The sequence below is a fragment of the Sarcophilus harrisii genome, chromosome 3, assembly GCF_902635505.1.
Source record: "Sarcophilus harrisii chromosome 3, mSarHar1.11, whole genome shotgun sequence".
In the NCBI taxonomy this organism is placed as follows: Eukaryota; Metazoa; Chordata; class Mammalia; order Dasyuromorphia; family Dasyuridae; genus Sarcophilus; species Sarcophilus harrisii.
Window position 1 is genome coordinate 114838511 of NC_045428.1, and position 992130 is coordinate 115830640.

Sequence of the window (992130 nt, forward strand, 5' to 3'; positions counted from 1 at the left end):
TTCTAAATTTAATGTTATTTTCTGCTATACCAACCACACTCTTTATAAATGTTTCTTCTCATGGGTATCCAAAAGTTAAATCTCTCCTGTCTGCTTATAAAAGTTCCCTGAATCAAATTCTCCCTTTCCTAGAATTTCAGCTCTTTGTCAGTTCCTGTAGACTTCCTTGGTTTTGGAGTTAGGAGAAATTTTTTTTTCTTGATCCCACAAGTTCTTGAGAAATCTTTGAATCCATGGCTTTCCTCATGTGATCACACTCTACCCTCTGAATTCTCTTTACCCCAGAAAGTAAACTTTCTTAGGTATTCTAGAATCATTTTTTCTTGACTTCGCTATTTAATATCAAAATTATCCCACCTAAATTTCCGGATCCACTTCAATTCCAATGGCTTAACTCCAAACAGGAAGTAATTCAATATTCATAAATGATGTTGAGGGATGTTGTAGTTCACTACATTGGATGGAAATAGTGAATATACAAATCAAAAGTGGACCTTGAGTCCACTTTTCTTTCTGCTTGTACCTTCAATTTAATGACTATAAGCAATGTAGCAAAAATGGGAGAAGAGAAAAAGTAAAGTTTTGATTGTGAGTTTTGAATATTAAAATGGATTCCCAAATAAAGTTGTAGAATCTCCTTTGGAGAGCTTTAAAATAAAGATATTCTCATCTGTCTGAGATAGATGCAATATGATACTATCTGAAAATAGAATGTATTTGATGATCTTTCAAAATTCTCCCTCCCCTCCCCCCCTCTCCAGTTGCTAGGATTAGAGTAAAGGAATCATTAAAATATTTAGCTTGCTATTTTTTCTGTGGATTTTTCTTTTCCAAAAGCCAGATTTGTGGAAACAAAGTGTTTTATCCATGACACAATTAATTTCCCCCCCTCCAAGTTGATAGTATAAACACATTAGTAATTTTTGTCACACTCAAATATTTTGTTATTTCATGATAAGAGTACACTGTGGCTATCTCTATAGTATAAAACAAATGAAATTGACTGCTGTGGATTATTCAGTATGTATTTGGGGTCAATCTCTTCATGTACAGGTTTTTGTGAGATTTAAGTCTATGTTCATCATCCTGAAATTATCTTTGACTCTTCCACTGCTGTTCAACCCTCTGCAGGCACACAGGAAACTTTACCCTTGATTCAGTTTTACTATATTCTTCTTTTGAATGACTGTACATTCATGGGTTTTTGTCACTATTTTCACCTCATTCTCTTTTTTGGGATACATACAAAAGTTAATTCTTTACCAAAATTATCATGTGCATAGTGACATGGAAGAGACACTAGATTTTGTTTTTTATTGATTGATTTAATTTTTCCCTCAGTTATAGTCAAAACAATTATTGTACATTTGTTTTTAAAATTGTTGTCTAGGTTCTCTCCCTTAACCCCTCCCCACAATTAAGATATTAATGAAATTATGCAAAACATTTCCATGAAAGTCAAATTGTAAAAGAAAATATAGTTCTCCCACCCTAATCAAAATAAAAATCTTCAAGAAAAAACCAGTTTAGAAAAAAGAGAGCAATAGAGAGAGAAAGAGAGAATGCTTTAATCTGTATTCAGACACAAGCAATTCCTTCCCTGCGTATGCTTAAGATTTTTCATCATAACTCCTTTAGAGTAGTCATGGATGATTGTACTACTGAGAATAGCAAAGTCATTTACAGCTGGTTGTCTCAGAACATTGCTATTACTCTGTATACAGTACATTTCATTTTGTTTATGTTCATAGAGGACTTTCCAGGTTGTTGTTGTTGTTGTTGTTTTCTGTAAGTATCCTGTTCTTCATTTCCCATAGAACAATAATATTTCATCACAAACCCGTATCACAGTTTATTGAACTATTCCTCAAATGATGGGCATCCCATCAATTTCCTTTTTTTTTTTTTTTTTTTTTTTTTTGCCCTAAGGAGAGAGCTGCTATGAATATTTTTGTACATATAGGTCATTTTTCTTTTTAAAAAATCTCTTTTCGTAATCATGTTTAGTCGTGGTGTTATCACTTCATTCTCTTGAGGAATATTTTTAAAACAATGTTCTCCATAAATAGTCAAAAAATCTACAATGTGAGGTTTAATATAAATACCAACCAGAACATTGTAATATTTATGTTTTAAGTCATTTAAATAAGGTGATACATGTCATTCTTTAATATATTAAATGTGAAGCCACATCTTCTCTAAAGGTATTCACTAGGATCATGAAAGAAAAAAGAAATGTTTTCTGCTATTCAATAATGACGATTTCTAAATTCATCAGATCCTGAAACATTCTAAAACCTCTTCAATCACACAGCATTTGCCATGAAATTGGATTAATTATCTACCTTGGATAAAAGCGGTGGATGAAAAATATATTTTACCTAGATTAGTATGCACATTTGGATAGACAGTTCATTCAGCTTGTATCATGACGTGTGCCATAGATGAGCAATGACCCATACCTAGATTAGAGTAGGAGGGGAAAGACTGGATCACATTTGAGGAACTGCAAAGAGCTATTAGTGATATAATTTCCCATATTGCAAAAACCCATTTCTTTATTATCAATATTTTCTCAAGGTTTCTACATGCTTGTGAATCAAGAAATACTGTTCTATTCCAAGAATTACAATTATAAGCAAGTGAGAAAGCAGTGGAAAATATATAATGAATATAAGCTAGATTTAGCAATGTAGCAACATTGACCTATGTACTAGAGGTGACAAAAAGAATGTTCTTTTTTTTTTTTGGAGAGCATATATGAATAGAAAAAGATGGTCATGTATTAAGAGATAAGTACTAGCTGTGTGATCATGGGCAAGTCACTTAAGCCCAAGTACCTTGTCAAAAAGAAAAAAGAAAGAGAGAGAGAGACAGGCAGTGTGCTAGTTCGCAAGAGATATTTAAATAGCTAGAAAAAAGATTCCATCATCTTGTTTAAACTACTACAGCTGCAATTCAAACCTATAATCCCAAATTCCCAATACATTGCTTTTTCTACTGTGCCATACTGCCTTTGAGATTTCAAACATGAATGACGAGGAAAGAAAATTGTAAAATAAAATAAAATCAGGAAGAGAAGCAAGTTTTAAGGCAAAAGCAAAAGTTAAAGTCTTTCTAAGAGTTCTCTGATAGGCACTTAAAATCTTGTATCCATGGAAGGACTTTCAATATGTGTTCCTTCTTATCCTCTTTGCCCTTCCTCTCTCACTCTTCCTTCAGATGAATTTATGCTATACTTGCTAATAAATTCTATCTAAAGGTAGGTGAACTGTCAGAATTAGGAATCTTTTCTCAAAGGACACATACATGGGCAATTAAAATAGCAATGAATCATTTTTATCATTTCAGTAATGTGTTTGCCTGGGACAATGCCACAAATTATTCCCAGGCTGCTTATCAACTTTATTTGAAACGCAGACTAATAATCATAATGATCTTTTCTCTAACACAATCACTTTATCATTTATGATGCCTTTTAGTATTCTAATGAATACATCCAAACTCCTTAAATGGCTGAGAGTGAGCTAACTGGAAGGTACCCACTATGAGTCCATTTGTAGTTCCCAGTGCCATGCATGGTCTAGCTTTAAACAAGAGTGACAATGTAAATTAGACACTAGAAAGAGGTGGTGTTGCAGCAGGAAGGGTTTTCCATTATACTTGGGAAAAAACCTTACCAAAAATGAGTATGTCTTTAATAATGCCCATCAAAGGTATTATAATATTTTATTTTCTGGAGATGGCTGATAGTTAATGGACAAATAAATTTCCAGGATGGAAAAAAAAAGGATGGAATAGCTATATTCTCTTTTACCTTAAGGTTTTATGATTTTGTGATATATTTAAAATAATATTGAAATCTAGAGTAATTTTCCCCCTTCTGGATCAATGCCTTGTCATGGCAGAGGGACTGGCTCAATGAACTATGAGCTATGTCAAGCAGGAGAGTAGTGGAGTGTTTAGAGAAAAGGTGACCCTCTCAAGAGAAGGAAGTGACAAAATATCTTTGCTAAGAAAATCCCATGGATGGTATTAAAATGACATTTTATGTAAAAAGATATAGTCAAATCCCAGAGAATGAAGTCAAGTGGGACCTAAAAAGCATTGCTAATAATAAGACTGGTGGAGCTGATGGAATTCCACCTTAGCTATTTAAAAATCCTAAAAAGTGATGCCGTTAAGTTATACGCCAACAAATTTGGAAAACTCAATAGTAGTCACTGAATTGGAAAAGATCAGTTTGTGTCCCAGTCTTAAAGAAGGGCAATGTCAGAAAGTGTTCACACTATTGAATAATTGTGCTCATTTCACATATCAGCAAGGTTTTACTTAAGATATTGCAACCTAAGTTTAGCAGTATGTGAACCAAGAATTACCAAAAGAACAGAATGGTTTTCAAAGAGACAAAGGAACTAGAGACCAAATTGTCAACATTCATTGGATTATGTAGAAACCAAAGGAGTTCTAGAAATATATCTTCTCTTTTATTGACTACACTAAAGTTTTTGATTGCATAGATTATAACAAAAAATGGTAGATCTTCAAAGACATGGGAGCACCAGATCATCTTACTTGTGTCCTGAGGAATCAATATGTGGGACAGGAAGTAATAGAACTAAATATGGAACAACTTATTGGTTTATTTACTACTTATATGTGGAGTAGTTTATGCGACATGTTGGGCTGGATGAATCAAAAGTTAGAATTAAGGTTACTGGGAGAAATATCAATAATTTTACACATATGGATGCTATCACTCTGATGGCAGAAAGTGAAGAAGAATTAAAAAGCTTCTTGATGAGGGTGAAGGAGAAGAATATAAAATGTGACTTGAAGCTTAACATCATAAAAAACTAAGGTCATAGCAACTGGTTCCATCACTTCCTGGCAAATGGAGGGAGAAAAAATAAAAGCAGCATCAGATTTTATATTCTTGGGCTCAAAGTTTACTACTGATGGTGATTACTCAATGAAATTAAGTTCCTTGGAAAGAAATCTATAGCAAATATGTAGAGCATACTAAAAAGTGGAGACATTACCTTGCTGACAGAGGTTTATATAATCAAAGCTATGGTTTTTCCAATACTAATACATGGCTGTGAGAGTTGGATTGTACGTAAAGCCAAGTGCCACAGAATTGATGCAGAATTTATGGTGCAGAAGAAGATTTTTGTGAGTACTTTGGACATCAAGGAAATAAAATCTGTCAATACTTGAAAAAATTCATTCTGACTACTCATTGGGAAGGACAAATACTGAAGCTGAAGTTTAAATACTTTGATCACATAATGGGAAGACAAAATTCATTGGAAAAGATTCTGGAGTTGGGAAAGATTGAAAGCAAAAGGAGAAGGGAACAGAAGATGAGAAGGATCCATAGTGTCATGGAGGCTTGGATAGACTTTAGGAGATAGTGGAAGAAAGAAGCATCTAGCATGCAATGATCCACGGGATCATGAAGAGGTAGACATGACTCAATGACTGAACAACAACAATAGAACAGTTTTCAAATTATAAAGGATTTCTCATATGTGTAGATATTCTTCTAGTGGACAAAGTTATTTCAATCCAAATTCTACCCACATCTACTATGTGACTTTGGACAAGTCACTTTACCTCAGTTTGCTCATATAAAATGAGAATAATAGTAATTCTTGCATTCTAAAATTGTTGTGAGGATCCAATGAAATAATGTTTGCAAAACATTTCTTTAGAAATTTGCAAAAAATTTCTTTAGAAATTTGTCTATTATTATTATTATCATTATGTTCCTTGATGTATATGTACTTCTTCATGCATACATAAACGTAGTTACATGATTTATCAATTAAAAGGCATATATAAATGCTTCCTGAGATGATCCATTTATCATCGTTCAGAAGCAGTATGGTATTGTGTAAACAGTGTTGGACTGAGAATCCTGAGAATCAGGAAGGCCTGCCCTTGAATGCTATTTCAGAGGCCCACTAGCTATGTATCCACTGGTTTGTCATGTAATCTCCTGAACCTCAGTTTTCCCATCTGCAAACTGGAAACAATAATAGCTTCTATCTAGTGTTTTTGAGGTTCAAATGTGATAATATATATAAAATGCTTTATAAATGATAAAACTATTATTATTAAACCCAAACACTATTTAATATTTCTTTAATTGGAAGTAGAGGAAAATGAGAGACTTCTTGTATTCCTTACTTTATAAAACTTGATATACAAAAATTGTAATTTATAAAACATACTAAATTCTCACAGATCATCAATTTTAGAGAAAGGAGAGGCAATATGAGGGAATAGACGTAGGTTGTGTGGAGGGGAAGGATAGGGAATGAATATGCACATGGTACCTACTATGTGCCAGAAATATTTTTATAAATATCATTGCATTTGATTCTTAAAATAGCTCAGAGATAGATGCTGTTATTATCTTTATTTTATAGTTGAGGAAACTGAGATAAAAAGAGATTTAAATTATTTATCCAGGATCACCCAGCAAATAAGTGGGAGGCTACATTGGAACTCATGCCTGAGTTTAGGTGCAGTGCTCTATTCATTACACCAGCTAGCTAGACAGACAGATTACAAAAAGTAGAATGAGCTGAGTAAGGGCATACTATCTTCAGATAACAGTTCTGTCAGAAGATCGAAGTATTTGCAAGGTTGAACTGTTTGTTACATTAAAAAAAAACAAAAAAAACACCACATTTCAATTCTTTAAATTGTGGTTTGGGGAGTAAATATCAGCATTTCATGTGGTTAAGAAGTCATAATCTTAACAGACAATATGTGAAGCACAACACTAGGTCTAGAAAAGTTATCCTCATCATTATTATGGAAATAGAATTCTTCAAACTCTGAAAAAAATGAATTCACCAGAATTCCATTCTGAAGGAAAGAGTGATTTAATAGTTTCCTGATGAAACTGGAAAGATAAGAGGATTGCAAGCTGATACAGAATTTTTCTCCATCTTTCATTGAGTTTCATTTCTCTCACTGAAATAGGCTAAGATCTGATTGGATTGTGGTGTGAGCTTCAGGGGCTTACATGAAATCAATGGTAAAGGTGCACAGCTGTGGAGGCAGCTTACCTCAGTTACGTTTTACAATGTGTTGACTGAGAAAGGGATTGAAATCCAAAGGCTCTCTCATTTGTTCAGATTTGTACATCCATCACTCCCCTAGGGGCATTAAAACCTCAAAAACAATTGGAACTTTTTCACTTTGAAACAAGACAGTCAAGTGACTGAGATGGGTGAGTAGTAAAAACAAATAGCCATAGAACATAGTTAAACTGCAGGTAAAGTTGTACTTGAAAAGGAAATTTTTTGTGGAAATGAGAAAGAAGTACCATGAGGAGTAGAATCAGGATGTTGATTACTATGAGGGGAAAGCACTCCAGCCAAGGAAAATCCATGTTCTCCTCCCAGAGATCATTACTTTGGACAAAACCCAATAGCACCACATAAGTTTTGTCTCTGAGGCAATAATAATTTGTTCTGCATAAACAGATCATCATTTCATCTTTCCTGGTCATTTATTTTACATATATTTCTATCTTATTTAGTAAGTAACATGCTAACTTAAATAGCATGAAGAAAGGGTGAGGAACATGGCTCCATGATGTTTAAACATTTAGAAATGTGTAAGAATTTTTTCGTTCTGAAGACTACTAAAGTCCATTTTTGAGGCTAAAGTTGATTTTTAAAATCTTTGGTCCCTTCAAAATTAAGCTAATTTCTGTAAAATACTTTAAAAAATATTTATCTAGTTTTTTGACAAAGAGAAAAAGGTATTCACCTGATTATTTTAAGTGAATACTGGATTAGCAATCTTTGTGGTGTTAGTACAACCTCAGAAGCATTTCACCTCTGGTCGAATTGTCTTTGAAGGTTCATACATTTGATTAATTCTTGGAAATTGATAAAAGTTGCTGCCTGCAGGATGTGTTGATGTTTATGCATTTGACTCAGCCTCTTGGCATGATATTTTTGTTTGAACAAAGAGCCCTGATATCAGATAACGGTGTGCCAGCACAGAATGTTTGTTGATGTAATTGCTCAGCTATTGACATTGATGTTGTATTGCTTGAAGGTAAATTTTTCTCAATTTTTTTAGGAGGGGGAAGGCACTCAAGAAAGAAGCATAATAATTTCATATTTAATGATGGATGATTTGTGCAAATGCAATCAAAACTTCCCAATTTAGAATTTAAATATCAGTTACATAAGACAATCCACCTGGTTTGGTTGCCCAAGCCAAACCAAGTGAACAAAAGACTTTTCACAGAAATTAGGAGAGCAATTGAAAAAATAATTTGGGCTTATAGAAAATTCCCTTTCAAAGGAATCAGAAAACTTTGTCCTAATGTATTATAAATTTATATCTAGAAGGGCTATTTGAGCTTATCTATTCTAATCCCAGAGGAGGAACCTGAGATCCAGAGAGGTTACATGTTTGCTCAAAGTCACATATATAGTAAGCAGCCAAACCACAGTTTGAACTCGGGCTCCTGGATACAAGTTACGTCCAAATAGTCTGCCGTCCCAATTTTGAATTTGACTAATCTCTGTCAATACTTCAATAGCCCCATGATTTAATTGATCTGGATGTTTCCTCTGCCTGGCAGATCACAATCCCAAGCATTTCAGGACTTTTAACATCTGGTACACACGAATGCAACATTCATTCTGCTATCTCTCACTCTCATAGTTCTTTTTAAACTCATGTCCTGAATGTCAACTATTACTGGTAATAATACTGAAGCCTACTTACACTCATTATGTATATTTCCCATTGTACTTTGTGTCACTTACAATTTTGTTTTTTAGCAAATGATGATCCATAATTTTGCCACTAGGGTTTCACCCAATTTACTAGAGATCTTCCTCACTGTTTCTTGATATCTCAAGGTCACCAGTGGAACACTGCCTATCCAGTTGTTATCCCTTGCTCTTGCCACATGACCAACCCACTTAATCATATCACACATTTCCTTGATATTTTTTACTTCTACTTATCTTCAAAGGTTCTCCATTGCCTTTTGGATGTTAGTCATTTAGAATTTTTTTTGAACTTTTATTCCATGTCTTATTGTCACAGAGCAATTCTAGGAAAATATGATGTTTAAAAATGTTTTTTTGTTTCATGCAGCAGGTGGGGAACATTGAAAACATCACATGGCTTTCTAAATCCAATGTAAAACTTTCTTTTCCTCCTGCTTGATACTGGGCTCAACTCATTGCCCATCTGTATGATGTATCCTAGATGTTTTGAGACTAATGTACCAATTCAGTGGACTTGCCGTCCAACTGCCTGTCATAATTTGGCAAATAATAACGTGATATGGTTTGATTCTGGTCCCTGCTATCTGAATGATGGCTAGGTTTATTAGTTTCACCCTTTCTTCAGGGTTCTCTCCTACCCAAAATGAACTAGAAGGGGCCTGTCCTCTCTGTAGAACCTCCACTGATTTTGTTCTCATAATTTTAGTAATTGGATTACCCCAGTTTCATCTAAACACTTAATAGTGAAATCAGCTTCTATACAAAAAAAAAAAAAATTCAAAAACATAACAGGAGCAAACACAGCTCCCCCCAATACTTTAGGGACATAATCCTTCCACCTCAGTCTGTGGGGAAGGAAGAGAGATTAGTTCAAAATTTATCTTAGTTCCTATATTAGTCCCAGCAAATTTCAAGTCCAAAACCCCTCCAGGCTGCAACTTTGTCTTCTCAGGACTTTCCTACTGGTCTTGCTATTATGTCTGGCCTGAAATTCTGAGTCCCAAACTCCTTATGACACTCCACTTCCATCCCTAGAACTGAAAAGGACAAATAGGACATACCCTAAACCTCAAGTTTGATTTTCAGGGCCACAAACCCTGGGGGTAGAGGGGAAGGTGAAAGTGGTGGTCCTTAAAACCTTCTTAGTTTACTGCAGTATTGTCTGCTGAAAGTGAGTCCTTAATCCCTGACAATTTCTATATAAAAAGAAAGCATATTCTAGTCACTTTTACTGATTTACATCTAGACAGCTTCCAATCACACAATACACCAATGTATAATAGCCACACATGTACTTCTTCAGTCTCTCAGAGGCAGGTCCTTGGTGTCTTTCTCACATGATTCTTTCCATCTTAGATGATTTAAGCATATAAAAAATCCTATTACAGTAATAATTATAGCCCAAAGACAAGCCTTTTCTGATCCAAAGATGCTTTAAAGATCCAAAATGCTTTGTATGTTATTTTCTTTGATAGCTCTATAAGGAAAGTGCCATTATTATCCCCATTTTTCAAGAAACAGGCTAAGAAAGAAAGGTTAAGGTATCTGTTTAGGGTGATATAGTTAGTAATTGTCTGAGACAAGATTTGAATCCAGGTTTTCCTGATTAAGTGTAATATTCCATTCACTTAGCCACCTAGATGTCCTATTTATATATGTTGTCTCATTGGATTATTAAAACATTCCTGTAAGGTAGATATTATGCTGAGAAATAGATATATTTCTTGCATGTGTTTGCTTTTCCCTGTGGATTGTGGCTATAGATCTTAATTGGTACTTTATAACTTAAAGGCAGAAGGAGATGTGGGATGATGCAGTGAACACAATATCATCCATAAACAAGAATATTTATTTGGATATTCTCAATATCTTTTAGTATCTTCTCTGTGCCTTATCTCCCATAATCCAATTCAGATCATATCATTAACTACTCAAAAGCCTTTTCTGATTCCTTATTGCTTCCAGATTAAAAAATAGGAACTCCTCAATTTGGCATTTTAAAGTCCTCTAGGATGACACTCTCCATGGAAGGATCCTTTCCTCTTGTTTCAATTCCATTTTATGTCTTTCCCCATTAGAATGCATGATCTTTGAAGGTAGGAACTACCTTTTTGCTTATATAACCAGCTTAAGAGTAGTGGCTTTGGAGCTTTGCCCCAGTGCTGAGAAAATTAGGAAGGGCCAATTGCCTCCAGGTAAAAAGTGATGGTTATTGATGGTGAGGAAAAACTGGAAACTTTAGTGTCTCTTCCAACAAAAGCTATCCATCAGCTGTGGGCCTATAAGGGATTATTGCCACATTTGTGCCAGGGGTTGGGGAATCCATGCAGCCACTCTCCCTGAGTAGGCTGACTCCTGGCTCCAACATATAGACTCATCCAAGTCCAGACTAATAATGGATGGTCATGGTGATGGAAATCACAAATGGCTTCCTCCCAATAATTTATGTTAAGTACATTGGTATGATCCAGATATAAGGGTAGGGTGGAGAGTGAAGGGGAAGCATCAGAAAATCCTGGACTAGTAGCATCCTGATGTCATCAGGAAAATCTGGAAGGCACATCTGATTGGCTTTGGATAGCAAACACTATCCTTAATACCTCTTCCTTTCATAGTTCTTGTTTAACCCTTTCCTTCAGCTTGGAGTGTATGGGGATATATAGAAATAATAGATTCCTTGCTTTCACCACCTCACTGCCTCCCTCTTCCCCAGAGCCAGAGAACAAGGGCACAGACTTGCATATGTTATGCATCCATGTTCCTACAAATAGAAGTGAGAACATCATGACATTTATCTGGCTGATGTGGCTCAGGACCCAGGTATCATCAGAATATATGTAGGAGAGGCTGTTTCTAGACAGGGGATAGAGTTTTTGGAGGACAAAAAATTACTAGCTTTGACCCCTCTTCCCACAATGTTTGGGAGGTGGACAGGGGAGATGATAAATCAAACACAGTCTAATTAGTACTCATTCAGTAAGAAAAATTGGTCTTTTATATCCAAACTCCTAGAAAGCATTATTTGCATCTACTTCCTTACCCCCGTTTTTTAGCCTTCTGCAATCTGGTTTCCATCTTCATCACAAAATGCTCTCTCCAAGGACTGGCTCTTAATTTTAATTTTTAAATCTGCTGATGACTTGCTTCCTCTAAGATATCCTCTGCCCTCAGGTTTGCAAATACTTCTCTCTTTGAATTTTATGCCTTTCTTAACAATACTGCAGTCTCCTTTGCAGAATCATTCTCTGTGTCTTATCTCCTATAATCCAATTCAGATCATATCAGCAACTACTCAAAAACCTTTTCTGATTCCTTATTGCTTCCAGGTTAAAAACAGGAACTCCTTAATTTGGCATTTTAAAGTCCTCTAGGTTGACACTCCAGACTCTCTATGGAAGGATACTTTCCTCTTTTTTCAATTTCATTTTATATCTTTCCCCATTAGAATGCATGATCTTTGAAGGTAGGAACTACCTTTTTGCTTATATATGTATCCCTAGTGCTTAGTATAGTGCTTGACACTTAGTGAACAAATACTTGTTGCAGGCTTGCTTCTAATGGACTGTTTAGGTATATGAAGTTATATCCTCTGGGGAGTAACAGAAAGGAAACTAAGACCCCCCTGAGAGAGTCATAATATTATCACTTTTTTTTTTTTTCTTTCTGGGCTAGGGTCCATGTGTCTATTTTGCTATTGTATTCCTCCAGGCGAATATCAGGCCTTGACAAATCTCATGTATTTCCCAGAATGCATTTATGTTGGCTTGTTTGTTTCATAAATGGCTGACAATTGGATTGAAAACAATATTGATCTTAGAAACTTAACTTTGACACTGGTAAAAACAAGCAGGGCTTTGCAGTGGATAGAGAACCAAGCTCCAAGTAAAGGTTCAAATTATTTGCTTCATACATATAAGTGGTGTAAGAGGAATAACAATAAAAATAATAAAATAAATAAAAATTAAATGCTTTTCAGAGCATAGAATGAGAGATTTTTAGAACTTAAGAAGGACCTTAGAAACCATCTAGATTTCTAAATCCCTCATTGCACAAATAAATTGTTCAAATGGTTTGCTTCATACACATAAGTGGTGCAAATTAACTTCTTAATGCCCTATGCAAGACTATAAATTAAACAATGGGTAGCTATCTGCATTGCTAGAGGAATTTTTAAACAGATTAAAATTATAGGTCCAGTTTAAATAAATAAATAAATATAAACATATGCTTATATGTGAGGGACAGCTAGGTGGTGAAAGCCTGAAGCTGGGAAGATTTCTTCTTGAATTCAAATCTACCTCAGATACTGATTAACTATGTAATCCTGAACAAGTCACTTAACCCTGTTTGCTTTAGTTTCCTCATCTGTAAAATGAACTGGAAAAAGAAGTGGCAAACCATTACAACATCTTTGCCAAGAATACTTCAAATGGGATCACAAAGAGTCAGATATGACTGAAATGGCTGAACAACTCTGTGTGTGTGTGTCTGTGTGTCTGTGTGTGTGAGAGAGAGACAAAGACAGAGAGAGAAGAGAGACACAGAGAGAAGAGAGACGGAGAGAGAAGAGAGACAGAGAGAGGAGAGAGAGTGAGAGAGACAGAGAGAGAGAGATGGAAAGAGGAGAGAGAAAAGAGAGAGAAGAGAGAGAAAGAGAAGAGAGAGAGAGGAAAGAGAGAGAAGAGAGAGAAGAGAATAGACAGAGACAGTGATAGAGACACAAAGATTACTATATTATCATGGTGTTGAGTTAGTATTGTGGAATAAGAACTGGATTTGGAGTTAGAAAGCTTGGGTTTTAATCCTGCTTTTGCATATGATACTGGGCAAATGACTTGTCTTCCAGGGTCCTTAGTTTCCTCATCTATACAAAATGAGGGATTTGGTCTAAATGATTTTTAAGGTCATTTTGAGTTCTAAAAGCTTCTTAATCTATGCTCAAAGATATTTAATATTTGTTTTTCCTTAGATTCATCTCTTTTATTCATCACTATAGCCAATCAGGCGATGTTGATAAGAAAAAATGGAATAGAAACAATCCACAAGGCATCTACAAATGCTGCACTCATTTATCAATTGATGACTCACCAACTTTTCCAGCAAACAGGTGATTTACAATTACTAAAAGATGCTGTTGTCCTATTCATTTAATGACATCAACTTGACCATTAGTTTTTTTTTTTTTCCTGGATTTGAAATGCTTCCTCTTTTGAGCTTTCAAAACTATTTTAGCAAGCAATTCAGGAAATATAATTACTAAAAGTAATCTATGTTGTACAATGGCCTTGATGGGGGAAAAAGAGAAAGAAAGGAATGAAAACTAGAGGAGAATAAGAAACTGCTGCTATAGCACATTATTTATGAAACAGAAACCTCTCTACATACTGACTAGAAGCTCTTCATTACTTTGTGAATTGTAGAGTCCCTTCAGGTATCAGGCACTTTAAGTTAATGATGAGAACCATTCTTTCCAGCTTTCTTTTATTTATATTTTTCCTTAGTGTAGCGAAAAGGAGATAAGTAATGAAAATAGCATCTTGTTTGTCTCATGGATTAAAGGAAGAGGGAATAGAAACTTATTTCTTTGAGTAGCTCTACACTTTAGGGTGATTTCACCCAATTGCACCACAGTCATATTTTTCCCTTAAGAGATTTAATGATGTTTAGGAAATGGAATTGAAACCTAGGAATAGCAAACTGCAAACAACTTTGGAAACCTTTCTATTGAAGATTTTGGTCTAGTTTCTCTACTGCATCAATCTGATTACCTCTGGGGAATGTGCTATTCCTTGGAATGAATCGGCCTAGTACCAAATGAGAGGGCTTGAAAAGTTTAGAAAGTGGAAAATATGTGGAATTTGCTCTTGAATAATGATTCACATTTTTCTTTTGCAATAAATTTGACCAGTGACCCAGAGAGGAGGATTGCAATTACGTGCTGAATCAAGCTTCAGAAATGTAACAACACTTAATAATAAAAATGAGAGTAGGAAGTAAAGGTAAGTAAACAATGATCGTCTTTGCTATATCTGTAGATGTTCATTTATAAATTCCAAAGCTATGAGTGCAAGAGGGATTCTAAGGGTGGGTAGCACTACCTTCCATTTTCCATGTTCTTCATGGATCTTCCGGGGCTGGATATAGGTAATACTCTTTTATCTTCATTGAACCTACTAGACTCATAGAATGTAAGCAGTGGAAAAGACCTTGAAGATCAATTACTTCAATTCCCTTCATTGTAAAGACTGTGAAACTGGGGCTTAGAGAAGGGAAGTGTCTCATTCAAGGTCATGTCCAGTCTAATGATTCATTAAGAGGGAAGCACATTTTGAAAAAAGTCATGTGACTACCTCTAATTCTATGATGTACTGATGTCTTCAATTCCCTAATCCTTTACCTATGAGCAAGTGATTTAACTATTTAACTATAGGCTAAACATTCTTTTTCAAATGAGTCTTTTTCTAATTCTGTTACTTCCACTATGGTCTCCTGCTCCTTCTTACTCATATTCTCTAGGTGAAACTGTGCACACTTGTGAATCATTTCCCCACTTCTCCAAGAAGAATATTTTCCTTTTGTTTCAGGAAATACAACTAACATAACTGTTTGAAGGGTCAGGCTGAGAATTACGCAGAGCTTGAGCATAGCTATATTTATACACATCAAATGCCTCAAACATTTTGGGAAAGAAAAACAAATATATTTTGGCCCATATCTATAATTCAGATGCTACTATATCTTCATTGTCCTTTATTAAAACTCCAATGTCTTTGAGTTTGGTCTTAGTTTGGAGATATAACTAGAATTGAGATAAAATTAATGACCAAGTAATGAATTTGTTTTTGACCCAGTGATATAGTCAGTTAATCTGAATAATCATTCATTAAGTGCCCGCTGTATTCCAGTAGGCTAAACTGCTAAACACTGGTAATTCAAAGGAAAAAAATGGGAGTACTTAGTATACTGGAGCCAGCTTAAAGCCTGCTGGGAGAACCACAAATTTTCAATATGAACATTTACACCTTGGAAATCTGCAAACATGACAAATTAGGACTTTATTTATTGCTTTGTTGAATGTCTAGACTTAAGAAAGTGATAGAGAGAATATTAATAATATAGATTAAACTTAAAAGTATGTTGTATACTTTTTTTAGAGGAGAAGTTATTAAGCTTTTAACAGTGCACCCCTGATAAACACCTTCAAGGAACTTATTTTCTCCTACAGGGGCATAGTATGCTGACCAATGAACCAATATATAAAATATACACAAAAGCAGTTGAATAGAATATGTGTGTAATTAATGGATCACATCAAGGTTATTTGTAGGACAGTAAGGACATAGATGAAATACCATCACAAAACAACAGAGACAGTTAAATAATTTTCAAAAGTAACAGGTAAGTGTGACAATCTTCTGGAGGTAGCTTTCTATACAAGAAAGGAATGAATATAATATCATCAATATTAACCTAAAGCAAACTAGTCTTATCTTTTAAGCACCATGATTTCTTTAGTGCACAGGAGGCTGAGATTACTAAAATATTTTCAATGTCAAAATGATTGCAAGGTTATAGGCCACAGAATTTTTAAATAAAAGGAATCTAAAAGCTCATATAGCTCTCTAAAGCAACATTTTATAAATGAGAAAACTAAGGACCATAAAAATAACATCATTTACTGAAGATTAGAAGCTAGCTAGTAGAACAGTTCACACTAGATGCTCACTAGCCTGCCTCCTTGTTCAGTATTTATATATAAAAGGTCATTGTAGATACTATGGATAAATGATCTCACTGATGTTAGGTGCAATGAAAAGAGTATTGGATTTTGAGTGAAAGGACTTGAGTTCAAATCTCTGCACTGCTACTTATTACCTCTATAATCTTGGGCAAGTCACTTTGTATTTCTTGGCCTCAGTTTCCTTATCCAAATGATTAGAGGTTTTGCCCAGATGATCTCTGTGTTCTACTCAAACTGAAAAATCTAAAATTCTATAATCCTAAATACATCCCTATCCCTACCTCCACCCTCCCCCATAGAGCTTTGTTCCTTCAGGCCTTCCCATCCTAGGTGGTTCTAGTCCCTGTCTCTCAGTAAATCATTCATGGAGGATTCAACTATAATCAATAGGAGATCTTCCTCTAGTCCTTTTGATATTTTGGCCATATTTACTAGGCACATCAGCATTAGTCCATTAAGACTCCTTAGGTCAAATTCAATTTGTTCTGAACCATCTTAACTCTATTATTATTTAGTTTACATCTCTTCACCTTGCTCCAAAAAAGACAACATGGGGAACCTTATTAAAAATTTTTTTTTGAAATCTAGGTATATTATATATATTATATTTTCCTGACCTACAGGTAACTTTGTCATGAAAGAAAATAAGGTAGGTCTGGCCAGACCTACTCTTGATTAAGCCACATTGGCTCTTAGTGATTGCAGTTTTCCTTTCTAGTTGCTCATAAATGATCTCTTTATATATTATCCTAGAACAAGGATTCGTTACCTTTTTTGTTTCATGGAGCCCTTTGGCATGCTGATACAGAATAATTGATTTAGATACATAAAATACACATAATTACAAAATAAATTAAAGATATATATATATATATATATATATATATATATATATATATATACTTTTCCCATTTGAAGTCACAAAATCCTTAACCTGGTTAAGAATTCCTATTTTAGAGATTTGCTAGGAATCTGCTCACCATACTCTAAGTTATAGAATCTCTCCCCTTTTCCATCTCTCTGTCTCTTTCTGTTTTCTCTTTTTTTCTCTCTCTGTTTTTCTCTGTTTTTCTGTCTCTCTTTGTCTCTCTTTAAACTGGAGCTATGTTTTTCTTTTCCAGTGCTATGACAACTTTCCCTATTCTTCATAGTCTTTCAGAAATCATTGTTTCAGTAATCATAGCTCCTAGTTCTTTCAATATTGTAGGATGTAGTGATCCAAGCTCATGTCTTGAATTAATCAATAATCATGGTAACTACATGGCCCTAACTGTCACCTGACTCAGTTTCCTCACCTGTGAATGGAGATAATAATAGCACCTTGAAACTATGTTATGAGGATAAAATGAAATAATATTTGTGAAACATTTTGCAAACTTAAAAGCATTATAGTAATATTCAATATTATTGTTATTATCAAAAGCTAGATTCTCTCTATCATCTTATTTCTAGTGACTCTCTATTAGCTATTTTTCTTCTTCTCTTTCTAGGCTAAAAACCATTCTTTTTGGTAGAGAAGAGTAGAGCAAAATAAGACATTATTTGCTTTGCCTTTTTTCTATTTTCAATTATAAACCATTCCTTTTACCCAAATGTTGTTTAGCTGTGTCTAACTTTTCATGACCCCATTTAGGGTTTTCTTGGCAGCTTATTTTATATATACTGGCGTGGCTTGCCATTTTTTTCTCCAGTTCATTTTGTAGAAACTGAGAAACTGAGTCAGGGTTAAATGACTTGCCAGGGTCAAACACACAGTATTTGAAGCTGAATTTGAACTCAGGTCTTCCTAACTATAGACCCAAAGCTCTATCTACTGTATCACCTAGTTGTCTTTTTACCCAAAGCAATAGTTCCAAGTTTTTTTGGGGGGATACATTTCTTTCCTTCATCATAGTTGAAATTTTGGAGAAATCCTTGCTGTATTCTGAGGTTTGTTGGAATAAATGTAATGTCATCTACAAACAAGAACATCTAGAGAACCAAAACATCATTAGGGAATATATCTATCTGGTGGACAATCCATGACATGACATAAGGCCTTACATGAACAAATTTTCAACTTATTTAATGGACTACTGACTATAGTTATCGTTATAATCACATATACCAAGATTTAAAAATACATTTGCGTGACACATTTTGTTTAAGGCTATCTGTTAAAGCTGAATTTTGCTATAGTCAGTTCTTTAAACCAACAAATAATAGGTATCATAACATATAATTTTATATGTCATAAATTGAAAATATTTAATCTCTAAATTTCTGTCACTTTGGAATCATAAATTTGTAGCCTATTCTAGGGGAAAAAATGCAAAAACTTCCATATTCCCTTCTCATATTTTCATCAAGAATATGTTTGATCTGTGCATAGACCATTCTCGCAATGATTTTGTAGAGCTGAAAGATAGGAATTTTAGTTTTATACACAGTTAACTTTATTTTTAGAAAAATTACTGAAGTAATTCTATTATTTTGAAAACTTCTCCTGCTGAAAATTGATTCTTTTTAAAACTGAGTCTTTGAAACTAAGTTTCCCAACTAAAGTATTTTTTTCTGTATGTACTTGGTCAAGTTCAGGTTTTTCCTCCTGCCTTCAATTTATTAGCTGTCATTATTACTTTCTTAAATGATATAGAGAGCATGAAGTGCTAGAATTCTACTGTGGTAGTTCAGACAAATGAGAATCAGACAAATAAGTAGATCATCATCAGAACTGTGTGTTTTTTCTTCGGTTTGTTGTGTTCTTATTCTGTTCAATGATGAGTATCACCTTTCAGCTTGGAAAATGATAAACTAGAATGTTAATGGGATTATAGATGGTGCTGAAGAAGGAACGAGGGTTATCTATTCTAGAAATTAGGACAGAGGAATAATCAAAAGAATGGATATATCTACTCCTTTAAAAAAGAATACTTAGTGGGCAGAGTGCATTGGGTGGGGTCAATAAAACTATCTTCAAATAGCTAGAGGATTGTCAGATTGAATAGGTTTTAGATTTTTAACTGTATAATTCCAGAAACAAAAGTAAGACTAATGGGAGAGAATGAGAGAGAAGAAGAGACTAATTGAGGCAGATTTTAGTTTAACAAGGAAGAACTTTTTAACAATTAGTCTTGTCTTTTAAAATGGAATGAACTATCTTGTGAAGTAGTGCTGCCTCCTTTACAATGGTTTAAGGAGAAACTGAATCAATTCTGTTATTTCTGTCCCAGAGAGAATTCGAATAACCGACTGTTGTCCTGGGAGACTTTGACATCCCTTTCAACTTCATAGATTCAACTCTATGATTTTCTTCCTTTTATACAGACTTAAGCTGGTCTCCTTGTTGCTGGTACCAGTGTACATCCATAACCAAACTCCTTTTCTCTCAGGAATAAACAAGATATAAATCTTATGTGGCAGCTGAAAAATAAATAAAGTTACCATTTTCTCAGCTAAAACTTTGCAGGGACTTTTTAACTTTTTCTTCCTTTAATGTGCTACATTTAGTATAGGGTCATTGGCTCTTACTTTTTTTTTTTTTCTTTTTTTTTTTTTGGAATAGAACCCATGCAGGGTTCTAGTTTTTATCTTCCTAGAATAATATAAGCTCTTTGAAGGCAGGGACTGTTTTATTTTGTCTTTTAATCTTTAGCATGCAGCACAATACCTGGCACATGATAGGTACTTAATAAAATTTTTTGTACTTGAAAATCTCATGTTGTATAACCATAACTTAAAGGTGACTTCTGAGTCTCTTTACATTTTTTACATCCTTGGAGTCCCCTTTAAAACCAGTGGGTATGCACAGTGTGTGAGAAAAGAAAATTGTACCCTTTTGCAATAATAAACATCTGTTCTTTACTTTAAATGGATTCCTGTTTATGTGCCTGTACAAACTTGATATCTGTAAAAGTGAGTGCTAATTTCATACTTTGAAATTTCCATTCTCTCTTTGCTTATAGGAGCTCCAAAAACCCAAGGAAATGACTAATGATATTGCTGAGATAGATTAACTTTATCCTTTCATCATCAACTCTTGCTTGTGCATATGTAGTAATAACAGGGGGAAAATGAGATTGAAATTCACTGCTTGGAGCTGTTGTACTCTGCCCCTGTACATCAGAAAAATATTGCTTCCTCGGTCTTTTTAAGAGCTGATACATCCATCCTGACTATCCAAATGACTCAGCAATTTTTGTCAGGGGATGTTTGCTGAGAAAAAGTTCAAGATTACTTGATCCTTCCTATGGACCTAGATATTGACTCAGCTTTAAAAACAAGAATAAGCTTCAAACAAAGCCACATCTCAAGGTCTTAATTTCAATAGGGCATCTTAACGATGGGGCTATTTAATATACCAAAGATGAGTTTGGACATGTTTAGTACTCTGCTATTCTGACAAGAGTACCTGGTTCCTTCTTCCTATTCTTCATCTGTATTCCTTACATTTCTTTTGTTATGACAAAGGGGTCCTGATTTTTTTTCCTTTTGTGGCATTTGATGAAACTATGATGATCTCTATTTACCCTGTTCTCAGGGGCCACACCCAGTCTTTCATAATATCTATTGCTCCACCCAATCCTCAACCAATAACTTTCAGTCTTTGTCCCTTTCTCATCAGAATATTCGCTCAGGTTGCAACTCTTTTTCCTTATTCCTTTGTCTTCTAGTTCTGAGGATCCTCATATGAACCTTAAATTATGCCTCAAGGCTTCTACAATCCCTACGAGGAGAAAGAGATTCTACTTTTTGACATGTTAGTAGACTACCCTGGGTAATGATTCAGGATGGATTTTGTAAGCCAAGTAGTACGGTACTTGATCACATGAGAACCTCCCAAGAAAACACACAGTACAGGAAATGAGGATAATGATTCAATAGGTGAAACTCTTTCTTCTGACTCATTGTATCAGTTAAGTCAGTTCTATGTTCACAGTGGATACATAATAAATGTTCATCAACTGATTCCTAAACCACTGATAAATCCTATGTCTAGGAACAATGGAGGAAGAAAAATCACCCATTTCTGTTCAGAGAAACTTCTCCAAATGTTTTTCATTGGCTTTCCTTTATAGATTTCACACAACTGAGTTTCATGTAGGGTTTCATTTTCAACACTAGTTCCATTGTAAACTAACAATAACTGGGAAGGACAGCTAACATTTACATTTCACAAAGTTCACTTGGAATAAATAGTGCAAACTTGGTTTTATAGATGAGGAAACAGAAGCAAGAGAGGAATTAAATGGCATACCCAATGTGATTCAATTTAATTCAGTTTGTTTATTAAATACCCATTAAGTGCAAAGTACTGTGCCAGGGGTTGGTGCTAGATATACAAAACAAAAATGATTAAGTTCTGGCTTGATAGAACTTACATTCTGGGGGTGGGGTGAGAAGATATAATAGATAATTAAATACAAACTATACATATAAATATACAAAGCGATTTCAAGGGAGAGAGGGCCTTAATAAATGTATTGAGAAGTATCTCATGTAGGTAGTAGTACATAAACCAGATTTTGAAGGAAACTTGGAATTCTAAGACATGGAAGTGAGAAAGAAATGTTTTCCAGGAAAGGGGGGTCCAGTTGGCCCCTGGACAAAGCCATAGATGGAATAAAAATGTTTTGCAGAACATCTTGACTAGAATGGAGGACTAGAAAGGGCAGTAATAACAACTAAGAATGGGAAAAAAATAGATGAGAAATATAACCATGATTTTAGACCAAATGATAATATTGAAAAAATATGACTAAATTGAGTCTAAGCTTGATCCGGGTCTTGGGGATATGTTGAAATGTTAAATAGGAAATTTCATGGAATGTACCTTGCTAGGTAGTGTCATGCATATATTTCTGTACTCATAATCATGAAGAGGAGTTCAAATCAAACTTCCTAGAAGAATGACATTGGGCAAATCATCTAACCTCTTTCAGTCTCAGTTTCCTCATGTGTAAAATGGAAATAATACCTACTTCGCAAGGTTGTTGTGAAGATCAGCTGAGAGAGCTTATGTAAAGCTCCTTGCCAACTTTAAAATACTATATAATTGCTTATCATTATTGTTGTTGATGAGAATTTTTGTCTGAATTGTTTTCTATGTGCCCATTTGTGTATAATTATGTCCCAAATGGGTAGAACTTATGAAAATCCTAAATCGCTTTACAAAATGTAAGTAGGGGAATATTTTCATCCGTTTACTAACTCATTCATTTATTCGTTCAACAATATTGTGTCTAATATGTACAAAATACCATATTAGAGGAGATGTGAAGTTTCAATTAGACATGGTCCTTTCCTTTCTGGAATTCTTTGTCTAATAAGAAATGAGACAAGAACACACAAAAAAATTAAATATACATGATTACATGGTAATTACAAAAAGGAAATTCTTTATGAAGCCTTATGATATTCCTTACAAGGTTGACAGTAAGTCTGAGAAAAGTAAACATTGAGTACCATCTGTAGAAAGACATGGAGACCCAGGGATGGAGGAATATAACCAATTTGACTAGAGTGAAGGAGGTATAAAGGGGGGTAACATGAAATAAAAAGGAAAAGAAATGAAGGTAGCATTACCATGGTGTTATAATAACAGTCAGCATTTATATTGTGCTTTAAATGTTCAAAGCATTTTATAAATATTATCTCATTTTATTCTCATTATAACCCTGGGAGATAAGCCCTATTATTAGCCTCATTTTTCAGAGAATGGAATAGAAGCAAGTAACATTCAAATGACTTATCCAAGGACATAAAGTCAGGTAGTACCTGAATCAGGATTGGAACTCAGGTCTTTGATTCTAAATCTTATACTCTACTGTATCACCCAGCTGTCTGCTTTGGCATGGACCAAATGGAATCAATAGAATTAAAGTGAGTAAAGCAAGGTTGGTTCAGGCTTTGTGGGCCTATTGAAAGCCAAATTGGAAATTCCATTTAATTATTATATTAAATTTAATTATATTAATTCCATTAATATAAAGCTGTCAGAATGCAGCTTTATATTTGGTCTCCCTGCCTCAATTTATCCCTAATCCAATCCATCCTCCACAGAACTGCCAAAGGATTTTTCTTATTATGATTATGTTACTGTCCAATTCAATAAATTCTAGTGGTTCCTTATTGCTTCTAGAATATAACAAAAAACAGTTTCATTTTTAAAACCTTCCAAAACTTGGTCTTTCCTAATCTTAACCGCATCTTTATATATAATTTCCTTTTTAACATCCTACAGCCTGACTGGACTTTTCTTTGTTTCTCATACAGGATACTCCTTTCTACTAAAGAATTTTGCAAAGAATCTTCAACTACATTATCAATATTCTTCTTGTGGATAAGAGCCACAATTTAACTGAGGTCTACATGTGAGGGGTGACTTCATAATCAGTTTCTGTTTTAGTTAGACTTTTTCATACAAGGCACGATAGCCAGAAGTTTTCTATCTTTCTTACAGTAAATGAAAAAATAAAAAGGTTTATAATAAAGCAGGAAGAATTTAGATTAACTGTGAATTTATATCAATAAGATTTAAATCATTTTTAAGGAAAAATTTCCAAAGGGAAAAAAAACTTAAACAATCTGAATTACTGTAACAGATTACTGAGGAATGTTGAAGACCTTCCATTTCAGAAGATGACAAGAAGAGAGGTATTAATATGTCTGAAGTGATTTAGATCAAAGTTGACCACTAGCAATCCCTTCAGTCTTTGATTTCTATAGATTATAACTACAAGTTACCTGAAATTTCTGATTAAAAAAAAAGTCAATTGTATGAGTCAATTATAGGGAGTTAAAAAATACTAATTATTTCTAAAGAAATATTATACTATATCCTATTAATCTAGTTCTAGGTTGACATTACTGTAATATCTCTATAATACTGGGAGGAAGAGAAAGTTAGTCTCTGGAAGATATGAAAATATTAGAAAAAACTTTTGAATTGGAACCAAGAACTGAGTTCATATTAAGACTTTAGCATTTACTGTGTGATCCTGGGCAAGTTAAGACTCAGTGTTCTTAGCTATAAAATGGGGATTATGATATTTTGCATTACTTCTCCAGTTGCTGTAATATACAAATGAAATAATATTGGAAAATTCTTTGCAAATCTTAAAATACCATAAAAACAACAACTATTATTACCATGGTCAGCTAGAATGGTACAGTAAATAGAGTGCTGGACCTGGAGTCAGGAAGACTTATCTTCCTGAGTTCAACTCTGATCTAATGCACTTACTAGCTGGGTGATGCTGGTCAAATCATCTGACTCAATCTACCTCAGTTTCCTCATCTGTAAAATGAGCTGGAGAAGGAAATGGCAAACCAGTCTAGTATCTTTGCTAAGAAAACTCCAAAAGAGATCACAAAGAGTTGAAATAACTGAAATGACTGAAAAACAACAGAAACAAAATTAATACCATGCTATGAGATAATGTTGTAAAATTCTAAAGTGTTTTTGAAACAAGTTGACTTTGATGGATATGGTCAGCATGGTAAAAATGGATAGAATGTTGAAAGCCAGAGGACTTGGCTTGAAATCTCAGCTTAACCGATTACTATCTAGCATTTGGTGAGTCATTTTATCTCTCTAGACCTATTTTCTCATTTATAAAATGTGGCAGTTGGATTTTTTTTTTTTAACTTGGGAGGTTTCCTTTAGTTCTAAAGCTACTGTCCTAGGTTCTCATCATACTTGTACCCCTTCTATTGGTAGAAATATAAAGTAATGGTCAGTTGGTTAATAAGGATTTCTTAAGCTCTTACTCTATGCTAACTACTATACTAAGGCACTAAGGAGACAAAGGAAGGCAAAGACACAGTGTTTGAATTCATTTTCATCAGGGGAGATCATTTTCATCAGGGGAGATAACATTTAAGAAATTAAACATAAAATATATGTGCATTGTAAATTGAAGTTGAAATTACTGGTAAATGGAATGGTGGTGAAGAGTACCATCAAGAAAGTCTTCCTGAAGAAGATGAGATTTGAATTGAAGGAGACCAGAGAAGGTATGTGGTAGAAAGAGCATTTCAGGCTTATTGGACAGCCATGAAAAGAGATTGATGGAGCAATTCACTGGATCTATAGTCTCACTGATATGGAGATTTCCTCCAGTTGTATAGATTGAAATTCAACTATTTGTTTTCATCTGTGGGACTCTTGCCCATGTCCTGCTACAACACACATTAAAGAAAACACAAAATATGCTGCATGATTTTCTCTAGATTTATTGTTGTTATATTTCAACATTTTAAAAAATGTCTTATCTCATCATGGTGAGTATGCCATCTATGGCTTTCATGAATGGCTACAAATTTTTAAAAAATCATTAGCTGATACCAAACCTTTTAATGATAAGAAACTCTGAATTTGGGTCATCTCCAGACATCCTGATTTAACGTCTTGCTACTAGATCCAGTTGGCACCAGAGCAAAAAGTAAATCTGGTGACTTTGCACAGCCCTCCCTCACTTAAATCCAATTCACTTGCATATCATGGTATCACCTCTGTGATGTCACAGTTGTCTTTAAGAAGGAAGAACAAACAACACTGGATGACATATAGTCCACTGCTGGGATTATATTTGTAACTTCTCTGACTGGGTTAAGTGCTATAGAATGTGAGCTTTTATGAAATGGGCTTTAACCAAAGTGATGACTGATTTTTCTGGTTCTGTATCTCTCTGAACTTAGGCTCACCCTCAAATAATAAAATCAGAGTCATTGGCTTTATACTTAACAGCCTTACTTTGTATACAAATTATTACAAACCTTACCAAAACACATCCTTTAAAAAATCAAGGTCACCTCCAAGCCATGATAAAGGATTGGACAGGACTTTATTGGAAGGTTATTATCTGAGAATTTGTTCTGGGCTTTTTTCTGAACCTGGTAGTCAGTGATCCTTCTGTTTCTTCAGAAGCATGGAATTAATAGTATAATCACTGTGCATTAAAAACAAAAAATGACCCTCCCCCCCCAAAAAAAAAAAACACCCAACAATAACTTCTTGTTCAAACTTTTAACTGTTATGATGTTGTTTTTAAAAACCACCTCTGACAGGAATAAAGTTCTGAATGCTTTCCTCCCTCCATTAGGAAGAGAACAAAGGATTAGCTTGAAGAGTGAGAGAGTTTGATTTAAGAGTTCTTTTTCAGAAGCTGCCATCTGAAAAGATTTACTATTTCATTCATTGGAAGGATGTTGCCTAACCTGATGTCACATATTTGAACTTTTTGATTTAAGAAGAAATTACCATTTAATATTTATTGATCAGCCACCAGGTGAATTTAAATGGCACTCAAAACTCTTAAAAAGACATGTAGAGTAAAAATATAAAAGTTCTTCAGAGATTCCAATCTGTCGGACAGAAATGAAATCTTTCATCTAACTGAAGAATGAGCTGGTTTTCTCACGGTTCTGATATGATCCATCATTGGAAATACATTTAGAAACTCAAATTATTGAAGTTGTGTCATGGAGAGGTCAGCTCCACGTTTGCTATTTACAGGAATAAGAATGGGGTTAAAAAATAAATTTATTAACCACAATAACACATAATGATCTATGGTCTTCCTTCCCAACTTTTACCTGATGAGGTAAACATGACCCGAAGGTCTGGCAGTTCTCTTCTCATGTGTGATGGATATGGCATTGCCATGGCTCTGAGCAAAATATTGTTGCTTTGGCACTGCTGATGTTATCATTGCGATTATGCAACTCTGATTTTCATATAACCTAAATTTGAGAGCTATTAGAGTTTAACTAACTCACTATAAATCACTCCAACTGATCATTTACATTTCTGCTACTATTTGGGGGAGGGGGGGAGGTTTCTTTTTGGTTTAAACAAAAGAGGTAAGTGTTAGGGAAAGAAACAGTTTCCTTTGAGTCTCCTCCAATACCAATTCTAAAATGAGTGAAATTCATTGGGGAGGCATAAATTATATCTCTTTTATTTTTTATTCCATGGTATATTTCATGGTCTTGCCTTTTTCTTGTTTAAAAAATTCAAAGACCACAATTTCATATGGGTACTTTCTCTGACATTTTTAAAACAAAAAAGGCAGGAAAAAATTCAAAGTCCCAACTTACCGTATTTATTTTAAAGGTTTTAAAAAAAAAGACTTTTTTATTTTTTTCAAAGGGAGAAAGAAAAAAATAGAAACCATAGCAAACAAATGTTTTGTGATTCACAATTGCATGTAATACATGGCACTGGTAGTTATTATCCAATTATAGGTGGCTTCTCTTGTATCGTCTTGTCTGTGTATTTTATGGGTGTCATTTTGTTTATTTTCACTTTGATTATTTTAGAATTAGGGCATCATATAGTGTGTCTGAATACATTGGTTGATTTCAGGCCCAATCTTGTAAGCCCTCCACACCCATTTCGAAAGGCCTCTACTGACTGGGAACAAGACCTCTAAAGGCTGGGGACCTGTATGAATTTCACTTCACTTTGATTGTTTGGTGGAATTCTAATAATCTTTATTTTTTCATATTCTCAAAAGAGCTTTCTGGACAAAGCAATCCTCTGGAATTATTTTTTTTGAACTAATCTTTTCTGGGAAAGTATAAAGTTAAGTCTTAAAAATTATATATTTGCACAGGGTTCAGTCCCTGTTGTCATGAACTTATGGTCTTATGGGAGTAATAATTGCATACAAATAATTTTAATATGGCATAATGTGAAGCACAATGAAAAAAACAAAGAAATAGATTATTTCTGCTTGAAGATGTGAGGGAAACTTTAATGAAGGAGATGGCATTTGAGCTGAACTATACAAAGACATTTGTGCTAGACTGAAAGTCTAGAGGACCTGGGGAAGAATGTATCTGTTATTATAGACAAAGCTTAAGTATAATAAAAGTCCACAGGTAGGAAGTCCTAAGATTATATTGAGGGAACTGCAAGAAGTCCCATTTGGGTGAAGCTTAAGGTACATGAAAGGGATCAAAAAGAACAAAAACTAGAAAGTAAGGATGGGGTCTAAAGTGGTAGCATTAGATTCAAACAAAAATAGGACCATTAAATCATACATAAAGATCCCTGTTGACTTAGCAAATTGACTTAGGAAAACCATATATTAATGTTATCTATATTCTATTAAATTTTTATTTATGTGTTAAAAACTTCCCAATTACATTTTAATTTGGTTCTGGCCAGCCTGATATTTGAAACCTTTGTTCTAGAGAACTAGAGGAAAAGAGTTCAGATTTTATTTGAAAATGGAGAGCCACAAAAATTTTAAAGTAACATGATAGTTTGATCAGAACTACTCCTTAGAAAAGTCTATCTGTCAGGAGAGGATAAGATAGATTGGAGGTAGGGGAGAAAAGACTGATAGGTAGGAAAACCAGTTGAAAAGCTATTATATTAGCCTATATGTGAGATAATAAAGCCTTAAATAAAGATGGTGGAAGTGGGAATAAAGAAAAGGGGAAAGAAAAGAAGATATTGCTAAAATGGAAAATACAAGATTTAGTGACTGATTAGATGTGGATGGTGAGGGAAAATACTCCACAATGTCAAGGATGAGTCAAAAATACTCCACAATTTTGATCCTGGAAGACTTGAAAATTAATAGGAACAGGTTTTAGGATTTCAGGTTTGAGCATCTGTGTCCTATAGGTTAGCCCAAAGGGCCAATGAGTTTCCTTACAATTTCCAAATTCTGTGAATTTGTGAAACTAGGTTGCTGTAAAGATTTTTGGGTTAAAATTTCCGAGAGACAATTTGACAAATTCCCTCCCAGTACTCAGAAGAAAAGAAGTCAAAATGACAGATTTGAGAATTATCTACATGGAGATGATAGTTGTTTTCAGAATAGGCGATACATACTCTGGGAATGAGTAAGATTGTCCAAGGGAAAAATATAGAAAGAGGAAAAAAAATAGTTGAAAGAAATCTTGAGAATGTTAGCTGATAGAAGCAGAGAAGGAAGATATGCTTTTAAAGATGACAGAATTGTCAAAAGAGAACCAGGAAAAGATTCTAGGAAGGAACCCAGGAAACTTCAGTATGGAAGCCCAGGGAAAAGAAAGTTTCAAGAATGAGAATAAAGCAGAGAAGTCAAGAAGGAAGAAGACCAAGAGAAGACACTTGGAAATGACAACTTTTTGGTCATTGGTAATCTCTGAGAAAGTAAATTCAGGGTAGTTTTAAGTTTATAAAGTTTATAAAGAGTTAAGGGACATAAAAATGCTGGAGAAGTTGAGGTTGGGAGTATTTTGAATAGACTATCTAGTAAATGGTTAATAGATCTCTGTTAAGTACCTACCACATACTAGGATAAGCACTAGAAATCCAAATCCAAATGCAATCTTACAATAATTGGTGGTGAAGGCTTATGGGAAGTTACTGTTTTGAAGTTTATGAAGACAGAGAAGATATGAGCATATTTTTAGGCAGATCATTGGAGAGAGAGAATTCAAAGAAACTCGAGAAAAGTGTGATTAATGAAGCTGTGATAGAGGAAAGAGGGAGGTGCAGAAATGAAGACCTGATTGAAAAGGTTAGCCATTCTTTCTCAGAGAATAGGTAATGACTCAAAGACGTTTTTTGGGGTGAGTGGGAGGGAGTTTTAAGAGTTTAAATCTGATGACCCTAATCTTGTCATTTAAATTGTCTGTGAGCTCATCCTCAGAGTAGGAGTAGAAAAGGGGGGTGGGAGTTTGAGGAAATGGAAAAGTTCTGAACAACCACTGTTGAAAATGAAAGTTTTTTCAGAGGAATAAAGGACAGTCCATCAGCATTGAGCACTCACACCAGATGTGGTATAGTAGAGTGGAAAGAATCCTGAATTGCAGTCAGGAGACCTGAGTTCAGGTCCAGTCTTTACAACTTTCTAGCTGTGTGGTTCTTTTTGATCCCTAGTATCCCACAACAAGAATAACACTTGTATTGTTTGCTTCATAGGTCTACTGTGAAGAAGGTACTTTAAAAACTCCAAAGCACCACAGAAAGGTGGACTATTATAGTAACAATCTCTAGTGGGGGCATAGTCTGGTTTTATAAATGTCTACAGTGACATTCTGCAACAAGCAAGCAGGCATTGGTCAAACGAGAAAGAGCCTGTGGTTAAGAAGGGAAAATTAGCCTGTTAGAATTCTCACTCAGGTAAGGCACATAGTTGTACAATAAAAAGCAAGACCTTAGAGGTCTCTACTTTTAGGCCAAATGTTTGTGTATTATGTATGTGTATACACACATTATATACAAGTATATATTTTTACATATTATTTAACAACTGGTTTCATGATGGCTGATGTCTTGACTAAACTGGACAGTGTCTTGATTGCTTGTAGATTGGTACAATTTTAGATTGTGGTCCCCAAAGCAGCAACTTTTCTCAGAGACTCTAGTTGAAGATTTTTCTGAATATAGAGGAAACATACAAGGTTTTAGTAAAACCCTATATTAGCACATTGCTTGTCCTTTGTGTGATACATCAAGGGGTTTGTCTTCTGTCTCCCATGTGTACCATGCTTTCATTCACTCCTAATGAACCTCATAGCAGTTTGTCAACTACTGCTGCTATAGAAAACATCATATATCGCTCCAAGAGTAGAATGCCTTCTGTATATGTTAGAACACTCACTTGATTTATGTGATCTAAATTCTCTTTTATTTATTATGCTTCTCTGGAGGAAGTTAAGGGCTTTTATCCTTTTTCTAAAAGAATTCCCTGTGGCATAAATATTTCCTACTTTGGTAAAGGACTACTATGTCTCAATGTGGTAAGTGGAAGGATTTGACTGCTGATCTATTTCCCATAAGCCTATCGGTGACATTCTGACAATTTTATAGCAATCTACTTTCAGTCCCTAAGGTTTGAAAAGCAGGTATGAAGCATACATACAAAGAATATATACAAATAAATACACACTTCAATAGTACCTATCTTTGAAAAGAAGCTAAATTTTTGATAATAGAAATTCTGCTTCTTGGAAAAATAGACATTGTGTCTTGAGTCTTCCCTTTTTTTTGCTTCAAATATGTTGCAGATATAGCACATGCGTGGAAGCAATTAGTAATAGTATTTATCATTAAATATAAACACAGTGCAAAGAATGCCAACTGTCATCACTACAATTGGCAACTGTAGACATGAAATGAGGTAATAAGGGCTAGATGCATGAAGAGGAAGTTGATGCTCCTCTTTTCTCCAAATATAATCTGGGAATAAAAGGTCAGCCTTTTACAGACAAGTCCAAGGAATAGTATGCCTAAAAACTGTAATTACTCATCATCAGAAATAGATTTTAGGAAGTCATGTAAGAAAAAAAATGTTCTGGACCATAACTACAGAATTATTTCTCAAAGAGGACTGCAGAGTTCCCCAAATCTAATTTTCATTGCTAATATTCAAATTCAAAGCTATTTATCTAAATAGTCTAAATAACACCTGGAAAAGTGTCAGTTGGTAGTAAAAGTAACTGAAACTCCTCATTTGCTTCTCCTAGGTTCAGCCTGACTGTTTTAGAGTGATAACTATTCATGGCTCAAAACTCCACATAATGATGCCTTTCTATCACCGGATGTACTAGAAGCATATAAATCCAGCAATGAACATCCTTAACTAGGATGTGAAGCAACACAATAATAAGGAAATATACCAAATACAAAACTATTCTTTGTAGTCATATACAAAAGAGGTGCAATATCATACAAATTAGGAGGGTTTACAATTCCTTTTCAATCTGTTAACTCTCTAGAAAAGCAAGAGGCCAATCAATTTTCACTTACAGTCCAAGAGGGAATGCTTAGCATATGCTGTCCTGATTCTTGGTGTCTTTCTTAGGAGTCCCTCCTGGGGACAGCTTTTAACTTGGCTCTGTTAGCATCATTATCCTAATGAGATGACAGGGTTGAGGACACCATGACTTCTGTTCTGGATCAATATTGTACAGTGGTTTCCTGTTGAGGTGCCAGTTAGATTAGATGAATTCTGATGTCCCCTTCCAAATTTGAGTTACATGATTATGATATTTAAAGCTTTCATAACCTAGCATTTAACTACCTTTTCAGGCTTCTTAAATCTTACTTTCCTGTGACATTGGTCATGCTCTGGGTTCACACACTGTCCAAGCACTGTAGGAAATCAAGTCCTGTGAAGATGTCCCTGATATAATAAAAACTGGGGTGAGGTTTTTTTTTTTTTTGGTTCGTTCATTTTGTTTTGTTTTTTATAATTAAAATTATAATTCCCACTAAGGATAACTTTTAATCTCAGGAAATGTTCAAAGAGACTATGGAAGACTACTTCTCAGGGATATTATAGAGGTCATTCCTGTTGTACAAAGATTTGTGTCCAAGATAGCTATGGCAACTTCCAATCCTAAGATTCAATACAGATTTTTTTTTTTAATCTCATTCATGTGGGAACATAGTTCATTGAGTCAAATCATAGACCATATATATCTTCTTAGCCTGTGAAATTCTTGTCCATAGTTTGCTGAGTCTAGGTCCGATGAGATTTCCACTAAGTCCTGGTAATTGCCCAACAAAGATTTGGTGGGTGTTGACCCATGACTCCTGTCTCAGGTCCTTTCACCTTCTTGTCTTAAAGGGCTGATATGTTATCCCCTTCAGGGGCTCAACCCAACATACTGGAGACCTCTTTCTAAGTAAATGATTTTTTATGAATACCAAGGAAACCCACAGGCTATCAATCAGTTACCCACTCATTCTTTCTCCTTGACCAACCTCCTTCCTTTCCTGGTCATTAACCATTTCTGGTTAAATATTAACTTCACTAGGATGCTATGATTCAATAAAATGGTGATCTTTCTGAAACATTTCATTTTACCTTAGAACAGTATAATAGCACCATTGTTTTAAATCATGAGATTGTTTATTTATTTATTTAATTTTTGGCAAAACATTGAAGCTAAAGAACAAGGATGCCATTTATTTGCTCATATATTTTATTTTGCTTATATATATAAATTAATACTAATAGATCACATTTATATAGGCTCTTTTAATTTACAAAATATTCTCATAATCAATCTTCTGAGGTAGGTATAAAAATATTATTTTTACTTATTTTACAGACAAAGAAATTAAAATCCAGAGATGTTAAGTTACTTGCCCACACAGCTAATAAGTTTTCCAAAATGCCACTAAGTATTTTTATGTCTTCACTGACAATATTTTCAAGAAATCCTTATGTATTCCTTAATCCCAATAAAGATATTCCATTAACTTTTGATTTGGTTCAATAAAAATAAGACATAATTATGGAAAAAATAATACATGAACTTTTCACAGAACATAAATACTGGAGCTTTACATATGTGTGTTATGTAAACATACATGTGTGTATAGACATATTTATGCCCATTAATATTTACATCTCTCTAAAATTATTGAAGGGTTAACATCTGAAAGATGTCTTGCTTTCTATATCTACAGAAGGAAATGTTAGAAATAAGAGTAGAAATTGTAGAGAACTAGATATCTGAAAGTGAAATGCATTACCTTCAGAGGTAGTGAGCTCTCTATCATAGATGGTCTGCAAACAGAGAGACTGAGTATTAATATTGTAGAGTGTGTTCCTGTTAAGGTATATATGAGTTGGGCTAGATGGACTCTGGTATCTCTTTCAAATCTGAGATTATATGACTATGGCATTTAAAACTCTTCATAACCTTGCTTCCTCTTATCTTTTTTCTTAAGCCTCACTTCCCATCCTGTATTCTTTGATTCTGGCCTCCTGGCTATTCCATGAATAGAGATATTCTATCTCTTGGCTCTGGGTATTTATTCTAGCTATCCTCCAAGCCTAGAATCCCTCTCTTTCCTCTACTACTAATTATTTTAAGTCTCAATTAATATCTCAGTTTCTAAAGGATTTTTTTTTATATTTCTAGTGCCTTCTCTCCGTTAATCATTTTCTATTTATCCTGAATATAACTTGCTTAGTGTATATTTGTTTGTATATTTTCTCACTATTAGATTATAAGCTTCTACATATATTTTAACATATTTAACATGTATTGGACTACCTGTCTTCTAGGAGAGGAGGTTGGGGGGAAGGAGGGGAAAACCTTCTATTTTGCAAGGGTCAATGTTGAAAAAATTTCCCATGCATTTGTTTTGTAAATAAAAAAGCTATAATAATAAAAAAAAGATTATAAGTTTCTAGAAAACAGGGAACTGTCATTTGCATCTTTTAATATGCCCAACACTTAGTGTTAATATATAACAGGTGAGTAATGAATTATATAATTTGTTACATTAATATTATGTTATTATATTAATTTGGTTATTTAATTCCGATACCAGAATGTGAATTAAAATATTCTGATTCTAGGTCCAGTGAGATTTTCTCTAAGTTTTGGTGACTCCCAAATAGAGATTTGATGGATATTGAGCCATGTCTTCTTTCTCAGAACCCTTGCCCTTCCTGTCTCAAAGGCTGGGTAAAGAATGAGATAAAAGTATATAGGAGGGAGCTATGTGCCACAGGTTATAGATTATTGCATTTGGAGTCAAGAAGACTTGTTCCTATATTAGGTACTTACTAGCTGTGTGATCCTGAGCAAGTCATTTAACTGGGAATAATAATTATACCTACCTCACAAAGTTGTGAGGTTCAAATGAGAAAATGTGTATAAAACCTTTTTGAAAACATTAAAGCACTATATAAATGCTTAGTATTATCCATAATAGGGTTCATTATGAAGAAGAAAGTAGAGGGAGACTAGCGACCACAGGAGCTCCTTCTTCCTAAGTCTCTCAAACCCTAACTATATGATTATACTTTCCTAGCATCTGGAGCAGGACTGTGCATGGGTAGGAAAAATGACTTTCATCATCAGCATCGCCTGCCTCCTCCCCATTTACAGGATGTACATACCAGCAGGCTTAAGGTCAAGATTTGACTTTCACAGCTTTTATAAATATTTGCTTGTTCTTCCATACTTTCAAGAACCATTGTGCTTTTGGTTTGGAATGGAAAGTAATGTAATAACCCTTTGCTTTTTATTTAGGGTCTTTCCCCCAATAATCTCTGTGTACTTGCCAACGTCATGTCATTAATCTCTTGCTACATTCATCTGAAAAAGGTAAGGAGCAAATAAAATACCATGGAATGAGAAACTTAGGTAAAGAAAAGTTAAAATAACTACCCCCTATCTATTTAGACTATTTGGTAGAGCAAGAGTCCTGCATACCCAATCATCTGTCTGAATAATATCCCCACTTTTGTTCAGTCATCCACCTGACCAATGTTATTGATCTCAAAGTCAAACTGAAACCAGCTGAAGAATATTGGATAGATAACTGTCATACACACCCAGTAATATATCAATCACTCTACACCTGTGGTAGAAAAAGTTGTAACATGGTATAGGTATTTCAGAACAGACAGAGAACCCAAACAAAGCCCTTTATTATTGCTCTTATTTGGCTGTTGAGGATAAATAGTCAAATTAGAAACAGCTGTGTTCTAAAAAATTGGTAATGGATCATCAGAAAATTAGAGGGTTCTCTGTGAGTGTATTTTAATTGCAGCTTAGATGTGCAATTTTCTGGGGCAAACTTTTGTTGATGGCATGTCTGATTTTAACCTCAAAGCCTTTCTGTGGTATTGTCCATTTTTGTTTGTGTTTCAATTGTATCCAACTCTTTGTGACCCCCCCCCCCCCCCCTTTTTTTGCAAAGATATTGGAGTGGTTTGCTATTTCTCTCTTTAGCTTATTTACAGATGAGGAAACTGAGGGAAACAAGGATAAGTGACTTGCTCAGGGTCACAGAGCTAGTAAATATCTGAGGCCAGATTTGAATCCAAGTATTTCTGACTCTAGACTCTGGTACTCTATTCCCTGTGCTAACAAGCTGCCCCAAAATACATTTATTCAATGACTATTATGTGTTAGGCACTATAATAAGAGAAACAATACAAAGAATGAAATAAATTTTTTAAAATTTAGTTTATTATTCCAATTACATGCAAAGATAATTTTCAACAGTCATCTTTGCAAAACCTGGAATTCCAAATTACCCCCCTCCTCCTTCCCAAGATAGCAAGCAATCTGATATAGGTTAAACATGTGCAATTCTTCTAAACATATTTCCATATTTAGAATGAAATAATTCTTAATCTCAAGGAACTAATTTAACCAATCAATAAGCATTTATTAATTGCCTACTATGTGAGAGTCATAATGCTAGGTACTGGAAATTTTGTTTTGTTTTGTTTTTTAAATAGTACTTTATTTTTCCAAATACATGTAAAGACAGTTTCCAACATTAATATTTTTAAAACTTTGTATTTAAAATTTTTCTTCCTCCCTCCCTTACCCGATCCCAAGACAACAAGCAATCTGATATAGATTAAATATGTGGAAACCTTTTAAACATATTTCCATCTTTGTCATGTTGTGCAAGAAAACCCTGACTAAAAGGGGGGGGGGGGAACGTATGAGAAACAAACAAACAAAAAGATGAAAATATTATGTCTCTATCCACACTTAGTCTCCACAATTTTCTCTCTGAATGCACATGGCATTCCCCTTCCTAAGTCTATTGGGAATTTAATTTTTTTTTTAACATTTAAAATCACTGCATTGTTAAGAAGAGCCAAATCCATCACAATTGATCATCACATAATCTTGTTCTTGCTTACTCTTGTATATTAAACATAGAAAAATAAATACAAGATGATTTTAGAGGGAAAAGGCTCTATCATCAGGAAATACCCTCATGTAGAAAGTGGTACTTGAACTGAACTTTGAAAAAAACATATAGATTCTAATAGGCTTAGGAGTATCATGAGTTAGTAACAGCAAAAAAATCAGTTTGGTTGACTGTTCAGACTCAAAGATTAATCATTAGTGGTTGGATAGCATATTGGAATATTGCCCCAGCAGAGAGTGTAGAGAATAATACACCAGATTATTGGTGGGATTTTATAACAGAACAGTTTGGTATCAAAAGAGATATTGCTCACTTTCCCAAATGTAATCTAGTCTGTGAGTCTCATTAACTGGACATAATACTGGTGATCTCTTAGATCACCAGTATTATGTCCAGTTAATTTAAGAGTTAAGTTACTCTTAGTAAAAAGTAAAACAGAGGATAACTTCTTGGCTCATCCTAATAATAATTTCATCCTTCAAAAAGGTGGAGGAATCAACAAGGGAAAATCTTAATCTTTTTCTAATTCTCACCAATAAGAAAAGAAAGCATTGGGGGTAGAAATAGTGTGAGCCTTGTCGCATTGCCTGGCATATATTAAGCGTTTAGTAAATGATTATTGGCCTTACTTGTTGGCTTTAGGATTTTGAATAAAAAAGAAGAAATATAAGAATAGACTGTCACATATCTTAATTTTTGGGAGAGAGAATTTTTAGAGGGTTCAGAGTAAAGATAAAGAAGATTCCATGGACTAAAATTTTATGAGAGAAATCAGTCTGTGGAAAGCTATCAAGAATAAGATTCTGAAGACACAAAGAGTAACAATTCTGATGAAGAAACAGTGAGGAATTCCTTGAAAAAACTGGTAAGTATGCAGAGGGTATGTGGAAATCTACCAAACAAGTAAGATTTGTCAGAAAAAATAGTCCAAATAAGACAAGAGCAGTAACGGAGAATGAAGAGAGATGGAATACTAAAGATGGAATAAGCTTAGTTTGCAGAAGAAAGTTAAAGACAAATTCTTTGTTTTTAGCTATCTTAGGAAGAGATAGAGTTGGTGATTATATTGGAGGAGATGATGGTGATGACTGACAATGGAGAAAAGTCAGAATTATTCATCTCTTATTCCTTCCCTTTTTTCTGCCAAAGAAAATGGCCTTTGTCCTGGAAGCAAAGGAACAAAAATGGCTAATAAGGAATTAATTCATTGATGTGGGAAGATAGTTGCTTTGGATGATTTCAAGTCAGCAGGACTATATGAACTACAATAACTGTATTCAATGAATGGCAGGTATAGTTACAGAGACATTGTCAACCATCTGTGAATGTTTGTGAACTACAGAACTAAAAAAAATCAAGTATCCTGATTTTTCACTAAGAGAAAGATAACGAAGCCACAAACTGTGGGACAATGAGTTTGACTAACATTCCTGGTAAAATTCTGAAGAGTATTATTATCATTAAAGAGATGTTTATGAGCATCTAGAAAGGAAAGCAGTGATAATCAAGAGTCAGGATAACATCATCAAGAAAAGGTCATATTGTATTAGCCTTATTTCCTTTTCTGACAGAGTAAATACAGTATTATAGCAGGATAATATTCTAGATTGAGTTTACCCAGTATAATAATAGCTAACATCTGTTGTTATTGTTCAGTTGATTAGTTGTGTCTAGGTCTTTGTGACCGTGTGAACTATAGCATGTCAATGTTGTCTGTGGAGTTTTCTTGGTAAAGTTATTGATTTGCTATTTACTTCTCCACTTATTGTTTGCTCTTCATTCTTGAAGAGGACCATGACATCAGGGAGATGATGTCATGAAATGCAAGTGAATTGTATTTGAGTGAGGGAGGTAAGATCATCTGCCTCACTTTCCCCTCCCGAGCCATTTGGGTCTAGAGGCAAGATAGATCAAGATGACTCGAGATGGCCCCAGTGGATTAAGACAAGTGGAAGTTATACAATTAGCCAACATTTGTATAGTGCTTATATGTGCTAGGTACTTTGCTAAGTGTTTTATAAATATTATTTCATGTGATCTTCAAAGCAACCCTGAAAGATAGATGCTATTATTATCACCATTTTATAAATATGAAAACTGAGACCAGCAGATTAAATGACTTGCCCAAAGTTATTCAGCTAGGGATGTAAGGCTAGATTTTGAATCCAGGGCTTCCTGACTACAGACTCAGCATTATATCCACTCTTTACCTAGCTGTCTCTATTTATTTGACAGTCTTTTATGCTATTCCTATAAATGTTGTTGGACTAGATGACCAGACAGTTAAGTATATTTGGAACTGGTTGATTGTCCTGATTCAGAGTATAGTCATTAATGATTGAATATCATCTTGAAATGTTATCCCAACAGAATAGTCTGTGGGTTTAAATCTATGCTGTTTAGAATTTTTTAATCAATAGTTTCAATAAAGACATAGATGGAATGTTTGTTAAATTTGCAGATGACAAAAAGCTAGGAGGAATTGCTAACATATTCAGGGAACAAGTCAGAATGCCAAAGCTTTTAGATAATCTCAAATGTGTGCCCATTCTAACAAGAAGAGAATCAATAGAGATCAAGTCCTACATCTGAATTAAAAACATCTCATGGAGTTTCTCTGGGAACCAGGAGAATGGAGGAATGACCATGTTCCCTGAAGGTCTGTTGTTCCTAGCTAAAGCAAAGAATTGCTTATAGCCATTTTCCACTTTTTTATGTAATCAAATCTATGACAGATCTATTGGGAGGATAAGAAGGAGATTATATAGAAGATTGAAGTTATACCTAAAGCTCAATTAAAAGTTTAGTGGGGAATGTCAAGACTGCTAGGTGGTATAATTGATAGAGTACTGGACCTGAAATCAGGAACATTCCTTTTTGTGAGATCAAATCTGGCCTCAGACACTTTCTTTGTGACCCTATTTAGCTCAGTTCCTCATCTATACAATGAATGAGCTGGAAAGAAAATAGCAAACCACTCCATTATTTTTGCCAAGAAAACCTCAAATAGGGTCATATAAAGTGTAGGAAACAACTGAACAACAACAAAAAGAAGAATGTCAATGTTTTGTGCACTGAAGAGAACCATAATAAATGTAAGGCAGAAACAGAACATTTAGGAAGGCAAGTAAACATAGAAAAAACCCTGTCTGATCCAGACCTCAGTCCGGGAGTACCAATTTCTGATCCTTTAATATCAACAAAAATAACAAAAGCATGGCCACTTGCCCATGATTCTCTTTTTTCTGCTAAGTAAACTGTTGGACAAAAGCATCTTTAATAGGAACTGAGAAAAGTGGGAACCTAGAAAGTGGCAGAAATGGAAACAGACATTTAAAGAAGCTTTGGGAGCCAAATAAATGAGGAAAATCACATAACACAGGGACTCTCATCAGTGTGAGTCATGGCATTTTCCTGAGGAAATGCCTACTTTGAATATTAGGCAATTTCTTTAAATGATAAGGATTACTAAGGAATCAACAAACTTCAGCTTGAAGGACAGATATTACTTAAAAAGTAAAAATCATTCTTCTTACTTACCAAATGCACAAAAACAGGAGACAGGTTAATTTGGCCATAACCTTCAACTTAAAAGGACAATGTAATGTCTATGATTGGAAGAATATTCCTGTCTCACCCCTATTTCTTTGAGAAATTTAATTCTACCTTCTAGCAAATGATTATTTAACATTTAGTATTATATTTGGCAGTATGGAGTAATAGGAAAGGGGCTAGACTATATGCTCTGTGATCTATATTGGCCATGTGATTATGGGCCAGTAGTCAGCAAACTCAAATAGGAAAGGGGACTGCTAAATCCCTATAACCTCATACTGTTTCAGAAAACAATACATTAGCCTTGTTTACATTTTATTATGTTTTTATTTATTTTGTTAAATATTTCCCAATTACATTTTAATCTGGTTGTTTTGTACTTGGGAATGTAGGAAGCCACATATGGCTTGGAGACTGCTTGTTTGACATCTCTGTTCTGGGCAATTCTTTAAGACTTCTAGAGAATTTCAGAGAAATTACCAATCCACTGAGAGAGAGTTTCCTCACAGGAATTATTAAATTCTAGGTCTGGTCCTTAATCCTAAGTAGAATGAAAATTGGTTTAATATATGTAATTAGATTGACTCTATTTGAAAATAAACCTATTTGATAAAACTAACTGGATGCAATCATTATTCATGGCATAACTATGGTCACCAATTAATAGCCAATGTGGCCACACCATTGAAGTTGTGATATTAATATTGATAACTATATTTTTTGAATGCAATTAACATGGAATGACAAATGTTGGGAGGCACAAGCATGTAATATTTTTTATTTGTATATTATAATCAGGACATATATTAAACTGAATTATTATATTTTAGTAGTATATATAAGTTTTTGTTTAAAAAGTTTATATTCAAATTGCCCAGGTATTCATTTATATTTCATCAGTATATAGGCATAAGTTCTTAGAATTTTGAAAAATATCATAAATCTTTGCTAGTAATAATAATACTTAATTTATTATTTATATAACATATACTGTAATAGATAATATTAATTATATAATATAATACATAACATAATACTAATTTATAAAATATGATGAGGCTTACAAAGCATCTTACAAATACTATCTCATTTGATCTTAAAAACAACCTTTGAGAAAGCATGCTTTTGTTATTCCTGTTATACAGATAGTGAAATGACTTGCCCCACAGTCACATAGTGAGCAAAGATCTGAGGCAGGATTAATACTCATGTTTTCTGGATTCTAAAGTCTATAGTTTTATTTACTCTATTACCTCTCTATCTCTATTAATAGTTAGGACAAGTATTTTTTTTTTTTTAATAGTGGTATTGGTGACATCTAGATTGTGATGTCTATATATGTCTTGGGGAGTGATATTTTCTGCAATGAACACTGTGACTGGTTTAATAATTGGAACAATATTATACTTTTAAGATAACTGGTATTAATTGACACAGAGAATCTAGAGTCCTATTATATCTAGCATTTGGATAATAAACACACAGTGGGTTTAACTTATAAATGAAAGGCGGGATATACAAAGAATTTGAATGTATATTGGGATTATAGGAATGAGCAGGGAAATTCCCCTGGTTGCTTAATAGTTAAGGTTTAAGTTTTTCTACTACTCAATATTGGAGTATCCTTTGATGTACTCTTTGATGATATAAATGTGTTCTGTTGAATATTGATGTCTTACTGTAATTGTAAACTATGGAATTCATTGTGTAGGATGGAACTCTTTGCTACTTACTATTTGCTTATAAACCTATTTTGATCTTGCTTCCTGTACATTGGTTACAAGATCAAGTTGGAGCTAGAAATTATTATTGAGACAGGGATGCAGATGAATCAGCAACCCATCAACAAGGCAAGATTGTCTCCAGTCTGCTTATTGAGTGCTACATTATGCAGTCATAATAATGACTAAATAGAACATTCGTCTACTGAATCAGTTTTGGGTAGCTGAAGTGAAACAGTGGGAAGTATTGGAAAAGCAGCCTCATAAAGATGTTGGCTAGTCTTTTCTAAATCCTTCCATTGTTCCTCTCTTGAAAGAGGCAGCTTCCATCTGTTGACCATAGTCATGCTTATTAAACCATTTGGATGACTATACTAACATGCAAACATATTGCATGAACTAGTGATTTTGGATCTAAAATTATGCAGAATCAGAAAAGAATTGATTCTAGAGTGATAATCTCTCATTTCCAGGCATAATAATGTCAGCATAGCCTATCACTTGGACAGCTGGGTTTTTTATGATTTTAGCCTATTAATGCCAGCTACAAGGTAAAAGAGAGTGAATGAGGAGTCAGGTTAGGAAGAGGTAAAATAGTTCTCAGAATTTTTTTTTCAAATTCTAGTTGCTTTACATACTATCTCTCCATGTGTGTCTCTATATATGTATGTGTATATGTTTATATATGTATGCATAAATACCCTTTGAGCCAGTTATGTCACTATTAATAATATTTCCAAAGGTGGTTAGGGAAAAAGGAACCTATATGTTCTAAAATATTTATAGCAGCTCTCTCTGTATTAGCAAAGAACTGGAAATTGAGGGGATATCATCAATTGTGAAATGGCTAATCAAATTGTGGTATATGATTTGATAGAATACTACTCTGCTAAAAGAAATGATGAGCTGGTTGATTTTAGAGAAACGTGGAAAGACTTGCATGAAATAATGAATGAAATGAGTAGAACTAAGAGAATATTGTATATAGTAATAGCAATATCGTTCAAAGAACAACTGTGAATGACTAAGCTATTTTGAGTATTATAAATACTTAAATCAACCACAAAGGACCTATGAAAGAAGATGCTATCCACCTCTGGAAAAAGAATTGATGAATAGAAGTATGCATAGTTTGGCTTTGTGTATGTATGTGAAGGAGTAAGAGAGAAAAAGAGAGGGAGAGAGAAGAAGGGAGAAAAAAGGAGAGGGAGGGAGAGAAAAGGAAGGTGGAAAAGAGAGGGAAGGAAGGAGAGAGAAAAACTGAGAGATGGAAATACAGAGACAGAGAAAGAGAGAGAGAAAGAACAGAGATATGATGGCCTTCTCTAGTTCAAAATGGGGAGGGATACAGAAATTTTAAAATGTGACAAAAAAATTAATTAAATTAAACAAAACAACTAGATGCCAGACCCTCCTCTGGTTGTTCTAGGAGTGGAGAACAGGCTGTAGACATCCTTTGCTTAAGGTGTAAGTGTGGCAACAATTATTATGCGTTATCTAGAGGAAAATAGAAGGTCCAGGTATCATAAAAGTAACTATCTCTTAGTATCCAGCATGGGTTGCCTTTGCCTAATAACATGGTGGAGGTGCCCAGAGTGAGGGGAAAAAAGACAAGTTAACTCAGTATCAGTCTCATCTCTGATGAGAATTCTGTCTCCTATGGCATTATCTCTACTGCCTTCTGATGACACAGAACAGTGCTTTCAACCAGAGGCAGAAACTAAGGGTAGTAGCCAAGGAGACTTTACAGTGATGACTGGACTCTACCACGATAATAGCTTTAATCATTCCTCCCTTTTAGAAATCCTTCCAGGGAAATGCCAAAGACAATTGCCTCAGACATATCTTTCTATTCCTCTGGTTTGCATCTTATTAGCAACTTATTAGGTTTTATGCTTTTTTGTTTCATAGGAAGGTTTTGTAACAAACAACACCATATAATGAGAATGAGCCTCAGTGGAAGGAATGATTGGTATCCTTAGCCCAGGAGAAAAATAAAACCATCTCTTCAGACTTTTTCCTTCCTTTTATGGAGAATAAGACTGGTAGAAAGAAATATCAATAATAATGGTTAATACAAAAGAAAGCCTATCTACATGTAGATTCTATCTAGATTACTCCTGACTAGTAAAATCAAAAGATGTTTGGGTTCTGTTAATACATTTGAAAAACAAACAAAAAACAAATCTCTAGCTTCCTTAGTCCTGTGTAGTACAGAATTTTACTACTCCAAACTCCTGCTGATATTTGAACCTTACCTGTAATTCTAGACAATTCTAGGTTTTCTTGGAGTTATCTCTGTGTATAACTTTGCTTTTCAAGGACCGATTCAATTCAATAAACATCTTGCACTACTACTATATAGCTTTGTAGCAGGCATTGGAGATGCGAATGGCCAGCAGAACTGATTGGCATCCTTGGGTTTGTAACATTGATGCTTTTTATGTAATCAAAAAACCCTCTAGAGTTAGGTTTAAGTTATATGAATTCCATTTCTAATCCTTGAGATCTTCTAGAACTGGACTGTTTTGAGTACTCTTTCAACCACACTTTGTCAGATCAGAGCCTTGAAGACTACAATTCATTTTATTAAATCAAACTTAAAAAAAAAATCAATGAACAACAAATACAGGAGCTTACAGTCTGCAACCTCCAGCCTATTGTGTGACCATGATGTTGTTTTCTGCCATATGAAATAATGTAGAAAGCCTTTTATAAGTATTCTGGATTAACTCTGCATTGTTTTCTTTTTCTTTTCTTTTTTAAAGTTTCTTTTTTTTTTTTTTTAAAGGTTTATCTTTATTTTATTGAAAAATGTTGGCTTAACATAGCAGGCAAATATAAATTTACAAAGCATACTTCCTGAAAAGAATTAAGCAAAATAATTCTAGAGAACAGCTATAATTGATGGTGCATGCAAATGTTTGTTAAAAGAAAGAAAGATTGAAGTTTAACCTTCAATAAGGAAGTACCATTGTGTTGTCTATTTTGTTTAATTTGAGTGAGTTCTTTTGCTATTTAGTGTTCTTTTTTAATGGAAATTAAGCAAAATAACATTAATCTAATTTGTTCCCCTCCCAGCACTACATAACTGGGAGGGAAAAGAAAGAAAAACATTTCCTATAACAAATATGCATAATCAAACAAACAAACAAAATTCTCTCATGATCTGTGCTCCAAAAAATGTGTATCTAATTCTGCACCTTTACTTGAAATCTGTCACTGTTAGTCAGGAGATAGAAAACATCTAGAATCATAAATGGTCATTTCCTTGTTCATAATTCTTCAGCTTGATTCTATTTATAGTTTTTGATATTTGATAAATTATTCTTCTAATTTTGCTCACTTGATTCATGAGTTTATACATGTCCTCAAAATTGTTCATGCTTATTATAATGACATTATAGTATAAATGGTTCTTTGGGTTCTGCTCATAACATTTTGCATTAATTCATATGTCTTTCCTTGTCTCTTTGAAATAATTTATTTCATCATTTCTTACAGCACAAATAATGTTCTGTACATTCACAGACCTCAACTTGTTCAACCATTCCTTACTTAGTTTTTTTTTCCCATATTTCCATATTAGTCATATTTTGAAAGAAAATACAGACAAAAAAAAAAAACCCAAGAAAAATAAAGAAAATGTTTTTTAAAAGTATGCTTCAATTTGCATTCAAATTCCTTCAATTCTTTCTCTGGAGGTGGATGGCATTTTTCACTATAGGTTCTTCAGAATTCTTGGATATTCATATTGCTAAGAATAGCTAAAAATCAGGATTTTATTTCTCAGGATGCAATTCTCTGTCCCCTACCTTGGATAGGGCCATGATCTTGCTCCTAGTGGAAGGAGGGAACTCCTATTATTTTTTTTTAGTGCCCAGAATTCACTCCCCCAGAATTATTCTATAGGAAAGTTTGGCCTATGCTTCTGCCAATTTTGTTAATTCTATTTCTCTTCCCATTATCTTAGGAGTAGCTTTATCTCCAGATTAGCTGAGATGGCAGAGTAGAAGATAGAAGTACTGTCTAGCTTGCTATACTAATCCACAAAAATCTAAAAAGAGTATTCGATTGAGTAATAATCAGGAAATCTAAGGAGAAACCACAGCGAGTTATCTTTATATCACAAGATCAAAGTTTGACTCACTGACAGTATAAGACCTGTGGCAGAGGCGTGGGCCGGGATTGAGGACTCAGCCCCTGGAGCTCAAGCAGCAATACAGGTGTCCCAGAGGTAGCCCGACTATACTTTGGCTGGCACCTGAAGGAAGCCAAAGAAACTAGAAAACAAGAACGGGAATGATGAATTACAGACATGGGGAAGAGTCCAGCTAAAGTCTCAGCTCAAGACTTTGGACAGGAATAACAAGATCTGATAGCTGGGCCCTTATCTCAGATTCAGTCCCAAAAGCTTCTATAGGAATATCAGCAGCTCAGGGTTGCCCAGAGTTTTAGTCTTATGCTTAGAACAGGACTCTTTAAAATACATATGGTAGCCCAGAAGGGCTAGTCCAATAGAATGGTTTTCAGAAACATAAGGGCTGTGGTCAAAGACTATCTACTGGAGCATTATCTAGTATTGAGTTGTTAGAGTTCCCCTGCATTCAAGATTTTTTCTTGTCCCAAACCAGGATCCAATGGCAGTCAATCAGTCCAGGCTCTTGAATTGAACACAAAGTGCCCACCAAAATTTGCAGTTCCCAGGATCAAGGTGCCCCTCTGAACCTTGAAGACTCTAGCACTTAATTACTGAAAATATTAAAAACAATTCATTCTCTTCCCCCCCCATCCAATCTAAATCTCCCTTCTTCTTAACTTTCCTATTATTGTCAAAATTAACACCAAAATCTGATACCTTTCAATCATCCGGGCTGCTAAATGGCATAAAGGGTAAAGCACTGGGCCTAGGGTAAAGAAGATATGGATACAAATTTAGTTTCAGTTAATAGCTGTTAGACAAATAACCGTTTTGGTTATTTGTCTACACAGCTATTAACTGTTTGAAATATTTCCTCAACTGCAAAATGGGTATAATAATAGTACTTACTTCCTAGAGTTACTGTGAAGATCAAATGAGTAATAATTTGTAAAGTGCTTAGCATATGATAAATATAAACATAAATGCTTACTCCCTTCTTCTTCCCCAGGTACTCCATCTAGTTGTCATTCTCAATTGCTCACTTTCTTTCTCTCCCCCTTAATCAATTTGTTGCCAAGGCCTGTATATTCTACTTTTATAATGTTTCTGATGTGTCCCCTCCTCTTTAACACAATCACCTTCTGTTCTAGGTCTCACTACCTCATATCTATATTATTTCAAGAGCCTTCTGATCAGCTTACCTTACTTCAAGTCTCTTCCCACTTCAGTACATCCTCTTAGCTGCCAAATTGATTTTCTTTAAATGTAAATATGATCATATTGCCCTAATCATCAATAAATACTGATAGTTTCCTATCATATCCATGATTAAATATGAAGTTTTCAACTTGGCATTCAAAGCCTTTTGTAACCTGATTCCCTAGAACCTTCCCAGACTTCTTAGATATTATTCCTCCTGTCCATCATCCAATCCCAGTGGCCACACATACATATTCACTAATCCACCGACACTGGATTCCTTGCTGTTTCTTGCGAAAGAAACTCCACCACCCATATGGGGCATTTTCCTGATTGTCCTCTGTGCCTAGAATCCTGTTTCTTTCACCTTCTCTCTATATCTCTTCCCTTTGGCTTCCTTTAGGTCCCAAATAAAATCTTATATTCTATAAAAACTTCTTTCCTGATTCCCCTTCATGCTGGCTCTTTTTCTTTTTTATAATCTTGTACATAGGTGTTTTCATGCTGTCTCCCTCATTGGACTCTGAACTCCTTGGGAATAGGTATTAAATTTTTTTGTACCTTTTTTTTTTTTTAAATTCCAAGTATTTAGCATAATACCTGTGCTCAGTAGGTATTTAATAACTGCTTACTGATTTAATACAAGGTCACAGCAGCCCTTCTAGAAGCAGGCAAAGCCTGACAATAACCCAAAAACCCAAGCCTAGAAGTAAGAATGGAAGAATAAGTAAATAAAAGATAAAAAAGTAGGCAGGGATTTTCATTGTTATTTGTTGTTCAGTCTCTTCTTGTTCCCATGGGCCATAGCACATCAGGTCTTTCTATCTTCTTTTATGTCTCAAAGTCTGTCCAACTTCATGTTTATTGTTTCCTTGGCACTATCTATACCATTTCTGCCATCCCTTTTGCCTTTTGCCTGCATTTTCCTCTCAATATCAAGGTCTTTTCCAATGAGTCCCAATTATATGGCTCATTTAAATTTCACTTTTAGTATTTGGTCAACTTGGCCAATTTACATTTCACCTTTAGTATTTGAACTTCCAGTGAGTATCCCAAATTAATTTCTCTTAAGTATTGATTGATTTGATCTCCTTGCTATCCAAGAAGTTCTCCAATGTATTCTCCAACATCACAATTTGAAAGTTATCAATTCTATAGTAGTCAGGTTTCCTTATAGCCCAATTCTCACAGCCATACATTGATATGGAAAAAACTATAAGGATACTGAAGACATAAAATCAGAAGAATATCCCTTAAACGTTTATAAACAAAGCCTAAGGTGGGGGAAAAAAACAAGACTTGGACACAAATCAATTAGAATTACTATAAACAATAAATCAAGAAGCTTCTATGTAATTGGTAAAATATAACAAATGAAGTCATAACAATTGAGAAAAGAATTAGAAAAGAAGTGAGGGCTTTGGAGGTAAGATTTAGAAAAGGAGTTAATAACTTAGCATGAAAAGTACAAGTTAATGATTTTTTTGATCTAATTTTTCTTGTGTTGCATGATAAATGTGGAAATACCTGTAGGAGAATTGTACATGTTTAACATATATTGGATTACTTGCTATCTAGGGGAAGGAAGGCAGAAAAATTTGGAACATGGGGTTTTGCAAGGGTGAATACTGAAAACTATTTTTGCATGTATTTTGAAAATTAAAAACTATTTTTTAAAGTTTGTTACTGCATTAGAATAGAACTAGAAAAAAAAAAAAGTAGGTAACTGGAGGACAAATCTTTGCCCCAACTTTCTTTGATAAGGAATATTTCCAAGATGATTCAAAATGATAAGAATTTATGAGTCATTCCCTAAATGGATATGGATATGAAAAGACAGTTTGCAAAGAAAATAATCTAAACTGTCAAAAGCTATAATACAAAAACTTTCAAATTACTAATGACTAGAGAAATAAAAATTAAAGTCACTTAGTGGTTCTACCTTTTGCTCATCAGTTTAGTCATGTTGACAAAAAAGGTAAATGACAAGTGATGGAGGGGTTGTGAGAAAATAGTCACATTAATTCACTATTAATGGTAATGTCAATTTGACCCTGCCATTCTGTAGAGCAATTTGAAAGTATGCCCCCAAAGTCATTAAACTTCACATACTCTTTGACTCAGCAATACCATTACATGTTATATACCCCCAAAGAAATAAAAGAAAGATGAAAAGGACCCATAGGTACACACATATTTATAGCGTATCTTTTATTAGTAGCAAAGGGCTGCCCATCAATTGGGAAAGGGCTAAATACCTTATGGCTTCTGAATGTCATGAATTACTCTGGCATTTAAGAAGTGGTGAAAGAGGTCATTTCAGTGAAATTTGGGGTCAATGATGCAAAGTGAAATAAACACAACAAGGAGAAAATTTTTTTACAATAATAACAAAGTAAAAACAAATAACCTTGATAGAGTGGCAGAGTATACATCATACCATAGGGAATAAACTTGGATTGGAGAGTAAAGAGATCTAGGTACTTGTTATATTTCTGTCATATGTCCTTGGATAGGTCACTTGCCCTTTGTTGGTCTTAACTGCTTTATCTATATCATGAAAAAAGGATGGACTGAATCATTTCCAAGGTCTTTCGTTGTTCTAAAGTCCTAAGATTTCATGAGTTTGAGTAAGTGATTTTAGAAAGTAAACCAATGAGGATTTTAACCAGATACAGAAGATAAAATCACGAACATTTTGTCTTCAACAGAACTGAAAGTGGGTGTGCTCATTGTTGTGGATTTCAGGAAGAATATTAGTCTAAGTTCCATTGCCAATTATTGGATCCAACACCTAAGCTTGAGTCTATGTTCATTTTGCTCTATAAATCCTACTTAAAGCAGATTATGATTATGTTAAAATCACAGAAACTCTTATTCTCAACAGATCTCTATAACCTGTTATATTTAGGTTAATTGTCTGAGATTTTTGCTCCAATGTCAGATATATATTCCATTTAATTCTATAATATTGGAGGTTAGAACACCTCCAGGTGAAATAATATGATGGCAATACTTAAGTACATTGAATGAAAGGTTTCAAATTAATATAAATTCATAGTCTCATTTTATAGAGGTGAATATGCTGGGTTTGTTAGGTGAAGTTTTTTAGATTAGCTTGCATGTTTTAAATTAAAAAAGAAAATACTTTTAAAAATGCCAATAAAAAGTTAATCAAGCTACTACAAAATAATTAGTATGGGAGGAACCAACTAGAATTTGAGAGTTGACCTACTTTCCCAAGGATGGATAGATTTCAACAGAATTATGATTTGAACTGTTTCCATATGAAAGAAATCACATTAATCATAAATTCATTTTTGCCTATGAGTGCATATTTGTCACAACCAGATAAAACAGAAAAGAACAAAACAGGCAGGCAGAATCTACATGTACCAGAGGGAGTTGGAACAAATCTTACTAATTATCTCTCTATCTCTTTCTATATCTTTCCATCTGTGTATGAAGTATAATGCCTATCACTGTACAGTCACAGACCAATCAATCTAAGTTGAACACTTCAATTATCCTTCTTGGAGGAGTGCTGATTTCTCCACACTTTCTCTTTGCCAATAGTGACATTGATTAGTCAGGGGGAGAATGGATAGCATGCTCATCAGAATGGATTTACCAAAATTTCTTCTAAAAGAGGGAAGTTAACATTGATCACAGTCTTAATGTGATGAAATGCTGTAGAAAGCCAGTCATTGGGACTGACTTTTCCAGGATAGTCCAGTGATCCTTTAGCTGGGCTGGCTTATATCCCAATCTGAGGGACAATTGAGGAGGGAGGTAATGAGCACTGCAGCATCCATTTGCATTCTGAGACTCTGGAATGAAGTTGTGAGGGAAGCAGATGGATGAGACAGATGGGTAAAGCTTACTCATTCAACACTGTAAAGGGGAGGGCAAATAGTTTCCATTTGGCTATGGTGTAAATGGGAAACTAAGTTGACCTCGGTGGTGTCATTTGAATCATCTACAGTTGGGTATGTTTTCCTGTGGTATGTCCAGATAATGTCTCAGATTTCTCTGGCTCAAAAACAATGACTTTGTGAACTGCAGGGGACGTAATTTCACTTTCGAGGGTATAATATGTTTGATGTTCCAAATCACCTTGATTTTCAGGAAATTCATGCCAATTTTGATATTTATCGTCATAAGCTTTCCCTTGAGAAACAGGAAGAGTCATTAAATCTGAAAACCAGTTTGTATTTAAAAATATCAAAAGTAAAATGGAAAGATACTTTCTCGGTTTCTTCATCCTTCTTTGAGGAGTGCTAATTTCTCCTCCACTTTCTCTTTGCCAATAGAGACATTGATTAGTCAGGGGGAGGGTAGATACCATAACATATAATGGTATTGCTGAGTCAAAGGGTATGTGAAGTTTAATGACTTTGGGGGCATAGTTTCAAATTGCTCTACCGAATTCATCATCAGAATGGATTTACCAAAATTTCTGCCAAGGGAGGAAAGTTACATTGATCACAGTCTTAATGTGAAGAAATGCTATAGAAAGCCAGTCATGGGGACTGACTTATTTCTCCTTCTTTCCAGGATAGCCTTTTTTTCCTTTTATTTAGGCTTGAATCCTATGGAGCTCCTTAAGAAGTCAGTCAATGAGCATTTATTAAATTATGTGCGAGCTACTTTGCTAACATCTGAAGATTCAAAAGCAGGGAAAAAACACAGTCCTCCTCCCCAAGGAGCTCACATTCAAATGGGGAGATAACATGCAAATAATTATGTACATAAAAAAATACACTGTGTAAGAGGAATGGAATTTCAGAGTGAAGGAGGCACTGGGGGAGGGGAGAAGATTGGACTATGAAAGAACCTCTGCAGAAGATGGAACTTCAGCTGTCTTGCATGAATCTAGGGAAGGGGGTGGGGTGGAACGGAGATGAGCAGGGAAAGCATTGCAGGCATTGGGGTTACCCAATAAAATGGCATGGAGTTGTGACACGGAATGTTCTGTGAAAGACAGCAAGAGCAGTATAGCTGAATCATAGAATGTATGGAGGGTTGTAAATACTAAGAAAACCAGATAGATAAGAAAGGGCAAGGTTGTGAAGGACTTGAAATGCCAAAGAGAATTTTTTTGTATTTGAACATGACGGTATTGAGGAGGAATTAGAGTTTTCTTGAGTACGGAGGGTAGCATTGTCAGAATTCCACTTTAGGAAAATCACTTAGGCAGCTGAACAGAGGCAGGATTAGAGTGAGAAGACTCAAGTCTGGAGATCAAGCAAAAAGCTATTGTTATTAGCCTGGGTATGAGATAATGATGGCTTACTTTGTGGTGACACTTATCCGAGTAGAGAGGAAGGGATATAGTCTAAAGAAGTTGTGAAGTTAGAAATGACTAGACTTCACAACAGACTGGTTATGTGGGATGAGTGTGAGAGAAGAGTTTGCAAGTCTAGGTGATGGGGCAGTAAGGGAAAATTTGAAAAAGAGAAGGGTTTAGAAGGAAAGATGAATTCTGTTTCATGCATATTGAATTTGAGGAACCTTTGGAACATCAATTTGAAATGTCCTAAAAGCAGTTGCTGAGACAGAACCAGAACTTAGCAGAAATTTTAGGGCTAAATACATTGATCTTAATAGAATCAATGGCAGCTGATGATCACCAAATGAGATAATGAAGAAAAAAAAGAAGAGAGCCTAAGACAGAGTCTTGGGGGATACCCATAATTAGTGAGCATGACATGGATGAAGATCTGGCAAAGAAGACTGAAAATTGGTCAGATAAGTGGGAAAAAATCAGGAGAGAAAAAAAAAATCCAACATGAAAAGCCAGAAAGAATATCCAGAAGAGGATGATCAATGGTGACAAAGGTCAAGAAGGATGAGAGCTGATAACAAATCATTAATTCTGGCAATTAGATAATTAACTTTGGAGAGATTGATTTCAGCTGAATGATGAGGTAAAATGTTGCAGAGGGTGTAGAAATAAGAAAACAGATACAGAATCCCCTAGTGTTGATAGTTTTCTCAAGGAGTTTAGTTGCTAAAGGGAGGATATCTATAGGGTAATAGCTAGTAGTGATGATAGGATCAAGTTGTTTGATTGATTGTTCTTTGACATTACTACTTCCCACAATTCTATAATCTAGCTACATTGGTCTTGCTGTCTTTCACACAACATTCCATAACTGAACACTGTGACTTTTAATTGGATAAAACCAAAGGGTGCAATATTCTTATTTCTTAGCCCTACTCCCTTGTTTCCTTTAAGACATCTCAAGTTCCAGGGAAGCTAGGTGGTGCAGTGGATAGAGGACCAGCCCTAAAGTCAGGAGTACCTGAGTCAAATCTGGTGTCAGACACTTAACACGTCCTAGCTGTGTGACCCTAGGCAAGTCACTTAACCCCAATTGCCTCAGCAAAAAAAAAAAAAAAAAAAAAAAAAGACATCTCAAGTTCCATCTTCCAACAATAGAGGATGAGGAAGATGTAGTTATGCCTGTGGGTAGCAAGGAAGCAGAGAGTAAATAGGGAGAGATGGAAGATTAGAAATTGGGCATAATAATAGATGTAATCAACTGGAGAAGACAGAAAAGGAGGGCACCAATGATATATGTAGAAAATTTGTTTTGGCAAGGAGAAGAACCTCTACATGTGAAACAAGAATTGAGGAAGAGATAATGGGAAAAGATGTTTATGTGAAGTGACATGAAGAGGAAGCTCCCAGTAAGTAGCCTCAAATTTTTTTTTTTTTTTTTTTTTTTAGTATGATTTAAGGTGCTCACATGAGAGACTGGGCAGAATGGGTGCTATAGGAGGCTTGAAGGAGTGTACAAAGGTGTAAAAAAGATGCTGTGGTGAGTTGGAAAGAGAAATGAATAGGGTGGATCTAAGAGGATTATCTTGCCACGTGAGACTCAGTTAGGATTATATAATCTAAATTTGGACTGAATTTGGCAAGGTTTTGTGATTTTCTTCATTCAGGTGGAATTTGAATAAGAGTGAAAAAGGCAGATGGTAAGAGTTATAGAAAAAGGAGGCAGAACCAAAAGAGGGATTGATGTTCTTTCTTCTTTAAAGGAAGAAGACTAAGCAAAGTGAATAACTTCAGCATTACTCTGTTTCCATTACTCCATTTCTTGACACAGAAGACTAAGAATATCACTGTGTATTAAGAATAGTCTAGTCCAGAAGTATTGTTTTATATCTACAAAGTCCTTCTCATTTTAGGTAACTTTGAAACTAATTCCTTATAACAATGATTAAACATTCATGAAGCTCCTACTATGTGCAAAGCACTGTGCTAAACTCTGAGGATTCAAAAAAAGGTCAAAGATAGTGTCTGATCTCCTGGAGCTCATAGTCTAATGGAGAGACACCATGCAAACAACTATGGACAAACAAGGTATGAAGAGGATAAATGGGAAATAATCAATAGAGGAAAGGCAGTAGAATTAAGGGGACTGATAAAGTTTCCTACAGAAGGTGACATTTTAGCTGGGATTTAAGAAAGCCAGAATACAGAGATGAAGAGGGAGAATATTTAATCTATTGCAGTTAAACTTGCTCTTCTGATCTTAATAAAAACCTATTAAGATAATTATGCTCAGATAAATAATATAATGTGAACCAACGATCATGAAGAGTTACAGAAAGAATGGACCTACAATAGATAACTTAGTAGCCCTTAGAACTTTTCTGAAGTTCTTAGAATGGCCTGGTCATCTGACTGGCCTTCCAGAGTTAGCTTCAGCTAGATTTGTGATGAAGATAATGATGATAACTATTAATTTTTTTGGTTGGAGATGAAACATTTTGTCTGGATAATTTTTTTCTAATGGTGTTGAGATTTACATGTGTGTTTATTTTTATTAGGCATGTACTGATCTGACTTGGTGCCATTTTGCTGGCAGACTCTTCCATGAAAAGATCACTGATTCATAACAGAGCGCATTTCAGATGATTCATTTGATCATTAGTCAAAAGGGTTCTTCTACCTATGGCTTATGTTGGAGAAACCTTCTTCTCCTTATTTAACGGAACCTCAGTAGCCATTATCATCCATTCCAGTCCTTTCCCATTTTTAGTTTTATAAGGAGAGCCATCCATTGCCACTGTAAACTCACTCCAAAAGTCTAGGATTCATCTGGCTCCATTTCCCATACTCATAATTGCTCATGCTCGAGTTTTGATAAATTTCAAGTTTTGGGTTTGTTTATATGTATATATATATGTTTATATATATATATAATAGTCATCATTCCTGAGTCCTGAATTTAATTTCTTTCCTCAAATTAAATATAGCAGCAGTAATAACAGTCATAACTTTTAGCTAACATTCATATAGTAATTTGCATTTTCAAAGCACTTTGTATATACCATTTCATTTGATCAAAGTCAGCAACAAAATGACTTACATCTACTAGCACTTTACACTTTATGATGTATGTTCACATATATTAGCACATTAATGGGGAAACAAAATTAGGATTTCCCTTTGCTAACTCATGCTATCTTGTCATGTTTGACTATTAGTTTCTAAACTTCTCTTTTTATATAGGGTGAGGCAGATTTGTGACTACAAAAATACAGTTGGCTCAGTTTACTCATATTAATAGTGTGAGAGAATGAAACTAAATACTGTACTCCTGGTCTCCTGCCATATGAATGAACCATATCTAAAGGCTTTATGCTATCAATTCAATCCAACTCAATGAGCATTTATTAAGATATGTTTAGGCAACATTGCATATGAGAGAACTTGGAGTCAGGAAGACCCAAATTCAAATCTTGTCTCAGTCACTTATTAGCTATGAGACCTTGTGGAACACTTAATTGTTCTCAATCTGTTTCCCCATCTGCAAAATGGTGGTAATAATAACACTGACATGACAGAGTTGAAAAAAATCGAATCAGAAAATAAATTGCTTTCCAAACTTTTAACGCAGGAAAGAATCATATATATAGACAAAATTTATATTTAAATAATTAATAAGCATTTAAAAATACAAATATATATTTATTTATATAATATAGTGCTATAATATAATCTAATACTATGTTATGATATAATTTGTCATTAAATACAATCCTCCTTATCCTGCAGGAGAATGTATGCTCCTGGAATGGATCATAGAATAAGAATTGAATCTGGAATCACTAGATCTGGGTTCAAATCCCAACCACTGATATTTGTAACTCTGGATCCTTTACTTCTCTTTGGTTTTCATTTTCCTCAATATGTAAAAGCAATCAATTGACTAGATTATTTATAAGTGCTTTCCAGTTCTAGCAGCTAATAAGCAAACTGGACTATAATTTGTATTCCTAGGTTGGTTAATTATGGCTAGATGTACTTGGCTTCCAAATGAGTGACATTCCCTTTGCATGAGAAGCAATGTGATATGATAAGAGTGTTGGCCGGTGGTGTCAAATTCAGATAGAAATGGAAGCTATTAAACCCTACGTAAGGATCTTTGTAAGTCACATTTTGACTTGGAAAAAGACCTATAAACGTTATTTGTATTCCACTGTAATTTTCTTTATTTCATTAAGTATTTTCCAATTACATTTTAATTTGATTTGGTCTCACTCAGAAATGGGACCAGGCTGAGCCCATGTTTTGGGCTACATGGTGGACACTTTGGGTCTTCAAAAATAACTTCGCTTCAAGCCCCACACCTCTTCCTGCCATTCCCATTTCTCCAAAAGCGTCAACCATGTTAACACACATTGGGAAGGTGGTAAAAATAACTGGGAGATGGTATTTGAGTTGAAACTTGAGAATTGCCAGTGATTCCAAAAAATAGGGGTAAGGAGAGACAGCATTTGAAACATGAGGGACAACCTGTCCAAGCCCAGCAACGAGAGATGGCTACGTACAGAAAATAGTAAGTTGGACACTGAGTTTGGCAGGAATATAGATAGCAGAAGTAGAATAATCAATTAATCTAGAAAGATAAGGAGGCTGGAGTCAGACTGAGTGCCAAATAGAAAAAGGTGCATTTTATTCTAGAGACAATAGGGAACGGTTGAAATTTGGAGGGGAGGGAAGAGGGATGGTGGAGGGAGGGGAAGGGAACATGGTCAGAACTTTGCTTCAGTAAAGTGCATCAATTTGCTGTTTTGTGGAAGATGGATTTGGAGAGGGGAAAGGAGAGAGGGGAGTCCAGGGGACAGTTAGATACTTTTATAGTAATCTTAGTGAGAGGCTTAATAGGCTTTCCCAATGTGTATGTATGTGAGTGTGTATTTATTTAGCATATATGTTATATTTGGGAAGTAGCTTACCCTGGCATGGTAGATAGAGAGTTGGTTTTGGTGTCGGGAAGATCTGGATTCAGGTCCCAACTGCATCATTTACTAGCTGTGTCACTCTGAGCAAGTCACTTAACCATTTGGTAATTAAGGCATCAGGTGTCAAACTTGGGGGCCAAAGGCTTCCAGCAGTCACCCCAGTAATGGGGAAATGTTTAATAAAATCTTTGTGATTTTCTAAGTTAATGTGAGGCCCTCAGGGACCCATTTCTATTTGAACTTGATACCTCTGCTCTAAGGAACTCTCAAACACTGTAACTGTGGAAAAATAGCTGATTATTTTGGTTTGGTTTGATTGAGAGGTCTAGACTCTACTAAAATGTATTTATTTCTTTTTTTTTGTACATTCTTCTTCCCTAGTAGAATATGGGTTCCTTGAGAATATGATGTATGTCTTCTCATTTTTATTGTTGCATTCTCAATGACTAGCATATACAATTTAAAAATTCTTACTGAATATAATCTGTCACTTGCTAGTACATGATTTAAGAAGACTTCTTAAATATATATATTTCTTAATATATATTCTTTTTCTACTCTTAAACTTTTTCTGAAACTTTTTCTACTCATGACCCCTTTTTGATTGAGAAATGTTTATATGACCTTGAATAGATAGGTATATAAAATAAGTATACAAAACAAATATTTACTGATAATAAATCACAAAAAAATTTATTTTCAAACAATTTTTTGTTATATGTATAATTTTACCATTTGTTAAAGATGAAAGCAAATTAGCAAACTAATGAGATGGATATGCTGTTTATTTTTACATAAAGAATTAAATCTTGATAGAATATTTGATATCTTTTACTGTTGACAAACTTTTCACTACCCCCACATTCAGTTTCAGGACCCCATATGAGATTGTGACCGATAGTTTAAGAAGCTTTGTTCTAGGTAGATTAATAAACTACTCAGACTCAGCTTCCTCATTTGTAAAATAATATAAAATTTAGTTCTTATGGGTACATAGGACTGTTGTGAAGCTCAGATAAGCATAAAACTGTGAACATATTTAAGATGTTAATATCACTAAAAATCAACCATTATTATTTTATGTGGTGATAAAGGATTTCAATAATTTTGTTGTGCTGCAGTTGCTTAATTGCATTATTAGAATAATTATCCCTGATAGTGAGCAGAAGCTGCCAAGAGATTTATACCAACAGGGTATAACAAGGGACACGGTTTAACAACCAAGTCTACCATATAATATAGAAGCCCAACTTCTTAAACTATGGTTCACAATCCACATGGAGTCTCATAACTGAATGTGGAGGTCATGAAATTATGATTTATTATCAGTAAATATTTGATTTATATATGACTATACACACACACACACACACACACACATATACACACACATATATATAAACACGCACCTATATACCTGGAGACCACATGGTTGCAGGCAAAAAAAGGTTTTTAGTGGAAAAAAATCAAGAAGCCTTGACCTAAATTAACTAGAAAGCTTAGGGAATGGTTTTACTTCATGGGTTTCTTTTTTTGGCAAACTGAAGGTTTACCAAAAAATCTTTTTTTTTTTTTTGTCATAAGCTTTATCATGGTTGATTTTTCCAAAATGTATTTATTGATCTGATTTCTTATCTTAGGCCAACTATGTGATCTAAGGAAAGAAATACTGAACTATTCAGGAGATGGGGTCTAATGCTAGATCTACAATTATCTGTTCAACTTTATATACTCCATTATAAACTGAGAGTGTTGTTGGGCTAAATGACCTCTTAAGATGCCATCTAGCTATAATAGTTTATGGATTTAAATACAGCACAGAGAACTTAATTTTTAACTTAATTTAATTTTTTTTTCCTGATGATTGAGGATGTTACTGTGATTCAGGGTCAGGTTATGAACATGATGTATCTTTGTGCAGTAGATAAATTAAAAAAACTAAAAAGAAAAATCATTTTCTTCTCTAAGGAAAAGAAACTAGAGCAGCAGGAGATAGAATGCATCTGGACCTTAGAACACAGCCTAGGGGTTTTTGTTTGTTTTGTTCAACTGAACCTAATATGGAGATTATTTCCTCATGCTTACTTCCTAGAAGTGGTGTACAATGAAAACATTCTCAGTAAGGGTTCTGATATATTGGATTTCAAATAACCAGAATTTTATTATAGTACTAGTCACAACGGAAGCCATCCATCAGCAATTACCAAGGATTTATTAAGCACCTACCATGTACTAGGTATTGTGTTGGGTGTTGGAAATTCAAAGAATGAAAAAAATACCTACTCACAGAAGTTTATATTTGAAAACAGGAAAACATTATGTATGTATAATGTATGGATACATATACACATATATATTTAAGTGAAGAAAGTATGTGCACAGTAGTTATATACATGGTAGTTTGGGATGAAAGATGCCAGTGGGTGGAGGAATCAGAAAAGTGTTCATAAAGAAGATGTGACTTTAGAATAGAACGAATGAGATGAGAAAAAAAGACATAAAGAACATGTATATAGGACAAATAATAAAAAATGACTCATCTATATAGGTTTTCATAATTATAAAGCATTTTAACATGCATTTTATCATATGATTTTCACACCACCTGAGCTAGTACAATTATTAATGTCCCATTTTACAGAAGAGAAGAGATAGTGCTTACCTGGCTGGCTCACAGTCACAGAGCTTGTAACTGGAGCAATGGGACATTGAATGGGGTCCTAGTCTTTATGTCAAATTTTTTTTCTATTGAAGATAGGAAATGTGTAATTACTCCTGTTTTACAAATGATTGAAGTAAAGCCCAGGGAAACTGAGTGAGTGCCTGTTGTAGTTGAAAGTATAATAAAACAAAATTCAATCCAATCCAATGGTCACAGCTTTATGGATCAAATACCTTGTGAGGCAGAGAGATTTTTCATTTCATAGGAGAGACTGCTGAGACCCCAAAACATTCAAAGCAGGTAAAGGGAATGAGCAAACAGGCTTCAGTCCTTCTCTAGCCAGAAGGGAGAGGGTTGTAGTTAAGTCCAGGTAGATGGTAAGACTTGATGGACTCTAGGATTATTTCCCCTCCTCCACAGACTTTATAGTGCCTAAAATCCCACCATTAGAGATTAATTCCTTTGAATTAAAACATTGCTTTCTCCTTGATTATTACACAAAAACCACTGGGAGTGGTACCAAGGCAAAGCCTTAATACCCTTGTGGGAATTAATTGATCAGATCACTTTCTTCCCTGAGGGGAAAAAAAACCAGATCCACCAGACTGCAGAGGAGTTAAAGGAGGGGAGCTCAGAAAGAGGGAAAGTATAGGGGTGCTAAAAACAATTTCTCCTTATTTAACAATTGATCACATCTCCAACCCTAGCCAAGACTAGAAGGTGAAAACTGTCCCTTGAAAATAAGGCAGGAGCGGGGAAGCGATTCCAGCAGCCCTCGTCCCCAAGATCAGTCCCCAAAGTTTGGAACTTCCCTTTCAACTCTTTGAAGGCCATGAACATTAGCTTCAGAAACCCCGGGCAGAGGGAACCACTCAGCACACTTTCTATGAGCTCAGAATACATGTGTCTTTGTCCTCTCAGACTGGGGCTTGTTGTGAAAACGTTCACCTGGCACACATTCTGTTCATTGGGGAAGACACAACCCTGTGTTTGCACGTTTCAAGGCAGGAGTTAAAGTCTACTTTGGCAAGCTTCACAAGGAAAGAGAGAAAAGAAAATAAGAAGTATAAATCATCTGGAGGCCAGAACACAGGATTAAAGATATTTGATCCATTTTAGAAAAGCCTTCTGCTCGCATGTGTTCTCCTAATGACCCTTTATTCTCTCCTTGGCCAGTAGACACTCCCATTCCATTTAAGCTAAGGAAGTGACATCTTAGACTAGAGGCTGACAGTAGGGGGAAATGGGGCTTTTCACCTTAACTGATGGGTCAGGGTTTCCCCCACAATAGCTGAGCTTTATGGACTTGTTTTTAAACAGAGTGTACACTTTGAGAATTTCACTGGAGTGTTTATGTGATAGCACATCTTCAGAAATAATAAACACTTGGTAACCTTATACCTTTTGGTCTGTAGTAAACAGAAGAAAGTGGCGTGGTTCCCATCTTGTAAACCAATCTGCTCCTCTTCACATGACTAATTTAGTTGTGTGTTCACAAAGAGTTGATGAGAATCAGATTTTAAGGGGCTTTACCTCATCAAATTGGGTGATTTTTGAGAAACTCGGCTAGGCTGTCAGATTTGTATCCATTTGCACAAACTTTAATTAACTTTCCTTCCTCTTTAGGTATTATGAGAACTGAAGTACAACTCACATTTAGTCACCCAGATAATTATTGGCTGTCGATTTTGTAATAAAATACTACCAATCAGATGTACAATGTCACTCTTTACATTCCTGAGGGGGAGGGGGAAGAAGGAGGGCTTGTTATACAAGCCAAAGTTTACACCTGAACAAAAAAAGGGGGGAGGTTTATAATTCATTTTAAAACATAACTTCAGTCTGTGTCTAGAAAGGCAACAAAGAAAAATCTGTTCTCTTGTAGCAGTAACTAAGTGTAATTTTGCTTATCATTATCAATTTGGCAGGGGGATACTTTGGAAACATAGGAACTGTGTGCCTTCTTTTTTATGCCTGGGGAGGGTAGAAAAAAGAGCTATAGATTTTTGGTCCAAAAAAGGCTTAAATCTGCCAAGAATCCATTACCTGTGTGATGATTGGGGAACCATTTTTATTTCTTTGGCTGTTCAGTTTCTTCATGGGGATGCTTAAAGGATAACTTTTCTAAATTTTTTCTGAGGTTCTGTAGTCTGAATGGATGACTATTATCCTTTAAAAGTGAGAAAGCCATGGGTTTTAAGTATGGGTTCAAGAGTTAGCAGTTTTTGTAACTTTCTTGGGCATATAAAGAGATTTAAACTCCTAAATTTAGATTCACAATCTAAGTTAGTCCTGAAATTACAAATGATGTGAATTCCAAAAAGTGGTTTTAAGTCAATTTTTTGAAACTTAGAGCACATGTGCATATTGAAATAATAAGTAGGGGTTAGGTTTCCATCCTAGGTACAGAAGTCTAATGAAACTATAATTCAATTACTTCAAGGACTTGATGATTTTAACCAATTTAGGAGTAGCTCTTTCATTGAGTTTGAGTAACATCTTTCAATGTTTTACTATTTTCTGAGTTGCCACGAACCAACAAATTTATCCCCCTGCAAGGCTAGAACTCCCTACACTACTTGTCTTTGAATTATAGATATAGACCATCTCCAACACACATATCCAGAGCTTTTCCTGCTTGGTGAGATCTCCCAGAACTAGCAATCTCCAGGTATACCCACCAAGAATTCAATGTCATCTCCACTCATAATGTTGTTGTTCAGCCTCATTTGGTGTTTTCTTGACAAAAGACACTGGCATGAGCTGCCATTTCCTTCTTCAGCTCATTTTAAAGATGTGGAAACTGAGATAAACAACTTTAAATGACTTGCCTGGGGCCATTTAGCTAGTAAGTATCTGATTTGAATTTAGGAAAATGAGTCTGGTACTCTATCCTTTGCATCACTAAGGCAGTTGTATAAAAAGTGATTTAACATTCATGAAACAGCCTGTGTTTGAAATTTAAAAAGTAGAAAATAAGGCTTTTTTAAATACCAATAATTATGACAAAAATGAAAATGGAATTTTTTTTTCTTGAAACATCCTAGTAAACAACATAGTAAAATATCACTACTTGAAAAAGGACAATGAGTTTGGCAATATATATTTGTGGAAATTCTAATGGGATTTCTGGGGACTTTCAAGAACTTTACAAATTTATTGCTCCGGTTTCTCTTATATCTAATTTTTGTTATGAATAATTTTCAGGGGAGTAGGGAGAGAGGAGAATTTTCCTGCTTTGCACACAATAGAAACCAGTTCAGTTTGAATTGAGATAAGTAGAGAAAGCTAGAAAGAAACTGGGGGTGAGGGGAAGAGGAGGAGAAAGATGATTAAAGATGAAATATGTGTGTGTGTGAGGAAAAGATTGCCTGAGGTAGAATTATCTGAATTTTGAGTGGTGAAAGAGACCACACTGCCACAAAGTACACCTAAAAAGCATAGGATTAGAGAAATTATCCTATCTTTAGAGAAATATGAATATATTGTGAAATAATTGCTAGTTGCACAACATGACATATTCAGTTGTACTTTGTATCATCTTGAAATTCTCATTCTTCTCCAATTTATTATTTTTTCCTCACATGTAATGTAATCATACATTTCAATGGATTTTCAAGATTTTATACAATATTATAGAGAAGATTGCTATGTCAGGTGAGAGGTTGGACTAGATTTACCTGTTAGTTCTTAAAATTCTATGATTCTATGAGAAGAAAAAAAGAATCATTATTTGTGCTCTTGACCTAAGATGTCAAGAAAGATTTAGTAGAGAATGTACTTTATTGTATCTTTGCCCATACTCCCTCCTACCTGCCTTAGAAGAAGAGGGGAGTCCTTATCTTTGCTAGTCTTAATATCTCTTCCTATGTCTTTGATCTCTTCTCATTCAAAATTCAGAACTCCTAACTTTCCATCTGTGTGACCATAAATGTCAGCCTTTCCTTAACGTCTTTCTCTTCTTTCAGGAAACTGGAGAGATCTGGAACCATGTGTTGTATTCCTTCTCAAAGCTGAAAGACATAAGACCAAGACTGCTCTTCTTTTCCAAGAACTCAGCAATTCTACCCCACATGTAGATGTGAAACTTTGAGTCTCCACCAATGAAGAATCATGCAAATGGACTTTAAACCTGAGTTACATTGATGTCATTCCCACTTTATTCCTTTGAAGTGTATTCCTATTCCTATTCAAACTGTAATCTTCATCTTCATGGTGATATTCTTTTGGCAATCCTTTCCTACTACAGCCTTTTCTGGTCCTTGCCTTCACATCACCTTAGAATCCTTTGTCCCTTTTACCTTCTGATGTTTCCACTCTAGATATCCTGGGCAACTCTAATCATCCACCTTCTTCATTTTGGAACTGCCACTGATGTCCAGAGAAAGTAATGAATTCAAACTTATGATATATTACAATTTGTTTTGAATTTCAACTGGGCCTAAAATGTTCCTCGACAATAATTTTATTCAATTTTTGATTCCACATTGAATTGTCCATAATGATTGTTCTAATTCCCACCCCCATTTTTCTCAATATCCCTCACCTACACTTCACTCTCAGGTGACTTTGCCTGTTTTATCAAGTAGTTGAGACCATGCTATATTAGCAACACCCCTCCTTTCCCCTACATTTCAACAGTTCTCTGTTGCTACCCTCAGGCACCTTTTTTTTCCTTTGGAAGAATTGGAGGAATTCTCCTTACCCAAGCTAACTACTCCCTTTGTACCTTTGATTTCCTTTTCTAAGACTCTGCTCTATTAACCACATTCTTATTCCCTTGCATTCTCAATATTTTCCTTTCCATTGGCTCCTTTCCTCTTCACCTACCAACATAATTAGTTCTCTTCTGTCCTAAAAATACTTTTCTTGACATTACTATCTCCTTCTGTTAGCATCTTAACTCTCCTCACTTTTATTGCCACCATTCTGGAAAAGCAGCCTACACTTGCTGTTTCCATTTTCTCCCATTTTCTCTTCACTCCTCACCTTCTTAGAACATGGTTTCCATCTCTCCCCAATTCTACTAAAATAGCTTCTCAAAAACCATGAATGCCATCCTAAATATAAAATCTAATAACATTTCTTTAGTCCTCATTCTTCTTAATTTCTCCCTTGTATATTACACTGTTTAACATTTACTCTTTTCCCCTAGATTCCATAACATTGCAGTTTCTTTGATCTCTTGTTGCCTCTTTGGCTGTGCCTTCTTTGTTTGATTGCCCTTTTTCTTCCTCTTGCCCCCAGTGTAAAGGCATTTCCCAAAAATCTGCCTTCAGACAGTCCTCTTTTTCTCTCTCTTTCCCTACCTCTTGCTAATTTCAACCAGGCCATATAGCTTCAATTATCTTTTTGCTTACAACTCCCAATTACTTTTTTTTTTTTTTGGGGGGGGGGTGTCTGACTTTATTCCTGAATTTCAGACTAACTTTTTCAGCCATATGCTGAACATCTCATAGGAAGTTTTATGAGCATCATGTTCAAAAGTAAACTTATCTCGTCTCCTAAATCTGTTCCTACTCCTGACCTTCCTTTTTTTTTTTTTTTTTTTTTATCAACAGTATCACCATTTTCTCAATCACTTATGTTCAAAATTTGATTGAGTTTAGTTTATTCTATTTTCCCCTTATTTTTACTTCTATCATTTTTTATATCTCCTGCTTTTCTTTCTCACTGGCTCCAATCTAAATCTTGTCCACATTATTTCTTATCTATATTATTGTAATAACTTCTCATAAGTCACTTCATTATAAATTTCTCCTACCTTCATTCCATCCTATCTACCAATATCAAACTAATCTTTCTAATGCAAAATTTGTTCTCATCATTCTGTTGCCCAAGAAGATTCCATTTCTCCCCATTATTTACCAAATACGATTCAATTTCCCTAATGTTGTGTTCAACTTTGATTTCCTGTCTATTTTATCTACCTTGTCTCACATAATTTCCCATCACAGACTTGACAGTACCACCAAAGCAGGTGACACTCATCAGACCAGAACCATAAACTAAAAGCAATTTGGTTTGTGGAAGTTAGCCTAGGGACCTAAGAAATTATTTAGGCCGTATCTTGATTTTACTGAGGAGCAAACTGATATCCAGAGAGGTTTTATGCCTTGTCCAAGGTTGCACAGTATAGTGAAAATAGAAGTTATTTTGTGCCACATCTAGCTTAATTTCCTTTTTCATTACACTACCTTATCTTCCGTTACTGGAATGATACTTTATCCCCACTTATGGCTGCACAGTTGTGATGAACCACATAGAACTCAGCTAGGCATTTTTTCTAGTTTTGACTCATTTAATGGAGGTTAATGAATCCAGTCTAGGGTATTGTTGACTGAGACAGGGTAATTCAAGGAGGATCTTGTTGTTACAATTACCATACAACTCTAGGAAGAAGCCAATAGGCACCTGCAAACATAAATTTCAGGCTTAATAATTATATTGCCAAAAAAAGACATTTTTTAAAAGGCCTTTGGTATGATTTGATTTACATGCCAACAACAGTAAGAAGTACTGTATAGAAGTTAACTGGAACAGATTGCAATAAGGGTTTAATTCAGACAAAAACTCCAATTTAGTATGAATCTTTTCATGATTTGTTAGGAAACTAGGCTGGATGCCTCTGGGTTCAATTTAATAGCAATAGAACCTAGTGACTTTTCTTTTTTCTCCCTTTCTTCCTTCTTCCCTTCCTCCCTCATCCTCTCTTTGTTCCTTCGTTCCTTCCTTTGTTCATTCCTTCATTCCTTCCTTCCTCTCCCTCACTTTTTTCCTTCTTCACTCCCTCCTTCCCTCTCTTCCTTTCCATATTTCCCTCCTTTCCTTTTTCTCTCGCTCTCTCCTTCCTTCCTTCCTTCCTTCCTTCCTTCCTTCCTTCCTTCCTTCCTTCCTTCCTTCCTTCCTTCCTTCCTTCCTTCCTTCCTTCCTTCCTTCCTTCCTTCCTTCCTTCCTTCCTTCCTTCCTTCCTTTCTTCCTTCCCATTTCTCTCTTTCTTTTTTCTAATTAAAACTTAAATTGAACATTCCTGAGTCTACTAATCAACTCTTCTGAAACAAGTTAAGCCTCAGTACTCTAAAAGTAGAATCTGATAACTATTCTCTTCAAATCTAAGATGAAAGGTGAAGATTTAGGGTATTTTCAGTTCAAACTAGAGTGGTTGTCTACTCCCCACTTTATCTGGCACAGAAGGTTCAGTTTGGCAGAATCATTATGCCCTTCTGAAGAGAAGCTTATGGCTGAATTAGCAGGGGTATTATAGGTCAATGGCGAACTGTGTTGATATATTTATATGAGAAAAACACACAAAATATCTAACCTTACTAAGTCTGCCTTTTGAAGAATTAGTTGTCAGTTGTTCACTTTCATGGTCACATTTTTATCTTAAAATGTTTTTAAGAAGCCTGGTATCAAAACAAAATCTATGTACCTCAGGTAGAAACATGTTGAACTCCAAACTACCTGTAATACTATGTAAACTGGCAGCAACCTGGGTTAGATACCTATCAAGTGAGTTATTCTTTTGTTCCTATAAATTTAGTTACTATTTTAAGATTGAATGTCATTTATTTTCAAAAGGAAAAAAAAAAACCCTCCCCTATTATTTTTTTCTTTCATGAAAAATCCTTTTTAGAAATGGAATCTCAGGTTCTTTAATCTTTTAGAGCAATAGTTACTAGCTGAAAAAATGTGAGTGGTCTTGAAGTCTTGGGAGGGGGCAAGTGGGTTGGAACAAACCATTATTGTTTGCAGGCTAATTCTTCTGTGAGAAGAAGGTAAGTTCCCTTAATGACAGCTTGTGCAATAACAATCTATGATATAGTACTTGCTTGGATGTAGCAACAACTGGATTTGAAGCCAAGAAGAAGAAGGGAAAAAAAAAAAGTCAGTATCTTGTGCGTGAGAAGCTTGTAGATCCCCTGAGGCGATTTCATATAATTCTAAAATAGCAGGTAGCATCTTGCATACCTAATCATGGCATCAGTGCCCCGAGCGAGTGGAGGTGGTTGACAATGTTCTTCAGTTTCAGACATATTCAGCTCCTTTTGAGCGATATGAGCTTAATTCATTCTTCCAGTTTCTATAGGAAGAGTTTATGTGATTTGTTTTGGCAAAATCCTCCTAAGCAATCTGAAAGCACAGTGTTTTGGTAAAGCAACCAACAATGTCTCATTTGTATTAGGGTATTATCATATATATTGTAATTCTATTCGGAGAGATCAAAATATTTTTTAACATGGAAACCGTACTTTTTTTTTTCCTCATCCTTCACCCACCTATACTCTCCCCTCCCCCATTTTTGTGTTATAACCATCCCTTAATGAAGGAGCCAGGTAGTTTACCTGAACAACTTGAAATACATACTATAGCTAAATGGTGACAGCTTAAAATTAAAGGAGTCATCCAGGCTTCCAAAGGAGGGTGGGTCATTTCTAGAGAGAGTAAGTAGTTGCTGGGTCAGAGTTAAGGTCATGGAATAGAGTACAGAGACTGTTTACACGTTAATTGCTGGTCCCTTGATGTCTTGAAAAGAGACTCTAATATGAGAAATTTTCTTTTATCACCAGTTTATCTTGGCTTGGTTATTAGTTCTATGAACTCTTAATTGTTTTAATTAGTAAAGGAAGCTCTTGCTCCTAAGAATTGTCTACGTCATATGGCCAAATTAGGATCAATTATACTGATGCAGAAATAAACAGCTCTGAGACCAACTTCTTCTTTGGTGTTTGGTAAATTACAAGTGGAATTTTAACATGGAAAGGTCAAATATAATAGTTTCATTTAATAATTTATATGAAGCACAAAGAGGACATTCATATAGGTACCATCAAATAGGATTTTTGTGGATATTTTATATTCCAATCTCTCCTAGGGGGAAAAAAAAAAGCATGATTAAATGGAAATGAAGTTTGGAACTTTTTAAGGGGATTACTAAAACTCTTTTGTTATTAGATATGTAGTATTTGACTTTAGCTAAGGTTTCATTTTATGATGGAAGGTATTACTACATTGTTGTTTAGTTATTCAAATCGGGAACCAACTACACTACAACTAAGAACTCCTGTCCTGTGCACATTTGCGAAGTAAAATGTTGGGCACAAGTGCCTCTTGTCACCTATAATCAAAGGGACTGGAAAAGAGCCTTTACCCTTGGGCTTGTTAGCAGTAGATGTAAGTACATATATACCTTGTCCTCCCATCCATCAATTTATTAAGTGGCTATGAGTCAGGTGCCAAGATAGGGGCTGAGGATATATTACCAAGAATAAAAAGATACCTACTATAAGGTATTTACATTCTCATGGGAGAGACAACAAGCACCTATAAAAAATGTAGACCGTATCAATAGAAAGGTTGTACATGCATTATATAAGTACATATAAATGCAAAGTAATTAAATACAAAGTTCCTGATTTAGGTGGAAGGCTCTAGAGGTTGAGAGATCATAAAACGTTTCATTAAGAAGATTAAAGAGTAGGAGGAATTTGAGCTAAATAGATAGAAGGGTCCCTTCAACTTGACTTCTAGAAAGGAGGTGAGAAACACATAAGCCATTCCAACTTGCTTAATTCTCAGCTATGGGCAGGGGGAGAGCTTCCATTTTCCAAGTGGAGAGATCTAATAAGTTACCTGATCTCTCTAAAATCATTTGAATGAAGAGAGATCTTCATGAAGCTGTAGATTGTTAGGAGTATCCTAATTATGCTGTCATCAGAATGGGAGTATTATTCAAACTTGGACAGAAACTCCTTACTGACTACTCGAAAAAGATTGCTGGCCAGCAAGGGTCTCTGTTATGACCTCATGTTGTCAACCTCATTCTATTTCTACTATCTTCCCAGTTAAAACATACTCATAATCGCAGTTGATATCCATATCCTAACTCTCCCAAGTCCTTCTTAAATCCAGTCAGTTATCAAGTCCTGCTGATTTTACTTCTATCATATCTTTTACCTCTATCCCCTTCTTTACATTTCTACTGCCACTAATGTAGCTCACTCCCTTTTCAACTCCTATTTGCATTATTATAATAACTTCTTTTAAAAAAGTTATTTATTTTCAAAATACATGCAAAGATAGTTTTCAACATTCACACTGACAAAATCTTGTGTTCCAAATTTTTCTCCCTCCTGTCCTCCCACTCCCCCCCAGACATCCAATATATGTTAAACATGTGCAATTCTTCTATACTTATTTCCACATTTATCATGCTGCACCAGAAAAATCAAGTCAAAAAGGGGAAAAAAATGAAAAAGAAAAGAAAAGCAAGCAAAAAACAACCAAAAGGTGAAAATACTATGTTGTGATCCATATTCAGATCCCATAGTCCTCTTTCTGAATGTAGATGGCTTTCTCCATCATATGTCTACACAATAGCCTCCTAGAGTCTTTTTGTCTTCTACCTTTCCAATGTATTCCATACTCTGCTGCCAGATTAATCTTCCAAATGCAAAACTCTGATTATCCCATTCTGTTGCTCAAAACCCTTTAATGGGTACATATTATCTACCCAATTAAAAATGTCAATGAGTTGGCTGATGCCCAGTAGATAGACTCTGGAGTCAGGAAATCCTGATTTCAAATCTGAATTTGGACATTTACTAGCTCTGTGACTTTGGGCAAGTCATTTAATCTCTTCTTAACATTCTCCAACTGTAAAATAAGGAAATTAATAGTATCTACTTCTTAGGGTTATTGTGAGAATCAAATGAGAAAATATTTGTAAAAAGTGTTTAGTACAGGGTTAAGTAGAAAGACTTGATAAGTGGTTACTCATCATTATGAAATCTTTTGGAGATAGAGTAGGTGATTTATGCTTATTCATATTCATTCTCTTTCCTTTCCTTTCTTAGTCTGGCATTCAAGGAGAATCAATGGAGAATCTGGTTTCAATGTGGTTTTTTCAGCCAAATCTTACACTGTTCCCATTATAGATCCCACTTTCTTTCTAAACTGAACCACTCATCATTTTGCAAACTTTTCTGCTTTTGTAATTTTGCTCATGAAATAAATGAATGAAAAAAAAAGTATTTATTACAAACTTACTATATGACAACCATTCTGCTAACCACTAGGGATACAAATATAAAAATGAGACAATCTCTATTTTCAAGAAGTTTATGCTCTAAAAGGAATAAATAGCTCCTATAGGGGAAGGGCACTTTGGTTTAAGAAGCTGCAGGAATGATAAATGAAGTTAATGGTGAATTAACTGGCTTACATTTTCTAGTAGCAATGGCAGTATTGATTTAAGTTGGAAAAGAGCTAATATTAGCAGGAGAGATGGCAAGAAATGGCCTTGGTGGAGTGTGGAGTATGAGTAGGGCACAGTGGACCACAGGATGTCCTCACTAATCAGTTCAGCATGGACCTCATGCCAGGAAGTCCAGTGCTGAGAGGATTAAGTTCCCCAGGGCATAGGTTCTAGCTATTTGTAATAGCAGGGTAAAAAGTTGGGAAGGTAGCCATCTTCCCATTGATGATTGCTGAAATCCCACTCATCCCACTCAGTCTTCAAGATCCAGATGAAATGTCACTTCTTCCACGAAACCTTTCCAAATCCCCACAGCTGGAAATAATGTTTTCTACTTTTATATCTCTTTAGGCACTTAGCTTCTATTTGAAATTATAGATAGAGCATGTGTTATAGCATGTTATGTCTTTTATTAAATTATATGCTTCAGGGAAAAGATAAATTTCTTATTTATCTTTTTATATCAATACACACCTAACCCTTTAGGCACTTAATAAATTTTACAAAAATTCTTGTTTGTTGACCTAAATGTTTATTATATTCAGGACTACTCTAGGTTTTGTGAGAGATAAAATAATAGTGTAAGACATGCTTCTGAATTCAAAGATTTTATGATATAATTGATATGAGGCAAAAAAGAAAATAAGCAGTACAAAGCAGCATATTATAAGTGACAAAACAGTCATCCAGACAATGATGCTCTGGGAGTTTTGTGAAGAAAGAGATTATACTGCATTGAGGTTTTAAGCAAAGGCTTCATGGAGGAGTATGGACCGAAGCTTGGCCATGAGTGTTTATTTTGCTTCATGAGGAGGAAGAAGAAAAGGAGTTTCTTCTAAAATGGGTGCAAGCAAAAGTGAAAAGGGGAAAAAAAATAATTGGAGGACTATAATTAGAACAACTGGTTGGAGCGAAGGGTTTGATCGAGGAAGGAATAAGAAACAAGTTTGGAAAGGTAGGTTGAGTAATTGAAAGTGGTAGTGTTATTGCTAAGGTGCCTGCTAGTGGAAATATTCTCATCTTTTAATGCAGTTACCCAAGCAATAATTTGTTAATAGATCCTCATTTTTGGCATTATGTAGCAAATAGCAAAAAATCCAATTTGCCTTCCAAAGCACAGTGTTCTTAACAAAAAAGCTGTGTCTTTAAATCATTACTTAAGGCTCATCCAAGGAATAATTTTTGCAGATGAATGAGTACATGCCTAGTTGTGTCACAGGGTTAACACCATCATTTAAGCCCCACCTAAAAACAAACTTCCTTTTTTCTTCCTGGTCTTCTATTTTCTAAACCAGTGAGTTCTTACTGCACCTGTCTTTGTGTAATTACTTCTAAAAAAAAATGCAAATAAACCTCACATGTTTAATCTCTTTCCTCTTACCTCACTAACTGGTATTTTATTTATTTCCCAGTCCAAAAAAGTCATGTTCAGACTCGGTTCACTCTGTAGTCAATCTGTTTTGTTTTTATTTATCAACCACCTAGCAACATGGTCATTAAGAGAACCTTCCTTGACAAGTAATATACTGCATCATTTCTACAGTTAGGGGGCAAACAGGTTTTTATATCTATTTAAGAGCTTCTCTTCTTTTCCAAGCAGTCCCAATGAGTTCAAAGACTAGAAAGTGCCATTACCTGATCTTGCAATGGGGAGAGAAAGTGAGGTAAAAACTTTAAAATATTTATATTAAATTTCCAAAGTCTCGGACTTTGGTTGTCATGAAAGATACAAAAATTGAGATGAAGGAAAGTTTGGTTGCAGCTGGCAAGATTTGAATCATTCTTTTCAACGTGGGAGGGCTAATTTCAAGTCTAATGTGTTTCCTAAGTATTTGAGGGTAGAAGGCCAACATCCCATAGAAGAAGCCTATGATCTTTTGGCTTAGAGAATGACCCCTCTTTAACTCTTGGGTTTTATAGGGATGTTTGGTACACAAAGAGCAAAGAAATTTCTTGGGCTAAAATGGTGCCAATTATAAAAATTCCTTTCTGTGCATCATTCTTTGTAATATAATCAAAATAGTTTTCCACCAACCTTTTAATGTTCCTTCAGAAATTCTAGCATTGGAGACTCCTTCTAGTATCTGAACACAAGTTCAAGTTATAAAGCTTGGCCAATTCACTATCTTCTTAGTTATAAAATGAACAGAATTACATTCAAAAGACTAATAGTTTAGCTCTATTAAAAAAAAAAAGATATTACGGCTAACTGTGCTTTAATATGCCACGTTAAATGTATGATTTTTAAAACTACTGCAATGTCTCCCCTCCTTATGCTACTCTATCAGTTGGGGAAATAAGACCAGATGGGAACTATCATCATTATAAGTCCTTTGTGAAATATGGATTTGGGCTAAACCCTAAGACCATTTGCTTATTTCCATCCAGATTTGACTTTGCTTACTCTTCCCCGCCCTTCCTTTTGCTATTTCTTCTCTGTTTTCATCTCATTTCTCCTTATTCCCCAATTTAGCTTCAAAAAAATGAGTTCTGTAGTTATCTAGATATTCACTAAAACATTCTCTCCATAGCATCCCATGATGTTTAGGAGAAAATAATTTTCCATATTCAAACCCCAACTTGTCTTTATCCTTTTGTGAATCTCCCAGGGATTCCTAGAGATAAGCTCACATTAATTTTACCATCCTCTTTGTTCTCTGCAAGTTAGGTTCAATATATACTGAAGAGTTTCCATTGAATTGTTGATAATACTAAGAGAATGGCTTTTTTTTTTCCTTTTAAAATAGTTCAACCTACTGGCAACAAAGCCAGTTTATCATAACATTTTGCCGCATGTTTAGCCCATCTACTCATTATTTCATAAACTACCTTAATCACTTCCTTAATCCTCATTTTTCTTATATTCCTTCTCTGGTGATATGACATTCCAGGGGAAAGGTCATTAAAAGATTTGCCATTCTATTGCTCTAAATATGACACATACTTTATAAAATTAAAAAAAAAAAGAAGTTTCAAATTAAATATTGAACCAACCACATTCATTTCTGCTTATGCTGTTTCTGCTGTCTGATTGGCCCATTTATTTCCCTATTCCTATCTAAATATTACCTATCCTTCAAATTTAGCTCAAATTCAAGTTTCTCTATAAAAATGCTTGCTGACACTGGTCTTTCCCACCTCTAAACTCAGAAAACTTATAGTCTACAGTTGGTCACTTATATAGATATTGTCTTGCATTATTGTTTATATTATGATTGAACTTTTTAACACATACAGAGCTTTTGTTTATGTTTAATTGCATATATAAATTTGGTGCAAAAATAGATATTTAGAGTGTAGCTGGGTGGCCCAATGGATAACACTGGTATGGAGTGGGAAAGACATTTTCCTGAGTTTAATCTGACCTCATACTTTTACTCTGTGACTTTGGGCAAGTCACTTAACCCCGTTTGCATTAGTTTTTTCATCTGTAAAATGAGTTCAAGAAGGAAATAGCAAACTTCAGGATTTTTTGCCAAGAACATCCCAAATGGTGTCATGAAGAGCTGGGCACAATTGAAATGATGTAATGGCAATGGCAGATATTCATATCCATATAAATGTGTGTGTGTGTTCCTTGCTATCAGATTTTTTTTTTGCCTCCCATACCTTGATAAGTCCAGTGTAAAGCACATTAGTAACTTTTAAAATCTCAATCTGTGATTTCATCAGCACAGAAAACTCCTAATGTGGAAATTCCTTCCACTGATTCATTGCAACTTCTGAAACTTAAAATTTTACAGACTTTATATGAGCCTTGAGATGCGAGGTATGTCCTAGAATTAGCACCTGAACCCAGACTTTCCTGTCTCTCAATCCATTTTCCATGTATTCCAAGGTATCTTAGACATTTAATAAATTCAATGTGTTAAATAGATAAATAAGCAACTAAACAGTATCTGCTTAGGTGATACAGGTTTTGAATAAAGGGTCAACCTCCCTTTCCATATCACTGGTTGTTAATTAAGATCTCTGGCAAATATGGAAAATTGATCTGATGCTGGATGTTCTATGTGTACTGACAACTTCATCCCAAAGGGATAGAAAGAGAATTGTAGTTTTTTTTTTTTTTTTAAATGAAAGTAGAAAAAAATTACTTGAGGAAGGGTAAGAGGAGTTCTGTTCCTGCCTCTTCACTTTACGCTCTGCTTTTATGATATATCTCTATATTCTTGAGCTAAAATGTCAAGGACAAATGGATGATTCCAAATTATTGTGAGAGTGTTGACTAAAGAATTAAATTCATTTCAATTCCACAATTTTTCCCCCCGGTTTTACTATATTTATAGCACTCTGGCAGTTTCTGAAGGGGAATATAAAGATGAATAAGAAAGACATGATCCCTGCCCTGAAGGCACTTATTGTCTGGTAAGGAAAAATAAAGTTTGTATAATCAATCAAACTGCATTTGTTAAATCCCCACCATCTGCCTAGCTAACCAAGTTTGAGGGATTCTAATACAAAAATGAGATAATCCTGCTCTCAAAGGGTTTAAATTCTGCTGGGAAACAGTAACAAATACTAAATCTTCAATTATGTATAGAAAAAATAACAAACAACCAAAAATGAAAATACATCCTGGAGAGATTAATAGTTAGGTTATTAGTGGCTAGAACATTCGGCTTGGAGCTAGGAAAACCTGAATTCTAATGTGTCTCAGATGCTTACGTGGTATGTGATTCTGAGTAAATAACTTTTATTTGCCTCAGTTTCTCCATATATTTAAATAAGACAATAGAACATCTTCCAGGATTATTGTAAGGATTAAATGTGAAGTGCTTAGCACAGTGCCTGGAACATATATAAATGTTATGATTCTTATAATACAGTCTACAATACTTGGTCTGCTTTTCTTTTTTCAGAGAAGAGGAGCATGAAGAGCTTTAGTAAGCCAATCATCCATTAAAATCCATTCTCTCCTGAAAGTGTCTTCTCAGTCAGCATTAGAAGGGCAAGTAAACTTCCCATTCCCTATCCTTCCATACTGCTGCCATTTAACCTTCATGGGAAGCCCATTAAAATTAAAAGACCCACATATTAATGGAATACAAAAGGTGCAAAGCTAAAGAAGTAGGGTTTTTTTTTTTTTTCAGTTAGTTTTTTTTTCAGTTGTGCCTTATTCTTTGTGACTCTACTTAGGGTTTTCTTGGCTTAGATACTGGTACCGTTCGCCATTTTCTTCTATAACATTTTACAGATGAAGAACTGAAGCAAACAGGATTAGGTGACGTGGCCAGGGTCACAGCAGCTAGTAAATGTTTCAGGTCAGGTTTGAACTCAAAAAAGGAATCTTCCTCACTCTGGACCCTCCATACTCTGACCAATAATACCTACTGATAAAGAAGGGTTGTTTGATCATTAAGAAACTATGAAAGAAAGGCTATTTCCAAGAGGGAAGGGGAGAGGAAACAATCAGGGAAGATTGAATGAAGAAGATGACATTTGAGCCAGATCTCAAAAGATGGCTTGGATTTCAACTGGTAGAGACTTAGTAGAGCAGGAGAGAAGGAAGAGGACGGTCTTCCAGGTACAGGGAAAAGTGCGAGGTAAAGCACGGAGATGGAAAAGTACGTGATGTGCTTAGGGAACAGCAACCAGACTGGTTTTGCTGGATCCTCTGGCATGTAGAGAAATAGAAACTAAGAACGAGATGTGTGGTCTAGTCCATGTACCACTCTGACTCACTGACCTTAGCCTTTTATGACTTATTTTCCACATTTGAATGGTTTTCTGTCCCTTTCTTACCCTTTTCTTCCTCTGCTTGCAGACTCCATAGCCTAGGCAGAAACAATGCAATCCCTAATGGTTCCATGCACTGGCTACACTCGTGGTAAACAAAATACTCAGCAAAAAACACTTATTTTCTCTGCCTTACTCCACAGAGTATCTATTCTGCATGGAACACACTGGAGTGATGTGTTCCCTGACTTAGAAAGAATTAATCATTGGGAAAAGGTTTCAGCTTTCTTTAAAAAGGCTCAAGGCACTTAGACTGATCATTGGTCATGTCAAGTCAAGTCAGCAAATATTTATTAAGCCCTTCCTATGTGTTAGCTAGATAGCACAGCTGGTAGGAGATCTGAATTCAGATCTGACCTCGGACACTTACCAGATGTGTGACTCTGGGCTAGTCACTTGCCCCAGTTTCCTCATCTGTTAAATAAGCAGGAGAAGGAATGATGAACTACTCTAGTATCTTTGTCAAGAAAACCCCAAATGGGGTCATAAAGAGCCAGATAAGAGTAAAAAAATGACTAAACAACAAACTAGTCTATGTTAGGCCCTGGGCTAAGTACTAGGGATTCAAATAAATCAAAAACAATCCCTACTCTCAAGGAAGTAACTTTCCCATGGGGGATACCACATGTAAGCAACAATGTACATATAAGATATATATATATGGTAAATTGTAGGTAACAATGGTGTCAGGGTGAGGGGAGCCTGAAGCACAGTTTCAGTAGAGTTGAAGTTAATCATGCTATGTAGATCAAAGCAATTGAGACCTGAGAAACATAGATACAATATGTAGGCATGAGCCCTTTGACTGGTGTGTCTCATGAAAGGTCAGTCAACAGCTTTGGCTTAAGAATTCTTGCGTCTCTGAACTGGCAGGATGTTATTTTCAGCCTCAAATAAAAGCTCAACCATTTAATTCTGTAATGCAAAAGAAAAAAAAAACACACCCCAATCATTGCCCTTAGGAAAAGGATTACCGAACTTTCTGTACCTAGCGTTTATGCTTTTAATAAGAGCAGTGTTTCTAAGAGAATTGAATGCCTTTTTGTGCTGGGATGTTTTTCTATGCTTACTTCTGAGGTTTGTACCTGAAAGTCTGGGAAGCCTGTTTTTTTTTAAATTCACAGAAACTTGACAAACAGTAGGAATTTGTTCTCTAACCTACACAGATTGGCAAAACAGGGAAAGAGCTTGTTCAGCTTCTATTAACGGCTTTGCTCAAAGGAAGGTACTTTCCCTTTCTATGGGAAGAAATTCATTTAGAGGAATAAGGACATGATGTAAAGTATCTTGGATGAACCTAAACTCCAGCAAGCATTGCAAAACCTTGGTTAGGACACCCTCTTACACGGAAGACACTGGATGCCAGTGAGCCTGGAGTTTAAGATCAATAGCATTAGAGTATGTGTGTGTGGGGAGGAATGTTGGCTTAAAGTAGAAATTTAATATCTGAAGTGGTCTTTCTTTACAGAACAGAATGAAGACATTGCCTGGCAGATTTTTGTTTTGTTTTGTTTTATTAAGGAAACACTGATTAAGCCACAGAAAGTTCCCAGTCTAAGGTTTCCCCATTTAAGTTTCCTTCTGTTTAGGAGTATGAGGGGAACCTCTTACCATCTACCCAAAATGTTTGATGGGGGAGAGGTCATAGGAGAATTATACTTAGATGGACCAGAGAAAAGGGGGATGGGAGAGAATGAAAGAAAGAAAGAGGGGGAGAGGAGGAGAGGAGAGGAGAGGAGAGGGGAGGGAGAGAGGGAGAGAGAAAGAGAGAGAGAGAGAAAGAGAGAGAGAGAAAGAGAGAGAGAGAGAGAGAGAGAGAGAGAGAGAGAGAGAAATAGAAGGTAGAAGGGAGGGAAGGAGGGAAGATGGAGGGGGAGAGAAGGAAAGAGTAAAGAAGGAAGAGAAGGAAGGAGGGAAGAAAGGAGGGAAGGAGGGAGAGAGGGAAGGAAAGAAAAAGTGAGGGAGGAAAGGAAGAGGGAGATGAAGAAAAAGAGAAAAAAAAGAGGAGGCTGAAGTGCACAGAAGGCAGGAAAGTAGGTGGACACCAAGACCTGTGCTGGGAGTAATCCCTTTGTTTGGTGATTGTAGATTATAGACCCAATTCCCAGATTAGGTAAGGGAATATCTCTCTTTCTGAATCTGGAGAAGTGATGGTATAGAGAGGGTTAGAATGGGACTCCCTAAGTGAGGACATGTTCTGGGTTGCTTCAACAATGTTTTTCAAAATGCTTTCACCTGGAAAGAATTCTGCATTGCCATAAAATGTTCATTGGCTCTGCTCATGTTGTCTTTGCAGTGAAAACTGGTTATTAAAGTCAAAAGTCCTGGATTCAAATTTTAGCTCTATTTCTTTTTATCTTATCTTCTTATCTGAAATTGGACAAATCATTTAATTGCACTGGACCCCAGTTTCTTCAATTATAAGATGTAGTTGGTCTAAATGACCAACTTAGAAGTCTTCTATCTCTAAGTCTGTGATACTATGATAATAATAATACTTTTCTCTTTTTACTGCTCTCAGTTGGAGTAAGACAAATAAATATGCATTTATAACCAATATCTAATGGTTGTGCCAACTTGAGGCAAGTATTTCACAGCTTACTCTGTTCATTTGATCCTGATTATTTTTCTGTCTATCTGGCAAAATAAACTAGGTAGAATTAGAGGATCCCGCTTAGTGAACTTAGGGACCATTTATGAAAAAGGGTAAGTATATTTTTTGTACTACTTGCCACCTAGATAACTTGATCCCAGATAATTTGGATACTTTTATTTTTAATTTTTATTTTCTTAGTATTTTCATTTTTATTATATTGACATGACTCAGTCACGAACACTGAATATTTTTCCAACTCTCTGGATTGTTCTTTAATTCTTTTTTTTTAATGGCAGTTTAAATTTTTTAAATTTATAAGTATATTTTTCCTCTTCATATCTCCCTCCCACACTGGAAAATTTTTTCTTAAAAACCCTATTAAAAAAACAAATACATATTGTGAAGCAAAACAAATCCCCACATTAAGCAAGTCCAAAAACATATATTTCATCTTCATATTTAATCCATCACTTCTCTGAGGTACCTGAGTGTGCATTGGCTAGAGTGCTCTGGCTGGAGTCTGAAAGACCTGAATTCAAATCTGCCCTAAAATACATTTAGGTTGCATAATCCTAGGTAAGTCACTTACACATTGTATATTGATGGACAATTTCCAGTTTGCTGCTACCATAAAAGTTTTCTACCTATGGGTACTTTTCATCTTTGATCTCTTTGGGGCAAAGTTGTTATTCCACTAATTTTGGAGGCTTTGGGTTTCCCAACTGTTTTCCAGAATGACTAAGCCAATTCACAATTTCACCAATAGTGAATTAAAGTGCCTCTTTCTGTATAGTTCTTCCAAGATTTGTCATTTTCCTTTTTGGTCAACTTTGCCAATCTGATGGGTATGTAGTAGAACTTCGGAATTGTTTTAACTTGCAATTTTCAAGTCCTGCTTTAAGAAAGTAGGCCTTGGGGCACTTGGAATCAACATGAAGTTTCTCTTAAGAGAAAATGAGATCCAAGCAGTCAAGGTCTATTTAATTTTAGTCTCTAGCACCTAGCATAATATCTGGCACACAAAATAGTAACTGAATAAATGCTTGTTGAATTGTATTTAGTTCTCGTGGAACCTTGCTATTCTATTCCTGAAGCTTTCCTTCCTTTTGGCCCTTAGCCTGAATCCTAGAAGCCATTTCCACAGAGAATATGAAAGAGTAAAGGTTACTGTGCATCCCAAACAGGGCTGCCAACATGCCAAGGACATTCACTTTTTCAGACATGTAATATTGTTTTGGGGCAACTCCTTCCCAGTCATCTGTCTGGCTGAGAAAAAGGTGGAGTTTCAGGATAATAATAAGGGTAAGACTTGTACCTATAATTTCATTAGTATAGGGAACTCCTGGTAGGAAACTCTATTAAAACAGGTTCTCTGAAACTTTTTTGTGTATAGTGTTACATAGAAAAGTAATATGGTGAACCACTGTCATATTGTCAGTATGTGTCAGAGGTGGGCCTGGAACCTACATTTTCCTGGCTATCTACTTTTTTACATTTTAAGGCTTACCAACGATTTTTCTCACAATTTTCTGAGGCAGGGAATATAAGAATTATTACCTTAATTGTGCAGATAAGGATAATAAGAAAAATTAAATGATTTATTTGTGTTTATAAATATTGGAACTCAAACTCAAACTCAAGTACTCTCACTCCAAGAATGCTGTTATTCCCCTATGGCCATACTGTTTTGAAGGCTCTTGAATGTCCTTCCTTGTTAAATTTTTGGATGTCAAGGAATTGTAACTCAAATCTTTGAATATCAAAATTTTGCCATTTGTCATCATCTAAAAATGATCTAAAAAGTTCTTTCCATCAGAGCCTATTTAAAAACAAGCAAATGGGAAACACACCAAGAGAGGTAGAATATTCTGCATTTCTTCAGGCCTGACTTTCTATTGTTTCCCTATGATGTATTTTAATTCTGGCCTTGATGTTGTGTGTGTGTTATGGTTAGTCATGTAAGCTTTGAAGCCTTAGGCGATGAAGGAAATTTAAACTGAGGAACATAATGGTCATAATTGATTCTATTAGTAACAAACAGTGAAGGAACACCAAATTACATGGAGTATTGTGCTCTGGGAAGAATTAGACACAATGGCTATTTTCTGTCCTATCATCTTTCAGGAAGTTTTATAATTTCCTTCATATTACTATTTTTGGTGCTTATCTTTTGATACTGTCTTCTCTTTCTCCAGTTCAAATGTAAGCTTTTCAAGGACAAAATCTGATTGTGTCTCTATATATTCCCCATGACTTTTTATAGTGTCATAGATATAGTAAAAATTTAATAAATGGCTTAATATTCAATTTAATGAAACCAACAATAAGATCAATGAATCAATGACTATTTGTCTGTATCCTCTAGGACGCAGTGCTCTGATGCCTCAGTGTGTAGTAGAGGTAAAGGCCATGTCAGTAAAACACAAAATCTGACAGGATTTACCAAGCTGTAAAGGCTTCAATCATGGACCTACAGAGGATGGAAACTTACTGTGTGAGGACCAACTTAGCCAACTTTGTTGGTTAAACATTATTATCTACTTGGCCACAAGGTGAAAAATGTTAAAAGATTATTAGTTAAATTGTCATAGACAGACAGAGCTAGAACAAAAAGGATGTTAGAAGGTTGTCTAGTTCAAATCCTCATTTTGCAAATGGGGAAATTGAGATCCCGAGATGTTCATTCACCCAAAATCACACAGACATTTGAATCCGAGTCCTCTGAATCCAAATCCAGCATTTTTTTCCACTGCAAAATACTCTTCCTGGAGGAAAAGGGTTGGGAGATGGATAGGAATTACTCTCTCTTGCAAAATCACAGATCTTTCAAATATTGCAGCTCAAGATGTTGTTCAAGATGTTGAAAGGGACACAATGCTATATAAAATAATACAAAGTTTCTAAACAATCCTCTGCTCTTATTCTCTATAATCTACCTCTCATCCTGCTGTCAGAATAATAATTTTTTTATCCAGATCTGTGTGATTCATTCCTCTGCTTAATAATCGCTAGTGACTTTCCATTGTTTCTTGAGGAAAGTTTAAAATCCTCTTTTTAGAAATAAAGGCCTTTGGAAAGATTTGCATGAATTGATGCTGAATGAAACAAGCAGAACCAGGAAAACATTGTACACAGCATCAGCAAGTTTGTGTGATGATCAACTATGACAAGCTTGGTTCTTCTCAGCAGTTTAGTGATCTAAGGCAATCCCAATAACCGTGGCATAGAAAACACCATATGCATCCAAAGAGAGTATTATAGAGACTAATGTAAATCAACACATATTATGTTCACTTTTTTTTTCTTCCTCTTGTGGTTTTCCCCTTTTGTTCTGATTTTTCTCTCTCAGGCATGAATCATAAAGAAATATGTAAAAAAAGAATGTACCTATATAACCAAAATATTAATTTTTACATGACATTGGGGAAAATTAAAATAATAATAATAAAAAAGAATTGAAGGCCTTTTGTGAGATGGAGTCATTTTGGTTTTCCAGCTTTATTTCTTATTACTCCTTTCCTCATATTGTACTTTATGGCCCAGTTAAAATGGACCATTCCATGCCTGCTGAATACATGCTGTGTTCACCAGGACTCCCAGAATAATAGCACTGATATGAACCCAGAGTCATTTATTCCTTAAGCAAGAATGTCCCTCTGCTTCATTTCCAGTGTGTTGTTAGCCAGATTTTGCTTGAAGACCTCAAGTGGGAGAGAAAGACCAACTCCAAAGTCAGCATCTTCCATTTTTAATAGCTCTAATTATTGGAAAGTTTTTCCTTATAACTGAGGGAAAATGTGTTTTTAATTATTACCCATTGCCCTAGTTCTACTCTCTGTTACTTATCTTCTGTTTCTACCCTTCTTCCATTCTCTAGAATATTTTCTTTCCTTCTCAAAGAGAAACTTTGAAATCCAACTATCTTTTAAGAACTGACTCAAAGCTTTATATCTTCAGGAAGCCTTCTTTTAGGCCTCCCTACCTTTGCCCCTGATTCTTCAGATTTCTTTCTTCATCATATCACCTTAGAAGATAAGGCCTTCCCCATTCTCCATTAGCCTTCCCCCCAAGAAGATCTTCTTGATCCTTGAGCCTCTCCATTGATTGATGTTCTTGGAATCTCTCAAAACATGGCCCACTACAATCCCATTCTTTCCTTCCTTTGTTTTTTTCCTCTCTCCTTTCCTATGTTCTTTTTTTCTTTCTTTTTTCTTCCTTTTTCCCTTCCTTCCTTCCTTCCTTCCTTCCTTCCTTCCTTCCTATTGGGGCTCTGCTTCTGATTCTCTAGGCTTCTTTCTCATGCATATCCCAAAGCAAATAAATGCCTTTTCTCTTTCTCTCTTTTCAACTCCTTTTTATATGTTGTATTTTCCCATGAGAATGAATATTCCCTTTAACAAGTGGCCATTTTTCTTTTTGTTTCTATTTGTATTCTCAGCATTTATCATAGAACTTAATCCATCAATTTTTACCATGCTAACTACTCTGCCTACATACAGCATTAGGCAGACAGGAAAGAATGGAGAAAACAATTGGAAATGTTAAGCTAGGAAAGGAGAGACATCTCTTCTGAAATAGAGTGAAAGAAAGGTGAAATGGTTCAGAGATGGACTTTGGGAATCAACTGTTTCATTAAACACCTATATAAGGCAAGCTCTATGATTGGTGATAGGGATACATAAACATATAGAAATTATCCCTGTTCTCAAGGAACTCAAATTATTTTAGGAGAAAAAAAATTTGCTATCTCTGGAGAAATTGAAAGATAAAACTTTCTTCATAGTTAGAAGGCAAGTAAATGTGAGCAGGTGCTCTTGAGGAATAATTATGATGTGCCTTTGGTTTCTGAAGAGGAATGATCTGCTCTTCTCCTAAGAGTATGAATGTTGGGTAATTATAATAATAACAGGAAAATTTTGAAAATGCAGCCTCATGTCCTTTTCTTTGGCAACTAATAGCAGTTCATGAGTAGGTTCGTTGCTCATCAAGGAATTTTAAATTACAGTCATAAGAACAAGGAGAAATGGAGGCTGAAGTAGCATTAGAGATTTCATAGATAAATCATCTCAAATTCTGGAACAAATGATACTCATAAGGTCTTGAAAGAATAAGGAATTTAAGGAGTAATCAAGATCACAGAGCTGTGACAACTTTAAATGTGTAAAATCACTCAGCTACCAATGGCACCATCCCATTATAGGACTGAAACTGCCAATAGAACAAGCAAAAGCATTACAGCAAATAAACAAGTTAACATAAAAGGATTTTTTTTTCAGCAAACATCCCAAGATGTCAGCCAGACTCATTGCACAAAAGGACACAAACTGCAGGCAAGGCCTTAAGGGCAACCATCTCACTGAAGCCAAAGTAAATACTACCCCATGTGAAGTGCCTGAGTGGTTTCCAAATTAAAATCAATGAAGAAAGCCTGTCTGATAATGAAGAATACAGACATAGGTTTGGAATTATGAAAAAAGATAATAAAGGAAATTAAAGACTGAAAAAAAAGAAAGATTGTAGACTATATTCACAAAAGACCTATCAGGAAATCAATTAGGCACTATTTCTTTTTTTCTTTTTTATTATTATTATAACTTTTTTATTTCCAAAACATATGCATGGATAATTTTTCAACATTGACCCTTGCAAAATCTTCTGTTCCAACTTTTCCCCTCCTTCCCCCCACCCCCTCTCCTAGATGGCAGGTAGTCCCATACATGTTAAATATTTTAAAGTATATGTTAAATCCAATATATGTATACATATTTATACAGTTATCTTGCTACACAAGAAAAATCAGATCAAGAATGAAAAAAAAACCTGAGAAGTAAAACAAAAATGCAAGCAAACAATAACAGAAAGAGTGGAAATGCTATGTTGTGGTCCACATTCATTTCCCACAGTCCTCTCTCTGGGTGTAGCTGATTCTGTTCATTACTGAACAAGTAGAACTGGTTTGAGTCATCTCATTGCCAAAGATGGCCACGTCTGTCAGAATTGATCATTGTATACTCTTTTTGTTGCTGTGTATAATGATCTCCTGGTTCTGCTCATTTCACTCAGCATCAGTTCATGGAAGTCTCTCCAAGACTCTCTGTATTCATCCTGTTGGTCATTTCTTACAAAACAATAATATTCCATAACATTCATATACCACAATTTACCCAACCATTCTCCAATTGATGGGCATCCATTCAGTTTCCAGTTTCTAGCCACTACAAAGAGGGCTGCCACAAACATTTTGGCACATACAGGTCCCTTTCCTTTCTTTAAGATTTCTTTGGGATATAAGCCCAGTAGAAACATTGCTGGATCAAAGGGCATGCACAGTTTGATAACTTTTTGAGCACAGCTTCAAACTGCTCTCCAGAATGGTTGGATTCATTCACAATTCCACCAACAATGTATTAGTGTCCCTGTTTTCCCACATCTCCTCCAATGTTCGTCATTATCTTTTCCTGTCATCTTAGCCAATATGACAGGTGTGTTGTGGTATCTCAGAGTTGTCTTAATTTGCATTTCTCTGATCAATAGTGACTTAGAGCATATTTTCATATGGCTAGAAATAGTTTCAATTTCTTCATCTGAAAATTATCTGTTCATATCCTTTGACCATTTATCAATTGGAGAATGTCTTGATTTCTTTTTTTTATTATTATTATTATAATTTTTTATTGACAGAACCCATGCCTGGGTGAATGTCTTGATTTCTTATGAATTTGAGTCAATTCTATATAATTTGGAAATGAGAACCTTATCAGAACCTTTGAGTGTAAAAATGTTTTCTTATGTGTCCACCATGACACATTTACCTGAAGGTCCGCATTTATAAAAGTAGGATAACATTACTGGCTAAATAACCAGGATCTGTCCTGATAACTAAACAAGACAATAAACTTGAAATGTATCTACCAGTCCTGGGAGCTCAAATTCTTGGTGTGATCTAAGACAACTTTGGGCAGGATAAAGACAGTTCCTTCACTTTCCCTTACCATTGTTCAGATGAGTATATGATAGAATTGACAAATCTTTATGAGTTTGAAAAAAGATTTATATAATAATAGAGGAGATACATTCATTCATTCAAAATGCACACACTCTGCTAGGTGCTGGAGATGAAAAGACAAAAATCATGAATACCATAACTCAGATATAAGCTTTGAGTTTGAGATTATTGTACTAAACTCTAAGCTTCTTGAAGGAAGTAATCTTTGATATTTTTATCACATAAGTCAGTGTTTTGCTCATATAGATTGATCTATAAATATTTGTTAAATGAATGAATATAGAGTATTAAAAAAATTAGTCAACTTCATTAGCTTAGTTGAGTTTAAGGAGTACCAGAAAATCCTAATTGCCCAGAAAGTTTTCCCCACCAGCTTCCAGGTAACTTCACTTTGATTTCTGCAAATCCATTAGGGATTTATTCATTGGAAGTAAAAGTTTCCAAAAAATCCTCTTAAATAATAATTTTTAAAAAGACAACATGTAGTAGTTTAACATCTATAAAATATTATATATATATATTATCTCTTTTGAACTTCATCAAAATTGTGTAAAGTAGGTGTTAAAAGTACTATTAACTTCATTTTACAGATAAGAATCTGAGAGGTTAAGTGAGTTCACTTGCCAGTACTCAAGCTATTAAGTGTCAAAGAAAGGCTTTGAACTTAGCTTTGAGGTCCCCATTGCATCTAATAGACCACCCCTGAAAAAGGCAGACATTTAGTTCTTATTCATCATTAGCATCTTATTGGGGATTCACTTATAAGTAGCCCACAGACCACCTCTCAGTTTGGGCTTCCCAAGTAGCCACTTAGATTTTAGTTGTTTTGTGGATTAGAATTCTCTCCAAACCATAATGCAAAATCTTCCACTGATGTTTTTCATTTTTGTCTGTAAGCCATATAACACAGAAATAATAACAAAGGAATTTTAATTAAATAGAAACATAAGCAAAATAATAATATAATATTCTCCCATCAAAATGGGAGCTCATTCTCCTAAGAATGTGAGAATTAATTTTTACATGAGTTATATCTTATATATGTGTATATATATGTAAGTATGTACATATGTGTGTGAGATGTTACACATGGGGAACATATGGTCATCCACCCATGAACTGCTATAAACACAGAAAATACATATGACCCAAGCATTTAAGTGTGTGGAAGAGCAACTCACAATTCAGTTCTAATGTGCAAAGCTGATGTCTCTTACTGATATCATCATAGTACTTTCTAATGGACCTCCTCTCTCTAAGATTTTTTCTCTGCTACTTTCTGTCAGGCATTTTTCTTTGTTGCTCTCCTCCAAGTGTTTTTCTCTCTTGCTTGGTAAAGACTGATATTCACTTCTGTTTGTCATCTATTCTGGACTTTTTTCAAGGTCACCTAATATCCTGTAATGACATCCACCATCCTGTAATGTGATGTGAGAAAAGAACTATAAAATGCTTTGCAAACCTTAAAGAACTATATAAATGATATCTGCTATTATTACTCTTTCATCAGTTCTATTAACCATCTCTACCACTGACTGGGTTGAGAGGGTTGTTGTGGCTAATAAGACTCTTCCCTTCAGAGACTATTGTTCTTTTAGGGAGCTATTTCAGCCTCCTTCTGTTCTTTAGTTATCTTTCTCAGATGAGACTCCATCTTTAGAAACATTTGAAACTCCATCTACTGGAAGCAATGTGATAGTTAAATGCTTCCTGTAGGGAAGGCCATAGATATTTTTAATTAGCATTCTTAGTCAGTAGCTATGAAACTTTCTTTTACAATGACTGACATAACCTTCAGTCAATACTTATGAAGTTTTCAATAGCTTTACTGTTGGACCTTTATCCTGTGTCCTTTAAGCAACATATCACAACTTGAACTCTTCTATGATTTTTGTGCACATTAAGATTGCTTTGGAATAAGATATCTACCTAAGAGATAAAGGACCTGGGACTAGGTTAGTTTTGACAAGGGGGAAAGGGAAGGCAAATCTGTGTAGGGAACTTCTGTAAAAGACATTCCAACTGGGGACAGCAGAAGGATACTAAATACCCAAAGTTAAGACTATCAAATGGTTGGAGAAGGTTGCTAAAGGGGAGAAGAAACCAAAGAAAAATTTAACCCATTTATCAATTTTGCTTAGGGCTGGTTGTGACAAGCAACAGGATTATGATTTATTACATGGCAGTTATATATGAGCTACAAGAAGATTCAAGACAGGAAAAAAAATCAGTGATCTTAGAAAAGACCTGGGAATACTTGCTCTCTAGACAGAAATAATAGATCAATCACATCAAGCAATAAAGCTGAATAGGTAATAAATCATTTTGCAGGTAAACTATGGAGAAAGAGAAGATCGCCAATTTTGAACAAATTAACAATTCAGTTTATCATCTCAAGCCAGCAAAATTATTGGAGTATAACTGATTTTCTCATTATCCATTGAGCCCTCTTCAACCCTCTCCCACACAACTGATTGGATTTGTAGCTGAACTGACCAAACTGGCTTATTTGGTTTAGTATAGACATACTCTGAGCAACTTGGAAAAAAAGTTAGTGCATGGAAATCATTGCCATACTATACAGAAATGTACTCTTTGGCCACTTTTTCAGATAGAATAGACACATATAAAGAAATTATCTTTCAACTTGGATTGCAAAAGATCCATGATTTAATCAACTTGGGCTTTCTCTATCAATGCAAATCATGATTCTTTCAGATCTCAATAGAAAATACTTACTGTGTTGCTTTAGTCAAAATATTTCATCATTTAGTGGTCAACCTTCTGGTAATATGCCTTTCCAAATTTATCTAGGCTGGGTTCTCAAAGAGTCCATATTTGAACTTTTATGATTTAGGTCAGTAGATTGGGTTCCTTCCCCTAGAGAAGAGGTGAGGATAGAGAAGGAGTCCTGAAGATAAAGACAAATAAAATGATAGGTGAATCTATGATTTCAGCCCTTGACTCCAAAGGAATCTACCACCTTTTTGTTTAGCTTTGTCTTGCCTACTCATTCAAAAGGTACCAGTCTTCTTTGTCTGCATTATAAAATTGAATAGCTCTTCACATCTTTGAGACAATAGTTAATCTAGCTATTGCTTAGAAAGAGCTCTCTTTGAACAATGATAGCTACAATTTCATATCCCCAGGCCAGACAAAGATGATAAAGAAAGCAATGGGCAATAAGATGGAGTAGAAGACATATGCCTTTTCATCCTCATTTTATTTGAGTTTATTCATGTGATTTGTGGCATTAAATAAAGTCAGTAGTGACAATATCTGGGTATGAGATTTAATCTTTTTTTTTTAAAATTCTGAACGGACAAAATTATGTATTTTGTCAGCTTACATTCTACTGTTTTATACTTTGAGAAACTGGGGTTATCATCATACTATATAATTGTTAACAGGATATAATAATAATTCAATTCAATGGACCTTTATAAAAACATCTTCCAAAGTGTTAATAGCCCTGGGCTAGATTCTAGAGATTTAAAGTTGAAGCATAAAACATAAAGACCCTGAAGGCATTATAATCTAGTCTGGAAACACAAAATAGACAAACCAATAGCTTTAATAAAGGCCATTAAGGTTGACATTGAACATAGTATTTTTTAAGGACAATGAGCAAACTGGCAACAGCTTTCTACAATGAAGATTAGTGGAAGATAAGGTTGGACATTTTAGGATGGGACAAGATTATGAAGGGCAGCTAGCTGTCAAAATGGATAGCGTACTGGACTTCTTCAGTCAGGAGGACTTGAATTCAAATGTGGTCTCAGACACTTATTAACTGTGTGATCCTGAACAAATCACTTTACCCTATTTGCCTAGTTTCCTCATCTGTAAAATGAGCCACAGAAAGAAATGGCAAACCACCGCTGTTATGTCTATTTGTATCTCTGTCTCTGTCTCTGTCTGTCTGTGTCTCTGTCTCTCTCTGTCTCTATATCTCTCTCTGTTTCTCCCCCGTCTCTTTTGTCTTTTTCTTTCTGTATCTTTCATTTTGTCTCTCCTTTGCTCTCTCCATCTCTCTCCCCAAATTTATTTTCTGATTCACTTATCTGTGTACATGTTTTGTCATCTTCACAAAAATGTGATCCCCTTCAGAACAGGGATTTTTCCAATTTTGCCTGGGTAATTACCATAGAAACCTGGATTTTTTGGTTTTACTTCCATTGTTTGGGTACTATCTTGCATATATAAAAGACACTTAATACATTTTGTGAAAAGAATTGAAGTAATAATACAAGTCAGTGTGCCATTACATACCTAGTGCCAAAATAAATGATACATAATGATAAGTACCCTAGGCAGATTTAACACTCTAGGTTACAGAACAGAGGTCACTGTGGTCAGGGAATCCCTAAAGCAATAACATCATAGGTCCAAAACCTGCTCTGCCAGACCTCAAAAAAACCAAATTAAAAAAACAAACAAATTGTAAAAGCAATAGGGAATCATTCAAAATGTTTGAATAGGGGAGTGATATGGTCAGATGTGTTTTAGGAATGCCATTTGGGTAGCTAAGTAGAGAATGGATTGAGAAGGAAGGAGAATAAGCTGGGAAATTAAATATGAATAAATATTTCCTTTTTTTCTCACTGATGCTACCCTAGCTCAGATTTTTCTTACTGTTAGCCTTAATTAATATGGAATTCTTCTTGCAGGTTTCCTTTCTTTCTGTCTTTGTTCTAATCTACCTGATTTCTCACTAGCAGATTCTTCTACAACTCCAATTTTATCAATTATTCTTGTATTCAAAAACTTCCTATTGCCTACAGACCCCTAGGTTTTACAGACCTTTTATTGTTGTGTTACTTAGTAGTGTCCCCATTTGGAATTTTCTTGACAAAGATACTGAAGTGGTTTGCCATTTCCTTCTCTGGCTCATTTTACAGAGGAGGAAACTGAGTCAAACAGGGTTAAGTGATTTGTTCTGGAGCACACAGCTAATAAGTGTCTGAGGCCACATTTGAACTCAAGTCCTTCTGATTGAGATCCAGTTTTGACAGCTAGCTGCCCTTCATAATCTTGCTCTACCCTAAAAGTTCCAGCCTTATCTTCCACTAATTCTCATTGTAGAAAGCTGTTGCCAGCTTACTCATTGTACTTAAAAAATACCATACCCAGTATTAACCTTAACCATTTGCCAATGCCATTATCCAATTTGCCAAATCTTAGATGCTCCTTCCTCCTCTCCATCTATCCAACTCTTACTGTCTTCCATAAGTCCTACATTTCTCAATCCCCAGTTGGGCAAAGCTCTTTGTGAGTTTCCCTTTCTTTAAACTCCTTTAACGCTTACCTTTAAACAAATAAACCATAGTTCTCATTATTATTATGTGTCGCTTATTTTGACCCTTGGTATATTATCCCATATTACCTTGCATAATTATTGAGAAACATGTATTTAGTACCCACTATGAGCAAGACACTACCCATAACAATAAATTCAGAGATTAAAACCCTCCAAAAATGTACTGTTGGGGTTACAAAGACACCTTCTGCTGGGGGTAAGATGTCTACACAGATAAGTGAATAATAAGTAATTTGAAGAGGTGAAATAGAGAAGGATTTGAGGAGAAGGTAGCAGTGATCTGAGTCTTGAAAGATGATGAATGAGATTATGATTATGAGAGGTGGAGATGAGAAGGCAGAAGGCTGCCTGTACAAATGCAAGGAGGTGGGAAATAGATCATGAACCAGAGAACAGCCATTTTTCTTCACCATATGGTTCTCAAAGGGAAGAATATAAAAAAGTCCTGTTTTTCTTCACTATATGGTTCTCAAAGGGGAGAATATATAAAAAGTATATGTTCTTTTAAACAAGATTATAAACTCTTGAAGGTGTAAGGCCATTTCCCTGATAGCTTATCACAGTTCAATAAGCTTTTAGAAAGAAGGAAGGGATGAAGTAATGTGGTAATGTGATTACAGAGGAAAAATAAAAACAAAAGGTGTTCAGGTGGTTTCATAGTAACATCAGCTTTGCCTAAAAACAGAACAAGAGACCCTGAAAACTGTTTCACAGTGGGCCTCATTTCCAGATTTTCTGCTTAATTCTCACATGGAGCAATTATCGCAAGATAGTCCATGAGTCAGAAGTAATATTTTTGGTTGATGGCAACTGAAAACTCTCTCTTTTGACCAAAAAAGAGAATCTCCTTCAAATTTGATACAGTTCCCTAGGGAGAAGTAACAGACATACCTGTTATCTATATTTGAATGACATACCTTTGAGAAGAACAAATTTACTTATGCTGTGAGAAGAAAAGAATACCATGATTCAAAGAGAAAGAATTCAAGACTATCACAGGCATGTAAAGGCCAGATCATTAATAAACTCAGTAATGGATGAAGTAATCAAGAATGAACAAAATCTGAGCATGATATATGGATATTTTTAAAGCCTATGACGCAGTCACCCACTGGCGCCTACAGTATTAGGTTTTTCAGGTTCATAAAGTTGATCTTTCTATTGTTCATTTTGGCAGCATTTAATGGTCAAAAGGATTGTCTTACATCTTTCAGCTACAGAAAATTCTGCCAAATTGAGGACCATGTTATAAAGCCAAAACGAGTTTGGGACTTCCTTATCAGTTCATTAGGAGTCTGTTCAAGATTATTTAGTTGCATGTGGTTTTAGACCACATGTTTAGAAATCAAAAAATATTAGTCAATTCTATTTAAAAAATGACACTTAGGGGCAGTTAAATGGTGCAGTGGATAAAAGCACCAGTCCTAAAGTCAGGAGAATCTGAGTTCAAATCTGTTCTCAGATATTTAACACTTCCTAGCTGTGTGATCCTGGGCAAGTCACTTAACCCCAATCGGCTCAGCAAAAAATAAATAAATAAATAGAATAAAAAATAAATAAAAAATAAAAAATGACACTTCAAAGAACTATGATTTTAATAGTATGGGTACTCCTTCCACTGACATAGATTGCAACGCTTCAGTCAATCAATCAACAAAATTTTATTAAGTACCTAATATGGACTGGGTATTGAGTTAGGCACCAGAAATACACAAATAATGAAAAAAAAAACCCTTAAATTAGTGGGGAAGATGATATGCATGTGCATACATGAAGGAAATTCCTTCAAATTAGGCACATCAGCAAATCAACGTGCATATAAAGAAATATTGGTAGTTTAGTATCATGTATTTAGGGAGATAGTTGGAGTGATCAGGAAAGGGTTTTTGTATAGGGGGCACCTGGACTGCATCTTGAAGAAGCATCTATAAAGCAGAAATAAAGAAGGAACACATTCTATGCATTGGGAGGGCCACCTTTGCAAAAGCAGAGAGAAGGGAGATCAGTCATCTGAATGAAATAAAACCAAAATAAGCTTCTTACCTGGACATAATACTAACCTCCAAGTGAAATTTGTCATGGTAAATTAATGCAAATCTTCAACAAATCTCCAATCAACAATTCATTGTGTCATGTATTTTCAAAGGCTATACCAGCAGAAAACAAGTTCAGATAGCATGATATAGAAGAAAGTCAGCAGGGTACAGTGAAAAAGATGCTGGTTGGGGGATCAGAGAATCAAATACTGCCTTGCCTTTAAGTTTCCCATTTAGACACATATAGACATATTAACCATACATCAATATCTGAATATAAACATATATAGATATAGACATATATATGTCAATATATACACATGAAGAAATATATGAAAGGGGTTTGACCTTTAGACTGCAAAAAACATGATAATATATATACACATATGTGTGTATATACAGAAGCATACAATATTCATCCATGTGTATAAAAACAAATATAATAATACATTAAATATATTATAGAAAGGATAGAGTGAAGGATAGATAGAAAGATAGATAGATAATACATAGATAGATATTGTTCTTCATTTTCAAAGAGGATCAATGACAACACTAGCATGCCATCTTGACATTCTTGTGAATTGGGTTTAAGTGACACAAAGTTGTGCAAAGACATAATCCTCACACTCTCTTCCAAAATCACTTGAAGTCCAGCAGCAAGACAAAGATCAAGGGAACTCTTGGAAAGGAAGTTCCTTCAATTTAAGCACATCAGTAAATCAATGGCAATTTATAGTCTTAGAGAGTTACTGGCTGCAACTAGGATTATTTAACCATTATTAGTCCAGATGTGTCACAAGCAGAAGTCTTACTCTGTTGCTTTGAAGATAGGCCATGGTAAATCTTTGCAGCTGGGAGCAAACAAACTTAATTAAATAAGCATTTATTAAACACTTAACATGTACTAGGAACTACATTAGAAAGTGGGGATAGAAAAAGAAAAGTGAAGCAGTTCTTGCAGAAAGGAGCAAATTAAGTAAAAGGCAAATAAGTACTTTTTTGAAAGGAGGGGCATCCTAACACCTAGGGTGATCAGGAAATGTAGGAAGTAACATCTGAGCTGAGCGTCAGAAGAAACTAGAAATTGCAAGAGATGAAAGGAATGAGGGAGAGAGGAAGGGAGGGACAGAGAAATAGAAAGGCAGCGGGAGAGGGAGATGGAGATGGAGACAGACAGAGATAGAGAAAAAGAGAGAAGAGAAAAAACAGAGAAAAGGAGAGAACAGAAAGAGATCTAGAGAGATAAAGAGAGGAGGAAAAAGAGAAAAAAGAAAGAGAGAAAGGAAAAGAGAAAGAAAGAGAGGGGGGAGAAAAAAGGGAAAGAGAAGAGAAAAGAGAGGGAGAATAGAAAAAAGAGAGAGGGATGAGAATGGGGGGGAGAAGAAGAAGAAATTAACTTGAAACTAACATAATGAGTGAGATCAGAAGACAAAAGCATAGGGATGGAATGTTATGTACAACATCAAATAGAAAAAAAAAGCAAATAGGCCTTTAACCACATACCAATAAATGTAAAGAATCATTCATTTCATGCATGGAAAAACATTTTAAAATTTTCTTCCCTGCCAGTAAGAAGATTAAGCCATGTGAAATCCACCGGCAGGACAGCTTCTGTCACTTTAGACAAGTATGAAATGGTCCAGTCCAGGCCTAGGGGCCATGGTACAGAGCATCAAAGTTTTAATAACAAAGTATTCCTCTAAAACTTAAATTGAAAGGATTATTCAACTACACAAAGAAGGCAAAAGAGTAATTAACAGCTAGAACCTGTACTACTCCCAGATTGCAAAACTGAGAAACTTTCTTTACTGTATGTAAAACTATAAGATCATATTTTTATATCACCAAAGCTTAATCACATAAAATGTAATCTGTCAGGAAATCTCCAAGTGATTCAACTGCAAGTTTAAACTTGGAAACAACAACAAAAAAAGCATCCTGCCCACCTGTATCAGTTTAACTGTAATTATGCTGATAAAACGATGCAGAAGGTTTTCATTAGGTAAGCATTGATTGAGGACCTACTGTGTTTCAAACACAGAGTGATTATAGATAAAGGCATGGATTGTGCCATTGAAAAGGTAACAGTTTAGAAAGATATGACCCAAATCAGGCAGGCTGTTCAGTGAAACCAGGGAGTTTATTGTGACACTCTGGAAGGGGGTGATTGACACTATCTCAAGTACATAATGAAGGGAAAAATGTGATGATAGACATCAATGCACGGTGATTAACGAGACAACAGAATACATAAATGAAGCATGTATTAACTTGGCTTCTATGGATAATAACTAAAGACAGAATAATTGTGCTAATATGGACATTAAAAAAATAAACCTAACTAGCTTTCAAATGGGTTAGTGAATGGATTCATAGCCCATTGTAAGTAGGAATTTAGAACTATGTTTTAAAACAGATCTGCTGATTATGTTCATATGATGCCAAAATATTCAGGCACATTGAAGTTTCAGGCAATCTAATGGTTTTTGATGTTGTATCATGAAAATATTCTGATAATTGATCAATTTGATCATATGGTCTGGTGTCATATAAGCAGAATAAATGGAATTATTTTGGTGACAGAACCGTGATAATAGAACAAAAAACTCTGATCAAAAGAGTAGGATTCATCTCTTGAATCAATTTAAAAAAAAATAAAGTTTATTGACATTTTATGTTCAATAGAGTAGAAACATGATGTTTGCCTTTCCTATTAAAATGTTTAATTGATTCCTTTTGTTTTCACATCATAATTATTTCTGGAAGGTTATTCCCTTTTCTCTTCCCTCTTTTCTCACTAAACACTGGAACTGAATTTTCCTTAATAAAAAAGAAAACTAGTTAATCTCAAATACCTTAAACAATAACAAATAACAATAAAGAATCTGTCTTACCAGATTCTAACCTTCTGCTTAGAAGAGGAAGGTAAATCTCATTTTTCTGCTCTCCAGAAATATTACTGATATTTTATTTACTGAATCAGTTTCCTTTTAATCAAATTAGTGAAAATATGGAAGATATTTTGCAAATCTAAAGTGAGATGTAAATGATAACTATCATGTTAATGATCTTTTTATTTGTGTTGTTCTGGTCCCACTTATTTCACTCTATATCAATTAAAATTAATCTTCTATGTTGCTCTGAATTTTTAAAATCCATCTTTCTATAGGGCAAAACAATATTTTCATTCATTCCATATACCACTGTACATTATTTTCTAAATCTGGGGATTGTACCACTCTTGTGGCATTTTCTAATTCTACCTTATATTAATTGTTTATTTATACATTTTATCTCTTCTACTAAATAGTGAGCTTCTACTAAATAGTTGATTCAATTCAATAAGCATTTATTGAAAGGAATATTATACACAAAGCACTGTCCTATGCACTTAAGTGGAAACTATAATATAAAACAATATAAGTATATCAGAGATAAATAAATAATGTGCTATATAAAACATGAGGGTGAGGTCATTGCCAAGAGGCTTATTAGGAAGATGAATATAGAGGGAGGTGTCTTTTGGGTTGGTCTTTGATAGGTAGGTAAAAATTCAACAGTGAAGAGAGAGAAAATAATAAAAGGAAATGGTATGAACAAAAGCATGGAGGTACAAAATCATTAAATATATTTGAGTTTACCCTATAATTGTTATAAATTTGCTAAAGCATAAAATATGTAGAGGAGAGCATTTAAGATCAGTCCAGAAATGTAGTTTCACCTGATAGTAGAGAGGGTGTAATGCCAGGCAAAAAAGTTGAAAGTTGCTTAGTGGGATACTAGGGAGTCACTGGAGATTTTAGAATAGAGGAATAATATAACAAGATTCATTCATAAAAATGTTAACATCTGTCCATATTATAAAGGATTAATTATAGAGAAAGTAATGATGGGGTAACCTCTTAGAGGGTTATTGGAATAGTCTAGATAGATAGTAATGTCGATTAGTATTTGAATGGTGGAATTCGGGATAGGGAGAAACAGATTACAAAGAGAAAATTAATGAATAAGCATTAATTAAACACCTAGTATTTGCACTAAGCTCAGCAGGACTCCATAATTTAGCAAATAAGAGGGATGACCAGGAATATCAATTTTTTTAAAGGAGATTTCAGGGCAGAAGTCTACTAGTAGAGAGTTAACAACCAGTTCCCTAAATACATTATACAATTTTAAGCTTAATATAAGTTATTAGTATTTTTCTATCATTTTTGTAAAAATAAACCTAAACACTCAACAAAACAACAACTCAAGCCCTGATTTACAGTATTTGCCAATTTCCAAGGTATAAATATTCACATTGTAAATTTAATTGTTTTAACTGTTTTTCAAGAATCAGTACAGGCTGACTACAGCATTGTCCTATTTCAAGGGAAAGATAATAAGCTAAGTTTTAGATATATTGAGTTTAAATGTTAGTAGGACAACAAGTATGAAGTCTAGCAGCTGGAGATGTAAATATTGAGCTTAAGAGAGAAATGAGGGATGGAAATATTGATTTTGGAGATGTCTGACCAGAAGCAATTTGTGAAGAAATGGTAATAGTTGAAATTTTAAGGGAGTGACTATAGTGCAAGAATAGGATCAGTAATAGAACTTTGAAAAATACGTATTTTACATTGTCTAGAAAAGAATAGTCCAAATAAATGAGACAGAGGAGAGGCTAAATATATTGGAGGAAAACAGAAGATTGTGTTGTTTTGGAAGCAAAGAGAAAAGGATGTGGAGAAGAGAGTAGACAACTGTTAAATGCCACAAGGAGGATGAAAACTGAAAAAAAAAAAATTAGGTTGTTTTGTTTGAGAATTGGCCATCATTGGTGACCTTTGAGAAAGCACTTATATTTAAATAATAGATTTAGAAAACATTAAAAGAAATTAAAAAGACAATGCTTGGTTAAGCAAATAGGGATATTAATATGGATAACTATGTTAAGATATTTGTTAATGAAAAGTAGAGAGTTGTGGCAATGGCTAGATAGGATAGTATGATCATAGGACTGGCTGAACCTGAACATGTTGAGGAATGGAGGAAAAAGCAAGTGAAGAAGGCAGGACTGAAGGTTCATGACAGGGAGGAGATGTTTGCCTAAAGATGCATGTTGGATGAGTGGACATCAAAAGTATAAGTAGAGGGATTAGCCTTAGAAAAGATAACATTTCTTTGTCTGATATAGAAGAGAAACAGGTGAAAGTGGGTGATGAATACAAGAAATTTTGAGAATACATAGGTAGAGATCTTGCCAAATGTCTTCAATCTTCTTAGTGAAATGAATTTTGGAGCTGGAATGGGGTGAGACTATGGGATTGAGGAGAAAGAAATACATTTACAACAGCTACTGTGGAAAATGAAATAGGATAACTATTGAATAAGGATTACTAAAGATCAGTCAGAGTCTGGATGAGATTATGCACCATCAGTATATCTTGATTTCATGATAAGGTGGTGGCTAGGGAATTATTTGAGTGGTAAATAATGAGGACAAAGCTTGATATGGAGGTAAGCGAAGCTAGGTTAAGATAGACTGAAAGAATAATTAGAGGTCAAGAGACAGGAGGGTTCAGTGAGTGAGAATGACACATTTAATGTGAGTGGGAGAATGGTTGAGATGGAAAGACAGAATGTTATGGTTGGAAAGCAGAATTTCAAAGTTCAGGACCTTGGAGGTGGAACAGTTCCAAGAGATGTTAAGTCTAGGTTATAACTATGTTGGTGTGTGGCTGTGTTAGAAAAAGAGGTCATTCTGATCTTAGTAAGCTGTGACATTTTGTGTTGAGAATGTTGGGGGGGTAAATATGAATATCCAAGTCCAAGTCCCTGAGGATGGTGATCTTTGTTTAGTTGTTCAGACCTCATGGACCACAGTATATCACATCCTTCTAGCCTCCATTATCTCTTGAAATCTGTCCAAACTTATGCTTATTGTTTCCATGACACTATTTATCCATCTTATCCTTTGCTATCCCCCTTCCCTTTTGTCTTCAATATTTTCTGACATTGGGGAATTTTTCAATGAGTTTGTCTTCTCATCATGTGGTCAAAGAATTTAAGCTTAGCTTCAGTATTTGACTATCCAGTTTATAGATTGACTTAATTTTTTTTTCTTTTTTAAAAAAATTTATTTATTTATTTATTTAATAGCCTTTTATTTACAGGTTATATAGATGGGTAACTTTACAGCATTAACAATTGCCAAACCTCTTGTTCCAATTTTTCACCTCTTACCCCCCCACCCCCTCCCCTAGATGGCAGGATGACCAGTAGATGTTAAATATATTAAAATATAAATTAGATACACAGTAAGTATACATGACCAAACCGTTATTTTGCTGTACAAAAAGAATCAGACTCTGAAATATTGTACAATTAGCTTGTGAAGGAAATAAAAAATGCAGGTGGGCATAAATATATGGTTTGGGAGTTCAATGTAATGGTTTTTACTGACTTAATTTTTTAAAGTATTGACTGATTTTATCTTTTTGCTATCCAAGGGACTTTCTGAAGTCTTCTTTAGTACCGTAACTGAAAAACATCAAATCAGAAGTGGTTAGCTTTTACCATTCCAACTCTGACAACTACCCATTGCTACTGGAAATAGCTTTGACTATAAATAAGATCTTTGTTGGCAAAGTGATTTTTAGCATACTATCCAGATTTGCTACAGTTTTCCTTTTAAAGAGCAAGCATCTTTTAATTTTGTGGATGCAGTCACTGTCTGCTGGGATCTTTGAGTCGAATAATATAAAATCTGAGATTGCTTCCATTTCTTCTTCCTCCATTTGCTGGAAAGTGAATAGAAGCAATTGCTATGATCTTAGTTTTTTTTGTTTGTTTTTGTTTTGTTTTGTTTTGTTTTGTTTTGTTTTGTTTTGTTTAATATTAAGCTTCAAGAAACGACCAACATGATGATTTCAAAAAGGCTTGAAGAGACTTACTCTAACTGATGCTGAGTGAAATGAGCAGGACCAGGAGATCATTATATACTTCAACAACAATCTATATGATGATCAGTTCTGATGGACCTGGCCATCTTCAGCAATAAGATGAACCAAATCAGTTCTAATGGAGCAGTAATGAACTGAACCAGCTACACCCAGTGAAAGAACTCTGGGAGATGACTAAGAACCATTATATCGAATTCCCAATCCCTATATTTTTGCTCACCTGCATTTTTTATTTCCTTCACAGGCTATCTGTACAATATTTTGGAGTCCAATTCTTTTTGTACAGCAAAATAACGGTTTGGACATGTATACTTATTTTGTATTTAATTTATACTCTAATATATTTAACATGTATTGGTCATCCTGCCATCTGGGGAGGGGGTGGGGGGAAGGAGGGGAAAAATTGGAACAAAAGGTTTGGCAGTTGTCAATGCTGTAAAATTACCCATGCATATAACTTGTAAATAAAAAGCTATTAAAATTAAAAAAGGGAAAAAATATTAAGCTTCAGTCCAGATTTATACTCCTCTTAATCAAGAAGTTTCTTAATTCTTCTTCATTTTCTGCCATCAGAGTGGTATCATCTACATATCTGAGACTGTTGATATTTCTCCCAGTAACCTTAATTCCAGCTTTTGATTCATCCAACCTGGCATGTCACATATTGTACTCTGAATTTAAGTTACATAAATAAGGTGGAAATATACAGTCTTGTCACACTACTTTTCCAATCTTAAGCCAATCAGTTGTTCCATGTTTAGTTCTGTTGCTTCTTGGCCAATATACTGGTTCCTCAGGACACAAGAAAGATGATTTGATATTCCCATTTCTTTGAAGACCTGCCACATTTTGTTGTAATCCACATGGTTAGAGACTTTAGTGTAGTCAAAGAAGTTGATATTTTTCTGGAACTTTTTTGATTTCTCCATAATGTAGTGAACGTTAGCAATTTAATCACTAGTTACTTTGCCTCTGAAAATCACTCTGCTCTTTTGGTAAATCTCAATTCACATATTGCTGAAGCCTAGCTAGCAGAAGCTTAAGCATAATCTTTCTGGGATGTGAAATGAGTTTAATTGTTTGGTAATTTGAACATGGTGATCTAGAATGAAGTAAAATGGAAAAATATGATCGCCACCCCCTCCCTCAAGAAAGTGACATTGGGGCCAGCAGACCAATAAAGATGAAGAAATTATGGTTGAAATTATTGAATGGATTTGAAACAAAGAAAGGTTGACAAATAATCAAGGTAGAGAAAGGGATATTCTAAAAATAATGGGGCAAGTCAGGAGTGTGTGCCCCTTTTTCTGGCCCTATGAGCCATAAATAATGGGGGGAAATATTCTCCAATGAAAGACCTTGAAAAAGACATAATTTCTCCATTAAGGCATGGAGGTGTTTTTTTTTAATAGGGAAATTTATATTTATAGGTTACTCATAGGGAAAAGTGAACAGACATAGAAGAATTTGTTGAAAATAGATGTTACATTTATATGAAGTGATATAGAATGAAAAAAGCAGAATCAAGACAATCTATCATAACTAAGTTTATTTTAAAAAGCTGCAGAAATCTGACAAATCCATAACAAGATATCCAAAGGGACACTTCTGTTCCTGCTTTCTCTATTCTGGATAATGATTGTCATTTCAGAAGAAACAAAAAATGCCTAACAGTAGATAGAAAAAAATTTTTTAAATGAATACATGGTAAGAGACAACCTACACTTGTCCTCAGTGAGTTCAAGATACCAATCATACAATAACTGGTTTTGTGGGTATTGAAAGAACTTGTAGATTACGTGATTAATTGTTAAGTTGCCATTGATATTCTCTTCAATACTCTCTTTTCTCCAGTTTTCCATGATACTAATTCATTTTAATTCTTTTCCTACCTATTGGCCCATTGCTTCTCAGTCCCCTTTGTCTGGATCTCCATCCAAGTCCCTATAGGATTCAACTCTTGGCCTCTTTTTCTTTTCCCCCCACAAGGGATATATAGTTAACCAAGTGTAAAGTGGGAAGATGAATCACATCCCAATATCCTCAAAAAAGCTGATTATGGACATATCTCCACCAAAGCAATAATTGTTGTTTCACCAATTATATCTCAATAATTTCCTACTGTGTTCCATCTCATTAATGTCTTCCTTTGTTCTTAAAAAAATTACAACCTGACAGGAACTTAACAGAAAGCTCCCCAACTCTACTCTCCTTCCCGTAACACACACAGTGTCCACAAATCCTAGCACACACACACACACACACACACACACACACACACACAATTGCTATTATGGCTGTCACAAATGTCCCTTAATAGAGACTGCAATTCAGGGTAATTTCTGGTGAGTAAAGCCATTCCATTTTCCTTTGGGGAGTGGGAAACAGAGGTAAGTACAAGATAAGCAGACATAGATTGCAATGTACATCATTGATCTCATTTCATTATCTTCTGGTGAAACAATTCTCCCCCCTCTCCAAACTTCCCTATTTCCATTGAATACAACATTCTTCTTCTTGTCTTCCAATTTCTTAACTTCTTCATCTTGGTCAAGTTCCCCTCAATACCTGATTTCTAGATTCAACTTTAAAGTTACTACTTATCCTCCAAAATGCAAATCTGATGCAGTTTCTCAATGTTCATCTTTCATAATTTCTCATTAGTATTTGGAATTGCCAATAATCTTTTCTGTGGTCTGCTGAAAGTGATTTCTGTGTCCTACATAACATACCTCATGTAGGCAAACTTAAAAAAAATTGGAAATAAACTTTTCTATACTGTTTTTAAAATCTTCAAAATGAAGAATTTCAGTAAGTTTTGAATTGATTTGTTAAAAATATTAAAAAATGCAACATGATTAGTTTTCAAGAACAAATGATTGACATCAGAAAAGAGAAATTCATTAGCTGAATTTTAATAAAGACTTTTTTGCAGCATTGGTGAATAGTACTAGAAAATGAGAATAGTGATGAGAATGATTGTTTCCATCTTGAACTATATATATAGTTCCTTGAGATTTTTGTTGTTTTTTAGGGGTTTTGCTTTTGTTTGTTTTTTGCCTATGACAATCATTAAAATTAATCACTGAAAAGAAAACTGAACTTAGAGCCAGCCATTGAATATATTATATCACCAAGTGTTAGACAAAAATTTTTAACAATAATGAAGTTTATCTAATTACATTATTCTTACTAGAAATATCATCTTTAAAATTGTAATGAAAGAAAAAAGATTTTTGGTACTAATGAGGAATAAAATATTATTTTCAAAATATTATTCATCTTTCATCCCCTTTCCATTTATATTTTATGTAGGTTTTATAAATACACATAAATTATTATTATGAATTATGATTATGTTATGCAGATATAATTTAAGGATAAGTGAATATATAAATATGGATGCTTTTCTCAAAAAATCATTTACTAATAAGAGTAATTAAAACAGTTTGGAGAACAGAGCTTGAGAATACATTAAAGATATGGTTTGTGACCCCTTAGATGAGGAAAATAGTAATCACTATGACCTACCATGGATTCAACAAAAACAAGTCATACCAAACTGATCACATTTCCTTTCATGAAAGAATTACTAGGTTTGTTGATCAGGAGTACCTGGGCTTTGACTAGTTATTTGATAAAGTCTTCTATGATATCTTTATGCACATGGCAAAAGGGGTGGTTGTTGTCCTTCATTCTTGAAGAAGACCAATCACTATGTTTGTCAAATAAGTGTGCCTGACTATGGCTGATCAGAAAAATATGAATTCAGAAGGTTCTATCACAGATTGGATACAAATACTCCATATGAATATCTGGGGTGGAGAGGTCTCTAAATTTGTGAATCTCATATTGTATAGTACATTGGTTGTAAGGCTGTAGTGGATTGCCATGGTTTTCAATCACTGGCCTTGTTCTGTTAATTTTTTAAAAAATCAGTTACTTGAATGAAGGCATAAATAGCTTTTTGAATGCCACAAAATTAGGAAGAACAATTCCTTTGAGATGAAATAATTAGTATCCAAAAATATTGGTAGTATAGAATGATGGACTAAATTTGATCATGTGAAATTTAATAAGGAAAAAGATAAAATCCAAACACTAAGGTTCAAAAAATCAATTACAGACATAAAGAATGGGGAAAATACTATACCAACAGCCCTCTAGAATCAGGGCTGATATATTCCAGTAATTAGATGAATCCTTGGGAACTTTGGAATAAGGACAGCTCTTGCTGGACATCAAAGGTGAAGTCTACGTGAGGAAAAGAGTAAATATAAATCAGAACTAAGGTGAATTGATATTAGGATATCTACCCAATACTGAAATCCAAGAGATTGAAATGAATGGGAAGATTAGTTGCCAGAACAAGGAATCAGAAACAAGTCCATACTAGTTCACTGCTTTAAAATGCAGGATGTGCTAAGGAGTTTATGATTTGTATGACTCAATCTGATTCCCCAAAGATTCATCCTTTTTCAGCTCTTCTATCCAGTATTGATGTACTGGTATTGTATTCTGAGAGGTATCCTCCTATTAATTTGGCTAAGTCATGCTGTTAAATCAATGTGGCTAAGTGTCCTCCTGACTCAGCCACCCCTGTTGTATTGTTGGTTCATATGTACTCTCTAGAATTCTTTCTCAGAACTCAGGGCTAAGACTAATGATATGTCATTGAAAAAACACTCTACCACATTGTGTTCTGGTTTCCATATCCTCTTCGGATCATGTCACCTTACAGTCTAAGTATTGTACACCTGACTGAATTGAAGATATACTGAATGCTTTTCCCCCACTCCCATCACATCACTCATAAATTTATAAAGGATGCTATTTATTACTTCAAAAGATTGATTAATGTTTTGTTTTGTTTTGTTTTTAACTGCACAGGACCAAGCATCCCTAAGAAATTCTATTATGGAAATCTCTTTGAGATGATATTAACTCATTAATCACTTTTTTGACCCAGTCATTCGACTTTATCCAAATTTCCTTGAATGTCCTCTTTTTTTTAGTGCATCTCTTCATTGTCTACCAAGATGGTATAAGAGATTTTGTGAACTGCTTTGCCGAAATCTCAGCATACACTATCTACAGTGTTCCTTAGACCTAACAGCCTAGTGACCTTGATTCAAAAGGAAATAAACTTGGTTTGTTATGATTTATTCTTGATTAAAGCATATTGATCTTTTCTTGTCCCTACTTCTTTCATTAGAATGTTTTCTAGAATTTTGGAACCACATTCACCTCTTCCCTTTTTTTAAAAAATTAGTTTATTTACCCTTCTTCAATCTATAATATCTATCCCAGTCTTCAAGATTGTCCAAATATTGTTGAATATGGTTTAGTAGAGAAATCAATCAGTTCCTTCAATGCTCTAGGATTTATTCTATTTCATTCAGCCTAGTGACTTAAACTCACTGAGTGTAAATAGATGCTATATGGCCAGCTCATTAATCTTGACTTTACACACCTTGTTATTTGTTCTGTTATTATTCTTTGTAGTCCAAATTCATTCTTTATAGAACTCAAAACAGAATCAAAATTTGAATTATTTAACCTTCTTACAATTTGCTATTTATCAGTACCTTAAGTCCTGTTCTTATGTCTCCTTGAATCCTTCTTTTTATCCAAGTTAAACAAACAAAAAAACAATAATGAACCTAAATTCTTTTTTGTCTTTAGCAGTTGTTGTTGACTCCTACTCCTCTTAGTCTTTGGTACTTTTGACGTGATTCTTACATTATTGTGCCAACCTTTTTTTTTTTTTCATCTTTAGTGATATCCTTTATTCTGTCTTCTAAAGTATATATAAATTTTAAATATAAGTTTGTGGCAGTGTTCCTGGAGTCTCTCTATCACCCTCTTTAGGCAACTTGCCTGTTTCTTCATTAGAATTAATTATGACTTAAAAATTTCATTGTTGAGAACTTTTTACTCATTTAAAATATTTAGTTATTTGATCCTACTGTTCTTTCCTCTGGTTCCTTTGAAATCTGCTCTCCAAAAACAGGTTACATGACAAACTGTGTCTTGCATTCCTCTATTGTTTACAAACTCGATGCCTCGTCTTTTCAACTGTAGCAACCAATTCCTTCTTGTTGAAAGGAATCAGGTTCAGAATATGAGTTTTTATGTCATTTTCTCCAACTTTTAAAGACTGAAATAATCATTAAGGCAAGTTACAGATTTATCAGGTGCTCTGCTTTTCCCAAAGAAAATACCAGAAGGTTTGTGGATAATGGTAGGACTCCATCAAATCAATATCATGTTTACATGACAAATTTGTGATCTGTTTCTCAAATTCCTGTTCTAATTCCTCTTTCTTTCCAAACATTCTATAGTTTTTTCTAAAATAATACTGCAGTTGTTTCATTTTCCTAACCCAAATATTTTTCTCCATGTGAGTCTTCCCTCTCTTTTTAATTTACTGATACACTGTATTTTCTTCTTTTTAATTTTGTATTTATTTTGTTTATTTTTATCACACATTGCTTTATGAATCATGATGGGAGAGAAAAATAAGAGCAAAAGGAAAAGAGAAAGATAAATTAATCAAAGGACAGATTTAAAAAAAGAAAAGAAAAAAGAAATGAACATAGCATATGTTGATTTACATTCAGTCTCCTTAGTTCTTTTTCTGGATATAGATGGCATTTCCTAAAGTCTATTGAGATTGCATTGGATCACTGAAGCACTGAGAAGAATCAAGTCTTTCATAGTTAATCATTTTACATTCCTGTTGTTATTGTGTACGATGTATTACTGGTACTGCCTGTTTTGCTCAGCATCAGTTCATGTAAATGAACTGATTTCTAAAATCAGCTTGTTCATCATTTTTTATAGAACGATAATATTCCATTCATATATCACAACTTATTCAGCCATTCCCCAATTGATGGGCATCTATTCATTTCCAATTCTTTGCTACTACAAAAAGAGCTGCTACAACATTTTTGCACATGTGGGTTCTTTTCCCTCCTTTATGATTTCCTTGGAATTCAGACCCAGTAATGGCACTGTTGAGTCAAAGGGTATGCATAATTTTATAGCTCTTTGAGCATAGTTCCAGATTATTCTCCAGAATGATTGGATCATTCCACAACTCCACCACCAATGTATTAATGTCCCAGTTTTCCCACATTCCCTCCACATTTATCATTATCCTTTCCTGTCATCTTAGTGCCTCAGAGCTGTTTTAATTTGTATTTCTTTAATCAATAGTAATTTAGAGCATTTTTTCACATAACTATAGATGGCTTAAATTTCATCATCTGAAAATTGTCTGTTCATATTCTTTGACTATTTATCAATTGGGGAATGACTTGTTTTCTTATAAATTTGACACAGTTCTTTATATATTTTAGAAATGAGACCTTTTTCAGAAATACTGACTGTAAAGATTTTTTCTCAGCTTTGTACTTCCCTTTTAATCTAATTTCTATTAGTTCAGTTTGTACAAAACCTTTTTAATTTAATATATGTTATTATCCTTTATGCCCAAATCATGTGTCCATTTTGACCTTATTTTGGAATGAGGTGTGAGGTGTAGGTCTATGCTGAGTTTCTGACATTATTTTCCAGTTTTCTCAGCAATTTTTGTCCATCAGTGAGTTTGGGAGTTTATCAAATATTAGACTGCTATAGGCCTTGATTTTTGTATCGCGTATATCTAATTTATTCCACTGATTCACCACTCAACTTCTTAGTCAGTACCAAATGGTTTTGATGACTGCTACTTTATAATATAGTTTTAGATTTGGTACTATAAGTCACCATTCTTTATATTTTTTTTTATCATTAATTTCCTTGATATTCTTGACCTTTTTTTCCCAGATGAATTTTGTTATTGTTTTTTTCTAGTTCTATAAAATAATTTTTGCAGTTTGGTTGATATGGAACTGAAAAAGTAGAACAACTTAGGCAGAATTGCCATTTTTATTATTTTAGCTTGGTCTAGTCATGAATGATTGATATTTTGACAATTGTTTAGATCTGACTTTATTTGTGTGAGAAGTGTTTTGTAATTATGTTCATATAGTTCTTGGGTTTGAATTAGCGGGTATACCCCCAAGTATTTTATTTTGTCTACAGTAATTTTAAATGCAATTTCTCTATTTCTTGCTGATAGGCTTTGTCAGTAATATGTAAAAATGCTGGTGATTTGTGTGGGTTTATTTTATATCCTGCAACTTTGCTAAAGCTGTGAATTATTTCCAGTATGTTTTTGGATAATTTTCTAGGATTCTCTAAGTATATCATCATATCATATGCAAAGAGTGATAGTTTTATTTCCTCATTGCCTCTAATTCTGTTAATTTCTTTCTCCTTTTTTATTGCTAAAGTCAACATTTCTAGTACAATATTGATTAATAATGGTGATAATGGCATCCTTGTTTCACTTGATGTTATATTACAAATAATGCTTGCTGCAGGTTTTAGATAGATACTGCTTATTATTTTAAGGAAAGTTCCCTTTACTCCTATGCTCTCTAGGTTTTTAATAGGAATGGGTGCTATATTTTGTCAAAAGCTTTTCCTGAATCTAATGAAATTATCATATGATTTCTCTTAGTTTTGTTATTGATATGGTCAATTTCTTTTCTAATATTTTATTTAAAATTTTTGCATCAATATTCTTTAGGGAAATTGGTCTGTAACTTTCTGTTTTGGCTCTTTCTGGTTTAGGTATCAGTGCCACATTTGTGTCATAGAAGGAATTTGGCAGTATCCCTTTTTACCTGCTTTTCCAAATAGTTTACATAGTATTGGAATTAATTGTTCTTTAAATATTTGGTAGAATTCACTTGTCAATCCATCTGGCTCTGGAGATTTTTTCTTAGGGAGTTCATTAAGAACGTGTTCAACTTATTTTTCTTAAATGGGACCATTTAAGTAATTTATTTCCTCTTCTGTTAATCTGGGCAATTTATATTTTTGTAAATATTCTTCCATTTCAGTTAGATTGTTTGATTTGCTGCCATACAGTTGGGCAAAATAGCTCTAATTATTGCTTTAAGTTCTTTTTCATTGGTCATTTGATGTTGGTGATTTGGCTTTTTTCTTTCCTTTTTCTGATCAAATTAACCAAAGGTTTACCTATTTTGTTGGTTTCTTCATAAAACCTACTCTTAGTTTTATTTATTAGTTCAATAGTTTTCTTAGTTTCTATTTTATTAATCTCTCCTTTGTTTCAGAATTTTTAATTTGCTATTTAATTGTGAGGTTTTAATTTGTTCTTTTTCTAGTATTTTTAGTTGCATGCCCAATTCATTGATCTCCTTTTTATTTTATTCATGTAGCTATTTAGAGATATAAATTTTCTGCTAAGAAATTCTTTGACTGCATCCCATAAGTTTTGGTATATTGTCTCATTATTGTCATCCTCTTGAATGAAATTATGGAATGTTTCTGTGATTTGTTGTTTGACTCACTCATTCTTTAGAATTAGATTATTTAATTTCAAATTAGTTTTTAGTTTATCTTTCCTTGACCCTTTATTGAATATAATTTTATTGCATTGTGGTCTGAAAAGGAAGCATTTACTATTTCTGCCTTTGATTGTGAGGTTTTTATGCTCTAATATATGCTCACTTTTTGTGTAGATTCCATGTACTGCCGAGAAAAACATATATTCCTTTATGTCCCCTATTTAATTTTCTCTAGAAGTCTATTATATTAAGGTTTTTCTAGGATCCTATTAATTTCCCTAGTTTATTTCTTTTTTATTTTGTGGTTATATTTGTTTGAGTTAGAGAGGGGAAGATTTGAAGTTCTCCACTAGAATAGTATTGCTGTATTTCTTCCTGTAATCGGCTTAATACTTCTCTAGGAATTTTTCCTGCTCTACCACTTGGTATGTACTCATTTAGTATCTTTACTACTTCATTATTTACAATAACTTTTATCAGAATGTATTTTCTCCCCTTATCTCTTTAATAAGATCCATTTTTACTTTTGTTTTATCTGAGATCAAAATTGCTACCTCTGTTTTTTTTTTTACTTCAACTGAAGCAAAATAAATTCTGTTCCAGCATTTTACCTTTACTTTGTATGTCTCTCTGTGTCAAATGTTTTTCTTGTAAACAACATGTTATAAGATTCTGTTTTTTAATCCACTCTGCTATTCTCTTCCATTTTATGAGAGAGATCATCCCATTCACATTCATAGTTATGATTACCATCTCTGTATTACCTTCTATCCTATTTTCTCCTCTGTATATACATTTGGTCTCTCTTTTCACCCTGTCTTTAGTTGTATGGTGTTTTTTTACCCAACCTATTCACTACCTTTCTTCTATAACCCTTTCCTCCATTGCTTCTCTTTTTCTCTAGTACTTCTGCCCTTCATTCTATCCTGTCCCTCCCTTTTCTTTTTCTCTTTCTCCTTTTACTTCTCTAAAAGGTTAGATAAATTTCTATACTCAGTTGAATGATTAAGTTATTCTCTCTTAGAACCAAAACTGGTGAGATCAAGCTTTAGACAATGCTCACCCCCCTCCCTTCTTTCCCTTGATTGTAATTTCCTTTTGCACCTCTTCATGTAAACTAATTTTCCCATTATACCTCCCCTTCCCTCTTTTTCCAGTACAGACCTTTTCCCACCCTTTAATGTCTTTTTCTTTGGTGTTATCATATCAGAATCCATTCACAATCATACCCTCAGTCCATGTGGATACCTCACTCTGTCTTGCCCCAGTAACAGATACAGTTCTCAAAAGTGACAAATATTGTTTTCCCATCTACAGATGTAAACAGTTTAATGTTTAAATAATATATATTTTCCCCTCTTTATCTTTCTATACTTCTCTTGAGTCCTGTGTTTGTAGATTAAATTTTCTGTTTGGCTTTGTTTTTTTCAATAGAAATGATTAAAACTCTCTTTCTTCATTGAAGCTCCATTTCCTCCACTGAAATATGATGCTGAGTCTCATTGGATAGTTAATTTTTGGTTGTTACCCTAAGTACTTTGCGTTCTGGAATATGGTATTCCCAGATCCTCAAATCCTTTATCATAGAAGCTGCCAGATTCTGGGTAATACTGATTACTGCTTCTTGATATAGGAATTGTTTTTGTCTGGCAGCTTGCAGTATTTTTCCCTGGAGATTGTAGCTCTGAAGTTTTAGAACAATATTCGTTGGGGTTTTCCTTGTGGGATCTCTTTCTGAAAGTGATTGACAGATTCTTTCAATAAGTATTTCCCCCTCTGTTTCCGGAATACTAGAGCAGTTTTCCTTAATGATCTCTTGAAGAATGCTATCCAGGCCCTTTTTTTTGGGCATGGACTTTAGGTGGGTTAATAATTTTAAAATAGTCTCTTCTGCATCTATTTTCTGGGTTGGCTATTTTTTCCAAGGAGGCATTCCACATTTTCTTACATTTTTTTATTCTTTTTAGTTTGTTTTATTCTTGCTGTTTCACAAAGTCATTAACTTCTATTTGCTCTGGTTTAGTTTTTAATATGTGATTCTCTTCAGTTAGCTTTTATACCTCTTTTTCTATTTGGTTAATTCTACTGTTTAAGGAGTTGTTTCCTTCAATCAATTTTTTTTCTTTTTTTTCCTAAGCTGTTGACTCTCTCATGCATACCTCTCATTTCCTTTCTCATTTTTTCTTCTCTCTCTCTTATATGCCTTTATAAGGCATATAAGTTCTTTATGAGTACTTCCAAGAAGCTTTTTTGGGCTAGAGACTCATTTATATCATTCTTTGAGTTTTTCTCTGTGGACATTCTGGCCTCATCTGAGTTTGTTTTAGTCTTTCCTGACACCATAATAGCTTTCTATGGTCAAGGTTATTTTCTGTTTCTTGCTCATTTTCTTTCCTTCTCTTTTTGTATTTCCTCTTGTTTTATTTTTAAGATAGAACTCTGATCCTGGGGTAAAGGGGACACACTGTCCCAAGCTTCCTGTGCAACTCTGAGCCTTGACTTTGAGTTTAGGGGCCCTTTATGTTTGCAGAGGGTAGCTTTATCTGCTCTATTAAGGAAACAATCTGGTTTCCCAGAGTTTGCCTTCTGAGCTGGGACTGGAGGCTACCCCTCTGATTTACTTCTGTACTGAGCCAGGACTGAGGGTCTTAGTTGCTGATTTGCTGTGATTAGGATCCTCTCACCGACTTTCTCAGAGTCTATATGGGCAGGACTGAACATCCTTTTAACCCCAATGAGACTGACCTTTCTTGAAGTTATTCCAATCTTTCTTGAGTTGGAAAGAGGTTTTTTCCATCAGACTCTGTTCAGAAGCTTGGTTTGGAGAGCTCCAGCAGCTTCCTGACTTTATTCTGCCATCTTGGCTCCAACTATATCTTCTTAATACATCGTCTGTCTAATCATTACTTCTTTTCCATCTGAATAAGGTCAATCCTTCCAGAGCCATATTCCAATCATGACTCCTATATCACCAATATCAGTGGTACTTGTTTGCCTTTATGTATTAGAAATTCTAGCTGAATCTATTAATCATCATTTGTATATAGATTATGGAAGTTATGGACTTTATTTCAGCCTTTGTAGATTTCTTTGTCTCTAGCACATTACTTATCTTCTCTTCTGCCTTTACTATGATGTAACTGCTACTCTCTCTGGTACCAGGCTTGTGACATCTACATATTTATTTTGTCCTTCATTTTATCAGTTTAAAACCCTGCTGATTAAATTTGTAAGATTCCAAGATAATATGTTTTTACTAGCCCTTGTTAAATAGACTCCATGCTTACCAGAAGCTCATTATTCCTGTATTTTAAACCATGATCCAGAAATCTAAAGTCTATTCTCAGCAAGCATATTCTTAACTGGTTGTTCACTTTCCAATTTACTTTTCTCTTCTGAATTCCCTATCTTCAATTGGCAGTGGTAAAAATTTAAAATAAAATAAAACCTGCAAAACAAAACACTTGTGACCCAAAGCCTCCATAATTTTGACTAATGCTTTTTAGCTTCTTTTTGAACATCATTTATTCTCCTGCTGTTTTTTATGATATGGGTGGATAAAGATAGACTACTGTTGTTGTCTCTTTTATATAATTATGGCAGAGACTTAGTTCTCTTGTTCCCTTTTTTCTGATGAGCACTGGATAAGACAGGTAAAGAATTATTTAAGCACTTTTGGGGTTTTTTCTGGAAGCTTTAGTTACGCTACTGTCTTTGATCTGGTCAGCAAGTTAGATTCAGCTAGGCTTAATTGGTGTTTTAGGAATCAAGTTGACAGTAAAATTGAAAACATATGTGGGGGTAGCTTCTGTTTCTTAACCATGTTTAAGTGCATCCTTGCAGTGCTGGTATATATATACCAAATTGAATCTGATGCATAATCTCTCTGGGTCTATAGGTCAATATAATGTATAGCTGTGTTAAATAATGTGTCTGTATTTACTGGGAGCAAAAAGTGACCTTTTTGATTACTGCTCATCTATATGATAGTTAGATTATTCAGAGTTAGCCAAACAATTCCCAATACTCTTTAGTAAAGGGGGTGTGATATGGGTAATGTTTAAACTGATACCTATAAATATTTCTGTACTTAACCCACAAGGTTTCTTGGGGCACTGATGCAGATGGACATGGGTACTTAATGATTATTTTAGTTTTTATTAAGGTGTCATGGGTTCCTTGAACATATTCACACTCTTTTTGCTAGCACCATATCCAAATGTTTGTACAAGTTTCCAAAATCCATTATAATTGGGATCCACAATATTTAGGGATATGGAAATTAAATTTGAAAGAACTTTGGCAAACCAGAAGCATGCACAAAGGAGGGTAACCAAAAGGCATATAAATTGTATATAAAAACCAATAAAAGGAATTAGGGGATTTTGCCCACAAATGACTTGGGGGAAAATGTCATGATATCTATCTTCGAGGTCTTGAAAAGTTATCATATCACAAGATTTAGAACTGAAAACGATCTTCAAAATCATAAATTCAAGCATTTTATTTCGCTTTAATTTTTAAAGGACGAAAAGCCCCATTTTTTCCTAAGTAATAAAGTATTTATGGGATTTAAAATTACACCAAATATTAGAATTTGATAGTTGGTTTCAAAATAAGTTTGGTGGATGATTGTTCTTATAAACACATGTCCAATAAAATTAACATCAACATGTTTTGGAGGGTAATATACTTTGCAGAATTCTTTCTTCCTGTATACTTGATTTGAATGTTGCTTCAAATGCTTATATATTTTAGTGCCTTCATAGATGTTTGCATAATTTGCTCTAAATGAAATAAATCCTTAAAAATGATTTAAATTATTTCTTTCTAAATGTATTTAAACATAGCAGTTTTTTCTTCTTTCAAAGTGTCGAATCTAAATTTGATAAATTCTGTAAATAATAGAAATGACAATCTATCACAAGCATTAATTAAGTACCTACTATATTCCAGTATTGTGGAATATTTGTATATTCCTATATATAGGGAATATACAAATATTCCCTACTAAGTAGTTTACATTCTGACTAAGGAGAGAAATATACATAGAAAAAAAATATATCCACAATAAATACAAGGAAGTCAGGGAGAGAAGACAGCATTTGAAGGGAAGACTTCACATACTAAGTGATGCTTGCTCTTGAAGTAAGAGAAGGATTCTAAGAGGTGCCTTCTAGGCATGGGAGGTGTCCAGAACAATGTCACAGAAATGGGAGCTGAAGATAATAGTATGTGAGGAACAAAGAGAACACTAGTACGCTTAGACTGTAGAGTGCAAGAAGGGGAGTGATGTAGAAGATTAGGAAAATACATTGAAGTCAAATTGTGAGGAGATTTATTATCTAAACTGAGAAGGTAAATTTAACTTACAGACAATAGGGAGGAATTTAATTTTGTTGAATAGGGGAGTGATGGATTTATACTTAAGGAAAGCATTTTGTTAGTTGCATGGAGCATAGAATAGAGTAAAAAATGTTGTACAGCAGGGACATTGACTGGGAAACTATTACAATAATGAAAAGCAACAGGTAAAGAGAAGCTCAACCAAGGTGGTTGGTGAGTGAGTAGAAAGTATATATTTAATTTGGAATCAAGAAAATTGATGTCTGTTTTAATGTCTTCCATCCCTCCCATGAGTGTAAAGAGTAATTGTTTCTGTTCTGACCAGAAACTTTTAAGAATCTTCTCCTTCCAGACTGATTCTTTTGTGAAGGAAAAAAAGGCCATCTTTTGCCTCCATTCTTGCACAGGTATTGACTTAGACAAACTGAGACCTGAAAAAGACCTTAGCTTAAGAAGACCAAGATCTCTCACTGCTTCCAAAGCCATCTCACCAGTTATCCTGACATATGTCTATTTTTAAAAATTAGAATTATGTGCCCTTATGCTCTAAGGTCTATTGTTTTATTTTCAATTTATTTGTTTGCTATTTTATTTTCCCCCAATTATATATAAAAACAATTTTAAACATTCTTTTTTGAAATTGAGTTCCAAATTCTCTCCCTCTTTCCCTATCACTTTCATTGAGAAAGCCAGCAATTTGATATAGGTTATATATGTGTAATCATATAAAACATTTCCATATTTGTCATGTTGTCATAGAACAAAATAAAAAAAAAATCTAATAAGAATACAGTTTTAAAAAGTATGCTTCGATCTATATTCAGACTTTATAATTTCTCTGGGGATGGATGGCATTTTTCATTATACATCCTTCAGATTTGCCTTGGATTGTATTGCTGATAAAAGCTAAGTCATTCACAACTGAAAAATTTACAATATTGTTGTTACTGAGCACAATTTTCTTGTGTTGACCTATGTCTTGCCACTCTCCTCCATCACTCTGGAGTAGAGATTAAGGCTGATGACTTTGCAAAGCTCAGCCTCACTTCAATCCAATTCACTTGCAAATCAAAACATCATTCTCCTAAAGGTTCTACAGATACTAGGGATTTTAGATGGTTTAGTAGATAGAATGTCAAACTTGGAATGATGAAAATCTGAATTAAAATCATACTAACCCTTATAAGTTTTATGACACTATGTAAATACAAATTTTTGCAGTCTAGTTTCATATATAAAATAGGGATAAAAATCATATCTCATTAGGTTGTTGTAAGAATCAAATGAGATAATATGCAAAATGCTTTAAAAACTTTAGAGCACTAAAGAAACATTAGCTACTATCAGTATTAGTGTTATTGTAGTTATCATTATTACACTCTTCAAGGGAGAGGTCTCTGAATGGAGGAACTTCCTGGTTTGGTGTTTGAACCAAAATTTTGCCACAACAGGAATTCTGAAACAACTCTTCATCATATTGAGATGGGAAGGGACTGAAAAAAAAAAAGGAAGGGGGAGGAGGTTTCCTTTAGGAGAAAAATGCTAGTAATGGTACCTTTTGGAGTCATGGAAAGATGTAGTTAAATACCACCCACTGACAAACTGTGAGTTGGGAACTCTATTCAAGTCTCCGGAGAAGAGCTTTTCATTTGTGGTTATTGTTATTTTCCATGAACTCTGAAAATTCCATTTGTTTATTTGAAAAAAAGAATTCCCTTTTTTTCTTTTTTCTTTTTTAAGCATTGTGAACTGTGTGCTTGCAAGGGAAACTGGTAACAAGACTCTACATGGAATCATATTGGGAAGTTTCCAGGTTTTTTAGATGTAGCCAAAGAGGCAGAAATGTAAAAAATCCCTCCCAGAGTTTCTGGGCTCTTCATGTCATGTGAAAGCTTCAGATGCAAGGGTTATACTTGCATTATGGTGATTTATGTACCTGTCTTATCTTTCCTGTGAAACCGAAAGCAGGAGCTTTTCAATTTATCTTTGTATTCCTCCCAGAGTGTCCAACAGTGTCTTCTAAACAATGGATGTTCAATACCTTTGTTCCATGAGGGGATGGTTTGCTGGATGATTAATAGCCTAGTATAAGAGTACAACTAAATTTATGAAGCAAAGGAAATCTGAATAAATACTATTTTTTATTCATAGATCTGAGATAATAACAATAATACCTAACTATATCACCTAATATGTACTAGACACTGTGCTAAGTGCTCTATAAATATTATCTCATTTTACCCTCACCAAAACCCCCTAATAGGTAGGTATTATTATTATCCCCATTTTACAGATGAGGAACTGAGGCAAACAAGAGTTTAAGTGACTTGCCTAGGGTCACATAGCTAGTGAGTATCTGAGGTCACATTTAAACTTAGATCTTCTTGATTCCAAGCCCAATATCCTCTTACTACCTCAAAGATGTTTTTGAACTGCTTTTTAGCTCCCAAATGGCCAAGTAGCCATTGCAGTTGATTCCTTAGAGCACAAGCTCAAGTATTTACATAGTTGATTATACAGTTGAGTCTGTTCTTGGACATGAACATGGTCTGATCTCTCAAGGATTAAAGCAGAACCCAAATTATTGTTAGGGGGTTCTTGATAGAAGCTGAACAAGATATGTTCCTGGGGAAGGTGAAGTCTAAGTGTAACTAATTTCTTGATCTTTATTAATAGCATAATAAGCATGATTGCTATCAGAAATGAAGAAGGAACAATCAATAAACATTTAGTAAACAGGTCTTATTGCTAGGCACTGTTAACCACTGGGGATACAAAAAGAGGTAAGAAGACAGTGTCTATCCTTAAGATGCTCACAACCTAAGGAGGGGGACAATATGCAAACAAATACATACAAACAACCTGTATACAGGAAAAATAGGAAATAAGAGAGGTATGGCATGAGACAAGAAAAGTTAGGGTTTTAGTTGGGATTTAAAGGAAGACTCAGAAGCCAATAGGTGGAGTTGAAAAAGGAAATCTTTCAAGGCAAGAGGAAAAGCTTGAGAGAATGTCCATAGTCAAGAGATGAAGTGTCTTGTTTGATGAATAGCAAGAACGTCAATATCTCTGGACAGAACAATACTGATTGGGGGACTAAAGTAAGGGAAGACTGGAATGGTAGGAGGGGACTATGTTATCAAAGGCTTTGAATGTCAAATATTCTTTTATATTTGGTTCTGACAACAATAGGGAGCTATTGAACTTTATTGTGTAGAGAGGTGACATGATTAGACCTGTACTTGAGTAAAATCTATACATTAGAGTGGAGGAATACTTAAGGCAAACCTATCCAGTAGCAGGCTATTGCAATAATACAGGTATAAGGTTATGAGAACCTGCATCACGGTGATGGAGAGTGTCAAGAGAAGGGGGTATATTTGAGAGAATTTTGCAAAAGTAAAAGTGACAGCCCTTGTCAAGAGAAATGATATAGAGACAAGATGAGAAATAGCGAGGAGTCAAAGATGACTCCTAAGCTGAACCTTAGAAGACTTGTACAAAGATATGATCTTGATGAGGATGGACCAAAGGAAGCTGAGAAGGAGCGGTCAGCTAGGAAGGAGGAGAACCAAGAGACAATGGTGTTCCAAAAGTCTAGAGAGAAGGTAGGATTTAGGAAGAGAATGTGATCAATGATATCAAAGAGTGCAGAGGTTAAAGGGAATGACTATTGAAAAAGGCTATTGGATTTTGCAATTAAAAGGTCATTGGTAACATTAGAAATAGTTTCCATGGAATAAGTTGAGAAGTTGGATTATAAAAGATTAAGAAAAGAGTGAGAGAAAGGAAAATAGAAGCACCTATCGCAGAAGGCTTCCCCCCCACATCCTTAATAGTTTTTTTTTCAGTTACGTGTAGAGTTTATTTTCAACATTCAATTCACTTTTATAATATTTTGAATTCTAAATTTTTCACCTTTCTTCCCTCTCTGTCCACTCCCCAAGAGAGCAAGCAATCTCATATAGGTTATAAATGTGAAATCATATTAATCATATTTACACATTATTCATATTGTAAAAAAAGAATCAGGGAAAGACCACGAGAAAGAAAAAAAAAAAAAAGAAAGTGAAAATAATATGCTACATCCATACCCAATAGTTCTTTCTCTGGATGGGAATAGCATTTTCCAGTGGATGGTCTTTTTAAGAAGTTTATCTACAAAGGGCCAAAAAAATAGAGGAAGATAGTTAGTGGGGATGGAAGGATCAAGTGAAAGTTTTTGAAGGATGGGAAAGGCATGTTTGTTGGAAGTAGAGGGACAGCCCATAGATAGGAGGGACTGAAAATAAGTAACAGAGTGGAGATGACAGTGGAAGAGTAAAGAGTAAAACCACTTCATCATATGAGAAAGTAAAAGATAGTAGCACAGCATCATTTTTATAAAATAAGCTTCATTAAACTTAAGGATCAAACCCTCAGATATTAAACTTTCCTAAACTAATCTCACTTAATTTGCTTTCATCATTTTTTTCTTTTGTTGATCTGAACTTCCTAGAGAACAAATATAGTTTTCCTGGTATACATTGCAGTTTTAGGTATATATTGCCCAAATTTGTATTTTTATCCCAATAATTGACTGAATTAGTTTTGTTTTGCCTAGTATAGACAGATAGGACAACTAAATGACTCAAAGTGGATAGAGCATTGGGCTTAGAATAAGGAAGACTCATCTTCCTGAGTTCAAATCTATCCTCAGACACTCTTAGCTGAGTGACCCTGGGTAAATCATTTAATCTTTTTTTCCTTAGTTTCTCATCTATAAAAATGAGCTAGAGAAATAAATGGCAAATCACTCCAGTATCTTTGCCAAGGAAACCCCAAATGGGGCCTCAACTGAAATGACTGAACAACAAAAACAATAACAGTCTGAGGGAACTATTGTAATAATAGACCAGCTGACAAATCTCTAGGGAAGGCAGAAAAACAACAGCAACAGTATACATGGATTATATAGATGAGAGTTTCCTGAATAGCTGTAACATTTGGGGCTCATATTTTATATCAGGAAGCTGGGCAGTCATATTTTCATGAACAAAGGAGCTCTTTATGGACTTTATTATGGACATGTATATTTATTATCACAAAACCGACATTTTAGAACTGAAAGGAGCCTTAAAATGTATCTATATTTTAGAGATGTAAAGTCTAGCAATACTACCTTTTATAAGGCTTAGTGTAGTTTTTTTTGGTATACTTATTTGTAAACTGAAAAGTAATTTCTATAGCAATTACTATAGGTTTATAGTAGAGTGTGACTTAAGATTTTTCTGGGAAAGTAATATTTTGGGGGAAGAGTAATAACTGTTTTCTCCTTCTTAATTGCAATGGCAATGGTTATATTAGAGACACTGAAAGATTTACCTAATCTGCTTCTGTTTTATTTAAATGCTCTGCAGCTAACTTGGACTTGTGTCTGCTTTTCTGCATTTCATTTACAACTTCAGTAAATGGAAAGGAATGCAACTCTTAAGAGTAATTTTTCATCATTTAAAAAATGTTCATAAATGTGAAGGAATGCAACTTTTTCTGTTTGCTTTTATATATAATATTGTCTTTCCTTCCATAATTCATTTGTGTGTTTGTATGTGTAAATATATATATATATATATATATATATATATATGAATACACACATACATATATATGCATATGTAAATATATGCATTTCACAAATAGTTTCTTCTATCAGGGATCATCATGCCTCATTGAAGTTCTTTAGGATGACTTTCTTTTGTTCTTAAGAAAGATGGTTCCTCATTTATAAATTAGCTTAACTTTTGCCAGATGAGGAAACTGATGCTTAAATGAAATGACTTGTCTACAATCATAATTAATCACAGATCCATGATTAGAATGCAGATTTCTTGATTCCCAATCTAATGTTATTTTTTCTCTACCATGCTACAGAGCTCCTTTTCCTCTGATGTCCTCTTTTATTTAAGGTGAATGCTGTTTGATAAGAATTGGAGGCCAAAATAGAGATGTTTAGGTTATTATTCCAACGAATTATACTATTTATGGTATTAATATTATTAATGTGTTATTAATATTAAATCTTAATAATAAGATTTATTTAGATTTCCAATACAGTTCATCGTTGTCATCATCCTAAACTATAATTATTTATTATGTAGGTATAGAAATGTTTCACGGTCTAGTCAGTATTCTATGCTTGTTTTCTAAAGTCTAACACAGCTAAATATAGAGAAGCTTATTGTTAACAGTCTGGGTATGTGATGATATTCTTTGGCCATGACAACCCCAAAAAAACAAATAAAAAATACAAAGTGGCCTTTAGTCCTTTGTAATCCATTTCTGCTTTTGCTGTGATTATGGTACAATAATAGAAAAGAAGGCAGAAAGTACAGGGTCCTCAACAAGGTAATCCTTAAGACCCTAAGAATATTTGAATGTAATGATGTTGGTAGTCCTTTTCTGGAAATAGAAATCTGCTAATAGAGTTGAAGTGAGCGAACCAGTCCCAGATGAGTCCAGAGAGTAGATGTTCACCTGTCTTATGTGAGAAGAACAATCCTATATACTAATTAGTCTATGGATGGTAAGGTCCCCTACCTGTTCCTCTTTGCCAATTAACTTTTGTCAATTGCATCAAACCATAGAAAAAATTCATACTTTCATAACGAGATCCATAATTATTCAAACGAATTCAGCCTAATTTCTGTTCACAGAGGAAACACAAAGTGGATGAAAATTGATTATTGCTGAGATTATAGAATGCAACTTTAGGGATAACCCATAGAACTAGTCCATCAATATATATATAACCTGAAATAGATAGATATAAGAGAAATGTATAGTCAGGAACTCCACAAGAGGAGGAGATAACTGATGAAGAGTACAAGAGTGTTATTAGTAATCATGTAATGTCAAGAGATTAGAGGAGGGTGTTAGACCCAATGAGTTGACCTCCTTTGGTAGACTTATTGGCAGACATGGATATAACATTGGAAAAGGAGATCACAGATTCGTCGAAGTACTGAAATATTCTTAGAAAACATAACCTCAATGTGTATTTACCTTTGAAGTCCCTTCCCTATGAGAGGGGAGGAAACAAGCATTTATTGAACACCCAGGATGAAACAGACATGATGCTAAATACTCCACAAATTTGATCAGGTTTGTGCCTCACAATAACTCTGGAAGGTGGGTTTTTATATTATTCTCATCTGAAATTGCAAAAACTGAGGTAGACACAAGTTAAATGACTTTGCCTAGCATTACAATGCTGGACTCAGGATTTCCTGACTCTAGGCTTATCACTATCCACTGGGTCACCTTGCTTCCCCTATCAATCATAAGTTCTAGAAGCTTATAATTTAATGGACAACCAGCAATAGCAAAGAAATTTGATAAAAAAACAATGCACAACAGCACAATATATAACTATACTTATAGAGCAGCCCTCAGCTTTTTCAGTATATTTCAAAAAATTTGTTAAGTGAATTTTTTGAAACAAAGAGCATCTTCCCTTTATAGATGTGACATTGTAAATTATGACTAAGTTCTTAGTCTAAATTATAAAAATCTATATATTCTATAGCCTAGTCCATTCCCCATGAAAAATAGTCCAGCTATCAGGGCTCTCTTTATCACAGCAATAAAAATAAAATGAAAAACATGACATTGAAATGGCACTTTTACAATTTTCAAAGGACTTTATATACATTTCCTCTTCTAAATCTCACAACAGTCCTGTGAATTGGGTACTATGTACCCATTTTATCAATGAAGAAATTGAGGCAAGTGCACCAAATATATCAAATTCAGGTCTTCCTAGCTGTTTTTGTTTGTCCTTAGTTATCTAAGAGGACCACAAAGTCAGAGAGGTGATGTCATGATATGCAACTTGGATTTAAATGAGGGTGAGCTGTGCAGCCTCATTTTCTCCTTCAGAGACATTTGGGTCCAGTGATAAGTTTAGTACTTTATTTACAACTGATGAATAATTATTTAGCCATGAGAAGATTTTTATTTGGCTCCATGGAATAGACAAAATGTGTGTGTGTTGAATTTGACCACTCATGTTGTGTGAATGTCAGTGATATCTGCTCAGTTTTTGACATGAAATTACTGGGGGAAAAAAGCTCAGTTCCTGAGGAGTGGGAAAATTTAGGGAACCATCACTGAAAATGAGTTGTTTCTTACTGACAAAATGAACCTTCTTTGCCCAGTTGTTCCTTTTGGAATATACACATTCACTAGTTCCCCCAGACAAGGGCTGCTGAACAAGTCAGAAATTAATGAGGGTAAAAGGTGGGTGAGGAAAATTATCTCAGTTAGACTGGGTATACAGGAAGATCCAGTTTGTCTTTTAGAAGAAGACCCTGGGGCTGAATGAAGGTGATGGGGTAGAATGGAAGGCAATACCATTCAGTTTCAGTTACTCTTTAGAATCCAGTAGTGTCCTATAGCCACGTCCCCCCCCAAAGTTTATTATATCCATAGTACCAGCTAGAAACTACTCTTAATCCCTTGGGCCCCACCTTGTGTAGGAAATGGAATTTGCAGGAGCAGGAGGGCATAGTTCCCTATGAGGACCCTCACAATCCCTTGGTTTCCTGGACAATAGTCCTGTTTACCTTTAATTGTGTGCAAACAAGTCAAACCTGTTTAAGAGTCTATTTAAGGTCCTGAAAGGCCCCACACTCTGCAGATGGCTTACTGGAAACATTATTCCACTTCATATTCTGTTCCAGCCTGTGTTAAAAAGAGAACAGGCTAGCTGGAAAAACATGGGAGTACTACTGGAGTTTAAGGGAGAGGCAAGAAGTTGGAGAGTGTTCTTTTCTTTAGGGTTATTTAGTCCAGCTTTTCAAATGTATGAAGGGTTTATAAGATGGGCAGAAAGAGCACTGGTTCTGGAGTTAGGGGACCTGGGTTGCAGTCTCCCCTCGGATGCTTACTCTCTGTATGATTTGGGGCAGGTCACTCAAACTAGCTGGGCTTTATTTGTCTTAACTGTCAAATGAGGTAGGGTTGGATTAGATGGCCTCCAAAGGTATCTTCCAGTTCAAGACTTATGATTTATGATTGTTTGCTTGGGAAACGGCTAAATTGTGTTTGATTAATAGACTGCTTCATGAGAAATTGAATGAATGATGAATTTGAGGATTTCAGGAAAATGTGTTCAGTGTTCACTGTTTTTGCTATAGGTTGAGAGGCAATTGTATAATTGCCCCATAATGGAAACAGAATTAGCTTCTAAACCAGGAAGATCGGGGTTCAAGTTGCTCTTATTTGACAGATGAGGAAATTAAGATTCTATCCATGAAAAAGGAGAAGGGGGAAATGGAAGTATAGGAAACCTATCACTTTTAGAGCTAGATGAATCTGGAGAGGTGAGAGCTGAGGGTATTAGGGGGAAAATGCTGGAAGTAAAGATTCAAGAACAGAAAAAGAGATAATCTATAGAGCTGATAGAACCATGGAATCTTAAGAGTTAACTACTTTAAATTCTCTATCTCAATGAAAGAAGCCCTTCTATAATTTCCCTAACAAAGGTTGAGGGTGTTTTCATAGTGTCAATCTAAACAAGTATTCATTAAATACCTACTATGTGCTCAGCAACCTATGTTCTGGGATATAAACACAATAAATGAACCAATCCCTATTCACAGTGCTTACCTTCTAAAAAGAATACATCATAGATTTAGAGCTGGAAGGGAGTAACTGATATTTATGAGGTAAATTAAGTTTTCAAAGTGGAGTCATGTCCATCTCACCTGCCAACCTCATCTTCCAAAGTGATATTCAGAGCCATCAGTCTTCCAAGCTAAATAAGAGCTAGAAGATTTTTCAGAGGTCATCTTATCTTAAAAACATAGGATTATATATTTAGAGTTGGAAGGGATATTAGAGAACATTGAATTCAACCTCCTCATTTTACAGATGAGGAAATTGAGGTACAAAAATGTACCTATGACTGCATAGCCATTAAAAAACAGGATTTGACTTCAGGTTTTCCTGATTTCAAGTCCAATTTCCTATCTCCCAAGAGCAATGCCTTGCCCTCCCCCCATTTTATGGATGAAGAAAGAAGCCCAAAGACAGATCTAAAGTCCCACAGATAGTTAACACTTGTCTACAGCTTGGGGGAACGGTAGGGGTAGGAAGAAGACTGCCTGGCCATTTTTTCTGCTTGGCACCCATTGTTGCTCTGTCTATAATCTACCTAACATATGTCTAATAAAGTGAAGACAGAATCCCTGTGGTAATTGGGCTGCACTCCAGGGACAAGGGGAGAACTTGATGGTGGGTGAGTCCCACTTTTGTCCTGCTTCTGTCATTAGCAATGTGGGCCAGAATAAAGAAACAGATTAGCTATATTCCAAGACAATTTTTAAAAATTGAGAGCTGGAGTGGAGGCGGGGATGAGTGTCTATGTGAGGGGGTTTATTCTTATTTGAACTACTAAAGTTTCACAAATACTATCTGCTTTTAAGTCCTCAAGAATTACCCAACCAAAAGACTGTTTCACAAAGGACTTCCCACCCCCTTAAAAAAAAAAAAAAAAAACCCTCATATTAAACCGTAAAAATGCTTTTCAGTCAATAAAAGTCCTTTTCGACTGAACACATTTCTTTATGGTGTTTAACTTTTGTTCAGATGCTGATCTGAGAAGACTTAGTAAGGGATGACTTCCCAGAAGGAAGAGGAAAATCCTGAGATAACCATTGAAAAAAACCCCACAATCAACCCCTTTTTATGGGGCACAAACTCCGAGTTTTCCCTCTAAAAAAGCCTGTGATTAAAAAAAAAAAAAATACCTTGAACACCTAATAATAGGCCCTGAAAGCTGAGATCCACCTCTCCTCTTTCTAACCCTTGGGAACGCAGTTAACAGGAACGTATGTTTTTAATACACTGATTCTTAGCAACAAAGTAGTTCTTTAATTAGTACAAAACTTGAATAATGCATTACCTAGCATTGTACACAGAACACAACAGTCAGTTACTTGTACTGGCAGATTCGCTTACATATGTCACCACTGTACCTGTAATTTACTTTATTGCCAGTTCAATGTGCCAAGTTTTTTTTTTTTTTCAATTTAAAGCTTTTCCCAACAGTCATTTCATAGGACCTCTCTGTACAGTAATAACTCCATAGAATTTAGCATTTTCCTTATTAGGAAATTACCGCTAGACAAAGCATTGTCCCAAGACTCCCGGCTTTGCTCATCACCCACCAGTGGCTCTTCGGAGTAATTTCTTAGGAAGTTATTTAAAGTTCCCACTGGGGATTTGGGGATTCAAGAAAAGAGAAGCATAGGATGGTTGAGGCAGTAGATTTTTTTTTCCACGGCAGATATCTCACTACTCCCTCTCCTTTGAGAGAATTAAGTTACAGTAAAATTAAAAAAAAAAAAAATGTAGCTCTAGAAAAGTCAGTGAGACTCAATACCACAGCAGAGGGTAAGTGAGATAGTCCAAGTGTCATGTCATTTTCTAATTTCTCCAATTCTTCTCTACAAGATACATTATGTTCTTTATCAGCACGATTATTCTTTCCCGGCAGAGAAGCACGTGACTTGCCTTTACAAATGGAAAATATCCGAAAAATGAAAGCTTGACTGTCTCCCTCCCCACACCGCCAATAATAAGCAATCTTTTCTACGGTGCTGAGGCAAGAAACTTTCAAGGGAAGGAGCAAAGGAGGAATGGGAAAGGAAGGGAGAAGAGAGGAAGGGAAGGGAAGGGAAAGAAAAAGGAAAGGAAGAAGATACTGGAGAGATGAGAGGAAGAGAAGAGAATAGAGAGGGGAGGGGAGAGGAAAAGTGAAGAGAAGAAAGAGAATTAGGGAGGGGAAGGGAGAAAATGAAAAAGGTAAGGAAAAGAGGAAAAGGGAGGGGAGAAGAGATGAAAAGGTAAAGGGAAGGAAATGAAGAGAAGGGAAAGGAGGGTAGGCTAAGGGGAGAGAAAAGAGAGAAAGAGGAGGAGATGGGGAGAGGAAAGTAGAGGGAAAGGGAGAAGAAAGGAGAGAGGAGAGAAGAAAAAAGGACAAGGAAGAGAGATAAAAGAGAAGTAGAGGGGGAGAAGGAAAAAGAAAAAAGGGGAAAAGAAAAAGGGTTTAGGAGGAGAGATGAAGAGTTAAAAAAGAAAAAGGTAAGAAAAAGGAGGAGGGTAGTGAGGAGAAAAGAGAGGTCCTATTTCATCTAGTCTCTCTTTACTAATTCTTTTTACTGCTTGGGTGTAAACTGTGTAGAAAGTGCAGACTTCATTCCCTTACTACTCACAGGATTTGAATGTGTGGATAGTAGCAGTATTTTTAAAAAGTTATTTGTCAGGACTTAAGTCCGCAGCTTTAGAGCATTTTGTTTGTTTGAAAGTCTTAGTTGTAGAAACCTAAGCCATCCATATTAAAGTGGAGCATTCCTGCCTTTGGTCTTCAGCAGCATAGCATACATAATCCTTTATCTTTGGCAAAGCTATTAGCTTTCTGGCCTTTGGCTGGTTGATGTATACAGTATCTATAGCTATTGCATGCAAATGTTCTCCACTGACTAGCAAGCTCTTTGATCCAACCAGCTAAACTTGATTTTCCAGATTATTCAAGAGACAAGGCACACATCTATCAGCTTTACAAGCCCTGGCAGGCTATCAAGACCCCTGCTCCCCTACTCCCTTCATCAAAATTAAAGGTAAACATGGAGCCAGTTCTCATTTAAATATGCAACTTGGAGATCCAGCCTTGACTTTCACAGTTGCTGCAGCAGCAGCAGCCGAAGAAAAACAACAGTTGAAGGAGCTGCATTAAGTAAAAGGTTTCCCTGGCAAGGGGGCCAAACTAAATAATGACAGCCAAAGCAAAAACATGCTTCACTGAAACTAAACTTTAGTCAATTCAGTCCCCTTGAAACAAAGGTTTTTTGTGATTTCAAAAGTGAACATTGTACTTTGCCCTGGCAGCCATTTCTGTGTTTTTGAATGATCCGATTATGCATAAATCCCAGTCCTACATGCCTTTCAGCACCTAAATCCCATGAGTGATTGGAAAACATTACTGAAGTTTTCTATATACAGTATCTGCTCCTTTCTTCCTCTTAACCTTTTAAAACATAAGCTTCAAGTGACAATGTTTTGACGTACATTGTCACTGTGTATTTTCTCTCTCTCTCTTTTATTACTTTGGAAATATTTATAGAAGATCAAGGAATCTACTTCCTGTTCACCGGGAGTTTGCGTTTTTCATCACCTCCTTTCACTCACTTCCCACCATTTCTGAGACTGGGGAAGCCTCCATGCTTTTGACTAGACGTAGCAGGGAAGAAGCTAGAAATGTCATTGTCTGAGTCCTGCGGTTGGCCAGGCTTGTAATTTGCAATAGGAAGATCCTGAAGTAAATTCAAAAGGTTCTTTTTAAAATAGAACATTAATGCTTCTAAGTAACATGGCTCAATATATTTGGTGAATGATTAGCTCATAAGATGAATAGTACCTACCTGGTACCATTGAGATTCAGGGTTTAAGAAGATTTGTCCCTCCCCCCTCCTCTGGACGAGTGATGAAGTAGTATTCTGGCACAGTGCTCAGGCGGGAGTGTAGGAGTGATATTTCTTGGTGCCTCTTGAAACAAAGGATCCACATTAATTTCTGGGTGCCTTTTCTTTAGAATTGGAGGGATTCCATTCATTTCTTGGCCAAAATCCCAAAACGGCTAATTACATTATGCCTTTCCAAAGTTTCTTCTGAAGTTTTAACAGAATCTTGTGGTATATTTATCTTGTCAATACCTGACACAATTTGGTAGTCCCTTGTTAAATAACTCTAGTAATTCACTTCAAAGCTTGTCCATCGGAGGATTCCATGCAGTTATACTTAGGTGAGTGTGACTAGAGAGCGTAGTGACCTGAGAGGTGACAATTTTTCTACTGGAAGAATCTCCTGTTACAGAGCAGAAGGTTTTAACATGGTGATTGTACATTATCTCTCCAGGGCCCAGTGGTAAGCTCTAATTGGTTTTCTAAAGTCAATCCTGGGAAAAGGTTGCCAGAAGTCTAATGTGCTCAATATGAAATGTATGACATGATACCTGATCACCTTATTTTCTCTTAGGAAGATTAAGAGTTGAGAAAATGACAGATTGAGTGTGTACTTTAATGGGAAAATATGCCATGCTATGCTGGCTGACTAGGAAGATGAGGTGGTGGGAAGGACTGGGTAATGAGGGAATATTGCTTCCCTGGGATGGGATTGCATTAAGTGTGATTTTTAAAATTTAACAAACATTTAGTAAGGACTGGGACATACAAGATACCCAAGCTTAAACAGATAAAAAGATAAAAACAAAACAGTGCCTGACTTCAAGAGGCTTATATATTGAGATTATATACAACTGGTATACAAATAAGGAGATGATACCCAAGGACAAATTTAGTTACCTTATAGTATTGTGTAATGAATAGCAAGCTGACCTGGATTCAAGTTCTTCCCTCTGACACATATTGACTTTGTAACTCTGGGTGAGCATTAACTTGAGGGCAATATGTGACTTAGTTTTGATTTAGTTTTCAAATGCTATTTTACTGTATTTTTATTTAACTTGTTAAATATTTTCCAATCACATTTTAATTCGGTTTGTTGTTGGCTGAATGTTTGATACCTTTGCTCCAAGTAAATCTCTAAGTGACAGAAAAGATGCCCCTCTGTACTAGAGGATGATGTTTCCTCATCTAGGAGACCCCTTTAATTATCGTAAGTATTCCTATAGATTTCTCTTATACAGGACAGGCTCTGTACACTGAGTCAGTAAGGATCGTTAATGGATGACATTAGACATATTTAGCTCCAAACATATTGAGTATATGATAGAGCTTCCTAAGTACTAATTTTGAAAGGTATTTTATGATTCTACCCCGAACATTTCTTAATTGTGGTCCTTATGGCCATCATTACAGAAAAGGTTGGTTATATGCTTCTTTCAGTGATTTCCCCACTCTCACTTCCAGTGGCAGTACTATGAATTAGAAAACATCAATGAAATGAAATGTTTATCTTAGCCGGCCAATAAACATTTATTAAGCACCCACTCTGTTTTATGCCTTATACTAAAAGCTGGGATACAAATATGAAAGGGAAAGACTGTCTCTGTCTTCAAGGACCTTGTAATTTAATAGAGGAAGGCATCACACACAAAAGAATCTAAAGGGGTAAGTGTGGGAGGAGAGAAGGTACCTGAATACAGGAAGCATGATAATTAAGTCCTGAGAAGTCCAAAATGAGTGCAGTTTAGGAGGGTGGAAAATGAAGAGATGGCTGTCCTAGACTCTCTCCTTAACTGGAGATTTTTCTAGTAATAAATCTCTTTGATAACATCCTTTATGTATTTCTCCTGAAAAATTCCTCATTTTCAATGTGTCGTGGCCCACTCACAACCACAATTCTCTCTTGTGTCCTTCTGGTGAGCCTTGATTTTAATTCTTCCATAACTCATAGTCATAACACAACATCAGAAGAATACTGATGTTGAAAAGATGGGCCTTTGATTCAGAAACAAGGTTGAGATCAATAAAAACACTGTATAATTTCCCAAAAACAATCTAATTTGCTCCCCATTTATTGAATTCTGGGCCCAACTCATAGTTTAAGCCAAGCTCACAAGTATTTATCGGGTGTTTATAATGCACCAGGTATTGTGCTAAATGTCTAAGACAGAATCAGTCAGTAGAAAAACAGATATCCACCTTCAAGAAGTTCATATTCTAATGAGGGAGACAATATGAATATGCTATGTATATACAACATGTATAGAGTGTAAATGGAGTAATCTCAGCAGGAAGGGAACCAGGCAAAACCGCTTGAAAAAGATGGAATTTGAGCTGTCTTGAAGGAAGTTGGGGGAGCCAGGAGGAAGGAATGAGAAGGGAGAGTATTTTAGACATGGGATAAGTCAGTGAAAAGGCCTACAGGATCACACCTATAATCCACTCTACTGAGGAGGGTAAAATTGCTTGGATTGTAGATTGTGGATTGTTCAAAGCCAAAAATTCTGATCTACAGCTTAAAGCCAATTAGTCATCCATACCAAATCCAACACCCAATATGATGAGCCTTCCAGGGCTGAGAGGGAGGGCACCTAAGGAGTAGACAACCATTCTACTTGGAAATTTGAGTTAAGCAAAATTTAATTAATTCTCATGTCAATTAATGGTGCATCTAAGGAGAAGAGAAACATCCCCCTTGAAAAACTGAGTAAAAGTTGGTTAATTCTCATGTTAATTAATGGTGCTATTGGGCCTTCAAGTGGTCACTGCACTTCTGGCCTGGGTGAGACAAAGTGATCTATTTATAGAAAAATGGAGGGGAAAGGAGAAAAAAGAAAGGGAGAGGAAAAGAAAGGGAAAAGGAAAAAGATAGAAAAAAGGAAAGGAAGGAAGAAAAGAAGAAAGGAAGGAAAGAAAGGAAAAAAGAGAAAAGAAAAAGGAACAAAGTAAGAGATTGGAGAGTATAGGTGGAGGGAAGTAAAATGCATGAAGACTAAAAGTTAAGAAAGGAGCAGATTATTAAATGCCAACAGAGCATCTTATATTTGATCCAGGAGGTAATAGGGAGCCACTAGATTTTATTGAATAGGGAGCTGATATGATTAAACTTATACAGGAAGATCACTTAGGCAGCCAAATGGAAAATAGACTGAAGTGAGGAGAGACTTGTGGCATGCAGACCAGGAAGGGTTTGGGAGTAAATAAAATGAGTTCCATTTTGGGAATATTGAGTTGGAAATATTTTTGGATCAGTGAATGTAAAATGTCCTCCGGGTTGTAAGTAATTCCAGACAGATGGTTGAAAGAGATTAAAGCTCGATAAATAGATCTGAGAATCATCTGCTTAGATGTATTAATTGAACCTATAGGAACTAATTTTGCCAAATGAGAGAGAGTAGAGGGAGAAGAAAAGAAGGTCAAGACAGAGCCATGGGGAATATTCCCAATTAGTGGGTATGACATGGTTGAAGAACTAGCAAAGGATACTTAGAAAAAGTAGTCAAGCCAAAAAAGAACATCAAAAGAGCAATGCCATAAAAAAATCTGGAGGCAAGAGAGCATCTAGAAGACTTGCAACCTTTGCAGAGAAGTCAAAAAAGAAGAGAAGTGATAAAAAGGCATTAGATAACTTTGTAGAGAATGATTTCTGTTGAATATTGAGATGGGAAGCTGGATTGTAAGGGGACAAGAGGAAAGTGAAAAGAAAAAGTGAGGTACTGATTGTAGATAGTTTGCCCATATTCTAGATTTTTAAAAAAGTGTACATATATGTATATATACATGAATATATGTGTATGTTTACATACATATATGTATATATCAATATTTGTATGTGTGTCTATAAGCATACTAGCATTAATAAACAAGGAAAAAGAGAAGAGACAGAATAATATTTATGTGTATATATACACATACTGATGAACAAATCCTACAGGATGTTTACACAATTGTTTATAATAATGTGGACAATAGGCATTCTTCTTCTCCTTCCTATTTCTTTCAAGGATAACTATATTGAATGCTTTTTAGTGATTACAGATCTCATATAGGAGACTACAGTATTCTGGGGCTTGATGAATAAGAAATTATCTAAATCTGGAGCACCTGGAGGATCTAACCAACTCTAGGGAAACTATTTGGGCTCAGTGATGAATATCCTCCTCCTCCTCATCATCATCTACATCCTCTTCATCATCATCATTCTCATTACATTTGTTTAGTACACTAATTTGCTAAACATTTTATGTATTCTATCTCATTTGATCATCACAAAAACCTTCTGAAGTAGATGCTATCATTATTTTTATTCAATAATTGAAGAAACTGAAGATCAGAGAGATTGTCACTTGTCTAGAGTCCCCCCAGCTAGAAAGTATCTGAGTGAAGATTTCCTTTGTCTAACATTCAAGGCCATCCATATGACACCACCCATTTTTATTGGGCTATTTCATTCTATTTCCCTCCATATATACTATACTCCAGCTAACCTGGCTTATTCATTGTCCCTGACACATATTCTTATGATTTCTTGCCTCTATATCTTTCCCTCTACCTAGAATCTTTTCTAACTCAATCTGTTCAATTCTTATCCTTCCTTTAAAAATCTACCCTGATATTATCTCCTTTAGGAAGACTTTTGTATGCCCCTTTGATAGATAATGGCCTTTCCTCCTCTCGGACCTCACATAGAGTTTGCTTTTTTATCCTTTTATGATGTGCTATTATATAATTACTTGTGGGGACCTTGCAGGGAGTTCTGCTAACAGCAAAGTTTTATATTTTTGACTAAATTGAAAGTGCACATTTGTTACTTGGAAAAGGAGAGAATCTCCTCTTGAACATTTTCTCAGTAGACAGTCAATCAATAATCATATGTTGAGCAATCTACTATTTGCTCAACAGTGGGGATACAAATACAAATTTTAAAATAGTACAATTCCTGCACAGAGTTCCCAATCTAACAAGGGAAGATGATATACAAAAGGGAGATAACAAGTTGGGAGGAAAGGATCCAGTTCCAGGGTGTGTTGGAAAGATACCCCAAAAAGTACAAGAACAGAGTACTGGGTGGAAAATGGGAAGAAAAACTATACTGTGCTCCCTCTTTAAAGAGGCCCTGGAATTTCTAGCATTAAGGAGGATTGGGGAAGAGTTCTTATAGAAGATGGGTCTGTAACTGGGACTTAGAGGAAGCTAGGGAAAGCAGAAAGTAGGGATAAGGAGGGAAAGTATTCTAGACATCGGGGATAAATAAGAAAAATGCCCAGAATCTGTAGATGGAGTGTCTTGCTCAAGGAATAGGAAGGAAGTCAGTGTTATTGGAATAGTTACATAGAATAGTTGGAGTAAAATATAAGAAAATGGGAAAGGTATGGGGGGGGGTCATCTGGTTGTATAGGGATTTGAATATCAAAAAGGAATTTATATTTGATCCAGTAGATAATAAATTTTATTGAATAGAAGGGTGACATAGTCAGATCTGTATTTTTTCCTATTAAAGGAGGAAGAGTTGTGGTAGAGAGACCAACCAGCAGTCTATTACAATAATCTAGGCATGAGATGAGGTCTTTGACAGTGTCAGAGGAGAGAAGGGGGCATTTAGAAGAGATATTATGAAGGTAAAATTGTCAGGAATAACAACAGATTAGATATGGAGGAGTGAGAGTATTGAAAATGATATTTAGGTTGTGAACCCAGCTGGATTATTGGGAGGACTGTGGTACCCTTGGGAAAGTTTAGAAGGTTTGAGAGAAAAAAAATATGTTCTGTTAGACAGATTTAGGAGGTCTGCAGGAAATCTAGTTTGAGATGGCTAACAGGTGATTAGAGATTCAAGTCTATAGTTTAGGAGAATACTTAGGACTGAGTAGATAAGAGAATCTTCAACACAGAGATGATCATTGAATCCATGGGAGCTGCTGAGATCACGAAGTAAAATAGTATAGAGGGAGAAAGGAGCTCAGGACAGAATCTTAGGGAACACCATATTGAATAGAGATTTGTTTACTAGATTGGCTAATTATCACTTTGGAGAATACAAAAACTGGGTACTACAGAGATGAGATGGAAGATGCTTAATTTCAACATGTAGGGGGAGGATAAGTTTTCTAAACCTAGAGGGCTTGGTATGAAGGATCATGTAGGGAACATAGGCAACTATTAAAGTTAGGCCCCTGGCCCCAGGAAGGCCAGACAGGGTTGGGGCAAACAGGCAGCAAGAGCTTTAAAAGGTCCTGAAGAATTGGTCTCATAGTATGCTCTCCTCAGGACAGAACAAAAGAGGCAACATGGGGAGTCATTCCTCAAAGATGGGGATTTTAAAAAGATAGATTTCCTATATACCCTTTTAAAATTAAAAAAAAAATTAAAAGATATATTTCCAGGTCTAGGTTGGTTTTGAAAGTATTTTTCAGTGGATTCAAAGTTACCTCATAGACTCAAGAAAGCATAGAATACTCAAGGTAGAATAGTATAAACATTTCTATGAATATCTATTTGTCCTGTATAAAATTTGCTAAGTATCACTGGCCTCGGGTAACCCAAAATTTGCTTACATGTAGGTTATTTTAATAGAAGGGTGTTTTGTAATTTAATTGACTTATTCCTTCTCTGGATAAATGAAAAAAAATTCATCATTAAGAGAAGTTTCCTGTCTATATATTTCCATTTGCAGATGACATTGTGCTAATTACATCCAGCCCCAGAACATTACAAGATTTCCTCAATAAGACCCATAGAAATAAGAGATCCTAATAATACTAAGATGTTTTAATTTCTAATATAGTATCAGTAGATATAAACCATATAAACAAACATTTTTTGGGGGTAGGAAGAATTTAATAACTTTTCAAAGTATAAAGGGACCTGAGATCAAAAAGTTTGAGAATCGCTGGTATAGTTCATTTAATGATCCCAGTGGTTTTGCTCATGAATATAAAAGCTCATCTTTTTTAAACACTAGTTTTCTCCCAGTGATGCTACATCTCTGTTGTTGGTCCTTCAATCTTGAGGAGGACCATAGCATCCAGAAAGTGATGACATGACTTTCAAATGAATTGGATTTAAGTGAAGCAGGGCTGTGAAAAGTCACCAGCTTCACTTTCTTCCCCAGAGCTATCAGGATCCAATGGGAAGATATAAATTTGAGACATTCCCCTCCTCCTCCCCCCAATCCCCAACCCCCCAAAGCAGTAGAAGACCTTGACTTTTTTAAAATAAGGCCTTCTCCAGGTCTCAGTTTCTGAGGCAATGTCCATTCAGCAATTAAGGCTATGTAAGAAAGGAGGCAGAGAATGACTTTTTTTTTAACCTAGTCAAAAAAATCCAACAATCTGGAAGAGTTTCTGGCCAAAAGTCAAGAGTTGCTAGCCAAAAGAGAAACAATTACTATTTACATTAGTTCTGAGCCAATGTGGGCAGAAACAATGACCAAGTGAGACTTGGCCTGGGACCTAATGTTGACCAATTAATGAGAGCCAGAGTGATTTGGGTCTAAGGTATGGTCCTTAAGAAAGAAATCTAACCCACAAACTCCAAAATATCAAGATTTCAGAGATCAAAATTTACATTTTTTGCACCAAGCACCCCTGCCTCCCCAAGAATATGATACCCTATGTGAAAAGAAAAGAAACAGAAATGTGTTGCCTAACTAGTCAGTCCCAGTTGGTTCCTCTGTGGAGCAGCTGATACTGCTACTCACAGATTGTTATTGTCCTTCATTTTTGGAGAGGACCATAACATCAGGAAGGTGATGTCCTGACTTGCACATGGATTTAACTGGATTTAAGTGAAGGAGTGCTGTGCAAAATCACCAACCTCACTTTCTCCTCTGGAGCCCTCTGGATCCATGACCAGATACAGATCAGTAAAACAAGAGATAACCCCAGAGGCAGTGGGTAACCTTAACAGCATAATTTTGGAAAAAGCATAACAGTAGGAGACCCAAAGGGTAATGAAATGATGTATGGTGAGTGTAAATAAAGAGTAACATATTACCAAAGATATGGGAAGGCTGAAGGGAAGAAGAGAGGGAGAGGAAACTAATAAATATGACTTAAGCAGCTATTATGTGCAAGACACTGTGCTAAATACTTTACAAACAAGGGACTGGACATGAAGAAGGGGAAAGGGAAGAGAGTTAAAGATGTCTTTAAAGTTAGGAGGCTGGTGACTAAGATAGTCCACAAAAATAAAGAGTTGGATAGAGAAATTGTTTGGGAAGCAGGGAGAGAACCATGAATTTAATTTTGGAAATGCCAAGTTTAAGTTATTGAGTTTACTTGCAGATATATATGTTCATGTTGCAGTTGGAATGATGGACTGAAGCTCCATTAAAGAGAAGCTTCTGGAGAAACCCATTTGGAAGTTATTTGCACAGAAGTGATAACCAAGTTCAGGAAAGGGATGACATGACAAGGGAAAACATAAAGCAGAGAAAAGGACAGAGCATATCCCTATGCCCACATTTAGGACCAGAGAAGGAAAAAATGAACATGTAAATCAAATTGAAAAGAAGTAGTCTGATAGGTAGCAAACCAAGGAAGGAAAGACCACCTAAGAGAAGGGGATTGGCTGACAGTGTCACAGTGCTACAGAAATATCTAGTGAGATGAAAGCTAAAAAAGAGCCAGTTGAATAAAGGCAATTAAATTACCAGTAACCTTGGAGAGAGCATTTTAATAGAGTAGTGGGGACAGAGGTCAGATTGATAAAAGAGCTGGTTATAATAAAATTTGGCTCGGATGACTGCTTCTGTAATAAAGCATTTTTCATTGATACTTTGGAACCATATCAAACTCCTATGGTTTTTTTTTTTTTTGTCTGAATGTGTAGGTATGTTTATTTCAGTGGGGGCAGAGGCAGGGGAAGGGGTGATATACTTTAGTATTGATTCAGTCATATCCTAAGTAGAGTTATTTTCTAAGGACTTTGTAGTAAAAGAGCAGCTGCATAAAAAACTGAAAAAGGATGATGGCATGTTTTACTACCACTGTCAAGTAGGTTGTTGTACAATTCACCAGATTATGGACAATCAATCAGAGCAGAAGAAATGAATGATGAAAACATATGGACCAGAATAATTTTTGACAAACACATCAGATGCATGCTGAAAGAATCAGCAAGCATTCAACAAAATGATCCAGAATTACGCTGTTCCAGTGTTATTATAATTGGTTCCATTAAAAAAAAATTAACAGCAGTTTAACTGATGTGTCAAATTGAATTAGCTTAAACTTTTTGAATAGGAGATAGAATTCAAATTATATTAGATCAAGTTGACCTAGTCATATCCCTTCATCTTACAAAAGAGGAAACATTTTCATTTAAAGTGAATTGATAAAGATCATACAACGAAGCTAGTAACAAAGTCATTTAGACAGTCAAGAAATGTTTATTAAATATCTACTATGTATCAGGCATTATGCTAAGCACTGTGAATACAGAGAAAGTAAGAAAAAAGGCTAAAAAACAGACCCTGCTCTCAATGATCATGGAGGAAACAACATGCAAACAATGATATACAAATAAGGTATATATGGGATAAACTGTAAATAAATAGCAGAGGGAAATTATTAGAATTACTAGTTTCCTGACAACCATATTTTACATTATGCAAAACTTTACATCTATACTAATTTTGACACAGAGTGAGGGTTGGGGGAGTGGGGGAGTAAACAAGCATTTATTAAATATTTACTATATGCCAGGCACTATACTAAATGTTTAACAAATATCTCATTTGATCCTCACAATAACACTGGCAGCTGCTATTACTATTATTCCTATTTTACAGTTAAGAAAATTGAGGCAAACAGATTACTTATTCTATGACCCAGAGTGACACAGTATGTATCTGATGCTGAATTTGAACTCAGGTTTTTTTGACTCCAGGACCAGTACTCTATCCACCATGTCTTGCACAGAGTGTGATGTTGTAATAAGTCAGATTAGAGAGGTTTTAGTGAAAGAGGAGAAAAAAATGAAGGTACCAATTGTAGACAACTTTCTCAAGAAATTTAGCCAGAGAACTCTCTACCTCTATATTTTTTCCCTTTGGGAACTCTTTCACAATACATGTCTGGTTCCATTTTTGAAAATGTTCCCCTATGTTCATAATGCATAGAGTTATGATATATCATAATCATAGTTATATGATTATGATAAATATTAACTCTTTTAAACTTCTTTCAGTTTCTTCCAGCACCACTCAGATAATCCAGTGCCCAAATCCCCTCTCACTGTTTGCACAAGTCTGTGATTATACGGCTCCCTATTACTCTGTTTATCTGTTCATTTATACTAGGGTTTTTGAAAGGTTGCAAATGGAATTTGTCCTGTAAGTTGTACATTAATAAGATAAGAAGAAGAGGAAAGAATTTTCTTTAGGGCCCCACACAGAATAACGAGTTTTCACATTGGCACTCTGCCTACAAAGAACACAGGAGCAGTATACGATAGAAAGCTCTTTTGCCATAAAAAACCCCATCACTGTCTTCCCTCCCACCCCCTAGCCACCATAAAATGGCTGCTTTCTCTTAGCCTCCCTATAGCCTAGAAACCAGAATGTCCTTTCTGCTTTTGAAAGATCTTTGATTCATAGACACTATCATTTTAACATTTGACCCTCATTTTTACTTACCTCTTAGAGATATGGTCAAGTGGTATGTCCTGTACTATTTCTTCACAGAAGGAAAAGCATTTTATTCTCCTCATAAAAAGTATAAGTGACTTGTATCTTTTTTCTCCTACTCAATCTTTACTTCTGTAGGTTTATATGTGTATGTTTACAGTACTTTTTCTTTTTCTACTCATTCCTTCTTTGTCTCTCCCTTCTTGATCAAGGGTTTGCAAAATCTTTAAGTCCCAAAGGTGTCAGTACCTTTCAAACAGGGCAATTTGTGCCTATAGACACTTAATATTTATGTCCCTTTGGTTTGCAAATAAATCACTGTTAGAGTGAAAATTTAAACAAGATAAGTAAGATGGTGATTTTTTTTTTTAAGAGACTGTATGATGTTGTGAAACCAAGGGAAACATTTAAATATGAAAAATCAGAGGTGAACGGGATTGGAATCTGGAGAGATTTGTTTGACTCTCACCTTTGGTATTAGTTGCATGACCTTTAATATTGCAATATCTTTAATATTTCTTAGGCTCAGTTTCTTTATTCTAGAAATAATAATACCTTTAGTACTTACTTCACAGGGTTGATGTGAGAATCAAATGAAATAATGTAGGTAAAGTGCTATATAACTAACAATTATTATTATTCCCTCATAATAATAACTATACTTGGTTTGAACATCTCTTTGATCTTAGGATCAAATGTCTGATATTAGTTTAAATTTAATCCTCACAATACTTCTCTGAAAATTAAATGAGTTGCAAGGTGCACTAGATCATTTCTGAAATGGATAAAGAGATGTTGATGTTGTTTGCTTCAAACCTACCATATTTCTAATATAATTGATAACTAAAAACTTGATTGTAATTTCATATCCTAAATGTCTTAATTCATCTTGCTTGGACTTCCAAAATGTCATAGTACATTGGAGTTTAGGTCCTCAGAGCTACCCTTGACACATAAGTTAGGAATAAAGTAAACACTGCTATGTCTGGGTTTGGCTGGATTAGAGGAAGAGAATCTGGGGAGAATGTTGGTTCAGGGGGTCAAATTGCTGCAGGGAGGAAGAAGAAGCACTAATTAATAAAAGTACATGTTGTCCAACATGTGCTTAGGGGGCTTTTGAAAGCAAGGATAAAACTAATTTATTTTTAAATTAGAATCATTTGCTACTAAATAAATTGTGTTTCTCAAATTTTGAAACAAACAAATCCTTAGCCTTAAGTTTGCTATCCAATATCAAATGTAGAATAAATGCAAAGAAGATAAGTAATATAAATCTAGATAAATAATATAAGACAGAGACAGGACTCAAAATAATTCTGACAGGATAGAACATTGGGCTAAATCTAGTTAGATGAAAATGAATTTGAATAAATTTAAAAGCTTATAATTCTATTCAAGAAATTGACTTCATCATTACAAGATGGGGAAGGAGTTGTTAGATAACAGTTTATTTGAAAAAGATGTTGTTGTTGTTGAGTTTTTTTTTAAAGTGAACTTAATGTGAGTTAACAATATGCTATAGCAGATAATGCTGAGGCAATCTTGGGATACACTAAAAGATTACTTCCATTAAAAGGCATAGCTTCCAGGAATAAGGAGGCAATGGTCCCACTGTATTTTGTCTTGGTCAAATTACCTGTCTACTATTATTCTTGGTTCTGGATGCTAAAGTTTAAGAAAGACTTTGAAGAGCTGGAGAATATCCAGATAAAGTGAAATATATATAAGAATATATATTCACCTATAAGAAAGATGAAGGACTTTGAATCCATGTTATATAAGGATTTATTGAAAGAAGGCAGATATTTAGTTGGGAGAAGAGAAGACTGGGGTGATAAGGGACCATGTATTCAACAGCCATTCAAATATTTGAATAAAGCTATTATTACTCCCCACTCCAGTATTTTCTTCTCTAGGCTAATATTTGGACTTAAGAGATAGAATCAGGTAAAAGGGGTGAGAATAGAACAATTAGAGCTATTTAAAAATGGAATGAGCTGTCTCAGGAGCAGGCTTTAAGTGTCTTCCCTGGTTTCTCAAGAAAAGGCTGTCTGCCTACCTGTTGGAACCATAGATGGATATAATGGACCATGAGATGATTGGCAAGATCTCTTCCACTTCTTAAATTCTACTATAATAAATAATTGTTAATGTAGTAAGTCTTTGAACAGAGTTAAGTCTATTCTTACACTGGAAAAGTAATCATATCTTTTCACCAAATTCCTCAAAAACTTGTAATTTTGTTTGCTGACAGTCAACAACATTCATTGATATTCTTCTCCATTTGGAACACCATACTAAGGGCAGCATAGAAGCAAGAAAAACCCTAAGGAAACATATAATACCAAGCTGAGCTTGTATTCTATGTCATGGTTTTGCTATATAGCAATATGTTTTATTTTTATTAGGCTAGAAGAAGCCCAAATCATTTTTGTGCATTGCTGAAGACATATAATAATAGCTTAGATTTATATGATCTCTTACTTTCAATACAATTCAAAGCACTTTCCTATTTATTATTTCATTTTATCCTACTACATCTTTGTGAAGGGAAGGAGTAATGGCTGTTATTATCCCCATTTTATAGATGACAAACCAAGGTTAAAAAGAGGCTAAGTGAGTTGTTCAAGGTCAGGATCAGAGCAAGTATGAAAACTCCTGTTGAAAGCTCTTTCCATTGAATCTAAAAAACTAAAGGGAAACTAGGATTTTTAAAAGAATTGTCACAAGAAAGGACCTGGGTCTGTGATTTCAGTGGTCTATCCAGGTTGCCATTTGGAATCTTTAAGAGTTTCCTAGTTTCCCAGGAGAATAGCTAAGTGAGGCAATAGAGTTCAAAGCCTGGAGTTAGGAAGACTCATCTTACTGAGTTCAAATCTAGCCTTAGATACTTATTAGCTGGGTGGTTCTGGGAAATCACTTAAACCTGTTTGCCTCAGTTTCCTCATCTGTAAAAGGAGCTGGAGAAGGAAATGGCAAACCACTCCAGTATCTTTGCCAAGAAAACCCCACAGGGTGTCACAGAATCAGACATGACTTAACAACAGCAACAACAAGTTTCCTGTCACATAAGCTAATTTGTGTCAAAAGTAGGACTTGAACCCTGCAATGATTTGAAGGCCAGTTTCCTATCCATTCCCCCATGCTGTTTTTCCATTTTGTCTTTAGAACAGAAATTTCAGATTATATGGCACAGAGTTGGAGCAGTGCATTTGGACTCAGGAAGACTTCAGTATAAATCTTGTCTCTGGCTTTGTGACCCTGAGTAAGTCAGTTAACCTGGGGAATTAGGTTCAGTTACTTCTAAAGTTCCTTCCATCTTTAAATCTAAGGGCCATAGCTTAAATATTGGGAGTTGGAAGAAAGGTCACTGAACAGCTGTAAAAATAGCTTTGGTGCTTTCTCCACCTTTTTGGTTCTATTACTATCCAAGCAGGGTGTTTAGGGGCATATTGCCAGTATAATGAAAAGAACATTAGACCAAGGGTCACTTGGCTTCTCAAGCTGGTCCTGCCCCAACAAATCATGTGATTTAAGGCAAATCACTTAAACTCTCTAGGTTCACTTTCCTCATCTATAAAATGGGAATAACACTCTTTGCCCCCAGGAGTTGTTGGGAGGCCAAATCAGATTAACAGTTAAAAGGTCTTTGAACAACATAAAAGCAATGTCAATCTAAGATACTAATTGTTGGGTTAATGACGTGCATTCATGTGATAACTCAGCACTTGTTTAGGAAGGAATTCCTAATGTACTTTCTAGATCCATCAACTACAAATTACTTTATCTTACAATTAATATTTTCCTTTTCCTACCAAGTACCACCAGACCAATGTCTATATTCTGTCTCAATGCTGTAAAGTATGATTTGTTGCAGACAGAAACCTTGCACAGTAGTAGTATGGGGCAGGAAGGAAAGAATACATTATGCAAATAATAGGGCAAAGGAAATTCAAGGTCTAGCCAAGCAGAGTTACATGGAATGGAATTTGATCAGGCAGCTCCCCATCCCTTAGAAAAAATACAGAAGGCTCTTTCATGATGGTTAGTGGACAGGGCCTAGGGTTAACATCTGGCACCTCTGGCATTCCCCTGCTGGCCCCACAAAAGACTGGGCAAGGGGTAAATATTATAATCAAAGGAAAGAGCACCACCTACTGATAAGTAACTCCACTTCCAACCACACCCTTGGAAGTTAGCCAGGTGCATTGAAGATCTACTCCTTAGGTGATATTTCTGTTCACTTTAAAGCACATATCTTCTAAAGTGAACTAAAGCTAATTTCTGTTTTCTGGGTCCCATGTTCATTTAGGATTGAAATGAAATATGATTATCATCTTTTGGTTTTTGCATATCAATCTTGAATCCATATAACTTAAATAAAATAATTGACTCGTATTTGGATTTCTTCAAGCATTTTCATTAAAAAAATAACTGCTATTGTCCAGTCTATGGTAGTTAGAGGATGCTTGATATCTTTTGTTTTATTTTATTTTGAGGGCTCAGCTCTACATATGACTGTAAAGGGCTCACCCAGTTCTTTTCTTCTTGTCATAGTTCTCATTTCAATGTTTTGTCTTGGTTCATTTGTTGAGCTTAAAATTACTATTCCATTCATAATTTGAGAGAATTCGAGCAGTTGTTCCTCTCATTTCTTCCCAACATCTGTGCTAATGACGTTTGTGCTGGCAGGATAGTTGGCAAAGAAGTATGAAATAAGAATAATGCTTTTAGAATTTGACTGTATTGAGGGGTTTTTTTTCCATAGAAGTGATGATTTTTTAAAAACATATGAAGATCATAGATTCCTATATTTATATCTGGAAAGACGTTTAGAAATTATATATATCAACTCTGTTTGACAAATAAGGAACCGTTGCTCAGAGATTTTGGTTTTCAGTCCCTTATCAACTAGACATTTCCATTTAGATGTCTCATAGGCGTTTCAATCTCAACATGTCCAAAATAAACTTTATTATTTCCCCCTCTCCCCAAACTTATCCCTCCCCTTACATTTATTTTTGTAAAGAATGCATACTCTTATCTTTCTACGCTTCTAGGTTTATAATCTCAAACTTATACTCATCTTTTCATTTTCCCTTGATATTTTTATTCGATAAATTACCAAGTTTTTTTAGTTCTATTTCTATGACATCCCTAGTATCTATCCCCATGTCTTGACTCACATGGCTATCACTCTAGTAAAATCCTCATCATCTCTCATCTGGACTATTGCAATTGTCTCCCAAATGGTTTTCCTTCCTTCAGTCCAATCTTCAATCCACCCTCTATAGAGGTACCAAACCAATATTCCTAAAGCATGGGGTGATCATATGATTCTCCTCTTAAAGAAGCTTCAGTGACTCTCTATGGCCTTAAAAAAACCAAACAAACGAACAAACAAACAACAACAACAACAACAACAAAAAAAAAAAACCCCAAAACACAAACACTTAATTTGGCATTTAAAATCCTTCACAATCTGGTTCCAGTCTATCTTTCTAGGCATTTCACACTTTTCTTCTACCCTCAAACCCAGACATCAGTGCACATTCTCGACAAAGTGGAAAACTTGGTATTCCCTGTATGCAGTATTCTATCCCTCCTTCTCTGTGCCTTTATACAATCTGGTTTCCTTTTTTTTTTTGGATATTTTTCTTCTTCACCTCTACTTTCTGGAGTCCCTAGTTCCTTTGGGTATCAACTTCAGTGGCATTTTCTACAAGAGATTTAGATAGTAACTGTTTAATAAGTGCTACATGAGTTTAATCAAATGAACCTGTTGAAATCAAATAATGACTGAAATCCTTTAAACTAGCACATCAACCTCTCTCATGACTATTCTCTGAGAACACACTGAGATAGTCTAAAACAAACTGAAGCATGTTGAGAAAAGGACTGGAAATGTCACAAATTGAATATGTCACAGCAGGTTACGTTTAGTATTTTTGATGGAAAAGAAAATCAAATATGCATGTAGGATCTATTAAGTCACACCTCACATAACATCACCACAACTAAAGTCAAAAAGCAATAATGTCAAGAAATTATAACCACACCTCACTAGAATGTCCCTGCTCCTGAGGGCTCTAGTTTCTCTTTTCTCTTCCAATGACTTTCCCTCACCTCACTTTACTTAGATCTCTGTTACTAACTACTCCTTATAATATGGTTTTGCCTAAAGCCCTATTTTCACTAAACCAATTAATAATCTTAGGAATTCCTGCCTATACAGGAATATGATATACTGAGATGAAAAACAATCTGTTGTTAGTGCAAGGACTAATAATAGATCACATTTATATAGCTCCTTAAAGTTTATGGAACATTTTCCTTACAACAACCCCATAAGGTCTGTTATATAAGGATTATTAACATCCTTTTACAAGTAAGGAAACTGAGAGTCAGAGAAATTAATTGATCTGCCCAGTCTCAAAACTAGTAAGTGCCAGTGCCAAGATTCAAACTCCAGTTTCCAGGTCTTCCTCTTCCCTTTGAACCAGCTTTTTTTCCTCTTAGAGCTCAGAAGTGGGAGAAAAGGCAATGAGATTTATAGAACATATGAAAGTGCCTAGTGAAAGGGGGAAATACAAAGAAAATTAAAGGACCCTGAGGAATTGAACCTGGAAAAAACTGAGTGATGACTTAAATGACTTCAAATTTATAAAGTATAATTATTTTAAATGGATGTGCTAATCATCCATTCTCTATATTCATAGAGATCAGAACTAGATGAAATAGGATTAGATTTATCTAAAATTTTTAATTTCTTCCTTTCTTCCTCTTCCTCCTTCTTGTTCTTTCCCTCTTCCTCCTTCTTCTCTTTTTTCCCCCTCTTTTCCTTCTCCCCCTCTTCCTGCTCATATTCTTTCTCCTCCTTCCCTACCTTTTTTTGGACATCTTGATGGAGATGTCTAGTTGATAAGGGATTGAAAACCAAAGTCTCTGAGCAACAGTTTCAACTGTAAAACAAAGTTGATATATATAACTTCTAAATGCCTTTTCAGATATATATATATATATATATATATATATATATATATATATATGAATCTATGATTTTCTCTTCCTCCTCTTCCTCGTCTTCTTCCTCCCATTCTTTCACTTCCTCTTCTTTTTCCAGCTCTTCCTCGTCCTTCTCTTCTTCTTCCTCCTCATCCTCCTTCTCTATATAATCTAATCACTTTATTTTACTGAAGACCAGGGAGATAAATTCACACAAGTAATAAAAAGCAAAGCCAAATCTGAACCCAAGATCTCTGGCTCCAGATATAGCATTATTCTCATAAAGCTTTTGAATATGTGATTCTGTATCTCAGGAAATCTCTTAAGATGGGATGGAAAGGTCAGGTCTATACTAAAGAGTTTAAATTTATTGTTATATTTTTTATAAAGGAACATCACAAGGTCATTCTTAGCATTGAGATTCATTATATATAATGTATAAATAATATGTAATAATATAATATATATAATTATATATATATGTAATATATATATATATATTAAAACAAATATTGGGTTGGTATTCCTACAAAAAGACCACAATAAAGCATGGGTCCAAGTTGGAAGAGCTCTTATCAGCATTAGGATCATCCCTATGTCAGTGGCCATAAGGGAAGAAAACATTTTTATATCTGTGATCTATGAAAACTCCAACTAAATTATGAAATCAGCAGAGGGGGTACCCACATTGATTGAAAATGAAAAGTTTTTCAACTATTACACTATCAAAGAAAAGTTTTGCTGAAAAAATACAGAAAAATGTGTAAAAAAAAAAGAGTAGCTTTTATAGAGGCAGTAGGACAGTATAGCAGTTAGAGAGACTAGACTTTAGCAAGACCTGAGTTCAAATCCTGCCTGAGCCACTGAGCCATTTCTGTGACTCTGGGCAAGTCACTTGCTCAAAATTTCCTCTTATGTAAATTGCGGATAATAATAGCACCTACCTTAAAGCATTGTTATGAGGATGGAATGAGATAACACAGGTAAAGTGCTTTTAAAATGTTAAAAGGTTTAAATATGTTGACTGTTATCAATTGTAATTCTGATTTAACACTAATAAATCTTTTTGGGCCATGTTCAAATCTCATAGATATTTTTAAAAATTGGTGATGGCTATCACCATATAGCAGTGGTTTACACAGCCATTTTCCTGGGTCTAAGAGAGATTCTGAGAGGTGAGATGTCCTCCTCAAAGGGACCCTTCTTCCCATGCAAGGATCTGGATCTATAACCCAAATCAGCCACCTAGGGGTAGCTCTCCATCAGCTTGTACCATCTGAATCATATTGGCTATTCAACCATGTCCATGACCTAATTCCACTCTGTACGTACCAACCAACACAGTATTGGCTAACTATATTATAACTTTCTCACTGTGACTAATTTGAAAATAGGTATGAGATACAGTACAAAATTACATTTTCACTGAGGCAGCTCGTTTTCTCTAGCCATTATATATAGAGAGAGAACTCTGAAATTGGCTAATCATTTGGCTTCTTGAGGAAGTGGGGCAGGGCCAGGAAGAACAAGATTATCTGTGATGTTCCCCCCCAGACATCAGAAACTAGTTGATAGTGGATATTTGCTTATAGTTGTGTTTCTGCTGCCAAAATAATTTGGGGAATTGATGACTCAGCATCCAGTTTGGTCAAACACCTTACATTTCAGCCACTTTGAAATGAAGCAACCTGTAGCAGTCACATTATAGCCATACTAGCCAGTGGCTAAGGATGCTTTCTTCCATTTCTATTCCAATACTAATTTTGTCTACATGGCTAGGGGCTATGGTGTCACACACCATAAAACCAGATAGACATATAAGTATTGGTATTGGATGGTAGTGAATTTCCTTCACTTTTGCAATAGCACTAGAGTGAAACTTAAAATCATTCTACCTCAGGCTGTGACCTTATCAGATTTCATAAGCTCAACAGGTTTTGGCCAGGTCACTTTGAGAAATGGCAGCCATCCAAGGAAAACCCAGGTGCTACAGGAAGTGGAATTGATGATTCAGGCAGGTGTATTCTTTCTTATGAATCAGAGCTGACCCAATACTATTCATTGTGAGTGGGCATTTGTTGGTTTTTTTGAATGTGGTATGAAATTGAAGTATCAATCACTTTTGCTAACTAAAGAATTTTCATGAAGATGACTTATCCCAAGTTTTCTCAATCTAACCTGATCTAATCCAACAAATCATCCTTTGTACTAAACACTGGAGATATAAAACAAAGAGAAATGTCCCTAATAAGCTTATATTCTCTTGAAAATTTCAAATTAGATGAAAAGAATCATCTGTACTAGGAGAGAAGATTCTGAGGACTGAGTATAGATCACAACATTTTACTCTTTTTATTGTTATTTGCACTGTTTTCTTTCACATTTTTTGCCTTTTTTATCTGATTTTTTCTTGTGCTGCATGAAAATTGTGGAAATATGTATAGAAGAATTGCATATGTTTAAAATATATTGGATTGTCTAGGGGAGGAGATGGGGTAAAGGGAGGGAAAAATTTGGAACACAAGATTTTGCAAGGGTGAATGTTGAAAATTATCTATGTTTATGTTTTGAAAATAAAAAGCTTTAATTAAAAAAGAAAGTTCAAATTAGAATGAATACGCATATTTAACCCTGAATATAATCCATCCACAAACATTTCAGTGTCTTGATTGAATGCTCCCAAGAGGGAAATGAATTCTATTACAACAGAACTGAAAATGAGATTACTTTTTTCCCCAGGTAAACTCCAATTAAAGTCATAAACCAAAGGGTATGATTATTGAGTATCTTCTAAGATTTAAATTGTATGCTTTTTTGAGTTCAGAGTTTTGGTAAGGGACTATTGATTACATGTAAAGTTCCCAATATTTTCTATTTCTTCAGGGGATTGAACCCAGAATTATTGTTATGAGCCAATTACTTTCTTTTTAAAAAAAAAATTATTAAAGCTTTTTATTTACAAAATATATGCATGGATATTTTTTCAACATTGACCCTTGCAAAACTTTCTCTTCCAAATTATCCCCTCCTTCCCCCTACTCCCTCCCCTAGTTGGCAAATAATCCAGCACATGTTAAATATGTCCAATATATGTATGTATATTTATAGTTATTTTGCTGCACAAGAAAAATCAGATCAAGAAGAAAAAAAAAACTGGGAAAGAAAACAGAATGCAAACAAACAACAGAAAGCATGAGAATGCTATGTTGTGGTCCCTACTCAGTTCCCAAGGTTCTCTCTTTGGGTGTAGATGGCTTTCTTCATCACTGAACAATTGGAACTGGGTTGAATCATCTCATTGTTGAAGAGGGCCATGTCCATCAGAATTGGTCATCATGTAGTCTTGTTGTTGCTGTGTATAATGATCTCCTGGTTCTGCTCATTTCACTCAGCATCAGTTCATGTAAGTCTTTCCAGGCCTCTCTGAAATCATCCTGTTGGTCATTTCTTATAGAACAATAATATTTCATAACATTCATATACCATAACTTATTCAGCCATTCCCCAACTGATGGGCATCTATTCAGTTTCCAGTTTCTTGCACTACAAAAAGGGCTGCTGCAAACATTTTTGCACATGAAGCACAATACTTTCAAATTTAAAGTGAAGCTTTGATCTTCTACCATGAAAAGAGAAATTTGAACGAAACCAGAGCTGCTCTGGGAAGGATAAGTCCTCTAGGCATTTGAATAGACTCAAAATTGATAGAGAATGGTGGGTGGGGTATGCAACTGGAGAATCTCATCTCTTTTATGTGCATGACAATTGGTACACTGAAATGAGCTATAGAAGCAGAAGACCAGAATTAAAATTATGTTTTTGTGGTTTATTATCTGTGTGAACTTTAGATAATCACTTGGAAGAGGCATGTAAAGGAAGTGTACTTACTATGTGTCAGGCAATGTTAAGCACTTTACAAATATTATCTCATTCCCTTTCTTTATACGTAAAATGAAGAAAAGATAGTCACTGAGGTCCCTTATAGTTCCAGATAGATATTGATGATGGTAGTGGTAGTCTCTTTTTCATTTCTACCCATTATTTGGGGAAAGAAGTAAAGTAGAATTGGAAGCATTGTTTTATTTCTAGAAAGTATCTTACAAGGAAAAGCATAAAATTAGCCACAATGGCATTTCCTACCAGAACATCTTTCCCAAATTTCCTTTGATTTCAATTTTTCTCCAAAAAAACACAGGGCTGGAAGATTACATATACTGTCTTTTGAACTAAGATTAATGGATATTTTCACTATTATCTTTTCTGGACCAAGCTAGTTTTCCTGAGGAATTTCCCTTAAAATTTGGTTCCTGTGTTTCAAGGTTTTTTTTTTTTTTTGTTGTTCTTTAAATATATTTTCTTCTTAATTACGTGATTGAAAAAACATTGTTTAACCATTTCTGACTTTTAAAATGCTGAATAATAATCAGTAGGAATGGGCCAATTTGATGGAATTAAAAGGTTAATTGAGGTCTGACCTTCCAACTCTTCCTCCTTCCCTTCTAGATACATCATCAACATGCCAAAATCAACACAGTAAAGATGGAGTTGCTTGAATTTATTCCTCAACTTTCTTCATTTCCTCCTTTTCCTGGCATTAATGGAAATCACTATTATCCTCCCCACTCTTTAAATCTGAAATAATGACATTATGTTTGGCACTTCCCTGTTCTTTCCTCCCATTTCTCAGGCTGTGATCATCAAACTCTGCTGTTCCTTTTCTGCCCCCTCCCACATCAATAACATTTTTTATTCTTTTGCTTTGCCTCTTAGCTAACGCCTCAGTACTTGCCCATCCACTTATTTTGGGTCTATCCTTTCTCTTGGGTCTGCTTATCTATTTCCTTCTTCAATTTTGTTAAAAATAAACATAAATTATATTGCTCATAGAATGCTAGAGTTGTAAGACTCTTTAGAAGTCCTTTGATCCAATCGTGACCTGAAGCATAAATGCCTCAGCAACATCACTGAGTAGAATCCTTTCTCCCTCTGCTTTCCCTTAACAATTTACTCCTAATCTGACCATATCCCTGCTGGCCCAGATCCCATCCAAAGAACCTAGTAAAAGCAGATCATGTGGGAAGCCTTTCCCTCCAATCTTCCTGACAATGTTGCCCTAGGGTTTTTCCCACTTTTGGATTAATACTGATCCTCCCAACCTCAGCCCTGAAAGAATCCAAAGCTTTCTTTGTAACCCTTAGGCCCACTTCTTTTATCATCTATTATTTATTATCTGTCATTATAGGCCAGGTCCCTTCAATCCCATTCCCACTTGCCAAGTTGATATAGCTGCTTACACAAATTGAATGAGCTAAGATCTTACCAAATATAATCCTTTGGATGGAATCAAAGACCACTAGAATTTATGATCTTCCTTAGTTATACCTTCCAGACTCCCAGATACTGTCCTTTTACATGTCAATGCACCCTAAGGATCCATCGATCTTATCATCTGCTTTGGAGCTATGCCCTTAAAAACACTAAGACCATCTATCCACTCTACAGCAGAACCTTTCCAGACATAGCTCTCCCACCAGAAGAGCTTTTTATTTTTATTTATACCTTTTATTTATATTTTTATTATATTTATTATATTATTATATATTCATCTTCAGTGTTCTTAGAAATACTCACAGAAATACTGATATAGCTGGCTGAGGAAGGATCATAGTGAGAATGTCTTAGAAGACAGAAGATTAGATTGGGTCACCATGGATCAAAGTGCTGGGTCTAGAGTCAGGAATACCTGAATTCAAATGTGGCCTCAGATACTTACTAACTATGTGATCCTGGAAAAATCACTTAATATTTTTATTTTTTTAAACCTCAGTTTTCCCAATTGTAAAAAGGGGATAATATTAGCACTTACTCTGTATGGTTGTTTTGAGGATCAAATATTTGTAAAGTGTTTAGCACAGTGCCTGGGGCATAGTAAGTACTATATAAATACTAACTATTATTATTATTCTTAATGAAAGTCTTGTGTTGTTTGCTTCAATGTATTACTTGAATAACTGTATTGATTTCTATTCCTTTGTACTCCTCCAGTACTTTTTTTTTCTATGACTTACCATTTAAGGACTCCTACCTAGCAGCAAGGGTATTTTTACTTTAATGAACTCTGACTTGATCCTTTGCAGGTAATATTTACCCATTATGGAGGCTTGAGCCATGACTCTTCCTTCCAGGTATGTAAATCTCCATGTAGCCATTTCAGTAGCCATTTACCAATGGCATGAATAGGGCAAGGATTCCCATCTCTATAGAGTGAGTGAATCAACACACAATTTAGTATTTATAATTGTAATAACTTGTTTTTTTCTTTCCTCTTTCATTTTCAGATTTAAGTCTTTATGAAAGTAGCAATTCTCTAGGAAAATTATTTTTGCTGATATTTATTTAATAGCATTCCTCCTTGGAGAAAAATACATCATTTATCCATCTTACTCTTTGTCACTATCTTGATAACTGCTTGTTATCATTTCTGATATTTTCATTTCTCTTCTAAAGTCCCATCTTCAATGGGAACTGGTATTGAAAACATCACCTTTGCCCCAAACACTTGTTTTTCTCTTCTAAGGATTTCATTGTCTTTAGAAAATTTCTCCAGATTTCTTCTGACAACATTATTCAGCCCCATAAGAATCATAAAAAGCGGGCAGACATTGATAGGTATGATGTCATACATAATAGATTCATGTCCCATTTAGCCGCTGCTTCAAATACCCTATAACAAATTCAAAATTTTTGGTCTTCCTTTGCACCCCCATTGTGACACATTTACCACCACCAATAGATATCATTTATAGAGTACTTTAAGATTTATAAAACAATTTACAAATATTATCTTTTGTTTATTCATTCATGTATTTATTTATTTTTGATATTCTTTTTTTGAAATTTTGCATTCCAAATTCTCTCCTTCCCTCCTTTATTCATTAATGTATTTATTTATTTTTGATATTCTTTTTTTGAAATTTTGCATTCCAAATTCTCTCCTTCCCTCCTTTCTCTCCCTTACTAAAAAGGCAATTTTAAAAAGGTAAAAAGACTATTACAAGCCACTCATCCATTTAAGCTTCAGGTTCCTATTCTCTAAAATGGGGAAAATAAAACTTTAAGTACCAACTTCAAACAGTTATTGTGAGAAAAGAATATTGTAAAATGGAAAGCAACATGTAAATATAAGTTGTATTGTGTTAGTGTTTGTCATATTGGTTTCTCTTTTTCTTATTTTTAACTTTTACTCATCCTGGTCCTCTTCTGTTGTCTCTTTCTAGACTTGGTGATCCTTCCATTCTTTCCATCTTTGTCTTTCTTTTTGGTTTTTCTTCTTTTTGCATCTTCCCTATGATACATAGTTATGTATCCCTATGATACATATGATTTTTCTATGTCTATTTTCTCTTATATTCCCTCTGTTGTAGGTACCTTAGTTTAGGATCTAACACATGAGTAACCTCTGAGTGTTATCATTAGTGAGGTATTCCTTTTGAATCCCCTTCTGCTTCCTGGTAGGAGTGCCGATGCTACTTTGAATTATAACCCAGAACTCTTGCTATCCTCATCACTTGTCTCCTTTGTAAGCACCAGGTGCCGGCACCATATTAAAAAAAAAACAAAAAAAAAAAACATCCTACCAAAGGTAAATGTGTAGAAAATTGGAGCGATTCCTTGCAAGGAAACAATAATTACTGAAAAGCTACCCCATTTCTCATCTTATTAACCCCTACAAGGTATTTGCTGACTCAGGACTTCCAAGAGCATTTGATGGTATTTTCTTCTTAATATTTTAGACAGATTGTCATATAGTATTTATTAACTGCCTACTATCTCTCAGGCACTGCACTGAACACTAAAGATACAAAAAAAGTCAAGAAGCTCATAGTTTAATAAAGGAGGCAAAATGTGAACAACAATATTTAAACAACATATATACAGGATAAATTGGAAATAATCTTCGGAGAGAAGGAACTAAGATTATGGAGGACTAGGAAAGGCTTCTTGCAAAACGTGGAAACTCAGCTGAGATTTGAAGGAAGGCAGGGAAGTTGAGAGGTGAATATTGGTTTAGTCATGGGGAGCAGCCAGTGAAAATGCTTGGATTTGGGAAGTGGAATGTGGTGAACCAGAATAAAGAAATCAATCACTAGATTGCAGAGTATGTGGGGTTGGATAATATAAGACATAAGAAGATTAAAAAGGTGTGGGGAGGAGCAAGTTATAAAGAAAATACTTAACCGGTCTTCTATTTGATCTTAGAGTTGACTTAGAGTGACTGGAAATTACTGATAGTGAAATAACATGGTCAGACCTGTACTTTAGGACATTCACTTTGGCAACTAAAAGGAAAATGGTCTAAAATTGGAATAATTTTGAGCCAGGGGGACCCAGGGGCAGGCTACTATAATAATCAGGTATGAGGTGTCAGTGGCAATGAAAGGAAATGTTAAGAGTTTTTAATAAGGAGAAAAACAGTGCAATCTTTTGTATGAAGGCTTCCATAAGTGCCTTCTGGACATTTGGGCTTGGTCAGGTTTACTAATGAGTTCACAGAATCACAAAATCTCAGAATTAGAAGGGATTTTCACTTAGAGGCCTTGTGGTTTAGGCCACATGTTAACAAGAATTCACATTATAAGATACCCAAAAAGTTGGCAATCAGCCTTGGCTTAAATACTTTTAATATTCAAACTTAATTTTTGTTTTGAACATGGCACTGCAGTCTTTAGATCCCAATATTTCCCCAACAGTAAGTATTATCGAAACACTTTGCTAGCAAATTATCTGATTAAATGTTTTTAGGAATTGGCCTAATTAGTGGTAGGTGGTTGCATTAAAATGCCCTGTTGAGGATCCTTGCTTACCTTTGCTTCTATACTGCTGTAGTTGAGTGTGCTGAAGCACTATTTTATCAAAGGATGAACCCTATATGAAAAACTTTTACTTTGAATAGTTACTCCCATACCAATATGATTCAGTTGAATTTAGTTATTATTTAAGGAACTGTGTCCTTAAGTGTAAGTAAATACTCGCCATCAGTGTATCAAAAACTGACATTTTAACTTTCATGCTTTCTGGCTCTGAATGGAAAGGTAAATGCCCACATAGAAGCATGCATGATTTGTTGAGTTAAGAACAGACCTAACTTGTTTAAAGACACAGATAGAACTCAGGTTACCCCTTTAGGCTCAGAGAAATTGTCAAAAATTAATAAAATGCTATTCAACCTTCAGGAATGTGACTAATACATCTGAGACAAGTAACTCAAAACACAACAGGAGGGAAATTTTTAAACATTTAGCCAGTTTTGAATTACTTGAGAATAAAAAAAAAATTATAGTAACTCATTGTTCTAATAATTGGAAAATAAGGAAGGGATTTTTTCCCCATACCTTCAAGAAAAATTATCCTTAGGACCGAAATTAAATTTTAAAAATTAGTTTCTAAAAAAGAACTTTTTAGCCTCATGATCAGATAAAAGAAATGTGTGTTTAATGTATACTGTGATTTTATTTTTAGCAAATTGCTTTAATCTAATTTCCCAGTGTTTCCTACCTAAATTTAAGGTGTTTAAAGGCAGTCCGAAGTAAGAGAGTGAGCATGTATACTTAAGGCTGCACTGATGTATATGATTCTATTTGCTGGTACAATAACCATGACTACCATTTCTAGATGATCCAAGTTCTGTTAAAAAGAGGCTATTTATTTCATTACAAGGCATATCATCACTCTGGACTTCTTCATTCACAATTACAGAATCATGGAATTTGAGATCACTTAGTCCTTTCATTTTCCAAATTAGAAAACCAGATGAAAAATCAAAGAAAACTTTAAGGGCAAAACCCTGGAGGTTTTCCAACTTTTCCCAATATCATGCAGCTAGTTAGAGGCAAAGCCAAGATGAAATTCCAGGTATTTCCTTCTATCCTGTAGTGCTTGTCTCTTTCTCTTTGCAGTGAATTTTATTCACCTCCTCTATTCACTTCAAATTCTGCATGAGCCACTTTTTTCCTGGAAGGCCCTCCTCCTCCCAAATTGTCCAGCTCCTTTCTTTCTATTATTTTCACCTCCTCCCCAAAGTATTTCCTGAGTCCTGGAAGTCCTGACTAACTGGAAGTAGATGGTTTCCCTTCTAACCCCACTCTGTCTAAACATGCAACACTTTTGAGTCACTCTTCACCACACAAAAGAGCTTCTTGCCCCATACTTGTGTTTGCTACAAATATTTATTCATTGCCATATTCAGCATGGTCATTGAACACTGGCATAGTTGTGTGGGCACTCATTGTCTCTTTGAATATTCCTCTTTTTCGGTATTTGTCAAAGGCTTCCAGTCTTCTAGTTCCTAATCCCTCTTAGTTCTAGTGAAATCATTCCTTTGTTAATCATTTCTAATTCTATTGTATAACTTGCTTTATATATATTTATTTTCATATTTTCTTTTCCATTATATTGTAAGCTCTTTGAGGGCAAAGGGTGTCTTTTGCCTCTTTTGTATCTCCACATTTAGCTTAGTGCCTAACACATTGTAGGCCCTCAAAAGTATTCTTGACACTAGGTGTGAAATGCCACCCAATTAAGGATTTATATCTATAACTTTGAATGGGTTGGGGAGAAGGATGATGCAGGAAGACCTTCACCAGCTACACTTAAGTCACTGACCCCCAATACCACCCTCTGCAGACGTTGCTCCCTGATCAATCAATCCAGTCCAATAAGCATTTACCAAGTATCTATTCTGTGCAAGACAAGTACTTATTCCTCTTCCCAGTGAGGAGAAAGACTTTACTTCTTCATGAAGAAGATGACCATTCCTTCCCGGAAACTCATAATCTGAAGATTGTTTCAGCTTTCTTACTCATACCTCATCAGGACCCTAAATCACTTTTGTTTCTCTCACTAGAGGGCTGGAAGGAGGAGCCAAACCCCACCCCCCAAACCCAATCCTTCTCTCAAACCTTCCCTTCACAGAGAGCTCAGAGTCCTAGCCAGCTCTTCCTTTTCCACCAGCTTCTCTGCTCAGTTTCAACTCCACCATCATTATCATATTCCCAAAATTTTTCTTCTTTCTTTTATGCATTTTCTTCCCCTCATTAGATTACAAGATCCTTGAGGGCTAGAACTATCTTTTTTTTTTTCTTATTTCCTCAGCATAATGTTTGGTGTATTATAGTGTTTAATAAATGTTTATTGTATTGTATTGTCTTGGAATAGTTGACATTTAAACAGCATTTTAAAGTTTGCAAAGGACTTTATGTACATTATTGTCTTCCAGCTTCACAGCAGCCTTGAAAAACAGATGCAGTATTATTATCTTCATCTTAGAGACGAGTCAGATATTATGCAACTAGATTTTTGTGTACTATATAGACACACACATCTATACATAAACACTGTATATGTAATGTAATATAATACACAAACATTGTATATGTAATGTAATACATATTGTATTATATTATATTGTCATATATAATCATACATGTATTATAGATATATATATATATTACATATACAGTTACATTTATGTATATTTATAGACACATGCATATTTGTATTTATATACATATTTAATATACATATATGTGTATGTGTATAGGGATGTGGTGAAGCCACTGTTAGCACTGTGATTGTAGCTTGTTATTTGTCATATTTTCCACATGAGCATTTATACCTCAGAAAATGGCAATTGCTACAAATCAGAGTTTGAATTATTTTTTTTGTTCATGACCTAAATCTAAGCAAGTATCAATAATACAAATTTTTTATTCCTTTTTTTGGAAGGAAAGTCCAGTTATTAAACATTTGCCAGCATATCTTATATTGGTCTATAAACATCAAGCTCAGCAGTATTACAATAGAAGTCTCAGGGAATTAAGTCATCATAATAGAGTGACTGTAGGCTAACAACCATAATAACAATGATTCTTATTATATTATGTTATAATACTGATATTAGAAATATTATATTATTATGATAATGATTGTTGTGATTATTATTAAACTAAAATTTATGTAGAATTTTAAGATTGTAAATTGTTTTATATCCATTTTCTCATTTGAGCTTCATGTATATGTAGTTATATACAAAAGTCATGGGTAAAAAGCAGACCCCCTTGGTCTGCTTTGAATAGAATTTATCCCATGGAATGGAGTGTTAATCATGGGTCCTGAACACTTCTGTGGGAACATGTGACTCAATAATGAAAGGTCAGTTGCAGTTAAGTCTGGTGGTCTCTTTTTTCCTTCACACTTTGATGTTTGAAAGGGGTCATGGTAATGGTAGGGTGTGTCTAAGCTTTGTCAGCGAGTTTTGGCCATTAAATCAAGAGAAAAAAACCCACTCAAAAGACCTTATAGGGAATTACATCCTCGGAGGATCATCAAAGCTGATGGTACTGACCAGGTTACCTACCTCCCTCAGTGGGAACACTGAGCAATGCCTTCCCTTTAGAGCTGGCTCTCAGGGGATAGACTCAAGCCCACTCCTGTGATTCATCCACATTTGCTCCAGAGCTAATGAGCAGGCAGACTAAAAATGATGATGATGTTTAGCAAAGAAAGAGCTGACAAACATCCTTCTTGTCACAAAGAAAGTGGAAGGGAGGTAAGGTCTACCAGAGTCTATATCAGCTAGAAGAAATTCTCTTTAACAGTAGCTATAAATTGAGGCGTCCTCTGCCCAAATGGGACAAGTCTCAGAGAAAATTGAAAACAATCTCTTAATGTCTTTGTCTCTTGACAGCAAACTCTCTTAAAGGCTTATTCTCCTCCCTTCTTTTTCCCTGCTTCTCACTCTGATGCTCTTAGAATGCAGAAAGGACCTTGAACCATCTGATCAACTCCTTTATTTTGCAGATGAAGAAAATAAAACTTAAATGATTTTTCCAAGGTTACACAAGTAATCAGGTTCTCTCTCTTCAGAATCAATGTTATTTGTACTGTCATACTACGTCAAAAATAAAACTACTAAGGATCCCTCCTTGATGAGATGAGACAACTGTTGGTTTACCATTTTCTAATGAATATAGAAAAAGACTCTGGTATTATCTGTCAGTGTTTAATTATCCTGCACTCTTCCAAGGAAAAGGGATCCATGATCAGTCTCATAAGTTGGTTGTACTTCTTCCTCTAGGAAGCCCCATCCATTCTAGTGCTCCAGATCAAAATCCCCTTTTCCTACTCTAGAATATGCAATCTGGCCTGTGTTGGGACCTTTCTGCATAATCTGATATGTTTCTTGTTCAGGATTTCTGGTTTGATTGTCTTATACCTGTACAGATCAAGCAATGAAAAGAGTCAGAATCTATTTAGTATAATTTAAATGGACTCACTTCTGGACTTCCATGTCTTAATAGACATTTTTTACTACGAGAATTCCAGGTGATTTGGATAATTCCAGACAGTCAAACCCTTTGCATTTTTAATAGCAGGTAAGTAAAAGCAAGGCACAGCTGGGCCTGGAGTCAAAAAAACACTCATCTTTCTGAATTCAAATATGACATCAGACACATAATAGTTGTGTAATCTTGGGAAATTCACTTAACTCTGATTGACTCAGTATACTCATCTGAAAAATGAACTGGAAATGGAAATGGCAAACCCCTATAGTATCTTTACCAAGAAAACCCCAAAACAGAATAATGAGGAATTAAACACAACTGAAATGAATGATAAACAAAATAAAACTAATTATCCCAGAAGGCATTTTTGACAGAATATTTGAGTTCCTAGCCTAATGTCCCTCTTTCTCTAGTGTTTTTCATCACTGTCTTCTGGAACCTAGATTAGCATTTGTATTTAATCTGAGTTCAGGTGCCTTTTGATATTGATGTTAATTTACATTTTTGTCATTATAGATTACAATAGTAGAGATTTTGTTGTTCTTATAATACTTTCTTTCCCCGACATTAATTCACACAATTCTTCTTATACTTTTTGGAATTCCTTATACTTTTCATTTCTTATAGTGCAATACATTTCAATTACATTCATCTAAGAGTGTATTTAGCTATACCCTACCTACTTAGTGAACATTATTATCTTTCTATTTTTCCGATAGCACATACATACTTATTTTGGCATACATGGGACTTCTTTTTTTTTGTCACTGACCAGTTTGGGATATAAACAGTAGTAAAATGTCAATAATTTAATGACTTCTCTTGCATGATTCAAATTGTTTTCCAAAGCATTTGCAACATTTCATAGCTCTATCAATAGTAAAATATATTGGTGTTCTTTTCTCACAATTTTTCCAAAATTGACTACTTCCACTTTTTATAACCTTTCCCAGTTTTATGATTGTGAAATGAAACTCCAGAGTACTTTTAATTTGCATTTTCTTTATTTCTAGTGACTTAAGACTTTTTCATATGGTTGCTGGTAATTTACACATCTTTTGAAAACTTTATATTGACCACTTATTTTAGGGAGACAGTCCCATATTTGCACAAATTTCCTATATAACTTAGTATATCAATTAATTATATAACTTGGTATATTTCACCATTAAAATCATCTATTTTTAATTATTTCCTTTGTTCCTTGTTTGATTAATGAACTTTCTCTCTAACCATAATTGTGAAAGAAAGAGGCTTCATTTGTCAAATTGTACTTTCATCCTTGAATTCAAAGTCTGATATTCTAGTAGGGCAGAATTAGCACAATCATTTTATATTCAAAGGTTCTAATGAACAATTCCAATCTTAACCATACAGGTTAGTAAAAGCCAGAATAATAATTTTCTTTCCTTATGCTCCCATTTCTGCTGTTATTATTGCAACTGAATTCTTATATTTCCATATTTAATGTGGGATGGAACTGTTTGGGGATCTTTCCTCTCCTAAAAATGTCTTTTTTTTATGGACTTCAACTCCATCCAGTGGGCAGAGACCACGTTCATTTAGCTTGCTTTAGAAGTATTCTCTAAACACTTTTAAATGATACACAAACCAGACAAGCCAAAAAAAAAAAAAAAAAAAAAAAACCAGAATAAATACTAGAAAATAAGTCTTTGTGGGTTGAATGCCTGGAATAGGTTTGGGGGTGTGCCCACAGGAAGAAGGTTGGTCACTGACAAAGAAACAGAGACACCAAACTTCTTCTCTATCACAGTTTTGTGTCCAACTCTGGAAGTGATTCAACTTGATGGGTGTGGAATGGAAGATTATTCCAGGCACAAGGGACTACATGGAATTGACAATTGAGGAAAATATAACATTTTAGCAAAATAAAGACCACGGAATCACTCCAATGATGCTGATCACAGCACTCTATTTTATATTCAAAGCAAAGATTACTTTGAAGACTGGACAAGGAGAAAACATAAATTGTGTATGTGTTTATGTATATATGTATATGCATATGTATTCAAAGACACAAATATGTATGTCTATGCATAAATTATATTTATATATAAACTTATACTATAAAATTCTTTGTCACATAATAATAGTAATATAAGTAGCATTTAATGTTTTAAAATGCATTAGGCACTTAAGATGTCATTAGTAACCAATGTCCAGAAATAATTCATGGTAATTTGTTAATTTGGCTTGAGATATTGGAGTCAATTTTATTTTGATGTACTTAGTAAAGTATATTGTACATAGTAGGTGCTTGATAAACATTCATTTACTGTTGAATGAGTGTGATGGCAGTTCCTTGAATCTCAGAATCTTCTGCTTTATTGCCTTGAGTTAGTTAGGTGTCACACAACTCCTATAGTATAAAATCATTGAAATCACAAATAGAAAAGACTTAATGAGTTTTTTGCTTTTCTCTGCCAGTGTCATGTTTCTTCTCGTGAAATGCCCATTACAACAATTTCCAGTTGTGTTTTCAAGGTTCCTATGATACTTTGCATTATTTTCCTATGAAGATATTCCTATGACCTAGTAATAGGGCAAATTTATCTTACTTCTTAATAATCATTTCTCTGTCTATGTAATGTTTTCTAGATCTACCATTTAAAAATAATCCTAAAATTTTAAGAATACCTATAATGTATATATATTCAGACATATATGTATTTATAAATGCTTCTAATCATTCACTGTCTCATTATTTTTGTTTACTTTTGTTATGATTTAAAATTTTTATCTTATATTTTAGTATTATTTAGTGTTTCCTGTAATATCTCTAGAACATTGATACTAATTATTAAAAATTATGACTTTCTTTAATTTACTTTTTGCTATCTATTAGTGTTACCTCTTAGAACCCAACTTCTAGACAGTTAAGCTGAGTGTAAAAATAACCATTATGCTTTTAGCACTCAAAATATTCTCTCATCCAATATAAATGTCCCCAATTTCATTTCCTTCAACTGTTTCTCATCCTGGCATAAACTTGAGACCTTTTACCTGGGTCTCAGGCAAAAGTATACTAGTCTGAGGCCCAATAAGACTTCTCCTTCTTTCAGACCCAACAGGACTTCTGTCCCTTTGAGAAAAGAAGCAAAAGGAAAGGATAACTCACAAAAATAGTTGAGGTGATCAAATGAGATAATATATGTAAAATTCTTTGTAATTTACAAAATGCTACACCACTAAAAGTATCTATTATTTCTTTGGCCCCTGCCTTGTATTCTTTATCTTGACTGGCTAGGGACCATGAAAAATCATCTAAAGCCTTCAACATATTTTATTTGCCTTTAACTAGAAAATGTCTACTTCTCAACTTTCCAACTTTCTTCAAGTTTCTTCCAACTTTTATCAAGGAGAAGAAGGAGAATGCTTTATTTTATGAAATCATTTCATTTATCTGTACTGCAGAAATGAAAGAATTTCATAGCAAGATGAATTTTTTTTTCTCTCCTACAGTTTCTACAAACTTCTTCAGTTGCAGTGGAAGTTTTTATATTTGCTTTCTTTCTGGCACTCCTAGGGACTGCTGGATGCTGAAAACCTGAACATAATAAATATACCTATTCTCCATAACAAAGCATTTGTCCTTCTCCCCAGATGAATTAGAATCTGCACTTTAACCTTCTCAGCTATTTTCAATAAGTTATAGCAATAAAAGCATTAGCAAACAACTTAATTCAATAACTTTAAGAAGCACCAAAAATATATAATGTACTGTCCTAAACCTTGGGAAGATATGATAATAATAAAGCCACTGTGGCTTCCACCTTCTTGTAGCATATGCTATCTACACAAATAATGGAGAAAACAGGAACAAAGTAAGTGCAAAATTTTGAAAAGAAGAAAAAGCTGTTCCTGAAGTCCCAGGGAAGAAAGATAAACAAATTGTGCATTAAGTTTAGTCAAACTCTTGAATGTTCACTCTATATAAGTTAGTGTTAGGCACCATACTTTTAAAAGCACTTTATTATACACTTCAATTCTTCATTGATCCATGATTTCATCAATGTGAATGCAGATTACAATTCCCTATATGCTTTGAGATGTGGATAGATGATAGACTGTGTAATTACACAAATCATCAATCAGACTTCTGTCAATAATTGTTTTCAAATTTATCTAGACTAGTCATGGGAGCATAGATTTAGGGCTGGAAGGGACCCTAGGATCCTCATTTCATAGATAAGGAAATTGAGCATTAAAGATGATTAGTCCAAGCTCAAGCAAGTTATCCAGAGCTAGATTCAAAGGCAGATATTACTGGCTCTAAGTCCTGAACTATATCCAGTATATGATCCTTTGATGATAGATATGCATTCTGTTACTAGATCTATACTTTAAGTCTATGATGTGGTAAGACTAGCCAGACCTAGTACTCTGGTTGCATCTGTTTTCAATGCCATCATGAGATATTTAAGATATTACTGCACATAGAAGCAAAAATTATGTTGCAGCACTTTTGATGAAATTTTGTTAGTGGAGTTTTCTATGCACTTAAAAAAAGAAAATTAATCCTTTGCAGTTAACATATTGTTGTTTCTATATTAGAGTTCACGGAAAAGCACAACAGCCTTTTAAAAATGAGAATTACATTGCCCCCAGTGGTTACTTCTTGGGGCACCCTGAACTATTTTGAAACATTCAATAAGGATAGGGCAATTTTTTTTTCTCATTTTGTTTTCTAATGTATATATTGATACAGTCTTTGTTTAATTTGGAGAATTACAGAGTTGAAGAGACATCAGAGGTCATATAGTCTAACTAGATGAGGAAATCAAGTCCCAGGGAGAATAAGTGATTTACAAGATCTCACAGGCAGTTAGCATCTGAAATTAGAATTTGAACCCACATCGTTTTATCCAAGAACTTTCCATTGTTCCACTTTGAGATGAACAAATCTGACACAATATTGATCATGGTAGACAAATCCCAGAGTAGGTATAGGCTGCCAATATTGGGGGTATGCTTCCATCACAATGATCAATACAACTGGGAGCAAGGCATAGTGACTAGAGTAGGGAACAGGAAAGTAAAAAATTCTGCTTTCAAATTCTGACATTGACACATGATTGCTATGAGATCCCAAATAATCATTTAATCTCTGTGTCCAGGACAACTTTCTAAGGCAAAACAAGTGCTGTGTTGCATGGGTAAAGGCTGTTTCCTCCTCTAGAGTTCAAAGAACTCTCAGTCCAAAAAGAAACTGATATTCATGTAGCACTTTAAATTTAACTAACTCCTTTCTGTTTTCCTATTTAATCCTTACAACTGTTCTATTGTAAATATTACAGAAATTTTCCTTATTTTACAGAAAGAAACTGAGTATTAGACAATTTAAGACAGGATTTGAACCCAGGTCCCATGGGGAGGTAGGTGGAAGTAGAGTGCCAGACCAGAAATCGGAAAACTCATCTTCTTGAGTTCAAATCCAGTCTCAGACACTTACTAGGCAAATCACTTAATCCTGTTTGCCTCAGTTCCTCATCTATAAAATGAGTTGGAAAAAGAAATGGCAATTTACTCCAGTAGTTTTGCCAAAAAAACCTAAAAAGGGGTCACAAAGAGTTGGACACAAATAAAATAACTGAAAAACAATTTCCTAACTTGAAATCTAGAGCACTCTTCCATAGTGTATTTTTGACAGACTGACAACAGACCTTGACCAGATAGAATCCTACTCTCATCTTTAAAGTTGTGGTTTGTAATTGTGTATGTGTGTATTTAAGAGAAAAACAACACAAAAGGAGAAAAATAAACACACACCTGAGAGAAAACTAAACCAAACTGTATTATGACTTGGAAAGACCCAATTTAGAGGGGAGATAGTTAACTGGTGATGCTTGTATTTTTCTTTGGAAAATTGGATTCTTTGGAGAGTGATGAATAAGTCATTTTGTACCTCAATTGTTCTACTCCTAACTCCCTCCCCACCCAGATCAACTTTCATTTCCCCATTCTTCATTTGTGAAATAGGCTTAACATTATTAAAGCTACTTCCTTTCTAAATGTTTTTATGAACCACTTGTGTCTGATCTGTAGTAACACCTTCCGAACTCATATTGGTCTGGTCAATCACAGCCAAATATCCCTTATCCTGATTCCAACATTCATGGTCTTCTTCTAAAACAAAGGACAAACAACAACTAGACTCGTTGCTAATTGTAGTTTTTAGGGCATTTAGGTGAAATCGGTTGCTGTTTATTGACCACATACATATGTAGACATGCGAACAAGTTGGCGTTTTAGTTGGATAACTAATGATAATGATAACACATGAAAGGATAACGAATGATATAAGGCTAGAAATGAAACATACCAAATGAGTGATAGGAAAAAATATTTACATAATGGTTGGAAGAAAGGATATCAGTGAAGGCTAATGAAGGTTATATCTGAGCTTGGCCCTGAAGAACAGGTCAGAGTTAGAGAGACAGAGAGGAATGAAGATCATATTCTATAAAGAGAACTGGAATAGCCAAAGGTGTGGAAATAACAACTTAAACTGCATGAACCCTTTTGGAGAAAGATAAGAGACTGGCCCAAATGAAAAGAGCCAAACTGGTCTTAAAGACTCTATTATTCCCTTGTATGTTCAACATTTTTTTAAAAGTATAACAAACATGCTTAGAGTAAGTTGCAGACTATTGTTAAGAAACATATGGAATACCTAATAAAAGTTCACAGTAGAATGAATCAGTTAAAAACCCATTTATTAAAAAATACTATATTCTAGGAAGTAGCTAGAGCTAGCAATATAGAGGCAAAAGTGAAATAGAAATGTGCCCTCAAAGAGCTTACATTCTATCAGGAGAAACAACCCAGTTCTTTTCCTTCTTTTTCTTTTTAAAAAAAAAATTGTTAATTAGTTGGTGGAATATTTTATTGCACATAAACACATACTTTAAAGTATTTTTTTTCCAAAAGAGATATTAAAATTCAATGAGTCAGAAAAAAATAAAAGTAAAGCTATGGCAATGGGTAATTCTTACAAAGAAAGAACTATCCATTTACAGTAATAACAACATTATAAAGATAATCAATTGTGAAAGACCTAGTAACTGCTCAACACAAAAATAATTGCAAAGAATTCATGATGAAAAGTGCTTTTCACCTCCAGACAGAGAACTAATGGCTCAGCATGTAGATTGAAGCATATTTTTTCCCTTTTCCCTTTTTCTTGTTTTTCTCCCCTAAAATACAGCTAATACAGAAATTTGTTTTTCATGACTTCATATTTGTAATGGGTTTTATATTTCTTTCCTTCTCAATGGGTGGGGAGGAGGGGGGAAGAGGGAAAGATTGGAACTAAACATAAAATCAAATTGAATTTTAAAAAAATCCAAAAACAAAACAAAAAAGATCCATCCATGGAATCTGTCAAAAGAAAACTTCGCTAAGCATATCATTGAAAGTCCTGACATAATAAAGTGTCAGATTCATAAGCTTAAAAAAATTCCAAATGATGTTGAAGTACTTAAACTGAATAATAGGCAGAAAATGCTTCTTCCACCAAAGTGCCTCTCTCTTTTAAATGAGACAATATGATTTTTAACATTGTATAACAAAAATATCAATTCAAGCACAGAAAGCTAATAATAACTTATCCAACCCAAACTTAAGGGGCAATTTAAGTTGGCAGCTGGTAGGAGCCAGGAAGTTAAGGCTCTGATTTTGTCCTCAGCTTACCCCATTGGATTTGGGTGTAAACAGATAAGTTAACCCTATTCCTGTCAAGAGGAAAATAAATAGAAATAGAAGTAATATTGAGTCACTTGGTTCTGATGGTATAATAGGGCTCACTGGATCCATCAATCATATAACTCAAGATTAACTGCATCTTTTATATCTTCCCACGCTATTTCAAGCATTTTTGCTTAAGGGCTTGTCCCACACACCTGATTCAAAATACAGTTACTAGAATCAATATACCAGTACTAACAGGAACACTGTTCACAGGGATCTGCAGCACAATGAAAACTTCAAACCCACCCCTCACAAAAATTTCTCCTTAGCAAATTTCAGAGCATTTTTCTCAGAAAGATTAACATGCAACTGTAGTTGGCAATGTAGAGAACTATACATATGTTTATCTACATATGTGTGTGTGTAAATATATCCTATATATAGTTAACAATATGGAAAATCAAATAGTCACATCCATATCAAATCAGTGAGTCTAACCCAACCTGAAATGATTAATTTTTAAACTTTCAAATGGTAAATATAACTTGGCTCAAACATAATTTTTCCTTGAGATTTAATTCCTTTTTTTCTTTTTCTTTTTTTTTTTTTAGGGAGAGAAAAAATTCTGATTATTAATAACAATCCCTGGAATGACCTTAAGTTAGAATTCTCAAACTAATCACATGCACATGTTGCGTACCTGGCTTCAAGAACAGATCTCATTCTAATGTTTAATGAATACTTGCAATTTTATAATTTTTCAAACCAACTTGAAGTCGGAAGCCTGTAACAAAAGAAGAGATTGGGGGGAAGGGATAAGAAATGTAGCAATAAAATGAGAATTTGTCTTGGAGTTGAGAACATTGGTTCTAATTCTTGGTTTTGTCTAAATAATTGGTTTTAATTCTGACATTAACTGCCTTTGCAGGATTGTGGAAGGAAACTTGGAAACCTCTCTTTACATGATAAGAAAACTGAGACCTGGAGAGGTAAGGTGATTTTTCTCAAGATAACAGCAGAGATGAGATCCAAAGTCAGGTCTGACTATAAATTCAGTCTTCATTTTAGCAGACTATAAGCTGCTTGAAGGCAGGCATAAGGAAATGGCAAAAGAGGGAGCAATAGATGGAAGTGTAGAAAGGCAGATTTTAAACTTGATCTAAAACTTCCTACAAATTACATGTAGAAAGGTACTGGTTATATCAATATGTGCAGCATGCTCAGCTGTTGGAATTTCCATGTGGGTTCCAGCTATAACTTTCTGATCTGATAACCAACTTGTAAAGTAATGAACTTTTGTTTGGATGCTGAAATGAAACTGAATATGAATTCAAATTGCTAAATGAATAAAGTATTTTTTTTTCTTCTATCACAGTTGTCAAGGAAAAAACATGTTTTACATAACCTAGCTTATTCATTCTCATAACAATCTCCAGGAAGTAGATGTTATTATCTCTAGTTTACTGTTGAGGAAACTGAGGCAGACAAAGATCAATAGACTGAGCTACTAAATGAACTCACGTTCTCCTAACTCTAGCCATATGGCAGAAGTCCAGAAGCAGGAATCCAAGCAAACCTTTGTATTCTACTGAGTATAGTGATGAGCAAAATTTTGACTGACCTGTTTGATCTGACATGCTTAGAAGACAGCCAAGATGGAATATAGAATTATATCTCTCAGTCCTGATATATTTGGAAGAGAATTTGATAGGGCAAATGCTTTTATGAAAGTTGTTTTAAGATTGAGCCCACTCTCCCCAGGGATGAAGTGTTATGGGGAGAATTGCTATCAGATTTTAAAGCCAAATGATTTATAATTTCTATTCCTGCTATATCTTATGGTTTTGAGGACAAACACTAAAACTTGAAAAAGTTTTAGAAAGAACTTTATTTAGTCATTTGACAGGGAACAGTGAGCTGGGCAAGGTATATGTAGCTCTTTTTCCTTTAGCATCTAGATAATTTACCTTATATATGGTTCAGGTCTGGATACCAATTAATTCAAGTACTTTTAGCTAAAGGAGAATTTCCAGGCAGGGACCCTTAAGATATATATACGTAAATATAAACTTTCAAGTCTGGGAACAAAAGTACTGGGTGAGTCCAAAACAAGATCTGCATGGAATTTAAATATTCCTTTCAACCATCTAGCTTCCCTTCTGAGATCAGCTTGACCTTTACAATAAACTTTTGGGATATAAAATTTCTAACTACATATAGTTATATTTAAACAATGTAATAATTAATAAGTTTTTCCAAGTAATATAATAAGGCATTTTTCTTAATCTCAATATATCTTTGTAAAAGTTTTTATTAAGTTGTTTTCATTTGTATCCTGCTCTCTGTGATCCCATTTGGAGTTTTTTTGGCAAAGATAGTAGAATGGATTGCCATTTCCGTTTCCAACTTATTTTACAATTGAGGAAACTCAGGTGACCAAGGTTAAGTGACTTGGTTGCAGATAGTTGTATCAGAGGCCATTGTACCACCTGGTTGCTTATTGTAAGAGCTAATTGATATTAATTAAATAATACCAGTACACTGATGATTAACATGGAGAGAATACACCAGAACTGGGGAGATGCCCAATTGCATTAAAAACAAAGATACTCTCAACCCCTTGGAATATTTCTGAGGTAAAGATATAGCTAGCAGCCTGCTGAGGATCAGAGTCATAAAGATTCCCAGAGCCTATAAGACCTATATAAAGCTATTAAAAATGGGAAATGAAATGTGCTATGTCAAGAAGTAGTGACTTCTACTTCATTGGCAGTCTTTAAGAACATTGAAAGATCTATTTACTAGGGAGGGGAGTCTTGTTCAGGTATTGCTAGATGATGTATGAGGCTCCTTCTGATTCTAAGGTTCTAGGACGCTAGTTCTCCAAAGCCCATAGGCAACATGTTTTTTTGAGGCTGTAGCTTTAAAATGGCATCAAAAAGTCACCCCCAAATTGGAAATTCATCGAAAAGATAAATAAGCTATTAAGTAAGAGGTGAAAAATGAAGGAAATAGTTTGGCAACTTCAGGGATAGTAGAATTAAATTCACTATATAATTGAATAGTGTTATTTATGAGATTTGAGTTGGTTTGTATTTAGAAACCTTCTTTGTAAATGCATTGATGATACTATCCAAGTGCATCTTAAAGTTATGGCAGCCAAGTTCTCAAAGACTTCTATATCTTATATTCATCCTTAAAGAAGTTTGTTGTTTTGCTTATTTTATTTCCCCTCAAACCACCAAATTCACTCTTAAAACCTTAATTTCTTAATCTGGTCTTTCTCAGAAAAACTTGTTATTATACTGCTTGGATCTAGACCTCAAATTTCACTGATAGAACTACCAGTGAGGAATCGTTTCCTCATATAGATCAGTATCTATTCTGCAGGATGGCTAAGTAGTGCGATGCATAGAACATTATACCTGGGTTCATTCATGCTTCTGAGTTCAAATCTGGCCTCAGACATTTACTAGTTCTGTGATTCTGGTCAAGCCATTTAACCCTTTTGGCCTTAGTCTCTTAATCTGTAAAATGAGCTGAAGAAGGAAACAGCAAAGCACTAGAATACTGCCAAGAAAACTTCAAATGGGGGTCTCAATGAGTCAGACATGACTAAAATGACTCAAGAATAGTTGTTCTGCAACATAGTTAAAGGGTTGCCTGGAACATTAAGAAGCTACTCTAATGGCCCTGGGTCACACAACCAGTATGTCTCCAGCTCTAACCTGAATGCAGTTCTTCCTGTCATTCAGGCTGACTCTATCCAGCATACTTTGCTAATACTTTTCTGCTTATCCTATTTCCTTGGATAGTGAATGTAACAGGGACTACTTTGGTTCGCATTCTCTGAAAGCCACATCTGTTACATTTCTCCCCTTTTTGTACCTTTTTTTTGGGAGGAAAGGAGGTATCTCTCAACTCTGCCATTGATTCAAGTTCCCAGCAATGAGGTTCCTTCAATTTTAGGAGTTCATGGATGCTAGTTTCATTTAATCACTAGTTATCTAATTAACTTTTACAAAGGAATATTTACTTTAGAAAGTTTACCTGTAGAAAGAACAAACACACAAACATTGTCCCATCCTTACTTTCACCTGAGGTTCACAATCTCCCCTATGATTTGGTTTCTAGGGAGGAAAGAAACTGGGTATTAGATTCACAGCTGAACTCAGGTCCTAATCCTACCAAGTACCAAGCCCAAAAACCTTCATCTTGGCTCCTATGAACCTGAGCTTCTCAGGGCTTCTGTACGGGGCATCCAGCCTAGAATCTTGGGCTCCATCATTTCCAAGGCTTGAGCTCCCAGCTCAGGGATGTGACTCTCCACATCTACAACTAAAAAGAACAAAACAAAACCCACACCCTAAGCCCATTTCTTGGGACCTCAGAAGCAAAGAGTAATGGGAAGTTGGAACTTCCCACACACACACACACATTACTCTATGGTGTCCCAGCTATGAATATATTGGTCCTGAACTCCTGGAAGGGAAGGCAAAGGGAGCAAGTGTGCCTCAGCCTGATAGATTCAGGTAGATTTAAAGACATGGTCAGTTCCATATAAACAGCCAATGGAAAGAAGTTGTTCCCACCCATGACTGCAGACTGAAACAGTATGTCTTCTTCCAGAAGAAGCCTCCCCTTGGGGTCTCCTGTGAAATACTTCCAACTTAGGTGGTCTGGGTAGGAGCCAATCATAAGTTTTTTTTATAATCATAAGGTCCTCAGAGATCTATGTTGACTAATTCCTTTGGAACTATCCATAGCTTCTAGTGAAATGCTCTGACAAGAATGAATGCTCAATAAAGTGCACTGAATTTGGTGGGAAAAAAGACCAATCCTGGCTTTGTAATTACCAGTGTGATCTTGCATAAATCTGTCTCTTTAGATCTCACTTTTCCATTTATAAAATGAAGATAAGGGACTGGATTATACTCTGTATATTTTCTTCTAAGTTCTAAATCTTATGATCATCTACAAATTCTACTAAATGACAATTACTGGCACCACCTTATTAAGTTAGAAATAAATACATCTAACTTATGAATACTTCATACATATAAATGACTGGGATCAAGAGAGCTTCCATTAAACATTGGAAAGGAAAGCAAGAAGTGTTTCATCTATTGCTTTTCCTTCTGTCTAGGGAATGGGGGAAGGAAGAGGGGAAGGAAGAGATGTGACAGAGAAGGAAGTTCTAGGGGTAGGGGAAGCTTACCTGGATGGGCCTGGATAATAGTTCTAACTGAAAACACATTTTCCACCAAAAAAAATAAGTATAAGTAGTAGTTAGGTTCTCAATTTAATCCACTAAAATCTATTTAATCTATATTTCAGCTGAAACGAGAAGTCGTCTGGCAGAGTCAGCCTTCAAATCAAGTGGGCCTAGGTTTAAGGTCTACCTCTCTCACCCGTTGTCTTTATGGCCTTTATGATCTCAATGCTCTAGTTTAGGCAACTTTCTAAAATAAGGGTCCTTAACCTGCTTCTGTGAACATGATACTTTTGTTTTGTTTTTAACTGACAAATATATTTCAATATAATTGGTTTCCTTTATAAACCTATGCATTTTATTTAATGTATTTAAATATATCATTCTGAGAAAAGGTCCATAGATTTCACCAGACTTCCAAAGCAGTTTACGACACACACATGACATTAAAAACTTTTGCTTCAAGACCATTGTCTACTACAGAGAAGATGATTAGTAGAAGGAAAGTTCCCTACATCAATGAAATCATAGATTCAGTTCTTTTCCCTACAACTAAAGACAACCAAATAAACAAAAAGTATCTTATAATCTAAGATTCTCAAAAGTTTTTCTGCAGTTTTAAATATTAATAGCTAAATTATTAAATAAAATATAAATAAATAGTACAGATAAATAAAATACAATAAAATGAAATGAAATGGCTTAGCTTAGCTAGTTAAAGCTTTAAAATGCTCTAAGACTGCTGACACCCTATATAGATCTAATCCAAATCATATATACATGAGAAGGTTGATCTCTACTTATTTCATTGATTGATTTTTTGTGGACTAGCCTGGTAACAATGATAATTTATGAGATTGTTTTCCTTTTTAAAAATGTGTTCTCAGTTCCAAATAAATGATTTATAAAATAAGATTTTGGAAAATATCTGTTTTTAAAACTGGAGTCTCTGAAGGCATGTTCACCAGTTAAACTTATTTTAGAACTCTTTTACTTTAAGACTGAATTGTCTCACTAATGTCTAATGAATGAAAGAACCATTGAAAATTAGCTTTGAGCTTCAAAGAGCTCTGTCATTTTCTCCATCTCCCCAACTTTCTAGATCCATGATTTGAAAATGTGGTTTAGTGACACCCTATACGTTTTTCTGGTTTCCCAGGCTCCAAATCAATCATCATACCGTAGCTACTCAGAAAGAGTTTGTGGACCATCTCTGCTCTCAGAACTTAGTATAACAAATTGAAATTGGTGAGTCATTTCTAGCACATCCAGTGTGTTAAATCAATGAGTATGTTTACTTGAACCTTGCCTGCTAATGAGCAGAAACAGATAGGACAGTTCTCATGCATCCAGATGGGATTATTTTGGAAAGTAAACTACTGCACATGCCCACACAAAATTCCTTTGCTATCTCTGGCCAGATTCTGACAACTTCTCAATAAGACATGCTTTTACCAGCATCCCAAGGCTGAGTTCCTCCTTAGTATTGCTATGTATCCTCCGTATACGTCTTTGCTGAAAACAATTTTTTCAAAGATATCACAAAATACAACTGATACTCAGTTTTTTAAATGATTATATATACTCCTTAAATATTTTAAAGAATCAAGTGGAATTTATATAGTTTATATATATATATAATTTATATTATATACAATACATGTTATTTATATGGTTTATATAATTTATATCTTTGCAGTTATAAAATGGGTATGGAAAATAGATTTGTAATTTTACTTTTTTGTTTGTTTTCTGTTGTTCTGTGAGGCAATTGGGATTAAATGACTTGTGAATGCACACAGTTTGTATAGATCATGTATCTGAGGTCAGATTTGAACTCATATCCTCCTGATTCCAGAGCTGCTCCTCAATCCACTGTGTCACCTGGTTACCCAACTTTAGTATTTACTATGAGCTAGACAATCTGCACCTACTAGAAATTATTCTCCTTATCAGATCTGAGCATGGAATTCCTCATATTTAAAAAAAAATTCATTCAGCATAGGAAAACACTGATCTGATTCTAATCTGCCATCTATGTTGGAAGTGCTAGTGGACCAACATAAACCAGTCCCTGGAATAATTAAACATGAATTTCACACAGGACTTCTGTCCAGGCCTCATGTTACATAAAGTAGGACAAGAAAAGGGGCAGATTCAGCATATGAACTCTATTCAGCATATTACTCTATGCTAAGAGTATTTTGCGACAGTTGTTCTCAAACTTTATATTAAAATTATTGAGGATCTATTCAATGAGTTTTTGTTTATGTGGATTATAGTAATCATAGAAGAAATAAAAACTGATTTTGAATTTCTAAACCCTCTGAAAAGTCTCAGAGGCACCCCTCCCTCAGGATTCTCTGAGTCACACTTTGAGAGCCACTGCTGTATGATAAAGTAAATTTGTGATGTTATATCCAAGATCATATTCATGTAAACATGTGGAAGAAAAGCCCTTATTCATGACACGAAGGAAGGAAAAAGAAGACACTTCCATAGGAGAGATAACCAGGCCTGGAGGAGGGGAGGGGGGTGGGAGAAGGCAATTTATCTGAAATTGAGGAATCCCAGAATTCACAGCATTTAGAGCCATAAGGTCACAAAGATCAAATCCAGTCCCTTGATTTGACAGATGGAAAAATTAAGACTTTGAATCCCTTGTTTGAGGTTACCCAATTGAGACCCAGGTTTTTCCTTTCCACATCTAGGATTCTTTCTATTATACCACACTGCCTTATGCAAAAATCTGACCTTTGTGAAGCCTTATAAAAGTTACATAAACTTCTGGGTCTTGGGTTCTTCCTTTATAAAATTAGAAGTAAGGCTAGATAATCTCTAAAATTCATTTAAGCTTTAAATCCTGATTTGAGAGTTGGATTTTCTTTCCCTGCTACTATAGATTAGGGAGAGTATAGGAGCAGACTCTATGTATTTTAATATTTCACAAGATGTCAATCCTTTACATAATGATTAGAAACTCAAAGAAAACTATCAAGAGATGGTAGCATATGGAAGCCTGAAATTAAAGGAGAGCATCTGTGGACATAAAGGAAAAAAGAAAAAAAGGATTTTCTCCCTCTGTTTTTACTGCAATCTACAATACCATGGAATGCTGATGAAGAATTAAATGAGTTATTAATTGAAAAATTTATGAGAAGCTGAAAAATTATTGAAAACAATGGAGAAATTATATATGTACATCTATCTATCTATCTATAAATCTAGTAATGACCTTTATATGAATAAATAGAGAAGGAATAAGAATTTATATTTTACCTATTAAGCATATCAGATACCATATTAATCACTTTTTACTAACACTTTCCTATTTGATCCTTGCAAGGTAGATGCTGTTATCTTCCCCATTTTGTAGTTGAAGAAATGGACTATTTTTAATAGAATTAAAGTACTGGGAAAAGAATCTATTGGAATACCAGCTAACTCTTGAATAATAATAATAAGTAATGGACTATTTTTAATAGAATTAAAGTACTGTGAAAAGAATGCCGACTGTAGTGTTGTAGGACTTGTGTTCCAATCCATTTTTTTTTCTGATCCTACCTATGTGATACAGGATAAATAACTCAATTTCCTTGGGTTTCAGTTTCCTCAGAATAAAATGGGGGCAGGGAATGTGAACTATATGGTCTCTGAGGTCCTTTCTAAATCAATGTTCTTTCTTTTTGTAGTTGGAGAACAGTAAGGTATACAAATATTAGGATATTTGCTCAATGGTCTCATTTTTTAGTGACCAAACCAGCACCATAACCGTGATTCTTGACTCTGAAGCCTGTGGGTTTTGTTTTGTGTTTGTTTGGCATTCAATAGTGTTGTCTTTACAATTCAAGTCCAGTTGAGAAAGTTAGTTTGACATCTACCTTAAGATCTAGACAGTTGAATGAGTTGGTCCTTCTGAAATCTGGATTCCAGCATCTAATATGGATATTTCAGAGGAAGCTCAAATCATGTTACAAAAACATATCAAACAGTTCTTTCCCCTCCTTCCCTTCTAGTCCTCCATTTCCAGGCTGTCTCTTGGATGGCCAGTCCAGCGATCCATGCTTTCTTCAGGAGGACCTTCAGCAGAGCAATTTATTAATTCCTTCTGAAATCTCTCTGAGGTCTGTTCCTTTGATTGGCTTGGATCGGGGAATGCTGCCCAGTACACTGCTGTCTCTTTGATTTTATGAAGTTTATTATGGATGGGGCAGCTCAGCCAAGGGAAAAAGAGATGAAAAAGCGGCAGCTATGGAGTTGTGTGCTCTGGGATGGATTGTGGATTTTTCAGCCCCTGTGGGGGACTAAGCAGATGTGCCCCCTGGTTCCCCCTCCTCTTGCTCTAAAGTTTGAACTCTTCTCCCCAGAGAGTAGGAATACTGTTGATTGTGAGGGTGTGCAGGCTGGGGGTCAAACCATAAGCTAACTGGCTCTTCCCATTGTTGATGTTTTTGCTACAAAGTTTCCAGGCCTCTTGATGCCTCATGTTGGATAAGAGATCCAAAAATGCAGCCAGGTCTCTGGATTCAAATCAGCTCTACTAAGTCTGAAGCTCTGCTGGGTGTGCACCAAGAAATACAGGTGGTCTCACTGAGCCACCTCAGACTTAAGCTGAGAGACTCAGCAAGTACCTGGGTGTGTTTATTACTTTCCAATGACGATCACATTAGGTGCATTGTTTTTCAAACAACTAAAAGAAAAATGAATTTAGTTTAAAAATAAAATGAATTTTGCTTTGGAGAATGAATTGTGTGGCCTTTTTTTTTCTTCCTATTTTACATAATTAACAGGAATTTTTTAAAAAATGGTTTCAAACTACTAAAAAGAAGAAGAAACCATTAAAGGAGTCCAATAAGAAAAAGCAACTTGTTCAACAGTAACAAAGAACAAGTAAGATAACACAGTTTAAGGTAAAGGTAACTTCATGTGACTTGCTTCTGTATTTTTGGGCTTTCATACAAAGGCCTCCTGGATGTTTGTTTCTACAGGGATCCTGAAAAATACTAGAGACTCATCAGCCAGTATGAATTCCCTGGTGTACCTCAGTGAAGTGGCTATCCTTTGCCAAGACTCAAAGGTCATCACAGTGGAGTGCCTGTCTCCGTGTACAGCCGCTACGGAGTGTCTGGAACAGAGTGAGAACAAAAATTATCCGAGTTCCATGCCCCCTGACTCTTTCAGGAAGAATCCCAAAAAAATGACTATTGGGAATTTAGAGAGCACATTTGGAGACTGGGAAGAAGCCAGGCTAAACAAAGCCAAATAGTTATTTGGAGGTAATAAGATAAAAGGAAATAAATGACTCAAAGAAGAGTTTTAAGCCAATATTTACACCCATATCGCCATATTTACAACTTAAACACTATGCCCAGAACATGCAGGAAGTACGTTTTTTACAAGTCTCTTAATGAGTGTAAAGTCAATAATATCCTAAACAATGAATCCAGTGAACAATCTTGTGAAGGCCATGCTGTGAGTTATTAAAAATAATCTAAAGAGCAAGTTCAATTGTAAATGAAAGTACTTAAGAGAGGAATAAAATCCAATTAGGCATTTCTAATATGATAGAAGGCAATGGAGTTTGTTTTTTTTTTTCATTTGTCTTTTATTCAAAATTTTATTTGATCCTCAAATTCTTCCTAAGTAAAGCCATCTATGCTTACTATCTATATACTTTAAGAACAGACTAGTAGGAGAATAAGTGATTTTATCCTATCTGACTCTAGGGCTACAAAGCATAGAGATGAAATTAATTGTCTCAACTATAGACACTGCTTGACTAAGTCAACAAAAACCATAACTAGTTAATTTAATAGGGGAAAATGTCGGTCATATTGATGGTTGATGTAATGGCAACAAATCAACCGGTTGTTTGAGGAAATTTCTCACATGTCCCTCAGTTGTTTTTTTGTCATGGACATTGAGTCCTTAGCTTATTATATTAGATCGACTAAAAGGCCCAACAAAATAATCAATGAGGCAGCAAACCTCTACAATGGAAAACACAAAAACAGAGCAAAAAATATCTCCTAAAATCTTTTGATCTTAGTAAGATCGTCTGGCACAGTTTAGGAAACTTTTCTTTATTTATTTGATGCCCCATTGTTCAGCAGCCTCTGGTTACATTTACAAGTGTAATAGATAAATGACAGTCCCTGCCATTCCGCCTTAATGTTGAACAGACCACATACAACAGCCTCATTCATATACATACCTTGCAGCCTTGCCAAACTATCAGCATGACAACAAGGCTTCAATATTTGGGGATCATTCAATCTTGGAAATTCTCTTTGAGAAAACACTGCTTTCTGATTGAAGAAAGATAGCATCCTAATTAAGACTACTTACATAAAGATCAGTAGAAAATGCTTGCATCTCATTATTAAAAGTCAAATGGAATTCCTACCTGTAAGCATTCCAAAAGCCATTTTATATATTCTAACAGAAAACAGAAGCTAAGAAGAAAATCCTTGCTAACTTTTGTAGGTAGCTAGTCTAGAGAGTGAAAGTTTTCTGCCTGTATGAATCCTATAGTAAAGAAGTTTCCTATGAGTAGGGGAACTTTGTGGATAGGTAAATTTTAAGTTTTTATATATATATATATATACACATACACACAAAGATGTGAGTTAGAGGTAGGGGAAAGCCTTAATGGGAAATTTGGATTTGTTCATTGATATGAAGCCTAGTGGGAGTCCTTAGAAAGGTTGTGGATAAAAGGGAATCCAATTCAGTCCCATTCCTCTGAGTGATTCTTCAAGGAAAGGGAAGTGACAACAAAACTTAAGGGAACAGAGTTACAGGGTAAATGAATGTTCAATAAGAGGATGTTTTAGAAGGGAAATTGACTTAGGTATGTGGCAATTATTATCATTAACAAGTATTCATTTATTAATTAATTATTAGCCACAGTGTCAATCATTGTGCTAAATAGTTCCTTCCTTCAAGGAGCTAACAATCTAAAGCAGTGATCCTCAAACTTTTGTTCTCAATATCTTTATCCTATTAAAAATGATTGAGGATCTGTCCAAAGAGTTTTTGTTTATGTGGGTTATAGTTATAGATATTGATCACATTAAAAATAAAAACCAATTATGAATTTGTAGACTCTCTGAAAGGATTTCAGAGATTCCAAGGATGCTCTGGACCAGACTGAGAACCACTGATCTAAAGGGTGTGGGGAAGATGACATGAAAGCGATATACAGAATAGAATAAGTGAAAAGCAGCAATTAGAGTGGGAGATGAACATGAAAGCTCTCTTACAATGATTAGCTAAATACTTAGTAGGATAAAAAGAGAAGATCAGTAGGAATCCATACTTTTCCCCCTTATAATACTAGCCACTTTGTTAGGAACTTAGTTATCCTTGACAATATATTGACATCTCCATGTTGGAGTCCTGATGAGTATTCCAGCAAGAATAGTAAGTCACAGAAAATGGATTTTAGTAGATCTTGTGAGTATATTAAAGAATTGACTTTCTATTGTTAACAAGGATATACATTTTTGATTCTAAACTATACTGTCTCCTCAAAAGGGACAGCACCTCCAATATCTCCTAGAAATGTCAAAAAGAAGTTGGAATATAGAGAATATAATTCCCCCTCCCCAAACCTCCAGGATGTATCTCTCAAGATATTAACGGGTATAGCTTGCCATACTAGGAAGAAGGAAGGTAAATTTACATATGACCTGACTAGACTAGAGGAATGTGAATGTATTTTTTTACAACCTCTAACTTCACTAGAAACTATTGTTTTCTTTTTTATATATTAGGTAGCAAGAAAAGGTGGAAAGGGGGGTTGTGTGGAGAAGGAAACCACTCAGCTGACTTAAAAGACAAAGCCAGGGAGCTAATGAGAGGTCACAGTCTCAGGGAAGAATGTTAAAAGGAAGTGGTATTACTTCAGGGTTAGAATAGGCAAGATGAACTTAGCCAATCATTCCTCTTTTACATGAACTGGAAATCCCCATCTCTGCCCCTCAATTCTGAGATTTTAGAATCCCAGAAACAATACTAAGAGGTGAGACTGGGGAGAAGAAAACCAGAAGGATATAGGACAGCTGTGCAACCATCAGAACTCATTCCTGCCAATCAGGAGGAATAGATTGTTTATCGAGTTTGCTGGCCAAGGAGGGGGAATCGGGAAAGATATAGCATGATGATATGACTTGTCTCTTATTCTCTGGATATTTGAGCCCAAGCAACACTTGTCTTTTTCTTTGTAATGGTAGTAAGAGGCAGAGTGCTGAAGTAAAGAATGGGGGAATTGAGATGTCATACCATACCCATGGCCAACCCCACAGTTGTACTTTTCAATTTTGCTATAGTGAATATACTTCTTTTCTCTGTCCTTGTTTCTGTCTGTGGCTTTCTGTATATACATAAATATAGATATAGCTGAATTTGGCATGGATATAGATTTCTTTGGTGAGCCACAATGAGATGGAAGGAGAATGAACAATTGAATGAGAAAGGGACAGTGTTATTATTTGGGCAATTTGCCATGCCCAACTCTTCAAGATCCCATTTGGGGTTTTCTTGGCAATTTTTTTGGTTTGCCATTTTCTTCTTCAGTTCATTTCACAGACGAGAAAACTGAGACAAACAGGATTAAGTGATTCATGTAGGATCACACAACTACTAAGTGTCTGAGACTAGATTTGAACTCACATAATCCTGTAAGGCTGTCACTCGACAGAGTCTGCCATCTAGCAGTGAAGCTAGGTAAGAATTTTTTTTTTGTTTTGAATATTCTTTTTTTTTTATTATAGCTTTTTATTTACAAGTTATATGCATAGGTAATTTTACAGCATTGACAATTGCCAAACGTTTTGTTCCAATTTTCCCCCTCCTTCTCCCCATCCCCTTCCCCCTGATTGGCAGGTTGACCAATACATGTTAAATATGTTAAAGTATAAATTAAATACAATATAAGTATGCATGTCCAAACAGTTATTTTGCTGCACAAAAAGATTCAGATTTTGAAATAATGTACAATTAACCTGTGAAGGAAATAAAAAATGCAGGCTGACAAAAATAGAGGGATTGGGAATTCTATGTAGTGCTTCATAGTCATCTCCCAGAGTTCTTTTGCTGGGTGTTCAATTATTATTGAACAATTGGAACTGATTTGATTCATCTCATTGCTGGAGATGGCCACGTCCATCAGAATTGATTATCATATCGTATTGTTGTTGAAGTATATAATGATCTCCTGGTCCTGCTCATTTGACTCAGCATCAGTTCATGTAAGTCTCTCCAGGCCTTTCTGAAATCATCCTGCTGGTCATTTCTTACCGAACAATAATATTCCATAATATTCATATTAGGTGGAGATTTTTAAGAAACTAATTTATATTCAAATCTAGGTAAAGATTCAGGAAAAGCAATCGTGCTTGCTTGGTATTGAGGTAGCAGTTATTGAGCTGATGGCTACAGTTTGGGACAGTAAGTCCTGTTGACACATGAGCAGTGGAAGTGGAGCTAGTGGAGCTTGGATTTTGAGAATCCTCTTCTCTTGGCACTCTAAGGAGCTATTCTGAGTGACTTTGGAGGCTGCTGAAGGATTTACCTTTGTGTATGAAAAAGCATGGGCTTTAAAAAAGAAAGTCTGCAAGGATGCACTGCTTTTCTGTTCTGCCTCTTAATATCTACTATTAATACCTAATATCTAATATCCTACTAGCTACTCAGGTGAGTAACACTTTTCATTTGGGCTCTATCTCTTCATTTGCTCTCTGATACTTTAGTTGAAGAAAAAACAGCATTTCTCTTCTCCAGTGGGCAAAGGAGAGCCCAAATACATTTCTCTTTTCTCTAGTTCTGTTTTGGACTTATGTGGTCTTATGTTAAGGTAGACCCATTTGAGCAGAGGAAGAGTCATCTAATTCTCATCTAGTTGTAAAAATGCTTCTGTGTCCTAAGTCATTAGAGGATCCAGTTAAAAATTCTATCTTCAATTTATCTAAGTTGGTTTTTTTTGAGGTTTTCATATTTCTACCAGATTATAAAGAAATTTTTTTAAACCCATATGCTTGTAAGTCTTCATTAAGTATCTCTGCCTGTCTCAAGCAAAATTGTCTCTCTTTTTTTTTTTTTTTTTTTTAATGGAATTAGGTGTCCTATCATTCACATGCACTAAAAGATCCTGAGATCTTTTAGTATTAGGTGAAGTCAGCAAATCATTATTTTCCTATATTACCTGGGAATCCCCATTTGGAAAAGTTGGGGAAATGGAATCAGTTACATACCAACAACCCCAATTCTATTGTAAAGAGCAATGACTTGAACAACTGGATTTTTCACTTTTTGAGACATCCATCTTTCTTCTGAGATTAGAGGTTTCTCTATTAAGTCAGAAAACAGCAGTTCAACTCCTACTTCTGAGATGTTATGGGACCTTGAGCACATCACCTAATCTCTATGTGACCTGTTTATATAATCTTGTGTCAAAGTAGGGCCAAATGAACAGAGGAAAAGTCATCTGATTCCCTTAGAACGGACAAATTCTTAGAACTCTATTACTGATACACAGATTTGGTCTGGTGAAGCAACTTTCTGACTGATTTTTTCCATACCATATTTGTAAAGAATAAGTCAAATAATTATTATATATTATAAAGAGAACTCAAAAACTATAATCATAATAACATCTAGCAATTTTATAATGGTTTATGGTTTGCAAAACATTTTATAACTATTATCTTATTTGATTTTCACAAATACTTTGGGAGATAGGTATTATTTTCACATTACAGATGAGGAAACTTAGGCAGGAAGGAGTTACAAGACTTTCCAGGGTTACACAATTGGCAAATAACTGAGACTGGATTTTAAAAATCTACTAAGCCACCTAGTTGTCTTTGATGGACAGTGTATATTTCAGAAAGGGGAAATTCTCAAAGTAGAGATAATAGAAGTGGGACATGAAACAATATTCTTTTAAAAAGTAACAACAAGTATTTATTATATCTTCATCTTGAATAACTTCCCGTCAAACCTTCCTCCAATTGAACAACTTTTTAAAAATAAAATTCTCATAATACTTCTTTTTGAAACCTCAGGAATTCCTGACTTTCCAGACTTTGGTATATTCTTTCTCTTTCATCTCTTCTCCACCTCCTTTTTAGTTTTCCTTTTATTTATTGTTTTCTCTCACTTGAATGTAAATTCCTCAAGGAATAGGTCTGGTTTTCTTTAAGTTTGTATTAGTATTTAAGTAGTATTAGAATTAAGTTTGTATTAGTATTAGTGCCATTGCTTGGCACATAGTAAATACTCAATAAATTCTTCTTGATATGAATGTAATTTTTAAAAAATGGAAAAAATAGAATATGTGAGCTATTACTTATCAAAAGCAATTGAATTATAAAATAGATCAAAGACAGATGATTTAAGAATCAATCTACCTAAAAATCATGACCAAAAAAAGAGATTGAATATCATCTCTTAGGAAATCATGAAAGAAAATTACCCATAATTCTGAGAAGTAGAAGGCAATGTGAAAATAGAGTCTGCCTAGTTATCTCCTAAAACAAACCTCCAAAATGAAAACTTTCAGAAATATTCACAAACCAGGACTTTAGGCTAGGTGACTTACTAGAAAGAAATGTTAGATTAGGAATCAGGAAGACCTGAGTCAGGAAATTCAAGTCTTGGACGCTTGCTAGACATATTACTCTTTGCAATTTTATTACCCTCTGCTTACCTCAGTTTCCTCAACTGTAAAAAGGGATAATAATAGCACCTACCTCCTCTGGTTATTGTGAGGACTAAATTAGATAACATTTGTAAAGAACTTGGCAAGCTTTAAAGTGCTATATAAATGCTAATTAGCATAAAGAAAATTAGAACAAAAATTTTTGTATGTGTGAAGAAGGACACATCAAATCCCACTGGGAGAGAGTACTTTAGGAAGGAGGTAGACTTTTGAGTACAGCCTCAAATTATTCATGGGATTTGAGTAAATAAGCCTCCCTGAAGTGGGAGAGGGCAAAATAGGTCAAGTAGATGGTGCAGAGGATAAAGTACTGGCCCTGAAATCAGGAGGCTCTGAGTTCAAACGTGACCTCAGGACACTTCTTAGCTGTGTGACCCTGGGCAAATTACTTAATTACTTCACTCAATTGCCTCACACACAAAAAAAGTATAAAGGATTTGAGGAATATGTAGTAGATCATTTTAGAGGAAGAATAATGTACATGAAGGGGAATAACAGGACATAAATCTGGAGACACAAATTGGGGCAGTAATATGAAGGACCTCTAAGGCTAAAGCTAAGATAGATAGACTTTATTTTGTAGTTCACAGAGGATATTTGAAGGTTCTAAATTAGCTAACGTATTTGGATTCATATTTCAAGAGAATGACTTATTTAATAGAAATATGTAGAGTGGATTTGGATTTATCCTACATAGAAATAGAGATTTGAAACAAGAAAAATATTTGAAAAGAAATTGTAGGATCATAAGAGTCAGCTCTAGGAAGGATGTTAGATTTCATCTAATTCAGATACTTCATTTCATACATGAAGAAACTAAGATTTCCCCCCCCCCCCAAAAGTTAAGTATTTCAGTCAAAGTCAAATAAAAAGTAGAGAACACATCAAAGTGCAAAACCAGGTTCTGATTCCTGCCCTGAGGATCTTGTCAATAGCATGAACAAAATATAATGAAAGTCTGAATTAGAATGGTAGCAGGGGGAATGGAAAAGAGGGCACAAATGAATTAATTCATTAATATATTAACACTCATATTTTGCTGAGCATAGTGCTGAGTATTTGATACAAGATGGTCTGTGTACTTATGGAACTTATAATCTACTTGGGAGATGAAGCATGAATCCAGGTAACTAGGAAACATAATATATGGTAAGATTGGAAAGGTAAACTAGTTTTAGAGGTAGATGCAAAAGATAGGATAGTAAAGACAAGATACAGAATTCAGCTCTGAGCATTTTTAGAAAAAGCACCCTATTCATTGTGGATAGTGATAGCAGGGCATCCAGGGAAAAAAAAAAAGAAAAAAAAAATGACATTATTAAGATTGGACTTCATAAATTACTCCTAACCCTGCAAATTACATTCAGTATTGCATTATCTTAATTCCACAAAGTGCAATTCATGTTCAATATGGGAAATCCAACTGATGAAAGGACAATAAAGCAAACCCATTACTTTATCCTAAACCCGAAGGACAAATGGGAACCCAATAAAAATAAAAGTTATGAAAAATATTTTATGCAAGAAAACACATTTATATTTAATATTAATCCCCATTTTGTTTCAGTGCTTGATGAGAGATTCATATTGCCTACCAAATTCACTGCCTGTCCACAGATTTTAGCCTCATATTGTCTGCATAACAATTTCCTTTCAATAAAAAATCAAAATATTAAATATTCATGTGGTGTTAAAGAGTACATTTCTGAATTTTTAGCTTTCTACAGAAAATGGAGCTATCTCCCAGTATAACACTAAACAAGATGAATAGAGTTTAAAAAAATTCTTCCTCTGATCTGCAGACCAGTAGTCTTTAAATTTTTGGATCATGTCCCTTGTTAATATTTTGAGCATACATAATAAATGTGTATATTTATGTGTTGATATATGAGCATATTTAATAATATATACATTATAAAACCTCTGCAAAAGAGAAATTTTAAAAGAATGAGATAAATAGAAAATAATATTTAACCAAATAGGGAGCCATTGGAGTTTCTTGAATAGAGTTTTGGAAAGGTTTACATAATCAAATCTGTGGTTTTAGAAAAAAATTACTTTGAAAACCATGCGAATGATAGATTGGAATGTGAAGAGATCTGAAGTAAGAAGAACCAGTTATGAAGCTATTCCAATAATTCAGGTGAGAAGTGTTGAAGGCCTGAACCAGAGTAGTGGCTGAGTGAATAGACAAGAGGGAATGAGTATGAGAAGGATGGAAGTAGAACTGGCAGATTTGGAAAATGATTGGATATGGAAGATGAGGAAAGATGAGAAGCTGGATATCTGGAAGGATGGTGGTGCCCTTGAGAATACAAAATAAGTTTGATAGATGGGTTGATTTTGAGGAGAAGAAATATTACAATCATATCTCTTCCATCACAATTCATCATAAGTGTTCGATCTATATGACTTATTCTTTCCATCCAAAATGTAAAGTTGAGAAATGGGGCTTTACATGGGTTGCTACTTCTAAGCACAATCCAACCTTCAAGAGGCACCTGTCATAGTTCTAAAAATGATTCTAGGGACAGGGAATGAGAGTACAATGATCCCAATAGTAAGTGAGAAGAAGAAGAGAAGTCAAAGTTAAGGAGTTTTTAAAATTATGAGTGGGATTCTGGAAAATAATTTGGAACTATGCAGAAAAAAAGCAAAAAAACAACAACTGTGCAAACCTTTTGGTCAAGTAATACCACTATTAGGTATGAATCCCAACAAGATCAAAGAAAAAGAAAAAAGACTTATATAAAAAAAGATATTTAGATTTGATTATTTAAATCCTTCTAAAACTCTATTCAGGAAAGTCCAGTGGCTCTCTATTGGGGTTAAATAGTATTTCATCTTTATCTCATCCTTTAAAAATTTCTTTTTTTGCAGAGATTTTATAACGTACATGATTATGAAGTATATCAAAACATAAGCATAAATATTTATTAGGTATGTATGCTCAAAATATTTGCATTAACACAGGAACATGATCAAATTTCTTTTTTGGGTGCTAAAGAAATGAAAATTGAGGGGATCCCTGTAAATTGAGGAATGGTTGAGCAAGGTATAGTATATGACTGTGAAGGAATATTACTGTGCAATAAAAAATGAGGAGTATGGTTTCAGGAAAACCTGGGAGATTTATATGATTGATGCAGAAAGAAGAAAGCAGAACCAGGAGAAGATTGTACATGGTAATAGTAATATTGTAGCAATCATTAACTGTAAAAGACTTAAGTTTTTGGCTCAATACTTCAATTGATGAATATTTCAATGCAATTCTGAAGGATTCATGATGAAAAATAGTATTCATCTTCAGAAGGAGATTGGTGAACTCTGAATGCATTTTGAAGTAGAATTAACTTCTTTATTTTTTTTTGGTTACATGGCTAATATGGAAATATGTTTCGCATGACTTTACATGATTTATATCATCTTTTGCCTTCTCATTGGTTCAGGACAGGCTCAAGGGAGGGAGTTTTTTTTTTTTTTTTAAATGAATACTAAAAAGAAAAAAGAAAAGAAAAAATGATTAAGTATAGTTGCATTAGGGACAAATCATAAGTAACTATAGCAACAAGGGTGAGATATGACCTTTCTTCTCATCCTCTGCTTGATTACATATCCCTCAATTAGGCCAGGGTTCTTCTGGGATGGTGCCCATCTCCCCAGGAAGCCCCAGTCCCCTATTTTGGACATTATTGCTGTAAACAAATTAAAGTATCCAAGTCATACTATACTCAAAAAGAATTAAGTCTAGTGTAGCCATTTCTTCCCCACTTTTGATAGTAATAATATGGCATTTTACATACATTTCCTTATTTGATTTTTAAAACAACCCTATGAGTTGGGGAGTTATTATGTCCCTTTTTCAGATGAGAAAGCTTATTCATAAATGGTAATTGACTTACCCAGTATCAAACAGTTAGTAAATATATAAAACATTTACCTTATTTTAGACCAGCATTTTATATACAGTGCATCTTATGGGACAATGAATTATCTAGAAATAGGAGAAATACTTGCTGTCCTGAACATAACAAAGGATTTTCCCTAAGATTAAGGGGAGAAACAAAATAATGAAATATGGCAGCCCTTTCACCTTAATAATATCTAAGGCATAGAGAGGTAAGATTCCAAAGGTAGAATATCATAATAGGTGTTGCTACTTCCTTCCTGTCTTATACAAGAATTAAATGTAGGAACATGATGCCTTATTTGCATAAGTATGTCTTGTTATGTGCATATGGATAAGCTAGAAAGATCTGAGTTTAAATCTGATACTCATAAGCTGTGTGAATTTGGTCAAGCCATTTAACCTTTGTCTGCTTCAGTTGTCTATTCTGTAAAAATGAATAATAATAACACCTACAGTGTAATAATATATATTATATTATACATATATAATATAATAACTCTATGGTTGTTCTAGGATAAAAATGAGATATGTATAATGTATTTTGGAGACTTTAAGATACTAGAGAAATGCTATATATTATTATAATTATTGTCAATAATTATTATTATATATGATTGAAGGATGCTATTTTCTCAATTCACATAACTGGTTTCTCCACTAATAAAATCTGGCTTTGCATAGACTGGTACTTTAGATTTTTATTAATTGCAAGGATTTGAGATCATGTGATCTACATGAAGGACTATACATTTTCTCTAGTCTTCTCTAACACTTAAAACTCTCTCCCCTCCCCAAAAGAATTATACACGAGAAGGGGGAAATATTATAGCTCCCTCTATCAGCAAAGATGTCAAGAAATCTAACAAGGAATTATATGAATTAATAGCAGAGATAGTGAATTCCTTAGGCATCCCTAACACCAGATTCCACTCTCAGATGATTCACAACTTGACTCACAAGCTTGTGCTCTGGGATTTTTCAGCAATATCTACACTACTATACTATAGTTTTTGCTAGTACACACTGCCTGGGGTTTCAGTACTCATCCAAAAAAAATTAAAGAATAGAGGATCTGGGGCAGTGCACTAAGGTGGGGCTATATCAAGCTTAAAAGAGATGGAATTGGTATCCAGTTGGGAACAGTACTAATCTCCCCCGAAACATTTTAGGATAGGGATTAAGTTTGGTGAATTGTGACTTTCTCAGTATCAGAGGAGACTGATATAATTTTGAGGTTCAGCCACGAGAATTTTCATTGAATAGGAAAGGATCAGAAAGAGTCAGAAAATTTAAAGATAAAGGAATAAAATCACCAAAGATCTTAGGAAAACAACAAAAAAAAATTCAGTCATAGACTTAAATCACAAGTAGGTACATGTACAGGAAAGATTTAAACAGAAAGGAAGATGTCTACTGAGTCATCTAAATCATTACAAATGTCTCTAAATAAAAATTGCAAGGCAAAGGAAATTGAAACAACTGATGACACGGTGGACTCTGCATTCCAAAGAATGGATAGAACTGCAGTAATGAAGTTCCCAAATGATTCAAGAAAAAAATAATAATCTTAAAAGAAGAAACTAAAAGAGAACAAATGGCAAAATTATGGCCAGCAAAGCAGAAATAATTAGCAGAAAAGAAAAAAAATTATCTTGAAAGAGATGAAAAAGAGAACAACTGATAAAGAATATAATTATACTGCAATGAAGGGCATCCTGGTTGAAGAAAAGCAAGAGACAATACTATTTAAAAGAAAGCTCTCTGTACAAGAAAAATATAATAATCTCAAAGGCAAAAGGTGGAGAGAAAGCTTAAGTATTAGAGGCCTCCTAGAAGAACTCAAAAAGTCAAAAAACCTGAATACCACAATGCAATATACACAGTGATTAAATTTAATAATTCTACTGACAAGCACCAAATTCTGTGGTGGAACTGAGGAAGCTTTTCACCATCTGCTGAGTCAGTCATTTCTTTTCTTTGAAGTGATACAAATTCCAAGCAAATCAGACACACCTACATTCAAATGTAAACACAGAAGCACACTGTGGAGCCAAATATGTATGATTTTTGGATTACCTACCATTTTGAATTATTTATGCTATTGCTCACCTCCATTAGTGTATATAATAAATAATTGGCTTTATAGATATGCCTACAAAAGTTAAGACAAACTCTTAGCTTCAAAGCTATAGGAGATCTCAGGTTTCAATACATAGAGTGAGAATAAGAATCACAAAATTTGAGGATGAGATCCTTGAGACCACAGAGAAGAATTCATCCCCATTATAACAGTTCAAAGAAGTGATCATCCGGCTTCTGCTCGAAGACCTCCAGGAAGGGGAACCTCTACCATACGGTTGTTAATTCTACTTTTGGATACTTTTTGTTTGGAATCTTTTCTTAACATTTAACCTAAATCCACCTCATGATAACTTCCACCATTGCTCTTAGCCTGCCCTCTGAGACCAAGCAGAAAAAAAAGGTCTCCTTTTCCCACAGTAAAGTCCCTAAAATACTTGATCCCGACCAGTGAGTACAACTTGTTCCCACCATAACTTCTTTTCTCCAGGTCACAGTCCCTTCAAACACACTCTTTCCTTTTCACACTCTCTTACCATCTCATCTTTACTGCCCTGAATTCGCTCTCCAACATTTCAATAACTTTCCTAAGCTATAGCACCAGAACTGAACACCACACTTCAATCTATTCTGTCTAGAATAGAGCACAAAGGGATTGTCACCTTTTCTGCCCCTTCACTTGATGACTCACACTGAGCTTGTGGTAATACATTAAAATCCCCATATCTTGAACTGCCTTAAAATTCCCTCCATGAACACAAATGGCAACCCACTCTGTTCCTTAGGGGATGGTTTAATGAGTTACTCTGGCCAAAATTTCATCACTTGGTGGCCAAACTTATGGCAATATATCTCTCTGAACTTAGCCGGGCTCATCCTTAAACAATGGTCTGTTGCCCAGCCCATTCCCCAAACCTTTCCAACTTGGTGGGACCTGCTAGAACCTGTACCGCTGGCATAGCTCTGAGAACCCAACATCACTTCCTGACAGCATGGCTCTTAGTAGTACTTAAGTGGAAGATAATAACCTTTATTCAACATTATTTTTCTATATTTCTTATCTTAAATGAGGTATCAGATATAAGTCACATTGCTGTTATCACATTCAGGCTTTGTAATTAAGTTAATTCTGTTCTTCTTAGTTAAAGAAGGCCTGATAACCAAACAGGTCACTGGAAAGGACATGGCTATCGCTGTTCATCACAGGAATGGTGGGAGTGAATTTGGGCAGAAGGAGAGGGGATGCTTTCGTGTCCAACTAAAAGGATGGGGGCGTGTTTGGCACCTGAATCCAGTTACCAAGCTCCCAAGTTTGCCAGCTCAGCAGGGTTAATATCTCCTCTCCACAATAATAGAATTCTGTTTTAAGTATTTATATTCCCATGTGCTTGTACGTACAATGTAAGCTTTGTCATGCTGTGTCTGGTGGTTGTTTTGCATCCCTTTATGACAGGCAGGCAATCATAGCCAGTATGTAATGTGCCCAGAGGCGGAGCAGTTGCTAGCAAATAGAGCCGGCAAAGCCTTGATATGTCTTTTCTTTCTTTTCCCCTCATTTTAATGACAGTCTTATGTTTTATTTGTTTCTTCTGATCCAACATATTTATATGCCTTCTTATGTGAGGGCAGTTCTATTGTACATAAAAGCCAATTCCAGGGTTGTAATTACTGACCTTAGTCTCACAGAGCACCTCATGTGGTGAGATGATAAATGTATAATCATCCCGTAATATGGAAACCTTCTGACTGAAGGACCAAAGGACTTTGTCATTTCACTCCACCCTTTGTGAGTCAGTAAAATGGATTGAATTATAAACCCCAACCAGAACTTCATGTGATGAGACTCATCATAAAAAGAGGAAAGTGTCACTACTTGTTGCCCGTTTATAAAATGCGATTATCTGGCTTAATCCATTGGAATCAACATGTCCTTAATAATAGCAACATTCTTTGTAAATTAAATAGCTATTAATTAAAAGAACCTGTCAGGATATGCTTATGCAGTTAGGTACATGTGATTATATGCATCTCCATAGTGTCTAATGTGTGTGTGTAAGAAAAATAATCATTGGAGAATTTGTCAAGTATTGTAGGAAAATCTCTTCCACTCCGGGCATTCATCAAATGCCAGTATCAGGGCTTTTTCCCAAAGTAAGAGTGCCTGGGCTGCTGCCACTAAGCCATGGTGACAGTCCTCCAAATCGATTTCAATTGATTAGGCTTAAATGTAGAGATAGCCATCACATCATTCATCCATCCCTACTCTTTTCCTTCTCTCAATAAAATAAACCCTTCTTCCCAGCAACAAGAAACTAGAGAATCTTCCTTTCATTTTTTGGGGAAAAAAGTCATGATGCAGAGGAGGGTCCATTTCCTAGGCTTCTGTTGCTACTTCCTATTTATCTCTGTATCTGTTTACAGAACAGCAGGATGCCTCCATCCAATTTAACTAAGAATGACAAGGGTTGTGTTCAATGCTGTTTCAGTGGGTAATGATAGCTAACATTTAGGGAGCATTTGGAAATAGAAATTCACAAAGGGCTTTACATGTAATATTTCATTTGAGCCTCACAAAACTTCCATCAATGGGCTTACTGAATAAAGGGCAGAAAACATTCCCACAAGGAAGAGAACAGAAGTTTCTGGGTAAGGTTAGATCTTGACCAAAAAAAAAAAAAAAAAAAAAAAAAAAAGCAACTAAAAGATATCAGAGTATCATCCCCATTTATTTTAACTCCATTTTAAAAATTTTAGTCAAAGCTTTTTATTTTATTTATTTTTTATTTATATTATTTATTTTTATTTATAAATGAAGCTATTTATTTTAAAAATATATGCACAGATAATTTGCAACCTTCACTCTTACAAAACACTGTATTCCAAATTTTCCCCTCCCTTCCTCCCATCCCTTCCTTAGACAGCGAGTAATCTAATAAATGTTAAACATGTGCAATTGTTCTATACATATTTCCACAAATACCATGCTGCACAAGAAAAATCAGATCAAAAAGGAAAAAATGAAAGAGAAAACAAAATGCAAGCAAACAGCAACAAAAAGAATAAAAATATTATGTTGTGATCCACCCTCAGTTCCCACAGTCCTCTCTCTGGATGCAGATGGCTCTCTTCATCACAAGATCATTGCAACAGGCCTGAATCATCTCATTGTATAATGATCTCCTGGTTCTGCTCATTTCATTTAGCATCAGTTCAGGCCTCTCTGAAATCATTTCTTATAGAACAATAAAGTATTCGATAACATTCATATACCATAACTTATTCAGCCTTCTCCAACTGATGAATATCCATTCAATTTCCAGTTTCTTGCCACTGCAAAAAGGGCTGTCATGAGCATTTTTGCATATGTTTCCCTCCTTTATAATCTCTTTGGGATATAGGCCCAGTAGAAACTTTGCTGGATCAAAGGGTATGAATATTGGATATATTAACTCCTTCATTTTAACAGGGAATTTAAGGCACTTGCCCAAGGTCACGTAGGTGGTGTCTGCTAAGTAAATTCTTTATCTCTTATAACCTCAGTGTCTAAGAGATTTTTCTCTAAGATATCCATTATAGAAAAATCCCTAGAAATATGTAAAGATATAATAACTTCTCTTTTTTTGTATATATTTTCAATAATAGGAAGCTTAGAGCTGAGATATATTGTAATGCAAAACAACTCTAGACTGTGTTGAAAACAGATTAAAAACAATAGGATAAATTTTCTAACCTGTCTTAAAGATAAGCCACAGCAATAGTCATCTTAAATTGAGGGTTTATCACCACATCTGCTTATAACCTGGGTGATGACAGCATATGAAGTAGACAGGATGCATAAATGGGAAAGCCAGGGAAATAATCAGTAAGGCTTATAATCAGCAGATCTCATTTTAATGGAATTCTGTAAACATATGGTAAAGAATTTCAGGTGGTGTTTGAATTTTTTTAAGCACACTCTTTTGACTACATTATTTAGTGGGAGAATAATACTCATCATTTAAATTGGTACTTCTCTGTTCAGTCTGGAGCTCTTAATGATTGCTCTCAGACAGAGGGATATGCAGGTCAGCCTGAAATGACAGAAGTTTGATGCAGGTTCTATTTCACAAGATAATGATAACTAACATTAATATAAGCATTTTAAGGTTTGCAAAGGACTTCACATGCACTATCTTATTTGAACCTTGCAAGAATGTTACGTGAAAGATGCTTTTATTTTACTCATTCATATGTACATATGTTATTTTGTTTTTATTCATTCACACATAAAGAAAGGAGAGTGAGAGAGACAGAAAGGAAGAGAGAAAGAGAAAAAGAGAAAGAGAAAGAGAGAGAGAGAAAGAGAGAGAGAGAATCTTCTATATGCATATCTATATTTACTTAACTAGTGTGGATTTTTCTATCTCACCTAGGCTCGAAATGCAATGGCCACTCACAAGGTGGATCCTACTGCCTCTTAGAACAGGAACTTTGTCCTACTTTCTTTCTGAATCCATTTAGTCAGTGTGATGATACTAGTGGTACAATCCTACCTTGCTGGTACTAGATTTAGTACCCATATTGCATTGGTTTAGCATACAACAGCTCAGAATTCCTAAGCTCAAGTTATCCATCAGTTCCCCTCATTTCCAAGTGTAGAAATTTTAAATATATATACCTTCACACACCTATTTTCCTCATCTTACATCAACCTCAAATCCTAGTCAGAAGAGGTATTTTTCTGGAAGATCATCCTTGTACTATATATGTATGTGGTAATATGACTACTCATTGCCTGAAGATCAAATAGTGCCCCTTGTGTAAGGGAGATTGTGTGAAAACTTGGGAGGAAGACTTGGGGAAAGAGGAGTAAAGAAAGACAAGGCATAAATTTTTAAATGGCTAATGGGAATCCTTAGAGGCATGGAAATGTGGGAAATTGTTAAGGGTAGACTTTCCTTCTTTAGGTTGCTCCCGTTGAGTTAAAGCATTTTATTATGTTCTAGAAAAGGAGATTTTTATTATTGTGTATTCTTCTGTCTGTTCTAATCTGTGTAACTTCCTCAATTTAAGTCTACTGTTTTCCATGGATAAATGGGTTTGCTCATTATTCACTATTCATTATGTTTTTTTATGTAACCATTATTTGGTAGAAATGAGTTGCTGTTGTATATTTAGTTAGCGCATACAAATATTTGTCTAACATACAGATGGGCTAAGTGAAACTCAGTGAAATTAACTGATTTATCTATGGTCACACAACTCATAAGCATCCAAATTAATATTCAAATTTAGATGCTCTTGAATCCAAGTCCAGATCTTTCCACTAATACTACATTGTTCCATATAGTTCCAAGTAAGATTGGTCTTTATACATGAACTCATTTTCACGATAGAAGGGCTTTGGATGAAATTGCCAGTAGGCATTCAATTCTTGCTGTCCTATTCATGTCTCTTCCCTTTAGAAGGATGAAAACTAAATTTTGTTCCATAAGCCACAGAACCAGAGAAGAGCTGATTGTTACATTTTCAGAAAGAGCATATCTCCTTCATAAATTGGAAAATACCACAAATCAGATTTTATTCTTATCAGATTTATTGTTTTGTTGATTGTCTAGACCTAAGAAAATGATGGAGAAAATATTAATAATTAAGATTAAACTTTAAGTTGTGTCATACATACTTTCTTCACTGATAGATATGTATATGAACTTTCTTCACTGATAAATATGTATCTGAACTCAATAAAGATACTACTGTGTCAAGGAAATGATGAAGGGAGTCTTTGGAAAAACCTAAGAAAACCTGTATGTACTAATGAAAAGTAATGTGAGTAGAACCTGGAGAACAATTTCTATACCAATGTTTAAGATAATCAATTTTGAAAAACATTGTAACTCTCCTCAGGAACAATAACCAACCTCAATTCCAAATGACTCATGATGAAACATACTATCCACCTCCAGAATGAGAACTGGTGAATTCAAAGTACACACCGAAGCATGTTTCCTTCCTTCCTTCCTTCCTTCCTTCCTTCCTTCCTTCCTTCCTTCCTTCCTTCCTTCCTTCCTTCCTTCCTTTTTTCCTTCCCTTCCTTCCCTTCCTTCCTTCCCTCCTTCCTTCCTTCCCTCCTTCCCTCTCCCTTCCTTCCTAGTGTATATATGGGATGGAGAAAGGAGGGGTACATGACTGATTTCTAAGTTATATTTAAATTGTTTTTATTTTCCTTGCTTTCTCAATGAGTGAGACAAGAGAAAGGAAGAGAAAGACTTTGAAACTTAAAATAAAATAACGTTGAATTTTTACTTTTTTTTATCTTTTTTTAGTCAAGCTTTTTATTTTCAAAACATATACATGGATAATTTTTCAACATTGATCCTTGAATAGTCTTGTGTTCCAAATTTTCCCCTTCTTCCACTCATCCCCTCTACTAGATGGCAAATAATACAATATATGTTATATATGTTAAAATATAAAACACTGAATTTTAAAAAAATAACGTTTATCAGTAGGCCCATTTATAAGATCAATGGTAGGTATCCTTTAGACTTGTCTTATTTGATCTCATACCTGCTGAGAAATTCTAAGGGCAGATTCCAGATCCAAGAGGGGAGGATCAAGCTTGACCCATTTAACTTTGGGTCCAGGCCACAGGAATACTGGTAGCCACAGTTTCCATGGGTGCTTCTGAGAGTACCTCTGAGCAGGACTGGCCACTTCATTATGGTATCTAGACAAATACTATGCACCAGAAACCTTGTAAAAAGGTGCTCCGTTTTCTGGGTCATAGGCATGAGATGCAGACATTCTTGTATAATAACAGCTGATACTGATAAAGCACTTTAAAATAGGCAAAGCAGGTTCTGTTCCTTAATTTTCTTTGTTCCTTGTAATCATCCTATGGGATATTCAACAGCTCATTTTTTACAGATGAGGATACCAAGGTTCAGAGAGGTTAAGTGATTTGCCCCTGTTCGAACAGCTAGTAAATATTAGAGGCAGAAACTGAACACACATCTTATTGATTCGAAAGCTGACTGTTCTTTGTACTGAATTTTAGTTCTGGAGGTGATCTCTCTGACCTTGGAGGGTATAGACACCACATTGTATTGCTAAAGCTTTGTTTTAATGTAAGAGATCAAGTGTTTTATTATGTGGAAAGCGAACAGTTTGAGCAATCATCAATCCCAGCCCATATAGGAAAGTTATCAGAAAATTGATAATGAAATAAAGTATACAGAAGAAACGTTTTTGAGTGTGAGGTAAAGCAGTCAGGCAGTGGACTTTTACATTCTATGGCTGCATTCCACTTGTAAATAGAAAGAAAGCACCAATAGTTTACATTGCTTATAGCACAGAGAGGAAAAATTCTGAAAAGGAAGTATCTATTCTCTCATTACCCAGATGTAAATTATATGTGTTCTTGAAGTGTGCCCTTTATTTAATTTTAATGCAGATTAAATTTTAATATGGATTACTCTATATGAATCACCCTCTTTGTTTTCCATTCCATTAGCACACTAAAATTAAGGGAGAAATTCTTTTTTTTCTGGCAATTCTAAGTATTTTATTATATGATATATTGGCTCATACTATAAATCATTAATAGCTCCTGTCCAATTATAATTTCAACTAATAAGGGCTCCCTTATATATGTTTATATATATTTATATATGCACACACATGCATATATATATATACACATATGTGTGTGTGGGCATACATACATGAAAAATATGCATATTTATTCTGTTCCAAATAGAATTAAGGAATCAAGTTTCAGTGCATTATTTTGACTTCTTTCCCATTTAAATATTCTACATAGACTCCCTTTCTTCTTTCAAAACATTCCATATAATTGTGAACTGATCCAACCATTCTGGAGAACATTATGGAACAATGGGAACTATGGGAGACCATTCTGGAGAACATGGGAACTATGCTCAAAGGGCTATCAAACTGTGCATATCCTTTGATTCATCAGTGTTTCTACTGAGCCTGTATCCCAAAGAGATCTTAAAGGAGGGAAAGGGACCCACATGTGCAAAAATATTTGAAGCAGCCCCTTTTGTAGTGGCAAGAAACTGGAAATTAAGTGAATGCCCATCAATTAGAGAATAGCTGAATAAGTTATGGTATATGAATGTTATGGAATATTATTGTTTTATAAGAAATGATCAGCAAGATGATTTCAGGAAGTCCTGAAAAGACTTATATGAACTAATGCTAGGTAAAATGAATAGAACCAAGAGAACGCTGTACATAGCAACAACAACTTTATACGATGATCATTTCTGATGATGGGCTCTTTTCAACAGCAAGATGATTCAGGCCAGTTCCTGTGATGGAGAGAGCCATCTGTACCCAGAGAGGGGACTGTGGGGCCTGAGTGTGGACCACAATATAGTATTTTTCACTCTTCTTATTGTTGTTTGCTTGCATTTTGTTTTTTTCTCATTTTTTCCTTTTTGATCTGATTTTTCTTGTGCAGCATGATGATTGCAGAAATATGTATAGAAGAATTGCACATGTTTACCATCTATTGGATTACTTGCCATCTGGGGAGAGTTGGTGGAAAAGGAAGGAGAAAAAATTTGGAACACGGGCTTTTACAGGGGTGAATGTTGAGTTCTATCTATGCATGTGTTTTGAAAATAAAAAGCTTTTTAAAAAAATTCCATATACTGTCAAGTTATATGATTAGTTTTAATACTTTTTTTCTCTTTCTTTTTAAAACATGATTTTGGAATAAAAACTGAAAAAGAACAAACAGATCAAAATGCTCAATCTGTTTATTAAGGCCACAGAGTCTAAGAGGAAAGACTATCCTTCCTCCAACCCAGTTTAGTACATAGTGCCTGTACTGTTGGTGGCTGAGTTATTCCCTTTCTATGCTACCAGAATGAGAGAGCAACTCTGTGTCTCAGGAATGCATATTTAAATTCTGGCCACACAGGCAAAGGAACGAGGCTTTTCTTATTCATGTGGTAGGAGAATGCTGAATATCTTCTCCTGGAAGGATATGTCTGATATCTTCTGGGTGGATGCTTCAATTGCAAATGATCTAGGCATATGTCAAAGTTTCATTCCATTAATATTTATATAATATATAAAATATTGAAAAGAATTATACATTATATTATTTGAGCCTCATGTCAATCCTATGCAATTGATATTAAAATTCCCATTTTGTAGCTGAGAAAACCTAAATTTAGAGTGAGGGAGTGCCTAAGGTCACTGCAAGTGACTGCAAGCTGCAAGTGGAAGAAGTAACTATAAAGATTTAGTCAGTTATAGAAAATAATGTCTATCTATTCCCTTTTCAGGCTTTAAATCTGTGGTTCTGTGATTTTTCAAAGACTAGGAACCAGGTATGAAAGTCCTTGAAAAAGGAAAGAGAATGATCTGGAAGTTTGGAGTTTATTGCATCTTGTTGTTGTTGAGTCTTTTAAGTCATTTATGACTCTTCCTGACCCAGTTGGAGTTTTCTTAACAAAAGTACAAGAGTTGCTTGCCATTTTCTTCTCTAGCCCATTTGTTAAATGAGGAGCTAAGGCAAACAGAATTAACTGACTTGCCAGGGTCACCTAGCTAGTAAGTGTCTGAAGTTGTACTTGAATTCATTTTTTTTTTTTTTTTTTTTTTTTTTTTTGTTGTTGTTCTTTGAGTTTTTTGGCAAGGGAATTAGGGTGACTTGTAAAGGTTCATACAGCGAATAAGTGTTAACATTTGAGGCTGGATTAAACTCAGGTCCTCCTGACTTCTTGGGTGCTCTATCCACTGCACTAGCTAACTACCCAGATTTGAATGTGTGAAGATGAATCTTCCTGATCCTAAGCCCAGGATCCTATGCTTTGCCACCTAGATGCCCCCACTGGAGCTAGAATATGGATAAGGTGATACAGATGGATGTTGTAAATGTGAAAGGAGAAGAAGTTGCTGAGCAGTGGTGGGAAGCTTTGAAAGCAGCAATGAAGAGCAAATTGTACGCCTATTTCTCCCATCTTGGTGTGCCAAGGAGAATTAGAGAAGGTATGTTCAATGGTGGAGAGAATGGCCAAGAATGCAGAGAATTCTGAGAAGGACTCAGAAAGAGTCTGAAAGCAAGAGGTACACTTTGAAGGAGAATTTTTTAAACGTACAATGGGAGTTTCAGAAAGCTTAATGGAAGAGGAGGACAGAGCAGAAGAATCCCAAAGTTTGAACTCTTCTGCTATACATTAACACAAACTTTCTAGCTCTAAGTAGTGGTGGGGAACAAGAACAAATTAAAAACATCTGTTTCATGTAGACCTAACCTTAAAAATCAGCCATTGAATAAAGTTCATATTTGATTCAGGTACCCATGTGCACCTAATGGGCATGCTTTTGCCAGCTCCTTACTGGTGAAAATCCTTTGAAGAATTATTTCCAAATGGCTCTAACTAAAACGTTTTTTTCTTTCTAATTTAATTTTATTTCAGTTTTCTGAGAAAGACCCAGTTTCCTTGACTATCATTCCAAACTACCCCTAAGAGCAATTTTTGTCATGGGAAATAATGAGACCCCTACCTCACCATTAGGGCTCAGTCCTGAACTAAGAAGACAGGAGAAATGAAAGTTATGCAACTTTGTGGTATTTTTGACATAAGTAATAGTTAGATGTAATAATCAAACACAGAAACATTCTAAACCTAAAGCTTCCTGAAGAAAAGACAGGGTAGCTTTAAGTCCTGAGAACCCAGGAGATTTAAGTGAATGGCATATTTTAAAGAGAAAATATCTTTCTAAAGGGTCCTAGAATTAATAGTTCAGTATATGAGTTAATATCAAATGTGAATTTATGGGTTTTAATGATATATTATGCCAAATAATTTTAAAAGGAAAGAATGTGGGGGCAGAATGAATAGACAATAATCATGTCTAATCAATGAGGAAAGAATGAAAAGATTTTGGAATAAGTGAAAAATATTTGTCATTGGATTTCTTCAAAAGATTTCCTCATCAATAATGGCAAATGACAGTTTTTATTTGCATTATGAATTAGAAGAATCTGTTCATTGAAGATCTGACTGTAGCTGAGTAAATAATCCTGAAGAGAAAAAATGAAATAAACTTAGAAAAATGTGGGGAAATTCTATAAATGAACAGACCAACCTTGCTCAGGGACCCCCAAGAACTGGACTCTGTCTAGTAAAGAGAGACACAAATGGAAAATATTGTTGTGAAGCCAATATAACAAAAGTAACATTTTAGATCAAAGATTTTATTTTAGGTACTATGAAAGGTAAAATGAACATTTCAGTACCTTGGAGATTACACTTTGTGTTTCTTCCAGTAAGGCTAATAGTAACAACTATACACATGCAAAATGAAGGTTATTTTCTCTGTAGAGAAAGTGAAAGGCAAATAAGATTGACTCCTTAATCTCTGGTTTACCTGTGAGAGCAAAGCATCCATTGAAATAGTGGAAGAGAAAACCAAAATGTCCAAAGAGGTATAAAGGAATACAAATTTATAATAGATTTGGAGGATGGAAGAATCTACACAAAGAAAGGAGGAAAAGTACTATTGGATTTATATGATAGGGTCAGAACTCCCATTCTGAGAAAGAAGCAGTTCCTGACACATTGATGAGGATGAATCTGAGCCACAAGAGCAAAAATATTTAGTTTTAATCATAGGAAGAAGGAAAAAAATCATGTTAAATGATGCAAGATTACTAAGATTGTCATATGTCTAAGTGGTAGAAAAAAAAGGGAGATTTACTGACTTTTTTCTCCCAAGTCATCTATATCTGGGGAAGCCCAAAAGCCTCCAAAGATTTGTTAAACCTCATGAACTTAACCTATCTTTAGTGATTTATATGGGATTAAATGACACTACCAGAATAGCAACTAGGTGTTGCAATGGATACAGTGTTGGACCTGCAGTCAGGAAGATGAGTTCAAATACTACCTCAGACACTAACTATGTGACTTAGGGCAAGTCATATAATACAGAATGTCTCAGTTTCCTCATCTGTAAAATTGTCTGGAGAAGGAATGTCAAACCACTTCAGTATCCTTGCCAAGAAAAACCCAAATGAGGTCATGAAGGGTTGGATATGACTAAACAACAGTTCACTGATTAGCATATTGCAGGCACTTTATAGATATAGAGCAGCTTAGAATATGATATTTCAGAGGGCGAAAGAGCTAGGATTATAACTAAGAATCACCTACCCAATGAAACTGAGCATAATCCTTCAAGTTAAAAAAAAGTGGTCATTCAATGAAATAGAGGACTTTCAAACATTTTTAATGAAAAGAGCTGAATAGAAAATTTGACTTTCAAATGCAAGATTCAAAAGACATATTAAAAATAAACATGAAAAGAAATCATAACAGATTCAATAAGATTAAACTGTTTATATTCCTATACAGAAAAATAATATTTGCAATCCCTAAAAAGCTAATTCTCATTCTTAGTGCAGTTAAAAGGCATACAATAGAAAGTATAAATGTGAGTTGAATGTGATGATATGATTATCAAAAAATAAAAATAAAGGATGAAAAAGATGAATGTACTGGGAGAAGAGAGAGAAGGAGGTAGAATGGGATAAAATTATCTGACATAAAAAAAGCCTGAAAGAAATTTTACATTGAAGGGGGAAATGGAGGAAATGGAGAGGGGAGCACATGAATCTTATGCTTACCAAAATTTAATCAAAGAGGAAATAATATACACACTCAGTTGGGTATTGAAATCTATCTTATAATATAGGAAAGTAGGAAAGGGAAAGGATAAGATAAGGGGGTAGGGAGCTAATAGAAAGGAGGGTAGTTTGGAGGAGGTTAAAGGCAGAAGCAAAACACCCTTGAAAATGGACAAATAAGAGCAACTAGATGGTGCAGTGGATAGAGTACCAGCCCTGAAGTTGGAAGAATCTAGCCTCAGACACTTAACATTTCCTCACTGTGCAACCCTAGGCAAGTCACTTAACTCTAATTGCCACAGCAAAAAAAAAAAAAAAAAAAAAAATGGACAAGTAAAAGGAAAGAGAGTCGGACAAATGGAAGGAAATAAGATGGAGGGAAAAACATAGCTGGTAATTATTACTGTGGGGGGAAAAAAATCTACATTGAGTTTCTCTGTTAAAGACTTCATTTCTCAAATACATTAAAAAAAAAAAAAACTAGGTCAAATTTATAGAAATAAGAGCCATTCCTCAATTGATAAGTGTTCAGAGGATATGAACAGGTAGTTTACATACAATGTAATTTAAATTGTCTATAGTCATATGGGAAAAATGCTGTAAATCACTATTGATGAGAGAAATGCAATTAAAATAACTGAGCTAATATCTGTGTCAGATTAGCTAATATGGTAGGAAAGGAAAATGACAAATGTTGAAGGAGGTATGGGAAAATTAAAATACCAATGTACTGTTGGTGAAATCATATGCTGACTCAACCATTCTGGAGAACAGTTTGAATGTATATGCAAAGAACTACAAAACTATTATATGTATACCCATTAACCAAGGAATGCCATTACTAGGCCCATATGCCCCCAAAAAGGAAAAGAACCTATTTGAACAAAAATGTTTATAGTAGTTCTTTTAGTGTTAGCAAAGAATTGGAAATTAAGGGGATTTCCATCAATTAAGGAATAGCTGAATAAATTGTTGTATATAATTGTTATAGAATACTATTGTACTTTAAGAAATGATGATCAGAATGGTTTTTAGAAAAACCTGGAAAGACTTCCATGAGCTTTGCAAAGAGAAATTAGTAGAATAAGGAGAATGTTGTACACTGTAATAGTCATATTAATGTTGATCCACTATGAATAACTCAGCTACTCTCAGCAATATAATCAACCAAGACAATTATGTAGAACTTCTGATGAAAGGTGCTGCCCATCCCCAGAGAAAGAACTGGCAGAGACTGAATGAAGTTCAAAGATGCTTTTTCTTTACTTTCTCTATTTTTCTTCTTCTTGTTTTTGTTTTGTTTTTTGGCCTGGATTTTCTTTCTTTCTTTTTGTTCTGTATAGCTTTTTATTTACAAATATATGCATAGGTAATTTTTCAGCATTGACAGTTGCAAATCCTTTTGTTCCAACTTTTTACCTCCTTCCTCCCACCCCTTCCCCTAGATGGCAGGTTGACCAATACATGTTAAGTATGTTAAAGTATAAGTTAAATACAATATATGTATACTTTTAATATATTTTAACATCTACTGGTCATCCTGACATTTAGGGGAGGGGGTGGGGGGGGTAAGAGGTGAAAAATTGGAACAAGAGGTTTGGCAATTGTTAATGCTGTAAAGTTACCCATGTATATATCCTGTAAAAAAAAGGCTATTAAAAAAAAAAAAGAAAAAAAAAAAAAAAAAAAAAAAAAAAAAACAATATATGTATACATGTCCAAACAGTTATTTTGCTGTATAAAAAAATCGGACTTTGAAGTAGTGTACAATTAGCCTGTGAAGGAAATCAAAAATGCAGGCGGACAAAAATAGAGGGATTGGGAATTCTATGTAGTGGTTCAAAGTCATCTCCCAGAGTTCTTTCCCTGGATGTAGCTGGTTCAGTTCGTTACTGCTCTATTGGAACTGATTTGGTTCATCTCATTGCTGAGGATGACCACGTCCATCAGAATTGATCCTCATATAGTATTGTTGTTGAAGTAAATAATGATCTTCTGGTCCTGCTCATTTCACTCAGCATCAGTTCATGTAAGTCTCTCCAGACCTTTCTGAAATCATCCTGTTGGTCATTTCTTACAGAATAATAATAGATGTATTCACAATTCCACCAAGAATGTATCAGTGTCCCAGTTTTCCCACATCCCCTCCAACATTGCACATTATCTTTCCCTGTCATTCTAGCCAATCTGACAGGTGTGTAGTGGTATCTCAGAGTTGTCTTAATTTGCATTTCTCTGATTAATAGTGACTTCAAACATCTTTTCATATAGCTAGAAATAGTTTCAATTTCTTCATCTGAGAATTGTCCATATCCTTTGACCATTTATCAACTGGAAAATGGCTTGATTTCTTATAAATTAGAATCAATTCTCTATATATTTTGGAGATGAGGCCTTTATCAGAACCTTTGACTATAAAAATGTTTTCCCAGTTTATTGCTTCCCTTCTAATCTTGTCTGCATTAGTTTTGTTTGTACAAAAACTTTTCAATTTGATATAATTAAATTTTTCTATTTTGTAGTCAATAGTGATCTCTAGTTCTTCTTTGGTCATAAATTCCTTCCTCTTGCCTGTGTTTTCTTTCAAAGTTTATGGGGCATAATACCTAAGCAGCAGGGAAGTAATGATACCCATAGGTTCAGGTGTCTATGCATAAAGGCACAGAGTATGTGAAATAAATAAGATGAGAAAGTCAGTTAGTTACTCTGGAGTCAGAAGAATGGTATTTGATTCCTGGCAGTGTCACTTAATACTTGTGTGTCTTGGACAGGTAACTAGCTTTCTGTGTCTCAATTTCCTCACTTGTAAAATGAGGGGATTGAATAAGATAATTTCTAGTTTCTTTTTTGCTCTAATCTATGATGATATGATCCTTCTTCCCTTAACTCAATAATCAGGGGTATTTATTACCCAGGTAAATTCAGCTATGTAAGTAACATTATGACTTTGTGGGATGTGACTCATTGCTGAAATGTTACAATACAAGGTTAGACTTCAATGGTCCATGATCTCATTTGTTGGGGAGGGGGGCATTCCTTCTTATCAAAATAGATTCCTTTCCTACTATGTAATTTTCAGCTACTTCTTAGCATAAATCTTTCATATGGGAATTATTAAATAGTATCAGAAACCTTTGTTAGGACATTTCAGTACTTTGTGGCGATTAACAAAACCATTCAAGTTATCCTCTTATTTTCTTTAATTTTCTTCATGTGACTAGATCCTGGTTATACACACAGATTCATAGACACATACATATGCAAATATATAAATACAAACCTATAATATATACACAAACATATGCACAAATAATATATATTATTTTACATATAATAAATATAAATACATTTACACAAATAAACTTGTATATACTTGATATATTTTATTCTTCTTGTGTTCAAATCATTATCAATAGTAGTCTTAAAATACCAAGAGGATCCTCATCAGCTGTGAAAAGAAAGTATATTTGTTTTGCTTGATATCCCCATCTTAGAGAAGTCTCAAAGAGCCATATTTCAGATTTATATTTTAAAAAATTAGAAAACCCCACTTTCTAGCTATTGTATCCATCAAATAGTGGAATGGATTGCATTAGCAAGCAATGAGTTTTCCCTCATCCAAATGAGGGTTTTTGAATGGAGACTCCATGATCATCTCTTCAAGATGGTATAACTGAAGTTTCTATTTCAGAATATTTTTAAATTAGATAATATCTGCGGTTCCCCTTTGGCTTTCTTTATACAATTTTTTCACATTATAGTTCATTGGAAATTTTTTTTTATGTTTTCATGCTACTTACTTTGGCTCTTAGACCATTGCTATGAGTTAGAGAATTATAGTGGCCTATGTGCTGGGCTTAGAGTCAAAAAGATTTAAGTTCAAATCACATCTCTGACATTTATCAACTCTGTCTATGAATAAGTAAAATAAAATCTGTGAGATTCGGTTTCCTCATCTATGAAATGGAAACAATAATAACCATAGTGCCTCCCTCCTTGGGGTATCCTCAGGATGAAATGAAATAATGCATAGGAAGAATTTTGCAAACCTTAAGATGCCAGGTAATGGTTAGCTATTATTCCTACATGCTCATGCACATTTTGAACTTAATGAGAATTCTGTTCACCGAGACCTCCAATCATAATCTCAGACAAAGTCTAGCTTCTTTCTACTTTACATAAATTCTCATGCATATCTGATAGTGTCATTTCAATCATATGCAGAAGTGCTTCATAATCATTCATTAGAGAACCCTCAATCTTTTGGAGAGATCAGTATTAGCATTCTTTTTGCAGCTTAGCCAACCAAAAAGTAAAGCATTTCCCCAAGTGGAGAGCAAAAGCATGTCAGAGGGTTGGAATTGAAGGCTTCTAATCAATTTTTGTGCTTTGTGGTCTTGTAAATAATCATAAACATTTATCAGCCCATATAAAGAATATAACCTGTCTGCCTGCTTCTGTCAAAATGTACTCATAGTAAAAACGAATTCAAGAGGAATACTTTTCTATTCTCCTGATCTATTATTTACTCATATAAGCAGTAAACTCAATTTTATATATGTATATATATATATATATACAAATATAAATATATACACATTATAGTTTTAAAATATTTAAATATATAGTTATATACATTTTTATAGTGTTTTAAGGGTTGCAAAGTGCTCTACAAATATCTCATTTTATTCTCACAACAACCCTGAGAAGCAGTCCAGGTCATTCCCAGAAGCATGGTTATCCCCATTCTACATATAGATATGGAACCTGAAGCAGACAGAAATCAAGCAACCCATCCACAGTCACAACTAGTAAGCATTTGAGGCCAGATTTTAACTTGTTTCCTTGACTCCAATCTATTCCTTGCACTAGTTAGTTTATCAGCTGACCCCTCCATTTCTTTCTTTTATTACACAATCTTCTTTCCTTTCTTTATTTATCATCATCTATGCCCTCATCTGCAACCAGTGCTTCTTCCTTTCTGGATTAAGAACAAAGAAATACAATAAAATGATTCAACATACATTTATTATCCCTTATGTTTAAGGCACAATATAAGACAATGAAGAAAAAAGGGACAAAAATGAGATAATTTCTGCTATCCAAAATCTTATTTTGTCTATCAGTCTACCAGAATCAGCAATCTGCATACAAGGACATGGACAAAGTCTACCAAGAACCTGAAGATATTTTACTCAAAAGAATATATTTTTGTTACTCATCTTTATGCAAAAGTATATATTAGCTTCATGCCTTAAAATGCTATGAACTAAGGTAATGTGAAACCCATAATTAGTGCATTTTAGTTTCCATTTTCCTTAAAGACTGATAGAGATTTTGAAATATATACAGTAACATCAATGAAAGGCAGCAGAATGATAAATTAGGTGCATTTTTCCACTCACGTGTATTTCTCTATTTTTACAAATGGCAATTTTTTTCTTTCTTTCTTTTTCTTTCTTTCTTTCTTCCTTTCTTCCTTCCTTCCTTCCTTCCTTCTTTCCTTCCTTCCTTCCTTCCTTCCTTCCTTCCTTCCTTCCTTCCTTCCTTCCTTCCTTCCTTCCTTCCTTCCTTCCTTCCTTTCTTTCTTTCTTTCTTTCTTTCTTTCTTTCTTTCTTTCTTTCTTTCTTTCTTTCTTTCTTTCTTTCTTTCTTTCCCAACATACCTTATCTTCTCCTTGTAGGCTTTAAACTCCTGGAAGTCATGGATGGTTTCATTTTCACCTAGCACTCAGTAAGTACTTAACAATTGCTTATAGATTGATTGAGTGACTGGGATTCCTGGTAGAGACACAGAACAGTTTTGTTCAGGTTTTTTGGCTCCCTCAGTGTTAGAAAAAGTTTACATTTTGGTATAGTTATTTTTAAAAATTCAATTTCATTTTATTTTTAGTTTTGAAATTTCTTTCTCCTACCATCTCATTCCCCACCACTATGAAAATGAGAAAAACAAAACCTGTGACATATTTATGCATGTATACACAATACACTTATATGTATGTATATATATGTACACATATACATATATAGTGTATGTATACACACACAGTTGTATCCTAAGTCCATTTGTACCCTAAGATCCTAAATCTCTGTCTGAAGGTAGATAGCATATTTCATCTTAATTCTCTTACGATTTCATTGACACCTACAGTAATAGCTTCATTATATGACAGGCCTGCTTACTGTACAGATAGATTTTAAGTTGATACTCTTAAGCCCAACATGCCCTCATATCTATTGTCTTGCATCCTTGAATTGATTGTAGGGTGGTACTAGGATGCATAATTGTAGTATGGTCTGGAATAATTCCTTTAATATGGTCTTGCTCTTGTAGACTAGACTATGAGACAGTAATAACTTATAATTACTTTCAGTTTGCATTAGAATTTAGCCCTTGGCATTGATTAAAAGCCCAACAGTCCATTAGAAACCTCACCCTCAGTTTGGGCTATATTTCTCAGTGGATTCCACAAAGAAAACATTCACAGAGCATTCTCTGGCACCATTCATCAGGTGCAATCTTCACGTCCTTGGCTGTCACATTGGACCTCCTATCCAGGTTTAACAAGGACTGGAATAGGTATGAAACAGAAAGCCAAGAGTCCAGAAAAGAAAGGAAATTAATATCCATAAAGTTTTCTCTGGAAAGAGAGGAGTCATTATAAACCTAAAAATGAAGATTTTATTTAGAAGCCGATCCAAATTTGGCATAGGGAAGTCATTCTAGAGTTAAATATAATTTGATTGCATTATCCAAATGTGGATTTATTAGTCCGTTTGGGGAGTCAAATGAAATGCTTTCAAAAAAACTTATTAGACCACAATATCATTAGTTTTTCTCTCCTGCATTATTTAGTACACATACCATAGTCCAGTAGCTTTCTCATAAATAAATATAGAATAAATGTCTCTCTAACCACATTTTAAAAGGCATTATTGATGATATGGCCCAAATTGTTGCATTCATTAATTTTCAAAATCTTCCCTTTCTAACTTGTGGTAGGGGTATTTGGTGCCTCATCATGTATGTGTGCTATAAGATGTGTACAAAGATTTCAAAGTTAAATTATTCTCTAAAAGTGATAATTCATCTTTATCTAAAGTATCTTAGATATTTTACAACATTTTACACATTCCACATTCAAAAGAAATAAACAATACATATACTCATTCCATTTTTACAGAAAAGGAAACTAAGTCTGACAGAGGTTCCATTAAAGTAGTTTCATGACAACACATAACAAAGTTGGGACTCAAACCTAGGTCTCCTGATTCTAGATCTTCCCATTATACTTTATTATTGAAGAGAAACAAAATACAAAGGAATCTATTACCTGTATGAAAAAATAAGAAAAGCAAAGAAGGGATATAAGATGACTCTATACAGAATGGCTGCCACAGCCCATATCCATCAACATAAGGATTGAGTCTTCTCCAGGAATGAAGAAAATGACTGACATGTCTCTATAAATTGAAACCTTGCAGATAAGAGATTTGGACTGGGAATTATGAGTGCCAGCTTTTTGGTTACTAGCCAAAATCCTTCAATTTGGAAATACCCCTATGTCTTTCCCAAACTATTTGGCTCACCTCTTGACATGATTGCATCTGCAAGAGAAATCTTTAAAAGGGTCAGAGTGGTGGTAATGGAAGGATTTCAATTACTAAGGTACATTCTGGATTACTTTAAGTGGCACCAATCAGCTCTGAGGTAAGCTCATGGATCATCAGCTCAGCATTACTCGCTAACATTAAACATGTATCTACCCACTCTGGAGGTAAAAATATTTATTTTGCAATTAGGTAATGTAAAACAATGGTTAAGAGTCAAGATATCAGTCAAGGGAGCTTCTCTGGGAAGGGTGCATTTAAACATGAATGTAGAAAAAATGTTAAAATGATTGTGCTTGGTGAAATAGTCATCTAGAGGCTAAAGGGAAGTTAGACATGAAATAACTAAATTTACTGGGAAAACGATCACTGAAATCTACAGGGGGAGATGTTTGGGAGCCTCCAAAAGCATTATATCAACTAAGTCTTCAAGTGAGATTTGTCATCTCAGGGATTCAGTAATACCAAAAAGCAGACTCACATTTAATCACAAGCTAAAAGAGACTGAGTTCAGTGGTAAATGTAGGGAGACATATTTTGCTATCTACTAAATAGATATCATTGATGGTATGTGAGCAAAATCTATTTATTTGAGTGATTGAGAGATTTAGCTGCATTTGTTTCCAGGAGCTAGAATAACTGGAACAGTGTGAGTTGAGCTATTACAATCCACTTTTCACTGAAACCCAAGTGATTTTCCTAAAGCATCGGTTTGACCTTGTCATGCTCTACCCCCATTTCTCCCTCTTCATAAGCTTCAGGTACTTCTATCTGTTAATTCAGGATAAAATGCAAAGTCCTCTGCTTGGCATTTAAAGCCTTTTACAACTTGCTCCTTTCCTACCAATCTACTCTTCTTATCTTTTATTTCCCTCTGCACACTGTACTAACTTGCTGTTTGTCACACCTGATACTTGGTCTTCCAACTCAATGTATTTGTATTAACTGTTCATTTACCCTTGATTCTTCTTCCTTCCCTGTCCAACTCCTAACTCCCATAGTTTCCATCAAAACTCAGACTAGTTCTCACCTTCTTCAGGAGGTCTCCTCTAATATTCCCTAGAGCACTTTCCTTTCCTTTGGGATTAAGTTCCATCTATTCTGTCTATATCTTCTTTTATGTATCTATTTATTTAGATGGAACACAAGCTCCTTGAGGGCAAGGACAACGTTTTTGCTCTTTTTTGTAACCCTTGTCGTTAATACATTATCTGGCACATAGTAATCACTTCACAAATGCTTGCTGATTAATTTTTTATGGTCTTTTAATCCCCTTCTTCCTCCCTACATGTTTTAGCTCTTTTCCTGCCAAAGTCTTTTCCATCTCCCTTTACTCCTGGCTGCTTGTCTAAGCTCTATAATTGTCTCCTGCTATCTCAAATCCTCTTCTCTTGTACTCAGCCCTTGTACACTAGATCTCATTCCTGCAACCATCAAGTACATCAAAACCTTATTGCCTCCTTGTCAAGCAGTTCATTGGATAGAGCACTTGTCCCATAATCAGGAAGAACTGAATTAAAATCTGTCCTCAGACACTGAGTGACCCTGGAAAAATCACATAATCTATGTCTGTGTCAGTTTCTCCAATTGTAAAATGGAAGTAATAATAACAACTATATCCTAGAGTTCTTATGATGACATAATGAAATAATATTTTTAAAAGTTAAAATAGCACAGTGACTGATACATAGTAGGTGCTTAATAGAAACTTCTTTCTCTCCTTTTGTTCAAGACCCTTGTAACTATTCTACTGGAATATTAACTTCCAACCTCTCACCTAATCATTTCTTCATTGTTGCTGCTTTGAAGCTTTAAATCTATGATCCATCTATGTGTCCCAGTTCCCATCCTCCTGTGTCAACTTAGTAATATGCACATTTAGATTGAAGTCTTCTAGAAATATTGACCATTCTCTTGTGGTTTAATCCATTAGTAATTCTGATGAGTTAATATGTGTAACTTTTTGTTGCTGTTATAGATCCATCATTTAGTCGTGTCTGATTCTTTGTGATTCTATGGACACATCAACCCTTCTATCAACCACTATCTCCTGAAGTCTATCCAAGCTCATGTTATTGCTTCCAAGATACTGTCTATCTGTCTCATCCTCTGTCATCCACCTTTTCTTTTGCCTTTAATCATTCCCAACAACAGGGAATAATTCCATTGAGTCCTATCTTCTTATTATGTGGACAAAGTATTTAAGTTTCAATTTCAGTATTTGTCTTCCCAATAAATAGTCTGAATTAATTTATTTGAGACTATATGTAGATTGGTCTGCCATCTAGGGGAGGGGGTGGGAGGAAGGAAGAGAAAAGTTATAACAGAGGTTTTGCAAGGATCAATGCTGAAAAATTATTCATGTATATATCTTGTAAATAAAAAGCTGTAATAATAATAATAAAAGACTATATGTAGAGCTTCTGCAAAGCTTCTTTCCCTCTCCACTTATATTTTTTCATTTTAATGCCTTTTGATTTTTCCAAATACATGCAAAGGTAATTTTTAACGTTCACCTTACAAAATCTCATGTTACAAATTTTTCTTCCTCCAGCAAGCAATGCAATATAGATTAAACATGCAATTCTTCTAAACACATTTCTATATTCATCTTGCTACACAAGAAAAATTAGATGAAAGGCGGGGGAACCAACCAACCAAACAACAACCCCAAAAAGGGTAAAAAATACTATACTGTGATCCGTATATAGTTGCCATAGTTTTCTCTGAATGCAAATGATTCTTTTCATCACAAGTCTATTAGAATGGCCTTGAATCACCTCATTGTTGAAAAGAGTCAGTACTTTGTAAATCTTAAAGCCTTAATATATTAAAAAATATATAAATGTTTGCTATTCATTATTACTATTATTATTTTTGTTGTTGTTGAATCCTTTCAGTCAAGGATCTGATTCTTCATGATCTCATTTGGGGTTTTCTTGCCAAAGACAATACAGTGGTTTGTCTTTTCCTTCTCCAGCCCATTTTACAGAGGAGAAAGTTGAGGTAAGCAAGGTCATACAAATAGGAAGTGTCTAAGACTGGATTTCAAATGAGTTCTTACTGACTCATGGTCCAATGCTTCATCAACTGTACCATCTAGGTGCCCCTTGTATTATTTTTTTGGAAGGGGAGGTTAATTGGTTTTCTTAGGGTCTCAAATCAGATCACTATTCTGTGAATAGGGAACACATTATTTGGAAACCTCCATTGAAAGATGAGGGTGTCATTCAGTTAAAAAGTTGGTAGACTTTAGAATTTAAAAAGAGCTAAAAGAACATCTCATTAAGATCTCAAGAAGAAATGACTTGTTCAAAGTCACAAAACGAGCGAGGAACAAACCTAGGAAAGTTTGTTTTCCAGGAATATTGGGCATGAACTACATGCATATGAATAAACTGTTTTTATGTCCTGCTTCTTCTATGCCTAAAGGAGAGCTGAGCAATCTAGTCACAGCTTTGCCTCCTGGCCCCCAAAGAAACAAGTAATAATGTAATACATTCATGACCAGCTGCCAACATTTTGATTAATATAAGAAGGTGACAGTTAGCAGAACACTTCAAGATCCTCTTTCTAATTACAGCAAAACCTTATTCATCTGGCATCTTTGAGGAGCCAAAGATTCAACAGAAGTGAGTTTTCCAGATAAATAAACATTATTCCTTAAAAGGATGAAACTTTTCTTTTTAGTTTTCACTTCTTTATATGAAAATTCTGTTTACATAATAATGATAAGAGCATTTATATAGCTCCTACTATGTGTCAGGCACTGTGCTAAATGCTTTACAAATATGATCTCATTTCATTCTCACAACTCTGGGACTCCATTTTACAGTTGAGAATATATATCATATGTTTCATCATTATCTTTTTTTTTTAATTACCATAAGCATAGCAACTTGTTATTCATATTTTTAAATAGTTTACTAAAAATTCAGGATTTATAATAATTAACAATATCCAAACATGGGACAAATCTCCACTTTAAAAACCCGCAAATTTGAAACATTTACCTCTGACTCAGAGAAGAAAGTAAAATCAAAACAAAAATACACTTCAAATATTTCTTTCCAAAACCATCTGTGTATTTATAAAGTTTATTTATACTTGTGATTGGATTTGTAATTTCATTTAACTGCATCCTTCAGCATAGCATGCTGTAGCGCAATAGAGAGGAGAAGATCAGCTTCAAAGGCAAGAGGACCTGGATTCCAGTCTCTGATACATACTAACTAAGTGGGTAAGTGTGAAGATCATGTATTTTAAAATCAGCCAGAGTCAGGAATTCAGGTTAGGGGAAAATCGTCAGTCTTTATTCTCAGTGAAGAAGGATCAGAGGTGGAAGGGAATGGGCAATAGCAATGTGTGTAGCTGAGTCAAGAAGCCAGCTAGACCAGCAGCCACATGACCAGCAGCTACAAGCATGGAACCCAGGCCAATCTCTCCCAGCTTCTCTTCTTGTCTCTCTCTGCCTCCACCCACCAAAATCGTCATTTCCTATACAACACATCAGGACTTGCACAGAGAGTGGGCAGGGACCATTCTTTATCCAATCATGTATATTAGTAGAGTATAGTCCAATTACTATTTAGCCTCATGTACTTGAGACCTCAGTGCATCAACTCAAACCTCAGCCCATTACATCTCCCGCTTTCTTTTATTTTAGAACACAGGTGGTCATGCCATCCCTGACTCCTCAGGGAGGTCAGAGCCCCCAAGGGGAGGTGATCACAGCCTTCCTAACTTCTCAGAGAAGGAGGTGAAAGCACCGAAAAGGAGGTGATCACAGCCTCCCTGACTTCTCAGGAAAAGCGGTGAAAGCACTAAAAAGGAGATGATCACGCCCTACCTGATATCTCAGGAAGGAGATGAAAAGCACCAAAGGGAAGTGGGGGTTGCTAGCGGGTTTCTGGGCTGAAGGGTCTTATTATACACAAACCCATCAGCATGGGAGGTATTACATAAGCACATAGCAATAACGCAGAGGCTATTAGGGATGACCCTCCCCTCAGTCAGTGCAGGCTCGATGTGGTGTAACAAACATGAATTTTACATGCAAGTAGCAAACTTGCATGTAATAGCATGCAATGGAATAGCAAACAATATAAATCAATATGGTGTTGGAAAAGATCACCAAAAGTCCTAGAAGGAGGGTATGTAAACAACAGTCACACATACACCTTCTTCAGCAGCCAAGAGATAGTCCAAAACCAATCTATTGTCCATTGCTTCACATGTCAGGGAATCCAATGATCCCCCTGAATTTTTGAAGTCCTGCAAAAGTCATTTTATGTGTTAGGGAATCCAATGATTCCAGCAGATTTTGAAGTCCTGTAACAGTCTTATCATTTCTCAGAATATCCAATGACTCCTGAGAGTTTTCAAGTCCTATGTCTCAGAGAATCCAATGATTCCTGAGGGTTTTGAAGTCCAAACATAATATTTGTACTCTCATGATCTAACTATAAAGAGAGTAGTCAGAACTCCTTTTCAGTCCACTCAGCAGAATGAATTGTATGCGATTATTCTAGCTCTCACTTATTATTCAGGAGACATAAATATAATATCTGATTCGGCCTGTTCAGTAGGTGTGGTACAAAGAATTGCCACAGCCCAAATAAAGTTTGCAGCCTCTAATATATATCAGCTCTTTAAGAAACTTCAAGAGCAAGTGAGAAAGCATCCAGGTAAGATCTATATATTACATGTCCATTCTCATAGTGGACTTCCGGGTCCCATATTTGATGGCAATTCAAAGGCAGATAGCCTTCTAACTATGTTGGTCAATACCCCTTTATTCCAAGAAGCTCAGGCATCTCATTCTAAATATCATCAGGCTGCTCGAGCTTTACATTTACAATTTGGAATAACAAGAGAGGAAGCTAGGAGCATAGTAAAAGCCTGTACGGCTTGCCTTCCTTTCCACACTCCTACACTGCCTCCAGGGAAGAACCCTTGTGGTTTGAGACCCAATGAAATCTGGCAAATGGATGTGACTCATTATAAATCTTTTGGTCGTCTGTCTTTCATCCACGTTGTGGTAGACACCTTTTCGGGATTCACTTTTGCAATACCAGCAGCTAGGAGTATGGAACCCAGGCCCAATCTCTCCCAGCTTCTCTTCCTGTCTCTCTCTGCCTCCACCCACCAAAATCGTCATTTCCTATACAACACATCAGGACTTGCACGGAGAGTGGGCAGGGACCATTCTTTATCCAATCATGTATATTAATAGAGTATAGCCCAATTACTATTTAGCCTCATGTACTTGGGACCTCAGTGCAACAACTCAAACCTCAGCCCATTACAGGTAAGTTACGTCACTTCTTCAATGCTGTTAGGAAAGCCTTAAAATTATCAGTTGTAGAAAAGTGTTGCCTAATTCTAGAGATTTTCCTCACCTAAGATTTCCCACTATTGATAAAATCACAAATCTATTCCTTGCTCCTGAAACCTATAAGCATTCATAAATGTTTTGCTCACACACTGTTAATAGGGAACAAAATATGTATTCTTAAATCTAACATTAAAATATGTATAAATATTTTATTTATAAACTAAATGTATTTAGTTTATGCACACACACCCCTAACCACATACATGTTATATGTATCTCAACTATATGTGTGCAAGATCGAAATGTGCACGTAAATGTATTCTGCTGGTTCTATAGATCTTGCTTTTACAAATTTTTTGTTTATTTTCTAGTATTCTTCATATTTGTGGTTAGAATGGTACCATAATATTTCATTATATGAATATCTCATAATTTACTCATTTATTCTCTAATTAAAGCACATAAGTTGTTTCCAGTTTTACTGTTGTTTTGTTTTTGAAATCTCAGATGAAGCAGGTTTGAAATATCTTGTTCAGAGAATTCCTTTTTTTTCTTCTTTCGATGACATCTTTAGTATATAGAGAGATGGGAAAGAAGGAAGGGGAATAAGCCTTTATTAAGAATTTACTATGCTCCAGGCTTTGTGCTAAGTGCTTTAAAACATTTGTCTTTTTTTGAGGTGAGCATAGCATATGATTGCTGGTTCAAAAGCTATATATGACCAGTTTTATGACTTATTGCTATATTGTTCTGTAAAATGCCTATAAAGATCTACAATCCAGCAATATAATAACAGACAGTCCCATGAACATTGAAAATCAATGTGTGTATATGTTTGTGTGTGAGGATGTGCAGATATACATACATGTATATGTTCACATATAAGCACAAACACACAAATGTATTTATACACCTATATGTATCTGTGTAAGTACTCATAATTTGTGTGTGTGTGTATATGGGTATATATGGTATAGTTCAAAGAATATCCCAAAACAGATTAAAATAAGATTAGGAAATATTTAGTAAAATAAAAATATAATAAACATGGAAAATACTACATTTTAAAAACTAAGTCAACATGCTGTTTTTAGGTATCTTATGTACAGATCAGCTGTACTGTGTTTTTATTTGAGTTTGCCACTACTGGTATTGGGGATGGAGAGCTGATCTTAGAAATAAGGAAGGTCTAAGTTTAAATTTAAATCCTTCTCTTGATATATGCTGACTGTGTGATTCTGAGTTAGATGTATGTATTGTGTATGTCTGCCTGTGTCTGTGCAAGATACATATAAGTAAATGCATAATATACATGTGTGTATCTAGGTATGTATACATATAACTGTGTATCTATACATGTGTATATACTTTTATATGATCATGTTTACATATCTGTTGGGTACCAAGTGATATCTGAAAGTCTTAATTTGCATTTCTCACATTGTTAAAGAACATAAACCTCTTTTCATGGGGTTACTAAAAATTTGCATTGCTTCATTTAAAAAGTCTCCATATTCTTTAACTATTTTTCCAATGGGAAATAAACATTATACAAAGTCTGTGTGTCAAACTTTAATCTACTTTATGCAAACATGTATCTTCCTCTATTTCACCTTATCTTTTTATTTTATAGGTATTACTTTTTTACTATGCAAAATTTATTTGTGTATAATCAAATTCATTGTTTTTATTTCCAATACTTTCTTCCATTTGACTGATAAAAATGTTCTTCTCCACACTAAATGAAAGCAATTGAAATTGATGGCTGATGGATAGATCACTCTGAATATTGATGATTATATTCTGCTTGCATCACAATAATGCCTTCCTGAGCTATTAATGGCTACAGTACTACTTGCTTCACAAAAGCAATTAAAATGTGAATTCTCTCATCTACAGTTTTGAATTGTTCTCTCTTCCTTTAATTCCATCAAGCATCCAGCTGTCATTTTTTTTTTTTTTTTTTGCTAATTTCAGTATATCTGCCTCTAACAGGTAACATTTTTATCATCCCCACAACTAAAGATTGGATCTAATCCAGTGATGTAAAATACCACAAGGATTGCTCCCAAGTGGCCCCAACTAGACTAAAATGTTTGACAAAATAAACAAAGGTAAAATTGATAATATTACATTTCGAAACGAAGTCAATATAGGAGCCTAGAATGTCCTAATGTAAAGAGTGTAGCCCCTGTTTCTACTTGAATTTGTGCCTATTGATCTAGTTAACCTCTTTAATTTGTAGCTGAGATAACTAGGACCTGGAAAGTTGACTTGTGCAAACTCACACAGGCTGTAAGCGGTAGTCAGAATTCAAATTGATATCATTTGCCTCCACATACAGTATTTTTCTACTGCAATATTTTTGCCTTCTTAATATTTGCTACTTTCAATTTAAAATAAAAGTAAGTTCCAAGCAAGAGCCTGAGGTAGTCTCTCCTGAATAAAGTGAATAGTTTAGTTTGCAGACTTTGTGACAACTATTTTAGTGGCAACTTTTTCCTTTGCTCGTTATTTTAGGTTTTATTACAGATAAATGAGGTTATCAGACAAATAAGGTGATACCATAGAGGAATATTTCAATGAATCTGGAACCTCTTCTGCATAAGTACTCTCATCATTAGAGCAGCTCTTAGTTCATCCATGTCCTGTCATTTTATGAGTAACCTGGGCAGATTGCCTTTTGAGAGTCTGTCCTTAAAGCTTACATACATGTTCTCCACCTAATTTTAGTACTCAATGCATACACCTGGTTATATTCTAAGTAATCACACATATTACTGGTGAGCCTACATGAGAGATATGGGACTGGTCCCATGCAGTTAAGATAGTGCAGTAGACAGAGTCCTGGACTTGGATTCAAGTCTCTGACACTTGATGGAGATGATAAGTGTCTGGTCCCAGACAATAGGTATGTGACTCTGGGCAAATTAGTTTACTTGTTTGCCTCAGTTTCCTCAGGTGTAAGATAAGATGGGGAGGGAAATGGTAAACCAATCAGGTATCTTTGCCAAGAAAGCTCAAATTCATGAAGAATTGAACATGACAGAAACAACTGAACAACAGCACTGTGGTACTGAAACATCTTGAAACTGGAAGCTTGAAGAATCAGTGACTCAGGAAGTGCTAAGCCAGAACTAGTATTCATACAAAAGATAGAGTACATCTACATGTCCATCTCTTGAATGTTTTACTACAGGTGAGGAGGAATGTTTTGAGCTGCTATGTAGGGGAAAGGCAATTTTGTTATTTCCCATCTGATGTATCCAGGAACACAAGACAACGTGTCTCTTTTAGGCTTTACTTCTTTCTGGATTTAGATGAATTAATATTTTGACATGGGAGTGCCCAAGGGACTTAGTTAATTCAAAAAGTCAAGAGATCCAACAGGTGACCAGGGTCCTTAATAATGTCCACCAGAGCCAATAGCAGTGGCTTTCCATGTAGCAGTGGCCAAAGTCAGAGGAAGCATCTGTAGAAGATGTAGAAAGGCAGTTCCCCAAGGATAGGGATAGTTTCTGGGATCAGAAGATTCTCACTATGGACTCTAGGAGGAACTTCATGATGACCCTACAAAGTTGATGATACTCTTTAACTACACATGTTCTCGACACATGGACCTTACTACCATTATACATGAAGCCTTAGCCTTCTCTCCCTAAAGACCTTGAATATGAGAGGGATCTCCATTTTGGGTGGAGCAGATATGATACCAACTGTTCTTTCTAAATTATTTCAATAAATTCCATTTCTAAATGAGTTTAGCCACTATAGGGATACTACTGGGGGCCAATGCTATTTATTCCCTTTGGGATTCCAAAAATAACCCTAAGAATTTGTGGTTTCTAAAAATCTCAATCCTAATTTATATGAACTGATGCTGAGTGAAGCAAGCAGAATCAAGAGAGCATTGTACACAATAACAAGATTATGTGATGATCAACTATGATGGATTTGGGTTGTCTCCACAATGCAGTGATCCAAGGCAGTTCCAAGAAACTTGGGATCCCAAATGTCATCTGCATTCAGAGACAGAACTATGGAGACTGAATATGGATTGAAGCATAGTACTTTCACTTTTGTATGTTGTTTCTTTTCTTTCTTTCTTGTAATTTTTCTCCCTTTTGATTAGATTTTTCTTATACAACATAACAAATATGGAAATATATTTAAAAGAATTACATATATTTAACCTATATCAGATTAATTGCCATCTCAAGGAGGGGGAAGGTAAAGGAGGAAGAGAGGGAGAAAAATTTGGAACACAAAGTTTTACAAAAATGAATGTTGAAAACTGTCTTTACATGTATTTGGAAAAATAAAATACTATTGAAAATTTAAAAAATAAATAGATAACATAAAATTGGTCCTCCTGAACAGTAAGCTAGCTCCCACATCAAGCCACCAGTTGTACTTTATTAGCCTTCAGTCTTCACATGCGAGATATGTTTTCTGTTTATATTTTCTTATAAATCCTCTCTATGAATTCTTTCTTATAAATCTTCCTCTTCTGCAATGGAAGCTTTATTGTGCTACTTTTAATATGTAAACAATACCAGCAAAAGTCAGGCTATTTAATACCTCCTTTTCCCTTCAGAGGACCTTCTTTTCTGGTCACAAATGAAATTTATGATATCTTTTATACCCCAGTTTCTTAAACTGTGGTTTGTGACCCTGTCTAGGGTCTTGTAACTAAATGTGGGGTTGCAAAATTGTTATTTATTATCAGTAAATGTTAGATTTTTATACCTATTTTGTCCACCTATATATTTGGGGTCAAGTAAAAATTTCTTGGGCAAAAAATGATCATGAGTACAAAAGATTTAAGAAAACTTTTTGCAATAATTCATTCATTCATTCAATTCAACAAACTTTTTGTAAGTGCCTGTTGCAGAATACACTATCCATGAGCAAAGAATTTTGGTTAACACCAGGGTAATAAGACCCTGTGGACTTTTCTATTACTACTTGGATCACTTGCAATGGAGATTTTCCTGGGATCATGGTGTTCTGTAATACAAGAGGCCTATACAATACTCAGGAGAAGATTAGTTTTAAAAGATGAATTTTGTTGTAGCAAGTTGCTTGGAGTCATTGAAAGAATTGCTTTATTTCTTAAATGTTATATAGTTCTCCTTCTCAATTGTTGGCTAAGGTTGTTTTCTATGTCCAAGAAATATGTACTAATTGACTATCAGTTAAGTGACATTTTATTATTTAGGCAAGATAGGTTCTTATTTTTCTTTCTCCTTTATGAGTTAGTAGGTTATTCTGTTTTGAGTAGCTTTGGATCTTTTTGAAGAATTCTGTTAGTGACCAATAGCTAAAGGCAATCATTATAATATCACTTGTAAACAAAAAACATCTTCAGAATATAATTTTCCATTAGCAGGAAATCGCTCTTCTATTTAGATTCTTTATAGAACATCCTCCATGATATTGCTGAATTTTTTTTGGACAGCATATCAGTCTTGTTGTTTGATCTCTTTTTTGATGTTAACAATCAGCAGATTGTTGAGCATCCATAATTGTATCTATGATTATTTTTGTACAGTCACCTTTTTGCTTCTTGTTGATATCTTTAGAGTCTATCTCTACCCCATATAATTGTTAGAAGAATTGTGAATTGTTCAGTCTTTCTGAGAGGCAATCTGACAATGCACACTAAGAGTAAAACTTATCAAATTCTTTTATCCAATGGGCAACGCTAAGACTAAGTCCTAAAGATATAATCAAAAAGGGGAGGGAGGGACCAATTTGTACAAAAATACTTTTTATTAGTGTTAGCAATAGGAAATGGATCTGTGATTTTCTTGGCATGGAGAATTCCCAGATGAGGAAACTCCCTCTACCAATGTGGGTCAGCATTTTCTCTTTAATTTATTGTCTTAGAAAGTTGCCTTGGGCTCTGAGAGATTAAATATCTCACCCAGCACTGCAGACTCACATTATGTCTTAACTACCCGGCCAGCTCTTCTCTATTGCATCATATTGTCTATTCACTACAGTAGCAAAACTTTGAAAATAGCCTAGGTTTTTCTTTGTCCTAAACTGTAACTTCCAACATCATTACCCCCAACCCGTTTTTTAATTTCACCTCTGGAACAAATGTTGACACAAGAAATCCAGTGACCTTCTTACTTTTGACCACATTTTCTTTAATGCTTTCATGCAACTGATTGTGTTTAATTGTAGGTTTGAATCATTCTGGAAATATTAGGGTTATACAGGTAGAAGTATCTAAACAGGGATTTGAACTCAGGTTTTACTGAATCTAAGCCCAACATCTTATTCGATATCAACAACCTCACTTAACTTCAGATGTCTATATATCATTGATGAAGAGACAAATATTGGAAGAAAAAGGGGGGCACTAATTAATTGTTGGTGGAATTGTCAAGTGATCTAACCATTTTAGAGAAAAATCTGGAATTATTCCCAAAGAGTTATTGAACTACCTATAAAATTATTCTATACATACTTATACTTAACAGAACTAATAAGTTCTGATACATACACACATCATCTTTAGTGTGGAAAGAGCAAAGAAAAAAAACAAAAAGGAAATTTACATGATAACTTTATTATATATTTAAAAGAAATAGCAAGTTGTATATAATAGTTTTGCAGTTTCATGAGTAATCATCTTTTTATTATTCTATATTGTGGAAATGATTGAACATTTATAGTAAGAATAATTAATATTTTCAGAATGTCTTTAAAATATGTCATTCTTAGCACATCACATTTCTTCTATGCAGTAAGGTGTTTCAAAAGATAGAGTGCTGGGGCCCTGGAGCCAGTTCAAATCTGACCTCAGATACTTACTATTTGTCTGACCTTGGACAAGTCACTTAAGTTCTGTCTGTCTCAGTTTCATCATCTGTAAAATGAGGATGATAATAGAACCTATTTCTCAAGGGTTATTATAAGGATTAAATGAAATAATATTTGTAATTAGATCAATTTCTTATTTTTTTATATTTATTTTTTTTTATTTAATAGCATTTTATTTACAGGATATATGCATGGGTAACTTTATAGATCAATTTCTTAACCTGTGATGTAGGTATAATATAAAGTTGTTTTTCAGAATTCCATCTTTATTTTGGAATTTTTATAATTCCTGAAACATTCTGCTTTTCACTATAGCAATATCTTTATGAATGCATTCCTACAAAAGAAATAAAATTTTTGGATTCACTGGAAACATAAGAGCCCCAGAACTTTTTTGTGAATGGATGTTTTATAGTCTGATGAGGATGATCAGTTATTATAGGCTCACCTGGACCTCTTTTGATAAGAATTTTCATATAGGCTTGAATGAAAAAGTTTCATTTTTTAATTGACTTTTTTTCAATCTTCAGTACTCTAATATTTGTATTTTCTTGTTCATGACAAGCATTATTTTTCCTTCCATTAGAATGTACATTTATTGGATTTGGTGATTGCTTCATTCTTGAGACTTGTATGCTTCATACCTTACACACTATCCAGGTCATACTAGGTATTTAATAATTACTTGTTGGTTGATAGTATTTTTAAAATCTATCTTCTCTCTGCTCTTCTTTCAAGAACTTCAAGAAATCTATGCTACACTCTAGAAGAATCTATAACAACTCCCTATTAGTCAGGGACCTTTGAATATCTTTTCTTATTTTCTGAGATTAAATCAAGCATATAAGTCTCATAGCAATAGTTTGTCAGTTCTTAGTATTATTTGACCACATTTTCTTTTATACTTTAATGCAACTGATTATGTTTAATTGTAGGTTTGATTGATTCTTGAAATGTTAAGACTCTCCTACATCAATATGCTGAAAATATCTCTTAAAAGTCATTGAAATAGTATCTTTCAGAACTTACAGTTTTTACTTATTTTCTTGAAATGATATCCCTAAAAAAGACTTAAAAGCACAACAAAAATTATCAATGAAACAAATGTGTATGACATGAAATCACACACTCATCTGAAAAATGAAAAAACTAATAATGGAGAAACCAGTTCAGTATAGTCTTGTCTGGGTAAGATCAAATCTAGTGTCAAGTTAGCCCAGTGTTAATAGAATTACAAATATATGACCACTGATCTTCACCTTCACTACAACTTCTTTGTTTCCCTAGATCAACTTTTACCTTTTGCAGGAGACTCTTCCATTTAATATGGAAGAGTAATATCAAAAGTATGGATGTAGCATTTAGACACACACACACACACACACACACACACTATATATATATAGTTATTTTCCTATTATCCCACTCAGAATATAAGCTCCTTGAAGATGGGGATTGTATTTGCCTTTTTTTTTTTTAAATATCCCTGATGCTTAGCACAGTTGTTGGAACATTGCAAATACTTAATAAATAGTCATTGATTGATACCAAAATTACTGCTTGTCCCAAATAATTCACACACAATTGTGTGGAAAGGTATTCTTCTCCTCCCATTCTTTTGATTTAAAATCCTTTTGATTAGGTTTGTAGGACAATTAGCAAATCTATATTTACTAACCATTACTAGGTATATTTCATGTATGTACAAAAATATGCCATCCTTGTATCTTAATTAGATGGAAACAATATGCTCAGAAATAAGTAAATATAAAGCTTACATGAAGTAATATAAAATCATTTAAAATTTTGGTTTGCCAGTGTGGCTGTTTTTTCTGTTGTTTTGTAATTTTAAAAATCTTCTAGATTAATACTCCCTTTGAACCCATTCTTTTCTTCCACTTGACTGTCTTGTCCTTTGATTCCTTCCTATTTACCCATTCCATCACCTTTGTTCTGGTTTATGTCCCTTCTCTTCACAGACTTGACCCAAAGATCAGAAATTTCACTATTGTACTCATGGTCTTCAACCCTGATCCACTTGTCTTTTGTCCCTACCTCTGGTCAGATTCTGTCCATCTCCAATACTGGTTCACTTTCCTCCAACATTCATCCTCTTCTCCTTCCCTCATGTCTTAGAAAATAAGTGTCAGTGTAATCTATATCTGATTGCTTACCATCTCAGGGAGGGTGAGGAGAAGGCAGAGGGAGGGATAGAATTTGGAACTCAAAACCTTAAATAACCATTTCACTCATCTCCTCCTAAACCTTGCTACATTAATCATTCCTTCTCTGCATCTTTAATCATTTCTCAAGCTACTAGATCTTTCAGTCTACAAAGTCTCCCTTATTCTTGAAATCTTGTCATTCCCTTAAACTAGCATCACCCTATCCATTTCACTTTTAAACTTTTAGAAAAACTAATCTATATTCTCTATCTCTGCTTCCTTGGCACTTCTCAGTCTTTTGTAATATGACCTCCATATTACTACCATGAAATTGCTCTCTCAAAACATTATCAAATAGTTCTTAATTGTTGAATTAAACCAGCCTGGCCATTTTCTACCTCTATGACCTTAAGCAAGGTAATTAAAATTTCTGTACCTTAGTTTCTTTAGCTGCAAAATGAGATCTATGATTCATGGATTCTACTGATTTCTTTCCTCTTATATTTTAGAATGTTGTATACCTCAATTAAAAAATCTCTAGGGAAAGAAGCCTCACATTCTTAATTTTTTTTAAATTAACCCATTTTTAAAGACTAACTCTCTGTAGGGGATGAAATCTTGAGATTCAATAACATCCCTTTCTCTCTGGAAGAAAAAAGAAAAAGTCTTCAGGAGCAGGAAGGAAGAGAAACATGTTCTAAGCTAAGAAAAGTTCAGGTTGCAAACTCTTCTTGCTTATTTATTGAGGTTAAAAGTTAAACTGGATTAAGAGAATCATATTTTTCTGACACATTGACTTGCTTCTTAAGAAAACATATTTAACTTCTTTTTTCATGAATCATTTTAGTAAAAGAGCCAGGAGTCAAGTTCTTCTACTCAGTAGAAACACTGAAGGCCCCCTTTGTAGAGAATTCTCAGCCAGCAGCATAGACTTTTATGGTTGTTTTTTTTCCTCTGGGCTAAACTTTGACAAATATTTGTGTGAGGGGTAGGAAGGGAGGTGTTTGGGCTCATATTTGTGACTTTTTTTGGATAAAATCAGCCCCAAATTTATGGCCTTTAAGTCATTGTTCTCCCAAATGTGGCCTGGCAAAGGTTCTTGGCGGCTATCACCATCTCTCTGTCTCCTTCTCTCTCCCACCCCTCTCTACTTACCATTCTTGCTGTTGCGAGCTAAGTTAATTAGTGTGGGTGAGAAGAAACAAAGAGAAATATAAAGAAGTGTCAACTTTGTGGACAAGAATCATGCAATTTAAATAGACTTCATAATCTATAAAGGCATAAAAGCATTTTATGCAACAGCATCTATGAATAAATTAGTTAATATAGGTGCTGAGATTCATAGAAAATGCTAGTGCTGTCTCTTTCCTTATTTGGTTTTTTGTTGAAATATAATTGTAGTTGAATCAGTAAAGAGAAAGGAATGTAGAAAGAAAAAGAAATCAATAGATGGGAAAAGAGAGAAAGGAAGAAAAAGCAAGAAAAAGAGAATAAGTAACTAAAAAAAGAAGAAAAAGATAAAAATGAAGTAAAGTCAAAATTTCTGATTTACTTTTTTAAAGGACATTAAACAATTGTGAACATATTTGCTTATTCAGTAATGAAAAAGTTAATGACATGCCATATAGTTCTAGAAAGAATTCGGCTTTATCTTAATTTAATTACACATAGGCTAAAGAAACAATGGTTTCTTTAAATGTTATTATTTTATAAATTTTTCATACAACTAAGACAGGTTGATTTTTTAAAATTTCCAGTATCAAAATTATGTCCAGTCAATGAAAGACAAAAATCAAATTTTAAAAAGCTTCTTGTGATTATTAGTGAGCTATTTTAGGGTGATAGTTTTATAATGTTAATGTAATTTGTGGTTTTAAAAAAACTCCTTTCCAGAATTATATACTCTTCTTTACATATAAAATTTTTTGTGTGTGCCAAGACATCCCAACATATCTACCTTTGTATTGTTTCAATGGATATTAAGGAATAATAATATTAATATTGGTGTGCAATGTATTGTAATGGGGAATATTATATTAGGACACATAAAGTCTGTATTCGAGATTCTAGCTCTGCCACTAACCTTTCTGAGCCTCAGTTTCCACCTTTGTAAAATGAAGATAACTTCTGTTTTCAAGGAAAGTAGTTTGTAAATGATAATGTATAACACATCAGTCATTAGCATCAATAATGATGATCATCGGGCTGTATTTTAAAGTAATGTTATATGATTAATAGTACAATAAGGTATAATCTACTTAATAAATTGTATCCCAATCTTCACTAAACTTAATACGTTTGTCAGGACTACAGGGGAATCTGCTTCAGAGCAAAGCAAACACAAAGCAAACACAATTAACTTCAAACTAGTTCCTGTGTTTCAATTGCAAGAGACATACAAAATATAATGATGTGAGAATTTAATTCCTAGTGTGATTTGCAGAAAAAGAAAAAGAAAAAGGAAGCAAGGAAGGAAGGAAGGAAGGAAGGAAGGAAGAAAGGAAAGAAGGAAGGAAAGAAAAAAGAAATCTTTAAAAGTTCTGTGAATGTTATGTTATTTAAAATGAGTTCATGAGCTTCCTGACAGGCTTGAGTTAAACCAGAAATTTTAGTCTATTTTTCAGAAGAAAGAAGAATGTATCTTCTACTCTTCCTTCAACATAATCCATATTCTGCAGGTACTTTGAGCAGAAATCAGAAGGGTAGAGGAGGAATACATTTTTCCAAACATAGAATACTTTTCTTATTTCTTTACATCAATGTTTATGAGAGAAGGAAGGTCTCTTGGCATAGAAGACACTGAAATATTCTGAACTGAGAGATGAAAGAAGTCTTCTTGGAAATGTTTAGCTTTTTATTTTTTAAAATCCCAATTATCAATCAATAAACATTGATTAAACACCTATTATGTGGTGGGCAATGGAGATGGGATACATATACAGAAATGAAACAATCTTCTATCTTTAGAAGCTTGTAATGAATATTGAGGGAGGTGACAGTTTCTTTTTTCCTATTCAAACAATATTTTTATTTAAATTTTTGAGTTCCAAATTATATCCTTCCCTTTCTTTCCCCCCCTCCATCTTCCATGAGATGGTAAATAATCAGATATAGGTTATACATGGAGGCAACAGTTTGAACAACAGTTGAAAGGATCAGAGGCAGCATTCTTCAGGTGATATTTGAGCTGAATTTTGAAGAAAAACTAGAAATTATTAAAAGCAGAAGTAAGGAAGGAGTATATTCTAGAATTGGGGACAGACTGTGCAAAGGAATATAGACCAGAGATGGATTGTTGTATGTGAAGAATAATAAGAAAGCCAATTTGGAGGGCTTCTTAAATTTTTTTTCACTCATGACCCTTTTTTGCCCAAGAAATTTTTATGTGACCTCAGGTATATAAATATATAAAATAAGTTTATAAATCAAACATTTACTGAAAACAAATCAGATTATAGGACCCCTATATTCACTATGAGACCCCAGATGGAGTCATGAACAACAGTTTAAGAAGCAAGGGGATAGACCATAGAATGTTTAGAAGGGAATAATGAATAATAAACCTCACAAGGTATTTTGGGAAGCAGATTTTGATTATTTAAAATGCTTAATAGAGTTTATATTTGATCCTAGAAGCAATAAAGAACCCCTGGAGTTTATTAGATTAGCATTGACATGGTCATACCTATGCCTTAGGAAAAGCACTTTGATAGTTGTGTGAATAGATTGGGAGGGGGGAGAGCCTTGAAGCAAGAAGACCAATTAGGAGGCTACTGCAGTTGTCTAGGCAAGAGTCAATGATGGTCTCAAGAAGAAAGTAACCAAGTGAGTGAAGAGAAGGGAATGGGATGTGATTGACTTAAGGAATCAAAAGGACAAAATTTGGCAACTCACTAGCTATGTAGGGGAAAGGAGAGGAGGATTAACACTGTGCAAAAAACCATGGGCAGGTACTTGATGCAGTGGCTAGAGCACTGAGTCTGGAGTCAGGAAGATCTGAATTCAAATCCAACCTCATATATGTACTAGCTGTGTGATCCTTGCAAATCACAAACCCCATTTTCCTCATCTGTCAAATGGCTGGAGAAGAAGATGGCAAACCGGTCCCATATCTTGGCTAAAAAAAACCCCTCAACAACAACATAAAAAAGCATAAAAATCATTTCCTCAACCATTTAGGTGAACAAGTATTTATTTATTTATGACAAAAGTGTCTTCCCCAATAACCAAGAACACCATGGTCCATGTCAGTGTTCCTGAAGGTATAATGGCCTTCAGTGACCTGGTAAAAATCTTCAGTAACCCCAAAACTCTACCCCTGTGTCTGTGTGGCTTTTTTTTTTTTTTTTACACCGCAGGTGTAGAGGATCTGGGCCAACAAGAAAATGTTAAGCTGGAAATCTCTTGAGAGTACATTATACAAGCTAGGTAGCTATGTGCAAACTTGATACAGATTATAAGCAAATATTCTTGTGGTCCTCTTATTTCAGTGCAGCTGGCTAGGGTTCTCAAGAAAATCCTAGTGTAAACTGCTTTATAGGAAGACTATACAGCAGCAGGTAGGGATGCTGTCATAACTGAGAGTTAACTCTTCCAGAGAATGCTCCTTTTGCATACACACAAAACACCTATAAAAGACCATTAAATCTCAAAGTAGGAAAATCTTGTTCAACTCAAATCTCACCTTCTGCAGAAGCCCTTTTCTAGTTCTGTCTACCCTATCCTCATATAGACATACTTCTAGTCCCTGAAGTCCCTGAGATTAGCTTCTTTTGATACTGTATTTATTTAGTATTTACGTACTTGTTAGTATATTTATTAGGAAATCCTCAATTATTGTTTATCACAACCTCCAATAATATTGTGGGCAAATAATTGCAATCTAAGCAGTCACTGACAAGCTACAAGGCTGTATTTGATTCTAGAAATAAGGAACCACTGGAGTTTATTGAGTAGTGGACTGACATGGTCACACCTAAGCTTAGGAAAATTACTTTGGCAGCTGTATGGATAGGTTGGAGTAGGGAGAATCTTAAGCCAGGGGGATCATTTGAAAGGTGGCTATAATAGTCTAGGCAAGAGACAATGACTTTTTATAGACACACACACATACATGTATATATAAATTATAAATATATATTTACAGGTAAATATATTTTTATGAATTTTCATAAAGATATCCATATCTATCTATTATTTATTATAAAAGGTATTTTATGCCTTATAATATAAGGTATATATTATAAAAGTTATATTATAAACATATGTTTATATATTATCATCAGGATCTCTGTATGTGTGTATATATGTATATGTATATACATGTGAACTCTTTGTGAGAATGTGAGCTCTTTTAGGAGAGGGACTATGGCCCCTTTCTTTCTTTCTCCCTAGCACTGAATACAGAGCTTCTTACACTAGAAGCACTTGATATTGTTTGTTGATTTAGTTTTTTTAAAAATCCCTCATTATTTTTCTTTCTTTCTGATGAAGCAATGGGGTTAAGTGATTAGCCTAGGATCACCAGCCAGTAAGTTTCAAATGTCTGTGGGCAAATTTGAATTCAGGTTTTCCTGACTCTAGGGCCAGTGCTCCATCCACCTAGCTGCCTCTTCCTTTATTACTTTATCTGACATCCTCATGTAGATTTAGTGGTTTCCCAAATAACAGCTTACAGACCCTTTGGGTTTTGTTGTTGTTGTTATTTGTTTTTTGAAGAATGGATTGAATAGCAGTTCTATTAAACAAAAGCATGATTACCTTTGTTTGGAAAAGGTCTCTTCAGCTAATATTTACATATTTGTCTGTTAAATCAGAATCTCACTCCCTGAAGTCCTATTCCCCTATGTCATTGTTGTTAAGAGGTGACCTTTGGCCACTGAAGGCTAGGCTATTCAAGTACAAACTTTGGTGAGTCCAAATGAACTAAAAAGAATGGGTATAACAGCCCTGTAATGCAGAGGGGTCATATATTTGACCATCAACAGTCCCAGGATGCTAGAACAAGACTAATTGGAAGATATTCAACAAAATAAATAAAAATACAGTGGAATACAGATAGTATTAATGTGTGGTTTTTGAAGTCACCAAAAATAAATAAAAATACAGTGGAACACACAGATAATATTAATATGTGGTTTTTCTAAGTCACCAAAAACAAATAAAAATACAGTGGAACACAGATGTATTAATATGTGGTTTTTCTAAATCACCAAAAATAAATAAAAATACAGTAGAACACAGATAGTATTAATATGTGGTTTTCTAAGTCAACATGTATCATCAGGGATTCTTATGTATGATTTGGTGGCCTCTCTTTCTACTGAGAGTTTGATATCACTGCTGTAATTGAACTCTTAAATGAAGATTCATCTAGGGCAGCTTGGAAGGGTTCATCACCAGGCCATCATCTGCAGAATGGGGATCTTTTATCCATAACTGTTAGAGATCATCTACTAAGAATTTTCAAGAATGGGCAGCAGTGGGGCTATGATCTGTATTAAGGGAGGAAATGCCCAAACCTACAAAATTGTAAATTTTTGAAGTATCTAAGGAGTGAAAATTGAGTGTAAGCTTCCAGCTCTATTGTGGAGTACTTAGTATAAAGCAAATACAATAATAATAATAGCCAAGCCATGGAAAGTAGTAATAGAAAGAAGAATAAAAGGTAGCCTGAAAAGATTTTTTTTGAGATAGAAAAAATAATTTCTGATTATCTTTGGGAGGGTTAGAAAGATATGTAATTAATATATAATTTTATGTGCTTTGTCCACTAGGTAATCTTTTATTATGGACGTTCCCAGAGGATTTTTCCCACCAAATCTGCTTTGCCAATGAATTTACAGCCTTGCCGCCAATGCCAGTGACTGCTCTGATTGCAATTATTTAATCATTCGCCCACAATATTATTGGAGGTTATGATAGACAGGAAATAAGTTTTTCCTGAAACAGATTGTGGCCCTGCCCTGTTTAATCTCTCAGTGTGGCTATCTGACTTGGGCTCCAGCCTAACTACCATCTTCCAGAGTATTGTCTGTTTAATCTTATGGCCTCACCATTAATTCCTTTCTAGATTCTATTAGGTAGCATGTAGTAACAGGCCCCTTGATTACACTGGAAACTGTTAGTGGAACTTCACAAGTCTCAAGAGTGTTAATGACATCCAGATGAGCATAAACACAATGTCATTGATTACACAGGGTGATGATAACTTCACTAATGAAGCCAGTCTCAGTAGTTTTTGTTTTTTGTTGTTTTTTTTTTTTTGATGGTGAGAGTCTTAATCCGTTTCTATCTCAGAACTGAGATGCAAGCATAATGCGGACAGTTGCTAAAAAATTCCAACTACAGCTGTGCCAATTTCCATCAACACTGACCTGGAACACACCTGCTGTTCCAGCCCAGAAGCACTGCTTAACTAAGAATGCCAGCTGTATGGAATTGTGTGCACTTGTGTTCTGAAGTACATTGGAATCCATCTTTTCTTCAGCAAAACTGGGGTCTATTACTCTATTTAACAATTTATTTCTCATCACACAGTTCCCCATTACATTATTCTTGGCAATATAAATTTCCTCTGAGAAGCTGAGAACTTAGTTATGTATTAATATAAAACATTTTAGTAAGGTAAACACAAACTATAAGATCATTTAGGGTAGGAACTAAGTGGTCTAAATTTTGTGTTTCCTTCAGTTACTGTCTTCTATCTATTTAAGATGATGAATATTTATATGAATGAATGAATTTGTTGAATGACTCCAGAATAACTTATCCTACTGGGTTAGAGCATACACAAAACAAGACCCAAATTTATGGAATAAAGTTTCACTCAGGGAATAAAACCCTTATTAATTTACCAAAGGTTGTTGTTATTTAGTCATGTCCAACTCTTTGTGACCCCAACTGGGGTTTTCTTGGCAAAGATACAAGAGTGGTTTGCCATTTCCTTCTCTAATTCATTTTAATAGATGAGGAAATTGAGGCAAACAGGATTAAGGGACTTGCCAAGTTAATAGGTGTCTAAGGGTTTATTTGAATTCAGGTCTTCCTGACTCCAGGCCAGTGGTCTATCCATTGTGCCACATTATTACTCCAATTTATCATATAGCATGATTAAAAGTGGAGTCAGTATAATAACAAAATGATGAATTTTAAATCTCATTTGCTTTACTGAATAGGTGTGCTGTTATTCTATTTGCTGGCCTACCTTGAAATACTAAAGTGGTCACTGCTAAAAGATATTGTCAATAATGAGTTGTTTTAGTCTCTTTTTGAAGTTCATTTAATGAAAAATCCATTCTGAAAACTTAATTTTCTTTTACATATAATCCATACAATAATCTATTAAAGTTATATTGTTTCATTTAGCATTTCTCAATAAAACATTCCAGTGAAAGTCAAGGTAACATCTTGATGCCCTAGAAAGGAGCTAGGTCTTGAATTAGGGAATCTTTGAACATCTTGTCTCTGTCACCAATTTTACCTATGTGATGTTGGTTGAGTGATCAAACTTCTTTAAACTTTAGTTTTCTCTGGTGGAAAATGAGGTTAGACTAGATAACCTGAAAAGTCCCAACAACCTCTAAATCTATGATCCTATGATTTCAGATTTGATATTGCGTGAAAGATTGGTATTGGGATAAAAGCCTGGGGAATATAAGAACTAGAATATTAGTCATTAAAAACTCTAAATCATTATATTATTATCAGATTGTTTTGCATATTACTGTGCCCCTTGCAGCAAAGAGCCTTTTATTTATTATAATGTGCGTTTAATTAATTTTTTTTGAATGAGGGAATGCCACCCCTAAAGATAGAAAGTTGCTATAACCAGTACCTCAGGAGGCACAATACCCGACCTCTAAGAGCTAACAAATTCTGAAATCAATAAAGCAAGACAGGTCTTATTCCAACTTGCATAAGAGTAGTAATAGGAACTGATCCTCTTTTCCTTTCCCCTCCTATAGTTTAGCACAAAACTTGCAGTTATATTTTGTTTATACTCCATATAACGTGAATTCTGCTTGATCAAAACACTCAAGTGCCTTCCTTCGGAAAACTCATGAAGGATGTGGAATATATTTCCACTCTCTGGGGAGAACCATCCAGAGTGCTGAAAGCTTTGGCCACTTCTGCCCAGAGCCAGATATAGGGGTGTAAATCTGAGTAATGGAAAGTGGAAAGCATTCCTTGAAGAGCTTCCAAAGCTTTTGAAAGTCATTTCAGCCAGCACCTCTCATCATGGATAAGCAAAGGGAGAACAAGTACCTGAAACTCCTGTCACCAAAAGCCCCTTTGCTCTTTATCACAAATAACTGTGTGATAGGCTGGCATTACATCTATTGAGATTTGCTGTTCTCCCCTTTCTGGAGTTTGCGTCAAGTCATCATGAGTTTAAATAAGTAGCAATCCTCCATAAAACTTAAGTCCCATTTCTTCAGAAATAAATCTCTCCTTTGTTACAGCAAGAGTACGGTCAGGTCACATGTTCTACCCCGGAGCCAACAATATGTCATGTTGTACATGGCATTAGTTAAGCATGAAGCCTGACTGAAGATTACTTTTGTGAAGAGAACAGCTGTTGTACTTGCAGAGGGTAGAAAAGTAGGAGGGAGGCTCACTGTACCCTGGAGAGCATGGGCTTGGTGGGACTGACTAGCCCCATCTCTCAACACACAAACTGGGTGCCAGAGACAGGGGAATTTACTAAATGAAGTAATCAGGTTGGAAACTAACCCATCACAATAGGAAGATTATGGAATGTTCCTTAAGATTAATTAGTCCATCATCAGATAAAACTATCAAGGAAAGTGTTAAAAAAAAAAAAAGAAAAAAAAAAACCCTCTTTCCAAAGAATTTTATCAGGAGAGGGCCTGGTTTACCAATACTTTATTCTGGCAGTACAGTCTATTTCCCAAAAGAGTGTTTCTCAGAAAGAAATGCCAAATCTGAACATCAGAGACTTCTACTACACAGGACAAATAAAAGTTACCTGCCTATTTCCCTCTGCAGACCTATCATTATTATCATTATCATCATCAACCTTTGCGTTTGCAAGGTGTGTCCAAGTCCTTAAAAGATTTCTGGGCACCTGAACAAATTTTTTAAGACCTCTGCTTTAAATTTTAAGAGATGCAATCACAATTGGGGGTAAGCTTGATAGTGGGTTGGGAGAATAATGGTTATGCCTGAAAGTCAGTAATCTTTATCAGAGATGAAGCCTTTTCAAAGGATGACTGTTTCTCTGGAAGCTGCAATTGAGCAGAGGAAAAAGAAAGGGCATGATGGGGGTTGGGTCAGTATCTGGGTTGCCCTCAAAGTCCCTGAAGATACAGTGGAAGGAAACTGAGCCTTAAAATCCTCAGGATTTAAAGATAAGCTTCACACCTTCACTACTATGAGGAAACTAATGAGGAACAAGCTCAGACCTCCACCACAGGTGTGAGCCTTAAGCAGCCTAAACTCTTAATTATCCGTCTGCCAGATTCCCTGGTTTCTCTATTGTAAAATAGCTCCATATTTTAACTTTAATCTAGGGGAGGTGTTTATTTACACACTCACAAAATAGGACTCCACTAATGTGGGATCCTTACTGAAAGTAACTACTGCTAACACACTTAGGACCCAAAAGAAGCTTCAAAAACCTTTTTGATCATCTCAATCCATTTGTTTCAATGGGAATTTTGTTGTTTTGGAAGGAAGGTGGGAAAAGGAAAATAAGGCCCTACTTTATCATCACTTTTCATTGTATTCTCTTTGCACCCCAAATTTCAGTGACTCTAAGGCATTTATTATTTATTAACATCTGGAAAACAAACTACTTTCCTCAAAGTTACCCAAAGGTTTGGCTTAAGAACTAAGACTTATTTCTCTTTTAGATTGTCTCCAATATTATCAGAACCCTTAGACCTCAAAGCATAAAGTTTGACATCACCAGTAATTTCAAAGACTTCGCAAGTTGAAACAGTTTGGTGGAGTTAGGAGTATTTTTTTTTATGACAAATCATCATTTATTTAAATAATTTTTTTTTGCTAACTTGTGTCAAAACAAGGTTTCTATACCTTGCTCAATTCTTTAAACAAGTAGCATTAAGTTTCAATAATGCCCCTAAGGGGTTACGGTGAAACACCTGTTTTCTCCAAATAGGAGTCCTTGCATGGGAAAATGTTTAAATGAAATGTTGGGAGTGGGGTGAGGGATAAAGTGAGATAAAACTAGAAACCACATATATCCTAGGTTCAAACTAATAGAAATGATGGGGGCAGGGGAGAGAGTAGAATACATCTTCTAATAACTCAAGGTCATTTTTTCAAGTTATCTCTATTTGTCAGACGCTATTCTATTTAATCTTGTTTTATAAAATGTATGTTATGATTGCAGGGGTAAAACCTACATCAAATTGCTTGCAATCTCAGAGGGATGGGAGGGAAGGATAGAAAGAATTTGGAAGTCAATTTTTTTTTAATGAATGTTAAAAATTGTTTTTACATGTACTTAGGGAAAAAATAAAATATTATTTTTTTAAAAATAAAGCGTATGTTACTGACTTGATCCCAAGCTCCCTTTTGATGTGTATTACCCTACACTATCAAATGAAATTGGGATACAATTTGATAGTTAACCTTATCTGTATTATTATTACATGTACAAAAGTAGAAGCAATTTTGCAAAGTAATAAGGGAAGATCACACATGTTAGCATTTTTTAATGGCTAATGTACTGCTTTTCAAAATCTTGAAACATTGAACACTTTTGAGCATTTTAGCAATTCTTATGGTAGGCCAATACTTTCTGCCTTGATGTCTCCTGATTAAAATAGGCATTTTAGCTTCAGATAATGATTACTGGGAATGATCTTACCAGTTGAGCAATGAGCAACTACCTTCAAAATTTTAATAGATTCATATATTGTCAGAAGTAGAAGAAACAATAGAGATGATATGAACTGTCTCCCTCATTCTATAGACAAGAGAACTAAGATTTAAGTGACTTATCTGAAATCCTAGATAGGGTACAGTATAGAGACCTGCCTCAAATACTTATTACTATGAGATCCTGGGTAAGACACAACCTCTCTCAATCCAAGTTTCTTGTCTATAAAATGAGAATAGTACTACTTCCCAGGGTTTTTGTGAGAATAAAATCAGATAATGTGTTTGCTGCTTTGCAAATCTTACAATGCTATACAAATGTTAGATATTGAGATTATTACAGTCACATAATGACTTTTAAGTCTAGTTCTCTGACTCCCCAGAGTGTATTTTTCATTCTATCACATATCTGTAGATCCACATTTTTCTTTATCTTTAAATGGCAAGTATCTTCGACTTTTCTCCTAAAAAGAACATCTCTTTGCTATTTAATATTGTTCAAAAAATATAGTTATTTGAGAGATAAAAGTGGCAAGAAATTAATTGGATCATATCAATCAATCATATCATGATCAATGTGAGCAAAAGAACTTTAAATCTTTCTTCATAAAACCAATGGGAGTCAGCTGAGTTCGTCCCTGAAGACCCTAAATAACTAATAGCATTGCTCAGGTGGGAAGATGGGAAACTCTGGGAATTTTTTTAAAGTAAAGAAAGTGTGCTGCCATAACAAACTATGATTGGAGATCAGAGAGATGAATTCTTGACTGTCTAAAGATATTTAAAATAAATATTTCTGGTCCTTGATTCAATTGTTTTTGAAACAGATGTCTTCTATCAAACTAGAGTAGAGTATTTTTTCTTGGTTCTTAAGCTTAGCTAAAACACTTGCAGTTTGTATACAGAAGCACAATCCCTTGATAGAGAAGATATTTCTTTTTTTCCCCTGCCTGCTTCACTGTTCAGAACTGCCCTTGATACAGTTCAAGAATGTCTCTCGGATGAGGTGGTGTAAATAATGCAGTTTTACATTGTAGGAGGCAAGGGGAAACAGGAATGTTCGCCAGACTGCTAAGGAATAAGAAAAGAGCATTGCAGAAGGAATGAGGCCTACAGCAGTTTGAACTCCTGATAACCTGCTATCGCTTCCAGAGGTACCCCTCCAGCTAGCCGTGAAGTCTTTCCTATAGCCAGATGTTGTTTCTGGAAAACTCATTGTAGAGCTCATAAACTGAATGCTGAAACTTGTAGTCCTGACCCAATGTGATCAAGAGATTTCTGACTATACTGTGAACAAAGCAAAGGAAAAATAAAACAGCTTGTGAAATTGGGAAACAACAGCCAACACTGGCAAGACCAAGACAGCTTGAGCTCCATATATTTCTTCCCTCTACTATAGTTTCAGTAGAAAAGGGATCACATAACCTACTCCATAGTCCAAGGTCTGAGAAGGTAGCTCTCTGTTAATATAGCCATTATAATAAACACCGGCTCATATGCCCAGGGGCTGAAAGAATCAGTCATCAAGTGTTTTTTATTGAGTGCCTGCTGTGCTAGGCGCTATGTGCAGTGATAAACAGTGTGTTAGGCACTGCATGTGGACGTTTGTGTCTCTAGGGTCTAGCACAGTTCCTTGTATGTACACAAGAGGTCTTTAACTACTGTTTGTTCAATTGAACTGAAAAAAAAAGGAGGAAATAGAAATGGGAAGAAAAGGAAAAGTAGAAAGGAAAAAAAGAAGATTAAAGGGAAGGAAAAGGAACTGTAATGGGGAGGGAAAGGGAAAAGAAGGGAAAGGGATAAGAGAGGGAAAGGGAAAGAAAAAGAGAAAAGGGAAGGAAGAGAAGGGAAAATGAAGGAAAGGAAAAGGGAAGGACAGAAAGGGAAAGAAAAAGGGAAAGGGAAGGGAAAAGGACCAAAATGGGGGAGGGAAATGGAAAAGAAGATAAACAGGTAAGAAAAGGGAAGGGAAAAGAAAAAAGAAGGGAAAAAAAGAAAGGGGAGGAATAGGGAAGGGAAGGGTAGAAAGGAAAAGAGAAAGGGAAAGGAGAGGGGACAGAGTGGAAGAAAAGGAAAAGGAAAAGGGAAGAGAGGAGAAGAAAAGGAAGGGAAAGGAGAGAAACCACAGTTTCTATCCTAAAAATACCTCTATAATCTAATTGGGATTGCAAAACCAACACCTTTCAAATGAAATGAGAATAATGGATTTAGAAGAGACTTAGAGGCTTTCTAGTTTAGCATTCTCATTTCCTGGAAGTCAGAATGAGTCCAGAGAGGTTCAGCATCTTATCCAATGTCACCCAGATAATAAATGACCAGTAGGGATCAAAGGCCCAGTTTCTCTGACTTTTGAGCATTACTGTATTATGGTGATTCCTTAGTTGCTAAATTGTGCTAAATATAACTGTAAATATAGTAGTTTAGAGAAATGAGAGATTAGTGTAGGTTGGAATGGTCAAAAAAAGACTGGGGTACAAGGTAGGGCTTGAGTTGGAAATTAAAGGATGGGAAGGAGGCAGCATAATATGGTAGAAAGGAGAATATATTTGTAATTAGAAGATTCTGGTTATACTGCTTATGACCTCTACAACTTTGAGCAAGTCATTTTCTAGGCCTCTGTTTCCTCATCCATCAAAGTCCTATGAATCTTTTGATTGGTAAGGACAGAAATGATGTGGTAAAGTATATTCCAGCATAGAGATCCAACAATAGAAGCAAAGACATCCAGGTGAATGGCCCTTTGAGTGACAGCAAGAACATCCACTTATCTGATGGAAATAGAAGATGCTTCAGGAAATAAGTTTTAGTGAGCTGGGAGGTAGTCCACAAATGACCTTAAAAGCCAAGAAGAGAACTGGGATTTGAAGCCTTAGAAAGTAGGATTCAGAAATTGTGTTCTTTAGCATAAAGTGAAGCCTGCCAAGTAAAAAGTGATATTTGACTCAATCTATTTATTTATAGTAATGGAATTTGAATATTTTATACTTACGGATTCTTTGCAGCTGTTTTAACTAGGATGATAGCTGATGAGCCCCTACAAGAATAAGAAAGCTTCTGCTTTTGATAATAAGCTCAGCCTCGATTGATTTTCACAAATATATATAATCCCCTCCCATAAAACCCCAAGCAAACAAAAACATTTGGACTATATAAAGGTAGACACAAAATCATTTCTATTTTGTGAGTCTCTTCAAATAGTTACCTCCTAGTTTTCTTGGACTTTCATCTTTTAGCATCTGAAAGGCTTCTGTTATGTCACAAGAACACCAAATGTTGATCTCTTTTTTTCTACATTGTAGATTGTTCAAAGAGGAACTCTATTCTGTGATTGACTTTGCATTGTATCATCATTGCCACACTCATTCCTTCCTCCATGACTTTATTGTCCATTTTGAGTGACCCATGCTTGAAGACTATGACCAATACTTTAACCAAGTGAGGAATGAAATATAATGAAACAAATGCCCAGGATTAAGGGTTTTTTTGGTTTTTTTGTTTTATTTGCTTTTATCAAATTCAATGACAAATTTGCAAGGGAGTGGGGTAGGTCTGGATCTGTGGTTCCATTGATGTAGGAACCCTAGTGAGAAAACTCCTACTAATGTAGATCAGAAATTTCTCTTCTTAGGGAGTTGCCTCAGAGAGTCTATTGAGAAGTCAAATGAATGCTTCAATCTAATACAGCCAATGTGTGTCACAGATAAGAATTGTATCCACATATTCACTGTATCCACATATTAAAGTTACTACATAATCTTCAGTTAGGAGAGTTTCAATTTTCATATTTGTATCCTCAGTGCCTAGCACAGTGCATGGCATGTAAGATCAAATGAAATAACATATGTAAACCAATTTGCAAACTTTAAAATATTATATAAATATTATGGCGGGAAGAGGAATTTACTAATTGTTTTACTTAGTTTATTACTTATCAATGATTATTTATTAATACAAGTTATGGCAAAGTGAAAGCTATAAAAATTAAAGGGGGATTACCTAAATGTCTGAAATAAAATTCAAATATTGGGAAAATTATTAATGGTAGTTGGATCAGATGTAGTACTGTAGTTGATATTATTCAAATAGTTTCTTTCTGAAGTTCAGTTGATGGTTTTGAGTAAACAGCATTGTATACATACCAATGTATTACAGTGTATCCTAACCCTAACCCAGATAGATAGACAAACAGACAGACAGACAGATAGATAGATATGAGACTTTGGTGTTTTTCATGTTATATTAGAACCATATTTTCCAACTTTTTTTTTTAGCTATTTCTTCTGGCTTACAAATGACAAAGTCACATTTGTGTTTAAAATGAGGTATTAGAGGCAGCTTGGTAGCACAGTGGACAGAACACCAGTTCTGAAGTCAGGAGGACCTCAGTTCAAATATGACCTCAGACACCTAGCTGTTGGACTCTGAGTATGGTTTCACTTAACCCTGACTGTCTAAGAAATAAAATAAATAATTAAAATAAAATGCAGCAGCCATAGATAGAACATTATACTTAATATACTTAATCTGTCCTCATATACTTATGTGCCCTGTGACCCTGGGTAATTCACTTAATTACTCTGCCTCAATTTCCTCATCTGTAAAATGAGGATAATAACACTTGTAAAGAAACTATTTTGCAAACTTTAACACATTGCATAGATATTAGCTATCATTAGTAACATTTACATTTCTTATAGGAAGAATTCTCCAACTCTATCCAAATCCTATAAATTATACCTTCACGATACCTGTCATACATATCCTTCTTGCCACTTACCTGACCATCACTGGTGTTCAGGCCTTTAGCATCTCTTTCCAGGGCTATTCTAATAGTCTCCTAATTGGTGTCTTTGCCTCTCCATAGTAATAAATTCATACAATGTTCAAAATAATGTTCTTAAGGCAGAGAGATGTGACCATGCCATTCTTTTTATCAAAAGTTTTGGTGACTCCCACCTCTAAAATATTATCACTAGAATAAAATACAGTTAAGGTTCTCTGAATTTCTAAACTTGCTTTCCATTATTTCCTTTCATGCACTTTAGCATACTTAGCTGTTTCCCCTGAGCTTAAGTCTTTTTTCATCCTTTTTGTGTTCATATAAGTTATATCTCATGCATGGAATATACTTCCTCCCCTTAGAATCCTTTTCTTTCTTCAAGACTCAGCTAAGATATTATGTCCAATATGAAGCCTGCCTTAATCCCCCACGGAAATTAATGCTCTTTCCTTCAAATATTCTTAAAAACTCTTTATCTTAATTGTTATTACTTTATGATTTTATTTCCAACAGTTATGGGATCAGTTGGGTGCATAGTCTTCATTTCCTGACTGACCAAATCTGAAAAATAACATTGAAAATAACCATTAAGTTAACAAAGGCCTTATTTCTTGTTACATGAGTTCTTTGTTTTTTTAACAAAATGGAGGGGCATTTTGGCACAGTGAAACAAGAGACAGATGTAGTGGCAGGGGAGCTGGGCTTGAGTCAGAAGCCTGGCACTTACTATTTTTGTGACCTTGGGAAGCTCCTGGCACCTGTCTAGGATTTCATGTTCTCATCTATAAAATGAAGGGATTGGATTAGATTCCCTCTTAGGTCACACTAGCCATTCTATGAAAATCTGGTCAAATGTTCTGTGTACACTGGACTTTTAATGATTATTTAATTGACTTTTTAGAATGATTTTTTAATCTCATGCATTTTTATTTTCTTTGAAGCACATAGCTATTTCTTCACTATACTACTTCATTATTATATTACTTTAATAAGGGGAAGATGTAAGTGGCATTAATATCACATGTGTTTACCATGAAAAGAGTTCATTTACTTCTTGAAGTTGGATTTTGAACATTGTGTGAATTTATTACTATGGAGAGGCAAAGACACCAATTAGAAGACTATTAGAATAGTCCTGGAAAGAGATGATAAAGGCCTGAACACCAGTGATGGTCAGGTAAGTGGCAAGAAGGATATGTATGACAGGTATTGTGAAGGTATGATTTATAGGACTTGGATAGAGTTGGAGAATTCTTCCTATAAGAAATGTAATGTTGCTAATAATAGCTAGTATCTATGCAATGTGTTAAAGTTTGCAAAATAGTTTCTTTACAAGTGTTATTATCCTCATTTTACAGATGAGGAAACTGAGGCAGAGTAGTTAAGTGAATTACCCAGGGTCATGGGGCACATAAGTATATGAGGACAGAGTAAGTATATTAAAATGTTAATAAAGATGAAAAAATGATCTAGCATGAGAAACTATTACCAGTTACTTTGATCACCCAAATTTTGACAAATGTGTGGACAATATGAGTGGAGGCTAGATTAAATTCAAGAGCCAGCAGTCTAGTGATGAAAGCATGACAGGTGACTCATGACTTGTGGGTTTCACTGCTTTCCTAGGAGAATGAAGTTTGACCTTGGGCAGAATGTGCCAATACACATAATGCTAAATGTTTCAATATCTGTTCAAGTAGCTTTCAGGGCATATTGAACAAATGAGTTATTGCAGTGTTTAATGATAAGCAACACAACTGAGCCAAATCAGTGAATTTCCTGTAACTAGTGGCTAAGAAGTTCTAAAGGCAAAGAGAAACCTAAATACAACTCTTTTAGCTTTGTCTAGATACAATAACAATATAGTCCTATTGATATATCATATAAATACAAACATTTTAATAAAAGATTGTCCTTTTAAGGTTCTGTCCTTTCATGTAGAACAGTTTGGTGCTGAAAAGGGTAGAAAGTTTTGGTTTTCATTCAGTTCTGTCCAACTATTTGGGAATTCAAGGACCATAACACATTCACTATTTCCTGAAGACTGTCCAAGATCATGATGGTTGTTTCCATCTACTCATCTCATTCTTTGCCATCCTCTTATTCTTTTGCCTTCAATCTTTTCCAACATCAGGGACTTTTCCAATGAGTTCTGTCTTCTCATTATATGGTCAAAGTATTTAAGCTTCAGCTTTAGTTTTCAATCTTCCAGTGAATAGCTTGAATTAATATTTTTGAGTATTGACTGATTTGATCTCCTTGCTATCCAAGGGTCTTTCAAAAGTATTTTCCATGGGCACAATTCAAGAGTATCAATTCTGTAGTGCTTAGCTTTCCTTCTAATCCAACTCTCAAAACCATATCTGGTTAATGGGGAAAAAACATAGCTTTGACTCTATGGAATTTTGTTGGTAAGATGATATATCTGCTTTTTAGCATGCTGTACAGATTTGCTATAACTTTCCTTCTAAGGAACAAGCATTTTTAAATTTCATGTCTACATTTAATTTCATGGCTACAGTAGCCATTTGCAGTGATCTTTTGAACCCAAGAATATAAAATCTGACACTGCTTCCATTTCTTCTCCCTCTTTTTGTAGGGAAGTGATGACATCAGTTGCCAGAAATTAGGGGGTTTTCTGATGTTAAGACTCAAGCCAGCTTGAGTGTACACTCACTCTCCTCTTTTACCCCCATCAAAAGGCTTCTTAATTCCTTTTTTACTTTCTGCCATCAAAATAGTATCATCTGCATATCTGAGATTGTTATTTCTTCTGGCAACCTTACTTAATTCTGATTTTCCATTTCTCCAGACTTGCATTTTGCATGATGTACTCCATATATACATTAAATAAAGTGACAATATGTTCCTACGAGATCTATAGTATCGGACTTTCCTTTCATCACCAGACATGTTTGCAGCTGAGTTTTGTTTTGGCTTTGGCCCAGCTGCTTCATTAATATTGGGACTACCTGAAGTTGTTCTGCAATCTTCCCCAGTAATATACTGGATATCTTATGAGTTGAAGGGCTCTTCTTCCAAGGTCATCTCTTTCGTCATTTTAGTATTATCCAAGAGATTTTCTTGGCAAAGATACTGGAGTGGTTTGCTGTTTCCTCTTCCAATGGATAACTTTTTGTCAGAACTCTCCAGTATGATCTGAACATGTTGGGTAATCCTGTAAAGCATAGCTCAAAGTTTCATTGGACTATGTAAGCCCCTCAGCCATGACAAGGTAGTAAAAGGGGAAAATGAGTAAAAGGATGGAGAAGTACAGGGTATGTGTGACAAACTTTTGGCATAAAGAAAAGAAAATAAACCTAACAATTGAGACTATGAGTTATTGGCTCTTTTATAGCTGAAAAGTCTAATATTTTGATGTCAGGAAAAGAATTTCATTTTACTGAAAAATGCTTTAAAAAAACTCTATGGAAAGAAGCAGTTTTCAAATATTCTGTGAGCCTTTGCTTGCAAAAAAGAACAGAAAATGAAGTGTGGTATAAATATAAAGGCTTAAATTACCTTGAAAGTATATAAAGTGATGACTTCTGTCTATGAACTGTATTAATCAGAGGCAGAGATTATTTGAACTGGACCTCTTTGGTGAGTATGGAGTTACAGAGCATTTGTGCCCCTAGCTCATTTATACATAGCCACTTAAAAACTTGAGTTTAAAAAACACACAGAATGACAAATAACATACATTTTTGGAGGCTAAGGATGATTATATATAGACTATTGATGCTATAGGACAGATTCGGTAAGTTTTTACCCCATAAATGAAGAGTGAGTCATTGAGTGCTAGGAGATTTTAACTTAAGTTATTAAGAACATTAGAAGTCTGAAAGACATGGAAAGTGAACATTAAAGATTGAATAAACAGTAGGGATTCAAAGGCTAGCTTTGGTGGAGATAAGTAAAGAAGCTGAAGTCAAAGCAGTCAGGAACAAAGTCAAGAACAAAAAAAGGATTCAGCAGGTAGTTCCTGATTGGATGAAGAGAGACTGGAACTCATTGGACAAGAGCTTCAGTGTCAGTTATTTCTTTCCTTCTACTTTGAGTCTGAATGAAGTGAAACCTTTCAAACATTTACCTTATTCTCTGATGCAACCTCCAGTTTGAGAGGCAAAAGTAGAGGGGGATGACAGGCTTTGCAGCTGCTGTGCCAAGATCTCTATTTGCTATGATTGGTTGATGCAGCATATTAGTGGGTGAATAGCTGCCTGGGCAAATCTGTATTATCCAGAGACAGAGTCAGCCTGATGAGCTTTGCAGTTCTCTATCTTAAAGAGAACTGCTAAATAAATTAGAAACATAGCAGATTCTCAGTCCTTCTTAAGTGTGATTGTATGTTGAAAGAGCTTATAAATGCTTCATCAGTTTGAGTATGAGTAGAAGGGAAGAGGATTTGCGTAGCTGGCAAACAGTAAGAAATAAAAGGGGGGCACTTAGCCAAGAAGCATCTTTTGTGTAGTGCAGATGTTCCTGAATGGAACAATGATAGAAAATCCTACTATCCAGAATAGTGAGCTACCAAAAATCACATGGGTTTTCTTCCCCCCTCCCCCCATGCTCCCCTACCAAGTTTCTGTATTTCCCATTTTCACTCCTCCCATAAATACTGAGTGAATTGGTGAGATAGTTTAACTCAAGTTTATGTGTGGATTTTAATATATTTATTGTCCCTACATTTCCTTTACACATATGAATACCTGTGATGACATTATTATTATTATTACTTTTGCCTTATTGTTAAGTAAATAATTGGGTTTAAAACATAAAAGTGTGATCATTTCGAGGAGTTAATTTTATATAAATAGGAGCACACTGGTGGGAGCTCAAGAGCTAATGAGGTGAGGAGTGAAAGTTTTTCCCCCCCAGAATAGCTTTATCTTAAGGATTCTGAGAGAGTCTGAACATAAGTACATGGCAAAGATTGTTCTCTGGGAAAGTAGACCTGCCAGGGTAAGAGCAGATTGAAAAAAGCAATACAGCTCAGAAACTGTCCATATGAGAAGTGTGATGTATTATAATGTAAATATAGATATCCCACAGATATTACACTAGAATAAGCATGAAATTTGCTAACATAAGGAATAAAATTTTACTTTCTTCTATCAAAATATGATTTTAAAATGTAAAAATACCATAGTGTCTGCTCTATGCTAATGTAAGAGCACCAAATGAAGTTATTTTTAAAGATTTTTCCCATCTACTTAAAACTTGTGTTACCTGCACTTCTCTGGGTTTATTTTCTTGTAGGTAAGAATATTGACAGATATAGACTATATCACCTTTTCTGTTGTTGTTTCAGATTTGTTGTGGTGGTTGAGTTTTCAATCACATCTGATCTTTTTTTTTTATCCCATTTGGGTTTTCTTGACAAAGATGCTAGAGTGGTTTGCAATTTCCTTTTCCAGATCACTTTGTAGATGAGGAAACTGAAGTAAACAGGGTTAAATGACTTGACCAGAGCCATACAGCTAGTAAGTGCCTAAGGTCAGATTTGAACTCACGAAAATGAGCCTTCCTAATTCAAGGGCCAACATTGTATTCACTGTGCCATCTGGCTGATTGCATCATCCCTAGGATCTCAACTCTCTCTTAATTTAGTGTGTGTGTGTGTGTGTGTGTGTGTGTGTGTGTGTTACAGCTAGAAACAAGATGGCAAAGTGACAAAAGCATTTTTGCCAAATTTTCTCAACATACCTCCTGTATAATAACTTATTTAAAGTGCTAAACTGAATTCTAAGCAAGTAGTCTACCAAAAAAAAAAATCACAATGAATCATTTTCCCAGTCCAAAAAAGCTTAAGAAGACAGAAAGAGAGGTCAGCAAACGCTGAGGTGAGAACTAGTCAGAGTATGGTATGGTGAAAGCAACAATAGCTGTGGGATATGCTGGTAGCAGTGGTACAAGGAGTGACCAGGACCCAAATATGGTAAGGAGACCAGATAACCTGGTTAACCAGAACACCTGGTTAAAAAGAGATGCCACGGGATCTCTGTAATAGTTCTAGTTATTGGGTTAAGAAAAAATTGACAGTTCTGTCACCTATTTTTTAGTTCCAAATCTTAATTTCAGGATAGAGAGGAATAGATAGAGTTCTGGGTCAAGGTTAGAATGCAGGCTAGGAGGAGGGTGACCAGATCTCTCTCTATATCACATCACTATGGAGGCAGCAAAAATTTATAGGCACCTAGATTGAACTATGAATAGCAAAAAGGACATAAAATATAGAAGCTCAGGCCAGGCTCTTTTTCCCCTACCTCATCAGAAGTGAACATAAACCAACTCTAACATAAAGTTCAAAGTAAAGAAATAAATATACTGGGGGAAATGAACAAACAAAAAGAATAACCTGATCATAAAAAGTTACCGTAGTGACAGAAAAGCTCAAGGCACAAACTCAAAAGCAATGCCTTGAAAATATCTACAAGCAATGCCTCTAGGAGCCAATTTGGATAGACATTTAGCTTGGTCCATATCATCTTACAAGCAAAGCCTCAACAAATACAGAGGACACAAGCTCAAAAAGAGCAATTTTTTTTTTAAAGAACAACAACAAAAAAGATTTTAAAAATCAAATAAGAGTAATGGAAGAAAAATTTACAAAAGAAATAAGACCTATGCAAGAAAATTAATGGCTTGGTAAAAGAGGCATAAAAATAGTGGAAAGAATAGCATCTTAAAAACTAGAAACTTTAGAACTGAAATGGAAATCCAGATCTTCTGACTTCAAATACCTTTCCACCATACCATGTTGGTAGATCAGCAGATAGTTTATGATGGGAAACCAGAACACACTAGAAAAATCTACTATAGTAGAATATATAGATCTGTGAATCATCAGCATTAACATTTTTAATGCTGGTGAATTTACAACCAGAGAGAATGTAGAACAATAAAGTTAAATTGGGCCTCATAGTGACTTTGAAAACAACACAGTAATATTCTCTATGTTTTATTTCATTTTTATTTATTTTGTTACATATTTTCCAATTACATTTTTCTGTGATTCATAGTTCACTAGAGAGTATTGTGGACCTTGATACCTCTGAACGAGGAAAAAAAAGCCTGAAACAAGACCCTGGAGAATATCTATACCTGGGGACCAAGATATGAATTCTGCCATGGCAAAGAAGATTGAGAATACATGGATAGACAGATTGGGGGTCAAGCAGGAGGATTGTAGTTAAAATCGAGGGAGGAGATAATATCCAGGATAGAAGGGTAGAACAATGTCAAATACTGCACTGAGTTCTAAATAAATAAAAACTGGGAATAAAACAACTTTATTTAAAGCAATGTATAAAGGTCAGCTATTATTATTAGGCTCTATTATTTTCCATTATGTTCAGGAAAGAAACATAAACAGATGGATAAAATTGCTGATCATTTTAGTAATTCATGTGAAGCAAACGATGTCACTGTTAATTCACTAATTCAATTAATTTATTCCTTTCAAACAATCCCAAATATTAGATAACTTGTGCCATAGTCTGATTCCACTCCATCCCTAGCCCCAATCTTCTACACACACACACACACACACACACACACACACACCCTTGGCTATCTACAACTTAAAAAAATTAATAAGTGAGAAAGTTTGCCAATACAGAAAAAATAGTCCCCAAACAGAAGATTTCAAGTAAATTGGTTTCAAATTTAGAGGTAATGAACTAGCAGCAATACTTGCTTCCTCCTGTTCACATACAATCCCTTTCAAACACTAAAAGTACCTGACACAATCATAACTGGCTGGATCATCTCCATGCAAGTCCCTCCTCCAGTGAAGTATATTAGAATATCTGTTATATAAAAATCTAGCTAAAAACTCAATTACTCTGGGAATCTTCCCCAACAGCCTTGCCCAAGGGAGTTCAATGAGCATTGGTTGAATGGGGTGGGGGAGGAATGTTCGTTAGAACAACTTTAGAAAAGGCACACCTATTTTTGAAGCAATTTATCAGTTACATAAATAGATGCATCATGTAGCAATTTCTTTCTCTGGCAGCAAAATTAGAAGCAATGAATGAAAGTTGCAGAGGTAGAAATTTTAAGGGACTGAAATATTTACCATAAGCCAAAGTCAATGAGGATTCAATTTGGATAGGCAACTAATATTGCACACTCCATATGTGGATCAACTACGCAGCTAAGATACCCTACTCTGAAAGCAAGAAAGTGACTCATTTATTAGTTATTTTCCATCCAGATGTGAACTTAATACAAAGAATGTTTTATAGCAACCACTTTAAGTTTCAGTTCACTATCTCAAGGGACCAGTATATAGAGGGTATTCCCTGATTCAGAGAAAACATTTTTTGTATTTCAGTCCTTGTTATATCTTTTCGATATATGTGTGAGTGTGTATGAGTGTGTGTTTGTGTGTGTGTGTGTGTATAATTTTGTAAATTTTGTTAATTTCTTATCAAAGATATTGAAGAGATTTTACTTGCTCAAAATGATATTAGATGCTATCTGTACATGCTGAAGAGGAGAAATCTTGCTTCCAGATATCTGATCTGATAATTTAAGAGTGAGTTGGGAGAGTAGCTGCTGATCCTGTATGTACGGGCTATCAGGATACCACAATACAACACTGTATCTTGGATACGATGACAAACAATTCATTTGGAGGCTGAAAACTATGAGACAAGAAAATAGCCAAATTCATTGAACAACAAAGAAATCAGCAAGTGTGAACTGATTCTGGTGATCAGTAATCAGTAATATAGTGAATCCATTGGGCTTTACTGCAAGGCAGGAAATTTAGAGCATGTCAACAACTCTTTTTTCTTTTAACATTTTCATTTATTAATATTTTATTGTTTCTAATGACATGTAAAGGTAGTTTTCAACATGCATTTTTCTAAAATTTTTAGTTCTAAATTTTTCTCCTTTCCTCTCACCTCCCTCTTCCCCAAGAAATCAAATAATCTGATATAGACGATGCAAGTACAATCACACTAAGCATATTTCCATATTTGTCTTGTTGAGGAAAAAGTCAGATTAAAAGTGAAAAACCATGGAAAAGAAGAAAAAAATTTACAAAAATGAAAATAGTATGCTTCAATCTGCATTCAGACGTCACATTTCCTTCTTTGGATCTAGATGGCATTTTCCATCATAAGACTTTTAGAAATGTTATGGGTCATCATATTGCTGAGAAGAGCTAAGTCTATCATAGTTCTCTTGGTTCTGCTTATTTCAGTCAGCATCAGTTCATATAAATCTTTCTAGGTTTTTCTGAAATCTACTTGTTCATTATTTCTTATAGAATTATAGTATGACATTATATTTATGTACCACAACTTGTTCAACTATTCCTCAAGTAATGAATATCCCTTTACTTTCCAATTCTTTGCCAACATAAAAAGAGCTGTTATAAATATTTTTGTACATATGGGTCATTTTCCTTTTTTTATGATCTTTTTGGGATGCAGACTTAGTAGTGGTATTGCTAAGTCATACACAGTTTGAGTGCTCTTTAGGCATAATTGTCTTGCTCTCTAGTTCGTTGCTCTCCAGAATAGTTGGAGTTGGTTCACAACTCTATCAACAATGCATAAGTGTCCCAATTTTCCCACATCCCTTCAAATATATTAGCCAATGTGACAAATGTGAGGTGGTATCTTAAAGTTGTTTTCCACAACTCTTCCTAGAAACATTTCAATCATTGCCCACTACCCTCCTTAAAGGGGAAGCAAAGAAAGCTTTTTTCTGGAGGATACTTTTTTTTCTGTCTAATACTACCCAGAGAGGTGATAGTATTTAAGGCATCCTGGAATATGCTTCTTCTCCTGGCCATCCCAATCTGTCCTTATTATAGTATTAGAATTATGTTTCCTCCTGCATCCTGTATCCAATTTCCCCTGCCTCTTATTGACTTATTATCCCCTCCATTTAATTGTTATTCTCTCTGTTCTCTAGTATCAACCAAGTCTTTTAGCTTCACAGAAATTTCATGGTATCCTAGGATGGATTTTGTCCCTCACCTTGGGCTATCCCCCCACCAACAACCTGTGCCCAGATGAACTTTTCCCTTCTCCCTTTTTCACCCAACAATTGTTTTTATTCAGTCATTTTCAGTTATGTCCAACTGTTCTTGACCCCATTTTGGGTTTTCTTGGCAAAGGTCCTAGAGTGGTTGCCATTCCTTCACCAGCTCATTTTGCAGAGGAAACTGAGGAAAATAGGCCTTAGTGACCTTCTCAGGGTCACACAGCTAATAAATGGCTGATGCCAGATTTGAACCCAAGAACTTCCTGACTCTAGGTCTGATACTCCCCCCACCCTCAACAATTAACCCAGGCACTAAACTTGTTAGTTTTGATTCTGTTTATACTTATAGCCTAATATTCCTACTAGATTATTATTATTATGAAAACCTCAGTGTCTGTCTTCATTATTAATAAAGTCAGCTCCTCTTATCCAACAAAGCCAAGTCAATATTTTATTAGTTTGTCCATCCAAATAATGGTCAGATTTTAGCAGTAGTGTTAATGCTGAACAGTTTGATTGCTGATGTCATCTTGACAATAAGGTACAATAAGTGATAAACTTTGTGAGAAGAGTTGAGAATTATCAAAGAAACAAAATCACAGATGTCATGGTAACAAGGAAGATCTGACCTACTTTAAATGTGGATTTAACAAAATAGAGAAGAAAAACCCTCAGCTGAGCTCTATAACTAAATATGGCAGCCACTACCCTTTTTTTTTCATGCGATAAGATAAACATGGATCAGCCCCCTTTCCAGTGAGACCAGCAACTTTGCTAGTTGATTTGCACTGAGGTTTTCTATTCATTGACCTGCAGGGAATAATAGAAACCATTTCTACCTTGCCTGCTTATCTTAACTTTTCCAGATTGGTAGGGAGAGTCCTATTGCACAAGGATGATGAAGTGTTCTGAAAGGTGTTTTTTTTTTTAAATGAGTCTTGAATTTTTGTATTGTTAACATGCCCTTAGGCTCCTGAGACTGGAACATTTTTGCAAATCTAAAATAAATAAATGGAGGAGGCTTTCTATCCACAGAAAAACACAGGGTGTTTGCATGAATACCTCTCTTACTTGATTTCTTTGACCTGAGAACTCCAATTGAAACTCAGAAGAAACTGCCAAGTTCCTGAAGCTGGGAACAGAACCCACATGATTCCTATTCTCCTTTAACTACCTGAAAACATTACCTCATAAGAAAGGGTAAAAAGTTACAATTCAATGACAAATACCAACAAAGAAGGAGATAAAATACACAGAGAAAGCTAATCTTCAGAGCCGAAGTCCCATATTTATAGTATAAAAACCACATCAAATTACTAATAAAAAGTCTAAATTAGGTTACTTAATCCAACCAGTTTCCCAGGTTTTCTTTCTTTGTTCTCATCCCTGGGATCCCCAACTCTACTCCTCTTCTGACTTTTATTCTTTCTTTCTCTCTGTCCAGACTTGTTTTATTTTACCAACCTTGGTTCTGTTCATTTCATCTAGGCATCAATCCTTCCAAAGGCTGTGCCCAAAAAATCCTGGGATTAGTGGCTGGGATTAGATTGGGGCAAAGACTTTACTTCCCTGTCATAGCCTAGGGAGAGAAAGCTAAGAATAATAATTTCTAGCATTTGCATATCTTATCTTGTTTGAGTCTCACAACAACCCTGTAAGAAAGGGAATTTATTATATTATTATCTAATTTTACAAATGAGGAAACTAAGGTTCTAAGATACCAATTTCCTTTGGTGTATACTGTAGTCAGCAAGTCTCAGAAACAGATCACAAATCTAGAGCTAGTATAGTGGGGAAAGTTTGATTTGGAGGAAAGAGAGCCCATGGTTGGAATCCCACCTCTGTTGCTTCTGGGAGCTGTATGGGCACAGGCAAAGCACTTGACTGCTCTAAACCAGAGTTTCCCCTTCTGTAAAATGGGTTTAAGGAAACTATGTACCATCAAAAGCTATTATGAGAATCAAATCAGATAAGATAACATAAAACAACTGGTAAACCCTTATATATGTAAACACTGATGATGCTAATGTAGATCACCACAGAGGCAAGGAAGGGCATTCAGATATCAGAATAGCAGGAATTGCGATAGTATTCCAAGGCTAATATATTCACTGTTCCCCCTTGTTATGGTCCTGAGTCTTCCCATTTCTTGCTTTTGACTCTAGCTCTGGTTTCCTTAAGAGTCTGTTTGAAGGAGCACTGTTTCAATCATTTCTTCATCCAGTCACCATCACCCATAACTGCTAAGTCATATATGTAGACATACTCATTGTCTTTATTATAATGTAGGGTTCACATTTTAAATAGTCTTTATTCTAGTCTGATTTCCCTTTATCCTTTTTTTCCCACAACCTCTAGAATTCTTCCCTATACCCTATTCTACAGCTCTCCTGCCCTGTTAAGCATAAAATTTTAACTTTTTATTGCAAGGAAGTCATATACACAAATATGAGTAATGATACACTTTAAGAAGAATAATGATCAAACATTTTGTAGAGTGTGCCACAGCATTTTTTTGATGATACACTTTAAAGAGAAGTAATGTGGTATAATAGACAGTTCCTTGGACTGAAATTTGGTCTAGTCTTTACATTAACTAATAAAGTGACTTTGGATAAATCTTTTAAAAAATTGTTATTGATTATTTTTGTTTGTTTTTATACTTTCATTTTAAAATATACTCCTCCCTCTGCCAATCTATATAGATTCACTTATAACAAAAAGGGAAAGTAGCAAAACTAACAATATTATCAACCAAGTCCTACATTATATACAGTGGTCTATATTTATAGTCCTCTATCTCTGCAAAGAAATGAAAGGTTTTCACCATTACAATTACATAACATTCATTTTTTTTTATTTTGTTATTAGTATAATCATTCTCTTTTCTTTCTTTCTTTTTTCTTTGGTTCTTATTTATTTTGCATCTATTCTTTTTTTTAATGCTTATCGTCATTCTTTGTGCTCATTATTACACTAATATTTCATTATATTCACATAACACAATTTTTTTAGCTGTTCCCATATTCATAGAGATCTACTTTATTTCTAATGCTTCTACAAATATTTTGGGCTACATGAGACTTTTTCTTTGGTCATGTACATGCCTAATTATGAGATTTCAGTGGTTGTAGATATTTTAGTTATTATTTTAGCATAATTTTAAGCTGATTTTCATGATGATCAGAATAATAGAATTTACAACTCTGCCATTAGAGTGTTTCAGTACTTCTAAAATCCTTCCAAACATGGCAGCCAGGTGGCATAATGCATATAGTGCCATGCCTAGAATCAAGAAGACCTCAGTTCAAATGTGATCTCAGATACTCACTAGGAATGTTTCACTGGGAAAATCACAAAACCTCTGTTTCTTCATTTGTAAAAATGAAATTAATAATAGCATCAGTCTTTTATGGTTGCTGCTGAGGGTAAAATAAGATAATAATTGTAAAGTGCTTAGCACAGTATCTGGCACATAGTAAGTGCTATCTACATATTAATTATTAAATTATCATTATCATTATTGTTTTTCATCTTGGTTCTTCTTCCCTCACTATTTTCAATTTATATATCCTCTCTTGGTCTTTTCTCCATTCTCCAAATTCATCATTTCCTATAACACAATTATATTCTGTTAGATACATATCCTTAAAATTTGCTTAAGCTTTCTTAATTAAATAATTTTCTACTATGTTTCAAATTCTTTGCTTCTATGAAAAGGGGCAAATTACTTAAAACCAACAAGCCTCTGTTTTATAATTTTTAAAATGGAAGATGAAAGATTCTTTAAGACCCCTTTCTAATCCTAGGATTCTATTGACATGGTAGGATGCAATATAGAATGTGTAAAAGATATCCCTTTTTTAAAAATCAAGGCACAATGTAACTCCTACTTAATGACTTTCAATAAATATCCATATTTCTTTTTCAATTATTCCTTAAACTGACTGTCACACAGCATAGCAGCCTTTCTTTTCAAGCATATATATATATATATATATATATATATATATTTTTTTTTTTTTTGTATTGGGGCTTGGTTCTCTTCAAATCTTACAAATGACTCTTTTTTGTTTTTGTTTTTTACAATTGTGGTTCATTTGCCCTGAGTTCAAATATGACACAGCAACTGCTTTTATGCCATTTTTTTCTTATAATGCCTGTGATAAATCCTCTCCCAAGTGGATCATTATAACCTTTATTATGTGGAGAAATAACTTTCAGATGTAGGAAACTCTGGAATGTAAGTTTGTTTGAATTGTTTATAAAAAATAATAATCTTAACTTCTGGATGCAATGAAAATATTTAGAATTGTTAATATTTTTCAACTTTTAAAAATAATGTATCCTTTCATCCAAGGAATTTTCATCATTTTACCAAAATTGAGTTTGATCCTCCCAGTGTTGAGGTCAGAATATTTTCAAGGCTCCCAAGGATACTTAAAACAGCTATATATTCTATTTTAAGAAGGTGGGAGAATTGCCCTTCCCTTATATCAGTCATGCTTGTCTACTGATATACCCTGCATTGACCTATGGTGCCAAAAGTAGGCCATGGACAAAGTCATTGATCCTACTTTGCAATTAAGAAGACTAAATCTACATAAGAAGAATAAACCTGCAGTCATGTAAACACTGAATAAATGCTTCATCTAGCTATTAAGTAATTACTCTGTGCAAAGCACCATGGTAAGTGTTGGGGCTACAAAAAAGTCAAATATGATAGTCTCTTCTCTCAAGGACCTTATAATCTCGTGAGGGAGATAATAATAAAAAGTTTTAGTTGCAAATCAAATGAAAATAGTCTTTGAGATATAACAGCAAGGCAGATTCTTTAATGTTATTTTCACGACATCTGATGAAGCATTTTATTGTGTAAAGACTTTGATGATGACTTTGTTGTCTAAGTCTTCAGGAACTATAGATATGAAGGAGGTGGTTCTTGTTTAGTTATTTTTCAGTTGTGTCTAACCCTCTGTGACCCTCTTATTGGTTTTCTTGTCAAAGATAACTGGAATGGTTTGCCATTTCCTTCTCCAGCTCATTTTATAGATGAAGAAACTGCAACAAAATTAGATGTCCAGCTACTAAGTGTCAGAGGCAAAATCTGAACTAGGGCAGATTAGTCTTTCTGACTCAAGACCCAGTGCTTAATCCATTGTACCACCTAGCTGCCCTTTACTATAAGATAGGCTGTACAATTGTCAGGTCTATGTCACAAACACAAAGATTACTCCTCTCAGTGATGGCTGCTGGACTTAGATGCAAAGCCTGTTTTTTGGGGGGAATATTACTGTTCCTAGGGCTCTTGTGCTTACCTAAGTATAGATGGTATTAACTGGAAGAGATGGTGCCTTCTCCACAAAGGTTCCTCTTCTCAATGACAGCTACAGCAGTCAGAAGAGAAGCAAGGGTTTTGCTCTGGGATTTGCTGCTGTTCCTAAAGCACAGTGTTCCAAAAAGTTGTACCCAATACAAAAATCAGATAAGACTTTGCTTGTCTAAGGCCACCAAATAGTTTCTCTTTTCCTGTAATTCCAATACTGTTTAAGCACTTTGGTGACCAGTGAATGGAAGAGGAAAACTTTCCTTGAGACAAATTTATGATCCAGAATTATGGAAAAAGAAAATGGGAGAAATGAGAAGGGATCAATAATACTTCAGTTTTTCAAAAAAGGAGTATAGTTTGTATATAGGAATAAGAACTTTATTTAATGTCAAAACACTCTGGGTTCAAATTCCAGTTGTTTTCCTTATTATTGTGTGATCTGAATCAAATCACCCAAACTGTTTCCTCCTCTGTAAAATGAGGAGTTGGACCATCTGATCTCTACCATCCTTTTCAATTCTAGATATATGATCTTATGATCTCAATGAATTGGTATGATCAAAACAAACAAATATACAAACAAAAAAACCCAAATAAAAAAACCACTTCTTTTTAAAAACTTTTTATTTTCAAAACATATGCACAGATAATTTTTCAACATTGACCCTTGCATAGCTTTGTGTTTTAGATTTGCTCCTCCTTCCCCTCACCCCTCCCCTAGATGGCAAGCAATCCAATATATGTTATACATGTTAAAATATGTTAAATCCAATATGTGTAAATATATTTATACAATTTTCTTGCTGCACAAGAAAAATCAGATCAAAAAGGGAAAGTAAATGAGTAAGAAAACAAAATGCAAGTAAACAACAACAAAAAGAGGGAGAATGTTATGTTGTGATCCACATTCAGTTCCCACAGTTCTTTCTCTGGGTGTAGATGGCTCTCTTTATCACAAGATCATTGGAACTGGCATCAATTATCTCATTATTGGAAAGAGTCATGTTCATCAGAACTGATCATTGTATAATATTGATGTTGCCATGTACCATGATCTTGTTCTGTTCACTTCATTTAGCATCAGTTCATGTAAGTCTCTCCAGGCCTTTCTGAAATCATCCTGCTGGTCGTTTCTTACAGAACAATAATATTCCATAACATTCATATACCATAACTTATTCAGCCATTCTCCAACTGATGGGCATTCACTCAGTTTCCAGTTTCTAGGCACTACAAAAAGGGCTGCCACAAACAATTTTGCACATGTGAATCCCTTTCCCTTCTTTATTATCTCTTTGGGATATAAGCCCAGTAGAAACACTTCTGGATCAAAGGGTGTGCACAATTTGATAACTATGAGCATAGTTCCAAATTGTTCTTCAGAATAGTTGGATCCATTCACAGTTCCAAAAGGTCATCACTTCTTGATAAGCCTTTTCATGAGATGTCTCAGCAAATTTTAACTATTTTTTGGATAACAAACTTACAATCTATATAATCAAGGACTTTTCAGCTAAGTTAGATATGCTAAGACATGCATTCCTTTATTACAGGCTTTCAAAAACCAAGGTTATTTCATGTGAAATTTTGAAGTAGGACTTTAGGCGAGCGACATTAATATTTAAAATAGAGAGAGAACCAAAAGTCTTAAACTTTAATTTGATTAAAACTTTAATAGATTTAAATTGCATCTATATTACATAAATATATATGTATGCATCCATCCATCTATAGCTATGTAAATGTTTATACATATATGTGTATACAGTTATAGATAGATAAATAGATAGATATGTATATAAAATTAAAGACAGCATAGTATAATATAGAGAACACTTAGAGTCAGGAGACCAAGGGTCCATCCTGTTTCTGGTATAAGATCCTGAATAAATCAACAAGTTTACTAAATCACTTCTCTAGTTACTCTCTAAGATTGTAAATTGCAGAAGAGTTCCTGATTTGCCTTGGTTAACAGAGTCCCCTTGGGGCAGCTAGGTAACCCAGTATATTGAAAATGAGTCTTTGACTCAGAAACGCCTAAATTCAAATCCAATCTCAGACACTTACAAGCTGTGTAACTCTGAGCTAGTTCCTTAAGCTTTCCACATCCATTTTCTCATCTATAAAACAAAGATGATAATAATAGCATCTATCTCCTAGGATTGTTGTGAGGATCCGATGAGATAATATTTGTAAAGCATTTTTCAAACCTTAAAGAACTACAATACTAGCTTATATTAGTATTGATGAAATCATTAATAAGTTTAAAAAATACTAGTTTTATGGAAGTCCCCATAAAATAGGCCTGTTATCAGTTTGCCTCTGTAATTGGCATATTCTTTTAATTTCCTTCAACTATTCCATAAAGATAAGTTCTAACATTTCAGCTCACTTTGAAAAGAAGAAAAATCTACAGAAGCAGGCTCTATCAGAGGCCTGAACAGCCCCCTTGAAAGCATTTTAGAACTGGAGAAGTTTTTATGTGATTACATTAATAACAGTGACAAATGCATATAAAACACTTACCAAGATCTGGAATGCAAATAAAACCCATTTAGGTGCCATTCATCTTGGTCCCACCAGTATAGAAAGTACTCTCTCTGATTCAGACTTCCTCTTAAAGAGCTATTGAATGTGTATTCCATTTTCAAGTAGTAAGAGAGCTAGCTAACTTTTGTCTCTGATATTATTGCCTTTGTCATTGCTTTTAAATAAATGTGTCTGAAATAATTACAATTTTAAAAAATTCTGTTGTCGCCTTTATGTCAAAGTCATCTCACCCCCTCCAGATGGACTGCCCTTTCTGTTACACAAGCAACAGAAAACAAGCAAAAATGTCTGATGCAGTGACCAGATTTGACTGCTTTAACAGGCATCCCTACTAAATAAGGGGGTAGGGTGGCGGGGCTGGGGGATGGGAGCAGTGTTCCCACAATCTGGAAAATCCAAGTAAATTTTTTTGGCCTTACCCTCATACCAGAGAAGAAGTCTGAATCCTTCCTTCCTTCCTTCCTTCCTTCCTTCCTTCCTTCCTTCCTTCCTTCCTTCCTTCCTTCCTTCCTTCCTTCCTTCCTTTCTTTCTTCCTTCCTTCCTTCCTTCCTTCCCTTTCTGCCTGTCTGTCTGTCTCTTTCTTTCTGTTTGCAATGTCTTATTGTAAATTCTGACTTAAATATTTGGTCATCGTTGGCTGCTGGATTTCATGTTACCTGTGTGTGGCTTCTACAAAACTCCCCCAAATTCCCATTCAATTTCTTATTTAGACATATAATATCTGTCTGTCTATCTATATCTATATATAGAGAGATCTAGATATAGAGAAATACACATACATATCTAGATATAGCTATTTAGATATATCTAAACCCTGTAACGGAGAAAGTTGCAATATGAAGGGGATAAATGTACAATATTTTGTCCCAATATTCCTTAGCATCCTTCAAATGAAGGCAGAATAATTAAAAGTTTGAAACTTGAAATAAAAAAGGGAAAACCACATTCTCCCAATAATATTTCCTTAAGCCCTGAGCCTAGCTTCTTTGAAAGAAATGGGTGCTATGATTTAACAGCAAAGAAAAGAAGTAAAGCATTTTTCCTCCACAAAGCTAATTTGGGACCTACGACTTTATTGCTTTATAGAGTATTTCTCATAAGGAAGCTGCCTCAATCAAAGCAGATCAGCATCTCTTCTGCAACTTGACATCTTAGAGGATTACATGGGGCTACTGTGAGTCCAGACCAAGATATTTGTCAGAGATTATATTTGACTCTACTTTAGCTTCCTGACTGTCCTGTCAGCTGTTCAATATTATGTGAAGTTGCTTCTCTCTAAGATAGCAGGTATTTTTACATATCAGAATCATGAAGGATGAAAAGGAAGAGGACGAAAGGAAGTGATGTTGGGATTGCATTAGAGATAAATTCAATAAACAAAGGAAAGTTGAGCAGCAAAACTTGTAATAGCAATTGTGAATAACTTTTACTGACTCAGAGAATAATAAATGCCAGAAGACATCAAATCCAATTTCCTTGTGTTATAAATGAGGAAATGTAGGCACAATCCCCACACTTGGTCTCCCTCCCCAAAATATGATTTAAGGGAGCTAATCAGTGGAACTAGAATCCAGGACTTAGAATGACGCTACAAGCTCTGTCTGGGGAAGGCAGGCAGGTTATGAATATTTGTCCATGGGCTAATCTGACCATCCTAATATTGAGGTCTTCTCTGTCTTGCCAGTCTGTTAACTTAATGATTTCAATATCCTTCATTTTTCTAGGAATTGACATTCCTTCTAGAGAAGAGATTCTAGCCCCCCAAACAAGGGTCACATTACTCTGGAGGGAATAACATGGGCAAATGATGGGATTGAAGGAAGTTTCTCTACATCCCATAGAATGTTAAGCACTGACAAGACACAAATTCCTTCCCCATATTTTAAGTTAACACAGAGAGAAAACTGGCAAGTAGCAATTAAGCTACTTAATTAAGCAATTAAGAGGGTAAGGATAAGAATACCTATCCCTATCACCCAGGATAGTGACTAGAATCTTAGGGGGTAGGGTCTGGGCAGCCAAGTGGTGCAGTGGGTAGAGCACCAGCCCTGAAGACAGGAGGACCTAAGTTTAAATCTGGTCTCAGATACTTAACACTGCCTAGCTGTGTGACCCTGGGCAAGTCACTTAACCCCAATTGTCTCAGAAAAAAAAAATACAGAAAAGAAAAAGGAGGCAGGATCTGGCAGCCTCTCCTCATTCCACTCTCCAAATACATATTAAAGATTCCCAAAAGGACTCATTGCAGTCTTTACTCTTTGGCTCGCAAATAAAGGTTTCCAATTATTTAAACGAAAAAGTACAAGCTCCAATATCACACAAAGAGCAAAAAAAATTACTCTTTACAACTCAGATAAAATATTAACAAAGAGGCAGAATCTTAGTTATGCCACATATGAATGCCAGTAATATAAGGGGAAAAAACCTCATAAAACATATCAAGCCCAGGCAAAAATATAACAAGCAAAAGCAGAATACCATTTGAACTATAGCAGGCCCATAAATACAATTTTGAAGTTACAGGCCAAACACATTCCATGCTTTTCAAGAGAATCTGAAAAGAGAAGGAAATTAGCAATAAACCAAAACGCTTTTTAAAGAAATCCATTGAAGGAAGAAAAGAACACAAACATATATAAGTCAGATGAGGTAATAACTGGGAAGAAATGCAATTAAAATATCTGACAATTCTTTTGAGAATCCTGATTTAAACAGAGAACCAGAGACAGCAGCTGATGAGTCAATATGGGTGGGTAGGCCCTAGTGTTTGACAAACAAGCTTCACTCCTCACCAGGACATTTGGATGCTACATAAGTAGGAAGCTTCTTTTCATCCTTTAAAGCATAAGGAAGTGCTTTCTTGGAGCGGGTTATTCCAACCAAATGACTTGGAAAAGAGAAGAAAAGGTTTCCATGTTTCGTGCATCCAACAAACTCTCTTGACCTTAGTTTGAACCTCCAAACATTACCCCAGTAGGACCTGGTAACTCCCAAATTTCTTTTATTTACCATCTGTCTCTGCTCAACAAACATCAGTTTCAGACACTATTTTTCACCTAAAAGGAATAAAATTACTTTGGAGGGAGTGGGGCAAGGGGATGTAGAGTGGGGAAGGACAATGGGATGTAAGAATTTTCAATCTTGAGTATGAGGTTGTAGGCTGATCACCAGCATCAAACGTGTTAAAGAAAATGATTTTTCTGAATGATACCTTAATGAGAATAGAAGTGGGTGGGAATGGGGGGCAGAGGCAGGGATAAGAGGACCCTGGTTACTGAACAAATCCCTTACTGACTCTGACCAGCTCAGGGTCCCTGGAGACTCTAGAAGCAAGACTGAGTGAACTCCTATCTTCTTGCTGAGTTGGGGGCTGCTACTAGTTTTGCCTAGTGCACATTGATGAAAAGGGGACAGAATGAAGCTCGTTTTGCTACATTTATCCCAGTAGGTCACTTGAGACCCAAAGGTCTTTGTTACCTTTACAATGTTTGCTCATTGTGCAGTGGAGATAACATGAAACATATTAGGTGACCTGACCAAATGCCATATTGATGGCCTAATGTTGTGAAGGCCTAGTGGTTAAGGTTAGGATTGTTACAGGGAGGTTGAGTCCTGACAAGTATTCTGTATTCTCTCTGGTGACTGCCCATTCTTTTCTTGCTAAAAGCTATTGTAAGGTAAAAATCAAATATGGCTCTACCAAATTCACATCAAGGGATTCTCAAGTCTATTTATTTCAAAAGAAGATTAAAAAAAAAGTTACACTAAAAGAGTTCAGAGAAACTGTCTTAAAAAATAGGTCAGGTTTTTTTTCCCCCTCTTCTAATTTTTTTTGTTCTTAGGCTACTATTCTTTTAGAGTTCTCTTATTTGGTCTCTGACAGTTGGATCTAGAATACAGATCACTATCCTTAGAAGGAAACTGAATAATTAAAGGTCATTCAATATACCGTCATTCTTTTATATAACCTCTAAGGGAAAGGCACTTAGGGCTGACAATGCTAGACGGTTCAATTTTGTAAAAGTAGAATTATAATTGTAATCCTAGAATGCCATGCTTTCTACCCAGTGTAGTCCCTGCTGCTCATTCTTAAATAGCTGCTTTTATGTTTATTTGCCAGAGTATGTAATAGGGTGAACATTCTAAGGCATTCTATTTCTGTAAAGAACTGATATTCAAAAATCTCAAGTGCTATCCCTATCTGAACAACAAAATATTGAGATATAGATGTCTATATATCTACATGTGTGTATTAAACTTTGTTTCAAAAAATAGGAAGAAAAAAGACTGTTCCATAGGAATATCCTTTCAGCTAAAGTTCCCAGAGTATATAACAAAGCAGACCTTCATCTCTCAAGGTATAAAAATGCCCCTAATGGAAAATCCCATGAATATTGAATTGTTTCCTACAGACAATACTGAGGAGGGAAGAGAAGGTAGAAGGCACAGGTGCAAGTTCCCCCCCTCCATCTTTCTTTCTCTTTCTCCATTTCCCAGTCCCATGATCTTTACTTTCCAAAAGAAAGCCAATGATTCTCAAACTTTAATTCTCAATATCTTTATGTCATTAAAAATTAATGAGGATCTATCCAAAGAGTTTTTATTTATGTGAGTTATGTTTCTATATATTTACCATAATAGAAATAAAAACTAATTTTGAGTTTATACTCTCTGAAAGAACTTCAGAGGCTCCCAGGATTCTCTGGAACACATTTTGAGAATGAAAGAGGCAGAAGTGAACTAGTCTGGACTGGGGAATATGAGCTGAACTGGGAGAAGTTGAAGTTTCCAGCTTTCCAAACCAGTCTTAGTGATATCAATCTTTACTCAGGCAAGGAAAATCTATGCCAGAAATGTTCATCAGGAGACCACCTGCTGCCAGGGCCCGAGGCAAAATTTCAAAGTAGGCAAATATTGCTTTTGTCACTTTCCTGTCTTACTTTAGAAAGTGTTCTCCTACTTCCAAGTAGTGAAATGTCCAGAAATGGTCTGGATTTGTCCTCTTGCAAGCTTATGTCTGCTAATATCAAGTTTATTCATTACAAATAAAAAACAACAACACTATTTTAAGGAAGTTGGATTAAAATATTATTTTCTCCAGCTTTACTTGTCCCAGACAACCTTGTGCTGTTTGTACAAAACCACTGATTGGACTCAAGCCTACCTTCTATCCCCAATTCCCCTTCTTCCTTGTGTCAATCAAAATTCTCATTCCTTGAACACAGTTAACATAGTGTTGATCCTACTTTAAAGATGTACATACCTCCTATATGTAAAGTACCATTTTAAGAACTAAAGGAAGTATGGATTAAATGGGGGGGGGGGGGGAGGAATAGGAGAAGCCTGACTTCCTGGCCCTTTATAATCCATGGTTATCTCATAAAATATTTAACATTGAGATATAAATGAAACTTAGCCTTCCTAGGGGACATCTAAATTTTAGAATAGGAATTTATTAACCTAAATTAACCTCTGAGGACTGGGATTTTTTTCAGGAGGTCTTCCTGTGTTCTTGCCCACTCTGGATAAGTACCACCCTCTCTTCAGGATCACTAGGTTCCTTATCTAATTTATTAATGAATCTGTTCTACACCTATAAAACTATACTGCCCTTTTCCCTACTTCCCCCACTCAAACTTCTAAGATAAGTCTCTGCAAAGCTGAAAAGAGTTACCAAGGAGATTATTCTCTACTTTGTTCTGTTGTCAGCATGAAGGAAGGAGTGGGTCAAGCCATGATGATGTTTGGATGAGTTGCTCTGGGATGTTATGGATGTCCTGGGATCAGAAATTGGCCCAGTGTGTCTCATCAGAATGAGTAGCACATGTGTAGATGTGAATTTCCAATCACTGGCTCCAGGATTAAGAGAGACTTCCTGGATTTAGTTCTTCTATTCACTGGTCAAATTATACTGGCAAAAACATCCAGATATTTGTCCCTATTCTTGTGAAGAGTGTTCAGAAGAGTACTTGTGGTCCTCTAGCTCCCAGCCAAAGGTTTTAAGAGAGATGTGGGTTCAAAGTTAATTGATTTTGCATCCAGGTATCTAAAAATTATAGAAGAGTTCAGAAACTATAGTTTGTATTATGTATTATAGGGTCATCTTAGTCTTCAAGGGGGTTCCAAGAATCCTGGACAAATCTTGGGTAATAGGAGCATAGATTTAGCTCTGCAAGCAATCTTAGAAGCCATCTAATCCAAATCTCTCATTTCATAGATAAGGAAACTAAGGTCTGGAGAGGTCAAAATCTAGAGTTCCTTTTATAATACCAAAAGTTGTAGATTAATACTGAGGTATACTTGCAGTTCTTGCAGTAACATGTGGTGGTTTAAATTCCTATTTCAGGGTAGCCCTACATGTCTAAGGATTTCTAGGAAGTGGGTTAATTGTAAGATACAACTAGGTTTCCTTGATTTTACTTGAGGAAATAGCTTAGAAGATACTCATTTTCTTGGAATTCTTTTGTTTCAATCAATCATGGATCAATCAATCAATCAACTAACAGTTATTAAGTACTTCCTACGGGGCAGACAACGTGCTAGGTATAGGGTATGCAGAACTTAAAAAAACAAAACAAAACAAAAAAACAACACTAAGCCCTCCATGTCCCCAAGTAGTTTACATTCTACTTGAGGCGATAACATATAAATACATACAAAATGAATATGATGTAATGAAAGTAAAGGGGGGCAGACTAGAAACTGTGGAGTATTCGGTGGGCAAATATTGGGTTTAGGCTGAAACTTGAGAATTGTTTGTTTTTCCTTTATTCAGGTCCAGTCTGGATGAACTTGATGGCTTTGTAATTACCCATACTTACTGCTCCTATGTTTCATGGTAGGCATGTGGGGAGAAACTCACAGACCAGTAGTGAGTGTAGTGAACTTTTGAGGATATAGGGTATACATAAATGATCGAATGTTTTTCTACTGAATCTGATATTTCAGGAGAAAAAGAAAGTCCTTTTGAGATGTATCACTTTGGGGGCCAGAATAAAGAGGAACTATTTCCAATGATGATTAATATAATGGAGATTGGTCTGCAAATGAGTTCAGACCAGTAGCAAATAGTCCTTTCTTTGTCCTCCATAGAACAGGGTTTTCTGAGCAGATGTTTCACAACTAATTGAATATCACAATATTGCAAAATTTGAAACATAACTTTAGATGCCTCATTTAAATCTATGTCATTATGAACTTTTAAATCTCATGCCTACATTTAGTTCCTGTATTTCTGAATTAAGAAGTACTTAAACTATAATGACTTACTTAGATTGCTTGCTTGCTCAATAATGGCAGTTATATATCTGCTCTTAAACCACAGAACACTGAAGGATATTTTGATTCATTCTCATCCAATTGCCTTAAAAAGCTAGAGCAGTAAGAAAACATCCAAATGGAAATGAACCCAGGGGTCCAGATTTTACTTTATCAACCAGACAATGTAGGAGAGCTCTTAAATTGTTTTGCTCCTTGCAACAATGTGGTCCAAATTTTATTATTTGCTTTTCCTTTATGGTTGAAAATTGACTATAATAAATACATTTCTTTTCAGTCTCTTTTGATATGACCTAATGTCTTAATGAAATCTAATAGCTACTTGCATTTTTTGGCCTATTCACACTTTAATCTATACTTAGGATGCTATGCCTAGATGTCCCTGAGATAGTTAAGGGATCTCCTATTCACAGAAGCACTTAGAGCAAAGGTACCAACCAAGATAAATAATAAACTTCTCAAAAGAATGAGTGGAAATATGATGTTGCAGATAGAGAGCTAGTCTGTCTCTGACTATTCCTGGCAATATGGTCCCAACCAAATTATTTATTTTCTTAATGCTTTGGGCACCTCCCCTAAGAGAGGAAATATCTTAACTGCAGAGAAGATGTCAACCTGCATGGTAGAAGAGACTTCCCTGACTTATAGTATGTCTCTGTCAATGAAATCGTAAGTCCAATTTCTGACTCAAAGAAGAAGTTTCTATTTTCTTTAATGAATAGATGGAATTCTTTAAATGAATAGATGGAAATTTTGAAAATATGGATATTGAAGTTTGAGATGAAAATATAAGCAGTTTGTCTAAAGTAGCTGAATCTGAAGATATTTCAACTGATCTTTTGAATCCAAATCAAAAACATTTTAGAGTACCAGAATGTCATAATCATGCCTCCCTCAATCCCTAATATGTTAATATTTATCAATAGTTAATATCAATATAATCTATCTCCCTTTTTGTATATAGTCATATTGGGTCTTATTCTTTAGCCAATGTGGACAGGGAAACTTAAAGCTACTTAGGAAATTTCTTTGTACACTGAAAAGATTCAAGTATAGACCTAGTCTCAGAGAGGTTCTCTAGATGAAGGACAAGTTTAAGTAGAGAGAGCTAGCTACTAGGTAATTTGCTTATGGCAATCTCTGAAACTAGATTTGAAAATACACAAAATTTGCCAGCAAGATTAAATTAGACTCTGTCCCACAAATGCCAAGCAAAATATGACTGGAGAGAAGGTCAATTTCTTTTCAAAGAAACCTATTCTGGTGTCTTAGGAACTATGGGTGATAGAGGAGATAGAGCAATAGAAGTTTTTGTTGTTGTTATTTTAATTTAGTATTTTATTTCCCCCCAGTCATATATTAAAAACAAATTTTAAAATTTGTTTTTAAAACTTGGAGTTCCAAATTCTCTCCCTTTCTTTCTGCCTACCCATACCTGCAGCCCATATTGAGAATGCAAGCAATTCAATATAGGTTACATATATGTAGTTATGCAAAATATTTCCATAATAGTTCTGTTATGAAAGAAAAAATAGACTCCCCTAAAAAAACCCTCAAGAAAAATAAAGTAAAAAAGTGTATTTCAGTCTGTATTCAGATATCATCAGTTCTTTCTTTGGGTATGGATAGCATTTTTCATCCTAAGTCCTTCAGAATTGTCTTGGATTATTGTATGGCTGAGATAGTTATGCCATTCACAGTCAATCATCTTACAATGTTGCTGTTATTTTGTACACAGTATATTTCAGTTTGATTCTGCTCATGGAAGTCTTTCCAAATTTTTCTGACAGCATCCTGCTCAGCATTTCTTATAGCACAATAGTATTCCATCATAAACATATACCACAACTTATTCAGCTATTGCTCACTTGAAGGATATCTCCTCAGTTTCTAATTCTTTGACCCTAGAAAGAATTCTTATCCATATTTTTATACATATAGGTCATTTTCTTTTTTTTTTAATCTCTTTTGGGATACAGACCTAGTATGCTAGGTCAAAGGGTTTTATAACCCTTTGGGCTAAGTTCCAAGTGCTCTACAACAGGGCTTCTTAAATATTTTTCCAATCACAATCCCTTTTCTCCTGAAAAATTTTTATGTGAATGTAAACTTTTGTATGAAGAGTATTGTAAAATAAGAATCTTTACAGGTTAATTGATGGTACATTACCCATTAAAAAAGCATGATCATTTAGCTGTTTTGTTAGGCTGGCATAGTAATACTAAAGTTACTCAGCATATTATTGAAGTTAGAAAATACATTCTTACAACAACTATTAAGTTATAAAAATGGAAAGTTTTGGTTATATTCATGCTATTTAAGTCACTTTGCTCAATTGTTTTCTGGAAATATAGTTTATATCATTTGGTGGGGAGGAAAAGGTAGCTTTTAGTTCAAGAGTGTCTGCCATGTCAAAACAAAATGTATGAATAATTTTTTTTGTTAAAGTATATAAGCTGTAATGTTAATTTAGTATACCTAGTTTAAAATGGCTATTCCCCTAGACATACATTCTCCAGATAAGACTCATACCATGATTTAATTTTTAAATTCAAAAGAAAAAAATGCATTTATTTCATTGATTGCCAGCATGTTGAAATTTGCAGAAAGAATGCTTTTCTTCTGTTTTCGTCAATGGACATCAAAAAGTCTATTCTATACAAAGACAAATAGTAGGATTGATTAGATGTTTAAATAATAAAGTATCAATACATTGCTCTTTTAAGATGTCTAGTCTTATAACAAAAACAAGTTCTTTCAAATATTGTATTAACTTATTTTTATCAACAACTTGCTTAAGTTAAATTGTATAAGGAGAGGAAGTGTATAGGGAGAGGCATTCAAATTTCAAAGACTAGTCAAGATTCTGTTGGGTTTAACTTTTGCAAGGTTATATTAAATAACTTACCACACTATCTGTAGAGAACATTAAATCAGTTCTATTTATCATTTGTAGGAGCAGCTGATCCAAATTAGACAATATCGTATAAAGTATAAGTGAGAGTTTATTAAAGCTTAATGGGTTGTATACACCCTCTATGTCCAAGAGGTGATGTCTATACTAATGCCCTAGAAAGTTCAAGCCATTGGTTTTGGAGTTAAAATTCCAAAACATCAAAGAGATCTTTTTTCCCTACTGCATATTAATGCTTTAAAATGTCCAATCTCATTTAAACCTTACAACAGCTTTATTAAAGATGATATAGTATACACCTTGTATCTCCATATTAAAGATGATGAAACTTAGCTTAGAAAGATTAAATGACTTACTCAATATCACAGAACTCTTAAGTGGTAGAATCAGGAATTTGATCCAGGTCTTCTGGCTCCAAATTAAGCTCTCTTTCCACTACATCACATTGCTGTAGTGATGAAGCAAGGCCATTAATTATCATTATCTCTACCAAATCACAATATCTTGCTTCTCTTATGTAGTACAGAGAAATTATTTCATAAGCTAGTAAGAATGCCGCTATAAAAACAATCCTACCAATCATTACCAATTTTCTTGCTTGGTGCTGCATGTTATCGTTGAATGTATTGTTTAGTTGTGATATTTTAAAAACCTCTTCCAAAGATGGTAGGCTGTTTGACATGTGCTATCATGTAAAACATATTTAATTCTTAGATCCAAAGGGAAAAAACACAAAAGAATAAAATAAGTGAAAAAATGCATTGATCTGCATTCAGATCCCATAGTTCTATCTCTGAATATGAACAGCATTTTCTGTCATGAGTCTTTTGGAATTGTGTTGGATCACTGCACTGCTGAGAAGAGCTAAGTCTGTCATAGTTGATCATCACATAATGTTACTGTTACTGGGTATAATGTTCTTGTAATTCTGCTTTCTTCACTGAACATCAGTTCATGTAAGTCTTTCCAGGTGGTTCTGAAATAATCCTGCTTATAATTTCTTGTAGCACAATAGCATTCTATTATATTTATATACCACAGCTTGTTCATCCATTCCCCAATTGATGGACATTCCCCCAATTTTAAATATTTTCCCATGAAAATGACTGCTATAAATATTTTTGTATATGTGGGTCGTTTTCCTTTTTTTTAATGATTTTTTTGGGATACAGATTTAGAAGTGGTATTGCTAGGTCAAAGGAGATGCACAATTTGGTTGCTATTTAGGCATAGTTCCAAATTGCTCTCCAGAAAGGTTCTATCTATTCACTCCACCAATAGTGTATTAGTGTCCCGATTTTTCCACATCCTCTCCAACATTGATCACTTTCCTTTTTTTGTATGAGGTGATATCTCAAAGTTGTTTTAATTTACATTAATCTAATCAAAAGTGATTTAGAGTACTTCATATGCCTATAGACAGCTTGGATTTCTTCATCTGAAAACTGTCTGTTCATACTGTTTCACCATTTATCAATTGGAAGTAGCTTTTGTTTTTATAAACTTATATTTTATTATAAAATGAGGTCTTTATCAGGGACTGTTTATTTGCTGTAGTGATTATTTCTCAGCTTTCTACTTTCTTTCTAATCTTGGTTACAATGGTTTTGTTTGTTCAAAAGCTTTTTAACTTTGTATAATCAAAATTATCCATTTAGCATTTTGTAATGCTTTCTATCTCTTGTTGGATCATGGATTTTTCCCCTACCCATCGGTCCAACAGGTAGAGTATTCCTTGCTCTTTTAATTTGCTTATGGTGTCACCCTTCATGTCTAAATCATGCACCTATTTTGAAATTATCTTGGTATAAAGTTTGAGATATTTATCCATATCTAATTTATATCCTATTATTTTATAGTTTTCCCAGAAGTTTTTGTCAAATAGTGAGTTCTTATGCCAAAAACTGGAGCCTTTGGGTTTATCAAACACTAGGTTACATTTGTTATTGACTACTGTGTCTTGTGTACCAAATCTATTCCAGTGATTCACCACTCTATTTCTCAGCTGGTACCAGATAGTTTTGATGATTATTGTTGGTAGAGATCTGGTAATGCTAAGTCACCTTTCTTTGTATTTTTTTCATTAATTCCTTTAATATTTTTGACCTTTTGTTCTTCCTGATAAATTTTTTTATTTTTTCCTCTAGCTCTATCTATCAGTAATTTGATCAATATGGCACTGTATAAATAAATTAATTTGGTCAAAATTCTATTTTTTATTATATTGGCTCAGCCTATTCATGAGTAATTGACATTTTCCAATTGTTTACATCTGACTTTTATTTGTGTGAAGTGTTTTGTAATTCTGTTCATATAATTTCTAAGTTTGAAATATCTCTTTCATCATGAATGGTAGGGCATGGGGATGGTATAAAATCCCACTAGCATTACCCATGCTGATCAGAATTATTTCTTAAAGAAAAAAAAGGATATCCTGTCTTTACCTTATCAAACTATTGTCATATAAAGTGACATTCAAAATTTCTAATCTTTTCCCAAGGAAAAGAGATCTAATAACTGTTCTTGGGTGTATCTTTTCCCTAGGTTCTTTGGGTGCCACCTGCTCTTGCATCACAAAGCATCAAGTTGCAATTTTATTCTACCATGGTACCACCCTCTTCTTAAGATTCTTGAAACTCTGTAAGAGATGCTTTTGATCTGTAGTTTCTTTCTATGTCTCTATTATTTCTTAATGTTGGTGGAATGCAATGAATTTAGGAACCTCTCTCTCTCTCTCTCTCTCTCACTCATGCACACACAACATATTAAAATTGAAGCAAGACATTTTCATTAGAATGTCACTGAAGAAATGATAGCTCCTTTGAGTCTTTTCTTTATACCCATTCTTTACATTCAAAAATACCCTACTAAAGAACCCTTTTCTAAACCCAAGTATGGAGATGTGTTTGCAAAAATCGACTGTGGAATAATAAGTAGTCCTCCTGACACTATCTTTGTGGCAGCACCCAGGATTTCAGTACAGATAGAAGAAGCAGTTTGGCAATATGTAGAATGGTGGAATCACTGTCTGGAAGATCAATCCTGCCTCATACATTTAATTATCTATGAGATTCTAGGCAAACCACAAGTTTTTCTAGCCTCAGTTCCCGCTCTGTAAATCGAGAAAGTTGGGCTAAACAGATCCTAAGGTCCCTTTAATATCTACAGCTTTATGTCATCATATATTTCATCTTGACTGTGGTTCATACATAAAATTGACAAAATTGCCCAATTACTTGGATGTGACCCTTAAAAGAAAACCAAAGTGTGCAGTCTACTGTTTACCTGGAAACTTTCACTTTAATCTGTAGGTGACTGGAACACTGACTCTATGATCTATGTCTCTTCCTGCCACCATGAAATTCATGGATGAACCTTCTAGATTTAGCTTTCTGTTTTTGATAATTGGAACCTCATTGGTAATTTATTGCCTATATACTTATTAATTCAAAAACTGATTGCTAAGCACCTACTGAAGAAATAATACTGTATGAAGATACTTAGTTTTGTTCAGTTCAAGCATATCCATTTTCTTAATAATCATCAGAGGGTAAATGTTAGAATCAATGTTAGAATACAAGAAAAGTAAAGCTAAAGAATACATGCATATGTGTGCATTCTCCCCTTCCCCCACATGAACATACATATCTCAAAATATATAAGATATTTTTTAAGTTAAGAAAATATATCAATAAATCAAATGTATTGGATAAATTCTTAATATGTTTCTTGAGTTGAAAGGAATATCCTTACTCTTTCTCTTAAAAAGCAGATTAAGATTTTTCACATTTAAAGCCATCTGGGAAAACATGCTGGTTGATTAAAGTTCAGACTCTCTACTTAGAAAATAGCTTACACCAAATTACACTGAATAGAGTTTCAGAATCAAGCTTCTTTTTCCTCCTCTTTTTACACTCTGCACTCGGCTGAATGCATAGTGATCTCTCTTAAGACATTTTTTCCTCCTTTATTTCTCAAACTCTCTCCAACAGAAATGCTTTTCTTTGTAGAGAAATAAGGCTTTTCTTTCATTGCCTCTCTCCCCCTCGATGACATGAAGTATTCAATCACAACCAATTTGCAGATCTTGTTGTGCCCGTTTGTTTGTGTTCGTCAGCTTAGTCACCTGTGCCAGATTGTAGAATGCATGACCTAGATAACGCAGATACCTCAGTCAACAAGTATGATCGTGCTCCGAAATGGAAATGTTCTGGAGACTTTCCTATCCAGCCCTTTCTTCCCCTCTACGATATTTTCTGTAACACTGAGCTGAGTTTTCCTTGCGTGGGCTCTGTGTCAGGGGTCCAGGGCACATTGTTGTTTCCCATTTCAGCCATTCTCTCAGTTCAGTCCTTGAACAAGGTGTCAGATTCATTTTCTAAGCCTTTGTAAAGTCACCAATCATGCAACCTAGTGCAGATGACAGAAAAACAACTCTCTCATCAGACAGTCGGGAACACTGAAGGGAATGCAAATATCATTCAGCAAGTAGATTCTATCAGATGCAGCCAGATGAGTTATTGCTCTCAGGAATGAGTCACTTTCCCCTACAATATTAAGCAGAAATCCAAAGAATGGTAATTTTACAAATATGAATTTTCAGAGAAATTGCCATATGACTTTAGTTTCATCCTGGTGAATTGGCCTGATAATTTTCACTTACATAATGTCAATCAAGGGTTGATAGTCTTTTTAATCTATGGGTGGATGGGGCAGACCTCAATCTGTGATTTCATTTCTAGATGAACTCCATTGAGGTAGGTCATTAACTTGGCTGTCATAAATAGTGTTAAAGAATTGTCTAGGGACATTCAACTAGTATATCTCAGAGACAGGATCTGAATTAAAGTCTACCTGAATCCAACGCCAGCCCTTTATCCATCGTGTCATACTGCTTATTGTTTTTCAAGGAAAGGGAGCTACATGGGGTCAAATTAAAAAAAAAAAAAAAAAAAAAAAAAAAAAAAGCAAAATCTTCAACATTAGAACTCTGAATTGCTTAGTAGACAAAAGGGGGAAATTGGGACATGGGCTAGCTGCAGATATCCCATGCTGATTACCAGTTGTGTACCCTCAATTCCAAGTAGCCCAATGTTTTTTTCTCCTGTTACTTGTATCTTCAGGAGTAACAGCGTTTCCCAATTTTTAATCTCCCAGAACGAAATAGAAAATACAGAAAACATCAGTGTGTCCTTAGGAGGCTGAGAGAATGCAAGGTCAGGCAGCTATGACACTCCAGGTCATAAGCAAAGCAAAACATTGTAGTCATGTCCTACTTTCCATATGGTTAAAGCACTGGTCTCTGTCCTAACAAGAACCTCTAGTTCCCTGGGTATTTCCAAGTTCTATTTGCCAACAGGTAGTAAGGCAACCTTACCAAGTGAAGGCCTGAAACTGAGCCCGATTAGCAGCCCTCCCTAAAATAATATAGCTCCAGAAACCTAGCAGGGAGCAGAAGAATAGATGGAAGCAGATTCCCTCAGCAATGGCTACGTGCAAAGCTAAAGTGAGGGAGCAAAGTGATTTTAACAGAATTAACCTTACTCAAAAAGATATATTCATATATAATATATATGTATATATGTAAATATAGTATGTATATATATATCATTTTGTATGTGTATATATATATAAACATGATTTATGTATACATATATGTATATATTTGTATGTGTGTATACCATATATGTATATGTATGCATATATATAATCCTATAAATGACCCACATATACATACTTACATTTCTTTCTTCCCTATCCGGCACATTGTATGAGTTTCCAAGTTGTGACAATCCTTCTAGGGTGATGTCAGAGCTTTATCTCTTTCTTTCTAAGGAATATCTGCTGACTTGCCCCAGAAAAATTTCCATAGGTATGCAAAGTAAGAATCCATTGATATTTTGTAATTATTTTACAAATCTTAAAAATATTTATTTAAAACTAAGTACTAAATAAGAAAAAATTGAAAAAAAGATACAAAGAACAAAACAAAACATTGTTATATACCTAGCAGAACATCAGGGAGGATTCACAACATTTTGTAATGTAAAGAACACTCCAAAAACTAAATTTTCATTCAATGGATTAATTTTTCAATTCATTTAATTGACACTGACAGGATGACTTTCAGATAGATAAGTAGCCTGCTTAGAGTGGAGCAATACCTGAGGGGAGAGGGAGATAAAAATTGATGGAAGATAAGAGAAACTTGGTCTATTTCACCTTTATTCAAGTTGAGCCTGATTTATTCTATCTCATAATGATCATTATTTATTTCTTTTTTAGAACTTAAGTACATAATGTATACTAAATCATTTCATAACTATTCACATTTGACTTTGCAATTGTTTTCTTCTTGTTTCTCATGCATGTATATTCTGATCTCCAATTATACAGGGAGCTCCTGGAGAATAGAAACCATATTTTCCTTTTGAAGACTGACGAATAAATAAATGAATGTTGGAGCCATTGTAGAAGCAGATTGAAAAATATATCTAATTAACTTATTAGTCAATTAATCAAAGTAGAATTGACAAGACATTACTGAGTTCAATTCATTAGTTAAAAACATTTGCTCTTAATTATATTTAATACTTCATATATGACAGTACAAAGATAACCACATATGTGTTGAAGCTTTCTGTTTAAAATGCTTTGAATTTGTCATTCGAAGAAATGGGTTAAATATTGCTTCTGCCATCTTGACCTCAGATAAATCATTTCACTACTGAGCTTTACACATCTGTAAAATGAAAGAGTTAAACTAGATGGCCACGAAGACTCTTCTAGCTCAAAATCTACCATCCCATAGATAACATCAATGTGTGTGTGTGTGTGTGTGTGTGTACATATGTATGTATATTTGTTATTGTTTAGACATTTTAGTTATTTCCAATTCAACATGACCCTATATAGGATTTTCTTTTCAAAGATGCTAGAGTGGTGTGATATTTTCTTCTCCAGCTCATTTTATTTTTCCTATATTCTTTCTCTTGGAGACTTCATCAGTTCACTTGGGTTTAATTATCATGCTAATACTGATGACTCACAGATGTATATCCAGTCCTAGTCTTTCTCCTGAGCTCCAGGTAAATATTATCAACTTGCTATTGGGCAGGTTATTTCATTAGTATCTCAAACCTAACATATCCAAAACAGAAGTCTTTATCTTTTTCTCTAACCCATGTCCCTCTAAATTTCCTTTCTATCAAGGGTACCATCATTCCTCCTGTAACACAGATTGAAAATCTTGATGTCATCCTCAAATCCTCATTCCTTCTCTCTCTGTCCATATCTAAACAGTTGCCAAATATTGTCATTTCTATCTCCAAAATATCACATCTGTCCCCTTCTTTCTACATATACAGCTACCAGCCTTCTCCAGGCCTTTTTGCCTTCTTGAAGTCTCTGCTTCAAACCTCTCCCCACTCCTATCCTCCACCTACCTGCTAAAGCATTACTGAAAGCTGAAATTACTGAAATTCCAGTGACTATCTTTCAGATCCCATATAAATTTCTGTTTTACATTTAAGACCTTAATAACCTGAACCTATTTTATCTTTACAGTTTTATTTTCTATTACTCCTTTTCACAATTTCTACAGTCTAGTCAAACTGGCCTTCTTACCACTTTTCACACAAGGCACTCTGTGCCCACCTCTGTGGAAGGTATCTTTGTCCTGGGAGGGAGTCTTCTGTGCCTGGAGTATATTTTCATTACCTCAGTTTCTTAGAATTTCTGTTCTCCATTCAGCCTTTGCACAAGTACCTTTTACATGAATCCTTTACTGATGTCCCCATTTGCTTTCCCTCTAAATTGCCTTATATCTATTTTGCTTATGCCTGTGAATGATTTGTACATGCTGTCTCTCCTGACTAGATTATAATCTCCTCAAAGCCATTACTGTTTACTTTGTCATTGTATCCCCAGCACCTAGCAACAGCATCTTGCACTGAGCTGCTGCTTAATAAAGCCTTATTGACGGATTGATTTAAATACAGGGAGCCATGAGACTTTAAGTTGATCATATTCTAAATATAATGCATTTTTCATCATATATGCAAAATTTTTAAGTCCAGCATGAATAAGTGACTTTAATAAATAATCAAAAAGCTTCTTTAGTTGTAATCCTGGATCAGTGAGTTGTTTGAGTTTTTCCTTTTACACTATTTGATTAAGTATGCTTAGCTAACTCTTAGTTGTCAGATTTCCAGCTTTTGGGCTCCAATCAATCAATTAGTCCCTCCCTTATCCTGTTATTCCTGATACTTAGAGATATGTAAGGGCCATCCAGTCTCTGCTTAAAGCCTTCAAATAACAGGGAATTCACTACCTCCCCAAGCAGCCCATTCCACTTTAGGGCAGGTCTAATTATTAGCAAGTTTTCCTTCTGTTGAGTCAAAATCTACTTACATTACCTGAAAACAAGTGGACCAAATGTACCTTGTAAGTAAAGGTTTTATTACTATGGCAACTTAGCAAATAACTTAGAAACATAGCGTGCACTACATGTAGACTGTCATGTGATTTAGTCAATCATGATTTAAATTAAATTGACTTTCATCCAGAAAGTTCTGGGACATTAGTGAAAGACAGCATGGAATAATAGATCAGTGAGATTGGAGTTCCGAGAATTAGGATCACATCTTGATCTGGATACTTAACTAGCTGTGCAATCATAGGGAAATGAGTTATACAGACTCAGTTTTCTTATCTTAAAAATGAGTCTAATATGTTCACTATTTGTCTAATTAGGTTATTGTGAAGAAAGTTCTCTGCAAACCTTTATCAGCTGTGTAGATATGAGTTATTAATATCATCCTTTGAGAAGGTTTAAAATTTTATATATATTTATATTTGAAAAAGAAATCCTTTTCCAAATTTCACTGTCATTATCATTCAGGACTTCTATATCCAATACTCAATCTACTTTATTAATGTGGTCTCCAGCTAAAGCAACCAGGGCCCAAACTGGGAAATGTTGACTCCCTAAGGGTTTTGGGGCTAGGATTAACTATATCATTTTACATAGCACTACATGTTAATCAACTTTTACATGATGAAGTAGGGAATGGGTACAGGATGGGGCAATAACTTTGTAAGAACATTTTTTCTAGAGGAACACATTAATTTTCTTTGACTTCTTGCTTCTGATTCCCAGAGTACTACCACTTTTAGGGTTGGTCTACCTTTTTTAATTCCTGTTGTGGGTGCGGCAATATGCTTTCAGTTGGATTTAATTTGCAGCCACATCATTCTGTCTAATGGGAACCAAAATACAGTCAAAATAATTTCCCAAGAAATATCTGTTATTTGCAAATGTAAAATTGTTCATTTTCATTGTGGATTTTGTGACATTTCCTCAATTGCCTCATGATTTAAAATCAGCTATCCCTCCAGTGTTTATAGGGTCTGAGTTATAAAATTGTTTTTATATTGAACCAATGCAGAGAAAAGCTATCTTGAAGGCTACAAGTGAAGGCTTTTTAAAAAATGCTCTTTATTATAAACTCTATTCTGTGAAGGAAATATTGGGTTCAGTTGATGAACTTGCCAATCACCAATCAACAGGATAAGTTTTCTGCCAGAGAATAATTACTAAAAACCATCTACATTGTAATGGCTTCTGTTTACAAAAGGGCCCTTTGGTATGTGAGGAGGATAAGACACTGAAGACTAAGATAAATACTAAAATACTAAAAAGAGAATGTGGGCTATTAGGTGGTATGGCAGATAAAGTGATGGACCTGGAGTCAGGAAGATCTGAGACTTAAGGCCTCAGATATTTATTTACTTTGTGATTCTGGACAAGTCACTTAACCCAATTTGCCTCAGTTTCTTCATCTGTAAAATGAGTTGGAGAAGGAAATGGCAAATCACTCCAGTATCTTTGCCAAGAAAATCCCCTAAAATGGGGTCACAAAGAGTCAGAGACAATTGAAATGACTGAATAACAACAAATGATATTAAAAAAATATAAGTGCACTTATTTTTTTCATTTTTTAATTAATTTTTTTCAAACAAAAATACACTTTCTCTCCCCAACCCTGCCATTTAGAAAGCAAAATAAAAAACCCAGTTTAATTATTTTAAGCTATCATTTATTAAATTTCAATTTATTACCAATTTAATTTTAATTTAGTATTTAATTTCAATTAATTTAACATACAATTAAGCAAAAACAAATTCCTTCACTGACCATGCTTAAAAAAGTATGTTTCATTCTGCATTAAGCCCATCACTTCTCTCTCAGTAGTTATATAACATATTTAATGAAAAATCCTCCAGAATTGTGACTGGTTGTTGGTGTTCCTCAGCCTTTCAAAGTGTTGTCTTTATAACACTGTAGTTATTGTATACATTTTTAAATTATCTTTTTTGGATTCTGCTTACTTTATGTCAGTTTATACAAGTCTTCCCAGATTTCTTCATCATCATTTCTTATAGAACAATAGTATTCCATCACATTTATATATCATCACTTTTTCAGCCATTCCCCAATTAATGGGAACTTCCTCAGTTTCCATTTCCTTACCACCACAAATATTAGTGCTTAAATAAAATTAAAATTTTGCATTTATGAGTCTTTTTCTATTTCTATGATCTCTTGAGTTTATAGATCTAGCAGTAGTATCATTAGGTATGAATAATGTAATAGTTTTGGGGGTATACGTCCAAATTATTTTCCAGAATGGTCAGACCAGTTGATGGTTCTCCAAACATTGGATTAACATGCCTATTTCCTAAGAGATCCTCCAACATAGAGAGATAAGATCTTTAAATGTGTTTCTTATGATACCAGGTAATCTTTAGTCTTACTTGTTATTACTATCACCTTCACTGATATAATTATCAAAGGTATAAATGAGCTTCATAAGAATTATGAATTATTTTCAACCACATAAAAGGAAATATGACATAATAGAGAACTGGTCTTAAAGCTGGAAGAGCTGGGTTCAAATCCCATCTCTAATATATACTAGCTAAATAATCCTGGGCAGGTCACACAGTGCTATAGACAACTACCCAATATTGTAAATTTCAGAGAAGGTACTTACATTGGCAGATGACATTACCTATTCTTAGAGTTCCTTATACCAGTGAAATTGCCTGTCAAATTCTTAGCCCAATGAAGGATTGTTCCAAATGACTAAGGAATGCAAATTAAAATGAATCTGAGGGTTTACCTCAAGCCCAGCAAACTGGCAAAAATGGAAAAAAAGTCAATAGTTTAGGGGCTGAGGAAAGACAGAGACATTAATATTTTATTAGTGGAGCTATAAGTTTGTTCAATAATTTTGTAATGCAATAGAAATTATACTTTTAAAAATGTTTTTGGCTTAGAAATCTTACTGCTAGGCATATATATACTAAGGATGTCAAAATTCAAAAGTAATGTCCCATATGCACCAAAATATTCATATAAGCACTTTTTTCTAGCAGTAAAAAATTGAAAACAAAGCAGATACTCATCAATAAGGGTATGACTAAATAGTGTTATGTAAATATAATGGAATATATATTCCAACTGAACAACAGTATAAAATGAATATGAATAATTCAGAAAAATAGAAGAAAACATATAAATTGATGCGGAATGAAATAAGAAAAACTGATTAAACAATAGATTATATATAACAATTACAACAGTGTAAAAGAAAACATCACAAAGCCAAAAAAGAACATTGTTAATTATAATGATCAAGCATGGCCTCAAAAAAAAAAAAAGAGTTGAGAAAATGCACTTCTCTTCCTTTGCAGGGGTGGGGATGTGGGGATGGGGAATGAAGGGAAACCATAAAGGCAGAATATTGCATATGATATACCATTAAGATATTTATTGTTTTTGCTAAACTTTTTTTTTCTTTTTCTTTTTTTGTTAAAAGTTATGACTCAAAGGGAGGGAAAGAAGGCATACCTTTGGAAAGGAAGATCAGTAAAATCAATAAAAATCAATCAATAAGATCAATCAAAAAGAAATCAATAAAATACTTTTATAAAGTACTACATGGGTAGCAAAGCATCTTACATCCATTACCTCACTGATACAATAATTTTATTAAGTCAATAAATATTTAGTAAGTACCTACTATGTGCCAGATACTTTGTTAAGCTCTGGGGATACCAAGAAAAAAACCAAAAACAGTTCCTAGTCTTAAGCAGCTCACAGTATAATGGGGGCATTAGCAGACAAACAATTAGGGATATATTGAAAATTAGCCCCCAAAGGAAGTCAGAGAATTAAGGGAAATTGGGGGAGAGTTTCCTGTAGGAGGTGGTATTTTAGATATGTCCCATTATTATCTTTATTTTACGGACAAGGAAGATGAAGTTCAGAAAGTTCAAATGATTTGTCAAAGGTTACACAGTTAGTATTAGAGTTAAAGTCTACTTTATTTTATTTTATTTACTAAACTATATTCCTCTGACTTCCTAGCAATAACAGGATCAGCAATTGTGATTAACTGGATCATCCCCAAAGAAAAAGTACCAAAAAACCATCAAATCCTTTATAATACTATGAATGACTTTTCCATGAGTTTCTGTGCTGAATCTACAACAAATTTGTGCTTTTTGATCTTAACTGGGTCTGTATTGCTACATAATTCTTTATTCATATATACCATATTACTTTTTCCAAACCCTAACACCAGCATTGCTTTCTTTCTCTAGCCTAAAATGCTGAAAAGAACACAATTTCCAAGGGGAGCCCAGGCCACTGATCCTATCCCTTCTTGTTGCCTACAAATTTTGATCCTTTAAGTATCCTGTTCTTCCCTCTCATGTTCAATCTCCCTATCACTACTGACCTAAGCAAACCTTCCCTTGACCTCCCTATTACTGTAGTATATTCAATCATCCCAATTCTCTCCTGCCTTCCATAGTTGTTATTATTCCTCCTTCATTTTCAGTGGACCAATGACATCACAGGTATTGTTCTAGACTAACTTGTAAATCGGAGTAAGATAAGGCAGAATTGATCAAAGTTGTCAGCCTCACTCTCTCTTCCAGAGTCATCCAAGTCCAATGGCAAAGACTAAGGAGACTGATGACCTTGGCTTCTTCAATATCTGACCACACTTGAAGAAACTCAAGTTCTACCAATCCGGTATTTTGAAAATCCTCCTTGCAGAGCCACTAATGATCTCTATAATCTAATTTTTTTTTTTTTGGTTGTTATTCTCTATAAACTACTTGAAGCTCTTAACACAGCTGTCCATTTCCTCTTTCTTAAAACTGTTTTCTTAGTTTGCCAAAAAGCATTTATTAAATCCCTATTGTAGATCTTAGGACTGTGCTAAGCTCTTGATTTAGTTCTTAACTTCAAGGTGCTCACATTCCAATGGGATACAACACAGTATATATGTATGTTTAGACAAGATATATACAGAATAGATAGAAGGAAGTTTCAGAAGGGAAAGCATTAGTAGATTGGGTAATGGCAAAGGTCTTAATACAGAAATTAGAATTTGAGCTGTGTCTCCAAGGAAGAAATAGGAGTGAGGTGACAGATTTTGGGGCATAGGAGATAGCCAGTGAAAAGACAGTGATTGCAGATTCAGGAGATTGAGCAACATGCAGAAAGAATAAGGATTTCCCTAGGATTGATAGGTCTAATAGAAAAAGAAAGATGGTATTAACTAAAGATTCAAAGACATCAGCACCCAAAGATTATATTCAATTCTTCTTACTACCTCCTAAACATGGATGTCATACAACTTCAGATCGCCATTGGGTTTGAATATAGACCTAATCATTATGGTTAAACAACAACAGATTAAAAATCCATTTTGTCATACCAAAACTCTAGTAGATTTAACAAATAAGCTGGATATGCCATAACTTTCCTACCTTCTCTATCCAAACTCAGTGAAACACTTAAATGTAACTTGATAGGAGAAATAGGAAAGTATTCATAGAGGCTGACTAATGATAAATCTGTTAATATGTCTGTCTTTAATCCTTCTTGGAATAACTCTGAATCCTTATGGAAAAGTTCAGTCATAAGCCTTTCAGGCACCACAGTTTATACCATAAGCTCTGCCAAAACATAGAGAAATCCAAGATCTAAATTGAGATCCATTTTTTTGGATCAACACTTTGAAATAGTTACTAGAGTACACAAAGAAGTTGTCTTTGTGAGACTGTCTTCCATTAACCAAGATAAACTTAATAGGGGTTCAGGGGTCATATTCCAGCAAGAGTTAGAAAGGGAATTTAAACCCACATTTTATACTTTAAGCCCAGCACTCTATTTACCCTCCCCCTTCCAAACTTTCCATTTAATACCTAGGGCACCATCAGCCTTCATATCCTCCAGGCTGAAAAACCAAATGTCATCCTAATTCCTTATTTTCTCTCACCACCCCATATCCAATCTCTTGCTAAGGGCTGTAGATTTGCAACATCTCTCCAAAAGGTCTGCTTCTCTTCTATGACATTGCCACCACCCTAGCACAGGTCTTCACCTCTCCAAACATGGACTATTACAATATACTGCTGATTGATCTACCTATCACAAATACCTCGCTGTTCTGGTCTATCCTTCAGCTGCCAAGGTGATTTTCTTCAAGCTCAGACTTGATCATGTCACTCCCAAGTGGTTCCCTATTACATTCAGGATCAAATATGAAATCTTTTATTTGGCATTCAAAATCCTTCATAATCCAGTTCCCTCCTTGTCAACTACCTTTCTAGTCCTTCCTTACACTTTATACTCCCTTTGGGACTCAGCATTCTAGTGACCTCAAAATCCTTCCTCTTAATTGAACAAAACTGCATTTATTGCTCCAGGAATTTTCCCTGACTGTCCCTCATGTATGGAATGCTCTCCCTCCTAGCTTACTTGGCTTATTCTAAGTCCCAACTAAAATCTCATTTTCTACAAGAAGTCTTTCCCAATCCCTCTCAATTCCAATGTCTTCTTTCGTACACTATTTCCTAATTATTTTTAAAATATTGTTTGTAGGGGCAGTTAAGTGGTGCAGTGGATAGAGCACCATCCCTGAACTCAGAAGGACCTGAGTTCAAACCTGGTCTCAGACACTTAACACTTCCTAGCAGTGACCCTGGGCAAGTCACTTAACCCCAATTGCTTTAGCCAAAAAAAAAAATTCCATATATATATATATATATATATATATATATATATATATATATATATTGTTTGTACACAGTTGTTTGAATGTTGTTTCTTCCATTAAACTGTGAGCTTCTTGAGACATGGGACATCCAATTTATTTGTTAAACCTGCTGGAGTATTAGTGTGAAAAATGGGTTGCAAGATGTGGTATTCAATTTGCCATTGTTTAACCAATGTGTGAGCTCCTATTTTTTTGCCTTTCGGCTTAGCATAGTACCTGCCACACAGTAAGACCTTACTAAATGCTTATTCACTGATTGACATTAATGTTCTGGAATGTCCTGCAGACATCATGATAATAGTTCTTCTTTTACAATAGTACTAAGAGTTGAGTAACATCATTATCCCCATTTTAGAAATGAAGAAAACAAATTAAGTAACTATTCTAGATTCATATGGCTAGTAGTATCAGAGTGAGAATTTGAACCTAGGCTTCTTGTTTTAATCCTCATTCCACTACAACTTCAAGCTTCAACTTCAATAACGTTCCACTACAACTTCAAGTAATCACAATTATTTTTTAGAAATCCATTTACAATCCTAATCTACAGTGACTGATTTGAGAAATTTGAAAGATCAAATACCAGTTCTGTGACCTTGGTTTAATATCTATATTCTATAAATCTGGATACTGAATTATAGTAAGATGTACAAGTAGGTAGCATTCCCCTTTTATAGCTGGAAGGCAATTTCTTCCTAGAGTTATTACACATGGCTGCAGAATTGTCATCAATAGGGGTTGAGATCTAGAACTTTAGCTTCCAATTCACATTCTCACAGTTTTCTGAAGGTGAAGTCTTTTCTTTAAATACTCTTACTTTTAGGGTTGGTCAGTCATTTTTCAGTTAGTCCAAATCTTTGTTCCATTTGGAATTTTCTTGGCAAAAGATCCTGAAGTGGTTTTCATTCCTTCTCCAGGTCATTTTACATATGAGGAAACTGAGGCAAGCAAAGACTTATGCAGAGTCACACAACTAGGAAGTGTCTGAGGTCATATTTGAACTCGGAAGTTTCCGTCTTCAGGATCATTTAGCTGTTCCTTAACTTAGGGAGCTGTCTAATGCTTACTGACTTCTATCTACCAAGAAAGGTTCAAAGAAAAGGTGGTATCTGAGCTTGTCTTTGATAGCAATAGAAAATTTTCAATCAAGACCCTTCATAGATAGCTAGGCTAAGGAGTTTGAATTTGATATGCCACTTGCTGCCATCCCTCCCTCAGATCGCATGCAATGGTTTACCAGCAGACTGTTATTCCAGGTTCAATGGATTCTGTGGGTCTATGTCCCTAAAACTATGACCCTCCACCATTGTTTACCTTAAATAGTTAGCCAGATAACACAAATTATTCAAAGAAAAATAATTTAGCAAAATAGCATAATAAGAAAATTTTCAATAAGACATTTTTCCCCCTATAAATTTGGAATATTCTTCACCACAAATACACATAAGCATTGGTGTGTAGTGAGGAAAAAGGAAAACAAAATGACAAATATATTTGTTTAGTTTCATACTTTGAAGGTTTATGACACATGATTTTATACATTGAAGATACCAAGGGACTAAAAGAAACACATGAAAATGGAAAAGAGAGAGAGCAAAGTAATAAATGTGTTCATGAAAAGATGAAAAACTAGAAGTAGCTTATATTGGAGTCATCATAACATAATTGCTGTTAACATTTCAAGAGCACTTTGAGGTTTGCAAAACAAAGTAAGATATTGATTATCTCACTTGATCTTCACAGCAATCACTAAGGCAGGTGATATTTTTCTAATTTGACAAAAGAGGAAACTGAGGCTGAGAGAGCCTAAGTGAATTGCCTACAGTTAAACAGCTAGTAAGTATTTGAAATGGGATTTGAAACTAGATCCCAGACTGATCCACTATCCAGTGAACTAGAATAATGATTGGGAGACAAAGTTCCAAAGGAAACCAAGATAGAAGTATCTTATAGAAGACTTACTTCCTACGATGTAGTTATCTGCATTTTAGCTTATTTTCTCCCCAACATTGCCCCAATATTTAGGGCTTTGAAGAGGAGACAGTGTCTTGTTTGAATTGTTCAATTCTTGTTTTGTTGTTGAATTGAGTAAACACTTTTTATTTTCCTTAAATATAGACATATGTATGTATACATATGTAATGCCTGTAGGAAGAAATTGCCTTTCAGCTATAAAAGGGGAACACTGTCTACCTACACATCTTAATATAATTCAGTATCCATATTTATTTCACTTCTATTAACTCATTTGATCCTCTCAACAATCCTAGGAGGCAGTTAGGTATTATCATTCCTATTTTAGAGATAAGAAAACTGATGCAGGTAGAGTGGTAGAGGCAGAATAGAGACCCTGGTGTTGCGAGTACAGGACTTACATTTTTTCTACTATGTTTTGGCTAGAAAGATCACTAAACTGAGAAACAGGTGAACTGAGTTGTACTTTGGACTTCCGTTTATTAGCTATGTGATCTTGGAGATTTTAACCATTCTGAGTCTCAATTTTCTCAGCTATAAAAAGAGGACATTGGTTTAGATTATTTTAAAGTCTTTTCTAGACCAGAATCTATAATCTAAGTCTAGATTTTGTGATTCAGTTTTCATTTATGTTGTACTCTCTTTCGAAGGGGAAATAGAATACTTGTTCAAGTCCTTTCTCCTCAAAGGTACAGGTGTGTGTATGTGCATGCATATGTGTGCATGGACACAAAACCTATGACCATACTAATGTATTAGGAACATCTGAAAGCTAGAAAATTTGGGCATTAAAACAGAGAAAGAAAAGGCATGTTTGCAATGGTAGTACATGAGAAAGAACTTTTGAACCCTAGTAGCAATAAATCTTTCAGCAGTTGAAGAGTTAAGCATTATTTCTGAACAAGTAAGAAAATAAACTAATACAAAGCCTATCAAAATTTAGACCTAAGAACACAAAGAATTTAAAGTCTTTTTCTTATTGACTTCTTCTATTGTGTTATGATGATAAATAGAATGGCTAAACTAGCCAACCTGTTGAAATATGGGCAATTATAAGGGGAACCTAATGTTCATGGTAATTATTTCCTATCTGTTTAAAAAAAAAAAAAAAACATTCAAACTGGTCTTTCCCAGAAGTGATGGGAGCACATGACGTCTGGGATCAGAGTGGTCAGGTATGCAACCTTTGTGAATAATACTGTTCAGCTAATATTTACCAACGACCACAAGTTCCTGTATATTGAGGATCGAGGAGCTAAGCTATTGTTTGAGAAAACTGAAACTTTCTTTGGAAAATCTGTGCAAAAGGAAGTTCATTTGCCTGTCTATTTATAACTGTCATACTTTTTTTTTCCTCTGTAAAGAAAAAAAAAAAAAGAGCTCTGATTTCCCACTGAAGAGCTTTAATGATGAGAAAACTTTCTACCCAGCAGCTTTAAGTCTAAAACACTCAGTCATCATTTGGGCTAAAGAGAAGAAATCATTTCTTACCCTTTTATGGAATTATCTTTCAAAGAGAGACTTTTTAAAAAATACTCAAAAGTTTATATGTTCCTGGGCAAACAAAACCGTTTCATGGGCCAAGGGTGAGAATAAAGGAGTCTAGATATTATTCAGAAGCTATGGTCATCCTTAGAAGAGTGAATATATGTTTCCACTCACACTTTATAAAGTACCTTATTAAGCACATTGCTATTAAGCATTGTTCATAACCTTAAGTTGCTTTTAGGAATGTAACCCTTCTATATGTATAATCTGGGATTCAGAACTATTTTGCATTTATTTTACTCATTGGTAAAGAATGGTTACTCCATACTTCATGCTTAAATGGAAGCCAGTGTTGTTGAGAGTTGATAGAAGAGAGATCTTTGTTTTGGCTTCCATTATTGAGAAAGGACATATGGTTCTAGATACCTTTCAGAATGAGGTTCCTGGTCTGAAAAAAAGAATTCAGGAAAAGGCTGACATAAAGAGAAACAAGTGATTCAATCATATCCCTACTGGAGCTTACTACCTAGCAAGTTTGGGAAGTTTCCCTTTGTGTAAGATTGAGGACTCTCTACCAATAAAATTATCCACTAAAGGACAGAAAAGGTTTGTACTCAAACCCAGAGACAGTTAAGAAATGCTCTTTCTCTTTCATATGCTTCCCTTTCACCATGGTTTTGTACAGTCTGCCTGATTATACTGCCCTCCAGTACTCCATTAAAGGAGAGTGCAGAACTTGCCGCTGTCCCACTCCAGCTACCTCCAGCTTCAGTCTATTGATTAGAAATCACTCTAGTGGCCAGTCTAATCTGGTTCCCAGCATTCTCTCTCTCTCCCAATACTTCCTTTTTCTAGGAATCCAGCCATGTGACTCTAGCTCTTTCTGGTACACAGACCTGCTCAGTTCCTAGAAGTTTGCTAGGATCTTTCTCATTTGTCTCATTAAATGAAATTTTTTAAATGACTCTTTTCCTATGAAAATTATTTTTTTCCTAGGAGTTGCAGAGAGGAGAAAAGGTGGAACCACTGTTCTTTCATATGGTCTTGGGATACATGGAGCTAGGGGTCTCCCCTATATTAACAAAATTTGCTGAAGAGAAGTTACATTTCTGTACCTCAACACTGGAAATGATCATCAGGAACTGCATACATGTCTAGCTTAGGGAAGAAGCAAACATAGAAATTAATTTGGCACTTTCTTCAGTGTTTGGTGCGTGTTGGTTGGAGAAACAGGTACTTAGCAGGAATCATAGGGCAATGTGTGAAAGCAGGGAAGTGAAGGCAGGTGATAGTCTAAGAAGTTTTCAGCTATACAGCTATGTTTTCCCAGGACTACCCCTCCATTCTCCCTCAGCGGTGTATGTGTGCTTGGCTGCTTTTTCTTCAGCTCAGTTCACTGGGTCCTGATAAACTCCATCCTGGGGTAGGAAAAGAACTTGCAGCTATGTAATTGCTCAGACCTTGCTGCTAATCTTTGAAAAAATTGTGGAAAAGTGGAGACGTGCCGAAAGACTGGCAAGAGGCAGAGGTTTTTTTCTTCCAATTTTCAAAAAGTAGAAGAAGGTAAAACCTTGTTAGTGTAATAAGTTTAATTTTGATTCCTGGCAAAATTTTGGGTTGACCTATTAGACCTATTAGAGTGTAATTCGGGAACATTTGCTTCCTTCTTCAGATTGTTTATGTAATCACAGAAAGTAAGGAACAGATAATAAATATATGAAAGAATGAATAAAAAATAATTTATAAAGTGCTTATTGTGTGCCAAGCACTGAGCTAAGCAGAGTGGATATAAATAGAAAAACAAAGATGGTCCCTACTTTTTAGGAGCTTATATTATTATCAGGTGAAACAATATACCTAAGGGAATGCTTATCTGGGGGATGCTTTGGAATGGCATATAGGGGCATAATGGAGAAAGTTGATACACCCCTTCTAGGCACAATGGCAGAATTGATTTGACTATGAGTCCACAATTGGAGTGCTTGAGTGACCCGAGAAAAAAGGTATGAGTGAAGTGATAGGCTTCTGTCAATGTGTCAATAACACAGCCATAGAATAAAGAATAAAGCATGGGATTACTGGGGTCTCTCTAAAATAGTGATTGGGCAAGGAAGTCATCAATCAGGACTCTGGGAGAAATAGACTTGAGACCTTCAAGGCATGCTTTCTGAACCAAGAGACAAGCCAGTTAATGAGGCTATTAAGAAGATGACTGGGGAGTAGAGAGTGAGATGAAATTTATTTGGAACATTACTTGATAAGAGATAGAACAATATTAACAGATATTAACATGCTAAGTAGGGCAGCTAGATGGTACATTATATAGAGTCTTAGAGTCAGAAAGACTCATCTTTCTGAATTTACATCTGGCTATGTGACCCTGGGCAAGTCACTAACCTATTTGCTGCAGTTTCCTTATCTGTAAAATGAGTTGGAGAAAGAGATGGCAAATCACTTCAGTTTCTTTGCCAAAACCCAATGAAGTTGAATACAGTTTGAACAACAAAATGCTAATTTATTTCATAGAATATCTATGTTTTGTCATTATTTTACAAAATGTGAAAGATTTTCAGATTGAATAGGAATAGTGATTGGCTATATGAAGACTGGCTACATCCCCAAATGACCTTTAAAAGGAAAGCCTACTAGCTCTTAAGATGGTTCAAGAGTTTAAAATGCTTCAAAAAGTGTGATCTCTAGCAACAGAAAGAAATCAACCATGAATATAGGGACCTAACCCTGGCATTTGGAAGCTGATCTGTGGAGAAGAGTAAGTCCATAGATTCCAAATGAATGTTCCTGTCATAAAGGATGGTGCATCCAAAGGGAAGTAGAATTAGGACTCCATGAGAATGACACTGGGGTCCTGCAACACCAGCAGATGAGTTACCAAAGCTTACATGTTACCAATGTAATCTCAGTTTATTGTCACTTTTACCAGAGATGCTGTATGTATGGGAGTTGGGGGTAGATATTTTATAGCTATTGATCTTAATAAGCCATATCAATAAATACCTTTGTATTGAGTTAATAGTGTTATTAGAGTTATTAACGTCTCCTGACAATTATTCACTGGTGGAAGCTTAAGAGTGTGGACCTACAATACACTCTAATGAAAAAGAATGATAATGAGTCATTAGAGTATCTAACCTGCAAACTTATGAGTGCCAAATTGAGGAGATAGCCTAGAGGGAGTGCCACAAAATTAATGACTTATGAGTACAAGAAAGGGAAGCAAAGATCATTAAAGGCCACTATGGGTTTATCAATAACTAGACATGCCAAATTAATTTCACTTCCTTAATTTTTGACAAGATTGTTTGCCAAACAGATGAGATCAAGATGCATTAATTCTATTTCAACCAGGCCTTTGACAATATTTTATAATATCCTTGTGGAGAAGGTAGAGACCTGTGTGTTCGATGAAGATACCATTAGAAGGGTTTTGAACTGGTTGAACAGTCATGGAATGATCATTAATGGATTAATGTCTGGCAGATGTAACAAGAGGGATCACTATTCAGAATCTTGGGAGTTCCTTTTGTATCCATGTCAAGAAACCTCTAGATATAAAGGAAGACATTCAGAATGTAAGGCTGATCCCCAAAGAGAGATTTATAGGAAAACAGAAACAAGGGTTACACTGAATAAGAAAACATTGGCTGGTTGTGTACTGCATTATTGCAGTGCCCATGTGGATGAGCCTCACAGATTCATCAAAATACTAGAGTTAACTTGAAACCAATTTTCTAGTGGGTTGCCCGCGAGCCCACCCTCAGCTCTGTTTTATTCATCACTAGAAACCTGTGTGTAGAATGATTTAACATTCTCTTTAGGGTGGAAGCCAAATCAAAAAGTGTGGGTGGAGGTAGGGGGAGGAGGGCATAGAATGAGAAGTCTTAAGTACCTAGAACACATAACTTATTAAACTGATTGTATTAGGCTGAAAATACCTCGGGGGTAAAATATCATGGATCCATTATTATGAATTAGGTTGAAATAGACTGCTTTTCAAAGTACCTTAATGCTCTCAGAGAACTGATAGTCACATAAAAGAGAAGTACGGAAACAGATCAAATGTAGCTGTCCCCAAAGAGTTCACAGATAGCCCTTCTTCCCAAGATACCAAATTTCTGTAGTTGTTTTGTATCCCACTCTCCCTCTTTTCTTAAGACTTGACCTATTTTCCCTAGATATGTAAATTTTCCTGGCTAAGAACACACTTGTCATTGAGTTAACAAAAGTGTGCTCTCCCAATGTTGTTTCACTAAGAGATAAATCATAGTGGGGAAATGAGAACATCCTTAATCTTGATAAAAGGTACTACTTAGTTGTTGATGTCCCTCAGCCATACCATAAGACACTGGTGAATCTTATAGGCTCCATATCCCAACAAGGTAAGACAGAGCCCTAAGGATCTTGCCCATATTTACATTGGGGGAGAAGGGGAGTTTCCAGGCTAGATAACCCCCATGGAATTTCTGGGTTTTTTTGGAAGTTTCTCTTGGGAGGATGCTAAAGATTTTCATTTGGATAATTTTAATAATGAATTACAGAATTTCAAATTTTAGAGTTAGAAAGGATATCCTCAGAGGTCAGTTAGTCCAGGCTATACCTAAATGGACCTGTTCTACAACATGCTTGACAAATAGCCATCCTTTTCTTCCTTCAAGTGCCGCTCAAGGATTACCTCCTCCTTGATTCCCCCAGCAAGAGGGAAACTCCTCAAAATCCTCATTCCACTCTTTCATACCTACTGAACTCATTCTAACTCCTAATTATTTTTGTGCATGTCTTATACATTGAGAGCTGGATCTCTTCATCACTGAGAACTGGTATTCTATTACTTTTCATCTTCAAAGCCTAGATTAATGGCTTCAAAATTTAATTAATTAGATGTTTCAAAAACAGAAAAAAATTAAGTCTACATGTTGAATTGAAATATTCTGTTTTGTTTTTGAGAGTAAAAAGACCCTGATGGTCTCAGTTTTCTCATCTGGAACATAATAATAATAATTGCCCCTACTTCCCAAGGCTGTTGGAACATCAAATGAAATGATAAATGTAAAGTGCTTGGCTTAGTGCCTGGTACATAATAAGCTCTATATAAATGTTAGTTATTACTGTTATTATTATCAAAGGTTACCATCTGGGAAGGATAGATTTGGATAGTGTGCAACAATGAAGAGCTTTCAACATACAGAGGCAACATGAAATTATCATTCAGAGAGAGCAGATTAACCCTTAGAGCTTATAGGAAACATCTCACTCTTTTCTTGTCACTCATTCTATTCATAGGTGTCCCACGAGTTTCTATCTTAAGCCCTCTGGTCTTCTCCCTTTATACTACTTTATTTGGTGATTTCATCATATCCCATTGATTTAATTATCATCTCTATGCAAATGATTCTCAATATACCTATCTGGACCTAACCTCTCTCCTAATGTACAATCAGACTTCTCAAACCAGATATGGAACACAATTCATCCAAAACCATATTCATTGTCTTTCCCTCTAAATCCTACAAACTTTCCTATTATTATCATGGACACTTCTATCCCTAATCCCCCAAGCTTGGAATGTAGACATCATCTTTGACATCTCACCATCTCTCACTTCCCTTATCCCATTGATTACCAAAGATTGCCAATTTCATTTTTGTAGAAGTTTTTCACTACATTTTCTTCTTTCCTTGATACTGCTATCACCCTGGTACAAGCCCTTAGTACCTCATTTTGATCTATTGCCATAGCCTGTTGGTGGATCTGTTTTTCTCAATTTCTCAGTTCCCTACTCCAATCTACCAAAATGATTTTCCTAAAGCTCAGATCTGATCACTGAACTTAAAGTATAGTGGTTCCTTATTACCCCCAGGATGAAACACAAAATCCTCTGACATTCAAAGCCCTTTATAACTTATTCTCCCATCCCCATCTTTCCAGTCTTTGTATATCTTCCTGCTGTGTACTTTTGCTCCAATGCCACTGATCTCCTTGCTGTTCTAGGAACAAGACATGCTGTCTCTTAGTTCTAGGCATTTTGAGTAGAATCCCTCCTCATACATACACATCCCCTCCCACACTTGGAATGTTCTCCCTCTTCATCTTTACCTCTTGGCTTCCCTCAAGTCTGAACCAAAACCCATTTCCAACAGGAAGCTTTTCCCAACCTCTCTTAATTCTAGTGACCTTTTAATTATTTCCTATTTATCATATACATATATATGATTTCCTATTTGTCTATACTTGTGTATATGACATAGATATATACATACACATAATACATACATATTCCCCCCATCTCCTCCCTCAAATGGCAGGTAATCCAATACATGTTAAATATGTTAACATATATGTTGAATCCAATATATGTATATATATTTATACAATTATCTTGCTACACAAGAAAAATTGATCAAGAAGGGAAAAAAATTGAGAAAGAAAATAAAATGCCAAAATATGTATGTATTATGTATAAATATGTATATGTTTTGTATATCTATATCTATCTATATATTATACTTGTACATATTTGTTTGCTTCTTGACTCCTCCATTGGATTGTGAATTTCTAAGGACAGGGTTTGTCTTTTGTCTCATTTTATAGCTTAAGTATTTAGCACAAAACCTAGCAAATAGTAGATGCTAAATAAATGTTGGCTGACTGACAGTTTGAGGATCAGTGAGAGCATATTAGGTACAATCCAATGATACAACTAGTTGCTGAGTATCCAGGAAAAATGTTGCCTCAGAAACCAGTGTTTCTGATTAAGGTCTCATTTCTAAAATATATAAAGAGCTGTGTCAAATTTATAAGAATACAAGCCATTCCAGGAAAAAATGTGTCTCTAGTTGGATCTATGATTAATTCCTGGTGCTATCCAGGGAATGCTGGAATTATGGGATTTCAGGATTATAGAATAATGGGATTATGGATTTAGAGGAAGAGATTTTAAAGGTCATCTAGTCCAATTTATTCATTTTGCAGATGAAGGCCTCAGAGCCTTAGAAGACTGAAATGATATATCTGATGCCATAAAGGATAGTAAATGGAAGCAACCCTCCAAGTCCAAATCCAGTGATTTCTGATACTTAGTAGTCCTATACCAAAGAGAACCAGATTAGATGCCATTTTCAGCTATTTCTAGAGGAAAAAGGTATAAACAAATGAGAGGTAGAAGCAATCACAAAAAGGCTATATCAGAAGAAAAAAATAAAAGTAAACTAGAGTGTAAATGCTAAAAAAGAAACTTCTTTCTCCACATTTAAGCCTATCTTTATCTACAATGTGAATTTGTCCAGAATTCAAAGTATAAGAGTGTGTATATTACTTATAAACAAGAATTTCTTAAGAGCTGGGCACTAGGCTAAATACAAATACAAGGAATGAAATACCTTCTCCCAAGGAGCTTGTTGTTCATCTTTTATTCTTGAAGAGGACCAATGACACCAGGAAGATGATGTCTTGACTTGCAAGTGAATAGGATCTGAATAAGGTAGAACTATGCAAAGTGATCAGATTTACTCTCTCCTTCAGATTCACTGGAGTCCAGTGGCAAGATGAAGGTTAGGACAAATGGTGATAGACTTGGATGCAGTAGGAAAACTGAGCCTTTTATTTTTATTTTTTCATTTTCAATTTTTCTTTTTTTCTTTTTTTTTAATTAAAGTTTTTATTTACAAAACATATTCATGGGTAATTTTTCAAGAATGACCTTTGCAAAACCTTGTATTCCAAATTTTTCCCTTCTTCCCCCCACCCCATCCCCTAGATGGCAGGTAATCCATTACATGTTAAATATGTTAAAGTATATGTTAAATCCAATATATGTATACATATTTATACAGTTATCTTGCTACACAAGAAAAATCAGATCAAGAAGGAAAAAAAAAACTAAGAAAGACAACAAAATGCCATCAAACAACAACAGTAAGAGTGAAAATTCTATGTTGTGGTCCACACTCAGTTCCCACAGTTCTCTCTCTGAGTGCAGATGACTCTCTTTATCACAAGATTTTTGGAGCTGATCTGAATAATCTCATTATTAGAAAGAGTCATGTCCATCAGAATTAATAATAGTATAATCTTGTTGTTGCCATGTACAATGATCTCCTGGTTCTGCTCATTTCACTTAGCATCAGTTCATATAAGTCTCTCCAGGCCTCTCTGAAATCTTCCTGCTGGTCATTTCTTACAGAACAATAGTATTCCATAGCATTCGTATGCCATAATTTATTTAACCATTCTCCAATTGATGGGGAGCCATTCAGTTTCCAATTTCTTGTCACTACAAAAAGGGTTGCCACAAACATTTTTGCACATGTGGGTCCCTTTTCCTCCTTTAAGATCTCTTTGGGATACAGACCCAGTAGTAACACTGATGAATCAAAAGGTATACACAATTTGATAACTATTTGAACATAGTTCCAAATTGCTCTTTTGAATGGCTGGATCTGTTCACAATTCCACCAACAATGTATCAGTGTCCCAGTTTTTCCCACATCCTCTCCAACATTGGTCATTATTGTTTCTTGTCATCTAACAGGTATGTAGTGGTATCTCAGAGTTATCTTAATTTGCATTTCTCTGATCAATAGTGATTTGGAGCACCTTTTCCAAGAAACTACAAACAGTTTCAATTTCTTCATCTGAAAATTGTCTGTTCATATCCTTTGGCCATTTATCAACTGGACAATGGCTTGAATTCTTATAAAATTGAGTCAATTCTCTATATATTTTAGGGATGAGGCCTTTATCAGAACCCTTAAATGTAAAAATGTTTTCCCAATTTATTGCTTCCCTTCTAATATCATTTGCATTAGTTTTATTGGTACAAAGACTTTTCAACTTAATATAATTAAAATTATCTATTTGGTGTTCAGTAATGAGTTCCAGTTATTTGATCACAAATTCCTTCCTTCTCCACATATATGAGAGGTAAACTATTCTATGTTCTTCTCATTTGCTTATAATCACTCTATGTCTAAATCATGGACCTATTTTGACTTTATCTTGGTTGTTGGGTGTGGGTCAGTGCTTAGTTTCTGCCGCACTAGTTTCCAATTTTCCCTGCATCATTTGTCAAATATTGAGTTCTTATCCCAAAATTGGGGTCTTTGGGTTTGTCATTCCCTAACTGATAAATGGTCAAGGGATATGAACAGATATATTTCAGATGATGAAATTAAAGCTATCTATAATCCTTTGAAAATTGCTCTAAACCACTATTGATTAGAGAAATGCAAATTAAAATAACTCTGAAGTATCACCTCATACCTCTCAGATTGGCTAAGATGACAGGAAAATATAATGATAAATATTGGATAAACTGAGAGACTAATGCATTGTTAGTGGAGTTGTGAAATAATCCAACCATTCTGTAGAGCAATCTGGAACTATATTCAAAGGGCTATAAAACTATGCATACCCTTTAACCCAGAAATGCCATTACTGAGTCTGTATCCCAAGAAAATCATAAAAGAAGGAAAGGGACTCAAATATGTAAAATGTTAGTAGCAGCTCTTTTTGTGGTAGCAAAGAATTGAAAAATGAGTAGATACCCATCAGTTGGGGAATGCTGAATAAGTTGTGGCATATGAAGGTAATGGAATATTATTGTTCTATTAAAATGAAGAACAAGATGATTTTAGAAAGGTCTGGTAAGATTTATATGACCTGATGCTGAGCAAAACAAGCACAACCAGGAATATATTATACACAGGAGTAATAAGAATTTGAAATGATCAACTATCAAAAAAGATATAAAAATTTACAAATTTCAAAAAGAGAGAGTTTGCCTTCACAAAAGATTCAATCTGAAAGAAGACCCTAAGAGTTTCTGGCCAGGACAGAAACTCACTCTGAGCCATCAAAACCCAAACAATAAACAAAAGGGTACCAAGGAGCTGGTGTTCTAATATGGCAAGGGATATGGATATAACCAAGACAAAATAAATAGAAAGAAAATGAATATAAAGTAGTTAAATATAACATAATATAGTTCAAAAAGTAGGAAAAAGAGGATGGAGATCTTTATTCCACCATTTCAGACACGGAGGACAGCCAGTCCAAAGGCAAAGAGGTAGGTAATTGAAAACCAGTTTGACTAGATGGAATATGGGAAAGATGTTTGGTCCAATAGGGCTAGAAAAATAGGTTCGGGCACAGATGTGAAGGACAGAAATAGTGAGAGTCCAATGAGGACTTGGGTTGTTCTTCAGTTCTCTTGCCTATATTAACTAAAAATTGATTGATTTCTTCATCTCCACAAATTTCAATATTTTTTTTTTATCAAAATGAACTGCCTTTTTGAGTTTGCCTATATGATTTCATTTACCATGTGTCAGGGACTTTGCTAAATGCTGGTACAAATACATATTCACAACAGCCCTAAGAAGTAGGTGTTATTATTATCCCCATTTTACAGATGAGGAAACTGAGGCAAACAGATTAAGTGATTTGCCTAGGATTACACAACTAATATGTATCTGAGAACAGATTTGACCTCAAGTTTTCTTGACTCCAGGCAGATTGCTCTATCATTGTACCACTGATTGCACAAATATAGATCCAGAATTGGCATTATCATTCTGAAATAAAACAGCATAGAGAAATGAATAGGATTGAATAGCTTTCAGGAACCACTGTTTAAGTAGCTTCTTTACTACTGGCTTGTGCCTTAGTTGATGTTATACCAATCTAATAGACATCTTTATTCAAATGTTGATTAAAGCAATTCACTGGGAATCAATAAAGAAACTCATTTTTTAGTACAATTCCAAAAAACATTTTTGAAAGAGGAAAATTAATCACAACTAAAATCAAGGCTCTAATGAGCAACTTGTCACTTTAGTCCCAGCCGCTTTGGGAAAGTCTCATATAAAAACACATGTTTCTTTTGTGGTAGATTTTAGAACATTCCTCAGCATGCCTACTCTGGAGAGGAGAGTGGAAAAAAAGAGGAGGAAGCCTGCTTACAGAGTCCATCAAACCTGCAAGGAGTGGGAGGACTAAAAGATTAATCAGGATAAGTCTTTTAGAAAACTTGGAAAAACTCTTCAAAGAACAATTAAAAAACAACTGCTTGTAGTGGGAGTTGAATCTGGCTGGAAAACTCTTGCTTTTTCTCCCCAGGGTAGAATTCCCAGGCTTCTGGATTCCTGGTGGAGGGCCCTTGGCAATGGACACTGAAGATTATTCCTTTTTCGGCTTTGCTGGGCTCAAGTGTGAGGATTTTGAGTACATGGGGTAAAGAACATCTGGCCTCCTAAAAATAAAAAGGATTCAATGTCAGCAGGTGGAGGTTGGAGGGCTCATTGATGATGAGGGGATAAAGTTCATGTTGTAGACAAGTACTGGCCACTGGTGCTATTTGTTTCAAATTTTATTCTGGTGAATTCCTCTGATTCTATCCTAAATGATTTCATAAACAAACTCTGAATTGTTTCCTGGATCTAATTGATGGGTTTATATGACTTAGGGTGGTGTATTAGAGATGAGGGGGGGCATAGCAGTTGAAGACTCTGTGTAACAAACTAAGATTCCCAGCTACACCCAAATAGGAGAGAAGCCTACAGGAAAGACCATGAACTATACAAACATTTTATGGGTGAAGAGATAAGATGTGCTTGGCGTCTCTGACAAGTTGCTATGAGATACAGGAAACAAATAACCCCACAGAATGTTTAGTTCTCTTTATGTCTAAACTGAAACATGATGGACTCTGTTGGCTCTTAACAAATACTAGAAAATAGCCAATTTTTAGTCATAACCAGGACCAGCGGCAACAACCAGATGATCTAAAACTACAACTAATTAATTGATTAGTATATTGCATATTGGATATTGTGTCATCCCACAGAGAGGCTCTTTCTGTTCAAATGGTTTCCATTGTTAGATGAATTAGAACTTCTGAGAACTTCCTGTTAAAGTAAATTGACCTAAGGCAAAACCTTGACTGGACTAACTCTACTGCTTTCTTTGGTTAAGATGATGGTTTAAACCATTGAGTGAATGGATAAAGTAAAATATAGGTCATTATTAGATACCATCAAAAGTATTAAGAGTTATTCCATTAACACACCTAAGTATTTTAAAAAGTTCTCTTTATATTTTACTTTTGGTTTTCAACATTTAGTTTTATAAGATTTTGATTTTCATTTTTTTTCTCCCTCCCTCCTTTTCCTCCCACTTCCCCAAGATGGCAATCAATATGATATAAGTTGTATATATGTACAATAATATTAAACACATTTCCACAGTATTTATATTGTGAAAGAAGAATTGGAAAAAAAGGGAAAAAGTATGAGAAAGAAAAAATAAAACAACAAAAAAAAAGTGAAAGTAGTATGCATCAATCTGCATTCAGATTCCATAGTTTCTCTGGATGTGGAGAAGAGCTAAGTCTGTCATAGTTGGATCATTGCACAATGTTACTGTTATTCTGTACAGTGTTCTCTTGTTTCTGCTCGCTTCACTCATCATCAGATCATATAAGTCTTTCCAGGTTTTTTCTGAAATCCACCTGCTCATCATTTCTTATAGAACAATAGCACTCCATTACATTCATATAGCACAACATATCTAGCAATTTCCCCAATGAAGGACATCCCCTCAATTTCCAATTCTTTTTCACTACAATGAGAGCTGCTATAAACATTTTTATACATGTGGAGTCCTTTTTACTTTTTTTATGATCTCTTTGGAATACTGACATAGTAGTACACCTAATCATATTTCAACAAACTGAGTTGAACTTTGATTGGTTCTTGAGTGCTAAACTCTAACCTTTCTTTATATTGTTTGTTCTGCCTTTTTCAGTTTGATGATCATTTCCTTGATAGAGAATATGAAAATAAGGATAATAATATTTTTGCAGTGGCTCCTTCATATAGATGAAAAAGTAAAGTTAGTTGTTCCAATTGACACATTTTATGGAACACAATTAAATACCTTTGGGTATGTGTGTACCATTTAGATTTCACCAAAGTTGAAGTTCTTAAAAGGCAGAGATATTGGAGAAAACTTTTCAGATGTAAGGGAAACATTCTGCAATTTTAAAAGGATTAGAGGCTTAAATACTTAAATACTACTTATAAGAGACCTGGAAGATAATGAATTGGCCCTATGGAACAAATTTCTTCAATACTTTTAACCCCAGTTATTCACTTATCTGTATAAGATCCAACCGTGCTCTAGGAAGCATTAGATTGCACTAGATTTGTAATGTCTGGACTAGCTCTTCAGGATCAGCCTGAATCTTTGATCTTAGTGGAGAAGTGAAAGAGGCAGGAGGGCCACATGGCTGATCAAAGATGGAGTCTGGAATCTGGCGTCTTCTCTTGTGTTGTACCTGAGAGAGCATTCTGTCTCTAAGACTCCTTTTCAATAGTTCAACATGACTACATCGCCACACCATGATGGGCCTGTACAACTGTAGAACATTATATCACCATATTATCCTAAGTATATGCCAACTAGATTGATTACATCATGACATTACATTAAGTATGTAGATTGATTACATCATGACATTATATTAAGTATGTGCTCAGAGAACCATTATCTCACATTGAGTAGGTACTTAACTATAAATATCCTGCTGTCCTAGATTTAAGTACACCTTTTCAAAGTTCTAGTCCTCTACATCTCCCTCTTTCTTTTGTTTTTAAACACAGCTGGTCATGCCCTCTCTGACTTCTCAGGAAGAGAAATGAAAATACCAAAGGGAAATGGGGAGTCACGCCAGATATTGTCAGCAGGGTTCCTCTGGGCTGAAATTGAAACAGATATACATAAATCCATCAGTTTGGGAGGTATTACACAAGCACATAGTAATATAACACAGTCTAGTAGTGATATAACAAACAACATGAATTAACATGAGAGAAATCAAACAGGCAAGTGATGCTATAACAAACAATATGAATCAACTTGGTATTATAAAAGATTTCTATGAGTTCTAGAAGGAGGGTATGTAAATAATAACCACACATACATCTTCTTCAGCAACCAAGAGATAGTCCAAAACCAATCTATTGTCCATTATTTCATGTGTCAGGGAATCCAATGATTCCTGCTGATTTTGAAGTCCTGCATCAGTCTCATTAACAATTTTTTATGTCCATGAGTCAATTTCCATAATTGCCATGCTCTTTCAGTGGTGGGCATAGTTAGTGATGAAACCATCTGATGTTTTTTGGGTCTTCTCCTTCATTTCAAGGGTCTGCTCTGTCTCTCTCCCAGGGACAAGACAAATACAACATCCATCTGATTCCTTCTCTATCTATAGAGAAACAAGCAAACCCTCTCCTCCAAGCAGTTAACCTATCTGGTCCCTTCCATTCATCACTTTCTGGATCTCTCCACATCACCTGGTGATTATTTAAAGATAGTGGAACTGCTTGCACCAGACACTTCCCTTCCAGTGGGTTATAAAACCTGTCTGCTGGAACCAGTGCATCTTTGTCAAAAATCAAGAAGTTAATTGTATAAAGAGCTAAATTTAGAAGTTCTCTAGGATTACCTGTGGCTCCCTTTTCTTTTGTTTTTGGAGGAGCATCTTGATATCTGTTTCTCCTCTCTACTAGTGCCTGTCCTTGAGGATTAAAGGGTATGCCAGTGGTGTGTAAACCTGATACACTGTGCACAAAAGTATGTAAAATGTTTAGAAGTATAGCAGATCTATTATCTGTTTTTATTGCTTGTGGCTCACCCATAAATGCAAAAGCTTGTATAAGGAATTTAGTAACCGCTCGGGCTGTCTCTTTTGCTTCTGATATTGCAAAATCATATCTTGAAAATTAAATCTATAACAACATGGATAAAAGACAGATGACCAAAAGATTTATAATGGTTACATCCATTTGCCAAATTTCGTTGGGTCTCAAACCATGAGAGTTTTTCTCTGGAGGGAGCGTAGAAGTGTAGAAAGGAAAGCAACCTGTACAGCCTTTTACTATGCTCCTGGGTTCCTCTCTTGTTATCCCAAATTGCAAACATAAAGCTTGAGCAACCTGATAATATTTAGAATGAGATTCTTGGGCTTACTGAAATAAAGGAGTATTGGCCAATATGGTTAGAAGGCTCTCTACTTTTGACTTTCCATAAAAAATAGGACCTGTAAGTCCATTATGTGAGTGAACATGTAAGATATAAATCTTACCTGGATGCATTCTCACTTGCTCTTGAAGTTTCTTAAAGAGCTGATACATATTAGAAGCTACAAATTTTATTTGGGCTGTGGAAATTCTTTGTACTACACCCTTGAATATGCTGAATCAGATATTATATTTACATCTCCTGGATAATAAGTAAGAGCTGGCATAATTGTATACAATTCATTCTGCTGAGTGGAGTGAAAAGGAGTTCTGACTGCTCTCTTTATAATTAAGTCATGAGAGTATAGCACAAATGTTTGGATGCATCTGTAAAAATAGTTGGTCCTTTAAGAGGAACCTTAGGAACCTTGTCTTCAAGAATCCATCGCCAATTATGTAATAGCGGGGTTATCTTTAATGGGGACCTATGTGTAAAATTTGGAGTTGTGGCCAATAAAATTTGCCACTCTGGGATGGTTTCACAGCATACATTAATTTGTGCATTGGTATTAAAGATGTTTATCTTGATAGGTCTTATCCCAGGTAATTGTTCTGCTTGCTTAATGGCCTTTAATAAAATTCTAGCCACAAGCACTGGGTAAGGAATAAGGTTTTGTTCTGGTTGTGCTGGGAAGTTTACCCACTCTATCACACTGTGTCCTTGATGAAGAACTGTTGTGGGTGCCTCTTTTAATAGAAAAAACTGTTATTTCCAATGGTTTTTGAGTGACTCTTTCAACATTGGATAAAGCCAGTTCAGCTTTTTTCAAAGTCTCTTGAGCTTCATTTGTAAGCTGGAATGGTGAGTTTAAAGCAATGTCTCCCACTAAAATGTCATATAATGGTTGTAATTGATAGAAGTCAAGCCTAACACTGGATATATCCATTGGATATCTCTTATCAATTTCTGTAAGTCATTTAAGGTGTTTAGCTTCTCTGTTCTTAAGGAAAGTTTTTGTACTGTAAGCACCTTAGGATATACTTCATATTCTAAATATTGAAAAGGAGCATGTCTTTGAATTTTTTTTCTGGAGCTATATGCATCTTTTAGTTCCTTAGTGTTTCTATGGTCCTTTGTAGGCATGCTTTCAACATTTGTTCCTCAGATGTATACCCCAAGATATCATCCATGTAATGTAATAACATAACTTTTGGAAATGCTTTTCTTACAGAAATAAGAACAGCAGCCACATACATTTGACACATAGTAGGGCTATTTTTCAATCTCTGTGGCAAAACTGTCCATTCTTATCTTTTATAAGGCTCAGCTAAGTTAACACTGGGCATTGAAAAAGCAAATCTTTTTTCATATTCTCTTTATCCAGAGGGATAGAATAGAAACAATCCTTAATGTCTATAATCCAAAGAGGCCATGAGTAGGAGAAGGAAGTCCAGGCTGAAGTGTTCCCATAGTTTCCATATGTTCATTTACTTTTCTTAAATCAATCAACATCCTCCATTTTCCCTTTCTTTCTTTCTTTCTTTCTTTCTTTCTTTCTTTCTTTCTTTCTTTCTTTCTTTCTTTCTTTCTTTCTTTCTTTCCTTCTTTCTTTCCCAACATACCTTATCTTCTCCTTGTAGGCTTTAAACTCCTGGAAGTCATGGATGGTTTCATTTTCACCTAGCACTCAGTAAGTACTTAACAATTGCTTGAAGATTGCTTGAATTGCTTGAGAAAGTTGTAAGTGTCCTTGGTCAAGTTGCTCCTGTACTATATCTAATAAGGCCTGAATTTTATCACTAGTTAAGGGCCACTGTTGTATGCACACTGGTGTATCAGTTTTCCATTGAATAGGAACAGGTGAGAGTGTTGGCAGGCCTTCAACAGCAGCCCTGCCTAAAAAGCTGAAGTACTCATGTGTAATCCTAATTGTTATAAGATGTCTCTTCCCCATAGATCGATGGGGATTTTTTTCAACTATAAAAGGAGTAAAAACTGTTTCACCTTCAAATGCCCATCTCAAAGTGGTAGCACTAACTTCAGCTGCTATTGATCCTCCTACACCAGACATATAAGTGTCTGCCTTAGTTTTTGGCCAATGACTGGGCCAGCTGGTACCTCTAATGACTCTACAATCTGCACCTGTGTCTACCAATCCTTTCAATGGTATGCCATTTACATAGATAGTGAGCATAGGACAGTCAGCTGTAACAGCTGCAGTCCAGAATATTCCTGGATTCTGTTGTTGGGAGTCAAAATCTGGACAATTATCACCAGATTGCCTATCAGGAATCTGTATCAGTAAACCTGATGCTACTACTTCTCCTGGTTGATAAGTCACACATTGTCTACCTGTATTAGTGACTGGGATATTAGCTACACATCCCCCAGTTTCCCTCATCAGTATATGGATGGATAGTGTTTTGTAAGTACTCTCAGGAGGTGAAGTGGTCAAGCCTACTGTACTTAGAGGCAAAGGATCCATAGCCCGGATAGGGACAGATTTCACCTCTCCAGGGAGTATCTCAGTAGCTCCAGCTGCATACAACTCTATTCTCCCTAACTGCAATTCCTTCCCCTATCAGGTTGCTTCTTGGCTGCTTGATCATGTCTGAGTACTGAACTTCTAAAGACTCTTTGGGTATAACCTTGGCTGCTATCATGTCCCAAGTGTTTTTTGCCTGGGGCCCTGGAGCTGGGCCCTGCCTCTCGTTTCCCTGAATCAATCTACATTCTGTGATAGCAGCAGAAGCAATTTGCTTATATGCTGTCAAAGGGTAATTAATCTGTGCTGAAGTATCTGCATAATGACCTACACCTGTTAGTTGGCCAGAGGTGATTGGAATATCAACTCCAAATTGCCTGTTTCATTGAGCTTGTACAGAGTTCACTGTACTCAGAAAGCCACAACAAGTTTTGTCCAGGTTCTAAATATGTCCTTGCTATAGATTTCCAATCAATCCAATCATTGAAATTAAAATTTCAAAAGCCAAATTCTCTAATATCATCTTAACACAAGATGATGTAGACCCATAAGGAGTGCAAGACTTTTTCAGATCTTTGATAAGTTCCAAATTAAATGGAGTGTATTTTCTTTTTTCTTGACCTGAAGAGTCAAACTCTTCAATCACAGGGTATGCTTCTATTTTTAAATCAAATATATCCTGTCCTTCATTTTTAGCTTTAACTAGTGCCTTTTGTAAAAGTGTTATAAGGGGGTGGACAAAGCTCCTTCACAGGTGGTGCTGACTCTGTCACTGCCTTTCCCCGCCCCCCTCCACCCAGGAAGTCGAAATTGAGGGAGGACAATCAGGAGATGGGGAATGTCCTAATGGCCCCTGCTAGGGTGTAACTGAGCTGTGAAAGTGAGAAGCACCACACTCTTTAAGCTTAGAGGTATGGTACTTAAGATCCAACTCTCTATGCCTTTCAGTTGCTTTGTCAGTACCATCCCCCTCCTCTTCTTTCTCCTCACACTTCCTTGTCTGGCTGTTCTCCTTAGAACTTTTCCTTTTTTTAGAACTAGTGGGATTCCTTAAAGCCAATTGTATTATATTGTACATAAGGAATGTTTCCTCAGGAATTGAATCAGGACCCATAACTTCATAATTTTCAATTAGTTGCTCTCCCCCTAGTTCCCACATATCTAGCTCTAATTTTTCTTCCTTAGATAGCTAAGGAGACTTGCACTTTAATATATTTAAGAGTCCATCGATCTGCTTTCAAGTTACCAACAAACCTTGCTTCTTTATTAACCTAACTATGCATTCTGCATGCTTCCCTTGGAGTGAGGGAGGCTCTTTTCTTAGTATTTGCCCCATTTCACCTAAAAAATCACAAGTGATTAATTAAGCCTTTACCTAAGTTTCCTGCTTGTCTATTTTTATACTTACCCTATTTCCAGGTCACAGGAACTTCTCCAGTGAACTCAGCCAATTGTATCAGTAGAGCTGATTTGTGCCCTGCTTTGCAAGACCCTGTGTTTCTGATTGAAATTGAACTGATTTGTATAGGACCTCATCTAAAGCCCCACGTTTGGGCACAAAATGTAAAGTCTGGACCAGCTCTCTGGAGGACCTTAGGATCAACCCCAGTCCTTGGTCTTAGTGGAGGAGTGAAGGAAGCAGGACAGCTGTCAAGTGGGTGGTCAAAAATGGAGTCTAGAATCTGGAGTCTTCTTTTGTGTCTGTGGCTGAGAGCTATGGTTGAGAGAGTCTTCTGTGTCTGAGACTCCCTTTAAATACTCCAACACAACTACATCACCACGCCACACTGGGCATGCACAATTGTAGGACATTACATTACCATATTACCCTAAGTATATGCCAACTAGATTGATTACATCATTACATTACATAAATTACATCATTACATAAATCGTGTGAGATAATGTGAGAACTATTATCTCACATTGAGTAGGTACTTAACTATAAACACCCTGCTGTCTTAGATTTAAGTAATCTTTTCAGAATTCTGCTCTCTACACTGATTGAACACCATAAGTAAAAGAGGAATCCCTTATGGAGGGAAGTCACATCTGAACTTCAAAGGAACCACACAGATAACTCTAAATATCCTTGATTGGAAGTGATGAATCTCAGTGCTAAGACACTAAGGGACTCAAAAAGAAGAGATTTCTAACAGCTCTAAGAGTTATTAATTCAGCTTAGCATCCTATGTAGAAAGAATATGATATTGCCAAAGAAAAATCAATGGCTGAAGGTAGTGACAGATACTGAAGAATAAACAGAGGATGCATCATCCAGAGTCCAGTGACAGCAGAGTGACACTTTTGTTAGTAGGTCACAACAGAGTACCCCACCCCTAGACTAATGGAGACTCACTAACTAATCCTACCCCCAAAGCAGTCATGCTTTAGGCAATTAAGCATCCTCTCTAGTTCAACTCAACAGCATTAAGCCCCCAGCGAAACACAGTAAAACTAGACTTAAAAGCCCAATCCAATTTGGACATTTGGAAATATCTGCTTGTTCTAATATAGCACAAATTGAATTTCCAAGTAGATTGTTTCATCCTATTAAGAACAAAACTAAATGATTAGAGGAGTGACTTGTCTATCAAGGGTTCCAAGCCCTGAAGAAAACTTTGAGACCCTTAGGACTCAGGACATCAAGTTCCTGCAATTCCACCATTGTGAGTTGAGTTGCCCATGTGTTTCCTATGCATATGCCTCAATACAATTGTACTTTAATTTTATGCCTACTCTTCCTTCCAATGCACCTGGTTCATTTTGGGAAGAGTTTGGGGGTAAGAGGTAGGGTTGGAGGAAGAAATTCTTTGTAACTGTTATTCTTGTTATAATATTTGAGTGAATTCCTCTGCTAATAACTGAGACTATTGGCTGATTATTCAGCGGTTTCTTAAAAAACAGTGTTGGGAGTCTGATTGAGTAGTAGCAGTCACCCATCTAGAGACCCAATTTATTACTTTCATTGTGGGTTGGATGAGAGTCCCAAGGGGGATTAGGGGTGGTACTATATGTGGAGAAGCAAAAGGTTAAGCAGTGAAAAGGAGGGTATAGGTAGCATATCCTGCTTCTGTGTTCAGTAAGAACATAGTTCAGAATTTTCTCCCTCTGGTCTAGTTTATTATTTTGTCTCCAAGCAGGTCTATGAGAAAGATAATATTTTACTTTTCTTTAAAGTATTTTTTATTTATTTCATTAAAGGTTTCCTAATTCCATATTAAATATCTAGCATTCATTTTTTTTAATTACAAGTTCCAAATTCTCCCTCTCTCTCAACCGTCTTTCCTTTGAGAAAGCAAGCACTTTATCTCAATTACACATATACTACTTTACTTTTTATAACACTTTGATACCTAAAGTACCTTTTTTTTTTCTTCCCATATCCCTTTAAGGCAAGCAGCAGAATCACAAAATCATAGAACTTATATTTGAAAGCAATTTTGTAGATCACCTACTACAATCTCTTACACAAGACATAAATCTCTTCTACAGTATCTCTCTAATAGATAGCTTTCCAACATCTGCATAAATACTTCTACTATTACACAGCTAATTGCCCTACAAAGCAGTCCATTCTAGTGTTGGGCAAATCAAGGTGTTTAAAAACTCTTATATTAAGCCAAATTTTTCTTCCCAATTTTTCTTTCTTTCCCTCATTGATTTTTAAGCCATTGATCCAACCTCTAAAGCAGACTAGAACAAGTCCAATGCATGTTCAATTAGACAGGTCTTCAAATATCTGAAGACAGATCTCATACCTCCTGGTGGGCTCCTTGTCTGTCACTAGAATGGTTCAATTTCTTCAGCTCTTTCTTGTATATTATGATTTCTATACTCCTTATTTTCCTTTGAAAACATTATACTTTATCTCAATACCTCTTGAATTATGGTGTCCAGAATTAATCACAAGTGTACTTCTTGTGCTCTGGACATAATAATCTAAAATTTTCAACTGAACTAAGTAATCGTATCAAATCATACAGATAATGTTGGGGTGATGGATAGAGAGTTAGTCTCAGAACAAAGAAAAACTGTCTCTGAGATATTCTGTCTGTGTGATCTTCAGCAATCTCAAATAGAAATAGGAGCCATTGAATCAAATGTAATAGTCAGCATGTTGACTTAAAAAACAACATATTATTAGCTATGTGCTAATTGTATTTTTATTTATTTTTGCCTCCCAATACTTACTAATTACATTTTAATCGGATTCTCACTGTACTCAAAGGAATCATTGGCTGCCTAGGTCATCATGCAGCAGCATGTTTGATAACACTGCTGGAGGCAACTCTCTAGGACTATAAGTTGCTGTGAAACTGCTAATCTATTTTAGTAGAAGGAATTTCTTCATCTGGGAGTTCCCTACACCAATAGAATCATAGATCTAGTTTCTATCCCTAATCGTCACATCACTGGCTTATATTAAACCATTAAACCATGGTCAATAAAAACCTTTACATGTTGTTGGGGTTTTTTTCCCTCAATGAACTATTTCTCAGATCAGTTCTGTTTCCATCTCTTTTAAACTGAAACCCATTTATCCCCTGTTAAATTAAATCTTGATTTTAACTGAAAATTATAGAATATAATAATAATTTTGAATCTTAATTCTACCATCTCTTTTAAACTGAAACCCATTTATCCCCTGTTAAATTAAATCTTGATTTTACCTGAAAATTATAGAATATAATAATAATTTTGAATCTTAATTCATCAGTTTCCTCCCAACTTCATGAATTGTGCAAAAATGATAAACACATGGGCTTTCTCTGTTTTTATCTAAGTTGTTGATAAAAGATTCAAGCAGGATTGGTTTGAGAAAAAGATCCCTGTGGCCTCCCATCAAGGGGAGATAGAGCCATTAATCATCAGTCTTTTTGGTACAGTTGTCCAAGCAGATGTTGTCACCTACTAAGATGACAATCCAGCCCACTTTTCTCAATTGTATACATAAGGATGTCATGAGAGACTGACTAGTGTTTTGTTGAAGTAAAAGTATACTGATTTTACAGCTTCCTTTTCATCCAATCTAGTAGTCTTTATCCTAAAAGAAAAGAAACAGAAGAGAAAGAAAAAAAAATAGTTTAATTGAACAAGACAGTTGATGCTTCATTGATTCCTAATTCCCACATTCTATTTTAAATTATTAAATTCTGTGGACTTTTTAAAATTTAATTCAATTTTGACAATATCAGAATTAATCTCATTGTAGTTTCTAAAATCCACCTTTCAGTCACTTTTGAAATCAGGACATTTATCTATTTCCATTCTTTAGGATTTCTCCCATACTTCATAATTGCCCAATAAATACTGACAATCATTCTAATGTCTATCTATAACTTCCTTTCATGTACTTTATTTGAGCATGGATGCTTTAATCCTTCTTTAAGTTGCTTTGTCTTGACTATGTCCTTGGTAATCAGTTATCAGTTGACAAACATTTAATAAGCCCCCATTATATGCTAGGCATTAGTGATAGAAAGACTAATATGAGATAGTCTGCTTATAGTCTTTTGATAGCAAATATAGATCTAAATAAATACTGATATTATAATCATTCAATTTTACAGATCCTGTGGGAGGTGAAGTTAATTATTCTAACCACACAGTTAGTGGTAGATACTTCTCTTTAGAATATAGACCTCTTTAGAGCAGGGATGATATTTTTAATCATTCTTTGTTTCGCTAATGTTTATCACAATACCTATAACATAATAAATTCTTATGGTTAGAGCTAAGATTAGAAAGCAAGTAAATTGACCAGTATTTTCTACTAAATCATAGAAGATCTATCTTGCTGTTATTGCCAATAGTTGTACTAGTATCTTTGGACTCTAATAAATGCTGATGTCTATAACAAAATAGTCCTAAAAGTCACCATGCAAAGAGAAGTCAACTACAACCAAGTAATAGCCCCTCAGCTACAAAGAAGTAAGTGCCCTATTTTGAAGGTAATGAAAAGAACATCCTGGGCAGTTCTTCTTTAGCTTGAATAAATGGTGTTGAACGGGTCAGACATGTTTAGGATTAAGACTTCATCTACTGCCTAAGAGATTATTATTGTGATTCATCTAATTCCTGAATTCTGTCATATTTGCCTTTTTCTTAGAATGTTTTAGTACCTGTGATTTTATGTTGTATCTCATATTTGTTTCCCATGGATGCAAAGAAACTCGTTTCATGTTCTAACAGAAATGGAAACATATAGCAATATTGCATGGCCAAAATCTGAGAGACTCAAGCAATAGCACATGTCATTAATTCCAGGCTTTGATAATCTAAGAGCTAGGGAAATTTCCACCTCCTACTCTTATTCAGGATTCACACTTTGCCAAGTCTTGTAGTTCATCAGAGTGTTTACTGACTAAAGTTTTAACTAAGGGAAAAAAAGGAGAACTTTGGCTCAAAATCTTTTACAAAACTACACATAAAAAGGAAATTTTAATTTAATTGTATTTTTTGGTTATAAGATTTAGAATGTTTCTTGGGAAGAGATTGTTGCTGGTTGGGGAGGGTGGTATAGGATTTTCTTTGTCTGGTAAACTTAAGAAGTCACTAATATTGTCATCTGGTAGGCCAGGAATGACTGCAGCCATGGAGAACCTGAAAGTCAAAATATCCATGTGAAATTGGAAAATGTGACAGAGGCAAAGTAGTTAAATAACTGTGATGAAAAAAGAAGTCACTGACTACAGAATCTTATAAATATTTTCTCCACTTTTTGAGGATAAATATATGATAAAAAGTTTATTCATACAAGCTTTTAAAAAGCAAATTTGCTACTCAACTAACATTTATTAAGCATCAACTATATGTGAGGCTCTAGGCTACAATTAAAACCCTTATCCCCAAGAAGCTTACTGTCTATTGGTGGAAACTATATGTAAATAACTAAGTACATACATAATAATTTGTGGAAAAGGAAGTAAGCAAGGGCCACCAGAGATGTTTTTAATACAGTGAAAGAAACTTGGGATTTTGAAAGCCAGAGATGAATAGGAATTACATTTCAAACAAAGGGAGGATCTTCTAAAAACATGGAGGTGGGAGACAAAGTGTACATTTTTAGAGAATGACAAATAGGTCAGTTTGGCTGAAATGTACTATACATGAAAGGTAGAAATGTACAATTTGCCTGGAAAGACAGGCTGGAGTTAGATTGTCAAAGGTTTTAAGTGCCATCTAGAGGAGTTTATTTTTTTAACCTAGAGGCAATAGAAAGTTGAGGTTTCTTGAGCAAGAGAGTATGGCATGGTCAGATTTCTGCTTAAGGAAATTTATCAAGTCATCATTTTTTAGAAGAGTATAAAGTATTCATCTTGCCCTTCAGGAAACCCACAAATCTTAAAAGCTTCGGGTGAAAACCAAATTGAGAATTAATAGCTATTTTTTCAGTCTGTTCCAAATTGTAAGGAATTATGTGTTCCCAGTGACTGGAGGTGAGTGAAGCAAATCACATGCAAAAAGAAAATTACAATGAATCATAAGCAATTATAAAGAGCTAAAAGCAATTCCAAGCCATTACTAGTTTCTGAGGTTCCCTTCCTCCCCCTCCTTCTCCCTTCTTTCCCCCTTCCTTCCCTTTTCTTCTTCTCTCTCTCTCTTTCTTCTTCCCTCTGCCTCTCCCTTCCTTTCCCTTTCCCTCTCTTCCCTCCTTCTCCTTCTCCCTCCCTCCTTTGCTCCCCCTTCTCTCTCTCTTCTCTATCTCTCTAACTTGAAAGAAAATTTAATACAATTTTTGTATTGAGTGATGATACAACAAAATACTATTCAGATTTTCATTGTAAATGTATAGATATGGAGAAAATAGCAAATTATACTAGTAAAGAGGCATTATTTAAAGAAAATATGTTAAAGCTAAAATTAACCTTCAATTCTTCAATTCTGTAATTAAGATAAATTCAATATTACTTTTTGCTCCACAAGTATTTTTGCTCTATAAGTATTCCAATTAAAACATATGCACCTTGTTGAAATTAAGCATATAGGAATTGGTTTGATTATGCAACCATTTTCCATCTGAAATTACTTACCTGCAAATGGCCTAAAGGAAGCTTCCCCTCTTACCCCTCCTTTTTCTTTTTACCCAAGTAAGGAACAGATATTTCTATTAAGATGGTGATCTCCCAATGAATTCAATAGGTATTAATTTAACTACACACACAGACACATACAATTTGAATTTATTTATTTATTTTTAAACATTCTTTTCTTTTAACCTAAAATTTTGAGTTTCATTCCCCAACTGTTGAGCATTCATTTGATTTGCAGTTCTTTGCCATCACAAAAAGAGTTGCTATAAATATTTTGTGCATATAGTTTCTTTTTCTTTCTCTTTGATTTTTTGGGGCTAATAGTGGTATTGCTGAGTCAAAAAATGTGCACAGTTTTATAGCCCTTTGGGCATTGTTCTCCAGAATAGTTGGACCAGTTCCCTACTTCACCAACAGTACATGTACCTATTATTCCCTAATGCTCTCCTACCATTTGTTATTTCTGATAGCTGTAAGATACTACCTCAGATTGTTTCAATTTACATTTCTTTAATCAATAGTGATTTAGGGTATTTTCATATGGTTTTGATTTCTTCTTTTGAAAACTCCCTGTTCATGTCCTTTGACCATTAATTGAAGAATGGGTCTTAGTTTTAAATTCGCTCAGTTCTTTATTCAATATATATTTGATAGATGAGGCCTTTTATCAGAGAAACTTGCTATAACATTTTTTGATGTTCCTGCATTGTCTATGGTACCTTTTATCAGAATGCATTTTCCTTGATGATCTATTTTTGCTTTTGCTTTGTCTGAGATCATGATAGCTACCCCTGCCTTTTTTACTTGATCTGAAGCATATTAGATTCTGCTCTAGCCATTTAATTTACCTGTGTGTTTTTCTGTTTCAAATATGCCTCTTGTAAACAACATATTGTTGGATGCTGGTTTCTAATCTAGTCTGTAGTTTGCTTCCATTTTATGGACAGGCTAACTCCATTCACATTCACAATCATGATGACTAATTGTGTATTTTCTTTCATCCCATTTTCTTCTTCTTTTCCTCCTTCATTTTTCTCTCCATTGTAAAAATTATTTCTTATGTGTCTCTTTTATGTGAGAAAAATTTCTAGTTCTGTCTCTCCCTTCCCCCTTCTCCTCATAGAGCCTCTTTCTTCCCCCCTTTTCAAGATTATTCCAACATAACTATCAAATCCTGATGCTTTCTGTCTATGTAACTTCCTTTTAACTGCTTTAATAATGATAAAGTTTTTCTTGTTGGGATTGTTTATCCTTCTTTCTTAAAGAGGACCAATGATATCACAAGAGTGATGTCTTGACTTTCCCATGAATTGGATTTAGAGTTGTACAGTCATCAACCTCATTTTCTTCTTCAGTCCAGAGGCAAGACAAAAGTCTGGGTGCCTGTCAATTGTCCAGAATGCAATGGGTGACCTTGGCCTTAAAGTCTTTCCCAGATCTCAATTTGTATAAGGCAATACCCATACAATGCAAAGGCTAGGTAAGAATTGAGACTGAAGACATCCTGGTTTACCATCACAAAAATATCATTCAGGGAGAGGAAGACCCAAAGGGTTTCTGGCCAGTATGGAAAGCAATTGCTATACACTCTCATCCTAAGCCTACAAAAGCTAAATAATGAGCAACAGAGGCTTGGGTTGACGGCTATTATTGACTATTCAATGAAAACTGGCATAATTTGGGTTTAAAGGCTTAATCAAACAACTCTATTTGAATCACAGTGCTCTTTATTAAAATCTCTTGTTCCAGAGTAAGGTTCAAGAAATAAACAAAACTGGATAGGACAAAAAAGCAAATAGTTCTCAATTTTTGAAAGCAAAAAAAAAAAAAAAATTGAAAAATTAAAGAAACCTAGCCTTAAACTCTCAGACATCTTACAAAATATGTGACCAAAATTATATTCCCATGTACAAAGCACTTATATGTAAGGGTATGGTTCCCCAAGTGGAGAGAAGTACCACATGTGGTGAGGGAAGAAGAAGAAGTACTGAAGAAGGAGGAAAAGGAGGAGGAAGAAGTGAAAAAGAGGAGGAGGAAGAGGATAAGAAAGAGGAAGAGGAGGAGAAAAGGAGGAGGAGGAAAAAGAAGAGGAAAAGGAGGAAAAAGAAGAGGAGAAGGAGGAGGAGAGGAAGAAAGAGAAGGAGGAGGAGGGGGGAAGAAAAAGGAGGAGGGGGGAAGAAAGAAGAGAAGGGGAAGGAGGAGGAAAAGGAGGAAGAAGAGGAGAAGGGGGAGAAAGAGTAGGAGGGAAGAAGAGAAAAGGGAGAGAGAGGGAGGAGAGGGGGGAGGGAGGAAGGAAGAGGGGAAGAAGGGGGAGAAGTGGAGGAGAGGAAGGAGAAAGGAGGAAGAAGAACAATAACTGCAATAACAACAACAACAGGAATAAAAGCAAGTTCAAGAACAATGAGAACAAGAAACAAACAACAAAAAAGAAAAACAAGAACAACAAGAAACAAGAACAAGAAGAGGAAAAAGAACAATAAGAAAAGGAAGAAAAACAGGAAGAGGAAGAAAAGGGGAAAAAGAACAAGAAAAGGAAGAAGGGGAAGAAGAAGAAGAGAAGGAAGAGGAGGAAAAGACAAAAAGTGGTGGAAGGAGGAGGAGGAGGAATTATTTCATTCAGTGATGTTTTGTGCTACTTTCATTTGGCCAATTCTGCTTTTTAAGGAATTCTTTTCTTTGGTATTTTTGTGCCTCTTTTACTAAGCTATTAATTTTTTAAAAAAATATTTTTCTTGCATTATTCTCACCCCTTTCCCCAATTTCCCCATACCACTCTTATTTTTTTTCTTTAATTTTTTCAGGAATTATCGGTGGGTTTGGCTCCAATTAACATTTTTCTTTGAAGCTTATTTGTTAGATATTTTCACATTGTTATCTGTTTTGGTTTATGTCATGGTCTTCCTTACTACCTTAGTAGCTTTTTATGGTCAATTTCTTTTTATTGTTGTTTGCTCCTTTTCCCCAGCTTATTTCTTGTCTTTGAACTTTAATGTTAAAGTTAGATTTTGCCCATCTAGGAATCAGGAAACATTATTCCAAGCTTCAAGATTTTTTGTGCTGCTATTTTCAGACTTAGTTCTGGATGTCTGCATGCTTTTGATGCTTTCAAAGTGGTGTGATTTTGGGAGAGTTGCGCTCATTACTACATTCATCTTTACTCTGGAGCCATAAGCACTAGCATTCCTTTTTTAAATAATAACTTTTTATTTTTCAAAATACATGCAAAGATAATTTTCAACATTAACCCTTGCAAAATCTTGTGTTCCAAAATTTTCTCCCTCCTTTTCCCTCATTCCCTCCCCTAGACAGCAAGTAATCCAATTTAGGTTAAACATTTGCAATACTTCTAATCATATTTCCACATTTATCATGCTACACAAGAAAAGTCAGATCAAAATGGGAAAAAATGAGAACGAAAAAACAAGCAAACAGCAGCAACAACAAAGGTGAAAATGCAATGCTGTGATCCATACTCAGTCCCTATAATTCTTTTTCTGAAACTAGCATTCCTTTTGCATTGAACTGTGATCAGGGTCCTTGCTTCCCTGTGACTAACCACCAGCACTCTTCTCTGCTCTGGAACTGAAACTCAGAACTATGTATGGGAAATAGAATTATCAATCAGCAGCAACTGTATCTGGTGCTAGAAAAAGGTTCCCTGTAATGTCTTTCTGACTAGTTATTTGACCTCCTTACCATCTCTGGAATGAGAGTTCTCCAAGATGCTGCTGCTGCTATTGTGGCCACTACTGTAGCTTTCACCATTCCTAAGTGTGTACATTCTGCACAAACCTCCAAACAGATTACTTTCTCTTCAGACCTTTGAAATTTTCTTAGGCTAGAAAAATGCTGATTTTTTATTTGTTCTGTCACTCCAAAATTTCATTTGAGGCATAATTTAAAGATGTAGGTTCATGTTGGAAAAGTCCAGCTGGTAGCAGCTCAGAATCTACCATGTTGACTCTGTTTCTTGCCATTAATGTTTTTAAAAGTGGGTTAACAAATAATTCTTTGGCTAGGATATTATAGTTTGAAATGAAGGTGATGTAAGAACAAAATATATCAAGAAATCTGTATAAAGAAAAAATTTTTTAAAGAAAGAAGAAAGTACTAATAATTGGGTAACTTTATAGTATAAAAAGGCTCCTAGGATATACTAGCACAAACCATGTTGGTGAATGTTGAATCAATGGATATTGTCAAGGGTGATGGTCCAAAAACTTTTCTGATCATTGCATTTTGTTTTGTTCTTATTTGCCTTTCTTTGTATCCTCAGTGTTTAGAACAATGCCTGGCACAGAATGAGTGCTTACTAAATACTTGTTGACTGTGGCTTTTTGTGCCTGGGACTCATAAGGCTTACTTTTAGACATAACAACAACATTTATTTATAGATGGAAGGGAACTTAGATGCCATCTAGTCCAATCATTTCATTTTCGGAAGCTCATAGAGGATTCCTGATTGACCCAAGGTCATCCATGCTGCTCTGCACACACACATACCCTCCATTTTCCTCTCTTTTCTTTCCAGAAAATCACCAACTTATCTCTAGCATTTCCATGCCTGTGATAATAGAGATGTGATACCCAAGAACCTGACTCCTTTTTGAAAAATGCTTGATCTTCAACCACATTGTTCAACCAACAAAATGGTCTCTTGTGAGCGTGATGGGATTCACGTTCTAAACATCAATTAGGAAAGAGGCAGAGTAGGGCAAAATTGGGTGAATTTATGAGCAGCCTTTCCAAAGGACTATGCTTTATCCCTATTCTTTTTCATCTTTATCCTGAAGACCACTCTACTCAAAGCTCCTATCATTGATCCTTTTGGAGGCTCTCTTTATTACCTCCTCCAATAACTGAGCCCTGGTGATACCTTTTGTCCTAAATTTCCTTATTTGAATCTAACTCTAGATATCCCCCACCTCAAGGTCTTTAGGGCTTTCCTTTGTGACTTAAAAACTCTATAAAAGACCTAATTTTTTTTTTTTTTTACAAATAGTTTCCCTAACTGATACTTTTTTGAAACTTTTCAATGCTCAAAGTGCAGGCACATAATACAACTAGCACAGAGACATAGTGACATACCATCACAATGTATGCTCAATTAACATTGAAATTTATTCTGAATTTTGTTCTTAGGATCCCTGATAAGCTGATTTCTTTTCAAGCCATACTGAAATTTCTAATCTTTTTTGGGATTTAGCTAGGAGGTTAAATTTTCCTGTCTTTTACTACACTAAGACCCCATAGTTGCAATAAGTTTCTGACTTTCTGAGATTTTGTCAGACCAGAGCCACCCTGAGGTATATTTCTTAGCGCTGCTCTGGGAGCCAGCTGGGCCTATCAGTATAATTAATACCAGGCTTAATTCAATCTATAAGAGATCCTGGGATATGATAAAGTCTAATTGGTATAAACATCCCTAGCACACAGACTAATTACTTACAATGTCCTTTAGTTTGCATTCTAATGATATGTATTAGACTCAGTATTTCAATAAAAAAAGAAATAATTACTTCACAATTCTCATAGAGTCAGGTAAATCATTGTATGAATGTGCCTAGATTATAGTAATAACTTCCTGAGTAGTCTGTTCATTGCCCTTTCTAGTGAATATCTCTTAGAAACATTTAATAATAAGCAGCTCTCATTTATATAATGCTCTAAGTTTTGCAAAGTGCTTTATGAATACCTCATTTTGTGATGGAATCTCTTAAAAATAAGGACTTTGACTTTGTTTCTTCAATTATCTTACGATGTTTCATTTATGATATAATTCAATATATCTTTAACTTTTCTTCTCTAATAACTTTCTTAGACTGATAGCTCCCACATTTGTTTAACTAGTTTAATATAATATTTAGTGGGGAAGCATTTGTAATGGAACACAATGATACATATTAACTTGTGGAACTCTTAATGTTTGATCTTTATCCATTAATAAACAATTTGACACACTACTTGAGAAACTAAACTCCATTCATAATAGCATTTCTACTATAAATGAAGCCGGAAGATATAAGAAATTTGCAGCTAAGTGAAAGGATAATTCAAAGGTTTTCCTCATTTGGTTCTCGTGAGAAAAGAAAATAATAGAGTTGGCTGCATTGGTTTCCATGTATGCCCAAAGTTTACAAGAAACATCAGTTCCCAAAATACTTGGTCATCTTGTTATGCAGTGTTCATGTGTAAGCCTAAGCAAATAGACCACCAAGAAGGTTGTTGTAGTTTATTTACACACATAAATTGCAAAGGATGAACACACTGAAAAATCCTATGAAGGACTCCACAAGGATCTTCAAAATTAAGAATTAATATCTGTTGACTTCAAATTCTTAAATGGGCTCAAAGAAGAAAGCAAAAACTCTCTAGGAAAAATATGGCATGGAACAAAAAAAAATTAAAAGATCAAAGGATACTCAGAAGTGTCTTTTTTATATTCCATGAATATTTTCAACATACAATTGAAAAGCATTGGATATAGTGAGTGTCAAAGAACATCACAAAAATAAAATTAATTCTATCCTACCATATAGGAGTTGATGTGTTTGGGGCATAGCAGTCATTTTAGAATCATTAGAAAGATATAAACAGATCATTGGTAGTAAAGGCAAAATGTTTGTAAAAGGGAAAAGATGAGGAGATGTAATCATTGATATCTGATCTGTTTAAATTAATCTTCAATGAAAAAAATTGAAAGTGGACAAAGGAATGACTTTATCATTTTTTAAAAAAGAAATGTCTGACTAATATAAAACAGTCCCTATAACAAGTAGACAAAATGAATTTAGAAATTGTCTCAGGCAGAAAACAGTTGATTTTCTAAAATTTTCCTGATAACTATAGCCGACACTAGTTTAAAATACAAAGTAGGAATGAAGATATAGATTGTTGTTTTTCCCTGAAGTTGTTCTAATTTCTGCAATATTTATTTGCAAAGTATCACAAAGGGGGGGTTGGTGAAAATTTAACAGCAGCATCATTTTATGAAACAGCACAGAGCCATTGAGGAGAAAAGCAAATAGGCAGAGAGCGTTTTTATAAGGTACACCTAAGCCAGATAATCCTGAGAACATTTGTGGATAAAACCAGAAGGATGACCAAAACAGATGCAAAACGGAACAGATTTGCCAATGTTTTTATAATGAATTATTTTCTAATGGAGAAAATAGTGGAACCACCACATGTCCTCTACCATCTCAGTACTCAATATATTTATATTATTGTATGAAGTACATTTAGCTAGGCACAGTCGTGTTTTTTTTTTTTTTTTTTTTTTTTTTTTGTATTATATTCATCATAATACTTTGGGGTAGTGCTTCACTAATTGAGACAAGATCCAGAATAGTAAATCCTTTGCACACTGCAAAAAGATGATTGGGGTTCTAAAGAAGCTCAGAGCTTGGAGATTGTGAGAAATAAAAAGAGGAATAAGAATGGTTGCTGTGTTTAGAAAAGGATGAAAACCTAAAACTGACCTGAGGCTAGGGAGTGATTGGCACATCAAAAATGCCTGTGCCTGCTTAAATGCTGAAATTCCTTGGAAAAGCCATGTGAGACAGGACAGGAAGTACCTCAGCAAGAGATAGCAACACCCATTTATTAGTTAACTGCAGGTGTCCTGCTCCTATTTTGTATGTATGTAGTCAGCATGAAAATTCCTTGGGGGATAATCCAGCAACTCAACATTCTCAGTAATGCTGCTACAGACACTTATCTGACCCCCTGTTGTCAGTGAGTTGTCTACTGATTCAGTTATGATACAGAGCTAGTTCTCAAGACCAGTGCTTCTTCTCCCAAAGTCTAGGTATGAAGAAGAGAAAGAGACTTAGAAATTGAGTGCTGGAAATGTGCCTGCTAAAGTGAACCCTTTGTTGCTCAATTAGTCTTCTAAATACCTGCTTTGAAATAATGTCTTCATATTGGTTGGTCAAGAGAAGGGATCTTACTGGGGGTCTGTAAGTTGAAAGTTAAAATAGATGCTGACCCAAAGCATTCATTAAATCTTGAATAGCTAGAGGGGACCCACAAAGGTCTCTTATCCTACAGTATATGTGGGAATAGGTCCTTAAGGAGATGAAGTAGAGCAAGATGCTGAAACACACATGTATCTATAGCACACACACACACACACACGTGTGTATGTATATATATATATATATGAAATCTCTGTTGGAGATGACATTATTTGTAAAATCTATCACCATTTTTTAAAAAAAGTTTTATTGATGTATTTTGATTTTACATTATAAACATTGACAGATTATTCCCATTTCACGAGAGAAAGGTGTCTTGTAAGAAAGTTAAGCAGTTAAGTGAAACTAATAATACAGTGATCTCCTTTGAAAGGGCACAATCATATTTCATGTCTGTAGCACACCCCACTTCTCTATTGTTATATTAACAAGAATGTATTTTTCTTCCCCTTTGTACATCAATGGAAAAAATAATAAAAAGAAAAACAAATTTCTTATAACAAATGTGCATAATCAAGCAAAACAAATTCATTCAATAAATAGCTTAGTACAAATACATACATATATACATGCATATACATGTATATATATATATAATATACATACATATGTGTCATTCTGAACTTAAATCTGTGACTTCTTTATAATCAATAGTGTCATCAACTCTTTGGAATCATGAGTGATCATATTAGTCATACTTTTAATAGCTTTTAAAGTTATCTGTTTTTACATGATCATTATTGTATAAATTATCTTCCTTGTTCTGTTGATTTCATTCTTTATCAGTTTATAAAAGTTCTCAAAATTGTTCATTTGGTATTTATTACAATATAAATTGTTCTTCTGATTCTACTAATATTACTCTGCATCAATTCACATAAGATTTTTCATGTATTTTCTAATTCATCTATTTCCTCATTTCTTAGTACAATAGTACTTCATCAATTCATATACCACAGTTTATTCATCTATTCCTTAATTGATGGATATCCTACACAATTTCCAGTTTTTTGTTACCATAAAAATTGTTGTAAATATCTTTCTTTTTATAAATATCCTCTTTCTTGGATCTCTTGAATATAGGCTTAGCAGTGATGTAGAAGATTAAAGGATATATACTGCTTAATAAATTTCTAAATTAATTATCAATATTTAAGATATCTCAGAAGTTAAGGGTCCAAAAGAATGAAAAAAAAAAAAAACCATGATGGTATTTTATTTAAAAAAAAAAAACATTTCTATGAAAAAAATGTGAAAGTGAGAAGACAAATGAAAAGATATTAAGAAGTCCTAATACAACTGCTTTCTTACCTCTATAAAATTCTTAAAGGAAGTATCTATGGATACACTGAAGGCATTCTGATTAAAAATATAAAAAGGGAACAGGCAGACTTTTGCAGATAGTTCTCAAAACAGACCATATTTTCAAGACTAAGGTATAGAGCCTATAAAATTTTTTTGTCTATTTTTTTTGCTAATTTTTAATGAGAAAGAAAATCTAGCCTTAAAGATTCTCCTAAAACATGATATTTCCTATGTCTACATTAAAATCATAAGATTACAGATAAACCATCCCCTGAAGGTACATATCCAAAAAAGCCTAAAACAGTATGATTTTACTCCCCTAATATATTCACCAGTATCATGGAAGGTGCTCGACAGCAGAGGTTTTAGAGAATACCAGAGTTCCAGAGAATCTCAGAAGTCTCTGAAACCCTTTCAAGGGGTCTACAAATTCAAAATTAGTTATTATTTCTAATATGGTAAGTATCTACAAATAAAATCCACATAAACAAAAACTATTTGGACAGGTTTACAATAATTTTTAATAGTATAAAGGCATATGGAGAACAAAAGTTTTAAAACTACTCCTGTACAGAATCCAGAGACAGAATTCCCATTTGATAGTAAAGTTAAATTTGAGTTGGAAAGAAGCTCAGTATTTAAACTAACCCATACTTGAACAAGCATTCACTCCACCACAAGCCTAAATGCTCATTTACCTTTTAATTGAATACCTCAATGAAGGAGAACCCATTATGTTTGAATAGACCATTCTACTTTTGGATAGTTCAAATTGCTCGAAAGAAACTTTTCCTAATAGCAAGTCTAAATTTACCACTTTGCAGCTTCCTGTTAGAGTTCAGTATTCTATCATTTGAGGTCAAACAAAACAAATGTATTATCTCTTTCACATTATAGTCTTTCTTTTTATTTTACATTTAACTTTTATTTTATTTTTCCTTAATTACATATAAACAAACATTTTTCATATTCATTTTTAAAATTCTGAGTTCCAAATCCTCTGCCTCCCTTCTGCTATTCACCTTCCTGGAAAAGACAATTTGATATGGATTAAACATGTGCAGTCATGCAAAACATTTCCATGTTAGCTAAGTTGCAAAAGACCAAAAAAACCCCAAAAAAACAAAAATAAGGAGGAAAGTTTTTTTTTTTTTTAAGTATGCTTCAAGCTACATTCAGATTCCATTAAACTTTTCTCTGTAAATGAATAACATTTTTTTTTATCATAAGTGCTTTGGAATTTTCTTGGATCATTGTATTGCTGAGAATAGCTGTCATTCACAGTTGATCTTTGCACAATATTGTTGTTATTGTGTACAATGGTCTATTGGTTCTGCTCATTTCCCTTTGTATTAGTTGATTTTTTTTTCCAGATTTTTCTGAAAATGTCCTCTTCATAATTTCCATCACAATCATATTCCACAACTTCCTTAGCTGTTCTCCAATTGATAGGCATCTCCTCAAACTCCATTCTAGTCTTTCAAATACTTGAAGAAACCTGTAGCATTATGTCCCACTCTTCTCATCTCCAAGGTAAAGATACCCCCAAGTCTCCTATTAATCTTCAGATAACACTATGCCAAGGTTCTCTAGCATCCTGATTACCTTCCTGTGAATTTTTTTCAACTTATTATTATTCTCACTAAAATGTGGTACCCCTAAACTAAACAAAATGTGCCAGACATGGTTTTATCAATACAAAATTAATCACTTTATTCTTGAAGAATATGCCTCAGCTAATGTGGTCCAAGATCTCGTTATCTTTTTTTCTTTGTCATATCATACTGCTGATTTAAATTGATATTACAATCAATTAACATCCTTAAATCTCTGGTATATAACCATTCATTGTTCCCATATTGTAATTTAAAACTTTTAAAAATTTAAGTGAAAGACTTTATATTTATCCCTGTTAAATTTAATTTTAATAGACAGCCTAATATTCTAACCTGTGAAGATATTTTTGTATCTTGACTTTATGAGCTGATATGTTAGTTCTAGCTTTGTGTTATTTCCATATTATATATATATAAATATATATATATATATATAACATATATATTATATCCTAAAAATAAATTGACTAAAAGATTCATATGACCCATATGGCCTGTGACCCAGCTATTTTACCACTAAGCATATATTTCAAGGAGGTTACAGATAAGAAGAAAGTTCACCTATATACAAAATATTTGTAGTAGTATTTTTTGTGGTAACAAAGAATTGTAAGCAAAGTAGAATTCCATTCATTGGGGAATAGCTAAAGAAATTGTGATATACACTTACAATGGGGATATACTGTAAATATAGAAAAAACATGAAAAGACGACATAAACTGATACAGAATGAATATATATTCATTGATGACTACAGTTATGTTATCCCAATGTAGAGATATGAAATCTCTCTCTCTGTCTCTCTGTCTGTCTGTCTCTCTTGACTCTCTCTCTCTCTCTCTCATACATATGCACACACATATATATACACACACAAACACACTTTCAGAGCTAGGAGGTCTAGGAATGTATAACACTGCATATATTTTCAGTCTTTGTATATAGTGATAAGGACTGCTGGTTCTGTTTCTCTTTTTCCTTTTTTATCTTTAAAATATTCTTTGTGCTAAGGTATTAAAAGGGGAAAGATACTGAGTAAAATTTAGGCAATATGAAAAAAGATATGTTTTAAATTTAAGACTTTTTATTTAAAAATTATTTTTGAAAATATATTTTTAGGATTTTCCAGGAATAAAAGCCAATTGATTGGTTTTTGGTTCTCAAACTCTATTGTCTTCCTCTAACAAAAAGAAGGTTGGGAGGGTGGAATAAAATCTACTTACTCCAGTTAATCGAGCAATACATATTTATCAGGTTCTAGTTTTAAAACAAGATTATATTCAATCAAGGAAGACCAGAATTTCAAAACACTCCTCACAAAAATAAAGTCATATCTAAATAATTGGAAAATATCAATTTTTCATGGGTAGGAGCTAATATAATAAAAATGACAATTCTGCCTAAATTGGTATACTTGTTCAATATCATATCAGACCATCAATATATTATTTTGTAGATCTAGAAAAATAATAACAAAATTCATCTGAAAGAAAAAAGATCATAAATATCAAAGGAATTAATGGGAAAAAATACAAAGGATGATTAGCTTAGCAGTATCAACAGTATCAAACCTAAAACTATATTATAAAATAGCAGTCATCAAAATCATTTGATACTGGCTAAGAAATAGAGTACTGGTTCAGTGGAATAGGTTAGATATCCGTGACTATAATCATATAATCAATATATAATAATAATCAATGACTATAGTAATCTAGTATTTGATAACCCCCCAAACACCAGCTTGTGTGATAAGAACTCACCATTTCCCAAAAATTGCTGGGAAAACTAGAAAATAATATGTCAGAAACTCAGCATAGACCCCTTGTCTCACACCCCATACCAAAATAAGGTCAAAATGGGTACATGATTTGGGCATCAAGGATAATACCAAAAGAAATTAGGAGAGCAAGGGATAATTTACCTATCAATTCTTTGAAAAGGGAGGAATTTATGACCAAAAAAGAACTAGAGAACACTAAGAAATGCAAAATGGACAACTTTGATTACATTAAACTAAAAAGGTTTTGCACAAACAAAACCAACAGAAACAAGATTAAAAGGGAAGTACAAAGCTGAGAAAAAATTTTACAACCACTATTTCTGATAAAAGTCTCATTTCTAAAATATAAATAACTGCATCAAATTTATAAAAATTCAAGTCATTTCCCAATTGATAAATGGTCAAAGGATATGAATAGATAATTTTCAGGTGATGAAATTAAAGCTATGTATGATCATATAAAAAGGCTCTAAATCACTATTGATTAGAGAAATGCAAATTAAAACAACTCTGGGGTATCAGCCTCATACCTCTCAGATTAGGTAAAATGACAGGAAAAATTAATGAGAAATACTTGAGGGAATATGGGAAAACTGGGACACTAATGCATTATAGGTGGAATTGTGAAATGATCCAACCATTCTGGAGAGCATTTTAGAATTATGTCCAAAGGGCTATAAAATTGTGCATATCTTTTGACCCAGTACTACTACTGAATCTGTATCCCAAGGAAATCAGAAAGGAGGAAAAAGGACACATGTGCAAAAATATTTGTAGCAGCTCTTTTTGTGGTAGCAAAGAATTGGAAAATGAGTAGATGCCCACCAGCTAGGGAATCCTGAATAAGTTGTGGTATATGAAGGTAATAGAATATTGTTGTTCTATTAAAAGATTATGAAAAAGCTGATTTTTGAAAGAGCTAGAAAGATTTACATAAACTGTTGCTGAGCAAAACCAGGAATACACATATACACAATAACAGCAAGAATGTGCAATGATCAACTATGAAAGACTTGTTTCTTTTCAGTGTTTCAGTGATCTAAGGAAATGCCAATAAACTTTGGATAAAAAATGCCATCAGCATCCAGAACAAGTACTATGGAGATTGAATGTAAATCAACATATGTTATGTTAACTTCTTTTTTTTTTCTCTCACATGGTTTTTTCTTTTTGTTCTTATTTTTCTCTCCTAACATGATTCATAGAAAAATGTGTATTCCAAAAATAAATACCTAAATAATTTTTAAAATCCAGTATTAATATAAATTATAGATATAGATGTTTAGATGAATATCTATGGATGCACATACAAATGTGCCAATATACATGGTATATGCAAACCTATATATGTATACACATTTATAAATGCATGCTTATGCATACATATACATAAATATACACAGGGATATGCATATATGCACTAAATAAACATACAGCATACACATATGTGCATAATATATACAGGCAATGCCTTTTACTAGACTGTGAATAAATTGTAACATGAATTAATGAATGTTATACCAACATCAATGAAATAATTTTTCCCCCAGTATTAGAGTAAGAGAGGTTCTAGGCATCCAAAAGCCATAATGAAGTTATAATATAAAAAAAAATTATGGAAGATAACTGGAAATGTCCAATATGCAGTTGGTGATGTGGCTCTAGGGTTTCAATGAAAGACTAGTATAGATCTCCAAGTCAGATGCATAGAGATTATAGTTAAACTAATGGAAGTTGACTTAGACTAACATTACATATGATATTGATTTTTTTCTCCCAGGTTTGTAGTGTTTTAGTTTAAAAAGGAAAGAAAAGAGAACCTAGAATAAAACTTCAAAGTATACCCAGAGTCAGAAAAAAAAGAAATGTTATAAAGGACATGTTGCCAAGAAAAGAAGTGGGGTGGTTATATAGCAAGGCAAGACAACATATGGACTACCTAAGATTAATGTCTCCAGCTTATTTAGCAAATTCTCTACTGAGAATACATGGAAAGACATGCCCAAGAATTATGTGATATGGATAATGAGATAGGGAAAGAGATTCAGAAGGAGTGGTCAGATGGAAAGGAGGAAAACCAGTCCTTCCATGTTTCTCCAGTTCTCCAAGATCCTTCAGAAATCATTGACAATGACTCTTTAATCACTCCTGCTAGTTCTTTTAGTACCTTGTCATGAACCAATTGTACATTTCACTAATTGCATCAAACCTCAGAACACTGTAAATCATGCTTAATGAAACACACATCAATGTTAGTTTGTTCTCAACATCTACACTGGAAAACAAAGTAATTGAAAAAGCATGTTTCTCAGACTTTCATGTATAACTGTACAGAATTCTTGTCAACTTATTTCAACATGCATGAATGTATATATTCATAATACACACATGTGTATTTTATATGTGATCAATACACATATGCATACACATGCCTAAAAATGCACATGTGTTATAATTTGGATAAGAGATACAGATATATAATGAGCTAGCTCAGAATTGAGTAGGAAGAAAAGACTTAGCTATATTTCATTTAGGAAACTGTGCAATGCTTTTAGTGGTCACAAATTGTTTATCTTTTTCATACTAATCTCTTGGTGATGTGAAAACTGTGAAACATGAAACATCCCCAATATGAAAGATTTAAGATTACAAATATAACTTTAGTTTAAATCCTTTAAATTATTAAATAATTTTTACATAGACTTTGGGTATGGCTACTGTATCTTTAAAGGTTGGAACAGAATTTAGTGTAGACATAGCTTAATTATCATCTGGAGAGATTTAATTATCATTATTTTGAAATACTATGTGAGGCATGGAGAGAAAAGACTAAAGGAACTTTTTTTCTTGAGAGATGGAATGAGTTAACTGTCATTTTTAAGAAAGACTGATGAGAAACCTTGAGAGACTTGAGCTTAACTCTTATTCTATGGAGAAGATATCAACCATTATCCTAAGTATCTGTGGAGAAATCAATAGTTGCAGTTGATTATAGCTGCTATAGTTGCTAGGCTAATATATTGTTGAAATATTTAAATATATCTGTATTATTTGCTACATACTGTCAAATAGTGTCCTTAAACTGTTACATATGTAACATAAAGAGACATGGAAAGATTTGTAAATAGTCTTCAGGGTTATCAATGGTTTACAGATATAAGTAACAAAATATATAATAAAGGATATGTTGTCAAGAAAAGAAGTGAAGTGCTTATATAGTGAGAAGAGACGACATATGGACAAACTAAGATAAATGTTTCCAACTTATTTAGCAGATCCTTTCCTGAGAATCAATAGAAGGACAAGCCCAGTAATAAAAACAGAGATAAGGGATAATACTAGAGAAGTCCACATAACTAAGAACTGATTGAGTCCATATGCTAAGACTATTAAGTGAATCCAGGGATTTATTAAAATATGAAGGACTAATGTTGTTCACTAAAGATTGCTAGTTTTGTTGATCTGTTTTAGAAAGAAAAATACATACTTACAAGTACTTAATTGGTCCCATAGATACTTAGTGAGAGTTCTAAGACAAGAGGGTAAGGAAAATTCCTGCAAAATGTAACTTGGTGCTTTGTGTTATGAAAATGTCTCACACACTGATCCAACCATTCTGGAGGGCAATTTGGAACTATGCCCAAAGGGCTATCAAACTGTGCATACCCTTTGATCCAGCAGTGTTTTTACTGGGCTTGTATCCCAAAGAGATCTTAAAGGAGGGAAAGGGATCCACATGTGCAAAAATGTTTGTGGCAGCTTTTTTGGTAGAGGCAAGAAACTGGAAACTGAGTGGATGCCCCTCAGTTGGAGAATGGCTGAATAAATTGTGTTATATGAATGTTATTGAATATTATTGTTCTGTAAGAAATTATCAGCAGGATGATTTTAGAGAGACCTGGAGAGACTTATATGAACTGATGCTAAGTGAAATGAGCAGAACCAGGAGATCACTATACACAGCAACAGCACAATTATACAATGATCAATTCTGACATGGCTCTTTTCAACAGATAATTGAGGCCAGTAACAATGGTCTTGTGATAAAGAGCCATCCACAAATGAGAATTGTTAAAGACATAGAAGCTTTTAAAAAACCAACTGCCCTCTTTAAAACATATCATTTCTCAAACATAAGAACAGCTATTTCAACCTCAAAGTTTTTTCTTCTGTCTATGAATGTTATTTTTTATGTTTGTTTTCCTTCAGTCCTTTTTTTTTCTCTATGTATCTCTGACATTTTAAAAAGTTCATCTTTTTTTGTCTATTTTCCTTTTTTACATATTCTTTTAACTCTCCCTCCATTTCCTATATTTCTCTATTCCCCATTTCCTCTCTTCTAGTATATTCCCCTTACTATTTGCTACTACCTAGCTCTCTACATTTCTCTAAACCCTCATCTTTCCATAAGCTCTTTTATTATACTTTTCTCTATCCAGACATTAATATTCTACTAGAAGTAGAATTGGTCATTCCAGATAATTTTGTAAAGATTCATTTCTATACTATGAAATAAAAATTCTTCTAGGACAAGTGTTCACTATAAATAATAGGAAAACTCAAGGATATCACCACTCTTAGTACCTTAAATCCTTCCTCCCGACCATGGTGACTGCTTTCATTTTTATGTCCTGGCATACAGGCCAATAGTACTGTATTTATGTGATTTAGTTTAATTTAATATTTACTTAGATGCTTTTGTTGTGGTTTTATAATCAAATATTGGTTTAACCCCAAATCCAAAAACTCTAATTTGGGAACTCTAATTACTAATGGGAACTCTATTACTAAATACTTTCTTCATCAATAAGGTCAGTAAAAAATAAAATTACCTAGAATTCATCTTTTCATGAGAAAATCACATTTATTTTCTTTTATCTTGATTATTTTTAAGCAAATGATTGGCTATCATTTCAAGGTAGGAAAAAATGCCTTGGTAACTAGAAGAGATTTTGGTTTCTATTTCAGTAATAAATTTTTCATGTAAAAAGCTTAAAAATCAAGCTATTTCTTAGCTTTTGAATAGTGGTTTCTAATTACAGACCACCTTACAATCACCTTTCCACTTTGTTATAGCCCCTTATATTATCCAGTGAAGTGAAGTTCATTCTCAATTTGTAAATGTGAAATGAGTGCTGAGGGAATAAAAATTATAGTTTCTGAGAATTTTTCTTTAGTCCAGAATAAAGAACAATGGAATTATCTATAGTGGTAAATATAATCCCAAACTACTAATTTTTTTGAGTGAAGAATAAAACTGAGGGACATTATGAGTAATGAGAAACAGAGATTGTCCCAGGCTTAATAGTCACTTAGTTGCACAATATTTCTCTATAATTTTCTCTGAATTAACCTGATTCAAGGGTTCAATTCCATAAAAATTTATTCTCCATCAATGTTCTATTTTTTAAAAATTGTGATTAGATTATTGTGTTATCTGAACATAAACAATTACTGAATATATGTTATAATCAAGTTAAACTTAGAACATTCACTGGGACAGCTAGTACAGTGGATAGAATGTCAGGCCTAGAGTCAGGAAGATTCACCTTCCGAGTTCAAATCTGGTCTCAAATATTTACTAGCTGTGTGACCCTAGGCATACTAGGGTCCTATTTATACCTATTTGCCTCAATTTCCTCATCTATAAAAGGAGTTAGAAAAGGAAATGGCAAAGCATTCCAGTATCTCTGCCAAGAAAACCCTAAAAGGGGTCACAAAGACTCAGACATGACTGCAAAGAAATGAATAAATACAACAATTCAATAATATACATAATTTTTATATATTATATCATAATTAAGTCATGAAGGGTAAGGAAGGTAGTAATGTCCAAATATAAATTTCAATCACTTCACTATTATGTTTAGACTAAGTTCTTTTTTCACAAAATTTTATTTTATTTAAAGCAACAGAATAAGCAAAAAGAAAAACAGAAAAGCAATGGAAAACAAAATGAAACAAAACAAAAGAGAACATTATCAATTGGCCAGCAGAATATAAGGGACTATACAAATACCAATTGAAGAAAGTATATATATATATATATATATATATATATATATATATATATATATATATATTAGTAGAAGAAATTATATTCATGAATATCCCTCTTTACTTCCTTGTAAATTATTCTTTTGTTCTCTGCTGCACACTTTATTTACTTTATTATTTTTTTCCCTTTTCATCTGCCTCACCACCCCCAAGCAGGCTATATAGTTAAGAAAGGATATATTTATATATACAAATATAGACATATACACCTACATACATACATACATACATACATATACACATATAGACACACATATCTCCCTTTCATCCTCCCTACTCCCAAACAAGCAACAGTTAAGAAAAACATATATTTATGTATATATATGTAAATATATACATACATACACACACTTACACATACACATACCCCACATACACACATGTTTTTCCTATCCCTGCTTACTCTTTCATTGAATTCTGCTCCATAACTTGGCTTACTATTATTTAACCTCTCCCTACCCAGGGATCCCTCCCTTGTCTTCTCCCCTCACCTTTTGTTTCCTCCTCCACCTACCCCTCCTCCCCACTTATTATTTTATAGATTTTGGAAGGTGTTATACCCTTCGTGGAATATATGTAGTGTTTCCTATTGAACTCATTCCTGATATAAATAGGTTTTCAGTACTCGGAGCCCTCCTTCTCCCTTTAATGCCTCTGTGTTTATTCTTCTTCGGCTTCATGATTACTATTTTTATCTTTGCTCTGCCAGTCTCTCTTTTGAGCTTACCCTATTGTTGATGTAAATCTTAAACATAAAGTATACATTTCCCATGTAGAAAAAACAAACAATTTGTCCATGTTTAAACAATTTTTCCATGTTGAGATTTTTAAAATTTCTCTTTGATATTGGCTCTTATATGTTAAATTTTCTGTTAAGTTTGGATTTGATTGTTAGAGAGTCCTGAAAATCTGCAATGTCCATCTTTTCTCATTAAAAATTATAGATAATTTTGCTGGATATGACATTTTTGACTGAAGGCCTAGTTATTTTGCTTGCCTATAGATATGATTCCAAGATTTACAATATTTTGTTATAGCTGCTGATAAGTCTTGAAAAATTCTTATTGTAGCTCCAGTGTATTTGAATTTTTTTCATATTTCTTGCAAAATTTTCTCTTTGATTTGAATTTTTTTGAAATTTGGCAATAATATTCCTATGTGTTTTTCACAAAGGATTTCTTTGAGGTGATGATTGGTGGATTTTTTCTATTTCTACTTCCCTCTCATGTTCTGTCACTCCAGGACATTTTTTTTTGGATTATTTCCTGTATTATTATGTCAAGTTTCTCCTTTTGGTCACAACTTTCTGGAAATCCAATTATTCTTATATTTTTTCTTTCTCATTTCTTCTCAAGATCTGTTGTTTTTCTTATGAATTGTTTCACATTCTGTTCTATTTTCTCATTCTTTATCATCTGTTTTGTTATTTCTTGATCTCTCATAGCTTCACTAGCTTCCCCTTGCCCAATTCTAATTTTCAAAAAGTTATTTTCATCTTTAAGGCTCTGTATCTAGTTGGTTAACTTTTTTCATAACCTTTTTGTTTTTCTTAGATGGATTTAATTTTTTTCTTTAGTTTTTTTCTCAATGTCTTTCATTTGCTTTTTGAATTCCTTTTTGAACTCTTCTATAAATTCTCTCTGGCTAGGAATATTCATTTCATGTTACTCTTTGGGATAGGAACTTTTTTTTTTTAAACTAAAGTGTCCTCCTCTGGAGATGAATCCTGGTCTTTCCTGTTCCCATAATATGTTTCAATGGTGGGGGTTTTTCTTCTTTGCTAATTCATTTAATATATTAGTGTAAGCAGCTCTAATCATGGGATGGTGCCTCAAGCTTCCCTTCATCTCTCCTCTCTGATGAGAAACCCCAAACCAAGAGCTTCACCCTCCTGCAAGTGCCCACAGCCAGCAGTGCCCCCTGCCTTGTTTTTCTGCATTCACCAGGGGCTGGTTTCTTCTCCTCCAGAGACACATCTCAGAATAGAGGTGGATCTGGCATTCCCAATTGGCCAAGGTTCACTCAGTTCCTGGATTAAAACCCACATTCAACAAATAATCTGAGAGGAGAAAGTCTCTGTGGTTCCAGCAGAAGCTCCAGCCCCAACCAGCTAACCTGAGGGATCCCCACTTGACATTTCTGCAGAGCCAGCCCTGGAGGTGTTTGCATTTCAGACAGGTTAATCCCAGCCAGGGTTTTTCTTTATATTTTGTTAAACTGTATCAGGAAGATCCCCTTCTGCACAAAGTCGTCTTGGTTTTTCACTAGTCTGTTCTCCTTGATGGGAAAATCTGTTCTATTTGTGTGTGTGGGGGGGGGGGGAGGAGAATCAGAAAGCTTTAAATTTACCAACCTATTCCACCATCTTCCCAGAATTCTTCTCCCTAGACTAAATTCTGATGAGTGGCCAGCTATATAAAACCTATTCCATTCTCCAAGGGGACAAAGCTATCGCTGGCCTAGTGAGATTTAGTGTGGATCTGAGTTTTTCCAGAGTTTTGACTGGCTCACACAGTGAGCAATAGCCTAGGGAAATTTAGGCCCAAGAGCACCCACTAAAAACAACTCAACTGTAAAAGGGACATAATAATAGGTTCAGATTGGACTTTCAAATAAAGATAGATAGATACTTTGGAAGTTGATGGAGACGTATAGTGATAACTGGATACAGTAAGAAGTTGTTTCAAAGCCCCTTAGACAACTCCTAAATCAACAATGAGATAATTTCTATGGCTTTGCCTTTTGAACAGGGGGCAACAATGATATTCTGGAAGCCATTTGCCTTGAGGAATAGATATAGATAGTTATGAGTCTTGGAAATTGGGATAAAAGAAATGTTGGAATTCTGGAACTAACTTTGTGATGGAAGTAGCCCCTTTTCTAGTTAGATTTGCTCTAATTCAGTGAGGAAAAAGACTATAGTGATATAAGTCTTTCACTTCTAGACTGAAAGGAAAAGCAAAAAGAAGTAAGTAAAGCAGTTGGAGGCTCTTTGCTTTTACAGGGAAAGGCTCCAGGGTATATTAAAATATCTAATAATCTACCCCTTTGACTCATTTAAATTAACAAGAAAATGGCCATAGGGTAATAAGCAAAATATTTTGATTCATCAGTGTATATATATATATGATCTCATTGATACAAATAATCTCACCAGTAGAAAAACCTATTTGTGCAATGTTATCTTTGCTATTTTGATCTACCTTTCTGAAATCCTTCACAGAGAATCTATCCAATGACTTAGATGCCTTCTCTTGATTCTGTTGTGCTTAGCACAGAATCTATCATACAGTAAGCATTTAATAAATATTTGTTGATTATTATTCATATTTTGTCTATAAAAATGTTATTTTATGTTTTCCTAGATGACTTCCTTGCTTCCTTTTATATGCACTGGACAGTATCTTTTGTGTAAAGACCATAATTAATAATATGCTAAAGCTATTTTCACCTTCCAAAAGTTTTTCTATTTCCCTCTGGATAGCTTGCAATGTTGATTCTTCGGGTATTATAATGTTGCTTGATTTGTAGCCATATAGCAACACCAGGAGAATAATGTTGATTTTTTTAAAAAAATTAATCTTTTATAATAGTGATGGTTTGGGAGTCATTGAAGACACTGCATGATATCCTGAATATAATTCAATCAGGACCTTCTTATTCAATTCATGTCTTAGCTGATTGTCTATCTATAACATCTACGCAAGATGAAATCATTCAATAGGCTACCCCAAATAGTACATACCATAATTTGGACAATGTGAATTCTTTATTGAGTTGATTTTTTTCTAATGGAGGTGGTAGGTTGGTCTCTTTTGAGTGCCTGGGACATAATTTAGGAGGTCCTGTAATATTGGAGGATTTTATAAAATCAAGACAGTATCATCTACAAACTGAGTAAAGAAGTTAATCACTTACAGATCATTCTAATTCTGTTTGGACTTTACACAAGATATCCTCTATGACATTGAAAAATACTTAAATACTTTAAGAGGAAGATTGTAAAAGATTGAAAAATATTAGAGTATATCATAATAACAAAAAAGGTAAGGCATTTTTGTATCATTTTGATGGGGGTATGAAACTGTGTTTCCTTTAATCTGTAAAATTAATCACTCTGAAATTGTGTCCCGTTTTGATCTGCAAAAGAAGAGAGACTGGGGTCTCCCAGACTCCAGAGAATCTATGAGAGTATATCCTCCTGGCTAGGCTTTTCTAAGGAAAATCACCCTACTGATCTTTTGGGGATGCACATTCTTTTCAGGAAATTCCAAATTCCAGAAGCCTTCAAAATGATTTCTATTCAATTGGAGATCTAGGTCTGGGGACTTTGGCTTTCTTTTCAACCTGAAACTTGAGCCTCAAGATTTCCTATTAAAGGGAAATTTTAAACTCATTTCTTTGCAGAATGTCCAAAGTAGTATGCTTGGCCTCTTCAGCATAGCTGCCAGGACCCTGCCCACTGTGAAGACATTATCTTCTCAGTGCCAGCCTCCATTTCCCTAATAAGATTTTGTCACTAGGAAGTCAGTCTCCTAGCAAAGCTGACTTCCCATCCAACAATAAACTTCCATTTTTGCCACTTAAAACTCTTTGGGTTTGTTAATTTTTTCACAAAGGCCTTGCACTAACCAAAATGGGATTCCCACAACTCTCTCACTTGCCACTCTAGCAGAACCCCATCAATTTTTATTTTTTTTGTTTTGTTTTTTTTATTTTTATTTCTTTTTTTTTTAAGAACCCCATCAATTTGACATTGATACTTCATCAATCATTGAGCAAAGTAATCTGTGACACTGTAACTATCATTGAATCTTGTATGATCTTAATGTGTATATATATATATATTATATATTACATATATCTTATTATTATATATACCTTATTACATATTATGTGTATGAAAAAGGAAAGGGGAGAGAAAAAGAGGTTTTACCTGAGAAGAAAGTTTAAGACTATATATATTTTTTCCAACAAATGCTTTTAGAAATTATTTTAAATTTAATATTTTATTTTTTCCAATTACATGTGAAAACAAACTTTACATTCATGTTTAAATTTTGAGTTTCAAATTCTCTTTCCTTTCTTCCCTCCTCCCTTATTATTAAAGCAAGCAATTTGACATAGGATATACACATGCAGTGCTGCAAAACATACTTCCATGTTAGTTATATTGTTCAAGAAAACAGAGAACCTCTTTTCCACTCCCACTTCAAACCCACAAAACCAAGAAAAATAAAGTTTTTTAAAGTATGGTTCAATCTGTATTTAGACTCCATCAATTCTTTCTTTGGAGATGGGTAGCATCTTTCATCATAAATCCTTCAGTACTATCTTGGATCATTGTATTGCTAAGAATAGTTGTCATTCACCGTTGATCATCATACTTTATTGCTGCTGCTATGCACAACATTTTCCTGGTTCTATTCATTTCCATTTCTCTTTGCATCCATCCATGTAAGTCTTTCCAGGTTTTTTAAGAGCATACTTCTTGTTATTTCTTATAGTACAATATTATAGCACAATAGTATAAAATCACAATCATATACCATAATGTGTTCAAACATTCCCCAATTGATGGGCAATCCCCTTAATTTCTAATTCTTTTTTGCAACAAAAAAGAGCTGCTACAAATATTTTGTACATATAGGCCTTTTTCCTTTATTTTTAATCTCTTTGGGATACAGACCTCAGAGTGGTACTTTTGGGTCAAAGGGTATGCATATTTTTTTAACCCTTTGGACAAAATTTTAAATTGTTCTCCTGAATGTTTGAATCAGTTCACAACTGCACCATCAGGCCATTAGTGTCTCTTTTCCCCCACATTCTCTCCAACGTTTCAATAAATGCTTTTTTGAAATCAATAAATAATAAACCTAGCAGGGTCTTATATTCTTCATACCTGTTGATTGTATGACTATGTAGATGTAGCCTTTAGTGAAAAACCTTCCTTTTTCCTTCTCTTGTTTTCATTAAGGATACCTTCATTTTGTGAATAAATCGTTCATAATTATTAGAGGTCAAAAAATAATCTTCTGTAGTTTTAATAGCTATTTGCCAAAATAAACTTACTCTTTATTATTCATAAACAAACCTGAAGTGGACTCCCAAAGTTAAATCATTATATTCTATAGAGAAACAAAATTGTTTTGTAATACACACAACATACATTCTGTATTTTCTGTGCAACTAATACAAAATTTTCAACTCGCCCAAAGGGGGATTTCTAAGCCCCACCAAATATATATTCCTTTTCTCTTGATTGTCCAGGATCTATCACTGGAATATTATTCAACTAACTGCTTCATGTTGACTTAGTAAGGATATCTCAAAACCATGGCATTAATTCTGCTAAGAAATGGTCAAAGTGTAATAAAGTAAATGTAAATGTAAAGTAAATGTAAAAATATTATCAAGACCCAACTGGGTGTTATCAAGACTTCCAGGAAAACAATTATAATAACTCAGTTCATAATAATTCAGTGAAACTAGTCAGTCAGAAGACAATGGCTGTCATGATGCCTTGCCCTGAATTCCAAGCAATCAAAAGTTGATTGGCTCTCCAGAACAAGTGGATTAGAGTCTAGTATGTCATAAAAGAATTCCAAATGAGAGATCCCCACTAGTACAATTGTGAGTGAACTAAATAAATTATATCCATTTAACATCAGAAAGGGGTATGTAAATGTTTCTATTTCTATTTCTATTTCTATGTGTCTCAAGATGGACAACTAAGATCAATGAAGAGAAGTTGCAGGCAGAGAAGTTCAGATTTGAAGTCAGGCAAAAGTTCTAAGCAATTAGAACTATTTCAAGGCTCCTTGAGGAAGCAAAACATTTCTTCTCACTATTGATATTTAATCAAAGGCTGGATGACAATTTACAGCTATGTTGTTGTGGAGATTACTCCTTGCCAATTGGTAGGATTAGATGATAGATTAAATCACTTTCAACTCCAAGATCCCATAAATTCCATGCATACATACATTCATATGTACAAGATGCATCCATCTATCCATTCAAATATAAATATATTTTGTGAGACTCTAATAAATACTTTTGCAATTCATTAGTGAGTACACATTTTACTTTTGATTTGAAAAATGTAAATGAAAATTTAAAAAAAAAAAACTGCGATAACTATATGCAACAAACTAATGCCGGTGCATAAGATTATTTATGTAAGAATTAGCTGAATCAGGTAATTTCTTCCTAACAAAGAGCAAAGTCATTCTGAGATTCTTTCTTTCTTTTAAACATATAGCAAAACCACAGTGTGACAAAAGGAATTAGGCATAGGGGTGAGAAGAATTAAGGGTTAATTTTGATGCATTAACTATTTCAGGAAGAGCAAGATAATTGAAATCAGGATCCAAAAAACTACCTAATGAGATGAAATTTAATAAGGATAAATTTTATGTTTGAGGTTAAAAAAATAATCAATTGAATTATTGGAATGGGAGAAATATGGCTGAAAAATTACAGTGGGAAAAGTTCTGAGGATTTTAGCAGATTACACATAGAATATTACTTTCAGTGTAGGAAGCTGCATTCAAGAATCCAAATTAGGACAACAAAGATGGTAAATGAATAGCTAATGACTCATATTACATGAACTGGTGTGTTTTCTTTATTTTTCTGTAGGAGAAAATGTTTAAAATATAATCTCTCTTAAATTATTTGAAATGTTCTTGTCATGTAAAGAAAAAACTAGTGCTATTTGTTTGGAACTCAGAAGCCTCACATAAGAACAATGAGTGGAAACTACAGAGAAGTTGATTTTAGCTCAATGCAAGGGAAAATATCTTACCAATTTGAGATATCAGAAAAATGCAATGAGCTAAACATAGAGTGATAAATTCCCCTAATTGGAGCTCATTAAATTGAGAAGTGTTCACTATTTTGGAGGTATTTAATTTTATTTTTAATAATATTTTGTTTTCCAATTAAACATAAAAAAATTTAGCACTCCTGTTTATGAAATTGTAAGTTCTAAATTTTTCTCCCTCCCTCCCTCTCTCTTCTCTTCTTAAAATGGCAAGCAATTTGCTTTAGATTATATGAATTTGATCATGTGAAACATTGTTTGGAGAGATTTTAAAGGATATCCCTGATTAAGTATGGGTTGGACTAGGTGATCTTTGAGGTCCCTTCCAGTACTGAAATTTTATTATAATTCATGGTTTGTAACTATAGAGAGACTCACGCTTTTCTTTCCATAAGTCTTCCATCCCTGAGCAAACACAGCTTATCTCTGGATTCTAAGGAAAGTAGATATTTAGAAATGAAATGTTCTGATTACATATAGGAAAAATCACTGTGAGCCTCTGAATAAGTCACTTCTCCCTAGATTTTATTTTTAAAATGATAAGTAGAATTGTATAATTCCTTTAAAGCCCTCCTGCTCCAAGTTCCTATATCCTTTGATTTTAAATAGAGAATTTGCCATCAGATTTTCAAAAGAATGAATTTTTTTTTAACATGGCTTAGTAATTTATTTTTATTTTAATATGTCCCTTGGCCTTAATTTCACTTTTTCACAATGTGGAACACATAATTCAATAAAATATTATCCCATTTTCATGATTGCAGAACAATTATGACAACGAAAAAATGTCAACATCCAGGGGTAAGAAAATGCTTTAGTTTTAATCTCTAAATTGACTCCTTTTGCAAAGTACCATCAAATTCTAAGGAACAGAAGAGTGAGAGCCAAACTGGAGCAGTGTGGACCAGCCAAAAGTTATATATAAAAATCCTGGGTGGAGCTGGAAAAAACCTTGTTCTCCTGACTTCCAGTTTAATGTTTTGTTCTTTGACCTTCCCTACATCTCAGACAGATATCTCTAGGGAGAATGTGAGCTCAAGGTTCTCCCCAGGGAAGTAAGGTTCTAGGTCACACTGTGTGTGGCCCACTTCCCTAACATTCTTATTTAGCTGCAATAAGGTTAAAACAAATAGCACAGTCTTTGAAAAGGATATTTAGAAGGTGGAAGAGGTAGTTCCTCCTGCTTTCCCTTGGTAAAACTGGAGGGAGGGTTTGCTTTTATGCATATTTACGAGTCTCATAGGCCCAGAGTTTAGTTTATTTTGTTTTAGCACCGAATTAAGGAGCCCCTTTCTCCACCAAATGCTTCCCTGAGTCTTTGCCGGGATTCCATATAATCAGTCCAATTTTCTATACCCTAGCCATAGTACTGTTTCCAGGTTGTTTTTTTGTCTCCCCTCCCTTCGCAGCTACTTTTCATTATCAATGAATAAGCTACACACTGTGATGTTAATTTTTCTAGGTTTTCTCAACAGCTCTGCTCTGCAAAGCTTTAGCTGTTGGATTGTGTGCCAAGCAGAATTAAATATGCTTTAGCAGGAGTTCTTTTAGAACCTCAATTTACCAGATTAGCCTGCCTGCAGTGTCCTGGTTTCATGTTTTATTTCAGATTTCTTATTGTATTTCATACAACAACCAAACCAAATCTGGACATTTGACTTGTCAGGCCAAAGATGGTGTAACAATTCAGAGTTAATTATTTTGGATTCTTTAGTCAATTTAAATCAATAAGTGTTTAAGATGGTATCTGTATTCAGAGAAAGAACTGATTAATAGAAGTATTTATAGGATGATCTTATACACACACAGGCATATACCCATGTATATACATATACACATATTTGTGTCTAATGATAACCATCTTTAATGTGAAGGAGGGGGAAATTTACATGACAACTTTATTATATATTTAAAAGGAATAGCAAATGTCACATAATAGATTTGCAGTTTCATGTTTGATCATTTTTATAATTATTATGTCATAGAAACATTTGTTTTATTCCATAAATTAAAAAATAAAACAGAAGGGAAAATGTACCTTTAGGAGATACAAAAAAAGGAAAATAATTCCTATTTTCAAGGATTCATAAGCTAATGGTGAGACAGCATGCAAACCACTATGAATAAATAACATAAATGCAAAATAAATTGAAAATCATCCTTGAGGACAGGCATCAAGATTAAGGTTTGGGAAAAGTTCCTTGTAAAAGGTGCCACTTTAGCTGAGACTTGAAGGGAGGCAGAAAGCAAAAGGAAGGGAAAGAGCCTATGAAAACCCATGGAGGTGGGAGATGGAACACTTTAAGCCACTTTTACTGGATCACAGGATTATATGGAGCAGAATTAGGGGTAAGAAGACAAAAAAGGTAAGAAGGGGTCAAGTAATGAAAAGCTTTACAAGCCCAATAAAATTTTATATTTGATCTAGAAGGCAAAAATATGGAGAGAGACTTGAAGCAGGAAGACAGACCAACCAGAAGGCTATTGCAATAGTTCAGGTATGAGAAGATGAGAACATGGACTAAGGTGATTGCAGTGTTGGAGAAGAGAAAAAAAAACAAAAAACAAACTTCTTTTCAAATTCTACAAATCAGGCTTTCAAAGCTTTATTTCCCTATACTTTTTTTTTCTTCTAAAAGTCTATAGGTTAAAGATGTGACCTGAAGTTCATTTTCCAATGAGGAACACAATTTGGCTTTCAGTACTGTTATTGTTACTGGTCAGATAGCATGTGATTCTGTTATTGAAGGCTTGTAGAATGGTTTACAGATGTTGCTGCTAAAATAGATACTCCTGGAATTATTTGAATTGAGAGTAATTCTATTTTCCTGGGTTGGATTGACTAGGGAGTCCCTGTTTATAATTAAAGATAGTGCCTAGAATTAGGGAACAATAACATTATCCTCAATTTGTACGAGGTGGTCATGGGGAGAAGTGACATTTCAGACAGTAACCATTGGCTGACATCACAGGACTCAATGTTGCTTTGCCCTGTATGTACACTGGAGATTCCCTAAGAAGAAGGAGTCACCAGATTATTTTTGTTTAATGGATCCAGAAATTCATACTCCTGCTTGGCAATTCTACTGAAGAACAAATGTTTATTAGAAGACTACTTATGGTTGAAAAACATATACATCAATAGCCAGGAACTACATGCTTCATTCGCCAATTCTAAATAAACAATTATGTAATTTCAAAAAAATGAGGTTTAGGAGTGAAATTTTTAAAAAAGATATCTAAGAAAGGGTAAATGGTTATCTTCTGAATCAGCCAAATATGTTTGGGATGCACCCCTTATTGTTAGGATATTTGTCTTTAGGATATTTGTCTTTCATCTAAACCTAATTTTTTGCAACTCCTACTCATTGGAGCTACTCCCACATTCTGGGGCCAAGCAAAATGATCAAATCTTAAATATGACCATCCAGATTTACACATATATTTTGTGTTCCTAGGATTCATCATAGCACTTTAAAAATAGTAAGCACTTAATAAATGCTTGTTGGTTTGGCTTGGGAGATAGATTAGGAAGTAGCTATTATTTTTGCTAAAAGAAATCTGAAAAATGTTTCATAGTAAAATTATTTTTAACAATGAGCTCCCCAATGCCTTTAAAATATGTTTCTATTTATAAAAAATAATTTGATATGGAATTTTTACAAAATATGTCTTTTGTACCCACCTATAATGACTAGTTTTTGATTCCAGGAATGTCACAATGATTTTCCTGGGATTCTTTTCTTGGAGTAAACCAAAAGTCCAATTAAAATGATAGCTTTATAATATGTTCTTCTCATCTTTCCAGTGGAGACTTTCTGGTTGGCTCCAATAGTGGTGATCTAATCTATAGTCTCACTTCTTAATCTAAGTTCACTTTCAGGTCATATGTTCCTAGTTTATGCTGGAAATGATGATTTCATTGCCTTCAAGGGAGTCCTCAAACTCTTCTTTCAAATAGCTGCTATTGGGCATTTGTTACTAGGCTTAGTATTTTTTCCATTTCTTAAATATATTATCCCCCTGTTAAAATTGTTTCTCTTTCCGAGACTATTGATTGGTCTTGGACTTGATTATGGCTAAAAGATCAAGTAACAACCTCTTTTTTAAACGTATGACTTTCCTATAGACGTATTCAATTAATCTGCTTTCCAGAGAAGTTGGAGAAAAGGTGATCAATTAGAAAGACATTTTTTTCCAGGACTTCCCCTACTTTTGGAAGATCACATAAAAAAAAGATTCTTATCTCATGATTTTGATGTCCACAAAAAATGTTTGAGTTACATTTTTATTTTTGGACAAATAAAAGATATCATGATCTAGTAGAAAGGGAACCAGTCTTGAAGTCAAGAATGACATGACTTCAAGTCCTACTACTGATATTTAATAGCTATGTGACCAGGTTTTTGACCATCTCATGGTTCTGAGACAACTCTTTAAAACTATGACATACAGATAAGTTCCAAACTGCATTAATGCAAGGCATCTGTATCCCAAGAATTCCCTGCTCTGACAAAAACACAAGCCTCCACCAAAACAAAACACTTAACCAAAAAAAAAAAAAAAACTTTTTTTTCTTTTTTAACTAAAAGCTTACTGTTAGTTATAACTTGGTTGGGGTTTTTTCAGTTTTTTTTTCTTCTTTTTTTCATATTCTGGATCTGAAGTTCCATGCTGATTCACATGACTCTGATAGCTTATTCTATTTTCCCCGTTAATAATAAACTATTATCTGTCAGATTCTTGCCAAGAGCTTTTTCTCAAGAAACTGCTTTATAGTTATTATCTAATCTTTACAAAACCCTGAAGGAAGTTTCCTCATTTTACAGATAGTAAATAATTAAGAAATAGGCAGTTAGGAAACCTGCTTAAGGTAACACAATCATCCAATGTTGGGATCACAAGTAAAGCTGAATGCTTGTAATTCCCCCTTCTCTATAATATCTTCCACTGTACAACCCCCACACTTTATGTCTTTAAGAAAATCAAAATTGGAGTTCATTTAAAACAACCCTGCTTCTCTCCGAGGTTGCCATGAGAATCAAAAGAAAGATTTTTTTTTTTTCATCTGTGATTTCATCTGAAAAATCCTAGTTTAGGAACTACTTCTACCAATGCAAATCAACACTTGTTCTGCAACTTACAGAAACTTGTGTGGAGACATTGAGAAGTTAATGAAATTTTCCAGGAATATTGGCAATATGTGTCAGAGGTGGGACTCAGAGTTTACCTTATTCAAATGTCAGTTCTTTATCCACTATGTATTATGTCTCTTGAGGGAATGCCTATAAAAGACGTGTGTGTGTGTGTGTGTGTGTGTGTGTGTGTGTGTCTATTCTTTGGAAAGCTAAAAGCATGTCTGAGGCGATGGTATTTATTTATTAATATATGTAGGCCTTTTATATATTGACAAAAATAATGGTGCTCACCTAACTTGACATTAATAAGTCAAGAAAATCAAACCAATAATACTGTATTTGGAAATAAAATAAAGTACAAAAATAATTCTAGAGGAATATTTTTCATCATGTCCATAAAAGAAAATCTAAAAATACTCACCAACACCTCTACATTTTAAATTAATATTTTAGGAATAGTCTTGAATTACTCCATTGGATTTAGAAGCTAGCTTCTACTGCCAGAAAATCTAGGCTTGAAATACATGTATATGTTTTAGCTGGATGTTGCTTATATGACATTTCAGTGAACGGGCCCCACAGGCCCTATGTAATGGAAAAGCCTAAAACTAGTCCACAAGTATTTAACTGGACACATATGGCTCTGGAGGGGAAAGTGAGGCAGGTAACCTTGCACAGCCCTCCCTCTCTCAAATCCAATTTACTTATGTGTCACTTCCCTGATGTCATGTCCTCTTCAAGAATGTGAATAAAGGTAGTCCACAAACTGGAACTGGTCAACTGGGAAATTCTTTCCTCCCTCCCTCCCTCCCTCCTTCCCTTCCTCCTTTTTTCCCTCCTTTCTTTCCTTCCTTTCTCCCTCTCTTCCTTCCTTCCATCCATCCTTACATCCTTTCTCCCTCTCTTCCTTCCTTCCCTCCCTCCCTCCTTCCTTCCTTCCCCCTTCACTCCTTCCTTCCTTTCTTCTTTCCTTCTTTCCTTCCTTCTTTCCTCCCTCCTTTCCTTCCTTCCTTTCTCCCTCTCTTCCTTCTTTCCTTCCTTCCTTCTTTCCTTCCTTCTTTCCTCCCTCCTTTCCTTCCTTCCTTCCTTCTTTCCTTCCTTTCTTCCTTCCTTCCTTCCTTCCTTCCTTCCTTCCTTCCTTCCTTCCTTCCTTCCTTCCTTCCTTCTTTCCCTCCTTCCTTCCTTCCTTCCTTCCTTCTTTTCCTCCTTTCTTTCTTTCTTCCTTCTTTCCTTCCTTCCTTCCTTCCCTCCCTGTTTTCCTCTCTCCTTCCTTCCTTGTCCACATAGGATATCATATCCTTACCTATAGATGCTCTTAAAGACAATTTTTTTTCCTCTTTTGCTCTTTTAAACCTTCCCAAGATATCTTGGTGTTTAGTGACTAGATTCCTTTCTTAAGGACCATTGGTTAAACCAAAACCAATCTGATTCTCACTGGCCACCAATAGGTCCTAGGCCAAACCCATCTTTGTTTGGGTCATGATTGACTTAGATTGAATGAAAATAGCAATTATTTCTGTTTTGGCCAGAAATCCTGAGGGTCTTCCCCTTTAAGATTAGGACAGTGCTAGGCATATAGTAAGTGCTTAATAAATGATTTTTGACTTCATTTGATTTTGCCACACTACCCAGAAAGGCTGTTTTCCTGATTAGTGAATCCCTGGCCCAAGACATCATTTCAAGAGGGATCTCAGAAATGCTCTCTTCACTTTTGGTTCATTTCTGTTCTCCAGACTTCTCTGCCTCAACAACAGTACGCTTGTTCCTACAGAGGTATGTTCTCCTATTTTCCAACTTCCAGTCCCCCTTTGAGTATTGCCTTCTCCCATTTAGAATGTGAAGCTCTCTTACAGTAAGAACTATTTGCTTATATTTCTATTTCCAATGCTTAGTAGACTGGCACATTTGTTGTTGTTCTACTATTTTAATTACATCTGAGTTTTCATGACTCCATTTGGGATTTTCTTGGCAAAGATTCTGAAGTGAATTGCCATTTCCTTCTCTAGCTCACTTTACAGATAAGGAAACTGAGGCAAACAGGGTTAAGTGATTTATCAAGGGTCACTTGATGTGTCTGAAGCCAGATTTAAACTCAGGTCTTCCTGATTCCATGCCTGGCACTCTATTTATAGCTCCAACTAGCAGCTCTCCCTGCTACATAGTGTGCACAATAAAATTCTCTCTCTCTCTCTCTCCCTCCCTTCCCTTCCTTTCCTCCCTCCTTCTCTCTCTCTCTCTCTCTCTCTCTCTCTCTCTCTCTGTCTCTCTCTCTTTTTCTACCTAGAATTAGAGAAAGTTGATATCAAAGGAGGCCAAATGGGGACAATGCTCAGATACTGGACCCCCAACTAACATCCCAGTCCCAGACTTCCTCTCACAAACTATCAGATTTTGAAACTAGAACCTTGAATCAAGTAATAATAATAGTAACTTTATTTGCAGAGTGCTTTCATTGTTGACAATACCAGATTTATCTGAATTAGAATGTGTACATATTTTCTTACTTTTTGCTTGACTAGATTTTGATTTATTTATGATTTTTAGCATTCTTTTTTTTAAATTTTGAGTTCCAAATTCTCTCTCCCTCCTTCCTTCACGGAAAGGGGAGGCAAGCAATATGATATCAATTATATATATATGAAACCTTGCAAAGAATATTTTCATATTAGCCATTTTTAAAGCAAGAAAAATAAACTGATAAAATTGTATTTCCATTTGCACTCAGACTTTCTAAGAAATCTTTGTCTGGAGGTGGATAGCATTCTTTTATAATGAGTTCTTTGGAAGTGTCAGAGTAGCCAAGTCTTTTACAATCATTCATCATTACAACATTGCTAGTGTGCACAAGAATTACTATTACCCTGCTTTGATAATGTGATTAGGGTCCTTGTTCCTTCATGACCAACCATCAGTGCTCCTCTTTGCCCTGAAACTATGAACAAAAACTTTGTATGAGCAATAGAATTGCCAATCAGCACTAGCAAAGGGTCCCCTGTAATGTCTTTCTGAGCAGTTGTACAACCCCTTTATATCTCAGGAAGAGAGAGTGGAATTGAGAATTTTATGCAACTCTTATTCACTTAAATCCAATTCATGCACAAGTCAAAACATCACCTTTGATGTTACTAGTTCTCTTCGAAAAATGAAGGGAGAAAAACAACATTTCTGGACTTAGAACAGAAGCTGTTGAGGGGGCTCTTGATAGATCTCCACCTCCACCCTGGTCATTCACGCTTTTCCTGTCTACCTCTTAAGTTTTCTTAGGCTGGAAAAAATATTTCACCCTAACTATTTTTTGACTCAACCACTCAAAATTTTATTTGAGGCACTACTTTAAAATTGTTTGAAGATAAATATTGGGAGAGTTAAGGCTGGATGGCTACCCCTAGTCCACCATCTTGGTTACATTCCTATTTTCTAAAAGGAAAAAAAAAAATCAGCAAAACTTATTTAGTGGAAATAATGCTGGATTAGAGATCTTGGTTCAAATTCTCCTCTGATTTTTACTAACTTTGTGACAATATAAGATTCACAATTTCTTGGAATAATTGCTTTCTTATCTAGAAAGTAAATGGAAAATACCAACACTAAGAAATAGGTATTTCACAGGATTGTTGTAAGGAAATCATGTTGAACATCTTAAAAGCACTGTGCGTGCATGTGTGTGTGTGTATGCACGTGCATTAGGTATTCTATAAATATACTTTATTATATCATCATTGTTGATATTTATCTCATAGTTCTAGTCTTTTTTTTTTTTTTTTTTTTTTCTAAAGTGGAACCACTAACAGGGAGGCCATTGTCCCAGGATTTTCAGAGTGGTGGTGACAGAAAGAAATCAAATAAAAAAACGTGTGCTTCAACAATCACTATAATGTCATGAAATATTTGGTGTGCCAGAAATATTCCCTGATTGCCAAGGCAACTTGCCAAGCTGTTTAGCAAGCTGTCTGGAAGAGTTTTGAGAATGGCCCACTAGTTTTCTCTTCAGGATGAGCCCAGATTTTAAACTGACCATGTTAAAAAATCTTTCATACCAAATTTTGACATATCTAACAGTCTAATGACCATATTGTTTTTGTCATTTCAGTCATGTCTAACTCTACATGATCCCATTTGGGAATTTCTTGGCAAAGATAATGAAATGCCATTTCCTTCTCCAACTCATTTTACAGATGAGGAAACTGAGGGAAATGGAATTAACTGACTGGCCCAGAGTCACATCATTAGTGTCTGAGACTAGATCTGAACTCAGAAAGATGAATCTTCCTAACTGCAAGATAGGCACTGTATCCACTATGCCAGCTAGTTGTCTTTCTAATGACTATAGTACAGTCTATTTTTATCTTTTTAATCATTCTTGTGAAGCATGAAAGTTATCATTCCTATTTTATAAAGTAGGAAACAGAAGCATTATTATATTAGGTAAAATTCCCAAAGGCCCAGAACTAGACTCCAATTACTATTATCCAAGTCAAGTCAACAAGCATTTGTTAAGTGTTTAGTATGGCTAGGTTCTGTGCTGAGAGCTGGGAATACAATCTCCCTTCTCCCCCAAAAAAAGATAGTCCTTGCTCTGAAGAATTTAATATTCTAATGGGTAAATACAATAAATAAAAGAAAGCAGAACGTGTGAGGGGGGATGAGGGAGAGATGATGGTGATTATCCACTTGGAAGCATGATGAAGTCCACAAAGGCAAACCTGGAGCTGAAAGAAGAATGAAGGAATGAGCATAAATCTGGTCATTTCTTCATAATGGTAGCTCCAAAAGGACTAATCACAGTAGCCAGAAACATCCATGGAATTGAAGAAGTAAGCATAATTGGGCTGGATAGTTCCTCAAAATGGTGGTTCTGGAAATAATCCACAAATTGGAAGAAGCATTGAAGTCAAGGTATTCCAGTTCAAATTCAATCTGAGATGTTTACTATTTTGTGATCCTGAGTAACTTACTTAAGTCCCTTTAAATTTCAGTTTACTCACTTTTAAAATGAAGAAGTTGGATTAGGAAATATATTAAGGATTCAGAAAAATAGAAATAAGAAATTCTTTCTATCTTTTTTTAAAACACAAATTTTTCTATTGTTAAAAGTATTCTGTTTGTTCCAGGTTTCAAATGTAAACTTTGTTGTAAATTTCTGGAATTTTTCCATAGCCTGGATATGTAGGAAAATCGAGATGATAATGTTTGTGTCCTTATGTAAAATTCAAGGTGAAATAATAGAATCAGAAAGACTTATCTTCCTGAGTTTGAATTTGGACTGAGATACTCACTAGCTGTGTGACCCTGGGCAAAGGACTCAATCTTGTTTTCCTCAGTTTCCTCATTTGTGAAAAAAGCTGGAGAAGGAAACTACAAGTCATTCTATATCTATTCTATATCTTTGCCAAGAAAAGATCACAGAGAATTGGACATGAATGAAAAATGAATGGACAATAGTATCAGTGGATAGACAACTGATCTTAAAATCAGGAATTTCTGGGTTCAAAAACCATGACCATTCCTTCTTTCTCAGACATTTCTCAGAATCATAAGAATGATAAATTTCCATTCAATAAGAAGGCCAACAGGTAATCTGCTAGGTCTCATCTATGTTCCAGGGCTTCTCTGGAATGAAACCAGAAATAAAATTCAACTGCTTACATGTTAAATAAGAATGAGATTTGTACTCTCTGTGTCCCATGACCCCAGGTATTCTCATTACTCTCAAATTTCACTTAGCTAGGATCTCGAAATTATCTATTTTGCTATCTATTTCTGGCCCTCATCACTTTGAAGAAGTAGAAGTAATATATCCAAACTAATTTTCCACATTCATAATTTTCTTTTTTTTTGTACAATGTATTTTTTTAAAATTATAACTTTTTATTGACAGAATATATGCCTGGGTAATTTTTTTTACAACATTATCCCTTGCACTCACTTCTGTTCTGACTTTTCCTTTTCCTCCCTTCACTCCCTCCCCTAGATAGCAGGCAGTCTTATACATGTTAAATATGTTATAGTATATCCTAGATACAATATATGTGTGCAGAACCGAATAGTTCTCTTGTTATACAAGAAGAATTGGATTCAGAAGGTAAAAATGACTTGGGAAGAAAAACAAAAATGCAAACAGTTCACACTCATTTCCCAGTGTTTCTTGTCTGGGTGTAGCTGCTTCTGTCCATCATTGATCAATTGGAACAGAATTAGATCTTCTCTTTGTCGAAGATATCCACTTCTATCAGAATACGTCCTCATACAGTATTGTTATTGAAGTGTATAATGATCTCCTGGTTCTGCTAATTTCACTTAGCATCAGTTCATGTAAGTCTCTCCAAATCTCTCTGTATTCATCCTGCTGGTCATTTCTTACAGAACAATAATATTCCATAACATTCATAAACCACAATTTACCCAATCATTCTCCAACTGATGGACATCCATTCATTTTCCAGTTTTTAGCCACTATAAACAGGGCTGCCACAAACATTTTGGCACATATAGGTCCCTTTCCCTTCTTTAGTATCTCCTTGGGGTATAAGCCCAGTAGTAGCACTGCTGGATCAAAGGGTATGCATAGTTTGATAACTTTTTGGGCATAATTCCAGATTGCTCTCCAGAATGGTTGGATTCGTTCACAACTCCACCAACAATGCATCAATGTCCCAGTTTTCCCACATCCCCTCCAACATTCATCATTATTTTTTCCTGTCATCTTAGCCAACCTGACAGGTGTGTAGTGGTATCTCAGAGTTGTCTTAATTTGCATTTCTCTGATCAATAGTGATTTGGAACATTCTTTCACACAAATAGAAATAGTTCAATTTCATCATCTGAAAATTGTCTGTTCATATCCTTTGACCATTTATCACTTGGTGAATGGCCTGGTTTCTTATAAATTTGAGTCAATTCTCTATATATTTTGGAAATGAGGCCTTTATCAGAACCTTTGACTGTAAAAATGTTTTCCCAGTTTGTTGCTTCCCTTCTAATCTTGTTTGCATTAGTTTTGTTTGTACAAAGGCTTTTTAATTTGATATAATCAAAATTTTCTATTTTGTGATCAGTAATGATCTCTAGTTCTTCTTGGTCACAAATTCCTTCCCCCTCCACAAGTCTGAGAGGTAAACTATCCTATGTTCCTCTCACATTCATAATTTTTAATTGTGAACTTATTTCCCCATCTAGCTGAACAAATAACATCCCCTTGCTAAATGCAATTATTTATATCTTTGCTTTAGGCAAACTAAGCTACCTTTGTTAATTTATCCTTTTTCTTTCTCTCTCTCTCTTTTTTCCTTTTTAGAAATTTCACTTGTATTTTTGGCTGTGGCAATTTATAATAGTCAATCAATTTCCAAATTGCTTTTTTAAATTTTGCTACTGTTTTATTTTCCTTATACCCAGATACAAAACTAGTAAATTTTTACATCTGGGACAAGTGGCAGACACAGACAGCAACAGATAGAGGGTAGGCTCCCCAGGGAATAGCCATAAGGAGAAGGAAGAATGCCCCAGGACCTCATGAGGTTTCTAGGCTGCCTAAGGAAAAGGAAACATTCCCAAGATGAGGCTATCCCTGCTACCAGAACAGTGATCTTTTTACCCTCTAATTTTCCTTCATTTGGGCAAAGCTCTGGTCACCCTGCCCTCGTTATAGCTTTGTTTATTTATTTGAATAACATGACCCTTTTTAACTATCCCTGCTTACATCATGAACAATAACTCTAATTTATGGAATGTGGGAGATTGCTTCATGTATATTCTCTAAGATACTAAGAAGCATTAACACCTAAATATGTTTTGCCTGAGAAACTGCAGAAGTTGTTACCATCAGTAAGTCTTTATTTGGTAAAATCCATTCCTAGCTTTAGATTAGTCCTTAAATCCCAGACTTGTCCCTGAGTGCCTCTTGTTTAGAAGATACTTTTCCTCCAGGGCGATAGTCTTTTCAGAGGAAAACACAGAATTTAGTCTTATCTATATCAATAAATCTTTTCATCTTTCCTCCCTTTATCCTGTATATATTCACAAATGTTCTACTGCCATATTAAAGTGTGAGAGAATAAAGATAATTTCATTCCTATCTCCCCAAAGATTTTGGCTTCTCCATATATTGAGAGTTTATGGTTAAGAAAATTAAGAACATTGGTGTTCTGATTACAAACTTTATAGAGATAGATACAAATTAAAAATTTTATATATATACACACATATATTTCTCTGATTACAAATTATACACACATGTATACATATACATACATATATGTGTGTATATACATACACCTACACCTATACTTCCAAATTCCTGGTATTCTTATACCATTTATTTGTCATATAAATAGCCAACACATGAAAAAAGTATACCTTAGTATATCCATAAGTAAAAAAGAAAAATTTGCCTAGGAGCACATTCTCATGGGTTATGAGAATACAAAGAAATGCATTCAGTTTCGAAATATGAAATTTCAGTTAACCAGAAAGCAAGTAATTAGGACCCTTTCCTCCCCACCCACTCCAATTTGTATGCTAATTTTAGAGGTCTATGTTAAGAAAATCATTTCAAGTGAGATGCTTGTTGAAAGGAAATTTCCAGATTATGAGCTAGGATCTTATACATTCAGATTAATGGTGCTTAAATTGTACTAGTTGATATGCACACAGATAAATAAATCTAAGGCAATCACATTTACTATGTTTTGAATGGTAACTAGAGAAAAAAGGAATAACAAAATAGTAACCCGTCAAAAAAGCACCAAAGATTATTTGCAAAATATATTTTAAAAGACCAAATCAAAGTTTACAACCATATTTTAAAGAATTTAAACAAAACAAAAATTGGTTTCTACTTAACCCTCAGTTAAAACAAGAATTGTCCCTCCATGGATTTATAATGGCTGTGTGACCCATCTCAAATACATATTGGCTATGTGACTCCGGGCAAATTTTTTAACTTTTCTGTTTTCTAGGCAAAATTTGAGACTGTATATTGGAGGAAAAAATGCTGCTCTACACTGGTAGATGGAATTTCTTCACCCAGGACATCCTCATGTGATGGAAATCACAAATCTAGTCACTATGCCCAACCCCAGCTATTATCCCATATGAGAGTAACCAATTCCTTGAATCTTTTGGTCACTTGAAGATTTGTTAAGCATTTTCTATTGCCTTCTCTGACCCATGGAGTGCCACGAACCCCAAAACAAGTTGTTTTTACCTTCCATAGAAATTAGGCCAGTGATTTATTGAAGTGCTTGTGTACTGACTGAGATAGAGGGAATAGAACCCGACCCAGCCTTTATTCAGAGCTCACCCTATGAGGACTTTAATCCTGTAGGAAATGGGAAGTATTGGTGGCTTCCCAAAGCAAGTGCACCTTTCCCAAATCATGATAGTCACTTCCCTGCGTTCTCCAACAAGCAGGGAATAATGGAGCCCATAGCACCAAGGCTGCTGATGAGTCCTCATGTGTCTTCTCTATTTAGAGGAATCTACTTGTAAAAGTACTCCTTTTAGAAATGTGGTTTCCTGTTCATTTGTGGCTTCAGTTTTAGGCGCTGAGAGGTATTTCACCAGCCGACTGCTTAGAAAACCAAAAATTTCACTGGAGACAGTAATCTCCTTAGGGCATGGTTTATTCCTTTTTTAAAAAATTCTTAAATATCCAAAACCTACTATGATATCTTGCATATAGGAAATGCTTAATGCGTGCTTGTTGATTACTGAATCACATTGTCATATGGCTCTCTCAAAGGACCTTTTCTTCCAACTTCAGACAAGAGTCATCAAGTTGGCAAGTGTCAACACTGAACTTACTTCTGGATCATCATCTGTTTTTAAAAACCTGTTATTCTTTCCTTAATTTCATTTGGCAGAAAATAATGCCATCATTATATCAATAAAACTTGGCATTAACAATGCATTTCACCATGGAATCAAAGGGAGATTAGTAATGTCAACATATGCATTTAAGGAAATGCAGAAGGAATTTTTTGAAAATTTTTTGGTTGCGTCTTCAATTCTCAAATGCTTTCATTCCCTTAGATTAGGTTTGAGGGCATCATTCAGGAGTGAAAACTGAGCCACAGAGAAAGATGTTATTCTGAATCATACACCAGTGGATGGGTCACGATTCTGCCCTTTGTGGAGAGCCCAGTTTAATGTCACTTTCACAGGGCCTGTGGCCTTCCTTGCCAAGAGCTCAGAAGTTTCTCCCAGTTCCTGTACTTGCACAGTCACGCAATGTCTTTTTTTTCAAAAGGGAAAAATAAAGAAAGAAAAGAAGTGGAATAAAACAAACAGTTGATATTGATCTAAGCTCACTACAAAGGAGAATAATTAAAGGGCTGATCATTATTTCTCTGATGCAAGTTTTAATCGCCCCCACAATAAATTCCCCACCCTGATTATCCCCACTATATTCAGAAATTTGAGCTATTGTGTTCCAGGTTTCATTTAATATCATTCTGCTGGATTACCTCATGAGTATACTTAAGGCAGGTTTTCATGGGATTTGTTTTTAGGAAGTTCTGCTTTTGGTCAAGTGTTTTTTAGAAATAAAACTCTATAAGATTTGGAACTATTGAAATTATAGGGGGGAAAAATTACAGAAAAGTGACTGTCAAAAAAGAAGTGGGTTTGAACTGAACAATAATCTAATTGTATCTTTTTAACCACATCAACTATAAGAAAGAGGATACTAAGTTTTTCAAACTAGGCCACAGTCTTAACGATTTCCTAAATACTAATAGAATTGAAGTTAGGAACATTTCAAATCCCAATTAAAAGGAGTTTAGATGTGCTTTAAAACAATGCTCCTTCAGGCCATATCCTTAATTATGGAAAAGCTGAGAGGAAAAAACAAGGATAGATTATTGTGATTGCTACATTTATTTAACATTTATTGGATTCTCTACTGAACATTGAGTTACCACAGTTCAGTACCCTGAAACAATGACACTTGAGGAAAACTGTAATGAAGCACTTACTTGCATTCGATATTCAGTTCCTTTCTGAGAATAGACTTATCTTTTTTCTGGCTATGTTTTATTATCAAGAACTTGGAATTCTATCTACTTTCTTCTGGTTAACATTTATTTCCCGTCTCCTAAGTTAGACTTGAGGTATGATGATTATAAGCCATTACATTTTATAATCTTTGTATCTCCAGGATTTAACAAAATCCTTTGAACATTATGAGTCTTCAAAGCATTCTTTATATTGATCATGTACTACTAAGAGAAGAAAAATCTACAACTCCTTCCATTAAAATATTATTTGTCATATTGGCATCCCCCCTCTTATACTGTAAGACATAAGTTCAGCCTCAAATTTGATTGTTTTCATATCTCCTATTTTTGTCTTTTTTGAGATACTTCATTTCTTCATTTTATTTTACCATTAGCTAAAACCCACTCATTGCCCCAATATAGTAAAAACATGATTCTGAGTCTTTGCAAAACATGGACCTAAATATTCTAATAAGATGAATCATTTCTTGAATCACTGTGTATATGTCAATACCATCTGAATCACTCTCCATATGCCATTATGAGTATGTGTGTGTGCATGTTATGTGTGTCTTAAAGAGAGAGAAAGAAGAGGAAGAAAAAGAGAAGGAAAAGGAAGAGGAGAAAGAAAAGGAGGAAGGAGGAGAAAGAAGAGAAAGTGAAAGAAGAGGAGAGGGGAAAGAAGAGAAAGAAAAGGAGAAGGGTGAGAAGGAAGAGGAAGGGGAGAAAGAAGAGGAGCAAGAGGGAGAGGAGGGGGAGCTAGAGGTGGAGGAGGAGGGGGGGAGAAGGGAGGAAGTGGGGAAGAAAAGGAGAGAGAGGGCATATAAATATGAGATAAGGTTGAAAGTTCTGATAAATTTAGAGATGAGAAGATTAGAGATGATATTGGGAAATTTTTACCTATGTGGGTGAGGGACAGGGAAAAATAATTCATTTTTAAACAGAACTATAATATGATGAGGTACATTGGCATGACATATATAACTGAAGGGAAGAACATCATCATAAGTACTATTAATCAGAAATAATACCAGTGATGCTGAATAGTGGGATATGTATATGTATAGGATATGGATATAAGTCAGAGGGTACATATGTAATTCTAAAAAATAAACTAAAGTTCACACTTCTGAATTAATCATACATAAACCCAATGAAATTGGAGATTGTTTATGCTTATTTAAATTAATTAAAGACTCTAAAGAAGTTAAAAAAAATTCTATGGAAGGTTGTAATGTGAATATGAATTACCTAATACTTTTAATTACCAAAAGTTCTTTTCATTTGGAAAGATAAGTTTTTACCCCATTTTGTAGAGGCAGATGCAATGCAAGGCTATCTTTTCTACTCTGATCTTGATTCCAACCCTATCCATTAAAATGATATTTCATGAATAACCATGTACCAGAACTCTATCCACTGTGCCATATAGTGTGCTCTCTCTTCCTTTTTTCTCTTTCTCTCTCCCCTCTCTCTCCCTTTCTCTCTCTCTCTCTCTCTCTCTCTCTCTCCACACATGTGTTTATATGTATATATAATTATATGTATACATATTTACATATAATTTCTTCCCTAAAATTTGTTTTCCCACTCAGAGTATTTTCTATCCTTCCCACCATGTCATGTTGTACAAGAAAAATCAGGCCATAAAGGAAAAAAAAAAACATGAGAAAGAAAAAAGCAAACAAAGAAAAGGTGAAAATGCTCTGCTTTGATCTATATTCCATCACCATAGGTCTTTCTTTGGATGTGAATGGCATTTTCTATCCCGAGTCTCTTAAAGCTGTCTTAACTCACCACATTACTGAGAAGAGCCAAATCCATCACAGTTGATCATGATGTAATTTTGTTGTTACTGTGTAAAATATTCTCTTGGTTCTTCTCATTTCACTTAGCGGCAGTTCATGTAAGTCTTTCCAGGCTTTTCTAAAATCAGCTGATTCTTCATTTCTTATAGAAAAAATAATATTACATTATATTCATATACCATGACTTAGTCAACTGTTTCCCAATTGATGGGCATCCACTCAGTTTCCAATTCCTTACCACCACCCAAAAAAGAGCTTCTACAAACAATTTTGCATATGTGGGTCCTTTCCCCTCTTTTATGAACTCTTTGGCATATAGATTTAGTAGTGACACTGGTAGATAAAAGGTATGCAATTTGTATTGCTCTCTCATTCAAAAATATTTTCTAATCACTTTTTAACCTTCTAGAAGGAGTAATATATACTTCTATTTCCTCACTCTCCACTTAGTCCTCAATCTATTACAGATTGATTTCCAACACTATTACTACATAATGCTGTCTTTTCCTGGACTATTACTGTACCTCCTCTGGAAAGCTTTTCCTTATCTCCTCAAACAAAAGTGATCTCACCTTCCTCACATTTCTCACCATTTTATTTACTGATCTTCACTGTATTTATCAAAATCCAATTTGCATTATAGATCTTTGTGTCCTTGTCTTAACTTCCCTATATATCTATCTCCTTGAGTGCAGGGATTATTATCTAGATAGGTTTTTAAAAACATTTTTGTATCCTCAACACCTATTGATGTTTTTGATATATAATAAATAGTTAATAAATGTTTGTTGTCATTTAATAAATACTCTGGGGAACATTTGATTTTAACTTTGAGAAAGCATGATAAAAAAAATCTACTTTGAAAAATTAAGTATACCCATCAAAATAATATTTATCAAAAAATACTTTTAAAGGTCTTATTTAGTGATCTGATAGTAATGGAGCCCTTGTGAGCAGAAGACTTCAGTTTTAGTCCTGACTTCGACATTTATTTTTCATGTGATTTGGGCAAGTCAATAAACTTCTTGGAGACTCCCTTTCCTCTCCTGAAGAACTGCTTAATGATTTGGATAGTAATATGGTAAGGAGCACCATGATAAGGAATTCAAAATCAATTTACAAAGTATAAATATGCAAAGTCTTGTTATTTAGATTTATTTTTCAATTTAGCATAACTCAAATGAGGGAAAGTTTGGGGGAAGATTATTTAAAAATGTATTATTCAATTTTAAAAAATTATTCAAGGCAATCAATTACTCCAATATTAACTACTTGCATGCATTTTCCTTTATTCAACCAAGAAATATGTCTTATCTTCTAAAAAACATTAAGTTAAAGACTGGATCCAAAATAGAAATCAAACATACCATATTAAGTATATTGAAATATACATTTTAAAAACAAACTACCTGACAATTCATACTTCCACTATCTTTCATATTTTTTCTTAAAATATTTATGTTTGTTCATCATATACATTTCATAATTAAATAATTAAATAATAAATAATTAAATTTAAAAAGTGGTGTCTGTATAGAATTTGTATGAAGAAATGTACATATGTGCAATTTGGTAATATTTTATTTACATTTACTTTACATGGCAACTTTCCTCATGATGACCTGATGAAATAAGTATGCAAATATTTTTGCCCCCATTTTAGAAATGATAAAACAGGTTTGAAGAAGTTATTTGATTTGACTGGTAAACAACAGGCTTAGAACTCAAACTTGGATGCTATGTTCTTTCTGCTATATTTACCATGTGGTATGCTTCCTTCACATAAATACCAGAAAATTCTGGCATTCAGCTATCACACTGGCAAGAGAGCCAGAGTTAGAGAAGGACAGACAACTTAGAATAAAAGAGATCTTATCACCCTAGACATCTTGATTTTGCACTCTTCCAAATCTAACAGACTTTTCCCACTAGCCACCTTCCACTTTCATTAACTTTAGAAGAACATGGGGAAAAAAGGACGGAGGCACTTGTGAGGAGAAAATGGGAAGGTCATCATAGAGAAGTTTAAACTAAAAAGTTGGAAATTAATCCATCAAAAACAATTTATTAAGGGCCTATTTGTATACCAGATTCTCTGCTAATTGGTGGGATATAAAGATCCAAATGAAAATTCTTAGATAGCTAACATTCTATCAGCAAAGACAGCATATACATATAGGAATATATACAAAATATATATACATATAATATATAAAAATAACATATATGTGTGTGTATATAAAAATGGGGGTAGAAGAAAAGATTCTAGCAGCTTGGGAGATCAGGAAAAGTCTTGAGTAGGAGGGAACATCTCAGAGAAGTTAAGGGACCCCAAGGTGAGATTGTTCACCCCTTTCCCCTTCCATCTTTGCACTCAGAGAGACTCAATAAACATCCCACCAAAACAACATGATACACCAAGAAAAAAAAACCCACCACCAAGAAGGGACAAATCAACCAGCAAGATAAATTATAAAAGCAAAAAAAGTCAATAGACATAAAAGGACATACATTTCACACTTGAAAAATGAGTAAATCATTGCAGGAAAAAATATACTGAACCCCCCTCCCCCAAAAAAAACAAAAACAAAAACAAAAAAACAACCCACTTAGGGCGGATTTCCACTCTCTCATTGCTTAAGTAACACAAGAAAAAAAAAAATTACGTTGCTTGTAGAAGGGCAGGAATATCCAGTTTTAAAATAGCATAATTAGCCCCATTGTTTGTAGAAATCATTGTGGTAGCAATGCCATTTACAAGTGTGCAAAGCAGTGTCCTACAGAAAAAATGTTTGCCCTGGTAAGGTTTATAGGCTTTAAGAGCTTGGTCTCTGAGTCAGAAGGCAACAAAATACAATATACACAGAGATAGTCAGTGGACAGGGATTTCAAATCTTGGCTCAATCCCTTTACCAGAATGACCTTAAAAAGTCATTTAACCCCCTTGGGCCTCAGGGGTAAAATGAGTGGGTTGGATGATGGCTTTCTAATTCTAAATCTATGATATTGTGGTAGATCTAGGTTTTAGTTCCAGCCCTGACACTTAAAGTGTATCATACCTTCTCTGGGCCTTCATTTCTTCATCTATAAAATAAGGCTTTTTGCTTAGGCAATCTCTAAGGCCATCTTGGATGATCTAATTTATAATAGTATATGAAGCTAGTTCATAGTACAAGAAAATTAGTTATATATGTGTTCTCACCAGTGACAATATGGCAAAGAGGAAAGAGCACTGAATTTGGAGCCAGAAAACCAGGGATTCAAAGCCCGTCTTTGTTATTAATTAACTACATGAGTCTGGACAAGTCATAAAGCTTCTTTGGGAATTCATTTTCTTCATATATTAAATAAGCATGATTTCTGAAATCCTTCCAGCTCTGAATTCTATGATTGTTTTTGAAAGTCCCAATCATTGAATTACTTGGGTGGAAGGAGGGGAAGCAGTATTATATAAGATTTCTTTCTTTCTTTTAAAGCAGACCAACTTGAGATTGACATTGGATACCTAAACAAGTAGCTCAAGAAAACTGTGTGCTCTAGTAGGATCAGATGCAACTGATAGATAGGGTTGGTATTCAGCTCTAACTAGAAGCATAACCTTAGGCAGCCCACTTAACATGTCTTTGCTCAATTTTCTAATCTGTAAAATGGGGATAATAATGATTGTTTTACCTACCTCATAGTGCTAATGGGAGGGTAAAGTAAGATAACAGATTTTAATAACTTGAAAAGTTAAAAGGGTTAAACAAATATAAGGTATTATTACAATGATTCGATATAGGAAAGTTTTAATTATTTCTGCTTTGTGGGAAGATGACTGACATGAATAGATGAAATTCAGAGATTACTAAAACCCTAGGACCTATGAAACTATGAACTACTCTCATCCCTGTTATTTAAATTAGTTTAAGAAAATCTTTTCTGCACCAAATATCTAATGGGAAAATAAGCACAAGTCACTGATTTTGGAGCCTTACTCTTTTAAAATCCAATGTTAACATTTTTAAATATCTGTGTGCCCCAATATTTCTGGTAAAAGGGAAAATGAAAGAAGAGAACCAAGAGGCCCTAAGAAATCCATAAATTGGGTAATCTCTTTACAATACATGTCTCAGTTTCAGTTTCTTTATACAGGTTAATCGGACTAGGTGATTTTGGAAGATCCCTTATGGATTTTAACAGTTCCTTGACTCTATAATCACTCTTGGAAGTGACCTGAAAATTGTCATACTTTTTACACCTAGTCTATAACAGGAAAGAGAAACCTTGTTTGTTCACTGTTACTATGTTTTTTATCATTCAGGCTGGAATTCATTATTCATGGAAAAATCCCAGTGCCCAGGAAGACGAACTTTAACAAGCATTAGCAAAGCTTACAACAATTTGGTGAATAATTTTTGTGGTGGACAAAGAGAATAAGCCTAAGAGATTTGATGCAGTGAAATCCGGGATCCTTGACTCAGTGAATCAAGTATGAGGATTAAATACTTATGTAAAAGAATATCTTTTTTTAAAAAGAATATTTGTGGGGGGTGTGTGTGTGTGTGTGTGTGTGTGTAAAATTTGTTGTTGCTCTGGGACAGGAATGGCACCTGGTTTAGAGGATAACTTCATTTGATCAGATTTTATAAAGTCTTCTAAGAATGATGATTTAGAGAATATTGTATATGGATTTAATGTATTAGGAATTTAGAAAGATAGGTGGTATAGTGAATAGAATGGTGGGCTTGGAATCAGGAATACCTGAATTTAAATCCAATCTCAAATCTAGAGTGGTACCTTCTCTGCCTCTTAGAGTTTAACAGTTTTCTCAACTAGAGCACTCAGAGTTTAAGTGATTTGCCTAAAGACAAAGTGTACTGCACTTGAACCTAGGTTTTCCCAACTCTGAGATTAGCATGGAGTAGTAGACAGAGAATCTAGGTAGTAGTAACCTGGAATTTAAAACCAGACCCTTAGATACACAATCTAAAACTCATCTCTCGTACTATAACAGCTCTTTTTCTAAATTGTATAGAAGCTGTGACATCAGTCTATGACTATCTTGATTGTCATAAACATTTCATATGAATATGGTCAGAGATTAACTTTGATTTTTCCTGTCAATGAACTTTTATTCTGAAACAGTTTTTTCTAAAAAAAACCTTGAGAGGAAAACAAATGTCTGGACTGATCTCAAATGAGTTTTTTTCTTCTTATTTGGAATAATTAGGAGTGACTGCTTTCTCCTCAAGCATCCTTTTCCTCATATTCTGCTTCTATTTGACTTATACATCTTACTTGATCTAGGGGTCCAACAATTCCAACAATGTAATTTTCCAATGACATTTTGAATATCAAGTTAGATCCTTACTGGATTTGTTCTCTACTGTTGGCTGCTATACATTTGGTATATTGCACGATATAAGAGAGACATTGAACCTCTATCAAGAAAACTCGAGATCAAATCCCATTTCATACATTTACTAACTCTGTGATACTAGAAAGCCAGCTGGCCAGTGACATTCAGAACTCATCTAAACAAGTTAGAATTGCAAGATATACAGTAAATCTCCAAAATAAAGGCGTGTTTTTTTTTTTCTCATGGGCATTATGCCTTCAATTCTGGGAGTTACCACCAGATAGCAGTGGTCTCAACTAAACTACTTTAGATCTAGTTTAAGTTTGATTCAAGAGGGGATATTCCCCCCCCCCCCGAAAAAAAATCATATTTTCACATTTGAAAACTTTTTTCTAATAAGGGTCTAATTATTTATTAAAATAAAATTTAGGTTATATAATTAATTTCTATAAAAGAGAATCTCCTGAGAAGTATATTTAAGAGAAATAAAACAATTTTAATATGCTTCTTTTAAAAAATATAGTCAATGGTTTTTAATCGCTAATTAAATAAGCTTGGGTTTACTCTATTCTGCCCCAAGGAAAACTTCAAATTACTCTCAGCCATGGAATTTTCAGCCTAAAAAGCATTGACTTTCCTGAAGATTAAGTAAATACAAATTTAATAGTTCACACAGATAATACGATTTGTGTTAATGTCCCAGAGCCTTCTGCTGCTGCCTGTCCTTTGCTAGCCACTTAAAAACTTGGCTTATTTTGACTCCTTAGTCATCATTTAATGAGTAGTTTATTCTAATTACTCTTAGTCAGAGCCTTATCTCTCCCAAGTTTCCCGAGCTGTTTTTACTCTGGTTTAGGCTTCTGATCTTCCATTTACAATCACCGCAGGAAAACTTCCTTTGAACTTACCTGAATCAAAAACTGACTAAGGATAGTATGACATTTAGGTGCCAAAGAGTCAGGTCCATGACTATTTCTATCCAATTAGGGAAAAAAAAACAAAAACAAAAAATGTTTTTCTGGCCAAAACTTAGGGGAAGGGTTACACAGTTCATCCTTTTTCTAACCTAAGGATGGAATTAATAAACCTTTCACTTTCCTCTGGACTTTCTGTTCAATAGCTAATTAACATTAAGTGGCTTAAAAAAACTAAATTCTATATTTTTTCCAATCCCCTGTCTGCTTCCTACAACACTTTTCAGTTCTTCTGGGACCTTTTCTTAAATAGGCTATATTTTCTGCATACCAAACATTTTACACATACTGAACATAACAGGAGGTATTTTTTAGAGTGTTTCATCATTCCACTAAAGTTCCTTTGGATAGTTTACCTTGGAAGGGGGAAGGGGAGCAGACCTTGGGGTCTTAAAGGGTCACATGGCCTCATGAATGCAAGCTCTGAAAAGTCCTATTGAACTGGTACAGTTTCATTTCAAGTCACTCAGAGGAGCTGTCTCATTTGACATCAGCCTAAATCTGGAAAGACTCAACTCTGAGAAGTTGGCCACTAGCATGATTTTTTTTCTTTCTCTATTATCCATGAAGACCCTGGACTAAGGGAAAGAGAAGGTATGTGCCAGTGGATGAATATAGTATAGCTACAAAATCCACTAAAAAATAGGTTATCTCACCAATTTAATGGGCCTTATGCATTAGGCTCCTCTCCCATAAAATTTGGGGGGAGGAAGACATCTTAGTGCTTCATTCCAACAAAAAAGAAGTATTTGTTAAGCACCTACTCTTTGCAAAACACTATACAAAGAAGATACTAGAAGACTTTGACTGTCCTCAAGGAACTTAGTTGGGAGGAGGGAGTACATGCAATTATATGGAGTTATTCATTTTATTTATTATCTATTCATTCAGTTATTCATATTATTTATTATTCATTCTATAGAGTGTGTGCATTAGCATATGCATGAATTGGGTGTTGATACATTTCTTGCTAGAGAACACAGGCTTGAGAAATCACATGAAAGGTTCAAATTTAGATTAGATGAAAGTTTCCATGCTGTAAACACAATTCACAATGGAAATGGCAAATAGGCCTGTCTTCATAAAGGAAAATTCACAAAAAAGGTAGAAACCTCTTATGGCTAAAGATCAACATAATAGTTTACAGGCAGGAAGAATAAATTTCTAAATTGTGCTCAAGTTTCTAATTCTAGTCTTACAGAGTCAACTATTGATTTGAATAAAATTTTCATTTGGAGGCATTTGTTGTTTGGTCATTTTTAAATTTTGAATTTAAAGATACTGGAGTCATTTGCTATTTTCTTCCCCAGCTCATTTTACAGATAAAGAAACTGAGGCAAACAGATTAACTGCTTTGCTAAGAGTCACATTGCTAGTGAGTATCTGAAGCTGGATGGATCTCACTTCTTGAGTTCTATCCACTGTGCCCCTAGCAGCTCTCAAATGATTATAACAATTCAAGCATTTCGTTTCATGCTATGAAATTTAAGACTTGTGAAAAATCAAGCTGATTTGTGAAATTCAGACATAGTTTATGAAAAGACAATCTAGGCTGTGACCAGATTTACTAAAGCCTTGTGTTCAGATGCTGATTCCAAGACTAACTAATTGCATGCCATTGAGCAAAGTCATTCCTTTTAGAGTCAAAATTCTTCATCTGTGAAAGGCCCTACCTGCTCAGGATAATAATAAGGATCAAAGAAGGAAAATGAAGTGTGAAAGCATTTTATAAATTGCATATAAATGGAAGCCTTTGTTACCATTGTTATTTTATCTTCCAGGGACAGATTCTTTTGTCTTACTGTAAATTCTAGTGGAGAATAGACTATGGACATGATGATTAAAGATTAATTTCCTTCCCCCCCCCCCACTTTTTTTTAGGGACCTGTGAATTCACTGGTAGAAACTCCTAGAGGAAACTCTCTTCACCAAAAATTTGCCATTTGTCTTAGCAGTTCAGTGACTTGCTCAAGGTATATCCAGCATGGATCAGAACCTGACACCGACCTCAAGGACCATGTTATCCAACATCCTTATTCTTCAGATCAGGGAATAAGCATTTATATAGGGCCTATTATATGCCAAGTACCATGCTAAGCCCTCAGCCATTTAAAAAAAAGAAAAAACAAATAATACTTCATTTGATCTTTACAACAAGCCTGAAAGTTAGCTGCTATTATTATCGCCATTTTACAAGTGAGGACACTGAATTTAAATGACTGGTTTAGATACCAAACTAATATATGCCTGAGATAGATTTGAACTTGGGACTTCCTGACTCCAGATGCACTAGTCTATCTACTGCAAGACCTTAACTGCCTCCAAAGTGATAAGGAAACTGAGTCCTAAAGAAGTTAAGTCACTTCCCAGTCTCACATAACTAGGAAGTGTAAAACACAGGATTTGAATCTGATGCTTGATTTCTAGTTCTTAGCTATCTTAGGCCACACTGCCTCTCTATGGAGTTGAGTTTTCCTGTTTCTTCTTTTGGAAGCTGAGGAGAGGTGTCATGAGCTCAGGAGGTCTCTCTGTCTCTCTCTGTCTTTGTTTGTCTGTCTCTGTTTCTCTGTATGTTTCTGTTTTTTCTCTGTTTTTCTCTCTTCCCTTTATTTTTCCCTCCTTCCCTCCCTCTTTCCCTCCCTTCTTTTTCTTTTCTCTCTGTCTCTCTGTCCATCTCTCTGTCTGTATGTTTCTGTCTCTTTCTTTCTCTGTATTTCCCTGTCTCTCTGTCTGTATGTGTCTCTCCCCCTTCCTTCTTTCCTTTCTTCCTCCTTTCCTCCTCTGTCTGTCTCTTCTTTGTCTTTCTCTGTATCTTTCTATCTGTCTCTATCTTTCTGTTTCTGTTTCTCTGTCTCTGTCTTTCAATGTCTGTTTTTCTCTCTCCCCTTTTTCCTTTCCTTCCTCCCTTCTTCCTTCTCTCTCTGTCTCTCTGACTCTGTCTTCCTGTCTCTGTTTCTGTTTCTCTCTCTTCCGTTTCTACTTCCCTTCCTGCTTCCCTCCCTCCATCCCTCCCTTCTTCTGTCTCTCTCTATCTCTCTGTCTCTCTCTCTCTCGGTCTCTCTCATATCTCTATCAGCTTCTGGGCTTCAAGACTGTCATCTCAGCTCTGGATATGTTCAGGGCAACCAAACCTATGCTTCCCTGCTGCATTGCGTCTTACTTTTTGGAAAATGAATCTTAGTCACTTATAAGGTTTAATAGATTTATGTGTTCTGTAGGTTGTCAAAATAATGGGTGTTTCCCAGCATTTTCAAACAGAATGCTACGTGACAGGAGAGTACGTACCTTCTAGAACATTCAGAGCAGGCAGGGGGAGGGGGGGAGGATTCAGATTTATGAACATCTTTACTTGCTGTACTCATAGTTTATCTTTGAAAACTCCCCACCCCTTTTCCCCCAAAGGGCCCCATTGACTGTCACAAACAATATCTGTTATTTTAGAACCCTGCAAGGCTTTACATTAGGACACATAGAAAGAGTTGTCAAATACAGATGAAGGGCCTTTTGGCAAAAATAGTGCTCTTAAAATGTTTACCTTCTCATACCTAATGGTTTTAGATCATATCTCATTAGCCTAGGAGGCCATTATATAAAGCACAATTAAGATCTCCTTGACATTTTCTATGAGTTCCAATTCAGCTTTGCTAATGGATAGAGCCAAGCTGCATTTTTGTACTATACAATGCTGGAAATGCTGTTTAATATAATGCAGGCTACCCAGGGTGAACTTGGAGTAATTACACAGAATGTCAACAGCTTCTTCAACTGTGTCCTGGGCTGATTACTCTCTCTAAAGCCCTCCTGGGCCTTTGGGGGAAAGTGCACCTCTGCTTAGAGGCTCCTGCCTCAGAAAACTTCTCCATATAAAACACTGGGCTCCAGAGGAGCCCTCTCTACCTTGGGTCAGATCCTTTTAGAGAGCTTATTTCTCCCTGGGGTGTACCAGCTGGTGGAGCAGGGAAGGGAGGAAGACTGCATGTTCTATTATAGACTGTTTATACATTATTATAGAGAGGGAATTTGCTTGTCCTTGACAATGAAGCTTTGCCTGGGCAAAGCTACAAAGCATAATTTCCCCATAGTCAGTAGTACCCTATGGGGTGGAGGGGGTAAGAAAGTTGTGCTTCATATTTTTCCTCTTACTTTATTTTTTTTCTCAATTACATGTAAAAAAAAAATAGCCTTTTTTTTTTTTTTTAAGTTTTAACCTCCAAATTCTCTCTTCTTCTTTCCCTATCACTGAGAAGGCCATCAATTTGATATATATTATGCATATGAAGTAATGCAAAATATATTTCCATATTATATGTATTGCAAAAGAAAATACAAAAAACAAAGAAAAATAAAGAAAAAAAATTAAAAATATACTTCAATCTGTATTCAGACTTTATCAGTTCTTTCTCTGGAGATGTTTAGCATAGTTCTTCAGAATTGTCTTGAATCATTGTATTGCTGAGAATAGTTAAGTCATTCATATTAGATCATGATATAATATTATTGCTAATTTGTACCATTCCCTTGGTTTTACTTACTTCACTTTGCATTAGTTCATATAAATCTTTCCAGGTTTTTCTAAAACCTGTTCATCACTTCTTATAGCACAATAATATCATATCACAATCATATACCACAGCTTATTCAGTCATTTCCTAATTGATGGATGTTCCCTCAGGTTCCAATTCTTTGCTACAACAAAAAGAACTATTATAATTATTTTTGTACGTATAGGTCCTTTTCCTTTTTCTTTGATCTCTTTAGGATACATACATAATCGTGGTATTACTGGGTCAAAGGATATGCAGTTTTATAGGTCTTTGAGCAAAGTTCCAGAATGGCTGACTGATATATCAGTTCACAATGCCACTAAAAAGAAGAGTTGTATCCCAGTTTTTCTACATCTCCTCTAGCATTTGGCAGGGAGTGTTTCATTTTTGTATTTTGCATTTCTGATATAATGCTTATCACATTGTAAGAACTCAAGTAATTGCTGATTGTTATTTGGTTGATGGGTCTGTTTCCAGATCCAAATTACATATCTGATCAGGGAGCTCAGGGACATCTTTCCCCTCCTGGAAATTTTTGAGGGAGAAGATATTGACCCTTTTCTATAAGCAAAGTTTATAAGGTCTGTATGCAAAGAGTTTCCATATTCTTTCCTTTCTTTTGTTCCCATCCCTCATCCCACCCTGATCAATAGGCTTATGATAAAATTGACTTTTCAATCGATCAATAAGCACTTATTAAGCACCTACTATATGCCAGGCCTCATATTATTTGGTAGCACAAATACAAATGTGGGATATTCCTTATCCTCAAGGAAGCGAGAATGAATTAAAGAAGTGAGCTGAATGTTAATTATGGATAGATTTTAAATAGGACACTTTATAATGCTTTCTACTCACTTCAAAAACATGTGAACAGAATTGATGCAGTAATGGGCTTCATTCTTTGATGGGTGGAGAATAGATTCTTTGTCATTTTTTTTTTCCAGGCACAAATTCATTTAATTCGCTTCTGACTGTTCTTTGTAGTTAGCAGCACAAACACTATTATTTCCATTTTACAAATTAGAAAACTAAGGTTTAGATGAACTCACTTGTCAAGCACTACATAGTCCCCTTGTGATATAAAAAGTAATATATATATATAATATTATATATAATTATATATGACATGTAATATATATAATTATACATATAATATATAATAATATATAAAAACATGTAATATAACATGTAGAGTTATGCTCTAAAGAGGCAAATTGTCCAGATTACTGACTTTGAATAAAAGCAATTTACAACAACATTCTGATACTTCAGCACTGTCTGATCCCCAGATAGTTAAGCAAGGGAAATTTTCCCTGTGTGTACATTAATTCAGCCACTGAGACAATGAATTAAGAATATAGAGCTCAAAGGGGGCCCCTAATTACATGATAGATTTAGTATCTTAAGCAGTATTCTAGTGATCTCTGAGTGAAGGTCTCTTCACAAACAGCCTATCCCTATCTGGAGAAATATATCCATCCAACACTGACTCAGCATTATCATTTATCACCATGGTGGAACTGGGGAGGAAGGGCAGTAATGGAGCATGTGAGGAGTTGCTCTGGACCTGGCCTTCAGGAGATGCTAAATTAAGCCAAGGAAAGTGACAAACCACAGATCAAAGAGCTGACCCTTGTTTGGTGCCCAAGTAACTCAGAGCTAAGAGAACAAATCTGTCAATAATTCTACTGTTGATCTTATTTTCAGAAGGGAGGCACAATACCAGAATTACATGGATCAGATATTCTCTTTACAGTATCTATCATTTTTCTGACTTACTTGACCGGTTAAAGAACAGGTTTAGAATCCTGTCACTGGATTTATTCAAGGTTAAACTGTGAAAGGATTTTTAAACCTCCTTGTTCATCTGAATGTACTCCACCTACTTGCCCTTCATTGAGATTGAACCAAATTTATCCAATGTCCTTTTTGGTTGTTTTATTTCTGATTACAAATCTCTTTGGGTTTGTATAAGGCAAGAGCCAAATTTTATTTTTCTGATTTTCTTTGCCACTGAGTTATATTTTTCTGACATGTTTCATATAAACACTTCACTGTGAGTCACTTGTTATAAAAGGTTCATAAATTTTAATAATTGTGTTGGCTTGAGAAACTATTAATAACTCTCCCTTAATATTTCCAGAGGGGTCATCTTTGAAAAGGGAGGAAATGGAATTTGTGATTATTTTATTTTTACTTTATTTTGCTTCATTTTTTGGTAGCAAAGTCTTTTTCCTCCCCTCTTTAATTTTTACTTATTTCCTGCTGCCACTGGTTTGGCTGAACTCTAGGCTTTTGGACTTCAAGAACCAATTTCTTCTCTGTGGCTTCATACAATTTCTCTTAATATGAAGATAATGGTAAATTCAAAAAATCAGAGACAGTAAATTAAAGGCCTAGCCCTATGACAAAAATAAAAATAAAACACTGCTTCTGATTAACACACTTGCCTATGTAAGATGAATGACTAATTTCAGGCACTAGGGGAAGATTTGGTAAATTATGGCCCAGTATCTCGAAAGAATCAATTATTTCATAGATGTCAGTTCTCCAAAGAGATGATTTATTCTCTGTCATTTTCATCTTGAAAGACCATACAAAAGTTACTGAGAAAGACAGGTCTGGCAAGACTGGAAAAATATAACTAATTTTATTAGATTGTAATAATTAAGTAGAATTCAAGAGCTATCACCTTCCTTTGCCAAGACTAATATCTTGCATACCATTTTCCTTTCTTTGTAACTCTGTCCTGAATTTAGAACAGTTTCCTGATTGGAAAGAGTAGATGACAGGCAGATATAGGAACCAATGTTCAATCATCAAAAACTTGTAGAGAAGTAAGAGTAATTTTTTTTCCTTTAATAAAATTTCTCTTAAATTTGATGCAAATTCAGATTGGGGAAGAAGGTAAAAGGAAGGTGTGGAACCATATTTATCACTTAGATCAATGGATAAATATTATTATTATTTTCAGGGCAGGTCTGTGATTTCATTCTTGCAGTGAACTCCTGGTAGAAAATTGGGATGAATTCTAGAATTTGGAGTCTCAGAAAGTTACCTGGGGCACTGAGAAATTAAATAACCTGCCCACAATCACACCATCCAGAGGTGTCAAAGCCCTAAATTGAGTCTGAAGCTGACTCTATATTCATTGTGTCTTGGCTGACTGTTTGAATAATTATGCATAATCAGCAACGTATTCATATTTAGATCTACATGTATCCATCAAGAAACACATTCCCACTTAAAGGAAAGAAAATCCAACAATCTTTGGGGGAAAATTTGGATGAAGATTAGGAAAAATTAGAAGTTCACCACTTCTATAACTGTGAAATTTCCTGAGAGGGAGCCTCTGGGGCTGTTTGTTTTAATATAGATGCACACATCCTTTAAGTAAATGATCATACTTATAGTACCTTCTTAGGAGGAGCAACTTGTCTAGTCTTCATTTAAATGGATCTTTTTTCAGAATAGAAGAGATTTATTGTTGCTTTGGCAGATAATGAAAAACTGAGAATTATGATGAACCAAAGGCACAATTCAGAGTATGCTCCAGAGAAGATCTGCCCTCTTGAAGTGAACTCCAAGTACAAGACATCTCTCTTATGGCAAAACAATATTCAATGCTCAGGAATTATGCAAAGCAAGTACTTTATTTTGTTCATTATAGATGGGATCAATGGTGCATATGTTTATTTGTGTATATGTATTAAAGAAATGTTCTAAGAATGAACTTGTAGTGACTTTGGAGAAGGAAAAAGAAATAGACACACTTGGTTGGAATTTTTACAGCTATTATGAAATATGAAGAGTGTGATATGTAGGTCATTGTTTTCTGTTTCTTGTTTTTATCTATAATAGACTGAGTCCAATTTTAAAACTGTATAATGAGATTATTTGTGTTTGACTTTTTGTCATTACTGTATTTCTTGGCCATTTTTATTCAGTATGGGATCATCCAAATGGACCTTTGTTTGATTTTCCTTTTTTCCCCCCATCAGTCAACTGGAAAATATTTATTCAGCTCTTATTGCAATGTTCAGCACTGTTGGGGAGTTAAATGAATATGTGATACAGTACCTATCCACCCAAAGTCATAGCAAAGGCCAGGAGACAAAGCTCATAAACATGAAACAATAATTCCTTTTTATACAACATTTTAAGGCTTATAAAATGCTTTACTTATAACAAATCTGTGAGGATGGTAGTGCAAGTACAATCATTTCAACTTTACAGATGAGTAAATGGAGCTTTATCAGAGTAAAGTGACTTTGCCAGGGTAGCCCAGAAAATAATAAAGAAACATTTGAACCCAGGATTCTCTGGACTTCAAGTCTAGTACAAAGTTAAGTTTGTACTAGATAACAATGAAATCCTAAATTATTCACTTTCTTAGATATATTTAGGCAGTTGCCAAATCTTATTGTTTCTTCACAGTATTATAAACCCTTATCTCTGCTGTTCTATATTCATTAAAACCAAGTTTAGGCCCTCTTCACTTCTCTTGTAGACTGTTGCAATAATGTCTCTCTACTTCTAGTTTCTCCCTCTCCAAGCTATCCTCTCTATAGCTCCCAATGTGACATATACCTAAAAATAATTGACCACATTACTCTCTCCAGTCAAGTCAAGAAACATTTATCTTTAAGTGCCTATTGTGTGCTAGTCACTAAACTAATGATTGGAGATACAAAGAAAAAAATCATTGCTCTCAATATGTTTGTAATGTAAGGGGAACACACCATATAAACCACTTATGATAAATAATAATAATTATAATAAATAAGATATATAAAAATAAATTTGAATTATCAATAATTGGAAAAAACTAATATAAAACGGGATAGGGAAAGACTTTGTGCAAAAGCTTAGATTTTTGCAGTGGCTTGAAGGAAGCCAAAGAAGAGAGGAGACAGAAATGAAAAAAAAAAGAATTTCTGGCAAGTAGGATAACCAGTAAAAAAGCCTGGAGACAGAGATGGAATATCTTCTTTGAGAAATAGCAAAGAGACCAATGTCACTGGGTTGCAGAGTATGTTGAAGGTGGGGAATGGGGTTTATAAGGTGTTAGAAGACTGGAAAGGTGAAGAGGTAGCTCTAGATGAAAAAAAAAAAAGGCTATATTTGATACTGAAGGTAATAATAGAAAGCTATTGAGATTTATCAAAGGAGATGTGAGTTGTAGGAAAGGGGTGAAATAAGTCAAATTTGTGCTTTAAGATTAATTTGAGAGCTGAATGGAGGATGGACAGGAGTGGGGAGAGATCTGACAATTCTCTCCTATTATATCCTCTGCTCTCAAATTAATTTCCACGGTATTATTTCCCACGATTTTCCTTCACTCATTCTTTTTCTGGTCAATATGGACTGCTAGTCATTCATATGTTCTTCTATCTCCCAACTCAGTGACTTTGCCTAGTTGAGTTCCCTTCTCGCCTCTGCTCCTAGAATTCCTTATTCTTTTTAAAGCTCTATTTGTGTGTCCTGTCTCATGATAGGACTCTACTGATTTTTCAAGTCTACAGTATTCTTGAAATTTAGTGTATTCTTTCTTTTTTTCTAGTTTAGATAGATAGATGGGTAGATAGATTGCATGTGTGTGTGTGTGTGGTGTGTATACAAATTATTATTTCATGGAATAATAGATTTAGAGTTGGAAAGTACCTTAAAGGCCATTGAGTATAGCCCATCATATTACAAATGAGGAAACTGGGTTATAGAGAGGTTAAGTGTCTTGCCTAGGTTAACCAGTTAAAAAGTCATAGTAAGTACATTTGAATCCCTCTTCCTAACTCCAAATTGAGCCCTCTATATTGACTTTATATCAGAAAAGCTTTATATTAGCTTAGTTTTCTCTCTGTATGTATCTCTTTAAACACCATCTCATGACTCTGGATGTTTTCACTTGGTATTCTTTATATCTGGAACTCTCTACTTCTTTCTCTCCTAATTTCCCTGGCTTTCTTTAAGCCAGGGAATCCTACCTTCTGTAAGAAACTTTTCTGGATCCCTCTTAATTCTCCTGCCATCCTTCTCTGTTGGTTCTCTCCAATTCAGCAGATACATATGTATATGTATATGTGTATATGTGTGTGTGTGTATATGTGGGTATATAAACCTCTATCCCCAGATTTCACATATATGAATCTCTATCCCCAAATTTCACAAATATAAATCTCTAACCCCAAATTTCATATATATAAACCTCTTTCCCCAAATTTCATTTCATAAATGTAGCCTCAAATCTGTAAGTTTTCTATATGGTTTGAGCTTTGTTTTGTTTTATTTTGTTTGATGGAGTCATCAACTTAACTACAAAAGATTCTCATTTAGCATGTTTGTTGTTAAGTTGTGGATAAGACAAATAAGCACCCTCAAACCATGATTCATCTGTCTATGATCAACAATATTAATGGATTGCCTACACCACCTTATATTTATTGCCTGTAAACATAGCCGCACTCAACCAAACATAATTATGAGTGGATGACCCTTGGCTAGTGGTATGCATTTTCTCATACTTGTGTCCCAGCTTTTTCACTGTAATATTTCCACACAAGATTCTTTCCTAAATCCAAGTTCCCTTACTCCTTTTACTATTGACATTTCTGGTATACTGTTAAAAATTATATTCTTTTTGTATACTTTTCACTTAATTTTTTTTACTCCCAATAAAGTCTCTGCATATGGCTATCTGATTTGAATTATACATAATGAATGTTTGGGGGTAGTAATGTTAAATAGGAAAAATTTTTTTAAATTATTCAGTGGGATCTCTAGAATCTGAGGTGATTCTTGTGAGAAACAGATGCTTTCGAGGCACAAGGTACAGTCTGTACAGAAGGCTAAGAGACAGGAGATGATGTCCGGGAAACAAGTAACCAGTTTGGCTACAATTCAAAGTGTGTGAAGGAGACTTATTTGAAATAAGCAACTGTTTCTAACCACGGATGCTTCCTTTGATGATGCGAAAGGTGTTTACTCTTACAAAATGTCAAATGGCATTGAGACATAGGTTGCTTACCACTCAATAACTTCACTGGAAGAATGGAACAATGCATAAAATGGACAAAGAAGCTGTTGTTCCTGGGGAAATCAAGTTTTACAACTATCTCTCAGGCCACACATTTATAATTGCTACTGATTACAAGTCTCTTGTGGGACTCTTATCTTAGCGCTGAGTCTACATCATTAATTATGACATCATGGATGCAATACTGGAATTTTTTGCTCAGTATTCATTATATGAGCTTATCAAGAAGCCTAGAAAGCAAAACAAAAGCTGATGCTCAGAGTAGTCTGCTAACACAGACCTTGCATTGTGTTCCATAAAGTCTAAAGGAAGATTTGATATTAGGAGACCATCAGGCTGATCCAATTGAATGATTAGCTGTAAACAATCTTAAAATGACTCATGTAAGGATGGGGATAGAGGAGAGTTGATAAAGAAACTGCCTGCAGACTTCAAGCCATTTAGAAATTGTCCAACTAAGTCCTTCTCCCAGGAAGAATTTCATTAATAGGAAAATTGAGTTGTTATTCCATAGTAGCAGAGTCTCAGAAATGGAGAGAACTGGAGACAATCTTGCTCAATCTTTATTAGAATGGGAATCCCCTCTACAATATTTCTGACTAATGCTCATGTAGTCTCCATTTGAGAACCTTCTCTGAGAGAGAACCCACCACCCCTGAGGTCATTCTTTGTAGTTTTAGATTGCTCTAATTATTAGGAAATGCTCTTCTAGCCTACAATGGCCATTCTCAATTCTTGTTCTTCCATCTTCTGGGGTCAAGAAGGAAAACAAGATTGATCCCTTTTCCAAAGAAGAACTCCTCAAATAGTTGGACTACCACCATGTTTTCTTTCTCCCTCTCTCTCTATGTCTTCCCTTTTCATGATGAACTATATCCAATTCCTTCAAGTGATTCTCATATGGTAGGTTCTCTAATTCTCACCACCCTCAGGAAGAACTCCTGCTTTTCAAATTATGCTTCACAAATTATGAAGCCCAGAATTTAGTACATTATTTCAGCTATAAACTAACCAAGGGAGAATTCAAGGGCTGACTCCATTATTTATTCTCAATCCAGTGTAAAATCTCAATCCCAGACCAAGATAATTTTGGCTCCCACATAGCACTATGAAATTATATAGAACTTTAACTCTTTTAAAATACCTAAATATATCTCTTAAAACTGCAGTCTACCCATATCTTTCCCATCTTTTTGTTATAAAGTTGATTTTTATACCATACCAAACGATATTTATGCCTATTAAATTTCTTCTTAACAAATTCAGATTATCACTAGCAAGAACTTTTTGTATCCTAAACAGCTTTATTCAATATGTTAGCTATACCTACAATATTTGTTTTTATCCAAATCACTGATAAAAATGATACACATCACAAGACCTAGCGCAGCATTCTGAGTCTCTTTTTAGGGATGTCCAAGTTGATGATAACGTATTAAAATTCATATCTGAAGTTAATCATTTAACAAGTTCTCAAACTACCTCAATGTTTTCTTATTTAGCCCATATCTCTTGCTCTTGTCCACAAACTTCTTAGTAGTTCCTTGTTAAATACTGTACTTATTCTGGGCAGTCTATACCTACAATATTTATCTCATCTATTAGCTTAGTTACCCAGTCAAAAAAAAAGAAACAAGTTTACACATACCCTCTTCTTGATAAATCATTCTGGATTTTAGTGATCACTACTTTGCTTTTTAGATACTCATGTGTCATCCCTTTAATTATATATTCATGGATTTTTCTAGGAATTGAAGACAAGATGACTGACCTGAAGTTTAAGATTTCATCCCTTCCACTTTGTGAAAATCAAATTAGTTACCCTTCTAAGATACCTCTCCTTTTGCCATGATTGCCAGTAGATCATTCACACGTAGTTCATCCAGACCTGAAGACTTGAACTCACTGGAAAGAGCTCCTTATTTGCCTTAGTTTTTGACTACTTCTTCTCATGGAACCTGACCAATCCAAGCATCATTGTGGTAGGACAAAGGATGAAAAAAGCAAAGTAAGAGAGAAATAGAACTGACTTTTTTACTATTAGCTGTTATTATCAAAACTTCATCTATCATAAGAAGCAGTTTTCCACCTTCTTGGATCTTTCTTTTGTCTAAAACAGTTTTTAAAAATCCTTTTTTGTTGTCTTTAGTATTCCTTTCCAATCTCATCACATGCTTACATTTTAAAATGACAATTTATTATTATATGATTGCATGACTATGCCATTACTTTTACTTATCCTCATTTACTCCCCTTGTTTCTATTTTCCAAAATATGTCTTTTTAAAATTCAAGTTGATTTATGAGTTTCTTAATGAGTTTATCATTAATATTTCATTCTTGAGAAAATCTAATCCATTTTGGACTAATACTACTCCTACAATTTTAGGTCATTGGCTCTTACTTATAATTTCCTTGAACTTTTTGAAATCTATTGTCCCTAAATCTAATGTGTGTGGGAGCCCATGCCCAGTTATTCTCTCTTCCTTCATAAATTCTAAGTTGGAGTAGTTCCCATTATTTCTGCTTCGTCGTCATTTTCCCCTATTGGTCAGAATCAGTTCCAAAGAAGCAATTTCCCTCATTGCTCTCTTAATATTTTTAAAGAAGGAAATTATCATTAAGGCAAGTCAAAAATTTATCAGCTCTCTTTGCTTTTGGAAGAGAGAGAACTCTAGCATGTGTCCAAAAAGCTGACATCTTCTATCACTATAAGATCATGCCTCTGTGTCAGCTTTGTAATGTTTCCCAAATTTCTTGTTTAGTTTCACTTCTTGTTAAGGTAATCTCTATTCACATTATTGCTTTCTTAACAATAATCCTCTTCTTTGATTTCTGTTAAATGTTTAACTCCCCAAAACTCCTCACCACGTTACCTACTACAGTTTCTGTATTTCTTTACATGGTTATGTCTTCTTAATATGCAAATATACTCCATAGTTTCTTTTAATTTTTGTATTTCTTTTGAATGCTTTATAATCATTCATATAATATTTTATACCATAGAGTTCTAGGGGTGGAGCCAAGATGGTGAAGTAAAGTCAGGAAGCTTCTTGAGCTCTCCCAGTTTCCCTCAAAAACCACATGAAACCAAGCCTCCAAAAAAAAAAAAAATCTGATAGAATGAAACCCCTCTCCAGCTCAAGATAGAATGAAAAAACTTAAAGAAAGATCTGTCTTACTGGGATGAAAAGGATGTTCAGCCCAGGTCAAATAGACTCTAGGAAAGGCAGTGAGAGGGACTTAAACACAGCAAATTAGCACCCAAGACCCTCAGTCTTGGTTGAGGAGAGGAGCAGATCACTGGGGCAGCCCCAATTCAGAATGCAAACTGGCAAACCAGGCTATTTCCCAATAGGGCAAACACAAAGGATCCCTGTGCTCAAAGCCAAGGCTCAGAGCTGCATAGGACATTAGGACAGCACTATCTTTACCCCAAGAGCAGAACTCTACCTTAAAAATAAGAAGAGGAGGAAATATCAAAAGAAAAAGAGAGAAAATGAGCAAGAAACAGAAAAGAACCTTGACCATAGCAAGTGACTACAGTGATAGGGCAGACCAAAACACAAACTCAGACAAGGACAAAATGTACCCCAAAGAAATCTCAAAGAGTGATATGAATTGGTCTCAAGCCCAAAGATTCTTCTTGAAAATGCTAATAAAAGACTAAAAATCGGCTAAAAACTAATTGAAAATTAAATAATTATAAAGAGTGAATGGGTCAAACAACAAATCACAGAAACAATCCATAATTTCATGCAAGAAAATGACAACAATGAGACAACATAGCAAAAACTATGAGATTCCACCAAAGCAGTTCTTTGGGGCAATTTTATATCTCTAAATAGCAACATAAATAAAATAGAGAAAGAGGAGATCAGTGAATTAGACATGCAACTAAAAATGCTAGAAAAAGAACAAATTAAAAACCTCCAATTAAATACTAAATTAGAAATTTTGAAGCTCAAAGAAGAGATTAATAAAATAGAAATTAAGAAAACTATTGAACTAACATATGATATTAAGAGCCAGTTTTATGGAAAAAAACTATCAAAATAGATGAAACTTTGGTCAATTTGATCAGAAAAAGGAAATAAAAAAACCAAGTCACCAGCATCAAAAATGAAAGGGGTGAACTTACCACCAAAGAAAAATAAATTAAAACAATAATTAGGAACTATTTTGCCCTATGGCAGCAAATCTAACAAAACCAAAATGGATGAATATTTACAAAAGTATAAATTGCCCAGATTAACAGAAGAGGAAATAAAATACTTAAATAGTCCCATTTTAGAAAAAGAAATTGAACAAGTCATTGACAAACTCCCTAAGAAAAATTCTCCAGGGTCAAATGGATTCATAAATGAATTCTGCCAAACATTTAAAGAACAATTAATTCCAATACAATATAAACTATTTGGAAAAATAGGTAAAGAAGATAAAGTATCATTCCTTCTATGATACAAATATGGTACTGATACCTAAACCAGGAAAGGCTAAAATAGAGAAAGAAAAAAAAATTATAGACCAATCTCCCTAATGAAAACTGATGCAAAAATTTTAAATAAAATATTATCAAAGAGATTATAGTACCTTGTCAGTAGCAGAATCCACTATGACCAAATGGAATTTATACTAGGAATGCAGGATTGGTTCAATATCAGGAAAACTATTACCATAATCAATTATATTGAAAACAAAACCAACAGAAATCATATGATGATCTCAATAGGTGTAGAAAAATCTTTTGACAAAATACAGCTCTCATTTCTATTAAAAAATATTGGAGAACATAGGGATAAAGGGAGCTTTCCTTAGAATAATAAACAGTGTCTATCTAAACCCTATAGCAAGCATTGTTTGTAATGGAGAGAAGCTAAATACATTCCCAATAAGATCAGAGGTGAAATAAGGATGCCCATTATTACCACTATTATTCAATATTGTATTAGAAATATTGGCCTCATCAATAAGAAGAGAAAAAGAGATTAATGGAATTAGAATAGGCAATGAGGAAATAAAACTATCACTGTAAGTGATATGATGACATACTTAGAGAATTCTATAGAGATCATTACTGATCACAAAATAGAAAATTTCGATTATACCAAACTGAAAAGTTTTTGTACAAACAAAACTAATGCAGACAAGATTAGAAGGGAAGCAATAAACTGGGAAAATATTTTTACAGTCAAAGGTTCTGATAAAGGCCTTATTTCCAAAACATATGGAGAATTAACTCTAATTTATAAAAAATCAAGCCATTCTCCAATTGAAAAATGGTCAAAGGATATGAACAGACAATTCTCAGATGAAGAAATTGAAACTATTTCTAGTCATATGAAAAGATGCTCCAAGTCATTATTAATCAGAGAAATGCAAATTAAGACAACTCTAAGATACCACTACACACCTGTCAGATTGGCTAAGATGACAGGAAAAAATAATGATGATTGTTGGAGGGGATGTGGGAAAACTGGGACATTGATGCATTGTTGGTGGAGTTGTGAACGAATCCAACCATTTTGGAGAGTAGTTTGGAACTATGCTCAAAAAGTTATCAAACTGTGCATACCCTTTGATCCAGCAGTGTTACTACTGGGATTATATCCCAAAGAGATTATAAAGAAGGGAAAGGGACCTGTATGTGCACGAATGTTTGTGGCAGCCCTTTTTGTAGTGGCTAGAAACTGGAAACTGAATGGATGTCCATCAGTTGGAGAATGGCTGAATAAATTGTGGTATATGAATATTATGGAATATTACTGTTCTGTAAGAAATGACCAACAGGATGATTTCAGAAAGGCCTGGAGAGACTTACACGAACTGATGCTGAGTGAAATGAGCAGGACCAGGAGATCATTATATACTTCAACAACAATACTATATGATGACCAGTTCTGATGGACCTGGCCATCCTCAGCAACGAGATCAACTAAATCATTTCCAATGGAGCAGTAATGAACTGAACCAGCTATGCCCAGAGAAAGAACTCTGGGAGATGACTAAAAACCATTACATTGAATTCCCAATCCCTATATTTATGCACACCTGCATTTTTGATTTCCTTCACAAGCTAATTGTACAATATTTCAGAGTCTGATTCTTTTTGTACAGCAAAATAACGTTTTGGTCATGTATACTTATTATGTATCTAATTTATATTTTAATGTACTTAACATCTACTGGTCATCCTGCCATCTAGGGGAGGGGGTGGAGGGTAAGAGGTGAAAAATTGGAACAAGAGGTTTGGCAATTGTTAATGCTGTAAAGTTACCCATGCATATATCCTGTAAATAAAAGGCTATTAAATCAAAAAAAAAAAAAAAAAAAAAAAAAAAAGGAGAATTCTAGAGAATCATACAAAAACCTACTAGAAATAATTCTCAGCTTTAGCAAAGTTGCATGACATAAAATAAACCCACACAAATCATCAGCATTTCTATCAAAGCCCATCAGCAAGAGATAGAAGGAGAAATTCCATTTAAAATTACTGTAGACAAAATAAAATACTTGGAGATCTACCTGCCAAGACAAACCCAAGAGCTATATGAACACAATCACAAAACACTTCTCACAGAAATAGTCAGATCTAAACAATTGAAAAATATTAATTGATCATGGATAGATCAAGGTAATATAATAAAAATGATAATTTGTCTGCCAACAATTATTTTATAGAACTAGAAAAAATAATAACAAAATTCATCTGGAAGAATAAAAGGTCAAGAATATAAAGGGAATTAATGAAAAAAAAAATACAAAGGATGGTGTCTTAGCAGTACCAAACCTAAAACTGTATTATAAAGTTGCAGCAATTAAAACCATTTGGTATTGGCTAAGAAATAGAGTGGTTGATCAGTGGAATAAATTAGATACACACGACACAATAATCAAGACTTATAACAATCTAATATTTGATAAATTCCCAAACTCCATCTTTTGGAATAAGAACTCACTATCTGACAAAAATTTGGCAGACAACTGGAAAATAATATATCAGAAACTCAGCATAGACCTACATCTCATACCCCATACCAAAAAAAGGTCAAAAAGAATACATGATTTAGGCATAAAGGATGATATCATAAACAAATTAGAAGAAGAGGGGATAATTTATCTATCAGATCTTTGGAGAAGGGAGGAATTTATGACCAAAGAAGAACATTATCAAAGGCAAAATGGATACCTTTGATTACATTAAGTCAAAAAAGTTTTGCACAAACAAAACCAGCAGAAACAAGATTAAAAGGGAAGGACAAAGTTGAGAAAAAAATCTTTACAGCCAGCATTTCTAAAATATATAAAGAATTGTGCCAAATTTATAAGAATACAAGTCATTCCCCAATTGATAAATGGTCAAAGGATATGAACAATTTTCAGATGAAGAAATTAAAGTCACCTATCATTATATGAAAAAATGCTCTAAATCACTTTTTGATTAGAGAAAAACAAATTAAAACAACTCGGAGGTAGTACCTCATACCTCACAGATTGCCTAAGATGACAGGAAAATATAATGATAAATGTTGGAGAAAATGTGGGAAAACTGGATTACTTATGTATTGTTGGTGGAGTTGTGAAATGATCCAACCACTCTGGAAGACAATCTGGAACTATGCCCAAAGGGCTATAAAACGGTGCATATCCTTTAATCATAAAGTGCCATTTTGGGGTCTATATCCCAAGGAATTAAAAAAAAAGGGAAAAGCACTCACACGTGCAACAATTATTTGTGGTAGCTCTTTTTGTGGCAGCAAAGAATTGGAAAATGAATAGAAGCACATCAATTGGGGCATTTGGTATATGAAGGCATATACTATAAGAAAATGATGAACAAGCTGATTTTAGAAAGGCCTGGTAAGATTTATATGAAATTATGCTGAGTGAAACAAGCAGAACCAGGAATACATTGTACAAAATAACAGCAAGAATGTGCTATGATCAGCTATGAAAGATTTGGTTCTTCTCAGTGGTTTAGTGATTCAAAGCAGTCCCAATAGACTTTAGACAGAAAATGCTATCTGCATCCAGAAAAAGAACTAAGGAGACTGAATATAAATCAACACATGCTGTGTTCACTTCTTTTTTTCATCTCTCCCATGGCTTTTCCCTTTTGCTCTGATTTTCCTCTCCCAACATGATTCATAAAGCAAGGTGTGTTAAAAAATAAATTTTAAAAAATTATATGTATATATATATATTCTATAACATGTATTTTGCCATAATCCTATTATGGATCTCATTCTATCAAATTTCAGTGGTTCCCAAGATTCAATTTTCCTCTTTACACTAAGAACTCTTACCTGGTTTGTTACTTATATTTTGTGCATTTTTGAATAGACATCTGAGGTCTTGAATTTAATTCTGGATAACTTCTCGAACACTGTCTTTTTAAAATTATCTTTCCTCTCTACTAATATTCTTTGTGGGTTATACAAATGACTTTCTGTGGTCAATTTACTCTATTTCTCTCTCTTATATTCAGTTTTAAATTCTTTTAATCACATGCATAAGCCTTCATGCAAGCTTATTTTTTATAAATCCTTTCTGGTCAAGAAGCTACATTCCAATCTAGCCAAAAGATGGCCCCTTTCATGATTTTGATAAACTATGTGCTCTACATCAGGGCATTCATTATTCATCTGAAAAACTTGGCTACAAATTATATCTGGTAACCTAGAAGTGATTAGGATATAGCCCAAACTGTATAATAATGAAGCTAATATGTCACCATTTGCTATAAAATTTCATGGACACCATGTGGGGACTGATTAAAAAGCCAATCAGTTGGATTATTTTCAATATGGAATTAATTAGGTTCCATCTAAATTGATTTTTAGAGCCATTGAAAAAAGAAGAATTTATCGACTATGATAGAATTTTTAGAATATTTAACAATATTCTTAAGACTGTCATATCTATTCTGCATCATAAACCATCATAGCAGTGACCCAGTATTAACTATAGCACAGAGGGTGTAGTTTAAAGAATTTGTATACAAGGTCCTCATTCAAATCATTAGCTTATACCTCAAGGAAGTGGTCAGGCTGGAAGGATAATATAAAGGATTCCACTAAGCATATCTTTGAAGATACTGGCCCCCCAAAAGTTGCAAGGTTTTTCATTACTCAAAGAATCATTTAAAAGACTTAGAATTAAAAGGGTCCCCACAGAGAACATCTGGACCTTTGAGAAGCAGCATGTGTCATGGAAAGAGTATTGGATATTGATTTGTTATATCCCTGTTCCAATACTTACTGATTGTATAATCATAAGCAAATTATTTACTTTCTTGAAATCTCAGTCTTATAATCTGTATAATAGGCATAATAATACTTACACTATCTCCTTTAAAGAGCTGTTGTGGGGATATGTTTTATAAATCTTAAAGTACTTTGTAAATATGAGTTATTATTATCTATACCAATTCTTACTCAAATTATGACTTATCTATAACATTTCCAGCAAAAGATCATTCGTTCTCATTTAAAATGACAAGAAATTCATTGTCTCGAGACCAAGACCATTTTTTTTTTTGTTTTGTTTTTGCTGAGGCAATTGGGGTTAAGTAACTTGCCCAGGGTCACACAGCTAGGAAGTATTAAGTGTCTAAGACCAGATTTGAACTCAGGTCCTCCTGACTTCAGGGCTGGGGCTCTATCTACTGCACCATCTAGCTGCCCCTCTATTCTGGGTTTTTAATAGTTTCAATTATTAGGAAATTATTTTTTTTTTTAACTAATGTGATTAAGCTGAAATTTATCTTTGTCATGAAGTCTTCTCACTGCTCTGACATTTACATTATAATGGACATTTTTCCCACTTAAACAACACTTCCAATATTTGAAGACAATCTGCTGCCCTACAGCCTCACAATTACTGTGAAAGCCTAATAAAACTCCCTTTCCTGGTTGCTATTTGCCATTTTGGTTTGTATCTCCCAGTAAGACATAAGCTCCTTGAAGGCAGGGACTGTCTCACTTTTGTATCTGTAGCTCCCATATGTAGCAAAAGTAGGTAATTAAGAAATGCCTTTTATTAATTCATTGATTATGTATATTACTTCCCCTCTAAGAGTTTCATTGGGAAAATGAGAAGGTTAGGGGCCAGGAACAGTGGGGAATGCCTGTATAAATCAAATCCTCAATCCCATTGATTTGAGATTCTCTCCTCATTGGTGAAGATCATTGCCCAAAGACTGTGTGTATATGTGGAGGGAAGTTGGAGTAGGTGGAGTTGGTGAGAATTAGAGTTCTAGTCTCTATAAGAGTCTTCAGGCTTTTCTGGCTCCACATTATCTTTGAGCACTTCTGGCTTCCAGTTTTGAGAGAAGATAAAAGATGCTAATGCTTCTTCAAGTTGCTGAAGGAAAAGAGTCCTGGAAGAAGTTGACATGAGGAGGAGATAGCAGACTCCATCATGTCCCTATTTCATTTGCTACATACACTGGAGACTTCTTGGGTGAGATCTAGGATTCTCTCTTGTGATTCAGCTGAGTGATCGTGCACCCAGTAGTAGAATTTCTTCACTCTATATTCCCTGGTATAGATATTCTCCTACATATGATTTCTCTGGTTTCTGTTTTGCTATTTATTTGAACAAATAGGTTTCTTGGTTAATTTACTATGTATTCATTGTGGAATTAGTATTTGATGGGAAAGGGGTCAAACCTTTGATAATAAGCTTGAGGTTTTCTTTTTTTCCCCAAATAATGAAAAAATAATGAATGGGAAGTTAGATTGAACCTGAAAATTTCATTCCTTATAATTAACAATATTGAAGAAAGCAGATCAATATAATATAATCAATATGATAAATCAATATAATAATAAAATAAAATACCCATCTCTGAGGAGAACAGAGTAGCCAGGCTTTTTTTCTCCCACTTCCTACTTCTCCTGTTGACAGGAATTCAAGTCAGTTTTAGAGAAGTATAGAAGGGGGAAAGAGTAGAAATGTCTATTCTTACTCCTTTTGAGTTACATGACACTTCCTATAATTCCTGCTACTGGTGAAGTTAATGCTGGTGGCTCTCTTTCTCAGGCTTAGGAGTTCTGAGATCTCATAGGGCTGAAACTATTCTTGGGTAGCAACACAGGCAACAATATAGTAAAGCCCTTGCCCACCAACTTACCTAAGGAGGAAAATCGGGCAAAGCAGCGTAGGGTATAAAAGTTTTTCCTTGCCACTTATCAGTGATAGCAGTCAGTGGACTCTGAATTTCTAGCTTGGATTATATAAGAGACCCAGGCTGAATAAAACCTAACAAATAAATGACAAGCGTGGCCTACATTATCTCTAAGATTCCTTCCAGTTCTAAAGTATCAAGATTCTGAAATTGTAAGTAGTATTATTTTTTTGCTAGATGGTTAGGGGAAATTGAAAGTGACTTCATCTGGAAACCTTTAGAGGGATTAAAAGTTGATTATAGAGAATAGAAATGAAAAGACTCCAACATATAGACCTGAAAATTTTCTCACTTGGATTATTTTTTGGGGGGGTTGTTTACATTAACCATTCACCTCAAGGATTTCTCAAAGAGTATTTATTCCCAAAATAGAGATGTGGAAGTCAGGCTTTACCACGGGGGCCAGAATTCCATCCCCTGCAACTTTCCCAAAGGAGAGAATCTAATCAATGTCACTATTGTTAGACTCACACAAGTGAACCAACTATACAGTGGAATTTTTCTCTCTGCTTCCCTTCCCACTCCACCCCCCTTCATGTTTTCATGTATTTTGTAACCTGAGGAAATTTGTCCATGAGGAAACAGAGTTTATGTTTAAGTTATTGAGTGATGTATGGAAGATCTCAACCATAAGAGCTGCTTTTAGACCTAAAAACAGAATAAACCTCTGTTATGTCCAAAAAAGATCTGTGAAGGAGAATGCTCAATGTTTTTCTTTGCATAGAAATTTCCAGAGTTTACTGCCCTGAAAGAACTATCTCATAAGATCCTCAATGTTCTCCATTCTGACATCACCATGGAAATAGCCCCATTTTCATAGTATTGCCAGTTGGGGAATATTCAGTCCTTTAAAATGATCCCCTTTCATGATTGTGTGGATACCTTATTTTGCTGTACCTAGTAACATTTAAGACTATGGAACAAGTTGTTCAGGATAATACAAGGAGCATAAAGGATTTCAAATGGGATCAGTTTTTTTGTTTTTGTTTTTTTGATTCCAAATCCTATTAGTTATCTCTTGAGGATTTGCTTACAATATCTAGATGTACTTATTTATACATTCATGAAAGACAAACAACATGACAAAGAATCCCTTTCTTCAAAAACAAATAAGAAATATTCTCCTAAAAAGCTCTCAGATTAAATTCTTAACCAGTATCTAAATAAATTAAAGTTACATAATTATGAAAAAGATTTGATGATTGTTAATGATAGAGACTAGGTATACACATACATGGAATGGATTCTTCTGGCAAGGTCAGGAGATTAAACCAAAAGAGATCAGTTGAAACAAAAAAGGGAGTTTTGACTTGAACTTTATGGATAATTATTTAAAATCTCCAACTATGCCTGAGAATGGTTGGACCTTATTCCTCCTTTGCCCTAATGAACCTTTACAGAAAGTTGGTTTTTGTGAAAAATATTTACTTTTTCTTTTTCCCTTTATATTTTACTTTGGAAATTACAATCATGTAAATGTTTCCACATCACACTGTTTAAATATAACAGAATCAGGAAGAATAATATTTTACCTGGCAGGTTTTGACTTTTGATAGATGATATTTTCTATTTATTTTCTTCCAGAGTGAAGTATTTTAAACGTTATTTGAGAGTAATTGATATAATAATCACAGGAATTGTATTTTGTGTGTCAATATCTAGATTTATATAATACATTAAATTCTACTTTAGGTTAATATCTATGGCTCACCTGGAACACAACTGAGATGGAGTTTTGTCATCATCTAAGCTCATTCAACTGACCTAGAAAATGGAGGCAGCTCCTGCTTCCCCCTATCTTTTACAAAATAAAGTTGTTTTTTTCTCTTCCCTATAGAAATACAAAATTGTCCAAGGTTTTTTGGTCAACTTTTGGCCACTTTGGAACACAGAACCTTCTCTCTAACTTGAATAAATGTGATCTAAGCATCAGGGGTATAAGTTGATCTTTGTGTACAAGTTTGTTGATTGCATCTCTTTCAAAATCTTACACCTAAAGGTTTGACAATGTAATTGAGCTTGCTGTCCTATTAAGGAATAGATTTTTTGTTTGTTTTTTAGACTGAATTTGTGATTTCTTTGGTATAAAAAATTCCCAGATAAGAAAACTTTCTTTTCCAATACACATTATCCCTTGCTATGTTATTTATAATTTTAGAATAAGAGCTTAAAGGTCTGTGAACTTTTAAAATATTTTTTTTTGCTGTATTTTTCTTCATAGGGTCATGGTTCTTTATTTCTCCTTGATGGAGCAATTTTCTTTAGAAGGTAACAAAGTTGTCCCAAGGACCTGACTGTCCCTTCTCTTGACCTAGTTTCAGTTACCTGAGGGAATTACAAAGTAGCACCCACAAGTTGCTGAGGACTCTTCATGTGGCTTTTAAAAGACCATCCAGTGATCATATCCTGCCCTACTAATGCATTTTAATTAGGATGAGAGGGATTGTGTCCAGAGATGCTATTGTATCCTTAGCATGTTAGAGTAAAGTAAATTTCCATTGTTAACTGTTCAATGACTTTCCAGTGCCTCAGTTCATTCCAACATTGAACCTGAATTAATGGGATACTATCTTTAAGTACATTCTCAACACCTTTGTAATATTATGCATTTTATTTTGTTCATTTAAAAATATTATTCTGTGAAGGGACCCAGAGGCTTCATCAGACTTCTGGTCTATCACACACTCACACACACACACACACACACACACACACACACAAAGATTAAGACCCTGAATGTTAGCGATTTTCCTAGGGTCTTTGAGGAGTTGATTTCCCAGTGTCACACAGTAAAATAAATATCCAGAGTGAGTATTTTAAATATTACTTGAATGCATGAAATTCTGCTTTAGGTTAACATCTATGGCTGACCTGGAACATAACTGTGATAGCGTTTTCCTGATTCTGGGGCGAGGTGCTTTTTTGCATGGATATAAACACGTCAAAGTTATTTTGACTGTTGCACTAGGTTAATGAACTCATAGCATGGATGTTAACACATCAAAGTTATTTTGATTGTTGCACTAGCTTAATGAACTCATAGCATGAGCTATTTTTTGGGAAATTGTGTCTCTTTAGGCATTGTTCTGTCTCTTTGAAGAGAACCTTCCTGTAATTGAAGTGTGATAGGAGAATTCATATTTTAGGACATACACTCAATGCAGAAGCAAATATCATTCAGTCTCTCCTTGTCCAAAGGCATAGGAGTAATTAACCATTACCTGTCATTCTACAAACACACTGAGGTGTGTGAGGAGTTCAGAGAGACTAGAATCTATGATGTAAGGGCTTTCCAGGTTTTTTCAGAAGTTCCCATTCACCTTTGGTATTCACCTGTTACCAAACTCTCACCTGCAACTCTCACCTGGAGCATCACTGGATGCAGTGCCACATTCAGGTAAAATCATCTTAGCAGATGGGCAAAACATGGTTGAGAGTAACCAACTGTGGGTGAATTTGGGGGATGCCTACTCCAAGCATATGAAAATTTCCCCTAGAGGAACAATTTTTTTCCAAGAACCATGAAGGTGGCCAAAATAGGGGCTATTGAGCACTTAGAACTTGGTTAGTTATCAAACTCAGCAAAGTCACCCATTGCAATCCAGACCATAGCTCTCTTTGACCTTTCTCCTGCAAGAGAACTTCAGTGATTCTAGAACAGAGACTCATGATTTTGTGCCCTTAAATACAATTCATGCATGAATAAAGACATAATTTGTGATATCATTGGTCTGCTTCAAAAATGAAGGAAAAACAACAATAAATAGGCCTTTCTTCTGTAAATTGTATGTAATGTAATGTAATATAAACTTCTGCTCTAAACTGTTGACCATGAAACACCATGATCTCAGAGAAATAAAAATTGCAACACCCAAAAAGGAATGAACATAGCATAGTCTATTATCAATATTACTTGGTGGGCAAAATGATTTTAAAGACATTAGGGGTTTGGAAGGCTAGAAAAATGTAGGTAGGTCATGTAGAGTATAAAATACTAGTCCTAAAATGTTATCCTAGAGGAAAGTCTCTAGTGTATATTGACTTTGTGGGGTATTTATAGAAACTCGTGGATCAGAATCACAAAAGATGAGAAAGTGTGAAAAGGCATAAAGAATATAACACTTATCATAGGTAAGTGCTTAATAAATATTTATGATTAAATGGATAAACATTAGATTTAAATGAGAATCAGAGCTAGGTCTAAAAAGGTAGACTCATATTAAGAACAAGAATTGATTTCTAAAAAGCCCAACTTTAAAAAAAAAAATCAACTGATATTCCACAAGGAAGATTGTGACTGGCTTATGAGAGTCACTTAGGGCAAGATTTCTCTTCACCTAACTCAATTTTCCTAATTTACTTTTGCTTCTTTTATTCAACTAAATGGCTGTCCCTTCATTTGACAGCCTCTTGCTAAGTGAGACTACAAAGAAAAAGAATAGCAACTAGTAATGATTTGGCAGGAGACCAAGGATATGCTGAAATGCTGCCCAGATGACTTCCATTGTGTATCTCTATCAATAACAGATTCATCTATCTTGTCTCCTTAGCATGGAAGGTCCAGGAAAACTGAGGACCATAGTTTTGTGTATGTTTATAAAGACACCACCCACGCAGTCAGGGGAAAAAGGGTACTCACAAATGTCATGCACCCAATGGACAAGAACATGATTTTTTAAAAGATGATTTTGTTTAAAATGAAATTAGATTTCCCTGTTGGGTACTTTTTAATAGGAAGAACTGTTACAGATTAGGACTAGCAGGACTGAAGATGTTTAAATAAATATGTCAGTTTTGGCATGGGCTGAAATAAGCAGTAGACATTTTGTAACAATAAAAATCCCAAGCAAAGCTATTTTCAAAATAGAGGGGGAAAGTCAATTATTTTCAAGAAGAACAAATACAAAGAAGTATTGAAAGAAAGACTCCACAGAAAACATATAAAGATTAGTCTAGTATCTTGACAAGGCACTCCAGCTGAAAGGGAGCATGGATTATTTCATGGTATTAAATTCAAATAGAAATGGAACTTTGATTCATGATTCATACCTTGACTCAGTTTTAAATATAATATAATTTAATTTTTGGTATTTTCATTTATTTTGCTAAATATTTCTCAATTACATTTTAATCTGAGTCATGCTCTGGAGGGTTGCAGTTCATGGCTAGTATATTTAATACCCCAAATCTGAGAAGCACAATCCCAAATTCATGTATGTAGTGGAATACTTCCATCTTGATCCCTGCATTCTTTTGAGTTAAACCTATCCCCTATATAAAGAAGCATGGTAGATACTAGGGGTAGAGGTAGAGGATGAAGGTACAATTCAAAAATTTTAAAGGACACAGACCATACTCTCAAAGAATTTACTGTCAAGTAGTGAAAATAAGTAAAACTGAACAATAATAAAATACAAATATTACAAATTGGGAATCAAGTGTGGGAATAATATAATTATTCATTTCTTTATCTGGGACATGATTGAAATAAATGCACTGAAATTTCACCCCCAGATGATGACGCAATATTTTTTGGCATTATATAAAATGAGTGATAAAAAATGTTTGTGGAATTGAATTGGCATTGACCTTGATTGCTCTTGTGAAAAGAGCAATCACTATAAAGTAAATATGAGAATGTTATTTAGAAACAGAAGATAAAACAAGTAGACCTAGAATGACCTCACATAACTAGACATGTTAAAAAAAAAATCAGTACTTTGATTAAGGCACTCAAAGACAGTCCACTTGCAAAATTACCTCCAGAAATTTCACTAGCTTCTCTTTTCACTATTTGAAAAGTCATAACTTAAATATTGCACCAAAAAAAATTATGAAAATGAAGAAAGAAGGAAATAAAGATTTTTTTTTAAAGCATCTACTATATGCTAGGCATTGTACTAAGTACTTTCCAAATATTATTTTATTTGGAAATAATTCTTGTGAGGATACACAAGAATCTTGGAAAGTAGGGTGCAATTATTATCACCCTTTTTATAGTTGAAGAGTTGTGTCAAGCAGGTTAAGTGACTTCCCCAGGATCACTGAGGAATTAAATGTCTGAAGCTGGATTTAAATTCATTATTTCCTGATTGCAAGCCTAGTGCTCTGTTCAGCGAGTCACATATTTGTCACCATAAGGCATGTTGGGAAATAAAAATTATGTTTTAAAAAATTATCATTAAATCATGGTATCTAAAGTTAGTGGTATTTTTGTTCTTTGACATGGCAACATTGCGTATAACTTGGAATACTTTTGTTTTATTTTTAGTAGATTTATATAGCTAATCTTATCCTGCTTTGACTAATTTTGAAATTAGTTTGAATTTTCTGCTTTTATACAATTATTTGGAGAGAAAGATGTTTGAGAAGCATTTTAGATGGCAAAAAGTAGTAACCCTGGGATTCTAACAATGAAATTGGAAATTGGCTAAAGATATACCACAAAATAGGGAATGCATATAAGATGCTTAAAGAATTAAGCATATTGATGATTTTATCCCTTTGAGAACCCATTCAAGTGTTTAATAAAAACAGATTCTCATTCAATGTGATACCTAAGAAGATTCTCACAAAACCCCACTTTAGACAATTTCAACATTTTACAAGCCATAGTGGACCAACCACAAAGTGAATGTGAGTCTGTCATGAAGTGCTTGTAACTAAAAAGGTAAATAAGACTGTGGGATATAAAAACAAGTGGGGAAATATCAGAACTATGAAGTAATCTATCCAAAGCAGGATTGATTGATTGTAGTAGGAGCAGTGATATGCTGGAGTTGGCTCATTCAAGCTCATGAGATGCAACTGTTAAATTCTCATTGTCAGCATTGGAAATTAGCAAATGTTACAAATTTTGGCTCCATTTTTTGCTTTGTTGATTTCCAGACTTCAGAAAGTAAAGGAGAAAAATATTAATAATATAGATTAAATTTAATGCATTTTATTTTCCTGGAGAATCAGTTGTTAAACACATACCCGTACACCCCTGAGTAGAAAGTTCTGATGTGGTCGTCAGTAGACATCTTCTTCCTTTTTAGATCTTTGGAAGAACAGTGTTGGAATGATAATTCCCTTCTTCCTTTCTGATACAGCCAAAATTAAAGGCCTTAATAAATGTTTGTTGATTGATCAAATGGATGATTGAGAAGACAGTTTTCTACTGCTTATAAGCAGGGATTTGGGGAATCTTAAAATAGGACAGCATCCTCAGAAATAAAATTTTTGTACCATCAAATATGGTGTAGAGTCTGAAAATCAGAAGATGTGATATTTATCCTCAGCTCACATCACTGAGTAGACCTCAGAGGGTTTGAAGAGCATAGAGGATCTCTAATTTCAGTCTGTCTGTCTGTCTCCTAACCAGAACTGTGTGTTCTATCTGTGCCTGTGCTCCTGGGTCTACAAAGTCTCTGTGTTTCTTTGATTGGATTCCTTGCCAAGATCATAGCAACATGAGATAGAGCTTTGGGTCTGATTTATTCATTACTAAGCCAAAAATTTCATGTCAATCTCATTGGGACTTCTCTCTGTTTGCCAAATTAATGGTTTAGCCATATTTTGGTCTCTCTTTTCTCTCCTTCTTCTAACTACTTCTCATTTTTGTGTTCATAGGACAGTGACATCAATCCATATTATCATTTAGTCTGCAAAGCTATCTAAAAACACTAGGTAATATCAAATACTATGGCTAGTAAAGGTGGGTTGGTTTAGTGGTTAGAGGGCTGGACTTGGAAAGGAAGCAGTGAGTTTGAATCTTACCTCAGATATTTATTAGTCATTTGACACAGGCTAAGTCGCTCAAGCTCTCTGTGACCCAGGTTATTCAGCTATAAAATGGGGGAAATAGTACAGACTTCCCTTAGAAGATATGAAACAATGTATTTAATGTAAATAAAGACTTAAAAACCTTAAAGCACTATATGAATGACAGGTATTATTGTTATCCCATGACTACTCATTTTGAGGAAATCAGGAGTATGATATGTTATTGTTCAGTCATGTCCAACTCTTTGTGGTCACCATGCTTTCCATGGAGTTTTCTAACAAAGATAAGGAAGTGGTTTGTCATTTCCTGAATTAGGTGAGCTGACTAATAGTTACATAGTTTATGAGTGTCTGAAATCTGATTAAAATGCAGGTTTTCCTGACTCTGGTCTCAATGTTCTATCAATTGATCCACTTAGCTGCTTGTTAGGCCACATTACTAGAAGTTTAATTTCTGGAGAATATTAAAAGTGATGATTCTGCTTTTTCACTACAGGGATTCTTAATGTTTTTGTGTGTCATGGCTTCCTTTGGTAGTTTGGTGAAGTTTAAGAATCTTTCCTCAGAATAATGTTTTTAAATACATAAAATAAAATACATGGGATTGCAAAGGAAATCAATTATATTGAAATTTATCCTTCCTCTCTCTGTCTCTGTCTCTCTCTTATTTTCTTTCTCTCTTTCTCTGCCTCTTTCTCTCTCTGTCTCTCTGTTTCTCTATGTCTCTGTCTCTATCTCTCTCTTTCTCTTATCAAGTTCACAAACCCCAGGTTAAAAGCCTCTGCCCTAGTAGTATGTACAATCATTGGTCACTGGAAAAGAATCACATCTTCAGAATATCAATCCTCAACTAAGTTAGTATTTATAGAGGGCCCATATATGTATAATTCTTTATATCCCAAGGATAATCTATATTCCCTTCAATTCACTAAGCATTTATTATAAATGAAGCATAAATCAGAGAGATTATGATTATCAAAGCTATTTGCTGCTGTCTTGGAGGAGGGTCCAGGGTCCAAATGGAAGTGGAAAAAAGTTCCTCGCAAAACCTTCCTTGGTGTATGGCATTGCTTTGATTGCTTCTGTCCTACAACATTGAAAGGCCTCCTTAAAGACAGACATAATCATTCAAAAGAGTTTGACTTACCCATTCACAGAGGAAACATCACCTGGATGACTAATGCCTACAATTCAGCTCACATTATCCAAATGAATGAGCAAGGATTAAAACTCATCTCATATATACATATATTTTAGAAAGACATCACAAATCAACAAGGGCCTAGTCTCAGAATTGAAAAGAAGTAAAGTGAACTAGATTAATTTATAGAAATTACCCTGAAAGTACAGTGATGCAATGTAGTTACAAATCATGGATTCTTATAGTCCAAAGAACTGAAGTGGAAGATACCTCAAAGAACAGTACCAAAGTACAATGAGCTAGAAATTATGAAATCCCCAGGACAAGCAATGTCATTGGGAGAATAAATGTGGAACTAGAAAAATAAGTAGCATGGTCTTTTAATGAGAGATATGATTAACCAACAGAAGACTATGTTCTGATGATATTTGAACAATGGCAAGAGAAGTACAAAAAAATCCCAATGGGATATGAAAACCTCTTGTAACATTTGTTTAAAAACTTAGCAGTAGCAAAGTACTTGGTGGGAATGAACTGGATACAATACATTATACATGATGAAATCTACAGGACAAGCAATTAATTGGGGAAATAAATGTGGAACCAGAAAAAGAAGTGGTCTGGTCTTTTAATGGGAAATAGAACTAACCAACAGAGAGACCATGTTCTGCTGGTATTTGAACAATGTTAAGATAAATAGAAAAGAACCCAATGTGATAGGAAAACCTCTTGTAATAGATTTATTGAAGAACTTGGGACAAGAAACTTAAAGGTCAGGAAGACATATATAGATAATAATCTGCATTGTGGAAGGAAATACTCCTATGCTTAATGTCATAAATCCATTGGAATTAGATACTATTACCTTATAGTTCTAGTGTATTAAGGAAATATTAGTACTCTTCTCTCCAAAGGATTTGAATGCAGTTATCCCTTAAGTCAGGAGTAGATACCTCACGTAATTTCTAACCCTATGAGCATATGAATTGGGGATAAAAATCAGTAACAAAGCAATGGGGAAAAACATAAACATATGCAAATGTCCAGATGGTAGACTCCATGGTGAAATTATGCCTTAATGATGCTGATTTCTTTTAATAAAAGGATAACTAAATGAAGATGAAGGCCTATAGTAGCAGAGTTTATAATATCCTAATTTGAATGCAATCTTTAATACATAGTATGTGATAATTTTAACTACTCAATTTCAACTTATTCACTGTGAAAGTTATTCTATGGACTGCAAATAAACAACCTGAATCAAGAGAATTTTCCAAAGGGTTAAGTGGCTAGTAGGGCTTGTTTCAGTACTAAATAGGGAAGATAGTAAGTTTTCTATGTGACTTCTTTTTCTCCTAAAGTTTTTTGAGCTCAGAATTGAAATGTCATTAGATAGCATAAAATGGCTTATAAGAATATCCTAGGAGATGAACTTCCACACTCTTAAAAAGATTCTGTTTTAGGGAGTAAAGAAGAGGTGACACATAATAAGACACATGGGTCCTTCAAATACTATGGAAAATAATGAGGATATATATGGGAGAAATAAGGCTACAAAACATATCTCTGAAAAAAGATCAGGCTTTAATAGTCTGGAAGCTGCAAGATAAATAAGATAAAGTGAAGCATGGAAACAGAAAGGAAGAAGAGAGATTTATTGAAAGGAAGAAGGAAAGAAAGAAAGGAAAGAAGGAAGGAAGGAGGAAAGGATGAAAAAAGGGAGAAAGAAAGTAAAAAGGAAGGAAGTAAAGGAATAAGAAAAGGGGAAAGGAAGGAAGGGGAAAGTGAAGGAATGAAGGAAGAACAAAAGAAGGAGGGAAAGAAAGAGTGAAAGGGAAGAAGGAAAGAAAGGAAGGGAGGAAGGGAAGAAATGAAGGAAGGGAAGAAAGGAGGAAAGAAGGAAGGAAGGAAGGAAGGAAGGAAGAAAGAAAGAAAGAAGGAAGGAAGGAAGGAAAAACTAATGTTATTCCAGGTTGTATTAAGAGAAAAACAATATCCAGAAGAATATAGCACACTAAACTATTACATAATTGAGTAACATCCAGAGTACTCTTCCTTATTTTGTACAATACATTTTAGAAAAGACTCAGCATATGGAGTAAATATTAAAGAAAATGACAAACGGGATGATAGGAAGATTGGAGACCTTGCCAAATAAAGGCTTGGTGGATAGATGATATTGGTAGTTTTCAAGTGTTTGAAAGACCTGAGGAAAAGGCATTTCTTTTGTCCTGTTTGGACCCAAGATCTGAATGAAAAGCATTGTATATAAGGGACATGACAAAAGAAAACTTCCTAACAGTTATCATACAAAAGTAGATTGGATTACCTCAGGAGGTAATGAGTTAATGACACAAGAGAGCTTCAAGCAGAAACCAGCCTCTTATAGAGGCAGCCTCATGGTATAACAATTTGACTGAATGTTAAAAAGACACATTTAAAAGCAGTGTGATTGTGGGGAAGTCACAACTCCTATAGCCTTCAGTTTTCTCATGCTAAATCAACTGAATTAGGTTAAAATGACTGTGGACTACATATTAAAAGCTGCTTTCAAATTAAGACATTATCTGGTCTGCCATAGTCACTTATCGTCCTTTCTTCATTCTATTAAAAGAAGTCAGCATCATGAAGCATAATTATACCATGGAGTTAATAATACATTTGTATATCCAGAACCACTTGAAAATGGAGATAAATAATGCCTACAAACTTATGTCACAGGATTTTTATGAAAGTCAAATGAAAATATATTTGTAAATAGCTTCATAAACATGAAACTACTTTTTAAATGTCAGCTGTTATAAATTTGTTATTGAATAGTTTCTTGGTCAGATTTGCTTTGGGCTAGATACCCGTTGAGGTCTGTCCTAGTTTTTATATTCTTGATTTTATTCTGTGATTTCTATGTGTATTACTTATATTCAAGGATAAAAGCTCAGTTCTTAAGACTTTATTAACATCCAGACAGTGCAAATAATAAGCACGTGAAGCCAGAAGGAATAGTGGGATGAAATTAAGAGAATGAAAACCTAGCTTCTTGACAGCAAAGCCTATTTTAGCTATGAAGCAGTGTCCCAGAGGAAGCCATGAAAGCTTCTCTTGAGACATTAACTACTGAAGTTTCTGGCATATTCCTAATACAGGATGTGAGAAGGGAATGTATGGGGGCTGATTTATTCTTCATATCCAAAATTTAATACCAACACAAGTTTTTCATTATTCCGTTTAAATTAAAATATGAAACTGTTTCCCATTATCCAAGAAAGAGCTATTTCTAATTGAAGTGTTATTTGAAGACAATGTGTATATAACCAAGTTTTTTCTTTAATTCAGTTTAATAGAAAGTTGAATTTAGTAAAACATTTTATCTTTGTGTAATGTGTGTGGCAGTGGTACTATAGAAGAAAGAAGATTATATTATGCCCAGTAAAGCCTTTTGATTGAAATTTTCAAGTTTTATCTGCAAAACCATAAATTTTTAGAATTGCAAGGGACTTTAAGGATCACCCTTACTTAAACTCACAAATCCCATTTATTACCTCTATGACAGGTGGCCATCCGGGTAAAGACCTTTGGAGTAGGAAACTGCCTGTCCCCTTATGAAGTGTATTCCAATATTGGACAGCTCTAATTGCTCCAGTTTGTCCCACATACATGGTATTACCCAGAACTGGACACAGGACTCCATATGTGGCCTGAATAGAAGCCCAAGGCCATCATTTTCTTTGCTCTGGACATGCTAATGCAGTTGAAGATCATATTAGCTCTTTTGGCTGTCATATCACATTACTGATTCATCCATCATGGGGTCTTCTAAAGCCATGAAGTTTTTTCCATATAGTTTCCTGCTTCACATATTTCCACTATCTTATAATTTTGCAGTTGATTTAAAAAAAAAAAAAAAGAAACAAGTAAAAGACATTATGTTTATCCATATAAAATACAATCCTATTATTATCATTCCCATTGTTCCATTTGCAAAATCCTTTTAAAAAAATCCTTATTCTAACATCCAATCTATGAATATTCCTTTGAATTTGTATCTTATAGAAATTTGATTAATGGTTCATTATGCCTTCTAGGACATTGATAAAAAAAATGTTGAACAGAATAGATTTAAGAGCAGAAATGACTGATTTTTGCCATTTCAACAGTATATTTTAAATCCTTCATTTTATCTTTCTTGTCTTTTATAAACTATTGCCTATTTACATACATCCTACACATGGAACATACACATATAGAGTAAGTGATGAATCTTAATGATGGTTATTAGTGTTTTTCTCCCATGACACTCTGGGAATAGAATATTATGTATACAGATTCTGTTTAGTTAATTATTGACTCTATTAGAATTTGAGAAGCCACCAAGCATGCCAGAGAAGGGAGGTGAGAAAAGTATGTATTATGTTTGGAATGAGAGAAAAAGCTTTTGATCAGTCAAGCTGTGATCTTTCTTTTTAGGACTATGCAAAAATAGAGTATGCCAGATAAACTGCTGACATCTGTGGGGACACTGGATACCAAGACAAGGATTCTAATACTCAAGGAGTGGGTGGGGAATAAAAAGCAACAGAGACTGGAGCAACTTTGTCCATGTGGGCAAGCCCCTTTCTCCATGTGTGGTTTTTAGGCCTTTTTCCCAGGAAAACACATAGGATGTTTGAGAGAAATGATGTGTAAAGATAAAGTGGGGATGGTGTTGTACAAGCTAAGCCCAGTTATAGCTTATTCACATGACATCATGGGCAATAACAGAAGAAAGGGCACGGGTATTTAAAATACATAAAAAGTTTGCCAAAGAACCTAAAGAACGAGTCAACAAAAGAAAGCCATAAAAAAATAGGAGGGGAAGGGAAATATGATAAAATTGTACATGGAGAACAGACCAGGGATGATTCTGGATGTATACTTTGAAGAAGAAATGAAAAAAAATTATGAGAATAGAAGTCAAAAATAAGCTCAGAGGGCTTAAAAATTACTGTTAGCATACAGTATATAGCATAGGGGATAGAATGCGGAATCTGGAGTCAGGAACACCTTAGTTCAAATTGGTCTCAGAAACTTACTAGCTATGTGACCCTGGACAAATGATTTGAGCCTGTTTTTCTCAGTTTCTTCATCAATAAATTAATCAGGAGATTAGTTTGCCAAGAAAACTCCAATGGTATCATGAAGAGTTAAAAAGGATTAAAAATGACTGAACAAAAATAAGACTAGTTTTACAGCTTACAGAGCTAGCTTTATTACTTGGTAATAGTCTTCCACCAATGTGATGAGGACCTATTCTATTTCTCAGTATTTAATGCTTTGTATTATAGTAAGGAATTTTGAGTAAGAAAAATAAAGTGATAACATGTCCATATCCTTTGACCCAAATAATCTATGGCTAATCTTAAATGTGAAGTAGTTAAACAATAAAATGTTATTCAGCTGGTTTCAAGGGTCCAGTCAAAATAGTCACCAAAGTCAGGATCACAGTTATCAAGGGCAAATTCCCAAGACATATTCCCCATCAGGTAGGGTGGGCATACTTAACTGTTATTAACTCATCCCAATTCATAGTGGCTGAGAATTCTTCTCTTGTTCATCTTGGTTTTCACCTTTTTAATTAGAAAAGCATAATTTCCTCAAAGGAAGAAACTGCTTCATTTTTGCTTTTGTATTCTTGTAGAGTAGATGGTACATAGAAGGCTATATTCAGATCAAATTATTGAATTGATTTTTTATTCCTTCAAATAATCATATTTAAAGACGCCAAGCAAAAAGTAAGTTTTGCCAAAAATAACTGCCATAGAACTTCCAAACCTTAGAACTTTCTTTAGAGTTATTCTATATTATTTTGATTCACTACCAAAAATGGGAATAAAAACTGCTCAACACTTTGTGTGATAACCTAACTTCAGTTATCCAGAACAGATTTATTTTAATAAAATATTAAAGTTCTGAAATGAACAATCTTATGAAATAATTTTCTGAACTTAAGTAATGGCATTTCCTATTTTTATTGTGCACATGATTTATCTATTATGTGTGATTCAAGTGCTTAAGAATCTTCATTCGGGACAAGAAAGATACCTACATAAAATTGATGTCCTGTTGGAGATTTTCTATGTCAATTTAATTTATAATATCTCAGATTTAGAACTGAAAGGAACCTTATAGTCTACCTATTCCAGCTTTCTCATTTAACAATAAAGCCTGGAAAAGTGACTTGGTCAGTGTAACACATTAAATAACAGAGATGGGATTTGAACCTTTGTGCTCTGATCCCAAACCTACTACTCTCTACAGTAATTTATTAAGGATTATTATACCAAAGAAATGTGCTATCTGTTTATGATAAAAGCACAAAAATGGAACAACTTCAGCTCTCAGGGAGTTTACATTCTAAAAGAGTTTGGGTGAACAATTTGTAAGGTACATAAAAATTTTAAATTTGGAGATTAGAGTTGATTTAAGCTTTGAAGGAAGCTAGGGACATAACTTTCATATATCATTGATTGAATTTTTTTTACCTGATAGGAACTCCTTTTTATGGATTTATTGTCATAATTAAAAATTATGGAAAGCCCTAAGAGAAAATGTGACTATTCTGTTGCAGGAAATAGAGACTCTGAAATAGACTTCACAAGTAGAGGTCAAAGTAACACCAATTAAGAAGCCAATTCATCTGATGGACAGTCAGTCACCTGGATTAAATTAAATCCATTTTCTTGGACATTAGGAGGCTGGACTCAGGGTAATCAGGCCCTTAATCCCTTGATGAGGCTCAATTTCTGTGTTACCACCGAAAATTTAGATCTTAAGTCTTCTTAAGAGATCTTAAGAGTTCATAAATGCAGTTTTGCATAAGAAAGAACATTACTACTAGGGAGGTCTGTTTGTTCTGATGATCAGTGAGTGAAATAATTCCCTCACCCACAAGGCTGCAGGTGTAGAGTGCATGAGCAACCTCTATAACCATCCATGCAACTGATAATAGGTCTCTAGTGAAAGAAAATGTTTGAAACTCTCTTTTCTCATGATTTCTTTCTAGTGAAGTAGCTGTTGCCAAAATGAATTCAATTGCTTTGTTTGGGCTTTCAAAAACTGCTGACACATCCCTGGTGCTTTCACTTAACACATACCATCAATGCACCAGAGAGCTGGCTTGTTCTGAGTCCAAACTCTGTGGCTGCTCCCCAGAGGATGCAGCTCCGTCAGGAAAGCCAAAAATCCCAGGTGACCTCCTCCTCTCGACTTTCTATGTCCCTCTGAAGGCCATTGATCCTTCAGATTCTCAAGGACAAATGAGCACCTCAGTTTCTCAAATCAACAAAGATTTGTTTGGTGTTTGTGATATGTCAAGCACTGTGCTAGGAGCAGGGGGAACAGACACCAACATGAAACACTTCTACCATCACAGAGCTTACATTTAATTTGGGGAAACCACATGTATACATGTAATATTACAATAATCCAATATATAGAGAAAAGTAAAAAAAAAAAAAATAAGAGTTCTGTTGTTGTTTAGGCAAAAGAAGAACTAGCATCTGGAGAGATCATGAAAACTTTGAAAGAAACTAGGGAACCTAAGAGGCAGAGTTATGAAATACAAAGTATAGGTGATAATATAATTTATATTCATCAAATTGGTGAAGTTGAGAAGGATTATGACAAAAGGTTGGAGAGGAAGCAGGAAAATAGTTATGAAAGTATGGTGAAAATGACTTCTCTGTGAAATGTTTTGAACTTTTTATAAATATACTGAAATTCAAAAAGGAATTCCTTCATTTTCATAGAGACAGAGAGACAAGAGAGAAGCAGAGACACAGACACAGACACAGACAGATAGAGACAGACAATACAAGGATGTATCCTAGTGTTATGTCATATAAGCAGAACTGGGATTTATTTGCTACTGAACTAACCTACTCTGTAATTTGGTAAATGATATCTACCCAAAGACAGATAAAATAGAGAAAACTTTAAATCAATTTAATAAACACTCATGTACCTTCTATTTGTGAACCAGACCCTGTGGAAACAAAAACAAAAATAGGAACACTCCCTTCTCTTATGGCTGGCTGATTTAGTTGTTTTATATGTCAAACTATGAGACTGACCACTGTTGCAAATTAATGAAACAAATAACAATAACAATAAAAAAGCCTAGTCCACAGTTGGATTTTAATAAATATTTGTGGATTGATTCATTTTTTTTTTTTTTACCAACTTAAATGATTTATAAAGTCCTTGGGATTTTCTTCTGGGCACATTCTTTTGTATTCTTCATAGTCTTTGAACAGTCCTGGATACATGGCACACACTCCGTAAATACTTTTTGGATTAGGGTACAAGGGGTGTTCAGAAGGACTAGTTCTTTTCAGGGCTGCTCATCCACCTTTGATGTTCACCTGTTTCACTCAACTCTCATTTGTGGCTCCAAGAAGCTATAACAGATGCAATTGTCATATCCCAGTAAATAGTCTCAGAAGACTCAATACACCAGGTGGATGGTAACTTATGGATCTCAAACCCATTGGTGAGTTGGGGGATGAGTACCTCAAACATGTGAAAACTTCCTTGGCAGATTGGGTAAATGAGAACAATTAGTTCCAGTGGTCATGAAGGCAGCTGAAGCGGGCAGTGTGGAGCATTTTGAGCTTTCTCAGACCTTGGTCATCCATTGCATCCTGGTCCACCGCCAGTCATCTTGACTTTTTTCCTGCCACTGGACTTTGATGACTCAGGAAGAGATAGTGAGATCGATAACTTTGTGCAACTCTGTGATGTCATTGATTCACTTCAAAAGTGAATGACAAACACTTGTTGAATTGAATTGAATGATTAGATTTTTCAATTCAAAAAAGTGTTTTGGGGGTTCATTTTTTCAAGTTTTATAACAAAGTTTCCTCTTAATTTGGGCAGATACTATCTTACAATTAGTTGTTCATAGATGATTATAAAATTATGGGCCTCTAAGGGACATTTGCTATCATTTAATGCAACTTGCATGGTACAGAAAAGTAAACTAAGGATCTCAAAAGATGAAATTGTTTGACTTGCCTCAAATAAGGATGGCAGAGGCCCTTAGAATTATATGATCTTTATAGGTTTTAATGCTGAAGTTACATTTGAAGGTAGGCCGGAAAAAATACTAAAGATAAAAGAACCCTTTGGGAAAAAATGACTATATTAGGTTGGTGTTTTTCCCCCCCCTGGCATTTATTCATTGCAAATGAAAGAAAGAGTACCTCAGAAGAGGGTTAACTTTGTACAATAATTCTAAAAAGACTCCTTGATTAATCCCACCTGACTGTGATACCTTCTTTGCTCTGTCCTTTCCATACTTACAGATTAAAATGATATTACTATTATTCTAGAGTTTGTTGACATATTTACTTTGCCACTGTTTACATGAAAGGTATTTTGAGTCTGTATGAACTTCTCCAGAGGGAATATGTATTCTGTAATCAACTTCTGCATGTTCATGATTGTGAGGGGATCACAGAAATATATGACTCTCTCTTTTTCTAGACATCAATTGGTTTTCCAAAAGAATTGAAATGTTCCAAAAATATACAGAAAGAACAACAAAAAAGCTAATTTCTGAATGATTAGACAATAGATAATGAAAAATATCATGCCATTTTCTCTACAGACTTTGCTGTATAATAATGACAGTAGACAGAATTTTGTTGGATGAAAGAGACAAAAAGAAACTAAAAGAGACAGAGACTGACAGAGACAGACAGACAGTTATAAAGAGACAGAAAGAGAGGCAGAGAGATAAAGACAGAGTGAAAGAGAGACAGACAGGGAGACACAGAGAGGGACAAAGACAGAGAGAGAGACCAAGAAAGAGAGAGACAGAGAAAGAGAGAGACAGAGGCAGATTGAGAGAGAGATAGAGACAAAGAGAGAATGAGAGACAGAGAAAGAGAGACGGAGAGAGGGAGGGAAAGAGGAAAGGAGGAAGGAAAGGAGAAGGAGGGAGAGAGAAAAAGAGAGAGACAGAGACAGAAAGGGAGAGAGAGACACAGAGACAGAGAAAGAGAGATGGAAAGAAAAAGACACAGAGAGAGAACAGAGACAGAAAGAGACAAACAATGAATGACTTTTTAAATAGATGAAAGAGAGAGGGTGAGCAAGAGTGAGAGGGAGGGAGAGAGCACATATCAAGGACTTACTATGTACCAGACATTGTGGAACTCAAATCTCTAAAAATACACCTCTCAATACTGAATGCTATATTGGGCTGCAACAGAGGCAGAGAATATTTATTTGCAGACATCTAATAAAGTAAAAAGCCTGTGTTGTGTGAACAGGATGGGGCAAAGCCAAGAACAGCTAATTCCTGTTAAGGCCCTGTTATAGTCATTGCATGTAACTGGGTGACTTCTCTAATTTATGATATTGACACTGTGCTCTTTTGTCATGATTGCTCCTAGGTTTATATGCATTTCTAATCTAGGAAAGTCCAGGGGTTTATTCATTGTTAAACTGAATAACCAGGTATAAAATGTCATTGGTAAAATTCAGGAAGCAATTTTTCCATAAGGAAGACACTGAAAGGTCTTTGTAGAAACTAGCTGCATTTCCTCCCCCCACCCCCCCCTTAAAAATACAGTTTTCCAGAAACAAGAATTTATTTCTATTGAAAATTAAAGACAAAACTTTGCTGGAGTTGAAAATTGCTTTGGCTGCTGATGTGTGAAAAATATGGTCCCTTTATTAGTGGAATTACTATGTTTTCTTCAATGAAAAGATTTACTGTGTTCTAGTTAGTACTTGAAGAACTCATTCACTAAATAAATGTTAGCACTCCTTCCACCTCAGATTACTTTTTATATATTTTGCATTTATGTGTCTTTATTGGTGTTGCTCACTCCTGGCCCTAGTGTATTGTAAGCTTCTCAAGGCCAAGCGCTTTTTTGATTTTTTTCTTAGTTTGCCCAGTTCTCAGTAAAGTGAATGATGCATAGAATAAGTACTTATTTAATTGAATTGTGGAACTCACTACATTTGACTCACATACTTGATGTTCTTAGCTTCCTTTTATAAAACAAAACAAAATAAAACAAAACTGAAGCTTATCTCCCAAACTCCATTACTCTCCTTGTCTTATTGAAGCTCATTCATTTAACACATCTGTGTTATGGTTCTTGTCTTTTCTATTGTTGTTTTTCTTATCCATAGTGGAACTTTATCTTTCATCTGATGAGTTTAATCTTGACATCATAGGAACATAGATCCAGGGGTGGAATGGACTTCTTTCATTTTACAGATGAGAAAACTGAGGCTAAATGACTTTCTCATAGTTAGACTTTCACAGAGTTAGAAAAGTATCAGAGGCTGAATTTGAATCACGGTCCTCTGACTCTAGGATAGAGTGCTAGACCTGGGGTCAGGAAGACCTAATACTATCTGTGTGGTCCTGGATAAGTCACCTAACCTCTTTATCTTAATTTCCTCATATGTAAAACGACCTGGCAAACCACTTTAGTATCTTTGCTAAGAAAACACCTAATGGGGGTCAAAAAGAGTTGGGTCTTACTGAAACAACAACCTCTGTCTCCAGAGCCAGTGTTTTTTCCATTGTAATTTCACTTTTTGTGTGTGTTTCTGTTTTTTTTTCTCAAACTCAAAGGATATTATGGGATATCTCAAAAACATTGGAAAATTGAATAAATAAAGCCTCTTTCACAGGCAATATGAATTGGGATGATATGAGTAAACAGGAAATTGAAAGGTCTAGGGTTCATACCATAAGATTTTCTGAAGCCTGTGGATGGGTAGCTTGGAGAAAGGATATTTGGAGGGGTGTGGTATGATAGCTTTCTTCAAGTCTTTAAAGGGATTATACTGTATAATGAATAAGAGTATAGTCCTTCCGGGAGGGAAGACTTAAATTTGAATCACACCTCAGCACTAATTTGATTATTGCTCTTGGAAGGAAAAAAAAAAATCCATTGTTATTTGTGGAAAGTTTGCAAAATCCATTTCTAAAGAATTCAAAGCACTTTCAAAGGACTGTATATTGTATCTCTCAATAAAAGCATGGAAAAAGCCCTTCCAGGAATCAAAGTGAGAGACATAATCATTTAGGAAGTTGAAATGGACAAAAAAAATTTGTCTTCAACTTAAATATATGAGTTCAGTTTCAAAATGCAGCCTTCATGATGTCAATATATTTTTCCAGTTGTTAAACTTTTTCTTTTAATTTCATTTCCACCCAAAGCACCAAAATTCTAGTGATGCTGTATGATCATAAATCTCTAAAGATTTAAAGTTTCAGGTCACTCAAAAGTGAACCCACATGAACATGAATGGTTTGCAAATTGCTGTCAATAACAAATTGTACAGAAGTGGAATAAAGTCAATTATCAAAGAAATGTATAAAGGGAAAGGAGAAAAGTCAATCATTTGATAAGGGCAAGGGATAACAGAGAAATAGCACCTGTGCTTCATTGGGACCCATTTAATAAGAAGAGATCTAGAGAAAGACTTCTTCCATGTGGGATGGCCTCTCATGACAGATATGGGAGGTCATGGATAAAAGAGAAAATATGACAGGGTGAATAAAGGGCCTTTATCCTTTAAAGGGAGTTTAAAAGGCCTGGGTTCAAATTCTGCATTTGAAATGTACTAGTTTTGTGTAAAAATAACTCTCCAACTTCTTTGTATCTCAGGCAACTATCTAAGGCTTTATGCAATGCAAACTGAATAAGAGGGATTTTCCATACCAGCCTAGCTTCAGTCCCAGAAATGAATGGGATCAGAATTGTACAAGCAAGCATAGAAGCATTGTGCCCACAGTCATGAGATCACAGATCCAGAAAAGAAATGATCTGTTTCCCTTGATCCTCAACCTAAAACCATATGAAGATGCTTTGTTTTTCCTCAGTGAAAATCTAAACTTTGTGTATAGCCTTTAGCTTTTCTCTCCCTTACTCTGAAGTTCTTTCTTGACTTTTCCATGTACAAATCGTCTCCCTACTTCCTAGTTATTAAAAGGGGTTGACTGAGATCCTTTTATGTTAGCATCTGCCTTCTTTAGAGTGAGACAGAAAAAGGTTTGGGTAACGTAGAGGTCTCAAATGAGAGTGGTTCAACAGTGAAGAATTGGTAGAAATTACAATAGCTTTCATCCGGTGCATATGCTATGGTTCATTTCTTCACTTGAGAAATGAAGTCTGTAGAATATAAACTTAAATGAGTATTTTTGCATTTAATTTCATTTAACAACCAGCTTGTGTGATGGAAAGAGTTCTAAAAAGCAGAATTTAAATATAGTCTTCTTGGTTCCAAGTGAAAACTTTCTTTACTAAGCTTCTAGTTATTCTGGGAATTAGAATATCTCAGTTTGAATTTTGTCTATAATAATTATGAGTCATGGAACCTGGAACAAGTCACTTCTCTCTTTGTCTGATTCACCTATTAATATTTGCATTAAAACCTCCTGAAAGTTCTTTTGAATCTCCTTTTGGTTTTTTGTCTTTTTAATTTTTTAAATAGTTTTTTATTTTCAAAATTTATGCAAAAAATTAGTTTTCAACATTCACCTCTGCAGAATCTTATGTTCCAAATTTTTTTCTCTCCCTTCCCTTCAGTCCCTCTCCCATAAACAGCAAGTAATTCAATGTAGTTTAAACATGTACAATTCTTCTAAACATATTTCCACATTTATCATGCTGCACAAGAAAAATCAGATCAAAAAGAGGGAAAAATGAGAAAGAAAGAAAAAAGCAAGCAAACAACAACAAAAAAGTGAAAATACTATGCTTTGATCCACATTCAGTCCCCAAATAGTCTTCTCTCTGGATACAGATGGCTCTCTCCATCACAAGTCCATTGGAATTGCCCTGAATCATCTCATTGTAGAAAAAAGCCACCTCCATCAGAACTGATTATTGTATAATCTTATTATTGCTGTGTACAATGTTCTCTTGATTCTACTCACTTCACTTAGTATCAGTTCAGGCAAATTTCTCCAGACTTTTCTGAAATAATCCTGCTGATTGTCTCTTATAAAACAATAATTTTCCATTACACTGAATCTGAATAAAGATAATTCCATTTTTTATATTTGTATCTATACATCTGACACATTGCTTTGTATCAAGTAGATGCTTAATCAATTCTTCTTATTGATTGCAAAGAAAGTATTCATAAACCACAACTGAGTTTTCTTTATTTTAGCACCTCTTGTTCTTAGACAGGGTTGGCTTAAACAAACTTATAAAGCAGGCAAAATTTGTATTCTCTGCCCATTATCCCCTCCTCCTTCCACCAATTCTCCCGTGGTTCCCTTTGATCTTCCTTGTATAAAACTTCCAGGTCTCATGTTTTCAGTCACTGATTCCTATCATTTCTATCTCCTTTCATCTCTCACATCTATCACTTTGTCTTCATTCCTACTGCTATCAGTCTGGTCTTTGTTGTATTATCTCATCAGCTTAATTGGTCTTCTCCCTTCTTATTTAAGCTCTCTCTGCCTTGGTGAGACCACATTTGGAGTATTGTGCTCAGTTCTTGGTGTCCTGATTTAGAAAAGACACGAAGAAATAAGCTGGAGAGAATTCAGAGGATTACAACCATAATGGTGTGGGATCCTGAGTCTATCCTGGAGAAAGACCTGAGAATGTTTATCCTGGAGATCAAGATAGAGTTGGCAGTGGGGGTGGGAGATTTAATAGTTGTTTTCAAGTACTGGATAGTTATAATACAGAAAAGGGATTAGTTAGACAGTAGTTCTCGAAATATAGGCTAGGGATCCTGGGGGTGGGGAAGGAGGTTCTGAAATCCTTTCAGAATTCAAGATTAATTTTTATTTCTAACATGGTAAATATCTCTAAATACAATCGACATAAACAAAAACTGTTAGGACAACTCTTCAATAATTTTTAATAATATAAAGATACTGAGAACAAAAGTTTGAGATCCCAAGCTGATGACCATGTTTTATTGTGGAGATTCTTTCTGTATTTGGGTTTTATTGAATGGATGCTGTGGTTCCCTGCAACTCTCAGATTCTGTGATTCTTGAGAGTCTCCTAAATTCATTCATATTAAGATGTAAATGGCTGATAGGGCATACTGGTTTATCCATCTAATGCACATTTTCAAATACTCTTTATTTGGGGGGGGGGGATTGGCACAGAATAGACTTCTGTCTTTTTAAATTATGACTCCCTATTGTCCTACTTCTAGCTCTCCATTATGTTCTATCTTTCCTAGCACCCTAGGGGCAAGAGCAATTGTTTATTTGTATTTTTGTCCCCTGCAGGTTATCATGGTATCCAGCACACAGGAAGTGCTTAATAAGTACTGTGGAGATATATATATATATATATATTTTTTTTTTCTTCCTCTCCTTTTCCTTCTCCCTATTCCTCTTCCTTTCTCTGACTCCATCCCTCTCTTTTTCTCCCTCCCTCCCTCTCTCTTTCCTTCCCCTCTTCCTTCTCTCTCCCTACATCCCCCCCTCTCTTTTCTCATCTCTGTCTGTCTGTCTCTTTTTTCCCCATCCTTCCTTCCCTCCCTCCTTCCTTCTCTCTCTCTCTTTCTCTTTGTCTCTGTCTCCATCTCTCCCTCTCTTTCTGTCTGTCTGTCTTTCTCTCTCTGTCTCTCTTTTTCCTCCCATCCAGAGGAGCTTGGGACCTAAATCATGTAGTTCTTTGTAACTATAAGAAAACTTATGATCTAAGTATTCTTTTTCCTTTCACATCAGTTTCATGATTTATGGTATCTTCTTGTAAAAGTTTTCTTTTCTATTACCCACCACTACCATTAAAAAATCCTTTCTAAGAATAAAATAAAATAATGTTTTTCCCTACTGACAGCATCTTTAAATTAAAAAAATAAAGCTTGATTGGAGAAATAAGAATCTGGATTGTAGGCCTTTTGGTGGGGAAGAATAACCTTCTTGGTGCCCTCCAAATCACTCTGCCTCTGACCAAATCACTCTTGCCCCTTTTCTTTAGGCCCTTTTATCCTGACACTCCACATAAAGCCTCACAGATATAAATGTTCATTTCTGTTTTATAAGGGATTTAGTCAATGGAAAAATTTTGAAGATAATTAAAGATCTTAAAATCCTAATTCTGTCTTAGACTGGACTTCTTTTTTTTTTTTTTTAAATCTAGTTCAGATGACACATTCTTCGTGAAATTTTCCATTATCCCCCTAATGAAAGTGAGTTTTGCCTTCTCAGATTTTCCCATAGGACTCTGAACCACTCTTTGATTATACCAGTTGAACCATCATTTATTATTATTTTTTTTATTGGAACATGTCTTGCCTTATAAAGACTTTAGCTCTCTAGAGGTAGGAATAGTGCCATTTTTCATTTTTGTATTCCTAACACCCCATATAGTTCCTTATAGAGTTTATTGAACTGAATACTGTCAAAAGTGCCTAAACTTCAGTATTTAAAAAGCATATTTTATTGTAACATCTTTCTTTTCCTTCAGTCCTTTACTATGTGTAACTTTCCTTATAACCCATTTTGGCTATGAAGGCCAAGAACAGATTTTCCTTCTTAGTGGCAAATCTTTTCCATTATTGAAATGAAAATGCCATAAATGGCATACTTTGTCAACACCCAATAGAGGCTACTTGTCAGTCCTATATATATTTAAATAGAACATGTCATATTTATGAGTTGTTTCTCCAAGAGACAGATAGGAATAAGATGATTTCTCATATTCAAGCCAGATGAATCTCTCATTAATGATACTCTCACAGGGAATGCTAAGGAGAGGTTATATTGAATGTTCCTCAGGGATCCTGTCTTCAACTGATAAGAAACTTTGCCAGTGACAAATTATAAAAGCCTGCGCTAAGTCTTATAGAGGCAGTTAACCTTGAGACTCACCTGTATGTAAAGATTAAACAGTAATTTATGGTTAACTTAGATTTATAGGGCTTTACAAATACATGGATTCTACTATTTGCGTTTGTATCTACTTTGGGACTTTATGATGCATTTTTGTCCAGTGATATTCTTTTCCTACACAGAAAGCCAAGTGATTAAATACAGGGAAAAGACATCAAAAGAGCTTCTATTGTCACTCAACACTTTTTACAAGAGAAAAAGAGACCCTCCCTTACCTTGTTATGGATCCCTAAGTAGAATTTTAGGAGACATGAACTTTAAAATAAAAAAAAAAAACATTATCCCAAGAGAAGTAAGACCATGCTAACATGCAATCAGCTCCCTAGGATTACTATGAAATACAGCTGGTCTGTGATTTCACAGATTTGTTGCTAATATATAAATTAGAGAATGGGAAGGAGATGGGAGCATTTAAAAGTTTTGATCTTACTAAAGGCCAAGTTGGACCTTATCATCTTCCCCTCCTGCAAACACATCCCCATTTCCCACCTCAATAAACTTCAATGTCTCCCTGTTCCCTCCAGGGTCAAATGTAAAATCCTCTGTTTGGTTTTTAAAGGCTTTCATAATCTGTTCCAGTCTTACACAGTACTCCCTTCTACAGTCTATGGTCCAGTGACACTGACCTCCTCGCTGTTCCTTGTACAAGGCACTCCCAACTCTGTTCATTTTCACAGGTTGTCAGCTCTACTTGTCAACAGTTGGGTGGGTATGGTGGATTGAGCACCGGGCTTGGAATCAGGAAGATTCAACTTTATGAGTTCAAATCCAGCCTCAGACACTTATTAGCAATGGGACCCTGAGCAAGTCACTTAACCCTGTTTGCCTCAGTTTCTCATCTGTAAAATGGGCTGGAAAAAGAAATGGCAAACCATTCCAGTATCTTTGCCAAAAAAACACAAAATGTAGTTAGTTAGGAAGAATTGGACAAGACTCAACAGCAACACTAAAAGCCATGTTTGGAATGCTGTCCTTCCTTGCCTTTGTTTCCTGACTTCCTTGGCATTCTTCAAATCTCAGCTAAAATTCTATCTTTTTCAGTTCCTCAATATTATGCCTTTCTTCTGAGATCACCTCCAATTTACTCCAATTTATTTTGTTTGTATACAGTTATTTGCATTTTGTCTCACAGGGCAGGAAGTATGTTTTTCCCTTCTTTTTTTGCTTTTTGTTTTTTATTCCCAGCATTTAGTATGGTGCATAGGTGTGTATTAGTGCTTGTTGACTTATTGATTTAATTTCATCTTGTTATCAAATTTATTCACCAATGTAAATGTTATAAATACTTTCAAAGATATATGTTCATAATGGCTTTAGATGAGGGAAAATATTGTAATGAGCATGGAAAAGAAGGTCAGAGAGCAAATACAAAAATGCTTTCTTCTTTTAAATTGCATTTATCCTTTGCAATTCTAATATTCCACAGCACTTTACACAAAAGACAGAAAATAACAATGTAGGAAAAAAAATGACAATATTAATGTTAGTGGAGAAGGGAAGTTATTAATTGTTTGAATTGTTAATCTATTCCAATTTATTCTATTTGAAAGGAAGGTCAGTGCAAGGTCTCAAAGCTCTATCCATTTGGGCAACATTTAGAGGAATAAGCTGTTGACTCTGTTCTAAGTCACTTCCCTGATTTGGGGAAAACCCCAACATTTTGAAGAGAATCAAAAATGTTTCTCTTCTAAGGTTCCACCCAGAGAGCAGGAGTCAAAGATTTGTACAACTCATGATGAATGAAGAGAATATAACAAAACTCAAAGGAGAGAGAATGTTATATATTAGCAATCTTCTTGATCATATATGTTATGTCTCACTAAAAAATGAATGGTTTGATGAAAGTAGTTTCTAAAATGGTGAGTTTATGTATGATACCCGTGAACAAGCTGAGTTTTTACAAAAGTGATTTTTTTTTTGGTCTGAAAGATGAGAAAAACTTATAATTATATAAATTACTATGGATATTGGTTTTTGTAAGATTAAATTTAGAATTAAAGAATTTTAGACCAAGAATAGACATCCTTAACCATTCAAATCTAATTTCTGACACTTACTAGCTGTGTGACCCTGGGCAAATCACTTATCCCTGTTTGAGTTTCCTCCTTTATAAAATGAGAATAATAATAGCATCTACCTGCCAGGATTGTGAAGATCAAATGAGACAATATTTGTAAAGTATTTTGTAAACTTTAAAGCACTATATAATTACTCTTATTATTATTATCCTTTCCTCCTGTCTTGCTTTTAGACATTCTTCTCAATCTGTACTTATTTTTGGCACCATTATCAGGTCCTGTCAGCAATCTCTGATGATTCCCAGATTCAAAATTCTAAATTTTGTCTCTCTCCTCAGCCTAGTCTCACATCACCAAATGCCTCATGGATGTTCATATTGGATGTCCAACTCCTATCTCAAACATAACACATCTCAAGTTGAAGTCATTACCTTCTCCCTCATTTCTGCCCTCTTTTGAACTTTCCCATTTTTGTTCAGAGTACCAACATTTTTTAAAAAATAGTTTCCAGTTTGTAAAATCAATGTTTTGACTTCTACCTTTCTTTTATCCCACATATCCACTCAATTGCTCTATCTTCTTGTTTCTAATTTCAAAATATGTCTCACAATTAATCTCTTTCCCCTTTACCTAGCCACAATCCTAGCTCAGGCCTTCATCATACTTCTTCTAGTTTATTGCAATATCATCTTAATTGATCTTATTGTCTCAAATCTCTTTTTGCCAATTGATTCTTCACACAGATACAAAACTGATTTTTCTATATTGAAAATTTGATCATATTATTATTTAAGAAACTCAGCTCCTTATTATCTCTAGGATTAAATATAAACTCTTAGGTTTGGCATTTTAAGCACTTACCAATTTAGTTTTAATTTAGTTACATTCCAGCATTAATGCAGAGTTTGCTTTTATGAACATTGTGGTCCAGCCATCCTGGCTTCCTTGTTCCTCTACATAGACTACAATGTTCTGCCTATATACCTCTGTACCAGCTGTCCCTTATTCCTCAGAATATATAATATAATAATAACACCCTCTCCTCACCTCTGTCTCTGAGTTTTAAGTTTCTCCAAGGCTTAGTTTAAGAGTTATCTTTTATGTAAGTAAGACCTTTGTTATCAGTGCCTTCCTGATCATTTTACTTTGTATCATTTCATATCTATTTATTTATGTAACTATTGTCTCCCAAGCTTGACTAAAAGATCCTTGAGGGCAAGGATTATTGTGGCTTAACAGTTTTAGAGATCCTAAGGATGATCAATATATATATACATATATATGTATATCAATATACTAAATAAAATATATAGAGAAATATATATGTATATCTATATCTATATATAACTCATGAAGTCCACAAGTAAAGCAAGGAATTTGGTCTGTTAATAAGCTCAGAGTGTAAAAGATCCATGAGAAAATGGGGATCCCACAGGTACCTACCTGAAAGTGAACAAAATTTTTTTTTCTAGGTCTTCCATTGAGATCATTGACATGTCACTAATCCTGAAGTTGCTCTCAGGAATTCAGACCGAGTATGTAACACATTAGACATTTTTGCATTATTGATTGGGAAACAAAGAAACAGTATTGGGCATTAAGCGACAGTAGCAAGCAGAAATGGGACATTCCTTGAACATCTCTGGTAGTTTCCTTATATTCAGCAACCCTTAACAGTTCCAGATTTCCTCTCATTTAATTGATGAAAGCATTGGCTTCCCATTGGTTTATGGAAAACTACTCATTATACTTGGATTTTGTTAGTTATTCTATGTTAATTTATATTTAATTTGAAACAGTATTGGGCATTAAGAGACAAAAGCAAGCAGAAATGGGACATTATCTATTAAGTTATTCCTTGAACATCTCTGGTAGTTTCCTTGTATTCAGCAACCCTTAACAGTTCCAGATTTCCTCTCATTTAATTGATGAAAGAATTGGCTTCCCATTGATTTATGGAAAACTACTCATAATACATGGATTTTGTTAGTTATTCTATGTTAATTTATATTTAATTTACTGAGTCCTACTAAAGGAAAAAAGAACATTAAAAAGTTGCTGATGCATAGGAAAAATGTAAGTTTTGAGAAACAGATAGGTTAAGAGTAGGTGTTCATTAGAGTAGGACTTAGTCTAAACAGGAAGTGATGAAAGATGTTTATTGCACCACTGGGAAAGAAAAATATTAAATCCAGAGAGAACACTAAGAAAGAACAAAGGGCTTGTTGTATGGAAGAGAACAGCAGCATCTTTGGAGGGAGGACAACATATTATATAGTAAAAAAATCACCAATGCTATTTGGGACACAAGCTATTTTTTAAGTAGCATGACTGTTTTTCTAGTGCTATATTGTATGTATTTTGTTGGCTTGGTAAAACCTCAATGTTTTCCAATCAAAATCACATTGTTTTTTCTATAGTTTAACTACTGCTGTGAAATGTTAACATTTCACAGATCTTATTCAATGGGAGAGCAATGAAGTGGTCAATGTTTAAATTGATAATTACTAATACTTTTACATTTATAAAGCATTTTTCTCACAATAGGCTTGTTTGATTTGTACTATAAATATGGTGATAAATACCTGTTCATACCCACCCACCCATAGCCATACACAGAGGAAACTGAGGAAAACTGAAGCTCTCAGAGTTTAATGGCTTGGTCAGGGCCTTATAGCTAGTAAGTGTCCGAGTCATAATTTGAACCTCAGTTTCTTGATTCTAAGCACAATAACACTAACAATTATTTTGTGCTGCCTTAAGTGAAGAGATGAAACTGTTTCTATACTCGTAAAGTGAAAAAAAAGTGTAATCCAAGAATTTAGGGAAATAATAATCCCATCTATTGCTGAATATCACACAGTCCCAGGCTTGGAAAGGATTTCAGAAGTCAGCTAGTCCACTCATACCTGAAAAGGAAATCTAATGAACCTTCTCCTACCCCTACCCCTTACAATGATAATTTATTGTCCCCTAAGGTAGCCCAATCTACTTTTGTATAGCACTAATTATTAGAAATTTTGTTCATTACATTCAAATAATCAAGTAGATTTGTGACCTTAGTGTTGTGAATTCTTTCCATTACATTCAAATAATAATCAAGTAGATCTGTGAACTTAGCGATATAGATATTTCCTTCTATGTTGCAAAATTACTCATCTGACTATCATAAATGCTCCTTTTCCACCTCTTCTCATATATTCATCAGAAAAGGGGTCTTTTTATGTGTTAGGGTTCTTTCTTGCTTTTTCCTGATATTGTGAATAAACATAAAACTTCTTCATTGATAATTCCTTGCTCTTGTCTCATGACCAACTCATTTCTTTTTTTTTTTTTTTTGCTTATTTCTCCAGTCACATCCTTTATTCAGGGGAGTTTCCATGCACAGAAGTTCTCCATCCTAGGAAAATTACAGAGCCACTCTCAATCACTTATCCTCTTTCAAAATTCCTTATTTAACAGTCAACAAACTATGCCCCAAACTCCTTCATAATTCCTTATCTGATATATGTTGTAGATTGCTCAATCAACAAGCATTTAATAAGTGCCCAAAAGTAGCTGTATAACAAAAGTTAGGCCTTTGTTTCATGAAGATGTTTAGGGTTATCAAAAAACTTTATATTTTTCTAAGAGTATTCTAACCTACTCTCCTCTTCCCATTTAAATTCTGAACCCAACCCAAGTGCAAGATAATATATCTATAATAAGTGTATATTTGACGTGTTTGAGTTGGCTTAAATGTCAACCAAACCACGAAGTTTTCCAGATTTGTCTAGTTTTAAGTGATGTCTTTCTACTTAAATATCTTTCTTTGGTACAAAAATGGATTTGGCATGTGCATATGTTGAATAATTACCTCCTCAATTTTAGGGGGATTGGTTAAATATATTGAAAAGGGCCTGAGCTGAAATCTCTGAACACAGGTGGAATAATCTAGTGGAAAACATTGTCACTTCAAATTTCAAATATTGAGTTCTCCACCTAACCTGCATCCCTCACTTACTATTACTGATACATAACTTGAAAGTTTGAAATGGCTTCAGTGGTCATCTGTACCAGCAATAACAGAAATTCCATCTAAAATATTCGACAAGTGATCCTAGAACCTCTACTTGAAGATGCCCAGTGATGGAGAATATGTTACATATTGAATTAGTATGTACTAACTGCCCAGTGACCTCAAAAGACCACTTAAATCTCTTAAAGCTACAGATGTATCTATCATCCACTGAGTACTGATGTCAGATTTCTGATAAGGAAAGTTCTTTGTAAAGTGTTATAGAGATATGAAAGATTACTCTTACCTCATATGCTTTTAAGATTTATTTGCCTAAAGTGTCTCTACTGGGCTTATATCCCAAAGAAATCATAAAAAAGAGAAAAGGACCCACATGTGCAAAAATGTTTGTGGCAGCCCTTTTTGTAGTGGCAAGAAACTGGAAACTGAATGGAGGCCCATCAACTGGAAAATGGCTGAATAAGTTATGGTATATGAATGTTATGGAATATTATTGTTCTATAAGAAACGACCAGCAGGATGATTTCAGAAAGGCCTGGAGAAACTTATATGAACTGATACTAAGTGAAATGAGCAGGACCAGGACATCATTGCACTCAGCAACAAGACTATATGATGATCAATTCTGATGGATGTGACTCTTTTCAACAATGAGATGATTCAAGCCATTTTCAATGATCTTGTGATGGAGACAGCCATCTGCCTTCAAAGTGGAGGACTGAATATGGATCACAACATAATATTTTCAGTCTTGTCGTTTGTTTGCATTTTGTTTTCTTTCTCAGTCTTTTCTCCTTTTTGATCTGACTTTTCTTGTGTAGCAAGATAATTGTGGAAATATGTATAGAAGAACTACACGTGTTTAACATATATTGAATTACTTGCCATCTTAGGGGGGAAGGAAAAGAAAAGTTAAAACAAAAAGGAACTACTACTTTTTCTTCTGCATTTTATAGAATTTTACACTTATAACAGTTGATAATTATATAAACCTTAGAAACTTCAAATTAGTAATAGCAGTAATGATTTCTAGTTGAAAACACTGGTTTCATTCTATCTGCTGTAAGAGAAGTTACTTAGTAGATAATTTTGAGGTTCACTTGCAGAACTCAAATAGGGCTTTGAATATCTGACAAGCCAAAAAGTAGTCCACTGGGCAGTCTTGCCTGTTATGTTGACTTTGTTTTGGTAGAAAGAAATCTCTTTGAAAGAACTTCTAAAGTGCAGTTCACAGAAATCCATTTTCAATACATATCATTTCCCCAAGATACTAGGTTCATTTGAAGTGATTAGAACTGGTCAGCAAAAAGTGATTAGGGTAAGTCAAATTCTCCCCTCCCCATCCTCAGACTCAGCCCTGGAAAAAGTAGCCATTCCCCAAAGATATCATTATCAATAATCAATTGTTGCAGAGATGTTCCTGACAAATGTTTCTGGGGATACAGTACCTTCTTCCTCAGCAGCCACAGTTCCTGCCATCAACATCCTTGTCACTGTTATATAGTAAACATCAAAATTAGAATATAATTTTATTAATGATTATTCATAAAATATTAATGACATCTGTGCATAATTTATCATAAATGTCATTTACATATTTATGTAATATTAATAATTGTAATTATTAATAAATTATTGAAATTAGAATAAGAAAGGTGTACTATCTGCTTTGCTGCTGTATCTTAAGAATCACTAAATCTTTTCATCTGACTCACAGGTAAAATCTCCTATAAGTACTGTCTACTCTATTTGAATGTGAACTTCTGGAGAACAGAAATTGCCTTGCTTTTTGGTTTGTTTCCTTGGTACTTATTCAAGTGCTTTACTCATAGTAAGCACTCAATGCTGTTTCACTAATTTTTGCATATATAAATTTAGATACTCATATATGTAGTATTATCATCAGTAGTAGTACTTATTACTCTTCTCTGATTCTGTCTCCTATAATCTCCCATGTCTTTAATGTTTATGCTACTGTTAAGTATTCTGAATGTTATAATTATTTTATATTAAATCCAATATATGCATACATATTTATACAATTATCTTGCTGCACAAGAAAAATAAAATCAAACAGGAAAAAAATGAGAAATAAAATAAAATGCAAGCAAACAACAACAAAAAGAGTGAAAATGCTATGTTGTGAACCACACTCAGTTCCCACAGTCCTTTCTCTGGGTGTATACGACTCTCTTTATCACAAGATCATTGGAATTAGTCTGAATAATCTCACTGTTGAAGAGAGCCATCTCCATCAGAATTGATCTGAATGTTATGATTATTTGTGCACATATTATCTACTTCCACTTTCTAGACATAAACAAGTTCATTTGAGGGCAGGGATTGTGATTTTTCTCTGCTTATTTATTCCCAGTGCTAAGCTTGGTTCCTTGCATAGTAAAAATTGCATAGGTAAAATTCATTTTAGTCATATAAATAAAATAGAGCTGAAAATTCTGAAACTTTTTCCAAGGTCTTTTTCTGGCAATTATTACACTATTTAAACAACTGATTGGTTTTTAATGGCCATATTCTCGCATGTTCCCACAAGTTCTCATTCCTAGGCATATGTAGTGACTAGGTTTTGCATTTACTATCAGTACATTAAACCTAAGAGTATGTTTCATTTGGATCTATTTCGAGAACCCTGGAAAGATGTACTTTCTTCATCACAGCATTTCTAGTCTAATTTTTTTTTAGTTCCAATCATCACAGAAAATATACAAAGACATTGGGATCCTTTGTGCATTTTTCATTCTGAAATAAAAGAGCAGTTCATTTTCTGGGGCAAATCCTGCTTTGTTTTGTTTTGTTTTTTCAATTACTATATACACAAATGGTCAAGGGTTTCATAACAAAGGTTTAATTAGAATAGTTAATAACTATGCTTTCCAGAGTGTCTGAGTCATCGACAGTAATAATTAGGGAGTTTTGTTCCATACAAAATGCTTTATTTAACCTTCATGCCTTCATTCAGATAATTATACAAATGCATACATTTAAAGGGTTAAATTCTATTTCAGTTCACAGCTCAATTCATAGGAAAGTTGAATACAGAAAAGCAATGCACCAACAGAATATGTCTGAGACACCATTAAAAACGATAACACTTGTTCATTTAAATCTCTGAGAATAGACTGGAATAATCATCCTCTGACAGAATTTCATTAGGAGGGTCTCCCTTTACATTATCATAGGGCAAAATCACCATTTTACAGTAAAAGGAAAAAAAAGCTCTGAGTATATTTACAATACATACACTATACATAAATACAAGAACAACACTTACATAATATTAATAAACTTATAACAGGTGTTGTCTAAACACTACATAGTATATAAATGCAGAGGAAACTATTGGGAAATTAGATCTTTAGATGAGTTTTTAAGAAATAAATTTCTTTGCAATTAAAAACCCTCTGAACAGAAAACAAAAGAAGATTCGAAGAATTAATACATTTGCTTTCTAGTCTCACAGGGGAGTTTTATTCTTTGAAATATGGGGCCATCTTTTAATGGGCTTTGAGGAAAAGTCTTTCCCTACATCCCAGCAAAGTGAATCAGGTGCTGTGCATCTTTTCAATTCCTTGTTCAGAGGCTCCAATCCTAGAATGAAAATTTTCAAACTATGTTTTTTTTTTTTAGATTTTTTTATACAGAAAGCTCTTATGACCCAATTACCATATGCACTAAAGTAATGAGCTAAGTGTTAAGGGGTGGGTGGGGAGGGGGGAAATGCCTGCTTGATTTGGCCAATGATCATGTTTGTTTGTTTGATTTTTTTATTCTCTTGTTTCTTCAAATACAGCTGAGAGAATTGTTCAAAAGAATATGACTTCTGAATTGATCCCCTCCCCCCAACAAAGAGCAGTGTCTAGACTACTACTAATTATAACTAAGTTGTCTTTAAGTGGCAGGTGGGTATCGTAAAGGTGGTCTTGTCTGATCTCTTCACAACACAGTTTGGAGGAGGCTTTTGGCTATGGACAAACATGAATTTGCTGGTTTCTTTTTTTTTTTTTAAATCCCAAATGGACATGTTATAATACATATAATTACATATTATGATCCAATGTGATATAATAGATAACTAACATAATGTTTTTCAAGCTGGTTTTGTAAATGCTTCTGTCACTTCCTTCAGTGAGCTGCTTTCTGATGTGATTATAATATGTTCCACACAGATGTGGAAGAAAGAAATACAAAGGATTTTCTTCACAGTCACCTTCCCTTCGGATGGTGATTTTTTTTTCTTTAAGTTTTCAATGTGACAAACTGAACAAACATGTCATAGGAAAGAGCCTTGAATATAGGCAACAGTGCCCCAGTTCAACATTACCTATGCAATGCATTAAAGTTTAAGAAAGTTGTATGAACATCATTACAAACAGAAGAGTATATAAATTCTGCTACAGAAACCAAATAATTCAAGGTCAGGATGTAAAATTTTCCTTCATGTTTTAGGTTATCTCTTTTGGATCACGGAAGAAGAAGAAGAAGAAGAAGAAGAAGGAATTAAAGATTTTTGTATTCTCATAGCCATAAAATCCTTCTTCACAGATTACTGGATACTTCTTTTACCTTGATTTAAAATGTGCCTCTCCCCACAAACACAATTTTTGAAAAGTCTTAAACCGGTCATTGCTAACAGCAACTAATCAATTCACATAGGAAATCACTTGTTCTACATCCTCACACTTAGTGCAAAGTCTGTTGTTTCATGCACATTTTAAACACCTGGTGATGAAAACGAGAATGAGAAAGTCCTGATGTGATTCTTTCTACAACTCATTTTTCAGTTTATTTAGGTTTGTGGTTTTCATATTTAGAAAAATTATTGCTTGTGAAACCTAACTAATGGTGAACGATGACCACTTACAGTAGAGCCGATCTGCAGAATGTTGCCTTTCAACATAGAAGGGTGTTTGAGTTTGTTTATGCTGGTTTCTCAAAAATTCTCTCTCTCTCTCTCTCTCTCTCTCTCTCTCTCTCTCTCTCTTTCTCTCTCTCTCTCCACCTCTGCTTCTTTTTCTGTCCTCTTCCTCCTCACCCCACCCCAAGTGTCATAGGGAGAAAAATCATAATTTAGAAAACTCGATTACTAAAACAGAAAGAGAAATGACCGTTCTGAATGTTTTCAAAGTCTATGGATCAATGGATCAATACTGTCAGAATTTCATGTTATTTGATAGGGTGAAGAAAAATAGAATTTACCTTAATTCAAATGCATCGTGATTGTTAGCATAAGCAACAATTCATGTTCAAAACTATTTAACATCTTAAGTGACTCTGCTGTAAAATGGGAATGTTGAAAAAGAATGATCACTTTCGAATCCATGTTCATTATACAAGCATTCTCCTTCTCCATTCACCAATGGACAAATAATTCTTGGGAGTATCTACTAACTACAATGAGGTGAACATTTAGAAGAATAAACTCCATCTGAAAAAAAGACTGATCTGAATTGATATAAAAACTATTTGGAAAAAAAATGTGAAGAGATTCAAGCAACTTATTAGATTGTGCAGGATCAAATGCCAACAAAGTCAAGTAAATATCTTATTTTGGCCTGAATGATTGAACTCATGTCATTGATTTTGTGCCTGTGGAGACACAAGCTTGTCAGAACAATACCAAATATTCTGGTAAAAGAAGTAAACCTTTAGTGAGATGCCTGGATTTTAGGGTAGATGCCACATATTGAGAGATAAATGCATGATCAGTATGACTTTTCTGCATCCAGAACATTTTTATTTAAAGAGATTAAGAATTTTGTGAAGGAAATACAAGATCCTTTCCTCATCAGGACTTTCTTCTGGTGTCCACTGCTCTTGTTCTATACCTCCTAAGATTCTGGAAAGAGCTTAATACATGATCTGGGTTGACTTAAAACTTGATTTACAGAAAGTAAATGGAAGAGAGCTTAACCCCTCTTCACACTTCATCAAGGCTCAAAGCTTCTTCAGCTCTGAAGAACATAATTTTAACTAACAAGAACAATGTTTTGCCAGCATTTACAATGTAGAACAGAGGTGCCAACAGGGCTTACATTGTCCAAATCACATCATTCTCTAATTCCCACCATGATTCCACGGTTTCGCAGTGAAATATCTGGGAATGGGGAAATGGGGGAAATGATGCAAGTAAATATGGTAATTTTCAGACTGCTCTGCAAACCTTGGTTGAGGGATAGGATGACATCCTTAAATATTCTAAGTACTCCACTACTTTTCCTATAGGAATGATAATAGATTTTGTTCACTGGAAGATACTACTGAAATGGGAAAACAACAAGTGAAATTGGAAAAAAAAACACAACAAAATATTACATTTAATAATGTGTCTTACCAGCTGAAGTGTCTAGTAATGCTTATTTTTATTGACAATCATGGTTTTTCCTCTCAGAGAATACTGTGTACGATTCACTGGAAATCCTTTATGAGTTCAGAGTAAAAACAAAACAAAACAAAACACAACACAACACAACAAGCTGTGATTTGGAACCGCCATTGCATATTGTGGGCTTTCTTGATTAAATTTGCATTTTCCCTTTGTATGAATAATAGCATTTCACTTAAAGAAAATGACACATAAAAGTTGGGGTGCTAAGGATAAAATAAAGGTTTAAGGGGAATCAGAGAAATGAATAGATTTACTGAAATTTAGATTTTTCAATTATATTTGGGGGAATAAGTGCTAGTCTAATGAAGCAGCATTATTATTGCTGTGTGAAAAGCATAGAACATTCCATCAATTACAATGTATGTATGTATGTATGTGGACAGGCACTTTCAGGTTTTAATTCATTTCTGAAAACGGGTATTACTTTATCTCTGTCACCAGGAAATGGGGATTCTCGCTGCTACTCCCATCACATAGCTTCTGTTAACACGCAGCTATACCTAACAGAATAAAAACTCCCTTTGGAATTACCCAAGAGTGACCACCTGTTGGAACTGTAGAATCTTTTGTCCAAGGAACATTTTGGCAGAGGGAGTGAGATAACTGAGAAAATAAAACAATTGTCTGCTTCTCTCTTGAGCACATTTTAAACACTAGAATACTCCCAAGCAGCTGTTTTCTCCTATTCAGACAAAGGCATTTTGAGTTTGGAATCAGTTTCCAGGGACTTCAAATGACTTCATTGTATCTGAAGCTGTACTAGACAAACCAAAACAAGTGGCCACTCTCAGCTCTACACGCTCAACGTGTTCTGACAAAGTAGAACAATTGAGACTCTATAGTAATATGGCTAATTGTGTGGAAGATCTACAAGGCATATCTGAATAGTGTGTGTGTGTGCATGTGCGTGTGTGTTGTGTGTGCGATGAAAACTAGAAGCTTCCCCTCCAACATACTTCACACTAAACTATTTACAATCTGTGTAAAATTGTGAGTTTGAAAATACTTTTCCACTATCACATATATTACAGAATATTCAGACTGTTACAAGTACAGTAAAATACTTCATTCTATTTTTAAAAGATGCAGTATCCTTATATTTAATTTTCTTACTAAAAATTGAATTTCTATCGAAATTGTTCAATATTTAACATATTTAAAGTACCAATGGGCATGAGCTGCTAAACATACACATTATTCTATAATGAAACTGTGAAAATATAGCAGTTTTAATTTGTTATGTACATTTGTAAGCTATAAAATGTAGGCAAAGTCATATACAGCAATAGAAGCTGATTTCCTAGTAAGGTAAATAATTTTTTTTCCCCCCAGACAGCATGGAGTATTACAAAATCTTCCTTTAAAAATCTTTTTTTTTTTTTTCTTGGTTGGCTATCATGTAAGAATATGTATCCATGAATATATGGATATGCTGCTGGCTATATGTATAGAAAATTATATTCATGTGCATTTATTAGGGGTATTTATACAGAGAGGCAGGCATGGTGATACTGATAACAGAATGAGGAGATGGAGCTCATCGGCCTCTTCATACACAAAAATAAATAAATCATGTTGGAAAGGGATGTTATCATATTGTATGCGCTAATCCCCATGAAACCAAGGGAGATATTTTTTCTTCCCATAAAGATTTAATGAGAAAGTACACTTCACATGCTAAATTTACAAGAATTATTATGGGGCAAAATTCTGAGACTGGAACATGAGAAATGAACATCAGTCCATTGATGTCCAACGATATTCATAAATCACCTCATTTTTAGTCCCTTGCCATCAGAATGTAACCCACCCTACAATATGAATGCTGGTATTCTTAACACTGGTTAACTCTGCCACCCTCATACTTTAAATGGTAAGCTACCCTTAAACACCAGAATTGCAGCCACATTTTTAAGCAGCTGAAACCATGATTAATAGGAGCACACAATACAATCGAAGGCCTCTACTTACCAGATTTATTCAATTGCACCTTTGGTAAGCATAATAAAGAGTACTGCATCTTTATCCCTGTCGAAATTGTCATTGTAATGAGTTGATTTCAAAGTGCAGAATAGCTTTGATTTATCAAAGAAATGGTAATTTAAAGTTTTTTTTTTAATTATTCTATTCAAAAACAGAACACTAAGTTATTGTGTGAGTGTTTTTCTCCCCAAAAACTACTGACTCTTAGACTTTTTCAACCACGATAAATGATCTTTCTAATCATCTGGAAGCTGGCACTTGTAAACACTGTGGCATTTCATAAGTTCCTTTGCAGACAATCATCTTCCTATCTACCTCTTATTTAAACTTTAAAAGTGAATTTAAAAAGTGCCCTTGTTTTTAAAAAAAAAAAAAATGGTGTGGTTTACCTTATTGTTATTCAACTGCTTTTGAAAACAACTATTCTATAGTGTTTCCTAAAACTGATGCCAGACATGGCTGCCTAAGCTTTAGGGTGTACACCTTTTAAGATTTCCGTCTTAATAGTCTTCAGGGAACTTGTTGCAAGTTACAAGGAGGATCCAAGATTTATGTGCACCTGAAGGGGGATGAAAGCAAAACAGGACAAAAAAAAGCAAATCTTTTCTCAGTAAAGAACAGAAGATGAGAGGAGGGTCTAGTAAAATGTAAAAAATTGAACTCCTTCACCTTGACACTACTGTAATTCCCACTGAAGTTCTGGAGATCTAAAGGCTTGCAAAGGGGTGGAGGCTCAAATAATTAAAGAAAGAGTGGGGAAGGTCACCTCCATCTATGTGTGTATACATACTCCTAGCTTCCACACTTAAAAGTAAAACTTGCTTCAGTGAGGAAATCCATGAAGTTTCCTAGAGCTCCACCTTTTCTCTCTGTCATTCACTGTGTATTGTGCTAATAACAGAAGTAGGAAATGTGTGTAGAGAGAAAAGGGAGACCTTTCCATTCCTGTATTTTGAAGGAGGAGGAGAAATGTAGACAAATTCTTCCATTCAAAATCACTCTGCCTTTCATTTTTGTGGCAACAAAATACCCATAATGAATTCAGAAAGCTCACTAAGGTTAAATAAGTTGCTATGCACCTAGATTGCCCCAAATAAATTCTAGTTCCTAGGTTTTGTTCTAAACATTAGTAAAGTGACACATTTCTTCATTTGTGCTTGATTCCATTAAAAAAAATAAAACAAATTATTGGATGTAATGATATGTTAAAAAGGAGAAGGGTGAATAGTAACAGGCCTTATCTTTTAGCTTACTGTTCAGGTCTGGCTTTCACTTGCTGGGGGTGAAGAAACTGTCTCTTCTCGCTCCCCCTTTCTAATTTTATAAGAGAAGAAGACATTTAGATCTGGATTGAATCTAAATTTAGCTATATTTCAAGGGATTCCTAAATACTGGGCTTATTGCTTTTATGTATCTTAAACCCAAGACTACCTAATAGCCATTGAAGAATGTCACTTGGGGAAGATAAATAGATGGACCCTTCTGGGAAGAGCAGCCATCAATTGAAGTCAATTGACATTTTGGGAGGTGAGGATGTCAGACAGTGGCAGCAAGGGAGGTGTGAATGTATGTTTCCTTACCCTCTATTCTCTTGGTTAGTAGCTATTCATCCAAATTGCCAATTATTTCCCATTAAGAATAGACACAGACATGGAGAAGTTGGGGGGGAAGGTGATGTGGGGGTGGAGGTGTCGCACACAGTAATGGATAGAAAAACTTCCTAGGAGGTAACACCCACCACAAGGCTGCAACCCTAGTCTGAGGTGGTTTGGAATTGCTCAATTTTTCTACTGAAAAATTGGCAGACAATGTAGAGCATAGATTTATACTAAGCTTTTAACCTGAAAACTGTTACACTATTATTTGAATGTTATTTCAAATACTTTTAATACTATCAGAGACAAATCTCACTTGTTTCATTCAATGTCCCTAGTTCCTGCTTCAACAGTCACTTTTCAGAACAAGATTATAGAGATTTAAAGATAATCCCAAACAAGGCTACTTCAGTAACCAAAGTTATTTCAGACTGTTCAAACACTTTAAAAATGAGCTAGGAGCATTGTGAGGTTAATTTGTGCCTTTCCCGAATCCAAGTTTTCATAATTAAAATATATTGCAAAGGTCTTTCTGGAGACCCTTTATAGCTTAAGCTATAAAAAACTTGAACAAATAAAAATAACTCACCAAACTTCTTTTACCTTATTGAGATGGGGGAGGAAAACCCCCAGCTCTTAGTGAAAGAGAGGAAACTATTCTTTTTAAAAGGATGTTTGTTGGCAACATATTGCTTTATTTATCATAGACTTGATTCATTACAGATAAGTTCATACTTTTTTGGGGAGGGGAGGGAAAATGGAGGGAAAAGTAATAATTTTTTTTTTCTAATCCTTGATGCCGAAAGTCTGGATGGAGCATACCTGTAAAAGCCAGTGAGGCATTTAAACCAAATATAGTTTAAAAAACAAAAACCTGTAGAGAAGAGCTAACAGGCTCTTCTTCTGCTGCTTTCCAAGAGTAGAAACTAGCACCATTTCAGTTTTTCCTCTGGGAGCATCCTCTTTCCACTCATTTATTCCAAGGAGAGCTGACCTGGTAAAGTAGAGATTCCTTCCCCTCTGTACCTGCCTTGGCTTTCTAGACACCAAATAAATTCTAAAACATGAAAAGGAGCGCACAATCTTGAACTGAGTTACTCAACTGAGCAGGACAGCAAATGACACAAAGATTACCTCAACATTATAAAAGACATCGAAAAAGCTGTGTCTGTGTCTGTGTGCCAGTGTGTGTGTATTTTTAAACAATTCTTTTAGTAAGTATGAAAATTGGTAATGTGAGTCCTCAGTGGAGTTATTGTAGGAAAGTCCTTTTATTCATTATTGCTTTTCTCCTCAAGAGGCGCATTATTTTCTTGCCCGCTTTGTCTGATTTTTCATGTTCACTGACTTTGCTCGGACAGCCACACCTTTTACCTTGGTGCCAGTGTGTCTAAGAAAGTTTCTTTTCCTGATTCCTTGTAATAAAATACTAGGGGCTGGAAGAGATGATACCTGGGTGACGGAAAACTTCACTTTGAATCGGGGCAGTCATTTTTTTTTTTTTTTTTTTTTGTTTTTTTAAAGAAAGGCTCTTCCTATACAACCCCAAATCGTTTCTATACTGGTCCGTGTCAGAGCAGACACTTGGACTGGACCTCAAATGAAACACGGTTTGTCCCCTCTTTTTTGTTTTAGCAGATGGACAAAACAGAATCAAAATGAAACAAAGAATGAACAACAACGAACAAATGAGATTACGCGTCGTTTCCTTAAGGGCCTGGCATAAAGACAAGTTGTGTGTGATCTCTAAGCGCCACCATCACTACTGCAAAAGTCTGCTGGAGTGCCCCTTGATTCTCAGGTATGGAACCCCTCCAATAGATTCTTCTCATCTATTTTCATGCAGCTTGCCGGGAACATAAATTGGGCATGTTTTTCTACATTACTTAGATGGTGATCCAAAAAAAGGGGGTGGGGAGGATTGGGGATAATAATCCAAGTTAAAAAGGTCTTGCTCTTTGCCATCAATTTGCGGTAACTGATTTTTAAAATATCAATAAGAAAATGTCTGACAGCTGAGAAAATGTTTAAGCTACAAACATCTTTTAAACAGTAGAGGACACAGCATGGAAAAACAATGCCTGTCTCTTCACGCATCTGAGTCTCTCATCTCCTGGGCCAGCATGAGAACGCCGCTCGGGCAGCGGTGGTGGGGTTACCTTCAGAGAGAGGAGAAAAGTCCCATGGCGCTTTCCTGCTCGGGTTTCAGACATCGTGGGGCGGCGACGCCCTTTGGGGGTAACACTGTGACGGGGATTCAGCCCTGCTGAAGGGGATGTGGCTAAGAGAGCCAGCTCTTACGCTCGGCGCCGGGACAGGCCGCATGCCTCAAACCAGCATGTGCCGCCGACGGTGCAGCGCCAAGTGATCTGACCGCGAGAAGCTCCGATCACAGTCCGCGCACTTGAATGGCTTCACTCCCGTGTGTTTGCGGTAATGCCTCGTTAGTTCATCCGAGCGAGCGAACTTCCAGGTACAGCCTTCCCAGGTGCATTTGTAGGGTTTTTCTCCTGGGGAAAACAAAAACACACACAAAAAAGGCTTATCTTTGGTGCTCGAGGAAATAAATTCTACCGGCAACTCAAGAGGGGTCAACTCCTACCCAGATTGTGTTTCTCCCACCTCCCAGGATAGGCGCGATGTCCATATGGGCACCTGCGGCCCACGCCAGCACCCGTGGCCCACACTAGCGCCTGCGGCCCACACAGGCGCCAATGGCCCACACCGGCACCTGCGGCCCAAATGGGCACCAATGGCCCACACGGGCACCTGCAGCCCAAACGGGCACCCGCGGCCCACATCCATCCAGAAAACCAAGCATGCTACCTGGTTCATCATGTGATTTGCCCTGATCATTAGCATAGTTATATCCAAAATTAGCTAAAACTATTTGTACAGGAAGTAACCACATACACACAAATGCGTAGGAATGAATAAAAAAGACTAAAAAAAAAAAAAAAACTACCATCCTAAATTAACACATATAATAATAATTATTTAATAAAATAAATATAGTAAATAACATATTCATTAATTTCACATGAGACTTTACAATTCACAAAACACCTTGAACCTGGCAAAATGGATAGATCCTAACTTTTTTTGGATGATGAAACTATTTACACTAACAGTTTAAAAGATTTGCCTTTATAGATCCAAAAGTCTATAGATCTTTTTTTAACTTCTACTTCAAAGAGGTAGCCATGAATAGAACCATTGGGCTCTGATATGTATTTGCTATGTGATCCTGGGCAAGTCACTTAACTAAGATCTGTCTCAATTTCCTGTAAAATGAAGATAATAATAACACCTACCTCCAGGGTTGCTGTAAGGGGCAAATAGTGCCTGGCTAGACAAGTCACTTAACTAACCTCTGTCTCAATTTCCTCATCTATAAAATGGGCTATTCTCAGGGTTGCTATAAGGAGCAAATGAGGTAACATTTGCATGGTGCCTGGTATAAAATAAGTACTCTACACTTGCTAGCTATTGTTAGTATTATTATAATACCACACTGTTATTCAAAATAAAATCCTCTAATGAGGAATGTTGGAGGGCATGTGGGAAGACTGGGACACTGATGCATTGTTGGTGGAGTTGTGAATGGATCCAACCATTCTGGAGAGCAATCTGGAATTATGCCCAAAAAGTTATCAAACTGTGCATACCCTTTGACCCAGCAGTGCTACTACTGGGCTTATATCCCAGAGAGATACTAAAGAAGGGAAAGGGACCTATATGTGCCAAATGTTGTGGCAGCCCTGTTTTTAGTGGCTAGAAGCTGGAAAATGAATGGATGCCCATCAATTGGAGAATGGTTGGGTAAATTGTGGTAAATGAATGCTATGGAATATTATTATTCTGTAAGAAATGACCAGCAGGATGATTTCAGAGAGGCTTGGAGAGACTTACATGAACTGATGCTGAATGAAATGAGCATTATAGGAGATCGTTATACACTTCAACAACAATACAATATGAGGATCAATTCTGATGGGTGTGGATTTCTTCGACAAAGACAAGATCTAATTCAGTTCCAATTGATCAGTGATGAACAGAACCAGCTATACACAGAGAAAAAACACTGGGAAGTGAATGTAAACTGTTTGCATTTTTGTTTTTCTTCCCAGTTTATTTTTACCTTCTAAATCCAATTTTTCTTGTGCAACAAGAAAACTGTATAAATATGTACATACAATATATGTATTTAAGATATACTTTAATATGTTTAACATATATGATACTGCCTGCCATCTGGGGAGGGGGTGGAGGGAAGGAAGAGAAAGTTGTAACAGAAGTGATTGCAAGAGATAATGTTGAAAAATTACCTATGCATATGTTGTCAATAAAAAGCTAGAATAAAACATTTTTTAAAAAAAATCCTCTTTATTAATGTCACATCACTTTTTCCACAAAATTTCTGTGATACTCCCAAGTTAGTAATGCTTCCTCCCTTTCCCCAGTGTCTTTACACTTTGTTTTTTGCACCTATTTGATGCAAATCTGTAATCTTGCATTATTACAATTAATCTATTTTGAGGTTTATCTTCCAAATTAGACTGTAGGTTAAATGGGGTGGACATTTTGAAAGTTATGGGTATTTGATACATTTTCTAATTGAAATGTCCAAGTCATTATTGTTTTGTAAGAAACAACCAGCAGGATAATTTCAGAGAGGCCTGGAGAGACTTACATGAACTGATCCTAAGTTAAATGAGCAGAACCAGGAGATCATTATATGCAACAACAAGAAGGTTATATGATGAACAATTCTGATAAATATGGCTCTCTTCAACATTGAAATGATTCAAACCACTTCCAATTGTTCAGTGATGAAGGGAGTCATCTACATCCAGAGAGAGGTGAGGACTGAGTGTGGATCATAACATAGTATTTTTATTCTTTCTGTTGTTTGTTTACATTTTTGTTTTTCTCAGGTTTTTTTTCTTTCTAGTTCTGATTTTTTTGTGCAGCAAGATAACTGTATAAATATGTATACATATATTGGATTTAACATATAATTTAACATTTAACATGTATTGGGATACCTGCCATCTAGGAGAGGGATGGGAAGAAGCAAGGGAAAAGTTAGAACAGAAAGTTTTGCAAGGGTCATTGTTGAAAAAATTACCCATGCATATGTTTTGTAAATAAAAAGATATAATAATAATAAAACAATAAAAAATAAAATGAGAATTAAAAAAAAGAAATGTCCAAGTCTAATCTTCCAGTTTCTCCCAAATACTAGTACAGTGCTTTCAATAGAGCAGACGTTTAATAACTATTTACTGAATAGATTAATGAAAGAGGAATGGCAGCAGAGCTAGACATGATAAATGATTCTAAGCCACTGCTGCCTTTTAGCACAAACAGCAGGAAAGATGGCCCTCAGAGCTCCTAAAATGGACATCTGCCACCCACATTGGTCAGAGCTGATGCCCTGTTCCATTCAGTGGTTTCAAAAGCCAATTGGGCCAGGCCACATCTTTTCTCCCACTGGTGGGGAATAGGTGTTATGAATAGATAGTTGGCACCAAGAGTAATCTACATTTAGGAAATGAGAAGGCCATGTATAACAAGAAATTAAATTTAAGCAAGATTGCTGTCCATTTCTTTGCTCCTTATCCTGGTACAACTTCTTAAAAATAAAATCAGATATATTAACTCATTAAGGAGTTGTAGAGGTGCTTATCAATATTTTGAAAGTTATAGGTACATGAGACATTTTTAATCAAAATGTCTAAGCATATAGGATTATTGCCATTTACATTTATTATTTCTCATTGAAAAGTGGAAAGCAGAAGAAAATGAATTCTCTCTCTCTCTCTTTTTCTCACACACACACACCCCTAAACAGAAATGACCATAGAACCTGAATCATCCTGGGAATCCTCTGAGGTGATAACAAGAATAGGACACATTTACATATGACTCTATAGTGTACAAATCACTTATAACAATTCAGTGAGGAAAGTGGGACTAAGTTAAATTGTGGTTCCCTGTTCCCAAGATATATAATGTTTAGTATATAATATAATTTCATGTTTGATAAATAATATCAAAATAATATATCAAATAAAAATGTTTGGTACATAATATAATTTCATGTTTGATATATAATATAATTCAGAATAATAAAAGACCAACATGATCTACAACGTAACTGCACTGCACGTCTGAAAAAAAGCAACCAGATTCAGGAAAAGTTGAGTTCTCCTTTTTCAGGCGTTAGATTGGTTACTGTGTCTGGGTTGTTGTTGTGTTTTCTCCCCTGGAATGTCCATAGTGGAGGGTAAAAAAATCCTTCATCTAACAGGGATATTAAAATGCAATCCATGAATTAGAAGAAGCCTTGAGAAACTTTATTAATCAGGGTCAAGTCCCATAAGTCATTGTATGATTTTGAAGGAGTAATTTGACCTCCTTCTTCAGCTAACTTGCAAGGACAGTAAAATATGCAAAAGCTTTGTCAGGAAACAGATCTGCTTTCCAGAGTCCAATGGAGCTCCCAGGAGAATGGGACAAAAGCTGACCCAGGTGTGTTGTTTGCCTGCTTGTCATTCAGAGTAGAAGCGCTGTCCCCATGCAACCCCATGCTTGTTTTGTTCTGTCTCTTTTTGACTTGGAGCATCAAGGTCTTTAAACATTAATAACAAAATGTTTGGCAGCTGACATGATACCCAGGTATTATTCCACACAACTAAAGGAATGAAGGGATTATTGCTTTTCCAAACTCCCTTGGCTGAATAGCATCCTACTGAACTCGGACACTTCTAAACATCATGTATCAGACATACATGCTGTGCCTTAATGATCCCACTGGGACTGCACAGAAAAAACAAGTTTGTTGATATCACTTAGTAGCCCAGTGAATAAAATGTTGGGCTTGAAGTCAGGAAGACTCACTTTCCTCATTTTAAATCCAGCCTCAGACACTCACCAATGACCCCATACTGTATGTCTCAGTTTCCTCATCTGTAAAATGAGATGGAAATGATAGTATATTCTAAGCCACTTTAGCACAAACAGGAGGAAAGATGGCCCTCAGAGATGCTCAATGGGCACCTGTCACCCACATTGGTCAGGGCTGATACCCTGTTCCATTCAGTGGTTTCAAAAGCCAATTGGGCCAGGCCATTTCTTTCTTTCATGGGTGGGAATATGTGTTATAAACAGATAGTTGATATCAAGAATAATCTACACACAGAAAATGATGAGGCTGTGTGTAATAATAAGAAATTAAATTTAAGCAAAGTTACTTCAGAATCTTTGCCAAGAAAATCCCAAATGGGATCACAAAGATTATCAGATTGATTGAATAGCAGCAAAGCAGCAGTAGCAATAGCACCATCACCATCATCATCAACAATAATCACCTTACCTTGAAAAAGCCATTTTGCTTCCAATGAAAAGAAGAAGAAACTTAATGAAATTGGAAGTATCAGATCATAAGTTTGGGAATAAACAAATGAATGAAGAGCACTGATGGACTACTGACAACAGCAGTTCACACACAAAATAAAATTCTGATGTAACTGGGTAATGACCCTACACAGAAATTACAGGTCAATTGGAAGAAAATATCAGGTTCTACAAGGTTTTGCAAGGGTGAATGTTGAAAATTATCTATGTATGTGTTTTTCTAATTAAAAAAAAGCTTTTAAAAATGAATATTTATTGAGTCAAAGACATATAGGAAGATTAATCAATTAGGTCAATAAACACAATAGAAATAGTAGTTTCTAATTCTGAAAGTGAATGGGTACTTGATTCATTATAAAAATGGCTTGGACATGCAACTTTTAGGTAAGTCAGGTAAGTCTTGAGATGTTAACAAACACATTACACCTCCACCATTAAATTAATAAAAGAAAGAAAATATCAGGTTCTAACAGTCCTTTTGTTTATGCTGATGCCAAAAAAGGCAGGCCACAGGCCAGACATGGGCAAACTAATGATCATTCAGCAACTAACTGAGCAATTAGTGGACCAACCACAAAATAATACTAGAAATTTCTTATTAGCAGTGCAAGATTTTCAGAACACTTTGTATATATTATCTTATTCGGTTCTTACGGAAACATTATCAAGTAAGTATGATAGTGTCATTATCCCAATTTTATAGATGAGACAACTAAGTAACTTGCCCAAGATTACACAGTTAATGTCAGATCTGCGGCAGCGTTCAAATCCAGATGTTTCTGACCAAGTTGAATACTCTTATTCACTATCTCATCTGATCCTCAAAACGACTGGAGTTGTCAGTATTCCCTTAATGGGAGGCACTGTGGTTGGGGGACACTCATTTGTGGGTTATCTAAATTCTACTTCCCAATCCCTCCCAGATCTTTTTCCATTTGCCCCAATGGATTATTTATTCCTTAGTGTTTATCTCAATCTCCTAACCTTCCATCTATACACATACTCAGGTCTCCCCTACATTACTTTGACCAGATTTTCCTATCCCTTCAAGCTATTATCTTATATCTACTTTGCTTTTCAATGCCAAATTTCTAGTCAAGAGTTGTTTAAACTTGTCGGCTTTGCTTCCTCCTCACCCACTCACTTTTCAAACCCTTGAATCTGGCTTTGACCCCATCACTCTACTGAAAAACTGCTATCTCCGATGATACCAAAGATCTCTCAACTATTTAACCCAGTTATGGACTGCTGTTGTTTTTTCTTTCATCACATACTGAAGTGGTTATGACAATCAGTCCCAATCTCCTGATTATTCTTCCTTTCCTTGGCTTCTGCTTCACTGTTCCTTATCAATTATGCTGGATATAAATCTCTCATCCAGTAAGCGTATCTATTTCCCAAAGCTGTCTTCAGCTACTTTCCCCTTTTTCTTCTCTTTACTTTGTTTCAGTGATTTTAATCAATCAATAAGCACTTATTAAACTTCTAATATGAGACTAGCACTTTGTGAGGTACTGAAGATATAAAGATAAAAATTAAATGGTTCTTTCTCTCAGGGAGCTTACATTCTACCAGGGGAAGTTATTTTCCTGTATAAGCTTGTGGAATGGCTACTTTTAGCCATAGGTGTTGAAGGAAGTAAGGGATTAATAGAGGTAGAAGCGAAGAAGGATTCCAAGTATGGGGGGCTAATACAAAGACATAGAGTCAGGTGACAGAACTGTTGTCTGTGTGGAACAGAAAGTCCACTTTGCCAAGTCTTGAAATACATGGAAGGGGAATAATAAATACTGAGGTTGGAAATGTCTGTTAACTTCTATTTTCTTTCTATCCAACCACATAAGCCTTTGATCCTTATTGCTATTATCTGTCATCTATCTCCTGGCTCCTGGGTCACTTTCCCCACTTCTTTCATTAAGTAAAGGATTTTAGAGTTTTATCTAATCTAATTTCTATCCTCATCATGATAACTATTTCTAACATGCTTGTCAAGCCTCCATAGAAATACCTTTAATAATAGAAAACTTAATTCTCCTAAGGTGGCTCTTGCCATTTTAGCTAGGGTTTTAATTGTTACAAACTTTTTCTTATTCTGAACCAAAATGTGCTGCCCTATAACTTTCAACTACTGCTCTCAGTTTTGAGAGATAAGGCAAAGGAAATCAAGTCTAAACAGTCTTCTGCAAAACAGCCTTTCATGTAAATGAAGACAGTACATTTCTTCTTCTTCAGGCAACAAATCCTCATTTCCTTCAATTGATCCTCCTATAGCTGGGAGTTAACTCTTCATTCTACTTCTACTCCTCTAAAAATACTCCAATATATCAATTTCCCTTCTAAAGTGTGCAATATGGGACTGTGGAAAGATCTCAGGTCTCAATACTGAGAACAATATCTGAGTTCAGAAAATCCTGCCTCTAGGGACAAATAATTTAACCTCATGGTGATTCCACAAAACTCTTGAATAGTATAAGAAATAGTTAGGAGTCATAATGGACAGAGCATCAGATCTGGAGTTGGAACAACAAGAGTATAATTTGATATTAGACACTTACTGGCTGTTTGCCCTGGACAAATTTGCCTTGGTTTATTCAATTATAAAATGGGGATAGTAATAGCCCCTACCTCTTAAGATTGGAGGATCAACTGGGATAATATCTGTACAAATCTTACTTAACAAGACTTGGCACAGAGTAGGTATTTAATAAAATCTACTTCCTCTCTTCCTATAAGTTGTTTGATCTACACCAGGAGAAAAAAATATTTTTGATAAAATCAGATTCCTCCAAACAAGGTAGAATTTACTTTTTTTAAATTGCTACACAGAGTGATCATTCACAATTTGTTTATCAGTCCACTAGATTAGCCCTGTCACTTCTTAACTTTTCTCTACACCACCCTTCTACTTACACAACTGATTGGTATAAAAGTTCTAAGTTTATCCTGAAGAAACATCCTACATGTTTCTATAATTGTCAATACAGTGTTAGGTCACTGAGGCAGGTAGGCTGAAACAGTAGATTTCTTTTTTTTCCCCTTTCCTTTCCTTTCCTTTCCTTTTTCCTTTGCTTGCCTTGCCTTGCCTTGCCTTTCCTTCTTTCTTGAATTCTAAGAGTAGATTTCTTAATTGGGCTTCCTGTAGGGCAGCTTTTCTCAAAATGTGTTGCAAAGAAAACACCCCATAGTTTTACATATATCTTCATATATACATACACACACACCCATACACACAAACACAAATAAATGAATGAACAAATGAATAAATAAATAAATACAAAAATAAATAAATAAAAGAGAGAGAGGCATATTAAGAGAATAAAGTTTTCTATTATTAAAGGTATTACTATGGAGACGACAAGCAATGTTAGAAATAGCAGTCATGATGTAGATAGAAATTAGATTAAATAAAACTAATATAAATATATATGTGTTTGTGTATATATGTGTAATATATATATAGTCCTTAGGTTGTTTGATAACAGATATATTTTTTAAATGATTTTAGAGGATTTTACTACAAGACCAGAAGCATTTTTAAGCACTCACTATTTTGCTAGATGCTGTGCTAAGTGCTAGGAATACTCATCCAAGCAGAAAGACAATCTCTGACTTCATAGAGGTTACTTGCATTTCAGTAGGGATAGACAATATATAAAAGGGTGCTAATAGGGGAAAGGTGGGGTAAAATTTGGTGAAGAAGTCCAGAGAGTAGAATAAGGAGAGGAGTGATGGAGTGAGCATGGCTGGTCTGGGCAGTCTCTTTAACATGGAAGTTCTGGGATAACCAGCCAATCAGAGAAGACATGGGTTCTTCCAGGACATGAAGTCCTGGGGTAGAATGAGCTTCCAGGATGAAGAAGTTCCTGGGGCATTAAAATAAAAGTCTGAGGCAATTTAGAGCTCCTTCTGGAAAACAACAAGGATTCTCCCAAAATTCTGTTTGAGCAGAAGGCTTCTACTACTGTGGTAAAGTTTAAGAATCACTGTCACAGGGCAAACAAAGCTCAGGTGCTAGGGGAGCCCAAGTGACATAGTTTTCTCATTTCCCCCTCACTTTGGTATTTCCCATGGGGGTCTCCTTGAGGGGTTCTTACAGCTCCCCCAGAAACCTTATGGGACTCCCGAGTAATTCCAGTCCATTGCAACTTCTAGCAGTCCTACCAAAGACAGAGATGAAGGATTCAAGGACTGGCTTTGTAATGGACCATTTATGTCCACTGTGGAGGGTTCAGCCTTCCTAAGATCGGATTCTCATCACCAGAGTGCATCCTGGGCTTCACTAGTCTGGGCTAATTCTGATACTTTAAGGTTCTATGATGTCATTGTGCGTATTTGTCAACCGATGCAGGTCACAGTCCCTGCATAGCTTAGTAAATTGTCTATAAGAATTGTAGACAAAAACATGTTTCCCTCCCCCCCCCCAAAAAAAAAAGCAAAACCCCAAAGATGAATGAAGTAATTAAAATTCACTCCATAGTGCTGCTGCTGCTTTTTTTTTCCTCCCTTGAGGCAATCGGGGTTAAGTGATTTGCCCAGGATCACACAGCTAGGAAGTGTTAAGTGTCTGAGGTCAATTTGAACTCAGGTCCTCCTGATTTCAGGGCTGGTGCTCTATCCACTGCGCCACCTAGCTGCCTTCATATTGCTACTTTTTAGAGATGGGTGGTATGGGTTTGGGATGCTGCATATACCTCTCTCTCAGGAAGTACACTAGTAAGTTGTGCTTAAATGTATCTATTTTTCTTTTCTTTCCCTTTCTCCTTTTCTTTCCTTCCTTCCCTCCTTTGTTTCTTCCTTTCTCTTTTCTTCCTTCCTTCTTCCTCCCCTCTCTTGATTCCTTCCTTTCTTTCTTTCTTTTCTTCTTCCTCTTCTCTCCTTCCCTCCTTCCCTTTCTCCCTCCCTCCTTCCTTCCTTCCCTCCCTCTTTCTTTCTTTCTTTCTTTCTTTCTTTCTTTCTTTCTTTCTTTCTTTCTTTCTTTCTTTCTTTCTTTCTTTCTTTCTTTCTTTCTTTCTTTCTTTCTTTCTTTCTTTCTTCCTTCCTTCCTTCCTTCCTTCCTTCCTTCCTTCCTTCCTTCCTTCCTTCCTTCCTTCCTTTCTTTCTTTCCTTCCTTCCTTCCCTCCTTCCCTCCCTCCTTCCCTCTTTCTTCCTTTCTTTCTTTCCTTCCTTCCTCCCCTCCCTCCTTCCCTCTTTCTTTCTTTCTTTCTTTCTTTCTTTCTTTCTTTCTTTCTTTCTTTCTTTCTTTCTTTCTTTCTTTCCTTCCTTCCTTCCTTCCTTCCTTCCTTCCTTCCTTCCTCCCTTCCTTCCTTCCTTCCTTCCTTCCTCCTCCCTCCCTCCCTCCCTTCCTTCCATCCTTCTTTCCTATTATAAAGAATGCTACACTGGGTAAGGGAAGTATAAGTGATATATTCAGAAATGAAGGTGGTATAAAAACAAGGGATATTAATAAAGCATATTATTAGTATCAATTACAATAAAGAGGGACAGTATGATATCTAGGATGTATTTATGGCTTACCTTTTCAAAGGTGGGGGATACTTCTAGAGAGGAAGAAACCAAAAATGAGTATTTAAAGAATGGATGGGGTGGGGAGGGTCAACATAAATTCTGAGGGAAAAGTAGCAAAGGGCATAAGTGTGATGTGGCAGCTAAAAAAAAAAAGATGCCATTTGTGACTATATTAGGAATAGTGGGATTTCAAGGAATCTGGAGCCAATAGTCCCACTGTATTCTTCCCTCAGCAGAACTCATTTCAACTACTGAGGTCAGTACCAGGCACTACATTTTTTAACTGGAGGATGTCCGGCAAAGGGCAAATAGGATGATGAAGAGCTTTGATTCCAAGACATAAGAGAACAGACTGTAGGAACAAGGCATGTTTAGCCTGGTGAAAGGAAAACTCAGTGGGAATGTGATCCTTATGGTCAAGTATTTCATTTGGAGAAGGGATTAAGAGTTATTCTGTTCACATTCAGAAGACTAAACCAGACATAAAAAATGGAATTTGAAAAGAAGCTTGATGTCAGGAGAAACTTGTTAATAATCAGAATGGTACCCCAGTGGGGGAACTTTCCTTGAAAGGTGGTGGGGAACCGTGGATAGAATATTAGACTTAGAATCAAGACCTGGGTTGAAATGCATTTAGACATTTGCAAGTTGTGTGACCTAGAAGTTATTGAACCTCTCTGTACTTGTCTCATCTGTAAAATTAACGAGTTGGACTAAGCTGAGGATCCTTGGAATTCTTCTTGCAGAAATTAGAAGATCACTTGTTGGGCAATATTAGGAGTGGGAATTTTTTCTGAAGTTGAACTATATGTCTACTTAAGTCCTCTCCAACTCTCCAGTTCTATGATTCTATATAGCAAACTACAAATGGATGAAGTTTATTGTCCACATTACAATATACAATGATAGGGCCATTAGTTTAGTCCAGGAGTTGATACATCTTGGGCAAGTATTGTAGATGGATAGTAAGTTAGGTTTGGAATTCATTAGGAGGAAGACATCAAGAGGAATGGCAGAAGGGGAATTATATTCCATACTGCTTTCAATGAAATTAAGCTTCTTGGTATGAGGAAAATCCATTTTTTTAAGATCAGTATTTTCCCAGTCATGTTATTCAGCTGAAAATTGTGGTATTGTTGTTCAGTCATTTCACTGTGTCTGACTCTTAACCACATTTGGGGGATTTCTCAGCAAAGTTAGTGGACTGGTTTGCCATCTTCTTCTGGAGCTCATTTTACAGATGAGAAAACTAAGGCAAAAAGGGTTAAATTGCTTACCCATGGGTACACTGTCTGAAGATAGATTTGAACTCAAGAAGATTAATCTTCCTGATTCCAAGCCTACTGCTCCATCCACTATGCTATTTAGCCATCCCAGAAAATCTTATAATAGCATAATTTCAGGACAATCCAAACTGGAACTGACTCGAAGGGAAATGAAGAAATAATTGGTAGGTACATGTTACCAATAATGACTTGTATTGTGGAAATGTCACACATTATAAAATCAAGGACATGATACTGTGATAGATTAGTCATAATAACAACAGTGAAAGATAAAAGGATGGATAGATACTATTTTTACTAATATCCATTAAACATTAAAAGAAGCAGGAAGTTTGATGGGAAAGTATAGCTAAGAATTACAGTTGATTACAAGCTGGCCACAATCTATATCAATGCAGGTATATATTTTCATCAATGAGCCCCATGGTTCTATTGAATTAAGTTAAAGCAAAGTGAAACCATGACTTTCAGTTCTACTTGAAATGGGAAGTGGTATATTTTCCCTAGTAGAATTTGTATTTTCCTTTGTCCTAAATAAAATCCTGGCCACAGCTCTGGACTGATAGTAGCAATGTAGTTTTTAAAACAATCTTTTTTTTTTTTTTTTTTTTTTTTTTTTTTTTTGACTGAGGCAATTGGGGTTAAGTGACTTTCCTTGGGTCACACTGTCTTGAGACCAGACTTGAACTCAGGTCCTCCTGACTTTAGGGCTGGTGCTCTATCCACTGCACCACCTACTTGACCCTAAAACAATCATTTCTTGGACAAGATAGATTTTTTTTAAACTCATATTAGCTGCTGTAATTTATTTTATGTTTTTTAATGTCAGATTAAAATTTGTGATTGTGACCCAAAGCAATTTAATCACAAGGGGGTACAATATTATAAATAAAATGAAGGTAATAATTTTAACTCATGAAGCTAATGTGAATAAAAATTAATAATGATGATAAAGTAGTTTGTATGAGATAAAGAAGCCTATGTAAAGAGACATAAGGAAGAACAGACATTATTTCAACCAAAAAATGAAAGCACATCAGAAAACTATAACCCAAATTTAATTTAACCAAGTCAGTTGTAGGTGGATTTTCCATGAATTATTTTCCTATGGAAAGAGCTGGCTGGACAGTAAAAAGTCGTCAGATGCCTCATCAGGGACGGTTTCTAATGTCTGCAGCTGTTATGTGTTGGGCTGAACAATGGAGATATTAAACACCATTTCCATTCAGTTTTGAAGGGGGAGTTGCAAACTATCTCCCTAATGCATTTTAAATAGCTTTCAAAATGCTGTATTTTTTAGAATACAGTTTTTTTTTTTTTTAGGAAATCTGTACTCTAAAAACAAAAACCAGAATCTCTCTCCCTTCTTGCTCCTCTATCCAGATAAACACACACAGACAGCTACAGACATACACATTTGTCAAATCCTGGAATGCATGTAATATTTTTAAAAAATAATTTAAAATTACACCACTATTGGAAGATTATCTACCACCTTCTTTCTTACATTGCTTGTAAAAATACTGTAACGTATGGCAAATAATAAAATTTAAATAAGTTTTCCTACCAGTATCTCTAGAGATTCCAGTTTTAAAAGCAAAAAATAAATTTATCCACTAGTGCATAATAGTCCCCAAATTGTATGATTTTTTAAAAAGCAATTTAGGATCTGAAGATGGGATTGAAACATATATAACACTTCTAGTTGTAGTTTGATCTATCAAACTCTTGGTGGGGAAATTCCCTATACCAATGTAGTTCAGCTCAATACAGCAAACTTTTACTAAACACTGCCAGGAAGTATAGTCAATGTATAACACAGGGTAGGAAAGTGGCTTAAGGGTTCCCAGATGTTAATTTTGCTAATGGTTGAATGGATAGTTAGTCCTGAACTTAGGTTTTGATTTCAAGGGCAGTCTTCTATATCCTAGGCCATGTCTCCACAATTAAGTTAGCCGTTTTAAAAGTGAGAATTTTTCTGTCCTGTATTAAATGCATAAGCAATTTTTTAAAAATGCTGCACAATTTAATAAACTCAGCAAAGACATTATTCTATTCTTTAGTAAGCCTGCACTAAAAATGGCAACACCTTAACAGGAAAATGTGCTTTCAAAATGTAAAAGCAAGAATCTTAACTTTTCTGAATTTAAAATTCCTATGAAGATTTATAGGAGAAAGAACTAAGAGAATTTTTTTTTCATAAGAACTAGATCTTCTTTGGTTGGTTTCTTTTTCTTTCTTCCTTTAAAAAAAAAATTTACAGTTAGGGTTCATACTACTTCTGTATCTGAGTGTGTATATATACATATGTATCATTTAAATGCAATTCCAACAAACCGTGCCCTGGGAAAATGATAACTGAAGTCAGGTTTTTACTTAAAATAGTTAATAAACAAACAGATTTATCACCAGAGTGACTGTCTTTCAATCTTGGTTAAAGAAAAGGATTAAGAGCCAGTAAATGTACTTCTATGACATTTACCGAGCAGAAGGTATAATACAGTCTAAAGAAAACACCAGGTATTGAATGGATTTCCAAACTCCAGCAAGCAAAAATAACTTTTTCAGGTGCCTCCTATTTCAGCATCTGAAATGCTGAAAGGCAAATTTGTACAGAGCCTAATGACAGGTGCCCTTTCATATTAAAATAATGTATGGAGCAACACACAAACTAGGAATGTGAAGTTGGAGAAAAGCTTGTGCTAAACAAAACACCGGAGTTCTCACCAGACCTCTTTTTATTGTGCTCTCAAGCAAATGAAAAGAAGCGCCTTTGGCAACAGGAAATACAAGCATTTTCTTGGGTTCAGAAGGACATTTCTGAAATGCACTGCTGTCCCTGTTTAACTTTCATAAAGTTACAGAGCCCCGACACTGACAAATGAGCTTCATTACATTGGAGGCTTGAGGTATTTGCTATGACAATCTATTTTACCTGAGTAATGACATCTGCATATGAGGAAAAACCTGTATGGAGATTTTTATCTGGTCTCCTATTTTCTGTTATATTAATAACAAGATTTTTTTTCCTGTTTATTCCACAGAAGCATTAAAAGGTAGAAAGTTAATAATGGATTCCTTACTTATTACAATCTGCAGGAGATTAAAAGCCAATTCTGACTAAAGGTCATGTCAACAGGGTGTTATTGAATTGACCTTTTTGATTCAGTTTAACAGTATGTTCCCTCAAATGATGAGGTAATTTGGCCAAATAAATAATTTGACAGTTTTTTTTTTTAAACAGTAACTATAGACATGATTCAAATGTCTATTATAATTTTCTTTTTTTTGGTCCATGCACTTTAGTACCTAGCATCACTTCTTCAATAAGCCGAGATGTCTGGTTAAAATATTTTTGGTTAAATTATTTTTGGACTTAAAATAGTTTGTCTTCACTGTTTGCACCAATTTTTTTTTTTCAGACATAGCTTCTTATCTACAACAATACAATCAGTATGAATGGTTCAGAGAATGGTTAACACTTGCCCCACTGAGATATATGCTATTTTGAAGATAGGCTAACCAGAGATCCAGTTATCAAATTAGAGAAGGCTAGACTAGAAAGAGGCCCTCTAGATTAGAAAGAAATCATGTAGAATAACTCCATCACTTTACTGATAAGTGAATTGAGGTTTAGAGACACTAAGTGACCTGCCTCAAGAAGATAAATGATTTCATATGGAAATTAAGATTTTTTAAAAAAATACAATATTCAAGGCGCAAAATTTAGAGTCTCATTTTTTCCAGTTTTATATTTTGAAAGTCCTGTGATGTTAGCAATCAACCAAAAAAGTGACATTTTCATTTTATGAGGTGGAAAAAAGACATGTACTTTTGTTTTAACTTTTTTTTTTTATAACTCTATAATTGTAATAGATTATTTTATTTTAAATGTTTCCATAGGAGATTTTATTTAAAATTGATGCCATTTAAATTTCTCATCTGAAAACAGATATTTCACATTTTGATCTTATTTGCTTTTTTCCCCAAGTGAATTTTGTAAATGATTTATTTTTTGTTACTTAAATTAATGAGTTATCACATGATTTAAAGCAAACATTTATATAACTCTCCTTCAGCTCTAAGTTATAAAGATCTGTGTTTGACTTTTTAATCTACAGTGATTTAAATTATAAAAACATCTTCATTTTATCTGTATGTGCAAGAAAGATTATAATACCTTTGTTCAAACATAGCCCCTTCACAAGCTTTCATGATTCATGGAATACAGTGATATAGTCACATCAGTAACTTAAGAGTTTGTTTTCCAACAATCTCAGGTCTAAGTGATACTAATGCTCAGAGAATAAAAGAGCACAAAGGTTAAAGATACTGCTACCTTGTTTTTATCCCCCTTCAACCCATGAATTTTTGAGTTTTATAGCAAAAATTAAGTCACAAGCAAACGAAGGTAAAGAGGAAACACTCTTCAAGATATCACATGAAAGAAAGCATTAAAAAAAAAAAAAAAAAAAAAAAAAACCTTTTCACTGGCATGGAAGATTTATAGACTAACACAAAAGCTTTCTAAACTAAATTAGGTTATTCATTTATTTGAGTCAGGTAATAATTACTTTGCTCTTCTTACAAGATTGTCTTCTTCCATGTGGTAGCTAACTAACTATTTGGGAGGGGGGGAGAAACAAAATGAAACAAACGTGATTTAAAAAAAAAAAAAGATATATCCACATTTACTTAAAATAAAAATAAAAGTATTTGTATAAAGTTGACTATCCTGTCATCTCTATTAAGATAATTTTATATTAAATATCTTTCTAAAATACAAAAGAGTTAACTCTTTTAGTCTATCTTTTATTAATAAAAGATGTTTGGAACTGTCATAAAAGTTGATTCCTTCTTTACCAAGGTGATTCTATTTCTCCTATGATAAGGAAGTCCTGTTTTTTGGATTGTTTTTCTAACATAGTAAAATTCAAGTAATTTAAAGTACTTGAGGTGAAAGCATAGACTGAATTCTTATGGTCTGTATGACAGAATATAGTCATAACCAGAATGATACTAATCAATTATAAAACTGTAGAAATTCTAAGAAAAACTTTATTAATAAATAGATTAACATGATGAGTAATTAGCACTTGATTTATTTAAATATAAATGGATCCTTAGTTGGTTAAAAATAGTTTGCCCTCTTAAGCATTTGAATTTTCTCCTGGAATTTTTCTTACGTTATTGGTTTACATTTTGGTTTGCTAAAGAAAGATAAATTTTACTTTTGGTTGAATAAGAAGTAATTCTAAATAGACAGATTATGACTTGGTGGGATTTTGAAAATCAGTGCTGATTGGATATAATCATGACACATTCATTCCAAATCATCCAAATTCTTGCCCAAAGCACCTTGCTATTAATGGCTCACAGTTGTGAGATTGTTGGCTAGGATTTTAAGGGTGTAGTCAGTGGCTGTGGGACATACCTTTTCCCCTGTACAATGTAAATTAGTTCTCACAGAAATCAAATGCACCATGTTCTTTCTACCAAACTGGCTGAGACATGGTCTCTGATAGACAGACACAAAATGAGTCCAGCTAACTATGGACACGTGAAAAGATGCAACCTCTTTGAGGCGGAAATCATGCTTTTAGCAACTTTATGAATCAGGAGCACAGCTAGGAATACAGAAATGAACAAGTATGGCTTCTGACTGATTCTGCTCTCGTAAAGCACATGCACTTGACTACATGGGACAGACACGGAGGCAATCTTAATATCTCACTTGGAAAACTATACAGAATAATGAAAAATGATCCCCAAAAAAGAAAGAGAAGAAATATGGAAAGCAGGCAGGAAACTCACAGGTAGCTTTAAACAAAATATACTTTAAAAACTCTCAAAACCTTTACAAAACTAATGTACTAGGAAAAGTTATTATTGATCTTGCAATCATTATTGTATTAATACATTTTACAACCATTATGATCTTGATTTATCAACAATGGTTAAAATTTTGTTCAGTGCCTTCTGTTTAAGGAAGCAGGGTAGTATATAGCATAATTCAATCAATTCAGCAATGAACATTTTATTAATATGGCAGGCACTGTGTTAATTTCCAGGAATACAAAGAAAAGGGCCTGATATCTAGCTGGGGGAGACTTATTTATATAAACATATAACTGACAAAAAAATGTAGATATTGATATCTATCTATCTATCCATCTATATTGTGAGAAAGGAAGTAAATTTAGGGGTAGAAAAGTAGCAGCTGGAGGGATAAGGACAGTTCTCATGAAGGAGATGAACTCACATCTTGAAAGAGAACAATGATTCTGAGAAATCTAGTTGAGGAAGCAATGCATTCCAGTTATGTGGGACAGTCAGTATAAAAACATGAAAGCAGGAAATAGAGTGTCATTTATAAGAAACAACCAGAAAGTCAGATTGGGAGAATATGGAGTGCATGAAGGGAAGTCTAAGGTTTATTAAGAACAGAAAAGTAAGCAGAGGCCAGGTTGTGAAAGGCTTTAAAATGTCAAACTAGGGATTTTCTATTTGATTTTGAGAGTAACAAAAAAAAATTTATTAAAAAACAATTGGTTCACAAGTTGTCTGATAAATTCATGTGTAAGCAGCTTAGCTTGCATTGCCTACAGGATTTTGTGATTATAAAACCTTTTCCTTATAGTAACCATTTTGATGTATGTAGTGCAAGTATTATTATCCCAATTTTATAGATGAAGGAATGGACGCTCAAGAGATATAAGTTATTTGTGGATGGTTACAAAGCTACCTCTGAGCCAGGACTCAAAACCAGAGTTTTGGAATTCTCACCAATCTATTATGTGCTTTCAGGATTGGTTCACTATTGACAATATCTGCTCAACATTCTACCATTTTGAAAGGATAATTATTTTAAAATTTTACAATATGCAGTTTTCACTTAAGGAAAGCACACAAAAATCAGACTGTACTGATTAAACTAGTCTGAGGAAGCCCAAATGTTAATTTATCATAGGTTCTTAATAAGACTATGAAGACAATTTGTACTCTGTGATGACTTTATATTTTTGAAGCGGTCATAATTTCAGTATTTCCCAATCGCTATTTTTCTCATTGATTTCTTGCCTTTTATTTACTGATTTTTAAGCTTCACTGATTTCCAATAACTCAAAATGTGTTTTCATGGCTTAGTCTTGTGACCACTAGAGGTCCATGTTTTACTGTTTTTCTAACTTCATCTTCAGGTTTTGGAATCCCTTGTTCTTGTACACCATCTAGTGGGTTTAGCAGCTACTGAAGCTGACTCTGATTTCTTGGGAAAGGTATTAAAACAAATAATCACAGTGTCATTCCTTCTTACCAATAAAACATATTATTGACCAGAGAGTACTCCTAGAAGGGTTAAAGGCAAGAAAACTGGTTTAAGAATTTAAATTAATGTTATAAATTAAATTTTTTTCCTTTTGTGAAGATGAAATAAGTATAAATCAGACTATAAAATATTGTGTGTGTGTGTATATATATATAGGCATTAAGGATAGTTTAAGGTGTTAAGAACATGGCCAGATCATAACATTACTAGTTATACCCTATGTCTAATGAAACAAGATTTATTTTTTTAAATATAAAAGAACTACAATCTCAATTTTTTTTTCACATTTCTACCAATGTGTTTGATTCATTATAAATTTTAAAGCTTGCCCAAATAAAAACTGATGAGATACTGATAATATCCAATGAGCTCAAGTGCTGAAATGGTAAATTGTTTGAAAAATGTAATTTTAAAAAAGAAAGCCTCCTATTAAAAGACACTCACTTCACATAGCATGCCTGACTTTCATAATTCATTTCAACATAATCTGAAACTAGGTCATTAATTATTATTGGTCATACATAAGTAATTTGTTCAAATTGCCTGAAGCAGAAGACCTAAGAAGATAGTTAATAAATGTAATATAAACTAGCATTTACAGCAATGTATAGCTAATGATATTATCGACATCTAGAATATCTGAACTAGGGGACTTTACAAAGTCAGTTTTAGTCATAGAATTGAAATTGAAAGACGGCTACGCCCTGAAACTTTGTTCTTAATCCTAGGAGCCCTCACGGATTCCCTAAGGGTAAGTCACATCAAACTAATTTCATTTCCATTCTTTATAAGGTCACTGGATTGAGAGATCAGAGGAATGTATGTTGTTGAGTATGTATTCAATATATATTCATTTAATGAAAGAAAGAGGGAAGAAATGATGCAGAATACCTTGATTTTAACAAGGCATTTTACAAAGACTCATTTTTTTTTTTTATGAAAGAAAGAGACATATTGATGCATAATGATATAGTTATGTAAATCTGTAACTGATAAAACACTATTTAAAGTACATTTTTGGGAAGTATGGACTACTTATCAAATTAGACAGCTGGATTCAAGTTCAATCTCTAAAAATACCAATTCCATGAGCTTTCTATTTTTATTTCAGTTGGCCTATGATTTCCTTCATATAAAGAATGCTAGATTGGGTTTTTTTCTACTTTTTCCAATCACGATTTCTTTTTGTGTAAGAAATTTTTTAGTAGATAAAAAAAAAAAAAAGATAAAAGTCTTTTATATCCTAGACTTTATATCCTAGACCCAGATATACTCTGGGTATAAAAGTATATAAAACAGGTACACAAATCAAACATTTACTGACAATAATTTCATGACTGCCAAATTCAGTCAAGAGACCCCAAATGGGGTCATGAACCACAATTTAAGAACCTGGGCTCAAGATGATGAAACTCTCTCTTAACCAATGTAGAACAGCAATTGTTTTGCAATGTTAAGTCTTAAAATGTTGTTGGAGGCCCTTGAAAGGATAAGCAAATTCCTCAGGATCATACAGCCAATATGCTTTCTTGGGGGACAAGTATCTTAAGTACTACCTTTATAATGCCTCCAAATCTTTCTATAAAATTTCTTTAATTCTCAGTTTTCTTATTTGGAAATTAACCACTAGAAATTATATGTGTAAAGTTGAAGTTTTATGGCTGGAATGGAGTCTCTTGACTTGTAACTGTTAGGTCCAGGTCTACCAAGATAGAGGGAAGATGATGAGTATATGATTCCTGAAGTAGATAAAAGTCTTTTATATCCTAGACTTTTTTAGATGAAAGTCAATCATTGGAGTCACTGTTATTATTTACTGGGAGGAGTGTGGGTTCCATTAATTCCTGTAATACATAGAAAATGCACCCTACAATGCACAGGCAAATCACTGTGGGAATGGTGAGTAGTGACTAGAGAATGTAGGTTATGCAGAGAGAAAGAAAGAGTCTGAACCAGACCAGTAATATCCACATTCTAAGACCTGGGATTTGAGGAAGGAATGAGTATCATTCCTTTCTTCTACATGATGTTTCCAAATTAATTTTCAAACAGATTATATTTATATTTAATTATCTATATAAATTTTATTTCCCCTCAAATGGTTAAAGTCATTGAGGACAGGGGACTCTCATTTTTATTTATCTCCAGAAACTAGGATAATATCTGGTATATAGCAATTGTTTAATAAATGCTTGTTTAATGGTATTAAATACTATCTACTGAGGGTGGTAATCATCAACTTAGATATGATGTATAAAGCACTTTATATCTATTATAGCACTGAAAAAACTTGAAGCACTATTACTGTTATTAATGCCAATCCTAAAATAGCTTGTTGCCAGGATTGGCCCTTGACATTTTCCCAAATAACATTTTTATAAAACGTTTGGATGAAGATATAGAAAATGTGGTTGTCAAATTTGCTGGTAGTAATATTTCAGATGACAAAAATGTAATTCAAAACAATTTCTGTACGTCAGATTCATAGATTTGAACCACTATAGACTCCCACAAAACCCTTTCAAATTGAGAAGTGAATTAATTATTTTCTTTTCTCATGCACTAGTCTATTTGGTATTAAGCTTTGTACAAAATGTACATAAGGAGAAAAATAAAATATGGAAACTTTTCTCTGTAGAATGTATGAAATTCACTGACTTGTAAAACTTGTCCTCACCAGAGTACTTTCTTTGTTATGCATTTCTTAATGGGCCTTTCCTTGTGACATTTATGTAAGTTGACATTGTCTGTTTTAGCTGATAAAACAGATTCTACAGGATAGGTAAGGAATACAACCTGTTTGTTTTCCCTGAATGTTATATACTTTATACATATGGGAACTTAATAAATAGCATTTGAAGATACATTTGATCTACTCAGGATGTATCCAAAGAAACAGGTATCTTTTGACTCCAAAATCAATGATTAGGATTTAACTAATTAATAACTTTAGAACTAGGGCAGAACTAGGATTCAAATTGAACATTCTTTTTTACTGCACCACAGAAATGCAAACTGAAAATGCATATAGTGGTATATGGGTGGAAAGATAAAGTGAAGGAGAAGTCTTAGCAGTCAAACCTAACAGGGACTAAATTAATGCAAAGATAAGGAGCAAAAGACATAAAATATAAAAGAGCAAGAAAAAAAAGTGAGGAAAAGGAAAATGTTGGTAAAGCAGAATTCTGGAAAAATATTTAGAAAAATTATAGAAGCCTTTGTTGACTGTTGCCAATTCAGTGGATTTGCAATATATTATTTTCTTAGGCTATGAAATGAATTCACTTAACCCTGTCCATCTGTCTAGCTGACTGTTTTGAGGGTCTCATATAAAGGTACATTTAAACCAGTAATAATATATGGTGGTTATTTGTTTTTTTAACTTGGGAGAAGAGAAAAGGGTGGTTTAATGAGGAACATGCTTAAGGATAATTGATTTTTAGTATATTGGCTAATATATGGTTAATGTTGATATAATCCTGATAAACTTCATAATAATTGGCAAAAAAAAAAAAAAAAAAAAAAAAAGGAAATTCAGGTCATTCTTGAATTAGCTCTAAGTGCTTTTAAGTAATGCTTCATTAGTTCTCCAATTCTGCTTAAAAACTGAAGCATTTTCTCCAAACGAAGAAGGAATGACTAAAACAGATTTAACTGCATCATTAGTGTGAGTAGATGGTATCAGCTTTGCACGTAAACTTTCTAGTCTCAAATTCTGCCGCATTTGTCCTTGTTTGGGCTAATTCCAAAACTAATTTCTGCTAGTGACCCCCATTAGGTTCTGACCTGTGTGCGTCCTCCGATGGGCCTTCAAGTGAGAACTCTTTGTATACACTTTGTTGCATCCTTCAAAGTCACATCTATGGATACGCCGTTTCCTGGAGTCTGGAGATTCAGACCGTCTCTGGCGTCTTGTGCTCTCAATACTGAAGGGTGAAATGGAACTGAAAGATAGAAATGAGCTCGTGAAAAATTGTGAACATTCTAACACCGTGAAAGTGTGAGCTTATATCTGTGAGACTGGCAGAGGGATTGACTAATGGCCTGTAGTCCTTTCATTTCGCAGTTCAGCCAATTGCAGCCTTCCCCTCTTGACCTTAAAGATAGGCCATAAGACCTACTTTTTAAATAGAGTTTCTCCAAAGGAGAAAGTCATACCCTAAGCATACTGATCATTATCCCTAGAGAGGAGGTACAGTGTAGGGAAAAGCACAGACACAGAAGCCCACCTCTGCCACTTCCTTACCTATGTGATTTCAGTCAAGTTAGGTAATCTCCCTGGGTCTGTTTCCTTATCTGAAAAAGGGAGATTTGATGGCTTCCGTCCTTTCAATTCTATAGTTATGACCCACTATGTCCCAATATCTATTCAATTCTATATAAAAGGTCAGAAATGACAGCTACAACAAATCAAGTGAGGCCTGAAGCAAATTAGAATGTAACTGGGAAATATTTAACAAAATAAATAAAAAACACAATGAAACATAGATTATACCACATTTTACAACTAAGTCAATAGATGTTCTACAGGGATCCTCATGTATAAATAAGTGACCTTTGTTTCTATTTGAGTTTCACACCACTGCTGTCTATTATCTTAATAAAGTCCAGTTAGTAGCAGAATGAACTGGATAAATATTAATTATTGATCATTTAAGTGTTAAACAGAAATAGCTATTTGATTTACACATTTGAGGTTCTGATAATTTTAATGTTTCCAGAAAATTTTCTAGTTTTCAACATGGTGAAGATAATAACAAGGCTACATGTAATAGATAGCGTGTGGATGTGAAATATGTGTGATGAGTCAAGTCAACAAGCTTTTATTAAAAGTTTACTATGTGCTAAGAGCTGAGGTTAAAAAAAGGGAAAGAACAAGCCCTACCCTCAAATAAGGTATATTTTAATTGCAAAGCAACATAACAACTGTGTACATACAAAGTCTATCAGGAGAAATTGGAGGTAAAGAAGATGGAGGCAAAGAAAATGTGCAACAAAGTTTAAATATAAAAAATAAACTTCAAATAATAAGTTATTTCAGTCTGTAGGAAACACCCTTGATACATTAATATTGTGACTCATGACAAGGTATTTCTGTTATGAAAAAAACAAAACAAAACAAACTACTTGATATTTAACTTTTCAAGTCAGTGATGAGGAGTACAGCACATTTTGTTTAAAGATTAGCTGTACTATCTTTTGAGGGAAAAACAGCTAAAACTATGAAATACAAGCCTCAATTTGAAGGCTGTTTAATTTTAATGCATCAGTAAAAAACAGGATTAGGTTGTAATGCCAGATAACTGATTAACATGTACTCTTTCAAATCCTAGGCTGATATGATTGAGATGTAAATGTGGAAGATGGTCTCTCTCTCTCTCTCTCTCTCTCTCTCTCTCTCTCTCTCTCTCTCTCTTTCTCTTCCCCCTCACATTGTATGATTATATCTTTCAAGAGATGAAAAAGAACTGACATTCTATAAATTCAGTCTACTAGACTGTTGGGAAAACTGACAGAATAGTTGGAGTGAGGAAGAAATATTTGATCTATGATTTAGGAGCAGCTATGTAGTTCTTTTAAAAAGAAGGGTGATGAAAACTCAGCATTTACCTTGAGGATTTGGGAATTGTATTTTATCCCCTGTTCAAATTGTGGTTAGTCAAACTTTGTTCTTAAGGGCTCTGTCAGTAATTTCATATTACATATAATGTCACACACACACACACATACACACACACACACACACACACACACACACTCTTTCTCTCTCCCTCCCTCCCTCTCTCTCTCTCTCTCTCTCTCTAGACATAGATATCTAGATGTAGATATATAATGTCTCTCTATATCTATATCTATCTATCTATCCAGAGAGAAAGAGCCATCAGCTAAGATTTTAATACTTCTGTTTTTCTTTAGGAAAAGGAAAAAAAAACAAGTAGTCAACTTCTGATATTAGAAGAAAGTAAAGGGAAAAAAAAATACAACCAAAAACCCCACATATTTAACTTGTCTCTGATCACTTCATGTCAAGACTTCACCTGTGAAATGAAGGGATCATGGCATGGCCAACCCATTAATTTTACTTTGGAAGTTAAACAACACAGATTGCTACAGAGCCGATTTAGCTGCTGATAATGGGCATCTATTACAAGAACTAAATAGACAGTCCAATTTGCTTCCTCCATCTAGTATTGCTTCAGGCTTTCCTGATGACACATTTCAGCACTGGGATGTAAATCAGTCAGTCAATAAACATTTATTAGGTGTATACTGTGTTTCACACACTATGCTAAGTGTTGGAGATACAAAGGAAGACAAAAGACAATTTCTACTCTCCAAGAGCTCACAATTTAATGCAGGAAACAACATATAAACAACTGTGTACAAACATGCAACCTATTTGTGTGTGTGTGTGTGTGTGTGTGTGTGTACACAGAGGGATGCTGCTAGAATTAATGAGTAATATATAAAGATAAAAACAAAACCAAAGAGTAGAGATTTAGAGTTGGAAGAGATATCTTGTCCAAACTTCTCATCTTTAAAAAAAAAAAAATTATGTGAGTTTGTGTGACAACATAGAGGTAATATAATGGAAGGGTCCAGATTTCTGAATCCATCTCTCTTTTCACTGTACCACAATGTGCTATTCAATACAGACACAAATAAGAAAACAGTCTATGTTCAGGGGACTCATCCAGGGTGATAGAGACAACATGTATGCAAGGAAGTAAACACAAATGACTCTATAATCATTCTAAGGAAGAGTGCTGACTGGTGGGATAAGAAAGTTTCAAGTAGGAAATGACACCTGAGTTGCTTTGGAAGAAGACTTAGGAGTTTAGGAGGTAGAGGTGAAGAAGGAATGCATTTTAGGCAGTCAGAAATCTTCAAATTTTACTTGGCATTTTTATATGATGTCATTCATTTTTCATTTAACTACAAATATTATGCATCTAATATAACATAAGTGAATTTATTATTTTTGTCTTCAGCCATTAAAAAAAAAGTATGGCACAAATGCTCTGGTGCTAAAAAGAAAATAAAATTATTATTCTGTCTCAATTTTGCTACCTCAGAAGTGGAAAAATTATGTTATTTTGCTTGATTTCTTTTCAATATTGATTATGTGACAACTGTGCTTTGAGGTCCTCAGGTGATAAAATTATAACTGAAATGAAAATAACTTTTTTCCCAAAATATTTATTTCAGTCACAAATTTTAGTTACTGCCCAAAATATGACAAAAATTCTACATGCAAAAAAAATAACTGAACTCTATAGCTATTTTAAAGATTTCACCAAACTGGCTTCTGTTAGTTAATGTTGAGTTTTAAATTGATCTACAAAGCATTTCTATACATAACAATATCCCTCATATCAAATTTACACACATATACTTACACACATATGTATGTATGAATTCATATTACTAGAAATCAAGACATTTCTGCCTGCAGCCCATTCTTGATAGTTATCTTCCAGGGCATTTATACAAACTGAGAAAAACCAAAAACTGAGAAACCAAAACCAGGTAACAAGAATATAGTTCCCATGAGATTAATAGAATGGTCTAATAGCCATGCAGTTTATCAACCACTTAACTATGTGGCGGGAATAGAAGCAATTCCCTTTAGTAAGAGGATGGCTTGAAGACTATTTCACTAATAATTTGGCATCTACATAATGTTAGAGGAAGACAACAGATGAGCTTCAATTTACATATATATTATTTAAATTAATAATTTTGTTGTTGTTTTTTTAATGTGGAAGCCTTATTAAAATCCATTCAATTGATCTCATTGACATATATATACACTCCCTCCAATGATGAGATCACAACCCTAAAAGGCTTATTCAACCTGTACGATTCCATATAAATGACTCCCTTAATATGAAATAGATTTTCATTAAATTTATGTACTCTACCTTCAGTTGAACAAATCCAGCATTCACTTAGTGCCTACTAACTGCTCCCCAAATCCTAATTTGAAATGTGAGAAAAATTCTATCAACAAATACTCAGAAGGTTAAAAAAAAAAAAGAAAAAGAAAAAGAAAAGGAATGGAATATCTAATAAACCTGGAAACACAGGCTAGAGTCAGATTATAAGTATTTGTAGACTTCAAGCTGAAGGAACTTTGAAGACTATGTAGTGCAATGCTCTCATTTTAGGAATAAGGAAAACTGATGTAGACATAAATTAAATGATTTGATCAAAGTCACTCAGGGGAGAAAAACAGGATTTGAACACAAAGCTTTTCTGGGGGATATGTATATATGGAATATATATACATACATACATATATGGAAAAATATATATGGAATAGCCATACATGCATATACATACACACATACATATATATTTGGAATATACCAATTTGAAACAGAAAAATTTGTATTTTGTCCAAGAAGAAAGAAGTTATAAAGAGGTAAAGACACTGGTGTTTTTTGAGCTTTATGAATGACATAGAATTATTCAGGAATATCAATTTGTGAGCCATGTGGAAAAGAAGAGAGACTAGAGGCCAGGAAACCATTTAAGAGGCTATTATTGAAGAGTGATAATGAGGATCTGACATAAGTACACAAATACTTCTTTAATTCTGTTAATGACATTACTATTTTTCCATTCTTTCCAATCACCCAGATTGTAAACTAGAAGCTAGTTAACCCTTCCACATCATAGGGTCATGTTTCTCATACCCGTCTCCTTTTCCTGACCCCTAGGAAAAATTTGTATAAATTAGTTTGGCCCTTCCTTTATTCCATGGAAGAAGTCTGAATTTTACCTTTTTCTTTTATGGAGTATTTACAGTAGCTTATTATAAAATTTGGGTTGAAATAATATGACACTATACATATATTTTGTGCACTTCTGAGTTTCTAAACTTCTTCTGTGTTGTCTGTACTTCTATACAACTCTCCCTAAATTCCCATTTAATTTCTTATGCCAACCTATGACATATCAAAACCTCAATGGGAAAAGTCCCAATTTGGAAGGGTTAATTGTATTTGCTAATCCTTTTATATGCAAAAATCATGAGATCTTGTCTAATCTACTTCTATAACATTTCTCCCATATGAACCCTTTTTATCTACTCATACCACAACTACTCCAATTTGGGTGTATACTCTATATACTCTATACTAATATATTCCTTGACTGTATTACTGCAATAGCTTCTGGGAGAAATTATTTTTCTATAATATTAATAACCAATTATTCAATTAGGATTAAGAATTTTTCTCTTTTATTTTCTCATTCAGGTCCTGGAGGACATTCCGTCAATCTCTGAAAGACATTGTTGACAGATGATATTACCCAGATCTTTGGGGTACATGAGCCACAATAACTAGGAGATCTTACTTCAGTTTGGTGTGTAAACCAAATCTGATCCAGGTGAATTCTAGCCCTAAAGCATTAAGTCCATATTTCTGCACTCCTTCACTGGAGTTCATCGAGCTCATAAAGGAAAAAAACCAACAAGAGTGGTTTAGGTAGTGATCATTCCTTTATTAAGATTGATGGAGATGTCTTAATCATGTAATTAAGTCAAGTTTTCAACAGGGTTTTCAGCCCTTCTCCTCATAATAAAGTCCATTTCTTTATTAACTGTTCACCAATCTGTTGCTTTTTCACTTGTCAGGGACAGCCCCTTTTCTAAAAGTATATTAAGGCATTCAGTATCTCCATTATGTACCTTTGGTTACCCAGAGAAACCACAGTCCATAAATTAATTATCAGCAAGCCTAATTAATAAATTGAATCTGAAATTACCCAGAAACTCTGTCTCAAGCTTTTCATTCATCTCACTTCTTAAGTAGCTTCATTGCCTTCAGCCTCTCTCCTTCTAAAACATCCTCCCCAGAGCTGCTCAACTATTATCACTAAAGCTCACAGTTTCTAACCACATCTCTCATCTTATCATGAAGCTTTGAAGATTTCCGATTGCTTCTAGAATAATTCAAACTTCTTTTAGGAGATTACAGAAGTCTGGTGCCAGTCCAGGTTGAATGCACATTACTTCCCCTTTACACAGTTGACAATCCAGCTGAATGGGTCTTTTGTCAATTCCTTGAACACAATATTCCATTTCTAATCTCTCTGCCTTTGCACAGGTTGAAGCCCATGCCTCTTTATTCCTTTTGGAAACCCTAGTCCTTCAGTACTTAGATCAATAAGAGAACTTTTCTGAGTCCCTCAATTGTTAGTGGTTTTTACCCAAACTAGAGCTATTTGATTATTGATATATCTGTGGTATCCTTCTAGGTGTGTCATCTACTTGAAGATAGAGACCTTTTCATTTTGATCATTATATACTCAGCATCTTGATCATTATCTGGATGAAACTGATTTAGCATATATGAATTATCCCCTTGGAGCTCAAAAGAACTTGAAAGTAATATTTGCGATCTTAAAAACACTCTGAAAATGATAAATATGAAAATGTTTTATATGATTGAATATGTATAACTTATATCTGATTGCTTACCATCTCAGGGAAGTGGAGCGGGATAGAATTTGGAACTCAGAACTTTAAAAAAATACTAAAAAATTGCTTTAATATGTAATTGGGAAAAAAATAAAATATATTAAATTTGAAAAAAGAAAACCAAAACACTTTGTGAGAGGTTGCTCTAATATGCATTAGAGTGTCTCTTAAAAACAAGGATTGACTTTCTGTTCTATATACATCTGCAGTGTGTTTGGGCATGCATTTAATTAATGCTTTTTCATCCTTTCATTCATCCTTTTACATTCTTATGTATTCTTAGAAATAAGCTGAACAAAAAAAGAGAGAGAGAGAGAGGGAGAGAGAGGGAGGGAGGGAGAGAGAGAGAGAGAGAGAGAGAGAGAGAGAGAGGGAGAGGGAGGTTTTCCTGGAATCACAGGCATTTGGAAATTGTTTAAGTACAATAACTACAGGCCCACTCCCTCATGAAGGAGGCTGTGCCATTTTTGAATGAATGCCAGAGGGAGGCTCCTAAGTACCCGAGATGTAATAATCAGATTTAGAGAGAACAAATGAGTGAATCATGACTTCAGTTGCACAAAAGTCCCAATTGGACAGAAGAGTTATATTAGAATTAAATCCAGAGAGGCTGGGAAAGTCACATCCAGGAGCCGAGCTGTTTAAGGAGAAATGTACGACAATGCTACAAGGAAAGAAATTAGGGTTAACAGTAATCAGCTGCTAACAAAAGATCATTTGTCATGTGGAAAAGAGTGACCTCAGTGTGATAGGATGCCCTTCACTGAAATTGGAATTTTTATAGGAGGAGAAAAAGTCAAAGCATTATTTTGAGAAGGAAGAGCAGACAGAGACATCCTCGAACTAAGAACAGGAGCTAGAGAGCACAAGAATCACAGGACCTGACATTTTGTCCATTATTAGTAAATCACATATGCCTGTATCTCAAGAAGTCTGCACTTTCCCTGATAGCAGGATTGTATTTCAGGTCAAGATAATTTGAACTAAGGACCAAAGCTATTTAACATGGGTATTTTTTTTTTCACACAAATAATACAACAGAACAGCTTTTGTTGTAACTCTTCTTATATAAAACAATTAGCTGCACATTAAAATTTCTTATTCGACATAAAGGAGGAGGACAAATTTTCTCTTTCCTTGAAAAAGACATAATAAATTTTTCTGGCATACAATAAGTGTTTAAAACTACCTCTTGGTTAGATACTTTGTATTTACTCTGCATAAATGTATTTATGCACTTGCCTTTCCCCTTAAAACAGGAGCTTCCAGAGAGTGAGACTGTTTTATGTCATAATATTTGTAAACCTAGCACCTAACAGTACAAGACGTAGGCTTTTAATAAATGCTTATTGATGAATTAATTCTTTTAACAGTGATCAGAGAGACTCTCTGCACAGTAAGAATGAAATAGTGATCTCTTTTAGAAAGTTTGTTTTAGAGCTAAAGAGTCTTTGAAGGGCTGAGCTAAGCTATAGTCTCTCCTATAACACAGTATCTCATTGATACCAAAAAATAAAAATAAAAAAATAAAAAATAAATCCCCCAAACAGGCAAGGACTCTATTTGGGTTAAGGAAAGAGCGAGAATGAAAATTTTAAGACATATGTCTTTCAGCGCTAGTGGCAGTTTGGGACATAAGCAAACTTATTTGAAAAAAATCAAGGAGCTGGTCTAGGTGACTTCAGGATCACAGGATTATGGATCTAGACTCCACTTCCCAACCCCATCCTCCCCGGCCATTCACTGAATGAGATGACAAGGCCATTAGCAGCAAATATCAGAGGTGAGACTTGATACCATGTGTTCTAAATGTGTGACTTATTCTAGCTGTGACAACATTCTGTGTATGTATATATTCTGAAAATAATCTTACATTTTCATATAAATGTGAAATTACTTAAATGTTAAAAATCAACACCTTTATTTTTAATGAAATAAAATGTGTAATAGTAAAAAAAAAAAGTCAGTTTAGTTTTAAATGAATGTTAGTATTGGTTTGTATACTTTTTTAATGTGCTATTACTTGTACTGATGCTCATATTTACACGATTTTGATATTTATGTGATTTTACTCAACCACCAGGTGGCTCTCATGTTTTCTTAGATAAAAAATAATATCTGTATTAACCTCCTGTCAAAAGCAGACCAGCTTAACCATGCATCCAATTCTTCTATCAAACGTATTTTTTTTCTTCCCTAGAGAATTTAGTTAGAAGGATGCTGTTTACACATATCAATGGTAAAATCCCAATATCTATTTCCCTTAAAAGAAAGAAAGTAATAATGACAAAGTTGGCTGTTTTGGGTTTCTTTTTCTGAACCTATAATGAAAACTAAAGAATTAACTGGTTAAAATTATAAGAAACAGTAATTGCCTACCTTTACAGGAGTGAACCAAACCTTACATTATTTAATTTTCATATTGGCATTCAGATTCTTTGAAAATGATTTCTAAAAGGAGATTAATCACAAAAGATACAAATCAGTCTGGTTGTCAGTGGGGAGAACTTTCAGTGTCAAAATTCTCTCCACTAATAGATTACCACCCATAAACCTCTCTGTAACTTAGTAGATCAGAAATAGGGGGTTATTTTGAATGGACATAACAGTTCACTGACGTGTTCTGGCAAAAAGAGGTATCAAGTTAGCTGGCAGAGTTGGAGCCCAGATCTTTCTGATTTTAAGCCCAAAATTAAATGTACTGTTTTACTTTGCCTCTAGTCATAATAAAAAAGAATATAAGTATAATGTCAATAATACAATTTTAGAATATATTCCAATTCTAATTTTCCTTTGATTTCTTTGCATACAAATACAAATGCTCCCAAAATAAAACAACATGTATAATTAAGACAAAACATTTTGTTTTTTCCAAGAACTTTTTTTAAAAAAATGAATGTCCATTTACCTCACTATTGAGCCATGCTTAGGGTAAACATTTAATAAATATGCCATGTTCAGAACAGACTTGTGAGAGATCAGACCTTTATTTAAACCAAGTTAACTTCCATTAAACATGTCATAACATAATTTTCATTTTCATTTATTTAAAAAATAAGCTAAATTTTTTTCTAAGAGCTAAGCACTAGGCTGCCTATTTGATTTATAAGACATTTCTTAAGTGGATCACAGACTGAATTAAGCCACATAGATTAAAGATTATCATAGAAGGAAAATGCACATTACTTATGCCATTAGACATGATTGGGCCTATTAGCAAACTTTTATATTGAATTTAGACTAGGAGTTGAGTGACAGTATTGTTTGACAACAAGAAGGTACCTACTTCCATGGATCAAATATAATGCATCTATTAAAATGTGCACTCCATATGAGATTTACATTCTTTGTACAAAATCTTGTCATCCCTGAAGACATTCATAATAGTGAAACAAAGGAATTTGTGGGTTAGTGGTGGTTTTTATTGACTTACACATACATATTATATAGAAAATATGTAAGCAAATTTTTCTGATGGATTATGTCTTAAAGTGATTCACTGCTAGCATAATACTGTTTTTATTCCCTTAAGTAAGACTAAGTTTCAGGCACTGTGCCAGACACTAGGACTATTATAAGTATGGTCTTCAACCTTGAAGGAGGGCAGCTAGATGGCACAGGGGATAGAATGCTGGGCCTGGAGTCAGGAAGACTCATCTTCATAAGTTCAAATCCAGACTCAGGCATTTAACTCTGTTTGCCTCAGTCTCCTCATCTGTAAAAAATGAGTTAAGAGAAGGAAATGGCAAATCATTCCAGGATGTTTGTCAAGAAAACCCCAAATGGGATGACAGTCAGACATGATTGAAACATGACAACTGAATCTTGCAGGAGTTAGAAATCACATAATGAAGATTAGAGATTTGTATAAAGGCTCATAGCACAAAATAGAATGGAGAAACACGTGAGAACAAATGAAACATTGGGTGATCACTGTCACCTAGGGTGAGGGAGATCAGGGAAATCTGTGGAAGAGTTGGCATTTAATACCAGATCTTGAAAGAGACAGTCAGTGTATCCATAATGGACTGGAGATCTGGGGGTGTGGGCACTCGTAGATAGGTAGAATGGTAGGAAAGTGGGAATATATAAGGGATATTCAAGTAAAGGCAAGCAAACGAGTTTGCCTGGAATTTAGGTTATAAGATTGGGAGCAGAGTTAGGTACCTCAGGAGAAATAAGCCAGAACTAAAATTTGCAGGAGACTGGATCCTAGGCTGACAAAACTGTACTTTCTCTAAAAAGCCAAAAAAGAGTTACTGAAGGTTTTCAGTAGAGAAGTGGCAAAATATCATAGATTTAGGTTGGAAGAGATCTTAGAGGCTATAGAGTCCAACTCTTCTTTTTGCAGATGAGAATATTAAAGAATTGTAGAGATCAAGTAATTTTTCTAAGACCAGACAGCTAGCAAATATCTGAGGCAATCATCATTATCATTACCATTACCACCTATCTCTCTACTACTTTCTTTTTTTCCTCCTTTTCTACTTAAAATTTTATTTATTTTGTTATATTTTGAGTTGCAAATTGTCTCCCTCTTTCCTAATCCCTGAAACAGAGAAGAGCAATGGGTACAGATATGTTATATATGTGGAACCACACAATACATATTTCCATGTATTAGTTCTTTTTCTTGAGGTGGATACCATTTTCCCTCCCAAGTCCTTTAGTTTATTTGAATGACCACAATATGCAGAATAGGTTGGTCATTGACAGTTACTTTTTCAATGATATTGTTTTTACTGTATACAACATTCTCTTGGTTCTGCTCAGTTCTTTAATTCTGTAATACTTCACATTTTTCATGTTTTTTCTAATCTTATCTTTTAGCACAACAGTATTCCAAATCTTGCATACTATATCCACTGGGCCAACTAGTTGCCTTTCCATTAGGAAAATTAATCAGGCTAGAATATAGAAAAAGGAGAAAGAGTGTTCCCATTTTGTTTGCACCAGGATACAAATGGATGAGAGAAACATTGGTTCTTTATAATTGTTTTGATATAGAATAAGGAACAAAGAGAGAAAAAATTAGGGATGGATAGTAGTTCTCAACAAAATGCTTTGATATTTGATGGGGATATTCAAGGGCTAGTACCATGGTACAGTGGAAAAAATGTTGAATTTTTAACTGGAAGATCTGGGTTCGGATTTGGGCTCTCTCATTTACTTAGGTGAATATGTGACTATGGGCTAATGATTTAGCTTTTCTGGACTTCAGTCCCTCAAGTACAGAGAGAAAGGGTTGTACTAAACTAGCTATGCCAAACTCAGAACTTGTTGTTCAGTCATTTCACTGATGTCCAACTCTTTGTGACTGGCAAAGATATTGGAGTGGTTTGCCATTTCCTCCTCCACCTTATTTTACAGATGAAGAAACTGAGGAAAATAGGTTTCAGTGACTTGCCCAGGGTCACACACATAGTAAGTGTTTGGGGACAGAGTTGAACTCAGGATGAATCTTCCTGATTTCAAGTTCAGAAATATCTGGTAATGTTGGTGGGAGACAAAATGTGCACATAGAAATAAATATAAGGAGATTACAGAGTTGGGGAGAACTGGCAGTTCTAAGGATAAGAGGTGGTATTTGAAACAAGTTATGAAGAAAGCTAGGGATTTGAATAGGGGATGCTATTTAATGCTTTTTAAATTAAGCTTTGTTTCACATATAAGTTGAGGAAGCATTAAAAGAATTTTGTACTTTCCGCAAGGAAATACAGTCCTTTTCTTTCTTCCTGTGCAATTCTGGGCTTAGTTCATTACTAATTTCACAGTCTATCCAACATATATGTGATGTAATGGGTAAGTTCTATGAATTGTCCATCCTACTGCATAGTATGCAATGGCCATTTATCATCCAGTTGGCTTTTACTCTGTGAATAGTTAAACCAATTTTTTTTGAGTGATTCTGCATTTCACTTAGGATGCTGTGGAATTCTAGGGTTTGATGTAATCAGTATAAGAGATCATAATGAAAATCTTACTTTCTAAGAAGAATCTTTCTAGCAACTGAAGTCATGTCCATAACAATGGCAAAGTGATCCCTGAGAAGTATCCATTTCTGTTTTATGTGTCACTTGATATTAGTAATTCAAAGGTTGTCAAATAAAATCATCTCTGTCATCACAGTGGGAAGTATATCAAATATTCCCTACAATCAACCTTGCTAGGATGCTATTTATTATAAAGTAGCATTTGGTTTAAGGTGGATTCTTCTGGAAATGGTCTAAAATATCTTGTTTCTGAAATACCAAAAAAAAAATCCAAATTACCAAATTCTAAAATATCAGAAGAATAAGGTAAACAAAAATAGGGTAAAAACCGAGGTACAACCTGGCATGATCCACAGAAACAGACAATGTCATAATGAGCATCCAACTCACTCATTGTTTAAAATATAAGAAACATACAAAATGCTCTGAATGTACAAGTCTAATGAAATGATCCTTCTAAACTCAATTATATAAAATTATATAATCAACTTAGAAGTGACAGTCAAAAACATGCCTCCATCTATTTTATGCTGATCATTAGCAAGAACAATTTTACACTAGAGGTTTATTTTATTAATGAACACTGAATGATATCAGTTAGCCATGTCGTACTTAAGATTTACATAAATTATTAAAATGCTTTTATGACTAGTACAGGGAAGTATAAATAAAAGACCCAGTAGAACTTATTGACAAGTCTTTCCTTGATTTTTTTTTTTTTTTTAAGGAAGAGTGAAATCAAATTTCTATCTTCAATCAGCAACAGACTGATGTTTTCTTGTGAAGAAGTAGATTGTAGGTCACCTTGGGGGACCTTGTATTTAAATTTAGAAAAATTATGCAGCTGAAGATGAAACATCTGCCTGACTCTCCTTTTTTACACAGGTAGCTGTCTTCAAAGTTTGCTTACTTTGCCTTTGGGGAATATGGTGAAAAGTAGTTATAATAAAATCATAGGCTAGTCTCAAACTGTCAAAGATGAGAAAAATGAGACCCAAAGAACCTAAGTAATTTACCCCCAAGCTCACAGTTCCTCAGGGCAGATGTTAAGATTGGAACTGAAGCATCTTGATTGATACTCTTTGTTTAAAAAAATATTGTATTGGTACTTTTTATTGTAACACTACAGTATTTTCCCAATACTCTGCCACCTATTTCCTTATAACTAAGCAAAAACATATGACACAGAAATTGTGTTTGACAATGTCTGCAATGTTCTATATGTGTAGTCTAAGACTTCTTTACTTTGGGAAGAGAAATGGGTGATATCATTGTAAGGCAGAAAAGAAAGCTGGACTGAGACACAGAGGTCCTGGGTTCAAATTCTGACTCTACCAGTGTGATTCTGTGCAGAACACTTAATTTCCTTGAGTCTCAAGTTTCCTTCTTGGTAAAATAAAAGGAATGGTTTAGAATGGAGATTCCTATTTAGTATTTTGCAAACCCCTGTGAGATTCCCAAAGATGGTCTATGGAATTTGCATTAAAATTTCTTTCCTGGTGTTTTAGTAAAAAAAAAAAAATTATAAATCATATTATGAATAGTCTATTAAATTCCCTCAGGGATTCACCACACATTGTTTTTGTTGGAAGGATTCAAAGAACAAAAAATATTGAGAAGCACTAGATTAGTTGATCTCTAATGTTTCTTTTGAGTGAGTTCTAAATCGATACTCCTCTAAATCACATGTCTCCTAAAAAAAAAATTCAATGTGCTTTCTTGAAAATATGTTGCTTCTCATTAGCACCAATCAAAAAATCCTAACAAATCCAATCTACCTGTATCTGAAAATGGGATGTCGGCTGATAAATACCTGAATGCCAGTGGCTTAATAAACAGAGCACTGGACTTCAAGTCAAGGAAGACCTGAATTCAAATCCACCTTCGGTCACTTCCTAACTGGATGACCTTGGGCAAGTCATTTGACCTTTAATTGCCTAACAAAATGAGAAAAGAAAGAAAAAAACCAAGCAAACAAACAAAAACAACAAACAAAAGGTAAAAATACTATACTCTGATCCATTTTCAGTCTCCATAGTTCTCTCTCTGGATGCAGATGGCACTTTCTATTTCAAGTCTGCTGAAATTGTCTTGGATCACGTGAGGTTAATTCCTAAAAGATATTCAATAGCTGAGTATAGAGCTGGGATCTTCTGATTCCTAGAGGAGTGCTCTTTCTAATGAGAAGCCCAGGAGACAGTATCAATTCCTCTGCTCAGTTCATCAAGTGGAAAATTATATTTGGCAATACTTTGCCTTTATTTTTCCTGAGAAATTCACCAAGTTTCTAATATTAATAGTACTTTAAGAGCCAAATATAAAATTTCTGAGCATACAGTAGGAGCTCAATAAAAGGACATTGGATTTAAGTGAATTTCTATTATAAAGAACATTTAAGTTCTAAAAGGGCATGATGTGATTGTCTGCCTTTCTTAGACAAGTGAAACTTTGAACTGGGAATAAAAGCAGAGACATTTTTAGGGGAAAAAAACAACCACCTCCACCACCTATTTTCACAGATAAGCACTAAGCAATTTAGAACAAAATGCTCATAAAATCAACAGACTTTAATGGAAATTGAATTTCATTATACATAGTCCAAGCCATAATTCTAAAGGCCAGGTACCTCGTTCAGAAAATGAAACCCCAAAAACATAACTTTTGCTTATGCAGTCAATTAACATTTATTGAGTTCTTTCAGGTCACTCGACAAGGCTTACTGAGTTAGCAACTTACACTCCTGATGACCTAGCTTATTGCATTCCTGATTAGTTATATGTCCAGGACTTTATTTTTCAAGGTATAAAAGAGACCAACTGAATTCTTAATTAGGATGGTATTCTGTAATTGTTTTGAACATCTCACATCCCATATAACTGCAGGTTTGCTTATTTCCAAACATTTTTTTTTTTAGGGTGCAGAATCTTAACTCATTTGCGGTCATTATTTTTCTTAACACTTGAGATGGTCCATAACCTTTCAATAATGCAAATGATATAACTTTATTTGGAAATATCTTTTTACTTCATTAGATGGACTCCACAATAATTCTGCCAAAAATGTTTCCTGCAGAGGAATTTAATGGAACAATCTCTATCCTTAAGGAGCTTACAAGAGACATGACATTCATACAAATAATTAAAGAGTTATATGGTGCAATGGATGCTGAACCTGAAGTTAGGAAGATCTGTACTTAAATCCAGCCTCAGTCATTTCCTAACTATGAGACTCCTGGGCAACTCACTCTCTTGTTTCTAAGTTTCCTCATCTGTAAAATCAGAATTATAATAGCATCCACTCCCCAGGATTGCTCTGAAGATAAAATGAGATAACATTTTTTTAAGCATTTTGTAAGCCTTAACATATTATATGTAGAATCTAGCTATTATTATTACTCAAAGAAATAAGTAAACAATATAAAACAGCATATTTTAAATAATGACAAATATTGCTCAGTTTTTCATATTTAAATTTCCCTTGGTTTCTGGCTTTTCTTTTTTTTTTTTCTTTTTTTTTCAATTATATTTGTTTTAATAACAAAATAAAAATGTAAAAAATGCTAAAAATACACTGCTAATCTAAATCTGATGCAGTAAGCCTATTACATACTAGTTATCCACTCTGTGCCACTGTGACAGAATGATCAAATTGTAGTTGAATATATCATAAATTCCTAAATATTTCATAAATTACAATTGTTGAATATTTTATAAATATATAGGAGTTCAAAAGAAAGAGAAATTAGTCTGGGAGAGAGTGTTCTAAGAAAGCTTCTCAAAGATAGATCTTAAATTGGGCCTTGAAGGTCAGGTCAGAATTAATTTTTAGTAAGAATGGGGCCAAAAGGTGGTTCAGTGGTTGCTTTTGACTCAAATACTTCCTTAGTTATATGATCTAGTTGAATCACTTGATCCTGTTTGCCTCTGTTTTCTCATCTATAAAATAAGTTGGAGAAGTAAATGAAAACCATTCTATATCTTTTCCAAGAAAACCCCAAATGGGGTTATAAAGAGGCTATATGATTAAAAAAAAAGTACCAAACAACAAAAGGATGAGGCATTAGCTTTCCAAAAATTGTAAATATCCTGAACAAAGGTAAGGATATATGAATTAGTGAGGGTGTTCCAGGGAAAAGAGAAGAAAGCAAACTATTCCTTACAGGGAAAAAAAAGTAACAATGCTAAATTAAGATCAGAGTGCAGAGGGTCTTGAATGTGATAATAATTTGAGATTTTTCTTTGTATGAACTAAAGTTTGCATTTCCTACAAACAGAATAAACTAAGTGAATGCTCCACTGAACTCAACCTAAGGCAGATTATAATTGTGAATATCATAATCACTTTTAGACACTACATTTTTAGGAAAATTCTTGACAAATTATTTGAGGTCCAAAGGAGAATTACCAGGAGAATGATGGGCTTGAGATCATACTAAGTCAAGTCAAAAGGCATTTATTAACACTATTATTAACAACACTAAGGTTCTACAATGCTAAAACAGACTGTTTTGATCTATGTTTCTATTGGACTGCTTTCCCCAGTATATACATGATTGTCTTTGGACATCTGGCAAGGTTAGATTTGCCTAATCCACCTTTTAAAGGTCTCTTTTCTTGTCCCCAGAAGATCAATCATAACTTAAATCCTTTTTATGGAAAATGATAAAATAATTTTCAAATAGTTAATTAGGCCAACAACATTAATCAAGAATATTGTCTTTACAAAGCCCAGAGTTTGTAAAATCACCTTTTCCCTTCTTAGAGAAGTTATACTCCATTCATTAAATATTTGATTGCCCTAGCTGATGATATCAAATAATGGCCATCTGTCCCACTCTTGGAATCATTTATAGGCTTTTATGTTAGAAGACTCAACATTTTATGGTAGTTCAAATGTGAGTGTATATTTTCCCTAAAATAAATATGATATTAACCATAAGACAAATCATAATTATTATAAGTTTTCATGTTGAGAAGATCTATAACTATATTAACAAAACAAAACAACTTTAAGTCTCAAGTAGACAATTTATATATTGGGCAGGAGTCATGTATAAGAACTATTTGTTAACATACAATGTGCATGGTCATGCTCAGGAACTATTTATTAATATACAATATATTAACACTTAATGCTTAATTTATTTAATATACAAATTCTCCTACATATGTACATATGTGTAAATCAAAGATGTATTGTTTTATATGTGTGTATGTATGTATATATGTATATGTGTATATATACATACACACATACCTACCTACATACATATAGAAAGAAACAGAGAGAGAGAGAGAGAGACAGAGAGAGAGAGAGAGAGAGATAGACAGAGACACTGATAGTCTCCTTTTATAATGAAATAGATTTCATGGAAACTATATTTTATCTTGCAATCCTGTAAAGTACACTGAGTGTATACTGCTGTAAATTTCTGAAACGTTAACTCTGGGAGAGACCTTGGGCATTATCTGGTTCAGATATTCCATTTTTACTAATAAAGAAACTGATACTCAAAGAGATGGCCAAGGTCACATGGCTGGTTAGCTATAAAAAGACACCTTCCAATTCCTGGCTGGATGATATTGTTCCTAAATTATGTGGTAACCAAAGTATCATTGATAAAAACATTTAAATAAATAGGGGGGCCAAGAGGAGAGTATCAGCAAAAATGAAATCCCAGAACATGTAGAATAAAAAGCACAGAGGAATACAGTGAATGATGTTCTGTACTGGGAAACCTTTGTACATATTCAAACATATGTAAAAGGATGTAGTGGGGAAAAAAAAAAAAAAAAAAAAAACAACAAAAAAAAACATTGGATTTGGCAACAGAAAACCTAGGTCTGAATCCTTACCCTGGCCCTCCTTTTTCTCATCTGTAATATCTGGACATTGGTCTATATGACAATGAAGATCTGGCCCTTCCACCACTAAATCTAGAATCAGAGGTATCATAATCTTCAACATACAAGTGAACATATGTAAAGTACTTTGTAAACCTTAAAGCACTATATTATGCTATTATTAATATTTATAGAATCTCTACATTCCATTATTTATTCTAGGAGAGAAATAGCTACTTGTTTGATTTGAGGTTCTTTTTATTCTATGAATGAAAATGAATGAATCATTTCTACTCAATATATCTCTTATCTCATTGGTATGGGTTTTCTCTGCAGATAAAGATCAGAACTCAACCCCACTTCCTCATTCTGTCTGATTTTTATTCATGTCTTTCCATAAATCTTCCTGAAAAGGTATACCCTGTACATTAAAAATTGTTTAAAAATTGTATATTAATTTCTTATAATAAAAAGTCTGCATCAATAATCTCCTTTCAGGACACAATATAGTATGGAGGTGACTTTCCAAGACCGGTGGAACCCTATCTGACTGTTCTAATTCACAACAACAAAAATCACAGATTTTTCAAAGCATTAGGGAAAAATAAACTTATGGCTTGTGGGGGGGAAATGGTACATGACTGAGCTTTTCCTCTCTATTTTTTTTTTGGGGGGGGGAATTCAATGAAGCCCTATTTGTATTTTTTTTTTTTTTTGAAGTGCTAACTTCAAGGTGAACTAAAGATCCATGCAACACGTTTTCTAGGGCTGATGTGCTCACAAAAGTAATCACTGTAGAACTCAATACATTATATTTAGCATGAGCAAGGCAGACATTCTGTCCTTTTTAGGTTTTATATGTTTTTGGTCTTTTAAGTATAATTGTAATCTTTCTTCTACTGCTATCTCTCTGAATTCTAACAATTCTTTAATTCCCAATTCAAATGTTACTTCCTTCATAAAGTCTTTCTGTAGCTCCCAAAAGAGAGTTTTCTCCTTCAACCTCACCTATCATTATATTTTATATTTCTCTCATGTCCTTAAAAAACAAAGTGCCTAATTCAGCTTTCAGTTTGCTTCTTATTCCAAAATAGCCTGTGAGATCCAGGCTTATCTAATAATAATAGTTAGTTAATATAGATAATAATAGCTACTTAAAATAGTGCATTATAGGTAACTAATACTTCACAAATATAATCTCATTTTATTCTCATAATAACCTTGGGAGGTTGATGATATTATTATCCCCATTTTAGACATGAAGAAATTGAGGCACAGGTAATAAGGCATGCCCACACAACCTGGAAAAATATTTGAGAATGAACTGGAATTCAGATTTTCCTGATTTCATGTCCAGCACTCTACTATTGAGCTACCTGCCTCTAAACTGTGACTCTACATGTCCAGCCCTTCGCATATAGTAGGTGCTTAACTGTTGTTGTTTGTCCATTTGTCCACTGTCCTCCATCAGGAGGAGGTGATGTCATAATATGCAAGTGAGTTAAATCAAAGTGATGGAGAACTGTGCAAATCCCCTCTAGAGCTATCAGTGGTAAGACATTGATCAAGATGACTAGAGATGGCCTGGGATGCACTTTAACACAAGGTTTTTAATAAAATTGCTGAATATATGAATGAAGTCACAAACTAAAAGAGAATCTAATTGTATTTCATCCATTAGATTATTTTCCTTCTTTCCTGATTGTGAGAGTATATGTATTAGTTTAGGCAAGTCGTTTAAGGGGATACTTGCTAGGATATTCAATTTACAATGTAATATAAAACTGGAGTTAGAAGACACAAATTAACCAGCTTTGTGACCATGGCTAATTCACAACTCCTCTACCTTTTTTCTTTCTTTCTTTTTTTTTTTTTGTTCTATAAAATGAGGTAGGAGTGGGACTCAACCAGAAATAATCCTAAATATCTTTTCCAAACTTTTTCCAAATTCTACAGCTTTACATCATGGAAACTTAACTTCTACCTATCAAAGCAATTCTATGAGAATCTTCAAAGGGTACTGCTGTTTGTTGTTCAGTCATGTCCAACTCTTCATGACTTCAATTGGGTGTTCTTTGCAAAGATATTAGAATGATTTGCCATTTCCTTTTCTAGTTTATTTTATAGCTGAGGAAACCAAGGCAAACTGGTTAAGTGATTAACACAGGGCTAGAAAGTATCTGAGTCTGAATTTGAACTCAGGTCCTGCTGACTCCAGAATCAGCACTCTCTACATTATTTGGAGTGCTAAAAGCCTGCTATTATGAATTGCTGGGGAAACTTCTTCCAACTTGGTTTTAGTTCTCCACCTCCCTCACCCCAATTTAATAGTATTTTATTTTTTCCAGTTACTAATGAAGACAGGTTTCTACTTTTTTTTAATTGGGCAATGCAAATTATGCCTTTTTGTACACCTTGCACAGCTTTGACTCTTTCTTCCTAAGTGTATTTGTCTAATAAACATATCAAAACACTTGACAAAATGCCATTTATCTAAAACACTGCTTTATCCACAGCGGATTGATCAGAAGTCACTTGTACAAATTTGATGAGCACTAATTAAGCGTCTTTTTTTCTTAATGGCTTCTCATAGAGGTTCTCAGATTATTACATCAGTCATGCATACTTTGTGCATTAAGGCACATAACTGACAACCATTTCCTGTGACACTGAAAGAGCTGAAAACTATGTCTTAGTTCATCACATATTCATATTATGAAAAATATCTTAATCACTAAAGCAAAAGCAATATAAATTTCATAAAGAAGTTCAATAATTAATCATGCATTAATTAAATGCCTACTGAGTGCTTGACACGTCATTAGGTAATAATGTGGGGAGATACAAAATTAGTTCCTTTCTCTGAGAGTTTACAGGCTAGATAGAGAAACAAGGCATATAAATTTCATAAAAAAGATATCTAAAAGTAAGCATGTGATCGTATGGAAAACAGCGATAAGAGGCAGCATTTTTACATAAAGGTGTAGTTATAAATTTTGTATATTCACATGCACACATTAATTTGACCATCACAGCTATTTCACCAGGGAGGGTTGTGCAAATATTCTCATTCCTAGCAAATGATGCAGCTAAGGGGTGAAATCAGAAGTCAAGTCTTTTGACTTCTGTTTCCTGTTATTACTTGGACTACTTTTCATATACATAAAACTAATCCGCTGAGGAAAAGGATAAGAAGGTAAAGACCATCTCGTGAAGATTTCATAGAAAAGGTGACTGTGGAAACAGTCCTTTAAATAACTGTGGGATCTGATTTGACAAAAAAGGAAGGGGAAATTAATTAGCTAGCGGAAGGAACACAAAGGAAACCTCAACAATAAAAATCCTCAAAACAAAACTATTTAGTAGAAATATTATGAAGGAAGAGGGTTCCAGCAAGAAATAACAGAAAATATCAATCTCTCCAAATTTCTCCCATAAATAACAGGGAGTTTGAGTGGCAAAAATAATTGAAAGTCAGAGCTCTTTTTATTTTATTTATTCACCTTTTACTGGGGCAATTGGGGATTAAGCAACTTGCCTGGGGTCACGCATCCAGGAAGTGTTAAGTGTCAGAGGACAAATTTGAACTCAGGTCCACAGAGCTGCCCCAAAGCTCTTTTTAAAACAGCTTGACAGGACTTTAGGAAAGGCTGATCTCTAGGGGCACAGGTTTGGACCTATTGAAGTGCAAACACCTCCAGGTGGACTCTGCTGAATCAATAACCAACCAGAGGGGGACATCTGGGTCACTGTCTTCAGGAACTTTCACCCCCCAGATGATGGAGTAGGAGAAGTTGGAAAAACCCTTGCCTGTCTTGGAACTAACGCTGTGCAGACCGTGAGCAGTGAGTACTCGCTGGTGGGTGAAGTGGCGGAGGGGCAGGGAGCCTGTGGGATGGGACCCCTGCAGCGGAGCAAAGTCCCTGGTTTCAGTTCCAGGGCCAAGGGGAGAGGGTGAGGGACCCTAATGAACAGAAGCATTTTTAGTGACAGCATGGCTTGGGCTCCGGGCTGTGGCTCAGAGGGGAGGGAGGACAGAGCTCAAACTAATAATACTGACTATAATAATGACACTTAAAAAACAAAATGAGTAAGCAAATGACAGAAAACATCCTGACTACTTATGGAGGGGAGGGGAAAGGGGGGAAACAGAGAACATCTGGGTGCATCCGCAGAAGGCAATAAAAGAAAAATGTCAAGTGGTAACAAGCCCATAAAAGAGTTCTTGGAAGTGCTTCAATAGGACTCAAAAATCAAATAATGTTTGAAGAAAAATATGAGCAATCCAACAAAATCAAGAAAATTATGGAGAAAAAGTCAACCAATTGGAAAAAGATCCAAAAACTTAAGGAAGAAAATAATTCCTTAAAACTAAAATTGAACAAGGGGAAGCTAATAATATTATAAGACACCAAAAAATAATATGACAAAATAAAAAAAAATGGGAAAAAAAAAGAGAAAGGGAAACATCTCTTAGAAAAACAACTGATTTAGAGAACAAATGAAGGAGAAATAATTTAAAAAATTTGGACTATCTGAAAGTTATAATTTTTTAAAAACAGCCTGAGTAAAATATTACAAGAAATAATTAAGGCAAATTATTTAGAAGTTCTAGAATGAGGAGGTAAAATAGAAGGAAAAAACAATCAGCAGCACCTAAAAGAGATACCAAAATGAAAACTCACAGGAATGATGGACAAGTTCCAAATCTCCCAGATTAAGAAGAAAATGCTACAATCAGCAAGGTAAAAATAACGGAAATTTTAAATACTGTGACTATAGCCTAGATAAAACAAGATCTAGCAGGGGTTGTTGTTGTTATTGTTGTTGTTGTTTTAAATTAAAGGGCTTGGAACATTATATTTTGAAGAGCAAAAAAGCTGGGTTTACAACCCAGAATAACTAACATATTACAAGAATAACTCTGAATAACTGAGTAGAATTCTAAATGGGAAAAAAATGACAATTAATGAATTGAAAGATTTTCAGGAATCTAAAAAAAAACTCAGAATTCAATGGAAATTTTGACAAAAAAAAAAAAAAGATCCAAAAGAAACATAAAATAAACATGAAAGACCAATTTTAAGGGACTCAATATATTTTACTTCTTATATAGGAAAATGTTATCTGTATTTTGAAGAATATTATCATTATTTAGTTTGAAAGAGCATAAACAGAAAGCTTGGCATTGAGTTGAATATGATAAATAAAACTGAGTATAATATAAAATTGAATATGATAAATAAAATAAAAATAACATTGAGTAGGGAGAGGCAAAATGGAGCAATTAGCTCATACAAATAAGGTATCAATGGAAGAAGTGTTACAAGTAAATGGGGACTTAAAGTTTTAGAAATTTATTCTCATCAGAACTGGGTTAAAGAGGGAATAACATATATATATATATATGGATAAAAGTAATTATAAAGAAAAAAGGAGGGTGAGGGAGAGGTTAAGGAAGGATTCTTAAAGGCATAGGGAAATTATGAAATAGGAAGTAAGAGCTGAGAATAAGGGAATGATTCTCTAAAATGAAGCATATTAAGGAAGTCATAGTTAGAAGTAAATTAGAAATATGAGGACGTACAGGGTAAAAAGAGAGGATAAGAAGTATAATAATAAAGAAAAAAAGGATGAAGGGAAATACACAACTAGTACAACTTTGAATATGAATGTAGGAACCCATCCATAAAACAGAAATAGACAACAAAATGGATTAAAAGTCAGAATCTGATAATATGTTATTTACAAGAAATATATTTAAAGATGAGATAAACATAGAGTTAAAATAAAGGGCTAAAGTAGAAATTATTATTTATTATGCTTCAAAAAAGGTTAAAAAAAGGGGTAGCAATCATGATTTAAACAAAGTTAAAATTAAAATAGACTTAAAAGAGACAGTGAAACTACATTATGATAAATGAAATAAAAAATGAAGCAATATCAATACTAAAGCAATATGCATCAAATATTATAGCATCTGAATTTTAAAAAGAAAAGTTAAATGAGAAGATGATTCTAGGAAGATGGTAGAGTAAGTTGTTAAATTTCAAGTTCTCCAGATTTCCCCCACAAACAGAACAAATTTGCCATATGTCCTAGAATCATATCTACTAGCAATCAAAAGAACTAGGCTTGTGGCCAAAAATAGCATATCCAGTGAAATTATCCATAATATTGAATGAGAAAAAATGGACCATCAACAAACTTGCCTATTTTCAGGACTTTCTATGGAAATATTAAAAATTTAAAGAATTATAAGTGGAAACAGAGATACTATAATAGAAGGGAACTTGAACTTTTCCCTTCCAGATATATATATATATATATAAAACCAAAATATAAATAACAAAAAAGTTAAGGATATGAATACAATCTTAGATAAACTAGATATGATATATATCTGGAAAGAACTGAATGGGAATAGAAAGAAATTTACTTTTTCTTGTAGCACATAGAACCTTTACAAAAATTAACCACATATTAGAGCATAAAAAAAATTGTAATTAAATGCAGAAAGGCAGAATTATTAAATGCTTTCTTTTTAGATGAAAATATAATAAAATTATATTCAATAAGAGACCACGGAAAAACAAATTAAAAACTAATTGGAGACTAAACAATGTAATTTTTAAGAATAAGTGGGTTACAAAGTTCCCAGCTTTTGGGATAAGAACTTACTGTTTGATAAAAATTGCTGGGAAAATTGGAAACTAATATGGCCGAAACTAGGCATTGATCCATACTTAACGCCGTACACCAAGATAAGGTCAAAATGGGTTCATGACCTAGGCATAAAGAATGAAATTATTAATAAATTAGAGGAACATAGGATAGTTTACCTCTCAGACCTGTGGAAGGGGAAGGTCTTTATGACCAAAGCAGAACTAGAGATCATTACTGATCACAAAATAGAAAATTTCGATTATACCAAACTGAAAAGTTTTTGTACAAACAAAACTAATGCAGACAAGATTAGAAGGGAAGCAATAAACTGGGAAAATATTTTTACAGTCAAAGGTTCTGATAAAGGCCTCATCTCCAAAATATATAGAGAATTAACTCTAATTTATAAAAAATCAAGCCATTCTACAATTGAAAAATGGTCAAAGGATATGAACAGACAATTCTCAGATGAAGAAATTGAAACTATTTCTAGTCATATGAAAAGATGCTCCAAGTCATTATTAATCAGAGAAATGCAAATTAAGACAACTCTAAGATACCACTACACACCTGTCAGAGTGGCTAAGATGACAGGAAAAAATAATGATGATTGTTGGAGGGGATGCGGAAAACTGGGACATTGATGCATTGTTGGTGGAGTTGTGAACGAATCCAACCATTTTGGAGAGTAGTTTGAACTATGCTCAAAAGTTATCAAACTGTGCATACCCTTTGATCCAGCAGTGTTACTACTGGGATTATATCCCAAAGAGATTATAAAGAAGGGAAAGGGACCTGTATGTGCACGAATGTTTGTGGCAGCCCTTTTTGTAGTGGCTAGAAACTGGAAACTGAATGGATGTCCATCAGTTGGAGAATGGCTGAATAAATTGTGGTATATGAAAATTATGGAATATTACTGTTCTGTAAGAAATGACCAACAGGATGATTTCAGAAAGGCCTGGAGAGACTTACACGAACTGATGCTGAGTGAAATGAGCAGGACCAAGAGATCATTATATACTTCAACAACAATACTAGACAATGACCAGTTCTGATGGATCAGGCCATCCTCAGCAACGAGATCAACCAAATCATTTCTAATGGAGCAGTAATGAACTGAACTAGCTATGCCCAGAAAAATAACTCTGGGAGATGACTAAAAACCATTACATTAAATTCCCAATCCCTATATTTATGCCCACCTGAATTTTTGATTTCCTTCACAAGCTAATTGTACAATAATTCAGAGCCTGATTCTTTTTGTACAGCAAAATAATGTTTTGGTCATGTATACTTATTGTGTATCTAAGTTATATTTTAATATATTTAACATCTACTGGTCATCCTGCCATCTAGGGGGGGGTGGGGGTAAGAGGTGAAAAATTGGAACAAGAGGTTTGGCAATTGTTAATGCTGTAAAGTTACCCATGTATATATCCTGTAAATAAAAGGCTATTAAATAAAAAAAAAAGAATAAGTGGGTTAAAAAAAATCACAGTAGCAATCAATAATTACATGAAAAAGAATAATGAGACAACAGTTCAAAATTAATGGGAAGCAGCAAAAGCAGCAGAGGAAAATTATATCTTTAAATGTTTATATCACCTAAAATAGAGAAAGAAGATATCAATGAACTGGGTATGCAAATTTTAAAAGTAGAAAAGAAAACATATAAAAATTCCATATAAAATACTAAATTGAAAATCTTAAAAAACAAAAGGTAAAGTTAATAAAACTGAATGTTAGAATGTCATTGAATGAATAAATAAAACTAGAAGTTGGTTTTATGAAAATTAAGATAAAATAGAAAAATCATTAGTAAAAATGATTTTTTAAAAGAGAAGAAAACCAAATCACTAGTATTAAAAATGAAATGGGTGAATACACCACTAATGGAAATGCAGTCAAAAAATTGTAAAGGGATTTTGTCCAATTATATGCCAATAAATTCAACAATTTAAATGAAATGAAAAAATATTTACAAAAATATAAACTGCCTAAATTAACAAAAGAGGAAATAGAATATCTAAATAAACTTACTTTATAAGAAATATTAAACAGGCCAAAAAATGATCTTCCTAAGAAAAATTCATCAGGACCAGAAGCATTTACCAGTGAATTTTAACATTGAAATATCAACTAATTACAATAGTAAATACATTATTTTGAATAAAATGCAAAGGAGGAGTCCTACTAAATTCCTTTTCTGAAACAAATATGGTATTAATACTTAAACCAGGAAGAGCAAAAACAGAGAAAGAAAATTATAGACTAATTACATTAATGAAGATGGATGCAAAGATCCTAAATAAAATACTAGATAAATAAAATAAAATAAAATAAATCACAATTTAATACAAGATTATATATTGTGAGCAAGTGGGATTTACACCAAGAATGCAGGAATGGTTCAAGATAAGAAAAACTATTAACATAACATTATATAAATAACAAAAGCAACAAAAATCATATGATTATGCCAATAGATGCAAAAAAACCACATCTATTTCTATTAAAAATACTTGAAAGCATAGGTATATAAGAATTTTTCCTTATAATGAGAAGCATCTACCTAAAATCATTAGTCAAGTATTATTTGTAATGTGAATTAGCTGGATCAGGATCTTACCAATAAGATCAGGAGTGAAACAAGGATGTCTATAATTACCAATATTATTTTTAAAAATGCTAGCAATAGCAAAAGGAAAAGAAAAAGAAAGGACTCAAGACCAATACAACTTTCTCTTTTTTTCAGACAATATGATGGCACATTTGGAAAATCCTAAAGATTTAACTAAAAAAAGTTAGAGAAAATAATAATTTTAGGAAAGCAGAAGGATGTGCAATAAATCCACATAAATCATCAGCATTTCTATATATCCCAAGAAAACTCTGCAAGAAGAGATAGTAAGAGATACTCCATTTAAAATAACTGTAGACAGTATAAAGTACCTGAGAGTACACCTACCAAAACAAACCCAGGAACTCCATATACATATATAAATAAAGTGAGATTTGAATAATTGGAGAAATTTTAAATTTTTATGGGTAGGCAGAGGCAATAAAATAAAAATGACATTTTAACCTAAACTATTTTTTTCAATGACATCACCATTAAATTATCAAAAAAAAAAAAAAAAAAAACATTTACTGAACTAGGAAAAATAATAAATTTTCTTTGGGAGAACAAAAACAAATATATTAAAGGAATTAATAGGGGGGAAAAAAGTAAAGTAAGGAGGTTTAGCAGTATCAGATCTTAAACTATATTGGGTTTAGTGATTATCAAAACTGTCTGATAAGAAAACTGAATAAATTTTTAAAAATACAAGTCATTCCCCATTTGAGAAATGGTTAAAGGATATGAACAGGCAGTTTTCAGATAAAGAAGTCAAAGCTATCTATAATCATATGAAAAAATACCCTAAATTCTTATGAATCAGAGAAATGCAAATTAAAGCAATTCTGAGGTACCACTTCACACTTGTCAGATTGGTTAATATGACAAAATAGAAAAACTTTGCATATTGGAGGGGATGTGGAAAAACTGGGACGTGATTACACTGTTGGTGGAGTTATGCACTGATCCAATCACTGGAAAATAATTTGGAATTATATATACCCAAAGGGCTATAAAATTGTGCATACTCTTTGATCCAGCAATACCAATTGAGATCTATATCCCAAAGATATCCAAAAAAGCGGAAAGGATCTATAAGTATAAAAATATTTATGGCAGCTTTTTCTGTGGTGGCTAATTGGAAATTGAGGGTATGCCCATATATTGGGAAATGGCTAAACAAGTTGTGGTATATGATTTTAATGGAATATTACTGTACTATCAGAAATGAGAAGCAAGCCGATTTCCTCCAAAAAAAATTTGGAAAAATTCTCATTGATGCATAGTGTACAGAACAGACTCAGGAAAATGTTTACACAGTAATTTTGTTTGATGAAGAACTATGAATGACTTTGCTATTCTATATTTCCCCAGTTACATTTAAAAACATTTCTTGGTTATACACACAGATTCATTTTTTACATATTTTTATATGAATCGTGTTGGAAGAGAAAAATCGGAACAAAGGGAAAAATCACAAGAAAAGGAAAAAGTGAAATTAATATGTGTTGATCTACATTCTGTTCTCAATCTGGATGCCAATGGCATTTTTCATCTAAAGTTTATTGGGATTGCCTTAACCCACTGAACCACTGAGAAGAAACAAGTCTATCAGTTGATCATTACACAATCTGCTATTGCTCTGTACAATGTTTTTTCTGATTTCTGCTTGCTTCACTTAGCATCAGTTCATATAGATCTTTCCAAGCCTTTCAAAAATCAGTCTTTTCTTTTTTGTATATAATATTCCAAGGCATTCATATACCATAACTTATTTAGCCGTTCTCCAATTGATGGTCATCCATTTGCTTTCTAGTTTCTTGCCACTACCAAAAGGGCTGCCACAAACATTTTTGCACATGTAGGTCCTTTTCCCTTTTTTAATGACCGTTTTTATGATGATTTACTGGGATGCAAGCCCAGTAATGGCACTGCTGGATCAAAGAATATGTGTAGTTTGATAGCCCTTTGAGCATAGGTTCAGAATGCTCTCCAGAATGGAGGTTGCATTCCAGGTTTTTCCGCATTCCCTCCAACATTTATCATTATTTTTTCCTATCATCTTAGCCAATCTGAGAGGTGTGAAGTGGTACCTCAAGAGTTGTTTTAATTTACATTTCTCTAATCAATAGCGATTTTGAGCATTTTTTCATATGATATAGACGGTTTTAATTTCTTCATCTGAAAATTGTTCATATCCTTTAGCCATTTATCAATTGAGAATGGCTTGTTTTCTTATACATTTTTATCAGTTCTCTCTATATTTTAGAAATAAGGCCTTTATCAGAAATATTGGCTGTAAAAATTGTTTCCAGCCTTCTGTTTCTCTTCTAATATTGTCTGCATTGGCTTTGTTTGTTCAAAATCTTTTTAATTTAATGTCATTAAAATTATTCACTTTGCACTTCATAATGTTCTCTAGTTCTTTTTTGGTCATAAATTTCTCCCCTCCCCAAAGATCTGATAGATAAACTAACCTTTGCTCTTCTAATTTACTTATAGTATCATCCTTTATTCCTAAACAATGTATCCATTTTGATCTTTGCGTTTTTTCATTCATTCCTTTGATAGTCTTGATCTTTTCTTTTCCCAGATGAATATTATTATTTTTATGCTCTACAAAATATTTTTGGTCAGTCTGATTAGATGGTCAGCACTGAATAAGTAAACTAATTTAGGTAGAATTGCCATTTTTCATTATATTAGCTCTGCCTACCCATGATTTGGTTATTTTCAGCAATACAGTGATCCAAGAAAATCCCAAGGAATAATGATAAAGCATAGACAAAGAACTCCAAAGAAAGAACTGATCTTGATTGAATATAGACTGAAGCATACCATTTTAAAACTTTTTTTTCTTTCATTTTTTCCTGTTATTAGAAAAATTTTATACAATGACTAAATGGAAATGTTTTACATAATTAAAAATGTATCTGGTTCTGCCTCAGAAATAGATAAATCAGTGGAAGAGAGTAGACATATACTACACACTAGCAAATGATTATAGTAATATTGTATTTGACATATGTAAAGATTTTTTAAGCTTTGGTGATAAGAATTCATTATTTGGTAAAAATTGTTGTGAAAGCTAAAAAGCAGTCTGGCAAAAATTGGGGATAGACCCATATCTTATACCATTTGGCAAGATAAGTTCAAAATGGATAAGTGACTTAAGTTATAAAAGGAGATATAAGAAAATTGGAATGTGAATTAGAAAGTATAATGCCTTTCAGACTTAGAGATAGGACAACTAATGAATAAACAAGAGATAGAATTGTAAAATGTAAAATGGATATTTCTATTTCATTAAAATAAAAAAGTTTTTGTATAAATAAAATCAATGTAGCCAAGATTAGGAGGAAAACAAAATTGGGAGAAGATATTTATTTATAGACAGTTTCTTAGATGAAGGTCTCATATCTCAAATATATAAATAAACCTTGTCAGATCTGTAAAAATATGAGTCCTTTCCCAATTGATAAATGATGAAAGGATATGAATAGGCAGATTTCTATAAAGAAATCTAAACTATATATCATCATATGAAGTGCTCTAAATTACTATTGATTAAATTAATTTTTACTTAATCAATTAAAAAAAGTTCCTACTTTGCAGAACTAAATGAACAATATTAGGGACTGTGAGGTCAAAAATGTTGGAGATAGGAAATCATTAGCTACATGAATTAAAATAAAAATGAATAGTAGTAAGGAATGGTCCAGTGAGTTCCCAGAGAACAAACTAATTATGGGATATATTTCATTTTCATGGACCTTTGGAAATGTCTTCCTGATATGACTTTGTGAAGAGGTAATCAAACTACGAAGAGATACAGGTAAAGTTTTCAGAGTTTGTGTAGATTCAGGTTTAATAATGCTAATAACCTAATTAAAAACAGCCATCAGATACTTTCAGTTTCCAACTATATTTCAACTTCTTAAGCATGTTTAATTCTGATACTTTTTTTTTCAAAACAATTATTTATATTCCTTCTGCCAAATGTTCTTGTAGTATTAGGAAATAACGATTTGGTGGGGGGAGGGGAGTAGATGGTGATAGTAGAGGGGAATTGGGAATCTTAAAAACAAAACAAAATTAAAAAAAAAAAAAACCCTCTAAGAATCCTGAGAAAAGCTGTCCTCATCATTTAACACATTTTTGCTCTAACATATGGTGAAAGTGCAAAAGTCCCTGAAGCATATTGGTGTGTGGGTGGTCTTTTAGGAAAGTACACAGAGAAAGCAGAACAGTATGATGTGACAGACACCAAAACTTATGGAGGAAAAGTATCACCAAGGAAGCCAGTAGGAGTTATACATCCATAAAGAATATCTGAAAATTTCATGATTGGGGGCAAAGTATAAAGTGCAAAACTGGACAAAATCTCTGGCATTTTCACAAATCTCATTTTCTACATTCAAAACAATTTATAATCTTTTCCATTTATATAGCTTTGTCTCTAAGGAGTTACATAAAGATTTTTATTTTATAAATGTTTGAATTGAAGTTCACCTAGACAAAATTCCTTGTGACAAAGAGTAATCTCAACTAAAGCATAGAGATGAATGCCATTGCTGTGTCAGGGTAGGAAGGAATGGTAGAGGACAGTTGGCTAGGACCAAAGCCTAACAAAAATATATAGGGAAACCGGAATAGTTACTGCTTGCTACTGGCACTTTAAACTTCCTGAGGCAAGTCTAATAGGACCCATTGGTTCTTTTAGCTATGTTTTTTTTTTTTTTCCAACTCAGTATAAGTGGTCTGTGTATACTTTCACAAAAGGCAAGAATGGAACTAACTCTCTTTTGACATGTATAGATCACAGTTTATAGGCGATTCCTTTGCCAGAAAGGCTATTTGCCAAACTGCTACTGTCATCCTAAAACCTAATAAAATACCTTCACAGGAAGGAAAAAATCACTTTTTTGGTGGTGGAAGCATCAATGGCCAATGAAAGTTATGCATCCAGTAGATCCTTTCTATTCTCCCATTCTGCCATCAGAAATTCTTACAGATCCCAATCAAATCTTTTAAAAAATATTTTGTAAAATTACCAAATCAATAATCATCAAGAAACATCTCAATCTACTCTTAAGGTTCCAAACTTCTCTCTATACTTCAAAAAAAAAAAAAAAAAATCCTACAACAAGCTGCCTGAGATGTTTATATAAACTTTGGAACAATCTAATAAAAAGGTGTGCATTTTCCATACCTAAGGGTTGCTGAAGGGAATTTTAGATGGGAAGGGTGGCCAATTCAATTCCATTCAATAATCAGTTTAATAATCCTCCATCTTCAATGACTCTTTTTCTCCCTCATCCCACCCATAAGTAATCAAAATCCTTGTGACTTTAATGCTAATGTAATTCTAATTTACTCCTCAATTCTTTCTTTCAACCACATGAACATCACCTCAGTTTAAGCTCCCAACTTATTTAAAATGGATTTAAAGTGATTTCCCCATCAACAATCTCTTCCCTTTCTGGTCTTTCAAACAGTTACCAAAATAATCTCTCTTGGTACAGATCTGATAGTGAACAGTTCCAAGATCTTCAGGGGTTTTATTTCTTTTAGGATCAAATACAAAGTCTCTATCTTGTCATTTAATGCTTTCTACAATTTGGCTGCAACCTACTTTTCTAGCTTTTTTGTCTCAATATTTCTTTATGTTTCAACTCAACTCAACTCACCAGCTGTTCTCCAACCATGAAATTCCATCACTTGCCCCTATGCATTTGAAAATGCCTGGAATTTACTACCTTCTTCTTCAAATCCTTTTAGTATCCCTATCTTTTTCAAGGTTCAGCTCAAAGGCCACCATTCCCACAAAGGCTTCTTGAGTATTAATTCCATTTCTTTTCAAATTACCTTCTATTTTTATAGGCTCCTAACACAAAACTGGAAGGGAAAAACTTTGGAAGTCATACAATCCAACTTATTTTACAAATAAGAAAACTGAGTCCCAGAGGGGGGAAAAATGACTTTTTATTGAGTTGTTTTACTTTGTCTGAAGCTGAGACACTATTTGAGACTTTCTGGTCTAAGATACCGGAGTGTTTTGCCATGTCCTTCTCCAACTGCTCTTACTATGAGAAAATTGAAACAGGGTTAAGTGACTTGTGCAGGTTCACATAGCTAAGAAGTGTTTGAGGTCCAATCTGAACTCAGGAAGAAGACCTGACCTCAGGCCTGGCACTTTATTCACTCACCTTCCTATAAGTTACAAAAAGTCAAATACCCAGTAATTATTTCAGTGAGGATTTACTAGGTTTTCATGACTCTAACACACTCTCAAATAGAAACAGGGTCAACTAATCCATAATAAAAATCCCTGAGGACAACATATGGACTTAGTTTTAAAATGTAATATCTATGCTTTATTGTAATTTTATTTGTTTTGTTAAATATTTTCCAATTACATTTTAATTAGCTTTGGGCTCGGGAATGTTGCAGGCCGCAGGAAGTCTGCAGGCCACATGTTTAATACCTGGGCTTTATACTCAACTGCTTATTCATTTGCATCCATGCTTTATGTCCCTAACAGAATATTGTCTCCTTGAGAGCAGGGACTGTTTCTTTGCTTTACATTAACTGTGCCTAGAACTGTGCTTCCCATATAGTTGTTACTTAATAAACATTTATTTAATTCAATCACTTGTCACGAGACTCATTTCTTAAGACTTTTTTACTCTTATGATTAGATAGTACTCAACAAATTATAGTATAATATAATATAATATACAAGTAATAGACAATCACTAACTGTAGAGAAAATCCATTAACATTAATGATTTTGTTATAAATTTTATTGGAATATTACCAAATTTTCACTTGGGAAAGCAAGGTTATACAGGGTAGCTTTTAGCTTCTGAAATTATTTGCCTGTCATGGTTCAGTTCAACAAAACTCTAAACCTTCTGGGACCAATGAAAGACTTAGGTTTTTAATGTGATGTATATACTCTTTATAACAGAACAAGTGATCAATTTGTTAAATTATTTAGCTTAAGTTTTCAATTAAAATTGGTGAAATTTTTTTTCTTTGAAAAATTATTAAGTTACTGAGAATTCAATGCGACAAGCATTTGTGGACTATCTATCTATTAGGTGCCAGATTCTGGTGATTAAAAAAAAAAAGATGTAAAATAACCACTACCATAAGGATCCATATATGCATATGTATATATGCATACATATTATATATATACTTTCTAATATATATACTTATATGTTATTATTAAATGTAACACTGATTTTATAAACATAAAATATAAACAAGAAAAATACATTTTTATATTTAAATAAAAATCTAGTATAGGAGTTCTTATCCTGTTTTGTATTGTGGACCTTTGGGGCAGTCTAGTGGAGCCTAGTGAAGAATAATATTTTTAAATATTTAAAGGAAATGTTATATTTTAGCCAAAATTTACTGATAATAAAAAGTACTATTTTTCCCCCCATCCCAAGTTCACAGACCCCCTACCACTGGAAATCTTATCTTCTGACTTCAGATTAAGAATCCCTCTATTCAAGTGTATTGAAATTTCAAAGCCTATTTTAGGCATCAGGAATAATAAAGTAGCTTCTTTTCTGTTCTCATTTTATGTTCTACCAATCCAGGTTGAATTTCCTCCATTTTTAAGTAAATGGCATGCATGACCCCAAAAAGCTAATAACCTAATGGATGGCCTGATATCTGATAAGATTAGCTAGTCTTATCCTCAGGCCAAAAAAAATATATATATACATATAAATTATCACTGGGCTCATATTTGAAGCCTTTATAACTTGGTAGAGTATGCTATTTCATAGCTTTCAGGAGACTGATATCATCACTACACCATTATGACTTTAGTAAAATGAAAAATAAGTTTGGAAATATATATATATATTTTTTCATATATAATATACACAGATATATACACATGTATAATACATTGCACGACATATAGATATATGTATAAGTAGTGTGCATGAATTATATACATGTAAATCATACATATTGCATACTACTCACATGTGTGTATACATAGGGAGGTTATATATGCAAACATGTTCACACACATTGTACATGCATGTATGTACATGTGTGCAGTATATCAATTTCCCAGTTATGTATGTTATATGCATGCAGGTCTCAATGTTCCTGATTGCAGTTCTAGAGCAGAAGCCTCCCACATCTAAGAAAACCTGTCCAGACCCTTTGCATCCCCCCATAATGTCCATAAGTATCTTCAGCATTTCACACCTTGGTTGGCAAGCCTCTTTTATTCTTCTACATAGGAATCTTGGCTAAGTTTTGGAAACAACCTGAGGAAATGGAAGGAACGTCAGACTTGAAGTTAAGAGAACTGGGTTTTTGTTTCCTACTAATGTAACCCTAGAGAAATGAATTAACCTTTTATCCTTTACTTAGCTCACCTGTTCAAGGGGACTAGCAATAGTTTGTGATTTATTTCAGTGCTTTTTGAGCACTGGTTTGTAAACCCTAAATGCAATATATAAATTACCAGCCCTACCACCATCATCAACATCCTCAACACCTTTAAAATTGAAATATCCAAATATCGATAAAGCAGAGTTAGAAACTGTCCCTAATATTAAGATGGAATTATTGTATTTTTGAAAATCCATCTTTTTGGGGCCTTTAATTACCATACTTTGGTCATCTGTTAGATGGCAAACCATTTGAATCCCTGCTTTCCTTCCTAATAAGACAATTCTTCAGAAATAAGTCAGAAGTAATCCATTCAATATTATCCTCTGCATATTTAAAAAAAAAGATTAAAGGTGAAGTGTTTTTATGATCCTGAAAAATCCTGGAAAAGTTAAGTACAGTTTAGTCTCAAGATTCTTTCTCTACATAAATGGCTTATGTACTGAAAACACTTAGGAAGATTAAATAATAATAAAAATAAAAGATATATTCTCTAAGCTGAATCAAAGATTTTTTGAAAGTTATCAAAATGACCTTTAATTGTATATATGTTTCTATTACATCATAACTATCTACTCTATGTGCACTGCCATTTCTTTGTGGGGGAAGGGAAAAGAACCTTCTCCAAGAAGCAGAGATTGTCATCTGTTTTGATATCTGCACACTTCAGGAGTGCCCATAATCTCTTTGTAAGTACTCTACATTCAACATCCTGCTGTGTAACTGAGATAAAACAGAGCTACAGCCTCACTTCCACGGGATTCAGAGAATCATATGCCTATAAGGGACTTTAAGTGGTCACCTAGTCTGCTTCAAAACATCCAGGAGGGATCACATTTCACCTGTTCCAGATGGTAGAAATGCAGTACAAAATTTGAAATATAATTTTAAAGTCTTTGAATAGAAGGATCTATATCTTTCTTTGCTAAGCTCTCTCCAGTGTTTGATACTGCACAACTTTTTCTTCCTACAAGTCAGAACTAAAATTTGACTGTTTCCTTGATACACTTTTGGTGAAGGTTTTTGGAAATGAATTGAATTTAGTGAACATTTATTAAGTGTTTACTGTGTGCAGAATACTGCAATAGCCATTATGGATACTTCTCATGGCTCTAAGCAACAACCAAAGACTCTAAATTATAAAGGAACTACTGTATACATTATGTTAGTGGAGGAAAATTTTCATATTTAGAATTATCCAGAGTCCAGTACCACTCCTTAAATAAATAAACCTTCAACAATAATAATTGCTCTGAATATAGTATTGTACATACAAATATAAAATTCATTGCATCCAATGAGTCCAAAATGTATATATTTTAGGTAAGAATGGAGTAATATTACACGCCTAATAGAACATGTATTTTGAGTTTTTTTCCTCTTTCTGATAGTATTATTGAGCTAAGTAAGGGGTAACTTATGGAGAACTCAAGTCTCCATCACAGGTCAAGAGAAATCAAAGAAGGCCCTTTGGGCCCTTAGTTGGAACCCCTGGTGCAAACTTCTAGGAAGACCTGGAAACCAGTGAGATTGTATGGGCAGACATGAGTGGACTGCATCACTGGAGGGAATGTTCACCTTAGGCGGACACATGTTCTACCAAGTAATGGGCTAGATTTAACTCTCCACATTCACCCATTTAGTAACATGTCACCAAATCCAGCTGTAGTTATGACAGCACTCACTGGTTTCAGTCAGTTGTTATAAAATAGACACTTTCTCTATGTAAGCTAATGGACCCAAGTAAGGATGAAATTAGTTTCATTAATGAAACTAACCAGTGAAAGTGTCCACAATAGGTATTTAATGTACCTCATATCATACTGCAAAAGAAACCAATAGTTTGGACTGAATGTGGATCACAGTATTTTCGCCTTTTTTGTCACTGTTTGCTTGCTTTTTTTTTTTCCTTTCTCAATTGTTTTCCTTTTTTTTTTTTTAATCTGATTTTTCTTGTGCAGCATGACAAATGTGGAAATATGTATAGAAAAAGTACACATGTTTTAACATCTATTGGATTACTTGCTGTCTGGGGAGAGGGTAAGGGGAAGAGAGAGAAAAAAAATGGAATAAGAGACTTTGCAAAGGTGAGTGTTGTATATTTTGAAAGTGAAAAGCTAAATTTAAAAAAAAGAAAAAATTATTTTTTCTATACTAAAAAAATGAATATTTTTCTGATGATACAAAAGCTTTCTATCAAATCAAATCAAAATTATAAGAACAAAATGGCCATTCCACTGCAAAAAAAACATAATGTACTCTAGGATTATAACCTTCCAAAGATGAACCAAGTAAAAATTAGTAATAGCGAGGTTTCCACTTCATATTCTGCCAAGAAAAGGTAGTGTCATGATTTATATGCCACTCAGTGCTATTATCCAGATAGCTACTGAATTTAAAAGCCCAGTACAACATGTCAAAGAAAGATCATATCTCATTTAAATAAAAATGGGCTGGAAAAAAAACACTAGTGGTCATACAATAATTGATGTTATCTTCTACATTTCAAGTATAGTAATATCCCATTAAATAGACAGAATATGATCTCTACACCAAACTGAAGAGTTTTACAGAAGGTCTGACACTTTTAAAATGAGTAGTTGATAAAGAATTAAGCATTCTAATGATATTTCACATGGAGAAGAGCTATGTTAATGAAGATCTCTAGACATAACTGCAAATGGGAAAACACTGCACTATCACAATTAAGGACATTCACAGTGTGTAAATGTACACTCAAATAAATAATAATGGTTTGTATTAGTTCGATTATTTTTCAATTTCATTCTGAGCAAATTTGTAGAGGAGAAAATATTGAAGTGATGAAGGCAATGCAGACAGACACTTATCCTAAACCACGAATTATTGAGGTAAAATGAAAACTCGAGATAACTCATATTTGAGGATTATAATTATATCAGTTAATGTTGAAACCTAGTCACTAAAGCCACAGTATGATACACAGTGTAGTAAGGTAGGCAGGGCAGTCAAAGATCCACAGGAGGAATTAAGAAAGTTAATAACACCTCTGCAAAAGCTTAGTTGTTTAATAATAATAACAGTGGGGTACAGTAGACGTAAAGGTAGCCTTGGAGTCAGGAAAACATGAGTTCAAGTTTGACACCCTTCCTGGGTGACCCTCACCACGGCTCACTCTCTAAGATTGTAAGGTAGAGAACATTTGTTTATTTTCATTGGTAAGGGGAGTTTTACTGCTGGAAGGTCCTGAAATCAAAGGTTGAGATTGCCAATATACTCCTGAAAAGGAATACTCAAAAAGAGTTCCAGTTAATGTTCAAAAAGTTATTTTAATTACAGGAAAAAGCTGGTATATTGGAGAGAAAAATTCCTCAAACCATGATGTAATATGTGCGTTGGGGGTAGAAGGAGAGAGTAACATTGGTCTAAAGACTTGGGGTTGTATTCTATGCCTTAATTTCTTGTCTGTAAAATGAGTTTAATAACACTTGTAATACTTACCTCAGAGAGTTCTCAAGGGAATGAAACATCACAATACACTTGAAATAATTTTGAAAATTGTAAAGCATTATAAAAATGTAAAGTGTCAAAATTCTATGAAACATTGTGATCAGAATGGCTTTTGATATAGTAGGCTGCCCATTTCTCTATGAAATCAGTCTCTCTTTTCCCTTAAGGGAAGCATTTTTAAAATGCAGGAAGCAATAAAAATGAGGGGCTTGTTAATACATTTCTGATACATCCTGATCCTACCAGAATATACATTATTTCTCAGAGTTCTCAAGAAAATAATGTTCAATCGTTGGAAATGAGTTGTCAGAAATATAGGCAATTCTTCATAATCTGTCTGTAGATTGATTATTTATGGGATATTTTAAATTCTCACTAACTGTGTGGATTCTAAGGAACTCATTTGACTTCTGAGGCTCAGTTTTCTGACCTGGACCATGGAAGTTCTTGTACATTACCTTTCTGACAAAGGTGCTAGGAGGAAAGTACTTTTCAAAACTTAAAAAGTACTATACAAATGTGATTTACTAATATCTATAACATAGTTATAAGAGATTCAATTTATGTTATTATCGATAATATTCTATTAATTATGATCACAATGATTGAAATTAATGCTGATAGAGGCCAGACTTGTGATTTCCTTAGGGTAGGGAACTCCTTCTAATGTCAAGTTTTAGACAGATGTCTTAAGCACTTTAAATGACATACCCAGGTTCACAGTCAGAACCTGATACCTCCTGGAACCCACATTAACCCTCTATAATACTATGCCATGCTGTTTCTAATTTTGGTTGTCATTAGTTCTTCTTTCTTGAAAAAAGATTATGACATCAGGAAGGTGAGGTCATGACTAGCAAATGAACTGGATTTAAGTAAAGGAAGCCAGAATAAAGTCACCAGCCAACTCCTGAACTACCTAGGTCCAGAGGCAAGAGAGAGATCAAGATGACTGGTTATGCCCCTGTATGCCCTAGAACGCCCTTGGCCTTTTAAAATTAAGGTCTTTCCCAGGTCTCAGTTTGACTGAGACAATGCCCATTGGTGATTAAGGCTCTGTAAGAAATAAGGTAAAGAATGGTCTCTTTAAAAAAAAAAAATCAATCTTTGAGTTCCTTCGGAGTTTCTGGTCAAAATAGAAATAACTACTATTTATACTCACTCTGAGCCATTAGGGCCCAAACAATGACCATGTGAGTCTTGGGCTGAGACCTACTATTGGCTACTCAATGAGAGCCAGAATAATTTGGGTCCAAGGTCCTTAAGAAATAAATCTAGCCTATGGACCCCAAATTAAGACTACCACTAATCCCCACTTAATTCTCTTTGGTAATAAGTCACCTTTCTCAATTAGAAATTAGTGTGTGCTCTGGGAATAAAGTAGTAACTTAACTATTACAGAATCCTTGAAAAGCTGAACAGAAATGGATTGCAGACTATTGGTTGTCATGGATTACTTCCCTGCTTACACTCAAGAGTTGACTGCTTACTTCACAGGCCATCTCACACTGACTAAACTTATTCACCACCAGACCAGTTTCAAAGACCTTCAAAAGAACAACCAGAAGAGAAAAAAAAAATCTACATTCAGGACTTAAGAGACTGCATCTCCCTCAGTGGCCAATTATGCCTGTAGGTTCTTTTACAGTAAAATATCATTAATTCAGATTCTAGGGAATCCGAATTTTTAATAACCTGAACTGGCCTAGGCTGAAAATTACCTTTAGCTAAACCCGGAAGAAAATGTTTGGGAAGCAATTAATTGAGTGTAGCTGTTTAGCCTCCCAGGTTTTTACAGTGCTTCAGAAGTGTGCTTCTAAAGAATTTTCCCATTAAAAAAATCTAACAAACCACAAGAATGACCATTTTTTTCAAAGTACAGCAACAAGTTACTTGTCTTCCTGTAAACTTTTGTATATATCACTTTAAAATTAGTAGTGAAAATCTTCTTAGATCTATCATCATGCTGAAAATTATAACATAAGTAAAAACCTGAATATAGAACAGGTTAAGAGCGTCTTTTAGCTAGCCTAGGTATTGTAATGATTAAAGCCACATTAATGCAAAATTATTATAGTCATAATGTTTAGGTGTGAGCATAAATTAAAAGCTAATCAAAACCACCTTCAATTTACATTCACTGTTTTGGTTATGAAATTTAAACATCAGCTACTCAGCACCTTGACTTTTCAGGCCAAGGGAATTCTCTCTTCTTCAGTTCATTATCTCAACTTTGACTAACTACTTAAAGTTCAATAGAAAAAGAAAGAAATTTTGTAAAAGGCAGAATTCAGGTGAACTGTTCAAAGTCACTAAAGAGAGTAAGGTAAAAGATAGGTGCTGGAGATAGAATCTTTCTACATAAAGAATATATATAGAGAATCTACTGGTAGTAATTTTCTTTTGGATAATTTTCTTTTGGATACTCAATTTCTGAATTTTTCATCTCTCAACCATTCAATAAACATTTATTAAGTGCCTACTATATTTCAAGTACTGTGTTAAGCACTGAGGATGCAAAAAAGGGCAAAAGATAATTCCTGTCTTGAAGGAACTCCAATCTAATGGGAGAGACAGCAAGCAAACATACATACATTCATACATACAAAATGTGTGTACCTACACATGTATACACACATATATGTATATATACATATACACAATACAAATATACATATATATTAATGAATATCTCTCTGTTGTTATATATTCCACAGAATATATATATATATATATATGATATCTATATCTATACACACAAATAAATAGTGCTTTTTAAAGGATAAATAAAAATAATTAAGAGAAGGAAAGCACTGGAATTGGTTGGGGAAGGCTTTGTGTAGGAGGTGAGATTTTTAGGTAGGACAAAAAAAGGCAGGGAGGTCAGTATTTATAACTGATTCATGGGGGACAGTCAGAAAAAACATCAGGAACTGAAAGTAAGGTTGTCTCATTCCTAGCACAGCCAGAAGGCTGATCCAAGAGTATATGTCAGAGTAAGATGTAAGAAATTTGGAAAGAAAGAAAAGGGCTATTCCATGAAGGTTTTCAACATCAATGTCAATGCATGTTATATTTGATCCTGGAGGCAAAAAGAATTTATTGAAGGGATTGACATTGTTGGATTTGCATTGTGGATCATTTTTATGACTGAATGGAGGATGGCCTAGAGTGGGGAGAGATGAGGCAGACAGACTAACCAAGAGGCCGTGCATGTGGGGCTGGGGCCCAGGAGAGAAGGGAGAATATCTGAGAGAAGGGAAATGGATAGGCCTTGACACAGATTGGATATTGGGATTGAGAGACAATCAAGAGTCTGGGATGACTCTTAGGTGGTGAGTCTCAGGAATTGGAAAAATGGTGCTGCTCTAAACAATAGTTGGAAAAGTAAAAGGGAAGAAAGTTAGGAGAAAAGATGAGTTTTATTTTGTACATATTGAGTTTAAGATGGGAAAGAACCTAACCATTTAATTCTTTAATCTTTCTGAACTAAAGAAATGATAATGAGATCTTTTTGAGTTTTTGAGCTGGTCAGCTTTTATCTTGCTGATTTTTATTGTACTAATGTTCTTTCTACACTCATCACTTTAAATCAAGTTCAAAACTTTGGAATTATTCTACACTTATACAAAAGACAAATGATAGTTCATATTTACATGGAGATTTTAAGTTTGAAAGGTCACAATATAAATTTGCTTATTTTACAAGTGAGGAATGAAGAAAACTAAGGGTCAGAGAAACTAATTAACTTATCAAACATCTCACAATTAAGGAGCGTCAGAGCCAGGATTCAAACCAGGTTCCAAGAAGAAAGGAAAGGTAATCATATCACATCTTGTCTTATCACCGTACTTTTTTTATAGATTGGGAAACTAGGATTCAGAAAGTTAAAGGGCTTGACCATGATCACACAGTCAAGAAGACTTGTCTTCATGAGTTCAAATCTAGCCTCTGACACATACTAGTTGTGTGACCCTGGACATGTCACTAAATGCTGTTTGCCTCAGTTTCCCACTTGTAAAATAAACTGGAGAAGGAAATGACAAACCACTCTAGTATTTTTGCTAAGAAAACCACAAATGGGATAGGTCATGATTGTAAGGACTAAACTACACTGACTCCAAATCCTACACTCTTTCCATTCAAAGTTCTATGTTCTTCCTCACTACAGGATTATAACTCCTCTCTCCGCCCCCCCCCTCCCCCCCCATCCTTCACAGGTATCTAGTTACATCAGCTTGTTGATTTTTTCTTGCATATAGCTGTCTTATCTATTCATCTTTTTCTACTTCAACTGACATTGCCTTTGTCAGTTCCCTTTGATTCCACTTTCAAGATGTCCCTTCTCTACCAAAAACATTTCATTAGTCCACTTTTCTTAGTAGATCACCTCTACTACATTCCTTCACTTAATTTCTAGAAGCCCATCTTATCTCTTCTTTCCTATTATTACCCAATATCCTCAATATTTGGATGAAGCCAGTCTTTTCACTACATATTCCCTCATATAGAAAACAATAACAACAACAACAACAACTTGGTTTTATTTCCAGTTCAACTCTCTATGTGCTCTATGGCTCTCAACATTGTGCTTATTCTCTTTGGGGACTCTATAAAGAGGATTTGGGTTTAAAGATATCTAAAGTTTCATGCATCTCTAAGGCAATATAGCCCTAATGAAGATCATCTTAGTGATTAAAAATAGAGAATTAAATAGGTATGCTTGGGTAGACATCTGATGCTTTTATGAAATGAACAATTAAGAAATAAACCAGAAAATAAAATCCTTTGTCTTTCAGTTTATATTTAATCTATTAAATTGTGTCATTTTAAATTATCTAATGATAACAGAACTATTTATGTCCTCTCCAAGTGAGAACTTGTAATATGTCTTAATCTTGTCAAACCAGGACCTAAGTCAGTCAAGCTCCAAAGCCTATTTCAATCAATCTAGTAGGTATTTATGAAATCTCTGCCATGTGCACTGTTTTATTTTCACAGTAATGCTGATATCTCTGAGAGTGCCTGTGTCAATGAAAAGTCATAAGTTCACTGTCAAATTCATTGACAGATGAGAAGCAAAATAGTGATGGGAATAGCTTGTCCAAAAGGCAAAGATTATTGGGGGGAGAGGAAATGACCAGCCTAAACTCTCATATAGAAGGTCAACCCTTTTTATTGGCATAATTAGCAAAAAATAGAAAAGGATTTATTAATCAAACCCTCTTCACTGGTAAGCTGTAGGAGGCAAACAAGAACAGTCAGGGCATTCATTTAGGCTTGATAATTAAATTCAGGATCAAGTGGATCAAAGAGAAGATAGCTCAGGAAAAAAGTCAAGTACAGAGGAGAATTTGAATCCTAATCCTTTATAATGCTCTCTGGTTCGTGGCAAAGAAAGGAGAAAAGCAAAGCTATATTTATTTTCAAGATTCCTGGTAGACTTAACAGTAAGAAGTAAACTGAACAGTGTCAAATACAACTATCTAGGCCTATATATAGCTCCACACCTTTGACAGCACCATCATTTTCAAATATTCTATGTCACTGATTTTTACACCATTCCTTTAAAATGGGAAGTGGGAACCAAAGGCACTAGGAGTCTGCAATTGTCAATATTATGGCAAGAATCAGTAAGAGTTACGATTAAAACCTTTGTCCTTTGAATCCTAGGTTTAGTATATTACAACCATTTCCCCACATTTCTTTTGTCTTAATTAACATTTGTAAACCTCAAAAGTTGATAATGATTATAGGAGCAACAACAACACTAATAACAAGCACTGATTGAGTGCTTACTTTGTATCTGGTATGGTGCTAAGATGCAAAAAAAAGGACAAAACCAAGAAATTTGCTTTAATGGGGAAGAAAACATGCAAAGAACTAGGTAGATAAATACCAGTAATCTTTGAGGGGAAGGCATTAGTTGACAGGGATCTGCAGGTGGAAGATCAGTGGAAAGACGCCCCAAGGAAATGACATGAAGCAATTCTGAGTCCAGAAACCAATAAGTTATAAATCCATTTGGTTGTATTATTGTCCAGTCTACAGCTGTCCATATTCTTCACAAAAATAGTAAGAAATATTCTTATCAAATGATCTGCTTAAATCTAGGTGAACTATAGCCACAACATTCCTCTCTTTTGTAATTCTAATGAGAGAGACACACAGAGAGAGAATAGAAAAAAAAAGGAAAAAATTTAAAAAAGAAAATTAAGGAAGAGAAAGGAAGGAAGGGAGGGATGGGGACAGAGGGAGGGAGGGAGGGAGAAAGAAAGGAAGGAATGAAGGAAAGAAGGAAGGAAGGAAGGAAGGAAGGAAGGAAGGAAGGAAGGAAGGAAGGGAGGAAGGGAGGGAGGGAACGAAGGAAGGGAAAGAGGGAGAGAGGGAATGAGGGAGGAGGAAAAAGAAAGAGAGAGAGAGAGAGAGAGAGAAAGAAAATGAGAGAGAGAGAGAGAGAGAGAGAGAGAGAGAGAGAGAGAATGAAAATGATGGCAAAGCTGTTCTCAATGAAGATATGCTGATTCTTTGTAATCATCCAGTTTCCTTTCCGAATGTTCACCAACCATCTCTATTGATTCGGCCTAGAATTTTCCCAGAAATTAAAGTCAAACTTAGTTGCTGAAAGTCTTGGTACTCTTCCTTTTTTTTTTTTTTAAACTGGGGCATCTGCCCTTCTCTAATTTTGTAATACCCTTTGTTTCTCACATGGAACTTTAATCTTTAAACTTTTAAATTTTGCTGACAGTAGCTCAGCAATCATATCTGACAATTCTTTCCATATCTAAATGTATAGTTTATTTGGGTGGGTAACTTGACCATCAATAGAAACATGGTGCCCTTTTACATTATCTTTTTTTTTTTCCTTGTTCAGCATGATAATTGTGGAAATGTGTATAAAAGAATTGCATTTAGCATATATTGGATTATTTGGCATCTAGAGAAGAAGGGATAGAGAAAAAATTTGGACACAAGGATTTGCAAGGGTGAATATTGAAAATTATTATTGCATATATTTTGAAAATATAAGGCTATTTTAAAAACACTGTCTTATCTTTTCTCTAATTCTATTTTCCCTCTCAATCTAGATTTTTAAAATTCATGTTTTGGTCCTTATTTTCCTTTACCAGCTTCAGTTCATTCTGAACTTTAATATCCCAATCCCCTTTTTTACAGGACTATGCTTCTTATATTGACACTAGTCATTCATACTTCCTTTTATCTATCTTTTGTACCATTATTTTCTTTTTTAAAATGTATTTTAATTTATATTTAGTTTTTTTATTAAAGCTTTTTAATTTTCAAACCATCTGCATGGATAATTTTTCAACAATAGCCTTCCCTTCCCCCATCCCCTCTCCTAGATGGCAAGTAATCCAAAATAAGTTAAACATGTACCATTGTTTTCATATTAGCCAGCCTAGTTCTGATACCTCTTCACTTGCCTAAGATACCCCTAAATTATTGCTTTCCACAATTCCTAGCCCTGGACCTTCTTGGACAGCAGCACATCAGGGAAAGTAGCAAAACAAAGCTTTTTTTTTTTTTTGATTTGTAGAGTCTGGTAAGGGTGACCAATTGTGAATGCAAAACTTGCTAGGGAAAATTCATACCATCTGCTTAATCAGCCTTTGTCTGGATAGGGGTCAACAGTTCTAGTAACTATATCACTAAAGCTTCATGCAATCACAAATCCTACTATCTACACAACAGAAATAACCCAGACATTATGGACAACAGTTATAATACCAGAAGAGGGCAGGAGAAAAATCATTTATTGTATCCTGTGTGGGATGCAGTGAGTACAGTCCCACCTGGAGGCAGTGTGCCCAGTGTCTCTGTATCCTTCCCTCTGTTTTAAACTCTTTTTGCATCTCTTCCAAGGGGGACTTTTGCTGAGTTGAAGACTACAAGCCAAATTTTCAATTTTCACCTCTAGGTGGCAGCAATTTTCTTCCAGTCTCAACATAGTCGCCTTCTGCCTTTCAGGTCTTTGTTCCTCTCCCTCCACATAATTCCCTACTTCCCTCTCTCTCTCCCCCAAATAAATACTTCATTGCCCTGTGCAGTTTGGGGGAGATTACTGCAAGGCGCATTCACTCTAAAAAATCAGTCCATTCCTGCAGTTAAGCTACAGGGTTCTTCAAGGAGTACAAAATAATTGAGGTCTAAAGTGAAAAATAATAGGAAGGTATTTTTCTTTCCTTCTTCACATTTGTCAACTGAAAGGCTAAGAAAAACAGTATTTCTTTTCTTTTACAGACCTCCAAGGAGGGGGGAAAGGGCAAAGAACACAAAAAAACATAGGGATGGGGAAATAAATGGAATTGGAAAAGAGATGTCTATTTTTCAAGAAGAGCATTCATTGGAGTGACTGAAATCAACCCAAAATGAACTAGGTACATTTGTGAAGCCCTTGCAAATACATTACATGACAGGGAAGATTTGATGAGCTCACAACTGAGAACATACAGATGTCATTTACCGTGTGTGTGTTTCATTTGCAGTTTCAAGAGGTTTCATTTGAATATTACCTTTTCTACCAGGATTCAGTATGCAGTCAGTCATACTTGTTGTAAGAGCTATTCAATAAACACTCACAGGATCACAGATAGGAGGGAACTCAGAAGCATCTAGTCCAAATCCCTCATTTTATAGATCAACTTTTATATTATTTTCATTTTATATTATTGATAAACTCTTCCCACTTGTAGCCTCTTTTTGCCTGAGAAATTTTTACAAGTATATAGGTATGTAAAATAGGCATATAAACTAAACATTTACTGATAATCATGAAGAAATTTATTTTAAAACAATTCTTTGGTATACCTATAATTTTACCATTTATTAAATGTGAAAGCAAATTTGTACACTAATGAGATGGATGTGCTTGTTTACTTTTACATAAAGAATTAGATCTTGGTGGAATATCTGATCTCTTTTACTTTTGTCAAATTTTTCTTGACTTCCATATTCAGTTACGTGATCCCATGTGGGGTCACAACCCCCATTTAAGAAGATTTGTTATAGATGGATGAGTAAGGGTACCGATCCTAGGCTCGGAAAGGCTACCTATCTTTCCCAAGGTCACAATGCTACTAAGTTTCAGATGCAAGTTCTGAAACAAGGTTTTCCTGACTCCAGGGCTGGTGCTCCTCCACTGTATCACCCTGCTGCCTCCCTATTCAGTCATGCGTTGATAAAATGCACTAGTGGAAGAATTTTCAATACCAGGAGTTCACCGATATCTATGAAATCATAGATCTGAGGTGCCTATAATATTTAACCCAGTAATACTATTACCAGATCTATTTCCAAAGGTGATTAGAGTAAAAGTATACACACGCACACAAAGACATAAAGAACTAGAAATTGCAGGGATGTTGGAACAATTGGAAATGGCTGAAAAAATCGTAGTATGTTATTGTGATGAAATATCATCATGCTATAAGAAATGAGCTCAATGATCTTAGAAAACTATGAAAAGACTTGCATGAAGCAATGAAGAGTGAAATGAGTAGACCCAAGAGAACATTGTATATAAGTAGCAGCAATACTGTTTTAGGAACAACTTTTGAACAAATAAGTCATTTTAAGTATTATAAATATCAAACTAACTATAAAGGACATATGAAGAAAAATTCTGTCTATACTCAGAGGAAAGAACTGATAGGCTGATATGTATTAAATGTATTAAATATGTATTAAATGATTTTATATACATATACAAATATGTATGTGTAAAATACACATACATACATAGACACAGATACATACTTATTTGTATTTAATAGTAGCCATCTCTATGGAGGGGGTGAGTGAGGGAGAACAGAAAGGGAAAAAATTAACATGATAACTTTATTATATATTTAAGGGGAATAAGTTATATATAATACATTTGTAGTTTCATATGTAATCATCTTTTTATTATACTATGTTATAGAAATAATAGTTTTATTTTAGAAATCTGGGCCTGTAAACTACCAATGTAACACTGTTTCATCTAACATTTTGAATAAATACATTTAATGTCAGTATAGTTGTCAAGTGATTAACATTTACTAAATCCCTATTACATGTCCGGTACTCCATTAAACCTGAGAATATCAAATAAATAAATAAATAAAAGTTTGTGTTTTTAAGTTCACAGTGTAGCTGGAAGAGACATTATGTAAATATATAGATTTATACAGTATCCATCCATCTATCTATCTACTTATCTATCCATCTATCCATGGATCCAGAGTTTATTTTTGATCCACAAATAACCATTGGAGATTAATGAGCCACTGGAGATTATTGAGCAAAGGTGCTATGTATTCAGAGGTATACTTGAGGTCTTTGTACATTGTGTAAAGGGCTGTTTTGGAATAGAGAAATACTTGAGAGAGGATAGCTGAAAGGCTCCCTAATATTTCAGACTAAAAGTTATGAGCTCTGTAGTCTTTTATGATGTTACCAAGCTATGAAACAAATAGCTCCCTTTTTTAACATGTAATCTTTATAATCATTGATCTGGCACCTGATGGAGACTTAAGCTCCTATAAGTCTACTTAACAACATCTTCTCTCATATTAGCTGCAACATCTTGAATAGAAATGGTAAGGCTTTTGACATGTTGCTTTTTTTCCCATGTGCTAAGTTTTCCATATTTCTCATGGGCAGGGATTTTTTATCTTGTAATTTACAGATGGAGAAAATGAAGTCCAGAAAGCTAAATTACTTCCACTTTTAAACACTACAAAAATAACTGATTGAGTTATGTCTATAGCCAAGTTTTTCTGCTTCCAAATCCTGTGTTCTTTATAGCATACATAGCTGTTTTTCTATTTATTAAACAATCTTTACAAAAGCTGGGGATTTGGTCCCAAATTGTGTCTTTCTTGCCATGTCTTCACAGATTCAGAGAAGGAATAACCAGTACAGAAGCTAAAAGACTTGTTCCAAATCTTACAGCATTCAGACAGATTCCAAATTCAACCAAAAATTTATTAAGTGCCTAGTATGTGCAAAGCACTGTTTTCTGTTCTAGTAACACAAAAGCAAAAAGGACAATTTCTGTCTTCAAGATCTGCTAGACCCCCAAAGCAAATGAATAATTTAGGATTAAAAAAATAAAAAGAAAACAAACAAAAACTATTCTAACCACAAGTTTTAAAGACACTTAGTCTGTATATTGACTGAAATGGTTTATGATCTCTTTTAAATATCCTAAAAGGATTCTGAAGGAGTTATTTACATTAGTTTCTGCCTGTCAGAGTATTTAAATCACACACACACACATACACACACTCACCATAAACTATGATTAAAAAAAAAAAGCCTAGAATCTCATCGTTCTAGAAATACCATTGTCTACAAATTTCAATTCAAATGCACAAAATCAAAGCACTGGTGGAAGGGGTATTATGAAAGCTAACCTATGAATTGAGATATAGGCTATGTCTAAAAATACACAACTCATTTGCATTGTGTCTTGGTTCATTAACTCTTTAGATTTTTGATATTGAAAGTAACAAGCATGGTTGGGTGAAGAATGCTTAAGCAAATAAGGAATGGAAGTAACAATAAGACATAAAACAGTCAATTTTCCACATTTCAAGGAGATCAAAGACAAATATAAAGGTCCAGCAGATGGAAAAATATTTTTAGTAGCACTTTTATGGTAGCAAAGAACTGAAAACAAAGTGGGGACTCAATGGCTAGGTAATTTACCAAATGTATGGTATATGATTATACTGAAGAAACAAAGAAATTACAATGGTAGTTGAAAAACAGGATAGTACAGTAGTAACAAGGTTAAATGTGATATCAAAGGTCTGGAGATCAAATTCTGACTGTGCCCTCAGTAAATTTGTATCTTGGATCAATCACTTAAATTCTTTGGGCCCTGGTTTCCTTATCTATAAAATGAAAGAATTGGACTAGGTGCTTTATGCTCTAAATTTATGATCTATGACTATAAAGACTTATACTTTCATTTTACAGTCATTTGTAGACATATCCCCTTACCCCTCTCTAAACTGAATCCTCTCTTCTGACAAAGGACACAGTTTAAATTTCCAACAAGTGATCCCATCTAAAAATATATGTGGCATTCTGCTAAGAAAGGAGTTCTTGCTATACATTTTTAAGACTCATAATTGATTTTTTTTAATTGGTTCATTATTTAGCTTCCTTACTGACATTTACCACGTTGTGGTTACTGTGTCTATTTTTCTTTTCATTTTGTTTATTTCATTTTGCATTGTTTTATATTCATCTTCTGATGTTTCTCAGAATTCCTTTAATTTATCATAAAATCTTTAGATTAAAAGCTGGACAAGACCTTAAAAGTCATCTAACATAATAACCTCATTTTATAGATAAGATGATGGAGTCCCAAAGAATATATGTGACAAGGACTTGGCCACATGAATGCCATTTCACAAAACCTCTAGATCCTCTGGCCTCAAATTCCATATTTTTTCCACTATGTTACATGTCAGTTCTATATGGGTAACATCAAGACAAGTGTGTAACACATGCTGTTTAAAAAGATGCTACTCAAGGGTGTTTCCTGCATCCAAATTATATTTTTCTTTGTTCCTTTCATCTTCTTTGCTGAGAATTCTTAAGTAAGCTCTTGGGCTCCAGCCTGCTTATGTTTGGAGGTAGGGTCAGTTTCTGCATCCCACATCCTGAAAGTAACTACAGAGCCTCTGCAGAATTGTATTTGTCACAGCTTTCCTAAAGGAAATGGCAACATCCAAGTGGTTTTTTCAAATATTTTGATCTACCCACCTAATAGCAAGGTCAATCTGCCCTAGTAGAATATCTTAATTAGACTCATAGCTATGAGTCAGCTGTCTGTAGTGCTGGTGGTAGGTGCTGGCCAAAAAATTTAAGAAGAAAAAGGAAAAGTCTGGGTGGAGTTCTGCCAATGGCCAAGTAGAATATTTAAGATAACAAGCACCATAGCAATGGAATGCATATGGTAAGGTGAATAAATAATCGAATAAAATTTACATATGTTATTTTACCTTTCCCTAACTAATAAAGGTCTCTTGTACTCTACCAGCTGTAATCCATCCATATCCTGGTATGATATAAGCCTCTGGAGGGTAAGGACAATTGCTTTCATTTTGTCTTTGTATTCCTAGTACTTAGTCTGGTGTAGAGTTAGTGATGAATGAAAATTTATTGAATTGAATTAATTTTTTTTATGTTAGATGGTCAAGTATGCAGTGATCAGGCTACACAATAGGTAATTAATCAATTTGTTGGTTGAATGAATTGATGAAATGAATTGATGTAACAAGCATGTAGAGATAGTAATCTTTCCAAGAAGCACAAAATTAAAGTTTTGACACCAACCAAGATTTATCATTTGGTTTCCAATGACAGCTATTTGGTAAATTAAGTGCTTAAAGTTACTTATAATTTAAAGAACTGTATAAACTTATAAGCTATTATCATTATTACAAAATTTTTTATTTCTCTTTTAAGCTCTTTAGCAGAAATATTTGAATGTTTTAATATTATAAAAACTGAGACTGATTACTTAACTTTTTTACTGGTTTAGTTTGCCACATATTAGTGTACATATTTGTTTTCTACTAGCTAGATGGCTCTGCAAGCAACATACTTTAGATATAAAAACATTGTTGGTACAACTAATCATTGTGGCAAGAAAAACTTTTTAAATTATGTGATTCCAGAAAGAATTTCCAGTGTTCTTAAAGATATATTAAGATCTCATATATTCCCAATTTTAGTCATTATCTTTTCAATCTATAGTTGTAAAAACTCTATAGTTTAACAATTTATATACCACTTATACTTCTTGGAAATAAACTCTATCATATCATTTGAAAACTATTGTGAAAAGTTAAGAAAGACGGTAGCATCCCCTAAAATACCCCTAAGAAAATCTTGCCCATTTTAAGATAATGAAATGTTAATTATTTCATATTATATAGCTTCATCTAAAACTGCATTTTCAAATTGAAACATTTTTTCATGCTTTCACAAAGAACTCAACAGAAAGGGCTCTAGGGGTTCTTTAGAAGACTGGAAGTATAAATGTGTGTGTGTGTGTGTTTGTATTTATACACATATATTCATTTATTTGTTTATTCATTCATTCATTTATTTATTTTTTGCTGAGGCAATTGGAGTTAAGCGACTTGCTCAGGGGTCACAAAGCCAGGATTAAGTATTAAGTGTCTAAGATCAGATTTGAACTCAGGTTCTCCTGACTTCAGGGCTGGTGCTCTATCCACTATACCAACTAGCTGCTCTGATATATTTAATAAATCCAAAAAACTGCTTTAAGTTTTCTCCAATCCCAATTTTTTTCAAAATTCAAAAAATTGGTCAAGCTCACAGGAGGAAAAATTAAGGTTATAATATTAGTAATTATTTACTTACTAATTAATTAATTAATTAGTAATATTCCTGGTTGTAGCATGGGAGGTTTTTCCAGAGTATATTATGAATTCCCAATTAAATGATATTTAACTGCACAAAAAAGGGGAAAGAGGACAGTGAAAGAAAGGCTTTAAATATAAGAGAGGAATCAAACCACAGAATTCCTAAAAAAAAAATTGTCATTCTGAATATACAACCATTTTTTTTCTGTAACTCTAAATTTCTATTGCATAATATAGATATTTATTTTATATGTAAAGAACTATAGTTCTGATGACAAAAGTGAGATAAGGATCAAAGGGGAAAAAAAAGAGAACAGGTTGGTGTCCTCTGCATGTTAACATACCAAACTTGTAAAAAGGGACTAATTTTGTTTTAAGCAGTAGCTTGGCAGAAATAAAATACTTACAGACTATTAATAGAGAAACTTTTCACAGAAGTGTTGACCTTTATGCCTCAGCATGATTTTATCATCCTACATCTGTTATAATTAAGCAATTCATTGCAGAAAATCAACCTATTTGTATCTTTAAAAAAAAATTACTGTTATTATGATGATTAAAGTGATACTGCCGAGCAACTGCCTGTCCCTAGTATGAATGGAAATGCTGCTGACACATGACAAATTTTAGCTAGAACAGAGGGGTGATGAAAAAACAATATACAAAATGAAACCTAAACATCTCTGAGATAATTTATCATCATTACTAATATTTTAACTCTAATGATATTTGATGAGAAGTTGAAAGATAGTACTATGTAAGTACAAAAAAAAGAAAACGACTAAATTGTTCACTCTCAAAAGCTGGATTCAAGGAGGTAGCCGGGGTAATTAAGAAACCAATGGCAGAGAGTACATTAAAACATTAAAATATGGCTGAACTTAGGACTTAAGAATATGTGGCTTCAAGAAACATTCTTTTCAATGGGATTCCTTCTTTATATCCAATACAATCCAACTGGCTTATGGTGATAGTCACGACAGATTCTCAGAGTTGCCAGTTCTCAAGCACTGGAGAAAACATCTTTACAAACATATCAAAGATGATAAATGATCTCTTGGTATTTTTTGTCATTTGGCAACTGCACACTTCAATGTGAATTTGTGACTCTGAATGTTTCCCCACCTGAAAGTTTCACCATAATATTCAGGAAAGCCAGTAATAGATCAGTGCTTTGCCCCTTAAAAGACTAAGAAATTAGTTCATGCATAGAAATCACAAGTGTTTTACTGGATATTGCACAATAAATGCTAGATGAGATGCAGCATGGTCTAGTGAAAAGATTGAGAGCCAGTCCAAATCAGTTAGACTGGTGTACAGATTCTACTTCCCACATGGATGATCAGGACCACATACATCTTGAACTGGAAAGTATCCCAGAAGCCATCTAGTCTACTCTCTTTCCCTCTCCTGATTTACCATTTTATACTTTATGAACATGAAGTCTAGAAAGATGAAGCAACCTTCAAAAATTTAGCAAAAATGGATGTAGGGTCTGAACCCAAGACCACTGATTCTATATCCAATGTTCTTTACTGGTTCTGTGATCCAGAGCAAGTTATGTAACCTGAGTTATTTAAATTGAGTAAGCAATTCTTGAAGTATATATAGTTGAATAATTGTGGGTCTTCATAGGAGAGTATTTCCTTATTCTCACTAAAATCTCAACCCCCTCCCCAAACAAGCAGGATTATTATAGACTGAAGTGGGCATTACAAAGTCCTAATTAGCCACAAACAATTTAATTCTTTTTTTACTCACTTCTCCTCAGGGAACAACTTTTCTGCAGCCTTAAGAAGAATTTTCCAGATAAAAACTTTTTTTAAAGAATAAGAAGAAGAGTACTTGTAGATTTCTAAAACTAAAAGCCATGTCTTCATGACTTCATGAGTTGCCACACAAAACTAATTTCTGTCATCCATAAATACTCAATACATATTTTAAGAACCAGCAACATAGTATTACCTAAGAATATTGAGTGAAATATTATGATTCCATTTGTATGGGGAGCTCCCCAATAGGAGGAATCTCCCACTGTTAATGACAGCTGGCACCTTTTCTGCAACTTTTGGTTTTGGAAAGTTGTCTAGAACTTTAATAAATTAATTTCTTGCTCAGGGTCACATCTAGTATGTGTCAGAGATAGTACCTGAACTCTGGGCTTTCTGATTTTGAAGCTGGCTCTTTTTCTATTATGTCATGCTTACCTAATTCTTGTGAAAAAGAATATGTGTGAATATATCTTCACAGAGCATTTGTATCATGGTTTTTTAAAGCATGTCATGTCATATATATGGTCACTACATAAAATCCCCAAATATTTTGCCAAGAAGTACATTTATACATTCAGCTGTGAAATGCAGAGACAGGCTCTAGCACTGCTGTCAAGAGACAATATACTATTTTATTGATGAAAGTCTATTTTCAAATAATTTTCTCGCTAAAATGTAGACAGGGTCAACGGTCTCTCATTTTCTTCTATATCTCTCCTATATCACAAAACAATCTGAACCAGATCATATGATGGCAAAGAAATATTTGGTAGAAAAAAAGTGCTAACAAAGTTGTCATTTATTAACATTTTTATAATAATATATATATATAACATATTATATTATAAAATATAACATTTTTCTTAAGAATTTTCATCTACCCTTGGGAAAACTTTGATGTCTTGGTTGAATCCAAAGATTCCCAAGGTTTAAAGCTTTTTAAAAATTAACTTTGAATGATATATCACACATTCACTATGCATTATTCTGAATACAATATTTCAGTTCAAGGCCCAAATTTGACATATACTAGTCAAATGACCCTGAGCAAATGCCCCATGTGACTTTAAAGCTGCAAAGCAGAAGCCGGTTCAGAGTTTTCTTAATTCATTCTCTTCCCCCATCCATGAACCCCTGTGCTTCCAGGCTTCATATTTCCTAATGTGCAACAACTATTCCTAGAGGAACTATTGAACCTTATTTAAAAAAAAAAAGAAAAAGAAAAAAATTATAGCACGTAAATATAAGTGAGCTAGTATCTCTCTATAACACTATAGTATCCTAAATTGCTAAATTATTTCCACCATGTCCCATTCTTCATGACTCCATTTGGGGTTTTCTTGGGAAGAATCTGCGATAGTTTGGTATTTCCTTCTCTAGCTTATTCAGATGAGTAAACTGAGGCAAATAAGATAAGGTGATTTGCCCAGTATCATACAGCTAATAAAAGTCTAAGGTCAGAAATGAACTCTTGAAGAATCTTCCTGATTCCAAGTCCAGTGCTCCATTCAGAGTATAACAAAGCACCTTAATTTACAAAAGATATTTCTTCTATTTTCTTGAGGCTATTCCCTAAATGCATAACTGAGCAGACTGTTCTTTTTTTACTAAACATTCCCTTTTGAAATTTTCTGTCGAATACATTAAGGGATGAATCTGAAAAGTAGAGTTGTTAAAAGTGATAACTGACTTTTAAAAATTTACTTTTTTAAAATTTAATGTTATATACATTTTTAGGCAGCTAGATGGTACAGTAGATAGGACACCAGCCTGGAGTTAAGAATTCTTCTGAGTTAATATTTTATTGTATTCAACAGAAAATTGCAAATGGGAATGTTTAATAAAAAACAATCTGCTCAGTTATGCATTTAGGGAAAGCTTCAAGAAAAAGGATAATTTTTTTTTTAAGTGTACATTCTTTTGTGGATTAAGATGCTATGGAGCACAGTGGATAGAACACTGAGCTAGAAATCAGGAAGACTCATCTTCAAGAGTACAAATCTGACTTTAGGCCTTTACTAGCTGTGGAACCCTGGATAAATCACCTCACCTTACTTGCCCCAGTTTCCTCATCTGTAGAATGAGTTAGAGAAAGAAATGGCCGATCACTTCAATATCTTTGTCAGGAAAACCCAAATGGGATGATGGAGAGTCAGAGAGTGACATGAAATGACTTGAGAACAACCGATTAGGATATCTATAGGTACTATAGAGTTGGACACAATGATAAAATACATTTGCAATAGAGAGCTTTTTTAAATTTTGTGAGTCATTCATTCTCACTAGATTATTATTGTTTTGTGGAAATAAAAGAATAGCATTAGCCCTTCTATATTACAGAAGGGAAAATTGAGGCAGAGAGATCCATGTTACATACTATGCCAGGAACAGACCCTATGTCTCCTGTTTCACACTGCATTATCCCTCATGTTGGTTTTCACACATAGAAGATTCAATTTGCTATGTGTAATGAAGCAAATTTGATCCATCATTTATTTTTTGCTTGTTTTAAGCAAGAGTATAAATGTAGTTCAAAGAATGCTTTCATATTTTGGTGAAGTCGTTTTTCTTCCCATCTCCCCAGTTCTATAATCACTCTCTTCAGAAAATCCACAAAGATCCATGTTTAACAAGAGCAAGCATAATCTTGTGAGTTAGGCAACTGTGACTCTTGTCTCAGCTTTTACACACTGTGTAAGCAAGCTGCTAGCAAATGGTGCTTCATTTTCCCCTCTGTGAAAAAAGAATCATAACATTTAAGTACAAAACAGAAGTATTGTGAAGATTAATTAGATTTAAATGGGGGGCAGAGGAGTGGTAGAGGGAAAAGAGTTCCTTCCTGAACTGATTAAAATCTATTCAAATTCAAAATGTCATTATTTTGCCTTTTTTAAAATATAAAGTTCTGACAAAAGTACCAAGTTAATTTGGATTCTTGGAAAATGAAATGAAAATATTTGATATTTTCTGATGTCTTAAAACACCCCTATATTTTCTTATCAAAATAATTTTTTAAAGAAAAATTCAGTTGATGAGCTAGTACATATGTAAATTTTTACTCAATAATAGAGTGTGGAGATTTCTCTTATTCACTAGTATTTTATTTTGTTTGAAGGTTATTTTGGGGGGTAGTGACATAGTTAGTGTTACAAGGCACTAGTAGTAACTTGCCCATATATTCCACATGAAGATTTTATGTGACATAGTTTGTCTTTAAGATTGTATATATAAGATGACATTGAATCAATCATTATTTTTAGCCAAATCCCTTTTTTGCAAATCTGGTTTCAAGTAAAGTGGCAAAAATTCCTGCCCTCAGTAATGCAGCTATATCATACTAAACACTGATGATTCTCAAAACATTATAATGGCATTTTTTGAGTTATCATTAATTTCATCACCCAGAAGTAGTCTGTCTCTATATACACTCTTATGTGATAGAATAAACTAAAAAGTGAACAACAATTAATGAGCATATAGCAAGTACATAAAGGCCGGAGGACACACCTGATGAGGAGGCATGAACAGGGGAATAGAACTTTGAAAATGCTACCTAGAGGCACTTGAGTGTAAAGCTAGGTTATTTAAAAAAAATAGCATAACTATCTTTTCTGAGCTTTCTATGTTTGAGTAATAAGTTGGAAATATCTTGAGGGTTTCTGTAGCATTTGATGTTAAACATATTTTACATGTACTGGTCACCCTGCCATCTGGGGGAGGGGGTGGGGGGAAGAAGGGGAAAAATTGGAACAAAAGGTTTTGCAATTGTCAATGCTGAAAAATTACCCATTCATATATCTTGTAAATAAAAAAGCTATAATAAAAAAAAGAAGAAAAAATTTTGATGTTAAAAATTGTTTAATTTAGAACACCAGCCATGGAGTCAGCAGGACCTAAATTCAAATCTGGCCTCAGACACTTAACACTTCTTGGCTATGTGACCCTGGGCAAGTCACTAAATTGGGAAGGAGGGAAGGAAGGAAGGAGAGAAGAAAGGAAGGGAGGAAGGAGGAAGGGAGGAAGGAAGGAAGGAAGGAAGGAAGGAAGGAAGGAAGGAAGGAAGGAAGGAAGGAAGGGAGGGAGGGAGGGAGGGAGGAAGGAAGGGAGGGAGGAAGGGAGGGAGGAAAGGGAGGAAGGGAGGAAGGAAAGGGAGGAAGGGAAGAAAGGAAGGAAAGAGGGAAGGAAAGGAAGGAAAGGAAGGAAGAAAGGAAAGGAAGGAAGAAAAGGAAAGGAAGGAATTATTTAATTCATTTTTAGCATACAGTAAAAGAAATTAGAATTAGTGTAAGAGTACGTACTTTTGAATCTTGCCTCTGTTATTTCCTGCATGACCTCAGTTAATCTTTCTGGGCCTCAGTTTCCCCAAGTGAAAAAGGTCTTTAGATGAGATGATTTTGAGATCCTTGCCAATCTATATCTAAAAGGTTATGAAATACAACCTCTTGATGAAACAACTATTAAAGTAATATTAAAATTAAAAATTAAAATAATTCAACTTCATGCTTCCTTTTTGCTAGACTTTTTTCTAGGCTTATCTTTTCTAGGATCTATAAGAACCAAGCAGCTTTTTAGCTTCTTTTTTAAAAACATACTTTTTAGTATGTTTAATTTTTCACCTTTTATTGCCAGAGACTTACTTAAAAAAGGGAGGGGGAGGGGAAATCAAATTAAAACCACAGGTGTTTTGAACTGGTCTTTACATAAGTAAGAATGGCTGGCTATGATTCGTTAAAGCTCCTACTCTTTCATAATCATTTATTAAAAATAAATCACTTCATACTAAGTAACATTTTATCAAAGCTGCTGAAAAGGGCCTAATATAGTCTCTTTTTTGAAACGAGGGTGTACCTTTGCACTTGGGGACAGCTTAGTTTCTTCCAAGACTCCTTATTAACATTCTTTTCCTCACAATACTCCTCAATGACTGCTGCAGCTGAGTGGCTCAGCACAGATTTTCTGCACAGTATGGGGGGAGGGGGTGTTAATTATGCAGAAAGATGGAGACAGGCCAGACAGCCCCTCTGGTGAACTGTCTCATACAAGTACAGCCCACTTCCTGCTGTTTTGCAGCTACAAGGATCACCTGTTGGTCTTGGCACCTGCCCAGACTGGGGCCTAGCGGAAATGACAGAATCAGCTAGCAATGAAATCGAGCTCCCATCCCAGCTCCCCAAAAGGGGGAAGGAGAAAAACAGATGATGGCCATGTAATTTAGCTGTCTCACTCGGAAGGGAGGGACCAAAACGAAATGTAAAAACACAACCAGAAACATTTACAAAAGTTGTACAAAACGTTGGCAGCTTTAATTTGTTTCTCTGCTTTCAGGGTCTGTTTTAACTTAGACTTCACAAAGATGTCCCACAGTTTTTGGCTAAGAGTTTCTCTGTACACTAAATGCTAACTACCTTTAGAGAGATCGGATTTGTCTTTCCTACAGGATGCTGAATTCATTCTGGCTAAGCAAAAAGATGGTAGGGAAAAGCCAAGACTTCAGCAGCAGTAAAAGCCTTACGTCATGATTCCCAAACAATCAAGTTTTTCCTTTAACTCAATCTGCAACCTTTAAAATTCTCTTTGTGATTGCCTCTTCCCTCCCTTATCCCCAGTGATATGCAGAAACTACTTTCACTTCATTTATTTATTTATTACATTTTATTTCATTCATTCAATCATTCATTCATTTATTAATTACATTTACTTTCTCAGGGAAGTTTAATTTTGAGAATGCGCTCTCACTAATAATTATATGAGACCAAACATTCCATATGGGGTTCTCTATTGGGAGAAGCCAGGCTTTTCAAATAAGCTCTTGCACTGGTTATAGTCTGTGCCAATTGAGGATAATAATATTTATAATGGCATTTGTATATTGTGACAGAATTCATTGACCCACAGTTTAAATATTTTAAGTGAATGATTTTGCAAATGAATGGTATTTTACAAATGATATTATAAATGAATGGCATAATGTCTTTAAAGAGCTTAGAAGGGGATTAAGGTCTGGTATTTCTAATAGTTTAAAAATTTTTTAAAGTGAACGGATAATAATAAAGGGAAGATTCTACCCCACCTCCCCCAATCAAGAGAAGAGAGCCTTGGAGTATATTTCTTTAGAGAAAACACTACATGAATAATTGATGTGTATTTCAATCTCCCAATAAGACCTGGTTCCTCAATAGGGTATTGGGGGAGGGAGAAAAAGAGGAAGGGAGGGAGAAAAAGAAGAAGGGCAGGAGGGAGAAAGGGAGAGGGAGAGAGGAAGGGGAGGGGGAGAGACAGACAGACAGACTGGGTTTTAAATTGGGACTCCTGGACATCACCTACTTCATTTTCATATACAGCTTGCTTCTTGTGTTTTTAGCAGTTAGGCAGGTAGCAAAGTATAAAGCCCAGTTGGAGCAACCACCACCTAATCTGCATGCCATGCATTATTCATGATCTCCTGATTCCTGCACCTGCATCAAGGCAGGAAGCTTGCAAGGAATGTTCATCATTCTTCTTTTTGCTTCACGCAGGCTCAGTTACTGCTAAAGCCACTTTGTTCTGTAACTAAGGGTTTCAGGTCGTACAGTTACCACTGGATGTGGAAAGGAAAAAAAAATCTCCCAGGCCTGAGGAAAAGGGCAATCTCTGTTGTTGTTTAATATTTATTGAGAGCCTACAATGTGCTGCTCTGAGACAAACAAATTATGTCAGATGGTAAAGCTCACATCTTGCTAATTTACATTACACGGCAGAAAAAGGAAATAGAAGTTAAACCATAAAGACCATGTATATCATCTGCTCTATTTATATTCTTTTACTCATTGGAAACAGACAGCATGTTTATAATTTTAATTTAGCTTTCTTGCTAGGCATGTGGGAACTTCAGAAAACCCTACTATTAAACACATGCACTCACACACACACACACACACTCTCATGCCAGTGGACAAATCTGAATTATTTTGTGGTAGAGGATATGATCATTTTGATTGCTTAGATTATCTAAAGGCTCCCTGGAGATAGGATAACTTAAGTATGCACTACAATTTGGCACACACCAGGAAAGAGCAGAAATGAGGGCTATAGGAACAATGTCCTCCTTTCTATGTTCTCCAAACCTTTTTAAGGTGCTTCAGAGACTCCTCTAGTCTTGAGCGAGGTTAAGATAGTCACCAGCAAGCAATGCTGGTTTGAAAAAAAAACAGTATAACACCCTGCTACTTCAAAGGCACCTATGGAGACACAAAAAACACTTCAGATCAGCAAGCTGTACATACCCAAGAACCCAGTCATTCTCTGATACATTTTCCAAAAGATCCTCAAGCAAAGGAGAGGTAGAAAGCAGAGTTCTTAACTAATCCCCCCCCCAACTTTTCAGACTGCCCAGTACTAAAGCTCCCTCAAATTCTGTGTTTTAAGATACAACCTCAAGACCTTTATGTCTTTATATTCGGAAGGAATCCTAGCTGGGTACACTAAAGATGTAGTAAGGAGGAACATTGCTCTTTGGGATTAAAGTGAACTCAGTTATCAAAGTTCTGAGATATGTCATTTTGATGCTGATGGTGCAATATTTATTTATTACTTGTTAAGAGTATGCTTGAGCCAAGGGCATGAATAAGGAACATTAAAGCTATGTAAAAATAGTGATGGGAAAGGATATAGATGAAGGATTCTCTCTCCAAATGGCAATCAAATAAAACAGGACCACAGATTTGCTTACAAGAAATACTGTCACAATGATATAGTTCTTTAACTCATTGTTTTTAAATCTGTTCCTTAATTTGACCTATATTGCTATTGTGATGCTAAAAGGACTACAAATAGAAGTATCTCATGTTTTAAAAAATCATGCCTTATTTCATATCCATGTGTAAGTAGGCATATTTACACAAACACACATATAATAAATTAATATATCTCTATCTTTATGCATTTCCATTCATTATGTATGTGTATATGTGTGTGTGTGTATGTTTGTATCTGTCTGTGGATATACAGAAAAATCTATATATATATATATCCATTGATTTTACATAAATACATACATACATAATTTGGATGTATGTAATTCATGAAGATGACAATAAGGGAGAGAGGATTTTCTTCACAATTAGGGATTATATATTAATTTACAGAAGAGTTATCTATTTAAGTGAAAGATGAAATGGATACATTTTTGATATACTAAGCTCCTAATTCACAAAAAGCACTTTCTATTGTATCAGATTATTGATAAAGTCTTGGAAAACTACCATTATGGGGCAAGGTAGGTTCAAGTTGTCATATTTATTTTAAACACCAGATAGATACATAAGCATTTACTATGTGCTGTATATCCTGCTATAAATGCTGTATAAAGGAGTGCTATAAGATATTGCTCTCTATGATGGCTTATTGGCACTCAAGTCCCATTACACTGGACAGATAAATAGTGCAGTGGATGATTCGTAATACAATTTGAAATCTGGTACTGCTGGGCTATTTTCCTTCACATTTTTTTCCCCACTGATTCCCTTTATATTCTTGACCTTTACCCCCCTTCTAGATAAATTTTATTATTTGTTCTGGCTCTGTAAAATAAATTTTGGTACCTTGATTGGTATGGAACTGAATAAGTAATTTAGAAAGGAATGCCATTTTTATTATATTGGATTGGCCTGTGAAGTACAATTAATATTTCTAAAAGCTAGAATCTTTGTCTTTATTACATACTATATTACTACTGTCATTTACTATGTATACTGTATACCTAATATACTATTTTGTCACTTTTTCTTAGCCAGTACCAGATTCTTTTGATGATTACCACTTTGTAATACAGTTTGAGATCTAGTATATATAATCTATTTTTCTTCACATTTCTTTTTCATTAATTCCTTTGACATTCTTAACTTTTTTCTCTTTCAGATGAATTTTATGATTTTTTTCTAGTTCTATAAAATAATTTTTGGTAGCTTGATTAATATGGCCATGGATAATTAAATTAATTTTGCTTAAAATTTTATTATATTGGTTCAGCCTATCCAGAACAATTAATATTTCTCCAAGTATATATATTTAACTTTATTTGCGTGAAAAATGGTTTATAATTATATTCATATAGTTCCTGGGTTTGTTTTAACAGGTAAGTAGACTCCTAAGAATTTTATATTGTCTGAAGTTATTTTAAATGGAATTTTTCTATCTTTTCTTCTTGGACTCTCTTGGTAATATTTGGAAATGCTGATGATTTATGTGAGTTTTTTGTATCCTATATCTCTGTTGAAGTTGTGAACTATTTCAACTAGTTGTAGAAGTGATTCTCTAGGATTCTCTAAGTTTACTATCATATTATCATCAAAGAGTGAAAAAAAGAGGAAAAAAATTCTGATGAGGCTTTTGACTTGACACTTTAATGATGGAGAGAAATTTTAATTTTAAAGTATATTTTCATGCATATTTTTGGCTAATTCTTTAAATTTCAAATACCATTTTTAAAAATGAGTTTTATAGATTCCAGATAAAAAAGTAATATGCAAAAAAGGTAGGCATTAATAGTGGGAAATTCATATACTTTTGCGGGGGGGGGGATTGGAGAGATTAATAGTCATCTTTAGAAACTATGGGAATCTCTAGCATCATGGGAATTTTCCTGGTTTATAATAAAAATTGTAACCCAAGTTCAGACACAGAAGTTAAATAAAGCAGCTGCGCTTTAGACACACAAATGTAAGATGTGTGATCCTTTAGACAGTCTAGGTTAAAGTATATTTATTGACTATGGGAAGGAAAAGTTAGACTACAGCAAACTGGATTTAGAACTAGCAGTTTTCCATTAAAATTCCAGCTTTTCAATTTAGTTTCTGGAAGGATTCTGGGAAGATGGCAGAGGAGGTTGGCAAATTTCAAGCTCTTCCAATTTCTCCCACAAATAGGAAAAAATTGCACCTTAAGGTAAACAAAGATTGGTGAAAAATCAAGAAGACTTGGGGTAGAACCGGGGTCCTCCTGATATAAGGAGGAGATCTCAAAAGATCAAGATCAAAGATCAAGAAAGCTTGCTGGAGATAAACCTATCTGAGATACAGACACCCCCAAGCTAATTCCTCAGAAATACCAGATGGGGCCCCCTGGGGTGAGCTGGTTGTGGTTGGAGCCTCAGCAGGAACCACAGAGACTTTCACCTCTTGGACAGTCTGGGGTCTGAGTCCAGGAAGACTGAGGTAACCTGGGCTGATTAGGAATGCCAGGCCCAGCTGTGCTGCTGACATGTGGGCCTAGTTGAGAAGAAATAGGTGAGTGCAATAGCAGCAGAGCAGGGATGATGCTGGCTGTGGGCACTTGCAGCGGGGTACAGCTCTTGGTTTGGGGCTCCTGATCAAAGGGAAGAGCTGAAGGGAAGCTTGAAGTACCACCCCCACCCCATTATTAGAGGTGTTTACATTAATACCTCTTACTAAAAAAACTGAACCAGCAAAGAAAAAAGAATGCCACCATAGAAACATACTATGGAAAGACTAGAGTGTATCTCCAGAGTAGAATACTGTAATAAAAGAAAAGCTTCTACCCCAAAGAATAACATGAAATGGCTCCCTCCAGAGAGAATTTATAGAAGAACTCAAAAAAGAATTTAAAAACCAGGAAAAACTAAAAAAGAAAAAAAAACCTAAGTAAAACAAGAAGATTATGGGGGAAAAAAGATAACCAAAACTAAAAAAGTAGATACAGAGTCTCAAAAATAAAAATAATTCTTTGAATACTAGAATTGGGCAAGGGAAAGCCAGTGGGGCTATGGAAAACTAAGAAATAACAAAGCATATTATACAGAATGTAAAAGTAGAACAGAATGTAAAACATAAGAAAACAATGTATCTAGAGAACAGATCGAGAAGAAAAAATATAAGAATTGGACTACCTGAAAACTGTGGCCAAAAAAAGAACCTTGAAAATGCAAGAATTAATCCAAGAAAATTGTTCTGAGTGATCGAACATGAGGGAAAAAGAGACAGAAAAAAATCCACTCATCATTATCTCAATGAGAACCACTGCAGAAAACACATCGAAGTATTATTGTCAAATTTTGAGATCCTCAGATCAAAGAGAAAATTTTGTAAGAAACAAGAAAAAAAAATTCCAATACACTGGAGTTACAATTACAATTGTATGGGCCTTATCAGCAACTACAATAAATAACTATTAGGTCCTAGAATCATATCTACTGGACATCAAAAGAATTAGCCCTGTGGCTAAAAATATCATATCCAGCCAAATTGTCTATAATATTGAACGAGAAAAAAATGGACATTCAATGAGCTTGCATATTTTCAGACTTTCTAGTTAAATGTTATGAAAAGTTAAAAGAATTATAAGTGGAAATAGATAGTAATACTATAATATCTGGGTACTTAAATGTTTCCTTTTGAATTTAGACATATCTAACCAAAATATAAATAAAAAACTGGTTATAAAGAATGAGAAAATAGAACAGAAGGTAAAACATCTTAATGAGAAAAAATGACAGATCTAGAGAAAAGATCAAGAAGAGAAAATATAAGAATAAATGGTCTGGCAGAAAGTTGTGACCAAAAAGAGAACTTTGACACAAGAGTGCAGGAAATAATCCAAGAAAATTGTCCTGGAGTGACAAAACATGCGGGGAAAGTAGACATAGAAAAAAATCTTTAGATCAATACCTAAAAGAGACCTTTTGTGGAAATCATACAGCAATAGTGTTGCCAAATTTCAAAACCTCCAGATCAAAGAAAAAAATTTGCAAGAAACAAACAAAAAACCCCAACAAAACACAAGTAAACAAAAACAAACAAAAAACCAAACCCCCAAATATGTTGGAGCTATAATTAGAATTGGAGTATAATTAGAACTGTAGACTTAGCAAGTTACAATAAAAGACTGAAGGTCCTGGAATCATATCAACTGACAATCAAAAGTAAGTAGACAATCAAAATAACTAGGCCTGCAGTAGACTGCAGTAGTCCAATATTCAATTCATTTTCTATAATTTTGAACGAGGAAAAAAATCAATATTCAATGAACTTTCAGATTTTCAGGACTTTCTATCAACCAAGCTCAAATTTAACAGAAAACTCATAAGAGCCAATATCAAAGATCAATTTTAAGGAAGTCAACATGGACAAACGTTTAAACTTGGACAAAGTGTTTATATATTTTCTACATGGGAAATGTATGCTATATGTTTAAGATTCACATCAACAATACAAGAGCTCAAAAGATAGATTGGGGAAGAGTAAAGGTAGAAATAGTAATTATGTTATACAAATGAGGTGCACAGGAAGAACAGACATAAAAGTATTGGGAAGAGGAATCGAATTTCTGAAAGTCCACTCACATTGGAAAGCGTTCAATAAGCAACACTACATATATGCCAAGAAAGGTATAGCATCCTCTAAAATCTATAAAGAAATAAGAAAGAGAGGGATGAATGGACAGGGAAACAATGGATGAAGGAAGAAGACAAGGGAGGGATCTATAGGTGGGGGAGGTTAAGTAATAGCAAGGCAAGTTAGGAGCGGAATTAAAGCAAAAGGTCAACAGTAATAGGAAAGATATGTATGTGTCTATGTGTGTGGGTGGGTAGCTATATGTATATAGCTACATATGTATGTATAAATATATCCTTTTTTAACTATATCCTACTTGGGGGTGGTGGGAGGGATGAAAGGGGAGGGGAAAGAATAAAGTAAAAAAGGTGTACATCAGAGAACAAAACAACAATTTACAAGGAAGTAAAGAAAAGATGGACACTCATGAATATAATTTCTTCTACTAATATACAGATATAAATATACATATACATATATAAATATATATACTTTCTTGATCTGGTAAATTGTTGTTACATATTTTAAATCCTCCCTGATGTTCTGCTGGGCACACGACAATATTCTCTTTTGTTTTGCTTTATTTTGTTTTGTATTCCTTTTATGTTTTCTTTTATTCTCATTTTTTTCAAATAAAACAAATTCAATTTAGTATATGTATGATTCCAGAAAACTCATTTATAATATCTCAATCTATCTGTAAAATGGGGATAGTAAAAATCCTACTCTACTAGAATGTTGTAAGGAAAGCACTCTGTAAGTCTGGTGGTAGCAGCAGCTGAAGCAATAGTTGTAGTAGTAATACTACATAACATAGCTTACAAAATTGAAAATTGAACCTCTTTATAAAAACTCTTGATATAACCTCCATTATATCTATTACCCTAGATATTTGACTTTCTCAAAAGTTCTCAAGAAAGTCAGTTAAAAATATTCATTAAGAGCTAGGCACTGTGCTAAGCACTGAGGATACATAAAGAAATACAAGAGAGTCCTAGATAATTAAGGAATTCACTGTAATGGGAAAGAATATAGAAACAACAACGTACAAACAATATACAAAGTACAAACAACATTGGAAATAACGCTTTAATTCAAGGCTCTCAGGAAGGTGAGGTTTTAGCTAGAACTTGAAGGAAGGTAAGAAAGCCAGAGAATAGAGATGAGTAGGGAGAACATCCCATGCATGTGGGAAAGTCAAAAAGTCATAATACTGACCAGAGTTGAGAGATGTGTGTCTTGTCGGAACAGCAAGGAGGGGGATATCATTGTATTGTAGTTGAAGTGGGAGGGTAGGGGTAGTTGGGGAGGTAAGAGGTAAGAAGACTGGAAAAATTTGGGGGGGGGGGACAGGTTAAGAAGGATTTTGAGATTTCAAATGGAGGAGGCTTTTTATTTCATTCTGGAGGAGACATGGAGCTATTGGAGTTTATTTAGTACAGGTAGAGAAGCCATGGTCAGACCTGCCTGTGCTTTAAGAGGATCATTCTGACTAGCTTCTAACCTCATCTTTTAACTGAAACTGCCCTCTCAAAAGTTAACAAAATCTCAGTGGCCAAACATAATGACCTGCTTCCAGCTTTATGCTTTTGATGCTGTTTATCACTTTGTCCTAGGTACTTTGCACTCTAGCTTCCCCTTTCATACATCAGACTGGTTTTTGCTGCTTCTTTATCTGTGTCACACCCACTAATTGTAAGCATCTCTAAAAATTCCACCCTTGGTGCTCTATTTTTTTTTTTTTTTTTGCCAATATATACATGGCAAATCTCATTAACTCCCATAGGTTCAATTATCAATTCCATTTAGATAACTATTAGATTGAAATATCCAGCCTGGACTCTCTTGTGAATTATAGTCCCATTTCTTTTTTTTTTTTTTCTTTTCCTTTTTCCAACAATTTAGTTCTTTATATTCTTTTTTTAAAGAAATTGATTTAATTTAAATTCAATAGTAATTTATTTTTCAAATTTAGATAGATTTAAATATTCATTTTTTTAAAGATTTTATTTCAAATTTTTCTCCCTCCATTCTTATCTCCTCCCTCCCCAATGCAATGAGCAAGCTGATAGAAATTATACACATATATTTACTTTAAACATTTCCATATTAGTCATGTTATAAAATAAAAGAACAAAAGGAAAAAGTCACAAAGAAGAAAAAGCAAACAAAAACAAACCCCCAATAGGGTGAAAACAGTAGTATATAGATATAGATATAGATAGACACACATACATCTATGTTTGTAGGATATAAGATATATGTAGGATAAGGATATGTATAGCATATAGGTGATATATAAAGTATATATGTAAGATAATATATATGTTTTGTATCCTCTAGTTCCCCACCTTTACCTCCAGACCAAATCATCTCTTCTCCAAAGTTATTTCAAGTTTTTTCAATGAATCCTTATAAGGTATGATTTCATGAAATCACCACACATTGAAATCTTGACTTGAAATCACCACATGTTGAAATCTTGACTTGAAATCATCACACCTCAAGCATTCTAGTTTTCTTTATCTGTATCCCTTTTGTCTTATCAATGTTGCTTCTATATTATAGCCACCAAAACTAAACACAGAACTCTACAAGTGATCAGACCAGATCTGAGGCTTGCAAATATAAGGCACTGTATTCTAGGAGTAGTACTTTGATTATGATGAAATTTAGTAGTGGGAATCCATATAAAATTTTATAAATTGGTCAATAAATCAACTTTTCAAGTATAGGATCTACTAGACATAGGTACAAAAACAATTTCTGTGAAGAAGTTCTGTAGGTGTTAGTGCACTATAAGTTTAATGTAAGTCAATTGTGTAGTATCACAATGACAAAAGTTCATTTATCTAAATTAACATTTGTTGATATTGTATTTTGATAAGATATTTTAATGGAATAAATAGGTACATGAGTTAGGCATCCAGAATAATAGTTAGCTAATCTATTTCCTTAGATGATTTCTTTAATCTGAGCAAAGTTCATTAAAAGAAGTATCACATCTATATCAAAGGAGGTAATGGTTCTTTTCTACTCTGCCCTACTGAGGCAATATCGGGAATATTGTATTCATCCAGATCTAGTCTTCATATTTTGAGAAAAACAAAGGCAGGTAGAAGGATAATCAAGAAAGTATCCAGAATAATAGAAGAAGTGGAAAACATGATATATGAAGATTTGTTGAAGACATTGGGGATGCTTAGCCTGGAGGAAAGCAGACTCAGATGGGAAATGACAGCTATTTTCAAATGTTTTAAGGGTTGTCATATAGAAGACTACCTTTAAGTCAGTCTGTAATTTAGGCTTTTCAGTCCTTTCTTCTAGTTTTCCCCTCTAAATTAACCAGGGTTTTACTGTTTCTATCTTGCTATTTTGTTCCAGAGGAAAAAATGTATAGGGTAAATATTCAGAAAATTTTAAAAAATGAGCAAAGGTACTGGTACTTTCTTTTGATGAATTCTTCCATACAAACAAGCTCATTTGATATTTTTCATTTAATATAAAATGTATGATGAGCTCTCTAATTCCATAATCCCATTTCTATTCAACCAAAGGCACCATTGATCCTTTTCTAAGTTCTTTTAATGAGTTATATAACCATATTTCCCCAGAATGTTCCAGCATCACTAACCCCTAGCACTGAAATCAGTAGATTCATAACATCTAATTGTGACAAAATGCTGCACATTCATTCATTCACAAAAGTCTTCTCTTCATCATGTGTGATGAAAAGTAGCACAGGAAGTGAGAGAGGCTCTCTGGGATCAAGCAAATTCTTGATGATATTCTTTCATAATGCAACAATTTTTTTTTTCCTCATGAGATCTTGTTCATCAAATTAGGGTCACTTATGAATGAAAATTTATCCCCAATTTGACTGGCAGCATATAAAGTAATTTTCTTTCCCTAAGATCACATTTTTTTTCCTATTTCATTTAAAGATTTCATTAGCTGTAGAATTTATCTAGCAAATGCTAAAAAAAAAAATAAATAAATAACAATTAAAAAAGAAACTGATCATCTTAGGTGACATCTTGTATAGTTTACTACCAGTATGGTAGTTAGGAATACCCGAAAGAGATTTCAAAGTTCTTTTTTTAAAGCCTATTTTCCTTATGTGGGACATGATCTTTGAATAATTGCTTGCCGTTACTTTGATCTCTTACACTATAACAGAGCCCACAGACCACAATGACTATACCAGTCTATTTCAGAAGAAGTTCCCATAAACCAGAAAAAATAAATAAATTTGTAAATTAAATGGTACATCTTATTTCTAGTTGCAAATATAGCCATTGACTGGATGATCATTTGGATAAAACATGCATACACTCTTTTATCTGGTTCCTCTCTTAGGTGGGAACTAGGTTGGCTGAACAAAGTCCATGGTCCTAATTTAATCCATCTCTGAATAAGGGTAGTAGAAAAGTTACAGTTGAGTTAGAAATACAGTGCACCAACCCATGCTAGTGAGCAGGTGAGGTCAAAGGCAAGGGTCATTGTCAGAGGCAAAACCAACTTGAAATCAGAAATGAGTAACAGCAGGGAGAAGGAAGGGTTAATAATAGAGAAGGTCTGTCTGAGTTTCATACAACATGGATTAAGTTAGACAAAGAGAGTGGGCTGAATTTATTGCACTCAAAAGTCACCCAGGTATGTGCATGTGAGTTTAAAGGCTGGCCCTTTAAGGCTGGGCAGATAACTCCAATCTCCACTATTAGCATTCTTGTAGCCAATGCTTTTCTCAATTTCCCATGGTATCTAAGGGAGAGCAGATGACGCACAAATAAATAATATAATCTTTTCCTCATATTGAAATGTTTCTTTCATTGAAGGACTTATTAGTAAAATTTTATCATTCCATAGTTAAATCTGATGAAGAGAGAGTTTAAGGTAGGTTTTATTGAGAGTTGATATAAAAGTATCAATGAGCACATTAATATTTATATTCTATCACTGGAATAGATTGTCTTAAAAACCTAATAAAAAAGAAATCAGCTATTTATTATAAGTTAAACTAAAGGAGGGACTGTGGAAAGACAGGCATGCTGATAACATTTTGGTAGAGATATAAAACTTTGTATCATTAAGTCTAAATTTCTAGCAAAAATAAACTTATGAGCAGAGAAATTCCCCTTACTACTAATCTCTTTTTGATTTGATGTTTTATTATGCTTATTTTTTTCCCCTGGACCTGTGATTTCTTTGGTGTAGAGATCATCACTTAAGGAATTTCCTCTACTAATACCAGCTGGTACCTTCTCAGAAACTTAAAAGTCAGGATTGAACAAGGGCCCCAAGCGGTTTGGTGACTTGCCCAGCCAGGGTCATACAGTGCATGTATCAGAGAAAAAGACATAATGCCAAGTCTTTGTGATTCAAAGGCTAGTTCTCTATTTACAATTACATGCTGTTTTTTTTTTTTTTTTTTTTTAAGCAATTGGGGTTAATTTGCCCAGGATCACATAGCTCCTAAATGTTAAGTCTTCCAGACCAGATTTGAAATCTGGTCCTTTGGACTTCAGGACCAGTGATCTAATCACTGTACCATCCACCTGCTCCTCTTTTATCTGTAATAGTTGGTAATTGGCAATAATATTGTAGCTTTTTTCCATTTGGTAATTTTTTCTCTTCAGAAACTTAACTCTAATATCAGAGACCATACCTCTTATCTTTTTGGGAGCTTCACAGAGTGGGTGATGAATCACTACTCTTATAATCATAATTATTGTCTTCATCCAAAGACTTAGAAGTAAAAATATTCCCTATACATTGGATAGATTCTCTGTGAATAAACAGTCAATTTACAAATGACACAGGATGCAAAGGCATAAAAAGGGAGTGACCCGCCTCAGTGGAAAACCAACTATATAAAATTACAAATCACATTAAGTTTTGAAGCTGAAATATATATATTAACAATTACATAATTATCATAATAAAAACGAGAGGTAGTGTGATAGAATGGATAAAACATTACTTTTTCTTGAAATTGAGAAGACTAAGATTCAGATTCTACCTCTGATATATATTTACCATTTAAACAAAAACAAATAATTTAACTTCTCAGTCCACCAGACATTCTTTGGGATTAAAAATTACATGCAGTGATTCAAGGCAATTCCAATAGACTCGTGATGGAAAGTACCATTTGCATTCAGAGAGAGAATTATAGAGACTGAATGTGGACAGAAGTATTGTATTTTCACTTTGCTGTTATTTGTTTGCTTGTTTAATTTTCTTTCTCGTGTTTTTTTTTTCCTTTTGGTCTAGCTTTAACATGATGAATATGGAAATATGTTTAGAAGAACTGTACATGTTTAACCTATATCAAATAGCTTGCTGTCTTGGGGAGGGGGAAGGGAGTGAGAGAGGGAGAAAATTTTGAAAAACAAAGTTTTGTAGGATTATCTTTGCATGTGTTTGGAAAAACAAAATGCTATTATGTTTCTATTTAATAAAAATTGAAAAAAACAGACTAAAATTGCTGAATTGCTGAATTTCACAGGTGTGTTTAGGGGATGGGTGGCAGTGCCTACAGAGAGAGTTTCATACTCGAATGAAATCATACATCATTACAACCATTCATTGCTGCTCCTTCCCCTGCTTCAAAAGCAGATGAGAAAGAGAATAAGGAAGAATGATGATAAATTCTTGATAACATGGAGAATTCTTGAAAAAATTAGGTCACAACCACCTCCCAATTCAGAATACAGTGGAGAACCTAAGTAATTATGCAGGAAATTTAAAGCAAACAAAACAATTCAGAAAACATTTTTGTCTGAGCCTTCCAAATAATTGCCTCAATTCCCTACTTTACTTTGTATGTGTGAAGGGGCCTGAAATATTTTGTAAAAAATGCATTGTAAATGCATGTAGTGTAGTATACCATGGATCTTCCGCTGACAAAAATAATCTGATTTTATACTGGCTTTGATTAGGCTGAATTGAGGTGAAGATAGTTCTGTGAATTGGCAAGCATCCCTGATTGGTGGTGCTTCTGTGAGTTCCACTAGCAGTAAGTTTTATTTGCTAAGCTGCACAGAGAGAGAACAGGCATTTGAGGAATTGCTTCAGATGCTTTTGCTGTCTCTGGCTGCATTAATTTTGCATTGCCTCATTTAGGTTAAAAAATGAGACAAAGTGAAAGTATGTAATATGGGCTTTTTGTCACCTCAAATTGGATCTCTTACAGTTTAGCATCCTCTCAAGAAGGTGTTACTAAGTATCCTTCAGGACTCCAGCCTGCATCATTTTCTTTTCAGTAGGACACAATTTCACAACCTGGGCTTGATGAAAATGGTACAAACTAGTCTTGTATTTGGATTAGTCATCTTTAATGCAAGAATTAGGTGTATACTTTATTTATAATGAAATGCCGGGTTTCAGATAAACCTCAATGTAATAAACATTTGTAACCATTATTTCTCATCATTTTGTAAAGTGTATCTAACATGAATAAGTGAAGACTTAAAAAAAAATTCCTGAAAGCTTTTGCATACCATACTGCTGTAAATAGATTCAAAACAAGTCACGGGAAAATAATGATCAAAGAGATAATTCAGTAATGGAGATGATCTGTCCCTTGAAGAAATCTAACCCTAAGGTATCTCCATATTATGGTAGCTGGCAATTCTTGCATTAGGCAAGAAGTTAGGCATTTATCAAGTCAAGAAGTTAGCAACAACTTATAGCAATATGAAGAGAAAATATATTTTTGAAGTTAGCATCTGAATCTAATAGCTTGCTAAATTTATCCCATCTACAAAAATATGCTTTATCCTGATGAAGGAAGACTATGTGGAAAAAGGGCTAAGGAGTCAAGTGGTGTCACAAACTAGCCAAACCAATGGAATACAGGTACTGTTCATGAAGTACGCATGAATGCTACATAAAGGAATATTTATACCAGTCTGGTAAACAATTTTCCTACATTCACCAAATTCAGTTTGTTTTACAATATATGCATTGAACACACCCATCCCTATTTAACAAATTTTCCAACTCTCCCTTAAAGCTGCCCACATTAACTGTTACAGATCCAGGGTCTATGTGAAAGCATTTAAGTTTGCTTAAAGCAAATTTAAAGCTTAACTTAAACTCAAACTTAAAGCAAACATTGAAACTGTTTCCAGTTAAACAGTCCAGAAGTCTTTGTCCTTAACGAACTTACATGGTATCAGCAAAGACAAGATGTACATGAAACCAAAATAAAAATGAGGTAATTTTTTGTGAGAGGGGCAAAACAGGGATGTCTTTATGTAGAAGTTGTTAATTTGAGCTGAGCTTTGATGAAATCTAGGGATGATAAAAGCTGGAAATGAGGATCAAGAGTATATTCTGGGGAATAGGATGACATATGGTCAGGAATTGAGTGTCACATGAGAAGCAGCAAGGAAAGTTTTGCTAGATTCTAGAAGGAGAATATATTCCAATGCTATGATTTTTCTAAAATTCTAAAATAATATTGACGTAAAAAAGGAACAGTAATAGACATAACTAAAATATTTTGAGCTGTAGGGAATTCTAGATATCATCTAGACTAAGCTTCTTAAACTGTGGTTCATGACCCCATATGGCATTTCATAACTGAATATAAGAATCATGAAATTATGCCTTATTATCAGTAAATATTTGATTTGTGTACCTATTTTACATATTTATATACCCAGGGTTACATAAAAATTTCTTGGTTGAAAATAGGTCATGAGTAGGAAAAGTTTAAGAAATTCTCATCTATACCAATCATCCTATTTTAATAAATAAGGATACTGAAGCCTAGAAAGGCAGTAAGTATCAGAAGTGACATTTGAACCTATGTCTTCAGGCTCCAAATGCTGGAATATTTCTATTTTGCTATCTGAAAGTAATTTTGTGACAATTAAAATGAAGATGATAAAGTAATATGAACCTTAGTTGAATATCTATATTATATATACATATATGTGTATATCTATACATGTACATACAATTATATATATTTGAAAACATTTTTGCATATTCAAATAATTCAGGGATGTTGTGATGCTGCTGCTTTTATGTTTTTCCACAATCTATTAAAATATGGACATATGTTATATATGATTATTATCAATAAGTTGCCTCCTTAGTCTCCAGATCTAGAAATTATGTCATTCTTTTAAGATTCAACAAATTTCCTATTGGGTCTTTTCTTCCTCATTCATCACTAACTCATACTTATATTGCAAATGTAAATGGATGGAGGACTATAAAATACATTAACCACATTTTAACCCCCCAATTGAGGAACAACCTTTAAATAATGGAGACAAACTGGATTTAGGAAATTTTATTAGAGCACATTGCTTAAATACAGATGTTATGCAAAACAGGCTAAGTTATACCACTACCCATAGATGATTTAGTTTTATCATTGGGTGTGAAGCAAGTAAGAGGTCTCAAGGATCTCTTGTGCATGACTGAAAAAGAAAGATGATAGAATCAAATACAATTGCATCAACAGATATACACTGAGCTCCTCTAGAGAACTAGGAATTGTGCTGAGAACCATGGAGTACTATTTTAATAATCAAAGATATTCTATGACCTTTAGAACAGAAATGATCAAATTAACATAGACCCAATTTGTATGTCCCCAGGATGCTTTTCATCCTCTTACTGGAGATTCAGTACTCATGAGGAATAGAGATGTGAATGAAGCTGTTGTGAATGAAATACTAGTAGCATACATTTATTTCCAAATAGAACATTAAGATCATGGGGTTTGACAAGATGATCTCTAGGATAACTCTTATCTGTTCAGACTATTTTTTTTCCTTTATTCATCAACTCTTCAGGGTTTAAGAGAGGTAAAAGTGCTCTGTAAACTGTAAAATGCTATCCAAATTATGGTACTGTTGTTATTAGCACTTCTGCTCACAGTTCCAACAGTTTACAGAGTATAGCTCTAAGCTTTATTCTCTATAAGTAAAATTGACAATTACCAAGAATCATGTTTCTTAGCTTCAGTGTTCACAGCCTAATTGCTGAAAGACTGAAATCAAGACCTCTTAAAATGGTGAAATCATTAATTTGCACATACCTGGAATTGAGTTATGAAAAAATACATATATCTAAAAGCACAATCTGGAAAGAGATAAAGTCAGAATGGCAACCAGATTTACATCTTTGCATCTGTAAATGATTGAGTTCTATAAAAATCCTGAAGTCACAAAGGAGATGCACTTATCTCTGAAAGCTTAACCAATTATCACTGAAATTAAATGTGGAAAAATCGACACAGATTATCTATCTTCTAGGTAGGAAATGTGAATCAGTGGCTTGAGAAATGAACTAGATGTTAAAAGGATTCTGACCTTTTGAATATTTTTGAGTCTCTGTAGATGTTAATGCATTTCCAAAGTTTGTATTAATTCTAGATTAGAGAAATGATATGGATCCTAGAAGTCAAGTGGGAAGATGGGTAGGGGAACTAATTTTTCTCAGCCATTGTTTAGTTTAACATGCAGGTATAAGGTTAGTTAAACTGGGCAAGACAAACATTTAGTTGGTCTAATTTGCTGGCTAAATTCAGGGGTCAGGAAATATAGATTCTATTGTATGCATATGGCTGCTTATAATCTCTGGGGAAATATCTTACAATTCATCTGGCATAGAATAAAGCTGTAACTATATGCCAGTGTGTTCTAATGGAAAAAATTCTAGATATAAACTCAAGGAGACCTGGATTCAAATCTCAGCTCCAAGATTAAGCTATGTGATTAAAGTAAGCTACTTACTTTTACTTACTCTTTGAATCTTAAGTACTCCTATGGGGTATTATTAGAGACTACCTAAAAGGCTTATTGTTAGGATCAAATAAAACATGGTTTCAAGCATTTAAAGTGTTCTGTAAATGTCAGCTATAGTACTTTTTTTTGATGGTGGAGGAATCAGCAATAGCGTTATGGGTTACCCTAGATCAAAAAAAACTCTTCATTTGACTTTTCTTTTCTTTGGCTAATACCTTATTTCTTTCCTTTCTTTTACATATTAAATTCTCCAATGAGAGGTTCTATATTTTTGCTCTCCATTTTCTATTTCTCTATCTTGTCTATAATATGACTTCAGCCTCTACCCACTCTCTACAGAAAATCAAAATATGATGATCATGGTTAGCCTTCTAAATAAGTCCAGTGTTCTTTCTTCTAACCTTTATTATCTATGAATTCTGCAGAATCTGACTCTGTTGACCCTAAGATTCTTCTTTTTCTTTTCATTACAATATATGATCATCTTCTTTTCCTTCATCCTTGGCAGACTGATCATCTCCCATCTTCCTTCTCTACCCTTCTTAGGGACAATCATTTAACACAATGATCTATTCAATACATGCTTACAGTTGAAACAATGACTCAAGTTCTAGCCTCATGCTTCCAGTCACCTATTAGGCATTCTTACTCATTTGTTCTCCACAACCTCAAATTTCCATGTTGAAAACAAACCATCCTTATCTGCCCAAATAGCTATCTTTTTAACTTCTTACTTTTGATAACAGTACCACTCTTATCCAGTCACTTATGTTCAAAACTTTGTGTATTTCTCTCTCTTTTCCTTCATATCTAATCACTAAGTTCAACTGATTTTTTAAAAGAATATCAATTGAAAAATGCAATACCTGCTAACTGTTTGGAATGAGGGTTAATACCTCTTTCCCAGTTCTGCCCATATTGCCCAGGTCTAGTCAAAATAGGGAGTCTGGAAAAAGAGAGTAGCAATGTGTCATGTGTCTGGAATAAAATGGTTTAATTCTGTTGTTCCCTCTTGATTCAAAATTTTATAAGGGCTGGGAGATTCAGCAAAGGTCTTAGGATACAGAAAGAGTATTTTTGCTTCTGGGGGAAATTATTTTTGTGGGTTCTTTTGTGTAATATCACTAGTTTAAAATAAATGAAAAAGCAATAACTAAGAACCATGCAAACTTTCTGCTGTTTTCTCTCTTATGTCTGAGTCAAGATTTATATACTATTCTTGCAGAATGTGACATCCTATGAGATCAGGTAACATTTTGCTCTTTCAAAACCAGGCCAGTGTAGGCAAGAGTATATATTATTGATTCCCTTTCATATGAGGCCATCTGTCAGTGCAAACTATGTATTTATATGAATTTATTTATCTTACTTCCAGGATGATGACCTTGCTGTATCTCAATCTCCTTTTTTCTTTTCATCTTTGCAGTTGGAAAACCACATGACTTGATGTAAAATAATTCAAAAGGGCTTGAAGAAAGTATTAATTTATTATATAATTCAATGGTTGTTGTTGTAGGACAGGAGGATTGTTTTTTTTTTCTTTAAGAAATAGTTTATTTTATTCTTTGTTTATACAAAATATTTCTGCGGTAGCCAAGCAGCTGCCCAAGTTTGGTGGACAAACTTAAATATCAATCTTATGCATGGTTGGTGAGTTCCTGATAATATTTAGTGAATACAATCTCTTTCCAAAAATCTGGAGTTAGACAACTTTAGGTTTTGGGGACAAAAATCAAAGGTAGCATTAGCAAGGTTTGTCAAAATAGTAATACAGTCCCTAGCAGTCATCAAATTCTGCCATCACAGGTACAAAAAGTGAGATAATGACAGTACCTCTTGGGAGATCGAACAGGTGCATCAGAACTGACCTGCAATGTCCACTGATCTAGGGTACTGTATGGCATGTGCTAATCTTGTTTACCCAGCAGCCCTACTTTGGAAGAAATGATGGACAGCTTGGCCAGTACTGGAGCACAAAAGATGAATGGAGGACTTGATAGCTAATATAGCTACTAATGCTTGAACCTAGTAGACTGACTAGCTCCAGTTTATTTCTAAACTAGAATAATGTTCAGTGAAGGTTCCAGGACAAAGTCTATGATCTCAGATATCTTCAAGGGAAGGGAGAAAAAAATAAATCTTCTCTTACTCCTTCTTCATGTCCTAGACTAGATGGACCAGATTGGTGAAAGGAACTCACTCCAGGCCTTCAATATTTTCTCCTGTCCCCTTTGTATAGTTTTGCTCATTGTCCTAGTCTTTACCTTGGTCCCCACTGCTGAACCATTTGAGCTCTGTCCCTACATTTTCCCCTCCCTACTCTTGCAGCACAAATGTCATATAAGATTTAGTGTTCACAGGGAGTGTAGGAGCTTTTAGGAAGATTAAAAAAAAAAAACAACAACACTTCACCAAAATCAACATGCTTTCCAGTTCTCATCAAATGATCCTATTTCCTGATTTCTATCTTTTATTGAGTTTCGGACTATTGTCTTGGTTAAATAAAAAAGTTACCAGTTATTGCTAGCTGTAAAAAGCATTACTTACCAAGATAATATTCATAACACCACCCCTTTATTTCCATTCTTATTGCCACTACCTTTCTTTAAAGTCTTGACACCTCTGTTTCTAGATTATTGCAATATTCTAACTGTTCCACCAAGCTCTAGTCTTGCTGCCACATCCAATCCATCCTGTACATAGGTCTGACAGGTTAATCTTCTTAAAATAATGCTTTTAACACATCATGTTCTTGTTCAAAATCTTAAATGGCTTCCTGCTGCCTATAAAATAAAGTCTGGCACTCAAGTGAGCATAGAAGTATTACTTCTGATGACTTGTATATAAGAAGTGCCATGAACAATAATATCCAGGAAACATATGGTAAGAAAAGAGATGGACCTGCTAAATAAACCGAAGAATGACACACAGACTGCCCTGTTCTGCACTGATAACTATAGGATTGTAAAGATTTTTAACCTGTAGTCCACAGACCAACAATTTGTGGATGGATTTCAGGGAGACTGTGAAATTGAATGGGAAAGATATTTTGATAACTGTATTTCAATACAATTGATTTCCATTTCAATCCTATGCATTTTATTATGCATTTAAAAAACATGATTATAAGAAAAGGTCTGTAATCTTATCAGACTACCAAAGATGCTCATGACACGAAAATAGTTTAAGAACATTTGCTCTAAAGAAGGCATTCTTTGGCAGGTTTATAGGAATATTAATGGAGAAACTACCTGCATGAATAAAGTTAGAGATGCACCAAAGCAATGAAAGATGCAGATTGGAAACTGTGGGGGAAAAAAAAAAAAACATCTGTTAAAGCTACTAATAGTTAAACTGCAGCTCCTCAAGAGACAATAGTGAAGCAAAATGACTAAAGCATCTTCACTGGCCTAAGTTCGCATCTCCAATGGCAAGAGGTTGAGTTGGTCAAAGTGCCAGTTTGATGATCTAGCTAATCTTCTAGATTCCTCATAACACCATAGTCTGATTTCTTAGTTTCTCCTAGAACTTGGGACATAGCTTGGACTATATCTTTGTGATATCCATATACTATCTCTAGAACTGCCCTGTTCAACTAAGGGCAGTTTAGTTCATTAATCAGTTGCTCATCTACCTGATAAAACATCTCTGATGACTCCATTACTGCTCCCTCCTCATATCCACATTAATTCTGATTTTTAAAAAATTATTGATTAAAGAATTTCTGATAATAATTTTCTCTTTGTATGGCTGTATCAGTTCCATGGACTCTGACTTTTAGATCTACTTTTGCTAATTAGTCTCAAAGCAGGAAGGTTAGAATAGACACAACTGAAGCCCTAAAAAGTAAGAGACCCGAACAACAAAATGTTGAGAACCCTGGAAGAAGTACTATTAACAAGAAACAAACTTAATTTCCTGGTCCAGTCTCCTTGTAAAGAAGAGTAAGCTCCTTAATTCTTTCTTTTGTGGTTGCCTAAAATTAATCAGTATGCTACTATCATGGCAAATTTATGTTCTGAAGAGTGACTGGCAGGTGAGTAAACATTGGCTTAATAATGGTGCTGCAACATGCCAGCACAAACAAATAAGAGACACTGATTTTAACTTCACAAGATAGCAACAAGATCACTTCACTTTTTCTAGCGTCTGCTTCCTATTTTTTAATGTCATGCCATTTAAATTCTATTTTTCTTGTCTATGTTGTTGTTTAAGATCTAATTTTTTATCTTAAATTTCAAATTAAGTAATTCATTATAAATGGGATACACATGAAAATTTCCTATATTAAATTTTCTTATGGATCATGAAATGTTCACCTCCACTTTTTGTTAGTTAATAACCCAAATAAGTCACAACAAAGAGAAAACTGATTAGTTCTGAGCCTCGTCATAATGTCCTGTATATGCTTCTCCTAAATGAGAAGCATATTGGGACTAAAGTATGAACTATTCCCAACCTCATTTCTATTTCTGAAAGGTTCCCTGAAACTGTAACTCCAAACCAATAATAATTTTTTTTAAAAGGATGCATTTTACTTGTTGAATGATGAGGATTTAAAAGCATCAAAGGCTGTGCATGATAGCTTCATCATATATTTCATTACTTGAAATTTTGCTCTTTTATTAAAAATAGGCTTTCATGCTTTTTTGATAAAGCATTTGCGGTAGATGTAGTCTTAAAGGAGAAAAACTACTTTGTATCGGGGATTGTTCTGTGTCTGAACACACACATATATTTTTTTGTGTGGCATATATTTATAATAGATACATCTTTTTAAAAATTGGACTTTTCAACCTTCTGTTATATTCACAATGTAAAATTTTTTGTAGCTTTGAAGCTGATATGCTAAACTGTTTTATGCAAAAGTCATATAATTAAACATCTATGCTAAGAACCAAAATGAGGCCTGGAAATATTATTAACCTTTCCTTGGACTCAATCCATATTTGTTCAAAAATTGTAATAAGGTATTCAAAAGGACTGTGGTATTCATCTTATACTCTATAAACTCAAAGAACTTCATCTTCATTCATTTATTAATCCACATTCAGTTACAACTAGGGTTTAAAATGTTATTAATTGGGTTTGTCTTTTACAGGTAATCCTTGGATTAGGCTTGATATCTTGCAGAATCTTTTTGTTACATATTGTCCTTTTCTTTGGAAGTATTATTATCTCTTTTTACAGATAGAGGAACTGAGGTTGAATTACTAGTGAAGCAAGCTACAGTGAATACAGCATAGTCAGAATTTAAATTTATTTATTTTCTTCCTAATATTTTTTCCACTAGATTACATTCCCCCTTGCTCAAATTCATCCTGCCTTCACAGACCATACAGATATTATACAAATCAGAAATATTTTTTCCTATTTTGATTTTTAAAAAGATAGTCTTTCTCAATAAATGATCTACAACAGAAATGATTCAGTTCTTTTAAAAAATAAATTCATTAATGATTTGACTCATCTCCTAAATTATCTTCTTACAATTAGTTCTCCACTCAGACTTTTGAAAGTTATTAAGACATCTGAATAATGACACAAATATAATGAAGCGAACATTGGCTTCTTAGTACATGTTTATGATCTTCAGAGGAAATCTCGGTGCATTTTCTAAAACCAAAAATACCTAGAATTTTGGAGAAGAGTGGTGTGGAATTTACTTGTAGGTTTTAAGTTATGCAAATTAAGTTTCATGTGTGTATAAAAACTGCTATTTGTTTTTTCATTGCTACAATCTAATGAGTATAGTTGAAATGAAAATATTTTCTTTAACTGTCAATAATTAAGTAGCTATATTCAAAATTAATTTATAGAGATTCATGTTAGCAGTCTTTTTTCCCCCCAACACACTGATATTCACCCACTCCAAAAATGTTTACTTATATAAAAAGTCACTATGTCATCCAAGACAAGACATTCTTCTGGGACAAAATCTTAAAGAGAAAGGATCTTTACGTACCTCAAGAAGTTATACAATTTTTAGACTAGTCTTAGATCAGTCCTTTAAAGTGATTTGAGGTATTACTTTTTTTTTTTTTTTTTTTTTTTTTTTTTTTTTTTTTTTTTTTTTTTGCTGTGGTAGTTGTTCTATTATGTCTGACTCTTTGTAAGCCCATTTCTGGATTTCTTGGGAAAAATAGTGAGGTGGTTTGCCATTTCCTTTTCCAGTTCACTTTACAGATGAAGAAACTGAGGCAAATAGGGTTAAGTGATTTGCCTACGATCAAGTGCCTGAGGCCAAATTTAAACTCAGGAAAATGCATCTTCTTGACTCCTCACCCAGCACTCTAATCCACTGCACCACCTAGCTGTTTTTTTAACTTCCCAGAAAAAATTTTGCTAGCACAGATAATTCTTAAAACTTATATATGTGAAAAAACTGGTTTATCTTTCTTCCTGGTGTCTCATTTCCCTTACCCACAGACAGAGAGATTAAGGAGGTAGAAGGAAGAAATTTAGATTTTGTTTAAAACTAGTGCTAAGCAAGTTTTAAGATAGGAACCACTGATTTACAGTTTTCTAACTTCTCTGTTGAATATCAGACAAATGGTTGAAAATCTACAATCTTTTTTATTAGGCATTTCGAACATCAATACATGGGAGCTTTGACTGCCTTTTTAGTAACACATTTTTGATCACCATTCTGAGGGGAGTTATTTTTGATATTTTTTTAACCTAAAGTTTTATGTTTTATAGGGTTTCTTAAATAAAACACATGCATATTACCAAAACAAAATGTATTTACTATCTTTCAGTAAAGCAAAAATCTGAAAATTAATTCAACTCATCTGATTGCAAGATCACTAAATACTCAGAGATCACTTAATCTGAATAAGGTGAAAACACTACTTTTGGGTATATTATACCATACTGGCAAAAATAACTACTTGGAGGATATTTATGTTTTAAGGTTTATAAAAATGCTTTTTTTTCCCCATGAAGAATGCAAGATAGCTAGTTTTTACAAATTCAATTAAACATTGTTGTGCAATTAAGTTACTGATTAGCCCAAAGTCACTCAGATTTGTTAAGAGACACATAGTAGCTGGGTAGTTGGGATTTTAAAACTTATCTCATAGCATTTGCCTCTCTTGATTATTTGTTATATAATATATGTATTTTGTATATATGTATGTATATATATACATGCATGTTCATATATATATATATCCATTTGGTCATATATATATGTATACATGCATGTATGTATGGATACTTGTATGATATCATGGTTTAGGAACTCCCAGAAAAGTAATTCATTTTACAAATGAAGATTATCAGCTACTCTATAGCCAATGGCTGTAGGCCTGTGGGCAATCAGTGACTGAATGAATAGTCTAGGATCACGTTAAAAAAAAACTAGAAAATGTAAGAGATTGCCTTAAAACTCAGGTCATTCTGAAACTAAGCATCATAGGCTCTTTGATAAGTTAGAAATATATGGATACTTCTCATAAACTAAAATGATATAATTGCTTTTTCTCCCTCTATTTTTGTGGCTTCTCTCTATTCAAGATCTGGTAGTTACACAGTTAGACCACTTAAACTGCTCTTAAAATGACAATTCTGAGATACCCACTTCATACCTCACAGATTGGCTAAGATATCAGGAAAAGATAATGATAAATGTTGGAAAGGATGTGGGAAAACTGGGACACTGATAGATTGTCAGTGGAATTGTGAGATGATTCAACCATTCTGAATGCAGAGCAATTTGAAACAGTTCGCAACAGGCTAAAAACTTTGCATACCCTGTGATCCAGCAGTGTCTCCACTGTGTCTGTAACCTGAAGAGATCATAAATGAGGGAAAAGGACCCACATGTGCAAAAATGTTTGTAGTAGTTCTTTTTGTAGTGACAAGGAACTGGAAACTGAGTTGGGGAATGGCTGAATAAGTTATGGAATATGAATGTTATGGAATATTGATGGAAAAACTTACATGAATTGATGCTGAATGAAGTGAACAGAACCAAGAGAACAGTGTACACAGCAACAAGAAGATTATGTAATGATCAACTGATGGAAGTGGCTTTTTCAACAATGAGGTGATTTAAGGCAATAGACTTATGATAGTAAGTGCCATACTCATCTAGAGAGAGAACTAGAGGCACCAAATGTGGATCAAAGCATAGTATCTTCACTTTTTTATTGTTATTTGTTTGTTTTTCTTGTATTTTTTTTCCTGTTGATGTCATTTCTCTTGTACAGCATGACAAATATGTTACACATGTTTAAACTGTATAGGATTGCTTGCTGTCTTGGGGAGGAGGAAGAAGGGGAAAATAGGAGAAAAAGTAGGAACACAAGATTTTGCAAATGTGAATGTTAAAAACTGCCTTTGCTTATATTTAGAAAAATAAAATACTATTATTATTATTTTTATTTTTTTTGCTGAGGCAATCAGAGTCAAGTGACTAAATATCTGAGACCAAATTTGAACTCGGGTCCTCCTAACTTCAGGGCTGGTAATCTATCTACTATGACAGTTCTCCCTAAATTTTTTTTTTAATGTTCTTAATATGTTTGGTCATTTTAGTTGTGTTCAACTCTTTATGATCCCATTTGGATTTCTTGGCTAAGATTCTAGAGTGGTTTGCCATTTCTTTCTCTAGCTTATTTCATAGATGAGGAACTGAGACAAAGAGAGTGCTTTGCCCAAAGTCACAAACCTAGTATCTGAGGCCATATTTGAACTCAAATCTTCCTTACTTCATGCCCATCACTCTATCCACTGCCATTTAGCTGCTTTCAGTATAGCTTTCCCATTCATTCTAACTATATAGATCCAGTGTATTTAAATTTTCTTAAGAAGACTATTAACAACCATTAAAATTTTGTTTGCCCCTTTTATTCTTTTTTAGGTTCTCCAAATTCTTCTAAAAGATATGGAGTCACAAACTAGACACTAAAGAAATTAAATAAGAAATCATAAGGGCAATTTCCTATAAAATTTGGATAGATCTGTCACTTTTAGATTAATTTTCAATGTAATTTGTCACCTAATTTGTAACTAGTCCATTAACATATTAAGAAGCAGATCAAGTCAGTAAGCATTAATTGCCTATTTATTGATGTCTAGCATCATGCTAATAAAGTCCTACCCTAATCTTTATGTGATAAATCAGTCATCTTTACAAAAAATAGGTGTATATATTATATGACTCTATGCTTATATACAGCAACACATACATCCTAAAGTGATAACTCCTCTTTTAAAGTGCCAATAAACCCATAATCATGGGTTTTGTCATTGTATTTTTACCCTTTGTCATTGTATTTTTAAAATAACGTTGATTACTTTCACAATCTTGTCTCTATTTGGTTTAGAACACAGGAAAAGATATGTACCATTTCCTGTCTTCCTTGTATATAAAAACACACACATAACATAAACACAACTTTTTAAACTTTTAGGTTTTCCCACTTAGTCAAGTATTTTCTATCTAAAAATATACAGATTATAATATTATGCTAAAGAACAAAACTTAAGGAAGTTTTATGACTCAATTTAGAAGATTTAGAGTTGTATATGTAAAATGAAACTTTATGATTGATTTTCAGCCAATCTTTGCCCAAGGAATCAGTACCTTTACTTTTGTTTGGGCTGGTTCTATTCTAGCCCTGTAGCTGACAGATTTGGCCTGGCATAATTTGTTAATAAACTTTAGTACTTGGCATATACTGAGTACTTAATAAATCTTTTTCATTCATTTATGCCTCAGGTTTCATACTATAGAATTTGTTTTTCCAAACAAAAGGGTATGTGAATCAGGTACCCTTTTCCTTCTAGTCAAATTATTTAGTCAAATCCTTCTATCCTACCTTGATTGAATTAATCTCATATCAGATTCTAGTCATACATGCTAAGAAATTCTGTTCTTTCTCCTTCTTATCTGATCTTACAAACTATCATACCTTGGAGTACAAGCTTTGCACTCCAAAGTGATGGTTTGCTTATCTCCCTTTCTCCTAAAGAGCTCAAGGCTCTAGCCAAGGAGGCACTGTCTCTTCCTTTCTCTTTCTTCCTTCCTTTTGATACCTCTTAATTAAACTATCAGGTTAGTTGACTCTACTCTTGTTAGTGAAGCTGACTTTCCCTCCTCTTCTGAAAGCCATGGGACCATTGAAATCTAACCCTTTCTCTAAGCTTTGGTCCTTTATACTATTGCCAACATAATAAGTCTTCCTGAAATGAGTTTTTCCTAGTGTTGTGACCTTTGTCTCTTGGTGACAACAAAGCTGAGATAATATCCACCCTGGGACTAATATGCATTGGACACCTGACCTTGGTCTAGTTCTTGGACTTTCCTAATCTCAAGATTCATTCTTCATTCATTAGAAGAGTATTTTAAAAGAAACTTTAGTTAATTTTTCAGTTAAATACTGATCATCTTCTTCTCTTCTTCCACAAAAGGCATTTTATACAATATAGATTTTTTAATGTAAAACATATCATTAACAGACAACACATAGTACCCTAATATTGTTTCCCTTTAAGGTCAGAACCCAGCAAAATGCAAAAGCTTGAATTTTGTTTTTATTTGTTTTTTTCAGTGTTGCAATAGGCTTACCTTGAGTTATCCATATGCTTCCATTTACTCATTCCCTTGTGATCCCTTATGATCAAATATAGTGAGATAACTAACTAGTCAGGGTTAGGGAATGGTCTAAGGCTTTTTAGTTCTCTGAATAAGTTAATTAACTAGTAAAACATAAGGATAATATATAAGGACACATATGAGAATTCTTAGTATGTAGAAAAATTTCTATGAATAAATATAAAAACACCTAGAAGCACCTGAAGATGAGAGCTACTTCTACAACTCTTGTATTCTCCCAGGTGCCTCCCAAGGTTATTATCCCTGTATATTGAAAATACTCAACAGATGAGTAAAGTAAATTTGGAAGAAAACTCTTTTATTCACACTCTTAGTGCTTCTCTATTCAAATACATTAAGTGCTTCAGGTGCTTAACAAATATTTTGTCTCACTCCTTCCTTAAATGATCGTTTATACATTTACTTGTTTATGTGTAGCATCATCCTAGCACAATGTAAACTCTTGGGACTAGATCTATGATTTGTTCAAGGCAGGGAATTCTTTGATGAGGAAGCTTCCCTTACCAATGCAGATCTGCCTTGAAGAGATTAAATAATTCACCTGCAGTCACCCAGACAGTATGTGTTAGAAGCAATACTTGAATTTAGATCTTTCTGGCTCCTGACTCCAAGCTTAGACCCCTACTCACTATGCTAAAATGCCTTTAAGCTCTACTCAGAATATTGACTGTTTTTCTGTATCTTTGTATACCTCACTAATACCTAGCCAAAAAAAAAAAAAAATGTCAAGCACATAGTAAGTACTTGATAAATAGATTGTGCCATTAGATTGTAAGGCAAAATACCAGGAACCAAATTACTCACTGAGTATAAATACTAGACAAGGTTTTTGCCCCCAAGGAGCTTAAAGTCTAGAGAACATATATAGACACAAATAACTATAATACAAGTTAGGGAGCAAAGACAAGTACAAACAAAGAGTAGCGAGAAATTTATACCATACTCTCATTGAAAGTGATTAGACAGGAGATTTGGGATTAGAAAATTGTTGCAATCAGTCCCACTGATTGCCTTAATCACTACTATGTGATTCCTTTACCTCCCCATCTGACTCTAGAAGTAAACTCTGACTCTTCAACCTCTCATATTCCTTAGTGTCTAATTCATTTTTAATTCACATTACTACCACTTTTTGCCCAGCACCTAGAACCCTGATAACTGAAATGGTTTCTTAAGAACCTTTTGTTTCACTCTAGATGAAACAAAAACAAAAAGTCCTTTAAAAAAAAAAAACCTCACTCGGATCGACAAGGCTATAAAAGGAACCCCAAATAATTCACTCCAAAGGATGCCCGGTTATTAGAATTTAACCTTGACCTTGTTAAGTGGCCACTCTTGTACGTTACACCTTCTCAGGTCCAGTCCCTTTCCGAGCCAATCTATTTACTTTTGTCCGGGTTTTGTGCAAAATGATACTTTGTTTACCTGCCTGGATCTCTGTTTTCTACAGCTTGAGTCTCACACTTGTTTCCTCTACTACTATGTTGCTTTTTCGCTCCCCGCCTTGCTTTGGCAGGATTCCCAAACACAGACCTGGGTTGATAAGCTAATGCACTCACTCTCTCCCGATGCTCACCCTTCAGCTTGGAGCACCTGGCTCATCTTTAGACCTGCGCAAGACTGCTGAATAAGGTTACTGCCGCCCTCTACTGGCACCATTGAGACTTTTAGTTCCCTAGCTCTGCAGGAGGAAAAGTCCAGGTCTGTCAGTCTCAAGACTCACCTTCCAGAGCATGGGGCAGTCGGGAGTAGTCTCAGATCGTGGTGGTCTGAGAGTAGTAGAAAGGTAACAAATAGGGAAGATGTCCCAAAGAGATGATTGTATGATGAATTATCCATGTTTATAAATGCACAACTTCTCCCGAGGGAGAGGTCACAAGGAATGCAAGGAAAAGGAAGGCTTCTTAGGAAAGATGCTATTTGAATGGGGACTTGAAGAAGAGGCTGGATTTGGCTAGAGAGAGGTACGTGTATAGTTTCTACAATATGTCAGGAATTGCACAAGTATTCTTTCATTTGAGCTTTCATTTCTCATTTTGATTTATAAATATTACTTTATTTGAAGTAGAGAAGAGGGCTGAGTTAGATGACCTCTGAGGATAATTGTGCGGTTCTGTGACTGGCAAGAGGAGTAGATTATAGGAAAGCTGATGTACATGAGGAAACAGAGAAAGACTAGGAAAGTCTGTAACTGGAGGGAGGAAGAATGAGTAGAGAGCAGTTTGCCTAGGGTGTCAAGAATATAGAGACAGTATAAAAAAGATGGTTGGGACCAGATGTGAATGATGGCAAGTTCATTATACTTCCTCCTAAATATGTTCCTTAAGACTTGGCTCAAGCTGTATCCCTGCCTCCTAGAATTGATTGAAATCTCTTTCTATAAAGATCCAAATCATCCTTGCTGATTTAGCTCAATTCTTACCTCTGACTCGAGGACCCTGCTGACCTATGAAATGCAGATCGATCTTTTCAGAGCTCCCAGACATTCTTGTGCATTCCTCATTTTACCACATAATCACATGCTGTCTTTTTTGCTATTCAATTATTTTGTGTTCTCACAGTTGCGTGTTCCATAAGTGATTTTGTCTTTCTATTATATTATCAATTCCAGGAGAACACTGGTAATGTCTTCTGTTTCTTTTGTATATTAACCAATCTCATAGAAATGCCAATTAAATATAAATAAATATCTACAAATATAAAGATCATAAAACCTCTATAATCTCAAGCAGTGATATCACCCTACTTCACTTGGTTTGGCAAAGAATCATAAGTCTCCATTATATTAAACTTTCAGCCAAGAAAAGTCACATTTAAAAATAGGCCAAAAAATACAAACTAAATTTCCTATCATTTAGTGTTTGATCCATATTAATAAAAAAGGAATATCTAATTTATTACAATTCACAGAAACACTGTATAAAATAGAATGTTTTTGAAGATTATATGCATTTGAATTTAAGATTAATATAAAGGATAAATTGTTTGTAATCTATATTTCCTATGAGGGTCTACCCTATCAAAATTAATAAGGAAGCATGCTACATACACAACCCAGGAAAATGCATAAGTTTAGTTGTCTCTTGGAGTTATAAAGACAGTCCCTATAAACAATGAGTGATAAAAACTAGAAAAATTAGAAATAAGGATAACAAATATCTTTATTTTTTCAATCACATTTATTTGAATACATGAGGACTCATTGCTTAATTTCATGGGAAATTTTTAGTGAATTTATTTTTAGTGCACCTTTGAAATTTGAATTTTCAATTTTCAAGATATCAAGGAGGCAAGATTCACGTCCTACCTAGTTTCTTACAAATGATGTTAAATTGGAAATTTAAGGTGCAAAATCTAAGTAAATACAAATATTTTAGATAAATTTAAGGATGTAAATCAATTTCATTTGAATATACTGTTATATATGTCTTATCTTTTTTTTTTTTAAACTGAGACTATAGCTATTGGTTCCTATATTCTTACCTTTTTAAAACTGCTCTTAGTTTTCTGACTTGAAGTGTTTGGTCTCGCTTGTTAAATAAACTACAAATAAAGTCAGAATGGCAAAGTTTTAAAAGTCTGTTGGAAGGAAAAAATGAATGAGTACACTTTAAATCGATAATATAAGCTTTGCAATCCAAAATGAAATCCAAAATGAAAATGAAGATGTCTTTTGGTGAAAATCTAGTCATTTCTCTACCAAATCAATTCTCTTCATTGTTGAGGACTTGCCAAGTGCTGAACTATATTCTGATATGTGCTCTATGGGACTCTTCTTGAAGCTTTCATAAAGTCCTTTTGAACTACCAAAGAATAAATTTGATATATGACATCAGTAATTCACTAAATATAAAATATATTCAAAATAATGAAAAAAGGGAAGTAAAACTGATGTCATTGTGACTTCTTTCTTTAAAAAAAAAACCCTATGATTTCTTGTATTAATTAATCAATATGCATTAAGTATCTACAATGTGCCAGATATTTGGTATATCTGAGGGCACAAGGTCAAAGAATGAGACAATCATTTTAAATAACCAGCTTAATTATAATGATATCTCCCCTTTTCATAGTTACTTATCTTGTAATAATTAAAATACAATGCAATGGAATGGAAGATGTGTGTATATATACATATATATATGTATATACATAAATAAAAAGTTTGGATTCAACAATTGCAGAAATATGAATAAAATAGTAAAGAAGCTTTGTTTCACTTAGCCATATTATTTATTAGAAGGCAATCAATGCTGATTTGAATTTACAAGCTGAACATAATCATGTTTCACCATATTTGTGTGTTTCTTTGCTTGTTCAGCGGAAATTAATCTTTTTTTTTTTTTTAGCTCCATTTCACCCTATTCTCAGCAAAAGAAAACAACCATTTGTGAGAAGATAGGCCCTAGAGAGGAGTTTACATGGTGAAACTTAGAAATCAAGAGCTCAATAAATGTGATTACCATACCTCTTACTATTGATTTTTTTTTCATACAACCATTAAACAGTGTGCTAAATGAATTTAGTGAGTCTAGGGAGAGGAGTTCATAAAACCCACCAGAACCTTCTAGAAAATATATGTCTATACATTTATTTTAAAAAATGTAAACACTTAGAGAACATCATAGGACAAACTTGAAACAATTAGTTCAATTTAATGTCTTCTATAAGCAAGAATCTTTTTCTTTTAAATAGTAACTTCTATAATTGTTTAAAATTCTAACTTTGAAGCAACAGTTAAATATGTCCAGAGAAGGCAGTATTAAAGTTAAATTAAGAAAGAATAAAAGTTTTCAAAGAAAATTTTATATTTTCAAATAGACATGTTACTTAGTTGTTTTTCTTTGGGGGCATGATTTAACAATATAAACCAGTCTAGAATATATGATAATTTTTACTTGGAATTTTTGATACGTCAATTATTTATTTACTTTTTGTAAACAAAAAAGTAAAAATGGTCTTTTATGTTAAGTAGAATGATCAGATCATTTTTAAAAAATTATTTCTTTGGGGGGAATGGGAGCTATTTATGCAGGGTATCTTAAAAGTATCAGTAAAATTTTAAGTAATGGAAGCTTAAAAAGTTTGAATAAAGTTTTGGCCAAAGTTATGAGGTTTCATAACCTAACTGTGAAAGCTTAGAACTGGACTAAGACATTTGAAGGATACCCTGTATAGCTCTTTAAAGTTTACAAAATATTCAACATGCATCAAGTCAGTGACTCATTTGTATTTATTTCTGTTATCTATTTAATTCAGACATTTATTAAGTGATTACTATCTGCAAAATATTGTTCTAGAAACTAAAAGTACAGGATAAAAATTAGTCTCAATTCTTAAGGAGTTTATATTGTACTGAGGACATGCAAAATATCTAATATTAAAAATAAGTAATAACACCCAGTGTTTATATATCACACTGAAGTTTACAAAAAAAGAAATCTGAAGTGAATTCTAATTCTTTCATTTGAGTCTTATCCTAATGTATGGCAAGTGCAATAGGAAGTACTATACCCATTTTACAGATAAGGAAGCTGTGGATTAGAAAAATTAACTCACTTATCCCAGGTCATCTAGCTAGTAGATTTCAGAGACAGAATATGAACCCCAGATCTCTACCCCAAGTTCAATATTTCCTCCATGACAAGATGATTAATTTGCAGAAGTAAACAACTTTAACTAAGAGGATCACAAAACCAAGAAATAAATTTTAAAAAATCTAAGTCAGAAACAAGGACAATATGCATTTATGACATGGGAAATGTTCTGTAAATGTTTTAGCAACAGTTGAGAGTCCAGTCTGTCACAATAAACAACCAGAGAAGAATTCTGAGAAATAAGGCTAGAAAGGTAGATTGGAAGAAAGCTATGCAATATCTCAAATGGTAGAAGAGGGAATCTCTATTTAAAGCAGATAAAGCCTTACATTTTTGACTTTCATTTGATGAATGTGAGCACATATATTTAAATGAGATTTAAAGAAGCAGAAAGATAATATAAAGCACAGGTAAGTGATGGTACAATGGTTATATTTTATGGTTGACAAGAAGAGTGTCTTCCATTTGATTGATAATAGAGGAGGCCATGTACTAGTGAATTGGGTTAATTTCAAAGATAGCACAGATCTCTGATCATGGGTAATCTCACTGACGGCATTAATAAATGAAACCGTGATGAATGACTAGAACTTGTAGTAAAACATATTAATAGATTTACATTATCACACAGTATCTATATCATCCATATGTCACAAATGTATGAGTTGCAGAGATATTCAGGATATATTTATTAAGAATAAATGCTAAGAGACATAAATGAGATAAATAAATATACAAAGTAATTATAGGTAAAAGCATACTGTCTAAAAAGAGGAAAAAAATTCACATGTGGAAAAGGTTTACCCTTTGATTAGATACTAATAATTTTTGATATCTGTGGCCAATTACAGCCTGTATATTTAACTAAACCAGAACACTACAGTATTTAAAAATTTGGAGTCATGTGTTTTAAAATGTATTTGGAATAGTTTCAACTTGTCTAAAATGTCTTTACATGTCATCTTAAAAACCATGGAGAATTATACATAGTACTCACCACAAGTATAGTATGCACATTCTCTCCCTGTTATAATTTAGCAATCCTACAACCATGAATAACCTTTTTTTCTGGAAACAAATTTAATGTTTATTTACTTTTGCCCACATGATCACTATAAAGTAAGAAATTCAGCTCTAAATTATCAGGGTGGTTCCAAAACATTAATTTTATACCAAAGAACAAGTCAGTTCATTCAGAACAGCATGCAAAATAAAGTCAATTATAGGTTATTTAGCATTAGAGGCAGCTGGAAGACTTAAGTTCATATCTGGCTGGGGCACTTACTAGCTGTCTGACCCTGGGCAAATAATTTAACCTTTATTTGCCTCAGTTTCCTCATCTGCAAAATGGGGATAATAATAGCCCCAGCCTTGTAGAGTTATTAAAAGGAGCAAATGAGGTAGTAATTGCAAAGAGCTTAGCAAATAGTAGGTGCTGTATAAATGCATATTCCCTTCTTTTCTTTCCTCCTTCCTTCCCTGAACTGCTATTTAAAAAAACCCATAGCATTTGTAGTTTATACATGATAACTTATATACAATAACTATACCCCAAGATTCAAAGTCTCTTTCCATTACCCATATGTGAAAGTAATTAAAAGAAAAGTTTAACAAAAACTTTTGCAGATACATGGTATTCCTGCTGACAAAAATAATCAATCACACTCTGATTCCAGTAATATGTTTTCCCCTAGAGCAAACCACTTTAGAAACATTACTGATATTACTTAGGAGGCATGCCAGGTCCAAAATAGCTTTCTAAAGCCCTGTCAATGAAGAAATTAAAATAAATTCTAAAATAAGTTGTTTTTTAAAAAATAAGTTTCTTTATATATTTATACTAATTTTAGCCAGTGCAATTATTTGCTTGACTGGTTCACAAAACAATATCATTAAAAAAATTAAACTTGGAATTCCAGCTGATAAACTCTCATGCTTTGTATAAAGCTCCTAGATGAGTATAGTTTATGTCATTTTAAAGGGTATTTTGACATTATGAATAGATTACATGAGAGAGCTATTTGAAATAGTCTTTTATTAATATTATGGTTATAGTGATTTGGCCAAGTCATAGAGGAAGTGGCAGAGAGACTATATTTCACTCTGTTTTCTTGTGTTTGATTTAGGGAATAGATTCTCTTAAAAATCATTATTTGAATATTATAGGAGGAGGGTGAGTTCGGGGGAGGTGAAGATCTTTGATTTCACTGCTATGGGCAATAACTGATGAAGGAACTCTCTCTCCCTTCTCTGGCTTGCTGACTAGCCCTGGACCACAAAGCCAGAGTGTGTCAAGAGGGACGATGGGAAGCCAGGACTTCCTGAAGAAGACCAGTTCTTTAGCCACACTTCTGTAGCTGCCTTTCAACATGGAGTAATGCAATGAACCCAGCAGCCATAGAGGAACATACATTTTTGCTTTTGCATTCTCACCTTCAACATAAATCAATAGATATCTCATTTACCCAATTTAATGTTGATATGTATATATTTTGGTGCATTTTTACCAAAGGACACAAACAGGCAGACAAACCATTGGTAAGTAGATAAAGCATACTTGTTCTCAGGTTACAGATCAGTCATAGTAGTCAAATGACACTATCCTGGCTGTTTTGCTGCTGGTCAGCTCTATCCTTCCTTTTTCCTTAGGGAAGCTTTCCCTGATAGCCCTGATTGAAACTGTTCTCTCCTTTTTAAGTTGTGTCTGGAGCTTACCATATTCTACTTTGTATTATTCTTAGTTCTCTTCTGCCTCCCCTTTCTTCCCTCCCTCCCATAACACTTTATATATAAGTACATAAAAAAGCTTGTAAAATGAGAGCAACTGATATACTTTGGAACTCACTGCATCTGAATCCCTTATATTCCTGATGAAGACTTTTATCTGTAAATCTCTTTTATGTGCATTTACACAAATGAGCACCTTGGACTTGCTTCCCAAATATTGGTTGAATCAAGCTGGACAGAATATAGACACTTAGAGGGTTTGCATCTGCAAGCACATTGCCTACCAGCAGCCCCCAAGATCCAAAGAAGAGATTCATCTCTTATAATAGTGTGTTATGTGTTGTAGCACTTCCCCCCTCACCTTGCTTGTAAATATTCTGAGAGGCTGAAGTACTGAAAACGTCCCTCATTATTCCAAGCTTTGAAACGTTGCTGAGGCATTAGAGGTGGCTGATAGAGCCAGCTCCAGTTGTTAGGTTTCTATCTCCATCTGTCAGTCACTGAGCCAACATCATTTATTGAGCTCCGTCAGCATGAACAGAAACATATCAGGTCTTTGTCTCTCCATAGGCAAGATGGCTAATGACATTCATTTAGCAAGAATGCCAATCCCCATACCTGCCTATAATTTTTAACCCTTACAGTAAATTAGTTTGCTTTCTAAAGATAACCTCAAGAAATACCATTCATATAGGCTTCCCGTCGATAACTGAATGGGAAAATAACCTGTTGTACGTTGCAATTTAAGATTTCACTTTCTTAGGTAAAGGAATAAAATAAGTATAAGGGAGGTGAAAATGATTTCATATTAGGCTCTATGAGGTCACTTTGCAATAAGTGAACTGAGATTTCACCACTGTATCTTCCTACTATCTCTACTCCTTCAGGGTGGAATAAATCTGGAGATAAAAGACAAGACAACATGTGCAAATCCACTGATAAAAAGGTATGTTAGCATGATACAGTTGTGTTTCACTGTGCAATGCTTTTCACATCATGATTACAGTCACTCTTCGAAAACAACACTAAGAAAAATATCCATTTCAATTGAAAGAAAATTCAATTATGGTTTGGATTCAACAACTACCTTACTAATTTTTAAAGAAATCCAGAAACATGTTTTGCCAAACAAAATTTTACTTGAAAACTTTACAATAATATAGGATTAGGAGGCAATTTAGTTTATTTTATTTTTACTTCCTTGTACTAAAATCAATAAACAGTTTTGAAAAGCTGTTTTTAAAAGCTGTTAATTGACTATGAGTGTTTTATTCCTTTCAGATGGTCTAAACAAGAAAAAGGAAAGGGAAGAACAGACATGCAAGATTAAAGTACAGCAAAAGAACAATTCTGAGAAATCAGCGAATAACTCTGGGTAAAGTTAAAAATTTACAATCCTAAATTTAATGTAAAACAAGTTAGGTAATTACCTATGTGCCTTGACTCAAATGATTTATAACAAAGGGCCTCCCTGACATGGCAAAGTTGAATTTTACAAGATACCTAAATTTCAATAATCTTGGGCTTATAATCCTTTGTTGTTGTTGTTGTTGTTTTTAATTCACCTAAATCCATTTTAGCACTTCTCAGTACTTACTACCAACTTCTCTCTTTGTTGAATACTGGCTAATTAACTCTATGTTGCCTCTAGTTGCAAAGTTTCCAAGGTGACAGACTGGTATACATTTTATTAATGGCTGAAAAAAAACAAACAGTTTTATGAATAATGAATCAGATATTTCCTAAGGAACAAGCATGTAAACACACACACAAACAATTTTGTTGCAGTGAAGCTATATTATAGTCGGAAAGATGTCATATGTGGGAATATAAAGATAGACCACACTGACAAATTCTCCATTTTTTTTCAGGTATTTACAAAAAAATCTAACACACTACCTTATAAATAACAGCTCACATTCTGAAACTAACAGATCCTTTAACTCTTCGATGTACAGTAAGCAGACTGTATCTAATTTTTCACAAGAAACCACTTTGAGAAGAACACAACATAATATATTCTACAAATGGAAAACATATGAGGACGAGTTTTCACACTGATAATTCAAATTTTGGTAATTACAGCCACAAAACTCACAGGATCTCCAGTTTTAGAGTTACAGGAATCTCTGATTTTTCTAATATAGGCCTCTAATTTTGCAAATGAAAAAATGAGGTATAAGAGAGGTGATGTAATTGCTAAAATCATAATGGGAATCAATGGCTAAGCCAATATTAGAACCCGACTCTTCACTTTTTGTCCAGGTTTCTCATTCTTAAGAAACCATATTACCTTTTTTTTTTTAATGAGTTCCTTGATGTTGGCATTCCTTGTGAGAAAATATGATCTACCAATGCATATTAATACCTTTTATGTAATTTATACTTGGAACTATACAAAGTTAGTCTAGGGCCTCCTAATTCTTAAGCCAACTTAATAAAAGAAGACTATAACAAAGGTATACAATTTGTATTCTAATAAATCCCAAACAATATTTAAAATACTATACTGTCATTTAGCTCTTTCTTCTCAAAGCAACCTATTTATTTAATCTCTAGACAAATTTAATTGGTCAGAAGTTATTCTTCCTGTTCATCTGAAATCAAGGCAGCAGCCTTATAACTTCCATTCTAGGAATCTCTAGAGACCTAGGTATCTAGGTCTCTCTATGTCCCCACTTAGGAATTCTAATTCATCTGCCATATTATAGTCACTTAGGCACTATATTTAAATCATTGTTTCTGAATTTTCGGAAAACATGCAATTCTTTGATATTTGACAAAAATTTGTAGGAAAACTAGAAAGCAATTTGGCAGAAATTAGGTATAGACCAATATCTCATACCATATACCAAGATAGATAAGGTCACAATGGGTAAGTGATTTATATAGAAAGAGTAATATCATAAGCAAATTAGAAAAGTGTGGAAGTTTTTACATGGTCAGATCTATGGTTAATGGAACAACTTATGACCAAACAACAGATAAAAAAGATAATAGAAAAGAAAAAGAAAATAAAATAGATAATTCTGATTATATTAAATTCAAAAAACAGATTTTTCACTAATAAAGACAATGCACCTAAGATTAAAGGAAAACAGGAAATTATGGAATTTTTTTTTACAAATTCCTTTGTGAATGCCTTATTTCTCAAATTTATAGAGAAATGAATCAAATTTATAAGAATACAAGTATTCTTCAGTTGATAAATGGTCAAAGGATATAAACAGGCAGTTTTCAGAAAAAATGAAATAAAAGCTATTTAAAGTCACATAAAAAATGTTCTAAGTCATTATTAATTAGAGAAATGAAAATTAAACTAGCTCTGAGGCACCACATCACACATATCAGATGGCTAATATGACACAAAAAGAAAATGATATATGTTGGAGAGGATGTGGGAAAATTGAGATACCAATGTACTGCTGATAGAGTTGTGGACTGATCCAAACATTCTAGAGAGCAATTTGGTACTATGCCCAAAGGGCTATAAAACTGTATGCCCTACAAATCACCAATACTACTACTAGATCTGTATTTCAAAGAGAGCAAATGAACCACCAATATAATTTTTAGATCTGTATTCCCAAAAAAGGCTCTACATGTAGAGAATGTTTATACAGCTCTTTTAGTGGTAGCAAAGAACTGGAAATTGAGAGGACGTCCATCAATAGGGAAATACCCAAATAAGTTGTGGTTTTATGATTATGATGGAACATTATTGTGCTATAAAAATGATAAGCAGGATGCTTATAGGAAAACCTGGAAAGTCTTACATGAACAATACAAAGTAAATGAATAGAACCAGGAGAATAATTTATATGATACAGATACAATTCAGAATTGTGAATGCTTAACCATTCTGATTAATACAATGATCCATCTATTCCAAAGGCTTAATATGACAAATATTATCTACCTACAGAACACACATAACTGTTGGAGTCTGGATGCAAAGTGAAGCATAATTTTTCCCTTTATTTTTCTTGCCTTCTTCCTGCTTTTTTTTTTTTTTTGTAACATAGTGAATGTGAAAATGTTTTGTATGATTTCACATATATAATTAATATCACATTTCTTGCCTTCTTAATGTTGGGAGAGGGATAGTAAGGAGGGAGACAATTTGGAACTCAATTTAAAAAAAATAAATTTTCAAAATGTTTTGGTAAAAATACCTAATTGGTTTTAGTATGGTACATTTTCAACTGATTTTAACATGGTACATTTTTTAGTCTTCTCAGCATCCTGCTCACCATCCCTGGAAATGCTCCACTTAGCCTCTGTCTCTTCTAAAACATAGCACACAGAATTGGCAAGACACCACATGTATCTTGACCTGACCATGTAGAGAACAAAAATGTGATTCCCTATGCTTGCTTTGGATATGATTCTCCTTTTAATGAAGTCTAAGAATTGATCAGTTTTTCTACTCATATGTCACATGACTATGGAGTAAGGATAAAAACCCAAGGGCCATGAAGAGGTAACTAGAAGAAGTAATGGTATAAATTTGTAGACTTCCAAATTTGTATGTGCCAGATATTTGATTAATTGGGTACTCTAATTACAAAGGTTATCGACTATCCCAGGGAAGACAATTTTACAAAGCTATCTGATTCAGGACAATACGTACACAAATGCATGCTGCTTGTTGAGGGAATCAGTTTTAGATATAAGCAGTCAATGTCAATAAAAGGTCGAAGACTCAGTGAACCTTGGCCTAAGCCTATTTAAAGCCAGAAAAAAGAAAAGGAAAGAAATTTTCATTTATTACCTACTTTTTAATTTTCAGAGCACTTTCTAATGTAATTTAATCTTCACAAAATGTATGTAATTATATTTGAGAAAGTGCTTAAAACAGTCTGAAAGGATACAATAACATTCAGAAAATTTTGTTAAAAAAAAAATCCCTCGAGAGCTGAAGACAAGGTAATAGGAGCTCTTGTAAAACGCATATGCATAGATTGTATTCTTCAAAGAATTTAGATTTTTTTTTTTAGCTATTCTAACATGAATTTACCAGCAGTGAAACAAACAAACTCAACTTTTCTTTTTCTTAATTTCTCAGAATGGAGAGATATGAGTACATATGACACTTTCCAGTCAAAGTGACCTATCTGTGCACCAGATGATGACTGTAGTTTCCATTATCAATCGAATACCCTGACAATTCTTACTTCATCCTGTGAATGCGATACTTACTCTTGTACTGCTCTGGCTATGGAAAGGGCTGTAGATCCAGTTTCATTAACGCTATCTAAGGTCACATTTGGCAGGTCATCATCATCACTGTCACTTTTAATTTGTCTGGGAGATAGGCCTCGGGGGTCCATTTGTGCTAGAAAAATAAAGGAGGAAAGACATAGAAGAGAATCAAGTTAGTATGTGGAAACAAATTTTTCCTCAGGTCAATATCAAGCACAATCTTCTCTTCCATGTAATTGTAATGAATAATTACCTACAAATCACAAAAACAGTGAAATCCAAAAGTATAAGTTCTAGTCAGCATATGACATTCCCAACTTGACAAATCTTAAATCAGTTATAAGGCATAATTATAGGCTAAAACCTTTTAAAACTACATGATTCCCAACCCAACTATTTTGTGGTTTATTACTGAGCTACGATCCAATGCTTTTTGCTTCTATTCTTCTTTGCCAGCTTTCAAACCACGTCAAAAGCTTGTTAACACCTCCCTATGGAGGGGGAAGAGAACATGAAATTCAAAACTGGCCGTTTTGCTAATTGTTTTGTGTTGCAACAACAGGTTTAACAGGGGACAAATAGAAGCTATTACCTAGAATTATGCTTTTAGATATTCAACATACACAAACATATTCTATTTCCCCAATGGCCCTGAAAATTGAAGGTTAAATGTAATGATAAAAACACACAAGAATCAAGCATGCAAAACAGCTGTTTAAATAAGTTGGAATAAAGCCCTCACTCTTTTCACTGAAGCTAAAGGATTAGTCTGGGGCTAAGAATTATCAACTAAGTTTGTTGTGACCCAGTGATGACTTTGAAAATACCCACCCATTAATATAATCTTGGCAGAGCATTTCAACTCCTTGAAAGTCACTGAACATCTTGCATAAGCACCCTGTGAAGGCCTAATCAAACTCATCATTCTTGAATAGTATATTATATTTTAAACTCCTCCTTTCTCAACCTACCCTTATATGTAGGTTGTAGCAAAACTGGTGGATTTTATCTTTGCAACAACATTTCTCAAGTGCTCCACGTTGCTTTTCTCCTCTGATATTGTCATTGTTGTGGGGCAGGTCCATATTTCTTCATACCTGGAGTGTTTCAATAAGTTGGTGTGCCTGCCACAAATCTATTTCTATTCTAGTCTGTCCTCTACTCAGGTGCCAAAGTAATTGAGTTTGTTCTGATCATACATATACACACAAACACACACCAACACTCAATAAACTCCAGTGGCTCCCTATCACATCCAGGATCACATATAAACTCTGCCAGTAAAAGCCCTTCACAAACTACTACTAGCCCCAACCCACCTTTCAAGTGTTCTACTTTATATTCCCTCCATGAACATTTGGAATCTGTGACACTGTCCCTCTTTGATGTTCTTTGAATAAGTTATTCCATTTTTCAATCCAGGGCATTTTCTTTGGCTGTTCCCCTTTCTCTTTAACTCTACCTCCTGGGTTCCTTGACTTCCTTCAATTTCCTGCTAAGAATCCATCATCTACAAAAAAGCCTTTTCCAATATTTCTTAATTCTAGTGCTTTTTCTCTGTTAGTTATTTCCTATTTAACCTTTATATAGTTTGTTTGCCCTCAGTTGCTTGAATAATGTCTAGACCAATGGATGAGACTGTCCTTTTTGAAAGGAAGGATAGTCCTTTGTCTTTTTTTTTTTTTGTATCCCCGATTCTTAGCACAATGTACACAGTAGGTCCTTAATACCTGTTTATTGACTGGCTGATGAAAAATTGTAGAGTAGTGCACTGATAATCAGAAAACCTGTTTTCTTAAACCAACTTTGTCATCAAACATGATGTCACTGAGCTTTCCCTCTCTGAAAATCAGTTTCTATATATTTACAAAATAAAGGAACTGTAACAGATTTTTTTCCAAAGTGTTTTCCCATTATGGAATTATATGATTTTGGGATGAACAGGGGAAACAAACATTCTATATGGATATACTGTCAATGGATACTAAAGAATCCACTTATTGCTGAAAAACTTGGTTCCCAAAGAAAGCATGTCCTTTTCAAAGAAATGTCTTATAATGGTATTTCTAGAATTTAACTTTCTTACTTTAAACTTCAGTTAAACTACTGTCACTTTACATATCAGCTTCTTAGAAATGGCATATACAATTAAGCATATGTCTTATTTTTTTTTTTTTTTAATTCAGCCACCTTTACAGCCCATTAGGGGAGAACTGTGCATCATATTTTTATAGCTATTGTAAAACCTCAAAAAAAAAAGTTTCCTTTCAGTTGATTTAAAGAAAAAAGCAGGTCAAATTTAAGAAGTACAATTAGAGAGTAATATTTTTACATAATTCTAACCACATGGACATAAGTTATTTGTACAAATAATTCTAAAGCAAAATTACGTTATTTTCATAGTCAATAAAACTAGAGACAAGGGCCAAATTCATCCAGGATATGGATATCAGCAATATATAAATGCCAAGAATAAAACTACTCACGTTGAGCTTACAATCTAGTGAGGGAAACGAGTATATATAAAAATATATATAATATAATGTTAATAAGTACAAAATAATTATTGAAATAGCTTGCATTTATATAGTTCTTTTAGATTTAAAAATACTTTGTGTGTATTATTGCCTTTGCTGCTTACGAACAATAAAACGTATGAAGTAGGTGAGGTAACTGAAGTTGAGAGTGGTTGACTAGTCCAGGGTCACACAGCTAGTGTCTGATGCAGTATTTAAACTTAATTCTTTCTAATTTCGGGTCCAAGATTTTATACAATGTGCTAACCAGCTTTTTCATATATTTATATGTACACAAAATAGTTAATATAAGATAGTTTTGGATAGAGGGCATTAGCAATTAGAAAGATCAGGAAAGTTTGTGTGCTACAGATGCATCTGAAAAGAAAAGTGGCACTCCATATTGAAGAAGTAATGTTGGAATATATTCAAGAAACCAGGAGGGAATCAATGGCGAGGTTACCAGTTCAAAGACATGAAGATAAAAGGTCAATTTGATACATATCACATATGTTTCTTACTTATCTCTTATATATAGGTGACTAAAATCCTAAGTATTCCTGGCCCTTAATTTAGTAAACCAATTTTCCTACTTCACTATTATTCCAACCCTCCAAATTTCTAGCTTTCCCTCAGGCAAAACTCACTGACTGCCTAGAATATCATCTGGTGAGCAAGAATATACTCATGGAATTTCCACTTATTCGGAAAAATGTGAGATTGGAGAGAATAGAAAATTTAAAACATTATGGCAATCATTCTCTCCAATCATTATTCATCCAATCCAAAACACAAGTCAGAAACAGTAAATATATAATGTAAAGATGTTTTATTAGTCCATGCTCTGACAACAGAACTGTCTTTTAAAAGGTTGCACATTCATACTTGTGTCTGTTGTTTAATGTTTACTCTTTTCCTTTATTTTAAGATATGTGTTACTGAACTTAAAACATGAAATTCTAAGTGGGTTACAGATATAGTAAATTGTCCTATAAAACAGGACATACTTTCATGTGACAGCTTAAACAATACTGAACCTGATTCTCTGAATTCTTGAAAAAATGATTATGAGAATTGAAAATGATTTGATAGTGACTTAAAATTAACTGCTCAAATTATTGAAATTGGATTGACAATACTGAGTATTGTCATTTTATTTTTACTATAAAGGAAATGTTCAAATGAGAATCTTCAATGCCATAGCTCATGTAATATCCATATTCATATAACATGTACTTATATTAAAGAAGCAAACAAAAAAAGTTTTCCCAAGATTGGTAGCTGATCTATGTCGATTACTACATACTGTATGCTTAAAATGGGTACATGATTTGGTCATAAATGGTGATACCATAAGCAAATTAGAAGATCAAAGGATAGTTTATCCATCAAGTTTTTGGAAAAGGAAGAAATTTTTGACCAAAGAAGACCAATTATGAAATTCAAAATACACAACTTTGATTACATTAAATTAAAATTTGCACAAGTAAAACCAATACAAACAAAATTAAAAGGAAAGTACAAAGTTGGGAGAAAATGTTTACATTCAGAGTTTCTGATAAAAGCCTCATTTTTAAAATATATAAGGAAATATGTCAAATTTATAAGAATATAATTCCCCAATTAATAATAGTTAAAGAATATGAACAGACAATTTTCAGATGATAAAATTAAGGTCATCTACAGTCATATGAAAAAATGCTCTAAATGGCTATTGATTAGAGAAATGCAAATTAAAACAATTCTGTTATACCACCTCATACCTCTCAGATTAATGGAGATGACAGGAAAAGGTAACAATAAATGTTGGAGGATGATTTCAGAAAGGCCTGGAGAGACTTACACGAACTAATGCTGAGTGAAACGAGCAGGGCCAAGAGATCATTATATACTTCAACAACAATACGATATGATGACCAGTTCTGATGGACCTGGCCATCCTCATCAATGAGATCAACCAAATCATTTCCAATGGAGCAGTAATGAACTGAACCAGCTACGCCCAGCGAAAGAACTATGGGAGATGACAAAAACCATTACATTGAACTCCCAATCCCTATATTTTTGCCCACCTGCATTTTTTATTTCCTTCACAAGCTAATTGTACAATATTTCAGAGTCTGATTCTATTTGTACAGCAAAATAACGGTTTGGTCATGAATACTTATTGTGTATCTAATTTATATTTTAATATATTTAACATCTATTGGTCATCCTGCCATCTGGGGGAGGGGGTAGGGGGTTAGAGGGGAAAAATTGGAACAAGAAGTTTGGCAATTGTCAATGCTGTAAAGTTACCCATACATATAACCTGTACATAAAATGCTATTAAATTAAAAACAAAACAAAACAAAACAAACAAACAAAAAAACAATAAATGTTGGAGGGGATGCAGGAAAATTGGGATACTAATTCATTGTTGGCAAAGTTGTGAAGTGATCCAACCATTCTGTAGAGCAATTTGGAACTACACCTAAAAGATTATAAAACTGTGCATATCCTTTGATCCAGCAGTGCTACTATTGAGTCTGTATCCCAAGGAAATCGTAAGGGAGTGGAAAAAATGTTTCAAGCAATGTTTTTGTGGTAACAAAGAATTTGGAAAATGAATAAATCCTCATTAACTGGAGAATGGTTAAATAAGTTGTGGTATATGAAAGTAATGGAATACTATTGTTCTATAAAAAAATGACAAACTAGCTGATTTTAGAAAGGCTTGGAAAGATTTACATGAACTGATGCTGAATAAAACAAGTAGAACCAGGAATACATTGTACACAGTTAACAGCAAGATTGTGTGATGAACAGCTATGAAAGACTTGACTCTTGGGGGAAGGGGGTGTTCAGTGACCCAAGACAATCCCAATAAACTTTGGCTAGAAAACTCCATATATATTCAGAAAGAGAACTATAAAGCCTGAATGTAAATCAACACATGCTATGTTCACTCCCCCTGAACCTTTTTCTTCTGTTTTTTTTTTCCTCTTGTGGTTTTTTCTTTTTTTTTTCTCCTAACATGTTTCATAAAGAAATGTGTATTTAAAAAATTAATGTACATGTATAACTAGAGCAAAAGAAAACCAGAACATATGACATTTCTAAAAAAAGAAGTAATTGAAAAAAATTTATACTATTATATGGGCAGTTAGATGGCACAGTGGATAAGAGTATTAGACCCACACTGTCTTCTTCCCTCTGCCCAGGGGATCTCGGGGATAATAGTTGAAGGAAGGTCAGTTCCCCCGGCTCCTGGCCCGTCTCCTTCTTGTCTGTGGGTTTGGCTAACCACAGTGGGCCCATTTTGGACTTGTTGGGTCCCGCAGCCATGGAGTGCTGGGGTTGGAACCGGGCTGGCTACTGGGGTCAGAACTGGGCCTGGGTGCTGTGCATGTTTTCGCTGACCTTTATGTTTATGGTGCTGGAGGTGGTGGTTAAGCCGGCTGACCTCGTCGCTGGTAATGTTTTCAGACTCATTCCACGTGCTGTGCGACGTACGCTTCCCCCAGAGGGCCCAATTCATCCAGAAGAACACATTTGGCTGGATTCGGCTGAGACGATGGGAGCCCTGGTGAACACCAAGTTCCTGACCGGTCTCTGTTTCGCCATTCTGCTGGAGGCCATCAAGCCCCACACGATGCACCAGCCTCGGGCAGCCAGGCTCATGGTCAACCTGCTCGGGCTCTGCCTCTTCGACCACCACAGCAACTATGGGGGTGGGCTATGAGGGTCGCAGTCACAGCCACCCCCACGGAGGTCAGCCACAGCCACAGTCTTAGCAAGGGGGGTAAGGCAAGAACCACTGCAGCGGGGGCAACAACAGCAATGAGATGTACAGTGAGCGAGCCACCGATGTCGAGAAGACCAACAACTTGATCATCAGCTCGAATGGAATCAAACTGGACCCAGCAGAAGAACATGTCACATATAGTGCAATGGATGTGCAAGTTAATGGGTGATGATTCAGACCATTTAGATTTCAAATAAGAGGAGAATAGTGGACAATTTTAACATGTGTGGAGCTTTTTCTGCATGTCCTTCAGGATGCCTTGGGTCCAGTAATTGTAGTGATAAATGCCTTGGGTTTGGTTTTTTTCTCCTTTTCTTGGAAATTTCGTATTGAGGGAACATTTGTAGGTTTCAAAACCATGTATCCTTGACCCTGCCACTCATATGTAGACCTAATTAATACTACTTATACTAGTGAAGCTGGTCCTTGCTGGGTGCTGTTTTGTCTCATGAGGACCGGCACAGAATTTAATAGCTGCGAGATGTTAGGCAAATCACTAAACTTCTTAGCTTCACTTTCTTATCTGAAAAATGAGCTGGAGAAGGAGCAAATAGCAAACCGTTCCAGTACACCAAATAAAGTCACAAAGACCCAACTGAGCAACACAAGGCTTATATAAAAGCAAATGTAAGAATATCCTTCAAGAGCTGCTCACTTATGCTCTCTGTCCCTTTCAAAAAAAAAAAAATTAGGTTCAAATAAAGCCTGCCACTGAAGTTCCACAGCTGATCATAATATCAGTGGCTTCGTTCCCTAACTTGAGGCCAATGGAACAGATGCTCTAGCAGGTCCTACCAAGCAGAAAAAAAGATTCTTTGTAGGGATGCAAAAAATGGTCTGAATATTTATCATCAAAGAATTAGCCCTGCTAAGTTTACAAAGGATCATTAGAGGTTTGTGCACCAGGTGAGGTGAGAAAAGAGCATAAAACCATCTATTAAAGGGTAGAGGGAGTTGGTTTCTGTATTAGTAAGTGGAGTACTCATAGATAGGAAATCGTGTACTTCTGACATAAATCAAGTAGAATGAAGCAAAAGATATCTCGACATCAGAAGAGCCAGTGTCCCAGAAAAGATCTGTCAGTAAAACTCAAGACCACAAATAGGTTCCCAAGTGCCAAATATAAAGTAAGGTTAGAAATTCTACTTTATAGACATTACTAAGACAAGATAAAGTAGGAGTACTGATGGTTTATGGCTCTAGAAAGCTCTAATGTCTAAAAGGAAGACACTAGCTGAAGAGGAGAGGGAATAGAGGAATGTCTTAAGATACACAAAGTGCAAAAATCCCAAAAACAAAAAAAGGAAGCATGATAGGGAACATATGGGTGAATATTATGAGAGGAAATAACACAAAATACCTTGCAATGGGAATATACTACAGATTATTTGGAAAGGAGAGAAAATAGATGAAAATCTTGGAAAATATCAGAAAACTATCACAGAGGTATGGTATTAATAGTTATCAGGAAAGGGTGCCTGTAGGATGTTCACAATCTAGACAGTTGCCAGTATTCTATCCTTTTATTAAAAACAGAGCAGTTAATAAATTGTTTACTTGCTAGTGACAATTTAATTTTCCCAAAAAGTACAGAAATCAATAACTCAACAAATATTTATTAAGAATTTTATTAAGAATCTGTTATAATCTAATCACTATGGTAGGCATTGGAAATATAATCACAAGGAGAGTTTTCAGTCTATTTTAGGGAACAACATTTACATAAAAAACATATTAAAATATAATCTTCCACAAATTGAAAATCATGTTCTCCATTCTAATGTTTTGCCATTGGTCAGGTCTTCTAATCATTCCAATTTACAGCTTCTAAGGGTGGAGGGAGGTGAGAAGTCACATCCTAAAAGCCTTCTTAATGCAGATATGATATCTGACAGTCCTGAATCTTCTTAAACAACTTTTGGAAGTCATAATAAGGAATGTATAACCTGGATACCTTTCTCACACCAGTAGTCAGAAGAAAAATTAAGGGTGAACAAAAGAGCAATGAAAATAAGCACAGAACAGCATGTTAACAATGGTGATTCACCTGAAAGCATAGCTTATAAGAGAAGCTGATTTCTTGGAACTAATTCTGGTCTAGAAGAAAGAAATAACTAGTTGCAAAAATCAGAAATGAAAAGAATCTTGATAAGAAGTGACTAGTCTATTTTAGAATATGTGATAGAGGTGAGAAAAAGTTAGATACAGTCTGACATCTACCTTGAATTTTTTGGGAGAGTAGATTTCAAAGGCTTCAGAGAAATAAAGTAAGTTTTCAAAGTCTAAAATTCAATAGGAAGAGTCAGCTGATGGATAGACATCAAGACCTAAAGAATCTCATTCAGAAAACATAAAAAGAAACAATTCCAATGAAGAAGAATCACACACACACACACACACACACACACACACACACACACACACACACCGATCATAGGACAGGAAGAAAATAATGGAGTTATAAAAGGGTCTTATTATTAACCCACCTACTTTCATTTTTCATGCATCTTCATAAAATGGAAATGAAGGAAAGTATTTAGGATAAACAGAGGAGTAAAATATTCCTATAGGCATCGTGTCATAGCCCTAGAGTTCAGAATGAGGTAATGTTAGTATTGAATACTAAAGATAATTTTTAAAAATCTGCTTTAGTAATTATATTTGAGAAAAGAGAAATATAAGAAAGGGGAGAATTTGAAATAGGTGTGAAGATAATGTGAAGAGAAGGCGCAACTCTTCAACTCTTATTTGACTTCTATTTTCTTTGCATGAAAAATGATCATTGGACATAAAGAACAGAATAAAAATAGTTTATAGCGAGATGACACAAATAAATGCAGAGACAATAAGGGAAGATGAAATTTGCCTCCAAGAGTTCAAGTCAGGGTGACCAGATGAACTACACCTCGGAGTACTAAAAATGGAAAGAAATAATTGCCGATTCTATAATAACTGTTGTTTAATCTCTATAATATCTCTTACATCTATCCTCTTTGCTCACCACCTTAAGTTTACACTTCTTCCTGGATTATTTTGATAAACTCTAATTTGTCTTCATGTTTCCAATCTCTTGCCTCTCCAATCTATCCTTCACACAATTTCCAAACTGACATTCTGAAAGCACAGGTCTAATTATGTCACCCCACTGTTCAAGAAAACTTAGAGACCCAAAATTCCTCTAGAATAGAATACAAAAACTCAGTTTGGCATTTAAGGCCCTTCACAGTCTGATTTTGTATTACTCCTCCTCAAGCCCTCTACATTTCAGCCAACCTAGTCAATTAGCTGTTCTCTGCTCATGACACTGCTGCCTTCTCCTCATATAGCTTTTTTTCTATGCTGTTCTCATCCCTAGGTTATTCTTAGTTTTCTCTTCTGGAATCCTTTGTTTTTAGAGCTTGGCTCAAGTATTACTTCCTACAGGTACTTTTTTCTGTTATTAGTATTTAATCAATGCTTGTTGAATTGAATTCTTCCCTAAAGATCCCCCCTTAAATTTCTTATTTTCTCTTTTCTTTTTGGTAAGGCAACTGGGGCTAAGTGACTTGGCTAGGGCCAGGTTAAATATCTGAGGACACATTTGAACTCTGGCCCTCCTGACTTCAAGGCCAATAGTTCTTACCCATTGCAGCACCTTGTTGCCACAAATTTCTTGATTTCTATCAGTGGTACCACTATTATATCTTACATCCAATAATTTTTGACTATCCCTTATATTCCATATGTCTAGTAAGTTGCCAAATTTTACCTTTTTTTTAAAAATTCTACAACCTATATATCTCTCCCATTCCTTTTACTCTCATGTTTATTACTGTATTTCAGGTCCTCATCACTACCTGCCCAAACTACTCTAAGACCTTCCTAATTGGTCTGCCTGCCTAAGTCTTTTTTTCTCCCTATACTGCTTCCAGACTGATGTCCCTATTGCATGTCTGATCAAGTATACCCTTCTTCTATATTCTCCTAGAACTCTATTACTTCTAGAATCAAATACAAATTCTTCAGTTGGACATTTAAAGCTGTTCAAGCACCTGGCTACATCCAGCTTTCAAAGCTAAGTGCATATTATTCTTCTTTAATGAATTCCACAATCCACTCAAATTAGACTTCTTGCTAATTCTGACATAAGATGGTCCATCTTCTTTGTCTGTACCTTATCCCATTCTGGTTCCAATTGCTGGAATGTACTCCCCCTCACCTCTGTATCAAAGCCCAGTTCAAGTACCACTTTCTACCTGAGTATTGACCAGATCTACCCCTTCCCTGCTGCTACTGCGATCCCCTCAAAACTACCTTATTTTCACTGTGTGTGTGTGTGTGTATAATATTTAATTTGTATGTATACATAGAATGTAAGCCCTTTGAGAGTAGGAATTGTTTTATTTTCCTTTGTATTCACAAGACCAAAAGAGTGCTTGGGACCAGTAGGTGCTTAATAAATTCTTCTTTGCTGACTTCATTCATGGATGTCATGAAAGGAATTCCTCTTCATTAATATGTAGTAATGCTGTTCTCCTAGATCCTTTTCTCTTCTCAGATTCTGTAGATTGCTTCTGTTTATACACTAAAGCTCTACAAAGTTAAATAAAATGTCATATATCATTTGAAAGATATCTGACATCTAATAAATGAGATAGTTAATATTTTTGCAGTTTTAAACCATTTTTAAAATAAAAACTTGCTATGCTACATATATATTTTTAATTCACTTTTTTCTACACAAAAATCAATTTCTTCTAACATTGCAATAAATACATTACATTATATCTGCTACCAATATATAAAAGATCTCTTTTCATCAAGAAAAATTTGGAAAGATTTTTAAAAATTGGCATGATGGATATAATCATATTCATGGAACTTACTTATATAATGAACCTTATAACTTTATATTTTAACTTTGAAAAGGGCCCTTGAGGAGTTTTCATATTTTCGCCCAGAAGCTCCTATTAGTTGAGATACAAGCAATTTTGGAGGAGTTGTGGGTGGTGGTGATATGTTTAATACTCATGTTTTCAGTGCCCGACTTCCTTCTTGGGGAAAATATTCATGATATACTCCTGTCAAATCTCAATGATCTCTGCAATTCTCACCCCTCATTTATTAAAGAATGACTCATTCTGATATAAATGGGGAAAATTTAATTGTAATCTTCTAAAATGTCTCCTTTCCTTCACCTGGAGGAGACCAGACTGGGAGTGGGAGATGATCTGCCATTGACTTGAAGGGTACCAATTCTGTGATTTTTTTTCTTTGAAATTCACCTTTGGAATGGGGAGTTGTGGTCACTCTTCCCTGAAATTCTCTTCTCATACAGTTGCAGGTCATCGAGGTAATCAGCCTTACTCACACCTATAGTGGAATGATTTTACTTAAAAACACCACTACTATAGCTTCACTTTCTTTGCCAGATCTTCACTTCTGCCTCCCAGCTCCCTAACTTCTCTAACAGTAAACTGATAATGCTGTAGAAGCATTTTGTCAACACTGACTGCAGATCAAACATTATAGTTTAAAAGAACTTTTGTCCTGAGAAACTACAGGAAAATGAAAATAACAACAATATGTAAAGGAAAATCTTGGAAACCACAAAGTACTAAGTTATCTGGGCTCTATTCCCAACTGATCTGAAGTTGGTGCTATAGATAATCACAACATCGACCTGGAGCATCATTGCTCCATCTGGAGTTCCCTTGTTTTCCTTGGGAATATGCAGGATTTGTAATCAAGAGAGCTGGGTTTAATCCATAAAGGGACTCTTTGTAGTTAATATGTGACCTCAAGTGGTTTTTTTGAGCTTTCTGATTCCCTCATTCCCTATTTCATACTATAGATGACAATTCCATAAATTATAGATGATAATTCTAGTACATCTAACTCATAGGATTGTTGTTTCACCAAGCTCACTATCTAGATGTTTGATTGATATTACTGTACTATTGAAGGGAATTAAGCTTTCTCACTTAAATAGTACTCAGATCCCATAATAGCTACCCTATTTTCACCTTCCTCTTCCCATGATTTGTCTAGAGCTCATTTTTTATCATCATCATCATCATCAATGTTCTCTTTATCATATATTTTCCCTGATTTATAGTTTTCAAATTTGGACTTCTTTCAAATTTTTTTCCAAATTTTATTTTTCTACCACCACTTCTTGCTGGTTCCTGCCTAGTCTCACTTACAAAGAAAATGACTAATAGGTTCAAGCTGCATCAATGAGCATCATTTCACCTTTGAGTTAGGAGCTGTAGGTTAATAGATCCAAGCACTTCTCCTTGTATAGACAAGGTGGGAGGTACTTTTCTTGGTCATCCAATTATAATTTCAAGATTTTTAAGGCTTAGTAATCCTTAATAGAATAAGAAGGGAGATGTTTTATAACACACTCACAGACCAGGTAAGGCAGTGGGGAAACAAAATAGGAATGAGAGACATTGGGTAGGAGGGAACAGAATAGTGCCGACAGGCTCTCCTTGCTCCCCACTTTAGTTAGTGACAAGCTAGCTGCTTCTTGCTGATTCTCTAATTGTTTGCCCTGTCAAGGACAAAGTACTTTCTACTTTGTGAAGCCTCTTTTGGCAGGATGGCTGCTTTCAAGGCAAGGAAAAAAAAATAGCAGTGGGGGTGGGAAAGGATGAAGAAAATTGTACAAAGGGAGAGAAAAGTCAAAATGTGGCAATAAAAATGCTTGGGTGCAGCTAGAGGTATTGACATTCTAAGAAAAAATTGATTCTATGATATATTTGTATTAAATATCTTATTTAATATAAGTATAATTATTGGAGGGAGACATTTTTCATATGTATACGTAATAGAATTTTTGTGTCTGTGTTTATAAAAATACATTTTATTTCTATCTTTTGTTTTAACATTGCCCTTAATTTTACCCATTATCTTTTCCCTTCCTCTTCCCAGAGATTAAAAAAAAAAGGTCCAGATACTCATTTGTGAAGGACCTTGTACATATATGGAAATATGTATACACACATATACATAGAAAAATTCCTTCTCCCATTAAATAGATATGTGGTTAAAAAAAAAAAGCAAACAAATAAAAAACAAAATGAAAGAAAATCACAGAACCTCAGAAATGGAAAGGAAGTTAAAGACAATATAATTCAAATTCCCAAGCATTAGAGGAATTTCTTCAACAACATCCTTCACAAATGAGCATCTGACTTCAGTGAACACTTTCAGCCATAGGATTCCCACCACTTGATAAGGAAATTCTACTGTTCAATCCCCCTAAATGCAAGGAAGACTTCTCCTTCCCAAACCCCTTATATTTAGTTGAAATCTAACTCATTGTAATCTACTCAAAGATCTTTGGACTCCTTGGGGATTCAGGATCTAACATTGCCCATAGGCCAGTTTCTGAGAAGTGATATAGCATATGGATGAATTCTGGCTTTTGAATCAGAAGATTATAGATTAGAGCTGTAACAAACTTTAGAATCAAACAAGAAGCAGTTAATAAAGACATTTTTAAAAAAAATAAAATCTCTGATAGGAGGAAGGGAAAAGATGCAGGGTGAAACTTAGGGCAATGTTAAAATAAAAGATGGCAAATAAAATATATTTTAACAAACACTCACAGACACACAACACAGAAACATCTATGTGTGTCAAGAATCATGCTAAAAGCAAGGATGGCAAAAATAAGGACATAATAGTCTCTTCCCTGAAGGAACTTTCCAAGCAGTAAGTCAAGGCAGAAAATTGATAGTATGTTACTATATTATAAATGGTACTTCTTGAGGAGAAAATCTTTTGGTGTCTTTGAGGATTTGAATCTGGGTATTCTGACTAAGAAATCTTTCAATACAATGAACTGACCTGACCCTTGGAGACTTGGCCCTTATATTAGGCTCTGCTTGATACTATACTTGGTATGTGATCCTGGGTACCCACTCTTTTTGAGCCTCATTTATAAAATGAGGAGATGATATAGTATTTTAAAGTGACTATTTATTTTAAATTCTTTGGTGCTTGATTATCTGTCCAAATTGAAGATGCAAATTTGCATCAACTGTAATAATACTACCTGCCTTTGGAGTTGTTATGAAAATCAAATGAGATAATTGTAAAAAAAAAAAAAAAAGTGCTTAAGAGTTATAGAAATGCTCGTTCCCCTTCCTTCAAAATCTATGATCCGATGAAGAAAATATCTACTTTTCCACAGCTCTTTACAAAGAACAAATTGGAATTTCCATATTAGTGGCTATAGTAAGTATGGTTTAATCTATATTGCTCCATGAAATCGTAGGAGATGGTAGTTTGGATAGCTAATGAGAATAAACTACAACACCCTGCCTTTCCTTTCTATGGAGATTCACAGATTTTAAGGAGTGTTCCTACAGTCTTTAGTTAAATGACATGCAAAAGGTTTTCTCCTCAAGGAGTAATATTTTCAATGCTGTAACACTCAATCAATTCTTTCATACCACTTTCTGCTTGGAAAGGCAATGAAGTAATTAAGTCTTTAAAAATATAGTTTAAAAATTAATATGTTTGTTGAGATTATAATAACAGCTATTAGCGTTTCATTTCCATAAAGAATTATAAATACAGCCACTTTCCTCACTTGTGGAAAAGAAAGTCTCTACAAATTTACAATTGTCTGATATTCACTAAAAAGGTGTCTGAAAATACAAAGGGCCTTTGTGTTTAAAACAAGATCAGAAAACTTTCTATTAATAAATAACTGTGCATTTACACGATGCTGAGATTTTCATCTAGCCTTTCTGCCCCTGACAAATCTAATCAAATTCTTCATGTTATTCACTAGTGGGAGTCTCTGAAATTCAGTAGCCCTCACCACCATATCATCATCAAACCATTATTTCCTACTCAATTTTTCTACTTTCTTTTGCACAATTTTCTATGAATTCTGAACATTTAAGTTAGAATAAACCTAACCAGCACAGTTCTGGGCAGAAATGCAATTCTCTTCCTGCAATCTTTTCAGCTCCAAATCACACTTTCCCCCTGCAACACACACACACACACACACACACACACACACACACACACTTAGACCTATAATCACTTCAAAGCAAAGATGATTTCTAGCCTTTAACTATAAATTAGTTTGTATATGATCACTAAATTCATTTTCATTTTTGAGCATGACAAACAGGGAGACTATAGGAATGAGGGCAATTTTTTTTTCATCTAGTAAACATTTATTAGTTGCATTGTACTCTTCCTGCCATACCTTCCCAACGATATTTCCTCCCCCAGAAAAGAAACTGAATTTAAAAAATGTCATTAGATAAATTTTGAGCTCCTAGAAGATATTTCAGATTAAAAGCAAAACCAGGTTTGTGAAAATATAATATTCAAAAATAAGAAGAAAAGATGACAAAGTTAAATATAGTAGTTACAACTCAGTAACTTTCCTTCTTTAAATAGATAAGCTGTATATGGTTGGTTGAAATGGAAATGATCTGCTAGGGTCTGGCTTTTGTTAGTTTGAAAATTAAAATGTAAAATAAGATGTTTCTATTCTGAAATATTGTGACACAGTTAACATGTTTCATCTCAGAATAGGAGAATCTTGAAGTGGCAGTCTCATCCAGAGAAACTCATATATGAAATAATATTTTTTCCTCCTTAACATACCTGACAAGTGGTCATCCAAGCTTCATTTTAAGCCATAGGCAGCCCATTCCACCCAGTGTTGCTCTTCTTACCATTCTCCCACCCTCTAAAAAGCCTCATTACAGGAAATATAATAGTAAACAAATGAGATAGCATTAAAGCTACCTGGTAAATAACACATTGTTTTCATTTTCCTCCTAGCAATGTTAAAATCACAAAATCTAGGTCTACATTTTGAAGTAAAAAACAAATTATAGATGTTCACTAGAATAAAAAGATTTAAAAGATATAATTTATGCATAATTTAATCCTTTTTTAAAATAAGGTTAGCACCTTATTACTAAAATAATGGTCATTTGGCCATCCTTCATGGCAATAGGCTTACAGAATACATGCCCTTCAAAAACAAACTGTTCCTGAGGGGGTCTTATATGCCCTTTGATTGGTTAACACAGTGGGAGGTAGGCTATTTCTGTATTACCTGTTTTGATAGTAGAGAGAATCAACATTTTCCCAGAACTGTCTGAGTAGACTCAGTGAGTAAGAATATATATCTGGCTGAAAGGGATAATATTTTCTCAATTGTGAATATCCTTTCTTATTCCAAAAATCAGCTATTATATAGTTTAGTGCTTCAATCCCAGAAGGTTTCAAGTGCTCAGACTTTTACCTGGTAAGGGAAGTTTCACCCTAGAACGCTGAATTTGAACTATAAAACTTCTATTCTATATGAGATGCAGAGTGTTTAGGGTGGAATTGAAGAGTCATTACAAATGCATAGAAAGTCACATTACTTGGGCCCCTTTTGGCTCTATGCTCAGATTCAAATTTTTCTTCCATGGATGTATTGTGTAGGGTTCTGGCATCCTTCCTATGGCAGGGACTGGAGAAGGAAAGCAAGAGTCATTTTTGGGGAAAAAAAAAAAACCAAGCTAGAGAATATAATTACAAGACCGTAGATTTGGACCTAGAAAGAATCTTGCAAGTCAAAAATCCTCACACCACATTGGAAGCACATAAATATCCATTCATGTGCCCCCTGATAATTGGGTGGAAAGTCTGTTTTCTGCCTTAATACCAAGAAGGGATTAGTTTAATCAAACTTTCCATCTCAAACTTCAATGACTTCATTGAATTTAAAAATTTGCTCATCATAAGGATTAAATCTATCAACAATATCATTGTTATTTCCAAAATGAAATGCACTCATCTGAAGTCTCTCATCCCCTTCATTATTGCATTCCATTATTTCACTGTATAATTGTTTTATGTCAAATTCAGCATATACTATATGATTTATGAGAGTGATAATTCTGTACCTTTCACAGAATCCCAGGGGTTGGCAGGGACCTCAGAGCCCATCTGGTTTAAGCCACATTTGAGCAGGAATTCCCTTCTATAACATACTTGATGAGTGATTATAATCATAACTGACATTTATGTAGCATGTTAAAGTTTGCAATCCACTTTATATACATAATTATGTTTGAATCTCATAATTGCCATGTGATGTAAGAACTGCAGCTTTTACTATCTTCACTTTCACAGATTAAGAAAAGGTTAAGTGACAAGTTCATAATCATATGGCAAGTAAATGTAGAAGATGATACTTTAACATAAACCCTTCTGACTTAGGCGGTAGGTAACTGAAATTGGGGATATCTCAAACTGCTAGGAAATTGTTTTGTGTTTTTTTTCCCCTTCATTCCATCCCCAAAATTTTTTTTGGGGGGAAATTGTTTTTAATTGTTCTACTCTCAGCAACTAAATATACATTGCTTCTAATTCTGCCTTCCTAGGCCAAAAAGGGCAAGTCATTGATTTATAATCAACATATACTAATATTTCTCCTTATAATTATTCTTATGTTTTATTGAAAATACTATTAGATACCTCATAGCTTGTTCTTAAAGCAATGAGTGAGGTCTAAGCTCTCTAGCAATTCATGGTCTAGTGGAAAGAGATTTCTTTCTGTCTTAGTGTGAACCTTAGTTTGTAGTGAGAATCTCCCCCCTTAGTCCACTGACTCAGACTTGTTAATGTGCCTAAGCTCATGCAGCAGAGTTGCCTAGAAATGTCTTTTAGGGAAGAGAACAGAAAAATCACTCGGTCAGTAGTTGAACTGAAGCCATGCATATCGATGGTCTTAATGTCTTAGGGAGTATCCCTCTAACTTTAAGCAACAAAGAAGAGACAATAGATAATTGTTCTTTGTGACCACTCATTCTTGACTGACTTCGAACTAAAGAAGGTACATATTACCTTATAAAGGGCTGTGTTTGTATTTATTGGGTCATTCCTGAGGAAAATTAGAGTCCCTATTCAGGAAAAGGTCTGGAGTGTTTCCCAGGCAAATGTCTGGTGCCTGTAGAATTGGAAAGGCTATGTATCTAATTTGGGGGTTAAACATGAAAACAATGTTATGTTGTTTCCTCTTTTGCAATATACACTCAAAATTTTAACTGAATTCAATATACTTTTAGCCAATGACACTTATATTTGGTTAATTACAGATTTCTGTTATGTAATTTTGTTACATTTCATCATATGCTGTACAAAATAACACTATGTTATATTAGGCAGCTAGGTGACAAAATGAGGAGAATACCAGGCCTGAAGTCAGAAATATCTGAGTTCAAACCCAAATTCAGACACTTACTACCTGTGTAACTATGGGCAAATTACTTAACTTCTGTTTGCCTCAATTTCCTCATCTATAAAATAAGCATAATGATGGTTCCCACCTCTGGGGTTGTTGCCTGTCACATAATAAGCATTCTATAAATGTTTCTTCTGATGATGATGGAAATCCTGAAAAGGGCATTAAACTTTGAATTACATTTAAGAAATTGTAATTCTGGACTTCTAACTTCTCTGTCATTTAATGTTTCTGGATATCAGTGATTTTCAAGTCTTTTCTAGCTCTTTTTCTATGGTCCTATAATTCTATGCCTTGTAACTCCTTATTTATTAACTACTGTCCTTTAGCTTTATCTTAGTTTATATCTACTACTCTCCAGGTCAACCAATAATGTGGGACTTAGAGAACAATCTGGAATTAAGTAATACACTCTGGAAATGCTGTTCAAAGGAGTTGGGGAAATTTCTCAAGTTTGTCTATCATGCCATTAAACTTTTTCTTTTTTTTTCTTTTCACTTATTTTTACACTCCTTTTTTCTATTCAAATTTATATATCATCAAGTCATGGCAACTTTGTCATAATTCTTCTAACTTCTCTTTCTTTCCTTAATTAGCAAATACAGGATTGTGGTTCTAGGTATGATGTCCTTGTTGGAGAAAATTTGTCATAATTATTGTTGCAAGTCTCTTCCATTTTCCTTCTGTTTATAATCCTTTTTATGCCAATGGAATGATGTGGCTTGGTTGGCTACCTTTGCCAAACTTTCTTTAAACTGATTTTAGCTTCCAGTACTTCATCAGATGATACTGCTTATAAGCAACTAGCATCTTTCCAGAAATGGTTTTTAAAACCAAATTTATAGTTTAACTTGCTGTTCACTTTGGCAGGTCTACCTCTCCTTTTGAAAACTGAATCATTTTTGCTGACGAACTTGCTTGATAGATCTACAGGTCTCTGTGTAACAGTTATTTTATATTGGTTAAACTTTTGAATCAAATTATTATTAAGTTCCCCATTTCCCATTTTTGATTGTCAGTTACTTATTTAAATAGTTCAAGGTTCAGTTATTTCAATTGTATGCTATATGTTTTCCTCATTATTGGCTTTTTTTTCTGATTATTAGAGGAAACTTGTGAAAGACTATATTGTTTCTCAACTCAGTGAAATAATAACAATGGAAGTATATTAGGTTTAAAAGAGAAAGCTTTGTTTCAGTGAAACTGTAAAATAATTTTACAATTTCTCAAAGGCAATACAGAATCTTCTCTTTTACTCCGACTCAACTGTAGATCCAATTCACTGTCCATTTGTAGTGTCTGGGGTGTGTGTGTGTGTGTGTGTGTGTGTGTGTTACATGTGTGATACCTATATCTAAATACTATATTATATGTTTATGCAGAATATATAAAGGATATACATAGATACATGTGCCTATAAATTATGTTCTATACACATATTATATCACAGAAAATATATAGTTTTAATAGTTTTATGTATCATATAAACATAATATATATACATAAAACAAATTCAAATTATATAAAACATAGCTATTATATACTTATGTGCTCATCTGTGTGTAGTTTATGTAAGACAATATATTATATAACACAGACATAGATGGTACATACATATATGTGGGTGTTTAGATTACATGATTTTAATATTTCTAAGAAGGCAATGAAATGAGGACTTAATAATTTAATATTAATCTGAGTAGCTTATTTCTTCATTTACCATGATGAGGCTCTTTTATATGTGGAGCAAAAGAGCATTTAAAAAAAAAAAAGCAATGTTTAGAGGAATGGGCTGCTACGGTACTTTCCAACTCTGAAGATTAAATATATCATTGTGTCACAATAATTCAGAATAAAAGCTTATTTTATATTCTACTAAGCATGACCTTCCAGTGGATAATCTAAGTGTCAAGTAAAGTCATCTACATATGAATTAAGGACATCCACAATGATGATATTGAAGAGGTAGATACAGACTTCTGTACTTAATATTCAACAACATGCCAAACAGTTATCACTTCATAATTAACTGAAAGATAAGATTATATTGTGCTTATTGTTGGTTGATTACTAAAAAGCATTTGTTTCGGTAAAACAAAACACTACCATAAAGCTCTATACAAGAGGGTGATTCCTATTCACATGTCAAAATCATTCAAGATTCTTTGGAAGATCTGACATTAATAACCCTATTCAATGACCTTCTAATAACAAACATTAGTTAAGGAGTAACAAAGGGCAATGTATTTGTCATAATGACAGAAAAGATTCAGTACAAGGTTCTGGACAAGTTTAGATAAAATCCCAAAGTGAGGTCCTCTAAAAACTCCCATTTGAAGAAGATTTTGTGCTAATTGCAACAAACTCTAGAATACTGAGGAGATTTGAGTAACCTGAAATTATTTAAGGAGGTTTGATTAATCCTCCATATATAAGGAGAAAGAATGTCTATTGCTGATTTCCACAGGCATTTGAATGGACACAGTGTAGCTTATCTATACACACACACACAGAGATAAGTATTTTGTGTGTGCATGTGTATATGCACATCTTGTTTAGCCCTAAGATTCTACCAATGTTGCTGTATGTTAATGACACTTTACTCATAGTTTTATTTGTAGTCATAAGCTCAATGCGTCAATAAGCTCTGTGCTTGATGCTGCAGGTAGAAAAACAAATGTGGAACTCTCCTTACCCTCTAGGACTTTTCTTGGAACAATAACAAATAAATGAGGAACAAATGAACCAGTCATTCACTGTTTGATACAGTTAATAAAACAAATAAAGTTTCTTGATACTGTAAAAACTTAAATAATCATCATATTAAATTCTAACAATAAATGGCAGGTAAGTGGTAGAGTGGATAGAGAGTGGAGTTTGTGTTTATATTTATCCTCTGATTCTTACTAGTTAAATGACCCAGGGTATATGACTTCAACTCTGTTTATTTTCAGTTTCTTTATCTGTAAAATGGGGATAAAATAACAGTTATCTCCCAGAGAAGATCAAATGAGGAAATAATTATAATGTGCTTAGTATAATGACCGGCACATTATGTGTATATAAATGTTAGCTATTATTATTGGCTATTAGTCATAAAAATATTTAATGTGAAGAAAAGGAAATGATTTAAAGAAGATGGCCAAGAACAAAAAGAGAATACTGCAAATGAAAATAAACTCAGTTTATCTTGGTACCATAAAGATAGGTATTTATATCAAAAAAAAAATTGGGTCATGCCTTAGAATTTTTAAAAAATTTTATTGCATAAATTTTCTCTTCTTAATTCTAAGTTAGCTAGTGTATTTTTTTCCCCAAAGGACTTCACTGAGTATAAAGCAGCAAGTTACCATCAAGGATAATTTTCTCTTTGGAATTCATTGTATGCTATTGTCATTGTAGGCAAAACCATTACCATGAACATAGAACATCTGTCATATATAACCAAAACATCAAAAAAAAGTCCTAGTGATAGAAAATGGTGATATATTTGTATAATTGTCAATATTTATTGAATTAATCTGGAAAAATCTTAAATGAAAATAATAATAATAAATGCTATTTTAAAAACGAATGTCCCATGTTTTTCATAAAACTAAATACCACTAAAATGAGAATGAATATATTAATAGGTCTAGGAAATCTATCATGGAAGACTAATTCAGCTTCAGAACTATGATGTACATGAATCTCTAGTATTATCTGGGTCTTCCTGGAAGCTGATTTGTGAATCAAGTTATTCTTTTGACCTCAGATGACATCTTCTTGCATTTTATTGCTAAGAATGGCGTTCCTTATTAGGCAGTTTTCTCTATTTAGATGTGATTGACAAAGTGTATAACTACAGCAACCATGTCCTGACATTTCCTAGAAGTGCTCAGTCTCCAAAAATAAAATAAAGTTTTAATGAAATCTTGCAAAAGGACGGGCTTATAAGAATGTATTCTCTGGAGGCAGCTACTTGGCTCAGTAGTTAAGCGTACTAGGCCTGAAGTCAAATTTGGCACGAGGTCAAATCTGGACTTAGACATTTACTAAACTCTGTTCACCTTAATTCATTACAAAAAGAAAGAAACCTACTCTCATATCTTTGCCAAGAAAAACTTATAGCATGATATGGTTCATGGGGTCAAAAGGAGCTGGACATGACTGAATAAAAACAGAGAATATATTAGCTTGGAATTTTGCAAATCTAATCTAAGGGGTTTTAAACTGAAAAGTACAAGAAAGAAGGAAAATTGTTTATGTTTGTGTTTATATATCAAGTTAGATACCACACAGAATCGCTATAATGTAGAAAGGAGTATAGCAGAACACACACATAGAATTTCTTAAGAGGAAAAAAAAAACTTAATAAAAGTCATGGTTTCAAAGTCTGTATGTAAATTTACCAAGTTATGGATGACAAGAAACATAAAACTCGATTTTCACATGAGAAAATAAAAACAAAAATTTAGCTTCATAGGTATCACTGAGACTTGGTGAGATGAAATCTTTGACAGGAATATGGCTCTGGAAGGATACCCATATTTTTCAAAATGAACATGATAGATAAAAGAAATGAGGAGTATTGTATATTAAGAAGATTTACTCTGTGAGGAATCCAGGAACCAGAACCACAATGCAGAACAACTGAATGAAGAACAAAGCAACAGAAACAAAAGTGATATTGCTATTCACATTTATTATTGGTCAGCTGGACAGGAAGATTAAATAGATTTTTAATATAAATAAAAATAGATTTAAATTTTTCAGAAAAATGAAAGAGTGTAAGGTCCTTGGGGGCAGGAACTAGTTTAGGTAACTGGGGGGGGGGGTGGCCCAAAATTTGAAAAGAATCTTCTATTCTTTACCCCTAATCCCTCCACAGTTATCTTCTCCCTTCTAGAATGTAAGCTCCTGGGATGCAGGGATTGGCTATGTAATGAAAGGTGGATCTTCATGTCCAGTAACTTCTGTAACATTCAATTAATAGGGAATTAGGAGAGGAACTTGTGTTTCCAGATAGGAAATAAAATATTGTCTTTAGAGTTTCAAAGGTATGTCTGCTAACTTAGGCACCCATTCTTGCAAGAATGTAAAATAAATTTTTCCTGCATTCATCAGTGGAGTTCTTGGGCAAAATACTTTGTTTCTTATACCTGGGGCATTCTATACAAGAGTGATGAAAGATTTCAATTATCTGGAAATCTGTTTGGTCTGGATCTGGATCTTTCTCTCTGTCTCTGTTTTTCTCCATCCTTCTATCATTCTTTCCTTCCCTCCCCAGAATGCCTAATAATTTCTTGGCAATTATTTCATTCTTCAAAAAACTGAGAAGCCAACCACAGACTATTTTAGTATGATCGTGATTCTCAAGAATGAGGAATAAAGTTACTAGGGCAGAAAAAACTGGGAAGCTTGAGGGAAATTGACCACTCAATCATAGAATTTATGACAGAAGATAAATTTTGGGCATAGTCTGATGTGCATCTTGAGTTTTGGGAAAACAGATACCCATTAGATTGTAAACCACTATAATGCAATTACTCATCTTTTTCCCCTTTTTATCCTAGTGCTTATTACAGTGCCTTGGACATAGTAGGTGCTTAATAAAAATATTTACTGATTGACTGAATTCAAAGAAAAGATGGGCATATCTCCAAAGACATCCATAGGGAAACAGCTCAGATAAAATGAGGGAACTCTCCAGAGTGATATTCTGAGGGTACAAAGAAAAACAAGCTTACTGAAGAAGAAAAGATGTTTAAATAGAGCAGTGCGGATGCAAAAGGAACTCATTAACCAACTTGGATATTACAACAAGAGCAGATAAAATAATGATTACAGAAATGTGGGACAATTCTAGAAATATAGTGTCCCTAATGCTAAATTTCAGGATATGCTTAAGGAAAACAAAAGACTATATATATATATATATAGACCACAAGACTCCACCCTGAAAAAGCAGAATTAAAAGAGGGATTAAACTAGTGTTTAGGGTAAAAGACACAGTATTATGTGATAACAGAAAAAAGACAGGGATGTTTAATTTTTATTTTACTTTTGTTTTCTCTGCCAAGGAAAATGATCTGTGGACTTAAAAAAGAAACAAAGGGAGTCAATAAAAGGTTAATACTCTAAATAAATAAGGAGATAGCAAAAGAATACCTCACTGCCCTTAATGAGTTTAAACCATTAGGCAAGACGAACTACATTCTCAGGTACTGAACAAGCTAGCAATTACAACTGCTGAATCACTTTTGGAAAACCATGGGGAAGAAAAGAACCACAGAACTGAAGGAGTAATGTTCTGATTTTCATAAAAACATTAAGAAGATAAAGTATACAAATTATAGAATGCTGGGCTTGATTTCAATGTCTGGAAATCTTTTAGAACATAAAAAAAATGGAGATGAGTAACGAACACTTTGAGAGGGAAATAATGTTCTCAAAGACAGCAGTTTCATCAAGAACTGGTCAGGCCAAATGTATTATCACTTCCCTTTTTGATAAGTATACTGGGCAAGGAGAATTCTGTCGATATAGTTTACCTAGATTTTTAGCAAATACCTGACAAAAGTATCTGATGCTATTATTGTATTAAAAAGGTGGGGTGCAAGACAGGATATAATACAATTAGACATTTGGAATGAGTTGATTTTTTGGCCCAAAGGTTAGCAATTAATGGTTCAATATCTATTTGGAAGAACTTCAGTTCAACCTAAAGGATCTATGTTTGTCCCCTTTACCTATTTAAGATTTTCATTAATGACCTAAACACAGCTGTGAAAAAATACTTATTAGATTTGCAAATGACACTAGGTTAAGCGGAATAGCTAACACTTTTAATGAAAAAGTCAGGATTCAGAGAGAATTTGAGATACTAGAATATTGGTTTGAAGCTAATAAAATGAAATTTAATAGAGGTAAGTATAAAGTATTACATTTGGATAAAAAATAAATTCATAAGCATATGATAGGAGATAGGTGGCTAGACAAGTTTTATAGATTTAGCAGACTGGGTCTATACCACAATATTGGAACAAAGAAAGATAATTCAATTTTGGTCTTCATTAAGGAGAGATATAGTGTTTAAGCCAAAAATGTTGTGAGGGATTTTCGTCATAATATGGACTTTTCAGATCATAGGAGTACAATGTGAAAGAAATAATATATAGAAACAATAAGTAGAAGCTGCCAAAAGGCAAAACCAGAATTGATGAAAAAGATTTCCCAACAACGAGAGCAATCCTAAAGTTGAATGGGCTACTTTTGGATTCAGTGATTCCCCTTTCTTTGGAGATCTTCAAAAAAAAGACTATGTACCTGGTATGACGTAAAGGAAGATTCTTGCTTAGATCAGGTTTTACTAGATAGTCTGTGGATTTCTTCCCCCTGTGAAATTTTATTAATATCTTTTGTCATACTTGATTTTTGGTTTTGAAAAATGTCACCACAGGTATGAAAAAATGGAGTGGAGAATAAGTAATTAAATTATGCTCTCAAAAACTACTATATTATAAATTCCTTTAGGTGAGGCAGAATTCTTACTTTATTTGTAATTGCATTTCTATGGCATCAATAATATCTTTTTGTAATAACTATTGAATTTACAAAAGAATAAATGAACTTTCAAGCATCTTATCTTAACTACTTGGAATTCATAAAGCATTTTATTCTTCTCTTTTCCCCAAATTCTTCACATAGCCAGCTTAGTCCTAACCTTTAAATTCATTGGCTGTAAGTGAGAATTGGTTGAAGAAACTGTGGATGTTAAGCTAGGAAAAAATAAGACTCAGAAGAGACATATTTACTTATTCCTGAATTTTTAAAAAGCTATCATGAGAAATAGGGATTGGACTTTTTCTTTTTGACCTTAAAAAAAGAGAAATAGGGACAAGGAAGTTATAGAAACAGTAGGTTTAAGCTTGATTTGAGGAAAACACACAAAAAACCCCAAATTTCTTAATAATTAAAGAGTTAATCAAAAGTGGGGAATTTGTGGGACTCTAGATGACTACTTCTTGAGTATATTATAGAAGGGATTCTTGTTCAGGTATGAGTTGAAACAGATGGCAATTGAGGTCCCTTTGAATTCCGTGATTCTGATTATAAACACAGCCTAGCTTTCCAGCTTAATGGATTAACTACTGAGTATTACCATTAGTGAATAAACCAGCTGTACAACAGATCTATGAACTCAGGGAGTACAGCAGAGACAAATTAAAGATAGAAATCCACATTTCCTTCTAAACACAGAAGATCTGGAAATGATTCAAACAAGACTATTTTGGATATGGTATTGCACTCAGGTTTGCTTAATACACCTTTATGATTGGGAAGCTGTGGTGGGAAACCAAATCTTTGCTTTATGGATATAACAAATGGGTCCACTGTGGTAAATATGTCATTTGTTCTTCCTCACAAAGAGATATTCATTGCACAGTGCAAATAAAGTAAAATTTCCCTTCTAGTTAAGGTTTGTTAGCTGAAATTTATGCTTTTAAAATGCACTGCAAATACCAAAAAACTGATCTGTACCTTTATCAGCTTTTAAATCAAAACAGCTTGCTATCTGGTAAGGACAGCAGAACTGGTCGATTTATTTCATAAAACTTTATGTACAAAGCGACAGTATCCATGAACTTAATGGAGAGAATATAGAGTCTGGAGGGGTAATTTTTATTACAATTTATAGTGGGATTACCCATACTCCACAGTTTTCAAATTTTATTGAGATTTTATGAGAGCATGATGCTGACGCAGTTAACGGCAGTAGGTAGAGCAGGTATAATTCTGGCTCATCATAAATGGGAAATGGAATTGACGTAACTATTATATAACAAATCCAACACTCTATTAATTGCTAGGGTCCAATCAGAGCCATTATTTATCATAGTTTCACAGGTAAAATATTTCACCTAAGAGTCACAGAATAAATAAAAGCTGACTGTAATTTTCTTGCAGCGATATCTTTTCATTAAGATGGTTTGAAAGCCATAAAAATATTCCTCGCCCTCAGGAATTCAACTCCTGAAACTATTAAGACTTAAATCATATCAAGCATCCATAATATACTACCAGACATTAGATTTAAATATTAAACACTATGAAATAAAGCAAACTTGGGGCAACAACTGAGGCAGAATATATTCAAGAACACGAAGAAACAACATATGGCTCAAGAACTATAAAACAGAAATAGGTTTTTTGATGGTGCTGTTGCCACTCAAGAAGTCTGGGAATGGGTTTTCTCAGGTTATGGCCTCCGACAGACAGTCCTTTCTTATCTTCCACATTCTTCCTCAGTTGCAGGTCACTGACAGCAACACTCTCAGCACAGGGATGTTGAGTGCAAATAAAACCTACTTTACTAGGGGTGTGAGAATTTATAAGGGGTTACACTATATAAATTTAAGCAGTTACAGATAAATAAGAGTAATTACAGACTCCGCATTCATCTAGCTTTGGTGACAGATCTCTCTTATTGCAGAAGCCTCTATCTTCTCCCCCAAGATCTGCCAGTTTCTTCTTACTGAGTAATCTATATTCTTTTCCTAATTTCATTCTGGTTCTATAGTTTCTCCCATGCTTCTGGTCATGCAAGGTAAATGAGACAGAATTAAGGAACAATATCTTAGTCATCTAACTTGTACAACATTTTTCTTCCCATTTAATTCAATTTAGTAAATATTTATTATGTATCTATCAAGGATAAGCACTTTACTAGGAGTTATGAAGCACACAGTGAGGGCAAAGTTCTTGTCCTCAAAGAATTTATATTTTCTACTGTTTGGCATTTAAAGTCCTTAATAAACTTTTTGCTATTGTTGCTCAATTGTTTTCAGTGATGTCCAACTCTTTATGACCCCATTTGGCATTTTCTTGGCAAAGATATTGAAATGGCTTTCCCTTTCCTTTTCCAGTTCATTTTATAATGGGCTATGAAGGCATAAAGGGTTTGGAGACTCACAGTGTCGGAGGCTGGATTTGAACTCAGGAAAATAAGTACTCCTGATTCCAGAGAAAGCATTGTCTAGCTGCCCACCTTTATAAGCTAGTCTCAATCTATTTTTTTAAAATCTTCTTACAAATTACTATTCTTCATGATGTCTAGCTTGCTTTTGACTTACAAGTGAATTCTACTCGTATAATCACTTTTCAACATACTATTCTCATGAAAGGGATGTGTATGAAAACATAAAATTGCAGAAAGGTTGAGTTGGAGAGAGAAAACAGCTTCTTCTCCACCCTTACCATCCAAAAAAGTTTGAAACCAATTGTACTAGATATGTTAGCGTTAAATATACAATATAATTATAATACAGAGAGGGAAGAAATGCAGAGTTGAATATAAAAAAACATTCTCAAAATTAGGAAGATCCATCTCAGATATATATTGGCTTGGCTGTGTGACCACAAGCATGGGTAGCGTTTCACAGTGCTCAAGGTTACTCTCTCTAAGAGTATTAATGTTTCCAGCCAGTTGTCAGTTTGCATTTTAGAAGTTTCCACAAAGGAAATCCCTTATATAGATGAAATTCCAGGTCCAGAATAAAAAAGAACACATTGATTAAGCATCTCCTCAGTCTCAGAGCACTCTACTACTGTGCCTGGATGTTTATTTCAGAGAAGGGATATGGGGATATGGCCTGCTGCAAAATACCACTTCATTCTTTTATTCTCTAGGCTAAACAATCTTGTTTTTTTATTCAAATAGCATGGTCTTCAATCCCCTCCTCATCCTAGATGCCCTTTCTGGGACAAACCTGATTTCATTTTTTTTCCCCTTCCCTAGAATGCAGCACTCAGAACTACAATACTTCAGATACAATCTGACTAGCCCATGACAGAATAAGATATCCCTTCTCCTTCATATTCATGAGGTAGCTGCTAATACAACATCACTCTGTGTACAAAAAAGAGAAGAGGTAGTATACCTGAGGCATAAATGTATCTATACATGTATGTATACACACATGCAAATATATACATATGCATATACACACACATATACAGAGTGACAGACAGAGACATAGAACCTCATAAATAATTTGGTTTCAAACTTCTTATTTAACAGATGAGGAAGCCAGGAGACTCAAGACTTGCCTAAGGTCATATTAAGTAAAGACATCTATGATCAGATTTGAACCCCCGAATAATCTCCTGTACCACATGTAAGAGCTCAACTATTATAATAACTAAGATTAGCAGCTGAGGATAGAACTTTGTAATTATTTTTAATGATCACAGTATTATTAGGAAACAAACTCTAACAACTATTAGTTTGATATTATAGCTGTTCTACAAAGAGCCCAAAGCAGTTTAGACTAGCTAATCAAATCAAATTGAATCAATTACTCATTATCCTAAGAAGACTGGTGGAGAGAGTTAAGTAAACGTCTAGGATTGAAAAAATAATTTTACAGGGAGAGGAGAGTCTATTTTGAAAAATCCATTTACAAGAGCCACACCCAAAGTACATTTCAAAGTAACAATGAATGATTCTGAGAGAATAATTCTTAAATCATATATGTTCCCTTCTTTTTCTTTACCCTTGCCAAGTCCTACAGTAAGAATAAGTAGTTCTATTGCCAAATGCTTGTAAAATTTCTTAAAGACCTCATTCAATAACCACATAAACTACATAACCACATAATCATACTAAAAGATATCAGGAACACACACATCACACATTTTAACATAAAAATCAAAAAATTCTCTGAAGGAAATAACAGCACTTGTATAGTTGGAATGAAATTAAAAACATTATATTTTTCAAGACAACATTTGAACTGACGGAAAAAACTACTTTGAAGAAAAAGTATTCAATAATGAGATGATTTTGCCTCATATTTCAAAATCCAGGGTTTAACATTAAATATTTTAAATGTTGTTATAAAAAGCTTTGCATGTGTAATATAAATAAAAATATGTGAAGATGTGTTAAGAAATAATGTTAGTGAAATGTTACCAGGTTTTCACATTTATTTAAATACAAATTAAGACTGAAGGAATCCTCCCGATTTACAAAAATGAAAAGAGTGTGCCAGGCTGTTTTACTTAACGATTCCATAGCAGAATGAAAACAAAATCACTTTGTTCAAGTCTGGCTTTAGCTATTTCGGCTAATTGATGGAATTGTTCTTTATTTACACTTCTACCATCATTTGGGCTCGCTTTATACTAGATAGCTTTTCCTCCTCCCATCCCCTCTTCCTCTCTAGTTTTATCCCCAAGATGCCAAAACAACTGGTCAGCTCTATGGGCAAAAAATAATCCATGGAACCAAATCTTCAGCTTTTTCATATATAAACAACGAGCACTTGGCTGGGTTTTTAACTTTTCAGCTGGTTTCTTTGGCACTGTATAGACACAGCCTCTGTCTCCTTCCTCATGGCTCATTCCAGACACAACCCGCTTGCTTCCTTCGAAGAGCCAACCTAACTTCTGCCAGAGGAAGCAGAGGGACTGACAGATTGCAGACATTTCAGATAAACAGTAACAAGGACAGAAGAAGCCAATTTTTTGGTGGGGCATCTTCAGTCTTGATGATTCCTGGGTATTTCCGGAAGAAAAAAAATAGGGGGACTAAGTTTTTTAGTGTAAAAACTCCAAGCTGGGAATAAGGGTAGGAAAATAAAAGAGATGTGGCAATCCAAACAAATGAAAAAAAATATATACTTCATAGATTAAATACAATTCAATTCATTGAGAAATCACTTATTGACTTCCTACCATGTACAAATTCAAATTTATTTTCTAGAAATTCATAGATATGAAATACCTGCCCCAATAGGCCTGAGACATTCTACTCCTATCCTTTTTGATAAGCTTCAATATGTTTAGTAAATTTTAGAAATGAACTCTGGGCCTGTGATTTCACTGATACATGGAACTCTAGGATGAGTAAACTACTAGTACAGGTTTACAACTTCTCTGCAATTTATAATCTTAGTTGGCTAGATAGCATTGAGAGGTCATATGGTTATAGCACACGTGTCAGAGACAGAACCTTCTGAACATGTGTTTTGTGGCTCTGAGCTGCCTCTTTATGCACTATATCATACAGTCTCTCCATCCTGTTTAAAAGCGATCAATTGTAATTCAATGAAACATTCTTGTTCTGTCAAATCTTTAAACTTAATGACAGTGAATGGATGAAAAAAGCATTTATTAAACACTCAGCGTATAGGCTAAGAACAGATGGAGAAATAAAAAACAAAGACTTGCCTTCAAAGAGTTTTTATTCTATCAGGATAGAGATAACAGATATAAAAGAAAAAGCCAGGAAAAGGAGCCAGTTGGGTTTAGAAAGTTATTGGGACAGTGAACAGAACTCTAGGAAAATAGACTAATATAATCTTTCCAGGAACAATGAAATAATTGATTATGGTTCCAAAACTGGAAAAGAAGAGGAAGTAATTATAGAGTGTTAAGGATAGATCTGGACAGAGAAGTTCAAGAAATGAAATCTGGAGTCTAAGTCTATATGAATTGGGAATTAACAGGAAGAATTAGAAAAAAACAAATAAACAACCCCTTCCCCCCAAAAAAAAATTAAAAACAAAACAAATAAAAACCCAAACCCTTAAATTTCAAACCTTCGAATGGCTACCTAGTAGTAATCATTTTAGAGCTGACTTAAAACAAACAAATAAAAAAAAAAAAAAATGAAGCGTTTCTGTTGTTCACCAAGGAATTGTGTCAGCATTAAATTGTCTTATTTAATGCTTGGAAAAATGTAATCTGTGGACTATACAATGAACTGAAGGTTAAAAATACCCAAGGAAGGTTTACTAAATGACTTCACAAGCAAACTAATTGACCTTACACTAGGTCAGCTGCCCTGGACTATTCTGGTGGTGTGGACAGATGATACCAGCATTCCAAAACTAAATGAGGTCACGCCTGTATAAGGTGGGAGAAGAAGCACTTCAAGGACAAGCTGACAATCTGAAGCAGCTACAAAACATTAACATGGAAAGGACCTGTTGGAAAAGAAATGATCTAAGACTGGGGGTTCCATGAGAGCAAAAAGACAGGACTGATGATGAGTCCTGAAGGTTCTGTAGTACTCACTGCACTCCTGGGGGTGTAGGATGTCCATGTTTTCCTTCCACAAACATAAATTATGCAGATGCTAAAAATACATGTGTGGTTTGTTCTTGTGGGCTGCTGAAAAAAGCAATAGCCTGCAGGAGGGAAATGGGGTTTGCTTATTTCAGCCATGCCCAAGGCTACTTCTCATTCAAAGTAGGAACGGCTGCTATGAAAAATATGGCATATTTCTGGAACATTTTACACTCTCTTCCAGTGTCTAAATATGAGGGCAATACTGTTTCAAAAAGGGGTGACTACGGATAATTTGGGTACACCCAGTGCCATGTCCTACAATTAATTCAAGTGCAGAAAATGATTTCTTAGCAGTAGAGCAGGACTCCTTGATCATATACTTCTACACTTTTACAGATTCATGAATGTTCTGTGTGGACATATTTTATGAATGGCTGTGTCCTCCTATCCTCATCCAACAACATCAACAACAAAATGCAGAAACAAACAAAAAACTCCCCCAAACCAAAAACAAAACTAATATACACAATACAACCCCCCAAAATTATCTTTCTTTCTGGTGATGAGCTTCTCTGATCTTAATTACACTAGTGCTAAAATGACTATCACCTATACTAATATTCCTGTTGAGCTTTTAAGGCAATTGATAATCTGGCTCCTTCCTATTTTTCCTATTATCTTACATCTTACTTCTCTCCCATATACTCTGGAATCCAGTGACATCTTTGCTGCTCCTCATACACCACACTCCATTTCCTTACTTAAAAATATTTTTTCAGGTTGTCCCCCATGTCTTTAATTCTCTCTCATAATGGGCTCCTACTATGACTTCCATGGTTTTCTCCAAGTCTCACAAATGATCCTCACTAGCTCTAGTGCCTTCTCTCTGAGATGATTTTTAATTTGTCTTTATATGTCTCATTAGCACATAGTTGTTTGTATGTTGTCTCACCATCAGACTGTGAGCTCCTTTAGAAAGAGGACTTTTTCTTTGCTTTTCTTTGTATTCTCAGTGCTTAGTGCAGTGCCTGACTCCTATTAATGACATAATAAATGCTGATCAACTTGACTTTTCAGCTTTTTTCTTGAGAACTTCACAACATGGTTTATTTCTTTCTAATATTTTAAATTCTCAAAACTTTCACATATACCATATTGACACAAAAACATAAAAATTTTGGATTTATGTATTCTCTTGGGGTTTTTTTCCCTCCAGATTTCGTTTCACTGAAGATAACACCCAGAAATTCAGGAAAAATCTCCACACTTGACAACTCATAAAGCTGCTACTAACACCCTATATTAGGTGCCACATCTCAAAGACACATTTTGTTTAGAAAAAGAAAAAAAATCACAAGTAAATTGTTGGAATCTTATGCCCAAGGGACGTTAGGCTGAGCATTTCCCCACATTTTTAAGTCTTAATTCCACAAAACTTTGCATACAAGAGTGCACATCATGAAAACCTGGTGAACTTCTGGATGTCCTTAAATGACACCTTTTCTAAGTGGGTATCCTCTTCTACTGCCCTCTTATTATCATTACCTTCTTAAAACACAAGGTCTCAGAATAGGGTTTTTCAGCTTATTCTGCATTCATATCCAAATTAATACAAAAGTAAGGCCTTGCTGTCATGTAAACACTGATGCAGGTAGCTTCCTTTGGGTTTCCCTCTTTAGAGCTTCTCTCCGCCTGAGATTTATCTTTTCTCAGCAAAATTAGTAATCTGCTATTATATCCCCAGCTCATTTCACACAGTGGGAAACTGAAGCAAACAGGGTTAAGGGGCTTGCCCAGGGCCACACAAACTTAAATTCAGGTTTACCTGACTCTAAGCTCAGTACTCTATTCACTGCACTACTTAGCTGTCTGTAAAAGGTATACTATAATAACTTAAATCACCATATGTTTGGATTTTATTTTCACAAAGATGAGCCTATGAAAATGGCTAGGGGTCTAATTCTGCTGAAAGATGTCTTATGTGATTTCATACACAGATTCTAGTACAAAAAGAAGGAGAAAAGAAATCATGAAGCTATTACTGTATAGCAACCTGGCCAAAAAAAAAGAAATAAAGATGGTAAATTCAGAACTAAAATAGAATAAAAAGCCAAAGGAACATCTTCAGGAACTGCTGAATATTTACCAACATCTTAATTAATTAACAGGGGCTCAGCAGGGTATCATATATATTATATGCTTAATATATATATTATATATAGAAAAAGTCATCAGAATCCTTTAAGTGCTAAAGAAGACAGCTGAGTCTTCTGTCAACTGTCTTCTTTAGCTCTTAGAGGATTCTGACTGCATTTTTTAATGCTCCCACCCAACTAAGGCATCACCTCATTTAGAGAAAAGAGGAGGTGGAAAGAGAGAGCCAAAACGACATGTTATTTTTATAGTCAAATATTCAACTGTTGGATGTGTTATTTCAGTGACATATTAACAAGTGACTCAAAGTTGCACAACTAGTATAACCACCAAAACCCACACACTGCATGCAGTCCCATGGAGTTTACCTGTCATCTTAAAAGAAAAAAGTTTCAGGCTGCACAACTAAAAGAAACACTGATTAATAAGGGAAAAATCTTCATGACAGCTAATTTCAACAAGAAAGTATTTACATCTGCATAAATGAGTCAACCATTGCTTACAAAGGTAAACATCACAACAAATATTAATCAATGTCTTTATGTCCTAGACTTAAAATGTCTGAATTCTAAAGTAAAAATAAATTTATCATTTTCAGTTAATCTTGAAACACACACATTTATATAAACAAACATATATAATAACAGAATATATAATAAATAATATAGATAAAAATAGAGATAAATACATCTGTATGCATAGGTGTTTTATTATTCATCATTGTCTCAAACAGAATATTTACTGGCTCGGATGCATGCTTTTATTACTTAAATTAAGATAAAATTATTATGGAATAAAACATTCACCAAAGCAAAGAGCTGCATGCCTCAGATGGACTTTACTATCTTTGGACCTAAAATAAAACTTGCCCTCTCTCTTTCTGACTTACCTTTGACATGGCTTCTCCCATCCTCCAGCAACGGCACTACTATAGTGTTGTTCATATTTCCAGGAGACCGCACAGCTGTATAGACAACAGGCACCGACTGCACCACCACTGGGATGCGATGAACATGACTCAGTTTGTTGGACTGTAAATTCATGGGGCTTGAAGGTGGTACTGGATGGATAATGTGCAAAAACTGCTGGCCTCCCACACCAGATGCAGAGGCCACAAGAGGCCCTGGAGTTAATACTGTTGGCGCAGATGATGCTGAGGATACTGACGTGATAACAGTTGGGGATGAGGCTGGGCGACTAGAAGACGAAGATGAAGAAGTTGAAGTAGAGGAAGGAGAGGAGGCAGAGGCTGTCATGGAAACTGGGGAGGATGAAACTGCTGTAGGGGATGTCCTGGCTTTGTTTATTGACAAGTCCACTGGCTCAGTTTGTGTTTGGAAGTGATCTGTGGATAATGAGTCCTCTGGGGGTTCCGTTTTCATGTTATTTAACAAGAGGGGAACAGCTTCCATATCCGGGTAGTTGTGGACGTTTGGAGACTGTAGAGGGAAAAAATGAAATATTAATTTCTCTTCATTGTCTATGACTTTTCATAGGCCCATGATTAGAATATGTAAATAAGTTTACCTTTCTTCATATTTCTATGAGAAATCTAACATTTTTAAAAGCCTGTCAAGAAAGATCAAGAAAATGTACAGTCTCCTCAAAAACAATAGTAAGATGTAATATTACAATCAAATTTCATATATAAATACTTACCTGATTTTAAACAAGATTTTCTTGGTCCTCTCAACTCACATATCACCATATGGACCAAAAAATAGAAACTGAAAATACAGCAGAGAAAAATCACTAAGTTGTTTCTATTTAACATTCTATAAGACACTGCCAGAATATAAGTTACTACCTGGAAATAAATAAGACAATTAGAGAAGTGTAACTCTTTTAAATCCCTTGAGTATTACTGAATGCCAGGGAAATATAAATTACTGAATACTCTGAAAGGTATCTAATTTAATTCTAGATTATAGCTTATGCACAAAGCAACACGTCAGGGAATTACATTCAGAAATGAAGATCACACAAAATATTATTACAATATTTTTAGAAAAGAATGTAATACTGAAAACATGATTGTTTACATGCAAAAAAAGGTAAGAGCCTCAATTCATGATGCCTTACTGTGATATACACATGACCATAAATTCTCTTGGGTTAGATCAGTGGAATATAAACTCTGGCAGGATCTATAAGGTTTTCAATTTAAACACAACGAGACTCTTTTAAGTTTTTCACTGGAGCACCAAATTGACTTAATCTGCAGGGGCTCTTTACCAGATTGGATGCAAGGTAATGAATGTTTTGGCCAGAGAAACACCCAAAGATCAAGGACTAAGCCAAAGAGTTGTGATCTGCATTGGTTAAGAGAGAAACTATACAAATGGAATCAGGAATTTTGGACATGAAGAAATAAGAGAGGCCCTGTGCATTAGAAATTAGTTTTGCTATTTATAGAAAATAAGACTATTGGTCCAATTTTGAAGGAGAGAAGGAGGTAAGTTATACTTAGGGTGTTTGACAAAGTTCCCATTTAGTTTAGCCATCAAGAAAAAAAATCTATCTTGATTTCCCAATGTGTTTTAATTGCTAAAGCTTTTCAAGAGTAAATGAATTAATTTTTTTTTGTAAAAAGGCAAAAAAGATCAGATTCATTGATTAAATATTAGTTCCTTAATATATCTCTTAAACTTTAAGGCCATTTAGCATACAGAAATTGGATGTGAATCTAAATTTTAGTCTGATTAATTTGCTCAAAGAGAAGTAAATGATTCACAAATTGCTCATTTTTTAGGACACTGATACATAGAGAGACCACATAATTTGTTCTAGTGGATTAGACAAGATCAAAAGTTTAAAAATTTTAACATCATCCACTTTGGTCATAATCATTATATACTTGGCTTCTAAAAGTCTCCCATTGTATTAAGAACATACAACAACTTTGGTCTTCATTACTACAGCAATGCAACAATGTTCAAAGTGAAATGAAATTGCTTTATTTCACAATTTGTTTCATATAAGAAGTATTATTCCTCCAAAACAGGAATATACTTACAATGAAAGAATATACTTCTTCGTTTCTGTAAAACCACAACAGTTCAAACATTCTTTAAACATAATAGTTACAAGTATAATTAAGCAAAGAATTCAGCTTCCCAAAATTAAAAGTAAAGAAGAAAATTATGAAGTTGACAATGATAACATATCAACTAAAAATGGAAATGTGTCGGTGGTTTGTTGTCCTTTATTTTCCTGTCCAAGCTAGCATGATTACTTCTGCAATCTTATATATGCAAAATGAAATCAAAATGAACTACCTAAACGAATAAATATTCTAAATGTTGCCAGTTTTATTCTTGAAATCTAGAAAGAAATTGTTTTATAATTTTTTCAAAAGCATTTAAAAAAACAACTAAGAAAAACAAAAATTACATCACACAAGATTTTTTCTTTTACAAATAAATAACATTGCTCAATGCTTTTTAATCAAAACAGTACTTTATCTTTTGCAACTTAGTAGATCTTTTTCGATCTTCCTAATATCTATTGTCTATCTGTGTCTCTACATTTGTTTTGTAAATATTTTGAATACACGTATCTATATGTACGTTTTCTTCCCCTATACAATGTAAGATCCATGAGGGTAAGACTTGTTTCTTTGTATTCTCAATGCCTAGCACAGTTCATGACATGTACTAGATAATAACTATATTGATGTAATTTCAAAATTACTTTCAAAATTGTATACTTTTAGATTATGCATTTCAAAATATCTAGAAAACCTACAGAAATTCTGTTTACTTATATTTACCAATTTGTTCAGATTTCAAAATAATGTATTCTAAATTCTTTTTAAATTGTATCACTTAACTGAATATACTTCAACTTTAGAGCTTTGATTGTGCCTTTTTAATAAGTTTATCAATGAACATGACCCAAAATATTTAACACAGAACAAAACAATAGTTTCAACTAGAATTTTTATTGGCTTCCTCATGTTTACATCCCCAATATCTTGAAGCCACACTTTTACATTTATTTGCAAGCAAATAAGCACAATTTGATTTTTTTTTCTTAAGAGACAACAGTAAAGCAAGGTAGAGATGGGCTAGCAAATATTAAGCTGGAGTCTGTTTTAATGGACTTTATGCCTGCCTATTAAATTTGATATAGAGGATTATACTGCTTAAGAAAACCATTCCCCATCTTTAATGAATAACAATCTACTCTTTGGAAATAACATGAAGAATCTTATTGATGGACATTTTCTCTTCCTTATAGAGTTTTTCAACAAGAGAGTGGGTGTGTCCCCTTTACAAGCATCTTTGAAATCTTAGAGAACTGTGTTGCTTTTGTATGGGCTCAGGACCGAAGATAGAAAACAATTATATACATGAGGAGGGATGAATATAACCTTTGGACTAAAAAAAGTGCCTCATTTGGTATCTCGGGCAGATTATGCATGGATCCCTAACCACAAACATAAAAAAAGACACATGCTGGTTCTTTTTTCAAACAGGGTTGAAATGCAGCCAGAACATTCAAGAATAACATTTCTACAGAAAAGAAGGACAAAGGTCTTATTATATTAGCCCTCTGTTAGCACAGTGGATATAGTATTATGTCTTGGAAGCTCATACTAATCTCTTATGCTATGATAATATGGTCAGCAAAACCTAACTTTGAGCAAAGTATGTACATTTATATGTCTTATATAATGATAAAAATGGTTTAAGGAAACTTGAGCAGATTCTTACTTCTTCAAATAAAAAGTAAAATACTGCATGTTTAGTTTTATTATACTTCTTTTGCTTCTATTTGAGTGAAAGGTTTGCCCTAAATAATTATTGATAGGATCCTAAATATATAATCTACATAGAAAGTTGAAGAATCTAAAAGAAGAAATCAAGGCACAGAATAACAGATATATAGAAAGGAAATGAGAATGAGAAAGAGTTAGAAGAATACTTTAAAACTAGATGAATCACACTTAGACAAAGTAAAAGAAAAAATCTGAGGCATCATCAAAAGAATCAAGTCCCTAACAAAGGAGCTAAAAAATGTTAAGTGAAGAAAATAGTATGGATTTCAAAAAAAACAACACTTCTTTTTAAGAATTAAGAATCTCTAAGAAGAATTACTTCTTTTTAAAATTTATGCTCTGTATAAGTAGCATTTCCCAGACATCTGCTATCAAACAACTGGGGAAGGAATGAGTAGTGGCCATCTTAAAAGGAGGAATAGTTTGGTGTCAGAATCTAAGATGTTTTTACAGGTTCATAGATTTAGAAAAGAAAGAAAATCTTGGGTCTTATGCCAGAGCAGTTACTTTTTAAAAATGTCTTCATTGTCAACACCTCAAAGTTTCTAAACAGTATAGTGATATATTAGAAAAAACATTAGCTTTAGATTCAGAACACCTGAGTTACACATCTGAACTCTGATACTTGATCATGGGCAAGAACCTTAACTACTCTGAACTTCACTTTCCTTATTTAAGAAGTATTTATAATAATATTTGTACCATCAATTTACTAGGTCTTTATAAGAAAAGAAATTTTAAAATCTCAATACTAAAACTATAATATATTATTAAAGATGTTAGAGTATTATATATTACCTCTAAATCACAAACTGAAAACAGTATTATTTTAAAAGTAATGCCAGTCCAAACTAACTAGAATGAGCATAATTAGGCTCACTTTGCAATAAAATATATGATGAAATAACTTTAAAAGAGGTAATAAAGCTCCTCCTCTCCTTCCCTCCTACTTCTTTCCCCCTTTCCCTTCCTTTCTGCCTCCCTTCCTTCATCCTCCTCTCCACACCCTCCTCTGTCTCTCCATCTGTCTTTTTCTCATAAAATGCAGTTGAAAGAATAATCTATAAAGTCTATTTATACATTTATTTACACACATACACACACACACTTTACTATGTACAAATAAATGTTTAGAAATTTGTATACACCAATTCATACACTAAAAGATAACTAACATATAGGGTTGTCCTTTCAACTGTATATTACAACTAGAAAATCACTATACAGTGATTGGAATTTTCATTAATGAGACTGTGAAATATTTCAGGATTTTATACAATGCAATTGTTTATGAACAACAACATTATAAGGTCCATGCCATTCATAAGAAATCCTTACCCAACTTAAACACTGGGCTATATTTTATTCACAATAGTGTCAAACTACTTCAGTGAACAACTGTCTTTATATTTTATGCCACATCTTGTATTAATGATCACAGGATCATCAAACAAGTTTATCTTTGTCATTATATACTTGATGATGTCTCACATAATTTTCAGAAATATGTGGGAGACACATTGCTGGAGAACACATTTTAAGTTGGCCTCTTACTCTAATGAATCAAATGGTTTTTTAATAGTCAACAAAAATGAGCACAGTGGGATTTCACATTCTACACATTTCAATCAATTGTGAGATGGTAAAGATAGTCAACTTTGGAATTTCACTTATAAAAATCTGTCTTTCTACTGGGTTAATTAAAAGAAACCACAAAATGTATGTATATAATTTTCACAAAAACAGTAAAGGAAATATATTAGATAAATGTTAAGGATAATCTCTCAGACACTTTTCTTTGCTAGTAAATCATTAGATTTTGTCCATGCTTTGCTGTAATTCCCATTCTCCAGAACTGATCTCTCAACACTCAAAATTTTGTCTCCTCCACTAAAGACTTCTTGTCTGCTAGAATCCTGTTGCTTAGCCTATCTTTATTTTTTCTTTTTTTGTGCCATTTCCATGTCTTCTAGAAGAGAAATTCTAAAGTTCTTTTCTGTGTCATGGACTTCTCTGACACGCTGATGAAGCCATTCTTAAAATGATATTTTTAAATGCAGAAAATAATATTAATAAAATAAAAAAAGGAGTCAAATAGATCAAAAGACTAAAAAACAACAGTTTATTTTTGGATCAGAGTTACTGCCTTCCACCATTGTTCACTATTTTGACACTGAGCAGTTCCACTGAAATCAGTCATTTCCATATATGGTTTCTATCTTCTCGGACCATAAAGTGAATCTATTGAAGGTCAGATTTCAGATTCACTTGAAATCAAATTCTTAAAATGGAAGTTACTGATAATATATAATTAATTTATACCATGTACATGTTTTGTTATTATAAGGCATGTAGAAAATATATTCTAGAAATGAGTAGAAGCTACATCTGGAAATACTACATCATGATATCCAAATACCATAAATCAATTTAAATCTACATCATTTAAAACCATATAACTGGGTTGTTTGGGTAAGGACAAAAAACACACCATAGAAAGTTACATGAATTTTTGTGACTAATTATTGTAAAATTCCATTAAAATCAACATCTTCCTTTATTTAGGAAAATGTTGCGAGCACTGAGGAAAATGTTATTTATTCCCTTTTATCTGCAGTACATAGAGTGGCCTTATAGTTTTGGAAACATTCCTCCTACTCTTCCTGTTATCACAGAGACAAATTCGAAGGCAATGAAGGCATGACTCATTTTAGAGCTGGGAGTTTGTCTAGGACACATCTTTCCATACTTCTAACATTTTGAAGCTTGTCTGTTAGTATTCTGATATATTGTAAACTACCAAATTCTGGAGAGAAGTTTGCCAATGTGCAAACTTGGTAATAAACTTCTACAAAGTATGTGACATTGTATGAGTCACTAATGTGATGCTGTAGTGTTTTTTTTTTAAGTATCATACACTGAAATATAAATAGTAAGACTGTGGTAAGCAGAATAATTTTCCTCTTGACTCATTATTCAGTGTCCCTTTAGAGTACTTCAGCTTGGGATACCACAAGTAAAAGTTGATATGGTTAAGTTATTTTTAGGGATGTAAAGTATAAAAATAGTTTTTAGAAAGAGCAAAGGAAAAAGTAGATAAAGCCTTAGGAAATGTACCTCTAGAGGAAAGACTAAAATTAATCAACTGTTCCCTCTTCCCAATTCTTATCACATTTGTATATCATTTATTTGGTACAAAAGCCACTATTATTAGCATTAGTTCTCTTTTTATGTCATGTCACCTTAGTTGAATAGTCAAGTTTTCTAAAATAGGAGTCCTAGGCACTGGGCATAGTGCCTAAGACAGTAGGATTGTTGATTTGTTTTACCTTGGGATTTATATATCTCAGAAGGAAATTAAAAATAACTCTGATTTAAAGCTTAGTTCATTTCTATAAACATATGTTAGAATCTTGTAATATCAAGGCAACATGCAAGGTATTTGGGATACAAAGGCAAAACGGTAAGACATTTTCCTAAGACAACTTCCATTGCATTATATGCACAAGAAAGTATAATCAAAGTAATAACAGATAATTTAGGAAGGACAGAGTTCTAATAATTGGAGAGTTCAAGAAGACAAGAGCCTCCTGTAGAAGGTATTACCTCACTTATGCCTGGAATGAAGCTAGAAATTTAACAAGATGAATGTAACTCTAGCTCTGAGAAATCACTTGAGCATGGAGGAGGGAAATGGAATGACATCTATAAGGAGACAGCCAGCAGGAATGGCTGACTGATACATAGAGTGGATGAAAGTGATTAATACAAAATAGAGCAGGAAAAATAAAAGTCAGGCATTTAAAGGCTGTATGTAAAAGCTGAGGAACTTGTATTTCAAAAAATTAGTCATTAAAGATTTTTGAGATAGGCTGGGAGATGATATAGATCTCTGCTCAGAAACTGTTTTAGGAATATGATTTTATAACTATATTAAGGTTGGATTTTAATAGGGAGAGAATGTAGGTTGGGAGAACAATCAACAATTTGTATGGAAACAGTTCAACTGAGGAATAGGTATTGTACCACAGATGAAAGAACACTGGCTTTGGAATCAAAGAGCCTAGTTTCAAATCCTGCTGGAAGATTGCTTTAAATTTAGTCTTTTAATAATATATAGCATTTTGAAAATTTTCAAATTGCACTTTCATTTATGGGATTACGCCTACTACCTATGTGACCACAGGCAATTGATAATAATTTTTTGTTCCTCAATTTTCTCATACATAAAATGAGGGTTTTATATTATATGAGGAAGAGGAAGGAGGGAATAAACATTTATTAGGTATCTTTTATGTGCCAGACAATGTGATCAATGCTTTATAAATATTATTTCATTTGATCCTCACAACTCATATAATAGTTTTCATTATTTATTCTATCATTAATCACAAACTTGAGACAGAAATTAATTGATTTGTCCAAAGACTTTGTAAGTATCTGAGGCCATATTTGAACTCAGTTCTTTCTAATTTCTGGGTCAAAATCTATGATCTTATTACTTGAACCAAGGTAGAAATTGTGAATGGAAAAAATAGAAGGGATGTTGTAGAGGTAAGAGTGTTAAATCTTGGAAAGAGATAAAATATGAGGCTTAGAGAGATGGAAGAAGCAAGTATGATTCCACTATTATGAATGAAGGGATGCTGGTAATATAAATAGAAACAGGAATGATCAGGGGGAAATTTGATTTGAGGGAAAATATAATAATCTCTACTTTGAAGATATCAAGTTAGATATCTATACTTAAATGAGCAATAAAGGACTGATCAACTGATTGATAAGGCAACAGTATGTGAACCAAAGGGGAAAATGACATAATGGATAAGCAGGGCCAAGTGAAAGGTTTTTGTTTATTTGTTTTAAATGATAAGGGAGATCTTAGTTGATACCAGAGAGAAATAAGAGGAGACTGAAAAAAAAGCAAAGGGGTAGTTTGCAGGAGGAGATAAGAGGAGATGGGATAAAGAAAACAAATAGTGAAGTAGTAGCCATGGCAACAAAAGGCCTCCCTTCTTCAAAAGGACCAGGACCAAGAGAAATTGAGTGAAGATTTATGGGGAGTGGCCTCTCCTTTCACAATAAAATAGGAAGTACCTTTTCTGAGGAGTGGGGGAAGCAGCAGCATGAAAAGGTCTCAGGACAGAGGAAGAAATAGTCATTAGGAAGAGAATTCTAGGGAATAAATCAGAGGAGTTTGCTATGCAGCAATGAAGAGTCGGGAGAAATTAGATAACATCAAATTGTAGTGAACCCAATTAGCATAGTTGTGTAAACTTGAAAAGCAATCAGCAGTGTGTAGTTTAAGGATTATTTTCATGACTTTACAGATATAGGAACTGTTTTTGAGAACTGGTAAAGCAATTGTTCTTGGTCACAAAGCTAGCAAGTTTTGCTTTAAGAATTTGAACTCAAGTCTCTTGATTCCAAGATTGTGGATCTTTCTATTATACCATAAGTCATTCAGTATGATGGGTATTTATAAGGAATAATTTGTTTAAACTGCAATAAGATTTATTTGCACTAGCTTAGATTTAGTAAGTTAATAATATGAAGCATTTTGAAAAATTTCAAATTGAGCTTTCATTATGTGATTTCATTTGATCCTTACAACAATGAATCTCTGTGGTAGAGCAGGAAGGTATTATTAACTTCAATCTACAGATGAGGAAATTAAAATTAAGAAACATTAAATAATTTGTCCAAAATCTCACGGTTGGTAAGGAGAAGAGTTGGAGCTTAAATCCATTTCTTCTGAAAATTTGCCCACAGCATTTCTGACTAAAGCATATTGCTGTTGTCCTAATTGGAATGCTTTTAAGGCATTAGAATAAAGAGATTGTGGAGTTTCCAATTTGAAGAAAGGTACACCAGGCTGTTGAGATTCATGGGATTGAGTAGTGTTTTGTGCATAACAAGTACTCAAAAAATGCTGATTGAATTGAATTGTTCTCTCTAAGTTCTTTTCTGGCTCAAGATTTCCATATAACCCAGTAAATCATTTTATTAGGTCAGGTTGCAGTTGGCTTTTTTCCCCCTAGTGTATAGTCAAGAGCCTTTGTTTAATACAAAATATCTGATTTTCTAGAAATGAATAATTAATCACCCATCCCTCAGAATTCAGTACTTGCAATGAACGACTGACTTCTCTAAATCTTCGGAGTGAATTATCCAGGCTCTCTATTTTGTCTCTTTTTGTTTGAAAATGCTATGACAAAATACTAAATCTGTACAAGCCATATCTACTCTGTAGTTATTTAAATGAGAATAGGAGAAGCTAGAATATTGAGGACATAAGAATATAAGTTCTAATGTGAAAGGCTTTATTGTTATAAAACAGAAATTTTATAGTATCAGATACATCATAACAGTAATTCATTTCTATAGCACTCTAAGATGCCCAAAGCATTTTCTTCACAATAACCCTGAGGGGCAGCCACTGACATTTTGTAGATGATGGATTTGAGGCTCAGAGGAGGAAAGTGATTTTTACCAAGGTCACATAGCTAAAAAATGTTAGAACTGGGACTTGAATCCAGGCTTTCTGGCCCCAAGATCAGCACTCTTTCTATTCTGTTAGGAAGGACCCACACGTGGCTAGTGGTAATACAATTTATTTTACAGATCACTGCTCCATCACCATGAACAGAAAATAGCATGATAAACTGATTGATAAAATAGAATCAAGAAATAGAAATAGGATAAGATTAGAGAGTACTGGATAATTCAGGGAAAAAGAAGAAAAGAACCTATCAGTCTCAGTTAATAACACAGAATACACAATATTTAACAAGTACTTATTAAATAGTGTCTGCTGTGATACTGAGTATTATGAGAAGATGGAGAAATAGAAGACAAGGAGCACAGGATTATAGCTATATAACTGGAAAGGATTTTAGATGCCATATATTACAGATGAGGAAACTGAGGCAAACAGAATTAAATAACGTGTTTGGGGCTGGGTTTGACCTCAGGAAGATGACTGACTATCCACTACCACCTCGCTGACCCTTTTCATAGGAACAATTGTTCAATGATATAATTAGCTCAATACAATTCACTAGAGTACAAGCACAGTGTGACAGGTACTGGAGACAAAAACATTAAAAAGGATTGTCTCTACCCTCAAGGATCTTATAATCATTTGACTGTGAATGATGGGAAGAGCATAGAAAGCAAAGGCAATGAATTAAATGAATCAATATGGAAAGATGGTTATAAAATGTGAGGACATATAGCAAAAGTTTACTATTAAGTTAAGTCTTCCAAATCCTATAGTTAAGAAAAGTATTTTTAAAAGTAATATTTTATTTTCCAAATATGTGTAAAAATAGTTTTAAACACTCATCTTTGTAAGACTTTGTGTTCCATTTATTGGTTTGTTTTAATAGTATTTTATCTTTCCAAATACCTGTAAAGAGAGTTTCAAAATACATTTCTATAAAACTTTGTTTCTAAATTTTTCTCCCTTGTGTCTCTCCAAGACAACAAGTTATCTGATATAGTTTAAATATGTACAATCCTTTTAAACATATTTCCATATTTGTTATGTTGTACAAGAAAAACCAGACAATAAGGGGAAAAAACATGAGAAAGAAAAAAACAACAAAAAGTGAAAACATTATGCTTTGTCCATAGTTTTCTCTTTGGATGCAGATGGCATTTTCCAGAAGTGGATTTTTTTTTTAATTCAATCAATGGAACAACAAATCTAGAAACATGTTCTATGTGACTTCACAGCACTTAGACCCATATTAGGCACTGGGAATACAATGAACAAAATGAAATCATCCTGCTCTCAAGGGTCTAATATTTTAATAAGATAGCACAAGAAACAGAAGAACATTAAAAATTACATAAAGAAGGTAAAAACTAACATCAGTAGAGGTAAGGTAGAAGATACTAAGACATTTGACCTTTTTTGTGTGTCCTGGATATATTTGGCAGATTGCTAAACTCTAATGGACCTCTCCCCAGAAGAGTGTTTTTTCAATAACTGAAGGAAATGTACTTAAATTTAGAGGTTAATAAAACACACACACACACACACACACACACACACACACACCACACGTATATGTTATTCCCATTCAATTTGCAGGCACCCTGAAAACTATCTAATGAGCTCTTGAGGGAGGAAAAAAGGGGCATGGATCTCAGATTAAGAATTCTACACTGGCACCCTGGGTGTTTAGGAAAGATTTTATCCTGAGTTGAGTCTTACGGTAAATCAAGGATTCCAAAAGAAGGAAGAATATCTCAGACAGGAGACAAATATTGATTGTCAAGAAGGGAAGCATGGAGTTATAAATGCCAATGAAAAAGCATTACATTTCATACAATTTTTTCATGTTGTTTTCATAACATAGATTATACGAAACCACTAAAGTTTACTGAATAAGGAAGTGACATAGAGCATATGGAGGAAAGATTAAAGTGGAGGAGAGACTTGAGGTAAGGAAATTAGTTAAAGGTATATTGTAGTACTCCACGTGTTGAGAGTCTAAATGACAGTTTAGCAGACAGCTAGATGGCAGTGAATAGTGTGTTAATCATCTTTCTGAGTTCAAATTCAGACTGAGACACTAATTACCCTGTGGATTCAAAGCAAGTCTTATTTTTTTTTCTTTTCGTTTCTTTTTAATTTTAATAGCCTTTTATTTACAGGTTATATGTATGGGTAACTTTACAGCATTGACAATTGCCAAACCTCTTGTTCCAATTTTTCCCCTCCTTCCCCCCAGCCCCTCCCCCAGATGGCAGGATGACCAGTAGATGTTAAATATATTAAAATATAAATTAGATACATAATAAGTATATATGACCAAACCGTTATTTTGCTGTACAAAATGAATCGGACTCTGAAATATTGTACAATTAGCCTGTGAAGGAAATCAAAAATACAGGTGGGCAAAAATATAGGGATTGGGAATTCAATGTAATGGTTTTTAGTCATCTCCCAGAATTCTTTCGCTGGACATAGCTAGTTCTGTTCATTACTGCTCCATTGGAAATGATTTGGTTCATCTCATTGCTGAGGACGGCCAGGTCCATCAGAATTGGTCATCATATAGTATTGTTGTTGAAGTATATAATGATCTCCTGGCCCTGCTCGTTTCACTCAGCATCAGTTCATGTAAGTCTCTCCAGGCCTTTCTGAAATCATCCTGTTGGTCATTTCTTACCAAACAATAATATTCCATAATATTCATATACCACAATTTATTCATCCATTCTCCAGTTGATGGGCATCCACTCAGTTTCCAGTTTCTGGCAAGGTAAGTCATTAAATCTCTTTCCCTTAGTTTCCTCATCTCTAATATAAAGCGGTTGAACTATATGCCATCTAAGGTCCTTTCCAATTCTATTGCTATGACCCTCATCTAGTTAGCCAATGAAATGGAAAAGGGGGGGGAAATCTGAGATATATGGAGAAAAAAATAACAAGACTTAGCAAGTGGTTGGTTATGGAGGGTAAATGTAATAAGTTAAGGATGATATCAAAGTTTTAAACTTAGTTTTTTGAAAGGTTGATGATGGCTCTTGATAGTGAAATGAAAGTTCAGAAATGGATTAGGTCCAAGGGAAATCAGTTCTCTTTTAGACATACTAAGTTTAACATGCGGATTAGATATCAATTTAAATATCTAATAGGCAATTTATAAAATGAGGATATGGGACACTAGACCTAAATATGCAGGTCTAGAAGTCATCTGCAAGTAGTTGATAATTGATCCCATAGGGACCCATGAAGCCAATAATTGAGAGAGTATAAAAAGAAAAATTAGAGGGTTGAGATGGGAGTATGATTAGAGGGTAAAATGTGGATGATAAGCCAGGAGACTGAGAAATAACAGTCAGATAGGGCAAGGAGAACCAAGAGAGAGAACTAGTCACAAAATCCCAGAGATGATAATAATCAAGTGTCAAAAATTGCAGAAAATGGAGAGATTAGTTGTGAAAAAAAATGATTAGGCAATTAAGATATCATAATAACATTAGAAGGAAATTATTAGTTGAATAATTAGGAAAAAAGCCAGATTGCCAAAGGTATAGAAAAGAGAGCGGGGAAGTGCAAATGTCAAACATAGCTTTTTCTCCCCAAGGAATTTGGTTGTGAAAGGGAGGGTAGATCTAGGACAATGTGTGTATGTTAAATTAAAGTGAGAGATTTGAAAGAATGGGAAAGATATGGGTGTTTATAGGCAGCATAGGACTCCATATATTACTCTCAAAGAGAGAGTCAAGATTAGCAAGGAAGAATAGGAATGTTGGGGTAAGGTGGGAGCAGTCTGATAAAGAAGTTAGTCAGCATGTGTAGAGACCCATAACAAGGGAAAAAAGCCCTCTTTTTATCAGAGAAAAGGGGTAAGAAAGAGATAGTGTAGGTTTATATCAAGATATGTGAGATGAGTAGAAGGGGAAAAGCAGAAGCTCAAGAAGAAAATAGTAAATATTCTCGGTAATATTCAACTGTGGGTTCAGTTGATATTAGGTAACATTAATTTATAGACAGCCTAGTCGGGACATTGGTCTTACTTCCTGTGAATAAGAGCAAAGAAAGGAGGATGTGAAAGCAGTTGAAGATTAGTGTTTGGCAAGTGATGATTGCTGAGAAGATAAAGGAGCAAAGGATTTAATAGCAGAGAATATTTCAGAATTGAATTGGTTAACTAAGGCATCAAGGCTGGAGACAGAGAAGAGCATAGTCAGGAGAAGCACTGAAAACTGAAAGAATTGTTGGTCTCAGTGACAGTTAAAAATACTTTTAAGAGAAGTAAGAAAGAGTAAAGAGTAATGATAGGTTATGATCAGATAAAGGCATTCCAGAGCTCTGACCAAAACTAAGGGATTGACCACTTCTTGGTGCAGCAGAGGTGAAATGTTGAAATGTCGAACTGAAGGCCATGGAGTTGAATAGACTGAGAAATAGGGAGATCAGTATGTTTAGGAAAACATCAACATTTATATTAATATCCCCTAATAATAGAGAAGGATTAGAGAGGGGGATTATGAGACATCCATTAAATTCACTGATTTAGAAATCCATATTGGGAAACAGTAGATAGTAGCCACCAGGATGTAGATTGGGTGAAGAATTTAGATAAAGTGAACCTCAAAGAGTAGGCTGTTGAATGACAGTGACAGATGGTGAATCTCAAAGTGGCAATAAGGAACAAGAACATTCTGAATTCCTTAGTGGGACCACTGAATCACAGGATAGAATGATATGACATATGAAATCAGTATTGGAAAGGCTGGCCAAGCAGGGATGCTTTGCCTATGTGGTGGGAGCCAAATCTCAAAAGATTGAAGGAGTGTAAAAAAAAAGAAACCTGGAAAGGAATGGATGTTAATTAGGGAGTAAGAGGCACAGAAAGAATGATCAGACATAGGATATTGGAGGGCTGAAGTTGAGATGAATGGGGAAAAAAAATAATAGGAAGTAGAGAAGGGCCATGGGTTACTTATAAACATCTAGGGAATCACTAAAAAGTTAAAACAGTTTCAGAATTTGCTAAATATGGGACTAAGTCCCACAGGTGTAGCTTTATTGAAGAAGGCAGATAAGTTGAATATTGGAGGTCATTATTTCTGTTTCAGTGTCAGTATAGTTACAGTTTTAGTTCCACTGTGGTCAGGGCAGTGTCATTGCAGCCTGGTCTGCTTCTAGATAAAGTTCTTATGTTCTTTTTCTCTTCTCTCTATCTACCTCTATTTCTTATCTCTATCTCTATCCCTCATTCACCTCTATCTCTTCACTGTCTCTTTCCCTCAGTTCTGCCTGGGTATATAAGATCAGACTTTCTCACAGACATTTATCCTAATTAAATTTCATCTGGTTTGATTTGGCTATTGTTCAAAGCTTTCAAAGTCCTATTCAATTTGGCAATTCAATTTGACAAACATTTATTAAATACTTACCTTATACAAATGCACTGTGATGAGTGCAGAGAGAAATGCAAAGTTAATGAGAGAGTTCATGTTCAGTAGGGCTGATTATGTCATCCACTTTAATAGTTACCCTCCAAGCTTTATTTTTTCGCTCAAATTAGGTTCAGATGCTAAGTTTCCATTAAGTTGTTAGTAAAAATACTGAAGAGTAGTGGCTAAGAGCATTCAAAAAATTAATCATGTATTAATAATTTGCAGTAATTTTTCTATCACTATCTTTAACAGTTATTTATTTAACTTAATCTTTTCTTATTATTTAATTTTTCACATATAGATTATAAAATCACTGAAGATAGAAAACAAGGCTTAAAGGCATCTTTGTTTTATTCATTATGTCTAACCCAGTGTTTCCAATAAAATTAAGCCCAATAAATATTTGTTTATGTGATTTAATATAATCACATATCATAATAAGATATAATGTAATTTAAACTAGTATTTGTTTAGTATCTACTATGTGCGAGTCACTGGTACTGGGGATACAAACACCAAAATGAAAAAAAAATCTGTAACCTCTAAGATCTTACAAGGGGAGATGCAATGTGTATAGAGATAAGTAAATATAAAGTGTATAGATGAGTAAATGCTGCATAAAATAAAGAAAACAATGCCATTCAAGGTGAAAAGAGTTAAGGAAGATTTTGTGGAGGAAATAGCATTTTAGCAAGACCTTGAAGAGTGGAGTTCAGCAGAGATGGAGAAAAAGGAGTATCAGAGGATCAAGGGACCTTAAAGGTCATCTAATCCCCCTCCCTCAGTTTATAAAGGATGGAACTGAAGCTCCGAGAGGTTAAATGATTTGTTAACATGGGTAGCAAGCAGCAGAACAGGGAATTGAAGTCAAGACAAGTAATTCAAAGCTGTACCATGCAGTGAAAGAAGCACAATGAACAAAAGACATAAAATTGGAAATAGGGATATAATAAAAGTACCATTCTAATAGAAACAACGAATTTGTGTTATATTTTAAGGGAAGTGGATATTAATGAGAGATAAAATATGGTAGTTGAAGTAGATGATGGGAGACTCTGAATACCAGACTAACAAGTTTGGCTTTGTTATTATTGGCAGTAGTAATCCAATATCATTATTTTGAACAAGAAAGTGATATAAGAAAAACAGAATTGTAATGAGATTTAATTTAATTTGGTATTATATTTCCATGTCTGTGTATAAAATCAAGTGAGATGTGAGAAGGTTCTGCAGTAAGTGGTGGTATGAACTTAATACATACTATGAAGGATGAATCAACCTGGCTTAACAACTGATTAAATACAGGAGGTATAGACAAAGTAAAGTCAACAATGTTCCCAAGATTTTCAGTTTGAGAAAATGGCGGGAGGAGGGAGTTGATACATTATTGAAAAAATTTCAAACTGAGAAGGGAAAATCAGTTTGAGAAAAAGATAATGGATTTAGTTTAGGATATATTATGCTCATGTGGAGAAGTCTAGTAGGTGATTTAAAATATAAGTCTGGACCTCAAATAAGAAGTCAATGATAGAATAATGTGTTTAAAGAAAACTAGATTAAAATATATTTTAAAACAAAGAAAGCAAGACAATTATGGTTCTTTATTAAATGATAGGTTCAATTAATTTTGCTCAAAAGAAGAAAATAAATTGATGATCATGTCACTATTGTAAGCACTCACTAAATTAATAGTAACATTCTCTTAAAAAGATCACTTGGGTATTTCTTAAATGCTTGAACCATGTTCACCATCATAATCACATCTATAAGCTATACTAACCAATATGATAAAGTCTGTGGAAGTTTTCCAGATGTCCCAGAAGATTATATTTCTTCCAATTCCATTATATTTACATACTATACACATTGATCTAAAACTATTTTCAACTTTTCACAGGAATGAAAGGGAGTATTGCTGCTGATATATTGCAAATACAATTATGGATAAGCTGCTTAAAACTGAGATACAGCCCTATCTTCCTTGACAAAGTTTCCTGCTCTGAATAACAGTGTTACAACAATGACACGGGCCAATAGTTCTTGATGCTCATGTTTGAACTTGAATGGGAATAATATGCATGCAAATAATAGAAACTGACTATTTTTTAAAGAGCCGCTAATAAGCAGTGGAACACTGTTTTTACTCCACTCAAGGAGTTTGTTAATTTTATTTTATTTAGATACTGTACAAATTAAGTATTAACAGGTATATCTTGCCTTCATACCTTTGCTTATAATATTCCCTTTAATTAAAATGGACCTTCATCATCATATAATAACTACTCAAAACCCTATCTTTTCTATAACAGCTTCCATGGTTTTGTGAGCCAAGTCAGAAGTGCCCCCTATCTTCTCTGAACTCTGGGTATTATTTCTATTGCACTTATCATATCCAGCCTCATATTTCAGTATTTGAATACATGTCTTATCTTCCTTACCAGATTATAGATTCCTTGAGGGCAAAGACTGTCACATAAATCTAAGTATCCTCCATTGCACCTTGCACAGAGTAGGTGATCAATAAATGTTTCTTGAATGAAGGAATGAATCAATCAATAAGTGAATCTGTGCTCAAGCAAAGCAGAAGTCATGCACTCCCTGAAGCCTAGTAAATCTCTTGGGAAATACTCTTTGCCTTTTTTTCCAGGGAGAATACATAAACAGATATATTTAGGAAAGAGAGAATGAGAGAAAGAAAGCTAATATAAATAAATAGAAAAAGACCAGAACTATATACTAGAGGGAAGCAAAAGATGCCAGCTCCATTAGATTCTCTTCTTTCTCAGTCACTATTCTCATAACTGGAGTGGCTATGAAAAATTTGTACTGAAGAGAGATCCCTCCCCCTTCTCCTTTCTTAGTGCAGGAATCCTGGCTTAAATTCTACACATCACGAATTGTAATGGAAGAATTAAATAAACATGGCCACTTCATAGATTCAAATTCCACACTCAATTATGCATTGCTATGCAACAAGTATGACAAACAGTTGGTGTTTTATCCCATATTATTTATGAATATATTCAAACGTAAATTTATTGATTATGATTTTATCATATAAATCTTTTTTTCACAAGGAAAAATACAAAGATTTAGGCCCAGTTCTATGCTTCACTGGGATCACTTGCTCCCATCTGGTTAATTTTAAACAAACAAAATAGCTGGGTCTCAATCAATTTATTGCTTAAATTGCATCCTCAATGATAATCCAAACCTAAACCCAGATTCATCCCTACAATAGCCAGAGTGTGTGAGTGTTTGTTTGTTTGTTTGTGTGTATGTGTGTGTGAGTGAGGAAGAGAGATACATTTGGTAAATTTTATTTATTATTTATATTTATTTAACAGGAAGAAAATAATACATTGTAAGCTTAGTATCAGATTTCATATTCCATTTGGTACATAGGGTAGGTTAACTCTTTAATTTACTTTGGTGTTTAAGAACTGCTGACTAAGCAGTCCCCTTTCCCTGTTGCCAACATCTTCAAATCTGTTTCCATTATACTGTTTTCCCAATCCCCATCTTCAATACCAGCTACATGCCCTTGTAAACTCTTTCCAAACTCTCATCCTAATTATATCAATTCTTCTCTTTCACAAAAACAATCCAACCTAATTTCAATTCCATTCTATTGCACTCTTTAGAATTCAAGTTTTCTCTTCAAAAAAATTCACAAATATCATCGAACTTTTCAAATAACATTCCTTCTCACCATTTGCTTTAAGTAAAAACCCATTAGATACCATATCCCTTACAACACTCTCTATTGGAGGTAATTCTTTTTCACAATTTCCCTCTTACAGGCCAGAAGAGTCAGCATCTCCCCTTATAGACTATTTTTCTTTCCCCATATTTTTAGTTCTTTTTCATTCCAAGTTCCCAAAATCCATTTATACAATATTCTACCTTGTTAGCAGTCATCTACCAATATCCAAATCACTCTTCCAACTTGTGAATTATTTTAGCACATGTCTTATGAGATCTTCTTTGTTTTGTCTCTTAACATAATATCTATCATATTTGGATACCACAATATGCATTCTCACAATCATATTAATATTTTAATCACAAAATTCTTCACTTAAACATAAAGCCCAACTTACCCATTGCATACAACCTGTCAGAATATACCTGAAATTTTAATCTCTCACAAATATCATCTCTATAGTAAAAGATATAATAGCTAGTATTTATATAGTGTCTATGACATAACAAACACTAGGCTAAGTGCTTTACAAAATACCTCATTTGATCCTCACAACATCATTGCAAGGCAGGTACTATAATTATTCCCATTTTGGAGTTGTGTAAACTAAGGTAAATAAATGTTAAGCTGCCCAAGGTCACAGTGAGTATCTGAGGCCAGATTTTTAACGCAAATTTTCCTAAGTTTAGGCCAACTGCTCCATTCACTGTGTCACTAAGCTTCTTCTTCTAAGGAGTATTTAATGCAAAGAGAGTTAATTAACTGCCTACTCTGTTCAATGCATTGAACTTTTAATTTATTTCTCCATCCACAATATCCTATCTATCCATATCTCTCACTCTTTCACTTATAACAAACCTTGATTCCACTCTTTGTGACCACTAGTCCTTCAACAGGCTCCTTTTCTCCCAATTTATCTTCCCATTGTGGCTTCACTTGACTTCAGACCCAGCCCTGACCCATTTATCTATCATTTTAATGATTACTCTCCACCACCCTATAATAATCATTTTTACCTCTTACTGCTCAATTTCTCTCCTCCTCCTCCTGGCCTTTTGAGTACTGCTGGAAAAGTCACAAAATCAAACTGAATCCACTGGCCATAAATTTATGATGCTAACAAATTGATGTTCCTTAATGATCTGTTCAGATTCCTCCTCCTCCTTTACTGTTTCACTTCTCACAACTATTCCAAAACTTTTTCTTCTTTCAAATCCCCATGACACCATTAACCTATATACCCTTATGACATATGACAGCCTCCTACTTTCCCAAGAATATTTAGAATATATTATATTAGAAATAGATCAACCAAGAGCTGCAGGTACTATCACTTACTACTTTCTATTTTATCCATAGGAAATAGTATGCCTACTGTTGGCCAAGGATAATCTATGTCTGGGGCCTTTTATCTATCCTGATCAATCCCCCAGGTCCTCTATAGTTTCACATCAGCAATCACCCATCTCCTCTTCATCTTCAGACTTTCCTTTTCTACTGACACCTTTTTATGTTTGCCTACATGTTCAGACCTACCCAATTCTAAAACTATTTTGCCTTGTCCAATCATTGTCCTGTTTTTTCTGCTCCCCCTTCTTGAAATTAGTTACCTAAATTTAATGAATTTTTTGGAACTTGGTTTCCTTTCCAAATACTCTATTGAATCTGATCTCATGGTGGTTATCCCAAATGATCACCTCATTTTGCTAAATTCTCTTCATCCTTTAATTCTCTGTAGCCCTAAGCACTATTAAATGGGTTGTCTGCAATGCTTAATTCAATTCCACATTTCTGAGTTTCTGAGTCCACATATGGATCTGGTTCTCTAAATTTTCTAACTAATCCTTTCTCTTTGCAAGCTCCTCAATCTCTTCTTTTGTTTTTGTTACAGACATTTCAAAGTTCTCATCTTTTCATTATCTTTTTTCTTTACCTTATTCCCCTGGGAATTTCCATTGCTTCTCATGGTTTCAACTATCTACTCCTTACACGATTTAAAAAAAAATACACGGTTAACAAATAATTTTATTTTTTATAATAATAGCTTTTTATTTTCAAAATACATGTAAAGATGTTCATCAACATTAACCCCCTGTAAAGCCATTTTCCCCCCCTCCCTTCCCCTGCACTCTTCCCCTAGACAGCAAATAATTCAATAAAGGTTAAACATGCTGCATATGATTTTTCAAATCTGTACCTTCAGTTCTAATTCTTCTTACAAGTTCCAATTCCACAACCCTAATAATATCCTATAACTCCACCTGGAAGAATCAATGATACATCAAAAGCAATACTTTTGAATTTGATTTGTGCCTTTTCTCAAAAAAAAAAAAAACCACAACAAAAAACAAAAATGCTCAATTGCTGTCTTTCTGATTTTACGATTTCTGTCAAAGACAGCATCTTAAAGTTACTTCCAGTTCTTAATTGTGCTATAATGACAGAACCAACAAATATGGAGTTTAAAGAATGGGCTTAAGGTCTGCTTCTAAATCATATTATCTGTATGCCTTAGTAATTCCAGGCATTGTCCTAACATAATTTACTTGCAAGCTGTCAAATGCAGAAGGGAGTTTCTTTATCAGGATTTTCCTAATTATATGATCTTATGGGTATGGGGGGTGGGGGTGGGAAGAGAAGAGAATAAAAGAAAAGCAGGATAGAGAGGGGAGGAGGATGTTAAGAGAGACAGGAGGAACAGAATCTTGTGAATTTCCCTTCTTTTCTCCTGACTTCTCATGTCCTTTCAGTTATTAAAATATGACAATTCTAGCATCCTTTACAACTGTCACCTCTTTTATTTCCCCTACTCTTATCAGTTTAGCATCTGTAGGTTTATTCCAGAAATGTCTCCCTTCAAGCCTACACATGTGCTATTGAATGAAGATGGAAAAGGAGCCACTACAAATTTATGCAACCTCAACTGGACCCTCACTGCTTCTAAGCAACGCTTTTCCATCTGCCTTATCAACGACTCCTATCTCATTTCTCCACATTGGCTCTTCTAGACCCTTTCAACTCTCCTCAAGTCTCCCATGGCTTCCTCTAGACCCACCCTCTCAGCTGAGAATCTTGTCTGATATTTTATAGGAAAAAAAAATGAAGCTATTTGTCATGAACTCCCTCTTTTCCCCTCTTCCTCATTGACTACCACTTATCTACTTTCTGCCACTATCACCTCCTTCATTTGTCTCATTTGATGAAGAAAAAACTTCTACTTGTTCAAGTGATCCCATTCTATCCTCCAACAGATTGTCCCCTCTATCTCACCCATTCTCTCACATATTTTAAATCTCTCCCTCTCTACTGGTTCTACTGTCTCTCCTATCCTGAAAAAAAATCTTGATTTTTCCACAAACTCATTAACTACTACTCTGTTTCTTTTCTGCCTTTTGCAACTAACCTCTTCAAAAAGTCCTGCTACAATAGGTACCTCCACTTTCTCTCTTCTCATTCTCTTCTTAACTCCTTACAATGTGTCTACTTATAATATGGCCTTATCACCACTTTTCCCTAAAACTGCCCCCTCCAAAGTTACTAAGGATCTTTTAGTTGCAAAATTTTATGGCCTTTTCTGAATATTCCTTCTCCTTGATATTCTCTTCTCAGAACACCAATCTTTTTGGTTTTCCTCCTATTTGTCTAGCCTACCTATGTCTCCTATATTGGATCCTCCTCAAAATCATCTCCTTTTTCCATAAGTATCCTTCTTTCCTAGGTTCTCACCCCACTCACTACTTTTCTTGGTGATCTCATCAGCTCCCATTCAATTTAATTACCATCTTTATGCTAATCATTCTCAAATCTACCTAACAAATCTTTCTACCTTTCATCTCACATCTCCAATTAACTTTCAGAAATCACAAACTAGATTCTAGTAGATATTTTAAACTTAATACATCCCAATAGAATTAATTATTGTTCCCCCAAACCCTCCTTTTCTCTTATTATAGAATTCCCTAATATTATTGTAGGGGGCAAGACTGTTTTCAAGTTACCTCAGGCTCTCAACCTAGAAGTCCTGGATTCCTTACTCTCATCTCCCATAATCAAGCTGTTGCCAAAGCCTGTAGATTTCACCTTTGTAACATCTATTGATCCAAAATGAGACCTTCAACTCTTAAATCCATAACTTTGACAGCACCATTATAGTGTGTTGGGAAGAGGGAAAAAAGAGAGCAATACTTTCCAGACAGCCTTTGTCTTCTGACTGCCAGTCAGCCCAGAATTAAAACAAAATTTTAGCTCATTAGTACTAGTACCTAACCTAGTTGAATGAAATAATTCTAAGAAAGAAGATTGATTTTAAATAAAATACAGCAGCATTAAAATACTTCAGTATAACTCGGAATCTTAGGTGAACAAATCAAAAGTGAATATATTGGAGAGGAGTCCCATTCTGAGAGTAGGCTATGATGATTTGGGTTCAGAAGAATGTTGCCCAATATGCCCATTCATGAAGATTTTACTTGCATAATAAATGTTTCATTTCTCTGAAAAGAAATGCCGTTTTTCAAGGTTGGTGTTGCCTGTATATTGGGAGATAAATTTTACTTAGCTTTCAACCTGGTGAAAATAGTGATTTCTCTTCTTTACTCTAGGTATTTAGAGGTGAACTCTTAAGAATAAAAGCTGTAAAAGTACAAATTTACACAAATGACAAGATGCCAGAAGAAAATCCTCAGTAATGCTTTAAACTGCCCGTGTCTGAAGTCTTGGTAATTCTAGGACCACAACCAACCACTGTGCTAAAAGCTGGGATACAAAGAAAATGCAAAAACTATCTCTGCCCTCAAAGAGCTATTATTCTAATAGGGAGGCAACATGTACAAGCATATTCAAGCTACATATAACATGGATACAAAGTAACTTTATTGGGGCAACTAGACAGACTGGGAAAGGATTACTGCAAATGAAGGGGCTTGAGCTCAGATTGGAGGGAAGTGATTTTAAAAGAAGCTTAGAATTGATAACATTTCAAACATGGAGGACAGTCAGTAGAAAAACATCCCCAAGGGAGATGGGAGATACGTGATGGAATATTCTGTGTGCAACAGAAAGTAAGTAAATGTGTCTAACCTGTACCTAGAGTGGATAGAGGGGACTAATGTGTAAAAGTACTGTTAAGAGAAGGGACAAGTTGTGAAGAGCTGTAAGAGAGCTATAAAGACAACACAGAAGTATATTTCTACCTTCAAGTTTTGTTAACTTAGAAATTATATTTATGATTGTTAGTGACTCTCATTGAACAATTTTTTTCTGAGCTTTAATTAGTCTATCAGCACAATTTCATCAGTTAACTATTCTCATTAAACAGAAAAGGTGATCAAAAACTTTTTCTTGGGGGAGAATGAAGGAAGGGAGAAAATGGATATGGGAAAGAGGGTTCTCTTTTATATGTAGATCTCTTTTATTCAAGAGACTATCTTGAGAAATGAAAAAACTGAAGTGCACTTTTGGATAGTAGTTTAAAAATGTCATATTTCAATATATAAATATTTAGAGCACAAATAATACTTTGCTTTGTCATATAATATATTCAGTGAGAATTCTTCCTCTTTCCTGAATAAGAATACTGTTTCCAAGCTGCTTTGGGTAAAGGGACCACTTAGAGTTTATTCACATTCCCACACCATATGGATGAGTACAGTCCCCCAAACGATGGCAAACAAAGGAAGAATGGGGTAAAATAGCTATGTACTTGATTCTCTATAATTATTTTCTGAGAAAGATTTATTCTCCAATTAAATCTCATAAGGCACAACACAGTATTTTAATAAAAATAAATTGAGTTCCATATTAATGTTGTTGATGAGATCTTGTTATTTTATCTATTGTTCTTTACAAATTAATGATCTAAACCTATTATCAAGGCCTTGTAGGTAAAATAAACCAGGTAAACTGCAGTGTGTTCAACACATTTCACATATACAGAGGACCTAATGATTAGAACTGGAATTTTATTTTGTTGTTCTTATGTTACTAAAATTATATTAATAATATATTTTACATAGTCTTATTTAGTGGATCATTAAAATATATATTCATAACCAATACTCAAATTATATGAGAGGAAGAGATGTCTCACAAGCATTTTGAAATTAAAGATTCATTGAGATCTTTTTCTTAGGTCTCAGGTAAACACTTTTTATCACTGTTTTCAAACTCTTCAAAGAGCTTCTTCATGGAAAACCAATGTTTTCTTCATCCCTCTCCCTTTCTCTCCATTTTACTCTTTCTTTTTTGCATTCTCTTTCTCTTTCAAATGGTGCTTAGTACATAGTAGATGTATTTATTAAGATGAATGGTTGATGGCTGCAACATGAATGACCTCTATCTCCCAAAGCAGTAGTTGTTTTTTTTCCCCTTTTAAAATACAAGAACTCTTAATGGGATGGTATCAATAACTGCATTTCAGTAAAAATACAGTGTGTGTATGTGTGTGTGTGTGTGTGTATGTATATATATATATATATATATATATATATATATATATATATATATATGGAGAGAGAGAGAGAGAGAGAGAGAATTCTGAATTTTGTAATTCTAGCTCATAAAATCATAGCTTATTATACTTCTGGAAGAGCCTTTGGGATCATATCACTCAATTCCAAAAGTATTGATTCAAAGCCTACACAATAAGATGCAAAAAAGGCGACTCATCTGTATGGAGAGAAGGAATTCCTTCTTGTGCCAATAAAAGAAGAGTTTCACTCCTTATCTCTACATACAAGGCACTGTTCTAGGCAAGAAGTACCAAAAAATAAATAAATAAAAACAAAGTATTCACTCTTCAAAGAGTTTAGATTCTTCTGAAGAAGCAGGAAAAAATGGGAGGAGATATAATCAAGACCCACGTAAATGAAGAGTACAGACTTAATGATGACCTTAATATATGCTATATTTAAATAGATAGCTACATTGCAAGGTATATACTTCAGATATGGGATGCCAGATATTCATTTATTTATTACCTCCCCAATATGGACTTAAGGTGAACAGGATTTTTTTTAATGGCTATTTTTGAATTATTTCCATGTAGAATTCTTCCCCTTCTTACCCTACACTTAACCACTACCCCATCCATGCACACATATTCCTGAGAAACTGCTTTAGTATCTCACAGACATCCTGGAGAAATATGCTCCCTAAATTGCAGGGTCAGCTGGGGGTGGAGTCCAAAAGAGAGAGGGAAAAGGAAGAAGTGGTAGAAACATCTTTCTGGCTAGCACAATCTGAATTTTTAAAAGTCATCCACTAAATTGTTACAGATGCTAAAACCTTAATGTTCAGTTAAAACTTTAGTAAAAATTGACTGACAGTTAAGAGATATCCAAAGGGATATACTGGAAAGGGACGTCTGTCAAGGGATTGAAAAAAAAGTGCTGTGAAAGAGGGCAGAAAAATGCTAACTTTGTCTACTTCACAGCTTTTACTCCTAGGCCAATTCACTTCCAAGGAATTCAAAAGTCAGGACCACAAGTAGCATAGTTCAATGATAGACAGAATTCTTTATCAAGTAAAGCTACAAGCCTAGGACTTTGAAAATGCAATAATGAGAAAACACATCAATGTAGGGAGGGGGGGAAAGGGTGGGCTCTGAGCTTTTTTTTCTGCTATTGGCAATGAGTGGAAAAGATGATTAAGTACTATCTCATTTGATGATGGAAAAACTAGGTCATTGCTACCATCCCATGATGTATTTCATAGTAATCTTTCTACATCAGTGCCAGTGTCTGGGAACAAAGCTTATTTGAAAAATGAGAACTGATTAATGTCTTTTTTTTTTTTTTTTTAGTACCTTTTACATTTCCAATTGCTTAATTTGTATTCATTCTTTTGCCCCTTCATTTATTATTTCAACAAATATTCACTTTTGTTCAGTAATTTCAGTTGTGTCTGATTCTTCATGACATCATTTGGGGTTTTGTTAGCAAAGATACTGAAGCAATTTGCAATTTCCTTCTTCAGCTCATTTACATATGAGAAAACTGAGGCAAACTGGATTAAGTGACTTCCCTAGGGTCACACAGCTAGTGTGACTCTATCTGAGGTCATATTTGAACCTAGGAAGATGTCTTTCTGACCCCAGACCCAGTGTGCTACCTCACTGCCTTAAATATTCATTTACAGATATATATATTCATTTAGAGTCTGTTATATATTTATACATAATATATAAATATTATACATACATACATATATATATATATATATATATATATATATCTCAAAGCACCATGCTAAGCATTATAGGGGACATGTATTTATACATGTTTTTATATATATCTTTATAACCAGATATCAAGGATAAGGTATGTGCCAAATGGATGTGAGAGAACAGGGGAGAGAAAGGGGAAGCTGTGTCCTTCTCCTTCCCTTGAACATCAATCTGATATGGTAAATTTCTCTGCGTGGTGTTCACATCACCAAGTCTCATATATTATTCACTTTGGCTTATACAAATCCATTAATAGAAGCCAAACCATGTTATCTGTTGTCCTTTCTTGTAATGTTCCTGTATCTTCCAAGCTAGCGCCCTGCATCTCTCTTAGCTTTCACAGTCTGACTTCTTGCAAACACTGTCTCAACTTCTCAACCTTTTGCAGTCAGACTTCTGATCTGAGTCGATTGAAAATGATTTCTCTAAAGTTCCCAAGGATCTTTCAATTGCTGGATCTGATGGGCTTTCCTTAATCCTCACACTTCTTGACCTCTGAAGTATTTTAGTGATAACTCATCGTTTCTGGATATTCTTCTCCTCTCTGAGTTTTTACGACCCTGAACTCTGTTGATTCTCCTTTAAGATGTCTGTTTCTTCTTAGTACTTTTTATATTTACTATTTTTGCATCATCCCTATCATATCCCTAAGCTGTCACTATACTATGAGGGTGATGGAGCCAGTGCTTGATATTCAACTGTTAAAATTCCAGTTTCATTTTCATTTAGAAATCAGCAAAGGTTAAAATTGGGGCTTGATTTATTGTTTTGCTAATTGTCTAAACTTTCAAAAAATGATGAAGGAAATGTTTAAAATCCAGATTAAACTTGAGTGCAATGTACATTGGGTTTTTTGTTGTTTTTGTTTGTTCCTCACCTACCAACCCCATGCAGAGCTAAGTTGTTTAACATTTACAATACACTTCTGAATTGTCACTAACTTGGCCATTTCATTTTTCTCTCCATACATGTTCTCACTTGAAACTTTATCAGTTGCTGAATGAGCAGAACCAGGAGATCATTGCACAGGCTAACGACAAAATTATGTGATAATCAACTGTGATGGACTTGGCTCTTCTCAGCAATGCAGTGATTCCAGTCACTTCCAATAGACTTGGGATGGATATGTCAATCACATCCATAGAGAAAACTGGATCAACACACACAGGTTTTTTTTGTTTGTTTGTTTGTTTTCTTTCTTGTTTTTTCTTTTTCTTTTTTGGTATATTTTTTCTTGCACAACATGACAAGTATGGAGATATGTTTAAAAGGACTGCACATTAAAAGGATATCATCAGATTGCCTGCTGCCTTGAGGAGGAAGGAATAGAGACACAGAAAAATTTAGAATACAAAGTTTTACAAAAAATGTTGAAAACTATCTTTGAATGTATTTGGAAAAATAAAATACTATTTAGGACTTTAAAAAAAAGAAACTTTTATCAGCTCTCATGGATTTAATGATCAACTCCATGCAGATGAATCCTGCATCTATATATCTACATTCAACCTCTTGAGCTCCAAATTGCCAGCTGCCTCTCAGACAGTTCCAAATGGATTTCTGGTAAGTATCTCAAACTCAACATAAACCAAACTGAACTAATTACCTTTTCTCCAAATCCAAGTTTTTTCTGGAACAGTCATTCAAGCTCCTCATTTTGCTATCATCCTTAATTTTGTACTCTCTCTCACCCTGCATATGCAATCAGTTATCAAATCTTGTTGATTATACATCCTTCCCTCCTCTTTACTGAGATTATTGTGACCCTGATTCATGCTTTTAGTACCTCTAAAATCTACTACTGCAATAGTTGCCTAACTGATCTCTTATCCCATATCCCTGTCCTTTCCAATGCAATCTCCACTCAGCTGCTAAATTTAATGATTAAAGCTAGGTTAAAAAAAAAGGAAGATAGCAATATTAACTGTAACATACATATTATATATTTGGTTCCTTGAAGAATTATAAAACCAAGTGAAATGAGAGCTCTGTGGGAAAAGGCTGTTATAAAGTGTGTTAAAGAAGGCTAATTAAGAGGCTTGAGCCCTTGAATTGGCTTTTAAAGATGAGTAAGTACTTACAGTGTGAAAAGGGAGAGGGAGCATTTTCTATTCACTGGAAACAGTGTGAACAAAGACACAGAATTGAAAGGAGACAAGACATATTCAGGGGTCAGGGCACAATCTGGTTTCACCAGAACATAAAGGGAAAAAAAGAGTAGTAATATAAAATATGGATGGAAAATTATAATTTTCTCCCAGTTTTGCATTGCTAGTCAAGGAACTTTCTTCAAAAGGTAAGTATGATGCACTGAAGATTTCTGAGGAATAGCATAAGTCCATTTTATACAATGGCCAAAATACTGGTTCTGTAAGCAAAGGATCTGTGTTCAAATCCTACACATGGGTACTGTCACCTCTATGAATCTGGGCTAATCACCCAATTAATAAGAAAACTCTTAGTTTCTTTATAAAATCTGGGATTTGGACTATTCCCCATGGTGCTTAGAACAATGCCAGTTCCTTTAATAATGTTGTTGGAATGGATCAGTCACTCAGTTTAGATCTTTTTTCCTGATAATAGCGAGATAAGATGGATAATAAGGGATTAGAGCAAAATTCAGAAAAGCCTCACAGCATAACAGGGGGAGTTAGTACAAGAAGGCAAAAAGTGGACCAGCCAGCAGTGATGTGGGACAGGAGGTGAAAGAAAGCTTCAGGGAAGATGAAAGTTTGTGGGAGAAAATGGCTGATGGCCAAGGTGCTGACCAATCAACTGACATTTACAATGGCAGGGGGATGATCTCAGGTGGCTCAACCATTTCAGCTGCCTTAACAAGCACTAATCCTGGCTAGGACTGCGATTTATAAGTGGTGGGCAATGTACAAAAAAATAAAATAAATTTAAAACAAAAAAAATTTCAATGATTGTACTTATATGATCATTATCTGGAGGAAGTAAAGAATACTAATATAGGGTTTCATAGACCTTTGAACTTTTACATTAAAAATGAAAATAGCTTCCTAGTAGAAGTAAATAATGACAGACATTCCATCAAAAGCACAGTTTGCCAATGGTGACCCTTACTATTACAAACAAAGAGGTAATGTTAAATGCCAACTGAGATATGGTATTTCCATGGCATTAACACGCTCACTCACAATTTGGGACTAAACAAAGAGAAGAGGGCAGGGCATGTCTGATAACCAAAGGTTTCATTGTAAAATTATAATGCAATTACAAGGTTCCCATTACTCCAAACAACTATATTACTCCCGGCATATACTCAGATACAGGTAAAATTACTAGCTGCCAGGGTACAGCTAGCTCGCCACACTGCTTTTACTACAGGCAGATTGGGACCGTAAAAGAACACTGATTTTGGATTCTAAGGATGTGAACTTAAATAATACCTCTGTCACTTACACCCCTTGTGGCCACAGGCAAGTTACTGAACTTTGCCAAGTATTGGTTTCTATAAAATGAAAGGCTTAGACCTGATGACCCTGAGCCTTTTCTGATCCTAAATACATGAACTTATAGCTATAGTCAAAATGGACATATACACTCTAGGACTCAGGCCAAAAGAAACACAATCTTCAGATTTCAGGGACAGCTACTACCTAATCGGCAAGTTACTGAGCACCTGCTATCTACTGAGCACCCATGAGTACTTTGCATCTCTCTGATGAATTTATCCTATTTTAACCCATTCATTCATTCATTCATAGATTCAATAAATGTTTGTTAATGTCCCCGGGACTGTGCTAAGTGCTAGGGATATAAAAAGAAGCTATATGAAAACATATAGATATATATTTACATATATATATAGAGAGAGAAACAAACACATATATATATATGAAGAAATATATATATATATATATGAAAAATTTGAAATAATTAAACGAGGAAATATACTGGAATTAAGAGTGAAGATTTTCTGTAGAATGTGGGGGTTTTGTTGGGGCATTTTAGGAGAGAGCATTTTAGGCAAAAGAATCAGAAAAAAATGACTGAAGCTGAGAGATGAAATGTCTTATCTCAATTGCTTAGAGTCTTTTTTAGAGTTTAGGTTTTTATGCATCTTTATTTCTTCATTATCTAGAACTGAATCTTGTACATAATAAGCACTTAATTAATATTACCTAAATGAAATAATAACAATGGCTAGCATATATAACCCCTAAAGGTTTTTCTAAAGTACATTACAAACATGATCTTGTTTGGTGCTCATGATAATCCTGGAAAGTAGATGCTATTATTATACCCACTTTACAGATGAGGATATTGAGACAAATAGCTTATGTGACTCTTACCCAAAACACACATAAGTTTCTGAGGAAGGCTGTGAACTGAGGTTTTTCCAGGTTTCGCAGTAAATCCATGGCACCACCTGAACAAGAGTCCTTTTTCTTCAGGAAATATGATTACCTATTGTCTTGCTACAATCATTTTATAAGACATTTACATTATTGAGATAATGTTTAAATATCCATAGATATTTAACATGGTTCAATTAAACAAATCTCACAAATATTTTATAATAGAACTTACAGGTTTGCAGTTTTAAATCTTATGTGGAAAAAATACTTTAGATATTAAGAAGAGTAAGATACAATCTTTGTTCTCAAGGGGTTATAATCTACTGAATGGGGAAGTTAAAATGGGGAATATGGATAAGAATGAAGACAGACACAAAGAATGCTATGGATCTTGAAAAGAAGGGAATGGAAAATCGTGGCAGTTTTCATGGGCAAGATGGCCAAGATGTAGTTTCTACTTGTTACCTGTGTACCTTTATATAAATTATTTTACTTTTCTGAATCAGTTTCTTCAGCTATTAAAAAAAAAAGAAGCTGAAATAAATGATGCCTAAGCTTTCTGCTTTGATTCTAATCCTGCAATAAATGTGTTTAGGTCTTTATAGAGACTGAAAAAGGAGGAGGGAGAAACCAATGTTTTTACTAGCAGATGTTTTGACATCTATAGATTATTTGGTCCTATTCTAGGCTTTGTTGTAAACATTCATTGAAAAGCATAAGTAGTCTTAGCTTTAATTAATACAATGCCAGTGCCAGAGTTCTGTTTCCTTAATTCTTTTTCTCAGACACTCAGGATATAAAAGATATAAAAACAGTAAAAATAGATTTCAATAGAAGATCCATAAAAAGAAAAGGAAAAAACAAAATCAAATCTCACCATCTTCAAAATAAAACAAAATTTTAAATGAACACAGTTGAGCTCAATTGGTGATTGTGAGTATTTATTTGTTTGATTACTTTTTTTTGTCAACTTTTCTATGGGGCAACTATAGTACATTAAAACATTAAAATGAACTTGACTGGAATTCAGGATACTTGTTCTACATATTTAAAAGTTGTACTAGTGAAAAGTGCACATCTCCATCAGAAGGTTGTTATCTCAGAACTGAGGAGGTAAAGTTTTATAATTTCATGCTTGCAAGCATGAAATCCTTCACAGATCTCATGAGATTAACATGTGGAAACATAAGAAGCTCTCTGAAGAGTAACAGAGGTGAATGCAGAGTTTATTCCTGGTCTCCTTCTATTTGTACATTCTAAATCTTATATAACATCATTTGCAACATGAACAAAATATTATTGATTCAGATTATAGACTGCATTTCATATTTGATTTTTATTTCCCTTTGGGTTTTATGAATATCAATTAGTAGAGAAGAACATTCTTTAGTTGAAACACTAGTGTAAATCTTGATGTCAGGAGATCGTTAACTACAAATTCTATTTCTGATATAGCCTAGGATGGTGACCCTGGGAAAGCTAGTTAATTTCTCAATTTTATGGGCAACTTTCCGAAGTGTGAGTAGTAGAAAAGTTAGCAAACAGAACTGATAGAGAAACTTTCTTACTAGGAGTTATATGCATTGATGAAATCATAGGTCCACTCAACTGTCATTGTACTTAGCTCTAAAATGTAGGGTTTATATAAAATTTAGAGCTACTAGGGACCATAGAGATCCTCTGGCCATTTGTCATCATTTAACAGATGGGGAAACTGAGGCCTAAGAAGAAGACAATAGTGTCAAAGGTCATACAGATAACAAATAGCAGAGCTAGACTTCAAACTGAGACAAAGCTATGATCCCTTCCATCGTAGAAATTCATTTGAAGGCCAGCTGTAACTGAAGCAATGTGCCAGAAGTCCAAAAGCTTTTGCTCCACAAGGTTTATCTCATCTACTACTCATTTCTAATGTCAATCAAATTCCCTAAAATTAATTTATAATTCATTATCATTTTTTCCTATCACCCAGAGGGTAATATGTAGAAGGCAGATTAAAAGTCCACATTATTGGATATAAAGATAAATGAATTTCTGAGATTCCCTGCAGAAAAGTTAATTTTCACTCCCATGGTAACAACCCAAACCAAAACAAGTCAAATTGTTAATGGCCCTCATAGCCTGTGGCCACCAACATAACCTTTGTGTTCTTATTCATTACACTCCTCTACCCCATCTCTGTCACTCCTTTCGTCTTTTTTCTTACCTTTGTCTTTTTGCCTTCTTCATAATCTCTTCTTTCCCATTCCCCTCCATTAATCAATTTTATTTCTTGCTTTTTCAGTTTTTGTCCACTAACTATACCCCTGACTTTTTTTTCTAAAACCAAATTCCATATTCTTTTACTCAGATATCTTTAAAAATTCAAAATCTCTTTATATCACAGCTAGCAATACTATTTGATGAAATAGATTCTGTGTATTTCATCACTCTTTTTTACTGGTATTTCACTGACCTCATCTCTTCCAAATTACTCCTAGCCTCTTTCCCCAAACTCTTTAAAATTCTTATTTTCTATATGCTATCCTTTTGTGGTATTTCCCATTCTCCTTTCCTCTAGATTGCTCAATATCATTTCCACTTTGTGGTTATGGAAGCCCTGTCATACAGGGGGTAAAAACATGGGCTCAGAACCTGAGAATGCTTAAATTTAAGACCTGTCTGTGATATATACTGGTTATGTGACACAGGCTAAGTCATTTAATCTCAGGGTTCCAGGAAATTCTATAAAACTGTAAATTTAAGAAATTACGCTTACCTCCACTATTACAGCAAGTTTCTTAGTCTATTGATTTTGCAACACAGTTTACACTACTCATAAGTATTTCCACATATTTTGTGCAGCAGAATAAACAGGCATTTATGTATTTACTCATAGGTGCACAAGGGTGGGTGATATGAATATGTGTAAGAGAGAAGTAGTTAAAGATAAGCATATGCGTCAGTTAATAAGTTCACATATTATAATTGAACTGTCTCTGAAGATGCAACAGGTGAAAATCTCTGAGAATGCAAAATAATTTTTAAGACCTTAAGCTCATGACGCTGAGTGAAGCAAGAAGAACCAAGAGACCATTGTACATAATAACAAGATTATGTGACGATCAACTGTGATGGACTTGGCTCTTCTCAAAATGCAGTGATCTAAGGCAATTCCAAATGAGTTGGGATGGAAAATGTCATCCACATCCAGAGAGATAACTATGGAGACTATTTGTGATTTGAAGAGTAGTATTTTAAACTTTTTGTTTATCTTTCTTGTGTTTTTTTTCTTTAAATCTGATTTTTCTTGCCCAACATGACAGAAATGGAAATATTTTTACACATATTTAATCTATATCAAATTGTCTGCTTTCTTGGGGAGGGGGAAAGGGAGTGAGGGAAAAAATTAATACAAAATTTTATAAAAATGAAAGTTGAAAACTATCTTTGCAAATAGATAAATAGATACATTTCAAAATTATAAGCTTCAGTCATAAAGGAATGCAAAAAAGAAAAATAAAAAACTATTGGGGGAAAAAAGACTAAGTTCAACTTGCAAGAGAGTATATAGATGGATAATATATAGATATTCATATCATTTTAGAGTAGGGATGAATCTGAGAGATTATCTGCTCCAAGCCCAACTTGAAATGCTAATTTCTTTTTGATACAGTTATGAAGGTCTGTAAAAAGTAGAGAATCCAGAGATCTGAAGCTGGATGGTCCTAAACATCTCGAGTCAATGATTCTGTCCAAGATATTTTTCAGGTCGAAGCTTCAGTAATGGCTCCTACTGACTTCACAGGTCCAAGGCCTGGATAGGAACTACCCAGACAAAAGTACATTCTCCATTACAAGGTCAGGGAGGAGGGGAACATAAGGCTTGTCCAGTGTCTCTAAAATATTTCCCTCCTCCAAACTAAACTAAAAAAAAAAAAAAAGTTGGTCTTTCTTGAGGGGAAATTCTGACTGATACCATTATTAGCTAAATCCCAGAATTCCAGTGTTGGTTGGGATTGAAAGGAGGATTAGGAGGTCAGTAGAGAATATTTCCTACCTTTACGAGGCTCATTGTGGAAAAGTGAATGAATCATATCCTTAGCTAGTTTCCAGTGAGAGAAATGGAGAGAGAGAGAGAGAGAGAGAGAGAGAGAGAGAGAGAGAGAGAGAGAGAGAGAAAGGCATTATATGGCTGACGTTTCTTTAGGGAATAGATGGATAGAAAATCTCTTAATTTCTATATGAATTTCTAACTTCAAATAGACGATTCTGAAAGTTATAAGCTTCAGTCACAAAAAAATGCAAAAAAGAGAATGTGAAAGCAAACAGATTGTTTAAATTACCAAATTTTCATGCCTGAGTGATAATATAAAATTTCTCAAAAAACTGCAAGATATAACAAAATGAATTATGTATCCAAGAAATAATACCTGCATCATATAAGTTAAAGTATGACATTAGAATTTAGCTGTCATAATTAATATGAGTTTTTAAATGTGCATGAAGTTTTAAGATGCACTAAAGGGTGTAGTACATTTTTAATAATTTTTACATCACCAAAGGAAACTAAATTTTCCTTATTGTTTAACAGAACCATACTAGAAGGGAGGAATTGTTCATATCAATTATTCTCTTTTCTGAAACTGAAGGAAATTAATATTTTTAAAGGGAGGTGGGACTAAGCATGTCCTAGAAAACATTTACCCTTACCTATTTTTTTTTTTAAATTTGGTTCAGAGATTTGATTTCATTAGTTTGAGGAACTAGTATGGAAACTCCCACCAACTATGAAATTTGAAATCTTAGAGGTGTTCTGGAGCACTGTTGTGGCCCCTATTCACTTGAACAATACATGCTAGAACTGGGACCACATATTTCTAACTCTAAATCTGCCACTCATCTACAATATATCTTTTCCGTTTTTTCTCGTACCACCAGAGTTCTTTTTCTCTCCTCATTTTCATTACCATAGTATTTCCTACCAAGGAAAAGAAGACTTAAATTAATAACTTTTTTTTTCTATTACTATTGGGATAAGGGGAGCATTGAGTGGAGGATTAATGGCAAAGAACAAACCTAAGCCTTGCACATTAAATACTTCTCTGACTAGACTCATACAAGTGTGGTTCCCATGAGATAAAACTATTTGATGTGAGTTGAAAAACTGAAATAGATATAAAATAAATAACCCAGCTTATTTGAATATTTTTCTTTTTATTATCAGCATCTCTGTTTTCACTCAACATATAGTTAATTTTCAATTACCTGTGCTAATGAAGAAGATTCACAGCATGGGCAATATCAATACACAGATAATATTAAACTTCTTTTGCATTTGGTTTTAAAATACATTATATGACTTTGAAAGAGTTGCCATCAAAACTGTATTTTTCTCAGCTATACCAGTATTCATTTCTGTTCCCTAGACAACTTATGTAGGGTGAGGTATCCCAAATATATTCTTGATGACAGACTAAAACTGATAAACTACTGCAGATAAACCATAAAACATATAATTGACATGTAGATAAGCAAGAAGTTGACTGTAATAATGCACATAATTGTTGTTGAAAACCATATGTGGTTAATTTAAAACTGCAAATCACTGTAGTTTTATGGTATGATGGAAGAATTCCTTTTTTAAATCAATAACAAAACAGTGACTTAAAAAAAAAAGGAACTAAGTGAATGTATATTTTTTAAGATATCACAAAATCACAGAATTTGAATGTTGGAATGAACCACAGTGTCCGTCTCGTCCAAGTTCCATTCAAAAGGAAGCCTGTGATAATTGCTGTTGCTGAGCCATGGCAGTTGTGTACAACTCTTCATGTTCCCATTTAGGGTTTTCTTGGCAAGGACACTGGAGTGATTTGCCATTTCTTTCTTCATCATATTTTACAGATGAGGAAAAACTGAGGCTAACTGGTTAAATAACTTATCCAGGATCCCATAGGTACTAAGCATCTGAGAACAAACTTGAAGTCACAAAAATAAGTCTTCTGATTCTAAACCTAATGTTCTATCCACTATACCACTTAGCTGCTGTGACAAATGATCATCTAATTTGTTTAAAGACCTCTAAGAAGGGGGAATTCATCATCTCCCAAGATGGTCCATTACATTTTTTTTGGCAATTCTAAGTATTAGGATTTTTTTTTCCCCTTGACATTAAGTCAATGTTTATATTTTTTGCAACTTTTCTCTTTTACTTTTGCTCCCAGGAACATACACAACTATATATATCCAGGGACAGTTGTTATTTGATTTTCGTTCTCAAAAAGGAACATAACATCAGGGAGGTGATGACATGATGTGCAAGTGAACTGGATTTAAGTGAGGGAGGGATGTGCAAAGTCACCTGTCTCCCTTTTCCCTCAACACTTTTTTAAACTTAAGGAGGTTTCCCACTTTGAGAATTATACTCTGGGACTCATAGACTTGTTACCTCTGACAGGCCTGGATGTTTAGCAGTCAAGCTCTATCTTGTTCACACGCTTGGGTCAATATCAAATATGAACAATGAAGTAACTATTAGTACTTGTATAGAGAGACAGATATAGATATAGCTGACTTTGTTTCAGCTTTCTGATTTTTAATACCTAAGGGTTGTGACTTTTCAGCTGTTAACTGTGCTTCTCAAATTAGCTTTGCTCTTAAAATTTTAGAATGAGAGGGTAACAGTGGACTGTAATTTATCTGTGCCATGGCACCCATACAGATCTAAGTTAAGTACCACAAATGATGCTTACTTTAACTTACATAAAATGACAGGGAAAATGTTATAAAATATACTACACCATACACAATCACATAGACAATATGATCATTTCAAAAAGTAGCTTTGAAAAGGTCTGACATTTTGGCAATTTAGTCATAAATACATCAGGCAGAAGATAATATTAAAGTAAAATAGTGAGTGAAGGATGTTCCGGATGGAAGGTTTCTGCACTGAACGTTGGACTATACAACTTGAATATCAATATAATCAAATTCAAATAAATTCAACATTTATTAGGTACATATTATGTATCAAGTACTTTGGGAGATATAAAAGGTGGTCCTTATTCCTGATTTCAAAGAAATATTCCAACTTGAAGTATCTATGATTCAGAGTTCACATAAACTCCAATGTTTGTTATTGGTGGTGAAAACATCATTTTTTCAAAAACCAATTGAAATTTGACAAATCAGAGTCCTTCTCTTCAATCACAATAGATGTACTGGGAAAAACTTAAGTGAACTCAATGTATAAACAGATATTTATTAGATAAGCAATACTTATTTAAATTTTCCTGAGCAGATAATATTTGATCTTTAATTTCAGAATAGAGGTCTACAGACACAAGTGAGATTTTCTTTTTCCTCTTCTTTTTGGAATATCAGAATTTAGGTGAATTTGGAAGTAATGAACATTTAGCACAATCCCAGGCATTTAATAAATGTTGACTAAATTTCTTCCTACTCTGGAAGCAAAATAGCATTTTTGTGGCTTTCAAGAGTATATGCTTGGCTATAAATATGCTGCTAAATCCTACCATGGTTTCATGGAATAGCAACAAAGAATAAAAAAACAAATTTGATAGAAAATGGGAGAAGGTACAAATGACCTACAGCTCATGGTTTGTGGCACCTGTCTAACTTTTCTTAATCTTCACAAAACAGGGGATAATATCACCAGACTTACTGAAGAAGTAAATCAGGCTATTGCAGGTGGCTGTAGCAAGCATGAGTATTCCCAGATCATGTTTCCTCACCAATATGTGTGTGTGACGTGGGTGTGTATCTAAATATTCTAGTGCTCACTGGGAACTGAACATCAATAATCTTCCTCACCTACAACACAGCTTGATAGAGTGGGGATCAATGTCACATTTCTGTAGTCCTAGATGCATAAATTTTGTGTTACTTGGTATCTACCTTATAGGATCACAGAATCACACATTTAGAGTTGGAAGGTACCTTATAAATTACTGGTTCTAACATCTTTATCTTCCAGGTGAGGGAAATGAGACTCTAAGCAATTTGACTTTTTGTTTACTTTTCAGTTCAGGAATAGTCTAAATGATTTTAGCCATTAGTATCAAAAGATTAATTCAACAAGAATCTGGATTAATTCCTAGTAGGAGAAGATAACTCTGTAGAGGCAATGCTGAATAGAATTGAAGCTCTAGCTCACATTCTATCAACCAGACAGATTGAGAGAAACAGCTCTACTTGGGAGATCCTCAAGTGTGCTTGTAGATCATGGGGAAGGAGGGAGGGAGGGAGGGACAGAGGAAGAAAGGAGAGAGGGAGGGACGGACAGAGGAAGGAAAGAGAGAAGGGAGAGGGAGGGAGGAAGGAGAGAAGGAGGGAGAAAGGAGAGAGGGAATAAAGAAGAGAGAAAAAGAAGAAAGGAAGAAAAGAAGGAAAGAAGGGAAGGAGGGGAAAAAGGAAGGAAAGAAGGGAAGGAAGGAAAGTGAAAGGAAGGAAGGAGGGAAGGAAGGTGAAAGGAAGGAAGGAAGGAAGGTGAAAGGAAGGAAGGAGGGAAAGAAGGAAGGTGGAAGGAAGGAAGGAAGGGAAAGAGGGAGGAAGGGAGGCGAGGGAGGGAGGGAGGAAGGAAGGGAGGGAGGGAGGGAGGAAGGAAGGAAGGGAGGGAGGGAGGGAGGAAGGGAGGGAGGGAGGGAGGGAGGGAGGAAGGAAGGAAGGAAGGAAGGAAGTTAGGAAGGAAGGAGGGAGGGAGGGAGGGAGGGAAGGAGGGAAGGAAGGAGGGAGGGAGGGAAGGAAGGGAGAGGAAGCGAGAGCAAAGGAAGGAAAGAAAGATAGGAGAGGACAGAGAGAAGGAGCAGATACAGCAGTCGCTACTGTACAAGGAAAGGACAGAGGAGAGAGCAAGGTATGCAGAAGCTGAAGATATGTACAATAATATAAAATTTTAACCTTTCTTTTTGGTTAACTGAATGACATCTTTAAAAAGTCTCAGTACTTGCACTAAACTCATGATCCATAAATGTGAAAATAAAATAAGTTAGGAGAAAAAGTTGATTTAGAATATGGTAGAATTAAAATTATTTATGACAAGAGCTCAGCAATTCCTTAGTGAGAAGGTGCTAAGATCTAAGAAATAACACAAAGAGGGAGATGCTACTCAAAAAGCATCTTGACTCTGTTATAATGAATAGACAAAATAAAAAAAGAAAGAAAAAGAAAAGGCCTTTCAAACTCTTAATCAACTTATTTATTAAGTGACTGATATGATATACAAGGAAGGTATTTTGCTAAAACCCCCAAAGAAGCCAGAGACAGCAAAAATTGGTCTTCTCATAATCTAAATCTGATGTAGTAGTCTATTTCTCCTCCTCTTATATTCAGTAGACACACTTTCTGTGATCTGCAGCATGGCCATATGAATGGGTCATATTATAAGTGCATTTCACTGAATATTATTCATACTCTGAGAAAATTATGAAGCCTTCTAGCACAAGTGTTGCAAAGAAGATGCATTTTAAATCAGACTAATATTACTGATAGTCCAGGTAAAAATGTTCTCATTCATTCATGTGATATTTCTGTGCAAAAATAACATTAATGACTCAATTTAAATTTGCTTTTCTGGTAATAGTACTGTACCAAGTTATGTTATATGTGTAAAAATATTAATATCTTTTTAAAGTAAGAACCATTTCTGAGTCCCAGTTCATATGATCATACCTATCTCCTTTAAATTTTTTGAAATTGGCTAGAAATGGAAGTGGATGGAGGATGATGATCCCAGAGGAAAACAAAGATGATGATGATGATACAGGAGGAAGGCACCTTGCATTGGCACTGATGCTCTATACTTTTTATAAAATACTTTCAAATTCATTATTTCATTTAACAGAATAAAAGGAATGCTTGTGCCAGAACTTTCCCTAGTAATAATCAAATACAAACTACTCATTTTATAATAAGGAAAATGAAGCTATCTGAGAAGTAACTTGCCTGAAGCTGCACAAAGAGCAAGTCATAAATTCTTGACTTGAAACCAGAATTTAAGTCCAAGTCCAATGCTCTTTGATGAGCTTGTAAAATAGGCAGGGCATGTATTAATACCCTCATTTTATAGATGACAAAATTGTACCAAAAACTTAAATATCCCTAAAGGTCACAAAGATATTAAGTACCAGAGATAGGACTTGAATTTTGGTCCAATGGCCCTCACAAAACATCGATCTATTCTTTGCATTCTTGACAATCACTTTCTAACAAAATACTGCTTATTTCTTTCTTAGTGGTCAAAATGAGGTCCAAGCAGCAGTCTCTATCATTAGTTCCTCTGCCCTGAGAGTGATGAAATTGTCAGCAAGTTAAATTAAGAAGTGATCAATTACTCTGCTTTTGTGTTTTAATAATAATAGTTTAATTATATCACTCCTTGGAGTAATTCTAAATGCTTCATGAACCCTAACCTTCACAACAGCCCTGTGGAGTCAGTGACAAAAACTACTTGGTTCACTTTTATTGGAGTCATCTCCCCATTGTTCTTCTCTCAGTAGGGAGTGATTCAATCTGTGATAGAGACAGATATATTCTGGAAGATGCTTTAATATAACCACCTGATAAATTATTTCATCTTCTCCAAACACATGCCTTACACAAACAGTTGCATGCTCTAGCTAACAGAATAATTTAGAGAGCTCTTTCTTAAAATTCTTATTGCCAGAAGAACAGTTCCATTCAGAGGTCTAAAGAATTTCAACAACTTCAACAAATATTGACCAAGTGCCTACTGAGTGCAAGGTGTTTTTGCTAAGCCTAAGACAGAATTCCTGATCATTCAACCCAATGAGTCACCCATTTCCTTACAGATAACCACAATGCATGGGGACAAAATGCTATGTGAACTCGTAGAGAAAAGGTTATTTTCAGAAGAAATTTAGAAAGACTTTAAATAAGATGCATAATTTAAGTGGAGCTTAAAGGATGTATAGATTTTTAACAGGGGCATTTGAGAAAATCAGAATAAGGGATTTGGATTTTTAAAAAGGGAGTAGAAAACGAAATAAACAACACGAGCCAATTAAAAATTATCATAACAATTCATCTCTGAGCCCTTATATTCCTTTATTCTCCCAGAATGCAAAGTGATTCTCCTCACTTCTATTCTCACCTTCCACCCTCTTTCCTTGACATCTTTTTTTTGGTCTCTATGACCATATAAATACAAATCAAAACATGCTGATAATGGAATCAAATCAGCATTTTACTAAACTCTTTTCCATTTCTTTACCCATTTATGTTTTATATAGATAAAATAATTTTAAAATAACTGAAAGAGAACAGTTTAACAAATTTGAGAATGGACCCCATTCTCAGCTTTTGGGATAAGAATTCACTATTTGACAAAAACTGCTGGGAAAATTGGAAACTAGGGTATGGCAGAAACTAGGCATTGACCCACACCTAACACTGTGTGGGTCACTGTATACTGTATACCACTATATACCAAGATAAGGTAGAAATGGGTTCATGATCTAGACATAAAGAATGATATTATAAACAAATTAGAAGAACAGAGGATAGTTTACCTCTCAGATCTATGGAGGAGGAAGGAATTTGTGACCAAAGAAGTAGAGATCATTACTGATCACAAAAAAGATAATTTTGATTATATTAAATTAAAAAGTTTTTGTACAAACAAAATTAATGCAGACAAGATTAAAAGGGAAGCAATAAACTGGGAAAACATTTTTACACTTAAAGATTCTGATAAAAGCCTCATTTCCAAAATATATAGAGAATTGACTCTAATTCATAAGAAATCAAGTCATTTTCCAATGGGTAAATGATCAACAATGAGAGGATTCAAACCATTTCCACTTGTGCATTGATGAAGAGAGCCATTTACACCCAGAGAGAGAACCATGAGAACAGAGTGTGGAATACAACATAGCATTCTCACTCTCTCTGTTGTTATTTGTTTGCATTTTGTTTTTCCTCTGTTTTTCTTTTTCTTCCTTCTTGATCTGATATTTCTTATGCAGCAAGGTAATGGTATAAATATGTATACATATATTAGATTTAACATATTTAACATGTATTGGACTGCCTGCCAGCTAGGGGAGGGGATGGGGAAAGGAGGGGAAAATTTGGAACAAAAAAGTTTTGCAAGGGTCAATGTTGGGAAAATTACCAATGTATATGTTTTGTAAATAAAAAGCTTTAATAGAAAATAAATATAGAAATAAATTTTTAAAAAGAGAAAAAAATAAAGCACTTTAAGTATCTTAAAAAATTTTGAAAATGAATACTAAAGATAAATAATAACAACGTGAAAATGTGAATATTGGCATAAGAAAAAAAATATTTGATAGAGTACCAGCCCTGAAGTCAGGAGGACCTGAGTTCAAATTTGTCCTCAAACACTTAATACTTCCTAGCTGTGTGACTCTAGGCAAGTCATTTAACCCCAACTGCCTCAGGAAAAACAATGAAAATAGATTATTTCATTCAAAAAGATTTATAAATTGTAGAAATTTATAAATGTATTGTTTCATCCTATGAAAACCAAGACAGTTTGATCAGGATTCATCTCTATATCCAGGGATTGCAGCATGTCTTGTAAATCAATAAGAGAGCTATTCTCCTTAGAATAATATATAAGTCCATCCTAACTTTAATGCCCTTGAGATGAAAAGGATGTGTGTGATATGTTCCTCTTCCAGTGGCCCTCTTCTAAGTTACTTTCTTCTATCTACAACTCCTTAGTTTTTCCTTTAAAAAAAATTGCCTGAGGGGATTGACTCATAATTTGGTCTCTTTCACATTTAGCATGATAGACTAAATCATGGTATTGAGGTAGGGTAAAATCATGAAAACAGGATGAGGAAAAGTAAGGCAAGAAAAAGTATTTAAATAAAGACTTAAATAACAACTAAATAATATAAAGGTTTTTGGGATTTTTTTATGACTGACATGAATATTGCTTGTTTGGTAACTGTAACTTTTAAAGTACATTTCATTCTTGGTTGATGGGGCAATATTTTCAAGGCTATTTAAAATATATTTTACATGGAAATATTGGTAATTATGGAGTAGGATGGTGAACAAATGACAACTTCTCAGATTTAATTTCTTCATTTTTAAAATGGGGAAAATAACAGCAAACATCCATTTCACATGAGATGACCATGATCAAATGAGAAAAAAAATGTCAAATGCTTAAAAAAGTTAAAATATTATGTAAATGTTAATTATGACAGTTGTTACATTCAATATGGTGGTGACCAGTTAAAATGAATAATAAACATAATATTTTCTTGATGGTACAATAGAAAGAACCTGGTAAAAGTCTTTGTTATTCTACATAAACTAGAATCAAACTTTCATGATTTGAAATTTTAAAAAATGTGTAGGGGAAAAAAAAGAAAAGGTATTAAAAATATTGGAATAAAACCAGAGATCATGTAAATGATCTAGGACTAACCATACAAAGTTATCCTACCTGTGAATTATTTCCTGCAGCATTGAAAAAGTCTATCTGTACCCTTCCTGCCCTCTAATATGAAGACAAGCAATTCTGCATGTATTATTCATTGGGAGTGACCTAATTTTCAGTCCTAGTTTTCATCCATGTCTGACCAGACACACTAAGATGTATTTCAAAATTTAATCTATACACATGGGTACCAACACCGCTTATACCTTCACCCTGGCTTACTGATTTAGTGGGAAATGTTTCATGCTTAAATTTTTAAATTCCCTTCAACATGAATTGCCTGCCTAGACCTTGAACAGGAATCAAAGACTCCACATGTCGGTCTTAGCACTTTGCACAGTAGTTGGCAGTTGGTTTCCTTATCTAGCTTATGGCTTATCTAGTCCCTGCCCTCTTTATTTCACTGGCTACTTGTTGCCATTGGTCATTTCTCTGTTCAATAGCACTTCCACTAAAGAGTAGTCTAGGGTAATAAGAGATGCAGTTTCAGTATCTGCTAGCAGCCCACATAAAAAGATTTTCTAGCATAGGAAAAAATCTGTGAATTTCAATAAAAAAGACCATTCTGGTCTCTCATGATCCAAAAGTACCTGGAGCTGGTTTAATTCTAACAGAAGAAAGAGTTTTCAACTGAATGGCATTAACTGAATAAGTAATTCTATATTTGAGGGAGTAATGTATAGATTCCAGTTTCTGAGGTGATTATCCATTCAGGGAAGAGAAGGATATCAAGACTGCCATCTGTTAAAAGCATGCTATGATCCCACATTCATTCTAGTGAGTTTTCTTGATCTTAGGAGGAATGTGATTCCCTCCAAAACCAGCAACTCTCTATGCTCCTCCCAAACTTTCTTTTTAGTGAATTACCTTTGTCCTTAGTTTGCCAACCTCTTTGCCATAATACATCCCTTTTTTGGGGGGCAGGGGGAGGATTTGAATTACTATATCTTAATTCTCTTCCCCCCCCCGCCCCCTTTTTCCCATTCTGATTACTACTTTTCTCTCCCATGCTGCCAGAAGCTGTTCCTGACCACCAAGGTAGTTTTTCCTTAAACAGCCCTAACAGATGACATGAAAACTAGTTACTCTCAAACACAAATTTTGGTGTTTTATTATAGTTGTTAATGATCAGAACATATAAATCAAATAAATAGCTAGAAATAAATTGGTCTGCTCATTGGTTCCCAAATACATTATACCTTTGCTCCTCTGCTCACACCATTACTTATTACCTTATTATTCTCTCTGAATTACATTGATCATATGCCTTAGGTCCAATTTCCTCCCCTTAGCATCCTAACCTATGGTAATATTCTTCTGTCTTGTTGGATGACTATCTCAAATTAGGTAGGAGATGCAGTGGATAGAACACCAGATCGTGGAGTCATGAACCCCCAGCCTCCAATACTATTTGAGTCTATACCACTACATTAAATGACCTCTAAGGTCATCTAATAATGAATGAAATCTAATAATGAGTAATCTAATTAATTAACAATTAATTATTATTTATAGTATCATTAATATTAGAGTATTATGATGTATTACATTATATATTCATGAAATATATAACATTATATATTTACATAATAACTTTATATTATATTATATAATATTATGAGCCATATATTAAATACATAATAAATATATTTATGAAATAGGTTAAATAAATATATAATTAATATGTTGTATATTAGTTGATATATAATATAATATATTAAAATATTACTAATATGTAATTAATAATAAATCTAATAATGATCACCTTATGATCCTTCTATGTGCCACTGTACTGGTCTAGATGTCCTCCCTTCTTCCCATCTCTGAATCCCATCTTTCATTTTTCACCCTTTCTATTTATAAATTAATAGATGAGGTGACATGTCTAGTCCACGAACTTGCTCTGTAACAACCTCTTCTTAGAGGGGTTTTGAAACCATAATATCAAGGCTTCATTCCCTCTCTTTCTCCTCTCACTTCTCTTATCCATTTACCCATCCATAATTTTTTTGACTTCTATCAAAGGCCAATTTAATCCTATTTACAAAAGAGTTCATTTCTAAAAACTAAGCAGAAATATTTGATAATTTTATATAACTAAAACTGTAAGTATTATCTAAGCAGACATGGCAAAAAGGTTTTGCGCTAGTGCACCCATGATAGGCTATGAAAAAAATAAAATCCATCTTAGATAATAGCTTTCACTCATATTTAACATTTCAGTGTGAAATTAAGGTATGCTTCTGTTTTCCTATTCATCATCTGAATATGAAGGAAAGGTATTAAAGCGAGGTGGTGCAGTGGATGAAGTGCTGGGTCTGGACATCTTTCCAAATTCAAAGTTTGCTTCAGACAATTACTAGTGGTATGACTTAACCCCCTTTTTGGTCTCAATTTTCTCATCTGTAAAACGAGTAGGAGAAGGAAATGGCAAATCATTCTAATCAATATCTTTGCCAAGAAAACCCCAAATGAATTGGAAATAAAAAGCTTCAATTAAAAAAAAATCCCAAATGGGGTCACAAAGAGTCAGTTATGGCTAAAAAAACAACTGAAAAACAAATGAAAGTCACCATCAAACAGTGGTTTTTTATTTTTTTCTTTTCATATATTTCTATCATCAATAATGGTCAATGACCTATATTTTACTCTTTTCTGAAACCCGCAGAAAGAACACAAAATCATCCTTTACAGACTTTTCTTTCAGAGTTTAATTTGTACGTTTACATGTTTATTAGGAAGAAGCCTAATTAAGACGTTTAGGAGTAGAACATATAATCAGGAGTTATATTCTCAACCACTTTATTACCCCAGCATATGGCCTTCAGTCAGAGATGGTAGCTTCATGATGGCAAACAAACATTTGAATGGACGGAGGAGAGAGAGTAAAATAATAAAACAGCGGTCAAATAATTTTACTGTGGAGCAACTGGATGACCAAAGTGATTATGTCTTCTGATTTTAATCTCTGATGAAAATAAGTATTTTATTCCCTCTGACCATTTGATAACAGCCCATTAGGGCAGCCAAATCAATGTGACCAGCTTTTCCCTCACCCTTGCTGTCTCGTTAAAGTGATGGTTTTAACAAGGGGTTAGAACCATCATTTCACTGGGTTTAATCATAAACGAGAAATAATAATAGAGTATAATCATGTATGGTAAAGCCATGACCACCAGCTACAATAAAGATTAGGAGGTGGCTTCTTGACAAAGCAGCTCTATACAAATAAGGCCCTTGAGTTTCCATCATTTTGCATTTAAACTGTTTTTCAAAGGATATTAAATTTTCAAAGTCAAGTGCTCTATTTTTATTTCTCAGTATAACTTTCTACTTTGAATTTTAACAGTGAAAAAGACCTGTACTTTATACATGATATGCTTTAAATACAATACCTGAAGTTAGAAGGGTAATGACCACTCATTGAATCTTCCATACTTTGTAATAAAAGCACTGGATAATCATAAGCCCTAGTTTTTCACTTATCTCCAAATACTTATATCTATCATTTTGTAGTTATTTTACCAATATAGAACACTGTAAATAGAACACAGAACTATCAGTGTACCTGTTTTGTTCAAATAACCAATAAATGAATTTATTTGTTCTGGGGTCATTGTGATGTATAATTTATTAAAGATTATGAGCAAAGAAAAATATTTCATATGGAATAAAAGATCTCTCCTTAAAGAAAAGAAATGAACAAGGTGATAAAACAAGGGAGTGTAATATTAGTTAAGAAGTCTGATAAAGTGTCTAAAACAATTCAATAAAGGATTCAAAAGCTCTAAGATCAAGGGTTTAAATTAGGGATGTACCAAGAAATTGCAATTTGAATAGTAAACATATGGCTCAATTCAACAAAAAGGCACTGAAGCAAATAATTCATTAAAAATGCAAATGAATTCAAGAGAACATTGTTAGGCAAGGAAGGGCAATGTGTGGCAATGAGAAAAGGCAAGGTTGAGAACAATTTATTGGGGAGAATTTTGATGAGGTCAAATGTAGTTTTTTTTTTTTTTTTTATGCTGTGAACTACTTATTAAAGAAGTAGCAGCATCATATTTTTATTACAGAGCTTTACTATGATGATTCCAGATAAGGTATTTATGGATTGCCTGCATCTCTGACCTTGGTATTACTTTATGGACACTAGATATATTGTTTTTTATGGGGAAAACAGGCAGTTCTATAAAAGTAAATCATTCAGATTATCAAAAAAGAAAGCTAGAAAAATTCCTTTCTGTGCAGACATTTCAGACCTCTTCAATAGGTATTTGCAATTATGGCCTGCAATAAATTAGAACAGACCCCAAATCAATTAGTCAATCTTCCTATAAACTTTATATCCATACAAAATAAATGATACCATGCTCTGTCTGCTGTGAACTTTCTGCATGGTATGTGTAGTGATTTGAAAGAAATTAAATGTTGACACATGAACTTAATCTGAAATACTTGTCCAATCAGACCTCTTTATTTATATAGCAAAGTGGCTTAGACCCCAAAATTGATAAACTCTGAAAGTCACAAGCGTCTAGGTGGGGGAAAAAAAAAAACTGATGCTGAAGATAGGCTTACTGGGCACTAGGAAATCCTACACACACACACACACAAGTATATAATTATATATATCCAAAATAAAGCCTCAGAGATCCTAACATGGCATAGAGGCCAATGTCATTTCTCTTGAACCTTTTGTCCATTGGCAATGGTTTATCTCCATTCTTCAGCAAAGAAGAATATCTTTATGCCTTCCCAAGTACCATCTGTAGGAGGCTTTGAGCAGAAAGAATGAAATAAACTCTGTCAAATTAAGATGGAAACTGACAACTCAATATTTGGAAATTGTGAATAGCATAGTGTTTTTTAAAGGACAAATCATTCCCTATTCTGCCAGCAAAAAAAAGAGTGTCTGCTCCATTCCTCAAGAAGGAAGCTTTTTCTAAATGGTGCAAGAACCAACATATTTCCTCTCAACTTTAAGGTGATTTCCATATACTAAGGATGAATTGCATTCTAACCATAATTTAATGACTAAGCTACCCTGTGTATCATCTTCATGACCTACAAAGATACCAACAGTATTAGAAAGATGTAGTAGATGAATGGTCCCACATCCAGTTTTCTAAGTCATTATGACATAATGTAAGTGAAAAAACAAATGGTGAAATTAGTGCCTTATACTTAGTAGTATTCTGTTGCATTTCTCTCCAGCAAAACAATCCTTATCATGAATAAAGATTGAGCCAGGAATTATATAGAAGTAATAGCCAATACTTAAACATTTAAAAAGCACTTTAAGATTTATTACCTTCCTCATTACCACATTACCTCAGCCCCAAACTCTCTCCACCCTGAACAATGCATTGCACATAATAAGCATTTACTGATGAATTGTTAATGCCTAAGAACAGAAGCCTGAACACCTAACATACAGTATAATAGGGTTCTCAGGTAGAAGAGGTTGCAAGGAGATACCTAGGAACATGTCCCAATAAAAGAATGGAGGAGCTGGTGAATGAGCCTGAGGCTTAAGATAATAAACTAGCTGTTTGGTCCATCCTTATCCCGTCTTGGAGTTTATTGTGGAGGAGCCAATTATCTGGGGAACAGATAATTATTACATGTAGTACATGAAGAAACACAGTTTCTACTTTTCTTAGTATTTTAGCTGTCACAAATGACATCATAATAAAATACTAATAGCTCCCCTGGCATTTTCTCTTGACCTTCAAATCTGAAATGGTGTTAATGGATGTCTCTGATAAACCTGAAACCAGTTAATGGGTCATAACAGTTCTGTTGACTTTGTACCAGGTCTGTAGAAAACAAGCACTGCATATAAATTCAATTAAAGCACCTGGTCTTTCACTTCATTTCCCAATGGAAAAAAAGATGGTGTCTACTCTTGAAAATTCTCCAATGTTTTATCAGAGGCCAATATAAGGAAATAAAAGGATGTTTTTCTTCATCATTCTGCTTAGTGAATACAAAAAAGTATCCAAATTCAAAGATCCATTGTCCCTCATACAAGACTTTGTTAATCTTTTTTTGGAAGTTGTAAGACTAGTCATATAGGCAAAGGGTTTGAGAACTGAACTAATTACATATAGTGGTCAGGCCAAAGTTTCTATGTTTGAAATTATGTTTTTAATAATGAAAGTGAGTGTCAATTTGCAGAATTCAAGTTTATTAAAACTCGGTTCTCCATTTGATATATTATAAAAAAACACAATAAATAATGTAATAATAATAACAGATCACATTTTTATTGGCATTCCTAGCATTTTCAATAAATACTTTCTATTTATTCATATAAAGACTAACTTAGGATTTATAAATACTTTCCTCACAGTCACCCTGAGAGGGAAGTAGAAAAATATTATGATCTCTGTTTAACAGACAATATGTGAAGTGTTTTGAACATGGAAACCCAACTACTCATTAATGTTCCTGACTCCAAGTCCAATGTTTCCTGATCTAAGTAAAAATCGGTTATTAATAAAAATATTGATGATTATGAGACCATAATTATTCAAAGAAAGTAACAGATATCAGAAAAACACAAAGATTAACTTAAATAAAAATATTGTTTTTTTCTGTATGTTGCTGTGATGCATGCAACATAAATAAATTTGCTTTTTTGGATCACAAAAATATAAGACAAACAAAGAATGCTAGTAGGAATATAGTCGGAATCATCCAACTAATTGCATGATGATAACCAGGTAACAAGAAGACAGGACTAGCAAATTTTCTTAAGAAGGATTCAAGAATCATATATTGGAGATAGAAGAAAAATTGGAGTTCCTTCTTTAGCTTAGGATCTGAGTAAATTAGCACAAAAGCTATGAGTGGCAGAGTTGGAATTGGAACCCAAGCCCTCTCTTTCCAAATAAAGCATCCTTCCTACTGCACCACATTAGCAATATTTAAGCTTAAATACACACACACACACACACACACACACACACATTTTTGCACCTTCTCTGTATGTGTGGCTTATTTTTTAAAGCCTCAAGTTAATATATGAGAGAGATCTTAAGTCCTGTGTTCATCATTCTTTACTTAACATGCCTCGGTTTGGGTGAAATGTAAGCTCTTAGTAACAATAATTCCCCATTTTGTTTTTTGGTCCATTGCAATGGTAAATAGAGAGAATAAATATTTACTGGTGACAAAATCTTAATAATGTTACTAGAAAATGAAATATAACCTATTATTTATAGAATATATCTGTTATTGAGGATTATTATTATTATTTTGTATACTACTCTTGAATCTCACCTGTACTCTGATGACTCATCACAGAGGAGAGATGACGAGCTTTTAAAAGGTTTTGCCAAAAAAAAAAAAAAAAAAAAAACAGGCTCTATCTGTATCTACTGAAATGAAAACACTAAAAGAACAGGGTTAATATCGGGTTACACAGCTGCCTCTGGGAAGCTAGATGGTCTAGTGGAGCAAGTTCCAGTGCTAGAGGACTGGCTGCAGGTCTGGCTTCCAACACTTGGTAACTGTTGTGAGACTAAATTAGTTAATCATGTAACTAACTACCTTGATTTTCTTGAGCTCCCTTAGTATGCAGAAAATACTGAACTGACTGACCTGGGAATCATAATCTGGCGATGAATATTGCCCCACTTAATTTTATAGTTTCTGCCTTTATAATCCTTGCAGTTTAATCTCAAATTAGAGCTCATTTTCAACTTTATTTCTGTATACATGCCACCAGGCTTGAGAGAAATTAAACATGCAGACAACCTAGTATGTTTTCTCTTTCTTGGACCAAAATCTGGGCTTGACATGGTGAGCCAGCGCAAACCAGTTAAACCTGTTTTCCTCAGTTTCCTATAAAATCTATAAAATAGGATGAAGAAGGAAATAGTAACCGACTCCAGTATCTTCGGCAAAAAAAACCCCATAGGGATCACAAAGAATTAGAAAAACTGAAAAATGACTGATCAACAATAATTCTTTCTCTGAGGATCAGCCTACCTAAGTAAGAAGAAGTCACTAGATCCACAACTTTGGGGAGCTTTGCTATTTCTTTAACAGCAATTACTAAAATGGGGGAGGGTTCTTATCTGCTCTGGTAGAGAAAACTTGCATAGTTCTTTTGATGTACTGAGGCATTTTTGCTCTTGATGATCCTCAAAGATTATCTGTTCAGGATTCGGAATTTCTGAGTAATTTCATTTACAAACAGATGCAGATATAAGAATTTCTTAAATCAAGTAGATATTTCAAGGTTCCATCTTGGTTTTGTCATGATTGTTTTTAAATGATGTAATGATGATAATTTTATTTAAAGCATCTAATAAAAGTCAAACTTCGAAAGTATGCTACTCATATGAATGCTTCATCTCTCTATCTACTAGATAAATTGCCAGTACCTCTAATGCAACATGTCTAAAACAACTCACAATTTTACCACTAAAACCAGCCATGTCTAACTTTCTTTTCTATGTCAACAGTATCACTTTAATCACTCATGCTTGAAAACTTTGGCAATGTTTTTCACTCTTCTCTCTTCTTCACTTTTGACAAGTTAATAAGTCATAATGATTTGACCTTTGACACATTTGTCTAGTATGTATTCTCCTTTGCATTCCTATTGACACCATCCTGGTACAGACAGACTCATAAATTACTTACTAAATGCAGTAGCTGGAAGGGTGAAAGGGAAGAAAAAACAAACAAAAATATTTATATAGCACCTGCTTATATGCCAGACACTGTACTAAGCACTTTTTACAAACATTACCTCATTTGATCTTCACAACTACTCTAAGAGATACCCTCCATTTTAGAGTTAAAACTGGTTAAATGGCTAAAAAGACTAAAAAAAGTGTCTGAGGCAGTTCTGAATGCAGGTCTTCCTTACTCCAGATTCAGTGCTCTAGCCACTACACTTCCTATCTGGTAGTAAAACCTACTACCTGTATAGTCTTCATGACCTTTAGCTAATCTCTCACACTATGGTCAGAAATCCTTCTGATGCAAAAATAAAATCATGGTACTTCTCTGTACTCAAAATCTTCAGTCTTGAAGACACCCTAGTGCCTATTAAATAAAATTTAAAGCAGTTAGTCCAACTTCCCAAACCCTCCACAACACAGTATGTGCTTTCTTTCATGTGCATTATTAAAGTCTAGCCAAACTAGATTAATCACTGTTCCTTGTAAATATAAAGTATTATCCTATTTCTGTATTTTTGCTCAGATTTTTTCTTTTCAGAATTTTTCTTTACCAACTTTTCCTTTTGAAATTCCATATTATGCCTTAAAATCAAACCAAATGGAAGCTTTTCTTTATCCTGTAAGAAAGGTAAATACTCTACATTTCTGATTTCATTATCATTGAATGACATCATTCTTTGAATTCTCAAAGGATATTGTATGTTTTATTTATTCTAGCCTGTACAATAACTAATATTTTAATATATACATTTGCATGTTGCATCTTTCTTACTAGATTTTAAGTTTCATAAGGGCAGAGAACACTTCAAAATTATCTCTCTAGAGTGTTTTGCTTATATATGACAACAATATATGTTTGTTGAATTAATAAATGTTTCAGTTGGAATCTATGTTATTTTCTTCTATGCTAATGATTAATTCAGGCATAGAATTTTATTTACTATGTGGGTGTTCTTTTTCATTGGAAAAGATAAAACAAAAGTATATAACTATTCTTAGCTTTATTTTTTAAGCTAAAAGTAAAAATCAGAGAGAATTAGCTACAGATGAATTCTAATAAATTCTAATAAAATCAGTGGTAAAGGATAGTTGTATTCACACTTAAAGGAAGAGGAAAAAGGATCCTAGCAACAAGAATCAGAATAAAGTTTTCCATGAGTGCCCAGCTGATTCATTTTAAAAAATAAAAATAAAAAATAGGCCCAATTCAATTTGGGTTGACATAATTGAGCTACAGGTTGATGGTCTTCATTTTAAAATATTTAATGGAGATTATAATTTAGTTATAAACACAAGAGAAGAAAGAGGGAATGATTGGAAGAGAAAAAATTGACTATATTCTCTCATAGTCAAAAGCAACATACTGACATTGTCACTGGGAAGAGTTTTTTTTTTTTTAAATAGGTCATAAAGGGCAAAGAGATTAATGAAAAATAATAGAGCTTGGAACAGTCACTTTGATTTAGAAGGTGCTTGAATAAAATTGCCTTTGGTAGTGGAAATGACATTGCAATCATTAATTTCTTAATAGATTTTTATGAATATGATTGAAAATTATCTACTGGAGAATTAAAATGAAAAGTCTAAATGTTTTACCCAAAGTGTAAAACAAAAAGAATATTTTATGAAATAAAATTAATTTTCCAAATATGAATGAGCTGTGTTTTCAGAAATTAAAGCTTATTAAATATAATTGTCAAATATATTCTCTAAATGGGCAATGGCCTTTTCAAAAAATGAAATCATCTTTTTCAAATATGATACAGAAAGAACTAGCTGTTCTGGAATAGCTAACTCTACCCATCTTCAATTTATTTTTAATCTATTCATATAATGGAAGGCAATTAAAAGCCTTTTGACCAGAAGAGCAAATGATAGAGTATATGGCAAAAGTGAACAAGGATGATAATAACAGAAGGTAAACAAGAATATCATACAATTAGATATCCTAATTTTTTGAAACATATTTAAAATACTGAGAACAATTAAAAGACCCAATCTATTTAAAGAATATACTAAGTAAAAAACTGAATTTACCAAAGAGATTCAAGGTCTTTTAAATGCAAAATGTCTTTGGCCCATTTAAAAATTTACAGTTAGTTAACTTCAGGATACATTTAAATGCAAGTGCTAGAACAAAAGCCAAGTGAAGAACAATCAGAAATTCAATTCCACTTAACTTAATTCAATTCAATGAATATTGGGAAAGCAATTACTCAGTTTACAATATGATATAATATGCCAATATGTCTGTCAATATAATAATAGTAGTTGACTTTTAGAAATTATTTTTAGTATTTACAAAGTGCATAAACCAATGGGGAAAGTCATATGACTTTGTGTACATAAATTTGATCTATAAAATACTAATAAATAAAAGATATATTTACCCTAAAAACTAATAAGTGGGTATTAGAGCATAAGGGTCTAAAGTACACTAAGACAAACTCTTTTTTTGACTAAACATTGTGATTTATTCACTTATTTATTCAGACAAGTTTACACTGTATGCTTGTCATTTCTAAATAATCTATCATAAATTTACCACAATTCCTATCCTCCAACATACAAAAAATCATGATAACACCAACAGTGACAATCACAGTTAACATTTACATCAAATTTGGCAGCTACCAAAATGCTTAATATACTATCTTATTTTATCCCCATAACAACATTTTTAGTAGTTGCTATTATTATATATAGTTTACACAGGAAGAAATTGAGTCAGGGTATGGTTAAATGACTTGAATAATACAGTAAATGTTCTATGTCCTACATAATATAGCTGGTTTTGGCTATATCACATCATAAAGAAATTCCACTGATGAGGTTAGGTGTGATTAGTAGAGACATTGATATATTAGTTAATTAACTAATTATAATTATAACTAAATTATAATTAAAATAATTATATTATATAGAATATATAATATATTATAATATATTTTATGATATATGATATATTATAATTAATAATATAATTAAATTAAATCAATCCCTTAGGTAAGCAGGAAGAAAATTATGACAATGGAGATCAGTTTGGTTCCTTGGTTCCACCCTCTAAATGTAATCCAGTCAGAAATCCAAGTTATATCAAGACCCTGAGACTAAAATTTCCCTATAAAACTACATATAGCTCATGGCTTCGCTGCTACCTCCCTTTGGGTCAGCCCTCCATGGCACTCTGCCTTGTGGCCCTATGCCACATGGTATCTCCGTTAAATCTGCTGTTTCCCACCCCACTTCTCTTCCTTACAGTTATTTAACTCTTTTAGGGTACTAAGTCTCTTTCAGGACTCAGATTGCCAACTAAAAGCTTGTCCCAACTTTATGGGGATGTTCCCTTTCTAATGGGCAATTGTGAGTTCCACTGAGAAACTTGTCTTTCATATGTTTTCCCACTCTATTGCATATTTACCATTCCCGGTGTCCATTATATCCTTTCATTTTTGTCTGTAACTTCTTCCCTAAATAAATCTACCTTTGGCCAAAGAGAATGGCCATTGTGAATTCTTCACATGACTGAACCCCAATATTTAGAGCTTGCCCCCATTTGGTAACAAATCCCACATAACAGATTACATTACCAAATTTATTCATAACTTTGAGATTTCTGATTTTGTGTATATGTAGGTGAGTGTCCATGTAGGTATCAATGGTAGAATCCCTGAACAAGAGAATAATAATGTCAAATAACCCTATTGTTGATATGTGTAACTAAACCTTTGAGGGAGAGTTTTTACTGTATTATTTGTTTAACCATCCTTGATAAACACCCACTAAGTTATAAAATTTCTGTCCTTTAAGAAATAAAACATTTTTGAGTTCTCTATATAATAAATGACCATGTTTTTCATTTTGGACATTTCATTTTAGACATTTTAGACATAAACAATAACTAATCATATGTTTAAAGAAAGATAAAGTGCAGTAGCTATATACTACTGGAATAGAAAAATATTTGCATCCTACATTTCAACATAAACCAACTCCTTGTGGAGAATTCTTAAATTCTAATTGATAATCTTAAATTCAGTAGCAGATGTGTTTCAGAGTATGTTTTCTAAAGGAGTGAATAATGTATTTCCAAGTTAAGTGGGGATTGCAATATTCTTTAGCATAACTAATACATAAGATCTTTGATTTGAAGATACAGTCTAAATAAGAAATGTTAAGTGCTGTATTTCATTTTGTAAGTAACTGCTTGAATAAAGCCCTATTACTTACTGACAAAAGATCTTAAAAAAATCAATATTCCATTTTCTAGCCACATTTTATTATTAGAAGATGAAGCCTTCATTAAAATGAAAATTACCCTATTGTGAAACATTAACAGTCATTCAGAAGCCCCAACATTAATGCTCAGTATATTGTTTGTAGATATATTATTTTAAAACAATTAATAAGAAACTGAAAATATTTCCTTCAGATTTATAAATGTGCTAGGAGTGCAAGTGACTATAGGAAGGTTACAGCATCATAGTTAATCACACTGCTACTTCAGAAAGTGAAAGGCAAATATCAATTTGATATACAGTATATAGTGCTTGAGAAATAACCACTTGTTAAGTAAAATAGAAGACTCATTCATTTTTATTTATTTCTTTTGTATTACCATTCTCAAAATGTCAAATTAGTCTATGATGAAAATAAAAACAACCACCTCTAACTTCACAATTTCTCACATCATTTGTTTTAGAATGATTGTCAGATTAAGAATACCCATTTTGTAATCATCAATATATAAGGATGGAACATTCATTGTTTAAATTAGTAAAAATTATCCATTTTACTTATGTAACTTAAAAGAAAGTGAAAAAATGATGATTTATTGGGGAAAAAAATGAGTTTTAAATTTGATCTGAGTAGGTCCAGATGACTGAACTCAGGACCCTTAAGTAGGAATTAGAAGGAATTAAACCTAAAGAAATGCTTCCTAACATTTAGAACTGACCCAAACTAGTATGGAGTTGAGACAATTCATTTTTTACTAACCATCTTGATTTGTTTGACCTGGAAGAAGTTAGGCTGACTTGGGAATCAGAATCAACCAAGCAAGAGTAGCCTAGGCCATCTTTTCTAAGAAACAGCCCAGCCCAATAAAACCGTGGCAGAATGGATTATATCCCAATCCCTGACTTGTGATTTGGGGTTTTTATAATCCTTGCTGCCTACACCCAGACTGAAGAATTAAACCCATAGGTAACCTGACTCTATTTGTCTTTCTTAGACCAAACTCTGGAAAATGTTGATGCTTAGAAAGGACTTCTGTTGGGAGTTGATGGGTTCTTCTTCCCTTTTTTATGAGGGAAATTTAATTCAGTCATTATTTAATCTTCCAGATCTCATTTGGGGTTTTCTTGGAAAATCTACCGGACTGGTTTGACATTTCCTTCTCCAGTTTGTTTTACAGAGGAGGAAACTGAGGCACACAGGATTGAGTTTTCCTGATACCAGATTTAGCAAACTATCCACCACTGTGCCCTTTCCTTCACTAGATGTCCTCAAATGGAAGCATTTTTGAGGGATTCTGAAGATGTAACAAGATCATTAGCCAACAAGTGGGGAAAAGGTTGTACTTGATGGACTCTGTGAACTAACCCTTCTAAATCTGCTAACACAAAGAATTGGTTCTATTATGAGAAAAAACCAACTTGATATTGAATACCTATCAAAAGATATATAATCTGCAAATGTCTGAAAACAAACCTTTTGCTGTATAGTCTTAACTGACTAGACATTCCTACTGAAGTATTGTGCCTCAATTCCAATCCAATCACCAAACTCAAAAATAAATAACTAATAAATAATCAAACAAATAAGTAAGTAAATAAGTAAATGAATTAACAGATAAATGAATAAATGAATGAATAAATGAATGAATGAAACAAACTTGAGAGTTACAAAAGGAAAAGTACCAGAATTTTTTTTAAAGAAATCTAACTTTATGTGTTTAAATTTAGAAGTATTATCATATTCTTTGACCTAATAAATTCCATTTTTGAGGAAATATCTCCAATTCTCAATATCCTCACTTTCTTCAAATGATTCTCTATGGCTAAAATTCAGTGCCTTCTAGATATGATTTTTTAAAAAGATTTGCAAAGTGCATCACTCATAGCTAATTGTGATATTAAAAAAGAAGGAAATCAAATTACCTTTTACTATTGCTTCATCTGAAATATATACGTATGTATGTACACACACACATATATATGTACACACATACCTACATACATATGCACGAGAAATTTAAGTCCCAGTGCTGCTGATTCTACTTTATAATGACCTAAATAGTTATATACCCAGACCAAATGAGATAATTGATATATTAGGACATTTTGAAAATCTTAAATTTTCATATAAATAAGTTATTAAGTATGTATGTATATGAAATACATTTTTTTAGAGATTGGTTGTTTCAAGAGCTCCCAACTCTTTTTATAACAACTTAAATAAATAATATTTAAGTAACTTAAGCTGATTCATGTTATATACATTGTATAAACATCATAGATTTTATATATAATATATAAGATAAATATGCATTATATACATATATGTATAACATGTATAATACATATATGCATATATAATAGTTTATTATAATAGTTTTGATTCTAACACATCTTTTGATAATTTGTTCTATGAAGTATTAACTGAATGTTTGCAGTGTTTTTTTTTTTTGTTTTTTTTGTTTTTAATAAAATCTACTTTGCTAGAAAAGATCTATAACCTTCACTCTAGCAAAAGGCATCACTATAACTGGAGGCTCCTAATATAGTCCTAGAGTCTATGATAACCTTAACAATCTTTAAGGGACGAAAATATCCAAAAGATTCCATTCCTTTCAATGACAATTATTCTTTGCTTCCATCTTCTGTTCACTCCACTTCTGCACCATAAGATTCAGCCCAAGTCCTATTTGTTCTCTGAAGCTATTATTGATACTTTTAGGTTTTGTATTAGAGGAAGGAAATGGCAAACTGCTTCAGCATATTTGCCAAGAAAACCCCCCAAAGGGTTACAAATAGTCAGACATGACTGAAAACAACAACAAAGACTTCACGTACAATCTCAAGCAATTTAACTGGACTCCTATGGTCCTATGTTGTAGGATCATACAGACAAATAAGGACTTAATTATACTCAATCTTTTCAAATTAATTGACTTCATTCTTTTAAAACCCAAAATAAAACTATCCACAGAGATTCCCACCTGTCAAACTCCTGATGGGCTGGCCAGAAGCATTTAAGCCTTAAGGAACACAGTATATCAAGCAGAGTACTTAATTAATAAAACTATTTTCAGATCCTTTGTTTATTTTGAAATTTATAAGCAACAGAATAGTGCTTTTAATCTTACCTACTTGATGAGGATGTCTTTTGACTTCAGGCTAAATTACTTTTTAAAGTGTTCAAATTCACTTTTGATTACTTTACTCAGTAATGGTTCTCTCCTAGGTTAGCTTGAGTTCCTCTTTTTGTTAGGCTAATAATTAAGAAAACTATTAACACTGAAACATGGTCTCAGCTGTTAATCAAAGAAGTACTCTTCTAATACATAATTCTGTAGTTCCTACTTTTAAGAAAATACTGATAAAAGAATAGATTCTTTTTTTCTCCCTTGTACCAGTTAAAAAGGGAAGGTCATTTTGCTTTAAAAAAAATGCTTTAATGTCAGTTATTATGAAAATAAAAAAAGGAAAAAAAACATAGCTTATAAAAATGTTAAAGACAGACCAACCAGTAAAAAGAAAAAAAAAAAAAAAAAAGAAACAACATTTGTATATCCTTCTACTGAACATAACATGAGGCTTAAGAATATGAAAACTTAATAGGTTTCAGGGATTACAGATGCCATTTCCTTAACTTTCTCCTGACATGTATTCTACTCTTTCCTTATCTTTAGCAAACTCAAGTGTCTACTTCTTTCTAGGATAAATGATTTAGCAAAGAATGAATCTGGATGAAATTCTCTGATATTTTGCTTTCTTTCAGTTTAGCTTTAGAATATAAACCACTTGTTTTGTTAGTTATTTCTTTTTTTATGCTTTTATCACCGTCTGTAATTTCACTGGTTAAAGAGTCCTCAATAAGTAAACTCCCTTAACCAATACGGATGAACAACTGTTTTAAAATTGCTTTCTTACTTCAAATCTTAGAGGTGGAGAGGAGTTATGGACTTAATGTCAGAGGCCTCACTTAGCTTTTATAAAGAACTGTACAACTAAATATGTTTAGATATATTAGATGTAACATATATTTTAACATCTATATTCTATATACATTCTATAACATATACTAGATTACTTGCTATCTGGGAGAGGGGATGGGGGGAAGGAGGGGAAATTTTTTAACACGAGGCTATGCAAGGATCAATGTTAAAAAATTATCCGTGCATATGTTTTGAAAATTAAAATCTTTAATTTTAAAAAAAACAAAACTTCTACAACTGAAGCAAAAGTCATGGTGCCCAAGCCCGGCAAGAGGAACCAGAAGTCATGAATCTATCTATCTTGATAGTAGATACTCATGGCACTGTGTCTTTAAGCCAGTATAAGGACCAATTATGTCCATTTTACATCTTGAGGGATCATTTGATTTTCAGGGACTGTGTGAACTCAAGCAACATTAAATGGAAGTGACAATGTTACATCCATCTTTGTAAATCTCTATATTGTTTGTACTTCTAAAACCAATTATAAAAGTGTCCCACTAAAACTACTTAAGAGTTGGGAGTAGAAAAAAAAGGAAACATATCCTTCCTTTTCACTTAGACACATCCTATATTCTTTACAGATAAGATAGACAACTATGTAATTATTCTAGTAATACTAGCAGATTTAAATTTTTTTTCCTTCCAATTTCTCTAATTAACTACAGGGGTATAAACTAACCTTTTGAACCCACTGGGAAAAAAACTAGAAAATGAAAAAAGAAGATTTTTATGGTTCAATTACTGGATGGTATCTAATTTTAACCTCTCCATGTATAATTTTTTCAAGTAAATATGCATTTCTAATAATGTAGTATGGGGACAATAAAAAAATTAAAATCAAATTTTAAAAATCCAAGTACCTGAATGTTAATGAAAGCAAGATGATATATTAAAGATTAAAGATGAGATTACATATTAAGATTAAAGATGAATATATAGTAATGTGGGCTGTTAGGTAGCACAGTGGATGACTAGAACCTAGGCAAAAATAAAGAAAACCTGAATTCAAATCCAACCTCAGACACTTAAAACAATTTTGTGATTCTGGGCAAGTAATTTAACCTTGTTTGCTTCAATTTCCCCATTTGCAAAAAGAAAAAGACAAACCACTTCAGTATCTTTGCCAAGAAAAACCCAAAATAGATCACAAAGAATAAGAAATGACTGAAAACAACTAAAGAACAGAGTAAAAAACTAGTATTTATTTATGGCAATTCAAGTTTTCCAAAGTGTTTTATGCTATTTAATTTAATCTTCACAAAAACCCTATGAGGTAAGTACAATTATTATCCCAATTTTGCAGAGAAGGCACCCCGAGGATGAGAAAGCTTAAATAACTTGGCCAGGGTCAAAGACCTAGTAAAAGTATCTTGAGTTAAATCATTTTAGATAGACTTAAAAGTTTATCATTTTACCTATTCAACTACCTAAAAAAACCATTGATAACTGTAAAAGCATGTTTGAAAAACTTCCCTTAAATTATAAGTCTAAAACTTAATTTCAAAATGATCTAACTGAATTATTTGAAAATCTCTGAGGATAATGTCTGCATTTTGGAAAACTATCATTGAAATTTTAAATTTGACAGTAAATTAGGACTTAGTTATCAAAAAATTGATGGAGAAATTACACTCAAAAACAAAATATTTTTTAAAAAATGTTTGATGAATGGTAAAACACATTTGCTTCCACTTGGTAGGGAGCAAAAAGGACAATATGCTTCTGAAAGAGGTAATTTTGCTTTTACTGAATTGTTTTTCTTTATTACAAGAGAGAAACTTCAGAGAGGGAGTTGACAGGAAGTGGCTATAAGCACAAAAAAGATAAAACTTAAAAATAAAAAGTGTTCAAAACAAACATTATTGTGGTGCTCACTTTGTATAGATTAATCAAAACTAATACAAATTGAACAATCTTTATGAATAGTCTTACCACTATATTACACATGAATCTTTCTAGCTAAAACAATTTTTCCCATATACAAATAAGGAAGATATGAAAAAAGAACAAGTTCCATAACATTGCTTTCAACCCTCAAGACATTTGCTTTGAGTAGGCCTTTGCATTATTAAAACAAGAATAAATGGAGATAATTTGATTTAACAGACTCATTTTGATCTTACATGTGTTTGAAGCTCGTTAACACAAGGATGGTGTCTGTACAAAGGTTCTTAGCAGGGTTGCATCTAATTGTATTTTTGCTTTCATATCAAATAGGCAGATAAGGCAAAGTCCCTTTAGGCCATTCCCACATATCAAACTTTATTTCTTATCTTTTTCCTCCTACAGAGGTCATGGGGCTATGGCCTTTGTAAGCCTTTCTTTGGACTGTACATCAAAAGAACAGTACAAAAATGCCCCCTCCTATCAGGCAAAAGAGAAGTTACCCTTACACAGTTTCCACATTATGATTTAATACATGATTCCTGTCCAGCACTTGCTTTGACTTTCTGCCCAGAAACACCAAGCAATCTTTCCACAGAAACAGCGGGAGGAGATTAAATTTGATATCAGAATTTCCTCACAAAGGAGAATCCCTTTTTTAATCGCTCCCCTTCCTCTGTGAATTGAATCATTTTTAGTCTGATCTTAGCAACAATCTTGGGTAGAAAAAGAAGCAATCATTCCCTTGAAAGTATTTAAGGAAATTGAAAGGACACCCTTTACACCAAGAATAGAATTTAATAGGTATTAAGTTTAAATTTTAAAGGCAGAATTTCTATAGTACAAGCACTTATGCTGGATGATTGTTTAAATTGCTCAAAGATGTTGTAAACATATCAAACCAGACCAGTTTCCATTTTTAGTTGAAATATCAAAGGAAGCATTTTCAAAGGTTACTGTTAAGACTCTGAAAAAGACAAAGAATGTTTCCCATTAATAAATACTGATGATACAGGAAGTATTACCAAGTCATAATAAGTCATCAAAATAGACTTTATAATTTCTACAATGCTGCTTCTTGGAGCAGATTTCTAAAAAAATATTGTAAATAACAATGATGTTTATGATCAGGTTTATATTTAAGTAGTTAAAACAATTTTATGCCATAAATAATGTGTAAGGATGTATTCCTTTTTGAATAAAAGGAAGATAACACAATATAGCTTATAGGTAACGCTATACATCAAATGATAACATCTGTCATATAATTTGTTTCATTGTAAAACTTTGGGAATTTGACTTTGCCCTCAAAAATGAAACTGTGATGGAGAATATAATAATAAGAGTTAACAGGATCATCCATGTAATGAAATGTTCTACATATTGCTATTATCTTCTTTTGGTTGTGTTCAACTCTTTGTGAGTCCATTTCAAATTTTCTCAGGCAGAAATACTGGCCATTTCCTTTTCTAGCTCATTGTACAGATGAAAAACTATGGCAAACAGGGTTAAATAATTTGCTAAGGGTCACACAGCTTGCAAGGGTCTGAGGCCAGTTTGGAAATCATAAAGAGTCTTTCTGATTGCAAGCCCAATGCTCTATCTACTCTGCCACCTAAATTCCCTAAAGTTCTACAAAATTGAATCTAAACAATAGAACTCACCTAGTATACCTTGATCTCTCAAAATATACGAGCAATGCCTCTGAGATTTACCAACATGATTCCTCCCTACTCTTTTAAAGTTGGATAAAAATCGTTTTCTTGTAAGAATATCATGACTTTCTCATGTTTTTTTCTTTCTCTTTTCCTACAAGAAATAAGAAATCCATATCACAGGATCCATAAAAAAACTTTCACATTCATACTTTCTCTCTTTCATACTATTGGCAATGGAATGGAATGCATTTTCTCCCAATCTGGATGAACTATATTTATTGATATGAGTTTAGGATGGCATAGATCAATCCATGAATGCCTTGAGAACCTAAGAAAGTGACTAAGGTCTACCATATTCTTTGAACAAATATGTGTGTTTGATTCATAATGGTGTTTGATTCTCAAGTCAGATATTTATCACTTCAATGATAATGCACATGGAAGCATATACACACACAAGGCCTCTTTTACCTCACCCAAAAAATGGTCATAATTATATTTTACTACCAAACTAAGAATACTGTGAAGAAAGCAATATATAAATGAATTACTATTCTTCAAGCAAAGTGGAAATCATGCAAAAGAACTATTGATTGAACATATTCCAAATATATCTCATTTTAAAGTAATTATTATCCTATTTAACAATTTTTGTTAATATAACATTTTTGTTAATTTAAAAAATTTTCCCCACAACTGCTTTTTAATATAATTAGTTACCATTGTAATACTATATATCTCATTTTGTGCATTTAAAAACATCATTCTAAGAAGGGCTTTACCAGTCACCATATTTTTAAAGGGTATGTTGTTGTTGTTTTCAATAGGGCTTGATATTTATTCTTTTCCCAAATATTATATTAAAAACCTAGGTGATTTTCACAGTTAGAAAAATATACAAGGTTAGTTTGGCCACAGGGAAAAAAAAAATGAATTAAGAAAAATGCGATAAAACATCAAGCTACTTCACCTTATACAAATCTTTCTTCCTCCTTTCCCCTACCCTATGTTACCCCATTCCCTTAGATTCCGTACAAATTCAAAAAGAATCCCTACAAAATCAAAAGAAACAAAGAGCAGGCAAACAAAGCTCAAGTTTTAAAACTGAACAAGAAGTTTACAAAAACAACCAACCAACCAACCAAAATTGGTAAATTTTCTCCAAAGATAGTAGGGCTGGCAGAGTCCAGCTCTCAATCCACTCATATAACTCCAGCACTTATGGGCTGTTTATAAAAATGCCTAAGCATTCTAGCTTCAGGGACTGAGAAGAATAACAGCAAAGTTAGTACAGAAGATAGATAAGGGATCATCAATGCAAAAGGCACAAACAAAGATTGGGAACTAACAGGGATACTGTGGAGAAGATGGGAATGATTGAAAAAAGGTAGGGGGAATGGATAAAATAAAGTCCAAAAACTCTTGTTTTAAAAAAACTGAATAGATCATTTTACTGGATACGTGATTTTTTGTTGTGGGTTACTCTTTCTATTATCATTTTTTCATGCTATTTCATTCAGTTTAATTCTTAATCATGTATTCCTGTGTATTATCAATAGAATTTTGTACCCAGATTTTTATAAGCTTTTCTCTTGTTGTTTTAGGTAAAGGGGATGTAGTAAGAGTGGTCATTAGGTATCTATAATTTCTTCATGTAACTATTCACCTCTTATGTCCAGTCATATGTGTTTTCAACAACATATCTGATATTTCATAGACATAGATATTCAGTGATAACATAGCAAAATCTATTTATGTCTTCCATGTGTCTTCCCATGGTGCTCTGAGTGATCTATATTTTAATTCTCCTGAGATTATATTGTCTGACTATCCTTCGCTATTTTTAAGTCCCTGAATGTACTGTGCAATTCATTTAGCTAGTATTTGTTAAAGATTTATTCTGTCCAAGGTACCAGACTGGGTACCAATGGTAAGAAGACAAAATTAAAAAGTCTGTCCTCGAGATGCTTACATCCAAAGTGATACCACATTTATACAACTGAGTAAATAGAACTTTAGAAAAGGGAGTACATTAACAACTGGGAGTTTCCTGTAGAAACTTGGAAGGAGAAAAAGATTATAAGGGCTATAGGTAAGAAAGGAACAGATATAATCTATCCATCTCTGATCTCATTTCATTGCTCTTTGCGTTATCTATCTAAGATACAAATGTTGATGGACAAATATAATAGGCTGCCAGCTCAATTGCTTGCTATAATCTGGGAGATGTACATACTTCATTTATATTGTTCTTTCAGTTTTAATAGTTAGAAAAGATCATTTTACATTACTGTGTTTTAAGTACAATGTCATCTGTGAAAAGAAGCTATGAAATCATCAGCTCTAGAAAGTTATTATTTTGTTTAGACTTTAAGAGATCTAAGATAATGGAACAGATTTATTGCTTTAAAATTGGATATAAAATGAACTATTCAAAGTAAATTCTTTTTCTCGCTCCTTGACATCCATTATAAAGTTAGGAATGGTTTCCAATGAGGGGAAAAACCCTCAATATGATAAGTGAAAATCATGGGTGAGAAGCCAAAAGGATGATGGTAAATTCTGTATCCCACTGGACTTTGTGCATTTTTATCAGCAACAAAGATTTGGAAGCTGTTGTTAAGTTCTTATTCTCTCTGATAATAACTAGTTAGGAAAATACGTAGAAAAAAACACTCCAAGACAGAAAGATACTGTTTTAAGGCAGTTTTAAGGAAGATACACTGTAACTGAATATGATGTAGCAGTATGATTATGACATGACTGTTACAACCCATAGGTGATAGTGTTGCTGCCACTAAGATGACAAGCAGCATGGTGTAGTGAATACAACGCCAGCACTGGTACTGGATTCAAGTCTTCCTTCTGATAAATATTAAGTATAACCAAAAGCAAGTAGTTTAATCTCTCACTGGCCAGGCAATTCTCTAAGATGGTGTAGAGTTTTTAGATTGAAAACTGCCTACGCAAATGAAATTATAGGTCAAAAATAATAATGATACTAATAATAATTATAATAGCAAGTATATTTATGTGATATTACAATAACTGCTGCTCACATAAAACTTTAAAGTTTGCCAAGCTCTTTACAGATATAATCTGATAAAACATTCATTCTTATATTCACTGTATTAATTTTAGCACTGTCCCCACCCTGAAATTTGGTGTCCTCTGGCAGCTATTCTTATTTCATTGCAACCCTCCTTTTCAAGAATAGAGAGTTGTTTTCTTCCACCAAACTTCAAACATGTAATTAATAGCACCTTATCTGAACATTCACAATTTTTAACTGAACTGACCTGTAGCACCATTCCAGATTGACAGGGAGGATAAAACACTAGATGTGGAACTGGATTTCACCACAGACATTTACATTTGTGTGATTAAAGGTTAATCACTTCAAACACTCAGAACTTCAGTTTCTTCATCCACAACATGAGAATAATTTATACTACTTGGTTGTTGTGAATAGAGTACTTTGCCTTAATGGTCCATAAAGAATCAATTATTATTATGAAACAAAGAACACACTGTTGCCTAAAAAGGAGTTAAATGTTTAAACTAATTATGAACTCTCTGATCTATCAATTACTTTGTTCAAAATTTACTTAAGAACAAAGAACAAACCTATCCTAGAAATTGTTCCAATTTAGTGGAATTGGATGGAGGGAGAGAGCGTAAGGATAGATAAATTCCTAATGAAACACCTTCCATTATGTAACAAAAAAAATGCATTCAATTCTGGAGGCAAGAACACTTGATAACTGGATACAGAAATACTTAATTCTGAGAATACTGTTACACATGTGCAGAATTAATTGGTTATCTATCCTTTAAAAAATTTTGTTAAAAAAAAGAATTGTATAAACTGGGAAAACATTTTTACAGTCAAAAGTTTTGATAAAGGCCTCATTTCCAAAATATATAGAGAACTGACAATAATTTATAAGAAATCAAGCCATTCTCCAATTGATAAATGGTCAAAGGGTATGAAGAGACAATTTTCAGGTGATGAAATTGAAACTATTTCTAGCCATATGAAAAGATGCTCCAAGTCATTATTAATCAGAGAAATGCAAATTAAGACAACTCTAAGATACCACTACACACCTTTCAGATTGGCTAGAATGACAGGGAAAGATAATGTGGGATGTTGGAGGGGATGTGGGAAAATTGGGACACTGATACATTGTTGGTGGAATTGTGAATACATTCAGCCATTCTGGAGAGCAATCAGGAATTATGCTCAAAAATTTATCAAACTGTGTATACCCTTGATTCAGCAGTGTTACTACTGGGCTTATATCCCAAAGAGATCATAAAGAAGGGAAAGGGACCCACATGTTCAAGAATGTTTATGGCAGCCCTCTTTGTAGTGGCCAGAAACTGAAAACTGAGGGGATGCCCATCAATTGGAGGATGGCTGAGTAAATTGTGGTATATGAATGTTATGGAATATTATTGTTCTGTAAGAAATGACCAACAGGATGATTTCAGAAAGCCCTGGAAAGACTTACATGAACTGATGCTGAGTGAAATGAGCAGGACCAGGAGATCATTATATACTTCAACAATAGTATATGATGATCAATTCTAATGGACATGGCTCTCTTCAACAATGAGATGAATCAAATCAGTTCCATTTGTTCAATAATGAAGAGAACCAGCTACACCTTAGTGAAAGAACTCTGGGAAATGAGTGTGAACCACTACATAGCATTTCCAATCCTTCTGTTTTTATCCACCTGCATTTTTGATTTCCTTCACAGATTAATTGTACATTATTTCAAAGTCCGGTTCTTCTTGTGTAGCAAAACAATTGTATGGACATGTATGTATGTATGTATGTGTGTGTATATATATATATATACACCTATGTACATATAGATGTATATACATATATATACCTATGTATGTGTGTGTGTGAGTGTGTGTGTGTGTGTGTGTAGTATTTAACATATACTTTAACATATTTAACATTTATTGATCTATCTGCCATCTTGGGGAGGGGAGAGGGGGAAGAAGGGGAAAAATTGGAACAAAAGGTTTTGTAAGTATCAATGCTGAAAAATTACCCCTGCATATATCTTGTAAATAAAAAAAAAACTATAATAAAAAAAGAAAAAAAGAATTGTACTTCTTACCAATATTACAGTCTTACAAGAGAGGAATAATTAATAGCTATAAAACACTTCAGTAAAATAGAAAGGATTATAAGAGTACACTACAGTACTACTGATTTCTCTATGTGAAAGATGTGGGATTCTGACTAACAGTTAGTGAAAAGCATGACAGTTGCAAGTACAGGAATACAACAAACAAATATGTTTACCCCAAACCTTAACTCAATGACACTGTTTATAATACTGACTCAAAGTCCATCACTATGAATATTTACTTCTTTTCAATTTAATCACCATCATCAAGAAGCAAAGATATTTGCTGCTATTAGTTTCTTTCCCAAAAGAAATTCGGGAATATCTGAAATAGTTTCTGTTTCAAACTTTCTCTTGCTAAATTACCATAACATCATTACACAGTTGTAGCTAACTGTACGAAATGAAATGTTTTCTCATCTTTCCGGGACTAATTTTATGTGAAATTATCATTAACCCAAAGAAGACCAATATTTACATGACTAGTTTTAAACACAAACAAAACTATTCAGCAATGTTCAGAGATAAAAGTTGTTATGAATTCTATTTTCTAAAGATCAGTGATAGATGAACTGAGGTGGGTGGAGGTGGGGGGAAGAGGAAGGAGTAGAAAAATAAGTCAAGGAAGCTGCTAGTCTTTATGGAGGCTGGCAGAAAATGTACAATGGTGTCATAGTTTCAAGCACTCTTGCAAACCAAAAGTCCACAGAATTCAGTCAGTCAGTCAGTAAGCATTTATGTCTTTATTATGGGTGAGGAACTGTGCTAAGCATTGCAAATACAAAGAATGGCAAAAGACATTCCTTGCTCTCAAGGAATTCACATTCTAATGAGGGAAGACATAAAAATAATTAGGTCCAAAATATATATGAAGAACAACTTGGAGTAACTAGTTGCCCTCAACTGGCTTTTACCAAGTTATCTTTAAAATACATTTTTTCCATATTTTCATTATTTCATATATTATTTTTATATTAGCATTGAGGAGGTCAGAACAAGCTTCTCACACAAAACATTTTAACTGCTTCTTGAAAGGAGCCAAGAAAGCCAAGAGGCAGAGATAAGGAAGGAGAACAATCCAGCTGAGGATTCCAGTCAGGGAAAACTGTGAATGTATGAAATCTTTTCCATAGCTCTGAGATACAAATATGTCACAGGTATGATGTAGCTTGGTCTAGGAAACAGGTTTTTCTAATCTGCCTAGTTTGTAATCCTTGTTCCAACATTAAGCTGTGTGCTCTTGAACAAGCCTTTAACCCTCATTGATAATATGGAGATACTTATACTTGCCCAATCTAATTCACAGGGTTATTATTATAGAATTACATGAAATTATGTAAAAATGCCCCATGCTACACAAATATAAGGTGTCACTCTTCATAACATTACTATCCATAAACAGACTCACAGCATAATTTGAAGGTCTTCACCCATAATCCTTTCAAAACCCTATATAGACTAGAGAGCATTATAAATCACTCAAAATTAGTTCCTGTGATTTAGCTAGTAAGCCAGAGCTGAAATGAGACTCACTAGTATTGTAGGTCAGCTGAGCTGAACAGGTGTTAGGAATGGATAGAGGGATGGAGAATGCTGAGAATAAATTCAGAAAACATGCTAATGGTACACTCTACAGTAAACTAATCGAAGGGTACATGCCAACAGGGAAGTCATCAGAAACACTTTATGAGACACAACAGCTACAAATAACATGGCAAAGCTATCAGCTACTGAGAGTTGTCTGCAGAAGAAAATGTGCAGAAATCAAGAATAAGGTGAATGTTTCTAAGCAGATGTTTCTGGTGTTTTGGAAAATGTTGAAGATAAAGCTCAAGCAGCCTGTGTCTCCTCAATGTGGCTAAGTACAATCTTTATCGATAAATATTTGGTTGTCCATACAGATACATTTTACAGGCAAAATTACAACTTAGATCTTGGAAAAAATGGCATAATTGTGCTTAGAAATCAGACATCCTAAAGTGAAATTGTCTAAATAGGGCATCAGTGACCTTAGGCAAGTCACTTAACCCCAACTGCCTCAGCAAAATCAAGAAAAAGAAAAATATTAAAATAAATAAATAGGATATCAGGTGGGAAGATGAGAAAGAATGGGCAGCATAATTAGGCTACAAAAGATTAAAAGGAGAATTAACTTAAACTATATCACTGCTCATACTGCAAAGTGTATCTGTGATTCTCTCTCTTTTTTTTTTTCATTCTGTTACCAGCAATATGTCTCCACCCTGCCCCCAACAAGTTATATTAAATAACTGACTAGTGTGCTGGTTCATCATTACTATGGGAACAGGTGTCTGCAAAACGTGAATAACACATTACAACCCACCCTTTCAATAGCTATTTTGTAGTAATATTAAGTACCAAGATTTCCAATGCCTGAGCAGAATTTTATTATGCACTCTAAATCTTTAAAGGGAAAATCACACAACTTCCAAATAAGGTCTTGTATAATTATATTATTACTCAAGTAAAATTTCATTAAGGAGTACTTTCCAGTAGCTTGCCACATTTTCCCTCAAGTCTTACCAGTTTTCTAAAATAAACTCTCAGCTCTGAAATCACTAAAGTTTCTAACTTATAAGGAAAATGAACCATTAATGTTAGACATATGTTTTTACTACCCTACAACTTGAAATGCCACTTATATGAGGGGAAAGTAGTGAAAATTCATGAGAGTATAATTCACTAATGCTGCAAAATAACTGTTAAATTTCTTCTTTCACTGAAGATAGTGTCAGCTCACCAAATATGCTGCTTATGAGTGTGCACATACAGACACAGACACATAGGCTAAATGGTATGATTTTTGTTTACACGTTTGTTCTGAATCTGTTACCAGAAACCAAATTCTGAGTTCCAACAGTAAATAGGGAAGATGGGATCCAAAGGCTGCATAATATAAAAAAGGTTTCTCTGACAAGTACACCTGCAGACACCCCAAACTGAGGAAAATGGACAATGTTCTCTTCCTCTTGTTTTTGCTGTTGTTCTAGCTGTTGCTGTTTGTTCAGCTACTACAATCTTATTCCACAAACATCCTATAAATTAGCGGTGGATTCACCTATGGCGATGAGCAGAACAATGATCTCGGCTTCTTAATATTCCTTTGAAATTGCCTTTCAAAGCTGGGCTAAACAAAATCAGTCAGAAAGGATCAGCCAAGCAGTCCACCCACGTTCACAACCTTTCCCTACCTAATGATAATTACAGATTGTAGAACAGGCAGCCTTTAATAAACAGCATCAACTTTAGAAGAGAGACATCTGTAGGGGCCCTTCTGTTGCCATGGAAATATCTTCAGGCCACCCTGTCCTTAGCTCTAAACATTACCTTCACATTAACCTGCTATTAAGGGGGGCTTTTTTGGGGGGATATTAGTACAAATTATAGGATAACTCTCCCCAAGCTGATGATTATAAATGATATATAGTCCCTAGTTCTAAAACATTCCCCAAAATGGGGAACACAAATCTAATGGGTGACAGCAGCCACTGACTAATGGGTCTTCTCTTGCCTGGCTCAGTTGAAAACTTCCTTAATGTAGTAAAGCAATAAAGATTAGCATGGTGTTCTCCATCTGTCTCTTCTTCATTCTAAACTCTGGAGATAGGATACTTCCTGTTGTAAAAGGCTTCACTTGCTGCTATAAAACAGTAGCCCAAATCTCAGTGTGTCAACTTCAACATTAAAAGCACTTTAGCACAGAGTAATTAAAACAACAATTAAAACAATTCTTGCCTTTTAAAATATAAAATTAATAATTTTAAGGTTTTTTTTTAATTCCAAGTCATGAGAAAACTTTTTTCTTGGTACTGGTAACCAAACACACCCTTCATTTTATACTGAAATAGATACCTTTGGAGAGAAATCCAAAGCAATACTTCATGAAATTAGTGTTATAAATTGTTGATGATGAAGTAGCTATATTATTCAAAAGGGTCAAGAATATATAAATTTATTGTAAACATTCTGGAAAGCAATTTGGAACTAAAGGGCTATAAAACTGTGCATATTTTTTTGATCCAGCAATATCACTACTGGATCTGTATCTAAAAGAAATTACAAAAAAAGAAGGACCCACGTGGACAAAAATGTTTGTAGTAGCTCTCTTTGTGGTGGCAAAAAATTGGAAATCAAGGAAATGCCCATCAATTGGGGAATGGTTGAACAAATTGTGGCATATGAATGTAATGGGATATTATTGTTCTTTAAGAAATCATGAGCAGGTGGATTTCAGAAAAATCTGGAAAGACTTACATAAACTGATGCTGAATGAAATGAGTGGAACCAGAAGGACAACACTGTGTGATGATCAATTTTGATAAGACTTTGCTCTTCTCAGCAATACAATGATCTAAGACACTTCCAAAAGACTTATGATGGAAAATACTATCCATATCCAGAGAAAGAATTATGGCGTCTGAATGCAGATTGATGTATACTATTTTCCTTAATTTTTTTTTTGGGGGGGGGGGTCTGTTGGGTTTTTTTTTCTCATGTTATTTTTTCCTTTTATTCTGATTCTTCTTTCACAATATAACTAATGTGGAAATATGTTTAATATGGTTATAGATGTATAACCTATATCAAATTTCTTGCCATCTTGGGGAGTGAAGAGGGAAGGGGAGGGAAGAAGAAAAAAGTGGAAACGAAAATCTCATAAAAGTCAATATTGAAAACTATCTTTACATGTAATTGGGGAAAAAATTCTATTAACTGGAAAAATATACAACTCTAACAACAAATAAAAGAGAAAAATGAAACTGAAAGTTACACTAAGGGTTCTACACTTTAAGGTTTGCAAAGGTCTTCATACACTTTAGCTTATTTAGTTGTTAGAATAACACTGTGAAGAAGAAGCAGGGATTGTTTTTTTATTTGAATCAATGAATTGTTACTATGGGGAAGTCCCACTGTGGAAAAGCCTTTCATGATGAAACTTGTCTATGACTTAGTAAAAAACCCTCACAAACTCTTTTTTTTTTTTCCTCACAAACTCTTAAAGTGCTAAAAGATGATAGATGATATTATCTGAGTAGGGTCCCAAAACCAATAAGTGTCTGAGGCAGGATTTGAGTTTCCCTAGCGCTAAGATCAGCCTTCTCTCCATGACAATTGACTACCTCCCTAAAAAAGAAAAAATAACTCATGGAAATGCGTTTATGTAGTCTTTCCCAAAAGAGAGATTGGGAGTTAAAATTATGGTAGGCCAGCTGCTGAAAGGAAAGAGCTCCAGTTGAAACAGGTCAGACTAAATGATATTTAACCTTGATGTCAGCACTCAGTTACACTGGCTGGACTCCAAGAAAAGTCACTAGAGCCATTTTTATTCAGTATGTTCATAATTCTATTCTATCAAATGTTTTTGATGTAGGTTGGCAACTTCTTGATAACAAGATTCTTAGAGTGTTTCCTGAGAGGCTGGAGAGATGAAGTGGCTTGTCCACAGCAAGTCAGTATGTATGAATTCCAAACCCACAGCTTCTGTGAAGCTAGGCCATACGAGGTAAAATGAAAGACCAAAAAGTCACAGACATGGTTTCCCTCAAAAGCCACTTTTGTTGTTTGGTCCTATTTCACATCTATTTTCTTGGGCATCCTTATAATTATCCCTTCCAAACTGTGACAATCTCTGTTGCAATTAACTTAAGAAATTAAATGGGATTTTTTTTTGAGGGGGGAGCAGAAACTGAAGGCCAATAGATAACATAGAGTCTCTGAGAACATACTTAATCCAAATTTTGCAATAAGATACTGTAAATACCCCATGAAAGCAAAAAAGAAAAATCCAGACTTCTTCTCTTTGTGAGGAGGACCAAAATATTTTACAGAGATTTTCCAGATCACAAAGATACTGTACCCCCATCCTCCATGATGTGGAATGGATAACTGAATTTGGAATGCAATAAATAGCCAGTGTTGATGAAAAACAATTCTAAAAATACATGCTATTATATGAAATAACCTGTGTTCTTTATCTTATTCCTTAAAAAAAATGCCATGGAAATCATCTGTATAATCTTCAATAATTTATCTTAAAAATTTACCAATGCTACTTACTAAGATGGATTCTTCTGTATGCTAAAATGATAAATAGATTTATGATTTGCTATATTGAGGGAATCCTTTAATTCTTCCCCTTTCCAAATTAAGACATTTCTCTGCCAATAAGTTTGAAGTGATGCGATCCCAGAAAATATCTCTACCCAGTTCACTTATAGATAATTTATATGAATTTTAAAAGTGGGGCCACTCATTTCTTCTGTTGTTATCCATGTGTGACCATCCAAACCAGAGCAGGCTGACACAATGATGGAATAAACAAAAGACTCATTGGTATGAATAATAAGCCACAAAAGTTAACTAAATGAATCGCTAATCTTTTTTTTTTTTTAAACTTCTTAGCAATCAGGAGATACTCAATCAGCATGAATATAGGGAAAAGTTATTAAGCAATGGAAACTGTGATGTTGAAAGAGCTAAGGGACACTTAAATACACTGATGAAAGACTCAAGAGATTGGGTCTATACTTAAAAGTATCCCAGGAAAGTCCCTAAAGTATTCATCCCAAAGGCAATGGATAGAGCAGCGCCCTGAAGTAAGAGGATCCGAATTCAAATTTGACTTCAGACACTTTCCACTTACTACCTATGTGACCCTGGGCAAGTCACTTAATCCCAATTGCCTCGCCTAAAAACAAATCCTCCTCCAAAATATTCATACATTCATAGTTTCTATGCCTAGACAAAATATATATGCAATGGAGATAAATGTATTTTTAAAAAGGTCTCATATACAACAAAATATCTAGAGCAATATTTCCTATAATAACAAAATTCACTTAGTGGACAAGACACTTCACTCCATTAGGATTCACTTTGATCATATAAAATAGATGAGATGTTCATTTCAGCTTTGAATTTCTATGATCCTAGGATTTTTTAGCTACTACTAATTGGAGAATGGCTAAGCAAACTGATATGTAAAGAAAAGGTAACATCATTAGAATCTAACAAAATATGACTAAATTCAGAGAAACCTTTATGAAGTAATGTGGAGAAAAGAATGCATGACTAAGATATGCAAAATAATTACAATAACAAATGAAAATAATATTGACAGTAAGGTGAACTGAGATTAATAATTATAAATAATTTGACAAAATACACATCCCCACATTTAGTTATAAGAGTGAGGAATATGGATGCAGAATGTCAGACTTGGATGATTTGTCAAATATTTTTATTTAACTATTTTTTCTTTATTATAAGAGTTCAAAGGTGGAAGAGAGAATATCAAGAAATGGCTATGATATTTTAAAAATGCAACAAAAAGTTTTTTAAATAAGAAAAGTAAAATAATCATGGAGAAATAAATTCACTCATTGAATTTATATATTTTGGAAGTACTAAGTATAAAACAAAAACTTTAGTTTTTACCATTAAATTCAAAAATTATGATTCACAGGATCTGTATGACTAACCAAAACACAGACATTCTCAATTATAGGCACATTTGCAAGTATCCACAAGGACAACTAAATATCTTCAATACAAGAGAATTGGCCTAAATTTCACTTATTCACTTTGTGGGAAATCTCTAACTTGGAATTTTTAGGCCTTCCATTCTTCTTTATTTTTGACTATGATAAAGTAGCTGATACTTGTTCATTGAATACTTACAAACTCAAACATTTATAATTACAGTTAGAGCTTGGTTAACCATAAACTGGGAAACCACAACCCTTATGTTTAGCCATAGTAAATCACTCATTGGCATAAAGTTGGAACAGTTACTTGTGTAAGAAGTACAGTCTTAAAATTGCCCCCCCCCATTGCATTTCTCAAGCATTTAGACAAAAGAAATCCTCAGTCAAAATGCAAGCCTTTAAGCATATTAACTACCTGAGATATAAACTTAGTATTTTCACCTGTCATTTCTAAGAAATTTCTAAAGTTTTGTATTTGCTGCCTGTGTACTTTTAAACATCTAGAAACAACAGTTTTCATCTATGGTAGGAATTGTATAACCTTTTGTGTGTCACGGAGACTTTTGACAATCTAGCAGTCTTTGGACCCCCTTAGAGGAATAATGTTTGTTGCTTATGTTCATAGTTCAAGGAAATGTTACATTTCACTTACAAGTGAAAAGAAAACTATAATTCTCCCCACTCCCCAATTAAACTTTACAAACATAAGGTTAAGAATTCCTGATTTAAGAAGGAATTTAGCTTCTAGTTTAAGTTTCTTCTTTTTAGCTAAGAGGTCAAAAAATACTTTCACTTTTAAGATATTCTCTGATTAATTTTAATAGTTGTTTTTAAAATTTCCATTTTTTACCTTTAGCTTTTTAAAATTAAATTATTCTTTTTTAAAATTTTATAGTGTTCTTTTTAAAAAGCTTGTCATTCATTATGGGATTCTGAGACTATTTTATTTCCACCTGCATGCCATTGTGCATAGAGATTGTTTCCTCTAAATGTTCTCTATTTAGCTATAATCAATGGAGACAATCATGGTATTTTTATGAATGCCTCTTATAAAGAGTATTTGACACTTTTGTTAATTGTCTGACTACTAGATCAGCAATCTCAGTTTGATAAAGTGCTATTTCCCAAACAATTTATAATTCAATGACCAAGCAAAGCAATTGTGACCACTTTAAAGTGAATTTTGGGAGCAAAGCAACTTCTCTGGATCAGCTTCAGTGAATAAATGAGTTAAGTCCCAACCAACCATAAAATTTAGTCAAGCCAACTATACCTCCTTATTAAACCATACTTCCTATCTCAGATTCCAGTCATGTTATCACTGAAATATTATGGACACCTCCAAGCCACAGGGGAGATAAAGGAAAAAGCACATATTTTAGGGTACCTGATTTCTTTCTCTCAGGGCCACCTCAAGCAACTATTTTTTTGATGGGGCCCTACCCAAGGAGCATCTCCTAATCAACTTGTGCTCCAGATATGACTTCTTCCATATACTCCCCCTTCTCATTAACCTCCCATAAAAGCAAGACATTTATGTTTCATGATATGGCCCACATCTGTATGGTGTGACAGGGCTCCTTCAAGGAACACAATTCAAGCAATGATGTCCTATGTCTCCCTATACAAACCACCTGGTACTTTCTCTGCCTGGACTCTGTTCAATGATTAGCATTCTCCCATTTTCTCATTATTATATTATTATAGCCCTCATTATCTCTGATACAGATGATTCTGAATTCAATCCCTATTTTTCATCCTCAACTCACTGTTCCCTCATATAAATCCACTTCTTGACCCTCTATGATCTACTCCAGATATATCCACTCTTCACTCTGCCTCCTGGAATGATTACTCTATAACTACCAAATTCCCTTATATCTCAACTCCTTCTATCTTCTGGCATTCACTTCGACAGCGTTTCCTCCTGACAAAATCACTTTACTTACTTTCATATCCCTCAACTCATTGGTCATGGTAGGAGCTCTCCAATGCTACTTCTAGATTCTCTGTTGACCATGTTTACTAAACAACCTCTGCCCCCTTAAGGTTGGAAGAGAAATAAGAATTAACTATGCAAACACTGTGCTAAGTGCTTTACAACTATCCTCTCATATGACCCTCACCTCCTCTGTGAGACAGGTATTATGATTATCCTCATTTTACAAATGAAGAAACAAAGGCATATGCCCAAAGTCAAAGAATTAGTAATGTCTGATGCTAGATTTGAACTTCAAGTCCTCCTCTCTTATGATAGCCAGTGCTTTCGCCTGTCTTATTAATCCAAGTTTATCATTTGATTCAGATCCTGTACACTTTAGCCAGATTCATATTCCATAAATACTGCTTTTATCCTGTTTCTATCAAAAATTTACAATGCTCTCCATTTTCTAGTGCATCCTATGTTACACATGCCATCTGCACCAATCTTATTTTCTGCTATGTCTCAACATTTACAATTCATTCTGGTCAGATTGTTCTCTTCACTGACTCACAAACTCTTTCTTGATTCTGCCTCTTCACTTGAAATATATCTCCACTGATGATATACCCCTTTAATCTTTACTTCATTTATCTAAATTACTCATTTTTTGACTCAATCCTTTTCTCTAAATTCCTCTCATCCCTTGATCTTGTCTCTTCCTACTCTACAATCTTTTTAAATTTAGTAAAAACTTTATTATGATTACCATACAAATATTACCCAAAATAGAGTGCATATCACATTAAGGTAAGGACTATGATTAATAAAAATGACAGTTACCTAAATTCATTTACTTATTCAGTATCATACCAAATTGCCAAGAAAATTTAGAGTTAGAAAAAATAATAACAAAATTCATATCAAAGAACAAAAGGTCAAGATTTTCAAGGGAATTAATGGGGGGAAAATGCAAAGGAAGATGGCCTGGCTGTACTAGATCTAAAACTATATTATAAAGTGGTGGTCATCAAAATCACTGGAATAGATTTGGTTTAACAAGACACAACAGTCAGTAACTTTATAATCTAGTATTTGACAAACCTAAAGATTCCAGCTTCTGGGATAAGAACTCATTATGTAAGTTCTTATCCCAGCAATATCCCAGCAATTTCAAAAATTGCTGGAAAAACTGAAAAACAGTAAGCATTTACTTACTTTACTTTACTTACTAACAATGCTAGGCATTGACCAGCATCAAGAGATAGTTGACTTATGAGATATGTGAAGAAGGCAGAAATTTATGGCCAAAGAAGAACTAGAAAACATTAGGAAATGCAAAATGGATAATTTTGATTACATTAAACTAAAAAGGTTTTGTACAAATAAAACTAATGCAGACAAGATCAAAAGGGAAGCAGAAAATTGGGGAAAAATTTTACATCCAAGGTTTCTAATAAAGGCCTTATTTCTAAATTATACAGAGAATTGATTTGAATTTATGTGTAGATGTCATTCCCCAAATGATAAATGGTGAAAGGAAATGAACAATTTTCAGATAATGAAATTAAACTCATTTCTAGGCATATGAAAAAAAAATGCTCTAAAATCAGAGAAATGCAAATTAAGACAACTCTGAGGTACCATTTCACACCTCTCAGATTGGCTAAAATGAAAGGAGAAGATAATGATAAATGTTGGAGGGGATATGGCAAAACTGGGATACTGATACTTTGTTGGTAGAGTTATGATTTGATCCAACCATTCTGGAGAGCAATCTGGAATTATGCCTAAAGGATTATCAAACTATATATGTTTTGATCTACTGGGTCTGTATCCCAAAGAGATAATAAAAAAGGGAAAAGGACAGACATGTACAAAAATGTTTGTAGCAGCTTTTTGTAGTGGCAAGGAATTATAAATTGAATGGATGCTTATCAGTTGGAGAATGGCTGAGTAAGCTATGGTATAAGAATGTGACAGAATATTATTAAGAAATGACAAGCAGGCTGCTTTCAGAAAAGCCTGGAAAAAACTTGTGTGACTAATGCTAAGTGAAGTGAGTAGAGCCAAGAGAACATTGTACACAGCAATAACAAGATTCTGTGATGATCAACTGTAATGGATTTGACTCTTTTCAGCAATGAGGTGATTTAAGAAAATTCTAATATACTCGTGATGGGGGGAGAACTATGGAAACACAATGTAGATCAAATAATAATATTTTAATTTTATTGTTGCTTGCTTGTTTTTTCTCACCTTTTGATCTGATTTTTCTTGTGCAGCATGACAAATGTGGAAATATGTTTGGAAGAATTGCACGTGTTTAATCTGTATTAGATTTCTTGCTGTCTATGGCAGGGGGTAAGGAAAAGGGTAGAAGAAAAATTTGGAACACAATGTTTTGCAAAGGTGAATGTTAAAAATTATTCTGCATGTATTTGAAAAAATAGAAAACTATTTTTAAAAAGATAAGGACTATGACACTTCACTTAGCAGACACTCAAAAATCCTTAATAATTGGTTGTTGTTTTGTTTGTTTTTTTAAATAAGAGCTATGCTTAAACCTTGGGAAGATTGCGTTATTTTCTTGAAGTTAGTTTAAAGAAACTGGGGTTCGTTCATTGAGTCTTTCTTTCAACAACACGGGAACTCCTGACAACTTATTTACATTAGGATAAATGTTATTTTTCCTGTTACCTACCAACTACTTGTTTAGAAATGGATTACACAACTTTAAAAGTAATCACTATCATATTTATCAGCCTATAGTTTCTAAAATCCACATTTCCCCGTCTTGAAAATCAGAACATTTGTCTTCTGTTTTCTCGTTTATCATGACTTCTCAAAAAAAAAAAAAAAAACTCAGAAATTTGCTAATATACAACAAGCTACAAAATACTGGCTAAATATTTTGAAATCAATTATATATGTACATATATGTGTGTATATATATATAATATGTATATACATATATATTTAAAATGACATGCAATGGTCTTTTAATACACTGTAATAATGATTTTATATTATCTAAGGAATTGATAAAAGCATAAAAGGTACTTGTAATACTGCAAAACAGGCATACAACTAGGGACAAAGAAGTTAAAATATAGAGATTTTCTGATTTAACAAGAAAGGAAGAAAGATGAAAAAACACAAAAGAAGTAAAAATGTTATTTCTTAACCATTCTGTTCCTATAATCAACATTTATCCACTAATTTTAACCAGGTAAAAACTATCAAATATGAATTTCAATTTTACTTCAAGCTGTCTGAAAAGTAAGGTTGTAAGCAAATGACAAATTCCATCTATTAGGCTAAGCTTATGGAAATTTCAATGGATAATCAACTGGGGATTAATATAAATAATGGGGTTTCTAAGCCTTTGTTTTTACTCATTCATACCAGACTAACTTTACTACTGATTATCAAATAATGAGGCAATAAATTTTAACATAGTTTTTGTTTTTTGGGGTTTTTTTCCCCTTCTTGGTCTTTGTATTCCACATTCTTGAATTAGCCAGTATGATTTTATGGAATATTGGCAACTGATGGTTTCAGTAGTGTGGTCAGTTTCTTATTTTTTGTATCGGACATTACCATAAGGTATGGGCACAGAAGTTTATAAAACACATAATTCAGTTTACCTAAGTGTTTCTGAAAAGTAAAACGGATTTGTATAAACTCCTGGTGAATAGGCATTGTTTAATTTTTTTGTACCTGTATTCCCAACACATGGAAGAATGTCTGGCACATAGTAGGCACTTAATAATAATAGTGGATTGAAAAGACTATATGTTTTTCTACTAAGTTAAACTACAGAATTGGAACTATGTTTTGTTTTTTATGGTCATAGTTCATAATAAAATTCAAGCTTAAGAGGGAACTGAATTTTTTTAATGCAAAGTAAATTTTTTCAAGAAAAGTAATAATAATAACAAAAGCATTCTACATAAAGTATTTAAAGCTTGTATCACCAAAAAAATCTATAAACACTAATAAACAAACACTTTCTTGGCTGAGGAAGAAAAATTCCAAGAATCTATAGAACAGCTTATTATCAATTTGATAATTATTGAACAAACTGCCTGAAAATGCTATTAACTGTTGTTGTTATTATTGTTCAGTTGTTCAATTGTGCCGATCCTTTGTGACCCTGAGGACCGCATGTCAATACTTTGCTTGGGGTTTTCTTGGCAAAGATACTGAAGTGGTTTGTCTTCTTTTTCTTCTCCAATGGATTAAGTGACTTATTCAGGATCACACAGCTAGTAAGTATATGAGGCCAAATTTAAATTCAGGTCTTGACTAGAGTCCCAGCACTTCATCTAGTGAGCCACCTCACTCACTAAGCCTTTGACTTAGTTGTGAACTCTTAGTGTGTTCATGCAATTATTATGAAAATAACTGAATATTTGATATGACATCAACACAATAATGTTAACTAGTATAAAATATGAATCTTCTCAGGGAGAAACTTTAAGCCCTTTACTATTCAGCCTATTCTTAAATCCACTATAATCTTTCTTAAATAGAACTAAATATGCTTTGTAATTTAAAGACAGTTTTGAATAAAAATAATTACTCACTTTATGTATAAGGAAGGGCATGAAAAACCACATAAAACTATTTCTTCATCTTGTAAAAACTTTTCTCTAATGATGGCAAAATGTCATTTCATTTTGTTTCAATATATGTAAAATTCTTAATGTACTCCAAGGAATGATATAGACTCAAAGTTTCAAGTTTGAATCTAGAGATACAGTTGAAATAATTGATGAAGGAGACATTTAAAAATACTTTGTCCTCCACCAGACAAGAAACATCACCCATAAAGCAATGGAGAAGAAAGCCAAGGCTGAATTTGTGGAAAGATTTAATGACACACTTGAAAATCCAAGTTCAGTTTGAATAATACCTATGTTAAAAGAATCTTAATATATAAAGCTCAGAGCTATACAAGGGATTGTTACATATCTGGAAAATAGCTTAATTTAAAACAACAACTGTACAATGTTATTGAAACATAGGCAAATGTAAAGAAGCTAACAAAAGATAAATAATTACTTGTGACAAAAGGGAAATGAATTAATAGATATTCTCAAAACACATAATTAGCAAGTCAAGGATCAACAGAAATATTTTTAGAATGAACCATCACTTTACCAATCAACAATACAGGTACATATTCTCAATAAAAGGTATATTGTATTGTATAACTCATTTTAAATATTATTTTCTCTCTCTATGCACCCTAAAGTTAAATAAATAAGTAAAATCAAAGACTGGAATCAAATGACCTCATGGATGACATCTGCATGTATTCTGCCCAAACATAAAATGATAAAGAAGCATCAAGTACAGGGCTAACCCATTAAGACTTTTTTTCATGAAGGGGATTATTATGGCAATTTAAGATCAAAGTATCACTATCAAAAATTATAGAAAGGTAATCCTTTTAGGATTGATCCTTCTGAGCCTGAATTTGGTGATCAAAGCATTAATATGCAAGAAAATTGTGGAAATCATCATCATTTTAATTCAGATTACTTTGATACCTCTCAAGACATGACCTAGTGGATACAATTAAGGACCTGGAGAAAACAAATTCCATACTAAAAATCCAGACTTCAAAATAGTCTTAAGAACTCTTCTGGAATCAAGGCATTATTACAGATTAAACTGTTACAGATAAATGCATAGATATAATAATGATCCATTAAAAATAGGATCTTCTTAATATTCCTATATATTATAATATTATATTTGCACACATATATTAGGAAAAGGATAATGAAAATATCAAAAAAAAAAAGAAAAATAAGACTGGGGAAACTATAAAAAGATTTTTTTTTCAAAGAAGTATATATATATATATATATATATATATATATATATGTATTTAAAGAAATATTTATTTATAAACTTGAGTACTATTCAGGCATATCCTATTTAAAGGATATATACTGTATGGAAATCTGTAATTCTTGACCTAAATCATTCTAAAAAAAAATTGGACTTTCCTTCCAAGTAAAGATCTTCCAAAGGATGTTGTTGTTGTTCAGTAATTTCAGCCATATAGATCTATTCATGCCCTTGCATGGGACTTTCTTGTCAAAGTTACAGTACTGATTTGCCATATCCTTCAATAGATCATTTGACATATGAATAAAGAGAGGAAAACAAAATTAAGTGACTTGCTCAGGATCACACAGCTAATGTCTGAGCCTGGATTTGAACTCGGAAATCTTCTTAATTCCAGACCCAGTATTCTACTGTGCCACCTATCTGCATCCTTCCAAAGAATATTCAACATTAACAGTCTAAGAATCCTTAATATGGTAAGTAACTGATATGTTGAAATTCCTATATTTTAGCATTTTTAATTGATGTTACCATATCAAATATTCATCATCTCAAAACTTTGGGGGGGGGGGGCTTTTCTAATATAGTGAACAGGAATAAGAAAAACCTTGGAGAAAGAATAAGGTTCATAATATCTTTAATGTCTATTATTAAGTTTTATTGATGATGCTTTCAATGAATCTACAGAAGGTGAACTTATATCCTAATACATGTTTATTGAATTATTATAGGCAAATATTTTATCCACTTGGGAAATAGTCTGTAGACCATTAAAAATAAAAGAATGCTTAAGGATGACAACTTGTTCCATTAATAATAAAGATAATGATGATGAACATTTATATAATACTATGTGTCAGGCCCTGCGCTAAGCACTTTAGAAATATTATCTTATTTGATTCTCGGTAAACTCTTTTGAATAAGATGAGAATAAGATAATAATGATGATGACAATAATATTTAAAATAAGCTACACAATACAACTATCATACTGAAATCAGCAATTCTTTTGGGTGTGATGCACATGAGAAGGCCCTACCTAATGTTTGGCCTTTTAAAGGCTTTATTTCTCTTTCTCTGTGACAAGAAAATATTCCCCTTTGTAACCCAAATTTTCAGCTATTCTTTCTAAAGGGTTTTCTCAACAGTTTGTAAAGAAGCTAACCAGTATAATACAGTCGAGGGATTGTTTGGAGTCGAGAAAAATGAAGATTGGAATCCTAATTCCCATATTCTTTTGGCATGTGACCATATGGAAAGTTAATGAGTTAACTCACCTTTAATGAGTTTCAATTATAACAAAAGAATAAAACTAAATATTCAATACCTACCTCACAATCAAGATTATATGAGATCATGAAAGTAAAGTATTTGATAAATTGTGTATATTACCAATTGCTTACTAAATAAGGGACTATAAATGTTTAGTGCCTTTTCTAAAGTTTTTCTAAAATTTTATTTTGAAGATAAGTCTAATTTCTTCCAGAATCTATTTAAGAGGATTCTTAGAAGGACTTACTTCAATAATTAATTTTCCACAGTGGATTTTCTTTAAGTAGGGCATGCCTGAATAGTACTTGTTTATAAATAATACTTATTCAATTGCTTTCTCATATACCATTTGTATTTCTTTGGGAAAAAAAAAAAACTCAAGCAAAATGAAATATATTATGTACAAAGCAATAGCAATGTTGTGAGATGATCTGCTATGAATAACTTTGCTATTCTCAGTAATACAATGATTCAAGACTACTCTGAAGGATATTCTATTAAAAATGCTACCCATTCTTAAACAAAGAATTGATTGTGTCTGAATACAGATTAAAGTACACTTATTTTTAAAACTACATTTTTCTTGAAGATTTTCTTTTTTGGGGGGGAGGAGGAATCTGTTTTCTTTTGCAACATGACTTTTATAAAAATGTTTTGTATAACTTTACATGTGCCTTCTCAATGGAGGAGAGGAAGGAGGGAGAAAATCTGATACTCAAAGATTTAAAAAGAAGTATTAAAAAATTGTTTTACATGTGACTGAAAAAACACACACACAAACATATATAAAATTTTTTAAATCTTCTTTTTGATCTGTATTCCCCCCTATTTTATTTTTTATTTTTACTCATATTTTTGCTCTTTTTTCTTATTCATTGAACAATATTAAATTTAAAACTGAGAGAAATAATGGTCTTTTTTCCTTTAGGCATTATTTTCTGTAGTATTAGTGAGTAAAGCTAGCCAAGTTACAGTCTTACCACCTATCCTCTCCACCTTTTTCTGACTCAGGATACATAGAGTATCATCTTTAGGGTATTTGTTCAAATTTGTTATGATTATATTCAGTGGGTATAATTATAAGTCACATTTCATTCAGTCTAATTAGCTACAATGGAGATTGGGAATCCCATTGCCAGGAGAAGCTTTTTAAAAGTTTAAACATGAATGAAAAGGAGAATTCATTTCCTTTTCTCTACATGAGTGTCAGAGAGTGAGTAGGTGGAGGGGAGCTCTGTTCTCACACCTCAAGGTTTCAGAAGATGATGTCTTGGTGCTGTCAAAAAAGTGAGAAAGGAAGAATCTGGGCTGCATGTTAACATAAAAGAGCAAAACTCAGAAAACAGTGTAAGCAAGTAATCCATAAAATAATTGGCCAAGTGACCAAAGAAAAATAATTTGAACCTATTCAATATGCTCTTATTGTTTCCTAATAGAAGACAGAATTTAAAAAATGACTTAGAAAGTAGCATATCTATGTATAAATTAACATAATCTTCCACATATTTTTAGTTCTTCACTTATTAACTGAAATGGTCCAGGACAGTAGGCTACTGTACAGTGAGCAAAGAATACATTTCTCACTTTTAGACATGGAAATGTAAACTAGTTACAGCTGCATTTGAATTAAGTTATGAGTGTTTTACTTATCATGGAAGGAAAGAGGGAGATAGCATAGAAAAATATTTCTGAAGTGAAAACCATTATACAGTACACATACAAATAAGGTGAATTATGTTCCTCTTTTTTGATAACAGCCCTACTCTTATAGCTTTAGTTTTCAAAAAGATTTCTGTTCTTTTATAAACTTCACAGGATGCATAGCCCTACATAGTCTGAGAATGGAGTGAGTATGTATCTTTCAAGTGTCTCTTGGGTCTAAACAGCATTGCTTTTGGCCCTTATAAAATTCCTAAGTGATATAATTCATGGGCCTGTGCCTCAGTCATGACCATGGACTAATTTCCCACTCATCAAACACTTTATGAACCACAAGATACTGTCCTAAGTGCTAGTGAGACAAAGGCAAAACCTATTTTGACTCATTCAAAATGCTTACATTTTACAAGCTACAATGTACCATCTGCCAGTGGTACACATTCTGCCCTCTTGTAGTAACATTTTTCTGTGTCACTTTTAAAGCAATATAGATATTAATTTCAAGATTCTAAACCGAAGGGAGTTATTCTCTGCCTATCCTGAATGTAGGATAAGAAGAGTTTCAAAAGCTTAGGAGTTATATCCCTGCACTCTCCTGAAAGATAAAACATTCCAAGTTCTAGAGATTAAAGGAAGAAGCTACTGGAACTTATGATTCTTCCACTAAAGTGAAGATGGCATAGAGGATAGAGCCCTGGATCTAATCCTGACTTCAAATCCAGCCTGAGTGACCCTGCGAAAATCATTTAACCTTGTCTTGACTCAGTTTCCTCATCTGTAAAATGGAAATCACCAGCCTCACTTTCTCTTCCATGGCCATCTAGATCCTTGTATAACAACAAAATGGAAATAATAACAGTACCTATCTTACAGAGTTACTATAAGGACAAAACAAGGTAATATTTTTAAAATACCTAGCATATAACATACTTCTTTCTTTTATTCTAATCTTTTATTTGATGGGTACAAATACTTTATTTTTATGGCTCAGCTTCAATTTAAATGAAATATTTTTAAAAATTCTTCAAGGAACTCTAATCTCGTTGATATTATTTCCTCTACTGATTTAGGTGGCAAACACTCCTCATAGTGGTAGTGGTGGTAGTGGTAGTAGTGCTAGCACCTTATACATTTCTTTAAAGTATGCAAAGTGTTTTATTTATGATGTATAAAAAAATAAAAAGATAAAACTCTGTGAGGTAGCTATTATCATCTCCACTTTGGAGATGAAGAAACTGAGAGAAGTTAAGAGAAACTCAAGAGAGAGGTTAAGTGATTTGTCATGAGAGTCACGTAGCTAACATAAAAGTAAAGTATGAATTCTGATCTTTCTAATTCCAATGCACTATACTTGCTACTGTATTATTGGGTGTTGCTGTGGCCAAAATTTAAAACCATCTATATACCAACTTTCTGAAACCGGGTTATTATAGCTAAGCTGCCCCAAATGACTCTCCTCAAATCTTTCACTGGACCTTTCCAGTGAGATTAAGATTTGACAACCTTGAACTCTGCTGACAGAGCCCCCAAGATTTCTGAAGTTATCTCAATACACAGTGAAACACAAAGAGTAGATTTTAGTGGTGAATATCAATAAAGTAGGAGTACTAATATTTAAATAAGATCTTCAAGAGAAGGTATGATGATAAATTAGTTGAAATCTCTAAGTGACTTTGTAGATGAAAATCTTAAGTATTGTCATTTAATCTTTCATGTACAGGGTTGATATACTGAAGTTTCAGCTGGGGAATTCTAATAACATAAATTAAAAATTAATATTCAACCAAGAAATGGTAAATGGAGATTCAGCACATCTACATTTTGAAATTATTTAATACCAAAAGGCAATGGCCAATGTATGACATTTATTTATGCCAAATAATTTTTTAATTGCCATCAATCTGATCTAAACAAGTCCAAATTATACAAGGCAGATTTAAAATATTTAAGTGGCAAGAATCCTAATACATCCTGTTGCTGGCCTGGCCATTTTTAAGACACAGATCAAAGCTGATGGCTCTTGAGTAAATTCCAATCTCAAACCTAACTACTGACCACTCTGGACAAACATGTTTGCAATGATGCAACTCAAGGGTCAGCTTGAAATATTTCTGTTTTGCCTAATTTTGGTAAGTCCTTTTGTATTTTCAGGTCACTTACTCTAGAAATGGAAAATTAAAAACTAAGTCTTCTTTAAAATAATGAAGATAAATGCTCTATCTTTAAGGTATAATCAGGTAAGCCATCTTAGAATATAATAATGATTACTGTTAGAACCTGACATCCTGAAACTGAAAACATTCAATAATCAACTATTTAGGGTATATATGCTATGTGCAAGGTATGTACTGAGCAAATAAAAGATTGGATTGTTCCCTCAGGAAACTTACAATTTAATTAAGGAGCTATGAAAAGAAATCTAATGGTACAAAGTCATAAGGAATGCCAAGGATGTGCCATCTAGACAAGGAGATATCATCTTCTCAATGTAAACTGAAAAGTACATCAAAATTTAGCCTTCCTTTCTCACTTCCAAGGATATTTTTTTTCCATTTCTGCTTTTCCCCTGGTCAATACTTTGTTTCCATGGCAACATTTTCTCACCCTGACATTCTATCATCTTGGCTTTTCCTTTCAGTCTCACACAGCTACTACCCCTCCCTTTTGATATGACCAAATGGCAAAATTCATTTTTTCCCACACCAGAGTCTAAGTGAATTTTAAATATGCTTAGAACTAAAAGGATGTTACCTTACTGCACTGGTAAGTAAAATGTTCTATGGAAGCCACTTTGAAGTCCATTCATTTAACTATGAATAACATGGATCTAACAGTTATAACAAAAAAGAATTCTACAGATTCTCACTTCTCTGTTGTATGCTACAGATTAATTTTTTCACTCATTTTGATTCAACTCAAAGAGATTAGTATTTAAAGTTGACTGAAAATTGTCCCAAAGCTCCAATATTTGTCTGAATATTATTTCATCATTTCCCACATCCTGAAATTTTGATCTATCTCCTTAAATTTTTAGTGAAGGTACTATACCTGTCCAATATTTCTAAAAAGAACACAAATTTCACTTTGCAGAAATAAGGGTTAGCTACCAAATGGTAGCTAAGACCAAGACAGCCTCTGTCAAGGGAATAGCAGCCAGAGAATAAGAATAAAACTGAGAAGTATCACAGACTTATTCTCATAGGAACTATATAAAGGAAAGAAATGCATTTTTTCTTAATCTTTGTAATGTTCCCTATAGCTTTTCCCAGCATTTGTCATAAAGGGTTAATGATAGGGACTAGACATGGCATTTAACTTGCATAAGGATATCTCAGGTAAAGAAACTCTCCAAATGCAAGTCAGAACTTTCTCTGCAATGAGCAGTCTTAGCCTAGATTGTTAAGAAGTTAAAAAACCTGTTCACACAGTCAATATACATGAGAGGTGATAGCTATAGTTGACTGGCTTTGAGTTCAACTCATTATCCATTATGCTGTTCCATTTTTCTCATTCCCCTTATAGTAACAGCTTAAAACTCATTAGGAAACAGGATGACCTATGGCTATCTCTAGAGACCCAAGCACTGAAGGGTCAGTTTGAGAGCTCTCTCAGGTTCTGATTTGTGCCAAATGAAGAGGAATAAAATACCCCAGAATGGCAGTAACTTTTGGATCCCCAACTAATTGTTCCTTCAAGCCTGGGAGACCAATATCTAACCCATATGGTGGTAAAGCCTTTCTTCCATATCCTCTGTGGAATCCACTGCATATTTATGTGTCTTCCATTTTCCCATCTCTTACTAGCAGTAACATTTTAGTTTCCAAAGTACAGGAAGTACTGAGTACAAATAGAAGAAGCTGGATTGTCTGATTAAATCTAGATGTATTCCTTTCTATCCCAGGATAAGTGAAAATGGGATGACACTGAAATACAAATTAACTTAAATATGTTGGTTTCAAGACAGATCTATTTTCAGTTTCAATCCATATTTGTTAAATACCTACTATGAATACAATTATGGGACAATACAAAGATTAATTAGTCTAAACCTCAAAGGACCAATAGTCAAGCATTCATTCAACAAAGTCAACTTATTTGTTAATGTATTAATTAAAGCACTAAATCTTGGTGGGGGAATAAAGCCAAAATCAAACAAAACAAAAGTAAAACAAGTATATATACATATACACACACACACATACATTCATACATACATATATACTCTGTCCTCAAGAACCTAGCATAGTCAAATCTATAAGTTCACATTCTAGAGGCATCCCAATTCAGGATAACAGCACTGTGGGAAGTTTGTAAACAGCAAAGCTAGGGCTGAACTTCCAAATTGTCATAAAGCGTTAATGACAGGAACTAGTTGGGATTTAACTTCCCTAATCTATAAAGTAGGTTAGGGCAGCTAGATGGTCCAGGGCACAGTGTCAAATCCAGGTCTGGAGTCAGAATGAGTCCTCTTCATAAATTCAAATCTGGGCTCAGATGTTTACTAGCTGTGTGACCCTAGGTAGGTCATTTAGCCCTGCTTGTCTCAGTTTCCTCATCTGTTAAATGAGCTGGAGAAGGTGATGGCAAACTATTCCAGTATCTTTGCCAAGAAAATCCCAAATTTGGTCATGAAGAGTTGAACATAACTGAAACAACTCAACAACAACAACAAAGTAGGTTAAATTTAACTTTGGTGCCCATCTCAGAGAGCTAGATTAGGAAGTTAATATAGAGTATGAGACCTGGAGTAAGGAAGAAGATCAGAGTTCAAATCTGACTTCAGAAACTGTGTAAGGCATTTAACCTCTCTCTGTCTCAGCTTTTTCAACTGTAAAATGCCAAGAACAAATACCCCTCAATATTTGTGAAGTGCTCATCCCAGTGTCAGGCACATAGTGGGTTACTAAATAAAGGCTTTTTCTTCCTTTTGATTCCTTTATGAACTCTCCCTTGCCTGCCTCCTGATCCTTCTATCTTCACCCCCATATTTCCTAAGGCGTGGTTGGCTCATGTATCAATTTTTTGAAAATTAAAAAAAGCATATTGGATTACTAGGCTGGGTGGGTGCAGAAAGGAACCAGAGAGGGAAGCTCATTAGCAAGCAGCTAACACCTTGTACCCTTGGTGAAGGAGAGCTACAGCTTCTCTCCTCCACCCCCTGGGAGTGATTAAGTGAAATCTTGGCTAGAAAGCTCACAAAGCCTGCCAATTCCTGTGCGAAATGTTTGACTACTATAAAACCTGACCTTAGCCACACCATTGTGATACAGTTTTCCTTGCCTCTCTTGACCTCAAAAAAAAAAAAAAAAAAAAAAAAATCACCCTCACAAGACTACCTTCTTTTTCCTGTCATAGGAACATAGGAAAGGGAACTCAAGTCATCAGGTTCTACTCACTTATTTTTTTTTTTTAAAACAGATAAAGGACATTAAACCCCATGGATATTGAGTGATTTTCTCAAGAGTCCAAAGGTAGTGACTGCCAAAATTGGCAATGGAATCCAGATCTTCCACGTAGCTCCAGGGCCACTAAAAAAAGGGGCTTATTTTATTCTAATCCCAAATGCTGAACACTTGAATATCAATTTGTCTAAATAATAATCATTAAATAAATAAATCCAAGCATCAGAAAAACTATAAATGTAATTTACAAATAAAAATTTATAAAATAAAATAATGTCCACAATCTTTCAAACAAATTACATGTTGCTACGCTGGTCTAGTCTTTCTTACGTTTGCATTCCTGTATTTTTTTTATTCATCCCTCTTTCTTTACTTCATCGTTAGTACACAAACAGTTGAAGTTCTGGATGAATTTAGAGGTGTAATTGTTGAAAATCCCTGTAAAAAATAACATTCTATGGATTTAGAAAGGTTAGAAGTAAATGCTTTCTTAAGTGGGGAACATTTAATACCTGATATACTTTTTTACTTTTATATCTGACAATTCCAGATTAATGTCATATTCCAATAAAAGACTTTATTGTCAGACTCAAATGACAGATACCTCTTCCCCCACTCTACCCTTTTTACCCAACCTGAGGACTTTGCTAAAATCACTTTTCTTCTCCACTAAATTCTCCTTCAATTTTATCAATGCTTTCAGAAAATGAAAAGTGGTTTCTTTAAAACTTTAGGTGCCTATGTATACTTGCTGGTACTGTGAGTCACTGAGTAAATGGAATATTTTCATAAGATGAATTTAATTCATCAATCAAGAAATAGTTATAAAGAACCTACTATATAACATGTTGTGCAAAGCCTTGGGGATACAGAAAGCAGCAAAAGACAATCTCTGCTCTTGAAAGCTTACAATCTAAGGGGGGAAAAGCATGGAAACAAATATATACAAAGCAATCTTATACAAAATAAATAGGAAATAATTAATAGAGGAAACGCACTAGAATTAAAAGAGGTTGGACTTTACATCTTCATGCAATGTATTAAAATTACCAGAACTTTTTTTGGTCATTGGTTAATTGGTGGCTCAGAAAATAGACCAGTGGATCAGGAGTCTTGAAGACCTGAGTTCAGATTCAGCCTCAGACATTTCCTGGCTATGTAATTCTAGGCAAGTCACTTGTCTGACAAAAGGGATCCCCTGGAGAAAGGAATGGCAAACCACTTTAGCATCTTTGCCAAGAAAACCCCACAGGGGGTCACTTTTGGGGTGGACATGGCTGAAATGACTGAACAATAACAAAAATCCATTTCAATTAACTTCTGCTTCAAACTGTTCAAAAATAATTCAGATAAAAAATAAATTAATCTCAGTGCCAACAGGTTCTTAAAGGCTTTGAAAATTATCTTCCTTTATTTATTTAAAAATATATCTTCTTCATACAAATAATTGAATTCTGTAAAGTCCCTCCCTTCTCAAATTTCATTGTGCTTATTGTTTTTGACTATTTAAAAAATGGATTCAATAGAAGAAAATGCTAACTTAAAGGCTCTTCTCCAAAAAAGACTGAAAATGGACTAGAGAAAATTGTTGCCATGGTTTTACATAATACTTTTGTAACTGAGTGGCACATTAGGATGTTTTTGGTTTGGCTGCAATATTCTAAATAAACTGAAGAAATGGATTATAAAACTACTTTAAAGTGTAGCTCTGGAAGAGAATCCTTCCCCCCCCCCACCCAAATCCCAGTAAACCTTGAGAATGCCTTATATCTGGATATGTAACTGTGCATCATGAAACAATTTCAAATCTCTAAAAATGTAAGACACTTGCTAACACGTAGTCCTTTTTGTAAAGTGGAGATTAAGTCCTTAACATTCCCTCTCATCTTCTGCAAATCTTTATTTTATCTATTACTCTACTTTTCTCATCATCATGTCAATAGTCTCTCCTTCCCTTCTTCCTACAAATGTTTATCTATTCCCTTCCAAAATGATTTCCCTATTGGCTTTCTATTTATCCTCTCCTCCATTAGTAAACTTCTAAAAACAATAGGCTACATTCATTATTTCTACAGCCTCACTTTCTATTACTTCTTCTTGACCCCCCCCCCAACCCCTTACTGTCCCAAACAATCTGGCTTCCATCAGCATCACTCTCCTCAAGATATTCTTTCTCCCACCACCAATAGCTTGCTAATTGTCTTTATTGAATCATCCTTCTCCTCAAGCCTGATACATCATTGTACAGGCTAGAGCAGCAATGTCCCATGTGGATGCAACGCCCCAGGGAGTACATGAAATAGTCCTCTGGGATATGAAAAGAAAATAGTAGAACTGAGAATAGAATGGCTGTTCAGTGAGCTTGCAGCCTCCACCTCCCAGGGCTTGTCTCTCTGCTTTCATGTATACATGTTTCCTCCTCAGGCAGGAAACCAGACAGACAGACACTCCTCACCTGGCTCCAATATGAGCCACTCTTCTGGGTCCTCACTGCCCCTGCCTCAGCAAAAGTCCACAAGCAGGAAGGCAGTCATCACTAGCCTAGTAATTCTGGGCTCACCTTCTTCTCCCTCCCTTTAGTCCCTTCATAACAATAGCATACACTTTTAAATTCATTACTCAGAACAAAATGAATAAACAAATAAATGGGAAAAAAATGAATAAAAGGTTGCTTTAAAAAATTATTACAATAAAAATTATTTTATAATACTGGTTATTATATCTTTAACTATTTTGTTTTAAAAATGCTTTTATATATATATAATATTAGTACAGAATATATTACTATATTAGGTACAGTAGTACATGCATATAATTTATAATTAAATGTACACACATTGGGGAAAAATTTTTGATACTACTGTGTGATTCTATTTTGGCCATTCTCATGCATATTCCCTCTCTTACCATGTTCTTCAAGACCCCTACTTCTGTGGTCATTATTTCACTGGTTTATTAGCTCTTTTACTGATTTATCTTCCTTATTCTCCCCTCAGATTGTTCAAGTATCCTCCAAGACACTATCATATATTTCATCTGTCTCTTTCTCTCTCCTTTCCCCTTCCCTTCTCTCTTCTCCCACCTCCCTTTTTTTCTTCCTTTTTTCTTTCCCCTCCCTTCTATTCTTTCCTCTCCCATTTTCTTTTCTCACTTTCCTCCCCCCTCTCATTTCTTCTTCCTCAGCTCTTCAATTCTCATGGTTCCAGTGATCATTTCTATGTAGATGACTCTAAGATATCTCTCTCTCTCTCTCTCTCTCTCTCTCTCTCTCTCTCTCTCTCTCTCTCTCTTTATATATATATATATATATATATATATATATTTTCCTGATTTCTCCATCTAATTTCCAATCTTATATTTATAATTGCCTCCTAGAAGGAATCAAAACTCTATACCCTCTAACTCCGTTATCAAATGAGTATTCATCACCATCATCCCCAAAATCATTCCCAAAGTACCTATTGTAGTTGATAGCACTAGCAGATATACTCTAAGCTTCAGAATCTTTCTTTTTTTTCTCTTGACATTGTTGACATCCAAGCCGTTATCAAAATCTCTCCTTCTGCCTCTACAGTAACTTTCTCACCTGCTCCCTCCTCTCTTTTCACTTTAGTTCAGGTCCTCAGCACTTCTCACCTGAACTATCCCTGCAGTCTTCTAATGGGTCTCTAGGCCACTAATATCTTTCTCTCCAATCCAACCTCCACAGAGGTACAAACATAACTTCTCCAGGTTATTAATTCATTAACATGATGTTTAATGTTTCTACACTCCAGTTTCTTAGCTTATTTCATGTTGCTTCTTCTATGCATACAATTGACTTTTATGCTAATAATCAACTTTTATGTAACTATCGTCAACTCTGATTGCAATGAAATGATGACTACAGATTAAAATGTACTAGCTTACAGGAATCAGAGGTAGAATGTCAGAGTTTGAAGAAAAACATTATAAAGAATAGTGTGGAGAAAAAACCCAAACAACTAAAAATTTAATCAAATTATTTCCTCCTAGTATTTTTAGTATTTAGTATGCAAACTAAACTACTGGATATCCCCTTGATTTGTCTTAAAAGTAAATGAATGAATGAATAAATCTGATTTTATAATGCCTTGCAAGGTTACCCGCATGGCTGGAATACACTAATACCACATTATCTAACTATTGAAATATTTCTACCTTTAAAGGACAGATCGGGTACCATTTCTTCCATGAAGCTTTTCTTGATCTACCCCACCCCTAATTAGAGTGATTTCTCCCCTACTAATATTGTCCTATAAAAGTTTTAGAAGAATCTTTCCATTGCCCTTACTACATTCTACTAGCTATTATGTTTACTTCTTAACTGCCTTTAAACAAAAATTATTAACCATACCTTCTCCTTATGTTCAGTAATTGTTTCTCATCTTTGCATCCTCAGCAACTAGGGCAGGGTCCTATATGCAGTAGGAGACTAATAAATTATCTTTAAAAAAAAAAGTTGTTAAAATAGTTAATACAAAACACAATTTCTGAAATCTAGATTTTCCTAAATAATTTTGGCAGAAATTTTTCCTCAAGGCATTACACCTTTTTGTAGAGATTACATCTGCATTATTTTTCTAATACTTACAATATGATACTATTTGTTTGCTAATTCAGTCAAAAACACATTTTTCTCCCTGAATTCTAGGGGTTGCCATATTTCTCCTTTTGACTGACCCATCCCAGGTATCTGTGTGCCCTCTGTAACATAAAACACATTAATTTGTATTGGTAAGACAGGCAATTATATTCATTTTACCAATCTCTGTTCATTATAGCTACTACTAATTGACTTTTATGCTAACAATCAACTTTTATGTAACTATCGTCAACTCTGATTGCAATGAAATGATGACTACAGATGAAAGTGTACCAACTTACAGGAATCAGAGGTAGAATGCCAGAGTTTGAAAAAAAAATTATAAAGAATGCTGTGGAGAAAAAAACCCAAACAACTAAAAAATTAATCAAAGTATTGCTCCTAGTATTTTTATCAAGGCAGCCATTTTCTTACCTATTTCATCTGGAGCTCTCATTCCTTCACCATGGATCAGAAAATTCATCTCCTGAAGGCACATACAAAAAAGTATCTTTGCCACTTACTTTCCTAGAGCACAGAGGGAGAGTGCAAAAAGCTCTCCAGTTCCAGGACCTTCTAGGTAATGCTTCCAGTCCCCTATGCTATTTCCATCAAATAATTAGTGGGTATGAGATGTTGAGGAGTAGGGGGAGTGAAACAACATTCTGGTCAGGTCACCTCTGGGTCGAAAATCCTATGACAGGTAGCAACCCATTAGCAGAATTTTCTTAAGCAGCCTAGAGAAACTTGAATTATCTCATTATGTATAAATGAAATGAAATCTACAGGCACACTTTAAGTGCTTTCTGTTTTAAGTTACTGCCATTTATCATATCACCAGTTTAAACAGTTCAAGTACTTTTTCATTATCTAAACAGATCATTCAACTTCCCTGCAGTAGAAATGAGAAATCAAACTTCAATGGACTGAAATGTGAACTACTTCTCGAACAACACTTAGCTCACAATTTTTAGTAATGAGCTTGAGACTTGAAAGCAAAATACTGTCTATGCTACCAGAAAATGCATTTGGGCTCTTGGGAATATCTCAGGTTATAGCACTAAATATCCTTTATACCACCCTAGCATCTCCATTGGTACTCCTAATGTCTCCTTTGCATTGACTTTGAACATTTTTCTTCATTCTCCCAATTTCCACTGAATTCAACAAAATTAACATGGGAACTTAATAGTTCATCTCATGAATCAGCAATTCCTAGCATGTTTTCCAGGAGGAAAACAGGTTCTTGCTCTGGTGACTGATCAGTGCTAACTACCTGTTGATACTAGTCTATGAGTTATCTTCATCTATCCTGCTCATTTGTTCCAAGGCCATGTCATCTTATCTTCACTCAGCACCTGTCTTTCAGGGAAATGCTGAGTTTCAAACAGCTGCTTTTTTTTTTTTAAGTAATGGGATCAAGATATCCAAAATTTTGTTTTAAATAATTAAGAATTAAATAGTGGAGTAAGGCAATAACCCTCCAAAGCACTCCCATACTCCTATCCAAACAGCTAGAAAACCACCTCAGAATCCCCTGGAAGGAAGGGTCTGTCTCACTGTCTCATTGAGGAAGGAGAGGATGGAGATCCAAGGGCACCAAGGGCAACAGAAACAAAGGTAGCAGCCACCCTCACAACAGGGGGCCTGCAGCAAGGTTCCAAGCCTGCAGCAATCCACCAGTAAGGTCGCAGCCTCCAGTGAACAGGATATGTGAACAATCTCTGCAGCAAAGCAAGGCCCACTCTCCTGAGGGTTTGCATGCTCCACCCCAGCCCCTCAGCAGGAGCACCACCAAGCTGCTGGTACTGAAGTATTGAAGCTCCTCCCCCAGCTAGGCAACAGCAAGACCCCACCCCTGGAGCATACCATCAGAGATATTTTGTTTCCAAAATAATCCAGCAGCAAGGCCCGCCCTTCAGACAGAACAGCAACAAAATTACTTTTTCAGGGTTTGTTATCAGAAAAGCCATGTTTCTGTATCCACTTAGCAGCAGGGCCAAAAGAAGCCCCTGTCACCAAAAAATACCCAGTAATAAGGCATCAAACCATGAACCAAGAAGAGAACAATAGTGTCAAAAAGGCGACAAGTGGAGCCTCAAAATAAATAAATAAATAAATAAATAAATTTGGTCTCATGCCCCAAAAGAATTCCTGGGCAAACATAAAAAAGGATTTTAAAAAGCAAATCAGAGTAGAAGAAAATCTGGGGGTGGCAGTTGGAGAAGAGGCAATGAGAGTAATGCAAGAGAAACATGAAAAAAATTGTCAAGACTGTGGGAAAAGATATATAAAAATTACTGAGGAAAACATCTCCCTAAAAAATAAAATTGGCCAAAGGAAATACAAAGGCTCATTGAAGAAAAGAATTTCTTTAAAATTAGAATTGAATAAGTAGAAATGAATAACTGTATGAAACATCAAGACAGGATAAAACAAAGTCAAAAAGAGAAGGAAAAAAGAAAAGAAAATGTGACATTTCCCACTGGAGAAAGAATTGACCTTGAAAAGAGATCAAGGAGAAAAAAGAAAAGAATTATTGGATTACAGGAAAGTCATGATGTTTAAAAAAAAAAAGCAAACAAACAAGACAAGAAAAAGTCTGGACAACATCTTATAATAAATTATCAAAGAAAATTGCCCTGATCCAGAAGGCAAAATAGAAATGGAAAGAATACACCAATCACCACTTAAAAGAGATCCCAAAATGAAAACTCCCAGGAATGTCAGAGCCAAATTCCAGGGCTCAGATCAAAGAGAAAATAGTACAAGCAACCAAAAAGAAGCAGTTCAAAATATTGTGGTGTTACACTAAGGATAGCAGAATTTGGGAGCTTCCACATGAAAGAACCAGAGGGCTTTAGAATATGATATATACTGGCAAAGGAATTGAGATTAAAACCAAGAATCCCTTATCTAGCAAAACTGAATATAATCTTTCAGGAGAAAAAATGGAGATTTAATAAAATAAAGAACTTTTAAGCATTTCTAAGTAAAAGACCAGAATTGAATAAAAAATTTGACATCCAAATATAAGACTCAAGGTAAATTATCCCATACAAAAGAGCTATTATAATGATGGAGAAGATAGGGGTGGGGTTAGAAGAGAAGAGCAAAGCTTAAATCTTACTTTAAACAAAATTCAGTTGGGATATGGAAATCTATCTTCCCTTATAAAGAAGAAAAATGGACAAGGATAAAATGGAAGAGTTGGGGGGGGGGACAATGGGGGAAAGGGGACTGATGAAAGGTAGAATGGGATCAGAAGTAAAACACTTGTGAGGGGGGAAAGGATAGAGGGTAAAAACCAGGTGAATAAATGGGCGAAAATTAGCATTGAGGGGAATACATAGTTATTATAACCATAAATGTGGATGGGATGAAATCACCCAGAAAATGGAAGCAGAGAATAGAAAGGATTAAAAACCATAATCCTACAATAGGTTGTTTACAGGAAACACATTTGAAGCAGAGAGATATACACAAAGTATAGGTAAGGAGCTGGAATAGAATCTATTACACTTCAACTGAAGGAAAGAAAGCAGAGGGGGCAATCTTAGGCAAAGCAAAAGCAAAGCGCTAATTAAACGAGACAGAAAGGAATTTATATCTTGCTGAAAGTTACTACAGACATAAAGTTATATCAATACTAAACATATATATGCCAAATGATACAGCATCTAAATTTTTGAAGAAGTAGTTGCGTGAGTTACAGAAAGAAACATATGATGCAAAACTTCAATGTTCATCATATCAGATAAATCATACCAAAAAAAAACAAGAAAGAAATTTGGGAGGTGAATAAAATTCAGGAAAAATTAAATATGATATATTTCTGGAGAACTTGATGGATATAGAAAGCAATAGCCCCTTTTTCTCAGCAGTACCTGGCATTTCCACAAAAAAATGACTACGTATTAGAACACAAAAGCTTTACAACCATATGGAACAAAGTAGAAATATTTAACACATCTTTGTCAGATCATAATGCAATAAAAAGATTACACTCGATAATGGACAATGGAAAGGAGATTTAAAAATTGACTAGAAATTAAATAATCTAATCCTGCACAAATCATTAAAACAATCAATAATTTCTTAAAGAAGATGAGAACAATGAGACAATATACCAAATTTTATGAAATGTAACCAAAACAGTACTTAAGGAAAATTTTATATTTCTAAAAGTTTACATCAATGAAATAGAGAAAATGCAAATCCATAATTTGTGCATGCAATTTAAAAAAAAAACTATAAAAAAGAACACATTAAAAAACCCCAATTAAACACAAAATTGTAAAGCCTGAAAATAAATGATGCTAATACTCAAACCAGGAAGAGCCAAAACAGAAAAAAAAAAATTATAAGCCAATTTCCCTAATGAATATTGATACAAATCTTTTAAATAAAATACTAGTAAAGAGATTACAGCAATATATCACAAGGATTATATACTATGGTCAAGTGGGATTTCTGTCAGGAATGCAAACCTAGATCAATATTAGGGAAAGTATCGGTATGATTTATCATATCAATAACAAAACCAAACAGAAATTGCATGATTATCTGAAAAGATATAGAAATAAAGTACACGATCCTATTAAAAAACACTAAAGCAAAGGAAGAAATGGAGCTTATATTAAAATGATAAGTAGTATTTATCTAAAACCATTAGCAAGTATTATCTATAAAGGGGATGAACTAGAAACCTTCCCAACACAATTAATAGGTGAAGCAAGAATGCTCATCATTATTATTACTAGAAGAATTAGAGATCATTATTGATCATAAAATAGATAATTTTGATTATATTAAGTTAAAAAAGGTTTTGTACAAACAAAACGAATACAGACAAGATTAGAAGGGAAGCAATAAACTAGGAAAACATTTTTATATCCAAAGGATCTGATAAAGGCTTCATTTCTAAAATATATAGAGAATTGACTCAAATTTATAATAGTTCAAGCCATTCTCCAATTGATAAATGGTCAAAGGATATTAACAGACAATTTTCAGATAAAGAACTTGAAAGTATGAAAAGGTGCTCCAAATCACTATTGATCAGAGAAATGCAAATTAAGGCAACTCTGAGATATCACTATACATCTGTCAGATTGACTAAGATGACAGGAAACAATAATGACCAATGTTGGAGGAGATGTGGGAAAACTGAAACACTGATACATTGTTGTTGGAACTGTGAAAGAATCCAACCATTCTGGAGAGCAGTTTGATACTATACTCAAAAAATGATCAAACTGTGCATACCCTTTGACCCAGCAGTGTTTCTACTGGGATTATATTCCAAAGGGATCTTAAAGGAGAGAAAGGGACCCACATTTACAAAAATGTTTGTGGCAGCCCTTTTTATAGTGGCAAGAAACTGGAAACTGAGTGGATGCCTATCAACTGCAGAATGGCTGAATAAATTATTGTATATGAATGCTATGGAATCTTGGAGAAATTTACATGAACTGATGCTAAGTGAAATGAGCAGAACCAGGAGATCATTATACATAGCAACAACAAGACTATGACAATCAATTCTGATGGGCTTGGCTCTCTTCAACAATGAGATGATTCAAACCAGTTCTACTTGTTCAGTGATGAAACTCAAAGAGAGAATTGTGGGAACTGAGTGTGGAACATAACATAGCATTCTCATTCTGTTATTTGCTTGCATTTTGTTTTCTTTTTCTGTTTTTCTTCTTTCTTGATCTGATTTTTCTTGTGCAACAAGATAACTATATAAATATGTATACATATATTGGATCTAATATGTATTTCAACATACTTAACATGTATTGGACTACCTGACAGCTAGGGGAGAGGGGAGAGGGAAGGAGGGGAAAATTTGGAACAAAAGGTTTTGCAAGGGTCAATGTTGGAAAAATTACCCATGCATATGCTTTGTAAATAAAAAGCTTTAATTTAAAACAAAGGAATGCCCATTACTGATATTTATTACTGTAGTAAAAAATATGTTAGCTATATCACTAAGAGAAGAAAAAGAAATTTTAAAAATTAAGACAGGCAATGAGGAAACAAACTAAAATATGCTGTTAAACTTAGAAAATCCTAGAGAATCAGCTAAAATAAAGAAAACACACATGAAATTACTAACTTTAGCAAAGTTGCAGAACATAAAATAAATTCACATAAATCATCAAAATTTCCACATATTACTAACAAAGTTCAGCAAGAAGAGATAGAAAAAGAAATTCAATTTAAAATGACTGCAAATATAAAATATTTGGAATTCTACCCGATAAGACAAACTCAGAAACTGTATAAACACAAGTATAAAATATTTCTTGCACAAATAAAGTCCAATCTAAACAGATGGAAAAACAGTATTGTCATGCCAATATATTAAAAAGACAATTCTATTTAATCTACATATTCAGTGCCATACTCATCAAACTATCAAAAATCACTTTATAAAGCTAGAAAAAAAATCACAAAATTCATGTGGAAAAATAAAAATCTCAAGGCTACCAAGGGAGTTAAGTTTTTAAAAGAGACAAGTAATCTAATTTTACCATATCTCAAACTGTATCATAAAGTGCTACTTAGAAAAGTAATCTGGGAATGACTAAGAAATAGATCGGTGGACCAATGGAATAGATTAAGTACAAATTATACTGTAGTAAATGATAATAGTAATCTATCTTCTATAGATCCCAAAAGGCAAACTCATTATTTGACAAAAATTTCTGGGAAAATATGAAAACAGTATGGCAGAAATTAGGTATAAACTAACATCTTATACCATATACCAAGATAAGATCAAAATGAGTACTTGATTTACACATAAAGAGTGCTATCATAAGCAAATTAAGAGAGCAAAGATTAGTTTATCTGTCAGATTTATAAATAAGAGAAGTATTTAGGACCAAAGAAGATACAGAGAGCATTAAAAACATAAAATGCATCATTTTGATTTTATAAGATTAAAATATTTTTACACGAACCAAACCAATGTAACCAAAATTATATGGAAAACAGAAAACTCTGGGGGAGGTGGGGGAGGGGGTGCAGATTTTTATGTAAGTATCTTTGATGAAGACTTTATTTCTCAAACATATAGAGAACTGAGTCAAATTTTAAAAATACAAGTCATTCCCCAATTGACAATAGTCAAAGAATATGAATAAATAGTTTTCAGACAAAGAAATCAAAGCTACCTATAATCATATGAAAAAAAATGTTCTAAATCACTATTGATCAGAGAAATACCTCTGAGGTACCACCTTCTACTTACAGAATGGCTAATATGGAAAAAAAAAAGAAAACATTTGATATTGGAAGGATGTGGAAAAATGGGATAATAATGTACTGTTGGGGGAGTTGTGAACTGATTCAACCATTCTGGAGAGTAATAATTTGGAATTGTGTCCAAAGGGCTACTCAGCATACTCTTTGATTCAGCAATACTACTGCTACATCACAAAGATATCCTCCCAAAATGAAAAGGGATCTATTTGTGTAAAAATATTTATAACAGCTATTTTTGTGATGGCAATGAATTAGAAATCAAAGAGATGCCCATCAATTGGGGAATAGCTAAATAAGCTACAGTATATGACTGTAATGGAATATTACTGTGATATTTCTGCAAGATAATTTAAAAAAAACCTGGAAATACTTAAATGAACTGATACATAGTGAAATGAACAGAATCAGGAGAATTTTGTACTACACACTAACAGCAATATTGTTTGATGAAGGAGTATTGATGACTTACCTATTCTCTGCAATACCTAAGACAATCCCCAAGAACGAATGATGAAGCATACTATCTGCCTCCAGAGAAAGAACAGATACTATGATTGCATACAGACGGAATAATTTCTTTTAATTTTTTTCTTATATTTGGGTCTTCTTTTACAAAATGACTAAAATAAAAATGTTTCACATTACTCCACATGTATAACCTACATCTGATTGCCTACTATGTCAGGGAGAAGAGAAGAATGGAATTTGAATTCAAAACTTTAAATGATGTTTAAAAATAAAAGGGATGGGAATATTTACAGGTCAAAACTACTTCTCCCTCTATGCTAAACATATCAGCCCCCAAAGGCTTGTAATTTTCCTCATCAACTCCAAACTGGTATTAAATCTGGCATATACTCAACATTCCTAGAAGGTACTGTAGCATTTTCAGCCACTCAATAGAAATGTTGCCAGCCTCTGTTTTGTATTACAACATACTATTTCTAGTTTGTAATTTTGTAAATAACTTCTGAACATTTGAAAGTTGTTCTGTTCATCACCTCTTTGTTCAGTATCATTACCTGTTTTTTGTAGATAAGGAGCTAGAGGAGGCAGAAGTCTTACTTTGTAAAACTAGTCAGGGTGGTAATCTGAGTCTTGATTCTTAAACCGGGACCCAATAGCTGCATTGCAGTCAACCATTGTTCCCCTGTTTAGAGTACTCGGGAAACTCTGAGTGCATGATGACAGCTTAAATGTATCTTTTCAACAAATCACTCAAGTTAGTGGAGTGTTGCCAAGACTGTACCCCAAAAACAATGTAAACTGACTGATCAGGCAACTACTGGTTAGCAGGGACTATATGTAATAGTAATAACATAATAAAATAACTGGGAACATAAAATGTGACCAATTGTTGGGTCACAACAGCTCAACAAATTTTGCTATATAATAAAAAATGGAATACAACTATACATTGAGCAGAAGTAAATTAACATATACAATGACAATAATGTCGATATGAGTTAGTCAAATACAATAGTGAATATAGTAACATAATATCAAATTTAAAGGATAGATCCTGACTTTTCATTAATAAAGTTTTCCCCTATTTACAATATGCTTTATAAGGATATGTGATTAGAAGTGACCATTGTGACAAAACAAAAAGTATCTTTTTCTTTAACAGCAAGGACAGAAAATATTCTTTGACTGGATAAAAACAAAGGTCCAGAGATAATCTTATGGATTGTCCCTATATAGAGTAACATAGGCCAAAATTATACCATATTAAATAAAAAAAATAGCATTAAGTATTTGAAGTTTTATAAGGCATGAAAGTTAAGTGACAAAACATCTAGCTTTAATAAATATAATTGTCATTTTGTTGAAATAGTCTGGAACAAATGAACAAGTTTGAAAATTCACTAGGACATATGTGAAACATACAGAGAAATGATATGCTAAGGCTAAGGAGTGACTGAAATTGCACCAGAGCAGAAGGTCAAATAAAGGAGAGATCAGTGGGTTCAAGTAGTCAGGGAAGGCTCCATGAAGGATATGGACCTTTAGTTGACTCTGAAAGGTGAACACAAGTCTATAGAAGAAGGGAGAAAGAAGGAAGGCATTCAGTGGTGGGTAAGAGGGGGAAAGGGATAATGGGAAGTATGATCAAAGGTAGAAATCATGTGTTATAGAAATATGAAGAAATTTGCCTAACTGAAGTAAAGATTATGAACTACAAAGAAATGCGCAATAATGTCAAAGTAAAATAAGGCCAGACTGCCCTATCACATGATAGCACATTAATTTAATTCTAGGCTCTGAATGATGTCTCAGAAGTTTTGCAGTTCAACCTCTTACTAAATCATTTATCTTATATATGGAGGTCCAACAGCTATTCAACAGCTCAAATTAAACTTTCTTCAACAGTGATTTGGGAAACTATAAATTTTTCATGTTGATATTCTAATAAACACCATGATACATCTAATCTTATTTTTTTTGGCTAAGAGGAAAGCATCAAAATGTAAACACATGTAAAAATAAGGAATGAGTGTCCTTTGGTACATCAATTTTATTTTAAGCAAATTCTAAATATTATAATATTGTTGCATTATTTTTTAAACAACTCAAAGGGAGATGAGATGTCATTTCTACTATTCCATTATAAATAACACCAAAAGCTATTAATTTAGGAGACTGGCCACATTATATTTTAAGTACTATTGCTGTCTCTCTTGGTTCTCCTTTACATTTGTAAGGATCATTTTGTATGAGACAATGGTGGTATATTTATATGGCAGTAATATAATTTTATTTTCACAGAAATGGACATTTTAAATGAAATTCTGAATGTTCACCAGAATACTGCAATATTGCTTTTTAGGATGAGGAAAGGAAAATTATTCTTTTGTGTATTTTTTTAAAAATCACTGCATATTTAGCTGTTACTACTATATGCATGTGTACACACACACACACACACACACACACATATGAATAACATTTCAAATGCTTTTTCTTGTAGCAATTGCTCGATGTGCTTTATATTTAAAGAAAGATGTCTATACATGATTAGCCAAAGTATTCAACATGAGTGTTGGGCAGCAGTCCAAGACCCTAGCACTATAGACACCTATTTTAAAATGTCAATTATTGGCACAAGGCAAGAAAAGAATAATTCACAATATCAATACATTCTTACTCTTCATTTGCACATGTATAAGACTGATAATGTAGGACCTTTTTTTTCCTCCTAGAAATCTGGTCTGTGGAAACTGCTAGAAACAGCAGGGGGACATTCATATTAAGCATTTTATCAATACTTATGTAAATAGCCAGACATGGCTTTTAAATAGAGAATGCAAAATTTCTGCAGATTTTGTAAAAGAAAGAAAACACATGAAGCCATTTAGTTTGTTGGCATATTTTGTGCTTATGGTTCTCCCAAACCTTTTTTTTATCCTTCCTCGAGCCTCCCACGGTTCCCTTCCCCACTGTTTCAGTTAAGGAGTCTTGCTTCATATATTATAGAAAAAACTCAAGTCATTCTCCATGAGCACCCTTTTATCCTCACTTCCTCAACTCCTCTCACTCAGATGCTTTCTGCCATTCTATCCTCCTTCACCCCGTCTCAAATGATAATGGCAAATACTCCTTGCCAAAGCTAACTCTTCTACTTCCATTCCATCTTATCTCCTCCAATACATAGCTCCCTCTGTCATCTCCATTCTTTCATTTATTTTCATTCCTTTCCTCTCTTCTGGCTGTTTCTCTAAATCTCATTTTCTACAGGAAGTCTTTCCCAACACTTACTTCTAGTGTCTGTCCTTTTTCATTTACTCCTTTTTGGTTACATATTAGATGCATAATAAATGTCTATTGACTAACATAAAGGTAAGGTAAAATGTTTTGTATAAGATCACAAGATTTAAAGCTAAAAGAGACTTTAGAAGCTATCTAGAGTAAACTCCCATAATTCTACATATGATGAAAATAAGTCCCAGAGAAAAGAAATTAATTACTTAGGGTTTTTCAGCTAGTTAGTCAGCAGAGCTTCAAACCAAAGTGTTGTGCTCTAACCATAGATTGAGGCTCTTTCCACCATGGAATTAGCTATTATTTTTCTGCAAATGTTTGGTAAATTTGTGTATCCCACTTTCTGGTTTCACATCTCTTGTTATCGCCATCAAAGATCCCATTTGCAAGATAAATCCATCATGCCATACACTTCTCCAAAATCTAGCCCTTTTCTTAACTTCCCTGTTTTTCTCAAGGGTCTCACAAATCTTTCAGTCTTCCAGGATCATAACCTAAGTATCAGCTTCAATTCTTCAGTCTCACTTACCTACTCCTTTACCTCCCCCCTTCCTCATATCAGTCACCATAGCTTATAGATGCTACCTCCTCAGTCTCCCTCCCTTTCTCTATACCCATTCCATAATAACTCCAGTTCATCCTATCATCAACTCTCATTTGGACTACTGCAATAGCCTCCTGGGGCAGATCCTTGCATCCTGTCTTTCCTCTTAATCTTTCACACAGCTGCAAAACTGATATTCATAATACACATGTAATTCCCTCTTTATTCAAGAGGGTTCAGTGGTTTCTTCTTGGCTTGAGGATAAAAAATAAATTCCTCTCTTTGGTATTTCAGGCCCTTTACAATTTGGCTCCAATGTCTTTCCAGGCTAATTTTATATTACTTCCCTTGACATGTGTATATATGAAATAGTATATTTCCACCGCTAGAATATAAGCTCCTTAAGGAAAGGAACAACTTGGTTTTCATATCTGGGTTACTCAAACCATGCCTGGCATATAGCATACAATTTACCAATATTTGCTGTCTGCCTAATATGCCACGTGGTCTCTTATATATTTGAATTACTAATTTCCACTGGAGTTTTAGGGATCTTTGCAGCACCACAAAAATGGCCCTAAAGCTCTAAAAGAGTACACGTGTAAAAGAGCACAAATAAATGAATACAATAAGGAAAAATAAACTACTTGTTTTCTTCGTGAAAAAAAGTCAAGCATTTACACGAATTATATACTCCAGGCACTCACCCATCTGACAGAGCAGTAACTCTTAGCTCAAACCACCAGAAGCAGTAAGCTCAAAAATTCCTTGACTTTGATCCAACATTCATTTTCTCATCATCTTTACTCTTTGACTTTAAAATGGGACTCTAATTTTAGCCCACGCCTTTCTCCAACCTTGGTCACAGCCTCTTCCTCTTGATTATGGCCCTTTGATCTCTGACTGTTTTGAACCATGTTCCCATGAAATGACAAGTCCCTTGACTTTGCCTTTTTGGTATTGTTGACAAGCACTCGCCTCTTCCCCTTACGGACCATTCACTCTGTTCACCCAATTCCATTCTTTCTCTAATATGAAGGTCAATCAGGTTCCTTGTTTGGTGAACCTCACAAGTAAGAAAGGACAACTGGGAAATATCATGGCACAAAAAAACAGTGGAACAAGAAGGGGAAAAGTTAAAATAAAAGAAAAGGGATTTTGTTTGTCTGTTTTAAACAATCAAGATTTCTTCAGAGGTTGAATAATGAAAATACAGGAGCTGATAACTATGAGAAGGGATTCTTAGAATACAAAAGTAGCTAGTGCAAAGAAGTATCATCAAGATTCATTCATTTTGGGAAATGGGACAATAATCTCCTGGGCTCAGAACTGACAGGGCTTATTAAACAGGATTTAAGCATTAGAAATACACTACTGGGGACAATACTGTCAAAATGAGCTAATAAAGTCTTTTCCACATTTAATTTCTGTGATTCTATTACAATTCCAAGTTATCCATTCAAAAAGTAACAAGATACTGAGAGCAAAGAGGCTAAGAGCAGAAGACTACATAATAGTTTTATTTAAATACTTATCCTAAACAAAAGAAAAGGAAGGAGAACCAAATACCTTACATTATTTATATACATTCTCCTTCATATAGAAATGAAGGGAGAAATAAAGCCAATAATGGTTTTGAATGTTTCTTTCTTTTTTGAACTCTCTCTGATACCTAATGGACTAGCCTCTCTTCCCATCAACTTTATGGACACTTGTAATCTCTGGCTGTCCTGACCCATAAAACTCTCCATGCTGATAGCTTTGATATGTTTCCCACCTTTCTCATATATGGTAGTCACACCTCCTTCCCAACCAATCTTTCTCCACAAAAGGTTCTCTACCCCCATTGTTGTTCTTTGGGTCAAGATGAAAATTATACATAGAAAAGCTAGCATGAAATAATATCATTTGAGATTTACTCAGAAGATAAAAAAACAAGTATAAAAAAAAAAAAACTCTTACAACTTGACTGAAATAACATAAAATACAACACACAAGCTTCCAATAGAAATTCTGAATAAAACATTTTGGCTAATATGTTTGCTTAGTTCCAATGATAGGTTTGAGTTTTTGTTTTTTGAATACACAGATGTATTTTAGAGGCTTATGCTAAGACGCATGTTTATAACGGTTTAATAAATTAGATTAGGGTGGACCTATGCCAAACAACAAAATAAAGTCTGATGTTGCTTTGGGGATGTGTTCAATTAGTGATGAATAAGAACAGAGATTCTGCCTTCACCGAACTTCTGTTCCTAATCTCTTCAACTTTAACTTAAAAAAAAAAATTCCAGTGAACATTAAATACATTTTCATTTGACCCTTTCTGTTACTTTAACCCTTCTTTCTGAGCCTCCATGGTTCTACCCATTATCTCTGAATGGTAATAGCAGTGTTCTTATGGGAAAAGGTTAGACTGAAAGCCAGAGTGATTAAAAGTCCTTAGTAAGCATATGGAGCCAGTATATCATGGGGATAGCCAGATGTCATCTTTCCAAGGGACTATACCGATTTTGAATACTTTGATTTATATTCCAAGAATAGAAAGTTTCCCTCTCCCTCCTCCCTCCCAGTTTTTCCTTCCTATTCTTTCATATACTTTGGATATAAAGAAGGCATTAGCATATTAGTTCTTGATATTTTTCCACATCTAGTCACTGACTAGAGTGTTCACTCCCATAAAATCTGGGCAAAACCTTGTGAGGTATGTGCAATCTATGTCTGCATCACCCTCCATCCAGAAACCATGATTTCTCCTGTGCTCTTCTTTTGCAATCAGCATTTACACAGTGCAACTATTCTACTACACCATGTTTTATTTTTATTAGAAAAAAAAAAGAATTATCAAGCTGATGGAATAGGGGGGAAAGAGGAAAGAAAAAAAAAAGAAAACCAAAAATTTGTAAAGCAAGTTGATTCAACATTATGCTGAAATCTGTACTGATAAGCTATTTCCTTTAGATCACAATCTTTTAGAGCTAAAATGTTATCTTTCTTTATGCTCTGTTTAATACCTGACTCAATATGGGCAGTTCATTATTCATCCAATTTTGAAAATTATACACTTTGGGTGAACTACCTCAGGGCAAGAGTGACCTAATATTCTATTTTTGAATATATCTTGTTTTTAGAACATTAGTTGTGATGCTCTAAGTTTGGAAATATGCCATTTATTTCTATTTTGCAAACCTGGTCAAAATGACAGCTCAAGCAACATGAGAAGAGTAAGATCCCTCTGCATATTTAATTTTTTTAAAAATTTCAATAGTATTTTATTTTTCAAATATATGTAAAGATAGTTTTCAACATTCATTTTTGTAAAACTTTATGTTCCTTCTTCTCTTATCTCCTCTTTTCCCCAAGATAACAAATAATCAGATATAGGCTAAATAGGACATATATCTTTATAAGGAGGAATTCAAGTTATTGGGGTGGGAGGCAAGGAGAAACAGGTGATTCTGGCAGAAAGAACACCATGCTGGGTACCAAAACACCTGGCTGCCTTCAAGTCCCAGTTGTTATGGGGCGTCTCATTGGGAAACCACTTACTTTCTGAGCCTCCCTTTTTTTTGTCTTTAAGATGGATATGATGAATGCTTGCACTCATTGACTTCTAAAGTTATCATGGGTTGGGATTCTTTTCTAAGTTATAATGCACTATATAAATGTGGGTTTACCTTATGTTTGATTCAGTCATCCATTAAACTGCTCCCACTGCATTATCTGCAGCTGGATACACACCTGTAGTTCACCTGGCTTCATCTCATACTCCAGCAAAGATCTAAAGTCCCTAGGTAGCCTTCCCTTAACGTTCAGTTCACTGGCCTCGGGATATGAAAAGTCACTATAGGAATGTGATTTACAGGAAGGTGATAGGAAGAGGAAAATGAAGGAAAACATGGGGAGGGGATATTGAGGTCCTTAACCAGAATACTTTGCTAGTCTTTGGGTCTGGATGAGAAAGGTCTGCTCTCACTCAGGTCCTAACCTCGGAATTATAATCTCTTCATGATTAAGGGTTGTTTCATTCATTCACTCTGTTGCATCAGCAGAGCCTAACACAATGCCTGCCTCATGGTTAGTGCTTAACATATGTTTTTCGAATGACTGACTGACTGTTTCATTGACTGAAGACAGAGAATGAGGTTTGCTAAGGATTTACTTGAATATTCCCAGGATTTTCTGGCTCTTTGCTTTCTGTGATTTCAGAAGTTTCAGCTAAAGAAATTAAGGAAAAGCTAGAAATACACACTGTGGGTGTGGATAAGTCATTGTCCATAAAAATCCATGTATAAATTTAGTGAATATGTATTTAGTCCAGTACAAAGCTTAGATATTCTCGACAAGGTGCCAGGACTATTCCTGAATACAGCCCAGACACTTAGCTCTCCATTCTTGTAAAACTGAACAAATTAGGGCTCAGAAGAAATCCCTGTCAACACTTTTTGGTCTACCCAAAATACCACTGTCAGAGACAGAAAAAGGAATTTCTAAAATTCCTCAGTTGGATCCTTTGAGTTAAGTCATCCATATCCAGGTTAAAAGGCAAAGAGATCTCAGAGTGGTGACACAGTAAGTTATTATCAGTCATTAACTCCACAATGAGAATTAGTTTATTAGCTCTTTCCTGACTTAAGCAGGTCTCAGAACAAATGGAAGCAAATAAAACTAGATTTTTAGAAGACAGTGAAGTTACATGTACAACAATGACAATAATAACAAACAGTTGGAGAAAGCACCTTTGTAAAGGTAGAGGATAGTAGTCAGGCTCCCATAGCATCAGAACCCAGCAGGAAGGTAGCAGGAATCTGATTTGGAAAAGGGCAGGAAGAGATGGAGAGGAAGCAAAGGATGAAAGGGGAGGTAGGAAGGTAAGGATGAAGCTTTGCCTGGGACTGGTCCCTGGGGGAGCATTTGTCTACTATTCTATTTCCCTTGGGGGCTATCTGAAATTCCTACCACAGCTCATTGCTTTTCAATTCTTTCTGTTAATACATTTATTGGCCACCCTGACATTATTAAAATCAGCCAAGTTCTTATTTTACTTTCATGCAAAGCAATCTATTTCCCCTCCCCCCATAATATGACTTTTACAAGCAGAGATATTGGTCCTGCCACACAATCCCTGGTCTGCCCATACAAGAAGGAACACAGCTTCTCTAAGTGTTTTCCTTTGAAGCCAAAGTACTGACACACAAAGATTTCACTGCAGATCAAAAGATTTCAAACAGTGGGTCACCAGAGAATATTAAATGATAAGCAAATTCATATTTCTAAGGTAATTCTACCAATTTATTAGCAATGCCAGCTTCTGTTCCACAGCAGGGGAAGTAATAATGAAGCTTTGTTAAAGGGCACCTCGAGTAGCTTTTTCATAATGTCATTTCTTCACTTGTGATAAAGTCATTAAAACTCAACTGTCTTCTTGAAACTCTGCATAAGAATTTACACTAAACCTTTCATGCAAAATTAAATATAATGGTTCACTGGTAAATTTTTTTTTAATCTTTTTGAGTGTGGCTACTGATGTATTTTAATGCAATGACAATCAAGAAAAGGCTTTAATAAACTACTCCCCAACACATTTCAAGGTCCACCTAAACTATTAAACATTGATCTTCTTCCCTCAAATCTTAGTTTTCTTGGAATGAATGAATGAATGAATGAATAAGGACATATTAAACACTAGCTGTCAATTGCTGAGCCAGGTGCTGGGCTTACAGTACTCAGAGATAATCCCTTCCTTTAGAAAACTTACATTCTAATAAAGAAAAAAAACATGGCAGATGATATTGGCTAGAGAGCAGTACTTTGGTCTGAGAAGTCATAATGAGTTATATGCCCATCCACTAACAAGTCCTTTATAAAAGCAATTTGCTTATTGTTCTCAGAATGGTAGGTTTAAAACAGGAAAAGGAGTTGTTCCCTGAAGGAAAGGAAGATGGCCAGGATGAAATACTATGTTGGTTTGGGGCCAGTTAGATAAAGTACTCTCTCATCAATCAAGGCAGCAGAAGCCAAAGGTAAAATAATACCAGTGACAATTATATCAAGAACAGGATGAAAAATATGAATATGCAAATATGCCACACCCATTTACTCCATTGATTTCTATGCAGGATTGGTACAGGGGTGTCATTTACTTGTCAGCAGTACATTTTTTCCATTTTGTTTAATTTATTTTTAATTAAAGCTTATTATTTACAAAACATAGACAGGTAATTTTTCAACTTTGTTTTTCCTGAAGCAATTTGGGTTAAGTGACTTGTCCAAGGTCACACAGCTAGAAAGTGTTAAGTGTCTGAGGCCAGATTTGAACTCGGGTCCTCCTGACTTCAGGGGTGGTACTCTTTCCACTGCGCCACCTTGCTGCCCCTCAACACTGATTCTTGCAAAACCTTGTGTTCCAAATTTTTCCCTCCTTCCCCCCACCCAGTACTTTTCTAATAGTAATATGTCTGTAACCCCAATACTTCATCACCTTCAATTCCTAAGATTCCAGATTAAGGATCTGTCATTAATAAAGAACTTTATAAGAATGAACTGGGATATTTTGGAAGATATTTGAGGTCTTAGAGGTCTATTGGATCAACTATTTTTTTTTCACATGGAAAATATAGCAACTCAAAAAGACAAGTTCTGGTGAATTTCTTAACATTCCTTACAAAAGTATGGTTAGCAGTAGATGGCCACTGAGGCTCTGTCCAATTTTGAAAATCTATGATTCTAGGAATTCCACAAAATGGCTTCAGATGAAAAACATTTACTACATGTGGGAGGGGGCTAAGAGGAAGATACATTAAAAAAAAAGGAATCTATAGGAGTTTTATAGGAGTTTATAATTTAATTGGAAAAGTTTCTTTGTTGTAATTCGGCAGATTTTTACTAGGTGCCTACTAACAGCATGGTACTGAACAAGGCACCGTACTCAGTGCAATTGTTGGTAAAAACTTTAAGCTCTTTATAGACTACATATCAGGCTTCTATTATTTGTCTATGCATAATAGTACCCAAAACGGTTATCATCTATAATAATGCTTTCTGTTTCACACTTCTGTACGAACATCTGGAATTGGATATCATATAGATTATTTTAAATTCATCATGTCCAAAATATGTCTATTACCTTTCATGACAAAATCTTCCTTCTTCTGAATTTTCCTATTACATTTGTTGGTAGTAAAACAGGCTCTCACCTTTGTTGTTAATGTTAACTCTTTATTCTGTCTTATTCTACATTTCTAATCAATTTCCAAGCCTTGTATATTTTATGTTCATATTTCTCAAATATTATCCCTTTTCTGCTCTAAAACTGCCTCCACCCTCATCACTTCAGACTACTGTATTTGGCCCTGGTTGGTCTCTTTTCCCTCCCCACCCCAGTCCCACCTCCACTTAACTATCAAACTGGTCTCCCTAAAGCACAGGTCTGACCCAATGACCTCCTATTCAATAAACTTCAGTGGCTCTCTTTGGTGTTTAAAGTCCGTCATAACTTGCTTTTAAAAGTTAGGCCTCCTTCTACCTTCCTAATCTTTTTACACCTTAGTATCCCCTCCCTTATTCCCATGAATGTGCAATCCAGTGACCCTGGTTACCTTGCTGGTCCTTGAACAAACACACTATCTTCCAATTCTGGGCATTTTCACTGCCTATCCTCCATATCTAGAACACTTCTTCCTCATATCTATTTCCTGACTTCCTTCAAATATTAGCTAATGTCTTGCCTTCCACAAGAAGTCCTTCACAGTCCTCTTTAATGTTAGTATTTTTCCTTGGAGATTTATCTTTTATATATATTCTTTGTACATAATTATTTGTTTTATTTATTTTACTTTTAATTTATGGAACAAAACAAGCATTTCCATAAGAAGTAATTAAAAAAAAAAAAGATGAATATACATGAGCCTGCAAGTCTATCTTGGTCAAATTGCTATTTCTTTTAAATACAGGACAAAATTGCTTGTTGTTTTCCTATTAGACAGTGGGCTCCTTAAGAGCAAGAACTGTCATTTCCCCTTCACAGTATCCCCAGAGCTTAACAAAAAGTCTGACACAGAGCAGGTGCATAACAAATACTTATTGACTTTTTTAAAAATTTATATACATACGTAAACAATGTATATTACTGCCAGTCCTATTGATCTTATTCCTCAAATATTTTCACATTTCTTTGTATGCTTCATATTTATCATTTTGTAACACTGTAATAGTCTGTTACATTAACATACCACAATTGATTCAGTGATTCTCCAAATGCTGAAGAAATAGGGTTTTTTCTGATTTTTTCTATTACATATGTAATAGCTATGAATATTTTTGCACAGATAATACCTTTTCTCTCCATAAATATATCTTAGAATAAAGTAACAACAACAATGATGATATAGCAGAGATACTTTAGGTTTATTCAAGTTTTACCTACCAAAGTAAATGTGAAGGTCTGAAAAAGTAATATTCTGAAAATGTTAACTGAAAACGTCAACTGGTTGTCATTAACAAACTTCCTCTTACTCTAAACCTTTTCTTTTCATACCCCCTCTGCTAATACTCACTAAGATCTAGCTTCCTCATGATGACACTGTATCCCCAGTTGCACCTTCCAATCATGTTTGCAGTTTAACTCATCTCAAATCACTGTGTGTGTGTGTGTGTGTGTGTGTGTGTGTGTGTGTAGGGGTGATATTTTCTTGGTAATAACTTTTCCTCTTTTCTCATATTATTTAAATTTATCATCCAATCCATATGCTGGTAGTCCATATCTACTGAAATCTTCCTTCTTAATAAATTCAGTACCAACACCATAGTTTTTCTCTTTACCTCAACTTCTGCTTTTATACTAAAAGATTTCAACATATATATTGATGTTCCTTAAAAGATATTACCCTTTCCAGTTCCTTAATTCCCATGACCCATTACTACATGCAACTAAGCCACCCACAGAGACTGCCATCCCCTTGATCTTGCTATCAATCACAACTATTCTATTTTCATATTCATGAACTCTACAATAGAGTGTCAAGACCTAGAGTCAGGAAAATTCATCTTCCTAAGTTCAAATCTGGCCTCGGACACTTATAGGTGACCTGGGAAGTCACTTGTCACCCTATTTGTCTCAGTTTTCTCATCTATAAAATGAAATCAAGAAGGAAATGGCAAACCACCCCAATATCTTTGCCAAGAAAATTTCAAATGACTCAAACAACTGAACAACAACAAAAGAATTTCTCAGTTCTTTAATTTTAACATATTCTTTTATCTTTCACTTTTCCCTATTTCAGTTCCTAATCTTGTTTTTCTCCCTCACTTTGATTTCTACTCTGTGACTTTTGGTACTTCCTCAAACTTTTTACCTCATTTCCTTCCTCATATCCAAATGTCAAATCAAATGCTCTTCGCTCCGAACTGATCCTTGACCTCTCTGAAACACATAACTGTTGAACATCTGCTTCTAGATACATCTTCTCTTCTCTAGGCTTTCATTTTTCCTCCTATCTGTCCAACTGCTTCTTCTCAGTTTCTATATTGTATATTGCCCCAGCATTAGTGGGAGTCTCAATACTCTGTCCTAGGTCCTTTTATATCATTCACCTCTGTGGGTTTAATGTCCAATTCTTTGCAGATGGTATACATTTAGATCTATATATCCATCCCTAGTCACTATCCTGAGTTCCAGCCCCTGGACGCCAGTCAGTATAACTATAACAATTCATTACCCTTCCCCCAAATCTCTATTCTTTCCAAGTTTCTTATTACCAGAATTCTCCCAGTCACCCAGACTTTCCATTTTGGTGTCATCCTTAATTTCTATTTCTGACTCATACAACATAAAAAATAATCTCTTTTCTTTGTCCTTATTTCTAGTCTTTCCTACTCTACTCCATCCTCCACTCAATTGCCAAAATGATTTTCCTAAACTATGGCTCTGGCAATCTTATTTCCTAATCATAAATTCAAACTATGGATTTGACAATCTTATTTCCTACTTATAATTTTTTTTAATTTATTATTCCTCCCCAGATCAAATACAAAATCTTTTCTAAGACCTTGGTCCCTACTTACTTTTCTAATCTTCTAACAGTTTACTTTCCTCTATATATCCTAACATCCAAGGATTAGGGTCTCCTTATTGTTCTTTATGCAAGAAACACCATGATCTGACTTGGTCATTTTTACCAACTATCCCCTATGTTTAGAATTTTCTCTCTCCTTGCCTCCACCTTATAGCTTTCTTCTAAATCCATAATCCTATGAAAAAGGGAGGATATGAAATCAGATCTTCTGATTCTAATGTCAGTAATATTTTCATTATTCTACTTATAATTTTAAAGAATAGTACATCATTATATCTGAAGCAATGGAACTAATGTATATGACTACTATATGTATATAAAGTATTAAAGAAGAAAGAGCCTGAATAAGGTATACAGCTTAGGTAATTTATGGTCCCTCATCTCATGGCACCTCTAGACTAATAGCTGAATGCAACATGTACGTAAATAAAAGTTAAATTAAAATTACCCAGAGAAATAGAATATGCAAGACATAGGCAGTGACGAGAAAAAAATTCACAGAAGGGAAATTTTAAGGGATAGGAAATATTCTGCTTTGGCTATATTGTAGAATAAATAAACAGTAGGGAAATTATTAAATAAAGACAGACAATTAGGGTGGTACCAAATTTTAGAGACTTTAATGGTAGATGAAGGAACTAAAATTTTATTCAGTGATCACTAAAGAACCCATGAAGATTTATGAACAAATGAATAGCATGAACAAATCTATAAACTAAAGGAATGTACCAAAAAACTTGAAAATTTAGTGTACAACTTCAAATGACAAAGTGTTTTGTTCAAATCTCACTAAATGGAAGGATAAAATGGTGTGATTTTTCAGCTATATAAATATATATTTCAAAAAGAACTGAAAAAAAGACACTCAAGTAATTTATTCTCAATATCCATAATCAAATTAGAGTAAGTGATATCAAGATATAAGCAGAATCCATTTTCACATTGATAATACATGGATGATTTTTTTTTAAATTAAAGAAACCTTTAGTCAAATTCTCAGGATAATATTCTGCTTCTGCCTATTAAAATACATTAAAAATAACTATTTGGGGGAAAGATTAGATGGACTTCCTATTTAATCTGTGAAATCAATGAATAGATGACTTTTTGCAACGTATTTTAGTAGAAAGGCTCTTATATTTAGTCAGACCTTGCTTTAAACTCTGCCTGCTAATTTCCAGTAGAAAACCCTCAGATCAATCATTTATCATTTCCAAGACGGTTTTCTCATCTATGAAATGGACATAACATTTGTATAACTTCCCTCCCAGGTTTATTGGTTTGAACATGTTATATAAATGTGAGTTTTTAGCCTTTTCTGAACTTTTAACTTTAATTCAAATTCAACTTACAAAATTAGATAAGAGGAAAGAAAATGGTGCCTGATGATAGCACAAAACTTTCTGCTTTTTATCATAAGTTCATATTTTATCATAACCTGTATTTCCTTGCTCGTTTTTCATGATTTCCCCATGCTTTCTTTATGACACACACACATGCACACGCACATTACACATGCACATGCACACACACAAATACATTCACTGCTTTTTGAGCTGTTGAGTCATTTTACAATGAAGGGTATAAAATATAAACAGATTTTTCATTTCCTTCTCAGCAACAATGAAAAAAATCAATCATAGTTGAAATTAAATTAGAATGTATATATTTTCCCATGACCAAAACATCTGTGCATTTTGTTTTTCATATAGTTATATTAAAGGTTCCTTGCACCAAGAAAGAGACCAGCAAAGAAGGCTTCAGAGAAAAAATCATCCAGCAAAAAGTAATGAGGGGGAGTTAACAGTTACCTTATTAATTTGGATGGGGTAATCAGTCTAGTCAGGTCAGAATAGCCACTATATTCAATCAAGAAATACAGAAACATTCATTAAGTACTTACTGTGTTCATGGCACTAAACTAGATACTAAAGATACAAATAAAAAAATAAGACAATCTCTGCTTTTGAAGAATTTCCTCTCTCTCTAACAGATTTAATCTGAACTTTATGTTGATCAGATTCACTTGACAATTATGTTATATTCCTGTTATGTTGACATAAGTAGCAAGACATTGTTCTAAATGTGATAACTATTTTTATAGAAATATGGACATTCTGATGTAAATGACAGGATAAATAAGATGAAGGAAAATTATAAATTCTAAGTGACATACTACAAAATTGGACCTGGATTCCAAAAGATCAAGGTTTAAGTTCAACCTATGACCCTTACTGGCAATGTAAACCTTGGGCAAGAAACTTAACCTCCCTTGGTCTCATTTTCCTCATCTGTAAAATGAGGTTTAATGATAATACTCATCTCTCAGATCTGTGGTGAGGATCAAATAATATTTATAATGCACTTTGCAAACCTTAAAGTACTATATAAATATGACTATTTTTATACTATAAAGGTCAGCTATTCCAATTCCCTCATTTTAAATATGAGGGAACTGAAGGCTGAGAAAGTTAATTTGCCTAAGGATCACACTGATGGTGGAGTAGCTAGATAGAGCACCGGGCTTGGACAAATCTGACATTTACTAGTTGTGTGACTCTGAGTAAGTCACTTAATCCTGTGTGCCTCAGTTTCTCATCTGTAAAATAGGGTCAAAGAGAGTCAGCCACAATTTAAAACAAGTGAACACAATATATTAGTAGTAGCAAGAGCCCAGACATGAACCCTGATCCCTTGGCTTCTCTGATTTCATAATCAGTGACTTTTTGTTTTTGTTAGATTGTTATTTTCCTTCACTGTTCCATGATACAATCTCAATCAAGATGAGAGTCAATATGACCTACTAGTTCTAATAATTGGTCTTTATCAGTGGCCTTTGGTAGAAAATAAGTGAATTCTAAATATAGCTGTAAATCTTCACAAACAAGTCTCAGAAACAAGGTTATGGTTCTAGAGCTTCACCAAAGTGCTGGCAACCACTAAAAAAAATTACCTTTATTTACATAGTACTTCAAGGTTTGCCATGTGCTTTAGGAACAGCAAATCTGAGACATAGTTAATGCAATTATCGTTATCTCCACTTTTTAGGTAAGAAAACTTAAAAGGTCTTAAAGTTTAAGTTAGTTGTCTTTGGCCACATAGTAAATATCTGAACCGGAATCAACCAATCAATCAACCAATTTATTTATTATTTTGTATTATATATATATATATATATATATATATATATAATTATTATTATTTATTAAGTGCCTACTGCATATGCTAAACTCTTCTTAGCACTGGATCTACCCCCACACATCTTACTTGAAATGCTATTTTATCATCTATACAACATTTATTCCATGTAGGGCTATCCTAATAGCAAATTTGATTGCTCTATAACAGAATTATTTGAAGACATAATATTCCCTTTAGATTGTACCCAGGCAGACCCACTTAATTCTGTTTTATTAGCAAATGGTGAGATTCCATAGTACTATTTTAAAAAATTATCATGATTATCCAGTGTGTACAATAAACAATATGTAATAATTTATTCAGTTTTTGGAAGAAGAGATAATCCCATGCAAGTACAAGATCATCTGTCTAACTTCGTTGTTTTGTTTTCCACCTCTAGTTTTCCTGGCTAGTATAAAAGCAATTGTTCCACAGTTCAGAATGCCAATATAAAGCCTTGCACACAAGGATGCAATCCCACTCCCCTTATCATTATTTTAACTAGCAGAGCTATAAATGTTAACAGTTGTGAAATTATCCATGCCCTTTTAAAAAAATTCAGCTGTAATCTCAGACTTTAAATTTTTCAGTAGCCATGAATTAATTCAACAGTTAGGAGATGTGTTTAAAATAGTATTTCTACTTGCTTTTACAGATACTTCAAATACACTGACCTTCAATTTGATCAAGTATCCCCTTCTTATGGTGTAAAACAGGATAAATTGAAATGTCAATAGAAAAATTCATCCTGCAAACATGAACTACCATATACTTCTACCTTGCACTCTGCCGTTTCCCCATTTTTTAAGATCCAAGCTACATTGAGAAACTAGTCTTACCTTTCTTGGTACTTATTCTTTCTTCTTTGTTTTGAATTTTTATTAGGCTTTTCAAAAACATTTACCAAGGTACATCTAAGTAGTGACCATATGGTTCCCATGAGGTGAATGAATACACCTTCCTAAAGGCCAGAATGTCTGCACTCACAAATGGGTAGTGTTTGGAGGGGTAGACGGGTGGGTATTATTCAGCATAGTGAAGTGTTACATGTGTGTCTGCTAGAGACCTTGGCTTAGGTCTGGAAATGATTATCTCTATCAGGAAAAAGGTGGGGGAAGGGTATCTAGAAACCTCAACTTACCCCTTGTTCAGATTCCAACAGCTCTGTTTTGACTCTGACTGCCGGCATCCCATCAAGCATTAACATTCTGTTCTCAAAGGTACTGATTTTCTAAAAAGAAAAAAAGAGAGAGAGAGAGAGAGAAAAAGAGGAAAGGAAATAAACTATAAAACATGACAGAATATTTCTGGCATCTGTCTTACATGCTGTGTATCTCATACTGCTAAACTACTTTTAAAAAGCAATGAGGTATAATTAAATGAGAATATCAGCATAACCAATTATCCCTCCCTAATCTGAAATTTCATTTGAAATGATGACCAGGAAGTTGAATTAATCAGTCTGATTTTCTGACCTCTGGGTTGGAGGTCAGGCTGTAATAAACCAGAGAAGGGAAGCCCTCCCTCAATTTATGTAGGGCTGGAACAATTCATCTCATTCTTGCAAGAATGGTGGAGGGAGAGATCAGTCAGATTTTTCTATTCCACAGCTCTAGACAGTACATGAAAGGGAAAACCACACCTAAATGATAATCAGTTATCTCAAATGTGTAAATTATTTTAAAACTAGAATACCAAGAACAAAATTCCAGGTGTAAAATAATTTTGTTAATGATAACAAATTCTAATCACATTCAGACTTCCTTCAAATGAGTCTTCCAACATTTTGCTTTCTGACAATTTAAACATCCTACCAATATATTCCATGGTACCAGTCTCAGAAGACTAAATCGGTAAGAATGGACTGCTAAGTAGTCTGAAGGAATATTCCTAGAATAAAAACCATTTTCTTTCTGAATTAATTTTTTTGTTGTTGTCATTTTCAGTTTACAAAAATCATTTAAGAATAAGTACCTGGGGTGGCTGGTTGGGTTTTTTTTTTCTCTTTTTAAGAAGTAAATTAAATTGATTTTCTATTAATACCTATACTCTGTATTTTCTTAGAACAGTTAGATGTTGAGGGTCATAAGGGATCATGTTTCCATTTTAACAGAATTGCTAAACTATGGCTCAAAGGGTACACATTTTCATTACAGCCTTTACTTAATATGCTGGGAGAAAATGATTAAACTAGAAAGATTCAAAGTACACTCACATATTTTTCCCCTTACCATACAAGGATCTTCTCCCCCCCCAAAAAAAAGAAATATGATTTAGGTGGATCTTCTCAATCTAAGAAGGTAGTACTTTCTTTGTAATATTTCTTAGGCACTTATGTTCTATTTGATATTGTAGTTATTTGTATATATATATCTTATATCTCCAGCTAGATTGCATACCCCTCAGGTTAAGGACTGGGTCTTATTTACCTTTGTATCTTCCCCAAAGCCCAGTATAGTCCTTTGAATATTATAGGAGTTTTGTTTTGTTATTTAATCATAGAATTTCAGAGCTGGAAGACACTCAAGTGATCTAGTTTGTATTTGAATAGGAATCCCCTCTAAAAACATGTGTAGCTAGTAGGAATTCAGCCTCTTCCTAAAAAAAATAAATAAATTTTTAAAAAGTCCAATAAAGAAGAATCAAATCCTTTCTATAAACACCCATTTATTTCATTTTTGGATACCTGTAGTAGTCACTAGGTTTGTTTGTTTTATTTTCCCCTTCTATCAAATCAAAATCCATTAAACTTACACTATTCCTTCTGCCCTCTGAGGTGAAAACTAAGTTTAAGATTTCTTCCTGTACCCTCTTGTCTCTTCTGAAAACTGTCTCCTTTTCCCTCCATCACTCTCCTTCTATCATAGTTCTCCTCTGAGTGGTGTCCATTATCAATGGCATCTCTACATATTATCATCCAGAATTAAATGGAGTATTCTCAGATAGGATCTCACCAGGAGAGAGTGCCATGGAGTTATTAAATTCTTCTTTGGGTAGTCTTAAACTTCTCTTAATGCAACCTTAATTCATCATTCTAGCCATCACTATGTTGATTCATTTTGAGAGTATAGATACTTTTAATGAAATATGTAATTCTGCTTCTTCTATATTATTTTTGCAAAGTTTATTTTATGAACTCACAGGCCTTTATAAAGGCCTTTATAAAGGCCTTTTAAAATTAGATTTGGTGCTTTAGTCTCATCTACTGAGAGATCTTTTTTGATTCTGAAGTTTATCTAACTGTTAGCTATTCTTCTCAAGTTTGTGTCATCTGCATTAAAAAAAAAAAAACATGCTACTTATGCCTTGTTAATTATGAAAATATGAATTAAAAGTATATGTTTATATGAAAATAAAATATCCATGTATATAAAAAATGCAATCTAATTTCTGGAAGTATTTGTTTTTTCCTGTATTATTGCCCCCACCCCCCCAAAAAAAAGGCTATTAAGAAAGTCTTTCTCCATTCCCAACTTCTCTCTAGATGCCAGAATATACATCCCCAAATATAAGTTTATCATTTTCTACCACCTCTAGCATGCTTATTCCAAAATTCTCTATTTTTTTTTAAATAATGGCACTCCTATCTTCCTACCACCCATGATGCAAACTTTGAATCCTCTCTCTCCATTACCTACTTACATTCAATGGTTACTAAAATCTCCCCTCTTATTTTCCCATTGCTATCTTTTCTATTCCTGTAGAGGTTAAACCATCCTCCCAGTCCCTCAGGCTCACAACCTAAGAGTCATCCTGGATTCTTCATTATCTCTCACCACCCCCCACTAGCCTATATCCAAGCTATTGCCAAGGTCTGTCGATTTCACTTTTGCAATATCTCTGAAATATGTTCCCTTCTTTCCTCTGACACTGTCACCATTGATTACTTCAATAGCCTGCTGGTGGATGTCTGCCTCAAGTCTCTTCCCACTCCAATCCATTTTCCATTCAACCACTAAAGTGATTTTCCTTTCCGTTTGATCATGTCACCCCCACCCTCTCAATAAACTCCAATGGCTTCCTATTGCCTCCAGGAGGAAATACAAAATAATCTTTTTGGTATTCAAAGCCTAAACCTTTTCACACCTTAATCCCCCCCATGACTTATTCCAGTTACACTAGCTTCCAGCCTATTCCAAGAACAAGATCTGCCATCTCTCAGCTCCAGGAATTTTCTCCAGTTTTCCATTCTGAGAATGCTCCCTCTTCTCTGCTCAAAATGTTGACCTCACTTAGCTCCTTTTAAGACTTGACTAAAATCCTCCCTGCTATAGAAAGCCTTCTCAACCCCTCTTAGTTCTAGAGCCTTCCCTCTGTTAATTATTTCCTATTTATCCTATATATATAGTTTGCATGTTGTCTCTTCCATGGATTGTAAGGTCACTGAGAGCAGGAAAGACCTTTTGCCTCTTTTTTGTATCCCTGATGTTTAGCACAGCATCTAGCAAATAGTATGTACTTAATGAATGTTTATTAAATTGAATTGAATTATAATTCTATAAGACATTTCCCATTTGCTCTCCATTCCCAGTAACACCATTTTAGGGCAAACCTTCATGACCCCTGAACTAGACTATTCCAATAGTTTTCCGATTTCTAGTATCCCTTTAGTCTAAATCTATTCAAGAAATTGGATGACTAGAATAAATCTTCATAATGCACAGGACTAATCAATTCACTCTATTGCTCTAAATTCTCAGTGGTTGTATATTCATCACAAAGTAACCTCCACATTCTTCAATCTTACAGTGCCTTGGTCCAAAGTCCTCAGTTTGTGCCTTGCACATTATAAACAATTAATGTCATTGTTGTTGTTGTTTGGGGATGGTATGGATAAAGGCCTGTGATTTGGATTCATGTCCCAGTGTGGAAATGCCCTATTCCAAAACATAAACTCTCCTGCAATTTAGGAGTCTTTGAAAGCTGTCCATAACATAGAAAGACTTGCCCAAAGTCACATAGCTAGAACAGTAAAAGACAGGTCCTCCTGACTCAGAACAATCTTGTATTCACTATGCCATGCTGACTCTCTTTAATTTTAAAAAAAAAATACATTTTAATAAATGTTTATTTGTTGCTCTGAATTATTTCATTTCATACTCAAAATTCTCCACAACCTGGCTTCAAACTACCACTCCAGCTTTACCTCAGGCTATTTCTTTATTACAGCAATGTGGGTATTAAAGAATTCTTTGCCAAAGGCATTTATTTGTCCACTCATCCTTTCACTTTTAGACCCAGAATCCTTTCCCTTCCCTTGCCTTTTATCTTTTAAAAACTTAACCATCCATTAAGGCTCAAATCAAATGTCACTTTCTCTATAAAACTTTTCTTCTAGAAAAAAGAAATTTCTCCTTTCTTTGAGTTTTCATATCACTTTGTACTTTTTTAAAATATACTGCATTGCATATTATATTATAATGATTCTTATTCAGGCCTTAATCATCCTATTAGAGTTATAGAATCCTGAGGTAATATACCTATTTTATTTACCTTTTCTCTCTGTCAGTCACCAGACACAAGCTGATAAACAGTAAATATCTAGTAAATCTTATTAAATAAAATTGATTTTTTTTTAACTTTTTGTCACATAAAGTCCTTATTTCAGCATGCTTTATCATCAATTAATAATAGGGAGTATGACAAAATATAGCTGAGCCAAGCTGTCACTTTTGAACTTTATTTTTGTAAAACTGTGCATTTTTCAAGAAATTTTGAAAAACAATATTTACAAGAACCTCTTCACTAATGGCTGCTTTGGGAAATCAACTTTCTTTGTTACTTTGATGATAGAGGTTATTTTTTCCTCTGCCTCTTAGTCTATTCTCATGTAGAAACAAACAAAAACTTCTCATGTTTTGTTTAGTTTTGTTTCCCCCTTGACATGAAATGTAAAATCTAGGATAATTACAAAGCAAGAAAAGAAAATAAATTTTTAAAAACTTCATTCTTGACTTTTCCAATTTATCTAAATATTTACACCTGACACGTAGCTTAGAGCATGAGAAATTATAGCCATACAGGCCAGCTTAGTTATTAACATGTTCCAAATTTGAAATTTCTCTTTCCCATCAGGCCAGATTCTTGTTTACATATCAAGAATGGATTTCATGTCCTAGGGGATCCATAACTTCCAGGGTTTGGATGCTGCAGGTGAATGGAGCTGCAACCTCAGCTAGCTTGGAATTCAGCCACCTAGGAAGTCCCTTGCCTTTGTGATTAATAAGAACAGCGAAGTTATATAGCAAAATCAGGAATCTACCATAATAAAGCATCCCGTAGGCTGTTTAGTTTGTAGACAAAGAAGGATGAGCTGATATTGCTTCATATCCCCGAGGAGGTCTTACCCAGATGAAAAAGGGAAGACGCTTCCTTCCCTATGAGGAAGGCACAGGCAGAAGGGGGGAAGAAATAGACAAAGAACGATTCTAGAAAGGCAGGTTTAATGAACTGTTAGAATCTGATTAGAGGCTAATGTCCCTTTTAGTGCTTTGTACCAATTTACAGCTGATATACTTTAACCATTTTCCCACTGGCTGTGATAAACTCATTAGTTTAAAAAATGCAAGCTAACCAGAGTCTTTGAAGTTAAAAACTGATAAATCATGAAAACCTGACTGGTTCATGTACCATTTAGCACATTTAAATCTAACTATATTTTCATGGTGAGATTTTTCTTTTTTTCTTTTTATTGAGTAAATTTGCATATCCTGAAGGCATGATGTACCTTTCTGGCTCAAATACAGAAGTGAACAAAGTAAAACAACGTATAGCATCGTTTGAAAGATACCAGGCCTTTCTTGATACTACTCACAAAAGCAGGGTTTCCCAGAATCTTACAGCCATACCATAATCACTTCCATTAATAACAATGGGCACCATTGGAGGTCTAGACCTTGACAGCTGAACTGTTTCCTGAAGTGTTGTTACCATTCATATATACTTAAAAAAAAAAAAAAAAAAAGCCCAAAAACCTGAGCTGTCTTGGGGTTGAACATTTGTGGAAGGAAAAAAAAATTAATCTTCAGTTTCATCTTTTTAACTCTGTTTTGCATTAGTTTAAGCCCTGAGCTATACAGCATGATGGAAACCATTCACAAAAGCATATATAATTACAGATCCTTGAAGAAATGGTCATTCTAAGAGAACATTGACAGACATATCTGAGCAAGCCAAGATCAGATACACACAGTTCCAGAAAATGTGAATTTAAATATATAGTGTAGTCCAATAAATTGGGAATGTTGTCAAACCCATCTTGTCATGCACTTAATCAAAACATGTTTGGAGTTGGATCAATAATCCAATTGATCCTCAAGAGATAAACAGAAATTACGCAAGGCCATCAATTTTAGTCTCTCAGTACTGATTATCTGGTACTTAGATTGTAAAAATCTTTATAAAACACCACAGCCAGAATGTATTCTGGCATTTGCATTCTGTCTCTGTATCTCTCTCTCCCTGCAAAAAAGTGTGTAAATGTGTGTATGTGTGTGTTACCCATTTCATAAGCCTTGATACTGATCACTGAGAGCTCATTTTCCCAGCAAATTTGGGTCCAACATGACATGATCTGAGCAGTTAAGTGATGAGTAATTCCATGTTCACAACTGGGGCGTGGCACTTCTCCATTTGCCAAAGAAGTATTTCCCACAGCCTGTGCAACATATCAATGCTATCTATAGTATCTCTATGAAATAAAGGCCAAATAGTATATGTTCAGCAAAATGTATGGAGAATATACATAGCAACTAAAAAGAAAAACTACTTCTCAGTTGGAATAACAGAATATCTCATACAAACAGTTAAATCTATAAGAGACCCTGAAGGGTCAACTAGTTTAACCTCCTATCTACCCATCTCAAATACAATTATTTCTTTTATTACATTTCTAAGACACTTTTTGAATGTATCTAACAATGGAAAGAAATTGTAATCATCAGATTATTTGTGTAAAGCACATTAAATGAAAAAATCAAGTAATTCCTGTGTAGACAAGCAAGTGATTATATAAGGACTAGGATTTGGTGATTTTTTTTTTTTTTAATCTCCTATGTGAGACGGGCATCTTTGAATACCAGATGACTCAGGTGTGGATCACTAAAAACAGCCCATTACAAAGGAAAAATGGTTTGAAAAATGGCGCTTCCCTAATAAGCCCTCAAATCTTTTTGATTTTTCTATCTTTTATCTATTCTTCTCAACTTGGCCCACTTCAATAAAAGCATCATCTTAATTCACATAATGGTTCTTTAAATTTCTCAAGGTGGCTGTCACTACCTTTCCTCCCAAGTTTTCAGGTCTGGCTGTATTTGGTGATGTAAACATAAGCACTGTCTCTTTAAATTGTCTTTTCATATAGAAAAATGTAATGCTGAAGAGGTTAAAAAAAATTGTTTTCCATCAATCAATCTAAAAGAATTAATGGGAAAAGCATTGTTCTAGGGACTAACATTAAATGCTAGAAAAACAAATACAGAAACATTAAAATGCAAAAAAAAAATTATACTGATAAAGGATGAAAAATTTCATGTCTGTATGAAAAAATTCTAATAAAATTGCTAAGACATGTATATGAAGAAACCTAATTTTCAGATGGTATGTAAGGAAGCATGGGTGGAAAAGGGAGCAGAAATAGAACTATGAAATAAATGAAAGCACTCAAATTACCTTGGGAGGTTGCAATAGGTAGATAAAGATTGGTTATTTGTTTAAATGTTAAATGTAATGCTAGAATGTTAAGTGTAAAGAAACAGTTGTCAAAGACATAGACTGTTAAATTAGACCTCTTTGAAGTCTGAAATGGTTGAAGGAACTGTGGTCCCTCAACTCATTTGCCTATAACTATTTTTAAGGTTTAAAAGGCAAAACAGAAATAAAAAAAATAATAATGTTTTATACACCACCAGATGATTAAAAAAGAATTCACTAATTTTATAGGTGAGATTTGAAGAGTTTTTAATCTCATAAATACAAGGTGAGTGTGAATACCAGATGGCTCAGATGCAGACCAGTGAAAGCTGTGAAAAGTGGAGGAAGAATACAGCAAGTGAAAACTAAAAATTAAAGAAACAGGAAGTGTTAGAAAGGTTAGCTCTGTTAAAACTGAGTAAGAAGTGGTATAGAAAGCAATCAGGTGACAGAAGGGTTCAGCTATGAAATCCATATCATTGGACAAAAGTTTCACTATCAGCTGTCAGTTATTCTTTAGTCCTATCCCTAGGACTTGAAGGAGGTGAAACCTCACAGAAGGAAGGTTTGTCTGCTTTCTCCAGAGAGTCAACATCAGCTGTTTTGCTATAAACTATATTTGTTAAAAAGTTGATGAATATTATCAGCATCCTGGTGAGTGAACAGCTTACTAAACTTGTCTGAATTGTCTTTGTTCCTATTCTCAAGGAGTTTATAATCTAAGCAAAAAGTCAATATGAAAAGAACTATGTATCAACAATATTTGTACTAGATAAATTGGAGATAATTAACCAAGAGTTTGTTCTTCTTGAGTATTTGAAGAAGTCAAATGCCCTGAAGCTATTACCTTAGTCAATAGCAAGAGCTGTTTGGCAGTAAAAGGCCTTAAATATGGATTGTGGATACAAAGAAATAGCTATTACAATTAAGAAAGTACTTCTTGGTCATGACTTTATACTTTCTTAACAATTATTTTCTTCACGATATTTTACAATAATTTAAATAAGCCTTTAGTTTCTGAAATGGTTGGCTTCTTAAATGGCCAAGTTCTTATGATATTTTTTTCTAGCTAGATGAGATTATACACCTTTCTTCTGGAAAATCTTGCAATTAACTTAACAAGTCATTCTCAAACTGAAAGCCATGGTTATTTTAACTGCTCTATGAGCTTTGAAATTTTTTATATCATTGATAGTTGCCCTTTTCTTCCTATAATGATTATGTCATTACAGAGCCTGCATAGCACGTTGGAAAAATATCCAATTTTGACTTTGAGTTAGAAGGCGCTAGTAAGAATTGTGACTTTATCATTTAGAACTTGAGTAATCTTGAGATAGTTATTCCTCCTATTTTTGATCTCTTTCCTTATAACTGATGTGATTGAATGACATAATCTATAATGTCCTTTCAACTCTAAATTTTATGATCTCTTATTGGAATGACACCTAGCTTTAGATTCAAGGGAATCCAACTTGACAACAAAGTTATATTTAAAATATATAATATGGCATAATAGAAAGTGATTTACTCTGGGGTCATGAGGACAGAGGGGTTCCAGTTATAACTGTGATAACATACTATATGACTATGGTCAAATCAATTAGCAAGTAACACAAAGCTTTTTAAGATGTTAGCTAACTACCAGACTAATAGCTATTCTATATTGATAAAGAAATCATAAATCTTAATTGTCTCCAATAAATTGTGTGGGTGTGGGTGCATTTGTATGTATATATATGAAGCAGTTGGATACTATAGTAGATAAAAGCACTGGACCTGGAGTCCAGATTCCCAATCTCTAATAACCTGAAACAAATTGGTCAAATCATTATATTTTTCTCCTTCAATTTATTCATCTGTAATATAGAAATGATAATAGCACTCACCTCTTGGGTTGTGAAGAACAAAATAGTTAATATTTGTAAAGTTCTTTGCAAACTTTAAAGTGTTATGTAAATGTTAATTATAAGATAACTAGGTGGCAGAGTAGGTAGGTTGTAGCCCTTACAGTCAAAAAATCGGAGTTCAAATACTGCCTCAGTCATTTATTAGCTATATGATCTGCTATAAGTCAATTAACCTCTCTTAGCCTCATTTTTTACCTGTAAAATGGGATAATTAATAGCATATTCCATACAAAGTTATTGTGATTATATAATAAGTTAATATATGTAATGTGTATTACAAATTTTAAAATGCTCTTATTATTATGTATACTTTTTATCCAAGGTATAAATTTATACTGTGTCAATTAGCAATTTTATGGTATAAAATTATCTTTGAATTATACTATGTCTGTTTTTCTAAAGTTTAGCCTAAGAAAATTTAGAGAGGCTTCTCACAAGATATTGTTCAACAGCTAGTGTTCATTACCTTTTCAGAAAGCACAGAAACTCATCAAAACCTACAAACAAGCTATGGAAAAGGTTGAGATTTGCATTTTTGGTGGAGCAGTCACATTGACAGTCATTAATGCCTGCAGTATCAAAGCTAGTACATAGCTTCATATCAGTATCCATTTCTTAACTGAGGACTGAGAAAGAATTTAGTAATACATTTTTTTAAAAAAATAACATACAGTGATTCAAAAGTTTTAAAGAGTATATTTCATATAATAACCACAGCAGTTCCCAAAGCATAGCTGAGGAAATGTACTTCTCTCCCTTCTTTGAAGAGTTGAGAGGACAAGGATATCATATATACAATATATTGTCAGATGTGACTGAGAGTTGATGAAATTTTGTTTTTCCTCTTTCTTTTTTAATCTTTGTTATAAGGCATGGCTTGTTGAGTATGAAAGTAGAGAAAAAATTATGTTTATATATAATAATTACCAATTTATAAAACACTTTAAGTATTGCAAAGAACTTTACAAATTATTCACAAATTATTTATTATCCTCATTTTGTATTTACATTTATGTTTATTAGGAAGCCAAATTAGACAGACATAGGCTAAGTGAATTAACTACTAAAGTAGTAGTTAGTAAGAAGTCAACTACTAAACAGTGTCTAAAGTTGTAGCAGAAATCATGTATTTTTGATTCTCCATTTCCAACATTCTATCTACTGTGATATTCAAAAAATGAAGGTGATATAAACACAAAAGGTATTCATAAAAAAAAAACTTTCAAATGAAGAAAAAAGTCAAAATCTTTTCTGTTCATCATTTAAATTCATTTCATTTTCATTTGAATTCAATTCATTTGAAATTTTAACTTGTTTTGCAGTGGGAAAGACAATTATTTATTAGGAGAAATAAGTACTAGAAAGGAGATCTATAAAGCTCTATCCTTATGTCTCTTTTAGTGTTAAAATATTCCATATAATATATTCTGAAACACTTTCCAAAAGTCTCCAATATAACAGCTTCAAACAGAGATTCTTCTGTCAAAATGTGTGAGATTTATAATGCCAACCGTATGTGCTTAACTAGTAAAACCTCATATTTACATTACAGCAATTTACATGTTCTTTCAATTTACACTTCTACTCCAGGACTCATTAATTTCTTACACTGCTACTCAAAGATTCACCCAATTTAGAGCACAAGCTAGATTTTCAGAAATTTTTCATTCACAAGTTCTTTGTCATTTTTTGACTTCCAGGGTTATGTGTGGAGCTATGGGGATGAGTCTCAGTATTCCAGCTCATGGCAAAGAGAAATGAAGGCTAGGGTATCTTATTGAGCTCTTCCATGGCCTGAGATCAATTCATATTTTTCTTGGAGTGTAGAAGCGTTGACTTTTTGTTATCTTCTTCTGAATGTATGTTTTGATCTTTCTTGTCACCATAATAACTTTCTATGGTCAAAATTATTTTGATGTTGTTTGTTCATTTTCCCTGCCAATTATTTGTCTTTTAATTCTTTGTTAAAGCAGAGCTCTACTTCTGGGATGATAAATGCACTGTCTCAAGCTTCAGGGTTTTGAGCATTTCTTTACAGGTACTTATAACTTTTCAGTTCTTCCAAGATGATATGGGCTAAGGAGAAAAGTGTTTACTCCTCTCCTGGCCTGTGTTCTGGTCTATGAATGACCACAAGCTCTCTATTAAGCCCTGGAACTGTGAGGAGAGTCCCACTCTCCACTGTGGCCACAAGTGCTCCTCCTTGCCCTGGGACGGAACCCAGGATTGCAATCTGGATGAAAGAATGGGCAAAGCAACAGAGTCCTGCCTTTGTGCTAGCCAAGAGGCCCTTGTAATCTCCTTCTGACTCTTGGTTTGATATCCTTACTGCCTTGGGGGTTGAGAGCTCTGGAAGCAGCCCCTGCTGCTGGTCATTCAAGCTCCCAAGGCCCCAGGTTTCTTGGAGTTAGGGCTGTGTTTGTCTCATCCCAGTGTGAAAAACCTTTCCTGCTGACCTTCTAAATTGTCTTTGTGAACTGAAAGGTCTGAAAACCACTTCTGTAGCCCCAAGGCTAATTCCTGGTTTGCCTGGTCTACACTGGCACAGCATTCACCGAACTGCCCTACACTCCCCACACTACACTCCTGCCAACCTTCTATGTTGTCTTAGGGTAGAAACTGTTTCACTCCTTTTTTTGTGGGTTCTGCTACTATGGAATCTATGTAAAGTCATTATTTAAAGGTCTTTGGAAGGCTGGGAGAAAGCTCAGGTGCCCTTACTCTGCCATCTTGGCTCTATCTCCACTAGAGTACCTTAGCAAACTTATTCAGTGATGGAGACTAGTCCAGCCAAGTGTAGATGGACACATCACCAATTCAATTCCACAAACATGAAGCACCTAGGAGTTTGTAGACTCCTAAATCCATAATCTACCTTCCCACAAAAGTATCCATTAAGACAGCTCTTTTGAAAATTTTTGTTCAAATTATAAATGGTTGCTCAGCACGAGGATAAATAATCCTGATGGTAGAAGCTCATACTCAATAGTATCATTAGCAAATGTATTTAATACATCTTAATTAATAAAGGAAATGTCACCTGAAATGTCTACCTCCAATCCCTTCCCCCTTTTGGTTACTCAGAATGTCCTCCTGCATCTCTATTCTTGTCAGAGTTCGTTATTTCTATAAAAGTCCCATTATTGCTTTAAATATCATCTTTGATATAATTTGCAACAGTAATTTGTTTTTCTTCACATTTGTTTTTAAGGATTGCATGGGAAAACTCTTTGAGACATTATATGCATCCTTAATGGGCTGGCCATTCTGGGCAAACCTATTCATTACCATTTTATCCTATAACAGTTTCACAGAGAGAGGTTCATAACATTCAGGTTGTTAGTGAGTCCTTAATACTTCTAAAAGATATCTCATAGGCTGAAGTTCAAGGCAGGATTAAGGAGACAGTTATAATACTCTTCATGGGTTGGGGGGTGGGGTGGGGGAAAGAAACTCTACTATTAGCTTGGGATCTATCAACCAACCAATAAGTATTTCTTAAATGCATTATGTTCCAGGTAATTTTTAAAAAAAATATTTCACAACTTTAATAGACTACCTTAACTATTCTGTAAAAATTGACAACACTGTGAATTAAGTTGCAAAAGAATATTTTTTAAAGGTAAAACTGGAACATTGTTTCTCACACCTGGTCTCAGTGTTGATAAAACTGTTAAGTCAATGGTAGTTGGAGATTGGCATGAGATAGTTAATAAACAGAAAGATGCATATTAAATCTTATATGCCAACAGAAAGACAGAATGAACCTACCCATTCTAGAGGATATAAAGTCAAGAAATGGAAAATTCCTTTTCAGTCAATCAATGTCTTGTTCAGTCAATCAGTCAACCAATTCAGTCAATAAATATTTTACTGTTATTGTATTTTGGGAGGCACAGAGTAGTAAGCAGAGTTTAAAAAATATAAAATTTATCCAAATATCTAAAATATTTTTTAAATGAAGAGTAATACAGTTCACAAACCAAGTATTTGTATAAATTATAATAAAAAACAATTTTCAAAAGGGCTCATGTATGCAACATTTAATCCATCAAAAAGAAAATGTACTGAAGCAATGGAGGAATAGAAGACTTATTGGAGAAGAGGAGGAAAAAAACAAACTCAGGTAAAAGATAAACTAACAAACAAAAAAGAAATATGAATTAAAATAAAGTTATCAGCCAAAATTTATTTATTAATAATGCTTAGAGTTTAATAATATACATTTTTTGCATGCTGAGGCATTATAAAGCTCTATTATCAATCAAATACTGACAAATTTCATTTCAAGTAACCATGGTCACAAAGTCTAGAAAGAACTTTCAAGTACCATTTCAGAGTTCACCTCCCTTGAAAACTACATAACCAAGCTACCATTGTTGATATGAAAATAGAGCAACCAGTGTCCTATTTAATTAATTTTCTTTTCTTTATAGTTTCTTATGCTTTGTAGTGCAATCTGTTCCCAAGAACCTCTCTACTTCCTCTTGAATGGTACTTATTTTGAATTCTTAAAAAACTAGTATTTTACGACTCAAGCCATCTAAAACTATTGGTGGAATGCTGATTTTAAATTTATGGGTATCTGCTTTTCTTAGAACCTGACTTGAAGGAAGCCAGGGAAGCCAAGAGGCAGATAAGGAAGAAAGATATTCCAGGTATGGAGAACAGCCAGTGAAAATGCCCAGAGTCAAGAAATGAAATTTCTTGTTTGAAAAACATTAAGGAGGCAGGTGTTAAATAATGTATGTGACAGAAGGGAGGGTACAGTGTGAAAGGGCTGGATAGGAAGTAGGAAAAGTGAGGTTCTGCAGGGCTCTAAATGTTAAACAAAGGATTTTTAGTTGATCCTAGAGATTACAGAAAGTCATAGAGTTCACTGAATAGGGAAATGACACAGAGCTACTTTAGGAAGATCATGTTGATTTATGCATAAACTGGATCTAAGTGAGCACAGTTCCAGGAAGTCATTTACCTCTCTCTTCCAAAGCCATCAATGACCAGTGGTAGGACAGTCAAAAGTATAAATGATGACTCAAGACTGACAAGAGAATAAAAGATAAGCTGGAAAAAGGAGACTGCAATAGTCCAGATGTGAAGGCGTCAAGGTAGTATCCCCAGGAGAGGAGAAAAAGGAACACATGTAAGAGATGTTAACTAAAACTAAAATTGAGAGGTCTTGACAACAGCTTGGATGTGGGAATGGGGCAAGAGTGAGGGAAAATGAAGATCTGAGGATGATACTTGCATTGCAAGTCTGCAGGACTGGGAGGATGGTGTTATTATACTCAATAGTAATAGGATTTTTTTTTTAAAGGGCAAGGTTTGACAGGTAAGATAAGATGTTCAGATTTTGACATGTCTACGGGACACCTAGATTGAGATGTCCAATAGCCACTGAGAGATGAGAGGTTGAAGTCATCAGAGAGCTTAGGGACAACTAAGTAGATTTAAGAATCATCAGCCCAGAGATGATAATTGAATCTATAGAAGTTGATGAGATGACCAAATGAAGTAATATAGAGGGAGAAAAGAGCCTAGGAGAGATACTCATTTTTAGTGGGTAGAAATGCAAGAAAACAGATTAAGAAGAAATAATCAAATAAGCACCAGATGTCTACAGGAACCTCTAGATGGAGATGTGGTTGAGGGGCTGAGGTCATCACAGAGCTTAGGGCCTGCTAAATAGATTTAAGAATCATCAGTCCAGAGATGATAATTGAATCTATAGATGTTGAGATGAATAGAGACAGAAAAAGATCCAGGAGAGATACCCATGTTTGGTGGGTAGAAATGCAAGAAAAGAGATTGAGAAGAAACAATCAAATAAGCACCAAACCCAGGAGAAAATAATATCGCAAAACCAAGTTCATAGAGAAGAGCGTGATTAACAAGGTCAGAGGTTACAGAGATGAAAAGAAAGATGAAGATGGGGAAAAGCCATTGAATTAGGTAATTAAGAGATGAAGAGTCTTTAAAAAAAAGATCATTTTAGGTAAGAAAGCCAACATGCAAATCATAAAAAGATATAGCAGGACAAAGAAACCAATTGTATGTTCAGGCAACCATCTAGGCAGCTTGATGGCAAAGTAGATAGAACTTTAGACCTGAGTCAGGAAAATCTGAATTCAAATCCAGCCTCAGATACTAACTAGTGCTATGGCCTAGGACAAATAACTTAATTAATCCCTTAAGCCTCTGTTTTCTCAATTATAAAATGGGTATAATAATAGCAATTTTCCTCCCAGAGTTGCAGTAAGAATCAAATGAGATAATACTTGTGAAATTTTATCTTGTGAGGCACATAGCAGACACTATAAAAATAATACTGTAATGTTACAACAGCAACAAGAGTGATGTGTATGTTATTTCTGATCTCATTTACTATCATGGCTTCAACTCTCATCTTTACAAAGATTACTTTGAAATTTAGATCTCTGGCCCCAACTTCCATCCTGAAACCAAGGACTGCCTATTAACATCCCTCCTGCCTATTAGACATCCCCACCTTGATCTCACTCCACCATGCTAAAGCTAACCTAAACAAACTAAACTAAAGGGGCAGCTTGTTGGCTCAGTGGAGAGAGCACCAACCCTGAAGTCAGGAGGACCTGAGTTCAAGCTAACTTAAACAAACTAAACTCAAGGGGCAGCTAGTTGGCTTAGTGGAGAGAGCACCAATCCTAAAGTCAGGAGGACCTGAGTTCAAATATGACTTCAGACACTTAAAATTTCCTAGCTGTGTGACACTAAGAAAGTCACTTAATCCCAATCCTCAGTAAAAAAAAATAATAATAATAATAATAAAAAAATAAAAACCCTAAACGAAAAACTAAACCAATTATCTTTCACTAAAAACATGTTCGCCCTTCTCTGTTACTTCCATATTTTTAGCAGTATTATTCATACTGCAAAATTTGGAAACATTGCTGACTATGTCATATCAATTCTAAATTTCACAATATATCTGCCCTATCTATTCCATTCTCTTTGATGTCTCTATCTCCTTCTTTGGAGACCTTCATTACCTTCTGGGTGGGTCACTGCTACATTTCTTAACCGATTTCTCTACATCAAGCATTTCTCTCTTCACAAGATTGTATTTAGGTCCGATTATATCACTCTTCCGCTCAGAACTCTTAAACCCAGATCTCATTTTTATCTACCTTAGGCCGACACTGATCTCCTTCTCCAGATTTTCCTTCACTATTGTTTTTTTAACCCATACTATTTTTGTTGTTTAGTCATTTTTCAGTAATGTCTGACTATCCAGAACTCCATTTTGGGGTCTTTTTGACAAAGATAATGAAATAGCTTGCCATTTTCTTCTCTAGATCATTTTACAGATGAGGAAACTGAGGCAAAGTTAAGGAATTTGTCCAGGCTCACAGAGCTAATGAGTGTCTCAGGTTAGATTTGAACTCAAGCAAATCAATTTTCTTGACTTCTCTCTACTGTGCAGTATCTTCACTATTAACTTTTTCCTAAAATGCCCTAATCTACCCCATCTTTGCCTGTTTACATGTGCCACAACCAGTAAAAATCAACTCAAAATGCTTCCTCCATCCTAACACATTGCATTTTAAAAAAAAGTTTTTCTTCAGTTTAATGGTATTTTCCCCCCAGATTTTGTATTACTTTTATGCCTTTAACATCCTCTACTTTGTACTGTTTGTATTTTGTTTGCTCTTCCCCCACCCCATATTATTGTCAGCTTCTTGGGGACCAAGATAATGGATTATTGTTTTTTTTATTTCTCTTAGCAAGCACTCAACCTAGTACTTTACACATAGTAGGTATCAAATAAATTCTTCTTGGCCACAATTTATATCACTGTAAACATATAAATTTAGTTATTCTATCATTTTCAAATGTATTTTGCTTCTCAACTTCAGCTAGGAAATAAAAGTTCTTCATTCTGATGGTGAATTACCTGTTTTCATCCATTTTTATTTGAACAAACTATATCAAGGAAAGCTGAGTGACTCTGATCCCTAGCTATCAACACTAAATATGACATCAAATGCCTAACACAGAAAAATGATGACAATAAAAACTGAAACTGCAAGAATAAAGGTGCTGAGTGGAAGTTACCCTAGGATTTAGGGCTGGAAGATCTTAGAAATCATCTAAACCTGAAACAATAAACCTAAACCTAGAAATTATCTAAACCCTAATTTAAAATAATTTTGAAATGATATCTTTGTTTTTATATTAACTTCATTCTTTAATCTATTCCTTCCCCTTCCTTTACCCAGTAAATTACTCATTATAACAAAAAATACATAAATAACTAAAGTAAAAGGAGAGAAAATATTTATCAATATTTTTAACATGTCAGTCTGGTAGGATGGTATATACATATACATATATATGTATAAAATTCAACTCCTTATTTTTTAGATGAAGAAATTGAGAGCCAGAGAGAAGTTGATGTATATCATCCTATGCTTGTAGAGATAAGATTGATCTTTTTAACTCCAAATCTAGTATGATTTTTTTTATTAAAGCATGTTGTATAATTTTATAAAAAAATCTTTCTGTGTAATCTTTTAAACAATCTAATCAATATTCATGTGGGAAATTCTGAATATATGCAAACCAAGAGATAGATGCTATGTGGCATCTGCACAGAGTTGGAAATAAATGTTTGGCTGAAGCTGAATCAATAGATGATACAGTGAAAGATCGCCAACATTAGCTGAGTATCACAAAACACCAAGCTCTGTTTTAGCTACTTTCCTTCCCGAGTTTTATCTGTTCCACAGTCAATCACGGTTATCAAAACTTAATAAAAGGAACAAATATTTGGCAAAGTGCAAGTTTGAAAGTACTTTAATATATCCATCTAACCATCAATCTTTCTCAAGAGTCAGTTGGAGTTTAGTGGAAAACATCCATAACATTTTATGGAATATAAAAATGAAATAAATCAACTATAGGCCTTTTGCGGCTTGAAAAGATGAAGATTACTATCAAGTGTTAAGCCATTTTTGGTAAGAAACAAAGGAAATGATGATTGACCTATATTTCTACCTTTTCTTGTCCACAGTTATTGTCAAGTGGTTCCTTACCAAATCTTGTATGTTATTTATCATTTTGAAATGGTGGCTGTCTAGTTTCTATCTACTTCAGTGCCTTAAAAAAAGATAGTCACTGTGAATTGGTAAGTAATTGAAAAAATTTAGAGGCCAAAAAAAAAAAAAAAGATGCTTGATTGTTTTCTTTTTTATTCTGAGGTTTAAATCATATAAATATTTTAAAGGATCTTAAAATGAATAAGAAAAATTTAATTCTGTAAAGATAGTATTGCTGTTATTTTTTCAAATAATGTAGATCTCTCTCCATCATATTGTCTATGTCTCAACTATGATATGAAAGCAAAAAGCCAAGGATGATACACTTACCAACTTTGTGGATTACATAAACTTGAGAGAGATTATTAATACACTAGGTGACACAAACAAAATTGAAAAAGATATTAGCAGGTTCAAAAATTGATAAAAATATGTGTAAGATGAAAGATAATAGATATATCTACATAACCTATTTATATACCTAACTATTTATATGTAAGTTATATCTACCTATTGATACATACGTATCAATATTCCTACAATTTCTTATTATTGTTTTTTTAACTCAACCTCACAAGTACAAAATGGAGAAGGTGTGACTGGATAACTATTTGTCAAAATATCTGAGAGTTTTGGTTGACTGAAAGCTCAATATGAGTTAACATACAAAACAAGTGACAAGAATGTTAACACAATCTTATACTGGTGGAAGAGATGAACACTGTCCAAATCTAGGGAGTTTAAATCTGCCCTAGTCAGACCACATCAACAGTACTAGACAGGACATTTTAGGAAAGGCACTAGTAAAGTGGAAAGTATTTAAAGAGCAATGAGGATGGTGAATGTCCTGGAGTACATGCTATGTAAGGATCAAATGAAAAATACCAGAGATGCTTAGTTTGGGGATGAAATGATTTAAAGGCAACTGATTGCTACCTTCAAGAGAATAAAAGAACTGTCACATGGAAAGAAGAAAGGAAGGAAATATTTATTAAGCATCTGCAATGTGCCAGGTCCTGTCTTAAATTCCTTGCAAATATTTCAATTGATCCTCACAACAATCCTCTTTTACAGCTGAGGAAACAGGCAGACAGAAGTTAAGTGACTTAACAGCCAGTTAATGTCTAAAATGTCACATGAACTCAGGTCTTGCTAATTCTATGCCCAAAGCTCTCCATTCACTGTCCCACCTAGCTGGTATTGGAATATATCACAGATGGAAGAGGGATTAACCTTGTTCGACTTGGACCCCAAGGGGAAAAACTTGAAGCATTCAATTAAATTTACAAAAAGGCTTGATATAAGGGGAAGGGAAGGTGAGAAGCATTCTTAACATACAGTTCTGAACAAAAGTTCTGCCTCAGAAGATAATAGATCTTACAAGAATTCTTCAACTAAGAACTGAACAATCATGCTTGGTCTGAGTTCAATGGAAATTTCTCTTCAAGTAGTAGCTGAAGTAAATCTTTGCAGGTACCTTGCATGTCTGAAATGTGGTGATTTCATCTTTCTGGACCTTAGTTTTCTTATCTATAAAATGAAGGGGGTTAAGTTAAATGACCTCTAAGTTCTTTTCCAATTTTAAAGCTGATGATCCCAGCTAAATTCATAGATTAAGCAGGATCTGTGTTTAATTTTATGTTCTTTATATCCTTCAGCATCAAACTGCTTCTCAAAAAATCATTTTGAAAATCAAATGTTGGTGTATATGACCTTTTGTGTTTATTCAGTTCATAAATTGTTATTAGAACATGTTAAAGTGTTATAAAATGTAGTCCTTGATGTTTTTAAAAAATATATAACTTACGATTACGTGAATAGTATTTCAAAGGTTAGATCAACAACAGTGTGAATAAAATTGCTCTCAGTTGTCTGGGCAGTCAGCCACATACCACCAGAAGAGCCATCCCTGTTCTCACTTGCCTTCCTGTGTGGCATTTGGAGGATAGGACACTGGAAGAAGATAGGTTGGGATCAAGTGGCAGGCAAGGCCCATATGTACCATTTGCATTAGCAAAAGGACATTCTAGAAAATTTCATTGATATAAAAAGTAGGGCCATTTCAAGCAAATACATACACACATGCACCTTAAATTTTTATTTTTGCCAACTCCTCAAATATCAACTATCTTCAGCAGAAATAGTAAGAAATCCTTTGCCTAAAATACAATCCATGCATTAATTTGAAACTCTCATTCCAAAGGGTTTTTTTTTTTAATTCACTTTTTTGTTCTGAATTTTCTGCCTCTCATTTTCTCCTTATCCACCCATTGAGAGAGCAAGGATAACAAAATCCATTACAAATATGTATAATCAAGCAAGACAAATTCCACATTAGTCATTTTCAAGTGTGTGTGTGTGTGTGTGTGTGTGTGTAAACGCGCACTTCAATCTACATTCTTGAGTCAATATTTCATGAGTTTTCTGGTACAGTAATTGGTTCCATTGTATTAATAACAGCCTCTAAGTCCTTTCAAAGTTGCATTGTTATTATATTAATTGCTCTCCTGATTTTTCTAACTTCACTATCAATTTATACAAGTTTTCCAAGGTTTTTCCAAAACCATTCTATTATTTCTTATAACAATAGCATTCCATCACATACATAGAACATAACATGTTTAACCATTCCCCAACCAACTGGTATCCCCTCAGTTTGCAATTCTTTACTACCATTAAAAGAGTTGCTATTTTTGTACATGTGGGTCCTTTTCCTCTTTTTTTGATCTCTTTAGGGTAGACTCAGTAGTAGCATTGATGGATCAAAGGACATGCCCAGTTTAATAGTTTTTATTCCCAATGCCTTTAAACTAATAACTTTTATCAAACACCAAACCCATTTATTCTTCCTCATCAATTTTCTATGTCCTTCATTAGATTGTAATCCCTTTTCAGTAGGGAGTGCTTTTGTATTTTCTTTGGATCCCCAGCACTTTGCTCAGTCCCTAGCAAACACAATAAATGATTATTGATTAACTGACCCTTTGGTTTTTTTAATTTCTAGAAGATTCTTAATTGCCATCTTCCATACATATTTGTACCAAATAGACACTCTTCCCTTACACAAAAACTACCTTAGAAGAAATATGTTAGTAAAGATGGAAAGGCAGAATGAAGCCAGATAACGAGATAATAATAAATGCCAGACTAAGAAGCAGTGGTAGGCAATATGGAATCACTAGAGGTCAAGGGGGGAGAATTAAGTAGCATTGTGTCATAATCAGATCTGCATATCAGAAAGAGTAATATGATGTGTTGTGTAGGACAGATGGGAGAGGAATGACAATGAAATCCAGGAGACCCATATAAGTAAATTACTGCAAAAGTCTAGATAAGAGTCAATAAAAGGAGGAAAAGAGATGGAAGGAAGGAAGGAAGGAAAGAAGGAAAGAAGGAAGGAAGGAAGGAAGGAAGGAAGGAAGGAAGGAAGGAAGGAAGGAAGGAAGGAAGGAAGGAAAATTTATTAATTGCCTATTACATGTCAGGCAGTGTCCTAAGTGCTTTATAAATATTATCTCAATTGGTTCTCAAGACAAACATGAAAACTAAATGCTACTATTATCATCTACATTTTCCAAATTAGGAAACTGAAGCAAACAGCAGTAAACTGGTTTGCCAGAAGTCACACAGTTAGTAGATAGAAGTCAAGTTTTCCTGACTTGGGGCCCAGCACTCAATGCACTGAATCACCCAACTGACAGTCTGAAATGACATGGTGACAAGTAAAATATAGGGCAGACAAATGTTCATATGGGGGGAAAGTTTACCTGATTCTCTTTCAATGAGATAGTCCTAATACATAGGCATTTGACTTCCAAGTAGTCTTTAGTCTTTTTTGATTCCTGAGCCTGAAGTGTATTTTCCTATATAATTTTAAGCATTCAGAGGGTCCGTATATCTACCCTGAAATCACTGAAAAATGCTATCTGTATTGACTTAATTTGGACAATCTAATACATTTTTCCAGAGAATGTGTGTAAATTCTTCATCCTCTATAACAGATATTGGGTATTCCTCTTCTTTATGGTATTTTTTTAAAATGTGGTAATCATGAACAAGGCAAAATGATGAAATAACCAAATATCCTATGAAATATTTTATTTGGACATGTGAAGAAACCAACTTTTTTGTTTATTTCTCTTGAAAAGGAAGCTATGTGATGTACTGTTTTTGTCTTGTCTTCTGTTTTCATTTACTTAGATAAATGCAACACTTAGTTATTCCTATTCTTCAGAGAACATGTCAATTCATTGGTCATTGGACAAAGATGCCATATTTTGCCAAGGATTAATTTTTTATTCATGGCTAATCTAAAAATGATATAATTGTAAACCTACTTTTGTTGTTTTCCATAACTCCACTGTAGAAATGGAAGGAGGTGCCATGAGATTAAAGGTTTTTAAATAGTTTAGCCAAAAAATCAATGGCCAAATAATTTGGTTTTGAATAGTCGACATTTTGTTATCTGGACTATACTTGAAGCTTTTTCAGCTTTGGAGACTCTACCCAGAACTTATGCTATTCCAGCAGAGATTTCTAGAGACCAAGATTCTTCCACATAATCTTAAAGCAATGGAATTATGGTACAAAGATCCATAAGCCTTCTTTCTCATCTTTATAAAATCTTTATGAGAATAATCTATGAATATAACAAGGATATTCTTAATGAAAATATGAGAAGGGCTCAGATATTATTAACTATCTTTTTAAGCACATACTTGGCAGAATAGCAGAAAGAACAGAGTCTTTAAGACTGCCTTTATCTACTGAGCTTGTTGTTGTTTAGTTTTAAAAAGTTGGCCTTTCTAAAACTAAACAAGCTCAGTAGTAGATAAAGGCAGCCTTAAAGATTCTATTCCAAAAAGAAGTCTCTAGTGCAAATGTTAAGATCATACAAGATTTCTCAACAAATGTGACTACTAAGCTCTTTCATGCCCCGTCTTACAATCAAGCAAGTTATAAAATAGGAAGCTTTATGTATGCCAAAAATGATTTTTACTACCTTTAAAATATCCTGCATGGACTCCAAATGGAAGAAGAAATTCCCTATATAAGGTGAGGTCACACAGATGTTGCTATTTATAGATGATACTGTGCTGCTAAAAGCATCACATCTCAGTATATCATAGAACTTCTTTAACTGCATCCATGATTTCTCAAAAGAGACTGTCTAATCATTTATAGAGGGAAACCCATAAATTTCTATCACTCTGATTATAACAACTAAACAATTAAATTGGTGCATCAGAACTCTTTTTAGAACATGCATTGCAGATGAATAGTGAGCTGGGTCTACTTGTGAAAAAGAACAAGCTGGATGAATTTGAAAAGATGCACTGTGCTTTAAAAATAATAGTTTATATTTTTAAAATTTGGAAAGCATTTTTCATTTTAGTATCTCATTCAAGCCTTAGATAAGGCTTGTGAGATTTCCAAGCAATCTTTGGCCTTTTTTGAATCATATTTTCCAATATAATTTTAGGCTTCTAGTGCTGTTTTCATATTCACACTTAATTAGAGTACTATTAATATTTGCCTTTTAGGAAATTGAAGCTTGGAGAATATGACGATAGTCACATAGCTTGTAAATAAATATCAAGGACATCATGCAAGTCAAGTCTCTTCAGACTTGAAATCCAAAAGTCCTTCCACTATACTACCTTATCTCTTATACAAAAATTCATGCTGCTCCTTAACACAAAAAATTTTATTTTAAACAGAAATGTTCTCCTTCTATTGCCAGATGTCTGAAAAATCATTGAGTTACACAATCTCTGATAAGTCAAAGCTATATTTAATCTAAACAGCAATGGAGAAATAAAAGGTGGGTACCAGTAAATTGAGGCATATTTTTCCAAAGATGATCTTTGTACATAAAATATCATCTAGGAAATCTATAAGGAAAAGAAGTGCATGATTAAAAAAGGAAGTAATTAATCATGTGCAAAAAATAACAGATGACAATTCTATCTGCTGCTGCACTATTACCCATTTAAAAGGAATATAAAAAAAGATCTGATGAAATGTTTACATCTTATAAAGTAGCCCCTTTGGAAAATCTATGGCAGAACATGGAAAAAAGTACACAGAATAAAGTGTGAATGGGTTTTCTTTTTACCTACCTAGGGTATAAATCAAAAGCCCACTGACATATTGAAATATCAAATAACAGTCATTTGGAGTACTAGACATCATAATAATTATCAAAAAAAGTGAAGAATACTATATAATTAGGCTTGCAGAAAGTTTTTTTTTCTTTGAAAGTGTCATTTTATAGGAAAAGCTGCATTCCTAGATATAATTTTATTACATTTAGAGGCCAAAATACTCTTTATTGGAATCTAAGTCTAATTTTATAATCAAAGTCAATAGGAATACACTTCACTGAATAAAATTTTCAAATCATTTCTATCCGCTATCAAGTGACAGCTGTACAACATTTGTTTAGACATTCTGCTATATTTTCAATAATCATGTTAAGTCTAGCCCAATTGAAAACAAGAAACACAAATAGTTCCCTCATAAATAAAAGAATATGTAAATAAGTAAATAAAAAATGAATGAATAAGATAATTAGATGGAATTAACGAATGAATGAATAACCTGGCCATAACATAATGTGCTGAAATGATCTCTATTCTAGGAGCCAGGGAACCAAGCATTGTAATCATAGCTCAGTTACTAACTAGCTCTGTGGTGATCACTAATTCCCTTCATCTCTCTCTGAGCTTTATTTCCATCACCAATAAAATGAAGAAGTTGGAATAAATGACTTCTAATCTCCAAAGTTCCTTTGCTTTCAATACCAATGTACTTAAGGCACAGAAACTAAGATAATTTTTCATGTTACTGAATATGAAAAATATTTTAATGGTACAAGCCCAAAATGCCCAGGGACTGCTGTTGATGACTAGTGCCTTAGTATATAGTCATTCTCATTTTATTCTGCTTTATTTTGTTTTACAAATATTGTTTTTTTTTTTTACAAGAAGGTTTGGGGCAATCCTAAGTCAATCAAATCTATCACAGCCATTTTTCCAATAGCATATGATCACTTTGTGTTTCTGTGTTATATTTTGGAAATGCTCAATAATATTTCAAACTTTTTCATTATTATTATATTTTTTATGGTATTCTGTGACTGGATAGTCTTTGATGTTTTATTGAAATTGTTTTGGAGCACCATAAACCACATTCACATTCACGTAAAATAGTGAACTTAATTAAAAATGGCTGTATATAGTTCTGACTGTTTCACTTACCAGCAGTCCTCAACTTTCCCATTCCCTGAGACAAAACAATATTGAAATTAGTCCAAGTAATAACCCTACAATGGCCACTAAGTGTTTAAGCGAAAGGAAGATTCAACCTGCATGGTAAACTTTACTGTTATCTCATTTTAAGAAATCACTGCAACCACCATAACCACCACTCTGATCAGTCTGTTAATAGTCATTAACATCAATGCAAGAGCTTCCACCAACAAAAAGACTACACCTTGTTCAGATGACAGCTAGTATTTTTAATGAGAAAATGTTTTAAAATTAAGGTAGGAACATTGGATTTTTTCAGACAGAATAGTATTTCATACTTAATAGACTATAATATAGCATAAGCATAACTTTTAAAGGTATTAGGAAACCAAAAAGAACTCAAGTGATTTCCTTTAATATGTATTTTATTGTGGTCTTGAAACCAAACTTAATTATCTCCAAGGTATGCCTGTAACCAAAACATTACTTGTAGATAATTCATTCTTGAACTAATTAGGGAGAAACCTTCATTTTACACTATATTTTTAGAACAAACCATATTAACAAAGAGACAAACACAAATGTTAAATCATATTGGAAGAAAATAAGGCATCTTTTTTTTTTTTTTTTTTTGAAAAATCAGTCCTATTTAATTTTGGAATGTGTTTTAATTTTGATCTGGACATATGCCACATTTCACAGAATAGCTTTGTTATTTTGTTTGATGACCCTCTAGAGGATCTGGAATACTGCCCAATTTCACCTTGGCTCAACAAATTCCCCTTCTGAAAATTAAAGATTATCCCCAAAGGTTTTAAATATCAAAATAAAAATTCAGAGCTAAATAGTGTCTCCAGCTTCTGATCCAGGACAGTAAAAGCTTAAAATTTTAGTCTACAGTCCCTAGAGTAAAAGAGAAAAGAAAAAGAAAAAAAGAAAAATCTGTCCCAGGTGAGTTGTAATAACTGATACAATGCCATAGGGTTGATAATAAAGCATTAAACTGGAAACTGAGCCATGTTTTTTGTTCATGGCTACACTATTGATATACTGAATGAGCTTTTATACATTGCCTTTCCTTCAGTTAACTGTCATGACATACCTGTGTTATGAAAGTGGAATATATCTCAAAATGAACCCTTCGGATTTTTCTCTTTTATAAAATATCTCATTTAATTCTTGAATACTACATATAATAAAAAGTATATTTTCCTTACTTTTGTTCACTATTTTTTTCTTCTAAACATACCATATGCTTTGAAACTACCATCTCAATTTGAAATGAACAGTTCTTTGGCACAGTGGATAGTGCTGGACCTAAAGTCAGGAAAATTCATTCATCTTCCTGAGTTCAAATCTAACCTCAGAAACTTAACTAGCACTGTGACTCTGGGCAATTACTTAATCCTATTTGCCTCTGTTCCTCATCCATAAAATGTTCTGGAGAGTACATAGCAAACAACTCTCCAGTATCTTTGCCAAAAAAAAACCTAAAATGGGGTCAGAAAGAGTTGGACAAGACTGAAAAATGACTGAATGAATCAAATCCCAATATGAAACAGAACTCATAAGCTAGGTCCTCACAGTTTGGTTAAGTACCTTTGGGGCTCTAGGGTAACCCTATGAAATTATGGAGTATCTTTATTAATTCTATAAGAATTCATAAATTCCCACAACTGTACTCCTTAAATGGATAATTATTATTTAATAAAATTGTATACCAAGAATATTTGGTACCAAAAAAATCCTTTTCAGCTTGTGCCATGTTTTCATATCAACAAATTCTAAATTAAAAAGGATCTAGCTTAGAAAGCACATATGACAAGGAGGTATCTCAAAACTCCTGAAAGTGCTTTTACAATAGTCCCCAGGATATTTTCCTTGGATATGATGCTCTTGGTAGAACCTTAAATGTTCATTTCATCTGCCATTGGCTACATGTACAGACACTGCTAGGATGCCAGGAAAAAGCACAAATCTTCTGGACCTTTCATAATGCCAGGCCAGCCAAGGGGAGAGGAAAGAGACCAAGATGCAGGTTGAAGCCCTGAGCTCTGCTTCTTACCCCACAAAAGATTCCTTCTCAAAGGTTTAACTGGAACATCCTCTCTCTTTGCTGTTGCCAAAGCACACAAATCCCCGAATCTCTTTAAGTTCATGGGGTTTTGTGTCCCAAAGAGTGTGACCAGCTCCCTCAACCAATCCAAATAGATTTTCTGTCACATGCAAACAACAATTGAAATGTGTTTTCACCTGATAGTGAAAAGTGATAATCCTAGATTTTCACCTGATAGTCCTAAGTGGCTGAGAGGTGTTTTCATATGACAAATATATCAGAGGTTAGTGTCTTGATACAATTAAAATGGGGTGGGGTGATTTGGTTGATTTACTCCATCAATCTCCTATTTTGATACTAGGAATGTTATAACATAAGGAAAACATTTCTGGCTATTAAACGGCAGAGTGGAAGTAGATTTCTAAGACTTTGTAGAAATAAAATGGTTGGAGAAATATTTAACTGGAGGTTAAATTAAAGAGAAATCTCTATATATTAATTAAGCCACAGCCAGCACAGAAAATTACCAAAAGGAGAAATGTTTCTGTTTTCATACTGTAAATATGAATCTGAGCAAGAGAAAGAATATTGCTCCTAATTGTGGGCACCAAGTTTCAAAGATTTGTGTGCTTAGCAAGAGTTACCACTACTGGAATCTAAAAAATAGAAGGGACCTCAAGGACCAACCAGGACCTGAATATTTATCTCCTCATCATCATCCCTGACAAGTCATCAACTAACCTTTGCAACAAGATCATCATGAAGAGGGACATTTCGATAGTTCTAATTCTTATAAGTTTCTCCTTAGATGAAGCTTCTATTTGACTCTCTTGAACTCCTATAGGCTCCTAATTCTGCCTTCTGGGACAAAACAAAGCAAGTTTTTTCACTATTTCCTGTAACAAAGGATGGAAAGAGGAAAAAAGAAAGAAAGATGAAGTATCATTTATGTATATAATTAATGTTTAACAAAATAATTTAGGTAGATTATCTCATATGATCTTACTAACATCCCTATGAGAACATTGCTACTATCATCCCCATTTTTGCAGATAAGGAAATTGAAGTAAAGAGCAATTTGTCCAAGTTCACATGACTAAGTAAACATCTGAAGAAATATTAGAAACCAGATGTGCTTGAGGTCAGGGCCAATACACCACTGAGTATGGTACCCTGCTGCTGATGTCTCTTAGCCTCTCAATAATATTTCATTAGAGTATGATGAAAGAAACCTTTAGTCGTGTTTCATGTAAGTCATGATCTCAAGGCCCTTTAACCTTTTGGCCCCATCCTAATGTTCTAAATCTGCTGTGTTCTTGTCCTATTCGATTATTTTCACTGTTGTGTGTTGTGTGTAGTACTGAGTACTACAGTTCTGAAATTGATAAGATTTAGAGCAAACAGGATGTTTCAGGATGATGCTTATATAAATGGGTAAAACAGTGTTACAAGAGAAACTATACTGAAATATACTTAATCAAAATATTTTTTTGAAACAAGTGCATGGATACCACATTAAGAACTCTAGTCCCAGTTGTCACTTAATGTAACCTACAATTGCATTAATATTTTTGACTACCATTATAAAGCTGCTCTTAGTGAACTCAGCCATATCTCTTACATCTTATACTTATTATTATGTGTGGTTTTTTAAATCAATTTCTCAAAGTATACATTTTTCCACTTGTCTCTCTAAAATTTCATTGATAAGATTTGGGCTATGATTTTGGCCTGAAAATATATAGATATGAGCAGTCTCTCCTAACTTGTCTTTTGCACACTTGAGAAAAATGTCAACTATGCTTTTCCAAATCAATGACAAAAATGTTGACTGGTACATGGCCAAGAACAGAACACTGGATGACTTTTTTTCCTCTTTCTCTTTTCTTCTGTCTCAAAGCAAAGGAAAAAAGAAAAGCATTTTAACTCATTAGTAACAGGTCAAAGGGGTCAATCTAGCATTTTCCCATTGCTTAGTGACTATAATGAAATGTCACCCTGTCTGAGATTCTGAGATCTAGCCTGACTAAGGTCACTGTTGGTGATTGCTACTTGAATTTGGATACTAAGTGATGTAACAGATTATGAAAATACCTAGAAAAGGTAAATTACATTACAAAAAGAGATATGAGAGGATAGAAATGATAGAGTACATGCAGCAACTCAGTTACTCAGTTGAACATTTCCCAAGATTCCCCTCCAAATAATTTTAATTGAATTCTGAAACGGTGGGATGAGCTATTTTTTTTTCCACCCCCAAACTACTTAGAATATCAGCAGGGGAAGTCTGTGACATCAGAGCGGAGATCAGCCCCCAAATTCAATTCTACATCATATTAATATCAGCTGGAGTTAATTGTAACAGTCTCAAAAGAAGCTTTGGAAGTTCTTAGCACAGAGATACAAAGTAGCTCAGCCAACTGGTTAGGAAGAGATTACAAGACACTTTGTTGACACTGGGTGTGGGACCCTGTTGCACTCAATACACACTGTTTTGAGTTTCAGATCCAGGTGGGAAAAAGCTCTTGTAGCCCCAGAAAAGCAAGGGCCCATATAACAGTTCCAGGACCAAAAGAAAAAGCAGTACTTGAGACTGAAGTCTCAAAATAGGGAACTGTCCCAAGCCAAAAGGAGCACTATTACTTATAGCTGCAGAGGAGGAAATACCCTTCCTGGGTAAAAACCAAAGCATAAACCAAGAGAGAAGTGACCACCTCCTCTTGCATCACACCACCCTAGAAGCAAGAAAAATCACAGACCTTTAGAAGTAGCTCTGAAAAGGATAGCACACGCACGCACGCACACACACACACACACACACACACACACATTGGGTTTAGTGCTCACTCCATCCTGGAAGTACAGCCCAATTTTAGCATAAAGTTAAGTCAAGAAATAGGTTTTAAAAAATCACCAAATGACTAAAAAACATTTTGATCATGAAAAACTATTATGGTACAGGTTAAGATCAAGACACAAACTCAGAAGAGGACAACAATGCAAGAGCTACAAGTAAAGGTTCAAAGGGGAAAAAAATGAATCAGAAACATGACCACTAAGAATTCTTGGAAAAGTTCAAGAATTTTTAAAATCAAATGAGAAAAGTAGTGGGAAAATTGAGAAAAGAAATGAAAGTAATGTAATAAAATTAGGAGAGTCAAGGTCTTGGTAAAAGAGGCACAAAAATTCAGTAAAGAAAAAAACTTTCTAAAAATGGAAAAGAAGTACAGAAGCTCCATGAAGAAATTATTTCCCATATAAACTACTCAGAAAAATAGGCAAAGAAAGAGTCCTAGCAAATTCCTTTGACATCACAAATATGGCACTCATAGCATATGGAAAGCCAAAAGAAAAGAAGAAAGCTGTATCAATTTCCCCAATTAGGCAAATATTTTAAATAAACTTATAGCAAGAGGATTACAGCAAACTATCACAAAGATCAGAGACAATCACCAGATAGGATTTATTATAGGAATAAAGGACTGGTTCAAGATTAGTATACTACTAATATATATGACCACATCAATTAAAAAAAACTATAAAAAATCATATGACTATTTCAATAGAAAAAGGTTTTTGACAAAAAAATACATAGAAATAAATGGCATTTTTCTTAAAATGACAAATAATATCTATATAAAACCAAGGGCAAACATATGTTAATAGGAATAAGCTAGAAACCTTCCTAATAAGATCAGAGATGCCCCACTATTATTCAATATTTTATTAGAAATGATAGCAATAAGACAAGAAAAAACTGAATGAATAAAAATAGGTTATGGGTGAAAAAACTATCACTCATTGATAGTATTCTTATAGCAGCACTCCAGAAAACCCCAATTGAAATAATTAAGAATTTTAGCAAAAGTTGCAGGATATTTATAAATCTACATCAATCATTAGAATTTTTATATATCACTAAAAATGTTGACCAGAAAGAGATGGAAATTCCATTCAAAGTAATTGTAGATAATATTAAATACTTAGAAGGTTACCTGACAAGACAAATGCAGGAATTTAGGGACACAATTATGGAATACTTTTTATGCAAATAAAAACAAATCTAAACATCAAACAAATTGTAATTGCTCACAAACAGGCCAAACCAATTAATAAAAATGGCAAATCTACCTAATTAATTTGCTTATTTAATGTCATGTGAATCAAATTATCAAAAAAAAAAAAAACTACTTTACAAAGACAGAGAAAAAAATAACAAAATTCACCTGGAAGAACTAAAGATCAAGAATATCAAAGGGTATCTATCAATGGGGGAAAAATGTTTAGAAAGGGAACATAGCAACAATAGATCTCAAATTGTATTTCAGAGTGGTAATTGTGAAAACATCTGGCACTGGCTAAGAAATAGAGTGGTAGAATAGTAGAATAGATTAAGTGGCTAATACACAGTAATAAATGATCATAACAACCTAGTGTTTAACAAAATCAAAGATTCAAGGTTTTAGGACAAGAACTAATTATTTGACAAAAATTGCTGAAAAATGGAAATCAATTTGGTACAAACTAAGTACAGACCAGTATTTCACAGCATATACAAAGGTAAGATAAAAACAGGTATATGGTTTAAATATGAAAAATGATATAATTAGAAAATTAGAGGAACATGAAATAATTATGTAGCTAAGAGAAATTTTATGACTTGAAAAGAAATCGAATTACAGAAAGAAAAAATGGATGATTTTGATTATATTAAATGAAAAACAGTTTGCACACAAACAAAATCAATGCAGCCAAAATCCTTAGAAGAAAAGCAGATTTCTCTAAAAAGTCTTATTTCTCAAAAACATAAAGAACTGAGTTAAATTTATAAGAATACCAATCATTCAATTAAGAAATTAAAACCATGTTAGTCATATAAAAAATGCTCTTAAATCATTATTGATTAGAGAAATGAAAATCAAGGCAATTCTAAAATACCACCTTGTATCTCTCAAATTGGCTAAGATGACAGGAAAAAATAACAATAAATGCTGGAGAGAATGTGGGAAAACTAGAACACTAATACATTGTTGGTAGGGTTGTGAACAGATCCAACCATTCTGGAGAGCAATTTGGAACTATGCCCAAAGGACATAAAACTATGCATATCATTTGATCTAGCAGTCTCACTGCTAAGTTGGTATCCCAAAGAGATCATTAAAAAAGGACCCATCTGTGTAAAAATGTTTGTAGCAGCTCTTTCTGTTGGGGCAAGGAACTGGAAATTGAGTGGATGCCCATCAGTTGAAAAATGGCTGAATAAGTTATGGTATAGGAATGTGATGGAATATTCTATATTTTTTCTCTAAAAAACAATGAGCAGGCTGATTCAGGAAAGCCTGGAAAGACTTACAAGAACTGATGCTGAGTGAAGTGAGTAGAACCAAGGAACATTATACATAGCAACAAGATTATACAATGATCAATGTGACAGACAGGGCTCTTTTCAACAGCTAAATGAAAGTCCAGTTCCAATGGACTTTTGATGAAGAGAGCCATGTGCACTTTCTCATTTTTTTTTCCTTTTTGATCCTTTTGATCCTTTTCTTGTGCAGCATAATAATTGTGAAAATATGTATAGAATTACTGCACATGTTTAACATATTAAATTACTTGCTGCCTACGGGAGGGGATGGAGGAAGGGAGGGAGAAAAAAAATTTTGGAACACAAAGTTTTTGCAAGGGCAAATGCTGAAAACAATCTATGCATGGGTTTTGAAAATAAAAAAACTTTATTAAGAAAACAAAACAAAACAAAAGCCTGGAAAAACTTGCATGATGCTGCTGAGTGAAGTGAGCAAAACCAAGAGAATACTGTACACAGTAACAACAAAATTATGTGATAATCAATTGTAATGTATTTGGCTCTTTTCAATAACTCAGTGATTCAACAGACTTGGGGTGGAAAATATCATCCACATCCAAAGAGAGATATATAGAGACAAAAAATAGATAAAAGCATAATATTTTCACTTTCATTTGTTTTTCTTTCTAATGGGTTTTTTCCACTTTTGGTTTGGTTTTTCTTGTACAACATGACAAATATGTAAGTATGTTTAAAATATTTAAGATGCATTTTGTGTGTGTGTGTGAGAGAGAGAGAGAGAGAGAGAGAGAGATTGCTTGTTGTCTTGAGGAGAGGGAAGACAAGGGAGGGAGGAAGAAAAATTTGTAATACAAAGTTTTACAAAAATTAATGTTGAATACTATCATAGATTTGGAAAAATGCTATTGAGAGAAGAAGAGAGAAAGGAAGGAAGGAAGGAAAGGAAAGGAGGGAAGAAAGGAGTAAGGGAGGAAGGGAGGAAAGGAGGGAGGGAGAGATAGAAAGGAAGAGAGAGAGGGACAGAAGGAAGGAGGGACAGGGAGGGAAGGACAGAGGAAGAGATGGAAGGAGGGAGGGAGGAAGAGAGGGAGAAAAGAAAGAAGGAAGCAAGGAGGAAAGAGGGAGGGAAGAGGGAGGGAAGGAGGGAGCGAAAGACCAGTCATTCACCAACGAATTGTACATGATCAAAGGGTACAAACAAGAAATTTTTAGAAGAAACTAAAGTTATCTATAGTCATTAAAAAATGCTCTAAATCATTACTGATTAGAGAAATCCAAATTAAAAGAATTTGGAGGTACCACCTCACATCTATCAGATTGTCTAATATGACAAAAAAGGAAAATGATAAATGTTGTGGGATGGGGGAAAACTGAGACACTAATGCACTCTTGATAGAGTTGTAAACAGTTCCAATTGAAGAGCAATTTGCAACTATGTCCAAAGGGCAATAAAATTATGCACCTCTTTGGATCTAGCAATACTGCCAATAGGTCTGTATTCCAAAGATCAAAACTACCTAAATGTACAAAAATATATATAGGAACTTTTTCTGTGGTGGTAAAGAACTGAAAATTGGGGTACTACTCGTCAACAGAACAATGAATAATTAAACAAGTTGTGGTATGTGACTGTTAATAGTATATTACTGTGCTATATGAGAAATGATGACCAGGATAGTTTCAGAAAAAGTTGGGAAGACTTAAATGAACTGATGCAAAGTCAAGTGAGCAAAACCAAGAGAATATTGTATTCAGTAACAGGAATATCATTTTATGATTAACTTATAATAACTTAGCTAAGCTGATCCATGCCATGATCCAAGACAATTCCAGATGACTTATAACCTCCAGAGAATGAAGAACATTTTTCCCACTTTAATTTTTCTTCATTTTTTTTGGCAACATGACTAATATGGTAATATGTTTTGCATTGTTTCACATGTATAATTGATATCATATTTCTTGCCTTCACAATGAATGAGATCGGGGTGATGGAAGAAAAAGAAAAAATTTAAATATTTAAAGTTGAAGATTACATAAATTTTAAAAGAGAGAAATAATAAGTATATTAGGGATAATTACATTTTTTTCAAGTATTTAATTCTTTTAATTTAATTTTATTAATTTTTACATTTTTAATTGAATCTAAGATTGTTTTGCTCTAAAATGTAATTGCTCTAAAATATCAGCACCTAGTTATCTGCTTTAATATTTTGATAGATTTTGTTCTATCTACCACTCTAAGACATAGATTTATTACCACTCTAAGACATAGATTTATCCTTTGAAGATCATACTATGAATATGGATCAACCTCCTAGTGTCAGTGTATTAAACTGCAACAACAGTTGAAGGCCTTTGAGTAGAAAGTACAAAACTAAAATGGTAAAATAATAATAAATGGGCACTCAAATATTATTTGGAAACTCACATGGCTAATTGCTACTTCTGGTTTTTCTTATCTCTTGTCATACCTGCTGCTGGTCTATAAAAACAAGCGTTTTGTTTTTCAGCTAAATACAACTTTTCCTTTTCCTTTTGATTAAAATTGTACAATGAGAAACAAACATTTTTTAAAAACCGTTTTCCTAAAATTATTTTTTGTTATCATTACTGACTTGTTTCAATTATGTCTGATTTTTTGTGACTCCATTTAAGGGTCTTCTTCCCAAAGATATTTGAATGGATTGCCACTATCTTTTCAGCTCATTTTACAGACAAGAAAACTGAGGGCAAAACTACTGGATCACATAGTAAGTGTTGGAGGTTAGATTTCAACTCGAGAAGGTGAGTCTTCCTGACTCCAGGACCAATTGTGCCACCTAACTGCTCTGAAATTATTATGGCAATTCTAAAATTATTATGAGGCCCTAGTTTGTGTCCTTCTTTCAGATCAAATTTCCTTCCTTAATTTTTACTTATTAAGGGCCATAAATTAATATTATGCAACAGTATAGGAAAATATTATTCAAGAGAATTCTTAAAGAGTTACACAGGAAGAAAACTGCCCTCCAATAAACAATGCATTTTTGGAAGAATTTAACAATATTCTCTGTTCCAAGTTCAACCACAAATTCCATTTTCTATTAAAAAAATGAAAAATGAATATTCTGTTTTCATCTTGGTATTCTGTATAGAATTACCAAGTAATCAGTCAAAAGGAAGAAAAAAATCTGGGCAACTCGGCCATGTATTTCTTTGTACAAAGGTTACTGGGAATTAAAACATACTTAATCCTAAAAGCAACTACTATTATTAAGTCTGAGTACTAAAAACATTAAAAAGAGACATAGTTTTATTCCCTACTTGGGAATCCAAAAGGCTATCGAATACTCCCACTTTTTTTTTCTTTTCCCAAAATACAATTTTCACAGATGCTTAAAATGTTACTCTGTTATTACAGGATTACAACTATACTGTCAAGATCAAGAAAAGACATGATCAGTATAAAAGGGGCAATATATACTTTTGGGTACTTAATCATTCTCTACCAGCAGTAAATAAAATTACCTTCAACTGTTCTTGTTAGGAATAAAAAAATCTCTCTTCTTTGCAGAAATGGGGGACCATCAGTTTGCAGTACTGCATAGATAATGTCAAACATGTTTGATGTGTGGGCTAGTTTTGCTGAATTTATTTCCCTCTTTTTTATTCCTGATTCTAAAGAATGGTTCTCTGGGTAAGGGAAGGGAGGACAAATAGAGGAATAAATACAGATGGAATTAAAACAAAAGATATAAGTAAAAAATTGATTTAAAAATAAAACAGAAACCATATTATTTCTTTCAAATCTATTACATTTGAACCAATAAACTTTCCCCCAAATATGAACTTAGTTTGTGTATAACTAAGATCACATAACACAGACATGTAAAAATGTAAGTCATCACTTAGTTCTGGCTCCTTTTTTGCCATGAGGTAAAGGACCTTGGACAGTCCCATAGAGAGTAAGCAGAAAAGTCATAATTCACTGAGTTGTAAATCCAAGTACAATCATTCTCCATACCTGGACAGATTCTGAATCTTTGGTAGTGACCAACGAGTCTAACATTTATTTTTACAAATAAACAAACTTGGGCCAATGTCACATAACCAGTAAATGGCATAGCCTGGATTGATTCTACTTCTTCCAACACTAAATTGAATTCTCTTTGCACTAAACTACACCAGCCACTCTCCGAGTCATCAATTTATAGACCTAAATAATTTAACAAAAGGCAATTTAAGAGTGCATATATTTCTGAGATTGTGATTTGAATTTTAAAACAACAAAAACCAGTGAAAGAAAACTTAAGCAAGTCATTTTAACTCTGTTGCCTCAGTTTCCTCATCTGTAAGGTTAGTAAACTAGACTTCCCTCCCAGCTTTAAGCCCTTTAATTTAATCAATTTGTTTGGAGATTTCTGATGTATGAGTTGCTTTCCTAGGCATGAGATTATTTTCCATTTCTCAACTTCTTTTCAGACTTTATGTGAAAATTATTTTATGATTGGAGCAAGCTTTTAAGTCACAGAAATAAGAGCATGTCTATTTATCTTTGCTTCTCTACCAACAGGATAATAAATCAGTTTTGCAAGCACTTCTGGAAATCTGACTGCCATCATTCATTTCTTTTGCTAAAAGGAATTCTATAAAATAATTTACTTTTTATGTATATGAAAGTCAAGATAATTCAGTTTTTAAAAGATAAATTGGGTCAATATTTAGCATGAAGTTAAAATCAACAATGTAAAAATTGTCTGCTTTATCGTTCTAGATTAAGCAATTCTCGATATTCTGACACATACACACAAACAAGCTATCAAATAAGAACTGAAATGTTAATAAATTTACTTCAAAGTCACCATGTGATATCAAATACTGCTTTTCAATTTATTCAATCACTTAATTTTTTAATGGAAAAAGTCTTTTAGGAATTCTTAGGTACTACAGGTTATATTACTGTATTCACTAACAAACGTGAGAAGCAACTATTTAGTCCAAAAGAATTGGTAAATCCTGGCTTTTTAATCTACACGTAAACAGTACCTATAGGGAACAAAATAACATAACAAATAGCAGTTTCAACTATGCAATTCCATGGGTCTGGAATTAATTCCTGCCATTTCTCCCTGCTATAGCTAACAGATCTGGATATAAAAATCCCAACATCAAACTATCGGATATCAGAAGAGAAAAAAAAAAGTCTCAGGTAATTAATAACAACAAAAATGAAAATAACAGCAGCATTTTATATAGCACTTTTAGATTTGTAGTTTTTGAAAAATATCTCATTTCGGGGCAGCTAAGGGGTGCAGTGGATAGAACACTAGCCCTGAAGTCAGGGGGACCTGAGTTCAAATCTGACCTCAGACCCTTAACACTTCCTAGCTGTGTGATACTAGGCAAGTCACTTGAAGAAAAAGAAGGAAGAAGAAGGAAGAAGGAAGAAGGAAGAAGAAGGAAGAAGGAAGAAGAAGGAAGAAGGAAGAGGAAGAAGAGGAGGAGGAGGAAGAGGAAGAAGAAGAGGAAGAAGAGGAGGAAGAGGAGGAAGAAAAGAAGAAGACAAAGAAGACGACGAAGACGAGACGAGGAAAGGAGGAGGAGGAGGAGGAGGAGGAGGAGGAGGAGGAGGAGGAGGAGGAGGAGGAGGAGGAGGAGGAGGAGGAGGAGGAGGAGGAGAAGGAGAAGGAGAAGAAGAAGATCTCTTTTTATTCTCACAAAAACTCTGGGAGGCAGATGCTCTTCTTAGCTTCATTTCACAGATGAAGAAACTGAATATAATAATTGACTTGCCCAGTGTCAACCAGTGCCTGAGTCCTTATAAGATCACTGACAAATATAGATTCAGCCTCCATCTGATCATTTCTAATGATGGAGAATTCCTTACATGAAGCAGTCTATTCTATCTTCAAATAGTTCTAAGTCACTAGAAAGATTTCTGTTGGGCCAAAATTTGTGACCTTGTTACTTTTACTTATTCTGTCCTATGTAACCATAAGGTTACTATGTAACCAAAAGGTAACTTTTAAATGTCTGAAAACACAGGGGGCAGCTAGATGGTTCTATAGATAAAGCACAGACTCCGGAGTCAGAAAATCCTGAGTTAAAATCTGATCTCAGACATTTAACGCTTAGTAGCTATGAAACCCTGGGCAAGTCACTTAACTCTAATTGCCTAATCAAAAAAGAAAAAAAAATTGTCTGAAGAAAGATAACTAGTCTTTCCTCTCCTAAATATTCTCTCTCTCAGCTACACATCCATAGGCTATTCATGTGACATGAATTCTAGTGCCCTTACAATCCTGGTTGTCAACTTTTGGATATGTTTCACCTTACTCTTTTTTCCTAAAATATGATATATTTTCTTCTTAACTTTATACACCCAGCAAATCACCCCAGCCAATGATCAGAGAAGGTTCAGACACTGGACCCCTTACTATATATTAGAGACCCTCAGTCCAAGGCTTTTGGCAAGCTCAGAGAAGGTCCATACTTGCCCTTGCTACTAGAAACATGTAATATTCTATAGCTAATAACTCTCTAAATTAATAAAGTCTAAATTATGCTAGCTTTTTTCATTTTTGGAAGACTCAGGATTTCAGTTCACTGAAATTCAAGTTCTTTTTACTTGTGTTACTATTTATCCATATTTCACACACTAAATCTATAGTTGATATATTTGATATGTTTGTTATTTTTATTGTATTTCTCCCCATTAGTTTCAGTCCTCCAGTCCATCTTGTTGAGAACTTTCAGTATTCTCAATCCTGATTTCTCATTTACAAATTGGTTAAGATGAGTCAGCTATGCCTTCATATAAATTGACAATAAAAACAAGTAATCTATCAGAAAAGCTTTCAGTCTTCATATATATGTAATCAAGCAATTAAGTTACATTGCAATGATCTATGTAGAAACATTTAAAGTAAAGATATCCCTAATCAATTTTACACTAATTTCTTTAATGTGAACTGAAATTTGCTCATTTTTTTGATTGAGGAAAAAAAAGTTTTGTGCATTATGATAGCAGAGTTGGTGAATTGCCAAAATTTTCTTGATCATCTTTAGCCAAAGCATGATGAGGCATTCAGAATGATATGGTCTGTTTTGGGCCTGGCTCCCTGATAAAACAAGATGATTGATTCTCCTCATTTGTACTTCTGAGCCTTAGAAAGGTCTTAATGAGAAGTCTTTGGGAGGCTCTAGTTTTAGTTGGTTTCAGAAAAGCAAGACACCTTTCAGATTTAGGCCCAGAACCATTGGTTTCAATCTATTTTCTGTTTTGTCCAGGACTGGTGACAACTGAAGGAACTGAACTAAAAGGACCTAAGCAGGTTGAACAAATCTTATCTATCCCAAAGCCAGGAGAAATCTAGATGGCTTCTCATCATCTACCAGATGATTACCAGACCTCCTGGCTATATGGTACAGATCATCAAGTTTAGGTTCTTTCTTCTAAAATACAATCAAGATCCTTGCTACAGCTGGGGAAACATTTTCCCTTGCTATTAAAAAGTGTTTAACAATACATGGCTGGCAAACTGCATCTCTGTAATCCAGGATTTAAGATTACTATATTAAGATTCCCTTTTCTTGATGATTTAACCATGCTGTAGAACAATTTGGAACTATGTTCAAAGGGCCATAAAACTGTGAATACCCTTTGATCTAGCAGTATCCTTACTGGGTCTGTATCCCAAGGAAATCATAAAGGAGGGGAAAGGACCCACATGTGCAAAAATGTTGGTAGCAGCTGGGGGTAAAGAATTGGAAAATGAGTAAATGCCCATCAGCTGAGGAATGGCTGAATAAGTTAGAAAGGCCTAGAAAGATTTACATGAATTGATGCTGAGCAAAACAAGCAGAACCAGGAATACACAGTATTCCCACAGTACACAATAAACAGTACACAGCAAAATTGTGCAGTGATCAACTATGAAAGACTTGGTTCTTTTCAGTGATTCAGTGATCCAATGAAATTTTGTATAGAAAACACTAGCTGCATCCAGAAAAAGAACTATGCTATCTTCATTTCTTTTTTCTTTGTTTTTTTTTCCTCTCGTGATTTTTCCCCTTTTGTTCTGATTTTTCTCTCCCAACATAAATCATAAAGAAATGTGTATTTAAAAGTTAATATACATGTATAACCAGAAAAAAAAAACTTTTTAAAAAAGGCGAAAAAAAGATTCTCTTTCCTTCCAACAACTTCTTGTTCTTAGCAGTATTCACCTTATTTTGGCCCTTATGTGTACATATTCTACTCTGCCTTCCCTTTCCAATGTGTTTTCTGAAATCCCATTCAAATTGCCCTTCTTAAATCTCTTCCTCTTATCTTCTGACACTAATGGAAACTTGACACTGTATCTTTTGTTAAAGTCTACAAAATCAAATGTGTTTTCTATTGTACTCTAACCCCACAAAAACATACATTTGGCTAAAAAAAGGATTAAGCACAACCCAAACTCCTCACTACCACTTACTGAATTGACTCCAGTTGCACCAGTCAGTCCAGCCATTCAATAAACACCTAATAAGTGCCTACAATGTGCCAGGCACTGTGCTAAAGTGCTGAGGGTACAAAAAAGGACAAAAATAATCCCTGCTCTCAAAGAACTCACAATCTAATCAGGATGCAAATAATTACATGGTAATCAAGACATATATGTTCAATATACCTATCAATTTAATAGGAAACTGAAGGCAGTAATTATTGGCTACACTGTCTGCAGGGAAGGTCCACTGAATGAATTGTAGCTACTGTTTTTATCTATGCAGTTTTGATTATTAAAGGCATAAAGGCCTAAGTTGCATATGACTTTTGGGACACTCTATATTAAGGACTGAGATTTACTTGACATTGCCTTTGCTAAATCAAAACCTTGTAAGTGCCTCTGTTCCAAAGGACTGTGCCTGGCTGGTATGTTTATTAGTTGCTATCGTTTCTTCAGAAGCTACAGCTCTCAAAGTCTTTTTTTTTTTTTTTGATAGTCTATACTTTGTTATATTTTTGGAAATGTGATTCAATACTGCTATTAAATAATGAATTCTACTCTATCCCTTATCTGAACTTCTCAGGAAATAAATAATATTAAAATATTACCACCAGTCCTTAAAGCTACTACCATATGTATGTCACACTATCTGGCAACATCCCAAAGGCTATCTGGCTATCTGGATGCAATCTTCTAACATATCAATCAGCATATATTTGGACAGTGGGATACCTATTAACAATAAAGGAGTCAGTTTTTAGCCTTGGTCTATCAATCTCCACATTCACAGAAAATCTCTTCAGGTAGGATGAAATGAACAGGTTGGTTTTATGGGAGACTAGAGTGTTCTGATATTCCTGGGTTAATATGTTGGGAGAAGGGAGGGCTAAATGGACTTTATAAAAGAATTCTGGAACTATAACAATCATTCAGATCAAGTCAGGTCCAGAATTACAGAACTAGGTTCTTCTGCTCCCAATATGTACCAGTTTGCTCTATACTGGTAGCATTATAGCACTTTTTTTTTTCCTGCCCCACTTAAAGAGGCACCAGAATATTGTATAACCTGGCAGCTGGCCTGTGGAAATGTGGAAACATTTTAGAAACATTAGCCAACAGAACACATGCTGGCAGCTGAAGCAAATGTTTAGGCTCTTAGGATGCACCCAAATAAAACGTTTGTGTGTTGAAACAAATGTTTTATTTGGAAACCATTTCCCAGTGCAGATGCTGTCAAAAGCTCCCATTTCCAGAGGGTTAAATTGAGGGCTAAAAGCAGCAGAAGGATGAATAATTCGAATTTCCTTAAAAGATGCAAGTTGAACAAACAGCAAAAGATAGTTATGTGGAGGCGATTGTGGGCAGTTTCAAAGGGAAACAGAAAAAGTCAGAATTACAGGGACAAAAAGTTGCATTTTAAAAAATATGTGTAAATGTTAAAAACAAGAACAAGAAACCAATACTAAGTTATTAAAGACACTGGAAAAAAAATTGAAATAGATATGCTGTTAAAGTATATATTTATCATATCACTAAATGTGATACACTAAAGGAAAAAGGTATATTATAAATTAAACCTCTCCCCCTACCAATGGCTAGAAAGTTCTTATCAAACACATTTGTGAACTTTTCTACTGAGTTATATAAATTGTGGAAAAGACATAATGCAATTCAAACTCATCCTTATTTAAACAACATATAGAAGAAACTAAAAGTCAAAATTTAGTCTCTAACAAGCTGATAAATTCCAAAAAGACCATTACAGAAGTAGGAATTAATTGAAGGTCTACTGATTATTCCTCCATCAGAAAGCACACATAGTATCTATGGAATGCATCACCTTTATTCATTTGTAGATCAATATTCACCATAAATACCTTTTCCACATATGACAAAAGTGACTACATTATACATTTTAAGGTGGTGTTTTTTTTTTTTTTGGTTGTTTTTCAATTTACAAACATGTTTTGAACTTTTTCCTAGATGCTTAGTAAGCAAATGCTTTAATTAATGGTAGGCAAAACAAGTCAATCATCAGTCATTTTCTACTGAATTTTGTGGCTATGGCACTGAGAATTCATATATATGGTATCTTATGTTGTCCCTAAACATAATTAGTTAATAGCCACTACTTGGTTTTAAATAGGTACTTGGTTCAGTCCAACCTCTGCACGGCTAGTTATTTAGAACTAACCAAATCAAATTATTGTTTTGGTGCTGCATAAACAGAGACAAAATATATTTATGTAAATAAGTAGAAAATTAATTGTTACAAAGTTGAAAAACCTTTGAGTTCATAGAGTATAAGATCCCCTAAAGTGAGGGGGAGAAAACATGGTTATGTTAAGCTTTGCTATATGCAACTTGAAGATCAAGAAAAAGTAATAAAAATATCTTTACTACTAACAAATTATATACATTCTGGTTCATCAAACATTGAACCACCAAAGTTTAAGGGCAATTCAACAAACTTTTGATATAATCTGTCACAATGGCAGATGTTATCCAAGAACACATGGTCACATCCAAATGTTTATTTTTTTAAATCCTCAAAGTTAGCTTACTTAAAATTAATCTAAATTAAACAATTACAACAAAATATTTTTTAAAATTATGTACAATGACCAAATTGGGTTTATGAGAAGAATGTAGGTTTGGTTCCATAGAAGAAAGGTAATAAATATAATAAATCATCTTAATATGAATAACAATGTCATTAAATCAATAGATATTGAAAACACTATACAAAATCCAATGCTCATTTTTATCAAAATCTCTGTAAATCTTAGGAATATTTGGATCTTTCCTTAATATTTATTTAAATCTAAGAGTAAACCTTATATGAAATGGAGAGAAATTGAAAGCCTTTCCAATAAGGTCAGGGATAAATCAAGCATGTCCATTATTACCATTACTATTTGACACAGTGGTAGAAAAAGCTAGCTATAAAAATTAGACAAGAAAAAGAAATTGAGAGAATAAGCACAGGTGAAGGGAAAACAAAATATCTCTTCCTTTGAATATGATGTTATACTTTTGAGGACCCTAAAAATAATTAAAATAAATTCATGAAAATTGCAGCATAAGACAAATATGCATAAATCATCAGTATCCCTATAATATTACTATGATATCACTAATAATATCCAGTAAAAAAAAGTTGAAAAGTTCAAATCAAAATAACTACAGAAGCTATAAATATATTTTAGAACTATGATTTGCCAAAGGAACTATATAGTTCTAATTAATATATGTATCCCTTCCCCCAACAGATATATGGTTAAAAGATATGAATAGGCAATTTTCAAAGGAAGGAATAATCACATTTGAAAATGCTATAAAAACTTGTGATAGAAAGTGCCATCCACACCCAGAGAGAGAACTATAGAAACTAAATGTGGATCAAAGCATAGTACTTTCACGTTTGTTGTTGTTGTTCATTTGCTTTTTTTTTCCCCTTTCTTGTGTTTTTTTTTTTCCCTTTTGATCTGATTTTTTTTTTTTTTTGGTGCAGTAATAATATGGAAATCTTTAGAACTGCACATGTTTAAAAAAATAAAATAAAAAATGGTCTAAATTAATATTACAAATATTCAAATTAAATCACGTTTGAGTTGAGATTAAATCACATCTATCAGAGCAGCAATCATAAAGAAAAAAAAGGAAAATGACAAATGTTTAAGGATCTTTAGGAAAATAGGTATACAAAAGCGAAGATGGCAAAATACACATCAGGATACATTTGACCTTTCCCAATATTCTCCTTCCAAAAACTTTAAAATAATGCCCCACATAAAATTTTGGAGCAGCAGAGCCAACAAAATGGTCAAAAAGTGATATTTTTCTGGCCAAAGACAACTTAAGAGGTCCTTTGGAAAGGTCTGTAACTACAGGGTGGGAGCATGACTGGGTCTTGGAGGCAGTCACAACAGCAATGGCGGCTTCAGTGGCTCTCAGCCCAGACACGGTAAGCAGGTCACACAACTGGTCAGAAGGAAATTACAGAAGACCCTTTGCTAGCATTGGGTACAGCTGGCACTGATTGGTAACTCTATTGCCATAAGTAATTCTGGGTAGCTCCAAGGCAGAGAGGAGAGCTTGTGATCTGTCACAAGGGGTGAGGGCCCCTGGTCAGATTTCTAGGGACAAGATGAGCACTAACAACACTTTTGGTTACAGAAGAGCAGTTCTAGAATCACAAGAATAATTAGTATTTATGGTTAAAGTGGAACAGGAGCTTTTCCTGGGTAAAAACCAGAACACAGACCAGGAGAGAGTGACCACAACTCTCCAAAGATAATACCATCTCTTAAGCAAAAAGTAACTTACAGACCCCTAAAACTAACTTTCAAATTTATATTGTTTCTCTTCTCACTGGTTGAGGGAGATGTGAAAAGATATGGAACTCAAAATTTAAAAAGAAAAGAATGCTAATTATAAATAAATGAATGAATGAATGAATGATAAACAGAGAAGAAAACAGATATAACCATACATTGATGATGGAGCTGTGAATTTGTCCAGCCATTCTGTACTCAGAAAATTATGAAACTATCTATATCTTTTGCCCCAATTAGACCATTAGACAATTCTTCAAAAGAAACCAAAGAAAGGGGAAAATCAAAGTACAAAAAATATTTATAGCAAAATACAAAATTTAGACAAAAATTAGAAACTAAGGAACTGTTTTATTGATGGGGGAAAAGAAGAAACTGTGGTGTGTGTGTGTGTGTGTGTATATATATATATATATATATATATATATATATATATATGAATAACTGTAGTATACTCACATGTAAATATGAATATGCCACAAGAAGTGATGAAATGGACAATCTCAGAGGAAACTAGGAAGATCTTTGCAAAATGAAGTGACCAGAAATATATATATATATATATATATATATGCTAATGGAATATGAAGAAAAGTCTTTAAACTTTTTTTTGAAAATCTTTAGAACTCTGAGAAGTATTGAAAAACTACACTTCCAAAGGAATGAAGAACATTCGATTCACTCTTGACAGAGAAATGATGATGAACTTAAAATGAATAAAAGACATTTTCAGACATGGTACATAGTTCAGACATGGAATGTCTAAGCTAAGTAGCTAAGGGCTTTTCTTTCTTAAATTTCTCTAATGTAGAGTTGTAAAAATAGATTAATTAAAAGTACTTGTTCCTTGAAAAAAATTAAGAAATGATAGACTATTAAAAAGAAAATAAATCTAAAAAATGAGATAGATTATCAATCTACTAAAGGATTTAATCATTTTAAAACACCAGTGTAATCCTCCACTCATTGGAGAACAATTTTTTCAGGCTGTATTACATTTATTTGGGGGTTTTAATACACATCATTTAACATACTTTAAAATATTTGTAAATGTGATGGTCCACCAAGTCAAGTTTCTTCTTGGTGAAGGTCACCAAGTCAATCCATCTAAAGTTGATGACTTTCAAGTCTGTGTTTCCTTCCTGGTAAGTCAGCTTCACATGATATTAAAGGACTTACTGCAGCAATCATGGCAATAGTGCTAGACCATCAACCAGAAAAGAAACAAATAGCTGACAGATCAATATGAGGTGACAGCCTTTCGGCAGAAAATTTGCCCTTAGCCCTGTGCACACAGAAGACTTAATGAATCATCAGGAGCACATTGAACATTGTGTATTTTTGCTCTGTGTGTATTTCATGTCTGAAAAAGGATCGTCTTCTTTTTATGAGACACGTGGCAAGAAATATAACTCTGGGATTCTAAACAATTTTAGACATGATTCCTTTATTTTAAAAAATGTTACTTACCATATAATCAGTATGAAATAAAATATTAAACATGATTTGGTAGGAGGTCTAACGAGACCAAGGACAGAAATCCCAAAGGAATATAAAGTCACTTCTATTCCATAAACTTAAATTTTGTGAGAGCAATCAGTAACCAAGTATGAAAGAGATATTCATCTGGCATCATTTAATTAAAACAACCTGTTCATTTCACATAAGGAGGGTCTTTGCAGGGGAAAGAAAAATTCTTAATATCCCCCTTCAAAGTCTTTTTTATAGGTGCACATTCAAAAAGGAAGTTTTGTTTGTTGGAAAAAATGCCAGAACTAGAGTCAGATGATTTAGATTGGAAGCCCACTTATGATATTTACTGCTCTACGCTAATGGTAGAGTTAGATGGAGCTGTGGTTGGAACACTGGACCTGAAGTCAGGATAGCCTGAATTAAAATCTAACTTAAGAAACTTACTAGATATGGGGGCAAATCGCTTAACAACTACCAGTTTCCCCAGATATAAAATGGGGATTATGATACCCTGCTTCCAAGAGTTGCTATAAGGATCAAATGACTATATATATATATATATATATATATATACACACACATATATATGTATATATATACATACACACACATACACACACACATATATACACACATACACACACACACACACACACACAGCACTTAGCAGAGAATCTGGCACATAGAACATGTTTATTGCTTTTTCCTCCCCTTCAGAAGTAAACTTAACCTCTCAGAATCTCAGTTTCCATATGTGCAAAATGGAGATGATAATATATTACCTGTCTCAAAGTGCTGTTGTGAGGAAAATATTCACAAGTCTTTAAGTGCTTATGCAAATGTGTGTTATCATATATAAGACATCACTACATAGGTTATTTATGTCACAATTAATGAAACAACTTTAACGGGAATTCAAATTAATTCAATAAACATCTAAGTATCTATTATGTGTATAAAAGGCATTTTGCTAACCTCTGTAAATATAGAAGTAGAAATAAAAGTTTCCACCTATAAAGACCATTCTCCTGGGAATATACAATGTGTTCACAATAAAACTGAAAATACAAAAGGTGATTACAAGAGGCAAAGATAGCTAATAATTAGAGAGATAATGAAAGACTGAACATAGGAGATGGTTCCAGAACCATGTTTGAGAGAAGCTAGGGATTCTACAAATCAGAAAGGAGAACAAAGTACATTCCATACATGGGAGACTATTGTGTAAAATAATAGTATATCATGTATGTGGTATAGCTAATGGATATACTATGACAGGGATAAACTGTTCCAAGAGGAAGTTATAAGAAGCAGAACTAGAAAAGTACTTAGAAACCATTCTGCAGATGGATTTAAATGTCAGGACATGAGAATTTGTATTTTATCCTAGAGACCATAAAGTCATTAGAATGTTTTCAATGGGAAGAGATAAGACGTCTTTTTAAAGAATATCAAATGGGAAACTATGTGGAGGGGAGATCTATTGTGATTTAGTAGTTTTAGTCATGTACAGTTCTCCATGACCTCATTTGGAGTTTTCTTGGCAAAGATACTGGAATGGTTTGTCATTTCTTTCTCCAGCTTATTTTACAGATAAAGAAACTGAGTCACAAAGGGTTAAATGACTTGCCCAGGATCACATAGCTATCTGAGGTCAAATTTAAAGTCAAGTTTTTCTGACTTCAGGCTGAGTACTCTATTTATTGTACCAACTAGCTGCACTGGACAGATCAGAGGAAGAGATACTTTTGTCTGGAAGGATAATTAAAAAAGGCAATAGAAATATTCCCACATGAGACTTACATGAACTGATGCTGAGTGAAATGAGCAGAACCAGGAGATCAATATATACCTCATCAACGATACTGTATGAGGATGTATTCTGATGGAAGTGGATTTCTTCGACAAAGAAAAGATCTAACTCAGTTTCTATTGATCAAGGATGGACAGAAGCAGCTACACCCAAAGAAAGAACACTAGGAAATGAATGTAAACTGCTTGTCTTTTTGTTTTTCCTCCCAGATTATTTATACCTTCTGAATCCAATTGCCCTGAGCAACAAGAGAACTGTTCGGTTCTGCACACATATATTGTATCTAAGATAAACTGTAACCTCTTTAACATGTAATAGGACTGTTTGCCATCTGGGGGAGGGGATGGAAGAAAGGAGGGGGAAATCGGAACAGAAGTGAGTGCAAGGGATAATGTTGTAAAAAATTATCCTGGCATGGGTTCTGGCAATAAAAAGTTATTAAAAAAAAAAAAAAGATATTCCCACAGCCAGGTGGGACAGTGGATTGAGTTCCTGACCAGGAGTGAGGAAGACTCATCTTCCTTAGTTCAAAGCTGGCCTTAAACACTTAGCTTGGTTGTGTGACTCTGGGCAAGTCACTTCATTCCATGTGACTCAGTTTCCTCATTTGTAAAAGAAGCTGCTGGAGAATAAAATGACAAACCACTCCAGTGTCTTAGCCAAGAAAATTCTAAATGGGGTCACAAAGAGTCAGACAAGACTGAAATGACCAAACAACACTAAATTATTCCAGGAAAGAAGTGACAAGAGCCTGGACTCAAGTAAAGATTTATGATGTGAGAGAAAATGCAGGAGATTTGATGAAGGTAGGACTGATCAACTGGTGTGCTGGGATCATCTCATAATGGCTGACAAGAGTTTAACCATTGTTAAACATGGTTAAACACTGTCCAATAAAGTTTTGATTTATTGTTCTGTTGATAAAGTGATGGAGGAAATGTCAAGAATGTACATTAAACTTAAAAGTGTATCATGAGTACATTCTTCCCCTCAGAGAATAACTGTTAAACATTTACCAGAATACCATTGTATCACTGCTTCAAACAATAAAAATTACTTTTCTGGTTTACACAATGCCTTTTTCACAATCACCCTTTAAGGCAAGTAGTATAAATGTTACTATCCCAATTTATAGATGGGAAGACTAAGGTCCAGAAGAGATAAAAATAAATTGCTAGGAAGAACAAGAATGGAAGTGGGGTTTTTTTTGCTTCTCAAATACTATAGGTTAGTGCTTTTTTTATTAACTGAGTAGAGACTGTAGAAACGATCTGAGTCTAATTAAAACACACTGATAGAATTGTAAATTCCTATGAAACATGATTAATGCCATAAAAACATTCTCAAGTATACAGAAATATGATTTCAAATATTCTATATCCATTTTAATCTGATGTGGGGAGAATCACAAAATTAGCTTATCCATAATATTATGGGAAGACAATCGTTAATTAACCTGTCTTAACTCTAAAGGAACTTATCGGTAATTAAACATGGGTATTACCTGCTAGTATGAGACAAAAAAAGAATAAAGTAAATGTTGGAAATTATTTTGATGCTCAGTAGGGGAACTTGGAAAAATCTAATTTTAACAACCAACTAATTTATCTGGCTTTTAAAAATGAAATAGTAAATTAATTACAGCTATCTTGTCATAGCATAAGCAAGCTAATATTCAAATTTATAAATATCCTAGTCTCAGATAAAGTGGATAAGTTTATGATTTTACATAATTTAGTTAGTATCAATGACTTCATTCTGTGCATGCTTTGTTTCTGTTTTTGTTAAGTGTTTTCTCCATCTGGAACATCCTTCTTCCTATTTAAATTAACCTGTGTCTATTGCTTCATTCTAAGCTCAAAACCTATCCTCTTAGAAAACCCTTAACAAAGGAGTCCCTTTTACTTTTCTTTCCTTCAGATTTTTTGTTACAGTTCTTTTACAATTAGTGCTATTTTACCTTAAATTTGTTTATTCACTTGCTTTTTTCAGTTGATCCAACAAATATACACATCTTTGTCCCTGCAACTAGATCATGGACTGAAAATTGTAGAGCAAGTCTGGTTTACACTGATAGCAGGAATTTCCTCATTTAAGCCCATATGGTCCAAAATAGGTTTATGAATCCATGTTAATCTCAGATCTAGACCCTATGTCTGGGTTCCCTTTACCCTTAAAACTTTCCAGGGAGTAGAGTCTCCAGCCTTCCTAGTAGCAGGAGCTTTAGTCATTTGCCTAGAGGTTCTAACCAGATTGGGCACACCTCCTACTAATTCTAGATTCCAGACCTGATTCTTCTAAGCCACATCTTCCCCAGCTCTTTATCACTAGTAAACTCTGCCCCCACAGCCCAAAAGTTCACAAAGTCACTATTTACCATAAGACTAAATATTAAGGGATGTTCTTGAATAGTCTCATCAACTGCTTCTTTTAATGAAGTTCTGTTACTCCTTCTGGCCATACTCCCACTCAATCACATTCTTCCTATCCCAGGGATTCTAAGTACCCCTACAACTGTACAAATCCCATTTCCCTTCCTCCTAAACCAAACTGCCTAAAAATCCTAGTAGAATCTATCCACCCATTTCCCTGTGTTCTCTATAATGTCAGCTCTACAGGTAACAAACTTACTTGGATCTTAAACTTTTCTCCTTCCCACTTCTTTCAATTTCTTGAAGTAGGAATACTCCTTCCTCCCCACTGCCACTTCCAAACTGGGCCAATGACCACAATCAGTAAGTAACCTCTCCTAGGTGGAGGTTCTTTGGATGCAAATTTTTTAGGTCAATTCCTCCTTTATCCTAACCTAAAACCAATTAGATCCAAATTTATCACCCAACTGGATTCTGGTTGCTGTTATCTACTGAGCTCCAGGTCATTCTTCATCCCCCTTTAATGGGTTCAATGTGATTTGTTGTCTTTCTCCAGCAGACTGAAGGAGTGTATAGAATGATGGCCATGGAATTAGAAAAACCTGACTTTAAATCTTAATATCTGTGTGATCAGAGACAAATTCCTTAATCTTTGCATCCATCAAAGTAGGACAAGAACTTCCCTCTCTATGTAAGAATGAAATGAGAGAATGTGAAAAGAACTCAGCACAGTGACTTCCAGATACAAAATAGGCCCTATATAAATGCTATTAAAATAGAAAGATTTTAACATGCACATTGACACTCTGTGAAATGACTTAATTTTCCCATTCCTCAATCTATTGAATTACCAATTCCTAAACTTCTATTCCATTTTAGCTAGTTGCCATCAGCCACAAGTATTCCACTTCCATGGTTATAAACTCTAAAATGTCTATTGTCTGATATTTTTTATTTCCCTCTGTCTTAAGACCCCCACTCTATTTGTTGTTTTCATTGTGACCACCTTCCTCCTAACCATAGTTCTTTCCCAAGCCATTACCCTTACACTGTTATACTCCCTTCCATTCCCTATCCCTTGGTGAATGAGTTCAACTCTAGTATTGAAGAATCTACTTCAGAACATACTTTGTCATCCCAGTCCGGGATGACCTCCAATATCTAATATCTTTGCTCTTATTCACATGAATACTCACAGCTGCAAATATGAGCTGGAGAAAATGAGGAAATAATAGAGGTATATCCCATGGTTTCTGTGAGGATAAAATTAGATACCTTTTGTAAAGCACTTTTCAAAATTTAAAGCATAAATGATGATGACAATGATAACAGGATGTACTATGAAACTATCATCTCAGAAAGGCAATCCTTTTGTAAATCTCCGACTGACTGACTATGCCATTCACAATATCACCTACAGCGGGTATGTTGTGAATATTGGGGGAATGAGATTGAGTATCCACTGAAGCACTTTAATATTTAAAATAGATATGTTGAAATAATGTATGTCTCTTAAAACATACACATAACTATCTTCAACATGTATTCAGCTACTCCTTTTTCCCAAGTTGAATTAGTAATATGATAATTCCTACTAGTGTGGGACAGCTAGATGATTCATTGGATAGAATGCTGAGCTTGGAATCAGGAAGTCCTGAGTTAAAATCTGGTTTTGAATATTTGCTAGCTGTGTGACTCTGCACAAGTCATTTAACTTCTACTGGAGAAGGAAATGGCAAATCATTTCAGTATCTTTGCCAAGAAAAATCAATGAACAGTAGGGTCCACAAAGTTAGAAAGAACTAGGAACAACTGAACAAAAACAACTTATTAGTATAGACCAGGATTTCCATGAAATGGCTGCATCTATTTGAATCTGCACTATTTGAAGATATTTTAAATATGATACTGGTTCCAGCTTAATGGAAATATACAATGTGAATCTGAATAATTTGGCCTACTTCACATAATTTGTTATTTGTACTAATCAAGACCTAGCTGTAATTCATGTTTAAATGCTTTAAGAGAGCAAATAAAGTCACATAAATTAATTCTAATTCATTTGGTAATGGTTTTCATTTAAAATTTCCCAAAAATGTCTTTCTAAAGGATTTCAGGTTTCCAACATAATTTCAAAGTTATGCAATCATGCATAGATGATTCATTGGATAGAATGCTGAGCTTGGAATCAGGAAGTCCTGAGTTAAGAAAAATCAATCAAGTTAAGAAAAATAAAATGAGAAAAATGAGGAGAGAGGATACGGACCCCACATTACCAATTGTTAATTTTAGCTTTAAAGTGAATAAAGAATAGAAAAGTCAAGAATTTTAAAGGAAGTTCTGTTCATGGCTTTGCGTCAACTAGTTTTTTTTTTTTCTTTCAGACTTTGAAAGATGAAAAAGTACTGGGCAAGAAAATTAAGTACAGCTTCTTTCTAAGAAAGAGAATAAATGGTCTGTTTTATTAGGGAAGAGGGTCAAAGTTATTTCTACTTTTCCAATAATATCAAAATAAAATCAAAGACCAGAAAAAAGGTGAATCACTTCTAAAATCATGATATGTAAATTCAAATAATATGGATTTTGTTAACTAATTTATAAGCTCATCTTTCTTACTCCATTTCTCATCTTTCCCTCTTTCTAGATATTACATTTTATAATGTCAGATCATTCTACTTCCCTCCTAAAAAGGGACTTTTTCTATTGGAGTAGAAGAATATAAATTTTAAAAAAAAGTTTCTATAGTGAAAGACTAGTTTTATATTTTTTTATATTTTTTACTAGATATTTCAGACTTTAATTCTAACCTGAATGTTTATGGAATGTGCTTTTACAATAAAACACTGTTGTAAGAGACCATGATATCTAGGTATCTATTGCACTGATATCAATTTCTCTTTTGAACTGTATTACCAGTAAAGTTACAGGTGAAGTCCAAATGGCTGGAGAAAGTCTTGAAAAGAGCAACATAAAGGCAAGAAACTGAAGAAGAAAAGGGAGAGGGCTTAGTAAACGTCTATGAGAAAGTAACCTTAGTAAATAGAACTGCTGATGTTTTCATGTTTATCTACAGCAAGTAATGAGAAGTCCATCATTCCCCAGAGCTGTGACTAGGAATCCTAGGAGATTTTCATATCTGACATTCTCCTGATGCTACATTAGGAAATAATTTATTATTTAATGAAAGCAAAGGTTAGTGATTCCTTGTATTTTATGTTGCTATTTCATTAATTGCATTCTATAGGGATTATATATATGTAGGTTTTATTAGTATAGAGGAGATTCAATGGGAGGAAATAAGGACTTTGAACAATAAGTCTAAATAGACCACAGGCTAAAGTCCTCAGAATGATCTTAAAAATCATTAGAGTCCAAAATCCTCATTTTATAAATGAAGAAACTAGAGAACGTAAAGATTAAGTGATCTGCCTACATTCACACAGGAAAGCTAGGTGGTGCATTGGATACAGCACCTGGCCTGGAGTCAGGAAGACCTGAGACACTGGCTATTTGACTCTGCGCAAGTCATTGACCCAGTTTGCCTCAGTTTTCTCACTTGTAAAATGACCTAGAGAAGAAAATGAAAACCATTCTAATATCTTTGCCAAGAAATCATAGGAAAAGAATAATTTAGAAAAACATAATATCTTTGGTAACTGGAAATAACAAAAAAATGTTTCAGCATTCAAAACTTTGAATGTGGTCATTGCTATGTTTATTCTTATAAAATCAATGTATCTAGAATACTAGATAATTCTGTTTCCAGATTTTTTTCCTTACATGAGAATACTGAAGTTAATAGCTAACAGGGACATCATGGATCATCTGGTTTTGTCTTTCTTATTTTTAAATTATTAATGGATTTAATTTACCACATTCTACATACATATACTAAGTACACATGTATGTATATGTGTGTGTGAAATTCTTTGCCCATCCACATACATAAGCGAGGAATTTGCTACTTAAAAAATCAGGAATCAAATTTACTGAGTTCTGATGCTCTTGATACCCATAAAAACAACTAATAAGAATTAGCAGGCCCAGCACCTGTGTTTCATAGGGAAAAAATAGAAGTCTGGATTAAACAGCCATGTTCTCAGTATGTTATGTCATAAAATAAAGTAAAATGTCATAAAATAATCTTAAACAAAATCGGATGAACTTGCTTTTTCCAATTGTATTCTACCTGTTTTTAATTCCTGAGTTATTATTTTTATTCAAATTATACCTAAATATTTATATTGGGAGATTTTTTTAAAGCTTAGTGATTCTATCAAATCTTCTATATTCTTTAAATTATTTTCTTCACCAAAACCAGTCTCATATTTAGAGTAAATTACCAAAGCTCCTTGTGTATTTATCTCCTTTACATAATCTTTTTTTCTACCTAACTAGTACTATCACCATCTGCCACATCTTGGAAGAAATAACAAGGAAAAAATACTCTCTCCACATGATTTAATAATATATATATATATATATATATATATATATATATGCACATTTTTCCCCCTAGAAAATGTAATCACAGCTGCCATCAAAGACTGGTGGAGCTTTAAGGAAATTAATCAGTTCCACAGGTACGGAAATAATGATCTAAGAGCTTGGCAATTATTTGCTCAAAGCATTTCTATGATATTTTTCACTCTACTTAAGTTCTTCCATGAATAAGCATTAATTTCAAGGTATCTTGTCCACAGCAGGATCAACAAATGATTAAGTAAGCTTTAGAAAGTAACAACATTTGTAGGAACTGCAGAAGATGAGTCAACACTGACTGTATTATTCCCAACTAAACATCTTGCCTCTTTCTGACTTCTCCACTGAATTATCTACATTAAGCTGAGATAGCAAGGAACTTCCTTAACAGCAAGAGTAATGAGTAATGACTCCTTTGGGCATCTTGTGGTCTCCTTAAACTATGTAAGAAGTACTGCTTGATTACTGTAATAATTGACTGGTATTTCATCCACTGGGAATAAGGGTAAGTACTTTAATCATAATGTATAAATAACTTGAAAGAAATTCTGAATATAAACACTTTAAAAACTTAATTTGTAAATTTCCCTTCACGTTCTTCATTGACTTTCTCCTGTTTTTCTCTGCTTTCTATTGTTTTGCTTATCTCAGGGACTCTAAACACAGGGACCAAAAATACTCAGACGCCTTCACTCATGCAGTCTTTATTAGAACATTTCAATCCAGTAACTTTCACTTTATATGTCACTTTTCAATTACTGTTACATTTGACTAGGACAAAGGGAGGAAGAAATGTTAGAAGTATATTCTAATTAACTTTGCCACCAACTACCGAGTTGAGAATTTTCAGAGATGTCAATAAGAACTTGATGTTCTTGTGCCCTTGCCCCTCTCTATTTTATACTGAATTTATATTGTGGGTGTTGGTACAAAGAGAAAAGACACTTTGAAAATACATATTTATATTACAATTCGTGTAATTTTTATAACTTTGAATTTGTCAACTTAATCTTCAGAGTGTTTATTCATAATTCAAAGAACTGACCCTGCAATCTGATGTATAACGTAGCAAAAGTAGGTCTATGGTCCAAACTGCAAGGAATTAATTTTACCTGAAAAATCATCTGACAATTGTCATAAGCTTGGCATTTATCTTCACAGAATCATATCTTCTCTGACCTGGAAGAAATCTTGAAATCTTGGAGGCACAATCTCATTTTTTATAAAATAGACTAACATAGAAAGCAAAAAGAAACAAATACCTGGATACAATTTTGCATCTCTCTCACTAATATTTATCAACCTGATCAAACCCTCAATTTATCACCATATTTTGCCTAGAACACTCTGATTAAGCATAAATAACTAAAATTTATATAGCATTTGGACCACACACACAAACACACACACATACACACAGCACTTAAAATAGCACATTTATAAAGCAAAGTGCTTCAACAAATATTTCATTTGATATTTACAATTCTGAGAAGTAGGTGTCATTATTATCTAAATTTTACAGTTGGAAAACTGAGGTATATAGACATAAAAATGATTTGCCCAAGATCACAAAATTAAGAAGTACCTAAAAGATAGATTTAAATTCTGGTTTTCCTAACTAGATACAACACTCAATTTACTGAGCCACCTAGATGAAATGTGTTAAGAGGCTGACAGGTTTTCAACACATAGAGGAAATATATAAGTAAATAAGGAATGGTTATATCAATGTAGATTCTGGGGAGAAGTACCAATAAATCCTACTTAAATAGAAGTAGTAATTGAGTAAGCTTCTTTATTTCAAGCTTCAGTTTGTCCCTTTTTGGAATTTCTATCCACTGCTGTGTGTTCTTCTCTCTAGAGCCAAATGGAGCAAGTATCGTTCCTTTCCCACTGCCTGAAAACAGTTATCTTGTGCCCCTAAGCTGAATCTTAGTTCACCATGGTCTTTTCTCAACAGCAGCCCTCAAAACTAACAATATTACAGATAATGTCTGACAGGGCAGAGTATAGTTCTATCACCTTCATATTCAGAGAAGCTTTGTTAATGTATCATCCTAAAATTACATTAGCTTTTTGGCTGCTTCATCACACTAGCATTCTTCCACTGAGCTTTGTAGTGCAAAATAAAACATTTTTCAGACAAACTACTATTTGACAACACCTCTACACACTGCAGTTGTGAAACTATTTTTTAAACCCTACTGAATGTCATCTGGTTTGGAATAAACCCCAAAGCTTTCAGTTTTAAGATCTTTTTGAATCCTGACTCTGCAAACACTGTTTCCCTTTCTCGATGGTCCCTAACCATTTCTTTAATGATCCATGCTAGAATTTTCCCCAGAAGAGAAGTCAAGCTCATTGGTCTATAATTCGCCACTTTTATTTTTTCCCCTTTTTGAAAATCAGGACATGTGCCCTCCTGTTTTTGAAAATCAGGATATAAGTCCATTTTTCATGATCTTTCAAATATCATTAATGAACTCAAGAATTATATCGACCAGTTGTCAGTACCCTAGGAAGTAACACTTCTGGGGTAGGTGACAAATTCATCAAGGACAGCTTTGATGTGCTCTTATTTTTCTTGGCAGAGGAAACAGAAGCAAATAAAAATTAAGCAGCTCTCCATTGCTGGTTATCATCACCTTATCCATTTCTGTGAAGACCGCATATTTTAAAATCAGCCGGAGTCAGGAATTCAGGTTAGGGGAAAATCGTCAATCTTTATTCTCAGAGAAGAAAGATTGGAGGTGGAAGAGAATGGGCAATAGCAATGTGTGCAGCTGAGTCAAGAAGCTAGCTAGACCAGAAGCCATACGACCAGCAGCTACAAGCCTAGAACTCAGGCTCAATCTCCTCCAGCCTCTTTTCCTGTCTCTCTGCCTCCACCCACCAAAATCATCATTTCCTATACAACACATCAGGACTTGCACAGAGAGTGGGCGGGGGCCATTCTTTATCCAAGTATGTATATTAATAGAGTATAGTCCAATTACTATATTTAGCCTCACGTGCTTGGGACCTCAGTGCATCAACTCAAGCCTCAGCCCATTACACATTTCAAGTCATAGTCATATACTTTGATCTTCCTTTTCTTCCCAGTATAGCTTTTTTTTTAATCTTTAAAAAAATTCCTGTTTTTTTTTTAGCTTCCTTAACCAGCCTTTTTTTTTTTCATTATGAAGATAAGCACCACTAACATTATTTTAATAGGACCACGTCATCATCTTATATTCATATTGTTTTCTGTTCCAATTTCTTATCTTCTGCACACTTTTCTAAAATCTTAAGTTCCTTGGGTGGAATCCTTGAACATCAGGGATCCCTTCAGACTCCTTCTGCCTCAATAGAATTGTTTAGCCTTCTGTCTTTAAACTTTCATTCTTGACAATATCATAAAATGGAGGAAGAAGAGGAGAAAGGACTGGAACCAGAAGGCTAAAAAGAGGAGTTTCATCAGGGACCACTATTGGAAACTATTTTCATGGAAAAGAAAGGATGCATCTGGTAGACTTTGGAGTGCGTGTAATCTGAAGTGAATTTGTGTAATGGGAATCTGCCTTTTCTGTGCCTCCCTGAGCAGAAACCTGTTCTAGGAAAAGAGACAGGTGACATATAGATACTGGAGAAAAGAGAGACTTTATATTTAGTACTTCAGAAGCATTATCTCAAAGACACATACAGAGCATAAAGAAGACCCAAGTAGGGGTATGTCCCATAAATCAGAAAATAAAATTCAGGAAAGAAAAAAAAAAGTTCAAGGAAAAGCAAAATGTCATAGAAAAGGATTCAACAAATTAACATTATTAAAAAGAAGGGATGTGTAGGGAAGAGGGAAGGGAAGACTGAACTACTAATTTACATAGTGAGAAAACAAGAAATAAAAGGGAGAAAAATGAGTAACTAAATAAAAGAAACAAACAATTTAAATAATTCAAAGAACTTGAAATAGAGTAAGAAATTAGGCAGAAAATTTGTGGGACTAGATTAATATAAAAAAAAATGTAACCAAAATAATCACAAAAGTATTCCTCTAAACAGTGGAAAGGAATAAAAAAAAAATCAGTATAAGAGAAATCAATGAAGAAGAACACATGTATAAAAATCATAACTTTAAGTGTGAATGTATTAAACAATTCAATAAAATATAGTAAAAAAAATAGATAAAAAACCAAAACCCAAACATCTGCTATACATAGAAATACATTTTTGAAACAAAATTTACTTTGCATCAAGCGAATTTTAAAAACAGTTTGGAATTATGCAATGAGAAAAAACGCAAATATATATTCACAATATCAAGAAATAAGATAACTACTTTATGGAAATGAATAAATATCAATACTAAAGGGGTATATCAACTGACACAGCATCTAAATTCTGAAAGGAAAAGTTTTCTACATTGCAAAAATATAATTAAAAACAATTATAAAAGACTTTAGAGATATTTTCTCAGAGTTTGACAAATCTAAGAAAAAAAGAGAAACAAAAATAAAATATAGACCTGAAACACTACTGATGTAAGATTTATGGTGTTTTCAGAATAGAAAAATTAAAGAAAATACATTTCTCAACTATCTTAAAAAAAGAGATCATATATTGGGATACAGATAAAATATAAATGAAATTTTTAAAAAAGCAAAAATGTTAAATGTTTTTGTAGCCCATAATTCAATAAAAATAGTAATTAATACAGCAAACAAAATTAAAAATACATACTCAAAAATAACTATTTGAAAGAGAATTAAATGATAAGACAATATATACTACAAATTCTGGGATGGATGTAGCTACAGCAATCTCAGAAGAAAATGTTCTATCTCTGGAAATTTTCCATCCCTCCTCAGATAACTTGGAGAAGTTTAGTCCATGGGGTCCTACGTATCATTCCTCTGAACACTGAAAGCTACTTTTCTAAAATATAGAGTACATATCAAACTATATCCAGCTTTCTTCTTCTGTATCAATGGCTCTCAGAGGGAAAATCTCCGACTTCCTCCCCCAATTCTAATGTTGCCCCTAGCTTCCAAAAACTATTATTTCCACCCCTTCAAAAAGTTTCTGAGAATCTTAGCAGAAGGAAGGGGAGGTCCTTTTGAGCAGTGAAATTAATAGTCAGGCAATTTAGCAAATTATTGTTCTGTTTTTGCCAAATTAGAGTTCTAATACATGTCTCCATAACTGATGCTTCCCATCAGTACTGTGATAGGGAACCATCATACCTCATTTCTAGGTTCATCTGCTTCCTGATTTCTGATTTAACTTCTTTCTGCCCTGGAAATCTGGAGAGAAACAGTAGTAACAAAATTGCTTCTGTTTGTCCTTCCATGTATCTTCAAATGAATACTATCCACCCTATTAGTTTTTAATACATTTCCTTAATGCTCCACTCCTCCTTCCTTTTAATCTATCCTTTTTAAAAATTGATTTTGAATGATGTATTTCTACCCACAACTCCTGCCCCAATCAAAATTTTCATCCTACTAATTTCAGTGATATCCCTGGAGTCAAACTAGCTAATGTGCAATAAATGAGATTTTTAGGTACTCTTGCTTATAGGTTAAACTTCTGGCACTGGTATATAGAGGTTTAAGGCTAAATGGCTCTTTTCTTAAATATTATCTCATCCAACATTCTAGGCATTTCATTGGCAAGTCTTCCTTTCTTAATTGTTACTATTCTCTATGATACTGAATTAAGTGGAGATCTTTAGTCACTTTTCTTCTTCCCCCAATTTGTTTAGCCTTAAGTTCTTTTGATTAAATCTACAAGATACTCAGTGGATGAATTCTTCTTAGGACCTATTAGATGGACATCATCACAATTCCATTTTTAAAAATTTCACTGCCCTGATAACCTGAAGCTTGGACAGTCATTCTTCAAACCCTTCATTTTCTGTTCTCAAAAAGAAAATAGCCAAGACTTGAAAAATAGATGGCTGTTAGTTACTTGGCTGTGACAGATATACAAACATTATTCTCTAACCTGAATGAAATTGTTAGTCTTATTTTTAAATATCTGTGGGTATTTACTCATCACTGTGTAAATACTTAGTGAAGACTTTTATAGCCTTTTGTCACCTCATAACAACCTAACAATCATAGTCAAGTTCCTTTACTGTATTTCAGCAATAACTTTACAGTCATATTCCACTTCCTTTTCTTGTTAACTTTTTATTTGGTTTACCCATTTGTTTTACTTTATTATTTTGTTTTACTTACCATTTATTACTTAACTTGCCTGGCCAAGTACTTAAGGATCACAAGATCATAAATTTAGGCCTGGAAGAGACCTTAGAAGCCACCTAATCTAGTACTCAAATTTTATATTTGAGAGAACTGAGGCTAAAAATGTTTAATTTTTTTGCTCAAAGTCACAAATGTACTACATGTCATTGGAGGGATTGGAATCTGTTTCTTCCTGACTCTAAATCCATCATTCTATCCATTATGGAAACTGTCTTTTCCTTCTCTATAAGTTCTCTAAAATTTACAGTAGACAAGACTAGAGGAAGTTTAAAAAAAAAAAAGAGGGAAAGTTAAAACTCTCTTAAAACCTGCAACCCTGTAGTCACTCTTTATTTTAATGCCTTCACTGAGTTGTGAATAATTTTTTAAAAACCACATAAGAATGAGTTCATTTTCACATGGGAAAAAAAAAAACTATCTTGTTATAAATAAGATACATTTAGTTGAAACAGTGTTGGACATTAATAGTCAAGTGACATTTACATAAGAAATATTTATTAGCCTTCTGCAAGACTTAAAGACATAGCAAAGAAGTGTTGAATAATGTGTGAGATTGAAAAATTGGGTACTTGTGTCAATAATTATTCATGTTTTCATTAGCACAAAATTCTCTTTAGAGAGCAATAGGAAATTATTAGCATTAAAAATAATTCTCAGTTAGCAATGGCACCTACCAAAAAAAAAGATTGTTTTAACAGGGATTTTATAGTTCTACATTAAATAAAACTTAGCAGGACATTACTAACACACTTTAGCAAATGCTTTTAATAATCAATTACTGATTTGATCCCTGTGATATTTTTTCATTAAATCAGAATTATTTAATATTATATTTAGAGTATATTTACATTGTTTTATGATGGTGCTTAATATTTTTCACCCATAGTATCATTTATGCTACATCAATACAGTGCCTGAATCAAATGAATGAACATTATATAAATAAAAGCTTAGGTGAAGAATAACTATAAACAAATATGTATACATATATACATATACATATATATATATATATATATCCTCTTTTCCCACTACAATAAGTTTCAACAGATTCTGGTCAAAATGTTGTGATTATTCATGCCCTTAATTTCAAAAGGCAATTTTGCTGTGCAGCCTTGTCACTCTGTCATATAAGCTTTACTCCTGTTTCCTTTAAATAAACATTTTTCTGGTGGCTGATATCTTGCTTGAAACAATGTTATGTCCTCAGTAAGGGCTAACCATTTACTGTTCCTATGCCTAATTATCACTAGGAGGTTTAAGTGTGGTCACTACTACATTCCTCTCTATTCCCTCCTCTAGGAGAGCAGCTACGTATAACTAAAGAATGCTCCTTCTCTCTTCCCTACTCAAGACAATGTATAGTACCTCAGTTCCCTGTTCTTATGATATCAGAGACTGGGATACAATTCCTATTCAATGCTTTACACCCCACCCACCACATCTCATAAGGAAGGAGGAAATCACAATTTTGGCACATCACTTTTAAAATCCTGCCAACCCGTACTCTAGGATAATTTCCCTCAGATGAAATTAGCTACCCTTGCCACCCACAGTTAGTACAGCCTAAAATACTATACTAAATGGTGTGTCCTATAAATGTAGTCAGTAATGACTTAAACCACCCCCAAATGCCTGTTTGCCAGATCAAAATGTTCTTTTTCTTATTTGCCAAAGGAGAAAAGTGAGACATTTAAAGGTTGACACAAATATAAAATGAAATAGAATGATATTCCACTAAATAGGTTACATACATGCTAACTGACACAAACACTTAAGGCAGAAGAACTATTCTGTCCATACATTTCATTTACATAATGAAATCATGATGGACTATGGCTAATTTGTTCAATCAAAAGTTATCCCTGAACTGGTGCTTTTAACGCTTATGCTATTCATTCCTGGGATGGAAACATCATCATGAAAGAGAAGATGTCTAGAGCAAGTAAATTAACTATCAGAAGAAAAGGAAACATGATTTTAAAAAAATAAATAAAGTAAAAATAAAAAATAATAATAAAAAAAAAAACACTAGCACAACTTTCTTAGAAAGAATAGTTATTGTCTTCTTGGTTTTCAAATCCAATGGGGAAAATTACCTTACTATAAATCTACCTGGCTCAAGCTGCAGCTCATCAGTAGTAATCACCAAGTGCGACTTTCAGGATGGACTAGGATACATTGTGCTAATGTATATGCTGGATAGCTGCCCTAAGCTAGCTGCTGAGGAACAGGAGCAACTGGGTAAACACTGAAATAGTTGGAAAGTAAATGGATCGAAGCCAACAGCCAGACCCATAAACAAGAAACCATTTAGGCTATGAAAGCCATGGCAAAGCTACTTTTGAAGAGTGGTATAGACCAGGTTTTATGCTGATGGTTGGGAGAAGGCAAACAGGAAGACTGAAATTTTCTTAGAATTTATTTGTTATTTCATAATGGCAGATGGAAAAGGACGAAGGTTAAATGCATTAAAGCTGGATGAAGTATGCAGTTTAATGGAAACATTTTTAAGGCTCCATCGAGGTACAGTGAAGTGATGAATTGGGGGCAGGGAAAAGGCTGCTGAATATGAGGTTTTCTCAACAGCTATAAATGAAATTTTATAAACCCCCAGAATGATGCTAAAGCATCAATGCCTATGTGGAAAGGCACAGTAGAGTATTATATGGATACAAAGCAAAGTCTTTTCATACTCCTCAATTAATGAATACTTATAAAAAATATAAAAGTGATATTCTCAGCTCCTTTCAATGATAGAGAAGGTGAAAACGCCAATTCCTTTACTGACAATTTCAGGTCTTTCAATTTTCCCAAACTTTGTGGAAATATTTTAAATATCTTCTGTATGTTGTAAATAGGCTTGAAAACTAAACCTTGTTTGGTCATGTATACTTATTGTGTATCTAATTTATATTTTAATATATTTAACATCTACTGGTCATCCTGCCATCTGGGGGAGAGAGTAGGGGGTAAGAGGTGAAAAATTGGAACAAGAGGTTTGGCAATTGTTAATGCTGAAAAGTTACCCATACATACAACCTGTAAATAAAAGGCTATTTAAAAAAAAAAAAAAAAAAAACTAAACCTTGCAATTTTCTCCTCAAATGTGAAATTCCAAAATTAACTGCACCTGACCCAAATATAATCTATCCAAGACTTCTCTTATCATCAAGGTACATTAGCAAATTCATGTACTGTGATCTTGATGTAGCCATATAAGCATCAACTGCAAACCTTGGAGGAGGAAATTGTAATACTACGAAATTTGAATTCTAATTCCAGCTTTTTAGTATCTCCCTGGTACAATGCTCATTTAAGCATTTAATTTGTGGGTTTAGTTGAAATTGGCTAGTATTATTCAGTTCCTAAAAATGCTTCCCTATTCAGAATCCAAATAAATGAAGTTAGGGATTTTCATAGTATTAGGTAAAAGTCTATTCCAACTCTTAAAGACAAACAATATTCTAATCAAAACATTTAGAGTCAATAAGCATATATGAAGTACCAATTATGTGCCAGTCACTATACTAAATTAATTCTATGAACAAAATTTTACCTAAGTTCAAAATAAAAATCAACAGCAATTAATGTATTAGCTATCTCAATATCACTGAATTTGTAGAATACCCAGTATGGAAAAAAGATCAGCAAAATGCAGAGAAATAATGCCACTGAAGGATATAAGTATTAAGGAGAATTTTCTTTGCTCTTTCCATGAAAAGGAAGAGTTATTAAAGTAATTAATTTAAATTAATGAGGCAGCCTATTAAGTAATCTATTCATTGTAATCTATAAAAAAAAATCCATAACTACATTCCCACAAAATAGCAATGACATGACTGTTCTCTGCTTTTATCTTCCCATTACTGTCATGATCAAGGAAGTCAGACCCAGAAACATATAACTTCTGAAACAAAATACTGATGCAGACAAATATATGGCCATGTGACAAATTAACATACCATTAAAACACTTAAGAAAATTTATATTAAAATCTTGTATAAAATGAATGTATAAAATTTGGATTCAAGGAGACTTGCCAGTATTTGTCATAAGTAAAGGAAAGCTTCAGGAACAAAATAAAATTTTTGCATATACTTAAATATAGCAAAGAGCAGGACTTTGTGATGTAGAGGAATTCCAGGCACAAGATATAAACTGGGCAAAGATTTGAGAGATAATGATATTGAATGAAAAGAACACAGGGTAATTTGCTTGAGAAAGATAAAGGAGGGCAGGAAAAGGAAGCAGGAGAAGAAATGGGATATCCTAGACACTCAGATGAGAAGCACCAAGGCAGTGGAATTCAGATCACTACTAATGTAAAAAACATTTTATCAAATTTCTGACTTTTGAACATGGTGTTCTTTAACAATATACAGAATAATCAAACTACTGTCTTTCACATTGTATAAGCTCAGATAAATTCAACAACAACAACAATGAAGAGATGCCCAGAATTTTGCTCACACTGTTGGAAATTCACACTTTTTTTTTAGTTTGTTTCAGTTAGTACTTATGCTTTTATAAAAGAAGCATTTCAGAATAATCTCCGATCTCTTAGGACTACTGACTACAGGTGTAAGAAGATAGCATTTGACAGCAATCACGCACCATATGGTGCTGATATTGGAACCATGCTAGTAAAGCTTGCAGTATATTAAACACAGTCTGCCTTTTTTCCCAATGATCAGTTGTAACAAGTGTTTCCAATTCCCCACCCCCAAAGATTTATTGGAGTTCTCCTTCTTAGAAACAATGCTACTGAAAAATAGGCACCAATTGCTGACTTCTATAGTATAATGGCTGATTGATTTTCACAGAAATATTTTTTTGCCTTTACCAAGAATTATATTTAAGCAGTTAAAATGAAAATTGTATTTCATGGATTGATTCTTATTGACCTTTAATTCAATATTCAGTCAGGCAAATTCATAAAGAAAAATGAGTTAGTCTTTATTTAAATTGCTAAGCTTTATTCAAAAAGAGTTGGCCAATAGTAAGGAATAAAATTCTGATTTGTTTTGAATGATGTAATTTGTTCCAATGAGAACCACTTATCACTCAATATTTTAGTACTTTTGATAGATTTTATAAACTAACCTTTATTGTTTTTCTCTTCATGTAGATATTCATTCATCCATTTGTTTCTAGAGTCACATCAATCCTGGCCAAAAAAAATACACATACAAAGCAAATGATGAGAAAATGGCATTCACAACAATAAATCTCTTTATATTGTATAATAATGTACCTATACAATACTTAGATACTTTCCACATTTAATTGAATCAGGACTAATGTGTTCAGGAGAATTCACATCTCACTATGCGTAATAAAGATATATGCTAAAAAATCAAGTATGTCTAGGACCTACCTAAGTTCACGAGTTTAGATATAATCAGGCCATATGCCTTAACACAAAATTTCATGTGAGTTTAGGATACTCCTGCATGGAGTAATCTAAAGCCTTCCAAGAAAGACAGAAGGTTGATTTTGTCAAACAAATGAACTAGAAGCTAATCTGGACTGTAATCTGTCTGAAAGTCAACAAGCATTTATTATGTGCTTATAAAGTGACAGATATTATTCTGAGTCCTAGGGATACAAAGCAAAAATGTTAAAATAAAGTTCCTTGCCTTCAAGAAACTCATGACCCAATAGAAGACTCTCTCTCCTTAAAGAGATAAACAACAGCCCTCCCAGAGGATATAGTCATCCTCAGCAATGTACTAAGCACGTAAAATAATTCAATAAATATTTGCCGAATAAACAAATGACTGACCACTTAGGAGTAGTTTCTCAAGAATGATTCAAGGAGAAAGAAAAATATATACAAAGGAGAAATGACAAGTGAATAAATCACGTGAATGACACAGTTTCATTAGAACTTGAGAGCAAGTCTTGTGTTTCATTCTTTGCATTTGCATCCCCCATGTTTATCACAATGCTTGATGTTTTGGTAACTCTCCCATATGATCAATTCTAACAAGTGTGCCCACCCCCAGCGATTTCTTAGAGTTCTCATTCTTAGAAACAATGCTATGCAAATAAGCCCCAATTGCTGACTTCTATATTAGAAATTAACCATAAAACACTATGATAAATTCAGATTACTGAAAGGAAGAAAAAGCAATGAATTGATAAAAAGCTCTGAGAACCAGTCTAAGATTTACCTAGACTTGATATAATAAGGAGAAGTGGTAGGTTTTTCAATAGCAGAGTACTAAAATGAAAAAGTCAACAACAAAATATGTTCTTTCCCAAACTAGAGTCTCGGGAACCGATTATAAAGAAGGTTGCTAGAGTAGTCCAGAATTAAGATGGTCAAAATATAATCTTGTTGGTGCTAGAAACTAGAAAGGAAGGGATACATATGTATAAAAGACAAAGAAGAGATAAAAAAAATGGCAAGAACAGCTGATGGTTGAATGAAATACAGTTAGAAAATTCTCAAATAATACCAGCTGGAGAATTAGATGACTTATAGAACTGTCAAAAAATGAAGAAATTTTTAAATGGTTCCTGCTTTTCATGGCAAATGCCATTTTTGCCTCGAAGGAAGTTGACAAAAATGTATGATTTAGTTAGTATTAATATTAATTGCTAGTAACAGACCGGCAAATACTTTAATTTTGACAAACCACATCTATAACTGATTCAGTCTCTTAAACACCGAAATAATTTAAATCAAAATGAAATTCTATGTGATTCAAAAAAAGCAGAAAATTCTCCAGAAACACTGACTTCATTGAGTGCAATTAAATATTGCAATATTGGCACATCCTAACTATTGTAGACTATTTGCTCCATCTTTGATGTATCTTAGAGACAGCCTTTTTGTTTAATCTTTCTTGGCATTAATCGAATTGCTTCAGAATTTCCATTTCATGAGGCACATTTTCTTTGGCATTTAGTTAAGCCAGCATATTAGACACTGTTGACTTTTTTTCTTTTTGGAATTGCACTCAGGAGGGGATACGCCTTCCAGTTCTTAGCAGCACCCACCCTGTGCCAATGTCTATATACTGTAGAATTGGGCCAGGTTTCCTGTGTGTGTAAAAAATATGTGCTTTCATGGCACACATCTGAAATAACTGAGAAAGAGCTCACTCATAAGACCATTAAATAAAATGTAGCAGCAGACTTAAAAGCTCCTTTGACCTATAAGTTATTTTAGATCTCAATATTTTTGTCAATTATTTCCTAAACTATATATCACATTATAACTTCTAATAATTAAATACTGAAAATTATATAAATAAGATATATGCATAAATGTACAAATATATTTATTTGGTTATCTATGTATGTATGTAGGGTGCTGATGTATGTTCCTCTATTATAACTTTCCTGAACTCACTCAGAGTCACAACCATGATGAGAGATTAAAGTAGGAATTGTTTCAAGATTGCAGTGGTCAAGATATAAGGAGCCTATCAATCATAGTTTTTAAACTAAGTACAGAAGCCCTGCTGAAAACATCAAATGACTAACCTACACAGACAGGTATTATGTATGTAATATTTCACCATATCTCTTTCTCCCTTTCCAATTTTCACAATACATAGAATCCAATAGAGTTAAAAATAATGAAAAATTTATAAATCAGTGTGTGTGTGTGTGTGTGTGTGTGTGTGTGTGTGTGTGTGTGTGTAAATATTTGCCTCTTAGTAGATTTGGATTTTTCTTATGAAAACAATTTCTTTGATTCCTCACTAAACAGTACATATGGGACAGGGAGAGATACTTGTTTGCCCTTCATTCTCAAAGAGCACCATGACAAAAGGAAGGAGTTGCCATGACATGTAAGTGAACTGGATTTAAGGAAGGAAGGGTTGGACCATGTCTCCTGCCTCACTTTCCCCTCCAGAGCCACTTAGGTCCAGTGTCAAGATATAGATCAGGATGATTGGAGATGGTCCTGGATGTAATGGGAGACCTTGGCCTTTTTAAGCTAAGATCTTCAACAGGTCTCAGTTTGACTGAGGCTGTGCCCATTCAGTGATTAAGTAGGGAATTAATGAAAAAAAAATCAAATGATGGTGGCTTAGCTGTACCAGATCTAAAATTATATTATAGAGCAGCAGTTACCAAAACTATTTGGTATTGGCTAAGGAATAGATTAGTTGATCAGTGGAATAGATTAGGTTCAAGGGATAAAACAGTGATTAAGTAGGTAATAACGGAGGCAGAGTGTCCTTTTTCACCTACCCCCCCCCCAAAATAAATAAATAAATAAATAAATGATCTGGGAAGAAAAGACCCTCAGGATTTCTGGTCAAAGCAGACAAAAATGCTATTTACATTCACTCTGAGTCAATAAGGCAAGGATATAATAAACTATGTGGACAGAGGGAAGGGGAAAGAAGAAAGGGAGGGAGACAGGGAGAGAGAGAGGAAGGGAGGGAGGAAGGAAGGAAGGAAGGAAGGAAGGAAGGAAGGAAGGAAGGAAGGAAAGAAGGAAGGAAGGAAGGAAGGAAAGGAAAGGAAAAAGAGTGGGATGGGAGGGAGAGGAAGGAGAAAGAGGGAGAAAGGTGGGAGAAAGGGGGGAGGAGGGTCATAAAGACTTCAAACAGAAGATGGTCTTTGAACTGAAGCATAACAGAAGACAAGGATTCTATAAGCAACGGTAGGGAAGAAATGCCTGAAATAAATTTAAAATGTCCAGAAGTAAGTCATGGAGATGGGAGATGGAGTTTCCTGTCATACAAAGATGCAAAAGCCAGTTTGGCCAAATCACAGATTAAGGAATGGGAGAAAGGAGAGTTATAATGGCTAATGATGTCAGAAGGATAAGTTGAAGCCAGATTATAAAGGGCTTTAGAACTTATATTTTATCTTAGAAGCTACAGAAAGTCACTGGAATTAAATTGATAGGGGAGTCACATGGTGAAAACTGTGCATTAAGAATTACTTAGGTCAGTGTTAGAATGGACTGGAGTAGTGAGAGACTTAACAGATTACGGCCAATAAGAGTTTGTTGCAATAACCTAGGATAGAGTTGATGAGGCCCTGATTTAAGGGGGTAACTATGTGAGTAGAGAGAAAGGTCAGATCACAAATAAATGAGAAATGCAAATCAAACCAACTCTGAAGCTGCAACTCAGATACACTTAATTAGCAAAGATGAAATAGGCAATGGTGGAAAGGCTACAGGGATTCAGGCACACTAAGAAACTGCAATTATTAGAGCTCTGAATTCTAGAAAGTCATTTGAAATATGTTGATAAAAAAAAATGACTCGTGTCCAAACCTTTTGACCCATAGATCCTACTTTGTTAGACTTTCTCTCAGAGGTCAAAGAAAAAAGGTTCTATCTATACCAAAATATTTATGACAAGGCTTTTGGGGGGATGATTCAGCTGTATAGTACATTAATTACAGCTGACCCCTTCTCTCTTCTCACACAGCCACTGCTTTCCTATAAGTCTTAATCATATCTCTACTAGGTTACTGCAAGGGCTTCCTGGTCACTTTCCTTGCCCCACTCTAGTCTATCCTCCATAAAGATGTCAAAATGATTTCCCTTAAGCATAAATGTGACTTAAGCATAAAATGTCACTCCTGTAATTCAGTCAACTCTAGTGGTTCCCTATTACCATACAGGATAACATAAATGCCATTGTCTAGCTGTTAAAACCCTTGATAAACTGCCCCAACCTATATTTCCAGTGAATATTACTCTTGCTTCCATATCCAACTAAAACAGCCTTTTCTTTTCTCTTCATACAGCACACTCTTATCTTTGTGCCTTTGCATTGGCCATTAACAATAATGGAAATGCATCCCTCCTTACTTCTGTCTCTATCATATCCCTCTATTTCTTCAAGACTTCACTTGAGCTTGAAGCACCACTTTTTATAGGAAGTTCTTTCTGATTTCCAGTTAGCGTCTTCCCTCCTAAAATACCTTGTATTTAACTTCTTTGTATTTATTCTTTTTTACATTTTTTTCTGTATATATTTATATGTTGTCTCTTCTGCTAAATATAAATTCAATGAGAATAGACATTGTTTTACAGTGCCTAGCAAAATAGTGCCTCACATAAAGAAGCCACTTAAATGTTTGTTGAATGACTGATGAATTCTCATTTTATCATGTTTTAGCACACTATGAATATGAAAAATTAAGAGAAGCATGGAAAGGCACATGAACTGCCAAAGAATGCAAACAACCAGAACCATCAAGTAAACCACGACCCTAAAACTGGCCCAGTGTAAATGAATAAAATCAAAACAACCCCCCACCCATAGACACATATATATACACATAATTCAGAAGTGGGGACATGGTGAGTATGAAATATTGCATATGCTGTCATATGTAACCAATGCATTGGTTGTTTTTGCTAAATTACTCTTTTCTGTAGGTTTTGTTTTTTAAATCTTGGTTATAAAGCATCTACTTAAGGAAGGGGATGAGGCATTCACAGATAAATGTGATGCAAAAGGAAAAGTTATCAATAAAAATGAGAGAAAAAAACTTATTTCTGATCTGATAATCCATTAAAGACATTTTGTACTTTGAATATGTTGAAGCAATCTAAGATCTGCTAATGAAAATTACTTAGGTTATACAAAACATTTTAGCATTTCCTTTTACAACAATGAAATAGATAAATTGACAAATGATTCAGATATTAATATCTCAGTCTTATTTAAAAGAACAAACCAACAGGTACAACTGAATACTTTCATACTTTTTTATACTTTTATTTTATTTATATAATATATTTATTTCTATATTATGTATTTTATTTGTATTTGTATATTTATATATATTTATTTTTTACTTTTATACTTTATACCACATGAGAAAAATAATCTTCCTTACACAAGGACAGAAGTTACTTCTTATTTCTTTAATTATTACAGAACACAAGAAAATGTCACTCTTCAACTGGCAGCTCTGGAATTCAATGGAAAAGAAGATTCCTTTATACTTGGCTTAAAGAGACTAATCATGGGGTACAAAAGATGAGTATTACCTATTCCTATTCAGATTCACAGTAAAATAGGGCCTTTAATTGTCCCAACAGTCTCTCAGAACCAAAAAACACAGGGCAGAAAGTGGAACAATATTATTAAAAGGTGATGTCTCTCCACTTACTAATAAGATTACTCCTCCCTACTCCACAGAGAGTCTTTCTAAAATGAACTGGCAAATCCTCCAAACACAAGTTTTAATGGCCATTGTCATCATCGAAAAGCATTTATTAAATAGCTAATCAGCTATGTCACGCTGTGCCAAGTTGTCTGGTAGAGGGAGATAATGGTTCCTAATCGTTACTAGATAAAGGAAATCGAACCTTTGGTCACTTGGATTTCACTAGTTTTTTTTTTTTTTTTTAAATCATTAATACAGAAAAGTATACGTTATTTATTAATTAAAGAAGATTTTCTTAAAAAAAAAAAATCTTCCTACCACTCTTCTTACATTGGTAGAACTTCAAAACATGTAGAAAAAATTTACCTGCCTTTCTTTCTTTTTTGCTAATATTGTGGAAGGGATTGCAGATATTCTGTTAGAGTCCTTGTTTTCTCAGACTCAAAGATTTCACATCATCAATGATGTTGCTCTTGACCACAGTGCTTCTGCTACTAAGGAATCCTATCACAGAATGGAGATATACTCCTAGACTCCTAGGACATCCTTAATCAACCCTTAAATTTATTAAATGCTCTAATACTTTGGTCTGCTTAAATATATTTATGGCAGGATCCTCTGAGATTGTTAAAATTATTTGAAGAAAGGCAGAAAAACATTTTATTTTAAAGGTGAATTAGATAATTCATATCATTCAAGCATCAACTACCACCACTCGCCCAAAACAGCTATCTTCTCTCTCTGGTCCAAGTAAACCAATTCCTTTTACTAATTGACAATCTAATTTGAAATCCAACTGTTCGATCTGTCTTTATAAAAGAATGTTCCATTAGCTATAATCTTTAACATTTATCAGCTTTAATAACACATCAAGTAATAAATGTTCATCTATAAACATATGGTAATTGAATTATTATACATGTATATATGTGTGTAGATCTGTGTGTACATGTCAATTCAGTCACCATAAATTTTCAAACCTGTCAAGTGTAAGAAACATGTTTTATTTGTGCATTTTTGAGATGCTACATAATAGTGTAGTGTTTGAGCTTGTTCTCAGACAGACTTGTGGCACACAAGATGCTTTTTTTTTCTCTTATTTTTGTTCTACTGACCTATTTTGGAAACTAAAAGTATCTAAAGATGAATCTAAATATTCCTGAAGATATTTGCAATCTTAAATGCTGTGTTTCCTTATCTATTTTGACTTAAAATGAAAAAAGCTAAGACATAAAGCAAGATGTTTGTTGCTAGGTAACAGGTGACACCTACTGTAAGTGTTCTGAACTCATGCAGTATGAGATTGATGACATGTCCTACACTGAGAGATGACAGACAGGTTTTCATTGGACATGCATTTTCCTTGGGGAAAAGCAACAGCGTTCAGATGTCATTGTCTTTCTAAAGCAGGCGCTATGAAGGCTGAAAGCCCTGTCTTAGCTCAAAGTATGAGTGAAGTAATATTTATACAGAGCAAAAGGACATAGCTCTTTTACTCAAATTGCAATTTGCTAGGAGCCTAATATGAAATCTATGCTGTGTCTTAACATAAGAAATACTGCAGAGCTGTGAATAGAGATCCAGGTCTAGAATCAGGAAGATGTGAGTTCAAATCTTGCCTCTAACACAGTAGGTGTATGACCATGGATAAATCACTATCATTTAGTACTTCAACACATTCTCTATGATAATAAAATACAGAAAAGCTTCTAGTCTTCATCAGAGGAGATAACTGCTACACTGGGAATTCCTCATACCAATGAAATCACAGGTGTGGATCAATATATATTTCATATATTATATTCATATTTCATATGAGCATATAGAAATGTGAATGTCTCTGCTCCCTCAAAACAAAACATTTAACTTCTCTGGGGCCAAGTTTCCTCATCTGAAGATGTGAGTGTTTTTCCTGTCAGAATCCTAAGAAACTCTCCCTCTAAAAAATTCTAGGAGCCAATATAACCATGTATACTAAAATTATAACTAAAAATTATTTTTAGGCTAAAGAATATACAAAACTACTATTACTACTACTGCTGCTGCTGCTGCTGCTGCTACTACTACTGTTACTGCTGCTACTATTGCTACTATTATTGTCACTACTACTATTACTGTTACTGCTGCTACTACTACTGTCATTACTATTACTACTGTTATTTTTATTACTACTATTGCTGTTATTGCTACTACTACTCCTGTACTGCTGCTGCTACTATTACTGTTACTAGTACTACTACTGTTACTGCTGCTACTACTGTTACTACAACTATTACTGTTACTGCTACTACTACTACTGTTATTATTACTGTTACTACTACTACTACTACTACTACTGTTATTATTACCACTATTACTATTACTACTACTACTGTTATCTGCTGTTGCTACTATTACTACTGCTGCTGCTACTACTACTACTACTACTATTGCTGCTGCTACTATTATTGTTACTAGTACTACTACTGTTACTGTTATTACTATTATTGTTACTGTTGTTACTACTATTACTGTTACTACTACTACTACTATTATTACTGTTAACTGTTGTTGCTACTATTACTACTGCTACTACAACTATTACTACTGTTACTGCTGTTGCTTTTCTTACTGTTATTACTATTATTGCTGTTATTGCTACTACTGTTACTATTATTACTATTACTGTTATTGCTACTATTACTACTACTACTAATGTTAACTGCTATTGCTACTATTAATACTGCTACTACTACTACTATTACTGCTGTTATTAATACTATTATTACTGCTGTTACTGCTACTGGTACTACTATTACTACTGTTACTAGTACAGTTAATATATATTCTTGCTACTATTATTTCTGCTACTACTACTGTTACTGTTACTGTTACTACTACTACTTTTACTACTGTTACTGCTACTACTACTATTACTGTTACTAGTATTACTATTGTTACTACTGTTACTGCTGCTACTATTATTATTGCTGCTGCTGCTACTACTACTACTACTATTACTACTGCTACTACTACTTCTACTGTTACTACTAATACTACTACTATTATTACTGCTACTACTACTACTATTACTGCTGCTACTACTACTATTATTACTACTGTTAACTGCTGCTACTGCTACTTCTACTATTACTATTGTTACTACTAATCCTACTACTATTACTACTGTTAACTGCTGCTGCTACTACTACTACTATTAACTACTGTTACTACTAATATTACTACTATTACTATTGTTACTGCTACCTCCCACTACTACTACTATTACTACTATTGCTGCTGCTGTTACTACTACTATCAACTATAAAATAACAATAATGTGGACATGCGTAGTTAGCTTCAAAGGCGTTACAAATTTCTTTTTTAATTTGAGAAAAAGTATCATCTTGAAAAAAGCAAAAAATTTTATCTTGAGTAAAACAAATATTATCAATTTACAAAGAAAGCTTCATAAGTTAAATGAGTCACCCAAGATCATATAGCTAGTAAATGTCAAGAGTTTTGTCTCAAACTAACGTCTCCTGATTTTAAAACAATTATTGCATCCACTTTATTTAATTATAAAAAGTTAAGACGTTGTCACTGTAAGTTTATCCTTTGGCAAAACTTTTTATCAGATCAGCTTAGTAACAAGTAACAACTTAGCACAATGAGATGATACAAGTTGACCCAAAGAAAAGGAAAGTCATGGCCATACAAAACCCACAAACTGGAAAAGTATTTTCTTGGAAAACTAAGATCTCAAGCATTATTAATTATTATTATCTATTAAATATGAACTCTTGAAAAACTTTATATTTATTAAGGAATTAAAATAACTATTCTCTAATAGGAATTTCATGGTGTTTCTGGGGAAAATACTGTGACTGCTCAGAAAACTCTTGAATTTTAAGGAGAGAGTAACAAAATGAAGAATGAAAGGATTCATCTAAGATAAAACTCACCTGAAAATTAAAAGTAGTTATTTAAGTCATAAATTGACCTAAATATTTAAATGTCATTGCTATTTATATAGAAATCTGTATTTTATAATCACTCAAAACTATGTTATTTTAAGTGTTTTAGAATATTTTCATTTTAATCATAATTCTCACCTAAATATAAGATATTTTAAATGTTAATGTGCACATTATATAATTTTAATTAAAAAATGCAGCCCTTAAAAATCTATTTAAAAAACAGAATAGTTTACACAAACTAAGGATGGAGAAACACAGAATGTTAACCATAACTATATATTCAAAATGGATTTCCATTTTTACCATTTATTGGTGGACTTGAAAACTCAAACTAAGTAGTTAAAGAATTTGAAGAAGTCTATAAATAAAGAACTACAAGTTATAAATGACTACAATGAAAGCATGCTCCACTTCATTTATAGATATTCATTTATATATAATTTAAGAAATATAAAAATGAAAATCAGAAATACGAGATTTTATATATCACATCATCCACACTGTAAATATGAAATAAAAGTGGGAACAGTCACTGTTGGATGATACTATGAGAAAATAGACATATTGATGCTCTTGCCAGTACCCCTGATTCAGAAATTACATCACTGAACATATAGTGCAATGAAGTTAGAAACAGAAATAAAAGTCAAATATAACCCTAAATATTTCATAGTAGCAATCTTTGAAGTGGCAAAGACCTAAATAAGATGCTAAAGACTGAAGAATGGCTTTTAAAAAACAAACTAAGCATATTAATATAATGTAATATCATAGTGTAAGAAAGGAGGATTCTAAGTTATTCAGAAAAATGTGAAAAAAACACAACAGGTGCAGATCAAAATAAGCAGAACCATATATACAATACCTACCTTAGTGAAAATGAAAAACTAATAAATTAACATTTTAATTAAAATTGAATTGAAATGAAAGCTGAAGTTGAATTCTAGAGACTAGAAAAATGAAGATCTTAGAGATGAGATAATAAAATATGTCTCCTTCCTTGGTGATGAGGCACCTACTATGATAGGATATTGTATAAATGTCAGATAGCTCCTCTATGACACATGCTTTTGAGTAATTGTTTTACTTTGTCACAAGTAAGTTTTCAATCTAAAGGAAAATGTGGGAAATAACTATGATATATAGACAAAAAGCATCAGTAAAATATTTTTAAATATCAGATTCATAGGTCTGCATATTTAACAGAGTCCTTGCATTTGTGAAGTTCAACAATAGGTAGTAAGCAAAAAGATGATGATAGTTATATAATCAGATATTTTCTTTTGATAAGTAAAATTAACAGAATATGAAATAGCTCACTTAATTATTGGTTATCGTCATGATTAAGGGTTCTTAGAAAATCAAAATGATATTTGTTAAGCCTGACAAAATGATAAATTATGTTTATTCTTTTGCTCGCAGTGCTAATTAAGAAGTATATTTTAAGCATATTTTCAGTGAATTAAGAGCCTTTGATAAGAGCAGTTTTTAAAAAAAATTACCAATCATAGGAAAAAAAAGAGAGTAAATAATCTAATAATGTGCTAAGCATATTTATATTTTATGGTTAACAATGAGATCTTTCTATTGATATAAACTCAGATAGATATTTATTTGAGGGCAGCTAGGTGGTACAATAGATAGAATGCCAGGCCCAGAGTTTACTGAGGGTACACTAATTTGCCTAAGGACCCCAAAAACAATAAGTGATAACGACAAAATTTGAATCTAGGTTCCCTGATTCAAGAACCCAAACACTTTTCACAGTACCCACACTGAAATAGTGAATATTGAAGAATTGAGAAACCCAAAAGAAGAATTCCATGAACTGATACACATTGATTTAAGCATAACCAGGAAAATAATAATACAATAATTACAATGATGGAAATGGAAATTACAAATACAAAATTCTAACACTGAATATTAATTAAAATGAACAAATCTGTCCTTGATGGAAAGTTGAGAAAACATTCCTCTTTTTTTTTTTCTGGCAAAGAGGAGACAAGAGGAAGGATTATCAGGGTCTTCTGATATGCTGATTAATTTTTCTGTAGTTTTCCTCTTTCTTTATATCCAAAAGCTAGAATACATGTATATATACTTAAGTATATATACATGTATTCTAACATATATATATATATATATATATATATATCTTTAACTTTCTCTTTAGATATATGTGTGTATAATATGTATGTGTGGTTGTGTGTGTATATAAAAACAGTGTAAAAAATTGGTAGCAATAAAACACTTTTAAGAGAAAAAAATTTTTTTGAAGAAAGCACTATGTAGAGGACAAATTGTGGTACCTGAACATAACAGAATGCTACTATACCATGAAAAAGATGAAAATGAATAATTAAGAGAAGCCTGGTAAGATTTATATGAACTGGGGCTGCAAAGTGAACCTGTACACAGAATCAGGAAAACATTATGTGCAATACCTATAACAAAATAAATGCAATGTGTATATGTGAATACTTTGTCATTATAATTACCAAACTTAGGCTTGCAGAAAAGTTAGGAAAATGTATATTCCTTTCTTTTTTTTAAGATGTGGATGGACCAGGGGGAAAGAGGCTATAGGTACAGAAAAGTATATAAATTTAATCTTTTGAATACTTTTACTAAACTATTTTTTCACTCTTTTTTATTCTTTGTTCATGAAAAGAATCACTGGGTAGGGAAAAGAGAAAAAATATAATGTGAAATAAAAATGATGGAAAACTAAAGGATAGTAAAGTTTCAGTCATATAATTTCCCAAATGACATCCAGTTTAATGTATTCAAAATAACATCAAAGAAGGTCAACTCCTTGTTCATAGGCAATGCTCATCTAAAGCATATGTATGTACCAATGGGCCTATCTACAGTAGTGTGGGAATTACTTGTCAGAAGCATTTATTTTGTTATTTAATTTTGTGACAATAAAAATCATTCCTAGTACTAGGAAAAACACATATGCAAGACTAGATGGAACCAGGTATTGGTTTTTCCTTCAGTTTTCTTTCAATCAAGTTCTGGATTAAATTCTATACATATATGTTACATGACTTTTCTTGTTATTTAAAAAAATAGATAATTACTACATGAAAAAATGCAAATGTAGCCCTTAAAGAACATACATTAATGACAGAGATAATTGCAATGCAGAGAAAGTTAGGAGTTTCAAATAGCATTCAAACCCGCAATCATACAGGATCAGTTTTTTTTTTTTTCTCACAGGAAAGTGTGGTAGAAAATGGGGGGAAATAGTCAAGAAATTAAAACATATAAAAGGAAAATGGCCAAATTAATTCCTCAGAAAACAAGCAAAGACACCTCTTCCAATGTCTTGGGAACTTCCTATAACTCAAAATTCAATGATATATTATAAGAACTTGTCCAAGAACCAGCCTAGCTCATCACCAAACATTTGGTCAAGAATTAATGAAATGTTTTTTGGAGTTTTTTTTTTAATCCTATTTTTTCAAAATACAAGCAAAGATTAAAACAAAATTGCTGTTACACATTTTCCTCCCTCCCTTTCCTCTTCCCCTCTCTCCTCGAAAGCAAGTAATCCAATACAGATTAAACATGTGCAATTCTTCTAAACATATTTCCACATTTACCATCATGCACAAGCAAAATCAGATCAAAAGGATAAAAAATAGCAAAGAAAAAAAAAAAGAAAGCAAATAACAAAAACAATAAAAAAGGTGAAAATGCTATGTTGTAAGCCATATTCAGTTCCCATTTCTCTCTCTGAATGCAGCTGTTTCTCTCCATTGCAAGTTTATTGGATTTGACCTGCATCATCTCATTGTGGAAAAAACCCAAATCCATCACAATTGATCATGACATAATTTTGTTGTTGTTGTATACAATATTCTCCTGGTTATACTCATTTCATTCAGCATCAGTTCATGTAAATCTCTTCAGGCCTTTCTGAAATCAGCCTGCTAATCATTAATCAAATGTTTTAATCATGGTAATCCATAAAGGGGATCAATTAAGGAAAAAAGAGAGTTACAATCTGCCCTCATAGAAAGAGGGAAGATCATTGATAAAATGAAAGATCCCCAATGAAATGTCATTTTCCAAAGATTTTACATGTGCCTTTAGCAGTATGAATATAAAACTGAGCCAAATAACTATTTTTCAGTCTTTCTTATGAATTTAACAAACCCATTATATATTTACCCAAAAGTGGGATAAAAATGCTCTATGATAGAATATGTGTGTGTGTGTTTTTTCCTTTTATGTTGTCCAAAACGTCAAAATTATTCTGGAAAAAAATATAATAGGTATGAAATATTAGGCAGGCACACCCGAACAGTAGTTTCAAAACAAAATTTGCCTAATTGCAGGTTCAAAAACGATTCTGTAGATAAATAAAATGAAAGTAGCAGCACATAAGTGTAAAAGAAAATTGTTCTTACTTGTCTAAGTAATATATAGACTTCTATAATGTTAGAGCAGCTGTCAAATCTGAAATAAGCTTGTCAAATACTTACTGGCAGTGGACAAGTTTAAGTGTTCTATTATTTTCATCCAAGAACGAGAAAGTACTTTTACATTTTAAATTAACTAAATATACTGTAAAATGTAAAGGGGAAAAAAAGGCATTTGCTATTGAAAGATATCTGCTTTTTATATTGTTTCCAAAGGTGAACGGGGGCAGTCAACTGCCTGTATGTGGTTTATACTAAACACAGCATCAAAGATCTGGGGCATAAGAGGTTACAGATCAAAGAACTAAAGCCAGATCGCTTCCTGTACGAAATCGTGATGTCACCATGTCAGTGCAGTCTTTCCATTGCAATGTAGGGTAATAAATATAACAGGAGTGTTACATTTGTGGAGTCAGGAAAGCAACTGAGAGCTACCATATGCTTCTGCTAGTTTTATGTGAAGACTGGCATGGTAAAAGTCAATCAAACCAACAAGCATTTGAGTCTTCAGCTTTAATGATAACTACTGCTCTCTTTCTCAATTTTATTCCAATGTGGCTAAGCAGCTCAGTGCCACAATGATAGCTTATTGGACTTGAAATCAAGAAGTTGTGAGCTCAAATTCTATCACTAGCAATATGATTCTGGGGAGTATACTTAATCAGTCTCTGAAGTTTCCTCATCAGTAAAATGGAAATAATAATAAAGGCACCTGCTTCCCAGTGTTGTTGGTAAGAATAAAATCAAAATATCTATGTGTAGCACTTTGCCAAACTTAAAGTAAAATATAACCAGTTACTCAGCATATCTAACCAGTTCTTCCAATCTCCTTGTAAGATCCTCTAAGTGGCAATAGACAAGTTTTAAGTTTCCTATAATTTTCACCAAAGAATGAGAAAACTATTTTTATATTTTAAATTATGTACTGTACACTATATAAGGTACTACAAAAATATACTATAAAATATAACAGGAAAAAAAGCTGAAATTTGCCTTTAAAAGAAAAGTCTCCTATTTACCCCATCTGCCTAATATCGGGGTCAAAAATTATTCTATAGATAAATAAAAGTAGTAACAAATATTAGGAGAAAATGGTTCTTATCTAAGTTAGGAAAAAAGTATTTAAGTTATATACTACCACAATGTTAAAGCAGCTATCAAACTAGAAATAAGTTTGCTGTAGAAGAGAGTAAGAGGTCAATAGAGAGACTGGGGTAGAAAAAGTAGATTTAATTAAGAATCATCACTAAAGAATTGCTAAATATGATTGAAGATATACAAATATGATTGAAGATACCATATGGAAGAAAATTTAATAAGTTTTCAAAAAGTTGTATTTATAATTCTAATAACTTGTTTATTTAAAAATATTCTGATTGTGAGTCACTATTTATTACATGTGAAAATGTGTTTGAATTTCCCAAAATTATATTTCACTTTGAATACCTTTAATTTGAAAACATACCTACCTTCAAACAACATCTTCCTATGAGCACACCTTTAATTAACATATACATTAATATTAAAAACAGTAAACAAATATCTTTTAAGGAACCCAGGTCAATAATTATCTTAAGAGCTCTTCACTAAAGCAGTTAACTGCCAATATGCAGTGTTTTTGTATAACATATAAAAATTATCACTGGACATACCAGAAATTGTCTGTTATTCATAATTGTTTTGAAACTGAGCCAGAAAGCACCAGGGTGCAAAGATTTTGTTTCACCATACATAAGAAAGAATTTATTGAAAAAATAAAAAAATAGAAGATGAGTAACCATTTGCCAAAAGTAACATTTTAGGCAAAGAGCTTTTGTTCATTAGAACTGTTATTATTGGTAATAAAGTAACAATAACATATAATATAATCATAATGATTATAGAGAGCCAGTATGGGACAGTAAATAGAAAGCTGACCTAAGTGAGAGGGAGATAAGTCCTGCCTGTGATACATAATAGGTATGAAACCCTGAGCAAGTCATATAACTTTCTCTAGGGAACTCATAAAGACTATAACTGCAGAGCAGGGACTGAGCTCCATTGGCAGCAGTGAAATAACAATTCTGATCCAAAAAGAAATGATGCTAACCTGTTATTTGAAGAACTTGACAGTGGAAATAACAATTAAGCTAATGTATGAAGAGTGGAGTAAAGATAGCCAAGGAGAAGAAAATAAATAATTATATTGTCTTATTATTCAAGGGCAGCTAGGTGGCACAATGGATAGCATGTTTGACCTGAAATCAGGGAGACTTATCTTCCTGAGTTCAAATTTGGCCTCATATACTTAATAGCTTTGTGACCCTGGGCAAGGTCCTCTATTTGCCCTAGTTTCCTCATCTGAAAATGAGCTAGAGAAAGAAAGCACTCCAGTATCTTTACCAAGAAAACCCCAAATGCAGTCACAAAGAATTGGACACAACTAGAATGATTCAACCAAATAAATTATTCAGAGAAATTAAGTAAATCTATTGAAAGACTATAACTTTTTTGGCATTACTTTTTTAAGCAATGAAGATTTAAACTACCAGTGTAAAAAAAAGATGAAATTTTCCATAAATCTGTAAAACCATGAATAAAACTTTAATACTTTTGAATATAGAATTATTAAAAAAAAGAATATAGAATTATTTTCCAATTGCTTATTAATTTATTCCCTTGTCATTAATACATTATACAGACTAGTTGTTGCCAAGGAGATGGCTACTTCTTCCATTCAGTTTTAACTTCCTAAAAGGAAATACAGCTTTTGGATGAAACTAAAGCTGGTATCACCATGAATAACAATTAAAATTTATGAACAGGCATGTAATTAATATTATCCCTAAATCTGCAGAACTTACTAAATTTAATTAATAATCAACTAAAATCATCCTATAGTACAACCATATTTGAAAAATACCATTTCTGATGTTTAAATGTTTAATTACATTTGTGAATATTCATAGAGAAGTCACTTCTATTTTGCAGATGATAAGGCTATTCAGCATTCACTACCTAGTATTATTACTCTATATTTGCTTTAGTCTTTCATTTTGTTTTATTTATCTCCTTTCTTCCTACTATCTCAGAGGAAAAAAAACAAAACTAAACAAAAAACATTTTTTCTTTTTTATGAAGTTAATTTCTTTACCTAAATCCTGGACCCCACAACTTCTGATCTATTCTGCGACTTCACTCCCACAATTAAACCTTCTACACACCTAATATCTTCAACTTTTCCTCTTGGTGAACTGGTTTCCTTGTAGAGTCAAATAGGTAGTCTTTATAACGGGGAAAAAAAAAAAAAACTTCACTTAACCCTCCTGCTACCCCTTCCCTTCTCAGTCTGGCACAATTAATCTACTTCGTTTTCTGCCAAATTCCTCATACAGGTGGTCTCCATCCATTGTCTTCACCTCCCATCTAACGCTTCCCATTTTAATTCCTTTTAATCTGTTTCCCATCTTAGACTTCAATACTCTGTGGAAATTGCTACCCAAAAGTTGCAAATGACTACTTTATTAAAACCAGTGATGTTTTCTCAGTTACCCTCCTTTGTTTTTTTAATTTTTGTTACCTGTTTCAAATTTGAGAGGCTGCAGTACACAGATGAAAATTGCACAGGATGAGCAGATTTAGATGAAATGCAGACTGTAACACTGGAGGAATATTGACATTGATAAAATCACAAATCTGTTGGAGTATTGGTGCAAGGAGGTGGTATTTGACTCAAGCACTCTTTGAAATTCATCTCCTTCAATTCCAGACAACCTTTTCATTGCTTCTGTTTCTGAATGTTTGTTCCCTTTTAATCTCTTATGCTATAATCTCTTCCTTTCTTTCTACTTTAAAAAATGTGGGTATCCTCCGCCCCAAGGCTCTTCATCCTCAATTCTTTGTTATACTTTATTCAAGCACTCAGTCAATAAACATTTACTTAGAGACCACTATGTTTCAGGCATTGTGTTAAGTGCTAGGATTACAAAGAAATGTAAGATACAATCCTTGACCTTGAGAAGCTCACAATCTAATAATAAATAATAATAGAAGTACTTCATCTAACACCTCTATACAAACAGCTTACAAATCTTCATCACTGTCCTTGAAATTTTCTATTTTAGGATTTCTGTTGTCTCCAAAAATTCAACTCATACTAAAATGAAATTATATTTCCCTTTAAACGGATTCTTCTTCCAATCACCTTTGTTATTCAGTGAGTTACCATTCTTTTAGTTTCCTAGTTGAAATCTCATCCTTCTCTATCATCATCAATGTTAAATTTACAAGAATATTCTGTTCCTTCTTCCTTCAAAATCTCTCTATTTCATCCATTATTTTTCATTTCAATTCTACTCAAAGTCCTCAGCACTTATTTCCTGTTTGTAATACCACAATAATCTCTTAGATTAATGGTCTTCTTTTTTTCAGTCTTTAAAGCACTTGTTTTTAAACATCAATTTTATCTATGGCACCATATTCCAATGAGTCTAATGCATTCCCCTCCACTTAAGTCAAAAACATCTCTTCTCTGTACCATGCACGTCCTACTAATTTTCTCATCTCTATGCTATTGATCATGCATGGAATGGTCATCTTCATTTTGTCTCTTAAAATCTCACCTTTCTTTTAAGGCTCATGTAAAGTCCTATTTCTTCACTAACGATATTTTGGGGACAATATGGTACAATGAAAAGAACACTGCACTTACAAGTCTGTAAACTAGTGTTCTAGGCCTTGGCCCCCCCACTAACTACCTTTGTAACTTTAGGCAAATTACTTATACTTTTCTCTGCATCTGAGTGCCAAAGAATCAGGATTATCCTGTTAACCATCCCCCTAAACTTAGCCATTAAGACATGGCAGGTACACCACTGTCAGATATAGTTTGGCCTGCCTCTGATTTTACTGAGACACAGGTTTCATTAAATAATTAATAGATTCTTTAGATCTTCCATGGATGAATAGAATATAACAGTTTAGAAGTAGCACTCGACTGAAGTAGCACTTTGAACTCACATTTCTTAATCACATTACAGGTGCTAACTATGAAAAGAAATTCTTGAAGGTCTAGTCTAATCCCACATTCTGACCTTTGGACCAAAAAAAGTACAAGGTACAGCCATATGGCAATTGTAAATAATCACAAATTGGTCTGAACCCAGGATTCTTAACTTTTTTTTATATCATGGATCACTTTGGCAATCTGATAAAATCTGTGTATCCCTTCTCAAAATAAAAATGCATAAAATAAAACACATAGGATTATAAAAGAAACCAATTATAATGAAATGCAGTAATCAAAATCTATATTTTAAAGTTCATATATTAAAGATTAAAAACTCTTCATTCTAATATGTATTACACATAGGTATATATTACATACATATATACACATATATACACCTGCTATATATACAAATATATAGAAATGCATATGTGTATTATAATTACATATATATATGACCAAAAGTTACCAAGTAGTCAAAGAAAGCAAACAGTTCTCAAATGAAGAATTGCAAACCATTAACAACCATATGAAGGACTGCTCCAATCACTAATAATAAGAGAAATACAAATCAAAATAACCCTGAGCTTCACCTCAAAATTACAAATTGGGAATTGGGATGTATTACAAACGAGTGCCATTATCACTGTTGGAAGAGTTATGGGAAGCCAGACATACTAGTGCATCTTCAATAAAGCTATGAATTCGTAAACCATTTTGGGAAATGATTTGGAACTATGCAACAAAATGCCAAATTTTTTTTTTGACCTAGAAATCCCATTATGAGACATAGACCTAGAAAAGAATGGTAAAAGAAAGTCCCCTTATATACCAGAATTTAATGGGAAAATTGTTCTTATGACAGCAAAAAAACTAGAAACAAAGTAGATATCCATTAACCAAGAAAAAGGATGAACACTGTGAAACACACAGGTAATAAAATACAACTGTGCTGTAGAAAATGAACTTGATGAATACAGAGAAACTAAGAAAGATTTACATGAACTGATGCAGACTGAAGGAAGAAAAGGCAAGAAAACAATAATTGCAACAATGAAAATGGAAAGAATAACAGCACAATCAAAAGTAAATGCTGAAAAATTATAAAGAACAAGCACTATTTCCTTCCCCAAAAGAGAAAACACCCACCCCAACTCCTTTGCTGAGGTCTGAGGTGCACTGGTGTGGTAAATTCCATCTATTTTCAGCTACTGTGGGGTTTTTTTGTAGAGGGATATATATATATATATATATATATATATATTAATTAGTTTTGCTGATGTCTTTTCCAGACACACATATACATACAGACATATGTGTATATACAATATATACATATGTAGTTAGATGGGAATGGCTCTCTGGGAGAAGGGAAGGAAAGGAAGACAAGAGGAATATAAGCAATATAAAAACAAAAAATCAGAATATATTAGAACAGCTGAAGTCAAAGCAAAGCAAAGCTTACTTGCCTAAGGTCTTTCTGTTTGGGGCTTTGCCTAGATCTATGTAGAATGGTTTCTCATTGTACCTCACACCAAGCTTAAATCCGAAAGTTAGTCTGAAATGACAGTCACAATGCATTTGAAAGTCCACTGTCAGCAAGGAACCAACACCTCCCCCTGTAAACATAGCCACTCAGCTAGTATGCACACAGTGGGACTTAGCATTCCTTAGCAACAAGCTTTTATATTTTACTGGGTTTTTTTTCTGCCCAATACTATCTTTTTGCATTTTCACTGTGTTTTCTGATTTTATGAATAAAACATTAAGATTGCCATTTCGAATATAAAGCACTGTAGTTCTTACAAATGGTAAGGTTAGATTGGCTGCAGTTTGGGATACTAAGGCTGTTATTTATAAAAATAAAATCCATTATCACCACTCAAATATTGAACAAGGATAGTTTGTATTCAAAGATAAAGTTGCCACAGGGGACTATTGATATAGGAAATATGGTCGTAGAGATATGCAATGCATATGAAAATTTATATACTGGGAAGAAAAAATGTATTTAACAGGTAAATTTAATATTATAGTAGTACCTTCTGGAATTGTTAAAGTTATATTTGCTGACATTTCAATTATAAGCCTCTATTTTCAGTGACTTCAATTCAATTCTAAAATTTTCTACAGGCCCAAACTCAATGTATTTTTACTAGGTCCTTCTTCTTCAAGTGAAAATTTATTTCAGTTTTAAACAGATTGAAACTTTCATGGAAAAAAAATTATTAATGGAGAAATGCTCCATAGGCTCTTCTCACAGAACCAACAAATCTTAGAATAATAGATGTGAAAGACACTCAGGGCCACTCTTCCCATCCCCCAGCCACAGAACAGAAATGTACCTTATCAGATCAGATGAATTTGCACATATTTATCCACATAAAAACAAATCAGGGCAAATCTTGGCTAGAGCCAAAATGGAAGTGAATGGCCTTGCCTCATTATTCACATAAAATTTTGATTAGGTTTTCAAAGAAACTGAATTTATTAATATATTTACTATCAATAGCTTTGGTTTTCTTAAGCTAGAAACAAGATAAGAAGCAAAAAAGAAAAAAAAAATCATGACAAAGAAAGAAAAAATTCAATGGCCTTTGTAGAATGGATCAAGGCTGTGTAAGAATGATCTTAACTGTCACAGACAGATGGAATCAGCCACACAGTCAATACCTAATTCACACATGTCCAACCTAGGTATGTCCCTTACACATGAATAGTCACCCCAGCCAACCAAGTGACCAAATAAAGAACTACCCTTCCATCCCTGTTACTGCTAATTGAGATTATTCTCTCCTTTCTAGTTTCCCTTCTGACATCTTCTCCAGTGCTCTCAACTTCCTTCCCCTCCTGGACAACCAACAAAAACATTTATTAAGTGCTATTCAACACAGAGAACTGTGTCTGGTTTTGAGGGAAATACAAAATTTAGATAGGTGCAATCCTATCAGATGAGAATTTCCAACTACTAGAGAGGGAAAGACTAATCATCTGAATTTACAGAGCACTTTGGAGTTTACGAAACAATTTTCTAACAACAGCCTTGTGACAAAGAAGTTATTATGGTTCTGGTTTTACTAGTAAGCTTGAGCTCACTAACCTGAGCTCACACAGCTACTAAGCATTGAACCCAGGACTTAACTTTTCATAATATAAATCTAACACTTTCCCCACTCACACAATACCTGAGCTTCCCCTCCATTCTTGGAATCCCAGAGACGCATTCTTCCCAATTTGCCCATTGCGTTCTGATCCAGATTCTCCTCTACCTACAGACTATCCAAGGTGAAATATTAATGGTCCAAAGGTGACATGAAAAACAAATGAATAAACAATACACAAACTAAATATGGAATGGGGTCTTGGTTTCAAATCAAAGCTCTGCCCCACAGAATGTCTTTGGTCTAAGAGAGACAGCCAAATGACCATCCTTTTATTAATAACATTCAGCCTTCCTTCACTTAAATCCAATTCATTTCCATATCATAGTCTCACCTCCCTGATGTCATGGTCCTCTTGGATAATGAAAGACAATAGCTGACCTTATTAACAAAATTATTAAATTACCCAGAAACTATGTCTCTCAAACTTTTTTAAATATCACATTAACCGAAATGAACGTTATATTTTGTTATCTTCTGTTTTTTTCTTTATCTATTTTTCATCTACTGATATATTCATATGATTTGTTACTTTTGTTACTGACATAAGCAATTATGTTAATTATCATTTTTCTTACATTAAACCATAGCAGTTCTCTTTGTGGGAGCAAAAACATAAATAGAAATTCTGGGGATACTCATCAATTGGGGAATGCCTAATTAAGTTGTGGTGTATGATTGTGATGGAATATTACTGTAATATAAGAAATGATGAGCTAGTTGATTTTAGAAAAACATGGAAAAGGAAATAATGAAAAAGGAAATGTGTAGAAGCAAGAGAATGTTGCATACAGTAAGAGCAATATTGTTCAAAAAAAATTTGTGAACAACCAAGATTTTCTGGATATAATGAATATTCAAATTAACTACAAAGAAACTGTGGGAAAAGATGCTGTACACCTCCAGAGAAAGACCTTATACATAGAAATATACATAGTATAATTTTACATTTATATTTTAATCTGCATCAAATGGTGACTTTCTCTAAGACAGGATGGGGAGGGAGGGAAGAAGGTGGACAATTTGGAACTTAAAATGTAATCAAAAAATGAATACAATTAAATTTTTATAAAAATAAGATTCACAAAATTTACTTTGTAAATATGACCTTAATGTATCTTCTCGACGACTCTGGTAAGTGCTATTATTATTATCCCCATTTTACACAGTTAGGAAACCAACAAAAAGATGAACAGATAGGATTAAGTGACTTATCCAGAATCACACAGCTAGTAAGTTTCTGAGGACATGTTTGAACTCAGATCTTCCAGATTCCAAGTCAAGCATTGTATCCATTGCAACCCAGCCTAAGGAAGAAAGAGTACCCAATTACTACCAAACTATAACTTCCATGTTTTTTTAAAAGGTAAATTTAGGATAGATAAGAGAAACCTTTTAAATTTTCAGAATGTTTCTCATTGCCGTAGAAAAACTTCAAATGAAAAGTATGCATACATTAAGAGTAAAATTTGGAAAATAAGGTTAAAAACTGATTCTGTATTCTACCAAATGCTCTCTTCTAATCCCTACCTGAAGCTAAGAAGTCTGACTTCTGTAGCCTCCAGGTTGCCATATTCCCTATCTGGAACCCTCTTTTCTTCCCAGTCAAGCTGTATTCTTCCTGCCATCAGTACCTTTGTCCAGGTTTCACCTGGTCCAGGAAGCAGATTCTGAATTACTTCCCTTGGCTCCATTTAGAAAAAGCTTTCCTGCTTTGACAGCTCCCAATATGGTTTTTCTAAATAGAGTGTGGTAAGAATATTCCCCAATTTTTGGTAATTAAGCCTTTGCAAATTGGAAACCATTCACCTCCCAATGACTTCACAAGTAGCTACTTCAATTAGTACAATCAGGTTTTGGATGTAGCGGTGGAGATAATTTGAAAATTTTCTTTAGTAAATCACAGCTGTATAATGTATAGTAAACACCTTCTAAAAATTACCATGGTTTTGGAATTATGAAGAATAAGTACTGCCAAGAGTTTTATATCAGGAGATTTTCTGTAGACAATAAATCTATTCATTTCGATATATGATTTAAATCAAGACTTATGCCCATTAACTACACCACACTATTTCCTAGGCATGTACTAAAGTTCTTCCCACTATTATCTCACAACCCTATTTTAATATGTATTTCTGACCAGTGTATTTTCAGGTGTTAAGGGAACTGTGGGAACTGAGTGTGGACCACAATATAGCATTCTCACTCTTTCTGTTATTTGCTTGCATTTTATCTTGTTTCTCTTTTTTTCTTGTGAGGAACAATAATTGTATAAATATGTATGTGCATATTGGATTTAACATATATATTTCTACCATGCTTAACATAAATTGGACGATTTACCATATAGGGGAGGACATGGAGAAAGGGGAGGGGGGCGGATTGAAACAGGATTTTGCAAGGGCTAATGTTGAATAATTGTCCACACATGTTTTGAAAAATAAAAAATTTTAATTAAAAAAAAGTTGTGTCGTCTCCATCATCATTTGTACAAGTTATTCTATCCTTTCTTTGATCATACACCTGATCCAAATTAGCTCAAAATGTCCTTGTTCTCAGGTTCTAGCTCATTCTAGACTTTAGCATTCTTGAAACTGTTTCTGGACTGATAAGACCATTTTTAAAATTTATTTTTATTCATGTTTAGTGACCTGCCCTTGCTTCTGTCTTCTGTAAGAATCATTTTAAAAACTAAATTGCTCAGTTAGTTACCTATTCATTTACAGTTTTTTAAATAACCCCCCTTCTTCCTTATTGAAATCATTTCTATTTGTATTACTAGAATTTCATCCTTTAATACAATCCATGCCTCTTAAGATGGTTTCCCCTATAGAATTTTAGAACATGAGTTTCTATTCTCTTTTGCTATAAATACTTTGAAATTCAGTCTCCCAAAATCAAGGTGTAAATCAGACTATGTCAACTTCTATCCATCACTAACTCGAATATATAACTCATATATATAACTTTTATTTCATATTATGGCACTCCATGGTGTTTCAGGTTATGAGAATTGGGGAAAAGTGGGTTCTGATTTCAAAATGTTCTTCACGTCTCTCATCAGGGAAAATGATGCTAATCCTGTATAAAAATGGAGCCATGAATGTCCAAGTTCTCTGGGTTTAGGATAAAGCAGGAAATGATCTTAAACAACAACAACTACTCTAAAATCACTTAAAATTCAGGACCCCTGAGATATTTCAGTTAAATTGTCATGATAGTTACTCCCCTCAATGCTTTAGTTGATGATCTTCATAAGTTCTGAAGGGCCTCCCCCTTCCTGGGTGATCAGACTTCTGAAAATGATTCTCTCTAAACAAAGCTAGGATGTTCCATGAGTGACAGACAGTTCATCACCTGGCTTATATACAAAACCTATCCTGCTTGAGAAATCTGACAGAGCTACTCTATTCTAGTATAACTTTGAAGAATTCAGGGTCACCTCCATATCATCAAGGGGCACTGGGTAGGACTTTAGTATAGTTACATATTAGATAAATGACTGAAAAGTCTCATGTAAAGCAAAACATCATATATTAAATTACACTTTCCAATTGACCTCTATTATAATTTCATAGCTGAATTCTCACGAGAAAAAAAATGGGCTCAAAATAGATTCATAACATTTTAGAGCTGGAATATAATTTTTTAAGTGCAGAAAAACCTTAACTTTCATTTCAAGGAACACACTGACTTTGTCAGTGTCTTTCTGTAAGTTAGTTTTCTCCCTAAAGACAGAGAAAGAAGAGTTAGGTAGAATTGCTTCAGTTTAATTCAACAATTTTTACTGAACCCCCATTAAATATAAAGAATAAATCAGGCATTACAGAAGAAACAAATGGTATTGTTCCTGACCTCAAGAAGCTTACATTAGAATTATAATCTGCATGCTAATTAGAAACATACCAACTATGCAACAAATAATAGTTTGGTGAAAAAAGAAAATTTCTAAGTCAGTTTTTTTTTAATAACTTGGAAAGCATTTCCTCATGGAAATAATGTTATTAATGTTGAATGGGTTCCCAGGTTAGATTAAAAGAACTATCCAGCCCCTAGAACAAATTAATGTCCACTGACTATGAAAAAATATATAATTAAGTTTTTCTAATTAAACTAAAGCAATAAACCTTACTAAGAATTACTTTTAAAAAAATTTATCAAGCTAATACTTGAGAAAAAATGGTTTAGTTAGAAAACAATAAACAGATCTATAAACTTGTTGTAGTTCTTTCATGGGCTTTAATGGATGATGAAACTAGTTCTTAAAAGTTTAATTTCAATTAATTACTGTGGCTTTATTTTTAATAGGCATGTACCATAGATGTAATATCCTCAAGCTTATTATTTATGATTAGGACACACACACACACACACACACACACACACACACACAAATATAGGTTTCAGGTTAGACTAAAAAAACAATTTAGCCCCTAGAACAAATTGACATTGACAATGGAATATACATATATACACAGACCCCACACACATATATGCATGCATGTATCATGTCCAAATAAATAAAACAAAGATGCTGCTTGAAGTTGAATTGTCCTAAAATCATAGATTAAAATATGGCAGAAACTTTGGGGCCCACTTATCCAATTTCCTCATTTTACAGATGAAGAAAATAAGCAAAGGAAATAATGTAACTCAAGTTGTGACAAAGTAAATGAGAGCATAATAGCATATTTGGTTAACCTGATAGAAATAGGAAAAGCAACTCTGGATCATATAGTCCCTATTTCTTTCCATCTTGTGATAACATCTATTCATTACCTAGTAGTTTCATTGTGAGTAGAAGGGAAATTAGCATTTGTGACTATTTGAATGACCCTACCAATAGTCAATAAATATTTATTAAGCACCTACTTGAGGATCTTGGTCCTCAAGAAGTACATAATCAAAAGGAGGAAGATAACATTAAAAAAAAAAATTGAAAAACCAAGAGATCAGGAGGACATTATTCAGTGCTGAGGTATGATGAATGTCCTGCAGGTCAAATAGGAAATAACTGAGGAAGCAAACATTTCAGAACTGATTTCATCTTGCAGAATGATGAGATTCTGCGGATCATGACATTCAGTAAAGTAGTCAGGCTGCCATCCTTCAAACTAGAGATCTGGGATGATCTCCAAGATATTTGTTCCCCACTCTCTCCAACCAAAAAGAGAAAGGGACTCCACTTCTGAGGCAGGGAGTGCTGAGAAAGTATGAGCTTAAGAGTGAATTTCATCTTGCAAAGTGATGAATTTCAGGAAAGTGGTCTGGGAGGAAAGGAACCTGGCCAAGTCACTTAAACAACTAAGTCTCACTTTCTTGCATTTAGGGAATACCTGCTTAGTAATTAAAGGCTATAAGAATGAAGGCAAAAGATGGCCTTTTTTGATGATCTTCATATCATCAAAATGATGATGGAATAGGAATGGGCAGAAATGTGTAACTGAAAATAAACAAGGCATTTCAATAGTCTAGGCATGAGATGATAAAGACCTGCATCCTGGACCAGAATTATGGAACTCCTTTGCCATTGGCCTGCTTGACTTATTACCACTACTACTAGAAGCTTCACGATATCAAGATTAGAAAGCTGGCCTCTAGGTTAAAAAAAAAAAAAAATCTGAGTTCATCACCTATCTCTAACACATACTGGCTATGTATCTGGCAAATCATTTCACTTATCAGGACCTCAGACAACTAAGCCTGCAAGTTTTAGAAAAGGTCCTGATCTACATTAATAAAAAGTTTCTTCACTATAATTTCATTAGACAAATTATAGGTTTGTATCAAAAAGTACATCAAAACAAAATCACTGACTTAACAGTAAGGATACTATTTCTTAAAATCTTATATCATGTAATCACTTAATATAAGAAATACCATTATTTGTTATCAAACTGTACATACCCTTTGATCCAGCAGTGTTACTACTGGGCTTATATCCCAAAGAGATCTTAAAGAAGGGAAAGGAACTTGCATGTGCAAAAATGTTTGTGTCAGCCCCTTTTGTAGTGGCAAGAAACTGGAAAATGAATGGATGCCTATCAATTAGAGAATGGCTGAATAAGTTGTGGTATATGAATGTTATGGAATATTATTGTTCTGTAAGAAATGACCAGCAGGATGATTTCAGAAAGGCCTGGAGAGACTTACATGAACTGATGCTGAGTGAAATGAGCAGAACCAGGAGATCATTATATACTTCAACAATACTATATGATGACCAATTCTGATGGACGTAGTTCTCTTCAACAATGAAATGAACCAAATCAGTTCCAATTGTTCAATAATGAAGAGAACCAGCTATACCCAATGAAAGAACTATAAGAAATGAGGGTGAACCACAACATAGCATTTCTACTCCTGTTTTTGTCTGCTTGAATTTTTGTTTTCCTTCTCAGGTTATTTTTACCTTATTCCTAAGTCCAATTTTTCTTGTGCAGCAAAATAACTGGATGGATATGTATACATATATTGTGTGTAACATATATTGGTCTACTTGCCATCTAGGGAAGGGGATGAAGGAAAGGAGGGGAAAAGTTGGAACAGAAGGTTTTGCAAAGGTCAATGCTGAAAAATTACCCATGCATATATCTTGTAAATAAAAAGCTATAATTAAAATTTTTAAAAAAAATTTAAAAAAGAAAAAGGAAAAGAACCTATATATTCTAAAATATTTACAACATTTCTTTTAGTGATAGCAAAAAACTGGAAATTATGGGAATGCCCTTTAATTGGCAAATGGCTAAATAAACTGTGGTATATATTCGTGGAAAAAAAAAATACCATTTTTTTAAACTCTTTGAGTAACTTTAATTTTAATTAGACATCAATTATTCTGTATATAGATACAAATGTCTTCAAAGAGGAAATGTAGAGTTCCAAGCCTATAGACAGGGAGTTCTAAAAGTTTTATTTTGGTGAACTGGGCCATGTGCACAGGCAAATAATGTAAACTAAATCCATTTTTATTTTATTTAATACCTAAATACAGTATAGGCACAAGAAGTTAAAAAACCTAATCTCAGTTCTTCAGCTAACTCCCACTGTGACCCTGATCTCTCTTTAACTATAAAATAATAGGATTAGATTAGATTAGATAACTTCTAAATTCTCTTTCAAGTCTAAATATGATGTTCCTAAGACTCTAAGTTACTATGACACAGATTTTTTAAAAGCACAGTCTAATTTAGAGTTGGCAGAAACCTGGATGAAATGCCAATTCTTATTCTTACAATCATTTCTGTGATCCTGATTAAATTAACCAATCAACCAAAAATTTATTAAGCACCTAGTATGTGTCAGGAACTACGGTTAAGTGCTACACCTCCCTGAAAAGTCTCTTTGAGGATAATAAAACTTACACTACCTCACTTTACAGAGCTGTTAAGAGGAAATTTTTTTTAAATTTAAAAAGTGCTATATAAATGTGAGTTGTGACAAATACACACACACACACATATACATGTATGTCTATATAAATGTACATAGATATATACATAAAACATATCCTCAAGAATTGGAAGTACTGCCTATCCAAACTATATTTTCACAATGAAACTATCCAGAAATAAATCCATTTTTCAGTCCTGTATTATTTAAATACAATGAGAAGACTAATATCTCAAAGAATTAATGACTATAATGTAATATTATTTAATTTTATTTTATTATTTTTTTCCTCTCAGGTCTTTGAATTATAAGACTTCTCTTAATAAATCAAAACAATTAATAGACATGCATAAAAGAAACAGAACAGTTCACATTTGGCTTTTCATGTTAGAAAATCTGATTTTGTAATCACAAAGCACATTCCTCATAATGGATCCTTTTAATTTACTAATCCCTTGTGATCAAAGATTTAACATCAAATACCAAGGCACAAACTAGACACAGGATCAATATCACTTTGCCATCTCTTGCCGCAATTAGATAAAGGAATGAAAGCTTAACCTTGGAAATTTCTTTTTCATCTGTAGAATTTTCTCACAATCTTAGTACTTAATAAAATGAAATAAAATGTACTACTTTAACTACTTCCTCAGCAAGGAAAATACCCCCATCTAAACTACAAATAACATCTAAACCTTTTGGTCTTTTCATTCAACTAACCCCTGTAACAATAACCATAAGCTCAGACTGGTGATGCCTCTTTCATGTCTCAGTGGTCACAGCATGAATGTTAAAATATAAGTGTCAAACAGTCAGGAAATCTCGACAGTTCCTGAATCTTTAGGGTATCAAATATAAAACGACATTCTCTTGTGGGGGAAATCCCATGGCCTGTTGCCATGTCTTAAAGAGGTTTGACATGCTGGGAAAAAAACACCACCACCTCCTCCTTCCAGTCACCCACCCCCATCAAAAAAAGATAAAAAAAGAAACCTTGCTGAACAGGCTACTAATCTAGCCTGGCTTTGGTTCTAAGCTTCTCTATTATAGCCCTCATGTATGCAAGAAACATTTTCAGTAAGTTATATTCCCTGAAATAAATACCCTTACACACAGTAGGTGCTTCATATGTAATGGTAAGTTGAATGGAAACATGAGAGGAAGTAATTTTAAAGACTAACTTTAAAGAAAAAAAATTCAATTTTTAGAGAACATAAAATTCTATATAATCAAAAGAGTAGTAGATTCTGAGGAGATGGCATCAAGTCTGTATTAGCATAATATCTATAGTTTAATGGAAGGAGTTTTGTTTTAAGATGCAGGAGAACTAAAATTTTACCCTACCTCTATCTTTACCTGGTTGTGTGAGATTTTGATATCTTACTTGACCAACTTGAGTCTCAGTTCCATTGGTAAAATATCTAGGTTGGAAGACTGGAGGAGTTGGATGAGGCACTGGATTTAAATCCTGCTTTCTTATATACTAGCTGGATGACTGTACAAGTCACTAAATCTCGCTCTCTCAGACAACGCTAATACTATTAATCATAAAACAAGTGTTCATTTGAATTGGTAACGGGAATTTTCAGAGGGAGGTCTTTATGCAATCACTAGAAAAATAAAGCACACAGATTAAGGAACTGGCCCAAAATGTTAGTTAAAGAAGAGCTGGGAAGTGGGGGAGAAGAGCTAGGATTTTAATTCTAGTTCTCTAGTTCTTACGCTAATGATTTTTCCTCTATCATCATATTACCTCTAAGCTTTAATATCATAGGGCTAAAATTCTATGACTGCAAGCTTCCTTTTACTTATGAATGAGGTCATCATGGGTAAAAAGAAACCAAAAACTGAAATGAAGCGATGCTCACTCCCATTAAAAGAAATTCACGCTGTGGTCAGTCAAGGCAGGGGAAAAGGAGCTCTCCCTAGGCTAACATACCTCCTGAGATTTACAAGCAGGAGAACAGAGACCTGTGGGGATGAAGAGATGAGACATGTCCTTAATGAAACATGATGTTTCCACAAAACATGAAGGGCAAGGGAAATGGCACAAAACTTCGAATGCTGCCACAGCCTTCCCAATTTTCTATAGAGATAGCTGGTGACTCCCATGGCATTTGATCTCCATCTACATTCAAAAGCCTTGTGGGCTTGCTGGTCACCAAATGTTAATACACACTACCCCAATCACAAAGCAGCTTCAGGCTACAATTCTACATGATAGAGAGAAAGGAGAAGTGCTAGAAAGCTAGAAGAACTCTAAACTAAACTCACAGAAGCCTTGGATACCCCGTGTAAACACAAGCCTTGTCAGTCCTAAGATCCTAAGGCTACTCAATGATGGAGTGGCCACTTGTTTCACTTGATGCTTTCCTGACATATTTCCTATTGTGAGTCAGAGGAAAAAGGAGACTTGCATAATGGCTCAACGTTGCTTCAACATGGTCTGACTTGCATGACACTCAATCTCCTAGCTGCATGACTGCAATGTTCTCTTCCATTAGGTACTTACCAACTTGTTTCCAAGCTGTCTGCCCCATTAGAATATGAGCTTTCTAAGAGCAGAGACTGTTTTTGCTTTTTTGTTTGTGTATCTCTTTTGCTTAGCAAAATACCCAGCACACAGTAAGCACTTAAAGAATTACTTATTGTCTTGATGATAGACTAACCAAGGTAATTAACAAATGTTTTCAGAATTGAAAGTTATCTATAAACTCTACTCCCCAAATCCGATACAAACATACATAGACAAGTTTATATATCATCACTTTGCAGGACCATCCAGAAGTAAATGAATTACATGCACCACTAGTTATTCAAGAAACACCAAGTACTACTTAAGACTTTCATAAATGATGCTGGGTATAGGATGAATACAGAGGATTGGCGAGACTTACATGAACTGATGCTGAGAGAAATGAGCAGAACCAGGAGATCATTATATACCTCAACAACGATACTGTATGAGGATGTGTTGAGGATGTATTCTGATGGAAGTGGATTTCTTCGACAAAGAGAAGATCTAACTCAGTTTCAATTGATCAAGGATGGACAGAAGCAGCTACACCCAAAGAAAGAACACGGGGAATTGAATGTAAACTGCTTGCATTTTTGTTTTTCTTCCGGGGTTATTTATACCTTCTGAATCCAATTTTCCCTGTGCAACAAGAGAACTGTTTGGTTCTGCACACATATATTGTATCTAAGATATATTGTAACCTATTTAACAGGTACAAAACTGCTTGCCATCTGGGGGAGGGGGTGGAGGGAGGGAGAGGGAAAAATCGGAACAGAAGTGAGTGCAAGGGATAATGTTGTATAAAAAAAAAAAAATTACCCCGGCATGGGTTCTGTCAATAAAAAGTTATGGAAAAAAAAAAATTCACACATGATAGTGAAATTGATAGTGAATTGATAGTGATAGTGAATTGATAGTGAAATTTTTTTCACACAAATTGCCCAATAGCAAAGCAGAAATCAAGACCATCAGCAAGAAACTACCAACTGAATATAAGTTCCTTGAAGGTAAATGCTGTTTTGTTTTGTCTTTATTTTCTCCAGTTTCTGGCACAGTACCTACAAGTAACAGGTGCTTTAATAATGCTTCTTGAGTGAATGAATGAAGCTAGCTAAGTGTGACATCAAACTCCAGTCCAAAACAGAGATCAATAAAGTGGAGATTATTTTCCATTGTAAATTAAACTGGGACATACTAAAATCTACCCCAATGATAATAATTTCCATTTCAATAGTGTATCACAGATTCTGAAAATGAAGGGACTTGCCTCTAACAATTAGCAAGACAAATCTGAGGCATGATATTTCACACCCAAGTCTTCTGACTGTCTCATGTCTAATCCAACACTTCTAATCCAACTATTACTTCTCAGTAAATCTGACTTTCTCATTCCAACACTTTTTAGTATAAAATGTTGGAATTAGAATACACAAAATGGAACTCACATGGCCAGTAAACCACTTTAAGAATAAAGCAAACAAGGACCAGGAAATCATTATATATTTCACAACAATACTATATTATGATCAATTCTGATGGACGTGGCTCTCTTCAACAATGAGAAGAACCAAATCAGCTCCAATAGAACAGCTATTGAATCAGCTACACCCAGTGAAAGAACTCTGGAGATGACTAAGAACCATTACATAGGATTCCCAATCCCTCTATTTTTGTCCTCCTGCATTTTTTATTTCCTTCACAGGCTAATATTACACTATTTCAAAGTCTGATTCTTTTTGTACAGCAAAATAACCGTTTGGACATGTATACGAATATTGTATTTACTTCATACTTTAACATATTTAACATGTATTGGTCAACTTGCCATCTCAGAGAGGGGGTGGGGGGAAGGAAGGGAAAATTTGGAACAAAAAGTTTGGCAATTGTCAATGCTGTAAAATTACCCATGCATATAACTTGTAACACTATCTAAGTAACTAAGTAATCAGAAGAAACTCTACAAAGTGACCATAAAGCACTGTCTAACTTTGAATATCTAGAAAATCAACCTAGTACAATAGCCAGCAATGGAAGAATAAAGTATGTCACTTTTGCAAAAAGGTCAGTCTTTGAAATTTGATTTTGCTGCTGATTGTCAGATGCCTTCTCATCTAGTTATCAGAATATTTACAAGAGATTATATGGAATTCATTATTTGTTTGCTCATTTGTGAAGCAAAGACTCAGAGCTAGAAGCATAAGATCTAAATATGCACAGCATGGGGTTCCAACCTCAGTCTTTTGGAACACTGATACTCTTTTATATACAAATAAATGTTACATGACTAAATAGTGCTAACAATTACAGCAGTAATTTCAGAACCCCAAAACGACAAAGTAGCAAAATTTTCTTTAATATGTCATTGGTCATAACTTATGAATGTGTCCATAAAACTACATGTCTATATGTATCATGTATTCATGCACTTGTGTGCAATACCACATGCACAGATGCAATCTCCAACTCAGGTGGGTCAAACTCATGTTTGGCCATCCTAATTCAGGTATAAGTTAACACGTACTTTGTTTACTTCTATTTTTCTAGGGCTTTTTATTTCTATCTCCTTTCCTCAAAATAATATAATTTGACTCCATTAAAACCCATCTGCTGCTGCTACTTACTAATCATAGTTCCCAATCATACCTTGCCACAATGCCAGTTTTGGGAGGGATCTTCTGTGGCAAGGCTCAAGGATAAAGGGGATTCATGAAAGTTCTCCCTCTGTTAACAATACATCTAACACAGGTTCCAGATTCCATATCCACCACTATCCCTCTCTCTCCCTATCTTGTTCTGCTCCTCATTCCAGAATTTGACTAAAAAGAAAGATATTATAAAGCACTGTAATAAGGCAGAAACCCAAAATAAATTAATACTTGATCATTTAAGTCATTTCATTTTCAGGAGCCACCAAATATACGAACCTCTATTAAGGATAGTTCACTTTGTTGTCTTCCCAATGTCCACAAAACAATACTACTTGGAGCCTGCCTAACCTCCTTAAATTATAAACATAGAGCAAAAAAGAAATTTGCATTCATATAGTGATAGGAAGAGAAATCCCATCCATTTTGAAAAGATGTTTAACAAACTCTTCTTGAAAACATTTATATTAAATAGATTTTGAGGCAACTAAACTACTTTGTATTTAAGATACCTAAAAAGTCCTAAGTGAAAGTAAACAAAAAGAAATTAAGAAGGGGAATGTATCTCTATTACCTGCCTGTTGCTTATTTTGCTTGACAGTAATGTTTTAAAGTACAGGGAGGAAAATAAATCCTTCTATTTGGCTGTGATACTTGGAAAGAAGCTTAAAGCAATTTAATAACAGGAGTAAGATTAAACCCTACTTCTAAAAAAAAACCTACTGAGAGTGACAAAAGGAAGTGCCTTTATACAAATGTCACTCCTTCCCTACTAAATATATTTTCTGACCAGAGAAAACTCAGTTATTAATCCTTGGGTGGAGTTCCCAGATTTCTCTGGAGCCCACATTACAGTTCTATTACAAGATCATTATAAAGGACTTTGAATTGTTGTAGTAATAATTTGTGAATACTCTTGAAATTCAAGTGTAATGTTCTTTACTCAGATTTTTCTTTAAGCAAAAATATTTAAGCAAAAAACCAGTCAGGACAGGACAGCCGTTTTATCACTATTCATTATCTTAGGTCTCTCCAGCATAATTGTAATGATTATTTATAAACATTTATTAAGTAACCAAAATGCCCAATAATTTCAGGCCTGTAGAAGCTATTCATCAATAAAAAGAAGCATGGTCAATCCAAATACAGTATAATGTAAACTGTCTCAATTGACAATAAGACAAAGGAAAATTCATTAGCTAGATCTCAAGAGATAATGAAATGACTGATGATATTGCTTTATGATGAGGCTGAGCACATGTTACATGCATCTAATTTCCTAGGGCTTGATTATTGCCAGACAATCATACCTCTAGAGCCCCTTCCTTAATAGGCCTAAAAACTTTATTTGGAAAATATGCAAATATTGCTTCAGTAAATGATTTAAGCCACTAAGTTTTTGGCAATCTAACAACCCAGTTGTTAGGATCCCTAAAACAAAAATTTGACTTAACTGATGATTGCCAGTCATTCTGTCAGATTCTTTTTCTCACAATAGTTATCAGAATGTTTACAAGAGAGTGTATGGTATTCATTATTAAGAAATAATTACTTGTGAATCATCTATTTGTATTTAATGGAAAAAGATCCTTTGTACTCATAGACATATAAAAGGAAAATACTATTGAAATAACTCAGCACCCTCCAATTACTAAAATATATTTGTGAAAAGGAAAAAAGAAAGGGAAGCTATTTTGAGTAGAAAAAAAAAAGAGATAGGAAGAAGAAACTCTCACCCTATTTTAGTTACATGTTCTCTTACTGACCAAGAACCAAGAATAGAAAGCAATCGGTTCTCTATTTCACTTCTGAAGCCAATAGCTCTTCAAATCATCATATTTTAAATCAAAATAACAAAAGCTAATAGTTTTTGAATCCTGAAAGAGTACAAGATTATGTTTCCCCTCCATACAAAAAAAAAAAAAAAGTATAATTTTTTTGGTTCATTTTTAGCTTAAAGTTAATATTTTGTAACATTTGGCATTTTGAATAGAAAAAGTGTCATGATTCAGGCCAGAAACGGTAGTCACTAGCACTTCATGCTAACTTAGATTGGTCCTAAAGCAAAAAACTCCCTTCCCAAGGTTGGAATCCCTCCTTTGTGAAAAAGATTCAACACTTGAGTGAGTCCCTTCCAACGTTAATATTCTGTGATTATGAAAGCAATACACCTGTCCAATTAAAAAATAACATACCATTGTCTGATAGTCTAATGAAGCTTTGCAGGACCCTTCCAGTGAGAATCATCACCAAAGAAAGCCAAGCCTTCCATCAGTTAACAACAGGAAGCTTTGCCACTTAAGTGTGAAATCACAGAGGGGAAGTTCCTAGGTAGTAGAAATAGGAAGAATCCTGGACACTTTCAAATGCTTTTGTTTTAATCTCTCTGTCTCTTTCTGTGTGTCTCTCTGTTTCTCTGTGTGTGTCTCTCTGATTCTCTGTATGTGTCTTTGTCTCTCTCTCTGACTGTCTCTGTCTTTCTATCTTCTCTCTCTGTCTTCTCTGTCTCTGTGTGTGTCTCTTTGTCTCTGTGTGTGTCTCTGTGTCTCTCTGTTCCTGTGTCTGTCTCTATCAGTCTGTCTCTGTCTCTGTGTGTGTCTCTGTCTCTCTCTTTCTTACACACACACACACACACGCACGCACAAAGTTATTCTCAATAAATGGGCAGCAGAAAAGGAGGAGGTTTTATTCACAATACAAACCAAATGGGCAGCTTAACTTAACTTGTAAGGCAGCTAACCCATTTTTACAAAACTAGGAAAATAATTGGTCATAGGAATCAGAATCAATCAAAACTGAGATTTATCCCTTTCTTCCATCCTAATGGCTTTCTGTTTTTTTCTTTCCTTCCCTGAGCTGCCCACACTATTCTTTCATCATATAAGGCGACACCCCAAGAAAATTTCTTCTTTTTTTGTGTCTATGCATCTGTTTTTCTCATCTTTTATCTTCAAAGTGGGAAGACATTGGGAAGGGCTCAAATAATAACTTAGAAAATTAAAACCTGTTCTCTCTGAAGTCAAGAATAAGAAAAAGAGTAAACACAGCATTCTGAAGTGGATTTTGCAATCAGTCTTTAGATAAAACACTCTTTCTTTCTCTCTTTTTTCAGGCAACAGAAGTTAAGTGACTTGCCCAGAGTCACATAGTTAGGAAGAATTGATTATCTGAGGTTGGATTTGAACTCAGGTCCTCCTGAGTATAGAGCCAGTGCTCTATCCACTACTCCATCTAGCTGTCTCTCTTTAAATAAAACTCAAGATAAAAGTATCTTAATTTAGTCTTAAATGTCTAATGAAAAGCAAAACAGTTTTCGAATTTCATTAGCCAGTAAATACCAGAATGAATAAAGTAACAGTAATGTTATTAGAACATTATTTATTAAAGTCTCATCTTAAATCTGGGTTAATCCGCAAATGAACTTATAAACCTGAAATACTATTATTATAATGTCCTTTTTATGATTAAAACTACTTCTTTTGTATAAAGCAACAAGATTATTATGTGATGATCAGTTCTGATGGAAAGGGCTTTTTTCAACAATGAGGTGATTTGGGCCACTTTTAATAGACTTGTGATAGAGAGAGCCATCTACACCCAGAAAAAGGACTGTGGGGACTGAATGTGGATCACATCATAGTATTTTCACCTTTTTTGTTGTTATTTGCTTGCTTTTTGTTTTTTCTCCTTTTTGACGTGATTTTTCTTGTACAGCATGATAATTGTGGAAATATGTATAGAAGAATTTCACATGTTTAACATATATTGGATTACTAGCTGTCTAAGGGAAGGGGTGGGAGAAGGGAAGGAGAAAAAAATTTGGAATCCAAGTTTTTGCAAGGATGAATGTTGAAAATTAGTTATGCATATGTTTTGAAAATAATAAGCTTAAAAAAACCCCACAACTTCTTAATTTGCCTGCAAAATAAAGCTAGGCTTTTTCTTTTAACTGTGAAGATGTAGTTCTGTAGGTTTTTAAGGCCAAAAATTGATGATTAATCTGCTAAATGGAACCTTCTTAAAAATGATCAGCTTGTCCATATTTAACTGGGTTGGTTTTCAAAAAACAAACTTGGTAAGTCACCCAGTGGTACTCAATGCATTTCCAAAGATGTTGAGAGTTTATATTCCATTAGCATATGTCCAACAAACCATCATAGAGAAGCTTTTAGAAAAATATGTATACAAATTCGACAAAATAAAAAGAGAAGACATGCAGCCTTATGCTGTCTTTCATTTAGTTAGCACCAATTTAATTAGCTTCACAATAAATTCCCATACTTCAATAGTCTTTGCAACCTATCTGGGAAGGGGAAGAAAAAGTGTTTTTTATAATAACTACTATATGCTAGAAACTATGTTAAGTAATTTTTAACAAATATTACCCTATTTGATCCTCACAATAAGTTTGTAAGGTAGGTGATATTATTAACTCAATTTTAAGTATCTGAAGCTAGATTTAAACTCAGGTCTTTCTGACTCTACAGAACAATACTGAGCAAAAGTATTCTCTGAGCAAAAGTATTCTCCCTTCCAACAACCCCATCCTTCCTGGGAAAGAGTCCTGACCAAGGTAGAGCTTGTATTCCACTTCCTTTAACTTCCCCAAAAAATGTATATTGACTGCTCTCTGGGAATGAAAATGTCACAGAAATAAGACCACTGGAGTCATGAGCTATTGAAGCTGTTGGGGTCAGATGTACAAAAAAAAAAAAAAATTGACTCTTTTCCTTTATGTTGAATATCTACTAAGTTCTCAGCACTCAAGGTTATGAGAAATACAAAGAAATATTGTTCTCTGATTTCAGGAAATAGCCCATGTTCAATGATTTACTTAAGATAACAAAACTTAAATATATGAAATATTTTTCTCCTTAAATCTCCAACTTCATTTTACTTCCAGATGAGAACAACTGAGTCCAATCAATGTAAATTTCCTCAACTTCTCTCTCTATTCCTATAAACTTATTAGTGTCCTAATTCCTCCTCTTCTCACTCTCTCCAGACTGAGAAGAAAAGGTGGCCCTCTTTATAAACAAGGTTCCTTCTTTCCTTTTAGATCCTTCACCATCCTCCAGTACTTTGTTCCATCAATCATCTCCCTTAACCTGCCCTTCTCTTACCCTTGCTATTATACCTCTTAAGCTATATTTTCTCTCCTTCCTTGACTTCCTACAATATATAGAGTATACACTTATTTTCTCTGCTGATCCTTTCACTCTGATCTCTGTGTATTTCTGCTAGAATAATGCATCATACCTACTGATGTCAGATACATTATTATTTTTAAAAAAGCCAAAACCCAATACTTTGATCATGTAACAGCTTCTTTAAGAACCTATGAAGGGCTCTCTAGTATCTGCTTTCATCAGATAAAAATTCCTCCAATTAGTTCCCAAGGCCTTATTAAATTGGACCCACTATCTTTTCTCAACTTTATTCCCTATTTATATGTTTTTTCTATTGCTTAGAATGCTCTTTTGCTTTCTCTTCCCTATCTAAATCCTTTGTCCTAGTTCGAATTCCACTATACACTGTGTGTGTGTGTGTGTGTGTGTGTGTGTGTGTGTGTGTCCACAACCCTCAACTCTTACATTGGGCCATCTCCCTTCCCTTAAATTCCTACTGAATTTACAGCCCACAGGACATAATGTAGCATATAATTATATACTGTTTTGTATCATCCTCCAATGGATTCCTGAATTTAAAGCTTGAGTGACATTAGAATGTTGTAATTCCTTAAGAACAAAGATTCCATCTTAAATTTCTTCCATTTCTCCCAGACTACTTGGAGTAACTACTGAGACTAAATATTTGTTGGTTGACCAATGTTAAATTCAAAACTATCTTTCAATAGATTTTGGGTTCTCTTCTCATTTTTCAAGAAGAGTTTTAGTTTAAAAAAAAACATTATGAATGTAAAAATCCATTTTCTAGCCTTGAAAACATTGATGTTTCTCTCTTCCTATAAGTATTCAATAGATATTGCTGACCAAAGGACTAAAAGATAAACCTATTTATGGGAACCATTAAAACTGTCAGCTATGTAGGCAAATAATCCACACTTTTTTCATTTGTTCTTTTTCTAATAAAGTCAAATTTTGCACATATTGTCTATGAGTTAAAAATTAGTAATGTGCAACCCTCTGCAACTCACTATTTATATGGGCATTACAAGCTTAACCCTAAATAAAAGTAACAAATCAGCCCTCTTATATAGTGAAGGATTGAAAGCATATATATTTGCCATCCTGAAGCAGTTTCCTGAGCCTCTCTAAAAGAAGAACCATGAATAATACCTAGCCAAACCACTCTGTTAAGGTTGATATAGCATCTAAACTGCCAGCACTAAGTAGTACAAACAGGCACATCAGATATACCTGCCTACGACTGACACTCTTCCTGGTACTCGTTTAAAGTAATTGTTTTGTTTTAATGGAAATATAAAGTCATATTTCTGTCAAATAGAAGGCTGCTCCAACATATTTCCTTTGGGGCAAACACTTTTACCCTTGGAAATTTCTATTCGGAGAAAAGTCAATAGAAAATATAACCATGTTCAAAAAACCATCCCATTATTTTTCTGAGAGAATGAAAGGCAGAAAGAGTGAGGTATTTTATCTTAACATTATCTGTGGATTGATTTATTATTTCCATATCATTTTAAGTCCTCTGAAATACTAGTCAAATAAGATAGCTTTAAAATGGGGGTGGGGTTGGGGTGAGGGTAAGGGAGATGAAAAAAGAAAAAATTTTAAAAGTTCAATAACTTTGTAAATAAATGCAAATAACAATATTGATTTAAAATGTTTGGAATAAACATAAACAAGCTAAAAAGGAGCTTGTATTCTTCACAATACTAAAAGAATCATAGATTTAAAGTTGGAAGGGACTTTAGAGGCCACGAAGTCTAATCCTCTGGTTTGATACATGAGGAAACTTACCCAGAAAAGTAAAGTAATTTGCCTACTTTCATATAAATAACAAATTTCAGAAATAGAATTTGAACTCTCCTTCCTTACTGAGTAGTCTATTCACTGCACCATCTACTGTTATTACAAGTCTCTTAGGTTAGATTTTTTTTTAATTATACCTATTTCTTTTATATCACCACTTTCTCCATCTATGTTTCAATATATTATCAATTACCATAAGAAATTAAAAGGAGTGAGGGAGAAATAAAAAAAAAGTTTAAAAAATAAATTAAATGTGAATTTTGGGGGAGTTTGGCAAAAGGTGCTGACAATACAGAAAACGTTTAGAAACTCGAAAATACATAAAATATATATATAATATTGCATCAGTCTAAATTTACAAAAAGGTATAAACACCTCGTAAAATAAAAAAGGAAAAAATTCAGATTTCTCTGATACCAATGGAGGGCACAAAAATTTTCTAAAAACATGGGAACATCCCACACTTACCCCCTGGGATGTGAAGGGGATAACCTACTAATGTTCTATTAGAGAAGGGAAAAACCCTAAAATATAATATTTTGGTAAAATAAGGTATACAAATTCTTGCAATTGTCATGATTTTTAAACAGATTATATTTTAATTACATACATACATATATGTATATATTTTAATTAACTTTAATTAATATTTAAGAAATCCCAATCTCTTAAATTAAATTCATCTGCATTTTGGTTTGTTCACAAAAAAAAAAAAAAATGAGCATCCTTTAAGTACCCTTATAAAAATTCATGGTATTATTTAAATAAGCAAAAATAAATTGTCATGATTCCACTGTCTGATTTTACTATGGGGTTTTAAACAATGACAGCTTTTCAGTTAATCACAAACTACTCTAAACTATGCAACCTACTCCTTTAAAAATATATATATGAAATTTATGCACACCAAAGCCATTAAATTTCTCACTATTTCCATTAAAGTTAAAATAGGAAAAAAAACCTACATCTTATCAAGTGTGCCAAGAAGTTATTGTCTTAATTAATTTTCAGCCCCCAAAAAACTGTAAAAATAATGTGTAATTTAAAATCATATTTAAGGGACTTTTTAACAATAAAAGAGAAAAAAACTTAAAATTTAAGCACTATTATAACTACATACACAAAGTTTTCTGGTACACAAATACCCTCATTAAAAAAGCAAGATTTATTAATATCTGTGGTATATTCTGATGTTGGTTAGAATCCCTCTTGTATTTTTATAATGTGTTCATTTATGTATTTGTGATAGAGAGCAGTTTTGTAGATCCTGGAAAAAACACTCTACAACTGATACCAAATCATTGATGGCTGATATCAACATTGTTGATGGAAACATGAGATGGGAGTTTCCCCACTTCTGTTGAATTAGTAATCTCAGATCCAACCCATTCCTCTCCATTTCCCCAACTATAGGTTCAGGTCTTTGACACTGTCTACATTACTAGAATTGTTTTCTAATAATGGTTTCTATACTTCCAGGCTTCCTCCATTCTAATACATTTCATGAGAGTTGCCAAAATAAATTAAATCTGACAGAATTTTCATAATGTTATTGCCCTCACTTAAGATCTTTGCCAGACTCTTATCTGATCAGAAATTGCTCAGAAGATTTTTTTATCTGCTATCCTGTCTCATCTTGGTACTTCCCACCTCTCCTCTCAAAGACTTTAGCTACTTTTAGTTTTTAGCTACTTTCCCCAGTGCTTTAAGATTAAAAATATAAATCTATGAATATCTCTAATTTCTAATTATTATCTCTTGATATCACTTCATTCCTCTCATCCTTTCCCCATGTAAAAATCATTTCTACTTAAAAGACCACATTCAGAACTCACATTCTTCTTATGAGATTTCTCATTCACCTGACAATTTTTTATGAAACATTTACTCCCGTGCAATGAACAGACAGGTAATGGGAAGCATGGCTCTTGTCTTTCCATTCCTTTTTCTTGTGTACTAAAAAGTCTATGACTTTGACCATGCTGAAATGTGTTCAGTGTTTGCATTTCCTGATAAATCCCCAACTAGACTGCAAATATCTCATGAGCAGGGTCTATGACTTATAATTCTTGACCATTCTCTACTCTACCAAATGCTTAGTGAAATATTCAAAAGACTCAGTAAAAGCTCAATAAATGGCTAAATAACTATGGATAATATAACATAAATATAATTATATAAATTATAATAATAATATAATAAATATTCAAAAGACTCAGTAAAAGCTCAATAAATGGCTAACTATAGATAATATAAATAAATTATATAAATATAGTTCTACAAATAACTTTAACTTCCTCCTGCCACCTTTCCCTCACTCCCTGCAACAAATGAATTAGTCTAAAACAACTTCACATACAAGTTTAACCTTATAATAACACTGATAAACTACCTTCACTCTATGTACACATGTGCACACACACACACACACACACACACACACACACACAAACTAACCTAAATATACAAGCATATACAAGCAGGCAAACACTTGACTTTTTTAGGAGTCAGCTGAGAACCATGAGACTTAGGAGTTTTATAAACTTACATCTCCAAACTAAGGAAAAGGGAATTTTAACCTGAAGATTTTACTGCTTCTGAGAAAAGATCTAGAGATCTTGGAAAGGAAAATTAACATAATAATAAATTTCTTTGGAAAAGGAAACTAAAGAGGGTTACCCAGCTCCCTGAGTACAGTAAAATAATAACTATTAGAAGAAAATACAGAAAGTGTTGTTTGATCTTCTGCCTAGTATTTATGGATTCTTGTTTAAAGGACATTTCCAAGCTAGAAATATGTTTTTACAGGTTGGGCATGATGAACTCTGCCTTTTTGATGGATTGTCATAATTATAGGAAATAAGAATAAATTAGTTTCTTTTTTCCTTCACACCTTTAAGGTTCTACAACTAGATTGGCTTAGCCCTACTGTTTTCTCTTTTATCCTGTTGTCTTTTCAACCCTTTTCTTATTACATTTTTTCCAATCTATTTTGCAATTGCTGATAATTTTTAAAAATACTAAATAATTGATTTTAAATAATTTTATGCATATATAAATATATATAATATAAATAATTTAAAATAAATTTAAATTTTAAAATCAATTTTAAATTTATTTTAAATAATTTTAAATAAAATCTGCTAAGTTTTTGCTCTTGCTGATAAATCTCCAAATAGCAGATTTGCAGTCACAACAAACTTCCAGGATCATCTTCATATGATCAATAAGTTCTCAGTTATAGCCCATTGTTTAGGGAGAGCACTGTGTTATCACACAGAACAACAAATTTATTTTGAAACACCACTGTGTACGGAGGATTGTGCTAAGTACTGGGAGAGATCAAAAGTATCTTCATAAACTCTTTGAAACAATAATACTACCACTAGCAACATGCACCCAAAGAAATAAAAAACAAAAAGCTCCCATATACACCAAGACATTTGCAGCAGTATTTTCTGTAATAGCCAACAACAAAAAAATGGGGATTAGAGGTGGGAAGCAGAATGGGTTCCAATTGATTGGATAATGGTGGAGCAATTCATGATATAGGAATGTCCTGGAATAGTATTGCATTATAAGAAAAAACAAGTAGGTTCAAGGGATAAAACAGTCAACAAATATAGCAACCTAGTTTTTGACAAACCCAAAGATCCCAGCTTTTGGGATAAGAACTTACTGTTTGATAAAAATTGCTGGGAAAATTGGAAACTAATATGGCAGAAACTAGGCACTGATCCATACTTAACGCCGTACACCAAGATAAGGTCAAAATGGGTTCATGACCTAGGCATAAAGAATGAAATCATTAATAAATTAGAGGAACATAGGATAGTTTACCTCTCAGACCTGTGGAAGGGGAAGGTCTTTATGACCAAAGCAGAACTAGAGATCATTACTGATCACAAAATAGAAAATTTCGATTATACCAAACTGAAAAGTTTTTGTACAAACAAAACTAATGCAGACAAGATTAGAAGGGAAGCAATAAACTGGGAAAATATTTTTACAGTCAAAGGTTCTGATAAAGGCCTCATTTCCAAAATATATAGAGAATTAACTCTAATTTATAAAAAATCAAGCCATTCTCCAATTGAAAAATGGTCAAAGGATATGAACAGACAATTCTCAGAAAGAAATTGAAACTATTTCTAGTCATATGAAAAGATGCTCCAAGTCATTATTAATCAGAGAAATGCAAATTAAGACAACTCTAAGATACCACTACACACCTGTCAGATTGGCTAAGATGACAGGAAAAAATAATGATGATTGTTGGAGGGGATGCGGGAAAACTGGGACATTGATGCATTGTTGGTGGAGTTGTGAACGAATCCAACCATTTTGGAGAGTAGTTTGGAACTATGCTCAAAAAGTTATCAAACTGTGCATACCCTTTGATCCAGCAGTGTTACTACTGGGATTATATCCCAAAGAGATTATAAAGAAGGGAAAGGGACCTGTATGTGCACGAATGTTTGTGGCAGCCCTTTTTGTAGTGGCTAGAAACTGGAAACTGAATGGATGTCCATCAGTTGGAGAATGGCTGAATAAATTGTGGTATATGAAAATTATGGAATATTACTGTTCTGTAAGAAATGACCAACAGGATGATTTCAGAAAGGCCTGGAGAGACTTACACGAACTGATGCTGAGTGAAATGAGCAGGACCAGGAGATCATTATATACTTCAACAACAATACTAGATGATGACCAGTTCTGATGGATCAGGCCATCCTCAGCAACGAGATCAACCAAATCATTTCTAATGGAGCAGTAATGAACTGAACTAGCTATACCCAGAAAAAGAACTCTGGGAGATGACTAAAAACCATTACATTGAATTCCCAATCCCTATATTTATGCACACCTGCATTTTTGATTTCCTTCACAAGCTAATTGTACAATAATTCAGAGTCTGATTCTTTTTGTACAGCAAAATAATGTTTTGGTCATGTATACTTATTGTGTATCTAAGTTATATTTTAATATATTTAACATCTACTGGTCATCCTGCCATTTAGGGGAAGGGGTGGGGGGGTAAGAGGTGAAAAATTGGAACAAGAGGTTTGGCAATTGTTAATGCTGTAAAGTTACCCATGTATATATCCTGTAAATAAAAGGCTATTAAATAAAAAAAAAAAAAAAAAAAAAAAAAAAACAAGTGCAGGTAAATCAAAGAAAGATGGAAAGACTTGGTCTGATTCAAGCAGAACAAAACAAACAGAACCAGGCAAACAATATGTCTAAGACTATAACGTTATTGAATGAGAACAATACAAAAGGGCAACTGAATTCAGATGCAACTGAATAAATACAATTAGTAATATTATATCCAAATATCACAAGTCCACATCTCCTCCATGTTTGTATATATACACAGACAGATGCATATCCTATTGATCAGTTTTGCTTGACTGTTTTTCTTTTTTACAAATCAGGTTTGATTGGGCAAGACATAAAGAAAAATGAATATAATGTAAAAAAATTAAAATAACTATTTAAAAAAAAAGTTTTTAAATGATTCAGTTTCTCCATCTGTGGAACGAGCAATCCAGAATGACACGGATGGTACCTACACTCAACAAGATGACATTTTAATTAGTATATTATTTGTTACACTGGTTCTTGGAGCACATATCAGAGCAGAGTTTAGAGGAAGCCAATCTTAATGTAACTTGAAAAGAGCTCTTTCAATGTAATGACTAGAAAGAGTGGGCAATAACTAGAAACCTACACTTTTTTTCCTGCTATTTTTTTTTTTAACCAAGACCAAAGCTCCTTATAATCACTAACTGCCCCTTATATTTCTTTTACATACCATGTCATTTAACACAAGGTTAGGCACAAAATAGGGGTTTGGCAAATATCTATACTTCAAACATGGATGATATCTTTGATTGATCTTTTACTTAATGAAGAAAGCAATTTACAACTTAAGATGTTCCTCATCAACATCTGCCTCCTCTGCTCCTACTCACAATCTACTGAATAGTGTTAGAGGAAGAGGAAGAATTCACACAAACATGTGGACTTGTTTTTATTTATATTATATATTTATGCTTATTCATCTCTACCAAGATCTCCTTGACCAAAAGCAATTCTTCTGTTATTTGTTCTAATATATTCACATTCCCCATAAGAATTATTCCAAAACTTTTCTTCTCTCCTTAAGCTACCCACCATGACTCTTGGTCTTTTCCTCCTTTTAGAGGGCTTTGCTTCATATTTTGTTTCATATTCATACAGCCCTCTCTCTCCATTCTTCCTTAACTGACATCACCTCTAGACTGTTTGTCACTGTTCCCCATTCTCTTCTCCAAGATACTCTCTCATTGCTGGGTTTCTGTGAGAATGCTCTCTTTTGATTTTTCCCCATTCCTGCTTGCTTCTTCTCAGGCTACTCTGCCAAATCTTCACGCCCCTTAACTATGGATATATCCCAAATCTCTGTCTTTAATTTTCTTTCTCTACACTGCCTCTCCCAAAAATCTAACCAGCTCCCATGAGTTCACTTAACAGCTCTATGAAGATGATTCTAAAATTGATCAATCAATCTATCTATTGTCTTAATCTCATTCATTTACTCCAGGGACCAATTATTCACTGGACATTTTGTAATAAATAAAGATAACTCAAATTTCTTAAATGCCCAACACATAACTTAATAATAATAATGCCTCCCCTTTATATTTAAGTTCACTCTCAATTTCCCTATTTCTGTCAATGACACCATTAAATCCTAGTTATCTAGCTTTACAACTTCAGTCACCATTAACTCATCACTTACTCTTTATCCAGTTGGCTGCCAAATCTTCTTCAACTCTTTTCCTACATCTTTTACATCCGTCTCCTCTCCACTCACATATATACCATCCTTGCCCAGGCCCTTATTGCCTCTAACATGAATTTTTTCAATAACTTCCTAATGGGCCTCTTTGACTCAAATCTCCTATCTCTAAACCATCCTCTACTCAGCTGTCTAACTGATGTTCCTAAAGGACACTTCCAACCATGTCATTCTTCTACTAAAAAAGCTCTGCTGGTTCCCAACTACCTCCAGGATAAAATACATTCTTCTGCTTGGCATTTAAAAGTCATCACAATCTGGTGTAACCTTAACTTTCCAGGCTATTTATGCATTACTCCTCTCCATATAATCAATGATTCATCCAAACTGGCAAGCTTACTGTAACTCACACCCAACAATTCACCTGCTATCTCAATGGTTTTGTCAAGTTTCCTCACCTCCTTCTTTTAGAATCCCTAATATTCTTCAGAGATCAGCATAAGATCCACCTCCTATAGGGAATATTTTCCTGATCTCATCCTCCCCCTCCCCAAGCTTGTAATGCTCTTTGAAATTACTTTGTCTTTATCTCATCTATACTTTATATTTATTTTATGTTTAATTTCACTTGACAAATTCCATGAGAAAACAGAAGGTTGTATTTTTTTTACTTTGTATCCCAAATAATTATCACAGTCCTAGGCATTTAGTAAACAATTCATAAATGTTTATTGACTGGCTGACTTCTACTGCTGAAACGTTGTTCTACAGCCAAAAGTCGTGATGAAGCTCTCTGAGTTCAGCTAGGAGTTGTTTCTGGATGAAAGTCATAAATTCCATCACCAAATCCACACTTCAAGCATTTCCAGTTTGGTAAAAACCTGCCAGAATTTAATGGGAGGGAGGGGGGAGTGAAGAACAGCCTTTGAGAAACCAGCATCTCCTTCATGTCACAATGAGGTATAAAGATATTGCTTTAAAGGCAGGTTTAACAAATACTTAGTTGAAAGAAAATCTTCTACTGAAGTTGCATACAAGTAGATGCAAAGTCATTTACTGTTATTTACATGAGGAAAAGCCTAATGCTAGTGGAGATCCCTGCTGTAACAATACACTAAAATAAATATGCTTGCCAATTATTGATCCATACATAAAACAAACTCAGTGTTTAAACATGACTCAAAATATAAAGTAGTCATATTAGCATGAGATTTAAATTTCAATCCTGTAAGAAAGAGAGAAGAGGTTTTAAATGACCTCATGCCAAACACTACAAAAGTCCAGAAATAAATACTGAACGATTCAATGCACAATTGTTTGTCTTCATAATAGAAAGGAGTTGGTATTTAACTTAAAAGATCAACCTTTCCTGAAAATAAGATTTTTGGAAATGGTACAAAAATTTGCTATGCCAAATTTCTGTACTAAGAAAAGATTTACAGTTCAGTTAAAAAATAGTGAACATGGATAGAATTAACCCTTAAGCCATATACTAGCTGTAGAATTTTTCTTTTAAGAAGGGGAAGGCAATTGGGGTTAAATGCCTTACTCAGCATCATACAACTAATCAGGATCTGAAGCCACATTTGAACTCAAGTCCTCCTGACTCCAGGGCTGGTGTTGTTATTGAGAGCACCACCTTGCTATCTGTCCCTCAGCTATGGAATTATAAACAAGTCACTGAATCCCTCAGTGTTCCAGTCAATACTCTCTAAAACTATAAGGTATAGATGAGTGGTCTAATCTGCTTAAGAGGTAACTTAAGGGGGTAACTCGGAAAGCCTTTACTAACTGAGGGCTCTGTAGGAGAAAGTGAGTTCAACAGCCCTCTCTCACTTAAATCCAATTCACTTGCATTTCATGGCATCATTTCCCTGATGTTGTGGTCCTCTTCAAGAATGAAGGACAAAGAACAAAGTAACAGAGAAAGACCAAATACACGGAGAACAATTTTATATTACCTGGCTTACAGGTCTGTTGAGAACAAGTGCTTTGTAGACTCTTAAAAGCAGCCTAAAAATGTTAGCTAGTGTTTTTATTATGGATTAAAAAGACTCAAAAAAATCAAGGGAAGTTTTCTGAAAGAAAATCAATTATAACTCTCAGAACAAAATATGATCTCTATTCTTCCTTCATTAGTTCAACATCATGCACCCACTAAGTGCAAGTAACTATGATAAAAAATGAAGATTTTTTTTAAATGAAAAAGAAAAGAAAGCAATGCTTGCTCACAAGAAGAGATACACTGTCACAGTAATAACCATTGTTAAAACAAAGCCAGAAAGAGATTCCTTACCCTTTCTTCAAAAATCTCCAGAGAAGAAGGTGTCTCAAGATCTCTGGTAATTCTGCCTACCATCTCAAAACAATTCATGTCAAAATTCATCCTAAAATGTAATTTACATTTCTACTGATAATTTCTTAATCCATATTTGAAGCAAATACATTTGACTATACATAACAAAAACCATTACTGTCCCATCTCAGACATCCCTTTCTCCAGGCTAAATAAATTCGGTCAAATCACTCAAATTCAATAATGCAAAGAGTCATTAGATCTCCTATGTGTAGAATGGATCATATACAAACTTTCTCAAGAGCTATAACAGATACAGATGACTATAATGCAAAATATAACATGATAAAAGTATTATTAACAAGGTGGAAACAAAATCCTATATGTAGTCTGAGAAAGAAAAATTCATTATCAACTAGAGCAAGACTTCTTCATGCTTGGTTTATGAATGCTTGAGAAAAAAAAATGTTTTGATAAATGTATTTCAGTACCAGATTGCCAATGGAGTCCCAAGACATAAAATAGATTAAGAACCTCTACAAGTCTATAAGAATCAAGGATGTTTCTGTAGAGGATGCAGCCTCTAATTTAGGCTTTGAAAGCTGCAAAGGAAATCCACAGACAAAGAGGGAAACAGAAGACATTCTAGGTTTGGAAAATAGCATAAACAAAGGCAAAGATGAAAAAAATCACAACCATGTTGAAGTTATGAAAAATTCCAAATTCTTCTTAGAAGACTACCTGGTGAAGTAGACTTTTAAAGGCATGGTAGTGCAAAAGGTATGGCCAGGGATAGAAGTTTAAATCATATTTAATATGCAATAAGGAGTCCCTGAAGATTTTTGAGTAACAAAGATAATATCTTTGCATATTGAAGATTACTCTGATGGAAGTTATCAAGAAAGAATTGAAAGGATTATGTATAGGATGAAAAGAGAAAGACTTTGTACAAGTATTTGTAATAGATAAGACAAGCAAAATGAGGGCTTAAACAAGAAACCTTATCATTGAAAAGACCTCAGAAGCCATCAAAATTCACTCAATATCTGAACAAAAATACCTCTATACACTCATTCTTTGTTTGAAAATCTCCAGTGAAGAGCAATCCCCTAGAGCTTAGAGAAGTCCATTTCATTTTGGGGAACAGTTCTAATTGCTAGAAATTTTTTTCCCCTACTTCAAAACTGATTCTATCTTTCTGTAATTTCTCCCCATTATTCCTAACTCTGCCCTTTAATGACAAGGAGAACAAGTCTAATTGTTCATTATGACAACCTTTAAAATATTGAAAAGTTAACATATTTGCCTGATATCATGTTCCTGTTGCAAGAGTGAGGTTTCTCTCCTGGTTTCCCTGACTCCAGTCTTTCTCTTCTCCAATACATCTTCTATAAAACTGCCAAAGTAATTTTCCAAAACTGCAGATATGATCATGTCATTCGATAAAAATCAGTATCTCCTTATGTTTTCTAGGTATCAACTATAAACTCCTCTGTTTAGCTTTTAGAATCCTTTATAACCTGGCCCCAATATACCTTCTTAACCTGAAATCTATGAGTCAAGCAAAATATTCTTATTCTTCTCCATATGTGGCATTTCATCTTGCATCTCCTTGCTTTTTCACTAGCTGTCTTGCTAAAGCTCTGATTGCACTCTCTCAGAACCTTTCCCCCTTAAAAGCCATTTTCTTCATATCCACCTATATAAAATCTTTCCTCATTGTCCTGCAGCAGTTACTAGTAGTATCAGAAGAAGATTATTTTATATTCATGAAATTTATATTAATTTCATATATTTTGTATTCATAAAATTTGTATAAAGAAACTATATAGATTGTGTCCCAAGCAAAATGTAAATTCCTTGTGGGCAGGTACAGTTTCATTTTTTGTCTTTACATTCCTAGAATTTATCTTAATACATGGAATAGAGTATGTGCTTAATTTTTTTTTAATGATTGATATATTTTATTTAAGCTTTATTTTTTCCAAGCTAAGCATCTCTATTACTTTTAACTGATCCTCTTCTACCCTAATTCCAAAAATCCTTCATCATCTATTTTGGACATTGTTTAGTTTTTCACTGTTCTTTCCATAATATTATATCAAGAACTAAACAGTGACTATATCAGGGCAGAATATAGCAAGCCAATCAAAGCCAAGGTTCCAGATACTTTGCCTCTCTAAATGTAATCTACTTTTACACACTATTGACTCATATGGAAGTTAAAATCTGCTAAAAAAAAAAAAAAAAAAAAATCATCCTTTCCTTAGATTACTTTTCAACCATATTATTTCTATACATTTTAAACCTAAGTATAAATATTTACATTTATCCCTATTACATACATTTTACCTTCTTGGATTTAATCTAATATTCTTAGATTTCTTGACTCCAATGTATTGGTGACCTTTCAGCTTTATGTCATCTTCAAATCAAATTTATAGATAATTTATGGACTTAGTTTCTGACAGAATAATAGATCTCAGAAAAGGATGTATGAATGGATCATATGACAGACTGAAAGAGATAACTTTTAGTGTGCTGGTAACAGAGTTAGATCTCATCAATTCAAAACTGACCTGTCCTTTAAAAAAGATAGCAATACTCTTCAGAAAGCTTAAATCAGGTATAAAGTCTGAAAAGCACAAAATGCAGTAATGACCTTGAACACTCAGGAAGAAATGAAAAGTGAATTTTATAATCTCTAAAAGAGGAAAAATGACCTGGTGACTTAAGTAGATAAGAAATATTTTGTGCATACATATTAGGATTATTGTTGAAAATTATATACTCATTTTAGAAGAGTCTTTTTTGATAGATTTTCATATGCATACTGAGATAGAAAATTTCTACAAAATTCATTTGTTTCAATATCTTCATTAGCCCACCCACAATCCCAATTCCAGCCAAGCAATGTCTTTTATCATAGCATATTATCAGCTTTTTATTTAAAAGACCCTCAGAAATTATCACTAAAAGAAAACTAAGCATCTAAATTCTTTCACAAAGAAGCCTCTCTCACAAGTAGTTCTGTTCGACTTTATATCTGTATAGTCTGTTTTGTCCAGCCAATCCTACTGAACTTTATCATATTCATACCTGAACAATATTCTAATTTTTATCATCATCAGTCTAATCATAATGTGGTTGCAGCAAATTTAAAAGTATGTCACAATTTCAAAAAATAGGTATAGTTTTAATCCTAAAACACTGCCTTTTCATCTTCCACCCTAATTTGAAAAATTAGAGAAAGACAAGATTTTCAGAATTTCTATGCTTACAATCTCAAGGAACCACAAATGCTTTACATAAAAAAGCTCTGTCAATGTTTACCTCTTTTATTATTCACAGGGAAGCGGGTGCTGAGATGGGATGTAATATGTAATTTCTTTAGTTTAGGTAAATTTTCCCACCACAAATATAGTCAACTATTACCTCTTATTTTTTTCAAGATTCAGCTCAAATTCTGCATGAAACTTTTCCTTATTCACAACACCCTCTCAGCTCTTTCAAGATTACATTATATGCATTTTGAATAGAATATATAATATATACACATTCATATACATATGAATGTAAATATATGAATATAATATATATGAATATACAATATATATAATATGTATGAATGTAAAAATCTAGCTAGAAAGCAGGGCATGAATTTAAAAAGAGGCTCATGTTTCTTTGTTTCTTACATTTGTCACTTAGTATCTCACAACTTCTTTCACTGCAACAATGGTATTTATATACATATATACATACACATGTGATATATACACACATTCATACACACATACAATATTTCTCCCTTACTGGAATTTAAGATCCCTTAAAGTCAGGGGACTGACTGGTTATCTTCTTCACTTCTGCTTTTGTATCATAAGGGCTTAGCATATAATAACTCACATGTAATAGACACCTTAAAGATTTTAATCTTATTGATTGGTTGATTGAAATGTATAATCTTGCCTGGAGCACAAAAAATAAGTGAATTGCTCAGGTTTATATCTACATGTATTAAATGAATTAATTTTCGTGTAAGTCTTCATGGTGTCAAAAATTGCTTTGTGGGAAATGTTTGTTATTTCTATATTGTTTCAAATTTTCAAATATAAGCTCACAGACGATTTAAACCAGTTTCAATGGTCTTGTGATGAAGAAAGCCATCTGCAACTACAGAGAGGACTGTGGGAACTGAGTGTGGATCACAGCATAGTATTTTTGCTCTTTTTGTTGTTTTCTTGCATTCTGTATTCTTTCTCACTTTTTTCCTTTTTGATCAGATTTTCCTTGTGCAACATATTTGTAAAAATATGTAGAGAAGAAGTACACGTTTATTAATATATATTGGATTACTTGCCATCTAGGAGAAAGGGTGGAGAAAAGAGAGGGAAAAATTTTGGAACACAAGGTTTTGTAAGGGTGAATGTTGAAAATTACCCATGCATATGTTTTCAAGATAAAAAACTTTAATTTTAAAAAAAAAGCTTGCAATATTTTAAGTCACAATTTTCCTGGGGTGTCATTCTGTAGATATTCTTATATGCTAAAACACTGTGGGAATCAGAAAGGGGCAGAAGTAAATGAGAAGACAGAAGAGCAAGATAATGTAGGCAAGGCTGTGAGCCCAAGATGGAAGAAGGAATTAGACTGGACAAGGTTAGGTGAAAAGTCCATAAATTACATCAACAGTAAGAAGGACCTCACAGAAGAAGGACTTCTGTGTCATTCATTTTTTTACACAAAGATTATTAACCCAAAAAAAGTTCACAAGATTAACTTCTGTTACATTATAATTACTGATGCATTGCATTTATGTGGGTAAATTCCTTCAGGATAGCTATTGTTTTAGCACCCCAAAGAACAGAAAGTATCTGTGGGAGAAGCAGTATTCTACCTCTTCCTCCCATGAAAGTAAGGCTAATATTCCTTAAAAGTTTTTGACCTCCTTGAAAGTTGATTGACTCAAGACACTACAAGCTTTGATTATGAACTTCACTTTCTCACCACTTGAGAACAAAGCAGACATAAGGAACTTGAGGAACCTTCTCTCATTGTAGGTTTAAAATGTCTTGGACCAGTGATTTCACCACTATAAGGTGACTTCCTCTACCAATGCAGATCAGCAACTGTTTTACAATTTACAATCCTGGAGAGGGGTGGCAGTGGCCACTGCAAAGTTAAGTAACATCTCCCATGTCACAGATCTAGTATGTGTCAGAAATCTGAACTTGAGCCCTGTATCATACAGCAGCCCATAAATCACATAATTATTACGACTAATAATGATAAAGACTGCTAATTTTCTCCCTTCAAAGAATATTTACTTGTACCTTAAAAGTCTATTTACCTCAAAAACTCTCTGAAAGGTAAAAAGTAACGGCATGATGTTCTGGGGCAAGAGAAACTACAGTAACATCTGTAAGTATACTCCTGGTTGCCACCTGCTATACCTTGTCTTAACTTGGCAGAGCAGGAGTCACTGACTTAACAATCCAACTTTTTTTCTTCCTTCCTTCCTCCCTCCCTCCCTTCCTAATCCTTCTTTCTTTTTCTTTCTTTTTTTCTTTTTTCTTTCTCTTTCTTTCTTTCTCTCTTTCTTTCTTTCTTTCTCTCTTTTTTCCTTTCTCTCTCTCTTTTTTTTTTTTTTTTTTTTTTTGGCAAGACAATTGGGGTTAAGTGAGCTGCCCAAAGGTGACTTCAGGACCAGTGTTCTATGCTCCTAGTTATTAGGAGATAAAATAGAACTTCTTATATTTTCTATCACAAAATGTTAGACTGTAATAAGACCTAGAAATCACCTTTATAAGTAGAATCACAGAAATTGCAAATCAGAAGGAATCTCAGCCACCTTTTAGTTCAACTAGCTTCTCTGATGTGACATACATCATTTTAACAAAATAAGAAGCAGTGTGAGACTGAGTCAAGAGCACTCTAAGATCTGGGTCCCATTCCTTGTTCTGATATAGTTTAGTAAATCACTGCCTTTAACAATGTACTTCATCTTTTCTTGGTTGGGGTGAGTTGAGCTCAAGTTCAATGATTCTAAGAACCCCTCAACTTCAGTCCATTATCATATGCCAACTGCTTAAAACAACTACTTAAAAAAAATCTAAGCAAGAAATATGATGTTTATTTTATTATTTAATGGTTAATTATTTGAATTTAAAATACTTGGTATCCTTTGCTTCTCCTTTTCCTTCCATTATCTCCACTACCTTTTACAATTTCACTACTCATTAGCACCTCCACAGGAGCAGAAGAAAGGAGAGAAAGAGGAAAAGAGAAAATTTGTAGATTGTGCTTCCTGTAAAGCCAATCTAAAGTCCAAGTTGGGATAATCAGTAGATTTCATTTATCCATATTTATGCTCTCTCTATGCCCTCCCTTCTACTCTCTACTTCCAACAAATTAGGCTTTATAATGATGAAGTCATCATATTCTCCTAGTATTGATTGTAAGAGGGAAGGTTTTATATTTAATTATCAGTTATACTCTATTACAGAGGTCATTGTGCATGCTACCTAAATGTTTGAATTGGTGATCACTGCATTGTTGGTTTCATTCTAAGGAAAAGAGCAAAACTAAATAAACAACATTTTTAAGTCTAATAATGATTCATTGTGTAAACTGGGCAAGTCTTACTTTCCCTTACCGAAGATCTTATCTTTAATAAAAATATTAATAAGTATTTTTTCAATGTCATAAAAAATTGTACATGTAGAGTTCAAGAATATCCATTTAAATATTTGTTATAAAATAGAGGCCATATCAAAATTATCATATATTTTAAGTTAAGTAAAATACCTAAAACTATCACAGGTCCAAAACATACCAAGAAATATCACAGAATAATAGTATTTGTGATGCTATTGGAGTTGGAAGGGATGTCAATGACCAGATAATCTAAGGTATCAGTTTCTGCTTAGCCAATTTCCTATCCTATAGGACATATAATAATAACCAAACCACACAATAATCAACAAATAGTCATCAAACTTCTTCAGTGAGCTAGACCCTAACATAATAAGCTACATAAGAAAAAGAAGCTATAAAATGGATTGACATGTGTTTTAAATATCCATGTTATTAAGAAATAAGATAGTAGTGCAAGGTGTCAATTTGATTAATTACATTTTTAGTTTTTTTACTCTTAGTTCACAATTTAGACTAGAAATCTTAATCCTTTTTCGCACCTGATCCTCATTTTTTTATTATATATCTATTATACTATTTAGTACATATGCTATAAATTTCAGTATAATAGTTTTCAAATGTTCATAAAATTGAAGTTACATGAAGATCTTGAAAAAGTCTTTAAAATAAAGTGTAGCCAAGGTAGGTACCATAGTTAATTTCTGTCTATATTCTCTAATAAATAAAGGGCTTGAGTTCCAAAGTATTAAAAGGTTGTAAATGATTTCTCCATTTTCAAAAAAAAAAAAAAAACAAACAAACAAAAAAAAAAAAAAAAACAACCCTGAAATCACCTTGTGAAGTGGATCGAAAATAAGCCTGAAATACTAGAAGACTGTCTTCCAGCCTAGGCTCTGCAGAGGATTAAAGGGTAAGCCATTTAGATTTTGTTTTACCTCTCTAAATACTCAGTTTCTCTAGTTGCAAAAACTTGGGTGAGAAACTCTATATCCATCTTATTCACAGGATGGTAATGAAGATTAGAGAATATCTTGGAAAATATCACTAGAAGAAGACTATAGAAATTCAAGATGTTGTTATTAAAAGAAAAAGTCCATCTATTTACTCAATAGTAAAGAATGTCAATGACACATGAATTAGAAAGTCAACAAGTAAATCAAAGGAGTAAACCAATCCTATCCACAATCATTAAACAGTGATTTAGTCCACTACCTCTTAAAATTTTATGCTGGACAATCCTTGATGTACTTAAGTTATTAAATCAGGTTTTGGGATTTTTTTGTTGTTGTTTTATCTTAATCAGCTTTAACCAGTTTAAAATATGGCATAAAATATGGCATACCATAAAACAAAAATATTCAGTCTGCTATATGAATTTGGGATACACATTACACCCATGGGTATGCTACCCTTTGGTTTCACTTAATGCCCACAATCCTGACACAGTCTCATAGGAATCCTAAGTGACATCTACCACTCCAAAAGAGTTTCAATAGTGCACTCAAGGTTCCATATAAAAAAGAGTTAATAACAAACATTTCTCATATAATAACAAACAATAACAAAGAGTTAATAACAAACATTTCTCACAGCTGAGTTAAGTTTTACAATCAATTGTTAAGTATTTATTATGTACCTACCAGGTGCCAGGCACTGTACTTAAGCAATGGGGATTAAACAAACTCCACTCAACCAGGGGCTTACAGATTAATGGAATAGGTGAAAACACATAAAAGTAACATTAATAGAAAGTTAATAATCACCTCTATACAAAATATTGCAACCCAAGGATATTGTGATAATTAAGCAGAAATGTAATAAGGGCTTGAAGTGAGGTGGTAGCTGTGAATGGAGAAAAAGGGTCAAATGTGAGAGATACTGAAAAGGTAAAAACAGCAGGATTTGGCAAATGTTTGAATAAGTGGGGTAAGGAAAATAAAGGAATCAAGACAGTACCTGAGGTCGTGAACTGAAACACTAGGCATTTCAAATGGAACAAAACAAGACTAAATTAAGTATATAAATCAAATCAACTTTTTAAAGGAAATTCAGTTGAATGAATAGGAGAGATACAGATGATATAGGGGAATGCAGAATTGGGGGATGCAGAACTCTCCTTAAGTATGGTGGCCTATTTGGTGTAGGCCATTTGGTAACTTCCTAGTTTTAAAGTGTTTTATTAACAAACGTCTTAATAATAAAATGTCAGTAATTTTGAGACACAGTCCCCCTCCCTTAAAACAAAGAAATAGAACTGAGCAAAAAATCCTGCAGTCTCACAATGCATGAAACATTTTGTCCCTTTATTTCTTCTTTTCATTTCCATTTTTATCTTTATGTTCTCTAGGATCAAAATTAATATTACAATTACCTAGAGTTTGGCTCTCATTTAGTGTTCTTTTCTTTTCTGTTATTATAAACATATTTTTTTTTTGGCTTTGTAGCTTCCTATTTTAACAATTTTAATTAACTTCATGCTAAACTCATTTGTTACTAAATGAAACAAGACACCTCAGTGCATCATCCTTTTGTCATTACCTTCTAAATATCAATATAGTAAGATAAAGTTCCATTTGCCCCACCTTACAGCACGGAATGAACAATGTTAGTGTCAAAAATATCATACCTATTACACACACGTGTTTATATCTATCTATATATTCTACATGATATTGACTTAATTGACTATGGGTAGAAGGTATATTCTTAACCAAATAAGGACAGAAACAATTAAAAACTACAAAAGAAATAATTTTGATTAGATGAAATTGAAAAGTAATCACACAAACAAAATTAATGCATCTGAAATAAGCAGGGAAGCAGTTGAATAGGGAAAAAACTTTGTATAAAAATTATCGGATAAGTCTGATATCTAAGATATATTGTCAACTAAAAATATATATACATATGCAAGTATGTCTGCTTGCATGTATGTGTGTATGTATGTAAAACCAGTTCTCAAAAGAATAAAGATTTCTTGAAAGACGTGCAAACTATTAAGGACTATATAAAATAATGCTTTAAATATTAAAAACAAAAGAAATAGAAATCAAAGGTCTGAAGATTGACCAAGATAACAAAAAAAAAAAAAAAAAAAAAAGATTAGTCAGTGTTGGAGGGGTTGAGGAAAGACAGACCCACTAGAGTGCACTGTTGGTGCAGCTGTGAAGTTATATAACCATTTTGGAAAACAATTTGGAATTATGCAAATAAAATGACTAAAATATCTATATCCTTTTATTCAAAGATTTCACTAGTAGGCATATATTCCACAGAAATCATTAATAAGAAGGGTTCAAATACACCAAAATCTTTACAGAAGCACTTTTCATAATAGTAAAGAACTAAAAACAAAGTAAATAACCATCAAATGAAGAATGGTTAAACAAATCATGATATATGAACATAACTGAATATTACTATGCTGTAAGAAATGCTAAGTTATTTAATAAAGAGGATTATGGCAAGACTTATGTTAAGTAAGCAGAGCTAAGAAAACAATATAAATCAAAATTATGGAACAATGCACATGGAATGAACCCTCCCCCCCAAAAAAAAACAAAAGTAAACTCTGACAAATTACAAAGAGTAATTATGGACCCAAAGAAGTGAGACGGTGCCTCTAACACATTTGCAGAGCTAAAAGATTCACAATGAATTTTTTTTCAATTTTTATTTTGATTTACTGATTTGCTTAGCTAATTGTTTTTTCTCTTCCTCTCATATATATATTTATATACATGTATATGTATATAAATGTGTGTATATATATATATAATTTGTAATTAAGATAGTTTTCTGAGATGGGATACAAGAAAAGATACTAGAAGAAATTTAGTTGACAAAAATAAAAGACATCTATGTAAATTTATTCTTTTAAAAGATTTCAATGATAACATGTGACATTGCTAACTTCAAAAATCAAGTATAGTATTAAATAGATAGATGTCCAAAATTTAGACTCTGATTTTCTTTTTTCTCAGGTTTGGGATAAGGGATGCTGCAGGTGGAATCAAGAGAAAAACTGAATTCATACACTAGCTCTCACATTTACTAATTGTACTACTTAATCAGCAAGTTATTTAACCTCCGAGAGCCACATTTTATTCATTTATGAAATGGGCTTAATAATATCAAGAGGACTTATACCCCACTGTTGTGTTGTATTACATGTATTACATGTGATCATATACATAAAGCACTTTGAAAACTTTTTAAGTGTTCTACGAATCCCAGCTCTTATTATTTTCTCTGGGAGTATCCATCCCCAATATCTATTATTAAATAGAAAAGTCTGTTCTTTAAGAGCTGACACAGTCAGGACATACTCATATCAGAATGTCAAAAAAAAAAAAAAAAAAAAACATACTGGAGAACAGTAGAAATATAGTTTTAACCCTGAATTGTCATTGAAAAAGCCTGGTTTTACCACAAAAGGAAGTTACTGGCTGAATGTGGTTGAAAATACAGGAGTGAAGAAAAAAAAAAAAAAAACTATGTTTCTGACATATACCACAATGACCATTTCCTTCTTAAAACTCATTAACCCTCCCCTTCTTAATTACCAACATACACAGCTGAACTTAATGGAAATGGAATCCCCCTCCCCCAACATGACAAGTGCAAATATGACTGCACCATTTCCCAGATCTCTGCTTTTAAAAAAACAAAAACAATCACTTCCTTATAATATGACTTTCCATAATGCATTTGGATATATAAATGAAGTTATCTATTGACTAATTCATAATAGGGAAAGTCTCCGATGAAATTAGCTCAATGAACTCCTGAGAAAGTGACTGACCCAGAGACATACCAAAGTATCAGGCAACATGCCATGTTTTCAATTTTTAAAGAACTAGAGAAAGATGGTCATAATATTGGGAAGGCAGATGGAACCACAGACGGTTAAAAAGAAACAAACATAGGCCAACATCTCCATTTTGATTCAGATGTGTTAAATATTGTTAAAGTCTGGACTAAAAGAAGCCTTGCAAAGCACAGAGTAAGCACTCTGATTTACTGAAAAACTTTTTTAAAAAAAGACTACAGTCTTCACATCAATTAAATATACCCAATAAGATAACAAAGCAATTCAGAAAGCTCTCATAAATATGTAATATTAAATATCTGTAATGTGTCATTTAATCAAACCAATAGCATCCCTAAAGCAGCAGGCACTCAGACTGTATTTAAATGGATAGGGAGAAAATAGGAACTCAACACAAATTCAAACAGAGATTGCATACTGGGCGATTATTGCTAGGCAAATTTTGTAAAGCCTGAAGACTAGGGGATCTCACAGGGTGTCGTGGTTAGCCAAATTATTGACAGTAAGCACAATTAAGAAGCAAAAACTCAACATCAACAGATAGGAGTCATTATTTTTTGCTCAAGGATATAGTAATATCCAAAAAAAAAAAAAAAAAAAAGACCAGAGGAAGTGAAATTTCATGACAGAGAAATAAGGGTTGAGTAAAGTTGGGAGAAACCGCACAGAGAGAAATGAACAGTTTAGAAACTAGAAGGAAACTTTGGAGAGCTTCTAGGCCAAAGGTGTTATTTTATAGATAAGAAAACTGAGTCTGAGTACTTAAGTGAATTGCTCAAAATCACATGAACTTGACTTCCTTATTCAAGTAGAGACAAGCTCAGAGCCCTTTCTACTCCTAAAATTCAGTGCTCAGAAATCCAATCACACAAGAGGATCATTTAGCATATACGCATACATTTACCATTTTCCCCAGGTAGTCCTTAAGCAACCTAGAAACTACAAAGCCCAATCAACACCAGCAAAATGATTAATAAAAACAGGAAACTACCAGATAGTAAAATGGAATGAGTTCCACCTCCAATCCATCTCAATAGAGGAGAAGCTACATCTGTAGTCTGGACTGGACTTTCCTGCCCCAGGCAAAAAGTTCCTTTTTAAGACAGCCTCCTGCTGCTCTTTCTGATGGGTATGACCTTTCTAGACTATTTTATAGTCAATCTGGAGGGTTGTAGGTTTTGAATAGAAAGGAATCCATCAGTGATTCAGATGATTAAACTTTCCTATTTATCCTGTCAGAAAATCTAAAGGAGACATAAACTCAACAGTCTCATCCATGACATTATACTGATTCCAACATCAAATTCGAGTATATTCAAATGCTTTGAAGAAAAAAGGATGTCCAACTTTGAATGAGAAGCAGAATAACACACCTCATGACTATCTTGTTGCCGGCCATCTAGTAGGTGAGGTCTCCAAAATTAGCTGTTGGTTAACCCTGAAGCAAGAAGGCAGAAGGCTGTGATGGAGAGGTCAGTTTAGCTCCATGATCCCCAGGGGGTGGGTCCAGTCTGAAATCCATGTCAAACTCCTGAGACCCATCCTTGGTAGAAATCCCAGTCTGTCCCGGAGGTTAAATTTTCCCCATAAAACCTATTTGTGGGTCATTCCATGGCTGCCATCCTCCTTTGGGTCAGTCCACCATGCTCCTGATATCTTTCTCCCTACTTCTCCTCCCCCATGCTATGAGGTATCCTCCTAACTCCACTATGTTTCCCAACTCCATTTCTCCTCCTAATGGTTCAATAGCTCTTTTGGGGTGCTGAGTCCCTTTCAGGATTTAGCCTGCCAGCTGAGGGCAAATCCCAATCTCCTGGAGTCCTCCCTTTCTACTGGTAATTGTGAGTTCTCTTGAGGAACTTGTCTATTATATGCTCTCCCACTCTATCTCATATTTATCATTCTGGGTGCCTATTGTCTGAAACTTAATCCCCTAAATAAATCTACTTTTTGCCAAAAAGGCCATTTTGAATTCTTCACATGACCAAACCCCAACTTATATCATCTTGGATCTCCAATCACATCATTTGGTGACAAACCCCACATCACAGATCACATTGACAACCTTCAATTCAGCTCATCCTTTAAGAACTTAATCTTTTCTGCTCTAGGTCTCTGGACCTGGGGCTCTCCCGGTGTGCGGGACATTTTACTATATCTAAGTGACTCCAGCCAAGATTTGCTTTCTAATAGGACCTCCCTCAAGTTCTTAAATTACAAACAAGGTGTTTAGAGTAAATGGCTTCTCAGGTCCCTTCCAAGTCAGCACTCCTTTCCAGCTCTGGAAGCATAATTAAAGTAATATTGTCATTGCTACTAGAAAAAGTATGTTAATCTATTCCCCTATGGCTGCTCCTAGGTTCACTGTAAAAATATCATTTTCTGCTCATCACTTCCTTGAATGGGACCCCCTTTTTCCTACTAGAATTATAAGCTCCTTAAGGGCAGGAATTGCCTTAGTTTATTTGCAACCCCAGAGCTTAGTGATAACAAACAGTAAATAATTAATAAAAGTTTTTTCATTCATATCTTCATGCCTCTTTGGCTACATTTCTACTAGCAAAATAGAGTTGAATTATTTTCATATGTCGTTTAGGAAAAAAAAAAAAAAAACATAGCTTCCTCCTGACCTTCAGAACCCCAAGAGTATAAAAAAGGAAAACAGTGAGAACTGTTCCAAGAGCTCATAGTCTTTATAACCAATGTCCAATAAGAGACTTCATTATAGTTTCCATATTTCCTCTAACAATTTTAATTTAAAAAATAGTAAGGAAAAAAATCAAACATTTGGTCATTTTTCGTCATAATTCTCAACTATCTTTCTCACTTTCTGAGTTTCTCTGTCTCTCTCTGTCTCTCCTTCTGTCTCTCTGTCTTTGTTTCCCTTTGTCTCTGGTTCTTTTTCTTTCTCTCTTTCTCTCTCTGCCTCTCTCTCACACATAAACACACCCTACTCACTAAAGATGACTTTAGTAGAGAAAAAATAAAAATCAGCAAAAGATAAAAATTCAACAAAAATTAATTTAGTACCTGGTTCTTTGCAAGTCAGAGACAACTGGGATGGGGGGAGAAAGGAGAAGGAAGGGGTATATGTGCAGTAAATAGATCACTGGACTGGAATGAGTTCAAATTCAGCCTCAAATTCACTGTGTCCTTGTCACTTAACCAGTTTGGCTCAGTTTCCTCAAATGTAACATGACCTAGGGAAAAAAATAGCAAATCACTCCACTTCTTTGCCAAGAAAACTTTGAAACTGTCATACCACAGTTCTCTTTTATTGTCCTGATTCAGTTTCCCTAATTGTCCTAACTCAGTTTCCCTAAATTGTCCTGCCTCAGTTTCCCTGAACTGTTCTGCCTCAATTCCTAATAGTTCTGATCAATACTGCAAAACCACCCCTCCCTTCTAATCATGATAATCAGATAAGGAGAAAGACCTATCTTAGATATCATCAGAATGTTGGGTGCCTCTCCCCATTCTATAATCCCAATTATCAGATATCCCCGCTAAATTCCCTCACCCTGTCAGACTGTTAGTCCCGTTCCCACTCTCGATGTTCTGCCTCCGCCCCTGCCTCAGTCTACCCCCTAAGTCTGAGCCATGTGTATATAGGTCATTGAGAATCCACATTCGCTGGATTCTTGGATTCTTGGAGACAATAGTCTCATTCAGCTCTGGGACCAAACTATGGATCCATTTGGTCCCAGTAAATCTGTCCCGTTCAAATAAAATATTAAATACTCTCTGATCTCTATCTTCCCTCTGTTTCTCCAGTATTACAAAACAACTGAACAACAATCTTATCAGTCACTGTACAAATTGCACACAAAAATGAGAGTTCCTGGCCACAAAGAGTTTACTTTCCCCACTGGAGACATACAAAAGGTATACAGATTAATATAGTACAAAGAAAACTGGGGCAGTACAAAGCTAACAGTCAGGAGTTGTGGGGAGGGGGAGATGAACACCTGAATGAAGTATTGAAGGGATCAAAGATCCTGATAAATCAATTTTGAGGAAGACAATTCACTAATAGAGATCAATCACCCAATGTAAATACATGAAGGCAATTTAACATAAAGATTGGGAAAAGATACTAGTACATTTGGATAAAAATGCGGATGAAGATGGGGTATAGATTTAAGGTGTAAATGAAAGTAGAGAACAGATAACTGAGAGCTTGGTTGTGGAGGGGCTTAAATGCCTAATTAAGGCATTTCTATTTTTATCTTGAGAAAGGGTTTTTGAGCACCAGGGTGAAGTAATGAGACTTAGGCCTTAGAAAGATTATTTTGGCAACTAAATAAAGAATGGATTGGAAAAGAGAGCTTCTGGCAGCAGAGAGACCAATTAAAAGGTTTTTGCAACAGACCTGGCAAGAAGTGAGGAGGTCTGAGCTAGGATGGTGTTTTTGTGATTATAAAGACAGGGACAGACAGCTAACAGTTGTTATAAAGGTAAAATTGGCTAGCCTTGTCAACTAACTATATACGGGGCAGAGGAAATAAAGAAGAATAATTAATGATCACTCCAAAGTCATCCTAGATGACAGGGTATAAATCACTGTGGTATCAACAGAATAGTATGTAATACATAACATATTATATACAAACATACTCATTTCTTTGTATCTGCACAATGCCTGGAACATAGTAGGCACTTCATAATGTTTATTTCCTGCATTGACTCATTTCTTTAAGATAAAACTAACTTTTTCAAAGATACCATAATTTGTAGAAATATGGCAAAAGAAACTTTCCCACATATCAGAGGCTTGTGATAAAAAAAAAATTACTTTTAGGATGAGAGACAGAAATAGTTCAAATCCATTAAACAACTGTAAAGATAAACATTTTAAAATGGAATACATCCTTATAGTCTATCCCAGTGGAAACTTTTATGTCTAATATTGTACTCAAAACATAAATATTTAGATTTTTTTATATTTCATTTCTACAGTTTTTTGTTGAAACCATCAATGAATCATGTTGCTAGACAAAACTTTATTATACTTTGCATAAATTAATGATTCATTACTGTGCCAAGAGATAGTTTTGACAGATAAAGTGTAAAAAGTCACCCAGACCCCACAAACCACAAGAAATACTTAAATACCTTTTTTAAAAAAAAATACCATAATGGTCTAAATTTATTTTATAAAGGAAGTACTATAGGATGCTGCATTTTGGATGGTTCTTTGAGATTCTGTAAAAGAAAATTTAAAAGGAAGTTGTGGTTAACTACTTTGCTGGGTGGGGTTCAAAGCCAGGAGGGCAGATCTGAAAGAGTATCAATCAATCAATCAACATTTATTAAGGGCCTATTATGTGTCAGGCTCTGTGCTGAGTGCAAGGGATATAAAAAGAGGCAAGTCCCAGCTCTCAAGGCACTTACACTCTATACTGGAGCTTTATAGGAGGTTGCTTGCTTGCTTGCCTGCTTGCTTTCTTACTATGAAGTCACTCCCTCTTCTTAAGTAAGGGCTATAAAACTGTAGTTCCAGAGAGTTTCTTTAGATGCACTGTGATTACTATAATAAAATACCCTCATTTACCAGGAAAAGAAATTTTATCCACTTAGAAAAAAGACATTATTATAAGGACATTTGTTTCATTTTGTACAAGGCTAAGATCTATTGCTGTACTTACAGATGTTTTTATTTAATAATCTTATTACTGTACTTTAAAAGACAGAAGATACCTTGTGTTTATTTTGCCACACCACTGTACATTTATTTTCTTTTTTTTTGCACCTTTATAGTTCATTCTCTGATAGATACTTGCATTTATAAAGAAAATACAAAGCAAATTTCTGCTATTATTCCTCTAGCCTATTGCCTTTCCCATTTCTGTTGGTTTCCTTGGAGAAGAGTAATTACCAAAAACAAATCTGTAAAATCAGGAAACTGGCTTATTTATTGGCTCTGAATACGATAGCAAAATGAAGCCCTACTTCAGTCCCCACAGAGTTTTACATGATACAACCCAGCCAAAGGAAAATCTACTAGAATTAATTTGTCTTAAATATTTAAAAATAAAGTAAGAAACTTGAAGTGACATCAGGCTGGTGGTTTAGATGGGAGTATAATCACAAATCAGTACAATGTTTTTGTGAAACATATCAATGACCTAAATCTCCAATTTCAATGAACTAAAACTGGGGAGGAGGGGGAAGACGGGGAGGAGGGGAGGAAGCTAGAAAATAAGCTTAGGACATGACCAGTGCAAGAGCTCCTCAAAGTGGAAGTTATTTCCAATGACCTTCAAACTTCAAAGTGAACTCCCATTTTCACTCCAAAAGGAAACTCGGGATTAGAAGGGTCCCTTGTCTGTCATCAGGATAGATGATCCATAAATATCTTTCTGGGAAAAAAAATTATTAATCCCAGCCCTACTATTTTCCCCACTTCTCTCAATTGCTATTCAATAAAAAATTGGGTCCAATTGCACAGACCCAGATTTAGACCCCTAAGGCACTTAAAACAACCTGTTTATCTTTGTGGGGCAATTAATTCTATTAAGTTATAATTAATTCATCTTCTACAAGTCATGTTTTCAAAGAATACTTTAAAAAAAAAAAAAAAGGTTCCATGTTATCTATACAGTCAGATACAGTCTAATGGGGTCCATTGGTTAGTTTTGCTAAACTGCTTTAAAAATCTCTGTTAGAAGAGAAGACTAGTAATTAGATGGAAGAAGATGAGATGACAACATTCTAAAAAGGAATCAGATTTTTTTTGGATCAGCTCCTCACTCCAGGTGAGAAAATACCTCTACCAAAGTTCAATAATTTGCTTAATATTATAGAGTCAAAAGCAGGATTTGAACCCAAAACTTCTTGAACCCCAGATCAGCAATATTACACAATATCTCAAATTTAAAATATATAGGTAAACAAATACATTTCCAAATTCTGGATGGAGGAGTGAGGAGAAATCTTGCAACTAATGGATTTAAAATAATGTAGAATTTGGTCTAGTCACTAAATTCTCCATTCTTCTTTCTGGGCCCCTCAAAGAGAGTTAAACCATTTGGGAGTTATAAAAATGCATTTCCTTGAAGCAGGTGTCTATGCCAATTTCCTGTGTTTTATAGGTTTACACCCAGGTTCACATCTGGGCACAATGCCATGTTATATATGCCTTCTGAGTATAACAAAACTGCCAGAGGTAGCATGGTTTAGTGAATCACATTTGGACCTGGAGTGAACAAAAGGTAGGTTCAAGCCTGCCTTCAGACGCTAGCTCTGTAACTGTCTGCCTCAGTTTCCTCATTTGAAAAATGGAGATTATTATCTTCTCCTTCCCTCACACAGGGTTGTCCTGAAGATTAAATGAGAAAACAGATAAAGTACTTTTCAAACCTTTAAGTTCTACATAAAATGTCAGCTATTATTGTATCAATATTGTATAGTATAGCATACAATTGTATACAGTATAATAGTGAACAAACCTAGATAAAGTAAAAGATTTTTTAAAGATTCTGTTTATTCCTTACTAGGAACTGAGGAGACATAGTGAACAGAGTGGTGGACTTGGAATTCCAGAAGACTTGAGTGTAAATTCTGTTTCAGTTATTTGCTATGGGACCCATGACAAATTAACATAACCTCATTTAACCTCTCACAACTTCATTTTCTTTATCTGTAAAATGTGAATAATAATAATTAACTTCCTTCCCCCAGAAATGTTGTGAGGATCAAATGAGATAATATTTGTCCAGCATTTTGTAAATCTTAAGGACTAATATAAATGCAAACTATTATGGTTTTTCAGTCCCTAAAGCTATTTATCATTCAATTGCTATGTGAAAAACACTAATGCCAAATAGGCCCAGGGAGAAGAAATAAAGATCATTAAGGGATGGCACCTGCCTGCCTTCATAGAGTTTATAATCTAGCGACACAATATGCCTTTGAAACATTTTTAAAAAGTATTATTATATATTAAGTATACAACAAAAATTCAATAACCATAATTCATAATATAAATTAAAGCATGAGAGAAATACAAAGTTATTCTAGGTCAGAGGAAGGAAGGATCATTTCCGACGTTTCATTCATGATCGTGCTTTCCTTCCTCTCCATTTTAATACCCTCCACCCCTGCCATCTATCCAAAGAATCCAAAGAATTAATTTTTAAAAGAGAGAGAGAGAGAGAGATTTGCCAGAATCTAAGAAAACCTTCTTCCTGAACCTCCCCCATTTTTATCTCTAAATACTACTTTCTGATTCCCGATTCCAAGATTTCATGCATACTCTTCCTCCTACTTCAGTGGCCTACTAATCCAACTCCTTAAGATTAAGTTGCAGGGGCAGCATAAATTTGTACTACTGGAGGGATTTTCCTCAGCAGGAGCAATGAAATCATCTATGTAATTTAAAAAAAAAAAAAAAAGAATTGTCCCTATTTTTGTATATATTTATATGTCTATCTTGTCTCCCCAGTAGAATATAAAGTCCTTCAGGGAAAAAGCTCATCACTTCCTTGTTTATCTTTATATTCTCAGAACTTCATATGTTGCCTGATACATAGGAAGAAGCATTTAATAAATGCTTGCTTGTAATGACAGTATTCTACCATTGCAACTTAATCATGGACTCTCTCAAATACTATGGGTTACAATGGCTCACAAAATGTGGAATTTCATGAGTACAATGTTGAAGTCAGTTATTATTTCACATATATATATGTGTGTATGTATGTATATATATATGTGGGTGTGGGTATATATATGTATTTATTATGTATATATTATATATATACTATATGTATTATAGACATAACATATATAAAATATATTACAATAAAGTTATTATTAACTTTAAGAAAAAGAAATGTTTTACTATAGCTTTTTTGTCTCCAAAAGATATTATTGGCTGAAATTAGGGGAAAAAATAGCTTGTGGTAACTTTGAGGGGCATCATGATAGAATAGAATCAAGAGTGATCTCCCTATACTGTGTACTCTTTCATTGGAATCTATTTTAAACCTCATCCTGATCATCCCTATCAGTACCCCAATACCACCAGACAAGCCATTGAAAATTGTGTTAATTGAAGCTATACCAAAGAAAGAACACTAGGAAATGAATGTAAACTGCTTGCGTTTTTGTACTTCTCAGGTTATTTATACCTTCTAAATCCAATTCTCCCTGAGCAACAAGAGAACTGTTCGGTTCTGCACACATATATTGTATCCAAGATCTACTGTAACCCATTTAACATGTATAGGACTGCTTGCCATCTCGGGGAGAGGGTGGAGGGAGGGAGGGGAAAAATCGGAACAGGAGTGCAAGGGATAATGTTGTAAAAAATTACCCTGGCATGGGTTCTGTCAATAAAAAGTTATTTAAAAATAAATAAATAAGTGGAAAAAAAAAAAAGAAAGAAAGAAAATTGTGTTAATTAACTACTAAGATTCTAGAATACAAAAAAGTCATATAGAAAGTTTCTATCACAAGATGAAAAATTTGAAAATTACTAGGTTAGAGTAAGTAGAAATCACTTGGAAAAGAGCCACAGAACTTGCTAATCCAGTTGTAACCATGTGTCCCTTTCAATGAGTCTTCCATCTAAAACTATAAACATTGTCTAAATTCATAAAAAATACTTAAATGTGCTCTTGAAAAGGAATGGTTCACAAATGGCCAATCTGTGATATGACCATAGAACTGTAGAGTTTTGCTAAGTATGTAACTTTAAAAAAAAAGTGACTTAAAATTTAATGACATAATTATATAGTGACATTCTTCAGAAATCCCTATGAATTCAAAAATTGTATTTTCAGGAGATTTATAAGGGATCTAAATAGTACGCTATGTATCAGTAAATCCTACTATGTTAAATTTATATATATATATATACATATATATTCTAATTATAAATGAGTACACTGTAGTGGATCTAACAGTGAAAAAAAAGCAGTAATGATACCTTCACCATATGCTGTATTCTCAATTTGTTCATTCATTCAACAAGCATGTACTAAAAGAAAAACTATATGCAAGGATACATCAGGGGGGAAAAAAAAAGATTTTTTTTTTCTCAAGGAACTTAAACTATGTAGAATGAAGCAATTCCATACAGATAAGTCAAAAAAGTAGATATTAAATCCAAAATAATGGAAAGATGGGGTAAGGAGGAAGAAAATAATAACTGGGGATTAAAAAAAAAAAAAAAGGATCTTCCTATGAGATAATCAGTCCAAATAATATCATCATCATTTTACAGAAGAGGAGAGTTTAAGTAAATTGCCCAAGATCACAGAATTAGTATAGAATACAACTGAAACTGAAACCCACGACCAATGCATTTCCTACTGAATCTTACTTGCCTATAAATAATGTTTTCCTTAAGACAACAAAGAAAAAAAAAAGAAAGGATGGAAAATATTATCTTTGCTCAATTGAGTATGTTGAGTCTTGGGGGTAATTATCATTAGAAACCACAGATTTCTCTTAATTTTGAAAAAGTTCCACTAAATGCAGCAGAGGTATTATATTACACTTATTGTATATATATATATATATATATATATATATATATATATAGACACACATATATATATACATATATAGACACATATATACATACACAAATACAAATGTATAAATGTATATATACTACATATATGTAGTAAATAACATCAGATGAGATAATTTTTGCAAAGCACTTTGCAAACCTTAGTAGTAACAGTACTAACAGTAGTAGTAGTGGTAGTAGTAGTATGAGTAGATATAAGGAAAAGGAAATTAAATTACAGTGAAGATATAAACAAGGAACAGAATTCTAGTGAGTTAAATTCTAAGCTATCATCTAAACTTTTGAACTCTCCTCATGTACAGGATGGATAAAGAGCAAGTTAAAAATCTGGCTATCTCTTGCTAAAATCCATCCCATTCTTTTATAGATACTTAGAATGAAAGAAATACTTTCTAAATACTTAGAAGGGGAGAAAAAACCCTGTGGCTGCAAAGCAATTTATTAAAGAGAAAAAAATAAAGCCAGTGCTGATGTGCCACAATAACAAATCAATACAAAGCATTTACTTTGCGATCAAAGGTATCTGAGGAAACTTGTAAATTGTATTCTCTTGGCTGCTTACAAGAACACAACAGAATGGGCATCATGGCAGAGTAGTTTCCATCCATGTATCACGTTACATGTGTGATATTCTTGCCCCAGACTTGACAGGGAAATCAAATTGCAGGCTGCAAACACAGGGCCAAGTGAACATCCTTTCCCTGTCTCAGCAAAGGGAATCCCACTGCCCTCTTCCCTTCCCCCTATTATTAAATTCCTTACAAGTAGAGCACCCCATGGCTGGGAACTGTGGGGTACAACAGAATAATTCTATCAGAAAAAAAAAAAATCAAGTCTCTATTTGACATACAAATAGAAGAGGACCTGGAAAAAAAATCTGTTTATAATTCCCAAATTTTTGATAAAAGCTGTAAATTCAGCAAAATATTTGGCTAGGCCTAGAGCGTATAGTACACAGTAATATCCAGGGACAAAAGGAATGAGCAACCAAGCAGGCCAACATGTAGAGCAGGAAGAAGAAAAGAGCCAAGAATCAGCCACTGAGTAGAAAAGTTGGTAAGTGAAGTTTTAAGAAAAAGGCTCAAAAAAGCTGGCCAAACTATCTGAGGGTGAGGCTCCTAAAATGCTTCCACAACAGCTTATAGAAAAGAGTGTGTGTGTAGGGTGCCATGCTCTCAATCCATCTCAGAAAGGCAGCCAGCCATAGTGGAAAGTACATTAAAACTCAGGTCAGCATTAATATAGCTTGATTTCTATCTCTGAGTGCCTTTAGTTTTGTGTGACTGACTAATGGAGCAAGACCCAGAGAGAATCATCATATAGAGAATGGGCCTGATGGTAGTATTTGCCTTTCTTCCTTAACTGTTGTAAGAGATATGTCTTCTGAAGGCAAAATTATTATATAAAGTGAGTTATAATTGTGAGCCAAAAGTAATATAATGCTGTCTGAAGCTTAGAAAACTAGGAAAATACACTCATAGACATGTAGGAAATCTCCAAGTTATTAAGTGAAAACCCAAGACAATAATGGGAATATATAAACCACTAAATCTATATGCAAGTTACATTACTCAAGTCACAGTGCTTTTTCTATGAGCATCTGTTAGTGGATGTATGGGGAGGGAAGAGATGGAGGGAGGGAGGAAGGGAGAATGTGGGGAGTGGAAGTATATATGTGTATGTATGTATATATGACTTTCTCAAGGCCTGCCTTTTCTTGCTAACTTGTCATTTTGTTTACTGTAAAAATTCATAACATTGCACTTGATGTTTTATTGGGGGTACAAGGGGGATGATGTCTTCTGTGGCACTAAATATATAAACACAGAGGTGCATTCTCTCCCTCAAGGTACAAACAGGAGTCCTAACTGGACATGAGGAGTTCCATGAAGAGAAGAAAGAAAGTGAAAGTTTCATTTCCCGGACTCTAATTTACAAAAAGAAGCTAGACAAATATCCTGTGGAAATGAATTATTTGTTTTCTTACTCTATAATGAAACTAGAACAATATGTTGTTCAAAGAAATTCCATAATATTCAGCAAACAAAATTTTAAATATCCATAATATATTTATTTGACTTAATTTTCCCTTCTAGTTTTATGAGAGAGAGAGAAAAATGAGATGAACTCAGTAAACAGAATGGTATCAGAATTTATGAAAAGCTTCTACCATATGTTAGGATGTCAAAAGAGATTTAATCCTATCTCTTTCAGCTGAATGAAAGAATAGTTTTTGTCTTTGTTTTTCCAAGTTAAAAGCCCACTGACCCATATCCAAATGGGATTTCCAAAAATGACTGTTGTTCAGTAGTTTTTTTATTATATCCGGCTCATTTATGATCCCATTTGGGATTTTCTTGGCTAAGATACTGGAGTGGTTGGGTTTGCCATTTCCTTTTCTAGGTCATTTTATAGATGAGGAAACTGAGGCAAATAGGGTCATATTACTAGGAAGGATCTTCCTGACTCCACAGAACCAACTGTCCCACCCAGATGCCCCACTTCCAGCAATGACCACATACAAAAAGGCAATTGAATGTAGGTTTTTTTGGTGGGTGTGTGTGTGTGTGTGTGTGTGTGTTTAAAGAAAAATCAATTTCAAATGTGAAATTCATCAAAAAAATATCATGGGCAATAGAGAATAGGACTTAGGAAACAGAAAGAAAAACATCAATAAAGAGTTGAGTAGAACAATGTTAAGGAGAACAATACAGTAGATGAGGAAGAAACTGTGAAAGAAAAAACAAAAGGCAAGAAGGGAAAGAAAGAAGAAAGAAACAAAGAAAGGGAAAGGAGACTGAAAGAAAATGACAAAAATACAGAAAAAAAGAAAAGAATTGGAAAGATAAATATAGGGAGGAGACAGGTTCAGTAGATTTCTGAATTTCCTAAATAAGAGACCACACTCTATATGGTCTGGGCTATAGAATTCAAAATATCATTATCTATAATTTTATCTACTGTGATTTTAAACGTTAATGAGCTGATTTACTACATATCTCCTCACCTGCTCTAATTATTAAACCTTTTTTCTTAATGAAATATCTAACAGGTTTTGGGAGAAAATAATATTTGGGGGGTTATAGTAGAAATAACTAGAGTCATATATTATCCCAAAGGCTTGAGGATAACAAACAAAAAGCCAAAATGGAACACTGGCCTCCATTCCCCCATCTCCTATACTTGACCCCATCGATCATGTATAGACAGCAAAATGACTTTCATAATGATGACCTTAAAGCACCTTAAAATCCAAAAATTTTCTACAGATCTAAGCCATTGGTTTCAGTTCATATAGGACAAAACAACAACTACCACCAACAAATTGTGTTTAACATTTTCTTTTAAATATTAAATCTCTGAAAATTGTTAATTCATATGTTATATACTATAATCTATTAATTAGAACAGATAATCAAAACACTCTGTTCCCTACTACTCTCAAATGTACCTTGAAAAGGTCAATCAACATTCTAAATCTCAGTTTCCTCATCTGTAAATTGAGGGAGTTGATTTCAATCTCTCTAAAATAACTTCCAGCTCTAAAATTCCTATGGCTCTATGGATAAAGAATTTAGTACACAGAAGACTCCTTGGTAATCTCTGTGTCGTTTTCACATTTATCCTCCTGAAATGTCATGGGAGAAGAATTAATGTCTTTTTTAGATAATTATAAAAGCAGAATCTGTGGAAGACTCATGTAATAGAGACACAAACACACACACACTTGTGATGTCATTCAAGATGGATAATTCACTGTGAGAAAACTCCCTCTACTACTGCAGATCAGCATTTTCTTCACAATTTATAATCTTAGAGAATTTGGGGGTGAAGGGTTCCAGATTAAGGAGCACAGGCAATATTTGAATCCAGCTTTTCCAATTTCAATAATAATGATGATGATGATGATGATGGTAAAAATACCTTTTTATCCAATACTCCACAAATTCAACTTAAAACACAAACTTTAAATCAGAACAAAGTAAAAAAATATATATATATATATCAAGGTCCCCTATTCTTTTGTAACCAAAAAAAAGATAATACTTTTAAATATATGATGTCACAAGTGCACAATTTACAGCTCTTCAGACATGCAAAGTTGACTCTTTTGAACTGAAGACCTTTCCAAAAATGCATCTTAATAATTATTTAACCAATATTCTCATAATAAGTAAATTCACAGTTTTGTTTCTTTTTTTTTTTTCTAACACCCCTGTGCTTGCTATTCAGAATGAAAGCACCAGTGGAATCTTTCTCGTTTGCTTGAGATTGTACTGTGGTTACTCTGCTTCTTATAAACAAGGCAACTTCCTGTCTCAGAGTTCCCATTGCTAAATCAGGTTGAATCATGGTAGCTTTGATAGTCATGACCCCTGAGTGCACTCTGGCTAGAAAAGTCTCTAGTTTGATTAACTCCTTATTGCAGAGAGCTACTATTTCCCATTAGAGGCCACCTTCTGCTTTTAGAAGAGTATCTAAAGTATTTTCCCTCTTCAAATCATCAAAATACCACTCTTCAAGCAATACTGAGCTAACAGTCATCTCTGAATTAAGCTCAAAAGTTTACTTGGAAAAGAGGTGCATTGAGTTGGCGCATTCCTATTTATGTAATCAAAGTCTCTTAAAGCAGAAGATTGGTGCTCACTTTAAGATTATTTCTGAGGTATTTTAAATCGCTTGTGGTTCATGATTCATTAATCAAATTCTCTCTTCACAGAAGCCTGGCTCTTTCATGAATAAACCCCCAAAACTTTCTAATCCAGAAAATTAAAATATCCTAGATTACAAAAAATGTAGGGGTACTAGACTTTTTTTTGTATAGACTGTGAAACCTAAAAGTTTGTCATATTTTTTTTTCGTCCTTTTGTTGTCCTCATGGAGTTATTTATTTATTGCCCAGCATGATATTAAATTTGTTTTCAATATGCTCATAAATTATAGAAGATGTGTGTTCCACTTCTCTTACTAATACTTTTCTCATAACCCTCTACAGGATGGTGTCATCAAATGGCAGGCTTTGCATTTCTGATCATTTTTAGCCAAAAAAAAAAAGTTCTTTCCTGCTGTATAAACAAAAGATTGCATCCACAGCTCTTCACAGTCACCATTTTGCTTACCCAGGGCAACCTATTCTGTTCGAGGGACAGAGTCACCATATCTTGACAGTGGCCATCCATGTGTTGCATAAAGACACAGCTTCAGATAACCTGTAAAGGTCTCTTCTTCAACCTTTTCTGCTTGGGACCATTAAACAATTCTCCTTGTGATTCCTTGAGATTTCAAAACCCCAGCAGGTTGGAAATGGGGATGCTGTCAGTCACCAAAGAAAATTTTTGCTTCTGAAAAACATCTCTCTTTTTTTCTCTCTCTCTCTCTCTCTCTCTCTCTCTCTTTCTCTCGTTCTCTGTGTGCCTACACCTCCAGCTGCCTTAGAGCACTGTCTGTGTATTAAAATAGAATTGGCTTGATGACTTCACTAGTTCTAGTTCTCACAAACAGGCCAGTTGGCAGAAGTCTAATGCAGTCTGCTCCTGAGTAGAAGGTTCTCCCCACCCCTCCCATATGAATATTTAGTTTCATTCTGACTGTGGAAAAAAAAAAGTCTTTCTGAGATTAAATTAAGCAGAACCCAACTGGAGAAATATCAAAACACTTAAGGCCTGCAGAAAAAAAAAAATTAGCTAACCTGAAAACATCATTAATACATAAAGGTCCTATCTGTACCATTATAATTTCCAGATGCATTATCCCAAGGTCATCAGAATGGTTAAGATACCTAAGCTCATGTACTACCTTTGCTTCATAGTATAATAAGACACCTCCAAATTAAAAAAAAACAAAAAACAAAAACAAAACTCCATCTCAAGTTTCTTCCTCTTCTAGCAGCAGAAGCAAACTAGAGAATCACACCAAAAATTAATTACCACTACATCTGATGAGCAAAGGCTGACAGAAGACCTTTAAGCACATTTTTGCTATCCTAGTAAACTTCAGTGATTAATGCTCAAATGGATTTATAAAATGAAAACTATTTAATCCTCACTTATAATATTTTAAGTGGCCTTGTCTGAAAGCCTAACTAGCTATTTTTTAATGTCTGCAATTTTTTTTCTTTCAGAGTTTTTCACTCCTTTTAGTAGTATTTACCTCAAGCTTACCAGAGGTTATTCTAGCAAAGTTGAACCTTCTGATGTTCCCATATCATAACTCACTCCTGTGTCTGCAGTGCAGTCTGATTCCATTTGAGAGCATTTAGATTAACTGCTTCAGTGCCCTATGGACACAAGATTTATGCCCAGAAAAAAAGTTCCCATATGGTGCTGTGGACATAGAGCTAATGAAATAACTTGGTCCACTGGTTTAAGAGGGTTCTGCCGAAAATGGTGCTTCCCCTTTCCAGGAAATCTGTGCACAGTGGTTCCTGAAGACTCCTAAGGATTGGATGGGGATAAGGAGAATGTTAACTTTATTTTCTCATCACTCCCCCCCCCCCCCCCCGCCCCAGTCAATATCTGACAGCAGGTGAAGAATAGCACATAAAACAATCCTGGTTGGCCATCAGCCTGATCCTCTGAAGATAATGGGAGAGGGAGTAAATACCAGGTAAAGATTTTTTAAATCTCTTCTCTCTCCTGATGGAAACTTTCTGTGCAATACTCAATGACTTCATCAGCATTGGAAGTGAATTGGCAAAAGGGCTATTGGTTAACTTTATCTGCAGGATGTTTAAAAAATGGTTTAGTGATACATCCTGGGAACATAGGAATACTATTGAATCATGAAAAAAAAAGAGGGACATAGCTTTTAGAAAAAAGGTTAATCAGATATAAAATGGGGAGTGGGAAATGTCTTAGATGATCCCTAAAGTTTCTACCTTCCACTTCTCAAGGCTAGAATTCTATGATTCCTACTCATAATCACTCAAAATGTCTGGTGATATCACAACCAAATGCCCACTGAACAAATTCCAGGGGCTCCTCAATGCTTCAAGGGATAATATATTTCTGTTCTGAAAGCTTTTTTCACAAGTTTATCATTCTTTCTCATCTTCCCAATTTCCTGCTTTCTTTCCTCAAATTCTATGGCACACTATGCCAGACAAGTCACACTCTGGAAAGAGAAAGATAAATATCCCAACTTTTCATTGATCATTCCCCAGCTATGGAGCATACTTCCTTCCCAGTTCTACTATCTAAGATCCTTACTTCTCTATGAATCTCAGTTCAAGTTCTCCATTAATTCCCTTTTTTAACCCTATTCCAGTCAAATACTAATGTTTCTCTCTTCCTCAAACTACCTAACATTCTTTTTGAATAAACTGTACATTCTCATATGTGTACAAGTAATCTTGTTTGGTTAATGTTAACGGTTAATTAAAATGTTAAGTTCCTTGAGCACATTTAATATATGCTTATTAGTAGAATATTCTACTAATAAGCAAACATTCAAAAAGGCAGAATTAGGCCTCATGTTTTAGCAACATAAATGCGCTCTGAAACCACTGGTTAAAACTAAAAGTATTAGTGAAACACACATATATTGAAAACAATAATTTCTGTATGAATCATCAACACATGCAGCCAGTTTAAGATTTCACAGTAAAATTGAGATAAAGGTCATTACATAGTCCTTTACCTGAGAGATTTGTAGAGTCAATGAGGAGAGAAATAGAAATATATACATACATAGCTCTCAGAAACACATTTAAGGTAAATGAGGTGACCATTTTTTAATTTTTAGAATATTAAGCTATTGGTATAAGAATCTAACATCAGGGCAAGGGTGCAGTGTATAGAGCACTGACCCTAAAGTCAGGAGTTTTTTGAATTCAAATCTAGTTTCAGATATTTAACATTGCTTAGAAGGCAAGTCACTCAACCTAGCTGCTTCAGAAAAAAAAAAAAGTCTAACATCATAATTTTTGTCATAAACTTTTCAATTGCTAAAATATATATGTTTTACACACATCAGATACCTTTTCTGTGGTGTATCGATATAGATATATCCCACTTTTCTCAATGAATAATATGATGTTTAATATATAACAAGAGTAATAAAGCCAATGAGATATACACAAAGATATTTGTCCCCTATAAAGACAGATAATCTGAGAATATATTTATATTTATTTTACGTAGAAATTCAGCCCTTAACACTAAGGAAGTCAAACCTATTAAGGAAGGAAATGCTGAATTGTATGTCACCATCATTTCCTTTTTGGAAGGTTAGTAGCTATATCACAGGACCGTCCAATTTTAAAAATGAAAATCAGAATTTTCATAAAATGGCCTAAGTCAGAAAAAAAATTAAATTAAATTATCCACAGGAAGCCTCAAAACATATAAGGGGCATGGATCAAAAACCTTATGAAGGGAAAAAGAAAAGGGACAAAATTTACATAGCTTCACTGAAAAAGAAGCAAGACTAAAAAGGGGGCAATTTGAGAACTATTCTCTAAAAAAAAAAAGCTGAAAAACAACCATATTGAAGAGGAGTTCTTTAAATGTAGAAGATCAAGTACAAGCTAAAACTTAGGCCTGCCCCCCCAAAAAAAAAAATTGATTTCCAAAGCCATTAATAAAAGGTTCTTTAAATAATAAAAGGGGGAAATCTGCCATATATTGTGTGGAACTGATTAATGATCAGTATGTGAAAAGTGTGCTTAGTCAGTGATGAAAAAGAAACCACAAAGAAAGTGAATGAACATTTTTCCTCACTGAGCAAGATTCTAGGGAGAGTCTTACTCCCAAAGGATCTTTTGAGGCAGACAGAGCAGAAATATCAGACTTAATTGATAATTATTAGCAAACATACAAAAATTATCTAAACTTTCAGAATCCAGTAGATATTGATAAATCATCAAGGAGAAAGTGCATAAAAACATAGTTATCGTACAGCAGAAATAATGATCTGGATTCAATTCCCAGAACTATGTGACCTTAAATAAGTCCCTTGACATCTCAAGGCCTTCGTTTCCTGATGTATCAATTCAGGATTCTGATATTTGAATTCTGTATACCACAATGCATTATATAAATGCCAGCTGTCATTCCGATTATTATCTCCTGAACCAACTTTCCAGGATTATAAATTACACATGAATTACGATCTCAATTGCTGGAGGGAATTCCCATACAGGAATCTGACCTGGGCATTACATCATCATTATCATTACCAGACTTCTGAAGAAAAAGAAACTGGGAAACTATTGATGAAAACATGTAATGTTAAAGTCATTCTTCTGGAGGAAGGCCAGATTGCTAACATGGTACAAGTCATTTTTAAATGTTCAGAGAGCTTTTGCTTTATTATGTACACTCTCTCTCTCTCTCTCTCTCTCTCTATATATATATATATATATATATATATATATATAGTTTCTAAAGTGATCCCAGGAAACCTGGATGAGTGAGGAGTACATAATAAAGCAAAAGCTCTCTGAACATTTAAAAAGGACTTTTTTTTGGAGGAGGAGGGAAGCATGGTTTTTGTAACAGAAAATAATGTCTGACTAATTTTTCTTAAAGGATAAGCGATAGCATATGGACTTTTTTAAAGCTGACAATAATTTCACAACAAAAATAATTATTTTTAAATTGAGTTTGAATGAATTGCTAAGTTTGAATGAAGAATTGGCTTAAAGACAGGAAACAAAGAGAGAGATGAATGGATATTTTTATAGTAAAAACTATATATATATAAACAATGAAGTCTCGGGAACCACTGTTTAAAATGTATTTCAAAAATGAAAAAGGAGCTGAAAAAATCCAAAAAGAAACCCACAATTGAAATTACAATGGAGAATAATAGATAATTCTAAAGACAAGTCTACTTTTAATGGAATATGGCTCTTTAATATAACATAATCCAGTTTAGCAAATTATAAAATGAAAAAGGAAATAAATAATATCAACCTGTACTTTATCAAATACTTCTAAGGCTAAAATAGGGACAGAGGTAAAATTATAAAACTATACAAAATACATAATATAATAATATATATATATATATATATATATATATATATATATATATATATATAAAGGACTAAGAGCCTCCAAGCATATAGAAAGTATTTTTTCCTATGGAGAGTTTAGGGTAAAACATGGGTAAGAATTATGTAGAGCAAGAAATTTAGAGAGCTCTCCTTTGACAACTCATATATGCCCCCTTTTCTCACTCTATTATAGAACCCTCATTGCCTCACACCTGGACTATTGCAGTGATCTGCTGATCAGCCTCCCTGCCTCAAGTCTCTCCAGGCCATCCTATGTCCTCTAATCAATCAAGCTGTCAATTGACTTTCCTGAAGTACAGTTCTGACCATATTAAATGCCCCACCATTCAACAAAGTCCAGTGGTTCCCTGTCACTTTCAATATCCAATATAAAATTCTCTCTAGCTTTTAAAATCCTTTATAACCTGGTCCCTTCCTACCTTTCCAACCTTCTTACATCTTTCCCCTCCATGTACTTTCCAATCTGGTGACACTGGACTTCTTGATGTTTCTTGAACAAGACCTAGCATACCACGTCCTGATTCTGAGAACTTTTATTATTTTTCCCCCAGTGACTGGAAGTTTCCCCTCCTTATCTGCAACTCTTGGGTTCCTTGAAGTCTCAGTATAGTTCCACCTTCTGCAAGAAATTCCTCCCAGTCCTCCTTGATCCTAATGCCTTCCCCTTGAGACAATCCCCCAATTTATTCTGCACATTTCTCATTTTCATGTTGCCTCTGCTATTAAACTACAAGCTTCTTGAGAGCAGGGTCTGTCATCTACTTTTCACTCTATGTCCAATTGTTCATCCTGCATTGCATCCTGCAATGACAAGAGAAGGGGAACCTCTGGGGATCTCATTTAAAATTCTCATCCACTAAATTGGTAGATATTTATCCCACTTGGCGGGATAGTTCACAGTTAAACACCTAAACATTTGGCAATTTAATAATCCTTTTTTTATAGTGATACCTATCATAACTGGGGAGTTCAATCAATAATCAATTTTGATAATTGATTAGTCCCAATAATAATTAGCACCTCAAATTTAGCATTTCCACAAAATCTTGAAATGACTTTAAATGAGGTAAGACTGTGCAAAGTCATCAATTTCTCTCTTCTATGTCAATGGATCCAGTGGCAAGACATTGGTCAGAACACCTGGCAATGTCCCCCATCCAGTAATAAACACTTGTTAAGTCAATTGAGTCATGTCTAAATCAGATGGTCCAATTTAGGGTTTTCTTGGCAAAGATCTGAGGTGGTTTGCCATTTCCTTTTCTAGCTCATTTTACAGCTGAGGAAACTGAGGCAAGTAGGTTTCATGTGTCTCAACTTGATTTCACAGTCTCTATATACTGTATCACGTAGTTGCCCCACCACATGGTAGTACTTTAATAAATGCTGAAGGACTGACCAGTAAGTATGCTCTTAATGACAAAATTCCAGTTTTCTCCATGTGTCAAATTTAAAATGCAATACAACAAACCCCACCTTTGACACAACCTGTGTGACCTGTGTCAAACCTCCCTCCTCAAAACCTCAAATTCATCACCAAAATGAAGGAGGGTTGGATTAAATGATCTCTGAACTCCTTTTCAGCCCCAGCTTTCTGATCCTATGATCTTATATGGCAAAGCTTCTTGAAAACTATGGATCACAACTCTATATGGGGGTCATGTAACTGAATGCAGGGATTGCAAAATTATGATTTATTATCAGTAAATGTTTGCCTTATATATTTATTTTTATACCCAGGGTTGCATAAAAATTTCTCAGGAAAAAAAGGATGTCATAAGTGAAAAAAGATTAAAAAGTCCTTTTCTATAGTAGATATAAAAAGACCAAAAAATATTTTGATATAAAAATATCAAAATGGAAGAAAATAAAAAAGTAGACTGTCCTTCAAAAAAGTATGTAGATAAATGGATGACAGAGCCATTATTTCAGAGAAAATAGCATGAATGCAGGGTATACTCCTACTCTGCCAGGATACAACCTCTGGTTAACAGTCAAGAAAGGACACAATGCTACATCTAATCTTATATCCAACAAGGCAATTTTTATGTTCTTCTATATATGTTAATTAGTAAAGTCTTGCTATTCAGGGGAAGAAAGTCTACTGAGGCATATAAACTATGCTATTATTTGATAGGTCAGTTAGTATATCATTACTCTTTATATATTGTAGAATTAATATGATTAATAATATATAATTAATATAATGTTATATATTACAGTATTAGTATTATTTACTCTTCCATTTTTTCTTAACCTTTAAAGAGTTATGTGAACCAGATTAATATAGTTATATAAGGCCTTTTCTGGTTCACTTAGCTGCTGTACATTCCCCACCTCCACTACCAAATTCCCTTGTATTTTTTGTTCTATATACTCATGTATTTATACATTTCCTTGGAAAGTTTTTTTTTTTTTTTTTTTTTTGCTTTTTCTTCATATCCCCTGAGCCAAGCACATTGCCTAGCATATACTAAGTGTTAAATAAAATGCTTGTTGACTGATGGATAAAGCACAGAATTTGAGAATCTGAAGAAACAATCTAGTCCAATTCTCTTACTTGATAGATGAAAGAACTGAAAATCCAGTAAAATGCCCAAAGTTCATGGCTTTTTAGTGGGAAAATCAGACTATTAATCAACATTCTCCCAGACCCGTCCTCTTCTCTTTCCATTATAATAAGCAACTTCCTTATGTCAGATCTACTCAACTATGTTAGAAGGCCATGAAGGCAACAGTGGGCAGTGGCAACAGTACCTGAGTCTTAAATCCAACTAAAAAATGTGTTCTGTCACATCTACTGACTCAGAAATCCCGGATTTATTAGTGAAGATCTGAATTCTCCTGGCCCCCATAGTCTTTCATCTCCAGCCCTATTACAAAATTCAAAACCAAATTCTCACCACTTCCTACTCAAACTGGGCTGACAGGAAGGCAGGCTGGAAAGGACCTTGGAGATCACCTAGGGTGGTAACTCCATCATTTCAAACATAAATTAGATCAGTTAAGCAAGGGGTAAGGGACTGTCCAAAGTCATAGAGTCAGATCCTCCGATAAAACAGCCATTGATTTTTCTCACTGATAACTTCCTAAAAGTCTCCTCATAAATTGAGGGGATACCCATCAACAGAGGAATGAACAAACTGGATTTTTGAATGTAACGGAAAATTATTATTTTATAAGAAATAATGAGCCGGTAGCTTTCAGAAAAACCTAGAAAAACTTATGAACTGATGCTGAGTGAAGTGAGCAGAATCAGACTATCATGGTGCAGTGTAACAGCAATACTGTGTGTATGAACAACTTTTATAAAACTTTGCTTTTCTTAGCAGTCCAATGATCTAAAACAATTCTAAAAGATTTTTAATGGAAAATGATCTCTATCTATAGAGAAAGAACTATGGCATCTGTATGCAGGATTGATGCATAATATTTTCACTGTTTTTGTTGATTGTTTTTTCTCGTGGTTTCTCTCCTTTGTTCTGATTCTTCTTTTTCAATATGATTAATTTGGAAATATGTTTAATATGACTGGACATGTATAATCTATATCAGATTGACTGCCATTTTGAGGAAAGGAGAAAGTAGTAAGGGAGGAAAAAATGGAAATGAAAATCTTATAAAAGTAAATGTCAAAAGCTGACAAAAAAAAATAATGTTTCCTACATAGTCTTTTTTCACTCAAATACTCTTTTTTAAGTAATGAATTCATCAGGTCATAGTCTTGATCAAAAATCTCGGGAACTTCTCTACATTAAATATAATGAAAGTCAAAACCCTCAGCTTGATGTTAAAAGCTCTTCACAACTGTATTTCTCCTATTTTCTCAGACACATAACTCCTCTTCCAGTAAAGTTAATTCTCTTCACTGTCCCCTGATAATTTCTTATTCTTTCTTAACTATAGGGCATTGCCTCTGCCAGTAATACCCTCCCTTCGAGGCCCCATCTCTTTGTCTCTCCAAATCCAATTCATCCAGTTGGACCATCACAGGTCCAACTTTTTCTCCAATGGCCCTATGCCACACACACTGATCTTATTCTTGTTTTAATTTTTGTAATATTATATATGTGTGTATTGCTCGTTTCAGCACTTAATCAAAGAGTTATTTTATTTCTGTTTTTATTATTTTATTATTATTATCTATATTTTTATTATTTTATTATCTCATGTCCCCAACAAGATTGTAAGCTTCCTGACAGTAACATGTTGTCTGGTATTTCTTATACACAACATTTCCTCTAAGCTTAAACTTTATATACTAACTAGACTTCATATGTTCTTGGAAAAAAATGAATGCACAAATTCTTGATTACCTCAGGATTTCTATAAGACTAATGAGGTGAAATGACAGCTTCTCAGAGCTGTGAATCCACATATATTTGGTTTTTATTTCTTTAAACAATGTTCTTTAAGAAAAGGGAACATATGGTAATAGTCAAAATAACAGACAGTTATTGAAACAATAAGCTACACTGATTTTTAAACTGTTCCATATTCCTTAATTTGATGTGGCACAAATTCAGTTATCCAGGTCATGTGACAGTACACTAAGGATAGCAAATAAGCACACAGAAAGTGCTTAATAAATGCTTATGACCGATTGAGTACATTAAATAAATACAGGGCACAAAGTCCTCTATCATGAAAATTATTTAAAAAATTCAGCCGCCATGAAAAGCAATTACAATGGCCCACATAGTTGAAAGACTTAGCATTAAAAAGGGTTATGGGCAGAGTTTACATAAATACAAAATTGAAAGAAAGAATCAATTAAATAACTTCCTTCCAACCACAAATGCTTTCTGATCCAATTTACCATTAAAGAAGTAAAATTTTTAAATGAGGTTTAGAACAATAGCTATTAATGGTTAATATACTAGCCTTTCACTAATGAAGATCTTGTTTCACATCTAAATTAGGCCATAAACAGCAATTAAATGAGTGTTCTCAGAAAAAGTAGCCCACTGGTTCTGTGTTCTTATTAAGAATTATTTGGTATAGCCAGTGTGGCAGGAGAGAAAAAGCACTGGCTCTGAATTCTGAACTTCAAATCCTGCCTAAATACTTACAAATGAAGAATATGGCCTTATCATCATCATCATCATGGCATTTATATAATGCCTTAAAGTTTGTAAAATGTTTTAGAAAATTATTTCATTTCATTCTTATAACAATCTTGAGAGATCAGTACTTATCCCCATTTTACAGATGAAGAAACTTGAGACAAAGAGATTAAATTATCTGACCCCAGTTACATGTCTAAGTGCTCGGACCCCTCTTCTCTTCACCCCTTTCTCTACTAAGCAAAGATAACTTTTGATAAAAGAATAAGAATCAGAATCAACTGGTCAAAGGTATATCTGCTTTTCTAACTCAAGCCACCTGATAAACCAATCTAAAAAAACCTATAAATGTGTATAAGATTGCCCTGAATGAATCTCTTATTTAAAATGGAGTCCTAGAGATTATATTGTGAGAGGAAGCCAGACATAAGGAATGGTGGTATATATGTACAGAACATCACAACCCAGGTTTTACATAAACTTCTAATTTCTAAAAATTATTCTATGTCCATAATCCCTATTTATCTATCTCTAATTTGACTCTTTAAATCAACTAAACTAATTTTGAATCAACTCAAACCTTAAATTTTTTCCCTCAAAAACCATGAGCTTACAGAAAACCCAGGCATGATCTCACAGTTGAACCAGACAACAATTTTGTGAATTAAGGAATGCAGGTATTATCCCCCATTTTACACATGGCAAAACTAAAATAATGAAGTGGTTTGCTTACTGTTATAAAGTTGCAAAGTTTGGGAGATGACATTTGTAACAAGCTTTTCCAAATATTAAATTCAACATTCATTATGTTATATTCCTTTTATGTTAAAAAAAAATTAAGAAATCTAGGAATATTTAATTAAAGCTAAATTTTGGAATTGCTATTTAAGTCTAAACAACTATAACAGCTGTGTATGTTAAAGATATTTTATTTTCTAAATTTTTAAAACTTGCTATTTCAAGCTGTATGATCTTATTTTTTTAAAGATATAACTTCCCTTAGACTAGCAACAAAAGAGCCTTCAAAACAATATTCTTAACTGTACTGTAAAACTCTCTGGGAATTTTTTTTTAAGGCATAGAAACTGCTAATCCATGACAACATTGCTTTGTTTGGACTGCTTTTAGAGAAACTGGTCCAAATATGCATTTGTTCCTGTGAATTTGGTTGAACCAACTGTTAACTGAATGGCACTGAAATTAGAAAGCTTTGTTACAAATGTGGCCACACAGAAGCTCCCTTAATACATTTAGAAGTTCGTAAACAAAATCTTGAAAAATATAAACACATAGACTAGAGAGAGAAAAAGATTTTTAAATGCTTTAAATAGGTGAATAAACACTTTGTAAGCCAATTACTCAAAGATTAGAAATATATATGAGTGGAAAGGAGATTCTCAGTGACTAAATATAATAAAATATTTTTAGGGGAAAGAACATAAAATTGCAGTAGATTACTGTATATTTAGTAGTATGTTATATAATTTATGTATTTTTATATATACACTATAATATAAATTCTACACCAAAATCTTACTCCAGTGTCCTATTATGGTGACCCAGAGTTCTTTATAAGGCACTGCAGCAGAGTCCAATCTGTCACTCAGTAAACTAACATTTATTGAGTGTCTATTCTGCTTCAGATATTATGTTAATCACTGGGGATGTGAGAAAGACAAAAACCAGTCCCTATTCTCCAGGTCTGTTAACCTGAAAAGTTTTTTTTTTCTTTTTACCCAGACATGTAAAGCAGAACATCACAAAAGATTAGTGAGCAAGTGAGCAATCAGGTCAAATTAACAAGCATTTATTAAATGTCCACTCTATGCAAAGAAGTAAAATAAATTTCCTTAACTATAGCATTGGATTTGGGATTTCCCGCCCCCTCCCCCCCACTCTTTCTGTGTATCCCAAAGCTTTAGCACAGACCCTGGCACCTCGTAAACATTTAATAAATGCTTGTTAACTAGATGACCCTAAAAACCACTAATCTTTTCCAGTTATTTTCATAACTAGCAAAAGGCAAAAATAACTCAAGCTCACAGTCTAATGGGGGAGACAATGTGCAACTATATACAAACAAGATATATACAGGATAAATTAGAATTAAGATCAGAAAAAAGAGACTAGCATTTAAGGGGACCAGGAAAGTCTTCTTGGAAGAAAGCAGGATTCTAACTGGACCTTGAAGAAAGTCAAGGAAGCCAGAAGACAGCGAAAAGGAGGGAGAGAATTCCAACAGCATGGAGGATAGTATCGTTGGATCACTGCAAAAACTGTAAAAAGTGAAAGGAAAGAAGGGGCCAGTGGTTAAAATACCAAGAAAAAGGATTCTATATTCGATCCCAAACATAACAGGAAGACGTGGAATCTTGGGGGCAAAGTAGAGAGAAGTGATGAGTTACAGCTGTGATATTATTTATTGGGGGTCAGAGGGGGAAGAGCTCAAGACCTATGAACAAACTCATTGGTATAAGGGAATCTTACTAAGGGAACGCCTTCATGAAAGCAGGTTGGTGACTCATCTTTATCTTGAAGAGCTTTCCTGGGACACTGAAAAGTTAAAGGACTTTCTCAAAGTAATATATGTCAGAGGAAGGACCTCAGCTTTGTCCATCCTAATTCTAAGGTACCTTTTAACAAGTATAAAACAGTTAATATGGCCTCAGGCTGCATTAAGAAGGAAATGATGTCTGATGAGTCCCATTAAGCCAGTCCTAGTCAGGTCACTGGGGACCGGATTTTAAAGATATTAATCACCTAGAAAGCATTCAGAGGAGAGTGACTTGAATGATTGGATGTTTACCCTACAGAAGACAGCCCTGAGGGAGGGATGTAAGAAGAAAATCACATAATGGTCTTCAAGTACTTAAAGGGCAGTAATATTTATTATTATAATGAATAACTAGTATGTTTACATCCCTTTAAGTTTTGCAAAGTGATATATGTACCATATACACACACATATATATAAAACATATGTGTGTTATTTTTTTAAGATGTTAAAGAGAGAATGAACTTTTCTGCTCTACCCTAGGGGCAAAGGGTGAAAACTACAAAACTACAAAACTAAAAACTACAAAACAAAAATTTCCAAACAAATAGAACTATCCAAAGTGGAATGAGCTGCTTGAGGAGATGGTTGGTTCCATCCAACTATCTAGAAGTCTTTTTTTTGCTGAGGCAATGGGATTAAGTGACTTGCCCAGGGTCATAGCTAGAAAGTATTAAGTGTCTGAGACCAAATTTGAACTCAGGTCCTCCTGACTTTAGGGCTTATGCTCTATCCACTACTCCACCTAGTTGCCCCTTAACTAGAAGCCTTTAAACAAAAACTAAATAACCTCTTGAGCCTTCTAAGAAAGGAATTCTTATTCATGTATCAGTTGAACTAGATGTCTCCTGAGATCCCTTTCAACTCTAAAATTTTTAGTCACTGACTCAGTGGTTTTCTTTTTGTCAATTGGAAGTGGAACCTGGAATCTTAGTCCTTGTTCTTGCCAAGAAGGAAAAGAAATGAAAGGAAACGAAGTAAAACAAATAAACTGAGGTACAAACTTGTATTTCTAATTATCTTCTTATAGCATCACTCTATTGCAGTGCCTTACAGTTTAATAGTTGACTTCAGTTGAACTTAGTTAAATTGAATTTTCTAATTTGGTCAGCCTGTGATGCTCTTAAGAACTTGGCAAGATATTCTCTCCCTTTCCAAACTCAGGACTGCAACTATTCCATATAGTAGTTACTCAGTAATTCAGCCAAATATATTCAAAGCCCCTAGATCAAACAAAATAAATATTCATGTATTTAAAACACACATACACACATATATACACACCATTCCTTCCAACTTAATGATCAAAAACTAGCAAAGTCGATTAAGGAAGATGCTTGATGTGTGATGCATTAGTTTGATAACACAACTAAGAAACACTCATTATTTAAGAATCTGTCCTAACACACTTTTTAGGTTTAATGTATTTAACAAAACATAATGATAGGAAAAATGAATCCTATTGTTTAACAGTATTCAAATAGATTTTGTCATCTGAATGTCAAATATTTCATCATATTTTATACAATTGTACCATAAGAGCTTAGAATCATATGTGTAGTTATAAAATTATAAGTATCTGTAAATATATGAAGTAGTCTTATTCCTCACAAATCACTACAAAAGAAAATATTTGCACAGCAAATCTTATTTTTCCATTAGCATCTGTCATAAAAGTCAGAGGTAAATAATGACAGAAAGAACTTCAATCCTCAAGAACAGAGAAAATCTTTTAAAATTATATTTCCCCCCCCAAAAAAAATTTTTTTTGAAATATTGAGTCATATCTGACTCTTTATGACCATAACACACCAGGGTTCTTCTATCCTCCACTATCTTCTGAAATCTGCCCAAGCTCATGTTTATTGTTTCCATGACTTTATCTATCCATCTCAACTTCTGCTATCCACATTTCCTTTTGCCTTTAATCATTCTTAAGAGCAGGGTCTTTTCTAATGAGTCCCATCTTCTCATTATGTAGCCAAAATATTTGTGTCAGTTTTAGTATTTGACCTTCCAGTAAATAGTCTAAGTTAATTTCTTTAAGTATTAATGCATTTGATCTCCTTGCTGTCCAAGGGACTATTTCCAAGCATAACTTGAAATCACTAATTCTGCAGCATTCAGCTTTCCTTATAATCCAACTCTCACAGCCATACATTGCTACACCGTTCTTTGTTGGCAAGGTGATGTTTTTTTAGCATGTCATCCAGATTTGTCATAGCTTCCCTTCCAAGAAGCAAATGTCTTTTAATTTCATGGTTTTAGTCGCCATCTATAATGATCTTTGAGCCGAAGAATACAAAATCTGACACTGTTTTCATTTCTTCTCCTATTTGCCAAGATGTGATGGGCCCAGTTGCCAAGATTGTAGTTTTTTTGATGTTAAGCTTCAAGCCAGTTTTTACATTCTCCTCTTTTAAAATCCCCATTCAAAAACTTTGTAATTCTTCAGTTTCTGCCATCAGAGTAGTATCATGTGAATATTTGAGATGATTGTTGATATTTCTCCCAACAACCTTAATTCCAGCTTTTGAATCATCCAGCCTGGAATTTCTCATGATATAGTCTAAATATAAGTTAAATAATAAGGTGACAATATACAGTCTTGTCATAACTTGTTCCGTGTTTGCTTCTGTTGCTTTTTGGCCCATATCCAGGGGTCTCAGAAAACAAATAAGGTAACCCAGTACTCCCAACTTTTTGAAGATGTGCCACATTTTATTTTGATCCATATTATCAATGAAGCAAAAGCTGATGGAACTCTCACTCCCTTGCTTTATACATAATCCCACAAATGTTGGCAATTTGGTCTCTGGTTCCTCTGTCTCTCTGAAAACTAGCCAGCTTTTCAGGTAATTCTCTGTTCACTTATTGCTGAACCTTGGGGTATACAGTATCTTTTCAGGGCTGCTCATCCACCTGATGTGTCTACCTGTCACCTAACTCTCACCTGCAATGCCAAGAAGCTGTAGCTAACCCTGCTTGAGAGTGATCATCAAGCATGTGAACACTTCCCCAGCAGAAGGAGCAGATGAGAACAATGTGATCCAGTGGTCAGAAAGGTACTTGAAACAGGTGCTACTGAACCTCAGAGCCTGGTCAGACATCAAAGATGCAAAGTCATCCACTGCATCCCTAGCCATTGCTAGTCACCTTGACTTTTGTCCCGGACTTCAATGATATGGAAGGATAAGTTCCTGGAAGTAACTTTTTGCAACCTTAGTTCAATCCAAATCACCTGTCAGTCAAAACATCACCCTTCCTCCATAAAAAAGGATGGACAACAACAAAGGAACCCTCAACTTGCAAAACCTTAAGCATTATCACACTGACATATAAAATGCAACTGTTAGCAATTTGAACATTGTCTTTGCCCTCTGTAGGACTGAGACATAAACTGAACTTTTCCAATCCAAAGACCACTTGAATTTTCCACATTTGCTAGCACACTGAATTAGCCTAGATGACTGCTGATTTTTCTAACTCTCAGATTCTGTGATTTATTTATATATAAGAGAAGAAAACTTGTTTAGAGCATTGCCTTGCCCCTATAAACCATGACCTCAATGTGGTATTGTGGGGGGAAATAGATTTGCATTCATAGAAACAGTAGATTTGGAAAGAATCCATCCCTCTGCTTTGAAAACCTGAGCAGTCTGATTTCTAACCTCATCATTCCACTGAAACTGCTTTCCAGAATTATGACCGATTTCTTAATTGTGAACTCCCACAAATTTTTTTTTTTGTTTGTTTGTTTGTTCTCATTCTTTTTGACCTCCCTGCAAATATCCAGCATTGGACCCTCTCTTCTGGATGCTCTCTCCCTGATAACTCTTAGTTCCATTCCTCTCTCTCTCTGGTCACTGCTTCTCTATTTCTTTTGCTAGTATTGACACAACTCTAAGAATACTTCAAGTCTCTGTCCTGGCCTTTTTCCTTCCTCTGCCTACAGTATCTGACTTCATCAATTCCCATAAATCCAAATTTTCCATGGATATGACTTCTAGCCATAAATGACTATCTGGCTCTGGTCTTTTTGCTGAGCACCAATCCCACACCACTGACTGACCAGTACGATATGAAACTGCATGTTTTATGGTAGCTATCCCAAACTTAGCATGCCCCAAACAAACTCACCGTCCCTTCCCCACTTTTGAATGTCCCTTTTTTGGTCCTACTACCACCCTTCCTATCATCTAAGTTCACAACTTTGAAGTCCTTATCAGCTCCTCACTCTTCCTATCAATCCCTTATCCCCTAAATACAGATCAGTGGCCAAGTCTTTTCCAAACAATTTTTCTAGGATTATTTTCATTATATGCTTTAATACACTGCATGAATTTCTTGCAGAGACACACATACACTCACACATATAGGTACGTATATATATACATATGTGTGTATAAAATATATATACACACATTATATATAAAATAAATATATAAATATATAAAATGTGTATATATATATATATATAATATATATATGTATGTATGTGTATATGTGTATATATGTGGGTATATATATATATATATATATATATATATATAAACAAAAATCACTTCTATCTGAATTTCCATGGGCTGTGCCCTTGTGTGGAATTCATTCTTTCTTTTTAAAATCCCTCAATTTCTTAAAAGCTCAGCAGTAGTCACTTCCTACACCAGGCCTTTCCTGATCCACCCAAATGCTAGAGCTTCCTCTCTTCAAAATTACTGGATACAGGTTTTGCACATACTTTTTTAGATGTATACACATTTCCCTTGATAATACAAAAGCTGTTTGAAGACAGGGGCTGCTTCATTTTTATATCTCTACCCCCAGTAAAATTCCTGGCACATAGTAGGCACCTCAAAAATAGTTGCTGATTAATCGATTGCACTATACCACAGATATGAATTCTATATTTGGTTTTACCATTTACAAAATGTTAGGCCACTTCTGTTTTTGAGTCGTTTTTCAGTTTTGTTTGATTCTTCACGATCTCTTGGCAAAGGTACTGAAGTGGTTTCCAATTCCTTCTCTAGCTCACAATGAGGAAAATAAAGTAAATGGGGTTAGATGACCTGCTCGGGATCACACAGCTAATAAATAGCTGAGGCCACATTTGAACTCAGAGAGATGGATTTTTCTTGACTCCAGGTACTAAACTAACTGCCTACTGATATTACTTTGCTTTTATTTAGCACAGATTTTTATATTTATCTGAGTGTATGTGTGTGTGTATATATTATATAAAATAATATAAATTATTTGTGTATATGTGTGTATACATATACAGTTTTTCCCAGTAAAATTTGTGTCCTTTTTTTTTTTTTTTAAATTTATAATCTTAATGGACATTTTTGGTTTTGTCTTTATATCCCCATGTCAGCCCAGTGTCTGGTACGCAGAATCTTTTCATGAATTAATCAATTAATCAATTACTCTAAAACAAATTAATCTCATTTTCCTCTTCTGTAAAATGAGGCTAAAGCATTTAGGAGCCACAGTACAAAGGGCACTGGACCTAAAGTTAAAAAGACCTAAATTCAAATCCAGCCTTAGATGCTTACTAGCTGTTTGACCCTGGAAAAGTTGCTTAACCCTATTTTACCTCAGTTTTCTCATCTATAAAATGAGCAGGAGAAAAAATGGCAAACTACTTTAACATCTTTGCTGAGAAAACCCCATACAAAGAGCTGGACGCAGCTGAATAACAACAAAAAGAGGCCATTAATAAATTTTCTTTATATCCTATATAGTTGTTGTGAGGATCAACTAATTAATCAGCAAACATTTATTATGTCCTGACTCTGTGCTAAGCACACTGATCAGGTCCTGGAATACAAATACAAAAAATGAAAAAAATCCCCACTTATAAGGAAAATTGAGATAACATATGTAAAAAAAAAAATCTACATATGCTAAGATTTTATACCAATGTGTTGTTTACTCAGGCTCTGTTGCTAAATGATGTAGAAAGTTTTAAACTGTCTTTAAGTGCTTCAAAAAAAAAAAAGTCTGATTCCTCCTCTTTCATTTACTCCCATCACAACTGTAGAATTGAGTTAAACATCTGAACCATTCCTTATTGGCATTCTTTTCCATCTCCAAAATGAAGAAGCAAATGTTTATTTGTCTTAAAAAAAAAAAAAAAAAAAAAAAGTTATTACCCTAAAATAAGTCAGTGTCTTTTCTTTCCTTTGGAGTGTTAGTGCTGAGGCAGCTGAGGAAACAATCCAGTATCCAGGCTTTCTTCAAATGCCTCTTAGATTCTTATCCTTTTTTCCTACTGAACCAACTGAGTGTTTTGTTTAGTTTCTGACAGTCAGAAGGGAGGGAGGCTGGAGAGAGCAGTACTGGAGACAGAGGGCTGGATTATTAGAAGGGAGAGAGGTGCATAGAAATGTGGAGATATCACAAGGACAGAGCAGAGCAAATTCAAAATTCCACAACTGTGATTTAACCATATACATGCCAGATGAATTTCCTCCTTTAGGAGTCCTACATGAAATCCTGCATATCGGGTAATCATAAATCAATATACACTTGTAATTTCCTTAGAAGCATACTATCAAAGACAATGGAAGAAAAATGTAATATTTCTTCTCTGGAGATAGAAGATACAAGTTCCTGGGGAAAACGAACATTTCTACATCTTGTTTTTTAACATGTTCCAACTATTTTTAAGGATTTAGGGCTGGAAGGGACATTAGAAACTATCTATTACTCATTTATAAAAGGAGGGTGCTGGACTCAATGGCCTATAAGGTCACTTCCGGCTCTAAATCAACTATATTGTGATCCTGTTTCAATGGCCTAATTTTGCAGATGAAGAAGCTGAGTAAATCACCTTGTATTTTCACATTGTTATTCCATTAACACTTTGTAACAGGCAGGGTGATATATTTATGTATATGTTGTCAGAGGATCAGGCTAGCTAAGTTCAAAAAGGGCCCATTACCAGGTTTGTGACAGGGTAACAAATGTTTTGGCCACACTTCTCACAGCCCATCTATCTAGTAAATTATGGAAGTGCTGTGATTTGGGTTGGTGGAAGGATTACTGATTCCAATGAAACTACCAAATCATGTAATATTGAAGGATTAATTAAAACTTTCTTTTTTAAGAAAAAATTTATGTTATATTATCCTTATATGACATATATGTGCACATATTCAAATATGCACATATAAATGTAAATATACTATATATATATATATATATATGTATATACATATACCCCATCTCAGGCACATTTAATGATACATTTTTAGTTTCCTTTACTGTATATAAAACATTCAAAAATACAAAATAAATGAGACATAATCCAACACTAAAATAAAGGCCAAAATATACAGTATGGTAATAGTTTCTCTCATTTCTTATCAAAATAAAATACTTATATCCTAGAAATCATTTGGCAATATCCTCAAAGCATTATTATTTTCATGATCTGTTTCTGTTAAAAGGGCCACTTATATTTGTGTTATTATCTGCAGTGCATTTCATCCAGTTAAAATCATAAATTATTTACCAGACTAATGAGAAATTAAGATTTTAATTTAATCAGAACAAATCTAGTTCAAAGGTTGTTTTTTTTTTTCTGCAAAAGAGTTTTAAACAAGTTTTGGAGAACTTTCTTGGTTAAAAATTATAATAATTCAGGGCAGCTGGGTGGTGGTGCAGTGGACAGAGCACTAGCCTGAAGTCAGGAGGATCTGAGTTCAAATATGACCTGAAGATACTTAACACTTCCTAGCTGTGTGACCCTGGGCAAGGCACTTGACCCCAATTGCCTCAGCAAAAAAATTTTTAAAAAAAGATTAAAATTACAATAATTCATAGGGAAATATATTGTCAGTGAGATGGAAACATTTGCTGTTTGAATGTTTCAAATATTTTTCTAATCTAACTAGATTATAAACTCTTTAAGGAAAAATACTGTTTTATGCATTGCTGTCTCAGTTATCTAGCATCCTGAAGAAGAAATCAACATCAATTAATGTTACACAAGTCAAGTTCATACATGCAAAAAATTTTTTTAAATTTAAAATTATTACTTTTTTATCTTTTCAGGGTTTTTTTGTTTTGTCTTGTTTTGTTTTTTGAAGCTGGGTTTTCCTATTTCTCCCAGGTTGGATGTACAGTAGCAATTCATGAATCCAATCCTACTACCAACTGATAAGGGCTTGTATTATATCCAATCTGGACTAGTTTATCCTTCTTTAGACTGACTTGGTGGGTCCTCACACCCAAAGTAGCACCTTCTTAAATGTGAATCTTTAATAATACTACATACTTGGAGAAATTCATAAACTTAAGGACTGACAATGTATGAATAAAGTTGAAGGAATATATTAAAAACATGCTCTTCGCATATGGAAGCAAATGGATAATGAATTCTTAATATAGTTAAGATTAGTATTATATGAAATTATAATTAGCATTATATATTATCTGAACATAGACTGGACTGAATGCTGTACTAAATGTAAGGCAGATGACAAGTTCTTGATTTATCTTGTTGATAATTTCTTCTTTCAGAAGGTTGAGGTAACACTGTACTGAGGACTTGATAAGAAGAAAGCATTTAGGGTAATGGGAATGATTGGAAACTTAGGTAGAATTTTTTTCAGCCATCAGACAAGTAGCAGGATCAAATGGAGGCAGAAAGAAAATTAGATAATGATGTAAAATGTAGACGGGAAGGGAGAGAAAATGGCGGCCTAGATCTGGAAATAAATAACGTTAACAAAAACAAAAGGTGTCCCATCTGGAGTTGAGAAGATATCTTACTTCTGCATGGATAGAAATAACACATTTAAGACTGTAAAAATTAAGTGTCTGATTTAGTCCAATCTAAATAATTTCTAGTTTAAATATCTGATGACTTATTGAATAAATTATAGAAGAGAGTTGAAATCATTATTTCCTCAAGACTTAAGAAAAAAAACAATTCTAATAGAAACATAATATCATTGGCAAAGATAAACCCCCAAAATTAAGCTATATTAGATACAAATTATGGATCAAGAAGGGGAAGTGAATATTGCTCAAAGTGTGAATAATAGAGAAGGCAGAACTACTCAACTTTTATTATGTTTTCGTTTTCTCTAGGATTAGAGTAGAAAGAATCTTAGACTAAAGGGTCAGGAAGACTTAAGATTTCAATTCTGCCTACAGATATACCTTCAGAAACACTGTTAGTAATCTCTGGAAAAATCCTAGACAAGAAAAAAGGTACTAAAGGATTGGAGATGAGTGCATTTTTTCAAATATGAAAGTGAGGTTTATTGTTCAAACAATGAGTCAGTAAGAGGGACTTACATTTCTGGCAAAATTGTATAATGGATTATCAAAAGGCATAGGTGGTTAAGCAATTAGAAATGGAAATAGCATAGAATTCCTTGACTAGACCACAGAAATATTGTAGACATAGTCAAGACCATTTGGCAGTGCTTATCATATAACTGTATATAAAATATATAAAGTAAACCTAGATTATATATAATTATATGGATATGAAAGTCACTGAATGACCAGACCCAAAGAGTAGTCATTAATTGATCCTTATCAACTTGGGAAAAGATTTGTTTTAAAATGGCCTATAGTTCTCTTCCCAGAACTGTTTGTTCAATATTTTGATTGATGACTTGGATAAAGGCAAAATGGCATGCTTTTTAAATATATAATGTGTGTGTAACATTAATTTGAGAGAGATGACTAAGATTTTACAAAACTGAATTGAGATTCAGAGATTTGTAAAATCATTACAGACCAGGTTTTGAGTATAGGGAGGAAGAGAAAGAAAGGAAATCTAATATGATGTAATTTCATAGGGATAAATGTAAAGTCAGGAATTTAAGTTCCAAAATTCAATAAGAAAAGTAGAAGAAGGGGGAATAATGGCTAGATAACAGCTGATATAAAAAAGTTTTCACACTTTTAAGGACATGTAAGCACAATGAGAGTAAATGGTGTGAAATTGTCCCCCCCAAATTAATGTGATATATAATGCAGTGCTATTGAGATGCTTGACATTCAGAAAAGACACATTCTACTGGATAGGTCTCATTCTATTCCAACAGCATCTGGATTAATATGTTCAGCTTCTAAGTGGAAGTTTATTGCCGAATTGAAGTGTTTACAGAAGAAAAGGACCAAGATGGTGAGGAGACCAGAAACTATGATCTAAACAGATTAGTTGAGGGTAATCAGAATATTCAATTTAAAGGAGAAAAAACTCCTGGGAAATGGATTAGACGTTTTTATTTGTTCCCAGAGAACAGAAGAGTAGGAACAATGGGTAGCACAATAGCTACAGAGACAATCTTAGGAAAATTCTGCCTAGCAATTAATTAGTTACTTAAAAGGAAAGGAAAGGAAAAGGAGCTAGCATTTATTAAGTACTTATATTATATGAGCCACTCAGCTAAGTACACATTTACAAATATTTACAAACATTTTATATTTACAAATATTATATCATTTGTTTCTTACAGCAATCCTATGAGATAGATACTATTTATCTATAATATAGATCTATATATCTATGTAATGTATATATACACACATATAATACATGTATGTGTAGATATATATATATATATATGTAATATCTATAATACATTTTCAAATTATCATCTTCATTTTACAAATGAAGAAACTATGGCAAAAAGAGGTTTAGTGACTTAGAAAGTGTCACATTGCTAATAAGTCTCTGAGTTTGAATTTGAACTCAAGTTCTCCTGATTCCAAACGTAAGGATCTATCTCATGTTGCACTACATTAATGGCATTCTTTTAAAAAGAATGGACTGCCTTGATTGGATGAAGGAGCTTAGAACTTAGTGGATTCACCCTTACTAAAAGACTTAAAGCAGAAGCTGTATAAGTATTCAATGAAGATTTCTTGTACTGATTCCATGGTTCCATGACTCTTCAAATGCTACTTCAACTTTATAATGAAACTTATTATATCAATTATTATAATATTAATTATCATATCTATTAATTTAATATGTATATACTTAGAAGTTTTCTCACATGTTCCATTTAAAGTAATCTCTTTAATATATACAATTCTCCATTTTTTCATAAAAAATTAAAAAGTGTTCAATCTATAAAAACCTGCCTTTAATTAATTATACCATATTACAAGTAGATTAAAAAAACATAATTTTAAATCTGGAAGGGACTTCAGTGATCTTGTCCAAGTTTCTGCATGCTACAAACAGAGAATCTGAGGTTCAGAGAGGTTGTTATTTATCCAAGTTCATACAGGTTGTTAAGCAGATGACAGCACTGGCATTTAAACCGAAGTCCTTTGACAACTTTTTCTACCTCCTTATGCTGCCTTCAGGATTTGAACAGTGTGAAAAGTATCCCAACAGAGAATAAAAAATATACTTCTTTTTATTATCCCTGTATGAGAACCATACCCTTCTATTTTTGTAGACATAGCCCTTCAGTCTTTTCAGAATAATTAGTTAAATTCCAGGCACTATTTTTTTCAAGTGGAAGAAACAAGTCTAATTTTTTTTTTAAAAAATGAACAATCATGTTGTTTTCTGAGAAGTAGCAAGGAATTTATGGGCTTGTATATGCACCTTATATCCTGTTGTGATTTAACAAAAACTGTGCGAACCTATGGGTAATAAGTTCAAAAAAGAAGGGGAAATTTTTTTCAAAAGATTAAGTAAAAAAAGATGGCTTTTTTTTTTTAATTGGAAGAAAACAAATTTATTAAGAAAAATATAACCCAGCCCAGGCTAAGTTGGTACAAATAATCAAGAGAGGAACAGTGGAAAATAAATTAGGCAATATAAAAAGCAAGAGAAGGTTAGCATGTATGTTTATGTATGAGGGAATACACATATATATATGTATACATGTGTACATCTGTGGATAGACAGGTGTGTACATGTACATATCTGTGGGCACACATAAATACATGTATCTTTATATATATGGACATATGTATATATATCTATGAATTTTTATATTACAGATATATGCCTTTATACTACATACATATATATATATCCATTATGTATATATGTATGTATGTATGAACACATCTGCTTGACTTCTTTTGCTTTTTATGTTGTCTATTTATTTTTAACTTATTATCCTCTAATGTAGATTGGCAGGTGTACACATGTATATATATTTTAACATATACATATATAGCACATATTTATATACATACATAAATACACAACTATCTCAAAGGAATAGAACAGAAAATATAAATATAGGAAAAGAGAGGAGTAAGTTTTCATGAAGGTTTTATAAAATAAAGTTTAAAGTGTAGTGATACAGAAATAAGAACCTAAACTTTAATCATATGAAAGTGGTGACTACAGTGAATGGGAAAATCAGATTGTCTAGGGGGAAATGGCCTTTTTCTCAAAATACTAATAATGTAGGAATAAAAAAAAAACTATTATTCTCTCTGGATCCCCAATATGTAATCCAGATAGCTAGATGAGTCATAAGAAATTTGGCAAAATCTATTCTTAATTCAGTTGGATTCCCCTTTATTTGAATAAATACAAAAATTTTTGAAGACAGGGAGTCTAGTTTTTTGCCTCAGGATTCCCAAGGTATAGCACACACATAAGGATGGTCCTTCAAATGCATTAAGATCGACTAATAGATTTTACTCAATCTACTGAGTAAAAGAATGCTAGGACTAGGGAACAAATAACTAGGATATAAAATAGAACACTCTAATTATGTGAAAGGCACTTACATGTATGTTATAGCCATAATCTGCAAAAATTTCAAAAAGGGAATACTTTTAACTACTTTATCCATGGATCAAACATCACTAGAACTCATCACTTCGTTTTTGTTCTTTTTTTTCCCCATGGCAGCAATATAATCTGTCCATGACTATCAATTACTAACTTCAAAAATCTGACATGTCTGTGTGTATAGATGTCATAGTAAAGGGGATGATGGAATATTTAAATACAACCACCCTTCTCATTCACTCATTCACTTTCTCTGTATACCACCAATCCTCATGACACTTTTTCACTTGGAAAAAAGCTTGACATGAAAACAAACAATTAGATCCCTGTGATATATTTGCACTCTAGTCTTGGGCAGCCCCAGTCTTCCTGGTTTTTTGTTTTGTTTTGCTTTTTTTAGATAGAAATCAAGCTGGCAACAAGAATCTAATACACTGCCGAATTACACACATTATTCTTGGCCACAATAACTGCTCCATCTAAACTTAGGACTTACATTTAAATAAATAGTTTAGGAAACAATAAAACCTAAGAATGTAATGTAGGTGTATTCCAAATTTAGAGTGAGTAGGAAACAGAAAGGAAATGTTATCTACTTCATCAAACAATAAAGCATCCTCTTTTGTCCACACAGAGAAGCTGGAAAGCAGGGGTGGAGAACATTTTCTCTATCAGAGGTCACAAATCAACCTCCCTAAAATCACATGAACTTCACCTAATTAAGAAGTAATTTAATTTAGAGTGCTGTATGGGCTAAGAGAGAACTATAAAATGCATTCCTCATCTGAACTGTTTAATAAATGCAATTTTTGAAATGTTCCAATTTCATATTTTCACTTATTAAGAGAAAATGAGGAAAAGAGAAAAGGTAGGAAAAAGAATGGGGATAAGAAGATGTATGGCACAGTGGAAGGAGCTGGGAGTCCCAGTTACAGCTCCCTTCGAGGTACTTGTAAGGTAAGAGACAAGTCATTTCATCTAAAAGTCCCCCATCTCTCTTCATCTATAAAATGAGAATAATCATCATTGCCCTACTTCCTTTACAACACTGTGAGGAAGGACATTGGCAAACCTTAAAACATTATTTAATTGTGAATTGTTATTAGTAATAGTAGGAAATGAAGTCATGGGAAGAGAGAGATACAAATATATATCCATAGACAGAGAAAAGGATTAATAAAATCAGATATAGGTGATCAGCTTAACTATCTGTGGTCTTTTAGAATATAATGACTAAAGACTTTTACTACTACAAGTATTCTGCAACTATAGACTCAAAGAATTTGGTTTTAGTACTTGCTCCAGGGAATAAGCATAATTCAATTAAAGGTTAGCTCTGCACCAAAAGCTGCCTATTTCCCATTTTAGCACTATACTCGAGAAAGCAGTAATATATTTCTTAAAAAAAAAAATAACAGCTAACAATTATATAGCCCTTACTACGTGCCAGGCAGTATGCCAAGCAATTTACAATTATTATCTTTTTGATCCTCACAACTACACTGTACATTTGAGATATTTTTACACATTTAGGAAAATTTAGCAGATAAAGAAATTGTGACAAATAGAAATTAAGGGATTTGTCCAGGGTCATGTAGCTAGTAACTGGTGCTTCACAGAAACAAACCTAAAAGAGGCTTTCAAAATGGAATAAATCAAGATTTATAATGATAAAATCAAATGCAGTACAATATGAAGAAAAAACCAACTAATTTTGATCATCATAAAAAATGGAGAGCAATTTAAACTTTTGGCCAATAATATTCTATCATCTTAAAAAAAAAAAAACTATGAGAATTGTTACTTTATTCTAGCATTATTCTTCGCTTATGGACAAAGCTATACTGAATGCATTATAAATAATAGTAACCCAATTTACTTTGTTTATATTGCTGTCTTGCTATCTTAATGCAAGATACATATGTGTTTTTAATCTGTGGCCACTGGTTTTTTTCTTAATTTAAAGGCAAAGGGAAAGGAAGGATAATGAGTTCTTACATACCACTAATAGAAATTATTGTAGATCATCTATATGTGAGCCTTTCTGCTCTTCCCAACACTACCTAGAGCAACATTCCTACTACCAATTCCTCAGGACAGCTTCCTCCCACTTCTAAATGTGTCTAAAAATCCTTAACCTACCCAAGTTATTTCCATTACCCCTAGGAAAGCAGGGGAAGCAATGGCAGGAGATTTTCTTCACTATACAGGTCCTGGGGTTAGGCTGTGGAACTGCCCAAACTAAGAAAGCTCACAATAGTAGTGAAAATCAATAATATTATCTGCAGTTCTGTATAATTAGCAATCTGCAAACTGCTTAATTATGCAAAAGAAAAAAAAAAGGTAACATCTGTCACTAAGATTTGAGAGATGTCTGAGAAGGTAAATGACTTGTCTACTGTCACATAGCTAAAATTTCTCAAGGTCTTACTCCATCCACTATTTCAGGATACCTCTCACTTATATGACATTGCAGTAATTACCAGTCTCCTCTCCTCTTATAAACAATCATGTGTGCAGTGGTCCTAAAAAGGACAGCTTTACTATATGTCATGTTGATTTGGAAAATAACACTCAAAGGTGTTTTCATAAGAATTTAATATCTTCCACTAAAACAGCACTTGCATGATTATTAAAAAAAAACTTTCACATTTACTATCTTATTTAATCATCTTAACAGCACTGTTGACTAAGCAATATAAACGTTATTATCCTCCATTTAACAGATGAATACTCAAACCAAAACTTGAACTTGGTTCCCAAGTCCAGTACATTTCAAACTATACCACAATACTTCCCTAAGCTTATTGATGGAAAACTCAAATTACTATTGGCTGTTTTACCATTTGTATGATCAGAGAAGAAATTTAAAATATTTAATGTCTTCCATTAGAGTCACATCATGAATGCCTACTGAAGCAATATAATTAAACCTACTGAGCTCCTATTATAATAATCTGCTATATAAAATTACTTTTCAGTGTGCTTCATACCTCTCTGTTGGCTTTAGAATTTTAAAAAATACAAATTTGTTATAAACTTATTATATAATTTCTTTTTTTTTTTAAGCTAAAAAAAAGTAACTTAAAAGTTAACAACAGTCATTTGTCCACCTTCAAAAATAATTAATAAAAAGGATAAGGCAAAGGCTCATGCTACAGAAAGAACACTGGATTTCTTTCAGAGGAACCTAAGTTCAAATACACCTCTGCTATCTGTGAGAACTTTAGCACATCAGTTCACTTTTCTAGTTCTCATAGACACTGATAAAGTGCTTCAATGGAAGTGTTATTTCTATAGTTATACTGGTCATAGGTTCCAGGTTCATAGATTTTGGAAGAAAAGAACTTCAAAAGGCCATCTCGTCCAATCTACTCATTTTATAGAAGGAAAAATTGAGAACTAGAAAACAAAAACCAAAACCAATTCTCAATTCTCCTATATCTGGATAAATTTCTTTTTTTTTTTCTTTTCTGGTGTCACTATTTAAGAAGTTCTAAATAGCACTGTAATTCTGAGAAATTTGTAAGAGTCAGAAGTGCCATTTTATTAGCTGGTATTGCCAACTTCAATCAATTACAATAACACATGAAGCCATTAAAGGATGTATGGCCCAAAGAGTTTTGAAGATGGAGAATTAGTCCTCATTGAAATATCAATTCTGGTTCATGTACAGCATTGTAGCTGCTAAGCTTTCTGCAGGAATTTTGTTAAGTCCATTACAAAGTGAACAGTAATGAAATTCCCTCGGCAGGGCTAAACCAAGCTAGAAAATGGCAGATGGAAAAAAGTGTATTTTTCCCCCTTCTATGTGTTGTTTCTTACTAGAAGGAAAGAAGAAAAAATCAGGCTTGTTAATATAGAGTCCAGCATCCTTCAGATAAATGGAATAAATGTGGAATTTACTATATGATTCCTAATGCCTATATGAGAGTAATTAGGTCTGTGTGGTTGAAAAAAGACTTAAGTATACACATGTTCCTAAAGTGATAAACAGATGAAATGTCTAGTTGGTTCTACCTAAGTGCATCCCTCACAAAGACAAAGAAAAGAAAAATGACTAAAGTAAGTTTTCCGACTTCCTCAAATTCTTGGAGATATACCTGGGGTCCAGTTTTAAGTTCTGAGTTTACACAAACTAAATTTAACCTCAAACGATCCTTCTTTGGCTTAAACTCCTATCCAGGCTTTACCCCGGCAGTATAAATTTTACTTATTCTAGGTTTATGTCTATAAAGAAAATGTTTAGTGTTTATCTCCTGTGAAAGTACTTAAGCTAACAAAACAAAGAATTTGGGACAGATTTTATTTAACCTGACAGAAATGCAAAGCACAAACAGTTGTAGTTAAACACTATATCTAGGACTGGTAAAGTAGTCAGCCAAAGTAAGAAATAGTAACAAATGGTAAAAGAACACAAACAATTTTTATTTGATTCAACTTATTTTAAAATTTTGATAGTTATTCTCAGTAACTTTGTATCAACTACAATATATTGTTCAGCAAAATTCTCAAGCATGAGAATGTTCAAAAATGAACATTTATTATGATTACCTGGTTTCAATTTAATGAATATTCAATAAATTTAAAAAAAAAAAGAAAGAAAAAACCCCACAACCAAGCATTGCTTAGAACTGCACAGCATGGGTGGAATATTAGGATCCTGCCATATTGAAAAGTTAACAGTTTCAGGAAGAGTATTTTCAAGTAAATGTGTGGCTAGTATGGTATTGTTTCCCTTAGTGAACTAATCCGGTTTCTCAACTTCAACTATCTTTTCTATATTACAAGTGTCACATCTATATTTTCAGCACCGATATTCAGCCAAACCACATTACCCATACTGTCAAACATCCAGTTGGAAATTTCCATATTACCAATATCTTAATCACAACCCTACATCCAACTAACTACAGGAAATCTTTTATTGGAAGCCCCACCTTCAATTCAAATTCCCTAAGTCACAAACCAGCTCCTCCCAGCTCTCTTATCTCAATCAATCATACCACCACACTTCACTTGACCATTTATAATTTTTAACTCTTTCTTCTCCTCAAAATTCAATATCTAATCAGTCAACAAGGCTTTTAATTCTTACCTCAATGTTTCTTGTACTTCCTTTTTGTCCTTTCCTGTTAATTTTTACCTAGTTCAATCCCTTATTCCTTCATTACTGACATACCTAAGTTTTTCTTTTATATAATAATCTTCCCCTCCTGTCTCTTCTTCACTCTAACCTATCACATACTCTATATGAATTCTCCAATTCAGTCAAATTTATCTCCTTTTCTTTCCTAAATACTCCTGAATTGTCACATTTGTGATTATGTTCACGTCACTTTCCCTCCTCTCTTTCTTTAAAAATGCTATCTACAAAGAATGAGTAAATATGAAACATCTCATAACAAAAACAACAGATCTGGAGAATAGATCAAGAAGAGAAAATATAAGAATAATTGGACTGCCAGAAAGTTGTGACCAAAAGGAAGAAATGATCCTGCATTAGAAAGTTGTCCTGGAGTGATAGAACATGAGAGGAAAGTAGAAATAGAAAAAACTCACCAATGACCACCCCAAAGAGATTCTTTTTTGAAAATATATAGGAATTGCCAAATTTCACAAAAGGCCCCAGATCAAAGAGAAAATTTACAAGAAACAAGAAAAAATTCAAATATGCCAGAGCTACAATTACAAGACTTATCAACACCTACAATAAAAGACTTTAGGTCTTGGAATCATATCGACAGACAAGCAAAAGAACTAGGCCTGCAGACAAAAATATCATATCCAGAAAAATTATAATTTCATATGAGAAAAAACAGATATTCAATGAACTTGCAGATTTGCGGGACTTTTTATCAACCAAACCCAAACTTAGCAAAAATTTTTACACATAAGACCCAATGTCAAAGAGCAATTTTAAGGAACTCAACATGGACAAACTGTGTAAACATGGACAAATTGTTTGTTTGGATTTTTTACATGGGAAACGTATACTTTATGTTTAAGATTTACATCAACAATAGGGCAGTTCAAAAGAAAGATTATGGCAGAGTTAATATAAAAATACTAATTATGTTATACAAATGAGGTGAAGAGGAAGAATAGACACAGGCTTTAGAGAGAGGAGGAGGACTTGTAGTTCTGAAAACTTACATCGGAAATGGGTTAAATAGGCAATACTATATATATTCTATGAAGGTTATAGCATCCTCCAAAATCTATAAAGAAAAAAATGTGGGGAGGAATGGGTGGATGCAGGAGCAAAAGATGAGGGAAGAAGACAAGGGAGGGATTGATGGGTGGGGGAAGGTTAAGTAATATTAAGGTAAGTTATGGAGCAGAACTTAATGAAAGAGTCAACAGGGATAGGAAAGACATGTGGGGGGAGGGGGGATGGGATATTATGTGTGTGAGTATGTCTCCATATCTAAATATATCTTTTCTTAACTAGCTTGGGGATGGTGGGGGATGAAAGGGAGATATATATGTGTGTGTGTGTGTGTGTGTGTGTGTCTATGGATTTACCTACATATGTGTATGTGTATATATATATATATATATATATATATATATATATATATATATTCTTTTTTAACTATAGCCTGCTTTGGGGATAGAGGTGGGGGATGAAAGGGGAAGAAAAGAATAAAGTAAATAAGATGCATAGCAGAGAACAAAAGAACAATTTACAAGGAAATAAAGACAGGCACTCATGAATATAATTCCTTCTACTAAGATATATATATATATGCTTTCTTAAATTTAGTATTTGTTGTTATATATTTTGAATCCTCCCTGATGCTCTGCTGGGCACATGATAAAGATTTCTTTTGTTTTCTTTCATTTTGTTTGTATTGCTTTTCTGTTTTTATTTTTGCTTATTCTGTTTCTTCAAATAAATTTGTTAAGAAAAATAAAAAAATAAAAATGCTGTCTAATGGAGTGGGAGAGCTGGCAAGTTTAAGCTCTTTCTTTGGGACCACTGAAATTCACAAGGAACCTCTACTTCTCTGAATTCCAATATAGTATATTGTAGTATATAGTATCCGTATTACGTGATTCTATTTTACTAAGAAAATAGAAACTCCTTGAAATCATGGACTGTTTCTTTTTTGTCACTAATCCCTAGCATCTAGCACATGGTCTAATATAGACCTAACTACTATCAAAAGAATTAAGCATCCAAAGTAGATGCTTAATAAACGCTAATATTTTGTGTTATTACTAAATTGCTTTATTTCTTAAACTAGTCTATAAACTCTTGAAGGGTAGGGACCCTAACATTTCTTTAGCTCCCTCACTCCCTTAATACCTAAAAATGCAGTATTTTGAACATAGTTGGAGCTCAACATATATCTGTTGAGTTACTAATCAAGTTATTAAAGAACAATTTAGGACTTTTCAAATATTCAGTTTGTAGTAAATAAAGCAAAAGATACTATTCATTTTTATTCAAGGGAGAAGAAAAACAAGAATAGGCAAGTGTAGATTTTTGAAAACAAAAGGGACATCTTCTTGGAGTTGTAAACACATGGAAGTCCCTTGACTTTTAGTGCCCATAATCCTAGAAACTTTTAAGAGCAGACTCCTCAAAGTATGATGTCTCCTTATGAACTAAGACCATCTCTCACTCCCATCCATTCATTTTATTCCTGTGTATATATTTATCATATATAATATATATTATATATAATGTAATATATGTATGTATATATTATATATAATGTGATATATGTGTATATATTATATATATATTCCAGTCTGTATAACTTTCCTGATTTCTACTTACTGTTTACTCTGCTAAAGAGGCTAACTGGCTCTCTGTGATGATCTTTTTTATAAAACTAGTGTTTGTTGGGAGGGAGTTAAGCTGCTTATAGTAAGCTAAGCATTACCTTCCATTTAAGAACAACTATGAAATTGGCTTTTATTCTTAACTTTTTATTTTATTCTTAACCCCTTTATTGTACCCCTGATACTACAAATATGAAATATCTTTAATTTTCCAAACAAATGACTCTTGATAACCTTCTTGGAGATGAGATTAAACAGGATAGACTAGCCAGGTAAATTAGTCCTGAGTCTTGCCTATCCCTGTCCTTCCTAGGCTACCAGGGTTGTAAGTACAGTCCTCCCATTGATCCTACGTTGCAAAGATAGAAATCATAGTCTCCGTTAAAGACAAATTAGATCAGATTCCAGATCATCTATTATGTCACACATGGACCAGGAGCATACTTATGTCACACAACTACCCTATCCTAAATAGATGCATATCTGACTAAACTGAGGGAAGCCAAATTTTATATTTTCCCAATTAGTCCTATTAACTCATATAACAGCAATGGATACCAAAGGATATCAGTGAGATGTTTTGGGAGTGAAGGAAACTAGATTTGTCACTGCTTTGACTTTAGAACAAAAAAATGCAAAGTTAGCAAAATTTATCTTTGATCCCTCCTTCACTGTATTCCTCTGTTCCCTGTAACTAGGCACTTAGGGCCCTTAAGGTATCCTCAGACTGTCCAAAACAGTTGCCCTGTTTTCCCCCAGAAATTCCCCTTAATTTAAAACTTTACTTCTTTTTCCCCCACCCCAAAAATATATGTGTATTTATATACATGTAAATACACACACACACACACATATATATAATTCCTTAGATATGACCTCTTCTAATTATTGATCTGATTTTCTAATTAAACTAAATTTTGATTAGTGAAAGGGGAATTATTTTTTGGTTTACAACAAAATCTAGTATAAAATCCTCTTCAAATTTTGTGAACACACAAGCCCATTCCCAAGTCTGATTCTGAATATCCAAATTCAACTAAGACTTGTAATTTTAAAATAGTACAGTGAGGGGAATCTCAAGGAGCATCCCTCTCCAATAAATTAGTGGACTCTCTTTCTTGCTTTGGAATTAGCTTGTCCATGAAAAACCTAAAGTCATGGTTTTTACAGCACTAATTAAAAATATTTGCCTTCTTATTGAAGTTTACTGAAAATAATCAAGCCTCTTCTGAAAAAACTCAACAATTCTTGTTGCTTACAGTGAATTTCTTCCCAAGACTGAGGAATCCCAGGTTGGTTTGCTTTTATTGTGGCACACTAAGATCTTCAAGAATTTTTGATCTCCAGGGAAAAGAGCTGCTTTCCTTTTCTATCCCTCCTCCTCCAGTTAAATAATATCTGGTCGGGTATGCCTTGTAAGGCAAGGATTGCAATCAATATACTTGAACTCAGCTGTTTAAGGAAATTCCAGAAGCATATATGTAAATTCTTCTGACAGTGACCTATAATATCATAATGATGCACTGACTCAGACCTTAGCTGATTCCAGGAAAAGTTAGAATGAATTCTTTCTTCACTGTTTCATCTACTTCACTCAAATAACATTTCAAAGCTCACTAAAGGTATCAATAAATCAGTCTTACATGAATGGGATTAAGGTAAATGAAAACATTCTATATACTAACTGCTGTCTTTTCAGTCATACAAATATGTGTAAATGAATGCAAAGTTGATTTCTAATTCACAGGGTTGCCCTTTACATAGGCCATTTCTCATATGACAAAAATGTGTGAATCCTTACTTATCTAAATTTTATGTAGTACAGACTCCTCCTGGCTGAAAAGGGACAGAGGAGTTTTCACATGAACTATACAAGCCTTCAACTCTGTAAATACCTATTGAATTATGGTCTTTAGCTTTTATAAAGCCCTCCCAAAAAAATCCTTCAGGAAAAAAAAGACTTCATTTTGTGAATGGAGTTCTCCTATTAATAACAAACATCTTCAATTCCACTATAGAGCTATCATTCCATTAATTCATCTAGAAATGCTTTATTTGAAGCTATTTATATTTTCAGCTTTTACCATCTCTTGGCATAATGAATTATATCACGTTAGTGCTGTATTGAAGTACTTTCTATTATCTGTCTTAAACTTACTGCTTTCTAGGTCTAAAATGTATTCTAAACTCAATCATAAGACTTGGGGATTTATGATCAGGTCATCCATTACGAACTTGTTTAATATTTAAGGATCTATTATGTGTAAAGTATTATAGACTCTTATCACAACCCTTTAGATTAAAAAAAGTCTAGTCTTTTTAAAAGTCGGTCCTTACAGTGATTTTCTACATCATTTTAACTGTCCTTTACTCATTTTCACCCTAACTACAGGTCTTTGTTGAGGGGCAGGAACCAGAATTGCACATAATATTTTAGATACATACACTGTGAGTAATACTCTGTCTTCTAGACTGAAAGCGAATATTTTAAGTGCCAAAGATTATCTTTATTATGGCAGTCTCTATACTATTCAGACCCCTACACTCTTACAAAGTATGCAGAAAATAATTAAAGCTCCTCTTAACGCTTCAGAGTGGTCTTTATAAACACCCACTCGTTGCTTATAGTGAATTTCCTCCCAAGGCTACAGAATATTAAGCTGACTTACTTTCATCACAGTACACTAAGATCTTCAATAATTTCTGAAATGGTGAAGGAAGACATTTTTCTTTTCTATCTCATTTCCAGGCAAGGGATAGCAAAAACTTTTGCCTCCCAGTTTTTAGGTATTGAGGTACAGGTGATTATTTCCATATACACCCTAGAATACCAAAGGGCTTTATTTTCTGCCTCTTTTTTTTTCTGGACCTCATCTTTTCTATGCTCAGTAGTATTTGCTACCCACCAGCTCCTATCATTTCACTATTCCTGGAACTTTCTAATTTTGAGTGGGCCAATCTATCACTCTTTTTATTGTTATCCAATTCATTTGTGCCTTTTTTGTGATATGAGTAGCTATAATGCAGTCTTCTCTACCCCATCCTATGCCATGATATTAAAGAAGGAAATTTTTATTTTAAGAGCATCTCTGTCTGACCACAAAATTCTTCAATTCTTCCAATTCCAGTGACCACCTTATCCATCCCATTTTAGCCACATACTAAATCATACCTTATTGACTACACCATCTACTAAGTACAAAACTCTTATAATACATTTCCTACCTACAATCTTCCATCATTCTCTCTTTTGCCTCTATTTTTTCAATATTGTCTCATAATATTCTTTCGTGTATTCTAGGTTCCATAAAAACTGAACTAATGTCTATCAGGATACTTTTGTTCTCATATTACTCGACCTTTGCTTTGGCTGTTCTGTAAAATATATACTGATCTCCCTTCCTCTTTTTTGAATGGATATTCTAAAAAATCTTTCTGAAGCACCATTTTTTCTTTCACAAAGCTTTCTCTAATTCTCTCAGTCAGTAGTGAAATTTCCCCCAATGAACTCACACCACTGTTCCATAATTAATTATCTGATACCTGATCATTACTGTATAATTTAGCTCATTTCCTCACCTATAAAATGTGTGATTTGAACTAGATGATTTTTAAGGTCCCTATCTGGGGACTGATTCTATTTATATTGGTATCTTGTCTTCCTACCAGTCTATAAACTGTACGAAGAAAATGTCTTTGTCTTACTTAAACTTTATCTCCAAGAAATCACTGGTACACAAAAGCCATCCACTATAGATTATCCCTTGTTCTCACTACCTGACCAGTCAGTAGCTTCCTCTGATAACGTAAAAACTAAATAAATGTCTGAAGAATTCATATGGATTGAATTTTTGTTTCTTGCTTCACCTGTGGCTTCTCACACACTTTTGGACTATGATATAAACAGGATGGCCTTTTTGTGAACCTTCCTGACCAACTAAACCAGGCCTTTCCTTCTTGGAGTAAAATGATAAATCACAGGACAGGATATGAAATCTTTTCTCTTTTCAGCTGTGTCTGCTGCTTACTACAAAGGCTATTTCTTTGGTATCCTAGAGGTTTTACTATTGCTACTTCTGGGTCCAAAGGTAATAGGAACCCTCAAATTTCCAAAAACTGGTTTCCTACTACACCGGATTTGACTATATTAAACAAGGAGGCCCTTTTAGGGAAACTAGGCTATAGCACTGAAGGCTCAACCTTCAATAAGAATAAAGAAAAAGAGAAAGAAGGAAACCATTTTTGAGCTACTCAAGAGAAAGGACAAGGTCTGAACTTCTATGTATCTCTTCTGCTTGCCATAGACCTCTGTACTATACCTAGCACAATTAGTTTTTAATCAGTCTTTATTGATTTACTGGTCTGGAGCCTCTCAACCAGAAGAAGCAATACAGTTACAGAAAAAAAAAAAAAAAGTCACTCTTTTCTCCTACAGGGATGAACTGGGTAAAGTCATCTAGTAAATCATCCTGTATCTAAATTAAATGTAAAACTAAAACTTTGCTTGCTTTTACTATACTTGTCATTTTTCATCAGTGCAGGAACTTCCAGAAAGGAATTTCTTCTACCAATGGAGGCTGATTCCTCTCTGAGAGTTGTCACAAAAATCTTAAAAGATTTTTAATCTTTAAAGACTTGCCAGGGTCACACAACCAATGTTTTAAAGGCAGGATTTGAATCTAATTCTGAGTCAAAAGCCCATTCTCCATCCACTCTACCACACTGCCCTCTCAAATCTAAAGTTAGCCAAAATAAAATACAGCAGTTATTTGAGACTCTTTTGATCTAACCAAAACTCTTCAGAGTTAAAGCCTGAAACAATAACTTGGGATCTTCCTTAAGCTGCAGCTTTTCAAATCAATATTTGTAAGTCATGTTTCATGTTGCCAAGGAAACTAAGTAGGCAATGCCTATTGCAAGAAAACTCTACCACTGTCATTGTCTTTTTCATCCCTGACTCATGGATGTGGCTATTGCTTATTAAAAGAAAAATAAAGTCATTCAAGTGCCATCTAAAATTAGTAATAATTAGTTAAATTAAGAAGCTTCCAAGTAGCCCACATAGTATATTAACAGCCTTCCACAAGGCACTGGAGCAAGGATTTTCAATTCGGGGTTCATCAATTCTATGTGTACATCTATATGTATGTACATGTATACATATGTGTATATGGGTGAACAGGTAGACAGAAAAAAGATACATTCCTTTAGTAAGGTTTTTCTCTTTTTGCATTTTAATTTTATGCATTTAAAAGTATTATTTTAAGAAAAAGTCATTAGGTTCACTAGACCACCATAGGAATCTACCACACAAAAGGGTTAAAAAGCACTGAGGAATAGGGACTAATTTCCTCTCCAGCTTAAATGGATTTATCTTAATGGGGTTTTTTGCATTATTTTTACATTGTAAATAAAAAGTTGAGTTGAGGGTTTTGCTTGACCTAAGAATTTACTAGTTGCATTATTCTGGGTTAAGAGAGAATTTTTAGTATCTCTCATGTTGCTAATGGTCCATCAAGACCAGACAGTTGGCAATCCATAGTAATTTGTTTAATAGTAATGTCCAACTCAATTTATGATATGAAAAGTCAGAGAAAAAAATTGTTTAAGTCCTGGACTTAGAAGGAAACTTGTCTTCTTCACACCTTTTTATTCCCTCCCTTAATAACATGCTATTCCAAGTTCCAAATCTTTCTTTAGACATCTTTTATTTTTTTATTGAAAAGGCTAAGGATCATAAATTTAGAGCTGGAAAGGATCTTATAGGATATTCAAGCTGACAACCTCATTTGACAGAAAAGGAAACTAAGGCAAAGCAAATTTAAATGATTTGCGCAGTCTTGTGCAGCTAGCAAATGTCTAAGACAGAAGCTGAATCCAGGAGATCCTGACTATTACTATAAAACCATTATGTTACATTATAAAATTATAATTACAGTTCTATAAAATCATTACTTTGATTCTGGGAAACATTATGCCTGTCATAAATAAAGTTTCTTTCTGGAAATATCTCTGGAGGATTTACATGAAAACACACAATTTTTTAAACTCTTCCTAATCTGTCTCCTTGATTCTTCTGCACACAGCCAGTTCTGTTCTGAATTTGTGACTTTTCCTCCTATATATTTCAGTGGACCAACACACCTACATTTCCAAGTTTCCCCCACTTTCTTCTCATCAACTGCCAAGTAAGAGAAAGGGAAAAGGAGGAAACATTAATTATTAAATTTATTCATAGACATAGGGCATAATTTTTGTGAGTTACACATTGTTTCAAAATTTTGTTCATGGCAAAATAATTCACTGCATTACCTCCAGTCACAACACGTAATAGTAGTAGTAGTAGTAGTAATAGTTGTAGTTAGTAGTAAGTAGTAGTAGTTAGTTGTAGTAGTAATTGTAGCAGTTGTTGCAGTAGCAAGTAGTAGTAGTAGAAGTAGTAAGTACTAGTAGTAGTTAGTAGTAGTAGCAGTTATTATAGTAGCAGTAATAGTAATAATAGTAGTAGTTAGTAATACTATGTAGTAGTAGGTAGCAAGTAGTAAGAAATAGTAAGTAGTAGTAATAGTAAGTAGTAGTAGCAGGTAGTAAGTAGTAGTAGTAGCAAGTGGTAGTAGTAATAATAGTGGTAGTTAGTAGTAGTAAGCAGTAGTAGTAGTAGTAGTAGTAATAATAGTAGTAATGGTACCTGGGAAGCAGTGTGCCATAATGAGTGGTTAAAAGGAAGACCTAAATTTAAATCCCACTCTAAGAAACTTACCAATTTTCAGAACTCGGGCAAATCAATCTACTTTTCTCCATCTGTAAAATGGGGATAATAATAGCACCTATTTCACAAGTTATAATAGGCTCAAATGACAGAATGTTTATAACAGTTCTTTGTGAAGTTTAAAGCCCTAAATAAATGAGAAATCAATTACAATTATCTATCAAGGTGCCTTTTGTTGTCAGTCAATTATTTCTATCCCATCTGACTTTTCTTAATTTCACTTGGGTTTTCTTGGCAAAGATACTGAAATAGTTTGCCATTTTCTTCTCCAGCTCATTTTACAGATGAGGAAGTGAAGCAAACAGGGTTAAGTGACTTGCTCAGGCTCACACAGCTACTAAGTATCTGAGGTCAAAATTGACCACTTGAAGTCTCCAGGGCCAGAATGCTGTTCAATGCACCACTTTCCTGCCCCTACTAAGCACCTATTTTTTGTCAGACACTATGTGCTATACTGGGAACCAAAGGGCAAAAGTGAAATGGTTCCTGAAAACAGAGAGAACATTAAGCCCTGGATATAGAATCAAACTTGTGTGACTTAACCTGTCTTCCTCTTTTCTCAGCTACTAAATAGTTTGTTGATCAACAGCTATTCTTCTACTAGGCTTGGAGAATAAATGAGATGTATCTGAACAAAGTACTTAAGTGCCACATGAATAGACATTAACTTTTAATAGACTTAAATTTTCTTACTCCTTTCAGCTACTAAGGACAGAAGTATAAAGTCTTCTTCCCTAGGATTTGAGAATCTAAAAAGATGACAATAGAAACATTGTAGTAATAGGAGTAGCAGCAGCAACAGAAGCAGTACTACTTTTAATAGTAGTAAAATACTTAGTAGTAATAAGGACGAAGTAGGTAAATAGTTACTGTTAATAATTAAATTAATAGTAATAGCATTAAGAGTAGTAGTAAGTTGTAGTAGTAGTAGTAATAGCAGTAGTTGTGGTAGTAATAGTGGTAGTGGAAATAGTAATAGTGGTAGTGGAAATAGTAATAGTAGAGTAATAGTAAGTAGTAATAGTAGTAGTAGTAACAGTAGTATTAATAGTAGTAGTAGTGGTGATAGTAATAGTAGTAGCAATAGTAAGTAGTAATAGTAGTAGTAGTAATAGTAGTGGTAATAGTAGTAATAATGGTAATAGTAGTAGTAAGTAGTAGTACTACTAATAGTAACAGTAGTAGTAGTAATAGTAAGTAGTAGTAATGGTAATGGTGGTAGTAATAGTAGTAGTAGTAGTGGAAAGTAGTAATAGTAGTAATAATAATAGTAAAAGTAATAGTAATAGTAGCAGTAGCAGCAGCAGCAACATAAACAAACTGACCTAGCGATCACTGCTTATCAAGATGCAGATGCGGAATACAACAACTTCTATATAACAACAAAGTTTAAATAAAAATCATAGACCAAAGTATAAAAACACGAATATACAATTTTTCTTAAAGTTGATTTGAAAACTCTTGGTTATTGCTGTTTAAATATCTCCTATAACAAAGCATGATGCTTCAAAAAAAAAAAAAAAAAAACATGACTTCCAATTCTGCTTCACAGAACGGTTTTTTTTGCTTTAAAATATAATTACTGGCTTTTGTCTTGCACATTGCACTTCTGCAGACACTAACAAATATGCCTGATGTTCCATTACCATGTAACTTCTGAGAAAAAAAAAAAAGTATGCCAAAGGTAAAGGTGGCCAATTTAATTCATTCATATAACCTTAAAGTTCTTTCATACCACTTCTAGTAGACATCAGCAATTATGTTCTTAGCTAGTCCTTGGGTACCATCCTTACTACCTCATTAAATTCCAGAAGTCCTGAGCCTGTCTCAGAAATATTTTTAAGATAATTCTGGCTCCAGTTTACCATATTTAGCTACCATTATCCACCATGTGCTGTGATGACTAGACTACATCATGATAAAGGGAAAGAACTGTGTCTGTGTGCTAGTAAAATCATTTAGCCATTCCAGTTCTTAATTACCAATACACATGATGTACAGCTTTTAGTGATGTGTATCTATCATGAAAGATAAACAGACAGACTAAAAAATCAATTGTTTCTTCAGTGTTAAACTCCCTGGTATAGTTATATTTAAAACACAAGGAACAAAAATTTTTCAAAATGGCTTTTTGGAAAATATTTTAATTCATTCATATTTCTATCATTTGCTGTGAGAATCAGAGAACTGAATCCTATGAGAATTTTCTTCCCCACTACAGATCACAGCCCAGGATCTGATTTTATTAGATAATTCCCCGGGGTCCCTGAGGCATATGGAAAGTATGGATTTCACTTTTTCTATTCTCTTGAGTCACAAGGCTAGTCAGAGTCAGAGATCTAGATTTCAAAACCAAGCCTAGTACTCCATTCATTACACATGATATCTCTATATTGTGAAGAATAAGTATGTCAAAATATGTTGGCTTTGTCTAGCCATAAATATTCTTCAGTCAAGAGGGAGGAACAATTTGTTACCCAGGGTATAAAGGTCCAAGATAAAACTGCAGCCCCACAAAATATGATATTAATTAACTGATAGATTAATTTGTTAATTATTATTATTATTTTCCATTACAATGTTTCATCTATTATGGATGACTCTGGGTCTTCTTCCTCACTCATTAAGATGAGTGTTCCTCAGGGTATTCACTTGGCTCCTAGTCACATCACTGTCCTGCTTGAAGCACTGTAAAATCAATTCATTATATCATTTATTTATATTCATTATATTAATTATCTATAATCAATTCATTAGCCTAGAATTCAAGACTGCCCATCATCTGGTACCATTCTCCCACCTTAGCTGCATTAACGTATTTCCCTTTTCCACATACCCTGCACTTGAGACAAAACATATATTTATTCACACTTATTGGTATAGAAACAAGATTGTGCTTTCACCCCTACCTGCTTCTCCTCGCCCTATTTCTTACACCTAAACTGCTTGATTTCCTGCCCCCAAGATCCTGACTTGTTGAATTCAAACCAACCTTTAAATCTCAAATTAAATCTCACCTCATTCATTAGTCTTCCCTGCCTGACCTCTCTTTTGACTAAGTACTAAGCTTGCATCTCTCTTGTACTTTTATTATGAAGTGAAAAAAGTGTCACAAACACCCATCTCCCAATCCCATCTCCCACTCAATTGTAAGCTCCATGAATACAAGGGACCTTCTGTTATTTAAGCTTTATTTTACCTTAGCACCAAGAACAAAAAAATTTAATTCATTCACATAAGCTCAAAGTTCTTTCATACCACTTTTAGTAGACATCAGCAACTGTGTTCTTAGCAAGTCCAAGAACAAAAAAATATTTGCTGAAACTCGTTGCATTATGGATATTTAATATTAGCTGACAGCACTGATTTCAAATCACCATCAATTTTCATATCTTATTTTTTAAAAGCTTTATGTATACAGAAATGTTTTCTTGTTTTCTGTATAATCTCAAAAAGACTTTCTGTTAGCAAAATCTAAGGAAACATTTTCCTTCTAAAATATTAACTATGAAATTACATACATATACAAAAAATATATTTATTACATGTGGCACTTTTTCAGCATAAAATACTTTATTTCCTCTATTTTACTTCCAAATTTTAACACTCTCTCTCCTATCTTTTCCTAATACTATTTCATACCTCCACACCAAAGATTTTTTTCTTATATATTTCACACTCAATTGTATCCCAAAATAAAATTAGTGTAGGAAATATAAACAAATGAAATATAAGATTTTTTTTACATCTTTATTAGTATTAACTGCCCATATTACACCTCAGTAACCAAGATCAAAATTTAATATAAAGCTTTTGTTTTTGCATTTGTTCACAGTAACTTATATTGAGACTCTAACAAATATGTTGTAATAATACAATACTCAAATATTAATAACAATTATCCTCAAACTTAATAAACACATTTTCAGACAAATAAATAAGCTCATTTTATGTAATGCTTTAAACCTTTTCAATATTCCAATGTTCTCATGTGGCACAAATTGAAATTACCCTACTATACTGTGTCTGTTTTCTGAAGGTTAGGAAAGAATAATTGTTGTGATCTGTTCCTTTACCAATAGTTATATTTACAGCTAGCTTTCTACTAAGGGTCAGGCAAGAATTCTTTGACTCTGCCTCCTTCGTTATAAGCATATAAACCTTTTGTTTTGCTGTTGTTCACTTGGTCAGTCCTGTCCAATTCTTTGTGAACCCATTTGAGTTTTTCAAAATAAAGTTAAGTGACTTCCTGAGTTTCACACAGTTAGTGTAATAAAATCAGATATGAATTCAGAAACATGAGTCTTATTGACTTCAAGTCTGGCACTCTATCCACTCCCTGCACTACCTACCTGTCCATAAACCTTTTATGGTACGGCATATATAACCAAAATCATTATATAAGAGTTTCAGTTTTCCTCAAAAATGTGAAATATTACTTCTTATACCCAGAGTTAAACCAAAGCTAGCTGTTCTGACTTAGAAGTAATTTTAAATATAAAATTTAAGTCACTAAAATTGTTTAAAACCTTGAAAATCACTTATTCTGTTAAATATGTTTAATATAGAAAAAGAGAACTACATGGCTTAGGAAGTTTTTAAGTTAAGCAGATCCTAGTACTTTTCTTTGGCAGCTTACTGAATTTTGTATCTAAGATTTCAGAGTTAGTAGGGGAAAAAAGTCATTCCATCTAAACAACTGAAGAAACTAAAAAGTTTAAGGAGACTTGTAGAAATTAAGAAAAAATGGACAGCTGTGGAGATACTTTGGAGGATAAGTAATGTTAGAGGGTCAATATAGGATCCCGGGAAAGAAGAAAAAAAAAAAAAAGGAAAGATATTAGTGTGAACCTTTTCCCATTTTTTTCTAAGATTCTATAATTTTCATATTCATTTCTTCAGTCACGTTTATATCTGGCCACACATGAAAAAAAAAGCACTATAAATGCCAATTAATTCTTGCAAATTAATCTTCTAATTCAAAAAGGTAAGAATAATTGAGAATAAAAAGTGTTAATTTTTTTCCACTATAAAAATTATTTGATTTTTTAAAAATTCGTGTTTTGAAAAAATAAGCTACCAAACCAAAGGTATGACTTCAAGATAAGAGATAGATAATACTCAAGAGTCAATAAACATTTATTAAACACTCACTATGCTGGAGGCACTGTACAAAGCACAGCAGAGCCAAAAACACAAATGAGTAACAATTCAGTTCATTGCAACCATTATGACCTGATTTTTGCAAGAGTGCTGCAAATACAAAGATTAAAAAATAACAAAATGTGACCAAAAGATATTGTCTTCCACAAACAAAAAAAAAGGCACATAATTTCATTAATCTCCCTCTAAAGATATAGGACACAGATCTCCGTATTCTAATAAAGTTTCAGAATTTGATTTGAAAAGCAAAACAAAATAAAGCAAAACACTACGAGTTCCTAGTTTCCTAATCATGGCCCTCTTAGAATATAGCTAGGCTGGTCCTTGAGCAATAACCCCAAATTTCTGGTATGTTTTGATGTCCTGTTCTCCAAAGTGCCTGTCACATGGTAGGTATTTACAAAATGTTTGTTGATATACTAATTGATCGATTGCCTTTAAGAAGCTAAAATCAATGTCACAACACAATGAAGCATCAGAGTAGTGTTTCTGAATATATATATATATATATGTATATATATAAATATATATATAGATATATATATATATCAAAAAAATACTTGTTATATATGGCACATTTCTAGCATAAAGCAGACGATCTCTCTTTGAATATGTATTTATTTCTCCACTGAGAAGGGAATAAATTTAAAATTCCATACACTATGAAATGATTTATTTTTTTAAAGTGAACTAGAATGGTGTTAAACAAGAGTGATCTAGAAACCTAACATCTACCCAACAGAATATATTGTTTAGATTCCCAACTGTGAACCATCAGATCAGTGAATTAACTTAAATTTCAAAAGCAATAATAACAGTTAAGATATTACTCAGGGCTAAACCAAAAAAGTGCCCCATAGCTCAAGGATAACATGGCCATGGCTTTTTCTTTCGGGGGTGGGGGGCACTATACAATAGACTTACTTAAATTTAATTTCTGACTACAGTAGGATCATATAGATATTTTATGTAATGCAAATAACATCACAGGATTAAAGTTTTAGTGTTAGAATACATCCTTATAGGTCAACTATTTTAGATATGGATCCATATCACTTCCAAGTGCCCCCCAACCAGATTAAAATGCCATTGGAAAATACTTGCCAAAATATATATATATATATATACATTTTTTTAAAAAAACACAGAACATTACATTTTAACCTGAGTCAATATACAGCCAGCAAAGATTGTCATATATGGTTTAGTGGCCCTTTTTCTGTTTGAGTTTGAAATTGGTACTCTAAGATTTCTCCCTCATTTTCTAGATGAAAAATTATAGTCCATAGTAGTTAAGGAATGAGTCCAAGGTCACTTGGTTAATAAGTGGTAGAGTCAAGATCTGAATCCATGTCTGATAATTCCACATATCATGTTCTTTCTGACCCTATGCAAAACACCTCTGGATTTCAGTTTCATCATATTCAAAATGGAGATAATCATATTCGTAATAAAGACCTCATATGGATGTTGGACCAATGAGATAATGTAAAGTGCTTTGTGAATCTTAAAGAAGATAAATATCAGCTACTATTAATATCTATCTCAGCATCTTATTCACATTTTATTTTTTTTTAAAAAAGACAAACAATAATTGAAATTAAGTTTCTCCATTTTTTTGGAGATTGATTAATGATTAATAACTTGAAATGTTTAATAAATAAGGGACCAATTTCAAAAGCACTGGTAAAAATGTGCTGATGAGGCTTAGATTCACCAAAATTTGCTTCTAAAACATTGTTTCATATACTCTTAAGTGTATAAAGCACATAGATAGCAGCAACTCCCCATCCAAACAGTCTCTGAGTATTTCATGAAGCTTAAATCATGATACAGTAGCAAAATGAAAGGGATTTTGCTAGAAGGCTATGGGACAGGCTAATAGTCAGTATTGTAATACATCAGAGAAAGGTCGATTTAATTTTAGAAAGGTGATAAGCATTTTCCCAATGGAGTAATTAGCTTTTCAGTAGAGAGGTATAAAATTTGTTTTACACTGTGCCTCTTTAAAATATATATATAAACATACTCAGGTTTTCACATCCTCCAAGGTATAAAGGTTTTTGTTTTTTTTAAGTCTCCATTTTACTTGAATATTCTTTTAGTACATAGCATTTAATCACCTGTTTATTTTATTCCAAAAGCAGCTGAGAATGATACATCTTGTTGCTCTTTAACATGTAAGAAAGTTCAGGGAGAGAATGAATCTCCTGAAATTCTGTTATCCAAGACTCTGTCAAGACCACTTCAGTTTATGAATTGACACTTTAACCCATTTATTCACACAGATCATGGTTCATGAAGACGACCTTCTCTGTTCTTCAACCACTGTTTTATCTCCCAAGTCTGTCTGTTCATACAGCCTTCCAATAATGCATGTATTCCTGCCTCAAGTCCTCCTCTGCTCAAGCACTTCCTCCTTTAGGAAGTCTTTCTTGAACCTTACAATTGCTAGTGCTCTCTGCAAACCATCTTGTCCCTTTGCATTTATCTTTTTGCCTATATTTATACTATCTCTGCTTAGCTAAGCCCTAGATGTTTCCTCCCACTAAAATATGAACTCTATGCAGGTAATGATCATTTTGCTTATTGTATTTCTATTATAATAAAAGGTTGTTTGATTATTAACTTACAAAAATATTGTCACTTCCTGAAGTGCCTTTAGAATCATCAAAGATTAAATTATGCCCATTGTTGCTTTAATTTTAATGTATGTCACTATATTTTAGTTCTGGAAAAAATTGATATCTACAGTAATAGATAAAGATTTGAAAAATTAGATTATCCTTTCTCATTCAGATATTAAAGTGTAAATGCATTCCAACTTAAAAATCAGTATATGGGATCCTTAAAAATCAGTATATGGGATCTATACTGATTTTTAAGTTGGAATGCATTTACACTTTAATATTATTTCTCTCTTGGAAATTATATATTTTTGCCAATAACATTATCATTCTCTAATCCTTATTTATAGGTTTGAAATTTTGAAGTCAATTTTTATTCTTCCTTCTTTTTCATTTTCCCCCAGCTCTTCTCCATCACTCCTCTTTTCCCTCCAATATATTTTGGTTAATACATAGCTATTAGTCTTTTTTTTTTTTTTTTTGCTGAGGCAATTAGGGTTAAGTGACTTGCACAGGGTCACACTGAGGCCTGATTTAAACTCAGGTCCTCCTAACTTCAGGGCTCTATCCATTTTGCCACCTAGCTGCCCCAGCTATTAGTCTTTCAACTACTTAAGTCTATGTGGATGTAAGGGTAAAAATCCATTTAACAGAAATACTTTATTTCTCCTCTACAGCTTCTATGATCTACATTCAAGAATGACTAACCTGTGTAATAAACTGATTACTATAGTTTACATTTAAAAAGAATAAAATACCACCCTCTGGACAACTTTCAATAGCTTATTTTCCCTCTTCTCAGTCTTTTTTTTTCCTAAACAATTCGTACTTCCTTAAAGTTTCTTAAAATGATGTTTTCTCTCTGCTCAAAAACCTTCTGTGATTGCATCTGTCTCAAGATAAAGTTCAAATTCTTTTGATTATCTTGCAAGAGCATGCATAATTTGAGCAACCTTTTATTATTCAACCTTCTATCCCTCAAAGCAAACCTAATATGGCATATGATGCCTTCTGAGTATCTCACATAAATCATTCTTGTTTTACTTCCTTCCTCTCCTTTCTTACCACTCAAATTCTACCAATCTTGTTTCTTACCTTTTTTTTTACCTGTTTTCCTTGTTTCTTACCTACTTCTACAAAATTTGTTCCACTACTGCAGCTAATGTGATCTTATGCTATTAATAAAAAAGAATAATGTCCAAGACCAGGAAATATTATAATTTCCCTTGGCTGGGCAACATTTGGAGTTTCATGTCAATTTGGGCTATTACATTTTAGGATAGATATTGATTGGCTGGAGAATGCTCAAAAGGACAACTACCCTTGAGATAATGCCATGTGATATAATGGAAGGAACTGGGAATGTTTAACTTGGAAAAAGAGAAGATTTTGTGGGAAAACAGTTTTTCCCAAGTATTTGAAGAGCTGCCACAAAAAAAATGGATCAGGTTATTTTTTGTTGTTGTTGTTCGTCCCCACAAAGTACAAAGGAGCAATGAGAAGAAGTTGCAAAAGGACACATCTAGACCTGCTATAAATAAAAGTTATCCAAAACTCAAAATGACCATTCCACAACTAAGCAGGTTTCCCAGCACTGGAAAACTTCAAACAAAACCTACATAACCTCTTTAAATTGCTATAGAGAAGATTCTTTTTTAGGTATGTATAGGACTAGAGGAGCTACATTAGACTAGACTCAGAGGTGCCTTCCAACTGTGAAATTCTCCAATTCTGTAATTCATTAATCTCTCCCTTATCTGAAATTCTGTTGACTAACAGATTGCCCATATCATCTTGGCAGAAAATTTATTATTTAAATTTCATATGTGTAAAGGAAGGATGTTGTAGAAGAGAGAGTGTGGCCAGCCTTCAAGTCAGGATGAAATCATATCTCTGACATGAAACTATATGACTAAGTAAATCACTGAACAACTCAGTCCCCTCCACAACTCTTTTAAATTATATTGCAGAACAGGGGTCATTCTATGTTATGAGTACAAATGAAACTACAGATTTGTCCAAAATTTTTTTTAAAATCACATGTATAACATACTTCTGCAAACTACTCCTTGTGGTATAAAGGTAGCCCTGTGTTTTCAAAGAGTTACATGGGACACAGATTTTGGCAGAGCCTGGTAATGAACTATATGGATATTTTCTAAAAGACAATTTTGGATAACTATCTTGGAAGTTTTCATCACCTTGTTAGCTGCAAAATAATGAAGATTTTGGCCACAGTAGTTCTTGAAGATCATGAACTAAGTCAAAGAGGTTTTTGATCTGTTTAATTGGAGAAAAGAATACTGAAATGGGTAATATCAAAGTATTTAAGGATTTTCTAAACTAAATTATAAGTTTCTTGAAGGCAGAAATTGGATTCAGTACTTTTTTCAGTGTTCCCTATGTCAAGTAACACAATCTTAGATTTATAATATATGCTCGACAAATATCTGTAAAGCAGCTTTGAATAATGAATTGTCAAAATATAGTTTAAAATTCATTTTTAAAAAAGTATAACTTTATAAGTCAACATTAATTTTGGACTGTGGCTTTACAGCATGTATTCATGAAGATTTTTCTGGTGACTGTGTCACAACAATGATGAAATTTTTGTTTGTTGCGGCTGAGTATTATGAATTCCACATGATTTTTAAGGAAGAGATTGTACATACACAAACACCTTAAGAAAAAGAATGGTTTGGGTTGAGGGGAGGGGGCCCAGCAAGAGGTGAGGAAACAGGACTGAAATATACACTTTATAAAGAAAATAAAAAGACCATAGGATGCACTTATAAATCTCCTAAGCAAAATGAGGACATATTTACTCACTTTAGGAAAGTTTACAAAAAGGCTAGAAGGTAGATTGTGAAGAGATTTCAGGCTTTCAGATATCTGCTAGTTTAACAATTTAAGACTTGATGCAAAAGAATGGTGGTTCCAGGAGGTAGAGCTATTAACAATTTTTTTTTCTTAAAAATAGATTTCTGGGCACTTGTTGTCCTTTATTCACTAAGAGGACCAAAATGACATCACTATATTACAGCCAACTTACTGTGTGTCCAACTGTGGTGGATAAGAGAACAATACAAGCTAGGAATGCTCTGCCATGGGTTGGGCACACACAGCCCATATAAACATTTAGGGTTGATTCTTTAACTTGAACATCTTGCTTTTCTTTTAAGATACTTCGATTCTACTGTGCTCATAGAACACAGCACCTTCTCTGATAAGGGCATTCTATGGTGGATGGTCCTATGCCACCAGCATTTCTCATGTAACACAATCGATCCTAAATTTCTCAAGAGAAACTTGTATCATTTTTTTCTGACTACTATGTGAGCGCTGGCCCTATAGGAGTTCTCCATAAAAATAGTCTTTTTAAGCAAGCATGCATTTGACATTCAAAAAATGTGGCCAGGACAATGTGCTCTCTGCAGTGGTCAGTGTCTGGTACCCTATCCTGCCAGGTGATCTTCAGAATCTTCCTAAGACAATTCAAATGGAAGCAATTCTATTTCCAGACATTGCACTGGTAGACTGTCCAGACTTCACAGGTACACAATTAAATCTGTACAATGGCTCTGTAGACCTTCAGTTTGGTGTCAGTCTAATACCTCCTCTCTCCCACACTTTCCTTCAGAAGTCTCCCATATACCAGCTAGCTCTAGAAATGCATGTGTCAACCTCAATGTGGATATCCCTGGAAAATATACTGCCTACAAAGTAACTAAACTTATCCACAACATTCAAAACTTCACTATTCGTTGCAACCAATGGCTCTATCTATGATGTAGTGCTTGGCTGATGGAGTACCTGTGTTTTCTTGGTGTTAATTGTTGGCCAAAAATTAGCACAAACAGCTGCCAAGCGATCCTTAACTTTGTTGCATCTAGTGTTAGAAGCTGCAATGAGTGCTTGATCATCTGCAAATAAAAAAAATCATGCAGTAGCTGATCTTGATGCCATCTTTGTCTTCATTAAAGACATTTGGCAACATGACTGAAAACATCATGGTTAAAAGGCATGGGAGCAAGCATACAAGCATGTTTAGCTCCATTGATGACTGGGAAAGCACAAGAGCACTGTCCATCATCCAGAACCCAGGGAAGCATGCCATCATTAAAGTGACATATAATACTGATGAACATAATGGACACAACATAATTTTTCATAAGCCCTCATGACCCTCAGAGATCTTGGTCAGATCTAGAAATGTTGTGTACAGACCTCTGTTCTGCTCCTGGTATTTTACCTGGAGTTTTTGGGTGGCAAATACCACATCAACTGTTTCTTGGCTCCTTCTGAAACTACTGGCTCTCAGAAAAAATAACCTTCTTCCTGGGATAGGATTATTCTGTTGAGGATGATTCTGGCAAGAATCTTGTTCACCATGATTAAGAAAAAGATACATTCACCTCTCCAACCTTTTGATTCTCACAGGACAGTCTACTCCTTTTACCTTTATAGAGATAGACAAAGGAGGTGTCCTTGAACTCCTGAGGTACAACCTTTTCTTGTCGTATAACATGGAAAATTTTAGTCAGCTTTATGTCTGAGCAATGGACCTCTCCTCAGCAATGGACCTCTCCTCACTCTTTATATATCTCAGCTAGAAAAGGATCAGCACTTGGTGCTTTGCCACACAGAAGGAACTTAATGTCATTTAATACCTCTTCTTCAGTTACAACTTTGGCTCAGGAGAGATTAATTTCAACTTGACATATATGGTCAATGACACCAGCATTAATTGATGAGAATCTGTTGAGAACACTATGGAAGTGTTCAGTCTGTTCATTAATTGATCAGTCTTTGGCCCAAAAATAGTCTTCAATGCATCATATAAAAGTGCTTTGAATTGTTACTATCAGCATAAAACTGAATTTCATCAAAAGAGGAATCTTGTATCTCTCTTAAGTTCCGTTTATACTTTACTTTTGATGGAAATGAATGCTATCTTCTTAGAGATCACTCTTAGAAGTGAATGAAGTACCTTGCTGATACACTCCATGGAGTTCTTGTTTTTCATTTAGCAGCTTCTGAATTTCCCCATTATTTTCGTTGAAACATGTCTTGATGTGTGCGAGTGATCTGACCCAAATGAGCAAATGCAAACTTACCAAATCTCTGAAAGTTGCCTACTTCTTTTCTGCTCCATTGTTGCCAATTGTGTTTTGGCTCTATTTACCTCCAAAATAGGAACAAACTCAGAAAAATGCTCTAACCTGTTGGCATTAATTCTATCGGTAGGCTTTTAACAGTGGAGCTACCACTTTTGTTGAATTTTAATATTTAGTTTGGAGAAGATAAGTCCATGATCAGTCCAGCACTCTGCACCACCCATTGTCTTGGTCATGCTAACATCCTGTCTGTCTCTTTAACTTATGATGTTGTCCATTAAATGCCAATGTTTACTGCGAGGGTGCATCCTTGATGTTTTATTACATTTAGTTAAATGGAAGCCAGTGTCAGTAATGAGAAAATCATGAGATGTACAAATCTTAAGTGATCACTGCTGTTGCTGTTTCTAACTCCACTTATTCCAAGGACTTCCTGCCATGTGTGGTAGTCTGAGCATGAAATCTCATGCATGATTTCTAGCATGAAAGTTATCCAGAATTATAAACTTGCCCTTTTTTTGGTACATTAATGCTAAGTGTCTCCAAGTCTTCATAGAATTTTTCTTTGTCCTCATGACAGGGAGCAGAGGAAGAGGACTCTGAGATAGGTAGAAATGGTAAAATGGTAGGGGTGATGTGTTTTGATTCATAAGTAAATTGGATTTAAGTGAGGCAGAGTTGCACAGAGTCAGCAGCTTCACTCACTCTTCCAGAGTCATCACCATCCAGTTGCAGAACAGAGTCAACACAACTGGTATGGCTCAAGAGGCAGTGGATAACCCTGAATTCTCTGGTGTCTAACCACCGAGTCTGCGTCAGCTGCCTTCAGGGCCGCTGCAATAAATTGTTTTCCTCTATCCATTCTATACCTGGGGAAGTCTTCACACTCTTGGGGTAGACAGCCCCCTAATTCACCAAAGATTTTGAGAACCCTCAGTTACCCTCAACTTCATTTAACCTGTCTGCTGAAATAGCTAATAGAGCTGTGGCCACTGTGCATACTATAGCCTCCTGGCACCACAGCTGAGAATTAGATGAATCAGGTGGACACCTAAGGTAGACAGCAGCCCTGAAAAGGGCTTGTCAGCCCTCATTCCAGAGGTTCTAGTCTTTTCTTAACACACTCTAGTTGTGGCTAAACATTCATTTTTATTCCTAAAAGGTTTGATTAATGAAACAAAAGGGGGAAGGAAACTCAATACTTAACATCATATTATTATCACATTGAACAGCCTCTAATGAAAAAAAAGAAAAAGAGGTGAAGGAGAGGGGAAGAAGGTGAATGACAAAAAGAAGGAAAAGAAGAGGAGTCTAAGGTAGAAAAAGGTGAAGAAAATTTGTTGTTTTTGTTTATAATAGATATGAAGATGAAATTAATCTAAGAGATGGACAGCTCTTTTAATAATCACAGGATGTTAATGACTAATTGAGGAACAACAGACTACATTTTCAGAAAAAATCTTTTGTAGCAAAAGCTTTACATTTTTAATTTTAGAGGTAAACAAATGAGTGAAATAGATAAAGAAATAGGGTTTCAATATAAGTGCTATGCTTTCCTAATGAGAGATCTCCCTATTGTACCATCCTTAAATATAGAAGAAACCAATGCAATAATCTAATCCAACCTATATTTTAAAAAGACATCCCCTCTCCAGTTGTCCCTAACCAGTCATGTCCTCTTGAAACCTTCTTCACAAGATAAATATTTTCATTTCTTGAACCAATAGTTCAATAATAAGTACTTGATTTTAAACAGTGGTGGGGCAAAGTTTAGGAAGAAATTGAAATGGCTTATAAAATATAAAATCTTTTCTTTTATTAGACACCATGGAGACAAAATACTTCATCTTTTCTTTCATTAGACACCATGTTCCTAATATTAAACTTTCTCAGACACATTTAATCAGTTCCAGATACTAGCCATGTGACTGTAGGCAAGTCACTTGACCTCATTAAACATTGGTTTTCTTTCAAATAAAACAGAAATAAAACATTTTTACTACCTAATTTGTAGTTGTCCTGAAGAAAGCATTTTAGAAAACTTAAAAATGTTAAATAAATGAGTTATTAATTCATACATGAAAGATAATGGATCACAAGGTTCAAAGCATTTAAATAGCATGAACACCCTATAATTTAGTATTATTTGCAATTTTGTTTCAAGGGGATTTTTTTAAAGTTGAAAACACAGAATAATTTTCAATCATTTAGTTTCTACCTTTTTTCAAAGGGATACTTTATTTCTCAGGCTTCAACTTTAGTCACCTAACTAATACTCCATAATTGCACTGCTGATATTTGCGTGTTACTTAGAATTTCATTCCAAGACAGTTTACTTTAAACTAGGTAAAATCTACATAATATAAATGTCAATCTAAAAGTAGCATTCCTAGTTAGATTGATATTTCAGTTCTTATCTTTGCAAAGATTCTAACTTACTCTCACACAAAGGCACAAAGATTAGAAATTTTTCAGCCCACATTTATGTGTCTGTATATATGCACACACACACACTATATATAAACTAAAAATTCTAATAATTAAATCCATTGTTTCCAAATCACAAATAAAAGTAACATTTAACTACCAGAGAAAGGCAATAATTTCTAAAACATGATAAGGAAAATTTGTGGTACTTTCCAGATGATTTTTATATAGAATTATATTTTAAGAGATAAGTTTCAAAAACTATTTTTGAAGTTAGTAATACCATGACTTTTGGTAAATTACAGGGTTAAAGCATATTTTTTCTGACTATATACAATCATGGTATAACATCATCTGATATGCTCAAAGAATTTCTTCAAGTATGAAGAATGATCAGACTTGCATCTAATTGTACCTTCAAAACAAAATTACATTAGGGGAAAAGCCCAGGAGAAATGGTTAAGCTGAAAGGTGTATGTTATTCCTGTCTCTTTGCCTTTCAACTCATGCACTATATTTCGGCCTAGTGGAATTTAATAATGACACAGACAGCAGTTCTCCAATTGCTGTGATTTTGTTTTTCTAGACATAAAGTACCCAAACTGCTATCCAAGCAAAACGTATCATCTTAAGTCTTCCTAGTTTAGCACCAAGGTCCAGTTAAAGGAGTTAGTTCCAGCTGAGAAATGTTTATCAGAAAAAAGGATAGAGATTTCTTTGTGAGATGCAGGTCAATGCAGCGCTCTTTTTTTTCCCTTTTCTTTCTTTTCTATTTTTCTTCCTTTCTCTCTTTCTTTCTTTCTCTCTCTCTTTCTTCTTTTCCTTTCTTTTATTTTTTTTTTTGGCAACGGGAGGGGGGGGGGCAAGACAACTAGGATTAAGTGATTTGCCTATGGTCACACAGCAATAAGGGTTAAATATCTAAAGCCATATTTGAACTCAGGCCCTCCTGACTTCAAGACCAATGCTCCATCTACTTAGTTATCTAGCTGCCCCTCAGAGTTCATTTTCTAGGAAGAAATATCAGCCCTGATTGGGTCACAGCTTTCTGACCAAAATTTTTAATTAAAGACTTAACTCAGTGAAGGAAAGGGATAATATGAACTCCAGGCCCAAGATAGTAGGGTGAGGAAAGCAATAACCCTCTGAAGCCTTCTCCAATTACCCTCCAAATTTAAAAACGACCTCAGAATTGATCTGAAAGAAACCACAGCAGCAGGGGGCAATCCGCCAGAGAGACCCCACCCTCCTGCAAGCCAGCAAGGCCCCATCCCAATTACCCAACAAGCCACCAGAAAAGTTTAACCCCAATTGTTGGTTAGACTGGAGCCCTGTCCTGGGACTGACCAACAGCAAGAGCCCAACACCGGGGCCTACTAAACAGCAGAGAGATACTGTTTTCACAGTAGCCCAGGAAAAGTATCCACCTCTCAGGCAGATCAGCAACAAAATTACTCCTCCAGGGCCAGCTAGCAAAGAGACCCTGTTTCCATAGCAACTCTGCAGCAGGGCCCCACACCAGGGGCAGACCAGCAGCAGAATCCTTCCTCCAGATCCAGTATCCTTCCTCCAGATCCAGTCACCAGAAAGACTGTTACCATAGAAACCCAGCTGTAAGGCCCCACCCCTGGAACAATCCATCAGCTAAACCCCACACCCAAGAGAGGCCAATAGGGAGCCTACCTCCTCCCCCACCTTCAGTACAAACCAAAAGGAAAGCCTTCTTTCTAAAGCAAGCATATAGCTAAGACCAGTGAAAGCCAGAAGACACACCCATAAACCCGGCACAAAAAGCTTGGGACAAGGGAAGACCAGAGTTTAAGTCTTACATTAAAAGCACTAAAGCAGAAAAATGAGCAAAAAAAAAAAAAAAAAAAAAAAAAAGAAAGAAAGAAATTAAGCTTGACAGTGCAAAGTTACCATGGTGATAGGGAAGATCAAGACATGAACTTAGATGGAAACATGTGAAGCCTCAAAGAAAAATGTAATTTGGTCTCCGGCCCAAAAAGAATTCCTAGAATAAAATTTTTAAGGCATTTTTTTTTCTTTTTTTACTGAGGCAATTTGGGTTAAGTGACTTGCCCAGGGTCACACAGCTAGGAAGTGTTAAGTATCTTGAGACCACATTTGAACTCGGGTTCTTCTGACTTCAGGGCTGGTGCTCTATCACTGCACCACCTAGCTGCCAACTTTTTAAAGGATTTTTAAGAGCAAACTAGAGAAGTAGAAAAAAATAGAAAAAGAAATGAGAGTAATGCAAGAAAATCATAAAAAAGAGTCAATAGCATGGTTAAAGATATACAAAAATGTGCTGAGGAAAATAACTCCCTAAAAAATAGAATTGGCCAAATGGAAAAGGAAGTAGAAAAACTCACTGAAAAAAAATCCTTACAAATTAGAATTGAACAAGTAGAAACTAATGACTCTATGAGACATCAAAATGCAACAAAACAAAGTAAAATAAAAGTAAGAAAATGTAAAAAAAAATGAAGAAAATATAAAATTTCTCACTAGAAAAATAACTGATCTAGAAAATAGATGTAGGAGAGAGAACATAAGGATTACTGGACTACCTAAAAACCAAAAGAAAGATCAAAAAAGAAAAAAAAAATCTGAATATCTTTCAAGAAATTAAAAGAAAACTGGCCTGATATGTTAAAATCAGAGGACAAACCAGAAATGGAAAGAAACAACCGATCACTGTCTGAAAGAGATTCCAAAATGAAAACTCCAAGGAGCATCACAGCCAAATTCAAGAGCTTACAGATCAAGGAGAAAGTATTGCAAGTAATTGAAAGAAAACAATTCAAATATTGTGGAGTTACAGTCAGGATACAACAGGATTTGTGAGCTCCAATGTTGCTTGGAATATGATACACTGGATGGCCAAGTAGTTAGGATTACAACCAAGAATCCCCTATCCAGCAAAACTGAATATAATCTTTCACAGAAAAAAATGGATATTTAAGGAAACGAAGGAATTTCAAGCATTTTACTTAAAATACCAGAGTGAATAAAGAATTTGAACTCCAAATATAATGCTCAAAGGAAACACAAAAAAGGTAAAAAAGAAACAAGAAAGAAAAAATATAAGAAATTCAATAAGGTTAAATTATTTCTATTTCTATGTAGCAGGATAATATTTGTAACTTCTAACAAACTTTATTCTTATAAGAACAATTAGAATTATGCGTGTATATGTGTGTATATGTGTGTGTATGTGTGTGTATGTATTTTATATATATATATATATATATATATATATACATACATATACATATATATGGTGTGGATATAAAGTATCTGATGGGATAACCCAAAACACAAAATAAAGAGATAAGAAAGAAAATTATATTGGAAGAAAAGGAAAAGGGAAATAGAATAGGATAAATTATCACACATAAAAGAGGCATGAAAGAACTATTACAATAAAGTGGGTGGGGGAGGGGTTAAAATAGTGGCAGACAAAGCTTAAACCTCATTTTCATCCAAATTGGCTCAAAAATGAAATAACATACATACTCAGTTGGACTTATTAATCTATCTTACCCTATATAGAAGTAAAAAAGGACAAATAAAAGGGGAAAGTAGATTGGGGAAACTGGTGATCTTAAGTAAAACACTTATGAGGAGAAAAAGGATGAGAGTTAAGAGACAAGGGGTTAAACAAGTGAAAAACATGGTGGAAAATACATACTTAGTTATTGTAACTATAAATGTGAATGAGATGAATTTGCCCCCAAAATGGCAATAGATAGTAGAATGGGTCAAAACCCAAATTTCTATAATACGTTGTTTACATGAAATACATCTGAAAAGAGATACACACACATTATCTAGGTAAGAACTAAAGCAGAATCTATTTTGCTTCAGCTGAAATTAAGGAAAGCAGGGATAGTAATCATGACATTTCAGACAAAAGATAAGCAAAAATAGATCTAATAATGAAAAGAGATAAAGAAACTTCATCTTGCTTAAATGTACCATAAACAATGAAGTCAAAAAAAAAAACAAAAAATAAATAAAAATAAAAATAAAAAAATAAAAAAAACAATGAAGTCATATATCCCCCCTCTTCCTCATATCCTTAAAATGACAATTATTTATGTAAAATCATCAGCAAGCATTATCTGTTAGAGGGATTAACTAAAAGCCTTCCCAATAAAATCAAGGATGAAGCAAAAATGGCCATTATCACTCCTGTGATACTAAAAAAAAATTGAAGGAATTAGAACAGGCAATAAGGAAACAAAACTATTACTTTTTGCAGATGATATATTATACCTAGAAAATCCTAGAAAATCAACTTAAAAACTACTAGAAATTATTAATAATTTTAGCAAAGTTGCAGGATATAAAATAAATCCACATCAATCATCAACATATATATATATTATATAAAACCAACAAAATCTGGCAGCAATAGATTTCAGAAAGATTCCGTTTAAAATAACTCTAGACACTATAAAATACTTGGGTGTCTACATGACAATCCAATCTATATGATAGGAACTATATGAACACAACTTTTATAAAAATACTTTTCACACAAAGTCAGATCTAAACAATTGGTAAAATGTTAATTGCTCATAGGTAGGCCAAGTCAATCTAAAGTGACAATTTTATCTAAATTAATCTCTTTATTTAGTACCATACTGAACTATCAAAAAAATATTTTGTAGAGATGGAAAAATCTATTTCAAAGAACAATAATCCCAAGGATATCAAGGGAATGAAAAAAGATGAGAAATAAGGTAGTAATAGCTGTAATAGATCTCATACTATTTTATGAAGCAGCAATAATCAAAACAATCTGATAACTGGCTAAGAAACAGAAAGGTGGATGTAGTGGAATAGATTAACTACAAATCAGACTATAATAAATGACCATAATAATCTAGCATATAATAAACCCAATGATCCAAGCTTTTGGAATAAATTTATTTGACAAAAACTTCTGGGAAATCTGGAAAACAGTATAGTACAAACTAGGAATAGACCAGTATACCAAGATAAGGTCAGAATGGGTATATAATTTACATATAAAGGGTATTATAATAAATTAAGAGATTATGGAATAGTTTTTCTGTCAGATTCATGGATAATGGAAGAATTAGGACTAAAGAAGATAAGAGTATTATAAAATGTAAAACATAATTCTGATTATATAAAATTAAAAGTTTTTTGCTTAAACAAAACCAATGCAACTAAAATTATAACGTAAATAGAAAAGTGGGGGAAACGTTTTGCAACAAGTATCTCTGATTAAAGCTCTCATTTCTTATAGAGAGAACTGAGTCAAATGTATAAGAATACAAATCATTCCAAGTTGATAAATGGTCAAAGAATATGAAGAGGCAGTTGTCAGATGAAGAAATCAAAGCCATCTATAGCCATATGAAAAAATGTCCTAAATCACTACTTATCAGTGAAATGCCAATTAAAACTAAGTCCAAGGTACCACTTCACATCTATTAGAGTGGCTAATATGAACAAAATAAAAAAAGGAAAAGATTAGATTTTGGAGGAGATATGGGAAGGCTGGAACACTGATGTACTACTGCTAGTGGAGTTGTGAACTGATCCAGTCATTCTGGAGAACAATTTGGAACTATGCCCCCCAAAATAGGCTATCAAATTGTGCATATCACTGCTAGGTTTATATCCTAAAGATATTCAAAAGAAAAACAAAAAAAAAAGGAAAAGAATCAATCAGTACAAAAATAAAGCTCTTTTTATGGTGGGCTAAGAATTGGAAACCAAAAGGATGCCATTATTTGGGGAACAGCTAAACAAGCTGTTCTCTAGGATTTTAATGCAGCATTATTGTACTATAAGAAATGACCAGCAGAATTATTTCAGAAAAAAAAAAGGAAAGATTCACATGAACTGATGCAAAGTGAAGTGAATAGAACCAGGAGAAAATAGAAACAAATATTACACAATAATAGCAGTACTGTTATATATCATACTAATATGAAAATGTTTTACATTAAGAACACATATAAAGAAAGAATAATATGAATTTCAAAACAGAATGCTTTTCACTATAAAGAATCATTGTCTTGAATGGTCAAAGCATACAGACAATTTTTAGATGAAGAAATTAAAGCTATTCTAGTCATATAAAAAAAGTGCTCTAAATTACTAGTGATTAGAAAATGGCAAATTAAGACAACTCTTGACATACCACTTCACACCTATCAGACTGGCTAAGATGACAGGAAAAGAAAATGATAAATATTGGAGGGGATAAGGGAAAGCTGGGACAGTAACACACTACTGGTGGAGTTGTGCACTGATCCAACCATTCTGGAGAGAAATTTGGAACTCTGCCCAAAGGGCTGTCAAACTGTGCATACCCTTTGATCCAATGATGTTTTTACTGGGCCTATATCCCAAAGAGATCATCAAAGAGGAAAAAGGACTCACATGTGCAAAAATATAACTGAATGTGGATCAAAGCATAGTATTTTCACCTTTTCTGATGTTATTTGCTTCTTTTTCTTTCTCATTTTCCCCCCTTTGACCCAATTTTTCTTGCAAATCATGATAAATGTGGAAATATGTTTGCCCTGAATTATCAGCATTAGAAATCAGGAATCATAAGTTAGGAGATAGCTATATATGACTATATTTTTCAAGAGATTATAGGGGAAAATAAACATTTACTAAAGAAAGTAGGTCCAGGCCAAAATGTTTAGTTATGAGGTATTGAGTAAGACAACATAATTTGGGGATATCACTAGGTCAAAAAAATATACCAATGATACTTAATTTTCCAATGCATGAAAAGAGCAGCTGGCTCTTTTTGCAATATTGTTACACATGTATTTTCCGTATTTAATATTTTATTCTCCACAAATAGTGATGCAGGTTCTTTTTCTCCTGACAGCTTTATATAGTATTTACACAATAATAAAGCTTCAGGCTTCCCTGGAACCTGTCATCCAAGGACATTTATAAGTAGAATTAGTTCAGTTATTCATATACATATATCTAAGTATATATGTATATATATATATATATATAACCCCAGCTTAAATGCCTCCTTCCTATCACACTGACAGTTTGTTACTATAACTTTAAGGAAAAAGGAATAGAATCTAGGGGAAAACAGTTTGACTCTAATCTGGAGAGACATTAACCATCATTCTAGGAAGGCTATTCGGAGAGAATGAACCTGGGAAACTTTTATTCTCTAAAAGAGACTGAGACTGAGGGAGTTAACTGTCATCCTATGAGAAGTCTTGAGAAGACATCCTGTGGGGAAGACATGCTGTGAAGAAGATATCCTGGGGAGAATTCCTAAGAGACTTTGATTGCCCATCCTGAGAGCACGGAATTGTTGGGCTGAAGTTATGGTTTCTGTGGAGGAATCAGTGCTTGCAGTGGATGGTCAGAATTCATTTTAGCTATGATTTTTCTCATAGTTGATAACTGGCTGAAATATTTATCTTAACATTATCTATTATTGTTAATAAATTATATCCCCATCAATACCAATGCTGTTCTAAGTCTGTTATGCTGGAGTTTGATATTAAGAGATGAAAGTTTATGGGAAAAGGGATTTCCTTTTCAAAAAAGGGACATGTGGGATCTGGGATAGGGAAAAGCCTCCTATACATACAAAGTAATTTCAAGGAGAACTGGAAGGATTCAGAAAATCCTTGTGTAGGAATTAACAATGGAGTCATTCTTTGAAGGAAGCTACAAGATTTAGATGAAAACGAGATATTTTTAGATATGGGTGAGAGTCTTAAATACAAAGACAGGAGGTAGAATGTTATTAATCAACAAATCAACATGGATTTATTAAATGCCTAACATCCAAGCCATCAACAGCCACATGAAATAATACTCTAAATCACTAATAATTAGCTCAATAGAAGTTAAAGCAACTCTGAAGTTCCAGATTGGCAAAGTTGGAAAGCAAAAAGGGAAAAATGTTGGAAAAAAGTGGGGCAAAACAAGTATTTTGATGCATTTTGAAGGAGCTATGAATTGGGGCAGCTATGGTGACAATTTGGAACTAGGCCCCAGAAGTCACAGTGAATTGTTATACCACCACACTAAATTATAAGATATCATCCTAGCTAGACCTAAATACCATAACAGGATCAAAGAAAAAGGAAAAGGACTCACATAGATAAAAATATTTGTAGTGTTTCTTTTTGTAATGACAAAGTTGGAAATAAAGGGTGCCCATCAAATGCGGAAGAGCTAAACAAAATGTGGTATATGAATGCAATGGAATAATACTGTGCTATACAAATGATGCAGATGCATTTGAAGAAACATAGAAAGACTATATGGAGGCAAGGTAAAACCAGTCAAAAGAGCAATGCAATAACAATAACATTTAAAGACAAGCAATTTTGATAAACTTAAGATCTCTTTGAACAATTCTATGACCAACTATCCTCCTAAATGATAATTATGAATATGACTCTCATCTTGACAGAAAAAAAATTAACTTGATAAGTACTATGTGGAAATTTATCTTGATCATGCATATTTGTTATAATAGCTTTGTTTTCCTTATTTTTCTGTTTAATAGTGGAGGGGGGTAAGATGGAGAGAAAACTTCAAACAAAAAATAAAATTTAAAAACAAATACCTACTATGTGGTAGGCACTGTGTTAACCACTGAGGATACAAGTACAAGAAAGGAAATAATTAGTGATTGAAAATTATTCTAATGAGATGAGAAATATATATACATATATAAAGAGATAGAAAAAGAGTCAGACAGACACATATATACATTCACTGGGAGAAAACAAATATGAATATTTACCGGGAGAAAATAAACTTTTAACTAAATGATATTTTGAGGAGAGAGGACATTACCAATTGAGGAAATCTGGAAAAGCTTTTTGCCAAAGATGGGGCTTGAACTCATAAAGCCAGGATACTGTGAAGCAGAAATAAGGAAAGCGAGATAATGCTAGACCAAGAGAGACTGCAAAAAAAGAGAAAGAAGAAGAATAGTCATGGTGAGGAAGAAAGAAATTATGTGTCTGGAGATCAGACTTTGGAAGGGATAGGAATGTACAAGAAGGACCAGAAGATAAGTTGAGACTAGGTTGTAAAGTGCTTTAAAAGTTAGACAGAGGGACTTTTACTTTATTTTAGAAGCAATGTAATGTTGACAGAGAAGCCTAAATAGACTGAAAGATCCTTTCCAATTTGGTTAGAGCTATACCTTCCTCAACATCAGAATCCTTCCTTTTCAGGGTGTCTGTGTTTTGATTATATAACACAGGGTCAATGTCATGCATTCTATTTGGATATGTTTTTGTCATACAGTCAGTCTAATAGAGAATTGTGTCCATGATCTAATTCAATTGGCAAATTATCTACTGTTTCCTAAGCTTTTACACTTGTATATCCATGAAGGAGAACAGTCTAATTACATAGAAATATGGATAGCTTTCATTTACTTAGTTTTTTTCTCCAATAAACTCAGTTAAGTTCTGAGTTAAAAGCAATCCATCAGAAATGTACTGTTGGGGTGTATGAAGACAAGGAAAGAAGTGAATTAGAGTGCTACTACTTATGATGGCCACTTAATTACTTGGTGATGTTATCAATAGAGTATTATAGCTCCTAAGTGGATAATTATGAAGCTAATAACATTATTTTTCTGACCTTTCTGGCTTGGTTTCTCATTTTGAAATTGCTTATGGTTTACAAATGCCTCTTTTCTAGTATTTTTCTGCAATAAGAAAAGTTAAGAAGCTTTTGATGATCACATTGGTGTTTAATTTCAAGGCGATTCGTAGAAAATGGATTTGCTTCTACTGGCTGCTAACATTAAGGGCACAGTATATAACTCAATTTTTCCCTTGGACTTTTTTTACCGGGAGAAAGAAAAAATATATACAACCATGCTTCTTTTTTATATTGTTTTCTCTCCCTCTCATGTTAAATTTGTAATCAGAATTTAAAGATATGAATCGCCAAAGGTTTCACCCTTAGACTTTTCTCTCTGGAATACTATACGATCCGGCGGCTTTTACTATCTGTGCCCGATTTCTCTCCCCAGCTCAACTGTCTCATTACTTGCTATGCATTTCCATCTGTATTTTCCTGGCCAACTCTTCAAATTCAAACACCAAAAACTGAAGTCATCACTCCCCCCACTCCTCACAACTTTCCAAGTTCTTTCAACCAATCTCACAATTCTCCTGTTCAACAAAGTTTAAAACTTTGCAGTCACCTTTACCACATCCTTTTCCCTTCTCAACATATGAGGCAGTAAGTCCTACAGAATATGTCTCCTTACATGTTTTTCTTATCATGGCTATTTCCTCCTTTCCAGTCCCACTACTAGTAATCTACTTTGTGACCTCAATGAGAGAAATGGGTAGAGCCTTGAAAATGAAATCAGGAAATTGTGAATTTAAATCCTGCCTCAGGAACTTACTGTGTCTTTGGGTAAGTCATTTAATTTTTTTAAGCCTCTTGTTCTCATCTGTAAAACTGGAAAATGCATTCCAATAATTCCCATATCATAGAACTACTATGAGGAATCAAATAAGATGAAACATAAGATATTTTGCAAACCACAAAGCACTCTGTCAACTATTATTTATCTTGCCTAAATTATTATTTTACTCTAGTCTTCCCATCTCCATTCATTCTCTGTCCTAATCAAACCCATCTTTTATTCCTAAAACCCTAACACTATCATTTTAAAAAATTTTCTAAACACCTATCAAAAGATGAAACTCTTTACCCAAACAACAATGTGGCTTCAACTTTTCTTCCCAATACTCTCTATTATTCCCTATACTTTTTCTTAACTAGTCACTGCTCCCCAAAAATAGAATTTCAAGGCTGGAAGAAATCTCAGATGTCACCTTCATTTTACAGACATAGAAATGAAAGACCCAAAGAGACCTGCCATCAAACTCCTAGACAACAACTAAAAAAATGGGAAAATATGGGACTTACAAGGTTCAAGTATTTAATATAGTCCTGTGTATTTTGTATCTGGGAGAGAGAGTTTGATAAAGGGAATAAAATACTGGGGATAGAAGACAACCTGTAGTTTGAACCATTGTCACTAACATAGAGAGTCAGACTCTCTATGGATCTTAAATTATGGAAAGAGGTTAGAGAGCAGAAAAGGACTATGGAAATAGACCAATGACTGGACTTAGGAGGTGAATCTGAGGGGGGGGGGGCAGGAAGGAAGGAAGGGAAGGAGGGAGGGAGAGAAAGAGAGAGAAAAACAGATTTCTGAAATACAGAGTTCAAAGGGGACAGCTAAAGTAGGAAGATGCTAATTAACTAATTAATAAATTGCCAATTTCATAATGGACAGGGAAGTAGGATGGACTATAAAAAAGGAATCATACTCTCAAGAATAGAGAGATACAGAAGAATGTTATCAAGCATATATATCTAAATGCAAACAAAAGGAGTCTCTCCCTTCAAGGAGATTATGTTTTAATAAGAAACGACAATAATAATAAGAGCTGGGAAATTTGTATGTTTTTAACTTAGCTCAATTGCAGTTTGACTCTTTTAATTCACTTGAATTGTAATCAATGTTAATTGTGCATTTGAACCCTATGTACTACACTAAAGTGAACTGACTAGCCAGGAAAAAGACATTGTCAAAAAATAAAAAGTAACTAAAATCTATAACTAAGAAACCCAATATTGGCAGTAGACAAATAACTGTTAGCTGAGGGAGTATAAGTGTGTAATCCAGTAGAGTTGAGCAGATCCAACGACTACAGTATCTTCAAAGGAAAGTTCCCCAACAACAGGGAAGGGGAATATGTCTTTGGGTAGTGTCAGTAAAAGTGAACATTTAATATTATCTTCATTAGAATAGGAAACCAAACAGACAGAACCTGCTTGGGGACTGTCCCTATGTAAGATGTCCTATTTTATCAGATAACCTCATTATATTAGCTCTTAAGGATTTTTATTTAAGTGTTTGATTTTACTTCAATCACTTTTCCTCAAGCCTTTCTCCAAGCTTTTTTTTTTTTTAATAGGATCGAATCAAAAATTTTAAAGAAAAAAAAACCTTCCAAATTTAATGCCTTATCCCAACATGTATGCCCAGTTTTTAAGTTTTTCTTTGTTAAAATAAACACACATCAACTTGGAAATACCAAAGAAAACTAAATCTCAAAGGAATTAGAAAAAATTTTAATTAAATGTATTGCAAATACCTTAAGGAATAAATTGTTTGTTTTGGGAAGCAGGTCTGAGATCTGAAACCCAAGAATTTTCCCTCAAAAAACATTGGATTTCAAATTATATAATTCACTCCACTATATTCACATACATTCCGTAATTCACAAATTATATAATTCACTATAATCCAAATAAAATAACTAGTTTAAGTTTCTTTCAACATTCTCTACAGAAAGTTCTAAGTAGAGAACAATGCATTTCCAATGAAAAAGAACCCAATAAAAAAAGGAAGTACCTTAAAGTGTTATTAGCATATGATAAGAATCTTGTTTTGTTTTCTTTTTTTTTTTAATTTACTATTCATCCAAGTTTTCTTACAAATGACAGCTTTAGAGCAAGCCTGGAAATTTACCAACTATTTCTACATTTAAAAAATAATAGCCATGAGTTTCAATTCTTTGAACTCTAATCAGATCTTAGATTTATCTTTGAAATTTGAAGCCTATTTGCAATTGTTTTATGGCACAAATATATATAGCTTCCTTCTTTAAAAATATGACACATTGTTTAGATTTGAATACGTATCATACATCATATTCCATTCTTAATTATTGTACAGTATCAGTTGTTTGATCACTTGTTTTTCACTACAATTATGCTGTTGGGGTAGTTAAGCAAGGAAACAGGATTATGAGGTATGAGTGGAAGGATATTTCATTGATGTCATTTACTCAGTGTAGTTTTAAAATAAGTGTCTTCAAGGATGTGGTGACAAATGAGTATTTACAATTTCTGGATTTTTTTTAGCATTATCACAATTGGAACCCTATCTCATAGACATGGAAAAACAGTATCAAATTTCATGCCATCCATTTCACATCTATTTCATTTTGTTGCCGATGAAGAATAATACAAGTATAATATTGAATTTTTTGTCTAAAATATTATATATTATCTACACGGACTCTAACGTTTCATGTAGAGCTTCTTCATAACAATCCTGGTAAGTACATAGCCCAAGCATTATCATCTCTGTCACTTTCTAACTATGTCACCTTGGACAAATCGCTGAAGCTCTCCACATCTCAATTTCTTTACCAGTAAAATAAGCAGATTTGATTAGATGACTTTCAAGGTCCATCTAGCTGATCCTATGATTCTTGTTTTATAAATAAAGTTAATATCAGAGTAGTTAAATGACTTGTATAGGGATAACACACAGCCAGTAAGAACCAAAATCACCTCCTAACTATAAATTCAGTATTCTTCCCCCGTTGCTACCTGCTGACTCTTAATTCTAATATTTTTCACTTTAAAGTCACCAAAGTGATTAATATTATTCCCAATACAGAATCTTTTGATACAGAGACCATGCTGGAACAACCATTGAGCAATTCCCATGTCTGTTCTCCCAAAGTACAAGATTGCAATATTGTAATTAATTAATAAATAAACCAATGTGAGGTCACCAAAAAAGCACGGAGCAAATCATGGAATATGAATATAATGAAATATTAACAATGAATGAGAGAAATTTCAAGAAAAATGGGAAGACATATGAACAGATACAAACTGCAATCATTGGAGCCATGAAAATAATACAACAATAATTAAACAATATAAAATGAAGCGAAGTTTGGTGCAATTGAAACAGACAATCTTAGCTGTACAGAAAGATATATTCTACAGAAACCTCCCTCCTTTACTTGGCAAGGGGAGCACTAAAGGACAGGATACTGCATTCAAAGTTATGTACCGTCATGTTGGATCTAAATTTGTTTTCTTTTCTTTAAGAGAAGGTTAACAATTAAAGTAGCCTGGAGAAAAGGGAGAGTATGGTGATAAACTGGAAATTATTCTGATATATTTTAAAACACATCAATAAAACATGAAAAGAGAAAATAATAGAAACTATTGAATTAGGCTTAACAGGGTCTAATCCTGGTTCTGCCACTAAGTACATCTAGTTAATAATAATACATCACTTTGGGAAGCCCCATCCTCTCTCTGAACCTCAGTTTCCTCACCTCCCAGCTCAAAGATTCCATAATTTTAATTAAATTTAATATGAACCATGGCTGGAACATTACTTTGTTACTTTGAAAGATTCATGGTTCATCATTGCCACTATTCCCAGTACACTATAACTCCTCTATATCTTTACTGCTAAAGAAATTATTGACTATGATTTCCCTTAATATGCCAAGAAAAATATACTTACTCTACTAAAGACTTTAATCTCCTTTTAAAACCTCTGGCGTGACACTACCCATGTCTACCTCCTCTCTCCAAATTTATAAAATAAGGAGGATGGGACTACATGATCTCTAAGGTTTGTTATAGCTCTAAATACATGATCCCATTTATGGGTGAAGAAACAGATTAATTTTCAATCTCTTTGATGCTTTCATAAATAAATGGATGAAAATGAATTTATTCAGTTCTTAATATATGTCAATGTCTTTTTCTTCAAGGTTAAGATAATGTCAGTAACATTCTACAACCTAGTTAGGTCCACTGAAACCTTTCCATGATTCTTTGGTAGTTAGCAACAAGAATTTTTCAGACATTGCAGGTTCCATGATTCATAGCCATCTAGCATCCCCTGGCAGAATATCTAAGTTACAAAGTTAGCTTCTGCAGTAAGTAGCTTAAAATCAATGAAAACATTATTCCTTATTTCCTATCTGGTTGTACTGTGTTGACTTCCCTGACTACTCCAATGTACCCCCAGAAATTCATCACTGGAAAAACTTCACCATTTTTGAAGATTGAATCAGCTTTGGTACTCAAATCTCACCACTACTCTCTTCCCCTTTGACTTAAAGGTGGAGCCACAAATTCTGAAACCTCCATTTAAATACAGCTCAACAATCCTCATTCTCACTGAGGTGTAACTACTTTAAGACTTCTCTACCACAAGACTCTTCATCTGTACCCTCTCCCACTTTCTTGGATGTATTGTCTTCCTTCTTTAAATTGAATACTTAAAGGCGGGGAACATCTTTTTATATATTTGTATTCACAACACTTCGCACTGTGTCAGGCACATCATAGACATTTAATAAATAAATGTTTATTGGCTACTGCAATCATGATTCCAAAATGCACTAAGTCAAAGTTGTCTTCTTTAACTCATTATCCATTTATATTGTTTATTTGGTTAACCCAAGGGGCTGCCCCACAGAGCTGTTTCATCATTTAGGCAATAAGAATTTTTGAGCAATTTTTTTCTACTGTGTATGGCTCTTTTGAACTACTTTTGTCTTTTCAAGGGATTGATGAAATTTATATATTGTCTTCTGCAAACTTGGAAAACTACCAAAAATAGAAAGAAAATCTAATCCTTCTCCATGATTGCCTTTAAATATTTTAAAAGTTATCATGTCCTCAGATAAAAGTCATCTCCTTAAACATTCCCAGTTCCTTTACCTGATCCTTATATATGGCAAGGACTCCAGGTCCATCGTTTTCCTGGCTCTGTTCCCTGTGGACATTTTCAGCTTATCAATATCCATCCTTCATGAACTAGAGTGACCAGAACTCAACATAATCCTTTAGATATATTCTGCCCTGGGCATAATACTATGGGACTATCACCTTTTCTATTTCCAGTAGGTAAACCTCACTTAATAGAACCCAAGATTGGGGGAACTTTTCTGGCAACTGCATATTATTGAGGCACACTGAGCTCATCTATTAAATACCACAAAGGCTTTCCAGAAAAACTGCCTTCCCATTTATATTTATGGAGTCAATTTTAGGAATCCAAGAGTAAGATTTTTTTACTTGTTCCTGTTAAGCTTCTTTTTATTAAGTTTATGGCAATGGATGGGTCATGATCAGAGAGATAAAAGAGTAATTATTTTCCACACAAGCTTCCAATTTAAGAATCTCAAGAGATGGAAATATGTACCACATCTTGAGTCTCAATGCTGAAATGACAAGAACACAACACAAGGCAGAAGTCTCATGATATAACATCAAAGCAGTATTGACTTAAAACTCCCACTCACTGCCTCCACCCCAGCTCACTGTGGACTGGGTGGAGCCAGGGTTAGCAACCTTCTGTTTACAACTCTGACTACAAGCACCCTTGCCCCTTACCTCATGGCACTAGGTCAATCCTCTCTCTCCCTCCCTCTGTCCTCCTCCATCCTTTTCTCTCTCTCTCTCTCTCTCTCTCTCTCTCTCTCTCTCTCTCTCTCTCTCCTTCTCTCTCTCTCCTTCTCTCTGTCTCTCTCCTCTCTCTCTCTCTCTCTCTCTCTCTCTCTCTCTCCTTCTCTCTGTCTCTCTCCTCTCTCTCTCTGTCTCTCTCCTTCTCTCTGTCTCTCTGTCTCTCCCCTCCCTCTTTCTATCTCTCTGTCTCTCTCCCCTCCATATCTGTGTGTCTCTCTGTCTCTGTCTCTCTTTGTCTCTCTATGTGACTCTGTCTTTGTCTCTCTCTCTGTCTCTCTGTCTCTGTCTTTCTCTCTCTCTCTCTCTCTCTCTCTGTCTCTGTCTCTGTCTCTGTCTCTCTCTTCCTCTTGCCCCCTCTCCCTCCCCTTTTTCTTCTTTCCTTTTTTTTCCCTCCTTTCCTGTCTCCCCCCCTTTCTCTCTCTCACATACATAAACACATACAAAAAATATACAAAATAGGAAAAAGACATCAATTCTACATAGCCACATGCAGCAAAAAAAAAAAAAAAAAAAAAAAAAAAAAAAAAATGCAATTGGGATGGAAATAGAGGACGTTAGTGGGAGAAATAGCATCATCAACCTGTTAGAAAAGAAGTTCTGTCCAGAGGTGAGAGGGAGCTAAAGACCAACCTTCACATTCATTCTCCATGAATTTACTTTGAGTAAGGAGTCAGATAAGCCATCACATCTCCCAACTAAAGGGAATGGAGCTGAGGTTAACCAGCTTCAAAAAGTCCATTTAGGTTAAAAGGAGTTAAAATATATAAGGGAGGGAGAGGAAGAAAAAAGAATAACAAGGGAAGCTTGAAATAAGTTACATGCACAAGAAAAAGGTAGTAAAAAAAAAAAAAATTTCACCAGATAAAAGTCTAGGTATAAACCTATCTCCCAAAGTTATATAAAGGAACAGTGATTATTCTTAAAGAAAAAAAATGAGTAAAAATTATAAAATTAAAACAAACATTGGACAAGGATTATATACTATTAAGGAAAACGAACAAAAAAATTCCTAATAATAAAAACAATTTTGAAAAAAAAAAACAGAAATCATGGAATCAGCAGTAAAACTTTTAAAAGAAGATATTAAAATAAAGAAATTAAGTTGAAAATCAGCATTGTTAAAGCAGAATTAATGAAGATAAGAGTAGGCAACTTAGTAAAAACTAAGCTCCCTTCAAGCTACATTTATGAGGTAAAAATTTGATAAGGAGGGCAGCAATCCCTTTATCCAATTCTCTGATAAAATTATTAAATTATAAAAGGACACAGAGAGAGTCTTTGGACACTCCACTAAATACCTTCTAAGTTGAAATTGTACATCAACAACTTTTCTTTGAATCCAGACATTTAAGTTCTAATCTGTCTAACTGTACTATCACTTTATAGTTTCCCCTCAAAATGCCATGGCACATCTTATTACATTTGGCTCAATCTAGGTAAACTATAGTTACAGCATTCCTCTGATCTGCCAGTTTAGTAACTTTATCCAAAAAAAAAAAAAAAAAAAAAAAAAGCAGGTTATCTTATCTATTGAGACTTCATTGGATGTATTTTATTCTATTAAATTAAATAATTTCTTAAAAGCAACAAGAATTTTATATTGGATTATTTTATTCTATTAAATTAAATTTCTTAAAAGCAACAAGAATCTTATATATTTTTTTTCTTTTTTAAAAGTACTTATTATTATTTTCCATTCAACTGAATTTCTCAACTTCAACTTAAGTGACACTGCCATTTATCTATATAATTAGACAGTTTCCTATAGAGGAAGCGGAGAGTACAGCAATGAGGATTCTACCATAATTACTAACAAAAAAAGCCAAATGTAAAAATATCACTAGATCTGTTCCATTTTGTATCAGTTTGTTGTCCTCAATCCAGTTTATTCTAGAAATTCTTGCTGAATAGGTTGGTTCAGCTGATGTCAGACCAACCTATTTTTTTTTAATTCCTCCTGATATGTTTTTTGCTGTTTTGTGAAGTGATATAGATTATAAAATTCTGTTCACCTCCTCAGTATATTTTGCCACAAAGCTTGCACTATAAACTGGTCTCCCCTGACTACCAGGGCTATGCTAATCTCTCTTTTTAACAAGGAGATTAAGCTTTGCCGGCCAAAGATTCTGAGATACTTTCACAGTTGCTTTGTGTTGGCAACTCTTGCACTATTTAAACCTCCCTAGGTAGGGCTGATCAGAAAGAGGAAAAAGAAGTGGTCCCTGAATTTAGTTTTAACTTTTCTAATTTCTAATTAGGAAATTCTCATTCTAATTCCTAAATCAGACCATACAGGAAGGATAGCATAGGGAAGGGAGTACTGCAAGGCAAGGAAATCTGGGGTTCCACTCCTGTGCACACACAACTCAGCTCCCCTTCAGTAGGCTTGCTGGGACCCAGGCAGTTCTGATCACAGCACGAATTACACGTGAACTCAGTGAAATAAATGGCTTAGAGAAGGGAACAGTTCTGTTAACAGTTCAACTCTCTAATCCCAGCTGGCTGCCAAGATGAAAGGTCCAGGGAAGTGGCCATCCAGGATAGCCATGTAAGGCAAATAAATGCCCAGGGAGGACTGAAGGAGACCTCAATCATTGCTTAATATGCTTAGAATGAACTTGCTTAATCAAATTAACTAACTACATCAGAGATCCAACCAAAGAGGAAATGGTAGTTTGATGCAGGGTGGGGGATGAGAAGGTGAGAGCTGATTGGGAAGCATGAGCCCTGCCTAGAGTGGGGTAATGTAAGAATTCAGGCCTTCACTGGACACCATGGTTGGAGAACTTAGAGAAACCAGAAAGTAATATGAGAATACTTTATTCCTCAGGAATATAGGAGAAAGATACAGAAAAGAATGTTCCTCAAATATAAAGGTTAAACCTACTAATATTCAAGGCCTGCTCCTTTGCTACTATCCATGCCATTCCCTATTTGCAAATGCTTTTACTTTATAGTATAGCTATCTTATATGTGTATGTGTGCTATTATTGTGGTGTGTGTATATATATAGGAGAGGAAGAAAAAAGAATAACAAGGGAAGCTTTAAATAAGTTACTACATGTACAAGAAAAAGGTAGTTAAAAAAAAGTTCACCAGAGAAAGTCTAGGTATAAGCTTATCTCCCAAGCAGATAAAGGAACAGTGAGATTCATAAAGAAAAAAATGAGTAAAAATTATAAAATTGAAGTTAAACAGGGGATAAGTATTATATGCTGTTAAGAAAAATGAATTATATATATATATACACATATATATGTATATATATATAAAATACCACACACATACATATGTAAAAGTAAAAATAACTTATACCTATTTAAACCCTACTGCATCCTCCAAGTTCAACAACAAATCTCTTGTATAAAGTCTATTTTTACAGACTCCTCCATTTTGAAGTATTTTGTGACTCAGTCTCCTCACATGAAAAAGGAGGAGGGGAGTTTGAATTAGATAGTTTTAAAGTCCCTTCTCCCTGTAAATGAACAATCCTAAGATTTTTTTCCTTCTTCAAACCTTACAATACATCTTGTACTTCTATATCCTATTACTCATCACAATTATTACATATTTTTGTATGTGTCAAATCATCCCCACTAGACATAAATTTTGTGAGGGTTGTGGTCTATTTTAATTTTCTTCAGATCTCCCTCAATATCTACTACCATGCTTTCCATATAGTAGACATTAAACAAATGTTAAGTAAATTGGGTGAACAACAACGGCAAATTGATTGCTATGTAATTGTATACCCCAAAAAATATTCCTCCTTTCAGGAAAAATGTACTCCTTGTCTTACCTCATGATGGCAAGTTTGGGGAAAAAAGGAAGGTAGGCTCAAGTACTGTAACCAGAAACATGGCTTTCATTTGTACTATTCTACATTTTTCTTATGGTTTTCTTTTGTTGTCTAGTCATTTCAGTCATGTCCAGCTCTTTATGACCCCATTTGAGGTTTTCTTGGCAAAGATACTGGAGTGGTTTCCCATTTCCTGCTCCAGCTCATTTTACAGATGAAGAAACTGAGGTAAACAGGATTAAGTGACTTGCCCAAGGTCACACAGCTAGGAAGTGTCTGAGATCAGATTTGAATTTGGGAACTGTACCACCTACCTGTCATGTAATATTCTACTCATATTGAATTCTCTTCCTCTTCTCTACCTATCCTTCAGAATTTACCCTTCAAGTTCCTTCAAGAACTCTATCCTCTTCATTTCTAAATCATTTATTATTTATCAAATTAATTTAGCAGATAATCATTTACTCATGATCTTTCTTCAATTGTCTTTTAAGTTGTTTCCATTTATTTAACCTTCCAAATGTCATAATTATACTGTAAATTCCTTATAATCAAAAAATTTCTTCGCCCTTATTTGTAGCTCAGACAGGGCCTCGGCACATAGCAAAGATGAGAAATAGTTCCCATTTTCACTTCTGAATTTACTTAATTCAGTAAGTAAAAAATAGAGCTCCTGACAACATCTGAGAAGTTCTCCTCTCCTTCCTTCTCTTTTCTTCACCTGCACAGGGAGCAGCCTCACTGAGGAACTGGACAGAATCTTGGAGAGGCTGAAAAGGGAAGAATTCAACTAAAATGTGCAGTTAACAGAAGATATGTTCCAGGGGCATTTAGGGTTATATGCAATGTACAGGGAATGCCGATCCCTTATTAAAGCTTTGTTCCTTATCTAAGAATAAGAAAAATATAAAGGGGGAGGATGGAATGCATTATTAGTGGGAAATAAACTGCTATACGATATAGGTTTACTCACTTTACCTAAACTGTGAATATTTGTTAGTCATCATTGCCTCTATCACTACCACCAAATTCTGTTCATTTCTCCTGCTCTAAGCTCCACAAATACGTAATGATTTATTTTTTTAGACTTATTAATTTAAAAAAAAAACTTTCTACCTTTTTTTTCTTATTTCAATGTTGGAAACATGGCTCATTTTCAGTTTAGGCAAAGAACCACTAAACTATCATTAGCCTAAACATTTTTTCACCAGGGTATCTTCTGTTGATCTTTGGAGACTACTGATTCCAGAACAATGCCCAAGGCCCATCTCTGTAACCCAAGGATTATGGAAGCAGAGCATGGACGCCAAGAGTTTTTCTGATCCTAGAAGAAAGAGTCCATATATTATTCCCAAACTATATATCTTGGAAATGAGATCTTTTTCTTTCATTTTCTAATTTTTTTAAACTTTATTTTTTATTTTCAAAACATATGTAATGATAATTTTTCATCACTGACCCTTGCAAAACCTCATGTTCTCTCCCCTAGACAGCAAGTAATCCAATATATGTTAAACATGGTAAAAATATATGTAAATCCAATATAGGCTTACATAATATATAATTATACAAAAATCAGATCAAAAAGGAAAAAAAATGAGAAAGAAAATAAAATTCAAGCAAACAATAACAAAAGAAGTGAAAATGCTATGTTGTGATCTATACTCAGTTCCCACAGTTCTCTCTCTTTGGGTGTAGATGGCTCTCATTCTCACAAGATCATTGGAACTGAATCATCCAAATTTTTCAAGAAAATTTGCACCAGAAAAAAAAAATCCTTCCACAATAAATTAAAAACTATAATAGACTACATATGAATTAATTCAACTATGCCATTTAACAATTTTTAAAATCTCATTTGATCCTCTCAACAAATAATAAAGTCTAAAGGCACATTTGATTTCAGACCTGGCATTCTATCTACAATGCTACCTACCTGCCTCTAGTATAGAAAAGAAAACTGAGTCTTAAAAACAACATGGTCACATGAAGTGGCTGAAAATGGGATCAAGAGCAGATTCTCTGATGCTCAATCCACTGCTCTTTCCCCTGTACCACATTGTTAGATAATCTTCCTGATTTTTTCATGCATTAGAGATTAAAGTACTATAAAATTTCCTATTATATTTTTGCTACAAGAGTTTTTTGGTAGTGTTCTGTGTGTATTTTAAAGGGGATAAGTGAGAGCCTTTTGGTGAAATCTGGAGAAATTATAAGGTACAAAAGATCAATAAACAGCAAAGAGGAGAAGGTAGAGCATGTTATTACTTGGAAATGCTTGATGATTAAAAATACAAAATTTAATGTTGAAAATAGGAGAGAATTCAACCTGTGAGTACACTATTATAGGAAATTCCTCCATCAACCTATGTGGTTTTACAACTATTAAGAAATTTATAGACTGAGAGAATCAGAATTGCCAGGAGCACTGAGAGAACTTAAATCCAAACGTTCTTAATTTAGGGGCCAGCTTTCCCTATATGTTGACTCTTAGCCTCTAAAATTATGTAGTACTATTATTCCAAGAGTGAATAATGCTTTACTAGGCACTCTAAGTCTATATTCCAATTAAATCAACATTTTATATCCCATCTTACATCCTAATCTATAGGGTTATAGATTTAGAACTGAAAAGGAGCTTTGAGATCATATAGTCCAACTCCCTCATTTTAAAGATGTCTTGAGACATGAAGATATATGGTAATATATAATTATATGAAGAAAATCTAGGCTCTCAGCACAAACTCTCTTAACTCAAAATTGAGAATTCATTTCTCAATACTACACGTGATTTGCCATAGCTCTACACAGACAGTAGACATTCAAAGAATTTGTCAATTATATTTATGATTTGCTTCTGGAACTTGCTGACTTCATTTACTGGACTCATTTTACATTTACTTCTACTCATTTCCTTTACTAGATTTTTTGAAATGCATTAAAAATCCCAGAAGGTCTGCCCGTGTAAAAATTTTTACACTTCTATTTTGTTTCAAGATATTGGTGACACCATGGTAATGAAAGTTTTTGTTGAGTAAGTAGTAATTCCAAGGTAATTTATGGTCTTTTTGCAAGTGGTTTTTACCCTTTCCGAGATTATACATTGGAGATTATTTCTAAATTAGAGCTGAAAAATGTAGAATGTAAGAAAATAAACACTTTTGCCTTCTTCCAATCACCATCTTATCTGAGTTGTAATCGGGATTTATAAACTATTTCTGTTCAAGATTAAAGATTTATTGTGGTGAGTTCAAAGAAGCTGATCTAGGACTACAACAGAAATTTATATGTGTTATGCAATAGTTACTACCTCTGTGCAATCACTACACATAAACACACACACACACACACACACAACCTTTATTGTTTAACTATCACTAAAGCCCCTTCAATAATACACACTTTCCAGACATGCTGTGCCCAGGACACAGATTAATTATTAGGTACAAAAGATCAAAAGCAAAGAAGAGAATGCAGGGAACATCTCTTCTATCATACTCCATTCTAAGGTCACACCTAGAATAGATGTGACTATTTCATCATTAGGTTTCTTTTTCAAATACAGGTCTTATCAGTTAAAAAATACATATATATCCAATGGAGTGAAATGTTTTTGACCAAATGATATAATAACAGATAGTCCTAAACTATCTATTAAACTGTAAGCTCCATGAGGCTGTCTTATGCAAATTTTGTGTCTTTCTCCAATTGTTGGGAAACTCCTCTGCCCATAATAATACATTCTTAATGTCTTAAATCAAATTAATGACAAATGCATTTTTAAGTCTACTTGGTGGTTTAATTCACCTCTTTGAAACAAAATGAAAGTAACTCTAAGTTTGCAAGTATATAGCTGTTTTATGCCTTTTAATAGATTTTACTCATTTTCATACTTGAAATGGATAGAGCTTACAGAAATACCTGATTACTCTAAGTGAGGTAAATAGGTCATGAAGCCAGTAATAAAGTATTTCTACAACACTTTGATCTGAAAGAGCAGGAAAATAAAATAGCATTTATTTCTTCTATCTACTGGCACCTTCATTCCTACTTACAAATACATTTCAGTTTCTCCCATATCATCTTTCTCCCATGGTGGTTGTAAGAATAAGATAAGATAATGTTTGAAAAGCTCTTAGTAAATCTTAAAGAACTATATAAATGCTAGCTTTATTTTTTCAAAGCCTGATTAGATCCAACTATGCTTGCCAGGTATGGTCCCATATTTTCCAAGTAAACTTCCCAATAAAGCCATCCATAACCAGTATTTCCACTATGGCTCTTCTCACTTGCTTCTAAACCCTCTGCATTAATACACCCTTTCCAGATATGCTTTGTCAATAGACTTCCAACCTCATTCAAATGTGGCTCACTCCAAAGTTACCTAGGCTGTCTTATTTGAATAATCAGTGGCCACTTCTTGACCTTCATCCTTTCTGATGTCTCCTCAGCATATCTCATGCTGTTGAATACCTCCTCATGGACACTCATGTCTCCCAGGTTCTGTGACTACTTTCTCTTGGTTCTCCTTGGGATCACTCTTTCTTCATCTCCTTTGCTGGATCATCATCCAGGTCACATTCACAAGGGCTCTGTCCTTGACCCTCTTTCCATTCTTAATACTCTCTCACCTCCAGTGGTTCAATAATCATGGCTATGAACACGACTCCAAGAGGTATAAATCCAAACCCTGTCTCTCTCACTATATGTCAAACATTTCAAAATGGATATTCCATTAGTACTTTAAAAAATCAACACGTCTAAAACCTAACTCATTTCTACCACCAAAAGCTCACTTTCTGAAGTACCTTTTACTATCAAGGGAATCAGCATTCTTCCAATTTGTCAGGTTTGAAACCTTATTTCATTCTTGTCTAGTATGATTAATTGTACATCCACAACTCTCCCCTACATCAGCTTTTCCCTTCTCACATGCCATCACCCTATTTCAGTACTTCATAACCTACCTGGACTATTGCCTCAACTTTCTCTATGCTCCAATACATTTTCCAATCAGCTGCCCAAGTGATTTTCATAAAATATAATCAATCTTTTGCTCAATGAACTCCAGAGGCTGCCCATTACCTTCAAGATCAAAACCAGAATTCTTTGTTTGCTATTTAAATCTTGTCAACAACCTGGCCCCTTCATGTTTCCAATTTGCATTCTACTTTTCTTCACCAAGGCTACAATTCATCCACTGGTCTACTTACTGTTCCTCTGACAGGACACTTCATTTTATTCCTCTAGGATTTAGCACTGACTGCTCCTCATGACTCCAATGCTCTCCCTTCCTTCTTACAATCCTTGACTTCAAGACTCAACCTAAAGCCACTTTTTATCACACTTTCCATCCCCAGTGCTACTGCTTCTAAAGTTATCTTCCATTTATTCTGTTTTTCATCTCAAATGTTATGAAAGAAAGACATATAATACACACATGTGTAGATGTATGTGTATAACTTGAGAGTAAAAAAGTCTTACTGATTAGAATATAAACCTCTTGTGGGAAAAGACCATTGTGGGGAGAGGGGAGAAGAAATGGCATGGTATTTCCAATACTTAGCACAGTACCTGGCATATCAGTGAGTAATAAAAGCTTCTTGATTGATTAAATAAGCAAAATCTCTGTTGTCTGTTATATATAGTAAGCAACTAGTCATGATACTAATTTAACTAGAAAAATAAAGTGATAAAAAATAGTCATGAAAATGGTACATTTAACAATTATTGGGCATATATTCTATTTTTTGCAATTTATTTTTTTACAACCATCATCTCTACATTATGTTTTTCTTGAGGGGAGTTGGGAAGTGACAGTATTAAGGAGAAAAAAAGAGAGGACTTTAGATACATCAAAGCCTTTTTTATTCACTCAATTCTAAAAGATCTGATTTTAGGATTAAATATAGATTGAGTCAAATTGGTTCCAATAGTTTTTTTTAATCATTGATTATTAATTTGGAAATTACTGGAAAATATAGAATCTTTCTACACTTTTGAAGGTATCAACCCATTAACATTTGACTAGAATAATCTGAAAAAATGCTCTAAATCACTACTGAGTAGACAAATGCAAATTAAGACAACTCTAAAATTACCATTACACGACTCTCAGATAGTCTAAGATGACAAGGAAAGAAAATTATTAATGTTGGAGGAGATGTGGGAAAACTGGGACATTAATACATTGTTGGTAGAATTGTGAACTGATCCAAGCATTCAGGAGAGCAATATGGAATTATGTTCAAAGGACTTTCAAACTCTGCATATCTTTTGATCTAGCAGTGTTTTTATTGGTCTGTGTCCCAAAGAGATGTTGGTACCAAACAAAAATGTTTGTAGCAGCTCTTTTTGTTGTGGCAAGGAGCTGGAAAACTGAGTGCCCATCATTTGGGGAATGGCTGAATAAGTTATGGTATATGAATGTTATGGAGTATTATTATTCTATGAGAAACAATCAGAAGGATGATTTCAGAAAGGCCTGAAGAGACTTACATAAACTGATGCTAAGTGAAGTGGGTAGAACCAAGAGAATTCTGAACATAGCAACCACAGGATTATATGATGATCAATTCTCATGAATGTGGCTCTCTTCAACAATAAGGTGATTCGGGACAGTTCTAATAGTCTTATAATAGAGAGCCGTCTGCGCCCAGAGAGAGGACTGTGGGGACTGAGTGTGGATCACAACATAGTATTTTCACCTCTTTTGTGTTGTTAGCTTGCATTTTGTGTACTTTCTCATTTTTTTTTTCCTTTTTGATATGTTTTTTTGTGCAGCATAATTGTGGAAATATGTATAGAAAAATCACACATGTTAACATATATTGGATTACTTGCCATTTAGGGGAGGGCATGGGGGGAAAAGAGGGAAAACATTTAGAACACAAGGTTTTTGTGTACTGCATATATTTTGAAAATAAAAAGCTATTTTTAAAAAAAAGCTTTGACTAGAATAGGCAGAGCTACTTTTTTTGGAGACTCTTAAATGATTTCATCTTCAGAGATGATTGAACCCATCCTACTCAGTATTTACAGAAATCTCTTTGAATAGAAAGGCATTTGAACTGTAGACCCATCATATATGGTTCTCTGACCAGGTAGTTTTGCAATTTACCTTGGTTTTAGCTGAGTTAATGTTAGGACGATGAATGAAAGTGAACTGGCTGACAATCAAGATAAGGGTGAAATGGATGAAAATGTAATAGAAATGCAAACTGGTGTGGAAATACTAAGGTTACAGGTTTGCTTTATTTTTTTACGAAAAAGATGTGTTCCTGGACACTGTCTGCAAAGTGGATTTCTATACACTGAACATTATTTTCTGACTGACTGTTACTGTGAGGAAAGAAAGCCATTAGAAATAATAAAACCATAGGTAAGATTAGAGCAAATCTTTTAAAAGTACAGGTTTAAAGGAAAAACAATTTTCTGCTAAAATCAATAGTACTCAGAATAAGTTGTAGAATTTGAATGGAAAGTAGGTTATTTCTGTGTCACACAGTAGCTTAAAGGTCTAAGAGAAAAATTAATAATTAACTGAAGAGAACAAACTGGACTGAAAAGTCACTGAGCCTCTCTACAAAATCCCTCAGTTTTCTACCAGAGAACATTGGATCCTCTGTGCTTGCAAAGTTCTTTCCCTAGGGTTCACTAACTTCTCCCAGATTTGCAATTACTTCTAAAGTCTCAAGCACAAACTACATCTATTAACCCTGTTACTTAGAAGAGACACAGACACCTCTTTCCTCAAAAAAAGAAAAAAGGCTTCTGTCATCTGTAATTGCCACATCGGACTACTAACTTCAATGCCAAATTCCTGCATCATGAAATTAGAACCTGTTTTACTCACCAATTTGTTCACAGTGAAAGCCAAGTTAATTACTTTATCATCCAAAGGAATAAATCTTACAATAAAAAGTACTCTGAAAACTACATAAAGCAATTTGAAAACTATATAAGATATCTCACAAATAAAGGTGAGCAGTTCATTAAGAGGACATAGCATGATTATAACAATAACCTTTCAAACAAAAGTCTCAGCTATTTTAGTGAGTTTCCATCTTCTTAATATCCAAAGTAAGTTGGAAAGCTTCTATTTTCCACATCTGTAGTTCACAGCATCCAAAACACTTTTTTAAATGAACTATCTTAAATGAACTATCCTTGCTTTACATTACTAGTAAATGCTCCTGCTGTCAGATCAATTTTTTTTTTCCCAAAGACAATTCTCTAATCACATTACACCAACCCAACCCCACCCCCACTCCCCACATAAGAAAACTTTCAATAGCTCCCTACTGCCTAATAAATAAAATCTATATTTTTTGGTCTGAGATTCAAAGCATAGTATTCAAGGTCATTCACAATCTGGCTCCAATTTCACTTCCAAGTTTCATCTTGCACTATTCTCTTTTCTTTGTCAAATCCCATGTCTTCTCCACCTTTCTGCCCTCTCTTACTTTTTGCTATTTCCATTATCTTGCATGTCCTGTCTCCCATCTCTACAACTGGAAATTCTTTTATCCTTCTGGCTCCATTTTCTTATTTGCAAAATGAAGGAAATAAATCGATCATCCCATGACTCTAAATCAAAAAAATTCTCCTAATCGCCAAGGTAGACAGGATTACCTTTCTGTGAATTTTCACAGTGATTTGTTTTTTGATACATGTTGACATTCTGACATGTATTGTATTTATTTGGGTACATGCCTTCCTTTTTTTTTTTCTTTCCTAGATTATGAATTCCTTGGTGTTGAAAATCATTTTATTCATTTTCTGTTATCCCACTCACCATTCTTAGTACCAAGCATATTCTGGTAAGAGTATGGGCTCGATAAATATTTGAAAATATGAACTGTATTGCCCACTCAGAATTTATTGTCTTTGGAAACATGTCTTTTAAAGCCAACATACACTCAAAATAACAAATTTCTAATTGATTCTAATATATTTTATAAATTTATAATTCCTTATATGCATAACTTTTACACATATATATGTATATATGAGTATATTTCTTAAGACTTCATATTTTGTTATTAAAACTGAAATTTCCATCATTAAGTGTTAAGTATCTCATATCCATTGGCAATGGGGAAAGATTTCATTAAGAGGTTCTCTAATAGATGGCTATTTCTTCATTAAGTTATTGTTTTGCTTTTATAACTTCATCCAGTGTCTTTTATGCGAAAAAGTAAAGTGTGAAATGAGGAAAATACAAAGATAAAAACCAAACTGGGGATAAAAACTACTGGGGATAAGGAAGATAGAATATGTACATAATACATATAAAATTTGAGGAAAGACAATAGCATTACTCAATTAACACTAATTCAGCATCCAGTATCTGTCAAGAAATTAAAAACTGACACTTGAGCTTAGCCTTGAAGGGAGAAAGAAAGTAATCAGAGCTATAGAGAACGATGAGATATACTCTAGCTATGGGGGAAAGACAATGAAAAGACATGGATATTACAGATGAAAATGAGTTAAGAAACATATATTCAGAAATTATGAGTGCCTAAAGAGGGGATGATGTGAAAAAAAATTTGGAAAAGCAGGTGGAAGGCAATTTATAAAAAACTTTAAATGACAGGTCAAAGAGCATCTTAGAGTGAAGTGTGAGCCAGTGAAAAGTTTTTTTAATCAGTTAAAATACGTGATTGGGCCTGTGTTTGTAGATTATTAATTTGGCAATCATGGAGAGTCTGAATGTTATCAGAATAATCCTAGAAGCAGGAAATCAATCAGGGGATTACTATAACAGTGTAGGCAAGAAGTAATAAGAGTCTGAACAAGGGTGTTGACTATAAAAACATAAAGAATAACTTTTTTAAGGCAGAATTAAGAATGCTTGGCAAGAGGCTGAGGAAAAGAAAGTAAAGAATGATTTTTGAATCTGGGTGACCCACAAGGTTGGTGGTGCCTTCAACAAAAATAAGGTTTGGAAGATGAATAAGTTTAGGAAGTTAAAGATGATGATTTTCATTTTGAACAAGTTAAGATACTAAAATAAATACTAAGTTACTAAGATATACTGTAAAACGAAAGCCATTCTCTATTATGTGCTTTCAAAGGGTACAAATAGTTTTCAAAATAAGAACTGTTAGTAATTGATATCCATGTGGAAAACTGATACAAATACTAATAATAAAATAAACACTAATCAAAACAATGCTGAGGTTTCATGTCACACCTAGAAAATTGCAAAGATGTCAAAAACAAAGAAATAATATGGAAGGAAAGATGTTTTATTGGTGGAACTATGAACTGGTATAAGCAACTTGGAATTATGAAAAAAAAGCATATGTTCATATGTTTTGATTCTGGGATTCCACTGCTAACTATAGCCCAAAGAAATCATTCATAAAAAAAAAAAAGGTTGCATGAAATAACGTTTTGGTCATGTATACTTATTGTGTATCTAATTTATATTTTAATATATTTAACATCTACTGGTCATCCTGCCATCTAGGGGAGGGGGTGGGGGGGTAAAAGGTGAAAAATTGGAACAAGAGGTTTGGCAATTGTCAATGCTGTAAAGTTACCCATGCATATATCCTGTAAATAAAAGGCTATTAAATAAAAAAAAAAATAAAAATAAAAAAAAAAGGTTGCATGTACCATAAAACTTTATAGCAGCACTTTTTGTGGTAGCAAAGGATTATAAATAAAATAAATGACTATCAATTCTGGTCCATGATTGTAATGATATATTACTATAATGAATGATAATCATGATTAATCTAAAGAAGCATGGGAAAAAATGACATGAACTGATACAAACTGAAAAATAAATGAAGCTTAGGGGGAAATAGTGACAATTTCTACTACAATGTAAATAAAAAGAGCAATAACCACAAAACATGATTGTTGTAAATTTACAAAAAACAAGCTTCATCTAAAAGACAAAAGGTTAAGAAGAGACCTCCCTCACATGGTTGCTGAGGGAGAGGAAAAGAAAAGAGAGGGGAAAGGAAGGAGGAAGGAAGGAAAGAAAGAAAAAAAGAAGGAAGGAGGAAGAGATGGAGGGACAGAAAGGAGGGAAGGCCCAAAAGAAGAGAGGGAGGGACAGAAAGAAGGGATGAAGGAACAGGAGAGAAAGAAAGAAGGAAAGGTGGGAGAGAGGGAAGAAGGGAGGGAGGAAGGAAAAGAGGAGGAAGAGAAAGAGGGAGGGAAGGAGGAAAAAAAGTAGAAAGGGAGGAAGGAGGGAGGGAGGGAAAGAAGGGAGGATGCAATGTATAAGGTACAAATATTACCTCACTTGAGCCTCACAACCACCCTGGGGAGATTAGTCTTTCTATTATTCCCATTTTACAATTGAGGAAACTGAGGCAAAGAGAGATTTAAGTAGCTTGCCATGGGTCTAAATTTGAAGGTCTTCCTGACTCCAAATCCAGTATTCTACACTGAGCCACCTATATGGGAGTGAGTCTTTAAGGATAGAAAATTACTAATTTCTATTTTTCCTCTTTAAAAAGGTTTTGTTATAAGGAACGGTTCTTGGGGAGGAGAGAAAGATCACACCAGTGTCTTGGCCAAGAAAACTCCAAAAGAGTCACAAAGAGTAGGAAACAACTGAACAACAAGAGGGCTCATCTAACAACTTCATTTTACAACAAGAAATCTGGAGTCTAAAGTGGTTTGTTCAGCAACTTCATCAAGTCACAGAAGGGTTCCAGAGAAAGGATTTAAATCTGAGTCCCAGACTCCACAGCTCTTTCCACTGTCTCCCAACTAAGGTAAGTAAGAAGGAGCAGTGAAAAGGAGGAGGAAGACAACCAAGGCAAAACAACGACCCAAAAGTCAAGGGAGGAGAAATGATCTCAGAAAAGAGGGGAACCAGCTTCAAAAATTGCAGAGGTCAGAAAGGATGAGGAAATACAAACAGTTCTCCCTGTGTATCTCATATTCCCTACTATTGGGGAAGCTGAGGCAGTAGGTCACTTGAACATGGGAGTTCTGAGCTACAATAGGGCTAAGTCAAATAAGTGAGGGCCTTAACCAATGTGGCCAGTTTCCAAGGGCAGGGGGACATCAGTTAGTCTGAGATAAGATGAGTAAGTTAATTATGGAGCAGGTCAAGGCTAATGTACAAATAAATACTAGGGGATCAAGCCAATGAGTAGCCACTGCACTTGCAGTCTACACAAGATGGGGAGTCCTAGTCTCAAATAATTCAATAAATGATAAATATCCACCCCTCAAAAAAAAATAAATAAAAGTTCTCATCTGGTTTGATGGCATTAGCAATTAAATTCATAATTTTGAAAGTACAGTTTCAAGCTGTGCTAGAAGATACTAAAAACTGGGTGGGGAACTGAGGAAATGCTTGAAATAAGTAGAGATGACTCTAGGAGTTTGTGAAAACCAAAATAGGGTGTAAGAGCTTGTTCTTGTGTATTTTGTTCAGTTTTCAATTCCTATCTAACTCTTCATGATCCCATGGACCATATCACCACAACGCTGTCCATGGTTTTCTTGGCAAAGATAGTGGGGTGGTTTGCCATTTCCTTCTCTGGGGATAGCTTCAGGGTATGACAAACTAAAGTGAAGGTTGTTTTTTTTTTTTTTTTAATAATATAAAAAAATGAGTATTTTTGTAGGTGATAGAAAAAAGAACAATCAAATTCAATCAATTCAATAAACATTAAGTACCAACTAAATGTGGAAGATGCTTAACAACAAGATAAAATTAGTCCTTGTCCTCAGGTATTGGTGGAAAATGAGTAAATATGAAATATATACAATCTATTGGGAAAGGCTGCTAGCTGGAGTTGGACTTGATCTGAGTCTTGAAAGAAGGCCAAGAGGCCAGGGGAATATCCTGTACAAAGAAAAGCACAGAGACAGAACCCTACATATCAGGAACAAGAATATCACTATTTAGGCTGGAATGTGTAGAGTGTGAAAGAGAACAATATGTAAAGAACCTAGAGAGGCTTTAAAAGCCTCCAATAGAGGAGCTTTTATTTTATCCTCCAGGCAAGAAGTCACTGGAGTTTCTTAAGCAGAAGAAGGGTGGAATGGTCAGACCTATACTTTAGAAATATCTATTTGGCTTTTAATGTTAGACCCAAGAGGGGAGAGCTTGGATGAAGGCTGACCTCTTGGGCAGGAACTGTCTAAGCAAAAGGTAATTGGGGCCTGAGAGCAGTGACTTCCTAAGTGAGGACAAATGGGAGATACAGTACAGAAGCAAAATTAGCAAGACCTAGCAGCTATCTGGAAAGTAAGTAAGGGAGTAAGGGAGAGAGAATGGTTAGGTATGACTCTTGAGACTGCAAACATGGGTAACTGGAAGGACAACTGATGTACCTAATAGAAACACGAAAGTTAGGAAGAAAGGATGATTCAGAGGAAAAGATGACAAGTTCTGTTATAAACATAAAGGAAGAATCAGAGAAGGCTTCATAGACAAGGTGATATTTAGTATTAGTTTTAATACTATGAGACATCCAGTTGGATATATCCAATAAATGTGACAGTTTGGTACTCATATTCAGTTGAGAGATTGACAGAATGTATATGTTTATGTGTGAGATCTGCATAGTGATTATGACAATCCATGGGAATTGATGAAATCATCAAAAAAGTCTATAAAGAAAGAAGAAAAAAGGGTACAAGATAGAATTTTGGGGATAATCCACAACAGAGAATGGGAAATGGAGTTCAGAATTAGTAAAACAGGTAGAAGAAGTAAAAAAAAAACAGAAAAACAGAAATCCAGACAATGGTGGTCAACAAGATAAAATGCTTTAGATTGGTCAAAAAGGATGAGAGCTTTAAAAAAAAAAAAAAAAAAAAAAAGGCCATCGAATTTGACAAGAGATCACTGGAAACCTTGCAAGGAGTAATTTCAGTTGAGTGATAAGGTCAAAAGCCAGACTGCAGAGGCTTGAGGAATGACTGAGAGCAGAGGAAATGGAGAGAATGTGTAGACAGCTTGATATATGATGGTGGCTGGGAAGAATGGTTAGTTCAAGTGAAAATTTAAGGATAAGGGAGGATCAGGGCATGTTTGTAAGCAACAGGCAAGAAGGTAGTGAAAAAGGAGATTCAAATTAAGCAGAGAAAGGAGATGACCCACAGAAAAAGTTCCCAGGGAGACACAATGAGATGACATCAAGTAGTAAGATTTGAGTTTGCAAGATCCTTTCCTGAGAAAGTGGAAGGCAGGGGGGAGGAAATAAACATAGTAGTCTAATTACTATAAAATTTTAAAACAAAATTTCTACTAAATATCACCAGGTCAATGAAGCTTTCCCTAGGGCCTCCATCCAGAAATGACCTTTATCTCCCTCCTAATTTCTATTACACTTTCTTTGTAACTCTTGTTTTGTCACTTGGCCTTATATTTGTATCAGTGACAAATCTTTTATAGTAAACCACAAGTTTCTTGAGGGCAGAAATTATAGAATAACAATGTTAAATTTAGAAAAGACCTTAGAATCAAGTAGTATAGATATAGTATAGATGAGAAAACCCAGGGCCAGAAAGATTAGGCAATATCCAAAAGGAAGAGAGTGTCAGGACCAAGTCTCAAACCCAGCTTTTCTTTCTTGATTAATATTGGATTTTGTTATTGGGTGTTTTTTTTTTCCACATCATATAGCGAACCCCGTTTTAATCATTTTTGTAAACTCCACAACATTTGGTAATATCTTGCATTCATATAGGACAAGTCTATTTGTCAAATGATTAAATATATTTATAGATAAATAAGATAAAAGAATCATGGACTAGAAATGGAAAGGACCTCAGAGGCAATCTAATTTAAATCTCTCATTATATGGATGAGGAAACTGAGTCCCACTGAAGTTAAGGGGCTTGACCAAAGTGACAGAGGGAGGATCTGAACCCAGGTTCCAGAATAAAGATTCATATTAGTGCTATTAAATAAAAGAGGAGCTTTTGGCCAGTTGTAATAGCTTGATCACAACTTCTGTTTATAAGTTATTTGCTAAAATATTTTTCAAGTTAATATTTAGAATTATGCTAATTTCTCTATCGATCCACAATGGCAAGTTAAATGTTGATGCCTAAATTTGGCAGAAATTATTGTCTCAGTTGGTAAAGTTGGAAAGGGAAAGGGAATTAAAAAAGGCATGCAAGTAACTGAAAGGGAACGGGAAGAAAGGGTTATTCTCTGTATTTTTTTATGCACAGAATTCAGGTTTACAGCTTATGTACCAAGAATTCTAAGAGAAGAACAGACTTTTACAGCCCAAGATCAAACAACTATCATTTCCCATACATTGAAAGGTACATTGGAAAGTCCCAGAAGTCCTATGTACCTACAATGTATGAAGAAAAGAGATCTGAGTGGAAGGAAATAATGAAAGACTAAAAGAGCAACTCTTTACTAGATCTCCCCAGCATTCCAGTCAGTAGGAGGACTGTGGCTAGTCAATTTAACTTTCTGTCTACCCCTAACAAGGGCATAAGTGTTTAAGAAAGTCTCTACTAGCAAGGAAGTTTGTTTCAAATGAAGGAAGGAGGGGAAACAGTAGGGGAAATTATTTTTAAAAACTTCTTGAGCTTTTCAAACACATGTGGGGAGGGAAACTACCTAGAAGAGAATAAACACACAGACGCAAGAAAAGTTTGTATTCAACAGCTTTTCAAATTCATTATTTTTAGTATAACCCAAACCATCCTTTATTTTACAGTTCTTATGACTTTTAATGGGACTTTTTCTGACAGGCATAACCAATACAGAAGTTTCATCAGACTTGTTTTACTTCAATCATAATTTAGGCAAAATTCAGTTTTTATGATCTTGCCCAAATTTAATTTGTTGGTAGGTCACTGATATACTATATGTTACACTAGGCTATATTTCACTTTTACAAGTTTCAGGGGTTCCAATGCTAAATACAACCATTTTTTCATAGCTATTTACATAGGTTGCAATAAGACTTGCCATTATCTACATAAATTTGTTGATACTTATTAATACTTTCCAATTTACTTCAAGGGGTAGAAAGAACCATCCATTTGTGTTGTGTTTGTACAGTTGGTTTTTCAGTTGTGCCCAAATGTCTGGGATCTCCTTTGGGGTTTTCTTAGCAAAGATACTGGAGTAGTCTACCATTTTCTTCTCTAGTCATTTTACAGATGAGTAAACTGAGGCAAACAGGATTAATTGATTTGTCCAGGATCACATAGCTAATGTGTGTGAGTCCAGATTTGAGCTCAGAAAGATACATTCTTCCTGACTGCAAGCCTGGCACTCTTACTGCACTACCTATTACCATTATTGTTATCATTATTATTATTATTCAATTCCTTTTCCCCTAAGATATTCAGATAGAAGGATTTTGTAAACCTCATGAGAACTCTATGGAAAACAACAGCACAAAAGATTTTCCAAGATCAGAGAACAAATAACTGGTGACACAAAAATGGAATCCATTTCCACTGAAAGGCAGAAAAAATTTTTACTCCCCCTAGAAAATTCTTTTCCTAAGGATAGTATATATGTTCAGGAGGAGAGATTGGGTAGGGCTTTATCTTTTCAAGGAAACAAATCAACAACTTTGAGGAAGCCTACCTACGGAAGACTGTCCTTGGGAATTACCTGGTGGTGAAATTTGAAGAGGTTTTTTTGGGTCGTTATTTTAAATATTATTTATTCAAGGTTATTTATCCTAGGGGGTGTGTGTGTGTGTGTGTGTGTGTGTGTGTGTGTGTGTGTGTTTTATTTAAGTGAATGTTAATGGTCTTGAATGCCAATGGTTCAGCAAATATTCTTTTTTTTGATACAGGTAAGAAGTTTGTGGCTTTCGTTTTACTTCTAAGTGTAGATAATTAAGAGGTAGAAGGGCAAGTTGATTAGAGGTTCAGCTTTAAAAGAAGAAAATCTGGGTTCAATCACCATCAATGACACAGAGAGATTTCACTTAAATCACTCAGTGTTGCAGGTCAAAGCTTCTTAAATTATGGGTTGGGACCAAACATGGGGTCGAGTAACTGAATATTGGAGTTGCAAAATTATGATTTATTATCAGTAAATGTTTGATTTGTATATCTGTTTTACATATTGATATGCCAGAGGATGGACGCATAAAAATTTCTTGGGCAAAAAGAAGCTGCAAATAGAAAAAGTTTAAGAAGCTCTGTTCTAGGCAACTCTATAAAACTCTTAAGGTTTCAGAAGTAATTTCCTCATCTGGTGGTACCCTATACCAAAAAAAAAAAAAAAAAAAAAATCATATTTAGTCCTTATCCCTGCTAAGTACCAACTATTCAAGATAAAAGAATAAACTAATCCTTACTCTTAAGGAATTTGCATTTTAAGAAAATACTAGAATATTGTGTTCTGATGATCATATTGTCTACTTCTATGACTTCTGGAATGGATTATGGATCAAGGAGAGGATGCTGCTCTAGGTCTCTACCAAAATTCTCATTTTTCTTGCCCACTGGATCCCACTGGATCCCACTGGATCCTCCAGCAGGAACTTTCAGTATCTCTATGTAACAATACTTAGCTGCCACTAAGAAACTTCAAAATCTACTCTGAGATTATAAAAAAAAGTAAAAATTGTCCATTTTTTTTAAAAAGGAAAAGAAAAAAATTAAACTACTTTAGATAGGCTTAACCAAAACAGAAAGCTTTGGTATGACTTACCCTATGATTTATGGACAGACCAAACAAATTTCTAAGCAGGAATATGAGGACTCAAGTCAACCACTTTTATGACAATAAACCTCAAAAACTGAAAAATCCTTTTGTAATGTAATTATTGAAAATGTATACAAAAAGTAACCATTTAATCGCATAGCCTGGGTCCTTTGCCACAAGAATTCAGTAGTTGGGATCAGATGGGGTAAGCCTGCTCTTAAGCACAATAAACTCTGCTGGACTAAAACAAGACCACTCTTAGGAAAGGCTTACAATCTAGAATTCATCCTCCCCCTCAGGCTAACAAAGCCTAAAGTTGTTGACCTTCAGGGCAGAGTGCAAGGCCCATCTGTTTACTCAGTGTTTTGCCTTAGGGAGGGGTAGCTGTGGTAAATGAGTTAAGGCTGTGGTTATGGGGTGTTGCCAACAATTTGGTCTAAATTATTATTTTGTTCTTATAAATACAGGAGAGGCTTAAAGTTTTGTATACTTCTCACGTGGGAAAAAGGAATAAGCTTTAAAAAAAATAGAGAAACATTAGGTTTAAGATAAGCTGATATATAGAAGTTTTCTATTTAGAATCCAAGAATTTCGTGAAAAATTAAATGACAAAAACTCTTTCTTCAAACCAGTTTCAAAATGTCATCCTGGTTTTTGAAAAATATAGACAAAAAGTGCTATACTTAGACAAAAAAGATTTAAGTTGCAAATACTGAATAAAACTTCTGTGATCTTTATTCCCCATGAGTAAAATATAACTTTGAAAAAACTTATCTATATGGCTCTCCAAATCAGGGGGCCATAACTTCTTTTTACATCACAGACCCCCTTTGGCTTATGATGAAGCTTATGGACCCCTTCTCAGAATGTTTTAAAATCCATAAAATAAAATATATATGATTGCAAAGGAATCTGATTATATTGGAAATAGTTATTAAATTAAAAACAACAACAACAAAAAAACACAAAACAAAAAAAGATTCTAGATTGAGCTGCCCAATGTCTATTCTAACTATCAAACCATGCTGGCAAGAAACCATTTTAAACTAGGTATAAAGTCAACTTCTCTGTTGACTTTTATAAAAAGAAGAAATACAAATAGCTTAGACATCTCAATTTTGCTTATTGCTTTTTTCTCCTCAACATAAATATATTTTTAAAAAAAATACAAGCCTTCTATTTTATCGGGGAGAAAAAACAGGATCTTCGTAAGTTCAACTATTTAGCAGTATCATCTCACTGGGTTAGATTACACAGTACTTCAGACTCACTGACTAACATTGGCCTGGGTTAAAATTTCCTCAGTACAGGCCTAGAAGCCTGGGTACTGAAAGTTGTCTTGACTAAGATAATACAATCCTCTATTTTTAATGGAGTTTTCTTTTATTATTGTAATGGCAGACTGCTTTAAGAAGTAACATCTGAAATTCATTTTTGAAACTGTTAAAGAGCATATATGCTTTTCCCATAAGACTGAAAGAAACCCCTCAGGAATACATATTTTTAAATCTGCCAGATAACTATTGATATTATTTCCCTGATGCTTGGAGAAAGTGTCAAGCCTACTGATTTGTTTTTCCCTTAGCCTGTGTGTACTTGGTTTTGCAGTCCTTCCCCCCTTCTGTACACATACACACTGCAGCTGTAGTAAACAACCACTAGCCAAGAGTTGAGAAGGTCAAGGTCTCAAATGCTGTACCAATACCAGTTTTCTCCTAAATGATATTTAATTTCTTAGAAAGGAAATCTTTCAAGAACCATCAAGGAACCATTTACAAAGCCATTTTCATTTTTAAAAAGTAATTGAAACCTTCCCTAAATGAAGTTTACCTGACTTGTTTGCTTTTTAAATGCCTTGTCAATGAATATCAAACAATCATAACTATTACAATTCTTACATTTTATATTTCAAAGTATCAAGTTGTCTATGTCCAAGTACATTATCATAATGAAAGCTATTAATTAGAAGCTGCAAAAAAATAAATCATTCACTTAATTTATTACATCTATATGTCAATACTTTTGTGCCCAAAACAATCCATCCCCAATTCATACAAAGCTAAATATACTCACTCTGCCATGGCTGTTGTCAAGAGTGACCAGCGTGCAGGAATAAAGAGATAACTTAGGTGGATGAAGTGTTTGTCCTTCAACATCCTATTCCTAACTCTCTGCTTCTTAATTTCAAAACCTAAAAATATCTCACTCTACTTTAACCAATTTCTATGGGGTTTTAAAAATGTAAGCAGCATGTGAAGGAGGTTTGCAAACGCCACTCACCACAGCTTTTTGTTTGGGGGTTATTTTTTTTTAACTCCCTGTTATTATTAAATGCCAATTCTAAGAAGCATTCCTCACTCCATGGATTACACCCACTCTTGAAAAGTGACCACTCCTATTCACATCACAAGCTCCTGCACCACTCAGCCTGCCATAAACCACCGAATTCATATCTTACCCTGGACTTATCTAAACAACTCCGTCCTCCAGTAAGAAAAGGGGATGGAACAGTCTAGGTGGATTTACAGAATGACGTCCATTTGATTGGCACATGTCTACTGAAGCAACTAGATGCACATGCACATAGATGTAAATAGAGCTGTTCATCTCTCTGGCGTGAGGGTAAAGCTGATAGAATATTAAAGCTGATGTAAAAGAAACTGTCTCACCACTTTGCAGAGAATTCTATTAGTAGAATTGTTTTAAACCATCTCTATAGAATGGGACCCGAACAGTCTGCACAGTTAAATTAGGCAGAATGACAATACCAACCACACAAACTGTTTATCCAGATTACACATTCCGGTGTACTAATACTTCTAACTCAACACCAGTCAGCTTTTATCAACTGAATTAAATAAAGCTATTATTATTAAAGTATGCAGAACTCAAAAGCCCAGGGGGAGAGGGGTTGGGAAGGCTGCAGGGCTTATAACAAAGGAATGGGTACTTTTAAATGCCTAGAACCTAAAATATTGTGCAGAGTGTACCCCACCCTTCTCCCCAAAGATAAAAGTTTGCGAAGTTCTAATAGTTCTGCACCGAACAAAGGCGGAATTGATTCTTCTCAAATAATAGTGTTTAACATTCACACAAACTAATGTCACGGAGGTCAATACTCAGTCGTCACTTTACAGCAAGCCTATAAGGCAAGAAGTGGTTCTCAAACTGGCTCTCTGAGCTTTTTCAGACTGGGTCGAAATGCAAAGTTCTCCCTTGTCAACTCTATGGAGATCCACCTTAATTGAAAATAACAGCCATAGGCCAGCCCCCGGCCACTTCCATGAACTATGCACTGTTGCAAGTGACAGTTACACATCATTACTACCAGAGACAATAATGAATGTAGCACTAGGACCACTATTAATGCCAGCGGTGTCATCTCCACCTTAACCCCTTACCCTCCGACACCCTCTCAAAAACACACATACACAAACCCAATTTGGTATAACCACATTAAAAAAAAAAAGGTTTCCGAGGGGAAACTTGTTCAACCAGACCCCCAAATTCAGAACTGTTGTTTTATTTTTAATCCGTGGCAACTGTCAGACAAACGTTGTAACCAAATAATTCCACTCTGGGTAGAAAAACATTTGCTTAATACACGTTACTTGATAAGTTTTGCGGGAGTGAAAAGAAAAAGAAAAAAGAAAAAAAAAGAAAACCCAAACGTTCTTCTTTCTTCTCCGCGAATCTGACCAAAGCTACTTGCTTTGCAATAGCATCCCCCTCGCCCTCTCCCCCTCCCGTTTCCCAACAACACTTTCCCCTTTTAAGAAGGCAGACCAACCAAAATGATTTAACTTGAGCAGATGACAGAAGGAAAATAAAACATGTTAAGAGAATACGGTCTGATTTGGGATGGCAAAAAAAAAAAAAAGGTTTGTTTATTTTGATAAGAAACGGAATAGGCACAGACCTGAACAGAAGCTGCAGAGCAGGAGAAATTGTTTTCTTTCCCTTATACAGTCCCCCTCTCTCTCTCTCTCTCTCTCTCTTTCTATCTCTCTCCCTCTTTCGCTCCCTTTCTCATACACACATACACACAGTGTCACACATACACACACACACGCACACACATACATACACACACGCACACACACACACATACAGAGTCTCTCTCAGCTGCTCTATGCAGTTCTCAGGAAATGAATGGGGGGCAACACAGAGAACTGTTGTACTTGCAAATGACTTACCCGGATCACATGATGTGCTAAATGTAGGGTGGGCCGGTGGGTGGAGGCTTCCGAAACAAGAGCGGACACAATATAGCGTGGGGAGTCTTACCAGGCCCGCATCAAATTACATTGGGGCCCAGCTGAGGGGGGTTTGCAAGACGGCGCTTCTCCTACCCTTGCTGCACTGAGCTCAGGAAACCGGAGAGGCCAAAGGAGGAGGGGTGGAGGGGGCTGAAAGAACCAAACCCCCAAACAAAAGAGCTCCCGTTCCTCCAACCCAGAAACAAAGCAAAGCCAATGCAGGCGAGTCCTGGGGTGGGGTTTGGGGGCGGGGGAGGTAGAATGGGAGGGGTTCAATCAGCAGGCGCTAAGTCGCTTTATTGCCATAAAATGTGTCCCCCAAACCGTTCCACCGGAGGATTAGGAGGAGGGATCTGTATGTGATGGTTAAAATCCCCTGTGGGAAATGAACCCCTCCCCATCCTTAGAGGTAGAAGGAAACACCCACAGCTCCGCGCTACGTCTTGCTGCCTTCTGCGGGCGAGGTGCTGGGGCTGGGTTGGGCAGGGCTGGGCAGGGCAGGGCTGGGCGAGACTGGGGGTGGGGGGGGCTTGCTGCTGTTTCCAGCTCTCTCCACCCTGCCTCCTTCTTGCGCCCCAGTCTCGCAGAAGCATCTGTCCCTTTTTCACCTGCAGCTCCTCGCAACCGCGGGGAAACCGAAATGTATGCGTATGTATTTTTAAACGGGTGTCAGTTCTAAACAGTCTCGAGGAGGACCCGTGGTGTTCCTGGGAGGAAAAAAAAAGAGGGAAAAAAAACCCCAGCAGCCACCTCCATCCCACCCCCACGGGCTCCTCGCTCCAAACGAAGACTTTCGCTGAGCCAGACTTTCTCCTCTTTTGTGTCAGATGGCATCAGACCGCGATTATTACAAGAATTTGGGAAGGGACAAATAAAGCAGCGAGCTGTAGCATTCCGCCTGAGGGTGGGGGCTTGGGAGGAAAGGAGAGGAACTGGGTGGGGTGGGATGGGGTGGAGCGGGGTGGAGCTGGTTGGGGGAGGGAGTTAAGCTGGCTGTATTCCCTCGGGCTGGCTAGCTAGCGAGCGAGCTAACTTGGAAAGGTGTGGGCGGAGCCAGCGGCCCCGGGATTTGCTTAGAGCCTGCGTGGCTTGGCTCGCCGGCCGATGACATGCTGGCTTCACTCCGGGACTTGGCCACTGGGCAGTGGGCATCGCCTGCAAATTGCAACAATGGGATTCGTGCTGAGGGTATCCCGAGCCGGGAGCGGTAGCTGCTTGAGAATTTGTGCAAATGGGGGAGGGGGACAAGCCGAAGAATGATAAGCGGGGCAAAGAAAAGAAAATAGGTGTTTGGGTTCTGAACGAAATCCACGGTACTGAGGTTGTAGATGACTAGGACAGAGCCCTGACCACTTATTTTCCGCCTCTCCATCCCTCCCCCCCCCCCCATCAACTCATTTAACCTTTGTTACGATGAGGGTTGGGGGGAAAGGAGGATATCTGTGTTCCTGACTTGAATGGGAAGCCCCAATGGTGCACTATCTTATAACCCTGTTATTTAGGGGAGGAAAAAAGAAGCACTTTTAAGTAGAGAATAAAAAACGAGAGGGAATAGACTTCCAAGAGAAAGGTACCCTAAAGGTATGGATGCCGTTTGTGCCCAAGTCAGAGGGCGTCAAGGATTTGCCATTGCCTCCGGTATCGGAGGAGATTAACATCCTCCCCCCCCTCCTCCCTGGGAGAGCGCAGCCGGGATCCGGACCTGGAGTGGAGTCCTAGAAGAATTCCCCCCCTACCCGCCTTCTCCCCCTCCTTTGCGCCCCTGGGAGTTTGTCCGCGGGATTCTGGGGCGGGGGAGGAAGGAGACTAGCCAACGTGGACCCGCAGATATTCTTACTCTCCCGGGGCTCTGGGTCATCGGAGCAGTGCTGGGCGGGGGCGGGAGAGGAGGCACCCTAGGAGCGGAAGCGAAATGGGGGGGAGGAGGCAAAGAAAAGAGGAATAAGTCATTGATTGTTCCAGCCCGTATTTGCCACTTTGAGCCTGACCAAGGTGAGCTAACCCTACAAATCCATACCTCCCCAGCCTAGTGTGCAAACCCTGAAAACCGCCACAGAGCTCCTCTCTCTTGGAAGTTAGCAAATAGGACAGTTACCTTAGAAGCCTGCTAGTGAGAAATCCGAAGGGAAGCTAGGAAGGGAAAGTTTATTTGACGTGGGAAAGATTTCACATTTCAGTAAAGTGAAATGAGGCAGGGGAGGGAGGAAGAAATAAGAGGGAGCGCTCGGGCTCTCACACAAAGCAGGAAATAAAAGCGAAAGGGGAGAAGGCGGAATGAATGAAAGATAGGGAAAGTCGAGTTTGACATTTTTATAGCATTTTGGCATTTTCAAAACACTTTTATAGCTGTGGCATGGATTAATTAAAACAAAGAGCACTGCTGGTAGGATGTTTTCGCTGCTTCTATTCCTCTGTTTCCGAGGAAGCTTACATTGGAAGACCATTTGGCCATGTTTTGGAGTAAAATCTTAGCTAGCTGTGAAATTGGACTAGAAAGCCCTCCCCTCCTCCCCACTTCCAAAACTGGAATTCACTGATGTAGTAGGAAGAAACTGAAAATATTACTGACTCTGCTGTTCCTCATCTCTAAGATGGGATTAATAGGACCTCCCTAGCTCATTTGCTGCTCCAAAATCTAGGGTCATCACGAAAAGACTGGTAGAGAATTTCATGATAAAGGGCAATTGGGTTCCAAGAAAACAGCCTGAAAGTTTCAGAAAGCCTTAGAATCTTAGAGGAGCTTGAACCTTGAAAGAAGACACTTAAGGATGAGTTGCCACTTTTCGGAGAGGAACATTGGAGGCTGCAAGTTTGGTTCTTTATCTTCTTCACTGGGATCAGGTATCGTGTACTGTCTCCAACTTGAAGGAAAGAAGAATTGAATATAATAACTTTTAGAGCCCATACGCTAATGGAAACCAAAACTTTGTACACTAAATAGTGTTACATCTTCCAAGGGGTTTGGAGAAAGTGATTCTTTCCCACTCCCCCAGAGAGAAAAAGTCAAAGGTAGCTGTAGTAGGGCTATATGGGAAATTATGCCAGCCAAGCAGTTTTTCTAATAGCAGATTTTCCTCAGAGACAGTAAAGTAGTGCACAGTTCTGGAAATGTGTCTTACGTGAAATGCTTCTGCATCCAGAATAACAGGCTGCACTTCATTCCTGTGCTAGGGGCTACAATGACATGGGCATGTTAATAAAATGGTGACAGACAGAAAATAAAATATAAAAGTCTAGTCCAGAGGGTAAGAGAATTAAAGGGAGGTCGAAGTTAATATCTGGAGTCTGAATAGCAAGTATGGGAGAAAGAAGAGCATCAGGGATTTAAAGGGGAAAAAAACTTGGCAGATAAAAAATAATGGTGCCATATAAGAAGGACTGGAATTATTGAATTAAGGCAACTCCCCAGATATAAAAGCAGGGAAGAAAACTAAGAAAGAAGACTAGTGTTTGAGATAGTGATACAGTATTCCATTTATGTGGCCTGTGGTGGGAGAAAAGAGGAAAATGAAGGGAGATTTAATTCCTTTGTATTAGGAGATAAGAAAGAATACTAAGGAATTATCTAAATTTAAACCTATTTCCAGTTCATCTCACCTGAACTCATCCACTACTTAGACCACCAAAGTGGGCTAAAACATGAAAGGAAAGAAGCATTGTAGACTTAGCTGAAAGGGACTTTTAACGTTATCTACTCCAATTCCCTTATATTCAAGGTAAGGAAGTTGAGGCACAAAAAATGTGACTTATGCAAGGTCATTCACACAGCTAAAAGGATTGGGCAGGATTTAAACTTCTATTGGAATCCAATTCCAGGGCCTTACTTGCGATTCCATGTTTGAGACTCAATATGTTATTAGAGTTTACTCCTTTATCTTATGTGTAAAGAAATTAATATAATCAGAAATGAGATTATAAAAAATAGTAGATAGACAAATTCAAATGGCAGAAGTATTTCATAGGGAGTTAAGGTCTCTGATAGGAATTGAAGAAGGCATTATTAAAGAGCATATAGAAACACTTTTTAAATTTCTCTCCTTTTCTTAATTTACATTTTCAATGACTTGAATTCTGAGTACTGAGGAAAAAAAAAGAATAGTGATGAATTTTTAAAATAAAGTTATTTTGATATGCTGTTCCATTCAACTTTTCATTTACCCAAACATAAACAAAGAATAGCGGTGCCCCCTTTAAAAATACTTGAATATTCAACTAATTAACATAAAGTTAAATAAATACTGAGTAATTTATGTTCTATATCAATTAAATAATAAAAGTAAACATCTTTTGCCTTATTTAAAAATGCATTTGTTTAAAACATCTTGCTCATGAATTTTTCAACAAATCTCTCCATGTTTTAACTAGTGATAGTGATTCATCAATAGCCAAAAGTACCCTTATATAATAGTTTTATCATTGTTATAATACTCATTAATTATTTTATATACTACAGCCAAAAATCTTTACTGCAGGAGCTTCAGTTTTGGAAGGAAGAATAAAAGAGAGAAAGGATTATGAGGTATTCATGGATATTTAAATATATTGTTCTTGGAGGTATATATCCTGCTGCTAAGTCACTTTGCCATCTTAACATTACCATAGTCATCATTCCTAGAAAATTATCCATTTCCACAATTATATTGGAGGATCATACTGAGGATGTGCATTAGGATTGAGCAGGAAGTAAAAATTTTAGTGTGAGCTCCTTGAGAGCAGGCACTTGTTTTGATTTTCTCTGTATCCATGGTGATAAAATTAGTAGGTTCATAATAAATTCTGATTGATCTCCCATTTAGATAGTGGAAAACCTCAGAGCCAAGCCCTTGAAGATGATCTGAGAAGGTTTCTGCCAAGTCCTAGGCAGAATAAAGTGCCATATCTCTGTGAAGAACCACACAGCAGTATTCTACCAGAGAAATACTCTATATGTCAATGAAAGTTGTGGACACTTAAGCTATTTTTTATGAAACAAGTCTGGGGAAGTCTAACTGGCCAGCAGAAACATCCTAATTTTTCAACAAATCTCTGTCTTCATGTTTAAACTAATGATAGTGATTCATCAACAGCCAAAAGTACCCTACTAAGTTTTATTATATTTATAATAGTCATTATTCTATATACTATATATTCTATATATTGCTCTTGGAGGTGTATATCATGCTGCTAAGTCATTAATTTCAATTATTTTGATTTTCGTAGAATTCCTGTTTTTATGTGGGAGAATGCACTCCAGGTTCATGTGGGGAATGCTTTGTAGCTACTATGTTTACTGTACCATCACAATAAATGCCTTTGCCAAAAAGCTGATTGTGTCTACTGTCTGATTTTTAAAAGAAACAATCTGGGTGGTTTTTAAGCTATAACATTAGTAGTACAGATACAGTTACCCTTAAAGAGTTACTCTGTTTGGGACTGGGAATCTGTAATCCTCAAATGGGACTGCAAACTTGCAGGGAGCATCCTGGATGTGATGCTACACTGGAATAATATAAACCTAGAATAATGAACCATAGTCGTACCTAGTCTTGCAAAAATGAAACCTATAGATAGAACCTCTTCAAACTATGGGCATCACCTTTTAAATTTGTGATTCAATTAGGGAGGCATAAAAGACCCAATTAAGATTATATAACATAAATTTTTAATGTTTTCTAATTTATAGAATTTTGTCATTTTCTCCAGTTTCCTTCAGTAGCACATGACCAGAAGCAAAGACAACAAATAATGAGAATTATCCTGGACAGGGATGGACAGGGTAAGTCAGCCATTGAATAAGGGGATATGGAAGTCTACTGGCTCCACAAGGATTAATGGATAGGGAAGGAGGGAGAATGTAACCAATACTAGAGTGATAAATTGGGAAAGAACTGTGGCCCAGAGATTTGAGGCTATAGTGATGACAAAGAACAGGGTTTGGGCTTGTGATGCAGAAATTTTGATAACAATCTTAATAACAGATTTTGATGGGTTATGGGGATTTAAGAATTCCTGAGCATAGAAGTGGTGTGCTTGTGGATTAGATCAAGGATTATGACCATCTTTGTGTGTAGCTGTGATAGGGAGAAGAGAAATGAATCAATGAGGACCTGGAAGGTTAGGGTATTATTCTCTCAGACTATCAGTTTGCATGTTAAAGTCCCCAAATAGGCAGGCAAAAATTGGGGAAGAGAGAAAGTCTTAGAAACAGGGAATAAAATTATCGAGGAAAAAAGAGTGTCCTGAAAGTTAAACAATATATTCCAAAATTTTAATTATATGGTAAATTAGAGGATTACTTAAAAGGGGAGGGTTATTTTGTAATGCTAGTGGAAAGGTGGAAGAAATATTCCATATGCTCACACATAGCCCTCAGCCAATGAATTGGGGAAAGAGAGAAGGGGAAATGAATGGAAGTACACTCAGAAGAGTCCCAGACCTCATGAAAACCTGAAGATGAAAGTAATTGGAAAGGAAAAGATTTTAAAAGAAAGCATTTTTGTAACTTGTAGATAAAGCATTTAGGGAACATTCAAGGGATTAAGAAAGGGATTTGAATGATAGCAGTCCAGTGTTCAGAACCACCAGGATGGTTAGGGTTGTGTGTATCTGTTAATCTTCCAGGAATGAATTCAGGTGGGTTGAAATATGTCTGGGTTTAGCTTGCTTTATCAGAGCATTAGGCCACCTATCTGAGGGGACTAGTAGAGGTTACCATTGAGATAATTTTTCTGTCCTTCCTCTTTAAGAAGTACAAGCCAGGTCAGATGGCTGGTAGTACACAGAATTTAACTTCATAGTTCAATACCTTAAAAAATCTGTTTTCATCACAGTGGTTATAGCCTTTAGAGATGCAGATTATATTGCCTTCCACTTTTTTTATGAGTTACTGGAAGAGGGAGAGAATCAGCATCAAATCAAGAGTAATAATGTAACTGGTGGGCATCAAACAACACTCTTGGAATCACCAGGTAAATCTTTCAAATTAGCTGAAGAGGGTCAAACCTACTTATACTGACAGAAGCCACAGAAAGCCAAGAAGTTCTCAGCACACCAAGACGATGTATTATAGTAGTAAATAAGAACAAAATTAATTCTATTTTTTTTTCATCAAATATGTTCCAATTTTTAGAATGTATTCCTTTGATCCATTTTCCAGATTTAGAATACTACTGATGAAATGCAAGTAACAGGAATCAGGACTGGGCTTTAATCAATAAAAAGCTAATTACTAAAAATTATGTCAAATAATTGATTAATCAATAAATGTTCACTAAGTACCTACTATGTGCCAGGCTGTGTTCTTAGTGCTAGATATTTAAGGAATAAAAATGTAGGTTATTTTCTCAATCATCAAAGTCCTGGTTAGAATCCACAGTATATTTTGTTCATGTTTCACAAACTAACCTACAGAACTACCTATGCAGCATATAAGAATGACTCTACTACCCAGGAAAAATTAAAAAATAAAATAAAATAAACTGAAGAAAAGCTACAAGTGAGAATACACAAAATTTTCCTAAAAATAGCATACCAGTTAAACTGTTCCAAACCACAATTCCCCTCCCACTTCATACTATATATCCTATCACTGTATCCCATAAGCTACAACTATGTCCTTTTTATGTGATTTGTCATTAGCTGTTACAACATAAACCATTCCCATATGGTTTCTCTTGGCTTATAGCAGCTTGTTAGCATCACCAGCTGACGATGTGTCTTAGTTTCTCCACTATTTTACTCAAGACTGAGGCAAGAAGGAATCAAGAAGGGCTCTAACAAGATAAGAATGAGACTATAAATAAGGAAAAGTAGGAAATATGCCTTTTAGCTGCTTTTAAACTGTGTATTATTTGTACTTAAATGCCATGCTGACTTAATTTATCACTAAAAGAAATATAGCCTACCTTATTTCTTTTACATTAAACATTGTATAGTTGTATGTAAATGTAATGAGGGACATCAGGGACTGTCACAGGAAGGAAGATCAGGGAATTCCTGATCCTCCTTTCTATTACATAATTAATGCCCTTTTCCCCCAGTCATTTGGAGAAAAGAAAGTAACTATAAAAACCCATGTGTAAGAGTGTACTACACTAGACCACACTTTGAGGTTAGAGGAGTAATGATGAGATGTTTTCCTCATTCTATATCTAACACAGCTATGTCTAGATATTAGGATGATAGGTGCTAAAGAAATTGTAAATATCACCAAGGGAAGCTGCTTAGTTTTTGTTATACTGCTATATTGAAATACTACTTTGTTTACAATATTTCAACTCCAAAAATCCTCATCAATTATTAAATAGTTTTCTCATTGAATTAAGTAGGATGGCAACATTTTATAAATAGAAAAGAACAGATAACAGGTGGAACTCAAGATTTACTCTGAAGATGAAAATACAGAATACTGCCTCCTATAAACAAACTGTTAGAGGACTGTTACAAACACTCTCCAGAATGATTTATACCCAACATTCACAACATAACAAGAAAGGAAAAATGAATTCAAGTCCCATTCCCTTTGAAGCAGATTTCTATTCCTTTTTGTAATGCACCAGGGGTAAAATTTTAACATTTCTATAATGGATTCAGTTGCCCAACAGGGAAAGGGATGAGTCAATGAAGTGGAGGAAAATGGGAAAGATTTGATTGGGGGGTGAGGGGGGTGATGGAGGAAAAGCCTAAGTGCTTTCTTAAATGGAGGAAGTTGTGAGGTTTTCCTCTCTTTTGGCAGGCTGCTTATCGCTCTTGCCCTCAGGTAGATTAAAGTTAATGATTGCATAATAGATAATCTAGAAAGTATATACATGTTTTATACAATTGCATATACATAACCTATATCTGATTGCTTACCATCTCAAGGAGAGAGGGAGTGATGGAATTTGGAAATCAAAACTTTACATAAAAATGTTTTAAAAATTGGGGGGGGGGGAAGGAAAATAGCATTTATATACTACTGCAACATTATAGAACTTCATATAAAATTATATGGAAATTAAAATTAAATATATTATTTCATATAAAATTAGTTTTCCTCAAACTTTTGATTAATTTTAAAAAATATGATATTTATTCAATTACACTCTTTCCTAATACATGTCAAGGGCAAAGTTGGTCGAGATAACATTCTCTGATGATACAATTTGCTATCAGTTTGCCTGTTTCATTTTGTATTATATTATCTATTTATATGGCTTGCTGCCTGCTTCCACAAACGGTTGTCTACATGCATGAATTTGCTAGGCAGGAGCCTAGAAAAGAAACATATGACTGGATTTGGTACAGAAATCCAGATTGCTGCCTATATAATGTTTTTCTTGAGTGTGTACATATGTGCTGTCTGTTCATTCTTATCTAACGTGTATGTATATATACACAGACATATATATGTATGTGTGTGTATATATATATATATATATTACCCATTTGTGTGTATTTATCATACATTAGTATGTTTTACAGTCACATGTTAACAAAACTATTTCCATAATTTGGCCACTGAGCAATTTATACATATCATTTACACCTAATACCATGGTCACTGAACAGGAACATCTTATGTTGCCATTTTATCTGGAGGAATCAAAGTTAAAGAAAGGGGGTGGGATTTGTTAAAGCTTTGATGGTAGGGTCTTGAATAGAGCCTAGGGTTCTGCTTCACAGGCTTTAAACGTAGACCAAGTTCCTTGGAAATAAGGCAGACACCATCATGAATATATTTTACTCTTTGAAGTCAAAGTGGAATAAGTTACACTGAGAATCTGCAAAGTGTCTGAATACTTTTCCCATGAGTCCTTATCACCATAAACCTCTTGAAATCTCAATGCAAATGGATTATCTAATTTTTAACTGGATCATGTTTTTAAGATAATTTAAAGATGAAAAAAGGTATTGTGCCAAGACATGTTTCATTGGAAATTAGTGGGGCAAGATCTTAAAATAAACGTTAACTAGATATTCATGATAATGAGGGGCTTTTATGTCTTTTTGCAGAATTGCTCAGAGACCAATTTGAAAAGCAAATGCCAGTGGACATCTTAGCCAGAAAGTTTGTAAATACATCAGAAAAACAGAATTTCCTTTTTATATGGACAGAAGTAGTGGCCAATGCTGTTGACCTTCACTTTGTCACTTAACCCTTCTCTACCTTTATATTCCCATCTGGAGCAATACCAGCTTGTAAAGGAAGTTCCAGCTCATGGATCTGAAACAATATTATTTTATTACTATGATCCCCAACAGAAAAGCCATTCCTTCCTGCAATAATATGACCCTATCTTGATAAACCTTTTACAGAGAATACTTCTGTCAGATTAGTGAAAGATGGAAGTCTCAGTGGCCCATGTAACTGTTTAAATAAGTGAGAGAGCAGAACTAGAATTGCTAGGAATTCTTTTTGGGGGAAAATCACTTGTATACTTTGTTTTTACATTACAAATATTTACAGATCATTCTCACTTTGTGAGATGTCTCCTATAACAAAGTAAAACAGTTAAATAATACTTATGATGAGGTGACCTCATCAGAAAGTACATGAAGTATTTCACACCTATGGCACCCCATCATCATCTTTTTCTTTAACAGAAATCTATTTTTAAAGAAATTTGTTCTTTCCCTCCCATTTTTCCCTCCTGCTCCATTAGAGAAGAAGAAAACAAATTTCTTTTAAAAATATGAATTTTCAAGAAAAACAATCTCCCCCAGCCCAGTGATTGTAAACAGAAATAAATGTCTCATTCTGCATCCTAAATTCATCACTTCTCCCTTGTGGATAGCATATTTTCACTATTGACCTCCCAGAATCATGAATTGCCATTGTATCGATCATAATTCTAATGATTTCAAAGTTTTAAGTTTTTAAAATCTTAATTTCATTGTATAAATTATTCTTTTGGTTCTATTTATATCATTCTTATCAATTATTTCTTATCTTCAGTGGTACTCCATTGTATTACCATACCACAAATTATTCAACCTGCATATCCTTTTAGTTTCTAGTTTTCCCCCCAAAAAATAGCTGTTATAGATATTTTATACATTATAGACCTTTTCATTTTTCCTTGATCCCTTTTGGGTATAGCCTAACAGTGATATAGTTGGTAATTCTTTGTGTATAATTCCAAATTGCATTTCCAGAACAGATATATCCATTCATAGGTCCACCAATAGTGCATCAATGTGTCTGTTTTCTCACAGTTCCTTCAATATTTGTAAATTTTGGGGGTCATTTTTGCCACTCCAATGAGTGTGAGGTAGAATCCCAGAATTGCTTTAATTTGCATTTCTCTAATTAGTGGTGATTATGAATATTTTTCCCTTTGGCTATTGATAGCCTAGCTTTCTTCCCAGGAGAAGTGTCTAATTTATATCCTTAAATCATTTATCAATTGGGAAAATGAATCTTTTTTTTTATAAATTTGAATCTGTTCCTTATATATCTTAAAAATGAGAACTTTACTGGAGAAGATTTTTTCCCCCAGTTAGTTGTAATTCAAAGAAGAAAGAGAAAAACTGAAGATAATCCAAGCCAGTGGAATACAAAATAAAATATATTAACTTTTTAGTTTTTGTTAGTTTTTTTCTTAATTGATATTCTTGAGTTAGATCCTAACTGATCTCTCTGCTTCTAGTCCCTGCTTTGCTGTCTTCTTAAGCACTGCCCAATTGATTTTCCTAAAACATCATACCATGTCACTGTCTTGCTCAGTAATAATCATTATATTTTTCCCATTTCTAGAACAAAGTACAAAATTCTCAGCTTGGTATTCAAAAACCCTTTATGATCAGTATCCCACCTACCTTTCCAGACAAATTTCATATTATTTTCTTTTATGTGATCTTCTCTAGTCCAAGTGATCATAGACAGAATCTCAGACTTCAGCAATTAAGACTAACTTCTTTTCCCCCATGAGTCTTGTGGTTTTTATTGCTTAATTTTGTATCATAGAATGATTTTTAGTTATACCTATGTTGAATTATAGCAGAACTGACTGTACGTACAAGAGCAATGCATGAGCGCAGATTATTTTTTTTTTTTTTTTTTTTTTTTTTTGTCCCTATAATAACAACAATGTGAAGCTGGTAAAATAAGGTTTGTTGGGTCTGTTTTTGGAAAAGGGAAATTTAGGTGAATAATAGGCATAGCCATCCAGTTTTTGAGTATCAGAAATTAGTTCCTGAATTATGGGCTAATGATATTGTCATTTACAATTATAGTGTGAGTGGTTAAGGAAGATTTTTTTTCTTCCCTCTTGTTTGGTGAAACAAAGGCTAGTTAGTAGTGGCTGATTTTCAGGATCCTTTAACTCATCTCTCAAATTCAAATAAATGATTCAGATATAATAGCTTAAAAATTTGCAATATAGAGCTTTTACTTTTCAGTCAAATGATTTAGTCAAATGAAAGCATTTAACAAGATTAATTGATAAAGTTTTGCAATGATTCTAGTGGGGTTTTTCAAGAGATTTTTCTATTCCAAACCTGACCTAATTTAAATGGACTGCTCTGGTTAAAGTAAGAGGAGGTGAGATACCCTTTGGGAAAAGGTTTTGTGATTTTACTAATTAAATGCCAAATAAACTCTATTTTATTAGCAATCAATAACATTCCAATAAAATGTTGTGGGTTTTTTTTTTTCTGGTAATTCATTTTGAGGAAGAATTGTTTAAGTAGGTGAAATTTTTCTGTTCTTAAAGGAGAAATGAAGGACTTAGACTAATTTTTTTGTGTTGAAGTATAAAAATAGTATTTATTCAGATTTACATATCACTTTAAGATTTGTAAGACAGTTTGTTTGTTTGTTACAACAGCTTGGATAGGTAGTGCAAACATAAATATTCCCACTTTACAGATAAGGAAATTGAGGTTCAGAGAAACTAATTGACTTGCCCAAGATCACAAAACTATGATTCAATCCAGCTTGTCAGAATCTACCATTCATTCCCTAAAACACACTGTCTTTCAGAGAAGTATATGATTTTATCTATCATTTTTTAGATTCTCTATTCAAAACTTGCCAAAAATAATCAAAATAATGATCCATAATGCCAAATATAGATTTTGAAACATTTTACTCACATCAATGTTTCATTATATAACACTAGAAAAATAGCCAGATTTATATGTAACCAACAATAAATTCATATACTTTGAATTATAAACTATCTGAGCATGATAAAATAAACATCAAACGCTAACATGAAGATAGTGATCTTCACAGAATGTAGCCTAAAAGATAGATAATCATAAGTGTGTGTGTATCTTTATTAACAACAATCCTCTGTTGTAGATTACACAGGTATCATCATCCCCAAATGAGATAAAGGAACCAAACAAATGACTTGACCCAAGTCAAATCAACTGACATTTGTTAAGATGCCAAGAAAAGCAAAAAATGAAAATAAAAACCAGCCCCATTTCTCAAGGATCTCACAACTTTGGGAGACATGAAAACAACTATTGCAATTAAGTTATATTCAGAATAAATTGTAATTATTCTCAGGGTTAAGGCAGTAACATTAAAAGGAAAAGCATCATGCAGAAGGTGAAATTTTAACTGAGACTTGTAGAAAGCCAAGGAAACAAGAAAATGAAAATGAAGAGAGAGAGAAAGACAGAGAGAGAGAGAGAGAGAAAGGGGGGGGGGGGGGGGGGCGGGAGGAGGGGGGCGGGGGGGGGGGGGGGGGGGGGGGGGGGGAGACAGCCATGTTTTGGGGAAATGATGGAATATCTTGTTTGAGGAATGAGAACTCCAGTATCACTGTATCATAGAGTTTGTACATCAAGGGGAAAATATAAACAGACTGATCCGTATAGTCATGCATCTAGTAAGTGTCCAAGGTACCTCCACAGCAACAAGTCCAGAACTCTCAGTTCTGAAGCTCATAATAAGAGTTTGTGTTTCTGAAGGTGAAAATTCTTGAGGGAAGATGAGACGGGATAGATTTCTGGGAAGTGGAGTGAAAGGTCCGAGGAAAAGAATAATGCTGTTGAAAGAAGATGAAATGGGTGCCCTAGCTGCCTGAAAGAAATATTTGATCTTCATGGCAAATATAATATCCTTGTAGTGGAGGAGTGTGACTCGGCAAGGTACCAGATGGAGAAAAATAGCTTATGGTATCATCCAAATCCCTTTGCTATGATTTAATATTTACCAGTACAAGTACTAGTATTTATCAGCATTACATCCTTTTAATTTTAATTTTTTTTTCCTACAGATTGTCTTGCTATAAAGATTGTGGTGGACAGGACTAACCAATTCAGTTTAAAATTACCTCTTCTTCATTTCAAGATACTGTTTTCAATTGACATTTGGTTCAAATTTAGTGGCTTGAGCTTGTTTTCTATGTTATCACCTCTGGGTAAACTGACCAGTGCTAGCCCCAGGCAAAATTCTGAATTAGGCTGGTTTGTCTTTGATGCCCCCAACTTCCCCTGTCATCTGCCTTCTTCTCCTTTCAACCCTTCCCCCACTTCCCAGACACCTATCCAGTGTCTCATTTTCCCAAGGGTTTTGCTCTCAGCTGGCTGTCAACTAAAGTGTTAGCTGATAAAGGTGTTAGTTGATAAGGCTTTCTGTAGTATTTGCATTTTAATAGGGTGCTAGTCCTCAGGAGTCCAGGAGGAAAAAAAAGATTTTAATTGCAAGAAGATTCTTGAAGAAGAAGGAGAAACCTTTAAAAGAAGCAGGACAAAAAAAAGAAAGAAAAAAAAAAAAGAAACTATAATGTTGGAGCAACAAGCAATAAAGTTAATATTTAAGGACACGTTTTTCTGCTTAGTCAATACAGTGGAAATTTGAAACATTGTTGAAACATTGACATTACATATGGGAGACCCAATCCCAGAATTTTAGTAACCCCTCACCAAGATAGAGTGACCTTTCAAACCTGGCTCGAAATTCATTTGACCTTACCCTTCCATTATTATGGTTTGGTGGCTCAGGACCTCACTCAAAATCATTTTGTTTACACCCTGAGTTCATATAGAACTGACCTTACTGTTTCAAACCAGTCATTACCAGTTATTGCTGGTCTTGATAGCCAGATAGACTTTGCACAAATTAAAATGAGAGTCTCATGTTGAAGGGTGTTTTTTAAATAGGGATGCCTTGATTTGTCCTACTATTCTATTTGTTTCATACATGGTTACTTTTAATTTTTTTTTATTTTGGTTATTTTATTTTTTAATTACATTTTATTTTTTTCCAAATACATGCAAAGATAGTTTTCAGTATTCACCTTTGCAAAATCTTGGGTTCAAAATTTTTCTCCCTCCCTCTCTTACCTCCCCCCTCTCCAAGATAGCAAGCAATCCAATACAGGTTAAATATGTGCAGTTCTTCTAAACATATTTCCATATTTACCATGCTTTGCAAAAAAAAAAAAAAATTTAATCAAAAGGGAAAAACACAAGAAAGGAAAAAAAAAACCAAGCAAACAAACAATAGTAACAAAAAAAAGTGTAAAATACTCTGCTTTGATCCACATTCAGGCTCCATAATTCTCTTTCTGGATATGAATGACTCTTTCCATTACAAGTCTATTGGAATTGTCTTTAATCACCTCATTGCTGAAAAGAGCCATCATATAATCTTGTTGCCACGTACAATGATCTCCTGGTTATGGTCCCTTCACTTAGCATCAGTTCACATAAGTCTTTCCAGGTCTTTCTGAAATATGTGACTATTTTTTAAGCTATTCTTCATAGTACCCAGATTATGTAATTAGAATTCATCACAATCTTGGGATAGCAGTTAGGAACTCTTGTGAAAAGAAAAAAAAAAAAAAAGGTTTTGCATACATTTATTATTTTTCAAGGTCAAGATTTGAATCATCTCTAGATCTATAACCTTTTAGGATTCTGCCATGGAAAGAAGTTATATTATCATAACTGAGATCATAACTAGTGATTTTACCAGCTTGCCAATTAATACTTTAAATTACATATTGCCTTTTCACAGCTGGGTTTAAAAAGTGAGGGGGAGAAAACACTAAAAATAGTTAAGTATTTGAAGTGATGTAGCCCAGCATGAAAAGGGTGGATTCTATCTCCCTGCAATTAAAGGTCTTTGTACTTTTGGTGGGGAGGGGTGTTGAGGAGAATGGTTACTTTTATACACTACGATTAAAGAAGGTAGCCAACATAAGAAAGTATACAAACCATTGTAGAAATGAAAAAATTTAAGAATGAGAGTTTAATGTGAAAAGGAAGATGTCAAATCATTTGAGAAGCAACATCCAAAACTATTGTGAATAAAATAAGGATAAGTGATTCTTCCATTTTCCTGAAACATAGTTTTCTTGTACGTATTGCAAGAAATGCAATAAGATGTCAAACATATTAATATTAATAATAATAGCCAACATTTACATAGAACTTACTGTATTCCAGGCACTGACCTAAGCACTTTACAATTATCTTATTTGATACTCAAGACAATTCTGGGAAGTAGATGCTACTTTCTCTCTGTTTTACAGATGATTAAAGTGAGACAAATAATGACTTGCCTGGCTAGTGACTAAGGCCAAATTTGAACTCCTGTTTACCTAACTTCATACCAATTTTTACTCCTCAGAACTGAAGGGAAGATTAGATAGGGTGAAAATTTGAGTATTAGAGTCAACTATTAATCTGACCATGAGACAGTCTTAGAACTTTGATCTTCTCAACTCCAAAATACTGACTTGACTTTCCCATTAATTTTTCTTTTTAAATTCCTTGTCTAGGAGCTGAAAGCTGACCTATGACCTGTGCCAGTAACAACTATCAAGATGATGGCTTTGACTTTCTGGGTCATGATTTATTGACTTTTAGTCTATTCAAAGAAGATAATTGTTCAATCATTTATCTATTTATTCATGCAAAAAATATTTACCCAGCTCTTGAGATACAAAAGTTAGGTGACATAGACCCCATCTTCATGGAGTTTATAATCTGTAGGATAATCAAACTCCAAAATAAATTAATTATATTGTTATTATTGCTTCTTTTTGGCTTAACTCTTCATGATTCCATTTGGGATTTTCTTGGCAAAGATATTGAAGTGGTTTGTCATTTCTTTCTCCAGCTCATTTTACAGATGAAGAAACTGAGGCAAACTGGACTAAGTGATTTACCTAGGGTCACACAGGAAATTTGAACTCTGAATCCAGGTCAGACATAGTGACAGATACTTTAACCACTGTACCTTTTAGCTGCCCAATTATAGTATATTGAAGTGGCACATTAATTTATATTTGTATGTATATGCACCCATATATAAACTAATTAAAATATGCAATATTTCCAAGACAAAGTATTATGTGAGAAAGTTTATTATAAATTTAATATCTTACTGATTCAGGGGATATCTATTCCTTGTAGTCAATTGCCACCACACCCTTTTAGAAAATAGCTTTATTTTTCCTCTGACTGGTCCTTAATTTTCTGCTTGTTACATGAATTGTTTCTATGACTACCACTTTCTTATTTGTCCTTGGCCCAAATATATTTATTCCTTTTTGAAAAACAGGTTTTCCCCTCTTTTATAGAGTATTAGAATTGAATTATATTTTGACTTAGAGGCACTTTTGGGGTTAGGGCTGGGGAAAGAAAATGGAGACCCCTTGAGAACTTTGACATCTGAGCAGTCATACAAGGTGGGTGGTTCAAGGAGGTTAATGTCAGAGCAGTAATCTATGAAGGTTGTGGGGGTTGGAGAAAGAAAGAAGACATTTGTATGATTATTCGATATTTAGCCAGGTTTCTTCTTGGTAACTTTTATAAAGCTTAATACAGGAGGTTGTAGCAAAGATCCAGAAGTCCAAGATTCCTAGAGAGGAACACTTAACACTTGTGCAAAAAAAAACAAAAAAAAAAAAAAAACCCAAACCTGAAAAACAAAGGAGAAAAAAAAAACTTGTTAATATTCTAGGTAGGAGCCAAGTAAACTGAATGAATAAAGTGACAATCTTGTTTATCATTTAGCTCTTATGAATTTGGGGATTGTGAATCAGTTACCCAGAGTTTGATCATTCATGAGTGCACTTAAAACCCATTCTTGAGCATTCAAAGCTGGAGTACTGGACCTATGGTGATTCCCCCAAAGCACAGATGAAGCTTACTTCATAATAGTGTGGGGTGGCAGAATATTTCATGACTGGCTGCTTTCTTAAGGAAGGAAGGAATTTAAGTTATATTATTAGTAGGCAGGAAAGATACACTTATTATTCTTATTTATTCTGCCTTTAATACTTTAAAGTTATAAGGCATCATCAATCTCATTATGTGTTTACTCCTTCCAACAGAGCAGATCACAACTCATCCTCCATATTGGGTTCCTGTGATGCTTTCCCACAGATCTCCTATAATGTGGATACAAATGAAGCTTATAAATTGCTTATGACTGAACTTCTTGGCTTCAAGACCATCTCTTCATCCATGATTCCATCCTATCTTTCATACTACAATATTATCAGTTATTAAAAGAAAGGTCCTTTCAAATCCAATAATATTTAAAAGAGTTATTCCTTAGAAAATCAGAGAGAAAAAGTGAACAGAACATATTAAGCAACTACATTATAGCAGACACTGTGTTAAATTTGGAGGTAGAGAAAGGCAAAAGAAACTGCTTTCACAGCTACTGGAGGAAATTTTATATCTATACATATATATGTATAGATAAATATATGCATTATATATAGTATATAATATGTATTATATATAATATATATTATGTATTTTATATATTGTATATAATATATATTATGCATAATGTATATATTATATATCATATATCATATATATGATATATTGTATATAATATATATTTATATACATGTATGTATGTATGAGACTATGTCAGAACAAGATATATACAGAGTAAACTGGAGATGTACTCAGAGGGAAAGCATTGAAGATTGAGAAGGACTGGGAAGCCTTCTTGCAGAAGGTAAGATTTTAGCTGAGACTTGAAGGAAGCCAGAGAGGTCAGGAGTTGGAGAAGAGGAAGGAAGGCATTCCAGGCAAGAGTCAGCTAGTGAAAATGCCCAAAACAAGGAGGTTGTGTCAAGGAAGAGCAAGGAGTTCAGTGTTGTTAGATTGCAGAGTAGGGGGTGAGGAGACTGGAAAGGGAGAAAGGCATCAGGTCGTGAAGAAAAGCAGGAATTTAAGTTCCTTTTCACACTGACTAGGAGCACATCACTCACTACTCTAGGCAGAGGGGCACATGATGGGGAGGGGAGCTCAGGGAGGATTAGCACCTCTGCTATTAAAGTTGCCAAGCCCTTTTTAAGGCGGATTCACCCAGTTCTCAGCGGGGAGTCCAAGAAGCTGAAGCACGTCCAGCAGCCACACCTTGGCAAACAGCTGAACAGGCTAAACGAGCTCAGCAAAACTGAGAGTAACTGAAAGGCCTCCAACCTGCTGGTGAGTGAGGGGATGTCTGCCCAAAGCATGGGAAGATGGACAGGGAGAACAATTTGTTCTCCCCAAAGCCAGCTGTGGCGCTTCAGAGATGCAAAGGTCATCCGCTGCATCCCAAGCCATCTCCAGTCATTCTGGAGATGACTCTGGACTTGAGTGACTGGAAGAGAGCCCGAGGCTGATGACTTTGTGAAATTCTGCCTCCCTGAAATCCAATTCACGCATGATTCAGGACATCACTCCATGATGCTGTTAGGCCTTTCTGAAAACAGAAGGACAAACAAGTTGCTTATTGTTTATCCATCACTCTCACTACATGCTCACCAACCTTGTGCAGACATACATCTCATGCTATTATTCTCATTATTCTCTTTTTTTAAATGAAAGGTTTTTATTTTCAAAACATATGTATGGATAATTTTTCAACATTGACCCTTACAAAAGGTTGTGTTCCAAATTTTCCCCTCCCTCCCCTCACCTCCTCCTTTAGATGGCAAGTAATCCAATATATGTTAAACATATTAAAATATACGTTAAATTCAATATATGTATACATATTTATACAATAGTCTTGCTACACAAGAAAAATCAGATCAAAAAGGAAAAAAAATGTATTCTTATTATTCTCATCCACAAATGTTCATCTTCCGTATTTGTGAACTCCAGAATTTATCTGATCATAGTCTTTTATCATTTCCTCTTTCCCTATGACTCATGAGCTTCCCACAAACTTTCATCATGACCTCCATTCCTTCTATTCCAAGTTCTTTACCAGTCCATCAATCTTGCCCTTTTCTCCCAATTTCAATATCTTGGTAACCAATTTAATGCTTTGCTATTGTTACTCTTAAATCCCTTTATCCCTTATCCTATCACAGATCATGCCTTACCAAAACCCCAACCTGGATTACTCCTACCACCTACCTTCTACGCTTTCATTTACATGCTGATAACAGATCTGGAGAAAATCACAACTATATTGATGATTGACTTTTCTACACATTTCTGTTATCTAAGTCCACGCTTTTTAAATTGTGGGTTGCAATCCCATATGGAGTCATATACTGAATGTGGCAATCATGTAAAATTTGGTATCAAATATTCCACCAAGATTTAATTCTTCATGTAGAAATAAACAAGCACATCCATTTCATAAGTATGCAAATTTGCTTTCATCTTTAATAAATGGTACATACCAAAGAATTGTTTTAAAATGAATTTCTTTATGATTTATTATCAGTAAATGTTTTGTTTATAAATCTATTTTACATACCTATAAACCCAGGGTGGCATAAAATTATTTTGGGTAAAAAAGGTTTGAGAATGGAAAAAGTTTAAGAAGCCCTGTCCTAGAGGAGTATATGTATTATTTTCACAAAGTTTTGATCAGAAAATCAGAGATCAGAAAATACAGTCACTAATAATTTGGAGTAATGGTGGGGTTGGTCACACTTTTTTTGTGATCACAAGAGTAAAGAAGTTTCCCCAATGGCCTCCCACCTTTCTACCTGCAAGTATTTGATATCTTCTCTGTTTCACATATTTTATAAGAAAGGCAGTATAAATACTATTTGGAACAGACCTAGAAAGGTTAACTGACTTGCTCACAATCATAGTTAATAAATGTGAGAATCATTATGACTTGGACTATTAGGGTCTCTAACTCTACACCTTCCACTCTTTTTAGTATACATGCTCCTTCTAAATATTATAGACATCACATAGACATTATTATAAATAAGTTTAATTTAAAACCTCCAAAAAATTTAAAGAAAATAGAAAATTAATATTGGAAGAACAGTTATAATAATATACATTGCTTCTTTTTAAATGACAGAATAAGAAGCTAAAAACACTCTAGATATTTGGAATAATTTCTTTTCAAGGTATATGTTCAGGTCACCTGTTATACAAAAAATTTAAATCTTTCCACTTCCTATCCTCTGGCCGAAGAGTCTTATTAAATATTACTTTTACTAAAGAATCCCTCAACCTGGCAATAGATACTGATGAGTACTGATAAACTTTTACCATTATCCCTTTTATTTTTAGCTTTTAATTCTGTTTCTGCTTTGGCTTGCTTCTGACCTCTTTAGGTTTAATAATTTTTAAAGTTCAGATGCTTTTTTTTTTCATTTCTCATAAGCTTCCTCTTCACTGTAACTTCCTCAAGCAATAATTTTTCTAACCCTAGAACTCATGAATCTATAAGTATAGAAAGTGAAATAAGATTGGTCTGCTTCTGGTGCTCTGAAGTAGCTAGATTGGGCAGTGATTTTATTGGCTCTTCTCTGTCTCTGTCCTTTCTCTTCTACTATTCTTATCTTTTCTTTTCAGTTTGCGCTCTTTGATGGCAGGAATTGTTTTTTGCCCTTCTTTATATGACACAGTGCCTGGAACACAGGGTTTAGTGAATGCTTGTTGATTTCTCCTTTCATCTATAGAATACTGATTATTTATTTTGATCTTTTGAAATTTGTATTACTTCAGCTGACAATTCTTTCTCCAAGTTCTATTCTAAAATAGAGGGGGGGGATTCCATTTCCCCCCTCATTTATAAGGGATGGAATATTTGTAGTGGACATTGAATTTCCAGTTTTGCCAGGTCCAGACCCTCCTGTTCACCACTATTTTCCTTGCTTTCTAAAAATGAAGGTCATGCCAAAAGAAACAAGAAAACAGAGAATGATGAAAAGGACAGCATATGAGGAAAATACTAGAAAGAAAATAGGAAATTAAACCAAATAGGAAAGAAGACAACAGGAGACAATTGAATACATGTAGAAAAGTAGATGAATTGAGGGATAAGTTTTGATTTTGTTGTAAGAAATAAAAATGATTGCGGAGTAGATGGGCAGAAAATTGGCAGATGGGGTCAGAATGAAAGTAGACAAAGTAGAATAAACAGACAAAAATAGGAAAATGGAATCAAAATTGAAAGGGACCTCAGAGATCACCTAGTTCAACTTGTACTTCTTCGAGAGCAATATTCTCTACAAAATGACTAGGGAATGGCAATGCTGACTTTTCAGAGGGGCTGCATTGTGAGCTTGTCTTCTGGGACCATTGTATTTCTTCCACATGACAGCCCTTCAAATATTTGAGGACAGGTATCATCTTCTCCATAAATATTCTCTTCTTCATGATATATATATATCCACTGTTCCATTGAATGACCCTCCTCTGGGATGTTTCATATTCCTCTTGCCAGTCTGGGCACCTTTCTCTGGATATGCTACACTTTGTTAATATCTTTTTTTAAATGATGTGTTCAAATATAAGCAAAATACTCCAGAAACATTTTTACCTTGGTGAAGTATGATGAGATGATTATTATTTCCCTTTTGGGGAGAACCCTATGTCTCAAAAGAGAAATTGGGGAGATAATGTAGGGAAAGGAAGGAATTGTAGAGGACTGAAAATGAGAAAGGAGAAAAGGAAATTAGGAGGAAAAAATATGGACAAGATGCAAAAAAATAGAAAAGGTAAAAGGGTACAGATAAAATCAGAATGGGTATGGTAGAGGAATATTTGTTCTTGTTCAGTCATATCCAATTCTGCATGATCTCATTTGTGATTTTTTTCTCAAAATATTTTTATTATTAAAGCTTTTTATTTTCAAAACACATACATAGGTAATACTTAACATTCACCCCTGAAAAATCTTGTGTTCCAAATCTCTTTCTCTCCTTTCCCCCCACCCTGGCCCCCAAATGACAAGCAATACAATATACGCCAAATGTGCAATTCTTCTGTACATATTTCCACAATTATCATGTTGCACAAGAAAAATCAGATCAAAAAGGAAAAAATGAGAAAGAAAATAAAATGCAAGCAAACAACAAAAAGAGTGAACCCATAGTCCTCGCTCTAGGTATAGATGACTCTCTTAATCACAAGATCATTGAACTAATCTGAATCATCTCATTGTTGAAAAGAGCCAAGTCCATCAGAATTGATCATCGTATTATCTTCTTGTTGCCTTGTACAGTAGTCTCCTGACTCTACTCACTTCATTTAACATCAGTTCATTTAAGTGTATCCAAGCCTTTCTGAAATCATCCTGCTGGTCATTTCTTATAAAATAATAATATTCCATAACAGTCATATACCATAACTTATTCAGCCATTTTCCAATTGATGGGCATTCACTCAGTTTCCAGTTTCTTGCCACTACAAAAAGGGCTGCCACAAACATTTTTGCACATGTGGTTCCTTTTCCTTCCTTTAAGATATTTTTGGGATATAAGCCTAGTAGAAACACTACTGGGTCAAAGGGTATGCACAATTTGATCACTTTTTCAGCACAGTTCCAAACTGCTCTCCAGAATGGTTGGATCAGTTCACAGTTCCACCAACAATGAATCAGTGTCCCAGTTTTCCCATATCCCCTCCAACATTCATCATTATCTTTTCTTTTCATCTTAGCCAATCTGAGAAGTGTGTAGGGGTATCTTAGAGTTGTTTAATTTGAATTTCTCTGATCAAAAGTGATTTGGAGCACCTTTTCATATGAATAGAAATGGTTTTAATTTCTTCATCTGATAATTGTCTGTTCATATCCTTTGACCATTTATCAATTGGAAAATGATTTTTCTTGATAAAGATATTGGAGTAGTTTTCCATTTCTCTTTCCAGCTCATTTTATAGATATGAAACAGAGGCAAACAAGTCTAAATGACTTATCTAGTAAATGTCTGAAGCCAAATTTGAACTCAGAAAATGAGTTTTCCTGACTCCAGGATGAACATTCTATCCATTTTGCTATCTAGCTGTCCCAGTAGAGCAACATGTTAGACCATTCCTCTCTGATAAATATAGTAAAGCTATGTGCTACAAAGGAAAGAGTATTGCCCTAGAAGTTAAAAACCAGTCCCAGTTTTACCTCTTAACAGCAAAGTAACCCTGGACATATCATTTAACCTGCTTTGATCCCCAACTTCCTCATCTGTAAATAACAGCAATAACTGCTCTTGTGAGCTAGGACACACTCAGCCCATTCCATTAGTGGATTGTGTCACTGAACCCAGCTGGTCAACCTTCTTCATCAATCAGAAACTTTCCTAGCTATTGGACAAACTTAAAATTCCAGAGACCTGCCTTGGTGTTCATTCTCTCACATTGGGGTCTCTTCTATCTATCCTTCAACTAGCTGGCTAAATCTCTAATAATTCTTTCCCTATTTATACTTAAATGCAGCTCTTTAAAAAATGGGGTTCTTCAGTAGCTCTTCCCAGAGGAAACTGGGTGATGAAAAACATTAATAATATAAAGACATCTAGTATTACCAGGATTAAATATAATTTATTCTTCTAAATTTTTGTCCTTTTCTAAATTCAGTCCCTTCGAATTATTTTGAAAATTAGCTTCAAATTCTGAATTCCAGATTAGAGACAGTTTAAACAGCCCATCCATGTCCATACAGATAGTGTCGTAATCAATATTCCAACCTCTGGTTTGTTGGGTTTTTCTCCCTGGCCTTAAGGCCAACATGCTTTGTCTGCCTTAGAGTTTCATAAATATATGTGTTATAATAAATGTTTTCAGATTACTACTCCAGTGCTGAAAAGTTCTGGCAAATTGATTATAGCCTAATCTTGAAGTTAGGAAAATGGGCTCAAGACCTATCTGTGACACAATCAGGTTGTAAGACCATGAGAAAAGAATAGATAGAGCAAGTTTTCTCACTAAGAGCTCCCTACAAAGATAAAAATGTATCTTCTTTCTTCCCCAGCTTCTTTTTTTCCCCATCCTTCTTACTCCCATCAAATGATAACTCGGAAACTAGTTAAGTATTACTGTGATTCTTCACTAACTTCATTCATTAATGGATCTACATTCTCACTTGTTTTTCTTTGAGTTCTGATATTTCTGTCTTAATTATAGGAGATACTGATGACTAATGTGAAGTGTTCTAAGGATCTGGGTGGGTGGTTCCCAGAGGATATGCCTGATTTTTTATGGATGTTGATTCAGTCATTCATTTAGCCGCACTTGGATGGGTTCTTAACTTACGTTAAATATTTGAGCTTTTTGAGCTCTGATCTTAAAGGCTTATACCAAAGGTAAAGAAATTGATTGCCTAGTGTCATTGTGATGAACAGAAATTAAAAGGTAGCTGTTGAATTTTTAATTTAAAAAAGTACAAATATTCAACACACAAAAGATGTAGCTTTTTGTTGTTTAGTTGTTTCAGTCATATCCAATTCTTTGTGACCTCATTGGAGGGTTTTGGGGCAAAGATATTAGAGTGGTTTGCCATTTCCTTCTTCAGCTCATCTTCAGATGAGGAGGCAAAGAGGGTTAAGTGACTTGCCTGGAGTCACATGGCTAATAAATGTATGAGGCCAACTTTGAACTAAGAAAGATAATTCTTCCTATCTCTAGGTTTGGAACTCTATTCACTTCACCACTCAGGTTATCCATCAGTTAAATAGAGATAGAAGTTAAAAAGTTGTTTGTTTTAAATCAAAAAAGGAGTACAAATATGTATTACCTCAAATTGTAGCTAACAGGGATTTAAAGTATGAAGAGACTTTAAACTTCATCTAGCCCAACTCCCCATTTTTTCAGGCAGTAAAACTGAGCATATAAATAACTAATCCAAAGTTATACAGCTAGTAAGTTGAAGAGCCAGTAGGCAGATCCATTTTAAGAGGTCTTTCTACTACACCAGGCTACACACAGATAGAAAAAGGAATTTTGATATTAAAATCATATACTCTACAGATTTTTTTTTTTTACAAAGCTAAGAAATCTGGGGTTTTTTGCTATAATTTCCCTCTCAATATTTTCTTATTTTCCCACTTTCCTTCTTTATCTTTAATCTCTTTTTTAAATTGATTTTTCTTGTCCATTTCCATGTCACATCATTTATCTTAGCTCCTATGTCTTCTATTTTATCTTACCATTAATTTCTTCTAATGATACAAAAACCTTCTTGCACATAGACTATTTTATTTAATTCTTACAGCTGTGAGGTCTTTATGGTTCAATTCCCATTCCTTATCACCTTTCCCCTACTTTTTCCAGTTATTGGAATCGGCCTTCAGTGCTCTCACTCTTACTATTTTGGACACTTCATTTATTTCTAAATCCCACCTTATACACTGATTTTTTCTTCTCTGATTCATCTTTCCTGAAAAGTCACCTTGATGTAAGCACAAAAGCCTAGGCACCCCAAAATTTTCATTTCTTCCCCAAGAATGCATGGTACTATTCTCTCCTATTTGCAGTTTGTTTCTTTGGATGAATTATTGCTTCTTCCTCTGTTTACACACACTGATCCTATGCTCTAGTTATTCTTCTTTATTCTTCATCTCTTTATCTGGTCAGCTTCTGCCTACAGGGGTTCTTGAGAAGAGAATGCAGCAGAGCATAACCAGATTGCTTCCTCTGCTCACAGCATGCCCTATAGGCAAGTGGCGGTCCCTGAAACATCTGGTGCATCTTCCTCCTTTGCTCACAGAGCCCAAGAGGGAGCAGACAGAAGGCTAAAGGTTTGGCATTAAGCATCTGGGGGCTCAGGAAGGGGTCACGTGGAAGACTGGCTTCCCTAGAGACTTTTTTTTAAGATTATAGATAGGAACTGGGTAAGGGGGTAGGGAGTCTGAAAACAGTTTTTAAAAGGAGGAAATGCTACATTCACTATACCTATCTCCAACTGAGAAATAACACTGCTAAAGCTAGATCTATTCAGAATTTATCTGGTGAATTTGGATTATGTGAAGTCATTCTGGAGACTGCAATAACAAAAAAATGAGTTTTATAGGAGCTTGAATTTGCCTTAGAGATCATCTGGTCCAATACCCTTATTTTTCAGATGAGAAAAATGAAGCCTAGAAAGATAAGAGTTGCTGTAATTCATATAGGAAATAATTCAAATTCAAGTGTCTGATTCTAAATTTAGCCCTGTGCTGACTGACATCCCTCCAAATGAGTCAATTAAACTTATTTTTTCATCTCCCAAAGAAGAAATTGTGTTAGCTGGCCCTAGGATCAGGAAGAATTGAGTTCAAATCTGACCTCAGACACTAGGTGTGTGATCCTGGGTGAGTCACTTAACCCCTTATCTGTAAAATGAGCTGAAGAAGGAAATGGCAAATCACTCCACTTTCTTTGCCAAAAAAATCCCCATGGGGAGTCATGAAGAGTCAAGCACAGCTGAAATGACTAAACAATAAGTAAAAACAATTATTGGCCACTTGGAAAGAAAAAAGAGATTCAGAGCTTCTAAATGGAATTCTTTAATAGTGTCATATTGAATTCTCAATGGTCAATAACAAGAGGGAGAAATAGCATGACTAATTGAAATCTATACTATAGCCTTTCTTTGGTTCGGTTTCCTTACTTTGAAAGAATAGTGCTTCCATTGATACAGAAATATCTTCATAATCATTATGTTGTTTTGACCAAAATTGTGCTTAGGTATACCTTTCAGAAAAAGTCTTCTTAGTGGCAAACCTTCAGTCCATCAGAGCATATACTTGAAGCCTTTACACTTTATTCAAACTTTTCAATCTTCATTCTACTGACATTGCCAGGGAAACTCCCTTTCCCCCAACTCTTTAATACTTTACATGTGTGTCAATAATAGTCAATAAACATTTATTAAGTACCTACTATGTGCCAGGCATTATGCTTAAATGTATCTGTATGTATGTATATGTGTATAGATGGATGGATGGATGGATAGGTAGATAGATAAATAGAAAGAAAAAAAGAATAGTTATCTATGCTTGTGTCTTATCTTTCTCCCACTAAATTGGAAAGAATGAAGTCAGGGACTTTCATATCTAAATTTCTATC

General features: G+C 34.2%; 1 protein-coding gene and 1 pseudogene across 6 annotated transcripts; one reads left to right on the forward strand and one right to left on the reverse strand.

Moving 5' to 3' along the window:
- Positions 1–424357: 424357 nt before the first annotated feature.
- Positions 424358–964173, reverse strand: KLF12 (Kruppel like factor 12). Of its 6 annotated transcripts, XM_031958480.1 has the most exons (8): positions 963600–963865; positions 788437–788500; positions 720963–721052; positions 631720–631764; positions 595604–596153; positions 559932–560067; positions 456736–456893; positions 424358–433919 (listed from the first exon to the last, which is right to left on the reverse strand). In XM_031958480.1, exons 4-8 carry the CDS (start codon positions 631732–631734, stop codon positions 433738–433740), a joined length of 1041 nt encoding a protein of 346 aa, XP_031814340.1. In that variant the 5' UTR covers positions 631735–631764; positions 720963–721052; positions 788437–788500; positions 963600–963865; the 3' UTR covers positions 424358–433737. The 6 variants fall into 6 exon arrangements, with proteins under 6 accessions (XP_031814340.1, XP_031814337.1, XP_031814339.1 ...); XM_031958477.1 differs by lacking the exon at positions 631720–631764; XM_031958475.1 differs by lacking the exons at positions 631720–631764; positions 963600–963865 and adding an exon at positions 963877–964173 and having other exon boundaries at positions 433738–433919.
- LOC111720027 lies at positions 565604–567546 on the forward strand (annotated as a pseudogene).
- Positions 964174–992130: the final 27957 nt, after the last annotated feature.

What these genes read in the sequence shown, in the direction of transcription:
- KLF12 (XM_031958477.1), bottom strand. Translation starts at nt 788,469, where the DNA reads ATGAATATCTACATGAAGAGAAAAACAATAAAG. An exon ending in TGAAGAGAAAAACAATAAAG is followed by an intron (nt 721,053 to 788,436) that starts GTTAGTTTATAA and finishes TTTTCTTTTTAG; the next exon opens with AAAATCAGTACCTTTGAGAA. An exon ending in TGGGAGAAGCCATGTCAAAG is followed by an intron (nt 560,068 to 595,603) that starts GTAAGTCAGAAA and finishes TTATTTTTCTAG; the next exon opens with CACAAATGGACCCCCGAGGC.